Source organism: Chlorocebus sabaeus, chromosome 2, assembly GCF_047675955.1.
Source record: "Chlorocebus sabaeus isolate Y175 chromosome 2, mChlSab1.0.hap1, whole genome shotgun sequence".
Classification (NCBI taxonomy): domain Eukaryota; kingdom Metazoa; phylum Chordata; class Mammalia; order Primates; family Cercopithecidae; genus Chlorocebus; species Chlorocebus sabaeus.
Genome location: NC_132905.1, coordinates 80,825,283 through 81,978,715, shown reverse-complemented (window position 1 = coordinate 81,978,715; position 1,153,433 = coordinate 80,825,283). Strand labels below are relative to the sequence as shown.

The 1,153,433-nt window shown below is 35.1% G+C and overlaps 1 protein-coding gene and 2 pseudogenes across 3 annotated transcripts; 2 read left to right on the top strand and 1 right to left on the bottom strand.

The window, feature by feature from the left end:
- Positions 1-161,692: 161,692 nt before the first annotated feature.
- Positions 161,693-162,192, bottom strand: LOC119618437 (peptidyl-prolyl cis-trans isomerase A pseudogene; annotated as a pseudogene).
- Positions 162,193-283,425: 121,233 nt separating this feature from the next.
- Positions 283,426-285,444, top strand: LOC103218037 (heat shock cognate 71 kDa protein pseudogene; annotated as a pseudogene).
- A 60,370-nt stretch (positions 285,445-345,814) lies between these two features.
- NCAM2 (neural cell adhesion molecule 2) lies at positions 345,815-907,176 on the top strand. Of its 3 annotated transcripts, none has more exons than XM_007966565.3 (18): positions 345,815-346,126; positions 639,091-639,165; positions 642,863-643,069; positions 644,964-645,107; positions 651,854-651,991; positions 683,579-683,696; positions 693,648-693,808; positions 696,358-696,503; positions 736,718-736,868; positions 771,824-772,011; positions 780,297-780,393; positions 793,193-793,366; positions 830,157-830,276; positions 832,191-832,312; positions 840,930-841,110; positions 872,859-873,063; positions 898,282-898,401; positions 901,623-907,176. In XM_007966565.3, the coding sequence occupies exons 1-18, from the start codon at positions 346,072-346,074 to the stop codon at positions 901,732-901,734; spliced, it is 2,514 nt and encodes an 837-aa protein (XP_007964756.1). In that variant the 5' UTR covers positions 345,815-346,071; the 3' UTR covers positions 901,735-907,176. The 3 variants fall into 3 exon arrangements, with proteins under 3 accessions (XP_007964756.1, XP_037838747.1, XP_007964767.1); XM_007966576.3 differs by lacking the exon at positions 345,815-346,126 and adding an exon at positions 526,375-526,629; XM_037982819.2 differs by lacking the exons at positions 872,859-873,063; positions 898,282-898,401; positions 901,623-907,176 and adding an exon at positions 847,766-854,307.
- The last annotated feature ends 246,257 nt before the right edge of the window (positions 907,177-1,153,433 follow it).

Below are 1,153,433 nucleotides of genomic sequence, written 5' to 3'. Positions count from 1 at the left end.
CATTGTTTCTCCTAGGTGGCACATGCATACATTAAAAAACAAAGAATGTTGTCTCTTTGTATGTGGACACTTTAAACTGGAAGACTTCTTTCTACACAATTAGTAATGTTTTTACAGAGTAACTACCATTTGAACTTTGTCAACATAGAATGGAAAATTCATATTTTATTTTGATTTAGAAAATAGCCAGAATAAGTGTCCTGAGCTTCTACTTTCTCACTCAAAGTATAAAAAAGAGGAGATAATTACTCCAAAGTTATATATGGATTACAATTCAAAAACAACTATATAATACAGACTATAACTATTCTATAACAGAAATTCCAAAGTAATGTCCATCAGATTTTGAGTGAAGCCTGACTTCAAATGCTGATTTTGCAGCTTATTGCAGTCGTTTTTTCACTTTGGCTAGTTATTAACTTCTATGTGCCTCATTTTCTTCATCTGTAAATTGATTATATCAATGCCTGCTAACTTAAATGAGAATAGGTGGAGGGAGCTAGAGCTGAGACTGGGCTTCCTCTGAATCTGTGGTATGGGAAAGGTTAGATGAAATTCAGTGTCTCTTCCTGATGAAAACTCTCAACAAATTAGATAAAGAAGAAATATAACTCAACACAATAAAGCCCTTATTTTGCAAACCCACTCCTAGCATCACCCTGAATAGGGATAAGTTAAAAGCTTTTTTTCATCTTTGCATTTTGGTCTGGAAGAAGACCATTTTCACCACTTTTGCTTAACATAGCATTGAAAGTACTAGCCAGAGCAATTAGGCAAGAGAAATAAATAAAAAGCATCCAGACTGAAAAAGAGGAAGTCGAATTGTTTCTACTTGCAGACATCATGATCTTATATAAGAAAACCCTGAAGATCCCACTGAAAAACTGTTAGAACTAATAAACAAATTTAGTAAAGTTGCGGGATACAAAATCAACATGCAAAAATCAGTAGCATTTCTGTCAATCAGTTGTGAACTGTCTGAAAAAGAAATCAAGAAAGCAATTCCATTCACAATAGCTACCAAAATAATCTTAAAATACTTAGAAATAAATTAATCAAGGCAGTTAAAGATCTCTATGATGAAAACTACAAAACACCGATGAAAGAAATTAAAGAGGAAAAATTCTCAAAATTGCTAATTTTTAGGGAAATGCAAATAAAATACAATGAGATAATGCCTATCCCTGTCAGAAAAGTTGTTATCAAAAAGATAAAAATAACATATCCTGGCAAGCTTGTGGAGAAAGAGGGACTCTAAAACACTGAGGTGGGAATGTAAATTAGTACAGTCACTATGGAAAACAGTATGGAGGTTCCTGAAAAAATTAAAAATAGAAATACCATATGATCCAGCAATCCAACTGCCAGGTGTATTTCAAAAGGAAGGAAAATCAGTATGTTGAAGTTATATCTGCACTCCCATGTTTATTGTAGCGCCATTCACAATAGTCCAGTGATGTAATAAATATAAATGTCCATCAACAGATGAAGGGATGAAAAAAACATGATGTAACTTCATAACAATATTCTATTCAGCCATAAGAAAGAATGAAATCCTGTCATTTGCATCATTCGCAGCAACATGGATTAGCCTGTAGGACATTTGGTAAGTGAAAAAAGCCAGGCACAGAAAGACAAATACTGCATGATCGCACTCATATGTAGAATCAAAAAAAAAACAGATCTTACAGAAGTAGAGAGTAGAATTGTAGTTACTAGAGGTGAGGAAAGGCAGTAGGGAGGAGAGACAGGAAAAGCCGATCAAAGAGGACAAAGTTGCAGTTAAGAGGAATAAAGTATGGCATTCAATTTCACAACAGGGTGACTGCAGTTAATAATGATAATAAATTGTATATTAAAAATAGATAGAATAGAGGATTCGGAATGTCCTCACCACCAAGAAATGATAAATTTCCAAGATAATGAATATGCTAATTATGTTAATTTTATTACTGTACATTATATACATGTATCAAAACATGACACTGTATGCCATAAATGTACAATTTTTTTTTTTTGAGACGGAGTCTCATTCTGTCACCCAGGCTGGAGTGCAGTGGTATGATCTCGGCTCACTGCAACCTCCACCTTCTGGGTTCAAGTGATTCTCCTGCCTCAGCCTCCTGAGTAGTTGGGATTACAGGTGCCCACCACCACGTCTGGCTAATTTTTGTATTTTTTTTTTTTAGTAGAGATGGGGTTTCACCATGTTGGTTAGGCTGGTCTCGAACTCCTCACCTCAGGTGATCCGCCCACCTTGGCCTCTCAAAGTGCTGGTATTTCAGGCGTGATCCACTGCATCTAGCCCCATAGATGTACAATTATGATGTGCCAATTAATTTTAAAAAATGAGTATAGGCATATGAAATGCATTTCCTGAATGTAGATTAAAATCCCAGTAAAACCAAATAGCAAAATATAAGGAAGGCAAACACACTTTAATTTGACAAATTGTCTTATGAATGAATTTTGGTAATATAAATAATCAATACACAATATTTCTATATATGAACTGACCAACTTTATCTGGCAAAAGTGCTACAATTCTGAATTTATTCACTTTCTGAACTCTTTCCTTGGTCTGCCCATATACCATATAAAACAGTCTTACCCTTAATAAATTTTCATAGAACAAAAATCCAAAACCGTTCTATGCTTATTTTTTTATAACCTTGTAGAAATATTTCTTCTACCAGCACTAAAATATGTGATAGATGAAGTTTCAAAAGCAAATCATTTTCATGTTGCACCCCTAGAGTTTCCTCAACTGGCATAATAATAACTGGGTCATTATTCCCCCGAGAACTGAAAATGAATGTTCATAATAATTGAGTTTTTAAAAGCCATAATAACAAGGACTTTTAAAAGTCACATTTACTTACCAAGTTCACCTTTTGTTCTGCCATGTAATTTTAATATATCTTTATATGTATGTACATGATTCCACTCTGTGGCATTATCTCTAAAGAATAGTAGAATTTCCATAACTCAGTCAGCAAGACAAATCTAGAGGAATCTTTGAGATTTTTAATTGTGTAAGAAGGCACGGTGATTCAATGCTGGGGAATTTTTAATCTTTATGAACATCCTTGATAATAATATTACACTGCTTAATAAGAGTGTCAGAAAGCAGTGGGGTGAACCTATAATCATTTAAGAGCAATTAGCAAGAAAATTTTTGTGGCTTATTTCTTCCTTTTATGTCTGTTTTCATCAGGGAGATTTCATTACTACAGTATAGCGCATCTTTCTGGCACCAATGATATGAGTCTACTAAAAAGTAAATTGGGCCATAACACACAGAGAAAATGGGGCTATTCCACAGCTCCATGCAATCATCTGAGGGCCCTAAGGAGAACAAATTGGAGCATCTGCTGCTAAGGGAAGAATCAGCAGTTGATGCCTACCTACATGCAGTGAAAAATCAACCAAATAAATGAGCAAACATTTCCATAGAGCATCCACTCTGGAACCTCGACTCACCTTGCATTTAACCTGGACAAAAACCATGGAGTCCAAAAAACCCAAATCTCTGTTAAAATTGTGTAAGACGAAGTAACACATTTGTGATCTAGAGCCCTTAATATTGCTTATTTTAGTGACTCCGCTATTTTTTTTTCTTCCTTGTCTTCCAAAAAGAGAGTGAGAACAATAAAATAAAATAAACAAAATAGTAAAAGAAAATGTACTAGAATTTATTTCCCCAAAGTCATTTTCTCTAATGCTATGTAGGCAACAGGCACCTCCTCATCTGTTGTCATTTAAACACATATTTATTGGATGTTTATTTACAACATACTTTGTGGATAGGGAAAAATGAAATAACAAAAACCAAATCATTACATTTTAAGCCAAATTTTTTTTGGTATAAATTTAAGGAGTGCAAGTGCAGTTTGACTACATGGATATCTGATCCACATCTTTACTGAATTATTGTTGTAGTTCCTAACATCAATTTCAAATGCTTAAAACATGCACATCCACACACAGTTGACTTTTTTCCCTCTTGAATGCATAAGACAGAATTTATATCTTAAACAACAGAATTCCAACCTATTGTCATTTTTCAGATAAGTAATGCCAAGGTTCAAAGAGATTAAGTGAATTTTCAGAGTTGCAACACTAACACTACAAAAGTCTCAGGTCTAGAATACAGAGAGTCTGGTTCTAGCGGCATTTCATTAATATTCTGTGCTGCAGGGATTAAAAATGCCCATTTCAACAGGCGCCTAGCAAATAACGTAAGTAGAAGGCTGTGTTGAGTTGAGCGAGTGGTGAGCTAAAGGGTCTTGCCCTTCAAAAGGGACTGCTACTCAGCTGAAGCCAACTGACTCCAGTGGGTAACCACCTCAACATTTCCAATACTTCTGATATTTTTTCAAGGGAAGCTAAAAATTCTCGTTTTAATGTGGACACTTCCCGTTATAAATGCAGACAGCTAATTTCATATAGAGAAAACACTGCTTCAAACGCAACAATCTGCAAGGTGGAATTTTGCTGTAGTCAAACACTCTGCCTGAATATGTGGTCACTTTAAATCAGAAACAGCCTTAATTCTCAGCCCCTAAGAGAATGCAAAGTATCTCAACAAGGATAAAGATCAGAAATCTAAACTCCTGTGTATTTTCTTTTTTTTTTTTTTTTTGAGATGGAGTCTGGCTCTGTCACCCAGGCTGGAGTGCAGTGGCCGGATCTCAGCTCACGGCAAGCTCTGCCTCCCGGGTTTACGCCATTCTCCTGCCTCAGCCTCCCAAGTAGCTGGGACTACAGGCGCCGCCACCTCACCCGGCTAGTTTTTTTGTATTTTTCAGTAGAGGTGAGGTTTCACCGTGTTCGCCAGGATGGTCTCGATCTCCTGACCTCGTGATCCGCCCGTCTCGGCCTCCCAAAGTGCTGGGATTACAGGCTTGAGCCACCGCGCCCGGCCTCCTGTGTATTTTCTTGTTCCACAGAGTGCCAAGAAACTTAAATCATGGTTTCAGTTTAGTATAAGCAATAAAATCCACACTAAGAAAACTTTTCTCCAATCATCGTTATTATCCTTTTGATGATGGAAAGGATGCTATTAATAGTCTATTTTTAAAATAAAGGTCAAGAGGTAAGTGGATAGATTCTGCATCTGCACTAAGGATACTAGTGGGACTATGTCAATGCTTATTAAGCATTGGGGTGACGGTGTTGCTACAAAGAGTGGCTTAGGGCTATGTGTGGTGGTCTTTAGTTTCCCAGAGTTTTTCTCTTTGCAGTGAAACCACTCCAAAATTAAACACATATATGCAAACTATTTTAATGATAGGGATATTTTTGAAATATATTATATTTTAGAGACTAGATTAAATTTTAGAATGATTTTAGAAGATATTAGAAATTAATAAGATTAGATAGGTTAAAAATATTGGGAAAAGTACCATTTTATGGTTATATTCAATGTAAGCGAAAAATAGTTCGCTTGGGTTGAGACAGAAGCAGAGAAAACAATTTGTGGAGACAATGGGAATCATATTTAGGATGAAAATTGCATTGGGGGCAGTGCATGGTGGCTCATACCTGTAATCCCAGCACTTTGGGAGGCCGAGGTAGGTAGATCACAGAGTCAAGAGACAGAGACCATCCTGGCCAACATGATGAAACACCATCTCTACTAAAAAGACAAAAATCAGCTGGGTGTGGTGCTGCACACCTGTAGTCCCAGCTACTCAGGAGGCTTAGGCAGGAGAATCCCTTGAACCTGGGAGGCAGAGGTTGCAGTCAGCTGAGATCGTGCCACTGCACTCCAGCCTGGCAATGGAGCGAGACTCCATCCCCCAAAAAAATAATAAAAAAAAAAGAAAATTGCATTGGGATAGCTGATTCAGATATAATTATTATATTGTATTTTTAAATAATTCAATAACTAAATAAAGTAGATAAAACATGAACGAGAGATTGAAAATGTGCTCTGAAACCAAATTAGGATTAATTTGTTTCTGTGCACCTGTGTAGGAAAAAATATAAATCTCACAGTAGTATAGAGTAGGTGGGCTTATTATAGAAACAATTTCAGTCCATACCCCTGTCCTCCACTTCAGTCTAGACACTGTCCCTAATTTCCTTCCTTCATGAGACTCTGTTGCCAGTAGGGAGACTAGGATAGTGGAAATACATCCATAGTCACATACTGTTTGCATTTTTAGTTTCCAAGAACACATTTCTTCAAACACAAGGAATAAAATATATTTTCCACTTGGAACGGCCAGCTAAAACTTACTGTGCTGTTCCCCTGCACTGAATCACATAAGTTTATTCGTTCCACAAGCACACACCTCTCCTCCAAAATAGAGTTGCTAAGACCCAACTCACCTGTTAAAAAATGTCTCTACTTAAAAAAGAAAAGATAATCATCACAAGAATACACAGAGCTCAATCTTTGAGCAAGATATCACCGTATCAGAAACCCAGGTACAAGATACATTAGCTCTGTGATCATGGATACTTTACTGCACCTCTCTGCTTCACTGCAAAATATCAGTGACGACATTGCCTTGCAGAGTTGTTGTGGGCATAGCAGAATTCTGAGGCTGGATTGTGTTTCTCCTAGGGATTTAATGTACCTGACTACATTTAGGTCTAAAGCTCTTTAAAATGGCTGAATGGATTAAAAAAAAAAAATACCATTATCAGCCAAAATATCCTACTGCAAATTATAGATTAAATGTACTACAGATAAGTAGAAAATAAAATCATTGGAAAGATAACAGAAAGATCACAGAATGGACGGAAATCTGAGAGAAATCTAGAAATAAAAGCTAATCAGGAGAGTGGTTCAGTAATAAGAAGCAAATCCAAGGACACAACCCAGAAACAATTGGTTGAGAGGTCATGTCAGTGTACTGTATAACACCTGATATTGCCATTACTGACCTCATGGTGCCACCATCTCTGATGTGTACATCCAATTTATTGAGACTTGGTCAGATGCCCATGTGAGATTAGCTGGGCTCTTGTAAGTCTGTAGTAAGAGAGCAAGACCCATGCTCTCCTGAAGACTTACACAATAGAAATACTACTAAAGTAGGAAGTGTCAAGGCAGCGCAAAAACAGCAAAATTTACAATGACGTTGTATAATATGATATCTTTGTTTATAAATATATTTATATACCAAAATACATACTAAAATAGCAACTGAATCAATTGGACTATAAGACTGTAAATGAGTTTACTTGTTTTCAGTTTGGTTGTATCTTTGCATCTTAATAAAAATAAATAATTGGATTAAATTAATTATAAAAGATGAGAATTTATTGTTATAGATTATTCATTTACTCATTCTTTTATTCACTGATTTATTTAGTAGGTGTTTATTGAATACTATGTTTTAAAAGCAATGTCAAAAACTGGATGGTACATTTCAATGAACAAAGTGATGAGCTCTTTCCCTTTATGAACTACATGGTCAATTATTAGGAGATAATTTATTTTTATTTTTATTTTTTTTTGAGACAGAGTCTCGCTCTGTCCCCCAGGCTGGAGTGCAGTGGTGCAATCTCGGCTCACTGCAAGCTCCACCTCCCAGGTTGACGCCATTCTCCTGCCTCAGCCTCTGGAGTAGCTGGGACTACAGGCGCCCGCCACCATGCCTGGCTAATTTTTTGTATTTTTAGTAGAGATGGGGTTTCACCGTGTTAGCCAGGATGATCTTGATCTCCTGACCCCATGATCCACCCACCTTGGCCTCCCAAAGTGCTGGGACTACAGGCATAAGCCACCATGCCCAGCCAATTAGGAGATAATCTTTTATACAAGCTCCTAAGGAAATACAAATTTTGATAGGAAGAGAGACCATAATTTAATCTGTGACATAAAAGACGAGACCTGAAGAATACAATATGATTTAGTTTGTATTTTTGTCCCCATACAAATCTCATGTGGAATTGTAATCCCCGGTGCTAGAGGTGGAACCTGGTTACGGAGGTGTTTGGATCATGAAGGCAGATCCCTCATGGCTTGGTGGTGTCTTCATAATAGTGTCTTCTCATGAGATCTGGTAACTGTAAACTGTGTGGCACCTCCCTACTTCTACTATGTCTCTCTCTTATTCCTGCTTTCACCATGTGATGTGTCTGCTGCTGCTTTGCCTTCTGCTGTGATTGAAAACCCCCTGAGGCTTCACCAGGGGCTGAACAGATTCTAGCATTATGCTTCCTATAAAGCCTGCAGAATCAAAAGCCAATTAAATCTCTTTTTTTTTACAAAAAATGAATTACTCAGTCTCTGATATTTATTTAAAGCAATGCAAGAATGGCCTAATACAGAGAATTGGTACCAAGCAGGGGAACATTGCTATAAAAATACCTGAAAATGTGGAAGCAGCTTTGCAGCTGGGTAACGGGCAGGGGTTGGAAGGGTTTGAAGGGCTCAGAAGAAGACAGAAAAAAAAAAATGAGGGAAAGTTGGGAAAGTTTGGAACTTCCTAGAAACTGGTTAAATTGTTGTGACCAAAATTCTAATACTGATAGGCAGTGATGTCCAGGCTGCCAACGTCTCAGATGGAAATGAAAAAATTATTGGGAACTGGAGCACAAGTCACATGTGTTAAGCCTTAGCAAAGAGACTAGCTGAGTTGTGTTAACACACTAGGGATCTGTGAAGTTAGAACTTCAGAGTGATCACTTAGGGTGTCTTAAGCAGCAAAGCATTCAAGAAGTTACCTGGCTGCTTCTAAGAGCCTACATTCAGAAACAGGAGCAAGGAAGTGACTTAAAGTTTGAAAAATTTGTAGCCTGACCATATGGCAAAGAAAGAAAAAGGTTGTGTGGGCGGGTGGGGTAGGTGAGAGGAATTCAAGCAGACTATGGAACAACAACTTGCTAGAGCTATTTGCATAATTGAAAGAGAGCCAAGTGCTAATATCCAAGACAATGGGAAAAAAAAACTTGAAGACATTTCAGATACCGTCACAGGAACACCTCCTTATCACAGGCCCAGAGGCCTGGCAGTACAGAATGCTTTTGTAGGCCAGGGCCAGGGCTCCGCTATCCTGCATAGACTTGGTACACTTCTCCCCACACCCTGGTTGCTCCAGCTCTAGCCATGGTTCAAAGGGGCCCAGGTACAGCTCTGGCTGCAGCTCTAGAGGGAGCAAGCTGTAAGCCAGGTGGCTTCCATATCGTGTTAAGCCTATAAGTGTGCAGAATGCAAGAGTGAAGAATACTTGGCAACCTCCATCTAGATTTCAGAGGATTTATGAGAAAGTCTGGGTGCCAAGGAAGAAGCCTGCTGCAGGATCAGAACAAGCTCTTACAAAGGACCTCTACCAGGGCAGTGCCAAGGGGAAATGTGGTTTTGGAGCACTTAAGTAGTCCTCAATGGAGAACTGCTTAATGGAGCTGTGAGAAGAGGACCACCTATGCCTGGAAAAGTCACAGGCACTCAACAGCCTGTGGAGAGTAGCCACAGTGGTTGAACCCTTTAAAGCCACAGGAGTAAAGCACCTTGCAAGCCACACGGCAGAGCTGCCCAAGGCCTTGAGGGCTCACCCCTTGCACCATGTGCCTTTGATATAGGACATAGAGTCAAAAGAAATTATTCTGGAGCTTTGAGATTTAATGACAGCCCTGCTGGGTTTTGAATTTGAATGGGGTCTGTAGCCCCTTTCTTTTGGCTGATTTCTGCCTTTTGGAATGTGAATGTTTACTTAATGCCTATAGTTTTTTTGTATCTTGGAAGTAAATAATTTGTTTTGATTCTACAGACTCATAGGTGGAAGGAACTCATCTCCAGAAGAGAGACCTTGGACTTGGACTTGGGTATTAGGACTGCTGAGTTAATGCTAGAATGAGTTAAGACCTTGGAGGACTGATGGGAAGGCATGATTGTGTTTCGCAATGTAAGAAGGACACGAGATTTGGGATGGGCCAGGGGCAGAATGATATAGTTTGGACATTTGTCCATGTCCAAGTCTCATGTTGAATTGTAATCTCCAATACTGGACGCAGAACCTGGTGGGAGGTGTTTGGATCATTGAGGTGGATTGTTCATGGCTTGGTGCTGTCTTTGTGATAATGAGTTCTTGAGAGATCTGATCATTTAAAATGTGAGGCAGCCCCCACCCCCACTTACCTTCATTCCAGCTTTTGCCATGCTATATGTCTGATCTCCACTCATCTTCCACCATAATTGAAAGCTCCCTAAGGCTTCATCAGAAGTTGAGCAAATGCTAGCACCATGCTTTTTGTAAAGCCTGCAGAACCATGAGCCAATTAATCTTCTATTTATAAATTATCCAGTATATTTCTTTATATCGAAGCAAGAACAGTCTAAAACACAATAGTTAGCTAAGAAAATTAGAGGTAGACCAGTCTAGGTCAGGAAGACACACTCTTGTCTGTAAAGGGCCACATGGTAAATATTTTCAACCCTGCAAGGCATATGTTCTTTGTTGCAACTACCCTAGTCTACTGTTGCTGGAGAAATGCAGCCACAGAGAAAACAGACAGCAGGCCAGATTTGACCCATGGGCAGTGGTTAGCTGCCCCCAAGCTAGGCAAAGAGCAATTTAGGTATATGTGAAAACTTGGATGAACAAAATACACATGGGTTGTTTATGAAAACATAGCACGTTCGTTTAGCACTGCGTCTGAAACTGAAAATATATTTAAATTTATTCTCTCATTCAGTCCTTTCAGTGATTTGATTGAGTAGGTAACATTATTATTTCCATTTTACATATAAGAAAATAGAGCCACAGAAACGTTAAGAAAATTGCCACAAGTTACATATTTGAAGATGACAGTGATGGGACTCAGGCAGTTTGACTCCAGAGACCACACTTGTAAGAGATGTTCCAAAGAAAATACAGCTGTAATAATTCTAATTGAAACACTAAAGTCTCTGTTAATTCTGAATAATTGATATTGTTACACTACTTCTTTCCACCCAGAAACACATTTTCTTGCAGTTTTTTGTGTCTTATTTTATATGTTTGCATATTACTTTATAGATTTCTTCACATGAGACTTAAAATTTTTATTTTTTATTTTAGTATTTTAAAATTCTGTTATGGTTTTTATCATGAATATAAAGCAACTATTTATTTGCACATTCAATTTAAATGTTTATTGCTAAAGTAAGTTTAATTGTTGAATTCAATAAAATGTTTATATTTTTCCACTATTTAGGATATTCTTTGCTGTTCTATTTTGTCACTTTAGCTTTCTTATAAAACTTTTATTTTGCTTAGTGTTTAAGAATGTGTGTTGTAGTTTATCATTTTTGTAGCAATTATTACTAGAAGCATACCTTAACTCCTTTAAAACCTAGATTAAATAAATAATGTTGATTTGCTAATGATAAAATATCATTGCCTTTCTATAATAAATCTTCTTTGTCATAGTGCACCATTATTTCGATACATCATTGTTGCTATAAACATGATTTTATTTGAGATATTTGGAATTATACTCACATATCATATTGGCTTAAAATTAGTTTAATCTAAATTATTTCAGACTCTGGTCTTATAGGCTTGTGGGTTTTGCAAATTAAGTAGAAATAACTGCTATTTTTAAAGGCAAATATACTATAAATTAACTTAAATTAATATGTTATTTTAAAAGTAGAAAAAGTCTGTTTTTCCATCTTGTTCTCATATCTTGTTTTATTTTTTTCCCAAGGAGAATTATAATTACCCCTTCAATATCTTCCATTTTTAATTGTTCCTCCTAAGTCAAGATGAAAATTTTCTATTTTGTCAGGGAACATTCAATTTCCTATTGTTTTTTAAATTTATTGTAATAGAATTTTAGGTGTTATTTCATTATATTGTCTATCAAATTGTCCTCTTTTTATGGTTGCATGTTTTTTTCTATTTTATAATCGTGTATATTTTGCTACCCCATCACAGAAACACACAGTCATATATTTCTTTAAGCTTATGATAGAAGTTTTTGAATTTATTTCTTTCCACACAATTAGCTGTTGTTTATTATCCTTCAATAATTTATTTTATTAACTTTATATTTTATGCTTAATTTGTTTTTAAAATTTACATTTCAAAATACTGTAGAAAGAAATGTTCTTTCAATTTTTCTTCTTTAGTAATAATGGCATTTAAGGTAATATATTTCTTCTAAGTACAGCTTTAACTATTTCTCATAGGGTTTTATTGTGAAAAGGTTTAATTTTTATTGCTTGCTAGATAATGTTATATCCCTTTCTGACCTAAACTAGAATATGAATCTTAATTTCTAAGTAGTTATGATCACATTGTGACCTTTTAAAATTTATTTCTAACTTTATTGGATTGTAGTCGAAGAATACTACTTATAAAACTTTTACCGTTTTGAATTTATAAAGTATTTCTTTGTGGTAATTGCTACAAAAGTTTCATGGACATATGAAAGATTTTTGAGGGATATACTGTTTAATGATATTCATTAAATCAAGATTATTATTAATTAATAGCTTCTTTTCTATACTAGCTTTGGCCAATTCTTAGAGTGGTTTATTAAAATCTCACAATCAAACTAAATTAAGTCAAGTTCTTGTGTTTATTAATAATTCCCTAACTTTAACTGATTCCTTATTTTTATGCATTTGTGACTATTATATATTTTCTACTAATTGTATCTTTTATCATATATAATGCCTTATTTTATTTTGATTAGCATATTTCTATTTAAATTTCACTTTAAATTATACTAATAGTCATGGTTCTTTATTTTTATTTGCATTTATCTAATATCTCTTTTCACATCTTTATTTTTATTATTTCATTATCTTTTTAAGTATATTTATTTTAAAACGTAGCATTTTTATTTATTTTTAACGTGCTTTTTCTATATCTGTCTTTTATGGGGATGATTCATTTCATTTTCAATTAGTATAATTAACTGGTACATCAGATTCTTGTCACTTTCTCTACATTAAAACTATTTCACATTGCTTCTTCTCTTTGTCTTTTCTCTAGCTTATATTTATCCTCATTTCAAAATACATACTTTGTTATTTTTCTTTGATCATTAAGAAAAATTATTTTTAAAAATTTTATTAAAGTTTCCTATTTTTCCTTACTTTGCTCCCTTCATCCAATTCAGACTCTTTTATATGAGAAAAAGTTAAAAGAAATGAAAGAACCAGATAACCTGAAAAATAATTTTCCCAACCTAACTCCCCTATTTCCTCTTTACAATAAGACCTCCTGCTCTAAAATTAAAGCACGCATTTTGCCTTACTCCTGCTTCTGCTTTCCATCCTATTCTAATTCTCTCATGAGAACATGAAAATTTGGTAAAAGCTTTGCTAACTCTTCATCTCCAACCCAAGCCTGTTTTCTAGGTTTGGTTGAAATCATTAAATACTTTTACTGTTATTACAATGACCTCTAAGTATATCCTTTTAGTTTCAAGGCTCTGTATATTTAACCCTTATATTTATATTCTTTTAATATACTTCTCACGTTCTCACTATTTCCTCTTCCTCTTTTCTTATTTTGAGTTTTGTGCTCTTGCACATTTTGGGCATATAATCATTTCTCGTGTGTTTTTCTTACATGTGCTATTGATATTATGCTTCCTCAATCTCGGCTTATCCTCAAATACCATACCGTAATTCATGAGTTAGCTCTGATAGGTAACTGCTGTTTTGATGGCCATTCAACTCTTGATTGTATCTTTTTTCTCAGTACTCTTTAGAAGTAATTTCTATTGGTTTCATTGACACTTAATGAAGTAAATGTCAATTCTGCTCACTGAGACTTTTCTTCCCTTTTTGATGCTTTTTCTTTTTATGCAAGTTACTATTTAATTTCAGAGTCATTAGATGTTGCAATTGAGTAGCTATCACCTTTTTATTCACGTTAGTGCCCATCTTCTCTAACAACTTCACTTTTCTGTGTACATTATTTGTTTATACAGATTGATCTTTCTCTCTGATACGAGGTCCTCTGAATAGTTAACTTATTTTGTTTTATAGTAGTTTATGTTTTTCAAGCCCTTATATTATATTTCATGCCTAATTGCTGGATTGCCTTCAAAGGCAGCATAGTTAGGTGGTGATTATGGTTTCTTCTACATGGGCTGTGGTGGACAGGAAACCAAGGAATTTAGCTCCTTGAAGAGGAATGTATAAGAAGGCCCTGGCACCCCATATTCCTAGTTCAAGTTCTTCTTCTGTAGGTAGAACTTGGCCTACTCTTAAGCAACCTCTTTGACTGTTATATAATAGAAATGATGCAATTCGGTGACATCATTGTAGACTTCCTTACCTCCAAATCTGAAGTCAACACATCTGTTATAATGAAACTCTGCTAGACCTACGCATCTCTAGGTTTTGCCCTGGGGTCCTCAATGCCACTATCTAGGTCTTCATCTGGCCCTTAGATACTAAAGTCTCACATGTTTTTCCTTCAAAGGGTTCTTAGTAGAGTCCAAAGATTCCACTGTACTTAGATGACTACACGTCCCAGCATCTACATTTAGAAGTAAAAGATAACTTGGAGATAGGAAAGAAGAGCAATAGATTTGAATTTGGGTGTTTCTATGTTCAGATCTCTCTTTCTTAGAAAGACTGATGTGAACATCTAAAATACTATCACAGTAATTTAAATGTTGATAATATTGCGATTTAAGTGTGCCCCTAGTTTTTAAGATATTCAATTCCAACAAAGTCTGAGATGCAGAAATAATAGTAGATATAATGATGAATATCTAATATTATATGATGGCTAACATTATTGAGCGCTTATATAATGATAATTAATTTACATTTATAATTTGTATTAATAGTCACAAAACCCCCATAAGGTTGTTTCTACTACTTTCTTCATTTTACTGATAAAAAAAGAGAAACATAACTGGTAGAGAACTAAGCAAGTTACACAATGAGTAAGTGGATTAGTAGATTAGTAGAAACTTCAACTAATGCCTGAAGATTTTCTGCTCGGTGGTCTCCCAGCACAGCACGACCCAAACTAATTAATATAATTGAAGTAACATAATTCAAAGAGAATGAGCAAGAAAGCCTCTTTCCTAAAATATTTCAGCTTTTATACTTATTATTTCTACTTTGTTTTTTCCTTACTTTGAAATTTCCTCAAAAACATTTGAGCAAATTAATGATGAACTACATATCAAAAGCAATATTATTCTTTAATTAACAAAGCTCCTTAGACTTTATTAACATATATTACTAGTTATGACAGATTGCATAAAGGAAACTTTAATTCCAAAAGGCTCATCTATCTTTCATGTCTTCAAAAATTCTATTTGCTTACAATTGCAATGGATATAACGTGGCTTAGTTTTTGAACAACATTTTTTAGTCCTTAATAATAAAGGGTGATGTAATAATTCTATGACACTTAAAGCAGGTACAATGTTATAGTATTTTACCAAATAATTAAACAAGAGTTTTTCTCCTCTTATGTTCTTTTATTGGACATCGTTTGTATTTTATAGGAAGACTTTCACTTATTTGATCTAGTCTATGTATAGAAGACACCTGGGAGATAGAAATTGTGGCTATATGATAGAAACTATGGTATTTAAACTTAATGGTGCACTTAGAAGCAACAAAGAAAAACTTCTTAGAAGGTTCTGTTTTTCTAGAAGAAATATGAAGCTAAATATGCCACTTATTTTGAGGTATTCTAATGTGTTCTAATAATATCTCCAAATGGGAGGTGATTTCTATATTCCTGTGAGCTCTCCATTTTATCTATTTCTTTTGGAGAAGAGTAAATACTCCACATCTATAACGCTAAGTAGTTCTTAACTTACATTTTATTTATTATCTTTCTTATGGTTAGAGGCTATGTTTATAAGAATATTTTATTTTTGTGGCTCATTTCTGTCATTAAAACAGATAATGCAACCACAAAAAGGAATATGATTGAAAGAGAATTGTTTCTTTAAGGTGAGTTCACAGAGATATTTTTGAGCCTTTTTTATTGGTTTTCTTAGATGGAAGGAAGTAGTGAAGAAGATTGTGTGGGGTTCCTGCTAATAAAATGATATAGTAGTCGTTAGTTGTTCTATGGTCATTCAGTTGAAATCAAGTATACTACAGATTTATACTTTGAAGCACATGAAAATAAAAATGTGAGCTTAAATATCAATAGTCACTCCAACATCTGAAGGACAGGGATAATTTGAATTAGTTTGTGAATATATAAAAGACACTTGTTTTCAGACGTAGTTTAGGTGCAGAATTACAGAACTTGTTAATTAGAATGACAGATGAGAGAGTAGTAGTGTCAACTTTAAGCTTTTTGGTTTAGATATCTGAGTCACTACTACCTCCCCTTAGAAAGGTAGGGAGAGTCCAGTGATAAATAGATTCTAGATGAGAGAAAATTGGCTCAGTTGTGGATTTTATCAGTGAGTGTGACTTTTGGGTGTTCATACAGGAATATCAGGTAAAAACTTCAAAAGGAATGCGGAACTCATGAAGAATTATATTTTTTTCAAAGAGACCATGATCAACATCCAGAATTCAGATAAGATAAAAACTAGAGTAGCTGGTTTCAATGAGTCACATATGGAGTGTGAGAGAAGAGGAGTTTAGAATGCTCTTAGTTGAAGTTCGGTAGTGAAGGAAAGAAAAAAGCAAATCCTAATTTTAAAGGTACAAGAAATAAAGACAGTAAAGATGAAATAATATCTCCTAGATGGGGAGAAAAGAAATATGATTTAAGATTTCAACAGAAAAACTAAGAAGTTACAGCAAACAAACAAACAAAACAAAAACCAGATAAATGAGTAAAAGCAGGTCTTAGTGGTGAACTTTGATTTAAAATGGTAAGGCGCTGTTAATTTCCAATTTTTAGCCTAGTAGTAATTGTTTACGAACAATGAGAGGCGAGTTAGTAGTATACATTAGGAAGGTGGTAACAGTTTTAAAATTTGCATTGGAAAAGAAAAGAAAGGATATTAGAAATGAATGGTATTCACAGCTCATCCGAATAAGCAAACATAAATTTCCAACAGATTCAACACTGTCCTGTAGCTTTATCCAGTACATTTCCAACTAAGAAGAGCTGTTTTATTGATCCAAAGTCATTATATTGATCCAAAGTCAATAAAAGCAAACCAGGGAAACTTGCATAGGCATGACAATTAAGCTCAATGTTAAGAGAATGACTGTCATGAAAACTCTAATAGGTAACAGATTCTTAAAGAACAAGGAGGATGTCAAAGTAAAGGAGATTACAATGAGTTTGAGGAGGGTTCCTCTTAGGAATAAACAAAGTGTGTTCCACACATAAAGGAGGCCACACGGTGTGTATTTGTCTTCTGGGTCTGGTGGCTGCCAGGGACTGGAGTGAGGTAGTAATGAACAAGTGTTGGTCAAAGGGCACAAATTTCCTGCTATAATATTAATAAAATCTGTGGATATAATATATAGCATAGTGACTATAGTTAAAAATAATACTGTTTACTTGAAATTTGCCACAATAGTAAATCTTAAGGGTCCTCACCACACATAGACATACATAAAAGAGGATAACTATGTGTGGTGATGGATGTGTTCATGAATTTAATTGTGGTAATATTAAACAATGTATACATATATCAAATCATCACGTATGAATCATGAATATATATAATTTTCATTTGTCAATTATACCTCAATAATGCTGGAAACAAAAAATAAAAGAAAGAGAAAGGCAGAAACAAAAAATGATTAAATTAGAAGAAAAGATGGAATATTTGGAACAGTTAAAGTTCTGGTAAAGTATATGCAGAAAATTACCTAAAGATATGAATGATACGAATTTGAAACTATTAATGGTATTTTGTTCAGCACATTGTTATGAAAAATTCCAAACATACAGCAAAGTTGAAATAATCTTACCATGAATATCTATACCATCCATATAGGAATTTTCAGTTAACATTTTATTATACTGCTTATCACATATGTCTTTATGCATCTTGCTATTCATTTACTAATTTGTCTCAGTGTTTCAGGAATCTCAAAGGATATTTCAGGCAACATACTCCTTTTCTCTAAAAACTTTAGGTACCTATACTGAATTTCTCATAACATTTTGTACACTTATTCTATATTTCTTTTATGTATCAGTAACTTTGTTTTATTACTGACATTTTTAAAAGATGCAAAAAAGGCCTTTGATAAAATTCAACTGCCATCTGAGTGAAAAAAATCTTAGAAAAATAGGATTTAGAAACAATATTTGTGTGTGTTTGATAAAAGATACCAACAAAAATCATACAGCAAATATTATATTATGGTGAAATATTGGAGGCATGCCTCTTGAGATTGATAAAAAGAAAAGTTCACTTGTTGCCATTACTTCAATTCAACATTGTACTAGATGTCCTTGCCATGGAATAAGTACAAACAAAGAAATAAACACACAAGGATTGAATGGCAAGAAATAAAACTTACTGCTTTGCCGGACTGCAAAATTGCATTGAAATTCCTAAATAATCAATAGATAAGCAATTGAAATTGATAAAATAATTTAGCAAAATCTTTGGCTTCATGGTCAATTTGTAAGTATTAATTTTGTTTCGATATTACCAACAAAAAATCAGAAAATAAAATAAAATTACTATTTGCAATAACATCAACAACTTGTAAAAGACAGAAATAATTCTAAATGGTAGGCAAAAACTTGCTACAGAAAATATTTAAAAATTGAGAGTAATAAAAATCTCAAATAATTATATATATTTTAATGGACTGATATACTTAGCATTTTAAGTTATTGTTTCTACCAAAATCTGTACATGAATTCAGTATTATAATAGATAAAATCCCAGGAGTGTCTGAGTGTGTGTGTGTTTGTGTGTGTGTGTAAAATTAATTCTAATATTGATTTTTGTTTTTGTTTTTGTTTTGAGACCGAGTTTCCCTCTTTGTTGCCCAGGCTGGAGTGCAGTGGTGGGATATCGGCTCACTGCAACCTCTGCTTCCTGGGTTCAAGTGATTCTCCTCCAGAGTAGCTGGGATTACAGGTGCCTGCCACCGCAGCAGGCTAATTTTTGTATTTTTAGTAGAGATGGGGTTTCACCATGTTGGCCAGGCTGGTCTCTAACTCCTGACTTCAGGTGATCCATCCACCTCGGTCTTCCAAAGTGCTGGGATTACAGGCATAAGCCACTGTGCCCAGCCGATTCTAACACTGATTTTTAAACACAAAGAGCAACCAAAGTTGGACGACTTGCAGTGTAAGATGACATAACTTAATAGAAATTTACACTAATTAAAATAATACGGTTAATTAAGACAATGTCATTTCCGAATAAAGATTAAAAATAATTGAATGAGACAGAATTGTCCAAAAGCAGATCTACACTCAAATAGACCTTTTAATGACGACAAGAAAGGCACTACAGACTAGTAGATAATTATGAATCTTAGCCCTGTCTCATATCACACGTTAAACCTCATTTCAGGTGGAGGGTGGAGGTAGAAAGTCTCACACAAGATAAAATCATAAAGCTGCCAGCGGGTAACTCAGGAGAAAATGTCATGAATTTGGAATAAGGTGACATTTCTTTAATAGGACTGTAAGTTCCAAATTGAAGAAATTATACAATGTTTAAGTTAGAAAACTGTATTCATTAATAGTTATTATTAGCAGGTGAGATGCAGGATATAGAAAGATAGGATACATTCTCATCTATTTAATTCTCAAAAATCTAGTTCCAGTTTATATAGAGCTATTCTCTAATAAGGAAAAAAATGATAAATCAATCTTAAAAGGGATAAAAAGCCTTAAATAGATATTTTACGAAGGGGGGTATTTACATATGCCATAAATATACAAACAAGTTCAAAATCTAATTAGTATCTAGAGGAAATCAAATTCAAAACTCAATGAGATAGCACTATGCATCTACTAGAATAACTGAAAATGTGAAAAACCCCATAATATTGAGTGTTTGAGGTAGCGCAGCAACTGAAATTGACACCTGCCACTGGGTACAACAACTTGAGTAACCTCACTGGCATTAGTTACAAACCTGAACATCATATGATCCAGTAATTTCATTCCTGCCCAGCAGAAATGTGCACAAAATCAGGAACTTAAACACTAGCAACAGCGATCATGATAGTCATATGAATTTCCTTAACAGTAAAACGGATAAGCAATGGTATTATATATAATGTCATACAATGGATTACTATATAATTAATTTTCTTCAATAGTAAAACAGATAAGCAATGATATTATATATAGTATCATACAGTGGATTACTTTACTGCAATAAAATAAAGAAACTATAGGTACACAATGTCTTGCTTGAATCTCATAAACATTGCTATGGTTTGAATTTTTTTTCCTTACTAAAATTTATGTTGAAACTTAATCCCCAGTGCAGTGGTATTAAGAGAGGTGGTCTTCAGGAGGTAATTGAGTCATAAGAGATCTGTGCTCATGAATGACATGAGGTGCATTATAAAAGGGCTTGAAGGAAGGAGTTCACACCTTTTTGTTCCTGTTGTCCCTTTCACTGTATAAGGCACGGGATTCCTCCCATCCAGGATAGCAACAAAGTGTCATCTTGAGTGCAGACAGACTGGGCCCTCATCAATTGGTGACCGGATCTTGGACTTCCCAGTCTCCAGACCTCTGAGAAAACAAATTTCTGTTCTTTATAAATTACCCAGTCTCAGGCACTTTGTTAAAGCAGCATGAACAAACCAAAACGAATACAATGGGTAAAAAGGCCAAAATCAATCAATCAATCAATCAATAAATAAAGGAACTTAATATATAATCCCATTTATATATAATTCAAAAGCTTCCAAACTAATCTATGATCATAAACTCAACTAATTGGGTTCCGGTGTTTCCGGTCTGGATGGTAGTTTAACGGACATGCTCATTTTTGATACAATTTATTAAGCTGGCCAATTTTGATGTATGCATTTATTTTTGTATGTATGCATGTGTATTTGACAAGTCATTTTATCAGTCGGTATGGTTTGGATATCTGTCCCCTGCAAATTTCTTGTTGAAATGTGAGCCCCCAGTGTTGGAGTGGGTCCTAGTGGGAGGTGTTTGCATCAGAGGCACAGATCCTTCGTGAATGGCTGGATCTTCCCTGTAGTTATGAGTGACTTCTCACACTATTATTAGTTCCCTGAACAGTCAGTTGTTTACGAGTGTGGCACCTCTACACACTCTTGCTCCCTCTCTTGTCATGTGAATTGCCAGTTCCCCTTGCCTTCTGCCGTGAGTAAAATCTTCTTGAGTGCTCCACCAGAAGCCAAGTAGATGCCAGCAGCATACTTCCTGTATAGCCTGCAGAACTGAGAGCCAGATAAACCTCTTTGCTTTACAGATTACCCAGTCCCAGATATTTCTTTATAGCAATGCAAAACAGACAAACACATCAGTATTCAAAACATTCACTCATTACCTTGCTTATAATTCCATCATAATTATGCATTTTATAATTTCATTTTCCTTGATCTTTATACTTTCTTTTCTCACAAAAAGTGATATTAAATTTTCATTAAATTTAAAAGCAATTTAAAATTATAATATTAAAAATTTATATGTTAAGAAAGACACATTTTTCAAATTTTTTTTTCTCCAATGCATGAGTAAAACATTCAGCTTATATACGGGGGCATCTCTCCAAGAACTTAGAATTTCAGAGTATCAGGTAGTAAAATGTTAGAAAGTTTTGAACATAATCTGCTAATGTAACTGATAAGGAAAAGGTAGGCAAAATATCAAAGTCAGTCAACTATAGTTATATAATTAATACATGGCAAGACTCGAATTTACTTTTCTGACTATAAGTTCAATATTCTGTTATTTGGTATTGTTCAATGTTTCCTAGAAACGCTCTTGAGATAAAGGTATTTCTTTGATCTCCCATTTCTAAACTTGCTGCTTGTTGTGCCTTAAGATGTGATATTCACTGGTCATAAAATTTTAGAAAGAAAAGCTCTTTGTCACTGAGGGTAAGCTTGAACGTAAGACTTGAATCTTTTCTCCATATTTTCCAACAGGGATATACCCAATCCAGAGAAGAATAGTCAGTAAAAGTGATTTTCTGTATAAATACAAAATGTAAGATTATATCAGAGTATAAAATAACAAAAATAAAATTACTGACCATGTTTTCCTTGGAGACTGTAGAAGGAAATAATGCATTTTCTGATCATTCTATCTAAATTTATAATACAGTTATGTTTTTTGTGCAACTGATATATGTTTTAAACATATAAATCAGACAATATTAAGAACATTCTAAAACTTTTTACTAAGGCATCGCTACGGTGAATATTTTTTGTAAAGTAAAATCTCTTGTAACAGGAATAATCTTTCTTTAGTTCATCTGCTCGCATGTCTAGTTTTCTGAAATTTAATTTTACAAAACTGAAGAACAGTGGAAAAAAGATCTGAACAGATATCTCACCAAATATGAAATCCAGATGGCAAATAAGCATATGAAAACATGATGAACATCATATGTCATTGGAATTTGCAAAGTAAAACAACCAGGAGATAAAATGACACATCCATTAGAATGGTTGAAATTCAAAACACTGACAACAAAAGATATTGCCAAGGATAGGATGTAACTGAACTCCCATTCATTTTTGGTCAGAATGATAAAATGTACAACCACATTGAAAGATAGTTGGGCAGTTTCTTAGAAAGCTAAGCACCATCTTCTTGGTAAATATCCAGCAATCAAACTCCTAGGAATTTATCCAAATGTGCTAAACACTTATGTCCACCCAAAAGTCTACACATGGATGATCACAGCAGATTTATTCTTAATTGCAAAAAAGTGAAAGCAACAAAGATGTTCTTAAATAGCTGAATAGATAAACCAGCTGTGGTACATCCATACAATAGAATATTATTCAGTGATCAAAAAGAAGTGAAGTGAGCTGGCTGGGTGCAGTGGTTTATGTCCGTAATCCCAGCAGTTTGGGAGGCGAAGGCAGATGGATCATCAGAGGTCAGGAGTTCAAGACCAGCCTGGCCAATGTGGTGAAACCCTGTCTCTACTAAACATACAAAAAATTAGCAGGTATGGTAGCGGGCACCTGTAATCCCAACTACTTGGGTGGCTGAGGCCGGAAAATTGCTTGAACCCAGGAGGTGGTGGTTGAAGTGAGCCAAGATTGTGCTACTGCACTCTAGCCTGGGTGACAGAGACAGAGTTAGACTCCATCTAAAAAAAAAAAAAAAAACAAAAAACAGTGAGCTGTTAAGCTAGAAAAAGAGCTGGAAAAAAACTTAAATGAATATTGTTAAGTGAAAGAAGCCAGTTTGAAAAGTCTACATAACGTATGATTCCAAGTATATGACATTCTGGAAAAGGCAAAACTATATAGACAGTAAAGAAATCAGTAGATTTTTTGCACAGTGACACTTTTCTATATGAAATATATATATGACATTATGCACTTGGCAAAACTCATAGAACTTTATAGCACAAAGAGTAAACCCTAATGTAAACTATGGGTGTTAGTTAGTTAATATTAATGTAATGCTATGTATTAAAGTGTATCTTCTGTCATTCGTATGTTAAGGCCCTAACATCAAATGTGATGTTATTTGAAGACAGGGATTTTAGGAAGGCTTTTAGGAGATTATTAAGGTTAAATGAGGCCAGAAGGGTAGGGTCCTAAGCCTGTTGGATTGGTTACCTTACAAGAAGAAGTTCTCTCTCTCCCTCTCTCTCTCTCTCTCTCCACACACACACACACACACACACACAGAGGCATATGCCTTAGAATAAACTTCTCTGTCTCTCTGCCTCTGTCTGTCTCTCTCTCTCTCTCTTTCTTTCCATGAGCATACCTCAAGACAAGTGAGCACACAGTGAAAAGACCACCATCTTCAAGCCAGGAAGACACTCCCTACCAAAATCAAGTCATACTGGCACCCTGATCTTTGAAACTTCCAGCCTTCAAAACTATGAGAAGATAAATTTCTGTGTAAGCCACCCAGTTTATGGCAGCCTGAGTGAAGACAGGCATCCATATTGGTTCATCAATTGTAAGAAGCGTAGATCAATGACAGCTATTAACAATAGATGAAACTATAGACCTGGGAAGAGAGAGTATATGGGAGTCTTCTGTCCTCTCTTAAATTTTTCTGGAAACCTAAAACATCTAATAAATGCAATCCATTAACTAATAAAATAAAATAAACAAAAGAAACACCCAAGAAACACAAATATGTGTCCGTGCCCCCATCAATCATTCCTTTAGCTGCCAAGTTACTTGACAGAGGCAGAAAATTCCTTCAAAGCAAATACTGAACTAGTAAGAAGCCGTACATTTAAGCCTTTTTTCCACCAATTAGATTAGTATGACTTTGGGATGCTCATCAAAAGCTCTTCAGCCTTCAATTTCTTGAACTATAAGATATAATGAATTTATTTAAAAAATTACCCTTTTTTTATCTAACTGCATTTTTACATTTTGTGTTTTTATATGTTTAAGGGAGTATTTTTAGCTTGCGAGCTACAAGGTTAGTTTATCAAAACATGAATAGTAAATTCATCTTTTCAAAGTAATGCAAAATCAGTGCCCTTGTTATTAGGGCTAAATGTTTTGGAATTTGTGAGTGTGTGTGTGTATGTGTGTGTGTGTGAGAGAGAGAGAGAGGAGAGAGAGAGGGAGAATTTTCAAATTCAAGTTGTGAATAAAAAGTTAATAGTTTTGATAATATGGGGTTTTGACAAATTTTAAAATGCAATGAAGTGTGAGTTATCAAAACTGTAGTTACTGAAATGAAATAAAGGCATATTATCTGTTACCAGAAAACTATTTGGTGGTATGAACAGTTATGCTTCTTCTCACTTTTTACTATGAATTTAATGAAATTGTTTGTTTTTAAAATCATTTTTTATAAAAATAATAGTTGAGATTTAAGATTAAAAGATATAATAATTATGGGAGAGACTTAAACATTTGTAGTTTGCATCAACATCAACAGATATTATGCATATTACAAGCGAAGTATTTCTCCTCTTTTCATCCATTTTAGTGGTTGTTTAGCATTGCATGTATTAACTTCTGACTTGATCAACCTAAAATCTGAAAAGACACAAAGTAGTTGTAAAAATATTTTCAGACTCAAATTCTATGTGATTTCCACTAGGAATAACCTGTTCTGGCCTTCGAGAATCACCATAGTTCATTGTGTTCAGACTTCCTCTGGAGTAAATTTGAGGCTGCTACCTCTGTAACTGAAAAATTTTAAGCACGTATTTTAATTACCATTGTGTCATTAGGTGCATGTGGTACTATTCCAGATTCAATCATTACACGACTTGCTACTCATGCTGTTGTTGAGCTTATGAAGAGATTAATGTAATAACTTGTCTGTGCTTTCTCTTAATTAATTTACAATGTGCCTCATTCTCTTCCTTCTGTTTGACTGAAAATTAGCAAGAAACAGTCTAATGCAGTGTTTGTAAAACAGTAGATTTGGGGACTGCTTGCTCTAATTTTATTAAAATGCTTCAGGTTCAGCTGGTTTCAGATGGAGGAGCCGGGAGTCTTCTCTTCCAAAACCCCTCAGTGTTTGTTATGCATAGTAAAATTTGGAAACTCTAATATAGAGAAAGAAAAAAACTTATGTCTATTTTTCTCTTTCCAGATTACCCTTTGAAAAAAGTAGCATATTCAATAATCTAGCATCTGCTTATTCAAGACATATTTAATGAGTGTTTTCCATATTTCAGAAATTACTGCATAAGCATAAAGAAAAATTGCCAGGCACAGTGGCTCATGCCTGTAATCCCAGCACTTTGAGAGGCTGAGCAGGGAGGATAACTTGAGTCCAGGTAGTTTGAGACAAGCCTGGGCAACATGGTAAGATCCCATCTTCACAAAAAAAACTTAAAATTAGCTGGGCATGGTGGCACCGACCTGTCGTCTCAGCGACTCGGGAGGCTGAGGCGGAAGGATTGCTACAGTCCAGAAGGTTGAGGCTGTGGTGAGCTACAGTTGTGCCACTGTACTCCAAACCCGGCGACAGATAAGAATCTATAAACTAATAAATAAATAAGTAAATGAAAAGAATAATTGAATCTGAATACGACCTATGGAAAATTCACAGACCAATACGTTCTGTAAGTAAACACCAACAGAATGGCTAAATTTCTTCAGCAAACAACGAAAAGACATTTTTCTAATCCAAGAAGATCAGAATGTAATCCTTGGAAAGGATTTTGATTCAAATATTACCCTTCTTGGAATTTTGTCATATTTGAATCAAAATCCTCTCTAAGGATTACAAATCAGAAATTATTTTAGAATGTTTCAGGTACTATGTATAACATAAGTTATCTGTCATTCAATCCATAAGATATCAAAATGAAGTAAATAACATTAGTTTTGCTTTCATTTTATAGGTGAGAGTGTGGAGAGATTAAATGTTGTACAATTTGTAAGTTTACTGCCATAATTTGAACCAAGACCAGATGCTGCTGTCTTTGAGCTAGTCTGTCTCCCCACTAGAAAGCAAAAAACCTCCTGTAAAAAAAGGGAAGACTGTTCTAAAATTTCTAAATTGCATTTAACTACACAGTGGCAAGAATCTTTCGGATCTTCTGGGAATTAAAAGAAAATGCCAAAGAAAAGTTGGAAATTGTAAATAAACCATGCTGAGCTTAGGGACAGATCTTGAGATAAATGATACATTCTTATTTAAAGCCTAATTTTGACACACACTTACCTTACAGTCTTCATATCATCCCCTGCAATCCACCACACCATTACCAAGACAATGGACTGTCTCTTGTGGAGTCATAATATGAAACTTCCCTGTGCTGTGGAGTCTCCCAAAGGTCTATTCAGGAAAGACTGTTATGCTTTTGAAAGCAAACAAACACCTGTTGAGGGAGTACAGAATGTTTGATGTTAATGAATTCAGTCATTGTTTTAAAATATATGTTTTTTTCTTAATCAATTATTTTGGCCAGGCCTGGTAAGAAGCATAGCTAAACAGCATTTTGAGCAAAGCAAACAGGGCACCTACCCTGAAGGAGCTTAAATATAGTTAAAGGAGTAAGATAATAAACAAAATAGAGAAAAATAATTGTATTTAGTCTGTTGCTGCACTGCAAATAAAGGCATGCCCCAGACTAGGTAATTCATAAAGGAAAGAAGTTTGACTCACAGTTCCACATGGCTGGGGAGACCTCACAATCATGGCAGAAGAGCAAGGGACATCTTACACTGTGGGAGAAGGGAGAAGAATGAGGGCCCAGTGAAGGGGGAAGCCCTTTATAAAACCATCAGATCTCGTGAGAACTCACTCACTGTCACAAGAACAAGATGAGGAAAACCGCCTCCATGATTCAATTATCTCTACTTGGTCCCTCCCATCACACGTGGGAATTATGGGAACTACAATTCAAGGCAAGATTTGGTTGGGAACACAGAGCCAAAACATATCAATAATACAAATAAAAGCTGAAATAACAAACCAGATGATCCAATAGAGGAATATGGTCAGGACAAACAAGCCTGGCAGACAGATCTAAGCTGAGGTCTGAAGATAAGAAGAAACCGCACAGGCAGGAAGGAATACAAGTAACAGACCATGTCAGGAAGAGAACAAACTAAACAAAGTTGATGAGGGCTGGGAAGATCTTGGGCTTTCTAACAACAGGTAGGTGGCAGATTTGCTGTCTTGTAGCATGATCAGGGAATAATGATGTAGAATGTGGTTGACATGAATGAAAGGAAAACATTCTTCATTGGAACCTATGATGGTTAATTTCATGTGTTAACTTGACAAGTACATAGTATCCAGATATTTGGTAAAGCATTATTCTCCATATTTCCATGAAGGTATTTTTGAAATAAAATTAACATTTAAAGAAGTAGACTTTTTAAGTAAAGTACATTCTCCTTCATAACATGGGTGGGCCACATTCAATTAGTTGAAAGCCTTAATAGAAAAAGACTGAACTCTGTAGAGTAACAGGGAATTCTGCCAACAAATTGCCTTCAAACTCAAACTGCAACTCTTTCTTGGGTCTCTAGCCTGCAGTCCTAATTTGCAAATTCTGAACTTCCCAGCCTCCACAATCATGTGAGCTAATTTATTAAAATAAATTTCTCTATCTATTTATCTATCTACATCCTGACAGTTTTGTGTCTCTGAAGAACTCTGAGAAATACAAAATCTCTAAACATAAGCTGAAATTTGAATAATAGCAAAGGGCATGTAGATCCTTCCATTGGAAAGAGGTGAGATGACTCTGGGACCCAGTACAGCATCTGGCAGGCATGTTGACCAAGACTCACAGAAGATGGGACTGATTTTTTTGGTCTATGAGTTATGAAAATGGCTACATTTTCTGACACTTTTTATTTATTTACAATTCTATGATTCATTTCTCTTATTCCTCAATGATATGGTTTAGCTTTGTGTCTGCATCCAAATCTCATCTCCAATTTTAATCCCCATCTGTCGAGGGAGAGACCTGGTGGGAGGGGAGTGGATCATAGGAGCAGGCTTCCCCCTTGCTGTTCTCATGACAGTGAGGAAATTCTCACAAGATTTGATGGTTTAAAAGTGTGGCACTTCCGCCTGTGCCCCTGTTGCTGCCATGTAAGACATGCCTTGCTTCCCCTTCACCTTCTGCCATGATTGGAAGTTTCCTGAGGCCTCCCCAGTCATGTGGAATTGTGATTCAATTTTATTAAATCTCTTTTTAAAATAAATGATCCAGTATTGGACAGTACTTCATAGTAGTGCGAGAACTGACTAATACACTAACTTTTAATACATTATTATTTAAAGTTTAATTTTGACACATACATCCACATAAAACAGAAAAAAAGTATAATTTCTTTTATCACTTAAGATATTAAGAAAAATTTATGTGCTGTGTTTATGAAGATAGTACTTGGAAGGCGAAGGTCAGCCCAAAGAATGTTGATTGTGAAATATCAAGAAATATATCAGAGCACTATCCAATAGATAGGGATGAAAACAGCTGTCTGGATCATAAAGCGAGAGAATAAAAAGTAGGACTAAGCAGATTTTTTATATATGTGAACATTACCTAAGGATTCCAGAAGTACCTAGAGATGAGGAAATTTCACAAATACTAAGCTTCCAGTAGAAAACCTGAATGGTCTCTCAAGTGATTGTACTTTGTCATTAGAAAGAAATAAGAGTTCTGGTATCTGATCTAGCAAAGGAGATTAGAAGCTTTCATTTAGTCCTAACAATGAGGGAAAAGCTGTACAAACTAGATCACAATCACAATTTTTAAATACATCACAGAAGTGAGGTCGCAGGAAATGACAATTTTCCTGAACAGAAATCCAAAATCAGAAACTTCCATGAGAAGCAGTGCTGAAACCAGAACTGTAATTGAGGAATTGCTGGAGGCTCCATTTGGACAAATAAAAACGCCGTGGGGCTGCAGCTGTAGAAGGACCCCACACTTCTGTAAGTTTACCTCTAGGAGCTCCACCAGGGTCTCAGAAATAGTGCTGGAGAAAAATTCCCTTGTGCTTCCAGGAAGGAGGGGAGAAATTTAACCCTTTTGAAATACACTAGAGCATTCTATTCTTCTTACCAAATCCTGCCCTCGAGAGAAACTGTTTTACCAGAGCCTGTGGGGGACCTTTGACACAAGAGAAACACACTGTTACTATCAGACTCATCTGCATGAACTTCCAGCAATGATTATGAGCAAGCTTGGGGGCAATGTGAGACTAGAAAATAATCCCCCAGCTGTGAGAATGGCACAAATCTCCACCTGCTGTTCAGACATATTTTTATGCAGAACAAGAGACTTAATCCACTAGAAGAGGTGCACCAAATCCCCTTGTCCTCCAGGCATAGTTAAAGAGTAAAAAGGTAGAGAAAAAATTGCCTATCACTAGGAGAGAGGAAAGAAAAACTGTTGAAGTCAAGATTCTAGACTGTTACTAATAGAAATGACTAACCACTGGAGGAAGGGAAGAGAATTCTGTGTCATGTAACTCTCACATAGACACAAGGCAACATCTGGATGACCTAGGTAGAAAAGAGACGAATGCTGAGAACATTTAACCCCTGGTGCACAGACTTGTCTAAGACTGTGGCCAAAGACAATTGAGATACATCTATATTCCCCACTAAGCCTAGCAAGCACTGAGTAATAATAAGCAAAAATACAGTATTACTATGTGGCAGGGCAAGACCATGGATATAAACTTCCTCTGAGTAGAAAACTTACAAGGACACCTTAAACCAGAGGGATGGGAGGGAGTAAGTATGAATAATTTAAAATTATATGCTCTGAAGACATCATCTTAATCACTGGAGAACTTTGAAGTCAGTAGAATGTTAAAGATAACCATGTTAAAATCAAAGGAAAACAACCCAATAATTTTAAAACCTCAGCTTGAGATAAAATTGTTTCCAATCTCTTCTACCATGTGTGCAAGCACATATGTGTGCATATGCACACATACCCTTCCCCCCCCACATACATATACACACACACAAATGACCTGACAGAAGAGTTATTTCCATATTCATTCAAATAAATACTATTTTCTTCAGTCTCTACTCATATATCCAAAATGTCCAATATTTCATTAAAAATTTTAAGATGCAGAAAAAAAAAAGCTACACATTTGGAAAAATCAGAGCAATCAACAGAACGGATTCTGAATGTACCAAGATGTTGGAACCTTTAGAGAGGTATTTAAAATAATTATGATTAATATATAAAAGACTTAGTGTCAAAAGGTTGACAACATGCAGGAAGGCAAGGCTATTTTGGCAGAGAGGGAAGATATAAGAAAGAGTTGAATGGAAATAGTATAATTAACATTCATAATATCAACAGTAAATAATTTCCTTGACCATCTCAAAAGTAGACTTGATAGGCTGGGCGCAGTGGCTTACACTTGTAATCCCAGCACTTTGGGAGGCTGAGGCAGGTGGATCACGAGGTCAGGAGATGGAGACCATCCTGGCTAACACAGTGAAACCCCGTCTCTACTAAAAATACAAAAAATTAGCTGGGCGTGGTGGCAGGTGCCAGTAGTCCCAGCTACTCGGGAGGCTGAGGCAGGAGAATGGTGTGAACCTGGGAGGTAGAGCTTGCAGTGAGTCAAGATCATGCCACTACACTCCAGCCTCGGTGACAGAGTGAGACTCTGTCTCAAAAAAAAAAAAAAAAAAAAAAAAAAAAAGAATAAAATAAAAAGAAAAGAAAAAACAGTAGACTCTATATATATAGTAGACTGTATATATATATATATATATATGTCAAAATTATACAAACTAAAACACACGAGAAAAATATTGGGGAAAAAATTTTTAAACTGTGGGACAATCACAAACAGTCTAACTTCATGTAATTTGGAGTCACAAAACATAAAAGAATAATTAATAAGACACTTGGACAGAAACTCAGTAAGGATACAAAGTTCTGACAACAGTAGAAAACAGAAGAAAATAGAATTAAGAACAGATGGAACTCATACAAACAAACTACAACAAAGAGACTTAAATATTGTAATATCAATAATAACATTAAATATATGGCAGGTGCAGTGGCTCATGCCTGTAAACCCAGAAATTTGGGAAGCAGAGGCAGGTAGATCACTTGTGACCGGAAATTTGAGACCAGCTTGGGCAACATAGTAAGTCCCTGACCCTAAAAGAAAAATTAAACAGTAGCAGGGCATGGTAACATGCACCTGTTGTCTTAGCTACTTAGGAAGCTAAGGTGAGAGGATTGTTTGAGAAGTTTGAGGTTGTGTTGAGGTACGATTGTGCCACTGTACTCTGGCCTGAGAAACCGAGTGAGACCCTGTCGCAACAAATAAATAAATAAATAAATAAATAAATAAATAAATAAATAAAAATGGTTTACCATCTCAATTAAAATCAGAGTTTGCCAGATTGAATAAAACAGTATACCCCAAATAAATAAAAATAAATAAATAAATGAATAAAAATGGTTTACCATCCCAACTAAAATCAGAGTTTGCTGCATATAAAAGAATTCACTTTGGAGTAGAATGGTTGACATCAGATAAAACGGAGGAATAAGAAATTTATAACTTTGCTCCTTTATGTAAGTAATGGAAACACTGGTCAAATGGTTGGAATCATCTTTCTTTCCTATTTTGAAATCTGGATATTAACCAAAGGCTTGCCATAAGCTAGGGAGTGCTTATTCAAGGAAAACAGCTGAATATCAGTAAACACAGTGAGCTGTGCAGTATTTTAACTTAACCTGCTTTCATCCTCTATTCCCTAGTTCAGCAGTAGCTGTGAAAATAAGAACTCATATTTCCAGTACTAGAGGGAGCAGACAGAGCTCATTTGCAAATGTTTGTAAACTTTTTTTTGACCAGTTTAGTCACTCCTTGGAAGGCAAACTCAAATTCTTAACAATATTTCACCTTGCTTAGAGCCAGGTCAGTGCTAAAGCTGCTTCCAAGGGTATTTGTCAAACACATTTACAGAGTAATGTTTTAGTCTCTGCTTCCAGAAATAATGGATAACAACTGAGACAACTAAAGGACTAACAAGATACATCCCAACATACAGAGAGAACTCCACAGCAAAGACTAGAAGAGCTTTTTATTCCAAGTGTTTAAGGAAATCCTGTCCAAACACTAGCTGATCACCAAGCTAATGGAACAGAGACTTCAGTGACCAGCAGAACAAAGAATACAGATTTCACAGAATTAGTTCAGAAGAGTTAATAAACAAATAAGCAAAAGCAGCTACATGGACCAGCAACAATAGTAAAGCAACAAGCATGTGTCCCATTTCCAGAGTGACTACAATATAATATTTTAAATTTCCAGTTTTCAAGAGAAAAATGAAGAAGTGTGCAAAGTAACAAGAAAACATGTCCCATATATAGATGAGTAAAATCCATCAATAAAAATTATACTTGAGGAAGCCCAGATATAAGAATTTCCAGAAAAATACCTTAAAACGGCTATTTAAAATATGTCCAAAAACCTAAAGAAAGTCATCTCTGAAGGACTAAAAGTATCTGAATCATATCTCACCAAATAGAGAATAACAATAAAGATATAGAAATAGTTTAAGTGAACTAAATATAAAGGTTAAACCTTTAAAGTGTGATAACTGAAATTAAAAATTCAATAAGGAGTTCAATAGCAGATTTGAGCAGGTAGAAGAAAGAATCAGCAAACTGAAGATAGGACAAACAAGATTATTTAGTCTGAGAGTGAAAATGTAACGAAGAATATGAACAGAGCCTCAGAGAGTTTGATGGGATACCATTAAGCATATCAACATGCACATAAAGAGAATCCCAGAAGGAAAGTAGAGGGAAAGAAGAAAAAAATATTTACAGAAATTACCCGAACTTTCCAAATATGATGGACAATATTAACATTGCCTGCACATCTGGCAAACCAAAACTAGCAGCACACAGAAAGAATTTTATACTGCCACCAAATGGTACTTATCACAGAAATGCATACTTGTTTCAACATATAAAATTCATCAATTTTAAATACATGTTAATAGAATAAAGGAAAAAATATTTCAATAGATGTAAAAAAAAAATTGACAAGATTCAATATGTATTCATATCAAATACACTAAACAAACTAAGATTAGAAGGAAACTTCCTCAATCTGACAAAGGGCATCTCACAGATAACATTATAGGTAGTGGTGAAATATGGAAAGCTTTTCATTTAAGATCAAGAACAAGACAGATGTCTGCTGTTGCCCCTTCTATTCAATATTGTACTACATGTTCTAGCCAAGTCCAGATTAGAAAGGAAGAAGCAAAAGTATTTGTAGATGACATGACCATAAGGAATACACACACACACACACACGCACACACACACATACACACGCCCCATATAAAACTATTAATATTAAAGCTAATAAATGATTTCAGCAAAGTTGCAAGATTCAAGATCAACATCCAAAATTAGTTGCATTACCATATACGAGCACTGAACAACGTGAAAATAAAATTAAGAAAACAAGTCCATTTATAATAGCATCAAAGGGAATAAAATACTTCAGAATAAATTTAACCAAAAAAACAAGACTTACACACTGAGAGCTATGAAACATTATTTCAATAAATTAAAGATCTAAATAAATGAAAAGAAGTTCCAGATTTATGGTTTGGAAAATGATATTGTTAAAGGCACTATATTTCCCAAGTTGATCTAGAGATTTAATACAATCCCTACCAAAATTCTAACTTCTTTTTCTTTTGCATATATGGATGAGCTAATTCTAAAATTAATTTGAAAATCCAGCAAACCCTGAATAGCCAAAACAATATTGGGAAAACAGAGCAAATTTGGAAGAGTCCTACATTTCAATTTTAAAGCTTACTGTAAAGCTACAGCAGTTAAGGCAGTATAATACTGACATAAGGAATAGAATAGAGAATCTAGAAATAAATGATCACATATGTGGTCAATTGATTTTCAATAGAGTTTCCCAAGACCATTCAACGTGGAAGCATAGTCTTATGACTGGATGAATTACACATATATAGATGCAAATTAAACACATTTTTAAAAAGATACCTGATATGCTTTGGCTATTTCCCCACCCAAATCTCCTTAAATTGTAGCTCTCACAATTCCCACATGTTATGGGAGAAACCCGGTGAGAGATAATTGAATCATGGGGCTGGTTTTCCTCATACTGTTCTCATGGTGGCGACTAAGTCTCTTGAGATCTGACGGTTTTATAAGATGTTTCCCCCTTTGCTTGGCTCTCATTCTTACTGCCACCAAGTAAGACGTGCCTTTTGCCTTCCACCATGATCATGAGACCTCCCCACCCACGTGGAACTGTGAGTTCATTAAACCTCTTTTTCTTTATGAAGATCCCGGTCTCAGATATGTCTTTATGAGCAGCGTGAAAACAAACTAATACAATAAATTGGTACCAGATAATGGGGTGCTACTGTAAAGACACCTGAAAATGTGGAAGTGACTTTGGAACTGGGTAACAGACAGAGGTTGGAACAGTTTTGCAGGCTCAGAAGAAGACTGGAAAATGTGGGAAACTTTGGAACTTCCGAGAGACTTAGAGGGCTCAGAAGACAAAAAGATCTGGGAAAGTGAGGAACTTCCCAGAGACTTGTTGAATGGCTTTGACCAAAATGCTGATTGTGATATGGACAGTAAGGTCCAGGCTGAGGTGGTCTCAGATGAAATGAGAAACTTGTTGGGAACTGGAGTAATGGTCACTCTTGCTATGAAAGAGACTGGCAGCATTTTGCCCCTGCCCTAGAGATCTGTGGAACTTTGAAACTGAGAGTGATGATTTAGTGTATCTGGCAGAAGAAATTTCTAAGCGTCAAAGCTTTTGAGAGGAAGCAGAGCATAAAAGTTTGGAAAATTTGCAACCTAAAAATGCGATTAAAAAAAGAAAACCCCATTTTCTGGGGGGAAATTCAAGCCAGCTACAGAAATTTGCATGAGCAACAAAGAGCCAAATGTTAATCACCAAGACAATGGGGAAAATGTCTCCAGGGCATGTCAGAGACTTTTGCTGCAGCCCCTCCCATCACAGGCCAGAAAGCCTAGTAGAAAAAATGGTTTCGTGGGCTAGGCCCAGGGCCCTCCTGCTGTATGCAGCCTAGGCACTTGGGTCCTGCATCCCACTTGGCACCCAGCCTTGGCTAACAGAGGTCAAGGTACACCTCAGGCCGTGGCTTCAGAGGGTGCAAGCCTTAAGCCTTGACAGCTTCCATGTGGTGTTCAGCCTCTGAGTGCACAGAAATCAAGAATTGAGGTTTGGGAACCTCTGCCTAGATTTCAGAGGATGTTTGGAAATGCCTGGGTATCCAGGCTGAAGTTTGCTGCAGGGTTTGGGGTCCTCATGATGAACCTCTGCTAGGGCAGTGCAGAAAGGAAATGTGGGATTGGAGCCCCCACACAGAGTCCCTATTGGGGCACCACCTAGCAGAGCTGTAAGAAGAGGGCCACTTTTCTCCAGACGCCAGAATGGTAGATCCACTGACAGCTTGCACCATGCACCTGGAAAAGCCACAGACAGCCAGTGCAAGCTCGTGAAAGCATCCGGGAGGGGGGCTGTATCCTGCATAGCCACAGGGGCGGAGCTATCTAAGGCCATGGGACCTCACCTCTCACATCAGTGTGAGCTGGATGTGAGACATGGAGTCAAAGGTGATTATTTTGGAGCTTTAAGATTTGATTGCTCTGCTGGATTTCAGACTTGCATGGGGCCTGTAACCCCTTCATTTTGGCCAATTTCTCACATATCAAACAGCTGTATTTACCCAATGCCGGTACCTTCATTGTATCTAGGAAGTAACTAACTTGCTTTTGATTTTACAGGCTCATAAGCAGAAGGGACTTGCCTGGTCTCAGATGAGACTTTGGACTGTGGACTTTTGAGTTAATGCTGAAATTAGTTAAGACTTTGGGGGATTGTTGGGAAGGCACGATTTGTTTTGAAAAGTGAGGATATGAGATTTGGGAGAGAGGGACCAGCAAAGGAATGATATGGTTTGGATGTGTCCCCACCCAAATCTCATCTTGAATTGTAGTTTTCATAATCTCCACGTGTTTTGGGAGGGACCCCGTGAGAGATGATTGAATCATGGTGGCAGCTTCCCCCATACTGTTCTTGTGGTAGTGAATAAGTCTCATGAGATCTGATGGTTTTAGAAGGGATTTCACCTTTTGATTGGCTATCATTCTTCCTGCCACCATGTAAGATGTGCCTTTTACCTTCTGCCATAATTGTGAGACCTCTCCAGCCAAGTGGAACTGTGAGTCCATTAAACCTTTTTTTTTCTCTATAAATTACCCAGTTTTGAGTATGTTTTTATCAGCAGAGTGAAATGGACTAATGCAATACCCAAAACCAAAAACCAACAACATCTCAGCCCATATCTTACACCATATTAAAACTTAACTCAAAATGAGTGACCTAAATATAAAAGCTAAAACTATAAACTTTTAGAATAAAACACAGGAAATAATCAAAATACAAAATAACAATAATGAAACCTTTGTGACTTCGTTTAAGCCATGATTTCTTAGAATTCATACAAATTCATGAATCAGAAAAAGATTGATTAATTTGACTTCTTCAAAATTAAAATTTTCTGCTCTTCGAAAAATACAGTCAGAAAAAAAATACAAGCTACACACTTTGTCTACAGAATATGTAACGCATTTTAAAATTCAACAATAAGAAAACAATCCAATGTTTAAAAATGGAGAAACATTTTCAGCAGATATTCCAATAAAGAAAATATTCTAATGGCAATAAGTACACAATAAAATGCACAATGCAGTGAGCGATATGTAAATTAAAACTACTATAGGAAATCACTTCACAACTCTTAGAATTAATTGGGGAAAATTCCTGGCAATACCACGCAGTGGTAAGGATGTTGAGGGTAACTGGAATGCTCATACATTACTGGTAGGAATGCAAAATAAAAACCTTTTGGCAGTTTCTTATAAGGTAAAAACATATATATACACACACATATATTTTATATATATATATTATAAAACCCAATAATCACATTCCTAAGCACTTACCCAAAAGAAAGAACCAAAAACATATATCCACACAATAATCTGTATCTGAATATTCATAGCAGTAATATTTATGGTCACCCAACACTGGAAACAGCTTCCTAGGTTCATCAAATTTGTAATGAGTAAGCCAAATGTTATACAGGAATGTACAATGGAATCCTACTCACCAATAAAAAGGAACAAATCATTGATAAACACGAGATGAATGAATCTGTGATATTACACTGTGTGAATAAAAATCTCTCAAAATGTTACCTGATGTATGATTGCATTAACGTATGAAACATTGTGTAAAATATAAAATTCTAGGAAAAGGTGAAAGTTTAGATGTGACCCAGGGGCTAGGGTTGGGGAAAATGATTCATTACACAGAGACACATATAAACTTTTTGAAGTGATGGAAATCCCCTATATATTGACTGCAGTGGTGATGACACAACTATATGCATTTGTTTTCAAATTTAATAGAATAGTATGCCTAAACTGGGTGACTCATATCGTATGTAAATTATGCTTCAGCAAACCTGACTAAAAATAAGTATCACTAAATAATTATTTTCATCACCACCACCAAAACCACAATAGGTCCTGTGTTACAGGTAGACAGACGTGAGCACGGCAGGGGAGGGCTCTCCCCTACCCACTGGAAACGTCGGGTGATAGTTCAACAATTATCGCATTGCCTCCCTAAAAGTAATACACTGGCAGCCAGCACAGGAAGAGACCATTTCCTGATGGTCTACACTTGTTAACATTAAAGTGTTAATTAAACGTAAAACCCTCCCCCCCCGCCCCCAAAAAACACACCCCTCTCCAGAGTACCAACTTCCGGGCATGCACATTAAGAGAAAAAAATGGTGACGTATGATCTTCCGGGTACACTCTACCGGAAAAAGGAAGACAGCCTTAGAATGGCAAGCGTATAACTCCGTAAACACACTGCGGGGCTTACTTCCCAAGGGTAAGGAGGGCTCTGTGCACGCGGGGGCCCACCCTAAGTGAAGAATCATGGAAAAGAGGAAAACCTCTCCTAAGATCATGGTTAAACAGGGCACTTGACCTTCTCTCTCTTCTTTTTTATCTTTTTTTTTTAAATTTGAGACGGAGTCTTGCTCTGTCGCCCAGGCTGGAGTGCAGTGGCGCGATCTCAGCTCACTGCAAGCTCTGCCTTCCGGGTTACCGCCATTCTCCTGCCTCAGCCTCCCGAGTAGCTGGGACTACAGGCATCCGCCACCACGCCCAGCAATTTTTTTTTTTTTAAAGTATAGATGAGGTTTCACCGTATTAGCCCGCCTCAGCCTCCCAAAGTGCTGGGATTACAGGCGTGAGCCATCATGCCCGGCACCCTTTTTTATCTCTTGGACCTTGGTGCGCACTTGAATCTCTTCCAAGCAAACTTTCCCTTCTTTCCTGTTCTAAAGTCTTTTTAATAGACTTCCGTTCTTGCTCTGGAACTTGCCTCTGTCTCTTTTTCTGCTTTATATCCCTCAGGGGAATTCTTTCTTCCAAGGAAGCAAGGGCTAAAGTTGCTGCAGACCCTCACGGATACACCGCAGGTCACTTGGGGTAACTCAGATTCCTGCCAACAGTAAGACTTCTTTTATTTTCACCTGTTGCCAAAGTAAGTTGTGCTTATTCAAATCTACACGTTTTCAAGGTTTCTGTTCAGGTCAAATAATTTTTTCGAGCTTCTCACCCACATATCCAACTGCCTACATATTATTTTACTTTATGTGTCCTATAAGTAATTCAAATTTATGATATTCAAAACAGAAATCATTCTCCCTGCCACCCCTTCCTGAAATGTTTCCCATCCTTTCTTTCTCATCTCATATCACAGAATCCGTTATTCAAACTGGGATTATGGATACTAGGATTGTTTCCTTTTATTCCCTTTCTCTGTATTTAATCAGATCCAATCTGTACCTAATACATATTAGACATTCAAAATACGTTTCTGAATGAATAAAGAAAGAATTCTGCTCCTGGGAATAGAACAAATGTTTGAATGGTACTAAAGACAGCCTGTGCCTTCAGAAAAGCATCATGAAACGTTAGCTCTGCTTTTAGGAGCAAAACCGTGCAATTAAGATCAGAGTGTGGGGGAAGGGGTTGAAAGTTACTCTGCTGCTGAGATGCGCAAGTTCAATACTATTAGAGAAATAAGAATAAATTGATTGAGGCAAGAGTGTCATAAACTCTTCCGTGTTTATCTCCTTAGGTTTTATGCTGTGCATCCTAGGTTTCATTTATAATTCTTATATCTGTCTCTACTTATGAATTCATAACTGCTTTGTTCTCTCAAAGGCACTCCATTTCTCTATATTTTATGCCTGGCTTTGCTAAATCAATTAAGTTCAATTGAATTTAGCTAAATAAGTCACAAAACTAAACCCACAAGACCACATTAGCAAAGACATACTGCCGCATTCACTCTCAATGAATATTTAGTAGTATCCATATTTCCTCAATCTGAAAGCTGACCTGATTTATTATTTAAGTCTGTAAATAGAATAAAATTGATTAGTCTTAAAATAATAGCCACTATTATCTAAAGGAAAGAAAAATGTGGTAAACTGAAGAGTGGTATTCATGAGTTTGTCCCAGTCACTTGAAAATAAAATTTCCATAGGTGTCCAAGCAGGGTGTGACAAGTCTTCCCTGCCTTCCCTCCCCTATCCCTGTTTCTGTGGAGATCAGTCTGCACTTTGAAGCTGCAAATGGCATGTGAGTTGTTTTCAAAAACCCGTGATGGATAATGGCTAATGGGTAGTACTGTGGTAACAAAGCACTATGTTTTGAACAAAATAGTTGTGGGACTTGGGGGTATTTTAGTGCTTCTTTTGCTTCACAAATGCACCAGGTTTCCCAGAAGAACTGGCCAATAAAACTGCCAGAACAGGGAAGGTCAAAGCACAAAAGAACTAATAGGATCTCAAGGGAAGAATGGTGCAGCTGCTGGTTATTACCACTCATGCCTAGACCAGGAGGTCTGTTAAAAAAAAATATTAGAACTCCTTGCAGCAGGTAGAATAAATAAACTTACTCTTCTCCATGCTGATGCTTATTTCAGATGATCAAGATGGCATTTTCCATTTTTAAAATTAATGTATTTTTATTGATACATATTAGATGTATATAGAGTATATGTCATAATTTTATAATTCATATAACCAAATTGGGATAGTTGGGATATCTTAAATTTTTATCTTTCCTTATCTTAAATATTTTTTATATTTCTCTTTTATAAATATTTTTATACATATCTTAAATATTTATATAGATATTTAGAATATCTATATAGATATATATTATATAGATATATTGAAATATCTTAAATATTTATCTTTCCTTTCCACTAGCAACATTCAAATTACTCTCTTCTAGCTATTTTGAAATGCACAATCAATTAATGTTCACTATAGTCACTCTACTGATCTATGGGACACCAGGTCTTATTTCTTTCAAGTGTATATTTGTACTCATTAAGACTGCATCATTTTCTTCCTTTAGATTGAATTAAAATAGCCATCCTTTCAAACTTTTCTAAATGTTCCCTCAGGGGAGGGCATCTATAATTTCGGTCATTAACATTAAAAAAAATCATAAATTAAAAAACATTAGATAATGCAGGGGACAATTTAAACTAATTTAAATTATCAATTATTATTTTATTACAGGCTATGGTCTATGTTCATAGATTTCCATGGACACTTAATAATGATATATTTTAGGGGCCTCTTTCTATAGGTTAGATTTTGCATGGATTAATCTTTTCCTTTGACTATGTATTATTACTGTTTCTTATTTTTTAAAAAATAAGATACTACTAGGTACTGTGTCTCACACCTGTAGTCCAGCACTTTAGGAGGCCAAGATGGGAGCATCACCTGAGGCCAGAAGTTCAAGACCAGCCTAGGCAATATAGCAAGAAACCTGTCTCTACAGAAAACATAAATAAATAAGATACTAAGAAAGATTTCTAAGAGAGAAAGAATAAAATCTACCAATTAAAGTGATATAATTTCTTATTACTTAAAGCTTTTTCTAAAAATACACTGATTTTATTAATGAGTCATCATCATTGTACATATGTAAAATAGAAATAAAATTAAAATTAATTAAAGTATTACTAAAATGCATTACTATTCAAAATCTAATTGTTAATTACTTTTCTGTTAATTACTTTTCTGTCCAGGTCTGCCATGTGAGTTCACACTATCATCTTCTCTGTCATTAAGAGTTTTAGATGTAACATTTATGAAAATGCATTATGTTTTAACCAAAAGCCAGTAGTGGTGTGCTTATAACTTCATAAAAATCCCACTTTGGTATTATTGCTCAACTGTTTGATTCATAAACTCCCCAAAGCCCGCCACTGTAAATTCCAAAAATAAAAAGAAAATTCCAATGTTGTCATTTAGATTTTCTTTAATACCTCTGCCATCCACATCACAAACTTTGAAACTGGATATTTATTATTTTAAAAAAATTTATAGGCAGTGACAACTATGCCATTATTACTCTCCAGCTAACATCAATTTGAAGACAGTGTCAATTATAATATGCATCGAAGCTGGGTGCATTGGCTCAGGCCTGTAATCCCAGCACTTTGGGAGGTTGAGGTGGGTGGATCACCTGAGGTCGGGAGTTTGAGACCAGCCTAACCAACATGGAGAAACCCCATCTCTACTAAAAATACAAAGTTAGCTGGGCGTGTTGGTGTGTGCCTGCAATCCCTACTACTTGGAGGCCGAGGTGGGAGAATCGCTTGAACCCAGGAGGAGGTTGCGGTGAGTCGAGATTGCACCATTACAGTCCAGCCTGGGCAACAAGAGTGAAACTCCGTCTCAAAAAAAAAAAAAAGTTGTATCCATATATCAGATGCTATGTTTAGTGTACACATATGTTAATGCCGAGAGATACGTAGTTAGTGAAATGGTCAAGCCAGAGTTCAAAAAGAGGCCATCAAGCCCAAGCCCAAGATTAGAGCTATCTTTACACTGGCATATTCAATATTCGGGGAAGGGAAAGGGAAGGGGAATTTTAAATAGAATTGGCCTCCATCTCCTTTCCCAGACTAATTTCTTCTACACTTCTTAAATGCTATCCTACTACCATCAGGTACAGAGCACCAGAGTATTCCAGCCATGTGAGATTACCTGTTTTCAACTCGCAAGTTCTTTCTTGCTTCAGGTACAATTGCATTAGACAGGGTACTTCTTGCTATAATAACAAATAGATCTTCAAAATAAAATAGGTTCCAAAATAGTTTCATAGAATGATCTTGGTTGGAATTCCACAAAAGTCTTCAGGAGTCACAGATGATGAAACAAATCTGCAACTGCTGGTTTCCAAGGCTGTTTTTATCTTATAAATCAGAACAAAGGGTGATTCCAAGTCACAACACTTACAAAATTAATTATTAGATTGGTGCAAAAGTAATTGCACTTGTCACTAAAAGTAATGGCAAAAAACTTTGTTCACTTATCCTGAATAAAATATAAAAATGTTATTTTTGATGAATCAACTCTCTATAGAAGTAAAAAATAGCCCCCATCTCCACTGTAATTAGCATGTTTAAAGCATATTTGCCTTTCAATGAATAATTCCTGCTGATCCAGTTAAACCAAAGTAAAATTAGGAATCAATTGCTACTTTCATTTTTTATTCAAGAACATGTCCTCTTAGGAGACAGAAAGGGTTATTTCATTTTCAGTAGATTGATGAAGATGCAAATGATGACAATATATGAATGTGTACCTGGTTGAAATGATTTAATAGAAAAAAGAAAGATTTCTAACGATATGAAAGACATCTTCATTCTCATGTTTATTGCAACATTATTCACAATAGCAAAGACATGGGAGCAACCTAAATGTCCATTGACAAACAAATAAAGACATGTGGTATATATATGTAATGGAATATTATTTGGTCTTTAAAAAGAGGGGAAGTTTGGAAGGCTGAGGCGGGCGAATTGCCCGAGGTCAGGAGTTAGAGAGCAGCCTGGCCAACGTGGCGAAACCTCATCTCTACTAAAAAAACAAAAAATTAGCTGGGCCCGGCGTTGTGTGCCTGTAGTCCCAACTACTCGGGAGGCTAAGGCAGGAGAATCGCTGGAACCCAGGAAGCAGAGGTTGCATTGAGCCAAGATCCCGCCACTGCACTCCAGCCTGGGTGACAAAGCCAGACTCCATCTCAAAAAAAAAAAAAAAAAAAAAAAAAAGGAAATTCTGCCAGTTGCGACAACATGGATGAACCTAGAGGACAGGGTGCTAAATTAAATAAGCCTTACATGGAAGAACAAATACTATGTGATACCAATTATATGAGGAATGTAAAATAGTAGAGTGGTGGTTTCCAGGGATAGGGGAAGGGGGAAATGGGGAAGTATTAATTAAGCAGCACACTGTTTCAGTCATACAAGATGAGTAAGTCCTAAATCTACTGTACAATACACTGCCCATAGCTAATAGTACTATATTGCATAACTAAAAATTTGCTAAGGTGATAGGCTTTTAAAAAGTGTTCCTATCACACATACACAAATAATAAAGAGTGTAGTAGGAAAAAAATGACATCAAAGAGTATGCCATTCAAGGATACCATGAATTATATAAAAGATATCATATATCATACAAGATCATGTCGATGACAGATGGAAAGATGGAAATTTATAATGTGGTGATCTTACCCAAATCAATGAATGCTTCTAAAGTTTCTCCATAAAAATAGGTTTTCAGGGGATACTCAGGATGGTATACAAATATGTTCTTCAGGGTCTGACAAAAGATAAAAACGCTATTTAATAATAATAAAACAACAGAAATCTATACATTTTAGAGTACATTCACATATAGCTTCTCACCCTGGGTTCACACCACAATTTTTTTTTATGTTGGGACAAGTGTTATTTTTATGATTTTACAAATAAGGCAGCTGTGGCTCAAGTCAAACCATGACTGGTCAAGAATTCAACTCCAGGGTTTTCCCCGACATCATTTCTGTCATTACTTCTTAGAGGAGTAAGTCATGGGTGAAGTCATTCATTTGCTTCTGGGAGTCAGCTGTCAAAAAAACTGCACGCATCACGAATAGTCTAATTCCTCAAGCTAATAATACTTGAAGTCTTTTTTTTTTTTTTTTTTTTTTTTTTTTTTTTTTTTTTTTTTGGAGACGGAGTCTCGCTCTATCACCCAGGCTGGAGTGCAGTGGCCGGATCTCGGCTCACTGCAAGCTCCGCCTCCCGGGTTTACGCCATTCTCCTGCCTCAGCCTCCCGAGTAGCCGGGACTACAGGCGCATATAATTTACTCACCCAGATGTAAACTGCAGTATATGCACCTTGTTTCGTGATGGCCCCTGGTAATCTTCAGTATACAGCCGTGGTCCCCCAAAACTTGGAATTATGCCTTGCTTCTTTTCCTTGCTTTTGTGGCCTTTTGACTAGTTTTCTCTGGCATTGTTTCACATTTACTTTAGTTCTACTCTGTACTCAGAACAAAAAATGTTCTCCCTAATCCCTCTGTTTCTTTGTCGGAAATTTAATGTTTCTATGTTTTCAAGACACAGAGGTAGCATAAAAGCTTAAAACCTCATGTCAGTCCATACTTCTTTAGGAAAGTATCACACCTCTATAAAATTGGCCTATTCTGAGCCTTCTGACTATTCTTCAAAGGAAAGAGGCTGCTATATCATGAACTTTTTCATTGAAAAACTTGGCTTGGTTTAAATCCCCCATTTCAGTAATTTTGTGATAAAATGAATTGAATTGTCCAAAAATGACCACAGGAGCTCACTCTAAATTTCTTGGACAAAGAGCCAATTAAGATAGTTGGGAAACACTCCAGTCCCACCCTAGTCTCCCATCAGAAGGAACTACACCCAAATCTCAGCTTCCCACGGAGCAAGTTGCTGCCTTTCCTTAACAAGAGAAATTATAACATCTCATGGGCCCCAAGCCCTGGAGGAGTGTGTGGCTGGTCTTCCCAAACAACTCCTATCAATGGCTGGCTTCAAAATTCCAGACTGCCTGAGACCAAGTTCCCTTTGTTCTCCCCATATACAAGATAACTTTCTCACATTTGCCTGTATACAAGATAACTTTCTCACATTTGCTCCGTAAAATGAAAATTAAAGGGAAGGTGATGTCCCCTCCACTAGAACATAAAATACCCTGTGGGCTCATGAGCATCCCAGGCCCTGACAAGCCTCTGTGTCGAGGGACCAGGAAAATGTGGGGTTTCTCTTTCTTTGCTGACCTGGCCTTGCAAATAGGACTTTATGGAATTCATCCAGAATCCTACCCACATGAGAAAGTTTAAAGACCCAGAAGAAATCTATTTTGCACAACACAATGGGTCGCAAGCTCTTACTTCTGATAGCGAAATGATCATGTAGCATAGCCAGGCACAGAGTGAGTGAATGATGCAGAAGCAGTATGCACTAAATGTTATGATATGACTTTCACCTTCTAACCGGTATATTGTCACCAAAATAAAAATAAAACTAGCAAATCTCACCATTTCTCCCGAAGCTACCAATTCCTTTTATTTGCCTAGCTTCTCTAGAATAACGGCTTAATTAATTAGAAATAATTACCTTTACTTAAGCAGACCACACCGATGTTTTTGAATACTACCTTCTTCAAATCCTATAGCACTCTGTTGCTTTTTATCGGGACATTTAAGCACGCATTGGGAAACATTTCATATAAAAGCTATTTATAAAAAATTATGCCATCATTTCTATCCAAAGTAGATGCTTCCTATTACTAGAGAATATATATTTCAACTTGTTATAATTATTACTCTTACTGTAATAATTATTTAATTGTGTAAATTTATACATGTTAGTGCTTAGGTGTTTTTTGTTATATTTTCTATGTTATATCCTGATTTCTGAAAAAGAATATTACCCAAAATAGTAAAAACAGAGAGCTAGAACTGAATTTACACTTTTATAATATATTAATCATACTGTATTTTTGTACTCTTAAATTCACAATAAATTTTTATTACTACTTCATTTTTAATATGTAATTGATTTTTATATGCATTTTGAAGTTACCTAACTACAAAAACAGGAAAATATAGCAGTGATTATCTCTTAGTAGTGGAATTACAGGTGACTGTTTTATGGATAGCCTGTAGTTTCAAATTATTTTAAGTAACTGTTTATCATTTAAGAACATAAAAAATGATTTAAAAATCCAAAGCTGGCATCTGGACAGTTTTGAAAAAGATAAAGACTTTTTCACCAGTCATTATCAAACAATTTATAGGGAAAATAATGTCTTGACTCAAGCGCTCTGGGAGGAAAGTAATACAGAATATTTAAAAAGCAGGACACACCAGATAACTTTTTTCTCTTTTTTTCCTTAGATCTCAACCGAGATGAGTCAATCACTTTAAGACCCAGGGTTTTAATTTTCTCATTTAGGTACTCACCAAGTACATTCACTACTTTATCACTTTTTAATATCTGAATAATAAAATTATTAAAATAATAAATAAAATAACAAAATTGCAATGTTCTTTTTACTTGAAAGAACTACTCTTTTAATACCCATGATTGCATCTAGGTCTTTGTAAAATAGCACGTATATAACTATAACTCATTGTTTTCTATGTACCGGGAAATCGTATTTCTACTTGTCAAAAGTACCAAGAAGTTTTGCTTTAATTAGCCTAATTTTAAGGCTAATTAAGATAGGTATCATTACAATAATTTGCCCAAGGTCACCTACAAGTAAGCAAAAGAATTAATATTCAGATCTCGTTCTTTCTCCAGGGTCACCACCTGCCAGCTCCAGGGAGTATCCTTCACCCAGTAGCCTAAAGGACAGGGCACCTCCATTCCATCAAACACGACTCCCCTCTGCTCTGACAATATGCCCTCTCAGTATGCCAGGTTGCCTCTTAATTACTGACAGCCAAACGTGGCCAATGGTCTTGCCTTCAAGCATACTGCTAAGTGCCCAAGTGAGCACAGACTTATCTACTTCTCCTGTGAATTCATCAATGAACAGACAGTTGCATTATTGTTGCTATGAGAGAGGAAGCTACTGATGTAAGGCTGAATTTGCCATTGCTCTGTTTCGGACTGACTCAGAAAAATAACATAAAAATAAGAAAGCTGTTTTGTTTGTGAATTCATTTTTGTACAATTTTCTTTTACGAAAGCCACAATCAATAAAAGTTCTAACATTCATATTTCCAGCTACTAGCAGGTAGTAAGGTTGCTTAACCTCTGCTGACTGTGCTGTGTGAGAGACTAAATTCCCTGAATTCAAATTATCCTGGCAATTTAGCATAATGCTGAGGCTACAGGTCTAGACCCCAGGGAAATTTGCTTTTACTTTGATAAACTGAGATTTCTCAATACTCCTGTAACAGCTGAGTGACTTCCCTTGTTCTGGAGAGAAAGTATCCTTCTTTAATTTCTTTAGGGGATTCTCCCACTGGGTTAAATGAGCGCCTACTACCTCCTTCAGATAACACCAAGTAACTGGCAGCAGGGGAAGTGAGGCCAGAGAATAAAAGTCAATGGCATTTTTGGCATCAAATAAAGCCTCAAGTAAAAATATTAATCACTTTGTGCTTAAGTACTTACAGAAAAAAAACATTGTTTCAGGAAATTACATGTTTTGAAAAATGAAACAAAAATCTGTATGTAGAAGCTTAATACTGCACTAACTGTTTACTGAACTAATATATTTTTGTCCAAGATTTTTACTTCTAAAGAATATACTCTAAATATTGCCATCTTTTCTATTCTGACTGATGTGCTGCATTGTACATAATGAAATCACATTGGACTAAGAATTAGTAACATTAACAAATTCTAAGATGTTTCAGTACCTCTTATGGATCCTTTTTTATATTAAAAGTGATTTTTTTCATTACAGGGGATTGTAGAAATTATATAAACAGTAATATCAGTAAAATGAGTTTAAAATACTGTTTGTAAAAACTACAACTTTCCTCACAACTAGTTACCTTCACTGAAGATAATTTATTCATACTTTCTGTGGCAATGCATTCTCCAGGCTCCCAACAGGATAGATAATCTAGAACAAAAATATTTTTTAAAGTGGCAGAAAGATATACCCACTTTGAACATTCATCACAATGTTAAGAGTCCATGGGAAAAAACAAAAGCGATTACACTAAATTTTAATGCACCTGATATCAAGCAACTTCAACCATGCTAAACAAATTTAGGTAGGGGATGGGGCTGTCTGGTATTGGCAAAGACAAGTGAGCAAAATATCTCACTTTACAGAAACCATTATTAACAGACATTGGTATCTTCCTGACTCAGATGACTCTTTCTCTAATATTTGTTTGTCGCATGACTTTCCTTACCCAATGGGTTATCCTAAACTTCAGTACAATGCACTGACCAGCTCACCTAAATATTTCCAACAACAAAAGTTAACAATGTAAGACCACAATTTTTCCTGTTGTTCTCAATTTCACAAGTAGTCTCCTTGGAAAGGGTCAAAATATATCTGGATCAGTTTCCTTCTAATATACCCACTTAGCTCAGTAAATTGCTCTGCATTTTTGCCAGATTCAACTTTGGAAACAAAAGTGGCTCTTACCAAAGTCTAAACTGGAAATTTTAACTAACATCACAGGTAGCTCCAAGCAGACTCTCATATTTAGATGTATCCAGGAGACTGGGTGTGGTGGCTCACACCTGTAATCTCAGCAATCCCAGCACTTTGGGAGGCCGAGGCAGGTGAATCATCTGAGGTCAGGAGTTCAAGACCAACCTGGTCAACGTGGTAAAACTCTGTCTCTACTAAAAATACAAAAATGAGCCAGGCTTGGTGGTGGAGGGGTATGTAATCCCAGCTACTCAGGAGACTGAGGCAGGAGAATTGCTTCAACTCCAGAAACGGAGGTTGCGGAGAGCCAAGATCATGCCAATGCACCCTGCCTGGGGAACAAGAACAAGACTCTGTCTCAATTAAAAAATAATAATAATAATAATGAAATAGATGTATGCAGGAAAAATTCAGGCAGTTTTTATGCTCCCACAAACCCAGTAATTTAAGTTGACTTCTAAAACCTCTTACACTGCTCTACTCTGGTCCCACAGCCGTATTAGACTATTGCTAAAGAAAAAAAAGTCAATGACATCTAAAGCATGGTTAGACTTACTTTTTTCAGGACTATCACAATAGATACAGGGACTATGGCAATGGGGCCTTGCAGTGGGGAGCGAGATTGGGCTTTGCTCCAAATATAGCAAGGGAAAATAAAAATTTATGGAGAAAGAGAAGGGTGGGGGTCAGTGGATGGAAAATTACTAAGAAAGGTCAGGGTTAAGGGGATTCCGATTCAGCTGATGTAACAGGATTCTTGCTGAAGACAGGCCCAACATGATTAGACATCACCTCGGGGAAGGTGGAAGATGAGGAACCCAACTAGATATCGAGCACGATTTGATAATAAGGGTGGTGGGATCTTGCTAAAAGTGAATTTTACAAGAAAGCAAACCTAGGTGAATACTCAGAGCATGACTAAAATTTGGTAAAGGAAGAATCTATGTCACCGCACAAGTCAGTGAGTATCCAGCTTCTTCCTACCTGGTAAGCACTTCCAAATTTTACTGTAAACATGTGTGACTTGAAGTTACAGAAAGGAGAGAGGCACAGCAATAGCTACCACTGTCTTCAAAGAAATAGTACCCTCTGTCCCAAACCTCTTCTTTGGTTGTATATACTGGCTAAAAGTGGTTGGTGGATGAGAGTCAGGGAACCTGTTTTTAGCCACTGCTCAGCAAGTCCTGCTAATGACGCTTAAAGAAGCTCTCTTGAGAATGTCATCGATTGTCCCTAGCTTTGGAACTTTCTGAGTTTTTATGAAAAATTTATCATTTTGTTTTACTCGAGAGAAAGGCTGAAGCTATTCAAAAATGAACTGGTTCTTAAAAATATGTTAGTAAGTTTGAAAATGGACCTATGCAGAAGGCTTTATGCCTCACATTTCAGAGGGAAAAAAATCAGAGTGTTTAGGCACAATCTCTTCCCTCAAAGACACCACAGTTTAAAACTAACAGCAGTGCTAATAGCAGGAATGAAGGAGACACAGAAAGTCAAAGGAAGCAAAGCAAGCTTTTCATTGAGGTATGCATAAAATTGTGATTGAATCCCTAAAGTAAGAAATATGATTGACATGGGCATAAAGCTTACTGGTAAAATGCAACTCATACCCTTCATATATATATGTGTCTGTGTGTGTGTGTACACACACAATATTTTTGCATCAGATTCTACCTCAGAGACAAGAGTCTACAATTGTTCACATCTGTAAAAAAGTTGCAAATTCAGTCATAAGGCAAACTGAAAAACTAAAACCTGCTTAATGGTGAAGTGCAGTTGGGGGTAGGGAAGAAAGATAAGTCAGTTGAAACTGAGATATAAGAACATTTGTATAAAGTCAGAACTAAGAATGCAGGGAGAAAAACACAAAAGTTAGGATTTTCTTAACTGATGAGACAGTTACCACATCTCAAAGATAATTTAACACAACAGTTCTTTAGATTTGGATTTTTTACTTTGATAACATTAAGCACTACTCACTGCCTGCCAAAGAAAGAAAAGCAAGTTGACTATTCCTTCAGAAAAATAGTCTCTACTAAAAAGAATGAAAATAGTACTCAAATGCATACTGTGCCCAGATAATTAAGACTTATCAAAGGAGTATTTTGAAGAAAGTTATTTTGGGTCCTGGGATTTATTTTAAAAATCCAAGCCTTTCAATAAACTGCTTTTCCTAAAATTCAGATTTTTTAAAAAAATGTGATATAGGTTAGAAATTTTCAAAAATCTTTCTCTCTCTCTCTTCATCCACATTTATTCCAAAATGTTATCCATATTTATCTCTACATCTGGGTCCCTGGAAATTCTGGACTCTATGTTACCAGAATGAGGTATTTAGAACAGCTGAAAACATAAAAATTAACACATTTTTAAAAATAACGTGAAAGGATAGTCCATTCATTCATGAATTCATGTATTGAGAATGGATTGTAATCTGGATATATACGAGGTAGTGAGAATTCAGTGGTAAATAAAACCAGACTTTTTTCAATCTCCATGGAGCCCAGGATTTAGTAAATAAAACCATATTCAGATAATCACACACAAATAAAATACAAAATTACAAACTATAGTATCACTAGAAAAGAGAGATGAATTATGCCAGTAGAGTCTTAATAGTAGGATTTGACTTGGTCGCAGCCATCATGGAAGGCATCACCGAAGAAGCAACAACTGACCTAAGAAATAAAGAAAGAACAAATGTGAACTAGACGGAAAGTTGTGCTAGCATAAGATCTGCTTGGGTAAAAGTCCTGTCTCAGAAGACACATAGAGTGTTTGAGGAACTGAACGCCGATAGGAAGGTGGGAAATATTTGACTGAGGTTGATGAGATCATTAGATGCTTGTTTCAAAATAAATAATCTATTTTGTGATGTGTGAACAATTGATTTTATTGGGATAATATTAGATGGAAAGTTATTGTTTAGGAAGGTATAGCAACATACCAGATGAAGAAGATGTTAATAGTAGAGACAGAAAGAGAAAGAAAGATACCTCGAGATACAATTCTGATGTAAAATTGACAGGACTTGATAAAGAGTTAACTATTGAGGAATCTAAGAAAGGAAAATGTCAAAGAAATCATCTAGTATTCCAGCTTTTTTTTTTTTTAATTGACGATGTTACACTAAAGTAAGTTCATACTGTGAATAAAAGAGACAATCATAATTTCAATTGGAAACATGTTGAATTTGAGCTACTTTTGCTCAAACCAAGTGAGGATTTCATACATAAGTCACATGCAGATTACGAAATAAGAGTAGAGATCAGGTGCAGTGATTTATTTTTTTAAAAAAAAGGGTCTCATGGATATAGGTAACAGTTTAATTTCTGAGTAGTAATGCTATAACTTAATAAAAACTATGGAAATTTTAGATTTTTGAGAAGGACTAGAGAAAACATTTTTTGTTTATGCTATATTTCCCTAAACAGAAACAGAATCCACATTCTACCACAAGCCTCTCAGTTCAATGGAAAGAAAATGTGACAGAGCCGAATGAAATGGAATGGACTGAGAGAAATAAAGAAAGAAGAAGCATTTCCTATTGCAAAAACTGAGTAGAAAGGTTTGAGACAATGAAGAAAAAGAGAAAGAGATCATAGATAAGGGACTTCTTTGTATCTATATTGGGTTGCATGTAGATATGGATGGATAGGATTTAAAAAATAGAATGCTTTCTGTACTTCAAGTCAGAGCAAGAAGGGAGGACAGTTTGATCGTCCAATGAGATCTATAGAATATACTTTGCTTTCTTCTAAACTTTAAGGATCAATCTTTAGGGCAAGAATCTATAGGAAAATTGATCTGAAATGTGGTATGTAAATTTAAACTTGAACTCAAGCATACCTTAGATCTGAGTTTGATTCAAAGCTTATTATAGAATTAAGTCAGTTAGCAGGCCAAGACATCAACAAAACTGTTACTTACATAATGTCAAAGCAGAAAAGGCCAAAGTAATACTGGTCCCTGGAGTAACTGTCTTTGGAGATGGATATCAATGGAGGACAGTGATTGCAACTATAGAGCTTTGTTGATTGGTAGGCCATATTCTGAAGCTATCATTGAACAATAGCGAATCTTTTGCTTTGTCAGGTGATTTTATCAAATAAAGCCCTAGAGGAGACACCCAGGGCAAGGCAGCTAACAGACAATGGTTCACATACATGTAGTATCCAGAACATAACTATTAAAAAGAATAGAGTTGCCTTTGCAGAAGGAAGGAAGATTCCTGAGCAATACTGTGAAGTTGTGGGAAGGACTCAGAGCAACAGATAGGGTACAGGAAGTGCCAGGTTTCTGGACTGATACCTTGGAATAAAAGATTCATGAAGTGAAACAACTTCACATGGGTCTCCAGTATTGACCCCTGGTTTAGTCGTGATTTACTAGGGGAACCCACAGGGCTCAGCATGTAGTCACACTCATGGCAATAATTTATTACAGCAAAAAGATGAAGCCAAATTAGCCAAGGGAAGATGTGTACAGAGCCTATTATTGGCCAAATATTTGTACTTCCCCAAAATTTGTATTTTAAAGTTGTAACCCTCAATGGGATGGTATTTGGAAATGCGTCTTCTGAGAGGAAATCAGGATTTGATGAGGTTGTGAGGATGGGGCCCTGGTCTGGTGGGATTAGTGCCCTTAAAATAAGAAATGCCAAAGGGTGTTTTCTTGCTCTCTCTCTCTCTCTCTCGCTCTCACTCTCTCTCCTTCTATCTCTGCCACATAAGGATATATTGATAAGGTGGCCATCTTCAAGCCAGGAAGAGGGCCCTCACTAGAACCTGACTTTGCTAGCACCCTGATCTCAGACTTCCAATCTGCAATACTGTGAGAAAATAAATTTCTGTTGTTTAAGTCACCCAGTTTATGATATTCTCTTATGGCAGGTCAAGCTGACTAATATAAGACTTTTCCAGAGTGAACCAGGTGCAAGCTTCCAAGAGTGCTCCCTTAATTGAGTCACACAGTATGTGCTTAATTCCTCCAGCAATAAGTTATGACAACACATGTAAAACATTGTCTACCAGAAAAACTCATTAGAGACTCAGTGCCCAGGGCTTTAATTGAGGGCTGCTCATGGAAGCACCCTCTGCCCAGTATGTTCCAAAATTTCAGACTCCTAGTAGGAAAGCAGGTGTTCAGCTATTGTTTGTACAAACAGATTAGGCATAGTAAGCCATTCTTATTAGTTCTGTGAATGGTAGAAAGCCTCCCTAAATCCCATATGCCAGCTAAGGGCCAGTCTGGCTAGCAGGCATTTCCAAAGATAGCAGTTTCAAGCCTGCTACGTTAACTCTTTTCTCCATATAGCCCAATCTAGACCCTGCCAGGTACAGAAATCCAAGGAATTTTTAAGGGAAGCAAAGTGAGTGTTGAAAGATGAAGCATTTGGATGGTGCATTGAAGATAAAGAAGAAAACAAATGACAGCATAAAATCTATAAGAGTTTGAGAAACACAGACAGTTTTTTGTAAACTTCAGTGGCCTTGCTTTGAGGTGGTAGCTGGGGTGAAAGCCAAGACTGCAATGTTACCTGTACTTCACTGGTTACTGGCATTAGATGAAGAGTTTGACAGCATAGAAATTGCCAAGGAAACATATGCATATTGTGAAGCCATCTGGTATAAGAAGTTGAAAAGAATTTCAGCTTTGTAATAATATGAAAATATTGTTTGCAAAAGGCAGTGAAAAGGAAGACTGGGAAATATGGCTCAGAAAGTCAAGCAATGATCAAGAACATGTAGGTGGAGCTTACTTCATGTAAAACTTGGTAGTTTTTGCCTCATCCCCAGGCTTTCGAGGAACCTGAGAGCTTCTCTCCAAGACCTCTTTTATTGTTACAATTAATTTGGGTGAGATATTGCAGGAGAAAGTCATAACTGTGACACAAACACATCCCAGTCTTGGGATGACAGTATTTTCACTAACTAATAGATACTTTAAGAAAGTACAGGTCGGGCACGGTTGCTCATGCCTGTAATCCCAGCACTTTGAGAGACCGAAGAACTGGCCCTTAGCTGGCAAATGGGACTTAGGGAAGCTTTCTACCATTCGCAGAACTAATAAGAATGGCTTACTATGCCTAATCTGTTTGTACAAACAATAGCTGGATCACGAGGTCAGGAGATTGAGACAATCCTGGGTAACACAGTGAAACCCAGTCTCCACTAAAAAAATACAAAAAAATTAGCCGGGTGTGGTGGCAGGCGCCTGTAGTTCCAGCTACTCGGGAGGCTGAGGCAGGAGAATGGCATGAACCTGGGAGACGAAGCTTGCAGTAAGCCAAGATCGCGCCATTGCACTCCAGCCTGAGCAACAGAGCAAGAATCTGTAAAATGAAGAGCAAGAATCTGTGAATGAAGACTGAGGACATTGGAGAAATTGTCTAACATGGGATTCCCTATTAAGGCACATTCCAAGCAAGGGAAATGATGCTGAATTTGTTATTTTTAGAATTATTCAAATTGATGGAAATCAAAAATTCAATGACTATCCCCGGTAATGTTCAAGGATATGCCTAAACAAGTTTTATTTAACAGAAATGGAAAAAGAGAGAATTTTCAATACAGAACAGAGCAGTGAAGCTTTCATGTGTATTTTTTTCTGTCATCATTCAAAACTGTAACCATCGGAAGCATCAGTTTCATACTTCATCTCTTCCAATTCAGGAGAGTGAGTGCCCTAAGACCCATGCAGAAGTATATGATAAATTTAGGAACTATTTTCCAACTGGCATGTTAAGTATCAGCTTTGGCAGCAATAACAATGACTTATATCTATGTGCAGACTCATATGAATAGATAAATCACGTATACATATTTGTGTATACACATGCACACACACATATATATTTTAAAATTTACTAATATGTTGGGTCAGAGAATGAAAAGTTTGGATATGGAAACTTAGAGTAATAAGTAGATATAAACTGCCAGGCTGCTACTGTGCTGCAAGTTCAATTTTTATGTCATTACGGACTCATTCAAACTCTTTCATTTATATATTTAAAAAATGAAGCCAAAAAACATAACTAGAACCAGAGTCACAGTTGGAGTTTTCAACTACTTATTCAACTGCATATAATCAATCAACTAGGGAGCTGGCTTGTAGGGAATCTCCCAGGCTTTAGGACACTTATGATAACAACTATGGTCAGATTACTACTTGTCCTACCCTACAAAGATTGCACTTGAAAGCCAAACTTTGAGATAATGCAGGTGGAAGCAACTGGCGCTACTCAGTGTAAATGTATATTTCATACAACCACTACAGCCACTGCTTCAGGAACGGTGAATCCCTTCTATAACCTGCTATTGAAGGTATAATGATCAAGAGTATGAGGCACAGTCAATGTGTCTAAGTCAAACAAAAGAAAGCGCAATTGAATTGTGTGAAGGGAGCAGGTAGAACTTCAGAGAAACACAGGAACATCTTCTCATAAATACAGACACAAATACACACACACACACACAGCCCAAAACATCAACAAATAAAAATATACAAGTATTTATATCATTAGTTAAATTTGCATCGGAACTGGTTTACAAAAGCTAAATTCAAGTAGAAAAATATATTACATGCTCAGAGAAAAATTGAGAAGTACCTGGGATTTACCTTTGGTTCTTTGTGGATTTTACATATAATGCTTGAATTAAAACTCTTCTTTCTTTTTCTCCCTGGAAAAGTGCTTTCCTAACATAATGTAGAAGAGAGACAAAAATGAAAATGATAGTTTTCTAAAAATACATTCTTTAGAACCATAATGTCCTTGGGCTAGTTAATAGGCATTACGAAAGCACACAAAAATTGTTGTGTTTAAATATGTGAAAAACATTAGATCAAACAATTACACAGATTTTCTTGGTACAGATATGGAAAGAGCTATAATATAATACTGTATATACAATCAGCAAAGAATATATGAAGTCTTATTTTCTAAAATGAAATCTGATGTAGGGAACACTAATAAGCTACAAAAGACATTTGGAAAAATGTTAATCTCAGAAGGTTTTCTCAGGCTTTTTCATACATAGAATGTTATTTTTAGGGCATGTGGTATAAAAATGTGTGTTTAGTCATTGTGGTCAGCTTCTGACATAGAGTTCCAAAAGCCCTTGGAATTCTGTGAGTGATAGGAAGGTCTTTTGTTATTCATAAAGAACCCTTTTAGACCACACCTGAGTTTATACTTGAGTTTATACCTTGGTAAAGTCCCTAGATAGCTTCAGGATGAGGACTGGTCACCAGAAAGACCAAGCACATGATTAGAGAATTGGAAATTTCAGCCCTACCCCCAGACTTCTGAATAGAAGGAGGGGGCTGGAGACTGGGTTATGAAAACTCTTCAATAGCAAGATTTGGAGAGCCTTTAGGTTGGTGAATACATGGATGTGCTGGGAAGGTAGAGAGCACGGAAAGGGTATGTCAACTGTGCCACCGTCTGCCTCCTATACATTGTTTTACATCTTCCATTTGTCTGTTTCTGAGTTAATCCTTTATAAAAAACTGATAATTTTAAGTAGGGCACTTTCCTGAGTTCTGTGAATCATTCTAGTAAATTGTTGAACCTGTGGAGTAGGTCCTACTACCTACTTCTCAATTTTTCTCTGAGCACGTAGGAAGCCCTGAACTTGTGATTGACTGGGATGGATGAAACCATGGGGAGGTCCCGAAAGTCCATTTGCAGCTGCCAGCTGAAGTGGGGGCAGCTTCTTGAGACTGAGCCCTTGACCTGTGAGTCTGCGCTAGGTCCAGGACTTAGCGTTAAACTCGAGTTGTTAGACACTCAGTTGATGTTGAATAATTAGAGCATGGGTCGTTGGTGTGGGAAATGGCCATACATTTTCTGTCACAGAAAAAAAGTACCACACAGGCTGAGGGAAGCAAAATAAAGAAGCCGATGCTGCCCAAGGTGATCAGTCCCAGCCACCAGTCCTCAGCCAGGCCTCACTGCCTTAAGAACTGGGGATGGTGAGTCTTAACCCTGGCAGCACGGAAGCACCATTTCCCCAGGCCCCATTTCGGAAAATGTTACTTTTAATTCTAAATGTGATTCTCCCATAGTATATAGAAAGTTCGTATTTTATAGTGTACAACCTGATCAATTTTCCCAAGCTAACTCATACAATCTAGTAAACAGCTTTTCCTTGATTTGTAAGCTTTCTTTATTGGTTCTGGCTATGAGATTTCTATTGGATATAGGAAATGTGAAGATCGTTTTGCACTTTGTAGTTTAAATTTTCACTCTCTTCATCATGTTTTTGATGAATCAATGTTTTTAATTTTAATATACTTTAATTTGACACTTTTACAAGTTTTGGACCCTGCTTCAGAAATTATTGCCTATTCAGAGGTCAAGGTTATCCCATATTTCCCTCTGAAACCATCACCCCTCAAACCATGGTAATTTTATTATTAAAAGCACACATGCTATTTTTTTAAAATATTAAGATCTGCACTCCATCTAGATTTTATTTTTGTCTATGGTATGAGGTTGGTGTAAAGATACTATTGCCTGCTCCAAGATTAAAACAAATTTTTCTTCTTGAACCTTTATTATTATTATTACATTTAGATCTGCAATCCATCTAAATTTTTTTTTGTGTGTACAGTGTGAAGTAGGGGTGAAGATACTACCTTTTCATATATCGATGTCTAATTTACATATATTGACAACACAATTATTTTCTGACTTCATTGAAGTGCCACCATTATCACAAATTAGATGACATTACATGTTTTTGAGGTACCCGTAGAATCTGTATTCTGTTCTATTTTTTTCTATCCTTTTGTCAGAATCATAACATTTTAGTACAGCTTTATAATTTCATAGTAAAATCACAGCTGTTACTACAGTTTCCCTGGGTTTGTCCTTCTATGGGAGATAACTTTGTCTTTTCATGGCACGTTGTATAAATATATGGATTCATAATCTGTCAATGTCTGAGAAAAAAAAGCCTATAAGTGTCTTGATGGTTTTGCAAATATATAGATAAATTTGAGCAGAACTGACATCTTTGCAACATTCAGTCTCCAGAACATATACATGGTGTGTGCTTTGGTCATCATTAACTTATTTCAATTATATTTTATAGATTTTAATGTGATTTTACAAACCTTTGTTTTATTTTTAGATATTTAATTATATTACTGCTTTGCAAATAGTATTACATAACTTTTTTACCCTTTATTCTTATCTTAAATTTCCAACTGTGTTGTTTTATTTGTGGTAGAAATACAATTGTTCTTTTTTTTATATTAACCTTGGACCCTGTGATGATTGTAAATTTGCTAATTTATTGAAATCATTTCTAAAATAATTTTAGTGTTTTTTTGTTGCCATGTTATAATCAAGAAATTGACAGTTTAATTTATTTCTTTCCAATCCTTATGTCCTTATATATCTGCCTCCTTTTTTACTTATTTATTTTTGCCTTATTGCAATGGTTAGTTTCTCCACCACAATATTAAAATAGGAACAGTGAATATGCTTATTTTCTTCCTCCTCTACAGGAAAAAAGTTTTCTATTTTTTTCTCTTAAATCCCAGAATGTATACTCACTCTGGTTTTCTGTAGCTATCTCTTGCCATTTAAAAAAGTTTACTTTTTCTCCTAATTTACTAAAAGATTTTTCATGAAGGGGTGTTAAATTTTAGTCTAATGCTTCATTTTGGCTTCTATGGTATATTATTTTTTCTCTAATGTTCTTGACAGGATTTAGAATTATGGTTTTGTTAGTTACCAAAAGTAGTTAGGAAAGGTTGTCTTCATTATTCTATGTTTTGTACAAGATTGGGGTTGTATCTTTCTTAAATGTTTGGAAGAATTCACTAGTCTTTACCATCTGCTTCTGGAGTTTTCTTGTGCAAACTTTTCTGGAATAACAAATATAATTTCTTTGACAGATGCCTCACTACCGAGATTGTATATGTCATCTCTTAACTTTGGCAAGTTGTACTTGTATAGTAATGTGCTCGTTTTAACCATATTATCAAATTTCTTTGCTTACAGTTGTTCGTAGTGTTCTTTTTTATTTATATGTGTAGAGCTTGTGTTTATGTGCCCATTTTGATTTCTGTAATTCTGTTTTCTTCTTTTCCGTCCTGATCAATATTAATTATAAAATTGATTAATCTTTCAAGTTTCAACCATTGCTTTGGTTACATTCTCTATTCTGCATTATTTCTTTCTTTTTTTGTTGTTTTGTTTTGTTTTGTTTTGTTTTGAGACGAAGTCTCGCTCTTGTCCCCCAGTGCAATGGTGCGATCTCAGCTCACTGCAACCTCTGCCTCCCGGGTTCAAGTGATTCTCCTGCCTCAGCCTCCCGAGTAGCTGGGATTACAGGCACCTGACACCATGCCCTGCTAACTTTTGTATTTTTAGTCGAAATGGGGCTTCACCATGTTGTCCAGGCTGGTCTCGAACTCTTAACCTCAGGCAATCCGCCCACCTCGTCTTCCCAAAGTGCTGGGATTACAGGCATAAACCGCTGCTCCTGGCCTATTTATTTCATCCATTGCTGTTCTTTATTATTTCTTTCTCCTTTATATAGTTTTGATTCTTTAGATGAAAAATTAAATTGTTGATTTTTACCCTTTGTTCTTTCTCATATATGCAAATTGGCTATCATTTTTTTCTTTAAACAATGCTCCAGCTGCATCTCAAAATTCTTTATCTTAAAATTTAGTTAAATAATTGTATAATTTTGTGCTGATTTATTCTTTGATCCATGAATTGTTTACAAGTATATTCTTTAATTTCCAGGAAGTAGAACTTTTTTTGTTATAATTTTGTTGTGATTATAATTAATCCCATAATTAGAGAACATATTTTAAATTATTGTGGTAACTTAAATTTTGGTGAGGCTTTGTTATAGCTTATTATATGGTTGAATCTTATTAATCTCATAATAAAGAATATATTTTAAATCATTTAAGTATTTTAAATTTTTTTGAGACTATTTTATAGTTAATTGCATGGTTGATTTTACTTAAGCTCAGATGTACACCTGAAAAAAAAGATAAATTCCGTTTTTCTTAGGTGCAGTGTTCTATGTTCTAAATATATCAATTAGTTCAAGTGTATTCATTGTGATGTTCAGATCTTTTTTTATTTTGTCTTTTTTTTTTGTGACTTTCTATCAACTATGTAAATACTCCAGATAATTAAAGTCAAAAATCCTTCCAGGTGGCCTTCAGGCAAGTGACTGTTTTAATATTGCCTCAGGTGATTCTAATTTTCAGCCAGCTTTGGGAAGCTTCAGTTGAGAGATTAATGTCTTGGTCATTGATGTAATCCTTAAACAGATGACAGTAATCCATTTAATGCGTAAGTTTGTACTAAACACACATCTCAGGATATTCTGCAGAATAATCCATTGGCATCTATTTTTTCAGTAAGAAGGTTTTCCAGTAAATTTAATAATGCAAAGGCATACTTCTTTCATAGAAAAACATTATTTTCTCTCAAACATTACAACATTTTTTAAATGGTTAAAATAGTTCGTGAGCCTAATTCCATAAAATCTATCTTGAAAATTTCAACTATTGGAAAGAAAATTCAAATACAGTATTCTTCTGTTGCCAATTATTCAATAAATCACAAAAGGAATTCTTTATTGTGATTTATTTTTCTCACTAAATATTCTCAGCTTATGTTTGGTAGTAGCAACTCATCAAAAAAATTTTTATAAAGAGGGAATAAAAGAGGCAAAATGAAATCCTCAAATCAGGTGTAACTGGTAGCCTAACAGCAAAATTCGGCCCTCAGACATATTTTGTTTGGCCTGTAGAATGTTTTAAAACTGTGCCAATATTTTTAGTCGTTATGTAAAAATGAAGATTCCAATTTGTTGAGCTATTAGAAACTTGATGGGACCACTACCATAATTTTATCAGCACCCCACTGCCTCCCATGTTGGAGCAAGCATCTGCATCCTAGTAGTTTTATCTACATAAGGATATTGGTTGGCAGTGTGGGTAGATTATTTGCAAGCCCAGCCATAAATAAGTTCTATAATTTTAAGCATCCTAATTATCACCATTCATTCCACACTTTGTCAAGTGGAGTGTGTTTAGGGTGCTGATTGGGTGGAAGATATTATAGATCAATCTATAGTAGAGATTGTCAGAGGCAACTGCAAATAATATATGGAGAAATATGCATCAAACTTGTAAAATTATATGATTGGGGATATTTCTAACACAGTTGTTAGTGGAATTTTAATTAGATAGATGTTAAATCTGAGGGTTTTTAATTTAAAAAAATACAGATATTGGCCGGGCGCGGTGGCTCAAGCCTGTAATCCCAGCACTTTGGGAGGCCGAGACGGGCGGATCACGAGGTCAGGAGATCGAGACCATCCTGGCTAACACAGTGAAACCCCGTCTCTACTAAAAAATACAAAAAACTAGCCGGGCGAGGTGGCGGGCGCCTGTAGTCCCAGCTACTCGGGAGGCTGAGGCAGGAGAATGGCGTAAATCCGGGAGGCGGAGCTTGCAGTGAGCTGAGATCTGGCCACTGCACTCCAGCCTGGGCCACAGAGCGAGACTCTGCCTCAAAAAAAAAAAATAAATAAATAAAATAAAATAAAATAAAAAATACAGATATTAACACAATCCTAGTAGGTGGAGACATGGTGTTAGAAATAGGAGTAACAATGCAAAATAGACCTAGAAGAAAAAACTGGGACCTAGTTATCGCCCTCTAAGAAATCTCCCTCCCTTCCCCAAGGTCCACGCCATTGAAGCAGAGCAGAAATAAAGAATTTCCCACCATAAGCAACATATGTACATGTTGTATGGGTTTCTTGAAGTAGCCAGAAAGTTCAGTATTTAAAATTCAGGGTCAATGTCATGTAGCACTTACTGTTAATAGAATTTAATGAACGTGTTTGGAATGATGACTATCATAAAAGTTGCCATTTCATGGAATCAGAAAATTAGTTTAGAGAGAACCTATAGGGAAGCTGACTTAATTATAAGCCTCTGAGTTATGTGGAATCAGTTTATGGCATCATTCTGCCTAAAAATATTTTTAGTCCCATTATCTAAGATAGAAATACATCTTCAGGGAGAAAGGAGTTAAACTGCCCAGCAGCTGTGGCAAAATAAATATTCACATTATTTTCCAAGATGAAAGAAAGAATTTGTTTTGGATTCTATTGCTTCTTTAGATCCAGAGAAACACAGAGGACAACAGAATTTGGATATATTTTAGAACTAAAAGAAAATCCATAACCAGATTCCTCCGAGTCTGTGTAGATTCTAGAATGTGTATTAACTGGAAAAACAACAACAACAACAAACAACAACAACAAAAAACAGAAAGCAATATTGTGAATACCAACAACTCTCTCTTTCATTAAGAAAAATGGATGAGATCAAGTCATAGTTTAAATGTGAGACAGAGAAAGAAACCTAATTGAAAAGAGTGGAAAACATTCTAGATAACTAGACAAAAATGTTGAAACACATGGAGAGTGTTTCTCTTTATGAACCTTACAGATAAAGAATAATTTCTTTCCTAACTCAATGCAATTATCTTTAGCTGACAGGAAGGGAAAAAATTAACAAAAAAAAATTGTAGTATAAAAACATTTGAAAAAAATACTACAGTTAATCTTTGGATAACAGCACCAATGTGGCTTTAAAATTTGTGATAATACAGACTTTCTTCCACCTTAATTTTATACAATTTACTAACATATATAGATTGGAAAAGTCTTTATAATCCTCCAGCACTGTGTTTACTCACCCAGATATTTCCAGGATTAACTATTGAAGGCCTCCACAGATGTCTATATCTTACTCTTCACCTTCCATGAAATTAGAAACCATTCCCTGTGAAGAAATATTATGAAAAGTTACACAGATGGCCTTGAAACTTAAATTTGGAATTTCTCTTTTCCTCACCAAGAAAAAGAAACAGTTCTGGTTGGAGGTGGGGAGAGCTAGTTATCCATGACCCAATTTATAGCTCTATTTCTAGCCCATTAGATTCTATATAGGCAAAAGTTTAAAACTAGTCCAAAAAGGCAAATGACACACTTTTAAGCATTTAAGAGAAATTACCAACTTGTCTACTTTCTCATTGTAGGATTATTATTTTTTGGGTTGTCTTGTAAAAATTTTTAGCGTTGAATGAATAATAAAAGCAATTACAAAATGAGTGAGCATCCCTTAACTTATTCCTAAGAAAAATCATTTATTGTGATACAGCCTCATTTTCATATGAAAAAATTTTACTGATTTTTATAAGCCTTTTATAAATGAACATTTCAGAAAGAAAATGTGTAGTCTGGGGAAGCGTGTCTCCAATAATGCAAACAGTCTTTATTATAATATCGTCCTGGATTTTCTCATAGCTTAGACCCCTTTTTTGTTTTTAATTGACACTCTATTTACATTATGCCGACATAATTACTCTTTGATATGATGAAAATTTGATGGCTGTTCTCTTTATCAAGATGTCAAGATTTTTTGGTATATAACACTTTATCATACATACTTTAAAAAATGGATACATGCCCACAGTCAACATGTAAGTCATTTTATTAGGAATAAATTTGTTCATTAAGCCAATATTTATTGAGATATTTTAATGTATTATAAACAACTCTAAAGAACTGCATGATCTAGAAAAGTAACCAGACAAGAAATATAAAATGAAATATACACATGTTATAGTACAGAAGAGATATTATTTGTTCACCTAGGCATGCCTCCCAAAGGGGATGTCTATGCTGAAATTTTAGAGTTGAGTGGAAATTAACACAGGAAAGATTTGGAGAGGCCGTTTGTGGTGATGAAGACACAGAGGTGCAGGAGGATGGAATAGCTGTATGAATAACAAGTAGTTTGCTGTGTATGGCTGGCACAACGGTCTGAGTGGTGGATTGGTAAGATCTGAGTTAACTGGGTCATCCGAGACCAGCTCTCCATAGGCCAGGTGAAAAGTTTACATGGAAGCTGTTGAAGAATTTTAAACTGAGAGTAACCACGTAAGACTGTATTTAAAAACTAATCCAACAGCTGCCATGAGAATGAATAGATTGGAGGGGTTGGAGACAGTAGACAGAGAAAAATAAGGCAGTGAAAAGGAGAGAAAGAGGGAGTGAGGTTTATTACAGGGATAACAAGCACAATGGAAAGGATTTGGGTATGGAGAAGAGATAAAACTATAAAAAATATTTATTGGGCAACAGACTGGGCTTAGTGGTGACTTCCTCTGAGGCAGAATATAAAAGAGGAAGAATAGGTTCTGGAGGGAAGACAGAGATGGATTTGGGGGATACTAATGGATGTTTCAGTATGACCCCTAAGTGGATAATTAATCAGTTGTGATATTCAAAATATTTAATAACTAATGCAACAAAGGCAATGCTTAATACCGTGGATGTTGGCAAATTTCCTACAGTAAAATGCTGGAGGCTTCCTGACATGCCAGGCAGCAGGAAGGGAGAAAGAAACTTAACTGCTATAAGGTTGGAAGGACCATCACACCAGAGTTGGAGAATTGCCAGTCCAGACAGAAGGTACTTAAAGGATGTGACAACAGCTCTAAATGGCTTGTTAGTGCCGTTGACACCTTCACAGCCATACCAGTACACTGGGATGAATATCAGCCTTGTACATGTGCATCTGCGTATCAGGAGAGCAACCTGTATTAGACATTGTGTTTTGGGAGCCTTTCCCTTTGTGCCAGCTCCCAGAGTTCTTTGTAAGAAGACACTTCCTACTATTTCCATTTTATTATTCAATAATGAATGCTTTTACTCCATTTCTTACAGGTTTATTCCTAAAGAACAGGAGATTCCCCTTTTTCCATGCTCGTATTAAATTAAGTGGTTCTTTTTTATCATAGTATCAAAGACAGATTCAAAACTAAAACAAAGACAGACAATGATATGGCATTTTAAGGAGGATTCTTTGAATTTTCTATTTAGAATAATATTAAGTAATGACTAAATATTACCTACATTGTCTCTAAATATGGTCTTGGTAATTTCTTTTATTATTTTTTTTTAATTTTCTCTTCCTTTTAGGAAATTAGAACTGGTATAACCTAAGAGTATGTTTCAGAAGTACCAAGTACTGTAAAGAGTCTTAGATTGTATTCTTCTTGCAAGCTAACAAGTTAGCCTGCCACTGTTTCATGAATGCTGACACAAGATACGACACTCCTGAGTGAGGCACAGATACCTTTATGAGTCACAACAATTCCAGTAGCCAGAATATCAGCATTTTCTTGAGCAAGTTTCTCAAACTCCAATTCCCAGAGGGCAAGCCAGAGACAGTAGGTGAAGCTCACACACGAAGTGAGTTGTGTTAACAGCAGAAAAGCCCAGAGTTTAGGGGAGCTAATTCTTCTATAAAAGCAGTAAGCATGCCTTCACCTTGCTCCAGAGGTAGACATTATTTTACTTTACTGGACAGTAAACAAATCTGCCCTTTGTGCTTGAGGGAGACATTATTCCTATCATCCGAGGCTGTGCATTGTGCAAACATCATTGGAAGGAGTCCAGACCAACATGTACAGAAATAAACGAGATCATAGGGGGATTGTCTTCCTATATTATCTGCACATTCCTTTACTGTCCTGACTTCTGGACAATTTCTCTGTAAGTACACCTCTTCATTGACCACTTCGGTTCAACTGACCGTTAGTAGCCGGGACCAAATCTGTTCAATTTGTCTCATTTAGCATTTAACTTAGGCCACTATCAGCACCACCTCGAGCAGCCGGATGAGGCCTGCCTGCATATTTAAAGCACGCCCCAGCATCCTGGTCTCAACCAGTTGAACAAATCCCGTAAGCCATCAGGGTCTACCTTGGAAAGCCATGTGACTTTCTCCTTAGGTTTCCAAATGGACTGCTCCATAGGGCTGGAGACCTTAATCCAGAATAACAGAATATATTAACAATTACACTCTCCACCTTTGCATGCAAGAAGGAATTTAGGGCATTTTTAAATCTAAAATAGGTCACTGAATTGAGGCTGACCTGAAAGTCTTCTAGGGCCAAGTACTATTTCCTTATACACTTGAAGTTCTCTTATGACCACATCTAATGAGCAAGACATGTTGTTTGCAGAAAGAAAAAAGTTAACAACTGGCTTCTACTCAAGAAATATAGTCTGTAGTTCTCAGGGTTCCCAGTTTAGCTTGAATAACTCAGTTTAATCCCTGTTTGCGGGAGCCTACTGGGGTCACTCAGTTCAAGCTATAATGTCTATATTATCAGCTGGATGGGATGCCTCTCCCCAGGGAATGACTAAGGAGCAGCTGTAAAAATAGGCATGAAGCAGAGACAGTACGCCTGTGTTGACAGGTTGCTTAGAAGATTCAGAAGAAGGAGCCATTCTTTACAGTATCTATAGATTTCTCCATAAGATTAAGGCAAATAGTGATCAAATTGTGGACAGAGATGTCTGCTGGGCATAGCTAACCCAGCAGGTGGTTACACTGAAACTTCTTCCAACAGTTCCGGAGAGAAGCTGCACAGTGATACTTTCGTGAGGAAGGCTCCAAAGGCAGATCTGAAAGATGAAGGTCACCAATAGTCCTCCTTCCCCTACACCTCTCTCAGGATCTGATATACCTGTCACCTGGCAGATTAGGTACCTAGTTGTTGCTCTCCCTCTACTACCACAAAGTCCATGTGCCACATTTCAGTGGATATAATTTTATCTATTTTCTTATCAGAATTTTTGTCTGGAAGAGTCAGGTGTACAAAGAGCAAGGAGAGTTTTATAGAATTTACAGAGATTTGTTGTGTTCTCTACATTGGCCCACGTCGCCAACAGTAGTGTATTGAACCAGATGATCACTATCTTTGTGATCTACGATTATGCCAGTATTACAGGAGAATACAGGCAACTGAGCCAGAATTAAGCCTAATTTCCCTAGGCAGGCTCAGTGTGTATTCCAATCTGGCTGAATCGGTGTTGCTTTTACAGGAAAAAAATGAAGCATCAGATCCAGAAGTGGTAATGGCAGAAACCTGAAATGCTTGTATATAACCTCTGACTTGTTTGTCCTGGTAATTACCCAGAAAGCATTTGAGAGTGGATTACTTATTTCTGGTGATAGCCACATTCATTCACAAAATTGTCTTGTATGTGAACCAAAAAGAGGTAAGGATGGTGGCAAACTTTTAATGTCAATTTTTAATGAGGCCTTTCTAATGCTCAAAAAATACTAGATGACTGTGGATGAGAACCATGGATGACCCATTGAACACCTTGACAATCACTTATTTTTTTAGTAGGTTTTGTGATTAAAGGCCCACCACTGCCAAATTTCAAATGGTCCAGAAAATTGAAAATGTGACCCACATTAGATTCAGGAGCTACAGTGATTTGGCCTGAGCCAGCAGCTGGACTACAGCTGCCACTCTCTAACCTAAAAAAGTGTCACTGATGCTGAGGCATGACTGATAGTTCCATATGAGGTTAAATGCCTGATATATTCATTCCGCCAAGAATGGGCCAGTGCAATACTGCATGCCATGCAGCTTCTTTACCTTGACACAAAAGAAAAAAGTCAACATTTTTGGGGAGTCACATAAGTTGCGTGTAGCGGTAGCCTCTGCACTAGAAACACAGAGTTTTTATTTTGTATCTAGTCTACAATGGAGGATGTGTTGTCACGCACATGGGGACAGGAAGCAATGGTAACGGTCTAGGTGGTTGTTGACGAGCAGGTTGATTCCAATTGTCCTTATGAAAAATAGACTCCTATTGGGGACATCTAGATGATTTACCCAGATAGCATCATGATTTGTTTTCGGTTTGTGGTTTCAAAGAGGGGTGACTTTAAAATGCTAGTCTGCAGCTTTCCAAACAGCAGATCCAACACTAAGCTATTGGAATGGACCTAAGAGTCAGTGCTGGAGAAAGACATTATGTTTAGGATAATGGACTATAAATAACCCTGCACTGTGCTGCAGAAGGACACACAATCTCTGTCTTCCAAGTCTGTTCACACTACAAACTTCATGAAACAATAGTCCAGAAGAAAGGCAGTCAGATGTATAGAGATTTCCCAATGAGAAATAGTGGACAAAGGTTTAACTACTCTGAGGACATCATCTATTAACTGCTTCATATGGTTGAAGTGCCTTAATTCCTTTTTTAAACAAGATAACTGACAGTGACAACCACCAATTACAACCTTTTATTCTCTAATTAGACCAATGACAAGTGGGCTTCCTCTATTCTCTAGTAGAATTCATTACAAGAACTGAGCATATACTTTTAAATATATAAAACTAAAAGAAACAATTTTTTCAGAGCTTACCATCTGTTCATCCTCTCTGCTTGTTATTAGTTGTAGAAGTTATCTTTTGCAAACATAATGTTTGAGTTCTTATAGTAATATTTGTTCAAGGTTATACTTGAGCAAGCACAACTTATCCAGAGGAAGAAAGAATTGCCACATGAGGATGACCAAAAGACTTTTTAGAGTAAAAGTAAAGGATTTTCCATGGATATTCTAGGACATTCACACATGCTAAGAGTAGGTGTTCTATATTTCAAAGTAATAAGTATTTTACATAATTGATGCTAAAATGGCTACTGTGCGGCCATTCCTAGCTCCTGAGGTCTCCTATACTATGTGAGCATAGGTCTTCTAATTTCAAAGGTAATTGAATGCTAATAGTTATTACAGAAAGGATGAATAAATTATCTGTTTCCAATGCAGTCATAATTTCAGCTTTCACCATGAACTTCCCTATTTAGCATCTATATTAGTTTGCTAGGGCTGTCATAACAAAATACTACAGAAATTTATTTTCTCACAGTTCTGGTGGCTTGAAGTTGAGATCAAGCTGTCATCAGATTTAGTTCCTTCTGAGGCCTCTGTCTTGGGTTTGCAGATGGCTGCCCTGTTGCTATGTCTTTACGTGGTCGTCTCTCTGAACATGTGTGCCTTTGATGTTTCCTTGTGTGTCCAAACTCTTGTTATGTGGACACCAGTCAAATTGGAGTAGGGCTCACATTAACAGCCTAATTCAACCTTAATTACCTTTATAAAGACCCTGACTCCAAAGATAGTGACAGACTGAGGTACTAGAGAGTCAGGACTTCAACATCTGACTTTTAAAGGGACACAATTCAGTCCATAAAGCATGTTTCTTTAAATATTAGCATTTGAAGTGTTCATTTCACCGGTGCTACCACCTCTCACACACTAGGTATCAGGGCAATTTCCGTAACTGCCATGCACAGTCTCAGAGAAAGGACAATTAGAAGCCAAGATTCAGCAAAGAAAGAAAAGGTGTGTTTTACCCATCTTCCCATCATCCCTCAAAGAGACATGGAGGGTGGGGACTGGGTGAGCTCCTGATCACACACATGGCTTTACAGTTGAGTGAAGGAAACTTCAATAAGGCAAGCATGAGAATAAACTGATTCATAGAGGGATACGCACGAGTTTCAGATTTGAGAGCCAGGCTGTCTGCTTTGGTTGATAGCTTTTCTTTAGAGTTATCTGAAAACAGGGGTGTCTGGGAAATTTAATCCCTGTCAGCATTCAGGAAAATCAATGTCAGTGTAGTTCCTTCCATGAGAAGAAGAGAGGTGGCCAAGGTCCTGGGAAGCACACTTCAGACAAGGCCAAGGTCAAGGCCCGACTGATTCAGCCAGTAAAAACACAATGACCTTTTTAGATTCAGACAGTTTTATCACTTACATAGACCGTGCAAGTAAGTATAGCCAAGGATGCCAGCCCCCTAGCTCCTTATCCCACACACCAAACAGGATGACACTGACATAAAAGTCACAGAATCATCGCAGTACCAGTTGTGGAAAACTCTGGTGAGATTCAGTTCTTGAATGCAAATAATTCCTTTTATGATCTGCAACTGTACCCTGAGATGGAGTGGGGACATACACCCTCAGAACCCTGGAAACAATGAGAAACTATTACAAAATAGCCTCCCAGGGGAAAAAGAGGATGATTTGGAAATGACCCGGAGATAGAGCCTCACAAACCTGCGGTCTTTGCCTTTTGAGGGAAAATCACAAGCTATTCCTCCAAGACTCGAGGAACGGTGTTTTAAGCCTTTGCCTGTATGAATATATGGATAACTGTAAGGTCTCCAGGCCACCATGCTGGTGTTGCTCCCCAACAGATCTCCTTGGCTCACTGTCCCTCAGCACAGAGTGAAGATTTAGGGTCATTTTTAGACAATCATACCCTTTTATTACAGATGGATATAGCAAATCAATACTAAATACGAAATCAACATCCACCTGAATCATATGCAAAATGAATGATTTCTGGATATTGGTTTGAGTTGCAAAATACAATGTAAATATTCCGTTGTCCTAATTTGATCCCCTGGTCACAACATAATTCGTTTTAGGAAAAAAAGAAATCAAGTTTAAGACTGGAAGCAAGGATGCATTAATGGAGGTTGCCTATTATTTTCCTCTTTGATCTCCCTGACCGTAATATTACTGACAGGAATCCGGTCATGCTGTGGGAGGTTACAGGGTCTTTTGTAAAAATACAAGTTTTTGTAGATGTTTTAAATTTTAAAACACTACAGTCCTTTTAAAGTCATTTTGCACTTAAATTATTCAATGTTGGCAGATAGTTGAAGTCATCTCATTAATGGCTGTATCTGTGGGTTGTTTTTTTCCCCTTTCATGTAAATTATAACACATTGTAATGATGGGTTAGGTCATGTAGTGTTTCTGGAGGCCAAAAGCTTTGAAAGAAACACAGTAATTTTTAGAACTGGACAGTGTTGTTTTACATTTCACTCTGAAATATATTTTAAAAATGAGATTGGCATCCTCATGCTGTGATTAAAATAGATTCATTCAACAAAGTATCCTTTTAGTTATGGCATGTGTATGAGGTGATTTTTTTCAAAATATAAGAAACTTCAATTTATTTCCTGCCGTAACAGTATGTGATTTTTTAAAATACATATTCACACTGATAAATTAATATCATTAACCAAATGATCATATAATTTTGTTCATTACCTTTGCAAGTTAAGAAGAAAATATATTGCATCCTAATACCTCTCACTAAAATACTGCAGAAGTAGACAATTTTAATAAGCTATAGTGCTCAGGAGACGTGAAGATAGAGTACTGGGAGTCAGCTTGAGAATGCACAATGAGGATTAGTCACATTGCTTATTCTGCCTTATACTCCATAGCATCTAACTAAATCTGTACTATATTTGTCATTAACAGCAAAACAAGCTCACAGTAGAAAAAGGAGAAAATCATTAAATAGTAGGAAAAGATATATATTGGTCATTTAATACAACAGTTTGTAATGAGAGGAGCAGAAATTCAAGGGATCTGCAATATGATCCAGTGATTTACTGAAAGAAAGTATTAGATATTTCAATCACTTGTGTTACATTGATTCCATTTTCATCTTATTTTTTATATTTTAAATGTGTACATTTTTTTGTACAGGTATTGCATGAATATGATTATACATTACATAGTTGCACATGAATATAATTTATAAAGAAATATAAATATGTTATATATGTATGCTGAATTACTTTTGTTCTTGAAGATGAGAAAACAAATAAGTTTAGGAAGTGAAGGGATAACATATTTGTCTTCTTTTAGGCAAATCATTGAGTTATTCTTCATGTTGTGCCTGGAGAGGGAGAAGGCAAAAAATGTCACGCTACTTATATTACTTAGTACGGAGTATTCGCAGTGTATTAATGACAAAAATATTTTTAACATCCAGTGAGCTCAAAAGTCAGTTGTTAACAAAATAAATACTTAACTGGCTTCTCAGAAAAGTCAGATTTCAAAATAGCACACGGTATTCATTTTTTATTGCTGCTGTAACAAATGCCTACTAGTTTAGGGGCTTGAAAGGACACATATTTGTACATATTTGTAGAATTTGATCCTTCTGGAGGGTAGAAATTTGAAGTGCATCACTACGGCTGTGTCCTCTGAAGGATCCAGGGAGACTTTGCTGCCCTGCACTTCCCCATTTCCAGAGACTGCCTTTCTAGATGTCTTCAAAGCTAGAAGCGCAACATCTTCAAGTCTAATTCTCTGCCCCATTGCTTCTGTAATTACAGTGTCTTCTGACTTCAGAGGGGCCCACCTGGGTAATCTTGGTTAATCTCCTCATTTCATATGCTTTAACTATATCACAACTGCAAAGTTCCTCTTGCGGTATCAACTAACAGTCACAGATTCTGGGGATTAAGACATGAACATCTCTGGAGACCATTATTCAGCCTCATAAGTCATTTTTAGCTTTCTAAAATCATCCTGATAAAAAATATTTTCATTTTGTTCTAATATCTACTCAAAAACCTGTCTTTACTCTCTTCCTTCCATTAATCTCTTCAACAGTCATTTAAAAATCAAGTTACTTTTCTACACTGAAAGTGTATTCAAAGTGTCAGTAATCAAAGTGTCAGCTTCAACATCTTCATTTCTTTGAAAATCCCAAGAAGACTATGTTTGAACAAAGCATTTTTAAGTGATGGAAAATTTACTGAAGCTTTTGTAGCAAAGAAAGAAAAGGTTTACATTATACCTGCCCATTATGCAGCAAAAAACCTTAAACATGTCTCCTGAAAGGGAAGTGCACCAGAAATCTATGGCTTTCAACACTGTTGCTCTTCTTTCAACACTTGCCTGGACGTAGGAGCACTTTAAGAAAGGAGCAAAATGCCCATTTAAATTATAGATGAGCTGGCTCAGTATGTGATTACAAATCAAAAATAGATAGCAGCTTCTGTATGCTTCTTTCGGGGTGATCATGAAAGACAGAGCTGGGGAAAATGCTCCCAATGGGCAGAGTTTCAGGAGCAGCATCTTATCATGTACTTTATATACACAAAAAAGGACCATGGTATTAGCAAGTCTATGGCCTTATGGCCAGAGGGTAATGGCCTGAGTTGTTCAGAGGCTTAGAAAGAAAACGATTGGAAGATACGAGGCAAGGAATTCAGGGTTAGAGGCATGAAGATAGACACATGGGAGTGGGCACAAAATATGATGATCTTTTTATAACATATTAACAGATAGCCAAAGAACATTTTTGTCTCAGATGTTGAATTAAACAACCAACTAGACAAAATGACTGGTAGGTTGACATCCATCAGCCTCCACTGTTGACTACTTCAGAATTAACACAATAGGCACACAAAAGAAGTGGTCATCATAGTAGACATGGAGAATATGCACGGGTCCAACAGAGTGGATTCTTACTTTTCAGGGATAATCTAGCCATTTCCATTGCCAAACAGTCAACCTGATAGCAATAAGCACTAAGGCTGACCCCTCACCACGGCACTATTCTTCTAGGCCACCATCCAGCCACTTGCTGGGAAAGTAACCACCTTAGGCTCTTTCATATAGGATAGCCAGCAGTCTGTTCTCACAGAAATAGAAAAAAAAAAACATTATGGATATTGATTTCTCTTGCCCTAAGAGCCCCAACAAGCACCACTATTTTAGCGTTTACAGTGTTTAGTTTACTAGCCAGGATCCTGTCTAATATCACCTGAGATCAGTGGATCCACTTTTCAGGATATAAGTAGGCCCTGACCGTGAGATCCACTGCTCAGATCTCATAATATCACCACCCAGGACCTGCTGGCCTGATATAGAACTGAAGCCATGGCGGATATATTTCTGAATCACCAGTCTAGAGGCCATGTTCTGTGGAGATGAGATGTTGATATAGTTTGGGTCTATGTCCCTACCCAAATCTCACCTTGAATTGTGGTAGTCCCCATATATCATGGGAGGCACCTACCTGGTGGGAGGTAATTGAATTATGGGAGCAAGTTTTTCCCACGCTGTTTGCATGATAGTGAATAAGTCTCACGAGATCTGATGATTTTATAAACAGGAGTTCTCCTGCACATGTTCTCTCTTGCCTGCTGCCATGTAAGATGTGCCTTTCGCCTTCTACCCTGATTGTGAGGCCTCTCCAGCCATATGGAACTGTGAGTCCATGAAACCTCTTTTTCTTTGTAAATTACCCAGTCTCAAGTATGTCTTTATTAGCAGTGTGAGAACAGACTAATACAGATGCCATCCTCTAGGAGGTAGTATATACATTGCATCAAAGACCATTATGTGATTCTGTGGCCTAAAGAAAGAATACATGGTTTTGTGATACAAGGAAGAGAAGCGGAGGTCATTATTCTAATGACCCACCATGGGACTTTGTAATTCCCATGCCTGCAACTCTGGACGCTTTAGAGCAGACATTCAGGTCCCCAAAGGGATTAGAAAAAGCAAGTTTCCAACTGAGCTAGAAACTGCAGTTGTCCCCTGGGCACTTTGAGGTTTTTGTTCCAAGGACAAGCAGACAAGAAGTGGAGTCACAATCTTGGCAACAGTAATTGACCTTCATGTTGAGGAAAAGGCAAAAGTGCTGTTACGTGATGGAGCAGTGAATATTCGTGGCACCAAGATAATCTAGTTAAGTAGGTCTTGGTAATTTTTCACCCAATTGTGACAATTGCAAAAAGACAGATACAGCAATCTGGCCTGAGAAGCTGTGACGAACAGGAAGTCACACCCTCAGGGATGATGGTCTGATCATTAGGTAAGTCATCCATGAGGCCATCAGAGGGAGTAGCTGAGGATAAAGGTGAAAGAAAATGAAAAGTGGAAGGAGTCTATAAGTATCACCTGGTCCCTGAGAATTAAGTACAGTACTGGGGCTATAGTTCACTCACTTAACTAATCTGTTACTTTTACCCATCAAAAAAAGAGTGTGGTGAATTCATGGAGAAGCTAATTGCTGAAAGTATATGAAAAGGCGGACCCAAGAGGCACAGGGGGTGCATTGTGGTAGTCAGGAGGATGTTCCATCTAGATGCCCCTTCGAGAAAGTGCTCACTGCCAGGCTTCAGGGAACGCAGTCAGTCTCCAACTGTTACCTTTCTTGTGGTTTGTCTCAGCAGCAGACGGCTGCCTCCCTGAAGGTCACATGTCCGTATCCAGTTAGCAGTGGAGGTGAGGATGTAAAAGCCTGAACATTTCATCTTGATAGGGAACAACACTGGCCAACGATGTTTGCTCTGGAGTTCCAGCTAACATTGCCCAGAACATCGTCAGGCTTGCATTGCTCGTGCAACTGCCAAGTGGACAGAAAATCGAAGCAAATGCAAAGACGTACACCGAAAGGAGCGGTGTTGTGACTTCATGCTAGATTCCCAGAGATTTTCCCATTTGTCTGCAGAGTCCCTTTAGAAGACTGGTTACCCTTGAGTTCTGTGGCACCGCCCTGGACACTTTCATAAAAGTTCCCTGTTCCCCTACTCCCTCCCTTCCCAATCTTGGTAGAAGGGGATTTCTAGTAATTTCAACTAAAAATTCTTAAATTTAGGCAAACAGCCTATTTTTCACTTACTCATTTATGTTTTTCTTTCATAAAGTCCACTTTTCATATGAAAAAATATACCCCTTTTTTGGGTTTCTGCAGTAGATAACTTTCAGGTATTTGCTTTTTTCATTCATTTTTATGGTATCACTTTCTTCACTTTATAGAAAATTGTATAGAAACTGTGCTGCATTTGTTTATATTAAATTATTTATTATAGATATAGCAAGAAAAATATTTTATTCAGATCCATTATTTTCACCAACCAAGAATACAAAAGAGTATCCCCACCTGGGCATACTTTTCACATAAGTGCTAATTAAATCTAGACTTGCCCATATCTATACTTGACAAGTTTATCTTTAGAGTACGGTATTCTGTTCTATTCTCATAAGACAATTGCCTTCACAGAACACAGGTTTCCTGTATGCAGCCCTAAATAAGATTATTGCTTAGTTTTGTGATAATTTAAAATAAAGAACAACATGATACTGAGAATTCACTATTTCCAAGAATATTCTCACATCCACCCTGCTGAAAGTGATTTTTTTTTTTATAAAATCGCTTACAGGTTGTAATACTGTGTACTTCTACACCATTTTCAGTCTTTCTGACTCCCTGCTGCATTGATTTCTTAGAATCGAAATCCCCAAATGGCTATAAAACAGTGGACAAGAGTACAAAAACCTCCTTAGAATGTATCAACTGTACATCATAATGGTAACTATCTGGTTTTCCAGTTAGTAGCAACCTGGGTCTCTGGGTAAGACTTTAAATGAAATTTATTTCTATCTTTTGTTGCTGACTCTGCTCCATTACATAAGTAAGGTATCTGCAAGTGCATAATTACTTTTCCCAACCTAGTTCCATTAACCTTATAGTTAGTGGAAATATCTTCCAACTTCCAAATTCTGATGTCAGTTATCTCAGTGTTTCTATGCTGGTGTTCGGTTGGTTTGTTTGAGCTAGCTTCTGGTCTGAGGCTACCACAGCTATTTTGAAGTCAGCAATTATTATAATAACCTTTATATTTACCTCTTGGCTTGTGCCAATTCTTAAGCTATTGTGTCTCTGCTTCAAACTCAGCTTTCTGTATTCAGCTTTGTTATTCTAGGAACTCTACAAATGATCATTCCCAATTAGCTAGCTGGTGCCTCTGAGTTATGAGGAAACATGGATGAAATTTTGAAATGACATCTTGATTGTGAAAGAAGTCAGATTCCCCCATAATATGCAAGCTATATGATTTCATTTATGTGACAGACTAAAATTGGGCAAAATAAATTTAAGGTAATGGAAATCAGAAAATGTTTTTGTCTGTGGTGTGTGTGGACTGGCTATAATAAGCAAGCACAAGGAAATTTTATTAGATGACTCTCATAATTGAAGTATGTATGGAGGTATGTACACTTGTAAAGCTCATCAAATTGTATACTTAATATTGCAAATTTCACTGTGTTCAGATTTTAATTCAATTTTAACAATGTCTGATAGAATTGAATCATGGCTGAGAAAAAAAAAAAATTACAGTTACAGAAAGTAAAAAAGGCAAAAATTCAGAGTAATAGTTTTGTTTGTTTGTTTGTTTGTTTGAGTCCAGGTCTTGTTGTGTTGCCTAGGCCAGAGTGCAATGGCACAATCTCGACTCATTACAGCCTCTGTCTCCCAGGTTCAAGCAATTCTACCACCCCAGCCTCCCAAGTAGCTGGGATTACAAGCGTGAACCACCACACCCAGCTAATTTTTCTTTTTTCTTTCTTTCTTTTTTTTTTTTTTTTGCATTTTTAGTAGAGATAGGGTTTCACCATGTTGGCCAGGCTGATCTCAAACTCCTGATTTCAGGTGATCCACCTGCCTTGGCCTCCCAAAGTGCTGGGGTTACAAGTGTGAGCCACTGCGCCTGGCCGTAATGGTTATTTTTTGAGCAGGCAGGTAGTGATCTGAATGAAGTATTATAGAAACTTCTGGAATGTTGGCAATATTTGCATTCTTGATTTGGATGCTAGTTTTGTAGGTATGTTCAACTTGTGAAAATTAAATATATATATATATGAAGTTGAAAATGGCCTATAAATATTTGTTTTCTAAAGCCAATGATGCAACGTTCAAATACTTCTTGAATTATTGTACTAAGGTAGACATTCAATAATACAGTCATCTACGAATTTTATTATTAATAGTAAAAGAAATAAAAAGAGCACAGTAGGGGAGATGAGTGACAAACAAGAGGAAAATAAAAGGTAACTTTGTGAGAGGCAAAGTTTTGAATCTTAAGGAGTAGCAGAGTCTGTTCTATGCTTCATGTGATACGAGCAATAAATTTCAGCTCTGCCCTCCTCCTGGCTGACAGCTGTTTTCAAGATGAGAGAGAGAAATAAGAATGATTTTTCTTGAAGAAAACAGATGGTTACTCAGGTGTGTAAATTTTTGCAACTGAAGATTACAAAAGCAGAAAGAAACGTGCTTTGTACACAGTCTTTTGTTTTATACTTTTATTGAAACTGTTAGCTACATTGCCAACTGTCATTTTCAGTTGTCACTAATGTAACCAATGTAAAAATGAGAAATAAATATTATGGTCACTAAAACTGCTGTTGTGTTTGATGTGTATGTATATTGTCTGTTCGATAGATGTTTCTCTCTTGTTATATGTTTATTTTTCAATTTTACACATCTGTCTATACACATTGTCCTTCCATATATATTAACAGATGCACTGTTAAACGATTATTGGCATAACTATTAATAGTTGCAAATCTGCTCTAAAACCACAACCAACCAATTTTTCTACACAAGAGAAATTATTTTACTCCAGTTTAGTAACTGAGATACATTGGTATATAGCTGTAAGCACTTACGTTATTGCAAAGGTGTTTTAGCGATTTAGCAATATTCTTTGTGATCTTTACTGGAGAGGAACCAAAAATACTGAGGCTGTTATTCTATTGTAAATCTGTTACCCTTACTCTCTAGATTTCTAGCTAATTCCTTCCTCAGGAGCAGTCCTAAATTGTACTCTGGTACAACAAGAGACGTGGGTGTAGGCCCTTGTTGAACCAAGTTCCTTTGATCCCCAAAAGACAAAAAGATAAAGAAACCATCTCACCTCCTCTCTTCAGTTCTTTCTAAAAACATGGAAAATATTTCAGCAACGGGCTTACTTAAATGGCATACCAGACAGTTCAGTTCACACTATCATAAAATTCTCAGTATCTGGGTCCCCTCCCTTTATGATAGTAGTAGTGATGGGAATCAAGTCATTGAGAGTAGTATTTAAAGTTCATCTTCTGGCTGAGCCAGGGGGAAGACCATTTTCTCTGGAAAGTTTAGGAAATCTGGGTAAGTCTGAAAAACAAGGTTAATATCAGAGTAATGTCCTTCTATCTAACCCACAGGCATATGGGATACCTTAATCTGAAGAGAATGATCACATCCATTCTGTCTTTATTAAGCATGACCTATTGAAAATTCTGTTTACGTTGGCTTATATACCAGGAGACACATCCAGTCGCTCTCCAAAAAAAACCAAGGACACAAACCAAAACAGAGAGGAAAGAATCCAGTAAATTACAGTGATGTCATCCTACCCAAGGAATTTGAAATGTAGCAAGAGTAACACAGCTGCCATAGGCACCTCAGTGTTAAAACAAACAAATACTCCCATCTTAATTTGGGCAACTTTATATTCTCCTGTCTTTAAAAATAAAGGTTGTTTTCAGTAATTTTCTGTTGCATTATGTCTAAATATTGAAGCATAATTGGGGTATTTATCTATTTTATATATAATAGATATGCATATACACTTAGCTTTATGTATATACATATGTTTACCTGTAAATATATATATATATACACACACACACTAAACTTGAATTGGGAACATGATCTTCTAAGCATGTATGTAACTAAAGATATCTATATGCCTAAATACTTCTCTAGATACTTAAATATATATTTCCTTTTTTCTTAGCATTGTGATTATTATAACTCTAGACAACTTCCAGCAAGAACAAATGTTACATGCAGTATAAAGATTTCACATTCAGTGTAAAGATTTGAGACTACATTAGCTGAGGAATTATGTCAACTCTTCATTTCATTTTGAATGGAAGTATCAATCACTACATGAACATTTACATGAAAACAGTGTAACTTAATTTCTTTCTGAAACAGAATGTTTTTGGTATTAGAGCATTACATTTGAAATTTAATAACTGTGTATAACTTAGCCACTTTTATAAGCTATATTCAACTTGTATGTCATGGAAATAGATAGGAAAAACCATGAACAAAATACAGAAAATAAATTATTATCAAATTTCATTTTATAAGAATGGAATATTAGTAACTAATAATTGAAAACAGATAACCTTTAATCATTATTTAATATGTGCTATATGTTTTTCTAAGTAATTTATATCTCATAATTAATTTAATCTTTACTACACTCCTGGCAAGTAGATGATCTTACAAATGAATGACATAAAGGGCAGAGAGAGAAAAAATATTTTTCTCAAGTTTACTGCTGCTTTGTTGCATAACAGGAATTTGAATCCTGACATTGCAGCTAGTTTAAATCATAGGCTTAATTCTGTGTCATGTACTTTCTTTACTTCTCTTGTAACTGATTATGTCTCTCTAGATTTGTATTTTTAAATCTATGTTAGATTTACTTTCTACATCTTTCAGTTAACATGTTATTAAATTTTTCAAAAGTTTTAAATTTATGTGTAATTTTATGTCACTTTCAAATTTGGGGAAATAAACTTGGAATGTAAATAAGTATATAATACAATTAGAAGCAACCTTATTATTTAAATGACTTCACTACTACGAATCAGAATTGTTTTCATCTTTGAGACAAATATATTAGAGGCAGTGGCAAATGCCCTACTATTTAGATTCTGAAAAATTCAAAAGCAGTGATTCAAAAGCAAAAATTCAAAAGCCAATAATTTCCTTAACATGATATGAGGAAGTTTTCTGACTTTGCTTTCTGCTTTCAGTGATTGGTGATATGTTGAGGAAGATGAAGATTATACAAACTGGTTCTTGACACTATCCTATGACTTTAGAACTATTTCTCATCTAGAGCTTGCTTTCAAAACGCTTTGTAAATTATAAACAGAGACACAATGCCCCCAAATAGTAAGTAAAATGTAGAGACTTACATGATATGCATTCCCTCAAAATAACAACTACAAATAAAATACCAAGATGAATCATAACTCTAGCTATTCTTTCTGGAAACTCATTCCAGATAGCAAATGTAAAGTTTTCAACCTTTAATCTCACCCTATTGCACTCTGTGCTTGAAGTTTCAGTAAGTTTCAAGTGACACATGAGACTAGCTAGGAGATACCGTTAAGTGATGTTTACGTCTCAGTTCTTAATGGGGACTCTGTTCTTCTTTGGGTCTTATAAATGGCATTTCTTTCTTATTCTTCCCTCCGTGATGGCTCTAAATCCTTTGAAAGACCCTCTACCAATCACTCTTGTCATACCTCATGCTGAATAGCACTGTGCTGCCCAGAAAGGAAGAAACCAAATGTGTTTGTGGCACCGACCTGGAGGCATCTGTCAAAATATATATGTACAAAGCCATTGTCATTGTCAATATTTTGCCCTTGAAAATTTACAATTAGCTACATGGGAGTATAAAGTCATTCATCAAACTCTTTTGACTCATTCTTCTATAGTGTTTTCTCTTTCTCTCTTTCTCCCTCAATGAGAAGGATAAAAATATCATAATTTAGATGTGATGCAACATTTATCTTTGTAAGGAAAGAGACCAATAATACTGACATTTCAAGTAAAGTCTATAATTTCTTCAGAAAAAAAGACAATGCCATGTAAACACAGCCTGTCACCAATCTTAATCTTTAGAAAACAAGGCATTAAATTCCACCAAAAAATGATCAATTACACTTTTCCTATTGAGAGGCATTAACTTTATTATCATTCATCTGTGTTCTATTTATCTAATTAATATTAAAAAATTACTATTTTCAATGATGAATTAAATTTCCTGTACACACATATACCCAATTTTCTCTATTTTTGATATTTTTTACCTCTTGAATATCCAAAAATGAGCTTAGGTTAGCATACTAAGATTATGCAACATTGTTTCTATTTCTCTTGATAATTATCCATGACCAATTCAGCAAAATTTATCTCTAAAATATTTGCCTGCCTTCACGATCACCATCAATGGTGTCGCATAACAATCTCTCATCACCTTTCACTTGGACAATCTCGTAACGGTTCTTTCTCTATTTGGCCCCCTTAAATAAATTTCCATGAAGCCTCAAGGATGATACATCTAAAAGGATATATCGTCATGCCATAACCCTGATTTAAATGTCTAATGGTCACCCTGGCACATATTATTTTTCATCCCGAGTAGCTGGGATTACAGGCACCCGCTGCCATGCCTGGCTAATTTTTGTGGATTTTCTTTGTATTTTTAATAGAGACAGGGTTTCACTATGTTGGCCAGGCTGGTCTTGAACTCCTGACCTTGTGATCTGCCCACCTCAGTCTCCCAAAGTGCTGGGATTACAGACATGAGCTACTGCGCCTGGCCAGCCGAGGAAACTTTTTTCCACTTGAATTTTCAGCCTACCCTGCTCCTTTCCCCACTATTATATAGCACGAGCTTAGAAGCTATTCCTTTCAATATTCTCCTAGGCAATTTTGCCTCTAATATCATCACTATAACCCTTTAGCCATTCTTCCTCACTCTGACTTACTGACAACAGTCAATCTGCTAATAGTGACAAAGTTTTTCATTCTTCCATCTTTTTGTATCACCTAGTAGAACTCTCATGACTCTCAAACTTCCACTCTACACATTATTAATAACCAAAGAAGTGGTTATTAATAGGGTTAGGGTTAATTTTCTTAGAATTGGTTATTAATATGGTTATCAATGTTGGCACATTGATAATCAAATAATTTGTTATTAGTAATGTGTAAAGTGGAAGTTTGAGAGTGATGAGAGTTAAACTAGGTGATACAAAGAGATCCCTCTGCAAACCATATTTATCTACCCCTTCATGCTAATATATTTGCCTACAACAACAGTCAGTCCTTTGCCTGTGTGATTTTGTTAGAACACAGTTACCCTCATTACTGCATATGTTGTTAATGCCTGTTTTTGCACTAAAATAGTAAAGTTGAAAAATGTAAAGCCCAGCACACGGCCTTCAACGCCTAAAATATTTGCAATTAGGCCTATTATAGAAAAAGTGCCAACCTCCGACCTACAATGTACTTTTGTTCCTTCAACTATCTAATCTCTACTTATATTCAAGATTGAGACGCATTCATTCTACATGAAAACAAAGATTATGCATACTGCCCATTGAAATTGGGTTACCACTACTTCACTAAGCAAGCCTTTTTTTCCTGAACTGCCAAACTCTTTAAGCACACATTTTTTTCTATAGAAATTGCCTGTATATTTTTCTGTCTTTGCTATAGTCTCCTTTGTAAGAGACACTTTTCCTTTTTCGATCTGCATCACAAATACCTAGAGCATAGCAAGCAGATAATATTGTTTGCAGACTTGAAATGCCAGGAATACTGCTGGCAAGTGAAGATCCCACCATTATTATCTGCGTAAAGTCAACAGATGACAAAGTACTAGAAAAAATGTTGTGATTACTAATTCTTACAATACAGCATTATAATGGCACTAGTAGAGATAACAAGCAAAAAACAATGGAAGTTAATAAAGAGAAAAGACTTAATTTCCAGAAAGTAAGTCTGTCAAGAAAGTTTTGTACTAAGAGGAAAAAATAGATTTGAGATCCCAACCATGTGCCAAATACTTCTTGCTAGGATGGTATTAATGTTTCAATTTTCTTATTTAGCTAAAAACCTAAGAAAAGGAATAATATATCTATGTCCCCAAACTAGGAAATAGATGAATGTTATATTCTGTCACTTTCTGAAGTTCATGGCTCTTTAGACTAGATGAGACCAAGTTACTTGAAAATCTCTTTTCCCAAAGCAGTGATGTGGGATCTGAATGGTTATTAAACAAGCTCAAGTATGGAATATACACATACAAAATAGTTTGATTTATCTCTTTTTGCTGCCCTAGAATGTACAGTTTAAATTTTTCCTTTCCTAATGGGAGGCAGATTCCTTAATGGTATTTTAGTGTGATACCATGACTTTTCATTCACTTTGATATTCTAAGGATTCTGCCCAGCCTGAATGAAAATACTGACCTCAACCCTCCACAAATCCTATCTCCTACACTTCCCTCAGTAGGCTTGTACTTGGGATTGTGAAGTGGGTGAGGAAAAGTAACTGGGTTTTCACTAGGTTTTGAACTATAGATTGTTAGAGTGGTGGATGAGGGGTGGGGAGGGTATGATTTGGTTCTAGGACAAACTTTTCTTTGTTAACTTCCAGTATCCAGTTCTCTCTTTTTAATATAACAGCATTTTAAGTATTGTTAATCTATCTCTATCCTCTCTCTCGGTTCCTGCATCAAGAGAAAAAGACTAGATACAAATAATATATCCCTCATAAGTATCAAACTCAATAAATAATTGTACCCAATAAATACAGTATTAGAATATAACAATAGATTTTCAGTATATCTGTTAACTATGTCATTTGAATAGATTAACTGAATACATTTTTAGTGTATTCAGGAATGTGAAGAATACATTCACAGAAATACATTTTGAAATGTTCTGCCATATTTTCAATAAAAGACATATGAACAATAATACATCTGCAGGGAAAATAGTCTTAAGGTTTTTTTTGTTTTTGAGTAAGCAATTTATAAGGACTTTTAATATCCTCTATTGGTTTTTGAAGGCTGTTAATAACTCTGGGTTTGAAGGTATTCTCTTCTCCTTTTCAAGCATACGACTATCCCTTCTCATTCTGGAGACACGGGCTGTTTAAACCCACCTTTCAATCTCCAATATTTCCAGCAAAGAAAGAACCAGGCTCTGTGCTCATAGTTGTCCCCAACAAACAAGTGACACATGTCAAGTTTTCCTATGAATATTCTGCCCATAATGTCCCCAGCCTGGTTATACTGCTAATTCCACAACGTAGCAAACTCCTTGCCAGGGATCAAAATCTCAGTGTCCTCTATCTATACACAATGCAGCCATTACAAAGAAGGAGATCGTGTCCTTTGCAGGGACATGGATGGAGCTGGAGGCCATTATCCTGAGCAAACACACACAGGAACAGAAAACCAAATACTGTATGTTCTCATGTGTAAGTGGGAGCTAAATGATGAGAACGCATGGACACATAGAAGAGAACAACAACGCACACTGGGGCTTTTTGGAGGGTGAGAGGAGGAAGAGGGTCAGGATAAACGACTAATGGGTATGAGGCCTAAAACCTGGGTGATGAAACAGTCTGTACAACCACCCCCATTACAGAAATTTACCTATGTAATAAACCTGCACGAATACCCCTGAACTTTTAATAAAAGGTAAACATATATAAATATACATATGTATATAATCTCTTGATATTGACATGTGTATATAATATATATATTTCCTTAATATAATATATATATTTCCTTAATTTCATCCCCTGTCTCACCTCACTGCAGAAAGCCCTGCTCTGTCCCGAGTTTCCCTGAGCATTCTTGCAGCCCTGATTGCTACACTTCATGTATATATATTTTATTATATATAATATATAATAAATAAAAAATAACATACACTTATGTATTATATTTTATATAATTTTATATATATTATACATAAAATTTTATATATATAAAATTTTATTTATAAATAAATAAAATATATTTATATATTATATAAATATAATATAATATATTATATCAATATATAATATATTATATAAATATAATATGATATATTATATCAATATATAATATATTATATCAATATAATATGATATATTATATTATATCAATATATAATATATATTAACATATATAATATACAAAATATTTATATATTAATATAATATATTATATATACACAAAGTGTGGCAATCAAGGCTATAAGAATGCTCAGGGAAACTCGGGACAGAGCAGGGCTTTCTGCAGTGAGGTGAGACGGGATGAAATTAAAGAAATTATGGAAATTATGTTATTTCCATGTTAAAGGCGACCCAGAAGGCACAGAGCTTGGGGATGCTCAGATCACACCAGTTGTCAAACTCTAATTCAACATGATCATATTTTCCTCCATCTTAGAGGTTCAGGATATTTTTTTGTTTTAAGAGATAAAGTCTTGCTATGTTGCTCAGAGCTCAAATGATACTCCAGTCTCAGCGGAATACATTTTAGTGGCTCATTTTCAAGTCTTAAGAGTTTCTGGAGTGATCATCTATTCTGTTCTACTCTAAACACACACACACACACACACACACACACACACACACACACTTCAAAATCAAGAGATTGCCCCCTTCCTTGGTTTGAGAAATGGAAAATAAAACATTTCAGAAATCCCAAAGCAACATAATTATTCATTTATTTTTCTCTAAAGGCTATATAGATAGAGATAGATAGGTGGGGAACTGGGTGATGGTTGTGGAATACCAGTACCAGCGTGGCCATCTATTAATAAACTCTCAGAAACATTTTTGCCTATAATTTTTACAGTTTCTTGGTCATGTCTTTGGACTATAAAGTATTTAGTGTCTCTTTCTCTTCATTCTTGAATTCTAGTTGAAAAAGCCAAAGCAATTGGAAAGATCCATTCAAAATTACGTCTCATAAGGATTAACAATTGAATTGTCAGAGAGGGAACGTTGGTTGAGAAAGTCACATGGATCTGAACAGTAAAATATACAGAGACACAAAAGGACATGGTACGTTGAACAACGCTGAATGCTTAGAATTTTGGAATGTAAAAATCGAAAAGTAAAGAGGAGAAGGTGAAGAGGGAAAGGTTTTCAGGAAACAGATGAACAAGTGTCTTACATGCTCTATTTAAAGTTTCAAACACAGTCAAGAAATGTGCTTTTTATATTAAAGCATATTCTCATCTAGATATAACAGAATTTTTCAGAAATGTGTCTCACATTATTTAGTGTAAGCAATTCTACCAAAATTGAATATCTTTATCCATTGGATCTAAAGAGCCTCATGGCTGGGCAAAGTGGATCACACTTAGAATCCAAACACTTTGGGAAGCCCAAGAGGGAAGCCCTTGAGCCCAGTAGTTTGAGGCCAGTCTGGGCAATATAGGGACACCCCATCTCTACCAAAAAAAAAAAATTATAATAATAAAAATAACCAAGCATGGTGGCTCATGCCTGTAGTCCCAGCTACCCAGAAACTCAGAGGGAGAGGATTCCCAGGAGGCTGAGGCTGCAATGAATTGTGACCGTGCCACTGCACTCCAGCCTGGGCAATAAAGCAGATTATCTCAAAAGATATAAATAAATGCATAAATAACTAAATAATAGAGAGCTTCACAAGTATAAAGGGTAAAATTTATGTAAAACATATTTCTATTATTTTCACAATGTCTTTAAACAGGAAAGATTCTCAACATGATTTTTGTACACTTTAAATTTTAGCATCGAAATTTGAATAAAGATGTTGAAAATAGTTCAGTTTACAGCTCTGTGGGGAAACTCCCGAGAACTAGATGGTTGGAACAAATATCAAATCAGAAAGATATTAAAGATGACTGAACAAGAGCAGACTATCAGGTGGAATATCTAGAAATCAGTTAACTCCGAAAAAAGTAAGTGTGCTGCATGTTCTGAAGCTATAAATTACCCTGAATTACTCACCTATCTAAAGAATATGATCTCTGTGGGTTTTTAAGTGGATATTAAAGGAAGTCTCATTATGCAAAGAGCAGATTTTTATAACTCTGGAAAGAATATGCCAAATAGTATAAAAATCTGGAAGCATGGTTGAATAACATTATCAGTTTCCAAAGATAAAATAGGAAATTCTAAGAATAAAAGTGTTGTCCATTTTTATGCTACATTCTCCAGTAAAAATAGCCCATGTTTCAAGTGCTGACAATAAGTAGGGACTGAGACGTACAAATTTATTCTATAAGTAAATGATATTACACTGTCAAAGTGAACAATGTATATTTGATTAGAATGTAAAACTATGAAGAATCACAAAGTAGAATCTTTATAATAAGACTCAAATATTGAAATTTGATTAAAAATAAATGAAGCATGAACATGATTTTTTCTTTTTTATTGATACATATTCTCTGATGGGAAATATCTATTGAAATCATTTATTGTCTAAAAAGTTGTTTTATTTGTAATAAAATGAATATTAAATAAGCATAAATATTTTACATATTAAATTAAAAATTTTTATATGCTTCAATATTACATCCATAAAAGATGTTTAAAGAATCTATTGACAAGATAATCAGTAGAGTTACATTTATATTTTACAAATTTAAAAAAAGACCAGGTAAAAGGTAATTTTAACGTGTAGATAAGGTTTTGAAAAGAGATGAATACGTCTAAATATGTATGCCAATGAAATTATCTATTCTAATTGGATAAATTTTATTTTGAGACGTTAATATAAACTTTAACTCAGGAGAAAAACATATTTAGGCAAACACTACAAAGCATAAAATTTGATGCTCAAAAAATCTAGATGGAAAGCTAGCCTTTAGAGAATTATACTTTAATTGTATAATTTTTCTTTTTTTAAATTATACTTTAAGTTCTAGGGTACATGTGCACAACGTGCAGGTTTGTTACATATGTATACATGTGCCATGTTGGTGTGCTGCACCCGTTAACTCGTCATTTACATTAGGTATATCTCCTAGTGTTTTTCTAGTGTGTTATATTTTAGCTGAGAGTAAGAACCTAATTTCTTAGTGGAAAAAATCAAATGTAGACAGTGAAGGTAAGGTGTTTCAAGTGAAAGCAGAAAGGAAAAGTCAAGCCTCATGGTCACTGTATCACTTGGAAGTCATACTTTATGTCATCATCACTAGTGACGACACACATCTCTTAATGTCACTAAGTCCTCTGGCTCTACTTTGTGTATATGGTGTGTGGATATCAATCATTTTTAATATTTCAGTTTTGGAAACAACCTCACACATTAAGTTTATGTATCTCTAACCATCAAAAATTGCAAAGTCTTCATTGTGCCCTGCAAGTGTCTGCTAATCTTTAGGTTTTCACTAGCTCCAAATTTACTCTTATGGTAATTTATATAAAACCATTTCATATAATAACTGCATATATAATTGAAAAGGATTTGCAATTATGATAAAATCATTCTCTAATTGCTTTAATTCTCCATTATTTTCCTAGTAGACTGCTGAATTCCTGAATTTCCAAATCAATGTGTGCCCTAAATTTAACACAGTGTTACTGTCAACAACTTACTCTCCACATAGATTCTCATGCTATTTCATTGTAGTTACGAGCAAATATAACTATCTTTATTGAATCATGTAGGATGTTGATATAAAATTTGTTTTCAGCTTATCTATTATATTTTGAGAATTATAATACAAATCATAATACAAGAGATATGTGCGAGACATGAAGATCACGGAGTTTTAACCCACAGTTTCACAGTCTTTCAGGGAAGACAGACACACATCAGGTAGTATAATAACATGTGACAAGTGCCATAACAAAGATTCAGATAACACTGTGAGTCCACAATGAAAATACACTTCTCAGACTTGGGAAATAAGAGGCAGTTTTCTAGGTAAGGTGATGACTAAGTTGGCCCTAAAAGAACACACTAGGAGAAGTGTAGTGTGGGACTGCAGAGATGAGGGAAAAGGTGTTTCAGGCTGAAAAAGCCATAGGAACAACAAGAAACAATTATATACAGTGGAAAATGTTCAGGAAATCAAAAGCAGAAACAGAAGCATACATTCTAGAGGAAAAAGATTCAGATAATAAGGTAGAAGAGTGCAGTCATGAAGATTTCTCTCAACTGCAGTGGTTTTAGAAACTGAAAGATTGGAATATAGAAATATATTTGAGGTAGGGAGTTAGGGAGAGCGAGGTTGTAAACACTACTCCAAGATTTGGACTTTGGGTGGAAGATCATAATGGCAAAAAAACCACATAGGAATACAGAAATTTTAAAAAAAGGGTACTGCTTATATAGTTTATCCATTAGAGTTGTAAGGCTGCAATCAATAGAAGACAGTGTTGGCTATCTTAGGTAGAAAGGAAACGTGTTGGGGATAGTAGGCAGCCTGTAAGATGTTTCCCAATCATGTCTCTCCCCTAGGATTCACAGTCTTGTATAATCCTCTTCCACTGACTGTGGGCTAAATTTATTGACTTACTTCTAATGAATAGAATAAGCTGAAGTGACAGGATATTACCTCAGGGATTAGGTTAACAAGAATGCTGTGGTTTTAATCATGGATGTTCTCTCTTTCCCTCTTGGACCACCAACCCTTGTAAAAACCAGCTGCCATGCTGTAAGAAAACCTTGTAGAGAGGCCCACCTAGCACATTTAGAAACAAACTTTCTGACGTCTGCCAACAGCCACATGAGTGAGCTCACCTGCTCCAGCCGAGGTTGGCAATGGCTGCGGCCCCGTCAACAGCATGATTGCAATCTCATTAGAAAACTTGAGCCAGAGGCACCCAGCTAAACCACTCCCAAATCCCTGAGCTACAGGCACTGTAAGAAACAATCAACGTGGTCATTTTGAGCTGTTTCATTTTGAGGTAATTCGCTTTACATCACCAAATAACTAACACAAGAAGATATCAGATGGGGCATAGTTAGAATAGTAGCCATGAAAATAGGACAGCATCCAGAAAAGAAACTGAAGCAGCAAGAACTGCTCAACCATGCAAATGGGATGACATCATTGAAATAAATGGACTTCAAGTTTTTGGTCCTTGTATTACAATATCCAGAATGATGGAGAGACAATCCAATTGTCTGTTTCAGAAACATGTTCACCCTTAGGCCACAATATGGTAAATTAAAATCCTGCAAAAATGGCCTTTTACCTTCTCTAAGCACTCCTTTGGCATCTGCAGTGAGAGGGCAGAGCTCCTGGACTGATAAAATTGTATTCAAATGAGAGAGAGAGATTTTTCCAAAATAAAACCAAGCAGCCGTTAAGAAAGACAACCTGGTGTTGGGTAGACAATACACAGGAAATGCCCACTGTCTGAGGAGGAAGGAATCTAGTATTGGGCACAGCAACATTTTTATGAGATCTAGGTGAAGATGTGCATGAACAGTTTAATATATGGGTCTAAGTTTAAATGAGAGAAGCCAGGACATAGTTGAGAGTCATCAGCACTTAGCTGGCATTGGAGTAAAGATAAAATTATTTTTTCATTGGTGGAAAGCAGGTCAAATAAGAAGTGACTTTAACTGATGAATGGATGCTATGAAATACCAACGATGCAAAGAAATATTTCAAAGAAACATCAACATTTTAAAGAAAAAAAGAAGCATGTAGTGATGACTAAGACATAACAGTAATTTGAGAAGAATCAGCAGAATCTTGGGCACCAAAGTCAAGAGAGAAGAGAATTTCAAAGAAGTGACTGGCAGTATCAGTTGTACTAGAATATTTCAGGAAAATATCAACTACAAAATGGCCTTTACTTTTGGAAATCAGTGTTGATGGATACCTTTCCTGAAAACATGTCAGTCATATCAATATCAATATCAAAACTGTGTTCATAAAAGTTGGTGGCTATTCTTTGCACTCAGAATCAAGTTCCAAGTTCTAGGCTTACTTTCAAAATTCTCACATAATATATCTGCTCAATTTAGCACCTGTAAAGACTGTTTATCTCCCTGGCAAGATTATATTTCACTTCAAAGATGGAGACTGTATCTTGCTTTTCTGTCTACTATAATATCTACCCTAATATGAAGAATGTAGGAAGTTATCAATAAATCAATTTTTGATAAAAGATGTTTACATTGTTCACTCTCTCTATTATATATCATTTATCTTCCTCTGTATTTTTACAAAACCTAGACCGTTAATAAGCCAACTTGAATACAGTTTAAATTACAAGCCGACACTAAACAAAGTCTGTCTTTTTAGTTCGCTTGCTCTCTCTCAAGCATGTGTGTCTGAATTTCCATGGAGTCAATAAAACAGAGTTATAGAGTTCACCATATCTTTAATCTTTTCCCTCTTGTCTACTAATTGCAAAGAAAGCAGGCTGAGTCTAGATACCGTTAGGCTGTTTATAATTATCCACCTTTGCTTGACTGTGTATCCATTTTATTACAGAAAACCAATCAACAAACAAAAATAAAAACAACCAATTGTCACTGTGTGATTTATTTGCTAAACTAAACCACCATCAAACAGATAGCTACACTAATATGAACACAATTTTTAAACATGAAACATTAAATAATGTGTGAAAAATAAGCTTTAATATTGGAAAAAAAGGAAGTAAGCCTTAAAAATGTTGTAATGTGTGCAATCTACCCTATTTCTGTTTTTAATTTAGGAGGTATTATGTTGGAAGATTTGCTGGTCCATTGTAACAGCAGAGCGAAGGGTTAGAAGAGTACTTGGGGTCAACAAGATTCCAGCTTTTGTTTACTCTTTAAGTCACTTTTCTATTAATAATGCAAACTTGGGGAAAATATTTCATAAACCTAGTTTTAAAAGAAAATCCTTTTTAGTGTTTGTTTTAGTTACTTTGGTTACATATTTGGAAGATCTTTTCCCAGGTTAATAGAAATACTGATTTGTTTCAGTGTCTCCCAGTGTTAATATTTTATAAGTCTTACATGCAATTTGTGACATGACTTATTTAAAGTTAGCAGGAGAGCAGCCATTGTCCTTTTGCCAATTCCAGTTCGCATACTAAACGCAGGTATTCTCATGCAGTACAGCACCTGCATAAATTTGAAAAATTGAGAATCATGAAAATGGTATTTCAATAGCAGTTTGGTTCAGAAAAGGGACAAAATGTATCATGCAACATCACACCTTGAACAAGGTTAATGCCCTGTGGAAACCACATTTCCCTGAAAAAGATTTTGTTGTTGATGATGATGATGATTTTAAATAAATACATATATAATCCTTCAATTACACATTTTTTCCTCTCATATCTAGATAGTGCTAAATTATAGGTCAATATCATAAAAGGAAGAAAAAACTATAGCTGCAGTAAAAATAATGTATAAGATGCATGTAAACAAATAACATACATACCCAGCTAAATGGGAGAGAGCCAAAAACTCTTTTAAAATAGTGAGTATCTGAGGAATTTTATTTTACAAAAGGTATTAATGCTTACTAATGTTTTTAATTTTTTTAACCATTCCCAAATCCAAAGGTCATGACATTTCTGATAAGAAATTATAATATAGTTACATGAATTATACAGCTAATAGTCATTTTGTGCTCTTTCTTTTTAACTAGGGAAAACTGTCCCATTTTAGTACACACACAAAGAAAGAGACACACAGAAAGAGTGAGAGACAGACGGAGGTACACACACACACACACACACACACACACGGAGTTAGTCTGCCCCTACTGTCAAGTTAGAAATTATGAGGAATTTGGCAAGTGCGAATACTTTGTAGAACTTGAAAACGTGTAATAAACTTTAAAAGTTTGTCTGTAATAAATGGTTTCTTGATCTGTGCTCCCATCCCATACGCATCCTCTCTTTCTCTCTCTCTCAAACGGAAACCATAGAATTTTTTTCCATAAGGAATCAAAGCAAATTACTGAAATTTCTGGAAGAGCTCAGTCTTTCTTAGCACTTAAAATAACAGATACGGGCAGAAAACTTCATAGGAAACTCTGGAAATAAAATAAATGTATTTTTGAACATAGCAATAATTTTTACTTGCCCTGTAAAAAATTGTAAAGTTTCTATTTTGTTTGAGATGGAAGAGTTCATATGGTATAACTGGCCCCTATGTTTAAAATTGCACCTATATAAAATTATAGCCTGCAAGGTAATTAATGTAGTACTTTGTAATTCCTATTTTTACAGTTATTATTATTATTATTATTATGAGACGAAGTCTAGCTCTGTCGCCCAGGCTGGAGTGCAGTGGCGTGATCTCGGCTCATTGCAACCTCCGCCTCTCAGGTTCAAGCTATTCTTGTGCCTCACCCTCCTGAGTAGGTGAGACTACAGGTGCCTGCCATGACGCCCAGCTAATTTTTTGTATTTTTTAGTAGAGACAGGGTTTCACCATGTTGGGCAGGCTGGTCTCGAACTCCTGACCTCGTGATCTGCCTGCCTCAGCCTCCTAAAGTGCTGGGATTACAGGCGTGAGCCACCGCACCCTGCCTTAAGAATTCATTTTTAAGATGTGGATTAAAACATGAGCTTAAAGCAGCCGTTTTCAAAGGAAAAGTCAAGATTATTTAGGGGGATATAGCGACCATAGTTGTCCCAGTAGTTGATGGGAACACCTTCCTCTTCAGTTCGGTAACTACCAGGGAGATGACAAAAGAAAGTCTGGCAGCTTTTCTGGGATGCTTATGCTTGATTTGATTTAACGATTATTTAAACGTTGATAAGTCTCTCTGGAACTATTTTAGGAAATTATATTTGAACTTTGAATCTTTTTATTGTGCAAGAATGTACCTGTGATAGTATATATAATTGTATATACATATGTATCTTATGTGTATATATATGAATACACAAATGTATACAGATACATTTGTGGAGGATATTGGAACTGCCTCAAGGGCACACATACACACACACCCTCTCTCTCTGTCTCTCACTATCTCACACACACAAACAGGCACGTTAGCTTTCATTCAATGGTTTAAATTTCCTGCGGAATCTTGTTTAAAGGATTTTATGGCATAATTTTTGCATATTAAAATGGCATAAGATTTTCTTTAATAACATTTTATTTGGATACTGTGAACTAGGTAGTACTAGAATATGTGTTTCTCACATTCAACTAATACAGGCATGTCTAACCTTATTAGCAGTGCATAATTGAATGTCTATGACATGCTAATAGGTAAATGTATTATTGCTATTAATATAAAAGTGACCTGAACTCTTGTTACATGTATAGCTTATTATCCTGCTTATATAAGACAGATATAGCTTATTATCCTGATGACATATAATAAATACAAAAATAAAAACAATATTATAGTTTGATAAATAGTGGAAAGACAGTATTTCGCTTTAGAAGTACTAAGAGATGTGAAAGTCATTAGTATCGTCTTTGTACCATTTATCTTTAACTCTTTCTTCTGTCAGACACTGAAAAAAATGATCAAGATATATTTCTTCCCTCAGAAAATCTAGAGTCTTATTTTCATGTTCCCTATTTTCTGTCCTTCCCTCCCAAACATATTTTTCCTGCTTACCAACATTTCACCTTCTTTTATGGCAACAGACACAAGCACATTCATACAACAACATTGTAGAATTTCCTTAAAACAATCTTGATTGTGTCAAGCATGTCAATGTTAATACTTCTGTGGTAGTCTCTTTACATCCTAAGTAATCTAGGACTAGCTGTAGTCAAAGATAATTCCTTTATAAGAATAAGAAAATGCTTAAGAGCCCATGTGTTTTCTCTAATAAATAGTTCAACAATTCATTTGTTTTACAAATAGATGTGTTCATTTATGCCTTTATTCACTTTAGAAATATTTATAATCTGATCTATCGGTGCTGAACGCTGTTATGAATTTAAAAATCAGAGGATTTAAGAGTCTAAAGTAGAAACAATTAAGTGAACAAGTAAAATATAAAGAAAAAAATGGCAACAGAAAATAATTTCAGACAGGGAGAGTATGCCAACTCTTTCTGCAGTGTTGCAAGAAAGCTTCTGTGAGGAGGTCATAATTGAGTTGATTATTTAAGGTTGAGTAGGATTTTACCAGATGGTACCTCACATTGGGGATGTGGGAGGGGAAGTCACTTCTGCCAGAGGAGAAATCACATGAAAAAGTGTAGAAGAGAGAAAGGATAATAATTTTAGAGACTTGAAGTATATAAGAGGCTTGTGTGTTAACACTAAGATACATAAATCCTAGACAATAGGAGGTATTTAAAACATAAAGTAGGGAAATGTCATCCTTAATTTTTGTTTTATGTTTTAACTTTTAAGTGCTTGAGTGAGCATTTTAATTTTGTGCTTTTAGTTATAATCCTCACACTTTATAGGGAAAATATTTTGAGTCATGTAAGATTGGCATTCCTCTGGAGTGTTTTCATAATATGCTGAATCTCATTTGTCCTTTAATTTGTCAGACTAAATTGTTATTTCTTGCTTATAGCTTTACATCCCTCATGATTTAAGGATAAGAACAATATTTCTTATACACTTAGAAGGCCCCTAGGATTTCAAATACAATAAAATTGTAACAATTATTTAGTGTATAAATGAATGAATGAACCACTCTTCCTCTTTCTTTGCTCCTGGGAGATACTTGCTCTTTACTCAGTATCTTATATCTCAGTAAATGTCACCACAATTTAATCAATTGCTTGGGACATTTACCTGGATTTTTGTTTTTGACTCCTTTCCTTCACAACACACATTAATCCATGAGAAAATCATATTAGATTTTTTCTTCATATTATGTCATGAATTTAACAACTCTTCACATGCTCAACTATTGCCTGAACTATTACAATTCCTTACTGACTGATGTTCTCAGGTTACACTTGACAGTTCCCATAGAACAGTGTCATCTTTTAACATAAATGTAGATCTGATCATATTGCTATGATCTTCAACATGGTTTTTTTTGGTTCCACATTTGTCTATGATTTAGAAAACTGAAAAGAGCATCATTCCCACTTAAACAATTAAAGGCCATTTACACTACAAAATTAAAGCTTCCTTTGAACCCATAAGTCAATTTCTACTATTCCACATATAATATTTGACATTCCATAACAAAATAAGCAATAATTAAACCACAAAAAAGGAAGAAAAAAGGATTACTAACGGACAAAGCAATCACTAGACCCAGACTCAGGAAAGACCCCATGTTGGAATTCACAGAGAGACAATTTATAATAACCATTATTAATATGGTAAAGTACCAAGTGCAGCATGGAAAAATATATGGGGAATTTCAAAAGATACAGAAAAGATATTTAAAAAGGTGAAATGCGGATGCTAGCCAAAACACAGACACAGACACAGACACAGACACACACACACACATCAGCATTATTGAGAATAGAATTACTTAACTGGAAGCCAAAGCAATATACATTACACAAACAAAAACATGAGAAATATAGTATCTAAAATAAAAGAATTGTGGGACAAAAAACACACAGTATATCTGCATGTAATTGGACAGAGACAAGAAAGGATGGAAGAGAAAACCAGGACACCAGGCCCCCCCGCTAAAAAGCGCATTTACACACATAAAAAATGAAACTCTTTGGAAACTGCTAATATAAAAGTAAATATAAAAATATTTGTTTTTCTTATGTTCAATGACTCTAAAACAGAGATTCTCAAGCAGGAAAAAGTTTGCCCCTCAGGGCACATTTGGAAATCTCTGTAAACACTTTTTATTTTTACGTTGGAGAGTAGAGGGTGCTACTAGAATCTAGTGGGTAGAGACAAGAGATGGTGTCGCTAAACTATATGTAGTATTATAACACAGGACAGCTCCCAACAACAAAGACTTACCTGATCCAAAATGTAAGTAATGCCAATACTGAGAAACACTGTTAAAATATAGATGATGTTCTAAAGGAAAATGGTCGTGTATTATGTGGCTTTATAACATAGTTAAAATTAAAATATGTGAATATAATAGCACAAAATTGGGATAAATGGATTGGAAATAGAAATCTGTGGTTTTACAATAAAAGCACATTGACATAATATTATTTGAAGAAAGGCTGTAATATTAAAGATGATATTGTAAATCCAAAGGTAACCATTAATATTGTTTTCACAAAGAAAATATGTGGGTCCAAATACACCAAACACACACGACTAATCCACAAGTGAGAAAACAATTTTTAACGGAGGTCAGGGGATGGAAAAAAAACCAATCAAATAGAAAGAAGTTACCAAGATGGTGGATTTAAATCCGACCATGTCAAAAATTGTATTAAATGTAAATGGTCTAAATACAACTATTTAAAAATATACATGGTCAAATCAGATAAATAAAGCCACATTAAATACAATGACATATTCAAGATTAAAGTAAAAGGAAAAAGAAACAAATACCATGCAAACAATAACAAAAGAATGCCATAAAGGCAATTTTTTAACTGACAAGCTTGACATTAGAACAAGGAATGTTATCAGGAATGAATAGCGACATTACATAACAAAAAAGATTAATTCACAAATAAAAAACTTCAAACTTTATAAATGGATAGAACTGAAATTAGAAATACAAAAACGTACAATTATCACTGAAAACGTGAACACTCCACTCTTAGTAATTGGTATACCAAATAAAGAGAACATCTGTAAGAATATAGAAGACCTGAACAATGCTCTCAATCAATTACTAACATTTATACCATACTCATTCTAAAATATCAGAGTATATATTATTTTTACCTGCACAGATCATATTTAAAAGATAGATGGTTTTCTCAGCCAGACAAAACCTCAAAAATATCAAAATAATTAAAATTAGAGCAATTGATGTTCTAACTTTAAAAGAATTAAACTGGAACTCAGTACCAGAAATCTGAAAAAATCCCCTCAAATTTAGAAGCTGAGAAATTTATTTTTAAATGGCAGATTTGTCAAAAAGAAAGACACCAGGGGAATTGATAAATACTATATTTGAATGAGAATAAAAACAACATATCAAACAATACTAATTTAGTGTTTAGGGAAAATGTTACAGCCTTAAAAGTTTACAATAGAAAAGAGGAAGCGTAACTTCTCAAATAGAGGTTTAAATATTCACCTTAAAAAACATTAAAAAGCAGAGAAAATTACACTAGAATAAAGTGAAAAGATTCAAATAATAAAGAAAAGAGATAAACCAAATTAATTTTGTAAAAGAAAAATGATAGAGAAAAATTTTTAAAAAAATTTGGTTATTTGAAAAGATCAACAAAATTTATATTCCCCTAGCCTAAACGGAAAACAATAAAGAAAGAATACATAAATCACCAATACCAGGAATGAAATAGTGGCCATTGTTACAGGTCATAAAGACACATTAGAAGTATAACAATACACTATGAGAAAAAATTAATGACCCTAAACTTGACAACTGAGGTGGAAGAACAAATTTGTTGAATGACAAAAATTACCAGTGCTCACTCAAGAAGAAATAGGTACAGTAAGTAGTCATAAGCCTATTACAGAAGCTGAATTAATTATTAAAATATTTTCTGTAAAGAAAACTCTAGGCTCAGATGCTGTCAAAGCATTTTCCACCAAATTTTAAAGAAAATACAAATTTCCCAAAAACTCTTCTAGAAAATACATGCAAGGGAAATAATATTCACCTCATTTAATGAGGTCATAATTATCCTAATAATAATAAAAAATAAACTAAGGCCATCTACCAAAAACATACAAATACTATATTATACAAATATTATATGTAATGATGAAAGACTGAATTCTTACATACAAAGATCAGAAACAATACAAAGATGATCATTCTATATATTCTTACCACTTCTATTCAAAACTGTACAGTGTGAAACACTGATGAGAGAATTAAATAAAACGTATTTGTGGATTTGAAAATTCAATATTTTTAAGATGGCAGTTCTTTCGTAACTTGTCCATCCATTCAATCCAAAGACAATAAAATTACAAAAAATTGTTTGGCTTTTGTTTTCAGAAAACAATAAATGGATTCTAAATTTTATCCAGAAAAAGAAAGGAATTATAATAGGCAAAATAATTTTGAAAAATAATAAATAAGAGTGATCTCGGCCGGGCATGGTGGCTCACGCCTGTAATCCCAGCACTTTTGGGAGGCGGAGGCGGGCGGATCACGAGGTCAGGAGATCGACACCATCCTGGCTAACACGGTGAAACCCCGTCTCTACTAAAAATACAAAAAAATTAGCCGGGCGTGGTGGCGGCGCCTGTAGCCCCAGCTACTGGGGAGGCTGGGGCTGGAGAATGGCGGGAACCCGGGAGGCGGAGCTTGCATTGAGCCGAGATCGTGCCACTGCACTCCAGCCTGGGCGACAGAGAGAGACTCCGTCTCAAAAAAAAACATAAATAAAAAAGGAATGTAATCTCTTCAAAGACTCCCTTAAAAAAATAAAGTGACAAGCCATTGATTGGAGTAAATTATTTACAAAACAAATTTCAACATGAACCTCTAACCAAAATACATAAGATATTTTCAAAAGTCAATAATAAGACAAAAAGTAGTTCAATTTATAATGGGCAAAATATTTAAACAGAGAGTTGATTTCAGAAAAAGATATATGAACTGCAAATAAGTTTTTTAAAAAGAGGTTCAATATCATTAACCTATATGGAATTACAATGAAATATCAATATGCTTGCAAGTTTACACAAAATTTTGGCTTATGGTTTCTTCTAGAAATGTTAGTCTTAACTTTCCCACTGAATTTTGTGATCCTTTTGAGTAAATTGATAACAGACATGGGTCAAGTCAATGCTTTTTAGTTTTCCATACTGAGATCAAATTTTCTCAGCACCATCTGTTGAAAAGACTATTGTATTTCCATTTGAATTTTCATTAAAATTTCCTTTGCATCTTTATTAAAAATTATTCGACTAAATATACCTGGTCTCTTTCTGGAATTTCTATTTGTTCCATTGTTTTAAGCTTCAATCCTTTTGTCAATGCCACACTATCTTAATATTGCAGCTTTATAATGCATTAGAATCAATTGTCATGACTCCTTTAACTTTATTATACTATTTGCTTTTACATTTTACTTTTTTCTCATATATTAAAACATAAAATCCATAATGGCAAAGGCAAATATTGTCTATTTATTTCGATTTTGTTCACTCCATTTTTTTCTAGTCACTAGAATAATGCTGGGCATATGTACAGATGCTCAATGAATATTTGTTGAATGAACAACAGCATATGAAAAGCCTTTCTTAATTAGAAGCACCATATGAATGAAGATATTTTTTATCATCATAATTTTTTAAGAATATCAAGAATCTAAGACTGCTTAGACTTCTAAAGTTTTATGCTGCATGTTCTTTGAGTTTGTTTGTATGGACTCTTTTGGCAGTTGTATGACACCTTTCATGCCCTTCTCAGAATATTTTTAAATCCTTATAATAAACTCTTAAGAAAAAACCTACAAATATGTTGAAATAAATATATAAAATAATTTATAAATTTTTATGTTATACTAATATGAGTGTCTCACTGTTAAGCCCATTAATATGTTTTAGCAAGATGCAGTCTGGTAATCATGATTGCAAAGTAGCGATGAATGCAAAATTACATGTATATACAGTATCTCTAATGGGATAGTACAAGGAAAATATGTATGATTTTCATTCGTAACAAAGTACTCCAAATACTGCTGTGATCTGTTATCCTCAATTATAATTGAAATTAAAAAGATGTTAAATTTCAGTTGAAGACTAGAGAAAGCAAATGTATAATGTTTTTATTATTTTTCCATCTGAGTTTATGAACTCATGCAGGCATACCTGGAAGATATTGCAGATTCAGTGCCAGACTATCTCGGTAAAGCAAATATCTCACTAAAGCAAGTCACACAAATCTTTTGGTTCCTGGTACAAATAGAACTGGTGTATACAATATACAGTAGTTTAGTAAGTATACAATGGCATATGTCTAAAAATGTATATACCTTAATTTAAAATATTTTATTCATAAAAATTATTTAATAATCATGTGAACCTTCAATGAGTCTTTTTTGTTGTTGTGGTTGTTGTTGATGGAGTGTCTCAACATAGATGGCTGCTGACTGATCAGGGTGGTGTGCTGAAGGTAGGGGTGGCTGTGGCAATTTCTTAAAGTAACACAAAAATGATGTTTATCAGATAAATTGACTCTTCCTTTTAGGAAAGATTTGTCTGTGGCACACAGTGCTGTTTGATAGCATTTTACCCAGGGAAGAACTTCTTTCAAAATTGGAATCAATCTTTGCAAATCCTGCCTCTGCTTTATCAACTACGTGATGGAATATTCTTAATCCCTTGTTGTCATCTCAACAATGTTCACAGCGTCTTCACCAGGAATAGATTCTGTCTCAAGAAACCACCTTCTTTGCTCATAAAAAGCAATTCCGCACGTGTTCAAATTTTAGAATGAGATTGCAGCAATTCCTTCACATTTTCAGGCTACACTGTCAATTCTAGTTCTCTTGCTATTTCTACCACATCTGCTGTTAATTCCTCTACTGAAGTTTTGAAGCCCTCAAAGTTATCCAAGAGGGTTGTGATCAACATCATCCGAACTCTCGTAAATATCAATATGAATCTATCTCCCATGAATCACTAATGTTCTTAATGATGTCTAGAATGGTGAATATTTTCTGGGGGGTCTTCAGTTTACTTTTCTATAATCCATCAGAGGAATCATGATCTATGACAGCTATAATCTCACAAAATAAGACTTGAACAGAGAGATTTCTCCTTGGTCATGGACTGCGGAATGGATGTTGTGTTAGCAGGCATAAAAACAACAATCTCGTTGTACATTTCTGTTAGAACTCTTGGGTAACCAGGCACATTGTCAATGAGCTGTATAATTTTGAAAGGAATCTTTTTTCTGAACATGAGGTTTCAACTGTGGGCTTAAAACATTCAGTAAAGCATGTTGTAAACAGATGTGCTGTCATTCAGCCTTTGTTTCATTTCTAGAACACAGGATATGTAAATTTAACATAATTCTGAAGGTCCCTAGGATTATCAGAATGGTCAGTGAGCATTAGCTTCAACTTAAAGTCAGCAGTTGCATTAATTACCCCACCAAGAGAATCAGCCTATTCTTCGAAGCCAGGCATTGAGTTAACTTCTGTAGCTTTGAAAGTCCTAGATAACATCCTCTTCTAATAGAAGATTATTTTCATCTACATTGAAAATATATTGTTTAGAATAGTCACTTTTTATCAATTATCTTACTAAATATTTTTAATAACTTTATACAATTTCCACATCAGTACTTGCTGTTTCACCTTGTTCTTTTATGTTATGTAGACAATTTATTTTCTTAAACCTCATTAACTGATCTTTGCTAGCTTCCAGCTTTTTTTTTTTTTTTTTTCCTGAAGCTTTCTCACCTCTCTCAGCCTTCATAAAATTGGAAAGAGTTAGGGCCTTGCTCTGGGTTAGGCTTTGGCTTTAAGGAATGTTGTGATTTGTCTGATCTTTTATCCAGACCACTGAAACTTTCTCAATATCAGCAATAAGGCTGTTTTGCTTTTTGATCATTTGTGTGTTACTGAAATAGCACTTTTAATTTTCTTCAAGTACTTTTCCTTTGCATTTACAAATTGGCTGTTTCACACAAGAGCCTTAGCTTTCAGCCTATCTTGGCTTTAGACATGCCTTCCTCGCTAAGCTTTATTATCATTTCTAGTTTTTTATTTAAAGTGAGAAGTGTGTCTTTCCTTTCACTTGAACATTTTGAGGCCATTGTATGGTTATCAATTGACCCAATTTTAATATTGTTGTGTGTCTCAGGGAATAGAGTAGTTTGAAGAGAAGGAGAGTGATGGGGGATATGACAGTCAGTAGAGCAGTCAGAAATCACACAACCTTTATCGATTAAATGTGCCACATTATATAGGTACAGTTTGTGAATACTCCCCACCTCCCCGCAAATTACAATAAAGCATCAAAGTTCTCTGATCACAGTTCATCATAACAGGTGATTTTCATGATGAAAATGTTTGAACTATTACAGGAATTATCAAAATGTGGCACAGAGACATGAAGTGAGCATACGCTGTAGGAAAAATGACACCAATAGACTAGTTCAATACAGAGTTCCCACAACCCTTCAGTTTTCAAGGAAACAAAAAAAAGAAAAGAAAAGAAAAAGGAAAGAAAAAATCCCACAATAACTTCAAAGGGTAATAAGCCTAAGTTCATTAAAACAAGATATACCTATATTCTATTCATAAAACTCTTTATTTTTAATGCCTAAAAGAATTCTATGTTTCATAAAACTCTTGAATGACTTGAGACACCAGATTAAGAATCCCTATCTGATGAAAATGTATATTTCTTGAAATGCTACTCATTTGCAAGAGTAGAAGATACTGTCTTTAAAAACTTAGCAACAATGATCAATATCATAGAATATCTAACTCTCTCTCTCTCTATATATGTATATATCTCCACAGGAATTTTATGAAAGAATACAAGATAGTAGAAATAATATTCGTACAAATTTTCTTACTGTGAGCGAATCAGGGAGACTTCTCTTTCCTTACAAAATGGTGTTTGCTTTTAAAATAGGTGTCTTGGGAACCGTAGCTATTTCACAGAAGAAAGATCTGAAACAGTCTAGTGCTTAGGTTTCCAGAGTTGGCTGCAAAACAGCTGTCTTGAAAGCTTCTGATAGAATCCAGAGATAAAGAGCCAAAGGTAACAGAGAGGTCTGCCAAAAGAGTCTATAGAATAGAATGTATTTGTAGAGAAGTGCCCCTAAGGTAATTGATAAAAACTAGAGGTATAGTCCACTGAGATAAGAAACTACCAAGCATAAGAGAATAAAAAATTTCTGCTGGGAAATACTGAGCTAATCCATCAACTTTATTATTTTTTTTTTAGTACCTTTCTATTTCACTTTTCTTCAATAAAGTCTTTATTTTGACATTGTAGAAGGGTTTTCACAAACAGTTAGTAATGGAAAAATAAAACAATCCTTAAATTTACTTTCTAAGACAAGTTTACGTGCTACAAAAGAAGGTAGAAAGTTGACAATTTTATTATATTTGAGCTAACTATGAGCAAGTAGAGTTTACAAAACCATGGTGGGGATTTATGTAGTTGGTTTAGCTAAATGGAATTCTGGCTTTTAGTGGAGAAAAAAGTAGAGGATGCATTAGACAACCAAAATTTTTTTCTAGGCTAAGTATGGTGGTTCATTCCAATAATACCAACACTTCAGAAGGCCGATGGGGGCAGATGGCTTGACTCCAGGGGTTTGAGACTATTACATGCAACATGGCAAATCCCTGTCTCTACAAAAAAATATAAAAAATTAACCAGACATGGCGGTATATGCCTATAGTCCCATCTACTTGGGAGGCTGAGGTGGGAGACTCACCTGAGCCTAAGAGTTTGAGGCTACAGTGAGCCATGATCATGCCACTGCACTCCAGCCTAAGTGACAGACTGTGACCTCGTCTCAAAAACAAATAAAAATAAAACACAAAATTTATTTCTCTCACCCAAGAAAAATGGCTGGCTTCATACAATATAACTCATATTTAGTGAAAGTTTGTACATTAAAACTACTTTCTACTTAGATAGGATAGATTATAGAATTGTGAGGGAAAGAATCAATATTTCTTTATCGTTAATGTTTACCAGATATTTTACTTGGTGTAAACAAATGTACCATAAAAACTGATTGCTTAAGAATCATAGAAAAGGCACTTTAGATGCTTAAGAATCATAGAAAAGGCACTTTAGATGTTTGCCACTAATATTCTTGGATCACTGTACACCACCTTCCAAAAATAAAAACCTCACACCATTACTCTGCTTAGGACTCCAGGAAACCCCAAAGTTAGAAATTTCTCATAAAAATCCTACTGCTTGATGGCCTATAGATCTCTGACCTAATTGTTCTTTTACCATGCTATTGACTCTGGTTTCTTCTATTCTGTATTAATTCATCTGCAGCAATCTGCTATGTGAAGAGTATTTCTGTTGTTGTTTTAGCATCACTGAACTGTACTTGATCTCTGACGACCTTAGAGAAATGAGTCACTCTGCAGTCACAGCTTTGAGCTCACCACCATTTTTGCCCACTTCTGCATCCCTGGACTGACTTCTCTCTTCAGAACATAGGAAAATAGATTCCCTTTACCATGTTTGACTAGTGTAGGAAAACACTAGAAAGCAGAAGATCTTACCACGCAGTTACACAGGTTTTAACAGATCTTACCATGAAGTATTCTTTCCAGGATTCCTGAGATGAGAATGTCGACAGGTTTAGGAACCACCTTATACTCTATCCAGAATGGCTGCTCCATTCTAGCATGCAGGCCCTCTGCTGAGTCTAGCTCCCTACACCAGCATTCTTCCTCATTAATAGGCAAATTTTCTCTAAGGCAGCTCATTCTGTTTTCCTGTAATCCATATTTTATGGCATTCTATTCCCACCATCCTTCTGTCAGATGGGTTGTTGTTTGTTTGTTTGTTTTGAGATGGAGTCTTACTCTGTCGCCCAGTCTGGAATGCAGTGGCAAGATCTTGGCTCACTGCAACTTCTGCCTCCTGTATTCAAGCAATTCTTTTGCCTCAGCCTCCCAAGTAGCTGAGATAACAGGCGTGCCTCACTATGCTTGGTTAATTGTTTTGCAGTTTTAGTAGAGATAGGGTTTCACGATGTTGGCCAAGCTGGTCTCGAACTCCTGACCTCAAGTGATCCACCTGCCATGGCCTCCCAAAGTGCTGGGATTACAGGCGTGAGCCACCACACTCAGTCATCAGATGGGTTCTGAGTCTCTCTTTTCCAATTTCATGAGGACTTGTGACTGTAAATCTGGGAGCGTTGGGGTTAGATACAAGCCTAAAAAGTCTCTCACATTTTATAATAAGGAGTTTGTGCTTGCCCAGAAATATATTTGGTAATTCTTAGGAGGGAGACTAATGACAGTGGCCAGCATAATCAATTTATCTCAAACTCAGGGCAAACTGTTCCACAGTCCCTGACACACACATCATTTCACCAAAGTTCTTGCTATAACTCAATGTTGTTCTTTAGAATTGTCATCTTATGTTTAATAATTTAAAAGATTGAAGTCAAATAAGAAATGGCAAAATTTGAGCAAATAAGTTGGATGTAAATCCCCAAATACAGATACCATCATTCAAAATGTCATTGGCATCTTCGTAACAATTAATTGACTAAAAAGAATAATACAGTGTAATGTTTTTCTTTGTAACCTCAGCACATGGACTAACATTATCATATGAACTCAGACTGAGAATCTTTTTTCCTGAGTCAAAATCAACATAATTTTGCTTTCAATTTTGGAAACTCAGGAGAAAATATGATCTTCCTTATTCATCCTGACTCTTTATCAAACTGTTCAATCTCTTTTCACTATTTTGTGGAAGGCAAGTGGTTATATTCATGGTCTCTGGAAACTACAAACATCCAAATTCCATGTCAATTACTGATTGCACGATTTGAGATTTCAGATGAAGTATTTAACATCTTTACCTTCACTATTTTTTTTTTTTTTTTTTTTTTTTTTTGAGACAGTCTCACTCTGTCACCTAGGCTGCAGTACAGGGGCACCATCTTGGCTTTCTGCAACCTCTGCCTCCTGGGTTTAAGCGATTCTCCTGCCTCAGCCTCCTGAGTTGCTGGGATTACAGTCATGCACCACCACACTCAGCTAATTTTTCTATTTCTAGTAGAGATAGGGTTTCATCAAGTTGGCCAGGCTGGTCTCGAACTCCTGACCTCAAGTGATCTGCCCATCTCGGCCTCCCAAAGAGTTGGGTTTACAGGCATGAGTTACTGTGCCCAGCCAAGTCTTGTTTTTGAAGAAAGATGATGATATTTATCATCCCATTACTGGGTATATACCTAAAGGAGTATAAATCATTCTCCTATAAAGACACGTGCACACATGTTTATTGAAGCACTATTTACAATATCAAAGACATGGAACCAACCCAAATGCCCATCAATGACAGACTGGATAAAGAAAATGTGGTACATATACACCACAGGATACTATGTAGCCATAAAGAAGGAATGATACCATGTCTTTTGCATGGACATGGTTGAAGCTGGAAATTGTCATCCTCAGGACACTAACACAGGAACCAAGCACCACATGTTCTCACTCATAAGTGGGAGTTGAACAATGAGAACGCATGGACATGAGGAGGGGAACATCACACACCAGGGCCTGTTGGGGAGTGGGGACTGAGGTGAGGGAACTTAGAGGATGGGTCAATGGGTGCAGTAAACCACCATGGCACACATATACCTATGTAACAACATAACAGGTGTATACACCTGCACATTCTGCATGTGTCTCCCGTAACTTAAAATAAATTTTGGGGACTGAGCTTGGTGGCTCACGCCTGTAATCTCAGCACTTTGGGAGGCTGAGGTGGGCGGATCACGAGGTCAGGAGATGGAGACCATCCTGGCTAACACGGTGAAACCCCGTCTCTACTAAAAATACAAAAAATTAGCCGGGCGTGGTGGCGGCGCCTGTAGTCCCAGCTACTCGGGAGGCTGAGGCAGGAGAATGGCAGGAACCCGGGAGGCGGAGCTTGCAGTGAGCCGAGATTGCACCACTGCACTCCAGCCTGGGCGACACAGGCGAGACTCCGTCTCAAAAAAAAAAAAGAAAAGAAAAGAAAGAAAGGACAGATGACCAGGAATCTATAAATAAGAGCAAAAAAGAAAAAAAAGGAGAGAGATGGGTAGTAAAATCTGATGAGAAATGTTTGAAAGCAGTGATGGGGAGGAGAGTGGGGAAGTTGAGGGGTCAGACAGGTGGAATAATAAAGTTGAAGAAATGAGGAGCAAAAAAAGTAATTGTTCACTTTCAGGTTTCGTTTTTCAAAAACTTCAGGAGAAAACCACGATCTCAGGTGAAAGCCAAGTATCACTGGAACAAAAAGGCGAGGGAAAGATAAGGGGAGATTTTTTGGCTAAAAATATTTCACTTTTAATAGCAAATCACGCAATTAAAAAATATAACGGAAGAATTTCAGAATGTGGGGTGAATGTCAATGGGGTCAGGTTAAGCAATTTAAAGATACATATAGATATGTGTTTCAAGGAAACGCAGCTTAACAGAATTTCATGGAGTTTTATGATAGCCGATAGGCAAAAACAAAGGACATAATAAGATTTTTTCCAGTGCTTTCTAAGGCTGATTGTCATGGCGACATTGTGGGAAGAAGAAGGAGGCTTTTGCTGGAAACATGGAGAATGTATTGGTTCCATCTAATTTTCATCGCCTTCACCATCACAAGTGTTGAAGAAGTCAAAAGGGTGTACGGAGTTATAGGATTGCACTATGGTACCAACAAATTCAAACAATAAAATCTTGGGATGCATTCAACCTTCCATGTAAGATAGCATTCCAGTTTACTAGCAAACCTTACCAGAGTTTATTTTCTATGTGGATGAAGAGTCTAATAAAAGTCCCAATTAGCTTGACATTCACTTCTGTGAAATAAGTAATGGGTATGTACATAATTAGATGTTAGACTAGAGAAATTACTGGAATCATGTATATGATTTCATTGCTAAAGATTTGTTACAGAGATGAGGTTTTTGCCTTTATATTTTATCTAGCAGAAAGGTTGAGTAGGTAATTATCTTAAAAAATAGATCTATTCAACTAAAGGATTAGAATTAAAAGCTATTAAAGAAGATAGTGATGCAATTGGTTTCTGAACCAGTAAATGGAAACTTGAGGAAATAAAAATTTTTAATCATTTAATTTATCACATAACTTTCTTTATTTTCCTATAATTTAAAAGCCTCATTTTCCCTATATTTACATTTTAAAAACTCTCTACTGATTAAATCAATCTGACTCTTCCTCTAAATTTCAATTATTAGATGCTTATACAGTAAGCATATCTATTGTATATTTCACATGATCAATTAAAAACTCTACTATAAAACAAAAGGTTTTGAATTAAGGAACTTTTAAAAGATGAACATTGTATGGTGGCCTTGGAATAAAAGTGTTATAGTATCTTAAAATTAATAGTGTGACACAGTGCCTACAACTAATATAAAAATGGACATGTTTTATTAATATCCAGAAATGAATCTCAATAAATCATTTCTAAAACTTAATGGTAAAAGAACAAAAAACTAAATAACAATTATTCTGGCTTTATAAATAACGGACATTTTCAAGTCACTTTCTATTTGCCTGTAAAAATCAACCCACAGTGAGATTTTGGTTGGCAATGTGGAATCACCAGGCAGCCTCTCTTATACTTACAAGACAAAAAAGATGTTATTTACCAGATGGGCAAATTTAATCTGCATGACCAGTATATTTCACCTGATTTCTATTTTTGATAAGTGTGTGTTTGCCTGATTAGCTTGTTTATCTAATAAGAGAACGTCTTAACCACCTTAAAGTAAAAAGCATTTATAAATAGCTCAGGTGGGACATCTGAAATGTACAAGAAAACAAGGTTCATATGAAAAAAGTAAGTGTACTAGGCACCTTCTGTGTGCTTTATTATAGAAGTTTGTGCTCTGTGTTTGTAAATCAGATACACTGCTAGCTGTGAAAAAAATTAAAAAGAAATAAACATTTTGATATTTATACTCTTTAAAACAGATTTTGGGGAGAATTTGAAGATGATCATGAAGATTTTATTTACTTAATTAACTAAATATGCTCACTTGTGGTTAACAAAAATACAATTTATTTCTTCTCAAACAAGACATATAAATCCACTAAACTTAAAACTGCTGAGAAAAAATTCCATTGTTGATTTCTTAAGAGATTGGATGTCTTCAGCATTAGACTTGATTAACATGCTGGTAGGTTGATATTGTACTAATTTTCCATGGCTGAAATGTCATCAACTCAATAAAATCACACTTACAAGAACTGCTGAGTCATTTGTTGGTAATTCAATCACAATTTCAAAAGTGATTCCCTGATTTAGATGGGGAAAATTGTTTAGAATATGTGTGAATGAATTATAAAGCTTCTCTCCTGTATATGCATTTTAGATTCAAGTGTAACTGTTTGAAATAAGAGAAAACTTTTGCCGCAAAACTGATGGCATATCTGTAAGGTTTGGGGGACAAGTTCATGAATTGAAGAGCTATTTGGAAATTTTTAAACAACTCTGCTTCTTGAACCTGTTTAACCTTTGATCATATACAGGTCACTAATGTATATTTCTTATTTTAAAAAAAACCTCCAATTCTCACATACCAGATTATTAAATACCTTAAAGCTTCTTAGATTCTTAAATACTGTCATTTTTCAATGAAATTACTAGGAAGTACCTTTACTCTAACTGAATTAATAAAAACCTATCAATGATTAATATAAACCCTAAAACCAGGTCATTGCTAAGAGTAATGTCACTTTGAACAGTAAAAGCTATATTTATCCCTGCATCTTACATAGCTGATTTTGAGTTCTACAACATGATACTGAAAACCAGTCATGAGTTGTACCTACCCGTGCGTTCTAAACTTATCTCTTCAATATCCCACCTTATTCTTTATATACTATCAATTCAAATTTATTATAATGTACAGAATCAATCTGATGCAGGAATATTTGCTCCTTTGTTCAGCTAATATCTGGGTTCTTGTCTCATGACCAGGAAAAATTAGGCCCACAGATAATCAAAAGGTGAGGAGAACATAATTTATTAAAAGAAAGCTCTCAGGAAAAAAGAGGGGGTCTTGCCAACAGACTCCCACCTCACAGAGTGAATACCAGGCCACCACACATGAGCAGAAGATGCCAGGCTCCTCCCTACTGCATAAGGCACAAATTCCTGTGGCTCCACCCCATTCTCCCAGTGCATAGTGGGTCCTTAGTCTGAGCCATTCCATATTGATTTATCTCACTTACTGTGCATATGTTAAGGGACAGATTTTTTCACCATGAGTATGTTTAGGCAAGACCCTATGTAAGTTATCTTATGTGCCTCCTACCTCTATCATTCCCCCATCTAAAGAAGTACATCTAACTTCTGTTAGAATAAGGATAAGGATGAAGACTGATCTTAACTGCTTCCTGCTGAAAAGGAACACTGTTTTGGGAAAATAGCAGTCAGAGCTGCCTCAAAAGAGGCCATTGGCCGAGGCTCTGGTTGCATGACTTTTTGGAGTTTTATGGCCTGAGGGCAAGAAGAGACAAACCGGGTTATTAAAAAACATGTATCAAAATAAAACAAGGGGGTGCGGTGGCTCATACCTGTAATCCTGACACTTTGGGAGTCCAAGGCAGGCAGATCACTTGAGGTCAGGAGCTCAAGAACACCCTGGCCAACATGGGGAAACCCTGTCTCTACTAGAAAAAATACAAAAATTAGCCAGCCGTGGGTGGCACACACCTGTAATCCCAGCTACTCGGGAGGCTGAGGCAGGAGAATTGCTGAAACCTGGAAGGAGGAGGTTGCAGTGAGCTGAGTTCGCACCACTGCACTCCAGCCTGGGTGACAGAGTGAGACTCCATCTCAAATAAATAAATAAATAAATAAATAAATAAATAAATAAAATTAAACAAGATCAGGGTAAAGACTGCTTGAAAATCTTGAGGACTTTTACCAGTTTGCACAGAGAGAGGGAGACCAAGAGCCCAACTGATTAGAAAACACTTTTACCCCTTTTGCCAGCAGGTCAGGCTCTGGATCCCCTTTCCCTGAGCCCAGTCCTAAGTCAACGAGTTTAATGTTTGGGAAATTAACTTTTCCCAGTTTGGAAGATGCATCTGAGGCGAGTGTCCCATGGTACAGAGACACAATTACCTATCTGTGAAGGGAGAACTGAGGAGCAGAAAGTAAAAAAGATTTTTTTTTTTTTTTTCCAAAGGAGTCCCAGGGGTTCAGGATGCATTTGAAAGTGGTACAGACTGAAGATGGATGGCTACTCATGTAGAAAGAGGGGAATGAGGAATCTCAGGTTGCCTTATCTTCCTAGTGAATACCTGAGGTATGTGAGAGAGAGAAAGTGAGGCACCCTTCTTTCTTTCTTCTGTCCTTATATCTCTGAGTCCCAGCAACTGTGACAAGGGTTTCACCCATGGGTGTCAAATCAGCTTTCATCTATGTTAACAGAAGAGCTTAGGAGATAAGAATATCTGCTCTTACCCATGTACACCTATCTCCTCTGCTGTCAGTAGCCTTCGAGTTCCCTAGACCTTATTTATACCACAGATACTAGCATGAACTTCATCCTTAAAACAGGAAGCTTGGCTCAATTGGCAGGAATTAGTCATACTCACCTATGCTATAACTTTTAACTTCTGTTATCATCTGCCTCTGGATCCCTCAGATCCAGGTTTTCCTAGAGCTTTGATCTGAAGCTAGGAATTGAGTTTGAGACAAAAATGTGTCTCAGGGTGTTGCATGGACTCCTTAACATAAGCCAAATGCTGAGGTGAGGCTGTGGAATTGAGTCATCCTCCAACAAGGGAGAGAAAAGGATGTCTTGTGACATGCCCAGGTAACTGGTGGCTATAGTTATGCTTGCTAAGATGTGGGTGCATGGGGCTTGGCTTCGGTTAGTTCCCTTGGTCTTACTTTCCTACAAAGGAAACCTCTGGGTGATGGGCACCTTATTTATTCCCATTAGCTGATTGGATTTGCAGAATAATTGATTAGAATTAAAATATTAATCCAAATTTTTACAATACCTATCCCTTTTGTTCCTGTGAACTGCAGCCAGAGATCACTGGTTGGCTCACAGGAATTAGCCGGGTTAGTCTAAAATGTAGGCAAAAACTTAAAAACAGCTAATGAGTCTAGAATTTCATGACAAACGTATGATAAGCTTTGAAACATAATTTCTTTCTCCAGTCCTCATCTTTGTTAAAAACAAATCATGATAGAACTGAGCTGTTTGTAAAATAAACTATAGTCTTATACTTGGTCTGATTATTTGCATACAGTGCAGCAAGAATAATTATTTCTACATAGGCTTTTTAAATTGGCTTTGATGGAACACTGTTCCACATGGAATCTCAGATAGGACTTCCTGAAGCTGAACCCACCCCTGGGATTTTACTCTCAAATACCTGTAAATTGGGTAAACTCCACTCTTCTTGAGGTCCCAAGAACATGGAGTTCCTGGACCTGTTAGAAAGTGACGTGCTTTACTCACCACAGGTTAGGAACCCTGTATGGAGACTGTGTAGACAAGGTATGAGGCCAGTTCTCCCAAGTGGGTTTTATCAGCTCTGCAAGTTGAGCTTGGTTCCTCAAAGGGAAGCATATCCTTCCAGCCAAAGCCTTGGTAAAACAACCAGTTTCTCCAATTGCATCATGTTGCAAAAGCAAATGAATTCTTACTGTACTGATGCAAACAACTATATTGCCATAAGTTAGGAATACTTACAACTAGTTTCCAAATTCTGAAGAAGCCAGGCAGAGAGAGAGACAAACATGCTCCAAATTTTGTTCATAGGAGTATACCTTGCTCAATCATTAAATGCTGTACATAGCTCAAAATAAATTTCCTTGACTCCGAAAAAGAAAACAAGGATCAGCAATGTTCCAAGCAAGTGTCAAAAAGATTACTTCCGTTTTATATTAGTCTGTTTAGTTAACCCTTGCTTTGCTTGATATTCGTGAACATTTCAACTCTTCATGAGTCCTGTACGTTTTTCCTTTATTCCAATGTCACAATCTCCAAAGTTATCAGAAACCTGCATTTGAGAGTACGTGTCAAACTTCTATAGCTGATTAGAAACCATCTTTTAAAGAGAATAAAAATAAAACAATTTTCTGTGAATAACAAAATGTCTGCAATAGTTACAGTCAGAAACATGATTGACAAAGAAATTTGATTATCTCTGTGGTTTATAATAACTTAACCTAACAACCTTAATTGTGATTCATAGCATATATTCAGACCTTAGAATTTTAGAAATCCCATACAATTTTGAACACATATTAATATTATTCCCTAAAATATAACCTGAAGAAGATTAAACATCATTTTGGCAATCCCATGTACCTAAACGTGTCAAATAATCCTGTTTACCTATCTTCTAGATGCTCCATGGGCCCTCTGTAGCAACCAAAAGCTAGAGGTCAGGAAAGACAATTTTTGAAACTGAAGTTTGATTTTAGGAAGATCCTTAAATATTAGAGGCTTAAAACACTTGAGGTTATGAGATAGAATTCCAGAGTATCATAAGTTATTTATTTTGCCAAAATGTTGACTGGGAAATTTTAAAAAAGCAAAAACCTTTTATAACCCATTACAAATTTTGCTAAAGAGCAGATTAGTGCCTTAAGAGAACCGTTTTGGGCTTTTATTTCAATTCTCAATTTACGGAAATGCCATATATTACCCTTTTGAATTCAGTCAATATTTTGCACACAGAATTTCTTTTTCAATATTAACTTTTACAAACCTTCTAAAACTTGTTTGAACTTTAGCTTTATCTTATCTAATTCAAAACAAACCTTAACCCTAGGCAAAAATTCATATTTTGATGACATGTGCATTTTATCAATAATCTTTAAGGCTGTTTTTCGTTCTCAAAGACTAAAATCACGTGAACTAAAAGGTACAATAGCTTTTATCTTTCCTTTAAATATTAGATCCAAGCACTTATCCTTCAAGTCAATTAATTAGAGCTTTTTAAAATACACACCATGCACACAACACTTACGTAACTACAGAGACAGGCAGAAGAAGATCCAGTAGCTATAAGATTTTTTATTTGCCAATCTGCTAATCGGACTATTGGCCTCTGGGCTGAGCCCTATAAGAGCAAGGCTAAGGAAGCATGTGGTTTCTATTGCCTAAGAAACAGGTATAGCTGGAAGACAAAAACAGATTTTGAGAGGGATCCATCTGCCTCTAATTTCTGGGGGCTCCATGAGGAAAACAGAGGTCTCTCCAAAAATGGAATCTGTGGCATCTTTTCTGCTTTTCCCAAAGGGTCCATCAGAAATTACCTTAGGGCCTCTCACGTGTGCATTAACAGTGGCAAGGCAAAATGGATAACAGGCCACCACACAGGAGCAGGAGAGGTCAGGCTCCTCCCCTCTGTATAAGGCGCAAACTCCTGGTGGCTCCAACCCATTTTCCCAGTGTGCAGGTGGGCCCTTATTCTGAGGCATTCACATTGATCTGTTTCTCTTACTGTGCATGTGTTAAGGGATGGAATTTTCCAGTGACTGAGAAAAAACCTTTTTCCAGCAAAGCAAGATCTAAGAAGAGAAAAACATAAAGGCCTTTTAAGTATACCTAATATTTGGATATCCACTTTTAATTAAGCTGAGCACTCTTTAAGAAAATCCTTTTAAATCCCTTATTACCTGACTTCAGCCATGCCAAGCGGCCAATACTTCTGGCTTGTAAACTTTCCCAAAAGTAACCTCCCAACTGCTCATATAATGGAAAATTCAAGGTGGCTCGTGGAGGGGAACAGAATCAACACATGGTAAAGTTCACACAGATATCAAACCAGAAAAGACTCATTCTCTAAGCCAGGATTGAACCTGGGCTGCCATTGTAAAATGGCGGAGGCGAAAAGAAAGCACTGCCGCATCCTTACAAGTCATGCGTCCAGGACACAAAGCAAGATGGAGACCTACAGCAAAGTTTGCCCTTAAGCAAACAGCACCTTGAGCAGTTGGCGGGACTGGCGGGAACAATGGGCCTATGGAGTCCTATGGCATTCCATCCAAAGGTAGCCCTCATTCTGACAGAACCATACAGAGACATGCAAAGCACATCAACTGACTACAGCTTGAGACCAACCTCAAATCCTTTTTCATAATTAAAACTTTACAGAGAATATAAACAGTGATGCTCCTGACCTTGTAAAACGTCTTATAAAAGCGGGGGAAGCCTCTCACATAAAAGTTAACTCCTGACCTGGTGGAGAAAAGAAAACAACAAAAAACAAGACAGCTTAAAAGCAGTGCTGGAAGGATGCCTGGGGGAAGAACCTCTATTCTTATGCAAATGAGTTTCTCCACCACGGTGAGAAACCTTTCATTGCTGTTTCTTCTCTGGGGCTTGGACTGAGCTGGATCCCTGCACCAGGAGAGGGGAAGACACCATGGGTAAGTGGTGGGGAAAGCTGGCCAGCTTGCTGCCTGGGGCCCTTGGAAGGGCAGCGGGGCGAGGAGCCACTGTTCGCCTGTCCCGAAAAAAGAAGAAAAATGTCACAGAAAAGACAGGGTTGGGGCCGAGGCCCAGTGGCTGACGCCTGTAATCCCAGCACTTAAGGAGGCCTATGCGGGCGGATCGTGAGGTCAGAGATTGAGACCATCCTGGCTGACATGGTGAAACCCCGTTTCTACTAAAAACACAAAAAATTAGCCTGGCTTTATGGCGCGGCGCCTGTAGTCCCAGCTACTCCGGTGGCTGAGGCAGGAGAATCGCTTGCAACTAGGGAGATGGAGGTTGCAGTGTTAAATATGAATTCTAAATTTCTCTTCAAAGAAACAGTATGTCAGTATGTGCAATTTTTTGCCTTCTACTTTTAAACTTCCTCTAAAGCAACCGTTTTTGATTACCTACTCCATCCTGACTCATTCCGATCACCTGATCATCTGCTCCACCACAACTCATTCCGGTTACCAAGCTGCCTGCTCCACCCTGACTCATTCTCCACCGTGTAACCATTTTCTTCCCCGCCAAAGCACTCACCCCGTCACTCTCTTTAAATTAGCCAATCGAAATTAGTTTAGCCTGTGGGGTCTAACTCTAGCCAATAGGGGAAGGACAGGACACAGCAGCAGGGGCCACGTGCATCAGGGATAAGAACCGCGTCCCCTCCCTTGTTCAGGTGTACCTCACTATTGCTCCAACGCCGATTTCTTCGTGTAATACTTTCTCTTGTATCCTCAGGTAGGTCACTTTAGCCTAAATCTCCTAAGTAGTACATATTATTTTGTTATACTTCTAATTTTATGCTTAACAAACTCTTTTATTATTTACATTTTTTGCTACGTAGTTCATTTTTAGATAATTAAATTATTAAACTAAGGACTCCATTTTTATCCATATATGACCAAAATATTTCCTGTACAAAGCTATATGCATAATCACAATTTATCACTTGAATGCATAAGCTGAAGTGTACCAATAAAAAGTCAGGTACGACAAATCCATAGGGTTATATCATTGTAAAAAAGCTTTTCTGTAGTTCTAAACAAATATTCCCTCGTAATAGGAACACAAATAGTTGACATTGTGGGCAAAAACGTTTTAGTATAAAATATTTTATGTTATCTTTCCATGAATTTTCTTAATGTATTTTTCTCACTATTTACATTTTCCAAGACTTTGTTAAACATAGTTTCTATGTTAAACAAAAACAGTCTATTTTCAGTTGGAATTTTTTTTAACAAAAATATATATAGGCTTCTAAAAAAATCAGTTAACTTTTATTTCACCTCTATCCTTGTGGAACTGATAAGAACATAGTAATTCTAATATTTTATGAATCAGAATATTTGAGAAACAACTGGTCCTCCATGTGTAAGCAGCAATCCTTCAGGGATATTGAGTTCATCCACCAACATGATTGGAATACAACTGATAAATCCTCATGGAAAATAGATGTGTTGTAGTCTCTGAAATATACTAAAAGTTGTAGAAGATACTGAGTTAGCATCAAAGTAGTCACAATCTATTTGGGAAGCCAATATTTACTAACCTGGAACAAAAGTTTGAAGTAAAAAAGAATGCGAAATTTAAAACATGAGAAGATATAACATTGAAGGAAATAGTGATTGAATAGATTATTGCACCATAGTAGTCTCTCATAGTAGACTTATACATTCCCACCCACTATCATACAACTTTTTCAGACATTCTGTGGGAAGAAATTATGCACTTATCTCCGTGGTTTTTAGTTTTTTATCATGCAGTGTGCTTTGATCAATGGAATGTGAGTGAATGTGATATTTATGTCAGAACAGACTTTCAAAGATTACTGCATGGTCTGACTCAGCCCTTCTCTTAGTTCTGTATTTTTCCAGGACAGAATACCATGTTCCAGATAGGGGCTGCTTCATTCAGTCCAAAAATGAGAAGAGATGGGGGAACAGAGCTAAGCGGCACAGCTGCCAACTTGTCATCCTTATTGTACCATGAGTGAGACATAAGTGTTGTTGTAAAATGCTGATATTTTCAGACTGTTGTAATTGCAGGACTCATACAGAAGTTAATACAACAGTAAGAGTGCTACCATAGCAATATAAAATCAATAGGAGTGACTGCCTTTGGGCTGACTGACAGGTGGTGTGAAAACCCTGAACGAAGTTTACACAAATGACAATCCATGTATTCAAGCCAAAATATTTGATAAGACTGTTGTCTATTTTAAAAATAGGTAATGTATGTCATAAATTTGTGTCCCTAGCTTTGTTACTAGCTGTGTTTGCTATGATACCACAGGAAAGAGACAAGTTTGTAAAAAACTTAAGCTGTGGGCAGTCAGAGCTGAAAGAGACAAGAAGACAATCCACGTGATTCAGGACTTGCACATTACTCAACTCCAATCAGTAAGAAGTAAACCTGAGAAAAGACATGAGCCACAAAAGCCAGTGAAGACAAACTCTGGGACAAACATCAAATCAAGGCAACAGTGATGACAGGTCATCAAGCTCCTTGCTAAGATTTCCCATTTACTTATGATCAAGGGAAAGAGACCAAATATGTGGTCCCAATGGAGCCTGTTAAGATCACCATTCCTATCACAAAATTTAAACAATAGCTATCATATGTCTCAAAAAGAACTGTGGGTATGACTATTGGCATAAGGAGCTGACTAAAATCAAATGGCTAAAAGCCAAAAAGGTTTTACAAGGTATATATTTTCAAAAATGCTATAAGCCTGGTTTAAACGGGACTATAATTAGAAGGCAAAACAATCCTTAGGCCCTAAATTTCCTAATGGTAGAAAATAGGCAAGGTTGCTCACCTCCCATGATTGACATATGCTCCATATGCCTTTCTGATATGGCCAAGGAAAGTGAGGAAAAAAGAAGAACCTCCCAGAGAGAAGAAACAAAGATTTGAGAAGCAGAGATGGGTAATCAACAGGCAGGGATTGGAACTGGAGTCTGATCAGGAAACATTTCCTACATTCAGAGATGGCAGACTTTTAATTGACACAGAGAGATTAATTGCAACAGAGCAGTGACTTTGGGTATCATCTCTTCTTCCTCTATTTGACTGGGAGTGTTTATTTTAGTATTCCTGCTTCACAATCAAATATTGGGAATAGATAGAGAATATACTTATATTATTATTTCATGTTTCCAGATCAAAAAGAGCTGCATCTGCACCTGATTGAGATAATGAGCTACAGGACTTCACATATTATGTTTTGATTGAAAGAGTCATTTGCTTTATTCCTAGGGAAGTATTGAGTGTATTTTTCATGCAGGGAGAAATCAATTATGTGCCATCAAGAGCACAGACTGGGGTAATTGCCATTACTATTTGAATATTGATTGTCTCTTCTTTAAGAGTATTATGTAATAGTATCTCCCAGAAAGAGAAGTATACTTTACTACTACAATTTGGTTAAATTACTTGTTTGGGAATGAAATAAGAGTAGACCTGACATTTAACAGGACAGTTCAGCAGGATCCTTGGGTACAACTATGTAATATATTTCAGGCATTTGCCTTAAGAGCAATAGGTCCCGGATAGTAGTCAGTCCTAGATTGTGTTCTGGAACTAGAAGATACATGGAGACAATCAGTCCAGTCAAATCGAGCCTAATCCGGTAGACCTCAGTTAACCCAGAGCTAACCTCTAACTTACCTTCAGTCAATGCATATATAAACACATAGAGGGTTTTTACTAGAACAAAAATGAATGCTTCCTTTTACAGTAAAGAAAGAAATAATCAGAAAAAAATTTGGTAGAATAGGTGAAACCTAAGCAATATTGTGAAGAATCAGCATCTAAATAATAAGGAAATGAAGCAAAATATATTTGAAGCAAAAATAAGACCAATTGCAAAGGCAAGGGACTCGGTATAAAATTGGCTTGCTAGAGACAAAATACAGAAATAATTCTGATTAGAGAGCCAACCACATGATGGAGAACAAAAAGAAATAGCTTAAAACTCTAAGCAAGTTGGTAAGATTCACCATCTTGGGGCTTTATGAATGATATAGCATAGCCAGCCTGTATTGTATTCATGTGTTTCTAGCTTCTGTAGTCTTATGACTTCTTGCGTACATGGTGAGATGTATTTTCCTCTTAGAATGCTCTTAATTGTCACAGATAGGATCTAGAAAAGGAAGCATATTTCCACTGTTTCCACGTTCATATTGCAATTTGTAAGTACCTATTTAAATCTGAGTTTGTTAATGTGAAATCTTTTAAACTTTCATTGACTCTGAGTTCACATGCTTAGAAATTGGTGTCAATATTGATCTGAACATAAAAGAAAAACAGCAATGAAGTGGCAGAAAGCAATATTACAGTTTCCTCCAGCATTTAGCTAGGTTTTTACACCTCAATTTAAGTATATATTAGTTTGTGTAACAGTAGTAGTAGTATCTTATTCAGTAAGAGAATAGCACTGTCAGCTACTGAGAAAGGCTATATTTGAACTGTGTGACCTAAGTCCTGTGGTCCAGAGGGGAGAGACATCAGTGACATTTCTTTCAATCTTAATGTCACCAGAGCCAAAGTTTGGGGAACAAGAGTTTATTTCAAAATGACAGGTGAACATTGTAGCAATTTTTCCTTCTCCTTTACTGAGAAATATCTTTCAGTACAGTTACATTATTGAATAACTTATAGATAGTAAGTAGCCTACAATAGAGAATTGTATGTTTGTTTTTATTTAACCTGTAAATTCTCTATGCCTTTGACCACTGAACTCATCTTCTAAAACATGCAAATTTATGTATTGCTACAAAGAGGAGTTTTAATATGTACAGACATTAAAGTATTTGACAATGTGGCTCATTTCAATAATTCAGTGATTCCTTGATTCAATTTGCTTATTTCATTTTTTATCCCCAACTGGCATCAGTTCTCTAGATTAAGATGTTACTTTACAGAAAAAATGAGCTGTTTATGTTTTCCTTTTCTGTCCAGCTGTAAATCTGAGAATGGCTTAGCAAACTACATTTGAAAACTAATAATGCTACTTTAAGCCTCATGTAGATATTTACATATATATGAATTAAAAAGTAATTTTTAGAGTATTTATCTAGGCAGTGAGTGTTAAAAATATACTACATAGGTTTAATTGACTTAGTAATATCATTTAGGATTTTCATTGTGTAATACTACAATAGACAAAATGCATTTAGGTTTTCAGTAGCCCCCTCCAAATGCTTGTTCCTGACTCAAAAAGAGATATTTCCAGAGAGCTAGCCATGCAACTCAGAAAATTCCTTCCTTCATCTCCCTGATACCTGCCTACTCCTCTTGCCATTTATCCTGGTCCTGTTCCCTGGAGGGAGTATGTGAAATTCCAGTATTATGATTTCTATTTAGTGTTTGGATGCTTATATATCTTTAAATTAAAACCTTATTAAAACACATATCAGATATTTTAGTACCGACAAAGACTACCCTTGACCAAACTCTGCCAAGCTCCTGTAAGCTCTCCAGGCTTTCACCTTAGGATCGGTGATTATTGAGCCTGCATTGCTCAACCGTAGTGAGAATCTTGTCCGGGTGTGGTGGCTCACTCCTGTAATCCCAACACTTTAGCAGGCCAAGGCAGGAAGATTGCTTAAGCTCGGGAGTTAATTAAGAGCCTAGGTCACAAAAAGAGACCTGGTCTTTAAAACAATATAAAAAATTATCTGGGCATGGCGACACACAACCTATAGTCTCAGCTACTTGCGAGGTTGAGGTGGGAGAATCCCTTGAGCCCAAAAGTTCAAGGCTGCAGTGAACTATCATTGTGCCACTGCATTCCAGTGTGGGTGACAGAGCGAGACCCTGTATCAAAAAAGGAAAAAAAAAAAATCTTACTAGGTCTGCTTAGGAAGCTTCACCATCCTTGATACCTGATCACTTTCAATATATGATCAAAGTTCTCATCCTCCACTACCCCCTGAGTGATATCTAATCATCCTGCCCTGCCTTCAGCAAAGAATCCAACCTAATTGTTAGAGTCAGAGTCTTCCCTTAGGCATAACGTTTCTGCTTATAACTATTTGATCCATCAACCCTGACCCACTTGGCTACGAATCCCCACTCTTCCTGTTATATTCAGATTTGGGCCCAGTTCTAAACTGAGGTCTCTTTTCCCTATTGCAATAGCTCTGAATAAATCTGACTTCACCACTTTGACTACTGTCTAGCTCTGATTTTCTTTAACATTACTTATCAAGTGCTATTTAGAACTTTCAGACATTTTTCTTGCTCATAAGATATATGCTATCCTCCATATAATCTTGCTAAAATAAATTATTTAATGATATTTTGTTAAAGCAAAGTAAGGATGACTTTATTCAGGACCATCATGACAAGTATAGGGACCACGGCAACGGAATCTTGCAGTGGAGGAAAAAGATTGGGTTCAACTTAGAATATCTTGGGCAAATGGGAATTTATAGCAGGGAGCAGGGTGGGGGTCAGTGGATCAAAAATTACCGAGAAACTTAACAGAATTTTTGCTGAAGACAGGCCAGAGTGATTAGACATTACTTCGGGGAGAGCAGAAGATACGAAACTTGATCAGATATCAAGGATTAGTGTTCTTGCTAAACTGACTTAGCAGGGTTCTTTGCTAAAACTCGATTTTACAGATGGGCCTAACACAAGAATGAGAAGCCTGGCTGAAGTTTGGCCAAGCAAATAATTTTTATCAACCTCAAATGTCCTGTACAGCCTTGTCTATGTGGCCTTTCTTTAGTATCTTTCTCTAGGTGTATTCCATGCCACATATCGGGTGGTCCGTTGGGTCTTCTTTTTGTTCCTGGAAATTTTCACACATCACAGAGCCTCCAACTGCTGGAACACTACAGGTCAACCACACTATGCCTCACTAATATTGCCTCAATCTTTATTTCTCAAAACCCATGTCACTTTTTCTATGAAACTTTTGCTCAGGTTTCAGACTAATTTAGGTAATCTCATTACATACACTCTCAGAAAAAAAATTGTTGACTCAGAAAATAACCCAAAATATGGTGCTTTGACATGTAAGTGCTTTGGAATAAAGAAAATTGAAAGTCCTCAGAAATAAGCCTCAGAATCAACAGCTCTCTCTAAGCTTCTCCTATCTCCCCATCCCTCTGATTTTTTTTTTTTTTTTCCAAAGAGGTGGGAAGGATTCTCTCTGAACACTACCTTATCTGACTGAGGAAACTTCTTTCCAAAAGAAATGCAATTTTCTTAAGACCTCTTCCTATGTATCTCATCAAATAACCAGAAAAGGTGAACCAGTGGTGAAGAGAAGAAACTGGAAATTATCACCATGACCAGATAGGCTTTTCCTCTATTTTTCTGAGGGTAATTCCTAGAGATTACCTGGAAGAATGTATCTGCATAATAAGATAACCTTGGTTCACAATGCAGTTCTTCCCCTCACATTCCTGTAACTTGTCTAAAGCTGCTATTTGTCCTTTGGCCCCATTTAGCATCCAAAGAGAAATCATTTACAGTCCATTGCCTGGTCTTTTGGCTCATTCATTTATAATCTCCCCACTTTCCTCACCCCAATGAAAAGGGTATTTAAGTGTCAATTATCTGGTCCTTCTCTGAGTTTGCAACTTTTTTATGTAGCCATCATGCTTATACATGTTAAATTTGTTATGCTTTTCTGTTGTTAACCTGACTTTTGTTAGAGAAGTGTTGGCTATGACCCTTATGATGAAGAGAAAAGGGATCATTTTCTTTCTGAGCATAGACAGTACATATTCCTAATGTTTATATTTTAATCTTAATTAATTAGTTTATGTTTAACAATATAATAAAGCATAGTATACTTCTCAAATTCTTCCTGTTTCTTTATATCCGGGAAGAATAGCAGGCATCATTAATTTGTCTGGAAGTAGTTACCTAAGTTGAAGAAAAGGTTTCCGGCTGAAATGGAAAGGTTGCTAAATTTTAGAATTACAAAATCAAACATGACTCAGGAGAATGTCTAGCACATAGGCAAAAAACATGTGACTTACTCTGCCAAGTATTTCTGGAATTAAGTAAATGCCTTATTTCATTTAAGAGTGATATATTCATTGAATGCGAACTCTTTACTAGCCCACTTTAATTGCCTATCTTGGAATATATTTGATCATTGCAATGCATAGGTCAAATAAACTTCCTACCCTGTTCTTGAGCAATTTCAGTAGGCTTCCTGCAAGTTAAATGAAAGTATCAAGTAAAATATTGTAATATCCTTTTTTTTCCTAATTGGAACATAGTTTCTATTACCACTTTGAGCATTGCTATTTCATCGGTGATCTTGAAGTAACTACTGCTTGATGACTCTGATAAAGGATAAAGGTCATGGCTAACTTTGTATTAGCATCTTGCGTTTGTCTGGTAACAGCAGGACCCCTTGCTCCCTGGCATGTTTAAAGAAAAGAAGAGATCTGTGGTATTTATGATGATTGAGAAACTGTAACAATGCCTGGGTAGGGGGTTAATTAGGAATGAAAATGGCTTAACATCTCTCCAAAACATCTCTTCTGGGAGGTCATTTTCAGGGGAATGCAGACTTATGCATCTCTGAAGTGCTCTATAAAAAGCATACTCTTTTAGAAAATGAAGAACCAGTCAATAATCATGAGGCTCAGAACTAGAAAGGATTCATAATGAATGAAAAGTAATTTCAAAAGTACATTAAGAAATCTAGTAATTCCTGTCTGTTAAATCATGCAGTTTGCGTGTATTTTACTGCAGATATGAAAAAAAATCCTAATTTATGGAAGATATGTTGTAATGGATTGTTTCAGTCATTTTCTCAGTTTGTACTACATGAGAGATACTATTTTGTTTGTATTTATGATTAAATTGTGTTCAGAGTAATGAAAGATAATTATAAATTGTCTGCCACAGAGAGTCAGTTAATTTTATCCTATTCACGTCACAAAATATAGACAAGGCATTGTTGTGACTACTAAAGAAAGTTTGTTTATTCACTGACTGTCAAGTGAGTATAGGGTGCATTAACCACAAGAGAAAATTAAAATAAAATGTAAATTTACAAAAAAATACTTTCTACCTTATAGGATCTTACAATCTACTAGAGGGTATATGATAGTTTCAAAAATTAATATAAGATAGTAGTTGTTTATTTCCAGCAGTTGATGCTAAAAATACCATCAAAATAACCAGTGTATAAATCAAATTCAGATTTACTCCTTCTGCAATAGGGGCAACCACTACCTTGACCATCTTAGTAAGTCGCAGATGGAACACATCAGTGGCAGTATATTCAAAAGGTATGGAAGATCTCATTTAAGATGGGTCTTTTCTAAGGACAAACACAATTTAAAAGTAAGAGGCATAGTCTTCCATGTTGAAAATAAGGAAAGAGATTTCCCTCCCCTCTTTTTACTTTGAGCATTTTGTTTATAAAACATGTAATTTTAAGTAACTCCTTCTCACTTTGAAATGTATATATATCATTTTGAAGACCAGATTGGCATTTTGTCAGCTTTGTGATCTAGGTATGTATTTCTAAAGGACCAAGAACCGTCTCTTTGAAAGGTAAACATCAAGAGATGTAGCACCATCCTCTCCCAGCTTCTGTGGAAAGTCAGGAGAATATCTTTAGTGGGCACCTGGCTCCAAGTTGCAAAACTACCTCTTGTCATAAAGATAGGAAAAGTTTGTTTCTTCTTTATCTAAAGGTCACCCCAATTATCAAGTAAAGTCAAGAAGAACTATGGGTGACAAATGATGCTGTCAAGTTTTCTGATTTCAGAACTAGTTATTGTTTATCTTGAAACATGTAGAAACGTTCTTTGACTTACAACTGTTCAACTGACGAGTTTTTGACTTTACTATATATATTAACGGTGAATACTCATACAAACATTCTGGTTTTCACTTTCACTGCAGTATTTAATAAATTGCATGAGATATGCATCACTTTATTATAAAGTTGGCTTTGTTTTAAAATGTTTTGTCTAAATGTAGCCTAATGTAAGATTTATGAGCATGTTTAAGGTCAGTTAGGCTAGGCTATGATTCAGTAGGTAGCTAGTCGGACATGAGCGTGGCAGGAGAGGGCCCCCAAACCCCAAACGGGAATGTCAAATGACCATCAGGTGATGTCAGGTGGTTGTTACACGATCTCTCTCACATAATAATTGGTCACAGCTGGCACCAGGCAAAGGCAGTCTCCCAAAAGATAAAAACACCTAAAACTAGTAATTATCAGCTTCCTGATGCGATCTCAGGAGTTCGGTGAGTGGGCTCAAACATGTGCACTAAGAGGCAAAATGGTAGCATTTGACTGGTATATGACCTTCTTCTACTTGACTAGTAAGGGAAGAAGGCCTCAAGTGAGCATGCATCTGTCAGGCCTCTGAGCCCAAGCCAAGCCATCACATCCCCTGTGACTTGCAGGTATATGTCCAGATGGCCTGAAGTAACTGAAGAATCACAAAAGAAGTGAAAATGGCTGGTCCTTGCCTTAACTGATGACATTCCACCACAAAAGAAGTGAAAATGGTTGGTCCTTGCCTTAAGCGATGACATTACCTTGTGAAATTCCTTTTCCTGACTCATCCTGGCTCAAAAATCTCCCCCACTGAGCACCTTGTGACCCCCACTCCTGCCCACCAGAGAACAACTCCCCTTTGACTGTAATTTTCCTTTACCTACCCAAATCCTCTAAAACGGCCCTACTCTTGTCTCCCTTCGCTGACTCTCTTTTTGGACTTAGCCCGCCTGCACCCAGGTGATTAAAAGCTTTATTGCTCACACAAAACCTGCTTGGTGGTCTCTTCACATGGATGTGCATGACAGCATCCAACTCCAGTGAACACACTGCCCATGCGGCTCCTCCCATGCGCTGGCAGGCCGCTGTGTATACAGACTGCCAGTGTATAAGACCCCAAGTCAAAGGTCAAACTGCACTTGATCTCTCAGGTTGTCCACTTGGCCATTTCCAAGTGTACTTTATTTCCTTTCATTCTTGCTTTAAACTTTTTAATAAACTTTTACTCCTGCACTAAAACTTGCCTCCATCTTTCACTCTGCCCCCTGCCCCTCAGCGGAATTCTTTCTTCTGAGGATACAAGAATTGAGGTTGTTGCATACAGATTCACCACTGCTAACAGGTTAGCTATATTAAGTGCATTTTTGACTTATCATGTTTCCAACGTATGATGAATTTATTGGAACGTAACCCCATTAGAAGTCAAGGAGTATGTGTCTAAAATGATATGTGTGTTCTTGACTATATAAAAGGGTGGGATTTCTTTTTGTCTTTGAAGTCTTTTAATGGATTGTCTGTAATGCACATCACATTCTGGTTTAATGTTTATTCAATAATAAAAGTTGTGTTTTTCCCTACTACCTTTGAAGAAAGGAATTCTAAGTTGAGAGATGATTTTGTTTTTATTTCCCCAGTGCTTCCAATGCACAGGGCGTGTTTGGAACTGGGCAAAGTTTGTTATGTGATAGTTTAGAATTCATGGGCACAATGAAAGAACAGCTTTAAGTAAATTTTGAACTGTAAAGATTTGTTTATTCAGCTGATTTGAGCATATATTGTTCTGGGAGAGGAGGTAAAGTAGACTTGTCCATTGTTCAGATAAATGGACAGTCAGGAAGTTTTTAAGCAAACCGTAAAGTTATTACAGTACTGGCTCAGAAAACATTACCTGCAAGTGTGACACTTTGACATGCTGAGCTACACAAGCAGTTTCAAGGGCTCTCTGTGTCCTTCCCCCACCTCCCTGTGTCTCTGATCTTCTTTATGGAAGCAGCAAGATAAACCTTTCTTGGAATTTCTTTAAGAAAACTTCTTTCCAAAAGAAATGCTACTGCCTTAACATCACCTCCCTAGGGATCCATCAAATAACTGGGAAAGATTATCCACAGGAGAAGAGAAGACTGGGAGTTTTCACCATATCCAGACATATTTGCATCTATTCTTCTTGGAGCATCTCACTGAGAGATTACCTGGGAGGCTTTATCTGCATAATAAGAAAACCTTTGTTCCCAGTGAAGTTTAGCCCCTCACCTACCTGCCACCTTCTTCAGTGCTCAGAAAGATTTTGTCTCAAGTCATTGTTCTTTGGACTCATTCGTTTCCCTTGAAAATCATTTATGCCTACATGCCTCACCTATCTCCTCTTGCCCTTTGAAGGAGGATATATGAGCATCTGGAACTCATTGGGTTATTGAATAACCATTCTCCTGTGATTTTCTCATGCTCTGCATGTTAAATACATCTGTATTCCGTTTCTCTTATAAATCTCTGTCTTTTGTCAGTTCATTTTCAGTGAACCTTGAGAGGGCAAAGGCGAAGCTTTCCCTTGGCCCCTGCAACATCTTCATCTTCCTGGGTTAAAAACTTTTGGACAATTAAATTCTTGTCAATTGCAGGCAGTGGAGTAGTAAATTCATGTTAGTTTAGACAGCAAACAGTGTCTGTGTGTAATGGTTTTAGTCCTCTTGTGTGAAATTGTCATTTGAATGATGGAAGCCAGATGTTGTTGGTGTTCAGGGTGAAGAGACATTGTGAGATAGAGCAAGGACCCACTTTTTAGGAACCTGAAGTCCCCCAAGCATGGAAATAAAAGAAAATCCTGAGTTCTTTAAGGATAACTTCAGATACCAAGCTAGCCCCAGAACCAAATAAGTAACTTGTTAAACAAGAAGGTAATAGTAGCTTAAAACAATAGCCAAGGAAGTTAGAGTTCTGAAGATACTTGCTTTCCTCATAGAAACGAAGGATAACATCATAACATGCGTCCCTGACTTGTCTTTCAGAAACTTGGACCCCCACTGAGGACCTTCACCAAAGGGATTTGTGGGAACAGAAAAGGGTGAAGATGAACTTTAACCATTGTCTTTTTCTCTAAATTTCTTCCTGAGGGAATTGAAGAAATCACTCCCCACCCCCAGGCAGTTAATGTTTTTCTGCTGACCCCACATTTTTAAACCAAACTTCTCTTCCTTAACTAATTGCAAATCAGAAAATCTTAGAAGCTATCTACCACCTGTAAGAGCCACCATCCTTCCTTCAAGATATCCCACCCTTTTAGGCCTAAACCAATGTGTAATATCCATGTATTGATTTACGATTTTGCCTGTAGCTTCCGCTGTCCTAAAATTTATACCTGCCTTTAAAAACACTTGCCTGCAAGCCATTGGGAAGGTTAGGATTTGAGCACTTAGCTGCCTGATCCTCCTTGCTGGGTTCCTTGGAATAAACGCCTTCCTTCTATTGCTGCAAACCTCCATGTAGATACCTGGTTTTACTGTGCTTTGCAAGTGGACCCCAGTTATTTTCTATAATATAACAATTGTTTTTAAGTTATGCTGTGATAAGTATGTTCATAAATTATTGGAATGCATGACTGTTCTTGAAGACCAGAGAGAATTTCAATAGGAAGGAATGAGTAGGAAGGATGCCCTAGCTAGAAATGGCTATTTGGATGACAAATAAAACTATATGGAATGAAAAGGAGGTAAATCTGAATATGCAATTCCATTAAAAAAAAAAAAACAGCCAGAAATTAGACTGGAAATAAGATAAGGGAGAGAACCTGACATTGACCTAAGAACTTTGGTCTTTACTTGGTAGAAATCAGGGGAAAATTTAAATCAAATGTTGGCTCAATAAAGACATGTCAGTTTAATAAAATCAGTAAAAAACCAGCTAGGATGTTCTTAAAAGCTGGATGTATTATTGTTGGTTTTAATTATTCAATATTAAAAGATACCTATAGTAGGTGGTTCAAGGGTTAGATAATTCAGCTTCTCAACAATTCCAGGATTCTGGGGCAGCTTCATATTATTATCTTGTTCACAGGACAGCTATCCTGTAAACCTGGCATACTATACTCATAAAATTAAGTCAAATCCAAGATTTAAAAATGTGGATCTCTATCTGCTTCTCTCTCTCTGCCTTTGTTGTTGTTGTTAATCAGAAAGGCAAATCTTTTCAGAAATCTTCCAGAAAACTGAACTTTAGGTCATAAGATGGATAGCATTAGGACACATGCCTATGCCCTTGTTGTAAGGAAAGGAGTATGAAAGTAACAGGAAAGAAAAAGGAATGAGAAAAAAACTATTATCCTTTTCAGAAATCAAATTATATTCTACAAAGAATAATGTTCAAAGGTTTTATTTTACCTTCAGAAATGTTATTGAATTGATAGACAACTTAATGATACAGTCATGATAAGATAGAAACAAATGATAATGATTAAATGAAATATCAGAGAGGTTGTGATAATAGTTTAATTAGGAAACAAGGTATGCTCTAATCTCATGTCTTCTTATTGCACAAATTCCAGAGAGATTAGCATAATTAATTGAATAACTTGAAGCTATAAATTAGATTTAAATGAATATATTTTTGATATTGAGATCAGAATATGTCTAACGATAAAAGTGAAATCACAAAGGAAAAGAGAGATCACAAATGGAAAACATATATATGTGTGTGTGTGTGTATATATATACATTTGGTTTAGTGACAAGATAAAAAGATTTAAAAGAAAAATGCTCCAAAAATATTTTCCATTTATTTGATGAGTAATTATATATTATTGCTAAAGTCAAAGAGTTTTATAGAATTTTTTTTTTTTTAAAAAAACCCACATAATTTTCCCATAAAGGGGCAAAGAGCAGAGAAATGCAAATCACAACCACAATAAGATACCACCTCACACCAGTCAGAATGGCCATTATTAGAAAGTCAAAAAATAACAGATGCTGGTGAGGTTGTGGAGAAAAAGGAATGATTTTACACTGTTGGTAGGAGTGTAAATTAGCTCAACCATTGTGGAAGACAGTGTGACGATTCCGCAAATACCTAGAGGCAGAAATGGCGTTCAATCCAGCAATCCCATTGCTGGGTATATACCCAGAGGAATATAAATCATTCTGTTATAGAGACACATGCACACATATGTTCATTGCAGCACTATTCACAATAGCAAAGGCATGGAATCAACCTAAAAGCCTATCAATGATAGACTGGATAAAGAAAATGTGGTACATATACCCCATGGAATACTATGCAGCCATAAAAGGGGATGAGATCATGTCCTTTGCAGGGACACAGATGGAATTGGGGGCCATTATCCTTAGCACACCAATGCAGGAAGAGAAGACCAAGTACCACGTGTTCTCACTTATAAGTGGGGGCTAAATGATGAGAACACATGGACAGATGGGGAGAAAAACACACTTTAGGGCTTGTCGGCGGGGAGTGAGTGGGAGGAGGGAAAGGATCAGGAAGAATAGCTAATGGATGCTGGGCTTAATACCTATGTGATGGGATGAACTGTGCAGCAAACCCCATGACACAGGTTTACCCATCTAACAAACCTGCACACCCTGCACATGTACCCTGGAACTTAAAAGTTGGAAATTTAAAAAGAAAGTAAATTAAAACAGTAAAAAAACTTGTACCCCTATTTTTATTTTGACAACTTTTACAATAAATATTACTGCAAATGAAAAAGTGTAAAGAATAAATTATGAAAGAAAAACTATTAAAAACCAAAATTGCAAATTTGAACATGATTATATTTTCTATCATATTGTAAAAGGAGAATAAAAATGAATATATAAGAGGTGTTAAGAATGTTGAAAATTGGTCTTTCATATTTAGCATGTTGAAACCAATTACAATTACAACTGTAATCTCAGCACTTGGGAGGCCAAGGCAGGAGGAGGATAGGTTGAGGCCAGGAGTTTGACACCAGCCTGGGCAACACAGTGAGACCCTGTCTCTACAAAAAATTTAAAAATTACCCTAGTGTGGTGGCCCACACCTGTAGTCCCAGCTATTCAGGAGGCTGAGGTAGGAGGCTCACTTGAGCCCAGAAGTCTGAAGCTGTAGTGTGCTATGGTCACACCACTGCACCCCAGCCTGAGTAACAGAGAGGCTATCTCAAAAATCTAAATTTTTTAAAAAATTTGTTAAAAAGGTAACACTACTGCAACTAATTTATGGAACATGTTTCAGTAACACATATTAAAATATTAAAAAATGCTTTTGACTTATTAATTCTGTGGTCAAAATACTACTCTACATGCTTTGAAAATATTAACCTGTATAATCTTTCAAGTCTATTAAATAGTTATTTTTATTTCTCTTCTGCAGATGAGAAACTGGGGTACCAAGGGGTTAAGTAAATGAACTCTGGGCTCACAGTTGATATGTATTAGAGCGAGATTTCAACACCATGGTGTCTGTCTCAAGAGTTCACATGCAGCTTGCCTCTCTAAGTAATCTCACTTATAGAAATAATCAGAGGCATTATGGAGATGTACATAGAAGGTATTCGCATAAAGATTTTTAATGTAACTAAAACTTTGATATGAAGTAAGTTCCAAACACAGGAGAATTTTGTCTAAAATGTTTACACTCATCACAATTGTCAGTGGTAATCTTATGCTTCAGGCTGGTGATTAATCCCATCAGCACTTTCTGTATCTTAAGTAAATGACAAAATCCATGTTCCAAAAACATCTGATCTGTAGTCTTTTTTAGCAAGAGGTTGGCAAATTCTTGGCAGTATCAGCAAAAGCATGAATTTTTGGACAGAGGAGGTAGGCTATAGGGAGAAGGAAGTGTTCAAATTGTATGATTGCTTGGTAGACATCTTCCTTTCAATTTTCATCCTTGTCTCTTCTTACCTGCCAAAAGATTTCATTGCAAAATTCTTTTTCTTTCTCCCTTTCTTTCTTTTCTCTTCTTTTCTTTTCTTTCTTTCTTTCTTTCTTTCTTTCTTTCTTTCTTTCTTTCTTTCTTTCTTTCTTTCTTTCTTTCTTTTCTTTCTCTTGTTTTTCCTTCCTTCCTTCCTTCTCCCTCCCTCCCCCTCTTTCTCCTTCCCTCCCTCCCTCCCCCTCTCTCTCTCTCTCACTCTCTTCCTTCCTTCCTTCCTTCCTTCCTTCCTTCCTTTCTTTCTTTCTTCTCTCTCTCTCTCTCTCTTTCTTTCTTTCTTTCTTTCTTCCTTCCTTTCTTCCTTCCTTCCTTCCTTCCTTCCTTCCTTCCTGCCTTCCTGCCTTCCTCCCTTCCTTCCCTTCCTTCCTCCCTTCCTTCCCTTCCTTCCCTTCCTCCCTTCCTCCCTTCCTCCCTTTCTCTCTCTCTCTTTCTTTCTTTCTTTCTTTCTTTCTTTCTTTCTTTCTTTCTTTCTTTCTTTCTTTCTTTCTTTCTTTCTTCTTTTCTTTTCTTTTCTTTTCTTTTGTTTTCTTTCTTTTCTTCCTTTTCTTTCTTTCTTTCCTCCTTTCCTTCTTTCTTTCTCTTTCTGTTTGGTTTTTAGATGGAGTCTCACTGCAACCCCACCTCCCGGGTTCAAGTGATTCTCCTGCCTCAGCTTCCTAAGTAGCTGGGACTACAGGCGCCCGCCATCACGCCTGGCTAATTTTTGTATTTTTAGTAGAGACAGGGTTTCACCATGTTGGCCAGGATGGTCTCGATCTCCTGACCTTGTGATTCACCAACCTCAGCCTCCCAAAGTGCTGGGATTACAGCTGTGAGGCACTGCACCCTGCCACAAAGTTTTATTTCTGCATTGTCTTCTATTCAGAAAATATTTTGTCATTTTCAAGTAGGGATCACAGATTCAGTGTGTTTCTCTTCCTAGTCTCTCTTTTAGCCTAACCTCTCTTCAGGAGATAGACTAAAAGACAGATAGATGAGAGAGAACGATGTGATAGACCAGGATAGAGAAAGAGAGCAGGAGAACATGGGAAAGAGAGCAGGGCAGTTTTTTCCTATGTGCTCTAACTTGATCCCTCTGTTATGGACTTTCTGTGTATGCTCTGCTGTCTAAAGTTTAGGGAAAAAAATTTACCATGCTCAGCTTAAGTTAAACATGTTTAATCTCTTAATCTATGTTAAGTGGTAGAACTGATAACCCTAAGATAGTAACCATCATCTCCACTTCCCCTTGATGGCTCCTGGAATACTATATATCCTGAATCATCTAAGATAGGGGTCCCCAACCCCCAGCCCATGGACCACACAGCAGGAGGTGAGCTGCGAGTATTACTGCCTGAGCTCTGCCTCCTGTCAGATCCGCAGCAGCATTAGATTCTCACAGGAGTGCAAACCCTATTGTGAACTGTACATGCATGGAATCTGGATTGTGTGCTCCTTATACTAATCTCTTATAATGTCTGATGATCTGAGATGGAAGAGTTTCATCCTGAAACCATCCCCACCCTCCCAATCTAAGCGAAAACCTGAACAAATTTTATGAACAGATGAAACACTATTTTGCAGAAGATGGGGATTATAAAACACATGTCATCATGAATTGATCTCCTCACATGTGGAGAGTCTGAAAATATTAATAAGAAACTGTAGCAGAAAACATGAAAGAGAGAGAAAAAACTCAGAGAAGTAACCATAGATCCCAAACAAAAACAAAAACTCCTCTATAATGATTAAAATCTCTTGGCAAAAATATAGACATTGCCCCTTTCCCGGACCACTCTCCGTGTTATGCCCAGTGCATAACAGCTCCAAAGGAGTAAAATAAATATTATGTTTGAAATGCAGATGAAGTTTAACAAAGGGCCATTTAATGGATGCAGAGAATTTTAAAATGTTTGATTCCCTATTAACTTGGTGGGTGATCTCATTTACAAAGAGAGGATTTGAGTTATTTTTGAAGAATTTAGAATGGCACAGAATTTAAAGTTGTAAGCTTGTTAGATTAGAATTATGATCATTGATATTAAGGTCTAAGAGACTTCTGTTTGGGAGACTTCCAAGCAAACATTTACTATATAGAGGTTTAAATTACAGAACCATACGAAGAAAATTCTAAGTTTTTGAAACATGAGTAAGAAGATTATAAGCAAAACCTCAAAGCCTAACTTTGCATGCATTTGTTTTTGTTAACTATGTGGGGTTCTAAATTACATTAAAATTATCTCCTTGATCCCAGTAGGAAAATGCAAGGTTTTGATTGGTATTTGTCAAGATGATACTTAATGTTTATATTGCATGTCTTATTTTAAAAATACATAGCATGATGTATTAGGTTTGTAGGGGAAAGCAGTATAAAATATATAAGCCATATAAAATCTATCTGATATGGTTTGGCTGTACCCCCACCCAAATCTCATCTTAAATTGTAACTCCCACAATTCCCACATGTTGTGGGAAGAACCTGGTGGGAAGTCATTGAATAACGGGGGCGGGTCTTTCCCATGCTATTCTCGTGACAGAGAATATGTCTTGTAAGATTTGATGGTTTTAAAAAGGGAAGTTTCCCTCACAAGCTCTCTCGTCTTGTCTGCTGCCATGTGAGACATGCCTTTCATCTTCCGTCATGATTGTGAGGTCTCCCCAGCCATGTGGAAGTGTGGAACTATGGAAATTTAAGTCAAAATTGTACAGAGGGGATTTAAACGTTTTTTAAAACATGCAAAAATTGTGGGTTTAAAATTAAATGACTGGGAGGTAAATTCGTTTACGGAGCCAGATATCATGTATATACAACTTGTATCTGAAAAAAATGAATTACGGAATTATAGACTAATAAGTGTGCAGCATTTTGGAGAAGGTGTTATTAGAGCTTTTCTCATCATCTCTAGGTGGAAAAGAGCCTTATCTCCAGGTGGCTGATAATCTCCACCAAGACATGCCTAGTAATAGAATATTCACTTTTTGTAATAGTTTGGAAACCTTCATTTTTTAATATTTTAATGAATTCCAATGTCCTTCCATTAAAAATAATTGAATTAATGCTATCCATCCCCAGTGTGAAAATATGATGAGAAATTCATATGCCACTTCATCAACAGAACTTTAGCTACAGGTTTAAAAATATAACATTCAGCTAGCAGAAAAATTCCTCCATGCGTTACTGTTTGATTGCGATATTACCCTTTGTTCTTCTGAAGAACTTCTTTTTTCTTTTTTTTTGCAGCTGTGTATCTGAATTACCTTTCAGATGATTGCCGTGTTGTCTGTGATTTCCCTTATAGTTAAACACTTTATGAATATGTGTTTTACATTATGAACTCAATCTCCATATTTTCAAAATCTACATTTTTGCTTTTCAAATCTGTATTATTAGCTTTTTAAAGTTTGTCAACTTGTGAATACAGAACTTTTTCCCCAAAGGGATCCTTAAAGTCCTGGAAGTGTGTGTATTGTGTACTGCGAAGGCAAATTTACATCAATGTATTAAAGAGAAACTATAAAATTGATATGTTAAGAATTAAAGTTGGAAGGCCCCCAGTTATGGATGGTAGTAAATTCCCCTAATTTCTTCTTGTATATGTATCTTAAATGTTGGGAACAGGGAGGTAGGAGGGAGAGTCTTGCTAAAGCTATAAAAAGAAAAAAAAAGAGAAAATTTATGGATTTATTCTTAAATTAATGGTCTTTTAAGAGTATTTAATATTACAGAAGACATTAGTTGTATTTAAGCTTTAAAAAGAGCATAAAATCTGTGTATACTTCCCATTTAATAAAATTTAATGTATATTCTACACATAAACATTATGAATTTGATAATGTTTTATTACTAAAATCCTATGTGTAGAAACAAGTCCATTAACTGATTTGTTTTGGCTCAGGAACCCAGTTGCAGGGTAACAGAAGCACAAAAAGGAACAATTAGCTAAATCAATGACTTTTAAACATCTGTTTTAAAAACTAGGCCTGGGTAATAAAACCATATGTAATTCTTATTATTTTTGAATAAAAATGCTCACTTAAATTTCTGCCCTTCCTCTAGCACTTCTCTAAGATGAGTTTTGGGATATCATTGAGAGCCTTGTACAACCGTAAACACTGTGAGCTCTACCTCCTCTTTGATTTTCTGAGCAGTGGTGTACGACTAAATGATTGAAAATCGTCTCTCTGAAAAATCTGCAAACAAATAAAAATCTGACTTGTCGCATTTGCCAGTTTCCATGGTGTAAATACTCTTATGCTCACTTCTAAAACTTCCAATATGCAATTGTTGAGAAGAGATGTGCACAACTGGCCCCAGGAAGCCAGCAGGAACCTCTGTCATACTTCACTGCTTCTGAGGCACAGTCTGCTCCAAGAATACCTCTCCCATATCTGGCAATTTTTGGAGGTGGTTTAATGTGTGACCTGTTCCTTCTAGGCTTGCTCAGGACTGCTATACTAGACCTTACCTTGTACCCTGTCAAAGCTCTAGAATAGGGGTTAGAAACTTTTTCTTAAAGGTCTAAAGAGTAATTAATTTTAGACTTGCAGGCAAATGGCTTCTGTTGCAAAAAAAAATTAAGTCTGCCCTTGAAGCTCAAAGGCAGTTACATAAAATGATGGATGTGCCTGCGTTTCGGTAAATTTTTATTTATAAAAACAGGCCCTGCAGCTGTTAACTGTCCCTTGTTCACAAACTCCTGAGTTTCTGCTATAGCCTTCGACCAGCTCTGTTCTGCAAGCTATGACACCATCAGGACTGCCATGAAGAGTTATCCCATCCCTGTATTCGACTGCACTGTGTAGTCAAAACCACTCTGCATTCTTCCTCAGCTCGAATTATCAAACGCTACACCAAGAGATGGGAGAGCAGAGCTGAAAATTTTGGCCACTTACCTTCTGTCTGTTTTCTTGTGTTTTCTTTTCTCTTGATCCATGCCAGAAAGAAAAGGCAATATCATTCCTGCTATGTCATGTTATCCTTCTACTAAAGAACAAAAATCACACAGTCCAGCTGGCATAGGCATCATTCCAGGGTGCAGTTCTCCGCTCTGAATCCCTCAAACTTGTTCTTCAGGAGCTTGAAATATCTTTCTGTCTAAACCCGAATTTCAAAATCACTGCCTTGCTAAAGGGATCAAATACTCCACCTGCTTGGAGATGGTAGCCCCAAGATTCAGCTTTCAATGGGAGATGATTGAAAAGGGAAATGAAAATTCATTTAAATAATTTCTATGATATGTGCACATTAATATTAGAAAAACATCAAAATAACAACAGTACTTACATGTTTCTGGTTTAAGTAACTTTTAAAAATTACACAAGTTATCACACAACTGCAAATTATTTTAAATCAGAATAATTAAAACCTTAAAATAGTTAAAATTGAGAAGACTATGAAGAGCCTGTACAAAATATTCTACAAGAAATTCCACATTATTTTCATTATAATCAAGTGGAAATTTAGGTGGTAGGCTAATTAGCAAATTTAAAAAAGAAAATATATGGTTATAGCAAAATGAAATAGACTCTCATGCCAAAGCTTGCCTGAGAGTTTTAGCTGCAGACAAGGGGGAATAGCTGTGTAATAGGGATGTTGAAGATGGTCCGATTTCCCTTAACCTAAACTGATCACTGCTCCTGCTTTGGTTTAAGAGAAAAAAAGCATCCCTTCAAAAGCATTAGCATGTGTGTTACATAAACCACTAGTTCTTTCTAATTCTTTTGCTCAGTCCTATCATTTAAAGCCTGAAGAGATTAGAAATACTCTATTTGACTTTTTACATTTAAACAGTAGTCAAATATATCTCACTGTTGTATGAAGCTTGATATTTACATGTGAATTGAGTTTCATGAGATATCGAAGAATAAAGATGTAGAAGATAATCCGTCGAATACACTTCTGAAGTTTTTTTTTAATGAAAAAATCCCTTGCATCTGGCTTTGTTTGTCTGTATTTTACTTAAAGGTCGTTATATTTCATCCACATGAAACATATTCTAGAACACATTTTCCTTTAACTTTATAGGAGACAGATAAGTATTCTATGCATCATTGATATCTGAACATGATTAAGAAAATTAAATTGCCCAGACTTAAATAATTCCTTAAAAGTGTCCCATTAGAAAAATCAGAACATGTCACATTGTAATTATTACCTTTTATAAAACATCAGTATATTTAGAAAAATAAGTACATTATGGTGAAATAGCCATTAGCTTTACAGACAAGGAAAACCCTACACTAATAAAATACATGCATACAGATGATATTTCTGAGTACTTTTCAATCACATTTATTAAAGGCAAGTTTGGATAAGTACTACTAACATTTGTATTTCAAAGAGTATTCTTCAATTGATGATATTTTTAAGTCTAGAGGTACTGTGGCATTTTTTTGAAGTATCAGTATCAATGAGTATATGTCACAACTCACTAGCATCAAATTAATTGAAAGAAAAAGCATAGATAAATAGAAATTTAAAAATTCAAAGATGTCACCCAGCTCATCTATGCACATTTTCTCAATTTACAATTGAGGAAACTTAGGCACCTATGTTTCCTGAACTCACAAATACTGGCAAAAATAGATACAGCATATGAGTTTAGATTGTTTACATGAGGGTATTGGGTATAGACAAAAAAGGCATAGGAAAGAAGAGGTAAAATTAAAATTATAACCAGTAGCATTTTATTGTCATTGTTCAAAGATGAAGAGGTAGGGGCTGCAATTTAGCCCTTTATTTTCTTGGCATGCTTGATTTTGAGATTTTCATTTCTTTAAACTGAAGAGAAACCACTGGCTCAGGGGAACCAGGTTTGTTATTTGATTCCATGTGTGCTTGCTTGCTTGTTTGTTTTCCTAAGACTAATACCCAGGAGAAATGTCTCCAGGGAGCACCTAATGATGTGGAGACATTTGTCCCCAAGGGTGTTCCTGCAAAACACTCACGTGAGTGTTCATTACTATTGTATATAGCCTTCCTCAGTGAAAGACAATTTTCCAAATGGCCAAACCACTTCTCAGCATTCTAATTGTTTAATTTGATGGAAGAGTGAAATTGAGACTAGCTTGAGAAGTGATTATTTGATCAAGGCCAGTCACACAGTCTTTACAAGACTCTAACCCAGATCTCTAGAATTATACGTAATAATATCACCAGTACTGAATTTTAGGTGTAATTGAGAATTTGCTGAACAACTGTGTAGGTTCAATCTCATTTTGCTTTCATTTTCCTTTATTGCTGTATTTATCAGGATAGTCTCTGGTAGTTTAAATTTTTTACGTTAGAAGGTTTATTCTTTGTTATTCTTCAGAAGCTCCTTATAGATTTCCCATGTTACAGTTGAGTAAATATATGCTATCTAAAAAATAAATTGACTGAATATTCAATTCAAACAACTGCATGTAGACAGTTTGAAAGGAATACATTTGCTAAGAATAAAGGTACAAATTTCTTGCATTACCAGTCTTGAGACCAAAGTTACCCGCAGCTCAGGTACTTTGCTATAATTTTACAACCTCACTTTATCATGGATTTGGGTACAGACCATTTGTTTTTTAACCCTTTATTATTTATGGTACTTCAAATAATGTGTAAAATAGTACATGTGCTATGTTTAATGGATTTTGCATGAATAAATGATACATATAATTTCATAAATATTAAGTTTATAGGATTACATAAATTATAAAAGTCTTAAATCAATCACCCTGTTTTACTCTGTCTATAATTTGGTCCATCCATTCATTAATTATTAATATGCCATTCATATAATATTTCAGTAATGGGAGTAAGTCTTCTTATTGGTGTCTTTTAACAATGAAGATGATTTGGGGTATGAAGTTATGGGGGAAATAACAGTTGTATAAAACAGTAAGGAGATTCATTTATTCAAGTAACAAGAATATATTTTTGGAGGCTGAGGCGGGAGGATGGCTTGAAGCCAGGAACTGGATACCAGCCCAGGCAAGAAAATGAGATCCCCACCTCTACAAAAAAAGAAAAAAAAAAAAAAAAAAAGTAACACGAATGATCCAGGGAAGGATGACTTTTCTATTGGTTAATTCATGGGCCCAGTGATATCATTAATTACCTGAATCCATTTCACCTGTCTGCTCTGTCATTCCTAGTGTTTTTCCAGTGTGCCTCATGGATGCAAGAGGGCTGCAGTGGCTCCACACAACACATACTCACATTCTAATATGTAGAATGGCATGAAATGTCTAATCCCTAATGACTGCAGTGGAACCACCAATCATGATTCTCCTCTGGACCTGGGGCTAGTTATTGGCTGTAGTGAAGGATTCTAGGGTTAAATACTGTTAGCTGGGAGCATAACTAAGAGTCTGCTGCATGTCTGCATTGTACTGAGTTAGAAAGTTATTTTAATTTTCATAGACTGTGGCACAATGAATGATCACTGCTTGATGAGGAATGATGTAGGCGTCATTCAATAAATGATTTGAGGAAGCTGCAGAGACTAAAAGGTCTGTATTGTTTCCACTCAAACAGGCTGAGAAAAGCCATGTTATTATGTGCAGTCACAGTATTAATACCAATTTTTCAAGATGAGACTTATGAAATTAGCAAGAAATGGAACATTTGACAATATATAATATGAAATAATGATCCGTAGGCCTGAATAAGAAAAGATGAGTTAGAATGCTACAAAGAATCTTTCTGTTCATTGATGGGACAATTATCAAATGCATAAATACCCCTTTCCTACCCATTAATTTAAATCCTCTTTAAAGCCCTGTGCGGTGGCTCACGACTATAATCTAATCTCAGCACTTTAGGAGGCTGAGGCCGGCAGATCATTTGAGGTCAGGAGTTCGAGACCAACCTGGCCAAAGTTGTGAAACCCCATCTCTACCAAAAAATACAAAAACTTACCTGGATGTGGTGGCACATGCCTATAGTCCCCAGCTACTCAGAATGCTGAGGTGGGAGAATCGCTTGAACCTGGGAGGCAGAGGTTGAGCCGCAATCATGCCACTGCACCCTAGTCTGAGCGACAGAGTGAGACCCTATCTGAAAATAAATAAATGCATAAATAAATAAATAAATAAATAATGTTTAATGTAATTTAAATCACTTTATTTCACATGAGTTCATGCAAATTTTAATACATCTTTTAAAAATCAAATTATGTATATGTATAAAATTTGCTTATAGACCACAAACATTTGGGTCAGTCCTGCCCAGAAATATGATAATGGTACCCGTGATCAATAAAATCATATGATCTGGAATCTGCTTTCTAATTTCCACTTCATACTCCACTGCTGTGAGATTCTAGACAAATTAATCACTTTGTATTTCATTTTTCCTGTCTTCAAAATGGAGATATGATAGTACTTACATCATTGGTATAGTGCGAAAACTAATAATTCACATAGAATGCTTAGTAATTGTTGGCTATTATTACTATTACTGCTAGCCTAGTGCTGATTAGTATGATTAGTATGATTAATAGCAGTAGTGATGTGGATGGGACGTTGGAACTTGAAGAGTTGATCAGGGAAAATTTCCTTGAGGCAGAAAAGTTTGAGGAAATTTTAAGAACACATTCTCTACAGTTTAATATGAGACTGCCACTTTGCCAAACTCTTTTGTAAAATTCCTCTGTTGCCTGTAAGTTGAGTAAAGTCAGTATACACACAGCCTTGGGTCCAGGTCCCTGAGAGGAGATGGCTGGTGGGAAGTAGCACTGTGGAGAAATTGACTTCTGGGGAACGATATCATTTAGAAAATGGACTGTAGGTGCAGAAGAAAAAAAAGATCCAGAAGACAGATAAAGAAGCACAAGTATGATTTTAGAGGTTGAGGTCAGGAGAAATATATATAGATGATCCTTCATCCATATAACCAGGGACCTCTAGGGGCATGGGAAACAAAGTATTCCCTCCACCCCCACCATTTATGGAGAGATGATTTAAGCAAATTTTACCTAAACAGTAAAGGAAAAGGTGACACAAGCAAGCAACCTGGAGAACTTGGGAACATACAGCAAGCTGGCGTATTGGTTACATATTGAGTTATCTTCTGTATTGTCAGAGTGAACAAGCCCCCTTAAAGCAACTCTCCACTAGTATAACAAATTGAAACACAAATTTGCTACTCTGTGATAAAACATTTTGATAATGTTGAAGGTTGAGTCATGAGCTCAGTTATGCTTTTTAAATAGTTCAGTCTGCTACTTATGACATGTTTGTTTCATTAGCATTAATTTGCTTCTGCAATAAAACCTCCCTGAACATTACTTTGTTGCTACTATATATCAGGAGGCACCCCTGTGGCAGGAAGGTGTGAGCATTTCAAGGTTTTGGAACAGCTAATCTCTAAACCAGAATATCATTAGAGAACCTACAAGTTACAACTTTTGACCCAGCTTGAATTTGTCTTATTACTAGCAACAGATATACACTTTTCAGTGGCTCACTCAGTGTTCACAGTCTACTATCAGCATTTACAGGTCTAGTTCCTTAGTATGCCACCCTGACCTCGTGAAATGGCCCTTCTTATTCCTCTGCATTTCTCCATCCTTCATATTTAAAAGCTACTTCCAAACCCTCTTTGTCATATAGTTATTTCTGATTATATCTGTGCACTCATTCATTTATCAACACATATCACTTATTTTCTAATATGCTAATGCAGGGGTGGTCAACCCCTGGGCTGCCAACTGGTACCGGTCTGTGGCCTGTTAGGAACTGGGCTGACAAGTGGCATAATCACCTGACCTCTGCCTCCTGTCAGATCAGCAGTGACATTAGATTCTCGTGGGAACATGAACCCTATTGTGAATTGCACACCTAGGTTGCACACTCCTTATGAGAATCTAATGACTGATGATCTGAGGTGGAATAGTGTCAACCTGAAACCATCCTCACCCATTCCTCCTGCCACACACACCATCCATGGAAAAATTGTCTTCCATGAAACCAGCCAATGGTGCCAAAAAGTTTGGGAACCGCTTCACTAATAGTGCTCATTAAACGAATATTTTCATATATATATATGTATTTTTTTTTTTTTTTTTGAGACGGAGTCTCGCTTAATAGTGCTGACTTGTGTCATTGTTATTTTTCCTTGTACCTAAAAGTATTGTGTTCCTTAGCAGATTATGACTTCAGGAGGGTTAAGGTCCTTGTATTAGATTCCTTTGCTTAGCACAGTATTCAACATATAATAGTAATGATGGAAGTCTGATTTCATATTTTCCAGTAAATTATATTGTATATAACAAGGTTGGGGAAAAGCTCTAGCAGGGTCACTGGTGATAGTTCAATAATATGAAATTTAAATCAAATTTTTAGAAATTAAACAAGTAAAATATAGATTGGAATTTATGATACAGCACAGTTATATTTTAGAAATAACTATAAGTTCTTTAGTAATAAAAAATGCATGAACATTCTCTAGGCTTTTCATAGATGAGATGATAAATGTCTTGTCATGTTAATTAACAAATAAGCTAATAAGATGCTGATGAACAAATATTCATTAATTGGAATAGAGACTGGTAAAAATATTGATGGTCACTTAACTGGGAAAAAATGCAGTTTCGAGTCTGGAATCTGAGACTGTTTGCAATGGCGCATCTACAAGATGTGTCAAATGTGAATATAAGTAACATTTTTTGTTTTGAAAAAGAATGTTTTCTATACTTGCAGACTTTTTCTATGATGGCAAAAGGCTGTGAGAAGTACAGCAAATAGCAAATTTATTTAAACATGTCTTATTCAATATACAAGTAATACTGTAACAATATGTGAACAAGAAATATCTCTGAAAGAGACATGCTATGGTGAGAGCATTTTGAAACTAGAATTTGGAATTTCTTTACTATATGCATTTTATTGTTTAAAGTGTTATGTGTATAAGGGTATCACATTAAAATTCTTATCTGTGAAGAGTAAGTACTTAAAAATCGTATTTTACAGCCTGTTGAAAATTTTAACATTTGAAGGGTTTCAGTGTGTTTTTCATTTATTTATGAAACAAAGAATGATAGATATGAAATATTAAAATAGCTGATACAATAAGCTATTAAGAATAACTTGGTAATAGTTAAAAAGATAGAAATTTCTTAGTTAAATTACAACTAAAGTCTTTGTTAAATTTTTAGTATTTTAGAGATCTAACTGAATCAAAATTGGTTTTCAAGAATTTGACATTTTCTTTCACATACCCATCTTTGATAATGATGGCCTAACTTAACCAGGCCCCACTGTCCTTAGAAAATGACAGAAATAGATTGTTTGAAATATGTGGTCCTGATTCAAAGATACTATTTGGTGAATTTAAGAAATAAAAATGAAAAGTCTTGGCCATATAAGAGGAATTCTTTAAAAGTATCTCAAATGATACATAAGTATATTATCAACCCCTGCAAATGCCTACTTGACATCACAAACAATTCAGTCATTACATTTGTTCATGATTCTATATGTTTGAGGCCATGTTAATACCATAAAACCATAAATAGTAAAATAATAAAATATTGATTAAAAGAAAAATCAGAAAAACGACAGCTGATCACTGATTGAATATTCACATTGGCAAAATTGAGAGTTGAACAATATAGGATGCTCTAACTTAAATAATATTAATTTGTTATTTAGTTACTAAATTAAAACTTTCGAATGTATTTCAATAAAAAGTATCTTATTTAGTATGCTTTGGGCTACAAATAACAGAAAACTCAAATCATGCCTTAATGATAAGGGTTATTCTCAGAACAAGAAATATTAATACAAAGACAGGTTATAGTTTGCCTCTGTGGTGTACATAGTTCTGAGCAAATATTTTTGGCAGAGACCTTGTCCATATGAACAATCTGATTAAAAAAAATAAGTCTTAAAATATCATGGTCCATAGGAGGTGTGGTGATTTATGGATGACTGTGTATCCTGATAGAGAAGAGGTCCACAGGTATTTGTTTGTTGTACCAAAAATGCACTTGAAGATTTGTCATAATGTCCAGGCATTATCTCTTGTTATGCAGGTCCAGAAATCATTTCATCACGTAGTTCATCAATTAAGCTGTTCCTGGCTATATTATTTTCTATTGCCGCATAACAAACTGTTGCAAACTTATCAGCTTAAAACAACATAAGTTTATATCTGTTTCCAAAGGTCAGAATTCCAGACACATTATGACTACGTTCTGTGCTGAAGCTGTGGCTAGGCTGAAAGTAAGGTGTTGGCTGAGACTATGGCTCTCGTCTGGGGCTAGGGATCCTCTTCCAGCTCTCAGGATAATGGCAGAATTTATGTTCTTGCAGTTATAGGACTGAGCTCCCTGTTTTACTGACCAATGTTAGGTATAGATGGCCCTACACCACTAGAAGCCACTTGGAGTTCAGTACCACGTGACTTCCATAGACAGGTCACAGCATGGGTATCTGCTTTTTTCTAAGGCAACCAGGCACGTCTCTCTGACTTCCTCTTCTGCACCCAGCCAGAGAAAACATTCAACATAAAGGGCTCACCTGTTTATGTCAGGCACACCAATAACAATCTCCCTTTTGCTATGTAATGTAACATAATTACAAGAACAGTATCTCTTTGTGTTCCCAGGCTCCACTCACACTCAAAGAGGAGGAGATATTTTAAGGGCAAGAGTCATTAGGGTTCATTTTAGAATTCTGCCCGCCATACTGCCTGACTTTATATCCACCACAATGAGAAGAAGGTAGTGATAGTATGTGACCACTCTGTAGAAGTGATTTGTACTAAAACAGTAGCAATCTTATTGCCTCTACAGTTCCCTAAATGCATATTTTTAAATGTTTGGCTTCATCATTTTGCATGATGCTGCATCAGGCATTGTGCCACCCACGAACGCTGGCCTCTAGCGACTCCTTCAGAGGTTGCTATTGTGCTTTGTGTATGGTGGCCACAAATAAAAGTCTCACCAAGATTATGCAGAAAAATGTGAATGATAGTACAGTTTTAGATCATGTTAAATATGATGTTCTGTATTTTATAGCAGTAAATCTCAACGGCACATTTGTCATCAGTATTTTCTGTTGAACTCCTTAGGTCATAATCATTCTATTTCTAGAATTTGATCTTTCCCATTGTTGGCCACATATCTGTCATCCACATACCACTACCAGTGGAGAGGCTATAGAAGAAATGCATGACGTGTATCTATATCGGTCACATGTTGGGGCATTTTTTGTTTCACAGCAATGATCTCAAAAACTCAGAGAACATAGGTGCAGCCACCCTTGGAGAACTGGTAGATACGTCTTCAGGAGCCTGAAGCAGTAGTGAGGTCACTGCCCAGGTGCCAGCTGTGGTGGCCCTCAGGGTAAGGGACGCCTACTGCTATTCCTGTGCCCTCCAATGTCAGAGACCAGAGATACAATCATGGTGAACACACATCTTCGCTCCCTAACTCATCACTCAATCCAAAGATCAAGAGATGAAATGTCAATATTCCAGAGCCCTGCACTGTAAGAGTCACCTAAATGAGGAGTCAGCACCATTTTGGAGTATCCTCATCATTTGTGATCCTGTGGAATAATATAGTCTTGACTAGTGAACTGATTGGTTCCCTGTGCCACCCCCAGGAACCCAGCTATCCAAAAGACTTCATGTCACTCCACAGGGATGAGCATGGAGCTCTTCTGGGCATCTAGTTGACTCCACTGAGGAGGTTATGAGCATGCCAGAGAGGCTCTAAAGGGGAGAAAAGGACCTTGGACCCATGCAGATCCTTCTCAGTCGTCACAGGGCTGTATGAAACAACTGCAGGTAATGGCAGGACCCAGACATTGGAGGAGGCCTTGGAACATTTCAAGGAAGGGCAGGGGAATGCTGAGGACAAGGCTAGAGCGGGATACATGCCCTGATGCTGGATCTATGTAGGTTCTGGGTCCCCTTTCTTCTACTTAGACTGTCCCACCCCTTCCCTGACTGATTTGCAGTTCATCCAAATTTCTTCCTGATGATCTGTGTACTTGCCTCATTCCTGGCCCTCAGGGATTATTCTGTTAACTTTCTACAACCAAAGTAGACCACGAAAATATTTTGCTAAACCCAGGGAGTCTTTCTGCATAAGAGAAATTCTGTTACCACTTTCTTTTTTTCCCCCGCTCTCGGCTGCATACACTTGTATGTAGCCACGATATTTTTTCCCCACAATATTTCACAAGCGTTATTAGAATTTAAAAGTCTTGCTCTGTATATGATAGAGACGGACTGCATTAACGTGAGGTAGACAATAATTTCCTCTCATTTTTCTTGCTCAGAAATATCTCAAAATCAAATTCCTCCTCTAGTTGGATTTTATAATGAGGCATGACTTTTAAATCTGATTTTATCATAGCCTACAAAATAAATCTTAAACCCACAGAGTTAGAAAATGTCATTTGTATTCATCAGATCTATTATTTTGCCTGTAGTCATAATCTCACCCAAACCATCACCTCTAGTGTAGCTAGGAGAATATTTTATTTTTCTAAAGTCCTCCAGTTCTACAAACTCCTTTAGGAACTCACATATTTAACAAGCTCTCCAGTCAAGAAATTATTTTCCTATCTCTCCCTCTTTTAACCTTGGTTATTTGCCCTTTGAAAATCTCTATAAAACTTGAGCTTAGCCATTTTTTTTACCCTTTTAGTTTAACTATACATATATAGAACATAGTTAAATGGAGGAGGAAACTATAGTATCAATTTTAAATTCCTCAAGATTTGATTTGATAATACTAACCTGAATAAAAATGAAAAGATAAAGCCGGCATATGGGATAAAATATTTAGAAAGTTTCTTCTCTCCTTTAATTATCCTTCTTTTTGAATACAAAAGTCATATTAAATTGCTGCAATAATGTAACATTGAGGTTGCATTGCAATTTCAGACCATATAATTACTGAACTATGAAAAATTGTAAGACATATATTTAAGGTAAGCTAAAATATATAATTATTTTACTTATGCAGGCAAAAATGTGCTATCTTCAACTTACATGTCTGAGTTCTAAAATAATATTTTCCAATTTTCTGTTGATTAAAATGGACACAATCTATTGCAAATAAATAAGATTAAGTAAATATGTGTTAGCTGTTTAGGTTTACCTCATACTAAAGGTAAATGAATAGGAAGTTTTCAGGTCCAATGGTCTCATTTTATGAAAAAAATTAATAACTTGAGGTGTTATGTTATTTGTATACTGAAATGTACGTGCAATTTAAATCAGGCAAAAACATGTCTCATACTTCTGTGCTGACACAGCAAATCCAATTATTTGTAAATATATTGACATAAATATACATTTGTCATTTTCTGATATGTTGTCAAAAGAAAATCCCTGGACTTCATCGAAAGAGCATGAAATTCTCCGTCCTTTTGTTTCACAACATCATTTGCTTGTGTAAGTATTTTATGACCATGTAATTCTTGTTTCATTCTTAGAAGAGCCAGTACTATATTGGAGTATTTGGGTAAGTGGTAGGAAATTTAAAGTCTCTAGGGTGAAAAGGCAGAGCTAGAAAACAGCAATGGGCTGTGTGAGAAGGACAACCAGAGAGGGACGGTGATCTGGAAATGGTAGATATGGCTAAGGTTGGCCTGGTCTACTTCTCACAGTGTTGCCCAGCTGCTGGTGTCATGTATACACTGAGGAAGATGGGAAATAAACACAGCTTCCACAAACTTGGACTTGTCAGTTGCCAAATCATTAAGAATATTGATCAGGAATGTGACATACTGATTATAATTTTTCATGATATGAAAAAAGAGTGTTTTTGTTATAATAACTAAGTCCTAAGAGTAAACATTTTGTTATTGTTCCAACTTTTCACTCTACTGGGTCCCTACTCCACACTCTGCCATCACCACATGTGCACATATGGAAAATAAATAAAAATTCAAACAACGGAAATTTTAAGCTTTTGAGAGGCTAGAATATCATAAAGATACTCTCAATTTCTTGGAACAAGATAACTACACAAACAGGATTTGCTATTTTTGCCATACAAAGAATTTTACAGTTAGCTATGAGAAACGAACAATAAGTAGCCTAAAATAATACTTAACTGGAGAGCTGTGAGTCGAGTTTCCAGGAGCTGCGTATTCCTAGTCACATGTAGTGCGTACTTTTTAAGTCTATGTTGAACCAGACTCAGTGTGCTTCCCCTGTCATTATAGTATTGCAGAAGCCTGCATTTTATTGTTACTGCTCTTGTGGTTTTTTGCTCTATACAATTTTCCTTTCTTCTCACTTTCCTATGAAAGTTAAAAGAAGGTAGAAAGAACATAAACAGAAGCAGAGGGTATGATGAAAACTGTGTCTTAGTCCATCTGGGCTGCTATAACAAAATGTCAAAAACTCTGTGGCTTATAAACAACAAAAATTTACTTCTCATGGTTCGTAAGACTGAGAAGTCCACAATCGGGATCCAGAAGATTCAGTGTCCGACGAGATACTGTTCCTGGTCATAGATGACACCCTCTCTCTGTGTCCTCACATGATGGAAGGAGTCATTTTATAGGGAATAAAGTAATGGCTTTAAGGAGATAAGCAACTTGCCAATTTTTACACAGCTAAGAACTGGTTTAGTATGGAGCCCGTGTCTCTATTACTTCAAAGCTTTGGTTAACATGTCCTATAATCCTGCTCTAGCTAGGGAGGCAGTTAAGATTTATTAAGATTTATTTATAAATAACATGTTACATGGAGTAGAAAATGGTGGGAAAACTGCTTTGAAGAAGAGGAAACTTTGAAAACACAACAGACAAATGTAAAGGAACAAGTACGCTGATTGTTTCAAAGGTTAAAACACCATAAGAGGTTGACAGGTGCTATGGGAATGGGACAGTCTCAGAGTGGGATCTTACTACTGTGGGACTCAGAGTATACGAGGATTTCATGCTTTCTTACTTCTTTTTTTTTGCTTCCTCATGTACTCCTAAGCATCAAAAGGGAAATGTAATGAGAGTTTGTTCCATATAGTCATTCAGGAATCCAGGATTCTTCCATCTTGTGGTTTTTGTTGTTGTTGTTGTTTTGTTTTTGTTTTTGTTTTGTTTTTTCTCCGTGGGTTCCTTTAATTACTTTTCAGCTAATCAGTTAATTAGACATGAAAATAGGATTGGGTGAGAGAAGATTTTGTGATCTAGGCCTGCAAATGTCACACTTTAATGCATAGTCCATTCCCCACACCTAATTTTAAGTGAGGCTAAGGCAAGTAGGTTAGCTGTGTGTCTATTTCTACCACTATATTTATACTTAAAACATCATTTCTCATCTAGGCCACTTCAAAAGCTTTCTCACCATATTCCTCTCCTCAAATCTCTCCCCTCTCCAATATCTTCTCCAAAGAGTACTTAGCTTTGGAATCCTTAATATTGGCCTGTGATTCCCTCTATGTTCTCTCTCTTTTAATCTAATTTCTTACTACATTGTCATTGCCTTCCAGAACTTAGGACTCTGTGCCCTTCCTGCACATGCTCTTCTCCCACCACAAGTCCTCCATTTCATTGGTTAACTTCGACTAACATTCAAATCACATAAAGTAATAATTAGCAAAATGAGATTATTAATACTAATAACATATTTACAGAGTATATACTATTATAATACATGCCAATGCTGCATACTTTACTTTATTAACTAATTCGATCTTCCCAATAACTCTGTGGGCAGGTACTGTTATTCTCCCCATTTGATGAATGACGTACTTGAGTATTAGTAAAATGGAAAAACTAGCAAGGTCACTAGGCTCATATGTGGCAGATCCATGATTCTTGAACACAGGCATTCTGGTCTCTGATTCCAAACTTGTAACAGTTGTGCTATGTTGCCCAAAGGATGCTTTCTTGGGGAAGTCTTCTTAATACTCTAGTTCAGGACAGGTTTCCAAGGTATACATCCTCATGATGCTATATACTGTTGCTTCATAGCACTAAAGCAAATAAAACTTTTACTTAATTGATTATTTGATTATTGTCAATCTGACCTTTTGAGCAGTACTTTTATGGCATCTAAAACTATTAAATGTTTCAGCTAACTTGTATGTTCCTGACACGTTACCTCAGTGGCTGACACATAGTATATGCACAATAAATTTATCTATAGCAAACAGTAGCTCCATTTTCCTAAGTTCTAGGTGGATATCATTTCACTGATTCTCAAATTTTAGAATTTTTAAAATTAAAATAACACGTCTGTCAATAAATAGAGAAACATCTAAGAATCACTTGGAAGTCATACCCGGTTAACTTTTTAAAAATACGTATATGAATTTGTTATTGTTAAGAACATAACTAATATTTTATTATTTTATTTATTTTTTATAGTACGGATTGCCATAATTTATGTTTTTTAAAATTTTCTTGATTTAGGGGGTGCCTGTGCAGGTTTGTTACATGGACATATTGTATAACGGTGAGGTTTGCACTTCTAGTGTACCTCTGATCCTAATAAAGAACATTATACCCGATAGGTAGTTTTTCAAACCTCATCTCCCTTTCATCCTCCCTTTTTAAGAGTCCCCAGTGTCTATTATTCCCCTCTGTATGCCCATGTGTACCCATTATTTAGCACCCACTTACAAGTGAGAACATGCACTCTTTGATTTTCTGTTCTGAGTCATTTCACTTAGAATAACGACTTCCCATTCCAACTGTGTGGCTGCACAACACATAATTTCAGTCTTTTTTTTGACTGTATAATATTCCATGATGTGTGTATATCACATTTTCTTTATCCAGCCATCTGTTGATAGACACTTAGGTTGATTCCATGACTTTGCTATTATGAATTGTGCTGCAACAAACATATGAGTGCAGGTGTCTTTTTGGTATAATGGTTTCCTTTTTGATGGGGCATGGGGTTAGATGCCTAGTAACAGAATTACTGGATTGAATAGTAATTCTATTTTTAGTTCTTGGGGAAATTTCCGTATTTTTTTTCATAGAATTTATACTAATTTACATTCCCACCAAGGGTGTGTATGTTTTCTCTTTTCTCTACATCTTCTCCAACACCTGTTGTTTTTTGAATTTTTAATGATAGCCATTCTGACTGATGTGAAATAGCATCTCACTGTGGTTTTATTTGCATTTTGTGATGATTAGTGATGTTGATCATTTTTTTCATATGTTTGTTAAACACTTTTATGGTTTTTGTTTCTTTTTTTGAGAAATGTCTGTTCATGTCCTTTACCCTCTTTCTAATGGGGGTTATTTGTTTTTTATTTGGAGAGTTATTTCAGTTCCTTGTGGATTCTTGATATTATTATTTTGTTGGATGCATAGCTTGCAAAGATTTGTGTGACAGACACTTTAGTTAAATGGATTTTTCTTATTTAATTTTCATAGGAAATTATGATATAGATACATTATCTTATTAACCCCTTTTTCCTGATTAGGAAATATGGTTAGTTTGGGTAATTGAATTGTTGAAGTTCACATAGACACTAAGGGAAGACAGGGAACACAACCAGTATAGCCAAAATCAATGGGCTTTTTGCCACCTATCAGCCTTTACTTGCAAAGATCTGGGAGAGAAGACTGGGACTCTGGGGACCTTCAAAGATTTGTGAGTGAAGCACTTGAGAGAGAGAGAATCCACATAATCTAGAACCTAAGCACAATTTCCCCCTCACCCAATCACACCCTGTTTCTTACCACTATGCGTAACCCCTTTCTGAGGAGCATCCCAACTGGGGAGGAAGAAGATACTGATATTTGTCAGAAGTGGGCTAAGAAGAGATTCCCCCTCTCCTGGGTTTTGTGAGGGTTTTTTAACCTTTCATTAATCGTGTTCATACACATTCAAAGTCTGATCAAATCAAAGCCTAAACAAGAGATTTGTTTCCAGGCCAAGAAGAAAGCATAGGAAAAGCATAAAGATATTTCTCATCCTCTGAATAACATGTATGTTTTGAATACTCTGTTCCACTACCATCTGAATGGAGAGTCCGCTCTGGAAAGACTAACAGCTCAGAGACTGTCCACCCTGAGTGTACTGGCCACACAGATATGCTTAGAACATAAACTGACAGTCAAACTTGTCTCAGGAAGACTAACCTTTCCTGAAGGATGGTTCTCTCCAGATATTCTGAATGTCCTGATTCTAATACATACACATTAAAAACTTCATACACTCCAGTATAGCCATCTCAGATTCACAAACATCTCTGGTACATTGACTTCTTCCTCACTCCTGGCCATCTCCATGATGGCGTGAATGGAGGAGACTCTTATCTAATCCTCATGGGTAACTTACGAACATTGAAAAAGTTAGCACCCCTACTTAGGAGAAGAATAGCATAGGATTCCAAAGTTTGGTCCATTTACAGTCTCGTACTACTTCATCAGCTGCAGTTTTGGGCTATTTACATGTTTTGCTGTCCAAAAAAGCATACAAACTGGCTATGATAAACTAGACTGACCAAATCATACAGATATGTGTACATTGAATCTCTTGCACATATTTCCACATTTTATGTGGATTCAGTTTACACCCTAAAAATAAGAAAAGGAAGATCTCTACTGTAGATTTTTTACTTTTTTTTTTTGTACAATAACTCAGTATTTAGATCATCCTTTTATATGGATATTAATTTTTTTGTCTTTTTTCTTTTTAATACAGATAAAAATTTTGGCTACTGACAGACATATATAGTCAACGTATCCCATCAGAAGAGATATTTTAACATAATTCTTCAAGGATATTAGTTTAGTGAAAACTCACAGGGTCCCTTTTTTTCTTTTTTTAGATTTTTAAATGACACATTTGACCTAAAAAAAAGATTTTCTTCATATAGAGTTTTTAAAACACATATAATTTTACAATAATGTCATTTCTAAATATATATCTAGAACACTTAGTCATCGGATGTACAGTTAATATAGCTCTCTCACATGGATCTTAGAGCGAACTGAAATTGTGTGGATTTGCCTAATCTTAAAAATACTCACTGGGTAACTTTGAGATATGTATAATATCTCGGCTCAAACTTTTACAAGTGCTAAATCTTTAATAGGATTCTTAAACCTACCCTCTTAAATATACAAATTTATAGAGAATATATTTATCCAAAATAAGACAGTAGTTCTTTAAGGTTAAAAATATTAATTGTGCAAAAATTAAGCCTCATTTCAGAACAAATTTGAAAAAGTTTACAGTAAAAGTTCAAAACCATGTCCTTTCTCTTGTAATGTCTCTCAGAAGGTGAAAGAAATTCCAGAGGCTTTGACTGGATGATGTTCAGTGTGTGTGAAAAATGGAAAAATAGGGAGTGTCATTGACCCTGCAGAAACTCTACTTTTTTTTTCCTGGTATTCAAAATCAAGAACCAAAGCTGCACAAATACAGGTATAGTTTTCAGTTCATCAGAAGCAATGATTTTCTCTGAACTTTGCAATAGGTTTTTTGCCAAACAATAATGAGTCAAGGAAACTTTTATTTTAAAAATTTAGAAAAAAAAAGATAGTCCAAGTCATCATAAGACATTATTTTGGGTTGGTGTGCAAAGGACCAACAAATCTGTCAAAAAGTATTCCTTTGAAACTCTATTTTCTCTTGATTACCAAGAGAGTTTATATATTACGGTAATATTACTACCCAACCTCTGACTTTCCCCAATTTTTCTTTCCAGCCAAATATTTCTTAAATATTTCTACTTATTTTATTCCTCTATGTTCTTGTTCACAATGTTCCTTCTGCCTGAAATACTACATCTCCTAAAAACCTCTCCTTCCTTTTATCTCTGTCATTTTTTATTCAGTGTCTTGTCCTCCTTCCTTAGCCTTTTTAGAAATTTTTTAATTCTCATAAAAACAAAATAGTTGTATATATTTAGGTAGTGCATGTGATCTATTGATACAAGCACACAATGTGTAATGATAAAATTGGGGAAATTGGGATGTCTATAATCTCCAGAACTTATCATTTCTTTGTGTTTAGAATATTGTAATTCTATTATTTTTACCATTTTGAAATAGACAATAAATTATTGTTAGCTATAGGCATTCTCTTGTGCTACTGAGCACTATATTTTATTTCTTCTAACTCTATTTTCGTACCCATTGGCCAACCACTCTTTATCCTCCCTTTCCCAGTACCTTTCCCGGCCTCTGGTAGCCATCATTTTATTCTCTGTGTCCCTGAGTTTGATTTATCTTTTAGCTGCCACATATGAGTGAGAACATACAATATTTGTTTTCCTGTGCCTGGAGTATTTCACTTAACATGTCTTCCAGTTCTTTTAATGTTGCTGCAGATGGCAGGATTTTCTTTTGTATGGCTAAAAATATATTCCATTCTGGATGTGTACTACATTTTCTTCATCCTTTTGTCTGTTGATGGACACTTCGGTTGATTCCATATCTTGGTTATTTGAATAGTGCTGCAGTAAACATGGAAGTGCAGGCGTCTCTTTGATACACCAGTTTCCTTTTTTCTTGATATATGCCCAGTGGTGAAATTGCTGGATCATAGGGTGGTTCTGCTTTTAGATTTTGAGGAACTTCCATACTGTTCACCATAGTGGCCATAACAATTTACATTCCCACCAACAGTCTCTGAGGGCTTGTCTTTCCCACATCCTCACCAGCATCCATTATTGCATATCTTTTGGATCAATGCCATTTTAAAAGGAATAAGCTGATACCTTATTGCAGTTTTTATTTGCATTTCTGAGATTGTTAGTGATATTGAGCATTTTTGCACATACCTGGCCTCTTGTAAAGCTTATGCTTACATGTCTTAATGACTTCCTTAATTACGATTACACTTGTAAACTGTAACTGTCCATGTTGTATTTTCTATACTCTTTTACAATCTAAATTTCCAATTTAAGTTTTTAGTATTTATTTAAACACATTTTTATGTTATTCTAGGCCCGGGAATATTTTACTTATCTTTATACTCCTACCCAATCTCCATTCCCACTATAACCCCAAACATACAGTGCACACATTCAACATTTAGTAAACATTTGTTTCCATTTATAGACTAAATGACAGTTCCTTTTTACTCTCTTTTTTTCCTGTGCTGTTTTCCTTTCCTTTCTCTTGTTCCATCACAGTCATTAATATTTTTTAATATAAATTCCATATTGAAGCAATGCAAATAACCTGGGGCTCCAAGAAGCAGGAGTCCTAATTATTAATGTGAAAGTTTCAGAAGCAGTGAAGTGACAGGAGTACATTTCCCTTATCAAACAGGGCTGGGATTACAACAAGCAGTTTCCAGCTCATCTTGTTCAGATCTGCATTTTCATTTCGTGACTCTGGAAATTTGGTAAGAATAAGTTACTATTCATTTCTTTCCCTTCATTCGTATGTTCACTCCATACAGTTATGTATGCGTCTCTATTAAGCTTTGCATTTGAAACCAATTGTCCCTGGTAAAAGCTCAAGTGGACAGACATTCCCCAACAAATACTTTTTATGAAAAGATCAATGTCCTATTATGCCGTACAGAGAAGAAGTATCTAAGCACATTCTGGTTTTTAACAAGCAGTGGGAAAACTACAAACTAAATCAATATGTCCAACAGAATGCCTGCTCATTTGCCACTGACTCAGGCTATTCCTGGAGATTCTTGTGCAGCTGTCTTTTTTCTACATTTTGTTTTCGGAACTGACACATGGAAACTTGAGGACTGAAATACTAAGACTTCAAAGCTCCCACTCTGTGTGGGCAACATCTTTCACTGGTGGCGGGGATGACACAAACACTTTCATCATTGGGCTGAATAATAAGCCTTCCTCCAGGGGATAACTCTATGGAGAAAGCGCCCTGCACCCATTATGTCAGACTACAATTGAGCAACTTGAGGAATTCTGGCCCACTTGCACATACGATATTTGTATATTTTGCAGGCTTTTGTCCCAGTGATTATCGTAGGGCTATATTTTGAGGTTAAAAAAACAGTCATTGAAATTTCTGTTCTGGGCATTTAAAAAATACTCTGAGTCCTACAAAGTGAAATTGTTGTTTTGTGCTAAAATACGACTCTTAATTTAGATTTTCTTGCAGAGACTATTACAACCATAAAGAAATCAAAACTATTTCCCAAGCCTTTGAAGCCGAAATATTTAGTTTTTTTTTTTTCTTTTCAAAAGCATCAGTTTGGTGAAAAACTGATTTTTTAAATCCAAATACAACAACAAAAAGCATGCATTACTGCTTGTAAACATTTATGTTTATATCACAATGGCAATTAGGGTAATAAGAATTTCCGAGTGGTTATATTGTGTTCACATTTTTGGATTATACAAATATAGGTACTGCTTTTAAAGAACTACATTCAAATATATTATTCACAAAATTTCTGAATATGTAGCTTTTTATGGACATGGTAAATGCCTTCATTTAAACATCTTGCAGTCTATCTTAACATTACAATCTTTTACATAAACCTAAGTCTCCAAGGCAATGGTTTCTGCTACCTTCTTGCCACATAAGCCAACTGTCTGCAAACTCATCATATCTTTGATTCAGGATTGAAAATATAACCTTGAACTACAAGACATAGTCAATCTCTCTGTGGCAGGTAGAAGCTTAGCCCTTTTACACAAGTCTACCTAAAAGGTTCTACCTAAAAGGTTCCCTTACAAATTCATTTACTAATGAATCTACCTAAAAGGTTCCCTTACAGATTCATTTACATATATATGTGTATATATATATATTTTTTAATGTGAAAGAAAATCACAAATGGTTCTGGAAGTTCTGGGACTTGTCTTCTGCAGCAAATACAATGCTTTTCTAAGACTACCAAGAGATGAGAAGAGTGCCTATAATTCTAGTATTATATAAACATTTGATATACTAAGGAATTTCCACTTAAAAAAACACAGAACCATTTCAACACCCTATTAAATTGGAAAACCTTATGAAAACAATTACTACATAAAAATAATGCACGGAAGTGAAGAAGTTCCACTCACCACCTAGAATGAATAAATTAGTATTTATGTAAAGATATGATGCAAAGTTAAAAAATAATAATCACATATTTTGGCTGTTGGATCTAACTTAAATGTGACATAATTGGGATTGAATTGATGCAGAGAATGAGTTTGTGGTTGCCATAAGCAGCAGTAACATTAATTTTTTTGTTTGTTTGTTTGTTTTTTGAGAAAGGTCTTTCTCTGTCTCCCAGGCTGGAGTACAGTGGCACAATCACAGCTCACTGAAGCCTCAACCCTCCCTGGTAGCTGCCAAGGGTAAACTTCCCTTTCACTTTCTGAATTGTTGCAAAAAATCAATTCACAAAGGCAGATTAATAGAAGAAAAGGCATTCAAATGTATTGGTGTGCCTGGAAATTAGAGAGTGATTTCCCCACCATGCAATAGGGAACAAATTGTTATATATTGTTATGTAGCCTCCTTCTTAGAGAATAAGAGATGGGGAAGTGTGGATGATTTTAGGGGGTAGTAAATAATTTTTGGGGGAATTCAATGGGCTTAAACAACACAGAGTGGTGTGGGATAAAGTCTGTTGAGCCCCTGAGCAGATAACGGTTTGTAACAAAAATCTGTCCAGGTGTGTTGACAGACTTCAGTCTTTCTTCCCACCATATGATTTCAGTTAATGAAAGAGATTTAGACAGAATAAAGAAACATCAAGAGGTAGTAAAACTACAGGCACAACAACAGATTAGATGGCTACCAATGAGCATGGAGTCTGAACTACACTAGATGTTTTTGCAACCTGATACACAGTAGTCTGAAGAGGCACAACATCTCAGTTCTACAGACAAAACACTATGGACATTACCACAGGTTTCCATTATCACTCTATATAAGTCCATTCTCAGGCTGCTGATAAAGACATACCCGAGACTGGGTGATTTATAAAGAAAAAAAGGTTTAATGCACTCACAGTTCCATGTGGCTGGGGAAGCCTCACAATCATGGTGGAAGGAGAAAGGCATGTCTTACATGGCAAGAGATAATGAGAACAAAGAGAAACTGTTTCCCCTTATAAAACCATTCGATCTCATGAGACTTATTCACTACCATGAGAACAGTACGGAGGAAACCTCCCTCATGATTCAATTGTCTCTTACTGGGTCCCTCCAACAACACATGGGAATTATGGGAGCTACAATTCAAGATGAGATTTGGGTGGGGACACAGCCAAACCATATCTCACTCAAATTGAAAACATGTATATATCAATTTTCTAGAGAATTGTTTTTTGTAATGGCTATGCAAAATATCCTCTGCTAATTAAGTTTAAATAGGCCCAACCAAATGTGATTCTGCCCTCCTCCCTCAACCCCATCAGTAAAGAAAAGGAAAGATATTGACGGTCTTCACTGGTATGTAATTTTTATGTATTTTTATCTACGAGAATATGCATTCTTTTTGTAGTAATTCTTTTTTGTTGTTAGTTTTTATTTCATAATCATAAAATTAACTCTACAATCCAGCTAAGCATGGAAGGGAACAAGAAAAACATGGAACACAAGGGAACTGCAGCAAGAGCACAAAGATGATGGGATATTGCGAGCAAGTGAGGTGGAGGGGTGCTCTCCTGAGCAACAGAAGGAATGGTCTAGTGATGAAGATAAAACACAAGTCAAACTTATTAGAGTTGTTCACAGTCAGAAATGGTGATCTTCTTGCTGGTCTTGCCATTCCCGGACTCCATGGCTTCCACAATACTCATGCCTTCTTTCACCTTGCCAAAGACCGTATGCATGCCATCCAGCCATTCAGTCATGGCAGTGCAGATGAAAAACTGGGAACCATTTGTGTTGGATCCAGCACATTTTCCATGGACAAGATGCCAGGACTTGTGTATTTTAGTATGAAGTTCTCATCATCAAATTTCTCCCCATAGATGGACTTGCCACCAGTGCCATTGTGCTGTGTGAAGTCACCACCCTGACACATAAACCCAGGAATAATTCTGTGAAAGCAGGAACCCTTATAACCAAATCCTTTCTCTCCAATGCTCAGAGCACAAAAATTTTCTGCTGTCTGTGGAATCTTGTCTGCAAACAGCTCAAAGGAGACACGTCCCAAGGGCTTGCCATCCACGGCAATGTCTAAGAACATGGTGGGGTTGTCCATGGCTGAAAATACTGGGCTCCTGGCAGTGGTGGCATCTGCAAAGCCATAGTAATTCTTTTAATTTGTTGGCAATAATTAAGTAAAGTTAAATTGGGCATCACTTATGTTTTATATGAGAAAACAGAAGCAAAGTTAGGAAGGTCATTTACTTTATTTTTTAAAGATTTTCTAGCCACCATATTCATGGATTGTTTGCTGTTAATTCAGTCTAAAATATGCTTTGTAGCTTTTTTATTCACCATATTACACAGAAATTACATTGACTGCTGTTTCAAATTAATCACTAAGATTTTAGAAAACAGATTGTTGTATGAACAATATTCACATTTAATATTTTAGATAAGCCTCATTTTGTCTAACAGCTGATAAGCAGGAAAGTTATAATTAGAATATTACAAAATATGGTCTTAAAATTCAGGCTGAGCTGTCCTTTGAATTCATCTCCACAATATCTCCATACATTCATTAACTTCAGATGTAATTGGAAGGCACATAATTAATGCAATGGTTCTGAATGTTTATCAAATTACCACCAATCATCACAGTTTCTTGATGATGCTCGGCAACACGGTGCATGGACATCAATAAAATTCTAATTATGAATTACTAATTGTAATGACTTCACCAGGCCTAAAAAACAGCATCACTGTTTAAATTAAATTAAGTTCATTTTATTGACTTAATTATTGAAGGATGAGCTGTTTCAAGCAGTAAAATTTTGAACTGACATTTTAAATGATTTCTACTGTTATAATGAATGTCAGTTCTTCTGAAAGAGGGTACAACAAACAGAAAGATGCTGAGGATAATAAGTCACATGAATTAACACATGCTTGCTTATCAGATGCCGTGAGGAGAAAGGAGTGTTAAAATACATTCATCCATTTTTATTTTAGCTGTTCATTTTAAAAACAAGAAACATAAAATTATAGAAACAATGACCTATCAAGGATTTCTAGACAAACCTTTTTTACATTCCATGAATGTAAATACACATAAAATTTATTAAAACAACAACAAAGGCCATCACACATTCTCTATTGTTTTCGTGTACAGCACTGTTATGCTGAATCTGCATCTCTCCAAGTTTGAATTCCTCTGCTCTCCATCAGCGAGGTGATCATTCTCTAGCAAGTCTTTTCATATCATAAACTCTAGAAGAGTAATCTTTTAATCAATTAAATTATGAATTTAAGGAACAACTCAAAATTAATTAATTCCAGACCTCATCACATTGAAACTTGCCTCAGAAACACAGGCAAACCCAAATTGTTTCCAACTTCAAACTATTAGTTGGAAACACATGTTGTTTAGGTACACCAAAATTAACGTCTTAATTATATTTTTCACATTCTTTCTGACAAGTGAGTACATTTGCCATAGAAGATATTGCCTGTATTAAAAATACCTTCTGTCTGATATTCACATACTCAGATCTCTTCACAGGTGATTTATTCATGTGCTCTCCGGCTATGAAGCTTTGGGTAAAAATAAGAACAAAACAAACAAACAAGAAATAACTTCAGTACTGATCAGCCTTCATGGTTTTATTCTTGGCAGTTTTACCACTATGAAATTTAAGTAAATATTTTCTAGACCTTGTAAAGTTAATAAAGGCCTCCTAGTTTATATGAAAGATGCTAATGCCCTCCTTCCTCATCTAAACAGTTTTCACTTTGCAACAAAGCTACCGTATTTACCGCCTGTATATGTTCTTAGTGGTAAAATCAGTCTAAGAATAACAATATTTTATCTTTCAGATTGAAGTAATCTACTCCTAAAGCTGAACCCATTAGAATTCTGGATCATAATCTTGGTGATTTCTTAAAGCTTCATTGCAAATTTTCCAAGGCAGCAATTTTGACTATAATAAATGCCAGCTGCTATCGTCTTTAAAAGCATAAAATACTTCAACTTCTCAAATAGCATATGTCTTTTAAAATCTACATTACCCTATTTGCTAATTTGTTACTTCTCTCTTTTGTTGCATCATCTTGAGAGAGGAAGGGAGCTCAAATATCCCAAACACAATTGATATCATCATCCTCTGACCCTACTTTTTCTTTTCTCCTTTGTTCACAGAAGGCAATGGATAAACCCGTGCCTATATCACAATTCCAAAGTAGCCAACCAATGATTGAATCTCGTGGTTCTCTCAGCAAGTATCATTTCTTACCAGTCCTTGTATTGCTAAGCTTCTAGCTATTATTTCTTCTGATTTTTTCCTTACAAAAGAGGATATAGAGGCATTTATGTGAAGACTATTTCATGAAAGTTTACCTTGGTGCAAGTGATAAGAGCTATTAAACCCATCTTTTGACCAGATATTCCATTCTGCCTTAGAAAATCCAATACTAATCCAAGAAAGACGTGGAAACATGAAATTCACACTTATTTCCAAGAGCTGAAATTGCTATGAGTTTTCAGAATATCTTAGCCCATTTGGAAAGATAGGGTTTTCTTGAAGCTTTCTTGAACCTGGAGAGCTTTTGGAATAGTACTTTCCAAGGAGTCCATGATATTTCTTTATTTTATTTTAGGATACCTTTGGTGCTCTCTCTGAGGGTGACTTAGGGTGAGTGGTGCTCTCTCTAAGGGTGGCTTAGGGTAAGATGGCCTTAAAATTCCCCTTAGCTTGACTGAACTTTATGCAGGCTTCTTTTTGTCTCTAGGTAACTGACCTCCCTCTCACTCTGGACCACGTGGGCTAACCACAGAGGATCCTGTCCTTCCTTCCCCCTATCCCTTACAGAACCCAGGTTACCCAATCACAGAGCAAAATATTCCAAGCAAAAGGCCCTAATCACAAACTTAATGTATAATTTAAGGTACTTGACACACCCCATTAATCAACTTCCCTGCAACATCCTTTGTTACTTTTCCACTAACTCACCACAGCCCTTAAAAACCCTACCATTCTTTGTTATAGCAGAAGTAAGTTCAGACTTAATTATTGCCTCTCTCCCCATTGCAGTAGTCTTGAATAAAATAATAATTGCCTGTTTAACATTGTCTGATGAAATTTTTCTTGACAACCATGAATAAAGGCAGTGATGTTACCATACCTGTTGCATGCAACGCTTGAACAATGATGTTCAATATGAGAATTTGAGTGACACCTTGTCTGTGATCACTCCAATAAATATGAACAGTGGTGGCTTCTTTGGAATAATTTTAATTCACTTTAACAAATAATTGGAAGTTGTATTGATTGTTGGTATTAAAAGACAGAGCCTGAGAAATATATTAAAGGATAATGGAAAAGAGCCAGAAAGCAATAGATTTGCCAATTAATAGAAATTATCTTTATTAAGCTCTTACAGGACCCTTTAAAAGTGTTGAAATGGGAGCTGCAACAATGGACATGCCCATCAAATAGAATGTCCTGCTATAACTCTTATTTACTAACCTCTGCAGTTAATATCAATTACTACATGGCATCAACCCAGTTCTGCACTATATTGTTGACATTAGGACACCTGTATTCTAGGTATTTTTGAAGTTAGAGATATGTCCAATGTTTCCTTTCAACAAACCAGTATACTCTGTGTGGACATGCTCCCCCTGGCCTACTCTCTACAGTATTGATAAAACAGGCTTACAACTGAGATTTATTTTTCTCTGTTCAAATGAAAGACATGGGCCGGGCGCGGTGGCTCACGCCTGTAATCCCAGCACTTTGGGAGGCCGAGGCGGGCGGATCACAAGGTCAGGAGATCGAGACCATGGTGAAACCCCATCTCTACTAAAAAATAGAAAAAAATTAGCCGGGCGCAGTGGCGGGCGCCTGTAGTCCCAGCTACTTGGGAGGCTGAGGTAGGAGAATGGCGTGAGCCCGGAAGGCGGAGCTTGCAGTGAGCCGAGATTGCGCCACTGCACTCCAGCCTGGGCGACAGAGCGAGACTCCGTCTCAAAAAAAAAAAAAAAAAAAAAAATGAAAGACATGTTGTATTCTGATATTAATACTAATGAAGACTTCGGCTCTATTCACTCTGCAAATGATGCCCCCAGGGTAGATGAGGAAGAATCTTCAATCAGCGTATGCAGTTTTGTATTTGCTTATTTTACTTTCACTGGTGTCCATAACTCCTGGCACTATTAGAATATTCAATTATAATTTAGTCCAAAGTGCTATAAAAATAATTTTCTCTTAATTACACTATGTCCTTTTATCTGCACATTACTTTTAAAAAATGACTCAATGTATTCCTCTTATGGTTATTCTGAACAACAATATGACTTTTTGAGTCTTTGGCAGGTCAATGCATATTTTCTAAAGAAATCTTAATGTAATTATTATTTCAAATGTGAGTATAATATCTTCCACAGAAACCAAGGAAATAACTGGAATAAAATATTAATGAGAAAATCTCAACAAAAGTACACACTAAAATATTCTAATAAATAAAATATAATCAAATTATCAAACTGGACAGTCTTGACTCCAGAGTCCTTGCTCTTAATTATTTTGTTCAGAACATACGTTAAGAAAACGGGCTTTCCTTCAGAAAACCTCACAGATGGGCCAGGCGCGGTGGCTCAGTCTTGTAATCCCAGCACTTTGGGAGGCCGAGGCGGCGGATCACAAGGTCAGGAGATCGAGACCATCCTGGCTAACACGGTGAAACCCCGTTTCTACTAAAAATACAAAAAACTAGACGCGCGTGGTGGCGGCGCCTGTAGTCCCACCTACTCGGGAGGCTGAAGCAAGAGAATGGCGGGAACCCGGGAGGCGGAGCTTGCAGTGAGCCGAGATCGCACCACTGCACTCCAGCCTGGGCGACAGAGTGAGACTCCGTCTCAAACAACGACAACAACAAAACTCACAGATAGGTAGATGATAAAGATAATGCTTGGTAAGGATGAATGGTGGTACGTGATTATGGGACATTTACATTTGGTAAGCCTAATATGGGTTAACTAACAACAATAATAGTATCAAAACTCGTAATAGTTCTGGAAATAGTAAAAGCTAACATGTGATGAGCACTAATCATGTGCTGGGCCTTTTTCTAAACACCTTCCCTGAAGTATTTTTATGTAATTTTATTTAATCCTTTTTAAAGGCTACGTGAGATTTACAGATGAAAAAAATGGAAAAAAAAGATACGTCGTTTGTCCAAGGTCACATTTGTAGTGAGAAGACACCTCCTGTATTTTCCATTCATTATTATTACTTTTTTACAGAATATTGATCTTAGCTTGGGGAAAATTTATACCGCACTTTTGTTTCTTTTCCAAGAGTTCCTAATTTGGTGTACAACCACCCTTATGTGTGTGTCTTTAAGAATCATCTCTAGTAAGGTAAAACAAGAATTAACTTACTGAATTCTAAGAAAATACGCTATTGTCAAAAGTTTAAGGAGATTCTTCCTAACAGTCTTCTCACACAAACACACACACACACACACACACAGAGAACACACACCACAACAACACAAACACACAGACGTTTGGGACTCTTACATCTCCACACTTATAGATTAAGTTATTATTTTTACTTTTAAAAGCATTTTTAATACGTAGCACCAAACACAGTGTCATTAAACACATTTTCTGGATTGGAAAATTGAACTAAAGCCTAGGCGTATTTCACTCAGACTAGAATATCATCAATGACCCAAAGAATTGTGTGTTTGTGCCACTCATCACTTACCATTTTCCTTTAAGTGTTTTGGAATTCACTCTGAAAATACACAGGTGTTGTATGCTACAGTAATTTCTTCAACAGATAAGTTTTTATCTTGATCCAACACATTTTGGGTTTAGTTTTAGTTTTAGTTTTTGCTGTCTTGTATAATTTTGGTAAAGGAGTTACCATGAGAATTCATTAGCGATTGTTTTTTTCTTTTCAAAATTGTTGCAGGCTAGGTTCTCTCATGCAGATTTATGCTAGTTTTCTCATATTAGAAGAGATGCATAACAGATGTGTTTCGAATTGTATCTTCCCTGCTATCTAGAAATGCTTTTGTAGCTTAAAGGGGAGTAATAGCTCCCCCTTTCACATTATCTATTAAGTCTCTTTAGTGGCTGTTAACGGGTATTCTAAAGGCACAGACTTTGATGCACCATATTAGGGCTAACCTCTCAGAAGTGGAGGTTTGTTTTTTTTTTTTTTTTTTCAAGAAAACACTATTTGAAAAGGCAAAGAAATTTAGCTTCAGTCTAAATGGTTTGATAAAGAGCCAATGATTTTCCTTTTAGTGAAGCAGTCTGAAAATCTTAGAAAATCACGTTCTGAATGTCTGACTGGTTATGTTACTATTTATGTCACTCTAATGAAACAGACCTATAAGAATATCTACTACTCTGTCTACCAGACTAAATCAACCAGACCTCATTAGTTCCATATATCTAGAGAAATATCAAGCAAGTATATGTGTACACACACATGTGCACACATGCACACACACATATATTTAACTTTTATTTTAGGTTCAGGCATACATGTGAAAGTTGGTTACATAGGAAAACTCATGTCATAGGGGTTTGTTATACTGGTTATTTCATCACTCAGAAATTAAGCCCAGTACCCAATAGTTATATTTTCTGCTCCTCTCCCTCCTCCCACCCTCCACCCTCAAGTACTCAAGGAGACCCCGGTGTCTGTGACTTTATGTTCATATGTTCTCACAATTTATCTCTCACTTTTAAGTGAGAACAATGAGAGCAAGTGCATTTTATCAAAATTAAGACCAAAACATCTTGTTTTAAAGGATATGCAAATAGTTACTGGCATTAATTACGATTAGACCTAAGTGGAATCTTTTTATAATTTTGTGTCTTGTTTTAATTTGCATTGCCACTTTCAAAATAATGGTTGTTCTCCATATCGTCTGGTCTGATAGCAAAGCTCTTTCTTCTATACTCAAGATTAGCAAATAGAGAATATCCTGCAATACAAAATGTATTACTTCATCTTAGGTTCTCAACTCCCTACAATCTTGTCACCCTTGTAAAGTGAGAGAGCTGTTAACAGCAGTGGTCTAAGAAATGCTGACTGAAATTAAACTTCATTTTCAAGTACATTTCACAGCACTTTGTGGTGACAAGTCCTTTCTTATTTGATGTGCTTGGAGACTGCCAGACAGGCCAAAATGGTAAAAGTTCATTAACATTTGGATAAAACTTCCTTAATTATTAAACAAAGTGAAAAATACCTAGAAATTTATGGCAAGAAGGGAGAGGAAACGAACAATTAAGAACTCTAAATAGAAGAATCTAATGTGGGGTTTTAATTTGACAGCAACAAATGACAGGCCAACGTTTTCAATTAACAAATAATTTGTTACAATAATTCTTTTCTTACAGTGTTTGTTTTGGTTGTTCTTACTTGATTGGAAACATGAACCTAATAATTATATAAAAATTAAGAACACCTGAAAATATACACTTCTATTTCACAGGCAGATTGTAGAATTGCTGTACATACAGGGTTTTAAAAATATATTGCATAGACGGGTACGGTGGCTCACTCCTGTAATCCCAGCACTTTGGGTGGCCGAGGTGGGTGGATCATCTGAGGTCAGGAGTTCGAGACCAGCCTGACCAACATGGTGAACCCTCGTCTCTATTAAAAATACAAAGGTTAACTGGGCGTGGTGATGGGCACCTGTACTCCCAGCTACTCAGGAGGCTGAGGCAGGAGAACTGCTTGAACCCAGGGGTGGAGATTGCAGTGAGCCGAGACTGTATTGCATACAAGCTAATCCCTTTATAGCTTCTCATTGAATATTCTTCATATTCTTGCCCAATTTATGTCCCATTAAAAAAAGTCTTAAAATCCTTCGAGGTTGCCATGTAGATTTATAATATGAGCTTACACGTGTTAGAAAGTGATTATTTTGTTTATTTGTTTTGTTTTGGTTTGATTGCCAGTCATGCAGAGTATTCTGTGTATGAAATACCTTTTACAAACTGAGGCTTACTAAGAAATAATAGAATCTTAGCACAATAGGCTTGGAATACATATTTACCTTTCCTTCAAGGTCATTTTTTCTCAAGGCCTTACTAACAAGTGAGATTCAATGTACAATTGCATAGACAGAAAGTGATCTGTCCTTTTTTGTGAAATTTCATTATTCAATATTTGAACAGATAGAAATGCACATGGAATAAATGTCAAAAGGCACCAACAGGGCTATATCAACATGCTGGACTCTCTTCGTCAGTATCCCACAGCTGCTAGATTCTAATATCATAGATAAATTTTATTATCAATTCCTCTCTATTTTTCCTGAGATATAATATGCTTTTATAAACATATGCCTAAGCACTATAATATTTAATGCTTTTTAAGTATCATAGCTTAGATATAATATATTATCAGTATGTAGACAGCTCTGTCATTTATTTTAAAGGAAGCTTAGTATTTCATTGAAAGAATGAACTTTAATGTGTCCTATCAATCTTTATAGATAAGCATTTAAATATATTTGCCTCAGGAGGCTGAGGCAGGAGAATTACTTGAACTCAGGAGTTTGAGAGTAGCCTGGGCAACATAGAAAGACTCTGTAAATAAAATAAAATAATATGAAATATTTTCCCCCAAGTTTTCCTTTTACAGACAAAATCGCAGCGGATATCTACATCAGTTTGGGTTCTACCAGAACCTGATAAAAGGACTAGGGTACAAATAATTTATTTGGTAGTCATCTCAGAATCACATGAAAGGGATTGAGGAAGACACACAGGGAAAAGAGAGACTCTAATAAGGAGTGCAGTTTCAAGACACTTACCACTGTGGGAAACCGAAGCGCAGTGTTGCTGGGGGACTCTGGCAGACAGGGTAGAACATGCCTTGGAGTTATTCCAACTCAATGGCCAGGAAGCTAAGCATTTCTCCAATAATTCCCCATCCAGTCCATCATTAATTAAAGGCGGCCTACAGGGGGTTCTCTCTCTAGTAGTTTCGGATTTCTCTGTGTATGGTCTGACCATGCTCTCATAGCCAGAAAAAAATCCTCAGACATAAAATGCAGACTTTCACATGAAGTAGCCTTCTTCTTGTAAAGATGTAGAGAGAATATAAATAGGGAAATTGAAGCTATCATTTACATTATCCTTATTGATATGTCTTATTGTACATGGGTAGGGCATGTCCATTTTTGGCTTTGCAAATGACCCTATGTACTCCCACCAGCAATATGTGATTCTTTCCATTCACTTTTCCAATCACAGAAATTTAATCAATTTCTTGATATTTGTTAATCTAATAACTGAAACAAGTGTTCTTTTACTTTAGTTTCAATTTTCACTAATTTCATTAAGGTTGACATCAAGCTATTTCTTTTTTAATAGTCTGAGTCACTTTGTTTTCTTTGATTTTTTTTTTTTTTTTGAGATGGAGTTTTGCTCTTGTTGCCCAGGCTGGAGTGCAATGGCGTGATCTCTGCTCACCGCAAACTCTGCCTCCCGGGTTCAAGAGATTCCCCTGCCTCAGCCTCCCAAGTAGCTGAGATTACAGGCATGTGCCACCACATCCAGCTAATTTTTGTATTTTTAGTAGAGACGGTGTTTCTCCATGTTGGTCAGGCTGGTCTCGAACTCCTGACCTCAGGTGATCCACCTGCCTCGGCCTCCCAAAGTGCTGGGATTACAGGTATGAGCCACTGTGCCCAGCTGGAAGTCTGAGTCACTTTTTTTTTTATGAACTCTCTGTTCACATATGTGACAATGTAAAAAATCAGATTGTTGGTCTGTTCCTTACAATTTTTACAAGCTTCTCACATATTGAATAAATAAAATAGTTACAATATAAGAAGAATTATAGTTAACTAGCATCATTCAAGTGTTTCAGGTATTTAAGACCGCAGAAAAAGAGCATGGATTTTCACAAACTGATTGGTACGTGGATATTATTCAGCTCAGAGGAGAAATTTTCAAATTTGTAATATAGAAAGTCCTATCAGTTTACATTATCTCCAGCAACTTGCATGATTTAAAAAATTATCTCATACTATTTTCCATGCCCTAATTTTTTAAATCTTATTTTTAATTGACACATAATAATATGTCCATATTTATGGGATACATAGTGATATCTTCATTCCGTGTATATATGCATAGTGATTAGATCAGAGTAATTACCATATCCGTCATCCAATTGTACACTTAATCATCTCAAACATTTATCATTTATTTGTGTTGGGAACATTTAATATCCTCCTGCTAGCTATTTGAAACTATATATCATTGGTAACTGTAGTCATATAACAGTGCTATTAAAATTAGAACTTATTTCTCCTATCTAGCTATAACAGATCTTTCCCTATCCTCTTTTCCCCAATCTTTCCGGACTCTAGCATATTGTGTTTTACTTTTACTTCTACACAATCAACTTTGTTTAGCTTCCACATGAGTGAGTACATGCAGTGTTCATTGTGTTCCTGGCTTTTGTATTTAACACAATGGCCTCCAGCTCCATTTCTATTATCTCAAATGATCGAATTTTGTTTTTGTGGCTACATAATATTCCAATGTGGTGTATATGCCACATATATTTCATTTGTTGTTGGATCCCTATGCTGATTCCATATCTTAGATATTGTGAATAGTGCTGCAGTAAACCCTGAGGTGCAGGAGTCTCTTTGATGTACTGATTTCCTTTTCTTTGAACAAATGGTCAGTACTTTGGTAATGGATGATATGGTAGTACTATTGGTAGCTGGCAGAGGAACCTCCATACTTTTCACCATAGTGTCTGTATTAGTTTACATTTCCACCCATAGTGCATAAGAGTTCCCTATTCTCCACATCCTCACTAGCATTTGAAATTTTTTGTCTTTTTGATGATATCAATCTTAATTGGGGTGGGATGATAGCTCACTACAGTTTTGATTTCCGTGTCTCTGAAGATTGGTGAAGTTGAGTATTTTTTAAATATATTTGTTGGTCATTAGTATGTCTTCTTTTGAGAAATGTCTGTTCAGATCATTTGCCTTTGTTTTAATTGGATGTCTGGTTTGTTTGTATTTTCTTTTTTTGAGAAGATTGAGTTCCTTGTATGTTCAGGATATTAACTTCTATCAGATAAATAGTCTGCAAATATTTTATCCCATTCTGTAAATTGTCAGTTTACTCAGTTGATTGTTTTCTGTGTTTTACAGAAGCTTGTGAGTTTGATAAAATTCCATTTGTTTAATTTTGCTTTTGTTGCCTATGCTTTTGAGGTCTTATTCATAAAATATTTCCCCAGACTGATGTCTTGAAGCCCTAATTTTTAATATTAGAAATATCTGACAATTTAATAGAGTGCTTACTATTACAATAAAGTGGTACTAAAAAATAAATATCATTGCAGAACAATGAAATACAAAAGAAGCAGAGAGAATAAATAGAGATTTGTGGCCTGCAAAAACCTTAGAAGACTCTGTGGAAACAGTAAGAATTCAACCAAAACTTGAAAGGAATAAAATTTAAATGGGAAAAGAAAAGTATTTAGAGCTTGTCTGTTTTAAGAATTGCATAAGAGAAATCATGACTGTAGGGATAAGTATGTTGTGCTAGTGAGAAGACCAGTCGGGCATCTATTAAAAATATTGATGAATGATAATGAATTCTGAAGACTTTGAATATATTAATGCTTTGGGCAGTAGAAGGTCATTGGAGATTTTTGAATTATACAGGAGAAAGGTGTTTTAAAGGATATTCTCCAATGCTAACCTGGGATATCAATATGATTTGTATTGAAAGCAGGTGAAATAGTAAACAGAGACACCAGATAAAATAATGTATCACAAAATATCTACTTAAAAGAATTACTAAAGAACCAGGTGTGGTGGTACATGCCTGTAGTCCCAGCTACTTGGGAGGCTGAGGCAGGAGAACTGTTTTAACTCAGAAGTTCAAGTCCAGCCTGGGCAACATAGTGAGACTTTATCTCTTAAAAATTCTTTTTTAAGTAAATAAAGTCCTATGTCACTTAATTGTACACTTAAAAATTGTAAAGATGGTAAATGTTATATGTATTTTACCTTAATTAAAAAATTGGCTGGGCATGGTGACTCACGCCTGTAATACCAACACTATGGGAGGCTAAGATGGGCGGATCACCTGAGGTCAGGAGCCTGGCCAATATGGTAAAACCCTGTCTCTACTAAAAATACAAAAACTTGCTGGTGTGGTGGCACACACCTGTAATCATAGCTACTTGGGAGGCTGAGTCAGGAGAATCACTTGAATCTCTGAGGCGGAGGTTGCAGTGAGCTGAGATTGCACCACTGTACCCCAGCCTGGGTGACAAAATGAGACTCTGTCTCAAAAAAAAAAAAAATCCACAAAAATTAAAAATAAATGAATAAATAAAAATACCTCAAGATAGTGAAAAGAAAAAAGACTTGGTAAAATTTGAGTGGCTCCATGATATGCGTATAAAACAATAAACTGAATGTCTTTAAAATACACATTTCAGAATGATCAGAAAAAATCACATCTTGAGATTATCATTGTATAATCATTATATTTAAACTTTCAGTCAAAAACTCAACGATTATTCTAAGAGTATAATTATAGAAAAGCATTAAATATGTATTTGTTAGCCCCTTAATATTCCGATATCTCATTGTAAGTGTAAAACACTGTCAAAATTTGATACTCAAACTGAGATTTAGTACCTGTATGCTGGTTTGTTTATGCAGATAAAAAAAATGTATTCCGTAAAACTTTATAATATGGATTTTGAGAAGTTTGGTTTTCTAACCTGATTTTGCCTCTACAACATTCAATCTACAGTAGAATTTTGGAATGATTTCAGTAACCTCTTTCTCATTAGAGAATGAAATATTCAGTCAACTAGAACATTAAAAGAAACTACTGTGCTCTTCCTCTAATGAGAGGAAGAACTTCGACCACTCTGGTTTGAGCTCGATTAATGAACAGATCCCCTTTTCCTCACTGGAGTATCTGTGATTGACCCTAACTTTTCTTGCCTTAATACAAAATCATAGAGATGTGATTTTCGGGGCATCCCAATTTGCTGTCTCATTAATTCTCATTTTTATTTGATGGTTTCCTAGGCACTGGTGCTTCTGCTTCTTTCATCAATACTACTGTCTCTTTGACTTGGTCTTGGTATTGGCCACTTGAAATTTCGTAGCACATAAGTGTTGATGAAAGCTCATGGACATAAATCATTTCATCAGAACTGTTGTAATCAGATATTCAGCATCAGTTTTCTCTTTGTGAAAAACTAATGGGTTTGGTAACAAAGTGGTTATGAAATGCAATGGAATGAGAATTGCAGTTTATATTTCTCATTTAGCCCAAGGCTTTTCTTTAAAGTATGTGTCATTATTAAAAGACAGTGTTCAATATAAAATTATGTTTATCATAACATTGAATATGTATACTCAAAGTTCTATTGATGATGTAGTAATTTGTTTTAAAGTTAACTTTATGTTTGAGAAAAATAGCAAGAATATTTATTTATTTCAAGGTAATAACACATTATCAACTGGAATAAATAAATATTACAAAACCACCAGAAGTCATAGAAAATTGCACAGTTGTAGGGGATTAGTTTAATATCAAATAAGAACCAAGAACTTAGACACAATTACTTTCAGTGTGGCAAAGATTGCTAGCTAACCATCAATACCATTTTTCTTCATTTTGGGCACACAGACTATATTTTACATCCTCTCTTACAGTTAAGAGGAGCAATATGGTTAAGTTCTAGCCAATTACTTCTAGCACTGGCCGCTTCCATGTGGCGTTAAGCCTTTCAATGCAGACGGCAAGAATTGAGGCTTGCGAGCCTCCGCCTAGATGTCCGAAGATGTATGGAAAAGCCTGAATGCCCCAGCGGAATCCTGGAGAACATCTATCAGGGCAGTGCAGAGGGGAAATGTGTGCTTGGAGCCTCCACACAAAGTCCCCACTGAGGCACTGCCTAGTGGGGCTATGAGAAGAAGGTCACTGTCCTCCAGACTCCAGAATGATAGATCCACCAGCAGCTTTCACCCTGCACCTGACACCAAAAAACTTCCCACAAACTATAATTCACCTCCACCCCAACTTTGTGACCTTGGAAGCCAGGTTTTAAAGATGAGGGGACCAAAAATACAGAGGGTGAACACAAGCATTAACTTGCCACTTGAAGTCAATCTGCCTGTCAATTATGCATATTAATTTTGAGCTTTCCATGAGTGACAGTTTACACTGTTTTAAACCATTGGGATTTTGCAATTTATGTGTTAGAACAACTAATCTTAACTAAAATACTTAGAAAGAGTTCTTAGAAAAGCTATCTTAATATAGTTAGGCTGCTTTAACAAAATACTTTAGATGGGGTAATTTTTCCATGATAGAAATGTATTTCTTCAGTTCTGGAGGTTGGGACGTCCAAGAACAAGGCACTGGTAGATTTGGTGTCTGGTGAGGGCTTGATCTCTGCTTCATAGATGACGCCTCTTGCTGCATCCTCACATGACAGAACAGCTCCTCAGTTCCTCTTTTATAAAGTTGTTAATCCCATTCATGAGAGCTTCACTCTCGTGACTTAATCACTTCCTCAAAGCCGCACCTCTTAATACTATCATATTGGTGATTAAATTTCACATAAAATTTGAGAAGGTACATTCAGACCATAGTAAAGCAGAAAAATGGAGACAGACTTCAAAAGTGACTAAAGTTGCATTTTCCATCCACGTGGAAAATAGGTGGTATGGTTTGAATTTGTGTCCCGATTCAAATTTCATGTTGAATTGTAATCTCCAATGTTGGAAGTGAGGCCTGGTGGGAAGTGACTGGATCATGGAGATGGGTTTCTCCCTTTGGTGCTGTTCTCATAATAGAGTTCTCATGAGATCTGGATGTTTAAAAGTGTGTGGCACCTCCCACCTCACCCTCCCTTCCTCCTGCTCTGGCCATGTGAAGATGTCTGCTCCTGCTTTGCCTTCCACCATGAGTAAAATCTCTCTGAGACACCCCAAGTCATGCTTCTTGTATACTCTGTGGAGTTGTGAGCCAGTTAAACCTCTTTTTTTTTAATAATGTACCCGGTCTAAAGAGTTTCTTCATAGCAACAGAAAAACAGACTAATACAGAAAATTGGTATCAAGAGTGAGGTATTGCTATAAAGATACTTGAAAATGTGGAAGCAGCTTTGGAATTTGGTAGCTGGCAAAGGTGGGAAGAATGTGGATGGCTCAGAAGAAGACAGGAAGATAACAAAACATTTGGAAGTTCCTAGAGAATTGTTAAATTGTTGTGACCAAAATACTGACAGTGATATGGACAGCGAAGGCCAGGCTGAGGAAGAGGTCTCAGGTGGAAATGAGATACTTATTGGGAACTGGAGAAAGGTCATTTTTGTTATGCATTAGCAAAGATCCTGGCAGCATTGTGCCTCCACTCTGGGGATCTATGAAACTTTGAATGTGAGAGTGAAGATTTAGGGTATCTGGTGAAAGAAATTTCTAAGCAGCAAAGTGTTTAAGATGTGCCATCTTGAAAAGCCCGCTTTCATGGATGGAATTCAAACTGGCTGCAGAAATTTGCATAAGAAGAGACAAATGCTCATAACCAAGAAAATGAGAAAAAAGCATCCAAGGCATTTTAGAGACCTTAGTTGCAGTCCCTCGAATCACAGGCCCAGATACCTAAGAGGGAAGAAGGTTTCATGGGGCAGGCCCAGAGCCCCACTGCCCTGCACATCCCTGGCTTACCGTTGCTTGTATCCCAGCTGCTACAGTTCCAGCTATGGATGAAAGGGCCCCAGATACAGCTCAGGCCACTGCTTCAGAGTGTGCAAGCCATAAGCATTGGTGGCTTCCATGTGGTATTAAGCCTGTCAATGCACAGAGTGCAAGAATTGAGATTTGAGAGCCTCTGCCTAGATTTCAGAGGATGATGAGAAAACCTGGATGTCCTGGTGGAATCATGGAGAACATCTACTATGACAGTACAGAGGGGAAGTGTGGGATTGGAGCCCCAACACAGAGTCTCCACTGAGGCACTACACTAGTGGAGCTATGAGAGGAGGGCCACTGATATGGTCTGGTTCTGTGTCCCTACCCAAATTTCATTTTGAATTGTCTTCCAAAATATAATCCCCATGTTTGGGGGAGGGGACCTAGTGGAAGGTGATTAGATTATGGGGTAGCTCCCCCGTGCTATTCTCCTGATAGTTTGAGAGTTTTCATGAGATCTGATGGTTTTTTAAGGGGCTTTTCCCAACTTTGCTCTGTATTTCTCTCTCCCCTGCTGTCATGTGAAGAAGGATGTGTTTGTTTCCCCTTCTGCCCTGATTGTAAGTTTCCTGAGGCCTCCCTAGCCATGTGGAACTGTGAACTAATTAAAACTCTTTCCTTTATAAATTACCCAGTCTTCGAGAGTTCTTGAGAGCAGTGTGAGAATGAACTAATACAGCCACCATCTTTCAGGATCCCAAATGGTAAATCCTCTGGCAGCTCACATCCTGCACCTGGAAAGGCTGCAAGCACTCAATGCCAGTCCTTGAGAGTAGCCAAGGGGGCTGATCCCTTTAGAGCCACAGGGGCAGAGCTGTCTAAGGCCTTGGAAGCCCACCCCTTGCATCAGTATGCCCTGGATGTGAGACATGGGCTCAAAGAAGATTACGTGAGAGCTTTAAAATTTAATGACTGCCCTGCTGCGTTTTGGACTTGCACGGGGTCTGTTGCCCTTTTATTTTTTTGACTGAGTTCTCCGTTTTGGAACAGGAGTATTTACCCAATGCCTGAACTCCCATTTTATCTTCCAAGCCACTAAATTGCTTTTTATCCTACAGACCATATGCAGAAGGGACTTGCCTTGTCTCAGATGAGACTTTAGATTTTGGATCTTGGAGTTAATGTTGGAATGAGTTAACACTTTGGGAAACTATTGGAAAGGCATGATTGTATTTTGCACTGTGAAAATGTCATGAGATTTGGAGGGGCCAGGGGCAGAATGATATGGTTTGCATTTTTGACCCTGCTCAGATCTCATGTTGAATTGTAATCTCCAATGTTGGAGGAGGGGCCTAGTGAGATGGGATGGGATCATGGGGTTGGATTTCTCCCTTTGGTGCTTTTCTAGAGGCAGAGTTCTCATGAGATCTGGTTTAAAAATGTGTGGCACCTTCCTGCTTCCCTCTCTTCCTCTTGCCCTGGCCATGTGAAGACGCCTGCTCTCGCTTTGCCTTCTGCCATGAGTGAAATTTCCCTGAAGCCTCCTGAGCTGTGGTTCCTGCACAGCCTGCATAGTCATGAGCCAATTAAATCCTTTTTCCTATGAATTACCTAGTCTCGGGAATTTCTTTATAGCAAAGCAAGAATGAAATAATGCAATAGGTAACTTTCAAAATGAAAACTTAGTTAAATTTTAGAACTAAAGTATTACTGAACATATGAGTTTAAGGAAACAGATTTATTGAATTCACTTTCTAGAGCAATGTCCTTCCTTACTTTTGACTGTGTTCCACGCTGGGTCAATACTTAAGAAGAAAAAAAACGAAGAAAGGAAGAGAGGAAGGAAAGGAAGGAGAAAAGGAGGGAAATACAGAGATAGTTAAAAAAAAAAAAAAGAACAAAAAAGAATGAAAAAAGAAGGAAGATTGTGAAATTAAGAAAAACTACAACTTTACTTTTCCTTTCATCCTTTTGATCATGATTTATAAGGCTCTTATATGGGAAAATAAATTAGTTAAGACAAGTCTCCATTCTCAAGTTGCTTATACTGAATGTTTGATATTTTTCTTACTTTTTAAATATAAATTTTACAGTTTATAGTCTTCATGCCTCTATATATGAAATCAGAACTTGAGAGGTTCAGTTGAAGTGAGAAATAGCAAATTCTCTTCACTACATTAGGTAGATAAATGCCAAAATTTCAGGTAAAGATGGCATAGTAAACAAATCTATTTATTCTCATATCCTTTTGGATCCCAAAGAAAAAGACAGTCTAGGGATACAGTTCTTTTAAAAGCATAATATCATAAGGACAGGCAACATTAGAAAGAAAAAAGCACAACCTTGAACTTTGAGAACAGATGGAGGGTTAGTAAAGTTAGAGCATGCAAGATTCACAAGTGTGTAACCAGTGCAGTCACAGAGATTCCACACATAAAGGTGCCTAGCAGTTGACTTACTGGTTTGTTGTTGTTGTCTTAAAATTCTTAATGATTTTTGAATAAAAGTGTCACATTTTCATTTTGCATTGTGTCTTGAAAATTATGAAATTGTAACTTATCATATAATCTGGCAAATCTAGGAAAATTGAATTATATACCAAAATTGCAGACTGTGTGAAACACATAGAAGAATTTTGCATAACCCCAAGGGTTGAGGCATTAGGGTCCACAGAGATCCCAGGTTAGTGGGTGGTTGGTATAAAGTGATGAAAATGTGTAGAAAGTGTGTTAAAGAAACCACCCAAAGTCTGATTATCCTCTTCCACCCAATGAAGAGAGCTGCTTCCGTAGACTGCCTCTTTCTAACGTAGGAAATCATTGTGGTGTTATTTTCTGGAGAGCAAAAAGTAACAAGGTTTGATGACTGAGAAAACTAGCAAGTTAGTGGATAGAAGGTAGAAGTATCATACTCCAAGGGTGGGTATGTCAGTTATCCATTTATTGCCTTCAGCTCTAAATTTATACTTCATGGCCTATTCTGTGATAGTGGAGCTGAATCCTGTAAACATTTGTCCTTTGTAGTAGGCACAATGTTAGACTTTAGCAATAGAGGCTGCTAAAGATTACACTGGAGCTAAAAAGAGCTTTCTTTCCTGGTTCTGATGAACTTCAATTTGATTTTTTTCCCATAGCTATAAGCAGCTCACAAGGCAGACATCTGGTGATACTCACCCTCAAGCAAATTTTAGCAGCATCACAGTGGATGGCTTCTTAGGACATTTCAGTATCACCTTCTTATCTGGATTTCTAGTAAATCTACCACAGTGGTCCCCAGAAATCATTTTTGCTGCTTCATTCTCCTGCACCTTAGAGAAGTACTTCTTTCTAGCTTGTCCAAGCCTTACTACCCTCCCATCTCTAGCCCGAATGGGTATTCTTGCTAGTTTGGCCTGTGGTTCCCTGACCACCAGCCTCAACTACCTATACCTCACAGGTGTGTTTTCTGTTCACCCAGCAACTGTGAACTTGCTCTGGCCCAGGGAAACCCAGCTTCTCCAGTGATACCGGAACTCCAGCCTTGATGAGAGGGCCTGTCTTTCAAGTTTGTTTGTTTCTTGGGGACAAGATATACTATTTAGAAGTTTCCACCAAGGTGTATTCTTTGGAATTTTCCAGCAAGATATATTCTTTAGAATTTACTTTGCCTCTTTATGCTTAACAGTCTGTTATAGTCAATATTTTTTATATACATATTCCCTGTTCAAATTACCATGTGGTTTCTGTCTCCTAATTAGACCCTTATTGAGACAATAAGATTAATTTAGACCAAATAGCTTTATTTTACCAATAATATTTAAAACTCTTCAGTTCTCAAAGTCACATTAACTAAAAGGCATTAATTACAGTTTTTATTTTTGATATGGTTCAGCTGTCCCCACCCAAATCTTACCTTGAATTGTAGCTCCCATAATTCCCATGTGCTGTGGGAGGGACTAGGTGGGAAATAACTGAATCACGGAGGTGGTTCCCCCATAATGTTCTCATGGTAGTGAATATATCTCATGAGATCTGATGGTTTTATGAGGGAAAACCCCTTTCATTTTGTCCTTGTCCACCACCATGTAAGACATGCCTTTCACCTTCTCCTGTGATTATGAGGCTTCTCCAGCCACGCAGAACTGTGAGTCCATTAAACCTCTTTTTCTTTACAAATTACCCAGTCTTGGGTATGTCTTTATCAGCAACATAAAAACAAACTAATATAGTAAACTGGACCAGGAGTGGGGCACTGCTGTAAAGATACCCAAAAATGTGGAAACGACTTTGGAACTGCATAGTAGGCAGAGGTTGGAACAGTTTGGAGGGCTCAGAAGACGACAGGAAAATGTGAGAAAGTTTGGAACTTCCTAAAGACTTGTTGAATGGTTTTGACCAAAATGTATGTATCTTTGAGATACCCGGACATAATTCTACAGGATTCCCTAATTGTCAGCAGCCGTAACTATTCTCTACAGATAGGAAATACCTGAATGCTCTGCTGGATACCTAATCAGCCCCAATGACACTGACAACTAAGTTTCTCCAACTAAATAGTTGAACCACATTACCCTACAGTGACGCACACAGGAGGCAAGTGACATCCACAAGCCCAGGATTTAAACTGAGGTTTTCATTCTTCACTTTAAATATAAACAGACAACAAAGGATTACCAAACATCCAAGGAAAACTTCTTAAACAAACAAAAAAAAAAGCGAACAAAACAAACAGAAAACAATTTGAGAAGTGAAAATTATGTAAAAAAGGAGAAAAGTTAAAAATAAACTAGCATTAATACTGTGAGAGTTAAGAAAACATAATACATGGCAACCATGAAAAAAATGATACTATATAAAAGATCAAAGAATATTTTGGTAATTGAAGCATAAAAACATAAAGTAAGGGTAAAATAATTAATAAATTAAATAGACAAATCTAACCAAAATTACCATGTAACAGAATTGAGAAGGCGAGAGCATGTAAGTAAGCAATGGGTGAGGAAAACTAAAATTTAATTATTATTCTATGTCAAAAATCAATGTTTAAACCTAAAAAATCAAAATTTACCAACCTAATCACAAAATTTAGCAATGAAGAGGTAAATTGAAAGACTGAACTGATGGAGAAGGAACCATAGAAGAGAAAGGAAAAAGAAGTGGAGAAACAGAAACCACCCTTTCTTTCCTTCCTTCTTTCCTTTTTTTTCTTTTCTTTTCTTTTCTTTTTTTTTTTCCGGAGTTTCACTCTTGTTGCCCAGGCTGGATTGCAGGGGTGCGTTCTCTGCTCACTGCAACCTCCGCCTCCTGGGTTCCAGCGATTCTCTGGCCTCAGCCTCTCGAGTAGCTGGGATTACAGGCGCCTGCCACCACATCCGGCTAATTTTTTCATTTTTAGTAGAGGCAGGATTTCACTGTGGTAGCCAGGATGGTCTTGATCTCCTGACCTGGTGATCTGCACACCTTGTCCTCCCAAAGTGCTGGGATTACCGGCATGAGCCACCGCAACCGGCCTCCACTGGTTTTCATGAGAAGCCTTGGGGAGTTATTTTACTCTTTGAATTATATGCGTGCATTAATGTCATAAAAACACTTTAAAAATACTAATGTCGCTGTATTTGTGGGTTAAATTTGAAAAATGTTGTTCTAACCACCTCTTAGATTGTTTCACATTTCTCATATATTTTGTAGCGGCAGTTTGAAGAAATGAAACGTTGATTATGTTAACTAACTTAAAATTATATAATATAAGATAATGAAAGAACAAATATTCATATGGTATAGAAATATTTTTGCTATTTACTGTAAACATCTTTTTCTCTATAATTCAAAGATAGTCTGGCCATGATTTAGCCAGAACGTTAGGTTCCTTAAAATGTTACCTGTAATGACAGAAAAATATATTTAGCTATTCTTCATAAAATATGTTCATCTTTACTAGAGTTTCACTTTTTGTAACAAATAGTTTCATTTTATTGTTAGCATAATCATGATAACAGAGGTGATGTCTTCAAGGGGTATACTTTCTGTTTTTATTTTTTATTTTTTTCTGGAGACGGAGTCTGTCTCTGTCACCCAGGCTGGAGTGCAGTGATGATCTCAGCTCACTGCAACCTCAGCCTCCCAGGTTCAAGCGATTCTCCCACCTCAGCCTCCTGAGTAGCTGGGATTACAGATGCCCGCCACCATGCCGGACTGATTTCTCTATTTTTAAGAGAGACACGTTTCGCCGTGTTAACCAGGCTGATCTTGAACATCAGGTGATCTGCCCACCTCAGCCTCCCAAAGTGATGGGACTACAGGCGTGAGCCACCGTGCGTGGCTGAGGTATACTTTTGAATGCCTTTGTTTCAGTCAAATGTTGATGGTATTACATAAATTGGATACACAATTTTTTTAAGAGCTGAACTTGTGTGTTTTCATGCCCATTACATAGGTCAATTAATAATAATTCTGTGACAGATTAGTGGGTATAGGGGGTATACCAGCATAGTAAGCACAGTAGCTATATCAGCACACAATTTGTGAATCTCCTCAAACTACTGATCTGGAATTCACTTATAAATTGCCTCTTTATCTATGGCTGTTTATGTTTTAAACTTTTATTTTTCTGGCCTATGAATTAGTAGTCTCCAGTTAAAAATACATACTTTTAATTTGTGCATATGTGGAGACAAAGACTGCAGGTAATAAGTTACCCTTAAGATTACAGATGTAAATGCTAAATTTGCTAGGATACTATTTGTTATTGTATTTATTCTATTTCACTTTTCTTTTAAAAACAACAAAACCTCTATCAACGTGTTGCTTCAAATTAAATTTGGTTGCAGACTAAAAAAAGTTTGCCGGTTAGGTAATGTAAATAGGTTTTTTTCCTGTTTACAAGGAAAGAAAGGACAGTTTTTACTGCTTTCGCTTTATCCGTCACACTTTATCTAGAAAATGGATTTCATTAAAAATACTTCTGGGAAAATAAGAGGGGGCTTGTTGCCAGTTGTCCCCCTTATAGCTCCTCCTGAATCCAAAGTTTTTTTGTCTTCTCCACAGCTATTTCTATTCTGTCCCATTTCTGGCTTCCAGATTTTAAATTCGTAAAACAAAAAATGATTCTAGCAACTTGGGTTTTCAAGCAATTTAATAAGCTGCCTTAAATATTCTTTACCTCCTTTTCATTGGACTTATTCAAGTAAAGATTGGATAAATTTTTTTTGTCAGGAATCTTTAAGGAAGAGTTCCCATATTTGAAAGGAAACCAAATCACAGTAACTCCAAAATTCCTTGTAATTCCACATTATTATGGTTTTGAAGTCACCAACATTCTTACAAATATTTCCATATATCAGATGAACCTAACATGATGAGTTCAGGGTGGCAATAAAGTAGAGAATAGATGAATATACACAAATGGTTATATTACAAGATTTACACTACAACATAGCTACAATACGAGTTAATATTATATGCTTTATGTTTTCAGACTTTAAGTTCATGCTACATAATTTCAATAATAATGAACTTTTAATTTTGTCCAATTAGTATTGTGCAGGATATAGAATAATTCTAAATTCTCAGCCATTATACTTAAGGTTCATTCTACATGAATGTTAGATAATTATGCTTTTTAGCTAATTAAAACTGCGGTAATTGAATTTTGGACATCATTGTCCATGTAAAGTATTTTATAAAGAAATAATGGAACCTAAGATCTTGGGAGCTGTTGGACAAAAATCACTGTGGAAAATCCAATATTTAATCTCACTACGAGCAAAAGTCAAAAGTAGAGAAGTCCATTGAAGGAGCAGCAATATCTTAGAGGTTCATCTGAATAGAGAATCAAAAACGATATTGATCCAAGTTGTGTACATCTAAATATAACAAGGTCCTGCCACTAACTAGAGACTGGGCAAAATAAATACACATAACAGGTGAGATGAAATCCTATGTTTGTATTGAGACATGAGCATCATGGGCCTGGAAAAGTTTCAGCAGGACTAATAATATTCTGATATTATACAAAACCTGTGTTCACCTGTTAATCTGCCTAAATATGCCATGGCTTGGTGTTTGTTTGTTTGTTTGTTGTGAAGAAAATATGTGAGTTGTTCCCTTTGTCTTCGCCTTTTTTAAAAAAAATCTAAACAATAGGACTATCATTTGGTATTTAAACCCCCTCTCTTTTATTAGTCCACAATTTCTTTTTTAATAGTACAAATGTTTTTGGTTTTCTGTAATGTTTCCTTCAGGGATCTCTTTTTCCCATTTCATTCATTTCTTACTCCTTCAACCCTCATACTGATGCTGACCATTCTCAAAGGTAAATCAACTGACATCTAAAACTGCTTGGCAGCATCGACGGCATTTCTAAAATCTATAAGAACAGCACTTTAAATTTTAAAGGATTTTTCCCTTCTTTCTGAGTAACAGTAAATCTGGTTGATGTCAATCTTGGACTGCTAGTGTTGAAGTCACTTGGAAGACTGCATTCATTGAGTAGCTCTGATGAGAACAGAGTTCTCTTAATGCATTTTCAAAATGGATAATTGCAACATACACAACAGAAACTAAGTATTATTCTACAGAGAAAATGAACTAATTAAGTAGGAAGAACATGTAAAAATATTGGAGCAAAACCGGTTTAAAAATAAACAATGATGATGCATTCACATTTTGCAATGGGTCTAGAATGAAGTTTGAATGTGGGAAATTCTATCGAATTTTCTTTTAGCATTTTGACCCAAAGAACCAAGAATTAGATATGATAATAAGCAAAGTGTCTTCCAATTCAAAAAGTCTAAAATTCTAAGAAATGCTCTCATCTAATAAATCTCATGATGATATTGAATCATTATTGGAAGTGCTGAAAATTGTTAACTCTTCTTTCTTACAGATATGTGTTATGTTGTGTTAGAAATAAAAAGAAGACAGAAAGACACAAATTTATCTGCAATTCAACAGATTCTGAGAAACTTAAGTGTATCTTCAAGCATCCATGGGAAAGTAGCCCTCTAAGAAATCATTAACAAAAAGAGATACGAAAGATATTTCAGGGTACTTTTTTGTGACAATTTTGAATACTATAGAGTTCAAAGAATGTTTGCTAGATTTATGTATTAGGTCCTTATTGACAAAAAATGTATTAAATATTTTTGAAACCTTTTTTAGTTGAAAACAAAATGATAGTTTAATGTTTAAGCAGGTAACTATTCATATAAATAGTTCTTAAAAATACCTGATGGCAAACATATATCTCAAATAAAAGGGGTGCAAAATGTTAACTTTCTTGAAATGGAGAATAACTGCTAATGTTGTTACATTATTTATGACATTTATAGTCCAAAATATTTTCTGTGAATTTGAACTTTAAAACCTTGAGGAGTCTCACTGGAAATTCACACTTGATAATTTGCACCCAGACTCCATAACTCTGCAGTTTCCACAAAAGCCACTGAGTTCATTTGTGTTGACATAAAGGAATACCCGAGACTGGGTAGTTTCTAAGGAAGATAGGTTTATTTGACTCATCGTTCTGCAGGCTGTACTAGAAGCATTGCAGTGGCATCTGCATCTGGTGAGGGCCTCAGACTTCTTCCACTCATGGTGAAGGGAAAGGGGAGCTGGTATGCTGAGATTATTTGGCAAGAGCAAAAGCAAGAGAGGGGAGGGAGGAATCAGGATCTTTTTAACAATCAGTTCTTGTGGGAACTAATAGAGCAATAACTCACTTATTACCTCAAGTAGGGCACCAAGTCATTCATTAGAGATTCACCCCCATGACCTAAATACCTCCCCTCAGGCCCCACTTTTAATATTGGAAATCAGATTTCAACATGAGATTGGAGGTGACAAGTATTCAAACTATATCACCAACCTTACTTATACTGATATTTGTTTAATTACAGTTATATTTGTGATTCTGTTTTAAAATGTAATAGTTGGTCAGTTAAACTGCAGACCTTACCCCTGAGAGGCAATTATTACCTCTGAGGTCTTAAGTAACTTGTTCAAGATCATGCAACTAGCACATCATCAAAGTAAAGATGTAAGTCCAGGCATCTACCTGATGCTCTTAATCACTTGGCTATATTGTCTCTAATCCATGGATTTAAGAAAAGGAAGTTCAGTGTTTTCAGCCTATATAAGCATAACTCAGTATCAAAGTATAGTTTGACAATGCATGATTTTATAAATTTAACTATACATTGGGTGAAAGATACCTCACTTTAGAGTAGAAAACTCAAATGCTCAGAGAATATGGGAGGCATTCCAAGGACAATCTAAAACAAAATTAAATACAGATCAAGCAAATTTTATCTTTAAAGTAAAACTAAACATGTACCAGCTGTCAAATAAAATGTAGGGCTGAAGTAATGATTAGTGATATTCATAAGGTTTAGTCAGTGGTTTGTCACCATAGCTGAAGACTTTATTCATAATTCTACAAATAGTGTTGGAAGTGTGTCTCTTGAGAAAGAGGTAAAGCCAAATGGTGATTTTCTTTTCTTTAATTTAGAATAAGAAGGCAATGGATAAGGAATTAAATATATATAAAAAAAGAGTAATTGATGGCAGAATTTCCCATAGCAGGCCTTACCATCAATAAACTAGGATTCTGGATTATATTTTCAAAAAGTAATATGGAAGAAAAGAAGAATGACTAAGAATTGAGTATATAAAGGGGAGCAAATTGTGAATTGCTCATGCTTGATGTGGGTATGTTCAATTAGTTAAAGCGATGTCTTTCATCCTGTGAAATTGTCATGACGGTGAATTGAGTAATCTTTCACAAAGGAAGAAAAGCCTCTCAATGAATATCCAATTTTCCTCTTGAAAAATGCAAAATCCTTCTGATGTACAATTGTTGTGGTTAAACCAATAAGTAAGAACAACAACAACAGAGAAAGGAACATCAAATTTGCATTTGATGATTGCTTTTAAAAATGTATGTGAACTATCATATAATAGATCTGCTGGCATAGGCATCACTTTGTTTCTATGATTATTTTAAGCAGGTTAAATAAGGTCTTCTCTTTACTTGACAATTACCAGCAGTAGACATGACATAATTATTAAAAAGTGAGCAAAGTTATGTATGAGATCTGACATCTTTGTGGAATCCCAAGAGTATTTCCACCCCATTTTTAAAATTTGTTTAGCTTCTATTTTATAAAAACTTAAAAAAAAAAACACTGCTTAATCCATTTTTAAAAATGACAAATAATATGTTATATATATTTTTCATTTCTCCTTGATTTAAGAATAAAAGTATTTATGCAGCATGAGTCAGCAGCATGCTGTAATGTAGCAACGATCTGATCAGAGTGAAGTACGTATGTTTTCATCCTTAGAGCTTGATCTGTCAGACAAAATGGACTTATATGGTTTTCACTCCTGTGTGGTGGCCCTCATTAGTGGCCACCATAATTTATAATATGTGCAGTTATAATATTTATATGTGATTTGTTTATACAACTGGACCCTCCCAGTAGGTTCATCTGCCGCTGCCCAGATAGAACTGATTTATCAAGACATAGGAATTGCAATAGAGAAAGAGTGTAATTCACGTAGAGCCAGCTGAACAGAAGACCAGAGTTTTACTATTACTCAGATAAGTCTCCCTCAAAATTTAGAGAGTGGGGTTTTTTAAGGATAATTTGGTGGGTATGGGGCCAGGGAATGGGGAGTGCTCATTGATCGAGTTGGAAATGAAATCATAGAAAGTCAAAGCTGTCCTCTTGCACCGAAGCAGTTCCTGGGTAGGGCCCCAAGACCACATGAGCCAGTTTATTGATCTGGGTGGTGCCAGCTCATCTGTGGAGTGTACGATCTGAAAAATATCTCCAGCAACAATAATAGGTTTTTTGCCATAGTGATGTTTTCCTTAGGAGCAATTGGGGAGGTTTTGAATCTTGTGGCCTCTCGCTGTATGACTCCTAAACCATAATTTTTACTCTTGTAGCTAATTTGTTAGTCCTACAAAGGCAGTCTGGTCCCCAGGCAAGAATCGGGGTTGTTTCAGGAAAGGGCTGTAACCATCTTGCTTCAAAGTTAAACTATAAACTAAGTTCCTCCCAAAGTTAGTTTGGCGTACGCCCAGGAATGAACAAGGACAGCTTGGAGGTTACAAGCAAGATGGAGTTGGTTAGGTCAGATCTTTTTCACTGTCATAATTTTCTCACTGTTATAATTTTTGCAAAGGCGGTTTCATGACCATCTCTATTTTTGAAAGACAAAACATACATTTTTAAAAAGAGAACATTTTCAAAAATAACTTCTAGTCAGGATTTTTTTAAGCAAAGATAAGAATCTACATATAGAGCTCAATCTTGTTTGAAATTAGGAGCCCAATATTATAAATAGTATGTTTTATTAATAAATGTAAGCTCTTGATAAGGTTAGGCCCTAGAACTCTAACTTATACAATAACTTCCCAGTTCTTCACATGAAAACTTTATTTTCATTCAAATGAAAAGCAGGCTTAATACAGCTTGGATCAAGTTTTTTCCCCAGTCTTGGAAGCTCTGAGGCTATTGTATCATGCAGGATAGAATCATGTACCCATTATCTGTTCCTCCAAGCAAATTATTGACATTCTTTTAAGAAACCATTATGGAATGTGTTAATAATGGTAAATTACTTAAAATTGTGATCTAACACATACAACATATTAATGGATAATAAGCTAACATATATTGATTATTCTTGTGTGACAGCCATTCTTCTAAATGCTTTACATGTATAACTCATGTAATGCCCACAGCAACCCTGTGAGATAAAGTGTTAGTTCTGGTTGCTGCTGTAACAGATTACTATAATCTTAATGGCCTAAAATAACACAGACTGATTTTCTTACAGTTTGGGAGGTCAGAAGTCTAAAATGATTCTTATGGAGCTAAAGTCAGGGTGTTGATAAGGATGGTTTCTTTCTGGTGGCTTCCTGAGAGAATCTGTCTCAGGCCTCTTTCAGTTTCCAGACGCTGCCAACATTCCTTGGCTTCTGGCCACATACTCCAATCTCCCCTTCTACTGTCACATCACCTTCTCCTTTTTTGTAGTACATCTCCCTCTGTCTCCCTGAGGACACTGTTGATCCAGTAGGCCCACCCAGATAATCCAGTATAACTTCCCTATCTCAAGAACCTTAACTTCATCACACCTACAAAGTTCCTTTTACCATGTAAGGTAACATATTTCCAGATTATAGAGATTCTGGTGTGGACATCTTTGGGGCACTATTATTCTGTCTATCACAGATAATTATCATTCTCAATTTATACATGAGAAAATTGAGGTTCGGAAAGAGATCAAATAACTTGTTGAAGATTCTACAACTAGTAAACAGTGGAGCCTGAAATCAAATACAGTGAGTCTCCCACTCCTGGCCACTGTATCATTCTGCCTTTATGTTACTTGGAGGGGAATAAAAGCACCAAATGTAAAATCTTGGATTATACAGCATAGCCCTTATTTCCAGAAAAAAAGGATCTATATCCTAATACTGAGTCCAGGCTGAAATGGGCTCCATAGGTATGGATGACCTGTGGCCCTCATTAATGTATACATCAATAGTAATGTTAATAATGTCTCTGTCAGTTGTCCCCAGGCTCCTTTGGTGACAGAAATATCTTTCTGACTCAGGTGTCCTCGATAATGTGCAGCAACCTTCCTACGCAGCAGACTTCCTATGATTTCTTTATTGCCGAGAGTCTACCTTGTGTTCCTCTAACAGCAGAGCTGCGTGTTCCTTCTTCTCTGCGGCAGCCCTTTCAGCCTCCTGTGTGTGCCCAAATCGCCTGGGGACCTTAGTATGAAAGTGACTGTCTGGACCCATAGCAGAGATACTCATTCAGGATATTCAGAATCTCCCAATATGGGGCCCAGAAAGGGGTGTTATAGCAAGGTTTTCACGTTTAATCTGATGTATGCCAAATTTTGATTGTCACTCTAGGATTATGTGTTGATTTGTAATCTAATACGAATTAGTTCACAATTCTAATACGAGTTGTTCACAATATTTTCCCCAGGGAACCTTTGCCAACAATTTTTGGAGATAATTTTTGCTCTCTCAGATGGGAACATGCTATTGGCACCTAGTGAGTAGGGACCAGGAGTCTCTCCAAACATCCTGCAATCCACTGAACAGCCCCTGATAACCAACAGTTGTCCTGGCCAAGGGGAACTTTGTTAAAGCATGTGAAGAGAGGAGGAGATAGCTTATTCTTTAAACTAAATCCAGTATTCTCTGTGTAAATGTGTTTCTTCACATCAATAACCATTTAGTTTGGAGTCTGAAGTGACAAAAAGGAAACAAAAAACATGAAAAAAGTTGAGAAACTTTGTACGTGTATAGGGCTAGAAGATATTAAGCTTTCCATGCTAATATTAAAAAAAATGTTTTATTAAAAGGAACCGTGTAGTCTACTGTCCCCCAGAATGGACTTTAGGAAATAGCTGAGCAATCTTTACTCCTCTAATTGTGGCTCACTGTCATTGTATGAATTACTTCAGATCTCTGATATAATAAGCAACAGATTGAGGCTGGGCACGGTGGCTCTCGCCTGTAATCGTAGCACTTTGGGAGGCCAAGGCAGGTGGATCATGAGGTCAAGAGATCGAGACTATCTTGTCTAACGTGGTGAAACCCCATCTCTACTAAAAATACAAAAATTAGCTGGGCATGCTGGTGTGCACCTGTAGTCCCAGCTACTCAGGAGGCTGAGGCAGGAGAATCACTTGAACCTAGGAGGCAGAGGTTGCAGCGAGCCAAGATCATGCCATTGCACTCCAGCCTGGTGAGAGTGAGACTCTGTCTTGGGAAAAAAAAAAAAAAAAAAGCAACATATTGAGAGTGGGCATTTATAAACTTGTACCATTAGTCATTGCCAGAATACCTCAGCTTGATCCCTACAAGCTGTGGGTCCATGGGCATGTTAATTAACCTCTCCAATCTCAGTTGCCTTATCTATAAAATGAATGCCAATTCAGGAACTCAAATATCACACAGATTCTTGCATCTGTAAATGAAAAAGGAGACTAATATACACACGGAACCCTATCTGTTTTATGGGAAAGTCTTTTTATTGAGAACTTATCATGCACCTAGCACTGTGTTTAAGAATGTATAAACATTCCTCTTCCATTTTTCCCCAGCCTCATTTTTTAAAATAGCAAACCTAAGAGAAAGACAGTATTTTTTTTTTTTATTAATTCTGAGAAGCTCTACACATGGGCTTGCTTCCAAGAGGTAAGGAGATATAAACCAAAACAGTGAGAAAAATGAATCTCTGAGCTGCTGACTTTCTGGTGGCAGGACAAGAGAAGACATTAGAATTTTCTATAAGTTGCTGCTATCTTACAGTGTTAAAAAGTGAGATCTTCAGTAATGAATATTTATATTTTCAACAAGAGACTAAATAATCTAGACATATGAAGTTCATTAATTAAATTATCCAACAGAATTTCTGTTATTGATTTACATTATTTTAGACCATTGGAAATACAAAAACAGAGAAGAAAAAGCCCATGATTGGTTCAGTTTCTCATCTAAGGTAACTAACCTTTGCTCTGAAGACCCATAAAAGTACCAGAAGTAAGATAGTAGCCCAGCTGTAGAGTTTGTGAAAGATAAGAAGAGATAGTTTTGGATTTTGAAATATATACGTTTAAAATCTGTGTATTTTAGTCAATGTTGCCATTTTCAATCTTAGGAAACAAAAACAATAATAAACTTTTGTTATTCAAAATGTATAACACTAAAATGAAAGCAAATTAAATCACAACTTTCAAATTTTTAAGGTTATAGTATTTATACTTCTGAAGTTATTCAAACTTAAATCTGCACTAAGACTTTTCGAACATGGGTATTACTGTTTCACCCTACTGGCCAGAGTAATCAACTCATAATCAAATATTGCTCTTGACAGAAGTAGAGAAAAAGAAAAGTAGTAGAACGTACTGAAATGTATCCAAACAACCTGGTTACTTAACCTCCCTAAGGATTTCTTCCTACCTGTGACTTTATTTTGACGCTTGACTCTAAATCATTTTTTAAGTCACAGCATCCCCTGTTGTGTCTTTAACAGAAGCAATAATAAGTGATTCTCATTTTTAGTTCTTTTAGGCTCACAGAAAACATGGGTACCTGAAATACCTAACGTTTTATTTATTTTAATTAGACAGAAGCTGCAATTCATCACTTGCAAAAATATGCCACAGGCAAAAGCTATTAAAAATCTCTGTGACTCTGCACACCCTACTCTTGTTTCTAAAGGTAGGCCATTAAAAGGCAATTTGCTACATGTGGGGTGAATTGCAAGGCACATAATATTTACAAATATGAGCAATTAAATTGAAAACCACTCATTTCTGTTATAATACTCAACCATATGACATTCAATCTATAAATACTAAACTTAAATTGTATTTAAGGTCCAACCAAATTTTAGGGTGAAGGGGCAATTCCCCAGAATGCAATTTGAAAGCAAAATTTAGAAAAGTAAGAAAACAGACTTGAGAAAAAACTATTTATTAAGCACAATACTCTGCAATTTAAAGTAGAAAATGTATTTATAGTTTGCAGTGTGGACCTCAGTGGGTTTCAAATGCTCTCAGTATAAACATAAACAGAAGTCATATCCTTATGTTTTAATCATCAGAGTGTGGAGAAGCAACTTCAATTTAAAAAATCACAGGAAATTCTTCCATGCAACTTTCTTGGTATGGGATAGTCCCTTCAAGGTAAAAGGCATATTTCTGTCTGCATACTGGTTACTGTTATTTAATAATTTTGATAAATTTAACAAGTATCTTGATAACTGACACGGAAAAATAATTCTTACTGAAAAACTTTATCCCATTCTTCGTACCTTGTCCCCAATCATATTGGTTGTTAGTTCCAAGTTTTTTTGGTTCATGCTTTTCCTTTAATACAAAATTATCCTCTTCGTTAAGATGGTTGCATGTATTACCAAAACTATTGTTGGTAAGATGAAAACTGAGAGATGCCGGGGGCGGAGTAAAGCATCTGCTTCCAAGAATGACCCTTATCTTATTTGCACAGTACTCTCCAAACATCATGATCCCCATGAAGTCCCTGATTGTTCTGTCTTTGCAGAGATGTTTGTTTTACATGTTGAAATATCTGTTGTGTGTGTTTCTCTATCTCCTGTTTGCAGTTAAGGCAATCTCAACAGTGTCCACTTTAGAAATGTTACCTCTTCCACTTTCTCCCACATTAGACCCGTTAAGCAACTGATACAGGAAATTTTAAAACACTCAGTTTTTACCTGTATGATAATGGTAATTACACTGTTATAATAAATATTTATTTATAAATTATTATAAATAATTGTTAAAGATATTTGAATTAAAATAAACTTTCTAAAATTGAAAAACTTTGAAGATGAAGATTGTTTATGTTTATCAGAATCTTTAGCAGCCTATCACAAGAGTTGATGCTTGGAAATTTAGGATTAATAATGACATTTTTATTTTTTGCCTTCAATATTGTTGCATTGCCCAGGCATTTAATAAATATGCAAATAGGTTTCTGTGTAGATAGATGCACACATGTATATCTGTCTACATAGACACCTATTTGCATATACACATGTATACACATATACATGCATAGCTACACGCATAATGAGTAAATGCAATATATGTCTATTTGTGTTTACATAAAATTATGTATTAAGTAGGCTTTCTTCCATGCTCAATATTTTATTTTGTTCTTGTTAAATCAGCACACTTATAGCTAGAAGAGAAGAATTCTAATGTTGCCAACACAAAGAACAAACAAATGTTTGAGGTGATACAGACTCCAATTACCCTGATTTGATCATTATAAATTGTATACATGTATCAAAATATCACATGTACTCTCAAAATTTGTACAACTATGACATAGCAATGGAAGATCTTGAAGAAATTCAGAATATCTAGCTTATGTTTGATCTTTAAATGGACTTCACAAAAGAAATCAAAAGTATGGTTGGAACTTATTTTTTAAATATTAAATAAATTTTAAAAATGTACCATACTGAACATAAAAATTGAGTATTCACCTAGATGAGCATATGAATTATTATTTTTCCGCTGGTGAACAAATTTATTCAGTAGGATGAGATGTGTGGGAAATTGCCTTTCACTATAAAATTAATGAAACTGAAAAAATTTCCTTTTACAATCTAATGCTTTTTTAACTTAACGCAGACATTGAGATTCAAGTTTTTATTAAGTGCAGCTTGATCAAGTTTCAGCATGCATACATCACTGTTCATCAATAATTGAAGAGGATTTTGTTGACTACATTATTATCGGGGATTTCATGTGAACATGAAAACAGAGAGAATGAGTGTGGGTTGATATAATGCCTCTGGACGGTGCCAACGTTTTCGTTCTCATAAGCACTTATTTTCAGATGCTTTGAGAAGGTTAAACTATTTTCAAAACTTCATTATAATTTGTATTTCAGAACGCCTGTCCTAGAAATAAACGTTTAAATTAAATCTTCTTAAACCCTATGGTAAAAGAGTTTAAGGTCCGCTACCTTATGATTGTAGAAATTAAAATCATCATACAGGTGGGCTTTGAAGAGAAAATTTTTATTAGATGTAGTCAAAAAAGTAGAATGTTTTACATGAATAAAAATAATTAAGATTTTTTATGTTTTTAGTGTGTATGTATGTATGTGTTCCCATGGGCTTAATTTTTAAGATTAATATTTTTACAAAAGATTACATTTTTTCTTATGTGAATGTGATTACATTTTTTTCACAGTATTAAAGCTGAAGAATAGAGTCATGATATGTTTACCATATGCAAGCATCTGAATATTTGTTCTAAAATGGAAAAAATTTAACATAATTCTTAAGGTAGAGTGAAAGCTAAGTTTACGCAAAAGAAAAATAACAGGTTCTAGTGGCTTGTAAAAAATGTTTGGTATTTCAGCACTATTCCAAAAAGTTAATCAAGGGTTCAACTTGTTCCTTCACCATCATATAGGGCATGGTCCTGTTCTTCATCTTTGAGCATGAGTATAGCCATATTTTAATTCCAGGCCACAGCAAGACAAAGAGAGAAAGAGAGACCTCACACATAATGCTTTAAAGTCATAGCCTGAAAGTGTTACTCATTATTCCTGCCCACCCCCCACTGGCCTGAACTCATTTACGTGACTGTTCATGACTGCAAGGAAAGTTGTTAAGTACAGTCTCTGGCGATGTCATTTTAAACTCTGGGTGGGAGATTCATTGATTAAAAGGAAGAAATGGAGAATACATGGTGGGAGATGGGAAGATCTATCTGTCACCCAGATGTCTGGCAAAGGTTTTGTTATTTTAATCTCTTGGAAGAGGCTAAAGAATAACAGAATGAGTTGAATTCAGAATGTTATAGTTTGTGCCACAATCAGTTGTCTAAAAAACTATGTTTATACCTATGCCTATTTCTTTTGTGACTTAAATCTTGGAGGCCAGCCGTATTTAGTTATTTTTTGTAAAAGTTACCAAATTACAATATTAGGCTATTTTTCAAAATGATTTCTTGTCTTCTTATTAGGCTTGGATAGTTTATAGTATATTGAGGTTTTGCAAAACCAAACTGATGTAAGATACAGTGTGTATTATCTTGTATCATACATACATACACACATGTATATGAAAAGGAAGGAGAGACAGAGAGAGACAGTAATAGGGATATCTATGAAATTGGAATCAGGTTAAACATATTTCAACTGACCCTAAATTCCTTGAAAATATTTCTTTGTAAGTATTCTGATTTAAAACACTAGTTTAATGAAACGCAATCACTAATTAGGGTTAGTCTGTGTTATTCTTACAGTGATTCATTCTTCTAAGTTCCAAACACCTCAAGATATTTGTGTGTCTCTGTATTTTTTCTCTGTAAGAGACAATTTTGAGTATTCTTAACTAAAAGCAGCCCCTGTCACCATAAGAATAAACACCATCGGAATGTTGGGGAGGGAGGAGAGAGAGTGAGTGTGAAGATGCTGGAGCTTGAAGAAGGGCTTATGATTGTGATCTGCAGAACAAGCTCTAAGACCTAAGACAGGTGGAAGAGACTCAGGACCATAATGAAATCACCTGAGCCAAACCCATGAGAAATGATGAAAGTGGTAAGAAAGAAAAAGAAAGAAAGAAGAAAGATGAAATATATAGACAGTGGGTTTCAGAATAAGTAGGAGTCTGCAGTTGACAATGAAAAGTAACAGAATTTTTTTCACAATCATCCAAGGCAGATCCAAACTATTTATGATCCTTTTTGCTATGACAGAAAACCCTTTTCAAACTAACTTTTATCATAAGGAACTTTTTAATGCTGATGTGTGTGCTGGAATATTTTTGAGATTGAGAACTGATTTATTTTCATGCCTCTAGCTCTATTTCCCTGATTCACCCCAAGTGCCCACTTCATCTTCAGATGGTAACAAAATGATAACACCTGTTAACATTTTCACATAGGGCTTGAGAGAGAAAATGTCCAGAGGAGAATAAGAAGGAAAAAACTGTCCTAAAGTCTCCAGCAAATACCTTTACAATCCACTGTCACAAATTGAACCACAGGCTCATTTTTTAACCAAACATGAGAAATAGTGACCTTACATCCCAGTTTGCCCAAAAATGTTGTTATCTGTTATTCTGTTGTAATTAAATAGTACCTTGATTCACTTTCAAAATTGACCCAGTTTAAATAATAAATTATATTACTGTTCCACCTAACGTCAATCTGGTCAAACTCTGAAATATGAGATGTGATCAACCGTTTGGGAGGCATGCGTGCAAGTTGAAGGAGGTATAGAGCTGAATGAAATCAAGGTTCTTTATGAAGGAAAAAGAAAATGATGTCTTTAACAAATCAGAAATGTCATACATGGAATCTTTTCCTGAATTTCCTCCCAAATTCACATGTTGAAGCCTGACCTCCAATGTAACTGTATTTTGAAATAGGACCTATAAGGATGTAATAAAGGTTAAGTGAGGTCATGAAGGTAAGATCTGAATCCCACAGGATTGGTGTCTTTATAAGCAAAGAAAGAGAGTCTAAGTTTTTTTCTCTCTCCATGTTTACAGATAAGAGACCATGTAAGGACGTAGTGAGAGGGCAGCCCTCTGCAAGCCACAAAGAGAGGCCTCACCAGAAACCAACCCTGCAGGCACCTTGATCTTGGACTTCCAGCCTGCAGACTGTGAGAAAATATATTTCTGTTGGGTAAGCCATTCAGTCTGTAGTACTTTATTATGACAACCCTTTTCAGACTACTACATATAGTATACAGGCATTTATAGGCACTTACCTGCCATGCCAGCTAGTTTCAATTGTGAGTGCTTGGGAGAAACATGAGCTTTACTTTTTTTTTTTTTCCCTACTCCATCTGCCTCTGTGTTTCGAATTCTCTGTTTTTCTAATTATGGAGCTAACCTCTCAACTCCTTGAATGAAGAGGCTGAATGCCACACAGTCCCCAGGCTTTTAAAATGCCATATGCTATGTGAATATTCTTGGATAACTGTGAACCACTTTAGACTTCCCCTATGCCCCACTTATGGGTTGACTGATGTGTGGTAACTTGGATGGGCTCAATATAAAATCTCTCTGGCTTGTACAAGGAAAAAACAGAGAAAACAGAGAAGCTTTTAATAAAAGATGAAAGAATATTGAAGAGGGTTTAAAAGGGAAAGATTAAATCAGAATTATAGTAAACTTCATGGTCCAAATTTCAGAGAGAGATGATTTTTAAAACTAACCCCAGCTTGGATCTTCCTCATGTTGGTTCTAATGTACCTACTTTTACTCACTTTTTTCTCTCCTACTTGAAGAGGCTTTTTGATGGAAAACATCATTTTTCATATGCTGTTTTTGTCCTTAAATAGAGAACCTCAGGTTAAATTCCCTTAGAGCTATGTTAGATTTGCTTTCCATCAAGTTTGTTATTAAGCCATATTTACCAAGATAGTGAGAATCTAATCTAGACACTCATTTTAAATTTAATGTACAAGTTCTGGAAAATGCAGGGCTGGAGTGGGTGGAAGACATCCTGGATGTATGTATTTCGGCTGGGCTGATAGTGTCACCACTGAATTGTTTGGGCTGCAGTTCATTCATTTCTAAACATTTGTTTACGTATCACGGTTGAGGATGCAAAATAGCATTTTTAAAACTTGTTCAGGAGAATCTGGGAGGGCAACATGTAAGTAAACGAGTATTTCTGCATTAAAACATGAATATTGACACTAAGTGCGCACAGTTCAAGTCAGCTTTTTCTTCTGAAAGAGCTAAGGTTGGGCAGAATTTGCAGCTGTTTGAGTTGCAAAAGAAGCTTTCGTTTCTCTGAGAGTTTTGGGTTTCGGAATTGGATAAGGGGTTATAGATCTGCAATATCTTCACAACCCAGATTCATGAGGAAGAAACTGAGACAGAGAGTAAAGTAACATGCTTACAGCTGGTACCCAAGGAAGGCATGATTCAAATCCCTGCAGCGCAGATTCATTATGCCATCTCAGTGAAATGAATAATGAAGCAAGAGAAAGTCTCTCTTTGATGGGATAAGGAATATGTCTTGGAGGAGGTGGCATTTGAGCTTCACTCTGTTTGATATTTACAGTGTTTTATTACTCTATGCTTTTTCTCACCAAGTAAACTTAACAGGTGTAGTAAAGGCACAGAGGAAAGTAATTCAAAGGTGACCTATGAATGAGTTTAACTGGGGTAGTTGGAAATAGGACCTAAAAAGAAAAAGGAGCCAAATCTTGGATTAGTGCTTGGAAATTCAAACACTATTTTCAAGTAACAGGAAAATAATGAATGATGAAATGGTATGGTCAGAGTTGCAGGAAGTTAACGAGATAACAATACATGGGGAGAGAGAATGATAGTGATTAATTAAAATGCCCTCATGATATGTAACTTCCATAACTAAAGCAAAATAATTACTGCCCTTCACCCTGCTCTGTAAGTCATTGCAAAATTCACATAAACTTTTGTTCCTACATTTCTTTTAACAAAACAAATTTGAACGAGGTCCATGAGTATTAAAATATGACATGGTCCTGTTCTCACCACAGTTGAGTCCAACCTGTGGTTCAGATTATGTTAGGTATACAACATGTACTTCTGGAAATTTGTAAGTTCAAAACTAATTCAAGAGATATTTTTAATAGACTACCAGTCAACATTTGGTACTTAATACTTTGATGAGTTTAAAGATTCACTATAAAAGACTTTGGAAATGGCAATATCAAGAAGAAATGTTTTGAGATACATGGTTATCTCACGCTATTCCAAGTTGTAATTCTACAATACAGACACAACCTACTGCATTGAGCCAAGGGTCCTATCTAAAGATATCATTTATCGAGTGAGTATGATGCATTGAGGTAACTGAAAATGGAATGTTCCTGTAAGAGAAGAAGGGAAGAGAAAGTAAGTAATATAATTAAATAGAAAATATCCTTTCGCAATGTGTTGAAATAAATCAACATTGACTACAGAAAGAGAATCAACAAAATAAGATGTCAAAATCTATAATAAAATATCAAAAATATAGAAGTAAATAAAAACATGTTAGCTGCAGGTTACGAGTTACTGTTGCTTTTGTTATCAGTATATAAGAGAATTAACTACAGTAGCACTCAAATGACACCAGGATAATTAAAGTTCTGTCAGATTTTTTATTATGAAGCTCATACTTTCATACTCAGCCAAATAACTTGCCTCACAGCTGAAATTTAGGGCACAGCCGAAGAATAAGAAATTTTACTTTCTAAATGGATACCTTGGATAAAAATGTACACTTTCTATGTATGTAGGTGTGGGTATCTATGTATATGTATGTGTATTTCTATATACACATATACATATAAATTTGAAATAAAAATAATTATTTTAATATAAAGTTTTGAAAAGTTAAGTTGATGTGAACACTTTAGAAGGTTTAGTCTGTTACTTAGTAGTCAACACTTTGTTTATGAGCTACTGATTCTCATATTTTGTGTGTTTTTTTTAACTTTCAATTTGAGTTTGGGGATACAAATGCAGGTTTGTTATTTAGGTAAACTCGTATCACAGAGGTTAGTTGCAGAGATTATTTCACCACCCAAGTACTAAGCCTAGTACCCAATATTTATTTTTTCTGCTCCTTGCCCTCCTCCCATCCTGCACCCTCAAGTAGTCCCTATTGTCTATTGTGTTCATGAGTTCTCATCATTTAGTTCCCACTTATAAGTGAAAATATGTGATGTTTGGTTTTCCATTCTTGCATTAGTTCACTAAGAATAATAGCCTCCAGCTCCATCCATATTCCTTCATTCTTTTTATGGCTGCATAGTATTCCATAGTGTATATATAACATGTTTTCTTTATCCAATCTGTCATTGATTGACCTCTAGGTTGATTCCATGCCTTCGCTATTGTGAATAGTGTTGCAGTGAACATTCATGTGCAAATGTCTTTATGGTAGAATAATTTATAATCCTCTGGGCATATACTCAGTAATGGATTGCTAGATTGAATGGTAATTTTGTTTCTAGCAATTTGAGGAATCACCATACTGTTTTCCACAATGGTTGAACTAATTTATCCTCTCACCAACAATGTTTAAGTCTTCCCTTTTCTCTGCAACCTTGTCAGCATCTGTTATTTTTGACTTTTAAATAATAGCTGTTCTAACTGGTGCAAGATGGTATCTTTATGTGGCTTTGATTTGCATTTCTCTAATAATAAGTGATGTCGAGCTTTTTTTTCATATTCTTGTTGGCTGCATGCATGTCTTCTTTAGAAAAGTGTCTGCTCATTTTCTTTGTGCACTTTTTAATGGGGTTTTTTTTCTTGTAAATTTGTTTAAATTTCTTATAGATGCTGGACATTAGACCTTTGTCAGACGCATAGTTTGCCAATATATTTTCTCCCATTCTGTAGGTTGTCTATTTACTCTGTTGATAGTTTCTTTTGCTGTGCAGAAGCTCTTGAGTTTAATTAGATCCCATTTGTCAATTTTTACTTTTGTTCATTTTTTTTTTGTTTTTCACCAGAACACTTTCTTTTCTGTGGTATCACTTTCCTTAAACAATACATTTACAGAAATTTATCGTACTTCATTTATAGTCATGCTTTTGCCAAGTTTTCTATTTACTTATTACTTGTTGCAGTTTTCCCATCAACTCTACAGGGCATTTTTGAGTTTAAATATTCAATAGTGAGTATTTTTTAATATCTTAAAGTGAAGATCATCCACAAAGGCTGACTATAACAGACCTTGGACTAATTCACCACTAGTTTTGCTTATGTGTAATTCATTAAAAAAAAAATCTTAGTCCCAACTTTATCTTCATGTGTGTACTTTTCATTATCGTCCTTTATTTTACTGATTTTTTAAAAAAAGTAAAACAAGAAATGCATAGCAAACTAAAAATATAAACTTTAATGGTAAAATTGATGTGGGTAAAACAAGAAAAAGGAAGAACATGCTGAGCAGGTTTTCCTGGACACTTTTACGTTTATTGTATGTCCCAGTCTCTACAACAGGGATGTTGGAAGGAGCAAGAGACTTTTCTATGCAACATTCTTACAGAAATCATGTTTTGCAAAGTTAAGCTACTTGATTATGTTGAAATTCAAGTACTAGCTAAATATAATTCCCAGATGAGCATATTTATGCATATCATCCATTATTAACTTCTGTACAATGTTAAATATAAACTACTTCCAGTCAGTCTGGTATGAATTAAAAATATGAATACCACCATACTATTGATTATTGTTCTACATGGTTACACTTTAATATGCATAGTAATGCAAAATAAACATGCTAAGAATTATTCAATAATAAACACGCCATTCCTCTGAAAATGCTAGGATATATGCAGTACAAAATTCATACACTATGTAAACTCTTAAATGAAAGAGCTTGTAAAATGATCTACTCTTTCAAATATAGTTCTCTATCACAACATATTTCAAATTATTAGGTATTTTCTCTGTGGAGTATTTTCGATATTTTACAGATGTTGGAATAATTATGAGATTTCTGTAATACAGAATGCATACCATTATTATTCATAATAGTCTCTACTATAAATCACATCAATCACTGTGTGAGCATTTTGCACATGTAATCTCAAAGTCTCATGGAGAAATACTGTTGGCTACACAGACTCAGTAATTTCAATCATGGTACTATTGTTTTAAACTCATTAATATGCAATCCATTCTGCCACATGCAAGAGAAACCAAAGAGTAATAAAGTAATTTCAGAGCCTTCTGACCTCAAAAAGACTATCATCCAACTAAGAAGATAGATTACAAACAAATAAGATGTTGACTAACTCAAGGCTTCTCTAGCATGAGTGAAATATTTTCATAGTTGGCTACCTAATAGTTTCACTGTTAATTGCCAAAAAAAAAAACAAACAAAAAACCCAAAACAAAACAGTTACATGATCTGTATGGGTGTGTATTAATTCATACACAAACTTAAAAATTAATTATATTTATTACTCTTATTAGAATCAATAGATAGAACTATATTAATCTAAAAGAAAAATGAGAATTTCATCAGATTCAATATCAAAGTTAAGTTAATCTTTCTAAGGTAAAACAAGGCACAAGCATTCAGAGTTTATAACTGGAGTTGCTAGGCTAAAAAATCACTATAGAGAAGGAATAATTTCTAAATACAACTATCTTTATTTCCAGTCAGAAAGCAATGACTATTTCCAAGCTACATTGGGCTGAATTTCCTGCTAACAAATGTGATAATATAGAACTCTATGAAAATTAATGTTCCAATGAGAGCTCCTAAAATGATGTCCTCAAAAAATAATATTGGTGCATTAAAATAAAGAATTACACATTAAGTTCAAAGTTAAAACTCTCATAGCATTACTGCAAAAATAGGCTATGATGTATTTACTTAATTTTTTCCCTTTAAACACTTTTTAAAGTGTTAGAGGTGTTTATAGAAATTAATCTATACAAAGATTAGAATGTAGTGAGGCTCATTTATTAGAAACTTTCAGAGGTATTTCAAGCAAATACAATCAAGAATTTCAGAAGTAGTATTAAATTACCACTATTGATCCAAGACAACCCTTTTCACTGTCATTCATTCTATAAAAGTTCCTTGATGCAAGTTGCATGCCATTATGGTACTCAGTTTGATTATGCCTGAGCCATCATGTGTCCAATTACTTTTGTGTCTCAGAAACCAACCTCCCTCCCTCCCTCCTTCCTTCCTTCCTTCTTTCCTTCCTTCCTTCCCCTCTCCCTGTCCCCCTTTCTTTCTTTCATTCTTTCGGCTTTTATTTCGACTTTAAGGCCCTATTGGGTGTTGTAAAGAATATTCTGTGCAGTTTGGAAATGAGCCAACTGTGAAAAACACATATCTTGCCACTACCCTTACTATACCACTCCCAACATGTATGCACATACTTCTGTATGGGTTGATCCTGCTTTAGCATCATGTTTGAATTAAAAGAAAATGAATATAAATTAGTGAACAACTTGTGTTAAATATATCGGTTGTGTTTATTATACAAGTATGTACAAGTAGCGTAGGCGGAGAACATGTTGAGGTGGAGCCTAATAATCAGCGGCATCATGAGTTACATAGTTATGGTTCCACCCTATTTAAGGGCCCGTATTTAGGCTCCATGCACTGGCATGACTGTGTTCTGAATGACCCATGCCCATTCTAAATGAGTAATGTTCATTTTGATTGGCTGATGCCTTGCTTTACAAGTTGTTAAATATTTTGAAATATCACCCCCTCCTCTGCTAGGTAATATTGGGCAAACCAATTATCTCTCAACCTCAGTTTTTCAACTGTGAAATGACGTTTGAACTGTAGAGTCTCCAAAGTCTCTTCCGGTCATTACAATCTATCATTTAGGGCTTAAGTACACACAGCAAGGAGTAATGACTCAGAATCAGGGTGTCAGAGAGTAAAGTTTTCAGAATATTCTAACAAAACTAGTGCTTTAGGAAGGTACAATATCAACTCCATTTTTATGGGAGGGTTTTCTATTGCATTTTTTTATTTACAACTTTTATTTCAAGTTCAGGGGTACATGTGCAGGATGTGCGGGTTTGTTATATAAACGTGTGCCATGGTGATTAGTTCCACATATTGTCCCATCACCTAGGTATTCAGTCCAGCATCCATTAGCTATTGTTTCTCATACAACACCAACACTTAAACTAGCAATTGAGAGGAGACATTGCAGGGTCTTCTGAAGATTATCTTCTCAATTAGTTGACTTGGGCCTACTTGGAACTGGGATTTCCCTGGCTTTGTAAAACCAAGCCTAAAGAATATGAAAACTGATGCTAAATATGCTATTATTCTACAAGTTTGCCAAGCAAATTCTGCCTTCTTGAAACAGAACTGCAGAGCTGGAAGTTTCAAAAATAATGTCTACATTTTCATTTTTAATTTATTAGTTTTCCTTAAATAAAAGGGTAGAAATTGACTTCAACTGGCTTAATTGATATGGTACATGTAAAAACACTTTAGTAATAATATAAGTACGCTAAGCAAACATTAGTAAGGTATTATTAGTTGCCATCGTATGCTATCATTCTTGGTTCATAAATATATGATGTACCACATCTGTTATATTACAGGCACTGAGTTACCTCTTCGGGACACAAATAAACTACTTTCACTCATATCTTTTTCTCAGTATCTGCTTCTGGGAAATCCCAACATAAATCAGTATGTGTGCATCCATGCACATGCACACACACACATGCACACACACGTACATGCTAATACATTGAGGGACAGCTTACGACAGTATGACATTATGGGCAGCTGGAACACCATGTACAAAAGCATATTAAGTGACAAATAGAGAGATGAGTTACTGGAAGATGTAGTGTTTCACAGAAAAACTAGAGAATACAACATATACAGGGAATGCTAAGAGAACATGCTGTCTTGGATGATATGAGCAAGAACTTAAATCGACTTATAAGCTCATTAAAAGTATTTTATAATTTCTCATGAAGGGCATTGGAAACACATTGAGAAAGGGTTTTCCAATCAAAGGGACTAGCTTAGGTACAAATCCTATTGCTTAAAGAAGTTTTCTATATTATTTAAAAACAACAGGGAGATCTAAATAGGCTAATGGGAAGATGTTAGATGAGCAATGTATGGATACCACAGTTATTATAGTTGTTTAATATTCTTTATTTTAGGTTTATCAACACGTATTCGTAACCGGTGGGGGAAAAAATCTAAACTTTTGCTCTTTCTTCTCTTCTTTCAATCCTGCTACACCACTGCCATGGAATCCCCGTCTAAGTCAATAGCAGCTCCATGCATCCAGCTGCTGGGGATAAGAAAACTGAATTCATCATTTATGTCTGTCTTTTACACTCCACTTATAATCTCCCAGAAAATTATATTCTTTCTACCTTCAAAATGTAGCAGAATTTAATCGTTTCTTGCCACTTGCACTGACTCAGCCTGTTTCATTCTCCAATATTCCTCTGTCTGTGTATAAGGGAATGGTGGCTTGGATCAGTAACTTTGGAGGCTGAGGACAATCGCTTGAGGCCAGGAGTTCAAGACCAGCCTGAGTAACATAGCAAGACCCAGACTTCATCTCTAAAAAATTAAAATTAAAAATAAATTCTTTTTAACAAGTTCCCAAGCTGCTACCCATACTTTTCAGTCACTTGTCAACACACTGAAATGAAACCTGAAGTCACAATAACATCATAGTAGACTTAATTTGTTTTTATTTGAGCAGAGCACTTTCTCCAATTTTACTTTTATTTACACGACACCCAACTTAAGTTTTCTTAAGCTGTTCAATTTCTTTTAAACACCTCGCATATTAGATATTGCTTAAAAGTTAATGTTATATGCTCCTCTTCTCAAAACCCATGAGTCATTCCCCACTTTACTCAGTAAAAGTCAAAATCATTACAATTACCTACAAGGCCCTCTTTTTCTTTTTATCTTCATTCCTGCTATTCTCACTCCACCCCAGCCACATGGGCTTCCTTGCTTCTGTTTGAACAGACATCTCCCAGTGTTAAGGTCTTCCAAGATGACCCCCATGATGGGGTTCATGATGTTTTCTTGGCTAAGTTCTGATGATGTTCTCTTGGCTAATTTTTTTCCCCATGATGTTCTCCTGACTAAGCCCTGACTGTTCTTCACGTTTATGTTTAAATATCGTTTTTTATGTGAGTATTTTTGAGTAAGAATTAAATGACAGAAAATCAACACATTATTTTTTAAAAATAACACTTAATATTATTCTCCTTGGGGGATCATTTTGTTGTAATTATGCTTTCATGCTCTTTTATTAAAGATACCTGTGGAGAACTTTATACTTTCCTTCATAAGCCTGCAATATTTTTCAGTCAATCTTTGATAGATTTTTAACTAATCATTACATTATTGGAAATAAGTATAGATCTGGGATATAAAATGACTAGCAAAGGATTAAAAGAACACCGACTCCTAATTTTAAACATATCAGCATATCTTTTTCCTTTAAAAATCACCTGATATTTTGGATTAAAAATACATGTATTTTAATACCTTTTTATGGAGGAACCTCTTAGAGGTGTTTTTGTGGAGGAAGCCCCTTAGAATTTGGGGGCTTAACAAGATATATGTCTTACAGCCATGTAAGACCAACTTTAAACACTACTCATCATTTATTTTTAATTTAATGAACAAACTAAAAACTCACTGTCCAACTAGTCATAGTTTTTTATCATTTTATTTATGATTAAGTCATAAAACACTTAACATATATCAAGACTTGAATTTCGTTTATTAATAGATTAAATTGATATAACCTAACACTGCACTTGAATTAACTCAATTTCAATAACCATAAACGCGTCCTGTGTGACTTCATTTATAACCATTTTTTACTTTGTTAACTCAGTGTCCTCTCACTAATGTGGATCAATGGCAATATACAGGCATATTACCTTTATAAATTCATATATTTTTTCAATGTAGTAACTGTTTGGTAATTTCTGTAAATTCTTTTCCCTTTCTTTGAATGAAATTAGAGAAATGTGGAATACAACTCTTTTATGTAAGCATATCTTCGAGGGCAATATACAAGAAAGTAGGAAAATATCCTAACCCTACATGGATGCCCAATGTTATTATCAATCTCTGTCATCACAGTCTTGCAAGATAATTATTCATAACTCTCCCCTGCATCACTGAGATAGGCTCATGTCAATTTATACCACCTGGTATTCCACGGCTGTGGGCTAGCCACCATCTTTCACACCTCATTGAGTTCCCATCAGACTGTAAAGTACAGTAACTCAGTAATCTCTTGCCTCTCTCCTTTTTGTTAACGTATTGCACACTCTGCCAGTGTAAAGATGTGCATGAACTTGGGTTTTCTCTAGAAACCAAGAAAGAACATCCCACTGCTCATAGCAGCTAAACCACACTGCAAGCAATTGCTTGTCTCCTAATTATAACTATAAAACAGTGTTAGATGCACTGGGTTTTAAATGTCTGGCCCAAATTCAGATATCGACTTAGTTTTGAAAAATTACTACGACAGAGCTGACACTTAAATGTTTTTGAACAATATCATGATACCATAAAGATATTCTTAAGCTGAGATTTTCTTTTTCTTAAATGAAGCAGTAAGCAAAAATCTCAGTGTACCATGTAAAATGAATTAATTTTAGCATGGCCCTTTGAGTCTATTTTAAATATTATATCCATTTATAAATGGGCTGCTGAGCTGATGGGAAAATAAGAAATGACCTCCCAGGCATTCAGAAATAAAACCAAGAATAAAACTCAGCAGCTTTGGTTGAAAAATAAGATGTAGTACCTCAAAATAATTTCAAAATGTAGTATAAGAAAAAAATTGTTTAGAAGATTTTGAATGAAACATGCAAAATTGGTCTTTGGAGTTGTTATGAACCCATATTTTGAGTAAACTTAAAATAAGGATATAACAGATGCACTATTATTACCTAGACTTTTTCTTCATAATCTTACTATCATACCCTTAAATCTCTGAGTCTGACATTTCTGGAGGGAGGATTCAGGAATATCCTGCAGAAGCAAGAATACAGAAGAAAGATTGCCTACTTTCAACACAACACTAATAGACTCTTGACATTCTGTTTCCAGTCCTCCAGGCACCCTCCACTCCCAATTTCTCCGCTCATAATGTCTTCGTTCTAAAATGAAGTTGATACTTCACCAATTCACTTCCCACTTTTTACTTAATTATCTACCTACAAAAATATGTTGCAACAACTAAATATAACTCCAAGGGAAGCACATGCACATATAAAGACACACACACACACTCCAACACCCTTAGGTAAAACAACATTTAGAGAAACGATGTTATTCTCTTAGGTTTTAAAAGTAAAATGAAAATATCTGTTGGTTTGATTTTGTTTTCCTGAGAGGTTTCCAGAGTGGTTAGCACATGGTTCACATTTAGGAATCAGTATTACTAATGGTATTGGAATCATACTAAATGTCAAACATTGAAGATGCCTTAGTCAATAATGGAATACCAGGCTGGGCACGGTGGCTCACGCCTGTAATCCCAGCACTTTGGGAGGCCGAGGTGGGTGGATCACCAGATCAGGAGATCGAGACCATCCTGGCTAACACCGTGAAACCCTGTCTCTAATAAAAATACGAAAAATTAGCCGGACGAGGTGGCAGCGCCTGTAGTCCCAGCTACTCGGGAGGCTGAGGCAGGAAAATGGCGTAAACCCGGGAGGCAGAGCTTGCAGTGAGCCCAGATCGTGCAACTGCACTCCAGCCTGGGTGACAGAGTGAGACTCCGTCTCCAAAAAATAAAAAATAAAAACAAATTGAATACCAAATATAATATCCTGTCAAATGGTCCTCAGGGAACTGATGGTCGCAAGATAGTCTATTCAATTTTTATTGCTTTATTATTATTATTTTTAAGAGATCAGGTCTCGCTCAGTTGTCCAGGCTGGAGTGCAGAGGTGCAATTACGGCTCACTGAAGCCTTGACCTCCTTGGCTCAAGCAATCCTCCCTCCTCAGCCTCCTGAGTAGCTGGGACTACAGGCACAAATCCACACCCAGCTAATTTGTAATTTTTAGTAGAGATGAGGTCTCACTATGTTGCCCGGGCTGGTCTGGAACTCCTGAGCTCAAGCAATCCTCCCATCTCAGTCTCCCAAAGTGCTGGGTTTATAGGCAAGAGCCACTGCACTCAGTCTATGTTAATTTTCCATTTGCAGAACATTTGTCTTCCAAATCAAAAATGATTACTATTATCTTCCACCTACTCATACAGTAATATTTGTGTCCTAATGAAACATACAAAACAAGATTTTGTCTGAAAAATATCTGTTCAAATATTTGAAATGTACTAGTGTTTCGTATATTAACATTTTCTTTTAAGCTGATATTCACAATACAGTGAACTATTTTTATGAAATGCTTCCCTCCGAGTTCAGCAAATTAGTGAACCCTTATGCCATGTTTAATCTTTATTGTCAAACAGTTTTTCCTCTCTATCTAGAACTGTGTGAATTATTTTATTACTTATTTATTGTCTCATTTCATACATTGAAGTAAGTTCCCTGCAAAATGAAAATCATCTACTCTCTTCATGATTGACTCCTTAGTATACACAACAATTCTTGGCACATAGTAGATATTCAAGAAATTGCTGTGAAATTAGTGAATAAACAGATGTATCATGTAGCTCCAAATGATCTCAGATCACTGTGCACTTATAATGAAACTCTTATTCGACATGTGATATTGAGCCACAAGAGGATATGAATTATTTTAAACCACTTAGATAGTTTGCAGCCAGGTTTGTACTAAAATGCAAGTCAGTTAACTCATTCCAGCAATTCTTGCCTTTCTCCTACATAGCCTCTCCCCTGGTAACTGGAATCTGCATAATCTCAGTTCAAATATGACATGTATAGTTAGATATGATTCCATATATCATTTCAAGCAGCCTGAAATAATAATCACTGCTAGGATTGCAATAGTTTTGATATAGTCTTCTAAAATTTTGTCAATTTTCTTTTAGCAATTTATGTTCTTGTTGCCACATACTTGTGAGTAGTAAACACTCCACGATTTTTAACATCATTTGGAGTTTGTGCATTTTCACACTTCATTTATCCCCATTAAGATGATAATATCATAGATGTCGGAATCAAGATTTAGAATTATCTCAAGAACCTGGATAGTTGGTTCCAGGTTCTTGAGATAATTCTAAATCTTGATTCCGACATCTATGATATTAAGCAGCAATTTCGGGTTTGTGATAACCACAAACTTGACTAAAATGCATCTTTGCTTAAGGATGCAAAACAAAGTCTCAAGGGCTAAATTAGATCCACATAAGCATTTTCATTAGCCAGGATAGGCTTCTTAAAAAATATCTGTGAAGGTGTATTAATTTCCTGGGGTTGTCATAACAAAATACCAAAACCCAGGTGGCTTAAAATAACAGAAATTTATTTGCTCACAGTGTGCAGGCTAGAAGTCTGAAATCAAGGTCCCAGCAGGGCCATGATCAATCTGACTGCTCTTGGGGGAAATTCTTCCTTGTCACTCCTAGCTTCTGCTGTTTATCTGCAATGCTTGCCTTCTCTTAGCTCGTAGATACATTAGTCCATGTACATGGCCATCATCTTCTCCCTGTGTGGCTACAAGTCATTTTCCCTCTGTGTGTGTCATCTTGTGTCCCAGTTTTCCCTTTTTATAAGGATACTAGTCAGAATGGATTGGGGCTCACTTTAATGATCTGATCTTAACATGATTATCTATGTAAAGACCTTATTTCCAAATAAGATCACATTCTGAGATATTCAGCATTAGGATATTGTAGGTAGCAAAGACCCTATTCAACCCCAAACCAAAAGCATTTGGATTCGTGATTTCTACTCAAAGTGGTAGATATATTATAATACTCATAATATTATATGTAATGTGCCATATATATCATATGTGTCATACATACATACCTATTCTAAATGCATGATGTCCATATATATATGCACACATATATGACAAGTGTTTTGTGTGCATGTGTGTGTGTATTAGTGCAAAGTTTTAAACTTTCTAGTCTCCATAAAATTCTTCTTGCTTTGGCAAAAGCCATTGGTTGGTAATTTGACGTAGTTACTCAGGACATAGTATCTTATCTGATCAACTGGTTTTTTTTTGCTTTTTTTTTTGAGACAGAGTCTCGCTCTGTTTCCCAGGCTGGAGTGCAGTGGTGCAATCTTGGCTCACTGCAACCTCCACCTCCCAGGTTCAAGCGATTCTCCTGCCTCAGCCTCCCGAGTAGCTGGGACTACGGGTGTGCGCCACCATGTCAAGCTAATCTTTGTATTTTTAGTAGAGACAAGGTTTCACCATGTTGGCCAGGATGCTCTCAATCTCTTGACTTTGTGATCTGCCCACCTCAGCCTCCCAAAGTACTGGGATTACAGGCGTGAGCCACCGTGCCTGACCTAGATATACTTATTTTTGAACTCAGTCTATATGACTTCATTTTATACATAATAATATCACAAGTCTTAAGGCTTCTTTTCAGTCTTGTAGCAGATTTTAAAGTGGGGCAAAAAGAGGAATCCATTATCATCACAATGCTGGAGCACTGATGTGACATAATGTCTAGTAATGATTTTATAGATCCAATAACATCCAACAGAAAACACAATTTTGTTTGCATGACTCAACTTGAAAGAAAATAATTCATACATTAATGTGACTGAATCCAGATATTTTCCAGTTAAAATAAGTCATTTCTCATTTTACTTATTTATAGCTTAATACTGGAAAAAGCAGAGAGCATCAACTTGCATATATGTCTCAGTTAAAAATATAGTAGAAAACAGCATATTCGATTAAGACCTTTCTATTTCTCTTACCAATGGTACACATGGGAAAACACTGGAAGATGGAGCATCAAGTCCTAAATCTTTTAAGCAGAATAATATATTTCTCTAATAAATCTGTGCAAAGTATTTTAAATAACATATGGGTTACCATGGGATTTACTGTGATAGGATAGAATATAATCATATATAGTGGAAGTCCTACTTGCTAGAAACTTAGTTTAAATTCCAAACATATTTACTTACCTCATATCTATCAAATTAAAGTGCCAATCTGTGATTCTCACTCCTGGCAGGTGGTTCTCTGTCACATTGTTCAACAGCAGCATCTACTGGCTCCAACATCCACATCTAACTTCTTCTGTTGCTTGGATTTCTACTGTTTGGTACGTTTTAAATGTCATTCCTTTACATCCGTTGTAAGTTGGATTTCTAGGTATTTTATTCTCTTTGAAGCAATTGTGAATGGAAGTTCATTCATGTTTTGGCTCTCTGTTTGGCTGTTACTGATGTATAAGAATGCTTGTGATTTTTGCACATTAATTTTGTGTCCTGAGACTTTGCTGAAGTTGCTTATCAGCTTAAGGAGATTTTGGGCTGAGATGATGGGGTTTTCTAAATATACAATCATGTCATCTGCAAACAGGGACAATTTGACTTCTTCTTTTCCTAACTGAATACCCTTGATTTCTTTCTCTTGCCTGATTGCCCTAGCCAGAACTTCCAATACTATGTTAAATAGGAGTGGTGAGAGAGGGCATCCCTGTCTTGTGCCAGTTTTCAAAGGTAATGCTTCCAGTTTTTGCCCATTCAGTATGATATTGACTGTGGGTTTGTCATAAATAGCTCTTATTATTTTGAGATATGTTCCATCAATATTGAATTTATTGAGCGTTTTTAGCATGAAGGACTGTTGAATTTTGTCAAAGGTCTGTTCTGCATCTATTGATATAATCATGTGCTTCTTGTCTTTGGTTCTGTTTATATGCTGGATTATGTTTATTGATTTGTGTATGTTGACCCAGCCTTGCATCCCAGGGATGAAGCCCACTTGATCATGGTGGATAAGCTTTTTGATGTGCTGCTGGATTCGGTTTGCCAGTATTTTATTGAGGATTTTTGCAACGATGTTCATCAGGGATATTAGTCTAAAATTCTCTTTTTTTGTTGTGTTTCTGCCAGGCTTTGGTATCAGGATGATGTTGGCATCATAAAATGAGTTAGGGAGGATTCCCTCTTTTTCTATTGATTGGAATAGTTTCAGAAGAAATGGTACCAGCTCCTCCTTGTACCTCCGATAGAATTCGGCTGTGAATCTGTCTGGTCCTGGACTTTTTTTGGTTGGTAGGCTATTAATTATTGCCTCAATTTCAGAGCCTGCTATTGGTCTATTCAGGGATTCAACTTCTTCCTGGTTTAGTCTTGGGAGAGTGTAAGTGTCCAGGAAATTATCCATTTCTTCTAGGTTTTCTTGTTTATTTGCACAGAGATGATCATAGTATTCTCTGATAGTAGTTTGTATTTCTGTAAAGGACCTCTTCAAGGAGAACTACAAACCACTGCTCAGTGAAATAAAAGAGAACACAAACAAATGGAAGAACATACCATGCTCATGGATAGGAAGAATCAATATCGTGAAAATGGCCATACTGCCCAAGGTTATTTATAGATTCAATGCCATTCCCGTCAAGCTACCAATGAGTTTCTTCACAGAATTGGAAAAAGCTGCTTTAAAGTTCATATGGAACCAAAAAAGAGCCCACATTGCCAAGACAATCCTAAATCAAAAGAACAAAGCTGGAGGCATCACGCTACCTGACTTCAAACTATACTACAAGGCTACAGTAACCAAAACAGCATGGTACTGGTACCAAAACAGAGATATAGACCAATGGAACAGAACAGAGTCCTCAGAAATAATACCACACATCTACAGCCATCTGATCTTTGACAAACCTGAGAAAAACAAGAAATGGGGACAGGATTCACTATTTAGTAAATGGTGCTAGGAAAATTGGCTAGCCATAAGTAAAAAGCTGAAACTGGATCCTTTCTTTACTCCTTATATGAAAATTAATTCAAGATGGATTAGAGACTTAAATGTTAGACCTAATACCATAAAAACCCTAGAAGAAAACCTAGGCAATACCATTCAGGACATAGGCATGGGAAGGACTTCATGTCTAAAACACCAAAAGCAACGGCAGCAAAAGCCAAAATTGACAAATGGGATCTCATTAAACTAAAGAGCTTCTGCACAGCAAAAGAAACTACCATCAGAGTGAACAGGCAACCTACAGAATGGGAGAAAATTTTTGCAATCTACTCATCTGACAAAGGGCTAATATCCAGAACCTACAAAGAACTCAAACAAATTTATGAGAAAAAGACAAATAACCCCATCAAAAAGTGGGCAAAGGATATGAACAGACATTTCTCAAAAGAAGACATTCATACAGCCAACAGATACATGAAAAAATGCTCATCATCACTGGCCATCAGAGAAATGCAAATCAAAACCACAATGAGATACCATCTCACACCAGTTAGAATGGCGATCATTCAAAAGTCAGGAAACAACAGGTGCTGGAGAGGATGTGGAGAAATAGGAACACTTTTACACTGTTGGTGGGATTGTAAACTGGTTCAACCATTGTGGAAAACAGTATGGCGATTCCTCAAGGATCTAGAACTAAAAATACCATATGACCCAGCCATCCCATTACTGGGTATATACCCAAAAGATTATAAATCATGCTGCTATAAAGACACATGCACACGTATGTTTATCGCGGCACTATTCACAATAGCAAAGACTTGGAATCAACCCAAATATCCATCAGTGACAGACTGGATTAAGAAAATGTGGCACATATACACCATGGAGTACTATGCAGCCATAAAAACGGGTGAGTTTGTGTCCTTTGTAGGGACATGGATGCAGCTGGAAACCATCATTCTCAGGCAACTATCACAAGAACAGAAAACCAAACACCGCATGTTCTCACTCCTAGGTGGGAATTGAACATTGAGATCACTTGGACTCTGGTAGAGGAACATCACACACCAGGGCCTATTATGGGGAGGGGGGAGGGGGGAGGGATGGATTTATACCTGACGTAAATGACGAGTTGATGGGTGCAGCACACCAACATGGCACAAGTATACATATGTAACAAACCTGCATGTTGTGCACATGTACCCTAGAACTTAAAGTATAATAAAAAAAAAAAAGAAAAAAAAAAACAAAAAACATCATTCCAGGGAGTGGTTTTGAATAGGAAGGTTGGATTACATTGAGAGAAAGAAGAGACCATCAAAAGTTCTTGAAAGCAGGTTTCTTTAATACTTTGATTTTTATTAGGTACTTAGAGAAAACAAAATCTACCCATTCAGGGCTTCCAGAGTCTCATTGCTTGTACCAAACATGGAAACCAGCTTGTGGATAGTTATACATCAGAAACCCATTTATGATTACTGTCTCAGAGTAGCTACCTTATTGAGAGATATGAAACATAGCTACACATGGAAGGAACAACAGACTTTATAGAAATGATTAAAATCAAAATACACTCTATCATATATATTTGTATTGAAAGGATATACTTTACCATTTAAAAGTGGTTATCACAATGAACACAAGATTTGGGGGAATTGCTCATAACTTTATTCTCTTTTTCATTATTTTCAGTATATTAACTTTGAGTTCCAAACATAGGCTATATAAATTATCCAAAAACATGATTGGTACCTTTTGATATGGTACCTCTCAATGCACAGAATGACTACACTGCCCTCTGATTTGTATTTCCTGCCAACACTCTTACATGATCAATAGCTTTAAAAATTTTAATTTGGATATTCAGCTTATTAGATTCCAACATTTTGCTTCATTGATATTCTTCGATAATGAACTTTTATTTCTTTTAGGCAGGATGAAATGAACTTGGCATATGACTTTAGCTTTAAAAAATTGTATTTAAGGAAAATAAACATAAGCATTTAGTATTCTGGAATTTCTTACTACCACAGTGTAATTTGCATACCACACATATATAAGGGTTTCCTTTTCTACTTCTACCAAGTTATCATATAGTTAGTTCTGATGGTTTTAAGACAAAGTTATAGCAATAGATTCATTATTTATTTTAATACTATGAATGTAGATTACTGGAAAAATTATTTAATTCACAAGTGATCACTGGTTTACTCATTTATGCATTTTAATGTACAAATTCTTTTTTCAAAAATAGAGACATGGGTCTCACTTTGTTGCCCAGGCTGGTCTCAAACTCCTGGGCTCCAGCAATCCTCCTCTCTTGGCCTCCCAAAGTGCTGGGGTTACAGGCATGAGTCACTGAGCCTGGCCAAGACAATTCTTATATACTATGTTTTGGGTCAGGTGCTGCCTTACTAGACCAAAATATTAATTCATTTAATTATCTAAAAACCCTAGAAGTCTCTGGAATAATTCGGATTCATTTTGCTCAGCAAATATTCCCTCCCTCCTCCACCTGTTGTGAATAAGTGTATGATCCCACCCAACTGACATTGGGCTTGGATTTAAGACTTGCTTTGGCAAGTACAACACATTGACCAGAGAAGAGGTCTTCAATGTGCTTGCATGTTTTGGTGTACTTCTTAGGTTTTTATGATATGTCAGTCACTCTCCCAGTTTGGGCTCCAGAATAAACAAATAAAGACCTGGTCCCAACCTCTAAGTTCAGAGTCTAGCCACGCAGAGCCTTCCAACCAATCCCATCCTAGGTCAACTAAACCTTGTGTAGACTTTCACTAAATATAACTTTAATGGTGCTGCCTGGTCATTTGACCTCAGTCCTATAGTGAAACAGCAAGCACCAAAAAAAGTTATCATTCTTAGAGGTGTAATTGACTCTGGTTATCAAGAGAACAGTGAGTCATTGCGACACGATACGGGCAGAAGAGAGTATTGTTGGACCTGAGGTGATACTTTGGTAACCTTGGCATGTCTTTGGTAGAAATCATAAGTAATCAGTCTGACAAGGGCATGGTAACCAAGTTCTCAATTCCTTGAGAATGAAAGTCTGGGTGGTCTTATGAGATGAGCAACCCAGATCTGATCAAAGATAGAGGAAGAATACACTGAGTATTATTGAAAGCCTTAGTACCAATTTCAGTAGTGGTTACTATAGATTGGCCTGCTACTTCTCCTTTCTCTTTTTTCTCCCTTAGAAATTATGCCTTACCACTCTCACGAAGAAGCATTGTCAGCAGAGAGAATATATTGTGAGACACAAGTGGATATAAGGGGGGTATAAGGAATTAACTTGTCAGTGCCCTAGCATTACTGTGGGATATTCATTACAATTGATGAACCAATATTGCTATATTATTAGTTAATAATAAAGAATTATTATTAGTTATAATTATTAGTTCTTAATGATTAGTTAATAATAATGTATCAATATTGATTTATCAATTATAATAAATAAAGTTTATAGTTTACATTAGGGTCCAAATCTTTGTGTTGTATAGTCTATGGATCTTGACAAATGTATCCTGACATATATCCACCATTACAGTGTTATACAGAAGAGTAATATACAAAATGGTTTCACCGTCCTAAAAATCTCCCTTGCTCTGATTGTTCAGTTCTGTCCACTGAACACTTGGCAACCACTGATCTTACTATCTCTTTACTTGTGCTTTTTCCAGGATGCCATTTTGTTGGGCCCACCATTTCCTTATTTTCAGCTGTTGAGGTTGGTGTCACAATGAGTTCAGGGACTCGAGTGATGCCACCATTCATCTTGGGTTATAGAGCTGGCCCCTCATGGCACGTCTTTGGAGGCTTGGTATGAGCAGTTGTAGAAAACTGGGAGAATCTTTCTTTTATCTCTAGCAAGTAAGTTATTCATAACTTATTAACTGGTTTTATAAGTCTTTAATATTTCAACAGCAGTTGACAACCTGAGCAGCTTACCTCCATGAAAACAAATATTGAATATATATAAAATATGTGTGTGTGTGTATCTACAAATCTACTCAAAATTATAAGTAGAAAGGATATGAACAGACATTTCTAAAAAGAAGACATTCATACAGCCAACAGACACATGAAAAAATGCTCATCATCACTGGCCATCAGAGAAATGCAAATCAAAACCACGATGAGATACCATCTCACACCAGTTAGAATGGCGATCATTCAAAAGTCAGGAAACAACAGGTGCTGGAGAGGATGTGGAGAAATAGGAACACTTTTACACTGTTGGTGGGATTGTAAACTAGTTCAACCATTATGGAAAACAGTATGGCAATTCCTCAAGGATCTAGAACTAGATGTACCATATGACCCAGCCATCCCATTACTAGGTATATACCCAAAGGATTATAAATTATGCTGCTATAAAGACACATGCACACGTATGTTTATTGCAGCACTATTCACAATAGCAAAGACTTGGAATCAACCCAAATGTCCATCAGTGACAGACTGGATTAAGAAAATGTGGCACATATACACCATGGAATACTATGCAGCCATAAAAAAGGATGAGTTTGTGTCCTTTGTAGGGACATGGATGCAGCTGGAAACCATCATTCTCAGCAAACTATCACAAGAACAGAAAACCAAACACCGCATGTTCTCACTCATAGGCGGGAACTGAACAATGAGATCACTTGGATTCGGGAAGGGGAACATCACACACCGGGGCCTATCATGGGGAGGGGGTAGGGGGGAGGGATTGCATTGGGAGTTATACCTGATGTAAATGACGAGTTGATGGGTGCTGATGAGTTAATGGGTGCAGCACAGCAACATGGCACAAGTATACATATGTAACAAACCTGCACATTATGCACATGTACCCTAGAACTTAAAGTATAATAATAATAATAAATAAATTAAAAAATTAAAAAAAAAAGAAAAGAAAAACTCTTGCTTTAAAATTCGTCTTTACCACCACACACAAAAACTATAAAGGAAAAGGTTGATTGATTTAACCAAACAAATATTTTAACTTTGAGCATTAAATAATAATAAATAAGCAAAATTAAAAGGTAAATAAAAATTGAGAAAAAAGGGACACATTTATGACATACAAAGCTTTAATCACTAATGCAGGAGTTAATTTAAATCTATAGTAACAAAAAGCACTGGAAGATACAAGTGGGTGGGAAATATTATCATGCACTTTGCAATGAAGACTAGAGAGATGATAGATGATAGATAGACGCATAAATACATAGATAGATAGACAAGTATAATAATATACAGAATATATGGATGCAAATTCTAATCAAAGAAAATATTATTTAACTAAATGTAAAATATGTGTTTCTTTCTTAAGTTGGAATCTAATTGAAGAATAATAATGCTAAATATCAATATATTTGTGGAGGAATTGGGTGTCTTTAGATCTCTGGAAAGCATCTCAATTGCTAAAGATTTTATAGAAAGATTCTTCGCCATGTGAACCAAATATATTTTTTTGTGTGTGTGAACCAAATATTTAAATATAAAATCAAATTTTGGATGATAGTTGTATTTCTAAGAATTTTCCTAAGAAAATATTCAGTGTATTTAACAATATAAACTTGTAGACTGTTAAATTTATAATATGAAAGGGGTTTAGTTTTCAGGAAAATTAGTAATAAATACAAAGGGATGGCGTATTTCTCCACTGATTGCTGGTTGGTATGCTGCGTGTAAAAGTGTTACATATGATGGACGTGGATTTTATTCACAAAGCAAAGTATAGATTGTATCAAAAACGGCTAATTTTCATACTTTAAATTTTTATTCAAATTCTTACATCACAACTTTTTGTTAGTAACTTACCTTGCTAACCTTAGACCTTGCCTTCTAACATATAATTGTTATCCAAAGGCAATCCAAATGATATAGACAAAAGTTTTTCCCCTAATAAGATTACAGTGTATAAAATTGTTCATATAACTTGTGGCTAATTTTACATGTTTATTAGAAAATCCTATTTGAGATTATTATTTTAAACTCAACCAATTTCAGAAATTAGGCAATATCAAATGCAATATATGTATTTTTCTTGGAAAATAACTAATAATGATATTTGGAGTAACTGAATTCAAATTACGTATTACATATTATTCCAAATATATGACTTCAGAAAGTCAGGCATTGATACAAAACTCATGCTTTTGGGGATTTCAATATTACAAGAGAAAATTAATTTTTCTTGATCATAAGTCATCAGTCAGCAACTTCCCTAGCAATATAGGAATAGCATAAACAGGTCCCTTCTTGGATAACCGCCTTTAGAGGATTAGAAAAAATGGTGCTAACCGCACAGTGCGTTAATTGTTGCTTTCTTGGCCTTGGTTCACTCTGATGGTAGTTTCTTTTGCTGTGCAGAAGCTCTTTAGTTTAATTCGATCCCATTTGTCAATTTTGGCTTTTGCTGCCGTTGCTTTTGGTGTTTTAGACATGAAGTCTTTGCCCATGCCTATGTCCTGAATGGTACCACCTAGGTTTTCTTCTAGGATTTTTATGGTATTAGGTCTAACATTTAAGTCTCTAATCCATCTTGAATTAATTTTCATATAAGGAGTAAGGAAAGGATCCAGTTTCAGCTTTCTACTTATGGTTAGCCAATTTTCCCAGCACCATTTATTAAATAGGGAATCCTTTCCCAATTTCTTGTTTCTCTCAGGTTTGTCAAAGATCAGATGGTTGTAGATGTGTGGTATTATTTCTGAGGACTCTGTTCTGTTCCATTGGTCTATATCTCTGTTTTGGTACCAGTACCATGCTGTTTTGGTTACTGTAGCCTTGTAGTATAGTTTGAAGTCAGGTAGCGTGATGCCTCCAGCTTTGTTCTTTTGACTTAGGATTGTCTTGGAGATGGGGGCTCTTTTTTGGTTCCATATGAACTTTAAAGCAGTTTTTTTCCAATTCTGTGAAGAAACTCATTGGTAGCTTGATGGGGGTGGCATTGAATCTATAAATAACCTTGGGCAGTATGGCCATTTTCATGATATTGATTCTTCCTATCCATGAGCATGGTATGTTCTTCCATTTGTTTGTGTCCTCTTTTATTTCACTGAGCAGTGGTTTGTAGTTCTCCTTGAAGAGGTCCTTTACATCCCTTGTAAGTTGGATTCCTAGGTATTTTATTCTCTTTGAAGCAATTGTGAATGGAAGTTCATTCATGATTTGGCTCTCTGTTTATCTGTTACTGGTGTATAAGAATGCTTGTTGATTTTTGCACATTAATTTTGTATCCTGAGACTTTGCTGAAGTTGCTTATCAGCTTAAGGAGATTTTGGGCTGAGACATGGGGTTTTCTAAATATACAATCATGTCATCTGTAAAGAGGGACAATTTGACTTCCTCTTTTCCTAACTGAATACCTTTGATTTCTTTCTCTTGCCTGATTGCCCTAGCCAGAACTTCCAACACTATGTTGAATAGGAGTGGTGAGAGAGGGCATCCCTGTCTTGTGCCAGTTTTCAAAAGTAATGCTTCCAGTTTTTGCCCATTCAGTATGATATTGGCTGTGGGTTTGTCATAAATAGCTCTTATTATTTTGAGGTACGTTCCATCAATACCGAATTTATTGAGCGTTTTTAGCATGAAGGGCTGTTGAATTTTGTCAAAAGCCTTTTCTGCATCTATTGAGATAATCATGTGGTTCTTGTCTTTGGTTCTGTTTATATGCTGGATTATGTTTATTAATTTGTGAATGTTGAACCAGCCTTGCATCCCAGGGATGAAGCCCACTTGATCATGGTGGATAAGCTTTTTGATGTGCTGCTGAATCCGGTTTGCCAGTATTTTATTGAGGATTTTTGCATCGATGTTCATCAGGGATATTGGTCTAAAATTCTCTTTTTTTGCTGTGTCTCTGCCAGGCTTTGGTATCAGGATGATGTTGGCATCATAAAATGAGTTAGGGAGGATTCCCTCTTTTTCTATTGATTGGAATAGTTTCAGAAGGAATGGTACCAGCTCCTCCTTGTACCTCTGGTAGAATTCAGCCGTGAATCCATCTGGTCCTGGACTTTTTTTGGTTGGTAGGCTATTAATTATTGCCTCAATTTCAGAGCCTGCTATTGGTCTATTCAGAGATTCAACTTCTTCCTGGTTTAGTCTTGGAAGAGTGTAAGTGTCCAGGAAATTATCCATTTCTTCTGGATTTTCTAGTTTATTTGCCTAGAGGTGTTTATAGTGTTCTCTGATGGTAGTTTGTATTTCTGTGGGGTTGGTGGTGATATCCCCTTTATCATTTTTTATTGCATCTATTTGATTCTTCTCTCTTCTCTTCTTTATTAGTCTTGCTAGCGGTCTGTCAATTTTGCTGATCTTTTCAAAAAACCAACTCCTGGATTCATTGATTTTTTGGAGGGTTTTTTGTGTCTCTCTCTCCTTCAGTTCTGCTCTGATCTTAGTTATTTCTTGCCTTCTGCTAGCTTTCGAATGTGTTTGCTCTTGCTTCTCTAGTTCTTTTAATTGTGATGTTAGAGTGTCCATTTTAGATCTTTCCTGCTTTCTCTTGTGAGCATTTAGTGCTATAAATTTCCCTCTACACACTGCTTTAAATGTGTCCCAGAGATTCTGGTATGTTGTATCTTTGTTCTCATTGGTTTCAAAGAACATCTTTATTTCTGCCTTCATTTCATTATGTACCCAGTAGTCATTCAGGAGCAGATTGTTCAGTTTCCACGTAGTTGAGCGGTTTTGATTGAGTTTCTTAGTCCTGAGTTCTAGTTTGATTGCACTGTGGTCTGAGAGACAGTTTGTTATAATTTCTGTTCTTGTACATTTGCTGAGGAGTGCTTTACTTCCAATTACGTGGTCAATTTTGGAATAAGTGCAATGTGGTGCTGAGAAGAATGTATATTCTGTTGATTTGGGGTGGAGAGCTCTATAGATGTCTATTAGGTCTGCTTGCTGCAGAGATGAGTTCAATTCCTGGATATGCTTGTTAACTTTCTGTCTCGTTGATCTGTCTAATGTTGACAGTGGAGTGTTGAAGTCTCCCATTATTATTGTATGGGAGTCTAAGTCTCTTTGTAAGTCTCTAAGGACTTGCTTTATGAATCTGGGTGCTCCTGTATTGGGTGCATATATATTTAGGATAGTTAGCTCTTCCTGTTGAATTGATCCCTTTACCATTATGTAATGGCCTTCTTTGTCTCTTTTGATCTTTGATGGTTTAAAGTCTATTTTATCAGAGACTAGTATTGCCACCCCTGCTTTTTTTTGTTCTCCATTTGCTTGGTAAATCTTCCTCCATCCCTTTATTTTGAGCCTATGTTTGTCTCTGCATGTGAGATGGGTCTCCTGAATACAGCAGACTGATGGGTCTTGACTCTTTATCCAGTTTGCCAATCTGTGTCTTTTAATTGGAGCATTTAGTCCATTTACACTTAAGGTTAATATTGTTATGTGTGAACTTGATCCTGCCATTATGATATTAACTGGTTATTTTGCTCGTTAGTTGATGCAGTTTCTTCCTAGCCTTGATGGTCTTTACATTTTGGCATGTTTTTGCAATGGCTGGTACCAGTTGTTCCTTTCCATGTTTAGTGCTTCCTTCAGGGTCTCTTGTAAGGCAGGCCTAGTGGTGACAAAATCTCTAAGCATTTGCTTATCTGTAAAGGATTTTATTTCTCCTTCACTTATGAAACTTAGTTTGGCTGAATATGAAATTCTGGGTTTAAAATTCTTTTCTTTAAGAATGTTGAATATTGGCCCCCACTCTCTTCTGGCTTGTAGAGTTTCTGCCGAGAGATCTGCTGTTAGTCTGATGAGCAACCCGACCTTTCTCTCTGGCTGCCCTTAAGATTTTTTCCTTCATTTCAACTTTGGTGAATCTGGCAATTATGTGTCTTGGAGTTGCTCTTCTTGAGGAGTATCTTTGTGGCGTTCTCTGTATTTCCTGGATTTGAATGTTGGCCTGCCCTACTAGGTTGGGGAAGTTCTCCTGGATGATATCCTGAAGAGTGTTTTCCAACTTGGTTCCATTTTCCCCCTCACTTTCAGGCACCCCAATCAGACGTAGATTTGGTCTTTTTACATAATCCCATACTTCTTGCAGGCTTTGTTCATTTCTTTTTCTTCTTTTTTCTTTTGGTTTCTCTTCTCGCTTCATTTCATTCATTTGATCCTCAATCGCTGATACTCTTTCTTCCAGTTGATCGAGTCGGTTACTGAAGCTTGTGCATTTGTCACGTATTTCTCATGTCATTGTTTTCATCTCTTTCATTTCGTTTATGACCTTCTCTGCATTAATTACTCTAGCCATCAATTCCTCCACTTTTTTTTCAAGATTTTTAGTTTCTTTGCGCTGGGTACGTAATTCCTCCTTTAGCTCTGAGAAGTTTGATGGACTGAAGCCTTCTTCTCTCATCTCGGCAAAGTCATTTTCTGTCCAGCTTTGATCTGTTGCTGGCAATGAGCTGCGCTCCTTTGCCGGGGGAGATGCGCTCTTATTTTTTGAATTTCCATCTTTTCTGCCCTGCTTTTTCCCCATCTTTGTGGTTTTATCTGCCTCTGGTCTTTGATGATGGTGATGTACTGATGGGGTTTTGGTGTAGGTGTCCTTCCTGTTTGATAGTTTTCCTTCTAACAGTCAGGACCCTCAGCTGTAGGTCTGTTGGAGATTGCTTGAGGTCCACTCCAGACCCTGTTTGCTTGGGTGTCAGCAGCAGAGGCTGCCGAAAATAGAATATTGCTGAACAGCGAGTGTACCTGTCTGATTCTTGCTTTGGAAGCTTCCTCTCAGGGGTGTACTCCACCCTGTGAGGTGTGGGGTGTCAGACTGCCCCTAGTCGGGGATGTCTCCCAGTTAGGCTACTGAGGGGTCAGGGAGCCACTTGAACAGGCAGTCTGTCCCTTCTCAGATCTCAACCTCCGTGTTGGGAGATCCACTGCTTTCTTCAAAGCTGTCAGACAGAGTCGTTTGCGTCTGCAGAGATTTCTGCTGCTTTTGTTGTTGTTTAGCTGTGCCCTGTCCCCAGAGGTGGAGTCTACAGAGACAGGCAGGTTTCCTTGAACTGCTGTGAGCTCCACCCAGTTCGAGCTTCCCAGCGGCTTTGTTTACCTACTTAAACCTCAGCAATGGCGGGCGCCCCTCCCTCAGCCTCTCTGCTGCCTTGCCGTTAGATCGAAGACTGCTGTGCTAGCAATGAGGGAGGCTCTGTGGGCATGGGACCCTCCCGGCCAGGTGTGGGCTATAATCTCCTGGTGTGCCCGTTTGCTTAAAGCACGGTATTGGGGTGGGAGTTACCCGATTTTCCAGGTGTCGTGTGTCTCAGTTCCCCTGGCTAGGAAAAGGGATTCCCTTCCCCCTTGCGCTTCCCAGGTGAGGCGATGCCTCGCCCTGCTTCAGCTCTCGCTGGTCGGGCTGCAGCAGCTGACCAGCACTGCTTGTCCGGCAATCCCTAGTGAGATGAACCCAGTACCTCAGTTGAAAATGCAGAAATCACCTGTCTTCTGTGTCGCTGGCGCTGGGAGTTGGAGACTGGAGCTGTTCCTATTTGGCCATCTTACTCCACCCCCCGAGTTTTTCTTTTCAATAAACTTTTATTGAGTACTACTGTAGTTTAAGAACACAGAGAGTCAATTAAGTGCTTGTCCAGCCTGCAATTTCAACCCAGTTGTGGAGATAGAAATGTACATGTATATTCACACAACATTAAGAAATATTTTAGCAGCAGCAATCTACCAATAAATGCAAAGCGATATGGTGCAAATTGAGAACATATGTGCTGAGAATAAAAGAATATGTCATTGAATGGAGCTTCTAAAGGGAGGGAAATTAGAGATAATAAAAATCCAAGGCTTTAAAATTTTCATGGCATCTTTTTTCAGTGATTCTTCCATGTGTCTATGAATTATTCTACTTTGCATATATTGGAAGAAGCTGGATCTTGCTATATACATTTTATATATTTCTTCTAGAACAAGAGTAGTTGAAGTTGATATGTTATAAATGCTTAAGTATAAATGCAATTTTCAGCATTATTTTTCTGGGAAATTGAAAGTGAGACAGGAATGGTTAGGAAATAAAAATTAATTATTTTCTTTACTAGCCATGAATGCACTCTATACCTTCAAATCCAGATATACCTTCCCACCCTGTTGCCACCTAGTACTTTTGATGTTTCATTTCAGAAGTAAAGGTATAATAAGAGAGGAAATTATGGAAGTGGTGATAGTATTGTGAAGTTATCAAAGGAATAACAACCACAAAATAAGGAAACAGAATTGCTTATTTTCACTTTCAAATATATACATCATAATCTAGTTATTATTGCAAGTTTGATGTTCATGTTGAGTAGGAATAAAACAACCTCAGTTTTGGAGAAATATGTTAGTGAAATGTTCTCAATACTTTGTAGTTAAAACTTGGTTTTGTTCTAATGCCTTAAAATGACTTCCTGAGAGCTGTTTCTGTGCTCTCTCTCTCTCTCTGTTTCTTTCTCTCTATCTCTCCAGTTGTCCTCAACACTCATCACTGATGTAAAATGAAAAGAGGAAGTGATGACATTATAACCGTGGTTTTCCTTTTAGTTCCTATGTCTGCAGTGTATTTTACCTTCTAATTTTCCTAGAGTTGAATTTTGAATGATCCAGTTCTAAAGCATAATTTTCACTCCTTCTTGAAGCATCTCTCTTGAATACTTAACTTCCATATTACTCTGGTGAGCAAGACAGGCCACTCCAGGGAAAACCCTCAAGTGCATTCATGTTCCTTCCTTAAACCAAAGAAATTCAAATCATGTTTCCCTTCCTTGGGAGTTAATCTAATTACTCCATACTAAGGTACTTGCAAAGCAGAACTTTTCCAGATAAAAATTTTTCCAGAACCCATAAAACTATTTTTTATATTTATATCCTTTCTTCTTTCTCAAAGTTCAAGGTCTACAGCTTTTTCTCCTCTTCCCCAAACACACAATGAAAAAGTAAAAAAAGACTTTTGTAACTATGAGGTTGCAAATTCACTGAAGATCCAAGTTATTATTCATTTTGGCATTTCTCTTTTGTGATGACTAATGTATGCAGTTTCATCATTACCTATAACCATTGGTCCCATGTTGAATTTAATTTTTTTTATAAGAGAGTATGCAAGAGTAAAATAATTCTCAGTTAAGGAAACAGAAGACTAACATTCCAAGAAATAAATATGAATAAATTTTAAGAAAAAAGTTCTAATTTTTGAAAGTAATATTTGTGTAGGATCTGTGTATGAAGTTATAGAATAAACAACACTGGAATTGTTATATAGAGTAATATACAAATATATAGCCCTTAGGAAAAAAATAAAATATTCTTGCTCTTGGCTTCTGCTGACTAAACACTTTGCCATTTTGGACTTATTTCTGGTAACTAAACTCTTGAAATCAATGGTCCATTTAATTTTAACTCTTTCCTGTTTCTGAAAAACCCTACACCTGCCCACCTACACTGTGTTCTACCTAGCACACTTTTTTGTTTCCCTTCAATTATTTAGTTCTTACTTAAGCTATTAGTTTGGTATTTCAGGATCAGTTTCTTGAGCCGTCAAATCTGGGTCGGTTCCCATTCCCATTGCACCCTCTGGTGGCCGTCTCCATATCCATCTCAGTTAATTAAGCCAATTTTGATTGATTCCATACTCTCACACTGGAGGCAGGTTGGTTCAGAAAAAGGCAACTGATGCGATACTAACCAATAGAACCAGAAACGAATTCTACAGGAAGCCGCCTAAGGAAAATTTTCTTATTCACAAAATAGAGTCACAGGAAACTATAGTATCTCTCCTATTTTCCAAAATGCATTATTATTATCACTGCTGCGGCGGCGGTTGATGTTGTTTTATTGTTTTGTTTGACATAGTTCTGCATCTGCTATTACTATAGTTATAACAGCTTCAGGTTAAAATTTTTTAAATGGAAAACAGAGACATGAGAAAAAAGTCTGTTTCTGTTCACTTTGTGATATCAATGAATTAGATGGTGTTAGAGGTCAACTTCAGCAGTCATCTTACATTTATTTTGTCCATTCAGAATGTGAATTGCCTTCTGTTTGCAGAATCTTCTGCTTCTTGAAAAACAGCCTGAAACTCGTTACAAAATCTGAAATGTCTTATATTCACTTTCCTATCCTTCCTTGTGTTGGAAGACATTTCTCCATAGATTTCTTGCATTCCTGCATAGTCTGAATACTCTGAGTAAAAACATTTACGGCCAATCTTTGTGTAAGGAAACACTCCAAGTCAGTAAAGTAGGTTTTTTTTGGAGAATATTTTTTTTTTCCATCTCAGGCTAACAAACATAGAAACCCCTTTCCCTCCTCCCCCAAAGATATTTGCTTATATTCCAGATTAAACCAAATATTCCTGTCTCTCTTTTTCTCTCTGGAGGGGAGGATCAGCAAGATATCAGCAACCCTACCTAAAATCTGTTTCCTAATTTTGAGGATTTTTTTTTCTGTGATGTATTCCACGGAAGGTACACATAACATCTGGCTCTCCTTGTGTCGCCCTGTGTGAATTGATGTTCAGAGAGCCAACGTAAGAGAGATAAATGGTCTTTGTCTCTGACTAAGGAATCATATGTATTGTATTAGCCTGCTAAGGTTATATATTCAACACAGCAGCTGCTGTCTTAACACTTAACAGAACGGATTCAGCATGGCAGCACGGTCTGTGTTTTCTGTGGCAGACTGACTTGGTAGTTTACAACAGAGTCAAATCACAGATCTTTCACAGACTTAGACTTCATACTTATAGCCAGTGTATTGTCACATGACTTTGAATTCAACAATTGGCAGCGCTTGCCCTATATTTTCAACTGGAAATATTGATAGGAAAAATCAGGTACCATGCTGAAATTATAAACACATTGGTTGACTTCCCCAGCATCCATTGGTAGTTATGTCTGCAGTGCAGTCTGCCCACACTGTGCCTATGGGCTTTGTCAGCCCTGGTGATTCTAGTAAACATAAGTCAGCTGATGTCACTCCTAAGCTCTTCCCTACCATGAAAAGAATTCATTATTCTCAATAACACCTACCGCAGTTTTGTTTACTTCATTGTATAGTCTCTATATTCCACACTGGAATGCGTAAAGGAAGGGATTGCATAGCCCTCTGTCAACACGTGATAGACTCTCACAACTATTTCTGAGGAAATACATATCAGGAATTTGGAGAAAACCATTATTGACCTTTAACATTTTTTGAGGAAATTATCTATTGTGAGGAGTGTATAGATATTTTAGCATCTATAAGTTAAAATTTTCCCTCAGATACCTGAAGAATAAATAGAAATATATAAAAATTTTAGTACTAAATTGCCAGTATGATTAGCAGTTTTATTAATTACCTAGCTGCACGTAGATTATTCAAAAACTTGGCATCTTAAAACAGTAAACATTTCATTATCTCACACAGATTTTGTGGTTGAAGAATCCTGAAGTGGCTTAGCAAGGGAGTTCTGGCTCCAAATCTCTCATGTGGTTGTTGTCATGATTTGGTTGTGGCTGCTGTCATCTGAAGGCTTGGCTGTAGCTGGAGGATTCATTTTCATGACGGGCTCACTCCCAGAACTAATAAATTAATCTGCCTGTTGGCAGGAGTACTCAGTTTCTCATCACATGGACTTATCCATTGCAGTGTTGGAGTGGACTTAATCATAGTAGCCGTGTTCCCCCAAAGGGTGATCTGATAGAACAACACAATACCAAAATGTCTTCTACGACCTAGCCTTGGAGTCACATTCTGCAATTTCCCTCATATCCTATTGGTTACACCATTTAGCCTGATTCCACAATGGAAGAGACCTAACCAAGGCCTGACCGCCACAAGGTGAGAATGGAGGAGGGCAATAGAGGAGGCTGCTTCTCACTGCAACAATGCCAGTCTTGGAAGTCCCACCTCCTACCGAGGGAAGCATAGATCTTACAGGCTCCGTTAGGCATGTTTATATTAATTGACAAAGGGAATGACAAGGATAGGCCAAATAACGAGACTAGTGGGTTTAGTTTTGTGAGACTTTTAATTTCTCTAGGCATTATTTTTCTTTCATTCCTACTTAAAAGAACTGTTACGATAATCAAATTGAACATGTGTTGAAAGACTTGACAACTCGAACATAGTAGTAGTATGTATGTAGTATTAATTATTTACATCATCAAAACACCTCTTATCCACACAATTGCCAGGAGAGATAATTTAACTGGCATGGAGATTGAATTAGTACTATTCATATATTCTTGCCACATTCTTTTGGATGTTGGCAGGATGGATGTATGATAAACTGACTGAAAACTCAAGACTTCCTCACATACAATAAGTGCTCACAATACTTATTTACTAATTCTAATCCCTGGCAGACGTTTTCATTCAAATAATCATAGTGAAAACTAACATATGACCACTGATTGGGAGCAGCCATCTTGTATTTACATTTTGATCAATTTCAGAAGAATTGCATAGACTCTCATAAAGCATGTTGAAAAGAGACCTTAAAGTGCATTGTATAATTTATGGTATGTACAAAGAATGTTTTTTTCTCAGTTTCTAGAAAGTCTGAAGAAAGAGTATCTGGGTAGAAAATCATTTGTTTTGGATAACCTTCTGTCTCACAATATTTATCTTTCAATTTGATCTCTTTTATAAACTGTTACTTGAGTTCCATTTTTCGTACTTGGTTAGTTAGGCTCTATTTTCCCTGCTGTACCCAGGGCCAACTGAATCTATTACAAAAGCCCCTTAGCATTTTCTTCTGATTCTGTTGTGAAACTTCTTGTAATCTCCAATCATTAATACGTTTATGAATTTTTAGTGAGAATATTGCTCTACATAGTTAATTAAAATTTAAAGTTACACCTAAACTTATGCCTAATATTTTTTATATATATATATATATATATATAAAATTTCTAATTTTACTTTAGATACAGTGGGTACATGTGCAGATTTGTCATGTGGGAATATTGCATGATGCTGAGGTTTGGAGTATGGATCCCATCACCTAGATAGCAAGCATAGTGTCTGATATTTTGTTTCTAACCCACCCCACCTCCAGTAGTCCATAGCATCTGTTGGTCCCATGTTTATGTGTATGTGTGCTGAAAGTTTAGCTCCCATTTATAAGTGACAAAATGTGGCATTTTATTTTCTGTTTCTGCCTTAATTTGCTTACAATTATGGCCTCCAGTTCAACCCATTGTTGCTTCAAAGGACATGATTTCATTCTTTTTTATCATTGCACAGCATTTCATGGTGTATATGTACGGCATTTTCTTTATCCAGTTTACCATTGACGGGCACCTGGGTTCACTCCATGTCTTTGCTATTGTGAATAATGCAGCAATGAACACATGAGTGCATGTGTCTTTTTGATAGAATGATTTTTTTAAATATTTTATATTAGACAGGTAGATGTAGATACAGATATGGATATACATAGATACTAAAATCCAAGTAACGGGATTGCTGGGTCAAATGGTATCCCTGTTTTAAGTTCTTTGAGAAACCTCCAAACTGGTATTCACAGTGGCTAGACTAACTTACATTCACACAAACAGTGTATAAGTGTTCCCTTTTCTCTGCAGCCTCACCAGCATCTGTTGTTTTTTGACTTTTTAATAATAACTATTCTGACTGATATGAGAGGACATGCCATTGTGGTTTTGATTCGCATTTCTCTAACGATTAGTGATGCTGAGTATTTTTTCATGCTTGATGGTCACTAGTATGTCTTCCTTTCAGAAGTACCTGTTCATGTCCTTTGCCTATTTTTTAATGGGGCTGTTTGTCTTTTGTTTGTTGGTTTGAGTTCCCTGTAGATTTTGGATATTAGCCTTTGTTGAATGCATAATTTGCAAATATCTTCTCCTACTCTGTAGGTTGCCTGCTTGTTCTGTTGATAGTCTCTTGTGCTGTGCAGAATCTCTTTATTTAATTAGGTCCCACTTGTGTATTTTTGCTTTTGTTGCAATTGCTTTTGGTGACTTAGCCAAAAATTCTTTGCCAAGGCTTATGTCAAAAAAGAATACTTCCTAGGTTGTCGTCCAGGATTTTTATAGTTTGAGGTTTTAATACACAAATCTTTAATCTATTTTGAGTTAACTGTTGTATATAGTAAAAAGCAGGGATCCATCTTCAATCTTCTCAATATGGCCACCCAGTTATCCCAGCATCATTTATTCAATAGAGAGTCCTTTTCCTATTTCCTGTTTTTGTCAGCCTTGTCAAAGATCAAATAGTTGTAAGTGTGTGGCTTTATTTCTGAGTCTTCTCCTCTGTTCCATTTCTCTATGTGTCTGTTTTGTACCCGTTCCAAGTTGTTTTGGTTACTGTGGCTTTATAGTATAGTTGGAAGTTGGGTAATGTGATGCTTCCAGCTTTGTTTACAAAGGTATTCTCACTCATGTCTTAAGGTAATTAAGAGTAAATGTTCTAAAATGTGACATATATTTTAAAGATATTTGAAGGTCTTTAATTGCTACTGTTAAAAGTACAGTGATTGTGTTTCTAATATTTAAAACATTCGCTGTGTTAAAATATAACAGATTATCAGATTTTTTTCCTCAATTTGAATGGATACCCTCATATAGACCAATGGCCTATGTAAATTTCTGATTTTATATAGAAGGTATTTGGGACTTAAACCTTTTATCCTTTTACAAGTTCATATAGCTGAATTTAAAATTTTTACATGATTCTAAATACATTTGAAAGGAAAATTCAAAACTGAAGTGTTTAATCCTTTTTTAAAAAAATCACATTATGTCTAATGTCTAACTCACTGTCTGTGACTATTAGGTATCTTCTGGCACTATAATATTCCAGGTTGTTCCCTCCCACTGAAAATCTGTTCTCATATTATTTTTCCCAGATAGCAATGATATTTCATTTTTCAAAGTTCAATCTTGTTTTTTTCTCACAGTTTTTTAAAATAAAAGTTATTCATCTTATAAAACTACTTAACAGTTTACCTCTATCTTCACAGTCAACATTTTATGTTGTCTGTCTTATAACTAATTAATTAAAATGTGATAAAAATGCCCCCAAAATAAAACTGTTAAAATACGTGACTTGAAGTAACAAGAAAGAGGACAAACGTTTCCATTTTCTTCAAAGCAAATTCAAGGTGTGAACTTTATATGATTCTCTATGTATTCAATAAAACACTGCTCTACACAACTAATTAAACATTTCACACCATGACCTTTATTTGTGGGATTAATCTATGTACTAAGAGATTTAATTGGATACTGGGTCAAGCATTGGATGATGTGTAGAAAAACATGTTATTAAGCTACTATTGCCCGCACAAAGAAATTCATGAAACCAAACAAACAAAGACATCGATTATCTAGAAATTTCAGGTTTAAAATGACCTTCTCCGTTTTAAATAATAGGTTTGCTTTCAAAATTAGGTTGACTTCAAAGTTTTAGATATACTGGTATTATCCTAATTTTAATGTTGATTATTCATAGAAAGAGCCAAGACCTATTTTTTTAAAGGGTTAAATGTGTCTCATATGATATCCTTAGATTTTAGGCTCTATTATTACATTTACGAAATTCATTGCAATTATATATTTCTATCTACTCAGCTAAAGGTTAAGCTCTCAATGTCTGTTCATTTAGCATCTTCCATGTTAAAAATGCAAAACAATTATTATCATTCAATTAAACTGTTCTACACTTTCTAGAGGCTGACTTCTAAGCAAATAAGATAACTAAAGAATAGTAGTCATTTAGGGTTAGAAACGGATTATGAAATTTAAGTGAATTTCTTATATATGAGGCTAATTTTATCAGGCATTTTTCATGGTCGTATGGCTGATTAATAGAAGGCAAGCTAAAATATATCTCAATCACACAACAAATTAAGTACCATGCCATATTTAATTGGTGGTACTCATGGGGTGTAATAATAAAATTAACTTTGTTTCTGTCTTCCATCTTAAATCTTTCAGTCTGGATTTTCTTCCTCTTAAACAAACTTGAAAAGGGAGAATGACTCCATGGCATATCTGATCACGATTAAATAACAAAAATTCCAACAGCCATTTAATAATAGAAACACAGTTTCAACTCAGTAATTACAAATATCTAGTATATTAATCGGCACTGCAATGATCATTCAACAGTAAGACTTCTTTTTTGTCATCTAAATCCAGCTGTAATGAGTTTTCGGCTGCCTTAAGGTAGAGGAGGAATCATGTTTTGGCTCTCACTCATTACTCGTTAATTTTTTTTTTCTACTGTGTTAACCCCAAGGGGACAAAGGGATTGGAGAGAATAGAGGTGAGGAAATCACAGAGTTTAATTCACTGGTGCTTTGTAAGATGGCTTTGCATTTGTCTCATTATTAAATATTTAAAGCTTATTCTTTCACAGGTACTTTCATGCGTCCTTTGCTGAATTCTTCGATTGTTAAGACATGGCCTCCACTTTTCCTTTAGCCAGTTGCTATGGTTTGATGTGTCCTCCAGGTTTCATATGTTGAAAAGTTGGTCCCTGATGTGGTCATTTTGGGAGGTTAGGTCTTTAAGAAGTGATTAGGTCATTAAGAAGAATTAATGCCACTCGCTTAAGACTGAGTAATTTCTCACAGGAGGGAATGAGAACAGATTAGTTACCTTCTCTAGAGACTCAATTAGTTACCTTGAGAGAAGGTTGTTATAAAGTAAGGCCATCCTTTGTGTTTTGTCCCTTTCAAACATACCCCACTTCCTTTTTTCTCTTCTCTGCCATGTTACAATGAATTATGAAAGCCCTGGCCAGAAGCTGCTGCCACACTTTTGGACTTTCCAGCCTCCAGAATCATGAATGAAAGCAAACCTCTTTTTCATAAATAACTGATTGCAGGTATATTGTTACAGCAACAAAAATTGGGAAAAGTCAGCAACCACTTCAGATTTTTATTCTTCAATGTCTGCTCCACAGGGTTCCTACTATTGCTGGGGTCCTACAACCATAGCAGACAATCTCTTGGGCTGACTTTCCTATGGTGGTTGCTATTGATTTTGGGAACCACACATCTTTGGTCCACTGTTTGAGAGTAGTGTAGCTGCTTTCAAGTTTTTAGGCCACCTTTCTGATGACATTGGTCACTACTTTCCACAAGTGTGAATTAGAATTTCATTGTCTGTGCCCTTCTAACTACATAAAGTATAATATAAGTTCTAGGAATGATCTAGTTAAAATCTTATATGGTCTGAATATTTGTGTCCTGCAAAAGTTGTATGTTGAAACCTATCACCAATGTGATGATATTAAGAGGTGATTGGGTGATATCAGTAGAGCCCTCATTAATGGGATTAGTATCCTTATAAAATGAGGCCAATGAAGCTCATTAGTCTTTTTAGCTATGTGAGGACACAGCTGGAAGGTACAATCTATAAATCAGAAAGCAGGCCCTTACCAGACACCAAATTTATTGGCACTTTGTTCTTCAGTTTCCTAGCTTCTAGAACTATGAAAAATAATTTTTTGTTGTTTATAAGCTACCAAGTTTACAACATTTTGTTATAGCAGAGCGAACTTGCCAAGGTAACAGCTCTCTGACTAGGCTTAAGGTTAGAAAAAGAACCCTATCACCTCCTCTGTACTTTTTTTTCAGTGGGGAATAGGTTAAGGTTCACAGCACTTCCTGAAAATGTGGCTCAAAACTCATCATTTTCTATCCATACTCTCAAACCCTTTACATTCATAGATATGAACAAGGGAACCATTTATCAGTCAATAACTTTAAATCTCTATATGGACCAGCAAATCTTTTGGGATAAAACAAATTTTGTACTTTGATAGTTTAGCTAAGAGTTTTGAGTTAAGCTTTTTGTTATAAGTGCTACATATTAGACATTATCATGGAGATGCAATTCTGAACACAAATAATTATGGTATCTGTGCTCATGGAGCTTAGTATCTATTAATTGAAGGGAAATTAGACATTATTTAAATAATAATAAAGTGTCTACATATGGGAGATGCTTGGAAAGGGAAGTGAATGTTGTTGTGAGACATATTCTAAAGATGGTTGGATGAGTAGGAGGATAAGTGGAGCCTTCTCTAGGTAAGGAAACATTTCTTTGAGATTTGAATGCTGAGTAAAAATTCCATAAAAGGAAAAGTAGGGTTTTGGGAGAGTTATGAATAATATCTTAGGCAGAGGAAACTTCTCTGTAATGTTTTAAGTTGTGACAGACAGAACAAAAAAGGTCTATGGGGCTTGTTTGAGAGACCAAGGGGTTCTTGCAGGAATGATGTGAGGACTGAGATTTTCACAGAGAGCAGAAAATTATGCAGGGCACAATGGGTCATGTTAAGGGATTATTTTTAGATCTTAAATGCAGTGCAAATCCAGCAAAGGGTTCTGAACTGAGGGTAGAAGTTGAGGATGAAATTAATATTTTGAAAAGAGGCATTGGTTGTAACTGGAAAAAAATAGATTTTTTGGAGAGAAGCATGCAAAAGCGGATGAGGAAGACAAAGAGGCAACTGCAACATTCTGTGTGAGTTTTGTTTCAACAAGAGTGAGGTAGCAAGATCTTGCAACTTTACCACACAGCTTATAACCTCACTTTCCCAGCTTTACTTTTTAGACTGGTTGCCTGGTTGCTAGAACAGACACATTTTTGACAAGGTTTAGAGGGGCACATTTTATAAAACGATAGGAAGCAAATGTAGCCCCCCAGTGAAAGTCTGCCTGATGGCTGATGCACAAAGTTCCACTGACTCTATACACTTCAGGCTCAAGTATCATCATTTCTTTCTTACAAAATGCTTGCACGACTTATAAGGCAGTAGCATGCATAGAATAACTCCTTAGTGCAAAATAGTGTATCTGCAGTGATATTCTGGGCAGTTTCCACCACCCACTCTTAATCCTTGCAGAAAAGGGCTTTCATGACATGGATGCTTTCTATTACTAAAAAATTCTGTAATCTTCCACTAGTCCCCACCTCACAGTTTATACTCCAACTTTGGTAATCTATTTTTGTTCCCATGACCCATCAAGTCGTTTCACGTTGGTAGAGTTTTCCAAGTCTCTTGGCCTAAAAAAAGGTTGTGTCCCTCCCATTCTTTTGGATTTAGATTTCTTGTTATTTAGCATTTAGCTCAGATGTCGTCACACTCAGGAAGCCCCAATATCTCTTGTCGCTACTCCAATTCCAACCTCAAAGCAGGTTTAAATATCCTCCTCTTGTCTTCTCTAAAGCCCATTAAAGTTTTATTCGTTTCAGTTGTCATGTGTAATTAGAATTTTCTCTTTGAATATCTAATTTTCCTACTGCAAACTCTTTGATGAGTTTGCTTTTAATTCTCTTGTGCCTACTTAGAACTTAGTACACTGTGTAAATGATGGATACTTGGAAAATATTTGTTGGAGTAAACTAAGTTAGTGTCCCATAAAATCTTTACAGTGTTCACTATGAAAACACTTCTTTGAAAAATGTGTCTCGTTCGGTGTATATCGGCTCTAATGGTTATTATTGAGTGCAATCATTCATTCAGGACATGCACCTTGACTTTGACACTAATTAGATTGAATCAGTTAATAAGATTGCCATGGCATATTTATGGCAACAGTTGTGGAAATAAGTTATTACCCCTGTAGAGATATTTCAAATTAATTTTATATTTTCTCTAGTTTCTTCATCTTTAGATATGCCAAATAAGGCAATTGAGCATTCACTTTTTTTCAGAATGCATTTTAGGAGCAATTTTGAAGTGTGAAGTGTTGAAATAATATGCATTTATCTTTTTCCTCTTATCTCAGGACTCAAAATGATAACTTATTATGTTGAGTTTGTAGGAGCTAGCACTATGGAAATGCATAAAAATAAAGAATGTAAAACTTTTTGTAATAATTTGCTCTCTGGCAAACAAAGTTTACATTTTCTTTAAATCCTAAAAGTGTATTTGTAACAACAAGCTTTATACTATTAATATTTTATGTCAGTATGCATTTGCAACTGATAATCTCTTCAAATATAATATTATTTCATTCAGAATAATATTTTTAGTATTTGTGGATCTTTGTGCTGTGCTAAGCACTGAGGCTACAAATAAAAATGCGACGTAGTTTCTATTCTCCTGGATGTTTCATTCTAATTAGGGAGAGATATAACAATTAGGATGATGAGAATTAAGGGCACAAAGTGCTTGTTAGTGTTAAAGGCAGTGACACTGAGGGTTTTCCTAAAATTTTTGAGGTAAGACAACATTTTCTTTTGGTTAACAAACGAATTTACAAAGAAATAATGATCCAAAACCTGAAGATATAAGGAACAAGTTACTGAATGTAGAGATCATATTTAAAGAAGTGGCTACTCAGAACAGAGGTTAGACAGTGGAAAAAGAGGATCATAGAAGCATGCATAGTTTTAATCAAAGGGCTATTTAGAGGAATAAGGATTTTAGCCAAATTGTTTTAAATATTTTAGCTCATGGCTATTTAATTATATCACTAAAAGTTATGCAAGAAGTTAACACAAAAAAATTTTTAAGAAGACCACACACTTTGTAAAGATGCAAACCATAAAATACGTTATTTTTTCAATTTTTTCCATTATTGTTTCATGCTAACCAAGCAAACTTTTTTTTTTTTTTTTTTTTTTTTGAGACATTGGAGACGGGATCTCTCTCTGTTGCCCATACTAGAGTGCAATGAGGCAATCATAGTTCACTGTAAACTTTAACTCCTGGGCTCCAGCAATCCTCCCACCTCAGCCTCCCAAGTAGCTAAGTCTACATCCATGTGCCACCAGGATCAGCTAATATTTGTATTTTTTATTTTATAGAGACAGGATCTCACTATGTTGCCCAGGCAAGGCATAAGTGATCCTCCCACCTCCTCAGCCTCCCAAAGCAATGGGATTACAGAAATGAGCCACTGTGCCTGACCTAACCAAGCAAACTTTATTATTATGTGGCTTCTAGGTCTCCTACAGGGCAAAACATAGTGCCAGTTAGGCCAAGATAAATATTCTTATCTCAATGAAAATTAGACATCTCTTTATGTTGACAGATGATGTTCTGATGTGAGCTGATGTGAGCTAGTTTAATATAAAGCTACCATTAGAAATAGATAGGTCCAAAATGTTCTAAAGGAATCAAGGTGCAGTACCTGCAGAAGTGAAGACTATGGCAGATTTGATAACATAGAAGAGATTCTAAATGGCAGAGATTTAGGTAGAATTAGAGAGAGATCCGGTAGAATTTGAGAGAGAATGCTTCTTAAGTTCATTTCCGGGGTTAACTACTGGTCACCTTGAAAGATTTGCTTTCTGTTTCTCTGTTTCTTCATCCATGTAAAGGGAGGAGTATATTGTTTACCTTCTATCATTCTTGTCAAGTTATTAATCTACTTTAAAACAGAATACTGTATTTACAGAATTATAAACGGAGTAATATTTTCTAAAGCCTACTTAGAACTCTTCAAAACTTGGAAGACTGAGCCTCCCTGTGCTTCAATCAGAAAGCTAGGGAATCAATAAGCCATTGATGCAGCTGTTGTCTCCAGAAATACGCCATTGTCACTTCTGCCTATGGATCGGAGAGCAACTGCTTTAGTATTTGGTTCTAGAGCCCACCCTCTCTGTTAGATCATTAATAACAAATTGATATAGTTTGGATCTGTGTCCCTGCTCAAATCTCATATCCAGTTGTAATCTCCAGTGTTGGAGGTGGGGCATGGTGGGAGGTGATCAGATCATGGGGACGGTTTCTCATATTTTAACACCACCCCCCTCGGTGGTGTTGTGGTGATAGTGAGTTCTCGTAAGATCTGGTTGTTTAAAAATGTGTGGCACCTCCTTTCTCTGTCTCTTTGTCCTGCTCCTACCGTGTAAGACACCTGCTACCATGTGGCCATCTGCAACGAGTAGAAGCTCCATGAGGCCTCCTCAAAGGAGATGTTGGCATGCTTCCAGTAGAGTCTGCATAACCATGAGTTGATTAAACGTCTTTCCTTTATGAATTACCCAGTTTCAGGTTACTTTATAGCAATGCGAGAACAGACTAATGTATAAATGAATGGGTCATATAGTACAAAGTATTGGCATTCTCTGTTTTCTTAAATAGGCTCCAAGTGAAATTGCATCTGATTATCAGATCCTCAATAACACCCATAACCTCAGTCACAGGGGCATCTATGGAATGAAATTTAGCTTCCCAGACTTTGTAACAGAGGAAGAGAGAAAAGTTTGCTATAGGGGTTTGGTAGCCCAATCTACCATAGTAGATGGTACCCTTCTATCTACTTTTAGTCTGTAAAATTTATACAGATTGGGTAATCAAAGAGGTCTGCTATCAGTGGATACTTATAAAATGATTTTTAAAAAACACACAAATAACCAAAAACTCCATATTGAGTTACTAGGGTAGCGAAAAACTGTTAGGGACCCCCAGACAAAGAGAAGCAGGAATAAAATTGCCGAACCAACATCTTGTGGTATATTTGTTTATTTCCAAGCTAGTTGTATTTGTATGGCTAGAGAGCAGAATTTGAAAATAAAGCGGTGAATTAAGGTTGGAACTGTGTAAATAAGCCAAGGCGAAGCAAACCTTGTAGTCAGAGGAAGAATATAAATTTCATCCTGTAGTCAGTAGGGAGCTACTAGAATTATTTTAAGTAGAGAATAACTAATTATATTTGCATTCGTGAAATAACACTCCACAGCAGTGGGAAGCATTATCTGGGGTGAGAGGAGAGTTTCCCATGCAGAAGGTAGGCAAGACAAGGGCCAAGAAGATTAAGTAAGTATTTACAAATCACTGAATCCAAAAAAAAAAGAAAAGAAAAAGAAAAAGAATGATGAGAATATCAGTGAAGGGTATACAAGTGGTAACCGGAATAGGAGATTTTGTACATTTAGGGAGCTATAATTTTGTAACAGTAAATATTTGGGTGGATAGGGTATTGCAGGTTGATAATTTCAAGATTAAAATAATTTTTCAACATTGGAAACATTCATACCTAGTGGGGTGGGTTTAGGGAGAACAAGATGATTTGATCTCCCTGTACTTAATATATATACCTGTCCGAAGGTCTTTCATAAGAAGATACTTTACATACAGTTAATTATATGGGCAACAACTAGTGGACAAGGGGAATAACTGATGTGATGTAAGTATTTGTGAATCTTAAACATAAGCAGAAAATAATGCCATGAGCGTATGTAAGCTTTTGCATATGAAGCTATCCAGAAGGAGCAAATCAGGGGAAGAAACCCTTCAGAAAACCAGCTTTTCAGTACAGAAAAAAAGGAGCCTCCAAAGAGACTGAAAAGATGTGGGGGGGAAATAAAAGGAAAACACCACTGCAGGAGCAGAGAACACTAAAGGCTACAGAGAAGTCAAGGAAGATAATATTGGAAAATATTTACAGAGGTAAACACTATGCTGTTGCAAACATTGGCAAGAGTAGTTAGTATAAAATGACAAAGGAAGAAACCTGAATTCATGGTTGGAATTGAGGATGGAATGGTTAATAAGGGAAACCAAACACTAAAAATAAATGATTTTCCCAAAATGTTTTGCTCTAAAGCAAAAGAAATATTTGGTAATGGCAAGTTGAAGGTCCAGGATTATAGAAGCGAAAGTACAAGGGCTGTGCGTGTGTGTATGTGTATGTGTATGTGTGTGTGTGTGTATGTGTATGTGTATGAGTGTGTATGTGTATGCATGTATATCCGTGTATGTGTGTGTGTATGCATGTATATGCCTGTGTGTGTGCTTGTGTGTATGTGTTTTATCTGCTTTGTTGATTTGTTTGTTATGATTGGAGAGAATTCATATATTTACACAATAGAAGCATAAGCATTAAAGTCTATAGATCCATGGTTTTTCTTTTGGGTTGGTGTTGCTTTTTCTGGGTTTGTGTTTGGGATAATCATAGGTTGAGAGACAAATAATCAGGAGGAGGAAAATCGGAACAGTTGATTTTCTTTTTATTTTTTTGAGACAGAGTTTCACTGTTGTTGCCCAGGCTGGAGTGCAATAGCACAATCTCGGCTCACTGCAACCTCCACCTCCCAGGTTCAAGCAATTCTTCTGCCTCAGCATCCTGAATAGCTAGGATTACAGGCATGCACCACCAATTTTAATTTTAATTAATTTTAATGTAATTTTAATACAAAATTAAAGATAATTTTGTATTTCTAGTAGAGACAGGTAGTAGAGACAGGGTTTCTCCATGTTGGTCAAGCCAGTCTTGAACTCCCAACCTCAGGTGATCTGCCCACCTCGGCCTCCGGAACTGCTGAGATTACAGGCATGAGCCACCGTGCCAGGCCAGAACAGTTGATTTTTATTAGGGAATAGATTGAGAAAGACAAACCATTAGCTGGATTAAGGAATAAGCAAGAGAGAATGAGAAGGTCCCTCCGTTTTTAGCATTTTAGGGGCCAGGGGGCAGCACCCAGTTAATAAAGTAGAAACTGTTAAGTATTGAAAGGTAGTGTTAACACATCAGAAAGTAATAAAATTTCAGTATAAACCCCCTTTTGCCAAATGCTTAAGTATTTTGGGGTAAGATTTTATTCATATTTCAGAGGCATATCATGACATTACTCATTGCTCAAGGGATGGACAAGCTTTTTCAAGTTAGAGCAACATGATAATGGTAAAAAGACAAGAAAATGGTGAAATTGAAGAAGCCACTCTCCCATTGAATCCTTGCACCAAATCGCAAGCAGATATGGACCTCTGTAAACTATAAATGAGAAAATGGTGACTAGCATAGTTACTAAAGGGTATAGCCAGGATTAGAAAACAATGTTTAAAAAATAAAATTAAAACTTTCTCGTTTTAACCCATTCATCAATGTAAGGCAGAGAAAAAAATACCTTTAGAAATGGCATAACGGAGGCTGTAACTGGTACAGAAAACTTATTCTTTTTTATGTTCTTAAAAATGGTAAAATGAATCTTTACATATCTATCAAAATCCTTAAGTTTTACTCCAAAGTGTTACTTTTCAGGAACAATGATTTATTGAAAGAGGGGAGTAATAACGGATTGAATAGAACAACTTTGAAGCTGTTTGTAATTTCCTCTGAGGCAAAGATGTTGTTCAGAAAACATTCACAGAATAAAGAAATGTTTGCTTATTTAAACTCACGCATGATGCTTACTACACTATGTTCTCCTGAAATTGCAAGCATTAATTCATTTATTCTTTCAGGTATCTGTGTCTATTGAGTCTCTTTTGGGAAAAGAGACCCAACTCAGTATTGCAAATGAAGCTAATTTAATCCAAGGAATTGATTACAAGTGGAAGAGCTAAGAACCTCAACGAGGGAAGATGAGGTATCCCAATAAGCAACAGCAGAAATCTATACTAGTTTTTGAGTAGAGATAAAAACAAGAGGAGCAGAGATTGCGAGAGCCTAGGGCCCAAGTCATCCAACAGAAGCTGGAACAACAGAGGTACTATACAGAAGTAGCTGGAGTTGCGGCCCTGGGAGCTGCAGCCATTGTCTAGGCGGAGATGCAGCGATGAATGATGCACAGTTGTTGTTAGAGAAGCCACCAAAGGAACAGAGAGTGTTAAGGGCTGAATCGTGGTCCCTCAAAATTCATACATTGAAGTCCTAACACCCGGTACTTCAGAATGTAACTGTATTTGGAGATAGGGTCTTTAAGGAGGTAAATATGATAAAGTGAAGTTATATGGACAGGCTCTAATCCAGTAGGACTGGTGTCTTTATAAGAAGGAGGTATTAACACACAGACAACACACAGGCTGAGAGGCCACCATCTGCAAGACAGTAACAGAGGCCTTGGAGGAAAAAAATAATAAAAATAAAAATAAAAACCACCTTGCTGATACTTTGATCTTAGACTTTCAGCTTCCAGATTTCTGAGAAAATAAATCTGTTATTAATAAGTATTTTGTTATGGCAGCCCTAGCAATTTAACAGAGAGAAGCTAGAGCTATACCCTGGCTTCTACTTTCCTCTAGCCTGACAGCCCCCGATCTTTGCCTGCCATTGGCAAACACAACAGTTGACCTGGATCTTGGAAAGTGAGCCTACAGGAGTAGATCCCCCGTGTGAGATGAAGCAGAACAGCTAAAAGCACAGGGAAAGCAGACATCATAACAACCTTACATACTATGCTACCGTATTATGCCTATTTTAAAGAGAAGAAACTGTGAGGCTCAGAAAGGTCAAGCTACACACCTGAAATCACATCTAGTTATGGCTCCAAGTCCACCCCTTAACCAATATCTGTGCTGACTCTCAGAGTTAATAAGCTCCAGGATTGTTACAAGTTGATGGGGTTACACCTTTCCTTTGCTACCCCTTTTAACATTTTCAGTAAAAATATTGAATTTCGGTAATCTCAGAATACTAAGGTAATGTACAGCATCAAAATGTGTGTGTGTGTGTGTGTGTGTGTGTGTGTGTGGCATATAATATATAAACTCTCTAGAATGTTTTGCCAAACTGATTCCACTAAATCGAATATCACCGAATGTTTAAAATGCTTAACATTTTAAATGTTATGTCTTGTTTCTTTCTTTTTCTTTTTTTAAATCAATAAGTTGATTATCATGAGTTGATTTTTTTTATTTTCTTTTTTTAAGACAGGGTCTCATTCTGTTGCCCAGGCTGGAGTGCAGAGGTTCCATCATGGCTCACTGCACCCTTGACCTAATGGAGTCAAGTGATCCTCCCACCCCAGCCTCTCAAGTAGCTGGGACTACAGATGCACACAACCACACCCACCTAATTGTTTTGTAGAGATAGGGTCTGGCTTTGTTGCCCAGGCTGGTCTGTAACTCCTGGGCTCAAGTGATGCATTCACCTTGACCTCCCAAAGTCCTTGTTTCTAATCTTTTTCTTTGTTAAGTGCTATGTGATATGCATTTATTTAAATTGGGAGAGTGTGTGTGTGTCTGTGTGTGTGTGTGTGTGTGTGTTTGGGAGAATTTAACAGCAGCTTAAAATAAGACTATTTAAATTAGATGTTCTGCGGGATAAAAATTATATTGTTTAAATTGTGCCCAAGGGCATTTTATTATTCCTTTCATTGGCTAACCAGATTATCAGATTATTGAGGCTTTCACTTCTGTACACACATCAGTCTGTTTTGCCAAAATAATTGGTTAATTAGGAAGGAAACTCATAAACTGCTGAGGGTTATAAAAAGATAGCAACTAGATGATTATCTAACTCTTTTATCTGATCCAAGATTGAGTGGCTTATAGATAGGGGATCCGTCTTAAGTGTTAAGTGTTTTATCCATAACAGATCATCTGAACCTACTCTTCCATGATTTATCATAATTCATCAGGGTCTCCTAACTCATGCTTGAGTGGCAGTTGTATTTGCTATTAATTCCAGTAATTTGGAATTCATACTTTAAGAGCATTAATGAGACATCTAATAAATGCACTGATTTCTGCCAGACAAGTAAATACAAATTGTTATTGGGTAATATGTTGTGCATATTAATGAAAATGGTTTCAAAGTACGTGCTCTATCCAATGATATCATTGGTGCAGTCACGCACTTCATAAATTGTTCAAAAGTACTTTATAAATAGTGTTTTTGAACAAATGAGTGGCCTACTGAATAAATAATTTTGATTACTTCATCAAAAATTTTTTTTTCTGGAGCATTTCTCTTCTACCAGCATAAAATTTGCAATATATCCTCACTATCCTACTTCTGTTTAAAACTTTCAGACTCTGAGGAATTCTGATAACTCCGTAATAACCTTGAGAGGAAAGCTCAAATGGTCTTTCATGTCTTAGGATCCTGAAGATGTATCACCTTTTTAATAGAATCTCTTGGTTGTTTTGCATAATTCATGGCTCACATAAGACTTTAACAAGGAGAAATGCATAGTTTATATGATGTTTTGCTGGCGTTCTGCATATTGATTGTCTATTATATTTTGTGTCTTGATTGCAATATTTTTCTGAAATAATTCACTTTTAAGTGGCAAGACTATACTACTAAGAGTGACTCGGAAATATATATACTAGTGGTTTTTGATATTTGTATACTTTAATCCTTTTTCATTTCATATTTCAAAGCTGAGGCAATTCTAGATGCTATATGATTTATAAGACGTTAAGAAAGACCCCTTTTGGATAGAGCCTCATGATCATCTGTCAGTGATACTAGAACACCAATGCTTTAACCAAATCTTACATCAGACCCTCCCCAGAAAAGCAATGGGGCCGTCAGGGGGTCTTGGGGATGTTAGTGGGAGGGGGAGGATCAGGAAGAATAGCTAATGGATGCTGGGCTTAATACCTAGGTGATGATGGGTTGATCTGTGCAGCAAACCCCCATGGTACACGTTTACCTATGTAATAAACCTGCACGTCTGGCACACGTTCCTGGAACTTAAATGTTGACGGAAAAAAATCATTTAAGAACAAAGCCTTAATACTGTTTATTATAAACCATTGTTATTTCCCCAAAAATTGCAGTTGCGGTACTATGCAAATAAATATTTATGCAATAAGTGTCAAGATAAAGAAATAATATTTTCATTGATATTTTAAGCATACCTCACTCTTCACTTTCACTTTAGAGGGAGAAAAACAAAACAAAGCAATCAACCTATAAAAATAAGTAGAATCATGTTCAAAATACTTGATTCTTTAAAAATGGACTTTAGATCGGGTGCTGTGGCTCACACTTTTAATCCCAGCACTTTGGGAGGCCGAGGCAAGTGGATCACGAGGTCAGGCGATCGAGACCATCCTGGCTAACACGGTGAAACACCGTCTCTACTAAAAATACAAAAAATTAGCCAGGCGTGGTGGCGGGCGCCTGTGGTCCCAGCTACTCGGGAGGCTGAGACAGGAGAATGGCATGAACCCGGGAGGTGGAGCTTGCAGTGAATCGAGACCGCGCCACTGCACTCCAGCCTGGGTGACAGAGCGGACGCTGTCTCAAATTAAAAAAAAAAAAAAAGAAATGAACTTTAATTTTTTTACAATCTACTTTTACTAGTTGAATAATCTAAGCCTACTTGTATGTGGTTGAAACAGCTATTTCTTATTACTCATTTTCTCTGTTTCCACTAATAATGTGTAGAAATAGCGTGAAATTCATAGACGTCTTTCCTACTCCAACCTGCATTTCCCAGTGCAAATATGTTTGCTTTTGAGTTTTCTGAAATTTGATTCAGAATGAATTTATCTTGAATGACAGAAAACAGGGATATGCTAAATAAACGCTAATCATAAGGAGACTCAAAAATAGAAAATGTATTTATAAAAGATGTATGTAATTCAACCTTTACTGAAAATATATCTAAGTACATTTCTAGGTCATGCAATAGAATCGAATCCTTCCAAATGATCACTTAATTTATCCCTTACTCTTCAAGAATAATACTGTGATTGCTTCACCCTTTGAAGGTAAAGTCGATGATAAACATAAAATATTCAGGAATCTGAGCAAGTAGGCGTTAAAAAAAAAAGTCAGTAAAAATGGTTATTCTTCATTTTTATGCAGCTGTTTGATTTTTTCTTTTGTTCAAATGATGGTATTGTTAAGTAGATACAGCCTGAGATGACATGATTGTACGAAGATGTGTGAGAAGTAAACAGATATTCAGCTCTGAAGACAACGCTGCCTTTCTTACCCCATTTTGGCATGTAAAAGAGAACATTTTGACATAGTACAGTCTGTGATATGACAATGACAATGAAAGTAATATTTGAGTTAACATGCTAAGGCACAACTGCAGGCCACATCGTTTTCAAAGTAACTCTTAAAATTTAATATAAAGAATAAGCACATCCATAGTACTGGGAAAACTTGTTATTATATCAAAAAATAAAATATCTACTTTATTTGTCTAATTTGCTCTGTCCAGGTAGATTTCTAGATCATTGCATAAAAATTCACCAAGCTCCTTTGGGAAACACAAATGAAAATTCAACCTCAAAATCTGATATATTTGTTTTAGAGTTGTTGCAAAGCTGTGGTTTTCAACTGAAGATGATTATTTTTTTCCCTCCAGGGGACATTTTGCAATGCCTAGAAATATTTTTGTTTTTCACAACTGGGAAGGTGTGACTGTCATCTAGGGGGTAGCAACCTAGGATGCTGGTCAACATCCTAAAATGTACAAAGCCCTCTCCTAATTATTCAGCCCAAGATGTCAATCATGCTGAGACTGAGAAGCCCTTTCTGAAATAAATGTTGTTTTGTGGAATGTGAAGATGTGTCTCTCCTTGAAAACTCTGTTGTCATTGTGCTAGATGTCTCTATAATCTCTAAGTCAGAATTGTACCTCTATCAAATCTCTATGGATCTATGTTGAGGAAACAATTACATGTCTCTTTGCTCTGTGACCAAATTATGATTTATTGGTACGATTTAACTACTGCTGCCAGCCAAATGTTAAAAAAAAAAAAAAAAAAAAGTTTATTTGTAAAGAGTCCACTGTTTATGATTACATGGGTAGGATGGATCTAATATAAGAGGGAGAAGAAAAAAAGTAATAAAAACAGTAAATTTGAGAAGTACATCTTAACATTTTGAAATGAATGACTAACTAACTTGCTTAGTTATGAATTTTGAAGTGATAGCAAGCATGCCCAGGAACAGTGGCCTGTTTGGAAACACGGTGAAGCTAAAATAAGTCGATAGACCCAGAATCTAACACCATAAGCTTTGATTTTCTAAGAAATAAAAAGATTAAAATCCACTGGCTAATATTGATAGGCTGGGGGACGCAGAGGGAAGAAATAGATCGTGATTTCTCACTATCAGTATTCTACCCACTGTCAATGGAGCACTCGTGCAAATGATGCCAAAGGACATGCTTAAAGGCCTGTATGAGGTGTTTTCACCTTGATGGATAAGAGGAGATAATGAAACAAGTGTCCATGTGTATGTTAGGTATGTTTTACATTATTCTTCTGGGTTTTCTTCTTTTTAAAATAAACAGAAAGCTCACATTAGTGCTTTTAGTTTTCAGTATGTTTTAGAACTTTTTTTAAACAATCAAGAAATAATATAAATGGTAATGTTGACCCAATTAGCAGAATGTTTTAAATTAAAGTTGTCTTTCTAAATAATACTCCTTATTGTGGAATCAAAAATAATCCATCATTCAGTCTTCTGAGTGGGTCTTTATAAAATGAACTCCTTGTAAGTTAGCCTCCTACTACTGATAGGGCATCAAGCAGCAATTCATGTCCAACTCGTGTATGACCTGCGCAGTCCCATGGGACTCTGCACTCACTTTAATATTATGCCGACATTGTCTTGAAATTATTAATGATATTTGAAGAAAGAGCCCTGCATTTTTATTTTCCACTAGGCCCTATACATTTATATAGCCAGTCCTGTGGGAAATACTTGGGAGAAAGGACAGTGAAGAACTGTCTTTGCTCTCATGGACAGACACTGGTAGAGAAGTAACCATAAGGAAGGGTCTGAGTCCTGGTCCTAGCAGATGGGGGCCACTGTAGTTGGCATTACATTCATCCCATTAAAACAAGATTCTTTATATGAAGCCATTAAAAAATGAAACCATGTCCTTTGCAGCAACATGGTTGGAGCTGGAGGCTGTTATTCTAAGTGAAATAACTCAGAAACAGAAAACCAAATATCACATATTCTCACTTAGAAGTGGGAGCTAAACAATGGCACACATGAATGTAAAGATGGAAATAATAAATACTCGGGGCTCCACAAGGCAGGAGAGTGAGAGGGAGGTGAGAGTTGAAAAATTACCCATTGGATACTGTACTCAATATTGGGGTGATGAATACACTAAATGCTCAATTCCCACCATTACACTACATACCTGTGATGGTTAATACTGAGTGTCAACTTTATTGGATGGAAGGATGAAAAGTATTGATCCTGGGTGTGTCTGTGAGGGTGTTGCCAAAAGAGATTAACATCTAAGTCAGTGGACTGGAAGAGGCAGCCCCACCCTCAAACTGGGTGGGCACCATCTAACCAGCTGCCAGTGAGGCTAGAATATAAAGCGGGAAGAAAAATGTGAAAAGACAACACTGGCCTAGCGGCCCAGCCTACATCTTTCTCCCTTGCTGGATGCTTCCTGCCCTCGAACATCAGACTCCAAGTTCTTCAGTTTTGGGCCCGGGACTGGTTCTCCTTGCTCCTCAGCTTGCAGATGGCCTACTGGGACCTTATGATCATGTGAGTTAATACTTAATAAACTCCCCTTTATATAATATATATACATACATTACCTACTCTGTGTGTGTGTGTATATATACATAGTACCTACTTATATATATCTATACAATTATATTTATTATATATAATTATATATTTTTATATAATTATTTTATATAATTATTACTTATATATAATTAAATATATAATTATATATGTAATTATTTCTGTCCCTCTAGAGAACCCTAATACAATACCCATGTAACAAACATGCCTATATATCCCCTGAATCTACAAACAACAATAACAATAACAAACACAGGGTACTTAATCTGGGCACTATTGATAATTTAGTTGCCTTGTTGCAGGGGCTTTCCTGAACATTGTAGAACATCCAGAAACATGCTTGACCTCCTTCCACCTCAAGCAAGTAACAACAGCCTCCTCTCCTCCTCTATCCCCAGTGAATTTGTGGCTCAGGTTTGGAACCAGACCCACCTACTGGATGTATGGGCATACATACTGGATGGACCTGAAGTGGGAAATATAGTTGCAGTGTACTAAATAGTTCCAAACACCTTTTCAACACAAGACTGGAGAGTAGTTGTATTTTAAGTAGCACCTATCTGTCACCAGAAGATCCATACGTAGCTGTAGGAGATGTGATGAGAATGTTATAATTCTAGAAATCAGATTTGAGCTAGCTATTTATTGCTTTTAATTTAATGGAAATTTTCTTTTGTTGCATCCTCAAATCTTCTAAGGAATCAAAATGTGCATCTACTAAGTAAAAGATGATATTTCAACCCTTGCAACTGAGTTTTGCTAGAAGGGTAAATATGGCTATAGAAATAAAAACAATGTATATCAGCATAAAGAGGTATATATTTGAGGTATCAAATGAGTGCTAAGAGTGATGAATTCTAGAAAAGTTTAGAGATTTAGAAACTAGAGTGTCATCAGTTCTTCCAGTCTACCTGCACTCCTGCCCCCAAACTTCCAAGATGTGTTTGAGTCTTATGGGGGGGGGAAGGCATTTAAGGCCGAGCACGGTGGCTCATGACTGTAATCCTAGCACTTGAGGAGGCCGAAGTGGGCGGATCACCTGAGGTTAGGAGTTCGAGACCAACCTGGCCAACATAGTGCAACCCTGTCTTTACTAAAAATGCAAAAATCAGCCAGGCATGGTGGCAAGTGCTTGTAATCCCAGTTACTTGGAGGCTGAGGCAGGAGAATCGCTTAAACCCAGGAGGCAGAGGTTGCAGTGAGTTGAGGTTGCACCACTGCAGTCCAGCCTCGTGACAGAGTAAAACTCTGTCTAAAAAAAAAAAAAAAAAAAAAAAAAAAGGCCAGAAAAAAGAAAAATGAAAAAGCAAAAAAGCATTTGAGTATGGTGGTAATAGTTCTTAAAGTTCTGCTGTCAAAGCAATATTTGTTTTTATTGAGGGTTGTAAAAGTATGTGTTAGGGGCCTTGTGGGTTTGCATATATTTGTATGTGAAAGAAAGAGAGGGAGGAAGTAGATTAATGTCTTTCACACATGTCCAAAAGAATCTAAGAAACAATGCTATGTCTCACGATTTTGATATACATTGTGGACATATCGAATATTTTTCTTTTGCCCATTCATTTATTCACTAGTGAATTTATTCCTTTATAATTTAATTGTCTGTTGTGTGTCAGATATGGTTCTAGGCTTACAATAATAATGGCAAAATATGTACTGACACTGTTGGAATGTTCCATATGCCTTTTAGATTAAACTGGTGTGTAGCAGAAGTAGCATTTGATTAGCATACCCAGAAAGAGTCAAATTCAGTTCAATTTATGGCAGAAGAAATATTCAAATACATGGCATTTATTTTGTCATTTTTATGCTTTCTAATTGTCTCATAAGACATAACTTAATACATTCTATATTCATTAATATTGCAATTCCTAATTATCCACTCTTAATCCCAGAAAAAGAAAAAAAAAAAACACTTTTTTCTAATGGAATCTACTTCACAGCAAGTTAGGTGTTTACATTGAAATGCAGCATCTGTTGATTTTTCTGAAAGAAAGTTACAGATAAATTTTCCCTAGTTTCAGATATTCATATAAATTTCTCTTGAGCAATATTTTGATTGTTACATTGTATACATTGTGGTTACATTGTATTCCTGTTGTTTATTATATACATTATGATTCAGTAAATAAAGTTAGCTGAAAAAGATCTTCTGAAAATAAAAATACTGTCCACTCAATTTTTTTGTTTCAAACAGGTCTATATATCACATTCTAGGATTTCTTTTTTTTTTTTTTTTTTTTTTTTTTTTTTTTTGAGACGGAGTCTCCCTCTGTCGTCCAGGCTGGAGTGCAGTGGTGTGATCTCAGCTCACTGCAAGCTCCGCCTCCCGGGTTCCCGCCATTCTCCTGCCTCAGCCTCCCGAGTAGCTGGGACTACAGGCGCCGCCACCACGCCCGGCTGATTTTTTGTATTTTCGTTAGAGATGGGGTTTCACTATGTTAGCCAGGATGGTCTCGATCTCGTGACCTCGTGATCTGCCGACCTCGGCCTTGAAAAGTGCTGGGATTACAGGCCTGAGGCACCACGCCCAGTCCAAGGAAACTTCTCACCCCTTGAACCATAAATTAACAACATATGGAAGAATCTATATGGAGGGGCAATGTTGGGGCTATTTTACACACAGAACTGGTTTTCAACTAATGATATTCGGAACCCAGAAGTCACACCTCAGTTTATCCTGGGCCTGGGTTGAAGAAACAGTACTATTAGCTTACTTACAAAAGTTTCTAAACACTGCTGAAATAACAATGTAAAATCATCTAAAAACAAATACATCTGTATCTTCTAAAAAGAGTTTAAAAATATTTCTGCTTACTGTTTTTAATCTCGACAATGCACCAAGAATATTTATTATATTTCCTCAAATAGTTGGTACAACAGTGATTCCACACAGTCCAATCATACTTTAGAGGTGCCAGAGGGACAACGCTAGAATTCCTGTGGAAAAGACAATGGCAAGTTCTGCATGCTACATCTCCAGCTTTTAATTGGCTTAATCTGAATATTACAAGCACACACATACACATACATGCATACACAAATGTCTAGTGTTTTAAGTAAAAATCAATATGAAATGATCATAAAGGTCTGAATAAATATTACAATATAATTTCAAATTAATTTGGAAATATGACATATAATGAATATTTTAAATGACAAACATAATCAGAATCATTGGTGATGTAGTTGACGTTCTAGCTTATGTTGTAATAAAGCTGCTGGGAATCTGAAAGCTGAGTTCTTCACTATATTTAGGATTATAACTTTGAGTGGATTTGGTAAACACTAGGCAATTATGTGTGTGTGCAAGTGCCTCCACGAGTGCAAAAATATCAATCATGAGTAACTTTTTAAATAGCAAAAGTGAAAAAATTACCAATCAAAAATTAGTGTTGTAATCAAAACCGTGTCAGAAAGAAAAGCCTCACCTTGACGTCTTTTATTTCAGAAGTTTCCAAAAGGAAAATAAGGGGCCGGACGCGGTGGCTCACGGCTGTAATCCCAGGACTTTGGGAGGCCGAGGTGGGCGGATCATGAGGTCAGATGATCGAGACTATCCTGGCTAAATGAAACCCCGTCTCTACTGAAAATAAAATAAAATAAAATAAAATAAAATTTAGCTGGTCGCGGTGGCGGCGCCTGTAGCGGTGGCGGCGCCTGTAGTTCCGGCTACTCGGGAGGCTGAGGCAGGAGAAAGGCGGGAACCCGGGAGGCGGAGCTTGCAGTGAGGGGAGATCGCGCCACTCACTCCAGCCTGCGAGACCGAGCGAGACTCCGCCTCAGAAAAAAAAGGAAAATAAGGAAAGCATTCATTTCACGAAGGTAAAGTAATATTAAAGTCCATACTAGAGATGTACTTGTTAGAATGCACTTTTTAAATTGTATAGAGTTGCAAACAGAAAAATTGAAGAATGACAGTTATCTGTAAGTTATTGAACTCATCCGGTGTCTGATTTTGTGTTCGGTATTCTGAAAACCTCATTGTTTGAATCATTTTAAGCGTTCTGTCAAGCTGACACTTACCTCCATTTCGCTAAGGAACGAAGACATAAAGATATAACGGAAATGCCCAAGGTTAAAGATACAGTAAATACTAGATGTGAAGTTGAAATAAGTCCTACCTGAGTACCTACTCTTTATAAATAAATTATATTGTTTATAATATACAAATATAATGATTCTTTCAGGAGGTCAATGAAATAAAATTGTTTCTGGACAGGTTTTAAACAAAAAGTGTTCCTGCTGCTCCCAACCACCGTATATATACTTTATATCTTCTGCGCCTTTAGAATTAAAGAAATATTTAGGCACTCCTGAAGAATCGAAAGGAGAAAATTACGGAAAACAAATGTGAGAGAAGGTTAAATAGTAAGCAGTAGATTGTCGAGAGGTCTTGGTTGCAAAGATTTGTAGACTTAGCATAGGTGAGTGTATTTTAGAGAATGAGAAAATTAGAAGTAGTTGATTCCTCTCTGCTAGGTGCAGCTGGGGAATTGGAGCTTTTGCCTACATTGGCAGTTGAGCAGATAGGTTGGAGGAGAGATTCTAAAAATGCCACTGCCTGACTAAACCAATTGCAAGAGACTGCGGTACTTCTGAACATGGTACCTCTGTTATTCCCACCAGCTAATTCTGAGCCTTACTGAGAAGGCAAAAAGAATAACATAACCAATAAAAAACAATAAAAATATTACTGGTAAAAAATATAGTATCTAAGTTGGAAAGGAGTGGTCCTGTGTTCTTTGAGATGTACATAATTATATAAAGTAATTTTATAGCTGTTAATTATGTATTTTACAATAAGCAAGGAACCAGCAAACTGGTAGAAAGAGGAAGAGTGTGTAAAACAATTAGGATGAAAAAACTCAGTCAATTAAACACACATAAGAAAAGCAGTGAGCAAAAGTGAGACTGAAAAAGTGGTACAAAGAAGAACATAAAATGAGATGTTTAAAATTATCCATACAGATAAGAATTTACAATATATTACATGAAATAACATTTCTTACTAACAGACTAATACGGTGAGGTTGAATAGAGAAAGAAAATCCAGCAGCGTGCTGTGTATAAAGACATATTGACAATATAAGGAAAGAGAAACACTGAAAGGTAAAGGATAAAAAATGCATGCTAGAGAAATGATAACAAAGGAAAGCTGGTTTAGCTTCAGTAATATAAAAATAAGTGACTTTCGTAAGTGGAAATTATTATTAAAAATAATACTATCATATTAAATTCACAGCAATGAGATAAAGATTCAAAAATTATCTGCAAAGGATCACATAACTCCAAAATACATGGATAAAAATTTGATAGAAAATGGAAGAAAAAAATAGAGAATCTAATTTTTTTTCTTTTTTTTTTTGGAGAGGAAGTCTCACCCTGTCGCCCAGGCTGGAATGCAGTGGCATGATCTCGGCCCGCTGCAACCTCTGCCTCCCAGGCTCAAGTAATTCTCGTGCCTCCACCTCCCAAGTAGCTGGCATTACAGACATGCACCACCATGCCCAGCTAATTTTTGTATTTTTAATAGAGAGGGGGTTTTGCCATGTTGGCCAGGCTGGTCATGAACTTCTGGCCTCAAGTGATATGCCCTTTTTGGCCTCCCAAAGTGCTGGGATTACAGACATGAGCCACTGTGCCCGGCCCTAACTTTATTTTTTAAAACATATTTCTCTCTTATTAAGCAGATTAAAAAAAAAAAAAGGCGGGCCTAGTGTGGAGGCTCAGGCCTGTAATCCCAGAAATTTGGGAGGCTGAGGTGGGCAGGTCTCAAGGTCAGGAGATCGAGACCATCCTGGCTAATATGGTGAAACCCTGTATCTACTAAAAATACAGGAAAAAAAAAAAAAAAAAAAAAACACACAATTAGCCGGGCATGGTGGCGGGTGCCTGTAGCACCAGCTACTCGGGAGGCTGAGGCAGGAGAATGGCATGACCCCGGGAAGCGGAGCTTGCAGTGAGCCGAGATCACGCCTCTGCACTCCAGCCTGGGCGACAGAGCTAGACTCTGTCAAAAAAAAAAAAAAAAAAAAAAAAAAGACACATATAATAAAACAAACACAATAAAAATTAGAAATTATCTGGTGAATAACTGTAGAATGCGACATCAAACAATTTGATAGTACATATTTTTTTCCAGCACAATTACATTATTTATTTTTAAAGGCTGTGTGTTAATAGTTTTAAAAGGAGACTTTAAAATAGAAATAAAAATATAAAAAGTACACACATATTAAAAGAGGATTTAAGTCAATGGTTAGATGTACCAAATTCTCAACTAAGAAATATAAACTGAATTCAAATTTGTTAGAAATTTTACTTGGTTCATCATAGTATATGTTAAGTTAATTCTAAAATGTTTATGAAACAACTACAACAAAAGACCATAAATACACCAAGTACTTTTGAGGGAGTAGAAATAAAATGGATGGCTTGCTTTAAAATATTTTGGTTTATTGTGGAAATAGAGGTCGGTTTTCTTAGACAACAATTGAAAACTCATATATATAATCTAGGGTTTAACTTTTTTTTTCTTTTTTCTTTTCCTTTTTCTTTCTTTCTTTCTTTCTTTCTTTTTTTTTTTTATTTGAGACAAGGTCTCACGCTTTCACCCAGGCTGGAACGTGGTGGTCCAATTTCAGTTCACCACAACAATCTCCACCAGCCAAGCCCAAGAGATCCTCTCACCTCAGCCTCCTGTGTAGCTGAGACTACAGACACCTGACTAATTTTTGTATTTTTTGTAGAGATGAGGTCTCACCTTGTTGCCCTGGCTGGTCTTGAACTCCTGGACTCAAGTGATCCTCCCACCTCGGCCTCCCAAAGTGCTAGGATTACAGGCATAAGCCACCGTGCCAGGCCTAGGGTTTAACCTTCTTATCAACACAGGAAACATAGAAGCTGTAAAAGAAAAAAAGCATATTTAGGTATATAAAATTTAAAACTTTTATAAGACAAAAGATATGACAATGAAAGCCAGGATATATACATAACAAAAACAATATTTGAAACTTAGGGATCAAATAAAAGGTTAATATGGTTATTGTATAAAAAGTGTGTGTAATTAAATCCGACCCAGAATATAAATGGGTAAATTATATGAAGAAATCACAGATAGCAAAACCAAATGGCCAGTTAATATATGATGTCAAGTGGTGGGTCAATCTTCTTGATGGTTAAGGAAATAAAAATCAAATTGACAATAAAATATCGGTATGCTTCCAACCTGTTACCAAAAAAGAAATAGTTCAATAACATTTGCATTTGGCAGAGATAGTGAGGGGCTGAGGACTATTTGAAATAGCTAAAAAAAGAGAGTTTTAAAAAATTAGATTTTTACACAAGCATTTTAAAAACTACGTAAGTGTATCACACAAATGATTTTGCATCAAATAACAGCATTTGCATCCATAACAACTCCATGGGACAAGGAAAAATAAAATCAGAGGGAGTGGAAAAACAAAAATCTTTAACCTTCACCATTCTATGACAAAACCAATGAGAAAAAACTAGATATAAAGACTTAACAGTGAATCAGATCTAATTATAATATATTGTATTATACTTACTGAAAATAGAGATTAAGCATTCTTTTCAAATGTACATGAAACATTTAAACAGTGATTATATCTTTTCCTTTAAAAATCAATGTATTTCAAAAAGAAAAAATAGTACATAAAGCATTCTCTAATCTCACTGGAATAAAACTGGACATTGTATTAGTCTATTCTTGTGCTGCTATAAAGATCTCCCTGATATTGGGTAATTTATTAAGAAAAGAGGTTTAATTGGTTCCCAGTTCTACAAGTTGTACAGGAAGCATGATACTGGCATCTGCTCAGATTCTGAGGAGGCCTCAGGAAACTTACAGTCATGGCAGCAGACACAGGGGAAGCAGGCTTGTCTTACATGGCTGAAGCAGGAGCAAGAGTGAGAGGGAGGTTGGTGCCACGTCTAAAGGTCTAAAGGACCAGCTCTCACAAGAACTCACTCACTATCACCAGAACAGCACTAAGGGGGAAATCCAACCCCATGATCTAATCACTTTCCATCAGACTCCACCTCCAATACTGGGGATTTATGATTTGACGTGAGATTTTGGTGAGGACACAGATACAAACCATATCAGACATGGATAACAAATCAGAAATAAAAAAGCCCACCACACATGAAAATTGTTTGAAAATTCTTTTTCAAATATCTTATGTCAAAAGCAAATAAAAAATGAAATTTAATCTGGGATACAATTAAAGTAATTATCACAAGGACAATTGATATTTACAAAAGGTTATATTAAATTAAAAATAAAAATTAACATATAACTCAAAAGCTTAGGAAAAAGTACAAAATGAAGCTGGAAGAAAAAATAGAAATTAATAGATCAGCATCAAAATAGTGTTACATTTAGTACCTTAATGTTAAAGCCAGTTATTTAAGTAAAACACTAGAATAATTAAACAGCCATGATAATCAGAAATAAGAAAACATGTAACACAAATACACAATTATAATGAGAAAATAACCACCTGTATTTTAGACATTTAAAGAAGCTGAGCAACAACTTTGCTGAAAACTATAAAAATAAATTGATATCCTGAATGAAACAATTTTGTATGAACATATATTCCTCTAAGAACTTCTAGTAAAATAAAAATAATAACTAGTTAAACCATTCATTAAAAAAAGAGAATTTTTTTAATTCCACAAAACCCTCAAGGTGCCGATAGTATTCACATTTTAAGATAGTACTGACACTTTAAGCAACATAAGTTTCTACAGCTATTCAAACTATTTCAGAAAAGAAAAAGAAATAATTTTTTTATTTTTTTCTGAAGCTTGCATAACATAGATGCCCAAAGTCTTCAAGTTGTAAAAAAGTGGAAAACAATAAACCAATTAATTAATATGTCAGAAAAATGCCAAGCATTAACAGACATAAACCAGAAACACATTAAAACAATAATGACAAGGAGCAATTTTTTCTCCTCACCAATGCAAAATAGATTAGTATTTGGCTAAGAAAATATACAAAATTTACATATCTGTCTATCCAATTTTAATAAAAATTTAACAGCCATTCATAACAAAATAAAATTAATCAAATATGAATAAATAGTTCTGTAATGAAATTAAATTATTAGAAAATATGATAATGTGTATGAACAGACAGGTAAATGGGGAAAAATGGTACATCCAGAAATGCACCTAAATAGCTGTAGGAATTTAGTATATGGTAAAGGTCAGGAGGTAGATTGTTATAAATCAAGAATAGTTTTCTGATAAAACATGCAAACTCGAATTCCCTATCCATTCCCAATGGAGAAAAACTTGAAAGGTAGAAAATAGAGTCATAAAAGTGATTGCTTCGTAATCACACAGTGGATGAGACTTTCTGAACTATAACCAAATGGTGCAAAGCTAAAAATGACATGTTTGCCTACATGCAAATCGAACTGTTTCTGACCTTACAAAAATCAAAATATTCTACATAAGAACGCAAGTCATCAAAAGCAAGGACAATTTGTAAAATGGTAAAATTATTTGTAACACATAACTGAGACAATTATATAATTATAAAAACCTCCTTCAAATTATTAAGAAATAGAAACAACAACCCAATCGTAAAAAATAGGCAAAAGGGTAAATAAATAGTTTACGGAAGTGCAGACACAATTGGCTTTTAAACAAAGAAAACATGTTCAACCTCCTAATAACAAATAGATAAATGGAAAAAATCTGGTATGATGCTCCACCTATCAGATAGGCAGAAACACCAGTGCTGGGTATTGCTACGTTGACAGTATGTAGTAGAAGATGCACTCTCATATACTGGTGATGGAATTGCAAAATGCTGCAAACACATCAAAGGCAAAATGTCTTTATTCCTTTTGTTTCCACCTTTATTTTAGGTTCAGGGGGTATATGTGCACTTTTGTTACATGGGTAAATTGCATGTTGCTGAGGCTTAGTATATGAATGATCCTGTCACCAAGTTAGTGAGCATAAGAGCTCATAAGTAATATCCCAACTTATGCCCCTAACCCACCCTCTCCCCTTAAACAGTCTGCAGTGCCAATTGTTCCCATCTTTGTGCACATGTATATTCAATGTTTAGCTCCCAATTATAGGTGAGAACATGTGGTATGGTATTTGGTTTCTGTTCCTGCATTAATTTACTTAGGATAATGGCCTCCAACTGCATCCACGTTGCTGCAAAGAACATGATTTTATTATATTTTATGGCTGCATAGTAGCCCATGGTGTATACGTACCACATTTTCTTTATCCAGCCCACCATTGATGAGCATCTTGGTTGAATGCATGTCTTTGCTACTTTGAATAGCATGGGTGATGAACATATACATGCATGTGGCTTTTTGATGGAACAATGTATTTTCCTTTGGTATATACCCAGTAGTGAGATTACAGGTCAAGTGGTAGCTGTTTTAAGTTCTTCAAGAAATCTTCACACTGCTTTCCACAGTAACTATACTAATATACATTCCCACCAGCTATTTCCTTTCTTTGCAGCGTTGCCAGCATCTGTTGTTTTTGACTTCTTGATAATTGCTACTGTGATTGGTGTGGGATGGTTTCCCATTGTGATTTTGATTTGCATTTCTCTAATGATTAGTGAGGATGAACATTTTTTCATATATTTGTTGGCCACATTTACATTCTTTTCAGAAGTTTCTGTTCATGTCCTTTACTCATTTTTCAATGGGGTTATTTGTGTTATTTTGCTTGCTGGTTTAAATTCTTTATAGATTCTTGATATTAGGCCTTTGTTGAATGCATACTTTGTGAATATGTTTTCCCATTTTGTAGGTTGTCTGCCTGTTTGGTTAATAGTTTATTTTCTTGTGTAGAAACTCTTTTGTTTAATTAGGTCCACTTTTAATTTCTGTTTTTGTTGCAATTGTTTATGGGAACTTAGTCGTAAATTCTTTGCCAAGGCCAATTTTTGGAATGGTGTTTCCTAGGTTTTCTTCTACAGTTTTTATTGTTTTCCATCTTCATTTAAGTCTTTAATAAATTTTGACTTATTTTTTGTATATGATGAAAGGTAGGAGTACAGTTTCAATCTTCTGCATATGGCTAACCAGTTACTCTAGCCCCATTTATTGAATAGGTAGTCCTTTCCCCATTGTTATTTTCAACCTAGAAGTAATGAATAAATTCCTGGAAACAAACAGCCTCCTAAGATTGAACCAGAAAGAAATTACAGACCAATAACATGCTCCAAAATGGAATCAATAATGAAAAGCCAGCCATGCCAAAAAACAAAAACAAGAACATCCACGGACCAGAAAGATTCACAGCCAAATTCTACCAAATGTATAAAGAAAACCTAGTACAAATCCTACTGAAATTATTCCAAAACACCAAGGAGTAGGGGCTCCTCCATAAATCATTCTATGAAGCCAGCATTATTCTAATACCAAAGCCTGAAAAAGACACAATGGAAAAAAGAAAATTTCAGGCCAATATCCCTGCCAGAGATAAACCCAAAAATTATCAATAAAATTGAGCATCCAGAAGCACATTAAGATTTAATTCACCATGAATCAATAGGCTTAATTCCTGAGATGCAAGGCTGGTTCAATATATGAAAATCAATAAATGTTATTCACCACATAAATTGGATTAGCAACAAAAATCTCATGATCATCTCAATAAACACATAAAAGGCCTTCAGTAAAATTTAATATCCCGTCATGTTAATAACCCTCAACAAATCAGACATTAAGGGAACGTCAAAATAATAACAGCCATCTATAACACACCCACATTCAACACCATACTAAATGGAGAAAAGCTGGAAACATTCCCTTTGAGATATGGAACAGAACAAACATGCCCAGTTTCATCACTCCTACTCAACGTATTATTGGAAGTCCTTGCCAGAGCAATCAGGCAAGAGAAAAAAATAAAATAAATTCAAATAGGAAGAGAGGAAGTTGAATTATCTCTCTTTGAAGACAATATACTTCTATACCCAGAAAACATCATAGACCTCACCACAAGGCTTTTAGAATGTATAAACAACTTCATTAAAGTTTTAAGATACAAAATCAATGTACACAAATTAGCAACATGTATATACGCCAGTAACATCCAAAGTTAGAGCCAAATCAAGAATGCAATATCATTTATAATAGACACAAAGAAAATGAAATACCTAGGAATACAACTTCCCAAAGAGATGAAAGTTCTCTACAAGGGGAGCTGCAAAACACTGCTGAAAGAAATCAGAGAGAACACAGACAAATGGAGAAACATTTCATGCTCATGAATAGGAAGAATTAATATTATTAAAATGGCCATACTGTCCAAAGCAATTTATAGACTCAATGTTATTCCTACCAAATTATCATTGTCATTTTTGAGAGAACTAGAAAAAACTATTCTAAAATTCATTTGAAACCAAAAAGGAGCCCACATCACCAAAGCAATGGAAAAGACACATAGACCAATGGAACAAGGTAGAGAACCCAGAAAAAAGTCACACACCTACAATTACTTGGTTTTCAAAAACAAAATATTTCAAAACAACAAATACACCCTTTAACTCAGGCAAAACCCATTGGGGAGTGTATAGTTAAATTATATTTACAGTTTTGAAATGATATGTGAGCATATCACTAGAAGTAAAGACAGAGTAGAAGGGATTTAGGGATAAGCTGCATATAACTACAGAAAAGACAGGGAAATAATGAGGAAATCAGAAAAAATAAGCTCCAAAAAGTTGCCAAAGGAAAATGGAAGGATAATAACTATTGTATATAGTACGTTTCTGTTTATGTACAAATATATGTATCTAGGTACCTATCATCTGTCCATCTATTATCTATCTATCCATGAATGCCAATAAAATATCTCTGAAAAAATATAAAAGAGTAGATCTTTATTTACCTTTTGAATTTTAATGTGTCACCTCATTAAAATTAGGAAGAAGGTCAATAAAATTCAGTCAAAACTTTTTCTATAATTTTTTTCTAGATTGAGCAAATGAAATGCAATACGAATGATTTCTCTTTCAATGACATTAAAGATTATTGCTTGATGACAGTTATGCATCCAATTCTGCCAAGAATATGTTCCTCATATTTCACATGCTTTATTCCTAGAATTTCGTATGGGAATAGGAAAACAGCAAGTGCAGATGTTGACCCAGAGTCACTTTGAGACATGTGAAGCCATGGGTGAGCCTGCAGGCCTCTAGATCTTAGGGTTGACTTATCAAGCAGAGGAAGTGTGATTGTGTGATTTAGTCCTAGTCACATGTCCTCTCCAACAACTTCAGTTTCTCCATCCAATAATGAAGATTATACCCCGCCCTCCACCCACACACATAGTCAAATCAGTGTCGAGCTTGTATGGAATCTGAGCAGTATCCCAGTGAGTTATAGCAGTCAGAGGCCCTGAGGAGAGAAGAGCAGGAAAGAGCTGAACGTGAAAGCTCAGGAATCCATTAGGCAGGGCAAATTTAAGCATAATAAATCGGAGAGTTGGGCCGGTTGTGGTGGCTCATGCCTGTAATCCCAGCACTTTGGGAGGCCGAGGCAGGCGGATCACGAGGTCAGGAGATTGAGACCATCCTGGCCAACATGGTGAAAACCCGTCTCTACTGAAATACCAAAAATTAGCCGGGCGTGGTGGCGGCGCCTGTAGTCCCAGCTACGCAGGAGGCTGAAGCAGGAGAATGGCCTAAACCCAGGAGGCGGAGCTTGCAATGAGCCGAAATCCCGCCACTGCACTCCAGGCTGGGCGACAGAGAGAGACTCCGTCTGAAAAAAAAAGAGAAAAGAAAAGAAAAGAAATTAGAGCGTTAGAGAAACAATCTGAAATTCTTGATTAACTAGCAGAGAATAATTAGGTATAAAAGTCAAATTCCTAAGGAATAGTTTTTTAATGACCAACAATTCATTTACCCATCTTATGAGCAAAGAGTTGGGTGCCAAAGAATCTTTGTCTTCGCTATTTCAAAGTTAAAACATTATATATACACATAATTTTTCTATCAAGTAACTGATAAAATATAAGTATATATAATTATAATTAACATACAATTATGTATAATTTTAATTAACATATAATTATGTGTATACATATATATATTCATGTATTATGTTTCCATAGATTTTCACAGTTGACCCTCAAAAGAGAGTCCCCATTTTAACTACAAGTTCTCTAAACTGATATCATTCTTTAGTACTTTAAAGAAAATCGCTGGGCGCGGTGGCTCAAGCCTGTAATCCCAGCACTTTGGGAGGCCGAGACGGGCTGATCACGAGGTCAGGAGATCGAGACCATCCTGGCCAATACAGTGAAACCCCGTCTCTACTAAAAAATACAAAAAACTAGCCGGGCCAAGTGGCGAGCGCCTGTAGTCCCAGCTACTCGGGAGGCTGAGGCAGGAGAATGGCCTAAATCCTGGAGGCAGAGCTTGCAGTGAACTGAGATCCAGCCACTGCACTCCGGCCTGGGCGACAGAGCGAGACTCCGTCTCACACACACACAAAAAAGAAAATCACTATGTATTTCTTATATCACATGACTTTTCCTTCAATGCATGTATTTTTTATCACCTTTTATTTTTATTTTTCATATAATATATTCTTCTACATTAAGCAAATTAGTCATGGGGAATGTGTTTGAAAGCTATGTTTTCTGCTTTCTATACTACATGAATAAATGTAAAATATAGCCAATCTAAAATGTAACATGTTACGAAAGTTATATTTATTAGTCACCTGAGAAATATTTTATAAACATGTGCATGCAGGAGCCCAGTATTTTGTGTACTAAGAAGCAAATGCTAATTACTAAAAGGCAGACAACTGTGAAAATATTTTTCTCTTATGATTGAGTTCTCTTCACATCACTGATTTATTTGTAGCATAAAGATAAAGAATAATTTAAAATCCATATCAAATGAGAATCAACTGGATCTAGTTAAGTTGAAAAACAAAAAGTATTTAATAAATAAATTGTTTCAAGGGCACACAAAAAAAAACAGGATAAAATTTTCATGAGGTTTACTTCATTTATTCATTTGATAAATTGAGTACTAACCTTCTTTGTATATGTACCACATTCTTAGAAAACAATGGTTTCATTTCAAAGTGTGGGCTTTTTTTCATTTAAACTTGAATGTGGAAAACTTTTTAGGGCCTTATTTTCACAAAGATACTTCAGCAGAGTTAAATACATGAAAAATATCCAATGAATTCCTATTTTACTCAGATTTTTTTTAAATGTGTAGCTTCTACATGAGGCCAATATGTCAATATTGTGATATGATTGGAGATCCACAATTTTGAGTCAAACTCCCCAACAGCTTCAATTTCTCTAAGAGTGGAGATGACAATATCATAGGTAGATTGATGATTGATTGATTGATAGATAGATAGATAAGATATACACATACATTAAAATCAATGTCAAGTACATAAGCAACTATAAAGAGAGGCTGTATCAACAACAATCAAAAACTTGACAAATATTTATTAAATACCAGTTATGTGTTGGGCATATTATTATAATAGTCACTATTATTTTGGCATAAATTAACATTTTACACAAAATATATGTCACTTTTTAAAGGTATTATCAGTGAGAATTTCCTTTTGGAAAGTTAAGGAATTTATTTTTATGAGAACTCTTAAGAATATCAATTGTGTTTTAGCAAATAAATTGTTCTTAGGCATCCAAATTCAAAGTAAAATGTGAAAGTTTTGATAATTTATTGAATTATAATCAACAAATTATGTCCAGAAGTCATAAGGGAAGGGAAGAACAAATTGGAGGCAGTAAGTATGGTAGTTGTTGAAGAAATAAGTAAATGCACGTTGGACTGAAATGTTAAGCATTGATTACTGGAAACAACATGGAAATTAATTAATTGATTTAGAATGTTGTTAAAATAATTCTTATTACAGAGGAACAGCGGGTAACTTTTAGTATTTTTTTATTATATTTTAAGTTCTGGAAAACACGTACAGAATGTGCATGTTTGTTACATAGGTATGCACATGCCATGGTGGTTTGCTGCACCCAATAACCTGTCATCTACTTTAGGTATTCTCCAAATGCTATCTCTCCCCTAGCCCCCCACACCCAACAGGCCCCAGTGTGTGATGTTCCCCTCCCTGTGTCCGTGTGTTCTCATTGTTCAACTCCCACTTATGAGTGAGAACATGCGGTGTTTGATTTTCTGTTTCTGTGTTAGTTTGCTGAGAATGATGGTTTCCAGCTTCATCCATGTCCCTACAAAGGACATGAACTCATCCTTTTCTGTGACCCCATAGTATTCCATGGCGTATATGTTCCCATATCATTAATGGGCATTTGGGTTGGTTCCAAGTCTTTGCTATTGTGGATAGTGCTGCAATAAACATATGTGTGCATGTGTCTTTATAGTAGAATGATTTATAATCCTTTGTGTATGTACCCAGTAATGGGATTGCTGGGTCAAATGGTATTTCTTGTTGTAGATCCTTGAGGAATCACCACACTGGTTGAACTAATTTCAACCATTAAGTGTTGCTATTTCTCTATATCCTCTCTAGCATCTGTTATTTCCTGACATTTTAAATAATCGCCATTCTAGCTGGTATGAGATGGTATCTCATTGTGGTTTTGATTTGCATTTCTCTAATGACCAGTGACTATGAGCTTCTTTTCATATGCTTGTTGGCCTCATAAATGTCTTCTTTTGAGAAGTGTATGTTCATGTCCTTCTCCCACTTTTTGATGGGGTTGTTTGTTTTTTTCTTGTAAATTTGTTTAAGCTCCTTGTAGATTCTGGATATTAGTCCTTTGTCAGATGGATAGATTGCAAAAACTTTCTCCATTCCGTAGGTTGCCTATTCACTCTGATGATAGTTTCTTTTGCTGTGCAGAAGCTCTTTAGTTTAGAGTTGCTGGCAAGATGGCCAAACATGAATAGCTCCAGTCTGCAGCTCCCAGTGAGATCAATGCAGAAGATGGGTGATTTCTCTATTTCCAACCGTGGTACCCAGTTCATCTCTTTGGGACTGGTTACACAGTGGGTGCAGCCTACAGAGGGCAAGCCAAAGCAAGGTGGGGCATCACCTCACCCTCTGGGAAGCACAAGAGTTTGGGGAACTCCCTCCCTTAGCCAAAGGAAACCATGAGGGACCGTACCATGAGGAGCGGTGCACTCCAGCCCAGATACTATGTTCTTCCCGCAGTCTTCACAACCCACAGACCAGGAAATTCCCTCGGGTGCCTACACCACCAGGGCCAAGCACAAACTGGGTGGCCATTTGGACAGACACCGAGCTAGGTGCAGGAGTTTTTGTTGTTGTTGTTGTTGTTGTTTTCAGTTTTGTTTTTTTTTTTTTTTTTTGGCCAAGTGGCACCTGGAATGATAACAAGACAGAACCATTCACTTCCCTGGGGCTGAAGCTTCACCAGGGAGCCAACTGGTCTAGCTCAGCAGATCCCACTTCCACACAGCCCAGCAAGCTAAGAGCCACTGGCTTGAAATTCTCGCTGCCAGCACAGCAGTCAGAAGTTGACCTGGAATGCTCGAGTTTGGTGGGAAGAGGGGTGTCTGCCATTACTGAGGCTTGAATAGGCGGTTTTTCTCTCACAGTGTAAGCAAAACCAACAGAAAGTTCAAACTGGTCAGAGCTCATCACAGCTCGGCAAAACCTCTGTAGCCAGCCTGCCTCTCTAGATTTCTCCTCTCTGAGCAGGGCATCTCTGAAAGAAAGGCAGCAGCCCCAGTCAGGGGCTTATAGATAAAACTCTCATCTCAATGGGACAGAGCACCTGGGGGAAGGGACAACTGTGGGAGCAGCTTCAGCAGACTTAAACATTTCTGCCTGCCAGCTCTGAGGAGCAGCGGATCTCTCAGCAGCATAGTACTCAAGGTCTGCTAAGGGACAGACGGCCTCCTCAAGTAGGTCCCTGTCTCCTGACCGGGAGACACCTCCCAGAAGTGGTTGACAGACACCTCATACAGGAGAGCTCCAGCTGGCATCTGGTAGGTGCCCCTCTGGGACGAAGTTTCCAGAGGAAGGAACAGGCAGCAATCTTTGCTGTTCTGCAGCCTCTGCTGGTGATACCCATGCAAACAGGGTCTAGAGTGGACCTCCAGCAAATTCCAGCAGACCTGCAGCAGAGGGTCATGACTGTTAGAAGGATAACTAACAAACAGAAAGGAATAGCACTGATGTCAGCAAAAAGGATGTCCACACAGAAATCTCATTTGAACGTGACCAACATCAAAGACCGAAGGTAGATAAATCCACAATGATGAGGAAAAACCAGCACAAAAAGGCCGAAAATTCAAAAAACCAGAACACCTCATCTCCTCCAAAGGATCACAACTCCTCACCAGCAAGGGAACAAAACTGGACAGAGAATGAATTTGATGAATTAACATAAGTAGGTTTCAGAAGGTGGGTAATAATAAACTCCTCTGAGCTAAAGGAGCGTGTTCTAACCCAATGCAAGGAAGCTAGGAACCTTGAAAAAAGGTAAGAGTAATTGCTAAGTAGAAAAACCCATTTAGAGAAGAACATAAATGACATGATGGAGCTGAAAAACACCACATGAGAACTTTGTGAAGCATGCACAAATATCAATAACCAAATCGATCAAGCCAAAGAAAGGAAATCACAGAGTGAAGATCAACTTAATGAAATAAAGCGTGAAGACAATGATAGAGAAAAAAGAATGAAAAGGAACGAACAAAGCCTCCAAGAAATATGGACCTACATGAAAAGACCAACCCTAAGTTTGATTGGTGTACCTGAAAGTGATGGGGAGAATGGAACCAAGTAGGAAAACTCTCTTAGGATATTACCTAGGAGAACTTCCCCAACCTAGCAAGACAGGCCAACATTCAAATTCAGGAAGTACGGAGAACACCACAAAGATACTCCTTGAGAAGAGCAACCCCAAGACACATAATCATCAGATTCACCAAGGTTGAAATGAAGGAAAAAATGTTAAGGGCAGCCAGAAAGTTCGGGTTATCCACAAATGGAAGTCCATCAGAATAACACCGGATCTCTCTGCAGAAACCCTACAGCCAGAAGGGACTGGGGGTCAATATTCAACATTTTTAAAGAACATGATTTTCAACCCAGAATTTCATATCCAGCCAAACTAAGCTTCATAAGTGAAGGAGAAATAAAATCCTTTACGGACAAGCAAATGCTGAGCAATTTTGTTTCCACCAGGCCTGCCTTATAAGAGCTCCTGAAGGAAGCACTAAATATGGAAAGGAAAACCTCATACCAGCCACTGCAAAACCATACCAAATTGTAAAGACCATCGACACTATGAAGAAACTGCATCAACTAATGACTAGAATAACCAGCTAGCATCATAATGACAGGATCAAATTCACACATAACAATATTAACCTTAAATGTAAATGGGCTATATGCCCCAATTAAGACGAAGACTAGCAAATTGGACAAAGAGTCAAGACCCATTGGTGTGCTGTATTCAGGAGACCCATCTTACATGCAAAGACAAACGTAGGCTCAAAATAAAGGGATAGAGGAATATTTACCTAGCAAATGAAAAGAAAAAAATAGTAGGGGCTGCAATCTTAGTCTCTGATAAAACAGACTTTAAACCAATGAAGATCAAAAGAAACAAAGAAGGGCATTACATAATGGTAAAGTGATCAATGCAACAAGAAGAACTAACTATCCTAAATATATAGGCACCCAATACAGGAGCACCAATGTTCATAAAACAAGTTCTTAGAGTCCCACAAAGAGATTTAGACTCCCACACAATAATAGTGGGAGATTTTAACACCCCACTGTCAATATTAGACAGATCAACAAAACATAAAATTAACAAGGATATTCAGGAGTTAAACTCAACTTTGGACCAAGTGGACCCAATAGACATCTGCAGAACTCTCCACCCCAAAACAACGGAATATACATTCTTCTCAGCACTATATCGCACTTATTCTGAAATTGACCACATAATTAAAAGTGAAACATGCCTCAGCAAATGCAAAACAATGGAAATCATAACAAACAGTCTCTCAGACCACAGTGCAATCAAATTAGAACTCAGGATAAAGAAACTGAGTTCTACATGGAAACTGAGCAACCTGCTCCTCAATGATTATGGGATAAATAACAAAATTAAGGCAGAAATAAAGAAGGTCTTTGAAATCAATGAAAACAAAGACACAATGTACCAAAATCTCTGGGACACAACTAAAGGAGTGTTTAGAGGGAAATTTATAGCACTAAATGCCCACAGAAGAAAGCAGGAAAGATCTAAAATTGACACCTTAACACCACAATTAAAATAACTAGAGGAGCAAGAGCAAACAAATTCAAAATGTAGCAGAAGACAAGAAATAACTAAGATCAGAGCAGAACTGAAGAAGATAGAGACACGAAAAACACTTCAAAAAATCAACGAATCCAGGAGCTGGTTTTTTGAAAAGATTAACAAAATAGATAGGACACTAGCCAGACTAATAAAGAAGAAAAGAGAGAACAATCAAATAGATACAATTAAAAAATGATAAAGGGGATATCACCACTGATCCCACAGAAATACAAACTACCATCAGAGTATACTATAAACACCTCAATGCAAATAAACAAACTAGAAAATCTAGAAGAAATGGATAAATTTCTGGACACATATGCCCTCCCAAAACTAAACCATGAAGAAGTCAAATCCCTGAATATACCAATAACAAGTTCTGAAATCAAGGCAGCAATTAATAGCCTACCAACCAAAAAAAATCCCAGGACCAGATGGATTCAGAGCCAAATTCTACCAGAAGTACAAATTGGTGCTGGTACCATTCCTTCTGAAACTATTCCAGACAATAGAAAAAGAGAGACTCCTCCCTAATCATTTCACAAAGCCAGCATCATCCGGATACCAAAACCTGGCAGAGACACAAGAAAAACAGAAAATTTCAGGCCAATATCCCTGATGAACATCGATACGAAAATCCTCAATAAAATACTGGCAAACCAAATCCAGCAGTGCATCAAAAAGCTAATCCACCACGTTCAAGTTGGCTTAATCACTGAGATGCAACGCTAGTTCAACATATATAAATCAATAAATGTAATTCGTCACATAAACAACCAATGACAAAAATATCACATGATTATCTCAATAGAGGCAGAAAAGGCCCTCAATAAAATTTAACACCTCTTCATGCTAAAAACTCAATAAACTAGGTATTGATAGAACATATCTCAAAATAATAAGAGCTATTTATGACAAACTTATAGCCAATATCATACAGAATGGGCAAAATTTGGAAGCATTCCCTTTGAAAACCAGCACAAGACAAGGATGCCCTCCCTCACCACTCCTATTCAATTTCAGTATTTTTGAAGGCGTTTCACACAATAGCAGTGTTAATATATGTGTAAATTTAACAATAATAAGTTAGTAAGCTACTAACCACATGCACAGAATTTTGGCATACAAGGTTGGGAATTACCATTGCTACATAAAGCTACATAAAGTATAGCTTAGAGTATAATGTAAATTACAAACAACTTTCTTGTAGTATAAGTTAAGCTTAATGGTAGAACAAATTTTAAATAGTCACTATCTTTAAGAACTTTAATAAAACAATAAATAATACATAAAATACATTAAAATTTACATGTTATATATTTTGAACTAGTTTAGTGAAAATATATAAACAAATTACTGGTATACTGTGATGTGTGCATGTTTGTGTGTGTGTGTAAGCCTTCTTGTATATCCATCATATGTTAACAAATATTTTGTCTAATCTACATATTTTGACAAGATAGCATAACACAATAATATGATATTTTATCTATATAAAGTTTCTGAAATACAGATAAAAACTACTATCTTGATGTAAATTTGAGTAGAAATTCCTTCAGATTGAGCTCTTGGAATGCTTCCTTCTGTGGTTACAATCAATCAATGAAGAACATTCTCCAGTTGGAGTGCACATAACTGAGATCTCTACATATGTAATGAAATAACAACCAAATGTACATTTGTGATTCTCTACACAAATGTATATTCATCACCATAAGTTTTACACTTTAATACTCATTGTGTGATTTTCAAGACTGACTTCTGAGAAGGAGATAAAAAAAGAAATTGCTCTAATAGAACATTTATTCTGGAACAAATTAAGGGTTTTTGGTTTTTTGCTTCTTTTTCATTCATATTCACTCTTTTTCATTCATGAATATTCATTCATATTCATATTCTTTACCAAGTCACCTCTACTTTTCCCAAGCCTCTTGTTTTTCTGTGAGGTCTTCCTTATGACAAGTAGTCTAGCCATAGAAGGCTAGTCAAATGTCTAGCATGACATTTGCAATGTTACAGGTTTCCTTTCACCTCTGAAGAATCTAATGAAAGGGAAAGGCATTCTTTAGTACAAACATTTCTAATCTATTTAATTATAATAATAAAGTGAATCGTAGTGGAATAAGTGAGAGACAGGACTAGCTGGAATTCCTAGGCTGACTAAGAATTCCTAAGCCTAGCTGGGGAAGGTGACCGCACCTACCTTTAAACATGGGGCTTGTAACTCAGCTCACACCTGAGCAATCAGGTATTAAGAGGGCTCACTAAAATACAAATTAGGCTAAAAGCGGGAGGTAAAGAAATAGTCAAATCATCTGTCATCTGAGAGCACAGGGGGAGCGACAATGATCGGGATATAAACCCAGGCATTCGAACAGTAAGTGGCAACCCCCTTTGGCTCCCTTCCCATTGTATGGGAGCTCTGTTTTCACTCTGTTAAATCTTGCAACTGCACACTCTTCTGGTCCATGTTTGTTCCGACTCAAGCTGAGCTTTCACTCGCCATCCGCCACTGCTGATGACTGTCATCGTAGACCCGCCTCTGACATCCATCCCGCCAGATCCGACAGGGTGTCCGCTGTGCTCCTGATGCAGCCAGGCGCCCACTGCCACTCCCAACCGGGCTAAAGGCTCACCATTGTTCCTGCACAGCTGAGTGCCCAGGTTCGTCTTAATCAAGCTGAACACTGGTTGCTGGGTTCCAAGGTTCTCTTCCATGACCCATGGCTTCTAATAGAGCTATAACACTCACCGCATGGCCCAACATTCCATTCCTTGGAATCTGTGAGGCCAAGAACCCCAGGTCAGAGAACAAAAGACTTGCCACCATCTTGGGAGCAGCCTGCCCCATTTTCCAAAGGTCCTACCCCATCTTGGGAGCTCTAAGAACAAAGACTGTCCAGTAACATAAGCACTTCTAATTCACCCATAACTTTTATTATAAAATACTTAATAACATAATAACTTTGTGTTGTCTTAAAAAGTGCAGTGCTATGCAATTTGGAAATAAACTTTAGTTTCTCAGTTTACTTAACAGTTCACTTTTTTTTTTTTTACTCAAAATATCCTCTAAAATCTCTATGATTTAGAGATGCTGAGTATTATATTTCAGCTGGAAAGAATTTAAAACTATTTATGAAAATCTCTTTAAATAAATTTAGTAAGTTCAATTGCCAAAATGAAAAAGGTTGCAAAATTAACAGCTTACATGCTTATTCTATGAATAATTTTAGCTTTGTCTTCAAGGGCTATGTTTTAAACATCATTTTGTGGATACTCAGCAATTCATTTTGATTTAGTCATTTATTGGTGATTACCTCTTGATTCATCAAAGTAGAAATCCTGGTTGGTTCTGGAGTGCTTCATTTATGCAAAGTTTGGTTAAGTCAAAAAGGACCATTCTTGCAGCATGGTTACCATCAACCTTATTAGCCTCATATGTTTAGGGAAATTGTCTGTTTCATGGCTAAAATTTTTGCAAATGAATATGTCCATGTGAAGTTGTATGAAATATACAGTGGTGTGTGTGTGGAATACAGGGAGACTTATCTGGATCATGGGGACCAACATATGAATATTAGCTATTTTAATGAGCCTCCACAGGTTTAACAGGTGTATGTTAACCAGTTGTACTTGCGTTATTATTACATGTAATATTATACGCAATATATAGATACATACAATGTGATATACATATAACTGAATAGAACAAATTAATTATAAATGGACAGAGAGAGGGAATATATTCAAAATAGAATGAAAAGTAGGTGTAGAAGGAATCATCGAAATAGGAAATCTCCATTTGGCAATCATGTTAGTAATAATTTACTCAAACATCTATGGTTGTTATCACTAGTATACAAAAGTTGGATGAACACTGAAATATTTGCATAGTTTTAAAATACTTCCCTCCAGAATTCTCGTCAATTATAAAGAGGGAAAGAGTAACATCACAGCAGAGATAGCTAGCACACTAGCATAACTGAGTGATTAAAGTCAATATTCCCAGGAATGTGATAGATTGACAGGCAATGATAAAAACACAGAATTACTTCTGTGATATTCCTGCCAAAAATGCATAACATGAATTTCATTGTGAAAAAACATCAGATAAACCCAAACTGAGGAATATTTTACAAAATAACTGGCCTATTAGTCTTCAAAAATATAAGGTCATAAGAATCAAAGAAACATTGAGGAATTATTTCAGAATAAGGAAAGCTAAAGAGATACGATGATCAATGCAAGGAATGATCCAGGATTAGATTTATTTTAGGATATTATTGGGACATTTGCCAAATTTGAATGGGATGTCTTGGCAAGGAGTTTTGTGGGACTACTTTGTACTGTACTTGTCATTTCTTATAAAGTTTGAAATTACATCAACACACACACAAAAATGAACTGATACTGCTACTAATATGTCAAGTGACTCCTAGCCTATTGGAGGATATACTAATAAAATAAAATTGTCGTAAAAATTCGGGACTGAGGGTTATTTATTATTCAATCCTTTGTTAGGCATATTTCTTTTCTTACATAAAGAAAGTGTTCCAATTTCTTGACTGAAACACAGATATACTAATTGGGGAGAATTAGAAGCATTCTGTGATTAACCACAATGCTGACAATCCAAAGGAAAATGTATTAAATTCATTTCTACCAGACTTTTTAATGAATTACTCATCTGCCTCACAATGCTATCCAATTGTATGTCTATTGCACATGAAATATATTTGATTATCTTTTATTTAAAATTATTAGATTCCACCATATTTAGCCATATAACTATCATGACATTTTCTAGCATTTTACTGTTTCACATTTGAAGCAGTCTGAGTAAGATAATATGATTCATAGTATCATTGCTCTGATTATGATGTTGAGGCGAGAGGTTTTCTAACACAAACTTAAAATCACCTCTTGTCACAAATATTACTTTAAATGGGAAAAATGTAATTACTTTTGCACTAACGTAATGTAAATGAACTTACAGCACATATCCGGCAGTTTATTACCTATCAACTTTAAAATAATTGTGAAATTATAAATGATTACCATATTGCTTTTTTTAATAGACTGTCTAAGGTATAGAGAGATATATAACAATTTGAAAAGACCCAATGAAATTTAAGTGTGTTTATTGTACAATAAGCTTCATCCCATGAAATTTTACTCAGATCACAATGATATGTATTTTATTCACCATTTCAGGAAAAGAAATCACCAGTAAACCTTCTGAATGTTATGTTTATTCAAGTTCATTATGGCTGAAAAGAGGTTTCCTTTATAGTTGTATTTTTTCAATTTCAGTACAACAAAATGAGATTATATTAGTTTTATGAAACACCTGAGTTCAGGTATACAAATCTTCTTTTCAAGATTAAGTGTAAGTGAAAAGTTATCTAAAGAATATTATTATCTTGTGCACTCTACCAGGAATGATGATGAAAGGATATGTAGAAACGTATTTTTAGAACCTTTGCTGCCCAATTCTTGTTAAAGCCTAAGATTTACATTTGGAGAAAGAAATCTCATAATCACAAATTCTAGCCATCCCTTGTACTAGTTTTTATAAATTATAGTAAACAGATGTGAGGTATTTATTTAGAGAATGTTTCAGGTATTGATAATGACAAATTTGGTGTACTTTTCTAAAAATTCAAATATAGTTGTAATAATGGACTTTTATGATAGATGCAATGCTATAATTTGATTGGACTGTTTCATTTTTCCCCTGGCACATAAAAGACTCCATTTCCTTAATTCCCTATCAGCTGGCTGGTGCCAGGTGGCAAGTAGAATACGGGCAGAAGTTATATAGTGCCATTTCCAGTTCCGGCACTATGGAGGATATACTAAAACACATTCTCCTTCTACTTATTTTTTAGTAGCAGGAGGCAAACGACTCAGTGGAAGATGGCAAGAGTCAAAGTGGTCCCAGAACCAATACACGAAATTATCTCCTTCCCTAGTTCACCCCTTGAAGGATAAATGAGAATGTCCTGGATGTCCTGGATGGATGGAGATATCCTGTAGAACGTCTGACCAAGAACATCCACACTGGACTTTGCATGAGTAAGAAATAAACTTTAATGATATTAATCCATTGTGATTTGGGATTGTTATAGCAACTCCAGTCTGGCCAAGGCAGCTTTCTTTTTTTTTTTTTTTTTTTTTTTTTTGAGGCGGAGTCTCGCTCTGTGGCCCAGGCTGGAGTGCAGTGGCCAGATCTCAGCTCACTGTAAGCTCCGTCTCCCAGATTTACGCCATTCTCCTGCCTCAGCCTCCCGAGTAGCTGGGACTACAGGCGCCCGCCACCTCACCCGGCTAGTTTTTTTTTTTTGTATTTTTTAGTAGAGACGGGGTTTCACTGTGTTAGCCAGGATGGTCTCGATCTCCTGACCTCGTGATCCGCCCGTCTCGGCCTCCCAAAGTGCTGGGATTACAGGCTTGAGCCACCGCGCCCGGCCGCAGCTTTCTACTTTAATCATGAGGTTACCTGGAAACAAACGGGATATGTTTGTTCAAAAGTACGTCATAGTGTATAAATTTCTCATTAATTGTCAAGCATAGAGTAACTACATTTTCCCTCCCAATTTCCAGGTTATTTTGTAAGGATGATATGCATTAAAAACAAAAGATTCTGATGTTGATTTATTTCTAAAAGGAACTTGAATCAACATAGATGTGGCCAAGGTTTCTAACCGTCTATATCTATAGTAGCATGCCACCAATGCTGACTGATATTCATAGAGATGGCTCTAAAACTGTATCAGATGTTTAACCCTAGGGACAAGACATTATCTGAGATCCAAATTATGAAAATATTAGGTCTAATGTGCCAATATTATCTTTAGATATTAATACCCACATAAATTATATAAAGTTTAATCTGTAGAGGTTGACGGTTGGCAAGTTCCTCACACACTGCCCTTCAGAGAGCAATTTAAGCTCTCTTACCACACTAACAGAATACACAACTAATATTTACACAGTGCTGGGCACTACAGAGAACCTTTTCCATAGATTATCCAGTTTACTCCTCACAGCCAACCTAGAAACTGAGAATTCCGATCAGTTCTATTTTACAGGTTAAGAAACACAGCCAAGTGGTAGTTATTCTGAGACAGTCTTGTAAGGAACAGCTTTATTTTATTCATCAATGTAGCTTCAATACTTATTCCGGTGTCTGTTAAATGGTAGACACCAGAAAGTAATTCTCCAAAGAGCTAAATAAGCAAAGAACTAAATAAACAAGGATATCTTTCATGTTCTCTGATCCTACACCCATTCTATGTGCCCATAACTCCCCTGGTATTTCAGTTGTATATCTTTCCTGGGGCTCTTACTGTACTTTTTTCTTGCATCTCCAATAAATGTAGACTATATGCTCTATAATGACTCAATGAATAACTTAGTTCTCCTAAATCGAGGAAACTGGAACTCAAATGCACTCTTGGAACTTGTTTTAATTTTGTACTGGAGCAACCACAACCTGACTGATAAAGTATCCCCGTGCTTAGCAAACCCCACTACTCAATTTAAACCTTATGAATATTTTCTAATAGTAAGAAATGAAAGTAAGAAGAATTAAAAACATATCTCAATTTCCAACTCCAAAAATTAATGCTCATTCCTGTCTGATCTCAAAACGATGCCTCAGTCTGGCTAATCTCAGTAGAATCTTCAATATTAAAAGAACATTGTATTGTCTGAGTTAATCAATAATGTTCTAAGGAGAAACTTTCTCAGTTATTCAACTGTTATCTAAGCAGAATTCCTCATATGTTTTAAGAATGGGATTTGAGGCTTATAAGTAAAGGTCATAATTTAAATGCAGCTTTTTAATACATTTAACATTTAGTGGCTTCCTATGATAAGATATAGGGAAACAACAGTAAAATGCATTACTTTTCCAGCTTTACTTATTTAGGGGAAAAGAAGAGAAGTGATGCGTCTTCAGGAATTGGGGGTCTGAAAATAATTGGCATTGATAGTAAATCTAGTAGCCATATGTTGGTAGACTGACATATAGGGAATTGTTTCTTTCAGATCAAAACTTCAATTTCTTTTGACACATCAAAGTTATTAATTTATGTTCAATTTAGTTTTAAGTGTAGCTTTAGTTTTGTATTGGAGTCTTTTAAAAATTTACACTTTATGAAAGGTCTGTAGCTCTATTCTCATCCAGTTAATTCAACAGGAGCTACTTACAATGTCTTATTTTCCGTGCATTAAAGATGGATGGAGATCTACTCCCTATCTAAATGTTAAACTGCACCAGAAGGTGATGTGTACAATTCAAATTAAAAAAGACTCCATTGTCAGTTTGTTTCTATGTGACTGGAGGATAAAGTAGAAATAACTTAAAATTCATTTGTATTTTGAGAATTTTACAAGAGTGGCTAATTTAACTCTCAAGATAATGTCATATGAAATATATACTGGTTCTCTGCCTCTTTCTTGCCGTCTCCCTTGCCCCATTTTAGTTTAAGTTTAGGAAAGTGAAACTTTAAAACTTTAATTATGTCGATAATTACTCAGAGCTTTGCCTGATTCCAAAGTCACTAACTTATTCTTCTTTATTTAAGAAAATAAGGAGTTTCATAAATCAGATCCCTGCACTGGGAGCTCCTTCTTATAGACTGAATTGAGGAAAATAGCACAACCTGCTTTGAGAGAATAACTCCTCTTTAATATAACTGATCAATTCTCTTTTGAAGACCAAAAAAAGGGATTAAATCAAGATTCAACAGAGAATTCTCATAACAATTTGTATCTTTTACCTGTCCAATCATTCATAGTATGCTTTTATCTGTCATTATGGATGTAAAATATGTCATTAAATTGTACTTATATGAAACACAAATTGTGACCTAAACTTCAACTAAACTTTGTCTCCCATCATCTCTTTAAACAGTATTTGGTGAATATAATCTGACTTGCTCCTTCATGGAAGCTCCTATAGATGGATTGGACTTTCTGCTCTCTTATAGGAAATAAACAAATGTATGATTCTCATTGTCTCAAGAAGTCTGACTTCAGAACATTAAATGTTCAGTTCAAGATGTGAATCAATATGGTGAATCTTATTTAATGTAAAATCTTCCTCCCTTTTAATATAAGAACTTGATTGAATTTGAAAGTCTACTCCATAAGACAAGAAGATTTAAGGGTCAGACTCTTGGGTTCAGTGACTTGCATTTATTTTCCTTTTTGTTCACTCCCTCCCCCAAATTAGCTAGCTAGTATATCTGTGCACCAGTGTTGGTTAAGTGGGAAGTGGGACCGGCCACAGGAAAGGGAACAGGGAACTTTTTATTTGATTGGGTCCCATGATGACTTGGATACACTCTCACAGAATCTGGCAAACGTTTCTTTTGAAATCTCATTCTTAGTCTCCTCTCTCCTGCAGTTATCTCATTTTGAATGGAAACATCTCTGCATCTTTAATAAAAGTGGTTATGTACAACACTCCTTAGCCCTAGGCACCTGGTAGCCCCTGCAGCTTCTTTTTGTTGAGATTTTCCACCTATCTAGGTAGCCTTATTGGACAGGACAGGAGATAACTGCTCCCCAGATTACTCCCTCCAACGTGGCATGTATCTGGGTCATGAGAAAAACATACCTTTTTTCTCACCACTCTGGAGTATCAGGGCAGTCCAGGGTGTTAAGACTCTCTTGGCCCTGCCCTACTAGAAGTCCACAGACCAGAATGATCCCAAATGCAGATGGAGCTGCTGAAACTCTAGAGAATCCCACTGCCCTTTAACTGAAGGGAGGAGTATCACTCCGTTCTCCTTCCTGGGAGATGGGATGGAAATAACAGTGTGTTCCTTTCTGCAAAATAGCCTCCCACAATCATTCAGCTTTTCTGATTTTTTAAATGTTAGTTGAAAAAGAAAGCAATGCTTAAGAGTCATAAAATAAGTTTGGATGTGTTTTTGCTGTTGTTGTTTTTAACTATGCATATTGATTTGTCTATTTTGGACTCTCATAAGGGATATTGGCACCTCAATTGAAACTCAGACCACGAGAGTTAAATTTAAGCATTCTATTAAAGGTATTTGATAATTTTACCATTTGTCGAGATATCATAGCTAGCCATAAAAAACATGGAAAAAGCAGGGAGTAAACGTATCTGAAGCCTGTTTCATGCTAATGTGAAGGATAATAAGATATTAGATCTCAAACCTACATGTAAATATTAAAACAGGCACTATATAGGCCAGGCAAACAAATAACACTCTGGGTGTATTTAATAGGAAGAAATACAATACAGACAATTAGAAGCTTGCATGGTAGTTTGGAAGAACTGGGGAATCCAAGTCCCAAGAAACACCTGGCATATTATCGCAACTGCTGGTAGAGCCAAAATGAACAATTCGCTCATCTGGAAGCATAGAGCAAAATCTCACATCTAATGTCTATAGATCTCCTAGTACTTGCCTACCTGGAGAATGCACTAAAGAATAATGGCTTTCTTATTTTTTATTTTTTATTTTTTTTAATTTTTGAGATGGAGTCTTGCTCTGTCTCCCAGGCTGGAGTGCAAAGACGTGATCTCGGCTCACTGCAACCTCTGCCTCCTGGGTTCAAGAGATTTTCCTGCCTCAACCTCCCAAGTAGGTGGGATTACAGGCACCCACCATCATGCCCAGCTAATTTTTGTATTTTCAGTAGAGACAAGGTTTCACCATGTTGACCAGGCTGGTCTCCAACTCCCAGTGTCCCCTAATCAACCCTCTTCGGCCTCCCAAAGTGTTAGGATTACAGGTGTAATTACAGGTGTAATCCTAACAGGTGAGCCATTGCACCAGCAGGAATGATGGCTCTCAATGCCTCTCATCAGCAAAGCCTAACTTACAGCACAACTAAAAGGGATTACCCTGTGTTCCCCAGGGAAGAGCGTAGGAGGGGGTGAAAATAGTGCTGAGTGAACAACAGACATTCCCACACAGAGATGAACATAACTTAAGTTGCTAAAACCTAGCAAAGATAAAGTGGAAAAAATTCTTAAAACTAAGTTTGGCAGTAGGAGTGAAAAATTATAAATAATCTCAGCAACATGTGACCTCAAATAAACACATGAATCAACAAATACTCTGTAAAAATACGCCATACTTTGATATGAAAGAACACCAAACACTCACTGAATTTGCCTGCAGCTCTGGGGGCTCCTGTGGCTTTCTTCTTTATCAGAGCGAGGCCTACACACCAGCAACCATGTCCAAGGGACCTGCAGTTGGTATTGATCTTGGCACCACCTACTCTTGTATGGGTGTTTTCCAGCACAGAAAAGTAGAGATAATTGCCAATAATCAGGGAAACCGAACCACTCCAAGCTATGTTGCCTTTACAGACACTGAATGGTTGATCGGTGATGCTGCAACGAATCAAGTTGCAATAAACCCCACCAACACAGTTTTTGATGCCAAACGTCTGATTGGATGCAGATTTGATGATGCTGTTGTCCAATCTGATATGAAGCATTGGCCCTTCATGGTGGTGAATGATGCTGGCAGGCCCAAGGTCCAAGTAGAATACAAGGGAGGGACCAAAAGCTTCTATCCAGAGGAGGTATCCTCTGTGGTTCTGGCAAAAATGAAGGAAATTGCCGAAGCCTACCTTGGGAAGACTGTGACCAATGCTATGGTCACAGTGCCAGCTTACTTTAATGAGTCTCAGCGTCAGACTACCAAACATGCTGTAAGTATTGCTGGTCTCAATGAACTTAGAATTATTAATGAGCCAACTGCTGCTGCTACTGTTTACAGGTTAAACAAAAAGGTTGGAGCAGAAAGAAACGTGCTGATCTTTGACCTGGTAGGTGGCACTTTCGAAGTGTCAGTCCTCACTATTAAGGATGGAATCTTTGAGATCAAGTCTACAGCCAGAGACACCCACTTGGGTGGAGAAGATTTTGACAACCGAATGGTCAACCATTTTATTGCTGAGTTCAAGCGCAAGCATAAGAAGGACATCACTGAGAATAAGAGAGCTGTAAGACACCTCTGTACTGCTTGTGAACGTGCTAAGAATACTCTCTTCCAGCACCCAGGCCAGTATTGAGATCTATTCTCTCTATGAAGGAATCGACTTCTATACCTCCATTACCCATGCCCAGTTTGAAGAATTGAATGCTGACCAATTCCACGGCACCCTGGACCCAGTAGAGAAAGCCCTTCGAGATGCAAAACTAGACAAGCCACAGATTCATGATATTGTCCTGGTTGGTGGTTCTACTCTTATCTCCAAGATTCAGAAGCTTCTCCAAGACTTCTTCAATGGAAAAGAACTGAATAAGAGCATCAACCCTCATGAAACTGTTGCATATGGTATAGCTGTCCAGGCAGCCATTGTGTCTGGAGATAAGTCTGAAAATGTTCAAGATTTGCTGCTCTTTGATGTCACTCCTCTTTCCCTTGGTATTAAAACTGCTGGTGGTATCATGACCGTCCTCATCAAGCGTAATACCACCATTCCTACCAAGCAGACACAGACCTTCACTACCTATTCTGACAACCAGCCTGGTGTGCTTATTCAGGTTTATGAAGGTGAGTGTGCCATGACCAAGGATAACAACTTGCTTGGCAAGTTTGAACTCACAGGCATACCTCTTGCACCCCGAGGTGTTCCTCAGATTGAAGTCATTTTTGACATTGATGTCAATGGTATCCTCAATGTCTCTGCTGTGGACAAGAATACAGGAAAAGAGAATAAGATTACTGTTACTAATGACAAGGGTCGTTTGAGCCAGGAAGACATTGAACATATGTTCCAGGAAGCTGAGAAGTACAAAGCTGAAGATGAGAAGCAGAGGGACAAAGTGTCATCCAAGAATTCACTTAAGTCCTATGCATTCACCATGAAAGCAACTGTCGAAGATGAGAAACTTCAAGGCAAGATTAACGATGAGGACAAACAGAAGATTCTGGACGAGTGTAATGAAATTATCAACTGACTCGATAAGAATCAGACTGCCAAGAAGGAAGCATTTGAACATCAGCAGAAAGAGCTGGAGAAAGTTTGCAACCCCATTATCACCAAGCTGTACCAGAGTGCAGGAGGCATGCCAGGAGGAATGCCTGGGGGATTCCCTGGTAGTGGAGCTCCTCCCTCTGGTGGTGCTTCCTCAGGGCCCACCATTGAAGAGGTTGATTAAGCCAACCCAAGTATAGATGTAGCATTGTTCCACAAATTTAAAACATTTGAAAGAGCTAAACTTGCAGCAAATTCTGTGGCAGTTTTAAAAAGTTAAGCTGCTATAGTAAGTCACTGGACATTCTCAATACTTGAATATGGAACATGCACAGGGGAAGGAAATAACATTGCACTTTATAAACACTGTATTGTAAGTGGAATTAAATAAAACTATTTAAAATTGGCATCAAAAAAAGAAAGAACATAGAATTGAGTTAGTTCTAAGAAAGTCCATGTACGTGTGGATACATAGATACAATTATCTAAAGGATAATTGCTGTGGATGTCACTCTAGATAATTGTAGTGGATGTCAATCTATCGTCTTCAAAAACATATGAACTGAATTAACCAATTATCCTAGTACTTTCCAATTTTCCAGTAAAAGTGACCTTCCTTTAGAGAAAGCACATAATCAGATTTATTTTTTATGAATCTGAGATATGATGAAGAGCAGTGCATTGTAACAGGCTTAAACTCATCTTTTAATCTTTTTTGTTGAAAATATTTAATTTGTTGTTACTTATTCTGCTCAATATGTTGACTTAAATCTTTTTCTTTGTTTTTATTTATTTATTTTTTATTATTATTATATTTTAAGTTCTAGGGTACATGTGCATAACGTGCAGGTTTGTTACATATGTATACTTGTGCCATGTTGGTGTGCTGCACCCATCAACTCATCAGCACCCACCAACTCGTCCTTTACATCAGGTATAACTCCCAATGCAGTCCCTACCCCCTCCCCCCTCCCCATAATAGGCCCCGGTGTGTGATGTTCCCCTTCCCGAGTCCAAGTGACCTCATTGTTCAGTTCTCACCTATGAGTGAGAACATGCGGTGTTTGGTTTTGTTTTTATACTTTAAGTTCTGGGATACATAGTCTCAGCCAAAAATCTTGGCAAAGTCTCAGGATACGAAATCTATGTGCAAAAATCACAAGTATTCCTGTACACCAATAATAGACAAACAGATAGCAAAATCATGAGCAAACTCCCATTCATGATTGCTACAAAGAGAATAAAATACCTAGGAATACAACTTACAAGGGATGTGAAGGACCTCTTCAAGGAGATCTATAAACCACAGCTCAAAGAAATAAGAGAGTACACAAACAAAATGAAAAACATTCCATGCTTATGGATAGGAAGAGTCAATATTGTGCAAATGGCCATACTCCCCAAAGTAATTTACAGATTCAATGCGATTCCCATCAAGCTACTATTGACTTTCTTCACAGAATTAGAAAAAACTATTTTAACTTTCATATGGAAGCAAAAAAGAGCTCATATAGCCAAGACAATCCTAAGCAAAAAAACAAAGCTAGAAGCATCACACTACCTAACTTCAAACTATATGACAAGGCTACGGTAAGCAAAACAGCATGGTACTGGTGCCAAAACAGAGATATAGACCAATGAAACAGAACAGAGGCCTTAGAAATAACACCACTCATCTACAACCATCTGATCTTTGACAAACCTGATGAAAACAAGCAATGGGGAAAGGATTCCCTATTTAATAAGTGGTGTTGGGAAAACTGGCTAGCCATATGCAGAAAACTGAAACTGGACCCCTTCCTTACACCTTATACAAAAATCAACTCAAGATAGATTAAAGATTTAAAGATTTAAACGTAAGACCTAAAACGGTAAAAACCCTAGAAGAAAATCTAGGCAATACCATTCAGGATGTAGGTATGAGCACAGACTTCATGACTAAAACACCAAAAGCAATTGCAACAGAAACCAAAATTGACAAATGGGACCTAATTAAACTAAAGAGCTTCTGCACGGCAAAATAAACTATCATCAGAGTGAACAGGCAACCTACAGAATGGGAGAAAATGTGTGTAATCCATCCATCTGACAAAGGGCTAATATGCAGAATCTACAAGGAACTTAAATTTACATGTAAAAAAGCAAACAGCCCCATCAAAAAGTGGGTGAAGGATATGAACAGACACTTTTCAAAAGAAGAAATTTATGGGGCCAACAAACAAATGGAAAAAGTTCATCATCACTGGTCATTAGAGAAATGCAAATCAAAACCAAAATGAGATACCATCTCACATCCATTAGAATGGTGATCACTAAAAAGTCAGAAAACAGTATTTTATTGATGATTTTTGTGTTGATGTTCATCAGGGATATTGGTCTAAAATTCTCTTTTTTTGTTGTGTCTCTGCAAGGCTTTGGTATCAGAATGATGTTGACCTCATAAAATGAGTTAGGGAGGATTCCCTCTTTTTCTATTGATTGGAATAACTTCAGAAGGAACGGTACCAGCTCCTCCTTATACCTCTGGTAGAATTTGGCAGTGAATCCCTCTGGTATTGGACTTTTTTGGTTGATAGGCTATTAATTATTGCCTCAATTTCAGAGCCTGTTATTGGTCTATTCAGGGATTCAACTTCTTCCTGGTTTAGTCTTGGGAGAGTGTATGTGTCCAGGAATTTCTCCATTTCTTCTAGGTTTTCTAGTTTATTTGCGTAGAGGTGTTTATAGTATTCTATAAAATACTGGCAAACCAAATCCAGCAGCACATCAAAAAGCTTATCCACCATGATCAAGTGGGCTTCATCCCTGGGATGCAAGGCTGGTTCAACATACGCAAAATCAATAAACGTAATCCAGCATATAAATAGAACCAAAGACAAAAACCACATGATTATCTCAATAGATGCAGAAAAGGCCTTTGACAAAATTCAACAGTCCTTCATGCTAAAAACTCTCAATAAATTTGGTATTGATGGAACATATCTCAAAATAATAAGAGCTAATTATGACAAACCCACAGACAATATCATACTGAATGGACAAAAACTGGAAGCATTCCCCTTGAAAACTGGCACAAGACGGATGCCCTCTCTCACCACTCCTATTCAACATAGTGTTGGAAGTTCTGGCCAGGGTAATCAGGCAAGAGAAAGAAATAAAGCGTATTCAGTTAGGAAAAGAGGAAGTCAAATTGTCTCTGTTTGCAGAAGACATGATTGCATATTTATAAAACCCCTTCGTCTCAGCCCAAAATCTCCTTAAGCTGATAAGCAACTTCAGCAAAGTCTCGGGACACAAAATCAGTGTGCAAAATTCACTAGCATTCTTATACACCAATAACAGACAAACAGAGAGCCAAATCATGAGTGAACTCCCATTCACAATTGCTTCAAAGAGAATAAAATACCTAGGAATCCAACTTTCAAGGGATGTGAAGTACCTCTCAAGGAGAACTACAAACCACTGCCCAGTGAAATATAAGAGGACACACACAAATGGAAGAACATTCCATGCTCATGGATAGGAAGAATCAATATCATGAAAATGGCCATACTGCCCAAGGTAATTTATAGATTCAATGCCATCCCCATTAAGCTACCAATGACTTTCTTCACAGAATTGGAAAAAACTACTTTAAAATTCATATGGAACCAAAAAGAGCCCACATTGCCAAGACAGTCCTAAGCCAAAAGAACAAAACAGGAGGCATCACGCTACCTGACTTCAAACTATACTACAGTAACCCAAACAGCATGGTACTGGTACCAAAACAGAGATATAGACCAATGGAACAGAACAGAGCCCTCAGAAATAATACTACACATCTACAGCCATCTGATCTTTGACAAACCTGACAACAAGAAATGGGGAAAGGATTCCCTATTTAATAAATGGTGCTGGGAAAACTGGCTAGCCATAAGTAGAAAGCTGAAACTGGATCCCTTCCTTACACCTTATACAAAAATTAATTCAAGATGGAATAGAGACTTAAATGTTAGACCTAAAACCATTAAAACCCTAGAAGAAAACCTAGGCAATACCATTCAGGACACAGGCATGGGCAAGGATGTAATGTCTAAAACACCAAAAGCAGCAGCAAGAAAAGCCAACATTGACAAATGAGATCTAATTAAACTAAAGAGCTTCTGCACAGCAAAATAAACTACCATCAGAGTGAACAGGCAACCTACAGAATGGGAGAGAATTTTTGCAATCTACTCATCTGACAAAGGGCTAATATCCAGAACCTTAAAAGAACTCAAACAAATTTACAAGAAAAAAACCACCCCATCAAAAAGTGGGCAAACGATATGAAGAGACACTTCTCAAAAGAAGACATTTATGCAGCCAACAGACACATGAAAAAATGCTCATCATCGCTTGCCATCAGAGAAATGCAAATCAAAACCACAATGAGATACCATCTCACACTAGTTAGAATGGCAATCATTAAAAAGTCAGGAAACAATAGGTGCTGGAGAGGATATGGAAAAATAGAAACAGTTGTAGACTGTTGGTGGGACCGTAAACTAGTTCAACCATTGTGGAAGACAGTGTGGCGATTCCTCAAGGATCTAGAATTAGAAATGCCATTTGACCCAACCAACCCATTACTGGGTATATGCCCAAAGGATTATAAATCATGCTGCTATAAAGACACATGCGCACGTATGTTTATTGTGGCACTATTCACAATAGCAAAGACTTGGAACCAACCCAAATGTCCATGAATGACAGACTAGATTAAGAAAATGTGGCACATATACACCATGGAATACTACACAGCCATAAAAAAGGATGAGTTTGTGTCTTTTGTAGGGACATGGATGCAGCTGGAAACCATCATTCTCAGCAAACTATCACAAGAACAGAAAACCAAACACCGCATGTTCTCACCCATAGGTGGGAATTGAACAATGAGATCACTTGGACACAGGAAGGGGAACATCACACACTGAGGCCTGTTGTGGGGTGGGATGCGGGGGGAAGGATAGCATTAAGAGATACACCTAATGTAAATGACAAGTTAATGGGTGCAGCACACCAGCATGGCACATGTATACATATGTAACAAACCTGCACGTTGTCCACATGTACCCTAGAACTTAAAGTATAATAAAAAATAAAAAAATAAAACAAAGTCAGGAAACAAAAGATGCTGGAGAGGATGTGGAGAAATAGGAATGCTTTTATACTGTTGGTGAGAGTGTAAGTTAGTTAAACCATTGTGGAGGATAGTGTGGCAATTCCTCAAAGATCTAGAACTAGAATTACCGACCCAGCAATCCCATTACTGGGTATATACCCAAAGGATTATAAATCATTCATTTAATTTTTTTTTTATACTCACCAAACCCTTCAGCAAAGATCTCAAGCAAGTAAAAAAATATTTTAACAAAAAATGACATAAAAACTTGCTCCCGATAGCAGTGCTTGTATGTTAGTTGCCTGTCTATTAACTGGCAACCCATAGCAGATATTCTTTAAAGCATACCAAAGTAATACAATGGCAGAGACATCTAACAATCTAACATAGTGCAGACTTCATTAACTTTATCAAGGAGCCACTGACATACATCACAGTACATTCCGAAGTGTTTACTTTACACACAAACACACATAAAAGAAAAAAAAAAAAACATGACAAATGGCATTTAAGAAATGAGATATTCTGATTTTTAAAAGCTATTGCCCTGCAGGAGAATCGCTTAAACCCAGGAGGTGAAGGTTGCAGTGAACTGAGATCGCACCATTGCACTCCAGCCCGGGTGACAACAGTGAAACTCCGTATCAATAATAATAACAATAATAAATAAAAGCAATTGCCCTGAAAGCAAAATATTTTGTATTCTATATTCACAATATTAAACCCAGATATTAAACCCAATTCACAATATTAAACCCAGAAACTTGAATTTGGCAAGTGTAAAGCCAAGTGTAACGTGTTAGTTATTGCTCTCTTCAGACTGGTGTAGGGACTTAGATTTCACCTAAAATGCTAATTTTTAGCATTTGCTAAAATGCAATGCTAAATAAATAAATAAAGAGCAATGCTGTTTCTTCAAACAATGTAAAATGGGCTTCCAAGTAAAAAAATGTGTTTCTCTTGGGTGACTGCTATCCTTTTAAAAAAATAAAGAGGGAATATATCTGCAATTGAAAAAGAAAATTGATTCTGACAGATTGTAAGCATTTTTTGCCAAGAGCTATATTTTGTATCAATGTGTATGTAGAATAACATTATAAGAGTTAAAAAAAAAACTATTATTTCAAGTTATGCTTTTTAACTGATGGCAATTTCAAAGTATAGTAAATAACAAAAAAAACTTTCTAAGCACTGTATGTCCTTTTGTTTTATTCTCTCATTTTGCTAGTTTCTTCTGTTTGTTATTAGTTTCCATAATTCACTTCTAGCAGGTCCTTTCGTTCCTCCCATCCTTTGCAAAAGTGGTGGGATTTATCTCTGGTTATCATATTAGGCAGGTTTCTCCAGAGGAACAGAAACATTTGGATGTATGTATATACTACTCCACTTACTATGAAGTCATGTCCTGACAAATTCATCATGAATTGATAATATCATGTCAAAAATACATTTAAAACACCTAACTTATGGGACATCATAGCTTAGCCTAGCCTATGTAAACATGTTCAGAACACTTAGCCAACAGTTAGGCAATATCATGTAACACAAAGCATATTTTATAAAACAGTGCTGAATATCTCATGTAATTTATTGAAAACTGTACTAAAAGTGAAAAACAAGATGATTGTATGGTATTTTAGTCCATTCTCACACTGCTATAAAGAGCTACCTGAGACTGGGTAATTTATGAAGAAAAGAGGTTTAATTGATTCACAGTTCTCAGCCTGTACAGGAGGCATGGTTAAGAGGCTTCAGGAAACTTACAATCATGGCAGAAGGTGGAGGAGGAGAAAGCAGGTCTTACCATGGCGGAGCAGGAGAGAGAGAGAGAGCAAAGAGGGAAGTGCTACACACACTTTGAAAAAACAGATCTCATGGGAACTCACTCATCCTAAAAACAGCAAGGGAGAAATCCACCCCCATAATCCAGTCCTCTCCCACCAGGCCCCTCCTCCAACACTGACGACCATAATTCCACATGAGATTTGGGTGGGGACATAGAGCCAAACTGTATCATATGGGTACTCCCAGCATGATTTCTACTGAAAATATATTGCTTTTGCATCATTAGAGAGTTGAAAAATCATTAAATCAAATTGTCCATAAGTCCATGTTTTTTGTATGTATGTATGTACATATTTGTTTATTATAAGGAATTAGCTCACCTGATTATGGAGGCTGAGAAGTTCAAACTCAGAAGAGCTGAGGATATAGCTGTCCTTGGTCTGAAGGTCTGAGAACCAGTAGAGCCAATGATGTAGTTCCAATCTAAGTCTGAGTGTGAAAGCAGGAGAAGACTAATATCCTAGATCAAAGACAGCCAGATGGACAGAAATAATTTTTTACTATTCAGTCTTTGTTGTACTCAGGCCTTCAATGGATTGTAAGAGGCCCACCTGCATTGGGGAAGGGAATGTGCCTAACTATCTGCTGATTCAAATGTTAATCTCATCCGGAAACAGCCTCACAGAAACATCCAGATGTTTAACCAAATATCTCAGCAGCCTACAACCCAATTAAGTTGACACACAAAATTAAGTATCACAGTTACCCATATAAAAATACTTGCATTTGACTGAAAGAACATTGAATATTAAAATTAAAGTTGTTGGGGGAGCCTGTCAGCCTGACAGTTGACTAAGTGGTGTTTGTGAAGTCAAGCACCTTGTTGTCCCTGTAGTGGATAAATTGAGAACCAGCATCATTTATCGTGAGATGAAGTATGATGTTGCCACCTTTTGTACAGTTTAACTCTGCAGTTGTAATATAATTCCAAAAGTTACATTCCCTGTGTTCTCCTCACATCTGGGAGACGAAGAAATAAAAGCATTAAACATAAGTATAAGGCTTCTACTTATACTTTAAGTATAATAAAAGCCTTAAGTATAAGACGTTTATTTGAAGGAATGGTCTGAAGCATACATAGAATCCGTAATAATTATTAGTACTTACAGACACATTGTTCAGTAAATATGTAGTGAGTGCCTATTATGTTCCAACCACAATTCTAGGATCTAGACATAGGGCAGCCCAGAGTAGAAAATGGCTTTGAGGAGACTGGAGTCTTGCCACACATTTTCTGTAATGAAATAAGTTTAATTGAAGTGTAAAATACCACAACCATCATCATATTCTGATGAGTTGACAGCTGTACGTAAGGCACCAAGGTCAAATAATATTTGACCAGCACTATTTTTTACAATGTCAGGTTTTAAAATAATCCTAATTCAAACAGTCTTCACTTCTATATCAGGGGAAAGACAGTAAATCACATGTCCTCTTAAGTCCTTTGAACTAGATCACTATACTTTTGTCTACCACTTACAGGTTACTTAATTCTAAAGACCAAGGGCCTTTTCTGTCACCAATACATCACACAAACCTGATGTTGGGAGTTCAGTATCCATCATCTCTCCATCTTGTGACTCAAACCTATTTAACAATACATGAGAAAGTTTGGCCCTGTGCTAAATCAACACTTCCTGACAGGGGTATAAATAAATTCTGGGGTTGGGAAACTTTGTCAGCTTCTACACACACAACTTGTGTTGCAGTGGGGACTAGGAGAGCCTTGTCAGCAATTTGTCTGACCTGATCTATTCAGATATGACTATACTTCCTCAGCTTATCTGTGATATGGGAAAAATCCTACCAGGTAAGGTTATATTTACAACCAAAAATTAAATCACCAACTATTGCATAGAATCTGGAAATGGAGAAATAGCATCTGTGGAATAGTGGTGTTAGTATGAAATGCAGATGGGACAGTGAAGGCTGCAGGTGATGAGGTACTCTAGTTACATTGAAGAAGTGACAGCAGGACTCTTGCAGTTGTCAGGACTAAAAATAACCCCCATTCCAGAATATTTAAGCAGCACAGAGAAGCTTCAAAACCAGCTCCTTCATTTCACAGGAAGAGTTCCAACTAGCATAAACATCTGCCTAAAGTGATTTTTAGGTTATTTATGCCAGTGATTGAAATGAAAAAAGAATTGACTGTAACTCTGTCTACAAACATTAAGGGGTAATGCATGGACAATTGCTTAGCTTATGTAATTTATATTCCCAGTTACAGATAAAATGTTGCTCCTGGTTTTTGTTTTATGGTTCACACATACACATACAGGTACATATATACACTTACATTCATATGTGTCAATTCAAATACTTAAAATATAATGTGACTTGCACCAGTATCCCAGAATGTCAACCACTGATTGATTTATAATCTAGTTAATTCTACATGAACAATAATAGTTGAATTTCAGAGATGATGGCATTGTTTTCATAGCAGATGACATTTTTGTTTTATTAAGCGCCACAGTTCAGACTGCTGTGAGTCTGAACAATGTGTCTGCAGTTACAAATCAACAGTTATTTCAGATTATTTTCAAATGTATTTCAGGACTCCTCTCTGGTTTCTTGATGTTTATGGGGTTTTGTTTTGTTTTGTTCTGTTCCTTATTGTTTTTCTGGCCAGCTTACTTATCTAATTTCATGAAGACTTCTGTATATTTACTTTGTATTGACATACAGCTGAGCAATGACAAAAAGAGGTAAAAATATTTTAAATATCCACCAAAGCATGTTTTTACATATTGACAAAAATAGGGACTGGAGAAATAACGGCATGCAGATCAATTTGTGGCTTAGACATCTGAAATGTTTATTTTTACTGTTAAGCAGCCCAAGAACAGGAGAGCTGTTTCAGAATCTTTGTTCAATAAAAGGGATCGTGATCCAAATCAAACACTGTCTCATATTTTCAACAAAGCTACTTGACTTTTACAATGGAAGCATTAAGTCTCATTTATTTGTAATGTCTATTGGTGATCATTGTTTGGTTATGACATACATATGAACTCACATATAGCTGAGGGTCAAAATATGAGACTGTATTTTTGAAAGGAGCAGAGGCCTCAGCTGTATTGTTCACACTTATTTTACGGACTGATGTATCAACCAGGGAATGACTCTCAGGCACAGTTACTTTCTCAGTGCTTCTCAGATGCTTCTTAGAGTCAAGGTTGAAACCAATGGACTACAGTAATGCTTCCAAATTTTTAATATTCATGCAAACCAGCTGAGTATCTTGGTAAAATGCAGATTCTGATTTAGTAGTATTGGTTGGTTCATGAGAGTAGGAATTTCTACAAAGTTCGTTGGTGATGCCAAAATCACTGTTCCATACACTGCGTGTTGTATAGTGGGGATCAACAAATATGGCAGCAATAATTGAAAGCTCAGCAAAATGCCACACTTTAAACCACAGCTATATTGTCCAATATTCTTTTGAACAATGCAATACAGAAATCTCAATATTTCCAATTGCAAATAGATGTATATTATAGTTGTTTGCATTTTCCAGTGGAGATTTATGATGCATTGCCAAATTGGCCTTTAACTGGTTATGCTACCTATACTCATTTTCCCAAGATCTAATTGTTAATAAATATGCATTATGAATAACAGTTACATGAAAACCTATAAGTGTTTACATATATTATAAAGCCCATTACACTAAATATGCTGTAAGGTAAAAATATAACAAAAATTAATTGGTGTATTATAATAAGAGCAGACTTTTGGGTAGTTGTTCGGGAGTATGCTCCCTGAACAATTATTACATAAAATTATTACGTAAAACATTAAGAAAATTATTGCTAATCAAGATGTTGTATATTATTTCTCTTTGTATTTTCCGAAATATACAACTGCTATATATTTCTAAGAGAATTCTGAAGCATCTTAATTATTTTATGAATGAAGAAACCATTAGGCATCACATCAAATCTAGAATTTTTCCTCGCATTGATAGCTTTACAGTCACAATCTTCCAAATCCACCAAGGGTTTGCTTTGATTTCATATTGTGGGAACATCTATTTGGTACAATACAGGAAATAACAAATGTGATAGTTTGCTCTCATCCATTTCTTAAAATATTTTTTATCCCATATTATGTTTTCCTAGGAGCAAGGCCAAAGTTCTCATTTGTTGCATTTTGGCAATGTGCATTTGGCAAGTTCATTTTATTGCTTGGTTCTGACAAGATGTGTTCAGAAAAGTGGCGAAGTTTCATGCTATTTGTGCAGAATTCCTTCTTTGTTAGTGGTGTGTGCAAAGCCATCTGTTCTCTTTAGAGCAGCAGTGATGACTTGTGTAGGACAGTAAGCACTTGTCAGCGCCTGGAAGACGGTCCTCTGCATAAATCATTATCCTGTCTTTATGTCTCACAAGCAGTGAACCCTTTTTAGGCTGCATTTCTGGCTGAGGTTGGCATACACTGGGGGAAGAGTATCAGAGTCAAGGAGAGTTGCTTATTAAATTACTCATCTCACTTTTACAGAACAGCTGCTAAACCAAACTGGCTAAAATATCTTCGTTATCCACAGCATATGTTTGAATACAGATGCTCACTCTTAGCAATTCAAAGAGCTGAGGCCGTGGAGGTTGATAAATGTTCAGCTTTTAGATACGAAGTAGAGGTTAAACGGATATGTCAAGATGCTTAGCTTGCCCTGCTCTACTTTTAGCTGAAGAATAAATGGTGGCTAACTTACGGCTAGGCTACCATCTAACCCTAGCATATGAAAAACATAGCAAAAGTATTCATCTATTGCTTTTAATAATGTATTGGCCACATTTTATTGTATTAGTTTTTTAAATGACAAAACCCCCTTAAAATACTATTCAAATCAGGACAAATCATAGAGTGATATATTTATTCATACGGTAAGATGTGCAAGTACATAAATCCCTAATATAATTTCTTGTGAGGCTTACCATATTGGAGGCAGACAGTTCAGTACAAAGGACTACTTATTAAAGGCTAATGCATTAAATTATATAACTGTCACAAGATATGGCAATTTGCCTTCTAGAACTTGAAATCAGACCACTAGCAAATTCTCATGGGTCACCGAATATCCATCAAATTACAGCAACTTTTAGTCATGCTTTATCTTGATAGTGTTTATATTGGTGACCTAGAGATGAAAGGTTTTATAACTCATTACAAATCCCCAATCAATCAAGAGATTCTGATTTGAGGAAAGAAGCTTTATTTTCTTTTTTTATTTTCAGTCAATTCCTAAGTTAATTCCTGAGTTGATTTTAGCTGCAAAATGAAGGATAAAGAAAACCTAGTTTTCACTTTGAACTGTTTTTTTTTCCCTACATAAAGAATTGGCTCAGTTAAAAATTATCATTATTCTTAGCAAATTAAGAAAACATTGAAAATTATGCTGGTATAGGCTGTTTGAGTTAAAATTCTTTCTCCTGATAGGTCTTTATTAAATGCATTTGATGGAAGGTCCTTATTTTTAATACTAATGGTTGCATAAGTATTCAAATCTATAGCAATTCACTAGGGTGTATATAAACCCATGCAGTATTTAATATATTCTTTGATTAGCTAGATACTTAATCATTCTTATCCATATTTACTGCTCAGTCCACAATATCACTGCTAATTTAAACGAAATCCTGCATCTGATTTCTTTTACACAGTCAGATTCAGTTCATTCTCAATTCTTAGTATTAAGAGAAAGGGGAATAAAGTAAAGCTCAGGGAAAGTTAAAAATAAGCAAAGACTACATTATTCTTCAAAGGAATTCTTAAGCCATTCTTTCAAATATTGTGAGAAATTCTTTTGTGAAGAATGAATTTATCATATGTGCAAGTTACTGATATTACAGAATATGTGGGAATGTGACCTAATACTAGCAAGAAAGATCAACGTAGAAAATTAGAGTGACAAGGGTCCATTCTTCTGTTAAAATATTGAAAACTGGATCACTTCCAAGAAATTGCAGTAGGAAACAAATTGTGCCAAAGTAGGCATAAGATGTGAGGAGGCATAAAGTTTTATAGAATTTAAAAAAAATAATAATCTGTATAATTTGGAAAATGTCACTTAAAAACACGAGGCGTGGAAAAGATTCTTTTACTTATTTTTTAGGCCTGTTGAAAGAATTCCAGATATTTGCAAAGAAAGCACTTTTGATTTAAAAAATATGTACAAATGGGAAGAATTTTACCTATTCTATACCTACCTTCATTCTAAGTGTTATATAGACATATTCTCAATGATTACATGATGGAGTTGGCTACTCATTGCTTCTACTATTCTTTTCTAGACTAGAAAAGTACCCTCATTGGCTATATTGGCTATTGGCAATGTTCGTTTAGCCTGCTCTGTGAATCACTTTTGTTCTAACTCTTCTCTTAATTCCTGAAGGCTGTCTACAATCTGTCTTCTGATGACTGAAATTTTGTGTTTTATACAGGTATTTATTTTCCCTTATATTACACTTACGTATTATTTTACAATATTTTTGAAAGAATGCGAATACAAAATTATGTTTTTTCATATTCTCCACAATACATCATTTTTTATAATTAAAAATATTAAATTTATGAACTAGATACACTATGTTTTCATGACAATTATTATATGATTGCAAAAATAACCTTTCTAAAATTTACTATATAATATTCTTTTACAGATACACGGTATTTTACAGATACACGGTAAGTTCAGGTATCACTTCTCCATTGTTAGAGGGTTTTTTTTTTACTTTTCTAGTTTTGCATTTTTATAATAATAGAATTATGAATGAACATCTAAGAGACTAAATCTTCATCTGCCTTTGCAAACATTACTTTAGGGTTTCTTTTAAATTAGTGTATTATTTTTCCACTTCATTGAATCTGTCATTTCAAGGCTTATCAATTTAATTTAGACTAATTCAATGTCATTTTTGAAATCCCATCTTCACTGACCTCTCTGAAGAATTGATTCCACTCAGTGAATTGGCCTTCTTGAGTCTCTCAACTCTTTCACTTTCGATGGTTAATATTTGATCTAGGCATGCGTACTTCATTTAAGCAGATGCACAGGTAACAACTTCCTTTCATCTCAAACTCTAGGGTTACTCTCTATGTTAAATGAAAACAAACACTATGATTCTTAGTATAATAAAATATTGCTTCAAATTTTTGTCATTGTGGAGCTTCATCTTTCCTAATAATTCACCTCCTGGTCTCTAAATACTAGCATCTACTATATTTTTTTAGTCTTATGAATACATTCATGATTATCCTGACACACTTTCTTTTTTCTTTATCTTCTTTGTCTTTCCTGATTAGTTTATTTTCCACTTTTTTGAGATTATTTGATAGGCGAATCTTATAGACAGAAATGTGCGTAAGTCATAAACATACAGCTCGAGGAATGTGGCAGGCAGAATAAAAGATGGTCCCCAAGATCCCCACAGCTTTGTGCCTTCTCTTGAGTATAAGCAGGACTTGTCAACTTGAAGAGATTCACTCCTGTGATTACATTATTTTAAATGACAAAGCTGATATTAAGGTCCAAAATCAGTTGACTTTGAGTCCAAAGGAGATTCTTTCAGGTGAGATAACCTAATCAAATTAGCCTCTGAAGAGAGTCCAGAGCTTCCCCGAAGGGAGAGCTTTGAGGTGAGGGAGATTTTCCTACTGCCCTAAAGATTCAAAGAGCCAATCTTCAAAGGGCCTTTGGGAATTGTGGGAGGCTTTTTGAACAGCAACCTCTAGCTGACTCTTAACAAGAAAGTGGAGACCCAAATGCTCCATCTGCAAGGAACTGAATGCTGCCAGCGTCCATGTGAACTGGGAAGAGCACCTCGAACTCCAGAAAGGAACACAGTCCACCCAACACCTTGACTGCAGCAAGACCTGGGAAAAGGACCCTGAAAAGTGACCCAGCTAAGTCATGCCCAGACTGCTAGCCAAAGAAAACTGGATGATAAGAAATCTATGTTGTATCGCACCACTTAGTTAATGAGATATTGTTACACAGCAATAAAAGACTAATATAACACAGGTAACAAACACTCAGATCAAACCACCTGAGAGTTTCAGCACTACAGGAGCCCTTCTCTTGCCCTTTAGTTGCTACACCCCTAGACATACTAATAATGATCCTGATTAATAACACAAAGGAATTTTGCCTATTTTTGAACTTTATATGATTGTAATCATACACTATACACTTTTTATGTTAATCTTCTTTCACTCAGTATTTGAAATATTTCTTCATTTTTTGTGTAGCAACAGTTCATTCATCCTCACTGTTATATGGTATTTTATTTTGTGGATGCAGAACAATTTATTCATTTGGCAATTGAGAGGAATTTTGGATGTTTCTAATTTGGGATTGTCGAACATATTATTCTTTTTCATGTCTTGTTTGTGAACATATTGTATGTTTCTGTTGTATATCTAGGATTTAAATGCCTGAATCATAGGGTTTGCACATTTTCAGCTTTGCTAAGCAATAACCAACAATTTTCCAAAAAGTCAGAACAATGTACATCCTTACATCCTTTTGTCTTATTGAACTGTAGGAATTCTTTACACGTGTTGGATATTCTTATTTTATTGTATCTGCAAATATTTTCTCTCAATGGCTTTCCTTTTCATTCATTCAAAGTTGAATTTTGGTTAATAGAAGTATTGAATTTTAGTGCAGTCTGCTTTACCTCTTTCTTTCAAATTTAGTGCTCTTTGTGCCCCACTCAAATATCATTTGCCCACTCAATGTCTCAAAGATATTATTATATAATTATTTTCTAAATTCTCATTTTTTTGGTTTACATTTAGATAAAAAATCCACCAAATATTTTGAGGGGAGTAGTATGGTGGGAAGTAAAGCTCAGGAAATATTTTATTTTCTGTATGAATACCCAATATATCTAGCCCCAATTATTGACAGCATACCTCCCCGTTGTGCCACAGTGTCACCACTCTTATTGTCAGGGAGCTGTTTATGTAGGGGTATGGTTCTGCCATGTATTCTGGTTCACTTTTCTACCTATGTATGTACCATGCTATCTCAATTACTATAATTTTCTAATAAATAATTTGTCTATTTATTTCTTCTTCAAGATGGACTTGTTTATCCTTGGCCTTTGCAGGTCTATATAAATTTAGATGGGAACTTGTTTATACACACACACACACACACACACACACACGATACAAAACTTGCTGGAATATTTAATTGGGCTATCACTGAAACTGCTTATTAATGCATGCAAACATGACATGTTTATATCATTGAGTTTTCCCATCCCTGCATTTTTGTAGTCTGATTTTACCCAGATATTTTAAAACTTTTATTTCTTTTTTTTTCTTTCCTTCATGTTAGGGAGGGACTAAGCAGAAGTCAAAAACAGGTGCTTAGTTAGAAAGTAAGACTTGGGCATAAGAGAAAAGAAACCTCAATTGAAGATCTGATCTTCAGCATCTACAGAATAAACTCCCTTTAGAAACTTCAATAATTAAAAAAAAAAAAGAAACTTCAATAATTAGAGAAGTTTCTCCTATTTGTATGTTAAAGAAGAAGACATCTTCTGATAAAATGACTTCAGGGGGTTGCCATGACCTCCTAAGGGTTATTTTCTGTTGGCACACAAGGACTAGTTCCCTTTCTTTCTAGTTCCTTAATCAGCTTGCTTAGTTTCCTTTGCTTTTTTTCTTTCTTTATTGTTCACTTTTAAAGTAAACTAACCAAAGTTTCCCCTGAGATCTACTACAAATTTGGTCCTTTCTACCAAATTCCACCCCTCCAACCATCAAAAAGCTTCTTAGTACACAGTATGCCTGTAAAATTTCATAAGAAATTCACCCTGACTCCAAACCACCTCCCAGCAGAGCTGCCCACCTATTATTTTGTTATTCCTGGAAATATCATATTTTTTGATGATAGAGTAAAGGGAAATAATATTTTTAAATATATATAGCACGTTTGTTGCTAGAAGATGGAAATACAAATAATTGGTTTACTTATGTAGTTTTCCAGAGTTTCTGGTGACCTTTTAAACTCTTCTTAATCATAAGAGTTTGTCATTACAGTTCCAGATTTTCTACAATAAATTGGTGTCATCCACAATTAATTGCTATCTTAATTTTTTCTTTCTAATTATTTGCCTTTATTTTCTTCATATTTTATAGTATGAATTCCAGTAAAATCTTGAACATAAGTGGTGATGGCAGGTATTTTTTTTCCTCATTTCTAATTTCCAAAGAATACATGCAATTTTTAAAAATTATGTATTGTTTTTCTTTAATTATATGTGTGTGCATACGTGCGTGTGTGTTTTTTAACAACTTAAGAGAGTTTCCTTCTATCCCAGTTTGCTAAGAGTTTATATCATAAAGACATGTTGAATTTCATCTTTAATATTTCTGTATCTATTTATAGAAAATTATATCTTTTTTCGCTATTTTGTCAATAAAGGGGGGTTGATTTTCAAATATTAAGACATTTTTATAACTGAAATAAGCCCCAGTTGATCTTCATATTATCCTGTTTGAGTATAGATGCAGGGAATTTTTTATTACAGTTTAATAGTATCAAACCACAAAATTGCAACAATTTTAATTTTAAGTTGTGATTGGCTTTTATTTCTGATTCTGGAATGGAGTAATACCTCAATCTATAAAATAGAAAAAATATTCCAGTGGGCTGGGCAGAGGAGACTGGATTTATAGATAGAAGAGCACGACAGAAAGCAGAAACAGGAAGCAATTAATTAGATTAGTCTTTTCAAAGTTATTTTCCTTCTAGGGTTAAAACAGAGGAGACTTCCTTATTATGGTGACTCCGACTGACCAGAATCTCGTATTTTTTTTTTTACGATTTCAAAGTTCGATTTAATTACATAGCACTTAGCACAACTGACTCCATTCTGGTTTGGTGTGGTCAGCTGGGCATAGTGCAGGAGGCTAGTCCAAACGATGGCCTCTGATAAACCTTAACAATGACATATCTTTTTCTGCTTTGTGACTTAAATCTCTCTGTGTCCTTCACTTTGATGTGCAGCTCTTGTAAACAGTCTATGGTTGTGTTTATTTTTAATCAAGGCTGACCATCTTTGATCTTTATTCTTGGTATTTAGTTCATATTTAGATGATTAATTAATGATATATTTTGCATTCATGTCTTCCTTTCTAATTTTTTTGTTTTACTTATCCCTTTTTTTCTCTCACACTTTATTATTTTGCACTAACAAGAAATTCTATTTTTTTATCTTTACAAACTAGTTATAGAAGTATTTAAAATTTTAAGAGTTAAACTAGAGGTTATATCCTGCATCTTTGCTTTATTATTACTTTTTCAAAATAATATTATTCTGAAATTTAACCAATCACTTGTTGATTCTCAGTTGTTTGCTTTTAATTCAATTTTATGTCCAGAATATTTTCCACTTCACAATTGCTTTAAGATTTAATTATCAAGATTCAAAATTAGTAATCACCAGAGACCAGAAATCAAACTTTCTTCTGAGCCTTCCTTCAGATATTTGGAATAAAAATAATTGTTTTACTAGAAAATGATCTTCAGACTAAAAGCAGGGAAAGAAGGGCTAGGAGTGACAAAGACCAAGGCCATAAAAAGGTATTTGTTGTGAAATTCAGACATAGCTAGTTCCAACTAGCTTCTAGAAGTTTAAAAAAAGACATCTAAGCAAAGAAAACCCAGAGAAAGGAATCAGAAATATTTTTAAACTTTTAACTTAATTGCTCCTATTCTTGATACATTCCGAGCTTCCCACAACAGTTTCTTACTTTTCCTTATTTAGGTTATCCTTTTCAACACCCTGCATGCACTAAATACTACTTCTTCAATAATGTCTTTGCCATTTCTACTTACTACACCAGTGATATTTTCAAAATAATCATTTTTCTATTTTCCTAAAAATAATTTATGTGCATGCAGTATCTACTTTAATTGAATTTTGTAAATTTCTAATTGCACATATCTTATCAATCAACAATATAATGTACTGTGTCAAAATTACTAATCATCCTGAATTTATCTAGAATGGAAATTCCAAAATTTTCCAACCCAGAATAGTGGCAAAGGGGACATTCTCCCTAATAGTTGTGGTGGTGGTCGTGGTGGTAGACGCTTGTTTTCTAAAATTTAATATTGAATAACCGGCCCCTTATAGTTTTAGTTTTACATTTATGCATTTAATAAACTTTAAAAGGTTTCCTTTAAAATAAAAATGTGGTTGTAAACCAAGAACTACTTACCAATAATTTTAGGATCTCACAATATCCACCATACTAAGATTTCAAGCTGAGTTTTCAGCAAATTAGGGTAAAAATGATTCAAAATTCTAAATGCTATCTTAGATTAAAACTTGAATACAACTGAATTTCTGTGTCAGGTACTAATTTTATCTCTGAATTCCTGTCCCTGACTGTGCCAATTGTCTCTTTGGTACTTATTATAGATCTATAGAAAAATTGCCTAATACATTCAGATAACACAAAATTCCTATGATTTTTAAAAATAAAATTGTGTGCACTTTGCATCTTTTGTAAGTTGAGGTTAAAGTATGATAATATCTGTAATAGGCATATGAAAGCAAGTGAATTAAAGCATTTATTTCTTTCCAATTACAGATGTAAAATGGCTTCCCATGGAAAAGTAATAAACAATATGATACAGCAAAAAAATTGAAAGTTGTACTGATAGTGAAAGAATTAAATTTGCTTTTACAGGACATTTATTGTACATTTCACTGAAGATATTAAACCAAACACATTAAATTAGAAAAGACCACAAGGAGTTTAAAGAGGATGCAAACTTTAGCAAAATATTTGAATGTAAAGCCCGTTTCTTTCAACATTAATAATTTATCATGTTTCAAAAAATGTATTTAGTTTTGCTCTGCAAGTATTGGCCCAAGTTTTTCATAACTTATCTAAGCTATAAGTATGAATTATTCGTCAAAATGGGAATTAAAATTCATAACATTCCACTGACACAACCAAATACTATATTTGAATCCATAGTATACCACCGAAATGGCCAATATTACATTTTATGAGACTGATAACTTACATTTTTTTTAAAACCACTGTAAAAATAACTATTATTTTAAAAGAGGTATTTTTACTAGAATATTATTACATATCCTGGTGAAGAGCTCCCCAACTTTTTTCATTATTTCCTGCTACAACGTTCTTCCCCATGTGCGTAATATAAAGAATAGCAGGTTAATGCTAACAGATGTCATCAAAAAACAAGAAAAAGAAAAATTTCTGCCTTAATGCTTTAGGGAAAACTATAAAGATAGCATTTGATTGTTATTCTCATGATAAAGACATTAGGACAGGCTACGTATTAGCAAGAGAAATTATTTCCATCACATAAATCTGTGACATAAACACTATTAATAGGGTGTAGGAAATTCTGCATATGTTTAATTACTTTTATCCTGAGGCCTCGATTCACCAATTGTCTTAATTTTCAGCCTAGACAAATTATGCTTGTTTGTTCTCAATTTCATTCAATTTTGGGCAGGATGTTTTGATCCTCTCCAGAAAAATTAAAATTTGAAAAATAACACTTGTCTTTCTTTAACAGTACAATCTCAATTCCTTCCATTTCAGTGAATCTCGGATTGGAGCCTCAGGGTGGAATTTGCCTCCAATTCTGGATGTTTTTCTCATAATATGGGATTTTTTTTGTTGTTTTGGAAAAACAAAAAAAATAATCTGGGTCGGGTGTGGTGGCTCACACCTGTAATCACAGCACTTTGGGAGGCCAAGGTAGGTGGATCACCCGAGGTCAGGAGTTTGAGACCTGCCTCGCCAACATGGTGAAATCACGTCTCTAGTAAAAATACAAAACTTAGCTGGGCATCGTGGTGGGTGCCTGTAATCCCAGCTACTGGGGAGGCTGAGGCAGGAGAATCGCTTGAACTTGGTAGGCAGAGGTTGCAGTGAGCCAAGCACGTCCTATGAGAGGCTCAATGGAAAGCAACGACAGTGACTTTGAATTCTAAAATATTTAGAAAACTCAATTACTCTTCTCCACTGTGTGCATTTAGTGTGTTAAGGGAGAAGAGACATCCTGAAGTAAATAAAACCATTCAAATTGTTATAACTCCTTGTTGTTACAATTAACACACTTTTGTTTACGTTCATGCAAATATTGAATGAACAACCTAGACACTATTCTATTAAAGAATATGCCTTGAGTAATGGAGCTCTTTGTCAATTTCCCATGATTTGTGAGAACCAAACAGGAGCTCAGATTCAGAAACAATTATCATTTCTCTGACTTCCAGTCCTAATAATGATTTTCTTTCACATTTGGAGTTTTCTTTGAACCCATAAACTAGAATGTTAGGGCCCTAGACTTTAATTTAATTTACTGAAATACTTTTATTGCAAATATTCACGTGATTTATTATGAATAAGATGCACCATCTTGAAACCATTTAACAAGTCAGGCTTAAAGCACATGTGTCATGATTTGTGTATTATATTTAGAAGCAACATTTTAAAGCAAGTCTTTGGGGACTTATAAATGTAAGAACCTCCTGGCCGAGCCATAAAACTAATCCTCACTGATTTTTAAAATGTATTTTCTATTTGAACCATTAGTATATAGAGTTTATCTTCACATGGTACAGTTTATCTGAGTATTTTCGGGTGTCTCTCAGATCACAGTGTAATAATTTAACATCACTTAAGTACAGACCCTCTAGTGTACTGAAGGTGACGTTCCTTTTGGCTTAACTGGATTTTTGGTGCAGCTGAATAAATCTTAAATTTAAAATCAGGACTCTGTGGTTCAAGTCCTTGCTAAGTCAAGCATTAATTAATGACTTAGTGTCTCAGTTTATCATTGGTTAACGCTTTACAAACTCACTAAGTAATGAGTATCAAACAGATTTGATATGTAAAAGTTCTAATATTCCAACAAACATAAGTTGGCATTTTCATTATAATTTTATGTAGACAAGACCCTTCCATGTTCTCTGACTACCCTGAGAGAAACTCTAACTTTTTTGAGCAACCTAATCCCACATTTATTGCCAGAATCTGAAGGCATACTAAAAATACCAACATAAAGGAGTTAGAAATGAAACAAGAAGAGTGATTAAGGCACATTTCCCAGGACACATGCTTGAAAAGAACGATTTCCCATTAACATTTGTATGTCCACCTGAAACCAAATGTAAATGCATCCGTAAGTGCTCAGTGAATTTCTGTTGAACTGGACTGTCGAAGGATTATTTATAATAAGTTTTCAAAATACTGTAAAATTAACAACTTCAGTGATAGCCTTTTCTTTCTGTTATTTACTACATTTTTTTCAGTTTAGGTTACCTGTTCTTTTTTCACTTTCATGGATTGCCTTTTCTTTCTGTTATTTACTACATATTTTTAAGTTTAGGTTACCTGTTCTTTTTTCACTTTCATGGATTTCACCAAAGGACTATAAAACATTGTAAAAGCGTGTATAGAGTCTTTGTCCTTTTAAAGGTATTACATATATACAAGTTTCGTCATTTGTATGTGATTCTCTTGCCTCAGCCTCCTGTGTACCTGGAATTGCGCCTGGCTAATTTTTGTATCTTTAGTAGAGACGGAGTTTCACCAAGTTGGCCAGGATGGTCTCAAACTCCTGACCTCAAGTGATCCACTCACCTGGGCCTCTGAAACTACTGGGATTACAGGCATGAGCCACAGTGCCCAGCCGAGATCATAGATATTAAGGATCTGATCAATTATGAGGAATCATAAAGTGTTATCTCCATGCAGATAGATTTATTCAAATGCATATAATATATATTTTACCTAGTGGAAAAAATGGTCTGTATATATATGTTGTCCAATGCGTTAGTCAGTAGTTATGTGTGATTATTTAAATTACATTATTAAAAATTAAATAAAATGTAAAAATCAATTTATTAGTTGCACAAATGACATCTCAAGCACTCAATAGCTATATATGGCTAGTGGCTACTGTATTGGAGAGCATCAATTATAGAACAGTTCTGTCATAGCAGAAAGCTCTATTAGATAGTGCTGGTGTTGTTAGAAAAAGACATACATCACTTTCATTCAGTAATCAGGTGGTAGATTCTAATTCTAGTACAGAAACATTTTTAAAATCTTTATCATTTAAATTTCTACTCATTTATTAATAGTATACATTTTGCATTGTGATGGAGAAGAAGAGAAAAGTGGGATATAGTGATATTATGATATGATATTATGATATCTAATAACCTCCTTTCATCTTTATGTGCATGAAATAAAGTATGACGCCCTCTCTCACAACTCCTATTCAACGTAGTGTTGGAATTTCTGGCTAGGGCAATCAGGCAAGAGAAAGAAATAAAGAGTATTCAGATAGGAGGAGAGGAAGTCAAATTGTCTCTGTTTGCAGAAGACATGATTGTATATTTAGAAAACCCAATTGTCTCATCCCCAAAACTCCTTAAGCTGATAAACAACTTCGGCAAAGTCTCAGGATACAAAATCAATGTGCAAAAATCACAGGCATTCCTATACACTAATAATAGAAAAGCAGAGAGCCATATCATGAGTGAACTCTCATTCACAATAGCTACAAAGAAAATAAAATACCTAGGAATCCAACTTACAAGAGATGTGAAGGATCCTTTCAAGGAGAAGTGTAAACCGCTGCTGAAGGAAATAAGAGCAGACACAAAGGAAAAACATTCCATGCTCATGGATAGGAAGAATCAATACTGTAATAATGGCCATACTCCCCAAAATAATTTATAGATTCAATGCTATTCCCATCAAGCTACCATTGACTTTCTTTGCAGAATTGTAAAAAACTACTTTAAATTTCATATGAAACCAAAAAAGAGCCTATATAGCCAAGACAATCCTAAGCAAAAAGAACAAAGCTGGAGTCATCACGCTACCTGACTTCAAACTATACTACAAAGCTACAGTAACCAAAACAGCATGATACTGTTACCAAAACAGATATATAGACCAACGGAACAAAACAGAGACCTCAGAAATAACATTTACGTCTTCAACCATCTGATCTTCAACAAACCTGACAAAAGTAAGCAATGGGGAAAGGAGTCCCTATTTAATAAATGGGGTTGGAAAAACTGGCTAGCCAAATGCAGAAAACAGAAACTGGATCCCTTCCTTACACATTATACAAAAATTAATTCAAGATGGATTAAAGATTTAAACATAAGATCAAAAACCATAAAAACCCTAGAAGAAAACCTAGGCAATATCTTTCAGGACATAGGCATGGGCAAAAACTTTATAACTAAAACACCAAAAGCAAAGGCAACAAAAGCCAAAATTGACCAATGGGATCTAATCAAACTAAGGAGCTTCTGCACAGCAAAAGCGCCTGTCATCAGAATGAACAGGCAATCTATAGAATGGAAGAAAATTTTTGAAAGCTACCCATTTGACAAAGATCTAATATCCAGAATCTACAAGGAACTTCAACAAATTTACAAGAAAAAATAGCCACATCCAAAAGTGGGTAAAGGATATGAACAGACACCTCTCAAAAGAAGGCATTTATGAGGCCAAGAAACATGTGAAAAAAAGCTCATCATCATTGGTCATTAGAGAAATGCAAATCGAAACTGCAATGAGATACCATCTCACACCATTTAAAATGGCACTTATTAAAAAGTCAGGAAACAACACATGCTGGTGAGGCTGGGGAAAAATAGAAATGCTTTCACACTGTTGATGGGAGTGTAATTAGTTCAACCATTTTTGAAGACAGTATGGCAATTCCTCAAGGATCTAGAACGAGAAATACCATTTCACCCAGCAATCCCATTACTGGGCATATACCCAAAGGATTATAAATCATTCTACTGTAAAGACGCATGCACACATATGTTTATTGCAGCACTATTTACAATAGCAAAGACTTGGAACCAACCCAAATGCCCATCAATGATAGCCTGGTTAAAGAAAATGTGGCACATATGTACCATGGAATACTATGCAGCCATAAAATAGAATGAGTTCATGTCCTTTGCAGTGACATGGATGAAGCTGAAAGCCATCATTCTCAGCCAACTAACACAGGAACAGAAAACCAAACATCTCATGTTCTCACTCATAAGTTAGAGTTGAACAATGAGAACACATGGACACAGGGAGGGGAACATCACATACCGGGGCCTGTCAGAGGGTGAGGTAAGGAAAGGGAAAGGGAGAGTATTAGGACAAATACCTAATGCATGTGTGGTTTAAAACCTAGATGACAGTTGATAGTTGCAGCAAACCACCATGGCACATGTGTACCCATGCAACAATCCTGCACGTTCTGCACATATATCCCAGAACTTAAAGTGAAAAAAGAAATGAAAATGAAATACCCTTAAGATGGCATGGAAAAAAAAAGAAACAATGAAACTAATATTACATGCATGACAGGACAAGGATCAAATATTCATTCTATAAAAGTTTTTTTTCTTCTATGTGATTTGCTACATTTTCATACTGTTTGTGCATTAAGCTTATAGTTAGAAAAACAAAATAATTTAAACCAATTTAAAAGGATTATGTATTATTCTTACTAAAATTGATTTCCTGGCCTACCACATCCTTCTTTACTTAGTAGAGATTTTTCTTTGTTAGTTTTAGCATTTTATCTAAACCTAGTATCTGCTCCATTATTAAACTGCTTGATGTAACATTGTATTTAACTACCTAAATACACTTTCATACTTAGAAATTCTCTTTTCAAAATGGAAGACACTGAGATTGTACAGTTATTTCAGTCTGGCTGCTCAATGTCACATTTATGAAGATTTCAGCACTACTTTTTATTAGTATATCCTGGCCTGCTAAAATAGCTAGGCAAATTTTTCTTGATATTTGAGATGATGACATGCTTCCAGCTCTTCTGGTTTAGGTGAAAAAGTAAAGGACAATACAAAAAGCATAGCTATTATCCTGTTGCCTGTATGCGTGCACACACACATTACATATGTAAAACATTTTTCTCTTTTTTGTGTTTAATATGTTACAACCTTGGAGAATTGAACATATTCTTTTCCTGTCTTGTCAGTGTCTAGTTATCCTAGTGTTATTACAATGAATAACACTTAAGTCACTAGTCTATTGAAATCATTGTTCAACATAGTCTTAACAAATCCTTGAAAAATAGTGACCTTAATCATTGGATGAATTGCTAACTTTAAACTCAAAGCGTTTTCATAAGAACACTTGTTGGGTTTGTTCAGTGTTCTGCCTTTCACATCACTGGCATCTTAACTTTCTACAATTGGAAATAATGTGGGTAGTTGATGCATTGCCCTTGTCACCTCTATCCACACTGAGGTTTTTCTTCTCTTGTTATCATTTGTCTTCATTCTTCAAGACAGTTCTTTATCCAAGTAGCTGTCTTTCACTTCTCTCCATAACGATTGACCTTGTGGATTTAGTTTTCTATCTGGTCATTTAGGAAACGATTTGTACTGTAGGAAAATTATGTCCCCAATTTTCTCTGACAACTGTATTATTTTATCAAGCAAAGCACTATCAGGTTTGTCAGATGTGCCTGTCTTCCTGTGATTCAGGCTGATTTTCTTTAAACAATTTATCACTCTCTGAATGATCTGTTTTCTCAACTCTGATCAGCATTTCCTGTTATTTTCCTAAATTCTGACCGAAAATAAAGCTTTCAATTTCTTTTTTAATGAAAATACTAGATTTTTCTCAAATAATGTATTTCTCGTATCTTTTGAATTTGTTACTGGAAAAAGTCTATGTTTTGTTGGCAAAAGGCTTCAGAGTGGATAACACAGTTTTATATGCATTACCTCATTGAGATTTACACTTTTTATATGGGTTACAAGACAGTAGTAAAAGAGGCCTTCGGTTTTGTTAAAAGATGATTTTCAAAAAAAGTCAAAATAATTTTTAGGAAAAAATATGTAAAATGAACCCATGTTAAAATTTTATTTAATTTAATGAAGAGATCCTCTTACATTTTGGTTAACTTAAACACTTATATTATATTGGATTCAAAAGAGTAACCAAAAGGTAGAAACACTTATAGATTGGGAATATTGAAATGAATATGTATATAAGGGCAAAGTTGAGTTTTCCGCAAAGTGGAAGAGAGGATTTGAACCTCAACTAGAATCAGCAGAATTTGCATGGTAACCGGCTATGTACAAATTAGTTATAAAAGAGCTCAAGACAACAAAAGACTAGAATCAGATAACTCAGAAGGGTGAGCTGTAGGCTATTCAAAAAAATGTTTTTTCTATAGTTTTTATGAATTAAAAAGTTGTTCTACAGTTTTTATAAATTAAATAGCAATGTTTGATAATAATAGTAACTTTCAATTACAGGCATATAGATATTAATCAAAACAACTACTAATACAGAGTGAACAAAATTTATTGTAAGTTTTTACGTCCAAATAAGGTATAAAGCAGCCTGTAAGTTTTACTATATTTTTTTCATTAGCAGAATTCATGTCAACAGTGTGAGTCTAGAAAATGCTCAAGTTAAGATCTTTATAAATTATATACTATGGCATCCTGATGTGTTCCAAATGGGCAAACAGGAGGGCCATGAGAAATTGGTCCCCAGAATCTACAGGACACCCTGGTAGAGCCTGGGTACAGGCAAAGATAGTAGGCTTGTTACCACTAACAACAAGCAATCTACTTTGGGAATCAGAGTGACTCAAAAGAAGCACAATCTGAGGTTGCATCCCACAGACCTTGCGGTGATGCATACAATAGAAAGACCCAAAACTTGATGTTGATGTTGTGTGCCTGTGGCTAAGAACTTGCACAATCCCTGCATCCTTTTCAGCAGCTAGTTGCGACACTTGACTTTACTCTTTATAAGTAAGAGGCCTATGGAGCTGTGGAGGAGACGCTGGGGCCCAGGTGCCTAGGCAGTACAGTATGGATCTAAAGGTACAGAGGGTAGGAGTTGGGGATAGAGGTGGGAAGATAGAAGGGTTAAAACAAATGGTGACCTGAGGTCTGTACCTTCATATATGTAAGACTGCTCTTCATTTGCAGCTATTATATTTTTAAGTGATATACAGTTTAGCATCATGATGATTTCCTTATTACAACATACTCGTTGTCCCTTGTTAATCGTAAAGTTTGGATTTGTAAAAGTTTGATTTGATTGGAAAATACTTCAAGTCACATAAAACATTCAAATATGCCCTTGGTGTAGAAGAAAAAGGTAAAAGCTGTGAGTTGTGTGAATATAATTACAAATACTTTACATGGTTCAAAAATATTTCTTGTCAATAGGATTGCTAAGTCACTTCACTGATATATGTCCACTTCACGTGACATTATTAGATCTGATTCTTGGATCACTGAGGGTCTGATACATATAATCATCTGTCATGAAAACCTATTACTTTTACTAGTATATACCATAGAATTATAGTGAAAAGTATAGACAGAATCTTTGTTCTATAATTTATCTCTGTGTGACCCTGGGCAACGCATTTAATATTTATAAGACAGATTTCTTATATGTAAAATGAGAATTAAAATAATACCTGCTTTATAAATTTGTTATGACAATTGAATAAGTAATCCATGTAAAGCACAAAGTAAAGCTTGAAAAACTCTTTGCTCTATGAATTAGGTATTTCATTTACTTACTTATGTTGTAAATCTCATCTGCTTCAGGGACATGAAGGATAAGATAGCATTTTAAGGACTCCTTTGAAAGGACACCTTTTAATCTCTCTCCTAATGGGTACCCCATTAGACTTAGGTGAGTAGTTGATATGAAGATGGACAAAATTAAGATTAAAAAATGTTTGAACAGCTATTTGACAATAATGATATGTAATATACTCACTATATTTAAAAAACACACTCTGTAATAAATTGCCAAAATGTTTATTATGAATAATAAAAAGTAGCAGAGGCACTGATCAATTCTTATCACTACCAAGTCTTTATGAAGAGGGAAATAACAAATTTCTGAAATTCCTTCACTTCTAATGTTTCAAAATTGAGCTTTAAAAAAAAAGTTTTGGCTGGGTGATGTGGCTCACATCCATAATCCCAGCACTTTGGGAAGATGAGGCAGGAGAATCTCTTGACCTCAGGAGTTCAAGTTTACAGTGAGCTGTGATCATGCTACCATACTCCAGCTAGGAGGTATACTATTAACTGTAAGGGCTGTTTATACAGCAGATCTCTAAAATTCATTTATCCAGCATAACTGAGACTTTATACCCTTTGAATAACAACCCATCATTTTTCCCACTTGCCAGTCCCTGCAACTACTGTTGTATTCTTTGCTTCAATGAGTTTGACTATTTTAAATACCACATATAAGTAGAATCAAGCAATATTAAGTGTGGGCAAGGTAAGGTAGCAGAGAAATTGGAAGTCTTGTAGAATGTTGGTAGTGGGAATGTAAAATGGTGACAGTTCCTCAAAACATTTAGAATAAAATGACTATATATTCCAGCAATCCCACTTCTAGGTATCTATCTGAAATAATTAAGATTTGGACTGAAAGAGATAATCTGCACTTCCGTATTCATTCCAGAACTATTCACAATAGCCAAGATTTAGAAACAAACCAACTGTACATTGGCTGATCAATGGATAAAAGAAAATGTGGTATATACATACAATGAATTTTATTCAGTTTTTAAAAAGAAGGAAACCCAGCCATTTGCCACAACATGGATGAACCTGAAGGACATTTGCTAAATAAACTGAGCTTGGAAAAGATACGTTTCTTCTGCCTAAATAACAACGGAACCGTGAAACCTCTAAATCATCTAAGGGAGTTCAGTCCACCTTCATCCTCCATTCATTTTACAAGGTGGTGAAAAGGGACCTGCTTAACTGTCAGACATGGAACACTGTTCAGAAAGACATTTGCTTTAGCCTTATGCCTTTGAAACACTGAAGGATCCCCAAACTCATTGTCAAAGGAAAAAAAAACATAAAGGGAGGTTATACTGTGTTTCCCACTGTTAAAACATTTCCCAAATAAAATATTAAGCACTTGAGTGTCATTATGGATTAATCTTTAATGACATTTTTCTGAGCATTGTGATGAATGAATCTGTAATAACATGGCCTGGGGATCCCATAGGCATGGGACCTTTGATATCTACGCAAGATTCACAACCAGAGGATGGTCCCAAGGGGTCTATCAAAATATCCATTACAGCAATTATTTGATACCCAATGTAATACTGCATTTTTAACAAACAATGTCCAGTGTATTTGTGTTTCCCATGAGATCTGTGTCCACACTTTTAGAAAGTAGACTTTAATACCATGAATTGAACCAACAATCTTTATTTGCAATCCTGTTATCCATTTGAAACTCACACGAAAAGCTTCTCACACAGGGGCGAAATATACTTTTGTATTTCCTTTAATCTTCGTTGATTTTTATTTAAAATGTCTTCATGTCTGCCCTTAACAATTTTCATTATTCTATGCACTTTTTTTGAGCTTTCAAATTTGATATTTTAATGAATCGCAACTGTTCTTAAGACAGTCTCATTACTTAACATTTTGCATCAATATAAATGACTTACATGCTGCTGCTCTTTTGAATTTGGTCTATTTCCTAGGTGGCATTCATAACTCATGGCCACGTACTTGCTTCTTAATGAAATATTTTCATTTTTACTTTACTTCCAAAATTAAATGTTTTCATGTTTACTTTATTTCTTGCAACCCACATGCTCTTTTCTGCTTTTAGCTTATTCGCCTTATTATGTTTTTATGATTTGCCATGTGGTTGTCATAAAGTTCAATTTCTTTACTTTCTTAATTTTGCTAGTAATTTACCACTTAATTCAAACATATTTTAAGCAGTTATGGTCACATATACCTAACTTAGCTTTATATTTTTTCTTCTCGTATCTGAGCAAGTTAAAAACAACTAAGATTTTCTTAATTCCATGAGAAAGAAACATTTAGGAAATGTGTATAATTATCACCATATTAGTTTGCATGCCAAAGAAGTGAGAGCTTTGAGTATGAAAACTATAATCATAAAGATACAGAAATAATATTTAAAACATATGAATTCAATTTTTCAGACTTTGAGATTAGAATGCTTCATTTGTATAGAGTTTTGTATATCAAGATTGCTCTGTCAAACTCAATTTTATTGTTTAAACTCTTTAGTTTTTTATGTTTATGTCACTCTTTTTGATGTTTTCTAAACTACTGACACACACACACAAACACATATATTTAACTATAAATATTTACACTTAAGTGAGCTCATCAGTTATTCTGCTTCCATTACATTCTCATATAAATGTGGATCTTGTTTCCATAACTCTGTATTTTTCAGACATGTAAAATGCCCATTCATAACCCGCTTCAATCACTAGGTTGTAGGATAAAACATCTCAAGAAAACGCCAGTTAAATTAGATGTTCTGTTAAATGTCTACATCTGTGCCTATTATTTTAGGGTAGAAAAATACTTCAATAGAAAGAGATAATATTCAGTAACTAATATTGTAAGATTTTAGACTCATCTTTACTATTATCTACCAATTCCAAATATGTCTATGACATAAAGCACCAGGAGATGAATATTTAATATGGTTTCAAATTCCCATCAAGGCCACTAAACGACTGACCTAACTAAACTAACCAAAATACTGACATTTTCTAACAATTGGTCTAGGTTGTATTTGGTATACCTTCATTATCCTTTTTTAAGTTTAGTTTCATATGTATATGTATCTTTTCTTCTAAATTTGAATTGTTACATACTGAGATATAGAAAATACTTAAGAAATATTAGCTGTGGCTTTCTTTTGGGATAGGAGGGACAGAAAATGATTGAAGAAGGTTCTGATTTTGGAAAGTATTTCAGAAAGATAAATTAAACATGTATTTATGTGTCTAAAACATAAAATGTGGCATAAAATGTCATAGTATGTAGGAAAGGTACAATAGTTATTGAAAATAGCTCCACTTGAAAAGTACAAATAAAGAAACTACATTAGATTAATTTCTTCAAATTGCAAATGTGAAGCTAAATTTATTTTAGCAATAAAGATTTCTATATTATTAATGGCTTTGTATTATCTATGTTGTGGCTGTATTCTATCCCTTTTGCTAAACAAACTTTTACTGTATACTGAATTTTGGATTAATTGCTTACCAATCAAAATAATTGAAAAGGACTATAATCTATTACACGGAGAGATGAATTAGCTATTTCCTGACACACCATTTTGTGTAGGCATTTTGGAATGCATAATAAATGCCACAGAAAAATAGAAGAGAGAACAAAAAACTACATTTAGTTTCTATATCATGACTTCACAGTGTTAATGCTGCAATTAATTCAGTGTTAATGACAATGAGAGTTTTTTTGGTGTGTTCTTCCCCCCTACATGTGAGAAGCTGGCTAAACTCTTGCAAGATTGGGAGTGAAGGGAATCTATTTCAAAATCAGGCCTTTCCCAGTTATCAGGTATAAATAGTTCTAGGATCTTCATTAGGAAAGAAAACACAGAAACTTAAGTTTTTATGGACTGCAGTGGTTTATGCAATCAGCAGTCGCTAGCCAAGCATGCTTCCCCTATTATTTTGCTGCCCATGGCAACCACCTGTTCTGTCTGGATGATCGAGAGTATAGAAGCATGAAGGAGATATGTCCTAGCATAGTCTGGGCGTTGGGGAATTGGATAGCCCCTTCCTTTTGCTGTAATTGAATGCCACATATCTAAATCAGTATGTAACAAATGCACCATTTGAATACCGTGAAGACACAGAAACATCTCTTCACTAGGAGTTTGTCATACATTTTGAAAAGTGGTTACAATGTACAAATACCATTTGCAACAAGATTTTAAAAATAGGTTATTATCAAAGTAATGTTCATATTATGGTGACGCTGACTGGGTGATACAGGCAGTTCACAGGCTTTTGGAACTTTTTTCTGTTTCTTTAACTATGCACTCTGGTTAATATAAGAAAATGATAATTCATTTTAAAAATAAAAGACATACTTTTTATTGCTGCTTTCTTGCATCCAAATTATGGTAAATAAACATGATATTCTTCAGTACACTGCAACTATTATCAGTAATTTTCTGTATGTATTGCATAGTCACTCTGTGCTTCAGACTTTTTCCAGCTAATATTTAAGAGGATGACAGTATTTCATTCTGACTATATTTCCAAAACTCATGATACATATTTATTCATCAAGTATTTAAATTAAACTAAGACATATGCTGCCAACAGAAACTAGTAATTCTTTTTGTCAAGTCTGTGACATGTTTTTGAGCATTCACTTAATATTTTTATGGATACAGTGTTAAACCCTAAACAAGTCATCATAAAATGCTTGTGAATTTAGACTGGATATACTGGGAAATGTGCTTTGAGCTGAGAAAGGGATGCTCAGATGCCAAACTGGCTGCTGAGCTAAAAGTGGAAAGCAGTGCTAGGACCATATCTGTCACTGTGGTTTGTTAAATCTCAAATCCCAGGTTTGGACTTTTCTATCCTTCTCCAAGTCAGTAGAATAGAAAGGGAAACATCATTGATGCACTTTTAGTTTTGGTTTTGGTCTTTGTTTTGTACAACGAAAAATTCAGTATAATGAAAAGAGAAGGCCCAGAATCCAGACAGCACTGTTTCATGGGAAGGGCAGTGGGGGACTGAGGTGAGGGTAGACCATGGCAAGTGGACTGTAGCTACACATCTAAATAGCAACTCGTTAGGGTTTAAGGTAACACAGATGTGTGCAGCAGAGTATAAATGGATTTAATATCTCAACAATTGACAAAAACATACTTCTTATTCACTTACTACCAAGGCAAAATGTACATATGTAAGAGTGTTTTTAGGAAATGGTCATGTAAAACACATTTCTTACTGATCTGTAACATCTTCTTTAGTATATCAATGAGCTCAATAAAATAGCCCCATCTATTTATCTATCCATCTGTCAATCACCTAATCTGTCATCTATCTATCTAACTTCTGATAAAAGTTCGATACAATATGTTGGAGGGAAAACTTGTAAAGATGAAGGTTATTTCCAGTACAACTAGAGTATTCATGTGTAAACAATTTTTAAATATATCTTATATTTATCCAGTGGCTATTATAAAATATAGTATGCCAAATGTTTCATAGAAACCACCCATTACATTGAGACAACAGTGTCGTGAAATGCATGGCATTTTTAGAATTTACAAACAAGGAAATTGAGAATAAAAAGGGTCTAGGAAATGTCATCAAAATTACATGATTAATAGGTATTACCAGTATATATGATGATTTCTTACTCTGTTGTTGTTGTTGTTCTTTGTTGTTTTTTTTGAGATGGAGTTTCACTCTTGTTTCCCAGGCTGGAGTGCAATGGCGTGATCTCGGCTCACTGCAACCTTGCCTCCGGGGTTCAAGTGATTCTCCTGCCTCGGCCTCCCGAAAAGCTGGGATTACAGGCGTGTGCCACCACGCCCGGCTAATTTTGTGTTTTTGTAGAGACTGGGCTTCACCCTGTTTGTCAGACTGGTCTCCAACTCTCATCCTCAGGTGATACGCCCGCCTCGGCCTCCCAAAGTGCTGGGATTACAGACGTGAGCGACCGTGCCCGGCCCTTCACTCATCCTTTTTCTACTTGATAATGCCCTATCCAGTTTTAAAATGTAGCCATTAGAGAAATTAAAGATTCTTTGGATTGTGAACATACAGATTTAATTTGCTACTTAACACAATTGCTAATATCTATTTCTTTTCTTACAGAAGTTTGTTTTAGGAGACAGAGGGAAGAACTAGTGACTGGGAGGAAGGTGTTAGCGGAACCTCACCATATTATGCAGGAAAAGTGGTGTCGGTAAAAGGAGGCTCTAGGTAATTAAGATGAACTTTATCGATGGACAGAATGCATAGATGGAAAAATAAATTAATGAAAAGGGTCAGAGATATGCATTATAATTAGGAGAAAAAAGGATAAATTTCATTCTTGAAAGGTGTATTCCAATAATATTAAGTTTAAAAATCACTTGCAAAATTTTTAAAATTAGGATTTAACAACAGTAATTAAAACGTATTCAGGAATTTGAATGATTTTCAAAAGGAATTGTGAGAGTCTCATATCTGGACTGGTTGTAAATAAACCACAGTTATTTTTCTTCCACCACTATGAAACACATTATCCATTTGCCTTGACAGAATATACTTAAAAAAAAAATTCAAAGACAAAACATGGAAAAAGGAAGGGCATTAAATATCTATGGCAAATAGAACATCATTTTCACATGATTATATGAATTTGCTTTAGAATTATTTGAAAAACATGCAATCAATAGCACTTTTAAGAAGCTGAAAAAGGGAATTTAGAAATTCCTTTTGTTGTTCAAAGGCTGAAGCTCCAGATGTTTGAACTGTAGCCAGTAAGCCCCACCAAACACAAGCTCTCCCTTTCTTTTGCCTGATGTGCTGGTTTCAAAGAGAGAACTTGTATCACTAAATCATGAGTATGGTGAAATGTTGGAATCTCTATTTTGTTATTGCTGAAGTCCAAGTGAAAAAGCGAAGTAGAAATATCTACTTAGCTGTAGATATTTTTTATATGCATTAATTTTAGGGAAAAAATAAAGTCTGGCTGGTAAAGAGGAAGAAATGGAAAAGGGGCTTACAGAAGGGCTTTATCATTTGTAAAATAACAAAGTAAAATGATAAACTGAGAATACTGTAAACTAATATGTGTTTTGAAATGGGGGAGGGAAATAGACCATGTGCTCCAAGTACACTGAGGTTCAGATCTTCAAGGATTCACATTATACCTCGTATTCATTTTCTCACTCAAGATTCCAAGTTATTTTAGAAATTGTTCATGCCTTTGCATAAAAACACTCAAAGTAATTTAAGAAACTGCAGTATTAGTGAAAAATATATGTTGCAGCATATTTTTTATAAACTTCAATAAATCATTTCTTTCTTCCATTCTTAGCTGTGCTGAGCTGACTCTGAATATTAAATCCACTTATGAAGAGGATGACTGATGTCACTTTAGCTCCTCAGAACAGGGCTGGGTAACTTGGGCTCCCTCTGGTGTCAGCCTCGTCCCTTTTTCAGTAGCTAAAAGAAATAGAAAAAAATGATCATCATTTAAAAAAAACAACTTCTGTAATAAAAACTATCATAAAATAGTAAGAATAACTTATATTTTTATACTATCTCTCATAATGAGTGAGCATGACTTTAAGTTAATTTGAAACAAGGAAATATGTATTCTTATGATGGATGTTTAATATTCAGAGACTGTGTTTCTTAGAAATAAGAACATAAGATAAAAGTTTTTTAGAAATATCCTTTGGTAATTTTTCCATAAAATTATGTAAACTCCAAAGAAACATGTTGTTTACTGCTAAAAAAATTAAAATACAAAACAAAAACTTAACTGTTTATATTGATATTTAATATTAAGGTGAGCTAATTGGCACCACTATTAACTATATTTAATCAAAATATTAGTACAAAAACCACACCATGTTTAACCATGCATACTTGCACCTTACAAATAAACAAAACTTTCATTTAAGTATAGAGATAATTTTAATAAATGCGAGATAAAATCACTAGTTTTACAAGGTTTATAAACCTTATTAAAGGCTGTTATACGATTTAGAAAAGTAAAAAAAAAAAAAAAGAGAGAGGTAACAGTTTAAAACTATAAGGAAAACACTCTATTTTTGGACACTTTACCTTGTTTATTTCATTGAACTCTATGATCTGAATGTGTCTTAGAATTTACAATCCAGGAGGCCAGGCATGGTGGCTCACGCCTATAATCCCAGCACTTTGGCAGGCTGAGGTGGGCGGATCATGAGGTCAGGAGTTCAAGATCAACCTGACTAATATGGTGAAACCCTGTCTCTACTAAAAATACAAAAATTAGCTGAGTGTGGCACACCTGTAGTCCTAGCTACTGGGAGGCGGAGGTTGCAGTGAGCTGAGATGGCACCATTGCACTCCAGCCTGGGCGCCCCAGTGAGACTCCGTCTCAAAAAAAAAAAAAAAGAAAAGAGAATTTACAAACACGGAAATGTGTTTAAATTTAAATTTACATGCCTTTGTTATATTCATGCTATGGAATTAGTTCTGAATATTTCAACAGCAATTTCTATTCAAAGACTTAGGCATGGAAATCCTTTTACTCAATATTTATTTTTATTAATTTTCATACTGCCAAGTTGTAGAATATAAAGTTTCATTACTTTCATTGTTTCCATAAACCATATTACTATGCATTTAATATTCAATAAATGTTTATTATTTATATTTAAAAGGTATATATTATTAGGAGTCTCTGCTTTGTGTATACTTATATAATTACTTACATATAAATATACACACACATATAAATATAAATTACATATAGCTATATGCTTATTTAAATGACATGTTTATATAAATTAGTTACATTTATACAAATTACAATTATATAGATATATATATTATAAATATTTGTATAAATTATATATGAGATAAATAAAATAATACTAGCCACTGAAATTTACTTATATGTGTTTATCATCCAGGTGGTGTTATTTTTAAAGTAAATAAAATTAAATAAAATATTTTACAGAACAGAATTTATTTAAATACAAAGTATAATTGTCTAGAACGAATATAATTATCTTTTGAGAATCAGGCCATCATTAGCACACATACAGTCCAACTTGAAAGTAGAAAATAAATTTATAGAATACAAAAAAGAAAACACAGAAAAGATCATGATTAGAACATGACCAAGTGCATGATGAAGAAATAAGTAAATAATTTTGGAATATTTTACCCAGAGACAAGACATGCTAGCATGGGGTAGTTTCATAATGGTTCATTTATTTATTTATTTATTCATTCATTCATTCATCAGTTTTAAAATATGTATTGAGCACCTATTATGCAATACACATATTTTCTGTTACTACAAGATTTTATAATGTTATCTAATTCATTGCATGCTGATGGAAAGGAGGAATGAAACATTCATTTTATTTCTCAAGAAAGAAAACAAACAAAAAGCAGAAATATATTTTAAAAAGTAAAATATATCTGTTAGTATAGGTATGTAAGCAGTGCTTTAGTTCTGCCTGGTGTAGTTAAATCTAGAAAGCTTAATCAGGCAGGAACTGTTACTGGGTTAAAACAGATATGAAAACAAATTCAGGACCAGTACAGACATGGGAACAAGTTTAGGATTTGGCAAGAATGAGAAGGTCACAGTTGGCAACTGTGACACACAACCAGCATCGGGGGGTTGGGTACCAAGTGTGCATTCTACTGAAAGGTAAGAAAGGGTGATGTTAGATCATTAAGAACTGCAGGCTTCATAATAGCCTTGAGCTGAAACACAGCTGCAGGTTACTTGTGTAGATTTTAGTAATAAAGAAGAATCATTTTCTTTCTTTGTTTCACAGATATTAATTTCCTAGACATGGAGATAGAGTTTAGAGGCAAGAAATCAGCCTAAAGGACAAAGTGGAGTAGTGCATAGCCTTTTGAGTGAGAGAAAAAAAAAAAAAAAAAGGTATTCAGTTACTGAGATTGGAGCACAGATTAATGCAGAGAAAGTAGCAAGTTAACTTGGAACTTGACAATGCCCCCTATCTTACTATTAGCTACAGCAGCTCGTTATCTTCCTCTGTATTTAGGAATGGAGACTGATCAGAAAGGTATAGATCCAAAGGCAGAAGGGAAGGGAAGTGGGGAGGGTGTTGACAGATGTGGGGTATTAGACATACATTGCAAATTTCAGGTTTTTATTAAGATACAATGGGGAGAATATCTCAGTATATTAGTAGTTCACAAATTCTTCTCACCTATTGCTATCTGACTTGCACTTTGCAAGTATTCAAATATTTTGTCCCCAGTGAACTTTTCATTTGTGACTTTCCCCTTTTGTCATGGTGGTAGATGTAGTCTGAATGTCTTTCTACAAAACTATAGCAAACTACCTAACTAGATTGATAAATAGATATAAATTGATTAATCAGGGACATGCAACGTATTCGTATGCATATGTACAGGTATGGTTATAAGTGAATACATTCTATTAATATTTCATAATTATATAATAATGGAAAATTTACTTCATTATCATATTAAAAATATAGAAAACTTTTCTGAAAAAAGGGTCAAGCATACCCAAAAGTTTGATCATATAGGAATAACCCAGCATCCTCTAACCAAGGTTTGGAAAAATTTAAAATTAAAAAAAAAAACAATAACAACACAGGAAAAAAACAAAATCTGAACTTGTGCTAATTCTTACTAAGTATACCTGGCCAAAACAGGAATCTAAAGAGTTATAGTTAATGTTATTATAGTTTATTGTTGTTTTAAGAAACTCGGTTGACAAAAAACAAAAGGGATGTCTTTGTTTCCTTTGAAAATACGGTGTATTATCTCTGGAAAAAACACAAGTTTTTCTCAGTAAGAAGTATTTGCTTCTCTTTTTTCTCTCTCTTTTTTTTTTTTTTTTTTTTTTTTTTGAGACGGAGTCTTGCTCTGTCACCCAGATTGGAGTGCAGTGGTGTCATCTCGGCTCACTGCAAGCTCCGCCTCCCGGGTTCCCGCCATTCTCCTGCCTCAGCCTTCCAAGTAGCTGGGACTACAGGCGCCGCCACCTCGCCCGGCTAGTTTTTCTGTATTTTTTTTAGTAGAGACGGGGTTTCACCGTGTTAGCCAGGATGGTCTCGATCTCCTGATCTCGTGATCCGCCCGTCTCGGCCTCCCAAAGTGCTGGGATTACAGGCTTGAGCCACCGCGCCCAGCCAGTGTTTGCTTCTTAGGTTAAATATTGAGAAATTCATCTCCAGATTTGTCTTTGATTAGAATAAACTAGAGTTTATTCCCTCTTCCAATGACTCCAGCCACCATGTTTCTACAGGGATAGCAGCACATATTTGCAAAGAGGAACTTTTTTTTTTCCCGAGATGGAGTCTCGCTCTGTTGCCCAGTTTTAATAACTATGGACAGAGATAAGTTCAATTTTTTCCTTTTATTTTTAGTCGACACATAATAATTTTAATTATTTATGGGATACAGAGTGATATTTCAATACATGTATACAATGTGTAATGATCAAATAAGGGTAATTAGCATATACATCACCTCAAACATTTATCATTTCTTTGTGTTGGGAATAATCAAAAATTTTCCTCTAGGTTTAGAAGAACCTACAATACACAACAGATTATTTTTAACTATATTTACCCTACAGTGCTATGGACACTAGAACTTATTTCTTTTATCTAGCTATAATTTTGTATTCTCCCTATTGAATCTCTCATCCACCATTCCCAACCTCTAATAACCATAATTTTATTCTCTCCTTCTATAAGCTCAACTTTTTTTTTTTTTTTGAGGCGGAGTCTCGCTCTGTCGCCCAGGGTGGAGTGCAGTGGCGCGATCTCGGCTCACAGCAAGCTCCGCCTCCCGGGTTCCCGCCATTCTCCTGCCTCAGCCTCCCGAGTAGCTGGGACTACAGGCGCCGCCACCACGCCTGGCTAATTTTGTTTTTGTATTTTTAGTAGAGACGGAGTTTCACCATGTTAGCCAGGATGGTCTGGATCTCCTGACCTCGTGATCCGCCCGCCTCGGCCTCCCAAAGGCCAGTAATTTGCCAGTAATTTTTTTTTTAAGATTTGTGCATCTGTGCTCATCAGGCATGTTGGCCTACAATTTTCTTTTCTATGTGTTTCCTTATCTGGTTTTGGTATCGAGGTAATGCTGGATTTGCAGAATAAATTAGAAACACAAATTCTCTCTTCTTTAATTTTTTGGGGTAGTTTTAGAAGAAATCAAGTTAGTTCTTTAAATGATGATAGAATTCAGCAGGAAAGCCATGCCATCTTGTCCAGGGTTTTCTTTGTTGAAAGAATTATTATCACTGATTCAATCTCATCACTCATATAATAATCTGGTCAAGTTTTCTATTCCTTTTTGGCTCAGTTCTTATAGGTTATATGTGTCCAGGAATTTTTCCATTTCCTTTAGGTTTTCCAATTGTTAGCGTATAGTTGTTCATAATAATCTTTAATAATTATTTTTATTCCTGTAGTATCAGTTGTAATGTCTTCTTCTCCATTTCTGATTTTTTTGGGGTCTTCTCTCTTTTTTTCCTTAGTGTATATAATTGTTTGCCAATTTTGTTTATCTTTCCAAAAGCTTAATAATCTTTTATATGATTTTTATATCTGTTTCCTTTAATTCAGCTCTTAGCTTTATTCTCTCTTTCCTTCTACTAACTTTGGGTTTGATTTTTTTTTTTGCTTTTCTAGTTCATTGTTGTGCATCATTAGGTTGTTTATTTGAAATCTTTCTACTTTTTTGATGTATTTATTATTATGAATTGCTTCTGCTGAATCCCATAGGGTTTTGTATGTCATCTTGCTGTTTGCATTTGTTTTTAAGAGATTTTAAAATTTTATTCCTAAATTCTGTATAGACCCCATTGATTGTTCAGAGCATGTTGTTTAATTTCCATGTATTTGTACAGTTCACAAAGTTCCTCTGTTTATTGATTTCTAGTTTTATTTCACTGTGGTCAGATAATATACTTGATATGATTTCAATCATTAAAATTTTTTTTTGAGACTTGTTTTGTAGCCTAACATCTGGTCTATCTAGAGAATATTTCATGTGATGAGAAATAAATATATTGTGTAGCTGTTGGATGAAGTGTTCTGTGAATGTCTGTTAGGTCCATGTGGTCCACAGTGTGGTTTAACTGATGTTTCTTTGTGGATTTTCTATCTAAATGATCTGTCCAATGCTGAAAGTGGAGTATTGAAGTTCCCAACTGTTAATTATGTGGTTTTCTATCTTTAGCTCTAATAATATTTGCTTTATATAATCTGGGTGCTCCAGTATTGGATGCATGTATATTACCATTGTTATATCCTCCAGCTGGATGGATTTCCATATTATTATATAATAAACTTTATTGTGTCCATTTATGTTTTTTGACTTCTACACATTTTTGGTTTTTGTTTGCATGGATTATCTTTCTCTATCCCTTTACTTTTAGTCTATGTGTGTCTTTACAGATTTTTCTTGTAGGCAGCATACAGTTGGGTCTTTTTTAAATTTATTCAGCAAATCCATGTATTTTAATTGAAGAACTGATACTGATTATATTCAATATTGTTATCGATAGACAAGAGCTCACTCCTGTCATTTTGTTAATCGTTTTATATATCTTTTGTTCTTTTCTTCTTCTCTTCTCTTATTGTTTACCTTTATGGTCTGGTGGCTTTCTTTAGTGATAACATTTGATTCCTTCCTCTCTCATTTGTGCATCTGCTCTGCAAATGTGTTTTATAATTTGTGTGTTTTCAACATGGTAGACATCATTCTTTCACTTCCAGATGTAAGATTCCCTTAAGAATTTCTTTCTTTTTTTTTTTTAAATTTATTTGTTATACTCTAAGTTCTAGGGTACATGTGCACAATGTGCAGGTTTGTTACATATGTATACACGTGCCAGGTTGGTGTGCTGCACCCATCAACTCGTCAGCACCCATCAACTCGTCATTTACATCAGGTATAACTCTCAAGGCCATCCCTCCCTCTTCCCCCCCCACAATAGGCCCTGCTGTGTGATGTTCCCCTTCCCGTGTCCAAGTGATCTCATTGTTCAGTTTCCATCTGAGTGAGAACATGCAGTGTTTGGTTTTCTGTTCTTGCGATAGTTTGCTGAGAATGATGGTTTCCAGCTGCATCCATGTCCCTAAAAAGGACACGAATTCATCCTTTTTTATGGCTGCATACTATTCCATGGTGCATATGTGCCACATTTTAATCCAGTCTGTCACTGATGGACATTTGGGTTGATTCCAAGTCTTTGCCATTGTGAATAGTACAGCAATAAACATACGCACACATGTGTCTTTATAGCAGCATGATTTATAATCCTTTGGGTATACACCCAGTAATGGGATGGCTGGGTCATATGGTATTTCTAGTTCTAGATCCTTGAGGAATCGCCATGCTGTTTTCCACAGTGGTTGAACTAGTTTACAGTCCCACCAACAGTGTAAAAGTGTTCCTATTTCTCCACATCCTCTCCAGCACCTGTTGTTTCCTGACATCTTAATGATTGCCATTCTAACTGGTGTGAGATGGTATCTCATTGTGGTTTTGATTTGCATTTTTCTGATGGCCAGTGATGATGAGCAACCCTTAAGAATTTCATATAGGGCTGTTCTAGTGGTGATAAATTTTCCTAGTTTTTGCTTATCTGGGAAAGAATTTTTCCTCTTTCATTTCTGAAGGATAGTTTTGTGAGATATAGAATTCTTCACTGGCAATTTTTTTTGAACTTTGAATATATCATCCTATTTTCTCCTGGATGATGAGGTTTCTGCTGAGAAGTATGCTATTAGTCTCATAGGGATTCCCTTAACGTTTGACTTGATGTTATTCTCTTGCTGTTTTTAAAATTCTCTCTTTTACTTTTCAAAGCTTAAGTATGATGGGCCTTTTTTGTTTGTTTATTTGTTTTTTTGTTTGTTTGTTTTTACTGAGACAGAGTCTCACTCTGTCATCCAGGCTGGAGTGCTCTGGCACACTCTCAGCTTACTGCATCCTCTGTCTTCCGGGTTCACGCTATTCTCATGCTTCAGCCTCCCAAGTAGCTGGGATTACAGACATGTGCCACCATGCCTAGCTAATGTGTGTATGTGTGTGTGTGTGTTTAGTAGAGATGGGAGACAGGGTTTCACCATGTTGCCCAGGTTGGTCTGGAACCCCTGAGTTCAGGTGATCCACCTGCCTTGGCCTTCCAAAATGCTCATATTACAGGTGTAAGTCACTGCGCCTAGCCTGAAGTGCCTTTAAAAGATCTTTTTAGGTGGAAAATATTTGATGAATTTTTAAGGTTTCTTTACCTGAACATCTGCTTTTTTTCCCCAAGACTTGGGAAGATTTTTAGCTATTATTTCATTAAATAAGTTGACTATGACTTTTTCAATCCAGTCTCTTCACTTTCTGAGATTCCCAAAATGCCCCCTTAATGGTGTCTCACATGTCATATACAGTTTCTGCATTCTTTTTCTCCTTTTCTCTCTTTCTCTCTCTCTCCTCCCTCCCTCCCTCTCTCTCTCTCTTTCTTTCTCTCTTTCTTTCCTTCTTTCTTTCTTGCCTGACTAGATTATTTCAAAACACCTGTCTTCAAGTTCCCAAAATCTTTTCTGCTTGTTCTACTCTGTTGTTGAAACTACACTTGTATTTTTTTATTTTATTCATTAAATTCTTTAGTTCCAATATTTCTGTTGGTCCCTTTATATTATATATATTATATATATATATCTTCATCAAAGTTCTAACTCATGTCATGATCATTTTCCTAATTTCTTTGTATTGTCTGTGTGTGTTTTCTTTATTGTATTGCATATCCTTAAGATCATCATTTTGAATTTCTTTTCAGGCATTTTATATCTGTTCCTCTCTTTGGGGTCTCTTATAGGAGAGTTATTGTGTTCCATTGGAGAAGTCATGTTTCTTTGATTTTTCATGTATATTGTGTCTCTTTGCTGATATATGTGCATCTGGTGTAATCACTGCTTACTTTAATGTTATGGAGTCACCTTCATAGAAGAAGACCTTTTCTGTAGATATATCTATAACATTAGTTTGGTAAGGTGCCTAACTTTGTTTTGGGTGGGCACGGTACTGTAGTATTTATATTATTTCTTCAATTGTAATCAATGTCAGCAGTGTCTTTAAGTTTTTTAGTGGCTTAGGTTGTAGTTGTTTGTGGAATGGTAAGGCAGTTTTATTGGTGATAGAGATGCTGGGTGGGTGGATCCTTGAGCCCCTGGGAGGCATTTGACATTTCTGTTGCTTGAGAGGGTGGGGCCAATGTCAGTGGCAACGGCTTCAATCAGGTGGCTCTGATTCTTGGGAACATGTGCTTTGGCTCCCTATGCCCTGGGGGCAGCCTCTTTAATGCACTAGACCACTTGTTGCCTGGTGTGTAGGGCCATGCATCAACTGGAATGCCAGGGACTCAGCTGCATCAATAGGTCTAGCTGGTATAGCAGTGCAGTAGGGGGCCTCAGGAATGTGGAGATGCAGGGGCTATTGAGCCAAAGGGCTCAATATGGAGATGAGGGGCTACTGAGCCAAGGCAGAGTGTAATGTCTGGTGGCTCTACTCTCAAAATGGTGCTATGCTGCAGCAGTCTGGGTCTTGGGGGTGGGGAAGACCTATATGGACTTTCCTTTATAAGACAATATGGTCATGTGCACTCCAGTCAGCTCTGTATACTAGACTGAGAGTCTGTGAGGGCTGAGAGGATTATCTGTAGCCAGGATTGCAGGCATTTGTGGTAGAAATGTAGATGCTAGGGATCTCCAACTCAACTTTTCCTCTCAGTGAGGTGTTGCTCTTGGCTCTGAGCCTATCTTAGCTGGCTGCTTCACCTTCCTCTTTCTGCTGCCATTGTGAGCTTCTGTACCTCACAGGGTCTGTGCCACTTCTTTGCTGAGTTTTGTTGTTCTCCTTTACATTCTCAATTTTACCTGTGGTTATTTGGGTCCTTCTTTGTGAAGGAGGAGAGTGCTGGGTGTCTCTAGTCAGCCATCTTGATGGCACAGAGCTTTCTGTTTATACCTGTGGCAGAAAAATGTTTTATTATTTTTGATTTGGGACAAGGTAGCATAGTGAAAAAGTCGCCTGTCAATCTACACATGACTTTAGGCATGTCACTTAGTATTTCTGTGCTTCAGTTTGAAGCCTCTGTTCTTGGATGTGTTCTGAAAATTCTTGCATCTGTGGAATTCTATGATCCTAGGGCATGCTCTTTAGGTACTTTCATTGGTTACATCGTTTAAAAGGGCAGTATATAACACATGGATTGCCTAGAGGGCTGCATCTGCTTTGTGAACATCCATGCCAACTTTCTCAGAGAACATTCTGAAACAGTATGGCATGTAGTCCATGTTCTTTGCTCTTTGATCTGCACTTCATTCATTTCAGAATTCACCACTTTATTCTTATCTTTTAGAAACAGAAAATGCACTCAAGAGATATATAGAATTTTCCTGTGGGACAGAATGACCCAAGTACAGCACGTTTTGTGTTAAGCTAGTATATTTTCAATAATTCCTAGAAATAATAAGTAGTTTCAATGCAGAACTGCATATTTTACTATTACTAAATTCATTTATGTGGATTATTATTCAACACTTACTGAAATTCCAACTGTGTACCAGGTGCTGTCAGAACACAAAGTTAGTCACATATCCTACACAGTGGGCAAAATATCCATCTTAATTACACAGGTACTTTCAATCAACACAAACACTGACAGCCTTCACAAACACAGTGATCATTTCTCATCATGAATGAAGTTTGTAAGGTAATGGTATGTAGCAACATAGCTTATTATCAGTTTATTCCCTTGGTTTATTATCACACAAAATTTATTTATAATTACTTTTAAAGACTATTCGAACAAAGTACCAATAATATATTTGGGGGACATTTTCAAACTTTTTTTAGAATTTGCATACAATAAATAATATAGTTGGATGCTGTAAATGTAATTTATGCTAGTGTCTCTTTAATCGTGTTTGCAATAATCACAGGGAAGTGTTCTGTTTGGATAATTACTTCACTGGGTGAAGGTCAGCAGTTTGGCTCATGAGCACTTCAGAAAATGACTCAAAATGTTGCAGGAAGAGAATTTCCTACAAATACCCAGATCAAAAAAAAAAAAAAAAAATTCAATTAAGTGCTTCTTTTATACTGTTTCCACCAGAATATGTTAAAGATTTCCTCCAACTATTTATTCTCCTTTAGGTTGTTCATAAAAGCATCACTGTTGGTAAGGAGAGAGCCAATTATTTTTTAAATGTGTTCAATGTATTATGTCATACACTTTTAGAAATTATAAATGCTATGACTTAGGAGAAATTAAATATATGCTGAATAAATGCATAATAAAGATACACTATCATTAATACTTATTTAACAGTATACTGGTTATTATTATTTATTTGTAAGTTGTTGACATTCTTCTTAATTGTTTACATCCAAAAATAATTTTTTCTAAAATGATTACTTATGTCACTTAACACAATATGTACACATATTCCATTTTGTGCACAAAGCTATAAATGTTGCAATGAGAATATAACAAAATATGTAAGGGGTGTATTTACCTTTATCAGGGAACTTATAAGCATGCTGTCTCCCTTTGTGTATGTGCATGTGTGTGTGTGTATGTGTGTGTATGTGTGTATGTAAGTCATAATTAATGTCTCTAAACGTTATGACTGTCAGAGATAAGCAAACTAATATTGTGAACTTTTAAAATTTTAAGCTATCAACCTAGAATTTTTGTTGATGGTTTTTCTCATTTTGGCCTCTAAGTATACTGTATTAGTCTGGTCTCACGCTGCTAACAAAGACATACCTGAGACTGGGAAATGTGTAAAGAAAAGAGGTTTAATTGACTCACAGTTTTGCATGGCTGTTGAGGCCTCAGGAAAATTACAATTATGGTGGAAGGGGAAGCAAACATGTCTTTCCTCATGTGGTGATAGGAGACAGAATGAGAGCAGTGCGAAGGAGGACGCCCCTTAGAAAACCATCAGATCTCGTGAGAACTCACTCACTGTCTCCAGAACAGTATATGGAAACTGCCCCTGTGATTTAATTATCTACACCTGGTCCCACCCTTGACATATATGGATTATTACAATTTAAGATGAGATTTTTGGTAGGGGCACAGCCAAACCATAACATACATCAAAATTGTAATCTGTGGGAAAATTTTTAATTTTTTTCTACATTTTCCTTTTTAAAAACATCTTTGTTTTCCTAAGAACATTCAGGAAGTAGCTTATGATTGAATTATAATTAAAAGAGATGTTTTAAACTGATTGAAATAAAGGCCCTTGCACTCAGGGATGCCTGGGTCCAAATTACATCTCTGACACACAGTGGCTCTGTGATCTTATCAAATCTCCTCCACTACATGAGAGTAACAATGTTACTCCTAATGTTGGGAAAAATAAATTGGATGATGTGTTTAAAAAGCTTAAATTAGTACTCAACACATGTCACCTATTCAAATTTACAAAATTGTTACTGAATGTGGATGTCAGTAAGTTATTTAGATTTAGATATGGCACATAGATTATATTATACTATAAAACATTAATATATTTAATAGAGGCATTCCTTCTGTAATTATCTTTTACATATGTCCTTTTTTCTCATTTGTATTAGAGCCATCATAATAAGAGTTTAGTCACTTTAATTACAGGCAATTCAAATTTAAATTTTACTTTCAGTTGTTATCTATTAAGCACCCACAATCAATAAAGTGATTTTACATGTTACAAACAAAACCAAAACAGGGTCTATTTAATAGAAGTGATAGTACCTTGCTTTCTGAACTACCTAATGGCAGAAAACATATCTCTTTTCTCTTTTTGCATTATGCTTAAAGAATTGGTTACAGCCAATTACCTATTATTTATTGCGCATCTATTTGTTGACCAGGCACCTTTAGAAAAAGTTCAACTAGTTCTTTGGGATTTTTAGCCAATAAATTGTCAAAGCCTGTGATGATTTGGCTCAGTTTTACACTTTTAAATAAGATTTTGGCATTTGTAGCTATAGTCACTCTAGTAATTAGAGATGAAAGCTGAATTAAGAAGATAAGAATCTATTAATATATAATAATGGCATCAGGGTTACCAATAAATAAAACTGTTCTTCTAAATTATTAGCATAGAATTTAACTTAAAAAAAATGTCTTAACAGGCAATATTCTCACACTTCATTTAGGACATAAATTATAGAATTATGTTATGCAGTGATTGGGAAATTAATCTAACATTTTTTCTTTTTTAAGCATTCTGTAGCAGAAAAATCATTACCCTGAATACAAGTTATAGTTTTCCTACTGAAGCTCTATGAAATTTAGCAGGTCATTTAATTTTTCTCTGGGTTAATTTTTTTCCTTTGTAGCTTTAGAGTTAAATGTTATATTTAAAATCTCTCATACTGTACGTATGACTAAGTGGCAATAGAGTACCAATGATGATGGTACAGAGAACAAAATTTTAAGTTTCCTACTTTTCTTTGATTCTTAGTGAAAGAAAACTTGTGTATAAGGTAATTATAAAAAATATTATGACTTTTCATTTTAAAGTAAAAAAAAAGTCTTACAAATCTACATAATGTATTCAGGTAAATGGAGTAAAGATGGAAACATTGGATTGGACAATATTTTGGCTTGTGTAATATTGAATAAGTCTAATTTTACCATACTTAGGAGTTACTGTGATACTTTTTGTTAAAGACATCACCTATAATTTGAAGAAGATGTACTTAAAGGTCAAATTTTCTGAGCATTGATTTTTCTTTCTTGTATGAACAATGAATTTTGAAGTTACATTTTATGACCACTCTTTAATATTGCCATTTGCTAATTTCAAGGTGCATTAGGTATAATTATTCTTTTAATAAAGGCAGCAGTAAAAAGTATATTTGAGTAGCAGGCTTCACTGAAGTTGCCATATTCCTAGTTTCTCCCTACAATATTTTCCATCTCTGCTCTGCAAACAGTATTAACACCGTTTTCTCAGTACCATAAGATTTTCAAATACAACTGCTCTATTTCAAGATAAGTTAAAAAACAGATCCTCAAGTGTTTTAAAACAATGTTGCTTTAGCTCTGATAAATCAAATAACTATATGATAAATCAAATAACACAAAGAACTCTGTGATAAATCACATAACTCTTTGATTAATTTCAGAATGACCATAACCCTTCATTACAAGTTCTGTAACATAAGTTAGGAGCACTGCTATGTTCACACTCCTGGGATGCTTGTTGAAGGCAATTCATTAGTGGTACAATAGAAATAGCTATGAGAACAATGAAGGGAATCAGCCCTAAACTAGCATGAAATCCAGAGAGGCATGGTGGTAGGTATGAGTCCTTGTCAAATATCAGAATACATGACTTGAAGTAGTAAGAAAGGAATAAGGTCAAAATCAAAGATGGGAAAGAGAGTATAAAACTGACCTGTAAATATGACATCCTGAAAGGAGATGAGTAACCAAGATACAAAGCCATTAATGAAGTAGAGAAACCAAGAAAGACAATGAAGTTTGGCTCATGCCTGTAATCCCAGCACTTTGGGAGGCCGAGGCGGGCAGGTCACCTGAGGTCAGGAGTTCAAGACCAACCTGGTCAACATGGTGAAACCCTGTTTCTGCGCTACAAAAATTAGCCAGGTGTGGTGGCAGGTGCCTGTAATCCCCAGCTACTCAGGAGGCTGAGACAGAAGAATTGCTTGAACCTGGGAGGCGGAGGTTGCAGTGAGCCGAGATCATGCCACTGCACTCCAGTCTGGGCAACAAGAGTGAAATTCCATCTTAAAAAAAAAAAAAAAGGAGAAGAAACAAAGAGAGAGAGAGAGAGGGAGGGAGGGAGGGAGGGAGAAGGAAAAAAGGAAGGAAGAAGGAAGGAAGGGAGGGAGGAAGGAAGGAAGGAAGGAAGGAAGGAAGGAAGGAAGGAAGGAAGGAAGGAAAGGAAGGGAGAGAAATGAGGTTTTAAGTGAGTCTGGAGAAATTCCATAGAGAGATTGCAGTTTCCCATAGATGCTTTATTTCTGGTTTACCCAGTGCTATGGTTGGAATATTTGTGTCCCACCAAAAGTTGTGTATTAAAACTCTATGACCAAAGTGATAATATTCGGAGGTGGGGCCTTTAGGAGATGATGATATCATGAGGGCAGATCCCTAATGAATGGGATCATTGCTCTCATAAAGAGGCCCCAGCCAGTAGTCCTGTCCCTTCCACTGAGTGAGGACATACCAAGTGAGTATATAATTAGAAAGATAAGCCTTTCTGGAAGATATGTTTGTCTTTATTTTTAGAAATAAGGTAAGATGTTAGTAGTTTTTAAACTACAGTTCATTCTCAGGACTTTCCTATCACTGTTTCAAAACCATGCTATTGACAAATATTTGTTTATAAGATTGAGAGGCACTATCCGGTAAGTAGAACTGAGCAGACTAGTCTTCTCATAAGTTCTTTAGGTTTATACCTAACTAAGACATTTCATATAAATGATATAGGTAAAGGCCCACAAATAGAGGTACTCTAACCCTGGCATTTTTCCCTTTGGGTGCCCCCAGATGATATAATTTGAGAAAAGAAACGATCCAAAATTAAATTTCCACATTATTATTGTCTTTATTTAGGTCACAAGAGGTCTTATCATAACCTGTATGGGATCAACTTTTGCTCTTAAAAGAGATTATGCTATTCAAAATGTTTCTGAGAAGGCTGGGCACAGTGGCTTATGCCTGTAATCCTAGCACTTTGGGAGGACGAGGGAGGTGGATCACTTGAGGTCCAGAGTTCAATACCCCAGCCTGGCCAATATGGTAAAACCCGTCTCTACTAAAAATTCAAAAATTAGCTAGGTGCGGTGGCATGCACCTATAGTCCCAAATACTTGGAAGGCTGAGGAGGAAAATTGCTTGAACCCGGGAGGTGGAGGTTGCAGTGAGCCAAGATCGTGCCACTGCCCTCCAGACTGGATGACAGAGCAAGACTCCGTCAGAAATATATATACACACACACACACACACACACATACACACATAAATATATATATGGTCATACATTTTTGCAAAACTATTTTCTAGTAGTCTAAGAATGTAATCTATATCTTCAAAGCGCTGTGGATAGAGATATTCACACTGTGGTTTATTCATCATAATTAAAATTACAGATAAATGCTTAATGTCTTAGTATATATAAGAATATATATAAAAACTATATGTACATATATTATGAATATATATATTTCTTATATATAAGAAATACATATTTAAATATATATATATTTCTGAGAAGAATATGGGGTGAGACAGGCTTTGGTTTTGGAGAAGTAAGCAAATTGTTCATTTTGTAGTGATTCAGGGAGCTGTTCTTACACGCAGCCTAAGAAAGGCCAGTTTAGAGAGTTCAGAGTAGAGTTCTTGAATCTGACATTTTGGACTGGATAATAAACTGTTGTGGAGGGCTCCTGTGTGCATGAGATGTTTAGCAACATCTCCGGCCTCTTCCCACTGGATGCTAGGAGCAACTTCCTCCCAGTCATGGCAATATAAAAAGTCTCTAAATATTGTCACATTTCAAGGGGCACGAAACCCAATCTTGAAGCTCTGGGTTAGAGAAACTCTTCTTTGGGATGTAATTGGTGCCTAAAAATTTCATGGGACCAAGAAAGGAATCCATGAAGGGACTCTGTATAGGGAATCAAAGTAGCCATTAGTCTCCAAGACAACTGGTAGGTATTCATTACTCAATACTGGGTTTCCCTCTAATAACTTATTGTGTCTCTGTTATTCTCAATCTTTCCGTAAGTTGTAATAAACATCTTTGTGACCCGGCGCGGTGGCTCCCGCCTCTAATCCCAGCACTTTGGGAGGCCGAGGTGGGCGTAATACGAGGTCAGGAGATCGAGACCATCCTGGCTAACACGGAATCCCGTCTCTACTAAAAATACAAAAATTAGCCGGGCGTGGTGGCGGCGCCTGTAGTCCCAGCTACTCGAGAGGCTGAGGCAGGAGAATGGCAGGAACCCGGGAGGCGGAGCTTGCAGTGAGCCGAGATCACGCCACTGCACTCCGGCCTGGGCGACAGAGCGAGACTCCGTCTCAAAAAAATAAAATAAAATAAAATAAATAAAATAAAAATAATGTAAGTAAATAAGTAAATAAATAAATAAATAAATAAATAAAAGCGTCTTTGCTTGAGCCCTGTCCTCAGGACAGGAAGGCAGGCAGATGTGCACAGGCTTCAAGTGAAGTGATACAGAAGGAAGGTACAGCCTGGGGAAGCCTATTATAATATGGCCAAAAATAAGGGACAGCCTGGAGAAGCCTATTAAATATGGCCAGAGAGTAGAGCAAAGATGGGGCTGGAATGAGAAACAGCTTCCTGATCTTGTGTGTGAAACGTGCCAACATTCCTCAGGTATCCTCGGAGATCCCTAGTAGCAAATGGATGGGGATACTTAGGCTTTATCTGTGTGGATGTACTACGGAAAGTTGACGCTGGTGAACTAGAAGAATTGAGAACTTTTGGTCACCCTAAATTATAGAGTTTTGAAACATCTTCTCCTAAAAAGTACAGTGGGAATTCCTGGATTCTAGAGAAGAAGAAGAAGGTTTTCAAATATAACATATTAAGGTGGAGATGTCCTTCAGTACACCTTAAATTTGACAAATATGAATATGAAAATTTATCTACAACCTCACAATTGAAGATGATTAAAGGTAGATATTACAGAATGGAAACTCTCTGGATTAACTAACAAAATATAAAATAAAATATAGTAAATAGTCAATGTTGCTAGAAATGAAGTGTTTTCACATCTTCCAGATGACAGGGTAAATTATATAGTTTGGAAATCAATTTAGGCAATGTGAATTCATTACCTACATATGGTCATACGTTTTTGCAAAACTATTTATTTTCTAGTAGTCTAAGAATGTAATCTATAATATCCTCAAAGCTCTGTGGATAGAGATATTCACACTGTGGTTTTATTCATCATCATAATTAAAATTACAGATAAACGCTTAATGTCTTAGTCTAGGAAAATTGTTAAGAATATTAGATTCAGTCCATGTCAGCAAATTAATTCATTAAATTTATGTTTGTAAAAATTAATAGGCAAGGCGTGGTGGCTCATGCCTGTAATCCCAGCATTTTGGGAGGTGGGCAGATCACCTGAGGTCAGGAGTTCAAGACCAGCCTGACCAACATGGAAAAACCCCATCTCTACTAAAAAATACAAAGTTAGTTGGGCGTGGTGGCTCATGCCTGTAATCCTAGTTACTCAGGAAGCTAAGGCAGGAGAATCACTTGAACTCGGGAGGCAGAAGTTGCAATGAGCTGAGATCACGAGCCATTGCACTCCAACCTGGGCAACAAGAGTAAAACTCTGCCTCAAAATAAATAAATAAATAAATAAATAAATAAATAAATATGTAAAATGTATTCCCTTTACCAAACAAAAGCCAAATAGTATTTCCTTATTATGTAAAGAAAATACATGTTTATATGAAAGACTAGAAGAAAATATGCCAAAGTGTTCAAGAGATAGCCACTGTCTGGTTGATAGGGCATGGACATTCCTAATTTTTTTTATAACTAGCATTCCAGAATTTGAGAAGAGTAAACATTAATTTATAAATAAACAGGCACAGCTATTTGATTTTATTTTTTATTATATGATTTTACATAGCTCAACTATTTCTTTTGAAGTCAATTTCTTTCATAGGTGTTGAATTTCTTAATTTTAGAAAGGCTGTGAAATCCAGTAGCAGGTGTTAGGTACATAATTATTTAAATATGAGGACCAATCATAAAGAATGTTGGTAGGGGGAATATATTATTTTCTTAAAAATGAGTTAAGATTATTTCATGTAGATATCAAGTATAAGAATTTTCCCCAAGCATTAAAATTAAAAAAAAAAGTGTATCTAAATAATGTGCCTTGGTGGATTATTAGGTAGAATATTAATGGTTTGTGGTTATATAGGAAAGAATCCTATTTCTACCACTAACTTGCCTTTTACTAATAGAACTGCTTATCTAAGTTGAAAATTAATGGAAGCACATCTCCATTAAGGAAAGAACCAGTTGATCCTACCCACTAAGAGATTTTTGAATGAAATGCCTAATTTTATTGCCTTGCCAAAATGCAATTGATTAGTATTGTGTCCTATCAAATCTGTACTTGTATTGGATCTGTTGCCAGTGATGAAGGATTTATTGTTACCTGGTATGTGATAACTCCCCTTCACATGGAAGGATTTGTGCAGACATCACCTTGGTCGATATTACCTATGGACAAAAATATGGTTCTTGAGTGCTATGATCAATAATTGGGCAACCTAAATATCACATCATGATCCTTGTCATATCAAATAGGTTCATTGCTATTCATTGCTTGATTCCTTTTTCCTCTCTTACTTTGTCCTGAATATATTCTTGAAATTGTATCAATGACTGTTTTGTCAACATGTTCTAGGTTTGTTAAGTTTTCTGCTCTGTCCATCATTGTATTTCCCAGGGATGTCTTGGTGAAGAAAAATACAATATCCCCTTAGAGTTAAGAAAATATTATTCTGGGAAGTGGCAAATTATAGGCAGTTATTGCATAATTTCTGAGCGAAGTGAGCAGTTATTTGCCCAGAGGGAGCATGAAGTAGCCATGAAAGAAAATGACCCCATGTATCTTGGAAGAAATTAAAAGGTAAGAATCTGTGACAATGAGGGTGCCTCAGTACCATAAATCTGTCTCTTCCCTTTCTTAATTTCAAATAGAACAGCTAAGAAAGTAAAACATTTTAAAAGAAAGGTGTTAAAATCTAAAACCTATTGTTAAAGTAGCTGCTGTTATATGCTCACAAATAACCTGGTAAAGGGTCTAAAATGTTGTGTCAAGAAGTTTAAAATTATTTTCAAAGACACGCTTATTAGAAAAAAGTGGCATTAATGGAGAGGGGAAGGCAGTAGCAAGACCATCTATTTATAGAGGTTTTAGGCTATCTGTCTATAAATACGCTGGATATTTTTCTTCCTTTGTGGCAATAAGAAAAGTCAAAACAGGCAATTTTCTAGACAAGTAAATGAATAGTTATAATGGCTTGTGACATCTTAAAAATATAAATGATCACACGGAATGTCCTATTTCTTAATAGTATGATCTTAACACACATGAATTCTGTCAACGGAGAGATTAAACAAACATAACGTCAGAAATACACAAATAAAAATAATGTTTAAATACTATCCACAGCACATCATTCATGCCTAGGCTCTATGTGTACGTTATATATCTGCATGCTTTTTGCAAGAGCAGATTGCAAAAGTAAGAAACAGAATCTCTCTGAGAAGATCATTTCCACATACAATGCGCCTTATCATTTTCTGTCTCTCTGCTACTCCTTTATGTTCATTTTATTGATTCTTTTAAATCAAATTTATCTGCTTTGGGTTAACCATGCATCCAGTCCTGTTGGTATTTCTTACTACTCAGCTTTTCATAGATTCCTGAGTTTTGTTCAACCGGCTCTTATTTTTATAAATGAAATAACTATCGCCCCAACTATGCCTCTGACACATTTCCTCAGATAGGTGAAGAAGTGGATAAATTGTCTTACATGTAAATTATGAGCTACCTAGAGGAGGGAGGATGCGTTTCTATACCTTTTATATCTTACACTGCACATGGCTTACTCATGTTCATAGATTTGGTACATTCAGTAAAAGTATTCAATGTCTACATAACAGAAAGCACTCCTTTCAAACGATGGAGGGGAATAGTGAGAAGAGGCAATTTTTCTACATGGTGTCCTCACATGGGCAATCTATTAAGAAGAAGAACTGACTAAGGCAATGTCAGGCTGCACATTACTTTGTCACTGCAATGCGAAATAAATGTGCATCTGATAGAGCCCTGGAGAGGCACTTCTACTTTTGGCTAAGAAGCAGTTGAGGCAAGTTTTTTTTTTTTTTTTTTTTTGAGTATATGACACTCTGCTATTGAGTCCTTATGGCAACATAAATTTAGGCTAAAAATGGAGAAAACCCTTGAAAGCCTTAGAATTGTCTTAGTTCATTTTGTGCTGCTGTAACAGAACACTACAGACTGGGTAATTTATAAACAATAGAAGTGTATTCGGCTCACAGTTTTGGAGCCTGGGAAGCCCAGGTCGAGGGATTATACCTGGTGAAGGCCTTCTTAGCTGCATCATTACATAGTGGAAGGAATCACATAAACGACAGAGTATGTTCAAGAGAGTGAGAGATGGAACCCACAACCATAGACCCTTTTATAGTCAGCATGAATGAATTCATGACAGTGTAGCCCTCTAGACCTAAATACCTCCTATTAGGCCACACTCCCAACATTGTTGAACTGGGATTTCAGTTTCCAACACATGCTTTTTGATAGACACATTCAAACTGTAATCCTCATGTGGGCCTACGATTCACCATCAGGCCTATAGCCTCCGGGATGGAGAGAACCATCCTAACTTTTTCTGACTATGCATGCTAGGACTTATATTGTGAGAGGCTGTGAATATCAGGTTTGTTAGCATAACTCTCTCCCACCTTGTATTTTACACTCTGTACTTTTTTCAAATTAGACTTCTCTCTGCTCTCCACACATGCTGTGTGGTTTCACGCCCCCAGGCTTTGCTGAAGTTTTTCTCTGCCCTGCCCACGTCCCTACCTATCTAATTTCTCCGCTTTCTTCAAAGCTTCACGAATCCTTTCTTAATCCTCTATTCAGAAATGATCCCCTCCTCTTATGTCACAATAGCAGGGCATTTTCACTTTTCTTATGGCATTTTTTAAAAACCTGATTTATATGATTGAATTGTGTACTTATGCCTGATATCTTCAACAAGTGACTATTAGTGAATTGAGGGGCAGGATCAATAGCTGTATCACCTTTCTTTGTATATTCCTGAGTACCAAGGGTTTGTCCATTTATCTTTTCCATACACACAGATGCTCTCTCTCTCTCCCGTCCTCTCTCTGTCTGTCTGTCTGTCTGTCTGTCTGTCTCTCTCTCTCTCTCTCTCTCTCTCTCTCACACACACACACACGCAGAAGTTTGGACACAGCACAGTCTTACGATGCAAACTTCTAATCAGAAATTTCATTTGTGTCTGATAGATTATTACTATCATCTCCCTAACCTCACTCTAAGAAGATTTAATATCTAAATTACCTTACAGGATTCCAGTCAAATTTTCCTCTGCCATGGTTTAACCCATTGCCCGAGACAAAAGCAATTTCACTTTTTTGTTTGTTTGTTTGTTTGTTTAGACAAAGACTCACTCTGTCACTCAGGCTGGAGTGACGTGGCACAATTTCGGCTCACTGCAACCTCCGCCTCCTGGGTTCAAGTGATTCTTCTGCCTCAGTCTCCTGCCTAGCTGGGACTACAGGTGTGTGCCACCACCCTTCCTCGGCTAATTTTTGTATTATTAGTAGAGACAGGGTTTCACCATATTGGCCAGGCTGGTCTTGAACTCCTGACCTCGTGATCCACCCGCCTCAGCCTCCCAAAGTGCTGGGATTACAGGCATGAGCCACGCACAGCCTGTAAGTAATTTGACTTCTAATAACACAGAGGTGAATTCAGTTGTCAATATTTCCACCGGTAGGTGAATTCAGTTGTCAATATTTCCACCTGATTAACCGGTGTGTGTGTATGTGTGTGTATGATAGGCAATTGGCCACTCCCAGTGTCAGGTTGAAAAATTGCAGTTTGTGTGAAGATGCTATTTGACATAGGGAGTATCCTTTTAACTCGCTTCTGTGATTTTGTGTGTGTGTGTGTGTGTGTGTGTGTTGCAGTCATTCTTTGGTATTCACAGGGGGACTGGTTCCAGTACTCTCACAGATCCTTGGGTGCTCAAGTCCCTTATATAAAACAGCATAATATTTGCATATAACCTTCTCCTGCATATTACATCATCTCTGGATTAGGCGTAATACATTATACAATGCAAATGTTTTGTAAATAGTCACGTTGCTGTATTTTTTTAGTTATTTTGATTGTATCATTGTTTCATTTTTTAAAGTTATTTTTCATCCATGGTTGGTAGAATCTGAGGATGCAGAACTGTGGACGCAGAAGGCCTACTGGGTAGCATTTATCAGTGCCCAAGAGAAATAAAGAATTGGAGTAAATAAATGAGTCACTGGTCTTTCACATCTATAAATGGGTTACTTCCACCTTTTCCTGCAAAGAACTGACCATGAGCTTACTTCAGTGTGGTTAGCACATTCCAGAACCAGTAAAGGGTGTGAGAAGGGTACCTTGGCAAAATAACTTTCTAAATATATTGTCTGCTATGAGATCAGAGGAAAGAAGAGGTTCTCCAGCTGTGAGGTGCTGAGAGGGCCATTGCTTAAGGGAGTTCAGCCATGGTGGGAGTTGAGGGCGCCTTTCCCCTCCTCTCTTCCTGATAACCCCATCCCAGGATGCCAAGTGAGTGAATCATCTGTATAAAGCGCTCTGCCTGGGGAGGACAAATCGCAGACAGTATCTCCCCTATGCATGTTAGCCTGTGTCTACTCTTGCCCCCTGCCCTCCCTGAAGTCAATGCAACGTCCATTTCAGCATGAAATCCTCAGGCTGGGGCTGGATTCTGAGCTCTACAACATTTCTATATCCTCCCCACCCCCGCTATTTCTACGTCCTCACTGATAAGGAAGGAGCTAGAGTCCTTGTGGAGTCTGGGGCGGGGCAGTTGAGTTCTCTAAGGAGCCAGAGGGAAAGAGCAGATGAAAGAACCCATTGTCGGCTTTTGCAGGTCGCGGTAACCCCGGGCCAGATTGACATGGGCTCCCCCGGGCCGGGGATTCTGCCTCTTACCGCTCTTGCAGGAGAGGTGACTGACGTTAATCTCATAACCTTTTTCCTACCCTTCTAGGAGAAATAACGATAAGCCCCAATCTTAAGGAGCAGAGAGTTAGTTCTGGGCGCTTGCCACGGCTCCGTCACTTCAATTTACACTTTCACACACGCGCGGGTACGTTGGTGTTGGGGGTAGGGCACTGATCTGGGGAAGGTTCCACCCACCCCCGCCCCCCGCCCCAACTCATCTTTGCACATTTGCAGTCCTCCCTCGGTGCACCCCTGGCGGGGATCTGGCCAGTGCAGCTCCCTGGAACCGAGGGCAGAGCCCGCGGAGTGAGGCCAGGAGAGACTTAAGGCCTCTAAGGACACAGTTGAGGCGGAGGCTGAGTTGAACGCAGCTCCTCCCGCGGCTCGCCTCCTCCCCAGTGTCGCTCCCTTAAGGTGCCGTTCCCAACAGTAATGGGTCGAGATGTAGAGGAAACACTGTACATTATTTTTCCGCCCCCTCTTTAGCGCCTGAGGAGATAGACAGTGTAGACTTTAGGGTACAATTGCTTCCCCTCTGTCGCGGCGGGGTGGGGAGCGTGGGAAGGGGGACAGCCGCGCCAGGTGCCAGCCTGCTCCAGGTTTGAGCGAGAGAGGGAGAGGGAGGTCCACGGAGAGACAAGAATCTCCCTCCTCCCACGCCCAAAAGGAGTAAGAGTCGCGGGGCACACCGCCCGCCTCCAGATCCCCCATTCGCGTTGAGCCGGCGCGCGCTCGGGGCGTCCGCCTGCAGTATCAGTATCAGCATCAGCATCAGCATCTGCATCAGCATCAGCTCAGCTCACTTCAGCTCAGCATCAGCTCAGTTGCCCCGAGGCGGCTGGCAGCTGTGAAGGAGCTCCAGGCGGACCCCATCCTCAAGCCCTTCTCGGCTCAGGGCGTCCATGAATGTGCGAATGGCCGACGGGCGAGTGGCGCCTTCGCGATCGCAGCTGCCCCTCTAGTTGGAGGCACCGGGGACCGAACCTGTGGCTTCCAGCTCGACTGCGGACGAATCCCGGGGCCGTCAGCCTCGCGGGAGAGCGGCCGCCGTGCGGCGCGGAGGGATACGCTTCGGCCGCACCTCCCCTCGCCGCGCCCCCGCCCCCGCCGCCCTCCCCGCCCGGCTCTGCTGCTGCCGCCGCGGCGGCCGCTGCTGCTGCTTCTGCCGCCGCTGCCGCCGCTGCTGCCTGGATATAGTGCGGCAAGAGCGGAGCTTGCAGTCACTTTGCGAGGAGGAGCGCGCGGGCTGCGGGCGGCTGGGGCACCGCGGGAGCGGCGGCGGCGGCTCTCGCAGAGGCGGCCGGGGCAGCGAAAGGTTCTCTCTCCAGGGCTGGACTTAATAACTTTGAAACTGTCCACCGGTGTCACGTCCTGAACATGAGCCTCCTCCTCTCCTTCTACCTGCTCGGGTTGCTTGTCAGTAGCGGGCAAGGTAGGAGTGGTGCTTTATTGCATTTACTTTCCCTCCCCCTTCCACCCGGCCAAGAGAGGCAAAGAGGGAGGCGCAGGAAGAATTCAATGAAAGAACTAAAGTTACAGTTATTGTTGTTATTATTATTTTGGTTCTTTCTCCTAGCTGACTCTAAAATTGTATCTGTTGTGTGGAGACCCTTAAGAGAAGGGAAAATACGGAATTGGAGAGGGCAATCAGTGAGCAGGATATCCAGGGAAACCACTTCTTCTTCTTCTTCTTTTTTCTCTGGGATTTTGGCTTTCTCTTATTTTCATTATCAAAAATTGGATGAGTGTGTTGGTGTGTGTTAACAGTGAAATATCTGAGGTTGCGGAAAGAAAGGGCACGATGGTGTTTTACAGAAGCAGCAAAAACTATCAGCGTTAAACTCATTTGCAGAATATCTGTTGTGTGCAAGGCATTCGATTCTTGGAGACTCTTTTGTTTTTGTTTTTTTTTTTTCCACCCCTTTCCCCAAACCCTAATTCCTGACCATGAAGTGAATGATGATGGCTTATTTCTGTTGGAAACTAAGAGAGTGGCCATGGATATTGTGTGTAAGAAAGCAAATGGATAAAACTAGGGATGTGTTGCAGTCATTCATTTTGACCCCCAACCCCTTATTAATACAGAAAGGTGGCATAATTTTATAACATTACATTGTAATTTACACCTGTAAGGGATTTCTGGGGTTGTGGGAGAACTGGTGGGAGCTTTTATCTCTTAAAAAAAAAAAAAAAAAAAAAAAGAATAGCCTGGTAGAATAACCTGAGAGGGAATTTGTGGAAGCTATCACTGTTTGTCTCTAGAGAGATAGATATGAATTTATCCGGCTGTTTAGAGAGTAAATATTCACATGAAATATATTTACAATAAATGGAAGCATTTTCAACTGTCCAGACAAGTTTGGACGTTTAATTAGGGACACGAAATGCTAAAACATGCATTGGTGAAAGTCTTTAAAGGAAAAATAAAATAGCGCTAATTTTGAGATATGTAATGATTGCAAAGAATGTTATGTTGTTAGTGTAGCATGAAATTGGTTTTTTAAAAGAATATAATAAATTACAAGACAAGTTAAAATATCCCCACGATATTCAGTTCTAAGCATTTTTAGCCTCTTCTGTATTGCTCGTTTGGTCCAGCAGGGGGTGGTAGAACTCCATTTTAAGCCCAGAAGATGGTTGTTTCTGCTCTTCCACGGAGTTCTTCTATCATTCTTCAGCAGGGCTTGACATTTTGGATGTGAAGGCTTCCTTTCTCTGCCCTTCTCCTCCCCACAGCTATAGTGTTAGTGGCTGATGAGACACGATTGGATGCAGATTTAATGTTCAGAAATTAGTATGCAAATGTTGGAGATTCCTATAGTTTATGTAAAGTGTCTTGATAAGATTCTGCTCATTTTTCCTTCCTAACATAGAGTATGAAATATTTCAGTCTTAGCAAAATTGCAGATATGTCCATCTGAAGCAAATGCTAGTCAAATTCGTTAATTCAGTGGTTCTTAAGCAAAGATCAACGTACACATATGTCCTACAGATACGCTGCTTTGATTTTCAGATAGCTGCTGATTGTGTTTAACTGTTCATGTATAGCATAGACAGGTATTTCTGAGCACTAGGAAACAATCCCTGAAAATTGCAGTTAAATACAACTGCAATTAAATAAGTGTAGATAGTGTGGGGCAGCATGGGAGAATAATAGGAAGCAAGTTTATGCAGACTTATGATTACATTGTGAGTGGTTTGGAGAAGAAAATGTCTCAGTTGTGGAGTCTGAATTTATCATTGCAAAGGCTAAGTGTGTTGGAATTTGGAGACATAGGAAATCTAGAAATGTTAGATATATAGGTTTAAATAGTACACAGAGACATAAAATTTGGATGTGTACATGTAACATAGATGTGAAATTGTGATTCAGCTAATTTATAAGTCAGGATACGAGGTGGTTATGAAGAGGCACTCTGAGACAAGCATCTCTGAAGGGGAGCCCATATTCACTGTAATGAAACAGGGTAGGAGACCATCATTGTAAAGATCTCTCTACCTAGTACAATTTCACAATGCGTGGCACTCATAGAGGCACAGATACATTTCAGAGAGACCTAGCTTTTGTGGAAAGGAATATATAGTACCTCTATGCCATGTGTTCTGATGAAGTCAGAGATGCTTGGATGTAGAGATCCTCATCCTGGAGTCCAATTCCTCTATGCTAGTGTTTTGTTCTCTAATTAAGGATGCAGCAGCAAGTATCAGACACACCACTGGGAGCTGTTTAAAAAAAAACAGACCTAGTGTAACTCATAATTGTGTTTATTCTCTTGTAGAGAGGGCCATGGAAAAGCCACCAGTCAGTGATCCCTGGTCTTGCCTTAGAAGTACTAAAATCCCAGCTTGCTGATTTATGTGTCCAACAATATACTTGCAGGGGATTTTATGAAGCATGATTGGAACTATTGCTTTGGAAAGTGGTGTGCAGTTAGACTGAGGAAAGGCAACAATGATGTATTCCCTTTTTAGGAGTCAAAATGTTTTGAACTGAAGCAGTTGAATAGGAGAAAATGACATTAAGTGAGAAACTGACTAACTTAAGTGAATGCCAATACTATAATTAGCTAACGAGGCCTAATAGTTTACTTGTAACTCTCAACACAACCTTATTGTTGTACAGTAGTAAGACGCTTTTTTTTTTTTTAATGTAGCAGAAATACTCCTTTAAAAGCCTCTAATTTCCACTGCAAGATTAATGTCTAATGAAGTGAGGTTAGAATGTTATTGTGAAGTCTGAATTTAATTGTCAATGGAAAGAAAATTCTGTAATTCTGTAACTTTTGCAATTATTTTTCCTTTGTGTTCAAAACTTGGTCACAACCTTTGTAATCATAAATCTCAAGTGATAACTTCAGTTTCTGATTAACTGCATTTGCTCTTTGGATCTTTGTATATTCAAATTCCCAAACTGTAGTATGTATGGATTGCTTTCGTGAGAGTTTTTACATTTTTAAAACCACTTCCTTCTTTCTTTAGAAATTAAACAGGTATGATTAATAAACATTTTTTCTGGATGTTCACATGTATAAAATAGAAGCCCTGTTATACTAAAACCGAAGGTAAGAATAATGCCATTCATCTCTCTTGCAATCCAGTTCAAATATACCTACTGAGAACACTTCCCTAAGCCAAAATTGTGAGGAAAGGAGGGGTGAATTGCCCAGTTGATTAGTTAAAGCAGACATCTGCTTACAGTTATTCTCTTTGGTGAAGTGCTAGTAAGTCATTGTACATTAAAGCAATGTACCTTCTAAAGATAGAGCACAGGTGAGTGAGTGTCTTCTAGTTTGAAGATTACAGGAGAGGTCTCCACAAACTCATCTTCTGTCTAGGCTGTTGCATGGCTCCAGCCTCTCTTGTATGCTTTTTCTATCTGCTCTGCTCTAATTCTTTGCTATCAGCCTCTTTGTGCAAAGTTTCTATTAAATCAACTGGGTCTTCTTTTGCACTTGGGGAAGATAGGCTAATGTAAATTAATATCTTTATTGTCAAAGAGTAACCCAGAGGATTTCCCTCCCTACTTCATATCAAAAGAGTGAAGCAGAGCATTTTCTCACTTTTAATGCAAAATCGGAGCCCGTAGAGCAAGAAGGGAAGTTGGCGGATCCCGAGAGTGTCAGATGAGTCTTTTCAATGACACAGGGAGCTAATTTTCTCCCCGAGGTACTGTCCTACTAGAGAAGCAATTAATGAAACAAAAGAACCTCATTCAGTACCAAAAGTTAGACTTCATAGGATTCTGTAAATAAAATGGCCTTCTTTCAAAAATAGGGCTAGTTTGTAAGGAAACTGCGAAATGAGCTACAGAGATTGAGACTAGTAACCAAGCTGAACAGTGTGATTTGTTTTTGTCTGTCCTTGTGTGGAAGCAGCGCAAACAGTAACAGGATCGACAATCTGAAGGCTCTGGAACTGGTCCTCCTGCGTTCTCTGCCTTTTAACATTTGGGGAATCATTGTAACTTATCTCTTTTCAGGGCCATCTCTCACAGCAATGAATTTTTGAAAGAATGAAGAAAAGTGCTCAATAACTGATAGAGAGACTCTAAATTGCATTATTTCCCCCCAAAGTGAAATTAATCCCCTGAGTGTTGATGTGTGCAAAATTAATTTAATAATTTGAATCTACTTCTCAAGGGACTATCATTGTTTTTCAAATTTTATTGTCCTAAATTTTAAATTTATTGTTCCCTTTATACAATCCCAATTAAACTGAGGATAGGCCTATTTCAAAGATTATAAATTTGTTTTAATTTTCCAAATTACATGATATGAGAGCACTTTAAGATGCAACCAGTGCTTATATGCTTTTATTAAATGTAATATTCCTGCACTTTATAGAGCCAAGCTATCTCTAATTGTTCAACAAATAAAAGTGCTTCTCTCTGGTGCTCTTTTAAATATTTTAATAACTTTTAACAATTTACAGTTATGATAAGAGTACTAATCCCAAAGAGATATCAATGTATTTCCTAGTTTTCTATGTTCACTTGTGCCACTTACAATTCATCAAACATTACAAGACATTTTACAAAGCTATGAAGTAATGAAACATCTTGATTTTTAAATCAAGATGTTTGAATTTAAATCATTAAGAAAGATAATGGGGAATTTTGAGAATATTTATAAGCATGGCAATCAAAGCATTATAGTTTGAAGAATTTCAGGTCCACTGATCAAATCTTTCTTGGCACCATTTGATTTATGAAAACTCACAGGGATGAAGAAAATTCATTGGATTTGGAATCAGAAGACCTAGGGTACTAAGAGTCTCTTAACCTTGAAGAAGCAACTTACACTCTTAGAACCACTATTTGCTTATTTGAAAGTTTGATATCATAAAATCTGGCCAGTTGACTTTGGTGCTCGGCCATGAGGAGCAATTGTGACAATAAATATGTATAGGCAGGCACCTTGCCAAAGGTCAACCCTACTATGCTAGGTTTTGTTTATGTTTTTAAATAATGTGTGGACAGATAAATTTGTCTGTGGTTTACAAACATTTATTTAGTTTTAAAAAAAATCATCATAAGTTGCTCTGTGGTTAGAAAACAGTATCAAAGGGACAGAGATTACTTATTGATAAAGGTGACTCATTCATCATTTATTCATTTATCTAACATTTACAGAATACCTGCTGTGTCCCAGACACCTCATTAGACAGCATTACTAGGAATGCTTGCATGGGTTGTGTGAAGAACAACTCCAGGGGGCGTCACTCATTGTCCTAGTGATGGAACACATATTTATTTTTACAATTTGCCAGCAGATGGCAGTAAAAGGTTTTGAGGAATGATGCGCTTTTTTTTTTTTGTATCACGAATCCTCTCTATGGACCAACATCAGGCTGGTGTTAAACACCCAGAGGCTTAGGATGGGACACATAATTAAGATAAATGACTTACTAAAGATCAAACGGAAAAATAAAAGGGATAGTTACTAGAGCTCTAGTCTCCAAACTCTTCAGTTCTCCTAACACCAAACTTGTTCATAGATTTTATTTAAATGAATCTAATATATCTTCAGCTCAAAGTAAAATATATTTAAATTCTGTGCCATTTTGTCAGTGAATCAAATAACAAGCACTTTTTGAGGCCTTAAAATGAGTACGTTATCAGCACCTTATAACAGTACAGACCACTTGTGCAAAGTGCTGTCATCTTGTAACTCACGATTATCAATGAGTCAAGGGACTATTAGCTTGGTTTTATGGATGAAGAAATTGAGGTACAGAAGAATTATCCGATTTGCCTATATCACTTATTTTTGTAGTTATCTGGAACTAGGAGTAGATTTTCCAGCTTCTGGTTGCATACCTATTTTTGATGTATTGTTGATTCATTTGTTTAAAAATTCGCATGTTTGTGGAAAATTCAATGTTGATAATTGCAGAAACAAATAATACAAATGTAAAAACCCAAATAAGCATGAGAGAAATACATAACTTGTTCAACAAAATGTTATAAAATGACAAAATATATCATATAATTAAACACTAAGTAGTCTGAGTCCTTAGTTTAGTGCCTAGAATGAGCTAAAATTGATTGTGTTTACTGACAGACTCTCTTGTCATAATCCTCTATTATCTTGTTATTATTATGATTATTGTTTATATATGAGGGCCATGAGACATAGAGAGTTTAAATAACTGAGGTTGTACTGCTTGGAAATGAGGGTTTGTATTTGGGACAGTTCAAAACCTAGCCTCTTACCAGGATATTACCTTGCCACTCACTGAAACAGAAAGGGCTTCAATATAGTGAGAGTAAATGGAGAAAAGTATTAATACAAGGAGAAAAATAATGAGTGAACAAGTTGTAAGAAGGGAGGTGCGTGTTGGGAGAATAGAAATAATCCAGTTTAATGAATCCAAGGATTCGTGAAGCAGTTTGGAAAGGTGAGCCTCTGCACTCAATTATGGAAATAGTGGTGGAAATAGAAGATAGAGTGACCTGGAGACCAAGCTGTGTTTGACTCTAGTGTAGATCTTTGGGAGCCATTGTTTGGGCAGGAGAGTAACATGATTAAATTTTGGTTTGTTTTTATGTCTACTGGCCATGCGTAGGATGAAGAAAAGAAAAAGGAGTAAGTGGACATGGTACATGTGTCTATGGAAGACTTAATAGGATCTTAGTAACAGATACAAATTGAGTAACTGTTAGGAAGGTGCCACATGAAGTTTTAAGTCTATTTAGCAGAAAAAAAGATTTCATCTTAATAGAAATAGGAAAAATCAATGAAAAAGTACACCCATTTTAAGTAATTTTTAACTTGTTGTTTTTAAAATTATATGTCAAGTTGCTGTATTCATGGCACATCTAGATAAAAATGTCAATAAATTTGAAAATGGAAACTGTTGATCTTCTTATTGGCCAATTCTTCAGAATAATTTCTTCACTTTTATTTGTCATCTGTCTTTATCTTGTTCTTCCATCCCCATTTATGCTTCAAATGTTGTGTAGTATACTTCTGGAATTTTGGTAAAATCTCAGATGTATGTAGGTAAAATTTGTTTTCATTATATATTCTTCATTTAAATCATTTTCTCTGCTTTATTTATAACTTCTTTTTCTTTTTAGCACTGGCAGACCAAAACAAAATAAAAACCAGGAGAACTCCCCCCCCCCACCAAAAAAAACCCTTACAACTTACATGAAAAAATATTTTTGGTATTGAATATATAAAATTTTAACATTTTTCTGTCAGTGTCCAAGGAAGGAAAAAGGAACTAATATTTCTGAGCCCCTCCTCTATGCCAGAGAGCTGTGTTGAGCATTTGTACTCATTATCTCATTGAATCCTGATTATATCGTATTTTATAGATGACATTCCTGAGATTAAGAGTGATTGATTTGCCCAGAGATTTTAAGTTCCTTCTTTAGGCTGGCACTCACATTTATATAGCAAGGAGCATTAAATACATTTCAGATAGGATTCGTTCTTTTTTGCTACGGTGTTTGTTTGTTTGATGCATCTTACCTTGTTACACCATTGATAAATGGGGACGCTGTGTTATAATGCAGAAATTGTGTTGATCCATGGGTTGCGAATGGAGGCTCACATCTGTAATCCCGGCACTTTGGGAGGCCAAGGCCAGCAGGTTGCTTGAGATCAGAAGTTTGAAACCAGCCTGGGCAACATGGCAAATCCCCGTCTTTACCCAAAATATAAAAATTAGCAGGGCGTGGTGGTGCATGCCTCAGTAGTCCCAGCTACTTGGATGGCTAAGGTTGGAGAACCACTTGAGTCTGGGAGGTAGAGATTGCAGCAAGCAGAGATTGCACCACTGCACTCCAGCCCGGGTGACGGAGTGAGACCCCATCTCAAACAAAACAAAACAAACAAAACAAAAAAAAACATTGTGTTGATCCATACATGATTTTCTCCGCTCATTAATGTTTTAAGTAAGAGCCAGGCTTCCTTACAACTAAGGAGAAAGCCTTAGCAAGCTGTGAAGACATTAAGAAAATATGAAAAAAATTAACTCAAGGCCCTTCCTTTAGTACAGGTATTCATTTACTTAGTAGCTTTAAGAACATCTTGATTTCCGCTGTAATAGGCATCTGGTGAAGTGAAAGTGCGGCTGAAGAAGCTGGGAAGTCATTTTGCCTGGTGAAAAAATGATGTTTGCTTTTGTTTACTCTGTTGTTTTTATTTTTTAAAGGCTACACTGTGAATCACAGTTTGCATTTTAAAGTGAATGCCCTTCAGGTCTTGCATCCTGATAGAGGGTGCAAAAGCTAGGTGCAAATACCAGCAGATATTTAACTATGCTAGTATTATAATGAAGACTTTTATGGTTTTTGTTAGTACTTGGTTGCAGCTTTCTGCAGGTTTTGAATGTTTTGCCTCCTAATCCTGCCTTTTCCCATAAAGTATGATATTTTTTACTGCACGAGTTTTCAGACTCCAGAGATTTTCAGGGATGCAAATATGGTGCTATATCAGAAATGCATGTCTCTACTTGCAAAATCAGCCAATGTATTATGACTAAAACCTATATTATAATATGAATAGATCCCAATGTAAGAAAATAAGCACACTTGTAGTTTGGTCTCAGTATTAATGAGAGGACTTGGGGACATTTTTTCTATTATTGTAACTTGTTCATTCCCAACGAGTTTTTTTGATACCTCTGTTACCAGAAAGGGGTCCAAATCCAGAACTCAAGAGAGGATTCTTGGATCTTGTGCAAGAAAGAATTCAAGGCAAGTCCATAGAGTAAAGTGAAAGCAAGTTTATTAGGAAAGTAAAGGAATAAAAGAATGGCTACTTCATAGGCAGAGAACCCTGAGGTCTGCTGGTTGCCCATTTATTGTTACTTCTTCATTATATGCTAAACGAATGGTGGATTATTCATGAATTTTCTGGGAGAGTGGTGGGCAATTCCTGAAACTGAAGGTTCCTCTCCCTTTTAGATGATATAAGGTAACTTCCCCATGTTGCCATGACGTCTGTAAACCGTTATGGTGCTGGTGGGAGTGTCTTTTAGCATGCTAATGCTTTGTAACTGGCATACTATGAGCTGTGAGAATGACCAGGGGTCACTCTTGTGGCCATCTTGATTTTGGTAGGCTTTAGCCGGGTTCTCTACTGCAGCCTGTTTTATCAGCAAGGTCTTTATGACCTGTATGTTGTGCCAACCTCCTATCGCATCCTGTGATTTAGAATGCTTAACCATCTGGGAACCCAGTCTGGTAGTTCTCGGCCTTATTTTACCCAGCCGCTATCCAAGATGAAGTTGCTGTGATTCACATGCCTCTGACACTTCTAATACTAGGCTTTCTGATTATTTTTATATCCATTGTCTCACTTAATTTTTCTCTGATTATTATTCTCTACTAATCACTGCCTGAAGAGAGCAGTTGAGTTTCTATGTTCTAGCTATCATGCATGAGAGAAATGCTAAGAAGAGATTATGTGAAGATTAATATATGTAGTGAGGTATGTCCCAGATGCTTTGAACAGTGACATTTACATGATTTTGATTAAAAAAATTATTTACTTAGATAAATCACTTACAGCATTCTGATACCAGCTGAAATTAAGCACATTTTTAATCTCGTTCACTCTTTATCATACTGTGTAGGATAGAAAAACTGGCTTCATGCTACTTATTCCATAGATTATACACTAATCTTTATACCAGGTAAAACTTTTGAATCATCAAAGGGTAAGAATTATACTATGGTAATATTTTTAAATATATATACTACACATTGTGGGACATGTTAATTGACAAAACACTTATAGTCAATTTTAATTTACCTAATGAAGCCCCACAGTTATCCTGAAAAGTAGATAGTATTTCTGATTTAGAATAGGATAATAAACTTCAAAAAGGCGAAATTACTTGCCCAAAGAGAATGCTTTAAAAAATGGTAGGGCCAGACCTGATATAAACATTTTACTCTAGATACATCATATTTTCCTTTTATAATGTTTCTGGTTTTACTTAAAGGTTTGTTTTACTTGTATCCATGAAGCAGTTACCAAAAATTCCTTCTTGGTATGAAACATACTTAATATCATTATGTTCTTCATAGTTTACTTTTAGACTGTGTTTCTAAGATGCCATTAATTTTAATTGGAGATCTACCTTTCGTTTGAAATATATGGGAGTGTGTGACTTAGAACTGTTAATACTTTTGCCTTGTATTCATTGACACAATCCTATTCTCTCAGCCTCATTGCTCGTTACTGCGCACAGTAGTTCTTTCAACAAATATTCATTAATTACTTGTACCAGTCATTGTTAAAGGCTTTGAGGAACCAATCAAAGATGAGGTAATATACCTGAATTCTGCACTTCAAACTCACGGTACTTTACTGTGACCTTCCATGTGAACTCCATGGGAGCAAGAATGCCTTTCCCTGCTAGCTTCCCATTAAATGTGATATACTTGAATAGAGAGAATAGAGAGTTTGCTGTAAATTCCTATGTGTATTCCTAGAACATGGTAGAAGCCCAGCAAATATATGCTGAATTCATATTTAAATATTACCAGGCAGGAGCCAAATTGACTGATTTTAAAAAGCATATTTACTTTTGCCTTTGTATAATGATTTGTTTTGTTGAACATATATGATGTGTTGGCCTCTGTTTATTTCACACATTTTGTTTATGTCACTACCATGCGTATAGCAGATCTTCCGTAAATATATCAACATCTATAAAATAATAAAGTCACAGTTATTATCTAATTCAGGAGGAATAACAAGGATGAATCACCTTATCCCTACTCTTATATCCTCACTGAAAATTAATTAGGCTTGGAATAGAGAAAACTGAAATCTTTCTGTAAGATTTGTGCTTTTGAAGTCTTATCTGAGGCATAGGAGATGGTTATATAGTTGGGGTCTCAGAATTTTTCAATGCATGTATTGAAATATATAAATAAATGAGGGGGATATAACATGTTGATAAAGGTATAATTAACTAGATTAGATATGGTCAATAGTAAGTGTCTGCTGTGTCGATAGAGCAAGTATTTAAAGTCCTCAAAATCAAGATAATCCACCATGGTTAATTAAAAGTTGATTATTCATTCTATTCTTATTGGAAACCAATTCTGAACTGTATGTATGGTAAGAGAAGTCAGAAAATACTTGTTTTATCTTAATTTTTAAGAGATACTTGCATGTTTTCTCTTTTTTAAAAAAATGAAATTTCATTTAACCTCAAAAATCCTTTGCCCTCTGATAGCTGTGTGTGTGTGTGTATGTGTGTGTGTGCATGTTTTAATAATTTTTATGGTGTTCTCTAGGTCCAACTTCAGTGATAAAAGCATTTAAGTGTATTGGGCAGAATACATTTTCAGATACCCCAGAAAATCTTTATCACCTGTTTATCTGTGTGCCGACCATTTATCTATTAATGTTACCATTATTATATACGCTGTTTTTCACTTAAAACACAGTTTGCAATTAAAGAATTTATCAGTGCTTCTGATTTATCTATTTTTACTTTTATCTCACTCCTCAGATTTTACATATAGTCACTTTAATTGATAATCTAGTTATTTTATTTCAAAGCTCCCTCATAAGCGCTATACTAATGCATTTTACCTCTGTGTAGGTTGCAGGTGGTCTGCAATTTAAGAACAAAACTTAACCTAGGTTGTTCAATGGCATTATGAGGTCCTCTGTGCTTAAAAAAAAAACAAAAACAAAAACAAACAAGAAAACTTCACCGTCACATCCAAAGTGGATATGAAACGTTCAACTTACTGTGCTCGTGCTATTAAAATAACACTTCTTGGTACACAATTCTGAGCTATTATGCAATACCCTAAGTTGTTAATGTATTTTTGCTTTCAATCCCTGTATCATTTTTATTTTAATGAAACATTTTATGAAAAACAGCCTTCTTCCTACACTGTGCATTAATACAGCAATTGTTTGATGAACAGTGACTTCTTTAATCAGGAAATACCTCTTTCTTACTAGGAAAATCGAAAGATTAAACTATTGACTATGGGAGGAAAGAGGGCTTTGTTATTAGTCAAGTTTCGTTTGACCTTTCCTGCTCAGCTGCCTCTCACTGCCATGCCTTCTACCTCATTTTAAAGTCTCTAAGTCTCAGGTGATGGACATGGATGTGGATGTGTGATGGGAGAAGATAAATCTTTGTAAGTGTAAAGTGTCATTACTAATTAGAACTCTGAAACACATTCTAACCTCCCAGTAGAAATGCATGCAGGGAGCTGAGGTTGAGTGATAAAGGGAAGTGAATACTCAAAGACTAATCACTGTTTTGTTTCCAGGAGGATAATTCATCAGCTAAAGGGGAATGGGAATATGGGTGGTTGTGTTAGAAGGGTGAAGAGCTTGGATAAAATCTCATATAGTTTCATGCATACAGGGGAGAAAAAGATACCCAGAGTGTATGGAATGATTATAGGCAACCTTGTTTCCTTAATGATCAGTGTATAGTTTTAAGTATTTGGTGAATTAATTGAATGAAAGAAGGAAACCTGCCATTTACTCTGCAGGGTTTTGTTTTTCATAGGGATTACATCAGTTTAAAATTCAAAACATATAGGAAATCTGGACTATTATTTTAGAGATGAGGGAACTGATTTTCATAAAAGATACGTAGCATCTAATAAGGGAAGGATCTGAAATTCAAATTCAGGAATATCTGATTCTAAAATGATGCTCATTACACTGACTGAAACATAGTCCCTTGAAGAAATGAGGAATTGCAGAAGGAAAAAGACAAGCACTAGGGCTAGCTCTAGCTTCAGGTTTTTACCATTTTTTTCTGGCCAATTCTCCCCCCACCTCCCACCCAGCTCTACAATACATATATTTACAGTATATGGCATGATTTTTGACACATGTATGTATTGTGAAGTTATTATATCAGGCTAAGTATGTATCACCTTACATAGTTATCATTTTTGGTTGTTGTTAGAACATCTAAGATCTAATCTCTTAGCAATTTTCAGGTATACAGTACATTTTTAACTGTAGTTGCCATGCCATGCAATACATCTTCAGAACTTATTCAACAGAATGAAAAGACTAACTATGGAATAGGAGAACATATTTGTAAACTATACCTCTGGTAAGGGGTTAATATCCAAAATATATAAGTAGTTCAAATAACTCAATATCAAGAAAAAAAAAACCCAATTTAAACAAAGTGGGCCAAACACCTGAGTAGGTATCTTCTAAAAGCTGGCATATGTGTGGTCAACCGATGTATGAAAAAATACTCAACGTTAGTCTTCAAGGAAATGCAAATTAAAAACCATAGTGAGATAGCACCTCACACCTGATAGATTGTCTGTCATAAAAAAGACAAAATCTGGCCGGGCGCGGTGGCTCAACCCTGTAATCCCAGCACTTTGGGAGGCCGAGACGGGCGGATCACGAGGTCAGGAGATCGAGACCATCTTGGCTAACACGGTGAAACCCCGTCTCTACTAAAAAATACAAAAAACTAGCCGGGCGAGGTTGCGGGCGTCTGTAGTCCCAGCTACTCGGGAGGCTGAGGCAGGAGAATGACGTAAACCCGAGAGGCGGAGCTTGCAGTGAGCTGAGATCCGGCCACTGCACTCCAGCATGGGGGACAGAGCGAGACTCCGTCTCAAAAAAAAAAAAAAAAAAAAAAAAAAAAAAAAAAGACAAAATCTAATGTTGGTGAGGAGAACAGAGAAGCCTGATGCATTGTTTTGGGAATAGAGATTAGTTCAGACATTATGGCAAATAGTATGGAGGTTCCTCAAAAATGAAAAAATGGAGTTGCCATATCATGGAGTCATTACTTTTGAATGGCCAAATCCAGGTTAGTGACTGCCAGTTGGTAAATGAGTAACTCTTTTAGAGACTTAAAAGGTTAATAAGCATGGAGAACTAGCAGGATTTAGAGATAATAGGATGGGGTTTAGAGTGGTTGTAAGGTGGGGAAACTTGATTGTTTAGATTAGTGTAATTCATTAAGAACTATGTAACATTAATATTTAAATATGAGCTGTATCTTTCAATGGCTTTCCTTATTGTGAATCACTATAATGATTAATAATTTAGTAAGCCATCAGTTTGTGGATGACTTACTGAATATTATCATAGTGAAATTACATCAGTGTAGGATGCTTTTAGGGGCAAAAAAGAGAAGGACAAATTCAAAATGGCTTAAAAATAAAAATCTGTTATAGCGCAGGAGAGGCCATATAGAGACAGATTTTAATTTCATGTTTCTATGCATGGTTTTGGCTGTTTTTACTTGGCTTTGTGGAAGAAACTTGTCTTCAGCAACTCAAAGCATCACATACTCACGTGCTTACCTGAAGGTGGGAAAGAAAGAAATATAGGCGTGGTTTATTTTGTTGTGTTTCCCTTTATTGCATTTCACAGATACTGCATTTTTTTACAAATTGAATGTCTGTGGCCACCCTGTGTCACACAAATCTGTCGGACTCATTTTTCTAATAGCATGTGCTGTCCTTGGGTCTCTGTGTCACATTTAGGTAACTGGCAATATTTTAAATGTTTTATTATTGTTATGTTTTTATGGTGATCTGTTATCATTGATCTTTGATGTTACAATTGTAATTATTTTAGGGTACCACAAAGCATACCCACATAATGACAAACTTAATCAACTTCATTTATAAGTGTTGTGTATACTCTGACTGCTCCACTGACTGGCTGTTTCTTGATATTTCTCCCTCTCTTCAGACTTTCCCTTCCCTCAGACACAACAATATTGAAATTAGGCCAATTAATTAACCCTACAATGGCCTCTAAATGTTCAAGTCAAAAGATGGGTCACAGGTCTCTCCCTTAAAATCAAAAGTTGGAAATAATTAAGTTTAGTAAGGAAGGCATGTTGAAAGCCAAAATAGGCCAAAAGCTGGACCTCCTGTGCCAGTTCACCAAATTGTGAATGCAAAAAAAAATTATTGAAGGAAATTAAAAATGCCACTCCAGTGAATACATGAGTAAGGAAGCAAAGCAGCGTTATTGCTGATGTGGAGAAAGTTTTACATGGTTTGGATAGAAGAGCAAACCAGCCACAATATCCTCTTAAAGCAAAGCCTAATCCAGAGAAAGGTCCTAATACTCCAGTTCTGTGGAGGCTGTATTGGAGTGGTGAGAGATATGAGGAATCCACAGAAGAAAAGTTGGAAGTGAGCATAAATTGGTTCATGAGGGCCGGGCATGGTGGCTCACACCTGTAATCTCAACACTTTTGGAGGCTGAGGTGGGCGGATCATTTGGGGTCAGGAGTTCGAGACCAGCCTGACCAACAAGGTGAAACCCCATCTCTACTAAAAATGCAAAGTTAGCGGGGCATGGTGGCGCATGCCTCTAATCCCAGCTACTTGGGAAGCTGAGGCAGAAGAACTGCTTGAAACCCAGAGGCGGAGGTTGCAGTGAGCTGAGATCACACCATTGCACTCCAGCCTGGGCAACAAGAGTGAAACTGTGTCTCAAAAAAAAATTTAAAAAGTTCATGAGGTTTAAGGGAAGAAGCCATCTCCATAACATAAAAGTGCAAGGTGAAGCAGTAGATGCTGATGGAGAAGCTACAGCAAGTTATTCAGAAATTTTAGCTAAAATAGTTGATGAAGGCAGGACCACACTTAACAATAGAATTTTAATATAGAAGAAATGGCCTTCTGTTGTCAGATGATACCATCTAGAAGTTTCATAACTAGAGAAGAGAAGTCAGTGCCTGGCTTCAAAGTTTCAGAGGACAAGCTGACTTTCTTCTTCGGGAATAATGCAGCTGGTGACTAAGCTGAAGGCAATGCCTATTTGCTGTTCTTATAGTCCCAGGGTCCTTAAGAATTCTGTTAAATCATAATCCCAGCACTTTGGGAGGCTGAGGCAGGCAAATCATGAGCTCAAGACATTGAGACCATCCTGACCAACATGGTGAAACTCCGTCTCTACTAAAAATTAGCTGGGCGTGGTAGCACACACCTGTAATTCCAGCTACTCGGGAGGCTGAGACAGGAGAATAGCTTGAACCCATGGAGGTGGAGGTTGCAGTAGGCTGAGATCGCGCCACTGCACTCCAGCCTGGCAATGGAGTGAGACTCTGTCTCCAAAAAAAAAAAAAAAAAAAAAAAAGAGTTATGCTAAATCTACTCTGTACTCTACAAATGAAACAAAAAGCCTGGATGACAGCACATCTGTTTACAACATGATTTACTGAATATTGTAAGCTCACTGCAGGGACCTACTTCTTAGAAAAGAAAAAAGTTCCCTTCAAAATATTACTGCTCATTGACAATGCCTCTGCTCAACCAAGAGCTCTCATGAAGATGCAGAAAAAGATTAACATTGTTTTTATGCCTGCTAACACAACATTCATTCTGTAACTCAGGGATCAAGGAGTAATGTTGACTGTCACTCTTATTCTTTAAGAAGTACATTTCATAATGCTATAGCTGCCATCGGAAATGATTCCTCTAATGGATCTGGACAAAGTCAATTGAAAACCTTCTGGGAAGGATTCACCATTCGAGATGCCGTTAAGAATATCTGTGATTCATGGGAAGAGGTCATATGTCAACAATAAGAATTTGGAAGAAGTTTATTCCTTGTATTTCTCCATCCTCATGGGTGGCTGAGGGCTTCAAGACTTCAGCGGAAGTAGGAACTGCAGATCTGATGGAAAGAGGAAGAGAACTAGTTAGAAGTGGAGCTTGAAGATGGGACTGAAATTCTGCCATCTCATGACAAAACTTGAATTGATGAGAAGTTATTAGCTTCTAATGGATAAGCAAGGAAAGTGATTTCTTGAGATGGAATCTAATTCTGGTGAAGATGTTGTGAACCTTAGAAATGTAAACAAATTATTTAGAATACTACATGCACTTGGTTAATAAAACAGTTGGAGAGTTTGAGAAGATTGACTTCAATTTTGAAAAGCATTCTACTGTAGGTCAAATATGATCAAACAATATTGCATGCTATAGAGAAATATGTTAGGAAAGGAAGAGCCGATTGAAAGCACCAGACATCATTGTTGTGTTATATTGAGAAACTGCCACAGCCACTTCAACCTTGAGCAAACCTCTACCTTGATCAGGAAGCAGCCATTTACATGGAGGCAAGACCCTCTACCAGCTAAAGGATTAGGACTCACTGAAGACTTAGATGATCCTTAACTCTTTTTTAGCAATAAAACATTTTTAAATTAATGTATGGACATTTTTCAACATCATTCTGTTGCACACTTAATAGACTATAAGTATAGTATAAAAATAACTTTTACATGCCCTGAAAAACCAAAAAAAATTGTGTTATTTAATTTATTGTGATGTTTGCTTTATTATGGTGTTCTGGAACCAAACTGGCAATACCTCCAAGGTATGCCTGTATTTATGGGTTTTTTTGTTTGTTTGTCTTTTTGTTTGTTTGTTTGTTTTGAGACAAAGTCTCACTCTTGTCCCCCAGGCTGGAGTGCAGTGGCGTGATCTTGGCTCACTGCAACCTCTACCTCTCGGTTTCAAGCGATTCTCCTGCCTTAGCCTCCCAAGTAGCTGGGATTACAGGCACCTGCCACCACATCTGGCTAATTTTTTTTTTTTTTTTTTTGTATTTTTAGTAGAGACAGGGTTTCACCATGTTGGCCAGGCTGGTCTCAAACTCCTGACCTCAGATGATCTGCCCGCCTCAGCCTCCCAAACTGCTGGCATTGCAAGCATGAGCCACCGTGCCCAGCCGCCTGTATTTCTTTAATTGATTTTCTTTGGAGGAAAAATCCCCTTACCCTGTGTTGTCTAGCCAACTTCCCTCCGTCCTCATTGGCTATAATCGTTTCATATGATCACTCCTAAATTAATTGCTGGTGAGGAAAATGACGTTAACATGATTTCCCTTCCTGAATCGACTCCCTTTTGATGATGGAGAGATCTGCCTCCCTTGAAGTACTTGACTGGCCAATCAAATTAGGTGTCCCATCTTTCAAAGAAGAATGAAGGAGCGAGAATATTGTAGTCAAATGTGTCTGCTGCAGGAATGTTGAAAAGACTGTTTTTGACAAAGAAAGCAAACAATATCAAAACCAACATTTATATAGCCCTTACAGTGTACCATATTTATGTTCTTTGTGTGTGTGATCTCATATGATTCTCCAAACTTTTGAGATTAATTCTCTTTTATAGATGAGGTAATGAAGACATTTTAAAGAGTTTAGATGACTTGCCTAACTGACAACACTGTTCAGTAGCAAAGTTGGGGTTTGAACTCAGTCTGATTGGCAAGAAGAGTTGTCTTCTACCAGTCAAGTTGCCATAAAACAAAACTATTAGCATTGTGCATAGTTTTACTCTTGTTAAGTTTAAGAATGATACGGTAAGTGTATTAACTTGCTTTGTGAACAGGCTATGTTCTGGGCACTTTCCAAAAAAAAAAAAAAAAAGAAAAGCTGTTATGCTTGAGCTTATTTAATACTGATATCTGCATACAGATTATTATTATTTAAAAAATTTTTACAAATAAGGAAATTATGGGACAGAGCAATAATTAATTTGCTGCCGGTCACATAGCTAAGAAATGGCAAAGGTCAGGTTTGAATTCAGGCTTTCTTTGGCTTTGAAGATCTGGGTACCTCCCACTACACAGTGCTTGGGGAGTATAGTCCACTGTATGGCAGGAGAAGGGTAATAGATTTGGAATAAACCAAATTGCATACCGTTGACTAGTCCTCCAAAAGCTTATGATATCAAAGAAGCTAACATTTTTCAAGGCAAATATTTTTATTGTTTTTATGTTCTTTTCAAGAGTAGGTAGGAGAATAACATTTTCAAGTGTAAGGAGGCTTAGGAAAATATCCATTTTGTTTCTAGAAGAGGAAGAGTTGGTTAAAAAATAGAAATGGGGCCAGGTGCAGTGGCTCACGCCTATTATGTCAACACTTTGGGTGGCCAAGGCGGGCATATCACGAGGTTAGGAGATCGAGACCATCCTGGCCAACGTGGTGAAAACCCATCTCTACTGAAAATACAAAAAATTAGCTGGGCGTGGTGGCACATGCCTGTTGTCCCAGCTACTCGGGAGGCTGAGGCAGGAGAATTGGTTGAACCCGGGAGGTGGAGGTTTCAGTGAGCAGATATCACGCCACTGCACTCCAGCCTGGCAACAGAGTGAGACTCCATCTCAAAACAAACAAACAAACAAACAAATAGAAATAGAAATGGGAACCAGTGTCCTCTGTAGAGGGAGACGTTGTAACTAAGAGTGTTGATTTGAAATGGACCGATGAGGCAAGTTAAATATTGAAGCATGGGCGATTGTGCAGACTCACTAATCCGGGTGCATGACTCAACCAAGCGGTGAGCTATACTATTCCTCACTATGGATTTCTTCCGAAAGCTGCACAGTGAATTAAAAGTTATGGTAATACGCCAGGCACGGTGGCTCAAGCCTGTAATCCCAGCACTTTGGGAGGCTGAGACGGGCGGATCACGAGGTCAGGAGATCGAGACCATCCTGGCTAACACGGTGAAAACCCGTCTCTACTAAAAAGTACAAGAAACTAGCCGGGAGAGGTGGCGGGCGCCTGTAGTCCCAGCTACTCGGGAGGCTGAGGCAGGAGAATGGCGTGGACCCGGGAGGCGGAGCTTGCAGTGAGCTGAGATCCGGCCACTGCACTCCAGCCTGGGCGAGAGAGCCAGACTCCATCTCAAAAAAAAAAAAAAAAAAAAAAGTTATGGTAATACAAAATCATGGTTTGAAGTACTTGGTGTATGAAACTATGCACATGCTCTGTAATTTCTCCTTTTTAGAATAGCTATACTTTTTCTTTGCCAGGCATTTGCACTAACACTGTTTTCTTGAAATAGCCAAATCTATAAAATATTATGTAAAATACATTTTTAAAATTTATGTAAAAAATATATTTGTGTGTATAGGTCTATGTATATATGTGTGTATATTTATTTGTGTGTGTGTATATACTTATATTAAATATATATGCATACTGGAACTTGGGGAAACCATTCTATGCTGTATCAAAATCTTTTAGTGCTATATCAAAATGTTTGCTATATTTGTTTCATTAGTTTCATTAGTACTGAAATTCATGAATATTTTATGTTATTAGTTCTTTGCTGATTTTTGCTTCTAAGAAGAAAATGTACTCCATTCTAAAATATTGGACTCATTATTCACACTTCATATAACTGAAGACTAATTAGCCAGTGTTTAATTTCTCAAGACTACAAAACAATATCTGCTGTCTCCTTGTTACACAAAACGAAGAGCTAAACACCTCTCCCCACTATTTTTTCAAAGAAACTCCCAACACACAAGTATCCATAATTGATGATGTTTTCCATCAAAACATAGTCAGTGAATATAGATAAAATCGGCTTTTGGAGTATGAATGTTTTGGTTCCAGCTCAGGGACTGTGATTGAACGGCATGCGCAGACTTGAATTCTTCATTGCAGTTTCTCCAGTTCGTAATTAAAGAGATGAAGGCTGCTAAGTTTCTGATGGTGTTATACTCTCTTTTTCATTGGACTGCACCACTGAATTATAACACTTCTCGTTACAGTGCTGCTGAACAAATTTAGCATATTTGTAATATCACAATAAGTATTGCATCATAAAATTGTAGATGCATATTCTCTTGTATTTCAGGGGTCTGCTGTCGTGTCCCTTTTGAGAATTACTAAATAGATAATCTGCTTCTGTTTCTGTTGCCAGAGAACAGATTTCATTTGTGTAAAGAGCTTGTGTGAGGTACGTTGGTTCTGTTTTTCATATAAAGCATTTCCATATTTTCAGGTACTCAGGTCAACTAAGTACACTTATTTGGTGCATTATAAGAATGTTCAAATTAGAGCGTTTCTAGTCACTTTATTGCTGACAGGTTTATGGGTTTATGGAAATACAAATATTCAGAGAAGAGCTTTCCTTTTTCTATAGCTAGCATTGAATGGTTCTATTTTGAAACAGTTCTTTGATTTACTTTTGCTTCTTATAGATTGGTGACACCAGTCAAAATTGTTTCTGAGGTTTTCAGAATTCACTTCACGTGGCTGGTCATTGAAGCATTCTGGCTGAATGGTTGGATGCTAAATGGATTTGTGCCAGCACATGGCAGTTCCAGGCATTGAGGCCAATGACTGCTTAGTGCTGGGGTAAAACACTTTCCCATGCACAAGTTGCTGGTGGTTTCCTGTGAATAAATTTGGACCCTGTGACCTAAATAATTTCTTCAGCAAATAATTCAGTGTCTGTGTTTTGTTCCCATTTCCGTTCCATGCTCACTGAACCCTCGTTCTGTATACTTAAATATCTAAATATTTTTTTCCTTTAGCTTCAAAGCAAACTTTTTGATAATGATACCCGCAAAAAATTTATTTTTATTTGTAGACATGCAAACTTCAAAATTTATTTTTATCTGTAGATATGCAAACTTCAAAACATTCTTCCATGCCATAGGTTTTACAATGATTAAACAGCACGGAGTTTGAGATCTGGCAGATTTGCATATAAATCTTGCTCATCCATTTGCTGGATGTGAGGTCGTCTGCAAGTGATTCAATGTTTTCCTTAAGAAAAGAATGTTAAGAGTGTTCCTTAATATTTTCATCCATAGAATGAGGATAATATTAGTACTATTCACAAAGTATCCAATTAATATTAGCTCTTTTCCTTAATATTACAATAGAGCCAATTAATTTTTTGTTATTTATTTTCCAAGCCCCCATTTAAAATATTCAAAGAAAATTTGGATATATGAAAAATGATGTTCTGGTAAAATGTCAGAATGTTTATCTTGAGGTAGTTATTAGTTTTGGAAAGTTACATTACCATTCTGCCACTGAATACATTCTATTCGGTTTTCCCATACTTTGCTAAGTGCCTAGGGCAGCTGGTAAGTTTGGCCTTTCTGAGCTTTATGGTGTCTAGATCCTCTCTGCTTTTCTGTGTTAGCTGGGTGCCATCATGGTGCAGGGCTTCATAGCTGAGTCAGAATGTGGAATTGAGGGTAATTACTCAGTTTGTTAACTGATCAACTGCCTAAATCCTGAATCCAGTACAAAGTTCAGTTTCTTTTCTTTTTTCTTTTTCTTTTTTTTTTTTTTTTTTTTTTTTTGAGATACAGTCTCACACTGTTGCCTGGGCTGGAGTGCAGTGGCATGATCTAAGTTCACTGCAACCTCTGCCTCCGGGTTCAAGTAATTCTCCTGCCTCAGCCTCCCGAGGTAGCCTGGATTACAGGCGCCTGCCAGCACGCCTGGATGATTTTTGTATTTTTAGAAGAGATTGGGTTTTACCGTGTTGGCCAGGCTGGTCTCCAACTCCTGACCTCAGGTATCTGCCTGCCTTGGCCTCCCAAAGTGCTGGGATTACAGGCATGAGCCACTGCACCTGGCCAACCAACGTTCAGTTTCCCTCTCAGGGCTGTCCTCCACTCTCAAAGACTTCCCCTTTCTTCCCTCATGTTACTCAAACTGTTGTCTGGACTCTGGTGGAAGCTTATTGTTGTTATTTTTCTCCTCTTCATCTGTAACTCACCTGTAGACCTCGGTTGTGCCTCCACTTTGGGCAGTGTCTGTACTAGCGGGATTTCACAGCATGACAACAGCACAAGCACAAGCACAGATGTTTCCACAGTTCTAAGTAAGGCTCCACCTCAGCAACCACTGATCGGATCATGCCCAGAGGCTCAGCACGCTCTCCCTCAGGACTTGGCTGGTGGAATTTCTCCCATAACCTGTGTTACCAGGTTTCCCGATTCGAGTTCTAGTGATGCCCCCAGCTAGTTCGCTAACAATATATTCTCTTCTAATATATTCATCCTATTAAAGGTATTACAGGAACACTTTTAAATATCTTCCGCATTATAGTAGAGCAGTGAAGACAAAGAGGAGAGAGAAAACTTGGGCTCTCTGTGGCCAAGTAGACTTCCCTATCTTTGTACCCTCTGGTAGCCAGTCATTCTAGAGTACCATCCATGCTTGCAAAGACAAAGTCCATTTATCTCTCAAATCTTTCTGTGGTGGTGATATAAAGATTGTGGCAGTAGGGTTGGTAAGGTAGGTTGACCAGTTGTGTCCTGGGTCCCACAGAGAATTACAACACAGCAAAGGAAGAGATAATATGCCAAGAGACATTTGATGATCGTCTGCTTTCATCCTTCCCAGCAATTTATTGCATTTATCTCTTTAAGGAAATAGAAAACTATTCTTTTTTATTTTATTTATTTACTTTTTTGAGACGGAGTCTTGCTCTGTCCCCCAGGCTGGAGTGCAGTGGTGCGATCTCGGCTCACTGCAAGCTCCGCCTCCTGGGTTCATGCCATTCTCCTGCCTCAGCCTCCCAAGTAGCTGGGGCTACAGGCGCCGCCACCATGCCTGGCTAATTTTTTTTTTTTTTTTTTTTTTTTTTTTTTTTCCAGTAGAGACGGGTTTCACTGTGTTAGCCAGAATAGTCTTGATCTCCTGACCTCATGATCCACCCGCCTTCGCCTTCCAAAGTGTTGGGATTATAGGCGTGAGCCACCATGCCCAGTCCAGAAATGGGAAACTATTAAGCAGATGCCTTCTTTTTCTGTGGGTCTTTTTTTTTTTTTTTTATAAACTCTTTGTTATGGGCTATTTAGTTATTGATATTTAAAGGGGTCCTTATTAAGAAAACATTCATCTCTTTCAAGCACATGGATTTAGACTTTAAAACCCCAACATTCAAGGCCATCCATTCTGCCATGCTCTATTTTAAAGTTTGCTGTGAAAAGCAAAGCTGATGATGACTTTTTTGGTTTTGCAGACCCCATCAAGCAATGGATGGCTTAATTTACTTCCTTGGAAAGCTTTGGAGAGCTTGTTTAGAGAGTGAGAGGGACTCAACACACTGACATGTAAGAACGAAATAGAAACAAACAATAGGAGAGAAAATTGAGTCAGCGGTGATTGTTATGTTTATAAAAACTAGAAGGATTGATTTGATTCCCAGCTTGCAATTCTAGAATACTTTTCTAGGCGTAGCTTTTTTAATCTTTCACAAGCTGGTATTTTTAAATCTATTCATTTACTCCAGTTTATCTTATAAAACCAAGCTCAAGCCATACTTAATTTTTAAAAACCCTTCTTAGTCATTTTAAAACATATTTCTCCATCTCTTATGAACTACTAGTACAGAGATTAGTACTGCCCATTTGAACATGTAATCTCATACAATCGAGTGTTAGGGTTTTTAAATTTTATTAATCTTGTCCTCTAAATTTGATTCTAAGCATCTTACCTTCTAAGCTTTTTATGCACAGAAGTTTTATGTCATTCGCATAGTAGATGCTCAGTAAATAGTTGTAGAAAAAATAAATGGATGATGCTCTGATATTGTTATTTATACTTAGAATAAAAGGAGAGATTGAAAACTGTAACACAAGCAGTTTGGTTTATATAAAGTTAAATAAATATCTGGCTGTGATGGCTTTTATAAATGAACATATACTGATAAATGTCATAGAATGTACTCTTGTAAAGACTTTAAAGATAAACATGCCCTTTTATCTAATTAGAGTAGTTTAGTTGAAAATAAAAGTAAAATAAGTTGTATCCAAGTCTTTTAAAAAATACATACTTAAAAAATTAAACTCATGTGCTTTCCCTTCTTTATTTAGATTAGCTTAGTAGTTTATTAGAAACTTAATGAAGAATATATACAACACTCTCCTTCTCAATACTTTACTTCCAGATTGTTAGACAGCAAGTAAATGTAATAGTCAAAATCCTAGAAGACATTGTGTATATAATTTAGTTATGTTCATGTCCTGCCTAACTAAATTATTTTAATTTTTGCATGGCTTTAAATGCTCTATAGTAGAATTGATTTCAGTTATAAAAATAGGAAATTGATTTTCAAATGTGACTATTCAGATAAATAATATTTGAATTATTTTACTGCTTAAACTGTTATACTAGTTATACTTACACACAGGTGAATTCTTTGTGACCATCCTCTGTATCTAAAGAATAGATTAAAACACATGTAATAATTTATTAATACAATTGCAAATTATTTTACCCTAAGTTCATTTAAATAGTCCATTTGTGTTCATGCAATATACAGTAATAATAATGAGTATTTTTTAATGTTTCAGTTTGATGAAATGAATGTTAAAACTTTATAATGTCTTTTCAGTTGGAGGAAATTTAGTTTTAACCAGGAAAAGGTAAGAATGTCAAGAAGTGATTGTCATAGGCATGTAGATCTTACAATAATTAAATAACAAAGACAGCAGTAACAGGGGCATAGCATAATAAAAGCTAGAGTAGAAGAAGTCACCCATTCTAAATATGTATTTGATTTTACATAAAATATTTACTTTAAAATGAGTTAATACTTATAGTCTAAAAATGTGAAAATATAAATATGGTCATAGTCTGAACGACATATATACCACAGTATGCTTTATACCTAAATAGGAACATGGGAAGTAAGAAAGATGACTGGCACAAAAATCCAGACTGGCTGTTTTACTCCATTGAAAGTTGCATTTAATTTTGAGTTGACTGAGAAAGGAGTAAGATGGGATACACTATAATTCTTACTAGGAAATGAGGTAGCTGTACTAATTATTAAGAAGGAATATTAAGACTGGGTGCGGTGGCTCACACCTGTAATCTCAGCACTTTGGGAGGCCGAGGTGGGCAGATCACTTGAGGTCAGGAGTTTGAGACCAGCCTGACCAACATGGTGAAACTCCGTCTCTACTAAAAGTACAAAAAGTAGCCAGGCGTGGTGGTGGGCACCTGTAATCCCAGCTACTCTGTAGGCTGAGGCAGGAGAATTGCTTGAATCTCGGAGGCGGAGCTTGCAGTGAGCCGACGTTGTGCTACTACACTCCAGCCTGGGCGACAGAGCGAGACTCCATTAAAAAAAAAAAAAAAGAAGGAATATTAAAATTAATTTATTGTGTGGTTCTTCGAGTTAGATAACTTTAAACAGCTTAATATATGATGTCTCCAAAACTGGTTTTAGAAACGATCCAAAACCTTTTTAATAATGTTATTTTAAATTAGCCTTGGAAACAGCCTGGAGCTTAGTGGATTGTATTTGCCTATAATCTAATTTACTCATATATGCATACATGCATGCATATTATAAATATGGAGATATTTGTCACAAAGAAATGAGCATTATTATTTAGCATTTATTGTTTATATATTTTAGATATGTCATTTATATCTAATTTTTTACATTAAAGCAAAGAGTTAAAATGTAATTTAAAGTGATGAATAATAAAACAATTTTCACAAATGTGTTTCTGAGGATTTTGACTTTAATGTCATATACTCATTTCTATTTGTCAAATCCTAGCTTTGTGCAACCACTGAGCCCAGTGGGTAATAAAAAGATGTATAAACCCCGGATCATTTTCTCAAGGGATTTACCATCCAAGCATCAGTAATAATACACTTGTTCCCAAAGCAATAATACAAAGAATATGTGATATTTCCATATAAGTGACGGAATGTGATATCAGCCTGCGAATGCTATTTGATTGTATGTTATGTGCATGAAATGCTGACACTCGGATTGAAACAACATAGTGAAAATGAGTCTGTCACTCAGGAAGAACTATAAAATCAACCAGTTTTGTTCTGCCACCTACAGGATATCAGTTCCTTTGTGATACCACTATTTGTGGGAACAGACATACACCTTGCCTTTGCACATGCAGTTTTCCCCTGGAACAAAGGAGATGGTTAGGTTTTGTGTTCTCCAAGAAATCCTGGAAAAACAAAATGGAGAAAACTGAAGTATTTATTTATAAAACATGCAAACTATTTTAATACAGCATCCTGATTTTACAAATAAAGACAAAAGAAATCCCTTTAAAGGCATAAGTGACTTCAATTATCCACAGCCGGCACAGAGAATGACTTGGTCCTCCATGAACTTTCCAACTTAAGTAGAAAAAAACTTTAAAAAGTGTACATTAGGGGCCGGGCACGGTGGCTCATGCCCGTAATCCTGGCACTTTGGGAGGCCGAGGTGGACGATAACCTCAGGTTAGGATTTCAAGAGCAGCCTGGCCAACAGGGTGAAACCCCGTCTCTACTAAAAATACAAAAAAAAAGGAAAAAAAAAATTAGCCAGGCGTAGTGGCGCATGCCTGTAATCCCATCTACCTGGGAAGCTGTGGCAGGATCACGCCACTTCACTCCAGCCTGGGCCAGAGAGGATGACTCTGTCTCAAAAAACAAACAAACATACAAAGAAAAGTGTACATAAGGAAACAAAAAGCCTTTTTTTTTGTTTTTTTTTTTCATTAAAAACTACCTTTAGGTCAGAATTTTATGTGCTTTAAAAGTTGTTTTAAATGTGGTAGATTATTGTTTGCATTCTTTCATCTAAACACACACTATAGTCTTTTATTACAAAGGAAAATGATATAAAAATTAAGGACTATAACTATTTTTTTTTTTTTTTGAGACATAGTCTTGCTCTGTCACCCAGACTGGAGTACAGTGATGCAGTCTTGGCTCACCACAATCTCCACCTCCCAGCCCCAAGTGATTCTTCTGCCTCAGCCTGCTGAGTAGCTGGGATTACAGTGCTCCACTGCCACCCGGCTAATTTTTGTATTTTTAGTAGAGATGTGGTTTCACCATGTTGGCCAGACTGGTCTTGAACACCTGACCTCAAATGATTCACCTGCCTCGGCCTCCCAAAGTGCTGGGATTACAGACGTGAGCCACCGCGACTGGCCCAAATTTTTTATTTCCTGAGTTGTAATTTCTTAATTGACTACATGCAGTATTAATTTATTTATTTGACCCAGGCTATCTGGGGTATTAATTTATTTATATTTTCCATTGCTAGATAAGGTGAGCTCATTCATGTATTTATTTATTTTAAAACATCTTTGGAGAAGCAGCTGTGTACCAGTCATTATGGTAGCATTATCATAGAAATTTGATTCGTAGAAATGAATAAAACACTGTCTTTTCCCACCAGGAACTATAAGTTTCATTTAGAGAATTTACTTATGCAGATTGTTCCCATACAATTTCTAATTATGACCATACTCTCATATTTGGAAATAATTTGTAAACATGAAGTAATACTAATGCATCACTTCATTACATTATTTGACTAGTCTGCTTTCAATTTATAATGATTTCTTCAATTGTAAAATATTAGACTATAGCTTAATTTCAAGCATGTTTTATGTCAAAGGAAGAACTATGAATAAAAATACTTCTATGGGCTTAACACCTACAGGGAATTCACATTACAGGTGTTTAGCCCGGATACATCATTTGAGCCTTCTACACTTCCTTTTAATTACAGAGCCCATTATGCATTAATCTACATTATTTTGTAGTTACTTCCGTAATTTATAATATGTCAAAATTGAGTTCTGAATATGTAATTGCCCTTTCCTCTGAATTGTTTCTTAAGTTTTTTTTTTTTTTTTTGAGATGGAGTTTCTCTCGTTGCCCAGGCTGGAGTGCAGTGGCACGATCTCAGCTCACCGCAACCTCCGCCTCCCGGGTTCAATTAATTCTCCTGCCTTAGCCTCCCAAGTCCCGAGCAGCTGGGATTACAGGGATGCACCACCACACCCAGCTAATTTTGTATTTTTAGTAGAGACGGGGTTTCTCCATGTTGGTCAGGCTGGTCTCGAACTCCCGACCTCAGGTGATCTGCCTGCCTCGGCCTCCCAAACTGCTGGGATTACATGCATGAGCCACCATGCCCAGCCTTGTTTCTTAAGTTTTAAGAGTGAACAAAGTTTTTGCTAAAAGATCTCTTATGCTCACTGGATGATTGTTTTTACAATTTTGGCATTTTCACATGTACCAAATTTGTTGTTTTGGTTCTCATTAGCAATGATGCAAGACTCCCAATTCCAATCATCTTGTTATTGAACAAATAATTTTAAAATCATAATCCGATCTAAAAATTTAGGTTGTGTGAAGCGTATTTACTTATAAGATTCTTTAATGAGGCCTGCCCAGCTCTTTCGAGAGAAAACCAAACACAGTGATTCACTCTTCATAAACAGACCTTCAGTCTAAATGAATTTGGGTCATATTTGAGGTCACTTGGTTGTTGTCGCTGTACTTCATCTTCTCAGCATCTCTTCGTTATTGCCAGAAAACTTTGGTGTGCAGCCTGCATATAATCAGGGACAGAAAACTGCAGCATAAGCCACCTTAACTGAATTTAAAATGAGACAGTGCAATACAGTATGCAGAACTGTGCAAGACAAAAATATTAAACTGGCACACAAAATGCCCCAATAGTCTTTTATTTGTGCAATAAGTAACGTAGATATGATTTGTCTGTATAGTCTAATACTCTTATGTAAAACTCAGTGTTTTCATATGAAGAATCAAAGACACCTGGTTACATTTAACAGTCTGTCGGGGTAGAGGGAAGCAAAACAAGTGTATTTGGGGTGTGTGTTTAATATTATAATAAAATTTTAAAATTATGTAAGCTACCATCATAGGTACGTAATCCTTTTTTCATAAGTCTGAGTATATAAATTTACATTTAGTATTAAAATTCAGCATGGAGAAACTATTATAATTTTTGACAGTGTTTATTTGAATGCAAACAGAGCTGTTTCTAAACTATCTTGAAATGTGAACTTAGAACTACAAAGAAATGAGTAAAATGTTTTAGTGTATGTAACAAGGTTATGTGGTAATTCATAAACAGAAACCCACAATCTTTGTTTTAAAAAATTATATAAACTGTTCATAAAGATACGCTTTTACACAAATATTTACAATGATCTTCTTTCTTCTTCTATTTGACTTTCTACATTGTCCCAAATTTTAGTTGTCTTATTTTTCAGATGAAATCTGTGACAGTGGTCAAGGTGTACTCTGACTTAATCACAAGAATGTAATGCAATTCAGAGAACAATAGATTCTTTCTGATGTAAAATTCTTGGTTGTCATGTTGCTAGTGTGCTATTTGTGACCAGAATGGCAAGTAGTTTTAATCCATACGTCCTTTTTTCTGTGCTGGGATGCCTGCCAAACCTATGTCTGCGATTAACTTTTGAGGTTGTCAGTTGGAGACAAATTTAGGAGCAGGAGAACTTAGGACAGTGCATTTGTAGTTAATGCATATTTCACAATAGCATTACCTTTCAGAATTAGAAAACAAATAGTTATCTTCAGAAACTTAACCTTTGCTGAGCATTACATTTATTGTTTTATTATTATTATTATTATTATTATTACTTATTTTTTTGAGATGGAGTCTTGCTCTGTCGCCAGGCTAGAGTGCAGTGGCGTGATCTTGGCTCACTGCAGCCTCTGCCTCCCGGGTTCAAGTGATTCTCCTGCCTCCGTCTCCCCAGTATCTGGGACTACAAGTGCGCATCACCATGCCCAGCTAATTTTTTGTATTTTTAGTAGAGACGGGATTTCACCATGTTGGCCAGGATGGTCTCGATCTCCTGACCTCGTAATTCACCAACCTCGGCCTCCCACAGTGCTGGGATTATGGCGTGAGCCATCACAGCCAGCCACATTTATTGTTTTAAACTGCCCTATGCTGTTCATGTAAATCTGCAATAAATTTCATGTAAACTTGATTTAATTAAATATGTTGAAATCATATTACATACTTATTCATAATTATTCATGGTATTCGAGTGTCTAAAAATCCTGCTCTGTAGCTGGGGGCAAAAGACAGCAACACTGAAAAGCACTGGTTATCAGGTTTTCTTTCCTATTTCTGGAACATTTACTATGACAGAATACTGTCCTAAGCATTAGCCATGTATTATGTCACTTGAGCCTAAACGTAATCTTTTAAGGTGAATACTGTTACTAACACATTTTACAGATGATGAAAGCAATTCTCAGAAATTTTGTGGCTTAGTTTGAAGACAAGGTAGCCTGATTTCAAAGGGCACATCCTTGACTACCACGATATTAATTTTCTATTGCTATTGTCACAAATGACCATGAACTTAGAGGCATAAATGATACAAACTCTATCTTACTGTTCTGCAGGTCAGAAGTTTCCCTCCTCTTCTGTCATCACATCTTCATCTGAACAACCTGCCTTTTTTTTTTTTTTTTTTTTTTTTTAAATAAGGGTTCTTGGGATTGTTTTAAACTCACCTGATTATTCAAGATAATCTCCCATCTCAAGATTCATATCTTAATCACTCCTGCAAAGTCTTTTTGCCACGTTGAGGTAGGCAACGTTCACATGCTGGAGGGATTTGAAAGTGGACATCTTGAGTGGAGTCATTCTGCCTATCACGATTATTATACTGACTTTTGACAGTATCTTTCCTCTTAAAATGACTGGTACTAAGGGAGGTAAGTTGGAGAATGTGTTACTACTCTTATCTGTGAAGAGCTCCAGAGCGATGATTCAGTATTAATTGATTAGTCAGATAAATAGTAATACCATTTAAACACAGCAACTGACTTTGTTTAAAAGTTAGATAATACAGAAACAAAAAATATAATGGACTTTAAAAAGCTGCATACATTGTATGGCAAGGAATTCATCACCATAATTTTAACTGATAAATATTAATGTAGTTATGAATTTAAAATAAAAAAAGATAATGACAAGGACTAAGGTGAATAGAGAAAATTTTTCATTTTAAATGTTTCATTTTCTGCAGAATGAGAAAGCCCTCACATTAAGAAATACTTTAACTGCATAGTACTTTATTCTTTTTGAAAAACTTTCTAATCTATGATTCCTTTTGATTTTTAAATAATCTTGGAGGTAATAGAACTGAGGCTCTTAAAACCACTTTATAAATAATTATCTCTTGTTGTGGTCTGGAAGCTAACATGTATTGTTTTACTATTTATTTTTTGGCCATTTTAAATTTCAAGTTTGCCATTTTATATTGAGTTGTTTTATAACCTGCTCTAATATTTGTAGAGACTAGATGAGGTATTAATCCCAATAAATAAAATACCATAAATCAATACATGAAGAGCCTTAGTAAATTCCTCCGAGTCACACAACTAATTAGTAATAGAACTTCACCTGCTACTTGGTTCACTGGACATCAGTCTAAAGTGGTTGCTGTTTGGCCCAACCACCTCCCAAATCTAAGACATCGATTAGTGAGCTATTGGCCTTCTGATTTTATTGCCTATGCAGGTTCACGTGTGTCATATACTAAATGGCAATAAATAGTTGTCTATTGGTGTGATCTATACCATCTTCGTTTGGCTTTGGAAGAGGAAATTTATATCTTATAAAGCTGTAAAGTATGTCTCCAATATACAAGTAGGCAGTGATGGACATTGATTTGACAAGCAAATTAAAGCCATATTTAATATTCTGCTATAAGCCTTTTCAAATGAACTGAACATTTCTTTACCTTAACATTTACTAAATAAATTTTGTCTCTCTCCATATCTCACTCTCAATCTCACACACTCTGTTATACACACACGTGTGCATGTGCAGTGACTTTATTTGTAAAAGTAAAAGTTAAATGTTATATTCGTTCTGTGACTTCGGCAGATTTTTGTTTTTTGTTCGTGTTTTTGTAAATCTCTTGCAGAGATCTTAACGGAGCATGCGACATAGAGGAACATTAAGGCAAATGTGGATTGATAGATTTTATCATTGATTAGATATATTAATCTAATCAAAAATTATCAGGCACCTTTATTATGCCATCTCAATGTAATGGTGAGCATACAAATTTAGGAAAAAAAACTAGCTGTTCTTGAGCCTTTTTAATTAGTTATTTAGAAAAGCATTGGTTACACACTAAATAACTCTATAAATAATACTTTCTTAGAAAATGATCTTTACCTGGTGGTAGCATGCAATAACCAGTGATTATGAAAATGGAAATGAATCTAAAGCAAATATGTTTTTTATTTATTATTTAGCAAGTAAATTAAACTGTAAGTTACGTTTTCTTTCGCCTAATATATAACATGGCTATTTTAAAAATTTAAGCTTCATCTTGAGATTTCCCTTATAATGTAGGCTAATAAGTCTCTATGATTCTTCTAGAAACCACTGGCATTAGTCTGTAAATTACAGGGTACCTATGCATTAGCACCAGCAAATGTTGTTGTAATTGCCAGAAGCACCGTCAGCAATGTAATACTGATGTCTACATTATATCAGTTTGAAAAGAAAAATATGTGTTGACTACAGCAAATCAAAATAAACCTTTCCATGTGTCACTTCTAAATTCTTCATTTGCCTTAGTTATAAAATATAGATTAGTTCTTAGTTTTTTTAAAGAATATAATTACAGTGCAGTATGAAACTATAAGGCATTGTTATTTCAAATACCAATTTACCTTAACAATAGAAACAATAGAATAGTCAGAGTCAGAAACATAATAATCTTATTTGATAAGGTACATTAATGGTTATTGGTACCTAGAAACAAGCTCATTAGTATTTTTGTGTAATCTGAATACCTCGTTTTCATAAAACATATTTAGAATTTTATCTACATACTTTGGCAAAATATTCTACTATTTTGTTTCTGGTAGCAAATTTAATTGCTAACAACACATGGTTTCTTGTTTTTTTTTTTTTTTTTTGTTTTTTTTTTGAGACAGAGTTTCACTGTTGTTGCTCAGGCTGGAGTACAATCGTGCGATCTTGGCTCACTGCAAGCTCCGCCTCCTGGGTTCAAGGGATTCTCCTGCCTCTGCCTCCCAAGTAGCTGGGATTACAGGCATCCGCCACCACACCCAGCTAATTTTTGTATTTTTAGTAGAGATGGGGTTTCACCAGGTTGGCCAGGATGGTTTTGAACTCCTGAGCTCAGGTGATCCACCCACCTCGGCCTCCCAAAGTGCTGGGGTTACAGGCGTGAGCCACTGCACCCGGCCGCTTTCTTGGTTTTACACAAGATTAATAATGTGCGCCATATTGTTATCAGGCACATGGGATAAGTTGGCATGGGAAAGTTTAAATTCATCCCCTGCAACTTTGATAATTTAAGTCTATAAAATAAACTGATAAAAGATTAACAGGCAAAAAAGGCACACAAATTTATTAGCTTGTGTATATAGTCACAGGAGTCGTACAACATGTATAAGCTCAAAGGAGGTCCAGATGGTGGACACTTAAATATCCTCTTCACTGCGGAGAGTGGAGATCACAAAGAGTGGGAGTAAATAGTTTTTCAGGTAAAATAAATGCCCCCCCAAAACAATGGCTTGAGACCAAGTTTCTCTGGACTTGGGGATGGCATCACAGGGTATGGGACAGTAAGGGGAGGTTAAGTATGCGAAGCAAAGGGTGGCTTATTAAGCAGATGAAAATATCTCGGGTTGTCTCAGAGCTGCCCTCAGAAAGAATAGATGGTAGCCTGACTTAGAGTTAATCTTTCCTGGATCTGAACAAGAGAGGAGCCACAGAGGAAACTTGGCTGTTTATTTCACAAATCGTAAGAGTTTTCTCTATAGATGCAAATCTCTTTCACACAAGGCAGCTTTTCAAAACTATCCCCGTCTGCAGGCCCTGTGAATAGTCATCTGAAAGTCTATCAGAGTAGTATATTTTGTGTTTTTTGTTTGTTTTCTTTAGTCCCCCATTTGAAACTTTATTTTCAGAAAGTTTTACATATTAAAGTAGGATTGGTACCTTTGGAGAGATTTAGGTTAGAGGTTGTGAGATAACAGGTAGGTAAAGGGGGGAGAAAACAAAATAGTAGAGTATTTTGCCAAAGTATGTAGATAAAGTTCTAAATACATTTTATGAAAATAAGGGATTCAGATTACACAAAAATACTAATGAGCTTGTTCCTAGGTACCAATAACCATTAATGTACCTTATCAAATAAGATAATTATTATGTTTCTGACTATTCTGTTGTTTGGGTAAATTGGTATTTGAAATAAGCAGATAAAAGCAAATTTGAGTACCCTGGTTTATACATTCTTGAATCTCCTAGTCCTGAGAATAGGTCAGCTTGTTAAACAGCTGCATCTCATTCTTGGAGTTGGCATTGCAGATGGGCTCCCATCGAGGTTAAATCTCTGTATGGCATAATTGTCTCTATATGGTGTAAGCATACAGGTGTTTAATAAGAGATTTTTCTGTAGGAGCGTACGAAAAAAAGGTTGGTGTTTGGAGTATTTTTAAGCTAGTTTTCCTAGAGACTGTGAAGCATCTTCAGTTGGAGTTGGCGAGCAGTGGCAATCTGACAGATTTTCCTGGATTGCACTTTGAATCAGGTATTCCCGTGAACTTTCTCAGTAGTCCATACATCAACCGGCACAAAGGCTGATACTCAGTTTCTGTAGTGATTTCCACAGAGGTTTACATCAAGATGTCTTCCTTCAGTTTGCAGGCCTTCAACAAGAGGACAGTTTTAATTTCTAATGATGTGAAGTCAGAAAAATGGAAGAAAAATTTCAGCTATTCATTTGGAAAGTTACAGTCAGATGTTGGAAGAACCTTAAGTTTAGAATTTAGTTGAGTTAATAAAAACTCAAAAACAATGCATAGGGCTAGAATCTGTTAACTGGTGCACCTTAGATTCTTAGATTTTTTTTCTCTCCAGTCACTCATCCACAAAACATGTTTATGGCAAGGTTAATTTATTTGTGAAAAAAGTTTAGTTTCATTAACTTGACTTAATTATTTGCAGAAAGTATAGTAGGAACAGTGATTTAGCATATAGGCTTTTTAAAAGTTACCTTGCTGGAACTTTTCATAAGAAATCTCATATTGGACTCCTAAAAGCATCTCTAGGTTAGGAAACCATGAAAAGGATTTGCCATTCCCTCAAACTTGTCTGCAACAAATGTATGACTTGGGTAAATTTCTGTCTTCTCAAGGTCTCCAAAATATCTTAAGGTTCTTGGACCTGTCAAAAAGTAGCATTTTTTGACTTAACACAAGATCGGGGACTTTATAAGGGAATTGTATAAACAAGGGACCAGATTAATCTTTCCAAAGGACTCTTTATTGGCTCCATAAATCAACCTCAGTCACTCAAAGCAATCAGGATATATCTGAAAATAGGACATCCCAGTCAAAGCCTTAGTAAAATAACTAGTATTTCCAATTGTGTTTGTTCCAGAAGAAAACAGATTCTATTGAACTTATGCAAATAACTCTACTGCCATAAAATAAGATTACTCATGGGTACTTATTGGATTCTAGATAAATCAGGTAGAGAGAAAGGTAAATGTTTCAATTTTGCTCTCAAAAACATACTTTACCAAATTGCTATAAACTATAAATAGTTTAAAAGAAAAAAAGTTAGCCTAATTCTAGAAAAGAAAACATAAAAATAATCAATGTTTTAAACAAAAAAGTCATAAAAATCATTTCAGTCCTTCATTAGTTTAGTGCTGTGTATTTAATTCTTGTTCTACTTGATGTTAAGTCTCATGATGTTAGGTTAGCAATTTTATGTCTCCAGTTTTTTTCCGTTAAATTTCTTGAAATTCTTACCTGGTTCAATTATATGATCCCAAACTTGTCAGAAACTGTATTTAAGAGTATTTGATAAGAGTGTTTGATAAGGGTATTTGATAAGAGTGTTTTCCATAAACCTGCTTGAACACACAATTTATGATTTGCAAAGAGCTTTTGGAAGAAAAAAGAAAGCATCAGTATAAAGCAGTTTACTTTGGACAAGACTTAAAATAACCATGGTTAAAGACACAATTGACAAATCAACTCATTTATTTTCTGTGGCCTATGGCAGTTTAACGTATCAGACTTGGAGCACATATTAATAACGTGTCCATACAAATATAACTCAAAGAAAATTAAACACATTTTTGACAGTGAGTGCTTCCCCCATACATTTAACATATGAAATAAGCTTGTTTATTCTCTTTCTTTTTGGAGCATTAAGGGCCCTCGATAGCACTCCAAAGTCAGTTTGTAGTAAAAAGATTTAATTTAGAATTTGAAACTTGATTTTGTGAAGCTTGTCAAATATGTCATCGATTTAAAACATTTGATCAAAATATGATCACCACTCACTGTGAAATAATCGTCATTGACTTAGCCAAATTGATAACTAAAAGATTTCAAAAAGTGAAGTCCTTTGCTCTTTGACAGACAAGTCTCAATTTCTGAGTAACTCAAGGACTAATAAAGACAACAGGAGGCACACAAAATCTGTTTCTCTTTCTCTCCCCTCATTTACCTTTCCTGCAGTTTGCCCAAAAGTGAGCAAAAATATTTTCTTATCTCTTATGACACCAAAATGGTAGGGAAGTTTCAGTTTTTCCCTGAAACTTTGATAATTTCTGTCTATAAAACAAATTGATAATAGATTAACAAGAAAAAACATACATATTTATTAATATGCTTATGGGCACAGAAGTCATACGAAATATGAAAACTCAAAGAAGGACCAGATGGTTGACACTAAAGTACTCTGTTCATTTCGGAAAGCATACATTAGGAGTTGTAGGAGTAAATGATTTTCGGGGGAAATGAATGAAGCCAAAGAACAATGGCCTTGGGACCAGGTTTCTCTGGACGTGGGTGGCATCATAGGTTTTGCTGTTTATTTCACTAATATAGGTTTTTCTCTACAGAAGCAAATCTCCTGCACAAATGGCAGCTTTTCAGGACTGTTCCTCTCTTTAGGCCCACTAAGTAACAATATACGTCAAGTACGTGTATTTTGGGGTAAAATACTTTTTTTTTTGAGGTGGTCTCACTCTGTCACCTAGGTTGGAGTGCAGTGGCACACCCACAGCTCACTGCAGCCTGGACCTCCCAGGCTCAAAGGATCTTCCCACCACAGTCTCCCTAGTAGCTGGGACTACAGGCAAGCGCCACGACGTCTGGCTATGTTTTGTATTTTTTGTAGAGACAAGGTTTCTCCACGTTGCTGAGGCTTATTATTATTATTATTATTATTATTAATAGCAAGTGACTATAGCTAAGGTCATGGTATCAAAAATTATTCATGTTTTTCTTACATATGGCATGATATTGGTTATAAAATATAATTTTATACCCATAGCTTTCCATATTTTCCTGTTATATTGTATGTTGTTATTCTACTAAAAACTACTGAGCCATTTAACAGTTTTTAAGAAGACAAATGAATGTGTGGATGCTATTCAAACTCTTCAAATGAGAGAGATTAGATGATTTTTATTTGATTATTCACTTAAAAGTTGTTTCAGTTTGATGTAATTCTTAATAATAAGAAATGCTAGGCATTTATTTGTAGGCTCTGTGTTAAGGTATGTGTTCAGTAAGAGACTACAGGTAAAAACTAATTTTCTAATTTTCAAACTAACTCTTAAGGCATCATGATTACCATAAACCAAGCATAAAAGTAACACTGTAAACATATTACTGGAATTTGGATTTTGTCAGTTAAAAAGTCAAGCATAAGAGTAGAATGGGTATATAATGTTAGTTTGAGTGGACTGATTCATTTTGACAGATCCTTTATATACTACATACTTGAAGTTGGAATTTTAGATTTACTTGAGTAAAATTGGAACATGTATAGAAGAATGATTTAATTTTTTGGTAGTGTTGAAGCAAAAAATTCTCTACCTCACAAACACAATTCCCATTTTAAGGATATATTAATATAGATAATCTCAACATTTTGTCTTGTGATAACTGATTAAATTAATTATTCTGCTTTGCATATGCCATTATGAAAAATGGGAAGAAAATCTATTGGATGTGATCCCTCCTCTTTTCTAGCCATAATCCATGGTTTACCTTGAGTTGCTTCTGTTCACAAATCTTTTGGGAATATTTCAGCTGCTACTGTTAACTTACCAATTAGCATGATCTAAATCTAAATTCATTTAAATAACTGACAAGATTGACATTTATTTCCACATAAGAATGATACAGATATATAGAAATATTATTTCAGCTGAAATTTTGTATATAAAATAAAATGTATACTTACTAATTAGATACTTTAAAATGTTTTATTCGATGATGAAAGAAGAAAACGTATTTGTTGTTCAGAAAATGCAATTCCTGACTTTCTACTGCCACTCCTTGATATGGTTTGGCTGTGTCCCCACCTCAATCTCTTCTTGAACTGTAATTCCACTAATCCCCATGTGTTGTGGGAGGGACTAGGTGGGAGGTAATTGAATCATGGGGGTGGTTACCTCATGCTCTTCTTGTGATAGTGAGTGAGTTCTTATGAGATCTGATGGTTTTATAAGGGGCCTTAACCCTTTTACTTAGTACTTTTCCTGCTGCTGCCATGTGAAGAAGGATGTGTTTGCTTCCCCTTCCACCAAGGTTATAAGCTTCCTAAGGCCTCCCCAGCCCTGTGGAACTGTGAGTCAATTAAACCACTTTCCTTTATAAATTACCAGTCTCAGGTATTTCTTCATAGCAGTGTGAGAACAGACCGATACGCTTCTGAAATATACTGATTCATCAAATCCCATTTGACTGTAGACCAAATGCACAATCGGTGTTTATGATCCCCAGGTTTCATTAGCATAGCTCTGCGTGAGGAATACTAAGGCCACTACAACATGGCAGAACCTCTTTCTGCTGCAGGAAGACCTTCTTTTGAGATGTATAATCTTGGAATTGTAACCATTTGAATCACCTTTCCAACAATATCACTGAAGGATATATTTCTTGATCAGAGAAACTAAGACTTAAAACTGTAAGATTTGTTTATTCTGCTAATAATCTCCATAAAGAAATATATTTCTCTCACTTGTTACGTAGACTATATGTAGACTATATGACATGTAGTTAATTAACAAAGTACATGTAACAGGCCCATTTTTATAAACTTATTTCTTCTAGCTAAATGTTTGCACCCATTAACCAACCTCTCTTTATGCTTCCACTACCCATACACCCTCCCAGCCTCTAGTACCTATCATTCTATGGTCTACCTTCATGAGATCAAGTTTTTAATCTTTCACATATGAGTGAAAGCATGTGTTATTGTTATTATTTTTACAAGATTTGTGGTTCCCTTGAAAAGGATATCCCCTATTAATCCACTATTGTGAAAGAATAAGTTCTAATGTTCAATAGCAGAGTTGGATGACTAATATTAACATCAACTCATTGTATATTTCACAATAGCTAGAAGAAAGAACATGAAATGTTCCCAACACATACAAATGATAAAGCTCGAGGTGATGAACACCGCAAATGTCCTGAATTGATTATTATACAGTCTATACATGTAATACAATATCACATGTATCCCATAAATATATGCAAATAAATATTTGTATCAATAAAAAACATAACTTCAGGGGAAAAGGACTATATTCAAATGTGTGCATATTTTGAATTAATATTTAAATAATCATTTGGATTTTTCATGTGTGAAAACATTACAAATGGAAATGAGAACATTTTTCCACAGAACTCATAACTTTTTTGCCGTAGACATATGCAAATCCCTGAAGTTGCCGGAGGGTCACTTATGTGATTCTCTCAAGTACAACACTAAATGTTAGGATTGCTTGTTGATACCTAATCCTCAGTCAACATCATAAATCAGCACTTGTCAGATCAGGGAAGCATATTAACTAGAGTTATTATATTTCAGAACCGTTAGGAGTGTTTTTTATTCTGACAGCTTCCCAGAGAGGGGACTCTGTGATGAGTAGCTGCAGATATTTCATACCAGTGAGGGGGATACACGTTGCCAGTTATTACTGTTAAGGGCAACCTTTGCTAGCACATCGTAATTCTCTCTACAGTCCTCTATTTTAATTTCTGTCATACCACAGCGTTATTTACTCCTCTTCTAGGCTAACGGCTGCCAGCCATGAAGATTTTTATAGAGGTATAGAATTTTAGAAAGAGGGAAAAAACTATAGAGGATATCTTACTGAATCTTTATTTTCCTTTTGAAGATACTGATGCCTTTTTATTATTAAAGACTCATGAAGCTTTGGCCAAGAGAAGATGTTTAACTCACTTCCTTACCATTACACAACTGACTTCTCACTGCCAGTTTGAGTTCTAGTGTCCTACTCATTCTCTCTGACTGAATGCACCATGACTTTATGTGTGTTCATGTGTATGTATCATTATTTAGATATATGAATATATATATATATTTTCCAGTCTTACTGTACTGTTTTGCATTACAGTATTAAACCAATGGAAACATTCACTATAGAAATGGTGCAATATTCTATAGTAAGTGCTCACAAACATATACGGCAAACCTACATGTCCATCAGTAGATGAACAGAATATATGGTATAGATACACAATGGAATACTATTGAGTCTTAAAAAAAAAAAAGGAAATCTTGTCATTCACAGCAACATGAATGAGCCTGGAGGATATTATGTTAAGTAAAATAAGCCAGACCCAGAAAGACGAATATTGCATGTTCTCATTAATATGTGGAAGCTAAAACGTTTATCTTGGAAGTAGAGAGTAGAACTGTGGTTACTAGAGGCTGGGAAATGTAGGTGGGAGAGGGGATGGGGAAAGGTTGGTTAATGGCTACAGAATTACAGCTAGTTAGGAAGAACAAGTTCTAGTGTTCTGTGGCACTGTTGGTGACTCTAGTTAATAATTTATTGTGTATCTTCAAATAGCAAGAAGAGAGGATTTTGAATATTCCAAATAAAAATCAATGCCAAATGTTTGAGGTGATGGATTTGCAAAAAACCTTATTTGATCATTACATGTTGTATACATGTATCAAAATATCACTCCACTGCTCATAAATATGGACAATTATTATGTGTCATTTAAAAATAATTATAAGAAAGACTATGAAAAACAACAGCAACAAAACAAACACAAAGAAAAGAGAGAGCTATCAACTGAAAAGGGTTTTTCTGGTAGATTCACATTTTCAAAGGGTCATATAAGAAACAGAACCTATGACGAATACAAAGTAAGATCTTTTCTCTATAAGAATATTACAGAGTTAGTACAGTCTAGCATACGATAAGTGTTTTGGACGGTGTTGATAACAATAAAAAGCCACTTGGGGAAGCTGTGTTATGATCTCAACCGGTTTTTTTCACTCATTAATTGTATAAGTAGCTGATTTTAAATAAAACAGCTATATAGGGTGCTGGTAACAGAAGGTGGGCAGACAATTCTGTTGAACTTCTTTGAGAGGGATTTTAAGAAGAGATGGTACAAGAACATTAAAAGTGGAATTAGGTGAGGAGTCTTTAAACAATTACCTCGTATAAGTGCTTCTCAGCTTCCTTATCTCAACAGGTTATGTTAAAGAGTAGTTCCTGAACCTGGTGGGAACATTTCATTATGCAGTCTTTGAAGCAGCTAAAACATAGTGGTGGTGGTGTAAGGATATGAATATTTTGAGTTTTTCACAAAGTAGATGCAGCAAATTGTAGATTTGTGAAAATTTGACTTTGCTTCAGGGAAATACTTCAGAATATATTATATAGTAAGAGAGAGAGAAAGGAAGAGAAAAGTATATGTGTTTATCTGTTCACAAACACTTGTCCTGGAAGACAGGTGAAAGATAATTATTCCAATCTTGGTTGACTTCATTGTTAGTCATCAGACAAATAATTAGGGAAATTCTGTATACCTGGTATATCAAGAATTTGAGACCAGCATTGAATCAGCTTACCTTGTGATTAAGATGGAGAAATATGGACAGAATAATCAATTTGTAACAGGTTGAATGATGATGCCAACTTTCATTAATTTTAAGTGCAGTAGAACCCTTCCTAACATATTTTTATGTTTCTTCTGAAACTATAACACATATACAAAGGCAGGGATTATACTCTCTAAAAAGAATATAAAGTTTGGAAAATGGGTCATTTTGACTCTACCATCAATAGACTGCTCTGTGGAATAAATAGAAATATCTCTACTTGCTTTCTTGGGTGAGCATTTCTTTCTTTCTTTCTTTCTTTTTTTTTTTTTTTTTTGAGACAGAGTTTCACTCTTGTTGCCCAAACTGGAGTGCAGTGGCGCGATCTTGGCTTTCTGCAACCTTTGCCTCCCACTGTGTCAGCCTCCCGAGTAGCTGGGTTTACAGGCATGTACCACCACACCCAGCTAATTTTGTATTTTTAGTAGAGATGGGGGTTTTTCCATGTTGGTCAGGCTGGTCTCGAACTCCTGACATCAGGTGATCCGCCCGCCTCGGCGGCCTCCCAAAGTGCTGGGATTACAAGCGTGAGCCATTGGGCCTGGCCTTCATATTTTGAGAAATTAATTTAACAGACATAAGGCTCATTTTTCTGAATTTAGAGGTAAATACCAATATAAAAAAATCTCAGGGATTTTTCTTTTCAGATATCTTAAATTCTTTCAGCTTTAATCTTGCTGTCTCTAAATGAGGAATGTTGCCAACTAAAAAATGAGGTGTGAACTGCTCCCTTCAGGCCCTTCATTTCCCAGAGCATCTGTTATACAGTGTTGATGTTAAGCACCTGAAATGGGCTAGAGGTTCTAAAATAAGGAAGAATTGGTGTGGCTAAGTAAACAGAATGCAAGCGTTGTGTAAATCTTCTTTTCTGCAAGAACTGTCCTTGATTAATAGGCTTAAATAACAACATTATTTTATCGCAGAGAACATGTTACTGTACTTTATCTGTTTGAAAGCTTTATAAAAGGCAAGGAAAAGAAAATGTGTGAAATCCAAATACCAATATCATCATTCAATTTTATTGTAACATGTACTGTCAATATAACTTACTCAAGCATTTATGTTTTCTAAATTATTAGACTAATGAAATGGAAGGCATTCTTTTCAAAATGTCAAATTTCAGCCGATTTACAAGTGCAAATTTTATCTGGTTAAACATTTACATATCAAACCACTGTAAGATTTAGGGGAACTGCTTATTCCTTTAGTCCTGCCCCATGCCCTCTATTAAGATCTTTCTGTTAAAGTTCATGCCATTATCAAAAACATAGTAATTGAGTTAATATAGGAAATTTAGCTCAGTGGCTAAGAACCAGGACTCTGGACTCAGTATAATATGGAATTATAGTAACAGGTTAGAATTTAGGATGAGTAATTTAATCATATGTAAAACAATCATTATTATAATATCTCATGGAGTTATTTTGAGAATTAAATGAGATAATGTATATAAATTGGATAGCAGCATATATGGCACCTTGTAAGTAGCTGTTGCTTTTATATTACCCTTTTATTCTTTTTTCAGCTGGCATGGAATTCAGAAGGTAACTTTTGTTTTAAAGACAAAAATTAGTTTTGAAGAAAAAATATTATATACAATGTTAGTAATTTTTATTTTTGTTAGATGATGTTATCAAATTATGTTTTCATTTAAAAAGGAAAGTATAGTGGGTGGGTCTCAAGGTCAGGAGATCAAGACCATCATGGCTAACACAGTGAAGCCCCAAATCTACTAAAAATACAAAAAAAAAAAAATGAGCCGGGCGTGGTGGCGGGTGCCTGTAGTCCCAGCTACTCAGGAGTCTGCGACAGGAGAATGGCGTGAACCCGGGAGTCTTGCGGTGAGCCAAGATCGTGCCACTGCACTCCAGCCTGGGAGATAGAGCAAGACTGTCTCAAAAAAAAAAAAAAAAAAAAGTAAATATGTGAGTCTTTGCAAATAATAAAATAATTAAAAAATGTAGATTATAGAATTTTCAACAGACTTTACTGGAATACTCCAAATCAAGGATATTTGAAAATTGGCTTTTTAATCATTTTAGCTGTAGAAATCATATTTTATTTGAAGACTTTGTGTGTGTGTGTGGCAGAGAGAGAAAGATTATTAATGAGAGCAGTTACTGCAAAACATACTAATACATTTTACCCACCAAAATATGAATTTCAGTCAACATAGCCTAAGGATATATATTTCATAGCTTCGATGATCTTTTAAAGTATCATCTTATTGCAGGTTTGTGTTCAGAGTTGTTGATCTTTTCAAGTCTGTGGAAGATCTTGAGCAACAGAAGAGCAGGGTTTGTAAGGGTTTATTTCGTAGCTTCAATGATCTTTTAACAGTATGATCTTATAGCAGATTTGTGCTCAAGGAGTTGATCTTCCTTTTCAAGGCTGTGGAAGATCTTGAAGAGCAACAGAAGAGCAGGGTTTTTAATAAACGGTTCTTCTTTGCTGTAATATTTAATATTTCATTATTGCATTTAAGAATGGTAACTATTGCTCAACATTATAATTCAGAATGCTAATTAAATCTTTATATTGTATAAATGACCAGTCTGCTTCATATTTAAAGTCCTTCTGCCCAAACAATTAAGGTTTTTAGATATATTAAAACCAAATAAAAATGAATCATTTTTAAAGAATAAAAATAAAAGAATTATGTTCTGTAAATTTGGGACCATACTGTTGTTTTTTAAAAACCCTGAAAGGATATGGCCAGATACGGCAGCTCATGCCTGTAATCCTAACATTTTGGGAGGCCTAGGTGGCCTCCCAAAAAAAAAGATTGCTTGAGCCCAGAAGCTTGAGACTGACCAGCTTGGGCAATACAGGGAGATGCTGTCTTTACAAAAAACAAAAAAAAATTGGTTGGGCATGGTGGCGTGCACCTGTGGTTCTGGTTACTTAGGAGGCTGAGGTAGGAGGATCCCTTGAGCCCAGAGAGAGACCCTGTCTTAAAATATGCATGTTTGTATATATACACACACACACAAATATATATATGTGTGAATGAAAATACATATATATCTATATATAAAAACACAGATATAGAAAAATATGTGTGTGTACGTATGTGTGTGTGTCCTGCAAGGGTATTGTAAATGTCAAGAATAAAAATCATCCAGTTTGATGTATTTTATAGTACATTTCTAGAATGTACATATTTTGATACTTAAAAATGTCAACAGACATTAACAAAAACATACAGAAACTTTAAAAGATGGTCATGGTGGAGAAATTCAAGCCCACTCCAGTCCACTCCTGATGTCACTTCAGTCTGCTGTTAAAAGTGAAATACAGACAAGGCAAATAAATAAATAAATAAATAAATAAATAAATAAAATACAAATATCATAGGATTTTTTCCCCAAGAAAGTTGACATGCAATTCCTGCCTCAGAATAGATAGAAACTAGGCTGGGGTTATGGAAACTCATGCTTGTAATTCCAGCACTTTGGGAGGCCAAAGTGAGAGGATTGCTTGAGCCCAGGAGTTCCAGACCAACCTGGGCAACATAGTGAGACCGCCATCTGTATAACAAAATTTTAAAAACAGTATATGGGGATGATGGTCCACACCTGTGGCTTCACCTCCTCGGAAAGCTGAGGCAGGAGGGTCACTTGAGCCCAGGAGCCCAAGAATACAGTGAGCTGTGATCACACAAACTGCACTCCAGTCTGGGTGACAAAGCAAGACCCTGTCTCAGAAAAGACAAAAAAGAAACCAGATGTTTGTGGAGTGCATAAGTCAATGTTCTGTCATCTGATACACTGGCACTGAATATTAAAGTAGGCCTATTTAAATGGGAAATAATTATCTGAACCTTTAGCTTCCTTAAATTTAATATCATAAAATATGTCACATGATGTCAACCACATTCCCTTCTTTCTTAGATATCTTGGGAAGTGTCTTTCAAGACTATTCTCTCTGACGTATCTGATAAACCAGCTGTATAGTGGATTCATATCAGATATATGTATTTTTACAACTGCTGGAGCCACACTGCCTGGATTCAAATTTTGGTAGCGCCACTTGCCAAGTTTCTGACTTTGAGCGAGTTACTTACCTCCTCTGTGGTTCAGTTTTCTTGCCTCGTAAAGGCTTATGATCATAATGATACTTAAATCCAAGGATGGGTGTGCGGGCTAGGTGAAGTGATCCATGTAAAACACTCCGAAAAACTCTGATCTCTATAGATGTTACCCATGATTTTTATATAACAGTGTCTCATGATACAAGTTTATTCATCTGTATTCAGCAGGACATTGTGAACTTGTGGCTTCAAGGAAACTTACTTATCTTTTTGTGTTTAAAGTTTATCTCAGTGTCATGCAAATGGAAAGGGGATTAGCATTTGGGTTGTTATTAGACTTAATTTTAAAAGAGGTTCCTGCAATTTCATAGGTATTCATTACGTCTTAAATATGTGACCTCAATGACCAGTACTAAATTTTGTTCAAGATTCTATTGGATTATCTGTTCACAAATACAAGCGTTTAAACATTTACATCTCAAATTTCCCTCATATAACATTTGTTTTTCTTTTAAAACAGCTTTTCAGTGTGTCCTTTTCAACCAACACTTCCAACCAACACTTACTGTCATACTCCAAACTGTTATTTTACAGTTTTTTCTTTCTATTTTTGCTTCGCCATTTTGGCATCACCTCTTGGTTCAGATTTTCTTGCCAGCACCAAAACTCCTGTAGCTTATTTCTCAGTTACGTGACTGCATTGATACTGCAGTTCGGAGAAACTTTATTCTTACTGTTTTGTTTGTTTGTTTGTTTGTTTTTGTTAGTTTAATAAGAGATAATGTCTGAAAGGACATGAGCAAAAGTAAAGAAACAAAAGTCTAGTCCTGCTACTTGACAAAATAGTATGAGAAAAAAGCGGACAAGCACCAAACCAAAAATAATAGCAAAATACCTAAGAAAATTTGATAATTGTTTTGTCAGAATGAAAACTTTTTCTCTAAGTGGTATTTTTCAGTGATTTTATTCTCCCTAATTTGTACATCTCCTTTATCGTGTTAAATAAGAGAATCTGCCTAAATGTTTATAGCTGCTTTGTGAAATAGCTTATATCCTTTCTTTGAAAGGGGTTTGTGACATCACTTGGTTTGTACAAGTTAGAGAAGCTATGCAATTCATAGTGAAATAGTTTTATTAAGTTTGCTGTAAATGATAAAGATTTTACTTGAAAACACTCTCAGGATGTTTCTGTTTTTACTGGGGCATTTAAGACAATGCTTGTAAGTGTTCAATGATTTCTTTGATATAATTTAGCGAATTTTGGCTAAACACATATTTTTAAAAACAACAATTATTTGAAAATAGAAAAATATGCCAGAAAAGAAAACTGGTTTTCTAATGGGTTGCTATTTCGATTCTAAGTATTCATTAACCAGGAGGTGGCTAATGAGCAGATGTTTAATGAGCAACAGAAATGAATAGACAGGTTTTTTTGCTTGTTGATTTCAGACAGACTAAAGGTACAGATATGTTCATGGAACAAACAAACAAAAAAAGAAAGTATTCAACTTGATGGGACTTAAGGAAAGATGTTCTAGTAATAGAATTGAATATGGTGTAGAAGCTTGCATTAAAATTTCAGAAAAGTATTTCTACAACTGTAGGGATAAATAAAACTAATACACAAAGAGCACTAATAGTTAAACTTATTGAAAGAAATGTAATCAACTCATATTCAATACATTATGCATTTTTTTCTTTTATAACTCATTAACTTGCTAATAGCCATTTTGCTGCTTATTTTCAGGAGTAAGAAGCTGTGCGGATTTTTGTTTTGTTTGTTTTGGAGAACTAAGCTCTGATTTTTTTTATCTTGCCCAGATTCCTACTTAAGGGGCCTGGAGAGTCATGCCCTACAAATCATAAATTCTCATCACATGGATTTTATTTAACACTGTATTTCATAACTTGCTTTCCAATCTGACTCTGGTATAACAAGGAAGAAAATCAAAATGGTTTACCCCAAAATATATATTTCCTTGCCATACATTGAAATTGCCCTGCAGTGTCTCTTGTGGGAAAAATCCACATTCTATAAAGAAGCTTCTTTCCCCTTTGTTTTCCTTCCCTCCTTTCCAAATCCAGGAGATAATCAACTAAGAGCTGGGCACCCTTTAAGTCCAATAAGAAACATTTTACAACCTGCTCTCTCAGAAGTGTGCTATCTGAGAGCTTCCTCTGTACGAAAAACTTGGTCTCCACAATCTTTTATCTTAACCTAAACATTTAATTTCTATTAATCCCAGATCTTCAGGTAAACTCAACCAATTGTCAACCAGAAAATGTTAAAATTTACTCATAGCCTAGAAGTCCCCCTTCAAGTTGTCCCACCTTTCTGAACCAAACCAGTGTTTTTTGTTTTTGTTTTTGTTTTTGTTTTTGTTTTGAGACGGACTCTCGCTCTGTCGCCCAGGCTGGAGTGCAGTGGCGCCATCTCAGCTCACTGCAAGCTCCGCCTCCCGGGTTCACGCCATTCTCCTGCCTCAGCCTCCTGAGTAGCTGGGACTACAGACGCCCGCCACCACACCCGGCTATTTTTTTTGTATTTTTAGTACAGACTGGGTTTCACCGCGTTAGCTGGGATGGTCTAGATCTCCTGACTTCGTGATCTGCTGCCCGCTTTGACCTCCCAAAGTGCTGGGATTACAGGCATGAGCTACCGCACCCGGCCTGATATATTTCTTAAACGTATTTGATTAATGTCTCATGCCTTCCTAAAATATATAAAACCAAGCTGTACTCCAACCACCTGGGGCACATGTTCTCAGGACCTCCTGAGGGCTGCGTCACAGGCCATGGTCTCTCATATTTGGCTTAGAATACATCTCTAAAAATATTTTACAGAGTTTGACTCTTTTTGTCAACATGTTTTAGATCTGTGTATCATGCATTCTTCTTTGTTGGGTTTCATTCTCCTGACCTTAGATTTCTCATACACTTTGTAGCTCTCCTAAGATGATCACAAAGAACAGAAAAACAGAAAGTATTAGGACATTTTTTATACTTTCTATTTACTATTATTATGATTAGTTTTTCTTAGATGGAGTTTCGCTCTTTTTGCCAGGCTGGAGTGCAGTGGCACTGTCTTGGCTCACTGAAACCTCCGCCTCCCAGGGTTCAAGGGATTCTCCCACCTCAGCCTCCCAAGTAAACGGGATTACAGGCGTGCGCCACCATGCCCAGCTAATTTTTGTACTTTTAGTAGAGAGGCGTTTCACCATGTTGGCCAGACTGCTGTCAAACTCTTGACCTCCAGTAATCCACCTGCCTCAGCCTCCCAAAGTGCTGGGATTATAGGCATGAGCCACCACGATTGGCCTGGCCCTATTAAATGTTTTAGTTGTAAAACATTTGGAAAAATACATGAATTGAGTTTACTTTATAGGAAGAGAGAAAAATCTCAGTATTCAGATGTCTTTTCCATTTGAAAACTACTCTTCCTCCCCCCTTTTTTTTTTCCCCCGATTCATCACTTGGACTCGGGAAGGGGAACATCACACACCGGGGCCTATCATGGGGAGGGGGGAGGGGGGAGGGATTGCATTGGGAGTTATACCTGATGTAAATGACGAGTTGATGGGTGCAGCACACCAACATGGCACAAGTATACATATGTAACAAACCTGCACGTTATGCACATGTACCCTACAACTTAAAGTATAATAAAAAAAAAAAAAAAAAAAAAACTGTCAGGTACAGAACTCTAAATTTTGGTCTCCTATATGATAATTTTCAAAGAAGCAAGTCATTACATGTTTGCCTTAATAAAATCTTTACTGGTCCGTCTGTGCAAATATCTTCCTTTTATGGGCTCTTAAGCACTACATCATTTAAACAATCAGTTTTATTTTACTCTGACTTGCTACAGTTTTCACCAAAGCAAAAATCATAACTTTTCTCCAAATTTTACCTCATGCTTGCTGATGAAATCAGATTGCTTCAGTCTTAACCACACTCCCTCATTCAAATATGGAACACATTTTGGGATTACTGGAGTTGAATCAATCATTTATTCAATAATTTATACCTATAGTTGTGAAGGAAAAGTATAGCATTTTTATGTTTTATTTCCTTTATTTTTGTATATAATTTATATGCTGTTACAATTAAACTATACTGATTAAATACTCTATAATGATCAAATTCTAACATAATTTTTCATGCCCATAAAACACCACTACATTAGGCTTCTAATTACATGTTTGGTTCTTTTTAATGGATTCATAATTGATGGCATAGACTCTTCTGCATTGCCTAATAAAAAGAGCATGAAAATTAGAGCCAGCCACTATCACACTGACTACTTTTTTTTTTTAATGTTACTCTAAGGAATTTAGAAGTCTTCCATTTCCTTGTAATATTGTTGTTAGTCAGGCACAGGGGCTCACACCTGTAATCCCAGCACTTGGGGAGACCGAGGTAGGCAGATCACCGGGAGGATCACCTGAGGTTGGGAGTTCAAGACCAGCCTGACCAACATGGAGAAACCCTGTCTCTACTAAAAGTACAAAATTAGCCGGGCATAGTGGTGCACGCCTGTAATCCCAGCTGCTCGGGAGGCTGAGGCAGGAGAATTGCTTGAACCAGGGAGGCGGAGGTTGCAGTGAGCCGAGATTGCACCATTGCACTCCAGCCTGGGGAAAATGAGTGAAACTACATTTCAAAAAAAAAAAAAATTGTTAATATTACATAATTATGCATATAAATGGGTTTTTGAAGATGTAAATAGTGTGCAAGTGGAAATGTTATTAGGCTAGGAGCATTTGAAGCTAGCTTAATTCATTTCCTTAGGTTAATAGACACACAGTTATTATTCTACAGTATGCATCAGATCAAGTGACTGATCAAATGATTTCTCAGGTTGACTAACTGGACTTTGCAAAATTTGAATTTTTTTTTTTTCATTTCACACGAAGCACTGTAAAGTGCAAAAAATTGGTTTTTCTCTTTAAAATCTGTTTTAATCTGACGTACTCCTTGATTTGCATTTCACACACTCTCCTAATTTGTGCCAGACCTAAAAAAGTGAAAGGATTAACTTCCTTAAGGATGCACTGGAGAAACGATCATTTTAGAACTCATGTAGTTCAAGTGTGCCAAAACCTGATTTTAGCAGTAGTTAAGTCAGGGATTATGTACCATTCATAGGATTGTTTTGGGGGATGGTTTATGAGTGTTAACAGAACTCCAGTAAGTCCGGTGCCACCATTTTGGTCAAAGTAAAGAAGGCACGTTGATTGTTATTGCTTTCTGTGTTCCTTGTTGACCCATTTTGGTTCCTTCTTTCATATTCCAACTCAGTGCTGCCAACCCCCCTTAGCCTGGCAATTCAGTTTTAGATGTGTAGCATTTTTGTTTGTCCTGCCAGGATGGAAGACGTTAGCATCAACCACTGTTCTTTATTCATCTCTGGATTCCCCACAGCACCTGTCACTGGAGGTCGAATGTTGGAGATTTAACAAGGAACCTGAAAGATGTTTTAGTATTAGAAGTGTTGCCTTCTCAGTGCCTTAATCTCCTGATCTGGGAAATGACAGTGAGCACTTTGCCCATACGCCTGTGTGATTGTAAAAGTTAAATGAGTCAGTACTTGCCATACGTAGGCACTGAAAATGTTAGCTGTTTTAGTTATCATTAGTATTCTTTCTTTAGGTTGTGGGAAACATGATCACAATATCAAAATATGAATTTGGCTATGGAAATAGTTACCTATTTCTTTGGGAACAGCATGATATGTTTGATTTCCTCTTATGAAGATACTTTAAAGTTGTTATTCTTCAGACCAAAATATCTGGACCCAATGCCACTTGGTGTTCACTGTGAAATGTGGTGCAAATGCCTCTTCAATAAAAGAAGTGTTTGTCCCAGTTGAAGGGAGGGATGTCAACAGTAGATTTCAGTTTCTTCAAGAATTGCTGCACCTCTAGATGGTCCCATGTCCAAGGTAATACCCTTTTTATGGTTTTTTCATAGCCAGCAAGGCAGAATATGAAACCCTGACCATCTCAGAAAAGTTCTAAAGCATCCTTCAAGCTCTGGAACTCTCCATGAAGTTAGCCAAGGCTGTCATTGGGCTGCTGTTGCAGCTTGACTTCTCCTTCCCAATTCTGCATCTTTGCTTCCCCTTTCACATATGTTGATCCCAAGGACACTTCTTATAAACATCCTTCAAGCGAAACCGGCTCAGAATTTGTATCCAGGAAACCCAGTCTGGGATACTCACACAGAGCTGTAACTTTTCATATAGTGGATGCTTAATTACATGGATACCAAACTGAGCTGAAGAACAAAATATAAAACAGACTTCATTTTCAGAAGGCAAATTGTTTGCAACTCAGGTTTCTCAGGCTATGTTAGGCTGGGGATAAAATTAGTAATAAGAAGTGTTTTGACTTAGCATTGTAGCTTCTGAACCCAGGACAGTGTCTTGTGCCATAATAGGCTCATGGCAAATAGTGTTGCATGGAAGAACAAGCAGACATTTCTGTAAATTTGGCCACATTTGATAGTTTACCACTTCTGTTGCCTATTTCTTTTGCAAGTTTACTTTCTGGAGTCTCATACAATTGTAGGAACTTCCTCACCTCTATTACTTCAAGACAATTAATAACTTCCCTTTTTGTGGCTCTCTGTAACTGATATTTCTGATGTTGTAATAACAGTGGCACAGATAAGCGCCAAAAACCTTTCTCCCACAGTTATTACTGTTGCTATCATGCTAAGTTCTCCAGAGAAGAACAGAATTCCTTTTTTTATTCAACTTTTATTTTAGAATCAGAGAGTATATATGCAGGTTTATTTATTTATTTTTATTTATTTATTTATATTTTTTAAACAAAGGTATATTGCATGATGCTGAGTTTTGGAGTGTGAATGAATTCGTCACCCAGACAGTGCTCATAGTACATAATTTTTTAACCATGATTGAGTAAACTGTATCATGGGAACTCAAACTCTTGATGGCCATTTTTTTTTTTTTTTTGAGACGAAATTTCACTCTGTTGCCCAGGCTGGAGTGTGGTGGTGCATTCTCGGCTCATTGCAGCCTCCGCCTCCTGGGTTCAAGCAGTTCTCCCACCTCAGCCTCCTGTGTAGCTGGGACTACAGGTGCCTGCCACCATGCCTGGCTGATTTTTTGTATTTTTAGTAGAGATGGGGTTTCACCATATTGAACAGGCTGGTCTCGAACTCCTGACCTCAGGTGATCCACCCACCTCAGCCTCCCAAAGTAGATGTCTATTTCTTAAATGTTTTCCAGGTATTTTAATCCATATTCAATTTCAGGTATGACTTGTATATGTCTCTCTAGCAGGTAGTAAAGATTCCACAAAGCCTAGGCTGGACAAAAAAAATAAAAAATCTGAGGAATTGTCCACAATACTGAGCATTCAAAATCATCCCTTTCTTTAGACCCAAACACTTGATTTCTTGGAATGAATTCTTTCCCCAGAAACATCTCATCCCTTGGGCAAATAGACCCCTGGTGGCCTGTAATCCTACCAGCAAACAAAGTTTGGACAGATTAGAAACACTATAACGGACTAAATTTGGACTCCATCTGGGGTATCTACTATAGTTAGAAAATCAATTATTGCGTAATACCCTATGCACTCTCTTTTTTTCAAAAGTGAAAATGGAAGTAGATAATGTTAGACCAGTCAGCACAAAATTTGTGTCCTCTTAAAATATTTAGACGAAATAAAGTATTCATAAGCCTCGTATACTCATTTCTAAGGATTTATTTTGTGTGTTTTTGTATTTTGTTTTGCTTGCTTATTCTCCTTACCATTTCTTACCACCTGCTTATGCTTTAAGAGCGTGCATAAATTTATTTTACTTAGAACAGACAAACTTGTTATTGAATAGTTGAAAAAAAAAGTAAAAACAAATTAATTACTGATATTTCATTGTGAAGATAATAGTTATTGTAATTCTATGAAATTAAGTATTATGGTAACAGACTCAAAGTAGCATTTAAAATTTGCTTCTGAGTAGATATTTATATAATGATTGTGCACTTAAATGTCAAAAGGACAAATGATTTGCATTATAAAATTTGTGGGGACATCAGAATATGGTTAATAGCCTTTTCTCATTCTTAGGTTTTCTCCATTTCCAGTATTATTTTCTTTGCTTCCATCTTCTTAAGTGAATATGGCATATTATTCCTTACTTGTGTGCATTACAAAATTTTTTATTACCAATGCTGATGAAACTGACCTGTGAAGCATGTGGACCGGTTACCATTTTAAATTGTTTAATTAATTTTCAAATCTTTTCTGTGTGTTTTCTTTGTTTTTATTTTTCGGAACTCTCAAGGTCAACTTTGTAGACGGGCGGATCACGAGGTCAGGAGATCGAGACCATCCTGGCTAACATGGTGAAACGCCGTCTCTACTAAAAATACAAAAACTAGCCGGGCGAGGTGGCGGGCGCCTGTAGTCCCAGCTACTCGGGAGGCTGAGGCAGGAGAATGGCGTGAACCTGGGAGGCGGAGCTTGCAGTGAGCTGAGATCCGGCCACTGCACTCCAGCCTGGGCGACAGAGCGAGACTCCGTCTCAAAAAAAAAAAAAAAAAAAAAAAAAAAATTAATTGTTTTAATTTTTGCCATTTATTTACATATATCTTATAATACTATTTTCTACATATATGCGTATGTCCCTTTATATCATTTCCAATGCATTATAGTTTTTTCCCTCTTATTTTTTCATTTTTTTGTCATGAGCATATTTAAGAAACCAGTTTTGTTTTTATTTACTCATTTTCTGTCATTTTGTGTTTTGTTATTCTAAATTCATCTTTTATCCATCTTAATTCCCCTCCTAAATTTTCTTGGTTTATTTTGTTGTTCTTTTTCTACTTACTTTATATGTATATATGTACATATATACATTCATATATGGTATTTTTAATAAAACTTTTACTATTGTGAACATTGAGTACATATCTGTTCCTATAGGCTTAGGTTTAAACTATTCTTTTTGTTTTAAACTCTACACCTTTACATAATTTGGTATCTGTTATGATTTCCATGTAGGTTTGGAAGATGATCCTTAGAAACACAATTATTTCCTCCATACCAACATCCAAAAGATCATTTGACATTTTCATTGGTTTGACTTCAGAATTAGAAACTCTAATTTTCATAAAATAAACATTATAAACTATAAGTCATACCCACCCAGTCAACAGTCATTGCCAAAGCTTTTCATGACTTTGTGATTGAATAATCTGAATTAGAATTTTTTTCAATAATGTTACATTTTAGGAACCTAGGCATAAGTACAAATTTATTGGTGAATATTGATTGTCACCATATGGGACAGTATTTCAGATATTCAAACAGATGGGTTATTTTAAAAAATGTGTTTGAACTTCTTTACTTCAGTTTGTAAATCTTACTGCTAATGTACTCCTGTGGTCTAACAGATTAACACAAAATGTTAAGGTTGTAACTATGATTTAGTACATGAAGATATACTCCTCACATACTCAAATACTAGCTCATGATGATTAGAACAAAATTTAAAGGCATGGTTTATAATCATAGACGCGATAATATCCATCAGGATACATTGCCACAGTAATTACCTAAGTATTAACACACAGGCATATGAAATCAATATATATGGTGATTTAAAACACACGTACATTGATTCCAAAAGATGTGATACCAATGTCTATTTTAAATTGTTAGGACAAAAATAAATTAAAAGTTTGACATAACATACTTTTTGCCAAAATTAATTCAAGTCTCTGTTAAATTTAGATTTTGAATATTTGTCTCAAAGAGAACTATGGGTATAGGAAAACTGACAAAATCTGAACAGTGTACTACTTAAAACTAGCCTTTAAGTTTTTTAGATTCTTTTCTCTCAGTCCTGCAGAAGTAGTCCAGGTTACTGTTTCTGCCTCCTAAATTTTTAAATACTTTCTTAGAATGAAGTTTTCTTATGTGTAGAAATGAAGTTGGCTTAAGACCCCAAGTTGGGAATATTTTCTTTAGCTTTGAGATCCATTGGAAAAAATGTATCTCACGAACACCCTTCAGGAAAATGAAACTTAAAAATATTAGCTACAAGAGAGAAATATAAACATGGTATTTCTTTTTGTAACATCTCTTAATTTTCAGACAGACTTTCTTATCTATTAAGTATTGGTATATTTTTGATGGTACTGTGTAAATCGAGAAAGGTGATTAAAATCAAGAAGCGACATAAAGTCATCTAAATTATCTCCAAAACACTTAAAGAATGACTAAGTGATTTTCCTCTGAAATCATTCAGATAATTTGTATGTGTCTGTGTGATTATGCCCACTGGGCACCTTTAAAGATGCTTTAAAAATAACCTTATTATCTCTCTTGTCCAACGACGTATCCAGTAAATAACAAGCAGAAGATTTCATTGACCATTCCTTTACTAAAATAATGACAGTTTTAATTTATTAATAAGAGACTTTTTAGGTATAGGGTAATGATAGGGAACCTGAACAGCTTTGAGAGCAGACCTGCTTACCTATTTTGTTCTCAGTCTAACTTCTTAATTTGTTTGAATTATAATGAACTCTAAGGAGGAAACACAGCTCCTTAGTAATACGTTAAAAACTAAAGCTCATCTCAACACAGTGGAGATCACTGGGGAACTGGTGTTGGAGGTTAGCAGTTAGGAGAAGGCTCAGGGACACCCCACTTGAGATTTGAGATTAGACGAAGTATCTCATCACTTAGTAGCTGTTATTTACACTTCCTAAACCTTACTTTCCCCATTTGTAAAGTAATAGTGCTAATCAAGCCTAACTCATAGACTTGATGTGTGAAGTGAAAGAGGAAACACGTAAATACAATGCTGGCACAATCCATGCTCAGTAATTAGTATCTCTTGTCACCATTATTATGACACTTACACATCCCTAAATATTATGGGACTAAAAATCCATCAAGATGAATAAAAGATAAAAACAGGACACCTCTTAAGGTACTTCATTTTGCTAGCAATATTTTTATGGTCAGTAAACCGTTTTCTCTCTAGGTAAAGAAATTCTGGCTTAAGTATTTTTTATTTGCACTGTATTAACTACTGTCTTTACACACAGTAACAACATAATTGGATTTAAAAAAGCCTGTGTTTTTATATATTAGAAATGCTACCTAGTACTGAAATGATGCATTTTAAGATCTAAACATGGAGTCAGGGAGTCATATTTATTCACTAAACTTTCCAGTAGCTTTCCCCTTGATTGACAGTGTGTATTGAATATAAACTTGGGGAAAAATTACAGAAACACTATGGAATTCCTACTGGAATAAATGAGGAAATAGATTATATTTGACTTCTTTTTTTTCCCACCAATAATGTAATTTTAATTTACATTGGTAATGTTGCCCATTCATCTGACTCAGTTATCAAGTTGCAAAAATTCTTCCAGATAACACTAAAATAAATGGGTAACTGACAGTTTCGAGCAAGTGACAGAGATATGTCTGTGTGTGTGTGTGTGTGTGCACGCGTGCACGTGTGCATGGCTGGGGGGAGAGAGAGAGAGTCTTTTAATCACAAAAATGATTACTTCTCCTAAAGAAAAAACAGAGGTTTGGCATGGCTCTCTAGAGGTCAAACTGATCTGAAAGGCAGGAAGAGTCAAAATTCTTCCACCATGGAATGCAACCATGAAATTGTTGCTACCCATAGAAAGTCTAGTTTGGTTTAAACATTTTAAAATTGCAAATAAATGGAGACAGATAAATACTATGATGAGAAGGTCAGGGGAAGCCTGGAGATTTCGGGGTACTCTTTCATAATTCGAGAATCATGTAACAGTTAAGAAACTAAACTCTCACGAGGTCAGGAGATCGAGACCATCCTGGCTAACATGGTGAAACCCCATCTCTACTAAAAAAAAAAAATACAAAAAACTAGCCGGGCGAGGTGGCGGGCGCCTGTAGTCCCAGCTACTCAGGAGGCTGAGGCAGGAGAATGGCGGGAACCCGGGAGGCGGAGCTTGCAGTGAGCTGAGATCCGGCCACTGCACTCCAGCCTGGGCGACAGAGCGAGACTCCGTCTCAAAAAAAAAAAAAAAAGAAACTAAACTCTTGAATCTTCATAGTCTTTGCTTTCTCCCCATTGATTTATCTGACATTATATAGCCTCTTCAATTATAGACTGGACTGAAATGTTTTATTTTTGTTTTATTATACAAACTCATACTTGTCTTTAAAATATTCTCTTAAAGAGTGTTTCATATATGTATTTTCCCTCCAAAATATAAAGAGGCTAAACCACTGTAGTATTGAAAGATTGAGAGAAAGACCCAGAGTGTCTGAAACCAAATTTAAAGGCTTAGTTCTAAGAGGAGTTAAAATGCTTCCTTTGTAAACACTTTAAACTTCACCTTTAAACATTGATGAGAATATTATAAAGAATTCACCACAGCAGTTTCATGGAGGTAGAAAACAGTATTGAGAAGAAGGAGGGTGATTGCAACAAACACAAAGAAACTACTGAGATGTACCAAAGAAATGCAATTATCTGTGAATGGGTAAACCAGTTACATATTTTGTTTCACAGCATGAGATCATTTTTAATTTGAATTGGTTTACCATGTAATGACACTTCAATTTTAAAGATTTTACACATGTAACCTTAATATTCTCAAGGTTTCCAGACTTCAGAGAGGTAACTGATACTTTTATTATACAATGTTGGAGCACTTATATTCCACAAGGGTAAGTGATCCCTGCTGGGACAAAGTCCTTATGTACCCGACAAATCCTTCCTAATCGTTGCTTGTCATCCTTCATCTAATCGGTGCTCGTAACTTTTCCCCATCACGACTGGTTTTGGGCCCTTCTCCATGCAATTGCCGTTCTTACATATTTAACAAAAGCATTTTTAAAGTTGTCATTTAAGAAAGACTTTCCTAAGGGCTGAGGATAATATAATGCATTTACGATATTGACTAGCTAAAACTGGATATCATCTACCTGTGCACCTAAAAGCTTCAGGCCTCTCTCTTTCCCTGTGAGTCCTTTAACAGCTATTTCTTCAAATTCTGACCTTCTCTATGGGATATCCCTCATGTTAACTTTCCCTACCCCATATGGAGATTCCAATACGTGTCTCCTTTAGGCCTAGCCACTGGCAAGAGAGGAGCATGATATGATGATGTCTCCGAAGAATTTCCTGCTCCCAATCAAAATGACTTCAACATGATTGAACATAATGCCTTGTAGTTAATCAAGAGCCATCTGCTCCAGTGATCACTAATGCCCAGAAACTCTGGGTGAATTGATTATATATACTGAACAAAAATAATGTGCCAAAGTGGTTCCTAAATCTCTTCAAAAAAACAAGCAAAAACAAACAACAACAACAACAACAACAAAACTAGCTTCCACACTTAAAACCAAAGGGCAAAGAAAAAAACAAGATATAAAACAGCAGTTTGCTCCCACTTTCAGTTGATTAAAGCTCGAAATACTGGAACCCACTTGCTGTGTGTGTGTGCGTATGTATGTGTGCTTGTTGTATGACATTTCATTGCACACATGAATTCCTAAACCTAGTTTCACATTTATATGTTGGGGTCACTTTGAATACTTATCTACTTTGTAATAAAGCAAATGATATTTTATTTTGGAAATATGCATTAAATATGTATTAATAATGTGTTAAAGATTATTACCAAATATGTCTATATTCTCAAGGAAAAATAAAAAGAAACATGTAGCTATTGGCTACAGAGGCAGAAGTATGTTGCCTCAAGTATTTTATTTACCTGTGTAAGCTTATGTAAAGTGTTTTGAATACTTTTGTTTTGTCAGCCATGGATTCAGGTATTTGTGGAAGCTGACTTGCATTTAAATTCACATAGGAGTTTTTTTCTTTTATTCATTGTACTTTTACATTGACCCACTGAGTCAGGTAGAAATACATGTTGTTTTGCATACATTTCCATATGGAAAAACAAAGAAAAAGAAGAATTTTCTCTTTCAGAAGATTTTATTATTCACTGCATTTTTTGCTTTTCCATTCTTCATTGTGTTTCTTGCTGTTGCTTACTAATACAAATACCTCCATGTGAATTTCTCTTAGACTGTTTTTAGACTTTCTAGTGCTTTCTTTGAAGGACTATCCATGGTCATCAGTTTCCAATAGTTACTTAAAATATGGCATTTATAGCTGAATTTAATATCTCAGATATTTCCTTGACAGTGCATATCTCTGTCTTGTTTAATATGAAATGGACATTTTTCTTTTAAAGCAACTTAAGTTGATATTAACTCTTTATTAATCTGTCATGTCACATGTTTGACTCATTTTGTGAATCTCTGTGTCTTATATACTTTATATATGCCAACTTCTTTGCATTTCGTTATTTTTTGATTCAGTATACAGTATTTGAGATATAAGAGAAGTATGTATAAAGGCAGGGAGAGGACCAGATCCGAGCCAGGAAAATAACTTTTTACAATGTCATTTGATTCAGAAGAGGATTTTAAAACCACATTTTTAAGCTAAATAAGTCAGAGACTTGGGGACATTGAGAGAGGGTATTGGAAGAAAACAGTGCAGCGGAGATAGAGCGTTTCAGATCTTCAGATAATGCAACTTTGGTTAGCTTAATTTAAATAAAATTAATATTTAACTCTAGACTTTGTGGCTACTGAGTTATATATGCCAAGACTGTTTTATAAATAGGAACAATGGACTAAATGGCCATACTATTTAGGGAACCTAACATAAGAACCTTTTTATATTTGGAATATAATAGCTTCTTGTACATATTAATCTAGACTTCATCTTTTACATAGCATTTCTCATACAAGCCACATTTTATTGACGAGTTAAAAATGGTTTTGCACATAATCCTCTTTGATTTTAGATGAACAGACATTCTCATTTTTTAAAATAGTGGTTCTGAATGAGAGTGTTTTGTCCCGCAGTACATGTTAGACGATGTCTAGAGACGTTTTTGGTCGCCACACTGCACATGGGTGTTGGGCTGCTAATAGTATGTAGCAGATAGAGACCATGGAAGCTGCTAAATATCCTGCATGCAAAGCACCCCCACCCTCCACGAAGTGCAAAATGTTAATAGTGTCCAGACAGAGAAATTCTGGTCTAGGAGTTACAGGGCTGTAATGGTGCAATTATTTTGATAATATGTTAGCTCAGATATGGAAATGTCTAACCCTGTGGATTTAGTATCATTATAATTAATTATGTGAAATATGCCATTCACATATCTGAACTAATCTGATAATAAGGTGAGGATTGCGTTTGTACATGCTTGACGTGTATCTGTGAGTGGCCATCATCACTATACTTATCACTGTGTATTTACTCCACTGCGGCTACATTGAATTGGATTTCTTCCGCATAATGCCCACTTGAAGTAAGTCGTATTTTGATGTATTTCAACTTACCACATCACTGATAAACAGTAAAATGATTATACTATATGTGAAAATAGTCACAGTAATCAAATTATATTTTAATTTTGGCATTCAATAATATGTAAACAAACATATTATGTTTTAAATGCACCAGCATATCTATATATGGGTTCTGTGTACTTTTTTAGTCTAAATCTTCTAGATTCTGGTAGTTTTTTTTTTTTTTTAGAAAAACTATTTTATCTGAAGGAAAAATTGTCTGTGGATTTATGTTTAATTTTCTTTCCAGATATTTAAAATGTTGTCTTAAGCAGACAATTTTAGACATCAAAACATTATCAGAAACAAGTTTTCAAGGCATATGGGAACATTAATAATACTTAATGCTAATTAAAATTGTCTATTATGGTGGGATAATTTTCATGCCCTATTAAGCAGGAGTAGAAAATGACAAAATTGGGATACTGCGATGTTTCGTTTTAATATGGCGTGGTGGGTATATGAGTAGCATAGACACAGACATTTACCCACACATGCAGTTTTATTTGAAGAGTACATTTTTAACCTGTTTGTTGACTTATTTTAATGTGAGCTTAGAGCAGGTACAGTGGAAGAATTGGAAGATTTAAAATGGAAAAGCCTTGGTTGATGGTTGCTGGGGAATGCCCTTGAATGCAGGACAAGTCATCCAGGGCCCGGGTAAAGAGATTATTCTTGGACAACAGACATGCAACTAAAAATGCTAAGAAGAAAGGAAGAAGTCAAGGAAAGATGGGCCTAAAATGAATGTTATATATAAGGAAGCTTTTCAGATGCCATATTTTTTTCCTCCCTCTTTAAGGTGTTAAGTTTGCTGAGAGGAATTAGGTCAATGTGGCTACAGCATTGAATGTGGAGGCTATGAGGCTGGAGATATCGGTGGGGACAAAGTTCCACAAGCCACTGAAGGGGTGCTAAGAATTGTGACTTCAGTCCAAGTACAAAACCCTCAACCCTATAACTAATTTAGGGTATAATAAAAGGAGACTCAGTCTAGCTATCTTAAAGAACAACGTTAATGTTTATTCTGGTATTGATAAAAAGGACTGGCCTAGAACTTCTATGGAATGTGCTGGGCAGAAAGCTTCTTTAAATATCTTGGCTCCAAAGTTTCTCAGTCACAGAACTCTTTAAAAATTGTACTATATTGTATTATTGATGTCTTGCTGTGGCCCCCCTATTATGGTTTCTGTCATTTATTGTCTTTTCTCCACTGAAAGCATTGTCTTCCACCTGTAATGGTCACCAGCTAGGTTAGTCATTCTAGGAATTGCTATGGGAACAAGTGTTCTCTTGCCCCCCAGTGATCATCACTCTGAGATGTGTCATTTTTTAAAATCACTTTGACTTTTTCAGTAGAAATTCATACGGACAGTTTCTCGTAATAAAATCCTGAATCAAGCTACAGAAAACTGATAAACATTAATCTCAAGGCCTCAGGAAATGAGTTTTAGCTTATTATGACTGTTTACTTGTGGGACTGCTACTATATTTTTCAGTATGTAAACCTAGATGTCAAATGAGATAACACCTTGATCAAGGGCGACCTGATTACTCTGTGCTCACTTCTTTTCTAAGGTTAAGAGTCTCACTTCCAAGTGTGGGAGCAGTGGCTCACACCTGTAATCCCAGCACTGTGGGAGCCTGAGGCAGGTGGATCACCTGAGGTCAGGAGTTTGAGAGCAGTCTGACCAACATGGTGAAACCCCGTCTGTACTAAAAATACAAAAATTAGCCAGGCATGGTGGTGCACGCCTATAATCCCAGCGATTCAGGAGGCTGAGGCAGGAGAATAGCTTGAACCGGGGAGGCGGAGGTTGCAGTGAGCCGAGATCACACCACTGCACTCCGTCCTGTGTGACAGAGTGAGACTCTGTCTCAAAAAAAAAAAGAAAAAAAAAATCTTACTTCCAAATAAGAGAAAATTATAGAAGTCATAAACCAATACTATTCCCTTCCTTTGATTCCATTTAACAAAAAATTATATTAAAACCTCAAGTCATATGGGTCTTTTTTTTCCCCACTTGATTACATGAGTCTTAAACTTCATTGCTTTTACTTATATCTGATCTGTGGATAACAAAAACTACCTATTACAACGACAAAAATAAAAATAGCAGACACTTTACACAGCCCACAGTCAGTCTAAGCATCATAAACTGTAAGTGATGTGGCACTGTGTGAATACTTTTTATTCTCCTCATTTTTGAATAGGTGAGTCTTCTTTACATTGTGTTTCTAATCATGTAAGTATCTCATTATTAAAAATGATGGCTTGAAAAATTATTCTATAATCAATATACTGCAGGGTTTCTGGAGTCCCAATTCATTGAGGATGGCTATTACAAGATAAATTCAATATTCACTGTTTAAAATTCATTGTGTTCTAATTATTTTCAAGGTCATGGAAGGTGCTTCATTATTTTGATGGGAGTGTGTACTGTGATTAATATATTTATTCTTAGCCATTTACAAAATGGTTTATATGTAAGAATTTTATGTCAATAAATTTCAGCAAATTAGACAAAGGAGTGTTCTATTTCAATTCAAAGATAATTTTAATTCACTAACACTTAGCTAGATTAATGATCCTAGTAAAAATTAAGCACTCCCCAATGCATGGTATGTGTACCAGATGACCTCATTAAATAGGTATATGGAGAACAGATGCCTCTATGACCTGTCTCCAGATTTGCTGAGCAGGGAGTGTCCTTGTTAAGTACCCCTATGATCAGTGAATGAATTTCAAATTAGAGACACAAGGACGATACTTCCTCATGGGATATTCTATGTCATTTGGATATTTCTCTGTTCAGTTCTCTCTGCAGTTTGGTAGAATTTGAAATGTAAAAGAGATTCATCTTTTGCTGATGAATTTATCATTTTCTTACAAATCAATAGATGCCTGATTTTATGGTCAGAGTTTAGCCTTCGAATACAGTTTTTTTTGTATATTAGCACATTTAAAAATGACACCTGATTTGATTTGAATTATTCCATGTATAGAATGTATGACTCTAAGTGCAGTTTTTTATAACATACACACACCAGATATATACACCTTTAAGGCACTTAATTCAAACCATGATTGTTTTCCTGTTGCTTCTGCTATTGTTATTAGCATTATAGGACACAGCTAAAAAACGATGTAGCTATGAAAACACTGCTTGATCTTTCAACGTGCTACCGTTGATGCCTCATGCACAAGAAAGTTCAATATAAGTATAAAGTAAAATTGTAAAATTCATTTTCTAATGGTGTATTTTAGGTCGTTGGCTTTTTTTGTTGTTCCGTCTTTTACTCTAAAATCCAAAGGAAATTTAGAATGATTTTGGAACCAGATTTACATTTGAAAAATATTATAAATCTATTATAAATAGATTCACATTTAAGCCTATAGCAAGCGAAAATTTGTTTTAAAGTGTTCAATGTACCCAAAGCATCATTAGATGGTTTGAAGTCAGTTTTCTTAATGTTTCTATGGAAATACTGAATTACTGTGTTATTGATAGGAAGTGATCATTTGATCTTAGCAATGGAGGGAACTACAGCATAACTGTAGCATGTGTTAGAGATACTCATTCCATTGGGCATGTTACCTTAATATTAGCTAAATGTTATATTGCTACTGGAAATCATTACAAATATGTGCATCTATTTAAGTAGGTTTATGCAGATATGAAGTATAAATATTAAGAAAGTAGCTGTATGCATAAACAACTTTTAAAAATTATTGCTAATATACTTAAATTTATGTTAATACATATATTATTATAAAATTATATTTAAATATGACAAAATTTATTACACAGTAAATTTAAAGGCAAAACTTAATTGTTTGATATAACGATCTATCTTTAAAGCTAGCCTGAGAGGAAGAATATTACTTCAATTAAAAATGTGTTACTAAAAAGTGCTCTTTTCTAGAAAAAATAAACTTCGGAATTGTGTACCATGTTTGTAATAAAACATGAGAACTATGTTAATGAATATTACAAGTATATATTTTACAATATGCTACTGGCATATATAGACAAATAATGGAGTATTGATCTTAAAATATGGGCTATCTCTTTTATATAGGAATCATGAATTTCCATATGAATGAGCATTTTCCAACATTTCACTCAGTTCTTCTCAATATGTATTGAAAACTTTGGGATAATTCACACTCTGATGTTATGCAATACATTCTATATTCTTTCTTGCATCATCCTATTTTTCACAGACCCCTCTTTAAACACTGGTAAGACCTTTGTATAAATCTAACATAATTATTCTACTTATATTAGTTACATACAATTATTTTAAATTCCTATGAAGAAAGACAAAAGTAGACTTGCATAAATTATTCTAAGAACATGAGAGAAAAAATAAAATGGCAGGGCCAGATCTATTTCTCTGTTGATAAAAATAGAATCAGTATATATTTTGTTTGCATATAGTTGTATAATCAAGGGAATTACAGAGTATACCCCATTGACCCTTTTATGTGGGTTATAATAGAGATGGATGGTGTATATTGGGGCAGAGGAATTGGGTCAGGATACATAAAAGAAAAATGAATTTCTTGTCTTGTCCTCAAAGAAGTGTTATATTTGTAAAGCTCAGTTTCTTGATGAAAGAAATAACTTTCTGATTAACTTGGTTTTCGTATACGTAAGGTGTTCATTTAACTTTTTGTGAAAGACATACATAACCAAATAAAGACAAATTATTTATGTACTGCCAAAATAAAAACTTTTTTTTTTTTGAGATGGAGTCTCACTCTGTCTCCTAGGATGGAGTGCAGTGGCACGATCTCGGCTCACTGCAAGCTCTACCTCCCAGACTCAAGCGATTCTCCTGCCTCAGCCTCCAGAGTTGCTGGGATTATAGGCACCCACCACCATGCCCCACTAATTTTTTCTAGTTTTAGTACAGATGGGGCTTCACCATGTTGGCCAGGCTGGTCTCGAACCCCTGAGCTCAGGTGATCTGCCCGCCTTGGCCTCCGTAAGTGCTGGGATTACATGTCTGAGCCACCACGCAACAGTGTCCTGTGGTAGTCATGGTATTGCTATTTTTTTTTTTTTTCTTGAGACGGGGTCTAGTTCTGTCACCCAGACTGGAGTGCAGTGGCATAGTCTCAGCTCACTGCATTCTCCACCTCCCAGGTTCACGTGATTCTCCTGCCTCAGCCGCCTGAGTAACTGGGATTACAAGTGTGTGCCACCACACCTGGCTAATTTTTGTATTTTTGGAGAGACGGGGTTTCACCATGTTGGGCAGGCTGGTCTCAAATTTCTGACCTCATGATCCACCCACCTCGGCCTCCCAAGGTATTGCATTTTTATGCAACGACCAATGACTTACTGTTATTACCCTCCTTTTTTGTATTATGTGGGTAATAGGTGCTTCACAGTTTTTCCAAGTTGTTAATATTCCTGTTTGTGAAGTCATTTCATATATATCTGAAATTTTCATACCACCCATCATTGCTTTTTTTCACTACTAGTTCAACCTTGTAGTTCATGATAAAATGTAAAAGTACTGTCATATTTCCGTGGCCAAATGCTTTCCTGGAATCACTCTGCTAAGTTGATTCTTTGTAATTTCCAAAGGGATGCAATTTCATGTGACTTTAAAAACTGATTTTATCTGATAATGTACTCTAGATAAATTGCATATGATTAAAATTCAATTGTAATTATATTCACTATGGAGAATATTCAGAAACTCATGGAAACTCTGGAGAGTTTTTCATACATTGTGTGTCATGTCCCCGTGTAAAAATTTGACTGAAGCTAGTTGCATTCACTAATTCTTAAATCTAAGAAGAAATATAGGTGATTTCTTAGTATGTACTTAATACTGATGTGTCTGTCATTGTGTATGTCAGTTCGTTTTCTAGGAGCAGAGAGAATGTAAATTATATAGGAACAGTATTTTTATTTAACCTTTAAAATTACAGAAAAGACCCTTTAGGTTAAAAATGCATTAGCTATCAACATAATCTCCTTCCTTAACTTGACTATTTTCCGAGAGTAGTAATTGCAAACCAAAAAGAGGTTTAATTATCTTTCCGATAGCACAGAAAATGTTTTCTTTCATAGCCTAGCCATAGTATAGTAATACGTCTTTGCCACAGGTAAGTTCTAATACCTGGTGATGATTCCCGTACTGTGTACCCACTCTAACACTTTTCGACCTACCCTTCCTTTAAAAGATGTTTTGAGGAATTCCAGAAATAAAATGTATGACACAAATTATGGAGCTAGGTTAATACCATGATGCCTGTACTTTTGAAGGCAGGGAAGTGATAAATGGTAAAATGAGACATTTCCTAGGGATAGCGGTACAAAGCTAAAAAAGAAGGAAATACAGATTGAATTTTAGATTTCTTATTTCCAGCCCCTCTTGATGTCTACCTGGAATATTTTCCAATCTTTAAGCATTCAACTGCAGTGAAATATCCTCTGGGGACCTTCTGTGACATCCCAAGACAGAGTTCATCACCCTTTTTTAATAGTGTCCTGTACTTTTCTTATCTTTCTATTGTTGCTTTTAAAACATATTTTCTTGCAATTACCTTCACATACACAGCGAACACCGGCAATTTAATGTGTGTGCGCGCATGTGTATGCATGCATGCTAAATAAGTTCCTTGCATGCTAAAAAATATTTCAACCTACAAAATAAATAGTAATGTCATTGCCTGGTTCATAAAAATTTGGTGATAATAGATTTCACAGAACCTGGAGAAACTTATAAAGATCAAGCTCCAGATATATGACTATGGAGGCCAAAATATCAAACAATGAAAAAAAAATGAACAACCCATTTATAAAAGTACACACACCTATGTAATCTGATGTATGTACATAGTGTGTATGTGTGTGTATATATATATCTCATCTAATATGTAAATATGTCATCAATTTATGGAAAATCATGGCACAAATAGAAGATAGAAAAAATAAATCGTTCAATGACAATACAAAAAGTCTTTCTCTAACTGTCAAAATGCTGTATAATTAGATGGATGCATTAATATAACAAACAAAAACTAATGAATGGGGAGTAGTCAGCAGTGATAAAAGGGTAGACAGAGGACAGTGGAATTGAAGAGAGGAAGAGGAGGGTGAAATGAGGGCAAGAAAGTGAGGAAAACATGATTATTTATTTACAGTGAGTAGTTGGAGGCTGAAAAGAGAAGTTGCACCAAGTTTGGGTCTAACATGTTGTGGTAATAACTGTGGTCTTCATGTTATAGGTGAAGAAACCATTGACTTTTTTTAAATAGGGAGATTGGGTGGTCAGTGTAGAGTTGCTGGGTGAGTGGAATGCATAAATGTGCCTGAGTAACTAAAGATGGCAAGAATTATGCATATTCCAATAGCCTTTCCCACCACTGTTGATGAATTGGTAGTAACCTACATCCTGTTGGTAAGTAATGAGTCTAGCTAGGAACGGGCTATCCAATAAATATTGTGAGAGGACAATGGAAAGTAGTTAGATATTAAATTTGAAGAACACTTAGTAATTTGAAATGTCTCCAATGAGTTTGGAAAATTGGTAGGATGACAGTCTCATTAAACAGTAGGAAAAGAAGGCAAATGGGAAATAAAGTTTTGAGTACATTTCAAAACTTAGTGAATTAAATTGAGGGTTATTAAAGAGGAAATTTGAGCCAGCTGATTACAAACACATACTCAGAGCTTCTGAGCAGTCACAAAATGAGATAAAGGTTTCAGCGTTTTCACGAAAAACTGATAGACGAATTCATGTGAGCAAATGAGATCTTCAAGAAAGAGAATGTAAAGATTGAAGAACTTAAGGCATGTTGTTCAACCTTCGGGAACAGACATTTGAGAGGAAAGGAAGGAACATGAGGAATGAAGGGAACAAATGAGAAAGATGTACCTGCTATCAATTTAGAGTCAATGAAGCAAATTGGTAAAAATTGGTGAATTGTATGGGGTTATTGATGACCCAAACTCTCAACTTCTGTGGAAATTGGGAATTTTTCTAAATAAAATGTTCTGGGAGATAGTAAAACAAATATAGAGAAAGCAAGTCCAGAGTGCAGAGCCCAGGCTAAAAAAAAAAGCATTTGATTTTGTGTTTGAGAAGATAGCACTTGATATTTAAGATTTTCTTGCCTTTGAAGTGAAGTTGTGGGCATTGAATTGAAAAGGGTTTATGCAGCTATAGGATTGAAATATAGAATTAGAAGTTATTGAAAAATAGAAATTGAAAAATAGAGTTAGAAATGAAAATAATTTGTCGCCATCTGTCATAATATTAACTTGCTTTTAGTATTTTTTTTCCTCTGGTTTTTCAAAAAGTTTTGGAAATTGACAAAGTATAATTATTCTAAGATGGAATAATTAAAATGGCATTTTAATAAGCAAATGTTTCAATACCTGTGGAAAAACGGGAAATGGAAAAAAGATTCAGTAAATGTTAGCTACATAATAAAGTGTATACTGCCCAATTATTTGTCTTTTTTTGGTATTTTTTGAGGCGGAGTCTCGCTCTGTTGCCCAGGCTGGAGTGCAGTGGTGTGATCTCTGCTCACTGCAAGCTCCGCCTCCCGGGTTCCCGCCATTCTCCTGCCTCAGCCTAACGAGTAGCTGGGAATACAGGCGCCCGCCACCTCGCCCGGCTAGTTTTTTGTATTTTTTTTAGTAGAAATGGGGTTTCACTAGCCAGGATGGTCTCGATCTTCTGACCTCGTGATCCGCCCGTCTCGGCCTCCCAAAGTGCTGGAATTACAGGCTTCAGCCACCGCGCCCGGCCGAATATAACATGTTTAAATGGAAATAGAATGATCAGAAACCACATAACCCATGTCTGCTTCTTTCTCAGTAATATATTGTAAGGAAACAGTGGCCATGTACACACTGGCTGCCTCTAAAATGTTTCTCTTACATCAAAAATTAGCTAAGATCTCATGGACAAATCTAAGATCTTCATTTAAGAAATACTTATAGAAAAACGTACAAAATTTCAAAAGTTAAAATCAAACTATTATAACATAGAGGAATGGCAGGAAAAGTGTTCAGTGGCATTGTATGATAACGTAAAATATCATTAAAAAGTTTTATGGAGGACCAGATAAATAAATTAGACTTTTTGCTGGTAGGAATATTACCATCTACAAAGGGAAATGGATCTGAAAATGTTTCGTTGAAACTTTCAAACATGGAAATTCTGTTTGTAGTACTAAAGGAATACAAACTTGTTGAGTGCCCTTGATTAGTGTCAGTTGCCTAAAATTTACTGCTGCCCTATTTATTTTAGTATTCTGACCTCTATTTAATTTTAATAAATATATATATAATATTTTAAAGATTTATTTATAACTTTCCTGTGGTAAAATATACATAATATACAATTATCATTTAGGCATTTTTAAGTGTGTAGTTCAGTGGCAGTGAGTGTATTCACAGTGTTGTGTGACCATCCCACCATCCGTCTCCAGAACTTTTTCAACTTCTCAAACTGAAACTTCATGCCCATTAACAATGATTTTCAGTTCTCTCCTCCCTCCAGTCCCTGACTATCTCCAGTGTACTTTTTGTCTCTCTGAATTTCACTACTCTGTGTACTTCATGTAAGTGGAATAATGCAGTATTTGTTTTTTGTGATCGGATTATTTCACTTAGCCTAATTACTTGAAGGTTTGTTCATATTGCAGCACGTGTCAAATTTTATTTACTTTTTAAGGCTGAATTATATTCCATTGTATGCATATGTCACATTTTGTTTGTCCATTCATCTCTTGATGGACGCATTTATAAATGCTGTTCACCAAGACTTCCTTTTAAAATTCCATAAAATTTTTAGTTCTACCAGTGAAACACTGTAATTGTTAAGATTTTCTGGTAATTAAGTTTTATAGTTGATAGTATACTATTATTAATCTATGTCTGAAAAAGAGTTGCAAATAGAAGATACAGATCACGATATTTAATCAAGTGTTTTTTTTTTTTCAGCATATTACTTGGAGATGGCCATTTATAAAGTTATAGTATGACTCTAAAGCTTAAACCTCACTGACAATACATTGCGTCATGTGTTATATCTAATGTATTATGCCTCACTCAGAACACATTCAGCGCTCCTGCAAAATTTCAGTGAACAGTTAACCTAGCATTTCTCTAAGACTCTGCACATGCTGTGACATGTACAACAGAGGAGCTGTGTCTCTGATTTTCACTGTACCTTTAATATGCCTCAGAGTAATTAAGTAATTAGTATCTGGAGGATGAAGCCCACTCCATACAACCACATTGTCCAACCCAGTTTTAGAAACAGTGATTCAGCAATTCACTTACAACTCTGGCATAATAGAGTGGTCATCAACCGGGTGACTTTCCCCTAGCTTGTCAAGTGCAGGCATTTATAGGTCACATAACATGAGCAGAAATTCTAATATATGCTCATTTCCAGTCCTTATAACCACAATATATGTTAGGCAGGTTTATCATCCAACAGAAGATGAACCTGAGACCCTGATTGAGGATTTAAAGTGACTAGTAGAGGGTCAAAAACTTTTTTTCAGAGCCAGGAAAACAATGAAGACCTTCTGATTCCCTCCCTTAGCTCTTTCTACAATACCCTGCTCTTACTAGTTTCTACTGTTATATTGTTTTTATTACAAGTTTGTTTGCTTAACATTCGTTTGATATAATTACACATCCATAATTGTGTCATAAAATTGTCACTATGAAAATCACATTTAATATCTTATCTCTTTAGAAAAATTTCCAAGTATGCTGTATTTCTGTCCATCATATAGCAGAAAGAAATATAATTGAATATAAATTTAATATTAGAAAATTATGATGTATAATATAATTTAAACTATTTTGAAGAATGTAAAATAAATTTTACATTTATTTTACGTGAATTACATTTATTTTACGTTAATTTACATTTATTTATTAGCATTTATTTATTACATTTATTACATTTATTTGTTACATTTCTTATTACATTTATTAACATTTAATTTATTTTACATTTGTTTATTAATTTACATTTATTTTACATTAATTACATTTATTTTACATAAATTTGATAAAATGAATTTGTGTGATACATTTTAAGTGTAAAGACACCATGAAGATTTACTTTCCTATTCAGGATCAGGTGGAAAGGGATCTCCTCTAACCTAATCTTAAACCCCAGATCAATGTGCTGGACTCGTCTAGATGGACTAGGAACTTAATTTCATTATGGGAGTCGGGTTTGGCAGGTGGAGAAGGTAAGAAGCACTGTTTCACTTCTACAGAATCTAGAACCATCCCTGCGATTAGATGGGTCAAGCTAACACTCATTCTTTCTTGCTTCCTCTGTCTTTTCTTCTTGTCCATTCTGATTTTAATTAAATCAAATTAGAGAGATTTTTGGTGACAGAATCGATGCAGGGAAACTATGAAGGTCATGTCGCTGTTGATGATGGTGGTGATGGTTTTATGTGTGTGACACTCTTCATCATTCTGCAAAGACACATGCACATGTATGTTTATTGCAGCACTGTTCACAATAGCAAAGACTTGGAACCAATCCAAATGCCCATCAATGATAGACTAGATAAAGAAAGTGTGGTACATACACACCATGGAATACTATGGAAAAAAGATGAGTTCCTGTCCTTTGTAGGAACTCATAGATGAAGCTGGAAACCATCATTCTCAGCAAACTAACACACGGACAGATAACCAAACACCCCATGTTCTCATTCATAAGTGGGAGTTGAACAATGAGAACACATGGACACAGGGAGGGGAATGTCACACACTGGGGCCTGTTGGTGGGTGTGGGGCTGTGGGAGGAATAACATTAGGAGAAATACCTAATGTAGATGACGGGTTGACAGACACAGCAAACCACCATGGCACGTGTATACCTCTGTAAGAAACCTGCGTGTTCTGTACATGTAATCCAGAATTGAAAGTATAATTTTTAAAAAAGGAAAAAAAAAAACCAGTTAATTTTCGTATATTGATACTGTCCTGCAATGATGCTGATTTGATGTATGAATGCTGTCTGTGATGAAGATACTTATCTTTTTTAAAGTATGTATGTTTTTAAATTTTTCTTGGCTTCAGTGCATCATTGAGTAGAAATGGTGAGGGCAGATGTATTTACCTTATTCTTCATCCCAGAGGAAAGTGTTCAGTATCTCACCATTCATTAGGTTGTGAGCTGTAGAGTTTTCGCAAATACCTTTTATTAAATTGAGGAAATTTCCTTTTATTCCCGGTTTGCAAAATAATCTGCGGGTTTTATTGTTTTATCATGTTTTCTTTTATTTTATCATAAATGGGTGTTGAATTTTATCAAGTACATTTATTTCCTGGGTATGTTGAAATAAACATACAGTTTTTCTCCTTCAAGAAAAATAAATAAATAGAAATCTTCATGTTTAAGATGATGTAGCTTAAGAATATGATTGGCCAGGTGCGGTGGCACACGCCTGTAATCCCAGCACTTTGGGAGGCTGAGGCGGGTGGATCACCTGAGGTCAGGAGTTGAAGAGCAGTTTGGCCAACATAGTGAAACCCCGTCTCGACTAAAAATAGAAAAATTAGCCAGGCGTGGTGGCACCTTCCTGTAATCCCAGCTACTCAGGAGGCTGAGGTTGGAGAATCCTTTGCACCCAAGAGGCGGAGGTTGCAGTGAGGCGAGATTCACGCCACTGCACTACACTCCAGCCTGGGCAACAGAGTACTCCATCTCAAAAAAAAAAAAAAAAAAAAAAAAAAAGTAGAATATGATCATAAAAGTCAACATTTTCAAAGTAAGTTCAATAAAAGTATAATTTATATTACAAGGGAAATGAGCTGAAAACTTTCTTCTCTAGTACTTTTATGGGATTTGTTTAAGCTGACTGTGCATTTAATGCAGCACATAATGAAACTCCATCACTTATAATTTACCAAAAAATAAACTTAAACAAAAAGCATGTTCTTCAGTTTCTGTTGTCATCTCTTTGAATGCTTTGCTAAGTAATTATTTTGGGCTTATACTTGCAAAAATTTGTTAGAAAATTAGAGCCATTTAATTTTTTTTTTTACTATGTTCTTTTGTGCACATTTCGCTTTGTCTGGTTTTCCCTTTTAAAGATCTTTATAGTTCTGTCAGTTAAGTTTGAAACATGCCATTCCCTCTCCATCCTTTGTTTTTTTCTCTCATCATCATTTGTTTTAAAACTGGGTCAGTCTACTTTGATCTCATTTTTCTTATTTTCTAACAGTTGTAGATTCCAAAATAAAGAATCCTCCTGATATTAGTAGTACATATAATTCACGAAGTTTAGTTTTTAGCATACTCACAACTAAGTGTATGAAGATATAAAACTGTACAGTTTTGTAATTGGCTTTGTTTTTTAGTGCTCAGTGAAAATAACATGTTTGGCTCTAGCTGGTCTTCTATCTTGGAGCAAAATGGGAAGAATCCAATAAGCCGTTTATGTACATAGCTTCTTTCTCAGTTTTCTTCTTTCATTGAGCCAGGAAGGGTAGTAGAATTGGAGGACTGTCCTTTGCAGAATGAGTACATTGACATAGATTCTGAGGTGACCGCAACCTTGGCCCAATTGTTGAGGCTGGTTTCTTTCCATTATCAGAGTTTGGTCATAAGAGAAAAAGAGGCAGTGTGTGGAGTGGAGAGGTCAGAAAAGTGAGGTTTTGAATCATTTTCTACCACATACATCGTCTGTGATCTTGAGCAAGTTACTCAACTTCTCTTGTTCTTAGATTTTTATTAAGGAAACTTTTCCTATTTTTCAAGAAAACGTTATGGCAACATATTTTAGATGAAGTGCCTGTCATAGATTATTTATTCTGTAATATGCAACTGATACGGTGATTATTTGATGTAAATTATGTGTGGCTTTGGAATTCACATTTTACTTCACCCCAGTATCTTCACATTAAATGATTTTAGCCTAAAAGAGAAAACATTTTGCCTTCTGTTGTAACTTCATTTTAATGCTTATTGGTAGGATAGATCCTTGATAAACTTTGAAGATAATTGAAGGATTATTGAGAAAGAGGCATCTACTGGTCATTGTACAGAAATTAAAACAATAGACCTCTGTTACTCCATCTGTTTCTTGATTTCAGATTAATGAGGCCCATGGTGTAACATTTTGTAGATGAGAATGCACATATGTAACAAATTTTATATGCTCTAAAAAACCAGGACCTTTGCTTTCATGTTAGCAATGCAAATTTTATAAGTAAAAACTAAAGAGAAGTACAAAATAAATATTATGTTTCTCCTGGAAGAGTAAATAAAATAGTCTAAACAAATAGAGGCAGTAACTCAAAATTTTAAGATGAATTTGAAATGAACTTTCCCTGACTCCATTAGAAACAGTTTCAGATGTATTTTAACTATTTTTAAAAATAGATTATTTATAGGTAAACATTTTATATCACATAAGTATATTAATCTATTGGCACATTATTTTACACATTTACTCAAAACTCTCTCTTAGGGAAAAAATTGATATGTAACTTTTACTGGCCAAGTCTCATCTAACCTTTTTAAAATAAAGCATTGGTAAGGTGCACCAGTAAATTTTGAAGGTTACTTTATTTATAGAATCTTACAAGCAAATTTTGTTTTTTAGGTAATAGAAATAGTACCAAAATAATCTTAGTGATAGTAAAATTAAAATCAGTAAAATTCTGATATATATTATACTGTGAATGTAGTTTACTTATAAGTAAAAGATACTGTCTCACTTATAAGGGGAGTTTATTTGATTTTGTTTTATGCTAACCTGTAACAAAATAGAAGCATTTAGTATTATTACCTCTAGTTTATTCTCAGCCATTTCTATTAGGGAAAAATATAGTGCATTCATGTATTGGAGTGCTCAGGTATATATGTGCTTTAATCATGTAAAAATTATAATTGTTAAATAGATAAATTAGTTCATTTTATTATCTTGCCATCCTGCTTTGTGTGGATGTAGCCAAAGGTGAAGAAGATTATAATATTCACAAACAACTCTTTATTTACTGGTGATGTTCCTTTGGCTGTAGAATGAAACAAAGCTTTATATTAATTCAGATGTGTAAAAAATGTCAGTTTTTGCAAATCAGAACCACAATGCAATACCATTGCATGCCGGTCAAAACGGCAATTGTTAAAAAGTCAAGAAACAACAGATGCTGGTGAGACTGTGGAGAAATGGGAATGCTTTTACACTGTTGATGGGAATATAAATTAGTTCCACCATTGTGGAAGACAGTGTGGTGATTCCTCAGGCACCTAGAACCAGAAATACCATTTGACCCAGCAATCCCATTACTGGGTATATACCCAAAGGAATAGAAATCATTATATTATAGAGATACATGTTTATTGCAGCACTGTTTACAATAACAAACACATGGAACCAATCCAAATACCCATCAGTGGTAGATTGGATAAAGAAAATATGGTACATATACACCATGGAATACTATACAGCCATAAAATGGACTGAAATCATGTCTTTTGCAGGAACATGGAGGAAGCTGGAAGCTATCATCCTTAGCAAACTAACACAGGAACAGAAAACCAAACACTGCATGTTCTCACTCATAAGTGGGAGTTGAACAATAAGAACACATGGACACAGGGAGGGGAAGAAACACACCCGGGGCCTGTTGTTGATGGGGGAGGGGACAGGAGAGCATCAGGACAAATAGCTAACACATGCAGGGCTTAAAACCTAGCTGACGGGTTGATAGGTGCAGCAAAATACCGTGGCACATGTATATCTATGTAACAAACCTGCATGTTCTGGACATGTATCCTGAAACTTAAAGTAACGTTTAAAAAAAAAAAATTCTTTTGAATTCAGTTGCATATGAACGTCTTACCCTGAATTCTTATTTCATCTTAGAGATGACTTTTGCTTTTATCTTTCTTAAGAGATAATTTCATTCATTCACTAAACTTTTAGTAAGACATCTCTATGAGTGAGAAACTGTGACAGAATTTGTGGAAATGTCAAAGATGAAAACACTTTTCTGACCTCAAGAATTTATGTTGAGAGAGAAAATAAGACTGCATTAAAATTGTGCTAAAAGAATTTCTTATAATAAAATATTTTAAAGAGGTAAACAATGTGTTACAGTACTTGGTAAGGAAATGAATATCATGTTTTCTAAATTCTGCTTTAGTGAAAATTCTCTTGCCCTTTTTTTTTTAATCACTGCGTTCTTTTCTTATTCAGGCCATCACCATGACACTCTTTTGTCATTGTTATAACTTCTTCCACCTCGCCTTTGTTTCTGCCCCCTACACAGCTACTCTCTCCTTCACATTATCACTGGATTATCTTCTAAAAGACTCATCTCCTTAAAAATATTGATAACTCCCCATCCCTATGACATTAAGACTATCTTGCCAGCTTACCCTAAGAGTCTGCTCACCATCTGGGTAACACTGTGCCTGTCACATTTTTCACATATTCAGTGCTATAACTGTTACCTACATGAAACATCTATTTTCTAACTTTATCTGTTTTCTGTCCCTTGTGCTTAAAACATCCTTCGCTTGCTGCTCCTGCCTGTAACAGTCATGCTTTTATTTAAAGATGCTACTATTGAACAAAATAATGTCTATAGTTAACAATAGTGTATTACGAACTTAAAATTTTGTTAAGAGGGTAGATCTCAAGCATTCTTATACATGCAAAAGAGCTTCCCAAACAAAACAAAAACAAAAGGGCAAAGGAATCTTTTGGAGGTTGATGGACATGTTTATTGCCTTAATGGTAATAATGGTTTCATGGGTGTATGTATTTGCTCAGTCCCATCAAATTGTGTACATTAAACATGTGCAGTATTTTTGTGTAATGATTACATCACCATAAAGCTATTATAAATAAACAGATAAAATGTCCAAAAAACCCCCTAATGACATTAACATTTCACTTTTACCCCAATTAAAGACTTCCTGGCGGGGCATGGTGGCTCACACTTATAATCCCAGCTTTTTGGGAGGCCAAGGTGGGCATATCACCTGAGGTCGGGAGTTCAAGACCAGCCTGACCAACATGGAGAAACCCCGTCACCACTAAAAATACAAAATTAGCCAGGTGTGGTGGCGCATGTCTATAATCCCAGCTACTCGGGAGGCTGAGGCAAGAGAATCGCTTGAACCCGGGATGTGGAGGTTGTAGTGAGCTGAGATCATGCCATTGCACTCCAGCCTGGGCAACAAGAGCAAAACTCTGTCAAAAAAAAAAAAAAAAAAAAAAAAAAAGATTTCCTAAGTTGCAATTGATAAGATCATTTAAAAAAAACATTGATTCATACCCCTAACATTTATTACTCTCTAAATTATTATAGAATTATTCAGGTAAATTTCTGTTGTGACTATCTGTCAGCTCCTGGAGCTCAAAGTGTTACTGGAGGCAGATTCATACCGTCTGCAGCAAACCTCAGTTCTTGCCTCCTCAGAAGAAGATGTTCAACCAATGGGTATAAGGCAGAAGGGAAGATTGAGGCAAGTTTTAGAGCAGGAATGGAAGTTTATTTAAACGCTTTAGAACAGGAATTAAATGAAGTAAATTACACTTAGAAGAGGGCCATCCAGGCGACTTGAGAGATCCAGTGCACGGTTTGACCTTTTGACTTGGAGTGTTATAAGATGGCATACTTCCCGGATGTTGCATTGCTTCTCCCCTCCTTCTTCCCTTGCGGTGAGCTGTCCACGTGTACAGTGGCCCACTTTTGCTTGGGAGGGGAGCATGCGCAGTGTGTTTACTAGAGTTGTACGCATGCTCACTTAGGTGTTCTTCCCTTACTGGCTGAATGCTCCTAGGAGGTCATTTACCAGTTCAATTCTACCATTTTGCTTTTTAATGCACGTGCTTGAGCTCACTCCCCCAACTCCTGAGATCTTGTCAGGAAGCTGCTGAGTTTTAGGCGTTTTCTATCTATTGGGAGAGTTATTTTCCCTGACGCCGGCTGTCACCAGTTATTGTTTTAGATAGACAGTTAACAACCACCCGACCATCACCTGATGGTTGCCTGACATTCCTGTTGTGTGTTGCGGTGGAACCATCTCCTGCCCTGTCTATTTCTGACTGACTACCTATTGTAATAAAAGGACAATGTATTACTTATTAAGAATTCTCAGCTGGGCGTGGTGGCTCACGCCTGTAATCCCAGCACTTTGAGAGGGTGAGGCAGGCAGATCACATTAGGTCAGCAATTCAAGACCAGTCTGGCCAACATGGTGAAACCCCGTCTCTACTAAACATACAAAACTTAGCCGGGCGTGGTGGCGGGCGCCTGTAATCTCAGTTGCTAGGGAGGCCGAGGCAGGAGAATTGCTTGAACTTGGGAGGTGGAGGTTGCAGTGAGCCGAGATCGTGTCACTGCAGCCTGGGCTACAGAATGAGACTCCCTCTCAAAAAAAAGAAAAAAAAAAAAAAATTCTCTCATGCTTTATACCTATCAGAGCTAAAAAACAAAACACTTTATTGATTGCAGTAAGTATAGAAGTGCTGTATGCATTCAATAATTGCTCAGTAATTTCTAATTAAAAAAAAAATTGGGCTGGGCGCAGTGGCTCATGATTATAATCTCAGCACTTCGGGAGGCAGAGGCGGGTGGATCAGGAGTTCGAGACCAGTCTGACCAAGGTGAAACCCCGTCTCTACTAAAAATACAAAAATTAGCTGGGCGTGCTGGCAGGTGCATGTAGTCCCAGCTACTTGGGAGGCTGAGACAGGAGAATTCCTTGAACCCGGGAGGCGGAGGTTGCAGTGAGCGGAGATTGTGCCACTGCACTCCAGCCTGAGTGAAACTCTGTCTGGGAAAAAAAAAAAAAAAAAAAAATCTAATGCTTTATACCTATCAGAGCTTTAACAAAAAAAAACACCTTCTTGATTGCAATAAATATAGAAGTGCTGTATGCACTGAATAATTGCTTAGTAATTTCTAAATTTAAAAAAAAAAAAGTTTTGGTCATCTTATGACCATTGCCATAGGTGGCATTTGCCTTAAGTGTCCTGTTTCACAGACTAAATTCTCTACCACGATAATTAAATTTCGTTTTAAAAGTAGCTAGCTCAATAAAAATTAGGTTTCATTTAAATAAAGTCTTCTGTAAAAGTTACACTGATTATTACTACTACCTATGCTATTTTTACCACTACTATTACATCATTATATCTTTGCTTCCAATACTTAAAATGTTTTATATTTGCCATGAATGTAGAGGGTAGTTTGGAGGTAACCTGAGTCTTTGATACCAACTGAAGGTTTTACTGGGCTGATTTATTATGTTTATCTTTTTATCATGTGTTTTTATGTATTAGAACTGCAGTTTTGTCCTCTTCATCTTTTTGTTCTAGTTGTAGTGCCTGCCTTAGATTTTCACAAATTCAGCATCTCTCTAAGGTATTTGAACCTTTGTACTTCTGTTTCCTCTCCCTGAGAAGCCCTTCCACTCTGCTGGCCTCCTATGTAACTTTCAGAAATGAGGTCAAATATCCAAACATCCTGTACTCTGGAAAGCTTCCTAGTTTCTCTTTTTAGAAATCTGAGTTAGAGGTCTACTGTTTGCTCCTTGAGCAGCCTTTACTTCTATCAAAGCATTTGTCAGAACAGAGTATCTCTGTAAATTTGTCTGTCTCGCTGGCTTATGCATTTTTGAGGTCAGGAAGCTCTATTATAATTAGTAATAGTAGTAGTAACAACAGCAAGAGTAATAATAACGGCAGTACAGTAGTGGTAACATTTATATTCCCAGCTTCTTAACGTTGTACATGGAACGTGGTCTGTGCCTGATATTTGGATAGATGAGTGAATGAATGAATGAAGTTGTATCTTTGATATTTGGTGGTATTTATTACTCCATTTTATTATTACTTTGCTGGTAATTATTATTTCCATTTAACAGGGGAGAAAACTGAAGTTCAAATTGTTGAAACTAGTTTTTTATAGATATCCAAGCTGAACTTGGAATCTAGACCCCAACTAAGCACTGTAAGTCATCCTTTTTTTTTTTTTTTTTTTTTTTTTTTTTTTTTTGAGACAGGGTCTCACTCTGATTGCCCAGGCTGGAGTGCAGTGGTGTCATCTCAGCTCACTTCAACTTCTGCCTCCTGGTGATCCTCCCATCTCAGCCTCCTGAGTAGCTGGGACTGCAGGTGCACGCCACCACACCCAGCTAATCTTTCATGTTTTTAGTAGAGATGAGGTTTCACTATGCTGCCCAGGCTAGTCTTGAACTCCTGGCCTCAAGCAATTTGCCCACCCCGTCATCCCAAATTGCTGGGATTACAGGTGCAAGCCACCACCCCCAGCCTCATCTTGTTTTAAAATTCTATTTTCTGAGATAATTATGGATTCACAGATAACTGTGAGAAATTATGCCAAGATTTTTTAATGTACTTTGCCCAGTTTCTCCCAATGACAATATTTTGGAAAACTGTAATGTAATATCATAACTAGGATATTGACATTGATACATTATACCTATCTTATTTAAATTTACCCCAACTTTACTCGTATTCATTTGTGTATATATTGGGGAGGGTGGATGGTATCTTAGTCCATTAGGCCTGCTATAACAAAAACATCATAAACTGGGTGTCTTAAACAACAGAAATTTATTTCTTACAGTTCTGGAGGCTGAGAAGACCTAGATCAAAAAGCCAGCCAATTTGATGTCTGTTGAGGGCTCACTTCCTGGTTTGTAGAAGGCCATTGTTTCGCTGTGTCCTTATGTGGCAGAAGGGGCCAGGAGGCTCTCTGGGCTCTCTTTTCAAAAAAGAGTACTACTCTCATTCATGAGAGTTCTGGTTTTCCTGACTTAATAACCTCCAAAGGCCCCTCCTCCTAACACTCTTACTTTGGGGTTTAGGATTTCAACATGTGGATTTTGAGGGGACACAAACATTCATGCTATAACTGGTGATAAGTCCTGAACAGTTTTATCATCTGTTTAGATTCCTATTAACCACCATTGTCAAGGTACTGAATAGTTACAACATCCCAAGTATTTTTCATATCGTTCTCTTATAACCACACTCTCTCCTTCCTAACTCTTGCTTCAGTTTCTACCTCCTGGCAATTACTTATCTGCCTATTATTTAAAAAACTTTTGTCGTTTCATAAATGTTTTATAAGTGGAGTCAAACAGCAAGTATGATTTTTAAGTATGTATGATTTTTAAGTTTCTTCCAATATGAAATTATTATAATCAATAATGTAATAAAACATTAGAAAATTACTTTTATTTTTGCATGTCATACATATGGATTAAGAAAGTGTCATATTTGGACACTTCCTCTTCATGCCATGGAGGTAGGAAATGTTATTTTTTTCCCCTCAAATCTTTTGTTTCCCAGTTGTCTTGTGAGGCACTCACAATGTAATTAACATTCAATAAATATGTTTTTATATGGATGAATAATTTATAGGAGTTAAAATTGTAGAGCTTTATACTTAGGCCTTATAGTAAAAATAGTACCTTTGCATATTTGAAAGTCTTGCTCATGTTAAATAAAGTATAAATACAATGCTTGAATATTGGGTTTCAATAGTCACTGTGCTGGTGTGAGTTTACAGGAACTAGAGAAACCTATACACCTTTCCTTCTATCGCCCCTTCAGCTCCACAGTTACCATCTTCAGTCAATGGGACAGATCCCTCCATTAACACAGGGTTACGAAAACCTGAAATCGAATCTCTTTATTCAAAATATACTTGATTAAGTTAAAGCCTGTACAAAAATCTTGCAAAGTTATTGTTGTTAATGTTGTTATTGTAATTAACCAGTATGTGTGTCTAGTTATGGTTCTTTTTTTTTTTTAATTATAAAGAATGGAGAGTTTCTCAATTTAACTTCCTTCAAAGGGGAGTTTCTTGAAAAGATGCATGCACTCAGGAACCTGGTAGCAGTAAAGAGCTTAGTGCATGGCAGCTTGCCAGATTGGGCACTCTCTTCCATCTACCCTCCTTGCCCTTTCTGTCATGGGACTTTGCCCTCTGCACTGGTTATCTCCACTGACTGGATTCCTCAGCTTACACTGGCCTCTTATGTTTCGGTTCCAGCCATGTCACTATCTCATGCTCATTTTGCTTGATTTCTCCCTTGTCCAGCTGGGCTCATGAGCCAAAGGCTGCTGTTCAGTCTCTGGATGGGCTTCTTTCTCATCAAATTTTCACAACCGTTCTAGCTGTCATGGTTGGAGACATGGGGCCCTATGATGCAGAACACTAGTGTGCCCTTTCTGCTGGGGTGTGAGTGATTACAGCTTTCTAAAGGCATGTGAAGATATCTTTACAGACTCCTCCAACAATGAATAAAGATTAGTTTCCAGTTGTTTATTGCTATTTTCTTGAAAGTTAATATCACCTCACTGCTTTCAATCTGTGAGCAAAGATTATTCAGCATATATTGTCTATTAGAGAAAATCATGGGAGGAAATTAATTTATTAAGCCCTTTGCGGAAACTATGTAAGACTTTCAGATTTAACTTAATGTGCTTAGATTTATTTAAAGGAAAATATTAAGGGATTTTAATGTTTCATTTGCAGTATAACCTTGTTATAGGAATACATTGAAGGCTTTCTCATGTGAGTCAAGTGTAACATGGGACACATTCTTTACATGAGATAGAATGTTTTTTGTAATCAGTCAACACTGTCCTGTTCTCTCTCCTGTAAAACCGATAAAAAGTGAGGGAAATCAGGAAGATGATGTGTCACCTAATATCACTGATGCTGAGATAGCAGGATGCTTTGCATGACCATGAAATATAAAAGACCATCTTGAAACACAAGATGACTTTGGTGACACAGAAGGAAAACAAAAGAAGGACAGTTTAACTGAAGGGCATTTTATCCTTTGATTCAACAGCTCGTTTTGCAGACACGAGAGTCTATTCATAACCATTTACACATTTTACATTTACATTTCTATTTACATGAAAGGGACTGTATAATTGGCAGAATCACACGCATACAGAAGACATCTGTTCAAAATATATGCTGTAGCATACATGGTCAGAGAAAGTTTATCTCTGACACCGTTTCATTTGTGTAAAACAGAGAGAGTTGACTTTAGGGTACTTCAGAGATTAGAACCATCCAGAGAAATGAAATATTTTTCAGTGTAGCAAAATGTAACATCACAAACGATAATTAGACTTTTTGAAGTATTAAAAAAAAATGGTTTTAGGTTACTGAAATGTGAGTCCTGAATGAAATGAACAGTTAATTTAACCAGAATGTGTGTAGCGGGCCATACTGTTGTATTTGTGTTAAAACTGCAAAGATTATGGTTTAAGAGGTTTCAGTTTAAATGCAGGGATGTGTGTGTGTGTGTGTGTGATTTTCTTCCTATTCTTAATCTTTACAGTTTTATTCAGTGTACTTATTATGTCTTGCTAGAATTTTTTCAAATTGAATTGTATCTTTTTTTTTTTTTTACAAATGCAGAAATAACTCTACCCTTTTGATAATGATATTGATCATTTTGTAGACATATCTAACATTGTAACTTGTCTTCCCAGAAAGGTGACAAGAATGACACGAACATTTATATTATCTTTAAGATTATGTGTTTGTGTGTGTGTGTGTGTGTGTTGTGTATTTTCCCCTAAGTCCTGTCATGGTAATCACTAGCGTTAGAAAGGAAATGTCAGTTTGTAAAAACAATCAAAGATAATCTCCACATTCTGCCTAGAATTTATGTTTTCTATTTTCCGTTTGCCCCTTTGGATTTCATCTACTGTCTTCTGTACTGTGCACTGGCTTCACGAAACTGACTTGTATTTTTGCCAATTGAGATTGGCCAGTGGTGAGCCAAGTCGCGAGACCGAGGAGAAGAACAAGCTCTGAGTATTTTTCTCCTGGCTCCCTCTTTGAGGTTGTGTCCTCATCTACTGTCACTGCTCCTCTCATCAGAGCACAGTCCACACAACTCTTTCTCCTCCTGGGTTCTGATAACCTGTTCTCCTATTGGTCCTTTGGACTAAGGAGTTGCAACAGCTTTTCTAGTGTTATCTCTGGTCCTGGACCTCTCCCTTATGGTTCTTCTGTAGCTTGCCCAAAACTTTGTAATTAGTCCTTTTGTAAATAAGGTGTTACCTTAATTTTGGTGTGCCGTCTGTTTCGTGTTGGGACCACTGGGAGATACAGCACTCTGGGTCACAGACAGGAATGGGCATGCAAGGAGAGAGGAAATGGTGAGTTTATTGCATAAGGTATTAAGGTTGCATCTCATTTAGATCCTGGCCTCGCAATTTAGACCAGTCTTCTCTTTGGCTCTGGTTTTGGCCCTTGGAAGGCTGAAATAACAAAAGTCTGCTTAACATAATCTCTGGCAGATCTGGTACTATGGATGATCAGTTGTTGTGTGATCACATAGGGAATCAAAATAAGAGTCATATGTCAGGAGTAAGTCATGTCATTGACTTTATCCATACTATCTGAATATCACCATTCAAATACACATAAGCTCTGTAAATTCACCTTGAAATAAATATTTTCTCATGTGTTTTATGTATTGGAATTCTATAGAATGATGTGGAACTGTAATTGCATATGGTTAGTATATGATGCTGTATTAAATAATGATAAAATGCTTTAAATTTGTGTATTAGTGTGTTAGTAGCTTTCAAACAGTTAAATATAAACTGCATTAACTATCAGTCCAAAGGTAAAGAAAATATGCTAAATCTAGATCACTTTAGACAGAGCATTATATCCTTTTTAAGCCAAGCATTTGTTAATAAAAATTTAAATAATCCAAAGCCAGATATTAGGTTATGCCATAATTGTAATTCATATATGAATAGAATTGTTTAATATACTACTATACTTAACATCAAATTAAACATCTTCAATAACTGTATTTAAATTATATATAATTGCATATATGGCTGTAGGTTTTTAAGAAAATGTGCTGGGTTGGAATTCATTACATCTTGTGAGAATGAATTAAAAACATGATGCCAGTTTTGTTTCCTCAAATTTTCACATAAAGGGAAAGTTCAAACCACATATAACAACCTCCAGGATCTATAATGTTGCATGCAGACAAATTTCACATAGACGTGCATTCCAGATTTTATGCTTATGATTTCTTTCTTCAGGATCAAATAAGGGGGGTTGTTGACTTTGACATTCATGGTTTGGGAAACTTAATTGAGCCTTTCCAGTCTTAAGAAGAGACATTCTTAGGTACTGTTTTTCAGACTTCAGGGATCATAGATTTACAATTTTGGTATTTAGCTACATTATGTCAATCATTTTTATTAGTTTTTGTTTGTTTGTTCTGTTTTCCTTTTTAGCAAAAACTGGCCATGTTAAACCTTCCACTGAATACAAGGATTAGTTTGGAGAACTTATACTTTGTAAGAAAATAGATTCTTTATTTGAAAATACAATTAAAAAATTACCCTAATATAAATATTTGGGAACAATTATTGTTAGTAAATGAAACTGCCTTTAAAATTTTTTTGGTTATTGAAAAATTTCATCCAAAAGAATTTTGCTATTCTTAAAGTTATGATGCAATTGAAAGTATAAGTGATTATTTTGACCCGAAACCTATGAGAATTTTCTCTCCCTAATGTGTCTATACCCTCTGCTGGCTATTAGTGGCAATCAAACCCACAATAAAAAAAAAAAAACAAATGAAAAAAACACACTTTTTTCCTGTTAGTTCCCTGAGCTCTCTCACTACAAATATTCTTCTTCTTTTTTTTTTTTTTTTTTGAGATGGAGTCTCGCTCTGTCGCCCAGGCTGGAGTGCAGTGGTGTGATCTCGGCTCACTGCAAGCTCCGCCTCCTAGGTTCACACCATTCTCCTGCCTCAGCCTCCCGAGTAGCTGGGACCACAGGTACCCGCCACCACACCCAGCTAATTTTTTGTATTTTTAGTAGAGACAGGGTTTCACCATGTTAGCCAGGATGGTCTCGATCTCCTGAGCTCGTGATCTGCCCGCCTCGGCCTCCCACAGTGCTGGGATTACAGGCGTGAGCCACCATGCCCGGCCTGACTACAAATATTGATGTGGCAAGGCTGACTATTTCTCTGAACATCTATTTCAGATTGAAACTAAATGCCTATGCCAGAATGACTTTATCTGGGATTTGAGCCTGTGTGTGCCTGACATCTAAAGCAACTGCTCTCTGCTTTCTCTTCTGTTTTCTCTATGTTTTTATGGTTCAGTGATTGTGCCACCTGCCCCTCCTTCCCATTGCATCCTGCAATGAGATCTACCAAGACTCCTTACAAAGTGCATTTAAGCTGTCTGGCCATGGGTTTCTGAAAGTCAACTACCGATGTATGAATGGTAAAAAAACATGATAATATTATTTCTTCTGAGTTTAGACATATATGGCTTGTGTGCATGGAACAGCAATTCTTGGTTTAAAAATGGCCACTCTATTTACTTACTTTATCCGAGAGGCCATATCATAAAAGCAGGGAATACAAACTCGAAAGCCAACAAACACCAGCACAGTCACCCAGCCACAGCAACAACAAATAGGTAGGGATGCAAGGACTGGGGGTGGGGGATGGAAACCACAACTACCCTGCAATGACTTTCTACTCAAAGCATGGACCTAGGACGTGCGGCATCGGCAGCAACTGGAGGCTTGATGGAAATGCAGGCTCTCGGGCCCCGCCCCAGAATCACAGAATCAGAATCTGCCTTTCACAATCTTCCTAGTGATGTGTGTGCACATTCAAGGTAATGTAGCACTGCTTTTATCTATTCTTGTCAGATATGCTGACTTTTTAAAATAATAAAGACATGCAGATTTTAAATGGGGGAGTTCTTAATTTTAAAAACTTATTGTCTAATTCAGCCTTTTTAATTATTGTTTATTTATTTTTTACATTTTCTGGGAACACTAAACCATATTGAAAATGTCAATAGGCCTAGGGGCCCATTAGTTTTAAAAATCTGCAGTGTCAAGAGTGAATATGAATATGGACAGTTTTATTCTTGTTATTTTCTAGGAATAGTGACATCTAAACAAAACTCTTGATGGTAAGAAAACCAAGCATTGCCATCAGTAGATATATCTGACTTCCTTTTCAAGAAATATGCCATGCCTATTTTAGCTGTAATGCTGCCTGCCTTCACCACTCTGCCCCCAGTGTGTGTATCTATATAGCAGCTAGAGTGACTCATTTAAAACTTAAGTTGAAACTATTCGTTTCTCCAGTGGCTTCTCTCTTTCCACCCAGGAATAAAAGCCAGTACCTTACAAGCTTTTTGAGAGCACCTCACTTAGTTTTTCTTTTGGAAATTTACGTCCAGCCACCCCTGCAAGCTTGCAATTTCTTCCACCCTTTAGACAAACTCTGCCTCAATATTCTCTCCTCAGATATGTGCAAGGCTTACTCTCTTAACCTATCCCAATCGGTTTCTCAAATGTCATTTTAAGAATCTGGACTTCCCTGATAGAAACCATAAATCAATAGACCACAACCCCACCCCCAAATTCTCCTCATTAATGCTTTTCCCCAGAGCATTCACTACCATTGAATGTCTGTAAGTTATTTCACTGATTTATTTGTTTACTCGACGTCTTTTGCCACAAGAATGTTAGTTATTGGAAAGAAGAGACCTTTGGTCCCTTGTTCATGTTGTTTCCCCAATCTGAGTTTGATGCCTGGCACATACATAATTGGTTCTCAATACTGTCTGTTGCATGAATGAATGAATGATATACAAGCTTAAACATTACATGACACTGCTGAGGTTTTTAATTTGTTTGTTTTTGTTAGTGGAACATGGTTGAAGGTGATTTTATTATGTAACTATGTAGTTCTGGTATAACTTATTATTACAGTCTTTTTAAATTCTATACATGAGATATACAATCTACTTCTGGGTTATTTATTTTTCTTCCATCTTGGAAATTTGTCATCCCTATTACTCACTTCCAAACGTGCCTATATCGAATCTTTTTTTAGATTTATTTTTTAATTGACACACAGTAATCGTCGATGTTCATAAAGTACATAGTGATTTTTTAATACATACGTATTAGTCTGTTTTCACAATGCTCATAAGACAAACCCAAGACTGGGCAATTCACAAAAAAGGTGTAATTGGACATACAGTTCCACATGGCTGGGGAGGCCTCGGAATCATGGCAGAAGGCAAGGTCGGGCAAGGCCTGTCTTACATGGATAAGGATTACATGGATCTTTTACTGAGGATAACATATATGATTCCAGGTTCTACTCAGTTATCAATCTAAGAAAGAGATTTGACACTGTACATTACTTTCAAGTATACTAGTTAGCCTCATAATTACCTGAAACCAAAACAGAACACTCATATATCTTAAAATATAGAATGTAATTTATTCCTGTAATTGTTTCAATATTAGAAAATACTTTTTTTCTTAAAATACTCTTCCTTTTACTTTTTTAAATAAACTGCTATGAAAATGTTCACAATGACATCTTAAAGGCTAATATTCATCTTTGTACTCTACGTTAACTAGAGGCTGGGTTTCAGATACCTCTGTTTTTAGTACTTAAAACAGGACCTGACAAAGTTGGTGCTTAATAAATATTTCAAAATAAACAAATGAATGAATCAACGAGTGAATTTCTGTTAGAAATATTTATTTGTGTATGGAATGGGTGGATCTTGTACTGAGTTCGCCGTGATACGTGAAGAAATTGCCTGTGATCACAAGAGTCTCTTTATTGAAATGAAATAGGTGAATAGTTAGAACTCTTGACTAAAGAGTTACTTAAAATATGCTCTCCACAGCATTGTTAAACAGTTTTATGTGGTAGACGCAAGACTTTAAAGGGAGGAAAGCTCTGAAATATCATTAATCTACTCTAATGATTTATGAGTTTAAGTAGATTTCTTATAATAATTTCATTTGGGTGGAATATAAGTTTAAATATTAAAAATAATTATAAATATTTATTTTATCTTTATATAATATGAATTCTATGGCTAGTTTAGACAATTTTACTGACTGAATAACATTATTAATTTTATCCGTCAGTTATAAATATGAATATTTGTTAGCATGAATAATTATTTTTATTTTAAACAATGGTGACTCATAGAAACTACCTGCTTTCATATTAGTAGAAGCCACACAAGTGAGTAACATTTTTCTGAATACTAATATTATGTCAACTGAATATCAAATTGTTGACAAAATATTTCTAAGTGGAAAACAAAATTTGAGGACAAAGGAGTGAAATATACTGGAAAATCTAGGACAAGAACTTGAGTGTCTTGATTCCTGGCTCAGACACATATATAAATGTGATACATAATTACATACTGTAGACGTGTTTCAAAGACGTAGAACTGATACATAACTCAATTAGTATGTAAGATAAAGTAATAATATATTTATATCTCTTTTATAGATATTTGTGAATGTCATTGGTTAAGCAAAATTTTATTAATAATTATAGAAAATATTAGAACAAAGCTAACAATGTTAAGTTTTCAAATGGTTTACAGAATTTTCACAACAATGAGTAGAATACCAGTAACCTGACATTGCCTGAATCTTTCTAAATTTTTTCATGACCTTCATAACTTTGTCAAACCCAAAGAGATCAGTAAATATAGGGAGCAAAGGAAGATCAGGAAGACAATTTGTTATGTCCCGGAAAATTATTTAATAAGAATAATAAATTGGGTCAAGGTTTGAATAAGGTGATGCTTAAGACGGGCAAAGGACGTGAATGACAGGAAGGCAGACAGAGAGTCTGCCAGCTGTCTCCTGTGTGGAGACTTCTTTTGTCTCTTCACCCTTTTCTGCCTCCTGGAAATAGAATACCTCTTCTTTAGGGAACTGTCCCTTTATGTTGTGTCATTAGGGATCACAGTTACAGATGCTATTGGACATTGTCATTAATCCAAACGTGGACATGTGCAGATTACTGCCATCCTCAAACCTCTTGTCTTCTAACATTTGTGTCTGTGAACAGCGAGTCCATTCATCCATTTGCCAAATTGACATCGTGGCATTATCCTTGACATCTCCTACTCAAAAAGTTTATTAACACAATAAGCAGATTTGACCTGTTAAGGAAAATTGTCTTTGATTACCATTCACGTTTTTTTCCATCTTAAAAACTTGAATCCCAGTGTAAGCCACCCTGCTGTAGTAACCTTGTAACTGTCTACATCCATTCTAGCGTTGTAGGTGTGATTATACCAGATTTTTTTTCTGCTTAAAACAATAGTGACTTCTCATTGTCTTGGGGTGAAGTTATAAGCATCTTAATGTAACAACACTTCCTTTAATGTTCTTTGTCTGCAATGCCTCATTTCTGCCTCCAAACCCAGCAGCATCTTTCTCTTTGTTACTGACATTGGAGTCTAGACTCCAAATTACTGCCCTTTTTTCCAGTCCTTTACTTTTTTCATCTGTCCTTCTTTGCCTAGAATGCTCACACTCTCCTTCTTTTGTTTACATTTTATCTAAAGTGTAATTTTCTCAAGGAAACATTTTCCTCAAGTAAATTTCTCTGAGTGGGTCAAATGCCTCTTTTCTAAGAATTCTTTATATCTCTCATCAAATTGATAATTGCACACTTATATTTATTTTGTTTCCATGTCCATGAGAGGAGATCCGGTGTCTCATTTTGTCACAAATTATATACTAAATCTTGATTATATATTTGATACACTTGATGCTAGGGAATTGAAGTTGAAAACCAGGCTATACATGCTGAATATTGAAAAAATTAGAACTTGAAAATTAAAATTTGTTGATGAATGAAGACAAAATTCAAATGTTTATTGTCAGTCTTATATACACAAATATTCATTTGAAATGAAAGAGAAATCAAATTGTTTGAAAGACATGCAAACAACATAGAAAATACATCATCAACTGGATAATTCAAAAAGAAAATGTACCAGGAAAAAGAAGGAAATAGTTTTCCCTAAAACATCCTTCAGAAAAGGTGATATATGGACGGTTAATTTTTGAGCATTTTCTGTTACCTAAAAGCTAAACAATATACCCAGACATTGAGTATAATAATGGTTTATCTAGAAGATAAACTGTTTATCTAGTTTAAACTATGATTGATCTTCTAGATAAACTATTATTTAGAATTGCATGTGTAATTCAATAAATTGAAATTTTACTGTAGTAAAGCATTTGATGTGATTTTATGAATTTCAGTTATGTCAACATTTCTAAATGTGTTCTCAGAATAAATGTATATGGTGTTTTGTTTTGAACTGTAAAAATCATGTATATTTACAGGGAAAACTTTCCACGAGGATTTTAGATATGACATTATAGGAAGGTTTACATAATGATGTAAGTGGGTCATGTTTAAAGACTTAATTCTCAAAAGGTAGATTACCTATGAAGATTTCAGAAAATTTGAATTAAACATTTCTAATTGAAAAAATTCCATAGGGACATTAATCACAATCAGTGCATAATGAAGAATATTGGCACATATTAAAAGCGTAACTGTTGACTTTTAAAAGAGTTTTAAGTTCCTCTGAACATTGATATTCACTAAACTGGAGTTAATTAATTAGTTTTCTCTATATAGATTAGTTAATAGTTGATTAGTCAAATATTATAAATATTCCCAGAAGTAGTGCTGCTGTCTTACAGTGTCTTCAAGAAATGTAAAGTCAAGTCAGGTTATGGCTTATGTTTTTAAATAGAAAATTATGTATTTCTATTTAGAATACTAATCTTCAATTAGAAAAATTATGTATTTCTAAAATAGAGTTCAGCTTAATTGTTAAATAATATAAATCAGCAAATTGATGCCTCCAATGCATATGTACTCCAGTTTAATCTTCATTTGAGGACACATTTTCAGTTGAAAACACGGGTGACCTTAATCCAAACAAAAAATCCAAGGAAAAAATTTATACACAAAAATACCAGAGACTGTTGGTAATAAAACCGAAGTGCTAGTGTAATTGATTATTGATTATGGTAAATGTATGTAATATTGTAAAAGTGATTTAAAGTTACATCTTGATCTGTCATCTTTTTATCTAGCTAGCTACCTATCTGTCTATCTAAAGACACAGATAATTTTACCTAAAAAAAAAAAAAAAAAAAAAAGAAAAGCAGGGAAAAATTCTTGAAGGATATACACAAAGTGCATGTCCAAAAAGTAAGTATGGAGGAAAAATAAGTAAGTGAGGCTAAATAAGTTCTTTTAGGAAGAAAAGATGGTAAGATACTTTAAATATATGCTTATTTCTATAAGGAATGAAGATATTGAATACCTCAGAAAAAAATCACTAGAAGCAAGGGCATGTGAGTATAATAAAAACAGTAAATCAGAAAATACTATTTGATTATCACCTATTTTAGAAAAATTGCATATTAACTTTTACTTTCATATTTCTCACAACTATTAGCTTTCCTGAAGTATCTTTCAGTGAGCTGTGTTTTATTTATCTCTCTGTATATTACGAGTGTAACCCACCTGATGCAGAGGAACCGTTAAGGGTTGGCTATTAAATGTTGCTATATGTATCATTTTAAGTGAATTGAGAATGAGAGATATGAGAGAAGAAACTATCGAGCCAAATATGCCTTCAAAGTAATAAGAACAGAACATCTGTTTATGAGAAACAAGAAAGTCCTCAATTACCCAGTGAGACTATCCATGGAGAGCCTTCATTTATTTTGTCTTTGTCTTTCAGAAAACCTCTTGGCTATTATTGTTAATTTCAGTTAATACCTTGGATAATGCCACACACTCTTATCAGCAAGGGTAACCTTGCTAGGTTGTTCCAGTTTATTTTGGAAAAGATAAGTTGTTGACTTTAAATGTTATATATATTTTCTTAATTTCCAAAGTGCTTTATTTGCATATGTGAATTTATTATATTTTCACTAGATATTAAGGATCTCTGAAAGTGCGTACAGACAGCCCTCACTTTGCACAGTAGTGGATTGTTAAAGTGGCAGTGCAAATGAAAACTGTGTAAACAAATCAGTTGAAAACTTAGGATTGTTCTATGACATTTAAAATTTGCATCAAAGCATTAAAACATTTCTTGCTCTTACAAATGTGTAGAAAGATAAAACACTAATATGTATTTAATACTCTAAAACGTTAGAAATATTGAGAATTAAAATGTTTTTTTCTTCGTAAAGTTATTATCAATAATAGTTGAAGTAGTGTTTTCCTTCTCCTAGTATCATTTATTATTAGTACCACAAACGAGTCTTTTCTATGCCTTGTTCGATTGTTACATATCTTTCTAAGTTTGGATCAGCTTCCAACATTTTATTCTTTACTCGTTTAATGTCATGAAATATCTGCAAGTGTTTATTTAATGTGTTTTGTGTGTGTGTGTGTGTTGGTGTTACTTCATCTGGAATGTCTGTGTCTTCATTTGCAAGTGTTTATTTAATGTTCAGTTTTTTTTTCTTGGCGTTACTTCATCTGGATTTTCTATATCTTTATTTGTTACGAGGAAATTTCTCATTTATGCCAATGGCAGCCTTAACCAATTTTCTCTGGCTTTCTATCTTAAAGCCTTTGTAATGGAGACAGTGTCAACATCCCTAAGCCCGTTTTTTCTTCCATGACTCCATTTCCCTTTGATTTCAATTTCACTTATAGCATTATCACTTTTAGTTTCTCCCTGGAATTTTTATTTTCCTTGGCCAATTCCTTCTTTCATTATGCATTTTTGATAAACATCACGTGGGTTTTTCTCTGGGAAACAAAGAGCTAAGGGAACCACAGGCTGTCCCTTCTGCATGTGAACTGAATACATGCTCAGCAGCCAATCAATAACAGACTATGAAGAAGTGAGGTGATTGGTCATTGGTCATGATAAGCATCTGTTATTTACATAATAATCCCATGTGCTGAAGAGTTAGCAGTGAAATTTGTACTTTATGCCATTGTAGTCAATATACTATAGTAACTGAAATTTGAAATGTGTTATGGAAAGCAGGTATTATTTCACTAAACAGTGGAAATGAGTTTCATGCATTTTAGAACTACAAAATTGAGGACTTTTAAAATTATTGGTTATTAATATTGGTCATTTTATTATATGTGGACAAATGTAAAACTACTTATTTTTTAACAGAGATACATTTTTTATATGCTTACTGTTTTAAATATAGACTTTCTATATTTTATAACTGCATAAAAATTTCAATAAATGGTCCTATTTACGCTGCACAAACTTGGATACATAATAGATATCTGCTGAGTGAGCAGAAAAAACAAACTGGGTGTTGCAGATCCACCAAGGCTGTGTTGTGCAAGAGAGTGTCTGCAGCTTTGGAGGTCCAGAAACACTGTTACATCAGGACACTCATTGTTTACCAGACCTTCTGAGATTGCTTTATTCTAATCAAAAGAGCAAGAAAGCAATTGATAAGCCAAATAAAAATTTCGAATTGACAATCACAAATATAACCAAGAATTGAACAGAAGCTCTGTGGTTGGTTTATAGGACATGCTTTCCCAGATAGGAAGCCCAGTTCTGTCTTCAGTTGATCATTTGAAGGGCTTGAACCAAGAGTAAAAATGTGAGTAAATGTTCCTATTTAATAGCCTTCTTGAGAGGAACTATGCTGAATACCTTAAAGCCCATATTCTAAGGTAATACATCCCAGTGACAGCCATTAGGCATATATGAACTATCAAGCACTTGAAATTTGACTAGTTGCAACTGAGATGTAACTGCTGGATTTCGAAGACTACTATGAAAAAAAAAACTAATGTAAAAACTTCAATAATTTTTTTCTTGAGCACATGCTGGAATTATATTACTCAGATATATTGGTCTAAATACATATATTATTGAAATTAATTTCATATATATATTTTTACTTTTAAAAATATTGCTACAGAAAACTTAAAATTGCATATATGGCTCACATTGTATTCTCAGGCAGCATTGCTTTACAGCCATAATGCCTGTGTTCAAATCCTAACTTCACAATTTATTTGCTGTACAATGGACCTGATACTTAACCTCTCTGTTTCTATAAAGCAATAATTTATAGTAGTAATAATGTATTATCAATAATATAGAAATTAATTTAAATCAATTAATATTAACTATTAAGCACTTACATACATTGACGTTTAGTTAAGTACTGTCAGTTATTATTGAGCATTGATTTGTACAGGGAATGTGCTAAACGTAGTCTTTCTATTTAACTTTTTTTTGCATATTTTGTTTTCTAATAACTAGCTTCATTTGCTTTCTAGACATATTGCTATATAATTGGCTCAGATTACGCCTTCTTTACATCAGCCAAATCAAGGCTTGTTTTCATAAGAATACACACAGGACTCTTTGTTGACAGTGTTGAAACACAGCCCACTTCCATCACCAGCATGCCTAGACTTCCACATGAACAAGTTTATGCACAATATTTTTTGTTTACTTCTATACATGACTACTCTTATCCATTGTGTGTGTGTATATGTGTGTAAGTGCATACAAGCATATGTTTTAATTGTTTCTTTCATTATTAGAGGGTGGCCTTTTTGTGACTAAAGAAAGGAAGCTTTTTCTTAATCAACTAAGAAATGATTAAACTATTTTGTTATCTAGTATCAAAAATAATGTAGAATTTACATTAAATATAATATTAAATTACAATATGTAAATATTAAATATAATTTTATATATAATCAGGTTTAATACAAGTATGTGATTCTAAGCTTTCTATTGCATTGCCAGTCACAGGTGTTCTGTAAATCATTACAGGTTTATCAACTGAAAGTTCTAAATTTTAGATATATTTTAAAAATAAATTTTGGTATAGGAAACAGTTTCTAAATATGGTTGTATTAACTAGACTTCTGTTAGTAGATTACATTCATTTATGTTTTGTGTTAGTACCTCTCTGTTCAATATCTTGATAAATCAATTCTTTTAGACATTTGTAATATTATTTTGCATTTCTTTGGCGTGATGAGCTGTGTATCAATATTTCTTTTTGGGGCCTTATTTAATATGCATTCATCATCCTACAACTAGAAAATAATTATCATTCAAAATACCAGTTTCTCTGTAGACTATAATGTTCCTATGTAGTTATTCTGCTGCAAGTCAGGGCTTATAATATAGTCAGAACAATATATCGTTTCATATGGAGCCATACTAATTTTTCTCTGTTGTCATTGAGAACATAGATTTTCACAGCTTTTATCTCATTATATATTTTTTTCTGTTTAAAATATTTTCATCCTGATGTTATTGCTGTCTCTTCTAAAAACACTCTGCTATCCTAATTCATTTTAGTTCCCATTACATGGTATTTAATTTACCTATTAATACTGTGTGATGGATCCTCATCCAAAGCTTTTCTAAAGTCGAACTAGACTTTATGAATTGAATTTGAATTATTTTGGCAGTAATAACTTCAAAGCATTGTAATAGGTTTGTTAAGCATGACCTCCCCTGCCTGAATTCATACTGGCTATGATTAATCAAGTTACGCTTTACCAGGTGCGCGTTTGCCATGCTTCTAAATATGTTTCCATGAGTGAAATTCTACAGTGGATGTTAACCTTTGTCACTCCTGATTCATTTTCTATTGTTCATTTTATAACACATTCTGTGGTTTAAGTATTCATTTAATGAACTAACAATATTTTATTTAGTAATAGGAGAATATATTATTTATTCCAGTTGAAGTTATCACTTATTATAACTGAAATTCCCCCAAAGATTTGATCTTAACTATATCCTTAAACTCTAAATTATTATAATGAAAAAATAGGAGGCAAATAATTATTGCAAAATATAGTGTTTTTCAAGCATTCAAAAGCCCATTTTGTTTTTTTCAAATTTCTTTTCATTTTTCATCACTTAGTGGAAATGAAGGACATTTAAAGGACATTAAAAGACAAAGGAAATGGCAGTTTCTGAAGTAACATTTACCTAAATAATGAAGTATCATAATCAATCACAGAAAGATCATACTTTGTCCTTAGATTTTACACTGGAGTCTACAGATAATGGAGAATTATTACTATTGTAGCAAATCTTAAGATGTACTTAATTCTACAAGTTAAGAAAATACATTTAAGTTATTTATAATCTGCTAGAAAAAGGCACTGTGACATATGAAATTAAGATTTTGTATTGTTATATATGATTATGATTTAACTTTGCGACAGAAACTACTAAGAGCACAGAAAATAATATCCTATTTTCTTGTGAAATTTAAATCAAATTCACAGTATTTTTTCCTGTTGAAAACTGTATTGTTTTCCAGGTGCAAATGATGGAATAAAAAATGTGCAACCTTAGAAATAAAAAAAGTAAAAATATATTTCTGAGGCCAACTTTATTCAAATTGGAATTCTTACTAGTAATTTATTTCATTTTCATAAAGATTTAATTAATTTGATTTTGTATAATTAATGAATAATGATATTTACAACATGAAATTTTTTCCCCATGACAATACTGAAATCTTCAGTGTTCTTTGATTTCCTAGCTATTTTCAGGAGGGAATGAGTATTTTATTAATCAAATGCACAATATTAGGCATTACTCAATAGATATTTTAATAGATAAAATATTTTGTCTATTTGCCTCACACAAACATGCATTAAACAGACATTCAGATAGTAATAGTTATGTTGTAATTTATACTAATATGTACTCATGTTTTTACATTTATCAGAATTGTGACACTTTTAAACTTAAATTTGTTAAAATGACAAGGCAATGTTAAATCACTGTAGGTTTTTCTTATTATTATGGCAAAATACAATGAAAAGTATTTAGCTAGTCGAATATCTCTTTCAGATAGGCACATCTTAGAATTTAATTTTACAAAATTGAGGGTACACACATATATATAATTTAATTTTACAAAATTGAAGGTACACATATTATATAGTTTTAAACTACTGTTAGTTAATTATTATTGGATGAGTACATTTATTTCATTTGGATATTTTGGTGCTTTGATGTTTCAGAAGTTAATCTTTGGAAACCTAATATTTATAAAGATGTGCATTGTTATTACTATGTAAATACAAATTTAAAGATATGTAATGTCAAAATTTTAATATCATTGTATCTCAACTGTAAAAGCCTATTAGATCTTTTTTCTGTGTCTATCTTCATAATAGAATAGTTTTGTTATGTGATACATTTTTGTGTGAATCTTTAGAGAATCAGTTTTATTATTCTTACTGAAACCTGATATGATATTAAACATATTCAAATACATTCCAGAAGGAGCACAATTAATTCTTGAATTTTTTATGGTATGTCAGGTATTGGACTAAACACTTCATGTGTATCATATTTAGTGTTCATGTCCTCTCTATTAGGAAGGTATTATCCCCATTTTACAGACAAGTAAACTGAGGCTTAATATATTAAGCAGTGAAATTAGTTTGACTTAATTCTAAAGCTGAAGTATTTTCTAAGATATGCATGGAAAGGTGAAGGCCTGTTCTTCATAACATTCTCTGAATGTTTATTAACTGTGCTAGTATGAGATGTGAAGATGGACAAAAAAGGATGCATTTTTAAGTACACATCGTTATGGAAGTGGTTTTTTTTTTTTTTTTTAAATTAGTTTTGTTCAGAGTCAAGGTGTCACGCAGGCCACAATTTTCAGCAAGCAATTGCCAAAGCCTGATAAAGGGAAAATTTCCTGCTTGAAATGGCCAGACACACAATGAGACTGGGATGAGTTTTGGTGAAAGCAATTATAAAAAGCTAAGAATCAAATGAGGAAACCAAGTCCAGGTGATATGACCATCAGTGGATTCATTTATTCACTTGTGTGTCAGTGGACCTCTCTTAATGAGCTACTGTCTTTCAAAGTGTTAGACATTATCCACAGGTCCAAAATGGGTGAAAAAATAAAATGAAATAAAACGAATGAGTCAGTAAGTGAAAAAGAAAGGCAAAACAAAGGATCAATAATCAGTTTTAGAGCATAGCAAAGTAGATGCTGGAGCATGCGTTAAATGGTACTTAAGTTTATACCTTTTGCCTTTATTGATCATCGGAATCGGGATCGCCTGGCTCAGGCGAGCTACATTAAAGGTACAAAGACATGAGATGGGCTTTGTATTAGTTCATTCTCACGTTGCTATAAAGAACTACCTGAGACTAGGTAATTTATAAGGAAGAGAGGTTTAATTGGCTCACAGTTCTGCATGGCTGGAGAGACCTCAGGAAAATTACAATAATGACGGAAGGCCCCTCTTCACAGGGCGGCAAGAGAGAGTAGTGCTGAGCAAAGGGTGGAGGGAAGCTCCTTAGAAAACCGTCAGATCTGGCGAAAACTCACTCACTATCATGAGAACCGCATGAGGGCAACAGCCCCCATAATTCAATTACCTCTCACTGGCTCCCTCCCATGACATGTGGGGATTGTGGGACCTACATTTCAAGATGAGATTTGGGTGGGGATGCAGCCAAACCTTTTATCAGGCTTTAAGAAAATGGTGAAGGTTGTTGGCTTTAGCTGGTTTTCAAGTGTCAGCAGCAGTGTTGTCAGTATTCCTGCTTTTCCCTTTTTCTCATGAACCCAAAATTTATATTAGCTATCCCAATTCACCTAACCCACCCTGCCTGTTATGTCATCTTTACTTCTACACTACGGACTGTACCTTACTCATGACACTTGAGTTTATTGCCATTTTTTACTTTTTTAACTTTTACTTTCTCCTGATCAGCACAGATTAAGAAATTAAATCAGTGTTTGTTTATTATTGTGGTGTTTATTTCTAGCTTGTCTTTTTCCTTCCTTTCTAACCTTTCTACCTTTCCAACTGACCATGGTTTTGCTTCAGGAAGAGGCCTATATAGCCGAATACAGCAAAGAAAATGTCAAATTGTTTGTTTTCAAGTCTAAAATTTATTTTTCAAAATTCATGTCAGAAACCACAGTTTAAAAAATATTTGAGTTATGAAGACCATCCTTTTTAGGAAGGTAAAATTCATGCATTCGTTATTTGACCAAAGAAAAGAGAAGCCCCAAAGAAATCTATGCATGAGGTTAAAGAGATGATATCAAGAGGGACCAGTGATTTACAAATTGCGTTTACTGAAGACAAGAGCCTGTTTAAGGAGCTATAGGCATGTCAATGGAGGTCAACAAGAGTAGATATCAGTGACCTCCCAAAAGCCAAGGCCAAGATAAGGCATATCATTGTGGATGCTGGTATTGAAAGACAAAGCCAGAAGTACAAGGTGGTTGCCCCAAGAAACATGATGCCATGTAGAAACAGGGAGAAATGAGCATAATATTGTAAATAGAATAGAATAGCTGAAAGTGACTGAGTTTACCTGTGTTTCCCTATGTTACATTTCCTGTTATGATGCAGAATGAAATCTTATAAAAGACAGTTACTTCAGTAGTAGAAAGTAAATTTCTAACACTTGAGTCTAGTTCCACTGAATTCAGTTCCACTGAATATGGCTTTTGGGTGTACTTGGCCTTTTATTGTGCTTAGATTGCCCTTTTCCCCCCCTTTCTGTTTAGGTGTCTGGCTTATGACTTCTCCCAGTAATTTTGCTCTTGTCCTCTTCCTTGCCCATGCAAGACCTGTACACATAGACACATAGCTGTTCTCTTGGGAGCATGCTTCATTCAGGAAGCTCTGTGCCATTTCATCTGTCTTAATGTTGCAAATAGATGCACTTTGCTAGGATCCAGCTTCTAGTGGCTTAGATTCTAATGAATTTGATCTGTTACATTGACTTACTGACTCTGCCTAAATGTTCGCAATCGTATTCCCAAATGAAATCTAAATAATGTGGTATTTGAGGACACACTGTATGTAATGTATCATATTGTCTATTTTGTGAGATATTACAAAGAAAAGAATATTTAATGTGTGGGAGGCTATTATATTTATTCCTTATGCAGTGTTTTCACATGCATTACCTAATTTTCACCTTAGATTTATGCAAATAAATAGTAAATGGTATCTTCAGTTTTCCTTAAGATATTAATATGCAGAAGTAGCATACCCATAAGTGTAAACATAATAGAAAACAAATATATGTTGATAGAACATGGAAAATATGTAAAAATATAGCAAACACATAATCATAGCTAAATGTAAGATAGAAACTATATTACATTTCCTTTATGTTTTCTGTTCTGTGATTTCGGTAACTTAAGATACTACTTTTTACTTTTGGAAGCATAACAGTGCACACTACCTCATCGACATGGACTCATGCATACTCCCGTAAGAATCAAGGTAGAGTCAACATAAGTAACTGGTTTTTGACCCATGTATAAATTCCATCTTCACTACCTAGTAGCTATAACTTTAAAGCTTTCTTTTCTTTCGAATCTGTCATTCTGATTTAGTAAACATGGCACAGTGGTCGTACAGATAAAAACAGCAAGTTTTCTGTGATTCAGTAGCTAATGTTGATGTACAATGGATTTAAATGTAATCATTTTTCAAAAAGATCGCCATCGTGTGTTCTTTTTTGATATTTGAGGTAACCAGAAGAATAAAAGTGGAGGGAAACAATGCCTTTAGACCTATACACACAAAAATAAATGAACAAAACAAGTAAAGTTAACGTAAGTCATTTTGTCTCTCAATCATGCTTTCATCTCTTAATTTTATAAAAGACTACTATTTGAAATCATAGCTTTGACAATTATAAATAGTGTTTAACAAGCATTTCCAGCTCTCACTGTTTTTGGATATATGCTAACCTGTTTCTGTTGGGCCCAGCATGTGACAAGCTATGGCCAATGAAATGTAGGAGTAGCTTGTGCCACCTCTTGTCTGAAGCCCTTTGTGCAACACTGATGTTGTGGAAGCACTCGTTAAGGCGAAGGTCGAGCTTCCTTAGTGTCTGAGTACCATGATGAGAGAGCCCCCTGCTGACCTTAACCAGAGATGAAGCAAGAGTGAAACACACACTTGTGTTAAAACACACTTCAGGATTGTAGGTTACTGCCTCATAGCCTCCACAAACCTGACTGTGGCAATTCTTATTTTGATTGTGAATAATTGCATATATTTGTATTATAGTTTACTTTGAAAATTGTAAAAAAAAATTTTACTAGAAACACTATTTTTACCTATATTTTTTAATTTAAAAGGTTCTGACAACGTGACAGTTTAATGTAGTTTAATCTTTTAACTCCTCACCATACAGGATTTCTCAGGTTATATTTAATATATGGTATATATTTTATGAAGGTTTTGGACACATACAGAATCCTTTAAGCATACAAGTATATTTGGGGAAGGTGAATTGATCATTCATATAAGTTTTTGGCATTTAACTAACTAATAACTCATGGATATAAACCAAAACAATTGCAGTCAAAATCAATGAAGTTCAGAAACACTTTTCAGTAGTTAACTATGTATAAAGCTCTGTGATAAGATTTGGGGGGGGGGGAAGAAAGGAAAATACTCAAAATGAGTTGTTAATGTATGATTTTTTAAAAAATCAATGATGCTCAGTTATAAAATATCCAGTGGAAAATAGTATTAATGTATTCTTAAACAGTTTGAAAAAGCCTCTCTGTGAATCAGCCTACTTTTGGTTTTAGAATTTATTTACTTATTTAGAAAGAAAGAAAACAGAAAGACGGGCACCATTCTCTGTATGTTATTTTCCTGAAAGGTGTTGATTAAGGCAAAATGAAAAAGAAATACCCTCTTCTATAATTACGTAATATATCCTAATCTCTTATTATGCTTTATGATTTTATAATTCTGTATAAAATCTGTCATAGTTTTAAGTCCCATCACCTAATGCATGCATTCTTGTCTAGTCTTTTTATGAAAGGATTCATTCTTGTGAATCAACAAGGCATAGACCCAGACTAAGAGAGCTTTCATCGTTTTTAAGAAAGTGACGCTAGCTTACAGTCTCCTAGGAAACTCAAAAATTCAGCAGCTGTAGAAAGTCCAAGTTTTACAAAACAGCTATTATTGGGGGTGAAATCTCCCAAGGATGGATTCCCCGCAATCTCACCTTATTTTTAAACATGGAATAAGAAATACTTTAATAGTGTTTATGGTTAGTCATTTCTTAGTGAGCAGAAAAAAAATAACAAAACCCAGATCTGGACCCTTTTCATTTCTTGATCTGTGTGAAACTGCAATTAAACTCAGGAAACTTAACAAAAGGCTGATTATTTGAAGGGAATGGTCATCAAACAAACACTGAAAAAATACAAATCCAGAAAGCATACACAGAATAATTTATTAGGCAGTATAATAGCAATTAATTAAGAGGAATGTATATATGTACTGGAGAAATATGTATTCTAAAATATAAAATGTAAAAATGAGCAATACATGAAATAGCCACATTATCTCCATGAAATTAAGAGTTTGTGTTAAATGAGCTTCAACGTTGCTATCAGGGGAAAAAATTCCATAATACTTCTGTACTTTTATATGTGTGTTGCATGCTGAGTGTGTTGGTTATGTTGTCTTTTGGATGCTAAGAGCAGTACAATGGAATGTTGCTTTTAGACATATGTCTGTGTGTTTTACACTATCATGCTACTATGAAAGGCAGGCATGCACTTGCTGTCGTGAGGAAAATAGAGTTTTTGTAATTAGGTGAACCTTGCCTGAAGTGAGTCATTTTATTTTTGTGTGTTAATGACTTATTTATTATCAATACATCTTGATGAGAAACATGCAGAGTCAAAAAATGGAAAATGCAACATATTAGTACCATTTATCTGACAACAAAAATGCCAAATGAGAAAATAATCATGGTTGTGGAATTTTCACTGTATTGACTCAGGCTTGCCACTACAGAGTAGAAGAACAAAGAAGAGTGTCTTTGATATCCAGTGGCTGTAGGTCAAAAGTTGATTCTTTTTCAGTATTATTTCTTTGCCTTTGGAGAAGTTAATTAACTTTTTTGAAACTCAGTTTCCACAAGGGAAAAATACATATGTTATAATGATCTCAAAATAGTTTTAAAAAGTTTCCAAATTTATGACATGTTATCTTTTCAGTAAATGTTGTCCTCCCTTCTCCTCCGCCTCACTGTAGAGATGTAAGTTGTTTTCAAGTTATAATTGGAGATTTGCATGTATATATTAGTACATTAGTGTATTGTATATAGATCTGCATGTCAAATGCAAAATACATAGGATGGAAAAATAAGAACAAAGAAATATTTGCCATACGTGTTTAAAAAAGGTTTTCCGGTACCTGTTTTTTCTCATAGAGATGCTAACATATCAATAACTTCTAGTTCATACTTGTTATCTGCCAAGCATTTGTTTCATGCATCAGTGAACAATGTAGATATTCTTTGCTCTTGTGAAGCATGTATTTTAGTAAAGAAGAGAGAACGAGACAGTCAGTAAACAGAATTAGAGGGATTAATTTTTTTTCAAAGAGGGTGCATTTAAGCTAATGCAAAGTTCCTAAGGCAAGAATGAGCTTGGAATATGCAAGAAATAGAAAGAAGGGCCTGTGGGTGGGGTGCAGTTAGCAAGGTGTGGTAACAAGCTACTAAGAGAGTCTAGTGCTCTCTGCCTTGGGTGGTCTGTTCTTTCATTGTACCAGGATTGGTTTGCATGATCAATACAATATGGCAACATTGATGGTATGTTACTTCTGAGATGGAGGTTATAGAGGAAATGATAGCTTCTCTCATTGTTGCTGTTTTTTCTTTCTCTTTGATCACTTCCTCTGGGGGAAATCGTGTTGGGAGCAGCCCAGTGGGGAGGTTCACAAGGAGAAAAACTGAAGTCTCTGCCAACAACCCTGTGTGTGAGCTTAGAACAAATCCCCCAGCCCAAAACAAGTCTTCAGAGATTGCTACCCTAGCCAACTGCAAGTTCATTAACTATCCTGAGACAGAAATGCTTCGCTAAATTTCTTTCAGATTTCTGACCCTCAGAAAAAAATGGAGCAATAAATGTTTATTGTTGTAAACACTCATTTTTGAGGTCGCATGTATACAGAAATAGATAATGAACACAAAACAGAGAGATTAGAAATGAAATGACATGATGTAAGACTCCATAGATGATAGTAAGATTTGAATGCTATTTAAATTAATGGGTAGTAACGTGAAATTATGAAGTGTCTGTGTAACATTATTTGACTTTGTTTTAAATAAAAATGAATCGATTATGGAGTACACAGTGTTTGAAGGGGCATAGAATGAATCAGGATGTCAAGCTAAGAGGAGTTGTCCAGGTATATATGAGACATTGATTAGAGTAGAACAGCCAAAATGTAAGCAAGTCGAGAGTTCTGCCGTGCAATGGGAGACAGAACTGGCCATAAATACAGGTATCCTTCATATACATGATTGCTTACAATCAATGAGAAAAATACAAGGCAAGTAAATAATGAATTTACTAATGGCAAAAAAAAAAAAGTTTTAAAGATGCTCAATCTCATTAGTATTGGCAAAAACATTAATAATAATGGCATATTTTTCATCCTGAGAAATTAAAAAGACTAATAGAACTCTTCATTGGCAAGACTGGGAAATTATTCACTTTCCTTTATTGTAGATAAGACACTAAATTGATATAGAGTCTCTAAAGCCAGTGTGCAAAGTCCATACACTTTCTTCTAGGGAGTCCATTTCGAGGAATTTTTCCCAAGGAAATATTTGCAATATTAATGAACACTCATTGTTCATTGTAAGACCATTTATAATAGCAGATACTTGGAAGCACCTCATAGACTCATAGTGTTATATATAATTAATCTTGCTTATGGCATAATATATAAAATACAAGTTCCAAGATGGTATGTTTACCATTAATCTATGTATGTAAGTGTAAAACTGTATATGTCCATGTTATATTTCATAGTGTGTATGTGTATGTGTGTATGTAGAATGGCAGTATTTACCAAAAAAGGGACAGTAGCTGGAAGCGGGGAATTTGAGACCAGCCTGAGCAACAAAGCAAGATGCAGTCTCTACAAAAAATTTAAAAGCTTAGTTGGGTGTGGTGGCATACTTCTGTAGTCTCAGCTACTCAGGAGGCTGAACTGGGAAGATCACCTGAGCCCAGGTGTTCCATGCTGCAGTGAGCTGTGTTTGCTCCTCTGCACTCCAGCCTGTGCAACAGAATGAGAGACGTGTCTCAAAAGCAAAAAAAAAAAAAAAAAAAAAAAAGGAACAGCCAAATATGATTATTTCTGGGAAATATATTTAAATATGATGTTTCTTTCATTTCTTTCTTGTTTACACTTTTCTTTATTTAGAGATTCTTTGTGCTAACATTATTTTTAAATATAAAAATAATTGAAAATTGTTGACAAAAATGTAAAACATAAAAATGCTAAAACATTGCCTATGTTATGACTTTCTATTATAAGAAATATTACAAAGTTAATTTCATTACATTTGTCATTTTCTCCAAATATTTTCTTTATAGTAATAATTTTAGATGCTTTGTAGTCTTTATGCTTACATCTTTAGGTCTGTAGAAAACATTATTTTTATCTATTGGTATTAATTAGAACAGAAGAAAAAATCATTAGAATGATGAGAAAAAATAAAACTAGACTGATCATTAATAAGAATAAACATCAGGATGTATAGGGAAAAAAAAAGAATACAGTTAACCACTACGGATTTAGTAGAGTTACCAATTTCTCTGGTTTTCAAATAAACCACAGGCTAGTCACAGAATTTTTAAAAATTGTTGACATGATACTTCTGTTCTGAGTCAATCTTTGAAAATCAATTTACTTGTATAAAAACTATTTCTCAGAAATTATTCTACCATTGAATTTTAGTTTATTCAAAGTATGAGGTAGTTGTGATAAGAAAAATCTTATCCATTAAAATACTGCTTTGTATTTGCCTTTTTAGAGAGAGACCAAAGATCACATCTAAAATCAGTAAGAAATTTGTGCTTTACATATTTATTTGATACCAATCCATCTTATTTAGGGTGTGTTGAAGATCTTAAAACATCTGGTAATAACAGCCATAATAATAGTGTGTTACTTATGTATTTATTAATCCTGTTTACATTTCACATGTATTATTTTATTTTATCATTATCACAACATGGAGTAGCTTTGATTAATGACTTTTACTGGCAAGATAAGTCAACTGTCCAGCACTATAAATCTAGTAAATGGTAGTGCAAAAAAATAATATCAGAGCCCACAATGAAACCATGTCTTCAAAAACTATATCTTATTTCTTTCATGCAAGGTTAATAGACTTACTCACACAGCTTCCAAAATGTTTCATTTGGTTTCACTATTGAATAGGGACAGGTCAATTTTTTTCTGAAAAGTGTCATTCCACCCCCGTTTCCCAGCCTGCATTTTTCCCTCTGCATATTAACTCTCTTAGTTGCCAAATTTCCTATTTAATTTTTGACTTAAATATAATTGTGGTCTTAATTATATTTAAAATAACTTCTAAAAACTTTTAACCTATTTTATTTACTGCATGTTAGCATTAAGGCAAGACTCTAATCCTAAAGAGGCTTTCTATGGTAACTCAGGACACAAAGTATTTTATAGAAAATGTTGAACAGTAAGAAAGAGCAACTGGTAATCGAATGCATTTGTTATTGACTTGATTCTTACCTGTTTGACACTACCTAGTGGATATGAGATGACCTTGCTTCAGCCACGGTGTCATTGCCAATATTTAATATATATCTAGTGGAAGAAGAATTATATATTTTTCTTGTCTAATCCTGGAACCTTCAGAAACTTATTTATAAAATACCAGTTGGATATTATCTAGTGTTGTTCTATAATTTATTAATATGTATTTGAATGTTCTTGGTGTACATTGTAGGGATTAGAGCACCAAAATTTCACACGATAAGCAGATATATATTTCCTCTAAAGTAAAAGCAGCTGCAATATATCACTAAACATGTAGTTTAATTATTTAAATCCTGTACTTTAATTTTATTTATAGTTTTTGTGTGTATTATGTCACAAAAGTCTTTATATCTGAAAAACCAAATTGTTCAACCCAACCATAACCAAATATTTGAAAAATGTAATTTAACTCATAAAGACTTTTTTTTTTTTAATAAACACTTATTAAAATGTACTGTGTGCCAGGCTTTAAGTCTCACCCAAGAATTCTGCAGAGTGAGGCCAGATTTTCATACAACTGGATTTCATTCACGGTTTAATTTCTCTTGTAAAAGTTGAAAAATAGCAATCTAGAATATATTTGGCCATTGACGGCACTTTCAATTTTGAAGCTATACTGAAGCTGTCACAGTACCATGCAAATTGCTGTCAGAAATGAGTATGCTAATTGAAAAGCTCTGGCTATGGAATTAAGTGTTGCAATTTTATCAAGCATAGATAAGAACACTATATAAAACATGGATTTTAAGGTGAATTGAATTTATCAAATTGTAAGGGCAGGCTATAATTTGAAAATCCTACATTAGATGGATTTTTCAATTTCTAATTTGTTGTGAATAATAATGTTCAGCAGAAGAGAAGAGCTGTATTTTCTTGCATTCCTTGGGTTAGGATTTTTGGAATAAGGGCATTTCTACCAAGATTCAAAATTCCTTATTGGCATAGCTCATGAATCTGCTCCCTACTTATTGTATTGGAAAAATTATCCAGCACACAAAATGTTAACATTTCAGGAATTTGTAATCAAACTTGTAAATCATAAGTATTTGTTTATAAGTCAGATCATACATCTCAAAACTTATAGGATAAATCAACCCCACTATTTGCTAACTCTCCGGTATTACCAAAGACTGTTTCGTGGGCAAGAGTCCATATTTTCATTGATTACAGTTATGATAATGGTTTTTAGTTTTACTCAAATTTTTTTCTTCTGATGTCTAAATAACTGTGAAAATAGCATAACATATCACATATGTGAAAGTTATTTAGTTGCTAGGGTCACTGCTACTATGAAAAGATCAGTCATAATTTGTGCAGTGGTTGAAATATACTTTTAGATGTCACTTGGGGAAAAAATCTTGGCTTTAAAATGCCTTCCTAAGGATAAGCCAGTTGTAAGGAGTGATTCCATTGTTAAGATTAATAATATGAATGACCCGTTAAATATGGGTCTGCACTGACTGGAAACTCTTGAAAAATGAAGTTCAAATCTTTGAATTACATTGTTTTATACGCATATCTTATATATTTTAAATTTAAAAGTTAGCTAAATGCATGAAACTGCTTTCACAGGATATGATTATCAACATCTCATGTACCCCATAAATATATACACATACCATGTACTCACCAAAATTAAAAATTAGCAAGTAAACTTCTTTGCTTCCTGTGGCAAATTACAATAGCTTTTTTTTCCTAGAAGTATTTCTAACATTTTATTTCTTGTGTTTTTCTTCGTTTCATTCAATTATTAATTAAATATTTTAAATGTTCATTAAAGTTCAGTGGAAATGCCATTTCCACTAATTTTTTCTTTCACTTTTTACATTGCTGTAAGACTTTGACAATGTGTTGAACTTCTAAAATATTTGTTAATCATGCTGTCTTGTAAATGTATATAGTCAAACTGGGATTCAGTTAGAATATTAGTTTCTGTTTCTATATCCTGTTTGAGGATAGTAACAGTGTCTAATGCATCCCTCTTTCCTCTAGCTGTTAACACAATATTTGACACAGGGTAACAACTCATTTAATATTTAAATATAAGAACTTAGAACAGAAAATGCCAGTCATATAACGTAAAGGAGACACAGGGTACATTTTTTCTGACTATAATTCAAGCTAAGTGTTAAATATCACAGGCTCATAATTATTCTCTAAATTCAACTATATAATGTGTTTTGTCTTGCTAGAGTTGCCTCAAAACCAGTGGCTGGAGTTGCCTCAAAAACCGTGTTTGGGGGAGTTCCTTCAAGGGACTGATTCAAACCGTTCCATGAAGGGGCTATTTGGGATTACAAAGAAGGAAACACTGTAAGTCAGGGTGATGAATCCAAAGCATTTGCGGCATTAGGGAAACTTACATACAGAGGGTTAGCATCCTCATGACAGAAAAAAATACGTTCTACCCAAGTATGTCGTTAACCAGAGTGTCACCCCATGTAGTTTATATAAGAGTGTCAGGAATTTGGCCCAGGCCATTGCTAGATTTTATGTGTTTAGCAGCATGCTTGATATTTCAGGGCTTGAGAAAACAACTTAAACAACTTCATATGGGCCTTGGAGTACTCCTTAATACCTTCCAGGCCCCAGTTTGGTTTTAAGCCTGCAGGAGTAAACATGAAGCTGGCTGGGTCACTGAGCACTAAAAGCACTCTGACTTTCTAGGTAAGGACAAAGAAAGACAATAGGGGACACTGGGGACTCTACATAATAAAGATATAATTTCCTCTGTGTTTAATAAACTCTGGGGTATACCAGATTAAAGCAACAAAATATTATGAACAAAAAATAACTCATATGAGGCATTCCATGGTAGTTTCATGGATCTTTTCATGAGACTACCAGGGAATGCCTTGTGTGAATTTTTTGTAAAAAACTGTATATTTTGATTTTATTAAAACATTTATTTGGAAATTGCATCTTTCTCTACCACAAAACTACCAGTAGACATTGTCCTTTATGAGAAGGCAAGGGATATGTGACTGAATAATGGTTCTACCACTTATCGATGAACTGAACTTAGTTACTTAAACTAGTAACTTTGGCTTTTAATTCAGTTAAATATCGATTATAACACAGAGTCAGTGTGAATATCAAAATGGTAATGTAAGAGGAAAAAAGGCTCCTGGACATGGTGTGTTTTTTAATAACAATAATTGAATAAAGGGATACATTAAAGTTCTACTTATGCAAAAAGAAATCATCATGCATATATTTCAGGAAAAGTGTATTTGTTGTGGACTATTTTTGTTAAAAGGCAATAAAATTAATTCTTCGTAGAGTACTGTACTGTTTCAGGCAAAAGATTATTCTCCAAACAAAACAATATGTTTACTTTTACTTATAAAAAGGAAATAAAAAAATCTATTGTATTTTATTTCATAATCTATATTTCTAAGAAACCCAGATTCAATAATAAATCGCAGTAGCCATATTGTAACAAGTTTTGATTATTCTATTTTATTTTGCTATTCATATATTCTCTTTGAAACTGTAAGTCTGTATTCAGTAAAGGGATCAGTACTAGAGTTGTGCATTGAGGACTGAGAACACAGAGATGTTACTTAATACTGTGGGATGGGTTATGGACCCGTAGGCATGGAAGTGGGTTGGCAGAAGTGATACCAGGCTAAGCTCTGGGACACCCACAATGCGGAGGTCTGGAAGATGAGGTTAATCCCACAAGAAGATTGAAGACTGAGATGGAGGAGAACCAGGAGGGAAGGACTCCAGAACCCCAGTGCAGGCAGTGCAGGGAGAGAGAAGAGCCACTGTGACACATGCTACAGATTAAGGAAGATCTGATACAGAGCAGGAGTAATCCATTCACAGAAAGAAGAAAGCACAGTGGATGGTTACAGAAGCAAGATGCTTGGTAGATTTGGTGGAAGGGAAAAGGTTAAACTTCTCTTTTATTTTTTTTGTCTTCCCAACAAAATTAGAGGCACATTTACTTTTTGCATGGGAGGAGGTAGCAGGGGTTGTTTCAGGTTGGAGGAAAGCGGGAGAAGACATGGAACATTCCACTCCACTAAAAGAGTAGGAGCTCAAAAGGACGAGGGAGAATTTCTATCCTCTCATTGGTCTGTGAATTTTTCGGTATTATGTTCATTAGATATAAAGTGCCATAGATGGTTTCTGGCATAGTAGATTAGTTTATTGTGTAAATTACGGAGATATTCACTTAAAGAATCACATAATAATTGCATTAAAGTCTGTGTTGTTAACATGTTGAATATTGCCCAACTTTAAATGACTGTAGACATTCTCTTATTTTAATTATGATAATTCTTTCATACAACATTTTAGTTTTCCTCTTGTCTGTTAAAAATACTATATTTTTAACATTTAAAATAGCTTTTGCTTTCTTTTTCTTTCTAAAAAGGCATAATATTCTGTAGTGATTCACTGTGTTTTGTTTTTACCCAGCCCCTATCCTCCCTCACACTTTCTCTCCTATTTTTCTTTTTCTGTGGAACATATATTGCTTCTTTTTTAGTTTGCATTCTGCTCTGAATTCTGACTTTTGCATAGAGAAATATTTTTCATCTCTGGACAACAGAGAAGCAGTGTAAAAAAAGTAGCTATTTTTCTAAAGACCTGGCCTGTCCTTCTCATGTTTTCCCCTTGCTTACCTGTTTCTATTACAACTTCTATCAACAGTGTTGGTTTTCTATTTGAAATAAAGTTGAACCATATCTGGTGGCCTGGACATACTTTAAATATACCTCAAAATGAACTGAAATGTTTCAGGTCCTTCTCATACTTCAAAGGCTTCAGCCACTACTCTGGAAGTTATTTTTTGATGTGCTGATTGCTGGATGGTATCAGTCCTGATAACTCCATTTAAGAAACCTCTGAAGAGAAAACTTTTATCAGTCTGTCATCATCAGGCCTTATCACCCATAAGCAAGTGGTCAAGCTAAAAGAACAGGGTGGGTCATAAAGAATGCCCCATAGTAGATTATTATAGGAGATTGGCCAGCAAGATGAAACAAGTTGCACAGGATTCGTCTTTGCACTCCAAAATCAATAACAAGTATTATAGTGAAAGCGTATCTTTGACGCTTCCTTAAACTACTTCCACACAGCATTGGCTTCGTAGGATTGGTAAGAATGGGATGCGTTCTTTTGCTCTCCTGCACGTGATGCTGAACGTGGGGTGCATGTGTTGCTTTTCTGCACAGCATTCTTTTCTCACAAAACTTCGTCTTTTCCAGGTGTTAGCATAAGTTCTCTTTATGTTAGTGGTATTGTGGTTTTTAGAATTTAAGACATTATACCAGCGGTTCTCAAAGTGACAATATCCACCAGATTCATGGAATATAGCTTTCAGGGGTTCTGTGAAGTTAAAAACCAAACCAAACAAAACTGTTTTCATAATAATGCTCACACAGTAGGTGGGATTTTTCAGTCTGTTGACCTTTGCACTAGTAGTGCACAAGCAACGGTGGACAAGACTGCTGCTCCTTAGCAAGAATCACAGTGGCACAGAATTGTTTTAGTCATCATTTTATTCTTCACTATCACACAGTCACAGGAGGGGAAAAGCCGATTTTATTTAAGAATGTCCGTCAAGGCCAGGCGCGGTGGCTCAAGTCTGTAATGCCAGCACTTTGGGAGTCCCAGACCGGCGGATCACGAGGTCAAGAGATAGAGACCATCCTGGCTAACACGGTGAAACCCCGTCTCTACTAAAAAAATACAAAAAACTAGCCGGGTGTGGTGGCGGCGCCTGTAGTCCCAGCTACTCGGGAGGCTGAGGCAGGAGAATGGCGGGAACCCGGGAGGCGGAGCTTGCAGTGAGCAGAGATGGCGCCACCGCACTCCAGCCTGGGCCACAGAGCGAGACTCCGTCTCAGAAAAAAAAAAAAAAAAATGAATGTCCGTCAAGAGGCAGCAAAATATACTAATATTTTATACCTAAACACTTAACGGTGCACTATTTGACAAAATTGTAACTACATAGTATACATTTTCTGTGGCAAACAAAGATACAATAATTATCTTGAGGAAGAAGCAAGTGTGGATGATTTGAGTTGTGAGATCAACTAGTTGCTTTTTGTTTCTTTTACACACATGGCCTATTATTCTTATTGGAAAAAAAAAAAGATGACTGGGAAACTCTGATTATTAAGGTTGAGGTCTCATAGCAGCCTTTTTCCCAAAAATACACAAAGTGTGTATGTCAATTCAAGGAAATACTTGGAATTTTTGTCAATTGTTAACATTGACAAAATTTGTATTTTAAACAGTTTATCCTAAATAGAACTATTTTGTATTATAAATGTATAATGTGTATTTTTCTCAAGTTATTTAAGATTATAAGGCTTAAATCAATGCCTCTTTTTTTGATTGGCCCCCTGATAATTTAATACCAATTCTGCTTTTTACTATGGATATTTATATTGTGTGATAGGCTTTATTTCTATTTGTATGACCTCAACTTTATACTGATTGCTTTATTCGGGAGTTAGGAAGGTCCAAAAGTTCCATATAATTCTCTACCATTGAGTTATAGCCAATTTTGCTATAGCTTGTTTAACCAACATTTCTCTCCCCTTTTAGTGTGTGAATGTATAATACGTTCTCAATAGTCTGTGAATACTTGTGAACAAAGAAAAGAAACAATTTATTTTCTATAGTATTTATTAGAAAAATCATAAACATTTTGAGTATGCTTTTTAATCTAACTCTCAAATATCCTGATATATCACACAAGTTTTAGCAGAAAGGTGCGGCAAGCTTCTCATGAGACTTTTCAGGCATATGCAAATCTAAAAGAAAGATAAACTGTCTGGTATTTTATTTTATTTTATTTTTTTGAGACGGAGTCTCGCTCTGTCACCCAGGCTGGAGTGCAGTGGTGCAATCTCGGCTCACTGCAAGCTCCGCCTCCCGGGTTCCCACCATTCTCCTGCCTCAGCCTCCCGAGTAGCTGGGACTACAGGCGCCGCCACCACGCCTGGCTAGTTTTTTGTATATTTAGTAGAGACGGGGTTTCACCGTGTTAGCCAGGATGGCCTCCATCTCCTGACCTCATGATCCGCCCTCCTTGGCCTCCCAAAGTGCTGGGATTACAGGCTTGAGCCACCGCGCCCAGCCTGGTATTTTATTTTTTAAAGTCCTTTGCTCTCTACCAAAATTGTATTATTTAAACAGAACTGTGGGCTATTATAAGCAATGTTTCATTTTGCTATTGTCTGTTTTAAAATATCATTTGTAAATTGCAATTGGTCTTGCATGAATGTGTTTCTAAAATTGTTTGGGAATACAAATGTAATTCTGTACTAATAGACCTCCTGGGATATACTTCTTAGTTTACAAGGGTCGGTGTTAATGTTCTGCCATACGAAAAGCTTAGTAACAGGAGTGGAGGTGTCCTCTTTGCCAAAAGCTCTTTCTTAAGTCTAAACAGCATGGTGGAACAAAGAGCTTGAGCTATTTTAATGATGCCAATAGTGCTACAAAAGTGGTTTCCCAACAGCTGTTGCAATGAGCCACTGATCAGTATCTTTTTGGGGCCTGGTGGGGAACAGAATAACAGACCAAACACAGCTCAGGGCTTCCCAGAGCTTCTTCCCCTTTAACATGAGTAATTCTGCTTTTTTAAAAAAACAAAACAAAACAAAGCAACCCTGATTCTCTCATTTTGTCTATTAAATGCTTCTTTCTTTCTTTGTTTCTTTCTTTCTTTCTTTCTCTTTCTTTCTTTTCTTTTCTTTCTTTCTCTCTTTCTTTCTTTCTCTTTCTTTCCTTTCTTTCCCTCCCTCCCTCCCTCCTTCCTTCCTTTCTTTCTTTCTTTCTTTCTTTCTTTCTTTCTTTCTTTCTCTTTTCTTTTCTTTTCTTTTCTTTTCTTTTCTTTTCTTTTCTTTTCTTTTCTTTTCTTTTCTTCTCTCTCTCTCTCTCTCCTAGACAAAGTTTCACTCTTGTCGCCCAGGCTGGAGTTTAGTGGTGTGATCTGGTCTCACCGCAAACTCTGCTTCCTGGGTTCAAGTGATTCTCCTGCCTCAGCCTCCTTAGTAGCTGGGATTACAGGCACCCACCACTATGCCCAGCTGAGTTTTGTATTTTTAGTAGAGACGGGGTTTCACCATGTTGACCAGGCTGGTCTTGAACTCCTAACCCTAGGTGATCTACCTGCCTCAACCTCCCAAAGTGCTGGAATTACAGGCATGAGCCACCACACCCGACCATATTTCATTTGATTTCAATACTTCAAATTTCATTTGAAGATGCAGTTTTCCTGAGTGAAAAAAAATGAAGTCCTGGCTAATGAGTCCTTTGGGTCAGTGTTCTATTTGCTTGGGGATATGTTTACTGCTAGTAAGTAGCATGAGAGAAAGAATTTTATTAGAGCTTTATCCAGTCCCTCCTTGTGGCATTACCCTTCAGTGTCTGTCTCGGCCCTGAACTCTTCGGTCACTGTTTAGAATCCTTATTGTTTAATTACCATAAAATAGAGATTAAAGGTAAAAAAAAATTCTACCAGAATTAAGTTAAATAGGAAGATTAAAATCTTCAAATTTTCACTGAGTTTCTCTCCCTACTTAATTCTTTACCACTGTCTTCTTGGTAGTTAGAATATTAGTCCATCTTGGTCCGAATGGCTAGGTCAATGTTTGGAAATGCAGCTTTCAAAGATTGTTAAGTCCTATTACCAGCTCCTGTGAATAAGTTCATGGACTGTCCCTGCATTAATTGTCTTTGTTTCTGATTACAGTCTTTTAAGAAAAATTTCTCTGAAATAACTTCCTGATAGCTATTTTATATACTTCTCTACTCTGACTTAATTGTCTTCTTCCTTCAAGTAATCATAATTACGCAGACCTCCTTCAGAACAATTCTACATTATTTTCCTGGGAAAGGTTAATTATAAGTTCAAAACTGTGTGTGTGTGTAGAATTTGTAGTGTCTCATATGTGAAGAAATGAAATCAATTCAAATTGGATCCCAAACACTGAAATGTATTTTTGGAAATAACAAGAAGTTCATGGGTAGGGCTAGAGTTCAGGGCTTCTGGTCTAGTTCTCTGAGATTTTGTGTGTGTGTGTGTGTGTGTGTGTGTGTGTGTGTGTGTATGTGGGTAGGGTTTTTTCTGAGTAAGCTTGTTTGCACATAGATATGCAGTTCCAGACATCATATTCAGGAAAAGAAAATGTATTTTCTTGCATTTATTGGTTTAGGATCAATTTATTATTTTTCAGATGCTCCCAGCAGACATGTACTTGGTGAGAAGTGAATCACATGCCATGTGTGAAGGTATTAGCATAATCATTTCAATGAAAACACCACTCTGACCAGTGGAGTGTTGAAGGGAAAAATACTTGACTACTACACATTACTAGATCCCATGAGAGATGATATAAATTAAATATAATGTAGAAAACCTGCTCTTAAGTGCTTTATAGTTTATAGTTTATAGAGAGTTAAATGTATATGTAGCATATGAATAACTCTGATATACCACAACTAGATGAGGCTGATGAGGTGTCTTTCACCTTGATAGGACGGCCTGTTTAGTTTAAGGCCTTACCAGTTAGGCACACTATCTTAGCACCTGCTTGGTCCATTTAGCATAGTAGGTACTCAAGAAATACTCACCAATGGACTTAACAAATACTTGAATAAATGAAGAAAACTCAAAAAGAAATAAAATTTTAAGGCAGAAGTTTTTTTGGAATAAAAACCAGAAAGTCACTAAAATTCTTGTCTTTTTAAATTTTAAAATACTTATTTGATGAAAAAAGATTATGTATATTCAAAGCGTACAATGTGATGATTTGATATATATCTACATTGTGATATATACATCTACATATGAGGAGCATCACAAATTAACATATCCAGCACCACCCATGCTGTACATTGGATCCCCAGAACTTATTAACTTATATACCAAAGTTTATACCCTTTGATCAATATTTCCCTACCTCCCTCATGCTCACATCTTGGCAATCACACAGTTCTACTCTATGTTTCTATGAGTTTGACTTTGTAAGATTCTATATATAAGTCAGATCGTACATTATCTGGTATATTCATTTTGGAAAACTTTACAGTTTCCTAAAGAAATGGAAATAAAACTATCATACAATTCAACATTTCCATCTCTTGGTATATATCCAAATAAACTGAAATAAATATCTGGCAGAGATTTCTGCACCTCCTTGTTTATTTGCAGCATTATGCACAACAGCTACAATGTAAAAACAACTTATATCGATCAACAGATGAATAAAGAAATTGTGATATATATGTATCATATATATGTAATGCAATGAAATGTAACAGCAATAAAAAGTAGGAAATCCTGCAATTTGCAACAACATGAATGAACCTGGAGAACATCATGCTAAGTAAAATAAGCCTATATTACTCTTCGACATGACAGGTTGTACTCTTCAATTATTTCACTCAGCCTGTGAAGTCTTATTGGGGATTATTGGACCTAGTCTTTTTTCTTCAAAGCATATATCTTTGTTTGTGATTCGGCACTTACATGTATGTTTCCTTGATTACTGGTGGTCTCCCTAACTTGATTTCAAGTTCCGTGAACCCAGAGCCTTCTCTCATTTGATCACCAGTTTAAACAAGGATATGGCTTAGTGTTAGTCTATACTGAAAAGTTTATCTAATTCTATATAATAATTGAACTAATAAATGGATTAAACTAAGGTGCCTGATATTTATGACTTTTAAATATATTAATAATGCTAGAAAGGACTTTCCATTTAGTTAGGGATAACTTTTCAAATCCTAATGGAAAATCTCTTGGTGAATGCTAAAATTTTCCAATATTTTCCTGTTAAATGTTCACCTGCTCAAGTACCTACGTAGACTCTCAACAACAAATACAGAATGTGTTCTTTTAACGAAGTTATTTGATAACCTTGATGCTCTTCAATATGAGAATACATCACCTTTTTCTTGTTCAATAGCCGTGATTAATTATGTAGATCTCTTAATCAGCAAGAAACTAGGGATAGGCGTACAAGTCACTATAGTACATGCCTAACTATCTGTTCTAACAAATTATTTATTACAAACAACCCGAAGATGCAGCGGGGCAGACTATGATTAAATCTCAAAATAAGCTTAAGAACAAGTGCCTTAGTAGCTCAAGAAGGAGAGAGGGAATCATTCTGTCTTTCTGCAAGATGATCTGAACTGTACTCTGAAGGCTTAGCCAGTTCGGACAAGCTAAAAGGAAGGGGTGAGGGACATTGTATGTGAAGAGAAAGCAGGAGGAAGAATGCTCTGAATTCATTTACTTCATGGTATTGGAACTGACCAGCAGCCATGTTAATTACGGTAACTCTTAAACAAAGGTATTGCTTTGTTTTTCTTTCTCTTTTCCTTTTTATTCCTTCTACTTCCCTTTGCTTCCTTATAATTTCACTTTTCTTCTACTCTTTCTGTTTCTTTCCTATTCCTATCCTTTTTTTCCCAATATTTCTCACCCACATCTATCCTCAACACACATATTATTTTACATTGTCGGACTTAGGATGTTTGATAGCTCCCTTACTTGGCCCCAACACACACTTCCTAGTTTCTAATATAAGAAGATAAAGCCTCCCTCTCCCCAGTGTTTTCAGGTGACTGTCTTGGCAAGAACAAAAGTACAAAATTATGTTTAATGTTAAGGTTCTGAATTTTATGTCCATTTCTAGCTTTTTGGACTAGTGAGCACAAATGTAAATGTATCTATAGCTATACTCATCACCACCTCCTTTTGTTTTACGGGTTTTTTTGTTGTTTGTCTGTTTTACATTTTATTTTGTTTTGATCATACTGTGCATTATTTTTCAGAAGTTCAACTGTAATTTTTCATTTGGGAGATCATGATAATGCATTTGAAATTCATTCAGAGTCTAGATAATTGGGCATTTTCTTTTAGTTCTAATTCTCTTTTATATGTTCTCCTTAGCATAATGATTACTTCACAGTAATATTATAGTCCTTTCCTTACTTTAATTAATGTCACATCTCAATTCTAAGTGCTTGTTTTCAGCCCAAGGGTACTAATTTCATATCTTGTTTCTTAAATTAGCCGACTATGGACTCAGACTTCTGGTGGTTATGGTAGTCATACAGCTATTCCATTTCCCCATCAATAAGAATAAATTAGTGTTTTAATGAAGGATTTTTTTTTTTTTGCTATTCTCTAAGGTATTTGATTTTAAAAGAATTGTAGTATTGTTTCTTGGCCTTAAGTTTATGTGAAGCAATAATCAATCTGCAGCTAATATATTTTTGTTATTGCTAGAATCATTCATAGTTTATAAAATGGCAGCAAATGTATACAAACTAATTATATGTGTCTTAAAATAACTTTTACTTGATTATTATCCTGTTTAATAAACCAATTTAGGAAATAATGCAGATTTCTCAAGGAGCTTTAAGAAGATTTGTTTATGAAGTCCTTTTTTTCTCTTTTAATATTATCTAGGAACAAAAGAAAAACAAATTCTCTGGAGATGTTAATAGTACTTCTAAACTTTTAGGAAAAATAAGTAATTCTAAGTGAAGCTTATAAAAACAGAAATTAGTATTTTTATGTTTATTACACTGAAAAATTTGAATCTTAAAACAATAGATAAGTGTGAATGTTTAAATAAACTCTGTTGTTTGTATTCAAGTGTAACTTTTCTACTTTGTTTTCAATTTTTGTAAAATCCCATTGTGACCTTAACCTGCCTTGGTCCCTAAGCACTGATACTTCTCCATTACCTCAGTGCTTGACTTCTTGTGCAGTTAGTGATGTTTATAGTAAAGTTCCACCATTGTTTGATAATTGCTTTAATCTGCTGCTTATTTTGTTGGAAAGATTTCCCTGTTATGTTTGTTCCTTGTATGCTGTAGAGAATGAAAGACTTTGCAAGTTTTATTAGTTTGTTAGGTAGAAGGATAATGCATTTTCTAAGCCTATGGGTATTTGTTGGAATTAACAGCTTTATTAATGATTTGCAAGGATAATAACACAGATAAATTCAGAGTCCCAACACTTTATTTAAAATAAGAAGTTGAAAAACAGGATGATTCCACTTAACTGTTGGCAGTTATTACATCATGACTTAAAAAAGTCAAGTGATTTTCAATGAAGAAGGAAATAACATTAATTTGGGGATAGAAAACAGATTCATTTAGTGGTGTTGTATGTGAGTTAGTGTATGTATGTGTCTATCTTTGTGTGTGTTTCTTCCTGAGAACATGATTTTAAACTGTATTGGAAGCATGAGGTAGATTCGAATAGGTGGCTGATAAAGCCTGAGAGTTTACAGGTGGTGGACGCTGCTTAGGCAGAGGATCTGCAATAAAAAAAGAGCCTGTTTGTTTTGAAGAATGGGGATAAGTCCAGCTTGGTTCAACACAGAGAGGAAAATTACTGTGGTATTTTTAAAGGCAATTAATTTTTTTTAATGGATGTTTATTTTATTTTATTTATTTTATTTTATTTTATTTTTAGATGGAGTCTCGCTCTGTCACCAGGTTGGAGTGCAGTGGTGCAGTCTTGGCTCACTGCAAGCTCCACCTCCCGGATTCAAGCGATTCTCCTGCCTCAGCCTCCCGAGGAGCTGGGATTACAGGCATTTGCCACCATGTCTGGCTAATTTTTGTATTTTTAGTAGAGATGGGGTTTCAGCATCTTGGCCAGGCTGGTCTTGAACTCCTGACCTCGTGATCCACCTGCCTGGGCCTCCCAAAGTGCTGGGATTACAGGCGTGAGCCACCGCACCCAGCCATGGATATTTATTTGTACACTGCACGTGTCTTCACTGAGTTTGTATTTGCTCTTTGTATCCCTGTTGGATTTCTCGGTAGTGTACTACTTCACGTGACCATTATTTATAGTATATTTTTAATGTTGCAGATTTTCCTATGAAATATCTTAGAAGATTGTCTTTATGAAAGGATTAATGATTTCATTCTGACATGTTAATTTCAATAGCTTCCTATTAGTACAGTGAATAACACAGATCATTCCTTCTTTTCTTTGTCCTTCACTTCTTTTTGTCTTTAAATTCTTCATTAAGAATTGTTCTTTAAAATGTATTTAAGACAATACCATAATCTCTGAGTACATTAACTGATGTCAAGGAGGGACAGGATGAAATCAGTAGTCTTACTTAATATTTACTATTTGACATAAACTCCAAATAACTGAAGAAATTTTGCACCATAATTTTAGATTCAGATACCTATCATAGCTGAATATATGAATGACTTTCAACTGGGCTCTAATTATGAAGGTAAAGCTATAAGGATTTATTCTTCCTGCTATGTCTATTAATCAACTAATATGTGGCTAGACATGGTCAAGGATACAACTAATATGTGGCTAGATGTGACTAAGGATACAAAGTATTCATGATCCTTCTTTGAGGTTCAGAATCCTTATTTAAAGATAGAAGGATTCACTCTAGCCAGTTGAAACAAAAAAGGATATATCATGAATTATAACTTGCTCACTGAAACTTTTGGAAGTCTGATGGAAAAGGCTATATATAGGCTGAGCCTTCAGGAATCCCTGCCAGAATCATGTTGTTCAAGTGGCCCATGGATGGATCTGCTGCCTGTGTTACAATTGGGTATATGATAAGTTAGGAAGCTAATACCACAGCCGAAGGCTCTAGGTCTACATTTCTTCTGAAGTGATGAGACAGGGTAAAGTGGAAAGGACAATTCATGGAGCTGAATCCAAAAGAGTTATCCTACCTGTTTCCAAGAACAACTGTGAAATATGACAGTATGAGCTTTCGAATGAGCAGTGCATTCTGATGAGGATTTGGACTGCTGGTTTTAGAGAGAACAAAAATCAGTGTTATTACTGGAGGTCTGGTAATGTCTAAAAACGATGATGTTAGATATCAAAGGCAGCAAATACTGTTAGATTAGGAAAAGAAACTAAAGTCAACTTTTTAACCAAGAGGAATTTTGTTCTTGATTGTCCATGCATAATTTGATAACTTAATATTTTAATATATGATGCTATATCTCATTATTTATTAATTTAACCTCAATATAATCTGGCAAGGTGATTACTTAGAATGGCACATGGTTAAATATGGAGAAAACATTCCAGGCACTCCATATACTGTATAAAGCCTGAGTTTTATGAAACACTCAATCTGGAGCCCTGATTTAGTAACAGGAAGAAGATAGTTTTGAATACTTTTTCCCATGATGCATTGTCTCCTTATATTCATTGTGAATTTCCACAATAATGCTGTACAAAAGCTATCCCAATAATTACTGACATAAAACAACAACTATTTATTATTTCTCACAATTCTTTGAATTGGCAGGGTGATTTCTTTTCATCTGAGCCATATTGTCTAACATTGGCTGGGTTTGCTCAGGCATCTCCAGTTAGTTGGTGGGTTGACTGGAAGTTGGCTGGACCATGGAGGGACCTATTCAGTTCTGTTTCCTATGGCTTACATCTTTCCCCAAGGTAGCCCTGTATTCTTATATCCAAGGCGGGGCCAAAGAGTTTTTGGAAGCATGCAAAACCTGTTATGTCCTAAGATCAGAACTGAGACATTGTGACTTTGGCTGCATTCTACTAGCCTAGGCAAATTAACAGCCATCCATAGTTAAGGGATAAATAAGCTCTTGACAGGAGGCTGGCAGAGCTGTGGTGCAAACTATCTGCTGCAGCCTTGTGTACACTTGTGAGGAACAAATCCAGCAAGGTGATTGTCCTGAATGAACATTCCTCATCTGACTTCTTCCTTATTGAAACAGCAACTCAATTTCAAGTAAACACATCTCATTGCAGCCTGTGTATTTCCTTGCTAATATAATTAAACAAATATAACTAAATTTAAATTTAGTGAGCACATATGATTTGAAAATTTTGTGGCTGGGCAGGGTGGCTCATGCTGGTAATCCCAGCACTTTGGAAGGCTGAGGCGGGTGGATCACGAGGTCAGAAGCTCGAGACCATCCTGGCTGACGCGGTGAAACCCTGTCTACTAAAAATACAAAAAATTAGCCGAGCGTGGTGGCACACAACTGAGTTCCAGCTACTCTGGAGGCCGAGGCAGGAGAATTGCTTGAACCCGGGAGGCGGAGGTTGCAGTGAGCCAAGATCGTGCCGCTGCACTCTAGCCTGGGCGACAGAGGGAGAGACTCCGTTTCAAAAAAAAAAAAAAAAAAAAGAAAGAAAGAAAGAAAGAAAAAAGAAAAAAAGAAAGTTTTGCTATGTAAAATGCACATTTTAAAAAACACGGTAAATTATGTCTACAATTGTGGTCTCTTAATACCCATTCGATATTATCTACCTTTCCTCAGTCTAAATCCACCCCCCGGTGAAGAATTGTAACACGCTGGTTCCCGAGAACAACCTGCAATGTTGTGAGATGCTACAAATGTCTTGAAATGCGTTCCTCTTCTGCGTTATTTCTTTAACAGATATCTATGATGCACATTTCAATTAATATATTTTGCTATGGGAATTTGATGAGCTAAGTAAATTAGAAGAGGTAATATAAATTAGATATTTATATTAATAACCTAAATTTTTCTTTACAACAACCTTATAATTTAGGTGTTACTGTTATCCTCATTTTACAGATGATGAAGTGGAGGTACAGAAAAATAGTGCACATTTGAATTCATTCTTTAAATGCTTTCTTTTCCTTTTTTTTTTTTTTTTTTTTTTGAAACGGAGTCTCGCTCTGTCGCCCAGGCTGGAGTGCAGTGGCGCGATCTCGGCTCACTGCAAGCTCCGCCTCCCGGGTTCCCGCCATTCTCCTGTCTCAGCCTCCCAGTAGCTGGGACTACAGGCGCCGCCACCACTCCCGGCTAATTTTTGTATTTTTTTAATAGAGACGGGGTTTCACCATATTGGCCAGGATGGTCTCTATCTCCTGACCTTGTGATCCGCCCGCCTCGGTCTCCCAAAGTGCTGGGATTACAAGCGTGAGCCACCGTGCTCAGCCTGATTGCTTTCTAATAACATTCAAGTAGATTATCTTTGACAAATATAAGGACCATTTCAAAAATTAATCAACATGGGGCAGACCAGGTAATGCTGACCAAACTCTTGCTGTTTTCCACAATATTTTAAAATTATTTACAATAAAATTATAATTCATTCTTATATTTAGAATGTAACATTATGTGCAAGTGCCTGTGTGTGTTGCAATGATCACACAACTTGAATTTTGCCTGTTTTACATAACAAAGTAACAACAAGAGCATTTTTTCATCACCTGAAACCGTTTAGGATTTTCAGAAGCTAGAGTTGGCTTCTAAAATAGTAAACTGATGTCAGCTTTTGAGGGCTACATTTGCTAATTGAAATAGTAACAATGGAAAGCAGGAACTATTGTGGAGACATGGAATCGGGGTAAAAACTTATGCTCAGGAAAAGTTTGAAACTTGATCAAAACTCATTGTGTTCAATTTCTGAATCATGAACCAAACCTAAGAAGTCGTTTAAAATTGAGTCACGCCGTAGAAAGTTTAAGTACCTTTTTTTCTTGTCCTAGGCTCCTTTAGTCTGTGATAGCACACCTCAAATTCGCACCCTAGTGCTATCACCATCCGAAAACAAGAATAAAACTTGCTTCTGCTTCTGTTATGAATAGTCTCAATGAGACATGTATGTTACCATTTTTACAAATGGCAGAATATGTAAAACTAGAAAGCAGGGCTATGCTGGAGCCTGATTGTATCACTTTATAAAAACTCACTGTTACATTTTCCAGAATTTTGTAAGCTGATTATTAAACACAGCCATTACTAAAGATTATATTATGTAAGCCACAAATATAAGCTAAATTAAAAGCAAAGGTAATAAATGCTCAAAACTCATCAGTTTCTAAGTATTTTATTACATACACTATTATCTATATTCCATAGTTGACTTATTTCTATTGTACATGTCTGCGTATGGTAGAAATAATATATAACTCCGTATTACTCCACATCTTTTGAATACCACATTCAGTAATGTCACATTGGTGGCTGGTGTGCCATTTTTGTGTGAGAAATATCATGAAAGTTTTTCCAAAGGAATCCTCATAATTTCTCCATAAAGAATATTTCTTCAACTGTATCATACCCTTGATGTGAGATCTAGTTCATCTAATTGCTTCTTGGAAAGGGTGAGGAGATAATATTATATATACATAAAATATATACAATACATATATACATATATAATATATATGTACATACATATATACATATATATATGATTGAGGTTTTCCAGGAAAGGTAGAAACCACATACTCTTTTTTTCAAACAAACCTATTTTTCAAAAATTATTAAAATTGAATGAATTTAACACAGCACAATAGTCTCTAAACTGAAACTGAACTTCATTTTCCGTTCATTTTCAGATTTGATAGGAAGAAATGGTGGAAAGTTATGCAAACAACTCATTCCTTTCTTCACTAGTGTATGCAATTTAACCAACAAAAATTATCTGCAAAACTTTTGTTTTAGTATTTATTCCATTTAAGCCAGAGAATTATTAAGCCTGTTCAAATTTTGTAATGTTTGTCTAACATGCGCGTGAAAACTGGCTACATCCAATGTTTCCTAGTGAAGATGCTCTATTAGTCTTATTTCTCAAGTTGTTCTTGTTAGAAACATAAAGAAATATTTGCTTTTGACAGAGTTTAGTGAAGAATCATTTACAGGGTAGGAGTTATGAGAAGATGAGACCAGATCTGACTTCTATTTCTGATACTATCATGGAACATGAAAAAAAAAAAATCAGAGAAAAAGTGTATTTGAATTAGCGTAACCTAGTGAAAACATTTTTGACATTAGTATGGTCCACTTCTCAGATTTTATAACATGGTAAAATACATTCAAATAAATTTGTTTATTTGGTAAAGCTAAACATACACATCCATACATATGCACAGATATATACATTCGGTTTAGATAGAGTTAGTTAAAATATTTTCTAACTTTGATGTAATGATTAAATTAGAGTAATTAGGATATCTATGATCTCAGACATTATTTATGTCTTGGTTTTGTTAACATTCCATATCTTCTCTTCTAGCTGTTTTGAAATCTACTATAATTTCTCTGTAACTATAGTAGCCTTATTGTGCTATCAAACACTAGAACTTACTTTATCTAAATGTGTTAATATTTTATACTCATTAACCAACCTCTCTTCATTCTGCCTGCCTCACCTTCTCAGCCTCTGGTAATTACTATTATACTCTCTACCTTTATGAAATCTACATTTTTTAGATTCTACATGTGAGTAAGATGATGTGATATTTGTGTTTCTGTGCTTGGCATATTTCATTGAACATAATGCCTTCTAGTTCCATCTATGTTGCTGCAAATGAGAAGTTTTATTTTTATGACTAATATTTTATTGTGTGTGTGTGTATATATACACACACAAACTATATTTTGTATGTATATATATGTATATATGTATATACATGTATGTATGTATATTCAGTGTATATATGTATATATACACACACTATATTTTCTATATTTATCTCTCTAAATGTATACATTTAAATTTAAATATATGTGTAGTTTCCTTAAAGAACACACAATGATATTAACTGGAAACCTGGCGGACACTCAGCTCATTGATGAGACCTGCAGTTTGTGATGGCCAGCATGTCACATTTGCCATCCGTTGTTACTACCTACCAGTTTCCCTTTGGATTAAAAAAAAAAAAAAATGAATAAATGAATAAAAAGCAAGAACTGTATGCAGGAACGGAAATATTACATGTTACATCTGGGGTGTGAATTTCAAAGAAGGTGCAATCTGACAGAAAATATACTCTAAGTAGGGTACTGTAGTTCATATTGTGTTAGCTTGTTTGTGGTGGGTGGTTGTTGGTCAAAGAACAAATATAGAGTGAATGAGATTTGTCAGGGATTTTTTTTTTTCTTTTAAGCACAGCACCACCGGAATAAGATAAAGTGTCTTTTCACTTTGGTATTAAAATAGCTGCATGCCTGGTATTCACAAGAAATTTGTCTAAGGGTTGTACATGTCACCTTGACTTCCAACTTAGCATCTGATAGGAGAACTTTATCGGCATACAAATGAGCAGACAGGGTGACTGATGTAATGAGCTCTGCATTTTGCTTGTACTGAAAAGATTAAGATCTTTCCTTAACTGAGAATTAAGACAAATAACGGAGAAGAGAAAAAATCGTAATTGAGCATTTTATACTAGTATACCCAAAAGTTGGAATTTATAGATCCTGTAGAAACAGAGTAAAAGTAGTGTCGAATAATGATTTGTTGATCTTCTGTGTAAGTCATTTAATTTGATTCTGAGTGAAATATAAAGTAAAATCTACAAATAAAATATAAAGTAATTGGGCTTTGTAAGGCAAGAAAAGAAAGATGAGTTGAAAAGCATATGTGAAGAGATAAGAAATGATTTGACGTAAGATAATAAAACAAAGGATTAAATGTACCTAAATTAAATGTACCTTGGAAATGACAAAAATATAATTATTACTCTACAAAATCAAATTCAGAATTGTAACAGAAACATTAGAAGACATCAGAAGAAAATCTTAGAGGGATTAAAGCCAATTTATTAGAAGATATGGTGGGAGACCAATGTAAAAATATCCAAAGAAAGAGTAATGAGGAGAAATGAGTTAAAACAATGGTAAACAAATTTGACAGCCAAGTACAACAAATATTATCAAATTTTAAATTGTTTTATGAACTGCTTATTAATAACTATCATTAATGTTTCAGGTAAACAAATTTTAAAACTTATAAATTTACACGTAGTACTGTGGCAAGTTTATTGATCATATTAGTCTTTATAGTGTGAAAAATTTTAAGTCTTTAAAAATAGACTGAAAACAATTTATATCAAATATTGTACAGACTTACCTTTATAAAACACTTTCTTTTACTTTTAAAAATGTATTTAATTCACAAATAAAAATTGCATATATTTGAAGTGTTATAACTTAATGCTTTAATCATTGTGTAATGATTACCACAGCCAACACATCCAAACATCTTATTAATTTAATTATAGCAAATAAAAAAGGTTAAAGTAATGATTCAACTAGTCTTACTAGATTTTTAAGTTGCTTGTAAATTCTGCTGGCAGTAGAATATTGTCTATTTTCTACTGCCAGCTGCTATATCACGTGGCCTGCTATATCAAAAATGCTGCAAACTGGATGGGTTACATACAACATAAATTTATCTCCACTCTCCTGAAGACTGAAAAATACATGATCAAGGCACCAGTAGATTCAGCGTCTGGTGAGGGTTAGCGATTTGGTTTTTAGATGGCATTCTTGCTTTTTCTTCACGTAGTTGGCACTTGCTAGCTCGCTGTCACCTCTTTTGTAAAGGCACTATGCCGTCCATGAAGGCTCTGCCTCATGCATAGAATCATAGCCCACAGTCCCACCTTTTAATACTATCCTGTGGGGGATTAGGTTTCAATATATGAATTTTAGAGGAGCATAAGCATTCAGTCCTTAGCAATAGTTCAGTGTAAGAAATGATCTTAAGTATGGTAAATTCATTTTGTGATGAATATGTACATTTTCATGAGGATCTGCTTATTCAGCTTCTGGTGATATGTAACGTTAGAAAATGCAAGGTGAATTTTGGACTTAGAAAATGAACCTATTGAATAAGAATACATTTTTTTTTGCCTGGGATATTACTTAAAGGAGCATCATTTTATTTAAATAAGAACACAGAACCATGTTCTGGGAAAAACTAATCTATTGTGCTAGATGTGGACCTCTCTTCTTACTCTAGATTATGTTGTCAGTTAAATTTTAAGTAAGGAAGAATGAGAAAAAAGAAATACATAAAATAAAGGCTAACTAGGAATATGATCTAAATATATTTTAAGTAACAGAATTTTGTGTGAAATGTCCTTTGAATAGTTTGTTACAATTTTGTGCACTGTGGAAGAGTGTTAACATTATAATTTGCCATCATCTAGCAGTTGGTAATACAAGGCTTTGTACAAATGGAAATCATGCAAAGGTTATCTTGTTCATCTGGGGAAATAAATATTGTCAATAGGATTTTATTAAATGTACTTAATAAAATATTTAGTGGAACATTTCTTTTTTAAGGGATTTTTAGTCAATACTGGCAGTCCTCAAAGATATTGAATAATATATAACAGTACATGCATCAATCTCCCAAACTTTTATTTGACTGTGTAACTGTGCTTCCAATAACATTTTCACAAATGTAAAAGCCTAAATATATTGTATGACAAAGAAGTATGTATAATGACAACTAATTCCAATAGATTGTTGATAATCTGTTGGGGATAGTCAGTAGGCATGAATTACTATATTTATATTAACCTAATTTGACATTTTAAAACATTGCCAAATGCCACCGTTCATATCTGAGGAAATGCTTTAATTTTATTTGCTTACTTTGTGTCATAACTTTTGCCTCTACATAAATTACCATTTTTCTTGGTATTTTTAATAGAGATATTAACTTATTAAATAAAAAACAGTTGAAAATATGTTTCTGGGTGAATATTTAAAATGGTAAAACATATGTCCAAAAATATAAGCTGGTAATTTTTTACCATTTTAGTTCATATTTATTTAAATGGGCCAGGCAAAAACAATGATATTTAGTTTAACTGAATGTTTCAGGTATAATGTGATCAATGCTATTAATATTAAACTAAAACACAGAGTGATAAGTTTAAAATTCTTTTGTGAAATTCATTAGATTTTTTTTTTAGTTCCCTCTGTGATCCATATGTGCAAAAACAATTATATGAGAATGAAAAGGAATAGACAATTCATTTAAATAAGTTTGAAATCGTCATCTAAATATGTCAAGTTGTGTTAATACCTATGAAAGTCATAGCTAATATAGATATTTCTAATTGATCTTTGGATAAATGGTGGGGTTTGTGATAGAGGCAGAGTTATCACCATTCAATAAGCATATCTACAACCAATATCAGATAAGTAACTTTATTTCTAGGGTTTAATTTTTTTTGGGGGGTGGGGCTTTAATTTTTTTCAGCTCTTGTTGCCCAGCCCGAAGTCCAATGGCATGATCTCGGCTCACTGCAGCCTCCACCTCCTGGGTTCAAGAGATTCTCCTGTCTCAATCTCCGAGTAGCTGGGATTACAGGCACGCGCCACCACATCCAGCTAATTTTGTATTTTTAGTAGAGATGGGGTTTCTCCATGTTGGTCAGACTGGTCTCAAACTCCCAACCTCAGGTGATCTGCCCACCTCAGCCTCCCAAAGTGTTGGGATTACAGACATGAGCCACCACTCCCAGCTGGGGTATAATTTATATATACAAATTAGCCTTCATACTTTACTCTTAAAAATTATGTATTGACTTACATGTGTATAGTAAAGAATACTGTTTTTTTAATATACATCAATTACTACAATTCTATATATAGCTATATATTTGACACTGTCTGTACAATAGTGCTGTATGAAAATTGTACACTTCTCAATTTTATGTGTATATTTTATTCAAAAGGTTTTAACTTAAATTGTTTCTCAATATGTATTGAACTTCTATTATGACCAAGATACTGGGCAAGATTCTGTATACAGAAAAGTTAATAATAGAAAGCTTGTATTGATATAAATAGCTAAGTGGCTTAATTTCCTATTGATATAGTAACAAATTGCCACAAAGTTAGCTTAAAACCACACAAATCTGTTATTTTACAGTTCTGTGGATCAGAAATTCGAAATCAATCATACAGGGCTAAAATCTAGTTGTTGGCATCTGTTACTTCTCAAAGCTGAGGTGAAAAATCCTTTTCCTAGTCTTTTCCGAGTTCTAGAAGTTTCCCACATGCATTTGCTCATTTCCCACATGCATTTGCTCATGGCCCCTTGTTCCATCTTCAAAGGCACCTGCTTGGCATCTTCAAATTCATCTCCCTATCTCTCCCTCTTTCTTGCTCTAACTCTCTTTTACTCTCACTGTCGCATTTGCTTTCCCTTTCTCTCTGACTTCTGCTTCTGTGGTTACATAGCCTTCTCTGACTCCCACCCTCTTTTCCTTATAAGAACCCTTGTGGTTACATCAGTGCCACTTGGATAATTCAGCATAATCTTCCCCTTTCATCTCAAGATCCTTTACTTAATCACATCTGTAAAATCATATCTTTTCAAATAATTCAACATATTCACAGGTTCCAGGGATTATAAAGGGAATACTTTGAGGGAAGAGGGATTACTCTGTTTACCATTGTTAATATATCTGCATTTTTATTACGGCTTGTATTTATGTATGTGTACATACTGAATGGGAGAAAAAGCACCTCAGTATTCTAATTTCAGATTGTAGCACAGTCCCTACACACATTAGTAAGTACTACTAAATTCTATGAGCCTTACTGAAGACTTTAACATCCCTCATACTCCAAAATGAACGTAGATCCTGGTTTTGTGTTATCAGCATAAATAAATCTCACTTTATTTTTATGAACACATTTTTATTAGGGAATGTAAAAGGAAGAAAGACAAGAACATAAGCTTAAACTTGCAGTGTAATGAGTATTTTTAAAATGAATAACCACATAGCCACTGCACAAGACAAGAATAGAACCCAGCACTCTAGAATCCTTTGTGTGCCCCTTCTAGTGTAAAACCATTAGACGTAACCACTTTTCCATCTTCTGAGAATCATTTTCTTGATGATGTTTATCACTTATACATAGATCCTTAAACAATATAATCATATCTGTTTTTATAATATAAATCAGTTCATTTTACCTATATTATGACAGTTATTTCCTTTGCTCAAATTATATTTTAAGATCCATCTATCTTTTTGTATGTAACTTTGGATTATTTTAATTTTTGTATGACATTCCATTGCTTTAATTTATGATGCAATCATTTTAGTAATACTAAGCTACAGTACAAACAAATAGTAAGATAAAATGATAATACTAACAATGAAGAAAGCATTCAAAATTGATTAGAATATACTGTGGCAACAATCTCCAGACTCCTTGACTTGTCTCTACACATACCTCACTAGTCTCCTCAACATGGAGTTTACACTAATACTAGGAAGTAGCAGCCATATCTGGGATATTGACATGTTCTGTGGCAAAGGGAATGAACAAATGGGCTGATCGTGCTCTGTCTTTTAAAGCTTCTGCCACGAACTGACACAGTTCACGTCCACTCCTAATTCATTAGCCACTGTAAGTCACATGCCCATATCTGATCTCAAGGAGGCAGAGGAGTATAATCACCTTTGTACCAAATGGGAAAAGACCTGTAAATATATGGCGAATCGCACTGACCAGTTAAACAACTGTGATATTAATTAGTCATCACATATTCAATCCACTGTCCTTTTGGCCCACAAAAGGCACTCACCGTCCATGATGGAGTGGATCCAAAACGATCTTATAGAATCATACTCAAAGTGCAAGATACCAGAATGATGTGCAGTATTTTCATCATCAGTGCATAATGCACAGTTGTTGGTACTCCCTGATCTGGAAACATGAAATTAAAACCATATTAACTTACTCACATCCACATCCCTTATTCAACCAACTTTCATTGGTGGAATAGGAACAGGGTACCCATAGAGAAAACACTCCATCAGAAAGGGGAGAAAGTTGAGATCTCACTGGTACATACTGATGCTGAAGTAACACTGGGTAGATGTTGTGGATATTCCAAATCTTAGTGGTGCAGTGTATTCCTTGATTAGACCTCATTTCTGGTTGAATTTCTCCCTGGCCCTGGTCTCCACAGCCCTTATCTTCACACTTTGTGTGGCACTTCCATTCTCTCTCTCTCTCTTTTCTTCCCCCTGAGATGATGTCTTGCTCTGTCACCCAGGCTGGAGTGCAATGGTGCAATCTCAGCTCACTGCAACCTCCGCCTCCTGGGTTCAAGAGATCCTCCTGTGTCAGCCTCCTGAGTAGCTGGGATTACAAGTGCGTGCCACCATGCCTGGCTAATGTTTTTGTATTTTTAGTAAAGACGGGGTTTCACCATGTTGGTTAGGCTGGTCTTGAACTCCTGACCTCGTGATCTTCACACCTTGGCCTCCCAAAGTCCTGGGTTTACAGGCATGAGCCACTGTGCCCGGCCAGCACTGTTCTTCTCTTTGCTTCTTAACTACCTCTGAAGAAGACAGTGGAGACCAGGAGTGTAGGCCTTCATGGGTTCTGGGTGGCTTTGTAGGGTTGGTTTTTGTCTATAGGAGTTAGAGAGCCTAATGGTCCATTAAACTCTGAATATCTACAGACTCTTTAGTCCTGGATAATGCTTTCTTTTATAAAATAAAGTGTCCTAAAACTATCATTTTCATTACAACTTTGTAATGTGCTAATAGAAAATGAGATATATTCTTTAGATTTACCATAGTTTTTTGTTAATTTTTCATTTCACTTACTTCCAGTTCAATTATGGTTATATTGCAACTTTTTTTTTTTTCCCCTGCGTTATGGTCTCACTCTGTTTCCCAAACTGGAATGCAGTGGTGCAGTGATCACAGCTCACTGCAGCACTTTGGGAGGCCAAGGTGGGCGGATCATAAGGTCAGGAGATCGAGACCATCCTGGCGAACACGGTGAAACCCTGTCTCTACTAAAAATACAAAAATATTAGCCGGGCGTGGTGGCGGGCTCCTGTAGTCCCAGCTGCTCGGGAGGCTGAGGCAGGAGAATGGAGGGAACCCGGGAGGCGGAGCTTGCAGTGAGCCGAGATCACGCCCCTGCACTCCAACCTGGCCGACAGAGCGAGACTCCGTCTCAAAAACAAACAAACAAACAAAAAAACACTTCTGAACTCAAACAATCCTCCCACTTTGGCCTCCCAAAATGCGGGGACTACAAGCATGAGCCACCACACCTTGCCAGTTGTATTTCATTTTTTTGGCCTTTAGTGAGAGAGCCACAAGTTAAGTCTATTTTATCTTGTGGCGTATTGCTCAGTAGAAAGGATTCGGTAGGTGCCAAATATATTATTCGTGTTTTTGCTCTGAAACACCTTGATACAGTCGCAGTTACTTAACAGTGAATGTGACAGTCCTACCATTTATTTTATCCCTGCTTCAAGTCTGAGTTCAATTGTCCTTGTCACTCAAAGCTCTTCTCAGTTTTATATGCCAGTTGGCCTTGATTAGCGGTTGCATCTTCTAACCATGACAGTCCTTGCAATGCTTGTACTCTCACTCTCTTTACTATTTCCATGTCCTAACTCACTATTTTCTGATCTGATCTGTGTCTTGTGACAGTTTGCCAAATTCAGCTCATAGGAACCAATGTATGCTTTTTTCAACCTTTTACACTGGCACTCCAAGTTTATTAAGTGCATACATTTTTCTTCCAAGTTATTACAGGTGGCCATTTTACCTGATAGTTCAGAACATGTATCATGGATTCCATGTTCCCAGCCCTTCCTAGGAGTTTCCTTGCTGTGCAATCCACAAATCCTAAGTCAGTGTCCCATGCATTAAAAAAAAATGTTATGACAGCATTTGACTTCTAGTTACCAATTTCTGGTGTGATGGACCATGTTATCCTGCAATTACAAACAATTTTGAAGTCTTAGTGACTTACTAAGAAATGTTTATTTATTGCTCTGTTTATATATCCATCATGGCTTATCTGAGGCCTTCCTCTTTCTTTAAATCTGGACCCAGACTATTTGAACAGACACTATCTGCAACATTAGGGGTCACTCTGGAAAAGGAAAATAAAGGAAATGGAGACTCCTCACTGTTCTTTAATAGTTTTTTCTGATAGTGTTTGCTACCATTTGCATATAATAGCTAGAGGAAGTCATATAGCCATAACTAACTTTAAGGGTGAAGGGGAATACGGTTCAGCCAAGTATCCAGAAGGGAAAACAGCCAGTAACACTGGTGAGCAATACTATAGAACACCACAAATGATAACAGCGTTGAAAAATCTTTCAGATGGATTTATCTAAATATGGGATACCCACATGCTAAATTGTACTCTACTCATTTTATCTCTCTCTTTTTTTTTTTTTGTTGGAGATGGAGTCTTGCTCTGTCACTCAGGCTGGAGTGCAGTGGTGCGATCTACACCCACTGCAACCTCTGACTCCTGGGTTCAAGCAATTCTCCTGCTTTAACCTCCGGAGTAGCTGGGATTATAGGCGCATGCCACCATGCTTGGCTTTTTTTTTTTTTTTTTTTTTTTTGGTATTTTTAATAGAGACAGGGTTTCACCATTTGGCCCAGGCTGGTCTCGAACTCCTGAGCTCAGGCAGTCTGCCCACCTCATCCTCCCAAAGTGCTAGGATTACAAGTGTGAGCCACCGCGCCCGGCCCATTTTATTTCTTTCTAATTCTTTCTACAAAAGGCGACATGCAATGAAATCCTTCCTGTTGCAGACACCAGGCAAAGCAAAGGAAAAGTTAAGCAACTGTTCCTCAAAAGAAATTTTGAATGTTAATAGAAAATAATTGATATATATATATATTTTTGGTTTAAGGACAAAAAAGTTATAATTTTTAAGAATTGTTATTACCACCAACAGTTAATAGTGGCAAGTGTCATTTTATGACACTGAGTTGCTTGGTCTCTGGTAACAATTTGAGATTCAGTTGTCAACTTTTTGGCTCAACCTTTGGTTAGTGATTTTACTTGGAGTTCTGTTAATTTTCTATTATATTGATGTGAAGGTATTTGTGTCTGCATTTATTGTGTCGGTATCTCCTGCTAATTTTTACTTGTTTTGAAGATCCCCCAAACTCATATTTATAGAAATACTGTAGTTTACTATAATGATGCTCATCTACATTTTTTAAGTATAGAATTTTCAGAGCTCAAATATATTGAAACATTTAGATTTGGAAGGAGGTCGAAAGTGTCTACATCATGACAGGGTATTTCCATACTTCTGAGCCCTGAACACCTAGAAGGATACGGCAAATGATAACCCTCATCAGATATTATTTTCTTCCCAACCTTAAATGGCTTACTCTTTGTTTAACATTACTTTTAAAAGTATTACTTGGTCCGGGCATGGTGGCTCATGCCTGTAATCCCAGCACTTTGGGAGGCCTAGGAGGGTGGATCACGTGGTCAGGAGATCGAGACCATCCTGACTAACATGGTGAAACCCCGTCTCTACTGAAAATACAAAAAATTAGCCAGGCGTGGTGGCGGGGCCTGTAGTCCCAGCTACTCGGGAGGCTGAGGCAGGAGAATGGTGTGAACCCAGGAGGCGGAGCTTGCAGTGAGCCGAGATAGTGCCACTGCACTCCAGCCTGGGCTAGAGAGTAAGACTCTGTCTCAAAAAAGAAAAAAAAAAAGTAGTAGCTGAAGGCACAATATATTTTGTACTCTGTTACCATTTCTAAAATATTCTGGCAATAGATAAGAAAATATATACTTTTACTCACATATAAACATATTTTTAGTACCATTTTATTGATAGAAAATATTGAGACTAGGCTCTTCTGTGTATCTCTTGTTTTCTGAGAACTTAGTTTACAATATTACTAGAGCCTCTTCAAAAGGTGCAAGTGACACGTGCAATGCCGTTTTAGTTCTTTATCTTCTTTTTCCCTCTATATTACTTTTTGACTTAAAATATGGCTGTAATTATTGCCAATAGCTGAAGTTCATCGTCATAGTTCATCGTCATTTTCTTTTTTTCTTTTGAGACAGAGTCTCACTCTGCTGCCCAGGCTGGACTGCAGCGGTAAGATCTGGGCACACTGCAACCTCCTCCTCCTGGGTTCAAGCAATTCTCACACCTAAGTAGCTGGAATTAAAGACATGTGCCACCACACCCAGCTAGTTTTTGTATTTTTAGTAGAGGCGGGCTTCACCACGTTGGCCAGTCTGGTCAGGAACTCCTGGCCTCAAGTAATCTACCCACCTCAGACTCCCAAAGTGCTGGGATTCCAGGTGTGAGCCACTGCGCCCAGCCACAATTAATAAAGTTTGTTTGAACATATTATAAAATGTGTTTAACACATGTTGCCTATACTGTCAAACTTAAAAATTAGAAAAATACACTATCGTTATTATACTAAAATATGATTGCTTATGTCAGAATACCATACAAAATTATATTACTTAAAAGAAATTATTTACAAATTAGAACTTTTCTAAGAAGTTTGTATTTATATGTTGTGGCATTTCACAATACAGCACACTTAAAAAAAATGTTGGTCCTTAAACATGTGCCTATAAAGTATTCTAAATCAGGTAAGAGGCTTCTATAGCATTCAATATGATTTATAAAAAATGTTGTCCGGGCCGGGCGCGGTGGCTCACGCCTGTAATCCCAGCACTTTGGGAGGCCGAGGTGGGCGGATCACAAGGTCAGGAGATCAAGACCACGGTGAAACCCCGTCTCTACTAAAAATACAAAAATGAGCCGGGCACGGTGGCGGGCGCCTGTAGTCCCAGCTACTCGGGAGGCTGAGGCAGGAGAATGGTGTGAACCCAGGAGGCGGAGCTTTCAGTGAGCCAGGATCGCGCCACTGCACTCCAGCCTGGGCGACAGAGCGAGACTCCGTCTCAAAAAAAAAAAAAAAAAAAAATGTTGTCCGGATGCGGTGGCTCACCCCTGTAATCCCAGCACTTTGGGAGACTGAGGCAGGCAGATCACCTGAGGTCAGGAGTTTGAGACCAGCTTGACCAACATGGGAAAACCCTGTCTCTATTAAAAATACATAATTAGCTGGGCATGGTGGTGCATGCCTGTAATCACAGTTACTTGGGAGGCTAAGGCAAGAGAATCGCTTGAATCCAGGAGGCAGAGGTTGCGGTGAGGTGAGATTGCACCATTGTACTCCAGCCTGGGCAACAAGAGCGAAACTCCATCTAAAAACATAAAAATAAAAATAACAAAACTGTTGAAAGTGTAAGAGTGAGTTTTTTCAGTTGCTTCCAAATCCAGAGGATTTTCTTTGAAAGCAGTTGTCACTTCATTTTTTGTCTGTGTTGTGATTCTTTGTGTTCCTTGTATGACTTCTGTCCTTTCCCGTAATGAGTGTAGGCTATCAGCAGGAAAATGACACTGCGGATTTGTGTTGGTGGACTTGGGGAGAACCTTTATAACGGTGTTTCATTAGACTCAGCTCACTCCAGATACCAGCTTATTACCGTCTCCTCTAGCATCTATATCTGTAAAGCAGAGAAACTCATGTCTTTTGCCCTACCTTTTGTCCTACTTCCAAGCTCCGATCAGGGCATATCAGAAAGCAGGTTCTGGCTTATGCTAGTTCCTTATCTTGGGAACAGCTGCAGTTCACATTCCCTAAGTGTGAGCAAGCACAGATGTCTTCATTGATTGTAAGGCACACGGCGAAAGAAAATGTCCCTTACTAGAAGAAAAATGTCCCTTACTAGTATGCCTTGAGTTGGCCCAGACGTTCCAGTCTCCCCAGTTCTTTCTGCAAACTAGCATTGCAGTACTTTGTAAACCTTGGGGTGATAGTAAAAACAAGACAAAGTCGGGGGTTTCAGAGTCAGATAGATGTGTTTGACTTGTCTTTTCTCCACCTCATTTTCATTATCTGTAAATTGAAGATGATTACAATAGTCATAGTTCCCCAATCTTAAGCTACGTCTCTACTTAGTGTATTTATTTGCCTACTACATAGTAGGGATCTATGAAAACTGAAGGAGTTGACTGGTGTTTCCCTCTCCATATTGTGAACTGTATGAATATAAAGGTTGTGTTGCATCTTTTTTAACATTATTGCCACCCTCTCAAGTCTCCAGCAATATTGTAAACAGAGAGCGACCCACATCTACTTCCATTATGCTCTAACAAGTAACCGATTTTAGCAGTGACATATTTATAATAAATAATTAGTGTATGCTGATTTGAAAAATAATCAAAACTGAATTTTATAACTAAACATTCTGATACCAAAATAGATATTTTTTGCTTCAATATACGACTGACACTTTCTTTGACACTGTGGAGGCCAACTTAGGTAAGGTAAAATAACCCTTTAATATAGTCATTGAAGTAATTTTTTGTCATACATATTCATCATTTTGTTCAGGTTACGGTATTTTAATGATAAATAACAGTTATATAATGAGGTCAGATGAATGGTGGTCACCCCAGAAGATGTGGCCACATCTGGATTCCCTGAACCTGTGAATGAAAGTTTTCTTATTTTGAAGAAGGATCTTTGCTTATGTAATTTAAGATCTTGATATGTAGAGAGAATCCCAGATTCTCTGGGTGGGTTCTAAATTCAGACAAGTGTCTTTATCAGAACAAGGCAGAGGGGGATTTGAGACAGACAGAAGTGAAGGAGGCAGTGGAACTACAGAGACAGAGCAGGAGTGAGGCAGCCACAAATCAAGGGTTGCCGAAGGCCACCAGAAGCTGTAAGAGGCAAAGAACAGATTCACCCCTAAAGCTTCAGAGGGAATGTGGCCCTGCTAAAATTTGGACTTCCAGCCTGCAGAGCTGTGAGAAAATACATTTGTGTTGTTTTAAGCCACCAGGTTTATAGTCTTTTAGTTTGAAATCTTCAGAAAATGAATACAGATGTGTTAATGTCTCTAGTTCTTGGCATCTGTTTCTGAAGATTAAGCATGACTTTTCATAAACAACTTTGATGCATTTTGTTTTCTTTGTAGAATACAAGAAGGAAATTAATATACAAACTACCCAGGAAAAACATCTAATTGTAACGGTGTATAGATATTTTATCTCACTTTCTGTCTGTTCACATGTGATGTAGGATAAACATTCAGGTAGTTTTTAAATTCACATTTTTGGAATTTTTACATTCTAAGGGAAAGATTAAATTGTTCGAAAATATGTGTGCAGAAGTATATAAAATAAATATATAAAAACGGCTATGTATATGTACATATACATACTTACGTGAAAATATTTTAACCATCGGTATATGAATATTTAGTTCTATGTGTGAAAAATACTTAATACCATTCTTTATTAAACTCAATTCCTTAATTATTAAAATTTACTCCTTTAATAGAAATAAATCTAAAATATTCACAAGTTTGTGTCTTAAAAAGATTTACCTGGTTGGAAATATTCTGGTAATTTCTATGATAAGAAAACATTCATCATGAACAATTGTATAATGTGCTCACTAAAGATGATAGTGTCTCCAAGAATTTAGGACATAAAATTGTCATGGTGTTTCTAAGATTAATCCATAGTTTCTGTTTCAAGAATATTTTTTATAGCTAGAATAAGTTTTCAGATTATTCTTTAGAAAGTGATTAATATTAAGATCAATTTTTAAAATCATTATAATTGGTATAATGTTATTGCTTTGTATTAATTATATATGCCATAGAGTAATAAGGATAAGGAACAAGACAGCTTGAAAAACAAATGACACTGGAAATTTAAACACAGTTTTGTGGATATAAAGACAAATAATTGCATCCTCCTAGGCACTGAAGCTAAATATTTCTATTTTGGTAATGTTGGCTAGAGCATCTGAAAATGCACACCAGGGCCTCTGGGCAGAACAAACACTTCCTGTAAGCCATACCTTCAACAAATGATTCTTGGTGAAAATAAAACCATTAACAGAAATACGATAATCTTTTCCTTTGGGGCTTTAATAAATCATCCTACTGATGCTAACAAATGAAGTATATTATAATATATGAAATAAATATAAGTCTTAAAAATAATCTGAGACTGCCATTTCTTCAGTCCAAGCCTCATCAGCTCTTTCTCTTAGGAGGATCACCAGGGTCCAGAATCTCATACCCTGATTTACAGCTATTATTTTATTCAGAAGCGCTCATGAAGAGTGTATTCTTTGGTTTGCTCTTCTGTCATTTTTATTCAGACCACCATGAAGAAAGTCCTGGAAAATCACTTTATTTTTCAACAGTTTTAATATGTTACAATTCCTGAATCCACAGGCTAGTTTTCAAAAATGATCACTAATGAAATTTGAAGAATCAAATTAATTCATTGATAAAAATCTGTGAACATTGCTATGAGGCCAGAGTGTAGGGGTTACTCTGAGAAGGCTTACAGTGTGCGTAAACAACAGAGAAAATGTAATTTCTTAAATTAACCCTGATTTAACATATACCCTGCTGTGAAGGACTCTATATTTTAAAAATGGGCTATTTATCTATAGTCCAGGAGGCAAAGACTCTCCATTCAGGAAGCAGTGGTACCCTCAACAATCCATACCTTCCCAGCATTGTACATTTTTGTAACTTTGATTTTTTTATTATGATAAAATTAGAAGACATAACCTTTCATAATTTCAAAACTTATAACAGTTTTGTAAAAATGGTTTTCAAGTTTTTCTTTTTGCTAGAAATTTTGTAAAGTTGCTACAGGTACATATAAACAAACTTGACATGATATAACAACACACTTCTCTTTATTTCCTGTAGATTATTGTTCTATCAACAGGCACATATTTGTTGTTGGTATCTCCTTTAATGATGTTAGCAGCTATTGATGATCTTTGCTAGAACCATTAATTCACCGGCAGTTGGAAATGGTTCTGTTTTAATGCCACAATTCTTTTCTCATTTATTAGCAGATACTTTTATTTAAAAAATCCTTTTATCAATGATATGGTTGCCAATGATATCAGAAAGGCAGGATAAATGTTGGATTTTTCCTATCAGTTACTATATTCTAAAATAAAGTTTTGCATTCCTCACACCTTCATTAGTAATTAGTAGTTTTTATAAACATAATTGTTAACAGTTAGATATGAGCGTATTTGATGGATTTCAGTCCACTCAAGACAGTCTCTTCATGCTCAGATTTTCTCCTCCTTTACTCCTGGAAGGTTCTTAAATTTGGCAAAGTTATTTTGACACTGCTCTGATAGTCTTGTGGAGGGCCTCCACACTATCTGGCATGACAAGGTGTCCCAGACCTAGGTTGTATATCTTCTGCCCTAGACCAGGAATCAGGCATTTCTCCAAAGTGAACTGATTAACTGATTACTTTTAGTGGGAAATTATATCTGAACACCATAAATTGGATTCAAGGTATGCTCATTAGTACTGTATTGATCTTTGTTTCCAGACATTTTGGAAAGCAGAGCCAGAAAAGTAATAGATACATGAAAGATAATAGATAGATGATAGGTAGAGATAATAAATAGATGAAATAAATCAAAAGTTCATCTGCATGTTTTAATTCAAATTCAGCCTTTAAGGGATTTTTGCATAATTTATCATAATATATTTTGATCTCCTTTCTTCTGGTTTATAACACTGGGAATAATTTAAAGTAATATTTGCTTTATTCCATGATGCACATAAAACATTCTCAGTTAGCAATAGCAAAAACAACTAATATGAATACTATAAACATTTGTGACTTGTTTTTGGTAGTCTTTCCTGTCCATAGAGTATATCTTGCTGTAAAAATATAGTCAAATTACTGTGACTGAAAGTCACTTGGATATTTTATGTTTGTGCACATGTGAATATTTAATAACTATAAATATATGTTTAACTTCACCTTTTAAATTATTTGACCGTTATTTTATTTATTTATTTTTTTGAGATGAAGTCTCACTCTGTTGCCCAGGCTGGAGTACAGTGGCACAATCTCGGCTCACTGCAAGCTCCGCCTCCCGGGTTCACGCCATTCTCCTGCTTCAGCCTCCCGAGTAGCTGGGACTACAGGCGCCCGCCACTGCGCCCGGCTAATTTTTTGCATTTTTAGTAGAGATAGGATTTCACCATGTTAGCCAGGATGGTCTCGATCTCCTGACCTCGTGATCCACCCGCCTCGGCCTCCCAAAGTGCTGGGATTACAGGCATGAGCCACCGCACCCGGCCTTGAGTTATAGTTTTTAAAGGTTTTCCCTCTCCTACTTGGAGAAAAGTTAACCAAATTTTCCTCTGTGTATAGTTTTATACTTTCACATTTCAATCTGGTCCTTTTGGAATTTACCCTGATGCACAATATGATGAAGTCACCAAATTGTCTCTTTTTGTTTAAGATATCTTCAATCAAAAATATCTTTTTGTCTCTTTTTGTTTTTTTCCCTTACTGTTCTACTATGCTGTTTTTCTATTTTGGCGCCTTGGTTTTTCCATCTATTCATGCACCAAAAATGCATTATTTAAAGTATGTTTGGTGTCTTGTAGACCTTTTCTCCTTTTTGCTCATTGTTTTTTTTCAAGAAGTTTTTTTTTCTAACAATTATTTTTATTTATTTATTCTTTACAATCAACTTTCTACTCATATTCTAGCAATTCAGGGGAAATAAGAATTGTGATCGTATTGGCATTGCTGTCAATGCTTAAATTAGTTAGTAGAAAACTCGATATGTTATTTCTCAACTTTTTTTGTCTATTTTCATACCTTTCATTTATCTTTTAAAAAATCCCAAGTCAAATTGTGTATTATGTACCAACATCATACAATTAAAAATCCACATTTTGGCTGGGCGCAGTGGCTCACACCTGTAATCCTAGCACTTTGGGAGGCCGAGGCAGGTGGATCACAAGGTCAGGAAATCGAGACCATCCTGGCTAACATGGTGAAACCCCGTCTCTACTAAAAACATAAAAAAATTAGCTGGTTGTGGTGGCATGCACCTGTGGTCCCTGCTACTCGGGAGGCTGAAACCACAGAATTGCTTGAACCCAGGAGGTGGAGTTTGCAGTGAGCCAAGATCGCTCCACTGCACTCCAGGGTGACAAAGTGAGACTCCATCTCAAAAAAGAAAAAAAAAATCAACCTTTTAAATTACAAAGAAATCAAAATGATGAAAAGGCATTCAAAATAACTTAAAAGATAATAACCTTACCAAATTAGTTCCAGACTATACATTCCAAACCAAAATCATTGCTGAGAGAAAGCCAATGAAATTTAAACACATGCAGAGACACAAGGTGATCACAGATCAGAAGAATCAACAGTGTCAAGGTCTCAATTTCCCAAAATTGATTTACATATTTCATTCAATCAAAATGTCTCTTTTTTTCTTAAAGTTAGTATTTCCATTCTTTTGACATCTTTGAATTCCTCTTGTCATACAAGAGAAATCCTCACCACTTTAAGTCAAACACCTCTGTTCCCAAATGTCCTACACATCTTCCTTCATTTATTTCTTCTTTCTTCTACTTGCATTCCTAGATTTAACTACAGACAAAGACAGCAAGACTAAGAAATCTAGTCTTGCTAGATGCATCTTGTTTAATGAAATGCCTAAGAAATGGAACATAGGAAAATGTAGAGGAACATAGGCATAAAAGCATGTCAACATTAGTACAACTGATCTTTGAAATGTCAGGAGTCGCCATGTAGTGAAAAGCAAATTAATATATGATGCTGAAAGAAATAATGATCATGAAGAATTTAAAAATATTACTGGCACTGATATGAATATTCTTCAAGCAATATTACTTTATACTAAAATGAATCCCTAATATAGAGTCAAGTTGCTATCCACTGCAGGTTGGTACATCAAAGCCATTTTTTTTTTTATTACTCCACCAAATTTTTCATGGTTTCTTACCATTTAAAACCAAGAAAACCTGTGACAATAATGAAACAGCATTAGAACGACGGGCTTTGAAGCCCATGCTAATATGAATTATAAATGATTTTTATAATGGATTCATTCACTGTAACAAGAAAAACAACACAAAAATATTTTAAATTGTGCTTACTTGCTTTTGATTATGCGTAATGTCTTTCACCATCTTGAACATCACTAGATGTTTTAAAATTGAATAGTTAATTTGAAATTGAGTATAAAGCAAGAACAACTTACTGAAATTAATGTGTAACCACAATGGTAATAACAATCTTCATAACAATTCTTTTGTCCATCAACATATACAATATGTCTTATAACAAATTAAATGTTAATCAAAACATTAGAGAAATATGCATACTTTTTATATAAGAAAACCGTTAGTACTTTGTTATTCTGCAAAATTTTAAAGTAGTCTATAAATCTGTACGCTACAAACAATAAAATGAAGCCAGAAAGAAGTGGGTAAGAGGATTATTGCAAAAGGAAGATATGGATAGTAAAGTATAGCCAACACAAGAGAATGTATAAATTAAAGATGTATTCAGAAGAGATTTGGAATACCCAGTATGCATGGCACTATTCAGGACACTCAGTACAAAAAGATAAATAAATAAGATGGTTATTTATAATCCATGGATTTAATATTGTAGGGAAGACAGACAGTAACTCAGGTAGAGTGTGATAGATTTAACAATACCATTGTACTTAAGGAGCTTGGTAAAATATTGGCGAGTGTGATTAAATTTGCCCGAGGGAAGAAAGAAGAAAGGCCAGTAAGCCTTCGAAGAGAGGCTGGCACGTGAACAGCAAAAATGGCAATGTCTTTAAATAGCAGTTCTGCCTGGAAACTTTTGCAATAAAGAAGCACGTTTTCTGACAGTTTTCACAAGTGACAGTGGCTAAAGTGATAATTTCTGTCACAATATGCTGTTGTAAAAATTTTAAAAGGTAAGATTTTAGAATATGTGATTATATATTGGTTATATATAATATAAACTTATAATATTGGTTACTGAGTAAAATATTTTAAAATATTATAGTTCATACAAATATACTTTAAGAAAATACACTATTTCTATTGGTTTTATGACAGCCTTACTTTGTGTTTAGTTTATATCCAGGGTTTTTTTTGTTTTGTTTTGTTTTTTCATGGATTATAAAATGTTATAAAGGGAAAATTGTCTTTCTGACATGAATTTTGATCTGATTCTTCTGATCATATGTTTAGGTCTTCTGCAGTGATACTTAAATAATCTATAGGAACTGAAATTACTTGGATGTATTAGGCAGCATTTTCCAGAGAAACAGAACCAAAATATACTCAATAGAATATGTGTGTGTGTGTGTGTATATATATGTGATTATGTAAAATACTTATAGGATATATATGTGATTATATAAAATACTTGTGTGTGTGTGTATATTTCCTTTACTCAGCACCATTTAATGTATTAAAGAACAGCTTTAAAAAAACACTTAAATTCACAGTTTCTTAAGAGCAGTACATTTAATACATTCTCAAGATTTCAAATGAAAAACACACATTCATGCTATGGGCTTTAAATTTTCCTTGGATAACACCAAAGACGTGGTACTCAAACTGCATAAAACATGAGGAACACGAAATATCATTTTGACACAAAGACAGGTGAAAAAAAATAAAGGCAATGTGGAACTACTCCAGCACCAGTGGACTTCCTGAAATCTTGCGCTCTGTCCCACCCCAGAGCTCATACCGCTACCTTCTACTCCAGCACATGGAACTCTCTGCCTCCGCAGTTCTTAGTTCATACACGTCATTTCAACAAAAATGTAAATATGTAGAGATGTGTCACTGAATGAGAATTATTACAACATGCTAAAAAAAAAAAAAAAGAATTTATTTGTTGAATGTTGGAAGGGGCTAGAATCAGTTGAAATTTTGAGTAGAAGGAAAATTGTGGAGTGACTTAGTCACTTCACTTTGGTTTCATTTTAATTCATTTATTTATTTATTTTTTGAGACGGAGTCTTTCCCTGTCGCCCAGGCTGGAGTGCAGTGGCGCGATCTCGGCTCACTGCAAGCTCCACCTCCCGGGTTTACGCCATTCTCCTGCCTCAGTCTCCCGAGTAGCTGGGACTACAGGCGCCGCCACCACACCGGGCTAATTTTTTGTATTTTTAATGGAGACCAGGTTTCACCGTGTTAGCCAGGATGATATCAATCTCCTGACCTCGTGATCTGCCCGCCTCAGCCTCCCAAAGTGCTGGAATTACAGGCGTGAGCCACCGCGCCTGGCTATTTTTTTTACTGTTTGAGACAGGGTCTAGCTCTGTCCCCCAGGCTGGAGTGCAGTGGTGTGCTCATGACTCACTGCAGCCTCAAATTCCTGAACTCTAATTATAACATTTATATATAATATATATTTGTATACACACATACACGTGTGCACACACACGTATTTTATATAATCACATATATATCCTATTGATATATATTTATATGTAATATATATTATATCCCAAGAAATAGAATCAATATATAATCATCAGAATCTATCAATACTATATATAAAATGTTTTTGATATGTGTGTGCATATGTGCTAGTGTGTATATATATAAATTTATTAAATATATGTATCTATTGATATGTTCATAAAATACTCTATATAGAATATTTAAATTAGGATTATTTTTCATTCTCTATATAATATATAGGATAATAGGATGAACAACATATAGGATATATATATAAGATGAAAAGTCAGTGCTGTGATTCCAGTCTGAATCTGAAGACCTGAGAACCAGGAGCACTGAGGGCAGGATAAGATGGATGTTCTAGCTCAAGCATTCAGGCAGAGAGAGTGCCAATCCTGCCTTCCTCCCGTTTGCTCGTATTCAGGCTCTCAATGTATCCTATGCTGCTCAGTCACGTTGGGAAGGGCCATGTGCTTTATTTACTCAGTACACCAATTGAAATGCTAATCTTTTTAAAGAAACAACTGTATAAACATACTCAGAAATTATGTTTGATCAGATATCTGGGCAGCCTGTGTCCAGTCAAGTTAACACATAAAATTAATCACCACAGAGGGTCTGTGCTTAATTATTATAACCTCATAAGTGAAGGCTTTCTCTAACTTTAGTATTGTGGAGCAAGCAGGGATGTACATCATGCCTAAGCAAAAATGCAGATAACTGATCATTTCTACTGGAAGATGCTTCACGGGTAGGGGCACCTCTCTTTGACCACTTTGTCATCAGACAGCCTCTCTGGAAAAATTTGTTTCTCCTTGTAGGGAGAAGAAGATACTGTTAAAGTGGAGATTTAAAAATAAGCCTAAAATGTGCAAATATACAATATTTAACACCCAAAACCTTAAGAGTAGACATCTTCATTTTTAGTTTTCCTTTAGAATCATTAAAAGTAGAGAAGAATCCTGGGCCTGAAGCTGTTTCTGAGAGAAACGATTTTAGGAACTGCAGGTAGAAGTATTCATCAGTACTGAAGTTGTCATAATTATTAATAGTTCTGAGAATTTCCCTTCAATTTCTCAGTATATTCGGTTGATGTTCAAATCTTTGCAGAAAAGTTGACCGGAAAGAGAATTAGGAAATTAACAGAATTAGAAAATAATTATTATCTGGGAATTATTTTTACAGTAGAAATGAAGTGTCAGTCTAAAGCTGTATATCTCATACCATATTTACTAAAATTATTTATTTTGCTGGTAAGGCATGCATAAGCCACGTTTGTATTTCCAAAAGGATATCCAGCTCTTTCAGTGATGACTACTAATGTTCCAGCACTAAATTATCTTGATCTCTGTAAGTTTGTATAAAATCTTGAAATAAGTTGATGCACACTGCCTTTGTTCTTTATTTAAAAACTATTTTGGCTATTTGAGGTCTTCCTTTTCCATAGAAATTTAAAACCTTCTTGGCAATTTCTCAAAAAAATGTCTGCAGTTCATTTTTGGGGAATTATATTGAATCTATAGGTCAATGTGGAGTAATTCATATATTAGTAATATAGATTTTTCCAATCCAAGGTCATGGAGTATTTCTCAATTTATTTAGCTCTCTTTTGACTTCAGGAACTTTTTCTACTTTTTGATTTTTTATTTTACTTCAAGTTCCGGGATACATGTGCAGAATGTACAGGTTTGTTACATAGGTATACATGTTTCATGATGATGTGCTGCACATATCAACCTGTCATCTAGGTTTTAAGCCCTGCATGCATTAGGTTTTTGTCCTAATGCTCTCCTTCCCCTTGCCCCCCACCACCCGACAAGCCCTGGTGTGTGTTGTTTCCCTCTCTGTGTCCATGTGTTCTCATTGTTCAGCTCCCACTTTTGAGTGAGCACATGCGGTGTTTGGTTTTGTTTCTGTGTTAGTTTGCTGAGAATGATGGCTTCCAGCTTCATCCATGTCTCTACGAAGGACATGATCTCATTATTTTTTATGGCTGCATAGTATTACATGATGTATATGTGCCACATTTTCTTAATCCAGTCTATCATTGATGGGCAGTTGGGTTGATTCCAAGTCTTCACTATTGTAAATAATGCTGCAGTAAACATACATGTGCATGTTTCTTTATAGTAGAATGATTTATAATCCTTTGGGTATATACTCAGTAATGGGATTGCTGGATCAAATCATGTTTCTGGTTATAGATCCTTTAGGAATTGCCACACTATCTTCCACAATGGTTGAACTAATTTACACTTCCCACCAACAGGGTAAAAGCACTCCTATTTCACCACAGCCATCTACTTTTAAATGTTCAGGTTCCTTATAAGTTATGTGAAATTTCTTTCTAAGTATTTTGTGTTTTTATTACTGTAAATGGTATTATTTTTATGGCAAAGGAATTTTTCCTTGTGGACATAGAAATACAATTAATTATTGCATATTGAGCAGTACCTTGCTCAAAAATATATTTACTTATTCTTACAGATTTTTAAAACGTAATTTCTGTGAGTTGCTTACAAATTATCTGTGAATTAGTTTTACTTCCTGACAAGATTTATACTTTTTTCTTTGTTTTCTTGCCTACTCTACTGCCTAGGGATTCCAGAAAAATTATGAGTAGAGGTGGTGAGAGCAGATATCCTTGTTTTGTTCCTGATTTCAGGGAGAAAATATGGAAATTTTCACTGTCAAATATGAGGTTAAATGTAGATTTTTAAAAGAGATTCTTGATCAGATTGAGGAAATGTTCTTATATTCCTAGTTTGATTAGATATTTTATTATTGATACTGAATTTTGTCAGATTTTGGAGGCATCTATCTTTATGATTATATGATTTTATCTTTTGTTTTATATATGTGATGACTTCCATTGTTTTATTTCCATTCTTGGGATAAATCCAGCTTCATCATGGTATTGTCTATGTTATATACTGTTAGATTCATTTTTCTTATATTTTCTTTTGGATTTCTGTATCTATGTTAGTGATGGTATTATTGTTTTCTGGTATTATATTTTTCTGCATTTGGCATAAAGATAATAGTATTTTTATAAAATTAATTGGGAAGTGCTCACTGTTGATTTTATGAAAAAGTTTATAGAAGCTGAATGTTATTTTTTCTTAAATGGTTGACAAAATTTATGGGCTATGTCATCTTGGTCAACTTTTTTTGTGGGAAGATTTTTAATATAGATATATTTTTAATAGTGGTATATTTGATTGATACTATTCTTGTGTCAGTTTTAGTGGGTTTTGTCTTTCAAGGAAGTTAGGATGATTAAATTTATAGTTTTATTTTCCAATGTAATTTAAATCAATTAAAAATCTTCTGTATCTGGCAATTTAGATACGTATTTATCGGTGATTCCTTATGTTTAGATAATATAATCTGGAGGATTTAGTCATATTACACTTATTTAGACTATTTATGTTCCAGAATATTAAGTATCTTAGATAATATTTAATGTATTTAAAAAGACTATTCAGGAGTTGTTGGTTGTCGTGTATTATTAATGTTTATTAGGTAAATTTTGCTAATAGACTCATTCACATCTTCTAAATTCTGATCTGGTTTAGTCTACCTGTTTTACTTTCTCAGAGTGGAATGGTATAGCCTCTACCTATAATTGTTGATTGATTCCTTTTACTTCTGTCAGGATTTCCTTTCAGTTCTTCAGGTATTTGGAAGCGCTGGTAGTGGCATACACATACAGAATTTTTATGTCTTTCTTGTGAAATGATTCTTATTATTTTGAAATGATCCCCATTATATCTAATCATGTTGTAATGAACTTGGATCCCGATACTAATAAGAGACTTCCCAGCCATCATATGATTAGTGTTTGCATGATGTGTTTTTCCATGCTTATGTTTTTAAATCTGTTTCCAATCTTTTCCAGTTTGCATTATTTCTGATGCACTGTCACCATTGCTCTTGTTTGTTCTTTTGTGCATTAAGTGACTTTTTTTCTCTAGCTGCTGTCAAGATTTTTATTACTGATTTTTAGAAATATTGTTATGATACACCTCATTGTAATTTCTTTATGTTTATCCTAATTAGAGATTATTAAGTTTTTTGAATTTGTGGGTTTGTATTGCTTCATAAAATGTGGAAATTTTCCACTGTCTATTTCTTCAGTCATTTTATGCCCTCTCTTTTGGAACTCTAACTCCATGTATGTTGGACTGGCTGATGTTTTATCACAGTCAGTGACTGATACTTTGCTCATTTGTTTTTTTCTCTCTATGTTTCAGTTTGGATAATTTTAATTGTAATGTCCTAAAGTTTACTATTTTTCTTCTGTTAAGCACAGTCAGTGAGCATTTAATTTAGATTTTGTACTTACAGCTTTAAAGTTCCATTTTTTTTTCCAGTGGTTTCCATTTCCCTTTATCCTGATTTATGTTTTCCTTCAAATCCTTGAATATGTATGCTAATTTCATTTTATTTTTCATTGATATATATTTCTGTGGATATATTTTCTCCTGCCTGTGGGTCACATTTCCATGAATTTTCAGTAGTCTATTTTTTGTTGTTGTTGTTATATGTTAGTCATCGTGATTATCATATTGTTGAGTTCCTAGATGTTGATATTTTCCTTTAAAGCAGGTTGTATTTCTTTGTGGCAACAATGGAAACATTTCAGGGTTAAGATGATCTGCTTAAGCCCTGTTTTGAAGTATTTTCAGCTAGACTTTGTGGAGCCAGTACTCTAGAAGTAGCTTAGTTCTGCTTCAATGTTTTGGACTTTTTGGGATCTATACTGAATGTTCCAGTTACCCAACAAATCAGTCTACTCTGCCTTTATGGAACTTGGACATCTCTCAGCAACCTAAGTTCTGGTAGCATTCGAGTTTACCACTCTCCAGTAGTTGTTCTTTCCCTCTGTAAGATTAGCTTAGTATTCAACTACAGACTCAGTGGGATGCTTATGCTGATTTCTGGAGCTCCTTCTATGTAGCCTCCTGTTCTATCATAATCTGACCTAAACTTTAGCCATCTTAACTCCTGTAAAGTTACCTATATGTCTTCACAGCACGTAGAAACCACTGTGCCCTGTTGCCTCTCAGTATTGTGTCTAGTAAATATCTCCAGGAAGAAAGTCGGGGTGATCTAGTTTTTCCCCCTTCTCTCAGGGATTAATATTCTCTACTGCCTGTTTACCAGATGTGATAGTATTTATTTTTTAAATTCTGTTTCTTAGTTGTTTAGATGAGAGGGATTGTCTGGAGTAAAAAAAAAAAAAGTTCACTTTTTTTTTTTTTTTGTAATAACATATTAGTAATTGGGCACCTTTACAAAGCCCTTTCCTTTACATCTGGGAGACAATTCCATTATCATTTGTTTGACTCTTTCAGATCTTAGTTTAAATGTCATTTTTTTTTCATGAAGCTCACTGGAATCTGCATGTCCAGATGTCTTCTTTATATGCTGTCAGTACTCTGTGCTTTCTCCATGAGTGAACTTACAGTACTATGCTGTGTTTATTTGCCCCTTGCCTTGTATATATGCATAACTGAATTACACACGATATAAATATATAGAAAAGTATAATATAATAGAAAAGTATGAAATATTGAGTGCCATAAATATGCATATTTAAATTAAAGTTTGGAGGAGAAAGAAATCCATTTTAAGTAGTGGGAAAGAAAATATCATGACTTTTAGAAGACATGGTGAATGGGAGAATTTTGGAATGGGAGGGAGCCACATGATAATCTTGGTGGGGGGGACAATGTGAAAAATGGAACCAAAATTTGCAATTTTGAAAACATAGAAGTGAATGTTTGAATATAACTTAGGTCAAAATGTGAAGAATATTGAATGATGGAACAATGACGGAAAATTACATTCAGTCTGTTAAGGGGTTTTGCAGTAAGAGACTGATAAGTTTAGATCATGCTGAAAACATTTTAAAGGCAGAGGAGGCAGACTTAATTGGGCAGCTTTTAAAGTAGCTAGGTCAAAGTATGATAACCGAATAGAGTGTGCAAGAGAGAGAAGGGGCATGTTCAAAGTGTATTCTTAATTTTTGTTTTTCTTAGTTAAATATATGGTTAAGTTTATAAATGAGATAGAGCATATGTGATAAGTGAAAAAACGTTTTAGGGAAGAGGTCATATTATTTTTAGCATGTAAATGTGGAGATGCCTGCTGCTTGTTCATGTGTATATTCTGTTTGGCACTTAAATTATGGGTTTCCACAATGTATAGGGGCTAGAATAACAAGTTAGATAACATCATAGAGAAATAATCAGCCAAATCCATATGGGGGATTACATAAATAAAATGGCTTATTTTGTCTAGCATATCAATTATGTGAGGAAAGAAACATTATTATTGGATAAAAAGTTTTATGATCTTTGGTAAAGAATGCAGTATGTGAAATTTCTTTAATCATGATATGCACGAACCGACTATAAATATATTTTGTAGGCATTTAGGGATAAAGAATATGGATGGCATAGTATATGCTATTAAAGAAGGATTTTAACTTAATTAGTTGTGATAATTTTATAGTGGTTCCATTAGAAAAGAGTTTTATATTAGTTAAAGATGCATAATGAACTTATAGATAAAACGGTATGGTATCTCATATTTTCTTTAAAATACTGTAGCAAAGAACAATAAAGGAAAGACACAAAACAAAAATGACAACGTTTTGATTATTCTTGAAACATGAGTGTGATAGGTACATGGAAATGCTTTGTGCTACACTTTTCTTCATCTGTGTATGTTTGACATTTCTGTGACATTAAAAATAGAGTCTGCTCAGAAAACTCATATATATATGTATAAAGCTAAATATTTGTGTGTATGTTTATGTGCATGTGTAGGATACTTTGAGTTACAAATTGTGTTAAATACCATTAGAATAGGGTATAGAATAGAAGGTCAAAAACAGACATCTTGGAGCCAGCAATAATTGAGGTTGTTGGGAAAATATTAGACATAGAAGAAGCCATACCAACATCTGGAAAAGTAGTAGTGGCAGGGAGTGGGCTTTTACTATGGCAATGAAAATTAAAATTATGAAGAAAGGCATGATGCAAGATGCAGCATTGTCTTGGTGAAATCCAAAAAGTGGCAGCTGTTTCATATTGAGAGCAAAACACAGGGATAAATGCAATATTGCAACCAAGATTTTGTACTTGGCTGAACAGGAAGGATAAATGGTAATGCCATCAACCAAAATAACAGACAGAGAAAGAAGTGTAGCCTTACGAGGAACTATGATGAATATTGGTCTTATTGTAAGATACTATACTAAAGAAAAGGCACTTCAGAAGATGTTTACCATGTGAGCCCTCACAAAGGCGAGTGGCACCCCATTATCTTTCTGTGCACTCTTAAATTTTGAGTCTGTTTAATTCCACTATTGAAATATTTTGGTTTAAATATGTTTAAGAATTCTATTCATGTAAATTTTCTCATTTTAATAGCAGCTCATTACAATGTTAAAATTATTTATCTATGTGTCAAAGTCTTGTGGGTATTCCATTCTTTCTTTTTCCTTTTATTTAAACTTAATACATGCCAGTCTGGTTTTGTGTTAGTTACTCATGATTATTCATCACATCACTATGACTAGCATAGTGTGTGTTACTCTTTTTATATAAAATATTCAACTCTTGGTTAAATAAATGGTGTATTAATGTTATAATGTAATCACGGAGTTAGCATTGGCTTTAATATATGATATGAGCTCCTTTTTCAAAATAATATCTTTAAATTGATAATTTAATAGAAACTATGGTAATATACAGCATATACACAACAGTTTCAGATCATTTAAACATAATTTGTGTAATTGCAGCACAATTTAGTTTGATTATAGTTTTACAAATTAAATGAGATACTGACTCTATTCTTATACAGCCACGGGAGCATGTTTGTCAAAATAAGTTTTTTGAAAAATATTTTCATTGCCTGTGAAGATGCATAAAATACTAGCAAATACTTCGGGAAAAAATCCTTAGAGTAGTCTAAAACCAGTTAATCTGTAATTAATTTAATTTGTCATGTGGAACCACTATCATACCCCTTCATTTTCATCTATATGGAAAGTTCTTCTTACTTTAGTTAAGTCTTCACTGGTGAGTTTTTAATAGTCATACTCTCTGCTTCCTGCCCATGACTCAGTATCTGGAAAAGATTCAGAGATAATCCCAATTCATATCCAATCTCCACCAGTTCTCTAAGGCACTCATATACAAAAATGTCAAAAAAAAAAAAGAAGACTTGCTACTGTAGCATGCTTGTTCTGTAGTATTTCTGTCTCATTATAAAGAATGATGCATTTTTTTTTTCTGTTTAGCAACAGAAACAAACAAAAATAAGGTAAATTCCGCATTATTCATCTTTGAATTCCAAAGGAGTAAATTTATTTTGGACACATTCAAACACTGTTGATTAGACAGTAATATATTCAAGAAAACAACAATATTTTGCCATCAAATCATTCATAATAAATGTTTGCCCTACATATTTAGTCTGGATATGCAGAGTATATAGGACAATACAAATATAGTATACCTAGTCAGAAAAAAATAATTGCTTGATAATCCTATGAAAGTTATGTTAGTCTTTTGTTTGCATGCATATAGTAAACACCAAAAATTTTACTATGGAAGTCAAGTGTAAATAGATAGGTTATAGATAGATAGATAGATGTATATATAGCTTTAATTATATATATCATATTCCCAGTATGGTATTCTTTGATGATATTTTCTAGAAACCATAGAGAAAATGAGTTGAGAGTAACTTAACTTCATAAGGTAATTTATTCCAGAAAACAGAATCATAATTATATACAGAGCTATGAATATAAACCTAAACATAAAGTTACAATTGCACGTGTAATGTGTCTCACAACAAAGACAATGTAGAAAATATGATCCAGGCTTGACTAAAAAGATGGCATGTGTTTTAGTAAAGGCTTAATATCTTCTTATTTATTAACTTTCACCTCTCTTTTCTCCCACACTGAGCTAATAGCTCTTCTTTGTACAAAATCCAAATTATTATTGGTAAAAACAAGTTTCTGCACCCACAGGTTTTCAATTCATTGCAGAGCAGCAGCTGTATTCCTACAGATTTTTTTTTTCACTTTTTTCTGATAGACTCTGTAAGATGCCTGCCACGTGTTCCTTATCCCCAAGGGTGACTTCACTATTTGTCTGTGGACTCATGGCTGTACCTTTCTCTCAACTGATGTGTTACTCATTGTTGGGTTAATAGAAAGGAATTATATATTTCCCTAAATTTTGGCAGGAAGCGCAATTCACTACTTGAACCTGAGCTAAAATAAACTTCCACATTTGATATAAAAATGAATACTCTGCTGCGTTCTAGGCAATACCTTTGAACATTTTTCCTTGGCTGCCGTGCGTGAGGTTATAGTCTTAACTCTTTTTGGCACACAATATTATAGATTACAGTAGCTCTATGCATTAATGAAAATTCGGCTTTTGTATTTTTACAGACTATTTTGGAAGCAGATTAGTTGGTAGTTTTGAAGATACTATGTAGGGTTATGATCAAAAAGCAATTACATATATAAAATTTTAGAAAGTAATCCTATATCATCATCTTTGTACATTGCCGAATAAATGAAGGAGAGGAATTAATTTAATTACATTTTATAATATGTTCCCTCTTATAAAATCTCCAAAGTGAGATTTTCCTTTATATGAAATCATCTGCATTTAAAAAAAAATTCATAAAACATGCAAAGAGCAGCTGCCTATATTTGCAGCTGCAAGACAGAAATTTTTACTACACAGTTTCTACTTGTAGCAGGACAGGTGAAGTTTAAAAGGACTCATTCTAGGCAAAATGGTTAAATCTTTGAAAAGCTTTGTTGTTATTGTTCTTGTTTTATTTCTAGTCGAGTCAAGCATCCTTTTTGAAAAGTTCTTTCTCCAGTTTCAGAAATGTAGAACCTAGATATGCTTCTCGTTCCTCCTAATATAAAAGATGCTTGTATTTAATATCAGGGAACCATTTAGGTGAAAGGTTCTGGACTCTGAAGTCAGCCTGGGCCTGAACCTCACTTCTGAAATTTATTAGCCATGTAATCTTCATAAATTTAAATGTTTCTCCCTATGTTTGCTTATTCTGAAATAGTTACTGAACTGTAGAAGGCATATGTATAAAATACTGGCAAAACTACCCTTTTAAGAATTAAATAAAATAATTTAAAGACAGACTATGGAATATAGTGTGTACTGAATGTAATCTAGATTTTCCTCTCTTCTATGTTAATCTGATTAATTATATTTTTAAATAGCACATTCACACTGTTTTACTTGAATACAGCTAAGTGTGTGTATACATGGACCACATATACAAATATGGTCCCGTAAGATGATAATGGGGCCGGGCATGGTGGCTCATGCCTGTAATCCCAGCACTTTGGGAGACCAAGATGGGCAGATCATAAGGTCAAGTAATCGAGACCATCTTGGCCAGCATGGTGAAGTCCAGTCTCTACTAAAAATACAGAAATTAGCTGGGTGTTGTGGCGCATGCCTGTAGTCCCAGCAACTTGGGAGGCAGGAGAATTGCTTGAACCCAAGAGGTGGAGGTTGCAGTAGGCCGAGATCACACCTCTGCATTCCAGCTTGGCGACAGAGCAAGACACCATCCCCATTCCCCCTGCCCCCCAAAAAGAAAAAAGATTATAATGGTTCTGAAATATTTATATCACTTAGTGACAAAGTAGCTGTTGTAACACCTTAGCACATCGCATTACTCACCCATTTGTGATGACACTGATGTAAATAAACCTACTGGGCTGCCAGTCATATAAGAATATAGCACATAGGTCTATATATAGTACATAGTCTTTGATGATGACAATAAATGACTATTTCTGGCTTATATAGTTATTACTCTGTACTTTTTACAGTTATTTTCAAGTGTATTCTTTCTATTTATAAAAGAGAAAACTTAAGTATTAAAGAGCCTCAGACAAGTTCATCAGGAGGTATTCCAAAAGCAGAGCTTGTTATCACAGGAGAGGAGAGATCCATGATGTTGTTGCCCCTGACAACCCTTCAGTGGGATAAGACGTGGAGGCGGAAGACAGTGATATTGATGATCCTGACTCTCAGTAGGCCTATGCTAACGGCTAATGTGTGTTTGTGTCTTAGTTTTTAAGAAAACATCTTAGAAAGTATAAAAGGTAAAATAAAAAAATTGAAAGTAGAAAAAATGTATAAGGATATAAAGAAAAAATATCTTCGCATAACTGTACAATGTGTGTTTTAAGCTGTGAATACAGAAAGAGTCAAATTTAAACAATAAAAAACTTTATATAGTAATAAATTACAGTATTATTATTTAAGAAAGAAAAATATTTTAATAAATTTAGTGTAGTCTAAGTTAACCATGTTTATAAAGTCTGCAGTAATATACAATCATGTCCTAGACAATTTCATTCACTCAAAACTCACTCACTGACTCACTCTGAATGAGGTCATGTCCTGCAAGCTCCATTTATGGTAATTGGTCTCTTCAGGGGTTCAATTGTTTATCTTTTATATTCTATTTTTGTTAGACCTTTTCCATGTTTAGATACAAATAATTAACCATTGTATTACAACTGCCTCCAGTATTTAGTATACTAATATGCTGTACATGTTTGTAGTCTGGGAGCAATAAGTTATACCATATAGGCTAGGCGTGTAATAGGCTATGCCATCTAGGTTTGTGTATGTCCTCTCTGTGACATTCACACAATGGTGAAATTGCTTATGCGCTTCTCAGTAAGTTTCTCTGTCATTAAGCAACGCGTGATACTCTCTCTCTCCCTCTCTCTCTCTGTATATATATGATGTATGTATGTATGTATACTGTGTGCATATATTGTGTATGTGTATGGTATTCTGTTTGATTTTTGTGGTTTAAACATTTATAATGTAAAAAAAATGAGAATATATATACATGTATATGTGAATTATGTTGAACTCCAACATTGGTCTGGGTGAGAGATACATACTGGGGAAGAAAGAGCCCCTGAAGTATAGAAATTTGTTATTGCCTGAGATATGGAAGACCTGAGAAAAGTCAGTTTATGCTTATCATGAATTCAAATATTTTGTGCCTTGGTAGATCTCAGACTCCTGAAGTTTTGATTTAGCATTTCTCATTAACAAGTCTTTTAAATATATGCACCGTGTAAATTTTTTGGCAGACTCAATTGTTTTATATTTTATTTAATTTTTGCAATATAAATATTTTCATCATGTGGACATCATATGGACAAAAAGACAAAAAGATAATGAATGAATGTTTGAAATAAGCATAAACAGTAGCTTACTTAGTAATGTCACTGATCGGTATACTTCTATAATATATAATGATCTATATACTTCTTTAACATAAATATATTATTGTAGCATAAAATATTTGTTTTCAATACGTTGCCATTGCAGGCAAGAATTTTACCAATTGGATTTCTAGTGAGTATTTGTGTTGTATTACAGCAAAATATGAGAATGGCTATTTTATTAAAGAGTAATATTTATTTCTTACAAAATATCCTGAAGTCTTACAACATTTTCTAAAATCTTTATATTTAATTTGAAAAAGGTTAAAATTAATTTAACAAAATTTAAAAGTGAAACAACTTAAGGACTATACTGCAACCTTATATCAGTAAAACTGGATGAATCTCATCTGTGAAATCATTTCTCTATTTCTTACTGTTTACATTTGGAAACTTAAGTTCTATGCTATAGTGTTGTGTATGCAAGACAATACTGACTATGGGAAAATTTCTAGAACATTGTATAAAATGTGAAGATACAATAACAATATGACTTTATTAAATGGAGTATCTGCATTTCATATACACCATGAAATGTGAAAACAAGGACCCAATATCATAATTTTGATACACAATGACATTTTGCTTCAATTATTCCATTTGTTTGTTTGTTCTTGACTATATTATATTTGAGTGAGCCCTACAGCACTGACTAATGTTGGAGAGATTTTTGATCCAATCTAAATTATTGAGTTCAAATATTTCAGTATACACAAGATCACTCCATACTGTAACAAAGAAGTCCCTGAAATACTTATTGAGAACTTTGGACTATTAATGTATGTTTAGGTTTTCTGTTACTATCTAGCACACCTCTGCTACAAAATGACAGAAGAAATTGTCCTGTGAATTAATGTAAACAAGAAAAATTAGATCCTTGAAAAAATTTATAAAACATGAATATTATTTGACAATAGATAGGAAAAACATCAATAATCTTAAGACAGAATGAAGATTTGGGAAAACGATGATTATAGAGAAAAACAGATCAAAAATTTTAAGACATAAAAAGGACTAAGTTAGAAATACAATGTCAGTAAAGCATTTAGTGCATTTTATTTATTTATTTATTTTTCACTTATTTGTTCAATAAATATGAACTGTTTACTCTTTGTCAGATTTCAGATTAAACAATTGTGTAGTAGGGTTGTTTTTAATATATTCACACCTAGATTGCCAAAACGATTATTTCAGATGATAGGCCACTGAAGCTGGACTTAACAACAATCTCATAATTGAGAATGGTTGAGAAATACGAGGGAGTGCAGTGCTCTTGTGTGTGTGTGTGTGTGTGTGTGTGTGTGTGTGTGAGATAACCTGTATATGTTAAAAAAATATGTGCAATATTCTGTATCTGTACTGTTAGTGTCATATACATGTGGTATATCCATATATGTATCTATGTCTATTAGTGTTACTGGAAGGACCAATATATATGCAAAGTCCATAGAGTAATTAGAAGAGCTAGGGAGCTGACGGTGCACTTAGTACATAATTGATAATTAATGCAGTCAGGCCAGGGGAAGGCTAAATGAGTAGAGATGTTGCAGTAGTGCCAAGTGAGCAATATCTTAGGTCTGTATGACAGATACAAAATTAGTTGCCCCAGTAGTGTTTAATCATATTAGTTTTGTGTTTATAACAAACTTTCAATAATGTTGGGTTTTACAGTCAGTCTGTTAATAACTGAAGAGTTTCTACCAAGTTCTTCAACTTTGGGTGCACATGAGAATTGTTTTTCTTTAAGATTAACATGTAATTTTATGTTTTTAAAAAACCTACAAACTTACTTTTTGAAATAAATATTTAGGGTATATAATATGAAATTATTGCCCACTCTTCTGTTTCAGCCACAATTGGTGAACTGCAATTTAATTCTGAAACTAACTACCTGAAATTAGTGCAGACTCCACAGGTTAAGGGCTCAGTGCTCCATAAGACTGTTTCAGTGCAGACAGCAGCTGCAAATAAAGGACCCAGGCCACACAAACATCTGAATGATACAAATTCAGGGGTCCCCATGAGCCTCTCAGATTCAATAATTTGCTAGAATGACTCATATAATTCAAGAAAGTTATTACTCATGTATAATGTAAGATATGATTTAGGAAGACCTTAATGAAGAGACACATAGGGTAAAGTCTCTGAGGGTCCAAATACAGAGCTTTGTTGCCCTCTCCTAGTGGAATCAATATACTCTATTTTCCTGGCATATCGACGTGTTAAACATCCCAGAAGCTCCTCTAAGCTAGAAGTCCACAGTCTTTACTAGAGTTTCATTACACAGGCATGGTTGATTCAACTGTTGGCCGCAAGACTGAACTCAGTCTTCAGCTTGCTTTCTTCTCTGGAGGTTGGGCTGGGTCAAAGTTCCAGTTTTGTAATCATGTGGTTGGTCTTTCTTGCATGACCAGCCCCCATCCTGAATCTAGGGGCCCACCATGGGTCAGTTCATTTGAACAAAATATCAGATGTGATCCAAGAAGCTCACGAATAACACAGGCACTCCTGTTATTTGGGAAATTCAAGGATTTGGAGTCTTCCTCCCAGGAACCAGGGACAATGGCCAAATTATTTATTACACAAAAGCCACCATTTGTGTCATGTTGGAATTCAAAGTCGTGTCTATGAGGATAAGAAGTAGGTTGTTGGGTACAGTTTAGATAATTTTGGAATAATTTATTTCACCAGATGTAATAGAATATAAAATAGTTAAAAATATTTCATTTCATATTTGTTTCTTACTCACTCTCTGCATTATAGCTTTCAGAAACGATGAGAATTTTTGACAGAAGGGATTCTATACCAGGATCTTACTGTGTGTGTCGCTGAACCATTTGATAATATATTTAGAGATACTTATTACTTTGTTGATATTCCCATATTTAATTCACCTCATAGTACTTAAAGAAAACTTTATTTTGCCACATCCAGTTACAGAAACAAATTCAGGGAAGGATTTACTTCACACAGATATTTATCTGTAACACACTTGAAGTGTAATTATATTTTCACAAAATAAATTCTAAGATATGATTTCAAAACCACTTTATAGAATGAATGACAACTCTACCGGCAAGTTAAGAAAAATATTTTTCCTATTAAATACAAAAATAAAATGGGTCATGAGTTTGAAAAATATACATAAAACATAAAGATGAATGTTTGCTGATTCACCAGGTTGTAAATTTTCATGAGCAGTTGTGCTTAAAACTTTGTTTAAATACCAGTTTAGCAAATTACTAGCATAAAATATCACAATTTACATATGACTGTGGGCTGTTAAGAGAATGGAATATATTTGAATCAGCAGAAATTCTGTATGAAAAAGAAAGGTCCTCTCAAGTTCATACAATTTGTCTCCACACATTTAGTGTGAAAGTCCAAAGTGTGCATTACTATATTCCAGTCTTATGTTTGACATATGTACTTAAATGATTGCAGCCATGGAAAATAAAAAGAAAGTTCTTAGTAGTGATTGGCATGTATCATGGTTCAGACAAAGACCTGGAAAAAAACCTGTCAGATTACCGAAAACCTTAGGAAGCAAGTAATCTTTATTTCTCAAAGTTGCCAACATCAGCACTGATCCGAAATGTATCCGTTATTGGTGAAGAAACCGGATTGATGTTTTATCTGTCAAAAAATATCATGAACAGTAGTTTAAGTTTGCCACTTAGAAGAAATTTGGCAGTTCCTGTGAGGAGATTAAACTGCCTTTATGAATAGATTTTTTTAAAAAAAAGGGAAGTCCCAATTGCTTACTCAGTCCTTGTGCTTAAAATAATGAAGAGTCCAATTAGCATATTCTTTCATCCCCTTTTCTAAATACTAATGTTGAAGCAAAAAGAGATGTTCATATAATCATGTATTTCTGTCCTTGGTGTACGGCATTGAATTAATGATGTCAGGAATATAGACTAAGGAAATACAGTCAGCAATTCCACTGAAGAAGCTTACAGTTCAGTAAAAATAAAGATGAATGCATTGCATTCAGTGTTGACAGCCAAAATAGAGGTCAGTGAGTACCTGTAGGAAAGAAGAGGTTGAAGTACTTCAAAGGCAGTTTAGTGAAAGAAGGGAGGCTCTAGAGGGATGTAGGAAGGTAGAAGAGAGATGAAAAGCTCCGGTATTATCCAGAGTACAGCTAGTCTGTTTGGTCTTCTTCTCTGCTATGCTAAATATGTTTTAATTAATCAGCACTCTTCCCTCTTGAAAACATTTTTGTTTGCTTTATTTATTTATTTATTTTTTGCTGAGGTTATTATTGTTAGATTCAAAACATTGAATTGCCACAGTGTTTTTCTTTGCTATGCCTGCGTTGCTTGATATAACATACATGAATTAAGCATTAATGAATTTAGGTCTTTTAAGAGTCGTTTTCTGTACAGTTACCAACATGACACGATAATAATAGTTTCTTGTTTGTTTGTACTTTTGTTTCTGTTTGTTTGCTGAGTGTCAGGAACTGTTCTCAGAATTTACATGTGTTATCTATGTAATCATTACGAAAACCTTAAGGAGAAATCACTATCATCACTGCTATTTTTCAGATAAACAAATTGAAGTGAGAAAAATTTAAGTAAAAACAAAAGTTTAATATTTAGTAAGGTGGGACTGAAATACAATCCTATTTTTCTGCTCCCAGAGTCTTGTGTTCTAGCTAATAATTAGTACAGTGGGACCAGTGTGGGTTCTGATGGCCCCAGTTTTCTCCTGGCCCAGTCTGTCTGGATTAGACCAACACAATGGGTGAAAACTAACAATGATTCCTGGAATCACTGCTAGTGTACTTGAAGTCTCAACCAACACCCCAGGACCCAGAGAAAAATCTATTTATATTTAGCAAGACTGGACAGCCGCCACCAGGTGGCACTAAATTCAATTAAAACTACATGGCTACAGTAGCATCCCTGATCATTCTTGGCTGGGCAAATTCAGCCTTATTTTTGTAGTACTGTAACTTACAGAATTGAAATATTTGCACTCCAATAGTCTTGCTTTGATGGAATTTTCTGTATTTTTATTTGAAGTTAAAAAATATTGAAAATAGATTATTACAATTTCATGGATGATTACAAATACTTTTTTGGAAAAACTATAGAAGTTTGACCTTTTGAAACAGAATGTTAGATTTGCAAAGAACATAAGGAATGACTGAATTACATTTGCAAGATATTTGCAAAGAAGAATTGATATTGCCTGACCTTTCTAGTGAGTCATATAACCCTTAGAGACTAACTGGGCTACCTTTGGTCAGATGACAGAAGTTAGCAGTTATCAAATTGAGTCAAAATCTGTGTTTTCAACTATTTTGTTTCTCTACAAAGTTCTGATTTTAGAAACATCATAAGACCAAATGAGGCAATTACAAATCAACTTTTCTTCAGATATTTTTTAAAAACCATTATGATTTTTAGTTATGTTTAAGTTAATTTATTGCAACTTCTGTGCTTCTTATTTATTTTTTAATTGATTTACTTATTGAGGAAATGTTAATTGAGTGATTATTCTATGCCTGGTGTTAAGGGTCAACTAGTGAATCAAACAGATAAAAACTTTACCAATGTAGAGTTTACTGCCATGTGAAGAAAAGACAGTTCACAGATAAATAAATACAGTGACTATCAATTGTGTTAGTTTTATACATGAAGCATGTAAAGACTTAAGATAACTATAACTACAAAAATGACTGAATTTGTATCATATACCAGGCACTATCTTAAATGCACTGTTGTATTTAATTCTTATAACAGCCTTGTTAGAGTTTTGTTTTACTCCAAAGCAATCCTTGGTTTTGGTAATTCACTAGAAAATCTCAGAGGACTCAGAAAGTCTGTGGTGTTTATGGATACTGTTCATTCAGGGAAAAGATACAGATCAAAAGGGCAAAGGGAAATGGCAGACGGGGCAAATAGAAGCCAGGCATACATTTCTCGGTGTCCCCTACCAGTGTAATGACACCGGACACACTTAATTTTCCCCTAAATGATGAGTGACAGCACATGCAAAGTGCTGTCCACTAGAGTAGTTCATTTCAGCTTTGGTGTCCAGAAGTTTTATTGGAGTCTCTTACATAAGCATTCAGCACCCTCTAGACTGATTCAGCTACTCACTCCAGCCTCCTTCCAGAGCAAAAACAGATGCTCACATTAAATCACATGGTTTATCTAACTGGTACTCTGACCAAAGGCCTCAGGCATACAAGTACTGGTGGTCAACAGAAATACAGGGTGGCCCAAGGCCTCAAGCATACATAACCACTCTTACCAGGGAGAATATTCTAAGGAATATATTGTCTCCAAAAAGCCAGCCAATTCTTTCTTTGGAATTTGGAGAGTTGGGGTAACTGAGACCTGCTGACTTTTTACTTATTCCACCCATCTGGCGCTTGGCATACACTCTCTTAGAGTAAAACTATCATATTTTCCTGAGCATTTGTATTTATTATAACATTTATATTTTAATCACATTTATATTTCATCACAGAACAAATCAGTAAAAATTACAGATGTATTTGTCACGCCTTCCCTAATGAATTGACCCTTGTACATATACAGGATATTATTATAGACGTAAGTCATTACAATTCATTATTTCTGGGTTATAAGTCAGTTGGGGTCAAAGCAATCTTTCTGCCTTGGTAACAGGCTTGTGCTAAGATTGATATAACTAAGTTTGACTATGCTATGAGACCTCCCCATAACCTTTCCTGTCTAATGTTGAGGCCATTCTCTAAGGGAATTTGGACCCACCCTGTGATGCCTATTGCTTTATTCCCTGAGAAACCCATTGTATTTTTCAGGTCTGCTTAGGCAAGATATATTTATACAAAGAACACTTTGACATTTAGGGCATACAGCTTCCTGTTTAGTATGTTGTAACCTGGAGCTCCTTTAAGCATTTGGTCATCAAGACTTATATAGCGGTAAGTTTCCCAGAAGTTGTATACCGTCATATTCTCTGATGGGCCAGTGGGGAGTAGTTTCTTGAAATATCTTTTCAAATGATAGCATTTGCAATAGATGTAACCAGAAGAATAAGAGTCAGGAGACTCTTGCTGGCATTGCTGCAATTCCACTCAGTCATTAAAAATTACTTACTTTAATATTACACATTGCTAGAATTCCACCCAGTCATTGAAAATTATTGCAGATCATCATCACATTGTATGACCATATTGTTATCCAGAATGATGCCTCTTAAGTATGCCAGATTTTTATTTGAAGTTGCTTGGTTCAAATAAAACTACTGTCTTCCTGCTGCATAGATTCCCAAGCAGTAATTTATCCTTCAACATATTGCATCTCTCTCAAAAAGTTTGTTTGGTGGAATAGAATCTTTCTGGTCAGTCACAAAATTCAGACTTAAAAGCCATTTCATCAACTTGTATTGATAACCTGTATACAAATATTTAAATCTTTTACCATAACCTGCTGACTACCCTTCTCTAAGTATTGCTTTATCTCCAAATGATGCTATTTTGTTGTTTCATGTCCTTTGTCTTTCTTTTATGTGATTAACCTTTATATTAATGGCTTTCTAGATTTTTTTTGTTGTGTTTGGGGTAAGCTGGAAATTACTACTGGATGAGTGGGTGGGAATTAAAGTGAACGTTCTTGTATAATTTGCAAAGAGGACTGCCAATTTTCTCTCTCTCTCACCCTCCCCTTGAAATCTATTGTGCTTTATAACCAGATCGTTAAAAATTTTAGCCACGATTAGATGTAGATTTTGAAGGAAAAAAAGGATAATCCAATATGTATTATTACTTCTATATAATGATTTAATCTTTGGTTTTAGTTTGAATAGCATAAAAGATATATTTATAATGTATTTTTCTTAAAACTGTATAAGCTTGGACTTTAGGAAACAGAAAAAGAAGAGCACATTAACCTAAAGTAAGCGTAATAAAACAAATACATCATTGAAATTGAAAACAGGAAATCAAAAGAGGAAAATCAATGTTTAATAAGGTTAGATAAGATTAATAAGATTGACAAACTTTGTTCCGTTCAGAGTTCCTCAGAAAAATAGAAAAAAGAAACAGATGATTGATACCAGGAAAGAAAGTGGGGGCATCACTACAGATCTTATGGACATTAAAATAATAAATGAATATTATAAAAATTATCTGCTTACAAATTTTATAACCTACACAAAATATACCAATTCCTTGAATGACACAATCTTCCAGAACTCACAAAGGAAGAAATAGATTATCTGTATAGGCCCTTATTAAATAAATTGGATCCATAATTAATACAAAATAGAGAGTGCCAATCCCATATAAATTCATGGGTGAATTATACCAAACATTTAAGGAAGCAGTTACACTAATTCTGTATAATCTCTTTCAAAGGATAGAAGCAGAGGGAATACATCCTAATTATATATGGTCAGCATTATGCGAATACTAAACTACATAAAGATATTATAAGAAAAAACTACAGTCCAATATAGCTCATAAACATAGATGCAAAAATCCTCAACAAAATATTAGCAAATAGAATCCAACAATATGTAAAAAATAATTTTACCTCACAACCAAGTGGGACTTATTCTGGAAGTGTAAGGCTGGTTCAGCATTTGAAAATCAATGAATACATTTCCTCCTATCAGCAGGCTAAAGAAGGAAAAACACAGGATCCTAGATACAGAAAAAAAAATCTACTAAAATCCAACACCCATTCATGATAATAATTCTCAGCAAACAAACAATAGAGGGTAACTTCATCAACTGAAGCTGTACCAAAACCTACAGCTAACACCATACTTGGTGTTAAATTAGAGGCTTCCCCATTAAGATTCAGGAATAAGCTAAGGATACCCCTTCTCATTAGTGCTTTTCATCATTGTACTGGAAGTCCTTGCTATGCAATACAAAAAATAGAAGAAAGGAAAAGACATACAGACTGGGAAGGAATAAATAAAGCTGTCTTTCTTCACAGATGACAGGGGTGTTTATGTAAAAAAATCCAAATAAAAATTTTAACGATCTGATTATAAAGCACAATAGATTTCAAGGGGAGGGTGAGAGAGAGAGAAAATTGGCAGTCCTCCCTGCAAACTATACAAGAACGTTCACTTTAATTCCCACCCACTCATCCAGTAGTAATTCCCAGCTTACCCCCAAAATACAATAAAAAAATCTAGAAAGCCATTTATATAAAGGTTAATCACATAAAAGTAGTAGCAACGTTGAAAAGTATAAGGTTAATGTGTATCAATTGCTTTCTTGTATATTAGCAATAACCAAATAAAATTTGAAACTAAAACACATTACTATGTTAATACCTTCTAAAATGAAATACTAGAGTATAAATCTAAAAAAGGCTAAGAGCTATATGAAGACAATTACAAAACTATGATGAACGATATCAAAGGAGAACTAAATAAATTCAGATACATTATTAACTTATGCGTAGGAAATCTGAATATTGTCAGGATGCCAGTTTTTTTTTCCAACTCGATCTATAGATTCAAAATAATCTCAATAAAATCTTATTCTGTAGATACTAAGAAATGGATATCTGAAGTTCATGTGGAGAGGTAAAAGACCCAGAATGACCAACTCAATATTGAAGCAGAAGAACAAAGTTGGAAGACTCCATTATTAGACTTCAAGATTTACTTTATGTCTACAGTACAGACAGTGTTGTTTTGAGGAAAGAATACAAAAATTGATCGATGAAACTGAGTAGAGGTCTCAGAAATAGACCCACATCATTATAGTCAGCTGATCTTTGATAAAGGAGCAAAGGTAATATACTGGAACAAATATAGTTTTTACAACAAATGATATTGGAACAACTGGATGTCCATTTGCAAAAACTGAATCTAGACAATGACCTTAAATCCTTCACAGAAATTAATTCAGAATGATCGATCATAGCCCTACATGTAAAATGTAAATCTGTAAAACTCATAGAAGATAACAGAAAAAGATCTACATGACCTTGTGCATCGTAATGATATTTTAGGTACACCAAAGGCACACTCTGTGAAAGAAATATTTGATAATCTGGACTTCATTACAATTGAAAACTATTGCTCTTAATAGACCCTGTCAGGAGAATGAGAAGTGAAGCCACGGACTGAGAAAAATATTTGCACAAGATACATCTGATAGAGAATTGTTATCCAAAATATACAAGTAGCTCTTAAAATTCAACAACAAGATGAAGAACAACTTGATTAAAAATGGTCAAACCCCTAAGCAGACACCTCACCAAAGAAAATATACAGACAACCAGGCATGGTGGCTCATGCCGGTAATCCCAGCACTTTGGGAGGCTGAGACTGGAGGATGACTTGAGCCCAGAAGTTTGAAACTAGCCTGGGCAACATGGTGAAACTCACTCTCTGCAAATAAAAAACAAAATATAAAAAGTAGCCAGATGAAATGGCGCACACCTTTAGTCCCAGCTACTCAGGAGTCTGAGATGGGAGGATCGCTTGACCCCGGGGAAGTTGACGCTTCAGTGAGCCAAGATCGTGCCACTGCACTGAAGCCTGGGTGAGAGTGAGACTTTGTCTCAAAAAAATAAAATAAAATATACAGACAGCAAATAAGCATATGAAAAGATGTTGAACGCTGTATGTCATTAGAGAATTATAAATTAAAACAATGAGATACCACAGCACCCTTATTATAATGGCCAAAATCCAAAACACTTGACAACAAAAAATGCTAGGGAGGATGTGAAACAAGACGAACATTCATTCATTGGTGGGGTGAATGGAAAATAGTACAGCCACTTTGGAAAACTGCTTGGCACTTTCTTACAAAACTAAACATTTTCTTAATATATGATCCAGCAGTTTCACTCCTTGGTATTATCCATATGAATTAAAAACTTATGACTGCACAAAAACCTACATACGAACATATATAGTGACTTTATTTAGGATGTCCTGTAGATGAATGAGTAAATTGTAATACATCCAGATAATGGAATGTTATTCAGCACCAAAAAGAAATGAGCTGTCAAATAATGAAAAGTCATGGAAGAAGCTTAAGTGCATATTACCAAGTAGAAAAGCCAATGTGAAAACATTACCTACTGTACGATTCCAAGTATATGAGACTCTGGAAAAGGCGAAACCCTGGAAACAGCAAAGTGATCAGTGGTTTCCGGGGTTTGCGAGGGAAGGGATGAATAAGGGGAACACAGAGGCTATTTAGGGCAGTGGAATTACTCTGTTTGATACTTAAGTGGTGAATACACACGTCACTACATTTTTACCAAAATGCATGGAATATATATTATGAGTGAACCTTAATGTAATCCATAGAATATGCATGATGTTGATGTATCAATGTAGGTTCATCAGTTGTAACAAATGCAGCACTGTGGCATAGTGTTCCTAGAGGAGGAAGGTTGTGCTTGTGTAGGGACAGGGCTATGTGGGAACTCTCTGTACTTTCTTGTCAATTTTGCTGTGAACTTAGAACAGCTCTGAAAAATAACATTTATTGATTGCTAAAAAGAAATCTTATGAGTTGTGAACTTCTGCCTTTCATTTGATGGGCTTTGGAAACACTTTTCAGCTTTAAATTTTGATATTGTAATAGATTACACAGTCAATTAGACAGGGGTGTGGTAATACATTTATAATGTGATACTTTCAGCCACTGTTGTGATTAATTGCCATGCATTAAACATTGGCTGAGAAATGACACTTGAAAATGATGATGGGATTATTACTATTTAAACAGGTTCTAAACTAGGGGATGACAAGGACTTGTAGCATGTTTTCTTAAGGAAATATTCCAGATTACAAATGCCTGTATGGCAATGTTCAGTAAAAGATGAAGCATATAAAATTTAGGGGGAAAAAAGTAGTTAGAACTAAACTGTAATGAACACTCATGGTTGCTAGACACTGGTAGGAAGAGAATTTGCATGAATAATGTTATTTAATCCTTCCTTTATCCCTAGTTGGTAGGGTATATTTTATCTTATTCTGATATTGAGAAAACTGTGAGGTACTCAGAGGTAAATAAATTGCTCTAAGTCACACAGAAAATGTTGAAGTCAGGTGTCATATGGGCACTCACCTCTGAAGTGTACCTTGTAGCAATTTTCTCATACTGGTTCCCACTTTCCTGTGTTGTTTTTCTTACCCACCCTTGACTGCCACAGACTGGAATAGCGAGGGCACTGAGTTTTGAAGAAAGTATTTGATGCAACCATTTTTTGAGGTCAGTAGGCATCTGACAAGATTGATGGGCAAAGAGAAACAAAACAATAAGGAATATTTTGAACATTTTTTATATAGCTAAAAGGTAGTAGAGTAGAGTTGATTGAATTAAAACACAGGATAAATTATTGTACTCGAGAATACTAATGGGGGTAGAATCAAAGGTCAATATTCAATCAGCAGAATCATTTTTTCCCCTTGGTAGGTTAAATGGAAGGAATTATTCTAATTAGTATAGTGCTGTAGCTTGTACATTATTTATATTTCCAAATTGCAAGACTTCAGTCCCTTATGTTTTAAAAAGCCTAATCACTGTAAGCAAAATAAATAAATTTTATGTCTTTTATTCTCAAATAACCTTAATAAATCAGCATAATACACACGGGCTGTGACTTTTCCACATTTTGATTTTTTTTCCTCACCAAATATAGATCATATTTTTTCTTTTTTTTTCTGTGTAGTGCCCTATTTAATGGGCATTTGTTTCTAATTGTTTTCTGACAGAACAGTGACAAAATCATCAGTCTGGTAAATTAAGAGGAAAAAGTAACAGATTTTCACATACTGGAATCTCAGGCCAAAAATTTTTAAAAAGTTTTTAGATGCACTAACACCACCTTTATTTAAAAATATTCTAATATTTGTAACATTTTACAAACCTTTAAACCATAAAATGAACTTCCTTAGACATGTGTTTCATTTTGACCTAACATGTTTGAATCATGAGGAGATTTTTTTAAATGTCTTTTTTTCTAAACTTTTTATGCTAGTCATGTGCCATCTGTAAGTCTGAAAAGTTCTTCTGTGAAATGACACTTTAAAATAACTCTTTCTTAGCATATACTTTACATGTGCATTGCATATTGTACAGTTTTAGTCACATATAACTATATAATCACTTGATTGCCATTTATAAAGTTTGGCATAATTATATGTGAGAAGCAAGTGTATTGGTTTAAAAGTATTTCAGCATTTAACTGGATAAAGTGTTTTCTTTCACTAAATGACACTATCAATTTTATCTAGAGCTGCAGGCGATTCATTAATACTTTAGTAGTTGAATGTATGACATTTAAAATATTTATCTAACTGAAAATTGGACACTTATAAACTGCATCAAACGTGCTGTTGGCTGAGATTTTTCTTAAAATTTACGAACATTTGAAGTCTCTTCACAGATACTTCTCAACTTAAGATATTTTTCAAATGCATATTTTATAAAGAAGAACTACTAAAGAAATAAAAAATAAAACATTTTTGTTTATTTCACTTTTCCTGTTTGATCCTTTAAAAATTTACCCTGTATATTATTTATGAGACTCAATAAGGGTGGACTTGACTAATGGTTATAGTGTGAAATGTGTCTTCACTTCTTGCAAGGGAATTTGAGAGGGCAGAGTACTGTAAATAATTAATGTAACATTATGCCTGAAGCATAGAGAGTATTCAAATGTTGTGGAAGTGAATTAGAAAAATTATTCCTTTTTTTGTATATTTAGTAACATACAAGAAAATTTATCTACTGATGGTAGAAAGATATCCCAGGGAACTCTTTGTAGTTAGTTGCTAATTCCTTGGTATTCATTGGAAAGAAAGTAGACAATGTTCAATGGAATTAAATGTGACAAATAATGTTATGAAGAGTTATATATATATGGTATTATACTTCAGAGTAGTTGCATTTCGGAGTAATACAGACTTGCTTAGAGACATATTAGTAGACTTTTTTCCCATTTCCTTTATAAGGTTGTCAATAGCAATACCTTGTATTTAGTTAGAAGTGTACCACGGCAGTGAAGTCTCAAATAATGTATTTTCTGCATCCTAATTTAGTGAACATTGAAAGACAGAGTAGTGAATGACCATGAGAGTATTCTTTTGAAACGTGCTAAATTGAGTTTATTTAGTCGTTTCTGTAGATTTCATTAGGGCAAGGCAAGAACGTATCTCTAAAAGAAATGCCATAAAACCTCTTTTGAGAGAGGCATAGACAGTTGGATGTAAATATACTCATATCCTGGTATATTAAATACTGAATCACCCTACATCTTTGGAATAATGATTAGCATGCTTAGATAAATAAACATCCCAGATACGCTTCAAACTATCTGCCATATGTGTCATTTTTTATAAATGAGACTTCTGATGAAACTTGAGGCTACAGCATAAAGATTCTATGTAGCATGATTAGCATACCCCCAGATTTGAAGGGTTGCAAGACCTAGGATTGGCATACAGATGTGAAAATTAGAGGCTTAAACAAAACCTTTTTTTTTTTTTTTTTTTGAGAGGTTTCACTCTTGTCGCCCAGGCTGGAGTGCAGTAGCGCAATCTCAGCTCACTGCAACCTCCGCCTCCCAGGTTCAAGCGATTCTCCTGCCTCAGCCTCCTGAGTAGATGGGATTACGAGCGTGCGCCACCACGCCCAGCTACTTTTTGTATTTTAGTAGAGACGAGGTTTCGCCATGTTGGCCAAGCTGGTCTCGAACTACTGACCTCAGATCGTCATCAGCCTACCTCGGCCTCCCAAAGTGCTGGGGTCACAGGCGTAAGTCGCCGTGCCTGGCCCATAAAACCTTTCTTTAAAGAATCAGCCATCCATTCCTTTGCATGGAGCATATTATGTGATAGGAGTGCTAGATTTAGAAAATAAAACACAAGATACCTAGTTAAATTTAAATTTCCGATAAGTGACGAATGCTTTCTTATTAATAGTATGTCTTTCACGCAATATTTGGAACATGTTTCTAGGAAAAATATTAGTTTTTATCGGAAAAACAAATTGAACTGGGTATCCTGTATTTTCTCTAGCAAGCCTATAGTAAGACAGCTTGGGGACAGATAAGGAGCAGCATCATTTTTGCCGCATGACTAGTGCTGTCTAAGGGATAATGAATTTCCCACAGACTATGTTTCTGGAAGGCAATAAGTATAAATTTTATTTTTTTAAATTGAATTATTTCAGGAAGTATTTGCTAAGTGCCTGCTTGATGTAAGAAATCCTGTTAGGTGCTTGTCAGGGAACTAATAAGATCACTGCCTTTAGGGAGAAAACAAGTTTAGCTAGGAGACAGGAAATTAAAATAATAATAATAATAACAATAAACACCAACAGTATAATTACAAATAAAGAAAACTGTCATGAGAAAAGAGAGCTATTTTTAAATAGAAAGGCCAGGGAAGGGTTAACTGAGAGGATATGTTTTGAGCTGAGGAGTGAAGACAAAGAATGATCTGAGATAGTCATGTCCAAAGCTAAGAAAAGAGCTTTCTAAGAACTGGGAATCTGTACATAATAATACCCTAAATCAAGAAAGGACTTGACATGGAGTGTAATGGAAAATTATTTCTAGAATATAGTGAAAAGTCAAATTATATAGATCCTTGCAAGTTATAGTAATAAAGTTTTTTTTTTTAATTTAAATTAAAGAGAAATAGGATGGCTTAAAACAGAAAAATAACATAATTTGCTATGTCTTTTTAGATGAGCCTGGTTAACAGAATAGATGGTAGAAGAGCAAGAACACAAGCTGGGAAACAAGTCAAGATGTAAATGCAGTAATCCGGGGTCAAGGGGTGGGGAAGGCTGGTGATGGTAGACTTGAAAAACCAGGGTAGTGGCTGGGTGCGGTGGCTCAGGCCTGTAATCCCAGCACTTTGGGAGGCCGAGGCAGGCAGATCACAAGGACAAAAGATCAAGACCATGCTGGCCAACATGGTGAAACCCCATCTCTACTAAAAATACAAAAATTAGCCAGGCATGGTGGTGAGCGCCTGTAGTCCCAGCTACTCTGGAGGCTGAGGCAGGAGAATGGCGTGAACCCAGGAGGTGGAGGGTTGCAGTGAGCCAGGATCGCGCCACTGCTCTCTAGCCTGGGTGACAGAGCAAGACTCCATCCCAAAAAACAAACAAACAAACAAAAACAGGGTGGTAACATTAAAGATAGCAAGACGTGGATTAATTTAAGGTTTGCTTTGGAATTAGTGAGCAGGGCATGTAGAAATTGTTAAGGATTTAGTTGTTAGGTCTGATAGAAAATGAGAACGAATCAGGCTGATTCTGTGTTTTAGCTGAGAGTAGCTAGTGTATTTATTCAGAGAGGGAAGCCATGGAGAGAAGAGATTTGTGAAGTAGAATTCAGTGTTAGTGATCGGTAATGACAAACTGGTTTGTACTATGGTAGGGTATCCACATTACTTCTGGATTGATTCCTAAAATGAGTAGCCCAACATTTCCATCTGATACCCAAAACCACCAATTTTATGTCTTTAACCTTTTGTTTCTTTCCTTGTCCCCAGAAGACTAATTCTCTGCAGAAAATTTGGTTTAAAACAGAAATGCCTGTGTTAACTTTCTGTTTAAGAAATCCCCAGTAATTATTCTAAAAAAGTGCATTAGACATTCTGTGAGTTACCAAGAGTGCAGAAAACTAAAAGAGAGAGAGAGAGAGAGAGAGAGAGAGAGAGAGAGAGAGAAAAGAAAGAAAGAAGAAAGAAAAGGAAGGAAGGAAAGAAGGAAGGAAGGAAGGAAAGAAAGAAAGAAAGAAGGAAACTGTGACAAACTGGACTCTTTCAGTTAAGAAATAACACCTGTGAATTACTGGCAGCCCTAGGCTATTTGTATGACTGTGTTACCACATCTGAATGACTTGACTGGAACTCTTAGATGAAATCAATCATACATTATCAGCCTGCATTGATAACACAATGCCATTTCCAATGTATTGGACCAAAAGTATCAGCAGAATAATTCAGAAAAAAACATCAATACTGAGAAATAGAGTGTCATTCTAACCATTGAAATATCCTCCTAATGGTGATGGATAATCATAACTGAATTTCATTATTAACCATCTATCTTTCATATATATTGCTAATTTGGTCTAACAAATTCTTACCTAATATCAATCTAGTTTTAACAAAATATTAACTCTAGAGTTTGCCTGAAAATGTGAATGGATTCTTGACACATTTATACAATGTAACAAAGAATACTGAAACATGAACAAAATAAGAGTCAAAATATTTTGATATTTTGATATTTTGAAATTGATAATATTTTAAGACAATTTGAAAGTCAGAATATTTTAACTTTTTTTTTAAATATTGCTTTCCTTTAGGAATGTTTGAAGTTATTTCCTAAATAAAAATATTATATATTTAATTTTTCATGTTGAATACAATCAGGAAATTAAACTAAACCATAGTTTGGTTTAAATAGGCATTTTTCTGTACTGCAGAATTGCTGTACTAGTTACTTACGGCTCAGGATTATAGAACTGTTTGTTGATGGAACAGTTAAGAAACAAAAAGCAAAAAGAAAACAACGGAAGCTGGAAGTTGAAATCTCATAACAGATTATAACCAAAAATTACACCTAAATGTAAATGTCTAGCCTGTATTCAACATCAGTGCCTGTTTACTTAGAACATTTATAGTTACTTTATTGGATCAACCATATTTAATTTATTCTGTAAAGGCAATTTCAGCCACATTTTAAAAAGAAAGAAAGAGATGGAATATATTGTAGGAGCAATTGTGAAAATTATCTCCCAGTGAACTTTTTTTATTCAAGAGATATTTAGATACAGCAGAAACTTGAATGAAAATCGTGTAGATCCTATGTTTACTAATTCAGTGCTAGCAGATTATATCCTACAAATAGATCAGTGTTAAACCCTGTTTGTTATTTTCCTTTGTAATTACTATAACTGCTTTCTAAATGTTATGTATTTGCTTAAAGTTTTCACCCATCATATAGCTCTGACTCAAAATCTGTATTTATTCATTATCTTTAAAAGTGCATTTGCAGACTGTCTAGAAATATACTATTACATGCTTCATTGGGTTTTTATGAACAGTTTTAGAAATATTTATTAATTAGCATTACCAAATGCACCTGAAATGCTCACCATTTCACGTGAACAACAACCAATTATAAGTGAATTATAGTGCTGGTTTTATTTCATAGTCATCTACCAAAAATAGCACATTTTACATATATATTTAAAGTCAGTAAAGTGAAAGGAATTCATGTGTGACATTAATTTTTTATGAAATCCTTATTTTATAAAAAGTAATGCAATGTTAACATGTATTCCTTTCCCTTTCGTTTTCTCACCTACTCTCTTTCTCTCTCTCCTCTCTCTCCCTCCCTTTTTCCCTCCCTCTCTCCCTCCTTTCCCTTCCCCTCTCTTCTCATCCCTTGTCCTCCCCACTTTCCTCCCTTTCTTCCTTCCTTTCTTCCTTCCAACAATGAACTGGACACTTTCCTCTCAATGAAATGAATTGATTTCATCTTCCTTGTCATATTGACCATAACTGCTTTTGCCATGGGACAATATAATGATAGGTAAGTTTATAAAATAAAAATAGAATATGTTGCTTGATAGTGTCTGTCACATATTTTATAAAAACAGTTTATATATTATTTGATTGAATAGGAATTGAGGTGTGTTTTAATGTCATTGCGTTGAAATTATTATTATCTGATTAACTTAAACACAAGGGTATTAACAATTTAGTTACATAATAAAAACAATTTATTGCTGTTTTCTTCTTACAATGAAAAGCAATTCACATTTTTTAAAATGAAAGCAACTAATCTGGATGAATTAATTTATCTATATTTTTATTTCTAGTAGAACAATGATAAGGCTGAATTTTGTTGATATTCTTGATTTTTCTTTTGCTAAAGTGAGAGAGAGAGAGAGATAGAATTTGAGACAGAGAGAGCAATGGCTAGTTCAGCTAGTGGTAAGTACAGTCACTACTGCCTTCTTTTAATTGTAATCCAAATATTCAGATTTTTAAGTTAATTTCTGATTGCTTCATATTTTCCTCCACAATTGTTAATTTTTAGATAAATGGTTCATTCAGCAAAGCAAAACCTTACTTTTCTGATTTTTTCCAGAGAAGCAGACATTTTCTATGAAAGGAATTTAATACAAGAAAATACTATATATTATGTTTATGCTATGAGCCAGACACTGAGGTGGAAAGAGATGAATTAGACACATTTACTAACCTCATAGTCCAAGATCTCCATACCTGTATTTTTAATGTATGTTAGAACTAATAATCTACCTTTACCTATATTAAATTTTATAAGCTTTTATTCTAGTCTATATTATTTTACAGAAGTAGAAATCACTTAAAAGTATCACAATTACATTTTTAAAATAATATATTTTTAATATGTATATATTTTCTAAAAAATGATTAACTACTGTCACTACCTATGAAATGGTTCTCTTATGCTTGGACTTCAGGCTTGAAGAGACTATACATTTTGGCAGTTCATCAGTATCAGATATTTGCATAGTACAGGGTGAAATTTTCTCACAAAGGTGGTGTCTACCTTACAAGTCCTTGAATTACTGAGGGTAGATTCAGAGATGAAAGCTCATAATATTCAAATGTTGTTCAGGCCAGAGGGGCTGACACATAAATTCTAATAATTATCAGAGCTTTCAGAGCTGCCTCTGAACTTTTATGCAAGAGTTTCATGAAATTAAGGTTTGACATGAATTCTAATGAATTTAAGATTAGGAGACTTTATATCTTAATGAATTTAAGATTTAAGATTCATTCTAATGAATGAATAAGATCATGAACCTTTATATCTTAAACAAAGTAATAATTACCAGCTTCATCTTGATTTCTTTTTCAACAGCTACTTGGAAATGTCTACTGATTATATTTGCTGATTGTATTATTAATTAGTATTTTCTGATAGTCTACTTGATATATTTCTTATGCTGTATATTTGAAAGCAGTACAAAATCGAGTATACCTGAAACAAATTGAATTTTTTGCCTAGATTTCTTTTTTTCCTCCCCTCATATACTCCTTTGCCGTAAGAAATTGTTCTCTTGGCATGAAATCACTAATCAGAAATTCCGGTCAATTCTAAAGTGACATTCTCCCCACGTGCTATTGGTGTTAACTATAATAAATCCCAACAGCTGTTGTCTTCTTTTATGTGTGACATTTGTCAAGAAGCCATCCTCGTGGTTTCAGCTAATTATTTTGTATCTGGACTGTTTTATTCAAACTAGAAAATATATTTACTTCCTTATAGAAGTAAACATCTCTGGTTAAGATATGTGTCAATTTCATGGGTAATAGACAGTTGTTTTCAGGTCAGTTTTTTTCAAGTGCAGATGTAGGACATCATGGATTGACTCCAGTGTAAACTACAGTGTCAGACATATCCCCAGGATGTAGCACAGTGGATCCACAGAGGGAGGACTCATCTGTTGTTTCAGTTTTCTGTTGATGTGTAACAAAACAGAACTAAACTTCATAGCTTAACAGAAAAACAATTCATTATTTCTCATAATTCTGTTGGTTGATTGAAAATTCCCTTTCATTGTCAACTGAACACTGGACTGCCAGACAGTCCCAAATGGCCTCCCTGAAATGCCTGACTGTTGGTGCCACTGCCATCTGGGAGATCAGCTGGAGCTTTTGAGCAGGACTTCATTTGTCCTTCATATTGGCTTCTCCTCATCACTACTTGGCCTTTCTCACAGACTAATGGCTACCATCCAACAAAGGATAGTTCCAATGGGTGATGAAAAGCTGTGTAACTCTTAAGACCCAGACCTCAAAGTTATACAGTGTTACATTTTCCCAATAAAACAATTAAATAAAAAATTATAATTTTATGGATACATAATAGTTGTACATTTTATGAGATACATGTGATAAATTCTATTTAGATATTCTACCCATTTTTAATCAGATCTGTTTGCTATTGTGTTGTTTGAGTTCCTTATATATTTTGGTTATGAAGCCTTTGACAGGTGAAGAGTTCGCAAATATTTCCTCCCATTTTATAGATTGTTTCCTCACTTTGTTAACTGTCACTCTTAAAACATTCAATTTGTTGAAAGAGTTTGTGAGATGAGATTACAGTCAAAGAGGTAAATCTACTTTACCTTCTTTTAACTACTAAATAATATAATTTCTTTATTCAACAAATATTAATTGCTATGTTGAAGATACAGATGTTTCCAGAGAAGCAGACATTTTCTATGAAAGGAATTTAATACAAGAAAATACTACACATCGAAGATTAGCTTTTTATCTATTCAAACATTCATTCACTAATTAGTTTTTGCCTTGTTTCACAAGAGGTTAGCATATTTATTGTGGTTTTTGGTAAAGCACTCTAAGACAATACCATAAAATGAAGCAAGCCATCATCCTAGAAAGAAGGAAGAGTTATATAGAGAAATGAATACACTGTATTAATGTCTCAAGCCTCAAACTGTACCAATGCTGTGAGAAATTCAAGAACAAAAAGTAATTTAGTGTGAAGTTATCAACATATTTCTCAGAAATGTGTGGTATGTATGCACATGTGTTTTAAAGAATGTTATGATATTCTGTGATCATTGCAAGTATATGAGTGGGTCATTTTCTTTTCTCATGAGTAGTTCACCTTCAGTGTTGTTGAAAACAAGCTATATTCTGAAACCTAACCTACTGATCAAACTATACATTTGTACATTAGAAAAGGGCTTGCTTTGATTACATTTTTAAAAATGTAAGCACAGTTTTGTACGCCTTTGCCTAGATATCTTTCCATTGTCTTGAGTTTCACTGAAATAAGGGAATATGCCAGTAGGAAGGAAAGGACTTTTGATTTGAGTTTTAATTTTTTATCATATTTAATGGAACACAGCTACTGTGTATATTTAATAGTTTCCTCTATAAATAGGTAGTAGTTAAATGTGTCTCTTTTTTTTTTTTTTTTTTTTTTTTTTTTTTGAGACGCAGTCTTGCTCTGTCGCCCAGGCTGGAGTGCAGTGGCCAGATCTCGGCTCACTGCAAGCTCCGCCTCTCGGGTTCACGCCATTCTCCTGCCTCAGCCTCCTGAGTAGCTGGGACTACAGGTGCCCGCCACCTCGCCCGGCTAGTTTTTTGTAATATTTAGTAGAGACGGGGTTTCACCGTGTTAGTCAGGATGGTCTCGATCTCCTGACCTCGTGATCCACCCGTCTCCGCCTCCCAAAGTGCTGGGATTACAGGCTTGAGCCACCGCGCCCGGCCGTGTCTCTTTACAGACTTACCATTTCGTAGTCCGTAAATAATCTCAGCATTTTATACAACTGAAAACCTATTTAGTATGAGAATGGAATAAATAGTGTTAAGGCAGAATTATACAGTTTACAATAACTAATTTGTTCTCATGTTTACCCAGTTACCAAAAACTTGTGGCATGCTTGTTGTGTGCATTGTCAAAAATTAAAATAAAGTCTTATTTCTCTTAAAATATGAATTTTGCGAATGTGCGAATGACTGATGGCCACACGTCCTTTGTAGGACAGCTGCTCATCAGTTAGGCCCTTTCCTATCTTAGGGCTTTTACACTTTCTGATACTTCTACTGAAGAGCCTTTCTGCAGACACTTTCAGAACTTGGCTTCTTCATTCCTTACTCAGTTCTTTTCTGAAATGTTTTCTTCTTTGTGACTGTTCCTTTAGTCCTTCAGTGTTTCTTATCCTCTTCCTACATTTTTTTTCCTGCACAGTATTTATCACCATCAGACAGATCTTGTATTGATTTATCAGTCTGCTGCCTGTCTCCCGGTTCCATTGGATGTAATCTCTGTTACCACAGGAAATAGTTTTTAGTTTAATGTTGTTCACAGCCAGCCTTGGTGGTTTATGCCTATAATCCCAGCACTTTGGGAAGCTGAGGCAGAAGGATTGCTTGAGCCCAGGAGTTTGAGACCAGCCTGGGCAACATGGTGAGACCCCTAAAAAAATACAAATAAAATCTCTAAAAGAATACAAATAAAAATATTGTTCATTATTGCATCCCCAGCATCTGGAATAGCTACCAACACATAGTAGTCACTTAGTAATATTTTTGAACCAATAAATTGATCATTATTTAGGAAATGATAATCCAACATTAAAACTAATGAAATATTTGACAGATATATTTTAACTGGTATTGATATAAACCTTTCCATGTTGATTCATGTAGAGTATTATTTAGTAACTTTATAATAATGTTAAATTGCCTAAGAGCAGTTGGAAATATATATTAGTTTCCACACTGACACACCTCACACAGTGTAAGAGGCAAACATCTCTACCATGAATTCTCCGAACAGTAGAAAAATGTTTTAATAAATGGTTAAGGTTGAGTGTGGTTACTATTTTCAGATTAAATCCAGAATATGTATTTTCTGATGAAATGAATTCCTCCAGTTTTACTCTGGCCTTAAGTTGCAGAGACAGTAGCTTCAACTTTGATATTCATCTCTATTATCCCAGCTATTAATGTGATTCATAGTACTGAATAACATCTATAAATTTTGTCATGTGTCTGTTTTATCATTTTCATTAGTGTTTTGCTCTAGTTGAATTGGCTTTGATAAAATTTATATTAGCTATCTTCACCAACCCAATTTTATTTTAGCTGTTCAATTTAGAATGTTACTTCACATGCAATTGCTATCATACCCCAGTGCACTGGAAAGGCAATATCTTTGTAAAATATACTTTGGTTATGATTTTAACAGAGATTAGCACTTGGCAACTTGACATGTCGGGCAACGTTGTTCCTACTAAGATATATGTAGGCCTCATCCAAATCATTTTAGTCACTTACTCAAAGTGTTATATGGAACATTTGCTCTTCTGTGAGATAAAATAAATAGTCCAGGAAAAGTAAGATAATTTAATAATTTTTAAAACCAAATTTTGAACGTGTACTTTTATAATGTTTGTATTAAGTAATGCAATACAGATGGTAAATCATTCAACCAGCAGTAACTATGCATACATTCTGTGATATACTTGGTGCTAAAAATATGGTCTGGGAATAAGTAGCAGTTTTTGAGAAGCTACTAAATCTTAGGCACGGTGCTAAGGATGTTATATAAATTACTTTATGCAGTCTGTACTACAACCATATGAGACAGGCATTTATTTATTATTTCCATTTTACAGAAGAGGAAATTCAGGGACAGCAAGGTTAAAAAGTTTGCCTGGGTCACATAACTGATACATTATGAAGCCAGAATTAAAATGCTTGTGGTTTGACTTCAGAAGCGACTCTCTTAATCTCAGTGCTGTGATGGCCCCCACATAACTGTGAATAACAGAGCCACTGTGGATAGTGTGTATGAGAGAGAGAAACAAACAGATCTATCTTTACTGTGAAGTGAATTTTATGGCAATGGTAAGTAAGAGATGCCATGAGGACATATTAGTGGGGGCAGCTAAATCAGCTTTGGGAGGTAAAGACATGAGGAAATGGTAAGGAGAGAGGCCTTGTGTATCTTTTCACTGTCATATTCCCCAACCTGGCCGTGGCAGTACTTGGCAAGAGAATGTGCTGAACAGGTACTGCTGAACTGGTAAATTAATCAAGTGTGACATCTAAGCAAAATCTTAAAATTTCAATGTATGAAATCCCAAGAGGTCTCTTTGAGAAATTCATGATTATAATGTAGATGAGTCTGAGACTACTTGTTCTACACCTTGTTATATTCTTACTGTATTGTATCTAAAACAACACCTCAATATTACTGACCAAGAAGACTAAGTGTCACTGCAATTTGCTATAGTAAGGCTACATTGGAAAAATAACAAAAAAGTAAAATTAAAAGAAAAACCGACCAATTTTATGATCCCACATTTTCGTTTTAAAGATCTAGCAGTTGATACATGTAAAGAGATGGGATTGAATGCTGACCACTACATTTTAATCAGTTTATGATCCTAATAAGAATTTACCAGAATGTTTATTATCTTAGGCATTAAAATGATAAAGGAGAAAAACATTTGTTTTCTAATACTTATATAGTAATAAAAATATTACTTGGGAAATGTGTTTCGACTTTGAAGGGATTTTATTATTATTGTACAATTTTTGTTTGAATTATATACAGTGCTTTGAAAAGAGGTAATTTAGTTTATTGAGGTCATACTTCTGATAAAATTAAGGTTAGGGAATTTGTGAAGGAAGGGATACAACCAGGGAATTCGTTTCTATAACGACATGGGAAATGCTAATGACTTCACTTGCCAATGGAGTGCTTTAAAGTTGGGATTTATAAAAGAAAAAAAAAAAGCAAAGGAAAAAGTAATCTTTTATGATACCTTCAAAGAGTGTTGAACATTCTTTGTTTTCACTGTGGAGTACATTTTGGCACTTTAAAGACTGATAGCGTCATACAATGATGGTTCTCAAAATGGGCTGCTGCTTAGAATCACCTTGGGGATCCTTTAAAATCTGATGCCTGGGCTCCCCCTATAGGTTCGGATTTAATTGGCACAGGATGCAGACCTGGGCATGAATACATAGGGTTAAGCTCTCCAGGTGATTCCAATGCACAACCATTGTTAATAATAACTAATCCAGACCTCTATAGCACATTAAAATCAGGATGGTTATTGATTGGAAAGAGTTAATATTCAAGTAACAGTGTCTCTATGTCACATCCCAGTTTCTTGCCAATTTTCCATTCTAGTAAATACCTAGAGTGTTAATATTGAAAGAAATTGTTCCTTGTTCTCTTGTTCTAATGAAATGAATCAACATTGAAAACCCTAGGCTATTTCTAGGAAGAGAAAATGAATTGTATTATTTTGAAACTTGTTCACCAAATACTGTCATTTTAGCACTTCTACAGCCTATTTTTAAAAATAAGTTTCTGACTTGGAGTGGGAGGGATGGCTGTAAATACACCACACTTACAGATGCATTTGTCTGAGGTGATAGAGGAGTCAGCACTAATTTAGTCAGTGTGGACAAATGACACCATATTTTCAGTAGGATGAGAGTAATGTGCATATGCAAAATAATGATACATTTCCCAGACATTTGATAGTACCTCAAAGCAAGTTAAAATGACAATTTAATCTTCTGCAGTTATGAAATAAAATCTAACATTTAACACACTCTTACAAAAACTGATATTCACTGTTGGTGGGTTTTGTTTTTTTTAGATTTATGGCTGAAATTAATAAGAGTGCCTGTCTAAAAATCATATTCATCCATATGTTGTAGATGTCATTTTTGTTCTATACTTTGTTACTTTTGAGAGTAGTTGGAGATTAGCAAAGACTCATGTTGAAGGGTCTTCAAACTTAAGGCATGTGGTTATGAGCCATTTTCTTCAGGTACTCAATTTCATGTTTAGCTAACTATCTTGTAATGACCCATGTCTAGTATGACTTTTGAAATTGCAGTCTTCCTTCTAGAATTATTTCTACTTTACTTGTAAAAGATTACCTTTTCCCTTATATTTTCTAGTTTTTATGGAAAAATAATTATCAACATTTATTATTTGCTTTTCACTTTCAAAGTCAGCCAGACGATCACTTTGGGAAATGGTTTAGTCACATCTCCCAAAGCTTGTGTTGTAATATGACCCAACTGTTCTACTCTTCCATATACTTGCAACAAAAATATATTCATAGCAGCACTATTAAAAGTAGCCCCAAATTGGAAACTATGTGACTGCCAATCAGTATTGAAGTTTTAAGTGTGTTGTATTATGTTCACACATAAATATACTGTACAGTAATGAGAACGTCTAAAGGAATATGCATAAAACTGGGTAATTTTCAATATATATTGAAGAAAAGGAATAAGAAGAATGTGTAATATACAGCTCCATTAATATACAATAAAAATACAGCCCAAACTAACATTTTAGAAGACAGGATAGTTATAGTCAGCCAGGTCAAAGTGAGGAAGCAGGTTGCAGTGGTAATAACATAAGAGTTGCTTCTGGAGCACTGATATGGTTCTCTTTCTTGATGTAGATTCTAGTTATTTTCAGTTTGTGACAGTTCATAGAGAGATAACTTTATAATGCATGCATTTTTCTCCATACCTGTTATACTTTAAAAACATTATAAGAAAAATCTAAAATTTTTCAGATCCCAAACTGCAACTCTAATCCTACTAAATATAAGGATATCTCTTTTATTTGTCATTTTTCTAAAAATAACTTACAGTATACATAAAAAGTAGAATTTGTGATTACTTCAAAGGACTTGTTAAAACAAAAGGGAATTTGTAATTACTGCAAAGGGATTGTTAAAACATCGATATTTTCCCAAGTCAAAAATCCACAGCACTCTTTTATACTTCTACTAGTTGAACTAATGGTTGGTCAATCTGAGTTTTGTCACTTATATGTTCCCGTAGAAGGCCTAGGATTTCTTCTAAAACTGCCATTATCCTACTTTTTCCATCTAATAATCTTCTTAAACTTTCAAATAAATTTTATGAACATACTAAATGAGATTTAGGCTAATTTCTAGGGGGAAAATACAGTTTTAAAAAGGTTCAAATGTAAGAAATAAGGTGACTGATAGATAAGAAAACTGACTCTTTTTAGAATTTATTGTTAATTATGGAAAGCAAGGTTTTTTGGGGGAAGGGAAATACTAGTCCTTTATTTCCAATTTATCGTCTAGTAACTAATTTAGATAGGTTTTATGTTACACGATCAGCAGATTACAAAATTTAGTAAATGGAAATTAAGATGATCACAATTTAGAAATCATTAGTATGGGAAAATAAATTGGTTCCTGATGTTTTGAAGGTAGTTGGATCACTGCCCTTTAAAAGGGTAAATCATACTAATTAGGACAAGTAGTAGAGTTTTTACTTGTTTTACATGCATTACAACATTGCCTGTTTTTTATTTGTGTATCTGTTCTTCCGAATTGCCCCAGGTAAGCCAATCCTGGGGTAAACATACCGAAGAGACATATGACAGTATCATAAATACATAGTAACATTTAAATGTAGTTGTTGGCCAGTGGCTCACGCCTGTAATCCCAGCACTTTGGGAGGCCAAGGCGGGTGGATTGCCTGGGTTCAGGAGTTCAAGACTAGTCAGGGCAACATGGTGAAACCCCGTCTTTACTAAAATACAAGCAATTAGCCAGGCGTGGCGGCGTGCGCCTATAGTCCCAGCTACTCGGGAGGCTGAGGCAGTAGAATCGCTTGAACCTGGGAGGCGGAGTTTGCAGTGAGCTGAGATCGCGGGATCGCGCCACTGCATTCCAGCCTTGGCGACCAAGTGAAACTCCCATCTCAAAAAAAAAAAAAAAAAAAAGTAATATTTCAGATCAAATGACAGTGAGATTCTTAAATATGATAATTAAGTATGTAACCAATATTATGATTGAAAACTTGGAATTTCAACCTTATTGCTAGATATTCAACTGATTCTATTGCCTCAAATATACAGTAGTTCCTGTACTATAATTTAACACAATCAGTTTTCAGCCTTTAGAATATAATGTTCTTAGGAAAGTGTGTGTGTCTGTGTGTGAGAGAGAGAGAGAGAAAATTAGTAATTTAAATGACATTTTAAACATGAATTTTAAATACTGTAAAACATGTACATTTAAGATGCACCTATTTACCTGAAATCTTTATGAGTGTTTTGATGATTATGTTTCAAGTCATTATGATGAAAGACAATTGAGCACAATCAGTTCTTCTCATATTGCCTTTAATTCATCTTATTTTTCATTCACACCTTTTCTGCTTATGTAGTTTGCAAGACCTTGCATTTTGTATTGAGTATCTACTGTATAATAATGAAATTTGCTCTAGCTCTTAATATTAAAAGTTGTCTCCAAAAATTATAAAAAATCCACAACTTTAAGTAAAGTTTGCAGACATTCACTGTTTCAAACATACTAGTAGTTTTTTTCCCTAGTTTGCAAAACTATGTGAATAATATTTGATAAAAGATTGCTTCAATATTAGCCCCATTATTCTGAAACAGATCAGGTTGAATAACTAGGTGTGATTGGGGCAGGAGGGAAATAGTTTATTATTAATTGACCTGAAAATGAGGAAACATTATAATCAGATGTGGTTAAATTTTTGTAACATATAGTATATGTTTGTTAGGGGTATGTTGACATTTATTAAATATTTATATAAGTCTGAAAATGATATACCGTTTAAAGATAGTTATGAAAAAAGTAATTTATGATATGAGTTTAATAATTTTCAGTTTGTCATGAGTTCACCATTTTTTTCTTTCTCTTTTTACCCCCAAATGTATTGTTTTTAGAGGAGCATTATGACATAGACAAAGCAAATTATCGCTAGTCCCATTATAAAGAGAAGTGAATTATGTTAAAGCTATCAAAAATTAGTTTTCAAAAGTCGTTTGTGTAATGACTCAAATTTGTGTCTTCTATTTTTTTGCCTCTTTTCTAAGAAACTTAAAATCTGTGCTCTGATTTGGCCAGAAAATTATAAAATGTAATGGCTATTAAATAAATGTTTCAAGTTTACATTTGAAATTAATTCAAGTCAATGAAATAAAAGAAAACCTAAGATTTTATGGATTCTTTGGCATCTAATTAAATTCATAATTTCGGGAATAATTTTATTTTCATAAAATTTTGAAAAATGGATAAGACCATGCTAACTAATATGCTAATGGATAAGAAACAATTTAATTATTGGCAGTAATTAATTTAATCCTGTTTTCTGTCTATACAAAACAGTAATACATGTGAATCTCAAGAAATTATATCATGTGTTTAAAATAATTTATATTTAGTAAAAGTTTACAATATGAAAAGAATTATTTTGACAAAAACATGATTTATCTGAGTGTAGCCTATACTTGTAATTTTCTACAATTTTTATTCCTTCATATATAAAAGATTATCTACATGATGATTAAGAATAGCTTTATTTAATGTGTCTTTGAAAATACATTGAAAAAAGAACAGAAAAATAATTTTCTGTGAAATTTCTGCCTAAAAACAACAATACAAATCTAAATATACAAATTAGTTTCTTTTTGATTTAAAAAAAAGATAATAAAATTTGGGAAGGGAAACAAAGTGGGTAGTTATCCTTTTTTTAAAAAAATCTGAAGCTGGGCGCAGTGTCTCACGCCTGTAATCCCAGCACTTTGGGCGGCCAAGGCGGATGGGTCACCTGAGGTTAGCAGTTCGAGACTAGCCTGGCCAACGTGGTGAAACTCCGTCTCTATTAAAAATACAAAAATGAGCTAGGCGTGGTGGTTTGTGCCGGCTACTCGGGAGGCAGGCGAATCCTTGGAACCTGGGAGGCGGAGGTTGCAGTGAGCCCAGTTAGCGCCACTGCACTCCAGACTGGGTGACAGAACGAAACTCCATCTAAAAAGAGTAGCCACAACTAAAGAGAGCGCTGTTTAATTTTACCAGACAACATCATTTTAAAATTATACTTATTAGTTCATATAGTCATGCTGCAGCACATACTTTTTAACATTTATTTCCCTGGTGAGTTTTAGCCTCCAACCTCCATATTGTGCTTCTCTAATAGCAACAACCACAAAAAAAGGAAATTCTATGTCAATCAGTTACATTTATCAAATTTCATCCTATTCCCGATACTATGTAGGCTCTGGGTCATGGAGGGCTTTGAAAGCCCTTTTTACTTTCTGTTGTTCAATGATGTCATTTTAAACAAAGAGTTAAACAAATGATTTGGAAATAATAGAACTATGATATGACAAACCATGCAAATAGAAGATTATGACGGAAATGGTGCTAGTTATTAAAACTTTATTTCTTCCTGGGGATTACACCATCCCAGTTTGTATAATTGTTATGCCTTGGGTATTCATTAAACCTGACTCACTACTGAATGGGCACGTTATTGAGATAACACATGGAATTGTCTTGAGATTAGAAATCTATAGGGGAAATTATGTTGGCAGGGTCATCTGAACTTCTAGACTGCAAACTTTATTATAAAATTGTACTTCTAGACAATTTTATCATAAGCTAAATGAGTATGATACATGTGATTCTCACTGTGTTGATAAAAATAAATACTTCTGCATAAATGGAGGATATTTAATTATTTGACTCTGTCTGAGTGTTTTACAGGGTCAAAATGAAGTGTTTATAACTTTACCCAGCCTGGTTACATGTGATTTAAGTAGTCTTCCCCTTTTATTGTTCTAGTATGTTAATATTATATATTTTAAGTAGGACACACCAATTTCCCATAAGGAAGTACAAGTGAGGGGCTGGGAAAGTGAACACGGAACGGATGATGCAAACAATAGCAATACTTAAAGCAAATAACTATTTAGATATACGTTAAGATCCAGTAACAACTACAATAGATAACTACTTACAAATTTTAGCCAATTTTCAGTAGTGTATGGAAGTGAGAACAAATTTGGAGGTAATTGTTTTTCATGTTTGATGATGGTGTTATGGTATAATTACATATCCATAAAAATATTTAATAAATATACTTTGAAACTAAAAGGAATATTTATTTTAGAAGACTAATTTTTTTTAATAACTAGCTATGGGTTAAAATAGCACCAATATTCTCTTTTCATTGTGTTATTCTCTAAAGGAAGCTCTTATTAAAAATAATGCAGAATATAATTCTACTGATGTCCCCTTAATAGTAAGCAAGACTGTGGACTAAATGAAGTGCTTGATAAATAATTTCATAGGGGCTCTTGGACTTTTAAATCATGAAGCAGATACTCAAATTTATGTGCATTGTAGATGACAAAATTACATAATGCCAGTGAATTGCAGGGAAGGACAGAGCTAATTACATCATATGCATCTTGTGGATCACAGGATACACAAGGCAAGATATGTGACTGGTTCTGTCCATTTAAGAAACAAAGGCATATAAAGAGCTAGATATAATGTGCCTTGAGTGGTAATTAAAAAATAAATTTTAAAAACCTTCAGAGCACAGAACCTTTTCTTCAAGTTCAATTTGATGTAAAGTCCCATTATATACAAAGTATAAAAGTAAGGCAGAATAAAAGGGGCAGGTGTCTTAGAAACTAGCCCAGAAACTTATGGGAACCCTCCAGGGAGTCCAAGCATTCAACAGAACACATGTGCATTTTAAATTATATAGTGTTAGAACCAATAAAACTTTAGCGTTTATCTTGTCTCACTTCTTTATTGTACAAATGAGGTATTAAAGTTCATCAGGTTGGGGGTTTACCTTTAATCCCATAGAAAATAATAAGAAACTGTATCTTTTGAAGCCAAATCAATGGTATTAAACCATTCTATTTTTAATGTTTTGTTCAGTTGGTCTCTATTTTAGTAGTAAATATGTTGAAAGTGAAGTTTTTAATATATAATAAAATAAAAATAAAACTGGGTCATTTCTTAAAGGGTGCCTTTGAAGTTAATAATGGCTGAAAATATAACACTCTTTTGCTTCTAGATAAGATTTAAAAGTTGTGTAAATGAGGATGTCAAGGATTAATAAGTGGATGTTAAAATTTCCAAACCTGGCCAGACATGCTGGCTCCTGCCTGTAATCCTAGCACTTTGGGAGGCCAAGGCAGGAGGATGCCTTGAACTCTGGAGTTTGAGACCAGCCAGGGCAACATAGCAAGACCTCGTCTCTATTAAACAAAAAAATACATAAATTCCAGACTTGATTTTAACAAGTTTTGGAAAGTATCATAATTCAAAGTTAAGCAAGATTCACATTTTCAAAAGTGATCCTAAACCTGATTATTTTTGTATTGCTCTTAAATCTTCACCCACTAGAAATCATAAAATGATGAATTTGTTGGATATGTTTATAGAAGGGTATTTTTGAAATGAATTTCTTTGGAGAAAATTGCCGGTAATTTACTCCATTCTGACGCAAAGGCAAGGATGTGAGTTCATGCTCTTGTCTTTTCTGGTCAGCCTTTAACTAGTCTACATAGAAATCTCAGTATGTGTCTCTTAATGTCAGAGCAATGCCGTAAAGTGGTGTCTGCCTAGTTTCTGAGTGGTCTGTAGGATGATAGGCAAGGTGGTTGTATTTGTATTTGTAATGGAACAAAGGAGAGCATTCTGCTAGGTTGCGATCATTCTTAATTTCTGCATCATATCCAAGAGAAGAATGCGTATGTGTTTACACTGACCAAATTTGGACTATGCAGAAGAGATGCATTCACTGCGGAAGAAGGGACTTGATTTAGGCTCTACGCAATTGGGTGATGAAAACTCACCAGGCAGATATGGGGGAGAAACCACTGGACCCCTGACTGTTAAAAAGTGAATAAGCAATATCTGTAAGTGTTAGTGCAAGTGAGGAAACATTTCCAAAAACCTACAGAATGTGTGCTCTGAACAAATGAGTTAGTTTTAATCATCCCCCAGTTCCAAGAATCAAGAGCTATCTTTGGGCATTACCAATCAAATAAGATATAGTTGCTTTACCTCTCCTATCTATCCACCCATCTTCAATGCCCAACTTTTTATCCAGGGACAAGAGAAGAAATTTCATCACTAAGTAAGTTGAATGAAGCAATAGGATAAAAATAAATTTGCTCTTCTGGTTCGACTCTGAGTCCTCTTCTTCAGTGTTCTGGTTATTTATTACCACTGGTGCTAACAATACACTTGGAAGGAGACTAAGTATGCACTATTGGTTTGGATTAGGAATCTTCCCAGTTCTCTTCCACTGACATAATTAAGTTCATGTGTATATTTGAGACAGTCTATTGCAGGAAGTGAGAAGAAGCTGTAGAACAAGCCTGCCTGGGATCAAGTTTTAGCTCTACTGTTTACTAACAGGATGACTTTGGACAACTTATTTATCTTCTTGGTGCCTTAATTTTCTTATCTGTAAAATGAGTCTAAGAATAGCATGTACTTTATATGCTCTTTTGAGGAATAAATGGGTTGCAGAATTTCTAGCGTATGTAAAGTGGCATATGTAAAGTACATGTAAAGTCACAAAATTATTGTTGCTAATATTGTTATAAATTACAGTTAGTTGGATATCTTGTTACTGACAATGTTAGATCAAAGGCCGTGTATATTTACGTACAGTATTTATTAGATACTGTCAAACTACCATCTAAAAGCTTTTTACAAATAATTCTCTCTGTAGATATAATATAAAAAGCTAATTATAAATGGAAGCTGTGTGAAGGAAACCGTCAGGAGGTCCCTTTAGCAATGAATGATAGTTTATAGAAAGTCAACCACTTTGAAAGTTATTTGGGAGAAATATACAGAACAGGTGGACTGCCTGACCTGTTTGCCCTGTGAAAATTGGTATTTGAAATGACCTGATTCTCAACCTGAGAATTTTCAAAGTGACAAATTACACTCATTTGGCTTGTAATGATGTTCTGATTATAGGCTATAAGACCAATGATGGATTTCCTTGACTTCTTTTCTTAATGTTCTCAAATCCTGTTGTGACCTTTCCATATTCAAGCATGTAACAATGTTTTCAGAAACAATTATAATTTTCATAATTATATAGTTAAATATGTGTTTATTTCCTTAGGACAAACTGATATGCTTTACTTTAAATCAATTATTCTAGATGCAACTTAATTTTAATGTTATGCCTTTAATTTACATACATACAAAACTGTGTGATATTGAAAGCAGTTGTAAGAGTTATCTGATTTCTGTTGTCTTTGGTAGGATTTGTGAAGCTCTGCAAATCAGAGATATTTTAGGTACAGTTCTATGAAAGATATTGGCACTATTTGTTTTGGCTTATTTGTTTTCGTTAATTTTAATTATCATCATTAATTTATTCTACATCCTCAGTATGTATTGAGTTTCTTCTGTGCAGCAGGAAATAAAGCCAGGCACTGAAAAATACAAATGAGAACAAGAGAGATGAGGTCACTGTCCTTATGATGATTGCAACCCAGCGGGGGATGAACAATGTTACATTTTGACTTGTTGACATAGAGAAGAAATGGGTTAGATCACCTAAGCCAAATAGAGAAGAGGACTGATATTTAAAACCTGAAGAGAGGCCGGGTACGGTGATTCATGCCTGTTATCCCACCACTTTGGGAGGACGAGGTGGGCGGATCACCTGAGGTCAGTAGTTCGAGACCAGCTTGGCTAACATGGAGAAACCCTGTTTCTACTAAAAATACAAAAAAATTAGCCTGGCATGGTGGCGCGCCCCTGTATTCCCAGCTACCTTGTAGGCTGAAGCAGGAGAATCACTTGAACCCCGGAGGTGGAGGTTGCGGTGAGCCAAGATTGCACCATTGCACTCCAGCTCGGGCAACAAGAGGGAAACTCCGTCAAAAACAAAACAAAACAAAAACAAAAACAAAAATGAAAAACCTGATGAGCGGAGAAGAAGCAAATGAGTGAGAAAGAAAAGCAATTTAGATGGGATAAAAATCATGACCGTGCTCTAAAGCAAAGTGTAGAGGAGACTATTTCAAAAGAAGGTGGTAAATAGAGCATTTAGAGTAAATAGAGTAAATACAGTAAGTCCACATATGACATTAATATATGGAAGTAATTGAAATATTGAGCAAGCCTGTTGGTTGCAGTGGTGGGTGCTGAAACCAAACTGAAGAGGATTTAGAAGTGAACCAGAGAATTAGAGGCAACACAAATAAGCATTACTTACAAAAAGTTTAGCTGAACAGGATGCGGAGAATTGGGATGTTGTAGAGAAACGAGGAATAAAGGGAGAGTTTTGGACAGGATAGCATAACAAACAAACAAAAATCCACAAGGGTCTGAGACTGATGATGAAGGAAAACAACAACAACAACAACAAACAACCCTGAGTGAATAGAGTGAATAAGACATGATTCTAGCATGGGAAGAGGTCACAATGAACCTGCAAGTTGAGGTCAGGCATACAGACCTAATAATTACACATAAGAAGAGTCTTGAGAGAAAGAGGTTTCCTGGACCAGAACACCAGGTTCCAGATATTATCTGTAGATCCCGGCGTTGTGAGGCAAGGGGAATAGAGTGATAGACTAGACACAGGCACACAACTTTAAGAAAGATGCAAAAATACTTTACTCACACTTACCAATCGTGGACCATATCCTTCTTCAGATTAACTTTTCTATGTAAAATACGTAGTTTTGAATTCAATAGATATTGGCTCTAAACAAAGCTCCTTTTATGGATTATTCAAGTTAACTATCCCCGTCTCTCTGTTTATCCCAGACCATTGAAACAGAAAAGTTCTCTGTGTCTATCTTGTCTAACCAGTCTACATCTATAATAAGCATTACAGTTGAATGAATGAAAGGATTATAGGTATGCAATATTGGTATTTTATTAGATTATTATCTGTCTTAATATATAACAAAATAAATAATAAAATTTCCTGTAAATTCTGTCCTGTGATAGCCATACTAAGGGGAAGAAAAGACAAAGCTACTTAGTCATGATTGCAGAAATGGGAAGTTAAGTACAGCCTGTCCTGGGAATAATTGTGGTCATAACAAGGAAAACATAAGTGAAAAACCTCATAAAACAGTTGAAAATAATGTGAGAATATAAGGGTAGTTCTTTTCTTTTTCTCTTTATTTTTCTTTCTTTCTTTTTTTTTTTTTTTTTTTTTTTTTTTTTTGAGATGGAGTCTCACTCTGTCACCAGACTGGAGTGCAGTGGTGCGATCTTGGCTCACTGCAACCGCTCCCTCCCAGGTTCAAGCAATTCTCCTACCTCAGCCTCCCGAGTAGCTGGGACTACACGTGCGTGTCACCATGCCCGGCAAATTTTTATATTTTTAGTAGAGACGGGGTTTCACCATGTTGGCCAGGAGGGTCTCAATCTGTTGACCTCGTGATCCATCCACTTTGGCCTCCTTGCCAAAGTGCCGGGATTACAGGCGTCAGCCACTGCACCCGGCCTCAGTTCTTCTCATTTTTATGACAGTTACAGTTCTATTGAGAAATTCCCAACATATTGTTATTCTTGCATTATTATATCAAATTTTGAGGAGAATATAACTGTTACAATTAAATATGGATATTGAATTTAAAATGTTTTTATTAATCTTGCTGATTTCTATGTGCCTTGTATTAAATTGTTTTAATTTCATATGAAAATACCAAAAAATTACATAATTTTTCAAAAACAAAGAAAGCAATGAGAAAGAATGAAAATATGATGATACATACAATCTACATTTAATCTTATCATTAGAAATACTTTTGTAATGTCTAGTTCCATATACATGGAATACAATGTATAGTTTCATAGTAGGACAAATTCTAAGCTTCAGCAATAGCTCTAATTTCTCTATTATTAAAACTGTAATTGCAATTAGTATATGTTTTGTTTTCATTTAAGTATATTTTAATTTGCCATGTGGTTATTCATTTCTCTGATTCTTTATCAGAAAATCATTTCAGGCTAGAGGGACTGGGAAACATAAGGATATGAATGAAACCACATTTATAAAGAGAGTTGCTGAGTTCTGATTATATCTTAGGACTTGACCTAAACTTTTTAAATCTATAAACTCATATACTTTTATTTTATAAAGATGTGAAAACTGAGATAAATGGACACACAATTTAACTAGTTCAACTTAGTTTAACTAGTAAGGGGCAAACCCATCTTTATCCTTATTATTCTGTTGTACACTCAGTGTTTCCACAGAGTGCAATAGCACTAATAAATCTTACTGGTAGCTATGGTATTAAACTTGTACAAAATTGGTAGCTATGATATTAAATATGTAAAAAATTAAATTGAGAAACACAAACTTGACAGATTTAAATATTTTATTTTATATTTTTAAATTTTAAATATTTAATTGACAAATATGGGCTAAAAAATATCTATTTTTTCAAGGTATACAATGGGGGTGATTATATATATATATACACACACACACACATAGACACAGATATTGTCTAATAATTACTGCAATCAAATTAGCTAACATCCATCACTACTCATGTTGTACATAAGATTTTCTGAACTTCTTCATCTTATGCCTAAAAGTTAGTACCCTTTGACCAACATTTCCCCATTTCCATCACCCTGAGCTTCTGGCAACCATCATCTCAGTCTCTGCTTCTATGAATTCAAATTTTTAGATCTGTATATAAATTAGGTTATGCAACGTTTACATTTCTGTGTGTCCAGTTTTATCTGTGAAATGAAAGATAGTGAAAGGAGTAGAGAGGATGTTATGAGTTTAAGATTAGGGCATGAGTGTTACAGCAACCACTGAGGAAATATGGAAATGGAGAACAGAAACCAACATCATTCATTTGTTCGTATTGCTATATTTTGGTAGGAAACAAACAGAACCTCAAAGAAATAAACATGCATAAGTATGTAAAATTGCTAAGATGTAGGAAACATAACCCCCAACTTAGTGTCCTAAACTATGGAATTAAGGGGAAAAATCTGATTTTTAAAAGTATGCCATATTTACAACTTTCAGTAAAATTGTTCTACAGATAAAGCTTTGGGTATGTATCTCATCCTTAAAGACCTATACAGAAGTGCATGCGTAGAAAATGAAATATTCAGTTAAAAACAGAGTTCAAAGGAAAAGCAGAATAATTAATGAATGTACATTTTTCTTTTCAATATCACTATATTTTTGCTTCTATCATGACATGAGATTCTGTCTGTAGCAAATCATCCCAAGGGCATAAAACTCTAAAAATTGACATTAATATAACACCATTAGCAAGAACTAGGTTTTTATATGATAAATAAAAAGCAAAATCTAGAATCTGAAAGACATTTTCTATTTTGTAGAAAATGATAAGAAAATGATATGACTAAAAATTATTCTGATGTGTGTTTGATCAACTGACTCTTGAACTTGTGTTTTGACAGCATGTGCAGTACTCCAGACATGATTGCTGTAGCTGTAATGCATTCTCCAAAGTGTAAAAATGAAATGTTAGACTCAGGTAATAGTTTCTCAGTTTTATACATTCAAAAGTGCCAAACCTAGGAATTAAGTCACTGAATGATGAAATAAAACTGTGATCTACATTGATCATATGTACTTATAATGAGGATGGAGAGGTAGTTTAAAATTGTGACACAGGTGATTAATATCTGAGTTTAAATAATTAAAATAATCTGACTTCTTAAAATATATTTTGCATTCTCAGTCAACTTTAGCTGGATCAGTGTATGAAGTTTTTGTAATCCTACATGATTTAAATTCTAACCAAAAACGCTTTGGTGTGATTAAGGTCCTGTGGCATGATAGACACTGAGAAACCCCACTCAGTTCCCGCTTTAAGAAAGAATTTGCTGCTCCTCCTTCTGTGAATTTTGTCAGACTTAGCTGTCAGCACCTCTAAGGACTGCCTCAACCGCAGAGAGCTACCTCACCAGGAGTCATGTCCTTCCTGGGGTAACCCACATCCAATAACTGATTGAGGCTGGGCAAAGAGGACTGACCATTTCTTCCCAACACAGGATAACTCTGGTGAGCCATTTCAGCTCCACAGCTTCCTATGAAGATTGCTGAACCTGTTGGGCCTTCATTTTACATCACAGTTGAATTTTCCTTTCTTCTCAATTCTTGCTTCCTGACCTCCTTTCCACAGGGGTTAGTTCTTGAGCACTAGATGTTTCTTGGAGTCTGCTTCACCAAGAATCCACCTTGTGACATCAGATGTATGGATCTCATCAACAAATGTATAGTCTAGGCCCTAGGGTCACAAGATCAAATTCCAGAGGAGCCAAGTGAATAGCCTGTGGAGTAAGTGGTTTCAAGTATCAAGTGGTGAGTGTGGCAGTGATATGGCAGGGATCGGAAACTGTAGAGCACAGACCTCTGAAAAGTCACATTTTATCAAAATAAAATGTTGTGATTGTATTTTGAGGTGAATTGGTTTGGATCTGTGTCTCCACTCAAATCTGATGCCCACTTGTTATCCCCACTATTGGAGGTGGGGCCTAGTGGCAGGTGAGTGGATCATGGGGGTAGTTTCTCATGAATGGTTTAACATCATCCCCTTCGGTGCTGTTCTTGTGGTAGTGAGTTCTTGTGAGATCTGGTTGTTTAAAAGTGTGTAGCACGTAACACCTTACCCTCACTCCTCCTGCTCCAACCATATGAGATATACCTGTTCCTGTGTTGCTGTTTTCTATGAGAAAAGCTTGCTGAGACCTCCCCAGAAGCAGAAGCCATTATGCTTCCCATAGAACCAGTGGAACTGTGAGCCAGCTAAACCTCGTTTTTTTGTTTGTTTTGTTTTCTTTTGTTTTTGAGACAGAGTCTCACTCTGTCACCCAGGCTGGAGTGCAGTGGCACGATCTCAGCTCACTGCAACTTCCGCCTTTCGGGTTCAAGCGATTTTCCTGCTTCAGCCTCCTGAGTAGCTAGGATTGCATGTGCCCACCACCATGCCCAGCTAACTTTGGTATTTTTAGTAGAGATGACATTTCACCATGTTGACCAGGCTGGTCTTGAACTCCTGACCTCAATTGATCTGCTCACCTTGTCCTCTAAAAGTGTTGGGATTACAGGCATGAGCCACCATGCCTGGCCCCTCTTTTCTTTATAAAGTAGCCAATCTCAGATGTTTCTTTATAGAGGTGCAGAAGCAGACAAATACATGAGGCAAACAAAATATGTTTTATAACCAAAGAGAAGACTCTCTGTTAAATCTTCCAAGCATAACGCCATATGTGAAGAGGCATAGAAATAAAGCAATACTCAGGGATTTCAAACCTAAAATCCTGATGAACACGTTGCATTTTCTATCTAAAATAGGACTGTGCAAGGTCTAACACATATTATTTCTGTGTTTTCTCATATGAGGGATAAGCCTTGCCAATTCCCTTCCAACTCTGTGGCCAATGAGTTGAGAATCTAGAGATGTTTGGGATCATAAGAAACACTAAACACTAGCTGAGGGATTTTCTTTTTTTTTTTTTTTTTTAATTTATTTATTATTATTATACTTTAAGTTGTAGGGTACATGTGCATAACGTGCAGGTTTGTTACATATGTATACTTGTACCATGTTGGTGTGCTGCACCCATCAACTCGTCATTTACATCAGGTATAACTCCCAGTGCAATCCCTCCCCCCTCCCCTGTCCCCATGATAGGCCCCGGTGTGTGATGTTTCCCTTCCCGAGTCCAAGTGATCTCATTGTTCAGTTCCCACCTATGAGTGAGAACATGCGGTGTTTGGTTTTCTGTTCTTGTGATAGTTTGCTAAGAATGATGGTTTCCAGCTGCATCCATGTCCCTACAAAGGACACAAACTCATCCTTTTTTATGGCTGCATAGTATTCCATGGTGTATAGGGGGTTGGGAGGGAAGCTCTTGAGCATGGCTAACGTGGAGCCAAATATCATTTAGCGATTGTGAAATGGACAGCATTTCACCTTTCGTGACAAAATACTGAGTTTGAAGATTGCCTTTACCGTTACTATGACTGGAGATACAACCGGTGGTCTCCATGCCTGTCTCCTCCTCTGCCGAATTATGTTAATATTAAAACTTCCTACTTTACCTGGTTCATATCACTCTTATGAGTAATCATGTGAGTTAATATATATGACAAGTATTTTTATGTCTTTTTTGTATGTATTTATTCTTCAGAATTTTTTCAGCTGCTACTCATCTACCTAAACAGAATGTAGTTATTTTTTAAATATGTAAAGTATATGTGTGTGTGTCTGTGTGTGTGTGTGTGTGTGTGTATTTATTTGGTGGTCTGTCCTTTCTACATTTTTAATATAGTTAACTGGATTCTATCAATTTGCATTTTAATGCAATTAAAGTAAGTATAAGTTTCTTTTTTCCATTTACTTTGAGTAAGAATAATCATGTAGAATACAGTGGATGAAAATGTTCTGTCAAGTTGGCCGGAATGTATTTTACTGGAAAGAAAATGATATAAAAGTGCACCGAATTATTGCTTTCTCACCTTGAATAGAGAATAACCTTATAGAAAGGTGAATTAAATTGCTTTAGAAGTTGAATGGAAACCTACAAGTTCACTTAATAAAATGAAGCGTTGACTCTCCAAGGCTAGCAATGGAGAAAAAATAATTCTTATCATTCTGACTCTTGTCCTCAAGATTCACTTTCTTCTCAAGGTCTGTTGATAATAACCACTGGAGTAAGGCTGTGGGAACAGAAAAAAACAGACCTCATGTGTTCTTTAAGACCCCTGCCTAATGTGGCTATAAACTTCCCCGTTTCTCTCTATATTGTCTACAGTACACCCTTCAAATCAACGGCATGGAACTCAGCACATAAAAGAGTACTTGCTATGAGATTTCTGAATGAATATAAATGTCAGAGAACAGAACGGAGCATTCAAGAGAGTTTTTACCACTGTCTCAGAGATCAAATAAAAGGACACAAACATGGAAAATTAACTTTCCATTATGTATCTGGGTGGGAAATTCAGGCTCAGTTAAGAGCTCCTGTATGTAGGGTTGCCTTCTGTTCTGGTTTGCTGGAACAGTCCCATTTATGATTTTTGTCCTAGGATAAAAAAAAAATCATTTATCTGTAAAGTCTTAAATGTAACCCAGTTTGTATGCATTATATGATCACTCTACATTTCGATATCCCCATCTTCATTTATATAAAGTTTATGGAAAGAGTCAGTCCTCCTCCACTTCTAAGGAACATCTGATATGTCCAGAATATTTTTTTGATTCAGGTTTTATTAATGTCTTTCATTGCAAAATGTTTCCAATTATAAAACAATCAGAGAGCTGGGCATTAATAAACTTGCCTGTTTTTCATAAGGGCCAGAGATTTTGAAATGCCTGGTGGACAAACAGACATATGCAAACACACATACACAGTGCTACTAGCAGGTTGTTACAGCCGTATCTAAAGTATCCCAAATGTGGACTTGTATGGCTCAGACCTGGGTAGGGATGAAAAACCTCACGACTGAGCTTGGAGAAAAAGCAGCTGAAGCTTAGCATCCAGGCCCAAGGGAGCAAGACATGGAGGCAAACAGGATTCCTACCCCTTCCTGTCTTGGGTCTTCCTCCAATTCTGATGACCTGTCTGAATAGCATCTTCCTGTGAAAATGACTAACCTTGAGAGTAGTGATCTCATTCAGACTATAGACCCAATCAACTTTGAATGATTTTACTTCATGACCTCAGTAAAGAACACAAAAATAATAAAGTAAGATTAATATCTACATAAGAAATACACATTACCACTGCATAGATTATTTCCAGTATAATAGGATAGACGTATGTCAGTTTGTAAAAACTTTATTAATACAAGTTTTGTTGTCCTGTTCTATCATTGTCTGATATTCTTATACTTATGAATGTGAGCTATTTATGTCACATCTCATGTCTTCTGTTTGACAGAATGGTTCACCATTAGAGCCTGGCCCTTTAAATACTCCTAAGTATATATACAATGGCTTACACACTCTCATAAGTGGCCACTAAAGAGATAATTCACATGCTCTTAATTATATTGCTGCGCATATTAACGCAAGATAATTTTTGCCACTCCATCAAGACCACCCCCAAATTGTAAGGGATTCCAAGAAAGAAAATGTTTCTCTCTCTCTCTCTCTCTCTTTTTTTTTTAAATTCACAAGGAGGCAGCCCAAAAGACAAAGGGAAGAGAGTAATAACCAAGGTAAAGTTAAGATTGGACTAATTCAGCTGACAGATAACTATCCCCATGAAACCCAGGCTTGACCCCTAGTAACAATGCCGTGAAAGAATAAATAGAATTGCACTTTGAAAAAAATGACACTTACTTTGGAAAACAATCAAATGGACTTGCATGGGTCACAACACTTACTTCATACCAGGAAACGCTGCGTGAGGGTTCTCAGAAGTCGCATGACTCATGTAGTCCATCAGCTCTCAGGAATGGGTTCTGAGAATTCCAAATAAGACAACCCCATGCCAAAAAGAAAAAAACCCAGAAATCTTTATTGTATTTCATTAGCAGTTTTTCTAGCTGTTACTTTACAAGGTTTAAGAAATAAAGAAGATAGAAACCAATAGGTGGACAGATAAAACTGTCAAATGCAATTTGTAGAGCCTTAGAACTTTCTGGTCACCGTGAAACATAAAATCAGACACAGAAAATGCAGATTATATTTATAAACTTTTTTTTTTTTTTTTTTTTTTTGCCGTGTAACTTACCACAGTGCTATCTTGTATTTTACAGAAAATCATTTGACTCAATTAGTGACAAAAATAAAAAAATGATTGTCTTAAAAAATAGTTCTAATTAATGTGGTCTTTCTTTTTTTTTTTTGGAAGTGTCAACCCTCCCAACAGCATTGTGGTTCCATCTTTGAGAAATAAAATTAGTCTTATAAATGGTGTGTGTGTTTGTGTGTGTGTGTGTGTGTGTGAGAGTTTTCTTGTCTGATGCTTTTCTAACCCTAGTCCACAGATTCTTGGGTGTAGTGATAATGTGTGTATAGATCTTTCTTCTGCAACATTATGTATCAGAGTGCATTTTAATGACTGCATAATTGGAGAATACTTTTTATGATTTTAATATATATTTTCACTTTCAAAGCAGTTTGATAACAGAATACCCTAATGAAAGTGAAACTTAATGAGAGATTACAGCTATTTCCTAATACCATGTGTGTGGATAACTAAGCACATCTCCAAAGTAAAACAATTTTCCCGTTTTCATCCCATTTCTTTGCCATACATGTGTACAATTTATTTTATTAGTTATTAGGAAATACGAGAAGACTATGAATATGAGTTCATTATCCAATTCAGAGAAGTTTATCTTTGAACTGATATGAAATAGTTTATACCTAAAGCAACACAATTCCCCAAGATCATGATTTTCAATTATGCTGCTCCCACTGCCTTTTTGTAAGGAATACTCCTAATGACATAGATACCGTGCCCTGTGACCAGTAGGTGAATGCCAGAATCACAAAACAGCAAGTTTACCTCCTAGGAATCCCAGCTTAGGCAATCTGACTAGGACTCCGTAATAACAAGTGACTATGAAATTCTGACAAATTAAAGGACAATAGTGATATGTTTGTGTAGTGACTTAATGGAAATAAAATTATTATCCAGAAGGAGAGAAGTTGGAAGACTCAGGCCGATTAACTATTCACTAGATGGATATCTGTGATCCTTAAACTTGGGTACACAATGTAGTTCAACCCCAGTTATTGTTAGTATATATTGTTGTAATCTTCCACAGCATGTTTAATGAAGTAGATAATGTAAAGCAGTGGTTCATTCCTATCTGCACGTTTGAATCCTTTAAGGAGATGCACTCACTCCAGATTTTCTGTTTCCAGTATTCTAGGGCAGCAGGTCTCAAATAATGGTCTCTGGACTTACAGCTTCAGCATCATCTGGGGACTTTTTAGAAATCTAAACCCTGCTATTTCTCTAGACCTTCTAAATCAGAAAATATGGATGGTCTCAAAATCATGTTAAAAAAAAAAGACTTCCAGGTGGTCTTACTGCATCCCAAACTTGAGAATCAGTATCTAGGATGAGGTCTCTGCATCAGTATCGCCTAAATGTTTCTTGCAAATCTCATGGAATCTGGAGTTGAGAAGCACAAGCCTTACAGGACCTTCTTTAAAAGGGGAAGGAGCATAACATAGTGGTTTTAGAGAGTCGTGAGGAGCCAGTGCTGGCTTTGCAGCTGGAATATCAGGGTTAAAATTCATGCACCTCCACTTACCAATTTTGTGACTTTGTATAAATTACTCTGTGCCTCAGTTTACCACCATACAAATCTGGTGATAATTGTACACACTTCTTAGTGAAGTTCTGATGATTAAATAGGCCAAGAAATGTAAAACACCTAAAATAGTGCATGGCACCAAGTAAATGCTCAATAAATGTGAGCTACAGTACTTATCATTACAGTATTATAACTACATGCCTTGAATATAAAGCGAATTTCCATGTTTTTTTTTTTTTTTTTTTTTGAAGCAGGGTTTTCCTCTTTTTACCCAGACTGGAGTGCAATGGTATGATCTCGGCTCACCGCAACCTCCATCTCCCAGGTTCAAGCAGTTCTTCTCCCTCAGCCTCCCGAGTAGCTGGAATTACAAGCATGCACCACTACACCTGGCTAATTTTGTATTTTTAGTAGAGACGGGGTTTCTCCATGTTGATCAGGCTGGTCTCGATCTCCCAACCTCAGGTCATCTGCCCGCCTCAGCCTCCCAAAGCACTAGGATTACAGGTGTGAGCCACAGAGCCTGGCCCATGCTTTGTTTTTATGCTTTAAAAAGTAATTAATTTTGAATAAGTTGAACTTAAAAAAATTAGGTTAAATTCTCAAACTGCTAATTTGCACTAATGAAAACTCCTAAATATTAGTAAATGGATATTTTCCATTTCACCAATATCTATTAAAAATATTAATTTAGGATGGATGAATTTCTAGAATATATATTTCACATATTTTTATCAGGGTATATTAAATATGGTTATTTGCCACTGTGACCATCACTATCAATAACAGTTGTTTGTCTCCAATTTCACAGACTACTCCAATCTTCAATTTTTAACCTGGAGTCCAAGAGCACCAAAAATTTAATGGACTGAACTCTATATGAATATAGTTGGTATTTTTGGAACTCTGTCTGATTTTATAGATTTAAATTATAATTCTGAGAGTCACTAGACTCTCAAATGAATTCTTGGCACAAATATTTTAAAAATTAAAATATGAAGGACTCCTGTGTAAGAGGAATCTGACTTCTAAATTAATTGGCTCCTTTTACCTGTGGCCTTTGCTTTGTCTTGTTTTCTTGCCTCTGTTGTTAATTACTAGCTCTAGATCTGATTATTATTTATTTATGCTCACATATTTCACCTAAAAAATCTGAAAAACAAAAGCCTGTAAGCCTAAACTACACAGACTTTGCACACATGGATTTAATGGCCTTTGGTTTTGCCTGTACAAAGTTCCTTTGGAGTATCATTTCATATATACAGTAATGATGTCAGGGTAAGTGAATTTAGAACTGCTTATACAATTGCCCAGTAGTCTCACTTCCTATGGGTTACAAGTTTTGTATCGTTCATTCCTGGATCACAGAGTCTATTGCATTTCCTAATACATGCTATTGCTCAATCAGTAGTTTATGAGTGAAGAAACTACAAAAACTCTAGGAGATGCTGCTTTTCTGTAGAAGTTCTATAATAGGCAACAGCGTAAAGAATTAAAATATCAGTATTTGAAACAGATAAGACTTAAGATTTTTTCCTGATTACTTTTTAAAATGTGTAGGTATTGAGATCTTTTTATGTTTTATCATTGTGGTTCAGATTGGTTAGTTTATGACTGTAGAGGCTTATTTATAACTTAAATTTATTAAGTATTCATTTTATGTGAGTTCTTCCTTTGAGCTATGCCAATATTTAGCCAGTTTACTTACAACCATGAGATTTTTTCTTGTCTGTTTGTTTCCTCTTATTAATGAACAAATCATTTTGATATTGTGGCAGAAGTTAACACTGAAAGTTACTCATTCATTCAACAAGTGTCTATTGAGTATCAACAAGTATCTTATAACATACCGGTTTACTTTTACCTCCAGTTACTGCATATGCTCCATCTTCAATTTTGCCATAGCTGTATTTGCTGAGTCAGAGCTCGCATATAAGTTGTTCTACCTTTATCTCCTTTGGTTCTTGCAATTTTAGCATCTTGTTCTTTGACATCTACCGCTGCTGCCATCTTGGCATAGCAATAATTTATAGAGAGCCATGCCGTGTAATGAAAATATAAATATTATTATTTATGATGCTCTAGTTATTGCTGAATTTATTTATATGGTCATATTTTACTTTTGAGATTTTCAGTAGCTTTCTTATACAGGGTACTTGATAGAAAACACATATTATTTAACCTTGTGTTGCATAATCTTTTAAAATCAATTTGACAAAGGGATTTCTTTGGAAGAAAGGTATTTGTTTGGTTCACTGTTTTGTAAATAACATTTTCAAACGCATGATGGTTTTTAAGGCTGAAAAGAAAGCCATATTGGAAATTAGAGTTGGATTCTAGCCAATATTCTGACAATGTGTCATCTAACCTTGACATTCAGATTAACACAGATCCCTTAGTTTCTGCCATGAATATTTACATATACCAAAGTTCAACTGTCCACTTTATTTGAAAGAACCTTTATCAGACTGGTGATACATCTACTCTCTATTATATAGAAAAAAATTTTAGAAAAATTGGGCTATTGCAAATTTATTCATATCACTGCATACAGCCATCTGGCAAATATTTTCCTTAATTGCTTTTTGGTGTGTTATGCACAGCAAGGAGCTGCTGTAACTCTCCTGACTACAATTTTTACATAAATATAGAACTTATCCTTTTTAAGTAGATATTTCCACTTTCCGTTCACTCTTTGCCTCCTTTGTGTAAGTTCGAACTCTCTTTTTCTAAGCAAACATATCATTCACCTTAATGATGGACTTCTGAGATATTTGATGGAAGTTTCTGCAAAATGACACATATATATATATACAGGTGAACATTCCCGTGTATATGTATGTGTGACGTGTACACACAAGAAAGAGTCTGACGGTAAACCTTTTTCATTTCTTGTTCTCCTAATCTTCCATTTATGGTGTGGATATTATATTTCACCTGTCAACAAAAATTAAATATACTTTAATACCCAAACTGAACATTTGTTGATTTTCTACATACACCTGCAGACTCTTCATCACAGTTTTCTTATAAAACTGTATTTAGTTTTTACATTGTTTATCAACATGTCAGAATTAACTGTGACACTTTAGAATTATATTTTAATTTATATTAGTCTGTGAACACTACTGCATACAAGTTGAATCAGAATCTGATGGAATATAGCCTTTAAGTTTTTTTGGGCATTCTGATGTACATTATCTTTATTTAAGACCTGTTTTGTTGTGTACATTATGTGGCTTCCATCTTCAGTTTAGATAATTTTTAATAACTAGTGATACATTATAAAGCCTACACTTGTTTTCATTTGAAATGGAAAACAAGGAAATGCAATTAACACTATACATTACTTGCATTTGACTACTTAGAAAAAATATCCAGGATCTTTAATTTTTTTAAGAAAAACTTTAAACTTTTAAGAAATGTTAAGAGTGATTTTCTTACCCTATTCAGCAACTATAACAAAATACCATAGACTGAGGTGGCCTATAAACAACAGAGATGTATTTCACACAGTTGCGGAAGCTGAAAAGTCCAAGATAAAGGTGTCAGCAGATTTGGTTTCTGGTGAGGATCAGCCTCCTGTTTCACAAATGGCAGCTTTTAGCGGTGTACTCACATGGTAGAATGGGCAGTGTAGCTCTCTGTGGCTTATCATATAAGAGTTCTAATCCCATTCATGAAAGCTTTGCCCTCGTAACTTAATTAGTTCCCAAATGTCCAACTCCTGAAACTATTACATTGGTGATTAGGTGTCAATATATGGCATTTAAGGGGACCCAAACATTCAGCTTGTAACAGTACTCTTAGCAACTTATTCAATTTCATGTCTTCTAAAATACGTACTATGCTTTTTAGGACATCATAGGTGATTAGCAAATGTTAGTTAAATGAATGAAGAGTATTCAGAGTAGGGTGCGGGTGATAGAATGATGGTTAACTTGCATTTTGTTGTTTTCATTTGTAATACATTAAATTTCTTTTTTTTTTTTTTTTTTTTGAGACGGAGTCTTGCTCTGTCGCCTGGGCTGGAGTGCAGTGGCCGGATCTCAGCTCACTGCAAGCTCCGCCTCCCGGGTTCACGCCATTCTCCTGCCTCAGCCTCCCGAGTAGCGGGGACTACAGGCGCCCGCCACCTCGCCCGGCTAGTTTTTTTTTTGTGTTTTTAGTAGAGACGGGGTTTCACTGTGTTAGCCAGGATGGTCTCGATCTCCTGACCTTGTGATCCGCCCGTCTCGGCCTCCCAAAGTGCTGGGATTAAATTTCATATCAAAGTTATAAATTCTTACTTTGTAATGATAAATGCACTATTACACCTTGTGTAGGACAGATTTTTTACAACATGAAGTTGTGAAAGCTCTTGAAAACTTCTGTTATCACTTAACTATTCGAACAGCATTCAAAAACTTATTTAAATTAGTTGTATATGGAAGGATATAAAAGTGGATTCACCTAATTATTCTAAACTAATTATAATCGATGCTGCTGCTGTGACCTTGAAGAAAGACTCATTGGCATGTTGAAATATCACATAGTCTTACTGGATTTGAACATTTAATGGCATCAGAAACACCACCCACATTAAATTCATGGGGCAAAACAAGCTTTAAGAACTAGGCCTAGGGAACTGATTTTTTTTTTTTTAATGGCTTTAGGTTACAGGTGTTGTTATATGCTTCTGCGACATAAAATTACATGTTTTACAACTTTTTCAAATTTATCACAATTAGGAATGTAGGATATCTTAAATTTGTACCTTAGTTCTTTGGTATAGAAATTGGAGAAAATGTAACTATTTTTGTAAGCCTTATATTAATTAAAGGATGAATGCACACATGTATTCAACAGGAACCCAATGGAATAATATAAAGTGCTTCGTGGTCTGGTATCTATAACATTTACAGTGAAATCAGATTTTATAGACATTAAATTATGTTTTATTAAAATTATAAGCAAATAATTTGCACATGGATGAAGAGATTGCCAATATCCTTTTCTGTAGACTATACAAGGTATTTATCAGTATCTCAACAAGCCAAAACCACATCCATTCACATCTTTAAGAATTTTCACATTTATTTTAGAAAATAAAAAATTAAACTGTAGACATTGTGATTATTATTGAGTGTTAAAATAAAATGGAGGTGCAGTACACGACACCTTATCAATTATGTAGTCATAATTGTTTGCATGCATACAGCATTTAACATAGATTAATCAGAATATTGTTATGTTGAAATAAAATTTGTCTTATTAATTGGGAAAAGGTTTAGCATACTAGAGGTTTAATTTAAAGAGTGGGAAAGAATGTGTACATTGGTAATTTTTGGCACTTAGGAAGAAGCAGAACGTTATCTATCTTGGATGTTTTTATTGGTCTTTATATCTGCACAATTATCCTGTGATCTACCACTAGGGCGGGTGTTGAGAGATGAAACTTGAATAGTCAATGGGAATTAAAGACACTGTGCTTGAATCTGTCATGCCAAGCAAGGAATCAAGACTGTGCCTGTAACACAAGAGAACAAAACAAGAGTGTAGACTACTCGAACGAAGGTGTAAGGTGCGCTTTCCCACAGAGAATTTAATAAGATCCTGACTGTTGGGAACAGGGCACAAAGTTATTGACAGCTTATAAAAATCTCTGACCTGCAAGCGCAAACTTGAGCTATGGGTTATGTAGACTGATTCAGGTACCCATTCCAAATACCTATTCCAGGATGGCACGAGGACCGGCCAATCAATAGGAGACTGAGAGTATGTGAGGAAAGAAAACTAAAACTTTAAATACAGGAAGACACTCCCCTCCCCAAATAGTAAAATATCATATAACTCATATGCATAAAAATTGGCTGAACACTAAATATTATAGTTGAATGTAAACTGCATATTATCAGGGCAATACAGATGCTTTAGTCTCTTCCTTTTCATATGCCTTGTCAAGAAGAATTAAACAGAAGCTCTGAAACATTGACCTAATTGTGCTTTTTAATGGGTTCTGTAAAACAGCTATGACTGTCATTCTTCCAACTTAAATAAGCAAAACTATGCCTATGAATTATTAAATAACTGTTTAATACATTATTAAATGCTTGTGTCTGTGAACTTGAGTAACCAACTTAATTGAAATGTTGTGTTAGATCATAAGCCCCTTTGAAGTTATTTATAATCAGTTGCTAGAAAGAATTTTCCAAGATATATTGAAAATATACTAAGCTATAAATATTTCCAAGGTACAAATTACAATAAAAATGTTTAAATTGTAGAATGTAACAATGGACAATGATGTATGACCTTGAGTCAACTGACAATGAATAAAATAGAACATATTAAAAGTATGTTTTAATTATCACTTTAAACCATTTAAATGTCTTTAGACTAATAAAATCCAATCTGTACTAGGCAGCAGGGGAGGGAGGAATTGATGTCTCTGTTGTAATATTAATACCAGTTAGAAGACTTTGTAATATTTAGAGCCCGAGTGGGCTACCATCTACTAAATGTCATAATTTTATTTCTTGTTTTCACTGTTACGATGACCTTGGGTAAAAGATAGCATCTTTTTATTTTAGCTTCTTTATGGTAAAATATACATGGTTGTAAGTTTCAGCTTTTATTCAGTCGGTTTATTTGATGGTATCAGATTCTGGTTCTAAAACCGTGAAAACTTGAAAGGTGGAACTACTTTTGTGGAGATTATTGTAGAGGAGACCTTAAGAAAAAAAAAAAAAAAAAAAAAAAAAACCTTTGACATTTTCTCCCTGTATCTGCTTAGCTTATAGGCTAAAATAACCATATAAAAATAAGTTACAATTTAATTATTAAAACTCTCAATATAATTTTTCTCATTGCATCATTTTATATAATACTCAGTAAGTTTTTAGATTCAACCTAAAATGATCTGCTTACTGTTATAAATATTTTTTCTTTTTCTTTGTCCTATGTTCAATAATGTAAACCTAGTTGACATTGGGCTCTAAGACTTGTATCCTTAATAGGCAGGGGTTGAACAGGATCATTTTTTTAACCTGTACTGGTACATTGATGCCTCATGTATGCTGTGATTTCATGTAAAAATAATTCTGAATCTGTGAAATATATTGATTTCGTACTTTAATGTGATTGCTTTATCGACACCTTGACATTCCCCACTCTCAACATCCTATTAAGAGAGAACTTTGAGAACATGAAATGCTAATGGTTGCTAGGCTAAGGTCATGAATTTATTGCCATTTCTAGGGTTGATAATGGATTTGACTTGGGTTTTATTTATTTACTTATGAGATAAGTCTTGCTCTGTCACCCAGGCTGGAGTGCAGTGGCACAATCACAGCTCACCGCAGCCCCGAACTTCTAGACTCAAGTAATCCTCCTGTCTCAGCTTCCCAGATAGCTCGGAATGTAGATGTACCACAAAATGCCCAGTTAATTTATTTTAATTTATTTTTTTTCATGAAGACTGGGTCTTGCTGTGTTTTCCAGTCTCAAATTCCTTGGCCTCCCAAAGTAATGGGATTACAGGTGTGAGCCACAATGCCCAGCCTAACTTGGGTTTTAAAGTATAGTGAGACATCTGGTATGGGTGGGAGCTTGTCCTGGTCACATGAGGCAGGATGGGAAAAGGACAGGGAGACTTGCAGCTAGTCATGGAAATGGATCCATCAACAAAGGTCTAGGTTATTGCAGAGGTTGTCTGTTATAAAATTCTACTCTTTTATAGTCTGCTATTATAAAAACTCTGATTCTGCTCTGTGTTAAAAAAATTGAAAGAATATGTGTGTTCTACACATAAGATAAAATATACAAGGGCTGAGTAGTGTCCCTCAGAAAACTGAGGAGAAGAAACAGTGGCAGACACTAGCCGAGTCTTGCGATGTTCCCCAAAAATGATACTTGCCATATTATTGCTTTCCCCTCAACCCCCAAAGACAGCAACATAGCATTATGTCAAGACATTGGGACTAAAATATCCTGGAAAACCTGTCCAAAGCACCTACTTAGAATTTCTTAGCCATATCTGAGGATTAGTATGGGATTGGAAGGACTGGCCAACCTTCCATTGTGGAAGTCAAGAGCTCATACTCCATAATGTGTCTTAGAGGAGGACATAGAAAATAAACAATTGCTTTTCATGCCATGAAATAATGGAAGTGCATTGATAGATCAAACCTGAATGTGCAATATATTCTTTTCTCTTATCTCTAACCAAATACATGTTACATTAAGACATTTTATTAGAAAAATGGGTTAATTTGGCAAGACCGTATCCATTGCTAAATATTGACTCTTTTGTACTTACTGAGCTTAGGCAATAGACTGAAAACATAAAAGGTTAAAATGCAGTGTTTATTTATAAATGGAAATAATTCTAAACTACCTGATCATTTGAGGTTCATAACCGGAAAACACTTGAATCACCTAGATTCTGTAAGTTGATGAACTAATTTATTTAACCATTTTCAAAATACTGAGATATTTAAGAGCACCAGCACACTCCATGACATATTTACTGTAAGAATTCTTCATAAAGTACAAGTAATTAAAAACTTAAGGAGTATAAGAGACTTCAAGAACAATTTCTTCTTTCAGAGTTATTTAAGAGTACCATGATGGTGAGATCTGATTCAGGAGGACAAGTTTACCTTGATTATCACAACAGGCAGGGCCTCTTAGTTGACTGGAAATACAATGAAGCACTTTATCTTGAAGAAGGGCAACCAGAGACTTATTATAGGACAGGTCAGCTGGACCGTTGCCCAGGCCTGTAATCTATAAGGAATGTCAAAATGTCATTAAAAGGCAATGAGGTGGAGAACATCTTATTTACTAGAACTCCCCTAGAGGGAGAATGTGTTGTAGTTCAAAGGGATACTTTGATAAATTACCAGTGGTGTGGGGTAAGGCAGAGGAGTGAGAGAGTTGGGAGAGTGGGAAATGGGAGAAACCACTAGGCTGGATGCCAAGGTAGCTTCCATATAGAAGTACAGGAGTTTACTAATACTCTCCCCAAACACACACACACACACACACACACACGCACGCACGGATTAGTATTATCAAGTGTTTCCACCAACTGTTATTTTCATAGATTGCTAAATACATTTTAATAATCTTAAACTCAGTACTAAATAAACCTACACATTAATACTATTTTAAAAATTATACCTTTATTAGGATTCAGTTCTAAGGTCAACACCATCTCTTCCCTGAATACGAACTTAGCAGTTCTTGAGCCATTTCCTCTAAAAAGCACAGAAACTTCTTGCTTAACAAAAGCGTGTCTGACGTCCAGCAAATTATTTTTATGAGGAGAAACAAAATACTGTGGTATTTACCAGGAATTGTGATAAGTCATTTATACACACATTTTATTTAATCCTTACCATGACTGTAGATGACTTACATATGCTAAGAGCCAGGACTCTAGTCCAATTCAAATCTGACCCCAGAATCCTTAGCATGTTCGATGTGTTTCTGGAAATAGCCTTAGTTTCAGTACCATAAACCACAGTTGCACTTTTTACCACCTAATGTGTTAGTGGGGATTATTTTATTATTACATTTAGTTACAGAAAATAACTAGGCTAAGTATACTGAAATATGGAATACATGCTGCAGGAAAAACAAAGCAAACAACAGCAGCAGCAACAACAACAACAACAACAAAAAAAAAACAGGGCACACATTTTCCAGAAGAACAGCTTGGTCCAACATTGAAGTGCTGTTAGTTTGCTCTATGCTGTGGTCATTGCTTCTTTCTACATGTCCCTGTCCTTTTTTTCTCTCACGGAATATTGACTTCCCTTGTTCCTTATCTCCTATAGTAGAAATATACTGTCCACTGGCCTGGCTTGACGATACGCTCCTGAGGATAGGAACTTGTCAAGTCCTGTTAACCCTGATTCCCAATTCTTTACCTCAACTACTGGCAAAGATTTGGAAAATCTGGATCTATTGTACATTGGTGATGGGAATGTAAAATAGTACAGCCACTTGTGAAATCTGTTTGGAAGTTTCTTATAAAACTAAATGTACAAATACCCGTATATCGCAATGATTTCGTGCTTGGGTGTGTATCCTAGAGAAATGATAGCATACACTCACACAAAAACTGTACGTAAATGTCCATAGCAGCTTTATTTGTAATAGCCAAAAACTGGAATCAACCCATATGTCCTTCAAGAGGTGAATGGTTAAATAAATTGTAGAAAATGCATATCACCAAATGTTAGTAGTAAAAAGTAATAAACTAAACAATTTGGATGAATTTTCAGAGGATTATGTGGAATGAAAAAAGCCAATTCAAAAAAGTTGTATATTATAAAATTCTACTTATCTAAAATGTTTGAGATGGTAAAATTGACCAGATGAAGAAGAGATTATTGGTTGTCAATGGTTAGCGACATCTGAGGGGCACGTGAGAAGGAAATGAGTGTGAGGACAAAATGGCAAGATGAGAGAGAGCCTCGTGATGTTAGCAATGTTTGGTGTCATGCCTGTGACTGTGGGGGTAGACATGCAAAGATGTACAGATGATAAAACTGTAGAGAGATTAATACCCACACCTATACACACATACAAATGAATACAGGTAAACCTGGGGAAAGCTGACTAAGAGAGGTGGGCATATCAGTGAAGATATCATGGTTACGATACTATAATTTTGCAACATGTTATCACTGGAGGAATTAGACAAAATGTACATGAGGTATCTCTATATTACTTCTTATATTTGTATATGAATCTGCAATTATCTGTGCTTTTTTTTTTTTTTTTTTTTTTTGAGGTGGAGTCTCACTCTGTTGCCCAGGCTGGAGTGCAGTGGCGCGATCTCCGCTCACTGCAAGCTCTGCCTCCCGGGTTCCCGCCATTCTCCTGCCTCAGCCTCCCGAGTAGCTGGGACTACAGGCGCTGCCACCATGCCCAGCTAATTTTTTGTATTTTTAGTAGAGACGGGGTTTCAACGTGTTAGCCAGGATGGTCTCGATCTCCTGACCTCGTGATACGCCCACCTCCACCTCCCAAAGTGCTGAGATTACAGGCATGAGCCACCGTGCCCAGTCTATCTGTACTTTTAAAACAGAGATCACTAACTAGTTGTCCCACAAATAAGTGAATGTATGAATGAATTAATGATATTTAGTTGCCTGTTAATCTATAAGGAATGATGACTCATCTTCTTTTTTACTTTTTAATTGATGACCTAAAATTACATTTAGATTTGCTAGATTCATTCATACCAGCTGTAGCAAATAGAAAGGTGAGCATTTTTCTAATGGGAATGAAATGGGTGGTATATTTAACTTCTAACATTTACTAAGTTCTAAGGGGGCAACCATTGACTAAAGGTTAAACTAGAGTTTAAATTATTTTAGAGCTAAAGACAGAGTTCTTGATAGATGATTCCCAATATTAAACAGATTTATGAATAGCATTATAATACTGTTAAGTTATTTAACATATGATATATAGTTCGTGATCTCTTACCGATATACTGGGAAACTACATTGCCCAAATTCTGAGTAATGCGTACTTTATCAAGAATTTTCAAGATAAAAGCTCTGAGTAGATGCTATTAGGAATAATGCTTTAGAGATGTGTCACATTACAGCATCCGTATGCCTTTTACACCTAAAAGGAATCCTGTTCTTCTGTCTACAATTCTCCAAAGACTCAGGCCCATTTGAAAAACATTCTGTTAGTATTCAGGTTTTATGCGAAAATGGCTGCCCATTGTGTTATAATGTCATATTAACATATGGATATAGCATCAACTGAAAACATAAAATAACAAGTTATACTCCAAGTAGTTATGAAGAAGTAATAATCTGCTCTTTGATATCTCTTATAAAATAAAACCTGCCTAATGTAAACATACCCAGAGTATTTAGGGGTGATTGGAGGACGTTCCAGGCCTTCCGATCATAGACCTTTTGATCAGCTCAGATCAACAGAACTGAATATTTGACAACCACATTTTGACGGTTGACACAAAGTACACATTTTTTCCTTGAAACCTTTGTGATTCATTTTGGAAGACAGTACCTGAGCACCAACTTCTACTTTAAGCTCAACCTGGTAAGACATAACAAAACTACATTCTAAATGTTTATTTTCCTTGCTTCTCTGAATGAATTTCACTCATACTGAAGATGTGTAGGAAGTGGAGCTCATGGTGTTGTGTGGGTGTATTTTGTGCTTTCCACTTATTTTTGTGTAGCTTTCCAATTTTTGAGAATTACAGTCTTTCCAAGTAAAGAATTTTATGAAAAATGTTTATAGATTGAGATTGTTGAAATAAGCATGGTAATTACCCATTTTCGGCATTCTTTAGTAATGTCAGTATTTCTAAATAGCTAGCTCCATTATTCTTTCCATGATATATCATTTCGGAGATGCACTTACTATATTTTGCAAAGCTTAGTGAAAACTTGATTTGAGTAGGGTCACATATGTAATATGGGTGCCAGGATAATTGGCCAATTAGCTGCAATGCCTTGAAACTTGATTTCTTCTTACCAATCCCAGTAATTGTCTTTAGGAACTCCTAAGTGGTGTTTCTTGAGAAAATACAGAATGTGCTATCAGCACAAGCCATTATAAGGAAGAACTACTTACAATCAAGTTTTAGACCCTCAAATATATTTGACATATAATTTGGGCAGAGATAGTCAATAAATAACTAGTGTGTTTTGACTATGTGCTAGACACTGCTCTGGGTACCAGGGGGAATATATATATGGTGTGTGTGTGTGTATGTGTATATATATTCTATATATATTCTATATGTATGTGTATATATACACTATATAGACACACATATATGTATATATGTGTATCTAATATGTATATGTATACGTGTATATATGGTTGAACAGAATTATTACTGCCTCAAATATGAAACAAAAATGAAAAGGAAATTAGGATTGTCTTACTAGAAGGACTTAAACTCTTGATATAATTAATTTCAGCTTAAAGTAGTACTAAAAGAAACTCTTGGCAAGTGGAGTGATGTAATCCTGGAAATACGCTGATTTTAGAAGTCTTTTGAGTACATTGAGGGACGTGAAATATTGAAGGTCAGAGGCTGGTACTGAAGTTTTACTGATCATTTTATTTGTGATGATCAAAGCCTTAAACAATTGTGATCATGGAAATATGGTGCAGTATTGGGAGCTGACCCAGATGCCGCATGACTAGCGAAGTTATGTGCGTAAAATTATCGGTGTATGCATGTGCTCATCATTATGCAAAGAGGAAAGCATACTGCATCAGAACCTTTCAGAATACAATGATTTTGGCAATGCTGCATGGAACACAGTCATAGAGATGTACTCATGTGAGAGCAGCATTGTTGAGGTATTCAAAGAATACATATAAAGATCATTTTTAACACAGAAACTTTACTAAACTAATAATTCTTAAACGTTGCTCTAATAAATAGAGTTCATACATGTTTTCAGTCTCTTCAAGAGTATATGTGTGCCTGTAATCCCAGCACTTTGGAGGCCAAGGCGGGCAAATCTCTTGAGGTCAGGTGTTCAAGACCAGCCTGGCCAACATGGTGAAACCTCACCTCTACTAAAAACAAAAACAATAACAAAAGCAAAATTAGCTGGCTGTGGTGGTGCAGGCCTGTAACCCCAGCTACTCAGTAGGTTGAGGTAGGAGAATCGCTTGATCCCGAGAGGCAAAGATTTCAGTGAGCTGAGATCATGCCACTGCACTGCAGCCTAGGAAACAGAGCAAAGATTCAGTTTCAAAAAAATAAAAATAAAATAAGCAGAGTAGCGTGTGTGTGTGTGTGTGTGTGTGTGTGTATACATGCATGCATGCCTGTGTTTATGTGTATATGTTGTAAGATGTTTGATAAAGATTCTTTTCATGAACAGAAAAGAAACAATATTGTTTAACTCCTTTTCCTGCCTCTTTCCACTTGGATGGGAAAATATATAAATAGTACGGTAAGAAGAGAGCTAAAATTTAATATGAGCTGAATTTGAATGCTGATAAAATACTCTTTTATAACTAAAATAGGCACTGTTTAAGGAGCTTCAAGGAAAGCTAGACCTGTTCTTTCAAAACCCTGAGACTATGTATCAGGACTTTGGGTCTCAGTTTTACTGTACCCAAGGCAATTTTTAACATGTAATTTGGGCAGAGATAGTCAATAAATAACTAGTGGCTTTTGACTATGTTCCAGGCACTATTCTGGGCAACAGGAAAATCAGATAGTCAAAATCCCAGACCCTTAATTATCTGGCATGAGGAGTCTCTAACATCTGGGAAAGAAAATACAACAAAAAACAGAAGAAGTAGAAAAATCACAGTGAATAAATGGAGTATGTGGGGGAAGGGTCGATTAAAAACTAGAGCAGATGTAGGGTACTGCTGTGTTTTGAGGGATCCTAATTAATCACATTTTTTTCTTCCCCTGTGAGTTACAAACCAACTGAGAAATAGACATGGAGTTGGACAGATGGAGAACAAAACTTTAGCTTTATTACTGCTAAAACTGGTTGGAAGGACATGACCTAGATACGTGGCCACAATCTGGTGTTCTAATACTTGCTCTCTGAGTTGCACTTCTCCATACAAAACTACTGCTTGCCCCAGTAGCATTACTGTAAGATTAGGGAACATAGCCAAATGCATTGTCCTGTCCTTAGCCAGGGGCTGAACCACACATGCCCAGGTCCTTCTCTCTAGCTTATCAATTATATCTCATCAGTCTTGGTTATGGTGAATAAGGGGGCTTCAAGGATAGGTAGGCATGTTCTTTCAATATATGACCTTGGTGAGGATTTGAATGAGGATTTCTTTCCTCTGGAAATATGAAGAGAGTTTGCTTCGGGTTCCTTTAGGTACAGGTAGGAAAACCCTGGATAATAGGCCAGAGTTACATGACACAAATTAAAAGAAAAAAATAATCCTAAAGTCTTTAGCAAGTGTCTCCTGGTTGGAGCAGGTAACTTGGGAACCTTGGTTGAAGTTTTGTCTGTTAACTCAGGGCAAGTGATTATCTTTGAGAATCATAAAGTCCCCAAAGAAACAAAGCTGTTTTTTAAACTTAGAAGGACTAGCAATGTAATGACTGAAAGTGTAAGGGGTGTACGTAGCACAGGAGAAATGCTGAGGGTGCCAGGGAGTTTTTATCTGGGTAGAAATTCCAGTTTCTGCTGTCATGGTATGTGAAACAGTCAGACAAGAAGGAAAGAAGTAAACTATATATCTGATATTTGACCACAATCATAACACACCATACCACCAGGTCTTTGCAATTGCTCAGTTTAAGCAACACGTATGGAAAATCAATATGTAGGTAAATTACATATAGTGGTCTAAGCCTGTGCACAAACCCTAGAGCACAAAGTCCAAAAACAAGAGTGCACAAGACAGCCCATCTGGCCTAGAAACATAGAATAAAGATTCCTAGCTGGGTATATGTTGCTGGTACCTAACTAATATTTGGGTATACGTTTTTATTTCTCAGATTTACTTAATGATGGCTCTTGCATAAGTGAAAGTTTGAAAGGTGCTATAGAAATGAAAAAAAAATCGTAAAAATTAGTTTCTACATGTAGTAGGGAGAATTCTGAAAGTGGTTTCTCAAGATTCCCATACTTTGGTTATTCAATCAAACACGCATCTAGGTACTGCTAGGAAGGGACTTTGAAGGTAGAATTAATTAACTCAGTAATTGATTTTAAACTAGGGAGATTATCCTGGATTATCCAGGTGGGTCCAGTGTGTTGTCACATCAGTGTTTACAAGCAGCAGAGGAAGCGAATGGGTCAGTCAGATAAATGCCTCAAAAAATAATGGCAGAGTTGAGTTGATGAAGAAGGGGAGGGTGGAGGGAGTCAAAGTAAGAGAAAGGCGCCACCACATCTGCTGGCATTGAAAACGGGACCAAAAACAGGGGATGGAGGTGACTTTAGGAAGATGACAGAAACCACAGGCGGAATGCTGGGAAGAAAATGGAAACCTCAGCCCCACAACCACATAGAACCAAATTCTGTAAACAGCCATAGAATCTCCAGAATGGAATGCATTCCTGCCAGCACCTTGATTTTGGCCCTGTGCAGAGGGCTAGCTGTTCCATATTGTGCCCATACTTCTGACTCACAGAAACTGTGAAGTAGTTAATGGGTGTTGTTTAAGCCGTTAAGTGTATGGTCATTTATTACGGCAAAAATAGAGAACACTGCACAAATGCGTTTAGGATATTCTGTTAGGTAGGTCTTAGGACTTGTGAACATGGCCTATAAGCTGAACCAAGAGCTGTTCAAAGAGTCCAGTGCATAGTAAAGTTAAGTTACCAGATTCCATCTAGCATATATCGAAATAGAAATGATAAGAGAATTAGTTCTCACTTTAGAGATTTGTGACCAAGTGTACCCTCAGAAAGCTCTCTTGGTGTTCAATACGGAGGGCCACAAACTGGATAGTTAAAGTTGTGGTAGGCAGAATAATGGCCCCAAAGATGTCCGTGTGTCTGGAACTGATGATTATATGTCAAAAAATAATTAAGGTTGCCAGTGGAATTAGAATTGTTAATCGGTTGGTCTTACAATAGAAAGACTATTATATAATAAAAAGTAGGGGGGTCCAATGTAATCCCAGGAGTCCTTAAGATAGTTTGAGTGAGATATAACTATGGAAGAAAAGCAGAGATGTGCAACTTTTCTGGCTTTGAAGACTGGAAAGAGGCCTCTATAACCTGGAAAAGGCAAGGAAGTGAAATCTCCCCTAGAACCTTCAGAAAGGAACACAACCCTGCTGGCACTAATTTTAACCCAATAAGCTGGGCACAGTGGCTCATGCCTGTAATCCCAGCACTTTGGGAGACCAAGGCGGGCAGATCACCTGAGGTCAGGTGTTCGAGTCCAGCCTGGCCAACATGGTGAAACCCTGTTTCTACTAAAAATACAAAATTAGCTGGGCATGGTGGCGCATGCCTGTAACCCCAGCTACTTGGGAGGCCGAGGCAGGAGAGTCACTTCAACTCGAGAGGCAGAGGTTGCAGTCAGCTGAGATCGCACCATTGCACTCCAGCCTGGGCGATGAGGGTGAAACTCTGTCTCAAAAAAATAAATACATAAAATAAAAAATAAAGTAAATAAATAAGTAAACATTTTACCCCGGTAAGACTTGTGTCAGACTTCTGGTATATGTCAAATACAAATTACAGATTTGCGTTGTTTACCAAGCTTGCCCAACCCGTGGCCCACGGATGACTTTGAATGCGGCCCAACACAAATTCATACACTTTCTTAAAACGTTATGAGATTTTTTTTCTTTGCAATTTTTTTTTTAACTCATCAGCTATTATTGGTGTTAGTGTATTTTATGTGTGGCCCAAGACAATTCTTCTGATGTGGCTCAGGGAAGCCAAAAGCTTAGACACCCCTGGACTTGAAAGCCACCAAGGTTGTGGTAATTTGCTTCAGCAGCAAATAGAAAACTAATACAAAAGCCAATTGGCTAAAGTAGACCTTACATTATTTCTACTCAATTTAAAACATTTACAGTCACATGAGAATGTTTTAGTCAACCATGGGCTGCGTATATGATGGTAATCTCATAAAACTATAATGGAATGAAATTTTCCTATCACCTAGTGACATTGTAGACTTTATTACATCATAGTGAAAGCACATTACTCATGTGTTTGTGATGATGATGATGTAAACAAAGCTACTGTGTTGCCAGTCAGTAAAAGCATAGCACATACCTTTATGTATACTGCATAGTACTTGATAATGATGATTAGTGTCTTTGTTATAGGTTTTGATATTTACTACACTATAATTTTGTCATTATTTTGGAGTGTACCTTTTCTACTTGTTAAAAAAAAGTTGACTGTAAAACAGCCTCATGCTGGTCTTCCAGGAAGTATTTCAGACGGCCGTTACCGTAGGAGATGAAAGCTCTATGCTTGTTATTGCCATCGAAGACCTTCCAGTGGGACACGGTGTGGAGGTAAAAGACAGTGATATTGATCATTCTGATCCTAGGCTAATGTGTGTGTTTGCATCACAGTTTTTAACAAAGAGGATTAAACAGTTAAACCTAAAGAACTTTAAAAGTAGAAAAAAAGCTTATAGAATAAGGTTGTGAAGAAAGAAAATATTTATGTATAGCTGTACAACGTTTGGGTTTCAAGCTATTACAAAAGTCAAAAAGTTAAGAAAAAAACTTCATAAAGTAAAAAAGCTACAGTAAGGTAATTTATAATTAAAAATGGAAATATTTTTTATAAATTGGTGTAACCTAAGTATACAGTGTATATAAAGTCTACAGTAGTGTATAGTAATGTTCTAGGCCTTCACGTGCACTCACCACTCGTTCATTCACTCTCAGCAACTTCTAGTCCTGCAAGTTCTATTCATGGTAAATGTTATATACAGGTGTATCATTTTTTTCTTAGTTTTTGTAGTGTGTTTTACTGTACCTGTTCCATGTTAAAGATACAAATACTTATAATTGTGTTATGATTGCCTATAGTATTCAGTACAGTAATATGCTATAAACATGTTTAGTCTAGGGGAAATAGGCTATACTATATAGCCTAAGTTTGTAGTATGCTATAGCATCTAGGTCTGTGTAAGCAAATTCTATGATGTCACAGAATGATAAAATTACCTAAGGACACATTTTCCAGAAGGTATCTCCATCATTAAGCAATTCATGAGTGTATTTAGTTCAGTCCCTTCAATGAACTATTCATCTTATTTCATCACTTTCATGTATTCTCCTCTACCTCCTAAATCTATTTCCATTCCAATAATTCTTCAAAATGATACCATTATGTATTTCATAATTTAATGTGCCCATGAATCACCTTCTTTTTATGTTAGAATGTAAATTCTGATTCAAACTGGGGTGGGGCCTTAGATTCTGCATGTTTTATAAACTGCTGGGGCACAAAGCATACTTTGCTATACTGAGCTGATAAGATTGCCACAGGTGGCACTAAAGGTGTAACTTGTTTTATTACACCTTGCTAATATTGCTCTTGACAGATATTTCATATTTTACAAATTGAACTTTTGTGGCAACCCTGCCTAGAGTAAGTCTGTCAGTGTTATTTTTCCAGGAGCATGTACTCACCTCATGTCTCTGTGTCATGTTTCAGTAGTTCTTACAATACTTCAAACTTTCTCACTCATATATCTGTTATGATGGTCTGTGATCAGTGATCTTTGAAAATAAAATTGTAATTGTTTTGGGGTACCATGAACTACACTCATATGAGATGATGGAATTCTTCAGTAACTGTTGTGCATTCCTACTGCTTCATTCATTGGCCATTCCCTCATTTTTCTCCCTCTCCTCTGGTCTCCCTATTCTCCAACACATAATAATATTGAAATTTGGTCAATTACCACACCTACAATGGCCTCTAAGTGTTCAAGTGAAGAAAAAAAGAGTTAAACAGGTCTCTCAATTTAAAACAGAATATAGAAGTGATTCACCAAATTTTCCAGGAAGTCATGTGAAAAGATAGGCCAAAAGCTATCCTCTCATTTCAAAAAGCCACGTTATTGGAGGAAATTAAAAGTGTTCCTCCATTAAACACTTAGGTGAAAAGAAGGAAAGACAGCTTTATTGCTAACACAGAGAAAGTTTTATTAGTCTAGCTAGAAGATCAAACCAGTGGTAATATTCCTTTAAACCATTGCCAAATCCAGAGCAATACCCTAATATTATTCAGTTCTTCAAAGGCTGTGGGAGCTAGAGAAGAAAAAGTTTGAAACTACCAGAGGTTGGCACATGAAATTTAAAAAAGAAGCCATCTTCATAAAAGTGTTAGGTGAAATTGGAAGTAGTGATGGAGAAGCTGCAGCAAGTTATCCAGTAGATCCAGATAAGATCATTGATGAAGATGGCTACAGTAAACAACGCATTCTCAATGTAGGTGAAGTAACATTCTATTGGAAGGAGATACCATCTATGTGACTTTCATAGCTACAGAGAAGTCAATGTCTGGCTTCAAAGCTTCAAAGTACAGATGTCACTCTTGGTGTGGGGCAGGAGGTGGCTAATGCAGCTGTTGACTAATTTGAAACCAGTGCTTATTTACCATTTTGAAAGTCTAATGCCCTTAAGAACTATGCTAAATCTCCTCTGCCTGTGCATATAAATGGACCAACAAAACCTGGATGACAGCACATAGCTTTATAGCATGATGGACTGAATATTTTAAGCCTACAGTTGAGACCTACTACACAAGAAAAAAGATTCCTTTCAAATATTACTGATGATTAATTGACAGTGAATCTTGTCACCCAAGAGTTCTGATGTAGATGTACAAGGAGATAAATGTTTTCATGCCTGCTAACACAACATGCATTCTGCAGTTCATGGATCAAGCAGTAATCTCAACTTTCAAGTATTTTTAAAGCAATACATTTCATAAGGCTATAGCTAATGATTCCTCTGATGGATCTGGGCAAAGTAAATTAAAAACTTTCTGGAAAGGATTCACCACTCTGCATGCCATTAAGAATATTTGTAATTAATGGGAAGAAGTCAAAATGTCAACAGTAACAGGAGTTTGGAATAAGTTGGTTCCACCCTTCATGGATGACTTGAGGGGTTCCAAATGTCAGTCAGAATGTAACTCCAAATGTGATGGAAATAAAAAGAGAACTAAAGTAAAAGTGGAGCTTGAGGATTTGACTAAATTGCTGCAATCTTATGACAAAACTTTAACAAACAAGGAGTTTCTTCCTATGGATGAGCAAAGAAAGTCATTTCTTCAAATGGAATCTACACCTGGTCAAGACGCTATGAACATTGTTGAAATGTAGCAAAGGATTTAGAATATTGCTTACAGTTGATAAAGCAGCAGCAAGTTTTGAGAGGACTGACTCTCATTTTCAAAGAAGTTCTACTGTGGATAAAATGCTATAAAAAAACATTGAATCCTACAGAGAATTTTTTGCAAAACAAAGAGTCAATGGATGCACCAATCTTTACTGTTGTCTTATTTTAAGAAATTGGCACAACCACCTCAATCTTCAGTAACCACTGCCTGATCAGTGAGCAGCCATGAACGTTGAAGCAAAACCCTCCACCAGTAAAAAGAATATGACTTGTTGAGGTTTAATGATTGTTAGCATTTTATAACAACAAAATATGTTTTAATTAAAGTATGTACCTTTTTACTTTAGACAAAATGCTATTGTCCACTTAATAGATTAATGTATGGTATCAGCATAACTTTTATTTGAACGGGGAAACCAAAAATTTGTGTGATTCACAGTTTTGTGATACATACTTTATTGCCGAGGTCTAAAACCTAACCTGCAATGTCTTTGACATATGCCTGTGCCTTTAATGTGCCAACCGATTGTTACAGAAGTATCTCTATATATGTTAAGAAGTGGTTAATAATATATGTGTATATAATTTTATTAACCACTTATTAAAACTACATTATATATATATAACTATATATCAAATATATATGTTACATATATTAACAACGACTCATTCTTGGAAAATTATTATGTAAACTAGAGACTCTGAATTTCTAACTTTCATATTGAGGAAATAATAATTGAGAACTTAAGTAACATTATCAGAATTAGATTTCCTTGTGATAATCTCCAAAACATTGTTTCTCAAAGTACCCACAGTACTATGAAAAAATGCTTGGGTACTTTCCTGTCTTGTTTACAAAGCAAACCTCTTGCTAATTAGTGGTTAGTCTCTAGGAAAATGTACTGAGACATGAAAATTTCTTCTGTGTTGTACCTTTTTAACTTTATGAGTTCTCCAGTGTTCAATACCAATTACAAAACCAAATGAATCTGTCTGATAGTCTGACTTAGTGCAAAGATCATCACTTCCTTTTGAAATTCAAAATTCAGTCTTTACACATAGTCATTATCCCCAAGGAGAGGTACAGTTAGATGGTGGTTTAAGAAATAACTTTCCGGTAATTTCAAGAGATGATTTAAATAAAGCAGTGCACACCACTCAATTTATGCTCTCCGTCACTCATCCTTCTTCCAGGTAACTCACATGATTGTGCTTGAGTCTCGACCCAAGATTTTCACTATTTTCAATCATAAAGGGGCTTTTAAAGAGCAGTATTTATGATAGAACGATTTATATTCCTTTGGTTCTGTACCCATTAATGGGATTGCTGAGTCGAGTGGTAGTTCTGTTTTAAGTTCTTGGAGAATTCTCCAAACTGTTCTCCAGTTGGTTGAACTAATTTACATTCCCACCAGCAGTATGTAAGTGTTCCCTTTTGTCTGAAACCTCACCAGGATCTGTACACCAAATCCTGGTGACACGCAATTTAATCATGTAACATGCACATGCACCCCCCGAACCTGAAATAAAAGTTGGAAGAAAATAACTACATAAAAAGCAGGATTTAAGTCTCATTCCATACCCTAAAACAGAATCCCTCGTGGTAGACCTAAAGCATTATTTTTGTTTGTTTGTTTTTAAAAGCTCTCCAGATGATTCTGTTAGTCGGTCAACTCAGGGTTGAGGTTCGTTGGTCTGTAACGTCACTGCCTAGTACAGTAACCACTAGCCAAATGTTAACATGGAGCACTGGATGTTTTCAGAGTTTGAATTGAGATGTTCTATAAATGCAAAAGTGCACCAAATTTGAAGATTAATGTGAAAAATGAATGTGAAAAATCTCATTTTAATTTTGATCATCTATTGACATACTAATAAGTTGTATATACTTGTTTAAATAAAATACTTTAATTTCTCTTATTTATTTTTATTTTATTCATGTAGCTACTAGACATTTTAAAATTATATATGTGGCTCACACTTATGACTTGTCTGAGATTTCTATCCAGGACTGGTCTGGAAAGGCACATACTCGTCTATTTCATTAACTCACAGAGCACCTCTTTCTTCTGCTGTTATTTTACTTTTCCTTTTAACATACTTCAATGTGCTGGATGCTCAAGTCAACCTCCTGCTACTTTAGTGAATAGTTTTACGTTGGGTGAACCAAATCAGCTAACAAAGACGTCTCCAGAGCATTCTCTATAGAAATTATCTTCTTCTTATTTCTGAAGTAATAGGTGAGCTCTGAAAATGACAATGTCATTATTTATTTCATTGTTCATGGTCATGAGAGTTTCACTACATAAGGAAGCATGATACACATCAATACTCTAAAAGAAATTCTTGCAGGAGAAATCCTCCTTCCAAAAATAATAATAGAAGAAATAGATTTGTAAGTACTGGTGAAGGAAAAGTAGAACCGTGTAACCTCCTTTATTTTGGAAATTGTTCGTAGCTTCATGTGCGTGAGAGGAATATGACAATCTGTGATTATTTACACAGTAACTATTTGTTTTTCCATTCTCTTCTTCATCTGCCTTTTGATTTCTTCTACATCTTTAACTTTATTCATATTATAGAGAATGGGGGAATATAAAGCTTTCAAAACTGTATTTTATCTAGTGAGCTGGACAAATTATTTTACCCTTTTTAGGGTACATAGGAAGGGATTTCCCCCTGAGCCAGTTCACTTTCACTGTATGAGAAAATCTAAAGGAAAACATTATAAACTCTTGAATTCTATTTTTCGTTCATTTTCTGGACTCTTACTTTGGAACATACTGTTTTACTGATCCACATGAACTCTGGCTTTTATTAGTAGTATCTATATGTGTCATTACTTTTAATATTCCTTTTAGAAAAACAATAATTTTATAATGAATCCATAAAATCTTGAAGGTTTAATTTTCATATTTTTATGAAAAACCAAAATTATGTACATTCTGGGAGTGTCTGTGTGTGTGTGTATATATATGCGCGCACACACACACATATATCATGGTTCTCCAGAGAAACAGAACCAATAGCAAGTGTGTGTGTACACACACTTACATATATAGACACTTATATATACATGTATACACCCATACATACACACACACCACACACACACATAGAGAGATTTTAAGGAATTTATATTAAGGATATATATCTGTGTGTGTGTGTGTGTATATATAGATAGATAGATACACATATATAAATATGCATATATATATATGAATATATGTACCAGGTCTCACAGCCACATGAGTTAATTCCTTTTTATATATAATATATAATATGTAAAATAAATGTATAAAGAAAATATATAAATATAAAATAAAAATTATATATTTATTTATATAATATATAAATTATATATACTTCTACATATTAAAATATATAAAGGAATTAACTCATGTGGCTGTGAGAGCTAGCGGTTGTGAAATCTGTACGGTTGTCTGTCAGTTGGAAACTCAGACAAGGTTTTCATGTTACAGTCTTGAGACAAAAAACCTCAGTTTTGCTCTTAAGACCTGCAATTGATTAGATAGCTCCCACTCACATTATTGAGAGTAATTTCTTTTACTTGAAGTTGAATGTAAATGTTAATAACATATGCAAATGGCATATCTTCACAGCAACATTTAGACTTGCTTTTGATTAAACAATTGATACCATAGCCTAGCCAAATGGATACATAAAATTAAGCATACGATTGTATTCATATATATTTATATGAATGACTTTATTCAGTGTGAACAATTTATAATACAGTTACCATATTCTGAAGTGATTAAGAGCCTCACAAGATGAAGTGAGTAGTTATCTTAATTTTTAATTAAAATCTCATATATGTGTGTGTATACACACACACACACACACATATATGTTTGGAGAGAGACGGATGAAGTCTTTAAGAAGCCAATGGAGTACTAAATCCATCCCTCCAAGGGATGCATACATAATTCAATGCTCCCATTCTCTTAAGTTGTGGAACTTCTATGGTAATAAAATTAAAAGCAATTCTATTTTTTAATGTATTTTAGTAAGCTTTTTAATAGTGTAATACTGTTGGAAGTAGGCTCATTAACCAGAATGCAAAAATTTGTGCCATTTACAATTTTTTAAAAAATATGTCCAATTTGGAAGTGCAAATTTAATATACCTGTATAATTGTTGGTAAAAGCACATGTTTTTGGAATGTATCAGTTAAGATGCGTACAATACAGACAAGTGCTAAAGGAGATGTTATTTTGAAATACTCTGTAGTTACAGAAAGTAAATATAATCCAGATGGATCTACCCTACCACCTTGGGAGAAAGTACATAGTATGAATTAAGTTCGTTTAGTTTAAAAGTTCTAAATTTTCATGACTTATCTCTTCATAGAAACATCAGGATTACATTATGTAGTATACATTGGACTATAGAATAGTTATGTATTTTTGATACAGTCTTACTATAATGAAATGTCAATTAATTTTTATGTATTTGATCTCCTATCAATATATTTACTATCTTTGGTTTCCAGCTTTGTATTGATCCCCTCTATACTTGGCTATTTCTATTCATTTTGACATGTTTCTTCAGTGTCACTCACATTTTAATCCTTTGCCTTTACTGAAGTTAGATTTTGTAGCTACGAGCAAGTTAATAAATAGATCTGAACACATGTAATTGTATTCACTAAAACATTAAATTTCCTTATATCTTGGTAATGCCTGTTAAAACCCATCATAAAATCTTTTTCATTAATTTCAATTGCACAAAAACTAATTGAGTGAATACAGTGGAATGAAAATATAATGTACTAATTGGTATGCAAATCATTAGGAAGATGAACCTGAAAGATTTAAAAATGGAATCGCTTCACAATTTCTATTAAAGGAAAACTGTATATTATACACATTTAGGCAGAATCCCATGTATTTTCTATATCCTCATGAAAAAAAATGGGAAAAACTGTAGGGAGGAGAACATCACACACTGGGGCCTGTTGGGGGGTGGGGGGGTCTAGGGGAGGGATAACATTAGGAGAAATACCTAATGTAGGTGATGGGTTAACACCGTGGCACGTGTATATCTATGTAACAAAACTGCACATTCTGTACTTGTACCCTAGAACTTAAAGCATAATAAAAAGTAACAATTGAAAAAATTATGAGCACTCTAAATATCCCTTCCCTGTCCCTTTTTACTGAAATTTATTGACATTTAGCTATCAGGTTTTTTTTTTCCCATTAATTAAGGAGGTGTGATGCCATTAAGCAGGGAAAAAACAAAATCCCCTGGTAAATGTGGATTTGAGTCTCTCTTCTGGTAGTGACTAACTGTGAGGTCACAGGCAGCTCACTTAACTCTTTGTCAGACTCTAAGAAAGATAATCTTATAAAAATGAGGAAAATAACATTTTCCGTCTAGCTGTAAAACAATGTATAATTCTTTGCATACAATAAATATTCAATAAATGGAAGCTATACTAACAGATATATAAATGACACACTTATATTGTCAATGTTGCCTGAATACATAAATGCATAGAATATAGTTTATGCCCCTGGCATACAAAATTATATATCGTATTATCCCCTCTGCTTAGTGCTTTACATGTTATATTAATGCCCATAAAAACTTTGATGAGGAAGGATGATTACCCTCAATATTGATCAAGTAACTGGTGTTCACAAATGCCAAGCAACTCTAATCCCTTCAAACGGAAGTCAGGATTCACATGTGAGAATGTCTATGTCTGTTCCTCTGCAGTGTGACATCTGCTTCTTCCAGACTACTGAAATTATTCATTTAAATTTTATCTGTGTCTGAAAGATCGCCATATCTAACGCTTTTGTTTCTGGTTTTGGTTTTGTTCTGTTTTGTTTTAAATTGTCTGGGTGGGGTGGCCCACACCTGTAATCCCAGATATTTGGGATGCTGAGGCGAGAGGATCACTCGAAGTCAGGAGTTTAAGACCAGCCTGGGAAACATAGTGACATCCCATCTCTTAAAAAAAAAAAAAAAAAAAAAAAAAAAAAAATATATATATATATATATATATATATATATGTGTATATAAGCATTGTGGTGCGTGCTAGTAGTTCCAGCTACTTGGGAGGCTGAGGTGGGAGGATCACTTGAGCCTAGGAGTTGGATGCTACAGTGAGCTATGATGGTGCCACTGCACTCCAGCTTCAGTGACAGAGACCCTGCCTCAAAAAAATAAATTAAAAATTAAAAAGTAAACTAAATAAGAAATTGTATTTTATCTCAGGAGGCATTATATATGACTTTTATATATGAATATATATGATATATATATGACCTTTATATGTGAATATATATATATGTATTCAATTTATTTGAGAATACCTCTGCAACCTATATTCCTAATTTATCATAACATGTACCTCTCCTGTAGAGGAGCAGAACTGTTTGTTGTTTATCCAAAATATTTTGCCCAAAACCTGATTTGCTTATTTTGAATACTAGACTTAAAAAAAAAAAAGTTACTGTTTCTGAAATTAAAAGTGCTCTGTAAGCACTTTTCTCTCTCTCTCTTTCTCTCTCTCTCTCTCTTTTTTTTTTTTTTTTTTTTAACATCATGGTATTTGACATGCCCTTGGACTTCCTCCTCTTTCCCTGAAGTCAGATCAGTTTGTTGTGATAATGCATGCTGTGGTAAAAAGAATGAATTATGGAAACAGATCTGTATTAGAATCTATGATCTTGAGCAAGACACATACTTCTGAAACTTGTTTTCTCATCAGTAGATAACAATGACGCTTATCTTGCAGGGATAGTATAAAGCTTAAATGGAAAACATCTGTCAAGCATCTAACATAATTCACGTCACGACATATCATATCACTTCAAACTTTGGTTACACCACATTACATACTTATTTTTGAGATTGTGGCCACAAGGTGTATGGGTTTTCTAAAGTTCTGCCATGGAACCTTTTTCACCCTATGTATTTTATTTCTGTGGAAAATTTCATCCACACTCATGTTTATAAATATTATTTTATTATTAGGCTATCCATAATCATTCTGCTTTTTTGATCCAGATACATCTTTCTCTTCCTCACTGCCTGCTTAGTCTCTGTTCTGTTTCCTCTATTTTATGTCTATTCTCTACCCTTTTCTCAAAATATCCTCTTAATGTATATATTTTACCTTAGCAGAGTCTAAAATTATCAATGAATATTCTTGCTACACAAAAGACTAAAAGTCAGATAAATGACTTTTATATATGAATATATGATATATATGACCTTTATGAATATATATATATTTTCAATTTATTTGAGAATACCTCTGCAACCTATATTCCTAATTTATCATAACATGTACCTAACCTGTAGAGGAGCAGAACTGTTTGTTGTTTATCCAAAATATTTTGCCCATAACCTGATTTGCTTATTTTAAATAGCAGACTTTAAAAAAACAGTCTACTGTTTCTAAAATTAAACCCATTATTCAAAGACAAATTCTGATTTTACCCTATAACTAAAGTTATTAAAGCTCCTTCTAAAGAGAATGGTGTCTTCCCTTATACATGTTTGCTTCTTAAATACTCTGTTGATTACTTGTGTGGATTATTATTATCATTTTCCTTTTGTTTTTATGCAACACACATGTATGCATAATCATTTAGCACTCTTAGTCCTCATACTATTTACTAAACTGCCTTATTAAATGTCAGATTGTGTTGAATCACCTTTACATAATTTCTTACATGATTTTTCATTCTATAAATATAAAATTTAATTAGGAAATTTCTAGAATCACAAAAATATCCATGCAATAACAACAGATTCAATAGCATTTAGTATTTTTAAGAAATTTACTCTTATTTTTCAGATGTTTTCATTTCGTGTCTGTGAGAACCATTATACATAATCAATACTATGCTTTAAAACTCGTTACTATCTAGTTATATTCTCTATAATAAAGTATTTCTTTTCCGGTGTGTCACAAAGCTCATGATTTCAGGATATATAAAGGAAATGGTGAATAAATTGCAAGGAAAATATTACCCTTCTTTCTTTCAAGCTAAATATGCGTATTTCCATTCAGTAATCGCCAACATAGAGAGTGCCAGTATTAGATTTTTGTGAGCCATGCAGTGCCCTGAAGAATTTATAAAACAGGGAAACATAAAGTTTGAGTGAGTGCACCATGCTATGTTATGTGATATATAGCAGATTTTGTCAGTACTGTGGAAGCAGCTTGCTCTGAAAGTTCTTTTCCAACTAGGGTTTGATTGAAGTACACGACTGAAGAGAAAACAGTTATGTTAATAAAATTCAGAAGTCAATGCTTTATCTCAAAACATTGCCGAACTGCATACAATATAAACAGAGATAAAGTGACATGCCTAAGACAAATAAAACATCATCTAAAAACAGAAAATAAAGCAGAAAATGCATTTGCAGTCATCACATTTCAAACACAATTGGAGAGGCCTGAAAGATAGTCCATATGAAAGAGAAAGCAGTCACGGAACACAGTGCAGGACAAGGTGGGCAGTGGGAGGCCCAGGGCTCTCTGGAACATTTATTATCATTGTAGAGCTCAGAAAGTATTTTTCTTATGAAGCCACTGACACTCGGTTTTCAATCCAGCCATAGAAATGTGCAGCAATTTGAGAGTCAGCACAGAATGTTAAAGACAAAATTTTCCCCCATGGGTGTTATCAAATACTACAAAGTCTTTAAGACTTAAAAGTTTTTCACATTTCCACGCTTCTGTGAATAAGAAAGAAATTTCTCCAAGAAAGAAAAGCAATTTTGTTTGCCGTGAGAGTTAGCGAATGGCCCTCCATTGTGCTTCAGATGTTACTGTATTTCCACTGTGCTTACGATGTCTTTGTTTTATCCTAAATACACAGAATATTTAAAGATAATCCAGGTAGAATATAAGCAACTATGTAGGTGCTATTCTTTTATCTATAGTTTGTACTTTCAAATAGCTGTACTTCACCAATGAATTGTTTTAAATAATTTTTTGTACGAAATACTTGTAATCATTGCAGAAGCACATATAAATATACATTAAATATGTTTTTAGAGGTAATATAAAACTTTACCTCTAAATTTCACACAAAAGTTCTCATTTTATATTATGTACATTCATTGAATCCTAAATAAAATTAATATAAAGAGGATATTATCTATACAGTGGCAATATTTACTAAAGTTTTGTTTGTAATATATGATTATCAGACCAAGACTGAACCTGAACAGATGCCCTTATCTTGGGAAGCCTGCTGTAAAATTACTAGATTTTAATGTTACATGTAGAACCATTGTCCATAGCATTCCTCTTAGCAATTGCAAAACCATTAAAACCAGTGATGAAATAGAAAAGATCGTTGCATATTACCTTAAAAATTATCAACTATAAAAGAAAAATAAGAACTCTGCTTCATTATATGTTAGAATGGCATGTATGAAATGTTGGCTCCTTTCCAAATCATACAAAATAATTAACAGTTTCTGGAGAGGACTTAGAATTACCCCCATAAAAGACGTGGAATCAACCCAAATGCACATCAACAATAGACTGAAGAAAACGTGGTACATATAAACCGTAGAATACTATGCAGCCATGAAAAGGAATGCGTTCATGTCCTTTGCAGGGACATGGATGAAGCTGGAAATCATTATCCTCAGCAAACTAACACAGGAACCGAAAGCCAAACAACACATGTTCTCACTTAAAAGTGGGAGCTGAACAATGAGAACACATTGACACAGGACAGGGAACAACACACTCTGGGGCTTGTCAGGGGGTCAGGGAGAGAGAGTATTAGGAAAGATAGCAAATACAAATACATGCTGGGCTTAATACCCAGGGTAATACCCAATGGGTTGATAGGTTCAGCAAACCACCATGGCACATGTTTATCCATGTAACAAACCTGCATGTCCTGCACATGTACCCCAGATCTAAAAAAATACAAAAAAAAAAAAAAAAAAAAATCAAGTACCCAACATATATTGTTTATTTTGAAGGTGATGAAATTTACATATCAGGCAGTTTGTAGAATTTCTCCAAGCTCACATCATGAATTAATGTCATACTTATATCTCAGTGTGTTAATTAAATGGTGCTAAATGACTTATTACAGGGGTCAGAACATGTAAGCATATTTTATCACTAGTACTAGATATGAACCTGTTTATTTTATTTAAATTTCAGTTTTTTATTCAATTTAATATCTTAATCTTTACTCATAAATTTCACCTAAAATTAAAGTTGTAAAATATGCAGCAAATTAAAATTAAATTGAATTTCCAGAAATCACAGCATGTAGTAATATTCCAAAATTGATTTGGAATGAGGCCAACACACCAAAGAATTAATGAACATACTTATCTGTTATAATACATGGTAATATCTAAATTGTTCTACCAAAAAGAAACCTGCGTTTGTATGTTTATCACAGCACTACTCACAATAGCAAAGATATGGGATCAGCCTAGGTGGCTATCGATAGCGGTGGTACAAACACACCATGGAATAGTAGGCCGCCATAAAAAGAATGAAATCATGTCCTTTGTGGCAACGTGGATGCAGCTGGAGGCCATTTTCGTAAGCAAATTAACGCAGAAACAGAAAACCAAATGCTGCATGTTCTCACTCATAAGTAAGATATAAACAGTTAGCACACACAGACACAAAGACGGGAACAGTAGACACAGGAGATTTCAAAAGCGGGGAGGGAAGAAGGGAGGCAAAGGATGAAAAACTACCCATCGCGTGCTATGTGCAGTACTGGGACGACAGGATTATTAGAAGCACAAACCTCAGCATCCTACAAAATGCCCGTATAACAAACCTGCCCCAAATTCAAAACTAAAATAAAAAAATAAAATACTTTAGTTTTGGATTTCAGAATAGGCAACATAAAGGGAAACAGAAACAAATGTATGTGAGCTATGTTAATATTGATTACCTCAGATTTCATTTTGAGTAAACACAACTTAGAATAACACTTTGAAATCCCTGATAGAGTTTTCACTGCAAAGACTAAAGGAGAAGATAGTATTTGAGTTTTAGCAAGGCAATTTTGTTGGACTAAATGCCACAATGCCTATTCTGTTTATTTCAGAACTAAAAACATATAAAATACTACCAAACCTTAAAAGTAGCAAGAAAGCCAAATGCCCTGATGAGGTCATAGTCGATTTGCCTTGAACCATCTGAAGATGTCTGTATCTGTGATTGTTACTCACAAAGGACAGCCTGCTTACAGTCAAAGGCTATATTAGTAGTGAAGAGTAACAAACCGTAGAGCTTTTGGAATTCTGTGCAATATAGTTCAATCAGTTTAGAAACAGAGCTCTTACAATTCACACACTGTCCGTCTTCACCTAGGAACAACACAAGGGTTCTAATTAAAAACATTAGAACGCATATTAATACACTTGATCACCTTAATAGATCAAAGGAGGAAAAGTATGCATATGATTATCGAAGTTGATGGAAGAAAAGAATTTAAAACTCATGTGTAATAAGAACTATTAGCAAGTTGGGAATAATAAATAATCTTACTCTGATAAATTCTATGAAGAGCCTATGGCACATATAATTAATGGAGAAATTTAGTTCACATCATCTTTGAAGTAAGGCATAAGACAATGTTACTGCAAACAAGTACTCTGTTGAACATAGACGTAAAGATATTAGTAAGTGCCATAGTGAAATAATAATAAGTAAATAAATAATTTAAAAGGACTGGAAAAGAAAAATAATGCTATTATTGCAGATTATATAATTGATGGCAGTAAATCAAGAGAATCTACAGGCAAACTATTAAGGTCCATTAAAATGTTCACCTAGATCACTGAATCTACATCTCATATAAAGAAAAGGTAGTTACTATAAAAACATAAAAGAAGATATTTAAGTTCAAATAAAAAGATACTTTTTAGAGTTGTAAATATAAGTCACGTAGAAGTAAAGTTAAAAATAATGTACAAGTGCTTTGTAGAGATATAGAAAACATAGTCAAAACCCCAAGGATCTAAATAATAACAAGATATGTTTATTGTTAGAAAGATGAAACATAATGGTGAATAATTTAATAAAATAATATGCAAATCCAATGCAGTTCCGAACAGCATTTCATAGTTTTTCATAGAACATGAGCTTCTGAATCGAAAATGAATTTGGAAATGTAAATGTTGATGAATAGCAAAGATTATTTTGAAGAATAAAACAAGGTGGTTTATTTCTCTAGCAGATATGTCTAAATAAAAGATGTGTTGATTTGTTGTTGGCATTTTAAATTGTGGAGAAATCATTCAATTAATAATTTGTAGAAAATTGGCTATCTGAATGGAAAAAATTGAGTTATATCCCCATCTCATCCTACAAGTTAGAAAAGAAGTCTTTCCAAATTAAAGAGCTTTAGTGAGTAGCACAATTTTAAAACTTAGAGATATGTAAGTGATTGTTTATGATTTTTAGGTAAGGGAAGCAAGATAAATAATACAACTAATGACTTTTAATGAATTTGATTTCGTAAAATTTAAAAATTCCTGTGAGATGAGAAAAATCGTAAAAGCTCAGAGTGAAGGTGAATCACAGATAGGGAGTGGACAATCCAACCCATGCCAATGATAAAGGGTTAGAAAGATTTGCGTCAATGACAAAAGAACAGTAATATAATGGAAAATTGCTAAAGAAAGTCAACAGAGAACTCATAGAAAATGAAAACTGAATGGCCAATTATGGTCTCACTAGTAATCAGACAAATGCTTATTTTAACAAAGACATTGGTAAAAAGATAAGTCTAATAGCATCAGGGGCTGTCAGATTAATACATGATTAATGGAAATAGAAAGTCATACAATTTATTAAGTTCAGGAAATTAAAGTTTACAATCATGATACATCAGCAGTTTTCTGGCTGATACCTAGTCTGCAGAAACTCTTGAATATATAATTTGTATTGTTTGTCACTGCAATGATCTTAATAACAGAAAAGTAAAACCAACATAAATATGTTTCTGTTAGAGAATAGACAAATAAACTACAGTTTATTCCCACAATGAAATAGTATATACTGATGAAGAGGAATGAAGTACCTCTTCATGAGTCATGATGAAAAAAAAAAAAAATTGAAAACATTGAGAGAAGTACTCAAATATAAAATATTTCAAAATTGTACGTTAAAAAGGATACAGTTCATGTAAAACTTTAAAACACAGAAATGATATGTTTTGTGTGTTTAGATTGCATATATGTAGCCTAAAGATAAAACTCTTCATAGGAACCATCAATATTACTTTGGAGATAGTATTTACACCTGGGAGGGAAGAAAGGCAAAGGGATGGCAGTTGGATATTAGCCATATCTGCTGCAACTTTTAACACTTTGTTTAGTAAATAAAAATCCAGACAAACTATGGCAAAACATTATATCTTAACACTGGGCCATAATTTTTGTTACATTTTTATTTTGTGTTTTCCTTTATGTTTGCATTTAATTGTTTAAACATTAATTGTTTTTAAACATTAAGTAATTTCTAAATTATATTTAAAGTTATTTTGTGTAAACATATGATTTAAGTTACTCTTTTGTGTATTTCAAAATGTATGTGTGTGTGTTCTTGTGAAATGGCTTTAGATTAATAATAATGGTGGACATTTTCTTCTTCAATTATTTTCTCTACCCTTTGTTGCCCACAAAACACATTGAGCTTGCTTGGAGATGTTAATGTGGTATTTGAGGGGATTTTAATTTATCAAAATAATTTAAAAGTAATAAAATATACCTAAATGCATTATCAAATGCCTGTCACTTTAATATCTTAATAACCTATATTTGATTTGCTGCATTGCTTGCAATAGAGCATAGTAAATATAAAGTTATAGACACATTTCTCATTTACATGCTGTTGACTTTGTTCATGTCAAAATTATATTCGAAATATATGGAAAACAACGAAATATGATAATGTCTTTAATAAGAACACTTTTACTAAAAATTTATATATTAGGCGTTATAGTATTGGTTTCTTTGTGTTGTGGACATTTGCAAATACTTTCCATACATATATTTAATTAATATTCATGCACCCGATGGCTCAGCTCTTATAGATGAGACACGTAGAGTCAAGAATGTCAAGTAAGTTGCCCAAGTTTGCATAGTCGGGAAGTGGTACATCTGGCAATTGCGTTCTAATCGTTATCTTCCGGATTAAGTGCTTATTTCATTATCTCATTATCTCATTCTGCCTATGAGTCTCTTTTGTTCATACCATATTGTATGCGAATCTAGTCCCTAACTAGTTCAATAAGTACTTAGTGAATCCATTCTTGTATCAGTTATTGTTCTTGGGCTGGTAGTATGGAAGCGATAAGGATTTTTCATGAACCAAAAATATATTAGCCATCTCAGACGTATTTTAAGCTTCTCTGAACTATAAATTGGTCAGTGTTTTGGAGATTACATTAAGCCTTGTATAAAATTAATAAAAATATCATATAAAATTATTAAAATATATGCACAAGAACTGTTCTAACAGATTTGTATTTATTTGAGAGAAACACACACAAGTAAGAGGTAATTATTATTATTATCATTTTAGCAATGAGTAATCTTAGGCACATAAATTGTATGGACTTTGTCTAAATTCTCATAGTCATGAGGTGCCTGAGCTGGGTGATTAGTCTCTGTCAGTAGTCATGAAATGCTATTTGTTGCAAAAAGAAAAAAATTAGAAAATATATTATTTTTAGTTATTTTAATTGCTATATAATGTATTAAAAAATTGAAAGAAGCAACCATTATTCTGTATTTATCTCTTGCATATTTATTGTATATTTATCTCATCCATATTCTTTTAAGTTTTTAAAAAAATCATTGTCTCACTTTTTTTTGAGATCGTGATGATAAAAGGTAGTTTCAGATTTGTTTGATTTTAATGTCTTGTATAAAAACATAAAAATTGGCCATGCTGTCTATTCCCAAAATATTTATTTTATTTCCATTATGTGATTTTACTAGACCATGTATTCCAAGCCTGAGGCCCAAAGATACTAAAACACTCCTTTTCAATCACAATGTGCTTTCATCCTGTAAGTACAGATATTATTCTGTGATGTTTCTTCTTTCCTCTCTATCCCCTCTCTTTCCCACTCTCATCTCACCATGATGAAAAATATCAAATCTATCTTATTCATCTTTGTAAATTGTTTTGCTATCAGTAGGGTGCTTAGCCATAATCTGTTTTTAAGAATTGTGTCAAAATTTAATCATGTTGCTCTCCAAAATGTTCTCAGGTGATGTTAGAACCAGAAAATAGGAAAATCACACTTTCATGAGTGTTCTGTTTAAGGGCTTATAATTTAAGCACAAAAATATTGCATAAAATATACATCGGTCTTGGTTCATTAACAACACTTCTGGTAATACCTATGGAGTTCCGAACCACGGACAGAGTATGCTTTCCTACCTTATGCCCATAGTTGTAGGTGACTGGAATATTTCATTATAGAAAGAGATATGAGAGAGATGCAGACACAATTTGGGAAATTACAACATATTTCCGAGGACATTACTCCAGTGCGTGCTGGATGTCAAATTTTGAAAATTGAAAAATTTGCAAAATTAACAGGCAATTTCTGGCAAGATGAGTGATTGAGAATTAATTATTGCTAAAACCCTAGAAGTGATATATTGATGTTCACTAAGAAAATTTGAAAGTACAATGCCAAAAGTACCTAGTTGCCTAACTCTTGAAGCTATAGAGCTGATTTAGTAGATGAGGGAGCAGTAAATTTAGCAGAACTTTTCATAAAACAGAGATGTGCATGGAACATCCAAAATATTACCTAATAAATTGAACTTCTCTGGGATTTATATGGCAGTTATCCCTTTTATAATTTAATGGGCAAAGTTCTGACAAAAAACTTACAGGAATATATGTATCATTATCATGTACTTCCTGGGAAAACAGTATAAGATTTTCACTTTTGGAAAAAGAAACAGAATATAAAATTAAATATAACTGCCAAAAGACTTGGCTTATTATAAGTATAATTTTTTACTGTATAATTAATGCATATCATTATGGGCAACTGCTAATGACTCTATGTATTAAACTATGTTTCAAGGACAGTTTTAATAGTTTAATAATTGTTAGAAATGTTTAAGGGGCAAAATATAGGAGAGTTTATTTAATATATCTTTGTTCTAAAATCTTGAAAAAATTTCCATTGGAGCAAATATTATAGAGAATAATTTTGTTCGATTTGAGGGAACTCATAATGAGATATTATTTATGGATATTATGTAGGTCATACTGTTTCCAACCACACACATCTTACATTAATGTGTCCTTTTCTCATCTATTGAGGTCTGAGATTTCCAAACAACTGATGAATATCTCTTTAAATGTAAAAGCTTATTTGTGTATATAATTACCACTTTACATAATTATTTTACATTCATTTTGTATGTTTTCTGCCTACGTACACAGCATATACTCAACACAATGGCTTTTCTTGATGAAATTTTACCATTATGAAAACCAGCTTTCTTAATTGTAATATATTTTCCTCAGTCGTGTCAGTTGTTTAGCTCCTAACTCAGAAGCACCCCTTCACATATTCACATCACTCTTAAAGATAATTTTAAATCCTTTCTCCCCAGTTATCTTGCAGGAAGGGTGAGCTCTGATGATACTTGATTGATAGAGAGGATCGTAAGGAGCTTTCTGATGGTTGAGGGCTGTTGACACCTGTCACCCAAATAATGCCGGAGTTACTTACATTTTTACCAGTTATGCATGTTTGCATTTTTGTTACACTCAAATTATATGAAGAAAATGTAAACAAATAATTTTTGAAGAACACATAGATATGCATTCATATATAAATTACCAGTAAAAAACAGATTACTGACTTGTGAAAACTTGTTACGTTAATATTAACAATTCTAGTTATAAAAGCACTGAATTAAATTTTGTTTTAGGTTTTAGAGGAATCAGTTAATAATCACTGTTGAGTTTCAATTGTACAGCTGTATCTGAATATTGCTTGAGTTGCCACTTGATGGCAGTCATGTCTTTGGCATCAAAAGGGCAGTTTGCTTCTCTTCTGGTAAATAGGATTTAGAGTATTTAAAAATATAGTCAATGATCTTAGGAAAATTTAACTTGTTATGGGAAAAATAACATCCATTAATAGGACTAATTTTTGCTCTATACGTAAACATATATTTCATGCATGATTTTTAATTATGTGTAGACATTATTAAAAAAAGTTTTCAAAGTATTTTAACTTTTAGAATTATTTTCTGGTGGAACCCCAACATTGCTTTAGTTTTATATGCCACCCTTTCTATCAGTGTCATAAACTGTAGGAGCAACTCACCCATGTGCTGTATTTGACCCAGAATTTTAAAAATTCCAAAGTCTTTTGACATATTTAATTACAAAATGGTTTCCAAATGTTGTTTCTTGAAGACCTGAAAATTTCCATAGTCTTAAAATTATGGGAATTTTGCAGAAAATTTCTGTATTTCTACTTTTCCTTTAAGGGAGAAGGACTTAATTGCTTTTCCTGAAATGTTAACTAATTTTCTTATTTTGCACTTTTATTTTTTAAAAAAATTATCAGTTAAGTTTGAGAGGTAGTTGTTGGTTTTTTTCTGTGACTTCTTTCCATATTAAGTTTTTGTTTTCCACTTGACAGAAGAAAGAAGATTGATAAAAAATTGGCAGGTTCTTCTTTCTTTGTTTTGTTTGGCTTTTAGTTCCATCTCCATCTCCAAGACACATTATTCACAATCAGGATGAAAGTTGACTTTTTTACCTTGGAAATGTCCTACGGCTAGCTGCATTAAAAAGATGTTCAACCATTCTTCTGTTTCCCATAAAGCTCCAACTTTTACATTTTTCTCAGTTTATGTCATTTAAACTAGACTTCCCTTACTGATGACCTCTCATAGTATATGGTTTCTTTTCTTTATTTTAATAGTCAAAAATACATGTTTCTTAACTCTTTAGAAGCAATAGAGTATTTTTAATTTGACATGCCATTTTCTCTTCATATAGACATTTTAATCAAATTAATTATTGAAATGATCAGCTCATAAGATACTACAAAATTTTATATTGTTTAGATAAAAATAATCATATTAAATATTGATTGCTGTCTGGACAATGGTATTGAATGCACTTAAATTTCAAAACTTGTTTTAAGGTATATTGTGAGTGCAAATGATGTTTTGGCATTGCCCACTATGGATAAAAATAACATGTAAAACACAGTAAGTTGTATGTCAGCAACCTCTAAAAATGCTGAAATTCAATAACATGTTTCCCCAGGGAAGTGGTAATTTGGGCCATAATACAGTTTCTCTTTGCTATCTAAGAGTATCAATAAAAATTACCATTTTTTTCTTTGGTATTAGAATAGAAGTAATAGAGTAAAATCTGGTGATATTACCATATACCATTATCAATAGAAATACCTAATTTTTGAAAGAAGTTATACTTTTTATGTAGTGTGTGATGCAGAGTCCATTTATCAGTAGGTATATACAGTACTCTATTTAAAGAGCATATAAAAGTTCATAATTTTTACATGTTGTCAATTGTCATATACTCCAATGACAAAGAGTGTATTTAAAATACTCATAGGCATTTTACTAATATTAGTTTCAGGAAAATTTATTAATATTGGATTGCCACTCAAGTGAAATGTGTGGGGGATATTTCTGCACTATTTTGTATGTCCATTCATTAACAATCTACAATGCACTAGAGAAGCACCTTGCCCTGGAAGTACTCTAGTTAATGCAGGAGTAAAATAGGACTCATGAACTTAAAGTCTATCAAAAAAAGAAAAAAGTAATAAATAAATGGATAAATATATGCAATGCTAGAAAAAATACAAGACACTATGTGAGCACATAATAGATGGATCTTGCTTAGTTTAAAGACAGGATCAGTAAGACTCCTTGTAAGAATATATATTAAATGTACATTTACATTTTATTTAAGTGGGAATATGCATAAGAAAGAATTTAAATTAACTTAGAATGTGTATGAACTCTTTTCTTAAAAGAGTGTTGAAGTATTGATTTATTTCCAAAGAAACATTTTCTGTGTTAAAGTGCTCACAGAAAAAATATGCTGATTTTCAGTTTTATAATAACTTTTTTTAGTGAAGACATTTCTCATTTGCACATTATCCGTGGTGTGAATCATACATGCAATTGTTTTCCTGGCATTAATGACCTCCTAACCCAAGCTTTTCCTATGAGTTAATGAGTGTCTGGAGTAGAGGGAGCTTTTAAGCAGAGTAGAGGACCCTTGATCCATAAGATCATTACCTTACGAGAAATGCCTGACCAACAGGTCATTATTGCTGTTACTGTGCTGAGAATTTAAATGAATGATGAATAAATTGTTCAGTAGATTCTTTTTCAATTCAAGTAGATATTTAGTAATAAGCAAATTGCAGCTAAGGGTATTTTAATTCCGTCTTTACTTTTATAGTGCCTACTTTTATAATGGCATAATGTCTGCTATAATATTTTCCAGTTTTAAAAGTGAAACACTGCAGCAAAATAGTTTTGAAGTTATTTCCACATATCCATCAGGCAAGACAGAATGGGGCATGGAATTCAATTATTTAAGCACGTTTTGTCTTAGGTAATCTTATGGCAGGTACACAGTTAAAACATTTTTAAAGAGTGGGGAGAGATTTAACATGAATTTTAACATGCTTTAGTAAGAAAGATATTTTTTTAAAAGCTTCATATCTTTGCTTTTTTAAATCAATTCAATTTTTTATAAGAACTTAATGAAATGTGTTACATTTTATATTGAAGCTTTTGGCAAGGAAGAAGTACCTGGGATTGAAATGTTACAGGAACTTTGCAGGGAAATTTAAGAAATAGTTTTATTCATTTCTTCTCTGATTAAATAATATCAGATTTATTTGTTATATAATATATGTAAATTAATGTGACTAGCACTTGAAAAAATATGTAAGTAGGTAAACCTAATCCACTTCATTTTCTCAATTCATTGTATTAAATTGATTAATCATAAAATTCTCCAGAAATACCTAAAATTATAAGCTGAAAATGCTATAGTTCAAGTAGTCAATCTATCCTCAAATCAGTTAGGACCCTTTGTATTGAATATAACAGAAAATTGAAATAAAAATTTCAATTTGATTTATATAGTGAACAGAATTACTTGACTCATCTAACTGAAATGCATACAGGTTGTAGATGAAACTTTATCTAACACCTTAAACTCAGCAGAAAATTTGCTCCTCCATCTGTGCACTATTGTTGACTAATACCCTGAATTCAGATCTCAGCTTATGGGTCCATGCCACTGAAGACTCATCCTCAACCGCTGTCTTTACTGAAATAGATCAAGGCCCCTTGTTATATGTCCTCATAGAACCATCGATTGTCACTCTTACTTATTATTAGTGGTAATATAGTCATTACATTTCATAACTGATTATTTCCTTGGTTGGCATATCATAGGCATGTAATGTGTACTTATTGAGTTAATGAATGCTTGAATGAAGTCAAGCATCCATTACCATTCTTAACCCATAGAATGACCAGGGACATAAATATCCTGAATAGTGTTCCTCTCTCTTGGCCTTGTTTAGTGCTTGTCATTGCATCTCTGATGAAATTTTACCCTCTATGAAACTTCCTTGATTATCCAAGCAATAAATAAAAAAATAAATAAAGCACTTCCTATCTAGGAAATCCCAAGAAGATGTTATCTCTCTCTTTTGATATTGATCACAATCATAAATGTAATACAGTAATTTCTGCTAAATTACAGTTTGGAGAACAAAAATTGTGTCATTTTTCCTTCTATCTCCATGGTGGAGAATTCGTTGATATCACAATCATCAATAAATATTTTTAAGTCAATAAATAAATGAAATGAAAGTTACGTTATACCTTTTATTGGGTGATTTGGTTGTTTTAACTGTTTTAAACTATCAGCTTTTTTTTTCAAATGTGAAAGTAATTTTATTGTGATTTGTGCAGTTAGTGGTCTGCAAAATTGTATTTAATCAAATTTGTGCAAAGTAAAACATAGAAGACTAGCTTCTTTTAAAATAATTATCCCCTAATAAATAAATACATTTTCATTACTTAATAGTCTCCAAATATCCATTTGTAAATAAAGTGAGATAAACTCGGGTCTTTTTATGATGCCTAGTATTTAATAAACTTTTAGATACTCATTAGGTAACTTTATAGGTCCTCTTTCCCATGAGATAGATTCTCAGAGAAATCAGTAGATATGTAAGATCTAAATAATGAAGATTTAGCTACACAATATAGGTAGTTACTAAACCCAGTGAGATGTAAAATGAAAATGATGCTCCATGTTTTCCACACTGGTCCCTGTAAAAATATTTTTCAGGTTTTAATATCAAAAGAGTATGTATAGCCGTAACAGTGAAGATGTGTATTTTGATAAATGAGAGAAAACTATTTCCAAGATAATCTATGGTGTATATTTATATTTATTCTTAATCATTTTACCTTCCTTTAGGAACATTGGTAATTTATTTATTTTACCTTCCTTTGGGAACATTGGTAATTTCTTTATAACAATTAAAGCATGAACACAGAGTTCTGATAAAATAAGTATTTTTATAAACTAGTGAAAGGCCATTGGTTCCTACTTTTGTAGGCATTTTCAAAATCAAATCTATTAATCTAGTGGGCTTTGGATTTAAGTTTATGATACTGCAGTAATTATAAAACCCCTTATTCGGGATTGTTTTCCACAGCATCTCAAAGGACATATCAATAAACTTATAAGGTCCTTACAGGTTCAGGCAATAGGCAGTAGTCACAGAGGTCACTCTGTACGTGTGTGTGTGTGTGGCGTGGGGGGTGCATGCACACGTGTGCATTTTACAAATAAAATTTGGAGCCTTCATGCTTTCCCTAATGTCCACAGTATCACTAGGAACAAAGTAATCTTTAAGCACTTTGGCAGAGTTAGACGTTTAGGATAGAAAACTAGAGTTATGTAGACAATAGTGTTTCATTACAATTCCTTGTCACATTTGTCTATTTTCAACATTTTTCTGTTTTTTTATTTTCCTTAAGGCCAAACCTGCTAACCTTAGACTTCTGCTCATTATTTATGTTTTTATCCCTGCTTTCTCTGCTTTTCAGATCATTAATTACTGATTGATATTTAATCCTATTTCTGGAGGCACGTGGTTGGTATTTTCACAAGAATGAACAGAAAGAATACAACTATAATGGGCATGACTACCTAATTCTATAATCCTTTCATTAGTCAGGCATCCCATTTAGTAGAGTATTTAATCCTGGAGAGAGCCCTGAGAAATCAGCTCATATTGTCACTGCATTTTCAAATTTTTTAAGGTTCCGTATCATTGCATCTTCTACGGAAAATTCTACCTAGCTACTTTCTGTAATAAGCTATGTCAGTAGGTAAGATGGAACGTAAAACTCTGGGCATATTTAAATATTTTATAGCAAACGATAGTATAATTATGAACATTGTGAGTACTATTTTCTCTTTCTGGCATTTGAACTCAGAGATAAAATTTTTATTTTTCTATGAATTAGGAGGAAAAAGTGTTTCTTTAAATGATCTTTTAGCTTACCTTTCAGCCTCAAGATTGTGTTTAAATAAAGGATTTATATCCTAGATTAAGGATTTCTATTTCGTTTTGTTTTTCCCTCTTATGAAAGCACATATTTTATTGGACCACTGAAGGTTTACTGTTTTTCAAATTAATTTGAGACTTGTCTTTTCAGAAATTTTAAGTAAAGATAAATTCATTTTCCCATACAGCTATATTTCCTAATAAAGGGCATTAATGCAAAAAAAAAGAAAGCAAATTTCACAAATTATACAGTATAGTTATGGTTTCAAGGGAATTTCTTAACCAATATTCATATTTAGCATTACTTGGTAGTTTTATACTTGTAAAATGCTGAATCGCATATACTAAAAAGAATGATATTTCCTATGAAGAATCTTTCATTTCTTTGTTAAATTTTATCCAGGGAATTGTAATTCTTTTTTTCTTTTTTTTTTTTTTTGAGACAGAGTCTCGCTCTGTTGCACAGGCTGGAGTGCAGTGGCGCGATCTCGGCTCACTGCAAGCTCTGCCTCCCGGGTTCCCGCCATTCTCCTGCCTCAGCCTCCTGAGTAGCTGGGACTACAGGCACCACCATCACACCTGGCTAATTTTTTGTATTTTTAGTAGAGACGGGGTTTCACCATGTTGACCAGGATGGTCTCGATCTCCTGACCTAGTGATCTGCCTGCCTCGGCCTCCCAAAGTGCTGGGATTACAAGAGGGAGCCACCGTGCCTGGCCCTTAATCCTTAAAAGCAAATCTCCCATCATCAAGGTAAATTTACAAAATAATAATAATATATATGTTTTTTGAGAATGAGTCTCACTCTATTGCCCCAGCTGGGGTACAGTGGTGCCATCTCAGCTCACCGCCTCCTCTGTCTCCCGGGTTCAAGCAATTCTTTTGCCTCGGCCTCCCAAGTAGCTGGGACCACAGGCGCCCACCACCACACCCAGCAATTTTTTTTTATTTTATTTTTAGTAGAAATGAGGTTTTGTCATCTTGGCCGGGCTGGTTTCAAACTCTTGACCTCAGGTGATCCACCTGTCTCAGCCTCCCAAAGTGCTGGGATTACAGGGATGAGCCACTGTGCCCACTCAAAACAATATTATTTATTTCAATTTGTCATAAGAACTTATCATTAGAACAAAAATTAAAAAGCTAGTTTGATTTACTTAATTGTTTTCATTTAAAATAATACATAAATTTATTTGCTTAGTCAAACAATATTTATCTAACATTATTCATTGGAAGTTTGACAGATTGTTTTACTTGATCTGGTGAATGAAAATATATATTCTGTATATTCTGAACATGGAAATTACAGAAGTCCAAATATATTATTACATATAAAACTCAGAAAACAGGTAATGTGAAATCATGAACATGTTCATAACAGTGAACATTTTAGTTTTGAAGGGAAATTAAATTTAAAAATAGATTTTTATTTTTAATTAAATAGAATGTGGTGTGTCAATACTCTTTTTCTTCTTAATATCAGTATTTATTAACTCAGGCCTACATCAGAGCACTTTTCAAAAGAGTTAAAGCATGTAAAAATAGAATCATTGGTCATTTCGGTAACAAACAGTAGAGTGATTTTCTTTCTTGTAAGTAATAAGTTGGCCATTTTCTACAGACGTAATGAACTAGAAGTTCAAAGAGTTGTTTACGTCAATTTCCTGGGGTTGCAAAATGGCAGCTCCTCAAATATGTATTAAAATACTGATAAAGGCTTCAATCACATGGCATAATCTTCTCAGAGCAATTCTCCTCAGTGGATCATTATAGCAGATAATGGAAGCATTTGTAATCTCTAGTTACAATTCGACTAAATGAAATTAGATTCCCAATTTCCTTCATATAAGAATATTTCAAAATGTTGTCAGCATTTATTGAGCAATAAACAGGGAGTGGGGTTGACATTGTGCAGAGATACACAGAGCTCCCTCATCTCCTTTATCTTTGCCTCTAGAATGTTTATTCTTTAACTTAAACATTTATGCAAACAGCAAGTTCAGATGTTGGGTGAGCTCGATGCTAAAAGGGTTGGCCAGAAATTTTTCCCTGAGGCATTGGCAACCCATATTAAAAATATATATAAAATGTTTCAATGTGGAAAGGGAGAGAGTGCCTCCCACCACAGCCATCTTCAGGCAATGCTCATCCAAGTAGACATCTAGAGCAGAACATTTTAAAAGGGAAAATATGTGGTGGATGCAAGAGACAGGATGCAAGCAGTCTGATGCCCATCATCTATATGTAGGGTATGACTCTTTGTAACCAGCAATGTTACAAAAAATTATCTCCCTTTAAAGATATTAGTAGATATTATGGATAATGGTTCAATATTAGGGGGATATTAGTAAAAGTAGGCTTTCTATTGTTAAACATTGAATTCAAAGATATTATATAGATCACCTAATTATTAAACCCTCCTTTAAAACTTTCAGGTGATGTGTTCCTGTACATGGAATTAGTGGCCATTCAGGAATAAATTTTGACACTGATTCCTAAATGGTGGAATTTTTTTTTTCTCTGCTGTTAAAGCACATTTTGTCATTAGTCAGTCTTTTCAAAAACTATTTTTGAAGACTATACCTGGAGGACAGGTAGACTTAAAAGGAAAATTCCCTAATATATAAAATATATACACCTTAAATAGAGGTGGACTAGCGGTTTAAAAATTAAGGTTGGGATTCTTTTAAATCTTGTGTCTGTATTTATGTAAATGCTAATTATGTTAGGTAACCGCAAGTGTTTTTTTTTTTTCCTTCCAAAGGATACTTGACTCAGGAAAATCAATCTCTTTCTCTCTCTCTCTCTGTCTCTCTTCCCCTCTTTTTGTCTCCCTTTACGTTTCTGTCTCTTTTAAGCTTATACACACATACACAATATGACACCATCATCTACAAAATGGTATTATCACCTGTCTTCTGTTTCTTCTAGAAGAAGATGTGTTTGAGCTAAACATGTATTTTTAGTGTTGCAAAGTGTCTCTAGTGAAGAAATGTTGAAAGCAAGATTTAAGCTAAAACGGTTTTAAAAGGGACTATGTCAAATGCCCAACAGATTTCTTTCAGACGTTTATGGATTGTCCTGTATTCCCATTGGTGTTGGCATACATTCTTAAAACGTAATGTGCCAAAGCATACCATATTTTCTCAAAACTGTATAGAGTTTTAACTACTGAAACATTTGCATGCAAAAATATATTACATAATTTTGCTAAAATGCTAAAAAAAAAAAAAAGCAAAAAAAAGCTACAATTTTGCGCAAATTCTTTCTGAGAAAAAAAAAATGGATTCTTACATAAGATTATTGGATATCCAGCCAAAGGGAAGGCTACTTCAGTTTTCTCTCTCTTTACCAGAGAGCCTTATGGTGTGGTGGAAAATACATACAACCCAGACTCTGGTTCTGGCTCCGTCATTAATTACCTACATTGTCTCTGGAGAAATCCCCTAACTTCTTTGAATGACGACTTATTCTTCTGTGAAATATTGAATTCTATAATAGTTTATTATTCTTATTTTTGTACCTACCATGTCATATTTTTCCCACATCAACCCCAGTGAGGTGAATATCCTTGTCACTTAAAATGACACTGTGACCTGGTTAAGTAAAAATAATTTCTTTGGGATTTATAGTGAATTTAGGCAAGCTACTCACCTTCTGTGTTTCAATTCTTATCTGAAAATAATGGGGATAATTATATATATATATATATATATATATATATATATCTCACAGGATTTTGAGGATTAGTTAATATTTATAAAATGTTTAGAATGGTCTTTGGGACAAATAAATATTTCAATTAATATTGTTGTTGATGGTGTTTTAACAGCATCATTACTGTTAGCATTATCATGTTACAGTACAATTGCTTGGGCCTTATATGACAATATTATAGTGATTTGATGAAAGCAAACTATATATGGCATCTGAATGCATCTTGAAGACTATAATATTTTCCATTTGTAAAGTGTGATTTATAAATTCAGAATACAAGAGTATATGATGCAAACACTTTCAATTAAAAACACAAAGTCATTGGACGTTTAGAATGTCAAGAAAAGAACGATGACAACAAAAAATGGCTTTTAAAACATATATTGTGCTTTTGGAAATGATTTCTACTCATTGACCTTAAAAAATAAATTTCCGATGATTTATCAATGGAAAAATCCTTTTCTAAATTATTCTAAATGATAAAAACATATAGTACTTTCACACTTTATATAGGTTGGGTCTTTTTATAGTAAATTCTAAGTTCTCCTTTGAATTATATAGCATATAAGTTGTTACCTTCTATATTTTATAAATTATGGAATTAAATGCATATAAGCTAATTAACTTGGACAAGCTCATTGAAAATATGTGACGGAGTTCAGGCTGTAGGCCAGAGTTATGCAGTGCAAATCACATGTGCTTTACCCACTGCAGTAGGGCAGATGGTGAAGAGGGGTCTAATGGCAGGCAGTCTAGGAAACCTTGCCAACTCGATTCATGTGAAGGAACAGCCAGGTTGTAAAGGGCTTATTCCAGGTAATTTAAATAACAGAAACCAAGGCTCTGATTTTTTTTTTTTTATGAATAACATAATCTGTAGTTTGGTACAAAAGGCTGCATACTTCTCATCTCCATGTTGACCAGCGTTTGCTTAGAGAACGTTTTGTTTTTGATCGATAAAATTTGATGCTGAGTGTTCAAAAACTGCCATTATTTGGTTAGCTTCTACACTAATTGATAGTACAACTAGGAGGAAAAAATATTGCTCATTGTAAAAATTGTCTCTAGCTAGAAATCTGTTTTGAAAGCTTGAAGACTAATAATCAAGTAAAAATTCAGAAAATATTAACATAATGAACCTCAGAATAAGAATGTGGAAAGTAAATCATTCAGCCTGCCATTATACTAAAGTTGTCAAATACCTATTAAGTTTCTGGAATTATGTTAAATGGTGAAATACACATTTGATATATGCAAAGTACATAGACAAATGCTTAACAGATGTTTGTTATTAAAAAAAGAAAACCTCCCTATTGTCCTTATTTTTAATTTAACTTTTTATCTTTCAAAAATATTTGACAAATAATTGTATATATTTATATGATACAACGTGATGTATTGATATATGTGTGCATAGTGGAATTATTAAATGAAGCTAATTGGCAAGTCCATCACTTAACATACTTATCATTTTTTGTAGTGAAAACATTTTAAATCTACTTTTTAAAACAATTTTGAAATACGCAATGCATTATTATTTATCGTAGTCATTCTGTGCAATAGATCAATAAAGCTTATTCCTCATATCTAACTGCAACCTTTTTATCCTTTTAGCAACATCTCCTCTTTTCCCAACCACCTGTGTTTCTATAACTCTGATAATCTCCATTCTGTTGTCTACTTCAATGGGTTCAACTTTCTAAGATTCTAGGTGTCAGTGAGATCCTGCCTCAGTAGTCTTTCTGTGCCTGGCTTATTAGCATAATGGCTTCTAGCTTTATCCCTGTTGTTGGAAATGACAGAATTTCCTTCCTTTTCAGCCGAATAGTATTCCATTGTGTATATATATCACATTGTATTTATCCATCTATCTGATGACGGATACTTAGTTTGTTTCCATATCTTAACTATTGTGAATCATACTGCAATGTTTGAATATCTTTTTGACATAATGATATCCATTTCTTTGTTATTTGTTCTTAATATTTCAGTAGGAGGAAAGGCTTTTGGAATTGCTATGAAGGGAAATAGGTATATGGGAAATGTATCAAAGTAGAAATGACAACAGCAGGAGAAATTATAGAAGAAAACATATAGGGAAAGATAATTATTCTCTGTGTATTTCGGACTCTCTTATTTCAAAAAATAAGAGCAGATGAACTTTCAGCTAAGGTTTCATAAATAATTAAATTAATACTTCATACATAGAATGTAAAGATGAAGCAGGGAATCTTAAAAGAGACACAGAAAACCCACAGGGCAAAGTACTTCCTACGTTTTAAGAACCAAAGAAATAATATAATGTCAGTGCAGGCGGCAGTTGCATGAAACTCAGTGTCCCAGAGGTTCAATATTTCTATTAATAAAGAGCAAAAGTCTTAGAACTACGGGAAGAAATAATTTAGAATGCATAGATACGTTCCAGGCCATCTGAGAATGAGAGTTACACCTTGAAAAAAGTCATAAAATACTATTAGATTTTTTTGTAGGGGAAATATTATAGCTCATAAAGTTTAGCACAGGTTCAATTATTACTGATTGAAATGTGTTTGGTGCTGTATTACCCTTTTTCAGGTTTTGGGTTTTAAGAAGTACAGACATGCTTGGGCTAACCAGTTGATGAAAATTTATTTTACAGTTAAGATATGTCAAGAAGGAAGTCTTCAAAACTGTTTCCCATATTACAGTTGACTGACTTTGGCTTTGGTTATGACACCTGGTTCTGATATTTGTGCCCATGGTGGCATGCCCACCATCACATGACTATCTAGCTTAAGAAACCTGAGACCATTCCTCTAGAAAGAATTCTAGGCCACTCAAATGCTGCTTAGAAGATGGACATGTTCCATGACTTACAAATCCATATTGCATCCACTAGAACAGGTCCTAAAGCTCACACACATCTGGGAGCCTTAATGATGGAAAGAATAGATAGAGGATGGTATGGGTCCTATTCAAGGAAGGTTCTATTCAAGGAAAGTAAGATAGAGTTGATCTTTAACATAATAAAATATGAGGAAGAATGCACATAAGGATCACCTGGAGAATGTTTTTTAATGATTATATTTGTTCCCTTAAATTATGAGTAAATAGATCAGGGAATAGGACCCAAACATTGGTAAATTTTAAGAGCTTCCAGTGTAATCTAATGTATAATCAGAGGTGATATTCATTGGTCTAGATTAGGAAGTATGTTTGTTTGTTTAAGTAACTGTAACAATGTGAGGGTGATTTAGGTTGGTGGCGAGTTCTTGAACAAGGAACACAGGCTATCCTCTTTTATCCATCTCCTGAAAGTTTCGACTAGCTAGTCAAAAGAATAAAATCCCTTTACTATAAAAGGAAACCTTTTATTGCTCCCAAGAAGAAAAAAAAAAAATAGAAGTCACAAAAATGTCAAAGCCCATAGTGACTGGAAATGTTTATTTAGTATAAATTTGATGAACTGTAGTCAAATACTGTACTACATATTGTAATAAACCCATTGTAAACTCTCAGGCACCTTGGTGCTTTTCCTTCTTAGAAGAAGATGAAATTTTGTTATAGATAATATGAAGTTTTCACACAAAAATTAGCTTTAATAATTTTGTTTTTAGTTGAATTTATCATGTGCTCTCCATATTAAATGCCAAAATTATATATAAACCACAGTTTAGAAAACAGTCTGGGCGCGGCGTCTCATGCCTGTAATCCCAGCACTTTGGGAGGCCGAGGTGGGTGGATCACGAGGTCAAGAGATCGAGACCATCCTGGCTAACATGGTGAAACCCCATTTCTACTAAAAATACAGAAATTAGCCGGGTGTGATGGCGGGCGCCTGTAATTCCAGCTACTCAGGAGTCTGAGGTAGGAGAATCACTTGAACCTGGGAGGCAGAGATTGCAGTGAGCCAAGATCATGCCACTGCACTCCAGCCTGGACGACAGAGCGAGACTCCGTCTCAAAAAACAAAATAAGAAACAAACAACAGAAAAAACAAGGACATGCTGTATTACAGCACTTCAATGTGATATCCGTTAACTTCATTGAATATCTGTTTTCCCAACTGCTTCCTTGAATTGAAACTGTAACACACAGAACCAGAAGAAGTCCAAATTATTCAAATCACCATATAAAACAGACACAAAATAACCAGTATTCAAGGGGGTATACACCCTCCAAGGACTGATGTGAGGACTGAGAGTGTCCAGAGACATCTGGGATCATATCTTACATGTTTCTTCATTTTTCTATGTGCTGGCCGTACCATTCATTGCCACTACATTTTATGCACATACATTCCTCTGAGCTTTTGCTATTCTGTTTGCACAGGTACCTTTTTATCTCTATATCATTCATTCTTCATTCAGAGGTCAACTATTATCAGCTTCTTCGTATGCTACACTCACCATTTCCATGCGTCAGATAATTAATGGCTAACTCCCTTGCAATTCCACAAGTTTTTGCTGTCTTACCGCATTCTGTGTTCATATATGAGTGATTGCATATATGTTGAACCCTTATTGTGTTTTGTTTGTAAGTTATTTAATAACATGGGCATCACTTTTCCTTTTGATGTAAGCATAAGTTTTCGCTGTTGTTGGATGTACATGGGAAGTTGTTTTCTCACAGACAGAAAAGTAATGGCATCCAGCTGCAGTGGCCACACATGGGCCAGACTCAGGCAGATTGTCAGGAAAAGCCATGAAGATGATGTGGGTCAGGGTAGCTTCTTTGGACCAAAATTGCCCGAAATTGCCTCTCTAAACATGTGCCTAAATATTTCACGGCACTGATTCCCCAAAATCATGTTGTAAACACCAAAGTTCATAAGCTCTTTGTTTCATAACTTTATTTCTCAGGTGCTTTTTCATAAAACCCTCAGGTACATTATTTCTTTCTTTCTTCCCTGAGGGAGAGGAAGTTAGGTGGATGGTAGATGAGAGATAGGGAGATGGTGGAGAGGTAAATGGCAGATGGTTAGTGAGAGATAAGGAAGATAACATAAGGAGGATAAGGAAGAGAAGGAAAGAAGATAAGTAGGTAGACAGGTTAGATATGTGTTGATAGATGGTAGATGTAGTTTTAAAATATGTCCATAAATTTTGGATACCTGTCTTTTCAAGTTATGAAATCGAATTTCCTCCACTTTGGTGTGGATTGTACTTAATGACTTACTTCTGACAAATAAATTATAGCTAAAATGACAGTGTACTACTTGGAAGACTAGTGATAAAAGATACTGAGCCTTTCTCCTCCCTTGCTCTCTCTTGGATCCCTCAATTTTGGGGAAGTTATCTGCCATGCTGCTCAACCAGCCCATGAAGAGTCTCATGGGAACTGAGGTTTCTTACCACCAGTCCTGTAAGTGAGTGATCTTGGAAGCGAACTGTCTAAATGATATCCTGACTGCAAGCTCATATAAGACGCTAACCAAAACCACTCAGCTAAGCCACTCTTGAGTTCTCGATCTCGATAAACTATGAGGTCAATATTTGTTATTTTAGGTGATTATTTTGGGGGTAATTTGATATGCAGCAATAGATAATATAGTGGATGAGAGACAAATTGATAGATGATAAATCAGAGATAAGTAGAAAAATTAACATATACCAATAGATTTGCATACAAAAGATATGTTATTACAGAAATATGTTTGAAAATTCAAAAACGTATATAATAATAGAGTGATAGTTGCCATTTTATGTAAGTTAATTTTGCCACAAATTTGAGGCTTTGGTAATAACCGATTTGATATAAATCTGTGAGCGTTTATTCTCTATTTCATCTTTAGTGTACCTTCTAGATATTCTCAATAATCACATTGAATGAAAATAAGCAAAATAAATCAATGAAAAGTTGTCTGTTCGATGTAATCTTCTCACTCTCAAAATTTGGTTCACATTTTAAATTTCAACATGCATTTTTGAAACTTTTGAGAAAGCTGTCAATTATTATCTTTTTCTATCTTCTGAAGTGCGGTGGCTATAAACGTACTGTGTGGATGGGGAAGACTAAGGCAACATAGCTAGTGAGTGACTAGTATGTAAATTATGGGCTAGCATGTGAATTATTGAACTTGCACTTTATCTTGAATAATAGCATTTAACTTACAGGGTAAACAGCTTTCTATTGCACTGTCTCTGTAGTCCGTCTCATAGAGTTTAATGTTTTTTAAAAACTTTTGGCTGGGCGCGTTGACTCACGCCTGTAATCCCAGCACTTTGGGAGGCTGAGGCGGGCGGATCACGAGGTCAGGAGATTGAGACCATCCTGGCTAACACGGTGAAACCCCGTCTCTACTAAAAATACAAAAATTAGCTGGGGGTGGTGACGGGCGCCTGTAGTCCCAGCTACTCGGGAGGCTGAGGCAGGAGAATGGCGGGAACCCGGGAGGTGGAGCTTGCAGTGAGCTGAGATCCCGCCACTGCACTCCAGCCTGGGCGACAGAGCGAGACTCCATCTCAAACAACAACAACAACAAAAATAATAAATAAATAAATAATTTTTAAAAATTTTAAAAAATAAAAAACTTTAAGCAGAGGGATTTTGCTTGCTTTTAGGGCTGTTTCAAGGAAGTCTATTAAAGAGAAATGAAATACAAAATCAATTTCTGAAATTAAAAGTTTAAGATCTATTTTATTGTAGAATATCTGCGTTTCACTAACTATGCTTTGGGTGAATGATCTATCTAGGTATTCCCAAAATTATTACTGTGAATGTGAAATATAGCTACCCTATAATTTATGGTGAATTATTTTAATCTCATCAGGAATTTTGTGTTGAATGAAATGAGTCACCATGTAATCACATTGTTTATCTTAACCAGTGTTTGCTTTAGATAGATTCATATTTCTACATAATTACAGTATTACATGTTTAAAGGTATGAATAATGCACATTTATTTCTGCTTACATCTGCTTTATTTTGATTGTCCAGTACATACTTTTTATGATTTTATCATAATCGGAATCAATTATCATGGTAGGAATCAATTTGTCTGAATGAAAATATTTTTCTTCTAATGCTCATCACTGCCAATAGGATTTGTTTTCCTGCCTTCCTTCCTCCTTCCTTTGCTCGTCCTTTTCTCCTTTCCCTTCTTCCTTCTTTCTCTTCAATTCTTTTAATTTATGAGTTTAAACTGACTTTAAATTTCTGTAATTGGGGATAGGGCATATAAAGAGGACAGAATGTGAGGGAAGAGGCACTTGCGCATTTGTGTGTGGTTATCTTTTGAGTTTTTCAATTCAAGTAAATAGACAATAATATTATATAAGTATATGTATAAATAAGTAAACTCTACATGTATGTGGAATTCTTCCCTGAATTGACAAAAAAGTATTATTTCCATTTTTTAGATATAAATCTTCAGGAACCAAAAGTCTAATTGACTTGTTTGTTTGTATGCTTAGTTCTTCTCAGGGCTTCTTTTTTTTTTTTTTTGTTAGACCATACAGTTATATAAAAGTAACCTGAATTATGATTTCCAAGCTACTTTTCTTTCTATTTATTTGATGAATTAGATGTTAATATTCTGTCACCACTTAAATAATTTCATTCTGATTATCATTAAGCAATTGAGTAACCTTACTTTTCTTCCTCTTTATAATCTTCCAATGTTCTTTTTTAAAATTTTTCCTTGAATCATAGGAAAAAATTGTCACATTTTAGACCTGCCTTACAATAAATGGCTTCTTAGAATCTAGTACTTTCTTTAGCAGACAATCAGTACCTCCACAATTATTTATTTATGTGTTTATTTTTGCCTGTGCTTTAGGTCAATAGCAGAGTGTCCCTGCAAGAAACAAGAGATTTTCCACAGATGAAATGACAGTTGTTAAAATTTGATATGAATCAACTGTTCATAGTCTTCATCTATTAAGTTATTTAAATCTATGAATTTTTCTACATTAGACTGCAGTAAAAAAATGACATCTGATTTAGCACATCCACATGTATTTAATTATTTTAAGAGTAATGAATGAAGCATACCACCAAGTGTAACCTGCCTCTCTATGGTCTGGCATTTGAATGATTTCAAGAACCACTGCCCTGAGGTCCTCTTTTGTGCTGGTTGAAAATGTGCAGTAATAGGTTCAGATAGACTAATTTGTGCCTAAGTGATAGCTAATATATCTTCCTCCCAGGTAGTATTTAGCTTGATTAAAATGGACAGGTCAACATAAGGCATTTCTAGTGGGAATTTCAAGCACCACTGAAAGCTAATTGAGCAAGACAAAGCTTATCAAGAAGAAAGTGCACTTGGAGTTACCAAAATTCTAACTGGATGCTAGAAAAAAATTGTATCTGCATTAAATTTGTTACAAGCACTGTGGTCCTTCTCAACTCATGCTCTCTAGGGAGGTGCGTACTTGTGAGTTTAATCGCATTACTCATTAGCAAATTGGAGAAAAGTTGCTGTTGACATGCCACATAATGCAACCATATGTGCCATGTATTTACAAAGTTTGCATTTGATGGACAGAGCTTTTTGAAGAATGCATAAAAATATGATTAGACTTTTTTTTCTAACAATAAGTAAAGAAATTATACATATATGCAACACCTGGGTAAGTCAGTCTAGGTCTTACACAGACTGTGGAAGGTAACAATTATTAGTGAAGAGACCAGGTGGAGACCCCTGCAAACCTAAGTGTGAATGATTTATCAAAAGTCATAGGTTTTTTTCAAATTAAAATTCATGTTTTAAAAAACAATGTTGTGGGACAAACAAAACATTTCTATTGGCCACACTATATCCACAGATTTCCATTTTGTAACCTATGACAGAAAATTTCAACTGCAAACTTTGACTTAATTATGAGTATATTATAAAGTACATTGAATTTCATCCAATGGTAAAGGATGATCCTAGAATATGTAGAATAACTGTTTAATGAATTTCTTTCTGGTCCACTTGTATTTTATTCATGGAAAACAGTTTTGATCAGAGATTTTCCTCTGTAGCTATCCTAATGTTACATGTTCGTAATAGCTTTTTGTTTACGAGATTATATGTCCTCCACTAGTGCAGAACCAGATGAAACTTAAGTTTAATCTGGCATGATTCTTTTTAACACCTGGCTTATCTATTCTCTTTCCTGGGGAAAGGATTAAATGTGTTTTTTTGTTTTTTTGTTTTGTTTTGTTTTGTTTTTCTTATTGATTATATGTCATTAGAGAAAGCTAAGTGCTCTTTACCTAACATAAGCTAGAGTTACTATTTTGTTTCATTTTATTTTACTTTAAGTTCCAGGATACATGCGCAGAATGTGCAGGTTTGTTACATAGGTACACATGTGCCATGGTGGTTTGCTGCACCTATCAACTCATCATCTAGGTTTTAAGCCCCACATGCATTAGATTTTTGTCTTAATGTTCTCCCTCTCCTTGCCTCCCAGCCCCTGTGTTGTTCCCCTCCCTTCGTCCATGTGTTCTTGTCATTCAGTTCCCACTCATGATTGAGAACTTGTGGTGCTGGTTTTCTGTTCCTGTGTTAGCTTACTGAGAATGATGGCATCCAGCTTCATCCATGTCCCTGCAAAGGACATGATTTTGTTTTTTTATGGCTGCATAGTATTCCATGGTGTATATGTGCCACATTTTGTGTATCCAGTCTATCATTGATGGGCATTTGAGTTGGTTCCAAGACTTTGTTATTGTGAATAGTGCTGCAGTAAACATACGTGTGCCTTTGGGTGTATACCCAGTAATGGGATCACAGGGTCAAGTGGTATTTCTGGTTCTAGATCCTTGAGGAATCACCACCCTGTCTTTCACAGTGGTTGAATATCCTTTGCCCACTTTTTGATGGTGTTTTTTTTCTTGTAAATTTGTTTAAGTTTCTTTTAGATTATTGATTTTAGACCTTTGTCAGATGGGTAGATTGCAAAAATTTTCTCCCATTCTGTAGGTTGCCTGTTCACTCTGATGCTACTTTCTTATGCTGTGCAGAAGCTCTTTAGTTAAATTAGATCCTATTTGTCAATTGTGGCTTTTGCTGCAATTGCTTTTGGTGTTTTCATCATGAAGTCATTGCCTATGCCTATGTCCTGAATGGTATCGCCTATGTTTTCTTCTAGGGTTTTTACAGTTTGGGGTTCAAAGGATATGAACAGACCCTTCTCAAAAGAAGGCATTTATGTGGCCAAGAAACATGAAAAAAAGTTCAATATCACTGTTTATTAGAGAAATGCAAATCGAAACCACAATGAGATAACATCACATGCCAGTCAGAATGGTGATTATTAAAATGTGAAGAAGTGATAGATGCTGGCGAGGCTCTGGAGAAATAGTAACGCTTTTACACTCTTGGTGGGGATGTAAATTAGAATTATTCTTAACAAAATAACTTTGTGTATCCCTGAATCAGACTTTCTTTGCTTTATAAGCTATCCAAATTTGACCTTAAAATATAATCTTTATTATATAAAATTATATAATACAATATATAAGATATATACTCTCCTTTATTATATAAAATATAATCAATTATATCCCATATAATATATACAATATAATCTAATCACCTTCATTATATGACATAATCTAGTCAATCAATTAGAATATGCCAAAGCTCCTGAGAGTGATGCAAGAAAATTTTTCAAAACTGAACTCAAAATAAAACAAGAGTGACATATGTAGAGTTACTTGATGCTATAAGCAGTAATGCAATTTTTTATCAAGCAGCTAAACAAATGAAGCTATTTCCACACCCATACACTCTTACTACATTTTTAAACACTTGAGAAATTATGCTGGATAAACCAGTAGCCAAATTAAAGTGAAAATGAATTCATCTCGTGTCAAACCTCCAAAACTGTTATTTTTCTTTATTTTCTCCTGTCTACTCTCCCTCCCCTCATTTCCTTCCTTCCTGCTCTTGCAGGGACATTGCTATCTTAACACTCAGACAAGTCAAGCCTTACATTTTATATCTCATAGATAGATAGATAGATAGATAGATAGATAGATAGATAGATAGATAGATGACCCTCTCTTTTAATGACATCCGAAGCATTTTCATAATCTTACTCCAGATTGTCAAATCTCCCAGCACTAAAAGCTCCTGGAAAATTGGCCATTTTTCTCATTCTATGTGTTTTTTTATTTTACTCTTTCCGTTTTCCCTTGTCTCTGATCTTAATTTCTCAATAATTAGAAGCTTACGTCATTGGACTGCTTCTTCTAAAGTCCTTTTACAATTCTCTGCCAGTATTACTGTTACCCTTCTTTTTACTACTATCACACTTTGCTTATGGACTCTTCTCACGTTCTTTCTTGAATATCAAAATGGATGATTATGTCTCAGGTTTCCTATGAAATACATTCAGCAATTTGAATGGAAGTGGGTTCATTTTGGTGATTTTTAACAGTACATGGTATTTCCTCCTTTACGTGGTGGTTCCTCAGTAAGCACTACTTATTATGGTCTGAATGTTTATCTTTTCCAAATTTATGTGCTGCAACTTTATTACCAGTAGTATAATATTAGGTGGTGGGGCCTTTGGGAGGTGATTAGGTCATTGGAGCCCTCATAAATGGGATTGGTGTCCTTTTAAAGAGACCTCAGAGAACTGCCCTGCCCCTTCCACAATGGAGGACACAGCTAGAAGGCTCCATCAATGAACCAGAAAACAAACCTCACCTGAATCTTTGACTTGCCAACCTTCAAAACAGTAGGAAATAAATGTTTGTTGTTTATAAGCAATACAATTTTTGGTAATTGGTTATAGCAGCCCAAACATACTAAGACACTATTTGGATGAACTAGCTTAGATTCAACCAAAATTTAGAAATGGTTTTGTTTGTTTCTATACTAGAAAATTATTCAAACTTAAAATGCTTACACTGTGAACTTGTAGATACCAGGGAAATCGCTTAAACGCTTGAGTTCTAAGGCCCAGTAGGTAACTAGCCTAGATTTCATACACAGAATAACAGTGATTTATATGCTCAGGCCTTTGTCATCGGACCTCAGTGAAATATCCTTCAGTTTATCTAAGTATACAGGAAATTTCAAAATGCAGAGGGATTATAAAATGTAAGATCTGTGGAGGATACCCGATTTTAAGAATCAGAAAAAAAGAACATAAAAATGTGTCAAACCAAAAGCTTACACCAGAAAATAAAGTAGTACCAAAAAAAGGGTTCACTCTCAGAAGTCTGAAAATCAAGTCAGTAAATATTCATTTTATTTAGTTTCATTTGTCTTATTTATATTTTTGTCTCAGCTTAGTATCAAACGCCGCACTTAGCCCATTTAGAGTATTATTCCTTTGATTTCTTAGACAGCATATATAACATAAATGCTACTCCTCTGCCACTTGGCAAGTGAAGAATCTGAAACTGTGAAAAATCATGAAATTTGACTGAAGTTACACAGCTATTAAGTTGAAATGTCAGCCTATCTACTCAGGTTTGATGTTGAAACTTGAGCTTTTAATCACTCATAACCCTGACTCAGAAATCTAGATCAATTGCCTGTAATAGAAGATGTTCTTTATAGCTTGAATTTTAATCTGCTAGTTAAGACGTGTTTGTGGTTGATCAGCAAATGGCATATTGATAACTCGATACACTTTTCTCAAGTTTCCTCTTCTTCCTTCTTCTGGAGCATTATTTAGAAAAAAGGTGAACTTTCATGTCTAGACCATAGCAAGTCATTCTGAACCATGATCTTCTTTCCATGCTAATGGCTGAAGTTTACCATATGATATTATGCAACTCATTTCACCTTTTCCTTTGCCCATTCTAGTTGTAAAGAGCTGTAATGGAACAGGATACTTCTAAAGCAGGAAAAAATATGCATGAAGTATGTGTAGGGGTGTTAGAATAAGACAATCACCTCAGTAATAGGGTTATAGGCCCTCCATTTTTGGCAAGGTTGTTTTTGGCACAACAGTTGTGAAGATAGGCAGATGTTACATATGTTATTTCTAACAATATGTGCCCACTGGGTGTTTGTGTGTGTGTGTGTGTGTGTGTGTGTGTATGTGTACCCATACAGCATATATGTGTGTGTGTTTGTATATATGTATGTGTGTGTGTGTGTGTGTATATAGTGTTTATATAAAATACTGAAAGTTATCAATAATGTTTTGCATCAAAACAGGTTTGGGTGCCAACTGGTATCTTGGATAGAGTATATACCAAGCTATCAGAATAATATGAACAGTTTGGGAAGGGCACAGGTTAAATGTCAGGATCTCATCGTTTTTTGAAGGCTGGGATTGCAGTAGCCCTTTGTCTTGTAGGATTGTCTGTGGTCTTAGCACTGGATCAGAGCTACCCCTGAGTACACTGGAGTACACTGGGACAGGCCTTAGCTCATGAGTAGCTTACAGACATCCCTGTGAGGTGTGTTTTATTTATTGAAGAGACTGAAATGTGAATGTGCTTCTCATGTTGCACTTTGTTAAAGACTACCCATTCCGTAAAGCGGGGCTTCACCTTCTGTGAAATCTCAAAGCTGTCTCTTCTCACTTCTGCCTCTCTGGCACCAGGGCCAGGAGGGAGTAATCCATTGCTGTCATTATACTGTATCCTTCAGTTGATGGTGTTTCTGTTTCTGTGATGGGAGCCTCTTGGAAGTGTTCGATTGTAAAAATCTTTCAAACTGTTCTGAAGAATGCTGTGTGTTTTCTTAACTTCGTAGCACTAACCACTTCCTAATATATGATCTACTTCTCATCTTTCTTTGTGTCCCAGCTACTAGAATGTTAATTTCACAGTGGCACGATTTTCCATCTTTTGTCTTGACAAAGGTGACCTAACTGCCTAGAATGGTTAACTGGCATGAGTAGGTTTCTCTAAATGTTTGTTAAGTAAACACAGTCCCAGTTAGTTGGCATAGACTGAGATGTGCCTTATCAACTCTAGGCTGTGATGATTAGGTTTAAGAGTCTCAGGGCGCTGGAGTCCCTTGGAAATTGGCTCTTTCCTCAGAATACAGCTTCATTCTGTCTTTGGTGAAGCTTGACTGTGACCTCAACATAATCTCCAATTATGACCAACAACATAGAGAATTATGGTAGTAACTGCCTCCTTAGTGTAAGTCCATGGCCCTGCCTAGGCCCATGTTTAAAGCCAAATTTCAGTAATGTAGTGTATACTGGGTTAGGTAGATTAGAATGGAGACATAAAAAATAATATTTCTGGCCGGGCGGGGTGGCCCTTTGGGAGGCCAAGGTGGGTGGATCACCTGAGGTCAGGAGTTCGAGAGCAGCTTGGCCAACATGGCAAAACCTCATCTCTACTAAAAATAACAAAAATTAGCTGGGCGTGGTGGTGGGTGCCTGTAAGCCCAGCGACTAGGGAGGCTAAGGCAGGAGAATCACTTGAACCTGGGAGGCGGAGGTTGCAGTGAGCTGAGATCACGCCATTGCACTCCAGCCTGGGCAACAAGAGCAAAAAACTCTGTCTCTAATAATAATAATAATGATAATAGTAATATTTCTAATTACTAGCCTACTATAGACACTACTGGGGACCAGACTACTCCTGTTCATTGCCTGTAGACATTTATTATTTTAGCTGGATGGTATAAGGTTTGATGATGGACTATTCATATCTTCTTGCAAATGCAGTGAACTATATTACACACCATTAATTATTGAAGTCTTCCACACTCAGATTCTATGAAAGTCCCCCTTATTTGTTGATGACATAAAGCTCCACTTCTACAATCATATGCCTTTATTAAGGAGTGTTGTGGATCCAAATACTGAGATCAGAGACTCACATAAGTCCAATTAAAAGAACCCTTTACAATGTATTTTACATATATTATAGTTTGTAACTATAAACATTCAACTACCGTTCTGTTAATAGACTTCTAAGAGAAGACGAGTCATTTCTGTGTGTTGGAACCTCCTGTGATCATCATCCAGAGGAAGTGTCATATACACTGTAAGTCTAGTTTCATAAAACACTACCTAAAAAGTAATGACCTCAAGTGAAGTGTACTCAGTAATTCTAGAAAAGGAAGGGTCTTCTGATCTTTGCAAAGATTGCAGAGGCGTCTCTGATGAGATAATTAAGTTCCTCTCTTGATTTTCTGAATTGAACCTGTAGCAATTCATCTTTTTAATCAAGCTGCTAAAGTACAACGGATCTCTGCAGTGATTCAGGATGTCCAGTTCTAAGAAGCATTGCTCTGGGCTTTCAAAATGTAGGAGATCTTTGTAATATTTCAGTCTTTTCAATAAACAAGTCATAAAGAAGAAACCAGTTGTCTGAGATTGCCATAAACTGTAAACTCTTTGACAGTAAAATAAAGAGATGGATTGAATTGGAATACAACCAAATGTACCTGGAGGTTCTGAACAAAGGCTTGTCACTGAAGTAATCATAGGATTGACAGCCAGGCACTCCTTTCCATCAGTTAAGTAAAGAATGAAGTATACTGTTTACATGATTTTATCCCCCATTCTGAATGGGAGAGAAAAGCTTCAGGAACCCTTGATGGCAGAAAAAATGTCCTGTAGAGTCTTCTTGGTAATAATTAGAGCACGTGACTTTATAATCTGAGACAGTAAGAACCCAAACAATTTAACAATGTCTTCAAATATTTTGCTAGATTAGACAGTACAAAAAATAAAAATCAAGAATATGGAAACTATGATGTACAAGAAAGACCATTCAATGTTGATTCTTTCTCTCTCTCTCTTTCTCTCTCTCTCTATCTTTTGAGACAGAGTCTCGCTCTAAGTTCAATGGTGCGGTCTCAGCTCACTGCAACCTCCACCTCCCAGGTTCAAGCAATTCTCCTGCCTAAACCTCCTGAGTAGCTGGGGTTCTAGGCACCCGCCACTATGCCCGGCTACTTTTTGTATTTTAAGTAGAGACAGGGTTTCACCACATTGGCCAGTCTGGTCTCAAACTCCTGACCTCATGATCTGCCCTCCTCAGGCTCCCAAAGTGCTGGGATTACTGGCATGAGCCACCGCACCCAGCCCACGTGTTGATTGTTATGTGATTGGTCCACTCACACACATATGGTGAAGAGGTGAGGTCCATATATGCAGGCTTGCAGTTATTGGGGGAATCTTAGATAAATGCATTGTATCCTTGTTCTTGGTCGTTATTTCTATTTAGTTTCCTAATGCCTTGAACTTGTGAGTAAGGGAACTGATTGATGAAGTTTAAAAGCACGAGTTCAGGACAGATTTGCACACGTTTAATTATCTTGAAAAACAACTTGGGTAGAAAAAGTGGAACTTACCTGTGAGTTACAGAATGTGTGTTTTTTTGCTGTGAATTTTCTACTTTAAAGTATAGGTATTTAATATGCACTAGTAATACTTTCTTCACATCCGCTAAAGTTCTAGAGTAAGTAATAAAATATTGAGGGGATTTTCAAGATGACTGACAAGTAACGTCAGATGCCAGTTCTGCTCAGAGCAAAGATCAAAGTTACTGATAAATGGACATTTTCCTAATGGAAAACTAAGAGAGAGAGCCAGGAATTGTCAGAGTGCCCATGGGAACTAGCTGGGGTGAAAAAAACAAAAGCAGAGAGAGTCTGGTAGAGACTGACTCCTGAGGTAATCACAGCCCCACAGAAAGGGCAAGTGGGAGAGCTTCTCTGCTTCATCCACCCCTGCAACAGCCTGCTGACTGCCAATCTTCTGGGGAGACCCTCCATCCTCAGGACCTAAGGAAACAGTCAGTGGCAATATAGGAACTTGTTAGAGTTAGAGAACCAGGTGGCTGGCTTGCAGCTGAGCCTGCTCGCTCCTCAAACATGAACTGAAATGGCAGGCGCCATACTGGTCATGCATGCATGGTGGACCACTGCCCTCCCCAGGGAACCTCTACCCGTGAGTCACTGCACCCTCAATTTTCCCACAAACATACCCACATGACTCTCTCTGACTTTGGCAAGCACAGTGGACTGGTAGGTGCCTGGGGAGCTGTAGGACCCCTGGACATCTACACCTAGGTTTGGGCTGCCCCTAAAGGAGAGAAAAGTACAGCTCCATAAAGCTCCTCTTGGAACAAAGGAAACACAGACGGGGCACCAATTACCGAATGGGGAGGTACTGATGGCCACGAACAGATATGGAGGGAGGGTCATCACTGTCCCTTGCCCCATTCATTGCTGAAGATGAAGGAGTGATTCTCCCTGCAAAGGTCATCATATTTGCACCTGGAGAAAGTGCTCTTCACACTTTTCATGGTGGCTCCACTGCCCCTGAAAATGAGGATGTGCAGCTTGGACTTACAAAAGGAGTGGGGCCCAACTTCCCCTCCCAACAGTGTGGCAGCATCCCAGCAACAGAGAACAGACAAGCCATAGAGTTGTCTTCTGTGGACTGAGAAGAAGAGTCTCTATGCTGAGCCCATTTTGGTGGTAGCCATCAGAGGGGCATATTCATGGTCCACAGCCCCACTGTGGCCAGGAACCAAAGCACAAAAACCATATGAACTGAAGGTCGTAAGTCCTGCAGTAGCAGCGTGTTAGGGAAGAGGATTGCAATCTTGCCTACTCAGGATGAGGAGCTGGTGCACCCCCGCTACCCCTTCTCTGAGACCTCAGTACACTCCAATACAATCTCCCTCTAAACCCCACCCCTAATCAGGGTGGATGCCTCCAAAGTTAATCAGCTTACCAGAGGACGAGCTGGTTCTTACTCTTAAATGCCACCTACTGAACTGGAGCCCAGAATTCACCACCAAATAAAAAACCTGCTGCCAGAATGGCTTAGTGCTAGTTTATGTGATAGGATTACTGAGATCTCTGCACCCTCAGCCCAGCAGGACATAATTTGTTGGGTCAAATGTTCAATGGATTGCTACAACAGCAGCCATCTGAGAAAGCCACTGCACAGAAGCTATCCACAACCAAAACACTCATTACAGAGCCTTGGGCCCCTGAAAACACCCAGAAATGAATCCAAACAACCATACACAACATAAATCACAGTCACACCCTCAAGGAAAAAATAATTGTTTAAAAGTTACATCCAAATAAAAATTATAAGCAACACACACACACACACACACACACGCAAATAATTCAGGATGTGAAAGACAAGATAGCTGTATTAAAAAAAGTAACATCTGAAATTTAAATTTCACGAAAGAAATTTCAAAATAAAAGTGGAATTATGAGCAATAGAATAGACCAAGCAGAAGAAACAATTTTAGAGATAGAAGGCAAATTTTTCAAATGAACCCAGTCAGACAAAAATAAAGAAAAATAGAATTAAAAAGAACAAATCCTTCAAGAGATGTAGGATTATGTAAAACAACCAGACCCATGACTTATTGGCATTCCTGAGATAGAAGAAAAAGTGAGCCACTTGGAAAACATAATTGAGGGAATAATAATTCCGAAAAAACTTCCTAATCTTCCTAGAGAGATAGATATCCAGATACAAGAAATTCAGACAACCACCTGCAAGATATAGTACAAGGCAATCATAACCAAGGTAAATAGCCATCAGACTATCCAAAGTCAACACAAAATTTACAAATCTTAAGTCAACTAAAAAAAAAAAGGTATAAATTACCTGTGAAGGAAATCTCACCAGAATAAGAGCAGACTTTTCAGCAGAAATTTCAAAAGCTGGAAGAGACAAGGGGGTTATTTTTAGCCTTCTTGAAAAAATAAAATAAAATAAAAGGCAGCCAAGAATTTTATTTCCTGCCAAACTAAGGTTTATAAATAAAAGAGAAATAAAGTTTTTCCCAGACAAGCAAAGAGTAAGGAAATGTGTCACCACCAGACCACCACTACAAGAAATGCTCAAAGGAGTCCTAAACATTGAACTGAAAGGACAGTACTTCCTATAATAAAAGCATATGTAAGTACAAAGTTCACAGATCCTGTAAATCCATTACATGACTGAGACTACAAAGTAAGTAGCTAACAGCACTATCACAAGAACAAAACCTCACATACCAATGTTAACCTTGAACTGAAATAGTCTGATTTTTATACTTAAAAGACATAGATTCGCAAATTGGATTAAAAAAAAAAATACTCAGCCACCATCTGTTGCCTTCAAGAGACCCATCTCATGTGTATTGATACCCATAGTCTCAAAAGATTGAAGTTATGTCACACAAATGGAAAACAAAAAAAGGGCAAGGGATACTATTTTTGTATCATATGTAACAGACTTTAAACCAAGAACAGTAGAAAAAAAAAGAAGAAGAAGGGAATTATATGGTGATAAAAGTTTCAATTCAACAAGAAGATTTAAGTGTCCTGGATATATGTTCACACAATATCAGTGTAGCCAGATTAAAAAAGATAACAAATACTACTACACCTAAGAGGTAGATAGCAATATGAAAATAGTGGAGGACATCACCACCCCACTTACATCTCTAGATCATCAAGGCAGAAAACTAACAAGAAAATCTGGATGCAAATTGGGCTATTGACAAAATCTACCTAATAGATACCTACAAAACATCCACCCAACAACTGGAAAATACTTTTTTTTTCCTCATCTGTGCATGGGGCACTCTCTAAAATTGACTACATGCTTGGTAATCAAGCCAGTCTCAGTAAATTCAAAAAGATCAAAATGATATCAAGTATTTTGTCAGACAACAGTGGAATAAAATTTGAATGTAATACCAAGTGAAACTCTCAAAACCACACAAGTACAATGGAAATTAAACAACCTGTTCCTGATTGACCTATTTCTGAATGACTTTTAGGTAATTAAGAAAGTTAAGAAAATAATCAAAACAATTTTGAAACAAATGAAAATAGAGACACAACATACCAAAATCGTTGGGATACAGCAAAAGCTGTGTTAAGATGAAAGCAGTAGTGCTAAATGCCTACATCAAAATGGTAGAAAGATCTCAAATTTACAACCTAACATTGCACCTTATGGAACTAGAAAAGCAAGAAAACATCAAACCCAAAGCTAGCAGAAAAATGAAACAGCAAAGGTCACAGAAGAAGTGCATGAAACTGAGATAAAAAAATCATGAAAAGGATTAATGAAAGAAAAAGTTAATTCTTTGAAAGGATAAACAAAGGTGATAGATGGCTAGCTAGATTAAGAAAAAAGAGAAGATTCAAATAAGAACAGTCAGAAATGAAAAAGGTGACATCACAACTGATACCACACACAAAAAAGAAATACTCAAAGACCACTATGAACATCTCTATGCATACAAACTAGGAACCTTAGAGGAAATGTGTACATTCCTGGAAACACACAACCTTCCAAGAATGAACCAGGAAGAAATAGAAAGTCTGAACAGAACAGTAACAAGTTATAAACTTGAATCAGTAATAAATAATCCACCAACCACAAGAAGCCCAGGACCAGACAGAGTCACAGCCACATTCTACCAGATGTACAAAGCAGAGCTAGTACTAATCTTACTGAATATGCTTCTAAAGATCAAGGAGAAGGGGTTTCTTCCTAACTCATTCTGTTAAACCAGTATTACCCTGATACTGAAATCTGACAATACACACACATACCAAAGAGAAAACTACAGGCTAATATCCCTGATGAACATAGATGCAAAAATATTCAACAAAATACTTGCAAAAAATATCAAAGGAATAAATCTCAAAATAATAAGAGCTATATATGACTAACTAATGGCCAACATCATACTGAATGAGCAAAAGTTGAAAGAATTTCCGTTAAGAACTGGTTCAGGAACAGAATATCCTCTCTCACCACTCCTATTCAGTAAAGTAGTGGAAGACCTAGCCAGAACAATCAGTCAAGGAAAAAAAAAAAAAAATAGAAGTCTTGCAAATAGGAAAAGAGGAAGTCAAATGTATTAGTCCATTTTCACACTCCTGATAAAGACATACCTGAAACTGGACAATCAACAAAATAAAGAGGTTTAATGGACTCACAGTTCCATGTGGCTGGGGAGGCCTCACAATCATGGCAGAAGGTGAAAGGCAAGTCTCACATGGCAGCAAAGAGAGAAGAGAGCTTGTGCAGAGAAACTCCCCTTTTTAAAATCAACAGCTCTCATGAAACTTATTCACGGTCATGAGAACAGCATAGGAAAGGCCTGCCCCCATGATTCAGTTACCTCCCACCAGGTCCCTTCCACAACAACAGTGGGAATTCAAGACGAGATCTGGGTGGAGACACAGCCAAACCATATTATCAAATTATCCCTGTTCTCTGACAACATGATCCTATACCTAGAAAACACTAATGATTCCTCTAGTGGACTTCCAGACCTGATCAATGATTTCAGTAAAGTTTCAGGGTGCAAAATTAATGTGCAAAAATCAGTTGCATTTCTATATGCCAACAATGCTCAAGCAGAGAATCAAATCAAGAGCTCAATTTTATTTACAACTGCCACAAAAAAAAAAAAAAAAGAATACATTTAACCAAGGAGATGAAAGATCTCTAAAAGGTGAACTAGAAAACGCTGATGAAAGGAATTGTAGATAATACAAAGAAATAGAAAAACATCCCATGCTCATGGATAGGAAAAATCAATATTGTTAAAATAACTATACTTTCCAAAGTGATCTACAAATTCAATGAAATTCCTATAAAATTATGACCCACATTGTTCAAAAAATTTTTTAAAATTCTAAACTTCATAATGGACCACAAAAGAGCCAACTACCCAAAAATATCCGAAGCAAAAACAACAAAGCCAAAGGCATCATATTACCTGACTTCAAACTATACCACAAGAATATATAACCAAAGCAGCATAGTACTGGTTCAAAAATAGATATGTAGATCAATGGAACAGAATAGACAGTGCAGAAATATAGCCACACACCTACAACCAACAGATCTTTGACAAAATTGACAAAAATAAACAATGGGGAAAGGATGCCTATTCAATAAATGACGCTGAGTAAACAGGCTAAACGTATGCAGAAGAATTAAACTGGACCCAACCATGTATAAAAAGGAGCTCAAGATGGATTAAGGAATTAAATATAAAATCCAAAAATATAAAAATCCTATAAGAAAACCTGGGGAAAACTCTTTGGGGCATTAGCCTAGTCAAAGAATTTACGATGAAGATCTTAAAGCAAATGCAACAAAACCAAAAATAGACAAATGGGATTTAAGTAAGCTAAAGATCTGCACAGCAAAAGAAACTATCAACAAAACCCACAGACAACTTACAAAATTGGGAGAAAATATTTGCAAGCTATGCCTCTGACAAAGGGTTGATATCCAGAATCTATAGGGAACTTTTAAACAAATCAACAAGAAATAAACAAATAACCCTGTTAATAACTGGGCAAAGGAAATGAGCAGGTACCTCTTAAAAGAAGACATACAAGTGGCCAACAAAGATGTGAATAAATGCTAAACATCAGTCATCATCAGATAAATGCAAATTAAAACCACAATGCAATAACATTTGACACCAGCCAGAATGGCTATTATTAAAAAGTCAAAAAGTAACAGATGTTGGTGAGGCTGAGATGAAAAGCAAACGCTTATACATCGTCAATAGGAATGTAAATTAGTTCAACCCCAGTGGAAAACAGTCTGGAGATTTCTCAAAGAGCTAAAAATAGAACTACCATTTGACCTAGCAATTCCTCAGTACGTACGCAAAGGAAAATAAATCACTTTTTCAAAATGACACCTGCACTTGTATGTTTATAATAGCACTATTCACAATAGAAAAGTTATAGAATCAACCTAAGTGTCAATCAGTAGTGGATTATATAAATGAAATGTGTGTGTGTGTATATATATACACACACATACACGTATAATTTTATTATGATCTTTGGCATAAGTGTGTGTACATATATATACACACATATATATTTCACTATATATACATATACACGTGTATGTGTATATATAGAGTGGAATATATACGTGTGTGTGTGCGTATATATATAGTGGAATACTAAACAGACATTAAAAATAATGCAATCATGTCCTTCACAGTAACATGGAGCTAGAGGCCATTATCCTATGTGAAATAACTAAGAAACAGAAAATCAAATGCCACATATTCTCACTTGTAAGTGGGAGCTAAGCAATGGATACACATGGATATATAGGTGGACACTGGGGACTTCCAAATGCAGAAAAAGGAGAGGGGGAATGTGTTGAATAATGACCTATTGAGTACTACTCACTATGTTCACCATTTGGGTGATGGGCTCAGTAGAGGCCCAAACCTCAGCATTACTCAATTACTCATGTAACAAACCCTGTACACATACACCTGAATCTATAATAAAAAATTAAAGTACAAAAGATTGTTTTATTGTTAACACAAGCAGCTCTGTTGTATCAGCTGTAATGATTGAATGAAAAATATTAATGAATAAATGAGGGTGTTATTTTGGTTTTGTAGCCTATCATAGAACTCACTGATATGGTAATAGTCACCTTTCTTTAGAATCACTTAGAATAAGTTCAAATGTTTTTGCTTCCTTTTACCACATATTTAAAGAAAATGATTTGATTTTAAAAACCCTTTCAAAAATATAAGTACAATAATTAACTTTCCTTTTCTGAGGATGAGAGTGGGGAGTAGAGTTGCATCTTTTTATTTGGGAAATTTAGACTTAAACATACTTTTTTTTACTCTTTCAACTAATTCAGCTACTGTATTCCTACATTATTTAAGAAACATTATAGATGTCTGCATTGTTGCAGCCTCTGAGAATGACCCTGAGGTTTAAGAAATTCAGTAAGACGTCGTCTTTTCTCAGCACAAATTGCGTTCTAATTAGAGATATGTCCATATAAACAAATAATTATGCCCCAAATGAGCTGTGGAAGCTCATTTGAGAGACAGACATATGCAGGTTTGTTGCATAGGTAAACTTATGTCATAGGAGTTTGTTGTACAGATTATTTCATCACCCAGGTATTAAGCCTAGGTGCCCATTAGTTATTTTTCCTAATCCTCTCCCTTCTCCCACCAAGGAGGTATCCGATGTGTAAACAGCAAATCACCAGGGGAAGCGGTTGGGAAAGGAGTCATACTTCCATGTGATCAAATTTGAAGCATACAGCATACTTGTATATTTAATTATGTTTCTTATCATACTAGTTAGATATAAATAAAGCACTTTTGATACTATTTCACTTTTTCTTACAATTGATCAAGAAACTTGGTGACTCCAAGCATACTTATTACATTATAATAAGCTTTGTTTAGTACACAATGTTCTTCAAATATTTACTAAGACAATAGACTGTTTTCATTTTGCTTTATAAGAATGAAACTTTAAATTTTGCACTGCATTTCCTATTCCTCACCAGGGTAATAGAGTATTTGAACATTTGAGTATATAATGTCTACAGCTTGTTGTACAACCTTTCCAAGGCTGGTAATCTTAAGCATGTCAATCAACATCATCAAATGCAGGAAAACTAATTTTGCTTAAATAAATTCCACTTCAGTTTGGATTGTGTAAAGATTTTCTCAGTTCATTTGGAGGGAAAAGATTGCAGACACAATTTTGATTGGCAGTCTCCACTCAGTGGTATACAAATACGGAGCAATTTTCTTACGTGAAAGAAAAAAAAATTATATACATTTGTCTCTGTGAGCTCCTCTAGATTTAAGAGGAGGAGTTACTACTACAGCATTTAACATTTATTGATTATTTACTATGTGTCAAACACTGATTTAAATTCTTTATACTAATTCTTTGAAATATAATGAAGCTAGTATTATATGCAGAGTTTTATGTAAGAAAGTACTAAAGACAGAAGGTTTGTTTCTTGCAGTTTATACAGTTAATTGGATACCTCACAGATAGACTCTTGGTTCAATATCCCTTCCTGAGATATCATCTGTGTATCTAGTGAAGAGGGAAAATGAACTCATAGACAGCTGTGGCTACCGTTGGGACCCTTAGATTCATGCTCATATTCTGCTCATGGGTTCAGCTGCAGTATTTTTGGCTCTTGTGAATTTCTGACTCTTTGAACTCCTTATTTAGAGAAATTTCTGGTGAATATGTGGTTTGCTCGCATGACTCGGTTTGAGTCAAGGGGCTCCCTCATGCTGCCACAGCACTATCTCAGGTTTTTTTTGGTTTTTTTTTGTTTTTTTTTTAAATTGTTATTATACTTTAAGTTCTAGGGTACATGTGCACAACGTGCAGGTTTGTTACATATGTATACATGGGCCATGTTGGTGTGCTGCACCCATTAACTCGTCATTTACATTAGGTATATCTCCTAATGCTATCCCTCCCCCCTACCTGCTCCCCACAATAGGCCCCGGTGTGTGATGTTCCCCTTCCTGTGTCCAAGTGATCTCATTGTTCATTTCCCACCTATGAGTGAGAACATGTGATGTTTGGTTTTCTGTTCTTGCAATAGTTTACTGAGAATGATGGTTTCTAGCTGCATCCATATCTCTACAAAGGACATGAACTCATCCTTTTTTTATGGCTGCATAGTATTCCATGGTGTATATGTGCCACATTTTCTTAATCCTGTCTGTCACTGATGGACATTTGGGTTGATTCCAAGTCTTTACTATTGTGAATAGTGCTGCAATAAACATACGTGTGCATGTGTCTTTATAGCAACATGATTTATAACCCTTTGGGTATATACCCAGTAATGGGACGGCTGGGTCAAATGGGAACAGCTCCAGCCTTCAGCTCCCAGCGTGAGCAACACAGAAGAGGGGTGATTTCTGCATTTTCAACTGAGGTACCGAGTTCATCTCACTGGGGCGTGTTGGACAGTTGGTGCTGGTCAGCAGGTGCAGCCCGACCAGCGAGAGCTGAAGCAGGGCAAGGCATCGCCTCACCTGGGAAGCACAAGGGGGAAGGGAATTCCTTTTCCTAGCCAAGGGAAACTGAAACACACAACACCTGGAAAATCCGGTAACTCCCACCCTAATACTGCGCTTTACCAAGGGTCTTAGCAATCAGCACACCTGGAGACTATATGCCACACCTGGTCCGGGGGGGGTCCCACGCCCACGGAGCCTCCCTCATTGCTAGCACAGCAGTCTGAGATCTAACTGCAAGGCGGCAGCGAGGCTGGGGGAGGGGCGCTTGCCATTGCTGAGGCTTAAGTAGGGAAACAAAGCCTCTGGGAAGCTCGAATTGGGTGGAACCCACCGCAGCTCAAGGAGGTCTGCCTGTCTCTGTAGACACCATCTCAGTTTGTATTGGTGCTGAGGATTTTTCGGAGTTCAGCTCCATGTTCCGTCCCACTCGTGGCTGCTGTGCACATCAAGGTCAGTCACTTATCTCTCACCAAGGACTTTCTCACAGCAAGTCTAGTGACGGAAGCTACATTGTGCTGCATGGAGTTTGTTTGGGTTTGGGGACATTGCACCTTCCCACACCACACAGGAGCCAAGAATTACTCAACAGCATGACACTATTTCTCTTTTGGACTTACTGTGCCACAGTGAAATATTTTCTTTGCTTCCTCGCAGTGTTTAACACTGATGCAGGATCACTGTCTTGGGAGTCGCCTCATGCTGTTTTCTCTCTCTCAAACACATGCATTCACATTCACACACACACACACACACACAGCCAAACAAAATTGTGAGCTCCAATTTCTTCATATCAGCCGTTCTCTCAATATGTGGAAAACCTCTCACTGTTATTGTAGCTCAAGCTGGGAAGCCATTGTACACAAGAATATATCTGATATCCCCATAATCCTCTCTTCCGATTCACTCTGCTTCGTAGGAGAAGGGATGGACTGTTTGTTGCCTCTTCCAATCTGGAAGGAATCCCCCAAGGTTAATTTTTTTCTTCATTCTGAGAAGGTACCAAGTTTGCCCCTTCACTTAAATTCTGTTTTTTTTTTTCTTTTTTTTTTTATTATTTATTATTATACTTTAAGTTGTAGGGTACATGTGCATAACGTGCAGGTTTGTTACACTTAAATTCTTTAGCAACATCAACAGAATAACACCAAGTATTTAGGAGATCGAAAGTTGATTCAGGCTAGGAATTACAGTCTAAGCACAGGTGCACTTAAATCTAACTATGGATCTTTCAGAAACAGATAAACCTGAACCCTGTCCCCACATGTAACCTGAGATTGTTAGACCAGAGATCCTGGAGACACCTTGAGGCTAGAATCATCCAAGATTCTGAGATGCCTGAAATACTTTCACTGAAAAAACATAAACAAAAGGTTGTTTCTGTATTTAACCACACCAATTCATTCGCCGTTTTAAAACTTATCTGTCATTCTTTCCCTATGTTTATGAATACTTTGGAGACATTCTTTGTAAACTATGTTTTCTTTGTCTAATACTTAATCTTGGTACTAAACATAAATGTCCCTGGCTATAATATAAAGAGCTCCTACAACTGATTGGAGGCCTGAGAAACAGAATTGCTGTTTACTACTTAAAACATTTAAATGGTTGATTTTATGGAAAGTGGGAGTTTTTCAGCCTGGTGAAATATTTTTCCTATGACTACATCACAGCAAACTTCATCAGCAGTTGAAACACGTCTCTTCAGTGAGTCTATGCATGGCTTTTGAATGAACCAATTAATTAATGAGTAAATTGTTGGATATTTCTTTGATTACAGATGTCGATTTTATTTGAGTAATCACTGTTACTATGTGCTATGGAAAACCTACACGTGCCTTGTAATATTCTTTCTAAATTGTTTATTTTAAAGAAGGGTGTATGCCTTTAGAAATATTTTGGAATCTGTAAAGTTCATGTTACAGTAATTTTATGATTGGCGCTGAACAGAAGAAATGAGTATATTCTCACGTTAATGGTAACATCTTTCATAGGTCTCTCATTTTAGTGCTTCTAATTAAAACCATTATTTTTCTAACGTGGAAGAGGGTGTTTTCCTTTTTTTTCCTACATTATTTTGTAGTAGCATTTCTGTACTCTGATCAAGGTTTCACATTTTCTGACAATGTACATCAAAGTTTACTATTAAGCAGTGTAAGTGTTGAATATCTAGTAGTATCATATAATTCACGAAAGAAAGGAAGGCAAAACCTTCTGACTGAACCTTTATGTAGCAGATATATTTGATTTCTGATTTGTCAGGTTTATAAACAAGGTTTATGCTAACCTTGATCTGAAGAGAGACTACCTACATTGAGGAAGACAAAGCACTTATATAAGCGTCTGGAGACTTAGGTATTAGGCACAGTGCAAACACTCCTATAATTTAATTTAGTACTGCATAATATTAGTGGTGATAAAAAAAAAAAAACTTACACTATGTCCTATGTTGGCTTCATCAGGGCAGCTAAATAACTTACATGTCTAAGTGTTGCCTATTGAAATAAACTTGGATTGGATGTAGAATTTGGGATTAGCTGCCTCTTCAAGATATTTTAGTTTCAATTAACTATCACTCTCAAAGTAAGTGATGAGTGACCTGTTCCTGGTCTCATAATGTACTCAGGGCCTAACTACCACATAAGCACAGATTGGTTGACTAATCTCTTGGACAACGTTCCCCAGCCTAACTGGCATTAAGATATATTTCTTACTTTTATTTACATTAAATGATACAAAACAAAAAGGATTTACTGTAAAACAAAAATATGACATGGGTGGTCATATTGCTTACTGGTTTTTAAATATTAAAGTAATGATTTTACTTTTACTGATAAACTAATTGCTAGGTATTTCTATGCAATAATGTTTATTATGTTTGGAGTTGTGACTTCTATATTTACTTCTTAAATGTATTGCATGCTATTTAATTCATACAGTGCATTTTAGGAAAATAATCATTTTCCTTTTCAAAACAAAAGCATATTAAAGCAGCATAAGCCTCATTTCATAAACATTTCCTTTATAGTATGACATATTTCACTTTAATTTTTTGGTGTGCCCAGGTTTCTACACGCTTGACATTTGGGAGATTTTCAAAATATATTTGATTTTTTTTTTTTTTTTTTTTCAATTTTGTGGCTTGATGTCTGATGGGCTTGTAACAATTATGTAGTACATTGCCTGACCATCATGGCCTTCCCTAGTTCATCATCTCTGCACTTTTTAAAACAGATATTCTAATCTTCTCTTTTAGTACTTTCTTTTATTTGAACCTTATTTTCCCTTTTTATTCACATGGCCTCTTTTGGACATCAATTAATTTTTCCGTACTGATTATTTAGATGACATTTTTGTACATTTTATGTTCACATGTGATATGTATATTTGAAATCAAAAACACACACATATTACTGAATAAAGCAAGTCTACTGAATGATATAGATTTAAAATTGGTTTTTATTGAATTCAACTTTTAAACCCAACAAAAGTCTAAAAAGAACGTATTTAATTTTTGTTTTATTTTTGCTAAAGTACATATTCATTTATGCACAAATATTTTCGCTTGTATTTTCTTCCAGACCTGTGCTGGGTTTATAGACTAAGATTAATGAGGCAGACATTGTCACCATTTTCCGAGAATGTATCATCCAGTGGAAAGACAAATGTGTGAATAAAATTACATATATGTTATGTGCTCCTAGAGAATAGTACAGAAACTAAAAACAAACAGCCTTCTTCAGTTTTAGATTAATTTTAACTTAAATAGCACTAAATTATTTTGTATAGGGTAATATGCCTTTAAATTTTCTTTATGTTTTCTGAATATTAAAAATTATGTAACACTTATCAAGCTGTTTCTGTGCAATGTGTTATATGCTGTAAGAAAAAGTATTATAGGATTTTAGAAGACAATGAAAGGCTATTTGGAGTACTATTCAGAAGGCAATGTGGCTATTTGGAGTACTCATGTATAACTGATAGGAATATTCATAGTTGAGAAAAAGGAAAGAGTTCTAATAAAGAACAAAACGTAAAAGGAAATAGAGTGGGGCCTTTAGCAAAATGTTCTGATAGTTTACTATTTTTTGTTTTATTTTGATTTTGTTAGAATTAAGTTCTAGTAAGGTCAGGTGATGTCCAGATTGTTAAAAAGCTTAAATGGTAAAGTGTGAAGGAGTTTGGGTTTTATTTATGTACAGTGGGAAGTGTATTTGCCCTAGAGATTGTAGACATATTAGACTGCCATAGTCCAACCCAGTGCTGATCATATTTTAATGTGTGCTGAAATCAACTTAAATTATACATTGTGATTACTCTGAAATGGCACTTGAGATTCTGCACTATCAAGAAGCTTCTAATTGAAGTCACTAGTTTTGGACTTGTAACCCCTTTCTGAGTAGTAATGGTTAGCATCTGTAAGTTAATTACTTAAACATGAGACTCCTTGGCCTTACACCAGATATATTGAATCAGAATTTCCAGGGATGAGACCAAAACTAAATTTAAAAACTACACACATATACCAGAAAAAAACGCGCGTGCACACACACACACACACACACACACACACAAAAACTTCCTCAGATGTTTCTGATAAATTCAATACCTGACCTTACTCAATTTTGCAGAATATTCACTGGACCAGCCTAGCAATGGGGAGACTAAAACTAAGCAAGAATGCAAAAGAGAGGCATATTTAAGGGACATTAAAAAAGAATGAGTTAGATTTTTTGAGTATTTATATTTGAGAAAAGGAGATATAATCTTATACATTTCTTAATTATCTGGCAAATAGGCTCAGTGGATAACCATTACATTGCTGAAGGTGAGTAATAAGTAATAAAGTAAGACAGAAAGAGACTGCTCTTGAGTTTTGATATGCCAAATTTGAGAAATGTAAATTTTTCAAAGTAATATGGTATTTAATGTATTAGCAAATATGTTTCCAGACTCCAAAATGATAAGCGGGACATGCATTCACACACACATACCCACACACACACACACACACAGACTAGGGACATGCATTCTCTCACACACACACACACACACACACACAATCTGTAATTAAAATATAGAAAAGGTGATTAAGGGATAAGGAGATGGTGGCCATATAGAAGCTGAGTCTCAAGTGCTTGAGAAGGACCAAACAAATGACTGGATTCAAATCTGGTTTCACCATGTATTGGCTGAGTGGCTAGTAGCAATGACACAATCCTTTGCCTCAGCCTTCTCATCTCTAAAATAGGAGTGAAATAGTATCTCTACTTGATAGAAATGTTTGAGGAATAAAGTAGTTACCGTGGGTATGCATAGTAAATATCATATGTGTTTGTAGCACAGGAAGATAGATAGAACACCAAGAGAAGAAAACAAAGAAGATATTGCTAAGAAACGAATATTTAAGGGATACATGGTAGAAGACATACTATATACTTCTATATACTATATACGATCCTTACTAATATAAGAATAGTCAGGAAAGTGAGCAAACTATAAATATGTAGGTGTCAGGAAACAGGAGGGTTAAAGAACAAAGTAGTTGGCAGGATCTCATTCTTATGTCAAATAAAATGAAAACTGAAAACTGTTGAGTTTGAAAATTATGGTTTATCTTAAGAGCACTAAACTTATTAGAATGGAGAGAACAGAATAGAAAATAAAGAAGAATGGGTACTAGAAAGTTCATTTTTTAAAACAATGTAGTGACAAGTAGGATATACTGTATTGAGAGAGGGTTAGGGAGATAATTTTTTTATATTATTTGGTTATTTTGTTTTATTTTCTCTTTTGGTTTTAAATTAGTATTTCTTGTTTAGGATGAAAATTATTAAAGAGTGTGCATAGCTTGACAGGAAAAGTGTTATAGAAAAAGAATCACTAAGAAGTTTAGGCCAGCTGCGTCAGCTCATTCCTGTAATCCTAGCACTTTGGGAGGCCAAGGCAGGCAGATCACCTGAGGTTGGGAGTTCGAGACCAACGTGACCAACATAGAGAAACCCCATCTCTACTAAAAATACAAAATCAGCTGGGCTTTGTGGCACATGGCTGTAATCCCAGCTACTCCGGAGGCTGAGGCAGGAGAATTGCTTGAATCCGGGAAACCGAGGTTGCGGTGAGCTGAGATCGCACCATTGCACTCTAGCCTGGGCAACAAGAGCGAAACTCTGACTCCAAAAAAAAAAAACGGTTTAATCAGTTAGCCCTGGAGGGATTCACATGACCTAGTAGCAGGGACATTTACTTTCCTAATTGAAGATGAGAAGATCAAAGAGGTTTGAGTACAGATATAAAGAGGTATGCAGGTAAAGAGGAACTACGGTAAAATCTTTATTTTCTTGTTACAATTAAAGAAACAATAAAAATTTAAAAAAAAATTCATGAGTTCCTAAAACGTTTGACGTTAGAGAATTTCTCTCCTAAGTGATCCAAGATTTCTGAAATTGTTTGAATACTGTAGCAATTTTCAGAATCAAATAACCCACCTAGGCTGTTGTAATACACTGTTATAAAAATCCAATAACAAAGAGAGAATAATTAAATAATGTAAATAATCTTACAGTAGATAACATTTTAAAATATGTTTCAATGAGAAAATTTTATTCATTTGCTATAATCAATAATTTATAAGAACATTTTAAGGAATAATACTCTGAGAGTTTCTATAATTACTAAATAAATATCTTAGTCTTTTAACTCTGTTAATGTGGAAGCCTAGAAAAATAAAAAAGTGCTCGTTGAAAAATGTTGCAGCTCATTGTCCCAAGATCAATCAGTGTCTTTATCTCCCCATGTCTCATGAAATTCTAAGTGAACCAAAGTAGGCGTTGTGTCAGATGGTTAGAAGACTGTTTCAGTTGTCAGTTTTTAAATCTCTGTAGGTGATAAACTCATTTTAAATGCCATTGCTAAATGTTGTATCAAATAGCAAAGGGCTCTTGGTACCCTGATGGAACTTAGAAATGCTAATACATTCATTATATTTATATTACTATAAATTTTAAAAATCTCTTTTGACTGTTTGCTCTGGATGCTTATATTATAAATATTTAACTTCTGTTATGATATTGATTTTCTTTGATATAACGTTACCTATGTTTTATTTTGAGAAATAATCTTTATTTAAAAAATAAATTTGGGCCAGGCACGGTGGCTCACGCCTGTAATCCCAGCACTTTGGGAGGCTGAGGGGGGCGGATCACAAAGTCCGGAGATCGACACCATCCTGGTTAACACGGTGAAACCCCGTCTCTACTAAAAGTACAAAAAAATGAGCCAGGAATGGTGGCGGGGCCTGCGGTCCCAGCTAGTGGGGAGGCTGAGGCAGGAGAATGGCGGGAACCCGGGAGGCAGAGCTTGCAGTGAGCCGAGATCGCGCCACTGCACTCAAGCCTGAGTGACAGAGAAGATTCCGCCTCAAAAAAAGAAAAAAGAAATAAATTTGTGGCCTTATATTTTTCCCTCCATTAGCTGATTATGAGAAATACTCAAAATTCTGTCTCCCTACCTTTCTCGGAGGTAAACACTCCATAGTGAAATTCTTTGTTGTATAAATAACCGTTTTGTTAACAGAGGTAGAAAATCGTAACCTCTTTAACTTTTCTCCTTTATCACTAATGTTTTAACTGATCACAGATGTAACTTACCTTGAATCTTTTGTTACATCTGTTCTACCTTTTCATATTCTTTGCCACAAGTCAACTCATATATTTATCACAACATACCCTCGTGTTTTTATCTCCCTTCATTCAATTTGTCAGTAATTTTACCTCACAACCAATCTTTACTAAATGCCAATTTTATCATGTAAGTTTTTATTTATAAGTAATTAATGGACAAAAGTTCAAGTCAGTTGTTTCTGATATTCTCCTGAGTCTTTTCCAAACTATTTTTCCAATATTTCAACAATATTCTAGATGAGATGAACCTTGTCTATACTGATCTGCTAATTTCCTGAATGTTCCTTGAACACCTCTGCCTTACCCACTGTGGAATGCCCTTATTCTTTTCTATCCCTTTATAACAATATCTATGGCATTTTTTATGTTTTATTTTCCTCTATAAAGTCTTCTTGATCATAAATTTTATAATGGCCGAAATTGATACAACCCATCTTATTTTATTTTTCATAATTTTATGTACCCCCATAGTCCTCACAAATGCATCTTAAACCCCTTGATATTAGAAAGTATTTCTTGCTACTTTTGTGTATGACCATATTTAGAAAAGGGATTTGCAAAATACATATAGTTAATAAATACTTATAAGTATAGTACATAATTTTTAATTTACCCAACTCTACTTTTAAGATTGTTATTTCATGCAATTCTTTGGGATTTATTCACAGAGAATATATGTTTATCATGCATTTACTTTTGAGTCCTTTGGTTTAAAACTTTTCCTTAAGTAAGAAATTTGTGATGATATTTATAGATAGCTATCAGATGTTTCATTCTTGAACAGTTTTCTCCAAACATAACTTTTTGACGTTAGGAAACCATTTAGTTTTCTTCTGACTGCTATAGGTGATGCACTCATCACCTACATTATATTGATGTGGGTCAAAAATCAGCCACTAGGGCAATGATTAAGGCACAACCTCAAATTTTAGTTCTGTAGGTTTTTACTAATATGTCAGTGTGTTTATATATATGTATATAGTTCAATTAGAGCAAATTTGGTCTTTGGGAAATATAGTGAAGTGGAGAATTATATTTTCTTCATATATTTTAAACATATATAGCAATGAAATATATCATTGTGCCCAGTCACCAAAATGTCCATGAATAATATGGCTTAATTAATATGTACATTGGTGATTTGTACTGAATGAAAAATTAACCAGATATTTAATATAAATTAACTAATTCCATGGTCAATTTTATTTTATTAAAATGAATTAATGTTATTTTTCACGTACATTGACAAATCAGTATAAACAGTTTTCAGAACTGTATTTGACTTTTAAAGTTTCTATATCTTCCAAGTTCTGTCTTTTTTATAAACCTTCCTTAGAGAAGCAAATTTACTCCTAAGGTCAGTGGTCGGCATTAAGTAATAATTCGCATACATTTCTTAGATGCTCTGATATCCTTAAATGAAGTCATTCCAAAATTATATGTTGTTAATGCAGTCGGTGTTCTGTACCCAGCATACGATAAGGTCTTGGTGTCAATTATTCTGCCATTCATTCATGTATTATTAGTTTGGGAGAAATAAAGTTTGATGAATGAGCCCTCAGTTCCAGAAATTTATATTTAAATAAGGTAGAAAACCAAATAGAATGATCAACAAAATATGTTTTATTTGTGTAATGGAAATTCCTACTGATCCAAGATATTTATTTATTGATACCATAGATGGGTCTATCACACACTGTTTTGTAAAGTTCATGATATTTTATGTTTTCTTTGAAGATAGAAAGTAGGAAGCCATGAAGGGTTGTATAAAAAAAGGAGGTTAGAACAGACAAAACAGTTTGGGCAAATGGACAGTGGTGGGCAAGTGTGAGTCAGTTGGAGAGGAGAGGAGAGAGAATGAATCCTAGGTGATCATAGCATTGGAAATGAGTAATAGCAAATAAACTTGGAAAAGCAATTGTCCTTCCAATTATAATTCGTATGGTAAGGGACAAATTAAATCCATTTTGAAGATTTTTTAGAGTGAAATTAAACATAGTTTTAGAAATATATGCATGCAGTAGCCTGAGAAATACATTAGAGGGAAAAGAGATTAAAGAGGCAAAAGTGAGAAAAAGACATGCACTGGTAGATGAAATATATTGAATTAAAATTAATGAGTGCATGTATTTAAAAATTTTAAAAATGCATACAAGTAGTTTATATTGGCAATGCTTGGAAACTGATTGATGGTGACTAAAAATAGGATAGTGAACAGTGAGCAAATTTTGATTTTAGAGGAATGTGTTTGGTTTGCATATAGAAAATTCAAAATTAAAGTATGCTAATGTTAACTGCAGGTTGCAGATTGCAAGATTAGATTTTGAGAAAGTACAGTTTTAGGGGATTCTATCTTAAAGAAGTAAGTAAAGGGAAGAAAGAAGAGAGAAAACACATAATTATAATTTCCCCCCTTTTTTTCAAACTTGTAATATATTTTCTGCTTCCTTCCCTTCTATCCATAAACATTCTCAAGTCTTCTCAATTTATAAAAGCTATGCCCTACTGCCCAGAATTCTGGATTCCAGTAACCCTATACATCTTTTTCAGATTCAAGCTTCTTATAAGGGCAATCTCAAATTTCTTGAGTTCTGCATTTTGCCTCTGTTGACCTCATTCCACTTAAGCTGACTTCAAAAAGAAAATTAGTTACTTATTTAAAGGAAAAAGAAATCTGAATTTTCATTGGAATTGGCATTAATGGTTTAACTCTCTTTTTCCCTTGCCTACTTTTCTTATTCTTTCTGATTTGCACTTTTCTTTTTCTTTCTGAAACGTTAGATATATTTGAACATTTATTGAGCCTCTATAATATCACAACCATTCTCTGAGTATTGGTGAATTATGAATAAAAATAGGACCCAGGAAAGTCACGTAGACCCTGCCCAAGTTTCCCAGAGAAGTTTCTGGAAAGGAGGAGGGAATTTAACAATGTAAGATGGAGAGTATGAGGAAACATGTTTTAAAGAGCTTAAACAGCATATTTACCAGTTTATTTTTTTGTCTCAATAAACATGTTGTTCCTTTCTCCTGTTCTTGATTACACATTTTATTTCTTTAAATACTTGCATTGTAGTTGTGTTATATCTTTAGCATAAAAATTGTGTTAGTTGTAATCTCATGGGTTTATTTCTCCTATTTGCTGTTTCAACTGACCCCTGCTTACGGGCCTTATTTCACCATGTGTTTTATAATGTCAGAATATACCCCTAGATTGAAGACAGCCTCATTTATAACATTATTGGCCAATATGGGCCTATGGTATGGTTCTTCTGAATGGTTTTTGTGATTGTTTTTGTCACTTAGCTGTGAGTCCTACATGTGAGACTGCTTTTTAGTTTTTCTCAAGTTGAGGTTTTCCAAAGCGCACATGTCTATAATTAAAATCCCAAACATGGGATACGGCAGAACTTCTGGTTTATCTAATGAGAAACATTTTCCCCCTTCCCAGCTTGGGGGAGGCAGGTTTCCTTGTAATTTCCCTTCACCATTGGGTTGATTGATTTTATACCCTCCCTTGATTGTAAATCTTATTCCTGTCCAGCGTTGCCTGGTGTTCTTTTTTTGTTTTTGTTTTGTGAGACAGAATTTCACTCTTGTTGCCCAGGCTGGATTGCAGTGGCGCTGTCTCGGCTCACCACAACCTCCGCCTTCTGGCTTCAAGCTCCTGCCTCAGGCTCTGCAGTAGCTGGGATTACAGGGTCCTGCCACCACACCCAGCTAATATTTGTATTTTTAGTAGAGACGGGGTTTCACCATGTTTGCCAGGCTGGTCTCGAACTCCTGACCTTGTGATCTGCCCTCCTCGGCCTCCCAAAGTGCTGGGATTACAGGCATGGTCATTATCTGGCGTGCTATCACAGCTTGTTGTTCTGGGAACACTTGGATCCTATCTGTGTGTAGTCTGTGTTCACTGAAATAGGCGTTTTGGTTACTATGATCAATAAATTCCCAGTGCAGGTGTGTACTCTAGTTTCAGGTCTTCCTTTATTTACCTCTTGCAGCTTTGTCACTTTGCCAAAAGCTCAGCTACATGTATTTAAGCGCATGGAAGGTGAGACGGAGTTTAGAAAGTAGTCATGCTCTCTTTTCTACCATATTGTTAGAAATACGTCAATTCATATTAAAATAACACTTTGTTTATCTTCTAAAATTCTAGATATTCAAGTATTTTATTTCAAATTTCACAAAAAAGATTATTTAAAATATCAGGCATCTCCTCTCTTTTATTGTCCTGGATCCTTCACTTAACTTATTGATCTTGTGAAAATCAGTACTTCTTCATCTTACTCTGTGCAGTGCTTTCTTTCCTTTGTATGCCTGCATTCACAGACATTTTTTTAGTAGGTGTCTACATGTAGTTAATTTACGTGTGTGTGTGTGTGTAGTTGTTGTAATGATAGTATAGGATTTATGCAGCCGTTGGGCAAACATTTATTTTTAGCTATTGCCCAATGTGCTTTCACATATAAGACCTAATCTCTGAATAAGGAATAGATTGTCTGAGTGTGAATTTGTTCATTTACCCTGACTAACCGAATATCAAACTATCATCTTGACTAAGTGCTGTATTTAGTCTGATTGTTAAATGCATAATAAAGTAACATGTATAATGATAGATCATGTTTTACAAAACTTGCATTTTTCTTTATAGGTTATAAAAAATTTGGGGGAAATAATCAGTGTTTGGACCACGTGGTTTACACATCATTCATTAAAATCTTACTACAAATCTTGTTTAAAAATCACCATTAATTGTTTCTCAATTTTTTTTCAGCTCTTCTTCAAGTGACAATTTCACTTAGCAAAGTAGAGCTTAGTGTGGGAGAATCTAAATTCTTCACATGTACAGGTATGTATTTCTATAAATATCTTCAGATAACTTGGTTTCTGTTAAAATATTAATAAAATACATTGGCTAAATTTAACTAGTTAAAAACTCAATTCTCTAACAGTAACATCTTACGTTTTTTGTTGTTGTTGTTGTTTTTGTTGTTTTTGAGACAGAGTCTCGCTCTGTCTCCCAGACTGGAGGGCAGTGGTGTCATCTCGGCTCACTGCAAACTCCCTCTCCTGGGTTCAAGCCATTCTCCTGCTTCAACCTCCTGAGTAGCTGGGACTACAGGGGCACACCACCACACCTGGCTAATTTTTGTATTTTTGTATTTTTTTTAGTAGAGATGGGGTTTCACCATGTTGGCCAGGCTGGTCTCAAACTCCTGACCTCAAGTGATCTGCCCGCCTTGGCTTCCCTAAGTGCTGGGATTACATTCTCCTGCCTCAGCCTCCTGAGTAGGTGGGACTACAGGTGCGCACCACCACGCCTGGCTAATTTTTGTATTTTTGTATTTTTTTAGTAGAGACAGGATTTCACCATGTTGGCCAGGCTGGTCTCAAACTCCTGACCTCAAGTGATCTGCCCACTTTGGCCTCCCTAAGCGCTGGGGTTACAGGTGTGAGCCATCGTTGGGTTTATAATTATTGGAAAAGTGTTAATAACCATAAATTGCATATTAAATGATATGAATTTTATTTTTGTTAATTTGTTAATTTAGACCGCTAATCTTGATCATTTATTTTGAAAATAACTTATGCATGCATTATATCTGATAACTTAAATCAATTTAAATATTATTTCTGTCTAAACAGTAATATTAGGATGAATATAGAGATTATAACTGAACCAATTTTGTAAATATGCAATGAATAAATTTGGTATGGCACACTGTACTATAGTTATACTTGAATGAAAATATTAGGCCAAAAATTTATTCTAATATTCATTGAAGAGATAGATAGTTATTTAGTCAGGAAAGCTTTGGCCAGATTTTTATGACAATGGAAAGAATCATATGTCATCATGCCTATAGCATATTTTATGGGCCTCATTCAGTATAATAATATACATACGATGTTCTTTGAAAAGACATTTAAATATTTCAGCATCAAAGTTTAATTAAACATATTATAGAACTGACAAATGAATACATTATTTATTTAGATTCAATATATTCATTTTTACAAATACAAGTCTTCATATCCAAACTATGATATACCTAAAGAATTTTTTAAACCTTAGTGCTAAAATTAGTTATGAGACTACTTTAGAATTGTTTCTAATCTTGATTACACTACAACTACTTAAAACTGGATTAAAATAGACACTAGAAACATAAAATGCGTTATAAATATTGTCTTGAGGATGACATTTATTTAAGCCAAGATTCAAATTTATAAATATAGAGATATAGTTATAACATTTTATAAATCATATTCAGAGTATATATGTATAAAATACCACATTTTATAGAAACATTAATAGAGCCCATGATTCTGTATACATTTTCCTTCTTAAAAGTGTGAATTGATAGTTATGTTAATACAAGTATTTGTATATTGACAAATGAAAAAATCAGAGAGTATGGAAGAGCTTGATTCAGCATCACATATGATGTTCGCAGAAATTTGACACAAGCATATAGGTCACTGTTTCTAAATCCCATCCATATTTTATTAATATCTTCATAAATTATGACGCACTGAATTCTATCACATAAAGATAGAATAATAAAACAGTTTAAAAATCAATTTTGAAAATACAATGAAGTTGTTGTACTTTTATGTATTTGTATATTTCTGTGAACTATGTTGTGTAGACTAATTGCCTGTATGTATTGCATAGCTCAAATTAAGACATGCTTTAAAAGTGAATTAAGGCCATTCATTGGTGATGAGTTTTACTCTTAATAAGAATGTAAACTGAGTAAGCATTTATTTTCTTTTATATAAAAATGTATCACCTAGAGCTTTTCTATAGTATTGGAAATAGTCTTATTTATATTAAATATAGTAGTAAAACAAGACTCTAAAAATAAAAATATTGGAAAACCATGCAAGCCACTATGCTTGTATGTATTTTTCTGCTACAATGCTGACAACCTAGATATGCCTCCAAAATTTCCAGACGCCTTAAAAATACAGAATCTAAAACTCAATAAAGTAAACATCTTAAATTTAAACTAGAAGGATGTTATACCCTCAAAGAGCTAAAGAAGTGTCATACAGAAAATTGTTGTAACTACATTTTAAGAAAATATAAAGTTTAATGCTATTTATAAATAATCTGTATAATAATCCAGCCTTATCAAAATGGAAAATTTTGATAGAAATTATTATTTGTTAGAGATACTTGAAAGAAAACACTTTTAACAGCTTTATGAAAATCCACAATAAACTGTCAATGAAAATGAAATTTATATTATATTAAGAATGAGAAGGTCCAAAATATTTATCAGAATATCCTGTTTAACTTTCTATATAAAGTATTATTTTGTATTATTCAAATATAAAGAAGTGCGTGTTTAAATTATTTTTTGTAACTTCTCCATAGATGGAGGAATTAAATAAAACACATCCCTCCCCTTCAAATACATTACTGTGTAACAACTATGGTTTTATTATTTGTTTAGAAAAAACTGAAGATAACGTAACTAAGATCTATTAAAGATTCACTAAACTTTCTTTCATACTTTTACTCAAGCATGTCTAATTTCTTATAGAAAGGAGGATAATTTGTTTCTAAAACTATTTCTTAGGAAAAATGAGAAGGGATAATTTTCTTCAAAGAGGTCCTGCAGATGTTAGTTGACTTTATACATTTCCCCACTGATACTTTTGAGTTAATAGTGTATGCTGCTTCCATAAATGCTATCTGAAGTAATTAGGTGAAATACATCCTTTTGGTGACTAAAAGCAGACACAGAAATCTTCAGCTTTTACGAAAGGATAATAACCTAGATTCTGAATTGGAAAACTTAAATAAATGTTTACCCTGTAATGATTTGGTTATAATTACCTAGAAGTGTAAGTATCATTTTGATGCATTGTAATTATCATATGATTAAGTAGTTAACAGTTTTAGATTAAAATAATGAAACTACTTATTTCTCTTGGGAAAAGAAATTAGGACATCATTATAAAAATGGTCATTGGCCTTATCTATTCAAGTTTAGCAACAAGGGAAATTAATTTCAAATTTAGTATTATCAAAGGCCAAAGTTTGTTTTGTGAAAGATTTACATTTTTTTAAGCTTGGCATTATCAGAGTTTTAAGTGCTATCTCCTGACCCTAGCAAAGACAATTGAGCAAATGAAATCATATTAATAATTGTGGTTCTGTTCAGATATTATCTTTAAGTGGGTTTTATGCCTGGCTCGGTGGTCAAGGAAGTTTCAGAACTTAAATGTAATAATCAATTGATTACTAAGGGAAAATTTCAACAATCATAGCTTAAATACTACACAAGAAGTTTGCTGTGAAAGTTTTAGGTATTGCTTACTCAAGCATGAATCCTCCATGTTGGTTAAACAAAGATGAACATTTGCACTAACGTTTGCATTTACTTTCAGTTTTGTAAGCTTCTCGGATTTCCAGTCTCTTACATAAATTTTTTCTAAATTGTTATATTATTACATAATAGTAAATGCCAATGCTCAAACAAATATTTGCAACATATTTTCAAACCTTTGTTTTCCATGGCTCTTTGCAGCGATTGGTGAACCTGAAAGTATAGATTGGTATAATCCTCAAGGAGAGAAGATAATTTCAACACAGAGGATAGTAGTGCAAAAGGAAGGTGTTAGGTCACGGTTAACCATCTACAATGCAAATATAGAAGATGCAGGGATATATCGTTGTCAAGCAACAGATGCCAAAGGACAGACACAAGAAGCTACAGTAGTTTTGGAAATTTACCGTAAGTCATGTGTTTTTATGTTTTAGTTTATTAAATTTCAGTTGCTTATAAATAATTGAAATAAAATAAAATGTTTCATAATAAAACTTAACACTTATTAAGAACTACATGCTTTAAAAATAAATATCATTTATTTATGCTTTACCAGACTGTATCTTAGAATACAATAGATAACAGATAATAAGTGGTTATAAACATATATATGGCATCAATTATATTAATAATATTAATAAAAATCTTTTCATTTTCTCAAGCCATTAAGAATTTACTGGGTAGATAGAGAATAGTGGTTTATTTAGTGGTATGATATTTATTCAGTGTTTTTTTTTCACTGTAAAATAGAAGGTCATGATTAGAATAAATGAAAATGTGTGACAGCCCTGACCATTGTAGAATGAGAATCTGGGGAAGGGTGAGTGAACAGGAGTAGTCAGAAAGTTGAAACTAATCTGGTAGCCAATAATATTAAGCCAGGCTTCTTTACCACTAAGTGTTTTAATGAGCAAAGTTTTCCACATTTGCACTTCTTTTTAGGTACTGGGATAGATTTCTTCCTGTGTTCCTTTCTCCTTCTCATGTTTAGGAATCATTAACCTGTTTAGGAACATTGAAATCTGTTGACTCCTATATTTTAAAGCAAGATATTCCAATTACTTTTGTGACCTTGAGCAAATCATGTAACCTCTCTGTCTTTAGTTTCCTCATATATAAAATGAGGATAATAATGGTACCTATGTGATATATAGAGTTTGAGTACTACCTTAAATTATATTGCATAAAGTACTTTAAAACAATGTCTTACAATTAATAGGTAGTTAGCATTTCTACCAATGATAAATTATATATATATATATATTTGGAATGCAAGCCCTTAAATCATCTCATATCTGTAGCTTTGTGTTTTGTTTATTATTCTAGAAATAGGATATGAAAAACAAAGTCAGAACATTCCTACAGTAGGACTTCCTGTTTGATGACCAGGGCAATTTGTGGGCACATTGTTGCTCTTGTGTTTCCTGGTTTGGAATTTTTCCCTCCCATTTGATTCTAAGCTTCTGAAGAAATGATATTGTCTTAATTTATGTAATCCCCTGGAGTATCTATTTCACAATAGCAAATAATTAAATTGAAATGGCCATTTTATAGACATAGTGTTTGGAAATACTTTTATTATTTTAAATGATGCAAAAGAAGAATCCTGACATTTTATTTGTGAAGGTAAACAACAAATTTTTGCAAGAACAATTCATTACTTCTATGAGAATTTCTCATCAAGCATAAATATCCATGTTCATTCATTCATTCATTCATTCATTCATTCAAGACACTTATTGGGTGTGTATACACTATAATTCTGAGTCCCAGCCAGAGACAGATAATAAATAAGCTGAAACAAATACACAGATGCTAGCTAAACATGCTGTGGAATTCTATGGAAAATGAATTACGTGGAGTGGAAAGGTAAGGAACCTTGAAATGGAAAGGAATATTGCTATTTTATATAGGCAGGTTGGATAAGAATCTGAATGAATTGAAGGGGGTACAAATGCCCTGTGGTGAGAACAAACCTGGAATGTTCAAGGAACCTCTAAGAAGACAGTTTTCCTGTAGCAGAGTGACAAGGAAGAGAGAGGAGAAACTGGGATTGGAGTTGAGGAGATAGACTCCAGTTTATATAGAACCTCATATCGCATTGAAAGATCTTTGGATTATATTCTCAGTGAGATAGGAAGGTATTAGGGAGAAGAAGTAGACTATCTAGTTTAAGATTTTAAAGTATCTAGGTTTTCCTAATGATTTTTTTATAGTATCAATGGAGTCTGGATTATGTTATTGGGAGAAAGAAGCAATGATACTGTTGTGATTTGTGATTTGTTTTACTTTGTTGATACAGAAAAACTCACTTTCAGAGAAGTGGTATCTCCACAAGAATTCAAACAAGGAGAAGATGCAGAAGTGGTTTGCCGAGTTAGCAGTTCACCTGCGCCTGCTGTCAGCTGGTTGTATCATAATGAGGAAGTCACCGCTATTTCCGACAGTTAGTATTTTGGTAACTCCCTAAGTTATATGTTCTAATACTATTGCAGTTTTTAAAAATCTGAATCTGTGTGTGTAATTGTAGAAATTGGAATTTTTGACCCTGAATATTCAACAACTATTTTGAGAACCTGTAAGCTCTGCATGAGGATTTTGCAATCTAGGGGTCTCGGGGCAAATTCACCGCCCTTTACCCCTCTGTTGTAATCAGAACACAGTTATGCCCATTCGCCACATACTGTCTATGGCAGCTTTGGAGGCAGAGCTGAGAAGCTGTGGCACAGTTGATTCAGCCTAAACAAAAATACAATCATTAGTATCTGGAGGTTTACGGAAAAGGTTTGCTGACCTTTGCTCTAGTGTCAAGGAAAGTTTATATATTATAAGCAGTACTAAGTACATGAAGGAGTACATCCTGTTGTATTCAAATTCTATATAATTTATACATGATTCTATGGGATCACTATATATAAACTTAATATCAATGTGAATCATGTTTATTATTCTGGGGCTGTACTTTCAAGGATACTTACCTGTTCTAAATATTATAGGAAGATCCGTAGAGATAATAGAAATGTACATTCATTCAGATTGTCCTCATGATTTTGATTTAGACTGAGCTACAATTTCAGAATAATATGACATCTGAAATCAAATGTATAATTTGCTTACATTATGTTCCTTTACCATGTGCATAGGGAGCATTTTCAATTTAGAATATTTTTCAATGCACCTGCATTGCAGAGAGGTACAAAATAATTGAATCTTTTAAAGTACTTTCCATCTTCGATGATTCTGATTTGTGTCCAAGGTATGAAGATTCTACAGCATAAAGGAGAGACAGAAAATAATATCTATTCTTGAATATGTGGGAAGAATGTATGATAATCATGTTCAATAGTCATTTTTTTTAATTTTGAAAGAATTTTTCTGAGCTTAGCATATTCAATGCTTGTCAGTTTCCATTATAATACATTAATGAGAAATAACACTTTATTTCCTCTTGTTTCAGCATAACTCTGTAGAGTGTATTAACAAGTCATATGAGTAAATGGTTCTGATGTATTTTTAGCTCTTTTCCCCTCAATAATAAAGAAAAAGCAGTGATTTTGTAATGGTGGAATGACAATGTCTAAATATTTTCAGATTGTCTAATCTTACAATCTGTAGGTTTATTGTAAACCTTTATTAATAGAATATTTTAAAGTAAATTTTATTTTTAAAAGGCATGTAGAGCAAAGCCTCAAAGCAAAGACTGATGACAACAGGAAGTGGTGATGGAGAAGTAATATTTCCATGCTGCAACTCATACATATTTCCCCAGCATCCCAGGACTAAATGACGTACAGCCAAATTTCCATTTTGGCTTTCCTCCTTTCCTTGACCCTGAAGCTTTGAACATCTTTTCTAAATGTTCTGTGCCTAAATCAGACTCATTATCTGTTAGACATAGATGATTGCCTTCATTTAAAATAATGGCTTTGTGTCATAAATGAGACATTCGACATAAAGTTGTTTCTTGACATCTATGGGTGATTTGTTCCAGAACCTCCCACAGATACCAAAATAAGCCGATGCCAAAGTATCTTATATAAAAAAGGATAGTATTTGATATAACCTGTGTATATCCTACCATATATTCAAAATTATATCTGGATTATTCATAATATCAGATAAAACATAAAGACTATGTCCATGGTTGCTATACAGTATTATTTGGGAAATAATGACAAGGAATAGCCTGTACATGTTTGATAAAGATGCAGTTTAAAAAAACATATTTTTCATCAGCAGTTGTTTGAATCCACGTATGTGGAATCCATAGATAGGGGAGCCAGCTATACTTCATTTGTTAAGTGAATGAATAAAATAATTTGGCTATATGTTAGATTCTTAATAAATGACATACATCACTCTCATTCCTTCTCTATGAGTTTTTAAATCTTAGAATCGGTTTTGCTAAAATTACATGCATTTAGGTTATATCTAGAACCAGAAAATTCAATGTAGAAGAAATGGGTATAGTTTAACATGAAACATAAGACTAAGTTGTGTAGCAGGTGAAAAATAAAATAAAATAAATAAAATAGTATTTTTAACTATAGAATTTAAAGTATTCAAGTAAATTATCAGGAACAACACACTTCTCTAACCTTGTAATAGTGTAGAAACTTATCACATAACTCATTATTGAACAATTTGTACATTTATAATGAATTCATATGAAATAGTGTTATTCACTGCTTATACCTCATATAGTCGCTTTATTAAAGCTAATGAAATAAGATCAAGTTTACAATTATGTATGAGGATTTAGAACAATGTCACAGACCCAGATATCTTTCTTTTGCTGTAATCTGATTCAAAAGTAAAATATAGATATTCCAGAGGAAACAATGAAAGCTTGGAAATGCTCATCTTATTAGCTATGCTTTTGATTGTAGCTGTGTGGCAGATATTCAGAATTAAATTTCCTGCAGAAAAGCAGTGGAGATTTTCCATGTTACTCATAGAAAGGAGATTCATATTCTAAAGGATCTAAGCATTGTGGGAGTAAAGATGACATTTTATTATACAAGTTGAATATCCTGACTTTTAGTGTCATCTTGATGGAAGGATATGCTATTTGCTGATAACAGTTCAACCTTGGCCTGTTTGGAAATTATCTCTTAAATTTTGTAAATGCTTTAGTCAACACCTAATTGATATACTCCTTCTGCATTAAAAAACAGATTAAAATTACCTTGTTCAATACAATTTTTATATAACCTACTTCTAGTATAAAATACTAATTCCACAATTATTGAATACATAGGATCTATTCTGTAGTGCACCAGATGTTTATGATTCATGGTAAGCAAGATAAGTTCACTGCCTTCAAAATACTAACCATCTAGAGGGAAAAATAAATAGGTAAATCAGTGTGAGAACAAGATACATTGAGTCTATGATAACGAAATTGTGGTAATAAAGGATGATAAAATAAATGTAAACTACTTAGGATAAGAGAGAGTATCAAAGATGCCTGTCAGGAGGAAAAAGTTAACCTTTATATATAGAGACACATATTAGCCAGGCAAACATCGGTGCGGAATTTTCGGGAAGAGAGAAGACCATGTGCAATGGCACAGAGGTGAAAGGCAGCATAAAAGCATATTTCTGAAACTGGAATAAGTTTATTATTACTAGAACTTATTAATAAGTGCAACTTAAATACTTATACAAATGAGTAAATCTAGCTAAGATTTTTCAATGAAGGACTAATAAGAAAGGAAGCTGAAGAAGGAGGTCAAACCAAGTCAACACAGCCTTGATATCTGCTACAGAGTTTGTAATTTATTCAAAGGGGGCATCATTAAAGGGATTTAATCAATGCAGTGACATAACCTAATATGCAGTTGAGAAGAATATTTATATGTCAGTGAAGAGAACAAATTAGATGGGAGACAAGGCAAAACTCCTGAGACTGAGAATAGTTCAGGTCATAATGAAATATGGCTGAGGGAGAAGAAGACTTAAAGAATTATAAACAGAGAAGTGATGAGACATGGAGTCTGATTGGGTGTTCAGACTCAGAGAGATGAAGGTATCAAGAATGACTCGTGGAATTTGCCTTCCCCGGAGTTCCATCACTTATGGAATATTCCTTTGGCAACTAGTTCCATGTAAAGGCATGTGAAGACAGAACTGTCGAATGCCAGATGATAAATTTCAGGTGGAGATACTGAACTAAATTTTAGATATACTGATATCAAGGTACTTAAATTCCTCCTAAGTACATATATCTAGTAGACTGTTAAAAATGCTACGGAACTCACAGGAATGATCTGATCTGAAGAAAAATGGTGAGTCTTTAAGATACAGATGGTGATTGAAGCCATGTGGATAGATGAGACAAATCATTGAGTGGGCAGCTAATGAGGAAAAAACAGGACTTAGAAATAACTAAGTTATTACAGGCGTGGTGGCTCACACCTGTAATCCCAGCACTCTGGGAGGCCAAGGAGGGCGGATCATGAGGTCAGGAGATTGAGACCATCCTGGCTAACATGGTGAAACCCCGTCTCTACCAAAAATACAAAAAAAAAAAAAAAAAAAAAAAAAATTAGCTGGGCGTGGTGGCCGGCGCCTGTAGTCCCAGCTACTTGGGAGGCTGAGACAGGAGAATGGCGTGAACCCGGGACGTGGAGCTTGCAGTGAGCCGAGATCGCACCACTGCACTCCAGCCTGGGCAACAAAGCAAGACTCTGTCTCAAAAAAAAAAAAAAAAAAAGAGAGAAATAACTAAGTTAAGGAAACAAAGCAGACACTTTATTGGTTATTATCTGATTACACTTATTTTCTTACTTTGATAATGAAAATTGGGTTTCTGTATAACTGAGAAAAACAATCTAAAATAAAATTTCAAATAAAATAGTTATTTGTGACTGATTAAAGCTATGCTTTCTTCAAATGTTTTCTGGAAACACCTATTATGGGCTTTGTTTTGATGATAGTTTACTAACAATATCGAATTCATGGGCCTCACAAACACATTTGGAATCTGACATGCAATTTTCACATAGTTTTCTGTGTGGAAAATATTTTACATATATAAACATATATATAATATGTATTTCGATTTAGCAGGTAATTAATGTTGTCCTAAAGTTTAAAGTTTTCATTCAGTAGAAATAATGCATTAAAATGGCCATTGCAAACTCAAATTTTTCAATGAAAAAAATGCTGATAAATTCCCATAAAATATGTATTATGTGATTCTAATTATTGCTCCTTAATGTAAAGCACTGCCTTTCTGATTAAAACAATATTTCTCCTTACTATTCATATTTTTCCTAATTCACATTAAATATCAGTAAAAATCATTATAGGTGAAGGATGATAGGTATTTTAGCAAGTTACAAAATGCAGTAATACAATGATCTAAGTATGATAATATTCCTCTTCATTTTAAATTTTATTTATAATTGCCTCTCTTCTAAATTTCTGGCCACACACTTGAAGAGAGGATTTTTAATTGACTTTGAAACTTTATGACATTTCAGGAGTTTTGAGTTATTTCAGGACCACTTATGAGTTATCCTCTAACCTTTCTTGTGGATTGGTTTTCTTTCTCCCCGGTCTTTCTTTTGATGAGGGCATTTCATGTTTATGCTTTAATTTACTGGGGGAAAGAATCTGAACAAACATTTTTTGTCTCTCTTCTTAGGTTCAACCTAAGGAAAAAGTGAACATTATGGAAAAGTTTACACCTCATGGGCTGCAAGTCATGTGGCCATAGCATTAGAACACTATTTTCACTTTGGGGGAGCCTCTGAATCTGTGCATTTCCACCCCTGATTAGTTATCTCTTAAACAAAAAGCAACCACATGCTTGTCGGTTTAATGAGTATCTATGCCCTGATGGCTCTTCTATTTGTTATTTCTAGCCCAAACTTCTCCCCTCTCAGTAAGGAACTACTATGACAAATTCACCCCCAAATCAGAGTGGCCTACTACCCTAGCAGTTTATGGCTGACTCCCCTAGCAGTTTATGGCTCATGCAAAGTCCAATTGGTGGCAGAGGTAGAGGAAGGATCCTACCATATCCCTTCCTTGATCAGGCTGATGGAGACTCTGCCTTTTTCACACATGGCTTCAGTGGTTTTTCCAACCTCATTATCAAGCCAATAGAGAGGGATAAAAGCAGTAATCATTGGAACTGTCCCAAAGAGTAAACAATCGACTGTAGATATATTAAAGGCTGGGTACCTTAAAATATCAGCTTTCTACCTGATCAAAAAGCTAAAGGGATAGAAGCGGTGTGTTTCTTATTCATCAAAGTGTCTTATATACAGTATCCAGCAAACAGATAATAGTCAATGAGATCTATGGATGTGTTAATTAAGGAAATTTAAGATATTGCCCATACAAAGAGTTTCAAAATTGGACTATATGTAAAAGCATTCTTTGAATGATAAGGTGAGAGAAGGTTTTAGCATGGCAGCAAGATTGTGATGCTTATAAAATCAGGGCTGACACAAAAAATAATGCCAGGTTGAGATGCTGCTTAGGCGTCACAGATTACTGTAGCGGATTACTTTACACGATCCGTGAATGTAGGCTGTATACCAGCTTATTTATATATATATGCATGTGCGCATACACACACACACAAATGGAATCTTGAAATAAAATAACAAAATATAATCGATTTACTCTTTTACAGATTATCTTGTTAGCCAAAAAAACCCTTAAATAAATTTGAGATATAATCATTTTATGTCCTTTATATGACTCGAATATTATTATATCATTTAGTTGCCTCAACAGAGATGCAAAATTTTTAATTATTGTATAAAGAAGGAATGTTGAATAAATTTTCTAGCCCTTTTCAACCCATGTTGCCACATATTTGCAGTCAAAAGTTTGCACATCTGTGATACCTAATCTCTCTGCATTGTTCTTTTGTGTATCATTTCTGCATCCAAAGTACCAAGGGGAAATAACAGCCTGACCATTTTATGTGGATATAAAGTCTTGAATGTATTTTATTTTTTTTTTTAGGAAAAAAAAAAGGTGTAACAAAGCAGCGTAGAGTAGAAACATTGAAGTCATGAAATTACATCTTACTTTCAAATTTGAATTTGCTGATGAAAAGCTTGATAGTGTCAGAGAGTGCCATATTTTAACTATTAACAATTTAGAGCACTCTGAACTTAGCCTTCAATTATCGATATCATTTTCTCCCCTTTGCTTTCTTTCCAGATCGGTTCGCTATGTTAGCAAACAATAACCTGCAGATTCTCAGCATCAATAAAAGCGATGAAGGTATATACAGATGTGAAGGAAGAGTGGAGGCCAGGGGAGAAATTGACTTCCGTGATATCATTGTTATTGTTAATGGTAAGCAGTAAATAATTTGTACATGTTTTATGGTTTCATTTTAGCAATGCTTTTTACTAAATGGCAACCATGTGAACTCAAAATACAAGTTTTATCTAATAAACCTCTTCTATACCAGGAAACAATCTTTCTATCTTTATTATGGCATCAGTAACATTGTATTACAGCCTCAAGGCAGGATCCATGACTTATTTTACATTGTCATTCTCATAACCCTTTTCAAATAGGCCATATGTGAGCAATTGCCTTTTGCTGGAATTGTAGTTGTTGAAAGAATATCAAATAAACATAGTACAGTATCATACTAAATGTCACTTTTAAATTACATGAATTTTTTGTTGCTTAAATTTACGTGTTTTACACTAGTTACATTTTTCTCAAATTTAAAAATTAAATTTTTAGGTTTTATTTACAAGTATTAATGGACATTATTGACTGGTTTTATGAAATCTCTTGCTCCAAAGTTGCTTCTCCTATATAGTTCTTGCCTGTGTTAACACGACATTCTATGCAGCTGGAAAATATGTTACAGTTATCTTGGATGTCTCCTGTACTAGCCCATTTTCACACTGCTATAAAGAATACTCGAGACTGAGTAATATAAAGAAAGGAGATTTAATTGACTCACAGTTCCAAATGACTGGGAAGGCCTCAAGACACTTACATCATGGCGGAAGGCAGAGGAGAAGCAAAGGCACCTCTTACATGACAGCAGGCAAGAGTGTGTGAGAAAGAGTGAGGAAATGCCACACTTAAAGCCATCAGCTCCCATGAGAACTCCCTCACTGTCACAAGAACAGCTTGGGGAAAACGGCCTCCACGATCCAGTCACCTCCCACTAGTTCCCTCCCTTGGATACCTGGGAATTATTAATACAACATGGGATGAAATTTTGTTGAAGACACCGAGATTTTGTTGAACCATGTCATCTCCATTTTGTCAATCTAATCTGTTATCAAGACATATCCATTGTATATTTTAACATCTCTCAAACATACTCTATTTTCTCTATCATCTTGTTTTCCATGAGAGTACTGATCTAATTTGTTTTTTCTGAAATTCATACAACTTGGTTTCTCTACACTTCATCTCAAAATTCCACCTTTCTCTCCACCAAGACTTTCAACTGTAATAATTCTTCAGTGCTTCTCACTACTGTTAAGACAAAATCAAAATGACTTTTCATGGCATAAAAAACCCATTATGATCCACCCCTTCCCTAAGCATTCTGCCATTAGATATCAGTCACAGGGAAACTGGGTCTTTAGAGGAGATCTAGCATTTTTGAATGGCCTTTTTAGAAGTACAGAGTCTGATATTTTTTATTAAGGGTGCCATAATGAGAGGAGTAGTTAACCTTCAGTGCGAGAGGAAGATTTCAGTGCATAAAGGATAGGTTTAAATAGGGAGGTGTCTGTACCTACACCTTCATCTAGATCTATATGTAACTCTTTTTTTCTCTTTATTATATACAGTAAACAAGGGTAGTATATAGTGGCTATTTAGTTTGTTAATTATCAAATTGTCTACCATACTTTGTATCCAAAAAGATTTATGGTGAAATATGTAAGTGTATTTTATCATGAGCAGTCTTTGTGTTAAGTGCGTACTTATGAAAAAGGGAATTATAATAAAAATTAATATATGTAAAATTCTTTAAAATTGGTAAGCTTATAGGAAACAGTATATAAGTATTTCCTATTATAGTTATATATACATATAATTACACTAAAATATTAATTCAAGTTTGATATTAAAATGAAATTTATACAGTAGGCATAGTAACCCTTTGATATTCATTCTGCTATTGTAGTTTCTACTTTAATATGTGGTTGGTGCAAAAGTACTTGCGGTGTTTATCATTACTTTTAATGGCAGAAACCGTACTTATTTTTGCACCAACCTAATATTTTCTTTAATATATTTATAGCATGTAGTCATCTATTTCCCTACTAGAATATCTGTGTTTGTGTACTTATGATTACATTCATTTTAAAGGAATCATTATTCAGGTATGAATATTCTTTTAATAAAGTGTCAATCTTCATGTCCATCATGGTCTGCATTTAAACTGGAATATTTGGTTTTATATTTCTATACTTATTTATTTCAGGATTTATAAAGAGACAAATATAGGAATATGTTTTTATGTGCCATTCTGATCAATCATGCAAATAATTCCTGTTTTGTCTGTATAGTTTGACCCTCCCAAAAGCAAATTCTTCTTCTCCGTCTCCCACTTTCCTCTAACAAAATCAACCATAGATTCTAATGTGACTTTCTTTGCTTGGACATTGATAATGAGTCTCATTTTTTCCCTTTTGGATCACAAACTCTAATAGCTTAAAAGTCCTGGTATCTCTTTTATTTTAAATAAATGTTCATAAAATCAGGTATCTATTGATTTTTGTTCTGGAGGATGCAGAACAAAAATTGGACACTGCCGAGGAATGCATTGACTAATGCTATCAGACGACTGTGCTTTTCTCTCACATTTTGCCTTAACTTAAGCCAGAAAAATCATTTTACTTCAGTCTTATTGACTTTCACCCTGCTTACTGGCTCCTTTTAAATCTTGAGTTTTTTTTAAAAGTTTTCACTTATTATGCCTCTTTTATAAAACTCCTTAACGATGTTTCAGTGAAAATTTTGAGGCTGCAAAAAATAATACCAATAAAATAAAAGCACTACTTTTATTCATATTATTGGATCTTTAATTACAGACTGACTACTGCCGTATTCTCTTCCTCTCAATTTACATTCCCAGTCCTCTCACTTAATTGCTGCTAATTTTTATCTTTACCAATTTGACATTTATTCTGGTCCTCTTTCATTCATCCTCTTCCACCTCAAGTATACCAAAGTCCCACCCAAATGCCCCAGTCAAGTGTTTTTCCATATGCAACGTTTCCTTGTCAAATCTTGGCCTTGTAGGAGGACCTGCCCTTTATTCTATGTTTTGTTCTTTGCAAACTTTTCCATCACATTTCTATCATACCAATTCATACTCTTTTGCTTCAATAATTAGTTGAAAGATATCCTTGCTGGCTTCCTTTGTAGTACCAGCAATAATAAATGTTTAAGATCTTATTACTTATTTTATTTTTTTCTTACCTCCCTCTATGACTTTCTTAATGTATTTTTGAATGCCTGGTATTGTTTTTCACAAATATTCTTCCCCTTCGTTGAAGAAGGTTATAAATCAGTGCCTTTGATGTGGGAAGTATGGTGCCTCCAATGGAAGGATTATGCCTTGTCACCCAGTTGATCATGTGACTTGCTCTAGCCAATGGCATAGAAGCAAGCAAAATACACACCATGACTGAAATCAAACTACAAGAAAACATCACATATTTTCTCTTAATTCTCTTGTCTTTTCCTTCTGCCATGAAAATAGCATGACCCAAATAGGGACTTCCCTTCATTCTGGGCACCTTGATGGAGACGGGAGGAGCAGAGTCACAGATGATCTGCCGGTGCAGGCAACATAACATGAGTACAAAATAAAACATGTTTTTAAGCACTGAGATGTTTAAAGTTATTATCATACACACACACACACACACACACACACACACAGACAAATGCAAAACCAGTGCTTTTGTCTGTTTTGTTTCTCTCTCTGTCTTTAAACATTCAATTTAAGCACCATCTGACCTAGGTGTACCTTTGAAATTACCTGGGTGTCCCTTTTCACCTTCCCTGATAGTGATCATTTATGACAATTTTTATTACCTTATTGAAATACTGGAAATTTAGCTGAAGAGTTTTTACTGTCATTTCAAAATTATTTTATATTTATTTCATATATTTATTCAACAGGTATATGCAAAGTGCTGGCTATATGTTTTACACGATATTGTGCTTGGACTACTAATATTCCTAACACAGCATCATTTCCCTTAAGACACTTAGAGTTTTATCTCAACAACTTAAAAGAATCAACTTTACTAAAGTCCTTTATTGTTTTTGGGGTAGCTGGATTCAAAAGCATTTAACAAATGCAGTTTTACTAGATAGTCACAGACTATGGACATCCAATGAGAATGGACACCCAATGCAGCTGAAGAAAGGAGAGTTCCCTGGTATTAAAGATAAATATAATTAAGGAAAACTGTTATTTCGGAGAATAGAGCAAGAATATGTTGCAGACAGAAAGACCAACACTTGTAAAACAAACAAGAGCATAAGGTGTGAAAAAATCCAAGCACCTAACTGTGATTGAAATATACTGTTTTTAACAGGAATAAGAGTTATGGTGTGTTGATTGGTTTGGAGATTAGGTGGAGGTGCAGCTGAAAAGCAGGTAGCAGTCAGTCATGGAGGACCATCAATGCTTTCTTAAAAACCTGATTTGTGGGACAAAGAAGAGCTGCCATTGAGAAGCAAGTAATCCAGAGAGCAAGGGGATTGACACAAGGATATTGGCAGGGAGAAGAAGTGAGTTCATGTGAGAGATAATTGGGGCCTTTACTAAAGGACAGGAAATGAAGAGGAAGGCCTACAATAACACTAGATTTATAGCAAAATCATCATGTTATACCTGTGTCACAGAGATAAGAGGAAACAAGGGTATTTTTAAGACTTCTAGTGTGGGTTTTAGGGCTTCCAGTTGTCAAATGCAAGCAGAAATGACCAATAGAGTGTGCACAAAAATAAGTGTGCTGAATTTAGAGATTATGAGGTTGCAAGAGACATTATGGTAAATGATATTTCTTAAGTGGCTTGGGTCAAATTCAGATTACAAGAACTTGAAGCATAAAGGTACACATATATTTTTTAAAGGATGAAAGCTAAAAAAAAAAAAAAAAAAAAAACTCAGGTTTTTGGACTTAGCTATTAAATGGAGAACATCCCAAAGCTGAGCTATAGGATATTGTTGGGGTTTTAGGACAATATTAAGGAATATTACCTTAAACATAAGGAGAATATGTTTTATATTGAGCCTGGAGGAAATGAGTTAAAAAAATGAGTGAGGATGTACCTAAATTCGTAGGTAGATTTGCTCAATAATTTGAGAGAAATCCTGCTACATGACTTAAATATTCTGTTTTCAATTAGCTGGTTTCCCTCACCAAACAAACATTGATATATTCTTGATAGTCATAAAAAATGTATACGTGCTTATATTAAACTTTTTATTGGATCTTCAGGTAAGCTCTCCAACCTGCCTAAAACCTTTCTGTTCGTGAACCTCCCAGTAAATGCTTTCCTCGTGTCATCATACCTTCTTTCACTCTGATATACTATGTGAAATCTTTCAAAAACAGACGAACAGAGACATTGATTGAATTGGCTGGCTGCCTTTTCCATAAATTCATACACTCTTTTAGCTAGATAATTGTGCTATACATGTAAACAAACATGCCCACTTACACATCACGGATACACTCTTCTGAAAGAGGATCAGTATTGTCTCTTACTTTAACCCACGTATATTCTCCCACCATCTGATTCCTAGGCCTTAGTTAAATAATACACACTGTACTACTCAAAAACAAAAGCTCATATAGATGAAAGACCTGGAAATTACTTTTAAATTTAAAATATAGTCAGTAGAGTGTTCATATGTAAAATGCTCTTCTAATGTATAGTGATTTATTATTTCCTGAATATTTTGTAAATTTGTGAAGAGTGATTCACTAACTGCAGGTTCAAATTTGGGATAATGGAGGCAGGAACAATTGAGATTGGCTAAAAAACACCTAGTAATGCAATTGTAAAGCAATTGTTTCTTTAGTCTGTCTTTGAACAGTAAAATCAACAGTGGGTGATAATGGCCAGAGATGTCTGTACAAATGAGTGTCTGAATGTATAGTGCACTTTGTTATGTCAGTAACCCCCAGGCAGTGATTTTTGTATTCCTACCTATTTCTTGCAATTTCTTAAAGTCATGAAAATGAGGAAAAATACTTTTCTCTTTATAATACATGAAAAGTTAAGTCAAAATTTTCTCTTTAAGTAGTATGGAGTGTTTTATAATGTAAAGCACATACAAGTACGAAAGAGTGAATTTGTCTCTTGTAGATGAATCATGTAATTGAATCAACCATACAGACAGCTATTTTAAGTCAGTTTAATGAGTGCAAATTATGAGGGAATTTGTAATTTGTAACAATGTTATATAATATACAATATATAATTTACCCAAATCAATATTTACCGAAACCAGAGTATTTTCTAATTTTATTAATTTTGTATCCCTAATGATTTCATTAAATTTCAAGAATAGGCAGTCTTGGAATACAAAAAAGAAAGGTATGTCTTTTTCTCCTTATCTCTTATATAACTATTATTTCAGAAATTTTTAGTTTATAGAAACTAGAGAAATGATAAATAGAAGATAGATAGATATAAGATAGATAGATAGATCGATAGATAGATAGATAGATAGATAGATAGATAGATAGATAGATAGATAGATAGATAGATAGAACCTGCACTGATCTAGGCACATCTTTCTTTGCTTTTCTCTTCCACATAAGTCATTTATGTAAGTATTTAATATAGTTCATTACTTTTACTTAAGTCTCTATTTCTCTTCTACCCAGATTTTCTAAGTACACTTAGTGGCATAACATCACATTTGAAAGGCTGTAGAAAAGCATGTATTCATTTTTCAATGTTGTACTTTTAATCCCTGATTAAAGATATGGCAGAATTTTCTCATTGTTTGAATCGGATTCCCATTCTGAATTTATCTGTTTCAAGTGTAACCGTCTTCTGCTTGTCGATTAGGGATTGATCTTTGTATTTTGTTCTCTAAAACTTATGTATAAGTTGTGGTTTCACAAATGATAGGATTCACTTCTGTACTCATCAAATAAATTGTAGAGAATTTTTAGCATTTCATAGAATCAATAAGTAAAATAAAAGTCACCATCAAAGGACAATCTGCCATTGTGGAGATGAATGGCATTCAGGAAAATTAATGTCTAAATAACTTTGGAGAGACATTCATGGGTCCTGTTCCTCAAAATGTGCTGCACTAAAGGATAACCTATGAAACCACATCAGTATTTTATTCACATTGAAGTTCACGTCTGACCAGTATCACCACTATCTCTTGCCTTTTTTTTTTTTTTTTTTTGCTTGTGTCATATCCTATGGCTTTTAATAAAAGCATAGGTATTCAGAGAATGTCTGTTTCTAATGGCGAAAGTAATTAAGCAGAGAGAATTCAACTCACATTACATAAAAATGAAATAACCACTCAGTTATAAGTAAAACTAGTTCCATGTGCTACATCATCTTCTTAAGCATAGTTTGTTTTTGTTTTTATGCAGATATGCTTAATTTCTCTAGAATGAGATTGCACAGTCTCCATCTAAAATACGATTCTCTCTCTCTTTCTCTCTCTCTTCCTCCCTCCTTCCCTCTCTCTCTTTTTAGCCAGCCTCTCTTTTTGCTATTTGTCTTATAAAACTTAGTCCAAGCACCATTTCTAGAACTAGAAAGCAATTCTAAATATGATCTGCCTTATTGCAAGATTTCTCCCCATGAGATCTCATAGTACTAGGTCCACTCTGTAAACTTTTTCAAAGCTAAAGTATTTGAGAGGACTCAGCAGACTTCACAAAGTACAGTTGTTCCTCGGTATCTATGGGAAGTTGGTTCTAGGACCAACATCCGTGGGATACCAAATCCACGAATGCTCAAATCCCTTTATGTAAAAAGGCATAGTTTTGCATATAGCCTACACACATTCTTCCCATATACTTTCAATCAACTCTAGATTAGTTGTAATACTTAATACAATGTAAATGCTGTGCAAATAGTGTTACACTGTATTTTTAAAAAATTGTATTATTTTTATTGCTGTATTGGTATTTTAAATGACTTTTTAAAATATTTTTGATCCCTGCTTCATTGAATCCTCAGATGCAGACTGGGGAAACAGAGGGCTGCCGGTATAGTCATGTAAATGTCCTATTCTTTAAAAAAGGATATGGTGCAGCCAGAGAGAAAGAATGCAAAGTGTCAGGCCTTTGAGAGACAATCCCCTGCAGCACAAGATTTCCAAGGGCCCTGTTTGCAAACAAGATGATGTGTATGTTCACCTTGAATCACAAAAATCTGAATGAGGCACCTCAAAGAGACTCCCAGGTAGAGGCCTTTAAGTCATTTAGCCAAGCTTCACAAATCGTTTAGGTCAAGCGCAAACTATCAGTGCGGAAAATGACTTTGGAGGTTGCCGGGAAACTTTCTGGTCCATCATAAATTCCAGTGTCCTTACCTTAGCCAAAAGTCATCCACATGTCTTTGGAGATATTGATAGAACTTTTCCGGCTGAGCCAGAAACCAACTCTATTCCAACAGCCTCTTTAACATCGTACCTATCACACTGACTTGAAATTATCCATTTATGTGTGACATTATCTCACAGATAACACCATTAATCCTTCAAGGAAAAAGGTGATATTTTATAACCTTAAGGTATACCTTAGAGATCTGCATAGAAGAGGTGGTCCATAACTTCTGGAAAGATTTCTTTAATTTTTAATTATTTTGTGCAAATATGTGATTATCTCAATCACAAAGATATTTTATTTCATAACGATTACTACTTAGTTTTTTTCTCTATCCCTTTAGATTAAATAATCCAAGTTATTTAGTATTATCTTGAGGACATTTCCTCCTTAAACTACCAATCTAGTAATGCACTTCCAGATATCTTGCATGTATTTTAACAGTTTGTCATGTACAATAAGCTGCATAGATTTAAAATGTCAACATATATTTATTAATGTATGTATATATAGATATGTGGGTTTGTGTGTCTGAATAATAATCACCACAGATAGTGAATATATCTTCTTTCGAGACATATTTGTTCATGTCCTTTGCATATTTTTTTAAATGGGATTATTTGTTTTTTGCTTGATGATCTGTTTAAGTTCCTTAGAGACTCTAGATATTATATCTTTGTTGGAGGCATATTTTGTGAATATTTCCTCCCATTCTTTAAATTGTCTGTTTATTCTATTGATCACTTCTTTTGCTGTGTAAGAGCTCTTTAGTTTATTTGGGTCCAACTTAGTCAATTTTTATTTTGTTGCAGTTGTTTCTGGGGACTCAGCCAAAAATTATTTGCGAAATTGGATGTCTAGAAGGGTATTTCTTAGGTTTTCTTTTAGGATTTGTATATTTTGGGGTCTTTTATTTAAGTCTCTAATCCATCTTGAGTTAATTTTTGTATCTGATGAAGGGTAAGGGTCCAGTTTCAATCTTCTCCATATGACCAGCCAGTTATCCTAGCACTATTTATTGAATAGTGAGTTCTTTCCCCATTGCTTGTTTTTGTTGGCCTTGTTGAAGCTGAAATGATTCTAAGTGTATGATTTTTCTATTGTGTTCCATTGAAGTATGTGTCTGCTTTTTTTGTACCAGTACCACGTTGTTTTGGTTATGCTTATTATCACTAATCATTAGGTAAATGCAAATCAAAACCACATTGAGATACCATCTCACACCACTCAGAAGGCTATTATTAAACAGTCAAAAAAACTACAGATGTTGAAGGCTGCGGAGAAAAGGGAATATATGTAACTGTTGTTGGAAAAGTAAGTCAGTTCAGCCACTGTGGAAAGCAATTTGGAGACTTCTTAAGAAACTTAAAACAGATATACTATTCAACCCAGCAATCTCTTTACTGGGTATGTACCCAAAGAAATATAGATCATTTTACCAAAAAGACATACAGACTTGTATGTTCATCACTGCAATATTCACAATAGCACACACATGGAATCAACCTAGATTCCCATCAAGATTGGATTGGATAAATAAAATGTGTTACATACGCACCATGGAATACTGTGCAGCTATAAAAAGAAGAGATCATGTTCTTTGCAGCAACATGGGTGAAGCTGGAGACCATAATCGTAAGTGATCTAGTGCACGAACAGAAAACCAAATACCACATATTTTCATTTACAAGTCAGAGCTAATCCTTGAACACACATGAACCTCCACACGGTAACCACAGACACTGCAGAATACTAGAGCAGGGAGGCAGAAAGGGAGGTGTGGCCTGAAAAACAACCTTTTGGGTACTATGCTCACTGCTTGGTTGTAATACGCCCGTGTGACAAACCTGCACATGTACCCTGTATCTAAAGTTGAAAACAGAAAAAGAATATAAAGCTTTAAAAAGGAGTAAGAAATGGAAATGAAAACATAATAAACACTATGAAATGCTGAAAAAGATAGTATTAAGAATATATCTGTTATCCATAGTAATTTCTTAAAATGTTATATAACCATGCAATATATATTATCTTTTAAGTGGATTCTTACCCTTTTTTCATTTAAAAATTATTTTGAGATTCATTTTTGTTATCCCATGCCATACTATGTCATCCCATTTTATTGCTATTAATATTCAATTTTAAGAATATTTCACAGTGTTCTTACCCATTCACCAAAATGGCTTTTGGGAAGTTTCAGGTTTTTGGCTTATAAATATATACACATTTATATATTAGTCTCAGTATGGGCATATGTTTTCATTTCTCTTGTTTAAATACCTGTGAGAGGTAATGACTGGATCACATGCTAAGTGTATGTTTGTCACCTTTAAAAAACATTTCCTGAAAGTTTTCCACAGTGATTGTACTATTTTACCTTCCCCAAAGCAGTATACGGGTATTTCACTTGCTCCACATCCTCACCAAAATTTCACGTGCTCAGGACTTCATGTTTAGACATCCTAATATATGTTTAGTGGTTTCACATTGTGGATTTAATTTGCATTTCCCTAATGCCTCAGGATGTTGAATGTCTTCTCATATACAACTCAGCAATGATCATTTTTGGTAAAATGTCTTTTCAAATATATAACCTAGTTTTAACTGGGCTGTTTTCTAATCATTTAGTTTACCGAATTCTTTATGTATTTTGAATGTAATTCACTTATCAAATATGTGATTTAGAAATATTTTTATCCAATCTGTGGCTTGTCTTTCTGTTTATTCAACCACTGCCTTTCAATGGGTGAAAGATGTTAATGATGTTGAATTTTTGTTTTTTAGATGAATCGTGCTTATTGTTTCAAATCTACGAATGTATTGTGTAAAACAAATATGTTAATACTAAGATTTCCCCAATTCCTCTTTCTAGAAGTTTTGTAGTTTTTGGTAAGTTTAGGTTTATGAGAATTTTTTTAAAATTTCTTATGCTATTGTGACAAATTGGCAAAAGGTTTTGTTTGGTTTGTTGTATTTTTTTGGCATGTGAATGTCCAATTTTTCATCATGGGCTAAAAAGACCATACTTTACCAATGTAATTGCCTTTTCATTATTTAAAATTTAATATATGTGTTTTAGGGAATCTGTTCTCTTCCATTGATCTATTTATTTGTCCCTTTGCACCAACAAAAACTGTTATGATAAGTTGGAATAATGTATTGTAAATCCTCCAACTTTGTTCTTTTCACAGTAGTTTTAATTTAGAATAAAATACTCTAGATTCTTTTCTCTTCCATGTTAATTTTAGAATCAAGCTTTCAATTTTTACACATACATATGCACTAACACACACATACACACCCATTACCATAACTTTGATTAGAATTGTGTTGAAGCTATAGATCACTTTGAGGAGAATTGTCTTCTTGACATTATTGATCCTTCTGTTCCAGAAACACAGAAAATCTCTGTATATTCAGGTTTTCTTTAATTGCTCTCAGCAGTGTTCTTAAGTGTTTTTTATACAGTCCTAACTCATCTTTTGTCAGATGTATCTCTAATTATTCTATATATTTTGATGCTATTGTAAACCACATTTTCTTTTAATTGTTAATTGTAACATCATATGTAAAGACAGATAATGTATTCTGAAATGTTAGTAAATGCATTTATTTTAGTAGCTCATAATTAGCTTATAGTTCCACAGTATTCTCTACATAAATAATAATATCACTGTGGGCCAGGCGCAGCGGCTCACGCCTGTAATCCCAGCACTTTGGGAGGCCAAGGCCGGTAGATCACCTGAGGTCAGGAGTTCAAGACCAGCCTGGCCAACATGGTGAAATCCCATCTCTATTAAAAATACAAAAATTAGCTGAGCGTAGTGGCAGGCACCTGTAATCCCAGATACTCAGGAGGCTGAGGCATGAGAATCGCTTGAACACAGGAGGCGGAGGTTGCAGTAAGCCAAGATTATGCCAATGCACTCCAGCTAGGGCGATCGAGCAGGACTTTGTCTCAAATAATAATAATAATAATAACAACAATAGTAATAATATCACTATGAATAAAGACATTTTTACTTATTCCTTTCCCATCTGTATGTGTTTGCACTTTGCCTTATTGTACTGGGTAGATAGATTCTCCTGGTGAATGGAAGTGATACAATTGAAAACACTTGGCCTCATCCATACACTTTGGGGGACAGGACATTCATTCTTTTAATATCAAATATGTTTTTAGATATAGGCTTTTCAGGGATTTTTTAATCAAGCTGAGAAAGTGACCTTTTCCTAGATTACTAAGAGATTTTTTATCAATAATAAATTTTTCTTTTTCTGCATCCTTTCTGATCAGACCGGATAGAGTTTTATTAGTTACATTGATCTCTCAAAGAAACAGCTTTTGGTTTTTCTTGATTTTTATATTCGTTTTTCCTTTTCCTATTTTATCAGCTTGCCATCTGATCTTTATTATGTTATCCTTTCTGGCTTATTGGAGGTATATTGATCTTTTTTTCTGTTTTCTTAAGGTTCAACCTAAGAACACTGATTTGAAATCTTTCTTCCCTTCTAATGTATGCATTTAGTGCTGAATAATTCTCTATATGTCTACTTCAACTTTATTTCACAAGTTTTGATATATTGCCTATGCATTGCCATTCATTTTAAAATGTTTTGTAATTTCCCTTTTGATTTATTATTTATCCCATGAAACATTTAGAAGTGTGTCACTGAGCTTCCAATTGTATGTGAATTTTCCAGATATAGTTCTGTCATGAATTTCTAATTTGATTTGAGTGAAGTCAGATAACATACTATGATTTAGGTCATTTCAAGAATATTCCTGATGCACTTTAAAAGAATGTGTACTTTGTTGATGTAAGTTAATGTTTTGGTAATTATCAGTTAGGTTGCGGTCAATTGTAATGTTAATCAAGTCTTCTGTATCTATTTTATCTACTTGCTCTATTATTGAGAAATAGCTGTTTAAACTGTAACAAAATTAAGAATTTGTCTATTTCTCTTCACAATTCTATCAGTTTGTTCTTCTTTTTTTTTTTTTTTTTTTTTTTTTGGCGATGGAGTCTTGCTCTGACACCCAGGCTGGAGTGCAGTGGCACAGTCTCAGCTCACTGCAAGCTCTGCCTCCCGGGTTCACGCCATACTCCTGCCTCAGCCTCCCTAGTTGCTGGGACTATAGAGGCCCGCCACCACGCCCAGCTAATTTTTGTATTTTTAGTAGAAACGAGGTTTTACCTTGTTAGCCAGGATGGTCTCGATCTCCTGACCTCGTGATCCACCCACCTTGGCCTCCCAAAGTGCTGGGATTTCAGGCGTGAGCCACCACACCTGGACTATTCCTCATGTATTTTTATGCTCTCTTACTATATAGATAAAAGTTTAGAATCATGATGTCCTCCTGATGAATTGACTTCTTTCTCATTAGGAATTGATTCTGTTTCTCCCAGATAATATTTGTTCCAATACCTGAGTGTTAGCAATATAGCTACCCAGCATTTTTTCCATTAAGGTTTACATTGTGTATCTTTTTTCCTTTCTTTTAATTTAAACGTGTTTTAATTTTGAAGGTACATAAGTAGGCATATATATTTATAGGGTACTTGAGATTTTCTGATACAAGGATGCATGTGAAAGAAGCATATTTACATGAGAATGGGGTATGTATCCCCTCAAGCATTTTTCCTTTGAGTTACAAACAATCCAGTTACACTCTAAGAGATTTTAAAATGTACAATTGCATTGTTATTGACTATAGTCACCCTGTTATGGTATCAGATAGTAAGACTTTTTGATTCTTTCTATTTTTGTACCCATTTACCATCCCCACCTCCCCCGCCAACCCCCACTGCAATTCCCAGCCCCTGTTAATCATCCTTGTACTCTGCTGTTCCCTGAATTCAATTGCTTTGATGTTTAGATCCTAAAAATAAGTGAGAACATGCAAGGTTTGCTTTTCTGTGCCTGGCTTATTTCACTTAACATAATGATCTCCAGTACTATCCATATTGTTGCAAATAAGCATTTATTTATATTTAAAGTGGGTTTTTGTAGGATGTATACAGTTGTGTTTTTTTCATCCATTCTGACAATGTCTACCTTTGAATTAGAGTGCTACACATTGAATATATTATTGATGTAATTGGGTTTAAGTCTACCATGTTGTTATGTATTGTCTGATATCTTATCGGTTCATAGTTTTCTTTTCCTTCTGTTTCTTTTTTTCATTTTTGAATTTTTTTTTTTTTTTCTGAGATGGAGTCTTGCTCTGTCCCCCAGGCTGGAGTGCAGTGGTGCAATCTCCGCTCACTGCAAGCTCCGCCTGCCAGGTTCCCGCCATTCTCCTGCCTCAGCCTCCCGAGTAGCTGGAACCGCAGGTGCCGCCACCACGCCCGGCTAATTTTTTGTACTTTTAGTAGAGACGGAGTTTCACCGTGTTAGCCAGGATGGTCTTGGTCTCCTGACCTTGTGATCTGCCTGCCTCGGCCTCCCAAAGTGCTGGGATTAGAGGCATGAGTCACCACGCCCGGCTCATTTTTGAATATTTTTAAAGAATCAATTAATTTCCTATTTTGTTTTATTAACTATAACTCATTCTTTCTTTAGTACGTGGTTTTCAGTCTTTATGATGCTGCACTACTTCACATATAATGTAAAATGTACCCCCTCCAACTTTTGTGCTAAGTTTATCAGATACTGTTACATTAATCATAAAACTCATAATAGTTTTCTATTTCTGCTGCAACAAATTACAACAAATTTTGTGGCTCAAAACAGCATAAATTAATTATTAGGTCAGAAGTCCACATAGGCTCTGCTGGAATCTGCTCAGCATATTACAGGATCACAATCCAGGGGTCAGGAGGACTGTGATCTTTCCTGGAGGCTCTCGGGCAGAATCCTTTGTAATGTAATTCAGGTTGTTGGCAGAATTCAGCCTCTTTCTTCTGTTGGATGGAGGTCCTGTTTGCTTGCTAGAAGTCACCTGGAGGAGGCTGCCTTTACCTTTGAGCAACTCCTTTCTGATCCTTGAATGGGAGTCTCTGAAGCTCTGTGCCAGCAGCAGTATGTTCAAACCAGCCTATACTTGGAATGTTTTCAGCGCATCTCTCTTCTGCCGCATCTCTTCTTCCTTCCTCTTCTTACAGCGGAAGAGAAATCTCTGCTTTTAATATCAGATGAAAAGAGGATCATGTGATTGGCCTCGCCTAGATAGTTCATGATAATTTCCTCAGTTAATGTCTGTAACCTTAAAAAACACCTGCAAAGTCTTTTTTAATCATGATACTTAATGTGTTCATAGGTGTCCAGGTGTTAGGGCATTGACATCTTTGGGAAGAGGCATTATTCTTCCCCCAACAACTGTGCTATGCATACACACACACACACACACACACAAAATGTATAGCTTCAAACTTCCAATTAGCTCATATTAATCAATGATTACATTAAAATTAATATTAAAGTTATTAGAAAAAGTATTTTATATTTATCTACATAGTTAGTATTTGCAAAGTTTTTCAATACTTTGTGTAAATCCAGATTTCTGTCTGGTATAAGTTCCCAGATGCTTGAATGACTTCCTTTAGCATTTCTTGTAGGCACTTCTGTTGCTGACGATTCAGTTCACCTACCGTATGTCTGAGAAAACCTTTATTTTACTTTTATATATAAAATACGTGTTTGTTGGAGATATAATTCTAAATTAACAGGTTGTATTCTTTCAGTACTATAAAAATTATGAATCATTATGTTTGCCTGAGTTTTTTAGATAGAAACTCCTCTGACATTTTGTTCCTCTGTACATAAAGTACCCCATCCAACCAGTCACCCCCAGATTCTTAGAGATGTTTGCTTTATCGCTTTTCTTAAGCAGCATGGGTACATTATACCTTGGTGAAGCTTTCTTCATCATACCTGTACCCAGGTTTTGCTGATGACCTTGGTTGATCATTTTTAACAAATTTAGAAAAGTTTTAGTCATTAGATGTTCACATATTGTTCTCTGTCCCACATTCCTTTGGGACTCCAATTTCACATATATAGGCCACTTGAATGTACCCAACTGATCTTGATCTTATCTTTCATTTTCTGAATAATTTTCAGAAAATAATATTATGTTTCATTTTTGTTCATTTTCTTTCTTTTTTTTTCTTTGTGTATTAATTTTTGGATATTCTCTCATATTTCATGTTCTAGTTTACTAATCTTTTCTTTGGCAATGTTTACTCCACTGTTCATTCTGCTGAAGTCTTCATCTCAGGCACTTTAGCTTTTAATATGTAGACACATGATTTTTAAAATACCTACCCCAGAACTGAAAATAAAAATAAAAGCAAGTTAAATTTCTATGAAGTCTTCAACATGATCAGTCTTTCATCTAGATTTTTGGTTGCAGGGAATGCCATCATAATAACTGATCTAATGTTATTGTGTACTATCATCTGAGTTATTCCTGGGTTAGTTTTCAGTCAATTATATTTTATCCTTATTATATCTTATATTTCCTGCTTCTTTTCATAACAATTTTAGCTTGGATGCTAGACGTTATAAATGTTACCTCTTTATCTGCCATTTTTTTGTTGTTGTTGTTGCTGTACTTTTCAATATTTTAGACCTTTTTTTTCTGGAAATATAGATGAACTACTTGGAAACAATTTAATCCTTCAGTCTGTGCCTTCAAACTTCGTTAAGTTTGATCAGAATAGTTCTGGACTTTCTTTGCCTCACCCGTGAGATAAGAATATTTCTGAATTCCTTATCTGTCATGCATTAGGAGTTGGTTTTATTCTGGCTCATGAGAATATGAACTTTTGTTTACTCTGTTTGAGCTTGGAAATTGTCCCTTCCAATTCTTTTGCATAGTTCTTTCCCTGGCCTCAGTTAGTTTCCTCTCATGGGTGTACTCATCAGTACTCATCTGGAGACTCCAGGGTTAATCTCTGCAAATCTCAGGGAATCCTCACCTTGCCATTCAGTCCCGTCTGGCACTGTGCCCTGTGAACTATAGCCAATATCCACTTCCCTGTACTACTAGCACTACCTCTTCACTCAGGGAGACCTCTAAACTCCAACTGGGATCCTCATTCCTATGCTGCAGTCTAGAAACTCTCTCTAGACAATAAGGTGAAGCACAGCAGGACTCACCTCATTTCCCCCCATATTTTAGGAATTTCTATTGAATGATTTCATTGACTGATTCACAAAGTCTTGAAAAACAGTTGTTTTATACAATGTTTCTGATATTTTTAGCTGTTTCAGTTGCTAAGATAAATTGGATACATGTTTCTGCATCTTGGTTGGAAAGTGATATTTTTAGATATATGTTTCAGTACAGCAAACAAAATTTCAGTGTTTTAAGGTTTTGAAAAATGTATCCTAGTAATAGGAAGACCTGACTTCTAAATATTTTTGTCTCTTATACTGTACTAAACTCAAAGCAATTTCGGATAGCTATTGCTATGTCTGAATTTCACTTTCTGCCTACTTTATCCATACGTTTTGTTCTATAATTAAATTTTTTTATTAGCTAATTACTTTAATTCTACCTGAGGTTTGCCAGTGAATTTTTAACAGCAGGATATCACAATGGTTTTTCAAAATATGTTGCGCTATGAATTGAAACATGGCCCACATTTTAGGTGTCTCAGGAACATGAAGAATATACAACCAGTGCAATCTGAAGTTCATAACAAAGACAAACAGTAGGAAGTAAAGGAATCTTCCAAATACTTTGGTTAGATCAGAGCAATGATTTAAAGAAAGAGGAAGTCTGATAAACTGAAGTAGAAACAGGCATTCCTTGAACAAGAGTCATGATTCCCTCATATCGGCAGAATTAAAAATGTTTTTCTGCTTTAGAACAATCAGGAACTGACATCTCCAGGAGGGTGGGCTGTTTCGGAGCATCAGCTTATTGATCTGATTGTAATTGTTACAAAACACAATGACAATTTTTAAACTATCAATATGATTTTTAATGTTTGTTTTCAAGTTAACATACAGTAAAATTCACTTTTTTAATTGTAGAGTTCTGTGAATTTTAACGTATACATAGATTCATCTTGGCACTACTACAGTTGGTACAGAATTGTTCTTTCACCCCAAATCACCTCTAATCCCTTTGTAATCACTTCTTCTTTCAATCTCTAAACACTGACAACCACCACTTCTTTCCCTGCCATTATAATTTTATCTTTTCCAGGGTGCCATATTAGCACAGCTTTAGAACAGCTTTATAGTAAGTCCCACAGTTGAGACCTACTGCTCAGGAAATATTTCTTTCAAAATATTACAGTGCATTGACAATGCACTTAAAATCAGGTAATATCATTTATCCAACTGTTCTTTTACAAAAGGGTTCTAGAAATTATAATTTATTTGCCTTCCATTTAAAGTTTCACAACAATTTGTCTGCACAAACATATCAGGCTGGGATTTTAATCAGAATTGTGAAAAAGCTTTGTATTAGTTTTGAAAGAATTTGACTTTTTTTCTATCTTGAATCTACAAATATGTTAAATATGGTATGACTTCTTATTTATTAAAGTCTTTTTTTTGTTTCCATTATCAGATCCATTGTAGTTTTCAACATTCAGATATCATACATAAATTTTGCTTGACTGGCACCTAAGTATGATAGTTTTGGAGCTGTTGTACATTTATTTTTTAAATTTTGATTTCCAAATGTTTATTGCTAATATGCATATAAGATTTGATTTGGGGTGTTTTTCTTTAATCCTTTGACTGTGTACACTCAATAATTAGTTCTAGCAATTTCTTAAAAAATGTCTTGAGCTTATATTGTATATAACAATCTATTTCTAATTTCAGCAAATTAGAAAACATTTATTTTTTTTCTGCCTGTGTGTCTTAAATCTATTTTTACTTGCCTAGTACAGAGTTGTTCTATCAGTATGAGGTTTAATAGGAGTGCTGACAGTGAATTTCCTTACTTGCTCCTGGTCTTACAGATAAAGTATTCACTTCTTTACCTATATATCAATGTTAGGTCTAAATTTTTTGGCGGATGTTTTTCATCATGATAAGGAAGTCTTCTTTGTTCATAGTTTGCTCAGAGTTTTTATCATGAATGGATGTGAAATTTTGTTGTTTCTATGTTTTAGCATCAACTCATATTATTAAATGATTTTTTATTTAAACCGTTAGGTAAATTAATTAGGTATTGATTAATATGCTTAATATACTTAATATAATTTAATTATACTTATTGTAATTAATATGATTTAAATATATTCAATTAATTTATCCACCTAACAGTTTAAAGAACAATTGTTTAATAATATGAGTTGATGCTAAAAGGTTCAGAGGTTTCTGAAGTTCTATTCATTAATGTTGTATAACTAAATTATATTAATACGCAATCTATCCAACCTAACAGTTTAAAGAAACTGTCTACTGATAACAATATTGTATCAGCCTTACATTCACAAAAACTTAGTGTTGATATATTTCTATTTACAGCTAGATTCTATTTACAGCTAGATTTTTTTTTAATTTTTTTTATAAAATGCCTATTTTCATGAGATATTGATATGTAGGCCTATTTTCTGGTACCATATATGACTTGTTAAGTTGTCAGCATAATGCTGTGTTCATGAAATGAGTTGAAAAACATTCTCTTCTATTTTCTGAAAGAGATTGTATAGAAATGCTATTATTTCTTTAAGTCTTTTTTTAAATTCAACGGATGAACTATCTGGGTCTAAATATCTCCTTTCAGGAGACTTTTGATTTATCTTTAAATAAATGTATTTTTTATATTTTTAATAATTATAGGATTGTTTTTGTTAATGTATTTTATTTTGAGTAACTTTGTGGTTTCTGGTTTTCAAGGAAGTGGTTCGTATTTTCAATATTGAGAAGTTTGTATGCATAACATTCTCTGGAATTTTTTTTTTTTTTTTTTTTTTTTGAGACAGAGTCTCACTCTGTTGCCCAGGCTGGAGTGCAGTGGCCGGATCTCAGCTCACTGCAAGCTCCGCCTCCCGGGTTCCTGCCATTCTCCTGCCTCAGCCTCCCGCAGAGCTGGGACTACAGGCGCTGCCACCTCGCCCAGCTAGTTTTTTTGTATTTTTTAGTAGAGACGGGGTTTCACGGTGTTAGCCAGGATGGTCTTGATCTCCTGACCTCGTGATCCACCCGTGTCGGCCTCCCAAAGTGCTGGGATTACAGGCGTGAGCCACCACGCCCGGCCCATTCTCTGGATTTTTAAAAATATTTTTGTTATCTGTCGAATCTGCGCTGATATCTCTTCTTTCAATCCTGATATTGGCAATACGTGTCATCTCTCCTTTGTTCATCCTGAGTCTTGCTGGAGGTTTAATTATTGTATTATGATTAATTATAATCAGTTATTCCAAATCAACTTCATTTAAAAAAATTTTCTCATTTTGTTTTCAGTTTCATTATTGTCCTTTTCTTTTACACTGTTTTATTCCTTCTGCTTAATTTTTGCTTATTTTGCTCATGTTTATCTAGTTTATTAGGCTTTCCCAAACAGTAATTGTGAATTTGTTCCACTTGTTTTTGTCTGTCAGATTTTGCTTCATATATTTGGAAGCACTTTTTCAGGTTGATGCACATGTTTTCCTGCTTGTCATGTCCTGATTGTCATGTTTTTCTGCTGAATTGGCCCTTTTATCATTATGTAATATTCTCTTTTACATCTTTTAATTTCATTTGTTCTGAAACCTACATTTTCTGATATTAACATAGCCACTGCAGCTTTCTTTTGATTAGAATTTGAATGGCATATTTTTCTATTGTTTTTATTTTATCCTGGCTTTATGATTACATTTCAAGCAATTTTTTATAGACAGCATATAGTTAGGTTATATTTTATTCATTATGCCAGTTTCTGTGTTTTTATTCACGAAATTAAGCCATTTACACTTCATTCAGATGTGCCATTTTTAAAATGTTATTTTAGTTTGTTCTTTTTGTCTTTCATTCTTCTATTTTCCCTGCTCTAAATTCTCGATTATTGAACATTATTTAGAATTTGATTTTATTGTATCTATGATGCTTCTGGCTATATCTGTTTTCACAATTTGTGGGGAGGGGGTGTTGCCCTTGTAATTCAATGTCCCTATTTAACTTAGAATCAATGTTTACCATTTCAATTTGAATGTAGAAAGTATAGCATCATATAGGTCCCTATATCTTCTCCTCTTTGTATCATACTTTTCCTATGTATTATACCTCCATCATTGAAAATTCCATCAGAGAATTTATTTTTTCTTTCAACCATTAAATTACTTTAAATAACTTAAAAAGTGAATAGTGTGACATATTTCTCAGATATTTACCATTTGTAACTCATTCTTTATTTCTAGAGTTTGATGTTTCCTTTGATTTAATTTACTTTCTCTTTGAAAAAGTGCCTTGAGCAATTCTTTTATATCAGGTCTGCTGGGAGAAATTGTAATAGTTCTCCTTTACCTTCATGTCTGAAGGATATTTTGCTGAACATAGACCTTGCTTTGACAGTTTTGTTCTTTCAGAACTTTACAAATTTTGTTTCATTTCCTTTTGGCCTTCATGATTTCTGGTAAGAAATTCACAGTCATGTGAATCATTGTTCTCCTATAGCTATTGCATATTTTGGTGTTTGTATATTTTTGGTTTGTAGAGGTTTGATTATGATGTGTCTCTCCATGAACTGTGTTGGGTTTGTCTTGGGTTTGATGCTGTTGGCCTATTTGAGAAGTTTTCAGATGTCAGATGCATTGATGCATATACGTGTGTGTGTGTGTGTGTGTGTGTGTGTGTGTGTGTATACCTACTTTATTTTGTACTGGTTCTCTTTCTCTTTTCCTTCTTAGATTTCATGACATTTTGGTATTGTCTAAGAAGTTCCTGAAGGCTATTCATTTTTTCTTTAATATTTTTCCTTTTGTTTTCAAAATTGGATAACTTCCATTTCTAATTCTTTGTGTTTGATAACTGTCAGTCCATTCAGCACATCGATGAATTTTGTTGTTGTTGTTAACATAAGTAGAATGCTAATATTTATTTGGGGTTTTAAAAATATATTGTATGCCTTTGGAGAGACGTTCTATATTTCCATTTATTTCACCTAATTATTTAGAACATGTTTTAAACAGTTGCTTTAAAATAGCTTTTAGATAATCCAACATGTGTCAGCATGCCGTTGGCATTTCCAATGACATGATTTTCCTAGTTCTTAACAGGTGAAACAATAGATTATATTTAGGACTTTCAATATTACATAATCAAACTCTGGATCTTATTTCAGCATTATGGAAAATGTTCACTTTTTTTTGTTATTTTTGTAGGCAATCAGTTTGTTTAGATCAGACAAGAAATTCTGACCATCCTTCCTGGTTTTATATACAGACTGCATTTTCATTACCTTTCAGTATTTGGCAGTGTGTACCAATGACCATTCCACGACCTTTGTGGAGGTTTACCTTTTAGTTAAATTCACAGAATCTTGGCACTGTTTAGAATCAGATTCAATAAGCACAGCTCAGGACAGAGCTCAAGATTTCATAAAGAACTTGCTGTGGATGCTTTTCTAAGACCTTTCTACTCTATGATCTCTGATGTACTTTCCTGTTCCTTAAGTCACCACTTTTTAGTCCTCTGACCAGAAAGCTGGGATCTTATTTATCATTCTCTGCACCAAATATGCCCTTATTCTGGTTCAATTGTTCCGATAAATGAGGAGGATAAAAGCAATGGGAGATTTTGCCCTTAGGACTACAGTTTATCTGATGGAAGAAGCATGTCATCTCTCAGAGAATTGGGTGTTTGCACCTTTCCTCTGTTGACATTGTCACTGCCAGATTTACTTCCTGCTTCCTGAGTCTGAACTGGAAGGCTTCTCTTTCTTGGACCTTTCTTGAACAGTGTTGATGACAACTTCTGGGTTTTGTGATGCCGTCAATTCAGGCTATGGAATTCTGGAAAAAAAAAAAAATTGTTATCTCACAGTTTGTCTGGTGATGTTTTAAATTCTGTTATATTCTTAGTAGGAATATTTCTGCTGCGATTTACTTTTAAGAGTCTTCAAACAGATTTCATACACATTCTTTCCAAATATAATGGTCATATTAAGTGGGGAGATAGGACACTGCAAGATTTCTCGAATTAACTTCAGTGTGACTTTGAACATTTAGCCTACCATTTAGGATTCTTACTGCCTTTTGAAAGCTTTGTATTTAAAGCCATACTTTTCTTAGTTAATGGGTAAAATTTAAAAGATTTATAGGGGAGAAAATGAAAGTGTTTCCAATTCTTCTCTCTTTCTGGCAGTTTATCAAAGGTAGAAATAACGCTATTCTTACAAAATTTGTTATTTTATTTATTTTGTTATTATTATACTTTAACTTCTAGGGTACATGTGCGCAACATGTAGGTTTGCTACATATGTATACATGTGCCATGTTGGTGTGCTGCATCCATTAACTTATTTTTAAAACATGCAATAATAACTTGCCAAAATTGAAACACCAGTTCATATATTTATTTTTTGTATTATTAAGATATTACAGTAAAATGACCAGTTTTTAAAACCAAGATAACTCTTTCCCTGACATCTCCATCATCTTCCAATTTTATCTTTATTTTATTTTATTTTATTTTGTGACAGAGTCTTGCTCTGTTGCCCAGGTTGGAGTGCAATGGCTCAATCTCAGCTCATTGCAACCTCTGCCTCCCAGGTTCAAGTGATTCTCCTGCCTCAGCCTCCCGAGTTGCTGGAATTACAGACGCCCACCACCACGTTTGGCTAATTTTTGTATTTTTAGTAGAGATGGGATTTCACCGTGTGGGCCAGGCTGGTCTCGAACTCCTGACGTCAGGCGATCTGCCCGCCTCAGCCTCCCAAAGTGCTGGGATTACAGGCATTAGCCACCATGCCCGGCCATTTTTACTCTTGGTATATAAATAAAACAAATATAGCCCCTGTATATTGGTCCTTGGACCATTAGCACATAGACCCGCCAATGCCAAATTCAAAAATTTACACATCCGGCTGTTTAAAATTACCCTGCATAAGCCTATTTTAAACATTTACAATCAGCCTGCTTTGGAAACTGCAAAACTGCACCCAACTTCTGCTAGCCATATGCAAACTCGAAGGGCAATACAAGACACCAAGCCTATAGCTGCCCTTCTACCTTCTGAGAGAGTCTGAGAGACTCTGCTGTACTGCTGAGTGACATCACCTGGACACATGAGCTCCCTCTCAGATAATTCACTCTTCCAGGAGTTCCCTTCCGCTTCTCCTGCTCTCTGAGTGGTGACTGGACATGGTGTCTTTAAACAGCCCCCTGCTATCAGGAACTTCCCATGTCAAGCAACCTGTATGAGTACCACCCAAGTCAAATTCATTGTGCCTTAATGCCTCCTATCATCATAGCTTTTTCCTTGATCAGTCCTGAACTCTTCACACTTACTTGTGCTTTCCAACAGAATATTTTCTGCAGAATTTTGCAAAAGTATTACCAACTCTAAAAATATGTTCTGAAATCTTACACCTTTAGATCACTTTTCAATACACACTATGACTTTTATTATACATTATTTTTCTTATAAGTTTTATATGATTTTTAAAATTAGTTAATTATGTTTTTGAGATAGAGTCTTACTCTGTTGCCCAGGCTGGAGTGCAGTGGCACAATCACAGGTCCCTATGGCCTTGACTTCCCAGGTTCAAGCTATCTTCCCATCTCAGCCTCTTAAATAGCTGGGACTACAGGTGCACACCATCCTATCCGGCTAATTTTTTCTGTTTTTTTTTTGTAGCGACAGGGTCTTATTATGTTACTCAGACTCATCTCAATCTCCTGGGCTCAGGCGATTCTCCTGCCTCAGCCTCCCAGATTGCTGGGATTACAGGTGTGAGCCACCGTGCTAGGCCTTAACTTCTTTTTAAATTTGAATTACCAACTTGTATTCTAATCCATTTTGTATTTCAGGCGGTCTCAAAACTTTTCTTTAATGTATACGTTGACATAAAACAGGTGAATTCTCAGATCTGTTTCTGCATTCAGTCTTTCCTAATATATTTCAGAACCTGAGAAAGACTTTCCGATAAGGAGATAATTGAACTTTTTCTCCATTAGCACAATCCAATAGCTGACTTTCTCAGAAGAAAATCCATCTGCACACAGATACTTGGTTGGAAAAGGGGTGACCCAAGAGAACTTCTGAAAGGTGTTTGGAACCTCAAGGTTTTTTGAAACATTCTGGGGGCCTTTGATGTAGAATATTATTAACTGTAGAATGTACGCTGAAAGAGTATAAAAATTGCTGTATTTAATGGTGAAATTAGCTTTCAAGAATTAAAGGAACATTCAAGCTTGCATTTACTTATTTACGTATTTATTGACTTGAGAGATCTTCCATATTAACGATGGCCTTTTATTTAATTATTATCTCATACTGTGGAAAGACTTCTTTTGACAAAAATAAAGTCACGGTAATGTTTTCCCTACTTTCAACTGTATCTTTTCACTTAGATTTTATTTAATAAGCCCTTTAGCTTGTTGGTAAAATGTTGTAGACATCTAGTAATGGATTAGCTTTACTAAATTGTATTAAATATTTATTAAAATTTTTATTTTTATGTTTTTTAATTTATTCATTTATACTTCTCTGATTATAAAAAGAATCCAATGTTAATATAGAAAATTGCATAATGTCTATTAAGGACAATTCAAAAGAGCTGATTAATATTCTTAAATCAGCATATTAAACATTCATTTACCATTTTACCTATGAATTTCAATTATGGTTAATTAAATGTAGAATTGATTGTGTAAACAAATGCCGTAATAGATATATATCTGGTCATATTTGGCCAGGTGTCTTATACTTACCCAACAGTGTAACCACAGGGTTTGGAATACTGATCAGTTTGAGTGAGAGTGAGGACTGATTTATATACTGACATAAATATGTCTCTTACATGTAATGTCAACTTGATAAAAGAAGCAGAATACAGAAACAGGTGTGTTTTTAAAAGAAAGAAGAAAATATTGAAATATTAATCAGTGTTTACATACATAAATGCAAGTGCTGGCCAGGCTCTGTGGAACACTCGTGAGGCAGGAGTACTGCTTGAGCCCATGAGTTGGGGACTGCAGTGAGAGGCTGCGATCACACCACTGCATGTCAGCTTGGGTGACAGAGGGAGACCCCGTATCAAAACGAAAAAAAAAAAAAAGAGAAGAAAAATGCAAGCACAGTCAGCTCTTCATATCCATGGTCTTACACTTGTGTTTTCAACCAATTTGGATGGAAAAAAAAAATTTTTTTTAAATAGCAATAAAATTAACAATACGACAATGAAAACATACAATAAAGAACAATACAGTATAACAACTATCTGATGAATTTCCTAGAATCAATCCTCTGTGAATATCAGTTAACAACTGTAATTAATAAAAATAACTAGCCAAGGCCGGGCGCAGTGGCTCACGCCTGTAATCCCAGCACTTTGGGAGGCTGAAGCGGGTAGATCACGAGGTCAAGAGTTTGAGACTAGCCTGGCCAATATGGTGAAACCCCATCTCTATTAAAAATACAAAAATTAGTCATGATGGCGTAGGCCTGTAGTCCCAGCTGCTCAGGAGGCTGAGGCAGGAGAATCACTTGAACCCAGGAGGCAGAGGTTGCAGTGAGCTGAGATCACACCACTGCACTCCAGCCTATCTGACAGAGTGAGACTCCATCTCAAAAAGAAAAAAGAAAAGAAAAGAAAAAGAAAAGAAACAATAATAACTAACCAGGAAAATGATAAAGTCAGTAATTTTAATTGCCTCTTATTTTATTTTATTTTTGATCTTGTACATATGATCTATGTAAAAAGCCAATGTAAAAGAACATAATAATCAGGTTCCTTTGGCAAATACTTAGAAAATGCAGAAAAGCATAATTATGAAAATGCAACAAAGCTTCAGTTAACAATTTTTCATTGTTTTTATACTTGCTGTCTAAGGAAGGAAATACTTATTTGATTAAACTGCTGATTCCTCGTATATTAACTTTCACTAAGAATGTAATTTTAAATGTCAATGGAACCTTTTTTAAATTTTTCTTAAACCAACTTAATGAGCCAATTTGATCCTCACTCTTCTACAGTATGATGGTATTGTATAAAGCCCTTACTGTGTTGTTCAGATAGGTTTGATTTTAGAAGTCAGCACTCAATACATTATGGCAGTTATGTCACTGCTTTACTCTATTCACAAATTAGGAACAACCATGTAGAAAATGCCCAAAATTTGCTATTAGTCAAATATGCGTAGAAATGCTCTATTGACTAGATTTTGTAACAGGACAGATACACTAAATCAGTTGACACTCAAGATTGAAGACCACTCAGATACATTTATTTAAAAAGAATTGTATGTACATATTTAGTTTATAGTAATCAGGAAGATAGACTTTTTTTTCCAAATGAAATTATAAAATTGATTATTGTTCTTTATGCCTATCATTTTATACTTTGCATTTTTTAAATTTTGTATGCATTTTAAGTTCCAGAATAGTATTCTCATTAAATAGCACTTTAAATTGATCACCCTCATAAATTCAGAATGGAGGATTATGACAATTAACCAGAAGCAATATTAATGAAAATTGAGAGCTGTTAGATCGTACTACAGCATTTGCAGCAGTAGGGAAGAACAAAACCTACAAATTTTTTAAAAAGAAAACAGATGGATTTCATTGATGCCTGATATGACTATATGAAAGTAAAAATTTCATGATCAAAATCATGATGAATGCATTATCCATAATTGAGATGTCTTATTGTATATTGAGAGGCTATATAATATTAAAATACTAGTCATTCTTTACCTCATATTATAAGCAGTTAAGTATCTGAAAAATTGTCAAAGATGTAAAATTGTAAAATGAGGGTACTTGATTTGTTATCAAAGGAAGGTTCTTAAAATTAACTGAAAACATGTAATTTCTTACTATCCATGAGTAATAAAAATCAGCTTTGCAAATGTGGTTTCCCAGGTGTTTCACTTTTCTAACTTCATATAATAAAGTGCAGTAGAAAGAAGCATGTTAATGAAATTATGGGAAGACCCAAAGAAATAACCTAATTAGCTTTTCATACAGACTGAGAATATAAATAGCGAATGTTAGAACTGTCAAATACTTTGGTGTTAATCTGCTCTATCTATTCTCTTGGCCAGGAATCAAGATCACTTCTGTGACTTTCTAATGGACACGCAGCCCTATATGTAAAATCATTTTTCTGATGACTAGTGATAACGAGCATTTTTTCATATGTTTCTTGGTCGCTTTTATGTTTTCTTTTGAGAAATGTCTGTTCATGTCATTTTCCCATTTTTAATTGGATTTTTTTTTTCTGGTTGACTTAAGTTCCTTATAGATTCTGGATATTCGACCTTTATCAGAGGTATACATTGCAAACATTTTCTCCCATTCTGTAGGCTGTCTGTTCATTCTGTTGATAATTTGTTTTGCTGTGCAGAAGCTGTTTAGTTTAATTAGGTCTCACTTGTCAATTTTTGGATTTGTTGCAATTGCTTTTGGGGACTTAGCCATAAATTCTTTGCCAAAGCCAGTGTCAAGAAGTGTATGTTCTATGTGTTTTTATATACTTTTTTTTTTTATAGTTTGAGTCCTTACATTTAACCCTTTAATCCATCTTGAGTTAATTTTTGTGTATGATGAAATGTAGTGGTCCAGTTGGTTCTTTTGCATATGGTTTGCCAGTTATCCCAGGACCACTTACTGAATAAGGAGTCAACATTTTGTTAACTTTGTCAAAGTTCCGATGGATATAGGTGTGCAAATTTCATCCTCAGCAAAATGTAAATCAAAACCACAATGAGATACCATCTCACACCAGTCAGAATGACTATTATTTAAAAAGTCAAAAAATAACAGATGCTGTCAAGACTTCAGAGAAAAGGGAATGCTTATACACTGTTAATGGGAATGCAAATAGCTCAACCATTGTGGAAAGTAATTTTGAAATTTTGCAAAGAACTTAAGCAGAACTGCTGTTTGAGCCAGCAATCCCATTATTGGGTAAATACCAAAAGGAAAATAAATTGTAAGAGACACATGCACACATGATTATCACAGTGCTATCCACAATAGCAAGGACATGGAGTCAACCTAGGTACCCATCAGCAGTGGACTGGATAAATAAAATGCAGTACATATACACCATGGAATACTACACTGAAAAAAAAAAAAAAAAAACATGAAGTCATGTCCTTTACTGCAACATGAATGTAACTGTAGGCCATAATCCTAAGCAAATTAACACAGGAAGAGAAAATCAAATACTTCCTATTCTCACATTGAATACTCATGGACATAAAGATGGGAGCAATAGACACTGAGGACTACTAGAGAGGGGAAAGAGGGAGGTGGGATGGTCTGAAAAACTACCTATTGGGTACCATGCTCACTACCTGGATGACAGAATCACCTTTACCCCAAACCTCAGAATCATGCAAGATACCCAGTTAACAAACCTGCCCGTGTGCCCCCTGAATCCAAAAAAAGAAAACGTAAAAACAAGTAAAGAGAGAAAAAGGGTTGTGAGTCTTAAGATGAGCAGTCCTCTGCTAGATGAAAAATCTATGTGTGCATTTATTTGTTGCTTTATATTTAAAACAATTGGAATTACAAATGAATATACTTCCTGACTCTGCTTGAGTGGAGTTAGCTTTCCTTGGCTCAAATACATTTGAAGGAATTAGTGGGTGCTGATTAATCTGAACCAAACAAGCTGGGACATGAATAGGCATTTCATGGTTAATATCATCTTTATCTTCTGAGAAATATTTGAGGATTGGGGGGAAGACTTGGAAGGCTCAGAAAATATAGGAAGTTGCTGAATGCCATTATTGATAAAAGGTAAATCCGTCTGTCAAATTAGTGGTATCTCTGTTGCCGAAGCAGCCAGTCAGGGGAATTATAACTTGAAGGTAGACTAATATGTCCATGTTAGTGGGAGTTAATAGAACTACTTCACTATACATCCCCGTGTTCCTTCCAGCTAAAGAATAAAATAGAAACTTTCCAGGAAGTGTTGACTACTCAACACATACAGAATACAAATCCTTGAAAGAATTCATTTCATTATAATTCTCTAAGGGATGAAAAGACTTTACTGTACTAAAGAGAGTAATACTGCTCTTGCAACTAAATGTATAAATAATGATATGCAAAATATGCATTTTGTTTGTTATTTTCCATAATTACAAAGGAAGAAAAACAGGGTACAGAGAGTCAAATGACAATGTACTTAAAATTCAGAGTTAATATCTGAGAAAGTTCTATCTTTTGTAATACTAGTAATTATTATGTTACTTTAGAGTCAACATGTCAGATTATGTTTCTTGTATCTAAATTCATAAAGGCAGAAGCTTGATCTATTGTGTTTAATTACTAAGTTACATACCAGTTCTTGTCTCTACCATCAATGGAGGTAATGCGGCATAAACGCTGACCTGAATTGTAGAGATATTTGAGTATAATCACACTTCTAAATGCCTGTCTGATATTGTTTAGTGTATGTAAAAATTATTAATATACTTAATTTTAGGAATATTGCTTTATGATATTCAGCTTAAAATTATGAAAGTGTGCATTGAGTCACAATTTATGCTCTACTTTGAAATTTAGCTTCTATTGTGGATGCCAGTGATTTGTTTATTGCAAACAGTGCATTTCAGTAACAGTTTCAACATGTTCCAAATGTGCAGCATATACAGTTTTTCCAATGTAATTAGTTAGAAATTGGAGATGCTTAATTTTAAAATTGAATAGTTCATGAAAATCTATTTCCATTTTCTGTATGGCTTATGCAGTTTCTCTTCATAAAATGTTCTATAGTTGCTTGAAGAAATTAAGTGTAGTTAATCAGAAAGAACATTATGTTTTGACACCTAATTTGAAAGCCCTGTTTTGAAGCAGTGATTGATTGCTTATGGCATTACACAGACCAATGAGAACCCAAATAGGAAATCCACTTATGCTCAAAGTAGATCCCCAAATTGATGTAAGTTAGGGTGGTGGTGTCTTTTTCTGAGACATAGTTCCTAAAAGTATATATGTTTGCTAGAATGTATACTTTATTGTTTAATTTAATAGATTTAATAGTGGAAAAACTTTACAATGAATTGATATAATTATTGCACATTAGAATGAAGATCAGTGATAAAGTTATTTTACTATGAAACCAAATCAGTTTCATTAATATAAATGGAGATGTGAAGGATGATGTTTGAAAGCTTAAAATGTGGCAAAAATTATCTAAATGATGTTAGTGAAGGTGTTTTCATCTCTATTGATTCTATATTCATCTCTCCTTCAGTGCCGCCAGCAATCTCAATGCCTCAGAAATCTTTTAATGCCACGGCAGAGAGAGGAGAAGAGATGACGTTTTCCTGCAGGGCCTCAGGCTCTCCAGAACCTGCCATCTCCTGGTTCAGGTAGGTTATGCACCCCCTTCCCTCTGGCTTGTGTCCATTATCAGGCTTATGGAACAGTATTGGGATCTTAATCATTTTGGTAGAAAGCAAACTATTGCATTTTAGTTTCATTAAAAAAAAAAAAAAAAAAAAAAAAATCCTGGTGCTATTTTTGGCGCTTAAAGTGGTTAGATTAAACTGCTAAAGAGATCAACAGTGTGACCCCTCACTAATATTCTGAGTCAAAGGCTGTACCCATTATACTTATTCTGTCTGTAAAAGCAGACTTTTGGAAAAATGGGACCAGGAGCACCTGTGACTTAGTCAAACATTTTATTATCCCTACAATGTATCTTGAAATAGATATTCTAGTGTTATTGACACCACTGTCATATGTATACAATATCATATTTCATTATAATTGTGTATATTTGTATTATACACAAAATATTGTATTATAGAAAAAAGCTGATTTTATAGAGTTAAAATTCCGTGAATTTGATATGTAATTTTTAAAAATCAGCTCATCAAATGAGTAAATTCTGTATTCTACATCTATAATTTGATAGTTTACTTACTTTTTTTAAGAATTTTAAAATACTATTTGATTTTTATTAAGATCAAAAATATTTTTAAATATTCCATTCTTTTAGATTGTGTCTCAAACTACTAACTTGGAGACAATAAACTTTAAACCTGGACCATCTTGTAAACATGCATTAGTAATACAGGTTACTACAGAAGCATTAGGTACAAGTATTTACAGAATCACTTCATAAACCATATAGTGAAAAATAATTTTAAAAGATTAGTAAAATATACATCAAATGTACAAAAGTGTCCTTACTAAGGATGAGGTTATTGTTTTAAAAGTCCTTTGAAGGGCAATAATTGAAATCCCAAACTAACTTTTATTCTTTTGTGCTTGAGCATGTACTGACATTACCTTCAACTTTAAACCCTTTGTTTATACTGCTTATCATTTTAATAGAGGATGTAACAATACATGAGATGTTTCTTCAAATATTATGCGTTTAGATGTTCTTTTCAGACAATAATTTTCTTGTGACAAACTATTGGTATTTTTTAGTAGGATTACACCTTGAATATTAACATATTCACCCCAGATAAACATCGTCTGTCCCAGTGACTGCTGGTTTACTCGTGTGGATCCTTAAAAGTCTATATCAGACCTAATTGTATCACAGAAAAGACACTGAATCATTCATTCCAATGAACAAAAATTGTTCTACAATCTTTTTTCCTATGGTTTTGTATTCCCACACAGATTTATTTTTTCTTATTTGAACAACATTGATGTAACAGATTAAAGAAAGTAAAGCACAAAAATAGTATGAGTGGGAAATTGAACAACAAAAATGAGCTTGCGTTACTCATAGTTCCACTTCGGTATGTCATGGGAAAAACATCCTAAACGTCAAGCCTATGCCGAGCTTAGCTAATGTAATTGACGATTCCACAAACCGATAGTAGGAATAGTAGCTGGTTGGAAAGTACAGGTGAATAAGCCTTGTTTTGAGATAATTTTTCAGTCATTTATTAAGGAATGCTATAAAACGTAAACTGTTCTGTGTAAAGGGGCTAGAAGTCTTCTTGCATTCCAGAGCGAGAAGGGAGCATGTTTCTTTATCCTGTGAATTCATACTTAAGGGCACTTCATCATTTCTGAGGGAGAAATACATGGAAACTGGGTGTGTGATTGTTACAGTGTTAGAACATATGCCCTTGAAAAATATGATTCCAGGTTTAAGAAGAAAATCTCCTTTACTTCTGAGATAACTTGATCACAGAGATTCCAAGTTTGATGGTAATTTCAGATTCCCCACCTATTAATGCTGATGTGAAGTTATGCAGATTCCTCATTAGTCCCATCTTTAGGACAATATTAGAACACTTACCATCAAGTCAGAATAGTGATTGTGAGACTGGATGCTTTTAGTTTGGTCATATTTAGTTGTCTACACCACAACCCTTTCAAATAACAGCTTACCAATTACTTCTCACCAGAATACCAAGATTCTCCAGCAGATGGGAAGTTTTAGCTGGCTTGGTTTTTCAGAGAGACTTCTTTTCTGCTGAGATTTTTTCTTAAAGTTTTCCATTTCTTCAAAATTGTTTTCTCATATTTAATTGGAAATATTATTATATAGACGAGTATAAATCAGATTCAGAGAATAATATAATGAGTAATTTAAATCTATGTTTTTTCTTCTCCATATCTTCATATGGTATTATTTCATCCTTCTGATAGAATGAAATAATAATGTATTGAAAACCTAAATAATTGTTCTAGTCTCTGGATATAAGATATATACTGGGAGGATGAGAATGTGTAGTTGTAACATTAACAAAGGTAAAATTTGTGTTAGAGGGAAATTCTGACCTTTCATCTGTACATGTAGACATGTCATATTAGTGGAAAAAAAAATTCCCACAAGTATCAGAAAATGTAGGGTAGTAGCCCTGAGACAAATGTCCAGACCGTTTCATAGAGATAATATTTCCAAGCAAGATAAGTGATGTCAGTTGTACTAGTCAGCTTGAGCTGCCAAAACAAAACGCCACTCACTGGATAGTTCACACAACAGGAATTCCTTGATCTCTTGACCTCGTGATCCGCCCGCCTTTGCCTCCCAAAGTGCTGGGATTACAGGCTGGAGCCACCGCCAACATGGTGAAACCCCGTCTGCACTAAAAATACAAAAATTAGCCGGGCGTGGTGGTGCGTGCCTGTAGTCCCAGCTACTCTGGAGGCTGAAGCAGGAGAATCGCTTGAACCAGGGAGGCAGAGGTTGCAGTGAGCCAAATTTATGCCACTGCAATCCAGCCTGGCAACAGAACGAGACTCCATCAAAAATAAAAATAAAAAATTAAAAAAAGAATTTCTTTTCCCACAATTCTGGAGGCTAGGTGTTTAAGATCAAGGTACCTGCAGCGTGGCCTTCCCTCTGTGTACAAACTCATAGAGAGAGTTCTGGTTATCTTCCTCCTCTTTCAGAAACACCAATTCTTTTTTGTTTGTTTGTTTTTTAATAATTTCAACTCTTATGTTATTGGTTTATATATTACTATAGTGTACTGTTAATCATTATTTTAGAGTGTACTCCTTCTACTTATAAAAGAGAAAAGTTAACTGTAAAACAGCCTGAGGCAGTTTCTTTAGGTAATATTCCATAAGAAAGCATTGCTTTCCTAGGAGATGACAACTGCATGCCTGTTACTGCCTCAAAAGACCTTGTAGTGGGATGAGATGTGGAGGGGGAAGACATTGATGTTGATAATCCTGACCCTGAGTCGGCCGAGGCTAATGTGGGAATCTTCCTTTTTGGAAAAAAAATTAGTGATTAAAAACTTAAACAAGAAAAAATATATATCCTTATGAAATAAACAACAAAGAAAATATTTTGTATAGCTATACAATGTGTTTGTACTTTAAGCTGTTGTTAAAAAAGAGTCAAGAGTTTAAACATTTTAAGAGTATATAAAGTAAAAAAAGCTAAGGTGAATTTTATTACTGAAGAAAGAAAATGTTTAGTGTAGTCGAAGTATACAGCGTTTATAAAGTCTAGGGTACTATACAGTAACGTCCCAGGCCTTCACAGTCACTCACCACTTACTCACTGAGTCACCCAGAAGAACTTATAGTCCTGGAAGCTCCATTTACAACAGTAAATGTCATATATATGTGTGTGTGCATATATATATATATATATAGCATTAGCTTTATTTATTTATTTATTTATTTATTTATTTCTTTATTGAGGCAGTCTCGCTTTGTCACCTAGGTTGGAGTGCAGTGGTGCAATCTCAGCTCACTATAACTTCTGCCTCCCGGGTTCAAGTGATTCTCCTGCCTCAGCCTCCTGAGTAGCTGGGACTACAGGCGCGCACCACCATGCTCGGCTAATTTTTGTATTTTTAGTAGAGACGGCGTTTCACCATGTTGGTGAGGCTGGTCTTGAACTCCTTGTGATTAGCCCGCCTCGGCCTCCCAAAGTGCTGAGATTATGGGTGTGAGCCACCGCACCTAGCAAGAAAAACTTTTATACCATATTTTTTACTGTACCTTTTCTATGTTTTGATATATTTAGATACACAGGTATTTACTATTATGTTACAGTTGCTTCCAATATTCAGTATAGTAACATGCTGTACAAGTTTGCAGCCTAGGAGAAATAGGCCATACCATATAGTTTAGGTGTGTAATAAACTATGCTATCTTGGTTTGTGTAAGTACACGCTATGATGTAAACAGTGCTACAAAATTGACTAGGGACATATTTCTTTTTTTTTTTTTTTTTTTTTTTTTTGGAGACGGAGTCTCGCTCTGTCGCCCAGGCTGGAGTGCAGTGGCGCGATCTCGGCTCACTGCAAACTCCGCCCCCCGGGTTCACGCCATTCTCCTGCCTCAGCCTCCCGAGTAGCTGGGACTACAGGCGCCGCCACCTCGCCCGGCTAGTTTTTTGTATTTTTTAGTAGAGACGGGGTTTCACCGTGTTAGTTAGCCAGGATAGTCTCGATCTCCTGACCTCGTGATCCGCCCGTCTCGGCCTCCCAAAGTGCTGGGATTACAGGCTTGCGCCACCGCGCCCGGCCTAGGGACATATTTCTTAGAACGTACCCCTGTGGTTAGGGAAAGCTTGACTGCATTATCCTTTTTATGCATTGTTGAAATCAATGTGTCTATAATTTGTTAAGAATTTTTTATATTCATGATTATGAGAAATATTCTATCAATTTCTTGTTCTAGATTTTTTAGGGGTCAGGGCATTACTAGTCTCATAGAATGAGTAGTGAAGTATTTCTTCCTCTTCTGTTTTCTAATATAACTTTTATATAATGTTTATTATTTCTTACTTAAATGTCTGGAAAAATTCTCAGTGAAACCATCTGTGTCATGATTTTTCTTCAGTTCACATTTAAGTACAAATTCAATAATATTTTTCATAGAAATAGGGCTATTCAGGTAGTTTTCTTTAGTGAGCTTAGATGATTTATGCAATTCCAGGAATTGGTCCATTTCTTTTAAATGATATTTACTAGCATTAAGTCATTCATAATATCCCTTTGTTATGCTTCAATTTGCATGTTTTCTGTAGTATTCTCACTTCTCTCATCTTGATAACCTCATAACTGGTTATTTGTTCTACTCTCTTTTTTATCCTGGTTATTCTAGATGTAGGTTTACACACATACTAATTTCAGTGAATCTGCTTTTGGCTTCAATTATTTTTTGTTTCCTATTCTCTATTTCATTAATTTCTGGTTTTGTTTTTATTATTATTTTCCTTCTGTTTACTTTGTCTTTAATTTTCTGTTCCATTTTTGGTTGCTTAAGGTGGACTTATGCCATTGATTCTAATCATTTATTCTTTCTAATATAAGCATCTGTTTTTCCTCACTAAATATGGCTGTAATTATACCCTGCTAATTTTGATATGTCATATTTCCATTTTAGGGGGGTTTAAATATTTTTAAAAACTCTCATGTTATTTTTAATACTCTTCATTTAAAAGTATATGCTGATTTGTTTCTAGGTATTTGGGTATATTTCATAAATATTACTGCTGTTGATTTTTAACTAAATTCTATATTTATCAGGAAATAGACTTTTTAATGGTTTCAATGTATTTAACTTTATTGAGTCTTAAATTATAGTATGTGTATTTCACTATTATTGTATGGAGAAATCCCTAGTATTAAATAGATCAACTCCCTTGATAGTATTGTTAAAGTCTTCTATATTTTTTTGTAATGATTCTTCTCCAACTTTATTTTTTAATGTGTCTATTTTTATATTAAGTTCTCTCTGTTTTACTTCATATTTTTTGAAGCTCTTGTATTATGTGTTTAAATATTTATTCATGTAGATCAGTACTGTGAAAATATTATTTAAGGGCTTTGTTTAAGGATGGAAAAAATGATACCATATAGAACTTTGTTTCAGTCTTCTGTTTTTCATTTTGCTCTGTCCTCAAGTTAACTAAGTTACGTCACTATATCTTCAAGTTTACCAATATTTTCTACTGTAATGTCTAATGTTTTTAATCCCATCAGAGTATTTCTCATCATTTTATTTTTCTTCTCTGAGAATTTCAAAGAGATGTTTCGTATGTCCTCCATGCCTCTCTTACCATTCTCATGTTTTACTTCCTTGAAAATATTGGAATATATTTCTAATAGTTGTTTTAATAGGCATCTACTCACTTACCCTCAGTATCATATCTACATTTCGTAATTGATTGATTTTTCTCCTCCTTTTTTTCTTTATTTTTTGGAGACAGGTTCTCGCTCTGCCACCCAGGCAGGAGTGCAGTGGCACTCATTGCAACCTCCAACTCGCGGGCTCAAGTGATCTTCATGATTCAGCATCCCCAGTAGCTGGGGCTATAGACATGTGCCACAATGCCCAGTTAATTTTTTATTACTATTTAGAGAAGTGGTTTCAGTATGTTGCCAGGATTGGTCTTCAAATCCTGGCTTCAAGAAATCCTCCTGCCTTGGCCTCCCAAAGTGCTGGGCATACAGGCGTGAGTCACTGTGCCTGGTGATTTTTCTCTTTCCTCTGGGTCATAGGTCATATTTTCATGTTTATTTACTATCCTGGGAATTTTTTTTTTTTTTTTTTTTTTTTGAGGGAAAATATCGCTCCGTCGCCCAGGCTGGAGTGCAGTGGTGTGATCTTGGTCCACTGCAACCTTCACCTCCCTGGTTCAGGCAATTCTCCTGCCTCAGCCTTCAAGTAGCTGGGAATACAGGCACGTGCCACCACATGGCTAATTTTTGTATTTTTCATAGAGATGGGGTTTTGCTATGTTGGCCAGGCTGGTCTTGAACTCCTGACCTCAGGTGATCTGCCCGCCTTGGCATCCCAAAGTGCTGGGATTGCAGGTGTTAGCCACCACATCTGGCTGTTTCCTGTTGTCCAGGCTGGAGTGCAGTGGTGTGATCTTGGCTCACTGCAACCTCCACCTCCCGGATTCAAGTGATTCTCCTGCCTCAACCTCCCAAGTAGCTGGGACTACAGGCACCTGCCACCATGCCCAGCTAATTATTTTGTACTTTTTGTAGAAACGGGGTTTCACCATATTGGCCAGGCTGGTCTGTAACTCCTGACCTTGTGATCTGCCCACCTTGGCCTCCCAAAGTGATAGGATTACAGGCATGAGCCACCATGCCCAGCCAGGAATTTTTCACTGGGTTCCAGACATTCAGAATTTTGTGTTTTGGGGTGCTGAATATTTTTGTATTATTTTACTTTGTTTTATAGGTGTAGTTAAGTGACTTGGAAAAAGTTTTATTTGAGGGAGAACTTCCATTTAGACTCTTTTAGGTGGATCCAAACCACCTTCAGTCTAGGCTTAATCCGGTTCCATTACTGATGCAATATTATTCTAAGGACATGATTGAAATCCTGTGTTTTAGGATATCTTTTTACTCTGGGTGGTTGAGTTGCAGATTATTCCCGGTGCTATGTGAGTTTCTGGGATTATTTATTGTACTTCATATTTTCTAATGGTTCTTTCCCTCATCTGAGAAAGCCTTACTACTATCTCACAGACAGAGACTGTGAATAGCAATAGGAACATATTCTGTCCGACTTTACTGGGAGGGAGTAATAAGGTATTTATTGGGAGGGAGTAATAAGGTATTAGTAATATTCCCTTATTTATGGTGGCTTAATCATATTTCCTATCGAGCATTTAAAGTGAGTGTAATTTGTACACACTTATGTTCTCTAAATATGTTAAGTTTTCCCCCTCTATTTCGAAGGCCAAATCAAGGATTTTTATTTTCCCATGAAAATTCCCAGAGTAGTACAACCATCTTTCCTGTCATATCTCCGGTTATAACAGATCACCTCCCTCTCAAAAAAGTTGTAAGTCCACTAATGGAATCTGCATTAACCTCTATTAATGCCAACCAGATTATGGATTCCTCATGATGGGTGGCAACTAATTTGCTATACATCAAACATTTAGCACAATATTTTATATGAAGTAAGGAGATAACCCTCTTTATTAGAAAGAACACTGGAACTTAATTAAACTGCCGCTTTTATTAATGGTTGAGTCTGTCTTTTTATTTGTGAGTTGAGGAGTGGAGATATACATATACTGTAGTTCTCTGATTTTGAATGAGTAAGCAGAGGGAAAATGCACATTATTTATCATTGTGAGTGCTGAAACCTCTACCGTGCTATGATTATTATTATTATTAGGAAACAAATGAATAATTTTAATTGAAGATATTGAGAAATATATCCCTAATTATGATAAAAACCCTATCTACATATTAAATTCTAGACAAAAACTCTGAAATGTCATTTTTGTACCTGTTGTAAAGATTGCATTAGTAATAATATCAAAAATATATATAAAAGATACTATATATGCATTTATTATTATTATTATTTCTTTTTTCAGACAATCTCACTCTGTAGCCCAGGCTGGAGTGCAGTGGTGTGATCTCAGCTCACGACAGCCTGCCTCAGCATCCCTCCCAAGTAGCTGGGATTACAGGCGCCTGCTACCACGCCTGACTAATCTTTGTGTTTATAGTAGAGATAGAGTTTCACCATATTGGTCAGGCTGGTCTCGAACTCCTGACCTCAAGTGATCCACCCGCCTCTGCCTCCCAAGGTGCTGGGATTACAGGCGTGGGCCACCGCACCCCGACCCATTTGTTATTATTTTATTAATCCTAACTTTGCAGTCTTCCACTCCTCTTAAGAAATGTTATGTACTTCATGGTACATTTAGAGATGTTGTGAGAAACTGGAAAACAAATTCTACTGAGCATAGACATATAAAGATTATGTTCATATATGTATTAGTGGTTTCTGGAAAGTAGAACCAGAATTCACTGGAAGGAACTGTGTAGTGTATCAGAGAAATGTTTGATTTTATTTTAGGAAATAGCTTTAATAATATTTATAGAGATTCGTTTTTTAATTTAAACTTGTATGGACAAGCAAATCTCTCCGCCCCAATGGACAAATTCCAAAACATTTCATTAGTGGTTTTAAAATCAATTCAGTCATCCAAAATACTATTATAAGAAAAATACAGGAGGGGATGCAAAGAAGAGAAAAGAGGAAAAAAGATGTATAAAATGAAAGTGAGGAGAATATGCAATATAAAACGATTTCAGAAATACTGAGGGAAATCATAGAGATATTTCAGATTTTAATATATTGAAAATATTTCTTACTATAGATTATAGTAAAAATGTTTGAAAGCCATGGTTTTAAAGGACAACATAGACTACTAGAACAGAATGAGATGTATTTCAGTAGAGAAAAAAAATCTTAAAATATTGATAATTATTGGTGACTAAGAGGAAACAGAAAAACTATTTTCCTCATTGAAGAATAAAATTATCATATTCAAAATAGTTTCTAAATTAATTGTGTTTTCATACAATTCTCCAATCTTACTATTTTATTGTCAGTACTTACATGCAATATACATTTATGATGTATTTACATTGTATTTACTTTGAAGCTTCTTTGAAGAAATTTTCTATGTAAATTATTTTAAATGTGTCCCAGGAAGGGAGTAAATAAATATGTATAATAAATATGTATTGTCTCACTAACATTTAATTGTGTATGGTATTAAAAACAGCAAACCAATTTTTTTTTTTTTTTTTTTTTGCTAATAAAGGACAAATTGAACTGATAGACTTTTTGCCTGGTAACTGTAGAGATTTTGACAATAGCCGAAATGTTATTCTTGTGTCTATATTCAAAAACAATTTCAAGTATAATTTTATTATGTATTCATTAGGTTCTGAGGATACTAAAAATATACTTTTGATTGGAATATAGCCCTATCTTTCAATGATGATAACCATGTAGTCATCAATGCCTATAGATAAAAAAGTTGATTATAATCTCCTATATTATAAAGTCAGATTTGTGAGGATGAACCTCTTTTTCTTCTTTAGGAATGGCAAGCTCATTGAAGAAAATGAAAAGTACATATTGAAAGGGAGCAATACAGAACTGACTGTCAGGAACATAGTCAATAGTGATGGTGGTCCTTATGTCTGCAGAGCCACAAATAAGGCAGGAGAAGATGAAAAGCAAGCTTTCCTCCAGGTCTTTGGTAAGTATTATAGCATAGCGGTTAAACCTGTTGTGTCTAGTGGAAGATCAGAGTCAAATTCTACTCTCATCATTTGAACTATTTAAACTTTCTGTATTAAACCCATTTCATCTTCTCTGTAATACGTTTTAAATTTCAGCTACCAGATAGAATTATCTGAAGAATAACATAAAATTACCCATGCAAATATTTGTAAGTCTTTGATACGCTTATAACGGAAGCTGGAAAAAATTCATTTAAATTACACCTACTGAGGTTTGTCATCCGTATCTGTAAGGCTGGATCTTTGTAAGTCTCTAAATGACACATGTTAGGATCAGTTTTACTTACAATATATTTCAAAAGGGTACATTTATAAGGCTACAGTTTAAAAACATTTTGACTTATAACTGTACTTAAATATTCTCTTTCATTTAACTAAATGAAAATATAAGATAAATATCTTCTGTATTTACCAAGAGCCATATTATCTTCTTTGGGTAACTTATACAGCATAGAAAACTAGTACTTTACAAACATATATTGATGTAGCTTCAATTATGTTGACATGAAGAAAGACAATGTTGGCAGTGGGTGTTTCTAATAGAATTTTTCCCTTTCAATAGTGTAACACTAAAAACTATATGCCCTCTTAACATTTAATATGTTTTCTCCAACTTTAAAAACATTGTTATTGAAGTGCTTTCACAACAAAAATAAGGAAAAGAAAGGAAGGAGAAATCTGAGAGTAAGAAGAACCAGTGTTTGCAGTTGACAGGTGCAGAGGTGCCCCTTGCACTGACCATGAGATGAATGGTAACCCCTGCATGGGCGTGCCCTCGGCGGTCTGGCCTGTAGTCACTGCTGGAAGCATTTTCTGAACTAGAGAGATATTTATAAAGTTTATATTTGAGTGGAGTGACATGGAGAATAAACAGCTATACCAAAATGTGTTAAAATAAAAAATACAATTTTAAAAGTAGAGATGTTTTGAGAGTGAAACTGGATAAATCAGGTAGCATTGGATAAAGAGAAGTATTGTTTTGGATAGCATGGTGTTGAAAAGTTATTCTGAAGGATAATGTTTAGGTGATGTTTACACAAAAATCTAATGATCAGAAGTAGGCCAAGCTAAGTCTAGAGAAGATTGTTCACTTAGAGGGAAGAGTAAATATACTTAACATTTTTAGAAATCGTTGAAAGTGCCTAACTTGTTCTAGCAGTGTTCCTCACTTGAAAATATTTTTTTTCCATAAAACCTACAAAATTGAGTAAGTATGACTCAATATAAAAATAATCGTATTAGAAATTATATTGTGTGAGATTATTCCCAAGGGTAGAGGGTCTTAATCTGCCTCAATGTACTCATCTGAAATAGTAGTTACATCCTTTTTATCAGGATTGGAATGGAAAAGAAAAAAGAGATTTTTTTTACATTTCTGATATTTTCATCCTTTCCAGTAGAAAATAATACATGAAAATTTTACATGTTATGTTGTTGTTGTAGTCACTTTTGTGTAGTAACATTCAACAAACTTTTGTTGCTCTTGACACAAAATTGTATGCGTATTGTGGGAATATAACTAAATCTATTAAAGTGAATGAAATAGTGAATTGTTAAAAATTCTGTATGCTGTTTTTCTGATACCAAGAATGTTATTTTCTGAGCTTAAGAACAACTTATTTGTGTTTCTTGGTCAAATGTGTTAAAAGATGTTAAAAGTAACTCACACTGAAATAATGAGTACTCGATTGTATCCATTTTATATCTAAACAAGCAAAAATTTAGGAAATGCAGATAACACAGATTTCAAAAAATGAAGCTCTCTGGAACTGTTTTAAGTTTATGGAGGGACATATTTCAATATTGAGATAATTAAAATTAGTAGACATAATGCTTTTCTTTTTATACAATTTATGATTAAAATTTGGTTCCATTATCTAATATATTATTAAGTAAACTGAAGTCCAAATAAATCAAGTGGAATAATATATATATGTAACATGTAAATACATTTACTTAGTAAATGTTTCAAAATTTTATATGATTCTACTTGCTACATTTTCAGCATATATCATCATTTACTTCTTTGGTGAAATTGTTAAAGGTTAAGAGAGAATTAAAACAATTGTGTGTGCATGTGTCTGTATAAGTATATTCATGTGTATGTACATGTGTGTATTACATATACATGCACACATATGCACCCATATACATGTGCCTTTAAAGGAAGAAATTTTGATTTTGTGGCTTTAAGATAGGAAAATAAATATAGAAATGGCTTTTAAATTGGCAAAATTTTGAAACAAATTATAATTTGGATGTTGGTTTCTAAGCCGCCTCAAGTTATTTTGCATAATGATAACAAATGAATATTATTTCCTAAATGTTTTTTCCTATACTATTCAACTGTCCTGGCACATCTGCAAAGCAAAGCAGGTCACTGTAATTCTGCAAAGCTAATAATATCATACTATACTAAAGTAGACTTAAATACCTATCATGACTTTTGTATGAGAAGTAGTATTTTCCTCCAATACCGATTGAGTAATATATATATTCTTTACAGTACAGCCTCACATAATACAGCTTAAAAATGAAACTACATTTGAGAATGGTCAAGTCACACTCATATGTGATGCAGAAGGGGAGCCTATTCCAGAAATCACTTGGAAGAGAGCTGTGGATGGCTTCACGTTCACTGAAGGCGACAAGGTAACCACATCTCAATATGTAATGTTTCCATTACCATAGAATTTCAGTATTTTCAATATCATTAAATCTCAAATTAGTCTTCAATGTACCTAGTAACTTGTAGGATCAAATAAATGGTTTAATTTTTAAAAAGGTAACTAACACAATGTCGGCCTTACAACTTTGGCTGGGGGAGGAATGTCAATGTGAAATATTTAAAGATGTTCTTTATTAAGTCACAAACATTTAGGCTATTGGTATTATTAACGTTGCTTAACTAGACTTTTGTTATACATTGAATCTATAATATATGTTATTGCAATTTTAACATCTGCTGTATAAATATCTGGCCTTTGCAAATTCACTGACCATGAGAAAAGTGCTAGGACAAATAATATTGCCATTTTAATAACAGGAATAAAGATTTACAAACCAGTACATTCGACTTTGAACCTCAGCAGTTTCAGTTTATTAAAGAAATGATTGTATATTTAGAAAATACTGTGGTGAGTGATGAACGTTGGAAGAGATTTGTGAAGAAGATTTACTTCAAATTAATTTAATGTGTTTTCTGCTTAGACAGGTGTCAACAAACTACAGTCCATAGGGCAAATTTGGCCTCCGGCCTGTTTTGGTAAATAAAGTTTTATTGAAACTAAAGCAAAAAGTAATTTAAATTCAAAGATGTCTGGCTGTCATTCAATGCTTTACCCTTTAGAATTGTCTTTCTGCAGTAGAAGTGTAGATTCTGCTTTCGTATAATTGAGAATCTAATGTAGAGAAACAAGTACAAACAAATCACACTATTGTCATGACCTTTAACCAGAATGCATTCAACTTGCTTAGAAATTAATGAAACATTACTGTATGTTTCACTATACTTCATGGATTTTAATTACTATTCTCTTTCACAACTATTCATACGAACTTCAAATACAAACAAAAGAGAAAGAAAAAGATGGTGAAATATTGAAATGATAGAACTGGCAATTTCACATAAGTGAAGATTATAAAATTAGGGTATTACATTGCTTTTCTCAATGTTAAAGAGAAACCTCCTTTAAACTTTTTTCATTATTAACTTTATTTAGGTAAAGAGTCCGATTTCTAAAGTATTCATACACCTCAATATGACTTTGATTTATTAACATTAATAGTAAAAAAAAAAAAAAAAAAAGAAATAGAAATGTTTGTCCATAGTACACTTTACGTCAGTCCGTCCCATCATGTTATATTTAACAACTGGCTAAACCCATACATTCACCAAAAAAGTAATCTCTCTGGTCAATTTATTACGTTCCTTTTGAAAGACTGTGTTATCATATATATTACCCTTTTTTGCCTCATTTTCTCCTCATAATGGCATTTTAAGAGATTATGTCTATTTGATAATTGTACTGTTTTAACATACTTATTTTATATATTCAAGTTGAAAATCAAATTTATAAAATGTGAATGACAGTCATAATCTTCTGCAACCCAGATAAAAGTTATAGTTTGTTTTAATATATTCTTAACAGAAAATCATGTATGTTACTATGACACAGTTGCCACATCTGAAAAGAATTAAATTTCTGTGAAATTAAAAAAATACAATCAGATATCTGAAACCATAGAGTAGTTTTTATGTTTCAATTTTGCACATTTATTTAGATTAGATCACCCAGAAGTATTTACTTTCATGCCCTTAGACTGTATTTCTTATACCTCCATATTTCTAATGCGCTTTCTAATTATTTTTCAGCTTACTTTAAAATTCTTAAAAGTTATCTTCTCAAAGATAGTTTTTACTCTTCATTTAATGAATGTTACCTTACGTATTATGCAGAGAATGAAAGATAAATTATACTCAGTTATTTTATTAATAAAATGTCATCAAGTTACAAGAAAGCTATTATATTTAATTCTTGGATCTATGCCCCAGCCCACCCCAAACTACACATACATATTTATTCTGTAGTAAATGTGAAAAATAATCTTAAAGCTTTTGTTTCCTAAGGAGTATATTGAAAAACACATCTTGTTTTAAGAAAATCTGACTTGGTTTCTTTGCAAAAAAATATTATAGAATCTCAAATATGCTTTTCTGCATAAGTTTAATCCAGTCAATAAAGAAATTAAGTCTATTGTATTTCTATTATATTTCTCCAAATATATTTTAAGATCCTCTACTTATTTCTATCCTCCCGTAAACTTCTTTTCCCCTAATATTTCCTGTTTCTTGAATAGCATAATTCACAAATCAGTGGTTGAGCTAAACTTTGAAGTAAACTAAATCTAGTTTTGAATCTCAACTCTGTCATTTATGATGCCTCAGCATGATAAAATTGAGTTCAAAGCATCCAAATAACATTGTCAGTGTTGTTTGAACTCTTTTTAATATGAATTTTTAATATGATTTTTTTCATCTTTAAAATGTTGATAATATTTACCCTCTTGTTATAAGGAAGATGAGTACATTACAAATGCATAGCAACATTTACCATATTATAAATATCCAATAAACTTTAGTTTTTACCTTGTCATATTATAAATTTACAGTACAAATTTACAAATTTTACTTTGTCATATTACAAATTTATAGTACGGCCTCATATAATACAGATTAAAAATGAAGCTACATATGACAATGGTCAAGTCACACCTGAAGCATGGTTTATCTTGTTGCCTCCATAAAGTATAAGACCCAAGGTTTGATTAAATTTAATGAGATCATATTATTCCTATCATAGAAAGTAGCATGGGATTGTACTTTCCATAAGAATCACTTGGGAAGACTATCAAAGTGCAGATTCTAGATTCCCACTTCTTAAAGTTGATTTAGTATGTGTAGCCCAGGATATAGGAATGCATATTAAATCAGCTCATTAGTTGGTGTCATACTGTTAGTCTTCAGGCCATATTTTGGGAAACAACTGCAAGTGAGGATGAAATTTAACAGCTAATATTTTCAACAGAAAAATGATCTTAACCAATTAGTTGACACCTGATAGGGGCTTGGGAAGTATAAAACTAAACTAAACTAAATTTCCATTATGCATGTATCAGTCAAGTTTTGATGAAACTGAAATATATAGGTCGAAAATAGTGAAATATCATCGATGTCATGTAGTAAAAACTAATAATTTCATCCAACAACATGGCATTGTATTTAGCAAATATGTTCATTCTTTTAGATTTTTCAAAGAGGGAGGGTCTCAAATAACAATATTCTTTTTTTTTTTTTGTCTAATTTCTCAATCACCAGTTAAGACAAAAAAATAATAATAATGGGGACAAAATACCATGTGATTTAAATGTATAGATAAGTGAATGTTCTTATACTGAGCTCAAGATTTAGATAAACATACTCAATACAGTCCCAAGTAGCATGAGACTTACAGCCCTCCCCTGTGTGAGAAGACATGCTAAGATAACCTTGACCAAGGGGGACAATGGTGAACCCATGGTCTCTTTGGGATGGTCGTTTCTGAAAAGAAAAAAAGGAGTGGTTAGGAAGTGTATTTAATTTTTTGTGTCTCCATAGTTACCAATCAGATATCTCTTAACTTCCCATGGGAGAAATAAGTAAGGGACTTGAAAAGTCCAACTGTGGTATGTTAGAAGACCTTCCTCCCCATGGAATAAATGATTAAAAGTTCATGAATAGCATTCACTGCCCAACTAACAATATGCTAATAACCTTTAAATCACCATATACATAACTATCTCAATTTATCTTCTAGTATTAGTACTGCATAGTAAATGACCTGATAATATAATGGCACAAACCAGTAATTTTCTTTCACTTCTGATTTTGTGCATCAGAAGTTTGAGTAAGGCTTGGCCAAATGGTTATCACTTGGAATCTCTAATGTGCTTGTATCAGATGTTGCTACTAGTGTTGCTTGTAGCTGTGGTTATGAGAAGGTTCAACTGTGCTGAGAAGCCAACATGGCTCACTTAAGTGGCTAGCATTCAGTCTTGACTGTGGGCTGCAAGCTCAGGTGGAGCTGTTTTTGGAACACCTATATGAAGCCTCTGCAGTGTGGTTCAGAGCAGTCTGCTCTCTCTTGTGGCAGCAGGCTTTCTCCCCAGAGAACGTTTCAAAAGAATCAGGCCAGACAGACACTACCTGGTCTACTCTGACATAGTCTTGGAAGTCACACATTGTCACTTCTGCCACAGTATATTGGTTACAAACAAATTATAAGGTCCCCAAATCCAACAGGAGAGGAATTAGGCACTCCTCTTGATGGGGAAGGATTCACAGTCATATTATAGATGAGTATGTGGAGTAGGAGATATTGTTAAGGTCATCTTTGAAAATGCATCTACAATTTATCACAAAATATTCCCATGACTTAAGTCCAAGCATTTTCCCAGGCTTGTAGATGAGGAAACTGAGGCTCAGGAAAATTCAGGGATTTTCACAAGGTCACACAGGGAGTAAGTGGCAGTGCCAGGATTTGAACAGTGGTCTCTCACTCTGCATAGTGCATGCCCATGCAAGGGCTTCAGAATTCTACTAAAGTGTATGGCTGGCACTCTCATATGAATTTAAATGATATTTCTGTTTAATCAAATATAATTGAAAAGTCAGAAGAAACTTTGTTTTTAAACTTATTTATAATCTGATATTACCTATTTTAAACTACTTATAATGTTCAGTAAACACCAAAACTATTTACTGGTTTTTGTTAAAATAGGTATATGTAAAAAATTACTTCATATAATGGGTGCTACCAAAATGTTTGAAAGCTCATGCCGTATAAAACAATCTAGAGGTATGGGAGGGGGAGCAAAATGACAGAATAGAAGGCTCCACCGATCTTCTCCCCACCCCTCGAAGGACACCAAGTTAACAACCATCTATACACATACACACAAACAAACACATACACACACACACACACAAAACACCTTCATGAGAACCAAAAATCAGGTGAACACTCATAGTACTTGGTTTTAACTTCATATTGCTGAAAGAGTCACTGAAGAGATAGAAAAAAACAGTCCTGAATCAACACCACCATACCTCCGCCACCCTCAGCAACCTTGACATGGTGTAGAGAGCTTCTCTGGGAGCTGGGAAAGAGAGAACATAGCAATTTTGAGGCAGTGAACTCAGTCCTGACCTGTTAGAGCAGAAAGGAAAACAAGACCTAATTCAGCTGACACCTACCCACAGAGGGACCATTTAAACCAGCCCTAGCCCGAAAGGAATCACCTATCCCAGCAGTGCAAACTTGAGTGCCTGCAGACCTCACCAGTGAGGACCAAAGTGCTCTGTGTCTCCCAGTAAACTTTAAAAGAAGTCTAGACCATAAGGACTGCAACTCTTAGGAGAGTCCTAGTGCTGAACTGGGCCAAGAGACAGCGGACTGGTGTGGGGTGGGGAGGAATGTGACATACTGATACATCGGCTGGGGTGGCCAAAGGAGTGCTGTCATCACCCCTCCCCTAACCCCAGCCTGCACCACTTGTGGCTCCAAAAGGGACCTCTTTCTTCTGATTGATGAGAGGAAAGGAAAGAGTAGGGAGGACTCGGATAGTAGCTCTGCCATAGAAACATAGGGCAACTGTCAGAGTTAGGAAGACCTTGTTCCATGTCCTGTCTCCCAAATGGTGTTTCTATAATAGACAAACTCTGGGCCAGTTGAGAACACACTGGTTTTCATGAAAGGACCCAGTCCTGGCAGCATTTATCACTGGCTAACTAAAGAGCCCTTGGGCCCTGTAATCCACAGTGATACCTAGGTACTACATCAAGAGCTTTGGTAAGCCTCTGAGACTTGCTGGGTCCAAATAATAGCACAGCCACAGAGGGTACAGCATGAAGTGGGCTCTTAGGGCCTCCCAATCTAGGACCTGACTCTTGGATGCCATTTCTGAACCTGCTGTGGGTCACTGTCCTGAAATGTGAGTGCAGGCCAGGCAGCATTCACTACAAGGTGACTTAAGAGCACCTCAGCCTCAGGGAACATTGTTGTAGTCTAGCAGTACTCCTTGTGGTCTGGGGTGGTGGTGGCTACAGGGTAAGGCTCCTCTGCCTTTGGAAATGCAAGGGAAGAGTGGGGAGAACTGCATCTTGTGGTTTGAGTGCCAGATCAGCCACACTACCATGGAACACTGGGTAGACTTCTAAGGTTTTAGACCTCTAGTCTCTGACTCCTGGACAGCACCTCTGGACCCACCTGGGGCAAGGGGGACCTCGCTTCCCTGAAGGGAAGCATGCAGGCCTGACTGGCTTTGCCTCCTGCTGATTGTAGAGCCCCAGAACCTTGAGTGAACATAGGCAGTAGCCAGGGAGAGGTTACAACAGGCTTTAGGTGAATCTGTGCTCTAGTGGCTTGAGGTCTAATACAGCACAGCCTTACTGCTGGTGGCCACAGGAGGGCTTGTGTCATTCTTCTTCCAGCTTTATGTGAGTCAGAAAATAGAGTGAGACTGTGTTTGGGGGAAAGTAAGGGAAGAGAACAAGAGTCTCTACCTGGTAATACAGATAATTTTCCCAGATCTTGTCCAGGACGATCAAGGCAGTACCTCTATGAGTCTGCAAGAACCTCAACATTACTGGCCTTTGGGTCCCTCTAAAGCAAATATAACTTAGATCACAACACTCAAGGCTTTTCAAATATCTGGGAAGCCTTCCTAAGTAGGATGGGTACAAATAAGCCCAAACAGTGAAGACTACAATAAATACCTAACTCTTTAATAACCAGACACTGAAGAACAACTACTAGCATTAACACCATCCAGGAAAACATGACCTCACCAAATGAACTAAATAAGACACCAGAGACCAATCCTGGAGAAATAGAAATATGTGACTTCTCAGATAGATAATTCAAAATAGTTGTGTTGATGACACTCAAAAAAATCAAGATAACATGTAAATGGAATTCATAATTGGAATTCATATGGAATTCATTCCATAGTTGGAATTCATAATTCTATCAGATGAATCTAACAGAGATTGAAATAATTACAAAGAATCAAGCAGAAATTTTGGAGCTGAAAAATGCAGCAATCATATTGAAGAATGCATTAGAGCCCTTTAATAGCCGAATTGATCAAGCAGAAGAAATAGTCAGCTTGAAGACAAGCTACTTGAAAATACACAGAGGAGGAAAAAAAAAAAAAAGAATAAACAACAACGAAGCATGCCTATAGGATCTAGAAAATAGCCTCAAAATGAAAATCAAGAGTATTGTCCTTAAAAAGGAGTTAGAGAAAGAGATAGGTATAGAAAGTTTATGCAAAGGGATAATAATAAGGAACTTCCTAAACCTAGAGAAAAATATCAATATCTAACCACAGGAAGGTTATAGAACACCAAAAGATTTCCCCAAAGAAGACTACCTCAAGGCATTTAATACTGAAACTCCCAAAGTCAAGGATAAAGGAAAGCATCCTAAAAAGCAATACGAGAAAATAAACAAATAACATACAATGGAGCTCCAATATGTCTGGCAGAAAACTTTTAAGTGGAAACCTTATAGGTCAGGAGAGAGGGCCATGGATGAAAGAAAGGATTCTAAAAACCAGCAAGAGAAAATAAACAAGTAACATACAATGGGACTCCAATACATCTGGCAGAAGACATTGAAATGGAAGCATTACAGGCCAGGAGAGAGTGGCATGACATATTTAAAGTGCTGATATTTAAAAAATCTTTTACGTTAGAATTGTATATTTGGAGAAAATATCCTTCAAGCATGAAGGAGAAATAAAAACTTTCCCATATAAACAAAAGCTGAGGGATTTCATCAACACCAGATCTGTTCTATAAGGAATGCTAAAGGAAGTACTTAAATCAGAAAGAAAATGACATTGATGAGCAATTAGTAACTACCTGATGGTACAAAACTCACTGGTAATAGGAAGTACACAAGAAAACACAGAATATTATAACACTGTAATGGTGGCGTGTACCACTTACCCTTATCCTAAGTAGAAAGATTAAACAATGAAGTAATCAAAAATTATAACTACAACAACTTTTTAAGAGAATCAGTACAAGAAGATATAAATTGAAACAACAAAAGGTTACAAAGTGGGGGGGAAAAAGTTAAGGCATAGAGTTTTTATTAGTTTTCTTTTTGCTTGTTTGTTAGTTTGTCTATGCAAATAGTGTTAAATTATTATCAGTTTAAAATAATGGGTTATGAGATGTTATCTGCAAGACTAAAACCAAAACAACATACAGTGGAGACACAAAAAATACAAAGCAAGAAACTAAATCGTATCACCAGAGAAAACCACCTTCACTAAAGGAAGACAGGAAGGATAGAAAGAAGGAAGAGAAGACCACAACACAACTGGAAAACAAGAAAATGATAATAGTAAGTCCTAACTTACGAATAATAACACTGAATATAAATGGACTAAACTCTCCAATCAAAAGACGTAGACTGGCTGAATGGATGGAAAAACAAGACCCATTGATCTGTTGCCTACAAGAAACATGCTTCATCTATAAAGACTCACATAGACTGAAAATGAAGGTGTAGAAAAAGATATTCCATGCCAACTGAAACCAAACAAAAAAACAGGAGTAACTATACTTATGTCAAACAAAATAGATTTCAAAATAAAAACTATAAGAAAAGACAAAGAAGGTTAATATATAATGACAAATGTGTAAATTCAGCAGGAGGATATAATTACGCACCCAACATGGGAGCACCCAGATACATAATGGGAATATTATTAGAGCTGAAGAGAGAGGTCTTATTACAATAATAGCTGGAGACTTCAACACCCAACTTTCAGCATTGGACAAATGTTTCAGACAGAAAATCAACAAAGAAACTTCAGATGTAATCTGCACGATAGATCTAATGGATCTGGTAAATATTTATAGAACATTTCATCCAATGGCTGCAGAATACACGTTCTTTTCCTTAGCACATGGATCATTCTCAAGGATATATACTATATTACAAAGCATGTCTTAATATATTTTAAAAATTAATATCAAGCATCCTTTCTGACCACAATGCAGCAAAACTAGAAACTAATAATGAGGAATTTTGGAAAGTATACAAATACATGGAAATTAAACAGTGTGCTCCTGAATGACCAGTGTGTCAATGAAGAAATTCAGAAGGAAAAACTTCTTGAAAGAAATGATAATGGAAGCACAAAATACAAAAATCTATGGGATACAGCAAAAGCAGTACTAAGAGGGAAGTTTATAGCTATAGAAGCCTACATCAAAAAAAGAGGAAAAACTTCAAATATGCAATCTAATGATAAATCATAAAGAATGGAAAAGCAAGAACAAACCAAACCCAAAGTTAGTGGAAGAAAATGAATAATGGAGAACAGAGCAGAAATAAATGAAATTGAATGAAAAAAATACAAAAGGTCAATGAAACAATAAGTTGCTTTCTTTTTAAAAGTTAAACAAAATGTACAAAGCTTTAGACAGACTAAGAAACAAAGAAGATACAAGTAAATACAGTTATAAATGAAAAAGGAGACATTTCAACTGATACTGATGAGCAACTATATGCCAATAAATTGGAAAATCTAGAAGAAATGGACAAATTCATATACACATATGACCTACACATAAACAAAATTTAGTGACATTTTTCACTATAGAACTAGAAAAAACTTTCTAAAATTTATATGGAAACACAAAAGACTCAGAATAGCCAAAGCTATCCTAAGCAAAAAGAACAAAACTGGACAATTCACATTACCTGACTTCAAATTATTCTACAGAGCTATAGTAACCAAAACAGTGTGGTACAGGAAGAAAGCCAAAACCTGAACAGACCAATAACAAGTAATGAGGTTAAAGCCATAATAAAAAGCCTGCATAAAGAAAAGCTTGGAACCTGATGGCTTCACTGCTATATTCTACCAAACATTTAAAGAAGAGGTAATCCCAGTCCTAGTCAAACTATTTCAAAAAATAGAGAAGGAAAGAATACTTCCAAGCTCATTCTACGAGGCCAGTATTACTTTTATACTTAAAACGAAGACACATCAAAAAAAGTGTCTGATGAATATTGATGCAAAAATCCTCAACAAAATACTAGCAACCAAATTCAACAATACATTATACAAATCGTTCATCATGACAACGTGGGATTTTTCCCTGGGTCAACATACATAAATCAATCAATGTGATACATCATATCAACAGAATGAAGCATGAAAACCATATGATTATTTCAGTTGATGCTGAAAGAGCATTTGATAAAATTTAACATTCATTCATGATAAAAACACTCAAAAAAACTGGGGATAGAAGGAATATATGTCAAAGTAATAGGGGCCATATATGACAGACCTACAGCTAGTGTCATACTGAATGTAGAAAAACTGAAAGTGTTTCCTCTAAGATCTGGAACATTACAAGGACACCCACTGTAACCACTGTTATTCAACTTAATAATCGAAGTACCAACTAGAACAATCAGACAACAGAAAGATATAGATGATACCCAAATTGGAAAGGAAGAAGTCAAATTACCCTTGGTTTTAGATGATATGGTCATATATTTGGAAAACTCTAGAGACTTCACAAGAAAACTGTTAGAACTGATACATTCAGTAAAGTTGCAAGACACAAAATCAGCATACAAAAATCAGTAGCATTTTTATATGTCAACAGTGAACAATGTGAAAAATAAAAGCTATGCCATTTACAATAGCTACACATAAAATTAAATACCTAGGAATTAACCAAAGAAATGAAATGTATCTGTAATGAAAACTTTATAAACACTGATGAAAGAAATTGAAGAGGACACCAAAAAATGGAAAAATATTGCATGTTCATGGATTGGAAGAATCAATATTTTTAAAATGTCCCTATTACCCAAAGTAATCTACAGATTCAATGCAGTCCCCTTCAAAATTTAATGACATTTTTCACAGAAATAGAAAACCCTTTCTAAAATTTATATAGAACCACAAAAGACTTAGAATAGCCAAAGCTTCCCTAAGCAAAAAGAAAACTACTGGACGAATCACATTGCCTGACTTCAAATGACACAATAGAGCTATAGTAACCAAAACATCATGGCACTGGTGTACACAGATACATAGACCCATGGAACAGAATAGAGAACCTAGAAACATATCCACACAACTACAGTCAAGTCATTTTCAGCAAAAGTGCCAAGAATATACACTGGGGAAAAGACAGTCTGTTCAATAAAAGGTGCTGGGGAAACTGGATATCCATATGCAGAAGAACGAAACTTGACCCCTGTCACTCACCCAACACAAAAATCTAATCAAAATGGATTAAAGACTTAAATCTAAGACCTCAAACTATGAATCTACTACAAGAAATCATTGGGGAAAATCTCCGGGACATTGGCCTGGGCATAATTTTTTGAGTAATACCCCACAAGCACAGGCAACCAAAGCAAACTTAGACAAGTGAGATCACATCAAATTAAAAATCTTCTGCACGTCAAAGGTTATAATCAACAAAGTGATGAGACAACCAACAGAATGAGAGAAGATATTTGTAAACTACCCACCTGACAAGGAATTAACCAGAATATATATAAAGCTCAAATAATCCTATAGAAAAAATACAAGTATCTAATCAAAAACTGGGCAAAATATTTGAAAACACATTTCTCAAAAAAGACATACAAATGGCAAACAGATATGTGAAAAGGTGCTCAACGTCGTGGATCATCAGACAAATGCAAATGAAAACTACAATGAGATATCTTCTCACCCCAATTAAAATGGCTTATTTCCAAAAACTATGCAATAAGAAATGCTGACAAGGACGTATAGAAAAGGAAATCTTCTGTACACTCTGAGTGGGGAGGTAAAATAGTAAAATAACAATGAAGAACAGTTTGGAGGTTCATCTAAAAAACTAAAAATTGAGCTACTATGTGATCCAACAATCCCACTGCTGGGCATACGCCCAAAAGAAAGGAAATCAGTACAACAAAGAGATGTCTGCACTCCTATGTTTGTTGCAGCACTGTTACAATAGCTAAGATTTGGAAACAACGTAAGTGTCCATCAAGAGATGAAATGGATAAAGAAAATATACACAGTTGAGTGCTATTCAACCCTAAAAAGATGAGATCCAGTCATTTTCAACAGCATGGATGGAACTGGAGATCATTGTGTTAAGTGAAATAAGCCAGGCATAGAAAGACAAATATCACATGTTCTCACTTATTTTGGGGATCTAAAAATCAAAATAATTGAACTCAAGGACATAGTTCATAGAAGGATGGTAACCAGATAATGGGAAGTGTAGTGAGGTGGGGGGTGGTAAGGATGGTTAATTGGCAAAAGAAATAGAAAGAATGAATAAGACCTACTATTTGATAGTCCAACAGGGTGAGTATAGTTAATACTAACTTAATTGTACCTCTTAAATAACTTAAAAAGTGTAATTGGATTGTGACTCAAAGGATAAATGCTTGAAGGGGTGAATACCTCATTTTCTTGAAGTGCTTTTTTCACATTGCATGCCTGTATCAAAACATCTCATGTACCCCACAAAAACATACACCTACTACTTACCCCAAAACTTAAAAATTAAAAAAAATCTAGAATCTTAACAGTATTCTCACTGTAAAATAAATGATTAAGATAGTAAATAAATATTTTCAGAGTTCATCTTCAACGATCATGGGTTAAAGTTTTAATAACTGTAACTCACTAACTACTATGTGTTCCTAATTGTTTTTATTTTATTATTGGGCACAATTTTATACTACAATCCAGGACAGCTTCAAATAGCGATAGAATTATATTATTTCACATAAATGCTACTGGGAAAAAATTATGCCTTTTAAAATATGAAATTTCTAATATTCTACTGGTTTCTGATGCTAATAACCCTTAATTGCTTTGAGGAAAATACTGAACTGTTGAACTCTGCATATGAATACGGCATAAACTAGCCTTGTATAGTGTGTTTTCCTTCAGAAACAACAACAGAATTCACAGTGGTTAAAAACAGATCTATTTTAAACTAATGACTATTGTTATCTGTAATCCAAAGCATTTTATGTACATGTAAAATAATATATGTAATTTTTAAACCTGTTCAGATCAATTTCAGATATGCATATAAGCATATCTGTTTTCCTTAGAAATATTTTCTAATATCCAGGCCGGGTGCAGTGGCTCACGCCTGTAATCTCAGCACTTTGGGAGGCTGAGGTGGGTGGATTACGAGGTCAGGAGATCGAGACCATCCTGGCTAACACGGTGAAATTCTATCCCTACTAAAAATACAAAAAAAAAAAAAAAAAAAAAAAAAAAAAATTACCAGACATGGTGACGGCGCCTGTAGTCCCAGCTACTCAGGAGACTGAGACAGAACAATGGCTTGAACCTGGGAGGCAGAGCTTGCAGTGAGTGTAGATCATGCCACTGTACTCCAGCCTGGGTAACAGAGCGAGATTCTGTCTCAAAAAAAAAAAAAAAAAAGTTTCTATTATCCAATGTTATTTCAAGATAATTTTTTCTGTATTTTATTGAGTGAGTTGTCACTAACTTTTAATTATTAGTTTATTTTAAATTTCTAGGCAATTTATTTTAGTGATAACTCAAATATTATTGGCGATATTTCCATTAAAATATAATTGATGTACAGTAGTAGGGTGATCCAAAAATATATTAAATCAACAGCTTAATCTTTTTGTCATAATTTGGCATTTTCTTGAGATGCACTTGTGTATACAAATTGGAAACCGTGACCTCTTTAATTAATGTTGTGTACTTAATTGTAATATTTAAATGTATATAATAAAGCTTAAGACAAACCAAAGCTCTTTCCCCAGAATATGAAATAGCCATAAATCAAAATTTTGAATTGTCTTGTACATACTAAGCAATCTGTTGTTTTTTTAAAAAACCTTTCTTTATTAAATTAAACCATGCTTTTTTCAAAGCCTTGATCTGAGATATATGTGAGATTGTATGTTCAAAGTGTTTTAATATAATTTTGTCACATAACGAACACCCACTAAATGTTGCCACTTTATATGAACATCTCTCATCTATTTGTTCATTTGTTTGTTTCTGTTTTGTTTTGTTTTTTTGAGACAGAGTCTAGCTCTGTTGCCCAGGCTGGAGTGAAGTGGCACGATCTTGGCTCACTGGAACCTCTGCCTACCAGGTTCCAGTGATTCTCCTACCTCAGCCTCTCGAGTCGCTGGGATTACGGGCACACGCCATCATGCCCGGCTAATTTTTTATTGTTATTACTAGAGACAGGGTTTCACCATATAGGCCAGGCTGGTCTTGAATACCTGACTTCAGGTGATCCTCCCACCTCAGTCTCCCCGAATGCTGGGATTACAGACTCTCATCTGTTTTTGAACCAAAGCTGGTTTGTTGTTGTTGTTGTTGTTTGCTTGTTTTTTTTGAGACAGGGTCTTGCTCTGTCACACAGGCTGGAGTGCAGAGGTGCAATCACAGCTCACTGAAGCTTCAACCTCCCAGCCTCAAGCATCCTCCCATCTCAGCCTCCTGAGTAGGGGGACTACAGGCACATGCCACCATGACCAGCTAAATTTTGTAGGCTTTTATTTTATTTTATTTTATTTTTTATTTGGCTGTTATTGCTGTTGTTGTTTTGTAGAGATGGGGTTTTGTCATGTTTCCCAGGCTGGTCATGAACTCCTGGACTCAAGTAATCCACCTGCCTGAGCCTGCCAGAGGGCTGGGATTACAGACATGAGCCACCTTGCCTGGCCCAAAAATTTATTTAGATCATCTCTTATTATCATTCTTCATGATCAATAAATGTTAGTATACATAGAAATCACAGATATTGATGAATTATAATGGGAAGTCATGGAAAGTGTTACAAAATCAAAGTTTAATTCTGACTTTCTTGCTTTTGGTGTGTCATTGACCATGTTAGTTCTCATCTCTGACTTCAGTTTCTGCATGTACAAATCAGGATAGAAGACCTACCTGAAAAAGGGTTCTGAAGATGAAATGAGATTACATGTAACAATATCTCAGATACAAGCTAAACAACTTGAAAGGGCTTTTTTGTTTGTATTTGTTTTTGCTTTTGTTTTTGTCTTGAGATGGAATCTCACTCTGTTGACTGGCTGGAGTGCAGTGGCACAATCCCGGCTTACCACAATCTCCGCCTCCCGGGTTCAAGCAATTTTCCTGCCTCAGCCTCCCGAGTAGCTGGGATTACAGGTGCCTGCCACCACGTCCAGCTAATTTTTGTATTTTTAGTAGAGATGGGGTTTCACCATGTTACCATGTTGGCCAGGCTGGAAAGTGTTATTTTCCATTATTCTTGGAGTTGTCTTATCTTCATTCCACATTATACATACTGTTATGTTACAATTACATTTTTCTTAAAGAAAAATTAATATGTTAACTCTGTTTCAATGGCTGCTGTCACACAAGAGACTAGATAAAAATTTTTTAAGCATAGTCATATGTACTTTATGATGGAATACCACCTAAAAAACGACTGAGTCTTCTACCCCTAGTTGTCAGAGATTGTGCTTTCTTATCATAGCTACAAAGTTTGCTCTAAAATAATCTCTAGCAGTAGTAATTCAAGGATTCATGTATCAGGTTTTGCCACACTAAATTCCAGACCTTGTGACTGTATATCACATTTCTCTTGGAAGTCGACAATGTCGGAAGTCTGCATTTGGCTCTTGTCATCACCGTCTTGTGTTTGCCTTCAATCTCCATCTGTACAGGGGAGTGCAGATGAAGTATCTAGGGTCATGTGCTAAATGAGAATAGGTTCTCAGGCCTCTGTTAAGTGATGAAGGACGGTCTCTACCTATGAGACACAAAATCAGATAAGAAATATAGATTTCTTATATCATCATGTTTTTCTTCCCTTTCCCGCACATCTGTCTGGCCTAATGCCTCCAAATTTTTCCTATGTGGGAAGTGAGTCAGTTTTTTCCTTCTTTGGGCCATTGTACACCTTTCACATTTTATAGCAGTATATACTGATTTGGAATAGATTCTTCAACATTCTAAGAAGTACCTAAATAGGGCATTAAGGTAGGAGAAAAAGAACACGTTTTGCTCCACAAAACAAGTTATTGAAGAATGCTTTGTTCTTCATCTGTTTTTCAAAGTATGTTTTTATATCATGTGATAAAACTGGGTTTTTTAGATTTGTCTAAAAATATTATGTTACTTGTCAATTTTGGTATTAAATTGAAGTAAAAAGTTCTACTGAGGGAGTGATTTTGCCTCTAGAATTCTTACAAAATGACAAACGTAACAGTAAGTAATTTTATGTATGTGAATAGAATGTTTTATATCATAAATATAAAGTGCTTATTATTTCATCTAGTGGATGACATCTCCCTTATATCACTTATCATCTCTTAAGATACAGAATCTATAATTATTTTATTCCTGTTGTACGTGTCCTACCTAGTAAATTATAGACCTACATCCATTAGAAATTAATCCCACTCTGCATTGAATAAGTATCTGAAATGTACAGCAATAAATTACAACTATCTTAAGGCAGCATTTCTCAACTTCAGTCATTTGATAATCAATTTCATCTCTTTTCTGTATTCATGTGCTGCCTGAAGTGTTACATGTCCTCTTTCTTCTTTAAATTGAATTGTTTTTATTTATTATTATCTTTACCCAAATGATCAATGAAATTAAAAGTATGGTACATATGCCAGTTATATTTTTAAATGCACATTAAAATTAATACAAAATATACAATACAATTTTTTTCAAAATATTACCTAACCTCTCCCAGTGGTTCGCAGATCACATTTTTAGAAATTCTGCTTTTGTGTCCAAACATATTTCAAATTAATGTGATAAAAAATTTAGCTATGAAATATTGAGTGGGACATGTTTGAAGATGTTTTATTTATTAATTATTATTATTATTACTTTTTTTATTATTATTATACTTTAAGTTCTAGGGTACATGTGCATAACGTGTAGATTTTGTTACATATGTATACTTGTGCCATGTTGGTGTGCTGCACCCATCAACTCGTCAGCACCCATCAACTCATCATTTACATCAGGTATAACTCCCAATGCAATCCCTCCCGCCTCCTCCCTCCCCATGATAGGCCCCGGTGTATGATGAGGATAGAACCCATTTTCCATCCTCCTATTTGTGGGTCCATGCACTTTTCTCCAGTAAAAAATATGCTTCACTTCACTAATGGGTACTGAGTTTATTCACAAATCATTGGAACAGAAACTCATTTAATTCCAATCCTTAAAGCTCAATGATTCTTTTAGGATGATGCCAATAAACTGAATAAATAAGGCAGTGGGATTAACTTTAAAATAAATTTCTTTCCTTTTTTCTGCTAAAGTGAAATAATAAAATGCTGGCCTTGGTCTTAGGCTAGATCACCTGCATAACTTTAATCACAATAGTAGTATTTTCTGTTATTTTGCATTTATTGAGAAAATGTATCTTTCTGTATTAAATAAAATAAACTGATTCAACATTAATTTTTGTACTGAGAGTGCAGATTTACCTTCTGTTCCTTCCAATAAGTAGAAGTATTAAAATTGAAATTTAAGATTATTTCATGACCGGGCATGGTGGCTCAAGCCTGTCATTCCAGCATTTTTGGAGGCTTAGGTAGGTGGATCGCTTGAGGCCAGGAGTTTGAGCCCAGCCTGGCCAACATGGCAAGAACCCATCACAACCAAAAATACAAAAAATTAGCCGAGGCTGGTGGTGTGTACCTGTAGTTCCAGCCACTCGGGATGGGGCGGGGAAAAGGGGGTTGCAGGGGGCTGAGACAGGAGAATCACTTGAACCCAGGAAGCAGAGGTTGCAGGGAGCCAAGATCCTGCCACTGCACTCCAGCCTGAGTGACAGACTGAGAGTGTGAAAAAAAAAAAAAGGGAGAGAGACGAAAGGAAGGAAGGAAGGAAGGAAGGAAGGAAGGAAGGAAGGAAGGAAGGAAGGAAGGAAGGAAGGAAGGAAGGAAGGAAGGAAAGAAAGAAAGGAGGGAGGGAAGGAGGGAGGGAGGGAAGGAAGGAAGGAAGGAAGGAAGGGGAGAGAGAGAGAGAGAGAGAAAGAAAGAAAGAAAAAGAAAGGAAAGAAAGAAAAAGAGAAAGAAAGAAAGAAAGAAAAAGAAAGAGAGAAAGAAAGAAAGGAAAGAAAGAAAGAAAGAAAGAAAGAAAGAAAGAAAGAAAGAAAGAAAGAAAGAAAGAAAGAAAGAAAGAAAGAAAGAAAGAAGAAAGAAAAGAAAAAGTAAAAAGGCAGGGAAGGAGAGAAGGAAGGAAGGAAGGAAGGAGAAAATATTTCTTTGCATTGTATTATTATTATTATTATTATTATTATTATTATTCTTATTCTTAGAGATGGAGACGGAGTCTCGCTCTGTCACCCAGGCTGGAGTGCAGTGGCACAATCTCGGTTCACTGCAACCTCTGCCTCCCGAGTTCAAATGATTCTCCTGACACAACCTCCAGAGTAGCTCAGACTCCAGGTGCCGCCACCATACCTGGTTAATTTTTGTATTTTTAGTAGAGATGGGTTTTGCCATGTTGGCCAGGCTGGTCTTGAAATCCTGACCTCAGGTGATCCACCCACCTGAGTCTCCCAAAGTGCTGGGATTACAGGCGTGAGCCACTGCTCCTGGCCTTAATTTTAAATCAAAGTAGGGATAGTCATGTTTAACAATTAGCTTTACATCAACACACACAGATATACATAAATTGTGGTTTTACCAAAGTGGTCCTTGCTGTTTCCATAGTGTAGAAATAGTATTTTCCTCCATTAATTTAGACACAATGATCTGAAGAATACATAGTTAAAATATTTTTGCAGATTAAAATACCAGTCAAAAAGGAATTTCTCTCAGTAATAAAGTTAAACGGTTCCTTAAATACAAGCCCGTGAATAAAATATGATACTTTAAAATTTCTAACAATTTAAATATCTCACCATGTAAATATTTCTTATAACATGGCTGCAGTCATTATTATATTATTATTTTATTCTCAATTATATTATTCTTTGTTATATACGTACAAATATTTTATTGCAATTTAGTATTGTCATTTATGGTTCAGGGTTCCTGCTGTGGATTTAAGCAAACACTATATATATATATATATTTATTTGTTTATTTATTTATTATTATACTTTAAGTTCTAGGGTACATGTGCATTAACGTGCAGGTTTGTTACATATGTATACTTGTGCCATGTTGCTGTGCTACACCCATCAACTCGTCAGCACCCGTCAACTCATCATTTACATCAGGTATAACTCCCAATGCAATCCCTCCCCCCTTCTCCCTCCCTATAATAGGCCCTGGTGTGTGATGTTCCCCTTCCCGAGTCCAAGTGATCTCATTGTTCAGTTCCCACCTATGAATGAGAACATGTGGTGTTTGGTTTTCTGTTCTTGAAATAGTTTGCTGAGAATGATGGTTTCCAGCTGCATCCATGTCCCTACAAAGGACACAAACTCATCCTTTTTTATGGCTGCATAGTATTCCATGGTGTATATGTGCCACATTTTCTTTATCCAGTCTGTCACTGATGGACATTTGGGTTGATTCCAAGTCTTTGCTATAGTGAATAGTGCTGCAATGAACATACGCGTGCATGTGTCTTTATAGCAGCATAATTTATAATCCTTTGGGTATATACCCAGTAATGGGATGGCTGGGTCATATGGTACTTCTAGTTCTAGATCCTTGAGGAATCGCCATACTCTTTTCCATAATGGTTGAACTAGTTTACAATCCCACCAACAGTGTAAAAGTGTTCCTGTTTCTCCACATCCTCTCTAGCACCTGTTGTTTTCTGACTTTTTAATGATCGCCATTCTAACTGGTGTGAGATGGTATCTCATTGTGGTCTTGATTTGAATTTCTCTGATGGCCAGTGATGACGAGCATTTTTTCATGTGTCTGTTGGCTGTATGCATGTCTTCTTTTGAGAAATGTCTGTTCATATCCTTTGCCCCCTTTTTGATGGGGTTATTTGGTTTTTTCTTGTAAATCTGTTTGAGTTCTTTGTAAGTTCTGGATATTAGCCCTTTGTCAGATGAGTAGATTGCAAAAATTTTCTCCCATTCTGTAAGTGGCCTATGCACTCTCATGGTAGTTTCTTTTGCTGTGCAGAAGCTCTTTAGTTGAATTAGATCCCGTTTGTCAATTTTGGCTTTTGTTGCCGTTGCTTTTGGTGTTTTAGACATGAAGTCCTTGCCCATGCCTATGTCCTGAATGGTATTACCTAGGTTTTCTTCTAGGGTTTTTATGGTATTAGGTCTAACATTTAAGTCTCTAATCCATCTTGAATTAATTTTCGTATAAGGAGTAAGGAAAGGATCCAGTTTCAGCTTTCTACTTATGGCTAGCCAATTTTCCCAGCACCATTTATTAAATAGGGAATCCTTTCCCCATTTCTTGTTTCTCTCAGGTTTGTCAAAGATCAGATGGCTGTAGATGTGTGGTATTATTTCTGAGGACTCTGTTCTGATCCATTGGTATATTTCTCTGTTTTGGTACCAGTACCATGCTGTTTTGGTTACTGTAGCCTTGTAGTATAGTTTGAAGTCAGGTAGCGTGATGCCTCCAGCTTTGTTCTTTTGACTTAGGATTGTCTTGGCGATGCGGGCTCTTTTTTGGTTCCATATGAACTTTAAAGGAGTTTTTTCCAATTCTATGAAGAAACTCATAGGTAGCTTGATGGGGATGGCATTGAATCTATAAATTACCTTGGGCAGTGTGGCCATTTTCATGATATTGATTCTTCCTATCCATGAACATGGTATGTTCTTCCATTTGTTTGCATCCTCTTTTATTTCACTGAGCAGTGGTTTGTAGTTCTCCTTGAAGAGGTCCTTTACATCCCTTGTAAGTTGGATTCCTAGGTATTGTATTCTCTTTGAAGCAATTGTGAATGGAAGTTCACTCATGATTTGGCTCTCTGTTTGTCTGTTACTGGTGTATAAGAATGCTTGTGATTTTTGCACATTGATTTTGTATCCTGAGACTTTGCTGAAGTTGCTTATCAGCTTAAGGAGATTTTGGGCTGAGATGATGGGCTTTTCTAAACATACAATCATGTCATCTGCAAACAGGGACAATTTGACTTCTTCTTTTCCTAACTGAATATCCTTGATTTCTTTCTCTTGCCTGATTGTCCTAGCCAGAACTTCTAACACTATGTTGAATAGGAGTGGTGAGAGAGGGCATCCCTGTCTTGTGCCAGTTTTCAAAGGGAATGCTTCCAGTTTTTGCCCATTCAGTAAGATATTGACTGTGGGTTTGTCATAAATAACTCTTATTATTTTGAGATATGTTCCATCAATCCCGAATTTATTGAGAGTTTTTAGCATGAAGGGCTGTTGAATTTTGTCAAAGGCCTTTTCTGCATCTATTGAGATAATCATGTGGTTTTTGTCTTTGGTTCTGTTTGTGTGCTGGATTATGTTTATTGATTTGCAAATGTTGAACCAGCCTTGCATCCCAGGGATAATGCCCACTTGATCATAGTGGATAAGCTTTTTGATGTGCTGCTGGATCTGGTTTACCAGTATTTTATTGAGGATTTTTGCATCGATGTTCGTCAGGGATATTGGTCTAAAATTCTCTTTTTTTGTTGTATCTCTGCCAGGCTTTGGTATCAGGATGATGTTGGCCTCAGAAAATGAGTTAGGGAGGATTCCCTCTTTTTCTTATTGATTGCAATAGTTTCAGAAGGAATGATACCAGCTCCTCCTTGTACCTCTGGTAGAATTTGGCTGTGAATCCATCTGGTCCTGGACTGTTTTTGGTTGGTAGGCTATTAATTATTGCCTCAATTTCAGAGCCTGCTATTGGTCTATTCAGGGATTCAACTTCTTCCTAGTTTAGTCTTGGGAGAGTGTAAGTGTCCAGGAAATTATCCATTTCTTCTAGATTTTCTAGTTTATTTGCATAGAAGTGTTTATAGTATTCTCTGATGGTAGTTTGTATTGCTGTGGGGTCGGTGGTGATATCCCCTTTATCATTTTTTATTGCATCTATTTGATTCTTCTCTCTTTTCTTCTTTATTAGTCTTGCTAGCGGTCTGTCAATTTTGTTGATCTTTTCAAAAAACCAACTCCTGGATTCATTGATTTTTTGGAGGGTTTTTTGTGTCTCTATCTCCTTCAGTTCTGCTCTGATCTTAGTTATTTCTTGCCTTCTGCTAGCTTTTGAATGTGTTTGCTCTTGCTTCTCTAGTTCTTTTAATTGTGATGTTAGAGTATCCATTTTAGATCTTTCCAGCTTTCTCTTGTGGGCATTTAGTGCTATAAATTTCCCTCTACACACTGCTTTAAATGTGTCCCAGAGATTCTTGTATGTTGTATCTTTGTTCTCATTGGTTTCAAAAAACATCTTTATTTCTGCCTTCATTTTGTTATGTACCCAGTAGTCATTCAGGAGCAGGTTGTTCAGTTTCCATATAGTTGAGTGGTTTTGATTGAGTTTCTTAGTCCTGAGTTCTAGTTTGATTGCACTGTGGTCTGAGAGACAGTTTGTTATAATTTCTGTTCTTGTACATTTGCTGAGGAGTGCTTTATTTCCAATTATGTGGTCAATTTTGGAATAAGTGCAATGCAGACACTATATTTTAAAAATTATTTACTTAAGCCAGTTTCATTGGAAGGCAAAAAACAATGGAGTGAACTTTTCACATCACATTTAACTGTCCACTGAAAATTCTTAGATTATTTTTACTTATAAAATGTGAGGATTACATTAAATTGTTTTTCTTTTTTTATTCTTAGGAAAATGTAACTTCTTGAAAATAAATTTTATAAAGTATAAGCAGTGAATTAATCAGTCTTAGGAATTTATGTAATTAACATTTCCTTTATTACTAACCCTAATTCACTTAACAACTATCAACAAATATTGAAGACTTTTGTATTGGCATGTGCTAATGTAGACACAAGGAATGTAGCACTAAAAAATATAAGTTTCGCCAGGCTCAGTGGCTCACGCCTGTAATCCGAGCACTTTGGGAGGCCCAGAAGGGTAGATCATCTGAGGTCAGGAGTTTGAGACAAATGTGGCCAACATGGAGAAACCCCATCTCTACTAAAAATACAAAATTAGCAGGGTGTGGTACCACATGCCTGTAATCCCAGCTACTTGGAAGGCTGAGGCAGGAGAATCGCTTGAACCCCGGAGGCAGAGGTTGAGGTGAGCCAAGATCATGCCATTGCACTCCAGCCTGGGAAACAAGAGCAAAACTCCGTCTCTAAATAAATAAGTAAATGTTTCTTGCTTCGTCGTGCATACAATTTAGGAGGGGAGATGAAATTAAACTATATTTAAAATTAATAGTCATTTTTTATGAATATACACTTTTGAAATATGCAATTTTCATAAAGAAAATACCAATGTTGAGTATGGACTTTCACAAGGTCACAAATATAGCTTTCGCATATTTCTTTACACTTACACAGACCCCATTCAATGAGTTTGCCTCACAGCCCTCCTTTTCAGTGTATTTTGCAAGCTATATCATGAAAATATCTCCTCGTAATTTGTTTCAGGCTGACAAAAATTACTTAGACTTTGATTATAAAAAATACAAAACTTAAAAAATGTGTCATGGTATACTTAATTGGAAGCAACTTAATAATATAGGGAGCATTTTCAGATTTTGAACTTCCTTTTTTCTGCCTCAAATAGAAATCACCAAAAGGAGACCAACAAATCTATAATTATTGATTTAAAATATGGAGTCTGTAGCATTTCAAATATCTGCACTTTTTAAAAAAGCTCTGGTGAAATGAAAAACTAAAATATAAAAAACTGGTATATTTATAGCACTGTCTTTAAGATTGAAGGACAGTATATAAGTCTTTTTTTATACATCCTTGGGAGTAGTTATACTTCTGGGCAAATTTTTTATAACTTTATTTTTATTACTTTTATGAGGAATTTTATTTCTACCTTTTTACCAAACCCTGAAGGTGCATTCTGGGATGCAGTTATAGACAATTCTTAGTGTTTGATTCTAAGACAAATAAAAAACCAAATAATACAGAACAAAAGCCAACAACAAATGTCAAGGAGAGAAGCCTAATATAAAAATCAAATAAATAAATAAACTTAATAAAATACTTTAGCAAATAACTGTCACAATAATATGTTCAGATATTTTAGTCATACATACAGTCGAACTAGACACATTGCTTACTTACCATGCGTGGTAGTACATCAACAGGGTTGTAATCACAAAAACGCGTAGAATTTCCAACAATCAGAGATTATGGATAATGGAATGCATTACATTCCAAACGAGAGAATGTCTATTCCTTTGAATTTCTCTAGCATAATCTGCAAGATCATCAATGTCTAAAACAAAATATTTTCGTTTGATATGATGTTGCATTAGAGGGTCTCAAATAATCTAGATTTCCCTGATATTCTGTCTTGTTTAGGATTTAGATCTGTGAGTTAATATTCGGCGTAGTGGGACTAACTCACTTTTGTACATTAGAATCACATAAGGAGCTGTATACAAGTAAACCTGATTGAGCCTCACTCCCTAGGATATAACTGCACCTACCTTTCAGATCTTTTGATACACTAAACTTTCAGTTGGGATCAAAGAGCTTTATTTTGCAAATGTCCAGAAATGGTTCTTGTGTATATGTCCTGTAGAGATCCTCTGTCTTTGAAATTACTGTATTTATTCCATCGCAGACACACACACGCACGCAAAACACAAAAATACACACACATCCACATTCATGAAATATTTGTTACTTAGAAAAATTATTATGATTTTGATATTAAATACAACTGCATATAAGTTACATAAAACAAATTAGTTAATATGACCCCTGTCTTCCTAATCATAATAGTTTTGCCATTCCAAGTTTACATAAAATAGAGCTTAATGAACTAGTATTATGTGGTAGTTGTAACGCTGATTTGTCTGCTCTGTGATGGCAGGTAAATTGTTATACCTTTTTCTGGTACAAGTCCACCACTTATAAATAAGTTTCCTTCAATCTGCAACATTTCCTTGTTCTGTAGGTCTTCCAGTTGGCTCAGTAAATATTAAACAATTTTAGATAGTTTTTATTCATATAAATTAGATATTTACTAACTTTTTAGTTGATGATTTTCTACTAACATTGTATAGTGAGGGAGTGTTTCTTCAATTTTCTTCTGTTTAACTTTTCATATAAATCAATTAGTAAGGAAAGCCAAGGTTACTTGGATGATGTCTTTGAATTGGAAACAAAAGCCAATTTCTGATTGTAGAGAAGAATGCTAAACAACATACCACCAGTTCCTGGCACCTGTAGATTTTAACGCTGTGTGTGTGCTTTTCTTTTTTCTTGTTTTTTTTTTTTTTTTTCAACAGAGATAATGGACTTTTCTGAAGGATTTTTTATTTGAATGACATTTTAAAGATCTACCTAATGCATTTTTTCATACTAGTGCTCCGAGAGCAGTAATATAGGTCCCTGCTGGGCAGTAGGCAAAATGGATACTTCTATTCCCCATCTGATGTAGGTGGTAGAATATAATCAGGCCTGTTAGAAATCTTCCTTGATGCTTCTGAGCTTGCTGAGAGGTGGGTTTTCAATCATTTACAACTTTCTGAAATCTTTTTCTGCACACAGCTTGAATAAAGATTTTCAGAAAAGTCTAATTGTATGTTGCAAAAGTCATTTTAAAAAATTATCTTTGAAATAATTCTAGATAGTATTTTTAAATTGAATATGTCTTTTTAAAACATCATTTACTAATAAACGATTATTTTGAAGTCTATAATAAGTCCTTTCACTTAAAAAACTGTCATCAGTTTTATAAGATGATGTGATAGTAGTTTACAATTTTATGATAGTTATTTGGGGGAAGATGTTGTTTATATACTAAAAGTGATTTTAATAAGTCTTTGCAGCAAAACATGTATTATTTTCTTCTTATAAATACCATATTCTACATACAGACTTCAGTTAGCATTTACATCTGCTTATGAAGTAGTCTACTACTACACTTGAAGAAAATATATAATCGTATCACTATAAAGAAATTCAAATACATCAGTGAATATTAATAGACTTAACAAAAAGAACAAATTTCTGGTAATGTAACTGGAATTAGGTATGTGGTATTCTAGTGAATAATGTTAGATATGTTTAAATACAAGATGAAATAAATTTGATTGAATGTATGTACAGCAATGTGTTTTGGTTCAATTTTTAAAAAATATATAGAAAAACAATTTGAATAAATTGTATACAAGTAAGTACAATATGAAAATATTTGAGCACACATTCTAATAAAAATTGCAGAAAAGCATACTTTTAATGAATTTCATTGTCGAGCTTAAGCATGCAACAAAAACCAGTGTGTAAGATAATATTGCTTTCACAATAATTAATGAATAACTTTGAATCCCTTACAACAAAAATTGCCTTAACACAGAAGTTGCAGTAGATTCATTGCTCTTGACTCAGGGATTAACATAACAAATTTTAAAAAGATATATTCAGTGAACATATTCAGTAATACCATGTGTTTAGTAGCTGTGTTTATTGAGGGTGAAAACCTCTTAGATAAGAATCTTTCTTCACTATGATATTATATCCTCATGTTCTATCTCTTATGATAGCATCATTGCTTCATAATGATCTACAAAGTTTTTGTCTAAGTCTTTCATTCTCGGAAGTTAGGTGATTTTTAGATTGACAATAATATATCTACTTAGAAGATAATGTATTTCATACTCTATCAATAAGTAGGAATAGTAAAATTCTAGTATGCATATATCCTACCATTTCCCCCAAGGTAAGTGAGCACTTACCTTGCTCACTCCTTTTAATCACCAACTTATATTTTACTATCTATTATAATAATCAGTGCATTGTGTATATGCCAGACTTTCTTTTTTTCACTTAAAGAAACATTTCTGGCAAAACACAAGTCATGGTTTAATTTACTTTTATCCCCTTTCTCCACAGGCAGTAGCACAGCTGAACATAGCTGAAGAAAATCCCACAGTCATTTTAAATAGTCTCTATTTAAAATTATGATCCAGAACATAATGTGGATTCTTTCTGCTGCCTAGAACTCATCCTACCTTTTCTTGGTTAATTTTCTTGATCACTGTTTTAGATAACTACTCCAAAAATGGTACCGCGTGAACCTGGGAGGCAGAGCTTGCAGTGAGCAGAGATCGCGCCACTGCACTCCAGCCTTGGCGACTGAGCAAGACTTTGTCTCAAAAAAAAAAAAAATATATATATATATATATATATGTATATATGTATTCTCAAATTTATAAAACTCCTCTATTATCAAAAAGCTCAGCTGATGATTCACTTCTTCTTTTACTAATTAGTTGGAAACAGAAGAAAATCTTAATAAATCCTGACTACTACACCTGCACGCATACCCAGTGGAACCTGTGTGTTAACATGAATGAAATATCTGAGTTTTCACGTGGAGTCTAGATTTCATCCTCTCTAACATATTGTGGACATCAGTCCAGTAATTCATCTCTCTATACCCAGCATGTTTTATAATCATACCTCATTGATCATTACCGTAACGTTTGAAGTTATTCTTATTTATCTTGATACACACACACACACACACACACAAATGCACACACATCCTTCATACATATGTGTATATTTATGTGTGTGCCTATTCCTCCAATTATCTCTTGAACATACTCCAGTAGATTTTACCACTCCACTGAAACTCTCTGGCAAGCTTACCAGTAACCTTCACTTTATGAAACCTAATGGTTGACCTAGTTAAACAATCTCTTCTGTTTGTACCATGTTTTTTGGCTTCTAGTGAACTCTCTTGGTTTTTCTCTTACTACTCTGTTCACTTCCTCAATCTCTTTTGATCATTTTTTTGTCTTCTAGTTGACATCTAAATAATTGGGCACCCTAGTCTGGCATTTGTTCTTGGATTTCTCTAATGATGCTGAGTCCTTGGTGATTTCATCTAGTCTTACGGCTTTAATGATCAACTGGATGCTGTAATCTCCAAATTTCAACTGTGGACCTCTCTACTGAACTCATATTCTATGTCCAATGACTTACCAGACAGGTCCACTTGGATATTAAATAAATCTTTCAAAGTTAAAATATTCAGTTCAATACTGTACTTCTTTTTCCCCTAGATTTGCTTTTCCCCCAATCATCCCATTCTCATTAAGTCGTGTGTTTTTCCATTTAGGAAAATGCTTGAAATCATCTTTGGCTTTTATTTATTTTTATTTTGGCTAGAAATGCAATTTTTAACTGTTACTTTTGGTTCAGAGGTACATGTACAGGTCTGTTATATAAGTAAATTATATATTGTGGGGGATTGAAGTACAGATTATAGAAATCCGTATTTTTAGCAAATTTTGTTAGCCCTACTTTAAATATATCCATAATTCAATTACTTTTCAACAACCAGCTGTTACTGCCTTGGCCCAAGTCATCCATCAGTACTTGCCTGCGTTATTTCAATAACTTCTTAAGAGGTCTTAATACATCCACACTTGTGCCTGTTATTCTCATTAAAATGGTTAGATTGATTCACCAGAAACAAGCTATATAATATATTGTTCTGTTCAAAAGTGTTTAATATTCTCATATTATGTGGAATTCTCTGCTCTTACTTAATGGTTTTACATGATAGACCACTTTTCCAATTGCTGTTACCATCTGCTTTGCCTCATATTCTACTTAAAAAACAAAACAAAACAAAACAAAAAACACCTGAGACAGGGTCTTGCTCTTTCACCCAGGCTGAGTGCAGCGCTGCAATCAAGGCTCACTGAAACCTCGAACTCCTAGGTCAACCAATCCTCCCACCTCAGCCTTCTGGGTAGCTGTGACTACAGGCACATGCCACCATGCCCAGCTTATCCTACTCTTAAGATCAATTAATTTTAGCTAAATGAAATTTCATGTTTCCTCCATCAATCCTAGGGCATTGCAAACTCTTCAATGGTAATTTATCCATTTAGAAGACTGAAAATTGCAAGTCTTAAATTCAGTGAAAGCTATTTCAAAACTTTAATATGCTTACTGCAGTTTTGAATGATTTTTTTTGTATTTTCCGAGAGAGTGCTTGAACTGTCAAACTGAAATCTATATGATAGACTATTGATTTTTAACAGGTAATAACTGTGAATATATTTAGGTTAATTGTTGGATTCTTTAGACAAAAACTAAGGATAAAGTTCAGTCCACTGTCATTCAACTTACAAAATGAAAAGTCAATTCAGAGCTTAAGTATATGAAACACTATAGTTGAATTTCTGTATGGCTATTTGCATTTAATTCCAAAGTTCACTATACCCAGTAGAGTGACAAGAGCTTTGATAATACTGGAATCAAAATTTAAAACCAAACACAAATTTATATTAATTTTCTAGTAGCATATTCATTGATAAACATTTGAATAAATAGATGTAAATTTTTGATTGATTGGTGAATAATTTGTTTATAAACTAGAATCTCTTTTGGGGCCAAATGATAGAGAAAGTGATAATTAACATATCATACACAAGTTTGTAGAAGCAAGAGACTAAAGAGCAATGAAACTGCATGCTTTCGTTGTGTGTATTATAGAGAACATGTTGGAGATTTATTGTGACATAACTACCTCTTTCTACGTTACTGGAAACATGGCTAGCTTTGTTTAGATCAGCATCATGAGTTGGCACACTGCAGATATTACCACTAGGTAGAATACTTTTAAAATACCCACTCATACAATTTGCCACAATTTTCCCTGTACTATAAATACTCAAACACTTTTCATACCTGCATATCCCGACACAGTATTAGAAGCTGGATAAAGGCTGTTTCTCATCACTTTTATATGTTAGCAAAGATACATATGATTTCCTAGACCATTTCTGCTTCATGGGTCTTTAGCACCCCTGTCACCAGATTTACCTTTAATGAAAATATTCATAGTGTTTTATTAATCATCTGGTGATTGATATATATTAGTGTAAAGATTCATCACAACCTGACACACAATTTTCCTTGATTTTTATAGAAAAGGTATCATATGGAATATATACTATGCTTTGTATTCTTCTAATTTTTTTTTTTTTTTTTTTTTTTTTTTTTTTTTACAAAATCCATACTGTATCAGTGGTTTATGGTTGTTGCAGCATTGTATATTTTATCCAACACTGGGAAGGTGTTTTAATAAGACTTCTGGCTTTGCTTGAAAAGGATACATTTTATCAGCATTTCCAATCCTGTTTCTCCAATACACTATTTTATCTTAATAACTTTCTGTTAGATCCTCTCTGAAGAGTTTCTTATATTTTAATTGAAGACTTCTAACAATTACAAGAAGCTTGATCTGTATATACAGTGTTTATATACATTACCTATTCTTCATGGAGGGTTACTTTACGCTAAGACAAACAAAAAGCAAAAACAAAACCAAACAAAAGCAGCTCAATGGAGTTCATCTATGTGTTATCCAGTTATTGGTTGTTTCTATATCTCTATAACAAAAATAATTTGATGAAATTGCAATTTTCAGATTTTGATTTTTTTAGTAGTTTTGATGTTTCTTTCATGTTCTGTATAAAATGTTTCCAATAAATATAGGCATATTTATTTAAAGATAAATGTTATAAATTATACATGAGTTAGGCAGAAAGACAGCCTGAGGATCATTCAGAGCTCACAATATGGATATATTTTACCCTTCTTGAACTTCTCACCCAATATGTAGTTATAAGGCATCATGGCAAATCAAGTGTATGAACCATTCAGCATGTCTCCATATTCAAAATAAAACACTTATTTGCTATAATAATATCAGCACATACAACAATAATTATACACATAGGTTATACAAGATTTCTTATACATCTAATGACATAGATATGTTAACATGTATTTAGTATAATGTGATTGTTTAAAAAGAAAATATGTGTGTGTGTAACCTGCATATAAATATACATATATGTATGTATATATTGCCAGATACTTTTAATTTTCTGGTATCAGTGCAATGAAATCAATGCTTTTAATAATGACGTGTTCTATAACATAACAAATCTCATACTGGTGACAAAATGTGGTCACTAGATGGCACTGATATTATGGAACTAGTGCCTATTTAAAATACTTTTTAGAACTTCCATAATGGACGAAGTAGAGTCTGATTTGCACGATGAACTTAAAAATCCTCAGCAACAACAAAACAAAATGTACAATCTGTTGGGCAGCACATCGATCCCCAAGAGAAGAAGAGCATGTGATGTAAGCTGTATTATTACTGAAACCTACGGTCTAGAGAGAGGTTTCAGGCTGGAGCACAGGGATGAATCATTCAATTCTTTTCCCTGTTAGGAGACAGTGTTCTGAGTTTGGGTGACAACGTGTGCAGGAATTCACACAGTGGGGTAGCAGAAAGAACAGAGTCCTGTGAAGAAGACAGAATTTCAGAGAGAGAGAGAAATAGCTCTGGAGATCTTCAGTGCTTTCTGTTGGAGATTTCAGTTAATTATTGCTTAGTGCCTGTGTGTGTGGAAACAATGCAAGGCCATAGAAAGAACCACTGAAATGCTAGAAGTGTCGCTTTGGTTGTGTGGCCGTAATAGGCCTAAACTAAAGGCTGTTCCCAACTCACCTACCAGCTTCAAAGCAAACCTCAAAGGAATAAAATTGTTTTCAAGTAACTTAGTGTCTCAGAAGAGAGACTGGACATACTTAAGGAGTACAAAAACATACAGCACTCAAAATGTATCAATTACAATGTCTGACATAAAATAAAAAATCATGGCATATGGAAGGTGAAAAAACCCATAATAAGGAAAAACAGAAAGAGTATCAATAGAAACATACCACTGATAACATAGATGATGGCAGTAGACAGGAACACTACCCGATCCATTTTTTTATGTGCCCTGCGTATGTATTTAGAAGATACAGAAAAGACAAGCACAACAAGGAGAGATGCCGATGATATAAAACAGTTCAAATAAAATTTTTATATATTAAAAGAACAACATTTTCGATATTGAAAAAGACCTTGAATAGGATTAGTAGCATAGTGGATACTGCAGAAAAAGACTAGCAAAATCAAGACATAGCATCATAATCTTTTTAAAGGTCAGGTGCTATGATTTCCTCTTGGGGGAGTAGATACCCAGTAATGGGATTGCTGTGTCGATTGGTATGTTTAGTTCTTTGAAAAAGCTTTGTACTGTTTCCTGTTTTAGGCAGGAAAGAGATGGATATATCATTTGACCTGATCTGTGTCTTTTCCATGCTGTGAGTATGGAGTGGACAAAGGCTCAGAATAGGACTTTTATTTGTCCTGGTAGATAAAGCAAGAAGCATAGAGAAGTAATGTTCCCAAAATATTCTGAATTTCTTCATAGTGTATTTTTTGACAATAGACTGTTTTATGGCGATGTATGTGAAAACATACTGAAGGACAAGCACAATGACTAGAGTTAACATTTGTTTAATAGGTGCTATACATCACACATTGTTACAAGCATATCATCTGATATTGTAGCATCTCCTGTAGGGTATTGTGCTTCTTGCTTAAAAAAAAAAAATCTCTCATTTGTAATTTCAACTAGATTACTATACTGCTTAGGCACTGGGTATTAATTATATCACTGATTATAACAATATTTATCATGTTGTTAATATTTATCAGTGCTCGGCTCAGTACCTAGCACTGAGCCTGCCTAATCTTATTTAATTCTCACCAGACTTGGATTAAAGCAACCAACACTAAATATGTGTATTAGTCCACTTGTGCTGTCATAATTCTTCAAATTAAATGTCATCAAAATCTCAGTAGCTTTCAATACAAAAATCTGTAGGTGTCTTTTAAGTATGCTGTAGCAGCATGCTGTAGACTTGAGTCTGGGTTCTGCTCTGCTCCACATATTCTCTTAATTCAGGAAACAGGCTGCAGGAAAAGGTCCCATCTGGGGTGTGATGTTTGAAAATTTCCATGATAAAATACCAAATGTAGTTTTAAAAGAAGACAAATACTAGAGAATAGTGTGATAAGATCCTATATATATGTCACCCAGCTTCAATGGTTATCAATACTTTGCCCTTCCAATTCACACATTTTAAGTATCACACTTTATCTGTTTTCTAGTAGGGAATTTTGACTTTGTATTAGATACCAAAACATTTTAAATTTTAGATTTTAAAAATAGTTGATCCATATGATGTATGACTCCCTCAAAACCTTGAAACAATGCAGTCAATACTTACTGGTGACTAGTTGCGTGACTTGAGAGCAGTATGGTTTAATAACATGGTATCAGTGTTCACAGGGTGAATTCAATTGTGTGGCATAAATTATCACCACATCTCTGACCATGTTATAATACAGTTTTAAAAGGAAGAGCTTCATAATATAATTTGGCTGATTCTTTCAGATCTCTGTTTGCACTTTTCATAGTTTTATGACAAGAAAGTAGATTTTACCTCAATATGTACATTTTAGATCTGACTATCTTCTTGGCTTCTTTATCTCTTGGTGATTTTTCTTTTTATAGATTTAGGGGGTACAACTTAAATTTTGTTTTATCGATTTTTTACATGGTAGTGAAATCTGAGCTTTTATATTAACCATCATCCTGATAATGTGCCTTGACATGGAGTCATGTGAAATGTTTTATTATTTATTATAGGAATTGTCTCTTCCTGTAGTTGTTTTTTGTCCTAATTGTATTTTGTCTTTTACTAAATATATTATGTATTGGCCATGGACAAATATTATAAACTATTTGCATATAGTTCACAGGATCAAGAGAAAACTCTAGCAGCAAAATACATTGTCAATTAAATAGAGTATGGGAAAGTTATTACTTTACTTTGAGATGGAATATATGTAGAATGCTTTTGGAAATCACAATGAAATAGATGGGTGTATGAAACTCCTATTTGTTGCTTAGATCTGCATATTGGTAGATTTAGCCAATTTATTATGTGCTTTACAGATGCTAAAATCTTTACAAATATTCATTCATTTAATCTGCATAGGTATCCTTTGAAATCTATATTCTTATCATACCCATTATACAGAAAAGCAAACTGAGATACCGCTAAGTAAAGTAGTTAACCTCAGGTTTTAGAGATTATAGGTGCCACATCCAGGATATAAGCCTATCCATTCTGGTTCTGCAGTTTATGGTCCTAACTATTGTATTACATTAAAGTAGGTAGGATGCCTGTGCAATAAAATAATTACTCAGGTCACATTTTGAAAACCAGCATTTTGACAACTGTCAGTTCGAACCACCTAGTCTCATGTTTTAAGTTTAAAAATAAAAATATCTAAAAGGTTTATTTTACTAAAGCTTTATTACCATAATATTTTAATTTTAAATATTCATTTTAAAGTATTGAGCATGGAATATGGAATAGACTGTGTACATGTATTAAAATATGGGTACTTATATTAAAACATAAATGCATTCAGCCGTAGTATAATTTTATATAACTATAATAATCTAATGTAGATAACATTTTATACTTAAGGGGTCTGTGACAGAATGCTAGAAATGTTTCTTTTCTCCTTTCTTTCATCAACACTTCCCCATTTGGTCATTTACTAAAAACACTATCAATTCCACCTTAACATATTTCTGGAATCCACTCACTCCTTTCCATTTTCACTACCATTGCCTTTCCCAGCATGTCATCAGTGTAATGTATTCCCAGTTGTTCTCCCTCACCACCATCTTAGTCTTTCGGGCTGCTGTAACAAAATACCATAAAGTGGCTTACACACAACAGAAATTTATTTCCCACAGTTCTAGAAACTAGGAAGTCCAAAATCAAGGTGCTAGCAGGATAGATTTGGTGTGTGCCGAGGGCTCACTTTGTTATAGATGCTGTTTTGTTCTTGTGTTCTTATATGGTGGAAGGGGCTAGCTTGCTTTCTGTGGGCTGTTTTATAGGTCACTAATTCTAATAACAAGGGCTTTACCCTCATGATCTAATCAACTCCCAAAGGCCCAACCTCCAAAAATATCATCACACTGGGGCTTAGGATTTCAACATATGAACTTTGAGGGGACACAAACATTGAGACCATAGCACCCTCTCTAATTTACTTAATTTTTCCCACTGTGTGAGTGATCTGTTTAAATCACAAGTGCATCTACCTTACTCCTCTGCCTAAAACCTATCCTGTCCTTTTCCAATTGTTCATAAAACACCCAATAACCTTCAATAGGTATTTACCTTTTCACAGTGTTATTTACATATAAGTCACATAGCACACGATTCACCCATTAAACTGTACAATTAGAAGCCTTTATTCCTAGAATTGTACAACCATAAACACAATCAATTTTGGATCATCTAATCACTTCTTTTGGTCATCACCCCCCAATCTCCTCACCACCACCTCCTATTCCCTTGCCTGCCCTAAGCAACCTATTCTGGAAATTTCAAAGAAATTGAATTATTCAATATTTGCCCTTTGTTATCAGTTTTTTCCTCTTACTGTAACATTTTCATGGTTCATCCATGTTGAAGCATGTGTGAGTACTTCATTTCGTTTTTGTTTTTTTTTTGTTTTGTTTTTTGTTTTTGTCAAATAATATTCCTTTGTATATATATATACCACTCGTTTGTTTCAATCCATGAACCAGTGAATAGGCATTTCAGTTGTTTATGCTTTTTGGCATTATTAATAATGCTGTTATTAGCATTCATGTACAAGTTGTTGTGTGGACATACATCATCATTTATCTGTGGAATGTAATTGCAACTCTCTGTTTAACATTTGGAGGAACCGTCAAATATTTTATCCAAAACATCTGCACCGTTTTACATTCCCACTCACAGCGCATGAGGGTGCCAATTTCTTCACATCCTGGCCAACATGTGTAACTATCTGCCTTTTTCATCATAGCCACTCCAGTGAATGCAAAGTAGTATCATGGTTTTGATTTAAATGTCCTTGGTGGCTAATGATTTTCTGCATCTTCTCTTGATATTACTAGTCTTTCTTTGGCTTTGGTACTTCTTATTGTAGTCTTGTTTGTTTCTCTAACTCTTTCATATCTTACCCCTTCCACTTCTTATTTAATTTGATAGCTCCAGTGAGCTCCTTTAAATTCTTTCAATGCAGCATTTTTCCCCTTCAAGTTCAAGCCCACGTGGTTCCCATTTTAATCCTACTTTTCTTACTTTTTTCTTGGGGAGGACTGACTTTGGAGGGGTACAGTCTGTGCAACTGCACAGGTTCCACACTCTGAAGGACTCCAAGTTTAGGCTAATATATGACATTTTAATAGATTTTGAATAGAAATCCCCATGTTTAATTTTGCAGTTGACCTTTAAAATTCCATAGCCAGTACAGTTCCTGACTTATCATCATGACTTGTCCTTCCATTTGACATAAATACCTACAAGAAACTCTTCCTCACCTTTGTCTACCAAATTAGGTTTCCTTTCTGAATGTCATCTATATCAGCATGCATTATAATTTGTAATTTTTTCCTCTGATCCTTATGAGCTGAGAGACCAAGGGCTTTGCTTTTCTTATCCATTTTTCTTTTTTATATATGTAAAAGTAAACATGCTACTTTATTGATTCCCATTAAAGCATCGAAAATAAATGTTTTGTGTCTAATTTTTGAAACCAAATATTGTACATGCCATCACATGTTTACAATATCTTATTGGCATGTTTTGGTGTTTGAAATCCTCATTTTAAATTGAATCACCTATTTTAAAAATAAAAATTACAAAAACCACTAATGAAATAAACACATTTAGTAGGCAAAAAATGTCCACTTTTCCATTTGAATGCAAGCATATTTCTAGCCCCAGAACCCAGCTAAGTGTCTGTTACATAGCTGCGATACATACATAGTTCAGCAGCCTCACAGTTGTTACTCAGGTGGTAAATCATATATCAAAAATAATTAAACATGAACTCCAGGGCCAGACAACCTGGGCATTCAGCTGCTAAAGCTTATGAGCTGTGGGACGTGGGCTAGTTAGTGAATATTTCTGTGTCTCAATTTCCTAATCTTAAAATGGAGATACTAGCCTCAACCTCATAGTGATATCATGGAGGTTAAATAGACTAGTAAATGTAAAGCTTTTTGGATGTTGTCTGACAAGTATAATTTGTCATAGGTATGTATTGCCTTTTATCATTATTACATTCAATTCCTATTTGTTGAATAAATTTTTGATTTTATTATCAAATAAAAGAGGAAGACACCAGGACCTAATAAGGAAACTACCAAAGTGAAGAACTTTGATTGCATATATTTATCTTTCTGACATCATTTACACTGCTAGGAGAAAGGGTAATTATACAAGAGGTCAGCTCATGAAATTGAAATAAGAAGAAGATTAGAAAACTAGGAGCAAACCCAGAGGAAATATCATTATTGCTAGTAGTAGATAGAAGAGTCTTACAGGGAGGGAAAACAGTATTTCTGTTTAAAATTCTTATTATGACTGTAGAAACTGGTAGATGTGATATAATATTAAAACAATTTTGAGAAGGTAGTTTGGATAAATTAATTCTAATAACTTTTGGAGAGTGTTGGTTTTTCTGTCTACATATTTAGCAGTTATGCATTGTCTTTACCTCAAAGTATTCGAAGTTCAGTTTACTTACTCATCAGAGAAATAATGTCATTAGAAATGAGGCAAACAGAATATCTAAAGCAGGGGTCCACCTGGGGTGCATATTCTTTTGTGGATCTGCATTGATCTTGGGTTCTGCCTGTGGTCCCTATTTGTCTGTCCATCATCAGGAGAACCGCATGACGCCACTCTCTTCTGTGCATATTCTTGCTTCTCTCACTTCTTTCTTTTTTATTTATTTATTTTTTATTATTATTATACTTTAAGTTCTAGGGTACATGTGCATAACGTGCAGGTTTGTTACATATGTATACTTGTGCCATGTTGCTGTGCTGCACCCATCAACTCGTCAGCACCCATCAACTCGTCATTTACATCAGGTTTCTTAAGTCTTAGGGCATCTGCCTGGAATTCCTTTTCTCAACACCACCCTTCTTTCACTATTTACAGATCACAATCCACACTTTGGTTTATCAGGAAACATACCTACCCCATTCCTCCACTTACTCCTAGAAAGATACAGTTTGCCTATGTGGTACTTTTCACATTTATTTGTATTGTACTGTAAAATTAGTATCTATTTTATTTGTTTAACTTTAATGCCACCAAGGATATAAACTATTACAGTTTACTCAGCGCTGCATTCCAGTGCCTGGCTGCTTATTGTAAAATGCATGTGCGCATGCACACAAACACACACACACACTGACACAAAATAATTGTTGAATGGTTAAGTGACATGATCCATCAATCTCCCAAAAGGCCAAAGGAGTTAATGGTTCTAAAAATGTTCCATGACACAGTGAAAAGAAAAGAAAGTTCTGTAATACTGGCCACCTCAGATATGCTGTGAGCTATAATCAGATTCTAAATTTGGCAATAAATGTCTAGTCAGGTGAGGTCACAAAAAATAACCTATAAACATGACACATTATATAATTTCAATTGTTTGACAATTAAAATAGTCAACAAAACCTTTATGTTGGAAATAAACTCAGGAAGTGGTTATCACATAGATATTTGATTAATGGATTTTTGAAAGGGCAATAAACTCTAAAAATAATCATATTTTTAAAATATTGAAATACCGTTTAAGTAAGCAGTTCTTAAATTGACCTTCTAGAAAGGCAAAGAACATAACATCAAATCAAATTTCAGAGGGTGCGTTTTTTAAAGGATGGAATAATAATGTACAGTCAGACACTTTGCTTTCTAATCATCTTACTTAATTCAGTGATAGAACCTGGAAATACTAGACAGACAGCTAAGATGCCCATTAACCTGTCTCAATCAAGGATCAGATGCCTTAAATGAATCTTCAGTAGGTGTTGAATCAGAGCCAAGATATAAATGAATTTTCTTTCTGATATTTGTAATGTGTTTCTGTAGCACAAAGAGAGACATGTCCTTTAGAATGTCAGAAACGGGGAAAAAAAAAAAAATGACCCTGGACTTTTACTGCAAGTATTTGACTCAAATGCATATTGCGCATCATTACAGAGCCAATGGTGATTCTGAGAATGGCTTCTAATTTTCCTAGGAATCACACACTTGGGCAAAGTGCCTGTTTTTCCAGAATTTAAGTTAATAATTTCAGGTATATTGATAATAACTTTTAAATGCCAGCATTTGTACTGATAACATCTATATACACCAGTAGTTTTTCACAAGTCAAAACCTTATCATGTATAACAGGTAATTACAAGAGAACATGTTTATTTTCAAGCGAAGATCATGTAACTTTAAAATTTACTTTTCAAGACTGTGAAATAATTACATTTTCTTTATAAAAATGAATAATTTGCTTTGCATTGTTAATAATGTATTTCGTTGTTATATTCCAATAAAGTTAATTAAGTACAAATGTTTAACCCATAGTAAATAATAGCTGCAGGAGTACATTTTCTTTACGCAACTGCATGTAAATTTTACTATAACATAATTTGCTTTCTAAAAATATTGGAATATAATGTTTCTGTCCTAGAAGTTTAAATGACTTTTACATGAAGTACCATAAATATTTTCTCACATTTATTCAACTATACTATCACACTATGGGATGAAATCTGAAGTTCCAACAAGACTTGAGTAAAAGCAATTTATTCCAAGAAAAGTATGTAGTTCAAATAAGTCATAATTATTTATTTAGGCAATCAGGAACTATTTTTAATATAATATGAAAATTTGCCAGTAACTCAAAGGAAAGTAGGATGTTGCCATGTAAATACAGAGAGAAGAAAAGGGAAAAAGTGTAAAACAGATCTGTGAAGAGTATTTATTCAAAGCACAGGATATTGTGGAGAGTACAAGTAATTCAAAATAATTGGAATTGATGACATCTAAATTGTAAAGTGCACTTGGACAGAAAGGTGATACCACATGAGAGGTCTTTAAACATCAGGCTGAGTGATTGGGTTTTATTTGGAGTCACTGAAATGCTTTTTATCATTATACAGCCAGGGTACATGAAACCTTCATGAAGCTATGAGAATGTAAAAAGTGTGCTTTTTAAAAAAAACTTATTCTTAGCTATACAAGAAATACTTTCTACATCAGGAATGGTTTCTTTTCTCTGTTTGCCAGAGAAACATAGGAAGTAACATAATGTTATATGTTTGGTCACCATTTTGCACTCACAAGCATAAAATCTTTCTTTTTCCTGAATCGATGTAAACAGAGCCCAGACGGCCGTATCGAAGTCAAAGGGCAGCATGGAAGCTCGTCACTGCATATTAAAGATGTGAAGTTGTCAGATTCAGGGAGATATGACTGTGAAGCTGCAAGTAGAATTGGAGGGCACCAAAAGAGCATGTACCTTGATATTGAATGTAAGTTGCTTTCCTTTTGTATTTTCATTAAAAGAACTTTGTGAGCTTTGAAAAAATAGGATTTTTAGAGGAAAATCAAAATATATATGTAGTTCATGTTTCAGTATTTAATGCATAGCTTTAATGCATATCTAAAATATGATTTTTAGAGGAAAACCAGAATATATATGTAGTTCATGTTTCAGTATTTAATGCATAGCTTTAGAGAAAATATAGGGAAATCAATCAGTCAGTTATTGGAGACATCTAGTGGATATTACGAGACATTCCACAGTGCTGTATATTTCATCATTTTGATACTGCTTTTTCTGAAACTGGTGACTTTCTTTTTTTGCAACTCTGAACTCAAAACACAATATAAACTGAAAAATATTAATTATCAGTAATTGGTCAGTATCACTTTAGATTTTTTTATTTCTTTATAATATTTATGATTATGTCTCAAATATGTAGTGTTTACATATCTTATTCAAATTGTTACGCTATTTTACATTTTCAGAAACTATAAATAGTATTTTAAATGCAGTGAAATGTACTCATATGATATCTTATCAAAATAGTGTTTATTTTCTGTCTGGAAGAAAAGACCATGATGAGGATAGTTTTTAAAATAAATTTAAAAATATACATAACTGTGAGATTTGGGAAATGCGAGGGCTAATGTAAGTCAAGCTTTCACAAAACCCCTCTGGTCACTGCATGGAATTTAAAAATAATTTAGTATACATGCTATTTAAAAAGGAAGAAACTTAACATCGTTCTCAATAAATATTTATGAAGCATCAATATTGGAAAGTCTCTGATGCTTGAAAGGACATAGCTGTTCTTAGTGGAATGTATGAGATATTCTTATTGACAAAGTATTTCTATTGGAGCATGTCTAGTACATTAATATTGATAGAATGCAATGGTAACTGTGAAACAAGATGCATTCTCTTATCAAGAATGCCTTCAGAAAGAAAATATTTTCTCAAGAATACACATAAGTTATCCATATTATTTTACATTTTTATAGACTGTGCATGTCAAGTAATTCATGGAAAAACCAATCAGAAACTTCTAAAGGAAAAAAGGATTATGAAAGGTAGTCAACAATAGAAGGCAACTTCATTCTGACACAAATTACTGACTTCATTTGCTGATATTAGGCAGCTTCTAAGAAAGGCACTTTATCTCCATCACACTTTCTAAAAAACAGAAAAACGAAAAGCATTGATAATATTGAGAACACACAAAGGAGGAAGTGATGCCAATAACTTATTTAGCTTTTTCCCCCAAGAGTTTTTTCTGCTTTTTTCCCATTATTACAGTATATTTCTTTTTCAGATCAACAACATCATTAGCAAATTGTAAATACTTTACACATTTACAGTACATTTGTTATATTTTTAATTAAAATTTGTATTTTTAACCCCAAATTTACTTTATGATTTTTTAAAATGTGAATCTAAATGAACAAAAGAAAACCTTAAGAATGCCAAGATATGATTTATATGAGACCTCCTGGTCTCTTCTACTGTCCTACAAAAGTCCTAGGCAGCACATTATCTTCATGAAACTGTATTTAGGGCTTTTCTTCTTTGCATTTCATTTATATTTTAAAACATTTGATATATCGTAGGATTAGTACTAAATCTCTGTTGCAGGTACACAGAAAAGTAGAGTTTATGAGAAATGAGCACTGTTGATATTTTCAAAGCACAATAAGGCAGAGTGGCTCATATGAGATATGCTAGTATCAGAATAATAGGACTAGCTAATATGCTAATTAATAGTGTGTTATGTGTCCCTGGGTCCTCAATTTCCTTAGTTATAAAATAAAAGGGTTTAAAGAAGAGACTCTTGGGAGCTATTTATACTCAAGCATTTAAAGATACTTTTATTCAAGCGTATCCACATTCTCCAAAGATGCCCTGGGATTTCTGAATTATTGTCCATGCATGACAGCATAGGTATTTGTATAAAACAAATGAAAACCTAAACTAAGATTATAATTTTTATATGTTTATGTTGTAAAACTTGATTGAAAACGGTTTTAAAAACCACACTAGGTCCACGTTAAGCTTCAGGTTTTGTGCTCAGTGATAATGGACACCGAGATGAATAAAACATAGCTCCGCCTTTATTAGAAGTCTACCATCAACTGGAGTTTAAATTAAACCGCAGCATGTATTTAGATTTCAAAGTGAGAATGAAGAAAATATCAACATAATGTAAAATGCTGATATATAATTACATGAGATTTTTCGTTATTGGTTTTAGCTAGGTAGAAAATAATGGTATAAGCAAACAACTGTATATTACAATTTGAATTATTTGCTGTTGTAATCTATTCATACCATGAATTAATATCTAACACAAAAATGTACATTGGATACTTTATTTTTCAAGGACTGATTTCTAACAAAGTACAAGTTGCTTTGGATCACATTGCATTCCTTCTTTATAGGTTTAAATATTCGTTTATGTTTCTGCTTAATTATTCTGAGGTAAATGTGTAGACTTAAGCTCACCAGAAAATTATGTAGTTTATCTTTTTTAAACAGGGATGAAAGGTCTTGATTTGTAAAAGGATGTTTTGAGAATTCTTTGAATATCCCCTGAGATTATCATTGCCACCATGTTAATTAGAGGGTAACTAGGTTAATATACTTTGAAAAAAATATTTTTCCTACTATTAAACTGTCGTTTAAATGTAACTACTTTTTGTTTTCCCTAAACATTTTTCTGCAAATATTGTTGAAAATGAGTTGAATGGCTCTGATAACACTTGATTATTTTTCCTTTTTTTCCAAAATGAAACATTTAAATTTATTCTACTTGAGTGGGGATAATTAGGAAAATAAGTATCATCTGTTTTAAGACATTATTCAAATATATTTAAGTACAATAAAAGCCCGTGTATCATGTAAAATATGATGAGTTTTGACCTGTGTATACACCACCAAATCTATCATAATCTTCAAGATAAACATTTACACCACCCTCAAGAATTTTCTCAAGTCACTTTAAAATCTGTCCCTCCTTTTTACAATTATCCCTAGGCATCTATTTACCTACTTTCGATCACTATAATTTAGTTTACATTTACATGTAAGAATGGATATACATGGAATTATGCAGTATTATTTTTAATTTATTTTATTGTCTTTGAAATATGCTTATTTACTTTTATTTAGGTATAGTTCACAAATAAGAATTGTATATATTTAAGATGTACAAAAATGATGCATTTAAAAATATATCATTAACATTATTTTTGATTGACAAACAATAATTGCATGCATTTATGGGGTACAATGTGATTTTTGTTATATGTATGTAGTGTTAAATGATTCAGTTAAGCTCATTAACATATCCATTACCTCACCTACCTATTATTTTTATGGTGAGACATTTAAAATTTACTCTTAGTTACTTTGAAAAACACATTATTATTGACTGTAGTGATCCAGCTGTGCAATAACCCTCAAAACCTATTTCTCCTGTCTATCTGCCTGTCTCCCCTTTGATCAATAACACCCCATTTCCTTCCTCCCCGTGCACCCACCCCAGCCTCTGCTGACATAATTTTACTCTCTGTTTCTGTGAGTTAAACTTTATAAGCTTCCACAGTTAAGATTATGAGGTAGTTGTCTTTCTGTGTCTGGCTTATTTCAGTAAACACGATGTCCTCTAGATTCATCCGTGTTGTGCAAATGACAAGATTTATCATTTTTTATATGCTCAATAGTATTCCACTCTGTATCTATACCACATTTCCTTTATCCTTTTGTTACTGATGGATGTTTAGGTTGATTCCATATCTAGGCTGTTGTGAATAATACTGTCATGAACATGGGACTGCAGACACCTCTACCAGGTACAGATTTCTTTTCCTTTGGATATAAACCCAGACAAAGGATTCCTGAATTATACAGTGGTTCTCATTTTCTTTTTGGGAGGAACTTTTATACCATTTTCTATGATGGCCGTGCTAATTTACATTCCCAACAAGAGTGTTCCTTTTTATCTACTTCCTCTTCAATACTTGTTATTGTTCATCTCTTTCAATAAGGCCATTCTCATGAAGTGATTTCTCACTGTGGTTTTAATTTGCATTCCCCTAATGAGTAGTGATGCTGGGCACTTTTTTATGTACTTGCCGGCCATTTGTATGTCTTCTTTTGAGAAATATCAGTTAAAGATCATTTGCCCATTTTAAAATCAGGTTGTTTTCTTGATATTGATTTGTTTGAGTTCTTTGTATATTTCAGATATTAACCCTTTATCAGATGTGTGGGTTGCACATATTTTCTCACATTATTGGAATTGTCTCTGCTGAGCTTTCACAGCTGGCAGACATTGGCATGTGGATGTGTTCATCAGTAATTTATACTACTTGTTCCTGTTGTTACATCATACAGATATAACAGAGTTTGTGTATCTAGTACCTATTGATGGACATTTTATGTGTTTTTAGTTATTGACTACTATGACAAAAAACCTCTGCGAAGATTTTTGAAGATTGTGTGGATATATAAGTACTATTCTGTGGAATAAATATTTTTCTTTGATTTCTTAAGTTCGAATTTTCAAAAGCAAAGAATTATAATTTTGCGGTAGTCTAGTTTATTAAATTTATCGGACTGGACTTTTTTACATGTTATACTATTAGTGTTTTTTTCTGAAAAAATTATTGTTTAATTTAAGGCCATGACAATTTATGTCTATGCTTTCTTTTTAAAAGTTTTGTAGATTTTGGTTTTACCTTAGGGCTGTGATTCATTTTGATTTAATTTTTGTGGAGTAGGTATTCATTGTTTTTCCATGTTTATGTCTAGTTGATCAAGCACTGGTTAATAGAAAGGACTTTTCTTTTTCTAGCTAAGAGTTTGACAAAATTGTTGATCATTTCAGAGTATTAGTTTTCCATTTTGTTAATTCATATTTTCTGTAATCTGTCTGTTTTCCAGTTTGATGATTCCAGCTTTATCTTCATTATTTCCTTTCTTCTATGTATTTTGAATTCACCTTTCACTTGTTGTAGATTTTTAGGTGGAATCTTAGTATAGTATTTTAAATAATTCTTATTTTCTAATAGAATCACGTAACTCCAAATTTTCACTAAGCAGTGCTTTAACTGAATCCCCCAGTATTGTAGTATGTTCTATTTTTGTTATGATTCAATTAAAAATATAATTTTCCTTTTAATTTCATCTTTGGCTCATAGCTATGTATAAGAATCTGTTTAACTTTCCGATATTTGGATTTTTCCTTGATATTTTGCTGTTATTGAGCTCTAATTTAGTTCAGTTGTGCTCAGAAAGCACTTTATTTTTTATTTTTATATGTATTAAGATCTGATTTATATCCAACCATACTATTTGGTGAATAGACGATTGTACTTGAAAAGTACATATATTCTGTAGTTGTTGTGTTTTAATGTCAGTTAGATCAAGGTAAATTATGGTATTTGTACTAGTCAGGGTTCCTCAGAGGGACAGAATTTTTATATATATATATATATATATATATAATTATATATATTATATAAATTATATATACACAATATATTACAGAATTTATATATATATATATAATAAACTCATATATATATGAGTTTATTAAGGAATATTAACTCATACCATCACAGGGTGCCACAATAAGCCATCTGCAGGCTGAGGACCAAGAAAGCCAGTCCGAGTTCCATAGCTGAAGAACTTGGAGTCCGATGTTCGAGGACATGAGGCATCCAGCATGGAAGAAAGATGTAGGCTGAGGGCTAGGCCAGTCTAGTCTTTTCACGTTTTTCTGCCTGCTTTATATTCTGGCCATACTGGCAGCTGATTAGATGGTGCCAACCCAGATTAAGGGTGGGTCTGCCTCTCCCAGTCCACTGACTCAAATGTTAATCTCCTTTGGCAACACCCTCACAGACACACCCAAGATCAATACTTTGCATCCTTCAATCCAATCAAGGTGACCCTCAGTATTAACCATCACAGCATTGTTTTAAACTTCTGTCCTTACTAAATTTTGAATATAGCTCTTCTATCACATTAAGAGGTATTAAACTCTTCTACCACGACTGCGAACTATTTTTTCTCCCTTTTGTTGATCTTTGCATTATGTATTTGGAGGCTTACAATGAGGCACATACACATTTATACTTTGTGTGTTGTGTTACTTTCCTGTTGCTGCTGTAATCAATTACAAAAGACTTAGTTGTATAATAAAACAAACTTACTGTCTTTTCTTTTTATTATTATTATACTTTGAGTTCTAGGGTACATGTGCATAACGTGCAGGTTTGTTACGTATGTATACTTGTGCCATGTTGCTGTGCTGCACCCATCAACTCATCAGTACCCATCAACTCATCATTTACATCAGGTATAACTCCCAATGCAATCCCTCCCCCTCCCCCCTCGCCATGATAGGCCCCGGTGTGTGATGTTCCCCTTCCCGAGTCCAAGTGATCTCATTGTTCAGTTCCCACCTATGAATGAGAACATGCGGTGTTTGGTTTTCTGTTCTTGTGATAGTTTGCTAAGAATGATGGTTTCCAGCTGCATCCATGACCTTACAAAGGACACAAACTCATCCTTTTTTATGGCTGCATAGTATTCCATGGTGTATATGTGCCACATTTCCTTAATCCAGTCTGTCACTGATGGACATTTGGGTTGATTCCAAGTCTTTGCTATTCTGAATAGTGCCACAATAAACATACGTGTGCATGTGTCTTTATAGCAGCATGATTTATAATCCTTTGGGTATATACCCAGTAATGGGATGGCTGGGTCATATGGTACATCTAGTCCTAGATCCTTGAGGAATCGCCATACTGTTTTCCATAATGATTGAACTAGTTTACAATCCCACCAACAGTGTAAAAGTGTTCCTATTTCTCCACATCCTCTCCAGCACCTGTTGTTTCCTGACTTTTGAATGATCGCCATTCTAACTGGTGTGAGATGGTATCTCATTGTGGTTTTGATTTGCATTTCTCTGATGGCCAGTGATGATGAGCATTTTTTCATGTGTCTGTTGGCTGTATGAATGTCTTCTTTTGAGAACTGTCTGTTCATATCCTTTGCCCACTTTTTGATGGGGTTGTTTTTTTCTTGTAAATTTGTTTGAGTTCTTTGTAGGTTCTGGATATTAGCCCTTTGTCAGATGAGTAGATTGCAAAAATTTTCTCCCATTCTGTAGGTTGCCTGTTCACTCTGATGGTAGTTTCTTTTGCTGTGCAGAAGCTCTTTAGTTTCATGAGATCCCATTTGTCAATTTTGGCTTTTGCTGCCGTTGCTTTTTGTGTTTTAGACATGAAGTCTTTGCCCATGCCTATGTCCTGAATGGTACTACCTAGGTTTTCCTCTAGGATTTTTATGGTATTAGGTCTAACATTTAAGTCTCTAATCCATCTTGAATTAATTTTCGTATAAGGAGTAAGGAAAGGATCCAGTTTCAGCTTTCTACTTATGGCTAGCCAATTTTCCCAGCACCATTTATTAAATAGGGAATCCTTTCCCCATTTCTTGTTTCTCTCAGGTTTGTCAAAGATCAGATGGCTGTAGATGTGTGGTATTATTTCTGAGGACTCTGTTCTGATCCATTGGTATATATCTCTGTTTTGGTACCGTACCATGCTGTTTTGGTTACTATAGCCTTGTAGTATAGTTTGAAGTCAGGTAGCGTGATGCCTCCAGCTTTGTTCTTTTGACTTAGGATTGTCTTTGCGATGCGGGCTCCTTTTTGGTTCCATATGAACTTTAAAGGAGTTTTTTCCAATTCTATGAAGAAACTCATAGGTAGCTTGATGGGGATGGCATTGAATCTATAAATTACCTTGGGCAGTGTGGCCATTTTCATGATATTGATTCTTCCTATCCATGAGCATGGTATGTTCTTCCATTTGTTTGCGTCCTCTTTTATTTCACTGAGCAGTGGTTTGTAGTTCTCCTTGAAGAGGTCCTTTACATCCCTTGTAAGTTGGATTCCTAGGTATTGTATTCTCTTTGAAGCAATTGTGAGTGGAAGTTCACTCATGATTTGGCTCTCTGTTTGTCTGTTACTGGTGTATAAGAATGCTTGTGATTTTTGCACATTGATTTTGTATCCTGAGACTTTGCTGAAGTTGCTTATCAGCTTAAGGAGATTTTGGGCTGAGATGATGGGCTTTTCTAAACATACAATCATGTCATCTGCAAACAGGGACAATTTGACTTCTTCTTTTCCTAACTGAATATCCTTGATTTCTTTCTCTTGCCTGATTGTCCTAGCCAGAACTTCTAACACTATGTTGAATAGGAGTGGTGAGAGAGGGCATCCCTGTCTTGTGCCAGTTTTCAAAGGGAATGCTTCCAGTTTTTGCCCATTCAGTAAGATATTGGCTGTGGGTTTGTCATAAATAACTCTTATTATTTTGAGATATGTTCCATCAATCCCGAATTTATTGAGAGTTTTTTAGCATGAAGGGCTGTTGAATTTTGTCAAAGGCCTTTTCTGCATCTATTGAGATAATCATGTGGTTTTTGTCTTTGGTTCTGTTTATATGCTGGATTATGTTTATTGATTTGCAAATGTTGAACCAGTCTTGTATCCCAGGGATAATGCCCACTTGATCATGGTGGATAAGCTTTTTGATGTGCTGCTGGATCCGGTTTGCCAGTATTTTATTGAGGATTTTTGCATCGATGTTCGTCAGGGATATTGGTCTAAAATTCTCTTTTTTTGTTGTGTCTCTGCCAGGCTTTGGTATCAGGATGATGTTGGCCTCATAAAATGAGTTAGGGAGGATTCCCTCTTTTTCTTATTGATTGCAATAGTTTCAGAAGGAATGATACCAGCTCCTCCTTGTACCTCTGGTAGAATTCGGCTGTGAATCCATCTGGTCCTGGACTGTTTTTGGTTGGTAGGCTATTAATTATTGCCTCAATTTCAGAGCCTGCTATTGGTCTATTCAGGGATTCAACTTCTTCCTAGTTTAGTCTTGGGAGAGTGTAAGTGTCCAGGAAATTATCCATTTCTTCTAGATTTTCTAGTTTATTTGCCTAGAGGTGTTTATAGTATTCTCTGATGGTAGTTTGTATTGCTGTGGGGTTGGTGGTGATATCCCCTTTATCATTTTTTATTGCATCTATTTGATTCTTCTCTCTTTTCTTCTTTATTAGTCTTGCTAGCGGTCTGTCAATTTTGTTGATCTTTTCAAAAAACCAACTCCTGGATTCATTGATTTTTTGGAGGGTTTTTTGTGTTTCTATCTCCTTCAGTTCTGCTCTGATCTTAGTTATTTCTTGCCTTCTGCTAGCTTTTGAATGTGTTTGCTCTTGCTTCTCTAGTTCTTTTAATTGTGATGTTAGAGTGTCAATTTTAGATCTTTCCTGCTTTCTCTTGTGGGCATTTAGTGCTATAAATTTCCCTCTACACACTGCTTTAAATGTGTCCCAGAGATTCTGGTATGTTGTATCTTTGTTCTCATTGGTTTCAAAGAACATCTTTATTTCTGCCTTCATTTCGTTATGTACCCAGTAGTCATTCAGGAGCAGGTTGTTCAGTTTCCATGTAGTTGAGCGGTTTTGATTGAGTTTCTTAGTCCTGAGTTCTAGTTTGATTGCACTGTGGTCTGAAAGACAGTTTGTTATAATTTATGTTCTTGTACATTTGCTGAGGAGTGCTTTACTTCCAATTATGTGGTCAGTTTTCGAGTAAGTGCAATGTGGTGTTGAGAAGAATGTATATTCTGTTGATTTGGGGTGGAGAGTTCTATAGATGTCTATTAGGTCTGCTTGCTGCAGAGATGAATTCAATTCCTGGATATCCTTGTTAACTTTCTGTCTCGTTGATCTGTCTAATGTTGACAGTGGAGTGTTGAAGTCTCCCATTATTATTGTATGGGAGTCTAAGTCTCTTTGTAAGTCTCTAAGGACTTGCTTTATGAATCTGGGTGCTCCTGTATTGGGTGCATATATATTTAGGATAGTTAGCTCTTCCTGTTGAATTGATCCCTTTACCATTATGTAATGGCCTTCTTTGTCTTTGTCTCTTTTGATCTTTGATGATTTAAAGTCTGTTTTATCAGAGACTAGTATTGCAACCCCTGTTTTTTTTTGTTTTCCATTTGCCTGGTAAATCTTCCTCCATCCCTTTATTTTGAGCCTATGTTTGTCTCTGCGTGTGAGATGGGTCTCCTGAACACAGCAGACTGATGGGTCTTGAGTCTTTATCCAGTTGCCAGTCTATGTCTTTTAATTGGAGCATTTAGTCCATTTACATTTAAGGTTAATAGTGTTATATGTGAACTTGATCCTGCCATTATGATGTTAACTGGTTATTTTGCTCGTTAGTTGATGCAGTTTCTTCCTAGCCTTGATGGTCTTTACATTTTGGCATGTTTTTGCAATGGCTGGTACCAGTTGTTCCTTTCCATGTTTAGTGCTTCCTTCAGGGTCTCTTGTAAGGCAGGCCTAGTGGTGACAAAATCTCTAAGCATTTGCTTATCTGTAAAGGATTTTATTTCTCCTTCACTTATGAAGCTTAGTTTGGCTGGATATGAAATTCTGGGTTTAAAATTCTTTTCTTTAAGAATGTTGAATATTGGCCCCCACTCTCTTCTGGCTTGTAGAGTTTCTGCCGAGAGATCTGCTGTTAGTCTGATGGGCTTCCCTTTGTGGGTAACCCGACCTTTCTCTCTGGCTGCCCTTAAGATTTTTTCCTTCATTTCAACTTTGGTGAATCTGGCAATTATGTGTCTTGGAGTTGCTCTTCTCGAGGAGTATCTTTGTGGTGTTCTCTGTATTTCCTGGATTTGAATGTTGGCCTGCCCTACTAGGTTGGGGAAGTTCTCCTGGATGATATCCTGAAGAGTGTTTTCCAACTTGGTTCCATTTTCCCTCTCACTTTCAGGCACCCCAATCAGACGTAGAGTTGGTCTTTTTACATAATCCCATACTTCTTGCAGGCTTTGTTCATTTCTTTTTCTTCTTTTTTCTTTTGGTTTCTCTTCTCACTTCATTTCATTCATTTGATCCTCAATCGCTGATACTCTTTCTTCCAGTTGATCGAGTCGGTTACTGAAGCTTGTGCATTTGTCACGTATTTCTTGTGTCATGGTTTTCATCTCTTTCATTTCGTTTATGACCTTCTCTGCATTAATTACTCTAGCCATCAATTCTTCCACTTTTTTTTCAAGATTTTTAGTTTCTTTGCGCTGGGTACGTAATTCCTCCTTTAGCTCTGAGAAGTTTGATGGACTGAAGCCTTCTTCTCTCATCTCGTCAAAGTCATTCTCTGTCCAGCTTTGATCCATTGCTGGCGATGAGCTGCGCTCCTTTGCCGGGGGAAATGTGCTCTTATTTTTTGAATTTCCATCTTTTCTGCCCTGCTTTTTCCCCATCTTTGTGGTTTTATCTGCCTCTGGTCTTTGATGATGGTGACATACTGATGCGGTTTTGGTATAGGTGTCCTTCCTGTTTGATAGTTTTCCTTCTAACAGTCAGGACCCTCAGCTGTAGGTCTGTTGGAGATTGCCTGAGGTCCACTCTAGACCCTGTTTGCCTGGGTATCAGCAGCAGAGGCTGCAGAAGATAGAATATTGCTGAACAGCAAGTGTACCTGTCTGATTCTTGCCTTGGAAGCTTCCTCTCAGGGGTGTACTCCACCCTGTGAGGTGTGGGGTGTCAGACTGCCCCTAGTGGGAGATGTCTCCCAGTTAGGCTACTCAGGGGTCAGGGACCCACTTGAGCAGGCAGTCTGTCCCTTCTCAGATCTCAACCTCTGTGTTGGGAGATCCACTGCTCTCTTCAAAGCTGTCAGACAGAGTCCTTTGTGTCTGAGAGGTTTCTTCTGCATTTGTTATTGTTTACTGTGCCCTGTCCCCAGAGGTGGAGTCTATAGAGACAGGCAGGTTTCCTTGAGCTGCTGTGAGCTCCACCCAGATGGAGCTTCCCAGGGTCTTTGTTTACCTACTTAAGCCTCAGCAATGGCGGGCGCCCCTCCCCCAGCCTCGCTGCTGCCATGCCGGTAGATCACAGACTGCTGTGCTAGCAATGAGGGAGGCTCCGTGGGCGTGGGACCCTCCCGGCCAGGTGTGGGATATAATCTCCTGGTGTGCCCGTTTCCTTAAAGCGCAGTATTGGGGTGGGAGTTACCCGATTTTCCAGGTGTTGTGTGTCTCAGTTCCCCTGGCTAGGAAAATGGATTCCCTTCCCCTTTGCGCTTCCCAGGTGAGGTGATGCCTCGCCCTGCTTCAGCTCTCACTGGTCAGGCTGCAGCAGCTGACCAGCACCGATTGTCCGGCACTCCCTAGTGAGATGAACCCAGTACCTCAGTTGAAAATGCAGAAATCACCGGTCTTCTGTGTTGCTCCTGCTGGGAGTTGGAGACTGGAGCTGTTCCTATTCGGCCATCTTGCTCCGCCCCCAAACTTACTGTCTTAACCATCTTGGAAGTCAGAGGTCTGAAATGATTCTTAGTGGGTTAAAATCGAGTGTGGGTTGGGCTGTGTTCCCTTGTGGAAGCTCCAGGATTCTGTTATCTTGCTTTATTTCAGCTTCTCAGAGGCTGCCCACATTCCTTGACTCATGGATTCCTTCCATCCTCAGAGCCTGCAATGGCAGATCTCATCTTTCTCACATGGTATCACTCTGACTCTGTTTTCTCCTTCACAAGTCCATCTCTGCCTCAGACTTTCTTGCAATTAATTGCATCCACTTGGATAATTCAAGATAACCTACTCATGTCAACATCTTTACTTTAGTCATAGCTGGTAATATGTTTGCAGTTTCTGAAGGTAAAGATGTTAGTATCTTTGGGAGGTCATTATTCTCCCTCCTGTTTGTGTCATTATGAATTTCCCCTTTTATTGGGATAAAATATCTCTTTTTCTCTGCTGATCTCTCACTTGACATATCTTAGCTAATAATCAAATATCTACGCTAGCCCTCTTATGCTTTTTGTTTGTATAACATTTTCCATTCATTTACTTTTAACCTATCTGCATTTTTATGTGAAGTTAAAATGTGTCGTTTTAGGCAGCATGTGATAGAATATTGCTTTCTCATTGACTGTAAATCTACCTTATAATTGGAGTGTTTAAACAAGCAGTCAGTAATTAACAGAATCAGGGAATAAATATTTTACTTTTTCTGGGCTACATACAGTCTCTGCCATATTTTTTTTTTCTCTTGTAAACCACGAAAAAAGTAAAGACCATCCTCATCTCTAAGCCACATATAAAAGAAGCCCTTGGGCAAGACTTTGCCCATGGGCTGTAATTTGCCATCCACTGGTTTGCCATCCACTGGTCTATTAAATTTAATCCCATTGTTGATACTCTTTCATTTAATTTAAATTTAAAAATTTCATTTACAATTTTTATTTGTCTTCTGTTTTATTCCTATGTTTTTTCACATTCTGTGCCCATTTTTCTGCCTTCTATTGAATTATTCAAAGTTTTAGTGTTTTATTTTAATTTATATATTGGCAATATTTGTGGGTTTTGTTTTGTTTCATTTTGTTTTGTTTTAGATTATTCTGTAGGAATTATAAGATACAAACGTACATTTTGAGAGTCTACTTGAAATAGACTTGAGTTCATATTTTGACACTTTACATAAAATGTGAAACATTGCAACCATATGGATTCCTTATGCACACCTTATCTAGTTTTCTTTTTGACGTCATGCATTACATCTAAAATCATTGAAAATCCCATCAGGAATTATGATAATTTTTCTTTTAAGTAGTTACAAATATTTTAAAGAACTAAAGAGAAAAAAATTTTATATGTATTCATCTATATGTGGTTTCTTTGTTCTCCCTTCATTTTTGAAGATCCCAATTTATGTTTTTCATCTGAAAAAGTTTCTTCTCCTTTTCTTTTAGAGCAGATTTTCTGGAGATAAATTCCATTTATTTATCTTTCCTCAAATGTCCACTATACCTCTTCCTTCCTATTTCTGAAGGATTGTTTTTCTTTGCTCTTGAGAATTCTATGTTGACATTTCTTTAAGCTTAGGGTTTCACTATCTTCTAGTCTCCTATGTTTTCTGTTTTATATATATATAATACTTTAAGTTCTAGGGTACATGTGCGCACGTGCAGGTTTGTTACATAGGTATACATGTGCCATGTTGATGTTCTGACTCATAGGTGAGAATTGAACAACGAGAACACTTGGACACAGGAAGTAGTCTCCTATGTTTTCAAAGAGAAAATCATATAAATTGACTCATTGTTCCTTCATGTGCCATGTATTATTTTATCTAACTGCTTTAAAGCTATTTTCTTTACCTTTGTTATTTATCAGTTTGATTAGGATGAGTCTAAGTGTTGCTTGTTTGAATTTTCTTATTTGGAGTGTACTGAGCTTCTGGAATATGGGGATTTATATTTGTCAACATGCTTGAGTCACGGTTTCTTTCTGGCCACTATTTCTTCAATTTGTGTGTGTGTGTGTAATCTCTTACTCATCTCTGCGACTTTACATACACATACGTTATACCCTTTGAAATTGTTTCACAGGCTCATGAGATACCTCTCAGTTTTATCTATCTCATTTCTCACTGCCCTTCCAATTAGGTAATGTTCTCTTATTTCTTCTTCAAATTAACTGACTCTTTACTCCACCATTTCATTTCTGCTGTTGAGTCAATAGTGAATTTTTGGTTTTATTTCAGATATTATTATTATTAATTATTTATTTATTTATTTTTAAGATGGAGTCTTGCTCTGTCGCCCAGGCTGGAATGCAATGGCGTGATCTCCGCTCACTGCAACCTTCGCCTCCTGGGTTCAAGCGATTCTCCTCCCCCAACCTTCAGAGTAACTGGGATTACAGGTGCGTGCCACCATGCCCGGCTAATTTTTTTTTTTTTTTTTTTGTAGTTTTAGTAGAGACAGGGTTTCACTATGTTGGCCAGGCTGGTCTCAAACTCCTGGCCTCGTGATCCACCTGCCTCAGCCTCCCACAGAGCTGGGATTCAGGCGGGAGCCACTGTGACTGGCCCAGATATTATTTTTTTTTTTTTAGTTCCAATATTTCAATTTGCTCTATTTTATTCTTTCTGTCTTTTTACTGAGAAGTCCTATAGTTTGATCCATTTCATTTTATCTATTTTAGAATATATACATTTTATTCACCTCATAAATGATAAGCAGAGCTGCTCTAAAATAGTTGCTCAAAAATCTACTATCTGATAAATTCAACATCTAGGTCATTTTAGCATTTGCATATGTTCGTGGTATTTTTCCTTTACAATTGACCTCACTGTTCTGATTGTCAAAAAATATTGAATCGTGTCCTGGATATTGTAAATATTATGTTGTGCGTTCTCTGCATCTTTAGATAAATATCTGGGGATTTTATTTTTCAAGCAGTTAATCACCTCTAAGTTCTGTGTTCTATCCTGTCAGCAGTGACTCAAAACCTCTAGTGATTTCTCGAAGCTTTTGCTATGCTGGCTTGTGCATGCAGAGCTAGGGTATAGACTGAAATTTCTGTGGGTTTATACTCAGAATTTTGACATACCCTTCTCTGTCTCCTAGCTGAGATTACCCTCACACTCTCCAACATGATGTATGCTTCTTTCCAAGATACTTCTGTCCTTCTGGACAAGTTTTAGTTACCACGATCACTTTGAACCTCCTCAACTAGAGCTTGTCCTCTGGGAAAAGTCTTGAGAGAAAAATAAAGAAAAAAAAAATGGAAACTGGTTTTGATTTCCCATCACAATCTTCCTGATTTTTTTTTTCCTCTTAAGAACCCTTAGATAGTTGTTTTTTAAATTTATTTCATATTATTTTCAGAGTTCTAAATTCTTATTAGTAGTGAAGATATACCATCTTGGGTTTCAACTGCCATTATATAATGAGAAATCTTTATATATTCTACTTCTAATACAACTTTAAAGCTTAAATATATTTGGTATGTCTAACCAATAACCTACATGTTTTAGTTTCAGTTTTCAGCAGTATTTTTATTATTTTTCTTTTATAAAATTTATTATTCAAATTGGATATTTTACATCATATATTCTCAGAAACATTATTTTTGTAATGTAAGACGTTTAAACTACAAAATTTTAAAAAATGTTCAAGTATCTTTTCTTTTTGTCAGTGTATCAGTCCTTTGGACAGTCAATTTTGTTTAATATTTTCTTCATTAGCCTGGTGTTTGTTGACATGCTTACATATAGACAAAAACTCTTCATGAAAACTGTAATAAGTTTACTGGTAGATATATAAGTATTTTAAATTTTAATTTGAAAGATATTATAACTTTAGCTGAATTTAGAGTTATATGTTTAAAGTCTTAAATAGTATCCTTTAACTATAAAATGTTATTTCTACTCATAAAGAATGAATTTCACATAAAGCAAAAGAAAATCTTTAAGATCACTAAACAAATTCTCAAATTTTATCATGGATTCTATTTACATATTTTATTTTTTATTTCTATTGAAAGTTTTTTTTTTCTTATGGATCTAACCTATGCTTGATGAATGCCATATTTAGACTCTCTGGTTATTAACATCTTCCATATTTGTTATAAATTACTTGTGAGTCTCTAGCAGCCTAGTTTCCTTTTTGATTAATCTGAATTCTTATAGTATTTCTTTACATACATTCATGAAAATTTATTATTTTTCAAAAAGTTACTAATGAATTCTAGGAAAATACTAAATATATTGGAAATCTACCTCACTTTTCCAAACTTTTACTACATTTAAGAATACATTTTTAACTTTAGCATGATTCTGATTTGTTCGTATATTTGCCTAACCTCTTCACTATTGTACAGATACAAGATTATTACTTTCTAAGTGGCTTATAATTAATTAAAAGACCAAATCACGTAGTAAATAATGTTTAAAGTAGATGAATATGATGATAGAAAATTCACTTATGGTAAATTATATAAATATGCTAGTGAAAGATTGATGAATACTTAAGTAGAAAGTAATATAATTCTTAATATTAATTTCATTAGTTGCTAAAGTTGAGGTTTTATTTTTTGTAATAGAAATAGAGAAAATATCACAAGATATATGTCTACATTTAGTGGGATAATGGGTTAAATAACCATTTGGAATAATGTTACTGTGATTGTAATTTAAAATTTAGCCTGTCCTCTTTTAGTTACACTTTTAGTAAACTTCTAGTTACTAAAAGTTTTATTATACTTCTAGTAAACCTGAATGATTGTATTATGAAAGTTGAAACTTGTTTTTTGTTTTACAGTTATGCCACCACTATTTATTAAATCTTAATTCTCCTTATGTGAAGATTATGACACATTTTTAGTTGTATATTGCAATCAATTGCCCATGATATATGTGGAAGTTGTCTAATCAGTATATTTTTTGGCAGTTGAAACCTGATTTGTCATTAAATATTTTATTTAGCAGCAAATTCATAATAGTAATAAACCTCTTAGTACCTTATATGAAAGGCCGCAGAAAGCTATTGTTGTAAATAAATATTTTCCTATTAGTAAAGTTCAGAATAGTTTTATTATGCATCATTGCCATCAAAGTTGTATGGAGACAAAAAATTACAAAGACATTACACAGTGTTTTACACACACACACACACACACACACCCCAGAACAGTCTTATACCACCTGAACCAAGCAACTACAGGTTAATATTGCTAAGAGTGAGTAGAAAAGAGTCAAACCATTTATAATTTGATAGAAGTCGCATTTACTGTAATAGCACTAAACTTAAGGTGTTAGAAGATTAAGCCTCTTTTTGCTCAAAACCTCTTTTGTGTTTCAGCTTAAGCAGATTTCTTGGCATTCTGCCAGTTCATTTTCAACATTTCAGAGGCATTACTTTACTAAGAAGCGGGAGTTGAACTAAAGTTCCAATTTCTAAAACAAAGGAGATAATAGGCAACAGGCATGTGAGATACAGTTTAATGCAGTAAGCACCGGTTACATAGTATATTTGATTACAATTAGAATATCATTAAGTTTTGTGACTAGGTAATCATTACATAGTAACTATTAATTAGACTTAATTATTTTACGTATACATTTAACAGTTACATGCTAACAATGCATGCTAAGAAATATTAGAAAATTTCATTTACATTTTTTTTTTCTATTTGAGCTTGCTGCACCTGCCTTTAATTCTCCATAGACATAATGGTGATTTATAAATGCATTTTCTCCTGTGGCATAAAAGAGGGAGTTAGCAGTATCCGATACATTCTAGGTTATGGTTACATCAAGTAATCCCATAACACAGAATCATGTTACTTATTTACATGCTGTCCATATAATTAATAGATATGTGCTTTATTGAGTAATACTTAACTCAAATTCTCTCAATATAACAGTGATTTTACTAGCATGATTGGTTAGATGTATAGGATGAGGTAAATAAGATGCGAACATGATTTAAACATTTAATGAAACTTATTTCAGTAAACACTTAGAAATTAGAAAAATTCCTTGGTCATAGCAGACACACATTTTATATCTGCAATTAAAATCTTGTCTTATGACCCTGACTTTTACACTCGCCATAGCACATTTAAGCCAATGAAACTTTAAAGAAGATGGCTCATTTGCAGACATAAATTGGTTCTACTGCCTGCAACTATTTAGATTTTATGTCCAGTATGGTAATTTCAAGGACAGCAACTGAGAAAAATGTAAAGCATATCTCTTCATCCAGAAGATGAAAAGAACAGAACATTAAAAAAAGAAAGGTGAAAAGTCTTTTATTGTTAAGCTGTAAATTTTTAAGCCAAACTTTATGTGAACCCCCTGGGAAAATGTGAAATACCGCATTCTTCATGTGCATCGATACTATCGGTTATCCTCGTTTTATAACATTTTTGTCTCTCTGACAGGTTTTATTTGATTCGGATCAGATCTTGTTAAAATGTATTTCAGAGATAATAGTAATGAAAATTTTTAAGGAGCTTTAGGAAATACTCAATCCTTGAGATGATAAGCCTTAGAAGTGAACAAACAGCAAACAAATCAATAAAAATAGATATTTTGTAACTGGATTTATCACTGCCTCTTGGCATATGTTTAACGCTAACAGCCAGAAATACTGATGTCTACTTGAACCTTGCCCTTGCTTTCTATCCTTTCTCTGGAATGAAGACCTTGCCCGAGGAATCCCAGTTCTCGGTGGGACAATGAATATCTTAGTTCAAGCTGCTATAATAAAATAGCATAGATAGGGTGGGTTGAACAACAAACATTTATTTCTGCAAATCTATGGGCTGGAAGTTGGAGATTAGGATGTTAACAGGGTTGGGTGATTGGTAAGGGCCCTCTTTTTGATTATGTACTGGCATGTACATGGCATGGCCTTTACTTGGTGCACATACACACACACACACACACACACACACACACACAAATCTGGTGTCCCTTTCTCTTTTTATAAGGGCACTAATCCCATCACAGGTGTTTCACCCTCATAACCTCACTTAAACCTAACTGCTTCCCAAAGGCCCTAACTCCAAAGACCATTCATTACTTTGAGGGTTAGGAATTTAACATAGGAATTTAGGGAGGACACAAGCATTCAGTCCATAGCAGTGAGCTTTCTGGGTTTACCAGAGAAGGCGCCTCACACATAGGAGAAGTACAGAATTTCCACAGCGTGAGGGGACAGTAAGTCATCTGCCACAAGGTCTTAGTGTATCTTTCAGGATATTCAAGACAAAAAAAAAATCAGTGAAGTCGGTAAAGGTTCAGCCTGATGTGATCTCAGCCTCACACTGTTCATGTGGATCTAATCCTAAAACATTGGTTAATTCATTTAAATTACCAAGTTTCAATTTCCTATTTTGTAAAGTGAAAGAGACTTATCTATGAATTAAGGCATACTGTGGTTAGGGTTGTAATTAAATATTTTCAACAATATGAATCAGCCATATAGTACACACCAAGCCCTTTTCTAGGATTTTAGTATATAGAATTGAATAAAGCAAACAAACATCCCTGCTTTCATGGACATTGGCAAGAGAAACCAATGATTTTAAAAAATAAAGTAGAAAAATGCATAATGTGGGAAACAATGAGAAAGTCTAAGGAAGAAAAAAGTAAAACAGTACAATGAGACACATCAGTCAGCTTGCCATAATAATTATGCATAATAAACACCCCAAAACACAGTGTCATACGATAATTATCACGTTGGAAACTGCTGATCAAAGCCAGGTTTGAATAAGGAGCTCGGCTTCAAACAGCAATGCTTGACTCATTGGTATGGATCCAGTAACACATTTAACCAAGCTGAGGAAGCAGTGAGTACAGAGAGGATATCATCTTATGGTGATGGCAGAAGCACAGGAAAATAAGCCCAACAACAAAGACACATTTAGAGTGTTTGTTCACATCACATCCAAAAATGTCATGTGGCTAAGCCAAACATCAGTTCGTCAGGGTAATACACTAGCCTTCTATTCGGAGGTCTTTTGGAGTGGAATTTTGCTGAACAATTTAATCCATATCAGACGTATATGGCTATGGGTGAAATTTTGGATAGATGAGGAAAATATGGTAAGAGAGGGACTAGCTGCAAATGTAGGAAAAGAACGTACCAGGCAGAGGGAACAAGGGCAGATTATTCAAGCAAGAGCAATTCTAGGAAATTCACGAGGCAGCGCAGAGGCTAATGTTGCTGAAGTTGAATGAGCAAGGGTCACAGAGGAGGGGAAGATGAGGCCGTGAAGTTAACAAGATGCCAGATGTTATAGAGACGCGCCGTCCAGTCCGGCAGCCACTTGTTGCATGTGGCTTTGGAGCACTAGAAATGCTGCCAGTACAACTGAGCAACTGAAATTTTGGTTTTGTTTTACTTTAATTAACTCAAATTTAAAATATGATGCTCGATTTAGTTATTGGAAAACTTTTAAGTAATTTTGAAACAAATTGGGTATGTGAATCTGCGTATTCAGTTGTACATTATGTATAATCCAAAGGCAGAAGCGGCTTTCCCAATACAAGTCTAGTGGCTTATTTGAGATATGCTGTAAGTGTAAAGTACACAATAGGTTTTGAAGTCTTTTTTTTTTTTTTTTTTTTTTTTGAGGCGGAGTCTTCACTCTGTCACCCAGGCTGAAGTGCAGTGGCTCGATCTCGGCTCACCGCAAGCTCCGCCTCCCGGGTTAGCGCCATTCTCCTGCCTCAGCCTCCCGAGTAGCTGGGACTACAGGCACCCGCCACTGCGCCCGGCTAATTTTTTTTTTGTATTTTAGTAGAGACGGGGTTTCACCGTGTTAGCCAGGATGGTCTCGATCTCCTGACCTCGTGATCCGCCCGCCTCGGCCTCCCAAAGTGCAGGGATTACAGGCGTGAGCCACCGCGCCCGGCTCAGTTGTACATTATATAAAATCCAAAGGCAGAAGCGGCTTTCCCAATACAAGTCTAGTGGCTTATTTGAGATATGCTGTAAGTGTAAAGTACACAATAGGTTTTGAAATCTTAGAACAAAAAAATAAAGATATAAAATATCTCACTATATCTCACCAATGTTGTTACTTATTTTTAATTTATATGGATATATATTAGTTGTATGTATTTAAGGGGTCCATGTTACATTCCAGTGCAAGCAAAAAATGTGTAATCATCAAATCTGGGTAACTGGGGTATCCATCACTTCAAACATCTATCATTTCTTTGTGTTGAGAACTCTATGAGTCTGTTCTCACGCTGCTAGTAAAGACATACCCGAGACTGGGCAACTTATAAAGGAAAAAGAGGTAATCGACTCACAGTTCCACATGACTGCAGGGAGGCCTCACAATCACGGCTGAAGGCAAATGAGGCGCGAAGTCATCTTACATGGTGGCAGGCAAGAGAGTGTGTGCACAGGAACTTCCCTTTAAAAAAGCACCAGATCTTATGAGACTTAGTCACTATCCACAAGAACAGCCCTGGAAAGACCCACTCTCATGATTCAGTTACCTCCCACCAGTCCCCTTCCATGACACGCGGGAATTATGGGAGCGACAATTCAAGATGAGATTTGGGTAGGGGCACAGCCAAACCATATCGGGAACATTCTAAGTCTTATAGCTATTTTGACATATACAATAAGTTATCGTTAACTATAGTTGCCCTCTTGTGCTACCGAACACTACTTCTTATTCCTCCTATCTAACTGTAATTTTGTACCCATTAACAAATCTCTCTTCATTCTTCCCTGCCCAGTATCCTTTCCAGCCTCTGGTAACCACCATTCTATTCTTCATCCATGAGATCAATTTTTTTCAGCTCCCACATATACGTGAGAATAGTACCTTTTAGCTAAGCCTGACTTACTTCACTCAGTGTCCTCCGGTTTCGGCTATATTGCTGCAAATGATAAGATTTCATTCTCTTTTATGGCTGAATAGCATTCCATAGTGAATATGTCTCACATTTTCTTTATCCATTCATGCATTGGTGAACACTTAGGTTGATTCTATATCGCGGCTATTGTTATTATTATGAGGCGGAGTCTCGCTCTGTTGCCAGGCTATAGTGCAGTGGCACAATCTCAGCTCACTGCAACCTCCGCCTCCCTGGGTCAGGCAATTCTCCTGCCTCAGCCTCCCGAGTAGCTGGGACTACAGTCACGTGCCACCACACCCAGCTAATTTTTGTATTTTTATCAGAGACAGGATTTCACCATATTGGCCAGTATGGTCTCAACCTCTTGACCTCATGATCCGCCCGCCTTGGCCTCCCAAAGTGCTGGGATTACAGGTGTGAGCCACCGCACCACCTGGCTACTATTTTTTTATATTGACTACATGTTGAAATTATACCACTCTAAATATATTCATTATATTATTACAATTAATTTGACCTTTATTCTGTTTCTTTTTCAGTATGGCTCTGAGAAAATTTAACATTGCATAGGTGGCTCCCATTGCCATTGTCCATATTAACAGCACTAATATAGAGCTTTATAATATTAAGGAGGACTTTAAAAAGGATGAGAGGCCACTGGAGAGTTTTGATCAGAAGTGCAAGCAATCTTCTCAGATCGTATTTTAAGAGAATGACCTTTGCTACAGAGCTGAGAATGGACTGAAAGGGGTACGAAGGCAGAAGCAAGGGAGAAACACCAGTAGGGAGACCATTGCAATACATCCAGTGAATTTCATAGTAGTATTCTAATTTGACATCACTTTAATATAAATTCATGTAACTATTGGTGAACATCCTTTTAAAAAGAACAAATAACATATTCAGCATATATTAATTAGAATGGATTACACTAAAGACAAGAATTGAGTTTATTATATATTTTTCTTTATTCAAAATATTTCAAGAATTTATAAAACAACTCATTGACTGTATTTTTAAGAAACGCATGCAATTCTAGAAAGCAAGAGAAAAACATTAATCACAGGGAAATATTACATTCTAGGTATAATGTACAATTGTGTTTTTTTACGCTACATGCATGGTCAAAAGAGTAATGTGCTTAGTTTTAAAATAGTGTTCACCTTTGTGAAAATATGCACATTTATATTTTTCTGTAAGTGGTTTCCAACTTGCTTGGATAATCATCACGTATTAATAAGAAAAACAAACTATTTCTGTAAGTTGTTTTATAATTATTCAAGAAGAAAATGGTATTTCTGTATCTTCATTTAAAAACCTTTGATTTTAGTTATTCAATTTAATAATAGTTAGTCAAGTGTGGTAGTGCATGCCTGTAATCACACCTCCTCAGGAGGCTGAGGCAGGAGGATCATTTGAACACAGAAGTTCAAGACCAGCCTGAGCAATACAGCGAGACCCCATCTCAAGTAATAATAGTAATAATAGAAATAATAATAAATAACTTTTCTTGTACAACATTAGAAATAGACTGTTAGTATTTTTCAGACATGCAAATAATTGAACATACTTACAAATATTTCAGTAAGCCTAGGAGACCAGAATCTACTTATGTAGAATAGCTTAGAAAGCATCATAAAATAACATATAACTTAATGTGCTTAGAAGAAAATATGTGTCATAGATAGTATACAAATGAGCAATAAGAGAAAAACCCCTTTGAAAGGTAACATCATCGCAGTATTTTGAAGTAGAACCTAAGGAGGAGATAATATTGAATCTGAATCTAATACAACATTAAAACAATAATGATCAGATAATTAACCTGAATCAAATGTGATATTAAAACATATATGACTAATTCAAATTAGTGTATTTATTCACATAGATCCCTTCATTTCAAGTTTACAGCTCACCAGCACTAAAATGTCTTCTCTCTGCTTTAGTATTATGGACATGAAAAATTTCCTGCCCTTGGAATGAAGATGAAGTCTTGATCAGAGCAAATCTCCTCTTTAAATAATTATTGTTAGTACTCTTGGTATCTCAAAATTCGTCACATGCATCAGAATTTGAAACATTTCTGGTTACGTAAAAGTTATTTTATTATCATCTTTGTTTAAATGACCTTTGATGTTTCTTGGGCCGCTAATAATTTTGCTGAGATTGTAAGAGCAATTATTAATGAGTTCAGTCTAATGCCAAAAAAAAAAAAAATTCTAATTTTTTAAAAACTTTTAAATTCAGGGTACAAGTACAGGTTTGTTACATAGGTAAACCTGAGTCAGAGGGGTTTTTTTGTGTGTGTATACAGATTATTTCATCATCCAGGTATTAAGCCTATTACCTATTAGTTATTTGTCCTGATCCTCTCCCCCCATACCCTCCACCCTTTGATAGTTCTCAGTGTGTGTTGTTTCCCTGTATGTGTCCATGTATTCTCATCATTTAACTCCAACTTATAAGTGAGAACATGCATTGGTTGTCTGTTCCTAAGTTAGTTTGCTAAGGATAATGTCCTCCAGCTCCATCTAGGTCCCTGCAGAGGACATGACATTATTCTTTTTTATGGCCACATAGTATTCCGGGGTGAACTTGTACCACATTTTCTTTATCCAGTCTATCATTGATGGACATTCAGGTTGAGTCCATGTCTTTACTATTGTGATAGTGCTGCAGTGAACATACAAATGCGTGTGTCTTTATACTAGAATGATTTACATTCCTTTGGGTATATACCCAGTAATGGGATTGCTGGGTCAAATGCTATTTCTGTCTTTAGGTTTTGAAGAATCCCCACACAGTCGTCCACAATGGCTGAACTAATATACACTACCATCAACAGTGTAACAGTGTTCCTTTTCCTCCACAACCTAGCCAGGGTCTGTCGTTGTTGACTTTTTAATAATAGTGATTCTCACTGATGTGAGATGGGTATCTCATTGTGGTTTCGATTTGCATTTCCCTAGTGATCAGTGATGTTGAACTTTTAATCAAATTGTTGGCCACATGTATGTTCTCTTTTGAGAAGTGTCTGTTCATGTTCTTTCCCACTTTTTAATGGGTTTTTTTTTTCTTGTAAATTTGTTTAAGTTTCTTATAGATGCTAGATATTAGACCTTTGTCAGATGCATAGTTTGAAAAAATTTTCTTCCATTCTGTAGGTTGTCTGTTTATTCTGTTGATAGTTTATTTTGCTGTGCAGAAGCTCTTTAGTTTAATTATATCCCATTTGTCAACTTTTGCTATTGTTGTGACTGATTTTGGCATCTTCATCATGAAATCTTTGCCATGTTTATGTCCTGAATGATATTACCTAGGTTGCCTTCCAGGGTTTTTATATTTTGGGATTTACATATAAGTCTTTCATCCATCTTGGGTTAATTTTTGTATACAGTATAAGGAAGGGGTCCACTTTCAGTCTTCTGCATATGGGTAGCCAGCTATCCCAGCACTATTTGTTGAATAGGGAATCCTTTTCCCATTGCTTATTTTTGTCAAGTTTGTTGAAGATTGATAGTTATAGATGTGCGTTCTTATTTCTGGGTTCTCTATTCTGCTCCATTGGTTTGTATGTCTGCTCTTATATCAGTACCATGCTGTTTTGGTTACTGTAGCCCTGTAGTTTTTCTGTGATTTTTTTCAGATAGCATAAAATGATTAATTTCTATGATGCAAATACTAGGGTATCATCAATGCTAAAACAGTTGTCCTGTACAATTTTTTCTTACCGGACCAAAATTTTTTGTTTTGGCACCTTATTTTAATTATTCTAAGAGATCTTTATTAACCTAATAAGTATTGGATATATAAAATTTAAAGATCATATCTTAATAAACCAAGATTTTAATTTTATTTAGATATATGCAGGTTTTCTTTGAAATGCAAATTCTGAAATAAACAGGCATTATTAGTATTTATAAAACAACTTGAATACTGATATATCTATATCACCAATAATTCTTCCTTTGATAACTCAGAAGTTTTTATGAAAGAGGTTCATTTAAGCTTTGTTTTCTAAATACATAGGTGAAATTATACTTAAAGACGATACACCTATTCACGAAAAATTCAATGACATAACGTAAAAAATAGAAGACAAATTAGCCATTAGAAGTACAGCTACAATATTTTTATTAGTATTTTATGTATGATTTGAGGGAGGAAAGATATTCTGATGAGAAAAGGGGGAATAATATTAGAAATATGAATAATTCACCTTACTTATCAAATTTTTCTTATGGCCAATAAAGATTTTATCATGAATGAAGCTCAAATTAGAGAGAAAGCCAGTGTGTGCTAAGAAGTCACCTATAGGTATTCCTTAATAAAAATTACTCTTATGATTCAAGGATCATAAAATATGCTGAGATTTATGCATAACTTGGCTGTTCAAAATTAGAACAAACACTGCGTATCCAGTGTTATGGTTAACTGGCAGTAAGCACACATCTAATTTAGTGTTCCACATAGCCATTAGAATTCCCATGGTACATGGACTGAATCCAGTTAATTGCCATAGCTTTTTCTACATATGACAGCACACAGAGAACTGAATCTATGAAATCATTAATTGAATTATCCTTTAAATCTGCCAAAAGATATGTTAGTTTTTACTCCCTTGGTAGTTTCCCTCAGCATAAATCAAATGAGAAAATTTAAATGACTGAAAAAAAAAGTCAGAGTGTTACAGGTTGTTTTAAATGTAGAGTTAAACCTTAGTTAACGTATGCGGCGAGCTTCTCTACAAAATAATAATAAAGGTCTAAGAAAGACAATGTGTTACAATAGATATAACCCTGGATTGAAGTCCAGGTTTCTGTGTCTTTAGAAATATCAAACAAATGTAGGTGTATTTCTCATCCCCTTTTAAATGGAGTAATGACATCTAGAATACATACTTATCCTGGTTTTCATTCATCGATTTTACTGTTATTGACTGAAGAGTTACTCATATTTAGGTGCTGTAGAAGAACTGTGAGGTAAGTAACATTGTTCTTTCCCTCATTGAATTTGTAAATTAGGCTGACCGGGTGTGGTCGTTCATGCCTGTAATCCCGACACTTTGGGAGGCCGAGGCAGGTGGATCACCTGAAGTCAGGAGTTCGAGACCAGCCTGGGCAACATGGTGAAACCCCATCTCTACTAAGAATACCAAAAAATTAGCTAAGCCTGGCGGTACATGCCTATAATCCCAGCTTATATTAAGTTAAAAAGCTTAATTAAGTTAATAAAGCTAAAAAAGCTTAATAGAGACTTAATTAAGTTAAAAAGCTTCTGCACAGAAAAAAAAAATCAGGTAGTAAACGGTCAACCCACCGAGTGCTGATGTAGCAGCATCACTTGAACCCGGGAAGAAGAGGTGGCAGTTAGACGAGATCATGCCACTGCACTCCTGGTCCATAACTGGGGCCGCAGAGTGAGACTTTGTCTCAAAGAAAAAAAAAAGAAAAAATTTATAAATAAGGGAGATAGAACATACATGGGTATATTAAAATGAAATATATCAAAAGTGGTTAGGTTTTGACCATACTGCCAAAAGCACTCTACAAATTCAACTGAATTCTAATAAAAATAACACCATAATTCTTCACAGAATTAGAAAAAATAATTCTAAAATTCATATGGAACCATAAAAGAGCCCTCATAGCCAAAGCAATACTAAACAGAAAGAACAAATCTGGAGGCAACACATTACCCAACTGTACTATAGCCAATAAAACAGCATGGATTAAACAGGCACACAGTCCAATGGAACAAAATAGAGAACTCAGAAATAAAGCCAAATACTTATAGCCAACTGATCTTTGACAAAGCAAACAAAAACATAAAGTGGGGAAAGGACACCCTATTCAACAAACAGTACTGGAATAATTTTCAAGTCACATGTAGAAAAATGAAACTGCATCCTCATTCCCACTTTAAGCAAAAATCAACTCAAGATAGATCAAAGACTTAAATCTAAGACCTGAAATCATAAAAATCCTAGAAGATAACATGGGAAAATTCCTCTAGACATTGGCTTAGGCAAAGACTTCATGACCAAGAACCTAAAAGCAAATTCAATAAAAACAAAGATAAATAGATGGGACTTAATTAAGTTAAAAAGCTTCTGCACAGAAAAAAAAAAATCAGGTAGTAAACAGTCAACCCACCGAGTGGAAGAAAATCTTCACAAACTGTGTGTCCGACAAAGGACTAAAATCAAGAATCTACAAGGAACTCAAATCAGCAAGAAAAATAAATAATACCATCAATATGTGGGCTAAGGACATGAATAGGCAATTCTCAAAGAAGATATACAAATTGGCAACAAATATATGTAAAATTCTCAACATTACGAACAATCAGGGAAATGCAAATCAAAACCACAATGTGATACAACCTCCTTCCTGAAAGAATAGCCATAATCAAAGAAATAAAAAAGCAATAGTGTTGGCACATATATGGTGAAAACGGAACACTTTTAGACTGCTGGTGGGGACCTAAACTGGTACAACTGTCATGGGATCTTTAGGGTGTCACTTTGCCAGCTGGAAACTTCTGTGGCTGGTGGTACCTCTGCTCGGGTTTTGCTTGCTTACACTGGGCTCATTCTGCCCACTCGGCAAAGCAGGCTGCACTCAGCTAATGCTACTGGCCTAGATCCCATACCTGCCAAGGGCGAACCAGGTCAGGAGTGGTAACAGGTGTGTGGGTGGGCGACTGCCGGGTCCAGCCACTGGGTCCATCCAGGCACTCCAGCTGCTGTGGTGGGGCAGGCAGCTCCAGGCGCCACTCTATGCAAGGCTGAACCAGGTGTATTTCAAGGGGCTTCCACTGCAGGCACCATCATCTGGACCAGGGGAATGCAATAGTACCTGAAAGCTCAGAGACTCCAGGGAGTGTAGAGCCCCAAAGATGGTGTTACATCATGCCACAGCCTTGGCTTGGGGACCCCCAAGGTCTGGGCTGCCAGAAGAACCACAGTTCTTCTGTCTTTCTCATTGCCTGCAATGTGGCAAGTGGGAGGCAACTTTCAGTCCTGTTTGTCTTATAGCTCTTTCAGTCCTGCCATTCTGCAGGTCCTGAGTTCTTGTCTCATGTCCAGGAAGAATGAGGTATACAGACAAGTGGTGGGCAAGCAAGGAGGAAAGGAGCTTCACTGAGCTACAGAAAGGCTCTCAAGAGACCCTAAGTGGGTAGCTCTATCCACCAGCAGGTCATCCTGACATCTGTCAAACTCTGGCTGAGTCAGGTTTTTATGGGTTCAGGGGGAGGAAGTGTGTGCTGATTGATCCATGGTTGGCCATGGGTAGGCCTGGAAAAAGCACCATAAGTTATCACTCTGGGCCATGATTCCACGCGGAACTTGCAGTCCTACCCCCAGACTTCAGGCTGTCCCTGGATTGAAGGTGGTGTTTCACAGGAGACCCTCAGCTTTCTGCCCAGGAGCCTGTCTGCCTCCTGCTGCCATCAACATGCTGTCCATGGCCCCAGGCTTTTCATGTCAAGGGGTGCCTGTAGGCCCCTGCTGAGCCACCCTTAGTTCTCCATCAGTCTCCCTCCTGTTCTCCTGGGTGCCCAATGTCCGGAGGGGGTCGAGGTAGCAGGGGGCTGGTGTGTCAGCACCTCCATGAGTGTGCACACACCTAGGTGGGATGGGACAGCACCTGGGTTGGGCCACAACTTTGCTCCAAAATCAGAGCAGGCACCAGGAATGAGGAGAGGCCAGGGATGGGAGCATGCACTTCCCAGCCTGTGGGGGAAGGGAAGCTTCCTCACCTCCTGAGAACAGAGCGTGACTGTGTGGCTGCACCTGCACAACGGAGTATAGGGCTCCCACCCCACCTACTCAGTAGGAGGCAGGGCTTCTTCCTGTTCCTGGCCCCTGCCAGCTCTGTGGAGTGCACAGCCCCGGCCAGACCTCCCCAACTGCAGCTGGCATCTTCACAGTGGCTGCTCCAGATGGACTGTTGCTGCCATCACAACTACTATGGAAAACTGTGTGGAGATTCCATAAAGAACTAAAAGTAGATCTGCCATTTTATCCAACAATCCCACTACTGGGTATCTACCCAGAGAAAAGAAATTGTTATATGAAATAAACACTTGCACATACATGTTTATAGGAGCACAATTAGCAACTGCGAAAGTATGCAACCAGCCCAAATGTCCATTAATCAATAAGTGGATAAAGAAAATGTAGTGTGTGTGAATACTATTCAGCCATATGAAGGAACAAAATAATGGCATTTGTAGCAACCTGGTTGGATTTGGAGACCATTATTCTAAGTGATGTAACTCAGGAATGGAACACCAAACATTGAATGTTCATACTCATAAGTGGGAACTACACTATGAGGATGCAAAGGCATAAGAATGATACAATGGACTTTGGGGACTGAGGGAAAAGGGTGAGAGTAGGGTGAGGAATAAAATACTAGACATTGGATACAGTAGATACTGCTCGGGTGATGGGTACACCGAAATCCCACAAATCAGCACTAAATAACTTATCCTTAGAACCAAACACCACCTATTCCCCCAAAACTTACTGAAATAAAAATTTAAAAAGAAGAAAAAATGTGATTAGGCAGATTGAGACAGCTAGAACAAAGGACTGAAAGCACAAAAGAGTTCAGGATGATTAAGGTTTGAGAAAGAGAGTTAATCTAAATGTGTGCAAGGTCACAAATAGGCATAGACTAGTTGATGTGAAGCTTTGTAAAGAGTCATAAAAGTTTGGATTTAAGGAGTGTGAATAGGATCTTTAAAAGATTTTAGGCAGGATAGTTACCTTTGCTTAAAGTAGAAACTGGTAGGTGAGTAAGTCAGCAAGGGGCTTCTAAAACTGACCAGGTGGTGACTATGAACTGGACAAGAGAGCTCATACCAAATATTGAGAGACATGAATGGTATTTCTATATATTCTGCTTTAGTGGTGAGAAATCAATGACAAAGCTTTTAAAATTGACACCATATTATGGCCAAATCTAAGTTCAGCTGCTCACCATTTGAAAGCCAAACACAAGAGACGAGCGTTGGCGGGAGGAAAAGCAGATTTATTCTGAGAGCCAGCAAACCAAGAAAATGGTGGACTAGCATCCTAAACTACCATATTAAGTCAGTACAAATTTCAGCCTCTTTTTTGTTAGGGCAGGGAGGGGGAAGAGGACGGGATTAGGATCAAGAGGTGACCAGAGTTGTAGACATCTGAGTGTCAGTGAGGATCCAATGGGGTTGGAAACTTTTTTGTCTTTGGTCAAGTCATAATGCTCCTATAAAAATTTAATGAGAAATATGGTTAATTTTTACATACTTTTCCTTTAACCCCAGAATTAGTTTTGAAAATTATATGATTGCTGTCTTTGCATATTATGAGTGTTATAAAATTATTCTAACCTATATGTAAGAATGGATAAAGGCTCCTTAAACAAAAATGGAGTTAGTTATGACAGTTCTTTTGCTGTTTCACTGTAACACTATTACTTCTGAAAATAACTGTTTCTATTATTCGTAGTTCTTAAAATATAATACTAAAAAGGGCATTTGAAAATTGTTTGCCACAGAGTATTATGACTGGAAAAGAGGAAGATATTTCACTCTAATATGTGAATGCTTTGAAGAGTATGTAAGACATAATCTACAATACAATCATAATACAGTTTTACAAGGACAGTGTCTATTCATATTATCAATATGATTTTTAAAAACTTATTTTTTATTATAAATTATTTTCCCAGTAATGCCTTTTCAATTTGATTTAAAAAGTGGATTGTATATCGTGAGTTTTATAGTGAGTTGCCTTGTTCTAATATTCATCACCTAGTGGAAATTCAGTTCAAAGACTTGTATATTTCAGTTCCCAGAGCCTGTGTTATGCTTTGTTATCAGCTTCACCCTGCTCAGACACAGGCAGAATTCAGTAATGCAGACCAGCACTCATCAAGAAATAAGACTTTTCTTAGGTCACAGGTACCAACCACAAATGAACTAGGCTCAGAAAAAAGATTTCAGAGCCAGAGGAGGAATTACAAAAGAAAGTAGAAGGCTTGCGTTAAGCAAGTAATCAAGTCAAGAAATCCCATACTGCAGGGGAATGCAGTGATCAGTACTGACTCCAAGTTCACCTCCAAGTCTCAGCAATAAGAAAACAAAAAGGAGGCAGGGAAGGGGCATTTATCAAAACAAGTATAACTTGGTACCAAGCCTAAAGACATGCTTAAAAGTTTCTTTGGTATCTCCTAGTATGGAAAAGATTGGGCTGAAAATAAGCTTATTCTGAATGAAGCATTGAGGAAGGTGACAGATTCAGATCCTGGCATATGTCACTGTTTCATGTGATGCTGGCAATGTAATGTCAGAGATTCATTCAAGGGCAGGGATTTAAGAATAAATGTTCTAGGTCAGACTTCTGTCTGTACAACTGCCATTTAATTAAATCGAAATAATTTATCATTAGGGATTGTTTCATTGTGATAACAGCTAAAAGAGCATAGTTGCTTGTTTTTAATGTCTATAGACACATTACAAATTTTGTATGTTTGTATAGTTTGAATGTTTGCAGTATTCCTTTTCTTACAGTCTATATAGTAATGCACAATTTTTATTAATTATATACTTATTAAGAAGATTTTGGAGTCTTAAGATAATACATTTACCACCAAGGACCACTGCATTATTTACCCTCATGTAGTCTCTGTTTGAAAGATACTCAGTTATTAAAATATTTACCAAGTAACCTTTTTTTTTTTTTTTTTTTCTGAGACAGAGTCTAACTTTGTCACCCAGGCTGGAGTGCAGTGATGCAATCTTGGCTCATTGCAGCCTCCGTCTCCTGGGTTCCAGTGATTCTCGTGCCTCAGCCTCCCAAGTACCAGGGATTACAGGCACCTTATTGTACAAACATATGCATATCAATGGCTGCATGTGTATGTAGTAAACTACACCAGAGGCTTCTATAAACACGAAATAATTATTATCCCAGGTAGCTTACATAATTCTTCAGAAATGCAAATGCCACTTTTTATATGGTCTAGTGCTACCTTATGTATCATAAAAGTGATATGCATGTTTATTTTTAAATTTTGTCCCAGAGTCATTTTAAAGAACTCTTAGAGGTTAAGGAATTTGGAAAGAATTTATCTAGTTCAACTCCCAAATTCTTTAAAGAAAAGAAAAAAAGGCCAAACTGATAAGCAGAAACTCAAGGTCACATCTTTGCTACTTGGCAGAGTTGGCCCTCAATTTTGATGGCAAGTTTAATGCTATTTCCAATACAAAATTTTGCTTATAAGCACCAGCCACAAATGTTATTTTGTTTTTATCCACTATTGTGTGTGTATATGTATGTGTGTGCCATCTCCAGACCTTTTTAATTTAGTTGTACATATTTATGGGGTACAATGTGATGTTTTCATATATGTTCAACAGTGTGTACAATGTGATGTTTTCATATATGTCCAACAGTGTGGAATGATTAAATTCTTCACCTCACATACTCAGGACTTTTTGTGATGAGAACATTTGAAATGTACTGTGTTAGCAATTTTGAAACACGTGACACACTAACTGTTGTCATCTTATTGTGTAATACATCTCAAAAACTTACTTCTGTTGTCTAACTGAATCTTTGAACCCTTTGGCCAACATCTTTCTATCCCTCTTAACCACCACAGCCTCTGGTAACCACCAATCTAGTGTCTTTTTCTATGAATTTGACTGTTTTCGATTCCACATGTATAAATTAGATTATGCAGTATTTGTGTTTCTGTGCCTGGTTTAGTTGTTGCTTAATTTATGACATCTGTGGTTTAGTAAAAATGGGAAATATGGATACTTTAGGGAAAAAATGTTGTTTAGTTGTATTGTGGCCATTCCAACTTAGATTTCATACCTGAGTCTTCAAAATAATTTATACAAAAAAGTGACTATGACTTAAACAAAATGAAAAGTGAGGAAAGAACCATTTATTTTGTTAGATTTTATCCTAAACTCTCACTTTATAAGGTAGTTTGTTCCAGAAATAGTTTCTACACAAGTAGATAGTCATTAACATAATCAATAGATTTTTTTTGTCAGATTAGTAAGAGCAGATTTAACTCTGGTTGTCTTACATTTTAATAATTGGTAATTTATGAGTGTTTGTATGTTAATCCTGTTAAACTTACGTGATAAAAGTATTCAAATGACATATATTTTTGTGAGTTCTGATGCCCTATATTAAATACATGAAATTAGGCCAGGCACAGTGGCTCACACCTGTAATCCCAGCACTTTGGGAGGCCAAGGTGGGCAGATCACAAGTTCAGGAGATCGAGACCATCCTGGCTAACAGAATGAAATCCCATCTCTACTAAAAATACAAAAAATTAACCGGGCACGGTGGCAGGGGCCTGTAGTCCCAGCTACTCGGGAGGCTGAGGCAGGAGAATGGCATGAACCCGGGAGGCAGAGCTTGCAGTGAGCTGAGATTGCACCACTGCACTCCAGCCTGGGTGACAGAGGGAGACTCAGTCTCATAAAACAAACAAACAAACAACAAAAAAAACCATGAAATTATAATTATGTGGCTTCTTTTTATAGTCAAGCAAAGATTACTAATGCTTATACTGCTTAAATGATTATTTAACTTAACGAAAATGCCTATAATTATTTTATTATATTGTATTACAGATGCCCCCAAGTTCATATCAAACCAAACAATTTATTACTCTTGGGAAGGAAATCCTATCAATATAAGTTGTGATGTGAAATCAAATCCACCAGCATCAATTCACTGGAGAAGAGAGAAATTAGTCTTACCTGCTAAAAACACGACCAATTTAAAGACATATAGTACAGGAAGGAAGATGATATTAGAGGTAAGTCCACATATATACTCAAAAAATTGTATTATTTTAGCAACTATCTACTATTTCAGAATATATTTAAATATCTTCATATACCTGTATACAATGAGAGAGAGAGAAATCATAGTGTATATATTTTACAGTTATTTACTTAAAGGTCCATTGGATCATGGCTCATTAATCATGAGTGTATGAAAGTCTATTCACTTATATAGAAGTGTGGCTATATAGCAAAGACCACTATTTTTATGAATGCACTTTTAGGAATGAAAACAATTACATGGCAGGGCGCCATAGCTCACACCTGTAATCCCAGCACTTTGGGAGGCCCGAGGCAGGTGGATCACAAGGTCAGGTGATCCTGACCAACATGGTGAAACCCCATCTCTACTAAAAATACAAAAATTAGCTGGGTGTGGTGGTGTGCGCCTGTAGTCCCAGCTTTTCGGGAGGCTGAGGCAGGAGAATCGCTTGAATCTGGGAGGTGTAGGTTGCAGTGAGCTGAGATTGTGCCACTGCACTCCAGCCTGGCCACTCCAGCCTAGTAACTGAGCAAGACTCTGTCTCAAAAAAAAAAAAAAAAAGAAGAAGAAGAAAGAAAAAAAAAATATATATATATATATATATGGAAAATCTAGGAAGAAAAAATTGGTAATTTAATAGTTATTGAGTACTGCAAATTTGTCTTCAATGTTGATACTTTCATTGATTCTATTATGTGTTATAGCTTTTTTTCTTTTCAGTCTGGCAGGTGTAAATGCTATCCTTTGGATAGATTTTTACAATTCTAGTGTAAATTCCAAAATAAATGAAATTTACTTGTTCATTATCTTTTGTTTTATTACTAAAAATAAGATTTTGTATAATTATTTTTATATTGCAAAGTAATTGGCCTTTAAATACTGTTTGAATAAAATGCTTCTTATTTATTAATTGGAGTGCATGTATGTGTGTATCAACTTCCAAAACATATTAAAAATCTATGAAAATGATCATCACCCTTTCCAAATTATGATGTGGTTAGGAAAATTGGGAATCTTTTCCACACAGTCTTATTTGCTGAAAGGTTGCTACATTTTATTCACTAATTCAGTTTACATAAACTAAGTGAAATGCACGTTTTAGAATACCATCTAATATCCGTATCCATACTGCATTAACTTAAAGTATCCTCATTGATGCTGTTTAGACTTAAAAAAAATTGTTTGATAGGAGGATTTAGACATCACGTCTGCAAATATTTGCATGGCTGAGTGGTTAGTAATTAAATCACTTTGTCTAAATCAATTTCAATGTAAAGAAGTTTCTTTGAAATTGTTTTAGAAGAACTAGCTATTTGTGACTTGACAGGGATGTCAATTTCATAAAAACATCTGGGCAGTTTTAAACTAAATGTTATATGTTTTACCTTAGTGAAAAGCTCAGATTAGATTTAACTTGTTTTGTGTAGGGTGTAGTCTCCTTGAATACCTTAATAAATTACCATGGACAGGATGGTTAAAATCACAGAAATTTACAGTTCTGGAGGGTGGAGGTTCAATATCATGGTGCCTGCAGGGTTGCTTTCTGTAGAGGACCCTTCCCTGAACTTGTACTTGGCCACCTTCTGGCTGTGTCCTCACATGCCCTTTCCTCTGTGTGCACACAGAGTTCTGGTGTCTTCCTCTTGTTTTACAAGGATACCAGTCCTGTTGGAGTAGGTCCCACTCTTATTATCTCATTTAACCTTAATTACCTTCTTAAAGATCCTATCTCCAAATTCATTCACACTGGAAGTTAGGGTTTCAGTACATGAATGGGCAGAGTGAGGAGGCGGGCAGTTCAGTCCATAACAAGTGGATTGAAGTTCATGAGTAAATGACAGACTAATGTGTAATTTCTGCTTTGCTTCATCTTGACATTTTTTAGTTCCTCAGCCAACTCATAATTCTCTATATTTAATGTGAAGGAACATTTTATACATACAACATAGTATATAGTTTATGCTATTTAAGCTTCTGCCTGAAGACATCCCTCTGCACTCCAAAATAAAACTAAAAAACAAAAACACAATTTTTGTTTACTTGACACACAGCCAGGTGATCTGTTGGCTAAACCACTGACTTTAAACAGACATGTTTATGTGTATACTCTCACAAATTAAATTTAAATTCTGAATGAAAAATATACATGTGTGACTAACACAACTTGAAAACATAGCATAACAAAAAATAACAAAGAGAAAGCAACAATGAGCATTACTAATATTTAATTATTAGTATATACAGTTGCTTGAGACAGTTACTTTTGTTTAATAATGATTGTAAAAGTCATATATGTGCTAATTCTTAATATAAAATGAAATATAGAAAAAAGTTTACACTTAACAAATTGTCAGTAATAAATTTATGGAATTGAGTTTAAGTTTTTTTCTTTAAGTATATATATTCAAACTGTTAAAATTATGCATTTTAAAATTAACCAAATATTCAATACATTATTTAAGTTACTGCCAATAAATGCATCTGTAAAGGTCAAGATCATCAAAACTTTGTTTTTTTAACTGACCACATCCTGAGGAAATTGCACAACTTTTCAATATATGGGCAAGCATTGAAAGAAGGAATGGGTTTCTAATAGGCTCGTCGGAATAATATTGTACTTTGCATTGTCTGTATCTTTCTTTCATATCCTAAATAGGGATGCTGACTGTTGTGTCCATGACTTTCTTATCATGGAATACATAGAAGAAATAAATATTTTTAGGTTTAAGAAAAAGTCTAGCAAGCTTCTTTATTAATATTATACACTCAGCTTATATTTAGATATTCAAAACTATATTTGTTACTTCACTATACTCTGTCCAAACCTAATATCATGAATTAATATCAGTATTTTTAGCTGGATACAGATATACCTTGGAGGTATTGCAGGTTGAGTTCCAAGAGCACCTCAATAAAGTAAATATCACTATAAAGCCAGTCACACAGGTTTTTGGTTTTTCAATGCATAGAAAAGTTATGTTGGCACTATAGTCTATTAAGTGTGCAAAAGCATGATGTATAAAAAGGTCTATGTAACATAACTGAAAAATACTTAGTTACTAAAAATTGCTGGGAATAATTTGAGCTTTAAGCAAGCTGTAATTTTCTTCATTGGTGAAGAGTCTTGTCGCGAGGTTGATGACTGCTTACTGGTCAGAATGTTGATTGCTGAAGGTGGAATTTGCTGTGGCAATTTACTAAAATAAGGCAACAGTGAAGCACTTTGTTAATTAACACTTCCTTTCATGAAAGATCTCTGTGTAGCAGGTGATGCTATAAGGCTAATAACATATAATACTGTTTGTTAGCATTTACCTAGAGCAGGACATCTTTCGAAAATGAAGTCAATCCTCTCAAACCCCGCCACTGCTTTATCAACTAAGCTTATGTAATATTCTAAATCTTGGGTGATCATTTCAACATTTTTCAAGCATCTTCAGAAGGAGTAAATTCTACCACCAGAAACCACTTTATTTGCTCTTCCATAAAGAGCTATTTCCCATCTGTTAGAGTTTTATCATCAGATTGCAGCAATTCATTCACTTCTTCAGGCTCCATTTCTAATCCTAGCTCTCTATTTCCACCACATCTGCAGTTACTTCCTTCACTGAAGTCTTGAACCCCTCAAAGTCATCCATGAGGGCTGGAATCAACTGCTTCCAGACTCTTATTAATGTTGACATTTTCAGTTTCTCCCATGAGTCACAAGTAATTCTTAATGGCGTCAGCATGGTGAGTCCTTTTCAGAAGATTTTCAATTGACTTTTACTTTTCCCAGATCCCTCAGAGGAATCACTGTTTTATGGCAGCTGTAGCCTTAAATCTTGTATTTCTGTTTTTTATTATTATTATCTTTTTTTTTTTTTTTTTTTTTTTTTTGAGACAGAGTCTCGCTCTGTCGCCCAGGCTGCAGTGCAGTGGCGCGATCTTGGCTCACTGCAAGCTCCGCCTCCCCGGTTCCCGCCATTCTCCTGCCTCAGCCTCCCAAGTAGCTGGGACTACAGGCGCCGCCATCATGCCCGGCTAATTTTATGTATTTTTAGTAGAGATGGGGTTTCACCGTGTTAACCAGGATGGTTTCGATCTCCTGACCCCATAATCCACCCACCTCAGCCTCCCAAAGTGCTGGAATTACAGGCGTGAGCCACCGCACTGGCCACACATTGTATTTCTTAAGTACTAAGACTTGAAAGTTGAACTTACTCCTTGGTCCACAGGCTTCAGAATGGGTGCTGGGTTAGCCAGCAGGAAAACAACATTAATATCTTTGTATATGTTCATCAGAGCTCTTGAGTGACTAGGTCCATTTTCAATGCGCACCACTAGTTTGAAGGGAATCTTTTTTTTTTTTTTTTTTTTTTTTTTTCCTCAGCACTATATCTCAACAGTGGGCTTAAAATAGTCAAAAAAAAAAAAAATAGTCAATAAACCATGCTGTAAACAGATGTCCTGTCAACCAGGCTTAGTTTTCCCATGGGTAGAACACAGGCAGAGTCGATTTAGCATAATTCTTAAAGACCCTAGGATTGTTATAATGATAAATGAACAATCGCTTGAACTTAAGTCACTAGCTGTGTTAGCCCCTAACAAGAGATTCAACAGGTCCTTTGAAGTTTGAAGCCTGCCCTTTACATCTCCTCTCTAGCTATAAAAGTCTAGATGGCATCTTCTTGCAATAGAAAACTGTTTCATCTATTTTAAATTCTCTTTTTTAGTATAGTCACTTCTGTCAATGATCTTAGCTCGATCTTCTGGATAATGTGCTGCAGCTTCTACATCAGCATTTACTGCTCCACCTTGTATTTTTAATGTTATAAAGATGGCTTCTTCCCTTAAGCCTCATGAACTAACCCCTGCCAGCTTCAAACTCTTCTTCTGCAGCTTCCTCACCTCTGTCAGCCTTCATTGAATTGAGGTGTATTAGGTCTTTGCTCTGGCTTAGGCTTTGGCTTAAGGAAGTATTGTGGTTGGCTTTGTCTTCTACCCAGACCAATAAAATATTTCTCCATAACATGAGTAAGGCTGTTTAGCTTTCTTATCATTTGTGTGTCCACTAGTGTAGTACTTTTGACTTTTTTCAGGAACTATCTCTTCACATTTACCACTTGGCTGTTTGTTGCAATAGGCTTCTGTTTTAGCCTATCTTGGTTTTGCCGTGCCTTCCTCACTAAACTTAATCACTAAGCTTCCTCACTGAAGCTTTTGATTTAATGTGGGAGATTGTGACTCTTCCTTTAATCCGAACACTTAGAGGCCATTGTAGGATTATGATTTGGCCTAATTTTAATATTATTGTGTCTCACAGAATAAGGAAGCTAAAGAGGAGGGAGAGAGATGGAGGTATGGCCAGTCAGTGGAACAGTCAGAACACACATTTATCAATTAAGTTCACTGTCTTAGGGGCACAGTTTGTGGTTCCCCAAAACAGTTACACTAGCACCATCGAAGATTACTGATCACAGATCACTATAGCAAATTTAATAATAATGCAAAGTTTAAAATATTGAGAGAATTACCAAAAAGTCAGAGAGACAGGACATGGGTAACTGTTGCCGAAAAAATGGTGCTGCCAGCTAGAATGGCGATCATTAAAAAGTCAGAAACAGCAGGCGCTGGAGAGGATGTGGAGAAATAGGAACACTTTTACACTGTTGGTGGGACTGTAAACTAGTTCAACCATTGTGGAAGACAGTGTAGCAATTCCTGAAGGACCTATACTAGAAATACCATTTGACCCAGCCATCCCATTACTGGGTATATACTCAAAGGATTATAAATCATGCTGCTATAAAGACACATGCACACATATTTTTATTGCGGCACTATTCACAATGGTAAAGACTTGGAACCAACCCCAATTTCCATCAATGACAATGACTGGATTAAGAAAATGTGACACATATACACCATGGAATACTATGCAGCCATAAAAAGGATGAGCTCATGTCCTTTGTAGGGACATGGATGCAGCTGGAAACGATCATTCTCAGCAAACTATTGCAAGAATAGAAAATCAAATACCGCATGTTCTCAGTCATAGGTGGGAATTGAACAATGAGATCACTTGGACACAGGAAGGGGAACATCACACACCGGGGCATGTTGTGGGGTGGGGGGAGGGGGGAGGGATAGCATTAGGAGATATACCTAATGTAAATGATGAGTTAATGGGTGCAGCACACCAACATGGCACATGTATACATATGTAACAAACCTGCACGTTGTGCACATGTACCCTAGAACATCAAGCGTAAAAAACAAATGGTGCTGATAGATTGCTTGAATACAGGATCGCCACAAACCTTCAATCTGTAAAAAGAAAAAAAACAAACACTATCTTTCAAGCACGATAAAGACAGACACAATAAAACAGGTATGCCTGTATTTAAATATGAAGAAATAGTTTTATCAGTAAATGTTTCTAGTAGAGTTTATCAGTAAATGTTTATCAGTAGATGTTTCTTGATTAATATTTGCAATGCTTTGCACTTTTTAAACATTTAAATATTTTTACTTGATGTTCTATAATATACCCTTGTCATCTTATATTTTCGTACAATTATGTAACATTTCATTGTGCTGGGTTTAAGTGTAAAACCACTATTGGACTTTGGTTTTATGTTGCTTTCCTAGAATACATCAAATAAGCTTCAGGGTACATGATTTGGCCAGATTATATCTACAGCATGTGTGTGGGTGGGTGTGTGTGTGCGCGCGCGCGCGTGTGTGTGTGTGTTTTAATCTATGCCATGATGGGTGTTTTGTTTATTTATTAAGCATACAACATGATAGATTCCTTATTTAAGATAAAATTTTATCTGTTGATAGCTGAACTCCCAAGAACACCACCAAAAAAACGAATTGAGCTTTTAAGAAATTGTTCCAATGAAAATGGCTCTACTTAAATTATTAATCTTAAGGAGCTGTGTAATAGTCACGTTTCTTTGTGGTGGCTATCCTGTCTTGGCATTGTATTGATTCAGTGAACACATTCTTCTCTGTTGAATTTGCAAATAACTTTCTCATATGCATGTAGAATAAGAATTTTTGGTTAAATCCCTTTCTCATTGGAACAATTAGTTTAGAGTTAAATTAGCCTTGCTTATTAAAAGCTACACATAAGAAAAAGGAATATTTTAATCCCTTAGCAGTAATTATGTAAGAGCTGTTACAAATGCTAAGCTCATTCCTATGATTGTTTCTAGATGGACAGCTGACTAGAAAATGAATGACACAGCTTTTCTGTACTCTTTCAGAATTATCATCTTCAATGGACCTCAAAATTGCACTCTTAGTTAATAGCCTCCCATTACCACAAAATCATTTTTCCCTCTTTTGGGATAGAGTTGAAATTAACAGCAACTCTTGTAAGCATATTCTCTCTTAATAATAGTTACAGAGATTGAAAATTATATCTATTACTATCATCAAATCTCTTATCTAAATTGATACTTCAGAATTTCTGTACATTAGAATTACAGGGTTTGTCTCAGTGTTCACCAATAGAATCCCTAAAGGTTAACTTAATTATGGATTTCAAATGTGTAAGGATAGAGGTCAGCTATTTTCTACCTAGACTGAAAAAAGAATGATAGGAATTGAACAGAAATGCAGGCAATATACTGTTATTAGATAGCGAGAAAAAGTACTTGTCTATAAGTATTGTTGCAAAGAGAAACATTTTCTTGCACAATATGTTCCTGGAAAGATTTCTTTAAGAATGATCCTTCCTCCTTCATTAGTATTATATGTTCAATAACTCAAAACAGGGAGAGAAATATCACATATTTGGAGCCTTTCTTGAACTTTTAAGCAAACTGGTCTGAGGCCAAAACGTAGAAAACAGTTAACAATGCTTTTATTACAAGCTTCCTGTTTTCAAGTTTACACCTACATTGATTGCAAACTATATAGATATATACACACACACATATTTCAAACTGTGTGTGTACTACTCTCTGAGCTTTACATATATGTAGATCTATTGGTTTTGCTATTTAATAGATACATCAAAGTGGTGCCATTTGTTTACTTAATGAATTAATAGATAAATTCTGATTTGCCTAATCCTGTGATATTCTAGGCTCATGGATACATCATAAAAGGATTTATATTATTTAGTAATGCTTACTTAATAAAGAAAATTAAAAATATATGGTAAGGAGTTGTTGGGTAAAAAAATGAAACATGTGAAAGTGGTAGTCATACTGGGGTTTATTTTAAAACTTCTGTGATGTTTTAGAATTGTAACTTTTGTTATTATAATTATTTCAGATTGCACCTACATCTGACAATGACTTTGGACGCTATAATTGCACAGCCACTAATCGTATAGGAACAAGATTTCAAGAATACATTCTTGCTTTGGCTGGTAAGTATAGCACAATACTTTGTGAGATCTCACACAATATTTCTGAAAACAAATGAAAATTTCGGTTGATAAAGTAGTCTCATTTATATGTGGGATATGTGGGAGATAAAACAATGGATCTCTTGGAGGTATCTGGTAGACTGTGGTTACCAGAGGCTTGGTAGTGTATTGGGAAGGAGGGTATACAGAGGGGTTACTCGAGCAGCACAAAACTACAGTTGATTACAAAGAATAAGATATACTGTTCAGTAGTACAATAGGGCTATAATAGTTAACAATGAGTTATTGTATATTTCAGAATAGAAGAATAGATTTGGAATGTTCCAAACACAAAGAAATGACCAATGTGTGAAAGAACAGACATGCCAGTTACTCAGATTTGATCATTATATATTGTCTGCTTATATCAAATTGTCACATGTTCCCTGTAAATATGTACAATTTTGCATCCATAAAAATTTTCCAAAACCTTAGACTTCAGCGTGTCTGTAAGAAAAATATGAACTTCCAAAAAGTGGGTGTCATGTAATTTTAAATGTTAGCAAAAATATCTTTTACATTTTTATAAGTAACAATAGAGATTGCTTCATTGTGTCTGCTATACAGTGAGCACACAGAATGTATTTACTCATCAAGACTGACTTTAAACCCTGATTCGAATCCCTCCAACTTTAAAATTGAGATATTTGTGAAAGAAATAGAGAACATATGTTTTAAGAAATTAAATTATATTTCAAGTAAAGACAGAATTCTGACAAAAAAAATTAAAAATCAAAACACTGAGAAAAAATGAACTATGATTGATATATATTAAACTTTTAGTCTTGAAAGTACAAATAGCCATCTTACTTCTGAAGGAAAATAGAAAATTGAAGGTTACATAAATTTGGTGAAAATGTTTTATTTTTAGTGTGTGTACATATATATATATATGTTAATATTCTAGTTTTACCTCTAAAGCTTAAAGATATAGAAATAATAACATACAGAATAAAAAACTCATGAAAACCAGAAAGCCAGATATTGTTTACTTATTTATAAAATTTGCCACTATGTTTACAAGACTGGTGAGGAATCCTAAAATACATTTTAAAGAATAGTTCATAGGCCAGGCGCGGTGGCTCACGCCTGTAATCTCAGCACTTTGGGAGGCCGAGGCAGGCGGATCACGAGGTCAGGAGATCTAGACCATCCTGGCTGATATGGTGAACCCCCGTCTCTACTAAAAATACAAAAAAAAAAAAAAAAATTAGCCTGACGTGGTGGCCGGTGCCTGTAAGTCCCAGCTACTCAGGAGGCTGAGGGAGGAGAATTGCTTGAAACCGGTAGGCGGAGGTTGCAGTGAGCCGAGATCGCACCACTGCACACCAGTCTGGGCGACAGTGCAAGACTCCGTCTCAAAAAAAAAAAAAGTTTATATAGCTCAAATGGAAAAAATGTGATTTACAGTCTTCTAAGAGTAAGTAAAGTAATATCAGAAAATTATTGTAATATTGTATTTTAACAGACTTAAAAGCTTCTGTAAAGAAATTTTAAAACCTTTTCAGGTAGAGATTTTATCTATAACTTTAATTTTATATTAAGTTTAGAAAGATGTTCATTTTTACTGCTATATAGATATATTCTAAATATTAATGTCATTAACCATAAAGGCCACGAAGGGAAAATTTTAAGCTAATAATGTCAAATTATTGTTTAACTTAGATAACCTGCTATTCTCCAATTCAGATTTTACTGCATTGATAGAGAAGGGAGAAAAGAGATTACATGGAAAGAATTGACGGAAGAAGGCAGGGAGAAAAAAAATCAAGATGAGAGTTTAGAAATGTGAAGAAACTGTTATACAAGCAAATTAAATTATAAGAAAATGAAGTGTGCTAAGTCTCACCAAAATACATTGATAATAAATTGAAGAATCAACTGTACTAATAAGAAGCATTCACTACTCAAATTAATTCCAAGCCTTTGGAAATTATGCAACTTTTATTTAAATTAGTATATAATTTTATAAACAATTAGATATAGGATCAATATATGTGTATATATATGTATATATAATGTTATTAATATTGATCCAGTATTGTATATTGCCATTTTATAAATGATGTGTTTTTCGATTAGATACAACTTAATAAATGACCAGAATTTTTAGGAGGGTGTATTAATACTTAGTATTTAAAACATTATGTTGATTAGGTTTAAATAATTCCATGAAATTCACAGGTAATGTTTAATGTGCACGCACCTTCATAGCTCATGATACTTACTGCAATATTGTTCATTGAAAAATATATTTTACTCCTATCCTTCTAGTGACTATATTAAATTAGAGAGTTTTCTTCTGTCCAACCATAATAAAAATTAAAGTTTTGCATTAAAGCTGAGTTAGAAAATATGGGAAAACTTTTTTGAATATTATTCTGCAATTCTGCTAATATTCCAAACTTTATACAATTCCAGGCTAAGAATTTGTTTTAGAAGAAGTTGGATTCAATTGAAATTGTAATGAAGATCTCAAAATGATTCAGACACTCAGCCTTAGATAGGAAACATACATTTAAACATCAACATTTATAAATACGATTTATGTTATGGGACTGTTCTTTAATACTAATATTTGGTAGAAAACTTCATCTGTCCTGCAGCATCCAAACACTGAAACTGTCCTGTGATTTTAAATAAGATGTAAGATATATATATATAAAAAATATAAATATTTCCAAATATATGAAGCTACCACAGTTCAAGATTTCATTGGCTTATTTGCCTTGTAAAAGGTCAAGATTATTTGGCATATGGTATTTTACAGTGTAACAGAATACCTTACTTCCAAAGGGAATAAATTAAGAGCCAAAATTTAGTGTGAAATGTTTGTACACATTCAGTGGTAATATAGGAAAAATTTACTTTTTCAGCGTTCAAAAATCTTTTTACTTTTTCCTCCCATTTGTCCTCCCTTCCTTCTTACTTCCTTACGTTTTCCCTTTTTAATAATTCAGCCCTACATCAGAACGAGGTAGGCATCCGTGTGGGAGTAGGGTGAAGCACAGAAGCCTGGCATGGGGTGTCAAAGACTGAGGAGAGTGAATGGAGTGGAAGGCGTGTTGCAGGGGTCCAGTGTTGCGATCCAGGCAGGGTAAAAAGAGTGCCCACGTGCCAAGACAGAAACAGCAACCCAAAGAGGCTTGTTGGAGGCCATTCACCTAAGTGAAAAAATTCAAAAACAGAAATTCAAATACCGCATGTTCTCACTTGTAAGTGGGAGCAAAACAGTGTGTACACACATGGAAAAATAGACACTGGAGACTCCCAAAGGTGGGATGCTGGGAGAGAGATGAAGATTGAAACATTATTTGTTGGGTGCAATGTTCAATATTCTGGTGATGGATACACTAAAAGCCCAAACTTTACTAGTACATAATATGTGATTGTAACAAAACCCCCTAAACCTATAAAAATAATATAAAAATGAAGTATTTTTGAAATGGAAATGAAATAAGTGTATATGTTTGGTTTAAGTCAGATAACCCTAAGCAAGGACTTTCCATTAAACTCTGACTTCCTATTAATGAGCAAGAGTTGGTGTAGTCTTCTTTTACCTATCTTCTCTGTCTTTAGAAAATTGGGAAAAAAATGTAATCTTTCTATGTTGTTATAGAAATATGAAATACTCCACGTACATGCTTGATAATTTCGTTTTCTTAACTTTTAATCAAAATATTAACTAGAAATATAGGAGAGACAAATATGTATATGTTTTAAGACTTCACCATAAAATTGGTTTTTAAAATGTACCTCCTAGGTGTTGATCCTGCTTTCTAGTGGGAAACATTCTCTGTTTGGATTGAAGTACATATCTTGAATCAAATTAAAGTTGTACAGCACGTAAGGCTAAATAAAAGTTTGACTATATAGTGTTATTTGTTCCTTACAGTTTTCCACTTCCAAAAGATGATTATCTGAAAAGGCATTCTGTATATTTATATGCATGTGTATTATTTCTTTTTTTGAAAAATCGTTACCCTACATTTTAAATATTATTATCAAGTACTTGATAATATATTATTATCAAGTACTCGATAATATATTATTATCAAGTACTCAATAATATATTATTATCGAGCAATTGATAATATAATATCAATATATTTCATTTATATATTTTTAAATTTCTTAATTCATTTCATCACTTATATTTTTTAACTGTTGAATTTTTTTATATTACACCTTAATCCTAAATATAATAATCCCAACTTTGTTTCATTAATTGATGCACCTTTTTGATAAAGTCACCTTCTCCTGGGCAATTTTATGGGAGGGACTTGGCTGTAAGCTGTCATCAGGTAGTATGTCCAGCCCCTGGGGAATGAGAGCCTCAGCTCTCTAAGAGTTTCTGTGCAGTCATTCCAAGATTTACCTAATAACAGTACTGTGACAACTAAGTGAGTTAATGCATTCAAATAACCAGCACATGGCAAGTACTCAACAAATATTAGGTAGGTATTATTATGGCATAATTATAGCTTATATTGGCCACTTTTCTTTTAGATAGAAGTCGGTACCTTGATGCCTCTTTAGTTATTATACATAAATCTAGACATCAAGGACCAAGGCATAGTAAAATGAGATAATGACCTTACTTATTCTGAACATTATACTTCTATCAAATAATATAAAATTCATTTGACTTTTGTCATTTTTTTCCATTTAGGAGCTCGTCCTACCGATTTTTTACACAAACTGCTATTAAGAGAGGTCTCTGATACTGTGCTTCACAGTTCATTTTTTTAACCTCAGTTCAGGACTCTATACTTACCCCTATTAAATCTCATCTTGTCAGTTTTGACTCACTTTTTAACCTACTGAAACCCTGTCAAATTCAATATTTTAGCTCTTTTTTTCAGGATTGATTTAAGTCACAAGTACAGTACCGTGGAGCACTCATCTGTATTTTCACCAAAGTCAGGATAAGCCTGTGTAAGTCATCCTTGAGAACAGAGATCTGCTTACAGGTTAAACTGGATCAATTGAATAGAATTCTAAAGATATGGAATTATGGCTGATCTACTGGTCTGTGTACCTAGATTTTATCTTAGCCAGACCCATACTCCATAACACTTGAAAGCATATTAAAATTAGTTCATTTGGTATCACCCTTTCTTCACCTAGATATAATGCCAGGTTTCTTTAACATCATCAGTTTTATGATCTAGCCTGGAAAAGTCTACATCTTGATCTTTTTTTAGAACTCATTAAGCAAACAGTGATATTCAGAAAGTATTCCTAACATATTCTTGATTTTCTCATTCTCATATTGTTACGAAGAAAAGGAAATCAGGGTAACTTGACATTATTTTCAGAGAATCCATGTTTGCATCAATTCCTAATCACTTTTTAATTCATTCACTCAAAAAATAGTGAATTTCTAGTAGGTGCCAGACATTGTTCTAGATCTTAGGAATCTGAAGATAAATAATGTATGGAATCTGGTCTTTACCCATAAGTTAGAGTTCAAAAGATACAAGGTTGCTGTAGAAATGCGAATCAAAGGTTTGGGAGAATAAAAATGAATTCTGATTGGAGTTCTTGGAAAAGGCTTTCAAAAGGTGTCAACTTTTGAATTGAGTCTGAAAGAGGGAGTAGAAACAGGTCCAGAGAAGAAGAAAGGGAAAGACTCAAAGAAACATCAAGGTTACACTTGTACATAGGCACTATGCTCTGAAAGGATAGGTACTGTTAATGAGTAAGGCATTTAATGAAAGACTGGAAGGGTATATTGTGTGAGAAGACCCATGTTGGTAATGTGAATAGAGAGGTAGAGAGAAATTAAGTTATAGATCTTAAAAGCATTCATCATGTTGGCAGGGCAAGGTGACTTATGCCTGTAATACCAGCACTTTGGGAAGCCGAGGTGGGCGGATCGTCTAAGGTCAGGAGTTTGAGACCAGCCTGGTCAACATGTTGAAGCCCCGTCTCTACTAAAATACAAAAAAAAAATTAGCCGGGTGTGGTGGTGCGTGCCTGTAATTCCAGCTACTCAGGAGGCTGAGGCAGGATAATTGCTTAAACCCAGGAGGCCGAGGTGGCACTGTGAGCCAAAATCATGCCATTGCACTCCAGCCTGGGCGACAAAAGCGAGACTCTTCCTCCTCCTCCTCAAATAATAATAATAATAATTCATCATATTTACATTTTGTCTGGTATGCAACGAGGGATTCTATGGAGAATATTAAAGGTAAAAATGGGAAAATCAAGATCAGATCTCTGGACTACTTCAGTTTAATCCATGGACTTGTAAGGACAAAAAAATAAAAGAAATTATTCAGGGAGATAGTGTATCTACTTTGAAGGATAAATGTAAATATAATTGGTCAATGACTGTGAAAAAATCTAAATAATAATTTGGATTTGGCAATTGGTAAAAACTAGGTGAGTAGTGAAATGAGAAGGAATTTACAGCATTTCAAATGTATTGCAGGTGGGTTATAATATTAAGCTCACAATTTTTCTTGCTCTGTTCTAGATGCTATAGCAAAATATATTAGACTCTGTAATGTATTACCAACATAAATATATTGCTCACAGTTCTAGAGACTGGGAAATTCAAGATCAAGGCACCATCAGATTTGGTTTTTGGTGCACGTTGAATAACCAAATTGTTTTTTATAGATGGTGACTTCTGTGTGTCCTTACATAGTGAAAGGGGCAAACATACTTCATTCAGCCTCTTTTATGGGGGCACTAATTTTATTCATGAGGGTGGATGTCTTATGACTTTATTACATCCCAAAAGACCCCAACTCTTAATAATATATTCAATATATAAAATTTGGAGAGAAGCCAGCATTCAAACCACAGCATAATCAAAACAAGAAAAATGTATTTAAAACCTTATGGAAGTAAGGTAGTCACTCAAAACAGAAGTAGATAGAACCTATCTCAGCATAGAAGTCCCTGAGTTGCAAACAATTATGGTGACACTGCATGTAACAGTGTTACTGGATCTAGTAAATTCAGTTACTTACATTCCAATTCTTTTAGTATTTAAGACTTTTACCAGATAGAAATTGATGAGGAAATCAAGCAGAAACTGATTTATTATAAAGAACAAACTGGTTATAAAATCACTGGAAAGACAGAGAAAAGATCAAAGATAGCCACCAATATTCTACCTTCAAGGTCACAAAATAGCATAAGCGTGGTCCACATGTGAGGTCTGCAATGACTAACTAGAGGTCAGGGAGCCCTGCTGGCAGGTTACCCCTCAGCTGATAATCACAGCCACACCACTCCAGAAACTGGATGAATACGCTGCTGAGCGGGGAGTTCGGATGCTTCCCTCATTCATATCTGCAGAGCTTCTTGTCCATGTGCACCTCCTGAGAAAAGTGGGACTAACATTCACACCCCTCCAGCAATTCTAAACTATATACACATGCTTTTCATTCTAGGTTCACTACATGAAACTTAGAACCATAGCAGCAAGTGAGTCTAGGAAATGAAGATTTTAGCCTGTAATTTCTTATGATGAACAGGAGTATCTGAAATCATAGAATTTGATTCTGTGTGTTAATAGAAAAATATCTAGGATACAGTTTAAAACACCATTCTGAAATAATATTCATGATAGCATTTCCTTTTGAAAGAGGGTTTACAAAAATCAGACTCTTCAGATTCCTGGATCTAAGTTCAGCAACACCACAGCCTCATATGTGGAAAAAGAGCACAGTTAGTGTCTATGAACCATGCATGCTAGGAGACCAAATTCTCAGAAATAAAGATGTTGGGGCAGAAATTAGAAATAATCTATTGAAACACAGCGACGAGGAACAAAGGAAGAGTATGTTTCCTGAGAAGAGGGTGGGATTGAAAAAAAAAAAAAAAGAGATCTTTATAATTCACAGTAATAAGACTGAGAAGAAAGAATAAAATTCCAAAGAAGAAGAAAAAGGAAGAGAAGAGTTATCTGATTTAAAAAAAAAAAAATGGAGAAGACAAAAGGAAAAGACATGTCATTCACAGATGGAGGGTTTAGTCTTGGAAAATGAGAAGATAGACTTCCATTATCAGTTAATCAAGAGGTGATAGCTCTCCAAGACATTGGTTACATTGAAGCATTACTCACAGTAGCCAAGATAGCCAAGATATAAATATGTACAGCATGATCTCACTTATATGTGGAATTCTAAAACAGTGGAACTAATAGAAACAAAGAAAAATGGTAGTTGCCAGGGGCTGGGGAGTGGGAGAAATGGGAAGGTGTTGGACAAAGATTTAAAAAGTTTCAGTTATGCAAGATGAAGAACTTCTGGGAGTTTAATATACACAAGTTCATTCAGTGACACCAGAGATTGTATCCATCTGACTCCTAGGTCATGGCACCAACTCCTTGCCATTACACAGCTCAAAAACTTCTGAGCTGAACATCGGTATTGTACCCATTACCTACCATTTGACTAAAACATTGATACATGTCAATGGATACAAAAGTATGTAATAGAAGGAGGCTGATGATCAGGGAGGGATAGAAAAAGTACAATGACTGACATTTGCTAAGAATTTTAATGTATTCTAGGGTCTAAGTGCTCAACATTACTTGATATTTCCAACAACACTAGCAGCAGTACTATTCTTATCTCCGTTCGAGAGGGAAAACTACTGCAATGTGAAAAGATTAAGTGACTTGTCCAAGGCAGTAGTTGATGAAAATGGCAAGGCCGGGCCTTGAATCCATAGATTCCCAGGACATACATATCCAGTCTTTTAATCCAACAGTTTACCAGCACCATTAGAGGTGAAGAGAAAGGGTAACTAAACAAATAAGTATTTGCACAATTGGTTTTCTATTCATTTATTCATTCATTGAGTGGTGAATGGTATTCATCAATTTTTGGGATATAAGATGCTAGGAAATAGTTTAGAAAAATATGGTAACAATGAAGGGATAACAGTGTGTGAAACTGAGCATCCGATATGAGCCTCAGTTGAAATATTGAGCTGTGTCTGAAAGTCTTTTAGAATAGATCTGTATCTTTGCATACACCCAGTGCATTAGATAAGCCAGGATCCTGCGCATGAGACTGAAAAGACCGAGACTAATGTTGTAATGAAAATGAAGCTCCTGGATACCATTCCCAGGAAAGTGATGTGATCAGAGTGGTTCTTTACAAAGATTGATTTTGCATTTGTGTGCCTCATGCATTGATGTTTTTATTGGACATCCAGTAGAAAAGGAAGCCAAGAGCCACTAATGGCATTACAGGAAAAGTCAGAAAGGGCCAGGGCTTGGGAGGTAACAGAGGAAATGGGAAGGAAGAAATAGATACAAGAATTATAATGCAGGAATTATTAAAATAGTGTTTGACTGATTGTGATGTATATGATACATAGGAATCAAGGGTGAAGGCAATTACAGAACAATCCAGAAAGTGAAGAGAAGAATTAGAGATGTTGATTCTAGGCACATCTGACACTATTCACTTAGACATGTTCTGTATCTTTATATATTATTTTTCATTACTGAAATATTTAATTCATCAAGTATTTCCTGAGAACTTAGTATATTCCAGTCACTTTGTTCTATGTTACATGTATCTATATGTATAAATGGGTGTGTGTGAATGTGTGTTTTTAAAATGTTTTCTCTTTCCTCAAGAAACTTAAAATTTAGTAGTCAGTTGACAGTTGGACTTACAAAACCAAAATGTAAAAAATGTTTAGAAAGAGAATGAAAGTCATCAGCATGCTTTTGCTTTAGAAGAAATAATAGAAATAAGAGGTCAATGGAAAATAATATGAATGAAAGGCTACAGTAAGTGTCAGCAGATCTGAAAATGGACTGTATAGTTAGAAGAGACAAGCCACTGGCCCATGTTTTGATGATAGTGGCTTTGCGCTGAAAGAAAAAAAGTCTCTTCTTTCTCTGCAGGTGCACCATGTCAGGGTGTACAGTTGGTGAACGGTGCAACTTCTGCAGTCAGAGTAAAAACAATCATGTTTATACTATATATTCAAAGATGGAAGCCCAAGAGTATGATATCTCCCTCTCATTTCCCAGAATATATGGCCTTCACTTTTGACACATATCCCCAAACTGGAGTGTAATGCCTATGACATCCAACTTAGACCTAATGTACATTAGGGAGTCAGCCTCTCAGCACAGATTGAAGAATTGGCATTTTTTAAGGGGATCCGTGTGCATTTGTTTGCCTTTCTCCTGCACTTTGGATCAAACTTACAAGTAAATTTTGGATCAAACCTACAGCTGAAAAGACATGCAGATTAACCTGGAGATTAAGGAAACATGAAAATTATTAGAATATTTGAAGGACTAAAAACATTATTTAGATATCTTAAAATTTGTATTTCCAGATGTGATTTTAATAGTTCTAAGACTTTTGGATGCATCAGAATTCTACATATGTGTTTTTGAACCTTAGAGTTGTAACACAATGTACTTCATAGGCTCTGTAAATAATTTACAGTTACTCATTAGAATTGAAATACACACTGTGGCATTTCTTTACAGTATTCACATATAAAAGGCCTTAAAGCTGTTCTCCTGGCTTTTGCCCAGTATTATTTATAAGGCATATTTTTATGTGACCTACAGTGACCTTTTTTAACTCTAGCAAATAAAGTACATTTGACTTTTGAATGCCATATGACATTTTTGTTTTTATTTTTATTTGTATTTATTTATTTTTGAGATAGAGTCTCTCTCTGTTGCCCAGGCTGGATTTGCAGTGGCGTGATCTCAGCTCACTGCAACTTCCGCCTCCTGGGTTCAAGTGATTCTCCTGCCTCAGCCTCCCAAACAGCTGGGATCACAGGCACACTCCACCACGCCCAGCTAATTTTTGTATTTTTGTGAAAAGAGGGTTTCACTATGTTGAACAGGCTGGTCTCAAACTCCTGACCCCAAGTAATCTGCCCACCTCGGCTTCCAAAGTGCTGAGATTACAGGTGTAAGCCAGCATGCCTGGCCCCAACTGCAGATTTTTATGTAAATGTTTGATTGATATAAGAATTGAAATTCACATGTACTGCGTATTTATCAGTCAAGTTTTATATATATGTGTGTGTTTATATATATGTGTGTGTGTGTATATATATATGTATAGTTTATAAAGGACAGGAATTTAATTGACTCACAGTTCTGCATTCCTGGGGAGGCCTCAGGAAACTTACAATTATGATGAAAGGCAAAGGAGAAGCAGGCACCTTCTTCACAGGGCAGCAGGACAGAATGAGTGCCAGCAGGGGAAATGCCAGACCTTTATAAAACCCGGAAATGCCAGACCGTTTATAAAACCATCAGATCTTGTGAGACTCATTCATTATCATGAGAGCAGCATAGAGAAACCGCCCCCATGATTCAGTTACCTCCACCTGGTTCCACCCTTAACACTTGGGGATTATGGGAATTAAAATTCAAGATGAGGCCGGGCGCGGTGGCTCACACCTGCAATCCCAGCACTTTGGGAGGCCGAGGCGGGTGGATCACGACGTTAAAAGATCGAGACCATCCTGGCCAACATGGTGAAACCCCATCCCTACTAAAAATAGAAAAATTAGCCCGGCGTGGTGGTGCGCACCTGTAGTCCCAACTACTCGGGAGGCTGAGGCAGGAGAATGGTGTGAACCTGGGGAGGCTGAGGTTGCAGTGAGTCAAGATTGCGCCACTGCACTCCAGCCTGACCATGGAGCAAGACTCTGTCTCAAAATAAAAAAATAAAAAATAAAAAAATAAAAAAAAATTCAAGGTGAGATTTGTGTGGGGACACAGAACCAAATCATATGATATACATATATTTGTATGTTTTACATATATATTTTATATATATATATATTCCCTCTCTGAAAAAACTTATATTTGTTTTTTTTCCCTAAGTTTAAGATTATTTCAGATGTGATAGGAATAAAAGAGGAAGAGGTTCATAGAGAAATTAACGTTAATGTGTCTCTAAATCTTGATGTTTCTGGAGTAGAGTTTTCAACTGTATCCTCATTGGAATTTTTTTCTTCTAATTCTGCCTGCTCTGCCTTTGAGATAATTCTTCTGAAATAATTTTTTATATTACACACTAAATTAAATGTCCACCTAAGATACCTTATGGAACTTGAAATAATGTAAGTAGTGGATAGATTAAAATAAAACAAGAAGGATTTTATAGCTATTTTGAAAATATGGGAATAAGATTTTAATATCTCAACCAAAGGTTTAATTTAATTGGATAATATATAAATGAAATTAGACCTAATAGTTTATAGTCTTATTTAGTTCATAATACTGACATTTTTCTCGAAACTTAGCACTTACCTATAATTTAATAATATAATTGTGGTGAATGCAAAGAAAATACATTTTGTATTTTCACAAGGTACCATTCATTATTTATGGTGATGGTTGAATAACTGGTTTATGTATTCTAACATTTTAACTACCCTCTTTATCTCTCTTATTTTTTTCTTTTAAACACACACAAGATCGTTTTCCTGGACCTCAATAAAATGTTTATATTGTATAGAAAATGCAGAAGTAACATATTCCCTCAATAATTGAAGTGTGATTTTCATTTTGCTGTCTATTTTCTGTGGTAATAAAAATTGACTCGGGCATACTTTCTTGTAATTTCAAAAGAACATTCAGGTGTTTACGGAAGTTCTGTAACTCAAACATATTAAGTGATGCAGGTAGCAATTTTCTTTCACTCCTAGTTCTCATAACACCATGAGCCTTAATAATGGCCATTCCCATTCCCTTGGTTATGTTTTCTTTCTATTTGTTTGTCCATAGATGTGCCATCCAGTCCCTATGGAGTGAAGATCATAGAGCTGTCACAGACTACAGCCAAGGTTTCTTTCAACAAACCGGACTCCCATGGAGGTGTGCCTATTCATCACTATCAAGTGGATGTCAAAGAAGTAGCATCAGAAATCTGGAAAATTGTACGCTCCCATGGAGTTCAAAGTGAGTCAGCAATTTCAAAATGTGTTGATTACTTCAAGCTGATCTTCAGTATACCTGTATGATTAGCTTTTTCGATTTCCTCCAACATTTTCTTTTCTTTTAATAAAGTGGTGTTGGGAAGATATTTCCTGTGCCCCATTCTTCTTGATAATAACTCTAATACAGAGTGAATAGTTTCCATCTTCAGTAAAAATGAAAGAGCTTAGTAGAATCAGCAGAGTTCAATTCTGGAGGAAAAAGTCATTTTAAAAAAGCTCGTTGGTGGAAAGGCAATTGCTCACATACTAGATATGATGGCTGGATTTTATGAAATGTATGCTCATGTTTCATTTATTAATATTGCTCTCAAAAATAGGTGTGAAAATGATACTGCAAAATGTAGGTGCTTTCTATACTTATGAAGCCATCTATAAAAATCTGTGGAATTTCATATATTGTTTACTTTTTGTATTTTTATATTTTTCACTTTTATATTTCTATTAAAAATTAATTCACAGAGCTTCTTTTCACTTACGTAAAATGTCATCATCTTATGAAAATGTAGTTTGTTTTCTCATTAGGAAGAGACAAAACGAAAGCAGGAAATAATAAGAAATTACCAGTTTTTGCCTCTGTTTTTTAAGACACAGAACCATATTGAGTGTTCCGAAAGAGTAGCATAAAATAGTGAGGAAATTCATTATCTCATTCATTATCATGAGATAATGCTCCATAGGTCTGTTCTATGAGGATCCTACCTTGACCCTAACACGTATGGTGTGAGGGTTCAGTAAAAAGCAAGAGACTTCCTGAGAAGGAAAGAGGGAACCAATTCTAGTGAACATAGAGAGAAAGCAAATGAAATCATCCTGGTATCCTCTGTGTTGACCCTGCTTTATCAGTTTTCACTGAGAGTAACTATGGGTTTTTGACAGAAGTATCAGAAACATTAATCAGTCATCTGTCATGTACCATACACTTCAAATAATGTCCTCAAGCTGATGAACTCGTTTTATTTCTTTTAATTATGAAATACTTGGATTATATTATCTGTGCGCGTTGTGTGGTTTGGGAGAGATTTATAAAGACAGTGCCCCCAAAACAATGAGTGAGACGAAGGACTATAGTTTTTTAAAAATATATATTAACCTGGATGCAGGAATATTGTGCTACTTTAAATTTTGTTTTGTTTTGTTTTATTAAAAGAGAGAAAAAGGAGGGTGGTAGGTGAAAAACAGAAAGAAAAAATACATTATTTCTTAAACTGCATAAAACTCGGTGTTTGTGCTCAAGCGCAAGCGTGCAGAAAATTAATATTAAGTCTGAATATTATAGAAATTGAACACAGCACAAAAGTGCTGCCCCACTCTATCCCTGCCAAACCCAGGAAAAGGTTAACAGGCTCCCTCCAGACTTCTCGCAAAGGTGCAGCACCGTGGAGAATTTATAGTGCCCTTGGTATGGCCAAGTTGATCAAGGTAAAAATCCTGAAATTGTATCTCATGTATCCATCTGTCACAGGCAGATCACTATGTTTATAAAACTGAAATATAATAACAAAGCACATTTGTTGCTTTACAATGAGAAATAACTATCACAGAAATTAGAACATTCAGAGTCTATATAAGTACATACTTTATCTGTTGGTACATTATGAAGATATGAAATGAGAGTCAGAAACTTGTTTGGTGAGTCTAGAATCTGAACTAGGGAAGTTGTGTGAATAGAATGTTTAATGGCTTCAGTCTGGGACAGTTTAAAGCTTGCCAATGAGAATAAAATACTCAAAAGTCTTGTGGCTAGGGATTTCTCACTTTGATTTGAGGGAAATGACTGCCTTAATACTTTTTTACTGTTTCCATTGTTGATTCATCTTGCATAGGTATGTGAATGAGTACCTTAAAATCAAGTTACAGTTGACCCGGTGCGCGGTGGGTCACACCTGTAATCCCAGCACTTTTGGGAGGCTGAGGCGGGCAGATCACAAGGTCAGGAGATCGAGACCATCCTGGCTAACACAGTGAAACCCGGTCTCTACTGAAAGTAGAAAAATTAGCCGGGCGAGGTGGCGGTGTCTGTGGTCCCAGCTACTCGGGAGGCTGAGGCAGGAGAATGGCGGGAACCCGGGAGGCGGAGCTTGCAGTGAGCCGAGATCGCACCACTGCACTCCAGCCTGGGCGACAGAGCAAGACTCCGTCTCAAAAAAGAAATAAAAAAAAAAAATCAGGTTACACTATGTAATCAAACCATTGTATGATTTCAACTCAGTGTAGTATAAACATGAATTTTAAGTTTGACTACTAATTTAAGTCCTTCTTTTTTATTCTCCCTTTCAGTTATTAAATAATATATTTGGCAGACACTGTGGATATATTATCATCTTCAAGTATTAGAAACAAAACAGTTCATTATTGGTGGTATAGTGGTGAGCCCAGCTGCCTTCCAGAATAAACAGTTCAGCCATGCAGTTTAAAACTTATAATAATGTTTAATTTTGCCTTCACATTGTCTCTAATCTCCATGAAAGACAGACCTCAACCTGGGGAGCTTAATGGTGATAAGAATTCCATTATGTCTTGGGAAGGTGAAAGAGATCAAATAGCTCTTATGTTTCTGGTGCTGTGGAACTCATTGGGCTGTTGCTGTCACCTGCCTTCTGTGGCACAGGCATCTAAGTACCTGCCCCTTGGGCATGTGTGACTGGAATGAAAGCACACTAGAAGGCTTTTTGGGCATAGTATATTCTTCATGGGGTGCTGCTTAGCTTGAGCTCTTTAGACACTTCCTCACCCTTTACTTCAGCAGGATTTCTTGTAAGTGTGAATGTCACCCACTAACGTTATGCAATACCCACTTGACCAAGATAAATGTTCCACATTTCTCACTTAGCTAAGATGTAGGAAACTACATTACTTTGCAGCTGAACTCTTTCTCCAGTTTTCTTTTTCCTCATTTTAAAGAGACATAGTAGATGAATTCCTGTGGATAAACAGAAGTCCACATTGAGATGCAAATATCAAATCTCTCATCTCTTGTGCCAAAAAATTCATGGGTTCTGTTCACCTCTTGGACTTACCTTCACTTACTGGGAGGGAAGCATCACTGCACTTTCTTCTGGAAGGAAGACTTACTAGTTTCTTCAGTGGATTTTTTTTCTTCCCCTAGTTTTCTTCTTACATTGCGGGGAGTGGGAAGGACAGGGGGCATGGGAGTTGACTCTCAAGGCTGGGGTTGCAAACCCAGTTTAGCATCTTCTTCTTTAACTCTGCAGGAGGTGCCTGACCTCTTCTCAAATGTTTAATATCTGATGTATTTTTTCTTCTCTCTATGAATTGTCTCAGTTGAAAATGCCAGCACTAGAGAAACATGCCTGCTCAATTTCCATACACTTTCTTATGGCTCTGCTGGTGCTATTCTTTCTACTTGAGATTAAGAGTACCTATGTAATGGGATTTATTTATTGCTGCATTTACACTTTATATCTCAAATGATGATGTGATCTCATTTTATATATAAAATCATGTTTTGGGGAAAACCAAGTTTTTAAGGATTTCTTAGTGTAGACTCCATATTTGTATAGCAGGCATGAATGTAAATATGTAATTATAAGAACACCATAAATGCAATGAGTACCCAGGGAAAGAAACTGAGAAATTCCATTGGGACCACTCCTAACATTGTACGATATGTGTGTCTGGCACTTATTCTTTCTTTAGCAAAGAGGTGTGTTATTTTGTAATGATATAGTAGAGATAGTCATCAGAATAACATGAATTTTGCTGATAGAAATATGAAATGTGATGTTAATAAGCATAGTTATATTTACTGTAAATTGACAGCAATGGTTTGATTATTGAAACATGTAACATAGTTTTGACTTAAACATTCTACTTTAATCAAACATATTTTTGTTGTGTTTCTGTGATTTCAGTGAGTCACTATGTCCTTTAAGGTAATATTTCAACCTTACTCACATTTTCCCATCTGACTGACTTAGGTCCTTTAACACTTCTCAGAAGTATTGTTTTACCCTGAACCACCTACAACATGCTTTCATAATCAGTCCTTGAAAATGCCCTCACAGTAAAATTCCCTCTTCCTCCAGAATGACTGACTGCCAAGTGATACTGAATTTCAGATGTTATATTGTATATAGTACATATTTTAATATATAACTTATTATATTTTATAGTACTCCTCTTACATTATAACTCTGAAGTACTTTTTCTCCTAGTTTATAAGCTCCATGAGTGGACCTCATATGCCCTGTTTATGTCATTATTTCAAATACCGAAAGGATATTAGGGTAGAAGGAATATTGAAATTTGGTGGAAGTAGGAGAATGGAAAGGATTATTTTATAGCACCTCTGACTGGGTCTTAAGTGAATCCATTATACATCCCCTTCCAATAAATATGTGTCTATAGAAGCAACTCTTTTCTTTTTTTCTTTTTTTTTTCTTTCTTTCTTTCTTTTTTTTTTTTTTGAGACAGAATCTTGCTCTTGCCCAGGCTAGAGGACAGTGGCGTGATCTCAGCTCACTGCAACCTGTACCTTCTGGGTTCAAACAATTCTTGTGCCTCAGCGTCCCTAGTAGCTGAGATTACAGGCATGCATCACCACACCTGGCTGTTTTTTAATTATTATTATTTTTAGTAGAAACGTGGTTTTGCCATGTTGCCCAGGCTGGTTTCAATCTCCTGAACTCACACAATCTACCTGCCTCCTCCTCCCATCCCAAAGTGCTGGGATTACAGGCGTGAGCCACCATGCCTGACCGGAAGCAACTTTTAAATGGAAACGAAGGTTCAAAATGTTTATGAGAGATTAACACACTTTTGAAAAGAGTGAAGATGAAGGACAATTCAGCAAATGGAGTGAGCTCAGGCTCCAGTGGCATGCCGGGAGTTGTCGTTGTTGTTGTTGTTGTTGTTGTTTTTAAGTTACACAACTCTCTACACTGCATATACCATTACCTTGATCAAGAAACCAGAAGACTTTACTGTAATTCTTCCACTGGGGCATGGCAGAAATTCCACACATTTCTTCCAACCTCTATTGTGTTGACCAATATAAGGCTCACCAGATCGATCATGTGAGCAGTTTATACTATGTGTGCAATTCAATGGTTATGAATTTTCAAAGAACTATTTATCCAATCCCCCACTAAAACTCTGTGTGTGTGTGTGTGTGTGTGTGTGTGTGTTTCTAGCACACCCTTTTATTTTATTCCAAGGATATTAAGAGTCCTGGTTTATGCAGGGATCCCCACTTCATCTCCCCATTTTGAATCTTTTTTTAACCCACTGAGGCCATTCAAAACCAATCTTCTACATCAGAGACCCACACAAAAGCTCTGAGAATCTGAGTACCAGAAAACTGCCACAGTTTACAGAAAAACAATTATATGGTTTCTCCTCTAGCTCCTGGTCTTTCCACACACTTCATTTTTGATGTTTCAGAGTTTGCTTTCCTTTTCTGTGAGATAATCAGTGGATTTGAAAAGATTTTTGAAAATGATATGCGTAATTTCTAGGTGTACTTAGAAGGCTTGTTTTTCTGGCTATCTGGGAGAACATATTGTTGAAAATCAGAATACATATTTAAAGCACACATATATATTTGAATACCAAGGAAAAGTTTGTTCGTGCCTTTGTTTCATAAAGTATAGGTTGTGTTAATCATATATCTTAAAGTTTAAGAGATCTATGTAAGCACAATTATACTCATTCTCTTTGAAGCATTTGTTAGAAGATAGACTTAGGTTTATCTCTGAAAATGCAGGTACATATGGTCTCAACATTTCAGCTATCTTTTCCCTCTGAGCAGCTTTATTTATTCCAATTTACGTGAGTTTAATGTTTAGTTACTTTTCCTTGGTAGTAAATATATACAATTTTTAATATACTTATTGATGTGTCCACTTCTAATTGCTGATGTTATCACCCAGAAATAATTGTCAGCTCTTGGTGGACTGCAATGCTATTGAAGATGAAAATTGTAGCATAAATACAGTCCTGTTAGTAGATTGCAATCTTAAATAAATCATTAACAAATTCTTATTAATTTCACTTTCTCACTGTGTACCTGGTCCTGGGTTTAAGGTACAATGGAAGCCAGGCCTATTATTATGTTATTTTTCAAAGTTTGGCTGAAGACGTACTAATTATCCCAACCAATTATGTGACATGAAACTAATTTTTAAACTGTAAGGAAATGTGAACCAATCAAATATCAACAACTCGAACTATAGAGATATAGATTGTGAGTCAGTGTGACTCTTCATTTTGAGAGAAAAACATGTATCACAGCTGTAGCAAGACTTTTTGGTTGGGGAAGCTACAGGATGTATTCATTGCCAAATCATATAATATTTTATGGGTTTCATACACCTCACTGGCCACTTAATGAAGAGAAGATAGTAATCTTACAAACAGCTACTCTTTTTTTTCAGTTTTCTTAATAAAAATGACAATATCAATATCTTAAAATGATTAGACCGGGCCTGGTGGCTCACGCTTGGGATACCAGCATTTTGGGAGGCTGCAGAGGAAGGATTGTTTAAAGCCGGGAGTTCAGGTTCAATCTGGGCAACAAAGCAACACCCTGTCTCTCTAAAAAAAAATGGTTTTTCTGTTACTTGGGTGTGAAGGAATGGACCAGTCGTCTCAGCTACTCAGCAGGCTGGGGCAGAAGAATCACTTGAGCCCAAGACTTTAGGGCTGGAGAGAACTAGGACTGTGCCACTGAACTCCAACCTGGGCAACACAAGAACATACTGTCTCTAAATAATATAAAAATAAGTACTTTTTTTTCTTTTTTTGATACAGAGTCTTGCTCTGTCTCCCCAGGCTGGAGTGCAGTGGTGTGATCTCGGCTCACTGGAACCCCCACCTCCCGGGTTCAAGCAATTCTCCTGCCTCAGCCTCCCGAGTAGCTAGGATTACAGGTGTGTGCCATCACACCCGGCTAATTGTTGTATTTTTAGTAGACATGGGGTTTCACCATGTTGACCAGGCTGGTCTCGATCTCCCGACCTCAGGTGATCCAATCGCCTCAGCCTCCCTCAGCCTCCCAAAATGTTGGGATTACAGGGGTGAGCCACTGCCCCCGGCCTTCAGGTTTTAATTTTAGCCAAAGCTTTTATTTTAATAAAAATCTGGAGGAAAAAATATTTATGGTAGAGAAAGGTTTTTTCAGTTTGGTAGAAAAGTAGGGCTTTATTGTTTTCTTTTATTTATTTATTTATTTATTTATTTATTTATTTATTTATTATTATTATACTTTAAGTTCTAGGGTACATGTGCATAACGTGCAGGTTTGTTACATATGTATACTTGTGCCATGTTGCTGTGCTGCACCCATCAACTCGTCAGCACCCATCAACTCGTCATTTACATCAGGTATAACTCCCAGTGCAATCCCTCCCCCCACCCCCTCCCCATGATAGGCCCCGGTGTGTGATGTTCCCCTTCCCGAGTCCAAGTGATCTCATTGTTCAGTTCCCACCTATGAGTGAGAACATGCGGTGTTTGGTTTTCTGTTCTTGTGATAGTTTGCTAAGAATGATGGTTTCCAGCTGCATCCATGTCCCTACAAAGGACACAAACTCATCCTTTTTTATGGCTGCATAGTATTCCATGGTGTATATGTGCCACATTTTCTTAATCCAGTCTGCCACTGATGGACATTTGGGTTGATTCCAAGTCTTTGCTATTGTGAATAGTGCCGCAATAAACATACGTGTGCATGTGTCTTTATAGCAGCATGATTTATAATCCTTACCACACATCTACAGCCATATGATCTTTGACAAACCTGAGAGAAACAAGAAATGGGGAAAGGATTCCCTATTTAATAAATGGTGCTGGGAAAATTGGCTAGCCATAAGTAGAAAGCTGAAACTAGATCCTTTCCTCACTCCTTATACGAAAATTAATTCAAGATGGATTAGAGACTTAAATGTTAGACCTAATACCATAAAAACCCTAGAGGAAAACCTAGGTAGTACCATTCAGGACATAGGCATGGGCAAAGACTTCATGTCTAAAACACCAAAAGCAACGGCAGCAAAAGCCAAAATTGACAAATGGGATCTCATTAAACTAAAGAGCTTCTGCACAGCAAAAGAAACTACCATCAGAGTGAACAGGCAACCTACAGAATGGGAGAAAATTTTTGCAATCTACTCATCTGACAAAGCGCTAATATCCAGAACCTACAAAGAACTCAAACAAATTTACAAGAAAAAAACAAACAACCCCATCAAAAAGTGGGCAAAGGATATGAACAGACATTTCTCAAAAGAAGACATTCATACAGCCAACAGACACATGAAAAAATGCTCATCATCACTGGCCATCAGAGAAATGCAAATCAAAACCACAATGAGATACCATCTCACACCAGTTAGAATGGCAATCATTAAAAAGTCAGGAAACAACAGGTGCTGGAGAGGATGTGGAGAAATAGGAACACTTTTACACTGTTGGTGGGATTGTAAACTAGTTCAACCATTATGGAAAACAGTATGGCAATTCCTCAAGGATCTAGAACTAGATGTACCATATGACCCAGCCATCCCATTACTGTTTTCTTTTTTTTTTTTGAGACGGAGTCTGGCTCTGTCACCCAGGCTGGAGTGTGGTGGCGCCATCTCAGCTCACTGCAAGCTCTGCCTTCCGGGTTCCCGCCATTCTCCTGCCTCAGCCTCCCGAGTAGCTGGGACTAGAGGCGCCCACCGCCGTGCCTGGCTAATTTTTTGTATTTTTCAGTAGACACAGGGTTTCACTGTGTTAGCCAGGATGGTCTCGATCTGCTGACCCCATGATCCACCGGCCTTGGCCTGCCAAAGCGCTGGGATTACAGGCTTGAGCCACCGCGCAGCCTGTTTTCTATATGTTTTTTTTCTGATGGGGTTTTGAAATACAGATTTTGATTTATAAACGATATGCGTGTTCTTGATAGGGCAGAAAACTGATCTTGAATAAAGACCTGAATTAAAATATAGTAAAGTTTAGTAGAGCAATTACGGAAATCTTAGGTGCAAATATGCAAAGTACCAGCAATAAATATAGCCAGCATTCAAAAAGCAAATTATTCCTATTTCTTTAAATGACTTATGTTGAAATGTTTTTAAAATACCTATGGTAGACATTGTCAAAGAAAACTACTCTTGCATCCTAATAAACAGCTGGGAATGTATAAAATGTATTCATTTATTCAAGTATAGAACACGTGTATGTTCATTCATATACTGAGTCATTGGTTTCATTAGTGAGAAATAAGAGGAGGCTAATGAAACTTCCCAAATCTCTTAAAACAGAGGAACTGACTCATGGAATATGTGTAACTCCTACTAGCCTAGTTGTGCAGTCATAAAGTTCTGTGTTAGGGGTAAAGTTATGGTAGAATTTATCTTAGTATATTTGGCTCAACATAATTTAGTTCACTGCTGATGTAGAGATTCATGCTTACGTATTTCTAACAGCTTGACATTTAAAAAAAAGTATCATTAAAATAAATTTTTACCTAAAAATAATTTGATTTTTATAGATGAGTTCAAAGATAGTACCAAAAGTACTCAGACACCCTTCACCCAGCCTCCCCTAATGATAACAGACCATGGTACATTTATCAAAATTAATGAATTATAATGAGTACATTAGTAGTAAATAAACTACAGTTTATTATGAAATGTCATTTTTAACAGTCTTCCTCTATAGCAGTTATCTTCTATTGAAAATAAATACACTGGGCACAGCGGCTCATGCCTGTAAACCCAGCACTTAGGGAGGCAAAAGTGGGCAGACTGCTTGAGTTCACGAGTTCAGGACCAACCTCGGCAACATGGCGAAACCTCACATTGACAAAAAGTACAAAAATTAGCTGGGTGTGGTGGCATGCACCTGCGGTTCCAGCTACTCTGGAGGCTGAGATGGGAGGGTCACTTGAACCCAGGAGGCGGGGGTTGCAGTGAGCTGAGATTGCAGCACTACACTTGAGCCTGGGAAACAGAAGGAGACCCTACATCAAAAAAAAAAAAAAAAAAAAAAAAAAGGAGAAGGAGAGAAAAAAATAGATTAATAAGTATGCAAACATAAAAATAATCATATAATTTTTACCCATTAAAGATTTCAGAAATTCTATTCAACAAGTAAAACCTACATGTACTTACCAAGCTTAGTAAACGTTTTAGATGAATTTTACTTTTCTGTTTGTTTAAGACAATTTTTAGGTAGAAATATAAGTCAAGTTAACAAACTCATTTGGTTGACTCATTTAAATGACTCAAATTAGCAGGATTTCAAATAAAAATTAATGAAAATCTTCATAACTCTCTACTCCAAATCAAAATTTTCAAACATGCTTTTCTCTCTCGCTCGTCATACTTCACTCTCAATTTGTAGATTTTTAAATTCTGAAAGTGTTTCTGCTTCAACAATAGTTAATATCTACATTGCCTGCAGGTAAACTTTAATGTAGTTTTCATGAGAAACCCACACATGTTTCACGTCTACATAACTAAAAGGCAGTTATTATTTTATGAAGCATGGAATGCCAAAAACAAAAACAATACCTCTAAGTGACATCCTAGTGGATCTCCATTTGTCATGAGATCTCAAGCATTCCAGTTCCGGCACAAAGTGATGACTCATACCATCACTTCAAAATGATGATTATCTTCATTTATTTTAGTGGTATTGAACAAAATATACATTTAAAAAAATCTAATTACTAAATATTCTCCAACAAATATATACTTAGTATATACTATTAGTGATGCACGCTTTCAAATTTTTGGACTACATCAGTGAATGAAACAAAAAATGATTTGCCCTTAAGGAGCTTACATTCTATCAGATGGATTTAGATAATTTTTATGCCCTATTTCATAGGTTTAAAAGAGAAATGGGGAAAAGGGAAGAAGAGAGGGATTGAAAATATTGAGAAGGCTGGGAGACTTGAGCAATTTTAAGTAAGGTAGTGAGGGTAGGTTTTATTGGCAAAGTGATTTGTCAGCAGAGACTGGGACAGATGAACATGGTACCCTGGAGCAAGGCCTCCCAGGCAGAGTAAGCTGCTAACAAAAGTGCCCTTAGGCTGGAGTGGGCCTGTTTGATAAGGAACAAAGAGGTCAGCATGGTTACATTAAAGAGAAAAAAACAGATGGCGTAAGGAGATGCAATCAGAAAGGTACGAGGTTAGGCAAAACGGTGCTTTATGTAATGAATATGACCTGGCAGGACTGACATCACCTGAGGGATTGTTGTTAGAAGGGCAGACTCTTGTATCCTTTCTCAAATCTGTGAAATCCAGACTTCATTTTAACAACAAAACCAGGTATTTACATACACGTTAAAGTTCCAGAAGCACTGATACAACACATTGTAAGATCTCACAGGACTTCAGGTCTTTTTCTGGTTTTTAGAGGGGATCTATTGGGGAGTTTTGTGCAGAGTATAATGATCTGAAATATTCTGGGATCACTCTAGCTACTGTCCTGAGAGAAGAGTGCAATAAGGCAGAACAGTTCAGAGGCAATGGTGGTCTTCTGAATGAAAGATGCACAGCACTCAAACCAGGCAGTTGAGGAGGGATGGGAAGAAGTGGTCAAATTCTAGATGTATTTTAAAGGTAGTGTCCAGAGAATTTCCTTAGATGGGTAGGAGCATGGAGGATAGGACATAGGGTGGAAATAAATGAAATAAATAAGTTAAGCTGGGCGTGGTAGCTCACACTTGTAATCCCAACACTTTGGGAGGCCGATGCGGACAGATCACAAGGTCAGGAGATCGAGACCATCCAGACTAACACGGTGAAACCCTGTCTCTACTAAAAATACAAAAAATATATATATATATATTAGCCAGGCGTGGTGGCGGCGCCTGTAGTCCCAGCTACTTGGGAGGCTGAGGCAGGAGAATGGCGTGAACCTGGGAGACAGAGCTTGCAGTTAGCCGAGATCGCGCCACTGCACTCCAGCCTGGGCGACAGAGCAAGACTCCATCTCGAAAGAAAAAGAAAAAAAGAAATAAAGAAGTTGAAGCTGATTCTGACATTTTAGACCTAAAATCTCAACTAAAAGTTGCCAAGATGGGAAAAACTAGGTGCATCTTTTTGGTGAGTGGAAATTAGCCTTGTGAATTAAGACTTAAATTGATGTTTTTAATCCAATAGAAATACCATGAAGGCGGTAGAAGATGGCTAAAGAGAGGTCTAGACTGTAGGTACAAATTTAAAAGTCACTTGCATTTGGATGTTTCAAGTCAGGATATTGTGAAATCAACAGAGGAATAAGTGCAGCGAGGGAATAGAAAAGGCCCATAGACTGAGCCATTGTCTGGTTTACTTACATATTAGTGTATATTTTCTTAAAGGTGTTTGCTGTATAGTAATGAGTCATCTAAAGTGTGACTTTTCTAAATTTATGGGGAATTTTCTACATTGTGTTATGGTGCTACTCAAAATAATAAAAGGAATTATTGATCAGAGTCTATGTTACTTGAAATAATTTTTAGGGGGAGATGTACCTCAAAAGATATCCCACATAACATGATCCTTTCTCTTTCTCCCTCCCTCACCCCTCCCACAAACACTGGATTACTTTAACTATACAAAAATTTTCCTAATTTATCTTGTGGGCGTTTAGTGATATACATTTTTCTCTACACGCTGCTTTAAATGCGTCCCAGAGATTTCAGTATGTTGTGTCTTTGTTCTCAATATGCAGCCATAAAAAGGGATGAGTTCATGTCCTTTCCAGGGATATGGATGAAGCTGGAAACCATCATTCTCAGCAAACTATCACAAGGACAGAAAACCAAACACTGCAAGTTCTCACTCATAAACGAGAGTTGAACAATGAGAACACATGGACACAGGGCGGGGAACATCACACACTGGGGCCTGTCCGGGGGTGGGAGCCTGGGGGAGGGATAACATTAGAAGAAATACCTAATGTAAATGATGAGTTGATGGGTGCAGCAAACCAACATGGTACATATATACCTATGTAACAAACCTGCACATTGTGCACATGTACCCCAGGAATTAAAGTATAATAATTTTTTTTCTTTCTTCTTCTTCTCTTCCCTATTGTGCTTGCCTTCTGTGTTGTGGAAAAATATATTACTGTGTATTTTTATGCATATTAGCAGACTTCTTTCATAAGCAATGAGTGAAGGATTCATTTGGTCCAATGACATGAATCAAAGACAGTTATTGCATGTTTCAAATGCTGTAGCATACCAGATCTGAAGCTTCTTTGGATAACAATTCTGATGGGATGGGTCTAAATTTATCTTTTTAGGTACTCAATAAGAGATAGCCCTTTTCCATTATATTACAGGTAGTTGTTCTCTAGAAGGACCTATAGATTTCTCAGAGGCTCAAGGTCATTGTGAAATAATTTCCAGTTATGCTTCAAGGTGTTCATCCTGCAGCGTTTCGTTGAAACTAGGTTATTTACAATTACCTGGGTGTAACTGGATTTTCCTCTATCATGCTACTCAATTTCACTGTTACAGAAAAACTTTAAGATAATCAGTATTTGTACCAATTATCAAAGGGAATGCTTCCAGTTTTTGCCCATTCAATGTGATATTGGCTGTGGGTTTGTCATAAATTGCTCTTATTTTTTTGAGACGTGTTCCGTCACTACCTAGTGTGTTTAGAGTTTATTATAGAGTTTATTATAGAGTTCTAGTATATTTTAGAGTTTTTAACATGAAGGGATGTTGAACTTTTTAAAGGCCTTTTCTGCATCTATTGAGACTATTGTAGTTTTTGTCAATAGTTCTGCTTATGTGACAGATTATATTTATTGATTTGTGTATGTTGAACCAGGCTTGCATCCCAGAGATGAAGCCGACTTCATCATGGTAGGTAAGTTTCTTGATGTGTTGCTGGATTCGGTTTGCCAGTATTTTATTGAGGATTATTTTCGCATCAATGTTCATCAGGGATATTGGCCTAAAGCTTTCTTTTTCTGTTGTATCTCTGCCAGGTTTTGGTATCGGGATGATGCTGGCTTCATAAAATGAGTTAGTGTGGAGTCCTTCCATTTCAGTTGTTTGGAACAGTTTCAGAAAAAATGGTACCAGCTCCTCTTTGTAACTCTGGTAGAATTCGACTGTGAATCCGTCTGGTCCTGGGCTTTTTTTTTTTTTTTTTTTTTTTTGGTTGGTAGGCTATTAATTATTGCCTCAATTTCAGAACTTGTTATTGGTCTATTCAGGGATTTGACATCTTTCTTGTTTAGTCATGGGAGGGCGAATTGATCCATTTCTAATAGATTTTCTAGTTTCTTTGCGTAGAGGTGTTTGTAGTATTGTCTGATGGTAATTTGAATTTCTGTGGGATCAGTGGTGATATTCCCTTTATTTTTTATTGTGTCTACTTGATTCTTCTCTTTTTTCTTTTTTATTAGACTAGTTAGTGGTCTATCTACTTTGTTAAGTTTTCAAAAAACCAGCTCCTAGATTCATTGATTTTTTTGGAGTGTTTTTGGTGTCTCTGTCTCCTTCAGTTCTTCTCTGATCTTGGTTATTTCTTGTCTTCTGCTAGCTTTTGGGTTAGTTTGCTCTTGCTTCTCTAGCTCTTCTAAGTGTGATGTTAGGGTGTCGATTTGAGGTCTTTCTAGCTTTCTGATGTGGACATTTAGTGATGTAAATTTCCCTCTTAACACTGCTTTAGCTGTGTCCCAGGGATTCTGGTACTTCATCTCTTTATTCTCATTGGTTTAAAATAACTTTTTAATTTCTTCCTTAATTTCATTATTTACCCAGGAGTCATTCAGGAGCAGATTGTTCAATGTCCATGTAATTGCGTGGTTTTGAGTGAGTTTCTTAATCCTGATTTCCAATTTGATTGCACTGTGGTCTGAGAGACTGTTATGATTTCAGTTCTTTTGCATTTGCTAGATTGTTTTACTTCCAATTTTAGAATAAATGCCATTTGGCACTGAGAAGAATGTATATTATGATGATTTGGGGTGAAGAGTTCTGTAGATGTCTATTAGTTTCACTTCACCCAGAGCCGAGTTCAAGTCCTGAATATCCTTATTGATTTTCTGTCTCATTGATTTGTCTAATATTGTCAATGGGGTGTTAAAGTATCCCACTATTATTGTATGGGAGTCTAACTTGCTTTGTAGGTCTCTAAGAACTTGCTTTATGAATGTGGGTGCTCCTGTATTGGGTGCATATATATTTAGCATAGTTAGCTCTTCTTGTTGAATTGATCCCTTTACCATTATGTAATGCCCTTCTTTGTCTTTTTTGATGTTTGTTGGGTTTTTTATTATTATTATTATTATACTTTAAGTTCTAGGGTGCATGTGCATAATGTGTAGGTTTGTTACATACGTATACTTGTGCCATGTTGGTGTGCTGCACCCATCAACTCGTCAGCACCCATCAACTCGTCATTTACATCAGGTATAACTCCCAGTGCAATCCCTCCCCCCTCCCCCCCCATGATAGGCCCCGGTGTGTGATGTTCCCCTTCCCGAGTCCAAGTGATCTCATTGTTCAGTTCCCACCTATGAGTGAGAACATGCGGTGTTTGGTTTTCTGTTCTCGTGATAGTTTGCTAAGAATGATGGTTTCCAGCTGCATCCATGTCCCCACAAAGGACACAAACTCATCCTTTTTTATGGCTGCATAGTATTCCATGGTGTATATGTGCCACATTTTCTTAATCCAGTCTGCCACTGATGGACATTTGGGTTGATTCCAAGTCTTTGCTATTCTGAATAGTGCCGCAATAAACATACGTGTGCATGTGTCTTTATAGCAGCATGATTTATAATCCTTTGGGTATATACCCAGTAATGGGATGGCTGGGTCATATGGTACATCTAGTTCTAGATCCTTGAGGAATCGCCATACTCTTTTCCATAATGGTTGAACTAGTTTACAATCCCACCAACAGTGTAAAAGTGTTCCTATTTCTCCACATCCTCTCCAGCACCTGTTGTTTCCTGACTTTTTAATGATCGCCATTCTAACTGGTGTGAGATGGTATCTCATTGTGGTTTTGATTTGCATTTCTCTGATGGCCAGTGATGATGAGCATTTTTTCATGTGTCTGTTGGCTGTATGAATGTCTTCTTTTGAGAATTGTCTGTTCATATCCTTTGCCCACTTTTTGATGGGGTTGTTTGTTTTTTTCTTGTAAATTTGTTTGAGTTCTTTGTAGCCATAAGTAGAAAGCTGAAACTGGATCCTTTCCTTACTCCTTATACGAAAATTAATTCAAGATGGATTAGAGACTTAAATGTTAGACCTAATACCATAAAAACCCTAGAAGAAAACCTAGGTAGTACCATTCAGGACATAGGCATGGGCAAAGACTTCATGTCTAAAACACCAAAAGCAACGGCAGCAAAAGCCAAAATTGACAAATGGGATCTCATTAAACTAAAGAGCTTCTGCACAGCAAAATAAACTACCATCAGACTGAACAGGCAATCTACAGAATGGGAGAAAATTTTTGCAATCTACTCATCTGACAAAGCGCTAATATCCAGAACCTACAAAGAACTCTCTGTTGGTTTAAAGTGTGTTTCGTCAAAGACTAGGATTGCAACCTCTGCTTTTTTTTTTACTTTCCCTTTGCTTGGTAAATTTTCCTCCATCCCTTTATTTTGAGCCCATGTGTGTCTTTGCACGTGAGATGGGTCTCCAGAATACAGCACACTGATGGGTCTTGACTCTTTATCCACTTTTCCAGTCTTTGTCTTTTAATTGGGACATTTAGCCCATTTACATTTAAGGTTAGTATTGTTATGTGTGAATTTAATCCTGTTATTGTGATGCCATCTTGTTATTTTGCAAACGAGTTGATGCAGTTTCTTCATAGGGTCATTGGTCTTTATATTTTGGTGTTTTTTGCAGTGGCTGGTACCAGTTTTTCCTTTCCATATTTAGTGCTTCCTTCAGGAGTTATTGCAGGGCAGGCCTGGTGGTGACGAAATCCCTCAACATTCGCTTATCTGATAATGATTTTATTTCTCCTTCACTTATGATGCTTAGTTTGGCTGGGTATGAAATTCTGCATTGAAAATTCTTTTCTTTAAGAATGTTGAATATTGGCCCCCAATCTCTTCTGGCTTGCAGGGTTTCTGCTGAGAGGTCTGCTGTTAGTCTGATGGGCTTCCTTTTGTAGGTGACCTGACCTTCCTGTCTGTCTGTCCTTAACATTTTTTAAATTTTATTTCAATCTTAGAGCATCTGATGATTATGTGTCTTGGGGCAATCTTCTAGTGGAGTATCTTAGTGGTGTTCTCTGTATTTTCTTAAATTTGCATGTTGGCCTGTCTTGCTGGGTTGGAAAGTTCTCCTGGATAATATCCTGAAGTGTGTTTTCCAGCTTGTTTCCATACTCCCCATTTCCTTCAGGTACTCCAATCAGTCATAAGCCCAGTCTTTTTACATACTCCCATATTTCTTCTCTCATCACTCCTATTCCACGTAGTATTGGAAGTTCTGGCCTGGGCAATCAGGTAAGAGAAAAAAATAAAGAATATTCAAATAGGAAGAGAGGAAGTCAAATTGTCTCTGTTTGCAGATGATGTGATTCTATATTTGGAAAACCCTATCATCTTAGCCCCGAAAGCCCTTAATCTGATAAGAAACTTCAGCAAACTCTGAGGATAAAAAATTAATGTGGAAAAATGACAAATATTCCTTTACACCAACAATAGACATGCAGAGAGCCAAATCATGAATGAATTCCCATTCACAATTGTTACAAAAAGAATAAAATGCCTAGGAATATAGCTAACAAGGGAATGTGAAGAACCTCTTCAAGGAGAACTACAAACCACTGCTCAAGGAAATAAGAGAGAAAACAAACAAATGGAAAAACATTCCATTCTCATGGATAGGAAGAATCAATATTATGAAAATAGCCATACCACCCAAAGTAATTTATAGTTTCAATGCTATTCCCATCAAACTACTATTGACATTCTTCACAGATTAGAAAAAACTACTTTAAATTTCATAGGGAATCAAAGAAGATCCTGTATAGCCAAGACAATCCTAAGCAAAAAGAACAAAGCTGGAGGCATAAAACTACCTGACTTCAAAATATACTGCAAGGGTACAGTAACAAAAAGAGCATGTTATTGGTACCAATACAGACATATAGACCAATGAACAGAACAGAGACTTCAGAAATAACACCACATGTCTACAACCATTTGATCTTCTACAAACCTGACAAAAACAAACAACGGGGAAAGGATATCCTTTTTAATAAATGATACTGGAAAAACTGGCTGGCAATATGCAGAAAACTGAAACTGGACCCCTTCCTTACACCTTATACAAAAATTACCTCAAGATGGATTAAAGATTTAATTTTAAAACCCAAAACCATGAAAACTCTAGAAGAAAACCTAGGCAATGCAATTCAAGACATAGGCATGGGCAAAAACTTCATGATGAAAAGCCAAAAGCAATTGCAACAAAAGCCAAATTTGACAAATGGGATCTAACTAAACTAAAGAGTTTCTGCACAGCAAAAGAAACTATCCCTATCAGAGTGAACAGGCAACCTACAGAGTGGGAGAAAACATTTGCAATTTACCCATCTGAAAAAAGTCCAATATCCATAATTTACAAAGAACTTAAACAATTTTACAAGAAAAAAACGACCCCATCAAAAAGTGGGCAAAGAATATGAACAGACACTTCCCAAAGGAAGACGTTTACATGGACAACAAACATATGGAAAACAGCTCAACATCACTGATCATTAGAGAAAGCAAATCAAAACCATAATGAGATACCATCTCACACCCGTCAGACTGTTGATTATTTAAAAAGTCAAGAAACAATAGATGCTAGCAAGGCTGTGGAGAAATAGGAATGCTTGTACACTGTTGATGGGAATGTAAATTAGTTCAACCATCGTGGAAGACAGTATGGAGATTCCTGAAAGATCTAGAACCAGAAATATAATATGACCCAGCAATTCCATTACTGCACATATACCCAAAGGAATATAAATTATTCTGTTATAAAGACACATGCATACATATGTTTATTGCAGCACTATTTATGATAGCAAAGTCATGGGACAAACCCAAATGCCCATCAATGATAGACTGGATAAAGAAAACGTGGTATATAAACACCATGGAAGACTATGCAGCCATAAAAATGAATGAGATCATGTCTTTTGCAGGGACCTGGTTGAAGCTGGAAGCCATCATTCTCAGCAAACTAACACAGGAACAGAAAACCAAACACCACATTTCTTACTCATAAGTGGGAGTTGAACAATGAGAACATGTGAACACAGGGAGGGGACACACACCAGGACCTGTTGAGGGTGGGGGGACAAAAGGAGGGAACTTAGAGGACAGGTCTGTAGGTGCAGCAAACCGTCATGGCACATATATACCTATGTAATAAACCCACACATGTACCGTGGAAATTGAAGTTAAATAAATAAAGAAATAAGTATTTGGTCTTAGCTTTAAACTACTACAGATTTTAGAATCTTTATGAGTTACAGTGCTTTTAAAATTTTTTCTACTAGAGTATTTTCTATGATTACACTATTTCCAACATAAATGCCCAAAGAAAAAATGACTATCATTTCTAAATTACTGTATTTCATATGGTAAAGGAGAAATTGACTATAAAATTCATCTGACTATGTTAAATTAAATTGCAATAAACTTATGAATTGCAAAAAAAGAAGAAAAGTAATCCACACTAATTCCATATTTTCAGTGAAAGAAAATTTGTTCTGATTTGCATGTTGTGGAAAGGTTTCTGTATGTTAAAATTCAAACAAGAATATCTTGGACTGTGTTCATTGCACCCATAAAGAGAACCATAGCTAAATTAGGATGTTGTATGTAATTACATTCTTAATGAATTTAAACCATGTAGATCAAAGTATACAGGCACTAAACTAAGAAAAACATTAAGCAAAATAACAATTTTAGGTAAAATTACTTGTCTGCTGGAAACCTCCTCACATATCTTAAGATGAAGACAGAAATTCATACATAATTCTGTACTCAGCCTGGTCTCTGCTATATGTTAAGAAGAACTTCTATGCAAATACTTTTTAAATTTTTCAATAAAATAAATGAGCTTTTCTGTGCATGCATAATTTTATGAATCAAATAGTACAAATAAATGATATTAATTTATGTAAGAAAAATGTGAGTAGTGAGAAAACAAATATGAATATTTCATGAGTGTTTTATAGGAGTTTAATCCACAGGAGAATGAAACTAGTCATAGTTCCCAGAAACTTAAAAAAAAATATTAGCGCTCATCTGACTGCTCAAACATACACTCTTCTGGCAAATTTAAAATTCAGTGTAAATATGATCTTTGCTAGAATGTAGCTTTTAAGTCCCTAATCCCAGTGAAGAATTTTTGTGGGCTATCATGCATATTTTGATAGTGAATTTTATTGGTAGCACATTTTAGAAGATATTTAAATATAATAACTATAAAATTTTTGAAATTATGCCAGCATATACTATTGTATTAAACATTATTTGACTTTTTGATTATTAAAATTACTTACTACAAACATTAAATACTTTCTTTATTATAGTATATAAATGTCCTCAAAGGTTAAGGAGGACTTAGAGCCATTCCATTATCCACTCAATGACTTAAGATGCTTACATCAGGAAGATTCGAATCTTCTCTTTCAATAGTACATCCTATAGGGAATGATGCACGCTGCAGACTGGCATGATCAGATATGATTTCAGAGGCTGGTACTATCTATCCTGGTTCTCACTGCTTTTACTTTATGTGTAGACTATGGAGATAATATTACTTTTTCTTATTGTTACCATCTTGTATTCTTTCTTTTTCTGTGTATCGGCAGCTGTTCATCTTTCTTTTAATCTTTTAAACTGATGTACTGTTTTGATTTTTTAAACTAATACACTGCCTGATTTGCCTTTTTACAAAACCTCCATTGCACATAACAGTGTTATTTAAGGATGCACACATTCCAGAGTATTTGAAAGATCAATCATTTGGGTACACAAAGATACACCAGAAAATCTTTTCAATTTATCTAATCAAATAATATAAATTACAATTCAAATAATCTGAATAAATGATTGACAGTACTTTGTATATATACTATTATATGTGTATATGTTTGTATGCGTGCGTATATATAGATATACTATTTTAATATATGCATGCGTGTGTGTGTGTGTGTTTTCCTCATGTGTCTTAATATCTTAGCTTTTTTTATAAATTAGGAGACAGGGTCTCGCTCTGTTACCTAGGCTGGGGTACAGTGGCGCAATCATAGCTCACTGAAGCCTCCAAAACCTGGGCTCAAGCGATCCTCCCACCTCTGCCTCCTGAGTAGCTGGGACTACACCTGCCTAATTTAAAATTTTTTTCTTAGAGAAGAGGTCTTGCTGTGTTGCTTGGACTGGTCTCAGATTCCTGGCCTCAAGTGGTCCTCTTGCCTCAGCCTCCCAAATCACCAGGATTATAGGCATGAGCCACTGTGCCCTGCCTTAGCCTTTCTTTTCTGCCTTATCTCATATCTTTTCTCTACATAAATACTTGGCACTTTCATGCCTGTCCTCTTATTATGTCCAACATGCATTTTACTTTCTTACAGTCATGCCTGAATTTGTGTTATTCCTCCTCCCCATCATATATATATACACACACACACACATAGGAGATACATATATATATCCTGTCACCAAAGGGGATTCCCTTTTGTCTTTAATGTTAGATAACCCAGTAGAAGTTGCACATGTTACATAGTGGTTAAATGCTGCTTTTAATTTAAAGGGTGGGAGAAAGAAGTAGGGATATATATATGTGTGTGTGTGTGTGTGTGTGTGTGTGTGTGTGTGTGTGTGTGTGTATCCTGCAAGGTCCAATATATTCCAAGCATCCATATGAGAATTCATGAGATGCATTTTTAGTGGAAATAGTTTTCTCTTCCTTTGGTACCCTGTAGCAACTATTGCTCATATAGGGATTTTGCCAGCTGCTTACTTGTTAGGCAGATGACATCAGTCACGCCTCTCTGTCTTGACTGCACATTGGAGGGTCTGTTTACGGTTCATGTGGCTCTTTGAGTCTTCCATATCATTTGAGATGAATGAATGGATTATATAATTACTAAGTTGGCTTACACTCAAATAAAATTAAATAGTTACTATTTTCAAACATCTATAAATTATCACCGTGTCCAGGTCAAATCAAATTAGACCATCTAAGCACATTGTTTTATTCTTTCTTTGGAATTTGCAGAAAGAGAATCCACAAGCTTTTCTGGGAAGTAATGTTATGTAGTTAGCTGTTCTTCAATACTAATTCTTAATGAACATGAGTAAACCTTCATTCCACTTACCAAGATTTTTAAAAAATTATATTGCAACATTTTCTTTTATTCTAAGTGCAGACATAAGTAGACATTTTAGTAAAACTGAAATAGTAGTTTCTCTTCCTCCAAAGCACAATCTTAATTGTTACTACTTCTTTCTCCCACCCTTTAAATTAAAAGCAGCATTTAACCACTGTGTAACATGTGCTACTTCTACTGGGTTATCTAACATTAAAGACAAAAGGGAGTTACCCTTGGTGACAGGACAAGCCTGTGCTGTTCTGGTAACCTGGGCATGTCAATGGAAAATAATATAGATTTCACATCACAGAGAAAATAATGTGCTTCATGAAGCTGTTTCAACTTGGAGACCTCACCAGACGTCTTCATCTCCACAGTTTATTGCGACACGGAAACACAAAGCAGAAAATATTAAGTTTCAAGGCCCATGATAGTGTTGTCTTTTCTCCCCAGCTATTGGTTGGGCCACTCGTACTACATTCTTTATCTTCAACTATCTTTCTTGACAAATGATTCTCACTTAATTCTACAAATATTTGTCCTGCCTACTCTATTGCGCGATGCTCAGATTCTGAATAGCTTTAAAGAATGCTCCTTTTCTTCCATTTTAGGATGTAGTTTATTAGTGACTTTATCTCTTACGTTATGTCATTTTCTGGAAGTTACTTATCTCCTCTGATTTATAGATGTGAACTGAGCACACACACACGTATATATGTATGTACACACACATATATAATATATACACACATATACATGCATAGTCTAACACAAATGACTTCCTACTTGGTCATCTTAATTGAAATGATATATGCCCATTCATTTAATTTAATAAAAATTGAAAAGCACCTACTATGCTTAGGGAGATTTTAGAATTTTCAATTGCTAGAGATTCCATACTGAAGAAAGTAATACATTGTTTGTCTTCATGGAATTTATATTTGGGGTGGAAGATATATTTATAGATGCATTGATAGATAAAAATATCAATTTATATACATTAATATACAATGTTTAATATATCCAAATTTCTAATTTTGAAACAGTTAATGATATAAAGTATGAAGAAAAATGAAGCAGAGCAAGATGCTGTGTAAATGGTGCTGGGAGTGGGGACTAATTTTGTAAAGAGGAGTCAGCAGGAATCTGTGAGGAGGTGATGCTTAAGCAGAGCCCCGAATGAAGTGAGGGCGTGATCACATAAATACCTAGGGAAGCCTAGCCTTGGCAGAGGTCAGTATGAAGGATGTCCTGCCTGGAATGACATGATCAGAGAGAGGAATTAAATGAAGTAATAGACAAATATCCAAACCAATGTCCCATGGGACCTTACAGACTATGGAGAAGACTTTGCATTTTATTCTTAATGTTATGGAACATTACTGAAAGTCTCATAAGTAATTCTAGAAAGGAATATAGGAGAGGTCATTTTCAAGTACTGACATTAAAAGAGATCATTCTGAGTAGGGAAGAACCTTTCTCAAATTCTCCTTTACCACATGAAGCAAAATTCTGGGGTTATAAAAGTAAGTTACCTTCTGCCATAAGTTTAGTAAAGATGAAGAATCCTTAGTGCATTGTATCACTCTATATACATTTTCCTTCTTTTTCTGGATTAAACAAATGATTTTGTGCTATTTTTGAAATTCTTATCTTTACTAGATCTCAAAATATTAAAATTTGGTTTTCCCCTGTATTATTCTTGAATTAGTCCTTAGAATATAAGGTGATGTTTATAGTTAGGGTCTGTTTGTTTTTGTTTGTTTCTATCTCTCGTTATGGTGTTTCTATTCTTAAAACACAGAGGTCTACAATGAGAATAATTCAGCATCCTATGAATGTTCTTTTTGAATTTTTAAACAGTATGGTGAAGGTAAGTTATGATTTACCATGCCTAGGATTTCTAGTTATATATTGTGGAAATTAATTGATCTAACTTTGTAGAAATTTGACCACCTACCCTTTTCTAAATATATATAGACACACACAGAGAAATCATACTTTTCCTATACTAATTACAGGACTATAGAGTGATGTTAATTTTTTCATGCATTAAACGACTAAAGCCTACAGTATGCCAAGGCACTGTTCAAGGAAGTGATAATATAATAACAAAAAAATTCTTCTTTAATTCATATTAAATTGTATGTATGGAATGTGTATATTTGTGTATACCCACTGGAATTTTGTTTTATTCTGCCAACTGATCTAATCAGATAAACTCAGTCAATATATTTGAATCCCACATTCCAGTAGCCATTTTCTCCATTTGCTTTTATTACTGTTTGTGGTGAGCTTGACATATAATTTTAATGTGTTAACATCCCTAACTTATGTATGGGTACAGCTCATAAATATGAACCCATGTCATGCAACTCATATATGACTGTGTTCAAAATAATGTGTATTAGACTTTAAAACTATTTTAAATAACTTTCCTACATTTGTCGGTTTCAGCATTAATCTCATTAATACTAAACTTTGTGATCCTAGGTTAAAAAACATATTCAAGATAGCTTCGGAATGTTTGGTATACAAATAGATCTGGCTAAATATAAGTGTTAGCTTTCTCAAGCATCTAAATGCTGGCAGGCTTTTAAAAAACCAGGGCTTTAAGGAGAAAACACCTGCTCTGTGGTTTTGTAGCAGATATGAAGTATTCAAATTTTTTAATAAATAGAAAAAGAAATATATAACAGAAACAGGTTGCACTTGTCTTTCTCATTAAGCAGGTGGTTAGTACCATTATTTGCATTTTCATAGCCTTAATATACGTTTTCCTTCTCTAGGTACAAAGGGAAATTATCACAAATTTGCCTAAGGATAGCAATTAGGACTACTAATTTATTCTTCTTTGCATTTTATTAAGCTTTACCAAATACAAATGGATTTCACAAGGGAAGATTATAGGTGTTTTTACATCTACCATTATAAATTTGTATGCCAAATAAGATCACATGGTTTCTTCCCCAAATTCTAACATATTCTTCCATTCAGAGCCCTTTTAAAAGGGAACCTATCGGCAAAGAAAGAAAGAAAAAAAAAAAACTTGTTTCATTTGTCCTTTTTGATGACTCAATACAGCAAGGATATCCCAAATCAAAAGTTATTGGAATAATATGATTTCATTATTTTTACATTTATACCTACAATTATTTGTGTTCACTGAAACTTTAATTTAGAAATATTCATTTTTTGAGCTCTAAAATTCAAGGTTCAAGTGATTTCTTTTTCTTTTTAATTTAGGAAGAGATCGAATAGAATCATTCAAATAAGAATCTTCAGGTTCTATGACATGCTCATAAGAAAATAAATTATTCATAGAAATGTTTATTCATAGAATTACTGTCCTCATAATTTAACTTCTCTAGAAAACATGTTTTAAAGTGCTATATATCAAAATAACATGTGATCTTTCAAAATAGCATTAGAAAAATATAATGCAATATTTTCCTAAAATATTTGAATTATTATTTAGGAATACAATTATTGTCACAAATATTTAGTGATGTGAAAATCTTGGCAAACCACTCATATTAATTCGTTTAATATATTTGAATAAATAATTTGGAAATGAAAAATTTTTATTAAGCAACAACGAAGGGCAGAAAGAAACATAAATATTTCCAAATATCTTCAAAGATTAGTAGGTTTTTATGGCTGGAATTTCATTGAAAACTAAGAAGTGATTTATTAGAGTTAATGGAGATATCTGGGTTAACTATAGAGAAGAATGACTTAGCAAAGACAAATTTTAAATATTATTATGAGTTTCTTCCAAATATTATATTAAAACTTCTTTGAAAATAATAGAAAAAATGTTTAAAAAAAAAAAAACCTGGCTAATGTTGCAATTCGTGTGTTGATCTCAAATATTGTTCACATTCTAACACGGCCTCTGGGCTTTCTGTGTGATTTGGTATGTATGTTCCATAGTAGAGAATATAAATGATGTAGCAAGAACAGTTCATTCTTCAGTATTAGCAAATTTAACTGGAAATGTTGAATGGAATATATGAAATAAATGGATTGATTTCATAGACAGAATATGCTGGCCAGAGCGTACAATAGTAGCAAGTGGCTGGTACATGCATCTTTCCTACAAGAGGCCTAAGAATCAAATCTCTAATTAACCAGAGAATCTGATTGACTTTATTCTGAATCTCTCTCCTCTGTATTTTTAGTGTGATTATAATGTGCTCCTGTGAACTCTAAGGAAAATGCTGAATTATATCCATTTTATAGTGCTAGCAATTGATGAGGATAATCAGCATGGATTTACAGTTTTTAGTCTAATGAGAACTCAGAAACACATAAGTAAAATATTCTGAGAAAGACACTGTATCCTCTAATAGTTTAAATTAAATTTTAAAAAGATCTTACATCATATGCAAAAATCAACTCAAAATAGATTAAAGACTTAAAGGTAAAACCTGAGCCCATAAATCTACTAGAAGAAAATTTCTGTAGAATGACTGTTTGTGTACCCTCAAAATTTATATGTTGAAACCTGGTCCTCAATGTAGTGGTATTGGAGGTGGGGCTTTGAGAGGTATTAAATCCTAAGGGCAAAATGCTCATGAGTAAGATTGGTGCCCTTCTAAAAGATAGATTCCAGGGAGTGGCCTCACTTCTCCACGTACGTGAGAGTGGAATGAGAAGATGTCTATAAGCCAAAAACCAGGCCCTCATCAGATATCAAATCTGCTTTCACCTAAACATGGACTTCTCAGACTCTGAAACTGTGAGAAATTTCTGTTGTTTATAAGCCACTTAGTCTAAGATATTCTCTTATAATTATCTAAATGTAATAAGCCAAAAATAGGCACCAGAAAGTAGAGGTGCTGCTCTAACAAATACCTGAAAATGTAGAAGAGTGTTTAGAATTGGATAATGGGTAGAAGCTGTAAGAGTTTTGCAGTACATGCTAGAAAGTGTTGGCATTGCCTCAAACAGACTATTAAGGGAAATTCTTACGAGGGCCCACAGAGGAAAAAAGAGAGCTACGCAGAAAGTCTCAATATTCTTTGTGAATACTTAAGTAATCCTGAACAGAATTTTGTTGATACAAATATAAACAGTAAAGGACATTCTGATGAGGTCTCAGACAAAAATTGTGACGTCTGATTGACAATGGAGGAAAGGGCATGATTGTTAAAAAAAATGGCAAAGAGGCCTGACGTGGTGGTACACGCTTGTAATCCCAGCACTTTGGGAGCCGAGGCAGGTGGATCATGAGGTCAGGAGTTCGAGACCAGCCTGCCCAATATGGTGAAACCTCATTTCTACTAAAAATACAAAAATTAACTGGGCATGGTGGCATGAACCTGTAATCCCAGCTACTCAGGAGGCTGAGGCAGGATAATTGCTTGAACCCAGGAGGCAGAGGTTGCAGGCAACCCAGATCATGCCACTGCACTCCAGCCTGGGGGACAGAGGAAGACTCCTCAAGAAAAAAAAAAAAGTGGCGAAGAACTCGACTGCACTATGTTAGTATCCTAGTGTTTTTTGTAAGTTAGAACTCTTTTGTGATGGAATCAGATATTTACCTGGAAATTTCTAAACAACGTGTTGAAGAAGCAGTCTGACTTTTCCTGACTGCTTATATTAAAGGGCTAGAGAAATAAATGATTTAAAGATAGAATTATTAATCAAAAGGGATGCAGAACTTAAAGGTTTGGAAAATTTTTACCCTATCCATTCTGTAACAAATGAGAAAAACTTGGAAAGAACATTAAGGATTTGGCCAGGAGGACATTTGATATAGAGATTGATTAGCATGGATCAGCCATCTCAGTCGAAGCTAGGAGTTATTTTTCCAGACAACGGAGGAATGTCCATGAAGCAGATACAAAGATAATCAGAGCTTCCACTCCCATCACAGGATCAGGGTTCAAGTGCCTAGGGGACAGGAAGTTTCAAAGGAAAGTTTGAAGGTCCCTGCAGGATCTTCTAGTGCCATCTCACTTCGTGGACTCTGCTCCTGTTACACCAGCACTGCCTCTCATTGTCCCAGGTGTGGCCCCAATGGGGCCTGGTCTTGTGTAGAACGTGGTGGGTGCCCCTTCAGAGAGCATAGGCAGCAAATTTTGGTCATGTTCCTGTGGAACCATCTCCACCAGGGCACAATGTGCCCAGGCCCTGGGAGCATGGCTGCCTCCACGTAGATTTCAGGAGAAGGGCCTCATAGCAGAGCTGCAGGTTCAAGTCCCTAGCGCTGGAGAGCCGCTGGGCCCAGGCAGAGAACTGCTGCAGGAGTGAGACTCAGGCACTGAGCATACTTGGGGACAGGGCTACTCAAAGCAATGGGAGTGGAGTCGTCTTAGCCTTGGAATTGGTGCCTTTATTAGGTAGACCCCAGAGAGCTGCTTTGCCCCTTCTGCAATGTGAGGACCAAGTGAGATATGTATAAAACAGGAAGCAGGCCCTCACCAGGCACTGAACCTGCCAGCTGCTTGACCTTGAACTTCCCGACCTCCAGAACTGCGACAAGTAAAATTATGTTGTTTATAAGCCTCCTAGTCTATGGTATTCTGTATTCTGTTTTAGCAGCCAGAATGAACTAAGACAGAAATATAGGGAAAAAGTTTCTTGCTGTTGGTCTGCACAATGATTATTTTACATATGACACCCAAAGCATAGGCAACAAAAGCAAAAATAAACAAGTGGGATTGCATCAAGATGAAAAGCTTCCGCACATAAAAGGAAACAACCAACAGAGTGAAAGGAAGCCTATAAAATAGGAGATCATATTTGTCAGCCATATACCTGATAAGGGGTGAATCTCCGCAAAAGTATGAAAAATTCATACAACTCACTAGCAAAAAACCAAATAACCCAATTAAAAGATAAGCAAATGATCAGAATAGCTATTTCCCAAAAGGAGACATACACACGGCCAATAGGTATAAGAAGGGGTGCTCAATATCACTAATCATCAGAGAAATGAAATCAAACCACATTGAGATATCAACTCACACCTGTTGGCATGGCTTTTTTACAAAGAGAGAAAAGTTAAGTGTTGGCAAGCATGTAGGGAAAAGGGAGCACTTGTACACTGTTATGGAAAATAGTATGAAATTTCGTAATTCAGCAATCCCATTTCTGAGTTTATATTCTCAAGTGAAATGTGTACGTTTATGTTCTTTGTAGCATTAGTCACAAGAGCCAAGATATGGAAACAACCTTAATGTCTGTGAATGAATGGTTAAAGAAAATATGGCGCGTGCGTGTGTGTGTGTGTGTGTATATGTATATGTGTGTATATATATACACACATGCCATATTTATAATATATATTATATATACACACATATAATATTCTGATGTGTGTACATATGTATATAGAATATTGTTTATATATAGAATATATATAATATTGTTCATATATTAGAATATACAACATTGTTATATATTATTTATACATGTGTATACATTTATATACATTATTTATATATACACATATGTATATAGACATATTATTCAGCCTTTAAATAAGAATTACTACGTGATCTCACTCATATGTGGAATTTAAAAGAATCATACTCATAGAAGCAGTGAGTAAAATGGTGTCTGCCAGAAGTGAGAGATAAGGGAAATGAAGAAAAGTTGGTCAAGGGATACAAAATTTCAGTTATTCAAGATGAATGCATTCCAAAGATATAATGTACCACATTGTGACTATAATTAACAATGCCATATTAATGATACATAGGGATATGTGCTAAGTTAACAAGAAATGTAACTATAGTTAACAATACACATTGAAATGTACTAAGAGGCTACATATTAAGTTGTACACATGCAAACATATTAAAAAACTGGTAAATATGAGAATTGATAGATATGTTTAATTAGCTTGAATTTGTGGTGATTATTTCAGAATGTATGCATGTATCAAAACATCAAGTTAAACCCCTTAAATATATACAATTTTTATCGATAAATTATCTCTCAATAAAGCTGGGAGAAAAGTATATACAGTATTATCATTTTTCTTATTTATCATTTTTATTTTTCTTTGTATTTAATGTTTTATTGGGAGATAATTTTCTTATAATTCATGTTTATGAGGATTTTCATTTACTACAAAGTGCTCTCTGTACTCTAGTTTTATATTAATAGGTCAATATAAAGCTATGGGTTATGCAAAGCTTTAGCTTAAGATAGAATCATGTTCAAATCCAAACTCTGATGCTTAATGGCTAGTTTATCTTTCTGAGCCTCCCTTTGCTGGTCTAGGAAATGGAGAATGTAAGCAAACTCTGTTAGTTCCAGTATTAAATGAAACAGGATCAGATAGGACTTGAATAATAGATTTTTCCCTAAAACAAATTTTAAGTTGGAAAAGTGAAATTTGTTTTCCATGTTCAGCAACAGGAGTAGAGTGCATTTGTAATAAAGGGTAACTACCATAGATTTAACAAGTACCCTCATTGGGTCAATTTCTTTAAAAGCGGTGTTTTGTTTTGTATAATTTTTTTAAATGTAAATTCAAGAACTAACTACTGAATTATTATTTTACATTTAAAACGTGTAGGTTAGATGAGGGCCGACGACAGTATTTATAGTATGTGATATGTGTCCTCACAAGATCCTTATAATAAAAAGAATCTCACAGTGTAATAGCCAAAACAACGAGGGCATGATCAATAACTGAGAAAAATTATATGGAGATGTTATTAGGAGGTTAAATAGCTAAGATGGACGTTAGAGTTTCTGTCAGCACCAAAGAGAGAGGAGCATTTAATTACAAAACCTTAACTCATCCCAGTTCACCTGCTAAAAATAAAAATTAAAAAGTTTGTGGCAGAAAAAGAATTCGGCAATGTGAACATTTTGGGAAGTTACCAATTTTGTGAGTGAAAAACAATTTTCTGGTTATCTGCTATCATCAAGATATTTTATGAATATTTTATAAAAACCTATGAATTTAGACTATAGAAGGAAATGTTTAGTAATTAGACATTTATGATATTTTACATAGTCAATGGACCTTGAAAAAACAGCAATTGAATTTTTCTTGAATAAATAATTTTACATATACTAAGAAGTATTATATTTGAAATGAAAATAGTATAAATTGTTTATGAAACATATTTTGTTAAATGAAACTGTTATGTTTTTAAGTTAATGTTTTTATATAAGGGAAAGTTTTTCAATTTAAATAGGAAGCCATCTGATTTTAAGGGTAATATGTACTTCCTGTATAAAATCTCACAGCAGTTAAACTCCAGTTGTTAAATTGTTTATTTTTATGTATAACTTATACTCATGATGGAAAATAACATAGGCAGTACAATAAATATATAATAAAAATGTGGATGTGCTGAACTGTGATCTTAAAATAATGCCATCAACATATTGTTTTGATAAAAGTCCTAGACAAATGATGCATCATTATTAGATTAATTTTTCTTTCCACTGTTCATCAAAATGTATATCCATATAAATATTTTTACCAATAATCTATCCATAAAAGTTATTTATACCAAAATATATATGCATACATGTTATAGTATGATTCATAAAATATTTAAATTACTGTTAAAAAAACCTAAGATTATATTATTATTATGCAAGTAATGATAACTTCAAACACAACATAATTTGTGCAAAAATGCAAATGTAAATTTCAGAAGTAAATGAAAATATAATTGAACTGAGATGATTACATACCTAAGCTTCTTTAGGAAACTTAAAGACAATTTCATTAATAATGGAATTATCTCTGAAGTCATTTTTATATGTGCAGCTGGCGTCAAAGTATTAAAATGTTCTGCATGTGTATAGAAACAGTAAAAATTTACTTTTGTTTTGCCAGTTGCTAACTCCTGCAGAAGTCAGTCAGATAATTCTCTCAAAAATAGACCTGCTTTGGCTTCTTTTAATTGTTTACGGAGGAAAAGCTGTCTTAATTGAGAAACTTGAGGGACTTCCCTGTGTTTTCAGATCTATCTGAGATTAACACCAACTGTTATTTTGAATGATCAGTTCTACCCTTGCTAAGCTTTCTAATTTCTCATAGCTCTCTGAATTGTTGCACAGTACTTGACAATATGAACAGTTCCATTGGGGTTAGGTGACAAAGCACTTCTACATCTGGGGAGACTGTATTTGCTTACACTGAATAGGACCAAAACCCCGTGGAGAGAGCCAGGGTTTGAGAAAGAAAAGAGAACATGAATAAATTTAGTATTAGAATTTTCCTGAGTTTAATTAGCTACCAAATATGTATTTAGTTGATGTCATTGATGCAAGGGTTGTCAATATTCTGTAACCTCTGCTTCTCTTGACAGCCAATGGGAAGGAATTGATAATACAGGGTAGGAACTAAAAATTATTTTAAATTCCCTTTAATAAAGCCTGGTTCTCTAATAAAAAGAGGATGAACTTTCAAATTCAAATTTTTCTCTCTACTGTGATCATTTCGAAACTGATAAAAAAGGTCAAAGGATTTATATTTTTTCTGCCTTTTTTTAATTAAACTTTTTTTAAATCTATCTTGACTTTTTTATCTTTTTTGCCTTTATAGACAGGTGATAACATGTTATTTTTCAAATTCAATTATATATAAATGATGTAGAAATATTAAATTAGTGCAGGAAACCAGATTCTATAAAGAACTCATTTCTGTTGCCATGCCAAAGAAAAAATCATGATTGTTTATAATTTTCAGAAGAACTGTGTTAAGATTTGTAAATCATGCTGTAAATATAGCTTTAAAGTACCTTAATTTATACATTTGTCCTTAAAAGCTTTTACTCATTCGTAATCTAGATCTGCTTTCTCCTAATTCTGGAGTTTGAATTTCCAATAAATTATAAGGCAAGAGTCCATCCCACACTACAGTTTAAGGTTCTGTTGTTCTATTTGTGTATGCAGATTTAGGGAAAGAAAGTCTTACATTAACTTCATAATTTGAGGTACAACTCTATTATTGAGTACACAGCCTTTCATTTTCCAAGTGGTAGTTTGCTTTCAGTCCCTACCTTGGGTGTTCAGAAACTCTATGTTTGGTAAAATGCCGGTAAATTACAGATGATTTGATGTATATATCCTCTCATTTAAGAAAGGCAAGTCAAATTACAGATCCAGGCTTTGCCTCCTCCAAATCTTTTCCCTCTCACTTTAATGTAGTCTCAATGTGTGGAGTTTTTCTATTTCACACAATAATCTTCATGTTCACACAGTGTTAATAAGCCTCATAATAAGGGTTATTATATCAAAATCTGCATTCAGAATTCAAAAACAAACTGACTTCATGTATATAAACTTTGTAAAACTTGCATCAATAGGTTTATTTTATGCCTCTTCCCTATAATTTTAAAGGTTATCTATAAAACCTCTCTTTGGCCAGTTTCGGTTTGCATGTTTTAGCCCAGGACTGTAATAACAGTTTAGCCATCAGTGTGACCTCTTTGCTCCTTTCCTCTGCCAAGTGATGTGAAACTCAGTCAGTACATGGGTAAGCCTTGACTCTGAGAACAGAAACATGTGAGGAAACAGGGAAATTCCATTCTGAGCTGATACAATGTAACTAAGGAAATACTTACCTTGGCAGAGGTAGCGGGGCACACAGAGCTCCTCATAGCACCTGTGAAATGTTAAAGGAAGGGGATTGCTGACAATGCAAGCCAGAAAGAGCTTTTGCCCGAAATACTCAGATAATTCAAGTATGATCTGCACTTGATTTTTTGTTGCTGGGGTATGTGGGGTGAGAATGGTCTTTATTGTTTAACCTAAGTAACAACCTCAACGTTTCTCACATTAGATTTGCCCTGGTACTTTGGTAGCTCTGTTGTTACCAATTTTTAACCCACAAAGATGAAGAAATCGTATCTAGAATAATGATCTCTACACTTATGATTTATGTAGTATTTTATTTGCAATTGAGAGTGTATGTTTACATTCTTTTGCTTCTCCTTTTGCCTTGTGTTAAGAAATATGATTGAATATAAGCATTACCGGATGCCATCACCAACGCAGCCAAGTCACAAACTACCGAATGCTCTTAAAACGGTGTTGCAGCAGCACCAGGATATCACAGAAATATGGAAAGGCATATTATATATCAAAGTTGGCTGTTTTATAAAAGGGCGTTTATTCTTCAAGACTTATTCCAAAGCGTGTTAGGCCTTTGGACAGTCAATGTGATGTTATGGCACAGTCTGTTCTATTGCGCTCTTTACCCTAATGAAGCATGACTGGATAGCACGGGGACATACGAGCCTCGTTCACCTTTGCTTTTGTTTTTAAAGACATTTATTATCTGATTAAATTAATAAAATATTGTGATTTTTAAACTCTTGTTAAAGGAGTTCAACACCAGCCTGAGCAACATAGTGAGACCCTATCTCTATTAAAAACAAGCAAAATGCTAAATAAATGCCTTGATTGTAAACATTGAGGAAAAGAATGGAACAAAAGGAAGTATCAAAACAAATTCATGTTATGCTTTCAGCAGAGGCTTTTCATCTTAAAGACAGTAAAATTCCAGTTTATTAGCATTTTAGCAACCTTGGTTAAATTTCCTCTTCTCATTCCATAATCTATATAAATAGCTCTATCTACGCACTCAACTTCTCTTCAGTGTAACTATACACTTTTCTGGGGCTTAAATTATATACTCATTAACTACAGTTATCAAGTGGGTTTGGGTTTCCTGAAAAGCTTGCAGGTCATTACCCTGTGAGAAATCATTGCATTCAAGCCTTGGCGTCCCCAGGTATCCTTGCAGCTTCTAATTGGTTGGATTTCTATGCCGATCGATCTATTCCCAATTGACCTCCCTTAAATCTGAAATAATGTATTATAATCTGAGGCTTCAACAAGGTGGTACACTCCAAAAAGCAAGTTCAGTTTCTTATAAGGTTGAGAAATTGAGAAATACAAAACAAAATTTTGCCAATTGGAAATTTATTTTTTTGTTGATTTTAGAACATCTGTACAGGACTAAGTAATGTCTGATTGATATGTGTGTTGTAGCCATTAATATTTATCTGGTATTAAGTAATTTTTATATATTTTTTTACTTCTGATTTTGGACACAGTGCATTCAACAATGTATTATTTTCTTTTCTAGAATGTGATAAGTAATTCAATATAGATTAAATGATTGCAATACAAAATGCTAGGCCAGACATAGTGGCCCACTCCTGAAATCCCAGACTTTGGGAGGCTGAGGTGGGCAGTTTGCTTGAGCCCAGGAGTTCAACACCAGCCTGAGTAACACAGTGAGACCCCATCTCTATAGAAAACAAACAAAATGCTAAATAAATACCGTGATTATAAATATTGAGGAAAGCAATAGAACAAAAGGAAGTATCACACCAAATTCATTAAGTATCCTCATATAATACAAAGAATATGTTATCTAGTAAATTATAATATAATTATTGAAAATAACATTAATTATAATATCATTGCATGTATATCGTTTCTGGTCATGGTTTATGTAAAACTATAGTTCTGCAAAGATGATCCTAATTACCTATGATTTAATCTTTTATATCTCCTAATATTAATTGATTATGTGGCTTGGAGTTACTGTGGAAACCAAACATACCTTCCTTTTGATTTTCATCGAGACATTGCTATATCGCCTCGCTAAGTTTCCGCTTTCTTTAGCAAAAGCAGTTAAAGAAAGTGGCAACAATAAAATTCTGGTAGCTCCATCAGGTGAATTTATGAAGATGTAATATTTTGAAATCGGTAATTGCATCCAGAATTATCAAGGGTCAAATAACAAGGGTTGACATGACCCAGATATTTCCAGTAACCTTTATTTCCCTACGCCTTTTCATATTCTTCTTCCTTAGTGTCTTATTGAATCCAGGTCTGATAGAGTTGTAAATGAGAAGAAACTCAGAGTGAAAATACAAGTTATGAGTATGCTTCAAGCTAGAATTAAAACAATTTGATTTGATTTGAAATTGTAGAATAAACTATTTTTGCTGTAGTTTCAACTTTGTCACACTTGTTTGACATGACTAAATCACCTCACATTGGAAGCCAATCTACATATTAAATGCCATGATTCTATTAAATACTATAGAAATAATCTGCAGAGTACTTCTACCTGAGACACATACAGAATGTACGTATTTTAACATCATTAACATCATTCTTGGTTTTTGAATATTAAAAAGATTTAACTTTCTACTTTGTGAATGTATCGCAAATGAAATGGGTAATTTTCTTTGAAAGTGCATGAGTTGGAAAGCTAAAATAGAGGTGAAAAAGAGAACTATTCACAAATCATTTTCTTCTTATATGACTTATCTATTTTTTAGGTATTTTATGGAAAGATTTCAGTGAAATTATTCACTCAGAATTGTAATAGTTTGATTCATTTTTCTTATTAAAATTTGTCAAATTATAAATAAATTTTATATATATATATATATATATTTTTTTTTTCTTCTAGCAATGGTTGTTTTGAGCAACCTGGAACCAAATACAACTTATGAAATCAGGGTTGCAGCTGTAAATGGAAAGGGACAAGGAGACTACAGTAAAATAGAAATCTTCCAAACGTTACCAGTCCGTAAGTAATCATCTCTATTTTTTATTCTCTTTTGTCATTTTCTTTTCTTGCAAATGTAATAGATTTTAAAATGTAGGGAGATGTTTCAACACTTTTGGGACATGAATTGTGTCTTTGGTGAAGTGGTTTTTGAAGACAGTGACATCTCAGATTTATTCATATAAAAATAACTTTGCTTTAGAGCGAGGCAAAAAAAAGAGTGCACTAGAATACACACAGTAAAAATTGTTCCCGGGAAATTGTCCTCATTGCAAAAGTGATTAACTGGATTGTAGTCTTTGACTATATTCTGGGAGAGAGAAAAAAAAACGTCTATGTAACATGTTCAATATTTTGTTCTTTTGTGGAGGCCTGACTATTGACCTTGTTCCACAAATTATATGGGCTTTAAGTGTCAAAAAAGGAATCATATTGTTAATTCATTACAACAGTGACTGCAGGAGAAGACTTGTTCTGGTAACTATCATGTTTTGAGGAATTGTATACAATAAAGTGAAGATTAAATTTTAAAAGACTTAACATTTCCTTTATGTTAAATAAATTACTTTAAATGTGAGAAAGCATAATAAATATGACCGAACCACTGTGATAAAAATCTATGGATAACACTGCCTGACACATATATATATGTGTGTGTATGTGTGTGTATGTATATGTGTGTGTGTATATATGTATACACACACACACACATATAAAGACAGTCAAAATGGCCGCAATATATTATCTTACAGAGTGTCTCTCTGTTGGTAATCATAAAATCTGTCTGGTAAGTTTCTTTTCTCCACGCCCAATGCTAGTGGTTAAGATAACCTGCCCGATAGGGTGGCTTACACCTGTAATCCCAGCATTTTGGAAGGCTGAGGCAGGCAGATCACTTGAACCAAGAAGCTCAAGACCAGCCTGGGCAACACAGTAAAACCCTGTCTCTACAAAAAATAATTAAAAAAAAAAAAATCAGCTGGGTGTGGTGGTATACACTTGTAGTCCCAGCTACTTGGAAGGCTGAGGTGAGAGGTGAGAAGATCACCCGAGTCTGGGGAGGTCAAGGCTGAAATGAGCCATGATCACACTATGGAACTCCAGCCTGGGCGACAGAGTGAGACCCTGCCTCAGAAAAAGAATAAAGAAAATAAGAAAAGAAAAAAGAAATGACAATATCCTGCTGAGAAGAAATAACAGGTCATTCTGGTTTAGAGATATGAAATCCTTTTCGGTCCATGGTCTTTGTTTTTCTTGGCCCTTCACGTATAAAATTGTTGCACTTTGGTAGATCCCTGTTCTATTCAAAACAATATAAGCATCTTTGTTATATGGCTATCTCTATGTTGAAGAAGAATATCAAAGGCAAGTATATGAATGAACCTAGAAGAAAATGAAATATTGAAACACAGGTCTGTAAAATTGGATACTGCAAATTTTATTCAAATTTGCACCCAGGAAGGAAAATGCTTATTAAAGCAGATTAACTAATTGCAAGTCAGTATCTTTACTGGTAGGTATATATTCCATACAGATTGATGTGTTAATGTATTCTTATTAATAAATGCTTACTAAACACTTATAAACTAAATTTACATTAAGAAAATAAACATGATTTAATACTATTAATAATAAGAGAAATAAAGTTTTACATTTGTGCAATGCTGTACTTTTCTCAGAGTATTTGCATATCAGTGAAAATAATATATTTGGTCCTGAGGCCACAGTTTTGGCATGACACTTCTAGATTTATAATGGGGAATTTGGATGGGGAAAATGATGATCAGAAATTATATCACAAAAGGGCAATATCAAATGATAAATCCAGGATAACACCATATATTTTGATTACATTACTCTTCTTTTTATTAAAATATAGTTTATCTAGGTATCTGAAATGTGTGCAAATGAAGAAATGTTGTATTGCCTATCTAGGTGAACCAAGTCCTCCATCCATACATGGACAGCCAAGCAGTGGAAAGAGCTTTAAACTCAGCATCACCAAACAGGACGATGGAGGGGCCCCTATTTTGGAATACATTGTGAAATATAGAAGTGTAAGTACCTTGTTTATTATCATATCATACTAGGTTTTTTTAAATTAAATTGAGTTGCACTGAATTTATAAACATATCAGGAGAGAATGTGTATTTAGTAATTGTGATAATAAGAGCTAATCTTCCTTCCATTCCTGATAGTCATCATTGTGATTTTTTAAAATTGTCTTGTAAACTCTAAGCATGGATCGTCAAAATATTCTCATGGTTTTCATCTTGTGATTTTTAGGTGTGAAATGGGACTAGTAAACTTTTCAGAAATGAGATATTATTTCCTCTGTTTTGCTGAGAAGCTTCTCATTTTATCTGATATTAGTAACTTCAGGCTAAGCCCGACAATCATATGTTAGGTAGTATTATTAGAAAAATCACACCTCAAAATAAATTAATCAAATAATTTGACTTATTTAGCCATAACGTTTAACAAAGAATGGCCACGGTGAACTTGAGGAAGAGGGAATTGTTTTCTTCAAGTTTAATTAGCGCTATCTAGTAAGGAAGTTTGGAGAGCTAAAAACTGCACACAGATTTTTGATGGCGGTTGGAGGGAAACAATATTCACTGGTTGCAGAGTCATAGAGTGGCACTGTGGACACTGCCTTTTTGCCTTCAGTAAAGATGATTTCAAAGGCCACTGAAAATAATTTCTTCAAAATTTTTTTCCATACGTACCTTGGAGTATTGGCATCTACTGTAAAATATGTTAAAAATGAAACATTATTTTAAGTTAAATTTTCTAAGATTCATACAACATGCATTTTATGCTTATGTTGACTGAATCCATATTAGTGCTTTCCAAATTAATTATACTTTACCAGATTGTGTTTAAAATAATTGCTCCATAGTAGTGTGTGGGTTAATTTTCAATATTTTCTCACAAATCCCCAATTTTCTAAATTATAATATTGCTGCTTCTAAATTCAAACATCTACATTCTGAGGGGTAATAAAAAATAAAATTGGATTTTGAATGGCATATTTTAATAATTAATTTTAGATATCAAATCATTTTTTAAAATTTTAAAAATTAATACTCCTTTCAGAGGACAAGTGTTTGTCCCAGCTTTCATACTCAAGTGAGTTCTCTTGGCCATTCTCATTTGCACATTTGTAAACTCGGTAGAAGTAAGATCATTTTTTTCTAGGGACGTAGGCTTGGCCAGAATTCATGAATTGGACTGGTAGAACAGGCTTTCCGTGCAGATTGTTGCTCACAATTCTAGGATGAAAAAATTTATTGTACAAAATACTGGGGATAGTAACAGCTTGTAAGGAATTCTAATAAATCCCACAGTGGACTCTGAAATGCAATGACTAGTTGTGAAACAACGTGTTGTATATTTTTGATTGTACTCTATTGTTAGTAGTGGCCCCAGTCGTTGATGTAAACAAAAATATTTCTTGAGTAGCACTACATCTATTTAGAGCAAAGTAGAGTCACAAAATGGAAATAATGACATTTTAGACAGCCATATATTTATGTATACATATACATAGTTTAAAACATAAATTACTATTTTAAAAATCTGACTTCAAATTCATATTGATTTCTTTAAATGTGGATTAGAATTAATATTTTTGAGAAGTTATGTGTGAAACACAGATGGATAGAAATAAGTAAGATTTTAAGCACAATAAAATTAGTATGTTGAAGGGACTGAAGTTCATATAATGGTACTCAATAAATTTTACCTTTGCATGTAGTTGGTAAGTTATAGTTGATATGGCTTAGTCATAAAGTTTAAACAAGAACAAATTTTGTCTCCAGTAAACTTATACCTTCCGTTTTCTCTCCTTTCTCTTTCTCCTCCCAACCTAATGGTAAATGTGCCTGGTTTCTTCCCATTTACCCAATGTCTGCGCTTACCACTCCGATAAAAGTATGTCCTCTTCCCTCCTCTCATTTCTAATTTCCAACCCTTTCTAACTCCAGAAGTACTAGATGATCTGTTTTTCATAACACGTTGGAAATGATTGATTGTATTAGTTCATACATAACTATAATTGTCTGATCAATTACTAAGTTATCCATCTTAGAGCTACTATCATTTTAACAGGGGACATTGTTTTAATAGTAGAAATTTAGGCACCTATGGCAAATTTTATAAAAGGAGTGGTTCCATATCCTTTGTATTACAAGATAGGCATTGCTCACTCTTGGATATTTTGTATTTTGTAATTAATCAAATATAAAGTGATACTTTTTCACATTTTTTCAAGGACAACATTGAAAAATTTGAGTGGCTTGTATTCAAATAAAATGAGAAGCTTGTCAGCAAAACAGGAAAACTAGAGAATTTGAGTGACTTGGTGGGGAGAGGGAACAGACATCAGAATGTAATTCATAACGGTCTAAACATGGATGGCAGCAGTACTGGACAAGAGGCAACCCCTCTACCACTGTCTCATCTCAGATCAACTGCCCAGCTCCTATGCCTTCAGATAGAGCTATCCTGGCACAGTTTCTCTTGACCATATCACTTGATAGTATGCTTTCTAGTTTCATCCATTAAAATACTCTATATATCCCTGTTTTGTCATCATCTCTTCTCTTCTCCACCTCCTCCATCCTGTCAACATCATGCTCTGAGGATCCAATTGCAGATACCATGATGGAATAAAAAGTGAAATAACTACTTCAAAAAAGTTCTTGATCATCTGTTATTTTCATATGATATCTATTAGGCTCTCAAACTACATGAACTCTACAGTGTATAAAGTGCAACTGAATAACTTGAAAAATGGTTTAGACATATTCAATATATTTTTAATAAAAAATGAAGAAAAAAGTACATAGAGGAATCTGGAAAACAAGGAACATCTCTAAGATTTTCACTTCTTGATTTCTTCTTTGGCCATCTCTTTCAACTCCACTGTGCACAGGGCTATATTCTGAGAACAATGTACTTCTGACAATATATTCCTTATATGACTTGATTTCTAGCAAACACCGAATCTAAGCCTTTAATTTGGGTTTCACTGGGAAAGGACAAGAATAACTATATCCTACTATAGAAAGTGTAAAACTTCCTGTAGATTATGAACCAGGAAGCACCATTATTCTGTCAACCTGTAATACAGCACATGGCTTTGTTTACTCACCCATTATGAAGACAGAATTTATCAGAACAGAACTAGAGTAATAAAAGCAGAATTAGATATCTCTGTGGACTCTTCATGAAAATTAATGTCTCTAACAATAAATCAGTAAGTTTAAACCATGTGTTTGGAAAGTAAAGACAAACATATTAATCTCATGAAATGTTAGGAAAAAATCATGAAGTTATTTTTAAGTCTACTTTGTACTTATACTGTCAATCTAACTTCATATAATTTAGTAAATAGATTTTTACATGCTTCCATGAGTTTTTCACCATTTTATTTCTAATTTGATGATAGCTATGGGATCATACCTATCACTTAGTGTTGGCATATTAAATACATTTCCTTAGCTAAAATAATTGGTAGCTTAAAATCAATTGTGAGGAAGTACTAAAGGGACTAGCATTTGTAAGTCTTAATTGAACTTCTTAAGTAATTTGGAGTCCAGGAGGTTGTACACTATCTCAATGGCCATAGGATAAGAAAGGCCATTTTGAAAAGGGCATTAAAATAATAAATAAGTAAAATGAAGCTTTGGTTCTTAAGAAAACATATTTTCCAGTTAATAATGTTTATTTATGTACATGGAAATGTATTTAAAACCATTAGAGTTTAAGTTTTGAAGTTTTTTTAAACAATAAATACTTATGGACTTTAAAAAGTATCAAGCTTTTTAGTAGTTTTCCTTTGCTGTGAGTTAAGAGAATGAGTTTTATTTTTCTTTGTATGTATATGTTATCTGAATGAACAAATACAGCAATAAATCAATCAATAAATTAGCTCATTATGCAATTATAACTATATTATAAATAGTATTATAAATCGAATAATTAATATGGGAAATAAGAAACACAAGAAAAAATGCACTGCCAATGTTTATAGATATGAGAACACAGAAAGTAATGAATAGGAAAAATTAGATTTATTTTTCCTTAAGTACTATGTGGGTGGTGGAGACTAGGAACAGATTATGTGGGGCCTAATTTAAAAAAAAGTTACCAAGCATCAGCACATGGAACAAAGGCAAGTAGAATTTGTTATGATCATGGAAAAAAGAGATTTAAATTTAGAACTCTGCTAAAATCTTCAAACCTTTAAATCTTCCAAAAGTGTGTGTGTGGTGTGTGTGTGTGTATATACATATATACATATATACATATATATATATACACACACACACACCACATATATATATACACCGTACACCACATATGCATATATATATAATTTTGTATACAATTTGATGTTTTAAACTTAAGATTAATATCCTTATCAAAGGACAACTTTTTGTCCCAGGTTCCATGCTAACAATGATGAGTACCTGTTTGTTTCTTTTGGATATTCTGATATGGAGATTTTTGTGCCTCTACCCAGGAGAGCTCTGAAGGACTCACTGGTCTCTCGATGAATCTGACAGTGCCATGCTATTCAAGCCAGGTCCCTTGGCCCTTCTCGTTTGCCCATTTGTACTCTTCTTGAATTCTGTAAACAGTCTCTGTGTGTGTGTGTATGTGTGTATATATGTATATGTACACATATACACATATGTGTATATGTATATATACATTAATATATGCTTGTCTATATATGCAATTATATATATAATATAAGGTCTATGTGTAGATATATATTTTTTATATATATAAAATCCAGATTGATCAATCACCTCTCTGACATTCAGAGTAGCAAATGGAGTTTTAAATGCTATCTGGGCCTTCTGTGAGGTCATGTAAGTATGAATACCTGAACCATGCTACCAGGGAATCCAGGAACCGGGACCTGCTTTATATACATACAAAATCTTAAATCATACGACATGGGAGTCAGAGGAATCTATGCTTCATCTCGCTTATATGAGCTCACCTTCTCTATTGTCCTCTCATTTTAAAATTATTCAGTTTATATTTAAAATGATGTTGGTGATACACTTCATGAGACTTCAAAAGGAGTCAGTAAACTGTTTCTTGTTATGAATAAAAGCATCAAGGAGCCCCTGAAAATAAGAAAACAGAGACCCTTACACCTTGCCTCTAATCTCCTCCCTGTACAGATGATAGCCAATATTTTCCTAGATGCTGATAGTATGACTTCAGAATCACTATTAAGAAGTGCCCTGAATTGCCATGTGGCCTGCTATTTTCTGACAAAAAAAAAAAAAAAAGAATTGCTTAAGAGAAGCTATACCAAAGGCAAATGACCATTTTTTTTCAGTAGCTGCCCTTCAACATTTAATTGGCTTATTAATAATGGCCGTATTCAGCAAATCATCTCATTAAGTTACCTAGGGGAACGTTTTGCAACTAGATTATCTTAAATTGTTCCCTAGGCATTTAAACTTTGTAAATTAGACAGTCTACAGATAGGCATACTTGAGATTTTGATGCCAGGGGAGTATTTGGTAACACCCACTTTAATTTTTTTCCTATTCCCTAGGAATAGCAATTAGGGGATTAAAATGCCTTCTTGCCTAATGTTGAAAGGAAAATGAAACTGATTTATATTGGGAACATGTTAGAGCTCCCTTTGGTTTCTTATACTATCAGCCCAAATACTTAGAATGATGGAGGGCCCTTTAATTTATCATCTTACGGGCTTCAACAATTAAGAGCTAAATGATTGTTAATTTGCAAGAGACTGTCTTGTGTTTGTACAGAAGTTTCACCTTAAATGCCTAATTTCCAAAAATGATATTTTTGAAGTATTACCTGAAGGACATGACATCTATCTATTCCTCTAAAGCATACTTTTTTTTTTTTTTTTTTTTTTTTGGCCTGGAGTAATTCATATCTCAGTTTTTGGCTTATTTTCTGGCTCTTTCACCCACATCTTCACTCAGATACAAAGCAAAACTGAATTCCAAGTATTTCCACGAAAATACTTACTCACATCAACCACTTCATCGTTACATAGAAAGTACTGAATAACTGAGGTAATGCCAGGGCCGCAGGAACATGCAGCTGTCTGCTGCCTCATGGATCCCTTGTCTTCATACCACCCTTCCGTGTCCTTGCCATACACCCCTTCCTTGCCATATATGTGTGTGTATATACACAATTTATAACTTATAAAAATACATGCTATAAGTATATATGTGCATATTCATACTGAATATGCTATAGGTAGCATATACAATTATATGTTATGTTTGTGTGTGTGTATATATATACACACATACATCTAATGTATCATCTCAAATTACTTTTGGGTTAACTTTTTAAGCTTTTTTGTTATATATAAGTATATATAACACATATCTAATACATTATAATGCATATATAATGCACATATAGATACACAATTTTTAAAAGTGTATTTGAAACAACTACAGTGTTTGCTTATACATCTCTCAGTGATTATGCATCTAAGGCTTAAAATCGTTGTGTTTCTTTTTGGATTTAAAGCTGTGTAAAAAACTGACACCTTCTTGTCATTAACTCAGGATAAATGAAAAGAAAAATGGTGCTAGCGTGTATTATTTCCAGTAAGGGTGGTATCACCTCCCCACCGGTGACCTGCCTAGCCCTTGACTTTATTAGGTATTACGTGCCTCCATTGCACCTTCTCATTTTTCAAAGGCCTCATGTCTTTCTTCTGGGCTGGTTCGTAAACTCCAACATGAGGGTACTGCACATGTCTTGGTCATTTGTGTTCACGCCTTCTAGAAAGTCCTCACTAATCAATTAACTGAGTAAATGATTGATGAATGAGTGGGTGAAGACAGAGGGTGTTGGGATAGCTGTGGCTTTTTAGCATAGCTGCCCTAAGCATTTCAAAATTGCAACTAGGTTTGTTTCTCAACCTTACTGTTCATTGATAAACTTAGAAAAGTTACAACCTCTCTTCTCAGTTATTCCATCATTCATACACCTCATAATATCTTAAGTAGTACTGGCTACAGGCCATTTTTATAAAAACATATTCATAAGTTTCAAAAATCAAGGCAAGTGCCTCTTGTGTATATTGATAACCTGTACTGCTTGTTCATTTAAAACCAGGGCTTCGTTAGGGGTTCTAATAGCTTCAGTTTTACATGAAATAGCAAAATAGGCCAAACTTTTCTGTTCCTTTGTAAGGGAAGTTCTACATCACCAACAAGTTTATTTCCTTTGTAATGAAAGTTCTATGTCACCAAAAAAAGAATTAACTAGAAAAGGAGAATAATAGTGTGGTATCAAAATTATAATACCTTCTTGCCTCCTTCTGAAGGACACTCCATGTTTGAGTACTGTCAATTGAATGCAATCATGAATTTAACTTTCATAATTTTATTTTAGAGAACAAATAATTGTCATCAAAAATGGAGAAAACATTGTTTTTTTTTTATAGTCAAAGAAGCAGTGTGAAGTTTTGGCTCAACATAGAATAATATAGGACTGAACTATGAGGTTAAAAGACATGTCTGCATCTGTTGTTCTAGACAGGCTGTAATTTATCTATACTTATACCCTGGGAAAGTACGATTTGCAGTTGCAACGATAGATTATTAGATACATGATTCCAGAGAAAATGTTTCATTTCCATACAGTTTTTATGGAAACAGTTATATCTTAAAATAGCTGTTATTTGTTTAAGTGGTTATGATCTCTAAGGCCCTGAAATACACAACCTACTCAATTTTCCTCATTGCTCTCCCAAAAAGCCGACAGAAGCAGCTGCTACTATCCCTTTTGTTATAAAGAGGAGGAAGACAAGCCAGAAAGGTTAAGGAAGACTTCTATGTTGAAATTGTTAATGTATGGTCCAACCCAGTAATCGCTCTGTTTTAGAAAATTTCATTTATAAAATTATATCCATTTATATTTCATTAGTAATTGTAGTTCTAATGGTAATTTTATCAAACAAAGGGAAATTCAAATGTCATATGGTCAAATTTATATTTTAGAAAAGCAGTGAGATAGTATTTAAGTGTAGAATGTTTGAGAATAGGATGGCATTGTTTTATTTTCTTTTGCTAATGATATATTTAAAACAGTAATTTTCTTTGTATATTATTTTCTTATGTCATAAAACATGATAGTAGTAAAAAATACCAGTGATAATTTAAATCTATCAATCATATCCAGACTTTATTTCAAGACATTTTATCTTTCTTCCCCCCAAAAAACTTTAACAATAGTCCCTGGCAATTCTTTTAAAGGACATATTAAGTTTTTTCTGTATATCATGTTTCATTTTCCCATTCACATAAAGATTAATAATCAACAAAATGGCCAAAAAGCAAACTGATATATGTGAAATAAAAAAATCTTAATGGAGGTCAATTGTCAACCACTGAATAAAGGATGAATTACAAAACCACTTTTTGGCTAATATAAACATCATATTTTATATAGAAAAATGTCAGAAATAATACTGACTTCATTGACACAGCAACTTCATGTATTCCTGTGCCTATCAAACTTGTTCCAGTATCCAAAATAAGTATATTGTTCCAATTCCAATATAAATTATTTTTCTAAAAAGGTGCAACTTTAGTGTATGGATATTTACAAAATGCATTTTTATTGCTTTCACAGAAAGATAAGGAAGACCAATGGCTAGAGAAAAAAGTACAGGGAAATAAAGACCACATCATTTTGGAGCATCTCCAGTGGACCATGGGGTATGAAGTTCAGATTACAGCTGCCAATAGGTTGGGATATTCCGAACCAACAGTTTATGAATTCAGCATGCCACCAAAGCCCAACATTATTAAAGGTAAGCAAAACTATATTCTTTTTAGACTGAGCAATAAACATGATACCACCTTTTTATAACCCTTATTGACTTTTCTTATTAATAATTAAAACCAACTGAAATGTAAATTCCAGGTTCTAATTATTAGTGTGACGTATCCTACACAAAGTTTCTCATCGCTCTTGCCATAGGGTAGTGCTTAATTTGCAAATATATTTTGACCCCATTCATAACTGGAGTGGTGGGAAACGAATGAATAGGAGAACATAGAGAGTAAGAGTGACTGATGATAGTCAATGTGAAAAGTGTCTGTTGAGACCATATGAAAGCTTTACTAAGAAGACAATTTCTCTGCCAATCATGTGGAGACTGGTGCTCCAATTCTTGTTAGATTTGAGCCAACCTGTGCCTGACCACGCAGGTTGATTTTGGAAACATAAAATTAGTCACAGAGAAAGGCAGGAACAGCCACAAATATAATTCCATAAAGACCTATACCTAGAGTTTTAAGAAGGCTCATAAAATGGAAGAACACTGTAAATCAGCTTTTGCAACACACTGGTTAGATTCTACCATTGATAGGTAACAACGCTTACATTGTTACATCTTAGTATGTTACTAACATTATGAAAGTTCACAACAGGGATATTAAACTTTTATTCAGATAAATGCTCTTGAAGTAAAGATAAAAAATTTATTCTGACTCAAAATAACACTTAACTCTGTTCATGAGTTGCCAAATTGTTCATATTTCTACGTTTATTTTCCCTGTTATTACTTTTAATATTTTAATTTTATGCAGACATGTACAGATATTTATGTATCTATAGTATATTCTTTATTTGTACATATATGCGGAAAAGAGCAGCATATTAATCCATGAAACCAAGATTTATTTGTCTTATTATATTAGAGTATAAGTATAGATATATAATATTTTTGAAACGGGAAAAGAAATAAAACTAGCTAGTTCAATCATGTTATTAAACCCTCTTGTAATTTCAAATTGATGTTAATTTTATATATTATGATTTTGTTATATCATACATCAGTTGTTTAGTAATTGAAAGCAGTTTTATATGACTAATCTTTCAATTAAAAAGTAATTACTATTGGTTATAAGGTTTAAAAGTAATTGATATTAGAGCTTTGTATTGCTAATATTAATTCATAAATTCTACCAAATTATAATTTAAAATTAGGAAGTAAAAAGTCTCTGGAAATAACATGGGTATCTTATATTTTAATGACTTTTTTATTATTTTCAAAGCACTTCTGCATTAATTATCTCATTTTATTCTTAAATCTGAGCTGGATAAGGAAGCATTATTCTCATTTTACAAATATGATTTTAAGAGGTTTAATGACATGTTTGAGGCCAGAAATACTTCTAGTTATATGACAAATCTGATGCCCTTACAAGATAACACATCTAAATAAGAATGACCGAATGTACAATCGAGTTCATTACATCTCTATGTTTGAAACATCAGAAACTACTTCTACAACTGTAATGAGTATGTATGTAGTAATTATATTTCATGCAAATATCAGGAACATGCTATACATGTTCCCATACTGAGCCAGAGCCTCCTCCAAAGGAAAATTGCAACAGTATACTACAATCTCCCACATTTTTAATTTAGTGTATATATTTGGAAACATAATGAATTAACTTAATTCATTTAATGTAATAATGCATTAAATTTAATATTATATGAAGTAGATAACGTAGATAAAACATGAAATCAAAAGATAGATTTTACACAGATTACTAAATGTTACACCCCCAATGACTCTACTATCTTTATGAGAAAATGTTGGCCGGGCGCGGTGGCTCATGCCTGTAATCCCAGCACTTTGGGAGGCCGAGGTGGGTGTATCATGAGGTCAGGAGATGGAGACCATCCTGGCTAACACGGTGAAACCCCGTCTCTACTGAAAATACAAAAAATTAACCGGGCGTAGTGGCGGCGCCTGTAGTCCCAGCTACTCAGGAGGCTGAGGCAGGAGAATACCCTGAACCCGGGAGGCAGAGCGTGCAGTGAACCAAGATCTCACCACTGCACTCCAGCCTGGGCGACAGAGCCAGACTCCGTCTCAAATAATAATAATAATAATAATAATAATTGTTGATGATAAAAAACCAACAATACATATAAACAAAAGGTGGAAAAATTTAAAAGGTAATAAAAACAGATATGAAGGCACCAAAGTAACCAAGACATGCTGTGATTCATTTCCTCTCTCTCTCTATATATATATTTTTTTTCAATTTGAGAAACTCATGTCCTGAGAGCTTGTAGGCAAGACCTGGAAAGAAAGTAGACAGAATTCTGGTTTATATTCCCAGATTTGTTTCTGTCACATAACTTGTCAAAATAACTGTTTCCTCATCTCTAAAATGAGTTTCTTCTGGTTCTGCAATGTTAAGATGTATTTATTTATTATTTTAAGAATTGTTTATTGGAGTACTTCTTTGTGACAAACGCTTGAATGAGTACAAAGGATTTAAGGATTTATCTGTGAAAAATACAGAACTGACCCCTGTCCCCCGTCCCCCAAAATCTCCACAATCTATTAGGGAAAGACAATATTCAACATGAGTTAGAATAACAAATAACTGCAACTAAGAGAGATTTTTCTTAGAAAGTGAGTTTCCAAAGGAAACGTGCAGGAATGAACTTTCCAGGGAAAATGTGTTACATGGAAGGTATCTCTGAGACAAGAAAGAGCATGATCTGATCTAGGAGCTGGAAAAGGCATGTCTGGAAGAGAACCTGAAAGTGTGTGACTGAAGATAAGGTCAGAGAGGGAATGCAAACCAGATAATTCAAGGGCTTCTAAAAACATAATTGTGAAACATCTTCCAAAAGAAGTAAATAATTGTAAGCAGAAAAGTTGTGTGAAAAGATAGGTATTATAAACAGATTATTATTTCTCATATGGGTAAGAGCAACGGATGGATGAACAGCGGTAGAAAAAAAAAGAGAACGAAAAAATTCCCGACACATTGTAAGTGTAGACTAATCCTCCCTTTGCAATCGATTGGCTTCAGTCAGTAATGACTTTTAGGTTCCTTGCTTGGGCACCTAGAGCATTGCTGATATCATTTCTCAAGGTGAAGAATTTTGTAGGAGAAGCAAGATTTGAAGAATGAGGGTCAAACATCAGATCCATTTGGTATTTGTTGAATCTGAAATATCAAATTGTTGGTTAGATATGTAGGTATGGAAATGAGAAGGTAACCATGGCTTGGAAACATACCCCATGATGCTGTCAGTGTTAACAGGTGAATGGTATTTGAGTGAGGATAAACCCATCTAAGCAGTGCCTAAAATCTCTGAAGAGGGGTTGATGTCTGTAGTACTCATTTATGTTTGCTACTAACTTGAAGGGTGACTGGCACAGCACTGATTTCCAAAGAATATTTCTTGAATTACTGAAGAGTAGAAAGAAGTTAAGAACTGAGTCCCAAGGAACTATAATATTATACTGGAAGAAGAAACCAGACCACTCCACCCCCCATCATGAGACTAACACTTTACAGACTTACTGGCAAAACACGAGTGTAGTATCTTGGAAGTTAAAAAAGGGTCATATTTCAAAAAGAATACATGTAAAGTGTCCAATGCTGTGAAAGGTGAATGGCACTGAACCAGAACAGATGTGAAGTATCCCTATCACGTGCTGCTTTGCTGACGTCATTGGGAGAGAAATTAGCTACAAGTGGGCAGAGGATTGTATGTGAGGTTAGGGAGTTTAGACTCCATATTTATTTAATGCTTTCAGGAAGTTTTTCTAAGAAGGTGAGCAGAGGTGGGGAAAGGCCAGTGTTAGGAGGTCTTTTATGATGAAAAATGCTAGATGAAACAAATCAAGTAGTCATGGAGAAATCACACGTACAGGCACACAGACAAAGTCATCTGAGAAGGTAGGAGATGGTATTCACCCCTTGAAACTATGCAGCTGATACAAAGCCAACACAACTTATCAAAACGGGGAAAATGAAGTATTTATTTTATTTGTAAAAATGTCACAGATTCGGCAGGGCGCGATGGCTCACTCCTATAATCCCAGCACTTTGGAAAGCCCAGGCGCGTGGATCACAAGGTCAGGAGTTTGAGACCAGCCTGGACAACATAGTGAAACCCTGTCTCTAGTAAAAATACAAAAATTAACTGGGCATGGTGACACACGCCTGTAATCCCAGCTACTCAGGAGGCTGAGACAGGAGAATTGCTTGCACCTGGGAGGTGGAGGTTGTAATGAGCCAAGATCACGCCATTGCACTCCAGCCCGGGTGACAGAGCAAGACTCTATCTTGAAAAAAAAAAAAAAAAGTTATAAAATCATGTCTAATTTACTGTTACTGACTCCAGCTTGCTAAGGCCTCATGGAAAGTCGTATCAGAAACAAACCATAAATTAAGAATTGTTTGATCTAGATCTAGGTTTTGTGAGGCAACTTTAAAGGCTGTGATGATGGGGAATTGGGAACCTTTCAAATCTTATGGCGTTAGCATTATATATTTGCAAAATATGAAAAAAAGATCATATAATTTTATATGATTTTATTTTTCATTTTAAAATAAAATATAAATTCAGACATATTAGAAATAAGTTATCTGTAATAAACTAGCACATCTTAAGTCTTTTCATTTAAGTTAGAGAAGAAAGGTTAGTGTGGTTTTAATTTATTTTTGTATTTCATGCATTGTAGACTGTCAAAATAAGTTTTCTGGAATTTCGAATTTAAAAACCCATTACTTATGTGCATTAGGTATATTAAACTTTTTGTAAACAATAGGCTAAATCTAGAGAACATTTATTTGTTGGACTAAAGCACTATTTTTTCTTTTTTTTCCCACCTACTCCCTTTACTTTCATATAAAATATTACATTGATAATAATAATTTTTCTTGTAAGTATGCTAGTGGAGACTACATTTCTTATTAGTTTATAATTGCTTTTTTAAAATGTTGTAATTATTAATATTTTTCATTTTTTAGTTCTTCTTAAAGATGTGCTTATTTTGAAAATGTATTTTGATTTATATGAAAACAGAGTTTCCATAATCAATCATGTTCCTTTTTGGAATATTCATGCAGCATAACTCCATCTTATTTTATAAGGAACAAGAATATTGGGAAACTATAGCAGATTAATTGTTATAAAATGACTACCATATGGATTTCAAGGCTGATAGCATGGCATTTATTGATTTGTTGTATAATTTTAATGACTAAAAATACTACTAAACTGCAGAACTGGATATAATCTAATGTTTAAAAAAAATCCTTGGAAATAAATAAACTTATTTTGAAAAACATTTTCACCATTTTTTTTTGGCCTGCCACATGTTTAATAACATTTGTATTTAACCAAAAAAGACCTTAGTATCTTTCAGTAATTACTTCCTCTTTTTCCTGAAGACATGTCTAATTTCAATATTGGCTATCAATATAATTTGATGACAATAATTCTATTCAACATTTTTTATATCCAATGATAAAATAATTCTACCATCTGGGAACATGTAATGCATATATTATACATACAAATTAGTTGTTTAGATTTAACAAGCTAAAAAAATATATAAATCACCACAAAAAGTATTGCTAAAATATTTCAGTTACTTTGTACTTTCATGGGCTTTTAATTTGTACTTCCAATACAGTAAAATTATTGTGATGACCTCCACTCTAGTTTCAAGCAATAAATCTTTCATCACTAGATAATTCAACATGAACAGAAAACAACATTCAAGCACATGGTGAATATGAAAATATTATATTAGGGTTACATTTATGGTTGTTTTAGAACATAAGTTTCAAAATTCTAAAACAATGGTGAAATAGAAGTTCAATTACCTGGAGAAACTTCATCTTAACTCTCTGGAATCTGGAATTTTCAGTCTAACCTAAATATTCATATTATACCTGCAACAGTATTTCTGTAGTTTAGCATGTAATGAAAAAGGTAGGTCTAAAAATTATTTTTATAATCTTTGGTTCCTAAAATTGTTTTACAAGAGGTGCAGTGACATTTGTCTGGAGTTTGCCTATGGCCAATAGGTTAATACTTCTAGCTTCTATGCTTATTGCAAATTTTCATTATGTGAATATGCAATTTTCACTTATATTTGTTAGTAGTTTGTTTATTATTAAAATATAACTGCTTTTATTAAATACATTCTAAGAAATCATGGTAGAAAAATTTACCATCAACCATTGTAGGATATATTGAGCTCATATTAAAAGTAGCTCTGTGAATTCACCAGTAGCACAGAAAAATGACTGGTGACTTTTTTCTTGTTATTTATATTTTCAACTTATAAATGAAAGATATTTACATGTAAAGGATCAATGACAGAATTAATGTCTGAGTAATCAGAATAAACGTCAATATTGACCTTTGTCTGTTTTTAGTATGTGACAATATATAGAAATGTTTTATACACGATTTTAGCCATTCTTGGCTTGTATTAAAGTATTTTTGTAGGTTTGCATTAATTGTTAATAAGTTTGTGTAAATCTTGCATTAATTATTTTCTCTTTTTTTCTTTCCTGCTGTCACGTTTTTTCTCTTTTTATTTTCTCGTTTGTAACTCTAATTTTTATTTTCTTAATTATTTCATTCTTATTCTATTTTCAAAAACAATTTTCATCATACAGATAAATGCTGTGAAGCGAATAAAGGCGAAAATGGAAGCCAGTCATGGCAGCTGAATGCTGCTGGGTTTTCTTTCATTATAGCCATAAGTTTGTCTTGTGTGTTTTAATGTCATTGTTATATCATATGATATATCCTCTTATGCCCTGAAAATTTTTTAAAAAAGTAATAACAAGGCTAATCTAAAATTATAATAAAATATTTTCTAAGGTCAATTAATTAAGCATGTATCTTCACCCATGAATGATTAAGCTTTTTCCCCTTCCCCCTATTGTCAACCTTTTAAATGGATAATTTGTCAGAAAATCAATGAAGAAGATTCAATCGGGATTGTTACTTTCAACTACCAGTTCACTGCATAACATACTTTATTCTAAAGTTTCCATTAATTCCTAAAGTTGACCTTGTTAAATATCATGTCACTTGTACTTGAAACTTAAACCTTTGCTACATCTAATCTTTCATTATTATTTTGCAAATAATTAAATATCCATGGCCATACTTTGTGAAAATCATAATTTTATTATGTAGAATTGTGGATCACTTTTATTGCTTTTTTACTGTTACTTTTAAGTGTAAGTTTCCAACTTTATGAACATTTCTAATATTTCAATGTGTTTACCATTTATATAAAACATAGGCATTATATTTTATTAGATGTGTATCCCAATTGTATTGTTTATTTCCCCTTTGTTGAACTAAAATGTCTTAAGGAATAAACGTGAAAGTTTCCTATTTTAAATTTGAATACCAATTAATATTTTTACATTAAGTGAAAATATCTCTGCAATTTTCCCAGAATGAAGATTAAATTAAATTTGAATATGTCTAAAAAGTTACACCCAATTCACTGGATTTAGATTATGTTTTGAGCTGACCTCAAGTCCTATTGTACTAACATAAGTAGTTATTTATTACATTTTTCTGGACATCAGAGAGTCAGAATTTTTGCAAGCATTAAAGAGAGAGAAGAAAATATTGTAGACACTCCTTTCAAGAAGTTGAAATCAAGATGGGAAGAAATTGAGATTGGAAGTAGATTCCAGATTTCAAAGGAATTTCGTTTTGAGGGAGTAGCATGAAGAATGATTTTTGTTTTTTTGCAAATTTTCATTTGTGAATATGCAATTTTCACTTAAGTTATCTTTACTTAAGTATTTTCAAAACAAGTAAAGAGTGTTTGTGTTTTTCACTTGCACCCACATCTCAACAAGTGACTTTTACTACTTATTGTGGACAATAGGAAACAACCAGATTTACATATATGCATAAAAGTGACTATAACATACTCGGTAAATCATATGATTGGATTCTGGACTTTGTGATTCATTCATCAAGAGCAATTATTTTGTTGAGCAGAAATATTTTTCCTGTCTCTTTTTAAAGAGATAGCTACAGAATCTTTTCATATGAGGGCTAGGCCTCCCTTTCATAGTAGATTGTCTTTTAACTTATCTTTTCCAAACTCTTAGCTGTCAACTGCTATCCTTTCTTGTAATCTAGTGATAGACCTGTAGACTGCAGAAGCAACGCATCAGCCGATAAAACACACTTCTGGTCAGCCGGGCATGGTGGCTCACGCCTGTAATCCCAGCACTTTGGGAGGCTCAGGCGGGCAGATCACGAGGTCAGGAGATCGAGACCATCCTGGCTAACACGGTGAAACCCCGTCTCTACTAAAAATACAAAAAATTAGCTAGGCGTGGTGGTGGGCGCCTGTAGTCCCAGCTACTCCGGCTACTCCGGAGGCTGAACCAGGAGAATGGCCTGAACCTGGGAGGCGGAGCTTGAAGTGAGCCGAGATCGCACCGCTGCACTCCAGCCTGGGCGACAGAGCGAGACTCTGTCTCAAAAAAAAAAAATAAATAAATAAAACACTTCTGCTTCCCTCCTTTCTCCCTTTCTAAGATAAAACAATATCTCAATTCACACATTATGGAAATATAATCCATTTCTAGAGAAAGTTTTGTTTTTAAATCACCATAGCCAATATCCCATTTATTAAATAAGTATCATCGCATATTAAATTTCTTGATATTTGAGACTGAAGAATTTATGTTGATTACTAATTTGTAGAAAGCGCTGGGAAAAGATTTCTAGTAACACCTCCAGAAATTTTTTCACATTCATTATAACCTTACTTGATCTTTCCAATAAATTAGAGACATTTCTGTGAGAATTCATGTAGAAATTATATTGACTTAGGAATGACAAAATTTTTTTGGAGCTCATGGAATACTTATTTAGCAAGTTAGTGCGAATTTATTTATCTTGAAGTTTTACATGTCATAACTCAAGGTCACTAACTAATATAAAGAACATTCAAAGTGAGGTATACACAGCAATAAGATATATCAATTTGCCATTTTGAAAAGATCCTAAGATTAAAATTATATTATGTTAGCAGAGTTATATACATTTAAAGAGTTGTTCATTAGATTTTAAACATCTAAGTGTGGATCCAGTTTTTAGTCCTTAACTTTTTAAGCAGTCTGTCATTTGGCCAAATGTTTATTCTTAGGTGAACACCTCTTTCACTACTCTGAGATATGCATAAATTCTTTTAAAAATATTCTCAGAGATGCTAATAGGCTTTCTGCTTTGCCTTATTTCTGTAAGAAATTAAAAAGTACAAAAGTAAACAATAAAGCTATTGCATTCCAATCAATAAAACCTTAGACATTTTACATCCTAGCATTTTTTAAAAGTCTTAATAATATGTGTTGCTGAGTTATCTTTTTTATTATCTGAACATTACTGTTGCTATAGGCAACCATAAAAATCAGACAGTTTACTTTTTTATTTTAAAAATGAGTTTGTTACTTTTTTGGCCTTACTAGTATTGCATCTGTCTACACATCTAAGTAAATGTGATTACTGGTAAGCAAGACATAAAAATTTAAACTTGTTTTAAGTATCTTCTAGCATCATCCAATGCTTTTTTTTCATACAATGGAGTTTTACATAAAATTCTGTCTCTGAAGATGTATACATTTGAACTTCTGTGTTAAGGTGAGTGTAAGATTAGTCATTATATATAATCAGAAATATATGTCTATGTCCAGTGGTGTGTGTATTGTATTGTTCACTGTAAAAATATTTCAAGAGATTGTTTTGACCATATTGTACCAGTTATGAAGCTAGATTGATTTACCTATGCATGATTGCCATTATCTGCATGTAGAATATCAGGATTTTTAAAATACAGATCTGGATATCTCCTCCTTTCTCCTTCCAATCTCTTCTAGTCGATCTTCTTTCCTCCATTTTACAATCAATGTTACTGGCCTCCCTACCCCAATCAAAACTATAATTACTCATCAGTTCACAATAAGACCCACAGGTACCATGTTTCAGATATGCTAACAGTATGCCTAGGAGGTAGCAGTAAATTATTTCCTATAAAATGTATCATTACATGGAAAAACCTTAGATAAGTTGCCATTTTTGTTCATTTCCTTCCTAATACTATAGGTCATTAGGACAGACGAAGTTTAATTTTATAAACTCTATACTCATACTATTTCCAGAAGCATTTTGCAAATGCACATATGTGTCTTCATTACTGGTATACATGAACAAGATTGAAATTAAAATATGTAAACATTTTAAATATGCATATATATAGAAGGGATTAGATTGATGTTTAATATATATGCAATTTTCCCTAATATATAGCAAATACATATAAAGACAAATAATTTTATTGCAAAAAATTTGACTTTTTAAATATTCAAGTTATTTTTAAATTAATAAAATTACAAGTATGCATCATAGTGCACGTTACACACAATAATATGCAATTTGGGTCAATTGGGAAACAATTATAATTTAATTGTAACATTTTCTGTATAGGAATACTCATTCAATATGTTTGATTTAAATTAAGGCTAAAACACAAAAAATTCCGAAGTAGTTTCAACCATGTACAATTAAATTTATGCTTAGTCATTTATATTAAATGAAATATACAACAGAGAATTAAACCATGAACTTCTGAATCTGGAGGTATTCTTAGATGCATAAAAATAATTTTAAATATTAATATGGTATATTTACACCGATAATGGATAAATAAAACCTTAAAATTACAAATTATTTTAATAATCCAAGGTGGATATGGATATCAATACAATAATACGATATATTTGGGTGTAACTTTCAAGAATAATAGCCAGTATTATGCATGATAACCTTTAAGTTTGTAGCAATTAAGAAATATCCCTAGTCATGTAAAATTTTCTTTAAAGGTTTAAATTTGATATTAATATAATATAAGCAACATTAAGAGCTTGAAATGATCAATTCTGGTATTATTTACACTAAATATTATCACGTATATTTTTGTTTGGCCCTTTTGTATTATGATTTCACTCACTGAATAAAGATAAAGTATAATATTGATCACACCTAAATGTGTAAACTTTATGTGTTTATCATGATTAATCTACGTAAGAGATAATGTCACATCCTTTAAATGATCTTTTAGTAAGTCCAATTTAATTACGTTTTCTTTTTTTATTTTAATTTTTATTTATTTATTTATGTATTTATTTTCTTGAGACAAGACTCTTGCTCTGTCTCCCAAACTGGAGTGCAGTGGCCTGATCTCAGCTCACTGGCACCTCCGCCTCCTGTGTACAAGGAATACTCATGCCTCGGCCTGCCTAGTAGCTGGGATTACAGGCTTTACAGGCACGCAGCCACCATGCCTGGCTAATTTTTGTAGTTTTAGTAGAGACCGGGTTTCACCATGTTGCCCAGGCTGATCTCGATCTCCTGAACTCAATTGATCCTCCTGCTTCAACGTCCCAACGTGCTGGGATTACAGGCCTGAGCCACTGTGGCCGGCCTCAAGTTTTCACTTTTTTAAAATTTATTTTCTTTTATCCTTTCTTACTTTCTTATAATTCTTTCTTTTTAATTTTCTCCCTCTTTCTCTATTTCTGTCTCTTCCTCCTTTCTCTTTCTTTCCATTTCTCTCTTTGTTCTCTCTCTCTCCCTCTCTCTCTCTCTCTGTCTCTTCTATGCTTCCTTTCTAAATTTTTGGCCATGAATAAATGGAATATATTTCTTCTATTATGTTTCTGTTCAATGTTTGTAAATTTTAAAATCCTAACATTGTGGTATAGAAATATGTCATAAAAGCTTCAGCAAATCTAATATATTGGAGAGATAGCTGAAATCTGCATATTTCAAATGACTGAATATACAAATATTCTACAAATTGTCTTTAAAATTATTATAATTTAAGTTGAAATTGGTGACAAGGCATTTCCAAATTAATCTCATAAACAGTATTGTTTAATCATTAATATTTGATAGTTAAACATAATATTCAGAATATATTTCCACAGTAAATTTTGGTACTTAACCAAAGAAAAAAATTGACGCTTATTAACTCATTCTCTGACCAATTACCATATAAATCGGAGTATTATTCTAAAGTTAATATGCTTTATCTTTTAAATATAAAGTTGTAGTATTCCTTCTATGTGTTATATTTACATAATCCCAATTTTTATCTAAGGAAAACATTCCCTAAGTTTAAATCTAGTTTTATTATTTTTCAAAATTAGACAAAGATGAGAGTTTAATATCCATGCTTTGTTTTCCAAAAGCCTTTAGTTTTGTTGTCTAAAATTAAGGACTCAACAAAGATCTCCTGTAATAATTCAACATATTCCTTGGTTATTAACTAATTTCCAAGGCTAAACTGTCAGTAAATGTTGCACATAGCCTGGAATAGTCTATAACATCTGTATTAGCTAATATTCTGTAAAACCAAAAAAAAAAAAAAAATCCAAGAAATATAAAAAATAAATATGTTTAAGAATTCTATTAGTATATCTGAGATGGTCTTCACTGCATTTCATCTCCTTTGTTGGTAGACTATTATTTTATCTACTTTTAAAGGATACTTTCATCCAAGTAGAATAAAACTTCATTTTAAGTGTGAACTAATCTAATATTGATTGTAGTAAATTTCGATGTATTGAAAGTTCTGAAACTATGTATGCTTAAGTTAAATTCAGTTATTCTTTTTCATTTCATTTTAGTTAGTAAAAATATGTTACACACTAAAAAGAATGCATAATAATGAGACATAAAACTTCCTTTTTAGAAAATATATTTTTATTTTTATTCTGTATATGTACTGAATAGGGGCCATGACATAAATCTAGCTAGTCTTATTTTTTCCTAAAAAGTAAGCAATTAAAACTACCTTTTTAAATAGTGTACACAATTCATGTACCTCCTTCAAGAATATTTTTCTCTCACATTTTCATTGATGTTATGTGTAACGCTTCTGTTTTAAAGTATTTCTGATCATTTTAATTGCATTCGTTTTCATCGTAGCTTATTTTCTTGAAAAAAAGTATGTTATAAGTGTATTGTCCTCCGTATCATCTTATTTAAAACCCTCAACATAATATCCAGCACTTTGTGTAATCCTATGCATGTGTTTCATAGTATATTAAATGTCATTTTATTTTCTGTACCTCTGTGTCTCCATTGTTGTAATAAAGAAAACTGAGGAAAAGCTTTGTTATACGTGTTTTCTTTATTACTGGTATAACCTTTTCTGTCCTTGTGGAGTGTTGTCATATCTAACTTGATCAAATTTAACATAAACATTTATTTACTTAGGAACAGGTAATAAACATACTCATTAAGTTATTCAATTTTTGGATAACCCATACATCAGCAGATTCATCACAATTGTATATTATAAAAATAATTTGGTGACAATATCAAACATTGTTACTTCCATTGTAAACTTGTTCTAGTGTCTTCATAAAAACATTGATCTCTGGTGGGAGGCCAAAATAATATATTTCAATAAAGCACATGAACATAATTAATAATTTTAGTAATGTAAAGATTATTAACTAGTCTCCACTGCTAGCAAAAGTCCATAAAGGAAATATAAACATGTAAAGTGATTTTTCTCCAATTCCTTTGGTTCATCCACTGCAGTTCTTTCTTTTGTTTTGGACACCAAATGAATAAAGTTGCAGAAAATGATTAACATTCTGTGCTTATCCACTGCAAAGGTATGAAACAAAAATAGTAAGAGTTGAAATTTTGGAATAATACTATAAGTAATATAAAATTATTTAATTAGCTTTTATAGTGTAAAAATAACTTTTGGCATAGATATAAACAGAAAAGTCATATTTTTCTCTTAGAGCAAAATGTTTCATTGCCTGATAAATATGAAATAATGTCAAAATTCAAAAGAGAAAATTATCATTTCAGGATTTGGGTTGTTTTGGAGCATATTTAATTTCTCTTATTCCATGGCAGTCCAGTCCAAAATGTATATTTTAATATAAACATTATTACACACCTTTTGAGACATGCTTGTGTATATTTCAAAATGGAAATTTTAATACAACATTTATGTTTTATATATTGTAATATTTATACTTCTTTTAAATGATATAATAGTTATAGTAGTTTGAAACATACACCAGAACAGTTGTTTCTTTTTATTATTTTCATTTTTATTTTTCCTGAAGCCCCTTGACAATAGGATGATATCAAATGGAGGGTATCTGGGAATTCTTAGGAATTGTTATGGTTACTGTTAGAGTAAATATATATTACTTTATTAATTTTTTATTGTCCTACTATTCTGGGCCATTGTGAAGAAACTAAAGAGATTTGAGAAAATCTGAAGCTATTGTAACCGAACTCTATTATTTTATTATATCAACAAACTGAGGATCAGAAAAAGCAAATAGTCATCGATACAGTCAAGCAACTTCGATTCTCAGTTTTCCTCCTATCTTTGTTGTATTACAGTAAATCAAAGTTGGTATCAGTAAATTTCCGGCCTATAAGTTATACTGTCCTATGTCTTAGACCTAGTTCCTTTGCTATTTTCTTGATTGGCCTGTGGAGAGCAACAACAACAAAAAATCCCTGTGTGTTAGAGGAAAGGCTATGTGTACAGCAACCACAGTTTCTTCCATTAATCTCAGTATTTCTATTAGTCAGTTTTTATCTTTCTCACTCAAACTTTTATGTATAGCTGCTTCCCCATGACCAAGGTAAAAAGCACACATTAAGTTTATGGTTTTTGTGAATATCAAATTAAATTTTAATCACTTTCTTGTTTTTTACACATATTTTGAAAGCACCTTACTAAATTATTTATTTACATTGTTGGTAGAGATAGGTGATTTTTAATATAAGATGATATTTTTATTTACTGTCCACTAAAAGTAAGATATTTTCATCTCAATATGCATCCTTTTTATTTTAAGAATTCAAAATAAATAATTTCAACACATAATTTGCATAGCAGCTATGTGTGTTTGTTTCTCTACTGATTTCTTATTTAATATTACAAAGAGAAACAAAATGTTAAAAACAAGTATTCAAGATAGAGGACTTTATTTTTTCTGTTTAAATGTGGTTCAATAAAAAGTAAATTATCTTCAAATTGGCATTTCTATTTTAAATAATCCATGAACAACACACCTAAATTTTGCTATTGTTTCTAGAATATAATTTCACAATAGCTGAATGGGATATACCTGTCACACGTAATGTGAAATGCAAACTACCCATGGCTCTTGAAAAACATCCTGTTTCTTAGTGCATGTTGGTAGAAAACATTAAAATTTGTATGGAATTTTTATATAGTAGCCTGTGACTCATGGTTCTGTCAAATGACTCAGTCGTGAAAGAAAGTTTAAGTGAACAGGGAAAAATATTTATCGAAAATAGGATGTGGTATAATTCACTGCTGAGTTCTATTACATAAAAACAGGAAGCTAAAAACATTTAAAGTACTTATATGAGTTACTTCTCACTTAATATGTGGAGTTTTTTTAGTTGTTAAAGGACAGAAAAGTAAAAGTTGTTTTTATAGGAAATCCTCAATCAATCTAGGCATAGTAGCCATTTCCATGCAGGTAATAGAGATATCACCATTGCATGTTTTCCCTTTTCAATACACTTTAGTTTTTTGAACACTTTTAGATTTACACTAAGATTGAATGGAAACTAAGGAGGGCTCGCATATACTATCTACCCCAGTCAGGCACAACCTTCCTGATTATCAATATCTCACACCCAAGTGGTACCTTTGTTACAGTTGATGAACCCACAGTGGCACATTGTAATCAACCAAAGTTTACAGTTTACATTAGGGTGCATACTTGGTGGTGTACATTTTATGGATTTGGATAAATTAATAATGACCTGTATCACCATTTTGGTACCATACAGAATAAATTCACTGTCCTAAAAATCCTCTGTGTTGCAGCTATTCCTCCTTCCTTTCTCCACTAGTTCCTGGCAGTCACTGATCTTTTTACTATTTCCTAGGTTTGCCTTTTCCAGAATGTCACTTGGTCGCAATTTTCTATTATGTAATCTTTGCAAATCGACTTCTTTCAATTAGTAATGTGCATTTAAGGTTTCTACATGTCTTTTCATAGTTTGATAGCTGATAGCATAAAATGTCTTAATTTAGATGTATTATATAATAGTAGACATTTATAGGGAACCCTACATGTTTAAAATATGTAGTTTTAATAATGTAGAATTGATGTTTTTTGTATAGCTCTAAGCAGAAATTGAAATATCTAAGATAGAATACAGTGAGTATCTCAAACTGAAAACTGTAAACATCTTAATATATTACCATAGATTCCACGAAAAATAATAATACATATCTTCTACGTATTTGCTCACATTATTCATTTATTCTATTTCATGTTTAGAAAACGTAGAAGTTTTATAAATAGGAATTTTATATTGGTGAAAATTAAACAGTTTGGACTTTCAAAAACAAATTATAAAATATGAACTGGAGTATAATCATGTAGAGATATGTTTCAATTTTGTAGTATAGTCTAAGAAAATAATTTTCTGTTTGTACGATGAAAATATATTTCTCATTTTCTATATATGGAGCAGCCTTTCAATGTTGACAGAAAAATAAAATTGGTCAGGTAGGGGATTAAACAAAGAACTAAATATAAAATTATTCAGTGCTTTTATACTAGCTAATAGATGTTTGGGTCATATTCATGCAAATCTTTGAAGCGGCCTTTTCTACTAATCAATAAAAACACTCGTCATTTTATAGCAAACAAACTGCATCCATCAAAGTCAACCAGACATATAACAAATTTAAACAGTATATGGAAAAGTTTAGAGTTAGTGAGATATAGTAAACATCAAAGGGAGCAATTCAAATGGATAGCTAAAGAACACAAAAGGTGTTTTATATGCTCTTTTATGTCATGTTTGGTGAGCTTTGTGCCAAAATGATCTCAGTTCCAACATGCATAATAATTTGAAATGTCAGTGTAGTTAATAGATATTTTGTCATGCAAGGACTTTAGATATTTTATAATTCGTCATGGTTTACAGTTGTACCAGATTTATTAAAAGGATATTTTTAAATATTTATTTCTAAAATTTTTAGTACTTTGTAATTTTTATCACAAAAGAGCTGTTATGTACGAATTTGTTTTTAGCCAATATTTTTTTCAAAATAAGCACAGCTCATTTTCATTCTTATGTTAAAATCTGTTAAAGGATAACAAGAATTTGACAAGTTATCATCAACATTTCTATACAAGCATAATAACTTTATATTTTAGTGGCTCACTTGTTACGTAAGATTGTTTTAAAAAGATAGCTAAAACTGTAAGAGGGATTGTGTAGATATTTTAAAAAGCAGGGTGACCATGGTGGACTACTTAAAATACCATTCCAAATAAATATATATAGAATAGTTATACATAAATATAAACATATATATTATATAATTTCATAGTATTTTTATCTTATTTAGTTTCCTTTTTTTCTTTTTTTTTTTGAGACGGAGTCTCTCTCTGTCGCCCAGGCTGGAGTGCAGTGGCGCGATCCAGGCTCACTGCAAGCTCCGCCTCCCGGGTTCCCGCCATTCTCCTGCCTCAGCCTCCCGAGTAGCTGGGACCACAGGCGCCGCCGCCTCGCCCGGCTAGTTTTTTGTATTTTTTAGTAGAGACGGGGTTTCACCGTGTTAGCCAGAATGGTCTCGATCTCCGGACCTCGTGATCCGCCCGCCTAGGCCTCCTAAAGTGCTGGGATTACAGGCGTGAGCCACCGCGCCCGGCCTTTTAGTTTTTATTTTTAAATTATACCGATAGACCTTAATTATGTAATGTTAATTCCATAACTAATCACATATAAGAGACTGAGTCTATTTAATTCCTCACCTCTTCAATCCAAACATTATCCAAGGAGTTCTTATTCTTATATGGTGTGTGGAAATGGGCGTGGAATAGGAGAGAAGGAGAGAAGGAAGACTGGACAAACGTTTAACAGTCATTACCATAGCCCAGGCCTCATCTGGCTCTTTCCAAACGATTGCGGCAGATTCTGCTTCCCTCCAAAAACTCCCTACCATCTGTTGGAAAATGATCACAATTTCTAGTTTGTTTTTGGTGCTGTTTGTCAATTTTGATTTGATTGATCTATTTATTTGTTACTGAATTCACTTGCAAGCTCCATCCTCTTTAACAACATCCTTCACCACTAAAATCCCAGCGCCCACCAATCACCTCTAATATCCATATATGTTTTCTAATCTCAGAATCACACACAGTTTCATACATCTTTTTTTATTCAAGCCATGTTCAGATTAAAATGGACTCCTTACATCAAATGGGAAGCTGATTCTTATTCTTGAAAACCATCTCAAACATTATTTTCTTTATTATGTTCCCTTGACCATTGACCACTAATTTATATGCTTCTCCCTCCAATCTGCTAACCTCACATTATTTTTTTTTTTGCCAAGAGGTAAACAATAAATTACACTGCAAATTAATTTCTAAATGATATATCTTACTCTTCCCAATACATTACTGAGTGTACATGTGTGTATATATATGTGAAATATATATATATGTAATATATATATGAAAACATGCTCTTCAACAAAGTACAGCGCAACGATGAACATATGAGTGCACGTGTCTTTTTGGTGGAATGATTTGTATCTTTCAGGTAGATACCTGGTAATTGGATTACTGGATCAAATGGTAGTTCTGTTTTAAGTTATTTGAGAAATCTCCAGACTGCTTTCCACAGTGGCTGGACTAAGTTGCATTCCCATCAACAGTGTAAAAGCATTTTCTTTTCTCTACAGCCTCACCAGCATCTGTTGTTTTTTGACTTTTAAAAATGATTATTCTCATTGGTGTGAGATATTATCTCAGTGTGGTTTTGATTTGCATTTTTCTGATGATTAATGATGCTGAGCATTTTTTCATATGTTTAATAGCCACTTGTATATCTTCTTTTTGAGAAGTGTCTGTCCATGTCCTTTGTGTATTCTTTAATGGGATTATTCATTTATTGCTAAATGATTTAAGTTCCCCATAGATTCTGGATATTGGACCTTTGTAGGATGCATTGTTTGTGAATATCTTCTCCCATTCTGTAGATTTTCTCTTTGCCCTGTTGACCATTTATTTTGCTATACAGAAGCTCTTTAGTTTAATTAGGTCCCACTTGTCTATTTTTGTTTTTGTTGTGATTCCGTTTGGAGATTTAGCCAAAAATTCCTTGCCAAGGCCAATGTCAAGAAGAATATTTCTTAGGTTGTCCTCTAGGATTTTTACATTCCGAGGCCTTATATATAAGTTTTTAATCCATTCTGAGTTAAGTTTTGTATATGGTGAAAGGTAGGGATCCAGATAAAATGTTCTGCGTTGGGCTGGCCAGTTATCCCAGCATCATATATTGAATAGAGAGTTATTTCCCCATCGTTTGCTTTTGTTGACCTTGTTGTAGGTGAGATGGTTGTAGGTGTGTGGCTTTATTTTGAGTTTTCTATTCTGTCCAAGAGCAAAAGCATGGAATCAAGCCAGGTGCCTATCAGTGGTAGATTGTATAAAGAAAATATGGCACATCTGCACCATCTAATACTACACAGCCATAAAAATAATGAAACCATGTCCTCTGCAGCAACATAGATAGAGCTGGAGGCCATAATCCTAAGCAAATTAACTCAGCAACAGAAAACAAAATATCACATGTTCTCACTTATAACTGGGAGTTAAGCATTGAGCACACATGGAAATAAATATGGGACAACAGACACTGTGGACTACTAGAGGATGGGGTGTGGGTTAAAAAACTACCCATCAATCAGGCTGTATGCTCACTATCAGGGTGATATGACTTCCAAACCTCAGCATCATGCATATTCACATGTAAGAAATCTGCACATATACCCTCTGCATCAAAAATAAAAGTTGAAATTCTAAAAGGTATACAGTTTTACAATTATAAATGCCATTCATATAATCTACTTGTTCACAGTTCCCCCGTTATTAACCAAATATTCTCAATCAGCAACTTTTTCTTGCCCTGAATCATATATTAAGAAAAAATCAAATAAAACAATATATCAGTGCTACCTTTTCACTGTTCCGAATCCCTGATTAACTTCCTAGGATTTTGAGGTGATTTGAAGGAAAATTTCAGATTGCCATTGAGTTTATTTACAAAACAATTATTTATATGTGTAACAGAACATTTTGACAAAACATTCAAAATTATTAGAAAATGGAGACTCAGTATTGAAGAATAAGTGTTGGAAAATACATACATCTACCCCCTAAAGAATGAGCACTCTGTGAAAAGAAATGTGGTAGTAAGTAATAAGATGTCTATATCAAGACTGTTCAGCAAAGTACACATAAAATGGTACATTAAAAAGACCTTATCGAAAGGTACCAAAAATAGCCTGAGGATGTAAAACATATATAAATAAACATTAGCCTTTTCTTATATATTTAAGTAATGTTGAAAATTGTTGATGAATTTTACTCAGGATTTTTAAAATCTAAAGTTTTCAAATTCCTCAAATAATATGTGGATGCTTTAAATGGTATTGTAAGGGACCAAAAAAGCTGGAAAATTATGTAAAATGATTTTACACAATCTACATCAGCGTATTAATCTCCAACATAAACTTTTATAATTTATTTCTAGATATATGAAGGGTTCCAGTGAACTCATTATATACCTATGTGAAAATAGAGTAAATAACGTTTGCGTGGTTCTAAAAACTAAAAATCCCTCCAACTGGCTACACAACATCCATAAGCTGGTGTAATTTCATAAAATTAAGTGCTGTATTCCTGACTATAATTCAATTTTGATTTTAAATGTTTTTAAGTATTATTATTTTTAATATTCCAAGACTCCTTTTATAGAATTTAGTCTCTCAAAAAGATACTCTTTGCAGTTTTCCCTTCACGGATAACAATGCTCTTTTCACAGCCATCACAGCCATTACTAGCATTACATACTTTTTCTTTTCAAATTATTCTTTGAAAATTACAGGAGATGACATGTTGTACCCATACAGTTCTCATTCAATTATTTCTGTAAGCAGTTTCATATCTGATGACTGTGAACTTGAGTGAACTTTAAAAAGTTGCTAATAAGTGCATTTTGTCAAGGAGTTGAAAGATGTAATGCCTTTTTATAATCTCATGAATACTCTGAGCTGCCCAGAGGGAACCGAGACATACCAGAGTAAAAGATTGGAACACAAAAGAAGTACAGTCTTTATTTTGGGGAGGTGATTTTCATTCACTTTGTAACAATCTTTTAAAAGTTATCATCTTATGTTTTATTACAATGAAGATGAGTTGATCTAAAATATTGGACAAAATAATAATACAATAAATATGTTAATGATCACAAAGACATAATAATGTACTAGGGGCAACATGAATTATAGAAGAAGAGAATGCCTCCCAAAACTCAATATCTCCTTATCTCAAAACTGAGCAAAAGCCAAAGTCATATATGAGTGACAATAAGAGCATTTGTAAATTATATGGACTTCCTCCATCTTCATATCAGTTTTAAAAAGATGAAGAAAAATTTTAAAGTGGCAGTTAGGAATACAGCAATGACCAAAAACAAAATTTACTACATAAGAAGTGAACAAATAAAAAAGGAATAATATTAAAAATTTTAAAAACTTGTTGATTCTGGTCACAGTAAAATGCATAGCTAAAAGTAGAAGGATGGAAATGATCTGAAGCCTTAGGCCTTAATGAAGATAACATATTAAACACGAAAACAATAATGTTTTGTTTCTTTGTTTGTTTGAGACAGAGTCTCGCTCCAGGCTGGAGTACAGTGGCACGATCTTGGCTCACTGCAACCTCCACCTCCCATGTTCAAGCGATTCTCCTGCCTCAGCCTCCCAAGGAGCTGGGACTACAGGAACGTGCCACCACGCCCAGTTAATTTTTGTACTTTTAGTAGAAACAGGGTTTCACTATGTTAGCCAGGATGGTCTCGACATCCTGACCTCATAATCCACCCTCCTCAGCCTCCCAAAGTGCTGGGATTACAGGTGTGAGCTACCGTGCCGGGCCAATAACAATAACTTTTAAAACAAAATGTTTGTACTTGCTAAAATCTAGGAAGGTTTTGGATAAAAGTGGAGAAGGTCTAGTTTTTTTTTAAAAAAAAATTACTATAAGTAAATAACAAGTAACAAGAAGCTGCTCTAAACTGAATGTTTTTAGAATAATAGGTTTAACAAATGAAATAATAACATATGTGTATAATGATTTGGAATTCCCAAAGTACTTTCCTGCTTGAGCCTAAAAGACCATTTTCATTAAGATAACTGGATATGTGTATCACCATTTTACCAATAAAGAAACTGAGAATGAAACAACAATATTATTTAGATATTTCCAATTGTATTACATGGGCCACAAAATGGGTGAAAAATATAATTCACCCTGAAGATTTAAAATGTTAGAATTTCCAAGTGCATTCATATTAACTCATCTTTTTATTTATCTGTTTTATAATGTGCATTACATATTTCAATGTATATTATAAAATACTACCAGTTTATAATTTAAAATAGAAACACTCATCTTGGAAGCATATACTGTTCTCTAGGCATATACCAGAAACAATTTTAAAAGTTTTCTAGAAGGAAGGAAGAATATAAAATTCAATCATGGTTGCTGTTGAGTGTGCTGTTTATTGTTTTTAAATTTTGAATGAATGTCAAATGTTATTTTTAATCATCCTTGCTATTGAAATTTGCAATGATTTTTCTCTTTTTTCTCTAATTGATACAGTTAAAAGAGTATTGACTAGAAATTGGAGACCTCAAAAGTTCAAACACTTCTTTCAAATGGGGAGTTTTAATGTGAATTAAAATTGAATAAATCTATCCATTTAGGGTTGTACTCTAGGTAGCAAAAATGCAAGAGCCCCATCCTCCTCCGCCCCAGGCATGATGCAGAAGAGAAACCAGTTCAGAGAAATGGAAATAGTGTTGCATTGTGTTCAGATTGCTAATATTAGTGGTTCCATATAAAATTCAGTGAATTTTATAAGTTGCATGAATCAAAATTTTCATTTTCCTTTTTTTATACCTGTAATTACAACACATACAAATATGAACTGAAAGTCATGTTCTTTCAAATATATAAAGATAAATATTTTGGAATAATTTTTTTCTTAACACCCACAAATATATAAAGATAACATATATACATATATTTCTAATTATCTATGTAGTTTAACTGAGAGAAGTCTATCAAAGTCCAAATATGAATGAATCTTAACTCATTTAAACTATTTTGTAAGTAAGTTTGTGACTAACAAGTGTGGTCTTCCCTGTAGAAAATAGGAAGTTTCGTTAATATAAGACATCTCTCTACACAACTCCATAATGTTGAAGAGTACTATTTTATTTCTTGATAAGTGGCTTCTGTTAAGAAATGTAAAGGATGCTGTTTGGTTTTATACTGGAGGAATATTATAAATACAGTTTATTCTCAATATCCCCACCATTTTTCAAGCTGTGAGCATTTAATTTAAAAAAATTATTTTTAAACAGTATTTTGCTCACCTAGTCTAGTCTGCTTTGATTGGCTCTTTCTACATTCTACAACACATTGACTCTTTGAACTACATTTTACTCTTTGTATATTCAAGGGAATTCTAGGGAAAATGCCACAAAACAAACATTTAATTTATCAATTTAATATAATATTCAGGTCTATAAGGAATAGGTAATCTTGGTAGACTGCTTGCCTAACATAACACAACAAGAAGCATTGTATAAACCTCAGAAATGTCCATTGGCTTTTAAATTAGTGCAATGCATTTTTCTTTAAAACTATGTATTATCTCAGAATGTATCTTCCATAATGCAAGATTTTTGCCATACTGTTAACAACATTTCTTACTATTACCAGTATACCCTTGTTAATACAAATATCATATCCCTTAGCTCCTTTGTCATGTCTTTTGTTATCCAATGGATGAAATTACATAAGGGAATTTATAATGCTTCCTAAGTAAATGTGGACTTAAATTGAAGTATAATAATTCTAAAGAGTTACGTTCATTTTATTAATTCTGTTTTAGTAAATTTTAGGCAACCCTTCTGATTCTGCACTGTTTTATTAGGCAGTCAATCAATGTTTGTGAAGCATACATGGATTAATGTTCCTTCTTTTTTTTTGCTATGTAGCTGCAGAAGTCTTTAGATTATTCAGATGTTTGACTTCTTAAGTAGCTGACAATTCTGACCTAGATGGAGCCCTGCTGCAGAAAGATGCTTGCTCCCCGTTTCTCCACACCAGAAATGCAATCAAAACAAGACTAATTGACTGTGTTCTTGTAATTTTTGAGAAATTGCCCTTTACATTTCAGTATACCAAATTCAAATATTAAAAATTATAATCATGGTAGTTTTACTTCAGTAATTTACAAAGCTATTCAAATCCGAATCAGCAATATTTTAAGAAGTATGCCTGTGAAGTCCAACACTGACAATAAATTTCCTAGAAATTGGTAAATGAGAGTAATTAGATATCCTCCAAGTATTTACAAAGACTATATCCCCTGGAGGAAACATTTCTACTGCCTGAAGTATTTTATGAGAGAAATTTTGCCTAGTTATTTTGCTTGACTATGTGAAGTAAATTTAATGTTTTCAACATTTTGACACTTAATATTAAGTATTTCTCAAGCCATTTTGAATAGAAGTTAGTGAAACTTTGAACTACATGCCTCTCAAAGAAGATACTTTTTGGGTACGTTTTATAATGGATAATTTCTAAAAATATTTTTTAAAACTCTAAAGAACGGTTATTAATTCTCTCAATGTTCTATCAATGTATCAAATTTATTTAATTGTAGGATTAATGCTCCACTATTTAAATGATTCAAATTTGAGGTAATTTTGAAGAGTATGTTTTAGAATATTCTGAACTTAATTTCATTTCATAAGATTCAAATTTGAGGTAATTTTGAAGAGTATGTTTTAGAATATTCTGAACTTAATTTCATTTCATAAGATTCCACAAAATGAATATTGTTGAATTCATTTCTATCGACCTTAATCTACAAAGCAAACTGAAACTTCCCCCATGATTATATATCACCAGATAGATTTTCAAGTTGCAGGGGATTTTTTTAATCTTCTTTAGTTTTTCCTCATTATATATGTATGTATTTGCTATAGACTTATGCCAAAATTTTCCATATATCATTTGATATTAGGGAGTATATTATACTAGAAAGGGCAAAGTAAGAACATAAAATTAAGAGTCATGTAGACTTATCTCCAATGTGGAAAGATATCGTACGTAGTAATATCATCAACACCAATCAGAGTTATTTAATGTCTTCTCTTTTCTTTCTTTTCATATGCTTAACCTACTTGCCTTCTGCATCCAACAATATCTCTTACGAAAATAGCTACCAGTATTCTGGAAACAGCAACCAATCACCATCTTAGGACTCTTTGAATTTTTTCTCCCTGTCTTTATTGCAGCTTTCCATGTCCTGAAATTAATTTTCAATCTACCTGGAGAAGATTATACATGCACATAGAAAAAGGTTAAATAAAACATTGAACTATATAAGGCGTCAAAAAGCATGGCTAGTTTTACGAATCTAATAGTGGTGTTTGAAAAGCTAGTATTATCAAATATAATACACTTAATGGACAAATAATTTAATATTCCAGTTGGGATTTAATTTATACAACAAAAACATGAAAAGACACATACGATAATCCCTGCTTTAGCCAGAGATACATTCCAAAACTCTCAGTGGATGCCTGAAACCTCTGATAGTACTTAACCCTACATACACAGATTTTCCTCTGCATACATACCTATGATAAACCTTATAAGTTAGGCTCAGTAAGTTAACAATAATATCTGTTATTAAAATAGAGCAATTACAACAATTTGCCAGCATTGCTAATCTTGCTAAGGGGCCATTATTAAGTAAAATAAGGGTTATTGAACATGAACGCTTTGAGATTGTGACAATATAAGGGCTGAAACAGCTCATAAATAACCAAGAGGTGGGTGGTGTAGATAACACAGACGTGCTGGATAAAGGGATGATTTGTGTCCCTGTCATGACAGAGAGGAATAGCAAGATATTTCATTGCACTACTCAGAATGGCCTGGAATTCAAATTTTATAAATTGTTTACTTCTGGAATTTTGCATTTGATATTTTTGGACCACAGTTGACCATAGATAACCGAAACTACAGAATGCAAAACTGATTAAGGAGGGACTGCTGTATATCAGACATTTGAATGAAGCTTGGTTTCTCATATTTTAATACTTTGATTTTATGTTTGGCTGAAAATTTGAATGCAATTACACGAAGATATGGGGAAACAGATTTAGTAAGTCAATTTCCAAATGTCATAGGGTTAGAGAAAATGCAGCTCAGAGGGAAACTGATTCTCACAGTTGCTTTTAATAGTAAAATATAAACCAAATATACTTTTAACTTTTTGTTTTCTAAATTATTTATTCTTATGCAATTATGATATGAAGCTCATTTTTCATAACAGCAATATAAAATGATCACTAAAGATGAAGCTTAAAGCAGGAATATAAGTTAGATAAATAATTTCCATAGACGTATTTCATTTAAATAGTTGTTAAATAGTTGTACGTCTGCTAATAGTAAAGATATATGGATATTGACATTTTTCTATAAGAATAATACATATTTTAATATATTTGCTGTTCTGTATTTTATCCATATCTTTTCATTATTCGAAGGTGAATATCCAAGGAAAAATGTTGACTCTAATACAAGTACAAAAAATGTACAACCTGGACGCCGGGCGCAATGGCTCACGCCTGTCATCCCAGCACTTTGCGGGGCTGAGGCGGGTGGATCACGAGTTCAGCAGATCGAGACCATCTTGGCTAACACGGTGAAACCCCGTCTCCACTAAAAATACAAAAAATTAGCCGAGCGTGGTGGCGGTGCCTGTAGTCCCAGTTACTCAGGAGGCTGAGGCAGGAGAATGGCGTGAACCCGGGAGGCGGAGCTTGCAGTGAGCCGAGATTGGGCCACTGCACTCCAGACTGGGGGACAGAGCAAGACTCCGTCTCAAAAAAAGAAAAAAAGCAAAAAGAAAATACAACTTGGATTCAATTAGTGATTCGCTTGTACAGTTCTAATTTTAGGGGTTAGTATGTGACTTAGGTCAATGACCTCTCTGGATCTCAGTTTTCTTGTATCTAAATTACAACTGATAATATTGTTTTCCTACCTTATAAAGTTACCATAAAAATTACACCATAAGTCATAAGTGGAAGTATCCTGATGATCTTAAAAATAAAAAATGGATTTATAATTATTTAAATTATTACTTATGCTCAGGTTTGATTTGCTAAATTAAAAAACCACAATTAACTAATAAAAATGAACTTTCTGGATGTTATTGTGAAAATACATCATTAGTAGTTCCCAAATCTTAATGATGTCATTTCATACGTGCTTATGGTTTTATCTGTGAAACATCCAGAGTACAAACAGTGGACTTTTTATGCCAGAGTAAATTGGTGACAGAAAATAATTAGAATATTTAACTTTTAGAGTTATAACAGCCTACCCTCATGAGATATAAGAAAGTATAAGCATTTAAATACATCCTCAAGGTGAAATTTAATATATATAGTATGTATATACATATACATAACTTTCAAAAGACAAAACTTATAAACCTATTTTTAAATTTTTTTTTTTCACAGAATAGTACATTTGTATATTACTGGGGTGCGTGAGAACTTTTGATACAGGCATACAGTGTGTAATAATCACATCAGGGTAAATGGTGTATCCATCACCTCAAGCATTTATCTTTTGTGTTACAAATAGTCCAATTGAACTCCTGTAGTTATTTTTAAATGTGTAATTATTATTGACTATAGTCACCCTGTTGTGCTATTAAATACTAGATCTTACTCTATTTTCAACATAAACCTGTTTGAAGTTCACTTCTATCCACTGCAATGACAAAAAGATACTTACTTTTTCATAAAAATAACTTCGAGTAACCTACAAAAATTGTAATAAGCTTATAAAGTTTAATTTTCTGTATATAGAAAAAAGTACTAGCTATTAATATTTTAGCAATTCTTCACCATAAGAAGATAGGGCTCCTAGGAGGCAGTTATAGTTAAAAAAGAGTAGGATGGGATCAATGACTTGATTAGAAAAGGAAAAGAGAGAACTCTCTCTGAGTCTGTCCCACAAGTCATCACACAGTGAGAAGGAAGCCGTCTGCAAAGCCAGGAAAGGAGCCCTCACCAGAATCCAATCATGCTGGTACTTTGACCTCATACTCTAAACTGCCATAACTGTTAGGAAATAAATCTCTTTTGTTTAAGCCAAAAAAATGAAGATGTTTTACATATATGATTTTTCTGAAAGCTTTTCTAAAGTTAAAAGTGTAGCACATCATTATACTAGTTTAATGCTAAAAAGGTCACAGAATGAAGTATTTGTCATTTAAAAGCTAACTAGCCAAATCTGAATTATTTTTAAAAAACTGGTCACTGTAGCCTCAAGAGAATAATCATTACTTAATACGAAATACTTTTCTACTTTAGATTACTGCTGAAAAGATATGTTTACAGAATAGTTTAATGTTTAACATTAGAAAATTTTTAATTTAAATATCATTTCTCTAGAATTTTGTAATATTATAACAATAATTATAAGCAATACTTGTTAAATTTTAACATTGGGCAGTAAGTGCTGGAGGTTAAGTACATTACCACATTCACAGCAATCTTCTCAACAAACCTGTGACCTATTTTTGGTTGTTATTTTTATTATAACTGTTTCCATTTTAATAAAGAGGCATTTCAGTCTTAGAGATATTAATGGCTTACCCCAAAAGTTAATGATGGTAAGTGATGAAACCAGTCATTTCTTACTCCTGATGCAGTGTTTTTAAGAACAAAGCATGACTCTTCATACTTAGGAAAGGTAAATGGGAATTTGTTTAATAAATAATATATATTGTCATTGATCTATAGGATTTATTGCCTAGAACTATATCTGCATGTGTGAAGAACCTAAATGAAGTAGCAGAAGAGTGATCAGTTCAAACCAATAGGATCATCAAGTAAATGTATACACCAGGGCTAAACCACAATTATACATTTTTTTCCAATTTTTTTTCCTGAGCTTTAGTTGTTGAGTAATGTGCAACATATCTAAAATGAATACATTTGAATATTGAAGAAAATATTGTATTTTCATACAATCAAATATTTTTCATAGGTAAGTTGACTTCACTGTATTGTAATGATAGATTCAGAAGTGAATCATTTATATTTGGAAATGGATAATGGAAGAAAATACATACCATGATTTTTTTAACTGCAAATGGAAATCCTAGTTTGCTTGATATGTTATTTTTGTAGTGTGAGGAAATAGTTCTTTTTTAAATCTTGCATAGAGATATACCTTTGAAAAAATGATATCTGATCTTTGGAATCTCATTCTACACTTGTTTATTGAGATTAAAAAAAAAAAAAAATTATATCCCCATGGCTGAAAAAATACGATTCTTTCTCTAGTCATTCCTCAAGCGGTTTCATGTGCAAAGATAATAGTTCTGTAGAAACCAGAAATAGTCCCAGATACTAGCTAAGCAATTTTACTAAACTGTCACCATCTAAGTAGCATGTTAAAATTTGGTATAGAAAGGAGATATTGAAATTGACATAAATACATTATTTTTTTTCACACTACCTTGTGTTTATTACTAGTTTTTCTTCATGAGAAACAAATAATTTCAATAAAAATTATACTTTCTTGGACATGAACATTCTAAATTTGTTAATTCGGTCCCTAAGTAATTCTCATTTGCCATATCATGATGACATTGTAGAAGTATATTTGCAAATGTGAACCACAAAGTTGCCAGGGTGAAGTGCCAGGCCACTATGTCACAAATTCAATGATTATTTTTTCAAAACTGAGCTGCTTGCTTTTAGAATGACAAGAAAAAAAAAAACTTAAACCTATTTTTGGAAAAATAAATAAAATAATGTAGACATGACACTCAGTCATCCTACAGAAATAGTATTCAGACAAGTCTGACATACTCGAAGTCAACCTGCTAGTGGTTGCTTTTGTATGTTAGCAGTTGTTCTGATTCCTTTGGATCACTATTTCTTCAAGTCATTATTAAAATATTAAACCTAAGTTTAAAAATATCACATAGGAAAACTTTGTTTTATATGCATATTTTTCCAGGAGTGGTTTTCTCACAATTCAAATTTACATCTATGCCTGTATCTGTCGCCTGTGTTTCACATCAGTTACATATTTGAACATGCAGTTACTATGCTGAGTAATAAATGTATTTTGTCATTAAAAAGACTAAACTGGGCCGGGCACGGTGGCTCATGCCTGTAATCCCAGCACTTTGGGAGGCCAAGGCGGGTGGATCACGAGATCAGGAGATCGAGACCATCCTGGTTAACACGGTAAAACCCCGTCTCTACTAAAAAAAAAACAAAAAATTAGCCGGGCGTGGCGGCGGCACCTGTAGTCTCAGCTACTAGGAAGACTGAGGCAGGAGAATGGCGTGAACCTGGGACGCGGAGCTTGCAGTGAGCTGAAATCGCGCCACCGCACTCCAGCCTGGGAGACAGAGCGAGACTTCATTTCACACACACACACAAAGACTAAACCGTTATGCAAGCTAATTCTTAACATATGTGTTAAGAATCATTTTGAATGGCTATAAATTATGTTTCTTTTTCTTCTAGATAATACATTACCATCAGTTTAATTTACTTCTTTTCATTGTCCTTATTTTCTGATCCATATTGTTATAGCTGTGGAGTCTACCCACAGATTCTACTACAAACACGTAACACTTGATTCATCTTCATTACTACTTGCTGCACTTGACATTTCAATTTTATCAGTCAGAATACTTTACCTTCCTTCCATTCGCCTCTTTCCCGGTTACTTTATGTGTTTTGGGATTTCCTGCAACCAATATACCAAAGAAAAGTGGTTTCTATCTTCTCCTACCTTCTCATGATAGGAACTAACAAAGGGTCATAAATACCATAGCTATGAAAAGTTGCCTCTAATCTAACATATTTGTTAAAATATTAACTGGAGAAATACAGGTAAGCCATTTCTTGCAAAATGATGATTCCTACAATATTCATAGAAAGGTATATTTAAATACATTCTCTGGTAAAGCAAAGCGCTCAGAACCATCCATTTACAAGTTTAACTTTTAAAACTGACATAATCTCATACAGAAGATCTATTTAACACTTTTCGCAGAAGTTTTGACTATAATTTTCTTTTAACATTGTGATGATCTATTAATGGGTGTCATTTTCTGATAAAGTACATTTAGGGATATGATAATATTCATTATCTTTCCCACAGGGATTCAAGAACTATATTTTAAAAAAGAGGTACTTAGACGCTTTTTCTTTGTTAATTAAAAAAAAAAAGTTTGAAAAAGATAGTCACATAATTAACACATCAATTGCTTAAAATATTATTTGAAACAAGGGAATAGGTGTCAACAATCATGAAATTGAATTCTACCAGTTACTATGACTTTATTCTGTCTCTTGAATTACTGGATAAGATTTATTTTTAAAATAATCATCTAATATTTTCTAATTTAGGGGTTTAATACTTTATTTTTATTTTTATTTTTATGTTTATTTTTTTTTTGCTTTTTAAGACACGCTTTTTAATGGTCTTGGGCTTGGAGCAGTCATTGGCCTGGGAGTTGCTGCACTTCTTCTAATTCTTGTGGTAACAGACGTCAGCTGCTTCTTTATTCGGCAATGTGGGTTGCTGATGTGCATCACTAGGAGAATGTGTGGGAAGAAAAGTGGCTCCAGTGGCAAAAGTAAAGAACTCGAAGAAGGAAAAGCTGCATACCTGTGAGTATCAAGCATCTACATCATGTCATATTCAACAAGTGCCACAGTCAAGCTTGAGGGCTTTACCTGAGGGCTTTTTTTGAAGTAGGGTAGAGTTTGATTATGCAACATTGCACACTGCAGTGCCTGCTCTCTGACCTTAAACCTATATAGCATAGAGCAAAGTGACTTGGACAACAGTTTATTCAAAATGGGAGCTTCACTAAAAAGAATCACTGCCATGATTTATAGATGATAAACATATAGATGGATGGACAGTTGTGCAAATGTATTCCATTTTGATTTACCCCACTGGTTTTGTTTATATTAAATAAAAGAAAGGCTTCAACAATAATCTGAGCTAAAAACTCAATTGAACTGAGTTAAAAACAACAAAATTATGGCAACTTCTACAAATGTAAGGTGTGACTACAATATGCTTCACGATTTTTTGTATAGAAAATATTTTATGTGCTATAAAATACAATATTACAGATTCTGAATATACTATTCTAAAATGTGATCAAAAGTTAATTACATTTTATAATTTGGAGATCTCTGTGTAGTTCTATTTACTTAAGCAGAACATAATTTTCAAGAAAATATGTAGATCGAGTTTTTAGAAAATTATTTTGTCCTGTAAAAGGGAAATTACGATGTTTTAGTATTTCCATTTTGTTTTATTTTGTTTGTCTTTACATAGACATGGATCTAATTTTGAAAGTAGAATATGATCCCCAATGCAATACCTGATGTAAATGACGAGTTGATGGGTGCAGCACAGCAAGATGGCACAAGTATACATATGTAACAAACCTGCACGTTATGCACATGTACCCTAGAACTTAAAGTATAATAAAAAAAAAAAAAAAAGAAAGTAGAATATGATCAATGCAAAAAATTCAGCAAGCACAGGAAATCATACCCAAGCATATGCACACACATTTGTGTGTTATGTGTAGGTTTGTATACATGTACATGTGTGCGTTAAACACGGCAATCAAAAAATAAACAGTCTTAAGTGTTCAAGACATTCCCTTTATTATTATTTTTAACCTTAAGTCCTGTCTACTGCATACTTTTTCTAACACATACAAAAGTGCTGACAGACTTTACAACAAACAACCATATACCAACCAGGTGGGTTCCACAATTAACATTGTGGGATATTTTGTCATATGTTTATTCATACTTGAATCCATTATATTTTCTTGAATTTCAAAAAATCAACACATAACCCCCACATAATTCAGCCTGCATATCATTACATAGAGTCTAACATGTGTTTTCATTTATTTAAGTAAAGCCACAGAATGAAATGCACCAAATGTTTCCGTTGAAGAGTTTTGACAAATGATTTTATATGTGTAACGCAAAACCATATCACAATTCAGAGCCTTACCACCACTCTCTGGAAGCTCTCTCATTTCCTTATCCAGTCAACCCCCATTAACCTCCCCCACCCAGGCAACTGCTATTACTGATTTTTCACCATAGAGCGTTTTTGCTTATTTTGGAACTTCATATAAGTGGATTCGTGCGATGTCTACCCTCCTGTATCTGACATCTTCAAAAATGTTGTATTAAGACCATTCATGTTTTGTATTTCAAGGACTGATTCTTTTTTAGTGTTGAATAATTTCTATTCTTTTTCTATGCGTATATGGAAGCAGGGAAGGTCTCATTACTGTTTTATAGACTCATTTGTCTTTGCTTTATCATATAATTTTGTTTCATGGTGTCATTTACACCTTAAATTTTAAAGATACTACTTTTATTTGAAAAGTTTTTACTTGAAAGTTTTTGCTTTTAAAATATATGCCAAAATAGATATGTTTTTTTTTACATATTTTTCTATTTTTGCTAATCGTTTTAACATTTTTACTCTCACAGAAGTATAATATTCAAAAAGGCTTAGCTATTATCAGTGTACAGTTTAATAAATATTGACAAGCTAAGCATGCCCATTTTTAATGCTCAAATCGAGAAAAAGAACTTTATTATTTACGTCTCCTTTCCTGTCCCTATTCAATCTCATGCTAAGCATTATCCTGACTTCATAGCACCATAGATTAGATTTTCCTGTTTTTATACTTTACATAAATGAGTTTATACTTGTTGGCTATGGGATATTTTGATACGGGCATACAATATGTAGTGATCAAATCAGAGTAATTGTGGTATCTATCACTTCAAACCTTTTTCAATTCTTTGTGCTAGCAACACATTCCAATTCTACTCTTTTAGTTATTTTTAAATATGTGATAAATTATTTTTGGCTATTGTCAATCTATTGTGACACTGAATATGTGACACTGAATATGACACTGAATCCTATTCATTCTATTGAACTGTATTTTTATACCCATTAACTGTTCCTACTTAATCCCCCATTCCCCCTTCCTTGTTACATTTGCTAGCCTCTGGTAACAAGTATTCTTTTCTCCATGAGTTTAAGTTGTTGTTGTTGTAGCTCCCACATATGAATGAAAACACACAATATTTTTCTTTCCGCAACTGACTTATTTCTCTTAACAATTTTCTCCAGTTCCATCAATGTTTCCACCAATGATTTTCCACTGTGCTTGTACCCAATTTTCATCCATTCATCATCCATTCATGGACACTTAGGTCAATTTCATATCTTAGCTATTCTGAATATTGCTGCAATAAACATGGGAGTGCAAATGTCTCTTCAATCCCTTTTGTACATATACCAAGCAGAAGAATCACTGGATCATATGGTAGTTTCTATTTTTAGTTTTTTGAGGAACTTTCCTGCTGTCCTCCATAGTGACTGTATTAATTTACATTCCCACTAATCCACAAGTGTATAATGGTTTTCATTTCTTCACATCTTCATCTGGATTCATTATTGCCTGTCTTTTGGATAAAATCCATTTTAATTGGGATGAGATGATATCGTATTATAGTTTTGATCTGCATTTCTCTGATGATACTGAGCAATTTTTGTATACTTGTGGCTATTTGTATGTTGTCTTTTGAGAGAAATGTCTATTCAGATAATTTGCTCATTTTTGATTGGATTATTTGTTTTGTTTTGTTTTCTGTTGAGTTGTTTGAGTTGCTCGCATGTATTGGTTATTAGTTCCTTGTCAGATGGGTGCTTTATAAACATATCCTCCTATTCTGTGGGTTGTCTCTTCACTTTGTTAATTGTTTCCTTTAGTGTCAGAAGTTTTTCAGCTTGGTGTGACCCCATTTGTCCGTGTTTGCTTTGTTTGTGCTTGAGGGGTATTACTTAAGAAATGTGTGTCCAGATCAATGATTTGAGGTGTTTCCCCCATGTTTTCTTCTAGTACTTTCATAGATTTGGTCTTTGATTTAAGTCATTATTCTGTTTTTATTTGTTCTTTGTATATGGCAAGAGATAGGGGTCTATGATCATTCTTCTACATATGGATGTCCAGATTTCCCAGTACCATTTATTGATGAGACTTCCCTATCTCCAATGTATATTCTTGGCAGCTGTGTTAAAAATAACTCTACTGTAAATGCCTGGGTTTGTGTCTGGGTTCTCTACTCTGTTTCACTTGGTCTGTGTGTCTGTTTTTATGCCAGTAACATGCTTTTTTGTTTATTATACCTCTGTAGTATAATTTGAAGTTAGGTAATGTCGCTCTTCTGGGTCCTTTGTGTTTCCATATACATTTTATGACATTTTTTTCTATTTCTGTGAAGAATGTCATTGGTATTTTGATAAGAATTGCATTGAATCTGTAGGTTTCTTTGAGTAGTATGGACATTTTAACAATATTTATTCTTTTAATCCACAAACATAAAATACCTTTTAATTTTCGTGTCATCTTCAAGTTTTCATCAATGTTTTATCATTTTCATTGTAGAGATCTTTTACTTCTTTGCTTAAGTTCATTCCTAGGTATTTCAACTTATTTGAGCTTTTATAAATGGGATTACTTTATTGGTCTATTTTTCAAATTGTTTCCTGTTGACATGTAGAAATGTTACTGATTATTGTATGCTGATTTTGTATCCTGAAACATTACTGAATATATTTCTTTGTTCTAATAGTTTTTTGATGGAGTCTTTAGCATTTTCTAAATATAAGGTCTATCATCATAAGAAGGATTATTTGACTCCTTCCTTTCCACTTTGGATGTGCTTTATTTCTTCATCTTTCTTAATTACCCTGGCTAGGACGTGCAGTACTATGTTAATACCAGTGGTGAAGGTAGACATCCTTGTCTTGTTCCAGATCTTAGAGGAAAGACTTTCCATTTTTCATGGTTCAGTATGATACTAGCTGTAAATGTGTCATATATGGCTCTAATTGTCTTGAAGTGTCTATGTTACTTGTGTACCCAGTTTTTTGACAGTTGTTAGCACGAATTGATGCATTTTATCGAAAGCAGTTTCATCATAAATTGAAAGGATTATACATTTTATTTTGCTTACATTCTGTTGATATAATGTATCACATTTATTTATTTGTATGTGTTAAACCATTCTTGAATCCCTGGGATGAATTTTACTTGATCAAGGTGAATGATATTTTCAATGTGTTGTTGCGCTCAGTTTGCTCATACTTTTTTGAAGATTTTTGCGTTCTACGTTCGTCAGAGATACTGGCCTGTAGTCCTGTAGCATTCCTTTTGAGTTGTGTCTTTGTCTAGTTTTGATGTTAAGGTAATATTGACTTTATAGAATGAGTTTGTGAGTTTTCCCACTTCCTCAATATTTTTGAAGAGTTTGAGTAGAATTGGTATTAGTTCCTCTTTGATGTTTGGTAGAATTTGTAAGTCAACCCATCAGGTCCTGGAGTTTTCTTTAATGGGAGATTTTGTATTACTGCTTCTATCCCATTATTTATTTTGGTTTTGGATTTCTTTATAGTTCAGCCTTGGTGGGTTGTATGTGTCTAGGAATTTATCTAGTTTCCCACTTTGCATATAGTTTCTCTTAATATTCCCTAATGACTTTTCTTTTTTGAGATTAAGTCTTACTCTGTTGGCTGGCTGGAGTGCAGTGGTGTGATCTCAGCTTACTGCAACCTTCACCTCCTGGGTTCGGGTGATCCTCCTGCCTCTCAGCCTCCTGAGTAGCTGGGACTAAGAGCATGCACCACCATCCCCAGCTAATTTTTGTATTTTTGTGGAGAGGGGGTTTCACCATACTGGCCAAGTTGGTCTCGAATTCCTGACCTTAAGTGATCTGCCCACCTTGGTCTCCCAAAGTGACCTCCCAGGGCCTCCCAGGTATGAGCCACTGTGACCAGCCATGATTTTTTGAATTTTTGTGATATCAGTTCTTACGTCTCCTTTCTCACCTGTAATTTTACTTATTTCAAACATGTGTCTTTTAGTCTGGCTAAAGATTTATCATTTTTTTATCTTGTGAAAAAAATCACTTTTTTATCTTTAGGTTTTCTAAGTCTAAATTTTATTTATTTCTGCTCAATCTTTGTTATTTATTTTCTTCTACTAAGAAGAAAATTTGGGGTTGGGTTTGCTTTGGCTCTTCCAGTTCTGTACAATGCATTGTAAGGTTGTTTAGTTAAAGTTTTTCTGCTATTTTGGTGTAGATGTTTATTGCTGTAATGTCCCACTTAGTACTACTTTTGCAGAATCCCATAGGTTTTGGTATGTTGTGTTTCCATTATCATTTGTTTCAAGAAATTTTTAATTTTCCTTCTTAATTTCATTGACTTAATGGTCATTCAGGAGCATATATATATTTTTAATTTCCATGCGTTTCTATAGTTTCCAAAGTTCCTCTTGCTATTGACTTTCAGTTTATTGTTTTCTGTTGTCAGAAAATAGCTTGATATGATTACAATTTTTTTGGAATTTTTCAAGACTTATTTTGTGGCCTAACATATGATCTATCCTTGAGAATGTTTCATATGCTGAGGAGAAGAAAGTGTACTCTTAAAAACGTGGATGAAATGTTCTTTAAATGTCTATTGGGTCCATTTGGTCTATAGTATATTTTATGACTTATGTTGCTCTGTTGATTTTCTGCCTGGATGTCTTGTCCAATGCTGAAAGATGGGTTTTGAGGTTCCCAGCTATGATTTTGTTAGGATCTTTCTCTCTAGGTCAAATACTATTTGCACTATATATCAGGGTTTTCCAATGTTGGGTGCATACATGTTTATAATTGCTATATTCCCTTGATTAATTAACCCCTTTATCATTTTATAATGACCTTATTTGTCTATTTTTACACCAAACCCTGTATCATTTTATAATGACTTTATTTGTCTATTTTTACAGTCCTTATTCAAGCATTTTAGTCATTTTCTATTAGGTTGTCTTTCTTTTCCTTACTGATATGTAGGTGTGTTCTTTTATACAACATGCTCTACGTACATAACCTGGGCTATACATATAAATTATGTATATACAATTTATTATGAGTATAGATAAACCTTTATGGTATAATGAAAATTATATATATAATAAAATATTTACATATGAAATATAATTTTACATATAACTTCTTTTCTTATTTTGTGGATTCTTTTAATTGGCAAAATGTTGTCTCTGGGGAGGCCGAGGTGGGTGGATGACCTGAGGTCAGGAGTTTGAGACCAGCCTGAACAACATGGCGAAACCCCGTCTCTACTAAAAATACAAAAATTAGCTAGGCATGGTGATGGGTGCCTATAATCCCAGCTACTCAGGAGGCTGAGGCAGGAGAATCACTTGAACCTGGGAAGGGGAGATTGCAGTGAGCCACTGCATTCCTGGATGGGCAACAAGAGCAAAACTTTGTCTTAAGAAACAAAAACAAAAACAAAAAAGTGTTTTCCCTGGTGAACAGAAGTGCCTGATCCTAATGTAGTTCAATATTTTAATTTGTCTTTTTATCTTATTTTTAAAATATTTGCCTATCCTGAGGTTACTAAGGCCCTCTATATTTTCCAGTAAATCTTTATCATTTCACATTTTACCTTTAGACATACAATATACCTGAGTTAGGACTCCATACACTTTTTAGTTAGTATTTTTTACACTATGTTTAGAAAATAGCACCAGTAATTGAAAATGTCATCCTTTTCTCACTAATAGCAGTGCCATGGTTGTGACATCTCAAATGGCAGAATTCAAATAGGCCTGTTTCTGTTTTCTATTCCATTTTTCACCTTCTCTATCCTTTCACCATACCAGGTTTTATTAATCTCTAAATATTTGCCATAGTTGTTTTCTAACTGATAGAATAAGTTCCCCAAGTTTGTTGTTCTTCAAGATTGTTTTGCTAGTCTTGATTCACATATCCATTTAAACCGATTTGCAATTCCAAATTTTAAAAATGCTACAATTTTTACTGGGATTGCATTAATTTTGTAGATTCATTGAAAGAGAATTAATATCTTTGAAAGATAAACTATTTTAAGCAACAAATCAGTAATAACTTGTGTGAGCTTTTTAAAGAATCTAGATTTACTTATGAAGTGAAATTTTAAAAGTACCTCATTCTTTCACATGCAGTCCTTTTAGGTTGCTGCATATGTTTAAGCAGATGGTGCTCTGCACAAATCCAAAGAGGGCTATTTATCAGGGTCATGACACCACTTGACTTATGCAGAAAACGAGTGCAGTAACCTTAGGACCAATTCCCTTACTTCAGTAAAGAGTTATTCATTAGAATACATTATAACTAAACAATAAAATTTTAAAAAATATTTCTATCTATTACCACTTGTCTTAAGATACGTATACCCATGAAACATAGTGAAATCATCAAGATATTCTCAAAATTTTAAACAGAATTATTTTTATTTTGCTAGAAACAAAGCAAATTGCTTTCCTAACTTAAGATATTTTCTCTAATTTACTTTTAAGTTTGAAAAATTGCTGACTTTTCCCAATTCTCATTTCATTGAATAAAGTAATTTTGATAGAATTAATTCAGTGGAAAATTTAATTTACTACCTGTAATACCATAATTCAAATTCAAGGTATTATGGACACTCACCCTGGGTATGACCATGAACAGTAAAGAATACTGATAAGACATTGTAAACAATGGCAACTTAAACTCGTGTAAAGTACTGCATAATGACCAGACTTAGCTAGAATTAACTGATGGGTTTAGGTGTTTGAAATCCTCTTACTACGTTTTATCATTTATAACTGAAGAAGACATCAATTTTAAAGTTTCTTTTTCCTTCCCTATAGAAATGAAACCAGGGGCCATGCGATTTTAAACTTCCTTTACAAATCTACAATTATTTCACTCTAATTATGAACTGTTCAGTAAATAACTCTACAGTTGATAAGATCTCAGGAGTTTGAGGGAGCCAGAAGCATACTGTATGTCCATGTATAGAATGGATGTAGAAATGACCAAAACACAATTTTAGAAAACAAAAGGAACAAAAGGCATCCTGCCCTTGCAATTACTCCCCAAAGAACCACATCTGCAGTTTGTACTCTTTAGTGTCTGACTTCTTACAGAAAAGTTTGGATTACTCAGAAAAGGAGAGTAAGGTCTACAATCTCTGAGAAATAAGAACAAAACCTTGTACAAGCATTTCATAACATCAATGCTAACAAATGGGGAGACCAATGAGATAAAAATTAGTTTGGCAAGTAATATATTTTATTTAAAATATAAACTAAAAATTAGTTTGGTGAATAATTATTAGTTTGGCAAATATTTTAATAATCTAATTATAAAAGAATTTTTTTTCAATTCTAAGGCAGATGTAATCATTACTTTTCTTATAATGAAACCCCATATGCCAACTGAGATTTATTTTTCAAAATTAAAAAACGAAGGCTTTTAATCTATTTTTTAAATACTAAAATTCTCCTGAACTTCTATGTACCTAAAATTCAAGAAACTTCACTTTCAAATGTTCCTGTAATGTCACATTTTATTTTGTATACTGGTGTTTTTTTTCTCTTTTTTCAAATCTGGCTCTTTCTATTGAGAAAATCTAGAACAGTCAACCATCTGTATTTTTTTTTCCACTTTCAACTTCCTCCCTCTTTGCTCAATCTCTTCTATTTTTGGCTTATGCTTCACTAAAGCTGCTCTTTTCAGTTGAGAGATTTTATGTTGATCAAATCTCATGTCTTACTTTAGTTTTCAAATTCTCAAACCATCTTGGGGAATGTGATATTGTTTACATGTTCCCTTACTGACATTCTACCATCCCCTTTCAAGACTCTGTATCATCTTAATTCTCTGTGTTTCCTCCTCAGCTCTCTTTCTTTATGTATAATTTATCCCGTAACTCCAAATATCACCTCTACATGTATGAATACCAAATAAATATCTATGTCTGGTCCTTACCATTCTCGTGGGCATCAGGATGCCTGTGTGTGTCTATTTCTAAACAAAATGGCAGTAATTCAAATTGACTGAAATCCAACTTAGAATGATGACTCCCAAATTATTTTCTGTTTCTGTGGTCCCCATGTCTGTCAATGGAATAAGTATATTTCCAGTTCCACTTCAATTCCATTTCAAATGCTTCTAGCTCAATAAAGATTTTCTATTTCATTAACTTGGCTAAAACCCTGTTTCAACTGTGTACTCCTGTTTCATTCCATTTGTCATATTCTTATATCCTTTATTACATATTTTTGGATTAATTTCTTAGCGTTGTTTTAAATAAGCCATCCTGAACAAAGTATAAGCTCCTTGGTTATTGGCATTTGTTCATATTAACATTAACATTGCACAAAATGGTCTTTTTCTGTCACATATAAGAAGACACTAGTTTCTTCCTTCTATTCTGTAGATAGTCTGCAAGGAACTAGAGAGTTAGAAAGCTCTGTGTTCTTGTGATATATTGTTTTTAAAATCTAACTCGAGTCTGATCAGTTTTCCCTCAGTAAGTACTGACTTAAAATTTTAACATGGCCAGGCGCGGTGGCCCACGCTTGTAATCCCAGCACTTTGGGAGGCGGAAGTGGGTGGATCACCTGAGGTCAGGAGTTCAAGACCAGCCTGGCTTACATAGCTAAACCCTGTCTTTACTGAAACTACAAAAATTAGCATGGCGTGGTGGCGCGTGCCTGTAATTCCATCTGCTAGAGACTGAGACAGGAGAATCGCTTGAACCTGCCAGTCAGCATTGCAGTGAAACAAGATGGCGCCACTGCACTCCAGCCTGGGGTATAGAGCGAGACTCCATCTCAAGAAAAAATAAAAATAAAAATAAAATAAAATAAAACTTTATCACATTGTAAGGGAGTACCATTTTCAGCCTATTTTTAAGTAGCTGTGAAAAAATTCCAAGAACCAGTGGAAAAATAAATGAGCTTGAATCCCAGTACACTGGGACAAGTCATTCTGACTTCTTTACCCATAAATTCTCATTTGCATTTCTGCTCCACATGTTGTGTGACATAAGTAAATGCAATATATGTAAAATATATGCAATATATGTAAAATTACCCTTACAATGCCTGGCATTTAATAATAATTATGCATCAGGGTTAGAAATACAGGAGAATCAATTCTTCATAGCTACATTTTTTTTTTTTACATCACCAAGCCTGTTTCAATTTTACTAAATTGTTTGTCTATGACCATTTGCTATATACATTCTGTATTGTTACATATATATTTGTTATATATATTCTGTTATATATATTCTGTATGTATATTCAATATATGTAAAATACATGCAATATATGTAAAATTACCCTTATAATACCTGACATTTAATAATAATTATGCATCAGGGTTAGAAATACAGGAGAATCAATTCTTTATAGCTACATTTTTTTTTTTTTTTACATCACCAAGCCTATTTCAATTTTACTAAATTGTTTGTGACCATTTGTTATATATATTCTGTAAGGGATATTTTTACTTCATGAGATGGTAATTAGTGTATTTCAGTTCAAAAATTAGATTCAATTGTTCTCAAACAAAATGCAAACTGCATATTTATTAGAGACGGAATAAACTAAAGAACTAACATAAATTAGCCTCTACTGCACACATAACAAGATAAAAATAAGAGACATGGTAAATACAGTGGAATCAATTCATTTCCAATATCTTTTGCTTTCTTCATCAGTACCTTTTATGCTTACTAATAATTGCCTGTATTTTTACATTATCTTCCTAAATGAACAGATCACAAAAGTTGTTTTAGTTTTATTTAAATAGAGGCACATGACAAAACACATTGAATAAATATTACATATAGTAACATCATTACATATACTATATATATGTTATTATATATAAAGGTAGAGATAGAGATATAAATTAAATATTGTAAGGCTTCTCTTTTGCTCATCCACTGAGCAAATATTTATGGAATAAATGCCAGGTTATAAGCACTTTTATAGAACTTGAGAACAAATTAGTAAGCAAAGCAAACAATAATTTTGTTCACATGGATTTCAAGTTGTTGTGGAAGATGGAAGTTCATAAATGTTAACTAAAAATGAAATGTCCAGTAGTGATAAGCAGTAAACAAATGGAAGGCAGGATGTTAAGTTGTTATTTGATACTGTGTCATAAACACCTCTCAGGGAGGTGACATTAAGCCTAAGGTTGGGTAATAAGGAGTCTGTACTATAACAATCAAGGGACAGAACATTCTAGGCAGATATAAAAGAGTTAATGTAAAGATTCTAACATGGGAATAAGCTTGCTATGTTCAAGGACAAATGAAGCTTAGTGGTGAGAGTCAAAGAAAGAGAAACTGGTATAAATATCAGATTGGGAAATTATCTAGGGGCCAAAGTATTATTCCATCTTCTTGCGTCAAAGAAAAGGGTCTGAATTTTATTTGAAATAGAAAACTACTAGAAGAGTTTTAAGAATATGACTTTTGCTATTGTATGAGGAATGTGTTATTGGGCCTGGTAGATTTAGGGGAATGATTTAAAATCAGGGAGACCAGGTAAGAGGAGCTTGAAGTAATCCAGATGAAAAATGTTGTTTTTGTTTGTTTGTTTTGTTTTGTTTTTGGCCCAAGGTGGTGGTATTACACTTACATAAGAGTGGGTATATTACAGACATAGTTGAGGTAGTGTCAACTACCTGATTGATGCCATATTTGGGTTAGGGAAAGAGAGAAATCAAAATGTACCTTCATGCCTTTGTTTGACTGTGCAAACAGCCAGATGTATGCAGTTGTGCTGTTTATTTTTATATAACCCTACTATTTGTTAATTTGTCCACGAACACCTCTGTTTTTAAATCCTGCTCAGTTTAATTAAGCTTAAGGAACTGGGTAAATGAAAATATGTGGTTAATTCCACACATATTATTGATCACACAATTTTTATATAAATTTCTTCTGCCTTGGGAAAACAGCTTTCAACTCTTAAAAAATGTAGTGTTCCAGTTGGAAAAAGATATAAAATCTTAATGAGACGTAGGATATAATTGATTTGACTGTTCGGATTTATACTAGCTTCTAAACATGATCCCAAGCATTCTGAGACTAGCTCTTTCATATTTTCAAAACTTATGACTATGACAATTTACTAAAACCACATTAATTACACCTAGAGCATTTTTGTTTTAAGAGCATCTCACAGCAGAGAAAAAATAAATTAAGATCAATGCCCTAGAGGATAGTATTCATGTAAAGTTCTATTTTAATTTTAATTTGGTTCTTATTAATTTAAATTACTACATATCTTGCATTCTCAAAGTTTTCTTATCAGAATGACAATACATTTTTAACAAATTATATTTTTACTGTTATTTACTCAAGCATAATTTACTAAGCATTAATATTAAAAATATTTATTGGACATCTATATAACAAGAGACAATTCTAACTTCTGTGACTACAACTTGTGAAAAGGAGACTCATTCCTTTCTGTCAGGAAACTTTCATTCTGGCAGGAAACACATTTTAATTTTAAAAAATCAAATGATAATTTTTTATAAATGTTATGTAAAAATAAATAATTTACCTACTCATATTTATCTAAGCAACTTGTGAAAGAACTAAAGCATAAGGAAGAGTAGGAATTAACTAGCTGAAGTGTGTATGTGGTGGGGTGTGTGGAAAATGGTTCTTCAGGCAGAGGGAATGGATTGCATAAAAGGCTTTGTTATAAGAAAAAGTAGGATTTGATACAAAAACTGAAGAAATATATATGAAATATCAATTGTATTTTCTGAATAACACTGAAAAACAAAACAAACCAAAACAATACTCCCGGTTTTCAGCCTAGCCTGCAAGGAGATTAAAAGTTGCCACTCTCTCCTAACAAACTGAAAGCTAAACAAACTGAAATCAACAATTCTTCTTAGATTCATAAGAAAAATGTGGTGTTACTGCAAACTACCGTCCTGAAAATTTAACAGACAGAGAGGCAGATACAGAAGATCACAACTTATCAGAGCAGAAACCTATCAGCAGAAACGTCTATGAGAACCAGTTCTGGAATAGGAAAAAAAATGTAAAATGTTATTGATGAATTGGTTGAGGCTCAATGTGGACAAGTCTGTGAGTTGAAAACTCCAGGACAACTTAGTCATAGGAGGTCCTGTGCTTCTGAGGATTTTACCTTCATGAGCTTAACCAAGTTCCTACAATGAATATTGGAGAAATAGCTCCTTGTGTTTCTGGAAAAGGAAGGGGAAAGTAACTCATTAAAATATAGCAGAGCGTTCTGTTCTTAACAAAGTCTACTCTCAGGAGAAACTGTTTAACCAGAGCCTAACGTGGAGTTTTTAACAGAGCCTAACTGACCTGGACAATGGAAATAACCAACATCACCCAGCTCTAGGTTTCCCCCTGGAAATCCCCAGCTCCAGCCCACTCTGGTCATTCTGTCCCACCAAGGTTGTGGGAGGATCTGAGAAATGCTTGTGAAGTTTACAGCCAGAATCACGGACTCACTAAAGGACTGAGACCTAATCGTGGGATGATAGACTCTTCTTCTGCCCCACACATTACCTCCATATTACTAAGGGACTAATGATAGCATTTACGCCCACTCAGTTATGTCCAGCCGTCAGGAAAAAAATTACAAGGAGTACTAAACAGCAAAAAACACAGTTTGAAGAGACAGGCAACATTAGACCAGATTTAGATATGATGGCGATGTTGGAATTATCAGACTAGGAATTTAAAATATCGATAATTAACATGCTAAGAACTCTAACAGACAAGGTAGACAATAAGCAATAACAGATGTGCAATGTATGCAAGCACAGAGATGAAGATTCTAGAAAAGAGGAATGTCTTTGATAGACTTATTAGAATAGAAAGAGCTGAAGAAAGAATCTCTGAGCTTGAAGATATCTCAGCAGGAAGTGCCAAAATGGAAAGGCAAAAAGGAAATAAGAAAAAAAAAAGACTCAAACAAACAAATAAACAAACAAAAGAACCAGAACATAATATCCAAGAACCATGGAGTCAATACAGAAGCCATAATATATGCATATTGGTAATATTAAAAAACGAAGACAGGGAGAAATAAACAGAAGAAATATTTGAAGCAATAATGACAGAATTTCACTAAATTAATGTCAGGCACCATATCATAGATCCAGGAAATTCAAATGTGTAAATTCAAGCATGTAAAGAAAAAGCCCACATATATACATCATATTCAAACTGCAGAAAATTAACATATATATATCCATATATAAGTATAGATATAACTATATTATTCATATTCACATATACAAATGAAAAGTGTATTTATATATTTTATATATTAATATCTATATATGAATAAGAATATATATGAATATTTATATATGAATATGAATATATATGAATGAATACTATATTTATATATGAATATGAATATATATGAATGGTCTATATATGAATATGAATATATATGAATGAATACTACATTTATATATGAATATGAATATATGAATAAATACTATATTTATGAATATGAATATATATGAATGAATACTATATTTATATAATGCGACTATATATGAATGAATAATATATTTATATATATTCCTTATCTATATAGAATACTGAAAGGAGCAACAGAGCCAGAGGTAAAAACACCCTTACTGATGGAGGAAAAATAAGTTTTACATCTGATTTTTCTGCAGAAGTCATACAAACAAGAAGAGAGTGAAGTATTTTTAGTGTTGAGAGAGAAAACCCCAGTAGTTTAGAATTCTGACTCTGTGAAATGTGAAATTATCCTTCACATGTGCAGCATAAAGAATATCCTTTCTCAGACAAACAAAAGTAGAGGGCATTTTTTGCCAATGGATATGACTTGCAAGAAATGTTTGAACAAGTTCTTTTTTTTTTTTTTTTTTGAGATGGAATTTTACTCTGTTGCCTGGTCTGGAATGCAGTGGTGTGATCTCGGCTCACTGCCACCTTTCCCTTCCGAGATTCAAGCAATTCTCCCGCCTCAGACTCCTGAGGAGCTGGGATTGCAGGCATGTGATACCATGCCCGGCTAATTTTTGTATTTTTAGTAGAGGCTGGGTTTCGCCACGTTGGCCAGACTGGTCTCAAACTCCTGACCTCCACCCACCTCGGTCTCCCAAAGTGCTGGGATTTCAGGTGTGAGCCACTGTGCCTGGCCCTGAACAAGTTCTTCAGAGTAGAAAAATACTTTAAACTAGAAACTCAGATCTCCAAATCATTTGATCATTTTTCAATTGGACTTGTTTGTTTTATGTTTTGCTGCTGTTGTTATTTCTTGTTGTTGTTTTGCTATTGAATTGACTTCCTTAATATATCCTGGTTATTAATTCCTTGTTAATTGAATAGTTTGCAAATATTTTCTTCTATTCTGTAAGTTGTCTCTTCACTTTACTGATTGTTTCCATTGCTGTTCAAAACCTTTTAAGCTTGATGTGATCCCATCTGTCCATTTTTTGTTTTGGTTGCCTGTGCTCTTTAGGTCTTACCCATTAAATATTTGCCCAGACCAATGTCCTGAAAAATTTCACCAACTTTTTCGTCTAGTAGTTTCACGGGTTCAGATCTTAGGCTTGAGTCTTTAATCAATTTTGATTTGATCTTTGTATATGGTGAGAGATAGGGGTGTGCTTTCATGCTTTTGCATATGGATATCTATCAAGTTTGCCCAGCACAGTTTATTGAAGAGGCTGTCCTTTCCCTAATATATGTTTAAAGAAAGGAAGTGCATCAGAGAAAGACTAAGTGAAGGTAAATTAAAAACGTTTACTTTTCTTATTGTTATTCATATTATTGAAAATAATGTAAACAATGTATTTTATTATATTATGTATATATACTGTGTATAGGATAAATGAACGATAACAATGATATAAGGGATGAGAGGAAAGACTTAGAAATAACTTATCATGAGGAACTTCTGCTAACCATGAAGCAGTACAGGGTTACTTGAAAACTGACTTCATTCAGTTCATTGTAAATGTATATTGAAAATTCTTGAACAACAAATAAACAAGTTTAAAAAAGTATAACTGATATGCTAAGGAAAGAAAATTAAATCACATAAAATGCTCAATTGAAATCGCCAAAGACAGAAAAACAGTGAAAGACAAAAACTGAAATAAAGAATAAGGGCAACAAATAGTTACAAATATACTAGATATGAATCCACTGTATCAATAATTACCTTAAAATTATAATTATCTAAATAGATCAATTGCAAGACAGAGACTGTCAGAGTAGATTAAAAAAAATAAAACAAAACAAGACCCAACCAGATATTGTTCACATGCACCAAAAAAACACACGATAAGTATAATGACACAAGCAAATTAAAGATAAATAGAGAGAAAAAGACATACTATGCTAACACAAATCAAATGAAAGCAGGAGTGGAAATATTGATTCCAGATACAGTCGACTTCACAGCAAGGAAAGTTATCAGGTTTCTAAACGGGTATTACCTAATCATAATGGGGTCATTTCTTAAGGAAAATATAGCGATCTTTAACATGTATATGTTTAACAACGAAGCATAAAAATATGAGAGGCAAAAATTAATACAACTTAATGAGAAATACAGGTATCCACTTTTATAGCTGGAGACTTTAACATTGAATACATGAATCCAGGAGGCAGAGGTTGCTGTGAACTGAGATCGCACTCCAGCTTGGCCAATAAGAGCGAAACTCCATCTCAAAGAAAAAAAGGTTGGGGGCGGGGGTGGAATACAAAGATAAGAAGAAAAATGTACGAAAAAATGGGAAAATTTTAAGATAAAAGGAGAAAAATATAAAATCGGTAACGACATTGCTTAATCAAACAACATCTATCAACTATATATGTCATCAGTGGACTACTTCATCTAATAACAGCAGAATACATACACTTCTCAAGCTTGCCTAGGATATGCACCAAGATAGATCACACCCTAGGTCACATGACACACTTTAAAGCATTTTATAAATAGAAATCATACAATGTCTGCTCTCATACCACAATGGAATTATACTACAAATCAATAAAAGCAAGCCAGAAAATACTCCAAATGCTTGAAGATTAAACCATGTACTTTTAAGTAACACACAGGTCCAAGAAAACTATCTCAAAATAAATTTTTAAATATTCTAAACTAAATGAAAATGAAAACACAGCAAATCAAAATTTTGGGGATGAACTGAAAGCAATGTTTAGAGGGCAATTTCCTTGAATACGTATATTAGAATATAAGAAAGACTTAAAGTAAATTATCTAGATTTCTACCTCAGGACACTGAGAAAAGAAGAGCAGATTAAGTTCAAAGTAAACAGAAGAAAACAAATAATAAACATTGCAGAAGAAGTTAATAAATTTCAAAGCAAAATCAATAGAGAAAATTAAAACCGAAAGCTGGTTCTTTTAAAAGATTAACAAAATTGCTAAGTCTATACCTAAGCTAACTTGGAAAAATAAAAGAAGACAGAGATAGAGAGAGAAAAACACAATAATATCAGAAATAAAGAAGGAATAATTACAATAGACAGCATTGTCATTCAAAGGATAATAAAGTAATGCCATGAGCAACTTTATGCCAATAATTTGATAACCAAAGTGAAATAGAGAAATTCATTAAAAGATGCAATCAGCTAAATGTCACAAAGGCAGAAACAATCTGAACAGACCTTTATATCCATCAAACAAATTGAATTAATAATTAGTAGTCTCCCCAGACAGAAAGCACCAAGTCCAGACAGGTTCAGTGGTGAATTCTACCAAACGTTTAAACATTAACTTATATCAATTAACTACATTCTATTTCAAAAGATAGAAATAGAGAGATTACTTTCTCATTCTATGAAGCCAGCATTACTGAAATGCCAAAAACAGACAGAGAGATGACAAGAAAACTACAGGCCAATATATTTCAAAAACCTAAATGAAAAATCACCATTTATAAAACATTAGCAAGTCAAATCCAACAATTTATAAATAAACTGTATATCACACCCATGTGGGATTTATCCCAGGTATGCAAGTCTGATTCAACATTAAAAAAATCAATGTAAATCCAACACATCAAGATAATAAAGAAAAATAATCATAAAATAATATTAATATATGCATAAAATTATTTCACAAAATTTGATACCCATTCATAATAAAGGTTTTCAATAAGAACAAGGGGTGGACCTTCCTTAACTTAATAAAGGATATCTGAAAAGCTACAACTTACATCCTTCTTTACATCTTAGTGAGTAACTAGAAGCTGTCCCCACTAAGATTAGGAAAAACTCAAGAATATCCTCTCTCACTAATTCTTTTCAACATTGTACTGGAAGAACTAGCTAAAGCAATAAGACAAGGAAAGGAAATAAAAGGCATATTAATTGGGAAGGAAGAAATAAAACTCTCTGTGTTTGCTGATGACATGATAGTCTACGAAAAAAGTCTGAAAAAACACCTGGGTATAATCAATGATTATAGTAAGGTTGCAGGCTAAAAGATTAATATGCAAAAATCAAAAATATACCAGCAATAAACAAGTGAAATTTGAAGTTAAAAACAAAATTATTCTTTTCATTAGCACCCCACAAAATTAAATACTCAGGCATATATCTAATAAAATATGTACAAGATCTATATAAAGAAAACTATGTAACTGATGATAGAAAATAAAAGAATAAAATAAATGGAGAGTTATTTCATGTTCATGGATAGAAAGACTCAATGTGGACAAGATGTCAGCTCCTCCCAACTTGATCTGTAGAGTAAATGTAATCCCCAAAAAATCACAAGTTACTATGTGAATATTGACAAATTGATTCTAAAGTTTATTACATAGAGAGGCAAAAGACCCACAATAACCAAAGTAATATTGAAAGTATAAATTTGTAGGACTGACACTATCTAACTTCAACACTTACCATAAGCTACAGTAAACAAGACAATGTGATGTTGGCCAAAGAATAAACAAATAAATTAATGGAACCAAATAAAAACCCCAGAAATAGACTCACATAAATATACTCAAGTGAACTGACATGTCATACATAGTTAAGGCAGTACTATGGTGAAAAGATGATATTTTCAACAAAAGGTACTGGAACAACTGTAATCCATAAGAAAAAATATATATCTAGTCACAGACATTATGCACTTCATAAAAATTAACTCAAAATGTAATATTGACATATATGTAAATCAAAAAATTGTAAAACTACTAGAAGAAAACATGGCAGATAATCTAGATGACCTTGGTTTTGGTAGTGAATTTTTGGATTCAACACCAAAAGCGCAATCCATGAAAGAAAGGTGTTTTTGTTTGTTTGTTTTTTGTTTTTGTTTGTTTGTTTTTTGAGACCGAGTCTTGCTCTGTTGTCCAGGCTGGAGTGCAGTGGCCTGATCTCGGCTGACTGTAACCTCCACCTCCTGGGTTCAAGTGATTCTCCTGCCTCAGCCTCCTGAGTAGCTGGAATTACAGGTGTGTGCCACCATGCCTGGCTCATTTTTTATATTTTTAGTGGAGATGGGGTTTCACCATGTTAGCCAGGATGGTCTCAAACTCCTGACCTCATGGTAAGCTGGACTTCTATAAAATTAAAAATATATGCTCTACAAAAGACACTGTTAAGTGAATGAAAAGACAAATCACAGAATGGGAGGAAATATTTGCAAAAAACATATCTGACAAAAGACTATTATATGAAATATACAAATAATTCTTAAACTCTATATAATAAAAAGAAGAGCCCAGTTAGAAAGTGGGCCAAAATATTTAATACACACCTAATTAAAGAAGATATACAAATAGTAAATAAGCCTATGAAAAGATATTTCAAATCCTATGAACCAGGGAAATGAAAATTAAAATGAGCTACTGTACCACTGCAAGCCTATTGAAATGGTCAGCATCTAGAATACTGACAACACCAAATGCTAGATGTGAAGCAACAGTACATCTCATTCATTGCTGATGGAAATGCAGTGATACAATCACTTTGGAAGACAATTTAGCAGCTTCTCAAGAAAATAAATATACTTTTACCTTAAAAATTTGTTATTTGAGCTCCTTAATATTTACTCAAATAAGTTGAAAGTGTATGTGTACACCAAAACCTGAACACTGATGTTTTCAGAAGCTTGTTTTGTAACTGTCAAAACTTGGAAGCAATTAAGACATCCTTCAGTAGGTGAATGAATAAACTGTGGTAGATCCCAACGGTGCGACATTATTCAGCACTAAAAAGGAAAAAGATAGCAAGCCATGAGGAAGCATGGAGGAAGCTTAGATGATTATTACTAAGTGAAATAAGCCAATTTTAAAAGACTACCTACTTTATAATTCCAACTATATGACAAATATAGTTTTGCTTTGAGAAAAACAAAAGACACGGAAAAGATCAGTGGTTGATAAAATAATTGTGGGAAAAATGTCATTATAAACATTTTCAAACACATAGAATGTACAACCCCAAGAGTGAACCTTAATATAAAGTATAAATATGGGGCAATGATGTGTCAATGTAGGTTCATTGATTGTAACAAGTGCACCACTCTGGTGGGAGATGTTGCTAATCGGGGAGGCTATGCATGTGTGAGAGCAGGGGATACATGGGAAATCTCTGTATCTCCCTCTCAGTTTTGCTATGAAATTAAAACTGGTCTAAATAAAGTCTATACAAATGGAATTCAAAAATTATTGTTTGTAGTTTATAATTGCTGGGCATCATAGCAGATTCTTTTCCTGATGTTAAAAAATTACAATGTGTATGGTTAATAGTTTGTAATAATGAATACATGTGCATGGGAAAGTGGAAAGATGAAAAGAAAAAGAAAAACGTTAATAAACAAGGTTTATGTTCTAGTAGACATATACACGTGTGTGTCTAGAAATATTTATCATTACTGCATCACAGCCACACATTTATCACCTCAAAAGATTGGCTATTATACTGAATTACACTAATCTAAATAATAAGGAAGAAACAAGAAGAATCAAGGATGTTGGGGAAAAGTGAATATACAGAATAAAATCTATAAAAAATCTAATTACATAATTTCAAATATTCCAGAAAAGAAGTTATATACTTCAGCAAGTTATTATAATCCCTGGGAAACAAATGGCACACAGATTATAAAAAATAAGTGAAATTTTGCTGTTGTCTAATTGGCACATTTGAATCATTTTCATCCCTTCCATAATATGTAAAATGAAAATATCACGGTTGATTCATAAAAACATAGATGAATGAGGTCTTATTGGACGTTCAGTCCTAATCTCCTTTTCATTCATTCCCCCTTACAAAGGTATCGTGACAGTAGTATCCAATGGTTATTGTGAGTGAAATATTACATAAATACCTGCTCCTCAATTTTAGCTGCATACATGGGCCCAAACTTGAATCACAAGCAATTAATCAGAAAATCTGAGAAAGTAAAGAGAATACTAACTCACATGATCATACTTCCTGTCCAATGTGGGTATAAAGAACATGAAATTTTCTATATTAAATTTGTTTTGGGATGTGTTTTATTGGATTATTCTTGCATATCCTTCCATTCAGGTTAAAATTCTTTGCAAATAAGTTATTCTACATAGTAGAGTTAAACTTTTTATAAATTATGCATTTTGAAATAAAACATAGAATACATCAATATTTTAAAAACCTTACAGCCATATTTGTATTTTAAGGTAACCACAGTATACCCTTTTACTCTTCTTCTCTTTTCTAAACTAATCATTCTCAAAGCTGTTTTCATGATTAATTAATTGTATGAAATCCTTGCATTCTGGTAAGGTGTGCTTATTAATTAATCAATACTGTCACCTCTCATGATATACCAGATGACATCTGACAGAGGCAGAGTGCATGGACATTTACTGTCTTTAATGTGTGGAAACCGTGTCTCTCTCTCTGTGTTAATATTAATAAAACATAACACAGTATTAGTGTTTCTTTAAGTAGCTAAATATTTTAGTTACAAAAGCAGTACCAACATATATAATTTATATTTAATGTAATAATATCACCTTTTATGATAGATTGGATACCATTTGACAGGGACAGAGTGCATTTAGACATTTACAGTTTTAATGTGAAATCTCTTTCTCTCTGTTAATACAACATAACATATATTAGCCTTTCTGTAAGTAACCAAATATTTTAATTTCAAAAGCAGTATCTATATGTGATTTTATATTTAATTTAATAAAATTATATATAATTTTATTTAAACACTCAAAAATCAAACAAATGTAAAAAATAGAAATCAAAGACCTTAATCCATACTGATCCTATTTGCCACCTCATACATAAGCATTAATATTTTTTTCTTTCCTTCCCAGTAATTTTCCGTGTGGTCTATAGTTTGTAAAGAAATAATATCCTAGATACACACACACACACACACACACACACAGATATTTCTATGTACATACATATATATGTATATAAATTTTAGCAAATTTATATCACATAGAAATGCAGCTACAATGTTCCATTTCAGCACATAAATCTCCTCCTCATTCTGTTTATAAATGAGTAGTATTTCATAGTGTTAGATATGGTGGTACATACATACAACAGCATAGTATGCAGCATGAAAAAATAAGAGACAACTCTAAATGTTCTTTTATAGATTATAGCTAATACTCAGTGTTAATTCAAAAGCCTCAATTGCATACAGTTAGTATATTACCATTTGTGTAAAAATAACTATATGCATTTTCATTCATATGTGATATCTGGGTAGAATGTCTCTGGAAAAAAATTAATGTAAGAAAAATTAAAATTAAAAAGATCACTGAAAAAAATAAGAATTGTAAAGGCTACTATTTTCTCTTGTTAATATTTAATTTCCTTTCAGTAATATTTATTCCGTTATTTTTTAATTTAAAGATATTTGTTTGCATATTAATTTTTAGTAAGGAAAACAATTAAAATCAGAACTCACTAGTTCTCTCTTCTTTCTGCATTATGCTTTATTTCATCACATATTTGTACCAATTGTTAATATAAGAAAATGAATCATTTTCTTGTTAAGAATCATCAATAGCCACTTTTCCACAAATAGTATAATCCTGTATGTCATCACAAACACTGGTATCATGCAGAAATTTTTAAAAGAATCAATTGAAGAATAACAAAAACTAACACAGAGACCAACAAACAAAACAACCTTAAGATCCAATGGTGGTGGGCTCTTCATCCATCTTTACTAACTCTATAGATCTTACTTACTTGGGGCTGTTATCAGAGAATGTTGCTAAATGTGTCTTAATCACTGTCTCTTACAGACATCTGATTTTCAGAGCTAAAAAGTGTGTTCACTTCTAGATTTTCTTCTATTCTTATCAACACCCATTCTTCAAATTATGATGCATGTGTATGTGAGGTACCTACCTACTCAGATAAGAGCAACAATATGTAACTGTGATCTGATCAAAAGTGTTTTATATCCTTAGTATTTTTTTCTATATAAATCTTAGCATTTGTAGAGTCTGTTCAATCTTTGGATCATTGTAGATTTGTTGTTTGCTTGCTTTTGTGTGTGTGTAATCCTAGTTTACATGCTTCTTAAGAGCAACTTTTAATGTCCTATATCCACCATTCTGATAAGAAATATAACAGTTTCCCTGCCCTGAATGTTCTAAATGTGCCACCCTTCCTCTAGTCCCTGGCAACTACTGACTTTATTATTGTCATTATGGATTTGTCATTTCCAGAATGTCATATAGTTGGAATTATAAAGTATTTAGTCATTTCAGACCGCCTTAATTGCCTTAGTAACTATATTTAAAGTTCTTCTATGTATTTTCATGGTAGGTAACTCATTTATTTTTTATTATGAGTAATCTTCAATTTTACTGATGGTCCACAGCTTGTTTATCTATTGCCTACTATCTATTCATTTATTGGAAGACAAGTTGGTTACAATTTTTGGCAGTTTATAAATAGTGTTACTGTACACATTTATAGGAAGACTGTTGAATGAATGCATATTAAAGTCCCCAACCCTTCCTTAGTTGGTGTTTTTTTTTTTTTTCTGTACCTATTTAAATCTTTATTAGGAGTACCTCATTCCAAAGTCGTCTATCTCACTTTACTCCTTGTCATCGCTAAATAACTTCCTTCTTATCCTTTTTTTTGGTTATTGTTCAGTTATGAGACATGAAACTTTGATTGTTTTCTATTTTTCATCAATTATGAAAAATTACATTCACTATCATATATGTTTGAAATTTGATAAAGATGACATTGGAGTATGAAGTTATAAATGAAGAGGAATGCATGTATGTTACAAAGATTACTTTATTTAAACTATTTTCTTGAAAAACTTGAATATGTTAGAAGTCCATAATCATTTTACAGTTAAGATCTTTCATACAAATTGATAGACATATTTAAAAGAAAACAACACACACAAATTTCGTCTTCTAAATTTTGAAATAACAGCAACATTTCCAAAGTATTTCAAATGTTTTAAAATTTTAAAATGTTTCTTGTTTATTATTTTAAAAATGTTTTAAAATAGTTTGAAATTTTAACATTTGGCTAGTGAGGGGAAAGAAAGCTACTTGATGCTATACATTTTATTAACAAAATATTTTCATTTTTTTCCAAATAGAAAGTGTACAATAGGATTTAAAATGTGTACTAATTTTGCAAAATAGTTGATACAATTTTGATGAGAAAAAGATATCCAGAAAGAATGGAATTTCTTCCTTTTTTTCTGAGTGATAATATATAGTGAGATAAATTTAAACAGAAAAGCATTTTTCAGTGGTTTCCATAAATTAACCAAGTTGGATTTATTTGGAGGAAGGTAGAATTTTGTGGTTTTCAACTGTGTTTGTTCCATAATGCATCCCTTTTTACATTAAACAGGTGAGATGTTTTTGTTTATGTTTCTAGGAAAGATGGATCAAAAGAACCAATAGTGGAGATGAGAACAGAGGATGAAAGAATTACTAATCACGAAGATGGGAGCCCAGTAAATGAGCCAAATGAAACCACACCACTAACAGAACCTGAGTATGTAGCTGGGAGTGCTTCCTTCTATTCACATGGGTATTGGCAAAATGATAACACATTATTATTGTTGTATTACATATTTAAATATTAACTATTTGTAAAAGAATAGTGCTTTTACTTTTTCGATGAAAGTACATATGAATATCTAAAATCAATTTTCTATTGAGACTTTTTTCATGAAAACTTTGTATGAATGTCAGGGAAAGTCTGATAAACCGTATATCTATAATTTAATGCAAAAGTATAAAAAGATAAGTATCTTACAGAGTTTAGATTTTCAACAATAGTCTGTCTTTTTAAGATAGTGTTGTTTTCCCTTTCAAAATAAAATAATTATATTTACTGAAATAAAGACATGTCAGGAAATTTGTCATCGCTTTGAATATAAATGTCAGTGAAATATACGCAAGGCTATTTTAAAAATAAATAATGTTTGTGCAGAGGAGAAAATAATATTAAAGCGTTTATCATTGTAATGTCTATGCAGTAAATGATGCTTGGTTTCCATTCTTGACATTACTTATTTTACATCTCTAATAGCTCTATTAAAACTATAGTAGATAACAAAACCTGAAAAGATGAATATATGCCTAGATTCATGCGTAGGTCAATTAGAATAATTCAAAGCAAAGACATTATTACAAAGTGTTAATAGTACTATTATATTGGAGGTATGTGATACTAACGAAGCCATGGTGATCAAACACTTCTTTACTGTGCACCAAAATAACTTTATAATTTTATTATTTTTCAGAATAAATATTTATTTTTATAACACCTAATATTTCCTTGCGGAGTAAATTGGTTTAGGTTTCTCATCCTAAATCACAGATAAAAGGTTTTCACAGATGAAGAAAATGATTTTATTTTCATAAATTCCCTCTATCTGCCCACAAGGGGCTGCAATAATTAATATTTACACAAGCACAAAGTACTACTCTACAGAAAAAAAATTTAATATAAATCCTCGGGCCAATTTTAGTGATTGCGTTTAGAGATTATTACAATCTAAATTCAAATTAACTGTATTAGATGTAGGTTCTGTATTCTCTACTTTAGAAATAAGAGGTATACATGAAAACTAGTTAAGAATATGCTCTTGGACTGGGTTATATTTTGAGAAAAAAGGGTAATTTAATAACTACTCTGTGTCTCCATTATAGAAAATAAATCACCAATATAAAATAATATGATTAACAGTAATCTTTAAAATATTTTACCTAAACATAAGTGGTGAGAAATTCTATACATAGGAACAAGTTATCAGTTTGGTGAAAGCACTTAAGTCATCAAAAACTTAATATATATTTCATGAGTAAGAACTGTATTAAGTATTATGCTAACTTACTATCAGAACTCTAATCAGAACTGTTTCTCTACATTTTGATGCTTGAGGTGACATATTGCTTTTGTGACCTTGTATTGTCAATATTTTCAGTACTTGTGAATGCTAAAAAGGAATAACTGAGACTGCACTATTTATAACATATATAAAATAGCCGCCTGCTCTCGTTGGTACAATTTTTTTTTCATTACCAGCAATGGATATTACTAGTTTTTGCCTATTTCTTACTTTGATTAGTTCTGATAGCTTTGATCTGCAGAATCTGTTTTAACCCTTCTCATTCAAAAATGTAAAATAAATTACAAATAAATCCCAGAGAAACTAGCGTTGTAACTTTCACTCCATTATAAAATGGTAAGGCTAAAGTCACTAAAGTCACAGAGATGGATTGGAATACTTGGAATACTATTTCTTTCTTTCTTTTTTTCTTTTTGAGACGACTTTCACTCTTGTTGCCCAGGCTGGAATGCAGTGGCACTATCTCGGCTCACCTCAACCTCCGCCTCCTGGATTTAAGCTATGCTCCTGCCTCAGCCTCCCGAGTAGCTGGGATTACAGGCGCACACTGCCACACCAAGCTAATTTTGTATTTTTAGTAAAGACGGGATTTCTGCATGTTGGTCAGGCTGGTCTCGAACTCCCGACGTCATGTGATCTGCCCGCCTTGGCCTCCCAAAGTGCTGGGATTACAGGCATGAGCCACAGCGCCCGGCCTGGAATACTATTTCTAACTTAATTTTCTTGATGTGGAAAAAGTATGTTGTTAAGGGAGAAAAACTCATCTCCAAATGTCATGTACACAATGGTAAACAATTGAATTTGCAAGTTTTAGGAAAATCTAGAAAGCACAATTCATTGGCATCGAAGTAAGGTTTGTGAAACTGTCTTCATATTAAGAAATAAAGTTGTTATTGCTTCACAAGTTACAACTGCAAACAACTCAAAATCTGTGTTGCAAAGTGATATAAAAGTGACAAGAAAAACAATAGTGAAAAGAGGCAAAAGAAAACATATACAGTAAATATTAAAAAGTGAGCAAGTCCTAAAATATGTTCATTTGCATTAAGTTCCAAGAAATATAGTTAATTCACTCAGTTTCTGAATTTTATTTTATTTTATTTTACTTATTATTATCATTATTATTTGAGATGGAGTCTCACTCTGTTGCCCATGCTGAAGTGCAGTGGCATGATCTCAGCTCACTGCCATCTCCATCTCTCAGTTCAAGCGAGTTCCGGCTAATTTTTGTAATTTTAGTAGATACGTGGTTTCACCATGTTGGCCAGGCTGGTCTTGAACTCCTGACCTCAAGTGATCCACCCGCCTCCGCCTCCCAAACTGCTAGAATTACAAGCATGAGCCACCACACCCAGCCTGGTTTCTGAATTTTATGTAACAGAATATGGCAACAATTATTAATTGTTTTCACTGGAGAAAATGTAGTACTAATAAATCATATCATTGACATTTAAAAATGTTTTGGCATTTTACCTTCCATAACACGTAGTTATATTTTTGATATCAACAACTAGTTACCAAATCTAAACCACCCTATAGTGGACAATTTGCTGCATCTAAATCTACAAATATATTGTTTCATTCATCATTCTGCATTACATTTTTAAAAGGCCAAAGTAATTGTTTTTACTCTCTTTTAGATCATTTTAAAATCTATTTTATATAATTTTAATAAATTTAATTTGTCCTTTCTAATTACTGTAGCATGTTTTCTCTACAAAATAGTAACTTATTTAGCACGTATAAAATATTAGCTATTATTGGAGCATATTTTATTTACAAAATAGTAACTTAAATGTTAAGGTATATCTCTTTAAATACCTCAGAAAATGAAGCTTATTATTTTTTTATCTTCCAGAAAATTGCCTTTAAAGGAAGAAAATGGGAAAGAAGCTCTAAATCCAGAAACTATAGAAATTAAAGTTTCTAATGACATCATTCAATCAAAAGAAGACGACAGCAAAGCATAACAACACTATTACAGGGGCTTGAACAACACTACGAAGAGTATTTGGATTGCAGTGACCCTATGACCAAAACTATTCCATTGACCTTAATTTCTTGGGAAACTTCTAGCTTGGAATAGCTTGTACACATATACATATGATCAAATACTCCTGCCCATGGTCCATTTCCTTTTGTTATTGTTGTTGCTGTTGCTGTTGTTGTTAATTTTAAGAATTTCAATATCAAGACCTGACTGGCACCAACACTTTGGGTATTCAATTTGATTATATGACTGAAGTACTGGAATTCATTATATGGCTCAAGTGCTCTATTTATTAAGAACTATATTTAATACCACCAACAAATATAGGGGTTAAGGAAAAACACATGAGCTATATGTGTAAGAAGGCTCTGCATGTGTATGAGTCCTATTCTAGGCAAATAGATTCTTAAGGTGGCTTTCAACTTCAAGATGAAGGCACTTAATAACGGTTACTCATTTTATCAGGGGAATTTCAGGGAACATAGGCTTCAAAGAGCCAGTTTATCTTTAGCAGATATTAAAAATGGAAAACTTTGAAGAACTCATTTCAAGCTATGATTCGGTGCATTTTCAACATTGATTTTTGATAGACTGAAGTGCCAGATCAAAATTGTTACCCATTTGAAAGAATATTAGTTGTATATAAAATTAGATTAGAAAGACTTTCTAAATCTCTATCTCTTTATATATGTCCTATTCATTCACAATGGATTATACACAAAAAATGTATTGCAAGTGAAATAATATTGATTTCTGCCCTCAGCTTCAAATAAAGTAAATTGAAATGGGAACAATATCAATATGGTGTCTTGATATATTTATAAATATGTGATTATCATTTATTTTTAAACAACTTATCAAAAAAAGTCTTTAGTGTTCAAATACTTCAAATCATATCCTCAGATATATTTTTAGCCCATGGTTTTATATAATCTTTGAGAACTAATTTTACCACTGTTACAGGTTCACCATTAAATGTAATTGGCTACTGGATATTAAAATTTTAAGGTTGACTAAATTAAGAAGAAATTATTTAACATTTTAATGTACCATAAAAGTGTAAATGATAAACAATTACCCTTCCACTATGTGTTCTATTCTGGATGTTCTAGCTAGAAGTCATTTTAAGATTTTGATAAACAATTTTGGTTGAAGAAATTCCTTAAATATTCAACACAAACCTTCTGATATCTTTTGTTAGGGTTATACCAGAATAAAATGCTTCTTTACTTCCAAGCTATGCAAGCTCCCAGAGGTAAGAGAGTGACACATGATTTAACTTATATGTAAGGTTTAAAAAAGTATTTATGATTATAAACATACATACCATTTGGGAGCAGGTTTACTAACCTTGAGAGCCAAAGGTTTCCTTAGGCCCTGTAACATTCAGAACCTTTGGTGTTTCAGCTCATATAGTGACGGGATAGGGAATGTGTTCCAAAAGAATATCAGAGCAATTTTTAGCATTGCAGAAACCTGCTTTGGGCATGTGTCTCTGTAGAGATAACCTGATGATTATTAAATGTAAAATTAAGGCAACTCATGAATATTTTTATTTACGAAGTGCTTGAAACCGTCAGCCAAGGAGAGATGACTAAGTAATTTTATATAATTCCTCTCTTTTCTGGCTACAGCAGGACAGAATATGACCATCTTCATTTGTAGGCACCAAATCGTCGCAGTGTCTTTGCCATAAATTGCAGGGTTAAATGAAGGAATCTCTCCTTGCCTTCCTTTCTGGCATATTCTGAAGAAAAGAACAGAATTCTTGTGCCTACCTAAGAATTTGAGAAGTGTCTAAACAAACAAACCAGTTAGGTCATTTTAACTGACTTGATTATCCAACTGGTCTTTGACAGATGTGACTGTTGTTATTTAGTTTATGTTTGTCTGATCATCCAGTTTGCTTTATTTTGCTGTGTTTTATTTTGTCGTTTGTTATGTTTTGTACCAACGTACTAAAACTAGTCAAAATACTTGAATTAGTTTGTTTGTGCAAAGTGTACAAGCTTAGTAAAGTGTCCATGAAGCAATAGCCATGAATGATAATTATTTCTAAATAGGGCCACATGGTTTTAAACTAATGATGGTGAAAGAATTAGGATGACTGAGAAAGTCATTTCGCATGTTTACTATTGTTATATTTGTGCTTTACTTCAAGAGTGCAGAAATCATAATACATAACAAACTATTTTTGTGTTTTCTCAATTTGACATTTCTGTTTCTCTCATTTATTTGGATTTTCCTTGTAAAGAAATTGACATATATTTCATATACATATATATATAGTCTATATATATATATATATATATAGTCTATATATATATATATATATATATGGTGTTAAATTTCCTGCCACTCATGTGGAGTAATGATCTGAAATTAATAGATAATCTGAAGCTAATTATAGTCAGACTATTTCAAGTGCACTGTTTCAGTTGCCCGAGTGGTCCTTACCTCTTGTCCTTGAAATCCATGCCATGCTGAAGCACGGCAATACTGTGATAAAGTATTTTTTTTAATATTTCAATGGAATGCTCCAAATGATTTATAAGAATTTCAAAATAAAAGATGGCTTGTAGTAAATTGTAAAATATGAGTAGAACTGAAATAACCTGTTTCATTCTTATTCTAGATTAAACATATACATATAACCGTATAAATGTTATTTTTATTGTCTGAGAGTACTCTTAAATATTAGTATAAAGTGTCAAAAGAATTGACTGAATATAAGTACTGTTAAAATAATTTGAACCCTGTGATATTTTAAACCAAGAGGCAAAGATATCACCGAAAACTTGGTATTTCTTGATAGGTTAGGTGCAATTAGGCAGTGACAATCTATATTCAACAACATATAAGAGGAAAGAGTAATATCAGAATTTTAACACATATTTTGTTTTCAAAACTGGCACAAATTCATGTGTCAACATATTTTACAATAATTGTCAAAGGAATTTAATTAAGAATTGTATTTTTAAAGATTTATTTATTATTTTTTGTGGGGTAAGATATTGCCATTCTATTGATACTAACATCTAACATTAATGTATTGTTTCTTGTTTTCTTTTATTTTTAATATTAATAACTATAAAAGCATTTTTCAAAGGCTATTAGATCCAGCACACTTCATATGGATCTTAGTCTTTGAATTAAATATTTATATAAATAGATTTTATTAATCAAATTATTTATTCGTGTGCCAACAATTAATTGTAACTTTATGATCATACCTATGTTTACGCTTCTTATTTTAAATAATTAAGATGTATCTGTGCCTTTTAATTAGCATGACATTCTGCTTTATTAAAAGAAAAAACTACAATTAACGTCATTACTAGTATATTTTGCTTAGATTTGAGATACTCGAATGATGCTGTCTTATTTACAGTCAGTAAATAAGTTCAATTCAAACTATTTACCTTGAATTATAAAATCTAGATATAATAAACTATACTGTATAATTTACTTTAATTCATGTCAAAATAGTTCTTTTTATACACACACATGAAATATTCTTAATTTGTTCTGTATTGTTTTTCTAAACAACAAATACATTCTAGATATTATTGAAATTAAATTTTCCCAGTTGTAAGATAAAGACAACAGATAACTTTTGAAAATCAAGCAAATTACTATGGTGTTTCTTGGGTCTTCATTATTTCCATTTATATATATTTTATTTAGAATAATAAATCAACCTTTATTTTTTGGCAATAAGATTATCACAGATGAAAATATGTACAGCTCAAGTGGTAGAAATAATATTTTCCATTAGTTAATTTAGGAAATAGTGGAATAGCATATTAGAATTATTTATGAGGTTCACAATGTTCTTTTTCACAGAAAATAAGGTAAACATTTGACTTTAATCCCCCATGAAGTTTTTTCATACTCATAATCATAATGACATAATGTTCTTATTCAACAAGCTTTGTATCTGGAAATATTTTTAACAATAAGTTTGCTAGCATTATTGATTTATCTTTAAAGAGAAAATATTTGCATCTGTTTATTAACCCTTTGAAGCATTAATACTTAGTCACTCACATTGAAATTGCATATGGATGTATCAACATAGGCTAAAATTAAATTATGGATGTCGCAGAAATGAAAAACTTCATCTTAAAAGGTAAAAGTTTCAAGAAAGTATTTTATTCATGGACTTAATAATGTCTTAAGATGAAATAATTATATGCTCAAATGAGAAATTTATAAAAAGACCCACATATAGTAATCGCTGTACAAACATAATTTTCTTCCAGCTCCCATCCTTCCTTTTTGAAAAATTGATTTTACCCATGTAGATGCAGCTATTTAAAATTATACAAGAATGTTAATAGATGAATTATTTCCTCTCATATAAAGGCAAGGAATTTTATATTATATATAATGCTAAATATTTATTTGATAACACACATAATATTCTTAGAAAAATAGTTTATTACTCACTTTAGGATTTTACTTATAACATAAATATATTATTTGATATTACCTCTTTCAATTTTCATTTTACACAATTTTTGAGATTCTGGCTACACACAACATTCAGAATTATTGCTCATGTAAATTTAAATATTGCTACTTAGTTTTTTCTTTTCTGAGATGAAAACATGTATCTTTTGGCATCTGTTTTCAGCCTCCCATGGAAGACAGTAAGCAAAACCATTACTATTGGAGAATTTCAGATCACAACCCGACATAGGAGATTAGAGAAACAAAGAAATGAGTGAATCTAGAAAGGCAAACTGAGTTGCTATATTTGGAATAGCTAAAAAGGACCTGACTTTGAGAAGTGCTAGACCAGGGACTAGGACCATTGCTTAGATAAAAATTATGGCCCATTACACTGATGCAAAGGAGAAAACAGTGTAACACAGAGGACAAAGTTAACAGAGATAGAATCTATGATTTGATTTTGCAAATAGTTTTTTTAGAGAACAACATGCATACTATAAAATAAACAATACTATTAAGAACAAACCTATTTGTTCCAACTCTTAAAGAAATATTCATGGTTTAGCATTTGCCTCTAAACCCTGTTAGAAATATGTGAAGTTAGAAATAAAGGTTTGTTTTTTTTAAAAAAAAAAAAAAAAATTTTTTGGTATGTGAACTGTATGCTGTGCTCAGTATGTACTGAAACATACTATCTTTTATTTTCTTTAATTTATATATTCCATTCAAATTCTATATGCTTAAGTTAGCTATCACAACGTTTTCTTATTGTTTCAATATGGTATGTCCCAATGAAATGCTGTATATATATGTCTAAACTGTAAAAATTATACTGCAAATGTTGAAGTTTTGTATTTATGAGAGACATTGAAAGTATGGCTTACAGTATATCAAACTTGTCACACTTCACCATTTGTATATTAATAGTAAAGATACTTTTACTTTAATAAAGTGTTGCATTTTATGTTTATTTTGAATAATATTTCTGCAGTGAGCAAGCTTATGGTTTTTCAGAGACTTCTGTGTTAAGAAACTTCTAAACATATATCTAGATATTCTAAAGAAGAGAATGCTTTCTGCTATCTTATCTCTCAATGGGTTACAATCTTTTGGCTTCTACACTGAGCAGAGCTCAGAGAATTAAATGAATAAACAGTTGGTTTAGAGCAGTGGTTCTCAAAATGTGACCCCCTAGAGCAGCATTACCTGGAAACTTGTTTAAAATGTAAATTTCTAGACCTCACCAGAGACTCGATAAATCAGAAAGTTCTAGGAGAGGGCCATGGTAATTTGTGTTTCAAGAAGAATTTCTGATGATTCTGATGCATTGCAAAAGTTGAGATCCAATGGATTGGAGACACTTTTATTTTTTCATTTACCAAATTGTGTTGATCAATTTAAAAATGCTAGGCAACCAACTAAATATAGCCAGTTAGGCTTTAACGCAATGTGTGCATTCCCCAACAGCATCATATTCTGCAAAATAATGCACTTAATAATCAAAACACTTGAAGGAAAAGTAAGTTTGGAACAAACCAGTAAAAATGTAAGCAATTGTGAAACCATAGCATCGACACAAGTAACAGCAAACAACCATTCTGTAAAAGAAAGTATAAACGTTATTGAAACATACTGAGTGATAGTCCAGTATTAACTTCTGTTTCAAAGCTAATCATTTCACACATGATTTTACAAGTTGTTTTCATTGTTTTAAACTAGTACAAATGTGACTCATTCTTAAAAAATAAGATTCTGAGTGGCAACTTTTCACAACGGGGCAATTTTCAATATAAGCTTAATACCTCAAAAATGCACACACATATAGAATAAAAATAACATCAAACACATTGAGAAGTGAAGAAAAATATATATATTGTGCTTCGTATTTCAGTATTCTATGTTTATTATAAAGACAATTAAAATAAAATACAAACTATGCCACATGAAAGAGGCCAAAATTAAGTCTCTGATGTATTTTGGAAATTGGGCGGGTAACCCTGGTAGTATTTTAGATAATTTCTTCTAGTTTTTTTCTAACCCAAAGCATTACCTAAATACAAATTCTCTTTATTATACAATAAATAATGAACATATTTATCCTAAATACTTATACAAGAAATAATGAACATATGGCCTCAGCATCTGAAATTTCTTTTTTAACATGAGTTTTTTTTGTTTTGTTTTTTGTTTTTTGTTTTTTGTTTTTTTTGAGACGGAGTCTTGCTCTGTCGCCCAGGCTGGGGTGCAGTGGCCGGATCTCAGCTCACTGCAAGCTCCGCCTCCCGGGTTCCCGCCATTCTCCTACCTCAGCCTCCCGAGTAGCTGGGACTACAGGCGCCCGCCAACCCGCCCGGCTAGTTTCTTTGCATTTTTTAGTAAAGACGGGGTTTCACTGTGTTAGCCAGGATGGTCTCGATCTCCTGACTTTGTGATCCGCCCATCTTAATACACAAATGAAAATGTTCTCAAAATATAAATATTACGTTATATTTTATATGAGGTGTCATATATGTACTTACCTTTGGCATAAACTTGTTCTTTAATAGAATGCATACATTTGTGTATTTTAACTTTTCTGGACAACTTAATATCTTCCAGATAGCCTTTTGCATTTTATTTTTTGGTAGAGTGGCCACTATAATAATATAAAATTTATTACATTTTAATTTCATTTTAATTTAGGTTTTTATTAATATATGGTCTGTAAAGTCAGATATTTCTAGTATTTAGATGTCTTCATAGTTAGAAAACAAGATTAACTTGATTATTTTAGTTCACATCAACCTTTCCAATTCCACCTCCAATTTCCACACTTCCTAATTCTCTCATCTCTCTTTCATCTGTGCCAATCATGACCAATGTCAGAAACTGACCTGAGAAGTTTGAGATGTATAAACAAAAGGATACTTACCCAAATCAGTCCAAAACATTTGTATACTATCCGTATCCCGGCCCGCGGGATTGTCGAAGCAGGCCCTGGAGGAGGGAGTGGGAATTTGGGGAACAAGAGACACGAGAAATGGAGACAAGACAGTGCTCTGATCAAGTCTCGTTTAATGGCGGTAATGCAGTGCCTTATATACACTTGGAGAGGAAGGGGTTGGGCCAAGGCGGAAATGATCTCATTTCAGAGGGCGCGGCCAGGCAGGTTTCGGTTTCAACGGGTAGTCATGTTGCGCCTGCACTAGGAAGTAACCATTTTGCTACGAAGTAACAATTTGCCAATTTGCGCGCGCGCGGGAAAGATGGGTGAAGAAGAAGCAGGAAGAGCGCCATCTTGTGTGAGGTATTTAATACAGGGAAAAGACAAATCTGGGAAGGAGGTGAGAGGTGGAAATGAATAGAGCTCAGGCATCTAATCGTCAATAATTACTCGCTATGGCCGGGGTGCACAGCTCCGGACAGGTCCCCCTTTTTATTGTTTTATGACAAGAAAACGACCCCCCGGGAACTGCGCCTGTCTTAGGTTGGGTCAACTCATCCCCACCTTCTAGGCCCGTCATGGGATAAGGCAGCAGCAAAGGTGGCCCTCCTGTCTTAGGCTCCGGTGGAGATAGTGTCCTCTTACCCGTCATTGACTGTCCAGTTCAGCACACAGGGGAGGTGGTCTTATTGAGGTAAATAAGACTCACCATTTTCAGTCATCTCAAGGCGATGATAATGGACCTGTATAGGTTTGGCCTGGAAGGCCTCGATTTGTTTTCTGACGAATGCCATAAGCTTATTAAGGATTATAGGCCCGAGAGTGAGGAAGAGTAGAAGAGTAAGTAAAGGACCAAGAAATGGCAGGAGATAGGGGAGAAGTCCATCGAGTCCCGTCCACAATGGATTGGCGGCCAGGCCCTTTCTGTGCTTTTCTAGTTCTTCTTGTAAAGTCTTTATCTTATCTCTGACAATTCCGGATTTGTTGGCGTAAAAACAGCACTTTTCCTGTAAAGCCAAACAGATCCCTCCCTGTTCTGCTGTTAATAAATCTAGACCTCTTCTATTTTGGAGAACTACTTCAGCTAATGAGTCTACTTGGTCTTGTAAATCTTGTATAGTACTGGATAAGGTCTGTACATCTGAAATTAATTGGTTGGATAATTTAGTATATTGGGTTAGTGAGACCCCTAGGCCTGTGGCTCCTGTGTCTATTAGTCCAGTGAATGCCTTCCCGTCTAACCATAAGGTTAGAGAGGGTTTTTGATTTGTAATTGGTTGCACCCAATATATGTCTGATGATCCGAAACCTTTTATATTTCTATTAGAGTGTTGGATATTATTATTTGTTTTGACCAAAGGTAGCAGGATTAGCTGAGCTATTCTAACTCCTTGAGGGACAGTAATAATACTATCAATAGCTCTGGCCATAATTTTAATTTCTCCTTCATAATCATTATCGATAACTCCAGGGAGGACTTGTAAGCCTCTCATGGTGACACTACTTCTTCCCAAAAGCAGCCCAAGAGTGTTAGGTGGTAAAGGTCCATATATTCCAGTATTTAAGGTCTGTGGTCCCATTTCAGGTGTTAGTACTGTGTGGGAGGTGGAACTGAGGTCCACTCCTGCACTTCCTGGGGTTGCTCTACTAAGTTTTGAAATGGATTGCTGCTGCTGGCTGGAACAAAGCTGACTGCCCCATATGCTTGTTTCGGGGCCTGAGGCTGGCCCCTCATCCCGTTTCCCTGCCTAGGGGATAAAGGATTTCCTTGACTGTCAGTTTTAGATTTACATTCGTTTGCCCAGTGCCTTCCTCTTTTACACCTTGGGCAAAGGCCTGGAATTTTTGCTTCTGGATTTTTATTTTGGTTTTCATGGCAATCTTTTGCAAAGTGTCCCCTTTTACCGCATCTAAAACATCCCCCTTTTGGAACATGTTGTCCAGGCCGCTGAGGTGGGCGCAAGGAACCCTCCACAGCGTCTGAGTTGGGTATTTTTTCATTTCCTGTCTTTAGCTTTTGGAGCCTAATTATCAATGATTGATGTAACTCTTCAAGTTTAATTTGTTCCTCTAGTTGAGCAATTTTTTGTTTTAATTCTTCTTTGGGATCTATTGCTGCCATAACAATGGGCGCAGAAGCCTCATTACGTGTCCCATTATATGGGGGTGGGCGTGAAGTAAAGGGAGGCAAATCAGGGTTGTGATATTTAGCCGCCTCTTCCTCTAAATCATCCCAATTTATGTCTGATTGATTAGGCTTATTAATTTCCTCCTCTTTTTGAAGCATCTGTAAAATTGGGTATTTTTTTGGTTTGTTTTCGTGTGGCATTTCTTTATCTGTTACAGAAGGAGACTTGATTTCCTCATGATCACTTTCGAGGGAAATGAGATCCTCCTCAGTATCTTGCGGAGGCTTTGTAAGGTTAGAGCGGGAGCTAACCTTTAAAATATGCTCTGTCTGAGCGACCGCAGCCATGACTTGCGGATCGGCCTCCTTCTTATCTATTAAATCTCTAATGAGGTTCCAATAAGAGAAGGCACTCACAGGAATTTTTTCTGGCCCAAAAGTATTATAATAGTCCTGAAGACAATCCCCTACTCTACGCCACCTTTTAATATCAATAGTTCCTTCCTGTGGGAACCAAGGGCAAGTGTCTTTTACAAAATCAAAAAATTTAAACAAATCATTACCTTTAACCTTTACTCCTCGTATCTTTAAAGCCTCTTTTAATTGTCCTACATAGATCTGATGTTGGCTTAATTCTTGTCCCATTTCGGACGCGTCACTTACCTTCGATTCTGACACGGCAGGTTCCCGCGGTGATCGGAAGAGTTCACTTTCTTTTGTCTTCGTTAGCGGTCGACCGTCCTTTGGCGTCCTCTTCCTCACGGAGTCCCTCGTTTCCAGGTCCCTGTTCAGGCGCCACGTATCCCGGCCCGCGGGATTGTCGAAGCAGGCCCTGGAGGAGGGAGTGGGAATTTGGGGAACAAGAGACACGAGAAATGGAGACAAGACAGTGCTCTGATCAAGTCTCGTTTAATGGCGGTAATGCAGTGCCTTATATACACTTGGAGAGGAAGGGGTTGGGCCAAGGCGGAAATGATCTCATTTCAGAGGGCGCGGCCAGGCAGGTTTCGGTTTCAACGGGTAGTCATGTTGCGCCTGCGCTAGGAAGTAACCATTTTGCTACGAAGTAACAATTTGCCAATTTGCGCGCGCGGGAAAGATGGGTGAAGAAGAAGCAGGAAGAGCGCCATCTTGTGTGAGGTATTTAATACAGGGAAAAGACAAATCTGGGAAGGAGGTGAGAGGTGGAAATGAATAGAGCTCAGGCATCTAATCGTCAATAATTACTCGCTATGGCCGGGGCGCACAGCTCCGGACATACTATCACATCTGGAGATGAAGCAATTATCAATTATCTTGGAAGAGTCATTTTTGAAAATAGAGTTTTTGAAGGAAGTTGTGATTTTCTTTGTATTTGGAAGCATTGGCTGAAGAGAAGGAAATGGGCATCTCATTTGTAAGCACGGACACAGACTGGACCCACAGAGAGGATGCAGCACACACCCAGGGTTATTCAATGCTGTTTGAGGAGCTTTAGCACTAGGTTTGACTATGTGACGGCCCCTTACTAATTATAAGGGAAGCACTCTCTGAAAAGCATAAATAAAATTTTCACCAATTCAGAAACCAAGAGATCCACACATTTACTCACCAGAAAAAAAGATGGGAAAATAATTTCCTATGCCTTTGCAACCAGGATGGAAAACTGGGATCCTTGGAGTAATATGGAAAAACAGATGAGAACCCAGATATTGGAATTAAAATAAACCTAGGTTCACATCCCAATTGTGTCACCTATTACTAGCTCTGAATGTAATACATTTAGATACAAATTTACACCTTTATTTCCTCATGTATAAAATTGTTATCCTAAAGTGATTAATATTAATCTTCACAAGATGATTTAAGGATTTACTGAGATTGTATTTATGAAGTTCTTCATACAATGTCTACCAAACAGAAAATACCAATAAATAGTAGCCGTATCTTTATATCTGCGATATTTCAACATTGATTCTCAGTGTAAGTTATGTTAGTTACCTATTACTGAATAATAAATTGAAATGTAGTAGTGACTTAAAACATTAACAATATATTGTTTTCTATGATTTCACGTACTGATTCAAATACATTTGGCAGTTATTTTGCAACATTTGATGTAGCTGAGCTCGCTTATGTGGCTACCAGCTTCTAAAAGGAAACCTTCCAAATGGAAGTCCCAATATGCAAATGCTCCCGAGTCTCTATTGCATCAGGCGTGTGATGTTCAGTCAGTCACATTAAATCATATGGGTAAGCATATAGTGAATGTGTTTGCATAGAGGCTGTAAACAAGGGCATAATGCACTTAACACAATTCATGTTACAATGTAGCTCAATATTCCTTGTGTCTCCTAATGTTTCACATTTTTCCACATGCTAAACTCACTCAAACCCTTCCTGAAACTTCCAATGTGTATCATTGTGTTATCAGGATAAGATTTGAATTTCTGAATTTATCCAACTATATTAATCCCAGGTGATCATAGCATCTCAGGGATTACAGCTGGGTTGAATTCTTCAGTGCAGAGTTCTGTCCACTAAAAAGATAATGTAACTCCTTCCAGAAAACTCTACAGATGATTATAAGGCAGGAGCAGGATATGACAATAGACACTACCATTCAAATAATAGAGAAGGAATTGGGGACATTTGACAGTTAAGTGTCTATAGAAATTTTGAGATCCAGCCAGAAAAAAAAAAAAAATTACTAATTCCATCGCCCACTGCCCCCCATTATCAGCATAGGGTATTTTCCTTAATTAGGATATGATTCTATTCCGAGGGTAAGATAACTGTATCTATTGTTCTTCATATTGTTAGGGTTACTTTGAGATATTCCTACTTTTCTATAGGAAAGGGTACATGATTATAGCTGGGTAAATTTCTTGGCTTGTTTCTTGGCCAGATATATTTACTGCCTAGAAATCTATTTACATTTAAACTTCTTAAGTCCCATTAAGTTCAAGCTGATACAACTTTTAGAAACAGTGTGAGTTCTAGATAGATAGATAGAAACACATATATAAACATGTATATATACATATATGTAAATGTATCAAATTATAGTCTGCTACATTAGGCAAGAACTACTCTTAGGAGTGTTTTCAAGATAGTTCCCTCTCTATGTGGGGCTGCGAAGGGGGATCTTATTATATGATTCCCTTAAAAATTTTTAAATCCCATTTATCCAGTTATAAAAGCCTATAAGGCACTGCCTTACATTCCCATGTGATCTAACAAAGGACATCCTTGATTTATTTACTTTTATCCCCAAACTATGTTTTACTGACAATACTCAGACTTTGATCTTTGCCTCTATGACATTTATTACTTTTGAGAAAGTTTTGACAGCTAGAAAGTGTGGGAAAGAGAGAACAAGTCTTTTGTAAGAAATAATCCTCCGAATGCTGCTTGAAAATTGAGCATGCATCTCTTTAGCACATATGTCTCCTGCAACACCCCATCATACTTGAGAAGAAATTAAGACAATTAGCACTTTGAATATGCTGCCTTGAAATCTCCTTAGTCACATTCACAAACTCGTTAGGTACATTTTCGGTTTTCCAATTGATCATAGGCAACAATTTTCCTAAATATTCTGCAGACATGGTTTCCTTTTGTCTCCAGTCCCTAATAGCAATTTTCTCACTTCTCGAAGAGACTTCACTAACAGTCTCCTTTCCTACATTTAGGCCTTTATCTCCCACACAATCACAAAGCCGATGACAGAAGTCATATCGTTTTGTTATAATAAGAGCCCACTTGCAGTTACCAGTTTCGGTTCCACTTATGTATGTCTGTGTGTTAGCTTCCTCTTGCTACTGTAAGAAATTACAATGAAGTTAGTGGCTTTAAAAAGACCACAAATGTATTATTTTACAGTTCTAGAGGTCACCCTCTGATACGGACTTCACTGGGCTAAAATCAAAATGTCAGCAGTATTATATTACTTTAAAGGCTTCTAGAGTCTGCCTACATTCTTTGACTTATGATCCTCTTCCATCTTCCAGGCCAGCAATTCCATTACTCTGAGCTCTGCTTTCATCAACACACCGCCTTCCCTGACTCAGACTCCCTGATTCCTTATTTTCTTTTAAGGAGCTTTGTGATCACATTGGGTGTACCTTGATAGTCCAGCATAATCTCATAATCTCCCCCTCTCTTGTCCTTAGTCACACCTACAAAGTAATTTTGTTGGTGGTGGTGGTGGGGTTTTTGTTTGTTTTATTTTTATTTTTTTTTAACATGCAGTCTTGCTTCAATTCTCACTCTGCAATTCGTCCAAGAATATATTGCTTGTGACTTACTATTTTCCTAGGCAAAGGCAGTGATAAGCTGGAGTGCAGTGACACAATCTCAGCCCACTGCAACCTCTGCCTCCCAGGCTCAAATGATTCTCCTGCCTCAGGCTCCCAAGTAGGTGGTACTACAGGTGTGTACCATCATGCCCGGCTAATTTTTGTATCTCTACTAGAGATGGGGTTTCACCGTGTTGGCCAGGCTGATCTCGAACTCCTGACCTCAGGTAACCCGCCCACCTTGGCCTCCCAAAGTACTGGGACCACACGCATGAGCCACCATCCCTGGCCTAAAAAGTCATTTCATTCCATGTAAGATGATATATTTGCAGCTTTCAGGAAATAGGACATCCTTTGGGGGACCATGATTTTGCTCCCTACAGTCTATGTAACAAACCACTGCAAAATATAATGACTAAGACAACCACATTTTGTTTTATCTGATAATTTTTTGAATTGACTTGGGTTGATTTTATTTTATTTTTCCCTACCTTCCTGGTGTGTTGAAGTCAGTCACTGCATTAGTTGGGGTTCTTTAGAGGAAACCCCTACTGATACTCATATATTGGCTGCCCATGGGTGAGAATGAAGCCTCTACTAAGATCTAGTTTTGGGCCAAAAACTGTTTCTCAATAGAAGAATAGTTATCTTCATATAATGGCAGGGTCTTGCTCTAAAGTCCTAAAAGCTCATGCTGTGATTCTCTTACAGAGTCCTGCCAAAGTGTCCAAAAATATCCCTATCTGCCACTGACATTTCAAATACGGTTGAATCTGCTGGATCATATGGCCCATGTGGCCGAACAGCTTGTCCAGAGCCTGGACCTGTCTTTCTTTTGTTTTAAGCCCTACACAAAACTAGCAACTTTTGGGGACACTATGTAAATGGACTGAAGTAACATACTACAATGTGGAATGTGTTGCATTAACAATCTAGGGAAGCCCACTAGGCATTGTGCCTCTTTACTTGTTGTGGGAGAGACCAGATGCGACAACTCATTCATCACTTTAAAAGACAGACCTTAACATCACTCCTCCCACCGGACCTCCACAAATTTGTTAGATAAAGGATTCTGGATTTTAGTAACATTTATTTCTCATCTTTTAACATGTAAAATTCATAGAAATAAGTCTGGAATAGTGGCTACTTCTTTCTCTCTAGATCCAATTAGTAAAATGTCATCAATGTAATGGGTCTGTGTGATATCTTGCAGAAGGAAAAGAGGATGAAGATCCCTGCAAGCCAAATTCTAACATAGAGCTGGAGAGTTTATATACCCTGAGGTAAGAGAGTGAAGGTAAAGTTCTGGCTTTGCTAGCTGAAAATGAAATGTTTCTGGTAGATAGACAGTATTGGAGAAAAGGGCATTGGCTATATCAATAACTGCATATGAGATATCAAGGGATGTATTCATTTGCCCAAGCAATGAAATAAAAACTCCAATGGCATCTACAATTTGAGTTACCACCTGTTTAAGCTTATGATAATCCACTGTCATTACTCAAGATTCAGGGGTCTTCCACAAAAGCCAAACAGGTGAGTTGAAAGATAATGTGGGAATTACCACCCCTACAATCTTTAAATCCTTGATGGTGGCACAAAACTCTGCAATTCGTCCAAGAATATATTGCTTGTGACTTACTCTTTTCCTAGGCAAAGGCAGTGATAATGACTTTCACTTGGTCTTTCCCACCATAATAGCCCTAACTTTCAGAATAGACAAAATGCACGACTGGGAGTTTGATTTGCATTGTACTTCAGCCAGTCACTGGATAAGGTTTTGAGTTTGATATTCAGCAATTTCAGCCCTGTGACTACAGGAAATAACATTCTCCTTCTCAGTATATATTTAATCTCTTAAGTTGTTTACATGTTGCTTGTTTACATGATGCTTGAGCTGAGGACGCAAATGTGTCAGCTCATCTTTTATTCCCCTACTTTGCCCAGTGAAATTAGAAAGAACTAACCCATGTTATTATATTTGTTAGTTTTCCAAAAATGTTTGAAGTTGTCATATACAGTCATCCATCTCCTTACTTTTTGTATTTGGTTGATTAGTAGTATATATTACAGACAGTTTTCATATCTCTATAAAGAGTTCATGACATGGACCGTCAGTGCTCTTTACACTACTGGAAATAGAGACATTCATATCTTTAAATTTAATTAGATTAGAACGCTTATTCTGGAAACCCCAGTATAAATTTTAAAATTCATTCTCAAAATTATTTTCCTTTAGAACTTTCCTTGGTACCAAATTTGTGTTAGTCTGGGTTCCCAGATAAACTAATCCTTGAGTTACACTCTTCAGACTTTGCAATAGAGAAACATTACAAGAATCAGCTATACCATTGTAAGAGTATGCTTAATTACTGTATATTTAAGTGTAAAAAATAAAATACACATAATCTAAAAATATAAGAAAAAATTTTATAGAATATATCTTTGGGCATTGCAATTTAGAGAGAATTCCTTAACCTCAAATAAAATTGATTTAGATAATCATCTACCTTGTTTTCACATCAAAATGATCAGAAACTTTCAAAACTTAATTCTTCAGCCAAAAAGATAGAAAATAAGTTAATTTTAAATAAAAGACAACCATGTTTAAGAGAAATGGCTACCTTGTTTAGTTTCTGTTATGTCTCCTTCAATTGACAAAAAGCCATTTTTTGTTAACTGAAATATGTATAAGCATATATATATTTTTTGACTGAAACACACATATTTCAATGTGTATTTGAAATACATGTATTTATAATATGTATGTTGGAATACACATATTGAATGTGTGTTTGAAACATCCATACTGATTGAAATATATGCATTTATAATATGTTCGAAAGATACATACTTCACTGAAACATACACATTTATAATAATCCATGTTTCTTAAGGATTTCAAATTATTTAACAATATTCAGATCCTAAAATATTCTATATCTTTTAAATTGAGAAACATTTATTATTTTTAATTGCACATTAATAGGTCAGTGAATAAACAAATTATGTTCAAAGAGCATACTTTGTAGGACTTGAATACATTTCAATAATCAGAATACAATCTATGTTGGCAAATGTTCCGTAGAAACTAGAACAGAATGTGTTTTTTGCTGCTGTTAGATTGAGTGTTCTATGAATGTTAATTATGTCACTGTGGATAATAATGCTCTTTATGTGTTCAATATCCTTACTAATTTCCTGTCTCATAGTTCTATCTACTATTCAGAGTGGTGTTAATATCGGCAACTATAATAAAGAACTTTTCTAGTTCTCCTTGCGGTTATATCACTTTTTCCTTATTTTACTTGAAGTTCATTATCAGATATAGAAATGTTTCAGATTGTTATGGCCTCTTGATGAATCAGCTCCTTTATTACAATGAAAAGATTCTATTTATTTTAGATACAATGCTGTGCTTTAAAATTTACTTTATGTATGATATTACAATAGCCACTATAACAGGTACCAACAATAGAAATGAACTATTGCTATGAACAATACAAATGATTCTCAAAATTATTTTTCCATGTGAAGAAAGCCAGAGACAAAAGACGATATGTTTTATGATTCCATTTATTAAACATACACACCCACACCACACACACACACACACACACACACACACACAAACATTTCTAGAAAAGTAAAACTAACACAAAATAAAATAAAGACTCTCAGTAATTTTCTGGGCATGAGGAAAATGGGATGTGGTAGGAGAGAGAGATTTGAAAGTGCTACAAAACAACTTGGGGATAATAGATATACTCCTTATCTTGATCGTTTTGTTACTTTCACAGGTGTGTACATCTGGTGAAACTGATCATATTGTGTACATAAACTTGTGCAGTTTATTGTTTATCAAATATGCCTCAATAAACCAGTTTAAATGCAATACACAGTCTTATTGCATTAGTAAAGTATAACAACATTTGTTCTGTGAACAATTGATAAGGTCAAATAGTAATTTCTCTGGAAAAAACATGCATTTTACTCTGAGGACATAAAATTATTCATGTAGTACATTTTAGTTTTTATATAAAAATCAAAACAACTAAGAGTAACTGATGAAATACACTTCAAAATATTTACATAATCTGTTGTTTAAGTTATCCCACTTTAACATCTTTATTTTCCCAAAGGCATACTAAAATAAATACATATTTCTATTTCTCCATGGGGAAATGTAGATGTCTGTATGTAGGTGCTATTTTATTTCACAGAGTTGTGAAAGGTTAGAGCTCAAAAGGGCTTTGGTTTTACAAATGAAGAAGATAAGATTCATTGAATCTTGTTAATAATTCTGTACTAATTGATACTGAGCCCTTGTGGGCACTATGTATATTTACTTCTGTAAAAGGCCTACTTTGAAAGATTACTAGCATTGCTTTTTCAGGTTTTCTCACTGATATGGTTGGGTTTGTGTCCCCACCCAAATCTCATGTGGAATTTTCATACACAATATTGGAGGAAGGGCCAGGTAGGAGGTGATTGCATCATGGTGGTAGATTTCCCCCTTGCTGTTATTGTGATAGTGAGGTCTTTTGATATCTAATTGTTACAAAGTATGTAGCATCTCCCCCTCCACTCTCTTCCTCCTTCTCCAGCCATGCAAGACATGACTGCTTCCCCTTCACCTACTACCATTGTTATAAGTTTCCTGAGGTCTCCCGAGTTGTGCTTTCTGTATAGCCTGCAGAACCGCGAGTCAATTAAACCTCTTTTATTTATAAATTACCCACTCTTGGGTAACTTTTAATAGCAATGTGAAAACAAGCTAATACACTCACCTAGTGAAAGACTCAGGACCAGTACTCAGTTTTGCAGAATCTGCATCTGCTTCATTCATTCATATTGTCTTCATTAGTATGAGAGATAAGGTATCATTTCTTTTATTTTGTATTTCTTTTTCAACTTGTATTTTAGATTTGGGGGTATATGTGCAGACTTGTTACATGGGTAAAGTACATGTTGCTGGGGTTTGGTGTATAAGTGATTTCATCACGGAGTTAGTAACACAGTACCAGATAGATCGTTTTTCTACTCTCTTTGGCGTCAACTATTCCTCTTTTGGTGTCTATGAGTACTCCACCTTTACCTCCCACCTATAAGTGAAAAAATACAGTATTTGGTATTCTGTTCCTGCATTAATTCACTTAGCAAAAGGCCTCCAGCTACATCCATGTTTCTGCAAAGGGCATGATTTCATTCTTATTACGGCTCTGTAGTAGTTTATGATGTATATGTACCACATTTTATTTACACAGTCCACTGTCAGTGGGCATCTAGGTCAAATTCATGTCTTCAGTATTGTGAATAGAGCTGCAATGAGACTGAGTTTTTTTCTAAATTCTTTATAAAATAAAACCTATTTTCTATATAAATTACTCAGTCTCAGGTATTTATAGCAACACAAGAATGGCCTAAAACAATAATATATGTTTGTTTGAGTACATACTTGTAATAGGATTGCTGGATCAAATTGTAGTTCTGTTCCAACTTATTTGAGAAATCTCCAAATTGCTTTCCACAGTGGTTGAACTAATTTACATCACCACTGGCAGTGTATAAGCATTCCTCTTCTCCACAACAATATCTCATCTGTTATTTTCTGACATTTTAATAATAGCCATTCTGACTGGTGTGAGAGGATACCTCATTGTGGTTTTGATTTGCAAATGTCTAATGATTAGTGATGTTAAGGATCTTTTCACATGCCTGTTGGATGCAGGAATGTTTTCTTTTGAGAAGTGTCTGTTCAAGTCCTTTGCCCATTCATAAATATGGTTTTTTGTTTTTTGCTTATTGATTTGCTTCAGTTCCTGAGTCTCAGTATTAGACCTTTGTCAAATGCATACTTTGCAAATATTTTCTCCTGTCCTGTAGGTTGTTGATTAACTCTGCGATGGATAGTTTCTTTTGCTATGCAGAAGCTCTTTAGTTTAATTAGGTCCCACTTTTCTATTTTTGCTTTTGTTGCAATTGCTTTTGGGGACTTCATCACTAATCTTTCCCAAGGCCAATATCCAGAGTTATATTTCTCAGGTTTTCTTTTAGGGTTTTTGAGTTTTGAGTCTTACATACAAGATTTATTCCATCACAAATTGATTTTTTTCTCTTCCTGTTTTTAGGACACCTCAAGCCAGTGAGTAGAGCTGATTTTTGTATGGTTTATGTTTTGTGTATGGTACGTATTTTGTGTATGGTTCAGTTTCAATCTTCTGCATATGGCTAGCCAGTCATCCCAGCACCATTTATTAAGAGGCCCTTTTCTCAATACTTGTTGATTTTGTCAAAAGTCAGATGGTTGTGGACGTGGGGCTTTATTTCTGGGTCCTCTAACTTGTTCCATTGGTCTGTGTCTCTGTTTTGTACTAGTACCATGCTGTTTTGGTTTCTATAGCCTTGTGATATAGTTTGAGGTAAGGTAGTGTCATGTCTTTGGCTTTATTCTTTTTGCTTAGGATTCCTTTAGCTATTTGGGCTCCTTTTCGGTTTCATGTGAATTTGAAAATAGTTTTTGTTTTCCAGTACTGTAAATAATGTAATTGGGAGTTTGATAGGAATAACTTTGAATGTGTAAATTGCTTTGGGCTCAATGGTCATTTTAACAATATTATTTCTTCGTATTCATGAGCATGAAATGTTTTTCCATTTGTTTATGTTATATCTAATTTCTTGCAGCAGTGCATCATAATTTTCATTGTAGAGATCTTTCACCTACTTGGTTAGATGTATTCCTTGGTATTTTATTAGTTTTGTTGCTATAGTGAATGGGTCTGCATTCTTGATTTCACTCTCAGCTTGGGTATTATTGGTGTATAGAAATGGTAATAATTTTTCCACATTGATTTTATATCCTGGAAATTTACTGAAGTAGTTTATTAGTTCTAGGATTCTTTGGGAAGACTATGGGGTTTTCTAGGTATAAACTTACTGTCAGTAAGCAGAAAGTTCAACTTTCTCTTTTGCTATTTGGATGCCTTTTATTTCTTTACCTTGGCTAATTACTCTGGCTAGGACTTTAATACTTGTTGATTAGAAGTGCTGACAGTGAGGATTCGTCTTTTTTCCCAGTTGTTAAGGAGAATCCTTTGTTTTTGCCCATTCAATAAGATGTTGGCTATGGGTTTGTCATAGATATCTCATTGTTTTGATGTCTGTTCTTTCAGAGCCTAATTTATTGAAGACTTTCAACATAAAGTGATGTTGAATTTTATTGAAAGGGTATTCTGCATCTATTGAGATGATTATGTGGTTTTTGCTTTTAGTTCTGTTTATGTGATGAATCACATTTACTGATTTGCATATATTGAACCAACCTTGCATTCCAGGAACAAATCCTACTTGATAGTAGTGGATTAGGATTTTGATGTGCTACTGGATTTGATTTTCTGGTATTTTGTTCAGAATTATTGTGTCTTTGTTCATCGTGAATATTGGCCTGCAGTTTTCTGTTTTTGTTAGGTCTCTGCCAGATGTTGGTATCAGAATAATGCTGGTCACATAGAATAAGCTAGGAAGGAGTCTCTCCTCCTTGATTTCTTGGAATAATTTCAGTAGGATTGGAACCAGCTTTTCTGAACGCATGTGGTGGAATTTGGCTGTGAATCTCTCTGGTCTGTGGCTTATTCCAGTTGATAGGGTTTTTTTATAACTGATTCAATTTCGGAATTCGTTATTGGTGTGTTTAGGACTTTAACTTCTTACTGGCTTAATCATGGGAGGTTGTACATTTCCAGGAATTTATCCATTTTATTCTAGGTTTTCTTGTGTCTGTTTATAAGAGTCTCTGAGGTGGTTTTTGTTTGTTTGTTTGTTTTGTTTTGTTTTGTTTTTGTATTTCTGCATGGTCAGTAGTAATATCCCCTTTGTCATTGCTAATTGTGTTTATTTGGATCTTCCCCCTTTTTTGTTTTATTTATCTAGCTGGTGGTTTGTCAATCTTGTTCATTCTTGCAAAAAAACAAACTTTTGGTTTTATTAATCTTTTGAATGGATTTTTGCTTTTCAGTTTTAATTTAGCTCAAATTTTGGTTATCTTCTTCTCGCTTTGGGATTGGTTTGGTCTTGTTTTTCTAGCACCTCTAAGTGTGATGTTAGGTTGTTAATTTGCAGTCTTACTAATTTCTCGATGTAGGCAGTTAGTACTATAAACTTTCCTCTTAACAGTATTTTAGCTGTGTCCCAGAGATTTACTTACATTGTGTATTTTTATTAGTTACAATTTTTTTTATTTCTGCCTTAATGTCATTCTTTATCCAAAAATCATTCAGGATCCAGTTATTAAATTTCCATGTCATTGTATGATTTTGAGAGATCTTGGTATTGGTTTTTTTTCTTTTCTTTTCTTTTTTCTTTTCTTTTTTTTTTTTTTTTTGACAGAATCTCTGTTGCTGAGGCTGGAGTGCAGTAGCACAATCTCAGCTCACTGCAACCTCTGCCTCCCAGGTTCAAGCAATTCTCTGCCTCAGACTCCCAAGTAGCTGGGATTACAGGCACCTGCTACCACACCCAGCTAATTTTTTTGTATTTTAATAGAGATGGGATTTCACCATCTTGGCTAGGCTGGTCTTGAACTCCTGACCTCGTGATCCATCTGCCTCGGCCTCCCAAAGTGCTGTGATTACAGGTGTGAGCCACCACACCCAGCCTTGGTGTCTATTTTTATTGCTGTGGTCTGAGAGTGTGGTTGATATGATTTCAGTTTTGTTTGGATTTGTTGAGAATTGTTTTATCACCAGTGTATGGTAGATCTTAGAGTGTTTGCTGTGTGCAGATAGGAAGAATGTATGTTTTGTTGAGGGTTCATGGAGTATTTTGTCAAAGCCTATCAGGTCAGTTTGGTCAAGTGTTAATTTTAGATCCCAAATATCTTTGTTAGTTTTCCATCTTGATGATCTGTCTAACACTGTTAATTGTGTGTTGAAGTCTCCCACTATTATTGTGTAGTTATCTAAGTCTCTTCATAGGTTTCAAAGAACTTGCTTTATGAATCTGGGTGCCCCAGTGGTGGGTGCATATATATTTAGGATAGTTGGGTCTTATGTTGAACCTTTTATCATTAATGTAATGCCCTTCTTTGTCCAATTTGATTATTGTTGGTTTAAAGTCTATCTTGTCCTAAATAGAATAGCAGTGCTTTCTCTTTTTCGTGTTCCATTTGCTTGTTAGATCTTTCTTTGTCCCTTTACTTTGAGCCTATGCATGTTATTTCATGGGAGATGGATCTCTTGAAGACAGCAGAAAGTTGGGTCTTGCTTCTTTATTGAACTTGCCACTGTGTGCCTTTTAGGTGGGGCATTTTTCCTATTTATATTCAAGGTTAATACTGATGTGTGAGGATATGACTTTGCCATTGTGTTCTTAGCTTGTTATTATGTACACTAAGTGGTATAGTAGCTTTATAGTGTCAGTGGGCTGTGTATTTCAGTGTGTTTGGCAGGAACTTATTTTCTTTTAGGATACTGAAAACAAGCCCATAATCTCTTCTGGCTTGTAAGACTTCTTCCAAAAGGTGTGCTGTTAGTCTGATGGGATTCCCTTTATACATGACTTGCCCTCCTCTTTAGCTGCCTTTAAGACTTTTTCTTTCATGTTGACTTTAGAAAATTTAATAATTATGTATCTTGTGGATTGTTGTCTTGTATAGTATCTTGTAGGGTTTCTCTGAATTTCCTGAATTTACGTGTCAACTTCTATAGCAGTATTGTGGAAATTTTCATATACAATATCCTCACATACTTTTTTAAAGTTGTTTCCTCTCTCTCTCTATTTCAGGAATGCCAATGAGTCATAGGTTTGGTCTCTCTATACAGTCTCATATTTCATAGAAATTTGTTCAATTTTCAAATTCTTTCTTTTTTTATGTTTTCTGCTTTCGTTGAACTGAAGGAGCAGTCTTTGTGCTCTGAGATTATTTCTTTAGCTTGGACTGTTCTGTTATGAATGCTTCCAGTAGCATTCTGAAATTTCTGTAGTGAGTTTTTCATTTCCAGAAGTTCAATTTGGTTTTTATCTTAAAATGGTCATATTGTCTTTCAATTATTGAATCCTTTTGCAGTGTTCCTCAGATTGGACTTGAAGCTTCTCACATATCTCCATGTGCTTCCTTGCTATCCACATTCTGAATTCTATCTCTGCCATTTCAACCATTTCATACTGGCTGAGAATCATTGCTGGGGAATTATTGTAGCCATTTGGAGGCAAAAAGACATTGACATTTATAATTGCCAGAGTGCTTGTGCTGATTCTTTCTTGACTATGTGGCTGGATGTTCCTTTGATCTTTGAAATTGCTTTCATTGGGGTGGGGCTTTTGCTTTTATACTCTTTGATGTCCTTGAAGGTTTGACTGTAGTATAAGTTGGGTATAATTGATTGGCTTCTGATGTAGTTTGGCTGGGTCCCCACCCAAATCTCATCTTGATTTGTAGTACTCATAATTCCCACATGTTGTGGGAGGGACTCGGTGGGAAGTAATTGAATCATGGAGTGGTTACTGCCACGATGCTGTTCTTATGATAGTGAGTGAGTCTCATGAGATCTGATGGTTATATGAAGGGTGATTTCCCTGCACATGCTCTCTTGCCTGCCACCATGGAAGACATGCCGTTCTTCCTCCCTCATGTTCCTCCATGATTGTGAGGCCTCCCCAGCCATGTGGAACTGTGAGTCCACTAAACCTCCTTTCCTTTACAAATTACCCAATCTTGGGTATGTCTTTAGTAGCAGCATGAGACAGACTAATACAGCTACATTTCTGGATGCTCAGCACTCCTGGGCTGCATGCTCTAACCTTGCAGGGCGTGGACCATGCCCACAACTTTGTTGTTTGGCCCCTCGACTTTGAACACCTACTCCACTGAAAGGGCTGAGGTTTTTTCATTCTACTGGCATCAACACTCCAATGGGGACTGCTGACTAAAGCACTTCAGTGGGTCAGTGGGGGGTTCACATGCATGCAAACACCAGCAAGGCACCTCAGGGAGGCTAATGGTGAGTGCTCACAGGCTCCAGAAGGCTGCAGCCAGTGCATGCCATCTGGAAAAGCATTTTGATGAGCAGGAGGAGTATGCTAGTAAAAGAGCTATTCTGGAGGGTTGCCTTTAATTGTGTTGCTCAGACCACATATACATTTACTCTATGGTATATAGCCCTTGGTATTGGGGGGTATCAATGTGGAGATCTACCTGTCTTGCTACCACCCAAGACCATGTTTTGCTGTCTGTAAGTTCCCAAATGAACTATCCTTTGGAGACAAACTAAACCTATCTGTCTTGTTTTTTTGTTTCTAGACTCCTTTGGCATCTGGGGTCACTTTTTATAGACAGCCTTTCATGGAACACTATTCAAAATTGATTGTACAAACTTGACTTTTCAAAAGTATTAATAAAATACAGTGGAAATGACAAGTAGAAATTCAGAAGACACAAAAATAATGAGGGCATCCAAGCAAAACTGGGTTAATTTTTTAAAATATAAAATAAATCATGAGCTTCGACACAGTCAAAGGAACAGTTTATCTTAACATAGGCCAGAAAAAAGTTACAGAGAAATCAAAGCATCATTATTACAGCTACCTTGTCATAAACTGAGATAATTAAAGTGGAAAAACTTGAAGTTTTTCAAAATGAAGTGGAATATTTATTTTGCATTTTGGAGAAATTTTAATGTAGCTTTGCTAGAAAAATAAATTTTAATTAAAATAAATGTGCTGGGCACAGTGGCTCATGCCTGAAATCCCAGCACTTTGGGATGCTGAGGAGGGTGGATCACCTGAGGTCAGGAGTTTGAAACAAGCCTGGCCATGGTGAAAACTCATCTGTACTAAAAATACAAATAGTAGCCAGGTGTGGTGGCACATGCCTGTAATCCCAGCTACTCAGAAAGCTGAGGCAGGAGAATTACTTGAACACAGAGGCAGAGGTTGCAGTGAGCCGAGATAGCACCACTGCACTACAGCCTGGGTGACAGATTGAGACTCCACCTCAAAAAAAAAAAAAAAAAAAAAAAAAAAAAAAAAAAAAAAAAAATTCAAAAGAAATAAATGAGTAGTGCCTTAAAATTATCTGTAAAAGTAATGGTTGTGAGAAGTTTGAATCATAGTTTAAAACTCAATATGGATATAAAAGTGAAATAAAAGTGAAATAAATAATGTTTGTCACTTTATTAAGAATAAATGAAGAAAAGAAAGATGAAAGAAGAAAGAAAAATAAATAAATATATTTTTTTTACTGCTATTGTAAAAGGGGTTGAGTTATTGAGTTGATTCTCAGCTTGGTCACCGTTGGTATATAGCAGAGCTACTGGTTTGTACGCTGAAATTTTGCTAAATTCATTTATCAGTTCTAGGAGCTTTTTGGAGGAGTCTTCAGGGCTTTCTAGGCATATGATCATATCATCAGCAAACAGTGACAGTTTAACTTTCTCTTTACCAATTTGGATGCCCTTTATGTCTTTCTATTGTGTTATTGTTGTGGCTAGAACTTTTAGTACTATGGTTGAATAGTGAGGAATATACCTAAACAAGGAGGTTAAAGACCTCTACAAGGGAAACTACAAAACACTGCTGAAAGAAATCATAAGCAAAATAAACAAATGGAAACACATCTCATGCTCATGCATGAGTAGAATCAATATTGCGAAAATGACCATACTGCCAAAAGCAATCTACAAATTCAATGCAATTCCCATCAAAATACCACCATCATTCTTTACAGAGCGAGAAAAAAAATTATAAAACTCATATGGAACCAAAAAAGTGCCCACATAGCCAAAGCAAGACTAAGCAAAAATATCAAATCCAAATCCAGAGGGATCATGTTACCTGACTTCAAACTATACTATAAGGCCATAGTCACCAAAACAGCATGTTACTGGTATAAAAACAGGCACACAGACCAATGGAACAGAATAGAGAAAATAGAAATAAAGCCAAATACTTACAGGCACCTGATCTTCAACAAAGCAAATAAAAACATAAAGTGGGAGAAAGATACACTGTTCAAAAATGGTGCTGGGGTAACTGGCAATCTACATAAAAGATAATGGAACTGGATCCTCATCTCTCACCTTATATAAAAATTAACTTAAGATGGATTGAGGACTTACATCTAAGACCTGAAACTATAAAAATTCTAAAAGATGACATTTGAAAAATTCCTCTACGCATTGGCTTAGACAAAGACTTCATGACCAAAAACCCAAAAGCAAATGCAACAAAGACAAAGATAAATATGTGGGACTTAATTAAACTAAAGAGCTTCTGCATAGCAAAGGAACAATCAGCAGAGTAAACAGACAACTCACAGAGTGGGAGAAAATCTTCGCAATCTATATATCTGAAAAAGCACTAATACCCAGAATCTACAAATAACTCAAACAAATTAGCAAGAAAAAAAAATTAGCAAACAATCTCGTTAAAAAGTGGACTAAGGACATGAATAGACAATTCTCGAAAGAAGATATGCAAATGGCCAACAAATATGAAAAAAATGCTCAGCATCACTAATGATCAGGGAAATGCAAATCAAAACTACAATATGATATCAACTTACTCCTGCAAGAATGGTCATAATAAAAAAATCTAAAAATAATAGATGTTGGCATGGATGTGTCAAAAGGGAACACTTCTACACTGCTGGTAGGAATATAAACTTCTGCAACCATTATGGAAAACAGTGTGGAAATTACTTAAAGATCTAAAAGTAAAACCACCATTTGATCCAGCAATCCTACTACTGGGTATCTACCAAGTGGAAAGGAAGTCATTATAAGAAAAAGATACTTGCACATGCATGTTTATAGCATCACAATTCACAATTGCAAAAATACAGAATCAGCCCAAATGCCCATCAATCATAAGTGGATAGAGAAATTGTGGTATATATATACAATGGAATACTACTCAACCATAAAAAGGAACAAATTAATGGCATTTGCAGCAACCTGGATGGAACTGGGGACTATTATTCTAAGTGAAGAAACTCAGGAATGGAAAACCAAACACCAGTCACAAGTGGAAACTAAACTATGAGGATGCAAAGGCATAAGAATGATACAATTGACTGGGGGCTCAGGGAAAGGGTGGGAGGAGGGTGAGGGATAAAAGGCTACAAATTGTGTTCAGTGTATACTGCTCAGGTTATGGGTGCATCAAAATCTCAGAATCACCACTAAATAACTTATTCTTGTAATTAAATTCCACCTGTTCCCCAAAAACCTATGGAAATAAAAAATTTTAAAACAAGAAGGAGGGAAGGAAGGAAGGGAGGGAGGGAGGGAGGAGGGAGAGAAGGAGGGGAACAAGGAAGGAAGGAAGGAAAGAAGGAAGGAAGGAAAGAAGGAAGAAAGGAAGGAAGGAAGGAAAAAGGATAAAGAAAGAGAATATAATGAAAGGATTCAAAGAAAATGTTATCTAAAGCAGCAGTTAAGATATTCTTCTCACATGTTCAATTATTTATGTTCAGTTATTGTTGAATATAATTAGAAATGGCAGCACAAAGCAAAACCCAAAGAAATTCAGACAGTCACTATCTAAAACTATTACATCTGATTCACTAGGATATTTTTTAGTAATTTTTAAGGTTTATTTTAATGCTACTTACTAATATGACTTGATATTCATGATTAAAGTTCTGATGAATGACATTTAACAGTCATTTGGGAAAATAATGACAACAAAAGTTAAATCTCCAAAATTTATGAATGCTCATTCTTAAAATATGGATAATTTGTCTAAATGATCATTTCACTTATATTTTCTTATGTGTTTATGTACATATTCTCCTCCAGTTCCAAGTACCCATAAGATAAATCAATACATACCATTTCTTCAAACCGTGGTTACTGAAGGTTTTAAGTAAGCACTCGGATCATTTCTTCTCCCACTTGACTATATATTCCTAAAATGTAAAAATAGTAATATCTGAGTCTCTCCTGTCTCTCTTCCCCGGAAATTCTGATTTAATTTGTATGAGATACAACTTTATTCAATTGAAAGCTCTTAAAGCCATGCTAGTCTACACCAGTTTTGGAGAGCATTGACTAAGAGTTTTAGTGTATAACAAGAAAACAAACTGTAAGAGCACCAAACACATTAATGGAGCCTGGCTTTTTTTAGCGTTACTCTTTGAAAATGTATGTTTACATGAAAAAAAAAATGCAATGAATTCTATAAGCTTCCTCTTTGGACCGTGGGGTTTAAAAATATCATGTCAAAATAAGTGTGAGACAAGTAATTGTAAAAATGGGAAAGAGAGTGTCAAAATCAATAAAAACATTTTTATCAATTTTATTTGAAAGTACTTTTCTAAGGTTCAACCTTGAAATTGTCAACTTACTTTATTTACCATGTTTTTTGAATGTTATCTTTTTATATAGTTTTATAGCAGTTTTTCTGGGTATTTTATATATATATGTATGGTATGTAATAATCTACTGGCATCAATATTTTTCCACTTGATATGAAGCATAGAAACCTCAGTTCCACTTAGGGCCATTTACTTCTGTCTCGCAAAATTTAATTATATGTCTGCTCTGAATTTCTTTGTGTAAATTTTGTTAGGACCCGGTCAGCCTTTCAGATCTGTAGCTTTTTATATTTTATCAATTTTGGAAAGTTTTGAGATGTTTTCTCTTCAAATACTTTTATAGCTGCATTCTTTTTCTCCCCTTCTTTTGATACTCTGAAGATACATAAGTGAGATATTTTATTATTTTGCCACAGGTCCCTATGGATCTCTTCAATTTTTTTTTAGATCCTAATTTTTTTTTCCGTTTGTACTAGGTGAATTCTATTGTTCTGTCTTTGCAACTATTGCATCTATTTGCTATCATATCCATTGTACTACTTTTCCCATCTGGTGCATTTTTATTCTATTTTATGTTTTAATTTTAAAACATTCATTTTTGTATTTTTATAATATTTATTTTTGTTGGGATTTCCCATTTTAAAATTTCTTTCAAGATAATCTGTAATTGATCATTGAAATGATTTTAGATAGCTACATTAATATCATTTAAGATAATTCTGATATCTGATTCATTTCAGTGATAGGCTTAATTGATCATATTTTTTTCAATAAGCTTATGAATTCTGAGATCTTAGTATGATGGGTTACTTTCAATTGAATCCTAGTCAGTTTGCATTATTTTGTTAGCACTGGGTCTTTAATATCTATCTTTATAATTTTGTCTTGAATACATATATAAGGTGTTGTATTAGCCCATTTTCATGCTGCTGATAAAGACATACCCAAGACTGGGCAATTTACAAAAGAAAGAGGTTTAATGGCCTTATAGTTCCATGTGGCTATGGAGGCCTCACAATCACGGAGGAAGGCAAGAAGCAGCAAGTCAGGTCTTACATGGATGGCAGCATGCCAAAACAGAGCTTGTTCAGGGAAACTCCTCTTTATAAAACTTTCAGATCTCATGAGACTTATTCACTATCACCAAAACAGCACGAGAAAGACCTGTTCCCATGATTAAATTACCTCCCACCTGATCCCTCCTACAACACCTGGGGATTCTAGATGAGATTTGGGTGGAGACACAGCCAAACCATATTATTGCACCCCTGGCCCCTCCCAAATCTCACGTCCTCACATTTTAAAACCAATCATGCCTTCCCAACAGTCCCCCAAAGTCTTAATTCATTTCAGCATTAACTCAAAAGACAACAGTCCAACCCCTCATCTGAGAAAAGGCAAGTCCCTTCCACCTATGAGCCTGTAAGATCAAAAGCAAATTAATTACTTCCTACATACAATGGGGGCACAGGCTGTAGGTAAATACACCCATTCCAAATGGGAAAAATTGGCCAAAACAAAGGGGCTGCAGTCCCCATGCAAGTCCGAAATCTAGCAGGGCAGTCAAATCTTAAGGCTCCAAAATGATCTCTTTTGACTCCATGTGTCACATCCAGGTCATGCCGATGCAAGAGGTGGGTTTCTACAGTCTTTGGCATCTCTGCCTCTGTGACTTTGCAGGGTACAGCCTCCCTCCTGGCTGCTTTCAGAGGTTGGCATTGAGTGTCTGTGGCTTTTTCAGGAGCACAGTGCAAGCTGTCAGTGGATCTGCCATTTTGAAGTCTGGAGGATGGTGGCCCTCTACTCACAGCTTCACTAGGCAGTGCCCCAGTGGGGACTCTGTGTGGGGACTCTGACTGCATATTTTTCTTCTGCACTGCCCTATAAGTGGTTCTCCATGAGGGCTCTGCCTCTGCAGCAAACTGCTGCCTGGACATGCAAGTGTTTCCTTACATTCTCTGAAATCTAAGCAGAGGTTCCCCAACCTCCGTTCTCAACTTCTATGTACCTACCTGCACAACACCGTGTGTAAGCCACCAAGGCTTGGGACTTGCACCCTCTGAAGCAATGGCCCAAACTATACGTTGGCACCTGTTAGCCACGAATGGTGCTAAAGTAGCTGGGAAACAGGACACCGTGTCTTGAGGCTCCATTTAGCGTGGGGGCCTAGGAACAAAAAATGGTTTTGTGGGCCGGACTCAGGGGCCCCCTGCTGTGTGCACCCTAGGGACTTGGTACCCTGAGTCCAGGCTTATAAAAACATTTTTGACTACTAGGCCCCTGGGCCGGTGATGGGAAGGGCTCCTGTGAAGGTCTCTGACATGCCCTGGAGACATTTTCTCCATTGCTTTGGTGATTAACATTCAACAGTTCATTATGCAAATTTATGCAGCTGTCTTGAATTTCTCTTCAAAAAATGGGTTTTTCTTTCTATCTTACCATCAGGTTGCAAATGTTCTGAACTTTTATGCTCTACTTCCTCTTGAATGCTTTGCCGTTTAGAGATTTCTTCTGCCAGATACACTAAATCATCTCTCTCAAATTTGAAGTTCCACAGATCTTTAGAGCAGGGACAAAATGTCACTAGTCCCTTTGCTAAAGCATAAGAAGAATGACCTTTACTCTAGTTCCCAAAAAGTTCCTCATCTCCATCTGTGACCACCTCAGCCTGGACTTCATTGCCCATATCACTATCAGCATCTTGGTTAAAGCCGTTCAACAAGTCTGTAGGAAGTTCCAAACTTTCCTATATCTTCCTGTCTTCTGAGTCCTCCAAGTCTCTAGGAAGTTCCAAACTTTCCCACATTTTCCTGTCTTCTTTTGAGCCCTCTAACCTGTTCCCATGTCTGCCTGTTACCCAGGTCCAAAGTGACTTTCACATTTTCAGATATCTTTACAGCAGCACCCCACTCTCTGTGGTACTAATTTACTGTATTATTCTGTTCTCGTGCTTCTATAAAGCCATACCTGAGAGTGGGTAATTTATAAAGGAAAGCAGTTTAATTGACTCACAGTTCTGTATGGCTGAGAAGACCTCAGAAATCTTACAATCATGGCAGAAGGCAAAAGAGAAGCACGCACCTTCTTCATAGCACAGCAGGACAGAGTGAGTGCCAGCAAGGGAAATGTCAGATGCTTATAAAACCATCAGATCTTGTGACACTCCCTCACTATCAGGAGAATAGCATGTGGGAAATTGCCCCCACGAATCAATTACCTCCACCCGGTCCCACCCTTGACACGTGGTGATTATGGAGATTACAATTTGAAGTGAGATTTGGGTGGGGACACAGAGTCAAACCTTATAATGTAGTAAGCTTGAGAAGAACCAAGGTCAACATATTCTGCATCAACTAGGTGTAATCTTCATAAACTAACATGACCATGTTATTTTTGTATTTATTTGCTATTGTATGTTGGAGCCTTTCTGTGGAAAAGCAAAGTAAAATCATATTCTTGTTAAGAGTGTAAGTAGGCTGGGCACTGTAGCTCACACGTGTAATCCTACCACTTTGGGAGGCAGAGGTGGGTGGATTGTTTGAGCAGAGGAGTTTGAAGCCAACTTGGGCAATGTGGAAGAGCCTTGTAACTACAAAAAAATACAAAAATTAACTGGATATGGTGGTGCATGCCTGTAGTCCCAGCTACTTGGATAGCTGAGGTGGAAGGATTGCTTGAGGATAAGAGGTCAAGTCTGCAGTGAGCCGTGATAGCACTACTGCACTCCAGCCTGGGTGACAGAGCAAGACTGTGTCTCAAGTATTAAAATAAAATAAAAGAGTGTAAATAAAAGTTTCATTGTGATTTAAATTTAGATAAGAGTGGAAAACATAGAAGACTGTATCCTAAAATGTAGTGTAGAAATACAGGACAACACGAAATAAAAACGAACTCAGCAAAGCATTAATATTTCAAGTAGAATATTACCTGCCTGTGGTCCTTTGCCTCACTAGTGTAACTTTTTTGCAGGAGCAGTAACTAGTATACAATTATGATATTTGATGGGTACATTATTACATTGATTAGCTCCTTAAAATAATGGAAATGGATAAAAATTGTTTTATAGGATATATAATCATGGCAATAATGAAGACATCTCAAATGAGTTTATATGATTTTCTGAATAGACAGAATCAAGAAAAAAGTGAATTGTAAAACCTGCACTTTACTTTCAAACCCAACACATGAACATAACAGTTTCAATAAAACAACAATATTCATTGATTTAATTCTGCTGCTCAAGTTTTTTGGCATGGTGATTTTGTTTGTAGTTAATTAGTCTTTTTGTTTGTTTGTTTTACATGTGGAAAGGAGCCTTAAGCATAAAAGTTATTTTTGTGACTATGATGTGAATGTGTCCCCCAAAATTCATAATGTTGAAAATATGATCCGCAGTGGTGGTGTTGGGAGATGGGATATAATGGGAGTTGCTCGAGTGGTGGGAGGACTGCCCAATGGATAGATTAATGCCATCATCCAGGAAGTGGCTTTGTCATTGTGGGGGTACATTCCTTATCAAATGACAAGTTCTTGCCACTCTCACTCTGTCTTTGCCCTTCTCTCTTCCGCCATGAAATGATGCTGCCAGAAGGTGCTTGCCAGGTGCCAGCTCCTAGATCTAGGACTTCTCAGTGCCAGAAATGTGAGAAAATACATTTCTGTCCTTTATAAATTGCCTAGTTTCAGGTATTCTGTTACACCAGCACAAAATGGATTAAGACAGTGACTGAAAATAACATTGTATAAAAATATTACCTTGGTAATTTTCAATATTGTGGTATGCAGAAAATTCACTTTCGTGCAATCGATAGTTAAACCAACTACTCATCATCATCATTGATTTTTCACCATTGAAAAACTATACAAAGGATCCTGCCCCTAGAATAATCTCGAAACCATTTTAAATTAATTTAATCATTGAAGAGTTCTAAGTAAAACACAAAACTAAATAAAAACTATGCTATGCCAAATGAACAATGCTTCTTCTTGCCCAGCTCAGTGAATTAGGGAACCAGAAACAAATCAATAAAATAAAGGCATGGAAAGGCTACTGTGAGAGCAGAAAGAAGTGACTGGGGCACTGAAACAAAAAGAAGCTGCACAGAAATTAAATTATGAGCCACAACATAAAGAACTGAAGGAAGTATTTGATGCAGAGGAGAGAGAAAGTACATTTAGGCCAAAAGAATCATCACAGGTAAGGACCACAGAGGGTTTGAGGTATTGAAAACAAGAATAGGAATTCCCTCGTGAACTGAACATACAGAGACTGGGACAGTGGGTAGAGAAGAGGCTAGGACAGTTTTAACAGCTTTATATGTATCAGGATGTGGTGTGTGCAACCAGTCCTGTAGATCTCTTCGAAACAGAACCAAAATGGACAGGCTGAACAAAGAAGGCTGTCCTTGGCATGGAGCTGAAACATTTCCAAATGAGCTCTCTGCTGGCAACAGAGATAATATACTTGGTTTGCCATTGAGAACCCCTGCAGAATAATTATTATGGAGACTATTAGTATGGTCATTTAGTTCCTCAATGGAATAAAAGCCTGTCACTGGGTTTGATACCACTATGGCTGTGTGACAGCAAGGTGACACATAAAGTGTGAGAATAGATCAGGTATTTGATTTTATTGGTGAACTGTCTAATAATCTACAAGCAATATCCGTTTGAATATATGTAACTGAAGCCAGAATACAGCTAAAGAATAAAATGCCATCTAGTTGTTTTAGAATTGCAAATCTGGAAAGCCTAAGCAGCATAATTATCTTTTAAATGTTTCAATTTTGATATAATTTATGTCACTGAGGCAAAACTTTTTATGGTTTATAATATGAGTATATTCTCCCTTAACCCCATTCCCATCTTAGGATGTCCTTTATTTAGTGTAAAATTTTAAATAGGGAAAACTTAATGACTCATTCATTTCCATAATCATTTATGGCCATTATAATATAGGTCACTCACAGCTTCTGCTATTATCAGAACATTAAAGACCCTGCTGGGGCCTCTCATTGTTATTTGCTTGACATCCACTTAATATTTACCATTGGGAACATCACAGATGGCCCACTTTTCTTCTGATCCTAGTAATGAAGAATAATCATTATTCTCATGGGTCCTCCTGGGGTACTGTATCTGTAAGTCAATAGCTTATGGAAAGAGAGAAATTATATTTGAAGAGACATTACCAATTGACCACCTCCACAAAAAAAAAGCCTGCAGTTAAATTGGATCCAGATTCTTTAAACTTTAATCCACCAGGGAAGGTGTGAATAAAGATAATGAGATAAATAAATATGAATTCACTTTGTAATAGTTGCATCACTTAGGTATATTTGTATCCTAAATATTCCTAAGTAATGCAACTAATAACAAAACAAAAACTCCTCACTCAAACTGGTTTAAGATAGAGAATTTACTATCCTCTAAAACTGAAGATTCCTTGTATTTAAAGGAAGGGATTGCTAGGGATTTTTTCAGGTACAACTTGTTTTAAGAGTTCAAGCTGGATGTGTTGGCTCACACCTGTAATCCCAGAGCTTTGGGAGGCTGAGGCAGGAGGATTGCTTGAGGAAAGGAGTTTGATAACAGCGTGAGCAAAGCAGCAAGGACCTGTCTCAAAAAAAATAAAAAATAAAGACTTGAATCATGTCATTAAATTTGGTTTCTCTGTCACTTGGCTCTGTGTTTCTAGATCATTTTGTTTTTACACATGAAATTCCATGTGGTTGCAATATATCCCATTTCTGAGATTACATCTACATTTAGTAGGAAAGTGGTTTTACTCCGACAATTTCTGTTGAAATGCCAGTTGATTTCTTTGAGTCAGATTGTATATTATGCCCATCCCTGAACATAGAGCAATGCTCTAGGTGTTGTGAAAACTGATCGTTTCATCACTGGCTAATGCAGTACATATATGCTGAAAGATGAGAAAATGGGGAAGAGACTTGTACTTATGCTAGGTAGCTAAAGCAAAAAATCACCGCAATAATAAATACAGTGAAATAAAAAGCCTGATGTGATTGTGACCATTAGTGGATTGTTTGGTCATCAGTCAGTTAAAGCTAATGTCTTTAAAAATAATAAAATCATATATATTTAAATTTAAATCTTATAAAGGTGTGCATTTTAAACAAATCTGTTGATATAGAACTATTAGGGAATGGTGTGCAAAGCGATTCTTAGAGAATGGTGTACAAGATTGTCTTTCTTTCCTGAAACACGCTCATGGTATATATTCCCTAATTTCAATTTCCATTCTTTAAAGTAAATATTTAAAGATACTTGCAAAATAATCCGACTCCACAATTGTTTTTGACAATTTTCCCTCTAATGTTGTAGTTGTGTCTTCCCCAGTGTTAACAGTGATTTTTTAGATACTCATAGAGCATGGTGTCACAGTTGTCCTCTTATCCTAAAATACACATGAAGTATGTATTATTGGATTTCTTTTTTTAATTTTTATTTTTAAATGTTGTGGGTGCATAGTGGGTGCATATATTTCTGGGTACATGAGAGGTTTTGACATAGGCCTGCAATGTGTGATAATCACATCATAGAGAAGGGGGTCTCCATGCCTTTAAGCATTTATCCTTTGTGTTACAAACAACCCAATTATACTACTTTAGTTATTTTAAAATGTACAATTAGGTTATTATTCATTATAGTCACTAAATAAACCAGGCACAGAAAGACAAATATCACATGTTTTCACTTACTTGTGAAACACAAAAATCAAAACTCTTGAACTCATGGGTTTCTAATTTTGTTGCCTTTGAAGTACAGTGAGAAACTTCCAGTCCAGAGAAATGGATCTAGAACTGTTCCTCTCTGTTCTTCCCTCCTCTTCCCCACTAAGGACTATACTATGAACCCTGGAAATAGTCCAGCAGACAACCCAAAATGTACACTGACATGTGATAAAAAGGTGACTGGGTTAAAGAGACAAGATTGGAGAAACAACACAGTGACATGTGTATGCACACACATGTGCATAAGCGCACACACACAAGGAACACACACATACACGCACACACACAAGGCCACACAGATACATCATTTCCCAACCTAAGCCTAGCAAGAGAGGGCAGCCCACATAAGTTCATTCGTCCCCTGAATAAATCAAAAGGTCCTTCAGACAACATCAGATAAAAAGAATCAATTAGGAGACCCCTCCCCAAAATAAAAAGGAGGATGTAAGGGAAGCATTGTCCTTTCCCGTCAAATGTAAGACTACTTTCCAGTAAACCTCTTCGTCTATATAGGACTAATACTACCCTTCGCTTCCGAGGAAAGCTTGCCTGATTGGGGTAGGAAGGAGGGAGGCTTACCTCTTCCCCCCTACCTATAGCATCCAAATCTGGGGAAGTCCCTTCGACCTACTCAACACGAGCAGGAGAAAGTAGCATGCCAGTTGCAACCAATAAGCCAGATAGACTGCTATGATATGAATGCTCTATCTCCACATAGCTTATATGTTGAAACCTAATCCACAATGTGATGGTGTTAGGAGGTAGGGTCTAAATACCTATTACTTCCCATTAGAGATTAGTGCCCTTTTGAAATAGGTACCAGAGAGCTCCCATGCCCCTTTCACCATGTCAGGACACAGAAACTATGACTTTCTATGAGCCAGAAAGTGGACCCTCACCAGACAAGGAGCTTGTCATCTCTTTGATCTTGGACTTTGGGGCCTTCAGAATTGTGAGAGATGTATTTTTTAATAAGCCATTAAGTCTATGGTATTTTTTCTTAGAGTAGTCCTAACAGATTAACACACAGACCAACACATAGACCAAAGCAAAACTGCAAAGGTTCTGAAAATTCCACTGATAGCTTGTAAAAGTAGGCCAAGACCTATGGGCTAAATCTAAATAAGGTGACTGCCTGCTGAAATAGTAAATAAAAATAAAAGTAGTTAAATAGACCTAGAGTTTCCTAAGTTTGAAGAAATAAAACTGCCCTGGATTTCTCAGAATGTCCATAAGTCATAGTTTCTTGAGACTCTTTACACACCATGAAAGTTAGATCTGCAGACATTTGTTTAGTTAATTGTTTTGATCCAAAAGATAGTGCAATTTCTTCTATCTGCCTGAAGGGTTCAAATGATTCTAGCACCAATACATTTCTAGATTAAATATCCGAGGAGCTAGGAAGATTGGGGTTATCTTCTTCAATACTTACATTCCAAGGAATAATGAGGCCCTTGGACCTTGGAGAGAGCTCTAGGTTATAATATCTGTGACATGAAAGCTACGTGATGCTCATCAAAATTTTTATATACCAAAATTGTGTATATGTCAAATTTCTGAAATAAGAAGATGCTTTCAGTGGAGTAGGGACATCACTTTTTCCCCTTTATAAGCAGATACATTTTTTCTTCTCTTTAATCTATGACAGGTGTGCCCACTCATGTAGGAAAAACTCCCATTAGCTTTCATCTTGTCTCCCTAGGGGTAAGACAAAGTCCCTTAGAAGATCCTACTGCTTATTATTTACTGTGAGGTTCTAATTTGAAATTTAACACCTGATATGGTTTGGCTGTGTCCCTACCCAAATCTCATCTTGAATTCTCATGTGTTGAGGGAGAAGCCCGGTGGGAGGCAATTGAATCATGGGGGCAGGTCTTTCCCTTGCTGTTCTCGTGATAGTGAAGAAGTCTCATGAGATCTGATGGTTTAATAAAGAGGAGATACCCTGCACAAGCTCTCTCATTGCCTGCTGCCATCCATGTAAGACATGACTTGCTCCTCCTTGCCTTTTGCCATGATTGTGAGGCCTCCCCAGCCATGTGGAAGTGTAAGACTATTAAACCTCTTTCTTTCATAAATTGCCCAGTCTTGGGTATGTCTTTATCATCAGAATCAATAAATTGGCACCAGTAGAGTGGGGTGCAGCTGAAAAGATACCCAAAATCTGGAAGCGACTTTGGAACTCTGTAACAGGAAGAGGTTGGAACAGTTTGGAGGGCTCAAAAGAAGATAGAAAAACACTGGAAAAGTTGGAACTTCCTAGAGACTTGTTGAAAGGCTTTGACCAAAATGCTGATAATAATATCGACAATGAAATCCAGGCTGAGGTGGTCTCAGATGGAGATGAGGAACTTTTTGGGAACTGGAGAAAACATGATGCTTATTTTGTTGTAGTAAAGGGACTAGATACATTTTGCTCCTGCCCTAGAGATTTGTGGAACTTTGAACTTGAGAGAAATGATTTAGGGTATCTGGCAGAAGAAATTTCTAAGCAGCAAAGCATTCAAGAGGTGACTTGGGTACTGGTAAAGGCATTCACTTTTAAAAGGGAAACAGAGCATAAAAGTTCAGAAAATTCGCAGCAGGACAGTGCAATGGAAAAGAAAATCCCCTTTTCTGAGGAGAAATCCAAGCTGGCTGCAGAAATTTGCATAAGTAACCAGGAGCCAAATGTTAATCCCTAAGACAATGGGGAAAATGTCTCCAGTGCATATGACTGCATATTACAAACTATTTTTTTTTCTTTTGAGACAGTGTCTCACTCTGCCACCTAGGCTGAATTGCAGTGGTGCGCGATCTTGGCTCACTGCAACCTCTGCCTCCTGGGTTCAAGCAATTCTCTGCCCTCAGCCTCCTGAGTAGCTGGGACTACAGGTGCCTGCCACCATGCCCAGCTAATTTTTATAATTTTACTTTCACCATGTTGGCCAGGCTAGTCTCAAACTCCTGACCTCAGGTGATCCACCCACCTCATCCTCCCAAAGTGCTGGGATTACAGACATGAGACATCACACCCAGCTGCATGTTGCAAAGTTTTGATTAATCACCATACCATGTTGATTTTCCTGTAGCTACTCATTGCACCTGTCTTCCATTTTCAGAGAATGCAACATGAGATTCTTTGAGTTATTCCCTTTTATTCAGTAAGTTTGTCAATCAATCAGTACATACTTCTACCTGTTTCCATATTTTGACTGTAGTTTTCTCTGTGTTTAGCTCCATCAGATTGGGAGCCACTATTGTGAATCTGAAAAGGTGTAAGTGTAATGGGAAGACCATAGTAAAAGCAGAAGAGCATTATAAGACATTACTTACCCTCAATGGCAATTCATTAGATACCTGGTATTTTAATGGCAAATAATTGAACATTCTTACATCTAACTTTTTCATTTTAAAGTGAATTACTATTATATATTTCCACCATTTAGTTTTTCCTCTAATCTATTTTTTCCTAATAGAGGAAAAACTAGACTTCAGTAAAATCCCATCTTTTTTGAGTTCCAACATTTATTCTATTAGAATGTGGATTTTATTAACTATTTTTTCCCTAAGCCCATGTAACATAGTATTTTTAATAGCCTCAGGGTAAAGGATTCAGTTTAGTTTAGTTTTTATTTTACCCTCAGCCTGTTGTAAGTCATTTTTCTTAGAGTTAAAAAATCCATTCCTTTAAAGTTAATTGGCACGGACTCATAATATAATTTATAGTTACTTTTTTTGTTATGGTTTATACCAACTATGCCCTAAAGAATATGAAGATAATTCAAAGCTACAAAACAAACATCTGAAGAAGTATTGAATAGGCAGAATAAATGAAAATATTTTATGGGATATTTGAGACTAAATGAAGAGTCAGTTAAAAAATGAAAAGAGGCTCTTCCAAAATGTGTAAATTGAGATAAGAAGAGTTCTTTTATAATAGAAGAAAGCTGCTAAATTTTTATAGAATTATAGATTTGCTAGAGAAAAAGTAACTATTTGACCTCTTCTTACTTTCTCTATTTTTTTTTTTTTTTTTGAGGCAGAGTCTCACTCTGTCGCCCAGGCTGGGGTGCAATGGCGTAATTTCGGTTTACTGCAACCTCCACCTCCTGGGTTCAGGCAATTCTCCTGCCTCCGCCTCACAAGTAACTGGGATTACAGGTGCAAACCACCCCCCTCTGCTAATTTATTATTTTTTTTGTATTTTAGTAGAGATGTGGTTTCGCCGTGTTGCCCAGGTTGCTCAGGCAATCCGCCCACCTTGGCCTCCCAAAGTGCTAGAATTATAGGCATGAGCCACCGCGCCCAGCCCTATCTGACCTCTTCTACACTGTAGACCAGACATGGTCCCAGGATACATGTCACTACAGGTTCATATGACCAGTAAGAGAGGTGACCAAGATGTGGGTGGGTCAGGGAGATGGATCTGCCTGTGGAGTCAGAAATTAGGGAATATGTGTTCTGTAGAGAATTTTAAAAGTACATTTAAAAAGCCAGCTCAAATTTGTTTTGCATTTTTATTGTCATTCTATTGGTGTCAGTGATAAAATGTTCCTCTAGGACAAGGCTGACTGCTCCCATGTCCTCTCTCCCTTGGTTTGCCACTAATCAAGTGTCAAGAACGAAGCCTGTCTTGGGTGATACCAGTGGTGCATTTGACCATAGGACAACGTGGACTCCAGTGGCCACTGTGATTCTGCTTTCCACTCTCATGGTTATGAGCTGAGGTGGAAGGAGCTGCTGCTGCTTCCCTAAGTCATGGGTTATCTCTTAAAATATATTTGCCTTTTTGAAAAAAAGATATACATAATGATGATCATTTATAGATGTATGTGTATATGTATAAATTTGGCTTTCCCTGTATTATATGTCATTTTACTGGAAATGAAATGAATTTCATAATAGCATAGTTTTTCTTGATGAGAATGGGTAAGCATAGAGCCTGAAGCAAAACTGGAACATTGAAAAAATTGTTTCAGAGCATTTAAGATACTAATTTCTTAAAGAGTATTTAATTTGTTACTAGGAGACATGGAGAATTGGGCGAAAGAGAAAAAAGCTTGAATCTTTGCTGGGGTAACTTCTCACAGTGTTGCAGTGTAACAAATGCATTTATGCCTCAGTTGGCCTTGATTTTGGCTCAGAAAGTTTCATATTCTCAATTTATTTTAACTTCTTCCAGGTGTTCAGTTTATTTTCCCCTTTTCATTTACACACAGACACAAAGTCACAAACATTAATTTAGAAGCAAGAATAGAAAATAGTTTTTGAGATGTTAGTTTACAATAAAAGAGAGCTATTTTTGCTTGACACCTTTCCTTTCTACATGCAGCGAAACACATGGTGATTGTGAAAGGTGAAGAAGTGGGGTATGTGCACTTTTGAGCGTGTATTGATAAATATTATTATTCATTTAGAATTTTTTTATTATTTGACAGGCTGTATAAATTCTGACATTTCCCAGTACAATTACATATAATACAGGGATGGTCAAATTTATACATACATACATCCATCTATAAATGATCATCATTATGTTTATCTTGTTTTCAAAAAGGCAAATACATTTTTAAAACATAACCCATGACTTTTCTTTCTTATTATTTCCATAAGCAATTGTAGTCTTTTCTTAAAAAATTCCATGACTCAAAAGAATTTCAGAAGTACCTGCTTCAAAATCCACTTAATACTGGAGTCACTTTCAACACCAAGAATACACAGAGTAAAGATGGAATCAGCCCCTCGTAATCATTCTCTACCATCTCTGTCCAATAGAAGTCTGTGATGTTAATAATGTGACATGTGTTATCTAATAAAGTAGCTACTAGCCACATGTGACTATGAAGCACTTACAATGTGGCTATGTAACTAGCAACTCTGCTTATAATATTTTAATTTTAATTACCTTAAATTTAAATTGTCACAGGAAACTAGTTGTCACTGTATTGGCCAATGCAGTGTGTGATGCTCCATTTAAATGGACTCTATATGATGTTTATTCTCCTTGCTTTTAATAACACCAGGAAAAGCTACTGTTTTCCTTTCTATATTTTAGCCAAGATAGGCTGTTCAATTATCCTGTGTATTTTGAAATTACAGTGGCTTAACAAAGCAAATTTTGATTTCTCTCCTTCTAAGTCCAGTGTCATTTGGTGGATGTGCTCAATAGGCATTTATGATTCAGTGTTTTACTCCATTTGGGTTATTATAAGAAATAACAAAAAACTTGAAACAATAGAGATTTGTTTCTCATAGCTCTGGAGGCTAAAGCCAAGATTAGGTGCCAGCACATTCGATGTCTGGCAAGGATCCATTTTTAGGTTCAGTTATGGATGGCACCGTCTCACTGTGTCCTCATGGTGGAAGGGGTGAGCAATCTCTCTGGGGCCTCTTTTATAAGGGCACTATAACAGAGGACTCCACTCTCATGAGCTAATCACTTCCAAAATTTCCACCACCTAATACCATCCCCTTGGGGGTTAGGATTTCAACATGTAGCACAAACATTCACCTGATAGCACAAGGCAGAGGCCGCTTCTACCTTGCAGCTCTGCAGAGTCATCTCATGGCCACAGTAGCTGCAGTATCAGTGAAAGAGAAGTTGTGGGAACTATCACGGCTCATAAGACTCCCACCAGAAGTGACACACGTGACTTCCCTTCACAGTCCACTAGTCAGGACAGTCACAAGGCTTCCAGAAACCTCCAAGAAGGCTGGACAGTCTTCCTAGAGCCCAAGAAGCATAGGGACAGCTTTGCAGTGAGCACAAGTCATCATTATTACCCCATATGTTAGCTTTGAGATCATGGACACATCAGTGAGATTTTCCAAGTTTCAGTTGCTTTATCCCCCTTGAAACAGGGATATTACAACTGATTACATAAAATACTCAATAATTACATAGGATAATCTCACAGAAGTTTCATAGCACAGGATCCTCCTCATAGTAAATGTTCAATAAATGTTACTTTTATTATTTTTAGATCATCATTTATTTCCAAGGCCATTTTCTCCTTTGGCATAAGTTTAAATGCATACACTCTAATATTACTCACTTTTAATTTCATTCAGTGCTATGTTTGCATTTTTTTCTTAAAGAAGATTATTTAGGGGAAAATTAAAGAAAATATGAAATAGGATAAAACTCTTAGAATACCTGTAGATACAAAGCACTTACTACCTAGTCTTGGTATGCATATTTGGTAACTGAATTAAGGGAGAAATGCATATTAAAATTTAAAAATATATTTGCAGAGGCCAGGCATGGCGGCTTATGCATGTAATCCAAGCACTTTGGGAGGCCAAGGCAGTGGGACCACGAGGTCAGGAGATCAAGACCACCTTGGCTAACACAGTGAAACCCTGTCTTTACTAAAAATACCAAAAAAAATTAGCCGGATGTGGTGGCACGTGACTGTAGTCCTAACTACTCGGGAGGGTGAGGCAGAAAAATTGCTTGAACCGGGGAGGTGGAGGTTGCGATGAGCCGAGATCACATCATTGCACTCTAGCCTGGGCAACAAGAGAGAAACTCTGTCTCTCTCTCTCTCTCTCTCTCCCCCTCTCTCTCTCTCTCTCTCTCCCCACACACACACATACACGCGCACACACACACACATATATGCAGGGTGTAATAGCTCCCACCTGTAATCCCAGCACTTTGGGAAGCTGAGGTGATGGGATTGCTTGAGTTCAGGAGTTCAAGACCAGCCTAGGCAACACAGTGAGACCTTGTCTCTACTTAAAATGATAATTAAAAAAAATAGCCTGGTGTGGTGGTACACACCCATAGTCCCAGCTACTTGGGAGGGTGAGGTGGGAAGATTCCGGAGCCCAGAAGATTGAAGTTGCAGTGAGCCATGATCACACCCCTGCGCTCCAGCATGGGCCACAGAGCGAGACATTGTTACAAAAGAGCCAAAATAAAATTTTAAAAAAAGTTCAATCTAGGAGTAAAATAATTTTTTCTCCTTACTTTATTTCAGTAATAAAAATTCTGTAAATCTAAAATGCCTTAAAAAACAAACCTTGGACTGTTTTTAGGCATGGTGTGGGCAATTTTGCATGAGTGGGGTGGAATTAAATGAGAATTCACCATGTAAAATGAATACCTGAGAAAATATTTGAATCAAAAGATGTTTCTATAACTGGAGGGCAAGTTCCAGCTGCTCCCAGGCATGTCTAAATCATGCATTCTTACTTTAGGGGATATGTGACCTTCATATTTGCAATTTTTAAGAAGTGTCTTTTCATGATTGTAAAATACCCTGTGTTTTAAAAATTTAATTGTGTGTAATCAGTTTCAAACCAGTATTCATATCCTGCTTGATTAATGTCTTTCATTTTAATCAGAGTTCAACCCAAACTGGTTACATTTCTTTACGTGAATATGCTAGAAAGACAAAAGCAGAGACAGTCATCTAAGGTTGTGACTAAGACTGATTGACCAATGTTATGTCTCATTAAGGTACAGTGCAAGCTGAGAAGAGTTTTAATCCAGTATTTGAGTGCAGAAGCAGATTGTGGAGTTCCCCTGACATTCTTTCTTTTTCTTCCTGCACAATTATTCTCATGCCCACTGTCCCATTTTACACACACACACACACACACACACACACACACACACAAACACACCAGTACATATTCCTCTCTGTATTTTTTTTTTGTTTTTACATTTTTCTGATGCAGTTATTAGCATGGAGCCAGTTTCCATCCTGGCTTGGGCATGAATATGTTCCAAAAGTGCCTGTTATTTTTACAAGATTTTGGCCACCATTCTTTCATTCATAAATAGTTTGAGACTAGAAAGTATAAAGAATAAGCAAAGCCTAATCCAGAAATATCACCTGTCAATTGGCGTATTCCATCTTTAGCAATCTCCTTTCCAATAAGCTGTTATTTATCTATTGCTGTCCTACCTTAAATGTAACAGTTTTTACCATGTGCAAATATAAGAAAAAAATTAACTTGAGTAATTTTATATATGGCTCTAGTTATCTAATGTGGGTTTCACAATGTCTTCATTTATTAACTTTCATATCATTTTGAATACAAGTATTCTTTTTGAAGCAATATTTTTTCAACATATAATTGGAGAGTAGAATTTCATGCAACTTCATAAATGCAGATTTAATATCAAGAACTTAATTTTGGTTAGTTAGAAAATTGAGCTTCCCAGTTGCCACACAATGCATATGGGTGTGTGTACACAGGTTTCATTTACTTTTCAGCCCGATATAATCACCTTGTTACTCTAAACTTTACATCGGAAGCACTGAGCATAAGAGACAGTCACTAACCAGAATTAGCTTGTTTCCCAAGTTCTTATAAAATTATCTCCATAATTTTCTTGTTACTACTTCTAAAACTTATTAAGATATGTCTGTTTGTTTACCTCAAAATTACAATTAAACGTGAAGTTATATGCAACCCAAGGAGTCTCTAATTTTTTTCTTTTCTAGGTGGGAGGATTTTCAAATTAAATTATGTTCTCTATACCTTAATTTCATGTTGACAAAATCAGAAAAAAATAAGCAAATATACAACAGATGGACAAGGCTTTTGTAAGCATGGTGTTGATATTATCCAAGGAGACACTTCAGCAAACTGTGTTTTTCAAATCAGTCTGTTCTGCCATAAGTTTTCAGGCAAAATTACTCATTAGCATTTAATCAAGATGGTTTTGGGCAGTGCATTTTCCTTCAGCAACTGTCAAGGTACTGTACTTGAATAAAGTGACAATGGACACCTGGATTCTTCAAAGTCAGAAGTGTCCATTTGAGAATGGAGTATAAACTATTACTCCTAGAGTGTGTGAACATTAAGGTAACATTTTCCTGTCCAATTTTAGCACAATTTTAACACCATCTCATAGTGATAAATATATGAAGCATAAATTGAAATATGAAATATTTAAGTCCATATAATACAAAGGGTGCATCTAAATGCATCTAAGTATAATTTTCATAACATTATGTATATTTGAGCTCTACATGTTTTATAATTTTTTATAAAACATGAAGATATATATATAATTTTTTTCTTTGAGACAGAGTCTTGCTCCTGTCTCCCAGGCTGGAGTGTAATGGCACGATCTCGGCTCACTTCAAACTCTGCCTCCCAGGTTCTAGTGATTCTCCTCCCTTAGCCTCCCAAGTAACTGGGATTCCAGGTGCTCGCCACCATGCTCAGCTAATTTTTGTATTTTTGGTAGAGACAAGGTTTCACCATGTTGGCCAGGTTGGTCTCAAACTCCTGACCTCAGGTGATACACCCACCTCGGCCCCCCAAACTGCTGGGATTGCAGGTGTGAGCCACCATGCCAGGCCAAGATTTATATATTATATATCAGTCTGAGTACAGCTATCTGCTTACCCTCCTTTTCAAGGTCATGTCTCTCACTTTAATTTAGAAGCTGGTAGAGAGAAAGTTTGGTGGTCTAGAGAAAAGGTTAAACTAGGCTCAACATCCCCTTAGCCGAAAAGGTGATGAAACTGTAAAAGAAAAATCTGAAGCTTGTTAAGATTAGTTCAGGAGGTTTCATCAAGGAAGCTATCTCTATAACCTAAAAGTTCAAGGTGAGACAGCAATGCTAAAGTAGAAGTTGCAGCAAAGTCATCCAGAAGATCTAGCTAAGATAATTGATAAAGGTGGCTACACTAATCATCAGATTTTCAAAGTAGATAAAACAGTTTTCTGCTGGAAGAAGATGCCATCTAGGACTTCCATAGCTAGAAGAGAGAAGTCAGTGCCTGGCTTTAAAGCTTCAAAGGACTGGATGACTCTCTTGTTAAGGGCTACTGCACCTGCTGACTTTAAATGGAATCCAATGCTCATTTACCATTCTGGATATCCTAGAACCCTTAAGAATCATACCAAATTGCTTCTGCCTGTGCTCCAGAAATGGAATAAAAAAAGCCTGGATGGCAGCACATCTGTTTAGAGCATGTTTTGCTAAGTATTGTAAGCCTACAATTGAGAACTCCTACTCATTCAAAAATATTTCTTTCAAAATATTACTGCTCATTGACAATGCAGTTTGTCACCTATGAGATCTGATCAAGAAATACACGAAGATTAATGCTTCCATACCTGCAAATACATCATCCATTTTCCAACCCATGGATCAAGGAGTAATTTCAACTTTCAAGTCTCAGTTTTACAAAATACATTTCATAAGGCTATACCTGCATTCAATAGTGATTTCTTCAGGAGATCTAGGCAGAGAAAACTGAAAATCCTCTGAAAAAGAATTACCATTCTAGATGCCATTCAGAATATCCATGATTCATGAAAGGAAGTGAAGATATAAACATTAATAGTGTTTTGGAGGAAGCTGATTCCAAACCTCATGGACGACTTTGAGGAATTCAAGACTTCAGTGAAAAAAGTAACTGCAGATATTGTGGAAATAATAAAGCACTCAAATTAAAAGAGAAACCGTAAGATGTAACTGAGTTGCTATAACTTTATGACCAAATGTAAATGTGTGAGGTTTTTTTTTTCTTGTGAATGAGCAAGCAAAGTGGTTTCTTCAGCTGGAAACTACTCCTGGCACAGATGTTGTGAACCTTTTCAAAATGACAATAAATGATTTAGAGTATTACATAAGCTTACTTGATAAAGCAGTAGCAGGGGTTTAAATTGACTCCAATGTTGAAAAAAGTTCTCCTGTGAGTAAAATGTTATCATACAGTATTGCCCACTACAGATAAATCTTTTGTTAAAAAAAGAAAGTAAACCAATGAGGCTGATTTCATTGTCTTATTTAAGAAATTGCCACAGTGACTCCAATCTTCAGCAACCATACCCTGATCGGTAAGAATCCATCACCATAGAGGCACAACCCTCCAACAGACAAAAGAATATGACTTGCTGAAGGCTCAGATGATTGCTAGCATTTTCAGCAATAAAGTACTTTTTCTGTTAAGATCTGTATATTGTTTTTAGATATAATGCTCTTGCACACTTAGTAGACTATGGTATAGTATAAAATAACTTTTATATCCTCTCAGAAAACAAAATATTTATATGTTTCATTTTATTGTGATATTTACTCTATTGCAGTGATCTGGAACCAAACCCACAATATCCCCATGTATGTGATATGGTTTGGCTGTGTCCCCAACAAAATTTCATCATGAGTTGTAGTTCCCATAATCCCCATGTGTCAAAGGCAGGATCAGGTGGAGGTAATTGAATCACGGGGGTGGTTTACACCGTGCTGTTCTCATTATAGTGACTTATCACGAGATCTTATGGTTTTATAAACATCTGGCATTTCCCTTGCTGGCACTCATTATCTCTCCTCTGCCCTGTGAAGAGGTGCCTTCTTCATGATTGCAAGTTTCCTGAGGACTCCCCAGCAATTCATAACTATGAGTAAATTAAGCCTCTTTCCTTTGCAAATTACCCTCCATAGCAGTATGAGAGTGAACTAATACACTAAATTGGTACAGGAAAGAGTGGGGTGGTGCTCTAAGGCTACTCAAAAACGTGGAAGCAACTTTGGAACTGGGTAACAAGCAGATGTTGGAACAGTTTGGAGAGCTCAGAAGAAGACAGGAAAATGTGGGAAAGTTTGGAACTTCCTAGATACGTGGAGGGCTGAGAAAACAATGAGGAAGATGTGGGAAAGTTTGGAATCTCCTAGAGACTTTTTAAAAGACTTTGAACAAAATGCTGATAGTGATAGGGACAGTGAAGTCCAGGCTGAGGTGGTCTCAGATAAAAATGAGAAACACTGGGAACTGTGAAGGTCACTCTTGTAATTCTTTAGCAAAAAGACTAGCAGCTTTCTGCTCCTGCCCTAGAGATCTGTGGAACTTTGAACTTGAGAGAGATGCTTTAGGGAATCTGGCAGAAGAAACTTCTAAGCAGCAAAGCATTCAAGAGGTGACAGAGTATAAGAGTTTAGAAAATTTGCAGCCAGACTATGCAGTAGAAAAGAAAACTCATTTTCTGGGGAGAAACTAAAATCTGCTACAGAAATTCACATAATTAATGAGGACCCAAATGCTAATCACCAAGACAATAGGGAAAATGTCTCTAGGGCATGTCAGAAACCTTCCAGGCAGCTCTTTCCATCACAAGCCCAAAGGTCTTAGAGGGAAAAATAGTTTCCTTCCTGGGCCAGGCCAAGGTCTCCCAGCTCTGTGCAGTCTCAAGACTTGGTGCCTTGTATCCCAGCTGCTTCAGCTCCAGCTGTGGCTAAAAGAGGCAAAAGTACAGCTCAGGGCATTACTTCAGAGGACGCAAGCCCCAAGTCTTGGCAGCTTCCATGTGATGTTGAGCCAGTGGATGCATAGAAGTCAAGAATTGAGGTTTGAAAACCCCACCTATATTTCGGAGGATGTATGGAAATGCCTGGATGTCCAGGCAGAAAGTTCCTGCAGGGGCAGAGCCCTTATGGAAAATCTCTGCTAGGACAGTGCAGAAGGGAAATGTGGGGTTGGAGCCCCCACATAGTATCCCCACTGGGGCACTGCCTACAGGAGCTGTGAGAAGAGGGCCATTGTCCTCCAGACCCCAGAATGGTAGATCCACTGACAGCTTGCACCATGTACCTGGAAAAGCCACAAGAACTCAATGCTAGCCTGGGAAAGCAGCCTGGAGGGGAGCTGTAACCTGCAAAGCCACAGGGGCAGAGCTGCCCAAGGCCATGGGAGCCCACCTCTTGAATCAGTGTTAAGTGGATGTGTAATGCTGGAATCATGGAGTCAAAAGAGATTATTTTGGAACTTTCATATTTACTGACTGCCCTACCGGATTTTGGACTTGCATGGGACCTATAGTGTCTTCATTTTGGCCAAATTCTCCCATATGGAATGGGTGTATTTACCCCATGCCTGTACCTCCATTGTATCTAAGAAATAACTAACTTCGCTTTTGATTTTACAGCCTCATAGGTGGAAGGGCCTTGCTTTGTTTCAGATGAGACTTTGGACTTGGAAATTTGGGTTAATGCTGGAATGAGCTAAGAGTTTGGGAGACTATTGGGAAAGCATGATTTTATTTGAAATGTGAAATGGAGATGAAATTTGTGGGTGGACAGGGGAAGAAAGATATAGTTTGGCTGTGTCCCCACCCAAATCTCATATAGAATTAGTGGGATTAGTTCCCATAATTCTCACATGCCAAGATCAGGTTTAGATAAAGATAATTGAATCATGGGGATGGTTTCCTTCATGCTGTTCTCATGATAGTGAGTGAGTTTTCATGAGATCTGATTTTTTTAAGTGTCTGGCATTTCCCCTGTTGGCATTTATTCTCTCTCTTGCTGCCCTGTGAATAGGTCCCTTCTGTCATGATTGTAAGTTTCTTGAGGCTTTCCAAGTAATGCAGAACTATGAGTCAATTAAACCTTTTTCCTTTTCAAATTACCTATTCTCAAGTATTTCTTCATAGTAGCATGCGAACGGACTAACACAGTATGTCTGTATAAAAAAATTAATAAAAGATTCAAAGGCAAGACCCAGATGTTAACTTAATCATCCTTTATGAGACAGGGTTTAGTACATATTGACAAAACTTTATATATTAAGAAATAGAAGAATAGTTGTTAAAGAAGTAATAAAAACTAATACCATTAACATAGGTCATTTCCGTGAATTGAGATTAAAGGTATAGTGAAGAAAGGAAACTACTTAGTTTTCATGTGTATGTTATGTATTATTTATAAATTAGAATAATCTGAAACTGTTTCCACTGTCCTCCCAGTTATTCACTTTTTTTTGGCAAACATATGAGAACTGGATTTTTTTGTTCAACTGACTCCATCCATAAGGAGGAGAAGCACAAATATCTCAGAAATTCCTTGATCCTGTACTTAGATCCTATACTCAGTTTTGGTTTACTCATTTACAGGAAGTGAGTATATCCATTACTTGAATTTGGTAACTACTTCTCTGTGGATGAGCCCCCAAGTCTCTAGTGCAGTTCAGTGTCTTCTCCTAAACTTCAGACTCGTTCCAGAGCTCATCTCATCTTTACTTGAGGAACTCATAGTCATCTTAAACTCATACCCAATACTGACTATTTAAGCTGTTGGAATCATCAGGTAACTAAAAGAGTAATTAGTCTTAGTTGGTAGTTCTCCCATACAAATAAATCTTCAAGTTCTTTTTATTTAATTTTTCTGTGCAAATATTTAACATTGTCTTTTATGTATTTTATTCATTGTTTTATTTCAGCGTTTCATCTTTTCTGATCTAGACCCCTACTTATCATCTCCTCCCATATCCTCTGCTCTGAGATGCATTTACAACATGGCCACCAGAGAGACCTACCTAAAAATAAAATCCAAATATGTTTCTCCTTTGCTGGAAAGCATTCAATGGCTCCCCTTAACCTAGAGTTTATAGGCTACAACCATACTGCAATGATTATGTGACCCTCCATGTTATCTGTATCTTCAAATCTTTTTAAACTTGCTCTGTTACATTTTCTGTTTGGACAATTTCGAGTAACATACCCTATCCTACTATCCTACATACACGCGAATACTACATTGTTTCTTTTTTCCACACCTATGTTACCTTCTCACTGTCCTGTTCCTTAGACTTTTAACCTCCTCTAAAGTTGTCTCTATGACTTGTTCTCCATGGTTGGTGATGTACACTTTCTAAATACTCACATCCACATATGACCATGTATACTTAGTACACATTTTACTTTCCAGTTTGTCTTAGAATAATCTTTTCTGTGGATCTGTTTTTCAACCAGATCGCTGAATTCTTGGTGTCCACATATATATCTTGATTACTCTCATCTTATTAACAACATCAAATCAACATCAATAATTAAATAATTATTTGATGAACAAATGGCCCATTGGTGGTTCTGTTATTAATGGCACAAAATAACTCCTACGTGTCAGAAGAGATATTCTTAAACTGTCAGTACTTCTAAGCACTTAAATAATTATAGCTAAGTGTATTCCACGGAAATTATTTTTAAGAGATTGAAAATGTTAACTGGAATATTTAATGCAGAGGAGGGTAAATAAGAAATTTTCTTTCTTATTTTGTGGGTTGCTCCAGTCCTAAGAAAACTGTTTTTTTTTGTTTTTTTGAGCAGGTGCCTCCAGTTGTTAGTCTGCAGGAGGTTATTCAAAACTCGGGCACACTGGGATAGTTTCCATGGAAGCAGAAATTAACCCCCAGGAATCTCATATGTTTTTAAGACCATCAGGAGCACATCTGGGATAGTGCCCATCAGAAACAACAACTGAGGCAAATTCCCACTATAAAATACAAGTAGAAGAAAGAACAGTCACCTTCATAATAATTTCTTACACTACTATAAATCTTCCTTTGAAATGATGTATGTTTTATCAGAATATTCAGAGTAAATTGCTATAATTTATTTTTTGAAGTATTCTTTTCCAAAATCATAAATTATCTCAGTGTAAATTATTATAGACTAGTCATAAATATTTAAGATGGATAAACTTTTTGGCAAATACTTTATCTGTGCTTTTACTCTTTGCATGGATACATTTTAAATTTTCTTAAAGCATTTATATATGCCTTGGCCATATTTTTCAAGAAATGTTTCAAGAACTCAGAAAAAGATTGGACAAAGATTATACAGTTGTTAGGAAAAAAATTCTTCAAAGATTATATCGAATTTATTTAACAATCTGTGCCAGGCATTGTTGAAGTGTTTTGTAATGCTATCTCATTTAATACTACATATTTGTAAACATTATGTAGTTTATTCTTATAACAACCCACTAAAGGGAAATATTATCATCTACTCCCTTTCACAAATAAGGAAGCTCAGGCTGAGACTGTTTATGACATTTTGCTATGTCAAACAGTTAAATGGTGGCAAAGTCAGAATTTTACTGGTCAGTCTGGAACCAGAATTCAAGCCACCTACAACTACATCATGTTACTTCCCTCCTGTTTTTGTCGAAGACAGGAAGTGAATGTTCTAAGAAGCAAAGGATTAAGGAAGGCTGTATGGATCTCATATCATGCAGAGATTTGAGATTTTGAAAGAATGGAAAGAACATGAATGGAATTCTTATCACAGATTCTTCTTTTTGTGTTTTTTCTTGATCTTATCTGGAATCTGGAACTTCTTAAGCTTCTCTTTCAACCCTTTATTTCTGTGACCTTCACTGCAGTAAGATTGCCTAGTGAACCTCTACCTCATAAAGAAATAATTTCATTTAATAACCAGATCTGTATCAAAATTGCCTCTTGTTTTCTCACATCTATTTTAAAATTAACTTTGAAAAGTACAATGAAAGAATCAAGAATTTAAGCAGAACAGTTTCCTGTTACAGGCATTGTAAATGTCAACATATTGCAAAATTAAATTAAATTCAAAGTAGTATTTTTCCAGCTATATCAATTGAAATTTCCCAGGATCAATTTTACTCCATTATTCATACAAGCATCTGAATTCTTGTTTCTAATACTGTTTCCCACTAAACAGAATCACGACTCCTTAGAGAAATGGCTGATTTGCTGTTTGGAGTGGAAAGGTAAAAGGTTAGCCTCGAATATATTGCTATGTCAGAAAGCAAGACTTATTTTAAGTATAAATGGCTTGTATTGAAGAACCAAGCTAAACTTACAGAAACATTGGCCAAGTAGAGACAACTTTAGATTAAAAGAATACTGAGTTTGTCTAATTTACAGTGAATATGAAAAATTATAAATATATAACGAAACAAAAAATACTATGTTAACCAAGGGTATTAATGAAGATGAAGAAAAGAAAAATGCATTTCCATTGAGTCTTGTTCATTAATCATTTTGTTATCACTGACTAATTTATTTTACCAAGAAAAAGGTGAAAATTAGTAAATGTAAATAAAATAGTTAGAAAGCATGGTCTAACTTGACTGACTTGGAATGACCTTCTGTTTGTCATGGCTGGTCATGCAAGTATCCCAAATTCAAATGGATACAATTTTAAGTACCTTTAAGAGTTTTATTCCCCTAAGATAATAGAATGGTGAACATTTATGAGGTTCAAATGAATTTATAAATACATTTTCATTTTTTAAGGCTAGGACATTCAGAATGGCAGAGTGATGATGAGGGGAGGTTGGAAGACACTCTCTCCACTAAATAACCATTAAGGATGTGGAAATCATAAACAGCCATTTGAAGTCTCTATAAATGGTGCTAAGGGCATACATCAAACGGAGAAACATTTATTTGGAAAATCTGCTCTGTCGGAGTAGAAACAGTGCCAGTGACATTTGGCCACAACTTGTTCCCTTCAACTGAAAAGCAGTATGATGAAAACTCTGCTTCAGCTTGGTGTAATCAAGAAGATGGTCTTCTTTTCCCTGTAGGTTTCATCACAATTTAAGACTACAGTTTTATCTAGGGAGGGACAGGAGACTAGAAACTCTTATACCACCTTACCCTGTATTGCAGAAGCTGTATTTCAGCGAATCCATTAAAGAGTGGAGCACTGGGGCTCATCTCCCTCACAAAGCCCTCAAGAGTAACATAATACAGAAATACTGGACTCTAGTCACTCTGACCCAAGACTGACTGATGTTCCCCTAAAATAAGGAATAAGGCAAGGATGTCATCACTCACCACTTATGTTCAACACTTTATTAGAAGTCCAAAACATGGAAATTAGGCAAAACCATGAAATGAAAAGCCATTTAAATTGGAAAAGAAGCATTAAAACTATTTCTATTTGTATACGGAGTTATAATATACATTAAAAATTCTAAAGAAGGTACATTTGTCAATACACACACATGCACACAAATTAGAATAAATTGATCTCAATAAAATTATAGGAAATAAGATAAATATATAAAAATCAATTTTATTGCTGTAGACTAACCATAAAAATCCAAAAATGAAATTAAGACAACAATGCCACTTGTAATAGTATGAAGAATAAAATACTTAGAAATAAATTTAACAAAACAAGCTCGAGACTTTTACATTGAAAAGTAAAAATAAATATTGAAAGAAATTAAAGAAGATCTAAATAAATGGAAACACAACCCAAGTTTTGAATCAGAAAATAGTATTTTTAAGGTGGCAATATTACAAAAATCTAACAATCCATGTGAAAACCCTGGATATGTTATATGACAAACTGATCCTAAAAATCATGTGGATATGCAAGTGTTATGGAATAAATTTTGTTCCTCAAAATTTTTATTTTAAAGTCCAAACCACTAGTATCTCAGAATTTGACAGTATTTAGGGTTAGGGTCTTTAAAGAGGTAATGAAGTTAAAATGAGGTCATCAAGATGGGTCCTAATCTAATATAAATAATGTCCTTGTAAGAAGATAAAATTCTCAAAATTTTTATTTTAAAGTCCAAACCACTAGTATCTCAGAATTTGACAGTATTTAGGGTTAGGGTCTTTAAAGAGGTAATGAAGTTAAAAGGACCCATTGAGATGGGTCCTAATCTAATATAAATAATGTCCTTGTAAGAAGGGAAAATTCAAACACAGGTAGACACAGAGGGAAGACCATGTGAAGACATGGGAGAAGATGGCCATATAAGTCAAGAAAAGAGGCTTCAGGAGAAATTAACTCTACCAAAACCTTGATCTCAGATTGAAGCCTTCAGAATTGTGAGGAAATAAGTTTCTGGTTTTTAAGCCACCTAGTTCAGAGTAGTTTGCTTTAGTAACCCTAGCAAATTAACACAAAAAGAACATAGAATACTCAAAACAATCTTGAAAAAGGAAAAAAGTTGGAAGTCTCATACTTCCAGATTTCATAACTGACTGTGAAGCTACAGTAATCAAAACAATGTGATACTGCAATAGAACAGACATGTAAATCAACGAACTAGAACTGAAAGTCCAGAAATAAATTGTCATATTTACAGTAAATCAATTTTCTTACAAGGGTGCCAAACTCGTTCAATATATAAAATATCCTTTTCAAACAATGATGCTCTGATGACTGGATTTATACATTGAAAAGAATATGTAGGAGTCCTTCTTCACACCATACACTGAAATTTGCCAATCATATACTGAGGAATTAAATGTAAGATATTAAATTTAAAAAATTTTTAGAAAAAACAGGAGTAAATCTTAGAAGAAAACTTAGGAATATATAATTTTATGTTAGGCAATGTTTTCTTAGATCTGACACCAATAGCAAATGACAAAAGAAGAAAACCGTAAATTATACATACTCATAATTGTAAATTTTTGTGCTGTAAATGATAGTATCCAGGAATTGAAAAGAAAACAAAGAGAATGGAAATGAGTATTTTAAAAGTATGTATCTGATAAGCCATATGCTTCCAGAATATGTAAAGGACACTTACAGATCATTAATAAAAATATAAATAATCTAATTAAAAATGTACAAAAGATCAGAATAGAAATTTCTTCAAAAAATATTTATAAATAGCTAATAAGCACATTAAAACTGCTCAACATAATTAGTCAAATGGGAAAATGCAACACAAAACCACAGTGAGATGATGCTTCATGCTTCCTAACATGGCTATGACGAAAGACATCTAACAAATGTTGGCAAGGATGTGAAAAAATACTATCCTCATAAATTCCTGGTGGTAATGTAAAGAATGCAGCTGTTTAGAAAACATTCTGGCAGTTCCTCAAAGGGTTAAACATAAACTTACCATATGACCTAGTAATTCCACTTCTAGGTAAATGTAAGAGATATAAAAACATTTGTACATTAATCTGCATAGTAACACTAATCTTAATAGCCAAAAAGTTGAGACCACCTCAGTTTTCATTAACAATGGATAAATAAAATGTAGTATATTCATGCAATAGGGTAACATTTATTAATACAAGAAATAAAGTACTAAAGTATGCTCCAACATGGATTAATTTTGAAAACATTATGCTAAGTGAAAAAGTCAGTCACAAAGGACTACATATTGTATGATTCCATTTATCTGAAATGCCCATTAAAGCCAAATACATACAGACAGAAATTAGATTGGTGGTTACCCAGGGCTGGGGATTTCAGATGCAAGAGGAAACAACTGCTAATGAATATGGAGTTTCTTGTTGGGGTGTCAAGTACATTGTAAAACTATTTTTGCCATGATGGTTGTACAACTCAGTGAATATATATTTTAAAAATACACTAAGTAGTACCCTGTAAGGGAATAAATTGTATGTTAAGTAAAATATCTCATTAAAATTGTGTAAAAATTATACTTCTAGGATCCCTTTAAGTTAAAATTTTTAGGGTTAACAGGAAAAAACTTTAAATTATTAATATGGTTGGAAGCTACAGTCTTCTATTAGAAGAACTAAATAACCTGAATAACCAGAAGTGGCACAATAATCACTTCCGTCTTGGAGTTCTGGAATCATTTATAGAATGACTATAAACAGAGCTTAGCACATTCCATAAGGGTCTCAAGCAAGGAGTTGGGAAACTTCAGATTTAAATCTTGGTAGCTGGTAAAAAAACAAATAGAAAAAAACAAAAAACAAAATGTGATGAGTAGTCTCTAATGATAATGATAGTTATGTGAGCTCAATTTAATTGACAGTGGGGCTTATACCATATACATTGATTCTTCCAGTGCTTAGAGTCATTGCTCAAAACTACCTTCTCTTTTGACGTCCTTTTCTACAGAAGTGAGGACTTCTAGACAAAGGCTCGACTTCACACAAATCATACTCATATCAGCTGAATCTTCTGTAAATTAGTAATACCATAAAAATATGGAAAGCCCAGAAGGACAGTGTTATGTTTCCAGTATACAAATGGAAGCTTTAGGATTACAGTTGAAAGAGAGAATAACTGTGGTATCCAGAGTTAACTGAGTGAAGACCACAATAAAGACTCAAAAATGGTGTAGTGGAAAAATTACTGGACAGTAAATCCAATATGGCATTTACAATCTTGTTTTCAGTTGAGTGATTCTAACAGATCTTCTTTTGACAATATTTATTTTCTTCAAATAATTATACTGAACAATTACTGTTCTCATGTAATATGCAACAGTGTCACTGCCTTTGTGGAATTTCCTCTCCTAGAGTGTGAATTGGATTTAGAGACTCCCCTGTAACAAATACAGAAAATGAGAAGTTAGTGGATGTCAGCTGACTATTAGGCCATTTTCATGCTGCTGAGAAAGACATACCTGAGACTGGGAAACTTACAAAAGCAAGACGTGTAATAGAGTTAGAGTTCCACATGTCTGGGGAGGCCTCACAATCATGGCAGAAGGCAAAGAGGAGCAAGTCATATCTTACATGGATGGCAGCAGGCACAGAAAAGAGTTTCTGTGGGGCAACTACCATTTTTAAAATGATCAGATCTTGTCAGACTCATTCACTATCACAAAACTGTGCAGGAAACCATCAGATCTCAAATGACTCATTTACTATAATGAGAATAATGCAGGAAAGACACACCCCCATAATTTAATTCCGTTCCACTGGGTTCCTCCCATAACATGTGGGAATTGTGGAAGTTACAATTCAAGATGAGATTTGGATGGTGACATAGCCAAACAATATCAGCCATAAAAGACCATGAGAGACTATCTCACTCCTTTTGTTCCCTCTCTCTCTGTCTTCCCTTGATTTATGCTTTCTGTCTCTCAGATTTCTTATTGTGGGGAAAGCAATACCTCACACAGCGAGAAGTTCTATGGAGAGGTCCACAAGGCAAGCAACTAATAATTTCAGGCAACAGCTTTGTGAGTGAACTTAGAAGAGGATTCTTGACCAGTCAACCCTGGAGATAAACGCAGCCTTGGTTGATACCTTCTTTATAGCCTTGGAAAGACCTTGAACGGGAGACACCCAGCTAAGCCACTTTCAGATTCCTGATAATCAGGAACTGTGTGGGTATAAGTATTTTTTTACTTTAAGTCACTAAATTTTGTGGTAATTCCTTATGTGGTAATAGATAGTTAATTTCCCTAATAAATTATAATAGACTAAGAATAATGAGCTATAAATGTGTACATTTATATATCCACAGAGGGAAGAATGATGAGTTATTTTTTACTCCCCCAAATCAATAGGAGATTATGTCACAGATTCTGACATTTTAAATCTTTTAAATCTTTACTTACAAATACTCTGATGATTTTCTCCCTCATGGTAAAACTCTTTTGTTTATTCTTCTGAACAAACACTGTGAGTTTCCTTATTTTCACACATATATGAATATTTTTTAACAAATACAAGTTTTACAATATTTAATTTATCAGACTTGTTTTTGAAATACATATTTAATCTTGCTTACTCATCTCCTTTCTTCAAATATACATTTAAAATATCTTTAAAAATTCATATGTACTTGACTTTGTATCTTTATATTCCTCATATTTTCAAACTGTACACTTAAATCATTTTAAATATGTATATACATAGATATAGATATTAGCCAATGCTTTTATGTTTGTGTATTTGTGAGTAAAAGAGCCTTCTTATTCTATGGATACCAAAATAAAAAGACAGGAGGTGATTGCTAGTATCTTGGATTTTATTTATGTATTAAAAAAAGACAGCTATGTGTTAAGACATTGTGTGTTCAGTATTTCAATTTCTTCCACTTTCAATCTTGGGAGATTGTGTGTTTCCAGCAATTTATTAATTACTTATAGGTTTTCTAGCTTGTGTGCAAAGAGTTGCTCACAATAGTCTCTGATGGTGTTTTTGTATTTCTGTGAGGCCTGTTGTAGTGATACTTCATCATTTCTGATTGTGCTTACATTAATCTTCTCTCTTTTGTTTTTTAATCTAGAAAATGGTGTACCAATTTTGTTTATTCTTTCAAAAAAATTTTTGTTTTCACTGAATGTTTGAGTGGATTTTCGCATCTTAATTTTGTTCAGGTCAGCTCTGATTTTGGTTTTTCCTTTTCTTTTGCTAGCTTTGGGGTTGGTTTGCTCTTGTATTTTTTGTTCCCTTTAGTATGATGTTAGGTTTTTAATTTGAGACCTGTAACTGTATGGTTTTGAGAGATCTTCTTGGTATTGATTGCTATTTTTAATGTGGTTGAAGAATATGGTTGGTATAATTTTGATTTTTTGGAATTTTTGAGATGTGCCTTGATAATCTGTCTAACACTGTCTGTGAGTTGAAATCTCCCACTATTATCATGTGCTTGTCTAAATCTGTTTGTAGGTCTCTAAGAACTTGTTTTATAAATGTGAGTGCTCCAATATTGAGTGTGTATATATTTAGGATAGTTAGGACTTCTTGTTGAGTTGAAATTGGTTTAAATTCTGTTTATCTGATACTAGAATATCAACCCCTGCTCTTTTTGGTTTTCCATTTGCTTCTCATTCCTTTTCATCCTTTTACTTTGAGCCTATGAGTGTCACTGCATGTGAGATAATCTCTTGAAGACAGCATACAGTTGAGTATTGCTTTTTTATTCAACTTGCCACTCTGTGTCTTTTATGTGGAGGATTTAACCCATTCACTTTCAAGGTTAATATTGAAATGTGAGAATTTGATCATATCATGTTGTTATCTGGTTGTTATGTATACTTGATTTTTTAGTTTGTTTATAGTGTCAGTGGGCTATGTCCTTAACTGTGTTTATGCTGTGGCAGGTAATAACCTTTCATTTCCATGTTTAGCATTCCCTCAAGGACCTCTTGTAAGACAGGTCTAGTGGTAATAAATTCCCTTAGCATTTGCTTGTCTGAAAAGATTTTATTTCTCCTAATCTTTGAAGCTTCATTTTGCTAGATATGAAATTCTTGGTTGGCATTTCTTTTCTTTTTTGTGAATTTTGAGACAGAATTTCACTCTGTCACCCAGGCTGGAGTGCAGCAGTGTGATCTTGGCTCATTGCAACCTTCACCTCCCAGGTTTAAGTGATTCTCATACTTCACCCTCCTAAGTACCTGGGATTACAGGTATGTGCCACCATGCCTGGATAATTTTTGTATTTTTAGTAGAGATGGGGTTTCACTATGTTGGCCAAGAAAGTCTCCAACTCCTGGCCTCAAGTGATCTGGCCACGTTGGCTTCCCAAAAACTGGGATTATAGGTGTAAGCTACTGCCCCTGGCCAGGATTTCTTTTCTTTAAAGATGCTGAATATATGTCCCCAAACTTTCCTGTCCTGTAGGGTTTCTCCTAAAATGTCTACTGTTAGCCTGATAAATTTCCCTTAGTAGGTAACCTGCCCCCTCTCTCTAACTGCCTTTAACAATTTTTTTTTCAGGTTGTCCTTGAAAAATCTAATGACTATGTATCTTGGGGATAGTAATCTTGCATAACATCGTGTGAGCATGCTCTGAATTTATTTAACTTGCATTTTGACCATTCTAGAGACATTGGGAAAATTTTCATGGACAAAATCCTCAAATATGTTTTCTAAGTTGCTTACTCCCTCTGCTTCTCTTCCAGGAATAACAATGAATTTTAGGTTTAGTCTGTTTGGATAATTCCATATTTTTCAGACGTTGTGTTAATCTTTTTAAATTCTTTTTTTCTTTATTTTTGTTTGCCTATATTTATTCAAAGGCTTGGTCTTCAAGCTCTGAGATTCTTTTGTCAGGTTAGTCTATTCTATTATTAATGCTTATAATTGTATTTTAAAATTCTTATAGTAAGTTTTTTGATTCCAGAAGTTCATTTGTTTCTTTCTTGAAAGAACTATGTCGTATTTCAGATTTTGAATTATTTTATCTCATGAGCCTCTTTGCCAACCAAATTCTGATTCTATGTCTATCTTGTTAGCCAGTAATTAGTTCAAAAATTGAAATAGTAATAAAAAACCTTACAAACCAAAAAAGCCTGAATCAGATGGATTCAGTGCTGAATTCTACCAGGTGTACAAAGAAAGATTAGTACCCATCCTACTGAAATTATTCAAAAAAAATCAAGTAGAAGGGACTCCTCCTAGATTCAGTCTACAAAGGGAACATCATTCTGATACTAAAGCCTGCCAGAAACATCATGAAAAAGAAAACTTTAGGCAGGTCAATATCCCTGATTTACATAGCTACAAAAATACTCAATAAAATACTGGCAAACCAATCCAGCAGCACATCAAAAAATTAATTAACTACAATCCAATAGGCTTTATTCCTGGAATGCAAGGCATGTTCAACACACATAAATGTGATTCATCACATAAACCAAATTAAAAACAAAAACCACATGGTCATGTTAATCGATGCAGAAAAGACTTTTGATAAAATTTAGCATATATTTATGTTTAAAACCTTTGACAAATTAGGCATCAAAAGAACATACCTCAAAATAATAAGAGTCATCTATGACAAACACACACTAATATCATACTGAATGAACAAAAGCTGGAAACATTCCCTTTAATAACTGGAAGAAGACAAAGATGCCCATTCTCACCACTACTATTCAGCATAGTGCTGGCAGTCCTAGCCAGATCAATCAGGCAAAAGAAAGACACAAATGCCATCCAAATAAACAAAAGGAAGTTTGATGATGATATGATTCTACACCTAGAAATCTCACTCTACCAAAAGCCTCCTAGAAGTGATAAATGACTTCATTAAAGGCTTGGGATACAAGATCAATACACACAAATTCATTCCATTTCCATAACTAATAATGTCTTGGTAGAGAGCTAAGTCAAGAATACAACCCCATTTACAATAACCACAAAACAATACAATACCTAGGAATGCATCTAACCACAGAAGTGAAAGATCGTTAAAATGAGAATTACAGTGCACTGGGGCAATAAATGAGAGATGATACAAACAAATGGAAAACCATTCTATGCTCTTGAACAAGAAAAATCAATATTATTAAAATGGCCAGACTGCCCAAAGCAAGTATTGATTGTCACGTCTATCAAACTATCAACATAATTTTCAACTGAAAAAATATATTAAAACTAGAAAAAACTATTCTAAAATTAATATGGAACCAAAAACATGCTTGAATAACCAAAACATCCTGAGGAAAAAGAACAAAGCCCAAGGCATCACACTGCCTGACTTCAAACTAAAGGTGACAGTAACCAAAACAGCATGATATGGATACAAAAACAGACACATAGATCAATAAAATGGGACAGAAGACCCAGAAATCAACCCACACACCTACAACCACTTGATCTTTGAAAAAGTTGACAGTAACAAGCAATGGGAAAAGGATTCCCCATTCAATAAATGGTTCTGGGATAACTGACTAGCCATATGCAGAAAGTTGAAACTGGGTGCCTTCCTTTCAAAATGTACAAAAATTACTGAAGATGTAGTAAATACTTAAGTGTAAGATCGGAAACTATAAAAATCCTAGAATAAATCCTAGGAAATACCATTATGAACATTGGCCTTTGCAAGGGATTTATGGCTAAGTCCCCAAAAGCAATTGAACAAAAACAAAGATTGACAACTGGGACCCAAATAAACTAAAGAGCTTCTGAACTACATAAGAAACTATAAATAGAAGAAATGGACAACTCACAGAATTAAAGATATTCACAAACTATGCATCCAACAGTGTTTAATATCCAGAATCTATAAGAAACTAAAACAATTCAACAAGCAAAATACAAATAACCACATTCAAAAGTGGGCAGAGGACATGAACAGAAGAAAATACTTCTCAAAAGAAGATATACAAGTGGCCAACAAATACATGAAAAATTCTTCAACATTGCTAATCAGTAGAGAAATGCAAATCTAAATCACAATTAGATACTATCTCACACCAGTCAGAATAGCCATTTTAAAAAGTCAAAAAATAGTAGATGTTGCTGAGGTTGAGTATCAAAAAGAATATTTATACATTGTTGGTAAAAATGCAAATTAGTTCAGGCACTGTGGAAAGTGGTATGAGCTTACTCAAAGAATTTAAAACAGAACTACCATTTGACCCAGTGATCCCATTCCTAAGTTTATTACCCAAAGGAAAATTAATTATTCTACCATAAAGACACATGCACTCATATGTTCATCACAGTACTATTCACAATAGCAAAGACATGGAATCAACCTAGACATCCATTAATAGTTGAATGAATAAAGAAAATGTGGTAACTATACACCATGAAACACTACACAACCATAAACAAGAAAAAAATCATGTTCTTTGCAGGAACATGGATTCAGCTAGAGGCCATTATCCTAAGAAAACAAGCACAAGAACAGCAGACCAAATACCACAAGTTCTCATTTACAAGCAAGAGCCAAACATTGGGTACACATAGTCACCAAGATAGGAACAATACACAGTGGAGACTATTTGCTGAGAGAGGTGGTATAAGAGTGTGGGTTGAAATGCTATCTGTCAGGAACTATACTCACTACCTGGGTGATGGGATCACTCACACACCAAACCTCAGTAATATGCAATTTACCCACGTGGCAAACCTGCACATGTGTCTGTGAACCTAAAATAAAAAAGAGAAGAAAGATGAAAGAAATTGTGTGACATAGTCTATTGCCTTTGGCTATTTAATGCTTGTGTTGTTTCTTTCAATCTACAGGTTGTTCTTTTTGGCTTGTTTGTTTTTTAGTTATTGGCAAAATCATACACAGTTAATCTTTGAGCAACATGGGTTCAAACTGTTCTAATTCACTTACAATAGGAGTTTCTTTGGCCTCTGCCACCCTTGAAACAGCAAAACTAACCCCTCCTCTTCTTGCTCCTCCTCAGCCTACTGAACATGAAGACAACGAGGATGAAGAGCTTTAAGTTTATCCACTTCCATTTAATGAATTGTAAATATATTTTCACTTCCTTATCATTTCCTTAATAGCATTCTATTTTCTCCTAGCTTTCTTTATTATTATAATACCGTATATAATACATCCAATGAACAAAATATGCATTAATTGACTACAGGTATTACCAGTGCTGTTTCTGGTCAACAGTATTTAAATTTGAAAGGAGTAAAAGTTATAAATAGATTTTCAACTACATGAGGATTAACACCCCTAATCCCCACATTGTTCAAGGGTCAAGTGTATATATAAGTATATATATGTTTTATATATATAATAATGTGTATATATGTTATATATATATATAAATGTGTATGTATATGTATATATGCATACCCTCTGAACATTTGCCTTTTTGGGAGCATTTGACAGTATTTTTTTTTCAGTTAGGGAAGTGGTATTGCAGTGGAGCCATCAGTTGCATTTATGCTGCACTGTTTCAAGAAGTTGGCTGCCTTCCTCTTCTTCATAATATAGGACAGAATGCTCATCGTCCATGTATTTATTAATTCCTTTATTTCATAGTTCATATATCCAAAGGCATTCATTGACTTTTAGTGGATAATAAACACTCTGTCAACTTAAAGCCAAGGAGTCATCTTTTTGAAGTGAAAGCCCAGTATAGGAGATGGACGGGGCAACATTTAAGCTTGTTTTTGCTAAGCATCAATGAAGATTGAGAATAAAGCCGTTTCTAATGAGTAAATAGCTTAGCCTTAAACAGGATCTAACCAAGCTATGAAAATTTCCTTTTCAATATAATCCAAAAGTTGGCTTTGCCTTTCTATAAATGCCATGTTTTTATCAGATAAAAATCTCTACAGTTTATGTTTAATTTATATACAAAACCAAGTTCTCGGTTTATTTATTAATTGAGCATGGAAGATCATTTTTTAGTTTTCTTAATTAGTAAGTTGATTCTATTATTTAATTATTTTGAAAAAATTATTTTCATTTGCTTCCCCAGTTGTGTGAGCTTCAATCTACATTTAAACATTTAAATACTTTTTAAAGATTTCACACATCACATTCTATTTTCTATTTTCTGATCCTAACTAAACTTTTTTTCCAGATATTCATACATTCAGGTGATTTATGCTAATCATGCTTCTTGTTTAAGCTTTTTCTTTTCACCAAAATATACTCCACTTTCTTAAGTTGTGATCAATTCTTCAGCATTTAATTACTTTCTTAGCCCCAAAATAAAAGTTTTACTTGTGAAAATGATGTGTTAGACTAAAATATGCTCTATCACTTTACACAACCTTAATTAGAGAATTCCAGATAAGTTTTTGTCAAAGCAAATTTATTAATACATTGACTTTTGGATCCACTGAAAAATGAATTATTCACTGGAATCCCTTCCTGAATTCTATTGTTCTTTATTTTGTTTTGTTTTAAAATTAGCCTACTTATTTTTAAAACCGAGTTTGTTGTAATACATAGGTGTAATATTATATTAAAACATTCATAAATTTCTAGGACACGTTAACTCTATAATTTTAAATCCATAATCATCGTATTTTCCATTTTAATTCTAACAATATCTTATCTAGTTGATGAATACAAATTATTACTAGGATAATTTAGAATAAATAATCCTAAAACTATGACTTTACATTTTTTGTGACACTAAAATAAATTTTATGCATATTTGCTTTAGTTAAAAGTTATTTTCCTGTTTTACAAATTATACAATACAGTCTCTGATGTTTTGTATACAGGAACATTGACTGCTGTAGTTCAGTGTAAGAATCAGTTTTACTCATTCATCAAACTCAAATTCCTAAATTACAACATGCCAACATTATGGTAAGCATTCTAATTAAGTTTTGTCAGAAATTACAATATCAAATTTTATCTTTGTTAAGATTATATGATTAGACACAAGTTTTATCCTGAATTGTAGAAAACAAATATACAAAACAAAAAAAATTATAGGCAGGAAATAAGGTCATAAAGAACTAGCAGGTAAAACTTTGATTTTAATAGCAATTCGTATAATGATTGTTTTCAAGAGATGTGAGCCATAAATCTAAGTTTTGTTTTCATCTGAAATTTTCAATGAAATATCATTTGGAAAGTTTTGATTTGACAAATTAGCTTTTGATATATGTAAATAATGTAAGACCTACATATGCAGTGTTCCATTTTCATCTAGCTCTTTCATTTTATAGGAAATTAATAACAAACACTTCTCCAATCTCTCCCCTAATTTCCGTCCTCACTGATATATTACTCCTTAATCATCTTATCTTACACTTGTATATCATTTATGTTCTAGATGGTATCTATCAGCATCTACTGTTATATTTTTTGAACAAATGAACAGCTCTCAAATGCTATAATATCTCCTGTTTCCCCCCTGGTTTTCCAACGTTCATAAATTTTAGATGTCAGATTATATTCCCCATTGTATTCGTATTAATGGTGATAAGTTAAGCTCTCTTTCAGAAAGAAATCAAAATGTCTTAGAATGTTAAATAAGACCTTTCACAATGAGCTTAAACTTTTTACTAACATAAACTACTTCAATGCCCATCCTAATTTCCTCATCACTTCTTTATTGCTAATATTAATCTCTGCATTGTGTCTTGCCAAATCATGAATTCTAGGCTATGTAAGAAGTTCAATTTCTAGGAAGAGCTTGGGTAGACTATCAAGGCCTTAAAGAGGATAAACAAAAAAAAAACCACTCTAGATGAATTTGGGTCAGTAAAGGGATATGCAAGGAGAGTCAATGTTTTGCACAGGAATAAGTTAAGAACCAAAGCAGAAAAGGACAGTGATGGTAAGGGTGGGAATTTGGGGGTGGTACAAGGAACGTTACACGATATAGGTCAGCAGATCTTGACTTTGGCTGTAAGTAATTACAAATAAACAGCAACAGCAGCACTATCAATTACAACAGTGACAAGAAAAACTGGCCTAAACAATTTGTAGCTGGATTGTGTTTTATAATTTGAAGTCCAGAGGTAAAACGAAAGTAAGATCAATTGTTCATTAATGTCATAAAAAATCATTTTCATTCATCTACCCATCCTATAAGGGAGCAATTATCTATGTGTGATTTCCTTTCTGTTCACAAAATAAGTGATCATTGCAACTACAATTGTGTGTTTCATTGTCCCTACTTAACAGGCAAGTTCCCAATGCTATTGCCTTCAGCTAGATGTGCTCAATTTAAGTCATGTGCCTGGTCTTAGATTAATAAGAGTCACCATTAAAATATCATGCATTAATTGGCTTAGAACAAACAGAATAGAATTCCGCAGATAAAAATAGAGATCCTGAGTTATATAGGATATGGGATCAGTAAATAGAAAAATTACAGTTTCCTTTGCCAAGGAAACAAAATGATTCCAATGAAGCAAATATATGCCCAATATAAATAATAAATACATGAAATGAACAAGTAATAAATGGCTAACAAATAAATAATTTTTAAAAATGTATAAGAAGAAAATTATTAAAAAAACAAAAAAAAAAACAAAACAAAAACAGTCCAGAAGGTTCAGAGCAAACTATATGGATCACATTGTATTTTGGGAGATTTCCTGTATCGTTTGTAAACAGATAGTGCAATAAAACTGAAATGGTATCACCCTTGGAGTTAAATCAACTTGGGCCAGTTTACTACTTGCCATTTACTATCTATACAGCTTCTATTGAGTAAGTTATTCTTTCTTTGAATTTCAGTTTCCTCACTATAAAATCTTAATTTTTCTCTAAATAGTGTAGGTATGAAGATGAAATAAAATGATTTATAAAATACATTAAACTCAGAATCATCCTTGTCCTTAGTGAGCGTTGTAAGAGAATGCCATTCTTTTCTCTGATTTATTGGCAAACTTCAAGACACAGATAAAAATCACTATTTGTTTATTATTTCCAGTAAAGAGTGAAAAAAAAATAGACACCCTTTTACCTTTTTCTGGATCCATGGCCCTTTGTGACATATCCTTGCAGCTCTTCCAAACAAAAGACGGAGTCCATTTTCCCAACCGTTGACTCTGAGCAGGGCCTGTAACTTGCTTTGACTAATAGAATGTTGCGAACATGACATCATGCCAGCCTATGTCTGGATTTCGAGTCCTTTCACATTTCTCTTAATTCCCTGTGCCTACATGTGAACAAGTTTAGGCCAACATGCAGAAGGATGTTGATTGCATGGACCAGAATTGAATTAGCCTAGTTTTTCAGCTGTAGTCCCAGACATGAGATAAGCCAATCAGAATCACCATATCTAATCACAGACACATGAGCTAGGGCAGTTGCTAGCTGTTCTGCAATTGTGAGCGCTAACTAAGTACTTGTTATTTTAAACCACTAAATTCTGGTGATAAGTTTCCCAGCAATAACTAACTAGTGCACAAGTACTAAATCCTAAGGCAGATTTAATCGACACTGCTCTGTTAACAGCACATTGCACTCCTTCATTTGCCATTTTCCACATTATTTTGACTTGATATTGTCTTTCTTTCTCAGTGGGTCATATATTCAACAAGGATAGTGGTCCTTTCTTGCTCTTCTTTATAACCTTACAACTAGGTTAAATGCCCGAGACATAATAGATACGTAGTAAATGCTATTCACTGGTGAGTTCAGTCGAAGTTCTCAGTCTGTTTGTAACATGTCGGCACAATTTAAGGATCCTCTTGTTTCCTTAGCTCATCTAGATAATGCAGTGATGACTTGCTTTATGTTTTCTCATCGCTGCAGAGGCTTGAAACATCCTGAGAGATTCAATGACATTTGCTATTCAAACATTTTTGTTCCAATTAATAGTGGTGCTTCTCAAGGGGAAATGCAGCACAAATGACTGGTCTCAGAGATATTCTCTTTTTGGGATAACTGAAGAAGAAAATCAAAATATGCCATAGTTTTAATGAAAACAGTCTGCATAACTCTCAGTAGAAGTGGGAAACTGGGAATTATATTGTGAAATAGAGCGTGTCAGACAGAATGTGACCATTGCTCTCAGCTACTATCATTGGAATAAATCAACAGCACAATCAATGAATTGACCTAGTTATCTTTTTAACAAACCTGTAAGGATTCCATTATTTTACAGTATTATTCTTTTAAAAATCAAAATGTACGTATTCTTCCTTTAAATTTCCTGCCTGTTAACAATAAAGCAAAAATAATTTAAGTAGGTTGATGCAAAAGTAATTGTGATTTTTTCATTACTTTTAATGGCAAAAACTGCAGTTACTTTTGCACCAGCATAATACATTAAAACAAAACTACCACCCTATAGAAATTTAGCTCATTCACACAGACATATTATCAGAACATATTTGTGAGGCACTTTAAAAGTATAAATGCCACTTTTGTTTTAATGATGTCAACCACCTAGGAAGGCAGTTCGAGGAAGTATTGCTAATTGTATTTAATATTAGAGTCAGCAGAATTACAAATAATTAGTGTTTTGAATTTTACAAGTAGTAAAGAATCAAAATTGGGAAAAACTTTTACTTCAAAATTGTCCTTTTCTGAGCAAAATAAATTTGATTTTACTTAATTAAAGAAACAAATCGTTATGTTACCTCCTCCTTTCTTTTTTCTTCTATCATTGAGCATCTGGTTACTTATTTAACTCAGAGTTTTAGTTCAGAGTATCAAGGAGTACCATAGAAACTTCAAACCCTAATATCTAATGGTAATAACATGTATGAAGTAAGGAAGACATTACCCATGACTTAAAAAAAAAAAAAAAAAAAAAAAAAAAGCTTTAAGGTGAGGGTCAAAAGAGTATACATCTCATGGTTTCTCAAGTGAGTAAAGTCTAAAGGGGTTTGCAGCCAGAGATGAATTTGGAGTTAATTGTTAGATATATGTTTTAGAGAAGAATCATTCTTCAACTTCATAGATCACTCATTCATCAATTAAATTAATCAAGTTATTCACGCATCAATACTTTCATTGATGAAGTGTCTGCTATCTTCCAGGTGTCATGCTAAGTTCTGGCTATATGACAGTAAACAAAACCGTTGTGCCTGGCTCACTTTTGTGGGAGATACAGATTTTTAGCAAATATACACACAATTAAAAATTTTGAAATTATAATAAAAGTTACTGAGAAGGGGGAAAAAAAAACTTAGATTCCCTGTAAGGAAACAAACAGAAAAAGGAGGGAAGGGAAAGATGTTTAAACAGAACTGAATGGCAAGCACACTAAGATAATTAAAGAAAAAAGTGTGAGAAGGGTGAAAACGGGGAGCCCTGAGGAGCTGCTGGATGGTAGTTAGTGTATCCAAGACTGCCAAGAGGTAAATTTGGGAGTAGTGGGAGAAGCCAGGTCACATAGAACCCTGAAGATCATGTCAGAAGATTGATTTTATTCTAAGAGCTTTGAAAATTATGTAGACAGATTTTGAACTGAGGAATGACATGTTTTAAGAACATCATGGATGCTATGCGGGGACACTGGAAGAATGGACATGAGGAAACAAGGATGCAAAGCTATTGTAATACTACAGGCAAAATATTTTTTTGACTCAAGTTATTGTGGAACCATGAAGGTGAGATGAACTCTACACAGTTTTAAATTATTTTGGGGTAGAATGACACAAGGTGAGTGGTTGCATATGGAAGTTGAGAAAATATATTTATATCAAACACGACTTACAAGTTTCTGCCTTGTATATAAAGGATATCTTGGTGGGGTGTGGTAGGTCACGCCTGTAATCCTAGCACTTTGGGAGGCTGAGGCGGGTGGATCACCTGAGGTCAGGGATTCGAGACCAGCCTGGCCAACATGGTGAAACCCTGTTTCTACTAAAAAAAAAAAAAAAAAAAAAAAAAAAATTAGCTGGGCATGGTGGCACATTCCTGTAATCTCATATTCTTGGGGGGTTAAGGTAGGAGAATCACTTGAACCCAGGAGTTGGAGGTTTCAGTGATCGGAGACTCCAGCCTGGGTGACAGAGTGAGACTCCGTCTCAAAAAACAAAAAAGAAAAGAAAAGAAAAGACAGAGACAAAGAAAGAAAGGGTATCATTTACTTTGAATACTTTCTGAATTCCTAGGAAAATTGTTATGGATGGATGTCGCAATAATTCAAGTCAGGACACACACTACAACATGGATGATACGACATGGATGATACGATATGGATGAACATTAAAGACAGCGTGCTAGTGGAATAAGTCAGTCACAAAAGAACAGTTGGACGATTCCACTTATACAAGGTATCTAGAGTCAGAAAGTAGTTTGGTGGCAGTCAGGGGCTGTGCCAGCAAGGAATTAGTAGTTAGTGTTTAACGGGTACAGTGCTTCAGTTGGAGAACACGAAAAAAGTTCTGGAGATGGGTAGTTGTGATAACTGCACAAAAATGTGAATGTACCTATACCACTGAACTTTACATTTAAATATCATGTCAATGGTAAATTTCGAGTTATAGACATTTTACCACAATTAAACAAAAACAGAAAAAAGTGTTGAACCAGCAACAGACTATGAAATTCACCTGGATGGATTTATAAAAACTATCATGCATATTTAAGAATATATTCTATATCAATTTAATGTATAACTTTAATGTCTGTGAACTAAAATACAATGTGAGAAATTTTGCCCTCTTCCTGTGGCTGTATTATCTGGAAATGCTTTGAGAGTCTTTTGCATGCTCTGTGTGTCAGGTTTTAGGCATTTTTTTTGTCCTTGTTAAGATATGGTACTCCACTTTCCCTCATTTTAAATAACTTTCACTTGACTTTCATTTCCATACCAATAAGTTCATTCTAGCAATAAAATTTTATTGTCACTCTTTCCAAGTTTTTATTTTCACCTTTTTATGAATACTATCAGGAGACAAGAAAGAACTTTACCCTTATATACCAATATGCCACTCAAATTTATTTTCTGAAGTTAATCAAAAAGTTTTGGAGAATTTATTTTCCCTTATGATTATCTAAATGTGTCAATTCCAGTAACATATAGGTATTCTAAAAATTCAGCGCCACAGAAGACCACATTAATGCCATCGTAATATTTTAATCATTGGACTGAGTGGATTTTAGTCTTTTTAAATGAAAAGAGGATTCCACCCTTTCTACCCTCTACCCTGGCTCAATATCTTGCACATAATAGGTGCAGGAAAATAATTTACTGATATGGTAGATATGTGCCATCTGCCCATCGAGGGGTAGTAGAGGTGTCTGATGTTAGGAACAGCAGTAAAGTTCAAATTCCCAACTCAGAAGTAGCATCTCTGTGGGGTAGTGGTGGTTGCAGAACAGTAAAGGTCATTGTATTTTGTGCTAGGTGGTAGCAATGACAATTTCAACAGTGTTTTTAGTAGAACACATTTTTTTCTTTTTCGCATTCCTTCACATTTTTTTTTTTTTCCTGGAAGCAGAGCCTCAATTCTGTGTTTCCAAGTTTCATAATGAATCTAATACACTTTTAATTAAGTATGTCTCAGTTTCAACCAGTAAAAATTGATTCTATTCTTTAGAACAAATAACCTGACTGATAAAATTGATAGAAACCTTCATTCATTCAGCCGGTTGTTTATCAATTGTAAATGGCATTTATCAGTCTATCTTTCATTCAGTCACTTATACAAACATTTATTTAGCATCTACTTTTTCCCAAGGTCTGACTTGGGTAAAGGGTAAGAAAAGATCTAAAATATATATATCTGCTTCAAAAGTATTTAAATGTACTCAAGGGGCCTGCTGTGTAAGTGGACAATCACAGCAACAGTGTGGTGAGCATTACAAATAAATACTCAGAAAGCAATACATGAAAACAAAGAGGGACAACCTTGCCAGGCTTGAGTGATCAAGGAAGACTTCTCAGAAACAACAGTGTTTCTCAAAGTGTGATTTATAGATCATTTGCAGTAGAGTCACCTGCTGGGGTTTAAACATCCCAAGTTGATTGCCTTTATCTGTTATCTACTGAATCAAAATATTTGACTTTTTACCCAGGAATCCATATGTGGAGCACACATTCTAGAAATAGAAGTAAGTTGGGAAAGTGAAGGGAAACGATCTGGAAGATGCTTTTGCAAAGTCCTGGAAGTAAGAGAGAACAGTTGAATGTTTAGTGTCCCAAGAACAAAGGAGCCAGAGGGATAGATACAGTAACTTCAAGTATGTCTGGCTTAGTATATTTTGATATTTATGTGAACTATCAAAGTTTGGGGTCAAAGAGAAGTGGATTTGTATCTTCCACTAAGGACACTGATCATGGTGCTTCAGTTTTGCTTGCTATAGTTTTTCCATCTTCACAGAAAGAAGAGTGAGAGCAACTCATAGGGAGATGGTGAGAATTACATTTACTTAATTGCATAAAGACACTCACTCTCAATAAAGGTTACTTTCATCATATTCATATGTATTTTTGCCAAAAAGAGTTGTTTGTTTGCTTGGTTAAATATCTTGCCAAAGAAGTGTTTATGGTAATTCACTTTGTGCAGTGTACAGAGAGCAGCTGTGCAGATGGAAACTTAATAAATGGCTTTTTAACAACAGTCATGATAGTGGTTTGTACCTTCTTAAATTCTGTTAATATTATCGAGTTTGTATTACATTCTGCTAAAAAAACATGGGCCTTTGAAAAGCATACGGGAATGTATTTGTTGATTATATGAAAATTGGCTCTGATTCTGCTTGCAAAAAAATACCAAATAAAAATAGATATATTTGGCCAAATGTCAAACAAATATTTTTAAATGTATTGGGAATATCTTAACAGATGTTTCCCAATGTTTAATATTGTTTTGGTGAAGTTTAGTTTAATATTGTATTTGGTGAAAATCATATTGGCATAATATTTTCATTCAGAGCTAAACTACTTTTTTTAAAGAATGTAAAAACGGTATCCCCCCATCTGATTATGACCCTTTTGTTATTGATTTGAGTAAAAGCGAGAGGGCTAGAACAATTATGCTTGAAATCACTCTTCATTGAGGCGTTCCATTTTTGGTGTTTCATGCTGCGCTTGTTTTCTTGATTTCCCATGAAATCAGATATTATTTTCTAATTATGGCAGCACAATAACAGCTGAGCTACAGCAAGCTCTTCTTGTTACTGGGTTTTGTAAACAAGGTACTGATGATTTCGGCAGATGTCCCGGATTTGAGATCTTTTACTTCTTTCTAGGCAGGGGATGCTCAAACCATAGACACAAATCTGCTATACCAGGAATAACGTGCTAATCACATGGTCAGTAACCCTAAGATTTTTAGCTATTACTCCTGAAAACCTTGTCTGCACAGGAACTACACTAGCTGTCTGTTCCCCTAAAATGGTTTTCATTTCTTCTAACATTTACTTGTTACTTAATACTAATATATTTTAATGTTTTATGGTATTTACTGCTCTGCATAACAACTGTACTTGTTTACCAACATTTGTTCTCTGTTTTATGTCATGAACATGAACATATATGTCTTCTTATTGTCTTTTTGGTTTTTTTTTTTAGTGGGGGGTGGAATTGCTGTTTTGATTATCCACGGTCCACTGACTATCTATTCCTCACCATGTCGTGCAAAGCCTTCTACAATTTGATGTTAACTGGCCTTTTTACAGGTTGAGTATCCCTTCTGTAGAAATGTTGGGGGGTCCAGAAATGTTTCAGATTTCAGATGTTTTTAAATTTCATAATATTTTCACATATATAATGAGATATTTTGGGGCTGGGACCCAAGTCTAAACAGGAAATTCATTTTTATTTCATATACCCTATATAACATAGCCTAAGGGTAATTTCACTATATATATAAAATATATTTTAAATATATATTAAATATATAATATATATAAAATATATAAAAATATGTATTTATATATAATTAATATATAATAATATATTAATATATAATTAATATATATTAATATGTAATTAATATATATTAATATTTAAATATATAATATATATATTTTTTGAGACAGTGTCTCACTCTTTCCCCAAGACTGGAACGCAGTGGTGCAATCTCAGCTCACTGCAACCTCTACTCCCAGGTTCAAGTGATTCTCCTGCCTCCGCCTCCAGAGTAGCTGGGAATAGAGGCACGTGCCACCATGCACCACCACACCTGGCTAATTTTTGGTATTTTTAGGAGAGATGGGGTTTCACCATGTTGGCTGGGCTGGTCTCAAACTCCTGGCCTCCCAAAGTGCTGGAATAACAGGTGTGAGCCACTGTGCCTGGCCTCATACAATATTTTCAATACCTTTTTGGCATGAAACAAAGTTTTGACTGCATTTTGTCTGTGCCCATCACATGAAGCCAGGTATGGAATTTTCCACTTGTGGCTTCATGCTGATGCTCAGAAAGTTTCAGATTTTGCAGTATTTCAGATTTCAAATTTTTGAATTAAGAATACTCAACTCACACCACGTTACGTCCCTTACAAATCTCTCATTCTATCTGAAGTAGGTTCTTTCTAAGGATGCCTGTAATTTTTCCATCTTTATGCCTTTGCTTACTCTGTTTTTCCCCATGCACATTTTTCTCATAGTTCTACAAGTGTCAACTTTCAAACAATTATAAATGCTATCTTCTGTCCATGGATATTTAGAAGAGCTCTATCTTGCTATAACAAAGAAGCTGCAGTAGACAATGTTGCCTATGTCTTCATGTGTGTATGTGGAACAGTTTCATTGGGAATACACTCACACATATATTATATGGAATTAAACCATGTAAATGCTCACGTTTACAAATTATCTGGAATTTGGTCTTGTGTAGTTGAACAAATTTGTATTTCTACCCAACAGTCATGATAGTTCTCAGGGCTCAATATTCAATGTTTAGTAATGCTAGATTATAAAAATATAATCATAATTTTTATAATTAAAAATTACTGAATTTTTATACGTCTAAATTTCTAAAACATTTCACCCAATGTGTTATCCTGTATGAGAGCTTATTTTATGTGACAATTTGCTTGCCACAAGGGATGCCCAAATAACTGGTTAAACATTTCTGGGTGTGTCTGTGAGTTTGTTTTCAGGAGAGATTAGTATTTGAGTTGAGTAAAACAAATGGCCTTCTACAATGCAAGTGAGCATCATCCAATCCTTGAAAGCCTGGATGGAACAAAATAGTGAAGGGAGGTTGAATTTGCTCTTTTCTTGACTCCTTGAGCTGCAAGAATCTTCTCCTATTCTTGGTGCTGCTGGTTCTCAGTCCTTCCAACTTGGACTAGAATCTGCATTATGAACACTCCAGCTGCCAGGCCTCCAGATAGGGACTTCCCAGCCTTCCTACTCACTTGGGGCAATACCTTACAATAAGTATCTTCATATATATTCTACGTCGTTCTGTTTTTCTCTGCGTAAACCTGTCTAACACATTCATAACCTCATTTTGGTTTAATTGCATTTCCCTGAACACCTGTGACATTTTCTAAATATCAGAAGAATGGATAAATTGTATTCATACAATGGAATAAAAATAGTGTCGTTAATACAAAGAAACTACATCTATGTTATCAACGTGAGTCTTAAATAATAAAATTTTTATTAAAAAACATGTGGAATATTTATCTATCATCTCCTACTACATATATAGTAAGATATCATTTATATAAAATCTAAAGATAGACTAATCAAGCTTATGTTGGCTTATTGATGCACTTATAAACAGTGCTGAGGCTCAGAAACTGATATCCCAAAATACGAAATTTTGAATGATGAACTCAAGAAGAAGCCGCATGGTCTCTCTGAACTTTCCCTCATCTTGTCTCTCAATCTTCTGTCTCTCCCAAACCACAGAATGAAGTTATTCTCTGACATCTCTTTATCGGCCTAAAATCTGTACCCACCAAAGAAGAAAACAATTACCTTTGCTCCCTTCCCTGAATCTTCATTCACAGGAAGAAAGAGTAAAGTCTGTCAACACACCTGGACAGACTTTTGTCATTGTATACTCTCTAAGCCCACAGAATTCCCCTAAAAATCATTTACTACTCCCCCTAAAATTATTCACTTTCCCAAATCTCTTTCCCCTAAGAAGCATACATAAGCACCAGTCCCCTGCTGGTTTGGGGTTAGTCACTCTGTGATTTTCCTCCATGCACGTTAATAAAAATTTTCATGCCATTTCGCCTGTTAATCCGCCTTTTGTCAGTCAATTTTCAATGAACTTTTAAAGGTTTCTCTTCACCTTTACAATTGCAAAGATGATTACTTCTGGGAACAGTGGATAGAGACTGACACTGTGTAGGGATACACAAGACTTTATTTGATTCTGGAATAGTTTATATTACAGATGGGTCCACAGTGTTTTATTTTCTCAACAGTTTCCTAGCTCAGAAATACTTTAATGATTAAAAACAAAAAAAGGGATTGCATATAGATGATTCTATTTTATTCTCTTTATTTGTTTTCTTACAACAATTTTTTTTAAAAAAAAAAAAGAAGTGAGAACGGTGCCTAACTCCATTTCACTGTTACCTTCCTAGTCTAAGCCACCACAGTCATTTGTCACTATTACTGCAGTTGGATGCTGAATGATCTCCCTCTTTCTATCTTCCCCTTAAATGGTCTATTTTATTTTGAAAATTACAATCCATTCTTCAAATATTTAAGTCATACCATATCCCTTTTCTGCTCTAAAACTTATAATCAATTTCCATCTCATTAGAGCAGCAAATAAACTCCATATAATGGCCATAAGACCTCCTGTCAATTATCTGTCTTTATCTTCTGCTAATCTACTAATCACAAATGCAGGAGAATATCTTAGAACTCTTGTTCTAGATAGCCATTTTGCTTGGAATACTTTTTCCAAAGATATGTGCTTAGCTAATCACGCATCTCCTTCGGATTTTTTCTCATATCTGACTTTCTCACAGGGATCTACCTAAACCACCAAATTTAGTGCTATAGCGGGTATTCCAATGACACCATCTTGCTGCCGATCTTCCCTTATTACACTCTATTTTTTCCATTTTCAGTAGCTTGTCCATTTAAACGTGCAACATAATGCAATTATTTGTTAGGTGTACGGGTTATTGTGCATCTCCTCCACTAGAACATAGGCTTCCTAAGGCAAGAAATCCTTATCTGGTTCAGCAATGATCTCAAGTAGCTAGACTATGTGGTACTCAATAAATATTTGTGAAATTAATACATAAATACATAACTGAGAAAAGAGAAAGTTTTCATATTTTACCTCATACTTTATTCTGGGAAATTTCTCATGCAGCACTAAGTCGGCAGAGTAAGTGGCATTAAGTACAGTCACGCGTCAATTAATGACAGAGTACACTTTGATAAGTACATTGTTAGATGATTTCAACATGGCGTAAAGATCATAGAGTGTCCTTACACAAGCTTAGCAGGTATAGTCTACTACGTACCAAGGCTATATGGCTTATCCCATTGCTCTGAGTTGACAAACCTTTACGTTACACCATGCTATTATACTGAATATTGGAGACAATTGTAACATAGTGATAAGTGTTTGTGAACTGAAAAACAGCTAAATCTAGGAAAAATACAGCAACAAAGATAGTATACAATTTTTTTAAAAAAGTAGTATACCTGCATGTGGCATTTGCCATCAATGCAGCTTTCAGAACTGGACATTGCTCTGGTAAGTCATGGAGTGAGTGGTGAGTGACTGTGAAGGTCTAGGACATTACTGTACATGACTATAGACCTTGTAAACAATGTACACATAGATTACACTAAATTTCAAAAGAATAAAGTAATTGCACTATGATGTGATGATAGCTACAATGTCACTGGGTGACAGAAAATTTTCAGTTTCCTTAAAATCTCATGGGGCCACCATTGTATATATGGTCTGGGGTAGAGGGTAAAGTCATTATATGGCCCATGGCTGTACTTTCTCTCTCTCTGTGAATATGTGTACATTTATGACTTCATATAGTGAAATTTTCCCAAAGTCCTATGTGCATAATGGTGCAAATCCACTGAGAATTTTGTAGGCACTGTGCTAAAGATCTAAAGTATAAGGATTCTGAAATGGCATAAAATAGCTCCCTGCTCTAGGGTAATACACAGTTATTTTATTCTTAATTCCTATTTACATGTCTTTGTCTAAAGTAAGCCGTGTGATCCTGCCTACTTTCAAGATACAAAAGTGCAATGCCACCACGTTGCAGAAGGAGAACCAGAAATATCTGTAACAGCAATAATGACGACCTAATTGGTCATATATAATTTCAGGCATTCTTTTCTTCTCCATAGCCTCCTTGAAAATTTCTTCAATAAATAGCATAGAAAGGAAAAAGGTCAAGTTATGAGTGTCTTGTGTTATCTCACTTTGAACATTGAATATACTTGTTCACCATTGAGAACTTCACCCTTATTTCTAAACATCAATGCCCCTCAAAAACATCAAAGCATTCAGTACTCTGGAAATTACTTTTTGATATGATTATAACAAGGAGAATATCTGTCCTAGTGGTTTCCATTCCTGACATCCTTTTGGGATTACTTAGATCACTTATGAAACATAGACCTTTGGTATCACTTTAGAAGATTAAGACTGAGTAGATCTGAGGTGAATATCATAAATATTCAACAGGGTTGAACCCATCCAACAGGGTTCTGATATAGCTATGTGGGGACTATAGCTTGAATGAAAAAAAAAAAAAAAGCATTTGCAAAATGCTTCTGTGGTGAATGACAGTGACTGTTCACAGGACACTTTCTGCTCTTGGGGACCACAGCCTGTCTTGGGTTCAACCTGCTGCCTCTAAATTCACTTGATGCATTTTGGATATTTGCTCCTTCCAAATCTCACCTTGAAATGTAATCAGCAATGTTGGAGGTGGAGCTTATTGGGAGGTATTGGACTATGGTGGAGGATCCTTAATGAATGGTTTAGTGCTGTCCTCTCGGTGATGAGTGCGTCTTTGCTCAGCTAGTACCTGCAAGATCTGGTTGTTTAAAAGAGTCTGGGGCCTCCCCACCTCCCACCCCCTTGCCCTTGCTCTCACCGTGTCACGTGCTGGCTCCCTGTCGCCTCCTGCCATGATCCTAAGCTTCCTGAGCCCTCACCAGAAGCATATGCTCGCACCATGCTTCCTGTAAAGCCAGCAGAACCATAAGCCAATTAAACCTAGTTTTTAAATAGATTACCCAGCTTCAGGTGTTTACTTATAACAACACAAGAATGGACTAACACACTCGCTTTGTTTCTGCTGCAGGCCTCTAAATCTCAGTTGCTTACCATCTACCTTTGATAGCTTCTATTGCCCAATTCTCAGTATTCTTTTAGGCTCCTGACTTCCAGCTGCTGCTTACTGCTGTTAAAGAAAGCAAGTTTCCATACTGACTTAACAGTATTTCTGCTCAACATTATGGATAGGTGGAAAATAAAAAAAAAATTGACATAATAAAAATTAAAACATAAGACATTTTACAAAGTTGTTTAAAAAAGTTGAAGTCATTTTTTTCTGATCTTTGATTGCTGATCTATATCCTAGAGAAATAACATAGAATCTCTTCAAAATTTCACCCCCAAGTTTTTATTCACAGTGAAGAGATTCACAAACTTCTACTACCACATTCCGCTTTCTGCAGCAAAACTGGAAAGAATCACACATGCTTAACAATAGGAATCTCTTCCTTGATCACTGTCCCTTTATGAAGATACATTTTAGTTTGCATCTATTTCCCATTAGTTACCTGTGTCACATCCTAACCTATTGTCATATGAGACAGTAGCGAAATTTCTAGAATTCTAAATTCCAGTGCAATATTTAGTGTTTCACATTTTAGAAACAATGAAAGTACTACAGTGAATATGAATGAGTCTTTTTGAAAACTAAAACACAGAAAAAGGAAGAAGATATTTGAAAAAGTAATACATTTCTGTAGTTATTTTTAAATGCTATTTCCTCACTATTTCTCACTTTTAGCTTCTGTAGAATAAGCAAAACATAAGTAAAACCAAATTTCCAGATCACGGAGTTATTTCTGAAGCACGGGATGTGGGCTGTAAGCTTAAAATAAACACATTCCGTGAGTTCCATGGCCTTTGTTTCCACATTTCACCAGCAATCACATTGTGTTCCAGAAGCTCAGTAGATTCAGTCCTGGGAGAGGAACTTGAGCAAAGGAAAGGGAAGCTACTGAGGAGAGATGCGTCAGAGCCGATTCACAGATCCATCAGTCAATTACAGTTTGTATGACAGAGTAGACTCCTTAATTTTACATACAGTGTTGGACTGTGATTAAGATAGATATTCTGTTTTTTAAAAATTTATACTTAGTTGGTATTTCTAACAGAAAAATGATTCAAACATGCACATATAGTGTATATTTGTGCAACAACGTTAGGAAACCTAAAAAGAGTATGAATAATAACGTTTTCATATCACATCTGAAATTTATTAAAATGTTTCTGAGAGAAATTACATGGTTTGAAATGGAAAAGAAAATGAGAAGGGAGATTATGAGGAAAAGGATTCTTCTTGATTTTCCTCCAAAGAGATCATGAAAACAAAGAATGAATGGTCATGGCTCACGGTAATTAACTTTACAGCAGAAACCATCATTTACACTTGCCCCCAAGGCTGTTCTGTAGGTTAAACCCATTTTTTAAAGATTTTCTTTAACAAATTGTTCTTAATCATTTTGCCACAATTGTGGAAATGACTAATTTTTCTGTCTTAAGTGGAAAAACTATCGGCAATATCACCTGACTGCATTTTAAAACTTAACACCTTTTATGAATCAGAGAAGTGAACAGCTGCTACTTCCCTGAATTAATATTACAGTTTTACATTTAAAAATCCCTCTCACAGTTGCCAGCTTCATTACTGAAAATCAATGAGTTTTCATTTTTTTAAATAGGAATGGTTTATCTATAAAATATAAAACTACCCAGATAAAAAGAGTATTTTTTTGTCCTGACAGAGATCTTAGTGTTTTTGTATTTTGGCCAAAACTGGACTAGATGGTGTCAACTAGAGCTAAATGATTTTTGAATGACTGGCAAGTTTTGTAGACAGAACTGTAGTGTATTAGGATAGTAGAATTGATTACTTAATTCCCATTTTTTGTTCCCATTATAATTATAAATATAATTGGAGAAAGATAATTTTCATAAATATAATTAGGCATTTTGTCCTTGATTTAATCTGAATTTGCTTTATTTGGAGCACGAATGCTGCATTTACTAGAACCAGCAAATATGTAGCATTACCTAAATAAAACCACTTCACCTTATAAAGCTTGCAGAGCCCTCTATCATTAATATGATTAAAAGTTGCCAAGAGGGCTCATGTAAATGCAAAATCCTAGCTCCCACCATTAGAATTCCATGGACAGTAGGCTGGAGAAGAGACTGGGCATCTGCACTTTGAACAAATGCCCCAAGCATTTTGGGAATTGCATCTAGAGAAAAAGATTTTGAAACCCACAAATCTGAAATGAAATCTGTTTTTCAAAACCTGAAGGAGCAACTGTTTCAGCACTTGAAAGCTATGTCAACATTTTCCATGCCCAACAAATTTGTTACTGGAAGTTTCTGGATAATTTTAGTTGAAATTTAATATTACTTGGTACTTGCAAATGCAAAGATTGAATATCATCGATTTGTCAAAAACTAATTGTTAAGTATTATGTATGTAAATACAATATTGAAACACATTGGAAATAGGCATTTTAAAAATGAGACGTTCAAAACAGAAGAGTCTTTCTCATATGTTCAATGACTGTATTCTTACTATAAATTTTTGTACAATATACAACTTGACTTTCAGAACAGGATCAATACTTGTTTTCCGCTTGGAAGTATTTTAATAAAAAAAATACATTTCCAATGTGTAAATGTGGGAGTAAATCATATTGTGAAGTATTTATTTAGATGGTAAAATCCCATTATTTCTTTATTTCCAAATGTAGGGGTTGGTTATGATGAAATAGGACAAGTTATTCTTCAGTTTTTATTTATGTTCTAATTTTCAGTGCTCATACTACCATCACAAGTGGCCACATAAGCCAGTAAGATCTCCTTCCTCTGTGCTCAAAGACATATAATGATAGAAGAGAGGAAACAAAATAGCAGAAGTGTCATATTTTTAAAATCTATCAGATACAGTCATTTGCTCCCCTAATATCTATCATCTTCTCCTCCCTACTCCCACTTCCTCCATCTCCCTACTTTAATAGTAAATATTTGCTCTTTTGCACCTCAGCATCACCGTGAAAAGAGGATGAACTAACCTCTGGTTCCAGGAGAAAGATGACAGACTTGGAAACTGAATTGGTCCATCCTCTGCAGCTGAAATCTGCCACCTTAACCTCCTGCAGAGCTTCAATGAGAAGCAGAGATCAGCCAAGGGCCTTTGAGCACCTAGTCAACTCACAGATGCGTGAATGGTAATACAGAATTGCTGCTTTAAACCCCTCAGCTTTGTGGTAGTTACACAGGAATAGCTAATACAAGTAAGTGGCACAGACCCCGGACACAGAGCTGATACACAGGATGTCACTGGGAGAAACAGAGAAAGAGTGTGGTTGTCTCCCAATATCTACGGTTTCACATTCTGGGATTTCAGTTACCTGCATTTAACGGAGGTTGCCTGATAAAATTACATTAAAAATTCCCGAAGTAAACAATTCGTAAGTTTTAGAATGCATGCCATTCTGAGTATCATAACTAAATCTCATGCTATTTTACTTTGTCCTTCTCGGGATGTGATTTCAGCCAGTGGGGTCTCAGAATTTATCCCCTGTGGATAAGGGAGGACTACGGTAATCAGAAAAGCAGAAAGAGATACAGGGTAACTGTTAGCTTAAGCAATTATGGAAATAAAAATTAGAAAATAAACAATACCAGTTCCCAAACATGTATCCAAAAGTCTTAGGACTATATGTGTTTGAACTACAGAACTTTTCAGACTTTATAAAGTTATTAGAAAGGAAACACACTATATGTTTTAACAGTCGTCAACAGGTTCTGGGACAATGCCTCAATACATCATTCTGGAAGAAAATAAATGAATATTCACATAAAGCAAAATAAACAAAGGCTATAAAATTCATGTCATCTCAAGTTAGGTTTGGCTTCTAAATGAGTTATGAAAACTATTTTAGATTTTAGTGCTTTCTGAATTTCAGAACTACAGGTGAAGAACCTGTAATGTCAACAATGCAGAAAATTATAAGCATAAAAATAGGAGTATAAAAAAATAGGAGAATCATTGTCTTAGATGTTAAAGCAAATACCTTGTTAGATTAGTTAAGGTAAAAGAAAAATTCACAAATCTATGAGGTAGATATGTTCAGTGAATACTTCAAGCTCTTAAATAAACAGTTAAGGAGGATTATACAAGCACCCTCCTCCGATAGGCAGTTATCCAAAGGAATTACCCCTTGCCTTCAGTTCCTATTGTTGATACCATCATTATTTTTAAAAATTAGATGGAAAAAAATAATTTACTAATTTACCTCTGCACATAATAAGAGAGGTCTGTTGAGCCTGAGCCGAGTGTAATGTAGAGTAGCAGGGGGACGTGAAGGGCTAATTTGAGTAATCCCACTCCCATCTCAATGGCGAGTGGCTTTTCACTGAGTGTTTTAAAGTAGACTCTAGTTCATGAAAGACACAAAAATGTCATTATTTCCATAAAGGTAATTAAAACCGGCAGAAAATATAAAATTTTGTGGAAACCACAAGCTCAAAATGAAGACTCTTGTTCCAGCCCAATTCAAATATGTCTGATAAATGAATAGTATGCTACAGGCTTAACTCACATCTTCTCTAGTTATTTGTATGCCAATGACAAGAATGGTTCAGAACGAGTTACTAGGCTCATATTGCATGGTCTCTATAGTCATATTTTTAAAATTCTACACATTTAATTCTAATCATATTGTAAAATACATTATCATTACTAGTATTATTATTACTAATATTAGGATCTTAACATTAAAACTCTATAAAATTACTTTGGAATGGTATTAAATTGGATAGCATATTATCTTAGAAATGTTAAACTGTAATAAGTAGTATTTTTCAAGTAAATAAATGCATGTGGAAAATTATGTCCCATTTGATGTTATTCATTTATTTGTTTAATAATTATATATTTGTTGACTAGATGAATGAATGAACAGTATGTTTTTAACCACGTACTCATATTGTGTATCTCTCAAATAAGAGTGTTTCCTCTGTTATTTAAGCAAGCCATATCTATTTGAATGCTAATGTATTTCTGTTCTTAATTTGCAGTATTGTTCTTCAATATTCTTGTTAATATAAATTGAACTGAATGGTCATATCATCACATTTTTATGGATTAAGAAATTTTTCATAGAAGCCAATAGAAAAGTTTTAGTCTGTATTTTGTATTTGTTAAGTTTGTTTTTATCAAGGTTGTATGGAGCCTTAAAACTCTATTATAATTTGATGCTTGCTTGGCTTAAATACAATGTTTTACAAAAATTCATTTCTACATATAGTGTTTTACAAATAATTGTCTCTTCAAAGGTTTGACTATATTAGAATCCAAAATAATTGTGATATAAGGTATAATGCTCATATTAAGGCATTCAAAAATATATTTTATATTACAGTGTTAATATTGTATATTATCTCTTATAAGGTTAGTCTTCCATATTATCATTTTCCCTAACGATATTAATACATGAAAAGACTCTCTAGTGTGTCTTTTTTTTCTAAAAGCTTGAGAATATCATTGAGATTTCTTTAAAATATAAAGGACTTTAATCATTTAGCTATCTTGCATTATGAATGTCATTATTTCAGAGAGGTGGATATATTCTAGGAGTCTGTTGAAAATGAATCTAGTTTAGAAGAACATGAAACATAATAAAAGATACTTTTCACTATGTTGTGAAGAACAGATTTGATGTTTGTAGGATATCAGTTATATGAAAAATTAATCATTCAAGATATAAAGAACAGAATAAAAATGCTAATTTTTGAAATTCAAAGATAGATTTCACAATAGAGAGAATACAACAAAATGTAGCAATTATAAACAAAAGAAATATAAACTCTGTAAACTTTATCTAGCTCTGGAGCTTGCCAAAAGTACAAAACAGGAATTAGGGAAAAAAATAAATTAGTTGTTGATGTCTACGGATAACATAATCTTTTTAAAAGAAATTGAAAAGTTTATCTTAAAAAGAAAAAAATTTTGATTTTTAATATGAGTTTTGTTTTCAGATGGATACTTTCTTTAAAGATGTAAAATGAACCTTTGCTTAAGAGCAGAACTTATCTAAGAGATAGAAAAACTAGATTTTGTAGTTTATTATATTGTATCTGATTATAACCAATCAACTGAAACTCATAAAGTACTTAATTTTAATAAGTGACCCAGCATGCCAGCCTCTTAGTGGACAGAAACAGAGGCGTCTTCCTGATCAATGAGTAAAGAGAACAGCAGAGAGCTAATCTTCATTCCAACTCCTGCTTCTGAGGCAAAAGTAGCTCTAATGCTGTTCCCATTTTAATAACTGCATGGAGAGCCTCCACAGTTCATTTGAAGTGGTTGAAAATTTTTTCCTTTGAAGAATGCTTACCTTCAGAATCACTTTTATGTGCAGCAGGGCCTGTGAAGGAAAGGTCAAGAAAGCTCTGACCGTGACTTACTTGTGCTGCTAAACTGTAATTATTAAAAAGATAAAAGTATGATTCTATGAATACAGAATTAACATATGTTAAGCGTTTTAACTCATTAATGTAGGAACTAGTAAGATGTTAAAACAAGTTCAAAGAAGAAGTTGAAAAACATTGTGTAGTTTGTATGAGTATACACACACAAAATCAAGAAAACTAAAATGAATTTGCTAATAGATAAAAAATATTTCATAGTTTATAGGGAAATGAAATGCAATAGTTGGGGTCATATTTTCTACAGAGCAGAAATCCATTTTATCTTCCCCAGGAAAAAATCATTTTGTTGCTATGAATAAGAATAATTTCAATTTTCATCAATTTTTACAATTCAACCTCCACCGCTTTGGGGTTTTTAAACATCCTAGTGTGAATATAAAAAAAAAATCAAGAGTGAAAAACACATAAAATCTGATAACCGTTCAAGGTCCACTAGAAAATGTCTTGAACCTCAGCGAAAGAAAATCCAGTAAGCTTGTTGGCCCATTTACATGTCTTGGAAAATTTATCCCAAGAGCCTTTGGTTGTGTCTAAAACTGAAGTTTTCTTGATCTGAAAATTCCATTTGGACTAATTCATGTTTTTTTTTTTTTTTTAATTCCTCAAACCCATCTGTTAACAAATTGTGACATTATTCTAGAGTTTCCCTCCAAGTATATTTCAGTGCACAAAAGCAGGAAATCAGTTGTCCAAAAAATAGGTTTAAAAGTTTACTCTTATTTCAAATGGTTATGAAATAACTAAAAACACAAACCTATCCTTTGGCTTAAATGACAATTTAATTTCAAGAAAGATAAACTTCCAAAAAATTATAAAAATTTTAGTAATAATCTTCCATGATACTACACATTCTCAAATATAGAACTGGAATTTGAAAAGTGCAAATTTTATCAGACTCCACTCTCAACACTTCAGTGGAATCAGAATTGCTTGAATAAGTCAAAAGGACACAGGTAGCCTATCATAATACACACAAAACGGTAGCTAGAATTAATAAAGGTAAAACCATACTCTTCAAACACTTGCTGTTAAGACAAGGTCTCATTCTGTTGCCCAGGCTGGAACGCACAGACGCTATCACATCTCAATGCAGCCTTCACTGCCTGGATTTAAGCGATCCTCCCACCTCAGCTTCCCAAGTAGCTGGGACTACAAGTGCCCACCACCACACCTGGCTATTTTTTAAAATTTTTTGTGGAGATGAGATATCCTTATGTTGCCCAGTCTGATCTTGAATTCCTGGGCTCAAGCCATCTGCCCACCTCAGCCTCCCAAAGTGCTGACATAACAGGTGTGACACACCGCACCCAGCTTAACTCAGCATTTTTGACTGCATACCTTGCTTGGCACGAGTGGCACTTTGATAAATATTTGGCAAAATAAAGACATGAGGACTCTGAGAGGGCACAAAGTTGTAGAAGTGAATATCCTTCACTCCTACCGCATTCATAAATAACAGTTGTTTTATGGAAATGATAGAAAGTTATTTTCAGCCTTGTGTCTCCTGAATTGGAAACACAAAGATTCTTAGAGATACAAAGTACGTATGTACCTTTAAAAATAGGCATATTACATCAAGAGTGGCAAAATGAAGGTAACAGAATGGTGTAAGGAGCACCAAATGGTTCAGCTGTATAAACAGAAAGTGGAGGCGGAGGCAAAAAAAAAAAAAAAAAAAAAATACAATGAATATCACTTTCAAATAAAAGACAAAGGATCAGTAGAACAAATAGAATAGTTACCATCTCAAAATGAAGTCCAGTTTACATCAGTCTATGTCTGAGACATTTCGTAGCCTCTATAATGTCTGAGAATTCTGTGTTTTATTAAATTCCCAAGTTCATGTGTATGCACAGTCTGTTTGTTTAGTTGTAGTGATGCACAATAAAATTCTTTGCTTCTAGAGCAAAATAGACATGAATAGGTTTGATCTCTGTTTTCAGTGGTCTTTTAGTTGAATAAGAAGCATGGTGGGGCATCGGGTAGAGGAATATTGAGAGCTCCACACAGGAGGAGGAGAGGAAAGAGAGTCGGCAACCTGCGGTTGAAACAAAAGCTGGAATTTAAGAACAGAAACACACAGCAGTTCTATGTGGCATAGATAAGTTATACACATTATACCTAAGCTTCTAACCTCAGGCAAGTGTGATGAGGGAAATGAGTAAGAGTGTCTAAACTAGAGCCCTTTGGGTCATAGGTTTAAGTTATAAGAATCGTAAAAATGTTCACAATATTACAAAATTGTGCTACTGACAAGTTTATGGGTTTCAAGGCCCAGTTGAATAAATCTCTCTCTCTCTCTCTGTGTGTGTGTGTGTGTGTGTGTGTGTGTGTGTGTGTGTGTATACATATATATACAAACAGTTTGTTTGTTTGTTTTGTTTTTTAGAGACGGAGTCTCGCTCTGTCGCCCAGGCTGGAGTGCAGTGGCGCGATCTCGGCTCACTGCAAGCTCCGCCTCCCGGGTTCCCGCCATTCTCCTGCCTCAGCCTCCTGAGTAGCTGGGACTACAGGGGCCGCCACCACGCCCGGCTAATTTTTTGTATTTTTAGTAGAGACAGGGTTTCACCATGTTAGCCAGGATGGTCTCAATCTCCTGACCTTGATTCCCCCGCCTCAGCCTCCCAAAGTGCTGGGATTACAGGCGTGAGCCACCACGCCTGGCCTAAATCTTATTTTTTGAATCTTTTTCTTCTATTGTGTCCTAACTTCTGTGAGGTGATTTCAAATCACTTAAAAGTACCTACAAACTTTCTTCACTCTTGCTCACCCACAGCAGATAAACTTGGGGACTAATTCAATAGGAAATAAAAACTCTGAGCTATGAAATAGCTCAAATTCAACCACCCTGCCATAACTAGCTGCTAAAATGTCCAAACTCTTCTGCACTTACAACTTCCAGGAGAAAAGGCAGAAACTTAATTTCTAGAAAGCAATTTAGTTGAAAGCAAATTGATAAAAACAGCAAGTTGATCATAACAGAGTACTTACAATATGTGGGCTTTCATGTAATAGTACCTTTTAATCAACAGAGAATATTTATTTTAATGAGTCAGAAACTTTTAAAACATTTTTAATATATTCAAATGTAGCATTTAAAATTTTTAAATGTATTTTAGTCAAATACGACAATATTTTAATGACATTATAAATTCTACTTTCATTTCAATGACTTTTCCAAAACAAGTTTATTAAAATAAATGCTCTAACCATTAAGACTTGTTTAAATAAAATTTGAGAAACCTAGAGTAACACAAGATTTTAAAATATTAATACATTCTTAATTATTATTATCTTTTTAATTTCATGTAATTATATAAGACCAATAGTTTGCATTTGGCCATGCTTGTTCTCTTACATGAAAAGTTTTTCCCATTTCTTCAATTAGCATACTTTGCTTCTATCTGATACAATTAATACTTGCAATTAGATTAATAATGTAATTTCTATTTTTAAGAAAATGTGTTCAAATTTTGGAAATAAGCAAAAGATTAAACGATTCCAGGTTTATAAATGGAATAACATTTCTACCTTGAACTTAAAATAAGTCTTATAGTAAGTTAAATTTTGGTGTTTGAAAATTTAATGAATATGAATTTATAGGGCTAAAGGGTAACGTGTGAATACTATTTTCTACATTGAAAACTACACTCAGGAGCATTAAAAACAAAATAAAACTCACACTGACACTGTCCCACACCTGTTTTTCCCTAAAAGCATATAGTAGGAAATGTTGAATTTCCTTTCAATAAATATAATTGATATATATACTCTGAATTCAGAATTATTAATGGATTTTTTTCTGGTTATTAGTCAAGCTACAAGAATGACTCCTGCTATTCTGTGAGGGAACACTGATACTTCAGAAGAAAATTTGTGCTGGGAATACTTTTTATTGTGATGAAATAGATGTAACATAAAACTTACTATGTTAACCATGAAGTGGACAATTTAGCTGCATTAAGTACATATACATCATTGTGCAACTATCACCACCAGACATTTTCAAAACTTTTCTACTATCCCAAACTAAGCCCTGTAGCCATTAAAGAAAAATCCTCGTTGCCTCCTACCCATAACCTCTGGTAACCACTCTGTTACTTTCTGTCTGTTTGAAAGTGACTATTCTTAGTATGTCACAAAAACGAACTCATGCAATATTTGTCATTTTATATCTAGCTTATTTCACTTAGCATAATGTTTTCAAGTTTGATCCATGTTGTTTCATGTACCTGAATTTCATTCCTTTTTAAGGCTAAATAATAATCCTGCTGCAAGGATATGCCACATTTTGTTTCCATTCATCCACTGATTGACATTTTTTTTTCCACTTTATGCCTATTGTGAAAAAACGCTGCTATGAATATTGGTCTACAAACATCGGGGAAGCATAGGTGAGTAAATATGTCAGGGTGTTTCTTACCATTTTAAAGGTTGCTTTTTATTGATTAAGCATGTGTTTGGTAGCTATAGAGCTGTAATTGTTTTCTGAAACTCTTCAAAGGTTAGTCCAGCTAGTTCCTGGTTTCTTTTTCTTAAATGTTTCTGCAAAGAAATGAAGGCTTGAAGCTGCTTAGTCAGCCATTTTGCTTTGCAAGAGGAACTTTTATGCAGCGTCATCTAAACAATTTTTGACCTAAAAAGGGAAAGTTGTAGTATTGTGATATGGAAAATAATGTACCTTGTATTTTATGAATAAGTTAAGTGTTTAATGATATTCACATTACATACATATAATTTAACAGACTGTTTATATACCAGAGAAATTTTCAGTATTTTCAAATAATGCCATACATTTTGTTACACAGCAACTGTGTAATGACAGGTGGGGTAGGTACTATTATCACTGTATGAAATAAAAAATAATTTAGGCTTGGAGACAAAATGTTATCTGCATAATTCTAAAATGATGGAGTTAGGAAGACTTATTGTGTGATTTTTCTTTGTCAGCACATTTTATAGCAGCCTTCTCTAATCACCTGTGTGTGTTTTCATTTACACACTCAAAAGTTTAGAGAAAACATTTCTGGCAATTCTCATTAAAGCACGCAAAGGATATGGTCAAGGACAGTAATCATTTATGATATAATCTTCTTGGTCTTCATTGGCCCATAATAAGTTATTGAAGCAGAAATATTGGTTGTAGGTAGTTTAAAATAAATTTTGGTTGCTTTCATCTACTCAAATTTAAACACTGTAAATTCTCAAAATCTCTGTTCAATTTTAGCTAAAAGTCAGCTCTCAGGTTTAGATCAGGATCTGGTTCACAGGAAACTGAAATAATGGTTAGCTTTGGTCTTGGGATAAAAGGTAGATCAGGATGAGGCAAGACATGATTAGACCAAACCTAATAAATAAAAACTTCAATTAAACAACATTGGCTTATCATATTTATTTTTCACTTCTCAATATAAATATGAATAAATTTACCTTAACATACAATAATATATTTTTATTTTTAGTATCTAAAGACTTAAATAAATCATCTATCTCACAATGGTTAAACCCTTTGATTTTGTTATATTCTCATTTAATTGATGTCCTTTGGCATATGAAGCACTCTACTTTGATTTGCCTTCTTTCTTCCTACACCTTCTCACGATCTATTGCTGACTCTTCTTCTTCTCACAAACTAGAATTTGTTGATCTTCTTCCAGTTATCTTCGTCAGTCTTCTCAACTCTCTTTTCATGGTCTGCCTGATGATCTATCTAACCTCATAATTTCAAACATGATCTTCATTCTGAAATGTACAAAGTCTTTCCTGAGATTTACAACTGTAGTTGCTCATTCACTCATTCACACTATATACTCATTTAAAAATTATTCACAAAGCATCCTCTTTAACAGCATCTCTATACTGTTTCTAATTTGATTTCCACAAGAAGCCCGAATTCTCATTCTCTATACTTCCGGTCCACTCCCCTTTCAGTTTTCCCTGTCTCTGTTACTGACATCCTCATGAGTTATGTAATCTAAAATTGTACATTTTTTTCTTTTCTTCTCAGTGTAAATTGAATCAATGTTGATAGATTCAGTCTACATTTCAGGGAATTTCATTCATCATTGTCCTCACTAGTGAAAAGGAAAAAGAAAGAATGTATTTGCTCTATAGAAATGATTTACTTACCATAAATTATTTAAATCACTAAGCCACAAACAAGCTGAATCATGAGGTGTTACCAAGAATATGGAAAATTTGAGTTCAAAATTTACACTTGAATAATTAGAAATCGTCCAAAAGTTTCATTAGGCATTTCAAATATCTCAGATCTTAGAGCCTTTATGTGGAAGCTCATTTAGAACATGTTAGGATAACTAAATACAAACCAATACCCCAAAAAAGCTATCCAAAGGCAATGTGTTTGAACTTCTGGAACCAATCCTTAAGTGATTCTTCCTAAGGTCCCATTATATTGTTTTCAAATGGCATTGGAGAGTGAATAAAGGGAACAATAAGATTTTACAAGAGTGAAAGCATTTATGAAACCATATAACTGCCAAAGAATGGATGTTAAAGCATCCTAAAGAGTCTGATTAATGAATAATTTAAAAAGTCATTGTAGCTAACTACTCCATGTTATACGACCTTTACCCCTTGGGCATCTGATAAAGAGAAAGGTTCAGCTTTAAACAACCTTAGTTGAATTAGAAATTTACTTGCTTATCCTAAAGCCATCCATTTTATGACCCAGTTGATTAACTTTATTTTTCTCTCCTTAGATTTCTTCACGTCTTTTCATACACAATGAATTATATGATGATGATGGGCAGCTAAGAAAGGAGAAATAGAGAAGGATTCTTTAATAACCCACACATGCCTGGGGTAAAAGCAACTGGGTCTTCTAAGCTGTGTGTATGATTCCTAAATGTCAAAACTTCTTTGTGGCTGTGCCTTTGTTCTGTTATTCTCTGTTTAGATGATACTTTCCTTTTTCATATCTAAATTCTACTTATCTGTCAACACTTTGCTCATCAGTCACTAACATTGTGAAAGCTGACCGGATTCTCCTTTTTATAACTAATAATTTAATACTTCAATAAATGCTCTTCCATAAACCTTGACTAGAATACTATGACATGTATAATATTAATGTGCATTACAACTGGTTACATACCTTTATATGAACTTAATATCAGCAGGTCTGTGTCTCCTTGGAAATAGAAAAATGACTTGAACATAACAATTGCATTAAAATGTTGGCTTAATTGAATCTCATGTTCCAGAAAATTAATTTACTGCTCAGAGCAACTGGCCTAGGAATCCAAAATCTTCATGATTGCAACTCAGCTTAATTATAACTATATTTTGATATTAGCACAAGCAAGTATTATTTTATGTAATTTAAAAAAGGTTAAGTTTATTAAACTTAAACATGTTATGTTTCTATTTATTTCATAAAACTAAATATTCATATAGAATATCTCATGATCTCTGCAGAAATTATAAAAACATATAAAATAAATGTATAGAAACTATAAAGAAACAAAGGAAACCTTTCTTACACCTCTTACACCCTTTGTGGATATTAACCACATTCAGAATATTCTTGTGATCATTTCTCCATCGGGACATCTACTGAAACAGAAATGACTTTAGCTTAATTGAAGTCCCTATTGGTGCAATTGCCTTCAAAGTACAGGGTGATCCTTGTGAAAAAAGCAATGGCCATCCCACTCATTTTCAATGACTGGGGATTTAATCCTGGTAGGGTTATCTACTGTTCACCCTACTTTTAACAAGAAATCACCTCCATTGGGCTACAACTCTCTTTTGTACATCTGGAGATTGGAAATGTGGATATTTATTGCAGTTAAGGAACTAAGAATTTTGAAGAGGTAATTTGCCAAAGCTGGCTGAAAAATCACCTCATTCTCCTTCAAGTTCATTGTAAACACTGCTGTGTTGACATTCCAAGATGGATAACGTGGTTCAAGTGTTTCAGCACAGGTTTCAGGGATATAGCTCTCAACAAGGAATTGTGCTTGAATAGCTGATTTTATTTACTTACTGAAAACTATCTCCTTTATAATTTAACAAGTAGAAAAATAGTTTTAAATAATCAGATAATTACAAGTGAAAACATCAAAACACAGACTTTCTCCCTGTGGTCAGGGTGGGTGGGTTTCAAGAGCTTGCCACCTGTGCAATTGCAATGGCCTCATGCTTAGAAGAGCCCTGTGAATGGTCTCATTTTATGCTATCACTGTCTTGAAATTCTTGCTAACTTTTGGACAAGGGATTCCTAGATTTTCTTTTGGTGCTGCCTTTGCGTACTGGTTTAGAATTAATCAAGAGGTTTTGGCTGCTAAAAGTGGCAAGTACAAACCACTTAGGTAAAGTGAATAAATCTCCAGTTTGCTGAATTAGCAGTTTATAGACTATGTCCCAGAAAATTGTATTGCAAACTTTTGTTTTGGCAGAACTCCATCACCTTTTTATTTTCTTCTAGTAAAATGTTATGAAGAAACCCAACCTTTGAGGCCATTAAAGGTGAAGCTCATGTGGTTCAAGTACAGTTGGGAGGAGAGAAAGATCCAAGGTTCTCTGGGCATAGAGTTGAGGAGGGTGGTTGGGGAGAGTGAGGTAACATTAAAAAACCTTAATGTGAGGCAAAACACTGTGTGAAATAGCAATAATGATCAAGAAAGGGTATTGGAATAATTGTAGGGAAGTGTAGGCTTATTAATATTCAGAATCAAAGCACTTTATCTAAAGGACTAAAGAAACACCTGAATTGAACAAGGCTTAAAAACGATACTATTCTTGGGTGCTTGGTATAAAAAGATACAGAAAAGGCTTTTGAGAGGCTTACAAGATAGTGACTGTTAGAACTGTAAATCTCAGGTAACTTTTGTCTTTCCATCTGAATATACAGTAGAACAGATTACAAAGTGCACAATTATATAATATATAGACTCTAAAACATTGTTATGATAGTTTTGAATTTCTTGAGGAAATATGACATATACCTGACTATCAACTTTCAGACTATTGCTCTGACCTTTTTCACAGTTGTTTAAAATTTTCTCATTAGAACTGGGTGTATAATACAGGTCTGTTTCCCTTTATTGGAATTAGAAATAGCTTGGATACAATGCCATTAACAGGAGATCAACAGGCTATTTCATCAAGAACGGATTGAGAATATTGGTAAACATTGCTCAGAATCCAAATTGAGCTGTAGACTCAGTATCTTATTATGTAAGTGCAAGGCATGAATTTTATGTGCTGAAGCCATGTCAAGCACTATTAAACTGACAAGGTATAAAGAAGAAACAATACAGACCTCTTGGAAACTCTCATTATCGTCAGGAGATTAGAGGTGTGTAGTTTCAACAGAGAGAGATGGAGGAATTCTTGAATGCTGTTCAGCAATCAATATTCTAAATGTATATGTTTTTTAGGAAAACACAAAACAGTGATTCTTTTTAATATGCTCATCAGCTTGGTTATCAAAGTCATATTTCAACATTGCCAGTGCTCATTAAATTTGTACTTGAATATAAATGTTTGAATATGCATTTTTATGTGGAAAAAAATCTTGAAATGAATCTAAAGTGGATTCAAGGACACATTTTGCAGTTGATAATTTACCAACTAAAGATATGACATTTTGATGATCCCTCAAATCTGTTTCTCAGGAGACCCACTGCCCTTTTGAAATAACAATGTGTCTTAATGCCTCAGTCACACCTGAGATGACTGGCTGGGTTTCTTGAGTGATAGAAATGACAACAATTACACCAGTTTCCCTAAAAGCCAACTTCAGTAACTTCAATGGCCCTGATATTTTTGTCTGTGGGAACAATTCCTGACCAGCTAAATGCTGTCATCCATAAAAAATTGTAAATTGTGTCCTATAGAAGTACTTAGAAAAATACTATTTGAAACAACATGACAGTTAAGTTTCTCATCTTGGTCTAAGAAATATTAGACCTTATTTTATCCTTTGACCGTAAGCTATCTATTCATCCCAGGGTTAGTCCCGCATTATAGTCTACTGTTCAATATTTATTTTTCCTTATTTTATTTTTAAATTTTACTTATTAGCATTATTATTTTTTTGAGACGGAGTTTCACTCTGTCATCCAGGCTGAAGTGCAGTGGCGCAGTCTCAGCTTACTACAACCTGTGCCTCCCGAGTTGAAGTGATTCTCCTGCCTCAGACTCCTGAGTAGCTACAATTACATGAGTGCACCAGGATGCCTAGCTAAGTTTTGTATTTTTAGTAGAGACAGGGTTTCACCATGTTGACCATGCTAGTCTTGAACTCCTGACCTCAAGTGATCCCCCGCCTCAGCCTCCCAAAGTGCTAGGATTGAGCCACCACCCCCAGCCTGTTTTTTCTTATTTTAAATAAATAAATATTTGGAATGAATAAGGTAAGTGTCCAACTGAAGGATAAAATAATCCAGTAGCAGAGGCTTGAATACCAGAAAATTAAACAGCAAAAAAGGCTGTCTGTAGATATATTCAAAGTCAAATTCAAAGCCAGAGTGAAGGTCACCCAGAGGCAGCTTTTGGTATCAGAGAGGATATTTGTTTAGGTGAAATACAATTCAATCTCTCTTTCATATTGCAATAGTTTTAAATAGAGTCTTCCTTGTCTGTTTAAATCTGTCCAGTACAATTTTTCTTAGACTATTGATAACTAAGTATTGCTTACCATGTTAAAGAGGAGACCTTAAGTATGCTGCCGTAGGTAGGTGCTGGGAAAAGGGTGATAGGTTAATGTTGCTGGTGGTGAGATTTAACCACTTGTTACCTTTGTTCACTATGTATGCACCACACGTATAAGTAATGGTGATCCTGGCAGGAACAAGAGTACAAGTGGATTTCTACCAAAACATCTCTCATTAATTTTCATGCAACTACTAACAATATTCCTTTATTAGAAAGTATAAAATCCAGGTTAAATGCTGGAGAAAAGTATAAATCAGAAGTGCTCCAGGAAAACGACCTAGAGTAGAAAGGAAATCTTGGGGATGAGTAACTGTCCCTTTCCTCCCAAATCTTGTAGTGTGGTCCACTGGCATGAAACTCAATTATCATAAAAGTATGATAGAAAAGATCACTAGAAATCAACAACCATATGGTCCTAAATCAGGTACCAATTAGTTCTACAGATTTAGTGCATTTTTTGTATTGGAGTAGACGGTGATTGATGACAAGGCATAAAGATCAAAGGGGCTACCATTGATATGTATTAGTTTTTTTCTAGAACATCATAACAGAAACACCTTTTCATTTCTCTTTGGCAGTTTCTATCTCTGTGTCCATGTTGGAAAAGAGAATAGAGGAGAAAAAGGAGAGAAGACAGCTGCCACATTTTATAGTTCTTTCTCAGCTTTCATTGGAAAGCTTACTGTCAAGAGCAGAAAAATATGAAATGAAAAAATAACAGTGAGTAAAACATGTATTAGAGAATAATTACATATGATCTATCTGTTTAAAAACAATTTAAGACATCTTTATAAAATGCATAGTTCTTACTTCATGGATCAAAGAAAGGCAATGGAATGTTTCCACTCTCTCCCATTACTTTCAATCTGTTGTTGCATGGATGTTGTGCATCATTATTAGGTATGTGAAGCTCTTCCTTCTTTAAGTTACTTTATATCAAATATCTGCTTGATTATTAACATTTTAAAAATCTGTTTCATATAATCAGTGAACAGTTGGGAGTTGCAGTCTTATTTCCTAAGTATTTGCAAATATATTACATATAAAACTCCAGGAATTTGTTTAGTGGCATTTTATAGGCAATTTTATCCTGTTCCTGGAATGCAACTATAAAGTGTGCTGAGCTATTCCTACTAGGCAAGAGAGTAGTTTCCAACGTTGCCAGAAAGCTCTGAGTAGGAGTCAGTTTTATATGCCTATGTATGTATGGAGGAAGGAGAGAAGCCTTGACATATACATACACTTTAAGGAATCTTGAACTCTCTGAAGCCTGTCAGTCTACAACTGGGTTCAAATTCTGCATCAGAATTTGATGCAGCTTCATGACTTTAGACAAATTAAAAAGTGACTTAATAGTAAGAACTCTCATTTATTACAAGCAATAATGCAAAATAGTATAGCCACTTTGGAAGACATTTTTTTTTAAATTATACTTTAAGTTCTAGGGTACATGTGCATAACGTGCAGGTTTGTTACATATGTATACTTGTGCCATGTTGCTGTGCTGCACCCATCAACTCGTCAGCACCCATCAACTCGTCATTTACATCAGGTATAACTCCCAATGCAATCCCTCCCCCCTCCCCCCTCCCCATGATAGGCCCCAGTGTGTGATGTTCCCCTTCCCGAGTCCAAGTGATCTCATTGTTCAGTTCCCACCCATGAGTGAGAACACGCGGTGTTTGGTTTTCTGTTCTTGTGATAGTTTGCTAAGACATTTTAACAGTTCCTTATAAAACTAAACTCATTCTTACCACACAATTCAGCAATCACACTCCTTAATATTTACCTAAATCAATTAATGACTTACAGCCACAGAAAAAATCTGCACAGAGATGTTCATAGCAGTTTCATTCATAATTGCCAACTATTTGAATCAACCAAGATGTCCTTCAGTAAGTGAATGGATAAATTCACTGTGTTACATTCGGAAATTGGGATATGATTCAATGCTGAAAGGAAATGAGCTATTAAGCCGTGAAAAGACACAGAGGAATCTTAAATGCATATTACTGAGTGAAAAAAAGCCAATCTGAAAAAGCTGTATACCATATGATTCCAACTGTATGACACTCTGGAAAAGACCAAACTGTGGAGACAATAAAAAGATTAATGGTTACCAGGGGTTATGGGGGAGGGAAGGATTGAAAATGCAGAACACAGAGGATGTTTAGGGCAGTGAAACTATATTCTGCATGATAGATACTGCAATGGTGGACACATGCCATTACATATTTGTCCAAACCCATACAATGTGCAACACCAAGCAAGAGTGAACCTTCATGTAAATGATGGATAATGGGTGATAATAACATGTTAATTTAAGTTCATCAATTGCAACAAATATACCCCTGTGTTGGGAAATGTTGATAGTGGGGGAAGATGTGGCTGTGTCGAGACAGGGGATATATGGGAACTTTCTGTACTTTCTGCTCAATTTTGCTGTGAAACTGAAACTTCTTTAAAAATAAAGTTTACAAATTTCAAAACAAAGTGACTTAACCTCTGCAGACTTCAGTTTCATCAAATTTAAACTGTAGGTAATAATAGTATCTATTTCACGGAATAGTTTTAAGGCCAAATCAGTTTGAAGACATCATTTGTATACAGCAGTGCTTATCACTTTACTCACATATTAGCAGTTATTAGAAAGAGGTTATAATTGAGATTTACAGTTATTAAAGCCTTTTTCATTTCTATGATCTTGATTGACACCAAACACCTATAATTAATCTGTGAGACAGACCAAATGGAAATCCTTAGGCGCTCTTTATATTGGGAAACAAAGGGTCAGGATTCAAATGAATTATGTAGAATCACAAGTCAGAATTGGAGATAGGTCTTGCGATTTCTAGTGCAATCATTTCTCCATTACGCACATTTGTCTAAAGATACTCTTATACACTTAAAATTGTAGGCAACCCTCATCTTACACAATACTTGTTAGGAGAAACCCATTAATATTAGAGCCATGCAAGGCAAGGAATAAGTATATTGAAGAACCCAAAGAACTTCTGTGTACCTGGTTTATATCTCTGGATGTTCACTGTATTACACATTTATATTAATATATGTAAAACTCAAACAGATAAGCACACAGTCCATCAGTCCTCAAACTGATGACATCTTTATGCTATGAATCTCTAGAAAAAACCCACTGTATTCCTCTGAGAGAATGAGTTTAAAAAGACAAAGAACATCTTGATATTATTATAAATTTATGCCCCAGAAAAGACAAACTAAGGATGGTATGTTTGACCTCTTGGATGATATGGAAGGTACTTGGAATACCCAGGAATCCCCAGACAACACTTTGAGAATGACTACAACGTATTATATACCATGAGACCACCTTTATACAGGTTGCCCTCCACCCCATCTTTCTAATCTGCTGCCTAACAGTCTCCCTGTTCTTTTGCAGTAGCTTTTCCACATTCTCCCGGTCATTTTTTAGCTTGATCATTAATTTCACACTAGACAGATTCTGAGTCCCTGTCCTCTTCAGGTCCATGGAGACTTTTCCTGCGGGCATATTCTCCTTCAGAATTAAATGGGATGAAAACAGGCCATAGAATGTCAGAGCTTCCTGCCTATACCAAACTCTCAGCTGAGTTCATGCAGAGTCGAGCCTGGGGTGAGAAGCAGCAGCTCAGTTCTCAGCTGGAGGCAGAGCCAGAGAACCTTGAGCTGTGAACTGTTTTCAGAAGCCACAGCCGCGACCCTGGAAAAGCTGGAGAATGAGGTGTGGCTGCTTTGGATGTGACCAAGTGAATGAAGGCCACAGAGAACTGTGCCAGGCAGGGCAGGGTCTGAGCCAGATGAGATTGATCCAGATGACTCATGAATAATCAACAATGTGGAGGAGAAGAAGTGGTTGGCTACTTAATGCAGTTTATAGAATGTAATTTCCTTTGTTTTTAGAGCATCATGAATGTCGATGAAATGCCCTTTCATTTCACATTTAAGCTCTAAAATGTCACTACTATTTCCAGTTTATTAGATGATGTGTTTCTTTAGAACATTTGGTTTTACAAATACCATGCTCTATTGTTGCATAAGGTCAGAATTATTTTCTGCCTGTTTATGTGCAGCTTTACCAACTAAATCAATTTTTGGTTTTTAGGAGAATAGAACCACAGTTAATAGGTTAGACTTTGTTGTACATAACATTTCTTTGTAACAGATCCTTACACTGAGTTATGTGATGTTTATTAAAACATCTCATCATAGGCTTTCATGCACAAGATGGCATAAGATATGCTGATTGATTACTAAACATTCTTCTCTGTAATTCTGCATTATCCACAAATGTTTCTTAAACCTTTCATTGCCATAGATAACTGAACTGGTAGCTGCATATAAAAAGTAACTATAAAACATAGCCTCTCATAAAGTCTTAGGGTCTAGATGAGAAAACACATATGCATTCATAAACATACATGAGCAAACATAATGCCTCCACAGTAATATAAGCTAAATGTAAAATGTCAGGTAATATAAACAGGATATATAGAAGGGTAGAGGAGGGATCTAATGATGGAAGTTTGTCTTTTGTCAGCTCAGTTTTCCTTTAGTAATGTACTGCATTATTCTTCATACCATTGTGATAAAATAAGAGTAAAATGAACCTCAAAATCCAGTAGGATGTTTACATGACTCCTGTCTGGTTAATTAGCATATTCTTCCCCTAGCCACTCTGCCTCAAGTTGGACCAGTGAAAAATCTGCTTTTTGATTTACCAGAAAAATGTGGGAGGAACTATTTCTATGTGGATTATAGGCTGGTAGGAGGAAATCATGAAAGTTCTCCTGGTCATATTTGTCTCTCAGTTAGAAGAGCCTTCTGAAAACAAAGTCAAGACTGAAAAAAACAGGATTAAGAGGTGTAGAAGGAAGGATTCCTGGATACAGCAATACTTGGAATCTCTTCCACTCCTGGTCTTTTCCAAGGATGTGAGCTGATAAAGCCCTTTTATTTGTAAGCTGTTTTAATTGGGTTTATAGCATCAGTAACTATAAGGGTCCTAATTCACACAGGGGCAATGATAACTTAAGGACTGCCATTTTCAAAAACTTCTTCTAGGAATGTTTTGAGCAGAGCCCCAAGTGCTGTTTAAAACTGTTTAAATGAAAATTTCCACTGGCAGATTTCATGGGCTGGTATTGAGTATCTGTGGCTTTTCCAGGTACACAGTGTAAGCTGTTGGTGGATCTACCATTCTAGATTCTGAAGGATGGTGTCTCTCTTCTCACAGTTTCACTAGACAGTGCCCCAGTGAGGACTCTGTGTGGGGGTACTGACCCCACACTTCCCTTCTGCATTGCCCTAGCAGAGGTTCTCCATGAGGACTCCAAACCTGCAGGAAACTTCTGCCTGGATATCCAGGCATTTCCATACATCCTATGAAATCTAGGAGGTTCCCAAAACTCAATTCTTGACTTCTGTGCCCCTGCAGCCCAACACTATGTGTAAGCTGCCAAAGTCTTGGGGCTTGCACCCTTTGAAGCAATGCCTGAGCTGTACGTTGGCTCCTTTTAGCCATGGCTGGGATGCAGGGCACAAAGTTCTGAGACTGCATAAAGGGCAAGGCCCTAGTCCCACCCCACAAAACCAACTTTTCCTCCAGGTCTCTGGGCCTGTGATGGGAGAAGCTGCTGTGAAGTCCTCTGACATCTCCTGGAAACATTTTCCCCATTGTCTTGGTGATTAACATTTGGCTCCTCATTACTTATGCATATTTCTGGAGCAGGCTTTAATTTTTCCTCAGAAAATGAGTTTTTCTTTTCTATCACATCAACAAGCTGCAAACTCCAAACTTTAATGCTTTGCTTCCCTGTTAAGCATAAGTTCCAATTCCAAACTATCTCTTTTTGGATGCATAAAACTGGATGCTTTTAAGAGCACTGAGGTCATCTCCTGAATGCTTTGCTGCTTAGAAATTTCTTCTGCCCAATACTCTACATCATCTCTCTGAAGTTCAAAGTTCCACAGATCTCTAGGGCAAGGGCAAAATGCTACCAGTCTCTTTACTGAAGCATAACAAGAGTCAATCTTATTCCAGTTCCCAACAAGCTGTCCATATCCATCTGAGATCACTTCAGCCTGGATTTCATTGTCCATATCACTATCAGCATTTTAGTCAAAGGCATCAAACAAGTCTCTAGAAAGTTCCAGAATTTCCCAGATATTCCTGTCTTCTTTGAGCCCTCCAAATGGTTGTAAACTGCCTGTTATCCAGTTCCAAGGTTGCTTCCACGTTTTCAGGTATCTTATAGCAATGCTCCAGTACTGTGGTACCAATTTACTGTGTTAGTCCATTCTCATATTGCTTTGAGAAAATACTCCAGACTGGCTAAGTGGTAAAGGAAAGAGCTTTAATTGACTCACAGTTCAGCATGGCTGGGGAAGGCTCAGGAAACTTACAATTGTGCCAGAAGGAGAAAGGGAAGCAAGGCATCTTCTTCAAAATGTGGCAGAAAGGACAATGAATGCAAGAGGAACTACCAAACATTATAAAACCATCAGTTCTTGTGAGAACTCACTCACTGTCACAAGAACAGCATGGGGGTAACTGCCTCCATGATTTAATTATCTCTGGTATCTCCCTTGACACATGGGAGTTATGGGGATTAAAATTCAAGATGAAATTTAGGTGGGGGACACAGCCAAACCATATACCCTTAAAAGCAATTGCTCAAATTTCCCTTTCAACATTTCTAGTGTTTTAAAATATATTATCTTAGTGAAAGTAACACATTTAAGCACATAAAAATATGTTACTAAAGCTTACGTGAAACTAGCTTTCTTCTGCCTGTTCTATTTTTGTTTCTCTCCACTAACACTTTCAGTACTAGAGAAAAATATTTTCAAGTCTTTCAGCTCTTCTTTCATATATTAGCTCTATGTTTTCAAATAACATGTTTATACTGTTCCTTTTTAACTTTTCAATTTCAAATATATATATAGTCTTCTTGTCAAATTAGTTGACAATATTAATCACCTACTTCCATTTTGCCTCAAATAGAATCTTGATTTTTGGTTAAATTATGAATTAGTATTTGCTTGAGCTATGTAAATATTGAGACTACGTTAATACTTTCACCAATGAGTCACATAGAGCTAAAAAGAGGGGAGGCTATAATTATGATTCATTTTTTAGTTAAATAGGTTTTGCCCATCTTCTGCATCAAAACTGTCAAATTGTTTTTGGAAATATTATTTCCCAAATGCTCAAATGTGTCTGATAGTCTTCAATTTCAATTTTTCTTCTTGACTCTTCTGCAGCCACCTCCCCCGATTCTGTTTCCATTCTCAACTTCAAGCTGCCAGTCTTCATTCTTATTTTCAAGTTACCTATCACCATATGTACTGAACCTTCCTGGTGTTTGATGGGGCTGGTTTGCTCATAGGTGATTTCTTCTTTTACTCTGCTATATCAGCTACTGGATCTCTATTGGGTTAAAAAAAATGTTGAAATCTCATTGGGGTTTGTAAAGTTGATCCCAGAGCAACATAGCTTGAATTGCACAACTTCACTGAGATAATGATTTTTTACGAAATAAGTTTCACCACGTGTGCCTTCCTGTCCTACTTCTACTTCCATCTCCTCCACCTCTTCCAACTCTGCCCTTCTTGAGAGGGCAAACCCAGTCTGTTCTTTCTCCTATTCCTCAGTCTACTTACTCAATGTGAAGACAATGAAAAGGATGAAGACTTTTAAAACAATCACTTTCACATCATGAATAATCAATGTATTTTCTGTTTCTTATGATTTTTGTCATAACATTTTGTGTTCTCTGGCTTACTTTATTGTAAGAATACAGTATATTATAAATTTAACATGCAAAATATGTTAATTACTATTTACTTTACAGATAAATCTTCCAGTGAATCATAGGCTATTAGTAGTCAAGTTTGTTGGGAGTCAAATGTTTTATAGGGAATTTGGACTACACAAGGTATCTGCACCCCTACCTTTCACCTTGTTAAAGGGTGAGCTGCACCTATTAACACTTTTGTTTAACTTATTTTCTTTATGCTAATTTTGAACAGGAGACAAGATAATTGCATGTGATCCACCTACCTAGATTTTCTGGAAATTTTTGCTATTCATTTTAATTTCTGTGGTTCCTGTCACAGTATACTTGCATTTCATATTTCATATTCCCTTTGGATTTTTGGTTAAAATATTTTTTTAAATTTTATTTATATATTTATGTATGTATGTATTTATTTATTTATTCATTCATTCATTGAGATGGAGTTTCACTCTTGTTGCCCAGGCTGGAGTGCAATGTCACCATCTAGGCTCACTGCAACTTCTGTCTCCTGGGTTCAAGGGATTCTCCTGCCTCAGCCTCCCAAGTAGCTGGGATTACAGGCATGCGCCACCATGCATGGCTAATTTTGTATTTTTAGTAGAGAGGGGGTTTCTCCATGTTGGTCAGGCTGGTCTTGAATCGTGGCCTCAGCTGATCCGCCCACCTCAGCCACCCAAAGTACTGGGATTACAGGCATGAGCCACTGTCCCTAGCTTTTAATTTTATTTTTAATTGACATAATATTGTACATATTTATTGAGTACATGGTAATGTTTCATCCTTTTAGTGATCTGATCAGTGTAATTAGCACATTCATAATCTCAAACTTTTATCATTTATTTGTGTTGGGAACATTCAGTATCCTCCTCGTAGCTCTTTGAAACTAAATATTATTGTTAGCTGTTGTCATCCTACAGCACTATAGAACACTAGAATTTATTTCTCCTATCTAGCTGTAATTTGTATCCCTTAATAAATCTCTTCCTATCCCACTTCCTCCTACCCTCCCCAGCCTAGTATTCTCTGTTCTACTTTTTACTTCGTGAGATCACCTTTTTTTAGCTTCCACAAATGAGTGGGAACATTGCAGTATTTAACTTTCTATTCTTGATTTATTTAACTTAACACTGTCCTCCAGTTTGATTCATGTTGCCACAACTTACAATATTTCATTCTTTCTTATTACTGCCCAATAGTATTCCATTGTGTATAGTTAACACATATTCTTTATCCATTTATCTGTTATTGGACACCTTGGCTGATTTCATATCTTAGCTATGTGAATAGCGCTGTAATAAATATATGGGTGCAGATATCTCTTTGATGTACTGAGTTGTTTTTTTTTTTAATTTGGATAAATCCATAGTAGTGGGATTGCTGGATCATATGGTAGTCCTATTTGTAGTTTTGTGGAGAATCGCTATATTGTTCTCCATAGTGACTGTGCTACTGTACATTCCCACCAATCATGTAGAAAAGTTGCTTTTTCTCTACATGTTCACCAGAATTTTTTATTTTTTGTCTTTCTGATAATAGACATCCTAACTGGAGTAAGATGATACCTCATTGTGGGTTTCATTTGCATTTCCCAGATGATTAGTGAGATTGAGTATTTTAAAATATACTTGATGGACATTATTAGTGTGTCTTCTTTTGAAAAACGTCTGTTCAAATCACTTGTCAATTTTTATTTGGAATGCTTTTTTTTGCTATTGAAATGTTTGAGTTCCATATATATTCTGGATATTAATCTTCTGTTGGATGAATAGTTTGCTAATATTTTGTTTCATTCTGTAGCTTTTCTTTTCATTCTGTTGATTGTTTCCTTTGATATACAGAAGCTTTTTAGTTTAATATAATCACATTTGTATAATTTATATATATATATATATATATATATATATATATATATATATATATGTTTTTGTTGCCTGTGCTTTTGAGGCCTGATTCATAAAATATTTTCCAAGAGTATATCCTGACGTGTTTCATTTATGTTTTCTTCTAGTAAGTTTACAGTTCTGGGTCTTATATTGAGATCTTTGATCTATTTGGGGTTGATTTCTTTATAGTGGGAGAGGTGAAAGGTCTAGTTACAGTTATTATTATTATTTTTTTGCATTTGAATATCCAGTTTTCCCAGTACCATTTATTAAAGAGATTGTCCTTTCTCCAATGACTGTTCTTGGCACCTTTGTCAACAATCAGCTGGAATTTGATACATAGATTAATTTCCAGTTTCTCTACTCTGCTTAATTGGTCTATATGTTTGCTTTCATGCCAGTATCATGCTGGTTTGGTTACTACAGCTTTGTAGTATATTCTAAGTCTGGTATTGTGATGCATATGGCTTTGTTCTTTTTACTCAGGATTGCTTATGGGTATATAGTGTATTTGATCATTTCACACAATTTTAAAAATTTAATTTTACAAAAGTTAAGATTGTTTTTCTATTTCTATGGAGTATATTGTTAGTGCTTGCATTGAATAAGTAGGTTGCTTTATGTATTATTATTATTATTTTAGCAATATTAATTCTTCCAAAACATGAGCCTGAGATATCTTTCCATTTGTTTGCATCCTCTTCAATTTCTTTCATCAGTGTTTTCTTGCTTTCATTATAGAGGTCTTTTACCTCCTTAGTTAAATTTAATCATAGGTATTTTAACTTCTTTGTAGGTCTTATAAATGACATTGCCTTCTTATCTCTTTTCTATTCACTTTGCTGTTCATGTTTAGAAATACTATAATTTAATGATATATAACATTTTATCAATATACAATATTTGTATATTGATTTTGTATACTACAACTTTACTAATTTTATTTAACTGAAGAGTTTTTGGTAGCATCTTTAGATTTTTCTACATATAAGATTATGTTGTCTGCAAGAGGGACAACTTGAATTCTTTCTCTTTAATTTGGATGCCCTTTCTTTCTTTTTCCTGCCTAATTGCTCTTTCTAGGTCTTCTAGTACCATGCTGAATAAGAGTGGCATCCTTGTCTTATTCTGGTTCTTAGAAAAAACGCTTTTGGATTTTTCTCACTCAGTTAGATGTTATCTGAGGGTTTGTCTCATATGGCCTTTATTATGTTGAGATGCTTTTCTTTTACATATAATTACTGAGAATTTTAAAATGAAGAGGCCAGGCGCAGTGGCTCACGTCTGTAATTCTAGAACTTTAGGAGGCCGAGGAGGGTGGATCACCTGAGGTCAGGAATTCGAGACTAGCCTGGCTAACCTGGTGAAACCTCGTCTCTACTAAAAATACAAAAAAAAAAAAAAAAAAAAAAATTATCCAGGCGTTCAGCATGTACCCATAATCTCAGCTACCTGGGAGGCTGAGGCAGGAGAATAACTGGAACCTGGGAGACGGAGGCTTCAGTGAACCAAGATCGTGCCACTGCACTCTAGCCTGGGCAACAGAGTGAGACACTGTCTCAAAAGAAAAAAAAAAAAAAGGAAAAAAGAAAATGAAGAGATGTTGAATTTTATCAAATATTTTCTCCATTTATTGATATGATCACGTTTTTTCCTTCATTCTGTTGATGTGATGTATCACATTTATTGATTTGTGTATGAAGAACCATCATTTTCTTCCTGAAATCAATGCCACTTGACCATTTTTTAAGTGTACATTGGATTCAGTTTGTTAGTATTTTGTTAAGGATTTTCGGGTCTATGTTTTTTAGGGATATTGGCCTGCAGTTTTGTTTGTTGTGTTCTTATCTGGTTTTGGTATCGGGGTTATGCTGACATTATAGAAAGAGTTAGGAAGAATACCTTCCTCTTCAATTTTTTGAAAGAGTTTGAGAAGAATTTGTAGTAATTCACTACTAGAGATTTTGTGGAATTCAGCAGTGAAGCCATTTGGTTTTGATCTTTTCTTTGTTTGCAGAATTTTTATTAGTGATAATCTTTGAACTTATTTTAAATATTTTTTAAGTCACTTTTTGGTGTTGAATGATGTTGAATGTTGTTTCCAAATGGACTCACTTTTAGCCCTTAAAATCTTCCTTTGCATTCCCAAGAGTCTTTGCATTTTGTAAATGTTTTATTAAAGTGTACAAAGAACTCAGAAATGATTTTTTTAGGTCCCTAAGTTTCTGCTCACAGATTTTAGTAATATCCCTGACTTGCTTTATAGTCACATATAAGAATATATAAATCACTTTAAAACTGATTTTAAAATATTGCCTATGCTTTAAGAAGTTTCTTAAAATCAGTGGTCTACAAATATACACAGGTGTCTTGTTAAGTTAATCAGCATTTGTTCTTGAGAAACAGTCACCCAGAAGGCTGTGGGACATTGTAACTTTGGTGGCTGGAAATTTAGAACAGGAAAACTTTAGGAATAATAGGTTTAAAATAATTTTGTATTCACTCTGGTGCTCCAACTTCACTGAACAGATCCATTGTCAATCAGTTAGAGATGGCAGCCCAGATTCCATAAAATACATACTGATTTTACCCATAGACTTACCCTGGTCAGGGAATGCATGTTTCAGATTAATCTTTCCATACTTTTTCTCTAAATTCCCTTTTAAATGGTGTTTGTCCCTCACAATAAGAAAACAAAATCAAAACAAAAAAAAACCTCATCACCAACTTATGAAAAAGTGGTTACAGATACGTTGTTTATTTTTAGTTGTTAACTATGGTCTTTCGTGTCTGTGTTTAATGATAGAGCTCTGATTAATTTACTCTTAACAAATATGCATCTTATGTATTTTTTTTCCTGTTTTGAGGTCTTTCAAGTGCTTTTGACAATAACATAAATTCTATCTGTCCATGTACATTGGAGCTCTGCTATCATGGACTGGAAGCGTAAAAAGAGAAGCAGTAGATCCTCATTATATGCGGATTCAGTATTTGCAAATTTGTCAATTTGCTAAAATTATTTGCAGCCCCTAAATTGATACTTACAGAGCTTTGATGATCATTCACAGAAATGCCCAGAACAGCAAAATACTTGAGCTGTCCAAAGTACACATTTTCAGCTAAGGTCAAACATACCACTCTCTCACTGAAAACATTTTTGTATTGAATTTTGTGCATGTTTTTTGTGCATGTTTTCTTCATTTTTGCAGCTTTTTGTTTTTGATTTTGCGGTTTAAAATATTCCCCAAGTATAATGCTGAAGTGCCGTCTAGGGTACGTAGGTGCAAGAAGGCTACAATGTGCTGGAGAAAATAGTGTGTAATGTAAGTTTCCTTCAGGCGTGTGTTGTAGTGCTGTTGGTCTTGCAGTCAGTGTTAATGAAATAGCAAGATATATTACATAAGATCCCTTTAAATATAAACACACATAACACAAGGTGATGTAAAAGTTCGAGGAAAATATTGTGAGCAGAGTCTTGCAGCAACCTAATTCTGTATTTTCCTTAGGAGCAATGATTCTGTATTTGCTATACCAGTGTTGACAGTATAAAACATAACCACTGTGAATAATAAGAATAGATTTTATTTACATGTTCTCTCTATTGATGCCTATCCTATTATAATTTGCAAATCTTGTGGTAGAAGCTATTGTGTTTTTGTTTTGTTTTGAGACAGGGTCTTACTTTGTCACCCAGTTTGGAGTGCAATGGTACAATCTCGGCTCACTGTATCCACCTCCTAGGCTCAAGTGTTTCTCCTGCCTTCCCAGTCCCTCAGGTAGCTGGGACCACAGGTGTGCACCACCATGCCTGGGTAATTTTTGTAGTTATTGTAGAGAATGGGTCTCACCATGTTGCCCAGGCTGTTCTTGAATTCCTGAGCTCAAGCCATCTGCCCTCCTAGGACTCCCAAAGTGCTAGATTACAAGAATGAGCCACTGCACCTGGTGTTTTTTGTTTTTTGTTTTTTTGTCATTTTAAATTAAAGTTGGATTAATGGGTTGCCCTCATCTCATTTGTATTGTCATTCTAAGATAAATAATAACTAAGTTGATTGTCTTATTTTTATTTATATTTGCTCACTTTTATAAACCATGAAAAAGAAAAAGATCCAAGTTTTATGTTAAAATGAGTCTGTGTTTTGTTCTTATTTACAGAATTGTGTACATAATCTTAAAATCATCCCATTAAATTCCTTTAAAACTGTTTCTCCTTGTTTTTGATAATTGTAATTATAGCAATATCTGAACCCCTAAATCCTAAAATAATATGTTGTTTACCTGCTTCAGTGAGGATTTCTGAGTTACTTGGCTGGTAAAATCAATTGAAACATTTCTTTTTCTTGAAAAATTCATCATCTTTCTTTTAAGTGATATAGAAAGAAACATTGACCTTTGCTTTTAAAATACAAGATTATCAACCAACTATAAGTCTTTACAAAACTAAGTGCATTTCACTGTCATAAGTCATACACAATAATGAAGTGATAATTTAAGTTAAAATTAAACAAACTATAACTGAATATTTCAAATTATTATCCCAAACTCTGATTTTATTTTATTTTCTAACTAAGAATTAGAGCTTCAGCAAAATATACTATGGACTAATACATGGATAGTAAGTTAGTGGTTTAGTTACTGGGATTTTTAAAATATTTAACTCTGTATTGTATACATTCAAACCAGAGTCTTTTTCGTTGTTGTTTAATGTTAATGGAAATGACTTTTGCCAAATATAGGCCTTTGAAAACTAATCTTGTAGGTCCATTATCAATAATTAAGATAAGATTGACCTTTTCTTGCCTTTCATATTTCTATTTTGGTGCAAAAATGACTCTTCTCCCATTAAAAAAAAATATCTTTGTGGTTGCTGAAGCAGAACAATTACTTTATTTCCACTTCAGAGAAATTTCTTTTTTGGAGGTTGAAGCACCTGCTATGCATACATTATGTAAAGAACATACCAGTCATTTAGAATGAAAGTTTGAATATAAATGTCAGACATTACTGAAACCTGTTTCATAATGTGCTTATGCATCAATTTCATTGTTTTACTATTTTATTGCTATAGAAGCAGGCAGGTATACGAGTGTGTGTGTTTACATATATATGTATATATATGTGTGTGTGTGTATTGTGTGTATGGATGTGTGTAACTAATAGACAAGTATAATAACTGGTAATTAACAAATAAATAAGATCAATTACTTACCTGTGTTAACATCACCTGGCCACAGTTCTACCTAAATGATGGCAACATGTTTCCAATACATGACTTTCTGCTACATTCTATTTGCCTTGGAATATTTGCATTTACTCATCAATGCCTACAAATTTACTTACTTATTGTAGGGGCATGCAGATGTATTCCATGAACTTCAGTTAATGAACAGTTGGGACTAGAAAGGAGAAAGTAGAGACATTGAAATTTGACCTACTGCCCAAAGCTTGTTAATTGCTTATTATATTTCAGTTTTAATTTTCAGGTCCTGAGCAAATTATCCATCCTAATCAGCTAATATGGTTTCACTGTGCTCTCACCAAAATCTCAAATTGAAATGTACCTGCCAGAATTCCCACGTGTTGTGGGAGGGACCCAGGGGAGGTAATTGAATTGGGTGGGGGGGGCGCAGTCTTTCCTGTGCTATTATCATGATAGTAAATAAGTCTCATGAGATCTGATGGGTTTAACAGAGGTTTCTGCTTTTGCTTCTTTCTTATTTTTCTCTTGCCACCACCATGTAAGAAGTACCTTTCACCTCCCACCATGATTATGAGGCTTCCCCAGGCATGTGAAACTGTAAGGACAATTAAAACTCTTTTTGTTTCCAGTTTCAGGGATGTCTTTATCAGCAGCATGAACATGAACTAATACAGTTAATTGGTACCAGGAGTGGTGTGATGCTGAAAAGACACTTGAAAATGTGCAAGCGACTTTGGAACTGGGTAACAGGCACAGGTTCTAACAGTTTGGCACAGGTTCTAACAGTTTCCTGTCTTCAGAAGAAGACAGGAAAATGTGGGAAAGTTTGGAACCTCCTAGAGACTGGTTGAATGCCTTTGACCAAAATACTGATGGTGATATGAACAATAAGGTCCAGGCTAAAGTGGTCTCATATGGAGATGAGGAACTTATTGGGAACTGGAGCAAAGATGACTCTTGTTATGTTTTAGCAAAGAGACTGGCAGCATTTTGCCCCTGTCCCACATATTTGTGGAACTTTAAACTTGAGAGAGATGATGTAGGGTATCTGGTGGAAGAAATTTCTAAGCAGCAAAGCATTCAAGAGGTGACTTGGGTGCTGTTGAAGGCATTCAGTTTTGAAAGGGAAAAAGAGCATAAAAGGTCAGAAAATTTGCAGCCTAACATTGCAGTAGAAAGTAAAACCTCAGTTTTTGAGTGGTAATTCAAGCTGGCTACAGAAATTTGCATAAGTAACTAGGAGCCAAATGTTAATCCTCAAGACAATGAGAAAAATGTCTCCAGCCCATGTCAGACATATTCATGGCAGCCTCTCCCATCACAGACCTGGAGTCCCTGGAGGAAAAAGTGGTTTTGGGGGCCTTGCCAACAGTCCTTATACTGTGTACAGCCTAGGAACTTGGTGGCCTGTGTACCAATTGCTCCAGCCATGGATGAAAGGGGCCAAAGTAGAGCTCATGGTGTGGTTTCAGAGGGTGGAAGCCCCAAACCTTGGCAGCTTCCACATGGTGTTGAGCCTGTGGGTGCACAGAAATCAAGAACTGAAGTTTGGGAACATCCACCTAGATTTCAGAAGTTGTATGGAAACACCTGGATGTCCAGCCAAAAGTTTGCTGCAGGGCAGGGTGCTCATGGAGAACCTCTGCTAGGGCAGTGCAGAAGGAAAATGTGGGATTGGAGTCAACACAGAGACCCTACTGAGGCACTGCCTAGTGGATCTGTGAGAAGAGGGCCACTGTCCTCTAGTCCCCAGAATGGTAGATCTACCAACAGCTTGTGCTGTGCACCTGGAAAAGCTGCAGACACTCAATGCTGTGAAAGCAGCCGGGAGGAGGGATGTACCCTGCAAAGCCACAGCGGTGGAGCTGCCTAAGACCATGGAAACCCACCTCTTCCATCAGCGTGACCTGGATGTGAGATCTGGAGTCAAAGGAGATCATTTGGAACTTTAAGATTTGACTGCGCCACTACGTTTCAGACTTGCATGGGCCCTGTCACTCCTTCGTTTTGGCCAATTTTTCCCATTTGGAATGGCTGTATTTACCCAATACCTGTATCCCCATTGTATGTAGGAAGTAACTAGCTTGTTTTTTATTTTACAGGCTCATAGGCAGGAGAGACTTGCTTTGTCTCAGAAGAGATTTTGGACTCTGAACTTTTGTGTTAATGCTGAAATGAGTTAAGACTTTGGGGGACTGTCAGGAAGTCATGATTGGTTTTGAAATGGGAGGACATGAGATGTGGAGCAGTCAGGGGTGGAATGATATGGTTTGTCTGTGTCCTCACTGAAATCTTAACTTGAATTGTATCTCGCAGATTTCCCACATGCTGTGGGAGAGACCCAGGGGGAGGTAATTGAATTATGGGGCCTGGTCTTACCCGTGTCGTTCTCATGATAGCAAATAAGTCTCATGAGACCTAATGGGTTTATCAAGGATTTCTGCTTTCACTTCTACCTTGTTTTTCTCTTGCTGCCATCATGTAAGAAGTGCCTTTTGTCTCCCGCCATGATACTGAGGCCTCCCCAGCCATGTGGAACTGTAAGTCCAATTAAAACCCCTTTTGTTCCCAGTTTCAGATATGTCTTTATCAGCAGCATGAAAACTAATACACCAACTCTATATAACTGGAACTTATATATGCCTTGTTCTTTCTCAATTTCTTTATCTAATCATTTTTCAGAGTCAACCACCTGAGAAAGTGTATATACTTACGATTTTTTTTTTTTTTTTTAACAATCTGTTTCAGTCTGGATTACATTCTCATCTCTCTGCAGAATGTACTGTCACAATTGTTAGTTAACATTGGAGATCAGGTCCCAGATTTGATTCTCATTAAAGTCCTTCTTGAAACAATATTTTCACTTCACTTTTCTGATAGCACATTCTCCTGGTTTTCCTCCTGTTTCTCAAACTTCTCTCATCCTGTCTTATCCGTCTCTACCTAAACATCAAATATTCATATTGCCTGAAGCTTAGAACTTTAGTCTGGTTAAATTTATAATATTTTCAAAGTGATTTTTCATATTAACTGCTTCCTTTCTTCCTCTACTCTTTTGACTCCCAGCACTGACTTATTTTTGGATATCCACACTCATTTGCTCCAATGTTCATTTCACATCTCCATATTTTTTCCAGAGGCACCTTGAATTAAACCTATCCAAAAGTGAATCCGTGAAACTTTATCAGCAGTCTTTCACAGCCAGTGTTAGCAATGACTTCACAACGATAAAGTTCAGAAAAGCTACAGTTCTCCCCGTGTCCTCTTCCTTGCTCTATTTAATTCATTACCAAGCCCTATTTATTTTACTCATTAAATATCATTAGAATATGTTAAGATTTTCTGTATGTTTGAGTCTCTCCTGGTTCATGTTAGTATCACTTCCTGCCTAGACTACTGCAGTGGTTTACTAACTGGTTTCTCTAAACCCACTTTTGCTTCCTTCCTTCAAATGAATTTTCCACAAGTACATATGTAGTTAATATTATAAAATGTGAGGCTGATGATATTGAAAAGTCAATTAAGTATGTAAAGTTTAATGTTGTTATCAGATCTATGCTAGAAAGATATTTGGTAGCAGTGAAGCATTTGAGTGAAAGGAAGAGTCTCACTTTAGGGGAGTTGAGCTGATCTTAAGAGGCTGAGTTTAGTAAATGGCAACAGGAATGAAAAGGAGAGTTATCTAAGTGGTTAATCTTCTGCATTTGCTTGGTGGTTAATAGGATATGGTGAAGAGTGAGATGGCAGGCCATGTGGGCCAATACAAAAAGCAGTAGCCGTACTTTGATAAAAATTATTAATGATATTCCTGATTAGAGTTGATGCATTGTTCTTTACAGCTCCCTAAGAAAATTATAACACTCTCTTTGTCACCTATTAGCCATTATTTATTTATGTGGGCACATGGGTATACATGCATGCACACATGAGGGTATGTATGTACATAAACTTATACATCAGGTTATGACAGTATAGCAGTGTAACTTCTTTCTATTGGTCTTCCTCAGTGATCTACTGTTTTCTAGGAATATATTACATCTGGGAAACATATTTCAGAGACAAGTCAGCTAATAATTTCTAATCACATCAAATATCATTATCTAGAAATCATTTTCTTTGACTATTAACTTTTATACCTAACAAAAGTTTATTAATTTCTTTATGATGATAGCTGAAGTTATAGACTATATGTCAGAATTTGTGAGTTTAATATTTTCTGGGCTTCAAAATTGCCAAGTAAGTCATTTTTCATGAGTTATATGGCCTAAATTAGCATTCTGAATATCCCCATCTGTTAAAAAAAAGTGTTCAAATATCCAACAATAATGAAAGAAAAGAGAAGAGTTCTGTGACTTAGTAACTTAGCTAAGCAGAAGGCTGAAAATCACATACATTTTGATCATCTGTTATTTTTCTTTTTATATGGTTACCATTTGTAATATTTAAAACTCACTAAATTCTGTATGAATACTTTCTAAATATGTACTATTCATCAACAAGGTGAGCAATAAATGTAAGATATTTAATTTACATATCAAATTTACTGGCATTTGTCTTTGGAAAACAATTTTGTATAAAAAATTCCTTTGAAATGTAGCAAGTATTTCATAGGTATTTAATACAGTTTCTTTATTTTAATAATTATTTTGAATATCCTTGAGAGAAATTTAAGAAAAAGAATAAATACATTTTTCTTCTTACTTGTGTTGTTTCACTAGATTTTTTACTCCAAAACATTTTTCTATGTGTTTTCTATTTACTCCAAAACATTTTTCTATTCAATAGAGATGTATGTAATCTACAGTAATCATATGGGAAAATATTCATATTTATGTGGATGTATATATTTAGTATAAAATTGTTTAGAAAATAGAATATTTTCTAGTGTACCAAGGTACAAATGTATTGAGCATAATATTTATGTACTTTAAGTTTTTCTTAAACATATAGAAAAATTATTGTAGCAAAACGGAAGGGTGACCAAATTTGACTTTCAGTATAACGAATTTTATATCACTGTTAAGTAGAATGACATTTGTTCAATTAAAATGGATTGAGTCTGGATTCTCTAAGAGAAAGAACCAATAGGAATATATATATATTTGTGTGTTTATACATGTGTGTGGAGAGAGAGAGAGAAAGAAAGAGAATGTTATTATAAGAAATTGGTTCACATGATGATGGAGGCTGAGAATTCTCAAGATCTGCAGTTGTAGAGCTGGAGGCCTAGGAGAGCCAGTGACACCATTCTAGTCCAAATCCAAACGTCTAAGAATCAGGAGAGCTAATGGTGTAACTTCCAGTCTAAGTCTGAATCCAAAGGCAAGAAAAGACTGATGTTTAAGCTCAAAGACAGGCAGAGAGAGAGAATGATCTTATTTTACCTTTTTATTCTATTTATGCCTTCAGAAGATTGGATAATATTCAACTGTATCGGGGAGGTCCATCTATTTTAATCAGTCCACACATGAACATGCTCATCTTTGCTGGAAGTATCCTCACAGAAACACTTGGAAATATCCTCACAGAAACACTTAGAAATAATGGTTAATAAGTTATACACTCATCCTGTGACAGAGTCAAACTGACACATAACAGTAACCAGCAACTGATGGGCACACTTTTTAAAAAATGTCCTTGTCTCAGAAATTGACAAAAATCAAGGCATGAAATAATTATGGTTAAGAGCACACCCCATGGTGACAGACTCCTTGCATTTGAGTCTCAACTCCTCCACTTGTGTAATAGCTCGATGATCACAGAAAATTCCACTATCCATTCAAAATGTTAACATCTTTATCTCTAAGAGATTATTATAACTCTGTCTCAGAGCTATAGGGAGTTTCAGTGACATAATCCATGGATTTTTTTTAAAAAAATAGGTAGCCTATTATAAGTGTGAATAAAAATTTTAACCCTTAAAGGGTCATTTTGCTGAATGATATAATGGAAATAAGTATATTGAGCCAATGGAATTCTACTTTACAATAGGAAAGTGGAAACTTTCAGTTTTACAATTTTCATTTACAGTAGGGTATGGAAGTTTACTAGTCATCAAATGGACCTAGGCAAATCCAAGCCACCAAAATCAACTTTTAATCTGACTGTTTAATTTATTTAACTGTGCATGAATTATGGACAGCAGATACACTTTTAAGCAGCCATCTACCATTTTTATTGTAAGTTTTGATAGTTTCATGGAGTTTAATACTTAGCATAACATGAATATTGACATTTTAAGATGAAGCTCTTACATCATATCTGTAAATATTTCCAATAGGATCAAAACACAATAATTGTGTAATATCCACAATTACTTGCTTTTAAAAATACATTAACAAGGTTTCGTTTAACAGTCAGAAATTTTATCTTTTTCTCCTCAAACCAATTTCACTCAACTATCACAATTTAATTATCATTATAATGTAATATAGATTTTAAAATAAATATTTTATTGATATAATTTATTAGTGACCATAAGCATCTGTAAATAAAAAAAATCAGGAGTAAGTTATTCCTCTAGTAATTATTAGTCCCTGTTATAAATGATGTAAATTTATCATATATTTTCATAAACAACTTAACACATTAAAGTGATTTTTGAAAACATAGCTCATTACGAGAATGTAATTTCTATTAATGATTAATTTATTGTTAGAATGGGACAGAGTTTACCATACATTCCCTTCTTATTATTTTTTAGGTCATTGATATGGTTTGGCTGTGTGCTCACCCAAATCTAATCTTGAATTATAACTCCCACAATTCCCATGTGTCTTGGGAGGAGCCCAGTAGGAGGTGGTTGAATTATGGGACAGGTCTTTCCTGCACTGTTCTCATGATAATGAATGAGCCTCATGAGATCTGATGGTTTTAAAAGTGGGAGTTTCCCTGCACAAGCTCTCTTTTCTTGTCTGCCACCATATCAGATGGGCCTTTCACCTTCTGCCATAATTGTGAGGTCTCCTGAGCCATGTGGAACTGTAAGTTCAATAAACCTCTTTATTTTTAAATTGCACAGTCTCAAGTATGTCTTTATCAGTGGCATGAAAATGGACAAATACAGTAAATTGGTACCAGTAGGGTGGGGCACTGCTGAAAAGATACCTGAAATTGTGGAAGCCACTTTGGAACTGGGTAACAAGCAGAGGCTGGAACAGTTTGGAGGGCTCAGAAGAAGACAGGAAAATGTGGGAAAGTTTGGAATCTCCTAGAGATTGGTTGAATGGCTTTGACCAATATGCTGATAGAGATATGGGCAATAAAGTCCAGGCTGAGGTGGTCTCAGATGAAAATGAGGAACTTTTTGGAAAATGGAGCAAAGGTGACTCTTGTTATGTTGTAGCAAAGAGACTGGCAGCAAAATGCCTCTACCCTAGAGATTTGTGGAACTTTGAACTTGAGAGAGATGATTTAGGGTATCTGGTGGAAGAAATTTCTAAGCAGTAAAGCATTCAAGAGGTGACTTGGGTGCTGTTGAAGCTATTCAGTTTTAAAAGGGAAGCAGAGCATAAAAGTTCAGAAAATATGCAGCCAGACAATGCTTTAGAAAAGAAAATCCAATTTACTAAGGAGAAATTCAATCCAGCTGCAGAAATTTGCATAAGTAACTAGGAGCCAAATGTTAATCCCAAAGACAACAGGAAAATGTCTCCAAAGCATTTCATAACTCTTCACAGGAGCCCCTCCCATCACAGGACTGGAGGCCTAGGAGGAAAAAATGGTTGTGTGGGTGGGGCCCAGGGTCCCAGTGCTGAGTGCAGCCTAAGGACTTCATGCCCTACATCCCAGCTACTCCAGCCATGGCTGAAAGGGGCACACATAGAGCTTGGGCTACGGTTTCAGAGGATTCAAGCCCCAAGCCTTGGTGGCTTCCATATGGTATTGACTCTGCTAGTACACAGAAGTGAAGAACTGGTGTTTGGGAACCTCCTCCTAAATTTCAGAGGATATATGGAAATGCCTGGATGCCCAGGCTGAAGTTTGCTGCAGGGGCAGGGCTTTCATGTAGAACCTCTGCTAGGGCAGCATGGAAGGGAAATGTGGGGTCAGAGTCCCCCACACAGACTACAGGGGCACTGCCTAGTGGAGCTGTGAGAAGATGGACACCATTCTACAGACCCCAGAATGGTAGATCCACTGGCAGCTTGCACTGTGAGCCTGGAAAAGCCACAGACACTCAACACAAGCCCATGAAAACAGCCAGGAGGGAGGCTGTACCCTGCAAAGTCACAGAGGTGGAGCTGCCTAAGACCATGGGAAGCAACCTCTTGCATCAGCATGACCTGGATGTGAGACATTGAGTCAAAATATCATTTTGGAGCTTTAAGATTTGACTGTCCTGCTGGATTTCAGACTTACATGGGATTGTAGCCCCTTAATTTTGGCCACTGTCTCCTATTTGGAATGGCTGTATTTACCCAGTGCCTGTACTCCCATTATATCTAGGAAGTAACTAACTTGCTTTTGATTTTACATGCTTATAGGCAGAAAGGACTTGACTTGTCTCAGAAGAGACCTTGGACTGTAGACTTTCGAGTTAATGCTGAAATGAGTTAAGACTATGGGGGACTGTTGGGAAGGCATAATTGGTTTTTGAAATAAGAGGATATGAGATTTAGAAGAGGCCACTGGCAGAATGATATAGTTTGGCTGTGCCCCCAAGCAAATCTCATCATAAATTGTAATTCCCACATGTCATGGGAGGAATCTGGTGAGAGGTGATTGAATTATGGGGCAAGTCTTTCCTGCACTGTTCTCTTGATAGTGAGTGAGTCTTACCAGATTTCATGGTTTTAAAAATTGGAGTTTCCCTGCACAAACTCTCTTCTCTTGTCTACCACCATGTGAGATGTGCCTTTCACCTTCTGCCATGATTGTGAAGTTTCCTCAGCCACATAGAACTCTAAGTCCGATAAACCTTTCTTTTGTAAATTATCCAGTCTTGGGCATGTCTCTAACAGCAGTATGAAAATGGACTAATACACTCATCTTTATAGATGTAGGTATTGAAAAAATTTGTTCACATAAACAAATAGATGAGGATAAGTGTGCTATTCTAGCAATGTCATTGAATTCTTTCAACTCTTTTCAGGTGTTTGTAAATATCTCACTCTATTTCTTCAGCAAATATTATTTTTAAGTGGCCTATCAACAAAGAATCCAAGTAGGGAACGTCTTTAGTTTTGTTGAAAACTGATAGTTGGAATCACTTGATTTTCAAATGTATTTATTTTTTGTTCTGTCATTAAAATTCTTTACTTTTTCAAAATCATTAAAAATATTTTGATTGGTCTCACTAATGATGCCTAGGATCTTTGTAATTTTCTGGGGCAATCACCCTGCAAATTTAGTGCTGGGCAACAGATATTTTACTTTGAAAAACTGGGAGAGGTTTATTATAACATGGCAGAAAATTAGGACTTAAAGCTCCATCAGAGGCCCTTAGGAAATATTTAACATAAAAGATGAAATTATTTAAATTAGAAATGAATTCCCTTAAATTATCTGTGCTCACACCCTTGGATGCCTGCAGATACTTCACTGAGCACCAAAAATCAAAGTGGTAGACTACTGATCTAAGCACCAACAATACATTGGCTGGGAAAACAACTTCACAAAGCATCTGTTGGCTGAGCATTCTAGATTTCTATTTCTAGACTCTTTCCTAAATAAAAATTCTAGGGACTGACTAAGGAAACTAAAGAAAAAAAAAGTCTTTAAAAACAGGTGACATATAATATTTTGTAAATCTAATCTAAAATTCATTAGGGTTGTTCTTTACCAAGGCTGGATATTCTCTTGGGGTATAGTCTCTTTTGTGTACAGAACAGTTTCTTATTTTAATTTCCTACATAATTTAAATCTTGATGAATTGATTTCATTAGCACATTAAATCTGCATAGCACTTACATTGCCCATCTCTCTTAACACAAACTAAAGTAAAAAAATATCCTCTGTTGTTGTTTGAGTTTTCATTTGGGTAGATTGGGTTCTGACTGATTGCCTGCTCTTCATTACCTCATCACAAGTCGCATTGATTAAGATTAAAGCAGCTACACTTACATCTTTTCAACGTCTTATTTAAAACTTATTTCAAACTTTTGTTCATTTTAGAAATTGTGTATTATATGTACTGGGAAATAGTTTCCAAAAATTCTTTCTACCTACAATGTATTCACAAGCTCTTAATTTTCCCCTTGCCCAGTCTAATGCCTTTCAATCTAAAGCAATTTGTAAATAACTTGATCTTTACCATCAAGTGATAGTTGCAGGAGCTGATAAAAGCAAAGATCCATGGGCCACCTCCTAAAGAAAGGGGTTGTTTTCATGTCCCATGACCTTCCCTGCCCCCAGAGGCAGATTAGATCTCTATTCAAATGGGTGGCCATCAAAAGTGACAAGTAGTAAATAAAATACCACAGGTCCAAGACCTCTCATGAAAATAAAAATCATAGACCCTTGTTGATTTGAGGAAACAGATTATGATGCTTTGCATATATATATTATGTTTTAAATATCTCAAGTATATAGATCTAAGGAGGCTGGGATTTTTATCATTGTAATTGAAAAGGAAAAACTTAAAACAACCATATTATACTTACCTTGAATTCATGGTATATATATCAGAAAATTCAAGTAATCTTATCATATTATATAGAAAATACCCATATCAGTGATAATTTGAACACTGAATTTTCCATTTTTCTGTGAATTGTTGAATAATTAGTAATAAGTAGGATTTGCCCACCATTTAGTATGTACTGAGCACTGGGTAAGATTCTTACCTACGTTATAACATTAATAAGTGTAAGTCCATGAGGCATGCATTTTAATTGGCATTTGACAGAAGCATAAACAAATAATCTGGGATTGACAACACTAACCCACATGACTTTAAGATCTCTGTTCAAAACACCTACCTCTCTGAAAATAATAAATTGTTTATTCTCTTTAGACTGATCAATATTATAAAGAAAGATAACTAGAAAGAGGGGCGAGAAAAATGGCAGAAGTAATTAAAATGGACATGGTCATATTTTTGTTGCCGTATTTTTGATGGAAATAATAGTTTTTCCTCAGTTGCTAACTTGGTTTCCAAGTTTGAGAGGTCATAAGAGGTCTGGGGAACACATTTTTTAATGACAAATTCAGTGTGTTGTGATTCAATATGATGTTACATTTGTGAAAGTTTAAATCAACCCTTATGAGAAGAAAAACAAAATGAATTATCTTCAAAAAGTAATAACAGAGAGTGAATGATTGTATTTATTATTTGAAAACACCACTCACCTACCACCACCACCAAAGATTTATTGATTTGAAGCAGGACTTTTTGATATTGTTCTTGAAGGTTCATCCTTTTGGTTGGGTAAGGAATTGGTGAAGTTTCTCTTATATTCAAGAAGCCATAATCTTATCTGGGTGGGGTGAAGTTGACAGTTCAGTAGAATTGGGATTTCTATATGCACATGAGAGGAGCTCTAGTCATAGGAAAGAGGTTCTTTTTACAAGATTTAACATAATGCCTTGGCTTATTTTCCTTTACTATAACAGAATACCACAGACAGGGTAATTTATAAAGAAAAGAAATTTATTTTTTACAGTTCTGGAGACAGAGAAGTCCAAGAACATGGGACCAGCATCTGGTGAGGGAAAGGTGCAAGTTATCACATGAAAAGAGGGCAAAGGCATGAGTGTGAAAACGGCAAAATATAAAGACTGTCCTTGCTTTATAACAACCTACTCCCGCAGTAACTAATCCTGTACTGTGACAGCAGCATTAATCCCTCTTAATGACCTAATCATCTCTTAAACATCCTGCCTCCCAATATCACAACACTAGGAACCAAATTTCCAACACAAAAATTCTGGGGGACAGACACAAATCATAGCATATAGTTTCTGTGTTTATCATGAAAAGACTAACAAATACAGACACTGCAGAAATTCATTAACTGAATATACAACCAGAAAAGCATATGACAGAAGCCATTCCTCGTCACAAGCATCTATCCTCATTTAGTTCTTCAATTAGGCCAGTCAGTCAGCCAATCAGTATTTGATGAGTATCATGTATGGCAAAATATAGGCAAAGCCTCTCTCCTCTTAAATGTATAAATTAAAAGATAACTTTATGAAAACCATCTTTTTACACACAGCTATTGTTTTGTTCTTCAAAATCATTAAAATGAAAACCTCTGTGTAATAATATTGTATATAAATAATGAGATAAGAGTTTCTAGTAAAAGATACCTAGGATTTCCTTCCCAAAGCACTTCGCTCTGTTTGTTATCTCTCTCCAGAGATGATCTGATAATAAAATGTTAACAGCTGTTTCACTGTGAGTTTCTTATGTCAAAGATCAGGTTATATGCAAATTTATTTCAGGGACACAACCACAGTAGAGACTGCCAATGTCTAGGATAACATTGTATTTACATGTAATTCAAGACCACATACACAGTAGGACTCTGTAATTGACTTTTGAATAAATCATTATCCCATTAGTTTTATTGGTAACTGAAACTTGTCATTTATCAAATGAAGATTTAATAGAAAAGAAACATAAATTATACTGAAGAGTTACCCCATTGTCCAAGATATATTTAAGTTATATTTTAACTTCACCTTTAACAGGTGGGTTCAAAGACGCTTAAAAAGTTTTATAAAAAGCTAGTATTAATGCATCCAGTAGTCACATTCATGTTTAACTTCAGAACTTATTCTCCTCCATGGTACTATAATCTAATGTCTTATTAATGCATCTCTGATAGAGAAATATATGAGATTAGTAATATTATTATACAAATATTCTCTCCAAATACTGATTTGAAAAATACACAACCACTGAAGCTTGCTTCTAAATGAATCCTGTGCTCAATGGTTTTACTATGCAGGCATCATACAAAATCTGAATTCATCCATCTCACCTTCCAAGTTTTTGTTAAAGAACCATGAATATGTCAAGATATTATTGAAAAGGAAGTTATTTTAATTCAGAATGCTACAGTAATGCAGCATGCCATTGTGTCCCCTATCAGTCTTTTTTGTACATCCATATATCTTTTCTGAACTTTGAACATCCTTTGAAGTTAAAAGGTATTTCATGGATAGATGAGATGGATGGCTCTGTGAAAAAGTTAAAAATTGGAATGATTATTAATTTTGTCTCAAATTCTCACATGATATTTCTAGGAGAAATCTGAAGCAATATCATAGTTCTCATAAAGTGGAAGTTCAATCAGAGCAAGAAATTGATCATGTACATGTTCAATCACTAAACTTAAATCTTGACAGAATAATTTATATTCCACATTTTTAAATTGGTATGGCATACCAAGTATAATTCTAAGCTTATTCCAGCAGCCTTGAACTCAATAATTTAATGGCAGTGTTACCTAGTAATTGGAACTAAAAATAGTTAACATGCTGTGTTTTCATTTTACTTATACAGGGCAAATTATTTATATCACTTGTCTTCAATTATGTAGGCTGCCTTCTTAGGGCAGAGTAGCTTTTCAGAAGCTGCCTTTGGGAATGGAATAAAGCAAAAGATAAGTTTTTTTTGAAACTCTCTGCTGTAGAACCATACTGCCCATTTCAAAATATACAATATCACTGTAACAAATATTTGGTGTTATTAAGAAAAACAAAGTTTTTGTGATATCAACCCCACTAAGAACTAGAAACTGTGTTTTGTACTCCATCGTCATCTGGAACTTGTAGGAATCTGAAGATTAAACATATTTTACATAGCTGTAAAACAGAATCCTTCAGGGCTGTTCTTGAACTCTTGAAGTCAGAAGCTGAGTTTTCAGTGGTATTAAGAAATTAAACATAACCTGAAACAGGAGCAAACAATGGTATTAAGATAAACTGTCCTTTCTGTTGCACCGATTTTTCTATGGGTCTTTCAAAATTAAGGAAAGTTATAGAGAAGAACATACTTGCTACGAAATTACAGATCATACAAGCCAGAAAGAAATTCTGTGAGTTTATACGTGCATAAACCAATTTAATTTTTTTTCCAGAATTTTAAAATTTGACGTACTTACTTAAATCTTTACATAAATTACATTAACAATAATGAGATTATTTCATTGAAAATATATAAATATAAATGAATTATTAAGCATTTATTAATTGAGAAAGTTAGGAGTCTTTTTAGTGGTAACATTTAAGTATGGGGTTTTCTTTGGTTTTTACGTATTTATACAATTACTATTTTTGTCTAATTGATGAAGTAGTTGATGTAAGCACAGTTGGATTGAAAAAAGAAATGGGATTGAGCAAAGATGCTGGAACACTCAAATATTTTTTTTGATCAAGATGATAATAAAAATAAAATTAGATTATATAGGATTTGTGAAATTATAATCTTTTTTAGACAGTTAAAAATAGGCACAAAATTTCTGCCCTCCACACTGCATACGTGCTTTCAGTTTCCAATGATGCTGAAATTTAAACCTCACTAATACTTTTTCTTACCAATTTTTACAATAATAAAATGTTTTCTACAAAGAATCTTAATAAATTCTTAAATAATTTTCTAAGAAATTTATGTATTAGGGTTGTCTAGAGAGACAGAACTAATAGGTTAGATGTATATATAAAGTGGAGTTTATTAAGGAGTATTTACCCACACAATCACAAGGTGAGGTCCCACAATAGACTGTCTGCAATCTGCAGAGCAAAGAAGCCAGTCCGAATCCCAAAGCTGAAGAACTTAGAGTCCAATGTTTGAGGGCAGGAAGCATCCAGCATGGAAGAAAGGTGTAGGCCAGAAGACTAAGCCAGTCTAGTCTTGCCACATTCTTCTGCTTGCTTTTATTCTGGCCATGCTGGCAACTGATTAGATGGTGATCACCCAGATTGAGAGTGGGGCTGCCTTTCCCAGTCCACTGACTCAAATGTTAATCTCTTTTGGCAACACCCTCATAGACACACCCAGAAACAATACTTTGCACCCTTCAATCCAATCAAGTTGACACTCAATATTAACCATCACATGCTAGGATAAATTTGTTGTCACATTCCTGTGTATGTATTTCTAGGGGGGTGTACTAGTCTGACTATAGCTTACTGGATGACAGCCAAAAAAAGTATTAGCATAATAAAGTGGATATTGGAGTCATAGCCATTGACTCCAGGGTTCAAGTATTTTGACAGTGAATGTGTAGAGTAGACAAGAATCAATAATGGAAAGCGGTGTGATAGGAATATTAGTGTCATTAGAAGACTATGAAAGGCAAATAATTAATGTCCTACTGCCAAGCTCAGTTAACTTATTGATTAATTTGGGGGTATGTCAGTCTACATCCTTGTTTTGTTGGGTTAAGTAACTTGTACATAATCACACTATGTAAGTATTGGATTTAATACATGGGCATCTTGTACGTACTATTCCAATAACCTATATAGGTTTTTACTGACAGGAAATTTACAGAAGCACAGTTTATGGATGTTGATAGCTGTGGTGTCCACCCTGGGATTAATGACAACCAGAACTGAAATTTCAGTGTTATAAACTATATACACTCAACCCTTAAATGACAGAAGTTTGAACTTCACAGATCCACTTTTATGCAATTTTATTTCACGTCTGCCAACCCAATACAGCAAGATCAACCTGTATTCTTCTTTCTTCTCTTCAGCCTACTCAATGTGAAGACGATGAGGATGATGACCTTTATGAAGATGTACTTCCACTTAATGAAATATGTTTTCTTTTCTTATTATTTTCATAATAATATGTTCTTTCCTCTAGCTTCCTTTATTGTAAGACTATGGTGTATAATACATTTAATATGCAAAACACGGGTTAATCAACTGTGCATGTTATTAGTACAGCTTCTTGACAATAGCAAGCTATTAGTAGTTTAGTTTTGGGGGATTCAAAGTTATACATAAATATTTGACTGTAGGGGTGTCAGCACTCCTAACCTCCATGTTGTTCCAGAGTCAACTGTACTCATATAGTCAATCAACTGAGAAAGCAGAGAAAATTTTTTAAAACATTGACAAAATGTAACTAATTGCTGAAGTGGGGTCATGAGCACATGGAATTTTATCTGCTATGAATTATGTTAATCTTCTCATTTTTGTGTATGTTTCAACATTGCCAGAATATAGGCTAACTTACAAAAGATTACGTGAAGAATGTTTTTTGTAGAACAAATAAAGACTAAAAATTTTTTTCATGTATTTTTTATTGTAATAATATGGCTCAGTTCCAAATAAGCAAGGAAAAAGATAAAACAAAAATACTAATGTGTGGAGATGGTAAATTTTATTTTACATTTTATACTACTCTGAGTAGTATAGAATAGTATATTATGGGAGATTCTATGAAAAAAAGATAACTAAATGGGCCTTAAAGAATATAATTTATTTAGAAATTATGAACAAGTTGAGCAAATAAAATATAAAAATCAAAGTTTTCGAGTTTATGATATGCCTGTGATTTGATCAAACTGTCAAATACCTACTAAAATACTGAGAGAGGGAAAAAGCTTGGCATCTGTAACCCAAATTCTACATTCACACTTTTTCCATCGCTTCCTATATATGTGACCTCTTCTCTGCTTTTGGCCTCTCATTTTGCTTCTCATTCAAATTTTAGCATTTCAGGATAGCATGGGACCCGATTATCCAAATCACTGCTTTGCCATTCCCAAACTTGTCAACAAGGCCTTTTTAGGATTTCAAGAATGTTATGAAGCCAGCTTATTGTTGACTCTGCCATTTGTGAATTTCCACAGGTGTGCAAAGAGAGGCTCTTTCCTAGCCATTTTGATATTGGATACTTAAATCAGGGGATTTATGGATCATTTGTGAATTTTTAAAAAGTGGTTTGCAAATATCACTTTCTTAGTAGTAAAACTAGCTAGAAATAGAAGATGAAAATCATGTTTAAATGATTCTCTTATATCAATAATTAAAGCTTATCCTGAAAATGGTAAGTATCCTCGCATAGTAAGATGATCCCAAGTAATAAATTATATCGACTTTAAAATGTAAGCAAGAGAAGCACGATGTAAGACAGATTAATCATGAAGGCTGTTAACTAAAAGGAGCAAGTAGGCTTACTCTTCAATAGGACTCTGATGAGGGCATATTGTAAAAGAGGCAGCAGAACTATTGACCACTCCAACTTTCAGCATAGCTCCTTTCATTTAGCTTGAACATTACAACTCTTTAAAAAGGTCAACAAGCTAAATAACGGAGATTGCAGAAAAGGCTATGACAAAATGTACTTAGATACGATTTGTCTGTGCAGACAAGATGAAAGAAGTGTTTGTACTCAGTGATTTCCAAGTTTGAGAAGTCATATTGAGGCTCTGGGCAAGTCCTGTCTTATTTTATTTTAACTTAATACTTGCTCAGGGTCTTCTCTCTGGAGACTGTGGTGTGCTTTCTCTCAAGTGGCATGGGAGGACGGGAGAAGCTGTACATGTTGTGGAACTTTCCAGGTGTTTGGGATAAGCTCCCAGTTTTCAGTGAGAATCACGTCAGAGTATCAAATTTTGGAATTCTTGGGTCCAAATAAAATCACTGTCCAGTGTTTCACTTACTTCTAAACCTTAAAAGCGTTAAGTCAGGGTATTGCACTGAAAACATGGATTTACAGCTTCTTCTGAAGTTGAGAATGATATTATAGCAAAAGAATAAGTAAAATATAGCTATAAAATCACCATATGGAATACAGATTGTAAACACATGGGATATTTTTAAACAAATCAATGGAACTAAAAGAAGGCAGAAGAATGTCAACTGACTGCCTAGAAAAAAGGAAGCCATAGTTTGCACATGTTGGGGAATGGGAAATTCTCTTTGGGACAGGGTAATAATTCTACTGGTAAAATCCCAGGGAAATTATTGTTGAAGTGAAAGCAGGTACCAGGTATGGCAATAGTGAGAAGTGATTCCCAAACTATAGGAATCAATGGAAAAATTATAAATGGGGAATTGATCTCCTTTATTTCTCACCTCAACCTTCCAGAAGATAAGAAGCTCCATCAGTAAAATAGCTAGTTGACTACCCATTCATCGAACCTGCCACCAAAACAGCACTGACAAACACATCTCTAATTTAATTTTAAAAAATAACTTGGCAACAAAATGTATGCATATTTTAAGAGATGATTTTTTTAAAAACTAGAAAGAATAAAGAGGAGATAATTTACCTTTGTGTTATTAGAAAAAATTAAGAAACAAAAAAAAGCTTAATTACATCCTGAGAAAGATGGAAGATAATGAATCCATGAACCAAAATATGAACTGTTTAACATGAAGCAATGAACCACAGCAATAAAGGCAACTTTGACTTCACTAAAATCAACAATGATAGAAAGTTGGGAGAGAGAGCCAAGAAAATCTACTTTCAGAAACAAAAACAAAACAGAACAAAAAAGAGATGGAAAATAGGCAATAAAAGAGAAAGAAACATAAGGATAAAATAAGGAGACTCCATGCCAGACATAAAAGAGTTCCTAAAACAGATAATTAGAAAATAGAAGAGGGAAAAATAGAGGAGGGAAGAATTAATAGAGATTTTTTTCCATTGCTTAATAAGAACTTATGCCTTGAATTGAAATAGCCTCTTCATTATTTAAAACAATTACTGGAACAACAACAAAAAGACCTAGTCATTATAACATTGTGAAATTTTCAACTACTTAAGACTGAAAAAAAGAGGTGATTGTTGCAGGAAGTCAGGGACTCCGAATGGAGGGACTAGCTGAAACCATGGCAGAAGAACATAAATTGTGAAGATTTCATGGACATTTATCAGTTCCCCAAATTAATACTTTTATAATTTCTTATGCCTGTCTTTACTGAAATCTCTGAACATAAATTGTGAAGATTTCATGGACACTTATCACTTCCCCAGTCAATACCCTTGTGATTTCCTATGCCTGTCTTTACTTTGGTCTCTTAATCCCATCATCTTTGTAAGCTGAGGAGGATGTATGTTGCCTCAGGACCCTGTGATGACTGCGTTAACTGCACAAATTGTTTGTAGAGCATGTGTGTTTGAACAATACGAAATCTGGGCACCTTGAAAAAAGAACAGGATGGCAGCAATGTTCAGGGAACAAGGGAGATAACCTTAAACTCTGACTGCTGGTGAGCCGGATGGAGCAGAGCCATATTTCTCTTCTTTCAAACGCAAATAGGAGAAATATTGCTGAATTCTTTTTCTCAGCAAGGAACATCCCTGAGAAAGAGAATGCACCCCTGAGGGTAGGCCTCTAAAATGGCCACTTGGGGGGCAGTTGTCTTTTACCATTGAACACGGAGGGATGAAATAAGCCCCAGTCTCCCGTAGTGCTCCCAGGCTTATTAGGATGAGGAAATTCCCACCTAATAAATTTTGGTCAGACAGGTTGTCTGCTCTCAAACTCTGTCTTCTGATAAGATGTTATCAATGACAATGGGTGCCCAAAACTTCATTAGCAATTTTAATTTTGCCCTGTCCTGTGGTCCTGTGATCTCACCCTGCCTCCATTTGCTTTGTGATATTTTATTACCTTGTGAAGAATGTGATCTCTGTGACCCACACCCTATTTGTACACTCCCTCCCTTTTTGAAAATCGCTAATAAAAACTTGGTGGTTTTACAGCTCAGGGAGCATCACAGAACCTGCCAACATGTGAGGTCTCCCCTGGACACCCAGCTTTAAAATCTCTCTTTTGTACTCTTTCCCTTTATTTCTCAGACTAGCTGATGGTTAGGGAAATAGAAAAGAATGCATGTGAAATATCGGGGGTGAATTTCCCCTGATAGTGATGGTATTCAGAAAGTAAACCAAAGACCTATAAATAGTGGCAACAATCAAATTGGTATCAGATATACCATCGGTAACACCAGAGGCTAAAAAAGGGTAAACTGTCTAAAGATTCCTGGAAAAATAACAATATATCTAAATTTCCATATTCCTCCAAGGAATCAGTCCAGTGTGATAAGAGAAAAAAAATACATAGGTGAAAATTAAGCATTTTATGAAGAGAATGGAAACAACTAATACAGAAAAAATAAAACAGGAAAGTAGAAGAGGGAAGTCTCTTGGAGTGTCAATTTGAACTCAGTGCTGAAGGTAAAAGTGTCTCAGTAAAAGTAAGGCATGGATGGAAATGGCATAAAGCTAAGCACCCTGAAAATCTTGAGGACAGATTGAAGGTATGTGTGAGGTATAAAAAGCAGAGATGCAACTTAAACTTGTTGACAGCAACATTCCCCATGAGTGGAAGAGACATAACATTGAATTTAAAGTGTAACAGGTAAAATCCTTGCTCATCCTCTGCTCAACGTTGAGAAATACCATAGCCATAAGAATGTGAGTATTCTCTGTTGGTATGAATGTTTTTAGACTGATTTCATTGATGCATTCTAGCAAACATAACTGTGGTTTTAATACAGAACACAAATCTTCCCAAACTTGATGGGGAAAAATGAGAGCACAACCATCTGTGTATGAGAGCTATAATTAGGGGAAGATTGTAAAGGATAAGGATAGAAACATGAATGTCTCCTTTTTAGAAAAAGAGAATTCAAGAGGTACTACTTTCAGTAGAGTGGACAATATTGGGTTTTAAACAGGTGAAAATCAGTGGGGCAATTTGGTACGTGGATATAAACATAGGGAAGGATTATGTATAGAAGAGCAACTGAGGCAGAGACAGGAAGGTGAGAAACATCTAACATATTTTGAGGATTTTTTTGGTCAAATTATTTATAATGTTTTCCTGGTTAAGATATTAAGCAATGTTGTGCATAAAACATCAATCACTTGTTACAGTCACTCTGTTTGTAAAATAACAAGTTTCAAGAAGATTAAGTAACCTGCCAAGTTGATACAGCTAAAAAGAGATATGACTTACATTTGAATGTATTTCCACTGCCTACAAAGCTGCCCACACTTAATCCACTGTGCTGTACTCCTTTCATCATGGGTCACATCTTCAGGAGAAAGTGCTGGGACATAAATCAAGAACTTCTGATTCCAAAACTGATTCACTTGCTGCCTTACAGTTCACATTCTGAATCAAATGTTGTTGTGTTGGTGACAGTAAAAGCACAAAAGAACAGTCAGGTTTATTTTTTTTTTAAAGATTCCATTCGTGGTATCAAGACTCTGGAGTGTAGCAAGACAAAAAAGATATCACTGTTGTTACAACTATACGAAATCACAAAAGTCAAAGCTGACCATTATTAACTACAGTAAAAATTTGACTCACATACTGAAATTTCCAAGCTTTAGGACAATATAGATATTATATTCGATTGATCCAGAGGAAATAAGTTAGACAACATTTTTTAAAAAGTATATGTGGCATTAATGTGGATTTGTGAAATAAACATTATACCTTTGTATTCATATAAAGTCTTGTGTAAATAAATATATATTTTGTATTACCTTCTGTAGTTAACCTCATATATTTGTGGACATTTATTATAATACATTTAATAAATAATTCTGCTTCACTACTTTTAAATTATCTTTTAAAGACATATATTTTAAAACATTGTCTATTATTTTCACATTATAATATAACAAAATGAAAAATAGGATTGTTCATGTTGTGATACCTCATACTCTATAAGTTGTGCCTAAACTCTATATGAGAACTGATTAACAATTAAATGTCAAAATTTTATTTTATTTCATTAACCAAACGTATTACATTGATATTTTTAAAGGAAGTAGTAGCGAAAAGAGTTCCTATGTTCATATGTGTAGCTGTTTTTCTTCAAGTACTTTTAAATCTTTATCAATCAGTTCCTGAATACCATTGGCCTTGCTGATAATACATTAACAGAATTTTCCCTGCAGATATATAATTTTTTCATAACTTATTTGTAGCATATCTATATTCACATAAGGGTTTATGGGGATAAAGAACCAAAATATGGGCATTTTTATTACACTAAAACATTGCAACATGATATCTAAAATGGTCATTTAAAATTTATGCTCTACTTTCCTTTTGCATGTCTAGTAACAAAAAGCAGGAGAAAGAAAGTAAAAATTGTGATCACCTAACATTTAGTCTATAATATTTTATGTATATTTCTAAATAAGAGAAGTAGATTTTTTACTAACACAAAGTTACATGAAAATTTATAATGTTACATAAGTAAGATTGAATTTGAAGTAGACACTATTATTATTATTGCATGTTATCTAATCTTGAAACTTATTTGAATAGGAAGGCCTGAAAAAATATTAGAGTATGAAAATAAATCAACTCGAGAGATTCGAAATAGCATTTCAGATTTAGTTTATTGATCAGAGAACTGGTAAGAGAATTATGGAAATAATTTCTTAATCAAAATTTTTGGAATGGAGAAAACTTGAGAAAGGGTTGTTGGTGAATTAATAATTTTGTTTGGGGCATTTAAATTTGAATTTCCTATTGGAGAGCCACATCACAATGTCTGTGTTTTTCAGGCACCCAGTCAGGGATTCTACAAAAAAAAAAAAAAAAAAAAAAAATTCTAAAAATTTTTCCCTACATTGGAAGGTGGTGATAGGAAGGTATTTTAATCTGGTGGACTACAAGACAGAATTAATTTACAGGGAGAAACTCTTTTTTTCAAACAACTTGGGCAGAAGAGGAAATGCCAAGATGAAATTTTGGATTCTACATGTGCTCACCTATCTTTTAATTTTCATTACCAACACTAAGAATATACATTTTTAAAAATGATGAAGATAACATTTCAATTATGTAGGGTAAGGATGAATTAATTGCTACATCATCATGCAGAAAGAACTGATTTAATCATTAAAAACAAAACAAATACGAACTCTATGGTTTCTTTCACACCAGAAAATTTAGAAAGCAACAAGAACAAGAAAAAGGCAGATATAAAGATTTTAAAAGAAAACATGTAAAGATCTCTTATGATAAAAGACACACTTTCTGGTATATTTATTACCACACTATTCACACTAGCAAAGACACGGAATCTACCTATGTGCCCATCAATGGTGGACTGCAGAAAGGCAATGTAGTGCATATAAGCCATGGAATTCTATGCAGCCATAAAATAGACCAAAATTATGTCATGTACAGCAACATGAATGCAGTTGGAAGCCATTATTCTAAGCATATTAATGCAGGAAGGGAAAATCAAATATTGCATTTCTTCAAATATAAGTGGGAGCTGAACACTGAGCGTATATGGACATGAGAACAATAGACACTGTAGACTACTGCGGTGGGAACGGTAAGGGAGAAAGAGGGGAGTGGTTGAAAAACCATCTCTTGGGTTTTACGGCTTACGACTTAAGTGATGGGATCTGTACCCAAACCTCAGCATCATGCAACGCACCTATGTAACAAACTTGCACATGCACCCCAAGTATCTAAAATAAAGGCTGAAATTAAAAAAAAAAAAATCACAGCATTGTTACGTCTGAGTACACAAAAGAAATACTCATTAGGAATAGTATGTTCAAATGTTTGATCTAATCAGAGATCCAAGGAAGGCAAATAAAATAGTGATGAAATAAAACAACAAAACAGATTCCTCCCGTTTGTTTTGAAAATAGAATGTCCCTTAAACTTATGGTTAAAGTTTAAATTTGTACAAACTTTATGATGAGAAATTAGCTGAAAAATGCTTACACTGCACTGAATCAGCCAGTTGGAGCGACCTTAGAAAGCCTTGGCTACTAGAATGATAGTTACAGTGCTATATGAAACGAAAAAAATTACAAATAAGTTAACACTTAGTAGAAAGTGATTGATTAGGTAATCTATTAAGTGAAATATTCTAAGTCATTGAAATTACATTACAGATATAGTGAGCATCTGTTGTGGCTGCTGGAACCCCATCAATTCTACTATTTTTCTACTCATACTAATTAGCCTTTGTGATCTACCATCACTGCCCCTGATATAACACACATATTAGACAGAATCCTGAAGAATCCTGAGTCCTCATAGGAAGTGTCAAGGTGCCTACCCTTCTCTTGGATCTTGAATGGAACAGCATAATCACCTTTAACAGTGAGAGCTGATGAATCCCAACAGAGAAACCTGGAATCAACTGTTTCTTGGTTTCTGTTAGTTATATTCTTGGAACTAACCTAGTTTCTATTTTAAATATGAAAATGAAAATAGTATTTTTAGCTTCTTTGTAAGTTCTATCAGCCCATCTATCTACATAAGATTGTATACTTGTTTAAAGTACCCTACTTTTGTTTCTATTGCTTGCAACCAGAGAGCTAAAAAAAATTTTAGATGTATTTACTGAGAAAACATGGTCACCAGATTTTGGTGACTGTGTTAGTCTGTTCTCATGCTGCTATTAAGACATACCTGAGACTGGGTAATCTATAAGGGACGGAGGTTTAATTGACTCATACTTCCACATGGCTGGGGAGGCCTCACAATCATGACAGAAGGTGAATGAGTAGCAAAGTCATATTTTAAATGGTGGCAGGCAAGAGAGCTTGTGCAGGGGAACTCCCATTTACAAAACCATCAGATCTCATGAGACTTATTCACTACCATGTGAACAGCAGGAGAAAGACCCACTTCCGTGATCCAATTAACTTCCACTGAGTCCCTTCCACAACATGTGGGAATTATGGGAGCTACAATTCAAGGTGAGATTTGGGTGGGGACACAGCCAAACCATATCATTCTAACCCTTCCCCTCCCAAATCTCATGTCCTCAAATTTCAAAATTACTCATGCCTTCCCAACAGTACCCAAAAGTCTTAACTCATTTCAGCATTAACTTAAAAGTCCATAGTCCAAAGTGTCATCTGAGAAAAGGCAAGTTCTTCTCCCTGTGAGCCTGTAATATAAAAAGCAAGTTAATTACTTCCTAGATATAATGTGGGTACAAGTACTGGGTAAATACACCTGTTCCAAATGGGAGAAATTGCCCAAAATGAAGGCGATTCAGGCTCCATGCAAGTCCAAAATCCAACAGGCCTATCAAATATTAAAGCTATGAAATCATCTCCTTTCACTCCATGTCTCACATACAGTTCATACGGATGCAAGACGTGGGTTCCCATGGTCTTGGGCAGTTCTACCCATGTGGCTTTTCAGGGTACACCCCTCCTCCTGGATACTTTCACAAGCTGGCATTCAGTGTCTGCACCTTTTCTAGGTGCATAGTGCAAGCGGTCAGTGGATCTGTCATTCTGGGGTCTGGAGGACGGTGGCCCTCTTCTCACAGCTCCATTAGGTAGTGCCCAGTAGGGACTCTGTGTGAGGGCTCCAACCCCACAGTTTCCTTTTGCACTGCCTTAGCAGAGGTTCTCCATGAAGGCCCTGCCCCTGCAGCAGACTTCTGCCTGGACATTTGGACATTTCCATACATCCTCTGAAATCTAGGTGGAGGTTCCCAAACATCAATTCTTGACTTCTGTGCACCCACAGACTCAAAACCATGTGGAAACTGCCAGGGCTTGGGGATTGTACCCTCTTAAGCCATGGCCCAAGCTCTACCTTGGCCCCTTTTAGCCATGTCTGGAGCAGCTGGGACACAGGGCACCAAGTACTTAGGCTGCACGGAGCATTGGGGCCCTGGGCCAGGCCCAGGAAATTATTTTTCCTTCCTAGGCCTTTGAGCCTGTGATGGGAAGGTCTTCCACGAAGGTCTCTGACCTGCCCTGGAAACAGTTTTCCCATTGCCTTGGTGATTAACATTTGACTCCTCATTACTTATGCAAATTTCTGCAGCCACCTTGAATTTCTCCTCAGAAAAAGGGTTTTTCTTTTGTATTGCATCTTCAGGGCTGCAAACTTTCCGGACTTTTATGCTCTGCTTCCCTTTTAAACATAAGTTCCAATTCAACACCAAAGCTTTGTGGATACATAAAACTGAATGCTTTTAACAGCACCCCAGTCATATCTTCAACATGTTGCTGCTTAGAAATTTCTTCTGCTAGATACCCTATATCGTGTCTCTTAAATTTAAACCTCCACAGAGCTCTAGCACAGGGGCAATATTCCACCAGTCTCTTTGCTGAAACGTAATAGGAGTCACCTTTATTCCAGTTCCCAACAAGTTCCTTATCTCCATCTGAGATGAGCACTTGGTCAAAGCCACTCAGCATGTCTCTTGTTCCAAACTTTCCTACATCTTCCTGGCTTCTGAGGACTCCAAGTCTCTAGGAAGTTCCAAACTTTCCCACATTTTCCTATCTTTTTCTGAGTCTTCCAAACTGTTCCAACCTCTGCATGTTACCCAGTTCCAAAGTTGCTTCCACATTTTTTGGCATTTTTATAGCATCATCCAACTCTACTGGTAGCAATTTACTGTATTAATCTGTTCTCATGCTGCTAATAAAGGCATGCCTAACACTGGGTAATGTATAAAAGACAGAGGTTTAACTGACTCACAGTTTCACATGGCAGGGGAGGACTCACAATCATGGCAGAAGGTGAATGAGGAGCAAAGCCACGTCTTACACAGCAGCAGGTAAGTGAGCTTGTGCAGAGAACTCCCATTTATAAAACCATCAGATCTCATGAGACTTATTCACTACATGAGAACGGCAGGGGAAAGACTCACCCCCATGATTCAATTACCTCCCACTGGGTCCCTCCCATGACACATGGGAATTATGGAGCTACAATTCAAGGTGAGATTTGGGTGGGGACACAGCCAAACTGTATCAGTGATCATAAAATGAAGGCTGCAAAGGATATATTTGGCAATATGTGATTATAACTTCGTTTTCTTTTCACTGTGTTGGCTTGCTTTCCAACATGAACAAGTATAACTTTTATTAACATTTATAAAAAATACAAATAATAGCAATATGTGTTTGTCATGTTTAGCTTGGAAAAATCTTGAGTGTTCAGTGACTGCACTTGAATACACAATTGTCTCTGTAAATTTCAATTAAAATGCCTTATATGAAAAATGCCTATTTTCATTTATGGAGAAATGCAAATTAAAGTAGTAAGACACCATATTTCACAAAATAGATTGAGAAAATAATAAAGTTTGAAACCTGAAGTTGGTGAAGGTGTAATAAAATCCAGGGTAATAGTAGTGCTGGTCTTGCAAGTTAGGGAAAACTCATAACATGATAATTTCATAGGAGCTACTGAAATTTTTCAAATGGAAATAACTGGGGATCCAACAAGTTGTCATCTTCATTTATATTCACATGTATACATATGAATTTATGCACAAGGATGTCTGAAGACAAATTGTTTATAATTTAAAAAGATGAATACAACTACATGTTCATTTATATAAACTTATAAAATAAAATAAAATTACACTTTCCTTCAATGGAATATTAGGCATTGTTGACTAGGATGAGGTGCTATATTGATTATGTATTATTATTGTTAGATTCATAATAACTTAGGTATGCAATTATTTTGTTAATATATTGGTAGGTTGATAAGTTGTTGAATCAATGTGATGTGCTTATCTTTATAAGTATATATGCTTTACATACATAAAAAATTTCTGCAAGGATAAACAAATAACTATTGAGTATACTTACCTAGAGGATTGAGATTGAGGGAAAGGTAACTCACTTTTAATACTATACATATTTGTTCCATGAGCTGATGTTATTTCAAAAACAAAAATTGAGATTATAAAATAGGTATTGCAAATCCCATTCTTGTAAAACACATTTATAAATAGAAAAATAGGAAGCAGATTTACAAAGACTGTTAACATGGCTATTTTTACCTGGCTTAAATAAAAGTTATTTTGACATTATAAGTTTTTATGAAATGTATTTTTTTTGTTTTTTAAAAGGTATGTAATTTTATAGTAAAAAGCAAATAATTTGAGAAGATGTAGGAAGGTATGAGTGCTGTATGAAAAGAAGTTTTTTCAATAGAAACCAACCTGAAACTTAGGTAATAGGTATGTATTTTCATACTTTTTTTTTAATTGACATTTTAATTTGGCCCATCCAAACATCTAGATAGCAAGGCTCTCTGCTTCTTCAATGGAAAAAAGTTTCCTTCTCTGTGTAAAGGAAGGGTACCCCATTACCAGTGTCCTCCCTTTCATAATAGCTGAAGAAAATGGCTCACTCAGATATGTTCAAGAGCAACCAAAATGGCCTCAGGTTATGGTTGGCTCCACAGTCCCTGCCAGGGGTGCTGTCTTTACTACTAACCCCAGCTGTTACTATTTCCCCATTTGACACTGCTGAATCTCTTCTACCTCTATTTCATTCTGTGCCATTCTCTAGGTATAGACAGGAGTTGTGTGGATTTAACAAAAGCTAATACTCTTCTTTAATTTTTCTGTTGAGGATCTAGATATAGCTAAAGCTCGATTATGAGCTGCATGCACAGCAACTGAAATATTGCATATCAAATCATTTTCAAATAAAATGTAGATATATTATATGAAGTTGTGATTACCATAATTTTTGTTTATTATCAATGAATTATTTTCCTTATAAATTGGAACTATATTTATTTGTATAGTAAGAATAACTATATTGTTAATCTTGAGATTAAAAGATTGAAGAGCATATTTTAATATTATGGCAAAACTGAGGAAACATTTTAAAAATCCATTTGAAACCAACTGTGTACTGCATCAAACAAATTATTGTGATGTTCTAAGATATTACTAGAAAATGTATAAGTGCTTTAATAAACCAAAGCATGCAATGGATATAATAAATATCTAGGACTGTGAAACGCATTACCACACATTCAGAGTTTTAGAACAAAATATCTTAATTATCTCATAGTTTGTGTCAGAATTCCAGGAATAATATGGCTTGGTCTTCTGCTCAGGGTCTCACAAGGCAGCATTTAAGGTACTAGCAGGTTGCATTTCTGTCTGAAGTTTGAGGTCCCCTTCCAAGCTCATATGATTATTGGTAGGATTCTCTTCTTGCTACTGTAGGAGTATAGTCTCACTTTTCTGCTGGCTGTCAGCTGGGAGATGCTTTTATTTTCCAGAAGCCACTCAGAATTTTTTGCCATGCGGCCCTTTCTCAGGTTCTCTTACAGACCTCAGAGAACATGAGAGATTATTTCTTCAAGACTAGCAAGAGTCTTTCTGGCAGTACTCTGTTAATATGGGGTCTTGCATAACATAAGAATCACAGGAATGGCTATCCCATCACCTTTGCCATATTCTTTTGGTAAAAGCAAGTCAGAGATTTCACTCAAACTCATGGGGAAAACACCTTTTCAAGGGTCAAGACACATAGGGGTCACCTTGTATATGCCCAGCACAACAGGTTACCTTGTAAGTCTCTGTTTCAACATCTTATTAGCCTTGCTTTTAAGATAACCAAATTGGAGTGGGACTAACAGAGACTGATTTATTCATATAAGATTCACTCTTGTGATTTGGCCAAGCCTACCGCAATGAGCAAATTAAATATGTTCAGGACATTTGAACATGTCATTGTGGAGACAGGCATGGGAAATCCAATTTGATACAAAGTCTTATGTTTAGAGAGTGGTCAAACTTATGAACTATCTCAATCAAATATAATAATATTGACATAATCCTCCCTAAGGTGAAAAAATTATTAAATTGTTCAGGAAATACTTGATCTGAGCATGTCATAAATAAATGTCCTTCAAAAAAAGAAATTTTAAGCTATTTTTGGAAGTAGTTTTAAAAAAGATAAGATTCAATCAATCTAAATTGAGACTAGAGGGAGATTTTGGTTAAAATAATACAGGATATTCATATCCATTCTATATTTATATTTCCTTGAGCTAAAAATCAATTGAGCCAAAATCATCATGTTTATTTATATAGAAAGAAGGATATGACATAAAGGCAAATATAATTTCTAACCTCATTTCACTTTTTCAAAGAGTAAGCATAAAATACACAAATAGAACATACATTTGAAAAAGTTAATATTTAATATGAAGTATAACAATTTTTGAAGTAGGCATTCTGCCTCAAAGGCTTTTTGTATAAAATAAAACCTAATGACTGTTGAGATCCATCTGAAGAATATGACAGAGGATAGGTTACAGTATCCTCAAATAAAAATGAGGGTTTCTTGTATTAATTTTAGTGCCTATAATTCCTCTAATCAAAGTTGTATTTGATGGCTTTAGTAAAAACAAAACAACTTGACTTTCTTTTCATCTTTACTTTGTTATTGTCACTTTTGAAGGAAAAATTTTAATGGTATTTGCTTACAGAATTTACTTTTATGTTTTAATTTGTTTAGATTATAGAGCTCAAATTCATCGATCGGACATATGAGTTGTCCTGATTTGTAATTTTTTCCTAAATTTTATTCTAGCATGTAAACATGTAAGCTGTCTCAAATGAATGTCCTTGTCATTTTTGTGCTAAAGATGCATTTAGAGATATCAAGTAATTGATATATGCTCCTTTGAATACAGGTTAGCATAAAGGTTTTAATAGAAAATGTAAAGAGTGACGTGATCATTGAAGGGAGCACTTATAGTACAGATAGCTATTAATAGAAGTAGTTGCTTTTATGATTTTTTTCATTACAAAAGATGATTCTTTGAAGACTAGTCAAATACATATGAATAAAAATTCATGTTTAAGATAAATCACAAGTGTTTAGTCACCAACAAATGAAAAAGACAAATATGTTTACATTACACTGTTTAAATATTTCATATTTCATAAGATTGAATGCTGATTTTCTTTCAGAGAAAGCAAAGCCAATTCATAAATGTCTGAATGGGTATTCAGTGTAAATTGAAGAGGTATTGCATCTTTGCTTAATTGAAATGCTGTTATATGTGGAAATATTAAGTTTGCTATACTTATAAATAGTAAGTTTCAATAAAGTCCCAACCCACAATAGCTGATTAAAAAGTGTGCAAATGAGGCTGGGTATGGTGGCTCACGCCTGTAATCCCAACAGTCTGGGAGACTGAGGTGAGTGGATCATCTGAGGTCAGGAGTTCGAGACTAGCCTGGTCAGCATGGTGAAACCCCATCTCTACTAATAATATAAAAATGAGCCAGGTGTTGTGGCACACGCCTGTAGTCTCAGCTACTTGGGAGGCTGAGGCCACAGAATCACTTGAACCCGGGAGGCAGAGGTTGCAATGAGCTGAGCTGTCACCATTGCACTCTAGCTTGGGTGACAAGAGGGAAACTCCATCTCCAAAAAAGAAAAAGAAAAGTATGCAAGTGAAATGACAAGGCTGGAATTTCTACAAGGAAACAAAGGTATTCAGTAAACATTTTAGTTAAGTTCCAGGCATCTACATAATTACACAAAAAATGCTAGAAGAAGCAGAAGTTCAATAGACAAATATTCATTGTGAAGGGAGGGCAAGAATTGCATGATTAGTTATGAAAGAAATGATTTGCATAGGAATTAGAAGGATTTTAAAAGTTATTTCCAAGGTAAAATGTCAAAAGCCTCTTATACATTCAATACAGCTTCTGTTTCGCTTAGGGCAGCGAATATAAGGTGACCAAATGTCTCCATTAACACAGGACTAAGAGCTTTCTCAAGAATGGTAAAAGAAAGAAAATCCATGGCCAAAACACGACAAGCTGGTCAGCCTAGCAGTGGTTCTTATCATTTCCCAAATTATCTGGGGAATTTTTTTTACAAGAAAAAAATACATTTAAAATACACCCAAACTTCTACAAATAGATTATATTTGAACTGGTCTGAGATCAAGTCTGGTATCGTATTGTTTGTATATTAGTTTTATATTGCTGCCACAACAGATTTCCACAAATGTAGTGGTTTAAACACAAATGTATTATCTCATTGTTCTGTAGTTCAGACATCTAGGTGCAATGTGGCTTGGCTAGTTTCTCTGGTTAGTCTCACAGGACTGAAAGCCAGGTGTCAGCAAGTAGGATCCTAGAGGCTTTGGGGATGAATCTGTTTCCTTACTCATTCAGGTTGCTGGTGGAATTCAATTGCTTGAAGTGAGTAACAGGAGTGAGATCCTTGTGTCCTTGACTAGCTGCAAGCTACAGACTGTTCCCAAATCCTAGAGTCCATCCATATTCCTTAGGTGGCAATTGCTTACTCCCTCTTCAAAGCTCACGATGCCATGTTGAACCCTGTTCATGCATCCAGTCTCCATGATCTGTCCTCCCCGCGACCCCACTGCTTCATCTCTCCTGCTCTTTCTTCCACATCACTCTGATTCTTTTCCATCCTCTCCTGCTTGTTTAAGGCCCATATAATTACCTTGTGCTCACCTGGATAACCTAAGGCCATCACCCTATTTTAAGGTGAGCTGACTGGCAACTTATTTTCACCTAAAGTCTTTTTTATAGTAGTACCTAGACGAGTGTTTGCTTGAATAACCGAAAGATGGGAATTTTAGAAAACATCCTTGGAATTCTGCCTAATCCAGTTTGTTCTACTATGGGTTCTCTGAGTAATTCTTTTTATTTTTTAAATTTTTTTATTATACTTTAAGTTCTAGGATACATGTGCACAACATGCAGGTTTGTTACATATGTATACATGGGCCATGTTTGTGTGCTGCACCCATTAACTCGTCATTTACATCAGGTATATCTCCTAATGCTATCCCTCCCCACTACCCCCTCCTGACAACAGGCCCCGGTGTGTGATGTTCCCCTTTCTGTGTCCAAGTGTTCTCATTGTTCAATTCCCACCTATGAGTGAGAATATGCCAGGTTTGATTTTCTGTTTTTGTGATAGTTTGGTGAGAATGATGGTTTCCAGTTGCATCCAGGTCCCTACAAAGGACATGAATTCATCCTTTTTTATGGCTGCATAGTATTCCATGGTGTGTATGTGCCACATTTTCTTAATCCAGTCTGTGATTGATGGACATTGGGGTTGGTTCCAAGTCTTTGCTATTGTGAATAGTGCCACAATAAACATACGTGTGCATGTGTCTTTATAGCAGCATGATTTATAATCCTTTGGGTATATAACCAGTAATGGGAGCATAGATTCAGTGCCATCCCCATTAAGCTACCAATTACTTTCTTCACAGAATTGGAAAAAACTACTTTACAGTTCATATGGAACCAAAAAAGAGCCCGCATTGCCAAGACAATCCTAAGCCAAAAGAACAAAGCTGGAGGCATCATGCTACCTGACTTCAAACTACACTACAAGGCTACAGTAACCAAAAAAACAAGGTAATGGTACCAAAACAGAGATATAGACCAATGGAAAAGAACAGAGCCCTCAGAAATAATACCACACATGTACAACCATCTGATCTTTGACAAACTTGACAAAAGCAAGAAATGGGGAAAGGATCCCCTATTTAATAAATGGTGCTGGGAATACTGGCTAGCCATATGTAGAAAGCTGAAACTGGATCCCTTCCTTACACCTTATACGAAAATTAATTCCAGATGGATTAGAGACTTAAATGTTAGACCTAAAACAATAAAAACCCTAGAAGAAAACCTAGGCAATACCATTCAGAACATAGGCATGGGGATTCTCTGAGTAATTCTAACTTGGCAGCCAGGTTTGAAAAGCATTTTTTAGGCATGCATCCTTGCTATTGTGCTACCTGATCACACCTACTTCCATATTTCTACAAGCATCAGATATTCTCAATATGGGAAGAAATAAATACTCTCTCTAGAACTTTCAATTTTACTATGACATATAAAGAACTTAGAAGTTAAATTACTTTCCTATTGCTGGTATAAGAAATTGCAACAAACACAGTGCCTTAAAACAGTGCAAATTTGTCTTACATCTCTGGAGTCAGAGATTCAAAATCAGTCTCATGAAGCTAAAAACAAGTGTCAACAGGGTAAATTCCTTCTTCAGGCTTTGAAGGGAAGAATCAGTTTGCTTGTCCTTCTACCTCCTAGTGGCTGCCTATATTATTTGGCTTATGGACACTTCCTCACATCACTTTATCACTTCTATCATCACACCTACTACAAACTGAACTCCTGTTTCCCTCTTCCAAGGTCCTTTGTGATTATATCATACCCACATTAGTAACTCAATATAATCTCTGTTTCTCAAGGTTCTTAACTTAATCAGATATTAAAAGAGCCTCTGCCATATAAGATAACATTCAGAGTTTCCAGGAATTAGAACGTGGACATGTTTGAGGGATAGTTTTTAAGCCTACGACGGAAATAATACTCATCTTTACAAAAAGAGTAGATGAATTTTAAGACACAAACATTTTAGGTCCCTCAGATAAATGAGGTTGTAGAGCAGAATGCTGTGCCAAAATATGGAAGGACTCACAGTCAAGATCAGCTTACTGAAGCAAAGGCACGGAGTCATAAACTAATGTAAGTACTTCAATGCTAATTTTTATCAATAGCTGGAAATTGAGTGTGGTCCACTATGAGAAATTCTGGGAGGCCACAGTTTCAAGCCTTTGTGGGCATAGTCTCTAGTAACATCAACAAATTCTCACTAAGAAGGTCTAAGAAAGATGCCATTGTGACTCCAGCAGGTGAGGGAAATTAATTATGAAACATGCCGAGAGCCTTCTCTCTAACAAAGGTCTATTCTCTATGGAAAAAGATCTCTCCAGTGTGTTTTTTAAGCTAAGGGAAAGGTATTCTTCCCAATCTAGTCCCCTCTAGGCTTCCTACATCACCTGTGGGTGAAAATGTAACCAAATGCTAGGGCTGACTGCACAGAAAGCCAACCACTGAGATGATGAGTATTGCCAGGAAAGATGGTTTTATTATGGGTAACATCAGCTGGAGATATGGGAGACAAGACCCAAATTATCCTTTCTTTACCTACTAAAGTTATGGGTTTATAGAGTGGGGAAGGAAAACTAGAGGGGCAAGGAAAAGGAGTTGGTCAGCAACAGCAGGTGGTCAAATGAGGGTTCTAGCATCTTTTCCACATATGGAAAACCAGGAATTAACGAGGGGTAAGGAAGAGGTCAGCAGGCAGCAGATAGATCCCTTTTTTTTTTGTTTTGTTTTGTTTTTTTGAGACAGAGTCTCGCTCTCTCACCCAGGCTGAAGTGCAGTGGCATGATCCCAGCTTACTGCGATCTCCGCTTCCTGAGTTCAAGCGATTGTCCTGCCTCAGCCTCCAGAGTATCTGGGATTACAGGCCCCTGCCACCATGCCCAGATCATTTTTGTATTTTTGGTAGAGACGGGTTTTCACCATGTTGGCCAGGCTGATCTCAAGCTCTTGACCTCAAGTGATCCGCTCACCTTGGCCTACCAAAGTGCTTGGATTACAGCCGTGAACCACCACCCCTGGCCCAGATGCATCTCATTGTACATATGCAAGTTTCTCAAGCTTCAGTTTTATGGGTGTCAGGCTTGTAGGAATATTGGGCCAGTGTCAAAAAAAAAAAAAAATAGTCAATAGGAGTCAGAGCCTAAAGGAAATAGATCAGGAACACTGAACAAGTGAGGGGACTAGGGAAAAGGGAGATTTAAAAAAATTCTCAAGACATATGCCCATTCAATGACTGAGGATTTAGAATTAAGATGGCTTCATTCCTCCCTGACAATTTGTCACCGAAGCAATGCAGTATAATAACTAAGGATTGAAACTTACAGAGCTGCAAGATACGTATTGTCACTGAGGAGTACTTAGGGAAGCCAAAAATCAATAAGAGACTAAAACAAAAGCATTAAAAAACTATAAATCTGTTGTTTCCTGACGTTTTGATGATAGCCATTCTAACTTGTGTGAGATGGAAACAACAGGTGCTGGAGAGGATGTGGAGAAATAGGAACACCTTTACACTGTTGGTGGGACTGTAAACTAGTTCAACCATTGTAGAAGACAGTGTGGCGATTCCTCAGGGATCTAGAACTAGAAATACCATTTGACCCAGTCATCCCATTACTGGGTATATACCCAAAGGATTATAAATCATGCTGCTATAAAGACACATGCACACGTATGTTTATTGTGGCACTATTCACAATAGCAAAGACTTGGAACCAACCCCAATGTCCATCAATCACAGACTGGATTAAGAAAATGTGGCACATATACACCATGGAATACTGTGCAGCTATTAAAAGAATGAGTTCATGTCCTTTGTAGGGACATGGATGCAGCTGGAAACCATCATTCTCAGCAAACTATTCCAAGGACAAAAAACCAAACACCACATACTTTCACTCTAGGTGGGAACTGAACAATAAGAATACTTGGACACAGAAAGGGGAACATCACACACCGGGGCCTGTCGTGGGGTCAGGGGATGGAGGAGGGATAGCATTAGGAGATATACCTAATGTAAATGATGAGTTAATGGGTGCAGCCCACCAACATGGCCCATGTATACATATGTAACAAACCTGCACATTGTGCACATGTACCCTAGAACTTAAAGTATAATAAGAATAAAAAAAGAAAACTATAAACCACTGGCACCTATAACTACAACAAAACTTAAACTAGTCCATCTCTAGCAAGATTTACATCAATACTAATATAAAAAACCTATTTACCTCAGTTAATATTACAGGTAAAAAATGTCAAGTGTTCAACACAAATTACATGAAATGCCAGAGGCAAGAAAAAATATCCTCGGAGGAAACAATACAATTAACAGAACAAGACTATGATATGATACAGATATAATTATCAGATGAGGGATTTAAAATAACAATAATCAATGTGCTGAAGGCTTTAGTGAAAAGTAAAAGAAACAAGTTGAAGAACACATGGGTAATGAAAACAGAGAGATGGAAACAAACTGTAGAAAGAGTAAAAAGAAAATGCCAGAAATCCAAAACATCCTGACAAAAATGAAGAATCTCTTCTATTGCTCAACAATAGATTTGACAAAATTGAGGAATGATTCAGTGACCTTGAAATTACAATTCTGTAAAGTAAAATTTAAAGATAAAAAGAATAATAATGTAAGAGAGAACTCAACATCCATGAACATGGGATGATTTCAAAAGGTGTTTTGTAAACAGAATTGGAATATCAGAACTAGTAGAAAGAGACAGGAAGACATATTCCAAGTGGTAATGTGTGAGAGCTTTCCAAAATTATTTACAGATAAAATCCTACCACAAATCCAGGAAGTTGAAAGAATAACAAGCAATATGAACACCAAATTTTTGATTTATGACAATAATATTACTATAGACACAATTTATCATACTGATTTTCAAAGGTCAAGTGTTGCTCTAAGTACTATTGTTTTTAATTTTTGTTTTGTATTTGGGGGTATATGTGCAGGTTTGTTATATTGGTAAACTGCGTGTTGCCCGAACTTGGTGTATGGATTATTTTGTCACCCAGGTAATAAGCATAGCACCTGATAGGTAGTTTTTCGATGCTCACCCTCCTCCCAACCTTCATCCTCAAGTAGATCCCAGTGTTTGTTGTTTGCTTCTTTGGGTCCATATATACTCAATGTTTAGCTCTCACTTAACCAGAGAGAGCACACAGTGTTTGGTTTTCTGTTTCTATGTCAGTTCACTTAGGATAATGACCTCCAGCTATATCCATATTGCTGTAAAGGACATTATCTTGTTATTTTTTATAGCTGTGTAGTATTCCATGGTACACATGTACCAAATTTTTAAAATCCACTCTATTGCTGATGGGCATTTACATTGATTTCATGTCTTTACTATTGTAAATAGTGCTGCAATGAACATATGTGTTGATTGTAGACATCAATTCAATGCTATTCATATGAAACTATCTTTTGGTATTCATCAAGATGAATGCCATTTTGTTGGCAGAACAATTTATATTCCTTTGGGTATATACCCAATAGTGGGATGGCTGAGTCAAATTGTAACTCTATTTTAAGTTCTCTGATAAATTGCCAAACTTCTTTCCACAATGGCTGACCTAATTTCCATTTCAACCAGCCGTGTATAAGCATTCCGTTTTCTCTGCAACCTATCCAGCATCTGTTCTTTTTTAAACTTTATTCAATAATAGCCATTCTTACTGGTGTGAATGGTATCACATTATGGTTTTGATTTGTATTTCTCTCCAAGGATTAGTGATGTTGAAAATTTCTGTATATGCTTTGTGACCATATAGGTTTTCTTTTGAGAAGTGTTCATGTTCTCTGCCCACTTTTTGCTGGGGCGGTTTGTTTCTTGCTTGTATATTTGTTCCAGTTCCTTATAGATTCTGGATATTAAACCTTTGTCACATGTATACTTTGCAAATATTTTCTCCCATTTTATCAGTTATCTATTGATTCTATTGAATTTTTTCTGCTTTGCAGTTCTTTAGATTAATTAGGTCTCATTTGTCAAATTTTCTTTTTGTTGCAAGTGCTTTTGGTGTTTTCGTTATGAAATTTTTGCCAATGCCTATGTCCAGAATGGTTTTATCTGGTTTATCTTCCAGGGCTTTTATAGCTTTAGGCTTTACAGTTAAGTCTTTAATTCTTCTTAAGTTGACGTTTGTATATTGTGTAGGGAAGGAAGGAATGGGTCCAGTTTCCATCTTCTGCATATGGCTAGCCAGTTATCCCAGTAGCATTTATTGAATAGGAAGTCCTTTCCTCATCGCTTACTTTGTTGACTTTGTGGAAGATCAGATGCTTGTAAGTGTGTGGCCTTATTTCTAAGCTCTCTATTGTGTTCTATCAGCCTATCTGTCTGTTTTTGTACCAGTACCATGCTGTTTTGGTTATTATAACCTTGTTGTATAGTTTGAAGTTGGGTGTTGTGATGCCTCCAGCTTTGTTTTGTTCTTTGTTTTTGTTTTTGGCTTAGGATTGCTTTGGCTATTTGGGCTATTTTTTGGACCCATATGAAATTTAGAATAGTTTTTTTGAATTACGTGAAGAATGTGAATGGTAGGTTGATATGAATCGCATTGAATTGTAAATTGCTTTTGGCGGTATGGCCATTTTAACAACATTGAATCTTGCTATTCACATACATGAATTGTTTTTCCCTTTGTTTCAGTCATCTCTGGTTTCTTTGGGCAGTGTTTTGTAATTCTTATTGTAGAGATCTTTCATCTCCTTTGTTAGCTGATTCCTAGGTATTTACTTCTTTTGTGGCTATTGTGAATAAAATTGTTCTCTTGATTTGGTCAGCTTGTACATTGTTGATGTATAGAAATGCTACTCTTATTTGTGCATTAGTTTTGTATCCCGAAACTTCATTGAAGTTGTTTATAAGATCAAGGATCTTTAGGGCAGAGATTATGTGTTTTTTCTCAGTATAGAAACAAATCATCAGTCAAAGGAGATAATTTGACTTTCTCTCTTCCTATTTGCATGCCTTTTATTTCTTTCCCTTGCCTGATACCTCTGGCTAGTACTTCTAGTACTATGATGAATAGGAGTAGTGAGAGTCACTATCTTTTCTTGTTCCAGTTGTTAAGGAGAATTATTCCAGCTTTTGCCCATATAGTATGATGTTGGATGTAAGTTTGTCATAGGTGGCTGTTACTATTTTGAGGTGTCTTCTTTCAATAACTTGTCTGTTGAGGGTTTTTAACTTAAAGGATAAATTTTACTGAAAACCTTTTCTTAGTCTATTGAGATGATCATGTGGTTTTTGTTTTTACTTCTTTTTATGTGATGAATAATATTTGTTGATTTCTGTATGTTCAACCAACCTTGCATCTTATCAATAAAGTCCACTTGATTGTCGTGGATTAATGTTTTGATTTGCTGCTGGATTCAGTGTTCCAGTATTTTGTTGAGTACGTTTGTATCTATGTTCTTCAAGGAGACTGGTCTGAAATTTTCTCTCTCTCTGTGTGTGTGTGTGTGTGTGTGTGTGTGTGTCTGCTAGGTTTTGGTATAAGAATGATGCTGACCTCACCAAATGACTTTGGGAGGACTCTCTCCTACTCAGGTCTTTGGAATACTTTTAGTATGAATGGTATCAATTCTTCCTTATACTTGTGGTGGAATTTAGCTGTGAATTCATCTGGTCCTAGACTCATTCTGGTTGGTAGCTTTTTTATTAAAACTTATTCCATTTGGAAACTCATTGTTGATTTTTTCAGGAATTCAATTTTTTCCTGTTTCAATATTGGGAGGCTGTGTGTTTCCAGTTAGTTATCTATTTCTTCCAGGTTTTCTAGATTGTGTGTGAATTGTATTCATAGTAGTCAGTAGTCCCTCAGTTTTGTTTTGTTTTTGTTTTTTGTATTTCTGTGCAGTTGGTGGTAATGTCCCCCTTTTCATACCTGATTGTGTTTATTTGAGTCTTTTTATTTTTCATTAGTCTAGGTAGCAGCCTATCAATCTTATTTATTCTTTCGAAAAATAAATTCACAGATTCATTGATCTTTTGTATAGTTTCTCATTTTTGCTCAGCTCTATTTTTTTTTTCTCTCTTTCTGATAGCTTTGAGGTTGGTTTGCTCTTGTTTCTCTAGAAACTGGTGTCATATTAGTTTACTAGTTTGTCTGTCTAACTTTTCACTGTGGCTGTGTTGTGCTATAAACTTCTGTCTTCATACTACGTTAGCTGTGTCCAGAGACTGTGATATGTTGTATCTTTTTTCTCATTAGTTTCAAATAATTTCTTGATCGTTGCCTTAATTTTGTTGTTGACCTAGAAGTCATTAAGGAAAGGCTGTTTAATTTCCATATAATTGCATTATTCTGGGAGATGTTTTCAGTATTGATTTCCATTATTATTGCACTGTGGTCTGAGAGTGTGGTTGGTATGTTTTTGATTTTTAAAAGTTTACTGATAATTGTTTAATGGCCCATTGTGTGGATAATTTTATAGGATGTGCCATGTGCAGATGAGAAGAATCTATATTCTCTTGGTTTTGGATGGAAAGTTCTGTAGATGTCAGTTAGCTTCATTTGGTCAGCTGTCAAATTCAGGTCCTGAATATTTGCTTTAGCTTTCTGCCTCTCTAGTCTGTCTATTACTCTTTGTATGTTATTGAAGTCTCCAATTATTGTGTGGTCATCTAAGTCTCTTTGTAGGTCTATAAGAACTTGTTTTATGGATCTAGGTGCTACAGTGTTGGATGCGTATACATTTAGGATAGCTAGGTCTTCTTGTTGAATTGAACCCTTTACCATTATGAAATGCTCTCCCTTGTTTTTTTTCTGATAATTGATGGTTTAAAGCCTGTTTTGTCTGAAATAAAAATAGCAACTTTTACTCTTGATGATTTTTCATTTGCTCATGAGATCTGTCTCCATCCCTTTACTGAGCCTATGGGTATCATTGCATGTGAAATCGGTCTCTTGAGGACAGCATACAGTTGGTTCTTGCTTCTTTATCCAACTTTCCACTCTGTGCCTTTTAATTGAGGCATCTAACCCATTTACATTCAAGGTTAATATTGATATCTGTGGATTTGATCATGTCTTCATATATTATGCAGATTTGATCATGTAGTTGTTTTATAGTGCCAATGGTCTATGTACTTAAACTTTGTTTTACATTATCCAGGAATGGTCTTTCCTTCTTATAATTAGCACACTCTTAAGGACCTCCTGTAAGACAGGTCTGGTAGTAACAAATTCCCTTAACAGTTGCTTGTTGAAAAGGACCTAATTTCTCCTTCACTTATGAAACTTAGTTTGGCTGGAAATGAAATTGTTTGTTGGAATTTCTTTTCCTTAAGAATGTTAAAAGTAGACCCCCCAAACTCTTCCAGCTTGTAGGATTTCTGCTAAAAACTCTGCTGTTAGCCTGATGGAGTTCCTTTTGTAGGTGACCTGCCCGTTTCTCTAGCTGCATTTAACATTATTTTTCCTTACATTTCAACCTTGGAAAACTTGATGACTAGGTATCTTGGGAATGGTCACCTTGTGTAGCATCTCACAAGGTTCCTCTGCATATCCTGTATTTGAGTGTTGGCCTTCTAGTCTGGTTGGGGACATGTTTACAAACTTTATCCTCAAATAGGTTTTCCAAGTTGCTTGCATTCTCTCCCTCTGCTTCAGGAATGCTAATGAGTCATAGATTTTAATCTCTTTATATAGTGTCATATTTTTCAGAGGTTTTCTTTCTTTTTCTGTTTTTTCTATTTTTTTCCTATTTTTTTCTGACTGAGTTATTTTGGATAACAGTCTTTAATCTCAGATTCTTTCATCAACTTGGTTGATTCTGCTGTTAATACTTGCAATTGTATTATAAAATTTGAAGTGAGTTTTTCAGCTCCATCAGATCAGTTTAGTTCCTTCTCAAATGTCCATTTCTTCTTTAAGCTTCTGTATTATTCTGTTATATTCTTATATTCCTTGGATTGGATTTTTACTATTTATTGAATCTTGATGATCATCATTCCTATCCAGATTCTGAATTCTCTTTCTGTCATTTCAGCCATTTTAGCCTGGTTAAGTATCATTGCTGGGGAAATAATGTGGACATTTGGAGGTACAAAGACACTCTGGCTATTTGAGCTACCATAGTTCTTGGGCTGGTTCTTTCTCATCTCTGTGTACTGAAGTTTCTTCAGTCTTTGCAGATGCTATATTTTGGATAAGATTTTTTTGCTTTTATTTTATTTGATGCTGTTGGGGGTTTTACTGTGGTATAAAGTGGGTTCCAGTCTTAATTTCTGGAATATTTTAGTGGGTCAAGGCTCAGCTCAGCACTCCTGGGTTGTGTCTTCCAATTATGGGGAGCTGGTACTGGGTTCTGGCTTTGTTTTCTGGACTCCCAACGTTAGTTAGAAATATGCTATGCTATGGGGGCCAAGGTGTTCCCAGTCCATGGCCCCAACACTCCAATCAGTGGTGCTGGTGTTGGCATGACTAATGTATTTGGTGCAGAAATGTTTACCTAGGAAAACAGGCCTGTAAATCAGTAAATAATTTTACATTTTTATTAAGAAATTTTTTCAAAGACATTTTATTTTTCCTCAAGTAGAGTTAAATCATTTAGGCAAGCAAGTCTCCCCTCAGACAACAGATTGTTAACCTGTCCAAACAGCTTGCTTATTTTACAACAGTTTACTTATCGAGGTTGTCATCTAACTGTGTCCACTAATCTTAATTATGTCTCCATCTTTGCACAAACCTAATTAGCTTCTTTCTTTGAAAGAGCCAAAATAATCAGCTCTATCACAGATCTAGGCATCCTGTAAATACCATCCTTTGTCCATTCCATTCTGAAATGCTGCAGACTCAAGACTCTACTTTTTGGTTAGAACAATTTACTTATCTTTCTTTGGTGAACAGTTTTCTTTGTTATTTTTGATCTTTTGATGGTACCAGCAGTCAAAACTTATTTTATAGCAGATGTAGAAATAAGTTCTAATCCATGCTTTGACTCAAAGGTCTCAACAGTCTTCAGTCATCTTATTGAATGTATCTTATTAAAATACATCTCCACTGTATATTTTTCTCTATGGAAATGAGCTTCCTTAAAAAACTCACCCACTTCTATGCGACAGAATAATTCATCTTAATTTCTAGTTTTTACCATTCTTTGAACTCCAGTCCTGCATTTTCGACTGCCTGCAGGACTTTTCCACTTGACTGCATTTCCATCATCTGACACCATTCAACTGACACTATTTAAACTAAACTCATCTATGCCAAAAATGTAATTCTCTGGACTTCATTATTATACCAAAATTTGACAGGCGTTTTAAAAATCTTATGCATACATTTCTTGTCACCCTATTAACATTGTAAATGTCCTGAGGAAAGGGATCTCATAAGATACTTCTCAATATTGTCCTTCTCTTCTGCTAAGCACAATGCAGTGCATGAGGTGCTCAGTAAAGAGAGAAACAGTGAAAACTGAGAGAGCTGTAAGTCATTTTAATTGCTACATAAAATTAGGTTCAGCATGACATTTAAAATTACAATTTAATTTGATTCAATGGTCATGAGCTAGTGTCATCAGGGCTGCTCAGAAAACCCCAGGGGTATTTATAATGAATAATTATTATACCTTGAACCCTAGGCAGGATGTTCTTAGGTTTTGGGTAACATGAAATGAACCCTGGAGGTGTTATTAGGGGAAAGAGAAAAAATGAAGACAGAAAGGTAAGGGTTTCTCTTTAATCTTTTTGCTTTCTCTCACTGGAGTAGTCTACTGACAAGAGGCAATTAAATTTTCAAGGATATTTGAGACAGGAAGCCCATTTTAAATATGGAAGAGGAAGTAGAGTGATAGAAGGGTTAGATAAGTCAACTCCAGCAGTGCAACCTTAAGAATAAGTTCTGAAAGGAAATCCCTGTAAACTGTTTGGTTTTCTTTTATAGAATCACCTAAGTTGGTCATCATAGAGATGATACAAGCAAAGACAGTCCTCTCTTGCTCTGAGCTTGCAAATGCCTTCATAAGAATAGGCACCATCAAATTCCACCCCCAAAAAGAGAGCTATAATAGAAAGACAGCAATATTGTTAAACACCAGAACTTCTGATCTATGCCCCAGAAGTAGTAGTAAAAAGGAATCAAGACAACAAATGTATTTTTTTCTTCCTATAATATAATTGTAGGTAAACATGAGAAGTCATATATTATTAGGTCAGGAATAAGTAAAAACGATGCAGCATTCATTTTCATTCAATTTAATTCACCAAATACTTTGTAAAAGTCATGTAGTAGATATTCTACCAGCATTGTGTATACACAAAGGGAGTTAATACATAACCTATTCCCTCAAGAAGATGCATTTATTAGTAGTTAGAAGCCCTGGTGCTATGTGGAAATTCTATATATTTTTATTCCATTCCTCTTTCTACTCTCTTAGGTCATTTCACACTTTCTCATTCTTATTAAACTTCTGAAAAATCATTCTGACAAAATAACTTGTATAATTTCCTCAGGACAGAAAATATGTAACAAAATGAATGTGTGAATGAAGTAAAATAATTTCAATATTTCTTTGTAATGCAAAAAAAAAACTTATTTGTCAAGTAGCTCTTATTCTCATAGCTTATTCGTTTTCACAGAAATATTGCCATAATTCTGGTTGCTCTTTTACACTAGCCATCACATAGGTAAATGAAAAACCTTTCTCATGTAGTTTCAGAAGGTAATGCATTTTAATGTAACCCTATTTTTTAACATTTTGATTTCAGAACACAGCTTTAGTGTTGATAAGACATAATTATACACATGTATTAATAATTACACACATGTAGAGGTATTATATATAATGTAAATTTAATAAACTATAAACAAAAATAAAATTATAAGCAAATGAACATTATTGAAATACATTATTAATAAAACGGATGCAGTAGGTAAAGCTAATTAAAATCAAAATATTTACTGAATCAACTTACTCCTATAATTTGCATTGCTGGCTAAAACCCAGCTATAAAAATTTCGATCAAAGATTTTTATTTCATAGAAGATCTGACACAGCATAAATTTTAATCACATTTCTTTATTTTATTTGCAGATTAATTTGAGTAATTTGAAAAAGTATTAATGTTACTTAATTACTCTTGACACCTTACAGTGCCTCCTGTAAGCACTGTTAGTGATACTGAATTTAAGTTACATTTAACAACCATCAGAAAATAGTTTTTAAAGTAAAAATTATGATTTGGAGTTTACCAACTAAATCTTGTTAGCTTTCACTGTCTCTATTGAGAAGAACAGCAATTCTTTTTTTTTTTTTTTTTTTAATACTTTAAGTTCTAGGGTACATGTGCATAACGTGCAGGTTTGTTACATATGTATACTTGTGCCATGTTGGTGTGCTGCACCCATCAACTCGTCAGCACCCATCAACTCATCATTTACATCACGTATAACTCCCAATGCAATCCCTCCCCCCTCCCCCCTCCCCGTGATAGGCCCCGGTGTGTGATGTTCCCCTTCCCGAGTCCAAGTGATCTCATTGTTCAGTTCCCACCTATGAGTGAGAACATGCGGTGTTTGGTTTTCTGTTCTTGTGATAGTTTGCTAAGAATGATGGTTTCCAGCTGCATCCATGTCCCTACAAAGGACACAAACTCATCCTTTTTTATGGCTGCATAGTATTCCATGGTGTATATGTGCCACATTTTCTTAATCCAATCTGTCACTGATGGACATTTGGGTTGATTCCAAGTCTTTGCTATTGTGAATAGTGCTGCAATAAACATGCGTGTGCATGTGTCTTTATAGCAGTATGATTTATAACCCTTTGGGTATATACCCAGTAATGGGATGGCTGGGTCATATGGTACATCTAGTTCTAGATCCTGGAGGAATCGCCATACTCTTTTCCATAATGGTTGAACTAGTTTACAATCCCACCAACAGTGTAAAAGTGTTCCTATTTCTCCACATCCTCTCCAGCACCTGTTGTTTCCTGACTTTTGAATGATCGCCATTCTAACTGGTGTGAGATGGTATCTCATTGTGGTTTTGATTTGCATTTCTCTGATGGCCAGTGATGATGAGCAATTTTTCATGTGTCTGTTGGCTGTATGAATGTCTTCTTTTGAGAAATGTCTGTTCATATCCTTTGCCCACTTTTTGATGGGGTGGTTTGTTTTTTTCTTGTAAATTTGTTTGAGTTCTTTGTAGGTTCTGAATATTAGCCCTTTGTCAGATGAGTAGATTGCAAAAATTTTCTCCCATTCTGTAGGTTTCCTGTTCACTCTGATGGTAGTTTCTTTTGCTGTGCAGAAGCTCTTTAGTTTAATGAGATCCCATTTGTCAATTTTGGCTTTTGCTGTCGTTAGAGCAGCAATTCTTATTTTCCTCCTTTTTCCTCTTTAATTAACAAGAGAATATTTGATCATAGCCATAAAATCAATTCAGGTCTTGCCTGACACCCTTGATTGCAATGGTGTACAGTTTGTTGTATTAGCCCATTTTCATGCTGCTGATGAAGACGTATATAAGACTGGGTAATTTAAAAAGAAAAAGAAGTTAACGGATTCACAGTTCCACGTGGCTGGAGAAGCCCTCACAATCATGGTGGAAAGCAAAAGGCACGTCTTCCATGGCAACAGGCAAGAGAGAATGAGAATTGAGTGAAAGGAGAAACCCATGATAAAACCATCAGACGCCATGAGACTTACTGGCTACCACTGCACAGTATGGGAGAAACTCCCGTGATCCAGTTATCTCCTACTGGGTCCCTCCCACCACACAAGGGGATTATGGGAGCTGCAATTCAAGATGAAATGTGGGTGGAGACACAACCGAACTATATCATCGATCAAAGCATTCTTGTTTTCTCTGATAAACTGATCTAGAAAGTGCTGCTTGTGATCAGCTTTGGTGATGATGATCAGTGAAATGGTTAAGGAAATCTACAGATTTCGTAGGTTTGTGTGTTGACAGACGGCCAGTATCTATTTCTCTTTTCATGATGAAGTAACTAACAAAGCTGTGTCCAAAATTTTGAATTTCTCTTTAAATGCATCATGATTGTAGAACAGAGGTTACAATCAAGTATTCAGTCACACAATCACCCTCATCAGTCATTAAAGTGCATACCTGGTGTTCCAGTTATTCGGTGTGCTATAACAAACTACCTGGAACTTAATGGCTCGAAATAGTCACCATTTCATTATGATTGTCCATTCTCTGCATCAACAATTAGGTTTTGGCAAAGAGGGAATGGTTTGTTTACAGAGAGACTCCAATGTCGGGGAATAACTTGAAAATATAAAGATTTCTTTTTAAAAGTTTTATCTTTAAATTTATTTTATTCCATGTATTTGAGGTGTACACAATGACGTTTTGATATACACATGAATTTGGAGCCATGTTTTAAGATCACCGTCTGTATCTGGTGAGGGGTAGAAGAGAATAGAAGAATGCTGCTAGAGATGGCTCCTAAAACAGACCAGAGAAAAGAGTCTGAAGTGGCAACTTAGCTAGCATGTTTAATCTACATAGAGTATAACTAGAAAATAGTCATATTCTAGGTTGAGATACAAGAAATGGGATGTGTAAGAGAAAGATAATGAAGATGCAGATAAATTCTCCATTTTCAGTGTTATTTGGTTCTACATAGTATATTGGTAAAAGACTACAACTATTTATTTTTCTATTTATGATAGCATCATTGTAACATATTTTTTAACCCAAATGCATACATTATTGTAGCAGTTTGCTTAATAACTCTTTTTTATTCTGAAGCTTCCCAGGCAAATGCTAAGTGAACATAAAATGAATATATATTATCTACACATTTAATATAAAAAATAAATGAATGAATGGGTAAAGGTAGAGTTTTTAAAACATAAATGATTTAATGTTTTCAATAAAACATTTTTATTATAAATAGTTCAGGGATAATTTTTAATTCCTTATTTCCCTTAAAATAATTCAAGATCATTACTCTAAAAATATTCAACAAACCACTAATCATAGAATTAATATCAATGTAGCAATCCCTTCTATACCTTGAAAAGAATCAAAATCTACCACATAATTATTAGGGAATTAATATTTTGGAAAAAAGCTTAAATACACTAATTAAAGAGTTTGTTTTTTAATTGTAAAAGGTCATTACCAAGTAATGTGCTGGTAAGTGTCACTAACAAATGGTTAGGAAATGAAAGTTATGAACAATAAAAATTAATTCAAGTTCATTTTTTATCTAGGAGTATTAAATGCTTTATCATTACACTTAGTTGTAACTTCACTTCATCTGACTCCATGTCACTGATGTCAGAGATTTCAGAAGAAACCCTTTAAGTATGATATTCCTCATGGATTGCTCGTCAGAGATGTTGATTATGCTCAATTATTTGCTATAAAAGCGAGATTAAAGTTTATAAGCATAAATGAGAGATCTTGGTTTACTATACTGAACCTTTACTTGAGAATTTTCTGCTAAAATATCAAAATGTCTTAATCCTCTGTATTATGATGATCATTCATTCATTCAGAATTTCTCGAGCACCTTTTAGGTACTTGAAATAAACCACTAACCACAACAAAAGTTTCTTTCCTTATCTTGTAGAACAACAAACACAAAATAAGAAAATTATATGATATGTTTTTATGTGATAAATACTATGAAAAATAGAAATATTAGAAGAAATAGAGGTTTGGGGAGTCAAGGATGTGTATCACGGTTTATAATTATGAAGATACTGATCAGAATCAATATAGGCCTCACTGGGAAGATGTCATTTGAGCAACAACTAAAAGGAGGAAAACCATTAATTTGTCAGGATATTTGCAAGTTCATAAAGCAGAAGTGTGCCTTACCTGTTTGTGAAACCTCTGAGATGTTGGCAAACCTGAAATGAAATATTCAAGGAAAAGGTACTGAGGGAAAGAGAGGATGGTGCAGTCTGCAAATGTATGTGGGAACCTGTGGGCTACTGTGAGGAATTTGCTTATACTCTGACTGAAATATGGAGCCACTATTAGACTTTGACATGATCTGACAGAGTCACTCTAACCACTGGGTTAAGTGTAGGTTTGTAAGAGTGGAGTTAGGGAAATTAATTCGAAGGCCATTGCAGAAATACAAACAAGAGATGACAGAGTCGAGGACCGGCATGTTAGTAATGGAGGTGGTGAGCAGTGGCCATTTTCTGCATATTTGCAAGGTAAATGCCACAGAATTGCCTGGTGGATTGGAAAAGAAAAGAGATATGTGAAAAAGGAAAAAGAATAGTCAAAAAGAGGCTTGTTTGGGCCAAACTAATTGGAAGGGCCGTGTCGCCATCAGCTGGATGCATAGAAGACTGCAGCGCAGCAGATGTAGCAGGGAGTGGTGGGGAGGAGCAACGCTTCTGTTTTAATTAAGTATGAAGACTCACCACATATGTGGAAGTTTCTGTTCATTCAAAAAAAATGTTTTGTTTGTTTTGGTAAGGCTAACACTGATTATTTTTTAAAAGAACTTAGTTTAATAGTCGTAGAATTGAGTCAATTTCTACCAGAGCATTGTATTGTGAAAAGAATTTGCCATATGACATGTTTTGGTTAATGGAAGCAGAGGTGAAGTAACCCACGGCTTGAAAAGTGGTCACCCAATGAGACTTGCCCACTCTTCTCTCTGGGATGCTTTTTGTCATTGTATGAACAGGTCGGGGATAATATTTTAAAAGATGAGAGACCACTCAGAGAAAGTGCCAGGGTGTCTTAGTTCCAGCTGGACCCTGGAGGGAAACCATACAAGACACCCAACCCAGATCAAACAAACCACCTAGCCAAGTAACAGTCAAAGAAAATCTTGTTGTTTTGTTTCATGCTACTAATTTTTTGAGGGAAGCTGGGGGACACATTGTGATGTAGCAAAGGTTAACTAATATAAATACCAACCAGGTTAGTTATTTAGTTAACTTCATTGATATTATAATCTAGATGATTACAAAATCTCCAATTCATTGAAAAAAGACGAAACTTTTGAGACCAGTAAGACCTGACTTTGAATCTGGACCTTGATACTTTGCGGTTCCATGACTCTCATCTCTTAATTTTGCCGCGTTTCAGTTGGGTTCTAAGAAAAAATTGGGGACACAACCTTGTATACTTTTTGTACATTAAATAAACTCTATAAATAAAATAGACTCAGCATATACTACATGCTCAACAAACTGTTATTGTTTTTATTAATTACATGTCATTATTTAGACATCATGTAATTTACTTATTCTGTTTTTTCTATTTATATTATGATTATTTTTAATATTTTGCTGTCAAAGTTTTAGAGCTTAGTACTGAGATTCTCAACTGGCATTAATTACATTTTTGAGCATTTTACTAACATTTCATGGAATTCCAATCAGCATTACAATTCCTTGAAAAACAAAAACAAAAACAAAAAAACATTATGTTGCTTCCTTCCTTGTATATGTACCCATAGTTGATCTTTCTTTCCTGGCAGAATTGTGGGGAAATTGAGTGGCCTTTGAAGGCAGTCATGACAGTGTCTGTAAAAGATTTACAGCACTTAATCCGTCAGAGATTTGTCCTTAGAATTAAAGAGCAGTAGGATATCTTTAGACCACAGGTCGCATGCCTAGTTACATTCAAAATATCTTGTAAAATTAGTTTCAATGTCAGCATACTAATGCCTATGTCAGCTTTTTAAAAAGAGTGGCAATGATATACAGCCACCTAAACTTTGACTGGAGACTATAAAATAGATGGAGTGGTCAAATTTAGTCCTAAGTAACCTTTTATTCAATGACAGTAATTACTTATTTGAACCTTTAATTCATGTAAATTTGCTTGAACTTTCAAGTGACTACCCACATATTTTCCATTTTGACAGATAAAATTGAATGACTAATATGTAGAACAGCCTACCTAATGGTTTGATGTGATTGACAGTTAAAAAAAATCATAAAGCACCTTTTCCTCTGCCAGATTTGAAAAGCTAAATCTTTAATGAGATCGATTTACATTTATTACTTTTTTCACTATTTTTACAGAAACATTCTCCAAAATAAAAATTAATGATCCATGAATGAGATTCAAGAGATTTGTGAAAACATGAAAATTTCTTGTATATATACACTTTGCTTGTAAGCATTCTAAACTTTTCATCATTTTTCAAGTTTTTTTGTGTGTGTGTGTGTGACCCTGGTGAAATTCCAATCACTGCTTTAATGACATTTTAAACTTTTGTGAATCAAATAACAAGTGACCTTGCCAAAAATATATTACAAATGTATTGCTCCACTGAAAGAATCAAATAGAAATATTCTTCTTAATTTTTCCTACCAAATATTTTTCTCTAACTCACTTGCATTGGTTATAATATATGGACATATTTATTGATATAAAATGCATGTATTTATTGAATAAAATCATCTGAAATGGTTTGCTTTAAGGGGGCTGCTAAAAAAAAATCATGTTTTAGTTTTACATTTGTGTTTTTGTCATTTCTGATAGAGCAGATGACAAATCAGTCATCTATTGATTCACTATCCTGAATTTTGGAATACCAACTTTGTTCTTGAACACATTATCTGGAATTGTGGTAGTGCAGCCACATCTTCCCCCAGAACTAACACTCCGAAAGTCGATGGAATTGCACTGTTTTTGAGAACTTTCAGTCAGGTTGCTATGGGAGTGATTATAAGGAGTAAAGCTTCCTATGGTTTCACTGAACTATTTGAACAGACTCCCTCCCAACTTACTTGCCATCTCTCTGTTACTGTATCTTAAAGCCTAGCTCTATACTAACCTGAAAAATCTTGCTTAAGCTATAGAACCACAACATTCTTTCTAAGTTTATCAATTCAGGCTCCTATAACTTGGAACCAGTGGACATCCAGATACACAATAGATGACTCATGGCAGATTTGGTTTTTTTTAAGTTAAAGCAGGTATAATGATACCTGCCATTTTAAAGCAGGTATCATGATACCTGCAATTAAACTGTAATTTCTGTTTTTGTAGTTATTACTGGTTGCCGAGTTTTTTTTTTTTTTTTACTAATTCTAATTACAGGTTGTTCTCAGACTTTATCAGCAATGTTTGACCAATTTACCATAAATGATGATTATTGAAATCCACTGTCACTTTCTAATCCAATAGATCTTGGATGTAGCCCAGGGATATGCGTATTTTATGCGCTTCCCCTAATGAGTCTGCCTCTGGTTTTCTGAAGATCCTGGTTGGAAAAAACCATTTGAGAATGTAAGTTGGGTCTCTCACCTAAGAGACTGTCTCTTTTCCCTAACCTTCGTAAATTGCAGTCAGCAGATCTATCCAGTAAATATTGTATGATCATGGAGAAAATTTAAGGCATACTTTTAGAAATGAGGATTCTTATTTTTGTATGTAAACTTTTATGCTGTTTATGTCACCATCCTCCCTACTTCTATTTTTTCTCATGGATATTCAGGTTTATTATTATTTAAAATCAGAGGATAGTACAACTGGAAGAGACATATATAATGATGTAATAATGCCTCAATTACATATGAGAAACCTGAGCCTAGAAAAGATACGACTTTTACTCAAAAAGTAATGACTTTTATAAGGTCATTTACCTAAAAGGTATATATAATAATACTAGTTCTATTAGTAAAGCTAGATTTACTGGCACTCATTTTAGTGCTATTTTTACCAGATAATTTTAGGATCTTGCTATTAGAACTTTGCTCAGTGATAAAATTTAATTTTACTTTTAATTATGAAGCAATATATGCTTATTGTAAAGGCACAAATATTTCAAATATTCCACAATAAAGAACAAAAAAAGTAAGTAATGTTTCCTAGTTTTCCAATGTTAGTGTTCAGAGAAAAAGTATATTTTCCATACTTTTTTTTTTTTTTTTTTGAGTCAGAGTCTTGCTCTGTGGCCCAGGCTGGAGTGCAGTGGCATGATCTCAGCTCACTGCAAACTCAGCCTCCAGGGTTCAAGTGACCCTCTCGTCCCTCAGCCTCCCAAGTACCTGGGATTACAGGCTTGCACCACCACGCCCATCTAATATTTGTATTTTTAGTAGAGATGGGGTTTCACTATGTTGGCCAGGCTGGTCTCCAACTCGACCTCAAGTGATCTGCCCACCTCAGTCTCCCAAAATGTTGGGATTACAGGTGTGAGACTGTGTCTGGCTTATTTTCCACACTTCTTAATGGAAACAAGGTTATGTATCTGTGTTTATGTATATATACAGCAAAAACCTATTAGATATATAGAACTGTTAAGTGTTTGATTGAACAATGTGTCATACAACATGATCCCTGATTTTAGAATATTGAAAAACATATATTGTTAAAAGAAGATAACATTGAATTCTAATACAGATCCTTTCAATTTCTAGTTGCGTAACTTTAAGTGATACAAGCAATTGAAGTGTTTCTGCAAAGCCCATGTTATAAAGTTGCAAGCAATGGACTTAATCACACATTTTATTGATAAATCCAATCCCCAAAATGTATTTATTCCTGACTTGTTTACCCGCAGGACATATGCTATGTCCTAAGAAGATGAGAATTATTAATTAATCTCTTCCTCACCTCAAATTCCTGTTTTTATGTCCCTTTTCTCATGAACAACCAACTTGAGTTTCTTTTTCTCCTAGAAAAAAAATATGCTTTATAGAAAATTTCAAAAAATAATTATTGTAAATGCATACTAGTTGTACACATCTATGGGAATCATGATATTTTGATACAAGCATACAATGTGTGATGATCAAATCAGGATAATCATTATATCTATCACCTGAAACATTTATCATTTCTTTGTATTAGGAACATTCCACTACCACTCTTTTTTTTCCTTATTTTGATTTCAATAGTTTTTGGGATACAGATGGTTTTGGGTTACACGATAAGTTATTTAATTATGATTTCTGAGATTTTAGTGCACCCATCACCCAAGCAGTGTGTAATCTTTTATTCTTTAGCCCCCACCAGCCTTTGCCCTAAGTCCCCAAAGTCCATTATATCACTCTTAATTAAGCCTTTGCGTTTTCACAGTTTAGCTCCCACTTTTATGTGGGAACATACGATATTTGGTTTTCCATTCCTGAGTTACTTCACTTAGAGTAATGGCCTCCAACTCCAGCCAAGTTGCTGCAAAATATATTATTTCATTCCCTTCTATGGCTGAGTAGTATTCCACGCTGTATATACACCACATTTTCTTTATCCACTTGTTGGTCAATGGGTCCTTAAGTTGGTTCTGTATCTTTGCAATTATGCATTGCCAATACCACTCTTTTAGTTGTTTTGAAATATATAATAAATCATTGTGAACTACAGTGGCCCTATTGTGCTACCAAACACTAGATCTTATTCTTTCTCCCTAACTGTATTTTTGTTTCTATTTTGTATCTATTAAACATCCCCTCTTTATCCTCCCTCCCTACTACTTTTTCTAGTTGCGGGTAACCATTATTTTCCTCTTTTCTTGAGTTCAATATATTTTTTTAGCTTCCACATATCACTGCAATCATGTGATATTTGTCTTTCTGTGAGCAATTTCAAAATCATTTCATAAGGTTTGCTTATTTTTATTTTTAGTAGAAACATGTGTTATTGCTAATGACATTACTTTTTATGCTTACCTTCCCTTTTCCCAGGCAGTGTTATAACTTTGTCAAATCGATGCTCTTCCATACTGCAGCAGGTAATAAACTCAACTTTTGGTGATGAACAGGCTATTCTGATGGTCTTTGGGGAGCCATATTCTATATTTTTATGTCATATTATTACTATAATATTACAAAATAATCCTTTATAAGCCAAATAATTAGTAAAATTAAAATGTTCCTGATTGTGATCAAATATTTCATTCGGCTGTAATGTTTTCCTTTATTGTCTAAGATTTCTTCATTTGGTCTCATTTCTGCAATGTAAATTATTTTGTAACCAATTGTTATTCACAATAGTCCGCAATTAATTAGTAAGTTGAAACAGTTATTACAAAGAAGTTGTCTGTAGATGTCTCCTAAAGTTTCCAAATCTTACTTCATAAACTATCTTTTTTCCTCTACACCAGATATTTAATTTTTTCTTTTATGCTGTAACTCTTAGGTTGTTAATTTCTGAATTGCAAACGCACACAAATAATCGAAGTTCACATCTCCTACTAATTAATTCTATGTTAAAGTTAATAACAAGTGCAATTACTTTAGCTATTCGTGAACACTTTCCACAGCTTTCAACATAAGGGCTTATTTTTAAGCCTTTTTTAATGCTAAGCATAAGAAAGATTATATGTAGGGTAATTCATGTCTAACTGAGTTAGACAAACTCTAAAAGGGCCTCCAATAATTCTCTAAAAGGGCCTCCAAACTCTAAAAGGGCCTCCACTAATTACAGGCGTAAGCCACTGCGCCCGGCCTGCAATATTGTTTTTACATAGAGGTTATATGCTAGCATTGGAATTGCAATGGGAGTGGTAAAGAGGGACTAGTGGAAAGAGGCCAATCATGCCTATAACTAAAAATCTAGTAAACTTGGGGTGTTCAGGGAGAAAAAAAAACAATCACCGAGGTTTAACTGCAGTGGTGGAACTACTGGGCATTTGTATTATAGGATAGTTGGGAGGAATAGAAATATGGATTTAGAACGCACAAAAGGCTATCTTACCTTATAAATGTCTTCTTAAAATGCAGAGGCTCGGCCGGCCGCGGTGGCTCAAGCCTGTAATCTCAGCATTTTGGGAGGCCGAGGCGAGCGGATCACGAGGTCAGGAGATTGAGACCATCCTGGCTAACACGGTGAAACCCCGTCTCTACTAAAAATACAAAAACTTAGCCGGGCGTGGTGGCGGCGCCTGTAGTCCCAGCTACTCGGGAGGCTGAGGCAGGAGAATGGCGGGAACCCGGGAGGCGGAGCTTGCAGTGAGCTGAGATCGCGTCACTGCACTCCAGCCTGGGCGGCAGAGCGAGACTCCATCTCAAGAAAAAAAAAAAAAATGCAGGCTCTTCTTTAGCTCATTTATGGTAGTCAGTCTGTAATAAATGTTGTAAAATACTGCTTAGCATATATCATTACTTTTTTTTTTTTTTTTTTTTTTTTGAGATGCAGTCTCACTCTGCCTCCCAGACTGGAGTGCAGTGGCCGGATCTCAGCTCACTGCAAGCTCCGCCTCCCGGGTTCCCGCCATTCTCCTGCCTCAGCCTCCCGAGTAGCTGGGACTACACACGCCGCCACCACGCCCGGCTAAGTTTTTGTATTTTTAGTAGAGACGGGGTTTCACCGTGTTAGCCAGGATGGTCTCAATCTCCTGACCTCGTGATCCGCCCACCTCGGCCTCCCAAAGTGCTGGAATTACAGGTGTGAGTCATTATGTTTTAAAATTGTCTTATTGTCAAAGAAAACAAATATTTCCTCATTTATTCCCTCATATGTTTACTCAAGAACGTTAAATGTGAGTCTAGGTCAAGTCCCAAAGATTCCCTCAAAATCACCCTGGGTTTATTGGTTACTAAAGCAAAAACCATTATTACCTCTGTAGGGTCTTGGTAGCATATGGGGAAGAGAGGTTATAGTTAGGATACTTATAAGAGCTTGGGACTGGTATAAGATAGATTTTTAAAATTAGTATCCTAATCACCATTTGCAAAAGAATGATTTACAAATAGTCCTCGAAGTGAGTTAAGCTAAACATTTTGTTGTGAGATTGAAGAATACAACCATCTATTTCTCTGAGAAAAGAATGATTACCCTGACCATGCAAGGGGTCTTGTGTTTGGATAAAAGGAGATTCAGAAAGTTCTTAAAGAATGTTATTTGCAATTTCATCTCACAGATGTTTTTTACAATTTATCTGTCTGGATTAGAAATTTCTTGGAATAATAGAATCCCACCAATGTAGATTTTTAATTAGAAAATTTAAAGTTACTGTAACCCTTGTAGCTGTAGATGGTTTTAGTTTGCACGTGCTATTGTAATATGTAACTTTATGGAACTAACTGTCTATAGGAGGAGAAGACTGGATATTTGACAAACTCAAGGTCACAGATAGAATGTAGAGGAACAGACAAATATTTCTTGCTGGGTTCTACCTGTGTGTACAATTTAATTATAAATCTATTACAATATTTATTAATGATGTGAGTCATAGTGATTTACCAATAAAGATTTATCAAAATAAATACAGAAGAGATACTGGCAGATTTGTTTATTATTCAGTAAGCTCCTGTAAAGATTTTTCCAGTGTCCATATTTTCCTGTTTCGGTTAAGGAACCATCTCTCTCTCTCTCTTTTCTTTTCTTTTTTTCAAGACAGAGTTTCACTCTTGTTGTCCAGGCTGGTGTGCAATGGTGCCATCTCAGCTCACCACAACCTCTGCCTCCTGGATTCAAGTGATTCTCCTGCCGCAGCCTCCCGAGTAGCTGGGATTACAGGTATGCGCCACCACACCCAGCTAATTTTGTATTTTTAGTAGAGACGGAGTTTCTCCATGTTGGTCAGGCTGGTGTCGAACTCCAGACCTCAGGGGATCTGCCCGCTTCTGCCTCCTAAAGTGCTGGAATTACAAGCATGAGCCAATGCGCCTGTTTTAAAATTAATTGTCTATTTTAAAATTATTTGTCATATGTGCAGTTACTGGCTAATTTCATATTATTCATATTGAAAAAGGGCAGCACAAGGTCATGGCATTTCAGAATCCATATTAAAACATTGCAGATCTTGCCATGTACATTTCCTCAACACCATTACCAGTTACTCATTACACCATTATTCATGGGGCTGCATTATCCAATGTGCAACCATTAAACATTGGCTTCTGTTGACTCACTGAATGTTTTTTACTATGACATTCAGCCACTCAATTATATAATGAGCACAGACTATGTGCTAGGTAATAAAGGTACTGAATAAGTATATCATCAAAAACATTTATATAATTTGTAAAAATTGATATTGCTTTGATAAGTTTTACTAGTGGTTTTACTAGTCAAACTACTTGTCTATTTAGGTCAGGTTATATCTATTGATATATTTCTTAGCATTTTTTAGTTTTTGAAGCCATGAGCTACCTAAATGAACTCTGTTCAACAAATAAGAAGAGTTTCCTTAATTTTTCAATCATTTAAATATTTAATGAACATGGAAGGTTTTATCTTATCCAATGTACTACACATGCACAAAGAGAAAAAAAGATTTGCTTCTGCTGTTGTCTGATTTGATATAGGCTAGAGATAACAAGATATATGGTTAATGGATATTTCAATATTTTCTAGATCTAGAAGAAAAATTAAATATTACAAACTTTACCTTATTATTTTGTGATTGAGGTAACTAAAGCCCAGACATTTTAAATGACTTCCCTAGAGGAAGACACAGATCTTTTCAGTGGAAGAACAAGAGGTTTAAACTCAGCTTTTATGACTCCAGGTCTAGTTCTTGGTTTACTGACTAATATTTTGCTATAGGAAAAGGAAGACAACAAAAAAAGAGGGAAAATGTGTTCAACATTTGTGTCTTATAAAAATGGGCTATTGGTTGTAACACCTAGAGGGAAATAACCTTGCATTTTATTAGTACATAGACAGAAATAGAGTGATTTGTAAGACATGGCAACAATCTTTTTAGCCTCTACTGAAAGAACTAAGCAATATCTACAGTTGCCATTCATTTATTAATTGTGGAGTCAAAAGAAACAGTTAAGAACGTAAATATGGCCGGGCGCGGTGGCTCAAGCCTGTAATCCCAGCACTTTGGGAGGCCGAGACGGGCGGATCACGAGGTCAGGAGATCGAGACCATCCTGGCTAACACGGTGAAACCCCGTCTCTACTAAAAATACAAAAAACTAGCCGGGCGAGGTGGCGGGCGCCTGTAGTCCCAGCTACTCCGGAGGCTGAGGCAGGAGAATGGCATAAACCCGGGAGGCGGAGCTTGCAGTGAGCTGAGATCCGGCCACTGCAGTCCAGCCCGGGCTACAGAGCAAGACTCCGTCTCAAAAAAAAAAAAAAAAAAAAAAAAAAAAAAAGAACGTAAATATTGGTGTAGAAGAAAAGAAAACTTGAAAGCAAATTGAGAAAATAATATTAACAGTCAAATAGAAGAACATGTGTAACACGACCTAAGAAAATTTTATTTCTCTATCCGAGATAAGAAGACTCAGTAAATTGTATATAACATAGCAATGCAGCGAGCGGGGTAGCAAGATCAGTGGCTGATGACAAATATAGGTATTGAAAGATTGATATAAAAATCAGGAAGATGATTATGGTGGCAAAGTAAAAGGATTCTAATTGAAATAGTAGAACACTAGCATGAGATATGAAAGGGTGAAATTATCAGAAATGCAATGTTGTTATACAGCAATGAAAACTCTTTTCCTCATTGGTCTTTGTTAGAAGAGAGTAGCTGTTTGGCAAAAGTTCTTAGGGGTTCAAATATTATTTGAAAAGGAGTCACATATGATAGAGCCATCTGAGGAATTTGGAAGATCTAGAGATGATACTTCCAAGATCAAGATCTTTTATGAAGTGCAATTAATTCAGCAACATATTAGTTGCACAGAGTTTTAAAATAATATTGTATTACAAGACTTTTTAAAAAATATTACTTTCAATTCTGTACAGAATGTGCAGGTTTGTTACATAGGAATTCATGTGCCATGGTGGCTTGCTGCATCTGTCAACCCATACAAGACAATTTTTAATTGCATTTTTGGCATACATGTATTATAGAAATACTCAAATTAATTTGTAAAGTTAACTTGAAATATGTGTATTTGTATCACCCTGTTGTAGATGGCTCTACTCCGTGTTTAACATGTTTCCCCACGTGCTAGCATTGAGATTGTGATGGGATTGGTAAGGAGGGACTAGTGGAAAGAGACCAACCACACCTATAACCCAAAAATCTAGTAAACTTGGGGTGTTCAGGAAAAAAAGCAGTCAGTTACCGAGGTTTAACTGCAATAGTGGAACTACTGGGTATTATAGGATCGTTGGGAAGAATAGCAAACATTAGATTTATTTTAAAGACATTCGTAGATCATCTACAATGGATAGAGTTGGACATGAGATTAAAAAATATCGATGCAAAATAGGACTGAGGTGCAGATTTTGTTATTATTAGCTTAAGGGTCGGTGTTAATATTGACAAGACTCTTTGTCTGACCAAATTCTAGACAGGTTCCTCTGAGCTTTTTGTTTCATTAGTTCTCATTCTTGGACCTTGATGTCAAGAGCCTAGTTGTAGCATGAACCTTCTCTAGTCAGTTTAGCAAGAAGCCTTACCCTGGATATCTGCTGACTCTCAACATCTAATCAAATTCCTCATCCTCCACCACCCCCCAGGGGTATCTGATCACCCCGTCCTGTCCTCAGCAAGAATCTTGTTTATTTAACCAGAATGTACCCTTATCCCTGATGTTTCCTTTTAGTAATTTTTCATCCACTGATCGTCTCTCTGTTCCTTGGATATAAATCCTACCTGTTCATGCTGTATTAGAAGTTGAGCTCAATTTTTCTCTTCTACTGCAAAACCCTATTGCAGTTGTCCCTTGTATAAAGTTTTCATTACCATCTGTAACAAGCGTCAGAACATATTTTTCTTTAACAAGATCACTGGAAAATTGCCTGAGGGAATTAATATAAATAAGCATGACAAAAATGACCTAAAATTAATACCAAGATGTGCAACACTAGGAGGTAAAGAGAGAATGTGGAATTATGTCCATATATCTTACAAGGCATTCAGATATTTTTCTTTTTTTTAATTATTAAACCTAGCCCTCAAATATTATACAAAGAGCCTGTGGTGAGAAACTGTATTTGAAGCCAAATAGTTACAGGTTAAAATCCTGTTTTTTATCTTACCAGCTGCTGCTTCTTGAGTAGGATTTAGAGCCCCTTCTCAGACTGGAGTTTCCTTATGTAAAGTGGAAATAGTATCTTCCCTTTCTATACAAATAGTAATTTAAATGTTAGGGTTTTATTTTATGCAAGCACTTAATTAGGAACTCACAAATATAGGTTTTATGAAATGCCTTGAAACCACTTTTCCTCTGATCTTACAACTTTTAAAGACAGATTAGATGATGTGGTTTGGATCCTCATGACCCCCATGTGTTTCTAAGTTATTTTTGTAGAAAATTTCCAGGTGCTGAAGTAGTAAAGACTGTTGTCATTTCTTCCCTTGAATGAGGCCTAGTAAAGATTTTATGATTAGGAATTAGGCCACCTACCTCACATCTGGAAACCGTGGCTATGAAAATAGTGGATGACCTTTTTGAAGATGTAGAGTAGAACTTCAGATAGAATAACACACTATTTTCAGTCTTAAAATAGCAGTCCATTGGTTCAGACCCTAAATCTCCATATTTAAAAAGTACACAAACCTTTTTGAAGGGATTTCTAAATATCCTGAGTGTAGAAAAAAATAATCTTTCTTTCTCGTTTATATGTAGGGCTGCTACATAATGGATTGTAACACTACTAAAAGGAAAATTTGGATTAGAATCTCATCTCTTATGAACTAAATCTTTTATTCCAAAATGAAAGTGTGGCATTTTTCAACGAAATGTGGTTTCTTCAATATTTAGAATTCAATATCTGCAAAAGCCAAATTAAAAGGAGCTTAATTGCCAGAAGGGTGACGTGAAGATGGCAATGAAAAAGGAATAAGATACTTGGCTCATTTATTTTTCCCCACTTTCAATGCCTTTCTTTTGTAATGATTATCTTTAGGCATGGGCATGTTAGTTTTTTTCTTCTCAATTATAAAATCTTCAATCATTTCCTGGGGCCTACAAAAATGAAATGAATTAGATGCAATTTTGAACTATTATATATGATAGTTATATATATTATATATATCAAATATTGTATATGTATACTATATATTTTTTATATAATTATATACAAGTATATATAGTATATATATAGTATATATACTTGTATATAATTACATTATATATAATAAAATTGTATATGATTATATTATATATAATAAAATTGTATATAATTATATATAAACAGTTTGATATATTTAGTTTGATATTAAAAACTTGATATATAATACCATTTTATATCAAATTGACATATAGAAATTATATCAAATTATATATAACTTGACATAAATTTTATATATAAATATATAAAATATATAAATAGCAAATTTATATCAATCAAACTGATATATAAACTATATATATAGTTGAATATCATAATATGGCAGAATCGGTAAATACTTTTGACTATAAGACTGGTTACGGAGATTCTATCCAACACTCAGTTGCTTACCCTTTGCACACATATTCAGCTACATTGCTGTTCTTTTGTACTTGCATCCAACTGCCTTAAGCCTCATCCTTTTGGTTGAATTCCCAAAAATCAAGTACTGAAATCAGTTTATAATTTATATTGACCACAGAGGGGCACACCTCAAAAGCAATGGAAGCTGATGGACCATTTTCCAAAGCATAATTTATCATCATTATCATTATCAGTGCTATCCTTTGGCCCCTGTCTAAACAGGCCAAGGCTATGTTAAAATGGCTTATTAAATGAAATATTTATCTCTGCAATTGAACAATTTATTACTCTCTTGAAATTGATATTATCTATACAAAGGAAAGTCGCATTTTCTTACAATTTCTATCTTTCTTTCAGAACATTTTAGTTACCCGTATTTTAGTGTCTTTTGCTCATGTGTGCTCTTTGTTATAATACATGCATGCACCACACCAGGTAGTTGGTGAAAGCTTTCTTTCATTTTTTAACTAAGTTCTTTTTCATATCTGTGAGTACCAAAATATGAAATAAAGGAATATAAATTTGAGAGAGAATTGATTTCCTAAGTGTCTACATTAAAAAAAGAAATGTCTAGTTGACAGGGTATTTGATTTCTGTTAGCTCTTTATGTTGTGCGTAGATCAATCTACTTTTGACCTTCTCATAACAAGTTGTTAAAAAAAATTGTCTCTAAACATTTTTTTAAATATCTTTTTTGATTAAAGCAAACACATTGAAAATCCCTAGATGTGTATTCCAGGCAATATGACAATTATGATTCCTACTAAGTTTGTTTCTAGATGTTTTAGGCATGTAAACCTTCACTGGAGAGGGCAACTATAAACACCTGACAAAAATTCTCTGATTGGAGAAAATCACAGTGTACCTCAGCCATCAACATCTTTTCTCTTTGCTAAATTTAGGAGAGAAGACAAATGGAAAGGATTTAAAACTAGGTCTTTGGTAATTAGCTATGACTGGAGCAATTCAAAATCACTACTTTATCATAATTCTGAATTGGTTTACATTACTTAAAGCAAAATCTTCTCATATGAATCTATCGTCTAATAAATCAGAGATATTAATAAACACTATTTAAAATACAAAGCTTAATTGAAAATTAGAGTTATAGAAGATAAGGGCCTCTAACTGAGGGTAATTTTTACTGCCTACTTGGCAGAATATATTATCAAATCCAGAGGAAATATTTCTAGGAGATATTTCTAGAAGCATACACCAATTTCCAAGATGAAGCAGGTCCAATGGCTACTTTGTTTTCCAACTCTAAGTGACAACCAATTCTGTCAAACAGAATTTGACAAAGAGTCAAACAGATATATGCCCTCTTCCCTTGTAGGAGCAAACTGAAAGAATACTCTGGGTTCAAATGTATATCCTAATAAAATGTGTAAATTTTACAAAAGACTATAAAGACTTCCTTTCACATGGAGACCATAAATTCTTTTTATCTTTTTGAGTAACTGTGAAGTTCTTATCCCAGAAAGTCTATAATAGCAAAGCAAAATATAAGTTTTCACTCCTTCCATTAAAAAAGTTAAATATTTTTATTAAAATTGTTTTTAAAAATGTTGAGGTTTTATGTCTACATAGTATTATAATGCCATCTATAGTGTGCTGCAGTTAATCTAAGAAGGATATAGAACATAAAAATATTGGCTTAAAATAAAACATGAAGGAATACACAATTGAAAGAGAAGCCTATCTATAATGGTAGAAATAAGATAGAGCAGACTTTGATTAAAAAAATAAAACTATGCTTTTAAAAATATAATTTGTTTTGTAAATTTTATTTGAATTCATGCTAATATTGCATAAAATTATTACACAAAATTAAATTAAAAATCTCAAATAACACAATCAAAATAAAATGTAACAAACATAAGTATGCACCCAGTTGGTCATATCCATACGTGTGAAAATTACGCCAAATGGATTTAAAACACAGTAATTTAACTATATATTTATAACGGAGCAAAAATAGGTATAAAAATTTTTAAATAGTCATATTACTTGTGGTAATATTGGTATTTTTATTTTGAGATGGTGGTAGTTTTCTTTTTTTTGAGATGAAGTCTCGCTCTGTCACCAGGCTGGAGTGCAATGGCACAACCTCAGCTCACTGCAGCCTCCGCCTCCTAGGTTCTCCTGCGTCAGCCTCCTGAGTAACTGGGACTACAGGCGCCTGCCACCATGCCCAGCTAATTTTTTGTATTTTTAATAGAAACGGGGTTTCACCATATTGGCCAGGATGGTCTTGATCTCTTGACCTCATGATCCGCCCGCCTTGGCCTCCAAAGTGCTAGGATTACAGGCGTGAGCCACTGCGCCCGGCCTGTAGTTTTCTAAGGTATAAAAATTAAATAACTGTGTAATCTTTGAAATCTTTTGCTCCCAGTGTCCTAGAGAAATGAGCTTCTCAGCATAGGTAAAGGAGATACAAATATATAAGGTAAAATGGATTGAGTGTAAACCCTATAATCTGCATTTTAAATGGGAAGTATTATCATAAATTCATTTTGCACTTTATTTGGAAATCAGCAAAGAAAAAATAACAACAAAAATTTCCTAATTTTTTACTATAAACACCTAGGAAATATGGGCTATCCCCTATTAATAATACTTTTACTGAGTGCCAATATACAGAGCATAAATTACTTACTTAGCTGTGGACAAGATAATATACAAGATGAGTTTGCAGCATCTAATATATTATATAACAAGGATACTTTCAAAGACACAGAAATTTAATAAATATTTCCATTGACAAAAGATGACAAAACATGCTTAGTTTCACAAAAAAATCAATCTATCAAATATAATTATATCCGTAATTTGATTGTATTTCTTAAAAATTATTTTTTGAAGCTTGAGTAAAAAACTATTTTCAAACCTGGTAAATTCAAAGAAAGAAGTATTTATTCTATATTTTTCCTTAGGAATTGTACCACTTGGTAATCAAGCAGAAATTGATGATAATTTCTATTTTTTTTTTTTTTTAGATGGAATCTCACTCTGTTGCCCAGGCTGAAAGATTTTGCAGATAATATATATTGACTTTTTGCAATTTGCAATAAAATAATCTATGCAATTATCACCATTAGCTGCTAGCACCATAAAAAGATGATGACCAACTAATATGTTTCTCCTAATACAAGATATGCATTTTCAATTTAAAAAATCACAACAGCACATATATATACTATAAAAATAATTATGTCAAAATATATAAAACCTGCATTTAGATTCATCTTTCAATGCATAAGGAATACAATGAACAGAGAATACAGTTTCATTATTCTACATCAATACAATCAACAAAATCCAGAATGTAAGAAATGCTATAGAAATATAATTTTTAAAATGAGAAAACAAAAACAGTTTATTCAACAAATAAGTGGAAGAAGAGAAAGCGACAGAAGGCAGGAAGGAAGACAGAGGAGGGAGAGAGAGAAAAAGAAACAAAAAGAGAAATAATCTTTGGAGTAAAAAGATCTTTAAAAAGCATCAATTTAAATATCTTCCAAAGAATGGTTAAAAATGTGTGACAATTTTGAAACGATTGGAAATGTGAACATTGATATTGAATATTAAATTATTTGCAGATATTGTAGGTATACTAATGACTGTGGGTACGCTTTCAAAAAGGCTTAACTTTTAGAGATTCATACTTAACTATTTGTGAATGAAATGTTGTGATGTCTGGAATATATTTTCTAAGAAAAATAGAGGGTAGAAGTGGGTGGAAATGTAGATTAAACATGAATTGACATAAAATACAGGTACCATCATAAGCTGATAACTGTGAAATTTGAGTAATGAACACAAGGAATCCTTTACATCATTGAGTTTATTTTTGAATTTTTTAGAAATTTTCCATTATAAAAGTTAAAAACAGTATTAACATTTAGAGAAAGTGATAGCATTGTGTGCTTATTTTATTTTTAAGCAATATTTGATTCACTAGTTTGGAAAGAGCAATTTAACGCCACAAAGTCAGCTAAGAACTACATCGTCTAAAATGGTATCCACTACCCACATTTCACTTCAAGTGAAAAGTGTGTAATTGAAATTGAAATGTAATGTGATATAAACACACAATGAATTTTTGTAAATATTATTTTTAATTGATAAATTATAATTGTAATCATTTATGGAATACAATGTTATTATTTTGATATATGAATATAATGTGGAATGATTAAAGTTAATTAATATATATCATCTCACCCATCAATTTTTATGATGAGAAATTTGAAATTTGCTCTTACTTTGAAATATACACAATGAATTTCATATACAATACAAAAATGTAAAATATTTCATTTATAATTTTCTATTAATTATATTTGACCTAACATTTTGAATATATCAGTTTATGTAACATGGCTTACTATGCAAATTTCCCACTCATTTTGCTTTCTTAATATGACTACTAGAAAATTAAAAATTAATTTTTAATTAATTTGCATGATATTTCTAGTGGTCAGTGCTGTTCTAGGTAATATAAGAAAGCAGGTTAAAAGATACTATAATATTAAGGACCTTTTGAAGTTTGCCTCTAAGGTAGAAATATAGTTGACTTTAAATATACAGATGATTATATATGCTCAGGACATTTAAGCCATCAAGAACAACAAGACTGAGTAACATTACTCACTCAGATAGCAGGACAAAAAATATAGAAATGAAAAAAATGAATAAATTCAAAAATCTAAACTAGAATAATTATCATAAGAGCTCATTTCTTAAATATTGTCAATTAAGTATAGAAGGATAAAAAATATTTTGTTATACATTATTTATGGAATGATTGATAGGGCATATTCACAATTTTAATAAAGTTTTATGTTTTAGCAAATCACTATGATAATTATAATATCCAAACGCTTCAGATGTCTAAATAGTCAATATTGAATAATTCAAAAAATAATCCACTTTATGCTTATTATTTTTTATAAACATCATCTGACTGTAGAACTGCATCATTTAAGAGGGAGTTTGGGAGTTTTGTTTATCAGTAAATTTTATACTCATAAAAGTTTAAATGCCAATTTGGAAAAGAAATAAAACAACACTTACAGGTTCAGATGGAAACAATGCCTTGCTCATATTAATTTATTTTACTATTCAAAGAAAGGAACATTTAGAAGCCATCTTTACAGATAATTAATTTACTAAAATAACTTTCTAGAATTGACCAAAACTTACTCCTTGTATTTAATCATGTATGACTGCATATAGGTACCAATATTTAAAAAATAATTCTGACTCCTTTCTCTCAAAAAGGGTGCAGTTCATTCTACTTTCTGTTACTCTTTCTTCCTCTGTACTTTTGTGTGCACAAAAGTCACAGTGGATGTGCTCTTCACTGAATCTGAATCTGAACTCTATTTATCTGCTCTACGTAAGTTCCCTGACCCTGTGGGCCCAAGATCTGACTAGCTGCAAAGCATTGGGATAATATTATCTACTGTGATTTTTGAGAAATATGTGACTATGAGACACAGAATGTTTTGTCAAATGTGATATCCAAATCCATACAGAGGTCTTTAAGACAATGCTACTGTGTAACGAACGTTTAGACTTTAAGACCTTGACTTTTTCCAAACTGTCAGAAGGTTTACTTCTGAGTCTGACACTTCATCAGGAGGCAAAGGTCACTGATAAAAAGTCCTGGCATGTAGCAATTCTGCCAGTATATGAACTGTGCCCACAGAACAATGTGGAGATAATGTTGTGTGAAGAATGGAAGGGAGCAAGCAGAATCTTCAAGCAGCTGTTTTGACGCGGGTGATGGTGAAGTTATTTTAAGCAGCAAGAGGAAAGTTCTTTGGGGATTCACAGTGACAGCCTCCGTCAGCCCTGCTCTGTGTCTGGATTATGGGATGGGGGATAATTGCAAATGTCAGTCGAGATTGGTATTCAGCTGCCAGGGGCTGAAATTTTCTACTTGAGCGACTTCCCAAACCTATGAAATAGAGTGTACTATTCGTGTCAAAGTTCAGGTGTACACAACAGGCAACGATCCAAAGTCTTAACGGATAAACACTGTCCAGTGTGGTGTTCACTTTGAAAATGAAAATCATCAATATCAACAAGTATGCCCATCTACTTGTCTAAAAATTTACAAAGCTGATTTATTAACACAGAAAGGAATAGAATGTCAGGCGTCTCCGGGTTTACTACAACACGGTAGGGACCTCTTGTGGATATAAGTCTTCACAGGTTACAGGATCAAGAGGAGTAGTAAAATCACACAGTGATGATGGATAGGGGTCCTGCCTTATTAAAAAAAAAAAAAAAATCGCACAGTTCCAGAGAACTGGCTAGAGCTTTGTAAAAGAAAAAAGAATATAAATGTGAACTTATCTAATTCTTACGAAATAATAGTAAACTTGAATATCTATAGGGACTGTGTTATAAAACAGAGGGGGATAAATTCTACTGGCTAAGGTACCTCAGAAAACAAATTGCCTTCCTTCTATTTCATTCTTTCTTGGACATGACTGCCCTACTACATAGAATGATTGAACTAGATAATTGTGTGTAGGCTGCATGACCAAACAGAGAAAGTGGGGTTGCATTTTCATTGTCCAAGGAGTAGCCTATTGTTCTGCATACTTCTTTGCATGGCTGTGTTAAAAATTTTCCACCAAGTAATTATTTCTACCCATTACTGAAGAATACAGGGAATATATTTGAAGCCAATTCAATTTTTAATTCATTTACAAAGGATTCAAAATAAATTACTGCTCCGAGATTCTTGCGTTTTCTTAGGAAAATCTCTTTTTTAAGAAGAAATAAAACTAGAAAGAACATTAGAAGTTCATTTATATCAACTTCTCACATCCTTCCCCTTTGGCACCATCAGTGTAAACGTATCTCATTCTATTTCAGTTTTCATTGGCATGGAAAAGGACTAGCAGTTCTTTTCTGGCAGCCAGCAAAACAGAAAACACAGCAAATCAGTCATTAAAATTTAAAGCACTCTTTTCTCTTCTTGGCAACTGTAACTGTGACTCACAGTTCAGGAGAGTGGTGAAAATGTAAGTGTGATTTAACATCGTAAAGTTTCTTGCTTAAGACCAACAATTTCACAAACTCAGGATGGCTTTAAAAAAATAAATCTAGAAGAAGTTCATTTCCTGTTCTAAATAATTTTTCTAATCTCTTATAAAACCTTCAAGTGTAATCCTAAAAAACAAAAGAAGGTCTCGTTTTTTATTTAATAAAAGAAGAGAGAAAAGAAACAACATTACAAAAATAACTTTATTTACAGGGAAACTGTTATAAAGTACAGTCTGCCTGCTATTTCAAGATCCAATAGAATTTCCTAGGTTTTATATTATAAGCTTCAACTTGAAGAGGAACAAAGAGAAACTTCAGTGCCAAATCAGTTTGTTGAAAAACACATATCCTCTCAAGAATGATGATCTATAATTAATGCCAATCATTTGAGAAAGATTAAAAATTACATACAGCAACCCAAAGGAAAAGTGTAGTGATTTCCACCCATTATTTTGATGGAGAGAAACTGTGATTACATTCAATGCAAGAGCAACTTTGGGGGTAATGAATGGATGATGAGGATGGTGACTCAGAGCACTCCGGAACACAGTTTGAGTAAAGATGATAAAAATAATAAAAGCCAATGAGATACTCACTTTAGGTTGAGATAATAACTGAAATAATTATTTGTTATAATCTTCTGCTCTCTCAACTGATTTTCATTTTATTGTACTTGCCTTAGCTAAAACTTAACGTTAGATTAAACTCAACTAATATTCTTCATACTCAGGGCCCATACTTAGCTAATGAATATAGCTGGATGGCTTTATATATGGAGAGTTTACCAAAATAAACACTTTTGTAGACATTCAACAGTGTTTTATTTATCTTGCTGTATTCCTCTTGTTAACCTACTCTAGCACCCTGCAAAATAACATATTCAATGTTATTCTAATTATTTATAGTTGCATAGCAAACCACTCACAAAACTTAATGGTTTAAATCAGTAATTTATCTCATATATGTCTAATAGTTCTATGAATTGCTTGTGTTCAGTTGAGTAGTTATGTCTTTTCCTTGCATACAGATAGTATCTGGAGATGGAGTCGTCTGAATTCTTAATTGAATGCTTAATTGCAGCCTCATGAGTTGGCTCCAATGTGACTTTCTTACTCACATGTTCGGTATTTCTTGGCTCCTTTCTTTAGCTCTCTATGTATGGCATCTGATCTCTGGGATCACTCGTCATGGCTTTGGCTTCTCATAATATGATGGACTCAGGACAACCACACTTCTAATACGGTCCTGTCTTCCAAGAAGGAGAATCAAAGCTGAATTTCCCATTACAGGCTATATGTGAGATTGGCAGCGTTAGTTTGGCTGTATTTTATCGGCGAAAACAGTCACTGTAACTAGTGAGATTTGGGAAGGCTGAAAAATAGACTTCAATTCTTGATTGGAAAGTGGTAAAGCCACAGTGCTGAAGAGCACGTGAGATGGGAAATACTGTTCAGGCTGTCTTTGAAAAATTCACCTGCTATCCATTCACTATTATTTCAAATTTCTCAGTGTCATCCCTACTTTCTTCCCATCTATACAACATTGCCCTTATAAATGCTGTCACTTCTTACTTTACGGTGAACATTGAAGTCATCAGGCAGATGCCAACTCAAGTTTACACTGCCAATTCTGTAAGGCTTTCGGCATCTGTACTCACCTCTTTCTTTTTCTCTCCCATCATTAATGGAGGAAGATCTGCTTCTAGCAAAGACTCACGTCTCCATATCTTCTATAAAGGTCATCCCTATATTCCTTTCTGCACCTTCTCATGTTGCTTAACTGCTTTTCTCCAAGATCCTTGACTGCCAATTTTATACTATTTAATTATGTGTTCACAAAACATGACTCAATATTCTCCCATCATTAAAACAAACAGACAGACATTCACCAAAATACAGTGGAAGCTTCTTGGTCTTCAGTGTACCCATTCAATATCCATGAGGACATAATCTTACTTGTTTCCTGTGTTTTACCACAGAAATTTTTGAAGAGTTGTCTCCATTCACTTTCTCCATATATTCTGAAGGAGCTTGTGTCAGGGTCAAAAATAAAGTATCTGATTTCTAAATATAAAGGCTACTCTTTAGTCTTTATCGTATTAGAAATCTCAAGCTGCCTTTGACAGAATAGACCATTTATTGTGGCTTAAAATACACTGAAGTATTGCTGTTTCTGACTCAATATCTTACAATCATTTTTAGAAAGATAGCTGTTTCTGAATTTAGTTAAATGTGCCCCAAGGCCTGGAGAAGAATCAGCAGGCAGAATTGATGACCTTTTTGTCCAATGTAAAGGGCTCAGTTAGGTCAGGTTCATTGTGTCTGGCTTCCTTATCCTTTAAAATGATTTATCTCCCAGGAATTTCCTCAGTCTCTTAGAATTCTTGTGGTTCATCCCACCTAGCGCATTGGAGAGCTCTGCATCACAGTTTAGGCTAAGCTGGCACCAGCGATGTACCGGGTAAATTAAAAATATATATTTCATTCATGAAAACATATTGGACAGTGGAATCAACATAGTCAAGTTAATAACTACTAATAAAATGTAATTTCCTTAAAATGTAAAATGGTCACATTGTAACAAAAGTATTTGGCCAAGTAAAGGACGATAAAAGATAAAATTAAGTGTATTAAGGCTTTAAATGGAAATAAAAATTAAAAATGCATCAATAACCTGATCACTTTTTCATTAATTGTTTAAAATTTAGCCATGGAAGCAAATGCATGAGTCTTTAAAAAATTCTATAATTATGTTTATAATGGGTAAAAACCTCAAAAGTGTATTAAATTATCTTTTTCTTGTATAATTAAACAACTGTGGCATGCTGAATTGCTCAGCCCTCAATCAACTCTTTGATTTAATGCTTCACTGCAATTCTAGCAGGTGGAAGTTAGAAATCAAAAATAAAATTTGGTACATTTTGTGCTGTGAAATAAACTGTGATTTATGTTATTTTATAAAATTTAGTAAATAAGAGGGAAAAAACAGAAGCTCCGTTGGCCGGTTATTCAAAAATATCAGAAAAAGCAAAGATCTAGAATCCTGATTAGGATTCAGAATTCTCAACAAATTAAGCTCTTTGTTCAATAATGGTAGAAGTGTAAGAAGGTTCATGGGACCCCAATTGGCAGAAGATGCTAACATTTGGCTCATTATTACTTATATTCAAGAAGCAGTGGTGGTATATAAATAAACATTCTAAAATATTTGTTTTCTTTTGTAACGCCGTATCTCTCAGGTACTGAACATATAAATCATTAACACATAAAGAATAAAAAGATTGATAACATTTAATTCTATATTTGCATTATTATTAATTAGTAAATTTAGATCAATATTGTGTGAACCATACATTTTCTATTCTCTATTATGGGATAGTCATGTAGTTATTGTGACTGCAGACACAGGACCTGGAGCAAATCAATAACTAGGATAAAAATCACATTAACAACTAGAATATTGAGAATTTTGAGAAACTGAGAAAATTGAGAAGTTTTATGAAATGGAAATTTAGAAAATGAAGCAGACAATAATGCAAAATATTACTTTATGTACCTGTTTTTGTGTTTTACATAACTTATGGCTACTTTCTTTGGGAATATAATCATAATAAATATCTATAAAATTTAAGGCATATATCAGATTATACTGCAAGTACTATGAGTATCTATATGGTTTTGAAAATCCTAAAGGTTTCCAGACAGTGCAAAGATACTAAAGACTTTTTACTAATATTATTTTAGCTATGTGTGTATATATAGTATAGTATATAGTATATTATGCTATACTTTATACACACACATAGGATATAGAGTATAGTATATTATACTATAGATACATATAGTATATACTATACTCTACATACTGTATATACTATATAGTGTATATATTATATACTCATAGTATATACTATGTTCTATATACTCTGTAAACATAGTGTATATACTGTAATCTATGCTATGCATAGTATACAGTATATACAATATTCTATATACTCTATATACATATTGTATATACTATATTCTCTATGCTATGCATGGTATATAATATAGTCTATATAATGTATTTACATGGTATATATACTATATTCTATATTCTATATACTATATATACATAGTATTTATACTATATACTCATATATATGAGAGTATATACTATACTCTATACTCATATGAGAGTATATACTATACACTCATAGTATATATTATACTCTACATAGTGTATATTACTCTATACAGTATATAATATGTATAGATATTATATGCTATACAGTATATACTATACCTTGATGACACTTTGATCTTGAACTTCCACTCTTAATCACACAGAACTTCACCATTTCCAAACAGAAAACTTTAACATTTTTGGGTCTATTTATTCTATCTCATCCTTCCCCTTTATCACACTCTGTATAGTATATACTCTCTATATATGGTATATACTCTATGTACTCTAAAGTATATACTATTCATTATATTATATACTATATACTATACTCTATACTCATACTATATACTATATGCTATGCTCTATACTCATAGTACATACTATTTTGTATATAATATATAGTATACTCTATATAGATATATACTATACATCATAGTAGCATATATTTCATCAATTATTTAGTTGCAGTTGTATAAAAATGTTATGATGAATGCTAGAGTCTTTCCCTTTCTTTCTCAGTTTGCAGAGGCATTGGTTACCTAGTATTTACCAAATGAGTATAAGGAGTTATTATCAAGTTAAAAAAATTATCATTTTTCATCAGTAATTAATTTCCACCAACTTTTCAGTAACATGAAGTGATGAAGTATACACTACTATGGTATACTATAGTGTACAGTATACTATATACTATTTATTCCCATCATTAATGGGGTTATATACTATATACTATAGTATATATTATAGTACACTATACTATATATACACTACACTATAACACATATACACACATACTATACAAATTATACTATATACTATATAGTGTCATATACTATACCACACTGTCGATACACACATAGTTATAGTATATAGTATAGTATGCTATAATATATAGTACAGTATTGTATATACCCAAATAGTTATAGTGTATAGTGTAGTATAGTATACTATAGTATGTATAACACATAGGTAAAATGTTAGAAAAAATTTTTAATATACACATATATGTATACACACACATATATATACACACACACATTTATATATAGGTACATATATAATGTTATTTAGTTTTTATTTATATCTAAATTTGCACTATGGCTAGCCTTCATGTAACATTTTTGTGAGAAAAGGTTTTAAGAATCAGTTCTATGGTGAACTGTTTGAACTCTCTATTAACTTTTCTAATAATAGAGAACAAGATATCATAGAGATCATAACACTCAGCTGGGAAAGAACTGATTTGAAACATAAAACATAACCAACCTAATCCATATTTAAGTGTTTTTTTTTTCAGCTAGTTATGCAGCAGGTAGAAAAGCATAGGCTCTAAGGTGTTTGTTGCAAATGATTTTTGAAAGAGTATTAGTTAGACATATTATTCAAACTCAAATAGCTTGTAAAATCCATAATATTAAGTCTTTAAGTGAAGAAAGACAAATTTGATAAGTTAATGTAGTTTTTGTGTCTGATAGTTCAGTCTAATAGTAAAAACTCTACAATTAAAACATTCTGGGTCTGAATCTCAATTTGTCAAGTATTATTTTGTGATGGTGGACAATTTGCCAAGCCTTTTTTCTGAGTCTTAGATTTTTTTTTATCTATACAAGAGGCTTAGCAATAGCACCGGCTTCACAAAATTGTTAGCAATATTACATGGTAAATGGAAATAAAGCAGCTATTCTAATGTTTGACAGAGGAAAGAGCCCAAGTACGTTGTTAACATAGCTTTAACCAATTAGCTACCTGATGTATTCCAAAATCATGAGATTCAAATTTACTTTCATAGAGTAATTACTTTGCTTGCCTCTCTTCACCTTTGGTTAATTACTATCTTTATGTTTATTTCTTCCATTTTCTTGCTCCTTTTTCTCTCTAGTGCCCTTCTTACACCCACAGGCAAGGCTCCGACAAGATTACTATTGACTAAATTATGCCCTTGCCCAAATTCAGATGTTGAAGTTCTAACCCCCAGCCCACCTCAGAAGGTGATTGTAATTGGAGACAGGACCTTAATGAGGTGTGTAATATTAGAAGAGGTAATCTGAGTGAGCCATGATCCAATATGACCTGTGATATTTTAAGAAGAGGCAGAATCACTACAGATGCTCACTCACAGAGAGGTCATGTGAGAACACAGGGAGAAGGCAACCATCTGCAGGGCAAGGAGAGAGGCTTCAGGAAAAAATAACCCTGATGACACCTTGATCTTGGACTTCCACTCCTAAATCACACAGAACTGCATCACTTCCAAACCTAAAACTTTAACATTTTTGTGTCCATTTATTATATCTCATCCTTCCCCTTTATCATCTGATCATGTTTAGTGCATCTGATATTTTCCTTCATCTGACCATGTGTTCATCAAAAATTTTCCATGTATTAGTTTTCCATTCTACTCTTAGTCTTAATTTTTTTTTCTAATCCTGTCTACATTGAACCATGTCAGCTGTCCTGTCCAGAACACCCTTGATTTTCCTCTGACCTTTAACGAGATCAAACATAAAACTTGCTATGTTGGATGAGCCTTTTTTCAGATACCACTGCATCACTGCTAACGGTTGCAAAGGAAAGTTGTAAATATAGATGATTGTCTACTTAAAATTCCTGTCACTCAGAATTAGGTGATTTCTCATTGTTAATTTTTACTCATTAAAATTATTTTACTTAATACATAATCTAATGTGTCCTTTTCCACTTTTCTTAAGCTCCCAAATAAGAGTTGAGTTTGTCTTTTTTCTCCTTCCTTCCTTCCTTCCTTCCTTCCTTCCTTCCTTCCTTCCTTCCTTCCTTCCTTCCTTCCTTCCTTCCTTCCTTTCTTCATTCCTCCATCCCTCTCTCCCTCCCTCCCTTCCTCTCTTTTTTTCTTTCTCTTTTTTTGACAGTGTTTTGCTTGGTAAGTGGGGCCAGAGTGCAGTGGCATGATTGTAGCTCACTGTAGCCTCGACCTGCTGGGCTCAAAAGGTCCTCCCACCTTAGCCTCCAGAGTAGCTGCGAACACAGGCACCACCACACCCAGCTGATTTTTGTATTTCTGTAGAGATGGGGTTTTGCCATGTTGCCCAGCCTGGGCTCAGAATCCTGAGCTCAGGTGATGTGCCTGCCTCGGCTTCCCAACTACTGGGATTACAAGTGTAAGCTACAGCACCTGGCTAAGTTTGTCTTCTGAATCGCTTCCTCAACACACTGCATAAGACAACAGCTTGTCTATTTAAACTTACATAAATACACACATGCACACATACATATAACAGTTGTGAATTTTGTCACAGAACTCACAGAATTTCTATAAACTTTACATTCTACCCATCATATTTATTTTGGTTTCTCAAGATTGTATTTTATTACCCTCCACCCTTCCCAATTTCTCTTTATGTCACCTTTATAGAGTGATTGCTCTATTGGAATGTATCCCTGGGTTTAAATGTTAACTTTTCTATAAAATCATTTATCTTACTGTTCTTTTGACACCACATACAACAACTAAGAACATGTCCTTCTCCAGTTGTGTATCCAGGCCAGATACGTGAAGCAACACAATCTGGTTCTCTGGGCCCAGTGGAAGAAGCTAAGTCTTCTCTCCACTGGGGAGATCAGTTACTTGACTTCCTTATTTCATCCTGTTACTTTCAAAAGCTGACCTGGGTTACTAATTAATTGAAAAAATATAAAACTTATTTTTAGTATGTACTTTCAGAACTTTCTTTATGCGTGAAACTTTCCTTTACGTTCATCCACCTTCTCTTTATTCTGTTCTATCTTTGAGTGAGAAGTTGACTCTCATTTCACCAGAGCCAATTCCTCCATTTGTATCCTCTGTTCAATCTATTCTATCTCTAGGGATTTTGTTCCATTATTTTCTTATTCTACCATACTTCTCAAAACTTTCTCCATGGAACCCTTTTAACTACAAAAATTCTTATGATTTTCTAGCCTTCAAACTCATTTTCTGTTGCTACCAGTCTAATATAATATCTTCTCTCTTTCATTATAATTGACATCACTTTTCTCTGCCTGTCCTTTAACTCTGCTACTCTTTCATCTCATTACTCTTTTAACATTACAACAATGACTTCACAGTGAACTTTCATAGCATTTCCAGAAACCTCTTTCTTCTCAACTACCCAGTACCATTTTATAAAAGGTTCCACTTTTCTAGGTCTATAGTCTCTTATATAGGATTGAAAAAATTGCAGAATGCCAATGGGAGTCACGTTCTAAAAATTGCTTTCTGGGAAATAAGTAAGCTAAGGAAAGAGAATTGAAGCCCATAGACTTTAAGAAAGGATGAAGATTCAGAGTTCAAAATGATGATAATTGTAAGAGAGTGTGTGTCCCATATGAATCATTTGGTGCTAGTGATGATTTCATAGAAATCATTAAAAGACAGCTAGGGCTTAAGAATACAAGAACAACAACAAAAAAAGAAAGCTGCTTAACTGATAACTCTATAAAACACTGAAGCACAAATCAGAATACATTGGTTCTGCAATAGCAAAGGAACAAAGAGTGACTGGCAATCTTCCTGTTTCACAAACTATTAGAACATGTGTTCATTCTTCATAGAACTTATGATATAATTAATTGATGAGAGTCCATTATTCAGTAATGTAAAGTATGAGAGAGTCTACACACATTTTTGGATTTTTTTCTGGGGACAGTTATTAAAATAAATGCTTTCATCTTTAGATACAGTATTGACACCTAAGAATCTACACAAAAGAAATAAAAGTGAAATCATGTAAAGATATTTGTACAAGGATGTTAATTTCAGCAAATTTTTTTTTTTTTTTTTTTTTTTGAGATGGAGTCTGGCTCTGTCGCCCAGGCTGGAGTGCAGTGGCATGATCTCGGCTCACTGCAAGCTCCGCCTCCCGGGTTCCCACCATTCTCCTGCCTCAGCCTCCCGAGTAGCTGGGACTACAGGCGCCCGCCACCATGCCCGGTTAATTTTTTTTTTCTCTTTTTAGTAGAGACGGGGTTTCACCGTGGTCTCGATCTCCTGACCTCGTGATCCTCCGGCCTTGGCCTCCCAAAGTGCTGGGATTACAGGCGTGAGCCACCGTGCCCGGCCTCAGCATTATTTTTAAGTAGCAAAAATTAGAAACGGGGAACTGGTCATTAATTTTAAAAAATAGACAAAGCATAGTGTATACACCGGGAAAGTACATGCCATCAAAATTACACAGCCATTAAAAATATAAATTTCTATTATTCCAGTTTAACTAGAAGAGTTCTCTAAGTCATTATTTTTTTCTTTTCTTTTCTTTTTTCTTTTCTTTTTTTTTTTTTTTTGAGACGGCGTCTTTTTTTTTTGAGACGGAGTCTCTGTCGCCCAGGCTGTAGTGTGGTGGCGCGATCTCGGTTCACTGCAAGCTCTGCCTCCTGGGTTCACGTCATTCTCCTGCCTCAGCCTCCCTAGTTGCTGGGACTACAGGCGCCACCACCACGCCCGGCTAATTTTTGTATTTTTAGTAGAGACGGGGTTTCACTGTGTTAGCCAGGATGGTCTGGATCTTCTGACCTCGTGATCGGCCTGCCTCAGCCTCCCAAAGTGCAGGGATTACAGGCGTGAGCCACCACGCCTGGCCCCTCATTTTTAAGTTGAAAAGTCATTTTTAAGTTTAAAAAGTAACATATATCAAAAGTTGTGTATCATTTTAATAGTTTTTTTAAAAGGAAGGATGCTTACTATGTGTAATGGTTAATTTTGCATGTCAGCTTGACTGCGTCACAGGGTTCCCAGACATTTGGCCAAAATTTACTGTATATCTGTGAGGGCATTTCTGGATAAAAATAACATTTGAATTGATAGGCTGAGAAAAACAGCTTGCCCTCCCTAATGTGGTTGAACCTCATCTAGTCTGTTGATGGCCTCAGTGGAACAAAAATGCTGACCATCCCATGAACAGAAAGGAACTCTGCAAACTGCCTTGAGCTGGGACCTTGGTTCTTTCCTGCCTTTAGACTTGAACTGAAATTCTGGCTTTTTCTGGGTCTTGAAGCTGCCAGCATTGGGACATTAACTACGCCATGGGCTCTTCTGGGTTTCCGGTTTGCCAGCTTCTCTTTGTGGACTTGTCTGTCTTTGTATATGTACATCTGACTGGTTCTGTTTCTTTGGAGAACCCTGACCAATATAAAGTTGATTTAATCACCCAAGGCATCGAATTCACACAAATTAGAGATTTTAACCAAAATTAATTTTCTATAATTCCAAGTAAGTAAGTTACCACAAGGAACAGGGAAGCCTCAGGAAAAGGAACACAGCTCTCCAGGTGCTTCCTTATGACGTTGAGTACATTTTATTGCCAAAATTAAAGTGTGTGCCCCCATGTAATAACTGTGGCCACATAAATTAAACACAGAGACACACACACACACACAACGTATTTCAGTCAAGTAACATCTCAATTTTTCTCAGGTGGTAACACAGCTTCCATGACATTTTCCAGAAGCCATGCCTAGCCAATGTCACCAACTTGTTTGATAGGAAGTGTGTCATTATCATGCTTACAAGCAGCATAGATCAGGTCGCCTGTCTGTCTTCTTTCCTGTAGAAGTGAATGCCCTCCCATCATTGAGGACAGGTGGCAGAGCTGCTGCTTTCAACATTTATTTTCCAAGTGCTGATATGCATGATCCCATAGGTAGCTGAAGGAGGGGCAAGCAAAATAAATAAGTAAATAAATAATAAGGCTTTATGAAAAAGAAAGACAAGTTATAGGATAAGGCTTCATTTGTGTAAAATATTTATATAATGAACTATATATGCATTTTTAAATGTGTCACCCATTACACTTGTTACAGATCCTTGCATATTATGGGTACTCAGTGTGTATGTACGGAAAGAGTGCGTATATCTACTGTTAAAATAATACATGAAACAATCAAAAACTGTATGTCATATATAATAATATAACATTATTTCAAAATTAAATGTTGGCCGTACACCCCATGTAAATAATTCTGTTGGAAAAACTTTGCCAAACTAGGTTAGACTGAGTAGAAAACATTTCACAAAAATATTATGGGGTTTTTATTTACCCATGAACATTAATGGAGGGTTGAAGGATAACACAAAATATCAATCCCCGTTTCATAAATTGCTGGGGAAATGTGCTATGAATATTGAAATCATGAGCTTTTTTATTCTTCTACTTCTCCTAATGCATATGCAAATCTTATCTTTGACTCACATTGTGAATATTCACTACTCTCAACTGATTTTTCTCAAACAGTAAAAATCTAAAGGTGATATTTTTGGTTAAGGGTGTTATGAGAAAATTGAAATACTTTTTATACGATCAGATAAAACAAGAGGAAATCATGCAAATATAAAGTTTAATAAAGTTTAGTAAAGCAATGTTCCTCTAAAGTTTAACTCTTAAGCTTACAGTTTAGGAAGGAAAAATAATTTTCAAAGTTTGCAAGAAAAACGGGTGCAACAATATGGAAGTTTGTCTCTTTCTTCCTCCTTCTCCTCCTCCTCCTTCTCTTTCTCTTATTTCTCTCCTGCTTATTATGCTGTTGCTCCTCTATCCTCTAGCATTCTTGATTATCTATTGTTATGAGAAAAATATCCTATCAAATTTGATGAATAAATAATAGTAACATCTCTAATTTATGTCTTTTTTACACTGTAAGAAAATTGGCTGGCAGATTTTTATTTTAGATATCTTATTTTTGATCATCTATAATATGGCACACAATGAATGTACCTAATTAAGTGAACCAAAATGTTATCAACAAGATATAGTGAGGAGTTTTTAATGATACTATTTCATGAAATATACTTCCTGTACACTACATCTCATTGAAATGTAAGTAAAGTTTTCAATGAGTTTATCATTCTACCTAGAACTTTTTTGTTGTTTGTTTGTTTTTTTGAGCTGGATTTAATGTGGTTAGGAATTTATTGCTTGTAAAACATATTTGTAATTCCTGGAATTATTTCATTAATGTATACAGGTAATTCTCCAAAACAGAAAACAATTTGCATGTCTATTGGGAAATATTATGGAGGAAACTGTATTTTGATACCAGAGGGTAGAAAATTTAAGAGTGAATTAGATAGAATATACTATTCTCTCATAGTATGCTTTTATATTTTCAATTTGATTCCATTAATGCCATTCTCTATTCATAGACTGCAGTGTCCTCTGTACACTTCACACCCTACAGGACATACACATACTTTTTTTTTGAGAGAGAGAGAGTCTCCCTCTGTCGCCCAGGCTGGAGTGCAGTGGTACAATCTCGTCTCACTGCAACCTCTGCCTCCCAGGTTCAAGCAATTCTCTTGCCTCAGCCTCCCGAGTAGCTGGGATTACAGGTGCCTGCCACTGTGCCCAGCTAATTTTTGTATTTTTAGTAGAGGCAGGGTTTCACCATGTTGGCCAGGATGGTCCCGATCTCTTGACTTCGTGATCTGTCCGCCTCAGGCTCCCCAAGTGCTGGGATTACAGGCGTGAGCCACTGTGCCCAGGAATACACTTTTGCATTAACATTCGACTTATCTACAGCATTAAGAAATGTCAGAGAGGATTCTTCCCTGAAGTGTGTACCTTTTATTACATCATTACTTTTTTAAAACAGCATTTTAAGATTGTTCAATCATTGGCATCCATTCCCATCACATTTATTTCTAGCTGTTTTGTTGCAAATTAGTATTGCACTAACATGCTTTCAATATCCCACAAAGGAAGTTTCTGCAGGGATTTCTTATATACAGTAGTCCCTCCTTACTGCAGTTTCATTTTCTGCAGATTTAGTTACCTGCAATCAGGGCCAAAAGTATTAAATGGAAAATTCTGGAAATAAGCAATTCAGAGTTTTAAATTTCATGCGGTTCTGAGTAGTGGGATGAAATCTCACACCATCTATTTGGTCCTCCTCTATCACAAGAAGAGAAGAAGAGTGAGTGCAGTACAATAAGATATGTTGAGAGAGAGAGAGATCATATTCACATAACTTTTATTACAGAAGTTACGTTACGGAATGTTGTTATAATTGTTCTATTTTATTATTAGTTCTTATGGTTAATTTGTTCTTGTGCCTAACTTATGAATTAAATTTTATCATAAGTATGTTTGTATAGAAAAAATATAATACAGTATATATAGGGTTCAGGACTATCTGAGTTATCAGGCGTCTTCTGGGGGTCTTGGAATGCATCCACCAAGGATAATGGGGGACTATTGTAATATCTGTATTATCTTTTTTACAAGTCTCTGCTTACAAAGGTTGAAATTTTTTTTCAATGGCATTAAAATGTAGTATTTTATCTAATCTGTTTGAATTTCACAGATTTTTTTCAGTCAGATTTTGAGTAACTCATATTTCTGTCATATTAGAACGTTAATACATAAGATGATCCCTGTTTTTAGTTCTCACACACTCCCACCCAATCTGGCATAATTACTCACAGCTTCTTTTATTTTAGAAAGAAAAAGCACAACCTAATTTCATGCATTCCTCATTTTCTCCATAGAATATTTCATACTTGTTGAAAAAACATCATGTACTCTAAATTTCACCTAAGGATTCAAAATTATTTGGCCTTACTTAAAAGATATTTAAGTACGCATTAAAGAAAAATTTACTGCCGTGTTATAATAATACTTTCTGTGTTATTTTTGAAGCTTGGGAAATATACCTTTCTGAAAATTGAATAACGTAATAATTTTCTTCTATTAAATTGCTAAAAAGCAACTGATACAATGCTTGCAGCTGGGTGAATTTTTTTTATTAAAAGCCTTACAAACTATTGTTAAGATGTTAGTGATAGTTAAAACTGAATCAACTTTCAAATCAACAGAAAAATTACCTTAATACAGTATATATATAAAAATATAAATTGTTTCATAAACAACCTGTCCATCAATAATCACAGAAATGTCATTCACCAAAATAACCGAAATATTGGATACTTCCAAAGCTATTGGTGGTTCAGTGATATAATTCTTGCCCAAATATTGGAAATAGTTTTATTATCTATTCTTATAATATTTTAGTCTGTTATTTTTCAACAGTAAAAAATATAAAACTGAAGAAATATTGTGTATCAACACAAAAGTCAGCATGTCTTTTACATGAAAACTTTTTTTAAAAAATGTATGTTTTGTTTCAGGGTTACATGTGCAGGTTTGCTCTATGGGTAAATTACCTGTGGCAAGGGTTTTGGTGTACATGTAATAACCTCGGTACCTGATTGGTAGTTTTTGGTCCTCAGCCTCCTCCCACCCCTCATCCTTAAGTTATAATTTCTGAAAATTCTTTAGGTTTGCAAATCATTGATGTAGGAAAAATATTCTAAGAGAATGCATTTTCGAGGATAGTTTGTTCGGTAAAGATGTAGTCAAGAAAACAGAAACCAGATGAGGTATTTTCACAGAAGTAAATTAGTGTAATTTGTTATATGGGCACCGGAAAACTAACAAAGGAAAAGAGAATCATTCAGGTAACAAAGAAAGATGTCAGGCTAGAGGAGCAACAGGAGGAAGTTGGGGCTCTGGAAACCTATAAAATTGGAGAAGGGATGCCACGAAATGTGGCTAAGACCTTCAGGACAGGATGTTGCCAGGCTCTTGCGGGAACCTCTCGGGGGAGAATGTAGGAGACTAGTGTTGGGTGAGCTGAAAGAAGCTACTGCCAGTTTTTACGTTAATTTCTGGGGAGAAGCTGTTAGGAACAGCTTACAAATGAAACAGATTCAGTCCTTTCTCTACCTTCCTGCCTTCCAGGTCTTCTTCTCCTGGGTCGTCTTCTTAACAGAATCTACTGGAAGGTGAGAAAAACAAAAAGAGATGCGTCTTGCCGAGATGCAGTCCCAACATCACTAAACAAAGCACAGAAACACCAAGTGTGATAGCTTCCAGTTCAGCAGCCTCTTTCAGCGGTTCAATCATTGAACCGTTAAACTCCATTATTGAGGTCAAAAGTTTTTGTTTGTTTTTTTTTCTTTCCCCAAAATAAAGAATTGTTATAGCCACAGGAGACACTAAGTTGTGCAATGTATTTTTTGAAGTATTTTATTTGTCCATATAGGCTGTGTATGAACTAACATACAGTTTATATCCCTTTACAACTACAAAGGAAAGAGATTAAAAATAGGTAAAATGACTGGGTGAGACTCTGTCTCAAAAAAAAAAAAAGGTAAAATGTGTACTTTATTATTTTTGTCTTGTCCAATTAAAAAAAAATAAGTGATTCATGTGATTCATGACTGTTCATCTTGAATAATGTAACTTTTTTTTTTTTTTTTTTGAGACGGAGTCTTGCTCTGTCACCCAAGTTGGAGTGCAGTGGCCCAATTTGGCTCGCTGCAAGCTCCGCCTCCCGGGTTCACACCATTCTCCTGCCTCAGCCTCCCTAGTAGCTGGGACTACAGGCGCCTGCCACCACGCCTGGCTAATTTTTTTTTCTTTGTATTTTTTAGCAGAGACAGGGTTTCACTGTGTTAGCCAGGATGGTCTCGAGCTCCTGACCTCATGACCCGCCTACCTCGGCCTCCCAAAGTGCTGGGATTATAAACGTGAGCTGCTGCTCCTGGATATATAACATGTTTTAATAGAGCCCAGATTTACCAGTTCTGGTGTGCACGTCCTGAGGATGAATTTCTAATACTAATTCTCTGAATCTTGATTTACAACATTGTGTCAATAAATAATAAGGTTAAAGTGATACTTTTAATTTTAAAAGTATATAATCTCTTAGGTAATCTTTATTTTGTCAATGTTCAAGCAACATTTCCAATCATACAAGACCATGGTTTGATCAGTTTAGTTTTTTTGGCTTCAACAACAATGATTTAGGGAATCAGGGAATCTTTGAAGAACATTTTGCATAAAATTTTCAAGAAACTATTGAGTTTAAAAATTGTATTTACTTGGTAAAACAACTGAGGCATAGCAGAGTGAAATGACTCACCCATGGGTACCACACTCGGAGTGGATCATCCCTGGGCCCTAGATTTCATGATGTATAATTATCATAATAAACTCCTTGGAAACGACACTCTTTCTGGGAAGCAACATATTCAGACTCCATGTCGGGAGTCCAGCATAACACACGCCAGCCTAGGGAGTTACACTTTACAGCTTTTTTTTTTTTTAACCTCACTATTGATGATATTAACAATTTTTTTTCTCTCCATTTAACCTCTTCCAAAGTTCTCATTATATAAATTTTATCATCTTATGTGTCTGTTGAACAAGTTTCAGTCATAATGAGAGGTGACAATGCGCTAGCAGCCCTCCCTTGCTCTCGGCACCTCCTCGGCCTCCATGTCTGCTCTGGCTCTTCAGCTCTCTGCTGCGCTGTGGGGGCCCCTCTCTGGGGCTCGCAGAGGCCAGAGCTGGCTCCCTTTGCTCACAGGGAGGTGTGGAGGGAGAGGCACAGGCGCTTGCTGGGCTGCAGGCGGGTACCGGGTGGGTAGGGGCTCAGCGGCCCTGCACTGGGTGCGGCTGGCCAGCACCTGCTGGGCTTGATCAGAGGCTAGGTCCCTGTGCCTGGACAGCTGTTCCCTCTTTGCGGGGTCATTGGCCACAATGGCAGGTCTCCATTTCTTTCTGGCTTCCCCTCTTTTCCTCTTCGTTGTCTGGGATAAGCTCCCTCTGGGCTGCCGGAGTGCCCAGCCTAGGTGCCGCAATGTCCAGCCTCCAGTGCCAGTGAGAGATGAAGCCGGCTGGGCTTCTGGGATGGGTGGGGATTTAGAGAACTTTATGGTCTAGCTAAAGGATTGTAAACGCACCAATCAGCACTCTGTGTCTAGCTAAAGGTTTGTAAATGCACCAATCAGCACTCTGTGTCTAGCTAAAGGATTGTAAACGCACCAATCAGCACTCTGTCAACATGGACCACTCAGCTCTCTGTAAAACGTACCAATCAGCGCTCTGTAAAACTGACCAATCAGCAGGATGTGGGTGGGGTCAGATAAGGGAATAAAAGCAGGCCACCCCAGCCAGCAGAGGCAACCTGCTTAGGTCCCCGTTCACAGTGTGGAGTCTTTGTTCTTGTGTTCTTAATAAATCTTGCTGCTTTTCGCGTTTTGGGTCTGTGCCACCTTTAAGAACTGTAACACTCACTGCGAAGGTCTGCAGTTTCACTCCTGAAGCTAGCGAGACCACAAACCCAGAGAGAGGAATGAACAACTCTGGGCGCACTGCCTTTAAGAGTTACAGCACTCACTGCGAAGGTCTGTGGCTTCACTCCTGAAGTCAGTGAGACCATGAACCCACCAGAAGGAAAAAAGTCGGGACACGTCTGAACAAATGAAGAAGGAAACTCCTGACACACCATCTTTAAGAACTGTAACACTCACCACGAGGGTCCGCGGCTTAGTTCTGGAAGTCAGTGAGAGTGACAGCCCACCAATTCTGGACGCAATATCGTGGTGATGACACTATTGCTGTTCCCAATCCAAGGAATATTTAAACTTAAGCAGTCATCCTTTAACTGGGTTCATACTACAGATATAAGATGTATTGTAGTTAAACGTTTAATTTAATTTACTGTATGCTATTGCTAAAAGTTGAAGTCACAACCTGTCAAATACATATTTTATGACATGGATACTCAATGTGCTTTATGAATTAATACATAAAATATATGAGATATATTGTTTTATTTAGGAAAACAGAATTTCCTATGACTTTGCCAGTTTGTGAATATTCACTAAGTTTATGACAGAACCCAAAGTTTTCTAGATTTTGCATCAAATAAGATCTGGGTTCGTTCTTTGCATTGTTAAAACTCCAAACAAGTTAAGTTTGATGGATTTTAATTAATCAAAGACAAATTATTTGCCAATTGAGTAACCTTCAAAATCACAGCCGATTTAGAGGGACTCCAGGGATGCCTCGTGGTTAGAACAAATTTTTAGACGAAAATAGTCAAGTGACGTGCAGGAATCAGAAGTAAGGTGCAGAAACAGTGAGCTTGGTTACAGCTTGGCATTTGCCTTATTTGAACGCAGTTTTAACACTCAGCAGTCTACGAGTGGTTGAAATATGGCTACTGGGATTGGTCAACACTTAGCTTTTAGTGCAGACGCACAGTACTAAGTTAGGTTTTCACTTTCACCTGCCTATTAAGCTAGGTTGCAGTTTGTCCGCAAGGACTCAAATGTACAGAGGCTTTTTCATGCCACATTTAGTTTACTTTAACAACACCATAAAATAAAAGCTCCAAAAAAGTAGTTTCTTTTCTATCTTGTCCATAAATGTTTCCTCTTCGTCTGGAACAGTACTTGACTATAGTTGTACCTCGATCCATAAATGTATGAGTAAATATATACAAATACATAGATGAGCAAATAAATTAATGAATATATATTTCATATCATATGACATGCTATGTGTAAAAGAACATAAGCATAGGTGGTGGTTTCTTGTTTATAGAAATGGTGCATTTGCATTTTATATATAAAATATTGTTTGCAATATTTTGATTTGCAATTTGCTGTCATATTTTCATTAATATGGTCTGTAATATTTATAAAATAGAACATTTTGGGCGTTTCCTGTTTAGCATATGCTTTTCTGACTCATGTCACAGAACCTCAGCACACGTCTGATTTCAACACAGCTATGGTGGAACTCCCTTGTAGGCCAACTCTTTTCCCAACTGAAAAGTGCTGTATGAGGTTTCTTGGCTTTTTTTTTGCCTGACGTATTTTTCTAAAGCTGAACAAGACCATTCATACTGCCTGAAGATGCCAGGTAGGAGTTCAAAGATGTTAAAAACACAGGTGATAACCTTATCCAGTAGGAATGGAAGTCAATGGATAAATGCTTCAACCTTTTAGTCCTTCTCAGGACAATTCTCGGGTCTATTCTACACAGTTCTTGTCCCCAGAGGAATTGAATCCCAGATAATCACACCAATAACAGTATCAATCATCTCTCCTTCATTGTATTTTTTCTTCCTTTCCTCTTTATTATAAATTGTCCTCCTTTCCTCTCTGTCTTCCTGCCCTCCAGTGATGTGTTAGTATCATTCCCAACACATACTTGCACTCAAGTCATTATTCTAAGCATTGCTCCTAGGAACACAAACTAAGAAATAGCATAAAAATATTCATGCAGACTGATTAAAGTTTTGCTACTTTCAAAATATGAAGGTAGTGTCTGGATATTTTACAGCAGCAGCTATTTTGATTTTGATATTATGGGACATCTGAAGGGTAGTCAAAATTTAGTTTGGTTTAATACTTAACTGAGTTTTTAATCAGGTGTCTAGCACTGTTCAAAGTGTAGAAGGAACATAAGTAAAAGATAATCTGCTTTTCAAAAGTCTAAGAAGAAAAAGAGGATAGACCTTTTTTTTTTTTTTTTTTTTTTTTTTTTTTTTGAGATGGAGTCTCCCTCTGTTGCCCAGGCTGGAGTGCAGTGGTGTAATCTTAGCTCACTGCAAGCCCCGCCTCCCGGGTTCACCATTCTCCTGCCTCAGTCTCCCGAGTAGCTGGGACTACAGGCACCCGTCACCACGCCCTGCTAATTTTTTGTATTTTTAGTAGAGACGGGGTTTCACCGTTTTAGCCAGGATGGTCTCCATCTCCTGACCTCATGATCCGCCCACCTTGGCCGCCCAAAATGCTGAGATTACAGGCGTGAGGCACTGCACCCAGCCAGGATGGACTATTTTTTTAGCAGAAATGCTGGAAATCATGGCGATGTGAGAAAATTGTGTTGTAAATTATTATTTAACTGATTATTAACATAGGTGGAGAGAATTCAAATAAAACATTTCTACTTATAGCTCATATGTTTCGGAACACAATGACACTGAGGTTCAGGGGAATGATACACTCATAGTTGTAAATACTGCTTCACACTATTGAGGGCTACAATAACATTTAATTAATTTAATGTAATTTTAAGTAAATGTCAGTTATAATGTAAATTTTAATTTTTAATTAAATGTTATTGTAGCCCTCAATAGTGTGGATTTTTATGATGCTAGTTAATTTTTTAATTAGAAAAAGGGATTGAATTCTTAGATTGTTTGTTTAATGATGTATTTTTATTTGAGACATACTTCAGTCTAGATCCAGAGACATGCTTCAGTCTAGATCCAGGTTTTCTCACTTCAAATACATTTTCTCTCAAGTGTAATTATTATCTTAAGGAAGATATCTTGCTAAGGCTGGTTTCTATCACATGTGGTTGACAGCTCTCCATAGATCCCTTAGATGACCACATACGAGAGTATGTGACAGACACACTTATGGGACACTGGTTTCACTTTTATTATATCCTTAGGATGTTCATGCCTATTTTTGAATAGCTTGCCTTACTGCCCTTTCTGAATCTCTAAAACACAGACACTTTGCCCCAACTTGTTCTGTCTTCTACTACTCTCCATCCCTTTGATATTGTAAGCACTTCAAATCATGTTTCAAACTTTCCTTTTCTTAAATTTCACTTCAAATTTCTATTGCGTTTTCATAGCCTCAGTCTACTTTAGATTTTTTCCTCTTTCTTCCTGATTTGAAAAACCCACAGGACTCCCTTATCTGGTTTTTTCTTTCTTGTGTACTATAGATTATCCTCCTTCCTCGTTTACCCTGATCTCTTGGAGAAAACTCAGATGTAATATTTTACCCATTTGAGAAATAAAAAGCTTTAAATGCTGTTTCTGATTGTTCTCAGTGCAACGTATTGCTCTTATATGTATGGATTTAATACATTTAAATGTATTTATCTCTAGTGATTGTTTTTACCTATAACATAAACACTGATTTTACCAATAAGCCACTGATTCTGAGTCAAGTTATTACTGATAATAATACTTCAAAACATTCAATTAGTTTTGAAAAATACTTATCAATATCATTGAAATAACCTTCATCTAACTTTTCAAGGGTAGAATTTAGTTTTTAGCTTTATAGCGAAAGTACAAATTTATATACTACAATGTCATCATCTTTTTTGGAGATAAGGATGGCAGTGTTTTTAGAAATACAGCACATGGACTAATTGTTGGCACCATTTCTTCTTGGACTAATATCTTATTTTCATCAGAGCAAGATTGAGAAAGCTTAGGTCATCCTTTATTTCCCAAAAGTCAGTATTTCCAACTGCAGATGCATTTCTGAGACTAACAAGACTAAGAAAGAATTTCACAGGCATGGCACACTTCCATAGTGTTCTTTCTACACTCCCACAAAAATTATTTCTCATTCCACTTAGTAGAATGTGACCCATCGATGACTTTTATAATGTTGTTGTCCTTTCTGTGTGTGTACTATGCAAGAGTTGGCAGTACCTCTACTTTTTGTTTTCATTCCAGAATTATTTTCCAAAGTACCCTAATAAGTTTATCATCTGAATATTTAAAATTATACACTTAAATTTTTTTTTCATCTATACATTTGCTTATTCCACAAATATTTATTCAACTCCTACCATTTGCCATGCATTGCAAATATCTGTAAATTGGTTGTTAGGCACTTTTTTTATCTTTTTATGGGAAACTATAGAATAGCAATTGAGTAAGAAGATGGAAAATAAGAAGGAAGAAAAATTAGAAATGAATTAGTCCAATCCTTTCTATATTTGTTGTTGTTGTTGTAACATTGTATTAATAAAGCCCAAGTTAAGTAACTTGTTCAAAGTCAGTATAGGGATTTACCAGAAAAATAGCAAAGGGGATGCCACATCTCCTAATTCTTCATTCAATGTATTTTCCAATAATCCAACACTTTCTAAACTCATAGTTGGATTAAGTCAATATCAATACCATTATTTTAAAAGTTAATTCATTCATACAACAAATATTTAGTGAATGCCTACTGTGTGACAACAACTGATTTATTAACACGGCATACAAACAAAATAACATTATCATTGCAACTATTAAATACATGAATTATACTGTGTGTCAAATGGTTTTACGTACCATGGAAAAAGAAAGGGAACAGATTAAGGGGGATTGGCCTGCAGGGAATGAGTTTGGGGACTACTGAAATTTGAAAAAGGTAGTCCATGAACTTCATCTAAGCAGTATCATTTCAGTGAAGAATTGAAGGAGATAAAAAGTTGAGTAAGCCGGGCGCGGTGGCTCAAGCCTGTAATCCCAGCACTTTGGGAGGCCGAGACGGGCGGATCACGAGGTCAGGAGATCGAGGCCATCCTGGCTAACACGGTGAAACCCCGTCTCTACTAAAAATACAAAAAACTAGCCGGGCGAGGCGGCGGGCGCCTGTAGTCCCAGCTACTCGGGAGGCTGAGACAGGAGAATGGCGGGAACCCGGGAGGCGGAGCTTGCAGTAAGCTGAGATCCGGCCACTGTACTCCAGCCTGGGCGGCAGACCGAGACTCCATCTCAAAAAAAAAAAAAAAAAAAAAAAAAAAAGTTGAGTAAGTGGACATTTGGGGGAACAACACCTCAGTACAGGAAAAAGGCAGTGCAAAGTCTTCAAACTGTGCCAGAGGAACAGACACACGGAAGCCAATGTAGCTGGAGCTGAGACAGTGAGTCATGGAAGACAAAGTTGAAGAAGGAGTGGGTAACCCGGAAGCCTATGGGTCATCAGAAAGATCTGTGTTTTTACCTGGATAGAATTGAGAACTACCGCAAGGTTTAAAGCCAAGGACTCACATGACTTACATCACCTTATTTATTGAAAACACCTTGTAAAGGCACAACAGTGAAAGAAGGTTAGCCCATCTGGTGGCTCATCCAGTAACCCAAGCTCAAGTCAGGGAAGTCAGATTAGTTGCTACATCTTATGGGGAGTACGGAGGCAAGAAAACAGTTTCTTTCAGAAAAATTATGGTATAAGAACTAATTTCTGTCACTACAAAGGCAAAGACCCTAGCAGCATCCCAGGTTTCAAATATGAAAAATGAGACTTTCCAAAAAGCAAAGTAATGAGTAAAATGACATCCAGATAGATGTGACTTTCATGGGGAACAGTACTAAATATAGGTCTAAGGTCAGAATGGTTCTTCACAGCTCTGGTCTTGCAACAAATTGCTCAGAAAGGGGAGCTGTATGAAAAACTTCAGTCTCCTTTTATTTACTTACTTAAGAATATTGTCCCTAAAGTTGATATATATATATAGAATATATAGAATATATGTAGATTCTATATAATACATGATATATATTATATATTCTATATATATTCTGTATATATCAACTTTAGGGACAATATTCTAAAGTAAGTAAATAAAATATATATATATTCTAAATTGCATCTGGGTTCTAAATGCATCTGGGTTCATGGGTTTCAGATATATGTATATATCTCTCTCAACTTTAGGGACAATATTTTATATATATATCAACTTTAGGGACTATATATATATGTGTGTATATATATGAAACCCATGAACCCAGATGCATTTTAGAATTTAGAAATTTGGAAATACTTTCGGTAGCAATATGCATATCTACTGTGTATTATATAACAATTCTAGGGAAGTCTGCAATCAAGCACAGCTTTATGCTCACAGCAAATCCTATGAATATTCACTCTAAGTGGGTAAGACAAACTATAAATAATCTCAAATCTATTTATTCACTAAGTGAATGCAGAGCAGATCAAATTTTACTGCCCATCGAGGAATAAAAACATTCAATTTTTTAAAGGGTTTTGGATTTTGTAATCACAGATAAGTGATTAAGCGCTTGTATTTTATCAGATATTTTATCTCAGTTGCTGCAAATGTATAGTCACTTTAACCTAGCACTAGCTTAATTAAAGAATACAAATGTACATTGTAGGGTTAAGCCTTAAATTCATGCTCAGTGTTATGCATGGTCTTGACATCTGGTGAATGCAGGCTGCCTAAAGAATTAGAAAGCAGTTTAAAACTTCTTTGAATAGAAATACTTTGAGAAGACTGAGATTTAGTTTGTCAAGGCTACAGTGAGACTAACTGTATAGAAAAGCTTAAGCTCTTTGATTTTTATCTGACCTGTGTTTGAATATTGGCTGAGTTGAAAAAAAGATATTGACTATCCTTAATTTGCATCTGATCAACAGTTGAATAATGAAATATACATAAAATACACAGGATATGCTCAATTGAAACTTATTCAAAACGTGGTAGTTTGTAAAAGAATATGTTTCTGGAAGAATGAGAAACAGAAAACACAGACAGACATGTTAGGATATTTTTTTAATGATGTCCAGAGAATGATTCACAATGTATTTTGTGTTGCCGTAATTTTATAATACTGGAGACACTTGCTTTCTATCATTTTTAAAATACATTATTCTAAAGCCTCTGAAACAGAGAAACTTCAGTCGCTTCCACAAAAGTATAACTCACTTGATATTAGATTTATTGAGGAAAAGAAGATATTATACATGTTTAATATTTTATGTTCTGGGCTATACTGCTATTAAATCTAAATATTTGGAAGGTAGATTCATAAAATATGGGTGTGATGAAATATTTATTCTATGAACACTTTCTCCCAGTTTATTTTGGTAAATGATGAGTTACTCCAATTATTTTTACTTTTCAAATAGAGCATTTTTATTAATATTGTAAGCAGCAAAACATTCAACTGGAATTTCTTTTTCTTTACCTATTCTTATATGAAATACAGAAAAAAGATGACTTTTTCTTATACAACTGGAACGATTATGAAATTTTTTTCTTCTGCTACATAAATTTAAGGTATTTTTCAAAGCCCATCCTTTTCAGCAAGAAAACAGTCTCAAATTTAGTAATGTTTACAATCTTCCTAATATTCCTTAAGTCCTTGGGAAGAAAAGACAATTAAAAACATTATGAAAGATAAATATTAGCATATATTTAAAATCTATCTTTGCCTGCATTTGTCTCAAGGTAATTGTATTATTATAACATTTTTTAAGACACTCTCATATTTATTGCAACACTACTCACAATAGCCAAAATGTGAAATCAACCCAAGCATCCATCAATGAATGATTAGATTTTAAAATGTGATGTATATACACAATGGCAAAACATGAATGAGCTTAGAGAACTTTAAGTGGGATAAGGCCAAGAGCAAAAGGACAAATGCTGCATGATCTTACTCATATGGAGAATTTTTTAAAAAATTGATCTTGTAGAAGTAAGGAGTAGAATAATGGTTATCAGAGTCTGGAGAGAGTTAGGGAAGAGATCGGTCCCTTAGTACAAAGGTACTGTTGGATAGGAGGAATAAGTTCTAGTGTTCTATTGCACAATAGGGTGACTATAGTTAACAATCATATATTGTATATTTCAAAAGAGCTAAAAGAGAGGATTCTGCATGTTCTCAACACAAACAAGTGTTTAAGGTGATAGATATCCTAATTACCCTGATTTGATCATTATACAATGTAGACATATATGTAAAATATCACAATGTATCATAAGTTTGTATGATTATTCATCAATTAAAAACATTGGCACTTTAAAAATTAAAAATACATTTTTTTGGTTCTCAAGCAGATGTGAGGGTTATGTCTAATATCTTTAAACACATCTTGGCTTTAAACGTGTTTACCAACTATGACTTCTTATTTATTCTCAGATTTTTCAAGTTTCTTCCTTTTTCATCTAACCTTTTGCCCTCTCTATTGACACTGGTCTTTGAAAAGTTTGTATAAGAATACCAAGAGCATTTTTATATGAGTTCTGCCAACTTCATTTTGTAGTCTAGAAGTTATGCATCACGTATTTAAAAGTGCTTGAAAATAGCTGATGCATCCTTTTTTTCAAGATGATGCTAAAAGTCCCATCTAATTTAATGGTTGGAACAGTTCTTTACAAGTTATGTTGTAAAAATATTCATTAACATTGATGGAGAGTACTAATCAAACAGCAAAAATGTGTCTGTAAAAGCTTATTAAAATTCAGAGGCTCAAATAATGTAAGAATTCAAAATCTTTAGTAAAATTCAACTGTAGAGGTTCTATCAGATGCACATTTCAAAATAGAATTTGTTACAAATGTGATTCGTTTCTGAGTAACAATTTGTCGTGGTTTTAAATATAAAAGGTTTTCACGTTAAAATTGACATTTGCACAATGGTCCTTAATTTGCATAGGTTATAAAGCTAACGTGAAATTGAGATGGTCTTACTTGGTTCATAAGTGTAACCTAGCATGTTATTTAAAATTATTTTTCACTAAGATATTTTACTTGGGCTGTAAAAATAATATTTCACACTTTATATAACTCTAATAAATTTGTGATAAACTGTGAAGTCTCCATATAATTCTTCCCGCCAAAATGCTATTTTCGAAATTTGAAATATCTTTTTAAGTACATATTATGCATTTTATTTTTAAGAAAATTATTTTTAATTGTGTTTTAATATTTGCACATCTACTTCTCATGTCCTGAATACATGTAAATATATATGTGTTTTATTACTGCTGGGGAAAATGAAAATTTGTTTTAAATTTGAATTAAAAATCTGAATTAAAATTTGTTCTTTTTATAAAGTAAGAAACACCAATCTCTGTGCTGTTTCATCTTATAAGGACGCTAATTCCACTGTCTCAAAAGCCCATCTGTATTAGTCCTTTCTCATGCTGCTAATAAAGACATACCTGAGACTGGGTAATTTATACAGTGGAGTGGTTTCATGCACTTACAGTTCCACATGGCTAGGAAGGCCTCACAATCATGGCAGAAGAGGAAGGAAGAGCAAGGGACATCTTACATGGCAGCAGGCAAGAGGGTGTTTGCAGCGGAACTCCCCTTTGTAAACCATCAGATCTCGTAAGACTTATTCATTATCACGAGAACAGCATAGCAAAAACCCACACTCATGATTCAGTTACCTCCCACCAGCTCCCTCCTTAGACATGTGGGAATTATTACAATTCAGGTGAGATTTGGGTGGAGACACAGAGCCAAGCCATATTTAACATCTTATTTGACCGTATTTAACATCAATTACTTTCTTACTCAAAATGCAGCCACACTGCATTTTAGGACTTTCACACATGAACTTTAGGGTTGGAGGAGGAACACATACAAACAGTGCCTAAATATTATCAATTCCAGAAACAATATAGTAATTTAAAAAATATATTTCTACAATAACATTTTTTATTACTTAGGTTTCCATTAATTTTCTCTATTGTTTATATTGCCATCATTTAGAAAATTGGAACATAGATTACCCTTATATTAAATTTCCCAACTTCAAGTTTGTGTCTAATTTCTACACTCTCATTGTTGTGATGAAATTTTAATATAACTCTACTAAGGGCACTGATTTCACTAATCTTTTGCCCATTTTTAATATACTTATATATTAATAATGTTGTAATCTATTTATAGCAGACATTATTAAAACACAGCAAAGAGAACTCAAAACCTAATGATCTGATTGATAAAATATATATGTAAAGAACAGTAATCTAATCATCTGTGTTAGTCTGATAGGGCTGCCACAACAAAATACCATGGATTGGATAGCTTAAAAACACAAATTATTTTCTCACATTTTTTTTTTTTTTTGAGATAGAGTCTTGCTCTGTCACCCAGGCTGGAGTGCAGTGGCATGATCTCGGCTCACTGCAATCTCCACCTCCCGGGTTTACGCCATTCTCCTGCCTCAGCCTCCCAAGTAGCTGGGACTACAGGCACCCGCCACCATGCCCAGCTAATTTTTTGTATTTTTAGTAGAGATGGGGTTTCACCATGTTAGCCAGGATGGTCTCCATCTCCTGACCTCGTGATCTGCCTGCCTCGGTCTTCCAAAGTGCTGGGATTACAGGTATGAGCCACCATTCCCGGCCGATTTCTCACATTTCTTTAGGCCAGAAGTTGAAGATCAAGATTCCATCAGGGTTGATTTCTCATGAGGGCTCTCTTCTTGGCTTTCAGAAATGTGCCTTCTCACCATGTCCCCACACGGCCTTTTCTCTGTGCACTTGGAGAGAAAGAGAGAGAGAGAGAGAGAGAGAGAGAGAGAAGAAAAGAGAAAGAGAGAAAGAGAAAACTCATTTACTGCTGGTGAAAATGCAAAATGATTGTCACTCTGGGAGACAATTTGACAGTTTCTTATAAAACTAAGCATACTGTTAACACACAAGCCAGCAATCATGCTCTTTGGTCTCTACCTAGAGGAGCTGAAAACTTATGTCTGCACAAAAGCCTACATGCTGATAATTATAGCTTTGTTCATAATCACCATTACTTGGTTGAAGCAACCAAGATGTCCTTCAGTAAGCAAATGAATGAACAAACTGTGGTGCATCCTAACAATGGAACATTCTTCAGCACTAAAAGGACATGAGCTATAAAGCCATGAAAAGACATGGAGTAATCTTAAGTGCATATGACAAAGTTCAAGAAGATAACCTGAAAAGGCTCCACACTATATGATCCCAACCATGTGACATCCTGGAAAAGTCAAAAACATAAAGACACTAAAAGGATCAGTAGTCACCAGGGTTTGGATTGGGAGAGAGGAAAGAGAGATGGCCAGGCAGAGCACAGAAGATTTTTAGGGCACTAAAAATCCTCTGTATGATACATAATAATGGGTTCATGTCATTATATCTTTGTCCAACCCTATAAAATGTCTAACACCAAGAATGAACACAATGTAAACTCTGGGTGACAATGGTGTGTCAATGTAGGTTCATCAGATGCAACAAGCATGCCACTCTAGTGGGGGATGTTGGTCATGATGGAGGTTATGCATGTGCTGAGACAGGGGAAATATAGGAACTCAGTACTTTCCTCTCAATTTTGATGTGAACCTAAAAGTGCTCTGAAAAACAAAACCTTTTAAAAAATAGCTGAAGTACCGAGAATGTAATTTGAGAATCGTATTGTCTCTGGGTATACGGTTCCTACTTAGAATTCAGCACTGTATTTGCTTTCTCCAGAGCTGCATCACTGATCATGGCTAGCTTGTTATTTACTATGACACATAGCTGTGCCTCTGTCACACTTGCACATGTTGTATTTTTGCATTTTAAAATTATTTTCCTCTCTAGTTATATTTCCTTCATCTTATCTTTAATGCATCTTGTTCTGTGTGTCTTTCTATTCTTAGAGGTCATTTTAAATTGTTACCATACCCTCTTAGTTTTAAGCCACATCTTTTTTATCTCTTGCTCTTTAATGTTATCTTAAGTTAAGGAGCACAGTTGATATTCTATTACCTTGATTTCAGAGTTTTTTCAGTTAAATGATTCACAGCTTAACACTGACCACACATTTCTAAAAAAAAAAAAAAAAAAAAAAAATGTAATTGATGCAGTAATCATTCTGATTCACTTTAATTGACTACAGCATTGAACTTAAACTCATGTTTTTGTCTAAAGAGTTCTAAATTTTTTCAATGGTTCCACACTAACGAAGTAAGTCCAGTTTACTTTTGTTCTGATATTTGCCATTGTCTATTATTTGACCCCAATGTGTTTTTCAAGTTTACCTCTCACCACTTTTCTAGTCTATGAAGACTGGATGGCGACAAGTTGATGGAGAAAAGAAATTAAAGTGGAATAGATAAAACCAAGGATTTCTTTCATTAATGCATGCATTCACACATTCACTCAATATTTATTAATCATCTGCTATATGCGAGACATTTTGCAGGACTTAGAGACAAAAGAAAGTAATGACATGATTAAGTTATGTTTTGGATGTAAATAATTGGAAATGCAGTTTGGTTTACACTGTAGAGAGAGTGATCAGAAATATCTAACCTAGGGAATTACATATGAATAGAAGTTAGTTGGAAGGGGATAAGTATGAGAGTGAGCAGAAAAAGGGAATGACATGAACAACAGATTGGAGGAAAAAGAGAAAATGCCCCATCTTTAAAACTGAAAGAAAATTTTAGTATCTAGTGAAGATGCCATGAGATGGAATAGGAAAGGTCAGCTCATGAAGTCCTTCATGAACTCACTTAAGAATTCAGAATGTGGAACAAGAGCATCTATGTAAATGGTTGTGCCATATACTGAGATTAATAGCACAAAAAGAAAATCTCCTTTGGATGGGGATGACGTTTACTTTAGTTTGGTCAAGGTAAAATGAAGATGAAGTCATTGTTTCAACTGGAGATGTCAACTAGTTTATTAACTATATGGGTCTGGTATTTGATCTAGATTAGAGATAAAGATTTGGGACTTACCATCAAGCTGCTAATAAAAGCCATGCTAGTGGAGGAGATGCCACAGTCAATGTCCTTGAATTTCTCATGTCATATCAAAGTCTAGAGGTCAGCAGAACAAGACTGGAAAGTTTTGTCAGGGGTCCAGGCCTCATGATACTTCTGTATTTTATTGCCCATTGAACGTGGCCATTGCATTGGACATTGTGATGCACCGTTGAGATCTCCATTATTGAACGACTTTTTTTTTTTCCTGGTTGTTGAGCTATCAGCCCCTTAAGGGGTTGTTTCAGCTGCAAAGAGCTTACTCTTCCCAGGTCGCATGTCTTCCCAGGGCAACCCACAGCCAGTGAATAAACAATATAAGAGTATAAAGCCGTGACCACTTCAAACCACCATGAAACTGTTCTGAAGGGCAACTTCAAATCCACATATCTCCAGAGCCTGCGAGGGGTTATCATGGGCCTCCATATCTGTTCGACTTCTTCCTCTGTCCAGTCCTGTTTCTTTCCCCATGTTCTACTGAGTGATATAATAAGCCCTATTAATAAATATCCTGCATGCCAAACTCCATTTCAGTGTCTGCTCGGGGGAAACTCAACCTGTGATTTCTGAAGTCCAAGATGGCTCCTCCAGCTACTAAAATTAGGTCCAAATTCTAGTCAGTAAGAAGGAATAAAAAAGGGATAATAGCTGAACTCTTTCCTTCTACATTTGAACAATTCCAAAGATTATATAAACATATAGCCTAGTGTCCAGAACTTAGTTTCGAGACTGCAGCTAGCTGAAAACTAGACTGAAAAAAGTAATTTTAATTTTGATTGACCATGTACCCAGATAGAATTGTCTCTGTGATATCTCTTTCTCTCTTTCCCTTTCTTCATTATCAAAAAATGTCTTAAGCCCTTGTCAGTCATCTGAGTGATGTTTGTAAAGTCAAGTTGTGAATCGAAAGGGTGGGGAAAAAAATGAGGAGAGTCTACCTTGTATCAGTGGCTAAATACTGTTATTTTTCCAAAGAAAAATATGACAGTTTCTTATTTAGCTAAGAATTTCTGATGTTGAGTCCAATCTTTGGTTTATTTTAAAAATAAGTTATTTAGCTCTGTACAGATTAGGTTTTACAAATTGCATTAATGACTTACATTAATATAATTTTACTCATTCTTTAGCATCTATGTACCAGTTGTGATCCTATGCATTACAATAGGTTCAAAAGCTTTGCCTGAGTGATTTTAGAACACATAGATTCACTTTGAACTCAAGTTTGCCATTGTTGAAAGGGAAATGGTATTTCTCTCAGAACATTTATTACTGTGCTTGATTATGTTTTATGCCTCAGCCATGCTCTATCCCATGAGGGACAAAAAAGCCAGTGGAAGAGATAATATATAAATATATGAGTAGTTAACTAACAGATGTCATCATGTAATAGCCCAATTTGCGACACATTTACACTGAGGTTTGTGTCTTTATCATGAACTTATGAATGTCTAAATTTGCATACTTTTCATACAAAAATAAGCCCGTATCAAAATATGCCCAGGTCTCTGATGCCAAAGGATGTATTTTTCATTTGAACTCATTTGAACATATTCCACCTACTGAGACTGATTTGTGCTTTTAACAAAACACTTAATTTTCCTCTACTGCTATCTAAGAGATACGAGGAGACCAGCTTATGAATCCAAACTGTTATGCTATATATACTCGCAATGAGATCAATCACCAATTTTGCATATACATATATATACACACATACACACACACATATAGACACACACACACACACACACTTTTCATTTTCCTCTACTGCTATCTAACAGATACCAGGAGACCAGCTTATCAATCCAAACTGTTGGGTTACATATACTCGCAATAAGATCAATCACCAATTATATATACATATATATATTTATATATATATACACACCCACATATAAACAGACACACACAAAAAATACTTTTCATTTTCCTCTACTGCTATCTAACAGATACCAGCAGAACAGCTTATTAATCCAGACTGATATGCCAGATATACTCGCAATGAGATCAATCACCAATTATACATATGTGTGTGGATAGATAGATAGATGTGGTTATATTTGGAGGGTTCATTATTCAGCCTACCACATTATGTAAGGCACATGATAATCTAATAATCTAAAAGTAATAGCATATCCTGGGAAAATATATTTCCTTCTTTCTTTTTTTTTGGAGACAGTCTCACTCTGTCGCCCAGACTGGAGTGCAGTGGCGCGATCTCAACTCACTGCAAGCTCCGCCTCCCGGGTTCCCGCCATTCTCCTGCCTCAGCCTCCCGAGTAGCTGGGAGCACAGGCGCCGCCACCACACCCGGCTGATTTTTTATATTTTTAGTAGAGATGGGGTTTCACCGTGTTAGCCAGGATGGTCTCGATCTCCTGACCTCGTGATCTGCCTGCCTCGGACTCTCAAAGTGCTGGGATTTCAGGCGTGAGCCACCGTGCCAGGCCGGAAAGAGGTATTTGTTTATCAATATCCCAGGATCCTCTATTACTTTTTCCAAACATTACTGTCTTTGCATTTTTGACGCACATGTTTCTTGATGTTGACTTAACCTCCCGATAATCTGCTTTCATCTTTATATTTCTACTCTTTTGTCCATGGGCACACATTTGCTAGGTAGTGTCCTTGACACAATAATGCTGCAACCTGGAGATGCTCACATAGTTATCAGTTGTGAGAGATTTGTAAGTAAAGGAAGTGACAGTCCCTCAGGGTGGAAACCCAGTCTCTGTTTTTTTAATGTATTTATAAAAACATGTTTTTCTAAACGTGCTCCTTTCAGTCTGCAAGTTTCAGTGTGCTCCTTTCAGTTTGAAAGTTCTTGACTATTAAAATTTTTTCTTGCAATTTCCTTTTTATAGACAAGATAAAGGAAAAAATGCATAGGAAAAAAGTTTTAGATTATTGTGTGCATTACATAATGTGGTACGTTGAATAATGAACCCTCCAAATATAACCACATCCTAATCCGTGGAACCTGTGAGTGTTATCTTACAAGGCATAAAAAGGGTTTGGAGATCTGATTAAATTAACAATCCTTAGTTAAGGTGATTATTCTGAATTATCCAAATGGGCAGGCCCTTAAATGCAATCACATGTACCCATATAAGAAAGAGATTTAATACAGGCTTCAGAAGAAGAAAACCACATGAAGGAATCAGAGGGAAACAATCAGAGAGAGAAGCTACGCTACTGACTTGGAAGATGCAGGAAGGGATCATGGGTCACTGAATGCAACCCTACAAGCTGAAACAATTCTCCTTTAGTGCCTCCAGAGGTAGCATAGCCCTTGGTTTCATCCCAAGGAAACTGATTTTTCACTTCTAGCTCTTTCAGAAGTGTAAGAGAATAAGTTTGTCTTGTTTGAAGCCAAAGAATCTGTGGTAATTTGTTATAACAGCTATACGAAACTAATACACTTGCTGTATAATAAATGAACACTGTAAATTTAATGCTTACAGATCATAGAATATTCAGAGAATGAATTTTTATAATTTTGGTTTTAAGAAGTTCTTGTTGTTACCTTAGCTTTTAAGAGAGTACACAGTTAAACTCTGATAAAAAATTCTAGTATATACTCCAGACATCTCCGCAGTACATGGAATAATTCTACATCGAAGCACTAACTAAAATAATCATTATTGCAGAAGGACAATGCATCTGTGATTCCGACACAAACACTTTAGGTACAATTTTCCCTCACATCATCCTTCTGATTGTTGTACATGATTTGCGTCTGAATGTTCTTAGAACTCCTTAGAAGATTCCATAAACATATGTTTTGTTAAAGTTCTACATTAAGTTTAGTTTGTATAGAAATGTTAAAAATTATAGACTTACATTTTCCTAGTACTTTTTATGTACTTTGCAATGCCTAAATAAATTAGATGCTGCTAGAAGCAAATTTTAGTTGCTTTTTCTCAGTTTTAAATGATTTTCTTACTTTGTTTTCTGACAAAAGTTGTGTAGCATATTTCGGACACTCCAGCGTGTGGAAAACAGCTTCATAAGATAAAAATTAAAATAATTAAAACTGTGTAATTAGAAAAATTAAATAAAATTTTTGAAAGTTAATTTGCAACACCTATAATTGCTAATGTGTGATACAGTAACAGTGAGATTCCCTATAGCCATTGAAACATTAATTGATGACAAATGATTCAGTGATTGACTTTATTGCCTTCTTGCAGCTCCAATGTAGATAATAGTAATTAATATTAAAAATAATTTCCTATTTAACATTTTATGCTGACATAAATCTTTTATTGGGTCATTAGAGAGCTCTTTCTTAAATTATGCCATTGACGGCCTACTTAGCACAACATGTAATGGAGCATCTAATAATTATGACAGTGAAGCATTAACCTTATTTTTAAAATTTTTAATGATGAAACTGATTAAAAACCACAATCTTACTTTAGATAGTAAGCTGACCAATAGATACCACAGTCTTTATTGAAAATGCTTCTCTTGCTGATCCTCTGATACACTTCCTTGCATTTTTCAACATTTTCCTCCTGATATGGTTTGACTGTGTCCTCACCTAAATCTCAACTCGAAATGTAACTCCCAGAATTGCAATTTGTTATGGGAGGGACCCAGAGGGAAGTAATTGAATTATGGGGGGCTGGTCTTTCCCATGCTATTCTCGTGATAGTGAGTAAGTCTCATGAGATCTGCTCAGTTTATCAGGGGTTTCTATTTTTGCTGTTTCTTCATTGTCTCTTGCTGCCACCATGTAAGAAGTGCCTTTCGCCTCTTGCCATGATTCTGAGACCTCCTCAGCCATGTGGAACTGTAAGTCCAATTAAAACTCTTTTTCTTCCTATTCTTGAATATGTGTTTATCAGCAGTGTGAAGATGGACTAATGCAGTAAACTGGAACCAGTAGAGTGGGGCATTGCTGAAAAGATACTCAAAAATGTGGAAGGGATTTTGGAACTGGGTAACAGGCAGGAATCGGAACAGCTTGAAGAGTTCAGAAGAAGACAGGAAAATGTGGGAAAGTTTGGAATTTCCTAGAGACTTGTTGAATGACTTTATCCAAAATGCTGAAAGTGATATGGACAATAAAATCCAAGCTGAGGTGATCTTCAGATGAAGATGAGGAACTTGGGAACTGGAGCAAAGAGACTGACAGCATTTTACCCCTTCCCTAGAGATTTGTGGAATTTTGAACTTGAGAGAGATGATTTAGGGTATGTGGTGGAAAAAATTTCCAAGTAGCAAAGCATTCAAGAGGTGACTTGGGTGCTGTTAAAGGCATTCACTTTAAAAAGGAAAGCTGAGCATGAAAGTTTGGAAAATTTGCAGCCTATGTGATAGAAAAGAAAAAACCCATTTTTGGGGGAGAAATTCAAGTTGACTGCAGAAATTTTCAAAAGTAGCAAGAAGCCTAATGTTAATCTCCAAGACCTTGGGGAAAATGTCCCCAAGACCACAGAGAAAATGTTCTCCATGTCAGAGACGTTCACGGCAGCCCCTCCCATCACTAGCCCTGAAGCCCAGGAGAAAAAAGTAGTTTTGTGGGCCGGGCCCAGGTCCTCGTGCTGTATGCAGCCTAGGAACTTGGTGTCCTGTGTCCCAGTTGCTCCAGCCATAGCTATAAGGTGCCTACGGCTCAGGTTGTGGCTTCAGACAGTGGAAGCCCCAAGCCTTGGCAGCTTCCACGTGGTGTTGAGCCTGTGGGTGCACAGAAGTCAAGAATTGAGGTTTGGGAACCTTTCCCTAGATTTCAGAAGATGTATGGAAACACCTGAATGTCCAGGCAAATTTTGCTTCAGGGACAGTGTTGTCATGGAGAACCTCTGCTAAGGCAGTGCAGAAGGGAAATGTGGGGTTGGAGCCCCTACACAGAGTCCCTACTGGGGCACTGCCTAGTGGAGCTATGAGAAGAGGGCCACCATCCTCCAGAACCCATCCTCCAGAACTGATAGCTTGCTTTGGGTGCCTGGGAAAGCCACAGACACTCAATATCAGCACATGAAAGCAGCAGGGAGGGAGGCTGTACCCTTCAAAGCCACAGAGGCAGAGCTGCCCAAGACCATGGAAACCCACCTCTTGCATCAGCGTGATGTGGATGTGAGACATGCAGTCAAAGGAGATCATTTTGGAACTTTAAACTTTGACTGCCCTGCTGGATTTTGGACTTCCATGGGTCCGTAAACACTTTGTTTTGACCAATTTCTCCCATTTGGAATGGTTGTATTTACCCAATACCTGTACCCCCATTGTATCTAGGAGGTAACTAGCTTGCTTTTGATTTTACAGGCTCATAGGCGGAAGGGACTTGCCTTGTCTCAGATGAAACTCTGGACTGTGGACTTTTGGGTTAATGCTAAAATGAGTTAAGACTTTGCGGGACTTGTTGGGATGGCATGATTAGTTTTAAAATGTGAGAACATGAGATTTGGAGGGGCCTGGGTGGAATGATATGGTTTGGCTGTGTCTCCACTGAAATCTCAAATTGCATTGTATCTCCCAGAATTCCCATGTGTTGTGGGAGGGACCCAGGGTAAGTAATTGAATCATGGGGGCTGGTCTTTCCTGTGCTATTTCTCATGATAGTGAATAAGTCTCATGAGATCTAATGGGTTTATCAGTGGTTTCTGCTTTTGCTTCTTCCCCATTTTTGCTTGTCACCACCATGTAAGAAATGCCTTTCATCTGCTGCCATGATTCTGAGGCCTCCCCAGACACGTAGAACTGTAAGTCCAATTAAAACTCTTTTTCTGACCGGGCACAGTGGCTCGTGTCTGTAATCCCAGCACTTTGGGAAGCTGAGGTGGGCGGATCACCTGAGATCAGTAGTTCAAGACCAGCCTGGCCAACATGGCGAAAACCCATCTCTACTTAAAATACAAATATGGGCTGGGCACGGTGGCTCACACCTGTATTCCCAACACTTTGGGAGGCTGAGGTGGGTGAATCACAAGGTAAGGAGTTCGAGACTAGCCTGGCCAACATGGTGAAACCTGTCTCTACTAAAAATACAAAAATTAACTGGGCATGGTGGCATGTGCCTGTAATCCTGGCTACTTGGGAGGCTGAGGGAGGAGAAATGCTTGAACCCAGGAAGCAGAGGTTGCAGTGAGCTGCGATCGTGGCATTGCACTCCAGCCTGGGTGACAAAAGCAAGACTCCATCTCAATAAATAAATAAATAAATAAAAATAAAATAAAAAAAACAAAATACAAATATTAGCTGGGTGTGTTGGTGCACATCTGTAATCCCAGCTACTTGGGAGCCTGAGGCAGGAGAATTGCTGGAGGTGGAGGTTGCAATGAGCCGAGATTGTGCCACTGCACTCCAGTCTGGGTGACAGAGTGAGACTCTGGTCTCAAAAAAAACAAAAAACAAAACCCCTTTTACTTCCCAGTCTCAGGTATGTCTTTATCAGCAGTGTGAAATGGATTAATATACCTCCATTCCTTATTTTAAAGAGATAAATTTATCTGCTACCTCTCTGAAGCCCTTGAGCTTAAAATGTTTTAGATCCCTACCCTGTATTTCCTAATAAACCTTTCCTTATGCTAGTTCACCCCGACCTCTCACATAAAGATGGGGATCTCTGCTCTCATCATACATGTCTCAAGGAAGACAATCCATTCAGCATATTCTCCTCTACTTCTGCGCTTACATTTCTATTAAATTAATAGAAATTCATTAATTTAAATTTCTCTATTACTTCCTGTATTCCTGCCTCTAAATATGTTCTAGTTTGTCTTATCCTGAAAGTTTTCTTCTTTAGATTCTTAACTTTACTTTATCTGTTTCTTTTCTTTCCCTGAAAACATTTTGAAATGTAGACATACCTTGCTGCTCTCACTGGTTCATTATCTACTCACTTCTCAAACTCCTGAAATCTGGTTTATGTTAATTAATTATTCTCAATGGCTTTCTTCAATATGTTAGTATCTTTGTGCTTTTGGCAACTCCTAGGAAGTAATTTTTTTTTTCCTTCTGAAATTCTTTCCTCTTTCTTTGTGGCTCTGTATCATTTCTTATCTCTACTGCTGCTTCTGATTCTTCAATTGATTGCTCTTTTTCCTGAGTTGTATTGGAATTCTGTTCTATAGTGAACTTGATCTCTGACATTAAATTAAAGAAGATCTGTGGGTGAGTGAGAGAATATATGTGAAAAGCACTCTAGCTATAAACTACAACATAAATGAAAAAATAATGAATTATTATGGAGTATGTTTGTAATAATTGTTTGATTATCATTATTATTATTTTCCCTCTCTTAGCTTAACTATTCGCTCTAGTAGATGAATTACAAATTTGTATTCCAACTTCAGTACTGACATTTAGCCCCACTTGTTTTTATTTTCAAATGCGTTTCCATTAGGATGTCACTGCGTTTAACATCTCAAACATAGCGTATGTCAAACTTTTTACTCACCTTCTCTATTTCTTGGGGAAATAATTTTGGAAAAGTGTCTGCTTTCCAAGCCTTCCCCACTTTAGAGCAGAAATCCTCATGGTCACACAGAACTGAAATGTTGGAATTGGATTAGACTTGAAAAGCAAGGACTCTGGAGTCAAACCGCATTAACTTGAATCTTGACTTTCTTATTATTAATGTCGTGACCTTGAGGTATTTATAAAGTTATTTGTGCTTTAGTTTCCACATCTCAAAAGTGGGGATAATGCTTGATATGGTTTAGCTGTGTCTGCACCCAAAATCTCATCCTGAATTATAATCCCCATAATCCAGATGTGTCAAGGGTGGGATCAGGTGGAGGTAATTAGAGCCTGGGGGCAAGGTCCCCCATGCTGTTCTCATGATAGTGAGGGAGTCTCATGTGATCGATGATTTTCTAAGAGTTTGGCATTTCCTGTGCTTGGACTCACTCTGTCCTGCTGCCCTGTGAAGAAGGTGTCTGCTGCTTCTTTGCCTTCTGCCACGATTGTAAGTTTCCAGAGGACTCCTGAGCAATGTGGAAACTGAGTCAATTAAACCTCTCTCCTTTATAAAATACCCAGTCTTTGATTTTTTTCTCATAGCAGTGTGAGAACGTATAATACATTGATAAAAACTTATCTCACATGGTTTTCATGTGGATTAAATGGGTTGATATTTGCAATACTTAGAAAGGTGACTAGCATACAATAAGCATTATATTTGAGTTTATTATTATTGCATCTCCTTTCTCCTACTGCTATTCTGTTAATTTTTATTAGTAGGTTTTCTGCTCTTACAAAAATAAAACTCGATATAATTTCAGAAAATCTGTATCTGATCTTATTTCCAACACTTCCAAGATATTTTGGCAAATCACTTAAATGTAGGGAAAGTTAGGCTGGGCATGGTGGCTCACACCTGTAATCCCAGCACTTTGGGAGGCTGACTTTGAGACCAGCCTGGCCAACATAGTGAAACCCTGTCTGCACTAAAAATACACAAAATTGCCGGGCATGGTGGTGGGCACCTGTAATTCCAACTAGATAGTAGGCTGAGGCAGGAGAATTGCTTAAACCCAGGAGGTGGAGGTTGCAGTGAGCCGAGATCGTGCCACTGCACTCCAGCCTGGATAACAGAGCGAGACCCCACCTAAAAAAATATCTATATATATATATATCTATATATATATATATGGAATGTTAAAGTTACTGTATAATATTGTGAAAGAATAAACCGGTATCTTATCCTTCTTTTTAAAGTTTCAAAAAAATACTTTGTGATAAAATATGAAGGCATTTTAATATAATCTCTTACATGTTTCTTCTCCCTTTTTATTAATATTGATCTGCAGCTACTTTGAAGCATGTTACCACACGATTTAGAACAAGAGATGGTGGAATAAGACTGCCTAGTTTAAGGCCTCAGTTCCTTCACTCAAGGTTAAGCTAGTACAAGTGAATTATCTAATTTATCTGAGCTGCAGTTTCCTCATCTATAAAGTATCATTATAATGGTATCTCTCTTGAAGGATTGTTAGGAAGACTGATGAATCAAGTACTGAGAATGGTATCAGGCACAGAGCGAACAGGCAATGGGATTCTTCTTTTGGTTATGATTTTAAACATACTTCCATGTTCCTGCCTCTAATCCATTTTCAATAAATGCCAAATAGAGGTTTATTAAATCAATAAACATGTGCCAGACAAAAATGAAAACATGTGTGGATGGAATTTCAACTTTTTCAATACTTTCTTTTTTCTTCTTTAACTATGTGATTTGATTTTATATTTTAGTCTAAACAACATTTTCAGTGACTTTTCCGATGAGATACGGGTTGAATAAAAAGAAAAAAAAGCAAATCCAATGTTTAAGTTTTAGCTTATTTTATTTTTCAATGTTTGAGAGAGTCCCTATTGGAAAGGAAACATAAAATTTGGAAATAATGTAGAAAACTCTCATAATAATTATTTTTATGCATAAGTGAAAAGACACTTGCTTCAATCCAACTGAAATTATTATAAATTTCTTTTACAGCAATCCAGCAATGCATTGCTTTAGCAATAATTTTTTTCTCTGTTTAGGAGAGACATTATGTGATTGACAGCTTAACATCCTAGAAATCTGATCCGCATGACACAAAAAATACAAACGTCATGTTTAATTGAAGAATTATTTTAATGAATTGTTAAAGTTTAATTGATTTCTAAACTTGATTCTTAAGCTGCTTTCTTTTACAAGTCTGTTGTGTTGTTTAATATTTAAATTATAACTCATTTATTATATATTAGAATGTAATTTATTATTTATGTCAGCATATATCATACTCATATAGGGTAATGAGACAATCTAATTCTTTTCTCATCTTTTCTTTGGCATGAACAATTTCAGACTTTTTTTTACTTGTTAAATCCAATGATTTTCCATTATGACTACTAGCCAATGCTTTCCCTCTCTAGAGTAATGCAAAATGTTACATAAAATACTTTATCTTTACTTTTTGCTTCTTCCCCTACATTTGTTTTCTCCCAAACACAAATAACTGAAAGAAAATATGATATTATTTATTTACTACTACACTGAAAAAGGAAAATCCCTGTTAAGAAAACATCTGGCTTCATGGACACATAACAAAATCTTTCTCCTTGCATATCTGAACTATTTCATTTATCATTTATTCCATGAATAAAAAAGTGTATTTTCATATGTAAAAAGAAACACAAATGTCACTGTTGTTCAATAAACCATTGACTGCTTAGTAAATTATTAAGTAATAATTTGGAGATATGTGTGGTACTGAAAATAATTATTTGGTCATTACAAACTGATTTTTAAAGTTTTAATATTTTAAATATTTATAATACAGTTTTTCCTTAACAATATCCCTGCAAGGAAAAAATATTATTTCAGTTTTCTCAGCATTGAAAAGAAAGTAATAATGTGTTTCCAACCAAAGCTGCCAGCATTCCTTGGAGAAATCCTTGATTCCAAATTTGAGGCAGGCAAAGTAGAAGATGAGTATGTCACACTTTCTCCCAGAAAGCAAGGAACTTTTCAAAGTATGATTGGAATATATTCAAAGGTCCAGAACCTGATTAAAAGGTTCTCCCATGCATCAAATTTAGGACAAATCATGAATTTTAGAAAAAGAAATAAAGAAATTTTAAAAAGTGATAGTAACAGATTATAAAAATTTGAATGCAAAAATTTTCATGTGATGTGGTGATGTTTTAACAAAAGAAGGTGGAGTGTAAGGAGAAAGTTCTTTACTGAACAATAAAACCTAATATACAGTGATTGAAAAGATCATCTTTTTGTCACTATTGATGCTATAATTATCAACGGATTTAAAGGACTGAATAAAATGCTATTGGAAAACAGGATATTTATAGCATATTTTACAGAATCTCAAAGTATCACCTTGCTAGCTACTTATTGATCACAAAAAGAAATAAAATGTCTTTGTAATGGAGAATTCTGGTGAACACTACCTTAACCAAGTGGCTAAACTTAGCACACAAATAATGATACACACTAACTCTATGTGCCTACATTGTGATGCAGTGAAAATATGCCACCACTTGGGAAATATTTTATGCAACAAAATTTAATCTAGTTATGATTATGAGGAAATATCACACATATACAGATTGAGTGTCATTCCATATGAGGACAGATTATACAAATAGACAATGGCCGGACCATACATAAAAATAAAATGTTGGCCCACAGTCTGCAACAACCAGCCAACAAAACCAACCTACTACTCATCTCCAGGTCAGATGTGTCATATGCCACACCGTTATCTCTAGCAACCAGTCTAGGAAGCTAAAAAACTATTAGCTCCAAGTGGCCAGGAGGTGATTAAAAACTGAGAGTTTCTCTAATTTCTACCCCCACATCCAACTTAAGACCAACTAGAATGATGGTTTCTAGCTTTCTAGTTGGTCTTAAGTTAGATGGAGGACAGAAAACCAAACACCGCATGTTCTCACTCACAGGTGGGAATTGAACAATGAGAACACTTGGACACAGGAAGGGGAACATCACACACCGGGGCCTGTTGTGAGGTGGGAGGACGGGGAAGAATAGCATTAGGAGATATACCTAATGTAAATGAAGAGTTAATGGGTGCAGCACAACCACATGGCACAAGTATACATATGTAACAAACCTGCACGTTGTGCACATGTACCCTAGAACTTAAAGTATAATAAAAAAATTAAAAGATTAAAATTAAAATTAAAAAGACCAACTAGAGGAAGCTAAACATACACCTGTAACAAATCACATAGAATGTCTTGCTTCTACTTATCCCATCTACAGCTTTCCTAATGTAACAGTTTACCACTTTCCTATCTCTCTTTGACTCTATGACAAAATATAAGTCATGGGGGTTGGCTCCCTTGTGTATCAGACTGAATAAATAGACTTCACTTGTTCTCTGTTTGGTGGTTTTTCTTTATTTCTGCACATAATACATCTGGCCTACCTAGACTTTTCAAAAAATATCCATATTTAAAAAACAAAATAAATCATGAAGCTTACTGTATACTAGATAAAAATAAGTATTCTTGGAGCAAAGTGTGCAAATTACTTTCAAATATTTCAACGTATGTGTGAGTGTATGTGTGGTATTGTGTCTGTGATTAGGTGGAAGGAGATTAATCAAATGTGGTAAAAAGGAAACAATGTGATTATTGAAATTAGGTAGGTGAAGGATATACATATATTCATTATATATTCTTTTATCTTTCTTACAGATTTTTTATTTTTATAAATAAAGACAAAGAAGGAAGGAAAATATAATACTGTGAAGAGATGATAAATCACGGATACATCTATAATATAATCCTAAAGCTAACTGCTTTTTACTAAGATACCAAAGAAAACTAGAATTTATGTTCATGGACAAGGTTATAGTACTCTTATTTATTCAGGTCATGTTTTGATTTTAACTGAGGTGTGATCCTATGCACGAGCTAAAGCCAGGCCATTAGATGTTAATGTAAATTGTCATTATGTATACATAATAACTTGTATACTTGTATACAAGTAAACAATCTATATATTTCTAGGTCAAGTGACCAATATCATAAACATTTTGAAATGTGTGTTTATTTACTTAAGGACAAACACTTTTAATAAGCAAGGATGACTACAAATTACTAAAACTAAAAAGGTGAACCTACATTTGTACATTTAGTAATAGTTGCTCCTTGTTTATTTATAATACCTCAGGGAATGGTTAAGGTGTCCAAGAAAATGCTTCTTTAATTTCTTTTAATGTAATGTAGTGATAATTTACAGTATATACATAGAGTGCTATGTGATCTGTACTCTGCTGCACTCTACCCATAAAAAAGGAAATTAATATTCTAGTTATTGCTCAAAATGTAAACTTATTACTTAACCCATAAGATCAACGGGCATACAAAGGCAAAATTTAAACCAACACAAATTTTACATCAAGAGAGTTGATGTAAAAATATTATTATAAAATAATATTGGCTAGTTTTAACTAATGATATTAGTTGGTTTAATAATATTGCCTAGTTTTAAAGTAACTTCAGTTTAAGTTGTTTTACCATCCAGCTATTTTAATACTCTGGTATTCCATACATTTACTTTGAAAAAAATAATTCAGAGATTAATACATAGGTGGAAGTATTACAAATCCTTAAAGACCTGAAAAAGTGGAAATGGTATTGGGGAAAACCACAGAAACAGTCTGGCAAATGAGAAGCCAAAGAGTAAACTAATAGTTGGCCACGGGAAATCAAAAGACTAAGAACCTTAAAAACATGTCTTCTACTACATTAAGCATTATTTTTCAAAAGATGATTAAGTTAATCAAAAGCCAAAAACACTTTTTAGGAACTGACTTTCAATCTATATAGTGTAGGGGATATTAAGAAGAGTTAGAAGTGAGACAGAGGTGAGTTTGAATTTTAATTTCACCCCTAACAGATGTGTATACTAGAAAATGTTATTTACTTCCCTGAGCTCCCTTTGCCTTGTCAGTAAAATAGGGTATGGGTATTAAACGCCATAATATATGTAAAGTGGTTAACATCATGCTTAATTTCAAAGAAAATGTTAGTTATTTGAAGTAATAATTATGGGAATAGTTATTACTATTATAGTCAACCTTTAAATATTTATTATGTCCTAGCACTGTTAAAATATCTTTAAATATATTAACTCATTTACTCTTCATAATGTAACTACCAAGTCAATACTGTGAGTATCTTTATTTGATAGTTAAAAAAAGAAATTGAGGTCCAGAGTAGCTAAGTATATTGGCCAAGAGAGTAGAAAAGACAGAATAATGTACACTTTGCCCTGTTGGTTTCAGTACCCATGCCTTTTTATTTTTTTTGAGAGGGAGTCTCGCTATGTCGCCCAGGCTGGAGTGGGGTGGCGCGATCTCGGCTCACTGCAAGCTCCGCCTCCCGGGTTCCCGCCATTCTCCTGCCTCAGCCTCCCCAGTAGCTGGGACTACAGGCGCCACCGGCTAATTCTTTGTATTTTTAGTAGAGACGGGTTTTTGTCGTGTTAGCCAGGATGGTCTCCATCTCCTGACCTCATGATCCGCCCTCCTTGGCCTCCCAAAGCGCTGGGATTACAGGCGTGAGCCACCGCGCCCAGCCAAACCAAGCTCTTAATCATGATTTGTGTTTCCTGTTGGCCAAGTCCCGTGTTGGCCTGTCTCGCTTATAATAACAAGGGGACTACTGTTCTCTAGAAAATGTTAACTAAAAGTACTGAATTCCGCATGGCATGTGCTGAATATATGGGCTGATCGTAGGTGCAATTCACATAAAGGAGAGCTATGGGACACTGCGGACTGGGCTGTCTAGAGAAAGCTTGCAAAAAGAGTGGGAACTGATATGCTTGGAATTAGGAGTAAGAGTCATAAAGTAAGGGTGAGGGAAAGGATACGTGGGGAACATTCCATTTGAGAACTTCAGAAAAGAGATGACAAAGTAGGAATATAAAAGGAATATTTAGAAGTCAGCCTTGGAGGAGATAATGATTTTTATGCCTAGGCATAGTGGAAAATAAGTTTGGAAATATAGTTGGGGTGTAGAGTTGGAAAAGGGCAAGAGTACACAGTCAGATATGAGATTGTAGAAAACTGAGAATGGTTGAAGGAAGTAATTTAGAAAAATTAATAAGATGGGTTTTATTTATGCTTTTGGGGTAGGTCTACAAGGAGAGTCTAATGCTTGGGAATCATTAAAGAAGTCATTACAATAATCTAAATGTGGTGTTGGAAGCAGACATTTACAAGCAATATAGATTGTAGATGCTTTGGAAGAGAGTATTCCTAGTTCATGAGAAGCTACTGAAATTTGTGTCAAGGTAAAGTGAGGTTTTAAAAATAGCTTTTGGAATTAACCTAAATGAATGGAGGAATATGAGTCCTACTGAAAGAAATGGGATTCTCTCTATATATTATAAAAATTTGGCTGATAACTATAGTAGAAATTATGCATCAGTTGATGAAAGAAATAGCTAATGCTCATAGTAAGAACAGCAGCCAGTGGCTTTGGACATTTATCACCAGGGCTTCTGAAAATTATTTTTATTTTTCATTTCTTTTTTCTCTTTCTCCTTTCATCTCTTTCTTCTACTTTGCCTCCCTTCCCTCCTTTCTTTAATTTCCACTTTTCCTTCTTCTCTTCCTTTCTGCCTTCCTTACTATTTTTAATTTGAGTTTTTAAAAATAAATATTTATTAAGTGCTTATTCTGGGACTGTTTTATTTCTATTTTCTCTTTGGGTCAGTAACAAGCCTTGTAAATTGCTTCAACACTGGGATTAGGTATTTGAGCTTTGGATCATGAAGTCAGCCAGTTCAGTCTGATAAACTACCACTTCATTTACATAGATAATGAAAATATCAGCTCCGTTATTAAGATAAATTAGAAATGAATGTATGAATTATTGGGTACAATAAATAAATCTGCATATTAAAGAAATCTGTGGACCAAAATTTATTACAATCATATATCAAAAATAAAGCATGTGTGCATGGGTGCATGTGTGTGTGGTTTATCTTATGAGTGTGTGTGGACACAAAACCAATTATTGTCTTTTGAATCAATTCTCCCTGACAGTTGAGATTTAAGCTTGATGACATTTTGAACCTATTTCAGCCATTTGGAATAAATTTATCAATTTCAACTCACATCTTCTTAATAAAGCTAAATTTGTATCCCTGTTTCTCTACTAATGCATGGACCATTGCTGATGCTCCTTCTCTCCACTTTGCAGGATCTTAAAGTTTTTCCTTTCATGCTTCTTAAGATTTAATCACTAGCATTGTGAATACTGTATATTTCTCCTCATCTTTCTCCAGCGTAAAAATTTGAACGTCCTTGTCAGTTCATACAAATTTTTTATGTTGTTGCCAAGCACATGATAGATATTAGAACTGTGCATATTTCATGATCAGGTGAATTGAATTAGCTTATCAGATGAATGGTTACTTAATTTGTTTTGTGAGGGAAAGCTAAGTGAGTTAGATGACTTCCAACCAAAGGTGAATTTAAGGACACATGATTTCAGCCTTGAAATATTACAGAAAGTATGCCATGTTTAGAAATAAGACTGAATGATTTTTATTATAAATACTAATATCATTTTTATGTTCTCTGTAGTTCACTTCCTGCCTTGCCAACACATTTAGGCTATTTTGCGTTCCCCATATGTGGGAATGGATATTTTTAGCATTAAGCAGAAAAGAGTCACAGATAAGCTTGCAGTGATTTCCAAGTCCCAGGGCAAGAAAGAAGCCAGGGACGATGCCCTTGGCCTTTCAATTGGCATAAAAGTAGCAGCCAGGGCAGTAGAATCTGAATGAAGTCAGTAGACAGGAAAGGAGGATGCTTTAATGACAACCTGAAAGAATCAGTGACTGAAGACCAAATGGGATCAATAAAATCTCTGAAGATGCTCATATGGACGCATTACTTCAGGGGTAGGTGGTTCCAACAACATTTCTGTACTGAGTAAGCACCCCAGTTTGAGTGAGTTCGGGTTGAAATGCATATCAAATTTCAAAAGAAAACAATAGGCTTACAAGGGTTGTATACCTTATTGCCATATTTTAACTGAACTTTGACTGTGAAATATTGAGTTACCACTTTTTAAAAAGACCTGGCATAACTTTACAGTGTCTATAGTTTTTAATCAAATGACCTACTTTCCTTTTCATTCATTTACTAAACATTTCTTATTTTCCCTTCTTTTGCAGTATAGATTATGTTAGTCATAATACTTACTATAAAAATTATATTATCTGGTAATGGTAATAGTAGATAATGGTGGTAATAGCAATTATAGAAATAGCAGCAATAGTGCCAAAGGTGGCAGAAAAACACCTAAAAATTTTGAACAGGCGTTGGGTGAAGCACTTTCTCTATCAATTGTGCTAAGCATTTTCTATAGAGTAACTCATTTAATATTCTCAGCAACTCTTGAGGTAGGTGAGATTTTACCCTATTATATAAATGAGAACACTTAGGTTCAAAAAAATTAAGCCACTTCCTCACGTTATTCAGATGATGAGTGTGAGCTATAATTCCCATTGAGAGCTTGCTCTCCCTGTCCCCGTAGTAGACAGCATGATACAAAGCAGAAAAATTAGGCAGGCAGCAAATGTTAGCTCTTTCCCTGACTGTTACAGTGGCTTTCAAACTGTGGCAGGTCACCAGTATCTGAAGAACTTCTTGAAATGTGGATTACTGGGCCTTTCCCCCAGGTTTCTGATTAATTAAGAGTGGAACAAGACCCCAAAAACGTACATTTCTAGCAAGTTCCCAGGTGACACTGCTGCATCTGGTCCAAGACTCACACTTTGAGAGCCACTGTTCTAGGTTTAGATATGGGAGCGAAACCCATGAAGGTAAAAAAGTGGTCTTACTGAAGGAAGTGTAGGCACTATTTATGCTTGGATAAGGGCATCCGATCATCTAATTTTAGGGTCACATTCAAAAGATCTTTCCTCATGTCGGAAATGTAAACATTAGAAAATTATTTCTTTCTACTACTATATTTTCCCCTTGTTAAAATGGAATTAATATTATGAAAAGGATCATATCTATTCATACAGATATGACTTCAGTAGACATTAATGTAAATATGAAATATATGGTGTTGTTTTTAGGAACCTTAAAATATGGAGAATGAAGGCAAATCTATAAGCAAATAAGGCACCAAAACTTATACATGTTTTGCAAACAGGCAAAAATGTATTTCTGGCATATAAACAAAGTAAAAATATTCTACTTGAATTGGAGTATGCAGTGGAGAGTAAGATAGAAGAAAAGTTAGATAGAGAATTTGATGTCTTAGCTAAATGCTGAAAACCAAGAAGATTTGCACTAATCACTAACCACACAGAGCAAGGGCTTAGGATAGTAAAGTGTGGGATGGAGGGAGAATGATGTAATAAATAGTGAAGAATGTGAAGGTACCATATTAGCATAATCATGTATTTAACTAAAGCATTTGAACTTCATGCTGCACACAATAGCGAACCTTCAAATGTTTTTTGATGAGAGTAAGTTATTATCCACTTTGTAACTTATACAGCATGGTCTGACAAGTTTGAAGAGTTTACTGTCCAAGAGGCAGATCAAGATAAGTTTGATTAATTTTTGCTAATGAATTAGTCCTAAGGAAAGATGAGTTCCCACACAAGGAAGTGGTAATGTATATATAACAAGGATTGAATTTGACAGCTGATTATGAAATGAGATTGACAAAGACTTGGAATCAACCCAAATGTCCATCAGTGACAGACTGGATTAAGAAAATGTGGCACATATACACCATGGAATACTATGCAGCCATAAAAAAGGATGAGTTCCTGTCCTTTGTAGGCACATGGATGCAGCTGGAAACCATCATTCTCAGCAAACTATCGCAAGAACAGAAAACCAAATACCACATGTTCTCACTCATAGGTGGGAATTGAACAATGAGATCACTTGGACACAGGAAGGGGAACATCACACACCAGGGCCTATTATGGGGAGGGAGGAGGGGGGAGGGATAGCATTAGGAGATATACCTAATGTAAATGACGAGTTAATGGGTGCAGCACACCAACATGGCACATGTATACATATGTAACAAACCTGCACGTTGTGCACATGTACCCTAGAACTTAAAGTATAATAAAAGAAAAAAAAAAAAGAAGTGAGATTGACAGGATTCTTAAAAATGTCTCTCACCGGTGTTGATAGGTACCAAATAAAAAATGAATCAGGTTCTAGCTTAAAATTATATAATCCAGTGGTTCTCAAACTTCAGCATACTGGAATTATATGGGAACTTATAAACGTACTAATAGACAGGCCACACCACTTTCAATCTATTCAGAATCTTTGGGATAATTAGTAATTCCCAAGTGATTCAATTTGGCAGCCCAGTTGGATAATCGCTAGTATACTAAATAATGGTGCCATTTAATAATAGAGAACAGATCTGTAACATGGAGAGGACTTGTCAAAAAGAATGCAAGAGAGGAAGAGTTGGAAGATACAGGAGAAGAAATGAGATAACTGAAAAACTAATGGCCTGGAGACAATAGAAGAATAGAGAATGAAAAACAGAGGTCGAAGTATTAAACTTCAAATTTGAGTAAGTATGCTTCAGTTTCTGAGATTAAAGGAAAGTAGGTAATGCTCAAGCACCCAGAAAAAAACTAATAGGAAACTTTATGTTCATATCTTTGGGGTCCAGTCTTGAAAGCCACCTCCGATGCTAGAGCACAACCAAAATTTTGTATTTTCCCTTATAAACTTAATAGGTGATACAAATATGTATTAGATATCAGTCTAGGATACTCAGTGACATATGTCAATGACTGAAGAATGGGCATGCAAGGAATGTATAAACAAATATTTCATTTTTTGAAACAAGCTACCAGCATTGCAGTTTATATAAAAAAGAAAATTCCAATAAAATATACAAGCCCAAAGTATATTATATCCATGGGTTTCTTTCAGCTTGTGGGTTGTATTTTGTAATCACTACCCAAAAGCATTGTTTTCAAGCCTTTTTTTTTTTCAAGAAAAGTTTGTCCAAAAACAATTACATAGAAATATAAAATGACAAATAAAAATCAACTAGATTTGAAAGGAAGTCATTGCTCCTACCTGCCCGTATCTCCACTAGAGATTGATGGTCAGTGATTGAGAATATATCAAGTTGTTTTCTGAGAAATCAATTGAATAAAACGGGATTGAATGAAACCTCTCTTTTTTAACAAAAGGCGGGACATGCATAATGTTTTACAGCTATTCTTTTTAATATGGGAGCTACTAACTACATGTGGTTATCAGGCCTTTGCAATATTGATAGTTAAAAAGATAGTCTGCACATTTGATTTTATAAAATAGTAAAACAGAAAGATAAAACACATTAATAATATTTACAATATTGATTACATATTGAAATAATACTATTTTGAATATATTAGATTAAATGTAATATATTGTTAAAACTAAGTTTATCTCTGTCTTTTCTACCCTTTAAATGCAGCTGCCAGAAATTTAAAATTAAATATGCATCTCACATTTTGTCTTTATTAGACAGCGCTAATCTCCAAGCATTTGGGCACTAGGGAACATCAATGAATATTAAGTTGGAACTTAATTTAGCTTATGGAGGATGGTCACAATTAGCTGTTTTCAGACTCTTAATATATGTATTTTTAGGATTGAATCAAAAGTTTATTTAGAGAAGGAAATGCTTTAAAGTTATTGCTGCTATAGAATCCTTAAAAAATTATAAATTACCAATACAAAAGGTACATTATATTTTTCTTTCATCTCTATTTCTCTTCAGTAGCTTTTCTGATTTTTAATAAAGTCTTGCTTCTCCATATGTATATAATTTCAAACATCTTTTTCTTTATCCCATTTTATCCTCAGAATAACTCTGTGTGATAGGAAATAAATTATCTTCACTTTATCTTTACCTCTTTCTTTTACTAATCTGTCTACATGCAGGGAGCAGAGCATCTTACAGCAACATTTCTTCATTGAATAGCTTATAATTTAGACATTCATTCAATGATCAGTCAAGAGATCGCTGTCTTATTTTTGCATAATTGATATAATTTTGAAAGATTGACTGTCCTCAATATTGTTCTTTTAGAGCCCAACATACTACTTATTCATCCACAGGAATTCACTGTGCCAGGCAATGCAATCACTGAACTTTGGATAGTACATCTGTGCCTATTAGAGATAATGCCATTGAAAAGCTCCTCCTTAGAAACACTGAAGACAAGAATGCACCCCAAGGTACGCTGGGGAAAAAGATGGTATTATGAAGTCCAAAATTTCTAACTTTCTTAAATAATGCCCCACATCTTCAAAAGGCTTGGCTACAGCTCTGCATTGAGGTCTTCTTCAATGAAACAATCTAGAAGTTCTAGCTGTGTACTAAGGTCACCACTGAACCAACTGAGCTGTGCCCGTAATTGCCTGCTGGTGGAAGCTATCAGTGGTGTGAGCAAATACTTTCCTGTGCTAGATGACCTTATTTGAATAGTCCATTTTTAACTTCCTAGATGTGTCTCCATAGCATAATTACTTTGAAAACCTATGTATCAGTTTTCTAATGCTGCTGTTATACATTACCACCGACTCATTGGCAGAAAACAATACAAATGTATTCTCTTGAATTTCTGTGAGTTAGAAGTCTGACATGGGCCTCAGTGGGCTAAAATCAAAGTGTCAGACCTACTGCCTTGTGTTCTGGAAACTCTGAGGGACAATCTATTTTCTTGCTTTTTCTGGTTTCTAGAAACCATTTGCATTCCTTAGCTCACGGCCACCTTCCATCATCATCAAAACCAGTGCCTTTGCATTTGTCGACTCTTCCTCTGATTACAAATGCGAAAGGATTCCTACTTTCAAGGGGTGTGTGTGTGTGTGTGTGAGAGAGAGAGAGAGAGAGATTAGATCAGACTCGAGATAATTTCCACATCTCAAGGACTTTTGCTTATTTTTACAAAACCTTTTTTTTTCTGTATTGGATAATATATTAATATCAACAAGATCTGGTGATTAGAATGGGGACATCTTTTTAAAGGGGATTGCACTACTCTGCCTACAGCCTCCTCTACTGCTCTGAGTATTTTGATAGGAACTATATCTCTCACTAGCAGTGATCCTTTTTCCTTTCATTTTATATAGATATACTGTCCAAAAATGTCCCAGCCCATAGGACAATAAAATACCTGTTAAAAAGCCATTTGTCTCATAATGACACCCTTAAATCATCTAAATATCCATTGAAACCAAGATTGAGTTTGATATAATTAACATAGATATATAAGGAAAGTTGGTTAAAAGTAAAATTGTGTGGGTTTTTTTTGTTTGTTTGTTTTGTTTTGTTTTTTGTTTGTTTTTGAGATGGAGTCTTCTCTGTTGCCCAGGCTGGAGTGCAGTGGTGCAATTTTGGTTCACTGCAACCTCCACCTCCTAAGTTCAAGCAATTCTGCCTCAGCCTCCTGACTAGCTGGGACGACAAGCACGTGCCACCATGCCTGGCTAATTTTTTTTGTTTTTATTAGAGATGGGATTTCATCGTGTTACCCAGGATGGTCTCCATCTCCTGACCTCGTTAACCACCTGCTCGGCCTCCCAAAGTGCTGGCATTACAGGCATGAGCCACCACACACAGCTTTAACACACATTTTATACATATGATATTTAATTGTTAAAAACAATTTTCTAAAATTCCAGAAGATTAATCTTATTGAAGATTCAAAATAATGGGATTAGAACAGTCTTTACGTCTCCTATCGGAGTGGCCATTTTTAGGGCAGAGTAAATATTAAGCCATCATCAGTTAAAACTTATTCACTGTATGAGTTAGGACAATCCAGAGAACCAATAGCTCTATCAATTTATCATCTATCTAGAAATATATTTTAAGAATTGACTCTAGCAATGTGGGGGCTAGTAAATTTGAAATGTGTAGCCAGGAACCTGGAAATTCAAGTAAAGGTTGATGTTGCCATCTTAAATCTGAAATAGTCTGGAAATGAGTCAAGAGGCTGGAAACTCAGGCAAGGTTTCTATGTTGTGGTCTGGAGAAGTTACTTCTTCTTTGAGATTCTTCCATCTTGTCTTTACATGCATTCAATAAATTGAATGAGGCCCACTCTCCTTTTGGAGGGTAAACTGGTTTTCCCTTAATTCCTCTGATTGGAAATTTTAAAAACACACACAAGTATCTTCACAACAATATCTAGACGGATGTAAGACCAAACCACTCGGCATCAAAGCCTAGTGAAGTTGACAGATAAAAGTAACCGTCACATTTTTAGAAAGCATTATGGAATTAAAGTTTCCTCTGAAGAACTCATTATCTTTGTGAAAGCCTTTTAAAATCAAATACTATCTTACAAGCTATTGATTCAATAATTTTCTATTGAGGGCTTACTGCACTGTGTGTGTATATGCACTAAATGTATCTCTTAAGTTTTTACTGCTCGCTAGCTGGTGCATTTGGTTATACAAATATGAATGATACACTGTCCCTGACTTTGAGACAATTGTTGTTAATTATAAAGGTAAATGCATATAAAAAAATCACAGTGCAACATTCTTGGTGTTAAGAGGACTGGGAATGCGGTGGCAGGGCTTCAGCATGAATGGAGTGCAACTGACACATCCCTGGGGAGTCATATTTGAAGGAACTGAAGACACTGTGAATGAACAAAATAGGAAGCAGCGACATAGGCAGCTCATAGATCAAAAAGCATCACATTCTATTGCCAGTTTATATAACTGAGTATTTTGGTATATCATGAAAGCAGGATGGATGTTAGGAATATAAGTAGAGTCGTATTGTAAAGAGCTTTGGATGTTGGACCACATTTTTGTCTTACAGGAATGAGAGGACATTAAGGTAGTAGCTGTTAACCAGTGAAAGACCCAGATTTGCCTTTGCAATTCTTGAAAAGGCCATTTCCTTTGCAGAAAGAGACTCAATTCTTGTTCTTTCTCTGTCTTTGTGCTGCTATAACAAAATATCTGAGACTGGGCAACAGATAATGTAAATATGTAAATAAGTAGATACAGAAATGTTTTAAACTTCTTTCTTGCAGTTCTGAATGCTGGAAACTCTAAGAACCAGTCAGTAGCTGGTCTGGTGTCTGGTAAGGGCTGCTCTCGGCTTTCCAGGATAGTACCTTGCTGTCGTGTCCTCTGAAAAGGACACACACAGTGTCCTCACAAGGCAAAGGCGGAAGGGCAAAAAAATAAAAACCAAAAACCCTAGAACAGCACCCCCAAAAAAAGCCAAATGCTGTTTGAAGCCTCTTTTATATAGGCCTTAATCCCATTCATGAGAGTTTCACCCTCATTGACTTAACATCCCAAAAGCCTCATCTCTTAATACCATCGCAGTGGGAATTAAGTTTCAACACTTAAATATTGGAGAACACATTCAGACCATAGCACTCCCCACACACGGTGTGTGAAAAGGAGAACATGAACATTTGCATTCAGAAATTCCAAATATTAAGGGTTGAGTCTAATTTTTAATTACTACTGTAAGTTTTTAATAACTTATAAAGACATTTCTGATTTATAGTACTGCTAAGAACGACAACATTTAGGAATGTAAATCACGAGAGAAGAATAACTCCTTTTCTTTGTCTAGTCTTATGCTAATTCTAATGGATCCAGGGCACAAAATATAGAAATGACATAATTTCCTCATTAAATATGTCTCCATAAAATGTTAAATGCATATTAAAGATGAAAGTTTTCTTCTTTTAATTGTGGCTGGTTTCATAAGATTCAGCTTTACTGAAATGTTCTACTTTGGCTGCAGGCACATTAATGTATGAGTATATTAATTTCTGTGCTTCATAACAAATTATCATACACTTAGTGCCTTAAAACAACACACATTTGGTATTTCAGTTTCTGTATGTCGGAAACCCAACTATAGCTTAATTGGACCTTACCAGGCTGCAATCCAGGCGTTGGTCATGGCTTCAGTCTCATCAGAGGCTCTGCTGGGATCAGAGTCACGTTCAGGCTCTCTCTGGTTGTTGTCAGGATCAATTTTCCTGGATCTGTAGGACTGGAATTCCCGTTTCCTTGATGGCCACAGCCTTCAGGCCTCTCTTGGTTCCTATAAGTGCCTGAAGTTTAAAATTTTTTTTTATTTGTCCCATGATCTACTTTACAGGTCTTCTCACAAATAGAAGCTTACTTTCAAATACAGTAAACGTGAATTTTCCTGTTCAGTCTGCTAGAATGAAGTCTTATATCATGTAACCACGGGAACCATGGCATAGGCGTTCCATTAACTTTGCCATATTATGTAACCTAACCACAGGCATGACATGCCATTACTGTTGCCATGCTTGCCTTACACTAATGGTTAGAAACAAGTCACAGTTGCCACCTCCAGCCAAGGGACAGGGGTTGTGAGGAGAGCACACAGAGGTGTGATATACCATGAGGTGGGAATTACTCGGGATCCTGGGGAAGTCTGCCACAGTGAAACATAAAAACAGGTCATGTTGGTTATGTTGAAATATTTTGGAATCTCCATTCTTGAAGTATTCTGGATCAACATCTAACAATTTTTTCTAGAATGCATTAATTGAGAAATATTTTTTAAAATGTCCCAAACAATATATTCATCAAACTGCTAGAAAAAAAAGATGATTATACAACATTTTATTTAAAAGAAACTTAAACTTAACAAGGATTAGTAATCAGGGGCAATTCCAATGCCAGTCAACACAGAAAACTCTTTTCCCTCAGTCATATTTAAGTTATTTTATTTTCAGCTAGATATTTTTCTTAATATATATACAACTTGGTTGCTTGACTTGATTTTACATATATAAGTATTCATGCATATGTGCATGTTTGCATATTTTTACATACATATTTTTCAATACCTGAAAGCATTGAAATGGAAACTTTATTGTTATGGTGAATAGATATCTCTATGTTGAAATTTTGACTATCACAAATTTGCATTAAGCATATGCAAATCCAAAACAAGCTATATAATGATCCCAAACATTGCTTTTTTGCTACATTAAGTTTAATGGCTCAGTCTCAAGGTCTCTGTAGGAGGGCAAGTATTTTCACCTCTGTAAGGCTTTGCAGAAAAGAAAATTTTGGTAGAATGACCACACTCATATGCATGCCTGGCAGCAAAGGGTACATGTGCTAAATTCCCCATAATATAGTATGTCACTTCACAGTGAGAAAATGTCCACAGAAGAAGAAGACCAATGCCCATTCAGGCTTCAAGACAGACAATAGTTATGACTAGAATGAGATGATCCTGAAGCTTATCGGTGGAACTTATGCATCAGTAGAAATGCTGTCTTGTTAAAGTTAACTATTAGATCTGCAAAACTGTAACCAACAAGCAAAAGCTGTTCATGTTCTCCTGTAGAAATGCATCTCTTATGCTATATTTACAATTATTATGCTGTGAGTCAGGATTTCCATCTCACATCCATCACCCAATTGTGTAACACCTGATTTGGGACAAAATTACAATATTTATATGAAACATGAAAATGTGGATCATTTCTCTGTTATGATATTTATCCAATGGCTCTGTTTTGTTCCACTTAGAGAAGCCCATTTAATTAAAAAAACAAAATGAAACAAAAAAAACCCAAAAAAGTATGTGCTGATTTTTGCATGATTTTGTCAGGAAGTTATTTGTTGTTATGGCTTTGTATTTTTGCTGTTATGCATGTACTCTCTCAGTACCTGGCTACACAAAATTAATGCTCCTAACTTACCCAGATCACTGTGTCTTGGAAAGCTTCTCCTACACTGTTTTTCTTACTCTTCTGTGCGCAATTTCATATATGAACTAAAAAAATCATCTAATATGCTTAATGTCTTTAAAGTGGAGTATGTACCTGAATCAAACAGAGTATTTGCAAAACTTGTCACTCATATTTTGAGTTTCTACTTTAGTGTCTTAGTGCTTTCTTGACATGGGAGAATTTATGTCCTCCATTCACAAGTATGCAGTAACTAAGAGGTGTCATGTGTGTTTCCTGATTAGGGACTAATCTTGAAATATTATCCTGCAATAGGTTAGAGCACATATACCTCCTGATAATATATTGAATATGATGTATTTAAATAATCAATTAACTAAATGTTAAAACAAATTACTGCACATATCTTTTATTATCCAGTGTGTAGAAAGTGCCTGGGTCAGTGTTTGGAAATTGTCTGACTTTTCATCATATATAGTGTGGTTTCATGTTATTGTATATAAGACCTGACATGAACTCTGTTTACAATAATCTCCCAGTGCCATAAAGGCCATAATAAATAATATTAGCAATTGGTTTCTTTATGCTGTCATTATTAGTGCATATAGCATTAGTGGAGGATTACCTTTATTACCCATAGTGCTTAGAGTATGAATCACACATGCACCTTGAAAGAAAAGATGTGCGATGTAATAAGAAACCAGATATTGAAAATGCAAGTTTTGTTATGTCATTCTGGGTATGTTAACCTTTGTTCCCGCCCTCTATATGCATCTGTAGCAAAATCTGCCTATTTTTGCTTCCTCCCACCACTCCTTAGTTATTGTTCCATCTGCCTTAGTGATTAAATTTTATACGACATGAACCAGACTTCCCCTCCATGATCACACCAAAACATTCAATTCACAGGTACTTACAGTCTACAGAATGGGCCTAGAAAGGTGATAATACCTGAGCACCTCTTGTTTCATAAAAATTTGAACTCAGGCTATGTAACGACTTTGCTTTTAGTAGTACAGACATTTCTGGAAGGTCATCAGTTGTATTAGAATAGAGAAGCTACTATCAATCATGTTTCCCTGAAGTTGGAAGAGCACATGACTCCCTTTTAGTGTCTGAGTTACATTACATAAGTTGAGGACTGTTATAAGTAAGTTGGAGTTAGTTGACCTGGAATTCTGCTAAGCAAGAAAATCTTAGCAGGTATAGTTATTTGAGTAAACAGGGATGGGAATAATTTGAAATAACGTAGAATATGGGTTTCCTTTGCATAAAGGTAAAATGCTGAAATATTTCACGCCTGATGATCATTACACTGTGTGTGATTTATACCAGGAATAAGCTGAGCCTCTTCCCACCATGTCATTTCATATAAGCCATAAACGAGAAAACAAATGAGAAAGTTATTATTTGTCATGTGATTAAGTAGTCCGTCAAATCCATTCTCTCTAACAAGCAATTGATTTCTTTAGAATGGGAGCCAGAATTTATAAGGGTGGGGTGATATACTTTGGAGTGTGGGGTATGCAATCAAAATTTTTGTGGTGTATTGCATTTTTCAATGGTGATCACAACAGTATCTCCATTCCATAAGTTCTTTCTACAATGCAACCTATGATAGGGTCTTTGCCCTCTCCCTTTAAAACTCAATGGCTTTTTGTGACTGCTTCAACATATTACATAAAAATGCCATCATCATCCACTGTGATCTTTTGAGATGCTTGCTGTAGAAAAAGAGCCAGCATGCTGTGAGAATGTTCAAACAGGCAAAACACAGAGACTCCATGGAAAGGATGTATGCATGAATTTTGACTGACAGTATAGCTGAGATCCCAACTGATAGCTAGTACCAAATCACCACCTATGTGAGTTAACCATTTTGGTAGTATGTTCTCCAGTTTTAAGATCAATTGCTTTAAACAGACCTCTTGAATCAAAGGCAAGCTCCCTACTAAACCTGTCATAAGCCCTACCCAAGGAGTAGATACAGAAACAAAATAATTGTTGTTCTTTCAGGTCAATAAGTTTTCTGATTTTTTTAACAGGTAGCAATGAATTATACAATCAGCAACTAATGTATTGTGCTGTCCGTGATCTTTAGAAAAATATTTATAACTGGGATTTACTAGAATAATACCCTTCAAATGATTCTTTAAATGTGAACAGTTGTCCAATGGTGGAAGAAGACATTCAAGGGAGAAAAAAGGAATAGATTATGAAACATTTATTTTAGGAGGTCATAATTATTTAAGAATAGCTAAAGCGGAAGTCCTAAATAGGACACAGTAAAAGATTACATTAGCGGTAGAAGCAGAAACCTTATGATGGAGGTATTTATCTATCATCTATCTATCTATCTATTATCTATCTATCTATCTATCTATCTATCTATCTATCTATCTATATATCTATCATCTATCTATTTCCCTTTCTACTAAGTTTAGATTTGATTTTGAAGGTAATACAAAGTCATAAAGGACTTTCTGCAGAGCATGAGATAGTTGGATTTGCAGTTTAGGAATATTTGGAGAGAGAATGATGAAATCTCATCACCAGGTATATATGTCATTTATACTCTAACAGAACCTGAACCCCAACCCTATCCCCAACCCAGTTAATAGATGCCTGGTAGAGATCTGACACAAATATATTAAGAACTTATAGTCAACGACTATTAATTAGATGTGAAGAGTGAAGGTAATAGAGTCATTCAAATGAATGACTTGCCAGGTAATGGAGCAAAGGGCCAGATTGGGAGGGGTTGCATGAGCAATAATAAATTCAGCTTTGCCCACATTACACTCAGTCACATTCTTCTTCTTACTTAATTTCTCAGACCAAAACCTTGGGCACATGGTTGCTTTTTCTTTCTCAGTTACAACACTCTGAAGAATATCAAGCATGATAACATTCCAAGTCAAGGATACATCTTGTCGCCTTCACCAATGCATCTTAGTCTTCAAACTGTCATCAATTGCAAACCGATAAAGCATGTGTGTGTTAATGTTCTACCCTTTACCATGAAATCAATACTGTTGGAGCTTGTTGAATGAGAAGAGTACTAATGGAAGATGATGTCAGAAAGACAAGATTGAGCATGAGTTGGCTTTGCAGGCTATAGTAAATCATTTGGAATTTATTTTATATTTCAAAAGAAGTTATTGAAGTCCTTTCACTAGCCAAGCAAAGCATCTGATGATGTTTTTCAACAAACGCTGCTGTCTGCAGAACTGAATATAGGATGGCAAGGATAAAAATAGCTAGAAAGCTCTTTCTGTAATGTAAACATGAGGTTGGTAATTCTTTTTCCTTTGCCAAATCAAACTTATTCCAATCAAGGCACTATCCTTGTTTATATATTTACCTAGATGGTCTTTTCCTCAGAGTTTCACGTCTTGTCAATAAGATGTAGGACATATCAAGATCAAAGAGTTCTTTCAGCATATCCTTCCAAAAGTAGTTTTTCCTCTTATCATACATTGACTGATATTTTTCCTTTGAATTTTCAAAGCACAGAGCACTCTAAGGAGTTAAATTATTTACTTAATTGTTTCTATTTTGTATTTTCCCATTAGAATGTAAGGCATCTGAGGATAGAAAATATTTTTCTTATTGACATCATATTCCTAATGTTCAGCATAGTACTTATTTGTTTTCAACACATGTTTGTAGATTAGCAAACGAAAATAAAATAAGACATAATTTAAAATTTGGGAGATATTTGCTTGGAGGAAAAAATTGAAGGAGATTTTCTAAAATGAAGATATTGCTTTAGACTTGATGAGGGAGAAATTTTTGACATCCATCATCAACTTATGGATTGACAGTAAATTAAATCTTTTAAAACATAGCAGAAAGTAAATCATAATCTTTAATAAAGAAGGGAAATTGAAGAAAACATGTCTCCATTGAATATTAGGCACCCCGTTATGTACTTAATATATTTAAACTCATGCCAGTCTCCAAGAGCCATGACTTTAAAAAAAATTCAGTTATTTAATAAAATATTTATGTTTTAAGCATGAAGAGTTATATTCGTTAAAATTCATGTACTTACAGAACAATGAAAAAATCACATGTAAAACACACAGCATTTGGTGTACTCAATTTTGACAAATATTTATCTTTTTTAGCATTGAAAATAGGAACATTATTTGCATTTGGAAAAATATTTCTTGGATCTATTGGTCACTAAACAATGAAGTAACATGTCATGGTTGTTTTATGTTTACCTGTCTTGCAAAAAGCTCGATTTGACTAACAATAAAAATTTCTACTGTTAAAATGCCTGCAGAAACACTTTTCACATTAAATTATAACCAGATACTCACGTTTGCATTGCCAGGCCATCAATAAAACAATTCCAGGTTTATAGCACAGAGGTACCTTGTACCCAGTATTGTTATTGTGATATATTGTGTTGCCTTGTGCTGTATCATATTGTAGTTCAGACATTAACGTGTGTGACTACCACTCTTTATGTAGAAAATATAGTGTTCTCATTTGTTCCAAAAATTGTCATATACATATTTCAAACTACAAAATATATCTATTTTCACGGTATTATTCATTGAGCTCCTTCATAATATACTAGTAAATATATTTTAAATTAAATTGTGAAAATAATGAGTAAATAAGTAAAATAAAGAAAGAGCTGCAAGTTACTGAGATTCTGGGACATATGAATATGTTATTTCAGTAAAGCACGACCTGTGCAGTTCCTTTCTATTTATGTTCCTCAGACTTGATTTTTTTAAGCTTTAAAATAATTGGATTAAATTTTTGTCAAACTTTAGAAAATACTTCTTATAGACAAATTTTGGGGCCAAAAAGGGAACAACAAGAAGCTGTGGGAAGTAAAAGTGACATTTTGGGAGTCAAAATTATCATTTCTCTATGCTAGGATTGAAGATGTATACACATTATCATCAGCATTCACACACACACTCACTCACTCTCACACACACATGCAATTTGTGCCTTAAAATACTATACAAAATAAAATTGGTGCCTAGGAAAAGATACAGAGTTCAAACAGAATTCTCCCATAAATACATCCCCATTACTATTTTAAATATGAACTCTCAGGAGGATTATAGTGTTGGGGAAAAAATGTCAAATCAGCGAGTGAGCTGTTGAACTTTCAACTCATTACTAAATAAAACCAGTTTGATTTTTATTTGTTTCACACTTTCTTCATCCATAATTTCCTTTGAACTAGGGGTTGTGGAGCTAAATAAAATTGAGAAAATCCAAATTATTTGTGGAATTCAACATTAACATAGAAACTGAAAAAAAGACAATGTAGGATATATCTGAAAGATAAAATGATAAAATCTAATAATCAATATTGTATCATCTTTTAGCATAAATTAATAATCTTGAGTAAGGTTGCTAATATGTATTTCAAATGACACATTAAGATTTAACAAATAATTAAAATTTGTAGGAAGGGTTATAGGAAATTTAAATCTATTATTTCTAATTCACTGGTATGTTTAATTTAAAAACCTTTACTCTCTCTACTAATACTTCCATTTTAAGAAGGAGGTAGACACTCATAGAAGTAAAATAATATACCCAATGTTACACCATTAATTAATTGTTGGAAATATTTGAAAGCAGCTCATAAATGCCTCATAGTCCATTCTCTTTAACTACATTACACTGCTATCAAATTTCATGAAAAATCTCAAAAACTTGTGTTAAAGTATTTAATTCAGTTTATTTGGATACTTTTATTTTCTCCAAACTTCCCTTAACTTTAGAGAGACCAAAGTAATTACATAAGTGAAATGTCTACAAGAGTAAAGAATAAATAATAGAAAATGCTTCAGGAAAGGGATATTTTACTAGAGTATTTACCATGTCTTTAATTTGTGATTATCGAATATGAAAATACATGGGAAAGACCTTGAGACCTTTCATAAGAGAGCAAATATAAAAGTAATGGAAAATATAATATGTAAAGAAAGAGTAGAATTGATAATATCTTGCCTGAAAGGCCTAGACAGATTTAATAACTATCCCAAAACATGTAAAAAGTTATGCTTATTAGAATGGTTCCAGGCATTTTACAGGGGAAGCAACAGAATAAAACAGTTGTATGGTCTTAAAGAAAGAGAAAAAACATCCCCTGCCTCTACCCTGTACCTGTATCATTAGATTTGAATTTTTGTATTGTTTCTAGCATTCTCCATAGAACAGTAACAATATTGGAAAGGATACATGGAAAAGAATAGTACTATAGATAAGAACACATATATTATGGTCATAATTTTGTAACTACCTGTGCGACTTTGTATAAGACATTTTATTGGTCTGAATTTTACATGCCTCATTTGAAAAGGGATAAAGTTGAACTGTAACAATTTCTTTTGATCTTTTTGAGTCATGGACATTTTGAAAATTTGATTAAAGTTATATCTCTTCTCTCTATAAAAATGACTTTCACTTTGCATTTTACTTTTAATTTCAGGAATACAATAACATCCTGTAGCTCATTCATGAGTATTTCCTAGAGGTTCCTGCTAGCTAAATAATTTTAGATTCAGAGTCTACAATTGCATACAATTCTGAAATTTCCTAGTCTGCTGTAGTATCCCTATTTGGATGTTTAGATATATTTTTGCTAGTATCTCTTTTTCCTAGTAATAATACAAGCAAAACTTCCCTCTTAAATAATTAAGCATTAATCAATTTTCTAATAATTTCACTGGAATAAGAGTGAAGAAACTCAGTCTACTTTTACATTGACTCCTTAAGTGTCTGGCACAGACTTTAACATAAAACAACAAACAGTAATATACTTGAAAATATCTGTTGCTGAAACATTCATGATAGTTTATCTTGATTAAAAGACTCACTGTATTGTTAAGAATTACATGTAATTTTAATCTGTATCCTTCTCTATTAATTTTTCCATATCCATTTTAAAATGAGAGCACTGAATAAAATGTCTCCTATCAACTGTAAGTTCTATGATAAATTGAACTTAAAATTTCAAAATCCCTCTCATGTACACATTTAATCAATGTAGTTCTGGATCTTATTTATTCAGTTTAACCCATCATTTTAAAAAAGTTCACTCTCCTATTTTCAATGACATTATGTTATTACATACTTATTACATAATCAGTTTATTTTATTCCTTTAGAGCCACTCATCCTCCTTTTGTTTCCTAATCTGAGACATTCCCAGGGCTCTGTTTTTGAGTATTGTTTCTTTTGTCCTTTTTCTTTCCTTTAGTGACTTTATTCATTCTTGTTTTTGTTCCAACATTCTACATTTATTTTGTCAGCCTTGTTTTTGCACTTAATAGTTCTAGAACTAAGAACTCAGTAAACTGCCAAAATAAATAATCAAATATCTCTGTGTCTTAAACACAACAAGTGTATATGTTTTGCTCTTCCTAAATCTAATGTAGATTTCCTAAACATGTAATTCCCTTCAACGGTACTTTTTAAAGAACTGAGATACAGGATATAGGTATTCCATCAAGTGGTTCCAACATCCTCCAAAAATACGGAGTTCTCCAGACTCATTTCCATCTTCCCAGCCTTCAACAGGAAAGAGAGAAAAAGAAAAATCAGGCAATAGATCAGGAAAAGAGGTGCCTCATCTCTGCCCACATTTTATCAGCCAAAACTTGATCCCATGGTCTCACCTTTCTAAAAGATGGTGGTTGTAGGTGAGAAAAGAATAGTTTAGCTTTGTGTTTAGGATTGAAAAAATGACTTGGTGAGCACTTTGGAGACTCTGCATTGCACTGCTTCACCATCATTTAATTAAACCATTTCCTTCCCTTATTGGTTGACTCTGAATTAGTGCACCTCTCTTATTATTTTAATATCTTCTCAGCAACTGGCCTTCTCCATCCATTCTGCATTATGGCCAAACACTTCCTTTGGCTTCTCTCTGTTTGTTTCATACACACTAGTCTCCCTGGATAATTTCAAACTGGAAATATAGAGCAGGTCCTTGACTGAAAGACCTGTACCTCAATGGCTGAAGTCCTCTGTAATACTGAGCACATGTATATGCTCTTCCATTGCACTTTCATCTTCTTCAGTTTCAATCAGCCTTCTAGGCCTTGGTGAAGGACCATTTGATACCTTTGCCTAAATATTAGAAGGGAAATGTGTCTTGATAAAAAGAAGTATCAAAATGAAGAAGAACATTGTATTATGGTAATTAGGGCTAATTGTAATCACTGGATCCTATACAGTACAGAAGTACCTTCTTACAAGATATTCAAAGGTAACTAATAAATAGAGATAACTCTGTTCTTCAGCTCTGCATTTTAGCAGCAACCATTCTGAACAAGATGGTTTAATGTTCTCTTCAGCTTGACTAAACCTTGGACAGACTTCTTTCTGATTCTAGGCCCCTGAACTCTCACTTCTTAAAGCATGTAGTTTTGACAACACATAATTGCAAATTCTTTCTCCACTTCTTTGAGATGTCAAGCTGTTTCAAAAGTATCTTGGTGTTTTTATACCCTAGGACTGTCTTTTTCAAGGACCTGGGAGCCATCCCTTTGAAATGTAATCATTCAGGAAGATAGAGCCCCCATCTCCCAGTCTCTATCTGAGCACAGAAGCCTAAATCTAAGTTGTAAAATTTCCTTCAGTCATAAAAAGAGAGTTTACATTTTTCAAATAACAAGCCATTATTCTAAATGAATCAACGCAGAAACAGAAAGCCAAATACAGCATATTCTTACATATTATTGGGAGCTAAACACCAAAAACATGTGGACATAAAGGTGGGACCTTGCAGACAACTAGAGGGAGGAAGGAGGAAGAGAGGTATGGGCTGCAAAATTACCTGTGGGATACTATACTCACCTGCTGGGTGATGGGATCATCAATACTAAACCCCAGCATCACACAATATATCAGCCTAGCAAACCTGCATATGTACCTGCTGAATCTAAAACAAAAGTTAAAATTACATTTCCTTTGAATGAGGCTCATTTGAAAACACACACGGCTTATAATCCACCACCCCAGCTCTTCAAAACTCTCCAGCCTTTTGCTGCAGCAGAGTTCAGTCCATACCGCCTTTTGTTTTATCTTCCCTGTTGCAATAGTCTTGAATAAACTCTTCCTTAGCGTTTTTACTTTGTCAGGTTTAATTTTTCCTTGAGACTACCTGGGGACTGTCTTAATTCTTGATCCTTCAGACTTCCTTAGTTCAGCTCAGACTGCCTTTTGTTTTCTTTCCCATTTCAATAGTCTTGAATTAAATCTTCCTTATCTTTCTAACTATGTCCATTTTAATTTCCCTTGACACTACCCGGGGACTTTCTTAATTCTTTGCCCTTTAGACTTCCTGATTATATATTCTGCTCCTGCCTCTGCAGAAGTGGTCTTTTCTTATTCTTTTCACCTTTCCAGAAACAGATTTGTTCTTGAGTAATGATATGAACTTAAGTTCTCCCACCTTGTTTGTCTCCTCTCCCGTGGCCCTTGCCATTGTAAGACTCTGACCAATGGCTTCATTAACTTTAACTTCATATATTTTCTATTTTGGACTAGGTGTCCTTCCTGGCCTGCTGCTTCCACGGGTGATGGATTAGGTGCGTGGGTTCATCTTCCTTATTGTAAGATCCTTACTTTCCTTTCCCACATTTGTAGACACGCTTGTTGCAAATATTCTTCTACTTAGCACATTTTTCTTACCTGTTTTGTGCTATTTTCTTTAGATTCCTAAGACTTTACTTAATATTTTCCTGAACTAGAAATGGAAAGGTGCATATCAACTATCAGAGATGCTGGAACATAAAAAGTAATGAAGTGAAGCTATTTGTGAGCTATTACTTCACCGAGTTGGATTCTTCTCTTATTCCCACTGAGTATTTCAGTGAATTTCTGAACTGAAGAATAAACTAATTCATAATTCATATGAACTAATAAATAAACTCATTCATAATTCATAACCTAATAAATTAATTCATAATTCCTATGATACATTGCAACAAGAAGAACTCCCTTCATCTTTTAACTTTTTGTGTTACCGTATTTACCACAGGTTTTCCATCTCCAGACATGCTTACTTTTCAAGTTGCAATTTCTGAATGCAGGCAGAATAAGATGTGTTTATGAGGGGAAAAAAAGAGGGAGAGAGATATCAAGATGGACTACACAAAGTATTATATCCTCGCTACAAAATAAATATCTCTGTTGTGGAAGAATAAGTACACAGTTCTAAGGTAGACTTTGGGTCTTTAAGACATGTACTAAAATTTACGTGTTTTTTTTTGTTTGTTCTTTTTTTAATTCAGTCCTGCTGATGGTCAGCTTTTCTCAGAAAACATAATGATGTAATGTATCAATCCAGATCCATTGATCAAAGTGAACTATTTCATGATTATTTTTTGTTATAAAAAATTGAATTATTCTGCCCAGAGAGAGAATATTGTAACAATCTTCCAAATATACATCATTCAAATGATAAACATTATTCTAAACATGTTTGATATCTTTTTAATATCTTCGTTTCCTCACGTATTTTTTTCTTTTGGTGATAAAATACTTCAAAAATATCTCAGACTTTATGGCCTTCCACATTTTCATATGTAAATGTAATGCCATCTTCACGCATAGCTAAAAATGTATAATAATTCCTTAATATCCAATCTATATGGTAAACTTCTGAGAGAATTTAAGTTTTTTCAGACGTTGGTGCAAGGTGATTTAAATTGAGATGTTTAGAGTTCTAATGAGGGCAATGTCTGATTTGTTTGACAGCCAGGGTGAATCATTTTTTAACAACCTCCTTGTCTATAGGACAAAATTATTTTCTGGGATATTAATAAGATGAAGTAACTGTGAATTATGGCAAAAAATTGTAGGGTAAGAATTTTATGTTACTGAATTTCATATATGTGGAATCACGACAGAAAAATTAAAAAAAAAAATCCAAAAGGAAAATAATGGATAGTTTTAATTGCAATTTTTTTTAAAAAAAGGAAAAATACATGACACACAGATTTGTTACAT

Excerpts from the sequence above, each read along its gene's own strand:
- NCAM2 (XM_007966565.3), top strand. The coding sequence starts at position 346,072 with ATGAGCCTCCTCCTCTCCTTCTACCTGCTCGGGTTGCTTGTCAGTAGC. Across the intron at positions 346,127-639,090 it reads GCTTGTCAGTAGCGGGCAAG|CTCTTCTTCAAGTGACAATT; the intron begins GTAGGAGTGGTG and ends ATTTTTTTTCAG. Across the intron at positions 645,108-651,853 it reads AGTCACCGCTATTTCCGACA|ATCGGTTCGCTATGTTAGCA; the intron begins GTTAGTATTTTG and ends CTTTCTTTCCAG.